This window comes from Aphis gossypii, chromosome 2 (genome assembly GCF_020184175.1).
Source record: "Aphis gossypii isolate Hap1 chromosome 2, ASM2018417v2, whole genome shotgun sequence".
NCBI lineage: Eukaryota > Metazoa > Arthropoda > Insecta > Hemiptera > Aphididae > Aphis > Aphis gossypii.
The window spans coordinates 83,603,138-84,756,570 of record NC_065531.1 but is presented as its reverse complement, the minus strand read 5'-3'; the positions used below and the strand labels follow the sequence as shown (position 1 = coordinate 84,756,570).

The 1,153,433-nt window shown below is 28.4% G+C and overlaps 40 protein-coding genes and 7 long non-coding RNA genes across 78 annotated transcripts; 24 read left to right on the top strand and 23 right to left on the bottom strand.

The window, feature by feature from the left end:
• Positions 1 to 42,173: 42,173 nt before the first annotated feature.
• On the bottom strand, positions 42,174 to 43,641 carry LOC126550333 (uncharacterized). Its single transcript, XR_007604399.1, has 3 exons — positions 43,600 to 43,641; positions 43,308 to 43,517; positions 42,174 to 42,518 (listed from the first exon to the last, which is right to left on the bottom strand). It is a non-coding gene; the product is annotated as an uncharacterized LOC126550333 (long non-coding RNA).
• A 58,533-nt stretch (positions 43,642 to 102,174) lies between these two features.
• LOC114128763 (toll-like receptor 6) lies at positions 102,175 to 119,825 on the top strand. The gene is made up of 2 exons (XM_027993346.2): positions 102,175 to 106,510; positions 118,392 to 119,825. The coding sequence occupies exon 1, from the start codon at positions 102,711 to 102,713 to the stop codon at positions 106,497 to 106,499; it is 3,789 nt and encodes a 1,262-aa protein (XP_027849147.2). The 5' UTR covers positions 102,175 to 102,710; the 3' UTR covers positions 106,500 to 106,510; positions 118,392 to 119,825.
• Positions 119,826 to 155,849: 36,024 nt separating this feature from the next.
• LOC126550101 (uncharacterized) lies at positions 155,850 to 160,434 on the bottom strand. The gene is made up of 4 exons (XR_007604146.1): positions 160,242 to 160,434; positions 159,965 to 160,145; positions 159,152 to 159,369; positions 155,850 to 156,616 (listed from the first exon to the last, which is right to left on the bottom strand). It is a non-coding gene; the product is annotated as an uncharacterized LOC126550101 (long non-coding RNA).
• Positions 160,435 to 206,200: 45,766 nt separating this feature from the next.
• Positions 206,201 to 209,596, bottom strand: LOC126550540 (uncharacterized). Its single transcript, XR_007604654.1, has 3 exons — positions 209,500 to 209,596; positions 209,299 to 209,404; positions 206,201 to 206,291 (listed from the first exon to the last, which is right to left on the bottom strand). It is a non-coding gene; the product is annotated as an uncharacterized LOC126550540 (long non-coding RNA).
• Positions 209,597 to 212,254: 2,658 nt separating this feature from the next.
• Positions 212,255 to 214,643, bottom strand: LOC126550405 (uncharacterized). Its single transcript, XR_007604484.1, has 3 exons — positions 214,524 to 214,643; positions 212,886 to 213,111; positions 212,255 to 212,469 (listed from the first exon to the last, which is right to left on the bottom strand). It is a non-coding gene; the product is annotated as an uncharacterized LOC126550405 (long non-coding RNA).
• Positions 214,644 to 362,520: 147,877 nt separating this feature from the next.
• On the top strand, positions 362,521 to 367,488 carry LOC126550034 (uncharacterized). The gene is made up of 2 exons (XM_050200807.1): positions 362,521 to 362,683; positions 366,013 to 367,488. The coding sequence occupies exons 1-2, from the start codon at positions 362,605 to 362,607 to the stop codon at positions 367,107 to 367,109; spliced, it is 1,176 nt and encodes a 391-aa protein (XP_050056764.1). The 5' UTR covers positions 362,521 to 362,604; the 3' UTR covers positions 367,110 to 367,488.
• Positions 367,489 to 372,818: 5,330 nt separating this feature from the next.
• On the top strand, positions 372,819 to 373,803 carry LOC126549875 (ATP-dependent DNA helicase PIF1-like). The gene has a single exon (XM_050200269.1). The coding sequence runs from the start codon at positions 372,819 to 372,821 to the stop codon at positions 373,764 to 373,766; it is 948 nt and encodes a 315-aa protein (XP_050056226.1). The 3' UTR covers positions 373,767 to 373,803.
• A 13,546-nt stretch (positions 373,804 to 387,349) lies between these two features.
• On the top strand, positions 387,350 to 393,402 carry LOC126550220 (uncharacterized). The gene is made up of 4 exons (XR_007604262.1): positions 387,350 to 387,454; positions 387,523 to 387,702; positions 389,146 to 389,652; positions 393,021 to 393,402. It is a non-coding gene; the product is annotated as an uncharacterized LOC126550220 (long non-coding RNA).
• A 6,167-nt stretch (positions 393,403 to 399,569) lies between these two features.
• Positions 399,570 to 777,994, bottom strand: LOC114126851 (lysine-specific histone demethylase 1A). Of its 2 annotated transcripts, XM_050199765.1 has the most exons (18): positions 777,841 to 777,994; positions 777,442 to 777,689; positions 777,172 to 777,294; positions 776,965 to 777,109; positions 776,564 to 776,697; positions 776,317 to 776,478; positions 776,100 to 776,216; positions 775,848 to 776,039; positions 775,630 to 775,775; positions 775,002 to 775,092; positions 774,800 to 774,931; positions 774,605 to 774,678; positions 773,350 to 773,498; positions 497,784 to 497,819; positions 405,755 to 405,907; positions 402,732 to 403,129; positions 401,090 to 401,276; positions 399,570 to 400,362 (listed from the first exon to the last, which is right to left on the bottom strand). In XM_050199765.1, the coding sequence occupies exons 3-18, from the start codon at positions 777,205 to 777,207 to the stop codon at positions 400,238 to 400,240; spliced, it is 2,277 nt and encodes a 758-aa protein (XP_050055722.1). In that variant the 5' UTR covers positions 777,208 to 777,294; positions 777,442 to 777,689; positions 777,841 to 777,994; the 3' UTR covers positions 399,570 to 400,237. The 2 variants fall into 2 exon arrangements, with proteins under 2 accessions (XP_050055722.1, XP_050055723.1); XM_050199766.1 differs by lacking the exon at positions 497,784 to 497,819 and having other exon boundaries at positions 777,841 to 777,993.
• Positions 553,338 to 558,418, top strand: LOC114126712 (toll-like receptor Tollo). Its single transcript, XM_027990711.2, has one exon. It carries the CDS (start codon positions 553,820 to 553,822, stop codon positions 557,564 to 557,566), a length of 3,747 nt encoding a protein of 1,248 aa, XP_027846512.2. The 5' UTR covers positions 553,338 to 553,819; the 3' UTR covers positions 557,567 to 558,418.
• Positions 625,100 to 699,582, bottom strand: LOC126549697 (uncharacterized). 2 transcript variants are annotated; one of them, XM_050199768.1, is made up of 2 exons: positions 698,684 to 699,582; positions 625,100 to 627,548 (listed from the first exon to the last, which is right to left on the bottom strand). In XM_050199768.1, exons 1-2 carry the CDS (start codon positions 698,692 to 698,694, stop codon positions 625,712 to 625,714), a joined length of 1,848 nt encoding a protein of 615 aa, XP_050055725.1. In that variant the 5' UTR covers positions 698,695 to 699,582; the 3' UTR covers positions 625,100 to 625,711. The 2 variants fall into 2 exon arrangements, with proteins under 2 accessions (XP_050055725.1, XP_050055724.1); XM_050199767.1 differs by lacking the exon at positions 698,684 to 699,582 and adding an exon at positions 633,760 to 634,683.
• A 1,568-nt stretch (positions 777,995 to 779,562) lies between the features above and the next one.
• Positions 779,563 to 780,979, top strand: LOC114126852 (DNA-directed RNA polymerase III subunit RPC7). Its single transcript, XM_050199769.1, has 2 exons — positions 779,563 to 779,637; positions 779,789 to 780,979. The coding sequence occupies exon 2, from the start codon at positions 779,853 to 779,855 to the stop codon at positions 780,621 to 780,623; it is 771 nt and encodes a 256-aa protein (XP_050055726.1). The 5' UTR covers positions 779,563 to 779,637; positions 779,789 to 779,852; the 3' UTR covers positions 780,624 to 780,979.
• Positions 780,980 to 785,469: 4,490 nt separating this feature from the next.
• LOC114126854 (lysM and putative peptidoglycan-binding domain-containing protein 1) lies at positions 785,470 to 789,492 on the top strand. 2 transcript variants are annotated; one of them, XM_027990892.2, is made up of 4 exons: positions 785,470 to 785,710; positions 787,600 to 787,868; positions 787,969 to 788,228; positions 788,791 to 789,492. In XM_027990892.2, the coding sequence occupies exons 2-4, from the start codon at positions 787,710 to 787,712 to the stop codon at positions 788,960 to 788,962; spliced, it is 591 nt and encodes a 196-aa protein (XP_027846693.1). In that variant the 5' UTR covers positions 785,470 to 785,710; positions 787,600 to 787,709; the 3' UTR covers positions 788,963 to 789,492. The 2 variants fall into 2 exon arrangements, with proteins under 2 accessions (XP_027846693.1, XP_027846692.1); XM_027990891.2 differs by lacking the exon at positions 785,470 to 785,710 and adding an exon at positions 787,128 to 787,489.
• Positions 789,493 to 793,278: 3,786 nt separating this feature from the next.
• Positions 793,279 to 798,742, top strand: LOC114126858 (tRNA-specific adenosine deaminase 2). 4 transcript variants are annotated; one of them, XR_003592633.2, is made up of 6 exons: positions 793,279 to 793,574; positions 796,168 to 796,431; positions 796,493 to 796,759; positions 797,761 to 797,913; positions 797,972 to 798,184; positions 798,240 to 798,385. XR_003592633.2 is itself a non-coding variant. In XM_050202112.1 (5 exons), the coding sequence occupies exons 2-5, from the start codon at positions 796,174 to 796,176 to the stop codon at positions 798,080 to 798,082; spliced, it is 789 nt and encodes a 262-aa protein (XP_050058069.1). In that variant the 5' UTR covers positions 794,749 to 795,177; positions 796,168 to 796,173; the 3' UTR covers positions 798,083 to 798,220. The 4 variants fall into 4 exon arrangements, 3 of the variants coding, with proteins under 3 accessions (XP_050058069.1, XP_050058068.1, XP_050058070.1); XM_050202112.1 differs by lacking the exons at positions 793,279 to 793,574; positions 798,240 to 798,385 and adding an exon at positions 794,749 to 795,177 and having other exon boundaries at positions 797,972 to 798,220; XM_050202111.1 differs by lacking the exons at positions 793,279 to 793,574; positions 798,240 to 798,385 and adding an exon at positions 794,750 to 795,173 and having other exon boundaries at positions 797,972 to 798,220.
• Positions 798,564 to 819,441, bottom strand: LOC114126855 (beta-mannosidase). 2 transcript variants are annotated; one of them, XM_027990893.2, is made up of 13 exons: positions 818,528 to 819,441; positions 817,905 to 818,054; positions 805,730 to 805,878; positions 805,440 to 805,645; positions 805,078 to 805,330; positions 803,498 to 803,663; positions 802,051 to 802,247; positions 801,612 to 801,993; positions 801,278 to 801,546; positions 801,057 to 801,204; positions 800,105 to 800,316; positions 799,793 to 800,014; positions 798,564 to 798,914 (listed from the first exon to the last, which is right to left on the bottom strand). In XM_027990893.2, exons 1-13 carry the CDS (start codon positions 818,640 to 818,642, stop codon positions 798,687 to 798,689), a joined length of 2,697 nt encoding a protein of 898 aa, XP_027846694.2. In that variant the 5' UTR covers positions 818,643 to 819,441; the 3' UTR covers positions 798,564 to 798,686. The 2 variants fall into 2 exon arrangements, with proteins under 2 accessions (XP_027846694.2, XP_050058065.1); XM_050202108.1 differs by lacking the exon at positions 818,528 to 819,441 and adding an exon at positions 810,270 to 810,386 and having other exon boundaries at positions 817,905 to 818,040.
• A 29-nt stretch (positions 819,442 to 819,470) lies between these two features.
• LOC114126857 (protein HEXIM1-like) lies at positions 819,471 to 825,335 on the top strand. Of its 2 annotated transcripts, XR_003592632.2 has the most exons (6): positions 819,472 to 820,011; positions 821,121 to 821,545; positions 821,788 to 822,117; positions 823,820 to 823,906; positions 824,398 to 824,474; positions 824,946 to 825,335. XR_003592632.2 is itself a non-coding variant. In XM_027990899.2 (3 exons), the coding sequence occupies exons 1-3, from the start codon at positions 819,760 to 819,762 to the stop codon at positions 822,089 to 822,091; spliced, it is 981 nt and encodes a 326-aa protein (XP_027846700.2). In that variant the 5' UTR covers positions 819,471 to 819,759; the 3' UTR covers positions 822,092 to 822,413. The 2 variants fall into 2 exon arrangements, 1 of the variants encoding a protein (XP_027846700.2); XM_027990899.2 differs by lacking the exons at positions 823,820 to 823,906; positions 824,398 to 824,474; positions 824,946 to 825,335 and having other exon boundaries at positions 819,471 to 820,011; positions 821,788 to 822,413.
• On the bottom strand, positions 822,657 to 830,512 carry LOC114119789 (uncharacterized). Of its 4 annotated transcripts, none has more exons than XM_027981485.2 (9): positions 829,950 to 830,512; positions 829,784 to 829,845; positions 829,620 to 829,705; positions 828,319 to 828,419; positions 827,320 to 827,447; positions 826,368 to 826,483; positions 825,794 to 826,031; positions 825,500 to 825,647; positions 822,657 to 823,157 (listed from the first exon to the last, which is right to left on the bottom strand). In XM_027981485.2, exons 3-9 carry the CDS (start codon positions 829,700 to 829,702, stop codon positions 822,967 to 822,969), a joined length of 1,005 nt encoding a protein of 334 aa, XP_027837286.1. In that variant the 5' UTR covers positions 829,703 to 829,705; positions 829,784 to 829,845; positions 829,950 to 830,512; the 3' UTR covers positions 822,657 to 822,966. The 4 variants fall into 4 exon arrangements, with proteins under 4 accessions (XP_027837286.1, XP_050058067.1, XP_050058066.1 ...); XM_050202110.1 differs by having other exon boundaries at positions 829,784 to 830,180; positions 830,373 to 830,509; XM_050202109.1 differs by having other exon boundaries at positions 829,784 to 830,188; positions 830,373 to 830,392.
• A 1,542-nt stretch (positions 830,513 to 832,054) lies between these two features.
• LOC114119801 (protein SEC13 homolog) lies at positions 832,055 to 833,886 on the bottom strand. Its single transcript, XM_027981501.2, has one exon. The coding sequence runs from the start codon at positions 833,511 to 833,513 to the stop codon at positions 832,584 to 832,586; it is 930 nt and encodes a 309-aa protein (XP_027837302.2). The 5' UTR covers positions 833,514 to 833,886; the 3' UTR covers positions 832,055 to 832,583.
• A 1,432-nt stretch (positions 833,887 to 835,318) lies between these two features.
• On the bottom strand, positions 835,319 to 836,480 carry LOC114119788 (E3 ubiquitin-protein ligase RNF180-like). The gene is made up of 2 exons (XM_027981483.2): positions 836,084 to 836,480; positions 835,319 to 835,662 (listed from the first exon to the last, which is right to left on the bottom strand). Exons 1-2 carry the CDS (start codon positions 836,282 to 836,284, stop codon positions 835,510 to 835,512), a joined length of 354 nt encoding a protein of 117 aa, XP_027837284.1. The 5' UTR covers positions 836,285 to 836,480; the 3' UTR covers positions 835,319 to 835,509.
• Positions 836,481 to 836,693: 213 nt separating this feature from the next.
• Positions 836,694 to 847,099, top strand: LOC114119780 (regulator of G-protein signaling loco). The gene is made up of 13 exons (XM_027981472.2): positions 836,694 to 837,560; positions 838,343 to 838,897; positions 838,956 to 839,399; positions 841,595 to 841,681; positions 842,044 to 842,265; positions 842,357 to 842,518; positions 842,601 to 842,876; positions 844,510 to 844,707; positions 844,773 to 845,003; positions 845,353 to 845,436; positions 845,500 to 845,653; positions 846,432 to 846,523; positions 846,593 to 847,099. The coding sequence occupies exons 1-13, from the start codon at positions 836,991 to 836,993 to the stop codon at positions 846,884 to 846,886; spliced, it is 3,369 nt and encodes a 1,122-aa protein (XP_027837273.2). The 5' UTR covers positions 836,694 to 836,990; the 3' UTR covers positions 846,887 to 847,099.
• LOC114119782 (probable 39S ribosomal protein L45, mitochondrial) lies at positions 847,072 to 848,964 on the bottom strand. Its single transcript, XM_027981477.2, has 7 exons — positions 848,679 to 848,964; positions 848,486 to 848,602; positions 848,070 to 848,282; positions 847,851 to 848,005; positions 847,713 to 847,761; positions 847,502 to 847,651; positions 847,072 to 847,406 (listed from the first exon to the last, which is right to left on the bottom strand). Exons 1-7 carry the CDS (start codon positions 848,718 to 848,720, stop codon positions 847,140 to 847,142), a joined length of 993 nt encoding a protein of 330 aa, XP_027837278.2. The 5' UTR covers positions 848,721 to 848,964; the 3' UTR covers positions 847,072 to 847,139.
• Positions 848,965 to 851,615: 2,651 nt separating this feature from the next.
• LOC114119774 (ring canal kelch homolog) lies at positions 851,616 to 856,341 on the top strand. Of its 2 annotated transcripts, none has more exons than XM_027981464.2 (11): positions 851,616 to 851,738; positions 851,904 to 852,045; positions 852,104 to 852,256; positions 852,340 to 852,568; positions 852,651 to 852,826; positions 852,898 to 852,994; positions 853,114 to 853,270; positions 853,358 to 853,830; positions 853,908 to 854,048; positions 854,113 to 854,368; positions 854,449 to 856,341. In XM_027981464.2, exons 2-11 carry the CDS (start codon positions 852,020 to 852,022, stop codon positions 854,631 to 854,633), a joined length of 1,893 nt encoding a protein of 630 aa, XP_027837265.1. In that variant the 5' UTR covers positions 851,616 to 851,738; positions 851,904 to 852,019; the 3' UTR covers positions 854,634 to 856,341. The 2 variants fall into 2 exon arrangements, with proteins under 2 accessions (XP_027837265.1, XP_027837266.1); XM_027981465.2 differs by lacking the exon at positions 851,616 to 851,738 and having other exon boundaries at positions 851,762 to 852,045; positions 853,358 to 853,470; positions 853,531 to 853,830.
• LOC114119773 (phosphatidylinositol phosphatase PTPRQ) lies at positions 855,954 to 883,599 on the top strand. 2 transcript variants are annotated; one of them, XM_027981463.2, is made up of 20 exons: positions 855,954 to 856,088; positions 859,892 to 860,191; positions 860,810 to 861,085; positions 861,967 to 862,121; positions 862,337 to 862,460; positions 862,925 to 863,206; positions 864,419 to 864,748; positions 865,121 to 865,293; positions 865,874 to 866,012; positions 866,182 to 866,502; positions 867,738 to 867,905; positions 870,151 to 870,256; positions 870,693 to 870,907; positions 870,991 to 871,058; positions 877,448 to 877,582; positions 878,315 to 878,446; positions 879,413 to 879,555; positions 879,683 to 879,821; positions 880,989 to 881,064; positions 883,219 to 883,599. In XM_027981463.2, exons 1-20 carry the CDS (start codon positions 855,980 to 855,982, stop codon positions 883,287 to 883,289), a joined length of 3,462 nt encoding a protein of 1,153 aa, XP_027837264.2. In that variant the 5' UTR covers positions 855,954 to 855,979; the 3' UTR covers positions 883,290 to 883,599. The 2 variants fall into 2 exon arrangements, with proteins under 2 accessions (XP_027837264.2, XP_050057119.1); XM_050201162.1 differs by lacking the exons at positions 879,683 to 879,821; positions 880,989 to 881,064; positions 883,219 to 883,599 and having other exon boundaries at positions 879,402 to 879,528.
• Positions 883,600 to 885,941: 2,342 nt separating this feature from the next.
• LOC114119804 (bestrophin-4) lies at positions 885,942 to 935,335 on the bottom strand. 2 transcript variants are annotated; one of them, XM_027981504.2, is made up of 11 exons: positions 933,996 to 935,335; positions 922,721 to 922,831; positions 922,182 to 922,356; positions 921,317 to 921,446; positions 916,090 to 916,328; positions 909,712 to 909,846; positions 909,467 to 909,574; positions 903,418 to 903,666; positions 896,707 to 897,004; positions 893,340 to 893,506; positions 885,942 to 887,213 (listed from the first exon to the last, which is right to left on the bottom strand). In XM_027981504.2, the coding sequence occupies exons 1-11, from the start codon at positions 934,064 to 934,066 to the stop codon at positions 886,806 to 886,808; spliced, it is 2,091 nt and encodes a 696-aa protein (XP_027837305.1). In that variant the 5' UTR covers positions 934,067 to 935,335; the 3' UTR covers positions 885,942 to 886,805. The 2 variants fall into 2 exon arrangements, with proteins under 2 accessions (XP_027837305.1, XP_027837304.1); XM_027981503.2 differs by lacking the exon at positions 916,090 to 916,328 and adding an exon at positions 918,981 to 919,222 and having other exon boundaries at positions 933,996 to 935,334.
• Positions 935,336 to 935,964: 629 nt separating this feature from the next.
• LOC114119805 (uncharacterized) lies at positions 935,965 to 941,089 on the bottom strand. The gene is made up of 5 exons (XM_050201163.1): positions 940,895 to 941,089; positions 938,986 to 939,911; positions 938,094 to 938,235; positions 936,618 to 936,877; positions 935,965 to 936,539 (listed from the first exon to the last, which is right to left on the bottom strand). Exons 2-5 carry the CDS (start codon positions 939,884 to 939,886, stop codon positions 936,490 to 936,492), a joined length of 1,353 nt encoding a protein of 450 aa, XP_050057120.1. The 5' UTR covers positions 939,887 to 939,911; positions 940,895 to 941,089; the 3' UTR covers positions 935,965 to 936,489.
• Positions 941,090 to 945,058: 3,969 nt separating this feature from the next.
• LOC114119794 (kinesin-like protein KIF20A) lies at positions 945,059 to 953,673 on the top strand. Its single transcript, XM_027981493.2, has 25 exons — positions 945,059 to 945,302; positions 945,901 to 946,130; positions 946,204 to 946,277; positions 946,343 to 946,497; positions 946,564 to 946,760; positions 946,820 to 947,096; positions 948,246 to 948,429; positions 948,501 to 948,629; positions 948,688 to 948,977; positions 949,048 to 949,106; positions 949,168 to 949,277; positions 949,350 to 949,461; positions 949,521 to 949,646; positions 949,706 to 949,768; positions 949,838 to 949,948; positions 951,334 to 951,429; positions 951,666 to 951,827; positions 951,885 to 951,945; positions 952,012 to 952,072; positions 952,140 to 952,257; positions 952,366 to 952,407; positions 952,473 to 952,537; positions 952,864 to 952,886; positions 952,990 to 953,114; positions 953,178 to 953,673. The coding sequence occupies exons 2-25, from the start codon at positions 945,924 to 945,926 to the stop codon at positions 953,250 to 953,252; spliced, it is 2,922 nt and encodes a 973-aa protein (XP_027837294.1). The 5' UTR covers positions 945,059 to 945,302; positions 945,901 to 945,923; the 3' UTR covers positions 953,253 to 953,673.
• Positions 953,674 to 954,013: 340 nt separating this feature from the next.
• LOC114119798 (serine/threonine-protein phosphatase 2A activator-like) lies at positions 954,014 to 956,801 on the bottom strand. 2 transcript variants are annotated; one of them, XM_050198901.1, is made up of 7 exons: positions 956,659 to 956,801; positions 956,219 to 956,446; positions 955,219 to 955,422; positions 954,935 to 955,152; positions 954,742 to 954,866; positions 954,470 to 954,678; positions 954,014 to 954,390 (listed from the first exon to the last, which is right to left on the bottom strand). In XM_050198901.1, the coding sequence occupies exons 2-7, from the start codon at positions 956,330 to 956,332 to the stop codon at positions 954,235 to 954,237; spliced, it is 1,026 nt and encodes a 341-aa protein (XP_050054858.1). In that variant the 5' UTR covers positions 956,333 to 956,446; positions 956,659 to 956,801; the 3' UTR covers positions 954,014 to 954,234. The 2 variants fall into 2 exon arrangements, with proteins under 2 accessions (XP_050054858.1, XP_050054859.1); XM_050198902.1 differs by having other exon boundaries at positions 956,655 to 956,745.
• Positions 956,802 to 959,647: 2,846 nt separating this feature from the next.
• LOC114119793 (kelch domain-containing protein 3) lies at positions 959,648 to 964,872 on the top strand. The gene is made up of 8 exons (XM_027981491.2): positions 959,648 to 960,116; positions 960,204 to 960,589; positions 960,678 to 960,842; positions 963,348 to 963,535; positions 963,620 to 963,833; positions 963,899 to 964,207; positions 964,286 to 964,385; positions 964,504 to 964,872. The coding sequence occupies exons 2-8, from the start codon at positions 960,439 to 960,441 to the stop codon at positions 964,595 to 964,597; spliced, it is 1,221 nt and encodes a 406-aa protein (XP_027837292.1). The 5' UTR covers positions 959,648 to 960,116; positions 960,204 to 960,438; the 3' UTR covers positions 964,598 to 964,872.
• A 536-nt stretch (positions 964,873 to 965,408) lies between these two features.
• On the bottom strand, positions 965,409 to 974,759 carry LOC114119791 (protein croquemort-like). 2 transcript variants are annotated; one of them, XM_050198900.1, is made up of 9 exons: positions 974,618 to 974,759; positions 968,422 to 968,575; positions 968,097 to 968,257; positions 967,817 to 967,958; positions 967,534 to 967,752; positions 967,234 to 967,448; positions 966,709 to 966,985; positions 966,548 to 966,621; positions 965,409 to 966,480 (listed from the first exon to the last, which is right to left on the bottom strand). In XM_050198900.1, exons 2-9 carry the CDS (start codon positions 968,464 to 968,466, stop codon positions 966,249 to 966,251), a joined length of 1,365 nt encoding a protein of 454 aa, XP_050054857.1. In that variant the 5' UTR covers positions 968,467 to 968,575; positions 974,618 to 974,759; the 3' UTR covers positions 965,409 to 966,248. The 2 variants fall into 2 exon arrangements, with proteins under 2 accessions (XP_050054857.1, XP_027837290.2); XM_027981489.2 differs by lacking the exon at positions 974,618 to 974,759 and adding an exon at positions 969,592 to 970,126.
• A 5,363-nt stretch (positions 974,760 to 980,122) lies between these two features.
• Positions 980,123 to 998,036, bottom strand: LOC114119781 (serine/threonine-protein kinase ATR-like). Its single transcript, XM_027981476.2, is given in 38 exon segments — positions 980,123 to 980,463; positions 981,032 to 981,274; positions 981,371 to 981,524; positions 981,601 to 981,715; positions 981,787 to 981,925; positions 982,707 to 982,814; positions 982,897 to 983,020; positions 983,107 to 983,411; positions 983,495 to 983,667; positions 983,735 to 983,940; positions 984,023 to 984,207; positions 984,548 to 984,770; positions 985,528 to 985,806; positions 985,863 to 986,138; positions 986,215 to 986,357; positions 986,797 to 986,913; positions 986,979 to 987,118; positions 987,183 to 987,485; positions 987,584 to 987,744; positions 987,820 to 987,971; positions 988,037 to 988,167; positions 988,438 to 988,564; positions 988,635 to 988,806; positions 988,879 to 989,100; positions 989,166 to 989,413; positions 989,776 to 989,901; positions 989,963 to 990,079; positions 990,143 to 990,545; positions 990,780 to 991,524; positions 991,598 to 991,666; positions 991,669 to 992,045; positions 992,184 to 992,287; positions 994,095 to 994,219; positions 996,278 to 996,485; positions 996,561 to 996,898; positions 996,976 to 997,146; positions 997,495 to 997,731; positions 997,818 to 998,036. Coding segments are annotated over 37 exon segments (7,632 nt in total). The 5' UTR covers positions 997,724 to 997,731; positions 997,818 to 998,036; the 3' UTR covers positions 980,123 to 980,289.
• A 3,960-nt stretch (positions 998,037 to 1,001,996) lies between these two features.
• LOC114119779 (metacaspase-2-like) lies at positions 1,001,997 to 1,018,338 on the bottom strand. The gene is made up of 12 exons (XM_027981471.2): positions 1,018,182 to 1,018,338; positions 1,017,923 to 1,018,080; positions 1,014,392 to 1,014,741; positions 1,013,390 to 1,013,795; positions 1,013,132 to 1,013,327; positions 1,012,223 to 1,012,404; positions 1,010,875 to 1,011,024; positions 1,005,898 to 1,008,429; positions 1,005,071 to 1,005,222; positions 1,004,896 to 1,004,978; positions 1,003,375 to 1,003,538; positions 1,001,997 to 1,002,368 (listed from the first exon to the last, which is right to left on the bottom strand). Exons 3-12 carry the CDS (start codon positions 1,014,472 to 1,014,474, stop codon positions 1,002,282 to 1,002,284), a joined length of 4,035 nt encoding a protein of 1,344 aa, XP_027837272.2. The 5' UTR covers positions 1,014,475 to 1,014,741; positions 1,017,923 to 1,018,080; positions 1,018,182 to 1,018,338; the 3' UTR covers positions 1,001,997 to 1,002,281.
• Positions 1,018,339 to 1,021,327: 2,989 nt separating this feature from the next.
• On the bottom strand, positions 1,021,328 to 1,022,268 carry LOC126549663 (uncharacterized). Its single transcript, XR_007603776.1, has 3 exons — positions 1,021,838 to 1,022,268; positions 1,021,589 to 1,021,661; positions 1,021,328 to 1,021,475 (listed from the first exon to the last, which is right to left on the bottom strand). It is a non-coding gene; the product is annotated as an uncharacterized LOC126549663 (long non-coding RNA).
• A 5,764-nt stretch (positions 1,022,269 to 1,028,032) lies between these two features.
• On the top strand, positions 1,028,033 to 1,033,114 carry LOC114119772 (UBX domain-containing protein 1). Its single transcript, XM_027981460.2, has 7 exons — positions 1,028,033 to 1,028,527; positions 1,028,597 to 1,028,650; positions 1,029,044 to 1,029,166; positions 1,029,799 to 1,030,050; positions 1,030,115 to 1,030,337; positions 1,031,424 to 1,031,604; positions 1,032,899 to 1,033,114. Exons 1-7 carry the CDS (start codon positions 1,028,472 to 1,028,474, stop codon positions 1,032,943 to 1,032,945), a joined length of 936 nt encoding a protein of 311 aa, XP_027837261.1. The 5' UTR covers positions 1,028,033 to 1,028,471; the 3' UTR covers positions 1,032,946 to 1,033,114.
• A 1,335-nt stretch (positions 1,033,115 to 1,034,449) lies between these two features.
• On the bottom strand, positions 1,034,450 to 1,038,635 carry LOC114119771 (exportin-5). Its single transcript, XM_027981459.2, has 2 exons — positions 1,038,326 to 1,038,635; positions 1,034,450 to 1,038,089 (listed from the first exon to the last, which is right to left on the bottom strand). The coding sequence occupies exon 2, from the start codon at positions 1,038,072 to 1,038,074 to the stop codon at positions 1,034,484 to 1,034,486; it is 3,591 nt and encodes a 1,196-aa protein (XP_027837260.2). The 5' UTR covers positions 1,038,075 to 1,038,089; positions 1,038,326 to 1,038,635; the 3' UTR covers positions 1,034,450 to 1,034,483.
• Positions 1,038,636 to 1,041,803: 3,168 nt separating this feature from the next.
• Positions 1,041,804 to 1,046,394, top strand: LOC114119800 (coiled-coil domain-containing protein 85C). Of its 2 annotated transcripts, none has more exons than XM_027981500.2 (8): positions 1,041,804 to 1,042,023; positions 1,042,211 to 1,042,454; positions 1,042,531 to 1,042,672; positions 1,042,736 to 1,042,993; positions 1,043,060 to 1,043,237; positions 1,043,361 to 1,043,524; positions 1,044,190 to 1,044,330; positions 1,044,394 to 1,046,394. In XM_027981500.2, exons 2-8 carry the CDS (start codon positions 1,042,294 to 1,042,296, stop codon positions 1,044,421 to 1,044,423), a joined length of 1,074 nt encoding a protein of 357 aa, XP_027837301.1. In that variant the 5' UTR covers positions 1,041,804 to 1,042,023; positions 1,042,211 to 1,042,293; the 3' UTR covers positions 1,044,424 to 1,046,394. The 2 variants fall into 2 exon arrangements, with proteins under 2 accessions (XP_027837301.1, XP_027837300.1); XM_027981499.2 differs by having other exon boundaries at positions 1,041,806 to 1,042,023; positions 1,043,060 to 1,043,285.
• Positions 1,046,395 to 1,048,261: 1,867 nt separating this feature from the next.
• Positions 1,048,262 to 1,054,684, top strand: LOC114119806 (uncharacterized). Of its 3 annotated transcripts, none has more exons than XM_027981508.2 (10): positions 1,048,262 to 1,048,370; positions 1,048,628 to 1,048,712; positions 1,048,837 to 1,048,919; positions 1,048,986 to 1,049,153; positions 1,050,511 to 1,050,925; positions 1,051,043 to 1,051,302; positions 1,051,463 to 1,051,630; positions 1,052,970 to 1,053,101; positions 1,053,174 to 1,053,558; positions 1,053,618 to 1,054,684. In XM_027981508.2, exons 3-10 carry the CDS (start codon positions 1,048,846 to 1,048,848, stop codon positions 1,053,768 to 1,053,770), a joined length of 1,755 nt encoding a protein of 584 aa, XP_027837309.2. In that variant the 5' UTR covers positions 1,048,262 to 1,048,370; positions 1,048,628 to 1,048,712; positions 1,048,837 to 1,048,845; the 3' UTR covers positions 1,053,771 to 1,054,684. The 3 variants fall into 3 exon arrangements, with proteins under 3 accessions (XP_027837309.2, XP_027837311.2, XP_027837310.2); XM_027981509.2 differs by lacking the exon at positions 1,048,262 to 1,048,370 and adding an exon at positions 1,048,377 to 1,048,528; XM_027981510.2 differs by lacking the exon at positions 1,051,463 to 1,051,630.
• LOC126549625 (uncharacterized) lies at positions 1,050,170 to 1,059,413 on the bottom strand. Its single transcript, XR_007603727.1, has 3 exons — positions 1,059,299 to 1,059,413; positions 1,055,961 to 1,056,330; positions 1,050,170 to 1,050,285 (listed from the first exon to the last, which is right to left on the bottom strand). It is a non-coding gene; the product is annotated as an uncharacterized LOC126549625 (long non-coding RNA).
• A 26-nt stretch (positions 1,059,414 to 1,059,439) lies between these two features.
• Positions 1,059,440 to 1,090,572, top strand: LOC114119807 (polypeptide N-acetylgalactosaminyltransferase 2-like). The gene is made up of 13 exons (XM_050199372.1): positions 1,059,440 to 1,059,755; positions 1,059,833 to 1,059,988; positions 1,083,530 to 1,083,819; positions 1,084,018 to 1,084,116; positions 1,084,212 to 1,084,279; positions 1,084,407 to 1,084,472; positions 1,084,856 to 1,084,977; positions 1,085,077 to 1,085,252; positions 1,086,876 to 1,086,979; positions 1,087,188 to 1,087,407; positions 1,087,488 to 1,087,698; positions 1,087,802 to 1,087,918; positions 1,089,491 to 1,090,572. Exons 2-13 carry the CDS (start codon positions 1,059,881 to 1,059,883, stop codon positions 1,089,653 to 1,089,655), a joined length of 1,746 nt encoding a protein of 581 aa, XP_050055329.1. The 5' UTR covers positions 1,059,440 to 1,059,755; positions 1,059,833 to 1,059,880; the 3' UTR covers positions 1,089,656 to 1,090,572.
• A 3,233-nt stretch (positions 1,090,573 to 1,093,805) lies between these two features.
• LOC114119775 (ATP-binding cassette sub-family C member 10) lies at positions 1,093,806 to 1,103,379 on the top strand. 2 transcript variants are annotated; one of them, XM_027981466.2, is made up of 21 exons: positions 1,093,806 to 1,094,081; positions 1,094,176 to 1,094,809; positions 1,095,121 to 1,095,640; positions 1,095,914 to 1,096,040; positions 1,096,124 to 1,096,217; positions 1,096,280 to 1,096,391; positions 1,096,462 to 1,096,587; positions 1,096,656 to 1,096,804; positions 1,096,872 to 1,096,991; positions 1,097,065 to 1,097,332; positions 1,097,411 to 1,097,504; positions 1,098,259 to 1,098,397; positions 1,099,613 to 1,100,053; positions 1,100,213 to 1,100,279; positions 1,100,495 to 1,100,673; positions 1,100,750 to 1,101,093; positions 1,101,179 to 1,101,348; positions 1,101,542 to 1,101,767; positions 1,101,823 to 1,102,014; positions 1,102,120 to 1,102,500; positions 1,102,586 to 1,103,379. In XM_027981466.2, exons 1-21 carry the CDS (start codon positions 1,094,077 to 1,094,079, stop codon positions 1,102,692 to 1,102,694), a joined length of 4,497 nt encoding a protein of 1,498 aa, XP_027837267.2. In that variant the 5' UTR covers positions 1,093,806 to 1,094,076; the 3' UTR covers positions 1,102,695 to 1,103,379. The 2 variants fall into 2 exon arrangements, with proteins under 2 accessions (XP_027837267.2, XP_050055770.1); XM_050199813.1 differs by lacking the exons at positions 1,093,806 to 1,094,081; positions 1,094,176 to 1,094,809; positions 1,095,121 to 1,095,640 and adding an exon at positions 1,095,670 to 1,095,852.
• Positions 1,103,380 to 1,104,426: 1,047 nt separating this feature from the next.
• Positions 1,104,427 to 1,106,746, top strand: LOC114119795 (probable ATP-dependent RNA helicase DDX43). The gene is made up of 2 exons (XM_027981494.2): positions 1,104,427 to 1,105,529; positions 1,105,598 to 1,106,746. The coding sequence occupies exons 1-2, from the start codon at positions 1,104,666 to 1,104,668 to the stop codon at positions 1,106,588 to 1,106,590; spliced, it is 1,857 nt and encodes a 618-aa protein (XP_027837295.1). The 5' UTR covers positions 1,104,427 to 1,104,665; the 3' UTR covers positions 1,106,591 to 1,106,746.
• A 2,601-nt stretch (positions 1,106,747 to 1,109,347) lies between these two features.
• On the bottom strand, positions 1,109,348 to 1,112,950 carry LOC114119799 (BTB/POZ domain-containing adapter for CUL3-mediated RhoA degradation protein 3-like). 3 transcript variants are annotated; one of them, XM_050201947.1, is made up of 6 exons: positions 1,112,742 to 1,112,950; positions 1,112,001 to 1,112,142; positions 1,111,650 to 1,111,909; positions 1,111,540 to 1,111,592; positions 1,111,283 to 1,111,481; positions 1,109,348 to 1,110,212 (listed from the first exon to the last, which is right to left on the bottom strand). In XM_050201947.1, the coding sequence occupies exons 1-6, from the start codon at positions 1,112,856 to 1,112,858 to the stop codon at positions 1,110,021 to 1,110,023; spliced, it is 963 nt and encodes a 320-aa protein (XP_050057904.1). In that variant the 5' UTR covers positions 1,112,859 to 1,112,950; the 3' UTR covers positions 1,109,348 to 1,110,020. The 3 variants fall into 3 exon arrangements, with proteins under 3 accessions (XP_050057904.1, XP_027837298.1, XP_027837297.1); XM_027981497.2 differs by having other exon boundaries at positions 1,112,001 to 1,112,192; positions 1,112,742 to 1,112,849; XM_027981496.2 differs by lacking the exon at positions 1,112,742 to 1,112,950 and adding an exon at positions 1,112,402 to 1,112,674 and having other exon boundaries at positions 1,112,001 to 1,112,192.
• Positions 1,112,951 to 1,115,948: 2,998 nt separating this feature from the next.
• LOC114119783 (transcription termination factor 2-like) lies at positions 1,115,949 to 1,125,437 on the top strand. Of its 2 annotated transcripts, none has more exons than XM_050201945.1 (17): positions 1,115,949 to 1,116,347; positions 1,116,404 to 1,116,770; positions 1,118,695 to 1,118,857; positions 1,118,924 to 1,119,145; positions 1,119,209 to 1,119,805; positions 1,119,865 to 1,119,997; positions 1,120,096 to 1,120,212; positions 1,120,303 to 1,120,503; positions 1,120,578 to 1,120,703; positions 1,120,767 to 1,120,975; positions 1,121,036 to 1,121,242; positions 1,121,748 to 1,121,953; positions 1,122,017 to 1,122,111; positions 1,122,182 to 1,122,333; positions 1,122,406 to 1,122,567; positions 1,122,699 to 1,122,908; positions 1,124,978 to 1,125,437. In XM_050201945.1, exons 2-17 carry the CDS (start codon positions 1,116,508 to 1,116,510, stop codon positions 1,125,302 to 1,125,304), a joined length of 3,390 nt encoding a protein of 1,129 aa, XP_050057902.1. In that variant the 5' UTR covers positions 1,115,949 to 1,116,347; positions 1,116,404 to 1,116,507; the 3' UTR covers positions 1,125,305 to 1,125,437. The 2 variants fall into 2 exon arrangements, with proteins under 2 accessions (XP_050057902.1, XP_050057901.1); XM_050201944.1 differs by having other exon boundaries at positions 1,119,865 to 1,120,006; positions 1,124,978 to 1,125,436.
• Positions 1,125,438 to 1,125,661: 224 nt separating this feature from the next.
• On the bottom strand, positions 1,125,662 to 1,127,303 carry LOC114119792 (TM2 domain-containing protein 3-like). Of its 2 annotated transcripts, none has more exons than XM_050201950.1 (4): positions 1,126,871 to 1,127,303; positions 1,126,493 to 1,126,607; positions 1,125,961 to 1,126,107; positions 1,125,662 to 1,125,892 (listed from the first exon to the last, which is right to left on the bottom strand). In XM_050201950.1, exons 1-4 carry the CDS (start codon positions 1,126,878 to 1,126,880, stop codon positions 1,125,844 to 1,125,846), a joined length of 321 nt encoding a protein of 106 aa, XP_050057907.1. In that variant the 5' UTR covers positions 1,126,881 to 1,127,303; the 3' UTR covers positions 1,125,662 to 1,125,843. The 2 variants fall into 2 exon arrangements, with proteins under 2 accessions (XP_050057907.1, XP_050057908.1); XM_050201951.1 differs by having other exon boundaries at positions 1,125,662 to 1,125,903; positions 1,126,871 to 1,127,294.
• Positions 1,127,304 to 1,127,920: 617 nt separating this feature from the next.
• On the top strand, positions 1,127,921 to 1,134,154 carry LOC114119785 (ATP-dependent Clp protease proteolytic subunit). 3 transcript variants are annotated; one of them, XM_027981481.2, is made up of 7 exons: positions 1,130,389 to 1,130,495; positions 1,130,669 to 1,130,721; positions 1,130,983 to 1,131,141; positions 1,131,240 to 1,131,331; positions 1,131,408 to 1,131,600; positions 1,132,687 to 1,132,792; positions 1,133,956 to 1,134,154. In XM_027981481.2, the coding sequence occupies exons 2-7, from the start codon at positions 1,130,689 to 1,130,691 to the stop codon at positions 1,134,045 to 1,134,047; spliced, it is 675 nt and encodes a 224-aa protein (XP_027837282.1). In that variant the 5' UTR covers positions 1,130,389 to 1,130,495; positions 1,130,669 to 1,130,688; the 3' UTR covers positions 1,134,048 to 1,134,154. The 3 variants fall into 3 exon arrangements, with proteins under 3 accessions (XP_050057906.1, XP_027837282.1, XP_027837281.1); XM_050201949.1 differs by lacking the exons at positions 1,130,389 to 1,130,495; positions 1,130,669 to 1,130,721 and adding an exon at positions 1,127,921 to 1,127,971; XM_027981480.2 differs by lacking the exon at positions 1,130,389 to 1,130,495 and having other exon boundaries at positions 1,130,502 to 1,130,721.
• Positions 1,134,155 to 1,134,373: 219 nt separating this feature from the next.
• Positions 1,134,374 to 1,141,667, top strand: LOC114119786 (voltage-dependent calcium channel subunit alpha-2/delta-3). 3 transcript variants are annotated; one of them, XM_050201943.1, is made up of 28 exons: positions 1,134,374 to 1,134,723; positions 1,134,803 to 1,134,884; positions 1,134,972 to 1,135,085; positions 1,135,150 to 1,135,441; positions 1,135,496 to 1,135,627; positions 1,135,813 to 1,136,069; positions 1,136,136 to 1,136,255; positions 1,136,453 to 1,136,672; positions 1,136,786 to 1,136,922; positions 1,137,019 to 1,137,159; positions 1,137,457 to 1,137,552; positions 1,137,701 to 1,137,784; positions 1,138,050 to 1,138,124; positions 1,138,199 to 1,138,306; positions 1,138,370 to 1,138,444; positions 1,138,515 to 1,138,665; positions 1,138,745 to 1,138,796; positions 1,138,883 to 1,139,043; positions 1,139,112 to 1,139,153; positions 1,139,225 to 1,139,315; positions 1,139,398 to 1,139,499; positions 1,139,588 to 1,139,700; positions 1,139,773 to 1,139,921; positions 1,139,987 to 1,140,238; positions 1,140,601 to 1,140,700; positions 1,140,765 to 1,140,918; positions 1,141,099 to 1,141,309; positions 1,141,384 to 1,141,529. In XM_050201943.1, exons 1-28 carry the CDS (start codon positions 1,134,620 to 1,134,622, stop codon positions 1,141,390 to 1,141,392), a joined length of 3,624 nt encoding a protein of 1,207 aa, XP_050057900.1. In that variant the 5' UTR covers positions 1,134,374 to 1,134,619; the 3' UTR covers positions 1,141,393 to 1,141,529. The 3 variants fall into 3 exon arrangements, with proteins under 3 accessions (XP_050057900.1, XP_050057899.1, XP_027837283.2); XM_050201942.1 differs by having other exon boundaries at positions 1,134,376 to 1,134,723; positions 1,141,416 to 1,141,667; XM_027981482.2 differs by lacking the exon at positions 1,137,019 to 1,137,159 and having other exon boundaries at positions 1,134,379 to 1,134,723; positions 1,141,416 to 1,141,667.
• LOC114119776 (E3 ubiquitin-protein ligase TRAIP-like) lies at positions 1,141,665 to 1,146,233 on the bottom strand. Of its 3 annotated transcripts, none has more exons than XM_050201946.1 (9): positions 1,146,059 to 1,146,233; positions 1,144,026 to 1,144,149; positions 1,143,500 to 1,143,715; positions 1,143,284 to 1,143,442; positions 1,143,093 to 1,143,203; positions 1,142,884 to 1,143,018; positions 1,142,624 to 1,142,804; positions 1,142,077 to 1,142,193; positions 1,141,665 to 1,141,995 (listed from the first exon to the last, which is right to left on the bottom strand). In XM_050201946.1, exons 1-9 carry the CDS (start codon positions 1,146,231 to 1,146,233, stop codon positions 1,141,705 to 1,141,707), a joined length of 1,509 nt encoding a protein of 502 aa, XP_050057903.1. In that variant the 3' UTR covers positions 1,141,665 to 1,141,704. The 3 variants fall into 3 exon arrangements, with proteins under 3 accessions (XP_050057903.1, XP_027837269.1, XP_027837268.1); XM_027981468.2 differs by lacking the exon at positions 1,146,059 to 1,146,233 and adding an exon at positions 1,145,641 to 1,145,789; XM_027981467.2 differs by lacking the exon at positions 1,146,059 to 1,146,233 and adding an exon at positions 1,145,257 to 1,145,614.
• Positions 1,146,234 to 1,146,323: 90 nt separating this feature from the next.
• Positions 1,146,324 to 1,151,267, top strand: LOC114119777 (polyadenylate-binding protein 2). 2 transcript variants are annotated; one of them, XM_027981470.2, is made up of 7 exons: positions 1,146,324 to 1,146,474; positions 1,147,326 to 1,147,488; positions 1,147,559 to 1,147,691; positions 1,149,863 to 1,149,930; positions 1,150,011 to 1,150,205; positions 1,150,270 to 1,150,421; positions 1,150,492 to 1,151,267. In XM_027981470.2, the coding sequence occupies exons 2-7, from the start codon at positions 1,147,336 to 1,147,338 to the stop codon at positions 1,150,529 to 1,150,531; spliced, it is 741 nt and encodes a 246-aa protein (XP_027837271.1). In that variant the 5' UTR covers positions 1,146,324 to 1,146,474; positions 1,147,326 to 1,147,335; the 3' UTR covers positions 1,150,532 to 1,151,267. The 2 variants fall into 2 exon arrangements, with proteins under 2 accessions (XP_027837271.1, XP_050057905.1); XM_050201948.1 differs by lacking the exon at positions 1,146,324 to 1,146,474 and adding an exon at positions 1,146,624 to 1,146,816.
• The last annotated feature ends 2,166 nt before the right edge of the window (positions 1,151,268 to 1,153,433 follow it).

Here is a 1,153,433-nt window from a genome sequence, read left to right as displayed (position 1 = left end):
TCGTGCACCATGATTTTTATTTTTATTTTCTCATGTAAGCTATACTTGATAATTATGAATCTTTTAATCACTTAATATAATAATTAAGTAATATATTGTACTTATACTTAATGTTTTTTTTTAAATGAAAATTTAGTTACCTTTTTTTTAATAACAAACAGACACCATTTAATTCGAAAATTATGGTTTTGTTATAATTATTTTTAAGTATTAATTTTTATAAAAGTTGAAAATAGAAAAGGTTAAATTGGACGGTAAGGAAAATAAGGATAACTGTATTTTATATTTATCAAAGTGTTAAGTTTTAATAAATAGGCAGAAGAATATATATATAGAGCCATAGCCATAGATAGTGATTTAATTCTTAAATTAAAATGTTGATATCTATTTGTTTAAATATTTTTGTGTTTTAAAAAAAAAATATATGATATGAATCAATTGTGAAAATAAAGTCTTAATGAAAAGACAAAATATTTTTTTTTAAGCGAATCCATAGTTACAGTATATGAACGTTTTGATTATCAAATCATACTTTTTTCATATAAGGTTTTATGAATAATCTATAAGTTAACTTATAGGTAATCTAAAGCTTCTAAATATAATTAAGTTATATCGAAAACATTAATGCTTATAGTCAGTTTACAACTGATCACTACCTATATATACGTTTTTGATGTATTAGTCATTTGATATTGTTAATCAGATTATAGTTTACAACAAATATTGTAAACAATTTATTGTTATTATAATAATGATTCTTTGTTATTATATGTGTTTATAGTTTATTAAAACTAATTCGTTAACCATATTGTATCAGTCAATTATTATAGAATAAAATATGTATATTCAAAATATTAATCTCGTGGCATGAAATCAAAACTTTATTCTATTTTTTACTATACAATTTAAGGATTTAAGTGGTACATGTTACCCCGTCACCACTGATGTTTTTTTCACTAGTCTTGGTGGATCAGATCGTGCAAAACAATGCAGAATACCACTCACCCATGCAGTAACGATGTTTCGAAAGCAAATGTTCACGCACACCGTAACATACAATGCCGGAAAGAGGAAGTTTTATAATTTTCATGTATGACATTTGCCACAGGGGTCAGCCTTTAAGCCGACCCATTACGTATGTTTGACAGCTGTCCGGGGGTGGACCGTATCCACCGAACTGTGACTCTATATAGTACATATTATACACATTTATATACAGTTTTTTTGTACACACATCCCTCACGCCGAAAACCTTTCCGCGGTCGTCGGAATGCGAAAAACAATTTCTATCCGTTGATCCGGGGTTATGTTGCGTGTGTATACTCACGGTAGGATTAACAAAAATTTGATTTCCTCGCATAGTCTACGTTTTCCGCATGACAAATTACGTGTAAGTGTATAATAGAATGTAGAGAATAAAAAAGCATTAGGCTACGGACACGTTCATCTCTGACAACAAAAATCGTGACATTTCAAAAAGATGACTTGACTCAGCTAGTATTTTTAGTGAATGTTTTACAACATCAAAGCAATTAAGTGGCAAATTAATTGATTGTAAGTATGAACCCATTGTAGAATAATAATAATTACGTTTGTACATTTGCGACCTTTCAATACAGGTAAAAGTCATGAATAACAGTTGTAGACTCTATTAATCAAGAAAAGTAGTATAAAAAAAAAAAAAGAAGGGAACTACTATTTCCTATAACATATAACTGTAGATTGTGTTGATCGTAAATTGATATAATTTTATAATCAATAATATGTATAATGTATACGCATATGTATATAACGTATAGATGATGTATATTTTGATATTATTTTACAAGTACAATTATTTCTATTGGTAGAATGAAAACCAAATGTACATGATTTATTATGATTTAAATTTGTTTGTAATGACTATGTTGATATTAAATCGATAAGCTATGGATTTTTCATTACATGTATATGGTTATAAAATAGTAAAATAAAATTATTCTGAGATTATATTTCAATCAGTAAAGGATAAAAATATGAAACCAATTGAATAGGAAAAACGTATAATATTCATAAGTCGAGAATTAGGTACATTAATCCTTTATATGATTTAGTTTATGCTATCTTCATTTACCCAATTTAATCTATTATTTAGATTTTAAGATGAGGAATTATTAAATTTACAAAAACTGATTGAATAGGTATTTCACTGTCTTATTGGAGTCAGGGAATCATTACAATAGCTTAAATTACTGAAATCTTTGATACGGTCCAAGATTGGAGTCGTTTGTTATCTGCAAACATTTCTACCACCGACTGGTATTTATATTTTCTCTTCAACCACCAGTCCGTGGCAACCGATACCGACTCAGTACCCTTCGTGCCTACCTACTATGGAAAGAGGTCACGGAGGAGTCACCACGACATGGTATCCACCGCCGACGCCACACCGCACCGGTTGTTCTAGTCATTCGATTTACCGAATAATATTAATATGGCCGCGTGTGAATTATTATTTGGATATGACCCTCACTTTTCATGCTGTGCTTGAATATAATTAATTTTAATCTTACCTTAATGTATTAGTATTCCCTGCGTACGTCTTAACCGGCAATACAATACGCTTATAACAATTTAGCTGAGAAACTTCATCATTAATTAATTTATCAATCAATATTGTTTCGCCACAACACCCATAACCAAGACCACTGCGCTAAACGACCGTGCCATCTTTGTATCTAGGAACCGAATATTGGCCACCGGTTTACTTTGCTGATAATTTGTATTCCATAAAATCACTGATTTTGCCTTTAAAATAAAACAATGGAAAATGCTATTTGAAAGTAAGATTTATAAAAATAATTTAGCTCACTTAAAAAGTAAATATGTATTTCTTAACTTAATGTATTTGAAAATTAGAGGATAAATAAGTAATATCCACTTAACAATATTTTAAAAATTTAATTGAATATTTTATCATGTTTGTATTGCATATTTTAGTATATTGTTTAACAGTATAAAATATTAAATGAGTATTATAGTATTTTATACTACTCTAGTGATTATCTGCTAAAACTGGAAAAATATTCACACAAAATAATATAATAAATAATACATTACAACTATTTTATCATTAGTTGAAAATAAAATAAATATTTTACAACTTATTATATTTGTATTTTCTATTATATTTATGTTTTTATAAATTTTTTTTTTTACTTATATAGTTGTGTTGTATTGCAGTAACATACTTAACACATTACCATTTGTAATTTTTAAAACTGAATATTTTAGAGTGTGGCAATGTGATAAATTAAGAACTTTTATTCCAATGTACATGTACGTGATCGACTTTATTTTAACTGTAGGTGTATAACACTTCAAATGTAGTATTGTATGCGAAAATTATTTGAGACTAAATTTATTCAAGGCAAAATACTATTGGTGAATACTAATTTGTAACTGAAAAACTCGGTCGTTTCAACTTATGTATAATGAATTAGTATGTAGGTAACTAAATTGTAATAATAATGTTGTGCCAACTTTTGTAAAATAGCTGTAACGATTGTAACTACTTACTACAAATGGAAATAGTGTAAAAACTATTTCGGTTTAGGTATATCACTTCAAAATAATATTAATATAGGATTATAGTTTAAGTGTAATTAATTTTTTTTTTAATAATTCCATTCTAATAATCAATAATATTTGGGGTCTACAACTTTGTCCAGGTTAGGTAGTTAGGTTTTTTTCCTTTTCTTAAATAACCAGCGAATATAAAAATTGGGAACTAGATTTAAAAACTTTTTTTATTATTTGTTTTTATACATTTAATGATCTAGTTAAATTGTTAGTTATTCTACTAAAAAAATATTTATTCTTACCCTTAGATATTATTTTTTATTTCGTACATTTTAGAGTTCAGTTAATAAGTAGAAATAGCCCTTAGCTGACATCTTAACGTTTTCTCATGAACTCTATAATTCAACAAATGAGATGCGATTCGATATACAATTTAACGAGATACCTAATTTTACTAGTCTTTGGGCGAGTCATTCAAATGCATATGTTCTTACATGTGATTTTTTTCTTATTAAGTTGAATCTTAATATAATGCTTTGGCTTTATGAAATTGAACCGAAATACTTACTACAAAATAATAAATAATATAGTATAAGTAGTATAGTTTTTCCCTTTATTATTTTTCATATAATATATGGTTATTAAAGTGTAACACTTTTTTTCTTTAGTTCTTAGTTGTTGAAAGTAAAACATATTAAAAATAAATAAAAAATAATTATGTTGTTTTATTTGAATGTTCTAAATGTTCATATTATAAGTAAAAAATATATAATATTTAGAGATAATGAATAGTATGGTACAGTGGAACTTCGATAAGTCAAAAGCCTTGATAAGGCGACATAAATGCCGTTTCCTTGCAAAAACTTTGATTAGGTAGGTACTCGAAAGAAAAACTATAGATAACTCGGATATATTTTCATGAAAAAAATTTAGATAGATAGGGAAAATTACTTATTGTTAATTTTTACAGTTATTATTTAATTGACTTGTACGTAGAAATAATTTTTGTTAAATTTTTGAGTGTTTATTATCAAAACGTTTTATTTATTTGTATCGTTTTATTGTCATTAAATTTTGGTATCGATATCGATCAACCTAGTGTAAGTTTTGATATATGGATTTTAGTGTAAATATGCCAAGTGTTAATATAAGGAGTGTTGTGATTATAAAAATGCCACGTAATTTAAAACGCTTAATGTAGAAGAAAAACGAATGGTCCTTGAGACAGTGAAAAGTGGAAAAAAGAAGAAAATTGCTGAAGAATTTAGAATACCACTAAGTACACTATTTATCATAATAAAGAATAATAAGGAAATTAATTTGAACTTTAAAACGATTAGAAGAGAAAGAGAGCCTTGCATTTTTAAACGTATAAGAATGTGTAGTTAAGTGGTTTAAGGAATGTATAGATGCCAATGTCAGTATCGAGAGTCCTATATTCTAAAAAAGCAGAACATTTTGCAAAATCATTAAGTCATGAACAATTCATAGCGACGGGTGGCTTGCAAAATTTAAAAAAAACGGCACGATATTGTTTTTAGAAAAATGTGCAGTGAAAGTGCAGCTGTCAGTGATGATGTAAATTATTAATGGAAAATGAATTTAAGTGAGGTACTAGAAGGATTTAAATTGTACGATATAGACAATATAGACGAAACTGCACTTTTATGTAAATGCATGTCGGATAAAACTCTAGCATTAAAAAATGAAAAAAGTAATGGTGGTAAGTATTCCAAAGAAAGACTCATACTATTACTGGCTGTAAATCCGACTTGTATGGATAAACTGAAACCTTAATTAATTGATAAATCGAAAAAACTAAGGTGTTGCGCTGGTGTACAATATTTTTCAGTTTATTACACTGCTAATAAGAAACAAGGGTGACTAGTTTGTGTTGTTAACTAGTTGACTATTTGTGGAATAACTCTTATGAATCTATAGTCAAATAAAAAAACAAAAAAAATATTATTGTGTATAGACAATTATTGTCCATCTTATAATATTACACTAAATTGTCAAGCTGTAAAAGTAAAATTGTTAACACTAAATACAACTTAAAAATCGCAACCTTTGGATCAAGGAATAATAAAAACATTCAAGACGCTTTACAGAAAAAAAAATGTGAGGAAAATAATAAGTGGTATGGATGACAAGAAATCCACTAAAACCGATGTTATTCGAGCTAAAAACTCTTTAAGTCAAATTTTTTTCTTAAAACCTTAATAAATCAAAACCCTCGATAAGTTAAAAAAATTGAATTTCCCTTAAATTTCGAATTATCGAAAACTCACTTATATTTTATTAAAAAATACTGCGAATATTTCACTTAAGTTACTCCTTTTTATATATACATATATAGATTGTGTAGTTAAAATTTATTTATTTAATATACATAATTTATATAACACTAGTAAAGATGTATCTATATTATAAATTATTAAATTACTATAAATAGGTAAATCATTCAAAAAATTTAGTGATTTATTTCATAGCTTTTATAGATGATATTCTACGATAATATATATCTAATTCGTTGCATATATTGTAGAGCTAATGAGAATGAAAAAATATAATGGATAATATTCTAAAATAATAAATACTGATAGAAATTTTTTAAAAGGATTTATGGTCAATATGTTACCAACTAATTTTGACTTAAGTTACCCTTAGTCATTCTTTTGAAAATCCGAAAGCAACCATACAGACTACTTAGGTTATATTTAGCAGTGCATAAGTATAAACAAAAGTAGTAAGATGTAAAGTAGTAGTATATAGGTACACATACTATATTTTATAAAACAAATAATTACATTGAATATTAACTGCATATTTTTATTTTTTATTATTATTTCATAATATTATTTGATTAACAAGATAAATTAAAAATATGTTTCATAATACTTCGCAGAACCCTAAATAAAGTTAATGGTACCCTGGTTGGGAATCTCTAATCTATACTAACCTAGCCAAAATTATACCTTCCTATAGTCACAAAAAATGTATTAGGTACTTTAAAGAAAAATTAATCACTCTTAACTATTCATATACGCTAGAATGTTATAAATAAAATTTGTTTTACTAAAATATTTTTATAATTATTAGTTACTCTATTTATAAAGCCAGTTTAAATATTCTTAATAATTAGAAAGCTAATTTTGAATGGCACTTATTAAGCTGAAATTATAATATTTAGAATTTCCTCTAGACTCAATAATACATAGATTTAAATGATGTTTTTATGTAATCTTAATGAGAAAAACATTTATGTCATTTATTGTTTTTTTATGTGTATACTGTATAGGTACACTGTGTAGATATTAGGTACTGGTAAGTTATCAACATTGCGATGATGTAGTTTATGGTCGAATAGTCCTATAGAAACGAGTTGTCACACTAAAACGACTATTTCACTCTTCTATTATTCCTTTTCCTTTTATATTTTATGATGGCGCACGAAATAGGAAACAAGGAAAGCTTATATGGGTGCTGAGAAAATAAGCATGTCAAAAAAGTGTGGGAACCTTGTTAAATAAAAGACACAGCCCCGAGATACGGTCTGAAATAATGACCAAACTGTTAACATTTTTTTTCACCTTCACCCATACCAGGGTGTGACAAATCTGTGTTTAATATAATACCGATGTTTTTGAATACTTGGACATACTGTCCAGTATACATTATTTACTACAACTAAGTGTTCAGTCAAAAAATTAGAGAGATCATAATGAACCATATCATTGATATTAAAACTAAACTATTTTTTTTGTGAATTGATTATTTTAAACAGTATATAGTATTATAGTGTATACCTAGTGTATCAATTTATTTTCTTTGACTTTTTTCACTATGTGAAATATGCTTTTTTTTAATAATTGAATTTTTATGTTCATTTTTTTTTTTTAAACAATTTTAATGATTTATTTTTTATTTTATACTGAATAAATAGTTTATATCTCCCTAGAGAATATAGAAATAGCTGGTCTAGACATTTTCTTTGAGAAATTGTATTTATATTTAATCGTATATTATTTGATATTCGTTTTAATATTTATAAATATAAATGATTTTTTTTTTTTAAATTTAGATCAATTTAAAATTTATAAAAATTCAATACACTTTTAAGTTTTAACTGTCTCTAGTTGATTTTAGTCGATAAATAATAATAATATTCCATTAAAACTAACCATTTTAATATTTAATTTATTTCTTTAAATTCAAAAACGATAAAAAAAAATATGTAGGCTATTTGTCAAGTTATCTAAGATAAATGATTAGGTAAGATCCTTGTCACTATAGCTGTTTTAATTTATATCAAGCGGACTTCTTTATCTTGACAATTTAATCAGTTTTTCAATTTACTACTATTTACTCAATCCTTAGACAATGAAACCTTTCAAATAATGATAGATTTTAAATTTCAATTATATTAAAAACTGCTATTACTGATTACTGTACAAATTGATTAATACAGGTACTTTCTATTTACTAAATAGTAAAACATTATCTTTAGAAAAATCTTTAGTTTAAAATAATTTTGTAAGTATTTTTAGTTTATCTACTGGAAAATTCGCTTAAGTTTATATTAGACTTTGATACTGTTTAATTGAATTGTTTTTACTTCACTTTGCTAAATAATTTTAATAATCTTTGAAATAAACAAATTTAAATTATACATTATTTTGGTAAATAATTAAAATCCTATATTAATAAGATATTTATATAATATAATAATACATATATTTATTTTTGTTATTAAATAATATAATACATACTTGTAGTGAAGTATTTACTTTGAAAAAAAAAATTAATTTATTATTACCTATTATTTAAATATTAAAGTTGTATATAATCGTATTTTAAATTTTTAACCAATCTTACATAAAAAAATTGATAAAACGAATATCTTTAGAAATCATAAGATTTCTATAGTACATGACAAAAGTACTTTAAATTCTACACAATCATCTTGAATAAGTTCAAGTAAATAATATTACCATTTTTCAAACTAAATAATAAACAATAAATAAACATATATTTTTATAATTTAATACAATAAATATCAATGAATGAAGATATTTATAGCTATAAATTTATGTAAAAAAAAATAAACATTAAATTTATCAAGACGATGAACAATATTATTTTAAAATTTTTTTTAAAACTTTAGCACGTTTTGAAAAAATAGAAGTCTCATGTAAAAGTATAATTTTAATATTAATCTTAATTTTTTCATACTTATGAAATATATTTTTCATGTTAAAATAATGTTAACCATACATAATGCAAATTATTTGAGATGTCAATTAAAGATTCCAAAAAACATAAAATAGGTATACATTTATGTACTTAAAAATAGAGAAATATTATATAATCAAAATTTTAAAATTAAGAAAATTAAGAAAATTAAATTGAATCAAATAAATTACAAATATATTTGTGATTTGAAATAAAATACCAATAAAATTATAAGTTATGTGTAATATATAAATAAAATATATTAAATTTATTTTTAAAGATTATAATTGTGCACCAAATATGGTTAACCTCCTTTTCCAGATATGAATAAAACTAGAAAAAAAAATTATATTACATTTATAATATATAAGTAAATTTTATATTAAACCTATGACAAATAAAATTTGTAGGTATTCAATGGTAATATCTTGTAAATTATTTTTATCTTACTTATTTTAAAATAAATTTATTTAAGTACAATTATTAATTATCAGTACGCAAAATCATTAACATTTCTGTTAATCATATATTTAATTTAATTTTCAATGCATTTATTAAATTATTCATAATATAATTAGAGCTTACTTTATGCATTAAAAAAGTTTTATGAACACTACTTATGTAAATATGTATATAGAATAAACCATAGATATACATTCTAATACTCGTAATATTATATAATTATAAGTATACATTTGATATAGTGTAGTTATAGATTATTGCTTCCTAACTAGTATTATATATTTTTCAGAGTTTACAAAATTTCACATTTTAGAATTGTCATCATTATGTATGAATATGTTTTGATTTAGAAGAAACATACGGTATATTATTTCTTTTTAACGATATTATAATACGCTGTGCTTATGTATAAAACTGACTGTGCATTATTGATAAATACGGATTACAACAGTAAAACTGATACATGTTTTTCATCAACTATGTAATAACATTTATTAAATATAAATTTTATAATCAATGATAAAAAAAAATGTATACTTAATTATTATGGTTTTTGTTATGAATTATAAATTAAAATTAAAATTTTAGTATTAATAATTACAATACCGTTATTACACGTGTTTAGTTAATTGCATTTGTCAGTTATATCTGTTACATTCTATATAGCATATTCACAAAAAAAAAAAAAAATAATAATAATAATAAATAAAAAAAACATTCAACATTATTTATGTGCCAAATACTGGTTAAAATGAGTTATAACTTTAAGTTGTAACTATCGCTAGTTTTATTCGCAGTTATTCGTCACGTTCAGATATTGTATGCATTATTTATTGTAATAGCTTTTGCACAAGATAATGAGATGAGAGTACGGGAGAAAAAATGATAGAGAAATGTTTTAATAATGTACTGAATCTGAAATGGTAAATCATTTTTAGATATCGTACATGCAATATTGTTGAGTGAAACTACTGCGAAATGAGTTTCAAAAAAATGTATTTTTATTTTTATTACATTGGGGTAACGGTGTGTGGGCATAGGCTATATTTTTTTTCTTCCTACTTTTGTATATTATATTTTTTAACTGTCCCGTTTCTCCTACACGGACACACATAAGATATGTAACGACTGAAACGGCAGGAAAATGAAATTTAATGCTTCGTAATACATTAAACGATTACTTTAAGCATATATTATATTAGTTTCTGGTAAAAAAATGAGGAAACTGCTAGTTGTATAGCAATGTGTAAACGTTTTCGTTTATTTTTTGAAAATACATTTTTAGGTCAATGGACTATGAAAAGTTTCATTTCATGTAGCATATGGGATCGGCCGGGAATTGAATATCGTCGATAATATTAATACAATCACAATCACGTAGTTTTGTTGATATTGTAAAATTCTAATTATGTTTAGATAAAATTATAATACTACAAAAACTAAAATGTGTAACGTTTAGATCTAACATTAAAAAAAAAAAAAATAAAAATAATAAAATTGATCGTAGTTATTAAATTTAAAATCCAAAATAATCAAAACCTATAAAAATACGAAATCCCCATTTTAGGCTATTAAACATCTACTATTAAGTATAACTATAACATTAAATAGACGATTAACGTCTATATAAGCCCGTTTTTCAAAACAAACCAGGCTCAGTTATGAATTTGTCATAGAAGAGTCAAAACTCAGTTACCTACTGTCCATCTTTGTTATATTATATTTTTAGTCGTTATTGGTTTGGGAATAATTTACTTATTTACAATATTTATGTGTTATTGTTTTTTTTTTTTGCTTATTATTTTTTATCATAATTTATGGTGTATTCATTTATTTTATTATGTTAATTCTATTTCTTAAATTTGAATAATAATTTTAAAAAAAGAAGCACTTTCCCTTTCTCTCCTCAAAAATAAAAACGAGTATTAATAAATTACATATTTATTGTGAATTAAATAATGATGAATAGATTTAAAAACCCTATTCTACAATATTTTTAATTTTTTATGTTTCATAATTTATTTTAAATCATTTTTAAATTCTTCATATTTTTAACTTATATCAGTTTATATATAAATTAACCAATAGAATAATATTTCTATTAATTATTTATGGTTATATAATTACGAAAAACTTGTATTATTATAATTATTTATTAATTTATTTCGTAGAGTTATTTAGAGATATGTTTAGTGAATATACACTGAAACCATAGAACAATAAAAAAAATATTTTTTTTATTGGCTATAGGAAGTAATTCAATAAAACACTAACAATGCATTATTGTTCATGTTCAATTTCATACATCACTACGCATTGAAATAAGGTAGTAATAAGCGTCCATATAATTTCCCTGACTTAATGCTATTTTTTTTTTAAATAAACATGTACGTTTTCATTAATTGTTAAAATATCTATTAAATTTAAAAAATGCTCTTGTTATGTTTGGAAGAAATACATTTTTACTCACTAACTTAATTTCAGTAAAAGGAATTATTATAATTATTTGGGTAGTATATTCATTTATAAGTGAAAGCTCAAAAAAACAATTATAATATCACGTGTTATTTATATCACCTTTAGCCGTTCAAACTACGGTTGGGTTTAAAAAAAATATTACTCACGTTCAACTGAATTATCATTACCAAAAATTGGCCATATCGCCCATATTACATAAAACCATTGATATTTATTATATACTCAAACTCGAGTGTACCTAACTTAATCGTAATTAAGCTTAACAATTCAAATCAATAAAATTTGATGACTTGCTTTAAAAACTATCACCGATTGGTGACTTGTGTGTCTGATTGAGTTCTGAGGTCGCGTGGGTATATAAATATAAAATAGCTCGTGTAGACTAAATAAACTTCCTGATGACCACTATATACTTGTATGTTACCCATGTAGTTTAGCGATTACGACGAATTACTCGTATTTTTTATATTTTTTTCTATCTTTCCGTACCAACTCTAATTAAATAACATGCAATTAAATTAGACCGATGATTGCTCTTCTGTTCGATCAACGCCCGCATACACACACACGCACAAAATTACATTTAATCTCGCAGTAGGCAATTTCGACTGAGACGGAAACGTCGTGCGTTTCGAACAACCTGGTGGGGTCGAGGGAGTTACTCCCCAGTGTGGTGTATGTTGGCGTTTTTATACTTTACCATTTTGTCTCATAGCCGTGTCGGAGTTTTTATTTCAACACCATAGGTAGTCGTAGTATACGCTATATAGAGTATATAGGTACTGCTAATACAAACACCGCTTCCACTACTACATTCATCGACATCACAACCCCTGCACAATCATACCATAATACGCACTAGACAGTCTCGTGGTTGGTCGTACAACCGCGTATACTGTATAGAAAAAGTTGCTATGTATTCTATATATATATAAAACATTTCCCTTCGGTCCGGTAATTTCGTAATGTTCGCCGGAGTGAAGGCAAAACGGGGTGTGTAGACGAAAAAAGAAAATAAGGGGGAAAAAACGTCCGAGAATGCCCTGGGGGAGGATTTCGCATCCTATGGACGGACCGAAAGTCCAGGGAGCGCGTCGTGTGTGTGACGGAAGACTGAAGGGGTCCTGGGGTAGACGTGCGCTGATTTCTTAAACGGCTATGGGCTGCCGGCGATCCTTCATTTCCTTCCTTATCCTTCTGCCGCACACGATAATCGCACGCTGTCTGCGTTTACCCGCTAGTCGGACCAGAAGGATAGGAACGAATTATTATTATTGTAAAGATCAGGCGAAATTTTTACTACCACAACCGCCACAACAGAATTAATAGTCAGTCAGATGTGTTGTGTTAATTTTATAATGTAATTATTATAATCTGTCACCACGTCGCTGACTCCGGCAATAATTAGTACTTAGTTTATACTACCCAACTATTAAATAGTACATGTTGTAATAATATAACATAATAATATTAAAGTACTTATATAAATTACGTAAACGTAATACGATTATTACTGAACGGTGAACACCATATATGTGATCATTCAGTGCCCGATGATAGTAATAATATAATTATTATCATATTGGAATTCCGTAGGCCGATTACTGATATGCATAAGTATACTACCTAATTCTACTGCACCGATCCGAAGAATTTTACACTGCTAAGCAACCCTCACAAGTAGATTATTGAACAGAAATGATAAATATTTAATACTTAACATCCTTTGTGGTATGTTATGAATTGTATAGGCTTAGTGTATTTAATTTTTATATTTATTTTCAACGAACATTATAGATGATAACATTATAATGTCAATAAAATTTATTAATGATGGCTTAAAAAAAAAAAAAATTATCTAAATTCTTTGAAAAGTAGGTAACCATTGTATCATTGTTTGAAAACTGTTTGTAATTCGTTGATTTATTGATTTTTTTTCATTTGTATTAGCAATTTACTAGCCAGTTATAACTTTAATTGAAAACGGTAGACCCTAAACGGTCTAAATAGATTTGCGAATCGAGGCAAACATCATTTGTCTCACCTTAAACTTTCGTAATGTAATTTGGTCTACATACATTTTTATGTAATACAGGTTTGTACTGCTATGATGTAATATATTTTGTAACATTGAATGTATTTATTTTATTTCTTACTGTATTTATAACTTATATAAGTACGATTAAAAAGAAATAATATTTGAGGATTGAAGCAAAATAATTTAAGATTTTATTGACCGATTTTCCCTGAATCTTTTGGATAATTTTACTCATTTGGATTTATGATTAATTCGAATGTTTTATTGAAATAATAACTAAGATTTTATTTTATTTATATATGTATGGGAAATCTTTTTTAAGTAGTGTGTAATCTAATTGAATAAACAGAGGTGTGCTTTCCATTTCATTCGCATATTATTGTTAACTTTGTTTACTCATCACTTAAGTACTATTCTAGGTTAATAGGTATACAGTGTCAAATAGAAAAAAATTAAACTACTAACTTTTAAAATTCCAATTTTATGACTAGCTATAACTTCTGTGTTACCACTTACCAAAGATATTCATTTATGATTTTTCGATTTACTTAATACGTTTCTGGATAACAATGATAAAAACAATACATACCTATCAATAACTTTTATCTATATACTAAAAATATTAGAAACTTAGAGTTTGTATGTTTGAACGTGCTAATCTCAAAAACTACTAAATCAATTCCAATAAAGTTTATATGATTTTATTTATTTGGAATCTAAGGGTGTTTTCAATTTATTTTTCAACCCTTAAGGTTTGTATTGGGTAACACACTTAAATTTCGTTTTTTCTTATAAACATAAAATATTTTTTCGTTTATATTATATAGGACTTCCATTAGTTTCAAAAATTAAAAGTAAAGAAATAAAAACAAAATAACAAAATTAGTACAGATTAACCGATTCATCATGCGTTGTTATGGAATTTATTTTTAAACAGAATAAAATAATATTTGATTTATTGTTTGTCAATCAAATTTACAATAAAATGAAATAACTTAATGTTTGTAGCTTATAGACTCAACAAATCTCAACCGGCTTTAATGAAAATTATATATTTTATTCTTAGAGATATTAGACAAGTTTAGAGAATAGTTTGAACAACGATCAAAAATATACCAAAATACAAATCTTAGTCGAATTAGTTCAAAAAGCGAGATATGCCGATTACCGATATAGATTTGTTTGTGAACTGAGAAATACTAAAATCGAGATACACCGCCGTATTTTATGTTTGTTCATATTATCCAGACAAAGTTAAAGATATATCACTATTAATATTATTTATAAAAATATATTATATTAAGTGATAGCGGTTAAATAGCCTACAGTATCAAGTTCTTTAAGTTTATCATCTGGTTTAGTTCAAAATTACTTTTCATTATCTATGTGTTCAAGAATAGTTTTTATATTGTTACTTGATATTAAATATTGTTAACTTTTATATTAGACATAATTACATTGGGTAGTGTATTAATTATAAATTAATAACTATTATTAAAAATGGTTTATTCAGTTTTGTTTAATTTTATGGCTATTATTACTTTATTTTGTTAATGAATTTATGTATCAATAAGTTTTAAGTTAATTAATTTTTAGATAAGTTTACTGAGAATAGTGCCTTGAGATATTTACTTCGAAAAACACTTAAAAAATTATAATTTATCTTCGAATAAATTATTTTTATTTGATTGTTTAATAAATGTATTTAGTATAACATATATTATATTATATTTAAGAACTTAAATTATATAATTTAAAAATGAAGTATTTTGGTATTAAACAATTAGGTGTCCGATTTTTTGACCTATGTTAAATAATAAGTTATACAACTTGGATCTTAAGTACTAAAACGCGAGTATCAAATTAATAGTGTGTGGTTTTAAATGGCAGTTAAAAATAGCAATGTAATGGAAATTTAAATGAACTACTCAAAGTAACCTGGAACCTAAATAGAGAGGTATATATATATTCTAAGGTAATAATTTAAGGTGCGGTATACAAACAAGACTTTGTTAAAACACCAAAGGTGTACATTATCAAATGAACACAATAATACCTAGAATTAAAACACATATTATCAAATAATAATAGGTATCCATCAATTATATATCTATTATATCAAACTAGTAAAATTACTTTTATAGTGATTTTTAATATCTCTGGTTTCGAAAATGCTTTACTATAATTTTATGAATTTTATTATTGTAAATAATATTTCAAGAATTCCCTAGTTGTGCTTAAAATATAAATTTGTTTATTTTAATAGCTATTATCATAGAATATAGTTATAAAAATTGTTTCATCTAAGTTAATTGTGTATGTATAACAAGTTTATTGGATGATATATTCTGTCTCATGAAGATTTACTAATTTAAAATGAGAAGGTAATAGAATTTACATTACCTTATTTTAAATAAAGCCTCAAGGGACAGTATGTATTATGCTGCATTATTGAACGAAATGTATAATACACTTTTGTAAACTAAATTGTATTCACTATTAATGTTACGAATTATTACGATAGTATAACATGATATTTCAAACATGTATACTATATACAAAAAGAGGTTGTGACTTTTTATTATTATTGGTATATTAGTATAATATAAGTTAGGTCTAATTGTTATCTAAATCTAGATTATAGATTATAATATATTTTATATACATTATTTGTATACAACTAAAAATAAAAAATAAAAAGTATAGATAGGTATTTACATTTACTTTTATATTTCAAATTAATTAGGTACGGTTGAAAAGACAAAATTGTTGAATTAAATTTGTATGTATGTACTTATATTAGTTTTTATGATTGTGTTTTTTTAATAACGTAGAATAACAATTTTATTATTAAATTTAAATGTTCGAAAACGTATATAAAATAATATTAACGAAAAAACTATACCTACCAAATCAATTATTAATATTCATTTAGATGGAGAAATAAAAATATTTTTTAAATTTTGTTTAATATTTATAATTTATTACTTAAGTAATATTGAACGGAAAAATAAATGAAATGTGTGATAGACATAAACTGATTATCGGGGAATAATTATTTACCTAGGAAATTTTGTCTTTGACAAAAAAAAAAAAAAAAAAAATTAAATTAAATATTCCATATATTATGTAGTTTTCAAAATTATTTCAATATAATAATATATTATGGTTAACTATGTCTTAATGTGTATCATGTTATTTGAGAATTTAATGTAGGTACCTATACAGTATATGCTCAAATCTTAATCTTATTAACTTTTATGTTTTTTTATCCTTATAAGGTATTGAAAGAATAAATAACCGAAAATAGTTATAATTTATAATACGCACCTGTATAGTCGATATCCAATGTCATTAAAAAAATGTTGTAATTAACGTGTGGGAGTAGCCCAAACTAAGTTAAAATCATTGCTAGCTCATATTGGTTAGCAACAAAGCCAACAAAATATTAAATAATAAAATAATGATGATGAGCCTACAGGTATTTATTTTTAATTTCATGCATTAAGGATCAATATTCGTTTAAATAATATTTTGCATTATAGAACAATAATAATAATTTATAACTTTATAAGTAATAGAAAATAGAATGCATTACAGTTTATATTATAATATATATACATGTATATTTTATAGCTAGTATAAAGTACCAAGGTACTAGAAAGTATGTACATTCAATTTGTTTGTAATTTAATTTTTTTTTTTTTAGTTTAATTCATTTTCATTTCCTGCCTGGACTGTTAAAATATACGAATATCGAACAAGAGAAAATGTATTTTTGAGTTGTATATTATAGTATTTAGAGGACGCCGGTTGGTATTGATTTTTTGGTTTGTAATTTTCTGATTATTTTACGCATACAATTAAAGGGAAGTATGGGTATTTTTAGGCTATAATGCATAATGCAATGGTTTATCTAATGTTTCAAACAAAAACATTTAAATTAAAAAAAAAAAAAAAAAAAAATGAGCATTTGAATAAAAAAAAAATGTTATGGCTTGTAACGTTATAAAATGTAAACCGATGAAAAATACATATTTATTTTTCGTTTCTCGAATTAGTTCACTCATAAAAACCACTATGAGTTACACGAATGTATAGTGCTTTTACAATGTTAATTATACACGAAAAAAAAAATAAAAAATAGGATATCACTATCTTTGTAAGTGACAGTTTAGTAGTGTCTGAAAAATAAAAAATCTCATAGATACCTTACAATGTTTCCGTGGGGGAATTGTATTGGGCTAGTTATACCAAAATTACCAGAGAATTTTGAACTCACACTTATAGATGCGGTCGAGTTCATCATTGGTTCCGCCACACGATCATCACAATATCATCGAACTCGTATCGACTTGCATCGAATTATTTATTGGTCATCAAATTATCTACGATGTCCGTCAGATTGGCGGAACAAACGTTCGGCGCCTATATTTATTATGTGCACTACAGCATCATTTTCGCCATCGACACGTTTGTCGGCGTGTGCGGATTTCATCGTCAGACTTTTGCGAATCGACGAGAGACGGAAGCGTTGCTTTTACGTAAACAATGTGGTGCTCATACAACAACAATACAATAGTTGTTATTATATTTTTATTATTACAGATTGCGGTGGTTCCCATCGGGCCTAGTGAAAAATCAAAAAAAAATTACAAAATACACGACGACCGTGATGATTTCCGTCCTGCAGTCGTCCGCTCACCGGTGGTCATTAAACGGCCGTGCGTTAAAAAGGCGTTAAGGAGACCTTGCCGTCCGCCCGCACATCGCCCACCCTCGTACCGCCACTCCGATCGGCTAATTTACGATTACCTGGTTTGGGTGGTATATGGATAATTATACGTTATTACAGGGTAATGATATTTATAGGTACACGGGGGAATACACACGCACGCATACGCGAGAATATTATCCGTAGTAATAATAATAATATAATGTCGGGGATAATATGCAGAAAGTTATTAGTCAAAAAGCCTGTCAAACGAATACGGTGCGCGCGCGTTCCGATCGACCGGCTGTTTTCGGGCCGGGCACATCAAAATCATAATATTATATATAACCCATCAATCTTCGGTCGCCGCAACATCTGCACAGCCGTTCCATTAATTAACATATTATCATAAAATAATATTTTGTGCTCGCGCCCGTCCTACAATATCCTCCGCGTATATGTATATAATATATTATTATATTGTATTTATATATAATATATATTATATAAATCTATACTCTGCAGTGTATTACCAAATCGCTAACGCCAACACCGCCGCCTCCTCCGCTGACTGCACCTATTATACATATATATATATCGTAATGTACGGTGTAAACCGTTTCCCCTTTCAGCCTTTAAACTATTTTTTCTCTCCCGCTACATCGATTTATCCACGTCAAAGGCTTTGGGTGAATTTGTCGAGAACCGCGCACGCCGTTCCGGGCCTACGCGTGACGTGGCCGATTCGTATTTGAACGTATCTCGTGCGACTGCAGCAAACGCGGAGGATCAAGAATCGGTGCTCAATATTATTATGCGTTTGTGGTTATACCAGAGAGTGACGATTGTGAAGAGATTCGTATACGAGTGAATTGTGATATAAGCATTTTTCAAATTATAGTTGATATTGATTCGAATAATACGGATATTTGGTGGATATTTTAAATTACATCTGATTTCTTTAAATACCTTACAGTTATATAGTTTGAGTTTGTAATTCGTATTATACATGGATTTTTGTAAGGTCAGTTTAAGAAACACAAGTGGTCAAATCTCTATAAATATATCTTGAATTATTGTCCTTAAAAATTTGCATTTATCTGATTTAAATATTGTTAACATAACTGCATATTATGTAGCATACGTACTGTTGGGAACTGAATACTTAATTATGAGAAATATTTTTAAACTATTTAATGGCATTAAGTTTATTTATAATAGATACAGCATTTTTACTTTTACTTTTTTAATTTTCATATGACTGACATATTATTATAAATTACTAATTATCCATAATAATATATTCTTATAATATTTTATAAAGTTTTTAATTATTCAACGTTAATGATGTTATAATTGGTAGTACTACTGTAGATGTTTAATGTTGAAAACGATAAAATCTGTTTGAATCTTATAGGTAGGATATTTAACTATGTACCTATAGCAGGCGGAAGGTTAATGGTTATGCTATGTATAATAGGTATGTAATTAGGTACTGTTTATGTTTATGAGTCCAAAACAGAAGGCTAGTTTATAAACCAGCACACACATTAAGATCTTGATAATTAAAGTCGAAAAAAAATAATGTATGTTTAAATTTAGTTAATACGATATTCACCAATCACTAATCAGTAATCAGTATCAAAAATAATAAGAATAACGAAGAAAATTCTCAGACGTCTCAGAAAGCAATGAAACATAGGTAATATTAAAATATCTAAATAGTAAATCACTTCTATTCATATTTTACAGTGAATTGTGTTTATTTTTTTTAAGAAATTTTTATCAATTTAAACCTTAATTTATATTTTTTCGGATAAATTTCTGTAATAGATAAAAATATATGTACATTGTACAAACAAAAAAAATATTAAAACTTTAAATTTGCCTTTATATCACATTTATTTATTATTTTCAACATAGCTTAGACAATGTTAGTTTACTTAGTTTTCCATAAATGTTTACTCATTAAATACTGTGTAAACGAATTTATGATAATATACTAATAGGTTCACACTTGTATTAAACGCTTGTTTAATTCGTTTTTATTTAATTAATAAACGTTTATAATTAATACGTTTAATTGTAAGAATTCGTGTTGAAAACTAAAACTCGAATACATTAAATGTATACCTAATTTGTGTCGGGTATAGATAGATGGGCTATTATGAATGCAATTATTAGAAGGACAATTGTTATTTTAGGACGGATCCGTTAATGCTGATAGTTGATACACGTGGTATTAAATGCAAGCATATTGTCCTAAAATAACAATAATTTAGTCTACCTAATAATTGTATTCATAACTAAAACAGTTTACATTAAGGTTTCGTATTGATACATATAATAATATACAAGATAAACCTTAAAAAACATATTTACTACCAGTGTGCCATATGCACTGTAACTAAATGGTAATTTATTAATGTAAAACAATTTGGAATATATATTAATATTTTATAAATTGATAGATGATTTTTAGAACATAATGCAGATTATAATAATCATGTAACATTTTTAAATTCAAACTTTTAGAGATATATAAATAACATATTTATTATTGAGTGATTAATTACTAAATAATTGAATACCCAAATAATAGTTAAAATATGACATACATTGACGATGGGCAATAGTCCATTTAGGTAGTATTTTAAATTTTAATAATAATAGTTTATTTATATGAACATTATAACAATTATATTTTATTTATTTTGTTATTGCAACAATAAATAAATTATCGCACGGTTATAAGCGAGGTTATTTCAAAAGTAAACGTTGAAAATATGAAATACAATTTAAAGTTCAAACATCATGGACAAGATGTATTAAAAATGTAGAAAATTCTGAACCGAATTTCCAACGGGATGTTATTTTAAAATAAAATCGCGAAATGTGTAGTTTTTCTCCCGAGAAAATGACTCGTTATAAAAATAACATTATATTCAAATAACATCGTATTCATTCGTGTTTTTATTCCCTTCGAGTTTCGTGAATTCGGTACCTCGATGAGCGCAAAAAAACAGATACAAAATAATATACAATCGAACGTCTCTCGTCTAGTAACAACGGTTTGGTATGTTTTGTATACGGCTATATTATACTACATTATTGGCCTTCGGGAAGAGGGTGGATAAAATACAGCATAAATATTTGTATTATTGTGGTCTTGGACAAAAGGAGGAGGAGGATATATAGTTTTCACATAAATAATAAAATGATTATGAACCGAACACCGCCCAGCGGCAGACTACATAATATTATTATTATTAGACGTATATCGGACCGGAACATCTGCCTGTCGCCGTCGACTCTGCCGCCGCCGACCAGAGTGTGAATGTGTATAATGCGCAGGAGGAGCCCGAAGAAAGGATCGTTAAGAAGAAAAAATATTACCTACGCACGACGATACCTAATACGATATTAAATTACGTACACTCATGCACATAATATTATTATTCTTGTCGTATGCGTATATATTACTGCGGGTGTGTTTGTGTGTGCGGGCGCGAGCGACGCCTAATAAAGGGATGTTTTAGCTGTCGATTTTTGCAGCTGGCTACCTAAAATAATTCGTAGGTAACTATAATTTAACTGTACATATATTTAATATTATAGTGATTCGGGAGACATGACAAGGTAATAATATTACTTTAATTTAACCGAGTAAAACGATGGCTGCGTTGCAAGCTCTACGTGCATAGTTTAATATATATATATATTTATATGTAATATGTATATTTGTATTGAATTATTTGTATCTTTAAACTACCTATTTGTTATATAAAAATATAATTTTATAAGAGGAGAAAACAAATGGCATAAGGTTCAAATGATCAGAGAAAACTTCCATTGTCTTACGATGGATTACTCTACACGTCATGTATTATACACGTTTATGCTTAAGTAATTATACAATAAAATTATAATAATATAAGTTACCTACCTACTTAGATATCTAACTTCAAGAATTTTTTTTTTATTTCAACAGCGTTCAAAGTGGATTGAAAATATTTAATATTATTTTATCAATCTTTTTTAATTTTTCGATAACTGTAGTACATGTGATTTGCTTTAATGGCGGTTTATATTATTTAACTTCGGAATTTGACAAGTAACGTAGATTTTTGACACTTGAGATTTCGATGTTGAAGGGTTGTTGGAATTGAATATCAAATTTGACTTTTTTGAAATTTTTTGATTTCTGAAATTTCTAAACTTAAAAAGATCAATCACTAAATTTAATTATATAATACTATTAATACTCTCCCCGGTAGATAATGTAAGTTATTGTTTGATTAAAAAGTGTATTATAGTTTTTACATAAAATATTCAATCAAGTTCATTAAAATTTTGATGATTATGGTTGGAATAATATTTTTTATTACCATAATTTTAAATTTTAGGTATCTCACTGATTATCTTCTAACAAAAGGTTCTTTAATTTCATTAAAACAATTTTTTTTTTTTTTGATAAATGAAAAAAAAACTACCTAGCTTGTTCATAGAAATCAGAATTATATGAAGAGTGATGTAAATATAATAAATCATGGTCGACTGACATCACAGTGCATCATAATCATAATGTAATATAATGCCGAATCTTAACCTAATTTTGATTTTGTTTGGGTGAGTAAAGGTTTTAATCTTCAAAATCGAGTTCCTTAAATTGAACAAAAAAAAAAAATGTCTACGAAAAAATGTCAAGGAGAAACCTTTCTTCATCCCTTATTAGTACACCACTGACTTTATCGTTACTTCTATAATATAATAATATGTTTTGTCGGGAAAAAATTGAGTTTTGAAATCATTGCACGCAAGTGTGTTGCCGCAGTGCGCGATACATTTTTGTTATTAAAATATTCGTTTCGCGTTACGGCCGAAGCGCTTCACGCCTCCGCATAATAATATTATATACTGCAGAGTTCATGGCAGGCCTATTTTCCTGACGTTGTCGCGTACGAATTACACGCAAAACAAGACTGTATATTGTGTAAATTCAATTCGGTTAACCGAAGTATATTATACAGAATCCGTGGCCATCGTCACCAGTAGTTTTCTCTGTATATATTATTCCGGGTGATTATTATAAATTAATTGTTTTGAAAACATTTGACGTTTTCGAATTTATTTTATAAATTTTTAAATAATAGCTACAAAATATATATATTTTTTAAAAAAACACTCTTATCATTTTTTTAAACGATTACATTCGTTTTTAGTATCAGAATATTTTTGGAATAGTTTCCTAAAAAAATAAATATATAAAAATCAAATTTTAAACAAGCAGATAGGTAATTAGTATTAGTATTTGAAACTTAAAATATAAGCGAACGAGTTTATTGTAAGTACCAACATTTTGCGCGGTACACAAAACTGGTACCTACTCCAGTTTTACAAGTTATGCTTTACAATATATGTGTAATTATATACTCACGGTTAAAAATATTTAGATTTTAGAATCATTTTTTCTTCTTCAAAAACGTTGTTTAATAATAGTTCATTATCACGTAAAAAAAACCCCCCAAAAAAATAATAATTAATGTTTTCAAAAACATTAGTAGCAATTTTCGAGGTAACGAATGTCTTAAAAGAATTTCCTATATTGTCATCTACTTCGAACGCCACCTCCTCAATCGCATTTGTCACAATGTACATATAATGTAATATATCATACGCGTACAAGTAAAACGTCGTCAATTGTTTATTCGGAAATCATTATTGTTGTTGTCGTAGAGTGTATTATATTATGTATAATTATAATTCACGGGAAAGTTCTACTGAGTGTTTGCGCTCGTCGTCGACCGGGTACGTTTAATAATATGTTTGTTTTTTTTTCCGAAATCCTTTCCAGGCCCGCTGAAATCCCGATTAACAGTTTTCGGGGGGGGGGGGGGGGTAAGGCGGCGTTGTTATTTGTTTGGAGCAATAATATAATGGCACGCTCGAAAATCAACAATAGTCCGAAAAGTTTTACCACCGCAGCACGTTTTCAGTGTTGCAGTGTGGAAGTACGCGTACACAATAATAATAATAATAATAATGATATAACATTAAGTCGTATGCGGCGAGGAATAAAATCGCGCTGGCGTGTGACAATAAGCTTTTGTCGCGAAAAGGGTTGGAGCGCGTGTTGTCGAGCCCTGATCTCAAAATCGGCTGTATATACACCACCTCCCTCTCAGTACACACAAATGCGTTCGGTTATAAACATATTATTATTATACAGAGTGGTCGAGAGTGTCTCTGACAATCTGTCGGCGCTCGTAAAAACGTACACAATGTGAATCGCATGACGTTATTAATTGTTCGGCCGCGTGCGGTAAATCATTCACCTGCAGCGTCATTTTTTCCATCGTAATTATTATACGATGACCCGACGAGGTATTAACCGATCTGAACATAAAATTTCGTTGTTCGTTCACGACGTAGGTTTAATATGGGCCATCGCGTCGTCTTGTTTCTGTGAAATATTCAATACACGACGGATTTACTCTTAAAGTTAAATTAAACGCACTTTATGTGTACTTGTGAATCAACAATCAATAATTACGTATCGTCACGTCGATTGATGTTGACTATGCTACTCACGCGTAGTTGTCCTTTCGTTTGACGTGTTGTTCGTTTGTGGAAAAAAAAACATACCATAATGTTACCTAATAGTGACTTCGTGAGTGTTTCAAATTACACGCTAAGAGAGTAATAAACGCACTACAAGAGTATATTACACAATATACGTACTTCGATTACGGTATAATCATACCTTTATAATAAGTAAAGGTGTATAATATAAACATTTAACCAAATGGTTATCATCAAATCATTATAAATAATAAAATGATTTATGAAGAAAATTATTGTTGATAAAACGGAATAATAAAGAAAACACTACGGCTTTAAAATACATACGTATAATATTCCAACAGCTATGCAATGTATTTTAACTTTAACGTTAACGTTGTGTCCGATGTTTAGTTATTATGTGATTACAATTTAATCTATTTCTGTAGTATATTTAACTGAATAAATGTATTGTTATTTTTGTATTCAACCGTGTTGTGTTATATTTAGATATTACTAAAACAATAGAGATAACAAATATTTAACAAAACAAAACGAGAATCAATACAATATTATTAATTTATTTGACCCAAACTCTGCTTCTAATATGTATGGAAAATGGATTTTAATTATAAATACATATTTTAATCGATTGATTAACGATTTATTTATTGTAGGATGCAAATGTCTGTTATGTTCTAAAAAAATGCTTTATACCGAGAAACTTGAAATTAATTATACATCAAAACCTTTTTTTTCGTATATATATATATATTCATCTCTCGGATCTAAATTTATGGTCGGACTTGCCATTGTACACATGGCCGAATAGCACCTTTAATTTTGTTTGTATATAATATAATGTGTATACATATAATATATTATATATATATTTTTTTTTTTGCAGGTTTACCAAGGTTTAATGAAGAACCCTTTCATGGATTTTCGCTCGTGCCTTGTTCAAGATTCATCAGGACCGTAGTTATTTTTTTTATCCCCACAATTTGTATTTTATTATCATTTTTTTTTTCATACTATAATGCCCTAGTGGTACTAATTAATCGTTTGATGATGCGTCACAGTGTATTAATGTGATAAATGACCGACCCGTGTTTATTATGTATAAACGACGATATCCATAGTGTACAGCGTAATGGACACTGACAATATTTAGTTAATTTATCGCTCGTGCACAATAATGCTAACATTATATACACGCCACGCGTTAATAAATATATACACACGCGCGTATATATGTATATATATTATGTTTATTATAAAATGTATAGGTATGGGGAAGTGGGGCGAAAATTCACTATTCTGCAGCTTCTGTTGATTAATGTTTATGTGAACGTGATGATGTCAATCCCAGCGAGCGGGACAGCGAAAATTCGCAAAACCACATCGATATTACAAGTCGTGGTGGAAATATTTACTCGAGACACGTACGCGTAAGTCACTTATAAGCGATCATTACGGGGCCAACTGCGTTTACATTCGTTGTACACATAATAGCCAAATTAAATGTATAGATATTCGAAGTAGGTACGCGTAATATCGACAGTCATTCGATAATAGAAGCCGAGTACATTAAGATGATTAATGTTAGACGTGCATAAGTTATTATATATTTTGTTATATACACTGTATATTGTCAAAACAATCCTTACAAGTGAGTACAAAACATGTTGTCATGTGACTCATACATATACTTGTGTTATACGATAATATAACGGCACAGATACATGTACATTATAATAGGTATAGTATTTATACGCATTATTAGTTTTAAAATAAAATACAGATACATTATTGTGTCTTAGAGGATTGATTTTAAATTTGCCTATGTCATCGCACAAAACAGATAAGTCTAACATATGAGCTGTAGCACACAATAAGGTTACCTTTTACATAAAACGTAAAAAAAATTGTATTTACCATTTTAATGACTTAATGATATGTAGTACACTATTATTATAGTTTATAACCGATAAATACTATTTTAAAACTTAGTTGCAATCATCCAAACTTAGTCGAAAAAGTCATATGTTAAGTTTTTTACACTTTAAAATATTATTTTTAAAACTTGGCCAGAAAGGAAAATTCTAGGAACAACTATTAAATCTGGCAGTGTCCACGAAAATGTAATTTACATTTTTTGAAACTCGAGTTATACACATGTTAGTGATGACTTTTTAGTATTTTTTAGTATATTATGCAAAAATGTTTTTAATTTAAACAAATCTTATTTATTTTTTTTTTTTTTAGATAAAAATATTTTATTATTTAAAAACTATAAATGATTTAAAAAAGTGCCAAAATTAATTCTTTTAACAAGAAAAAATTTTAATACTGATTTTGCTAAATAAAATCAATAAAAGCTGTACCAATAGGCAATGAACTACAACCAACCACCAATGTTTATAATTATTGTTAAATATAATATTTTATTATAAATAAAGCTTAATATAATATAATGATAATGACAAATACATTCAATAATACAGATTTTTTGTGTTTTTTGTATTATTAAATTATAAATAATTCCTAACTTATAACACTATTGGTATTTTAAACATAGTATCACTTTGTTTAATTAAAACAAAAATATTTGAGTGTAAAAATAAATTGTAGAGATTGCAAAAAGTTTATATTTACTTAACTCGTTATATTATAAAATAATTTATATTATTATTTTGTGTTGGTACTCTGTACTCATGTATTTGATTAAAGGATATCTCTTTATATAATTGAGATTATTTTACACACTAATATAGCTAATGTAACAAACTTATTCAATGTGGCAGTATGGTTCAGTTGTGTTAGCTTCATTAAGAAATAAATAATAAAATAGATTTTGCATGGAGTTCATCTATAATTTTCGTATTAAGTAAAGTCGTGCTTTGTAAATTTTACATTTTTTTTTGTTGTGTTGTTGTTTCAATCTATTTTTATTTTTTTAAAGTCATTGGTTTGATTAAACATAAAAAAGTTTTATCATTTTAAAATAATGATTTACATTGTAGTAAATATTTTCTATTCGGAATTATAACTTTAAATACATCGGGATTGTGATAACTACCCACAGAGCCATTATATAACGCACATTATTTCAGTTATTTAAAATGTGCAATCCTTAAACTTCATATAAAAATATTTTAACCTTGGATATACAAAAATTATTAATTTATTAACTTTTATTTAATCATAATTTATTTGAATATCATGATGATTGATGATGTTATTGAATATAATATACAAGTAAAATAACAAGTAATCCAATTAAAAAAGAAACTAACTTGGACTGTGATTGAAATAAATTATTGTTATATTACATGTTTGTAATTTTATAATGCCCGTAAAATATTAATTTTATGAACATCCATCGAAACACCCTGTGCTTAATAAAGTGGATAAAATAAATACCTGGTAGATATAAATAATTAATCTTGTTAAGGGAAACAAGAGTTACCCTTAGTTTCAATTAAAAATTAATGGAATTCAGTCTTACATTTCTGCCCTCCGTGATATTTGAAGTGTTTGACTTTCTACGGTAAATTAATGCCGTCTTATTGTGAATATAATATAATACATGTTTTGTCAGTTATAAATATGTTTAAATTGACTGTTTATGATCGTAATTTAAATAATGCTAAGAGAACAGCTGTAAAAGTTGTCACCAATCTATTTGAATTAGTTTAATTCATTTTCTGAATGACGCATAAAGAGGAAAATACAATTAATTTTGATTTATGTCACTTGGCGTTTAATATCACTATAGGATATAAATATGATACACTGTAAAACGCAATTTAGACGATGGAATTTTCACAAAAGTGTACTTATCGATATAGAGTCAAAAATAATTTCACCTACTTTATCTCTAAATGCGTTTAAGCACTATACACATATTCAACAAATTCTCATAAATTCTTTACACTGGTTCTTTCAATATATTATACACTTCTCAGATAACTTGAATGTTGAAAATGAAATATTTTATATCGTGTTAATATCCACATTTTCTACGTTTTTTTTAAAAATTACTTATAGTAAATTCAGCGAAGTATGCGTATATTATAAGGTACATTACAAATATTTATATCACTCGTTTTTTTTTTGTATATTATATTATAATATAGTAAATGGACAAAATGATTATTCTATTTCCAACTAAACAATATTTTAAGATTCACAAGAAATTTAAAAACAATCATTTTTTTTTTTATTAATAAAAACTTGTATATGATCATCAAAAAAATTTTGCTTTTAATATTTAAAACATATTAAAAACCCCTAAAATTCCTTACTTATTATATGGTTCATGTGATAAATGATAATGGTTATTACTATAGATATAATAATTACATCTATTTAATTTCTTTTTTATTTAAAATACTTTTTATATATATGAGTATTATATAAATGTCATACTGTTTATCTTTAAGAAATTTATTTTCTACATTTCATTTTATTTAATGTTTACTTTAAATTGTAAAATAATTGTTTATTTCCTTATAAGTTTGTATTATAAAGTAAAATATAATAATAATTACATATGTGTTTAAAAAAGGCGTTAGGACTCTGGACTTTAGAAAATATGATTACGATAATATATAGAACTACATAAAGTTGGAATTAATGCTAATGTAAATAATACATAGATACGTACTATTACCAAGGAAATTTGCAATGTTAATTTTATTTTGTATGCCAAAGAAATACGATATAAACTTAAATTATATTTCAAAACTAAACAGTTTAACAATTTAATATGTGTGTGATGTGTAGGTATGTAATTTTGAGCTTTCATAAAATATATACTGAAAAACGTGATAGATGAGTGACATAAGTACACAATAGACACGCCCTTTTCACACTGTATTATTATGTTGAAATTTAGAACTGAAAATGAGTAAAAATAGTGGTAGATATGTAGTACAATGAATTTGAAGCACGGAGAAAAAAGAATAATGTTAACATTTATATTATGACTATATTCTATAGGTTATATCTACGTGACAAAGAGCTTGTTAATGTGTTTGAAAATTGAACTGTTCACCTGACATTCTCTGTTAATTACATACTACTGTAGTTGTACTGTCGCAGTCTACATATACCTATATTATTTTATTGGTTAACTAGTGTTACCCAATTAACATATCTTAAATTAAATACCAACCTTTGATCTTTATGTCTTATATTATTGAAATTTATTTAAGCTAAGATTATGAAGAATCTAAACACATAAGTAAATTATTGTTAATAGTATTTACTTTACATTAGAAAATCTATTTTAATTTGATACTTGTAAAGTTTCTATACGATAGATAAATAATATATATTAATGAAATTAATTAATTTATTGATTAATTCAAAACCTAAAAAAATAGATATTTGAGATAGAAATATGTAAATGTATGAGTTTTAAAATGATTTTTTGGAAGAATTTTTTTTATAAAATTGAGTATTATTTTAATGGTATAAGAGTAAAAATATTTAAAAAGAGATTATTTTTCAATTTCCTAAAACTAATTAATAATAAAAGTATTTTAAAGTGACTTAATAAATTTAAATTTAAATCAAAAATTTAATTTTATAGGTCTACAAAATAAAATAAAATACATCATAATAAATGCTAAACTGTATGCAATCTACATATATTTTATTAAAACAAGAACCAAAAGACAAAAAGTTAATAACAGGTAGGAAAATTATTTATTTTATACAACAACATTTTTATTGAAATCGTCTATTATTAAATGTGGGTATTTAAAATGTTGTTAGAATAGTAAAAGCTACTTTTAATTTTTACTTTTTGACTTAATTTTTTTATTAATCTTATAATGTATAAACTTAATAACCTAACTAATGACAAGTTAAATTCCATTAAAATACAACACACAATCATACATAATATGAGTGACGATAACTAATTAGTTTGTTTTTTAAGATTATATTGAATACAGAAATTTTAAATAAAAATAATAAAAACAAATCATTCCTTAGTATAATGATTTAGTAGACATGAACGTGTTAATGATAATATAATAATATAATCTATGGTGTGATTTATTAAAATTAAACTAATAGATACTTGTGTGTTCACAAAGTGTTCGTAATTCAAACAGATCGCCACATTTGAAATCTCACATTCAAATCCAATCGATGCAACTATGAAAGAGCAATGTGTGACTCTTGTGAACGGTAATTTAATTATAGTGTGCTTTGATCTGGTTATCGAACAAACAATAAAATGCGAAAAGGTGTTAGGCAAGTGACTACCTGCCGATAATTTAGATAATAAATAAATAGCCTTTAATCAAAACATTTAAATAAAAATTGTATTCATCTATTGACTATAAAATGAAGTGTATATACTAATTTTATTATTGAATAGTGTTAAAATGTACAATGTACACGTCGTATACAATTCTACATGAATAAGTTGAGAAAAATATACATACTATATTATTATCTAACATTCTGACGTTGTAAGATGAAAATTTTAATCATTTTTGCTTTTATTGATAAAAATCAATACTTACTTTGTTTTGGTTAAATTTTTGGTTAACATTTATCATATATATTTTTAATTCAAATAAGCTAGATACCGTACTTTTATTTATTTTATTAATAATAAAATATTTATTATTAAAATTTCATGCCTTTTAACATTTCATATTATTATTGTTTATTATAATAAAGATAATATTTTATTTGAGTGAAGAAAATTGTAAAAGTAAATTATTGAAAAGCACATTTTCTAAATGGCATACATACAATTTTTTATTTATTTTGTTTATATTCATACATTTATGTAAATTATAAGAATAAATACATTCACTCTAGATCAGTATTCTTCTTGAGTATCTTTTGAAATTTGTATGTTAATATTACCGTTTCTGCCATTAGTATTTGTATTCAATAAAATTTCCTATATAAAAGATGAGATGAAAAATGCATTAAGATTTCTATAATAGATATAATATTACATTCTAATGATTTTAATAATGTTTGTACAAAAAGGCATAATTGCAGATACCTACATTGTGAATTAAATATTGTTTTTCTATTTTTATCTAATCTTTAAATATTCAAATTATAATTTTATTTTTTCCATCAAAATATTAAAATGATATGTTCAATTTGTTTACTTTAAAATATATTTTCTAAAACTATATTATCTGTGTAATAATAATTTAATGAAAATATTGAAAATGTTATATTTATATTCAATACTAGCAATTTCAATTTTTTCAATACGTTTTTTTAAAATAATGAAAAATATTTTCCACCAAACCCACTAAAGCCATTCAAAATTCCATCCAATCAATTAGATAGTTAATGTTATGTATTTATGCATATTTTATTAAAATTCAAGTAAATATTAATTATTTACCATGTGTATTTGAATTATAGCAAATAAATATCGATTTTGTTTTTTCAACAGATACTAATATCATTAAAACTAATAAATACAATTAAATTTTATAAATTTATCTAATAGCTTAAAATTACGTTTTATTATCATCATTAGATAAAATAAATGTTATCAGCAATTAATTAATGTGTTCTCCCAAATAGTTTTGAAAACGTGTAGAAGACGTTAATGATTAATTATTGTTATAACCATTATCCTATGTTATTGTATTTTATTTGTAACATTGTAATTTGTAAGTCATAACTTATAACATTATTATCACATTATTTTTTATATTTTTTGAAATTTCAGGCCATAATAATTTGTTGAATAAATTAACAATAATATAGTTTTCTATGTACACTTCAAAATATATTATATCTTATATTTTTCATTCACATACTATGAAATCATGTAAAGTATATCTAATATGAATTTCTTAGCAAATTCTTTACTATAATATATAATATATATATTTTCCATTGCATAATAAGTATAAAAAATACTGCCATAATAGAAAAACGGACCTTATTTTCCTGGTCAAGTGTACATCCATCAATTGAAATTTTCATTCAAACTCAAGCAATTTACGGTCTTGGTGGACGACAAAAAGATAAAAACATGGGGTGATTTGATAAAAACTCTGTCTGGCAGAAAAGCCACTTAAACCTGTTCAAGAGCTCTTACTGCCAATTCGGTACAGCAGAAGGTAAAAAGTAACTATATAACGAATATAATATTTGTCCATTATTCAATTATGTATGTCACCTTTTATTCAAAAAATATATTTTTACAAGTATTTACATTGACAACTCTTAAATAGTATTATGAAAACTTTATTTAAAATATAAAAAGTACATGTCATAACTTCAGTAAATTTAAAGACTGTTTAATGTATTTTCAACAAACTTGTATATTCAAAGAGTATGATATTTATACATTTTTTTTTTTAACTTAATAATTTACTTATAAAACAAAAAAATCTGAAATAAAATACTACAATAAGAACCATGAGAATATATACGTTAGATTAGATAACTTAACCTATAACTTAGATACACTTGAAAAAAACAGTCATTAAATGACAACTCTTAATAATAATATTTTACTAGGATTGATTACAATTTAATATAATTCAGATTAACGTTGAAAATTATAATTTAAATTAAAATTGTTTTATTTAATTTTGTTTGATAATAAAGCGAGAATACAATTGGTTTTTATATAAACGTGTTTTTAAATAACAATTTATTAATAGATACAAATTTCTATTCTAAACATGTCATATGAATGTTTTATGATTTGATTCAAACGCAAAGATATAAACTATTCATTGCATTTCTATGAATATAGATCGGTAACTGATAAATGTAAAATAAAATAATATAATATGATTTTAAAATATATATTACACCATACAACAGCTATTCAAAAAATGTGAGGAACTTATATAAATATTTTTACTTTTACTTTTATATAATGATTAGTAACCCAAAAAAGAATTTATCTAATATTTTATATCAAAAATAGAAAAATTTAAACAATTTTAATGGTAAAACGTTTTCAATAAAGGAATAATAATTAGGGTTTATAATATTTTCGGTAAAAGATAACATAAAATTTTACTAGAGTAGTTATTACGGTAATATAAGTATTTAGAAAATTAACCCCTTTCCATGTCTCGAATAATCGTGATTTTGAAAAAAAGAAATTAATTTTAAATTTTTTCATATTACAATTTTTACAATTATATGGTTACAATCAATTTCCAATAACCAATATTATAATTTATTATACAAATTTATTATTAAACAATATGTCACTTACAAGTAGTTTTCTATAAAAATTACTATTTTAATTTAAACTAATTATAAGATTCTTTGAAGAATAGTGATTTATTTTAATCATATAATAAATCTTACTTTTAACAACTGCAATGTTTATAGCATAAATATTAAACACGTTTCAGGTATTTATTTAAAATTATTTTTAGTTATTTAAACTTTGAAATTCAAATTATGAGAATTAAATGCATAAAATTTCATTTAATTTTATTAAAGCTAAAAATAACTATGTATTATTTGACAATTAATTAAAAAGGTGTGTTAGAAAAAATAATATTTTTATTTTATATTTATAGAACATTTTAAAATGTTACTCTAAATAGTATATAATATATGAACCAACGTATACAGAAAAAATTGTATTATGGCAAACTATATTGATAAGTTTATATTGATATTAGGTATTACGTTGTCATGAAAGAAAATAGTTATATGTATGACTGAAATTTCACTTTTTATTAAAAATAAATTGAAGAAATACTTTAGAAAATTTTTATTTATAAAAATGATAGGTACTTATCTTGGTGATATGAAAATCTATCTTCATGTATATTAAATGTTATGATTTAATATATTTATAAACGCTGGATCTAGAAATCATTTAAATAAAAATAAAAATATATAATATATGTATTTTGATTAAATGTCATTCAATATTTAGAATCATATTATCTAAATAGTAATAATATTGAGATTAAAAAATATGTATACCTAATACTTTTATATTATATTACATATTATATTCAATCAAAGCAGTGTCATACACTCGGATTTGGTTTAGTTTGAGTGTTCAGACACATGGCGTTTTACATTACATAAAAAAAAAGGAATGTATTTGGTTAAATATATTATAATATGGAGGTAAATATGTCATATTATATATATTTTTTAAATCCCGATTTATTGAAAAATGTTGTGTACACAAATACATCAAGTATAGCTAAAACAAGAAAGCTTGGTGCATGGTTTACATATTTGTGAATTGTGATGCTCTCAACAGCTGATGAAAATTAATTTATTTTAAGGAAACGACTACAGATTTCCAAGAACAGACATATAATAGTATATGATTATAATATACATTCTACATTTAATACACTTAATTATTTTTCATTAAAATATATAGGTATTTGATTTTATAATTTTTTTATATGGACACTAATGAACAGTATATTTATTTTCATTAAATTATTTACTAAACAAAATTATTCAGTCTTATTTTATGAATGTAAATATTATCTATATGCTGGAAAAAATAACCTGTATAATTTTAAAATTTCTAACGAGGCGAAATCCTTTAATTTAAATTTAATATTAATATTCTTTGGAGGTATGTTCTACAATATTTTAATTATTTTATAATTATTGATTTTGCTACGAGGTTTATAATTTGTATGTAAGTTATTGAAAATCCTTCAAATATCTATCAGAGATATACCTACCAGTGCTCTATTAATGCTGTTTTCTATTTTCTATTTATAATATTTCTTATAAAGAAGCTTCAACAACTTGTTACAAGATATTATTTCAAAGACCGTGAACGAGTAAACTTTTTTTAGCTTAGTATTTTATCATACTTGTATAAATAAAATAAATCTTTTTCACTAGAAGTATAATTCAAAATAAAATAGTTTTCTATGTATCAATTTTTTTTGTTTATGATGGAAAAAAATTTAAATCAAAACTAACTGTAGGCCTATGGTAATAGACTTTCATTTGAAAAAAAAAACAGAAAAAAATTGTAGGTATTTCTTCTATTTTTGAACGATAAAATAAAACAACATTTAAAAGTATACGACGAACGTATATTTTTTCAATTTTAAAAATAAAATATGGAATATTTTTTTTATTATTTTTCAGTCTTTTAATGTTTCGTATTATTTACGTTCAATCAGCGCTCATTGCTTCTGCACCGTCTGTCTCGTGTGTATCAAACTGTGAAATGTATCAAACGTTCACTCTTGTAGTCTCGTCCCGTAGTTTAACCAGGGGCGCCCTAACGACCTCTGGGCACACCGGAAAATCCAACGACGGCAGGGTGCAAAGTAAACGAGAGAAAGAGAGAGAGTGCTTTTTTCTATGTACAATTAAAGAACCTTATATACGCGTGGGTATAACACATTTAGAGTCGACTCAACGACATAGTCGTTGAAAGTATAGCGTAAAATAATAATAATAATAACAATAATAAAGCAATGATAAAAAAAAATAGTAATAATAATAATAATAAAAATAACACTTAATAGTTTGTAATAATTAAACAGCGGCTTGACACGACATTTATACACATTGGGAGTGGGGGGATGGCTTTCAAGCACACTAATAGGTTTAAAGTATCTACCTAAAAACCATAGTAGTAGTTATGTATAGTAGTTAGTAAATGTTAACAGCGTACATGCTTTTATAAATAAAAACTAATATCATCGAAAAGAATATATTATAATGTAATAGTATAGGCAGAAAAAGCATGTCAGTGTAATAGTTACTGCAATCGTGGTAGAAGTAGTTGTTTGTCATACGTTTCTCGAAGAGTATGCAACATGGTCTAGGAGAGGTTGAAAAATGGTGAGTGCCATAACACTTATCTAAGAAAACAAACAATGTACCGAAACAAGGCAAAGACAACTAGCGCTGTAAGAAAATAGTGGATTTATATGTTTTGGAAAATATTTAATCGTGAGGTGAGGGACGCATAAAATGTACCCGGCTTTAATCATTGACTTTTTTTTTTTATTTCGAAGTTATCTTCGTTTGTATTTAAAAATAATATACTAATATGTTGAAAACGATTATTGTAATTTGTAATACAATGTTAACAATAGATACAATTGAGAATAGTTCAACTGATGACGTGACAGCTGTATCGGTTTAATTACGTGCAATTTTGCATAATCCATATTGACAAACGTATTGTTTTATAATTATTAAATATAATTCACTTAAAACAGTTGAAAATAATTTATCATCGGACAATGTTTATTTAAAACATGATTGAAAAAAAGTATAAAAAATGTTTTTTTTTTAAATTTCTAATTAGTTGGTCCCTCTTTTATTCTCAGCCATATTGTTGTGGATTCACTTCTGCTCGCTGTAGGAAAGTACTGTTTACTCAGTAATTCATTCTGCAATCTGCAATATAATTTTAAATATAATATATATATGTCAGTTATAGACTCGCTGTAGTATTAATAGCGGTATTAAGTAGTAGTAACACTATAATAAGTGGTAACAGGGATTTCGGCTCGTTGGCTCGTCGGCTCCACCATCGCCGGCGGGCACGTTGGAACGGGGCTGACATTAATATTCATATCGGGTTAATAAACCGGAGAGGAAGTCTCGTGTAAGCACTAAGTCTCGAAATTATTATGAATTATAAACAAACGACTCGACTAATTATGCGTATACTTTGCCCGCAGTTTTAGCGCTCGTTAAGATCGGCCACAGTTAAGCGTTGAATATTTTATGGCCGAAAAGCCACCGTCGCCGCTAAAGTCCTCTCGCAAGAGTATATTTTATGCACCGATGTTAATCGAACAGTTTGTCATTTCGTATATACATACGCGCGCGTAATACATGTACATTATTACATGCACTGCGCAGTGTACTATTATATATTATATACGTATACGGTTCTGTATGTGTGTACGCCGCCAATGCCTCGCGTATTATATAACCCACACACATAATAATAATATATAGCATAGACGTTGTTTAATAAACTGCGTGCCGATAAGAGTTTAAGCCGTATTAATTGTCCAGAGTCGCTTGTTAAACGCACAAGACTTAACCCGCTCTAAACTATATAATAATATTATACGATAGGCATCACCTATCTAATGCAATATGTTCGTGGTACGTGGTATTATTATAACTATTATTATTGCACGAAGAGAGCGGCGGTTATTAACTTAATAGTTAATTTCGAATAGTATATTATAAGAGACACCCCTTTGGATTTTCGTCGTCCAAAATATAGTTCAAACAGAATATATTCTAAGTTCTACGTACGTAAGTGTTGATAATAATAAATTATAATGAATAATTATTGTCAAGATTTCATGATTTTATAACGAATAGGCATAAATATATCGTGCTCTATATTTGTATTCCAGAATATTATCCAACATCCACTGTTTCCGTCGAGATGTGAGATCACGAGAGATAACATGAAAAATACTGCTATAGGTAGTACTAAAAAAAAAAAAAAAATGTCAGTCAGACTCGCGATAAATGTAAATAAATAAAAATTTACCGAAAACAAAAGAATAATGATTTGCGTGTAAATGAATAATCTTTGAGAATGAAAATTGTATTCCCATATTTCCCCTTCAGTATAAACATATTTCGTATCGTCAGACATAATATGACGACCGTTAATGGAAATGGGTTGTTTATTACTATGGTTTTCGTATGCAAATCCTGCACGGCGTACATCATCAACAATTAGGTACAAAAAAAATATGTCTCCTTTACTGTATAGTGTCCTGTGCAATATATACAATCGACAATTTATGTTGAAAGCCCATTGGCGGACAATTTGGGTGATTCAAAGGTGATTCATTATTGGCTGCTCACGCGTGTTTGTCAGCTGATAAAACTATATGTTACACATATAATATATATATATATACACACCGAGAACCACACATAATGGCTAATTGGACGGCCATTATCCCGCGGGGACGACTTGTAAAACGCATATTTTATTAGGGTAATGCACTGATACGATGAAACGCATGTTCCACCTGCGCCGTTCGGCAATATAATGTGGTTATTTATTTATTCTGTGTTCCGTAGAATGCACTTTACAAGTAATTTTACGATTTTAACGTAGCACGTTGTCACTGAAACCCAATAATTTTTTTCGAGGGACGCTAATAACAATAATAAATAAAATATAAAAATAGAATTGTACAAAAACCCATAGTCAACTGTATGAAATGACTTGGATGGCGGCCAGGGTACCTAAATAGTTAATTATATAGTACAATGTATATACCTATTAAATGGAATAATTTAAATGTTTAAAATTTATTTTGACAGTTATGATATTTTATCATTTCGTAATAGCGACGAAACTAACAATAATAAGATAAAATCCGTATGTTAATTATTTTATGACACCTCGTTATAAAAAATGGATTAATATTTCAGAACCAGATTAAATTTGAACTAACGACATATGATACAAGATATTATTGTTTTAATTTTTAACGTTAAAACACAATTTTAGGTACACACAATATGTCCTTAGTTTCTGACGTATATAATTAAGATAGTAATTGTTAAATTATATTTGGGTTGAGTTAGTTAAATTTTTATTTATAACAATCTGTATTTTATGGTATTATCCGAGCGTCATAAAAATATTGTCTAGAAATATTACTTATAAGAGAGTTGAATTTGTATTTTATTACTCGAATATTGAAATTAGGTGTCTTACAATTCTGATATTATAAATTAAACGTGTATAAATAAACTTATTCTTGCATGTGTTTTGTCAATAAAATTTGGCGCCGAAAATCTTCTACCGGACGTACATGTCCTTAAGAATGTTATAACAGTGACATATATACTTCCGTTTATACAGCATTTGCAAGAACAATATTATCATTGACTACAAAATGAGTTTTACATGATTTATGGTTGATATTTTAGTACGTAAATGTAACATTCCGTAACGTCGTAATCGTTTCGAACGAAAAAAAAATACGGAAAATAGAGATTCAAATAAAGATATTGAAAAAAATAAGCAAAACACGTATCATGTCATTCTTCTTTATGTTTATTATGCACTCATTCCAGTACACATTTATATAAAGTACGAATCAAGTACTAATTAAGATAAAATAAAATATTACATTCCACGCGGTAAAGATTAGAGAAGCTTATTAATGGCTTTTTTTTTTTATTAACGTGACATATTATACAGCTATTCTTTAAATTCATTTCCATAGATTAAATCAATAATATTATTATAGTATCTTGTTATTATCATTTATTATGATATAACTAATCAAAAATATTAGCGTACAGTTTTTAACTGTATTTATTTAATAGGGAAAATTCTGGGAATCATAAAACATATGTATATTATGAATATAATTTGAAATTAATGTACTTATCCATGGTTATTTTATTGTACGTTAAATAATGTTGTATAAATTTCTTTCGTAGTAGAGATTATTATTATCCTCTAATTGAAATTTTTTTCTAAGCGCCGTAAAGATATTATCGTTTCTGAATAATTCATTAGTATAATGTATAAAAGACACACATACTGCGTAATAAAAGTTGTATTTATAACCGCACTATAATATTTTACCGCTATAATATTATTTAGGTCATGTGACATTTGTATCAAAATTGCCACATGTACGTTATTTCGTATTTTACTTTGTGTTAAGAACAAATCGAAATCGTTAAAAACTTTGAAACTTCTTAGAACTTATGAGATTTATATCTCACCCAATACATCCTATGGGAAGGTATTTTTTGTCTCTTTATTTCGATCACCGATTCGTATTTATTTAACCGTGATCGTAAGTCTTCTGTCGGATATTCTCGATTTTCGAATTGACTGTTTCCATTTCTATCTCTGAGAATTCTCTTTCAGGTTTGAGGTTTGAAATAATCGAAATTAACAAAAGCCACCATACTATGTTTCCCGGTCTTGGACTAAAACAAATAACAGCGCCAGACTATCTGGTAAACAATCGTTATCTGGCAAACCGGGCATAGCTTGCGGATGATGCCGGCCGGTTAACCACTATACGAGATGTAATAGTAGTTAAGTTTTATTTGCATTCTCAACATAATAATAACATATAAGTAAACATTAGAAAATAAAATTATAATGAATAAAACAGCTTATTATGACTATCATTATAACACTTATAACTAACTTATTATATTTTCATAAAATTTATTATTTTTTATACAATTATTACATGAAAAAAAAAAATATCATTATTCAATCTACCATAGTTAATGTATATAATATTTATTTCAAATAGTCTGCAAATATAAAACTAGACTTTTGGTTTAATTTTAACATTTTCAGATGTAGAAAAGCCAATAGTTAATACTTTCCAATTACAATTTTATATGCTAATACGGTAATACAAACATTTGAGAGATTTCATTAATTTTAGAGTAAAATAATTGATTTAATTCGAATAACTATGTTTTTAGTGTTTTAACAAAAGTTTATGGTGTGCTCAGACTAGTTCTGTATACCATCAGGGTGGCTTGAAATCAACAGAATACAATGAAAAGGGTTCGTTGTTTATTTTATGAATGCTTTCTAGAACGATAAACCCAAGAGAAACTAATTGAACGACTAAACAAACTAAAATCTGCATAGAAAAAATAAACAAAACAGTTCGCGAATAGTGTGTATAGTAAAGAAACAAAACTTCTTAGTTTAAAATAATTGTTATCATATCATAAATCGAGAGTTGAGTAAATTATACTGGTATAATATTCATGAATGTAACAAATAAATATGATAATTAAAATGCCGGTAAATAGAATTTAACATATAGTTTTAAAAACTAAAATATTTGAGCTAAATCAGACCTGATAAAATTATTAGTTAAATGTAAATAATTATTGTAAAATAAATACATTTACGTTCGCTTAATAATATTAATATAATGTATGAAAATAGCTGAATAATATATTAGATTATATTAATATCAATAATATTAAAACCCATTTAATGTTATAAAATTGGCATATCATATGCCTTTTGTTACTACAATAGCAATATTGCTTAGTAAATCATAATTATTATTGAAATGTTGGTATGAATACTTCAAATAAATATTTATTGTACATACACATAATTGTCATTTATTATCAATGTAATGGTACTCGTGCTATTTACACATGTCATCTATTGTAAGGTATTTTTCATTCTACCATTGTGTTTGTATTTAAAATCAGCTAGAAGTAACTCTAAGGAATTACATCGAATCATTCACGATAATAAAACTACGTTATTCGAAACCTCGTGTTATACACGTCATAAAATGTTTTTACTGCACGCCCTTAAACAGACTACTTCTTTTTGAAGTAAACTCTGCAATAAAATGTAGTGACTTTTTGCATCTGTTCCATCCTTCTGTTGCAAGATAACTGTTCTGTCAGTGGTAAAAACTCAAGACTCTGCGTTCAATTTTCCGCCGAAAAATATTCCTACGGGAAAAAAATAGCGAATTCACTACCCTCTTTGTATAGTGGAAAACTGGATAGAAGAGTAAAGGAGATGTCCTGTTTTACGAGTCCTGAGAGACCGATTTCTTGACTTTCCAGTTTTCCAAAAGAAAGGGATTGTGCTCACTCTCCGACCCTCTTACGATTATCAGTAGACTTTTATTACGTACTCGTGTGACGATAGCTTTTAAATATTATTACGTATTGCGCAGTTAACATGATAACGACACACATATATATATAATATATATATATGTGTGTGTGTGTGTATATATTTATAATATCATATTTCAGACATCTAAGCCATTGTGATTTTTATTTACCAGATGGACCAAAAATGTAGTGAAAATATTATTAGTCTAAAAGTTGCTAGTTTAATTCAATGTTTTTTTTATATTTTTTGTATAAACTAAAAATAATAAAAATATATGATAAATGTTATTGTAGTTGAGTTTGTTACAATGGAATATTCGTAAATTTTTTATAAAACGAAATTGTAATTCATTATTTTATACCTAATATTCTAGAAACGATTATAAACAGATTCTATCTACAAAATGAAAAAAAAATAATTAAAAATGTTAATGTAACTCATAGTCAAGTGTTTATTTTAAGTTTTATTTTAGCATATTTTATATTTCATGAACTGAATATACAAAAAACAAACCTAGTTGTTAAATTTTCCATGGTCCCCAAACATTTTAAAAGTTAAAAATATTTATATATATATATATATTGATTAGTTATAACTAGTTTAAATAACAAACTTACTGTTAATAACAGTGATCACCAAAAACATATGATTCAATATTTGTTGGCGTAATAAGAAAAATATATAGATTTTTATTGCTTATGTAAATGGTTGTTCCAAAATCAAATTATTTTCATAATATTTGTGGAGTTACATCTAGTTACAAGTGATGGTTTTGTGTGTTAGATGCAAAATAATATCACTATTCACTTGATTTCCATTTAATGTCACTGTAAGATAAAATCAAATAAACAGAAAATTAATAAGTTGAAAATAATTAACTTGAGTAAACATGGTTCTTTGAATACAGACTGCAGATATGCTATTTTCGTATAATGTACGTTTAAATTACTTTTTGTTCAACTTATTGTTTGTTTTCATGCTATACGCATAGCAACTCCCACAGGAATATAGAGAAGAAGCCATTTTCTTTCGAGATTCATACTAAATTATAATATATAACTTATTTGAAAATAATAGCATGTAATATATACATAATATTGTATAATAACGTGTACTGCAGTAAAAATATTAAACAATTTCCATATTAACATAATATTACGTATATTTAATTATTACCTGTGACCTATATGCTACAAGTGTTACCTATGAGTTGGGAACAATAATGATTCCTAAAAAAATTACGTGATTAATTCACATTAAACCAGGATCAAAGTCTGTCCTTCTATAATAAATTATAATATTACAATGTGCAGTTGTTATAGATTATCCAACCGTTATTTTTTTTTTGTTTTTTTTTTTTTTAGAATATAAAATTACAATGAATTTCATCGACATTTATTTTTAAACTTGTTAAAATTCAAGAACATTATAAAGATACAACGATTAAAAATAATATTCATGATTAAGTAACAATTGTATACTATAACTTTTATATTTTAATTTTATGTAAAACCTAATTTATATTATTAGGTGTACAATATGGTATTTTAATAAACCATACTTTTAAATCGATTTTAATAATAAAATAGAATAAGAATTACGACGTTTTGTAAAATGTATGTGAGTTATATGTTTGTGTATTTTGGGGTGTTGAAGAAGATGTTTGTACTCATAATGTCCAGGATGAAGGCCTTTAAAAGTGGATTTACGTAATTTATTCGCGTAGAAATCGAGCCAGAACAACGTATATGGACTGAAAAAAAAGCGAAACTACAAAATATTTATGTCATTCTTAGTACGTATATCACTTGATAGTCTTTTTGAGATATATTTATATGCGAATACACCGGAAAGATAAGAAGACGAGATGTATATATTTTACCCTTTGCTCTTTTTCTTTGGCAACAACTCGCACAAACGCCTCGTGCGCGGAACGACATCCTTGTATATAGATGGCATTGTTTTATTCTCTTTATCGTTGAAATGTAAGAGTATAAAAATAGTAAACACTGCGGTAATACAGAGCGTAAATTAAAATAAATGATTTATGTGACAATTATATTGTAGGTTATTCAGAGCTATACGATAAGAACACAGAATCGTTTATTACAATACTTTTTTAACTCAACTTTTCGTATAATCGAGTTTTGATTTATCACTGAATGTGATATTTTATTTGGAACAATTGTCGGGCACTTAGTATTAAAATCAATTCCTATAAAAACGTAGTTTCAGTGGGTAACAAAATAATTCTGAAATTTAATTTTTGAACATTTTTTCCATAAATCTTACTATATTGTAAAATATTATTTGTTCTGGTTATTGTATGTAAATGAATTATGTACTATTGTTGTTAAAGGGTCCAGACCGTAAAATCTAAAAAATAAAATAAAATCTACACGGTTATATGATAATCAGCCATTGTCGAAAATAAGTAATATTAAAGTGTAAAACGTTGTTATGTTAGTGAGCAGTGTTTTTCCTATAGGTTAGATTATGTTCAGAACTAGGCTTTAACAGATATTTATAAGTTCTTTCAACAAGTAATAAATCTAAAGCTTTTGGTTTAAAATGTTGAGTTTGTAATAGTAAAAATGTGGCACTACCATATTAATTATATAATTAAACGAATTAAACAACTATATTCATGTACATAAATACATGATAACATATAGAATAAATTAGGATAATATTGTTTTTGTACTTACTGTTATCTACTGTCATCACAGTGGTATATTGTTTTTAACAAATCAAAATATGATAGGTACTTTCCGATCGTTAAAATTTAAATTCACTCAAAATATTCTCATTTATTTAGATTTGTATTGAACACTCGCGACAAAAATTTTGATTATTTCTTACATAACGGAAGTCGTGAAAAAACTGAAATATATATCATAATTCATAAATTACAGGCACATTTTGATTTTTGAACAATATTCAAAGAAATCATAATATTCAACACGTATTGTATTAAAATTGCATATACAAAGCGCCGTCTTATATTTTAACACATTTCATCAGTATAATATTATTTCTGTAATGTCAGTGTTGGGTAAAATCTATGATTTATTTTTGTTAAATTGTTATATAAGCTCATTAACTCATACAAAAAAAATCAAATCTAATTTGTTATTTCACGATTGTATTTTTAATATTTTGTGAAACACGTTAAAAAATGTGATTTACACTTGATCATTCAAATTGTATACTTAAAGATAAAAATATGTATAAAATCTCGTTTCATTTTATTAAACCTCAGAGCTAGTCTGTCTTAATAGTTTAGTGTATTATTTGTTTCATCGAATACATATACCTATATCGAAAATATTGTAATAATGAATATGTCTTAATAGATATTATAGAACTTATAAAGTATATTATTTTATAATTTTCATCTAATCTTACACTTGACCGTGATGTAAATTTCCATGTATAATTATGTAAATAAAAATAAAAAATATGAATATTAATTATACACTTCACAATATTTAGGTAATTTAAATTAAGTTAATAACCCTCAAGACAATTTTGAATTTTAAAAGTTCTTAAATTTATCAAGTTATTTTCACTATCATCAAAACGGTCTATGTTCACTTATTGCCTATACTCTATAATGTAAATATAGATATCAAGAATATTTTCTAATAAGAAAATAGTCTCGGAAAACTGGACAAATAATTATTAATTAATGAACTCTAACTTTTAAAAATTGTGTGATTGATAGAAATTTTAAAATTATCAAATTGGTAATAAATATTGAAGGTCTGACGTAAAAATTGTTGATACATATAATGTTACGTATTATAAAGAAATGCTTATGATAAAATAAAACAAAAATAAAAATTTATATTTGTTATAGTACGGCAAGTACAAACTCTGATTTCAAGTTATTGAAAATTGTATAAGTAATATTTTTATGTGTAATTTGTACATTAGATAAAATTTTATATGTAATAGATACCATTGAACATAAAAAAAACACTAAAAGATGAGTAACAATTTTTTTTAATGATATAATCTTATAGTTATAAATTTATTGGGTTATAAAAACTAACTTTGTGGATATTAAGTCAGAATTCATACATTTTATAAAATATACTGATTTCATTTTATCAGTAAAAGCTTTGCATGATAATAATAATTTATTCATTTGAATACATTAGTGTGTTGAATTATTTTTAGTGATTTAGAAAATACTTTTTTTTTTTTTTTGTTAGATTTAGTTTAGGTAAATCGGTATAACTGCGTTGCAAACAACTTAAAGTAAATTGAGTTTCTTATTATATACTAAACAATTGTAGAGAATGAACGATTTTTTGGAGTTAGATGACTTCCAATATTGTATACAACTATATATATATTGCCCTTCATAGCATAGATAGTAGATACGCTTTGCCTATATTCTATCATCAAAATTAATTCCTTCACTAACACCATTTCAGTTTTGCATATATCGAATTAATTTACATAAGATACCCTTATAAAAACCGCGAGATCGAGACTAGGCCGGAAAAGTCTCACTACCGCCGAAGAAGAATGGAGGAGAACATTAAATTTCATTCCGTTCGGTAATGTCTTCGAAATAGGGTTTGGTAGATGTTGGTAGTAGAGGGTCGTAATTGAACCGCGGTTGGTTATTTCGTACCCCATAAATATTCGCGTTTTATCTAGCACAAGAGCTAAAAAAAAGAGAGAGAGAAAAAAATGGCATTATATTCTTATTTTTTTTTCACAAGAACCGTGCAGATAAATTGTGCAAACGAGAATTTAAATACTGGTATCGGCCACGACGGAGGTATATCCACTTTTAGATCCCATACACATAAAACACTCGTGGAATGCACCAATTCAAACACTTTTGGCGCTTGCAAAAGTTCATAGTAACTGCATATGAAAGATGGTTAAAATCCTTATAGATGAAACTCCTGGGACATAATTATACGAGTAATGTGTCTACCTAGGCAAAGTTTATACGTAAAATAATTGTAATCATCGTGGTGTTTAATCATCATTACGAAAATGTTAATGAAACAAAAATTTGATTTATATACATCTATTTTTTTACAGTGTTTAAGTATTCCGCGTAACATTAACATATTTTTTATGCTATTGTAATAATAAAACTTGGAAAAATATTGAGAAAATCTTAACAAATATCGTTTGTTTATATTCTTTACTTTATAAAATATAAAACATGAACGTAAATATATTATATACGAATGATATAAGCAAGTTAGATACACATAGGTATATGGGACCAATAATTAATGTGGCCGTATTTTCGTAGAAGGGCATGTATTGAAGAGTGCAAAGTTAGGGAGAAGTCTAGGGAATCATCATTTTTTCATCAGGTACTTACTACAACATTTTTATAATTATACGAAATTATATTTACATAGTTTTATATAATTAACTTTATAAATTATTTATTTAACCTTGAACGATTTGATCTTTTTAGTTAAACAGTCATTACTTGATCCTTAAAAATAAACGACGAGCTTGTATAATAAAATCATAAATCATTGATAAAATAAAAATTAATCATATTTTAACACTTCATATTTAAAAATTCATAAATGATAAAACTTTGTTTGGATAAAATTTTAATATAAATATATAATATATTAAATCAAATACGACTTTCAATGTTTGGTCGTAGTTTTAAAAATATCAATGACTAAATCGTAGTTAATATAATAACTCTGTTCTTGTTATATAAACATAGTTAAGCCTGTTAAGTCCTTCCTGACTAGTGGTTTTTCGCAATTTTATATTTAAGATTACACGTTTCAAAAGGTTTCTTTTACAAGAATAATACTTATTACTGATATTGAAACAACAATAATATCCTAATGGCCTAATGTTATTGAGAAATATAAATGGTCAATGGTTAATCAAGACCTGAAAAAACTACATACACATACGAATATACTATATACTATATAATGTATATAGAATGATTTTGAAACTATTGAATATATTATTGTTGAATATTCGTTGTATAATATATAATAATTTATTATTTTATAAATCGATATTTATCATGCATACAAAATATTAATTATTTTAAAGTTCATAGTTACGATATAGCTCAGAAATTAAAATAAAATAAATTACCTATCTTTATTATTACAATTATTTTAAATATACATTTAATATTGTATTAATGGTTACGTAGTAATCTTAGTAGTATTAAAAAAAAAAAGTAATATTTATTGTAAATGTATTGATACAGCTTACTGACTTTGTTAATAAAAACTAAAAAAAAAAAATGATAACAGTTAAATTATTTAAAATTATACGAAAATTGATTAAATAAATATTACATACGGTTTTTTGTTTTATCTTATCGATAAACCGATTTATATTTAATCATAAAAACAAGCTACCTATGTTCCATTGTTTTTAAATAAAACTTATATTATTGAATTTTTATAATATTTATTATTTATAGGTATATTATTAAACAATCTAAAAAAAGTACAATACCTTCTTTTCAAATAGTTGGATAGAAAGTAATATTCAACATCAAAGAATCTCAAATATAGCAACTAGCCGAAGAAACAATCGAAGAACACCATAACTTTAGTTTTATCATCGCCGATGACCCATTCAATATTGCTTTGTATAAAAAAAAAAAAAAGTAATATTTATTGTAAATGTATTGATACAGCTTACTGACTTTGTTAATAAAAACTAAAAAAAAAAAATGATAACAGTTAAATTATTTAAAATTATACGAAAATTGATTAAATAAATATTACATACGGTTTTTTGTTTTATCTTATCGATAAACCGATTTATATTTAATCATAAAAACAAGCTACCTATGTTCCATTGTTTTTAAATAAAACTTATATTATTGAATTTTTATAATATTTATTATTTATAGGTATATTATTAAACAATCTAAAAAAAGTACAATACCTTCTTTTCAAATAGTTGGATAGAAAGTAATATTCAACATCAAAGAATCTCAAATATAGCAACTAGCCGAAGAAACAATCGAAGAACACCATAACTTTAGTTTTATCATCGCCGATGACCCATTCAATATTGCTTTGTATAAAAAAAAAAAAAGTAATATTTATTGTAAATGTATTGATACAGCTTACTGACTTTGTTAATAAAAACTAAAAAAAAAAAATGATAACAGTTAAATTATTTAAAATTATACGAAAATTGATTAAATAAATATTACATACGGTTTTTTGTTTTATCTTATCGATAAACCGATTTATATTTAATCATAAAAACAAGCTACCTATGTTCCATTGTTTTTAAATAAAACTTATATTATTGAATTTTTATAATATTTATTATTTATAGGTATATTATTAAACAATCTAAAAAAAGTACAATACCTTCTTTTCAAATAGTTGGATAGAAAGTAATATTCAACATCAAAGAATCTCAAATATAGCAACTAGCCGAAGAAACAATCGAAGAACACCATAACTTTAGTTTTATCATCGCCGATGACCCATTCAATATTGCTTTGTATAAAAAAAAAAAAAGTAATAATAACGACAGAAGTAAAAAAGGTTTCCCTTCAGTTTTCCTCCAACCATCATAAAGGCAATGTACTATGAACAAATTGAAAATAGTAATCCAAAGTTTTACCATTGTTAAAGTTCATATTTCAGAAGCAAGTTGGCAATATTTTTCTCTGTTAAAACGTGTAACATTCATACTTGTCATTATGATTTTATACAATTATATTATTACCATAATGCTATTATTAATATTATAATACCCTGAATAATCAATTATTGTTATCTCATAACGTTGAGTTGATATTTTTTTAATAATTTAATCATCATTCGTTAGAATAGTTTAACCTAACCTAACCTTGAAAATATTTCTAAAAATTGATTTTTTTTCAATAGGAAAAAAGTTTTTTTAGATTATGCATTATATATTCTTTATTTTGCGTAATAAAATATGATTTATGTGAACAGATTAAGTATCAGAAATAATCAATCAAATTGAGACTTAAAATATAATATGCCTATTTTGTTATCATCGTACTTTAAAATTTTTTGGAATAAGTATTTTGTTAATAATGATGATCAAATTTTTAAATTTTAACTTTTATAAATTTGTCTACTAAGCAATTATATTGTATTATATAGCTATACAATATTATATTATTCATATAATATATATATTATCTGGATGATTAATTATTTAATTTTCTATCAAATGTTATCTAAACTTAAACCATTTTTGATTAAAAACATAAATTATAAGTATTAGGTATACATGTTTCCATAATTTTCTGGTGTTAATTAAAAAATAATAATATAACTATATATAATTATATATTATATGTATAGCGAACAGTTAGCAGATTTTTAAATTCGGTTGTATAGCATATTTTTAACTGTACTATTGATGAATTAAAAATTGTAGTTATGTATTTATTTCAAATGCGTTTTTATATTTATAATATAAAAATAGAATATAATAACATTCAACCTTCACACTCTACGAATTATTAGTGTAATAAATTAACAGTTAAAAAAATAAAAACAAAATCGTTATTTGGCTAAAAAATAAATAATTATGATATCTTTATTGCTTATGTATAATATTTTGTCTAGCACATTAAATAGTATGCATTTCAATTTATGTGTATATTATATATCTGTTTTATTTTATTAACTGAAATTAATATTATTAGTTACATAAATTACTCATATCTAAATAATATATTTGGCACAGTCCAATTTTTTCGATATGAAATGTTTATTGTTATTAACGTAAAATAATATAATTTTATGTAAAAATTTCTTAAATCTATACATCACCAATAATCCAATAGCTGAGACGTGTCACTGACGAAACTTTATTAATGGACATCAAAAATAGATATGATTACTATCGAATCGACTAAAATAAATTGACATTTCTTTCTTTACGTCTCCAATTCACACATTTGTCTTTTTCCTATATCAACATAGTTTGAAAATCAATTGTTTGACCCAAAAAAAAAAAAATGGATAAGATGTGATTGGGACGTCCGAGCGGTTCAGGTGACATGAACTGAGCTCCGGTCAAAAGTCTTTTGCGAAAAGTGGCGGACTATGATGATGAATGACGACAGGTTTGGCTATTCAGCGTCGGTAGACAAAAAATCCATTATACGCGTGACCTTTGTTCGAGGATAATGTTACTACGGAATTATACTTATACTCTATCCCTACTCCTCACGCCGTTAGATACTCGAGAATGGGCTCAGTCAGCGCAAAAGCATCCACGCGAAACCATCACCGTAATGTTTGTGTAACTCTTCGGCGTTCTTCTCCTCGTTTTTCTCACAATTAAGTATATATTATAGCCATATGGATATTCGCAAAAATAAAGAAATTGGGCATATCTGTCAATCAGTTATATTTTGAAACACATATGATTAATACAATATAACGCAATTATTGGGTTGTGGTAGAAATTTTTCAGTCTATTATTATCGCATATTATTTCGATAATATTTACATATTATTATGTCGGTCAAAAAAGTATAATTAGAAATTGACTATTTCAAATACGAGAATTTGTTTCGAAGAAGCATTCAAAACTGTTATGTAATAATAAATATTATGTAAGGAAACCAATATCAAAAGTTTGGTAGTCATTTACTTATAATAGTATTTGATTTGATTTGTTCAACTTTGATTTAGTGCAGTTAATTAAATATTTTTTTAAATTTATTATACATATGAATAAAACGGATAATATGGTCTGTATATTGGAGTTGATATTATTATTTTTTTTTTTTTTTAAACTTTACCTCACAGTTGTCTTAACTATGAAATACGTATACTAATATCGTAATGAAAACCAAATGTTAACTTATTTAATGAATATATTATGCTATTTAGTTCGAAATACCACGGACAATAGTATTAAATAATTTAATGACTACACCGGACAATAAAAGTATACGATAGGACCACTATTCTCGTAGACTAATTCGTCCGGGGACGTTATTTGGTGACCCCTACAATAGGTTATTACCTATTATATTTCGTAGTTTTAATAGTCTTATATTGCGGACCTAACGTGTAATAACGTTTTACGAACGCACAAAAACTGGCAATTTATAAGTACATTAAATTATATATAATACCTAATAACATAATATAAAAAAGAAAATTGTAATTTATATAATATTTTCAGAACGGTATACGGGGAATATCATATTATTATATACCGCCTATAGTTTCAATATAGCACGAACGTGAGTTTATAAACCATACCTATGTAGTTTTTTTGAATTCAGGACTTCGTTGTAAACTAGAAACGTATATTATGCTGCAAATACCTACTCTTGTGCTGTAACTCGGTGGTCGTCTGGTGGGCATCTAAAGGGATAGAAAGAAAGCTATATAAGAGTGCGCACTGCACACACATAATATTATATACTTGTGCTTGTGTGTGTATTTTCTCCCTCTCTGATACGACGCGCCGACCGAACCCGTTACCGTAATGGCCAATGTAAATTCGCTTGCCCAGCGTATTCGTCTGGCTAACAGATGCGCTACGATAAATCTGCATGCATACCGCATGGACACAAAGGACGAGATATAAAAAAAACATTCGAGGTTAAACATGAAGGATATTACGTTTTTGATGACTCGAAAAAAAAATATTTTTTCCTTATACGTCAGATAATCTATATATAGTCAAACACACCATAGCCCCCCTACGAGGGCTGTAGTGTTGTTGTAATTTTTTTTCATTCAATATAATGCGGTTTGTATACCGTTTTATTTCCCGCACACACGCGAAAAAAGAGATGTGTACACTAACGCCACATTGTGTGACATGATGTACGATCGTTTATGAGAATAGACCTTTGATATTAATTTATGGCTATCCAAAAGACCGTAATGTGACAATAATGGGGGCACATTAACCCGTTGCACCGGTTTCTCGCCCTAAAATGTGGTACACTATAATATATTTTTCAATCGGTACTCCCTCAGATAAACCGCCTGAAACATACCAAACTCACACTTAATCAACTATAGATCAGTCACATAACCGTATTTTAAGCGGGCGAAATGGGGTGCGTCGGACACTACCCTTTTTTATTTTTTTTTTTTTTGGCCCATATGCCCGCAGAGTAAAGTAAATAATCCATTAATTAGCTGAAAAGTGACAAGAAGTAAATAAAATTGGGAACGACATAAATACAAATTGTTTATAATATATCATGAAGTACTTTGTGTTAAGAAGGGCTAGTGTAGTTTTTGATATTAAATCATCGTGACGCACAAAGATGACGTAAAAATACTAAATAGATTATATTCTTGGTAAATTAAAATGCAATGAAATTTAATTATTGTAGTATTTGAATGAGTTTAAATAATTTTTAATAACTAAATTATTTTTTAACGAATGAGTTTTTATACAATTTTTTTAATGTTTTTGATTTATCAAAAGAACACTCATCTGAGGTTTACATATATGTATGGGTAAATAAATAATAAATACGAAACAACAATAAAATATACACACAATCATGACGCTAAAGTTAAAGCAATAAAACGTAATTTACTCGGAGTGAAAACAAAAATGTATAATAAAATATTATTGCATCCAGACAAAAAACATTACTCCGGTCTATTAAATATATAAATATCGAAACAGAATCATATAACAAAACATATTATTACAGTGGGTTTGATTTTATATTAAATTTTAATACCCTAAATGCTATCCACCACATGAATCGAAAACTGTCTATTCAATTAAATCCACTAAATATTAAATAAATGTGTCAAAAATATATTAATGATATTTTTGATTAATATCAATGTATATTTATTTTACTCGTGTCACATCATGTTATTCTAACAATAAATTATTATATAAGTTAGTCAAATTTACTTATTAAAATAATATTATATATATTATTATTATACAGTTTATAGTTTGTTAATATTTATATAACAAATAAAAATAATAATAATGTTTTAATTAAGCACATAAGTATTTCAATTCAAGAATAATATCGATTTTTTAATATGAATTTAATTATGTTTATGATAAGAATATGACAACGCACAGTATAAAATTAAAGTATTTTAAAAATAAGTTTAATCCATTGAAATATCATCCACCCATCAAGTATAATATGTGTTATTTCAATAATACATTTTGAACAGTAGGTTTTACGAGAAGGAGTCACTGCTGATATTTCCTCATCATCTGTTTAATCCTCTGTTGTCATTTGCTGTTCATCAATCATCATTGTGATTTTCTCGTTACAATTTTTAAATTGGATGATTCTATTTTATAATATAATCAACCATTAATTAAATACAACATCACATTTAATTTAGATTTTGAGTGGAGCGATAAATGTTGATATTTAATTGAATGAGTGAAAATATTACATTTTCTACATAAGATTGGATATTTTAAGTAATTAATTTTATTATTATATTAATATAAACACTAACAATTTAAATAAGTCAAATACAGACTACAGACTTAATGAAAATTGTAAAACTTATTCAGTTATATTATTTGAAATATTCATTATCTTGGTCATCTTATTTTTATATACAAAAAAAACTGATACGATTATTCCATAGTTTTAATTATAAATTGTGCATTAAGAACTTATTAAATTAAACCCAAACTTGAAAAGGTATTTAAAAAAAAAATGTTGTACACATACATATATTCTTTTGAATTCCAAAGATATCCATTTCTAAATTTAAAATATGATTGATTTTATGTTATAATAATATTAACAAATCAAAATTGTTAATACTTTATGATACATGGTATTATGAACCCAATAATATAATTCTTTGAGGACTATATTATTATAAAATAAGCACTTTATATGGAAATTTATTTATTTATACTACTTTAAATATAAAATAAAAAGTAGAGGAAGATCTTTTAGTATATAAGTATTAACTTTTTATTTTGAAAATATTGTAGTACTCTTATTATTCAACTTGGTATAAACATTTTGAACTAATATATTATTATGATATAACATTTTCAAATATAAAACAATCTTTCCATCATTTTTGATATTTATTTTATAGCTCTTACCAGAACAATTGAGTACTTGAAAATGTCAAGAGGCACACATTTACGCATTTTAGTACTTAAAAACGGGTAGATCGCTGCTGATTCTCGCTGAACGCATTTTTAGGGGTATAATTTGCACATACTACAACTTATGTATATTATATTTAATTTAGAAAATTCCGGAGTATGGGTATGTTTAAGAGGAATATAAATACGTACAATTTAATATTTAAATTTTAAATTTTTAGATTCATATTGAAAATGTATTTTTTTTTGTTAAATTGTGTAACGAAGCTATGTGAAAAAATCACTATACAGAAAAATAATTTAACAGAGTTACCACAACTAAAGTAAAGTGCCTAAGCAATGAAGCTTGATGTCACATATTATGAGCTTGATAAGTCTTATAACTGACACTATAAATTATTTAAAATTACTAAATAGGTTTTTGTTTTATTTAAATAGTTGAAAATATTAATTAAAATACAAAAACAATATGACATTAATTCGACATATTATTATGTTGCAAATATTTATTATTTTGAACTGATATACGTTATTAATTAAACAAATAGATCAATTATCTTATTCATAATACAATTTAAACAAATTGTAATACTCACAGCCACAGCTCGAGTTGTATTTTTGTATTATGCAATATTTATTTTAAAATAGAAATATTTTTCCGAAACAGTCTAACATTTTGTTATTTGTATCATAATTTTGGTAAAATAAAATATTTTAAAACTTTGTCACGAATATTTAAAATTGAATTAGACAAACGGTGTTGATCCTTTGAAAAATCCGACGGAACAAAAACACGTACACATAATACCGTAACAACTAGTGTGCCATCGGTTGTATATATTTATATAATATATCCTTTTATATGTTAAGTAACATCGGGCTTATAAAATAAAATAAAAACTTCCCTATCCCTTTCATAAAACTAAATCAAATTTCATATTACGGATATAACGAATTGTTCATATCCCTACCCCTGTGCTGATGTTCTCGTTTGCTGTAATAATAATAATGCGAACTTTATACGCACGGAATAGCGTTATAATACGAGACTCGTCGAGCTCTCTTTCACTATATATCTGTCTGTTCACTACTTTGTAGGGACCGTACAATTTAATTTAAACTAACAGTTACAAATCGGGCTGAAACAACCCTCCAAAATAACGCAACCCTTGTCTCTGCCGCAGGGAGGGTTTGGGCAGAGTGATATAAAAACGATGGAAAGTAAACGCTTTATTGCGTTTTGCCACTCCCCGACTGCATTTTCTTATTACAGTTCGGTACGATCCCGATGGGAAGTCCGATAGCTTCTTATATATTTTTTTTATTTTTACAATTTTAATGCCGATATATTGCTATTATGATTTATGTTGATCCATATTATTTATTTAAGCTGGATTTATTGATGTCGGAGTTCGTGAAACCCAGTAACTAAACACGATAAACGTGTACACTTTTTCACCAGTCAGTGCAGTACGATAATATTTCAGCAACACGAGTTAATACTTAATACTTAATTGAATTCCCCCAAGTTAAAATATAATCAATAGTATTAGGGGTGAAATAATTAGGATCATAGGGAGAGAGAACCTCATAAAAGTTGTGGTGTACTACCTTCATTTATTTAAATTTTAAAAGTTTGTTAATTGAATGCGAATATGCAGTTCAGAAATTGGACTACTATTAGCAAAATATACATAATTTAACGTCTAACCAAAGAAAAAAAGAATTCTTTATTCAAATACGAGATCAATGGCTAAATAAAGTAATTATAAATCCGTTTTGATCACCAACATAGTTCTTTTTGTAAAGAAGGAAGAAAAATATTGAAAAATCACTAAAATAACGCCTAGTACATATTTAAAGAAATTTTAATCTAAACATATTATTTTAAATGCTTATACAGTTTATTAATTGTTTGTTTTATCTTACAAAAATTTTCTATATTTCATATTATATTGTAATATATTTGACTAATTATCTAAATATTAGGTTTTTGTAAATCTATGGTTTTTTGTTTATATTTATTATTTTAAAAAGTAAGAAAAATTACAATATTGATTATAATTAATAACCGAGATTATGCCTCTTTTTGTATAATTGATAAAGGTAATACAACAATAAAATCTCTGTATGGTTGGTATTTTTAAATTAGCATTCCGGTTTGAACATAATATGTTTTTTAAAACGAGGAGCTTACAAACCACTTTTCGGACCCGAGTTTCTTAACATTGCTATTAATAATAAAAATCTTATAATAATTACAATAGAATCATGACTCGGAAAAATACCTAGGTATCAAAATACTAGCAAATTAAATAATTAATACACTCAAATCCAACGGTTTAGTATTACTTACTATAAATTATATTATACTTCATGATATGATAAAATTAAAAATACTATATGCTTATTGTATGTTTACAACAATAACATTTAAAAAAATAAAATATGAATATTATCAGTTTACATATTTTCAAGTGGTAACACAATTACATTTATTGCAAATATAAGCACAATCATAACCAATATAGTTAATTCCTATAAACATATTTCACTAATCCTATAGGAGATATTAACATGAATCTATTTAATACTACTAACTCAACAACAATGTATTTAGATTTACTAAATTATTTTAACTTCAATCAATATATCAATTGTTTAATATTCGAACCCATATACAACAGTAGTGTCAATCAATATATTCGTCAGAGATAATTATAATTCTTATGTTATTAACGCAGCTTTTATAGACTTTCTAATAATTACTGATCATTATTTATTATTTCTACAGTTAAGTCGTTATATTATGGTTAATCAAAATATCAATATTAATAAGAAACCATATAAATTAAATTAAAAAAAAAAAAAAAAATTAAAAATAACTGGATTACCTAATACTAACACAATTAAACTGACCAAAGAAAAGCTAGTACTAGTTACAAATTGTCTTAAATAATTTAAAATATAATGAGAAAACGAAATATAATAAACAAATTCAATGGATTATATCTGGTATTTTCAGATCAATTAATTTATATTTCATTACACACTCTGAAATTTACTTGTGAATTTTGAATTTTTTTTCCAATTTTTTGTCTGATTATGAAATAGTATATAAAACTCCTATTTTCTATACTCAAGTTATCTAAAACACACACATATTATATATAAACCTTTTTAATATAAATAGTGTCAGATAATTATTTAGAATAGTTTACGACTAACTTGTATATCATTACAAAAAAAAAAAAAAAATCATCATTTTTTTGATGATTTAAAAATATGTGTATTTTATAAAATTTATAACAGTAAATCAAAAGTGTAGTAGATCGAATAATGTTAAGTTTTAAAAATCAATATAATATTATTTTGTGATGACGATAAGCTGTAGGTAGAGAGATACTGAAAACCGAAGAAAACAGTATGCCTTTTTCTTTAATAATATGGGACCATAAGACATAATAATATATAAAACAATGTTTTACACAGGAACCACAATCCCGAATATCAAAGACTTTCATCAGACCTCAAAACTTATAACATTGTCTCTAGTGGGTTACATACCGCATGAAATTAAACTTTAGTAGTGAAAGATCCTTTTTGTATAGTTAATATTATTATACTTGGATCGAAAAAAATGTAATAACTTCCAAATTTGTCTAGGAATTTATTTTATAATACTCATTTATAACTTAATACCATCGAGTAAACTTTATAGTATGTTATCTATATTCAATGCTAATATTATCCATAAAATATTAATATATTGTTTTCTAAATTTAAATTATAATGATATATAATTATATGTATTTAAGCAAATTTCAAATCAGTTGTATACCTAAGAGTTATCAAATTGTATGTACCCAATTGTTTTATTTATTATTTACATTTTGGTAGATTCATATGTAATCAATATATATACATAGTCTATATAAATTTTAAAGTTTAAACCTTAATTAATAAAGTATTTTATGAGAATACTGTAATACGAATGCATATTGATTTAAATGTTAGCCTCTTAAGTATTTTTTTTTTTTAAGTATACATAAGCTAATTCATCTTTATGTTCTTTTCACTATTAATACATAAGCTTATTGTGTATATATTGTACATTTTGTTTATCTCTAATAAAAATTTAAGAAAAATAGCATGTATAAAGCAACAGTTAAAATATTTAAGACATTTTAAGTTCGATTTGAAATATTTTGAATATTATGTTGTGTTTATGAAAACGATTTATTTCATCTATATGCTTTATGTTTTATTTAAAATATGAATTTTAATACTTCATGAAAATAAACAAAGCAAAGCCGGGAGTTTAAATTTTAATCTGAATAATGACCTTTATTGTATATTTTTTCTGTAAATAATGGTATACTCTGATAACTGTATAAGAGTCATTACCTATACAAAAGTTATAACCTTTTTTTTTTTTTTTTATTTAATTTCATTGTGGAAATATTTATGTTGAATGTTGTATTCATTGGAAAACTGGATTAATGTTTTTTGTATCTACCACGATAATTAAATCTGTACTCGTGTTAAAACAATATTATAATAATAGGACTGCAAGTACTTATTAATATAATATTATTGCTATTGGTCTTCAAATGAGCTTAATTAAATAACGATATATTTTTTACCAATTTATTATCATACAATTTTGCATATTTCGTTTCAATAAATTCAATTATAAATGTAATACAAATTATTAAAAGTAACAAAAATTAAATTTCACTTCCGAAAAATCATATCTATTCTTTAATTTGTGTGTTTTAAGAGCAGTGTGTACTCGTGTCCCCTTTTTTTTTGATTTTCAAATAACTAATAAACACATACATTAACCTAATATGTTGGTATAGAAATTTGATGTTGCCGTTTGTATATTTATTGACTTAATTAATTTGACTTTAATTAGATACTATAAATTATGTTTTGCTAGTAGCTGATGGTATACGTATGTGTTTAGTTTGATCATAATATTATGATAATATAATGTAGTTATGTACGATTAACGTAAGATTAAAGTTTTCCAAAATTGACCCGATATTTATTCAAACGAGAATGCATATAGCACGTTTTTAATGTTGGGTACAATTTATCATGATAACATTAATGCACATGGTTAAGCCTCGATCGCATTTGATTTCTATTATAATAATATCGTCATGTGTCATGATCTCGATATTATGCTTAACGGCAGAAATACAATTTGAATATAATTTTGAAAAACAAAACGCAAAAATACAATAAGAAAATAACTGTGACACTCCACGGGGGCATATTATTATCGTCGTCGTTTGTTTACGTTTATATAAAATACGAGCACCATCAATATCTCATCGATAACTGTCGTCTGAATAACACTAAGTATAGCGTTATCTGTTTGTATATGTATTTTTTCATCCACCGTCTGCGTCTAATCCCTTACCAACCGACAAAACATCTCCTCCTCCATCCAACCACACAAAACCTTAATCATCCATACACCTAACACCTTTCCTCGTGTTTCCGCTTCCCGATTTACCTCTTGTACCGAGTGTACACTTATATACACGCGCACACATCACGATACCGTTCGGGTTTTGCGTTTTTATGATGGCAGACGGTATTGTAGATTAGAATTTATGCGGATATAATATTTGCTCAACGGGACCAGACAGGTTTGCCGGAGAATGCGTACGTGACGGTACTCAAAAACGGAGATTTATCGCGCCACCCGACCAGAGCGTAGAGCGGTGTATAGTGTTTTTGGGGCGAGAAAAATGGTATAATGAAAGTTGCACGGAGGGCTCCGGAATTGACTACCCATCACGTTTTCTTTGCAGACCTTTGATTTCCGTGGGACCCAAGCGCAGGTGTCTTGGGGATTCATCGACGTGTTGCCGCCGCCGAGTATGAACGCCGTCGCAGATGGATGGGCATGGCTCAAAAGGCGGCCGTGACACGGAATCGTCGCGTGTTTGCCAATACATCATTTATTATTAACAGTTCATCCGGAACCTTATATAAGCAGAGTGGGAGGTGTGGAAAAATCAGATGAAACAACCGACGAGAAAAACACAGATTTCGACGTCAAATCCCTTATAAATTTGTCTCAGGTGAGATTGTTGATGAACTATAAGCACGACAACATATTGAATGGTATATTATATTCATAATCTACAGCCATTGACCACTGAGTGGTATATTTACGATTTAAATCGAACAATTTTGACGTTACACATAATTTTACCTCATAATGAGTGTTGATGTGGATTTTGAAGAATTATCTTTATGTGTTTTAAAAACGTTTAATAATTCCTATTGTGTAATAGCTCGAATTTAAAGTAATTATAAAATTATTTTGATTTCTATGGAAATTTGTAGTTTGTGTGAACGATTGTAATCTGTAGTTGTATTATATTAATTATTAATACGATAATAATAAATTAATACGATTCGTTTGGTATCGACAATATAAAACTTTCATTACCTTATCATTTATATTTTTAACTATCAGACTTTGATTATTTTAGCATAATAAATATTAAATTGTAACTATTAACACATAATCAAATAATGAAATAATATACACACACATAAATATATGAATATTCATACCTATACTTTTTATTGTTCCAAATTTGAATACAGTCGTCTGTACGTTTCTTTATTTCATTTCCTTATAAATATATTTTAATTTTTTAAAATCAGAAGACTTGAAAAATGGTTGTATAATTGTTGCCCTAAATTATTGTGGGTACTTAATATATTACTTTATAGTTAAAGAAATATAAAAAAGCATGAACTGTTATAACTTTTAATGTATTTAAATAATTATGTGTATAGTATACTACATATAAATGTATCATATCATATCCGTAATTTTGAATTCAGGTAACTTGGATTGGTTTGTTAGATGTATAATTTAATTTAATTTTTGAGATATTACATAATATTACTTTAAACTGAACAATTTTTGTTTCATAGTTTTTCATTTTAAAACTCTTTTTTCTTTGATATAATTTTGTTATTTTTATATATACATATAAAGTAAAATGATAGGTACGCAAGTTACTATCGAGTGGGTACGATATACAAAAGTAGTGAAGAACATTTAATATTCTAAAAAGTGCTTACCAAAAAAAAAAAAAAAAAAAATGAAATAAATAAATAAAACATGCCATAATAAAATCTATAAAGGTACTCTATATTATATGCACAGCTTCATGGCTCCACTCAAAATCTAAAAACGTTTTCTCATATTTTATTAACGATTCGTTGTAAGAATTTAAAATCTGTATTAATTTATATCCAAAGCACACCACAAAAAAAATACATTGAAATAAATAATCCTATAGTCATTAGTTACACCATAGTTTTCTATGATTTTGTACGTACTTTTGCATAACAAAAACATTTAATACAGAAAAGTTATCTAATTACTTTCAAAATGTACAGTTTTCAGCCAATATTATAGTGATATGTTATTCAAGTTTTGACGATCGCTATAAAAGTTACACGAAGAAAATGTGCACAAAGACAATTTCAGCGTATTTGTGTGTATTTAAATGGAAATTCATTCTACTCGTTTCATAATTTTCAAAGGATTACATTTAAAGTTATCAAAACTTCTGGATTACCCTGTTTTAGATAGTTACATTCGATGATATTTACAAATCTCCAACCTTCTTAAAATAATTTCATATAATTCCTTTGCATATTTCTATGAATATATACTATGAAAAGTAATCGAAATTGCTTGTTATTATATATGTATACATTTAATATATGCAAAGAAAAAAGTTCATAAAGATACATATGTAATTTTTCCAACGTTTTAGAATTGGGTTTTATTAAGCAATAATATATACGTATTTTAGTATTTAATTAGTATTAGAATTAAGGGGAAAAAAATAGATCCAATCAATAAAATACATTATATATAGATCTTGAAATATTACGATAAAGTCTTCTTGAAACCATTAATGTCATTATTGTTATTTGTCTATAATTGCATATTAGTCGTAATAATAAGAACTCATAGCTAACAAATTTACCTAAATATTATACATTATATTAGAATGTAAGAGATCCATGTACTCTTCACGAAGAAAGATCAACAAGAGCTGTGCACACCCTTACGCGTTTCCCCTTTGTGATAAATTATTATTAGTGTGTTGATACAGCTGCAGCAGTAATGGTACCATTATTTGTTTTGAGCACGTACTCGACTAGATCAATTATTATTACATTATTATTAATGAAACCACTAGAAAATATGCAGTACACTGAAAGACGAATCCGGACAACGTAAAACACCGGAACGACAATGAACTAGTGGATATTATAAAGAGTCAATGAGAATATAATACCTGGGGTGAAAGATTGAAGAAAGATATGATGGTACTCTGTTTTTCAGTCATTTTTTTTTAACTTAGGAGTACGATTTTTCTCTCAGTTATATCACTGACATATTTTTTATACACTATTGTGTATTTATTCACTTGTCTCGCTTATTTTCTCCCGTAACATAACAAAATGTGTTTAATATAATATTATAATACCGAATTTTGTTTGTGAAAAGTAGAGTTTTTCCATCCCTGCTACTTAATAGTACCAAATATTAAGATTTAAAAAATATATATTTCTTAGTCAAACAGCTAGAGCATAGTACCGATCCTGTCTATCCTTGAGTTGTATGGAAAAACCTTCCTATAGTCCCTATAGGATACTATCATAGTACATAACAGAGCTTAGTGTTATTTTTATCCGGTGTCATATCGCAGTGAATACGTACAAGTCGACTAATATTTTCGACTTGACGACCCCGAACTCAGGTAAAACCATATCGGAATTAGCCAACCGACTAGTGCAGTTTGTAAACTATAGTGGACGTTAGTGGGAGGGAGTAGTATTAGTATAATTTCAAGTTTATTTTACGATTAAATTAATTGTGTTCCATGATGTTAATAATAATTAGTGTACGTATCATACACTCGAACGCCGGTAAAATTAGTCACACACTCCGAGACGTCGTGGTCGTCATCACATCCGCCCTGAGGTGAATGAGGTAAACATCGCCCATTGTTGTAACACGTTGTTAGCTTCGAGACGCTCGTTGTGCACGTCGGAAGTGTTAGAAATTCGAACTGACCGTAACAATATTCAGTCCGGAGATCGGTGAGATGTAGACTTCAAATATCAATAGTGTAGCGCACCTATTATATACGATGCACAATAGGTACGTGATAGTAGTTTACATGTTTTCGTTATGTGCCAACGCACAATGTTACATTATAGTGATTTATGATTGGGATACAACTGCTTGAAATTGGTGATGTAACACAATCAGCAATCGTATCGTATCGATGATGTCTCATCGTTCGGACTATATTAAGAGTAACCACTAGCTTAGTATATTATCTGACCAAAATTTAAGTGCAATAGGTACACTATTTTAATATCGTATAAACAGAAAAAATTAAATCGTGTAATGTGGTTATGGATTATAACATAAAACTATACACATTTGTTATAGTTTTGGACTTATGGTGACCGAACGTTGTCTTTTTCGTAGGACAGTATTCTCTTTTAGTGCATTGTCCTAGTGTAAATAACAGTAGTGTGAAGTACATGAGATTATATTCATTTTTTGAAAATCACTAATACGCTTTAATGATTATTTTATAATTTGGTTATTTATTTATATTTTATGGTTAAAAATAATGTATATTAATACAATATAGTGTTCTGTCACTTTAATATGAACCACAATTAAGTATAATATAATGTTTGTAATGTGTGTATTAATCAAAATATAGATAATTAAGTAATAGCAGCACATTGCTAACATCCATTAATAAATAAATATTATATAGTAGCATGGTTAGTTAAATTAGTTATTAAAGTTTTGCTTCGTTATGTTGGGATAGTTACTATCATATTATTACAGAATATAACAATTCACAAATTAACAATTATTAAACTGGTAATGTAGTTTTAGATTTTTGTACAATGTTTTTAAACTTAACATTTCAGATTGATTTTATATATTATCATTTATCAAGTTAAATAAGTTAGAGACATATTAATATAATATGTTTGTATTAATGTTATATTCATTCAATAATTGTACATAAGAATATTTCTTATGTTCTCAATGTATTAAGTTTCAAAGTATGTTCCTCATAAAGAAACATACCTATTTAATAAGTTCCATATTAATAAAATTATAATTTAATAATAATAAATAATACATTATAATAATTAGTTTTTATAGTTAATAATAGAAATAGAAATAATATAGTAATTAGATAAAAAAAAACAACAATTTATATAGATGGTGATGACCTATGGGCAAAATGGAAAGGGTAGAATAGTATACACATTGGTTAATTATCTCATGAAAAAGTATTTTTTTATGATATAGAGGAGCACAGTTTTAAAACATATTTATTTTTATTTTTAGATTAAACCATATGTATATATTTATATGGATAGTTATATTAGTGTGCGAATAATAACAAAGTAATTTTTAGAGTAAACAGCTGGACTTATTATTATGCAGACTGAAAGAAAATATTATCTTGTACAATAATATATTTTGAATACTATCCGTTTTGATTAATTTCCATCGATGTTATAGAACTATTGTGCGTCAAAAATCTGAACTCAACAGCTGTACATTAGAAAAACATTAATACATTTCTTTAGGAAGCTATGGTAATCTCGGAGTCTTATCGTTCAATTTAACAATACATCATGAAACATTGATCCACCTGTCTCACCATTTTATTATTTCCCTCACTCTATTTTTATTTTTTTATTTTATTATTTAATTTTTTTTTTTTTTTGCTAAGCCATAAATCCTTTTTTAAAACTTTTTTCAACCCGAGATGATTAAAAACAAAATTATTACGCAAGAAAACGTCTGTGAGTGTCTTTTTTATTATTATTATTATTATTATCTCACCTAAATGTCGGGTATGGAAAAAAAAACTTGCGCTACATAAATTATACACACCAGAAGAATATTTTGCACATAATATACTACAGAATTATTATGAAAGTCAAATAAATTCAGTTAAAGGATACATATTCGAAAATATTGTAATTTGTTATAAAATATGATTATATTACTGGCTATCTTGAAATATTTTGAATTTATGTGAGGTTAAGAATACCTACTTACCTTTTAGCATATATTGTTTTCACTTTTTAGTTCACGTAAAGTTTTCATTATAATTTTCAGTGCAAACTATTATCATAGTCGTCATCAATAATGATGATTTACGATTTGGTAATTGAAATATATAAAAAAATAAAAAAAATTGCATGGGATGATTATGAGAATGAACGTTGAACACTCAAAAGTTTTGTTGAACTCACTTAATATTAAATTATTAACATAATTATAAAATATAAATGCATTTCAGCGTTTTTATAAAACAGTGTTCTTAAACTGACATCAGTCACACACTAGCATTTTTAATTCAGTTTATCTAAAATTTTTAAAGTTATAACAATAAGTATATTTTTAAACCAGGTATGGTTGTAGGATTTTTTTTTATTAATGTTTTATTGTTAAAAATTGTATTTTATTCTAATTTTAGTTTTTAAAATTTGAAACAAAAATTGTCCTTTTTAAGTACTTATATAACTATTTAATTTATAATTGATTCATATTGAATTATTATAGATACATTTGGGATATTAAGTTTTGATTGTTACTAAAAAGTTTTCCAGACAAAATCACTCTAAAACAGCGTGAGATAAAGGTTCTTTTGTCAAAACATTGAGTTATAACTTTATAATATAGATCATATTTTCTAGATAAATGTAGAGTAACAATTTGTATTCAATATAACAATACATATAAAATATATATCCAATGTTTGTAAAATTATTTTTCTGAAATAGTTATTATAGTAGTGAAATAATAAAATACAATTAAATTGTAACAAAATCCGCTTATAATTTCCAGTACTCTTAAACTGACTTTTGAGAAACAATTCTCCTGGGACATTTGTCGTACGACCTTCAAACATATACATAGTCCTTCTATGTTTGGTTTACAAAGAATTGTCTGCTACCATATACACACGAAAAATTATGAAAAGTTTCTTTTTCTGTAAAAAGAAAAATACTTTATATAATATATAATAATAAAGCCTTTCGTATTATAGACTACCCGTTTATATTTATAGTAATGCCACGGAATCGTAATAAGAGAATATCAACAAAATTCATCTCGGTTGATCCTAAAAAATAATAATAATAATAATAATAATAATAATAAATAAATAAACGAGACAGGTTGGTTATTACTGTATTTATGTTTTACGAAGCCTTTTCCTTGTATTACATAAATATAGACGATGGCAAGCTCAAGCTTGAAATATGACGTAATTTTAAAAAGCCACCAGTTTCAAATTCTCTGAGGGGTATACGAGATGAGTGTCTTATATTATTACCGCCCAGTAATGTGACACGAGTTGCGTTCGTCCGTCACTGAGCGCTCGGGGGGCTTAAATTTAAATACGATCTATGGAATGGGTCGTCGCTCGATATAGGTAGTCTTTTCAAGACTAAACATATTTTCCTCATTAACTTATACTTGATAAGGTTGGTATTCAGTATCACGTAGAGACATAAACAAACGAGCTATGTAGAATAAAGAACGGGGTGGTTCAAAGAATATATTTCCAAGATTGAGTACAATAATAAAGTTAAAATAGTGCTTATTATATTATTTCCTCGCATCTCATTTGAATGTCCTTTTCTTTCCGCTCGACAAATGGTTCCATTCTATTTCTTAAAATCATTCGGTGCATTACCCCTTATACTCTCGTCATTATTATATAATATAAAAGAACGTACCTATTCTAAACAGATCAAACATAGTTTTGTATTAATTATTTTATTGCAGATTAGATATTTTCTATTTAATTATTTTTATATAATAGTGTGTTGTTATATTTATATTAATTTATAGTTTTTTTATGAGTTAATGAATTTTCTTTAACTCGCCATGATATTTTTTACTATTGTTTATATGTTCACGTTTCCTATATTATTAACAATCTCATTAAAATATTCTGTTATGAGTTATATCGTATAAATATATAAACCTCGCAACAGTATTAATAGGGTATTTGGTTAATAAGAACAAAACTGATCGTGAAGTATCTAGAAGTTTACATAAGTTCGATGAAATAATAAGTATGTATATATTATAATATATACATATATATATAATACATATATATATATAGTGGGTAAGTAAGTAATTATGACTAATTTGTATCGTTTAGAATTTAAATTAAAAAAAATATATATATATTTTATTTTCCGTGAACGAAATAATAATGTCCCACAACCGTCGGTTTGATTATAATAAACGGCCGCGCCGCGGTGGTTGGTGAAGAAAAGTTTTCCAATTCACAAAACCGCCATATTGCCACCACTACCACCAACATCACCACTATACCACCGCTGCACCCCGCACGGATGCCCCGACTTGGTGGGCTAGTCCGCTAACAACTGATGCGTTTTAAGAGTTTTACGAATTCCGGTGGCAGAAGACTTGGGCTTATTGTGTAAGTACGTTCCAACACGTTGCACACAATACGCTTCTGTGTAGAAGTTTGTGCCCATGTACATGAAACCATAGGGTTGTACACATTATTCGCTCGTTCACATAAGCACACGGCTACTGCAGAACATGTCGTCTTATCAATATGATTTTCAGAAAAAATTAACGTGTCAAAAAAGAAAAAATGAGCACTTGTTGTGGACACCATACTCGAAGTGGCTAACTTGACGTGCACCGACGTCAGCCAGGCGAAGAAGCGCGAGTAGATCCGACGGCGACGTTCGGTACTTGTTAATTAAGAAATTTCGAATGGATACGAAAACTGATTTAATTAAATATCCATCCCAGTTGGTCTTGCACAAACCGTGTACCCGTGTATATATATTATATGAGATACTGACACTAATTTTGTATATCTATTACAACATCGTTTCTTTGATAAATCAATTTCGACTTCATCGTTCTTCGTTCTTCGGAGCGTATAATATGCAGTATAAGGATTCAATTTCCCCGTATACGCACGATATCAAAAAATAGAACGTTAAATGTAGTTCTGTGATTGGGTAGAGGAAATTCGTGTATAGTTGCGGTTGTCTAAACTATTTAATTCCTCAAATTCTCCACAATGTAATAGAAAACAATGAGAATACTTAGATATGAATGTTTAGTATTCAACGAAATAATACAGCAGGAGTTCTTAGTACTGTGTAGTTTCAGGATTTGTGATGGGAGAAGTCAATTGCCAGGACCTTAGCAAAATTTCACCGCTCGTCTTTCTAATTTTAAAAGCTGTCAGTCTCATGAGAAAAACTATATTCACGACATGAAACTCTTTTTAAAGAACGTAAAAAAAAAAAAAACGGCTCCATGTACTCTACCTGCCAACATTGCAGATGTGTATACCCTCTATAAAAATAAATCATATAGAAAATCAACAAAAATTAAAATTAAAATTTAGAAATATATTCATTTTCTAATGTTTTGATAAATAGAGATATCTCAAATTTAAATTAAATAATCATTCTACTAAGTTCCTTTATTTTATTTCTATGAAACCTATGCAAAACTCCATTACTATTTAACACGTAAAATGATAAAATGCTGTCCAAATTACTCAACACTGATATCATATTCTCAACAACTCAAAGGAAAATATTTTGCTTTTTAAATGTAGTCTATTAAAGACCTATATAAAAAAAACTTAAACTTAAATCTGCAATAAGATATATTTTAATCTAACGATAGAGGCTATAACCTATGCCATTAAAAACTCTACCTCCAAAAAAAATTTAATTTTACACAATGAAATCTTATTACGTTGTGTTTTGTATTAATTGTACTATTCATTGTCCTGTAATTGTAGACTTTACTAATAGTTATTGAAAAAAAATCGTATATATTTATTTATTCATTTCTTTATTTACAAGCAGGACTATGTCTACAATTCAACAAATATCAATAACAACAATAATAAGTTCAACAAAACGTTTTACATAATCGTAAATATTTAATGTATATTTTTGTCGAAATCATATTGAATCGACCTCATTAGTCGTTAAAATCGTAATGATGAAAATAGTAATTGATTTAAATTTTTGCAACAGGGTAGATTTCTATCTCGTCCCCTTGTCGTATTATAACATATTTCGTCCCTTAAAATTGAACATTATATAGGTATATATATATGCAAAGACCGGTGGCATATAGGGGATGATTTCGAACTCGTGCCTTGAATTACACACGTGAGAGAAACACGTACAGAGACATACTGTACTGTGAGAGAGAAAGAGAAATATATAGAGGGATACACTGACAGAGACATAGACTGCATTTACGCGTATGGTAAACGTTCACATCCGCTTGCGTTTATTATTGATAATGATACGGTGGACGAGGCTTAACGGCAAGTGCTTAACGGACCGTTAAAACCGAAGGTCCGAAAACGGTGAACCGAAACGGCCCGGGTGGAGGCGAAAAGGTTAATGCATGACGTCACGACCTCGTGTGCGGGCTTAAAAGAGCGACGCGATGCCAGGGATGACTGATGTCGATCAGTTCGCGTGTGTGTATTATTCCGGTAAACACACGCGCGTCACGGCAACGAAATAATAATATTAATAACAGTACCTAATAATGTGTCATATCCTATTATTATACAGTAATATGAGCGTAACACAATTGCACTCTTTTTACATAAAAAAAAAAAATCCAACACTATCGCACACAATAAAAATTGTACATTGTCATCGGTTTTGACACAAAATTCTCAATCATCGTATAAAGTCTATAGTGATTTTTTACACTACAATTAATACTCAGTATATTATTTTGAAATAGACGTATAATATTGGAACAGTTTTTAATACCGTTTAGTTGTCGTGGATATTAAATATTATGTATAATTAATAATTTCAATCGTACAACTAAAATGACATATTATTGCTATTAACTACACTATATTATTATGTGATTATCTTAAACTTTAATTATTTTTAGCGATAATATGAAATATTTTTTATGAGCAATCGTGTTGTATTTTGTGGAGTACAAAAAGAAAAAAAATGCGCAATTCTGATGTGTTTTTTTTTTTTAGTAAAAAGGTAAAAAATATGGAATCGTACCGCAATACTACAAAATATATAGATTGCGACGGATGAGATGTCACACTACCTGCACCGTTGTAGATTTATGTTGGTTTTTTTTTCACATCGGTGTCATGGTAATACGTATATTTATAATCATATTATTATAAATTATCGTTATCACAACACCCGCGTTATGCCTACAACCGTATGACACAATATTATTACATTGCAACGCAATGCGATGCCTACAGAATATCCACGATCGTGTGTTATTTCGTTACTTTTGCTCGTTTAGAATAATATGTTACGCGTGACGATCCTATAATATACCTCCGGGACCGGCTGCGAGTAATCGACGTTTTTCGAACAGAGTGGCTCTGTGTGCATGATGATAATAGTGTTCGGAGTATTTGTGTGATATTGTATCGATTAGTATTAGCTAAGAAATGAAAACAATTCTACATCACGGCTCTATTTTTTTATTTTATCCAACTAACAGTAAAACAGCTAAGACAAAAAAAAAACAAACAAACAAAAAATAAAAATAAAAGCTGAGCAGTAGCATTCCGTGATAACGTCATAAACCTAATAGAGAACTACACTACGATGATAGCGCACGCTGGTCGATAATTTATAAGGAATTTATTTTGTCACGAAATGAACGTGATATCGCCGTTACACCGTCTTATGTGGTTGCCAGTAGGTACTTGTAGTTTTTTTTGTTGTTGATTTTTTGCCAATAATATTATGGTAGTTTATACGTTACAACCCGTAATAATATATTATTATTGTGTTTATTACAAGAACTAAAAGTTAGTCAATTAATATAATTTTACTATCATCGAAAAAATATGTACATTAAACACTAATATATCATTACATGCACCAGGCGCTTGTTAAATTATTAAATATTGTACCTCATAATATGCTATTTTGAATTAATATATATTCAGAGCTTAAGAAATTGACCGAGAGACGCTTTTACCCCTTTGCCCAATTATTATAATAACATATCATTTCTATACTACAACAAAAAAAATCCTTTCACATAAATAAATAATAAAAAAAACTTTTGAGTCAAATATTCAGAATTAAAATACTTTGGTTTAAACAAATTACTCGTATTTTTTCTTATATGTCAGTGGCCTAGTTTTTAGCTTATAATTCGTAATATTGTACTTTGTATCTTATGGTAAATATAGGCTAAATCCTAACATATTATCAGCTAATGCATGTCACATGTTTCAGATAAACGAGTACTTTATACCTAATTTTGTCTTTACTATTCTACGATCTTCAATACCTATATTTGTATGATTTATTATTAAAATTATTCAACTAAAAACGATAGTTTTATTTTATATTTACTTATTTAATTTATAATATTTTTTATTTTTTTATTAACAGGTAATAAACTGTAATGTTTATGATGAATCTTTAAATAATTTTTTCTATTTACCACTTCCGATTATAATATTTTTGTCCGTAGTTTTTTTTTTTTTTTATCTCTGTCACTCGATTCATTGATGCGTGTTCGTTTGGGTGTTGGCTTGATGAAAAGTTCATTATCCATTAGTGCTTAATAGGCAGGATTTCAATATACTATTTTTATTTATACGTTCATTGTTCAGAATTATTATGGTATCTGATATAGTCAGATGGTATAATGCAAGGAAACACTCGCGTGAGCGTTATCGACCTATGCACATATACTCATCGCAGTGTGAATCATTTAAATGGTTATCTACGATCGATGATCACGAAGACGAAGATATAAATGTATTTTATTTATACGATGACCACATAGGCCTCGGTCAGAGAAGAACCATGCAGTTTGGATATTATTGTTACAATGTTACCGGCTGTTATTATTACCATTATTATTATTATTCGACAAATATTTCTGCTATATTAGGTGTCTGTCGGCGTGACTCGCGTCCGTCAACATTACAATTACCTCGATTATATTATTATTGTGTTATATTACCGTTGTGACGCGCATATTTTCCGTATTGACACAACAGGCGACTAATTTACACTCTCCAATTTTTGTCAAGTCGAGTTCATGATGACTGCATAACAGTACAATGGGCTTAGAATATTGATGATGAATGCGCGTAGCGTGCGTGTGTGGCGTGTGCAGTATATGTACACAGTCTGGCGTCACATATCGCACGCTGCAAAGGTTTACTAAACGCATTTCTCTCTCTACATATATATGTGTATGTGTGTATGTGTGTGTGTGTGATATTGTTATAATATACGAGGACTATAACGAATGCATTGCTCGCATCCAAAATGCAAATAAACTTCCAGCCGTATTATTTATCGAGTTCAACGTGCCCTAGATCCCATCCGATATTGATTTTAAGACCGTTTTTGACGTCAAACACAACGCGAGTAGGTATGTTATACAATAAACGTGCGAGATAAATTATTCCATTTATTCGCCCCTGCGAAAGAACGATTGAAAATGTCCGTTAATCACAAATACTGCGAAACGTAATATTATTGTTCGCAGTATTATAGGTGATGATTGTTATTAAAATTCTTTATTCCAGACAGTTGGAAAAAATACATTTTGATCTCTTTAGATTTTATGATATTGTGTTTTTCTACAGTTAAATGTATAACCATGCTAATACTAAGCTCTCTAAGTTACATTTCTAACTATTTATGCTTGAAATGTTTTTATTATAGTAAGAAATTATCCTAGCCCATTAGTTCCATTAATTTAAATACAAAAAATTTTACAAATATCAATTATTTGATTTTTTATATAACATTTTATTGAAATAACATAGGTGAATTTACAATTTTTCTCAATTATTTTTCTAAATTCATATAAATTAACTTAGTACTAGACTAATAAAACAATCATTTTTTTAAAAAAAATAAATAATAGTTATATGTATAAATACATTAAGCAAAAGCTTAGATATTTTATTATTAATTTTTTAAAATATTAAATATTAAATGACTACTTATCTATCATATAACTACCAACCCCATATAACATATTATACCGAATGTTATTTTTATATAAAAATTTGAATAGACCAACAATTTATCATATAATGCAAATACTTAATGGAAAAGAGTGAACCTAAAATATAAAAGTTTAAGATAAAATACATATTAATGAATGTGATCAATTTGCGGAATAACAAGAACAGTATGTTATACCATTATTAATTATACGAAAGTCAGGGACGAAAAATGGAAGCAGAAAGAAGTTATAACTAATTTAAATAAAAATGTATCTATATAAATGATATTTACACTATAAAAACCATATATATATAGAAAAATAATGATAATAATTAATAATTAATATAATTTAAAAATATAACTTGTTATTTGTATTCTCATAGTTCACTACTATGATTACTAGAATGTAAGAAATATTTTCATCAGTTTTAAACTTAATACATAGTTATAATATTACGATTATCCTAAAACCACTGAAATGACGTTAAAGGATGACAATTATTCTTTTATATTACAGGTGTTAATTTAACTATTGAAGTTTTTTAATATAGTTCTATTATTGAAATTGTGTAATAATAATAATAAAATAAAATTACATTCTTAAAGTGAATTATAATGATTGATATACTATGATATAAATATATTTATTATATTATTGTAAGTTTCTTAGTATGGATTTTAGTCAAATAATATTTGATAATAATTTAATTGAATAAATGCATAATATTATTATAAGTAGATACTTACTAGTTTTTACGTTACTAATACAATTTTATTTAAGATATTCAATTATTAGTTATTACAGTTTATTTTCCTTTGAAAGACGCTTACGTTTTTTTATCTTCTCATCTAAAATCGTAAATAATTTTGAACATTTTTCTCACAAATACTATGGTATAGAATTAAAATAAAATTCATTTAGTATATTTCTAAAATTTTAAAATTATTTAATTTATGTAAGTACTGAGGACTAATTTTATTATGAATATATTTTTAGGTCTAATTATTGTAGGTAAGATCCCGAGAAATCGAATGTATACAAGAACGTAACGATCCACATTAGTTATATATCCTACCTATCACCTGGTATAAATAAATATATTATACCTTAAAAGTCAGAAATCAAAATAGTTTTGACGCTTTCGATGTAGGGTTCCTTTGAAGATATTGGTGTGTATTCCGTCATATTTATAAGATTTACAATATTCTGTTTCTTTTATTACAATACTTTGGTTTTATTTTTAAAAACAATTTTATAATTAATAGTTATAATAACTATGATAATTATCGAATGGAAAATATCCTGATGATTGATAAACTATTTCATTATTCAAAATACAAAAGTATCTATAAAATCTAAAGTTAAGAATTATTTTAATAAAATTATGGAAAAATATAACTTTGTTTTTAATTTCATACACTCTTATTTTAACTAAATCAGCATGCACATAATTTAAAATACCAACATGTATATATATTTATGATGAAACTTTTAAATTGGTAACAAAAAAAAAAAATTATAATTTAATAAATTCCAAGAATATACAGGAAGAAACTATAACTAAAAATAATAGTTTTATTCTTCTGATTTTTCATTAACATTTTCAATTGAAGTTTTTTTACTATACAAAAATTATTATTACTAATACAATTTTGGAAATATTAAAATTACAACAAATAATAGTAATACTAAATAATTTTATTTATCTTAACTGAAAATACAATAATGTTACAGGAAGAACTTATACAATAAAGTATAACTATGGCCATCGACATTTTTTTTTGATTAAAATAGATTTTATCTAGGTTTACTATTTGGTACATAATTGTTAAAATGTAATTATTGTAATAGGAATAAAATATATATTATATTATGTTTTACCTATGAATGTCTATCTATTTAAAATTATTGAATAACAATTTAATATTATCCATATTTAATTAAAAATTGTCATTAATCATTTTCAAAAGTATGTAAGTAATCTTTAATATTTTAATATAATTTATAATTTTATTCATCTATTTAAAATGAATTTATGCTAAAAGAATAAAATTATAATATTTTTTTTTCCTATAGTTTAATATTCGAAATAAAATGTTATTCATATTTACTCATTATTGGATCATCTTCAAGAGTATAACAGCTTATTTCATATATTTATTTATTTATTTGTAATAATATGTTATTTTATAAACTTATAATTTATAATGAAATATGGATTTTATGAATTGTCCAGTATAAAATGCATTTATTATTTAAACCTATAATATTATTGTATACTAAAATATTTGTGTTTATTCTTGCGATAGCAGCTAGAAGCTAGAACAGCTTATTCGTTTTATTCATTATGGCCAAAAAAATATTTATCGTTGAAATATTTAGTCAACAGACTGCATTGTATGGTCAAATATATTATTGAATAAAGTTCAAGATATGTTTTCATATTAATATATGGTATAATAACACAAAACAAAATGTAATTCAAACAAGTTATTGAATATTTTTTTTACGTAGGTACGGTAACCCAGACTAGCCTACGTATACGTATCACTTATATTAAATTAATAAACGTTTCTCTCTATAGCTTAAAATAATGCCTTGTAACAAAAATTTATTTGAATCCTTGTATTAAATTTTTAAATCATAAGTATGAAGATAAAAAATTGTATACATTTTAATTTAAATACATTTTGTTAAATTTGGAATTTTAAATAATTATAAAAATATACTTTGAACATGTTTGTTCGATATTTTTTTATTGGTATTTGAACTTGTTAGGAATATTGTATCAAGTTATATTGTGTTCAAGAGTGTTTTTAAATTAAAAAAATTATGTAATATAATTCATTAATTGGAAGTAAACTAAACAAAATTAAATGTTGGTATATTATACAAAAGATCTAAAATATTTTGATAATTATTTTATATCTTATAAATACTTGAAATTAAATATTTCTACTTAACCATATGAATTGTATTATTATTGTTTATTAACTGTATCGTATTACATGAAAACAACTAAACTGATTATACTATGAGAGATTATAGTATTTGATTTAAATTATTGAACGATAGGGTATTATAACCTAATGTCGCATGATATTAAATCCAAGTACCTATTCCTCACATTTGAAAATCAAAACTAATGGGATTTCCGAATTTAATTAATTATATTATATAATTATATAGGTTACTATATTCTTTGCGAGACCAACAAACCATAATACCATAGTATATACATTGGTACATTTTAAATTAAAATATTAAAAATGAATATTTAATTATAAATCACATTTCATCAAGTGAAATTATATTCATAGAATAAAATCATTTTTAATTCAACAGTTAGTCATAAAAATAAGTTATTTAAGAGAAACTATTATTTTAATATATTATGATTGTCTAAAAATTTAATTAAATGTGTAGAGTTTTTTTTATAAAATTAATACATGAAATTTATTTTTAAATACATTAATAATAGTTATATACATTTTTTAAATTTTAGTTTACAGTAGGAACCTATAATTAATATTATGTTTGATAGTCCATATTGTACATAGGTATTGATAAGTTATCAGTAAAAAAGTTAGTATAGTAGGTATAGTTCACATAATACGTAAAGAGTTAATACTGGTCTGATGCATTTTGTTGTTTTTTTATATATATACGCTACGGATTGCAGGTGCAGGGTCAAATGGACTAGTTAAAGTGTCGCATACTAAATATCGGCCACAAAAAGGTGATGTGGAGAGAAATAGGTACATATTATATGATTGGAGAGTGGGTGAAAGGAAAGAGAACAGGACATGACTCCGAAATACGCGGACCATTTCCCACTACCAATAGTAATGCGAGGTTAGTATTCTTTTTTTTTTTATCCTATATGCGTATATCTATATATATGTATTAAACTTCTCTTCTTCTCTGAATATCTAAGAGAGCATTATGCCGTTTCAGTTGGCCAATCACGTACCTCGGACAAATGTGATGAAGGGGTTCATTTCTTTACTTTATGCGTGATCTCAACCAAGTGGAAAATGCGTATGAGAAAATCCGAACAAACCAACGGATTCTGTGAGTTAAGAGATGTTACCATTTAAACTGTATTCCTTTTAACTAAAAGATGATAAAGTCAAAACGGTTTAATTATAATAAAAATTAAACAAAAATAATTATTATGAATAGGTTCGTGTTTTATTTTTTTAGTATATACGACGTGGACAACAAATAGAATGCCTATTCGATTCGACGAGTAAAATTGTCTTAAAGTTAAAAAATACTACACAATGCATAGTTGACTCAAACGTATTAATTTATATTTATATTTCAATAATTAATATACACAATATTACACTATATGAACTAAAAATAAAAGTGGTTTTATTATTTCATTTGATATGATTATCTATATTCGATTAAAGTAGAATGCAAATTAATTATTCCAGGTTGCCTAAACAATTACTTATCATTTAATGAATAAATAGTGTGCTATTGACCTCTTAAACATGGTTAAGTGAGCCATAACGATCCATTTAATTTTATTAAATCCTTAGTTTGATAAATTAAAGTCTTAAAATAGTTGATTAACAATAGTAAAGAAAAACTAAAAAAATAATAATAGATTTTTATAGATAATTCTAAATGTAATATAAGTTCTGAGACTGATTCTATAAAATGATAACATATTACAAATTCTTGCCTACGATACTTTTGAATATAAGTTTGTTAAAATATGCATTTTGTTGTCCACATTATGAACAGGTGTTTAGACTGCTATGTGTATACCTATTCATATTTAAAATTTTTTTAATTAAAGCTTATGAAGAACGAAAAAAGAAGTACATATTTTGTTATTTGATATATACCAGTTTATTATTGTAAAATTAAATTCAATGTTTAATATTGCTATTGCCTTGGAGTATACAAAAAAAAAAAAAAAAAAATGAACATCGGACATTTTTATGTACATATATTGAAAACATGAATGATAAATTTGAAGCTAATGAATACAGTTCCTTCAAAATGTAATCCCCAAATATACGAAAAATATTTACAAAACTACCGGGAAATGAACTACTCATAATAAAATTACTAGAAAATATTTTTAGTTCAGAACTAATTTCATATTTATTTGATACTGAGAGAAAGTGACATAACGATTGTTCAATAATACGTATTTGTGTATTAAAAAAGCTTAAAATATGTTCTTTGTAAATTGTATGCAGACTGTCCTTTATAGATTAATAATAATATTTATAATAGAATGAATTTTAAATAAGAAAAAGTATTTAATAAATTTTATTAAATGTAAATATTTTTTGTAAAAAAAGTGAAAATGTTTAAGAAGTTCAATAGATTGAATATAATATTGTGCACATTTTTAAAGTTTTTGTGAATTGAACCAATTAAGTCATTTTACTAATTTTACTAAAAATTACTGACATTTATATTTATCTAATTATAATACGTAGCATAATTTGATATAAACACATGGCGTACTTAAAACTATATCATGTTAATTTTACATGAAAGCTTTTATCGTATATAAATAGAATTGTTTAATATTTTGTTGATTTACCAAATGAAAAAAAAAATCCGAAAACTAATTGAGTAACCTTCATAACACGTTTTATTTATATTAGTATCTATTATTAATACATTTTTATTTTAAAACATTTGTAAATTGTAATTTATGAAGGTTAAGTTTATTTTATTGGTTAGGTAGGTTTATACTAATACTAAGAAATACATTTCCTACACTTGAAATAAGATTTTTGGAAACAAAACACACAATATAAACCTATATTCCACTCTAAATGATGACTTTGGCTGTGGTAGAAAGGTTTAAAACCAAAAATAAAGTTTCCACTTGCCTTTTACCGTTATATTGCCCTATAAATTCTAATTCACATTTAAACGTGCAGGAAAAAGGGCCCAAAGGTTTTTGAATCAGTCCCCTGCAAATAAGTTAATTTAATCTTAGCACGCAGGAACTTCATCCATTCTAATTCCGCCTGTCGACATTTCGACCTTTCGCCAATATCGTCGTTTTCCCAGGGGTATACTACTGGATCCTAATATCTTACAGACATTCAATGTCGTGGTCCCTTCAGTTACGTTACTTTAATGGTTATATATTACGGTAGCATTCTTAGGAGACAGAAATATTAAATACCTATTTTCAATACAATGTTTAAATAAAAAACACTGCTGTCAATCATATGAATGAATTATGTTGCACACATGACTTTGCGCAAAGAGCATCACTAGAAACGTTCCACGTTTAAATAAAAACAGAGAGACATATCTTCTCTATCAGTAATAGCTGTCATGATGATATTCTTTTGGAAAAAAAAAGAAACTAAAATAATAGGTAGGTACGCATTTTTTTTTTTTTTTTAATGTTTGGTAAGAAATTCGTTTATACTGTTTATGTAGTACTAAATATATACTGAAATATAAAATATATATTTCTTATAATTATTGTTTAGAATTGTCTACGTGCTTATATTTTTATTAAGTGTATGCACTATGCAGTTTGATGGTTTTGAGAAATAATTTTTATATCAGAAAATGTACAGTAAATAATAGATTTTTATATAAAATCATAAATTTAGAGATATGTTACAATAATTTATGTGACGAAAAATTCGAAAATTTCGTATATTTAAAAAAAATACATTAAAGTACTTTTTTCACCGAATATATTATAATAGATTATATTTGTTGATTTGAAATATTTCGATAAGTCACACGTGATCCACCATAATAATATATTATTATATTATTATATATATTATTTTTTTACAATTTAATGTTTTATTATATCGTGTCCTTGTTTAATAGTTAAAATTATATTGAATTATATTTGAAAAAGTTCATCGTATGCATTCATGAAATGTAAAATGTCAATAAAATAACATCTTGATTGTAACAGTATTCTAACTTTATTAAAACAAATAATTTTAAATGATTCAATGGATTCATTTAATGTTAGGACTGGCATATATATATATATATTCAGGCTATATCAGTATAGCTGCTGTAAAGTTACGGCACGGGCAATACATTAATTGTTGACGGAAAATTAAATATAAAATTTCCTTTGAAACGGTGTCATTAAAATATATATTTTACACAATGAATAAATACGATTTTAACCTATAATATCTATTAACTCAAGACTCACATCGATAAATGACTACACATCATTATAATATAACAACATAAAAAAAAATTAATATAATCTTTATTTGTATTAACGAAAAATACATTATATACTTCAAGACTCAATCAATTGTAATTCTATTAAAACTAATCAACATTAGTTGATAAAATCTGAAATTAAAACTTAAAAAAAAATAAATAATTAAATTGAAAATCCTTTAGTCAATAGGTATAATAGATTAATAGTTTGTTTATAATAATTTGTCTAACATTGATATAGGCATTATTAATCATTAATATTGTTTTAGTGTACAAAGAATTTTGTTGAATGTAGAATATCGCATTATCTTTTTGTTGATACTATACGTATAATATTATAATAAAATACAGAATGGACATAATATTACTAATTAGTATAATATACTTACATATATTACACTTTATCATATAGGTACACAATAACATGTATAATAATATGATTAACCGTAATAATAAAATGCCTTAAGATATTTTTTGTAATTTTTTTTTTTTACGTGATATTTTAAAAAATAAAATAAATAACAATATTAATATAAATATATTATTAATAATATCTAAACAATGTAATATTTTCGTATGTGTTAGATGTATAATACACACCGAACGGTATGCCACTATATTATCATACGCACAATAGCCGAAGGATTGTCGACAAAAGGAGTGTTGGTTACGCAGTATTTTTTTTTTTTTATTATTATTTAGAACATTTTTTTCCGCTTCTTCCATTCTCTAACCTATTGGTAGGTACATCATACTTGTATTATACATAAATAATATTATTATTTTTCAACCTCAGTGTACCATTCCCGACCGAGTACTTAACTCCGTATATTTCTGGTCTAATTTCATGGTTTCATGCGGACAACGCGCGTGTCACGCCTGCATATTATAACCATGGTAACACATCGTCATATATAAATACGAGACACTAATACTACGAAATAATACCATAACATCGGTATATAACACACCTATACACTATTCCGGTGAAAGCAATTATATTACGATGAACAAGGGTATGAGTGACGGTGGTAATAGAATACGATGTCTACACAGTAGCAGCGAATTATTTGAACCAATAGATTTTCGTTTTATATAATAATATTACACGTGTTCTTCTCTCCCGATGCGGTCTTACAGATCTAACCATTGCGCGCCCATATGAATTCACAAACGCGCTCACAGCCATACGCACAAATACATATAAATCCCCTCTCAGGTCTTTCTTTATTTTATTCCATTTTTTTTTTCATCATTTAATGCGTATACCACCCACCCTCTTAAACATTGATCCTGGGTCCCAAAAGTCTCATGGCACAGATGCCACCTCTATAGGTTTAAAGTCCATGCGTACCCCTCCCCCAAGTATAAGCTCGATATTTCATTATTTGTTTTTTTTTTACCTAAAATTCATATTAATTATGTTAGATTTAAGTAGCATAATAATGCATTAGTTGAAAACAAATAAATCTTTTCACAGTTTTTTATTCTAATTTTTACTCGTTTAACAGCCCTTTTAAAAATACATCGTATTTTACCACCTTAACGTTTATTAGTGTATTACAAAAATAACGATTTAACAACGTATTATTATTTCGTTCACCGTACTATACATGTCGTATTATTATAAAAAGTATTTATAATCATTAACCATATTTCATTAATATAGTATTAAACAAAAAATCATTTTAAGAGTTGTACATTTATTTATTATCATAATTTAAAGATAATTTCAAAAATATATGCATAAATGTGTATTATTGTTTCATACACTGAACAAAGTTTTGATACGCTTATGAACATTGAACATAATATTTTAAAATTTGCTTATTAGATATAAATAAGTTTAATATAACATAATAAAATAATATATTTTTCCAAACCTAACATAATATATGTTTTTTAAATTCGTCTAGAGACTATTATTCAAATTTAATTTTTTTAATATTTTAATATGCTCATTATTTTAGAAACAATACATTTCTTAAATTTAAATTCGAAGGATTTAGAACCAAAAACAGAAGAGTACTTGAACTCTATAAAAATATGCTATCTCATTGGAGATTTTAATTAATTTTTAAGAACCATAACAAAAATGTAAAACCTGGTTCTGTCAGGACTTAAGGTTCTTTTCTTTCTTGATAAATCTTATAATTTTTTTCTTATTTTTTTAGTTCTGTTGCTTCTTGTTACATTTAAAGGTAATCTATTACCTTTTTTTTTTTTTTTAATTTATTCTTAAATGGAAATACTAGATATTTTCAGAATAATTTTGTGAATTATTCAAGAAATATTCAACTGGTATTAAAAAACTAAAATTAAATTTTATGTATTTAAAAACCCGAAGTATAATATTTTGTTTATTTGGGTTAGATACTAAAAAGCTATAAAGCTATGTTTGAAACACAACTAAGAATATTATAATGATATTTAAATACTTATAATTTGGATTTGTTACATTAGATTTACACGAGTTACTTTGAATGCATATTTACTCTAAAAAAATACACATTGCGAATTGAATCTAGTATTCAGCTGCATTTGATTTTCAAAAGTTTACCTATATTAATTCACAGTGAATATTCAAAGTTATGAAATTAAATTCCATCTTATGAGCAATGCTGATAAGTTGGAATATCCTTAGTTGTGTAAATATAGATTATTAATTAGTGCAGAGTTAAACTTTTGTACGAATTTCGATAACTGGTTATTTTGCTAAGCTCTAAGAACACAACAATACAGAGAAACATTTATCTACTGACTGAATATAGTAAGTTATGAAGGATGATGATAATACCAGAATAATATTTTAACATATGTGTTACAATAATGGTATGTGATATTACACAATTACGATGTATATTTATATAAACATATGATTTTATTATTTCCGGTTTGAATTTATCATATTATATTATTATTATAAAATAACGAAGCTTTCCTCATCAATATTACGACATAAATTATGTGAAGAGATAAAACTCTCATGGTGTTAGAAATAAAAAAAATAAATAAATTTTGTGCTATTGCAGTTTTAAAAATTCCTATACTTACTAGTATACTGAACAATAATATTTACCGGGATAAAAAAAAAAAAATGTCGTAGTAGACCGCACATCTCGTCCCTAAGCGACCGTTATCAAATTATCAATGCAAAGTTACTGGACGAATCCAGACAGTATTTATTTATTTATTTACGGGCTGGGAGGCCAATAAAATTCATAAAAAAATATTGTTATATTTTAATATTTTAATTTTAATATACACATACTTCACGTGCTATCCGATGTCCAAACTACAACAACGGTGTTGTTTTTGCACTTGATTAATTCGAGCAACAAAATTATATAGCACGTGATTCCTGTTAGCATGATCACTGAATAATATAATCCAAAATCAAACAATTTTTTTTTTTTTTAGATTAACGGTTATTCTAACTAGCAAATATAAATGACCGACGACGACGCGTATAATACCTACCTACCTATCATTAAGCAGGAACGTACGCTTATTAGAATATGGCACGTGTGTGTCTATCGTATAGATAATGGATATGACGTATATGAAATATGTTTGTATGCTGTATGGACCAATTCAACGAATGTCGATATTTGGCGTTTCTCTGGTATATCTACATATTTTACATAGGTAATATGTATAGTGTATACTGTATACATATTATACATAACATATACACAGAATAGAAAAATAATAATAATTTCCCATATTAATATGATATATATTTATTATGTATATAATTAGTCATTATAAATTAATTATGTAATTAAGTATAATTCGTTCAATATAGTGGGTTGTTTTTTTTTTTAGTTTTAAATGCTCGAAATTCATATTTTTTATTATAACTGTTTAAGTTTTAATGATAAATAAAAAATATTAGGTAGATAGGTACATAATTTCAATCACAAAATACCAAACGATTTTCCAAAATTTGTACCACCAATAAATACCAATGAACCTCAAAACGTGATTATAAACTTATGTGACGTTTATTATAAGATCGTGTTAGAGTTTTGTACTCAATTATTTGATATAGTGATCATTTTTTATTATGTATTATAAATTTATCTAATTTTAATCAAAAACCATAAATGTTTATTGAATTCGAAAGTGAAAAAATATTAAAATGAAAAATGTGTATTTTCTTTATCCCCTCTTATTAGTCTTATTACAAAGGTAAGACTGCCTCACATACTTACTCGAAAAGCCGCCACTTATATGCTCACACAAAATATATATACATATTAATATATTTATGTATATATAATTTATACTTATATGTTTTCCAGTCCTTGTCAGACCAACCGAACATGCGAGGATTACATCCCGTCCAAACTAGATATTATCGGAACGAGAGAACTTCGTGAGCCTATTTATTATTAATAAATATATATATAATTTAAGAACGTTAAAGCTATTCCCTCTTTACTCGCGTAAGACGATTTGTTACGCAATGATGACGTTTAAATACATAAGCTAAAACTGTACGATTGGTATTTTGTACTACGTACAATATAGGTATTAATTATCAAGTATATACTATTATAGGTATTATTACATAAATACATATTAGTAATAATTTATTACATGTACATACACACAGACATCATATACATTATAATCGTAACTATATTATAAGAAATATTTAAATTGATGCAGCACTGCGGGGGTCCGCAGGAAGTAGAACTTCATATTATTACAACATTACCTACATGACTATATTATGTATATAATAGTACGAGATTGACCGTCAGACGTTTGTAGAAGGTAGTTATCTTGACAAAAAAGCGAAAACTGTAAAATAATTACGATTTCAATATCACACGCTTGGGACTATTTATCATTACCTAATAATATTATGTTATTTAACAGCACCCAATCCATAAACATAAATACCTCTCATAGACATACAACAACACTATATTTAATATAATAGTATTCTGAAGTGTCATGCATATACTGTACATTATAATATACCTAAGCGTATCGAATCACCACATCGAAAAGTAATTTAAGTAGTATATCTTCCCACGTATGAAACATATTCTCCGTCTCCGTAACAATAAAGAATGCTATATATAAATATATAGTGTTCTAACAATCACCGATAAAATTATAATAAACAGAAAATTCTGTTCCAGAGGTTTTTGCATTTCTTAGTTTAAGTGTATTTTGATGGTGTAATACGCGTGACTATTATATTTTATAATATTAATGTAGTTCAGTTGAAAATATATATCGTACTAAATATATCTAGTTTTCTCGCTTAAGTTTTAGAACTCTCAAACGATTTTTCAAAAACTTTTCACCCCTTTTTTCGTACGCGTCATGACTAAAATAGAAAACTTCAAACTCTAATCTATAAGTTCAATGTGGAAAGATCTATTTTATGGCGTTCGTACATAAAATTCGTTTTGACATAACGTTGCACAACAACTTTGTTGGTCATTTTTTATAAGTGTTGTAACATGTTTCAATAGAGTTTTATTATTTTTTTTTTTTTTACTTTATGTTAAAACCAAAACAATATTTTCTGATGCGTTTTAGGAAAACTATAAAATATAAAAATTTTAAATTCTGCTAATCTTTATAATATTGTTTGGTTTCTAAGATTTTCATTGTATTATTGATGTCGTAAATTCTTATAGAAGGTGTTTCATGGATTCCAAGTTTTTCAAACTGATATGAGCAAGAACATAAATTGTAATTTTGTTCATAGTTACGATAAATGAATCAAATGAAAATATACGTTCGGAAGGGCTGTCAATTCATCAATTAATTAAAAAATGTATATGTTTTATTGTCTGATCGGCCATATTGGGTCATGATGTAAAAATGTTATAAATCACAATAATAACATATACACTCGATCCGATGAACATGACAAATGTAGCATACTTAATGAATACATATATTATTAAAACGCTTTAGTATTCTTTGTATACATACGCATTGTAATATAGTGGTGGTGGTGGAGTAGGATTTAATAAATCTCGGAGTTTATTGGATGCAAATTCAATGTTTAACATTAAAAAAATTATATATATATATATTATAATAATAATAACAAAAAAAAAACAATAAAGAGTTTATAAAAATGTCATGTGGTCGTAAAACATCGATAAAAATACACATAGTATTATGAGGGGAAGTTGACAAATTAATAGCATGTGTCGACAGTGCAGCCGATAAAATCACTGAAACGAGGCAGTGAAAATCAGATGTTTACACGCTATCAAAATATGGATCTTGGCGTCAAACAATACAAAATTTATAATACAAAACCTAACCTATGAGTTACAATGCAATTATTCATAGTCGGCGCATTTAACTTGCTTGTAAAATCTATTCTCGAGCAGCTTTTAGTTGGGAGATTCAAACACACACACACACACACACACACACACACACACACACACACACACACACATAAACACGTGCAGTATACACCTCTCAGTAACATATATATTTTAAAGCCTAGACAGACGAGTTAACATCAAGAGATTTTGGAAATATGACCAACTGACTAACTGTAGTGTCTTGGGTTTGTTTATATATACTATGCGGTTTTTATCTCCACTGCCAAGGTAATTCAATAAGATATAGTGCACGGAAAAAGCTCCAGTACGATAGCGAGGTACAGCGAATAGTGCGAAATTTCATACGACACAAATTCACAATATTATGGATGTAGTATTATTATAATGCCTAGTGTACTAAAACCAAAACTAAAGCTTAATATTACAAGGTTTAATTTACACACACAACCGAATTTATTTCCCTAAACGAATAATATAACAACGTATGAATAAGTATGTATTTTTGTATGATTATTTTAGTCGTTATCAAAACGATTCGTATTTAACTAATCGTGGTTTTCGAAAGTGATTCTATAATAAAGCGTAATACACTATGCCACGAATATTTATCTATAATTTAAATAATGTTGTGGGAGTATCTTACAGTCTATAAGAGTTCGGTAATTAATTATAACTGGATATTATAATATTATCATAGACAATTTGTAAGCACCTAGCCCTAAAATATAGTTTGTGGAGATGGGGAAGGTTGTATTTTTATCATATAATTTTTTCAAAAAAAAAAAGCAAAACTTTGGGGACTATAACTCTACATTACGGTTAAGTATTAGTTACTTAAATAACAATTATATTATATTCTATAATTTTATTCTTCTTTTATTGTCATAGTATTGATATTTATTATCATCAATACGTATTACCATTATAGACTTGTAAATAAATTCATATTTGTAGCCATTTACTATCGGTTAATTAAACGTTGAAAGCAATACGATACTATAATATGTGGATTCTAACAGTCGTATATCAATAATGTAATTTATAACTGATAAATATACATATATTAAATTTAAGTAATGTATGATAGGTTTTGATCTAAAAAATAACTGTATTGATATACAATATGATTATTATAGAAATCATATATTTTATGTGTTTTTGGGTTTGTCACTTATCAGCAAAGTTAAATGCAGATAAAGAACTTCAATCTTCAATTTAAAGGTTATTGGTTTTTAAAGAAAAATTGAATGTTCCTAGAGGAATTAAAAATTAGAAAATTCTTATCATATATTTTTCAAAATAACCAAGAAATCTAAACAAAAAAGTACAAGAAATGGAAATATTTAGGCTAGGTATATAAATTTTAACAAAATTAATCTTGTATATTTTTGTCCAAGAAAATTTTTTTTTTTGATTAATGTCGATAAAAATACTTGTTCTAAATTAAAAATCTTGAAAATTTGAAGTAGTACAATGTTATTCATGTGTTTTTTTTATAAAAATCTAAAAATATTCGAAAATTGCATACAGTTTTTTTTTAGACATTCTAGACAATCTTATTATTTTATTGTAATTAAAACATTATAATATTATTGTAGGGACCTACAACGTTTTTTCACAATGTACGTTATATTATAATTTTCAATACACAATGTAATTTTTAAATATTTTTATTTAAACTTAATGGTACATAAAGTTTTATTTATATTATTTTACTAAATGTTTATATTTTATTTTAATTTACGGTACGACCGTACTGGAAAAACCCATTTATTAAGAATATAATAATAATATAAAGTTATATATTATGTAATATGTAATAATATAAAATAATGAAATGCTTAAGGAAACAAGGCTCAACTCAAAAGGAAACACTAGATAGTGATTCGGGGCTAATTTTTGCGGAAAGTAGATTATCGTATAGGAAGGATATATTTGCTGAATGATGACGATAGTGAGACTTTCTAAGGAAAAAAGCTGTTGTATTGGTATGTAATTTTGAGGTAGATAGGGTCCATTATTTAAAAATATTTATATAATATATTGTTTTCTTATTTTTTGAATGTAAGTAACACTATTTAAGTAATATAATTTTGAATAAAACTGAATTATTTTTAACTTTGAAATTGTATTAATATTCGTTTTATTTATAAAACAATTTTAATGTTTTTATTTGATTTTTAGGTAGTTAAAAAAATAGTATCATTATTATTTTTATACACTTTCAATCTGTCAAAACGATTTTTCTTCCGTTTATTTTATGACTGCAGTATATTTCTGAGTTCATATCAATATTTTGGGAAGCTTTTTTTTATACATATAAAATGTACGAAAACAATAAAACCAGCGTATAATACCTACTCTGCAGGTATTCAATTATTTAAAGAACAATTTCACGGGTACGCCAGATACTCGCTACGAAGTAATGGTGGAGAATGTGAATAAAGTAACAAAGTTTATGTTCTCAATCGTTGGAATGAGATTTTTAGGGTGAAAAGCCTACGCACACTCGTTGGCCTCGGGGACAGGTGAATTTATTGTTGGGCGGTGACGGCGCGCGGTGGCGATACGAGGAAAATTGCATTAATGGAAAAATGAAACTTTTATAAACATTTAGCTCACGCACGCAGGAGGGAAGATATGTTAGAACGCCGGAAGAAACTCGGGACATACTTCTTACCACTTAATATTCATCAAACCGTATATTATGAGTGTATATACGCGCATAATAATATGTATACTTCCATAGTGTATACGCCTTAACGTTGTGGGGCAATATGCAAAAACATCCAGTAGTTTGACAGAAATAAGGAGGAATAGCAAGAATTATACATACACAACAGAAACATAAATTACAATTGCTGCCAAGAGCGTACCCCTAAAGCGGAAAAAAATTTATATATACTGCCAAAGTCAACTCGTCGGATGTAGCTAAGAGTGTTCCCAGGGGTTGTGGACGGTCGACTGTTTCCGGCCAGTGGCGTGGCAGTAATAAAATCCTTTCTATGATGTTTTTCGCCGTTCTAATAATAATATAGTCACGCCAGAAGACCATGGTGTGGTTTCGTACAAAATGATAAAATATAATATTATACAAAGCGTTTTTGCAATTCCGAACAACTTTTACATTTGAAATTGTGCTTCATACCCTGCAGAAACAATGTCGGAAAATGTCCACTACAAAATATCTGTGAGTTTATAAACAGAGAGAAAAGGTTGGTTTTTTTTTTATTATTTAATTTAATAAAGCAAGTTGAATACTTTTAAATTTGTCAAATTGTAGTAACATTTCTTAATATTATTGTCTGTTTATGATACTTTACCACTGATAAGTTTATAAATAATAATTTTATTGATTTTATGTATACTTGATCTAAAAGCTATTAAACATTTAGACAGTGTTATTGTGAGGTAAAATGCTTTTATTTGTATTTAAATAGACATTAATTAAATATTTATATACATTGATTACCATGAAAAATAAAGTACTTTTGTATTAAAATATATTTTACAAATTAGTTTGGGTTAATAGTTTAAAATTTTCTTTTAATATTTAATGTGATAAATTGTTTGATTAAAATATATATATATTAAAATATTATTTACTTATTAATTGGCTATTATATACATGATGAAATATAACCTATTATAATTTATGGATTAGATTTTTTTTTTAATTCTATAAAATATAACAGGTATTTTGTTCCGTTTAAATTAAATTAATTAAAAAATTACTGTTGCGAACTCAGCGTATTTACATTATAATTTAGCATAATATTTTTATATGCCGTTTTTAAACATATTCCACATAATAGTATACAGAATTGTACATACATTTTTAAAACTATAAGCATTTATAAACATTTAATAAAACATGAACTTGACAACAAAAATGTTCACTCCTTCTAATGTCTCTCTTACACATAATATAAAATTTAACATAGAACAACGACATTTTTTATTGTGACAGTGATATTAAAAAATATGTTTAAATTACATAATTGGATTTATTATAATAAATCACACATATGTGAAATTTATTAAGATTAAAAATAAAAATAAAAACTAAGTACATAATAATTTTCTTTAACGTATAAAAAAGATTTCACTATATATTTTTACCATAAAATCATATTGATTCGTTGATACAAGTTCATAATGTTCATATGCATTAATACGTGCTTAGTTTAAAATAAATTTCAATATTTGTAATTTTGTATAAATATATTTTCTTTTAGATTTTTTGTAGATCTAGAAAAAAATCTGATTTTATAATGATTTACTGATTATTAGCAATTTTATTAATTAGCAGATGTGGTATAATTGTTAAAAAAATTAGGTATAAAAATTTAACAACATTTAAAAAGTGTATTGCTGTAGCTGTACTTATTATAAACAGTTTTGAAAATTGTTATGCATATTGTTTTTATATTCTTAAACATAAACATTTTGGAAATTTTACTGGAGGGAAATAAAAAATTTAGACAAGTTTTACTTAGTGTATAAGTAAATTTTAAAATAAACACGTGTTAAAATTGTCAATATTTTTAAGTATAATTGAAATACAATTAAGAGCTGTTAAGTTCACAGTGAACTCGTCCAGAATAAAATGCTTATAAATTAATATTTTAGTAAATGATAATAATTATTTAGAAGGCTCAATAATATTATGGTACTCGGAGAAAACGTAATTTTAGAATATTTTTAGTGTATTTATATTAATATAATGGAATTTTTGAAAAAATAATTTGATCAATTATTCTTGTTTAATACATCGTATTGGAATTTCAAATATTTAAACTTGAAATTGATACAATTTTAAATAAACAGACTAACTAAATTTTATACATTTTTGACATAATATTTTGACAAATAAAATCAAATTTAATAAAATCCTGTATTTACAGTTTAAAATTTAACTCAATTATTTTCTGTTACCAATCTAATTTTATGTAAATACTATATATTATTATTTTTATAAGTTATATTTTGTAGAAAATTCAATTTATAAAAATTAAATGTCTGAAACTAATAAAAAATTAATTTAAATTAATGAATTATGTCAAAATGTAAAATAAATTAAAACATTGTAGATTTGAACGTATAGATACCAAAAAGACTTTAATCTATTAAGAGATTGTATAAGTATTATATATAAATCATATATAAATATATATTCGTAAAGTTATTCAAAGGCATAAGGATGTGAAAAATTATTAACAAAAGACAGTTTATTTTATCAATACTGTGTATTGACATTCATAATTATTACTTACTAAATGTTATTTAAGCAGTATTCTCAAAATCTTAACTTTAAAATCACTAGTAAATATTTAGGACGTTCAGTGCATTACGTATAATTTTTGCCTGATGCGTGTAAACAAGTGAATAAAAACAAAACAGAGTTTTACACAACGGTTTATTATCTTGGTAATAAAATGTATTTAGTTTTTGAGATTTCAACTAATAGAGCAAATAAATTAAGTAGGAATTACGAATTACATTTTACTTGGTTTTAATTAATGTACTACTAAATTTGAACATTTTAAGCATCTATTAAAGAAATAATTGTATTTTAGAGACAGTTATTTTTCCAGTCATTATTATAATATCATTTTGAACGATTTTAAGAAACTCATCTCTCATTTCGCTAAATTTTTTATTAAAATAATTTAATTAGATGACCACAATAACAATTTATAAAAAACAAATATTAAAATTAAAAAAAGAAGTTTAATGTTTTATAACACGTATCTACGTAAATACCTTTATTAATAGTTAATTATTATCATAGAACAAAATTCTTAAATGTAAAATTAGCCACTTACCAACTAAAATGAATATATTATAATTTAAATAATAAATATTAAACTAAAACATTATGTGTGTGGAAAAAATAAACCATAATATTGTCGGTACTCATAAACGCGATGAAATCAAACATACATCACATCCGTGATATTTTTTAAGAACTTTCGTGCAGTGGTGTTGTCACATTATGCTTAGTGCTTACAAACGAGACATTCTTATATTTCTCGGTGAAATATTTGTGTTTATTTGAATCATATTTTGTTTTACGAAAAAGTCACCCTTAATATTTTTACACTTTGAAATAAAAATTAACGTACCTTGTGATGTCAGAAAAACCACATTTGAAAAGAAAGTAACAGAATAAAAGTTAGAACTTAAATCGTTTGTTCTTAAAAAGTATAAGATTACTTTTCGTGTATATTATACAAAATTATAAGAATTTATATTTTTTTCATATTTTAATAGCTTATACAAGCAAAGCTGGAAAAAATATGGTTTTACAAAAACCGTAAGCACACACAAACACTGTATAAAATCAGATATCATCTATTACCTGCATCGAATTATAGCAACCACATTAAACGTTTAGTAGTAGCAGATTTATGAGAAATGTGAATAGAAAGACGCTATTATTATATTATTATTTATTACACATTGATGAGTGGCTTCTATTTCATAAATATTATACTCTTACATATTAATTATATTATATTATATCATAATAATATGATATCCATTGAGGCGTAAATAATGAGTTTTAATTTTAAAATTATAATTCTTCACTGTGCAATGGCGAGATGTAGCTTAACCTGATTGGGTTGTCTAAGGTTTGAAATAGATATTTATGCGGAACGGCATAGCGTTAAATACCGAAACCGGTACCACGCTATTTATTAGGTTTGTTTCGTTAAAAAAAAAAAAAAATAATAAAAACATAAATTCACTAATAGTGTATACTATACACTGTATAGTTTAGGTACCTAATAGATAAAGTGTAGAGTGTGCTGTTTAAAAACAAAAATTATTGGCGTAGAAAAATTAGCTGATAATTGTTGTTATTATTTGCACGAACAGCTAGCCTTACACCGATAATCCGATTTGACAACCTCTTCTGGTCCTAAGTAAGCATCGGTAAAGTAATACTTTTTAAAATGAACAGTGTGTACACAAAAATTATTTTAAAACGAATAGACCTATTGCGTAAAAACTAAAAAGAAACAAGCGTGTCGTTCACGGTTCACTCATTCGCGGTCCATAGGTACCTCCAGCAATCAGCGTTGCATAGTTTATTGTACCCACCAACTGCTACGTTTGGCAGCGATTTGATAATGATCATAATTCGATATTAAAGGTCAGTACCTAATGTCGATTACTTTCGACTTATACTTACTAATAAATACCTACAATTATTAAAATAAAATATTTGGTTGTTGTTTTATTCTGTAGTAACTGTATAAAGTAATCATTATGCACGCTGATTTTGTTTGCACGTTTATTTATGTATTGTATATTATGTTTGGATATACTACCTAATAATATTTTTGATAATCAAAATACATAAAAAATATATTACATTTAATTTATTTAATTATCGATAGGCAAAAAATATTATATCATTATAAATTATTAATTTAAAAAAATGTTTAAAAATAATTACAGATGGATTTTAAATTTTAGATATTGTTTGTATACTACACTTATCACAGTTCATTAAAATTATCGTATTAAACTTATACGTAAACGTTAAACGTATACGTAGTACACGTACAAAGTTTTACTATACTCAACATATAAGTACATAAATTTAAAATCTAGTATTATAGTGGCCAAACGTGTAACGGTGTGAGATAAAACGCCCATAGCAACACCTGCAGCAATGCTGTTCCTCAAATTATTTGACTATTTTCAAAATTGAAAGAAATTTAAATTTATTTAAAAATTACGATAAACTTGAAATATATAACTTATTAGTTTAAATAAAGTGTATTATTGCTTAATAATAAGTGTATCAGTACACTGACTGTACTTGTATTACAAATATTTATAAAGAGAACGCCACATCCGCATGACGTATTGTCTCCGAACTTACGAACATGTTACATAGTAAATTAATGCTTGTTCAGCAATTCTAATTTTGTATAATAAGGTTAAATATTAGAGTGAATTAACCTATTAACTTTTTATTAAACGTAAGAATATTATTAGTGCTTTATTATATGCTTCTTACGATATTTTAATTTTTAAATGAGTTATGAGAATTTTTATATTGTAATATTGTATACGCTCTAATTTTTAAAACTAACACACCATAAAAAAAATAACGACAACGCATAGACAATATTCATTCTTTTAAGTTTAATAAAAGGTCAATTTTCTCCATTATCAAAGGTCAATAATATTAATAGTAATTATAACCTGGTAAAATGACGTAAAAATGATTAGTGACAATAATAACTATATATATAGTTTTTCCTTGATAAAAAATTCTTGTTCATGCTACTGATTCTTTATATTATAAAAGTAATATAGTTAATTGATATAAATCTTGATTTTACGAATCACTCAATGCATAATCCTGGATTAAGTAAAATTGTCGCGTTTTCTTCCAAGCCATGTGATGTGATTGATGTGAATAATTTTTCATGATATATTTCGTTGCACTATTGCACTACATAATATACGATATAATTGTATCATACAATTATAATAACGTATATTAATATTTTTCGCACACAAACACTAAACAGAGGTGCAAAATCGATTCGATAAAAAATATTCGTGAAGTTGAAGGTGGACAGATGGACATAGAAGAATATTATACAACGATGATGACGAGAGGTTAAACCAGTACTCATTCATCAATTGCACCGATTTTACTAGACTATACTTAAAACATCTTTCGCTCCGGTGGATTAATCACAAACTAAAAAAGTATACATCAAATGCTCCAAAAAAATATTATAACGGACATATTTAATATAATATGTTTAGTTATTTTATTTTAATTAAATACATTAAAAAAAAAAAAAAAATACAAAATATATTTACTTGTAAACTTTTTAAATTGTTATTAACCGTAATCTGTTAAAAGTTATAAATTATAACGTAGATATGCGTTAACGTCAAAGTTTATAGGAAAAACAGTAAAATAACTTGTCGAAAATTACATCTTAATAAGACTCGAATACAATTAAAAACATAGAATAAATTATTGAGAGAAAAAAATGAAAATGATATATATATAAAATAAATATTGTAGTTTATTTATATGTAATAAACCTGCGATTTCTGGCGCAATGGACATACAGCCTTTGCAGGTACTCCAATACTTAAATATCGTCTACTTAATTGATGTATAACCTTTTTGAACCCCATAATTTTTATTCCTTAGTCCTTACTTACGGTTTTTAGCACAATTGACATATGCCCAAACCGACGACTAAGTAAAGAAAATTATTTTAGTTATTCGTTATCAATAGTGTACCAAACATAATCATACAATGGACGTCGATCGTATTAGTTTAGCTTACCACTGTTCTTTCGTATAACAACCAAGGGCTTTTAATTTAATAGTACTTTGCTGTATAATGCACAGATGTACAATGTATTGGAAAAGTTTTTACCAAAACCCAGTTGTGCTAAATCCAGTGAGGTTTTAAACCTGCGCGGTCTAACCACGATAAACATGGCTACGACAACCACTGAACATAATGGACATAATTATCATTTATACAACTTTTACTATTGACTACTATGATGAAACGAGCCTCCCGAAAATTTTATATGAGATCTCGATAATAATCGTTTACTAGACATCTTTAACAAGTGAGTATTATAATATTATCCTGTCTTGTAATAACAAAACAAATCTTAATCACATCTAGCCACATGCACATCGCGTCACCTAAGGGTTATGTACCGGGCAAATCGTCAAGGTAGAATGCACAAAATCACCTTTACTTTTCATAGTTTCTTTGTAGAAATAAACCATTGTAGTTCTGTAATTCATAAATTAATATTTATTGTATTTACATTTTACATAGACTCTAAATAATTAGAATACGGAAAATCACGCACCGTTTTGTATGATGTGATTTATAATTATATACTAAAGCATATAAATATTATGTAATATCATCGAATTATTTTTGCTGACAAGTATTTTTTTGTTTAATGTACCTACCGGCTACCTGTAATATGGAAGTGATGTGTCCGGTGTTCATTGTTAATGCATCACTTGGTTCGCGAACGTCATTGTCGGTATTCTGATCAAAAATAAAGGATGTTTGGGTATGATGTTTGCTAATATGTCCATCACACAGACAGGCAGCCTAAATAACCTACAACACTGCAAAAAATTGATGATTTATCAAAAAATTAATAAAATAAATATTTGCATTTATTAAATTAATGCGTGTACAAGTACCTACAAACTACTACCCGGCTACCAAATCCCCAAAAATATACATGCATATGCTATATATTATAAATATATTAATAATTATTGTAAGCTAATTATAAAATATAAAATATGATTCAGGGCTCATAATGTACAATTAAAAATGTTCAAAATATTATATACGACCAAGCAATAGAATGATACGAATTATTATAATTTATGTACTTACGAATTCTATTATAGGTACCTATAACAGATGATATATCCCATAATATTACTCATATTATTTGATCTAAATTCTAAATGGATTTCTAAAATATATATAAATAAATACGGTACACGGAATATAACATAATTATAATATACTATATTCAAATGGGTGATGAACTGCTAGACCAATAAATACAAAATTACAAAAGATAAATTATTTAATTTTCATACGAATCAGCATTATAGATGACAATAATGGTATCAAGTTTTCATATTTAATATTAAACAATAAATATAAAAATATAAGAGATACCTACATAATAAATGTAAGTATAAAATACAAAGCATGATATCGGCTTAAATTTACAATAGTACGTCAATATTATAGAATATTATAGTAGTAGCGTTTATGTACAATAAATGAATAAAAACATAATAGTATAGAAGAAATTTCACAAATACGCGTAATATGTAAAACATATCTATAAAAGTATATTCAATAATAAATTGTAACAGATTTATAAGACATCCATTATTGTAACGTTAACAAAACATAACAATTTTGTATTTTTCATAAATCTGAATTATATCAATACTCTTCTCTCTCTCTTCTAGAGCTCGAGTGAAATTTTTATTTCCCCGTGGCATCGCACCACAGGGCATATAGTGTCGCCTGCTGTACAAAAACAAGCACAAACAGTTTATATAATAATAATTGTAGCCAGTTAATAGTTAAATTTGTGAGCAGTGTCGTAATATAATTATCACTTTTGGAGATTTTCAACGAACGATTTGCGAGTAAAACAAATTACAGTTTTCGTTATTATCCGCACTATTGTGTAAATATTTTAATCGGGCGTAATGTTATTGTTAACCCGTTTAATGTATTATTAAATTAATATTGTTCATCATAATAAGGGCACATTCGTTCGGTTATAAAATGAAAAAACGTTTAACGAGAGAAAGAATGAATAAAAAAATACACCAAAACCATTTTCGACAATATAGTAGTTAACCTACCCCTCTGTTCGGTGCACTCAACTATATAGGTATGATTATGTAATATACCCCTATTTGCCGAGCCGTGTCGAAAATAATAGTAGTTGGCTTTCGCATTCGATGGCGTCCCGCCAAATTCCAATCGTGTCGGTCGCTGTTGTGTATGGACGTGTACTACTACTACTCCAGTGAGCTCCACCAATATACCAACCACCAATATTATTATAACACAGAGACGATCACTCGCCCGCGGTCGTCGGCTATTATCAAAACTGAAAACCACGATCGTGCTTCTATTATATAATAATAGTCTAACCTACTAGTAAAATATTATTATTATTATTACCTACGCCTTACCGTACACCATTTCTGTAATATTGTAAATTGAAATAATTATTGTAAATCCAGAAAACAGTGTAATATGTTTTAATGTTTCAATTTCCTCGCTTTGATGCGGACACTATCTGAAATGACCTTTATGATACACCACAATAACCATTTTAAATGACGACCATCTGCATATTATCTGTTCGAATATATTTTGTATATTGTAACCTACTACCGTACTGTAAGATTGTAATTTTTATTTAACAGGTAATTGTGATTTATTACTTTTATTATAGTATTTTTAAATATCACAAACATTTTATTATTTTTTTATCGAAGATATCAACAATTAAATATATTATGTTAAATAATTATAAATACTATCAAAATAAATAACTTGAAACCAATAAGATGAAAAATAATCACTCTTCATAAATATATTTAATTAATTAATTATTATTATATAAGAAAAAAAATTATTTTATATACAAATGTCAATTATTTCTCGATATTTTTACTCTTTTAATTAAATGTTTATATACAAATGACCAATGTATTTGAAAGAAAAACATAAAGTCGGCTATAATGGGAAATTATTTTTATTTACATATTATATATTATTTGTTGGAATATTCTTTATAGTTCAATATTTACTCTTTTAATTAAAATAGACCGTCTTGATAAATACAATTTATGGGTTTTAATCGTGACATTTAATTAATATACTCAGAATTCTTTCATGTACTGTTTGTATTTTACTAATATTTAAATGAAATATTATGCTTCAGAAATTGTAATATAATTAAATAACTCCACGAGTTTCCGTAAATGTTTTTTTTCCTTTTTTAATTTTCAAAACAATTTTATATTTAACGATAAAAAGTGATATTGAATTTTTCATTGTAATCTACTTCAATTCGCACAATAATATACCAATACAAGTTTTGTGTATTTATAAATTGTACTTGTAATGTTTTACTGGTACGCAAATCCGTCTGAAATGTGGTTTTAAAAAACATATATATAAATATATACAAATTCTCAGGAGTCAGGATAGTCGGAGACTCGTTGACTACAGCTATGCACAATAACGATATTCACGAGATCCACTTCCACCCTATTTGAGGCGAAACGAACCGCCAATGCCGGAGGGCGACTCTACGCGGTAAAATTTACATTCGTCGAAATCGAATAGTCCTTAATTTTTTTTTGTTTCGTTTTCTTGACAAACAAATATAATAATATTAATATCATTTTGAATTTATTATGGCGCCGATTGGAGTGATGGCGGCCATCATCAAAGGTAAACTCGAAATGATAGAAACGAATAATTTTTACTATAAATAACATTATAACACACTCGGTGGCACGAGTTCTCTCTTACAAACCCATTCTCTCTCTCCCTTATACTTTGGCCGGTACTTACCTATAAACCGTATAATAATATTATAATGTGCACACGGCGACCGCGGTGCGTGCGTTCCACTCGTTTAAGCACGTTACGTATGGCACGACGTAAAATACTGCATTATATGCGCCACGACAATAAAATATGAAGTATTATGACAAACGATAAAACATGCGGCGATCGCTCGCACTGATAAGCACTGGGAGAAATGAAAAAAAAAAAAAAAATTAAAAAACCGGGTATTTGTTCTACGTATTTTGATTTTGTCATATTATTATTATCGAGGGGACTCTCGCGAGTCGCGGCCGTGTGCGTGTCTCGTACACAATAATATTATAGGTACGACGTGTGGTGTGCGTGCGCGTGTGTGTTCATGCAGCTGTTTGTGGGGGGTTGCAAAATGATGACGGTGGCGGTGGCTGCGGCGGCGGTGGCGGCGACAGGACGACGTGGAGGTTGGAAGGACAAAAAAAAACAGTAGAAAAAGGGAAAACGTTTCCTGGTGGTTCGAGTCGACGGTCGCGCCACTGTCGAGCCCGGTCGTCGGTCTCCGCGGGGAATAAAACGGCGTCGTTGGCGCGCGCGCTAGTGTAGTGCGCGCGGGCACCACACCGGCCCGGCGGCAGTCGTAAACGAGCATGTACCGTCCGACACGATCAGTCCGCGTTCGCGCACCGCATCGAACAGTTCGTCGTCGTCGCGCCATGTACACGGCGTTCTCGATACTGCTATCGTCGCAGCAGTCGTCGTCGTCGTCGAAACCGAAATTTAATAATAGCATAAAAAACATTTCCGTCGTCGTATCGCCACTACTCTGACACGAATGTAAAACCGATAACGAAAATTATAATACACCGCTTTTGTCGTGATAGTTTTTTTTTTTCTGCGCGATTTATTTATCAGTACCCTCGCTCTTTGCTGTTAAGTGTTAATTATTATTATTATTTTTTTTTTTTTTAACTATAACCTTCCGTTGTTTTGACATGGTCGCCGGGCCCGTACAGGCCATTTTTTAGCCTATGCTTTCGGTCGACGAGTGACCACCGCTGCCGCGCCGTCGACACCGCGAGTATGTGCGTGTTCTTCGCTATTCTCATAGTCATACCGTTGTGGCACTCGGTGTGCGGACAATACCACCACAGCAACACGTCGTCCGGTCCGCAGTTCAACTATGATGCGCCAGATGACTGCGCGTGGAAGGTTCGGGACGGTCATGGAGACGAGGTGCTGCTGGCGTGCACGCTTCGGACCATCAATAGCGAGATGGACACCACAAATTTCTCGGCTATCCCGTCCGAGCACACCGTCTCGTTGCTCATATCGTGTGACCCCACAGTCACTGCCCTCAGCTCGATGGAGAACCAAAGTTTCGCTCACCTCGTGCGGCTCCGTGAGCTTGAACTGGACGCGTGCAAGCTGGCCCGATGGCCGGCCGCTACGCTCGCGGGTCTTACGGACCTTCGAAATCTGACCATCAGGACGGGCATGTCTGATTGGCCAAACGCCGGTATGACCGTCGAAATAGCTACCGGCAGTTTTGCGCATGCTAGCCGCTTGGAACGGTTGGATCTGAGCACTAACAACATGGCCGCGCTGCCCGAGAACGCGTTCTGTCATCTACCCAACCTGGTACTCCTAAACCTAAGCAGAAACCGCATACAAGACGTCGCTGACTTGGGTTTCGGAGAACGCGCGCCACCACCTCCACCTCAGCCGCTTATCAGCGGCCGTGATGAAATGTACGATGCAAACCCGTACCTGAGGAAAACCGCGTCCAGTCAGTGTTCACTGGACATCCAGTCCGTCGACGTATCGTGGAATCGCATTACTGTAATACCGTCAAATGGTTTCAGCTCATTACGCCGGCTCACTGAGCTACGACTTACTGGTAACGAGATATCGGTAGTCAATGATAGGCCACTTGGTGGGCTTACCGGTCTGGAAATTCTCGACATATCATGCAACAATATCGTCTCGTTGCCTGTTGACATGTTCAAAGACGTAGCCGATAGTATTAAGCAAATTCACCTACAAGATAACTCAATCGGTTCTTTATCTCCAGGTCTATTTGTCAACCTGTATCAGTTGACTTCACTGGATCTATCATCTAATCAGCTCACGAGCACTTGGATAGACGCCAGCACATTTACGGGACTTATTAGACTAGTTGCGTTGAACTTGTCCAATAACAGAATATCCAAACTCGACCCAACGATATTCCACGATCTGTACACGTTACAAATATTAAATTTGGGCGGTAATCTAATCGATTCGATACCAAACGACGCGTTCATACCACTTCGAAACCTCGACACGTTAGTTTTGTCTAACAATAAAATTGTCGATGTCAGTCCATTGGCTCTGAACGGCCTCTACGCTCTAACTTTACTCTCGTTGGATGGCAATAAACTAACAGACGTGCACGAGGACTGTTTTAAAAATTGTACCACACTACGAGAACTAAACCTCAGCGGGAACATTTTAAAGACTATTCCATCGGCTTTGAGAGAAATGAGAATGCTAAAAAATGTAGACCTGGGAGAGAATAAAATCGATTTCATAGACCCGGATTCGTTTTATGGTATGTCAAACTTAAATGGTCTGAGACTGATGGGAAACCGACTACGCAATTTAACATCTAACCTATTTGACAATCTAATTTCACTACAAATATTGAGCGTTGCACACAATCATATTGACTTTGTAGCTCCAGACGCATTCCAAAACATTTCAAACATAGAAGCGATCAGGTTGGACGGCAATCGTCTATCGTCAATAGAACACATAGTTCGCAATGTGTCAAGTCTGAGGTGGCTAAACGTATCTGAAAACGTCCTAAATGATTTCGATTACAGTATGTTACCGGAACGGCTTGAATGGCTGGCCATGCATAAAAACTACTTGACCGAGTTGTCCAACAAAAATGGTGTCACTATAAAAATTCGTCAGCTGGACGTGAGGTACAACTACCTGACGTACATCAGCCCAGCATCAATACCTGACAGTGTAGAGATACTACTAATGAACGACAACCAGATTATGACCGTGGAAACAGGGACGTTCTTAAAAAAGACCAACATCACCCGGGCCGATATGTACGCAAATCAGATTGGCCAGTTGGATATAAACGCACTGCGCCTTGCACCCGTACCTTTGGACAAATCATTACCTGAGTTCTACATAAGTGGCAATCCATTCCAGTGTGATTGTAAAATGGAGTGGCTGCAACGTATCAATTTGTTGTCTGGGCTGCGCCAATATCCGATGGTGATGGATATATCGTCAATTTATTGCAAGCTGCTGTACAATCGGGAGAATAAGTACGTGCCATTGTCTGAAATCAACCAAGCGCAATTTGTGTGCACATATAAGACTCACTGTTTCACCGTGTGTCAGTGCTGTGAGTTTGACGCATGTGACTGCGAGATGACATGCCCAGCAAACTGCACGTGCTATCACGACCAGCCGTGGTCGTCCAATATCGTTGATTGTTACTCATCCAACTACACCCAGCTTCCTGCTAAAATTCCTATGGATGCAACTGAGGTATATCTAGATGGGAATTTATTCACGCACCTATCCAGCCATGCCTTGTTGGGCCGGAAAAATCTACGTATATTGTTCGCCAACAATTCAGGCATTCAGTCAGTACGCAACGACACATTTACGGGGCTTAAGCGGCTGGTCGTATTGCACCTGGAGGACAATAAGATCGAGAGGTTCGACGGATCCGAATTCAACACCGTTGAAAACCTCCGAGAACTGTATCTACAGCACAATGCTATTAGCTACATCAGCAACATGACATTCGAACCGTTAAAAAGTTTGCAAGTACTGAGGCTCGATCACAACAGGCTGTACGACTACGACTCCTGGATATTGTCGACCAATTCACGCCTGAACAAGCTATACCTTTCCAACAACCCATGGTCGTGTGACTGCGAATTTGTGCAGTCATTCCGAAGGTACATCATGCTAACCGGTGACAGGGTTGTGGATTCGTCTGCCGTCACGTGTCATTCTGACGGCAACAGGGATGTAAGTATTCGGGACCAAAATGCCACTGAATGTAGTTCGTTTTTTGGTTCCATCGTAGAAAACCGTATCGTCAGAGACGTGTTACCTACGGTATTAACGGCTGTGTGTATAATTTTAGCTCTGGTGCTAATCTTGTACCTTGTAGTCGTGTACAGAGAAGAGTGTCGCGCTTGGGTGTACTATAAATGCGGATTCAGAATATGTCATAAAACCGTACCATTCGAAGATGACAGGATGTTCGATGCGTACATCACGTACAGCCTGAAAGATGACGGTTTCGTTGCTCAGATGCTAGCTCCCGGGCTAGAACAGGGCAATCCTAGGTACAGGGTAGGCCTACACTATCGGGATTTTAACGTCAGCTCATTTGTCGCCGATACTATCGTGGAAGCTATCGAATCATCAAAAAGAACGATTCTGGTCGTTTCTAAAAATTTTGTGGAATCTGAATGGTGTCGATTTGAGTTCAAATCAGCACTGCATGAGGGTCTTAAGGATAAAAAGGGACGACTCATTGTCGTCGCCCTCGGTGAAATTCAGCCAAAGGACGTTGATCCAGAACTCAGAGTTTACATGAAAAATGCCATCCAAGTGAACTGGGGTGATCGAATGTTCTGGGAAAAATTGAAGTTCGCTATGCCAGACGTCAGCAAGTGCCAAAGTTTAATGTCCCGGTCCAGAAACGGTGTAAATATCTATGCAACGCCATTGAGGACGTCCTACTCATTTGCTAGCCAGCCACCTAGGACTGCTTCAGTACAGTCTAGCAAATATTATTTGTCACCAGCGTATGTGGATTCTTCACAGCATCTTTGGGCGTGATTTTCCAAAAGGTAATATTTCAAAATTATAAATTTTAATTGTTTCGTGTGTTTATATAAATATATGTAATATGTATACACATTACATATATATTTCTATAGTATAAGTAAAAACCATATAAAAAACTGGTTTTACATATTAGTATTTAATAGTAATATGTAATTTATTAGTAATAATTTGCGTTAATCGTATTATGATTCTGATTAGTAGAAATATAACAAAAATATTTCTATGGGTTGTACAGTTGTATGAATTTCTGCGTGTAACTATTATATTTGATATTATATTATATATATATATAATATAATATGATATACAATAATTTGAAAAAAAATTTGTAAAATTATCTAAGACTCAGTATTTTTAACAAACGTACTTGAAAAATTAAAAAACTGAGTGTTCACTCTTTGGTATAGTGTATCTAGTCAAATATATTTTAGAATTGAGTAGGTAATTTTAATAGATTAGTAAATTTAATTCAAATGATAAATTATTACATAAGAATAAGATATAACAATACTCTGAATGAAAACGGTTCTTCAACATATATATTTTTATATTAGTTACACGACTGGTTGAACTAATTTCCATATTTAATATTACTTCATAATATAATATAACTAGTCGTTAATTTGTTATTAAATTCTAATTCAATATCACCATATTGTTAAACGGCGTGAATACGTTAGTTATATAAATAGTTTAATATTAATCTACCTAAATATCTTTAAAATATAACTATGTATAGTAAATTTACAAAATATATAATTTCTAAAAGTATCTAGTACTTATACAAATCAAATAATGATTTTTGTTCTATACAAAAATAAGTATTTATTGCTTATATAATATACAATCACCTTATACCCTTCAACGAAAGTATTCTTTATTCTATGATTTATATGGATTTTTTTTTGTCATCACATTCACTTATTATTATTTTTGTGAATAAATTATATATTAAAACAATATTAGGTTCAAAATAAAATATTATAATCAAATGCAGAACTTAAAATATAATCTACGAGTATATGAAAAAATGATATTTTTGACATTTTGAATATTTATAATAAAAATAAAATATTACGAATTTTGATTCAAAAAACAAAAAATTTCAATTAGCTATAAGTAATTTAAAATTAGTAAATACTTTGAAAATTTCACTGTGCTCAGGAAATAAAAAAATTAAGTAATACTAGAATGTTTCTTTGTATTCAATATTATTTTAATCAAAAAATTAGTTAAATAATCGAAGAAAAATGGTTATTTTACTCGTGAATACCCAATTTCATCTTAATTTAATCCTCAAACCATCTTAAAAAATAATGTGACATTACGATAAATTTTGTTTAATAACTTCAACTATAAAAAACGTATGAAGAACTTTGTTTTAAAATTACAAGGTATTATAAGTAATTATTTTATGAATTTTTCACGTTTTTGACGACATTTATTAACTTCCTACTAATTGATTTACTTTTTTGTTTGATTCCAGTAAGATAAACGTATGATACACTTTAAATTAACATTTAAATTCCCCAGTTGTACAACATTTATAGAAAAAAAATCAAATATGTTGAATTTTCATAAAAATATCGAAAAGACCCAAAATTTTTGGATAATATACCAAATTGTACAACAAAATAAATTTAAATAATTAATGACACTTTTAAGTATTTACGGATATTTGTTTTTATGTTAGAACGAAATACCAAAATCAGTATTGTTAAAAAATAGTTTTACGTATTACTTTTTTTTTTATTTTATTTTTTTCTATGTTCCTCGTTTATTGAGAAATATACTGGGATATTCTTACATTTGACATTTCTTAAATTACCGACACAATAAAAATTATTAGTATTGGTTACTAACAAACACATATAAAAGTGAAGATCGAAACACTTTAAACTATGAAAAATATCTTATATATATTTATATATATAATTTATATATGTATTACATAATATATATACACATTAGAATCTAAAATATGGGATTACCGCCTCAGGAACAATCCCGAGTGGTCATGTTTGGTACCTTGCAGTAATCAAGTTTCGTCAAAACGATTCTAATTAAGTATCTCATGTTCTTCGTTAAAGACGGAGATCTAACGTAAATTATACATCTACAAAAGCTAGTTGACAGAATAGATTATAATTATTACAGGGTATAATAATTTTAATACTATTTGTGCACAAACCCAAAATTGTTTTTCATAATATTATGTTCACTCCTGATTAAACCTCATTTAATTTTTTTTTTTATATAATATATACAAAAGTTATTTTTTAAATGGCATATGAGAAATAATTTAATAATAATATATACAAAAGTACTTCAGGCGTTATGTTTGTATTCATTAAAATAAGTCGGTGTTTTCATTCTGTCACATCAACCACTTGCATGTAAGCATTAGTATGTTAAAATGTAGAGTTCGAAAGAACGAGAGTAAAATATAACTAATTACAGTACACACTTGAATTATGCAAATTTACGTTGTTGATGAATAAAAAAAGAAATATAATAGGTAAACGAATTGACGTTACATTATAGTCATCAATTTCAAGTATAAGTCTATTATTCGATTATGTTAACGTTTAAACAGTTGTAGTAATAATATAGGGTAAAACACATGAGTTGAAATTTATTAAATTAGTGGCTCTGCTGCTTGAAAATGCCTTTATATGAAGATCCTTTTAAAAAAAGTTATAATTTTCGTTAATTTGCATTTACTACTCCAAAAAGACCCTTTGCTATTTGACACCCTCCAGCGAAACGTTTATCTACCTTTGTGAGGAAAAAACCCTTTATATAATTTTTTTTTTCATTAGGTACACTTTGTATATATATACTTTATGTGTGAATAGATGTTAACTTCAACTGTTTGGGCCTCTTGACATCGTCATTTGTTTGCGTTTTTTCTTTAGTCGCCAAAAAGACGTTAAAATGCAATTTTACAATGTTTAAATCGGGTTTCCTGCGGAATAATAATAAAAAAATAATAATAAATACGGACTCTTTTATTATCTATATAGACGTTTACAAAGTATTTTTTAATTTGAAACTTGTAAACCAGTTGTAAAGTTTAATAATAACTATGCATTTAAAATACAAGAATAGCGTCTTGTTCGCCAGAATAACTAGTTTATTTTTCGCCTCGGGAGACCATTTAGAATAAAAAACTGTAAAATACAAAATGCCACAAATCCCATTATTTCTGTTCATTTTTTCTACATCATTAAATTTATAAACTACAATGTCGGTCCCATTTCTTCTTTTGTTTACGAAGATTTCATTAGCTCGTGTTTGAAGCGTGTAAGTCCTTGCAGAATATCATTTTTCGTTTTTTCCCTTTTAAACGGTGTTTATATACACTACTCTCGTTATTGTTATGTGTTTTTTTACCTCCAAAATTAAAATGTACCCTCAGTTTTGGCATCTTTTCGCCCTAATACGTAACATCTGCTCGACGATGCCTCCCATCTGCCTCTCCGTATACTCGTATTCGCCCCACACCAGAATATGTGTGTGTGTGTGTGTGTGTGTGTGTGTGTGTGTGTGTGTGTGTGTTTGCATGTGTATAGAGAAACCCAATCTCGACACCTTAGCCCATTCGATAATTAACCCTCTGCTATAACTGAGCAAAGGGAGACTCGCAGTTGTGCATTACACAAAATAGTTTGAGCAAACTGAACGTTAATTTTGAACATCGAAGCAACTTCACCACTACCTACATTACGGTGTCGACTAACATATTTTATTATAATACTTTTAGTAGGTACCCAATGGAAAATATAAACGTTATTATTATCAAAGATATTGTTCGTTAAAATGTTTGTATTGATTTGCAAAAAATATAGTAGAAATACAAATAATAATTCGTGACCATTTAACAAATCATATTAACCATAGTAATCGAAAATAATACAAACATCGTTATAATAATATTACATGTACCTATTTATTTATATGAATATTCTACGTTTTCATTACATTTAAAATAGCTTATTATTTAATTTTTATTACAAGTTAAAGCTTATTTAATAATCTTATGTAGGTTATATGATTGAACCGTAAAGCTTAAATAAATATATATGCCACATATTTTTAACAAAATTATCATTTAGTTTTTAAATTTTTAATGAAACTTCTTATTACATAATATTAAATAAATATTTTCATTTAATTTATTTAACTCGTAAAAAATATATATTTCAATTAGGTGCGTATCTTACACTTAATAATCATTAATCTGATATTAAATTTTATCTCTTAAATTAAAACAAGTTTTCCCTAAAAATAAATTACCAGTCTACACTATTTGAGTGCTATAACATAATAAAAAACCTCATCTTATTATATGACATATGTAAATATGAATAAAAACATACAATGCAGAGATATAGACGTTAATAAAATACAATTTATTTTAATGAACTTTAATAAAGATATCATAAAATATAGGTCTTGTGTTTAATAAATCAACATTTTAATTAGGTAAATTTCACTCTGAAGGTACCTAGTAAAAAATAATTAATTACATTAAATATATTCTATTTTTTTTTTTTATTCATTTAGCTTGTTTTAAGATTCGAAAATACTTTAACGATAATATTTTTATACGACAAAAATTAACGTAAACTATTGCTGTAGTTGTCTAAACACACACTGATCGATTGTCAGAAACTAGTGTTCAATGGATGAAAACAATTTTTTAAACGGTTGACCAAACTTGTATATTTTATTTTATTACATGCCACTATAAGGGGTATATAAAAGTTGACAAAGTTTAGTTCTTTTATGGAAAAATAAAAAAGTACTGTTCCAACAAGGGACTTAAAATGTAAAAAACGATCGGTATCGATTTAGCGATATATATGTATACACCATCCGGGGACACGTGCGTTCCGTTCACGTATATCGTTCACGTTTGTGAAATCGGCTTAAAGTCCCAATGGACAAGAGCTAGCACAATGCAACTGAATACAATTTCCGTCAATATAAAAGCCGATAAATCCTTAATAGGATTTTAATATGATAATAATAAAAAAAGTATTTACTAAAAAACAGTTTCATCAAATATTTTAATTGTCAATTAAATTGTAAAAGCGAGAAGAATTATTTAGTTCACTACGTAACTTAAAACAATATACAGTTAATATGATTTACAATATTGAAATTAAAAACTATATAATACACTTATTTTTACATTATATAAGTTATAACACTAGTTTCTTATAACCATTTTAAGATATAGCCTTCGTCAGTCACACTTCAGCGATCAAACAGATTTTATTAGCAATACGATGGAGACAAATTCGCGATGGTCTACGAATTCCGTTCGATCATTATTAGATTACGTCGACGTTATCGGTTTTGTCCGATCAGGCATAGATGACGGTCAAAGGACAAAAATACTTTTATTAATATATTTCTGAATGGCTTACGTAATCTTTAACGGACTCGACAGCGCAACGATTCCGTCATCCCACTTAAAAGTTGTTTGCGTGCGAATTTCCGAGACGGCGTAATAGGTTTTTTGATTTTTATTTTATCTTATTTATTTTTTTATTATTATATTTTTTTTTTATCAAAGGGATATTATATATTATATTAAAAAGGCTGAAAAGGGACGTGCCAAGGATACCATCACCACCGATTTTCTCGCCAACAATGGGAATCGCTCGACCCGAATTCGGCTTTTGTACGGTACACCTCGACCGCGCACCGTATTAAATCTACTGGAAACTGGACAAAAAGCGCATTGTTCCGTTAATCTCGCCGGTATTATTACTGTCGTTGATATTATTATTATTATTGGAGTAATATTAGGTACGTGTGTGCGCAGTGCAATTTGATATTGTATATTATTATACATATTATTTAAATTTAATACTTTATACTTACCGCAAGTGGCCGCTTGAACATAATGAAAATCATAATAATAATATCGTACAAAATATAGACTACGAACCATGAAAGAATTTTATTATGCTGATTGTATAACGCACACCTTAGACTAGAACAACGTTATTTTGATATTTATTATTTTATGGCAATAATATTATTATTATAGTGACCGGAGGATAGCAATCAGGTTGGCGCGCGACGACGTATCTGTCTAATATGTATAATAATAATATACATATTTTATGTATTATATATATATACATGTCCACGATGACGAGCGTAGAGAGCGTGGCTCGCGAGATCGTAATCGTGTCGCGGGCGGTGTTTGATCCTTCGGCGCAAAGTACGTACGTTTGGCGTGATATAAAATACGAAAAGAAATGAAACAAAATCCTAAGTATGCTAATCTTCGGCACCGCTCTATTAATACGTACCTATAGAGCTGTATATACCTAAGTGCAATATACAGGATGTCTCAACGCTACGTTTTTACGATGTTATTGTCTATTTTCCTATTCGATTTACGATTTTGCGATTTAACAATTGAAGCCGGTAGACTACAAAATGAAGATAACTCTAAATATAGTATTTCGTTTTTTATTTTAAATTTAAATGAATTTATAAAGACGTTTGTTAACTGTTTTTTTTTTTTTTTAAAAGAACTAAAACTAATTAAATCTATTCGTATAGGTGCTATTGATATTCATATACTATCAGCTCAAGAAACGAATCTCATTTAAATTTTAAGTACGTAGTTATATCTTATTTTTCAATTGAGTGTAAATTTAAATTATTAGAAATTATGTAAACATCAAACTGTGAATAGTGGATTAACCGATCTCAAGTATATATAATAACAAATTCAAATCCGTTTAAAAAGTATTATCGCAATGGTAAATCGATGAGTATGATGATAATAAAAATTGGATATTTTGGCTAAAATAATTGCCCCCTCCCCCACTGATCCTCTCAAGGCAAATACTATCAATTTAATATAACTTAATAACTATAAAATATTAAGAAATTTAAAAATAAAAATAAAGCATTGAATATTAAAATAGATGATAATCATTTTGATAATCGTTTAATATACTTATTCAACGCCTATAGAAACATAATTTACGTATTATTATATTTATATATGTATTTGAAAGTCTGTAGAACTATAGCATTTACAGGACTCAAATACCTATTCATACTTAAGACTTGAAAATTATTTGTTTTAAATTTAAATGTAAATGTGCTTACTAAAACTATATTGCTTAACATATTTTATAATTTACAAAATAAACAGTTTAGTAATAACTTTATTTCTACTTATAAATAGTGTATATATAATACATCGTTGTTATGCATACATGGACGACGTATGTTTTCCTTATATTATGATTTATAAATATGTTTTAATCTTCAAATAGTATTATAAATACGAAATTTATCGTAAATACACCTATCCTATTTTTTTTTCTAATAATATTTTTACGTGTAATTAAAAACAGTAGTAAAAAAATATTTATTCTACATATATATAACATCAAAATTTTAAATTAATTCAATTGAGAGTATATAAGTTAATGTAAAAGTAAATGAGTTACCTAGGTTAAAGTAAAATCGAATTAAAACACCAAACTATTGAAAGTTAAGTCGACAAGTTGAAATTAATTTTAACTTAATAACTCTTCGATGCCCGGCCTTGGCGTCGGCACACTTCAGGTCGAGTCTTCGACGATACCATAGACGTGCAACCGTGCGTATACGAGAGGCAAACACCCTGTATACAATTATTATTATACTTAAATACATAATAATATAATATTATTATTATAATGATGATGACGAGAACATAATATTATACTGCCATTAAAATATTATAGTATCCGAGCTGAGCCAGCGGGCCGCACCTGTCGTTTTCACGGGCGTTTGGCGCGAGCGATGCGCCCGACCGATAAGGACAGTGCGATGAGCGCGCTTGCGCTCCAGTCGCGGACGATGTTATCTCGGGCCCGGTACCGCTGCGCTCGCGAGAACCCGCGGCAGCAACAACCAGGTCAATGTTTATAATATGTTCGAAGACGTGGAGACGACTTGCAGCAGCATAAATAATACACCTAAATGCGTCTTAATAATATATAAATATAATATATTATATGTGTGCAGACGTGCACACATAATAATAATATAAAAATTCCGTGTTCCGGATTAAAATAATAAGATAATATCATAATATATTATTATTATTGTGAGATGGCAGTTCGGTACGGTCGGCGAAAACCTTCGACATCATAATATTATTGTTTTTTATAAATCGCAACGAGAATACCGTATCGAGTTTCGCCGTAGTAGCTGATATTGATATAACCAACGTGTGGCAAATTTCAATGTTATTATTTCGTTTTGTATATATATATATCATAATCTTATCGAAATTCGCCATGAAAGCTCTTACAATTGTATTTCTAAAGTTACGTAATATTTTTTTTTATTCAATTCCAAATCGAATTTTCGGAATACATTTCAAAAATAATAGTTTTATTAAGACGACGCTATTTTTGTATCAGTATTACTCGCATAACATAAGAAATTTAAGTTCAATAAAATCCATTTATGTTTTGTTAGCTTTTTAAAAATTTGAAATACATAATATTTATACCCAGTGTTGATATGTATGAAGGGGTTTAATTCGATTTCGTTTAAGGCTCAACCTCTTACTTCTCTCACAGCAGTCGATATTCTCATTCTACGTTCATAACTACACGGCTGCCTGCTATTATATAATATAATATTATAAGAATACTATTACTGTGTTTTGCTTTTGTGCACAGCTGTCTTAATAATAAAAATAATATTCGTAGTGCGCCACAGTCGCAGTGTGTAGGCGCAGTGATCCGGGTTTTAGGCACAAAAGTTAAACGTGCAAATTAAATATCGGGCGACGCGCCGCGTGTTGTATACTAAACAATACCATTCTTATGCTTTAATGAATTTTGTCCAAGATGGAAAACTTTGGAAAGTAAACGTAAGAAGAAAGCCAGTAAAAATGAACCGATTTATATGATCATGAAAATACTCGACTTTATAAAACCGAACCCTGTAAAAAATTATGATTATCGTTAATTCCGTTGCATAGATGAACTACCAGTATAATAATATTATAATATCATACAAATTGATAAACTCCATCTTAAATAATAGTTTTATTAAATTATAAAATTCACTTTGCGTTGGAATATTTATTTAGATTTTATTTTAATTAAACTATTCTAAACTTTGTAACGCATCACTTTAACTTTTAATTTCTTGCATTAGTTTATTATTGTCCTATGTTTATAAAACCTGCAGATTAATATACAATAAATATCAAATAAAACGTTTTGTGTTAAAATTACCTATAGAAATAATATTGCATTGTTACGTTTGTCATTGTATCGTTTAACAATAATGAATAATATTGCAAAAATGTAATTACAGTAAAATTGAAGTGAAATAATAATCATCTGAATTAATTAAAAGTGTGTATCTGATTTATATGAAAAAAAAAAAATAAAAACATTGCGTTTTACATTTCAAAGTGCCACTAAACATTCAAAAGCTTTTCCACTCATCGTCGACAGTCATTTGTCAACAACCCCGTTTATTTAATATTTTACTAAGTCAGTGATACAACGATTGCACAACATATTTTACGACGAAAACGGAATAACATACAATAAAGAATACTGTACTAAATCGGTTTTGGCAGCGGCAACATGTATACATTTTATTTGGAGAGTGAGCTATCATTTTTTTTCTCACCAACAAGACCTTTTTTAGACTTTCCTAACGCCTACCATACACATAACGGCGTCAATTTCAATAGCTAGTAAATTTATAAAAATGCATGCAAATGTTATTTTACGGTGAGATTATTAAACGCGGAAAAAACGGATGATAAGCGGAAGCACAACTGACCACCCCCTCAAGTGGTGAATTGGGACCGTCGAAAATCGGACGCGCACATTCGACAATATTATTACCTACTACGCTCTCGGTATATAACCGTTTGCATATTATCATTATTATTTATTATACACTATATTATTATAATGTCGTTATCGTTATAATGTACCTTAGTGTTTTGGCCATCGACCCCGTGACTAACTCTCCGTGATAATGCCGCAAATTAATAGGTATATACCGCGCGTTTTGTACAGGTATAACGTAATAATGTTATATACCGCAGATATATGATACCTAAATCGCAGTTATCGCATTCGATCGCCGTGAACTGTTTTATAAATATATATATATATATATATATATTGTAAAATAAAACGTCCGTAAAATATTATTGTATTACGATGTTTAGGTAGGTATATATAAACTTCTGGTCGACCTCACTTTCGACGATTTCCATAATGTTTTTCTCCGGTTCACGTCGTATACTGTTACTATTATACTGTACGCCTATTACTATAATAGTGCTTCGTGTACTCGTGTAACCAGAGCGATCAAATCGACTGATGGACGGGGGCGCGGGATTGATGGCGTATAAAATCCGGGCGAGAGCACACAAATTGAAGTCAAACGCCTAGCCACTCATTATTCTCTTGCTGAATCACCAATACGTATATATATAAATATTAAACGCGCGTGGTACTTGACCCTACGAAAACGAAAAGAAACGAAAAATAAGTAACGACCAATTCGCGAAGGTATCACGAAATACTTTGAGTGTATAATAATTTTATTTGTAATAATATCATTAAATTACGTGGGCGAGTACTATTTCACGGTCCGTAAACGTCAATTATTATTTGATCGGTATCAAAAACACGTCGGACATCCGAATACGGGTCCTACGTGAATGCCGAGAAATATAATATTATTATGAAATAGTTTAACGAATCGTTCTGTTCGGTTCATCGCGACAAGAAAACGTATACGTATACACTCCATTAAGTATATAATGTCGTCTCGCGGGAAGATTCATTAGACGACGAGGGCAATTCCGAAATGAATAATCGCGGGCGTTTGTTCAATTGGTTTCGCCGCCTACCTCGAAAGCTGTTGTAAATCTCGCGTGACAACGATACCACGCGTGTACATATTAACGTGTAACGTCGTACAAATAATAAGTATATATAAGTATACTTAGCGAAATCGTTTAAAAGCAAGTCCGTGTACAACTGCCCGTTGAAACAGTCGAACGTGACTTGCAGGACGCAGACTTAATTATCGCATTATGATATAGTTTAAATCAAAATCATGTATTAATGTATTCAATTTATAACACAAGTATAATAGTACCTATAAGTGAAATTCAAAAAATAAATGACGAGAGATCTTATCACGTTTTTATTTGGCGAGGGGGACTTTTTTTCGCGGACTTATAGTTTTTCTACATGGTATTTAAGTCAAACACAATATTATAAGACATTCAAAAATACTGTACATGCTTAACTCTGTGTATTTCCAGCATCTACAAAAAATTATTTTGCTTTTTTATTCAACCCTTAACAATATACCACTGTAGTGCACATTCAAAAGAACGTAATACATATAGTAATCATTGTTTTGTTTCTGCGTAATAAGTAAACGACAAATGTATATATATTTACGTTTCCTTAAGAAAATCGTACTTTGTACTCGACTCACACCGCGTATGTACACTATTCAATTTTACCCAAAACCAAACGATAATAACGTTTATTTTCCCATTACCATTATAATCGAATTAAACAAATTGAAATAAATTATTGTTCGAAAACTTCATGGTTCATGGCAGTTTGAGATACGATAAAACTATTTGGAGAAAAATATAGCTTTTTGTTGTTTTTTATTTTTATAAGTGGTTTTAATAGCGTTATAATAATATATTGTTAGATACATTATATGTTTACGTATTGACTAATTATTAATGTGCACAATGTACATGCTTAGTATTATAGAGTTTAATTAATTGATACAATGTGCTTGATCGTTATTTTTGTAATTTTGTTTCAGTGTTTATGCAATGTCAATGAAGAGGCCGCTCAAAACCAAAAATTACAAATAAATCTTTTGAACATGATCCTTTTAATATATATATAAAAATTGTATTTTCTACGTTCCCATTATTATATTATATAAAACATTATAACACATTATATTATATTATACCTATACGTCTTTGTATTTCGGTCGATTAACTTATAATAATTATTATTTTTTATGTTTAGAAATATGAATATTTTAATGTTAATTTTAAGTTTTCCCGTTGGATTTCTAGTCAAAATTCTCGCGTACACACATACTATTATAATACTAAATGTCATGTTAGGTACCTTTATTGTATAATATTTTAATCCAGCCATATTATTTTGTTATCATTATTATTATTAGCATGAACCTTATACGGCCGTCATACAAGAAGCCATCTCCACCCAAACGCGTTTATTATTCTCCATACGACTAAAGCCGGTTAACAGCACACCGTATAGGTAGAGGAATTATAATGTATATTGTTGTAAATACGCGAGTGTGCGCGTGTTCGGCTGAGCACTTGACGGAATGTGACTAGGCGGCAGTGTGAGGGAACGATTTTCTTTTGTTTTACTTGAGCTCCGAACAAAACCCTTTCGTCCACTTCCGCATTGGGAATTAAAATGTGAATTCCGCGCGTAGATAATATTCACTCCAATATTTCTATGAAAACGTATACACGTATAATATGGTCTATTCGGAACACCGTTTAGTAGCAGCAAACCGAAACAATAGCGATAATGATAATGATAACGATAATAATAAATAAGTTCATAGATGTGTGCTTCACCACCCACACCAACTACTACGCACACACCTACTGAACTTTAACGTATACTCCAGTGCTTCGTTTCTGTTGTTTTTGTCGTCGACATTTTCCCTCATTCGAATTTCAGTTAGCATACATATTCTAATAACAATAATAATATCTCTCAACAATATTTTAATTAAAAATAACTCGAATTTTTTTCAACACTGTCGTACATTTTATTATTGCAAGATGATAATAATATATTATAATGTTATTACACCTATACTGATTTTATTGTATAATAAGCGCATTGGTTTCCGACTTTCTTTTTTTACTTAACCAGGCGATCTAGTCATGTTAAATACTTCATTTTGTATAAATATATAAAATAAATTATATATTCTCAGCTGTGATAATATATTTAATATAATTTTTAATTTGTATCGATTTTTTTGTGTATATTTTTTTGACCCCAGTGAAATGTATTGTGTATCGTCAAGTTTAATTATAACCAAATACATTTTGTGTTAAGCAAACTTTGACAAATTTTTGTATAGACATTTTTTTTTATTATTATTATTATTATTATTATTAATTTATTTATTACTTTGTATATTTTGTCGTTATTTATCGTACAATATAAAATAAATGTTCATTCAAACGTGTTTTGATTGTAATTTATTACAATAATAGCGTAAACAAAAACAAAAACAAAAACAGCAATAACAACGTAGAATCGGCATTGGCTCATCTATATATTATTGTGTAAGTATAATGCTTTTGGTTCTATTGTTATACACGGAACCCATGCATCGTGCGGCGGTCATCGATAAGATATATTTAAAGATAGTATTTCATATTGAAACACAACTGTTTTAAGACATTTATTTGATTAAACAAATATTTTATACTTAATGTTTATAGTCAATGTCCATTTTCATTACTGAACAAATAGATAGGTACCTAGCGGCTCGTTATTTCAAAACGCACCAGTGTATTATCGTTATATTAATATAATTATTGAAATTTAATCACATTGTTTCTTAGCATTGATTTGCTATCAATAAAATAAAAAAAAATCGTTATAACTATAGGTTAATTATTTTAATTCAAAACATGTTTTATTAGAAAATTATAAAACGTTCCATATTCATTATTTTGAAAAGATTAACGTATACCGTTAAAAAATACCGTTAATTGGAAAAAATGTGAGACGTACTAAAATAGTAAAATATTATATTCAAACTAAATTGTGAGTGCATTTCAATTTGTTAATGAGACCATGGTTCATAGTGTGCAATTAAAAAATAATAGTTTGCCCTCACTTTTTAAAGTTATAAATAATGCACCGATAATTATTGTCATTTATAAGCAAAATACTTGAAACCTAATTATATAACTTTTTCTGACTACAAATAGTTGTATGTAATAATGAAAAAATAAGTAGATAATGGTACCTATGTGTTTTCATGATGAAAGATTAAAAAACCGAGTTCACCTAACGAGAACTAAACTTTACAGATTATGAAGTTGGAAAAATAAGTCTAAAAAAAGTTTAAATAATGCAGGGTGCAAAATTATTTTGAATACAGATAAATAAGGACATTTTGTTGACTTCGCTTTGAATTAGTCGATTAAGCCGACTTGCACAAGAATCGAAACAATTAGAGTGGTTGTGATTTGGCATTTGACTTCTTGCTAATTTCATCAACACGCCAATTTTAACTGATTCAATATTACAATCAGTGTTATAAATTGTAATATTAATATATTATACATAATAATACAAGCGATAAGTTATGGTAAAACAGCAAAAGTCATTAAAAGCTTGGTAATTGTGTATGTTCACTTTTATAATAGATTGTAGTTCAGTTTTACAAGGAGGTTGTTAGGTTATAAATGTTATTTCAGAACTTTTGGCTAATTTTTTATGCACAAAAGAGTGAGATAGGGTATAAAAACCAAGTGTTAGGTTAGATATTAGATGAAACTTATTATATTTTGCCACATTAACAAAAATATCTCATAAAATAAATTATAAGTAGTCTCATTTCAAAAAAAATTTACGAAGTGCTTAGTTAAAATTTTGTTTCGAAATATTCATTGAAGATAACCGATATAGCTGATTTAATCAATTTAGGACCTTTTAAAATGCATGTTCAATCAAATTATTAAAAATACTGGTATTTGAACAGGAACTTTAAAAAATATTATAATTGGAATTCTTTTTCGATTTTCTTAGGATCCTAAACTGGAGACAATACCATTATTGTAGGAAAAGAATTTTTGTATTTTTTGGTATCAATATTATTAAGGTTTTTTTATTTATTTAAATAATAATAATTGGTTCATTGCATTTAATTGCAAATGTATACTCAGGGGACTTATAATTGTTATTTTCCAAACTAAAAAAAAAAAATTATAAAAATTCCCTGGCTACCAAAACCAATTTAAAAATAAAAATATATGAATGTAAAACAATTTTAAATTATATCCCTCGTTTCATTTAGTACCTACCTAATTAGAATCTGAAGATGAGTAAGTTATATTAAATACATAAAATTGTGGTAACTGAAAACTAGTGTCTTATGTTTTATAATATGTTAATATAATGTAATGTTTTATATTGTTTTAGAGTATTTATGGGTGATTATATTGTGATTTTTAGAGATACAAGTGCTGTTCCATAATTATTATACAATTCTTGAGTTATGAATCGCTATAATTATAAATGTTATAATAAAAATTAAAAGTTGACTAACGCACACCATAATATTGCAGCAGATAAACTTTAGAACGTCGATTGTGCTGTCCCTATAAATGGGCTCCGTTTTAATATAAAATTTAATACATATTCGACGTGACGTATTGTTCGTTGACAAAAAATATGCATCGAAAATTACTCACGTACCAGTGAACGAGAGTACTATACGTCATGTTGAACATCTCCGACCGTCAAGTTCAGCACACAACTATTTATAATAAAATGCATATATTTACAAATTATTTAAATATACAGTTAGAAACACCTTAAGAGGACTCTACGTATATGTATTCGATTTACAAACATGCAACATTATAAGACATCACATATTTCGTGTTCATCAGTTTCAATTTTGTGTAATGATAATCTGTAGTTTCAAAGTGAATTGATGTATCATCAAACTTCAAGATAAGAATATTATTTGTATTTTTTAGTTGATTTTTACGATATTTTAATTTTAAAGCAAGTTTTAAATTTTTATATTTTTATATTTTACATATTCATAAATTGCTAGAAAATAAAGTGAAAAACGTTCTTACCTTTAAGTTTGATCGGATCAATTTAACATATATTTTTAAAGGATTCCACTTACTATATTAAATCGGAATACAAATTTGCTATATGTCAAATGTTTATAATATAAAAATAAAACATAAGGATTTTGTTTCCTTTTTAGATTATTATTCCTATTTGAACTAAAAAAAAAAAAAAAAACATAATTAAAAATAAAGATTTATAATGAATTAATAATAATTTATAATAATATCACATAAAGTGCGCACATTTAGAATTTGGTATGGCTATTCCACCATTGAACACCATTGCAATTCTTATATTTTATATGTTATAATATTATCTCTCTTGTGATCGAAACGTTATCAGCTTTTATTAAATGTTATTACATGTTGAAGTCCACATTCTCATATTATCTTTCCTGTGCGGCTGTGCACACAAACTATAGTCGTGACTGCTAGCTGGTATTAAATTATCGTAATCACAACACACTATTGATCGACGCCGCCCTGCGATAGCATGAATTCGAACGCTGATTCTTTTCTTTTTTAGAATTTACTGAAATTTATATAAATAATTAAATTAATAAATTAGTATTACGTTTTATTTTAATTTTAATTTTATAAACTATTAAATAGTATTTATGTGAATTAATAACCGAATTTATTTAAACATACACAATTTACATTCAATAAAAATATAGATATATGTAAATATATTATTCGTCAAAGTATTAAAAAAAAAATCTAAAAATTGTAATTTATGTAAAAATATAGCTAAATATTTCAGTCTACAACGAGAAACCACAGAAATTAAATATGAATAATATTAGAGTAGTTCTTTTAATAGATCGTCTTGTCATTATGCATTATGGTAAGCCACCATCATGTCTTGAATTTTTCAATTTCCTTATGTAACGTATCTTAAGATAAAAGATAATATATTGTGTGAAAATATTTTATAGTATATTATAAGAAATACTTATACATACCCAATCAATTTTTACTATTACAATTATTTTTTTGGAAACTTCAAATAAGTGAATTAGTAACTAGCGAGCAGTTAAAATAGTGAAATATCGTGGAATAAAAATATTTTATTTATCTTACCTTATAGTTTCCCAACACCCTTAGGATTTAATATCACAGGAATATATTTTATTGGTTATGTCGGTTACTTCGTTAAGTTGATATCGTAACATTACGCTACCATAGGTACTTACCATAATTACCACGAAAGCACGTACTAAGTAGAAACTTTAAACTAGTGTTCGCAAAAAATTACAAACGATTAATATAATATATATAATATGTATACCATTTTTTGGTATACTTGTATTATATATTATATAGCCATATAGGTAGATAGGTGTTTTTTCTTCGTTTCTACAAGTAATATTATATTGTTATAATAATGTTAGTTTATGCGTATATTGATAATAATCGTATAACCACCATCAAGTAGAATGTAGATTATCCTTAGACTTGTATAATCGTATACAATGTATACAATTGTATCCTACGATGTACTCTTTTCATATCGCTAGCAATAAATAACGTAGATAATAGAAAAATCCAGTACACCTAGCTGTTTTATTGAATTCAATAATTAGGCGTATTATTGAATAGAGTTTATCTATAAATTCAAAATGTGGAATGGAATTATTCGACTCAAGGATACCATTTATTTTGATCGATTAAAACAAAAAAATATATATATATTGTATTTAATACAACATGAAAAATATAACATTTTGGTAAAACGCAGTTTGTCACCAAATATCTTAAAATATCTGTTTATCAGCTGACCGAACAACAAAATTTACTTATTTTGGGTTCACTCCACTATTATTCTTGTTCTGTTACTAAAATCGTACGATGTACACTACCACCTTCAACTGAGTATGTAAATTAAAATGATCGAAATTTAAAAAAAATGCAGATAGTCTATATTTTATGAAACTTTTTTTATCGTTTCTTCTACTAGACAAAGTGTTTATCGACAAATAGTATAAATATACACCAATGTAAAACCAATAGATTCATAGCTTTTCTCAAAAACTTACAAATATTTACGCCCTATACCCTTGAAAAAGTAACAAAAAGAAAATGTTTATTTACTGCCAGACAAAAAACTATTTTCTGAATAGTCTTTGTAGGTCGATTTCATAAGAATATTTTTATTCCTTAAAAAGGTTCTTCTTGAACATAAAAAAAGCTCTTGATTTATAGTTCAAACAGATAATATATTATATAATATATTTTATTATTATGTGTATATTTATATAATATTATATATGTGCATATTTAAAAAAAAACAAATTAAGCCTTAGATATTTTAAAATAGTTGATATCATTCATCTTCTTGTATCGATTAAATATTATATATATGTATAATAAATTATTCATACGTTGAAACAATTTTTTACTTAATAACTAAAATAAATTCATTGCGAATTATTAAAAAAAAAAAAAAATGTTGTGCTAAAATGCTGAATGATTTACAAACAGACAGAAACAGATCATATAATATTATAATAATAATATAATATATCCAATACGTATTATACCTATTTATAATAAATGTTATTTTTAAATGCAAATAAAATATTTTACGAGGAATTAAGTGTATAGCAGACCATCATAATATTGCAGTATAAAATCATTTTAAAAACTTAAATTATAGGTACACACGAGTATTATTATAAACATAATGGGGATATTTTGCCCATAAAATTATTAGTATATAATATATTTAATTCTGTGTTTATATGTAAACATTCGTTAGAAAAAAAATAATCGATCAATTATTACTATTTACAATATGTGCTACTGTTATAGTTGTATATCTTATAAGAATATATTATTACGAAATATGAGAATAAAAATTAAATTACGATACATATTATACTGAAATATTATAAATTATAATATAATAATGAACTATTTTATAATAGCGGTATTGATGTTTAACGTCCCGACAGATCTACTTACTTAATGTTCACTGTTCAGCATACGACCGACTGAATTATTGCGAACACTGCAGAGCTTATAGAAATATATAAGCAATAAATATATAATAATACAACTTTTGTGCACAAAATGCAGTCAATTTATCTGCACTGTTCTGTAATCATATGTATATATATATATATATATATTATTCCATTTAAGAAAATTACATTTGAGTTTTATAAATGCTATTTATGAAAAGTCAACGGTAATGATCGTTATAATATAACACCACCGGAAACTTAGTAATATCACTAGCTTTTCACTTGGATTTTATTAATTTTCTAACGAATTCCTCCACAACATTCCCCGACTCGTTTTGTGTCCGTGCTTCACCAGTCGGAGAGCGCTTTGACAAGGGCATCGGTCTTTAATTAATCCCAATTAATCCCGTTGTTACGAGGGACATATCGGAGACGTCTCTTGGGCATTTGTCATCAATTCGGAGTTACCAACTGCTTCCCCAGCCACTGAAAAACAATTCAGTATAAAACCAAAACAATATCAGCTCGTCTGGGAAAACGGTAACACAGAAAGTGGTCCATTCGCCGAAGAAAGAATGAAAAGTTTTTCTTCTCTCTTTGTTGACCCTCGTCCTCGGAATAGTTCACATCGAATTCGACGTATTGTTCGGTAAAGTTTTCACCGTTGTGTTTCAGTCCAATTCAATGTACAAGTTTCGCATCCGCGCCAAGTCGACCGAGTAATGTTGTATTAACTTGCACACTGTCCGACCGATAAGATGCTAATTGTAACGGCCAACCCTCAACATCGATCCATGTAGCATCTTTACTCGTCCTGTTTTATTTATTTTGTCAGTTGATGTGTTTTAATACTATTTACATAAATACAAAATTCTATACTGTAATAAATCTAATAAAATTTACGAAATTTCGTTTTTGAATTCATATTGAGTAAAATTTGAAAAATAATTACCAATTAAATACTGATAGTTTTCAATCTTAAGCTGATAAATTAAAAATTGGTTTTTAAAAAAAATGCTAACAATCAAATATGCCTAAATGGAATAATTACATACAGAATATATTTTATAATAGTATGTAATATTACGAATTTAAATTTAACTATACATTACAAATATTAAAAAAAATAATAGTTAATAACTATGAAAAATTAGTTACATTATCTGATTTTAAATACCATAATAAATTATTATAGTATGCTATAGATAATAATTTTATGGATACTACATCTATAAAACCATTTTTATAAATTTTAGTTGATAAATAATTATTAATTGTACTAATTATACTCGTTACTAAATAATCATATTTTATTGTTATAGTTATTGTAGCTAAAATGTGTGTGAGTTGTCATATAGGACAATAATTTAAATATTAATTATAGGATGGTGAACAATTTAAAAATATTTTTTAGTTTTATTTTTAAATTGGAACTTCTATTACATTATTTTCACTAAAATAGGTGATCATTTTGAAACATTTCTTTACTCTTATAATGATTTGTATAAGTGAATATTTGTATAAAATATAGGTAATAGGTACCTTAGATATTATTATTGTTTATATAGTAAAAATATAAATATAAAATAATAAATATTGTGATTAAAATTTCAGTGTTCTAGTAACATAAAGTCATACTTACGTTTTATATTTTTTTTAAATTTCTTTCTGTATACTTAAAAATTATATAATATGGAGTTAAAACTAGTTTTAAGACATTTCTGTTAGTATGATATTAAATAATAATAAACAAGATTCAAAAGAAATTAATTCTGATTTAGTTTCAATTTTTTTTGTGTGTAGGTACCATTATTTAAATTGTATAATATAAAATATAAGGTTGATTTTTGTTTTGTGCTAGTTATATAGTTACCGAAATTTAGAGCACAATAATTGAAAAATTAAAATTAACTTTTACACATAAATTGGAATTGACCTAGTATAATATATAATATGAACTATTATTCAGTCATTTTTTTGTTACATTTTACAAAATTGGTACTTGACATATATTAACATTTGTAATTACGACGAGTGTTGTGCCAACTCAATATTAAAATGGTCCATATTGCAGATATCTTGATTTTTAATTATTCTACCGTAAAAGAACTTAAATGGTCAGTTGTTGTAGTATAAACCTATTAATTCAGTTTTTCGTGGTTATTTATTGACTAGTATAGCGTGAATTAGAGTTGAAACTTTTTATACATTTATAACTAACAGAAGTGAAAAAAAATTATCGCAAACAATTTTACAATGTGAAGAAGTCTTATATTTGTATGCTGGATTTCCTGTAAATTAAAAATAGTAAGAACTAAATGTATGTATGTATAATGTATATATATATATATATACATAGATAGTAAATTGATATATTTTTTCTAATTAAGAAGTTAATACACAGCTGATGTGAATAATACATTTTATATTTATTATTACAGTACTCTACTCAAATTACCTATTTCGTATTTTGATTTGTTTTATGATTCATTAAATACCTTATGTTTTAAGGTTTAATCAACTATATACATGTGACTATAGAAAATAGTAATAGTCTCTAAGTAGAAGGTTGACACATGCATTTTGTGTAACATTATGTTTGCCCATAGAAAAATAATATTTGATTACTGTATTTACACATCGAGAAAATTTTAATAAAAAATACATCACAATTTATTGTTTTTAATTAAAAAATAAAGCTTAACCCTTATTTTAGAATTGTATTTGTTATAAAAAAATCGCATTCATTATATTTAAATAACCATAATAATTCTTCTATTTATGTCTGATAGCTATAAAGATATACAATATTGCATTGTTATACTAAATATTCATTGAACTAAAACTCCCAATAAGATATTTTATTTCAAATGATTAGTATCTTCTAAATAACTCATTGAAAGTCCATACATTTAAATATATAACAATATTAGATCAAAATATATTTTTTAAGATAATATCGAATTTAAAAAAAAATAAAAAGTGATTTTGTCATCAATCACTTAAGGGTCGTTAATATTTTATTAAAGAACTTAATATAAAAATATTATAATCCGTATTGTTTTTCAACACGAAGTGCGAGTTCACGTTGAAAGCGTCGACAGTTTTTTCGATAATTTAACAAACTTTGCGTTTTCTTTATTTTTTATTTTTTCTTAAACTTTATTACAGTAGGTATACATATATATCTTTTTTTTTGAGTCCGCAAAAGATTTGCTGACTATGGCAAAGAACACTCGTATAACCGAATTCCCGTTAAGGACTACAAGCCAAGTGTATTGCCATGTTCAAGACGGAATTCCGTTAAAAAATAATAATAATAATAATATACAAACAAAATCGCAGTCTTCTTACACGCCACATTATCAAAAGACGATGAATTGTGTAGACATCGTCTTGCTCGTATACCTACTAAATTTTTCTCTCGGTTTTTTAACGCCAGTACACACAGTATAATATTATTATTATTATACCAACAGGGTTGCAGACATGTACGCACTCACACACAAACTTACGAAGCAATGGAAATGCATTAGCAGTAAAGGTGTGTCTTAAAAGGTCCCATCAATATTATATTAAAGGTAAAAGCGCCGGTGGTTTTTCGCAACGAGTCGCGAACAAGCTCGTATCGTCGTCGAGGGGCGCTGCTGCAGTTTTTTAGCGTTAATTTTTTTTTCATTCTCCCCTTGCACCGTTCTGTCCGCAAGACCACTATCGTTTTTTCGTTACTACACGGAGTGCATACAACAATGTAAAACATTTATCAAAAACATTATTATTCGAGATGTTCGCGGGCTGCAAGGTGGTTTTCCCGCCGGCCGCTACCACCACCACCACCGCCCTAGCACCAACGCCGCCGCAGTGCCCATCATTCACTCGCGGCTCCGACACGTCTAAGATACGGACGCCGCCACGCCGACGTTGTATTAAAATTATTACTCAAACGAAAAACAAAAACATGATAACAAAAAAAAAAAAAAAACAACAGAATTCGTTATCTCCGCACAAATTGGTACACGGACGGTTATTGAACTTAATTTTTCATACCTCGCTAAAAGCGAAATATTATTTATATATACGCGTGTATGAATATATTATAATATAAGAGTGTATATATAGCGCATAATATTGTATATATTATTACACGTGCAGTAGTGTAGTGTGTAGACGAGGAGTGCGTCTTATATTATATAAGTCTTGTGATAGATGTTCATTTGTACGAGCTACATATACACACAACGCCATAGATACATGATGCTGTATAATATAATAAGTGTGTTACGTTGTGTGTGTATAAGCTTGCTACGAGAACAATAATTCTCGTATATAATGTATACCTTTACACATTGCACATGATATTAATATGTGTACCTTCTATCCGAAATTCCAACAATGACGCTGTTGTTTTTGCTGTTGTTGTCGTTGTCGTTGTTGTCGTAGTTGTAGGAGTTGCTGTTATCGAAATTTGTGCTGCGGGATGTGCTATTAATCGGTATGGATTGAACGGTAGATTTGTTAAAATGTATTATGAATTTAATGCATCTTGTCTATAAATATAATTAATTATACACTGACGATTTTTGATGAATCGTCGAGAATTTTAAGATATTCGATAAACCTTATACTATACGAGCATCCATTATTTGCGCCAAGAAATTTATCTTCAAAATCCGAGAGAAGAGAAGTTCGTCGACATCAATAATGGGTCCCACAATATCGGTTTTATTATACGAAAACAATAAATTGTAGGCATCAACATATTTCAATATTCTAATTAGTTTTAATATAATATTGTGAAGTTTTCAATAATCGTAGTGGCAGTTATCGGGTGACATATTATTATAATATTCTTATACAAGAAGAATAACACGAAACTAAAATGGTGATTTTAAACACTCATACAGTTTAGTGCATGGTGTGTAATCAATATATATCGACGAATTACAGAAAATTGATTTAGTTTTCATAATGATTTCCCCATTTGGTGATTTTCCTGATACATAAAACTTAAATGCATTCAACATAACATTTTATTAATTTTAATTATTTAATTAAATATATTTAAATAAGTATCATTATATATACAAATGTATTTTCGATAAATTTGAAATGCGTAAAATGTATAAAAGGGTTTGATGATTAAATACGTTTTATCCAAGAATATGTCACGCCCATGTGTGAAATTTTCTTTGTCCGAGTAGTAGAAAACATATCGTATTGATTCAATCTAGCAGTTCCAATTTTATGTTATTAGATATAGCATTAGAGAAAATAAAACCAATTACCAAACTTAAAGGTAAGAAACTAAGAACATCTGTGTTCTCTAATTGGTTTCTATCATATATTTATTTCTATGCTTATTTTTATATTTTACAATTTTACATACTTTTATTTAGTTAAAAAATTAAAATAATGTAAGAAATTATCAAGATAGCACGTCCTAATGTTCTTTACTTAAAGTATAATAACTGGCTAATATGTTATAATATGGATGCTAACAACACATAATTTTAGCTTCTGGATGTACATGTTTGTACTCATATAATATGTATGCGTTAGTTAGTCGGAGATAACATAATATGAGGTAGTACAAATATTATAATCCACAACGTTCTAAAATAGCTTTATTTAAAATGTACTTGTATAATAAAAATGATAAATAAATTTAAAATTTATAAAATACCTAATGGATTATTATTTTGTTAAACAATACTTGGTATTATTTTTATATTTACATTAATAAGTTCACTCCTTAAATTTCACCTACTAATAATATTGTAATATTGCTTCTTTAAAGTTCTTAGACTGTATATAAAATAAATCATAAAGATTTAAAGTTTTAGTATATTTTTAGTTTTTTTTCCCTGTATTTTTGTATTTTCAATTTAAGTTTTTTAACGAAACCTAATTCAAAGTTTCAGAACAAGATGCTGGAGCTCAAATAAATAGAATTAAAAAAAAAAAACTGTAAATATAATAATTCAATTTAATGATAAATTTAAGATTATAACTCTAAAAAATTATTAACCATAAATAATTGAAAATTATTACACAAATAGCTCATTATAAAAGTAAACATTTGCATTTTTACCATAAAATAAATAATATATATTTTTTTTTATTATCTTCATTAAAATTTATTTTATATCACAAAAACTACAGTAGCTTTCAGTTTTATTTGTCTAGTTTAGAATTTTAAAGTCATTATATTATAATACCTAATATAGTATACATGAATATCTTCTATAAATTATATTTTATTCGTTCACAATTTTTTAGATTTTATAGTATTATTTATACGACTTAATTAATTTACTTATTTATTGTTTTTCGATAACGAATTGTTTTTTTTTTCGTTTTTGCTTTATTGAATATAAGTTACTTAGTTTAAGAGTTTATGTTAGTTTAATGAACGGTGTGACCAATAGTTATTATATTGTAATAATATTTCACAATAATAATTACGGTGGGAAGGTTATGATAATGTAATAACCACAGATGATTCATGGGGCAGTAAAATGATAGAAAACAGGATAACTATTTATAATAACACGCGAGATAATCATCAGAGGCTTTACGCGCGTTAGGTGTAGATGAAATTAATAAGCAATATCGTTCCCGCGTTGTTTTTAGGTCTTGACACAGAAATTATGATCATTTCTGTGAGTGTTTTTCAAATAAAAAATAATAATACTACCACCCTAATATATGATATTATTATTATGCTGTATAAGTCATTCTAAGTTACAGTTATGTATAGTAAGTATACAGATACAGGTACACGGCTGTTGTCATTTGGACGGATTCGTTAGGTTTTTATTGAAAAATCGCGTTAACCCGAATGATTACGTCAAATTAGTATTTAATTATTACTCTGGAGGCCGGTTGACCGCGGGAAAAACGCGGTATAATAGCGTATAATGTATATATATATATAAATGGGAAATGGTCGGTAAATATGGTAGCGGTTGCAGTGGCATTAGGGAGCCTGGCGATTCATTATTTTCTACTTAAATTCAATTTACCCGGACGACACGTGCAATGCAGTACACAGTAATATAATTATATTATACTTATATAATATAAATATATATATATATATATACATAAATGGTGGCTTACCGAAGTGACTGCATCACCCGTGTACTTATCACTGTAATTCAGTGATCCGTGAGCGTGGTGTATTATATCTACGTTTAATACAAAATAATATCCGAGAATTTGTTCTCTTTTGGTCCTGCTATACACGTCGATCAGCCTCCGGGATACGAACTCTCGCTTTGTCGGCAGGTCGGGCATTTCTCCTGATTATATTCAGCGGTCAACTTCAGCACCACTGTACGGCAGACCAAATATTATTGTTTTGATATCGACATTATTTATTGAACTCGAGTCAATTTAATTGTTTAAGCATAACTTAACTGTAATCAGTGCTGACAAAAACACGAATTGATATTCTGAGTATTATACAAAAGTAAGCACAAAGAATTTATTGGAAATACTTGTGGAAGGAAAAAAAATTGTTCACGTGACCTCTCCAAAGTAGTACATTTGGAATACAGGAAAAACCTTAATGAGTAGGAATTTTTCACAATAATAAATTATTGTACAATTCCAAGATTATGATGTATTTATATATTATAATAATGCCTGATTAATTATATTAAAAAAAAAAATAATGATATAAAAATGCATAATTTAATAGTAAAATGATCTATATACGAGAACGAGATCTAAATTATTCGTACCTAATTTACTATTACAGACATCTTAGTGTGTTTTTTTTTTTTTTGATGGTAGTAAGATTAGTCCCTCCATATTTAAACATACAGAAACAATTAAAAAAAAAAATAGCTTAATAAGTATTTTATTTATGCCTATCAGAATATTAATTATATCCAAATTGTAAAATTTAAATTAATTTTTTTTGGATTTTTTGAGATATATTTTTAAGCTGAGTTTACAGTTTATCTGGAATATCCTTGAATTGTTCAAATTTCGCGAATCATTGATGAGTATTTGAATACTTCTTGAAATATCAACAAAAATTCGCCAACACAGGCTACAGAACTATACAGAGTATGGAATATTACTAGGTACTGTGCTAATGTGATAAGTTTTTGTCTGTGAAAAACAATACAATTATAAAAGTAAACATTTATTGGATCGGAAAAAATAAAATAAATATAAACGGATATCATCAATCTTCAATTAAAATGTGTAGGTAAATTATGAAAATAATCAATATATCATGAAAAACGAATTGATGACATACTCGCCAATCGTTACTCATATAATATAATAATATATTTTTGATAGTTTGACGAAATCGAGTTTGTGTGAAGCACAATATGTATATTATAGTGTCTGTATGAGAATTGAGGAGTACCTAGTTATTAATATTATATTACGAATCGAATTTCCTCAATATATTGAAATAATAACAGAAAAGTTATACAAACTCAATTTATATTATTTTAATAGTTACCTTTATAGTATTATGTTACATTATCAACCACCTTTAATTAATCAGAAAATAGTTCAGGCATAATACGCTCGCTCGCACACACATACATAATACGAGTATATACCTACGATATAATAATTTAATCTCGGGATTTGGTAGCTTCAGAAGCTTCAGTGTCGGAGACTCGGGGTTATATTTAAAGATCGATATTGTCGGCAGATAACGAGCTATAGGCATTTATGTGAACGTTTATATCATTATAATAGAGTACGTCGTCGAAACGGCGTTTTAGCGTACGACTTTTATGGAGTTTTCGCTGGAAATCTGTAATAACAAAATCGTACGTGCCGTATCGTTCGTTTGAAGTGCACGTCGCACGTGTCTCGTTGAAGACGTCCGGGGAATATAATAATATCGTATATAGTAATTAGACCAAAAAACCACACAAAAAAAAAAAAATACTAAAACAATATATGATATGTCTAAATATAATATATTATACGAGGAACTTCTATATTATATATATATATATAAACATACACCCACGACCCACACAGTATTTAATGTATAGCGACACGTGGAAATCGTATAACCCTTTGGCGGTCGGATACCGTGCGGTAGTGTCAAACGTGGAGTATATAATAATAATAATGGTGGTAACAATAATAAAGTTTATTTTAATTATTATACGTTTCTCTTTATAGCCGGCACCGGCTTTTCACTGGAATATAATAATAATAATATGACTGTAATAATTATTACTACGAAGACGAGTCCAGTGCGTACACGCTGCGGTGAGGGCGATTCGGTGCGTTTCGGTGCCAAATCGGATGCGACGGCAACGATCGCGCTCGACGAGGAGGGAGGACGTCCGTCCGGGGAGACGTTCCCAATGGGGCCGAAAGAAAACAACCGGCCGGGTGCCAAGAAAGCCGAAAAATTCGTCTCGAGAGTAAGTGTGTGTGTATTTTTAATGTCGCCATACGATACGAGCGGTACACACACGCCAGTACGAAGGGCGAACGAGTGTAGTGGCGCGGACTTCCGCGCTCGGGATATGACGGCGTTTGGTGCTCGCGGAGGATCGCTGCGAGAGACGGAGACGTAACCAGCCACTGACAAATTATCAACACGTGTTAACGACGCCTATAAATAATACGCAGACCGCGAGTGCGACAAACGAACGTTTTATTTCGACGCGGAGTGAGAGCGTCGTCGGGCGACGTATATTATTGTTGCATCGTGTGACGATACCGCGTTTAAACGGTCGTAAATCGCTATGCCACCCTCATGAGCGGACTTAGACAGACCGACCGTACGGACGCGGAACAACGAGTGGTGCCCATTTTTCAAAAATTTTAACTGGGGCGCCGCGGGAATTTAACTAACATAATAATATTACAGCCCGAGTGGTCCATGCCCGAGTGAAACTGTTTTTGCTGGGTTGTGCCTTAAATCCTTAATATGTTATTGATGCTTTCTACGCGATGTAGAATGAATTTTGAATTAGTGCGCGACAGAGGTGATTTCACCGTGAAATCCATTTGTTTCTTTAGTGCCACGAGAGAGTAGCTCATCGTCGACGTCAAGTACAAGGTTATAATATGCGACGTTTGTCAATGAGTAGTACAACAATAGTGTTTTATAGTCTTATAGGTATCGATTTTCAGTTTAATCGGAGATGACATAATAATAATGTTATTATTATCATAATACGTCCTTCAGTTTAGCCACGTAAAACGTACGTCCTTGGTCTTAATATAGGTTAGGTAACTTATACGTCTTGTTTTAAGAAATTTTAAATAAAACTTTAAAATGTTTTGTGAGTTTTTTTCCTAAGCTGCTGCAGTTATACGAATTATAACTAAACATAAATTTAGATTCTAAAAATCAACATTTATATAATCTGGTATAATTAAGTTCTTTTACACAGAATTATGATAATAATATAATAAGTAGAGTGTGGAGTACGAGTATTATAATATGTATGTAGGTGACACGGAATTTTAATTGGGACTGAGACTTTTTTTTTTGCTTTTCAGTATTTATGAATTCGCTATTTAATACTAGAACCTTGTTATGATTAATAAATGTATTTATTTAGCAGTCCAAGTGGACTTGTAATAATTATTGTTGTGCACATTTATATTATTTTGCTCGCTGTGCGTGCACTGACATTTTCTCTTACTCAGCTTTGATATTATTATAAACTAAAATTTGCTAAAACAGCATAAATATAAAGTACAGTCATAAAATAAATCCAGGGTGGCGGGGTTATGCACTTAAACTTAAAAGTATACAAAAGTGTACTGAAAACATTAAAATAAGCCCCTTAAAATACATAAAATTAAAAAAATATATATACTTTTATAGTAAGTTCATCTATTCTTATAATTTTGTTACAAATAGCTTATTTATGGAAACTTATATTAACCTACCTTACCTAATAAAATTTCGAAGTATAAAACCATACTTTAACTTTGGAAGGTACATAATTTTATTTGTTTCATATTATAATGTTATAGGTACATAAAAAAAAATGTGCCTACATTATCTTTCGGTCGTTATTAAAATTACAAAAGATTTTATTATTTAAGATAAATATATAATATAATAGTAAATATTTCATATAATCCAACCTCAAGTATAAAAATATATTATCGCATTAAAAAAAAATATTATTTTTAATCGATCATAATATTTGTAATAAGGTGCACATTTGAATCTTAAATATGCTGTACTTCGTATATGATTTGGAATATATTTTATGAAAACTGTTTTTATCATTTCATCAGTATATAAGGTACTTCAAAATGAATGACTATGAGACCATCCTACTTCCGGCACGTAAGATGCAAAACTAATCGAAATGGAAAGACCATAAAATACTTTGATGAATCGCGTGTAAAGTTTTGATCGATGTATCTGTGTACATTGTACTTGTGTATTATACATTGTGCACACACATTCACACGTACACAACAGATAAAGAGAAACAACTCTTCATTGTATTCGAGTAAACTCAATTTAACAAGAACGTTGTTAAAATAATTTCATCGCACAATCCATTATGGCGTGATTGGTATTGTATGATAATGTACATCAGGCCGAAGACGTGTTCGGTGTGATAGGTACGTCGTACAAGACTTTTCGGTAGCCGGTAGGTCAGGTTCAGTGACAATACCGACAAACAACAAAATTAAATAAGATGGAATAATAATTTTATCTCTCTTCTGTTTTGTAGCTCGTATTTGACGTCACGAGCTATACGTACCCGACTACACAATAATAATATTATATTGGATACATCGATTCAATTTAAATCTCTAATATTATCTATAGGTATTTGTAGGTAAATGCGCATTGCGCATACTATTGCAGAGTACAAGCTGCAGCAGGAAGTGCTTACACGTTTTCTGTTATTATAATTTATAATATTATTCCAAGTTATTGTGAGCGGGACGCAGAAACGATTTAAATATAAATAACAAACAGTTTATTCATAACATCCAACAAAATGGCGAGTTAAGCACCGGTATAAGGGAAGGTTCTACGGGACTCGGCAAAATTAGCTCATCGCTTTTTCAAAATACGACAAGCTCAACAAATGCGGGTTTCTATAGACACATTTAAACTTAAGCACTGGCATTGTTATTTGTTTTTCTTTAGATACACAGTGCACAGAATCTAATTTCACGCGAAACTTTGTGTGCGTCTAATATGCAGGGTATACCGGCGTGGGTGTGTGTGCGTGCGTGGTTATAATATGTATCATGGTACGAGAGCAAAAATTTATCGCTTTGCAGTCCTAAATTGTTTAGAGTTCCAATAAAAATGTGATAATAATACGTTGTCGAACTATACCTCGTACACCTCAATAGTATACGTGTCGCAATAATGAAATTGTACGAATTTATATATTGTTTGAATAATGAACAAAAGGAAAGTTTCGTCAAGTGAATTGCATAATCCAGTCAAATTATAAGTTTTTATTCAGGAATTCATGATCATATTATTAATAAAGCAGTGGCGCTGGAAGAATGTTGTTATGTGCAGGGTATGTTCAATGAGAAAAGGGGTTCTAAAGGGTAAAGAAGATTACTCTGAAGAAAAATGGCAGCCTGAAACAATGTAAAAGCGCGACGCTTTTTAAAGAAGGGGTCACGTTAATATAATCTATTTTGGCTCCTCCCCACAAAAAAAAAAAAAAGTAAAATAAATGATAGATTTATTAAAATTTTGTCGTCCGTGTGTGTGTGTGGGCAATGAGGGTGAGTTCACCCGTCGTATTTTGGATGTCCGCCGACGATCTGAAAACCGAACCGTCACACGAATAAAATTATACACTCGTCCGCCGTCCGTATAATATACGGGTCATTTTTCGTGGGATTTAATTTTGAAACGGTGGCGGTCCAATTATGCGGTGGCACACTTGCGTCATTATTTATGACAATATGTCGTCCGGATACGCGATCGACATTAATCCGATGACAAATCGTCGTCGACGTCTCTCGGCGGCGGCGGTCGCGTTACGAGCCGCACTATTCGGGGGCCCGCGCGGAAGAGTTGCAGTTCGCCGCAGCGTGTATATAATAATAATATATTATACAGTAACAAAGATTAATGACTGTGTGAACAGTGCGCCGCCACGCGGGTCATTTGTACGGAACGGTTTAACACGGCCGTTTTGTCGTCCGATCGATGAGTTATACGACGACGACAGCAGCGTATATTTTGTTGTTTTTTAACTGTCCAACGATGCACCTACTTTCGCCACCACAGAATGTGTGGTTTACTTGTCGTTGCCGAGTGTAATTGATAGACCTCGAACGGACGATTTTGTCGAAATAAAAACTCACTTCAGCGCCCCGCACCGAATGCAAGTCTTTGCGTTACCTACCCAACCCAGTGGCTATAGTATAATACAGTACCTATCTATGACTGTATCATACATATACTTTTATTTTATGTATTGTAAGAAGGTAGGTACCATAATACTTTTCTTTGTATCATTTTCCTTAATGTTCGGGAAAATTATTGGAAAAAAATAAAATAGGTGCCAATAGTCATGGTAAGACTTTGGCTTGCATTTATTGGAGCACCAACAAATATTATCGGAAAATAAAAATAATAACGACTTATATAGACTTCGAAAACTTTTACCGAATATTCGATGATTTATTGTTGCTTTAAATTTAAAATTACACACCCAGCCGAGTGGGAAGTACATAACTTGTAGTACAACTTATACGTACCTATAGGCGCTATACTAGTACATAGCTGATGTATTTTATAAGAATATGAAATTTTAATGTTCAAAGTTTCACATGTCCAGTTTATCAGAATTCGAGAAAAAATAATGATTTATAATAATTTCTAACATGTTAGGTATTTAAACATTTAAAAAATTGTATTATTATTATTTTTTACTTAAAATAATATAAAATAAATATCATAAATGTTAGTTTTTCAATAGATATTTAAAAAAATACACAGTAATAACATTTCTACACTTAATAATACAGCCGTCTATAATTGGTACGTCCTTTCTAGTAGTCGTGGTATACTGTATCGGGTATATTGTAATCGAATCAACAGCATACCGTGTATCTGTTCAATAATACCGCTATCGTGTATATGTCAATGGCCTGGCTATTTACGCTTTCTTTTTAATATTCTTATTGTGGAAATACTTATCTAATTTTATTAACTGTTATAAACCGTTAATTAAATAAATAAATTAAATAATAATAGTACAATACGCATTGTTTTGTTACAAAATAAGGATATTCCTACACTCTTCGTAACTCTACGATGATGAAAAAAAAAAAAATTAAAACTGTTTGGTTGTAAAATTTGTATTTTACGACCAGTTTTCTTTCAATTCACTCTTAATGATTTATGGATACTTAGTACTGACCCTAGGCTCCATACGTAAATTATACAATCTTATAAAATAAAACTAATGATTGGTACCTATTCATCGCGTGCAATAACTAATACAGTAATATTATACTAAAATAACAACATATTATAGACTAGTTCAGATAAATAATCGAATGATAATATTGTTACATCGGTCATCAAATTAATATCACAGTTAATCACGCAATTATAATAATAATATTTAAAATGTTGTTGTTATTGAAAAATGGTAATTTAATACAGTTATTAATGATGCATGTGAATCGTTACGTTTAGTTACCTACTTAATGTCAAATAAAATAAATGAGTCGAAAAAATTGGAGGAATAAAAATTAAAACAATCAATAACATCGTAGTAATTACAAAACAAAATTTCATTTTATGAAAATAACTTAATATGCATCACCTAATATATTATTAAGAGCCTCAAAATATACATTAAGAACATTATTTATATCCTGAACTAAAAACTGTAAATTGTTTGTAGACCTTTAGAGTTTCGTAGCTTGAAGTTATATTAGACATGGGTGCAAGTAAAATCTGTGGGCAATATAACCATGACTCACAAAGCTTAAAATATATTTTTCTTTAAGTAAATATAATAAATCTAGGTATGAGTCTTTCTTTTATTGACTTTGAATGAATGAAACTTATATACAAATATAGTATGAAAAATATATAAATATGATTTTTTACTTTATAATTGTTTACTCATTTAATTAAAATTGTATAACAAAAAAAAAAAAAATAATAATAATAATAATAATACGTATTATACGTGAGTATTACGATTTGCAAAAGTTATTTTAAAAATGTCACATAAGTCTTCGATCATTATGTCAAAACTCAAAACTTTTGATACAATAAGATCGACTATGTGGTTTCCATACAATGCCATGGATAAAATGATAATATACGTATTCCAAAAGTCTAGGACTTAGAAAATAATAATATTATAAGGATTATAATATTATTATGATATTAAATAATATTATATTAACATATGATAATATAAATAATACAAATAATACAAATTAAGAAAACGTGTTAATTAAATTTTGTATTTTGAAAATTATCTATTACATTAAATTTCATTACATTATACAATGAGGTTACAAAAAAATTAAATTATAATATAAAATCACCTTAAATTATACACACGGTATTTTATTTTATTTTAAATAGCATACTTATTAAAAAGTAATTTAATAAATTGATTTACAATATTAAAAAGAAAAACATTTTTTCTTAAGCCAAAACTTTTAATAGTTTAATAACTTCATGAGTTTTTATTTTTAATTTATACATATTCTACCTATTTATGTTCTTATTTATGTTTTGTATTACATTAAATTACCATGAGGATTTTTATATTATAAAATAAAGGAAATAGGAAATTTATTATCCCAAACCATATTTGAATTAATCAACTAAACTATATTTTATAATAAATAATATCTGATATCAATATTTAGGAAATAGTGAGTTAAAGGTTAATGACTTTTGTTGGTCAAATTGAAACCCCAATAGATTCAAATTGTTTGATATAATACAAAACCATATTTGTAGAGTAAGTGGGTAGATATAATATAGAAACATTAATGTAAAAACAGTTCTAAAGTTGTCAGAATACGTGAAACATAAAAAAAAGTATATATTTAACTTAAGTATAAGGATAATAATTAGTTTCTTTGTTCATTCCAATAAGGACTTAAACAACAATAATGTATAGTTATTAGAAGTATAAATTGATTATTTTTTTTTACGATGTTTATCATGTACCTAACTGTGATTTACTTGATAAAATATACGTTTCATCACAACGCAATAATGAGGTCAACCTTGTACATACAACCGGAATTCAAGCTGATCATGAAGATTAATTATTAAGTTAGTTCAAGTGAGTATTATGTTAAAACTTAGATAAGTTATATATGTTATGGTAATTTTTATATGTGATGGATATTGCTGATATAATCAAAAAAAAAAAAACAACTAACAGAACATATTTTAATAAAATGAATAAATAATAACGCGAGCAAATGTACGAGCACTTGGAAGCAATATTATAAAATATTGTTCAAGATAAGAATAAAATTTACTATTTATAATATATTTCTTACAAACAACTACGACGACAAAAAAACCATTTTTTTTTGTCTGTGACAATAAAACGCAAAATTGTTGTATTATTCGATAAAACATATTTTAAAACAATCTTTAACATTAATTAAACGAATTATTTACTTTTATATCAAGTAAATTATAATGATAAATCATATTGGTAATAATAAAATTGTTATCGACACAAAACATAGAAAATAGGAAAAAAGTATTTAAAATTATATTTTTACATATATAATCTAACCTAACTAGATTCATCGTCAAGTTATCAAAACAATGAAAGACGTGTAATAATATTATTTAAATAATACGTAGTTTGAATGATTTTCAGAAAATGTCCTACAAATAATATTCATAATAATACTCATGCGAAGTCGTCTAACGCAGGCCGGTGTTAAACATTAAGCTACGTTTTGATAAAACCGTATTTTATCAATGTTGCAATGTTAGGTACATTATAATATCGTTTTTTACCGATCGCGTGGTCGTGTTTAAAACGGTCGGTTTCTATTTTTTATTTATTTTGTATCGTTATTATTACTAGTACGTGTACCAATATAGATTTTTTTTTTGTTGCTCTCGGATCTGCGTAATTATCGCGTCGGGACAGCTTCCTGTAATCGTCGAAAAATCACCCCGGGCGTCGGTCGACATTATTATATTATTATTATTATTATTATTATTCGTATTCGTATTCTCACCGAACACCCCCCCCCACCACCCCTGCACATCCTGCGTCTAACACCACACGCAGGCATCGCGACCCACACTCGACCCCATCAGAAAGAGTACGCCAATCGACCCCACCACCGACGACGTTTAAGATATCGGCACTATATGTTATACATTATTATATTCTTTTAAGTCCAGGGGCACCGCGGCAGCGACGCCGGTCGCGAGTTTTCCGCCGCAGACGACTCGCCGACCGTATTATTGGCGGGGACGTCATCATTACGGCGCGCACGTGAACCTTATTATTTATGCTCGACCGTAATACCGAGTGTGTGTGTGTGTATAGTATATATTATACAATAATTGGCGCACGTGACGTATGTATAATAATAATATAGTGTATATAATAATGTTTACGATCGCGTGTTATCCGTATTCGGTCCCTGTGGTCGACGTTTGTGTACGAAAATCGGGTTCCTACCACCTATACAGCCAATAATTTCAGAATCGTAAATTACGTGATTTCCGTTGCAGCGTTGTGGCGGTGTGTGTGTGTGTGTGTATGATATATTAAATCTACAGAATACATAAAGAGAAAAAAAATCCATACGCGGTGCTTCACAGCGTTCGTGTCTTCGTGGTCAACACACTAGTCGCCGACTAAGACTTATCTCGCTATCGCAATTATCTACGAAACCCGTTTACAAACTATTGGTTACTTAAATTTGCATTTTTCACTACTGTCGATAAACGCGAAAAATAATAGTTGTATTGTTGATTTTGAGTAAAAGAGAACCAAAATACAATATTTACAATTATTACTTAAAATAAAATATAATTATACTGCGGAAGTTCTATGATACAGTTAACATTTTTTGAAAATCATATTTCATAAAATCTTTTGACAGAGACGTACACAGTATTATGTACAATTAGTATATATCGTACTTAATATTTTATAAGAATAATACATAATAATATGTAATGGACTGCCGAAAAATTAACGATTTAATTGTTTAGGGTGTTTCTTTTTATTAACTATAATTGTAACTATATTATGATTTATGGCCTCACGGGGAGTGGACAAAGTTATCATTAAAATGATCCGGTAAATCTTAAAAGGTTATCACTGATTATATTAGTCATGATAAAATAACGTGATATGATGTCATGTTTTCCACATTTGAAGCGAATTTACACATAAAATAGCGCCTCTTCTGATTGGTCAGAATGTATAGCTATGATAATATCCGCAAAACGAAATGACGCCTACGTCACGGCTGTGTAAACATGTGCATGTCATTATACCTGTTTAGTTTATAATGGTATTAGATATTATTGACAGTGGATTATTGGTTGATATTAAAATTTTCTTTGGCTTTATGATGACGCAACGACAACATCAATAGCCCTTAAATGATTATAATGTCATCTGTTCATCATAAACCGTTGATTCGAATAATAGACTATTGTCTATTGTAGGCTAAATTTGATTTGCTACAACGATTGATAATAAGTAATAACCAAGCCATAACGAAAAAAGAATTTTATTTGAAATGTAATTACTCCAAAAACAAAATAGGTAGTACTGCTTGTTCAAAACATTTAATACATTTGATCGATGACGTTTTGTAATTTTCAAAGCGGTTAACCGGAAACAGTTGATTAATATCAGAGGTTCAGACATTTAAAAAAAAAAAAATATTCAATTGAACATAAATAATAAATATAAAAGTTCTTGAATTTTGACGCGTCAAAGAGGTAATAAAATATGTATTAATATATTTATATATTTAATATAATGATTAAATAATTTTATTAACCGAAAATAATCGACTAATTTAATTTTGATTGGTTACTATAGTGTGATAATAAATTATTAAAATTGTTTAATAATAGTCTCGAGTTGTGAATTTGAACGTAAGCCAAAAGTCGTCGATAATATTAAGATAAGTATCTAATGGTTTTGGAAATTGTAAAAAACTTAAAAACAGAGACTAAATATAATAACAATTTAATATATTATATTATAATATTGGAACTTATATTTTAAACTGTCGATGGTTGGCATGCAACTCGCAGAATCTGCGAGCCAACGACGTATATTGTTTTTTTGCCCTGATTTGAGGGTGCGTAATAATTCGGTTTACTGGAGGGAAGTTTGAAAACAAAAAAAAATATAAATTATTGTGTCCCGGCTGTGATAATATGTGATGCGCAAAAATCGATATAATATATTATATATATACAGGGTGATTCATTAAGCATGTTAACTCTCGTTTTTCATTCAATAGTGCATTTATTTACTTATTTACTATTTATTTATTTTGTGAAAATGTTCATGTACCTAATTTAAAATGTTAATGAGTAGCTTTTACTTAAACGAATTATTTATTGGATATAATTGTTAGAGTATAAGTTTTTAAAAATGTTAATAAAATTATAAAACACATATATGTAATATTTAATCTATCTAGTATTTATTATACTTAATACATTTTTATAGGTGATAAATGTGTAATAGACTAATATTGATTACTTCATTTTTCAAATCACTATAGCCAAAATATTAACAACCTCATTATCATTAACAAAGTGTCCTTAGTACGTACCTATATCTTAAAAATTAATCTTTTCAATTTTAAATCTGATAAATCAACGTTTTCAGAAAAATTATCCACTAAATAATTCACAGTTGAAAAGTGAAGTTCTCATTTGAAAAACAAAAGTTTGTATCTCCACGGGATACTTCTTTAGCAATACAAACAAATCTCAAGATCTGGTATACTAGATTATTTTAAATTCTAAAAATCAGAATTTGAATAAATTTATAATTAAATGAAAAAAATTGGTGGTGAACATGCTTGATGAATTATGCTGTTTATATATATTTATTTTTTTAATTCAGGTGAATTGTAGTGTGTGTGTGTGTGTGTGTATGTGTGTGAGTACCTATATGCGTGTGCGTTTTTATGTGAATGTGCTTGTACTTGTGTGCGTGTGGCTTCCGGAAAACGATCCGTAATGGATTCCACGGGGAGTCCCATTAATTAAAACGCGTAAATTATGCAAGGCAAGGATCGTCTCCTCACGGGCGCGGCGGTATCCGCAAATTGAATTCTACCCCCAGGAACGTTGTGCACGCACTCCGTATGGGTATGTATATGAGTGTGGGTGTGTGGGCGTGTATGTGTGATAGACCGAGTATACCGCCGAACCGTATTATTGTGTTTAACTTGATCAACGGGCACGGGGGAACACGCGCGGTCGGCGGCTGCTCCGGGGAACCTGAGTAATTTGACAAGTCTATACGACGCCACTGTACAACAATTATTATTTCATTCGCAAAGCATACGGCACATACCGTGTGTTTATCATACACGTACATTGTAGATAAATATTAGGGACGCACGAGCATTTATATAATTGCTTTGCGTAAGTCACCACCGAATGATATTATAGAAACACGGCTGTTACAATCATAATGGAATTATCAGCTGTGTTGCAGGGTCAAACGAGCGCGAGACGACTACTGCGATGGCCGGCCGACGAGTGGGATCATCGTTGAAAGCTGACAGCTCAGCTTAATGAAAATCAGTCAAGTTTATGTTCGATATTATATTATAATATCGTGCATTCAGTTAAATTCAAGAAATTGATGAATTCGATTTCAATTAGTTATCGTCTCGATAGCGCAGTATCAATATATCGAGTTGAATCGAACTTGCAGTTTAGGTACTACTCGTGCGTAAAACTACAGGGACATTTTACTTCAGTGGATACCAAAATAAATGTAACGATTTAAAAAAAAAATAACTTAACTATTTTGGTGAAAATAAAAATATTGTATTATATTTAAATAATTGAAATACCTAATTATGTAAAAAATACTCATGAATTTCGTATTTTTAAGAGATCATCAGTCTGATTTTTGTCAGTCGTAGTTTTTTTCCATTTTTTCGAGCTCTATTCAAAAAAAAAAAAAATACACAATAAACATCTTGGTATCACACAACTGTTTGAAGTTTTTTTACGTAGTCATAAATATACCCACAAAGAAAAAAAAATGATGATAGAAGATTTACCCGGGCGATGACAAATGACGCATTCCGCATCCGTTACACTTGGTCGAAAATTTCAATTACACGATTTTGTTTGTGAATAACACAGTTATCATTAATTATGTAGCGCATGTACAAATTAATTAAGTACATAATATAATATTATGATATGTTTGAGTTCAGTGGAACCCTTTTTTAGTGACTTGACTAAATCAAATTTAATGGGTAGCCCATAAACTAAGCTGCAACGTAAATAAATCCTTCTTCCGACCAACCAACCCCTACACTTCCACGAATATATTAACATTATAGTATTTCTATACATATATATTTGTGGGTATAATGTATAATGTATTCTGCTTAATTTTTGTTTTGTTTTATCGATATTATATAAACGGTTAGACTATTCCTCGGCTTTTGGACCTACCTAGCTATAAGTTAGAATATTATATGTTTGAGTACTTTTGATTAAATATGTACCCACCAAAAAGGTCAACTCGAAAAGTAGGTTCAAATGTGTAGTACGCATATAATGTATATATTAGTAGTATCTGTATAATGTGTAAATATAGAACGTGATGAGACAGTTAATATAATTTAGTCATCTATATGATGTAGATACTCGACAAATAATAATACAATAATTAATATTTCAATGTATAAATAAGTATACATATATGTATAATGTATATACTATGTATAGAATGCTCAGCTTTTGAACCGACGCACCGATATTTCATTGCAGCTTTAGCATTACTTAATTGAGTTTTCGGATCAACAATATATTAATATTTGCTTTTATCGTTTCTCAAATCGTTTGGCATTTATGGAAGTATTCGTCGTATGTATTTCACTCGGTCTTACACATCGTCGTTGCGAAATGAATAGTGTATAAAACGCGTTTGAACCCGCACTTGGATTATATGGTACTGGCCGTGAGGATTCTGACTTCCGCGAAAAATAAAACATACGATGGATTTGCTGGAGATGCAGTTCACGCCTTCTCGACCGTACAAATATCGCAACTTGTTTTGAGTCACGTCAGTATAAGCAAAGCACTCGCGATTCCGGTGGCAGAAAATAAAGAAATATCCGGAAAAATGCTAGGGTGATCGTTACCGCTGGAAGATTGTGTAAAAAAATAACTGGTAGATACATTATATACGTTTGACTTTGTGTTGCGGGGGACGTTCGGCAGGCGTAAACGACACGCGTTTAATGTGGTGCGCTGTATTACGATGGTAGTAAAGACGCAGAGTACATATTATTATTATACTGCTGCAGTGATCTACATTATAACGATGGTGAAAAAACGTCACGTTTCGTACATTATAGTGTGCCTATTGTTCGTCAGTGATTCATCGGCGTGCACCCTCTTCCGGGGTGACTTTGGTTTGGGGAATGGGGGTGCTGAAAAAATTATATTGTCGAAGATTATGGCCGATATCGGAATATTATATTGATTCTCCCCTGGCCAGCTCAACTCTCAGCGGTGAGAGGGATCGAATCTGGCGGCAAATTGACTCTGGCCACACATATTTGAAATTCACCAGTGTAATAGTCTAAATCCAGGGGCTTGCAGGTCGTTTTATTGCTCTAATTTTGACGTGTGCCGGTTCATTTGCGCAAACCGATTGCTATAGTATGGGAAAATCGCCCCCGGCTGATTGGAAATCCAATTTCGAAAACTCCCGAATTAATGTATTATTTTTGTATGTTTTTGTCGACAATATTAAATTAACCAGCATACAAGGGTAATATGAAAAATACGACAGATATCTTTAGTTATGACAAATATTGAATACATTGTAAGTTATCCTCAACACGACAATATAATATTATACTCTGTCTCTGTTTTAGCATTGGAATAATAATAAAAATAATAAAAGAATATATTATTATTTATGTCATTAGTTTTTTTCTACAAATCCCATGTTTCCGGAATACAATGACAAATGAAAGATGTTAATGGATATGAAAACTCCGTTTCGTATTAAACATTGAATACTAAACAAACAGAAATTCTCAACGATTAATTGCATTAAATGTTTCATGATGACTTCCGTTTGAAATATTTTAATAACGAATTGCAGAAAAATATCATATAATATTATTATAGTTATTATTGCCATCTGTCTTTTTGTTAAACAAATTATTTTAGTGATCCTATAATTTTATTGTTATTCCTATTCCAAATCTTTAAGAAGAACGTAAAAATATTTTGGTGAATTGAATAATTATAACCCTAAAACAATAAATATCATGTTATAATAATATAATATTTTGATTAAAGTTGATATTATTTAACATGCTTAGTAAGGTATTAGGTCATGATTTAAATGTCAAAATTAGTACTAGTATTGACCTTAATTATTTAACACTAGGTTTATATTTTCTATTCAATTGTGTTTGAAAAACATTACAACAAACCAATTACAACAATAAAAGAATAATATTACATCAAACCGGTAATGATTATGAATTCAGCCCGTGTGTGTGAATGGGAAAAAAATGATCAAAGAACTTATTTCCGTTCTAGGTTTATAGTAATATATTTATGTATGAAAACTATACGATGCATCAGAATAGCGTTGTAGACTAATAATTCAACATTTTTGGTTCTTCCACTTCCTGTCAACTGCTAAAAAAAAAAGAGTACAGTTGTATGCAATTCCATATGATATGTCAACGTTTTGTTTCAAAATTTCCCAACGTATATAATTTCATATTTTTTATGTTTTATTACTTTTAGAAATAATAAAATATATTAAAAACAATAATTTAAAATTATCTAGCATATCGATATGTTTAATATTTTAGAAGAAGGTGATTTGTAAAATAGTACATACCATTAAAAAAAACACATAGTTTTACAACACAGATAAAAGTCTAAAGCTGCAGTTTATCCATTACATTTACAATATGTTAAATAGTACTCAAATCGTTATGGACATTAGAGTGTGCTTTTGTGGATTTTGAAACCACCATATTAACATGAATAACAGAGTACTAAATAGTTTTAATTAACTTACAGCCGATGGACGTTTTACACCGTTATAAATATTTGTACAGTTATATAGTTAACTGAATAAAATATCCATAATAAGCAGAATTTCAATATTTTTCGTAAAATCAGAGGGAAAACTTAAACTAAGTACTACATTTTTGTTCGAGCTCCCCTCTCAATACCATCGTTACAATAGTAAACTAATATTTAATCAGGACGTCCACGGTAAATATACTACGACAAAATAAACAGTCAACATCGAGGGGGTGTACTCAAAGAGACCGGACTTCCATTAGACAACTCGACACGATTTCACAAGCCTCGTCGAGAAAAATAAGCAGATTTAAAAGTGTAACAGTATATCGTATAATTAAAAAAAAAAATCATTTTATTACTATCATCAATTATAATATAAATAACAAATGTTGATTTGTTTATTTTTATATTACAGCCACTGAGCCGTGGAATATTTCATTTCTATCGCAGTCGGGAATTGACGGTTTTTTAAAAAAACAAAATATTATCATTCATCATAATATTATTATATTTTTATTTTTGTTTTTCAATTTGCAATTAATTTTATAGTATATTCATAACTCATTTAGTTGACAATATGAGCTAGTAAGATTTTGAAATTGAAAATATTTTTTACATTATTTTATCGTAAGTATAATGTTATACGTCAAATTTTATTCAATCCTTGAAATAAATTTTAAAAAATACGAATGGTTAATAATTATACTTTGTGATCACAAAAATAGTTTTTACATAGGTGCATTATTGTTCGCAAAATTTCATTACTGTCATTGTATTATATTTTTCCATGATTTTATAACAATAATCAATAATTAAAATTAAATTCATTTGTCATTTTGGATAAACATTTTAGTTTAACCTATGAGTAGTTTATTTAATGTTTATACATTATTATAGATAGAATAGATAAGAATACAACATGAGCATTTTTTACCACATAGAGAGTAGAACGACGTTTTAGTAACAATTTAAAGTCGTTATCAAATAAATATACTATTATTACTCATTTCTAACATTTCTGTCATATAGTATCAATATTGATATCCTTAAATCCTTTGCACGTTATAATAATAAATTAAAATTTTTTTTTATTAATTAGTTAATCTAATTTTCATTATAACCACATAGAACATTTATATTATTCATTATATTTGAACCTGTTTAAACGATTTTTTTTTATTTTAAAAACAATCATTCCACAGATTTGAGTATATCTATATAAACTAAGCTATTATTATTGCTTTTTTTCTGCATATTTCTATGTACATAATATTTCAATCGAGAGTTTGTGGCAGGATAGAAGAACGCACTACTATAACGGAAACACGGAAAAAGGGTTATACAAGAGTTTTCGGTCTTTCTTGAAACGGTTAAATCATTTCAAATATAATATATATATATGTACATGTTTCACCTAACCCTTAGCAATATTCGTACATTCATCGTATATGATAGAATGGCGGAAGCCGTGGGGTTCCAAAACTGTCAGGGCTAAAAGTGTTTGTGTGTTCAAACGGCTGGAAAACGAGAGCAATATTCCTCTCTCTATTTTTTCCTCTCGCCTCCACCGCGAATTCGCCGTGTAACCATTCCGCTACTATATACCTTGTCACCCATCGATGAAATCATTTTCTGTTTTCCAATAATGTCTCCGGTATTGTCCTAACACGCGTTTTGTAAAAAAATACAAACGTAAAACATTGGAAATGGTGAGCAAAACCTTAACAGACCCTCCCCAAAAAAATAAACAAAAAATCGATCACATCATTCCCACTCCTTTTAGTCTCCAGTTCAATACCGTTCATACTGTATACAAATATAAATAATATGGTCACACACGCCATTAAGAAACTGGATTTTTCAAAATGGCAAAGTATTGAAAAAGTTTCTCTTTTGCAGTTTTGCGAAACAACGATAAAAGTATTAACACCATCTGCACTTTGCCGGATTACTGTTATGCGCTAGAAATCCCCTTTGCTATGGCTTTTTTCGTTCTTTTTATTTTTGACGTATTCACTTCTATGTACTCTGAAAACACATTATCGTCTTACGTTTTCAGCTTCTCAAGCAAATACATATGAGAATAGAAATTTGATTCCACAAACAAGACTACAGACTGCAATACGAAGACGTGATGAAATACCAATACACTCGGATCCGATCCAATTTTCTTGAAGACATTTAGGGTTCATATATGAAACATTTCCTTATATATCAGACAATCCAATGATCCGTTGAAAAACGTCACACTCCTACATCAAACCAAATTTTACACTCTATTGTTTTACACTTCACTCGAACTATAGTTTTCCTATACACAGTATGATTTACCAAGCATATTCACGGTTTATTCCCACTACTTTTTTTTTGAATCAAAAATTTATTTAATTTCTAATTTCAAGAATTCTTATAAGGTTTAGTAAGTGCTTAGATAAAATATTTATATGCATTTTTATATTATTTAGTGAGTATATTCTGTTAATACTAACTTTTTTTCTTTCAAATACGCATAATCACCACCTTTTCTAGTAAAATTTCGACACGAATAGTTTTTTTTGAAATGTTGATGTACCTAAATCAAGATTGAAACAAGTATTTCAATGAGTTTTGAGAAATCTTAAATAATCATCCTTGTAAACGGTTTCATAAAAATATAAAATATATGTAAAACCTGTTTGATCTAATATTTATAATACACAGACATTTTTAAAATTTATAAAATGTTGATAGATAAGTATTGATAACTATACTGTTCGTATTATAATGTAGCTCTATAACTTCTAAACCTATAGTATTATTATTTATATTGCACTAAGTATACAAAGTTAAATATGTAAAAAAAAAATTATCCTTAAAACCATATACATATACTTTCAAAAAAGTTATCTATTTAATAAAATTTAAAAAGAATAATTAGAATTTGAAAAAATAAGTTGTTATCACTACCTGACATTCTTTAATGTATAATGAATCTAAGTAATACATAAACATTTTTTAAAAAATTCCAAAAATCTGAATTTGAATAAATTCATCAGTAAAAAGAAAAATTTGATGAACATGTTTGGTTCTATACATAACATATAATAATTCATGAATAAATAACGAAACATGAATATTATTCGATAGGTACTATGGTACTGCAGGTAGGTATATAATATATATATATATTTATATGTTATTGGATCTGAAAATATAACGCATGTCATAAATGTGTATGACTAGTATTGTTTAAAAATAAATTTATAAAAAGCTTAAACATTATACCGATAACATAATATTCCTATAAAAATGTCACTTTTGGCTTTTTTCGTTATTTTGTTATCAATCTATGAACATGGTTATAAAATATAATATGTGTAAAAATTACTGAACTTGTCTTTTACATAAACAACTGTGAAGAAATGAGATAAAAAAAAAAATGTTATAATTTATTATTTTTAACGAATATTTACTAAAATGTATATATATAAGTTTAACTATTAGATTTGCCTATTTAAAACACAGGTAGGTATTTTATAAAATAATATTTTTACACAAATTTATTCAGTGTTTTATATTATAGGTAGGTAGTTAATATAATATTATTCTATTATTTTTTACCGTATAAAATTATTAGTCTATTTTTTTTACCTCTAACACTGTTGAGTTTAACAAAAAAAAAAAGATCATACATACATTAATGCGCCTCACAAAACACCTGCTTTATACATGTCATCTAACCATAATATTAATTATTCGTAATGATTTATTACACTAAAGTCGCGGTTGACTGACCCAGTACACTCTCATACCCACTATAACGTGTAAATTGCATTTTGTTGTTGTTTTAATCGATTTGTGATTTTTTTTTTCAGCAATGCTAGTTCTGCAGCTGTACTGTTCTTGCGTCTTTGTACTTGATACTATATACTATGTCGATAATATAGGAAATTACTTCGGTAGGTCAACTTCGTAGATGTGAATTCTGTCATGGGAGTACAACAGTCAGATGACTGATCGGCTATTCGGCCCTATAGTCTGGTAAATAAAAGTGTAGGGGAGCGTGATTTAAAGCTCAGTATTTCCACCCTTCCTTACGCACTTGCGACGGATAAGTCACGCTGCCGCACGATGATTGATACGGAACCGTTTTTGGCGAGACAGTTGTTTAATATTTTTTCTTGCTCCCTCGGCAATCTCTTATTTTGATTATCTGATATTTTACTGATCTAAAGCAATAGAGTTATCGAAAATATGATTATATTCATTCGTACAAACGTAGAACCAAGCGAGTGTAAAATTTGCGACTCAGTGAATCTTACAGAGTAACAATTTGTAACACGTGGTCACTAGTATTAATATTATGTGGGAATTATACCACATAACGTATTTCTATATTGGTAATATCGTATGTGAACATGGTAAACATATTACATTAACATTTATGTGAATAAATGCAGATGATTCTATATTTTGACATAAGTTATGCATTTATATGAATACTTTTACTAATTTATGCATTTTTCGTTTATTTTTCTCTCTTTATTTATCCAGAATATGTATACATAGTAACTTTAAGTCACATTTTAATACTTAAATTATAATATAAACTATTATCAATATAATTATATTAATAATAATTTATATTATTATAAGCAATTACTTAACAATCATCTAAAATAAAAACCTACACAATTCTCAAAGTATTGAAAATATATATTTAATATTATCAAAAATAATTTTAAACTAATGTTGGTAATTTTAGCTATTTACTTCTAATGGAAAGTCAAATAATTTTGTACACTCAATAACTAATACTAAATTATATTTGATTATATTTTATTTCGGTATTAATTTGCTTAAAAATTATAAAATATTTTTGAATACATCAAATAAGAAAATTAAGTACAATGAAATTTTATTTTATTATTTTATTGTGTTTATAGCAATATATTAATACACTTTTCAAGTGCATTGAAACAATGACAACAGATAATATTTCTTTTTACAGAAATATCAAACAACCTAGAAAAATCCAAATATGCATAAAAGCTTTTCACATGATAGTTTTATGTTTAGATTTTATACGGTCATAAAATGAAATGTATTATATTAGTTAATAATTTCTACTCTTCATTCTATTAAAAAAAAATCCACATACAATTATAATTTATAACTTACAAGTTATAAGCCATTATGAATATTATATATGTATATATATATAGGTGTATTATATATGTTAAATATGTACATAGTTTAAATGTTCAAATAAAACTTAATTCTATTTTCTTTCACAGTACAAAATTATTTACATAAGTCATGTAGAAATTGATATATAGTTTCTTAATAATAATTGATAATAATTTTAAGGTAATATTAATTTTTAGTAAAAATTATAATTTTCAATCAATTATTTGATTTATTTCATATCAGTTGACTATACATTATATTATATAAAAACTCTAAAGAATGCAACCTATACGTTTGGTAAAAATAATAACTTATATAATAATAACGATTTAATTTTAAGACGTGTACATAATATATATACGTCCTAATATATATATATTCATTTAAAATATCAAATATGAACATTGAACAAAGATAATAAATAATATAATGAATTATGCTTACACTATAAATTTACTTTAAGAGCACATTAATTTTTTTTATGTAGACATTTTAATTGCCATGGACTTTATATTTTAAGGACACTTCCATACACCCTTTCTTAAATTTTAATGATTTCCTTTATTTTTTATTCAAATTATATTTTACACTGAATTTTGTTTCAAAAGTTTTTATATATTGTGTAAATTTAATATTAACGTCTTGTTGTGATTTTTTTTTATTTCCTACATAAAAGATCAATAATTAATATTATTAGATGATCACTTTAGTAATTTTGTTCATTTTTGGAGGCTACCTATCCTATCAATATCAATATAATTGCCTACATATTTACATATTTAGGTATCTAAAGAAAGTAAAAATAATAATAATTATTATTATTCTTATTATTTTACCATAAATAAAATTAATTTAAAAAATACATTTCTGATTTTAAGGTCAGTTAAAATATGTTTGTCCATTATTATAATATAATAATTTTATTGTAAAATTATCCAATCTGTTTGTCTTCTAAAATTTCGTATTTTAATAATACAATACTGAATACACTCATACTAACAATCGAAGTGAATAACGCTGAAGAGAATTTTAGAAGTATACTGGAAAAAGTATAATGTTTTCATAAGAAAATAAAAAGATCCGTTTCAAGAATCGAATATTGCGAGTACGTAGGTACTTGTATTAAATATTTTATCACGATACACTCTTTCGAAAAGCTATGATGAAAAAATAATTCGGTGAAAACGTAGCACAATGCATCTTTTACGTGACGTACGGGTACGTAAAAGGCGAGTTCCTATAGCTATACACGTCTTGAGATCATAATATTATTGCTTTTTTACAATGCAAACGACTAAAATATTTATCCAAAGAGATTTCTTTTATTTCTTCACGGCTCGCGGGCCCGCAAGACCGCAGAACGCGGCACACAAAAATACGTTTACCGTATAGTGGTGTGGCCTCCCCCTCACCCGTCGTATGTGACCGCATCGTCGTATTATGTACGCGATTCTAGACGACCGTGACCACACAGTCGATTGCGCCGAATGACAAAAGTTTCGTTTTATTATTATTATTATCATTATCATCATTGTTGGGCGAGGGGACGCCAAATGTGTAATAACAATGAGTCAATACGGAGAGCTGCGGTACTCTGCGTCGGCTCCGCGGAGGAGGGTCGGTCTCGTCAGGATACCCGCGTCGCGACGTATTTTGTGTTGTCAATATACATCATATGCGTAGTAGAATACAGCCCATGTGTGTATAGTATTCCGTTTTCACCCTGTAGAATAAACAACCCATTCAACGGATTAAATTGTACAGTCATTGTTGTATTTGTTATTTTTATTATTAGTCCTAACGTTCAGATTTTAATTTCACGATTGTCGATTCGAACCGCGTTTTCAAATCATTTCAATAATATACGATCGTAGCCAATCGGTGACATGACGATGTTTGCGTATTTCATTCGGCCCAATACTTATAATGAGTTTTTTTTTTTTAATTTTTTGCGATAGTAGTTTAAAACAAGAGGTATTATAGTTAATTGAAAAAATTTTATTTTTACTTTTGATGAAGTCCAATAAGTCTTAAATGTATTAATCACGCATTCGTTTGAATAAGTCATTTAAAATTATATAATATATATGAAAAAAAACACTAATACTGCTATAAAATATGGTACTGCGCAAGAAGATACTATCTGTCAAAAACAAAATCAATGAAAAGTATAAATTATTTCAAAATAGTATTATACATACATTACATAGATAACCGTATAAAATAGGTACTATAATAATAATAATTGTTTACATTTTAAATAATGCATTGTAAATTTATAACTAATATTATCGATTCTATGACTCATCTATACGTGATTACGTGACAGATATTTTATGTTTTCAAATTTAGTCATCTATACATATTGTAATAGTATAATAAATTGTCACTTCAAAATCGATTTTGTGAAATATTTGAATTTATTTTCAAGCAGAAATAAAAAAGTGATGATAAAATTATAGAGTAATATTTAATATGTATTTTATTTTTGACAAAAGCAGTAATTTTACTATAAAACCAAACTAATCATTATGTGATGTTACATAATTTACTTAATTATTTTACTACCAATAAAATATTTGAAGAAATATGCCATTACGAAACCATATAAAATATTAGAAAAAAATTACGTTCACATGGACACGACTGCGCGACTGTTTCCTTGATTTTATCACTGTTATTGTTTTTTTTTTAAATTATCAAGCCCATAAAATAGATTAGCATTCACGTCTGAATGCACAGGTTTGTTTAATAAGACGAAAATCGAAAAAAAGTCATTATAAAAGCAATATATTATTATTTTGGGAAATCCATAGTTGGATTTCATGAGAGCTAAAATAACGGTTTTCGGGGCAATGGAATTAAATTACATAGTTTTTCACATCGTCGTTTAGTATATGATAAAACAAAATGCAAGAATGTGCTTATAACAGTTTAAACGAGCAACATTATCCATTTATTTTGACCACGAATCGCGATTACACGGACATTGTATAGGACGCGTTTGCCGTTTGCCGACACTTTTACGTGTCAACTACTACATACACGTGCGCACACACACAAGCACATGTGGAAACAGAGAAAATAAAAATGAAAGTACCATGTAATTTTTTAGCCATTCATTTTTCCTTTCACGTATTTCTTGTGGAGGTTCCCCGCTAAGGGCCGTCGCGCGTGGACACACTTCGTCTATATTAATATTCCGTGTAAGCGTTTGCCGATCGCCACTGGCGATAAGTTCGGTATCGCACCTTTCCGCCGTCTCATCCTTATATTTCCTCCCCCTTCCCACCACAATCGGATATTCTACGACCAAATGGTGCGAATATCTTCCTTTCTTTCCCCTCGTCTAGACCACTGCCGAGTGCCGACCAAATACTATAATATATAATAATATATAATATTGTGCGTGAAATATATATATATAAGTATTCACTATATATACAGCAAAAACACATTCCGGGGTATGCTATTTTTTTCTAAGCTAACGACCCGAGAAAATTTTCGCCTTTGCCTGTATATCGAATAATTTATTATTTCATTCCCCTTTGCAGGCGTGAATCGAATGGTCGGTAGTGTGGAGGACCCGTGGCGGAAAATGGTGACTGGAAAGAGGGGAGGTGGTAGGCTAGGTATGATAGTGGGTGCGGCTCTGTAGTTACGGAATTTTCTTGGATAAGAAGTAGTACTGCGTATGTGTGCGTGGGTGTATGTGTGTTTGAGCGGGAGTAAAAGAAGATATGGTTTTTCGGACTGGCGGCTGTCAACGGCAGAATGGTGACGATGACAAATGCATTTCTACCGGGTCGACAGCGGCAACGGTGGAAAGGGTGGCTCTTCTATTTAATAAAATATCAGCGGGTTCCGTGGGTGACTCGCATGTGTGTGCGTGTATACATATTACATACGTATAAAAATATATTATATATATGAGAGTGTGTGTGTGCACGCGCACACTCTTTAGACGATAAGGATCCTATAGTTATGTGTGTGTGTGTGTGTGTTTGTCGTCCGCCAAAAACAGTTAATGGAAATGGTGCGAGCATTATTTTTCTTCGGAGCCGGAACAATACGTCCGCAGATTAAAATCCGAAATGACGTTCGCCGCCGGGAAAACGATCGTATTAAATGGTATTGAATATAATATGAGAAGTATAATATTATACGTCAATGCGTCAGATAACGAGAAAACTGCAAAGTCGTTTGCAAGTTTTCCACAGGACGAGAAATTAAAATCGGTTTTGAGATCATGACGTACATAATATTGCAGTATACTGTTTCGCACCGCATGAAGTCGAGTACCGACGCCAGTGGAGGCTGATGTGGTGGATCCACGCTGTATATTACAATAATGTATACTTATGCAGAGTAATAAAATACGAGTGTTTATGCGCAACGTCGTCCGTTCGTCATGACTTCTGTATTCCGGAATCGTGTTTACGACCCACGCGATAACTTAATAAACTGTTCATAAAACTATAAAAAAAAAAAAAAAAATTAAATAAATAAACGGAATAAGTATGTTATGAATAATAATAATAATAATAAACACATCATATACCAAATCGCGTTTAATGTACTTATTATATACATAAAAAAAAAAAAAAAAACACTAGTTAAAGATATCTTTCTGGCCGTCTTTTTTATTTCTCGAGTATTATGTACCTATAATATTATAATTTATAGTACTCGGACAATAACTTGTTACATAATTAACGAAGACGTTTTATGTAATATAGATAAAGGATAAGTAACATGTAAACGTCCGTACTATACATTATTAATAGCCAATTATAGAAAATCTTGTAAGTACCCATTCGTATTTAAAATTATATTAAGTATTTTTATTGACCAAAATAATTGTTGTATAGTGTTTACTTACAATATTAAATAATAACGTTACAATAAAAATTGTCTTAATTTTTTTTTTCAAATATTAGATTTTTTTCTAAAACTTAATAGTAAAATATTATAATGTTTGATACTATATAATTATATAACTTTTATTGAAAAAAAAAATATATAATACAATCAATGGCATTGGTATGAAAAATATTAAGTTGCTAGTTACTCAACGACTTTCTATGTCGTTTGTTTACTACTGTAAGCTATGTGTGACTCAACAACAGACAAATTTCTGATGGACGTTAATAACGATGGCAACGTATACACATTCAGTATTCAATCGCGTGTTGTATGGCGTTCCACAGTTTTCACTTTTCATATACATTATACTAAGTAGGAACTAACGGCTGCAAAAAATAGACTCATCATTTGAAAGTTTCCGGTATTTACCTATTGTAGAAAATAGTGTAGCCTGAAAGTGCACTCGGCTATCAAAATTGTACCTATTTAATAAATCGTATGAATTGGCAGTAGACTATTATACCATGAGTACTGTATCCATCATTTTGCATTATACAGGTGTCATTTCCGTCATCCCTGGGTCTGCAAAAATATTTTTAAATATATTATTTATCTTATACGCCTTAATTAAACATTTTTAAGTCTTAGGGATATTATATATTTTATTGTTTTATTAAAAATAAGAATGATACAAATATCCAAAGCTTAAGTTGCTAGGCACCTAAATAAATTCAAAGCCCAACCGTTAATGCGTTTCCTTCGTGCCTACAGTATATATATGTAGCAGTGGGTATTAACAAAAACGATCACATTATTCAGTACCTACTTTAGTTTTTAGTAGTCTTTTAATGATTAAAAAGAAAAACGAAAATGATACATAAAAAAAATAAAAATAACCTATAACTTTATAAGTCAAATTTAACATAAATGTTATAAACACCTATTAAATTTAACTATAATGTGGAAGTTAATCACCATTCACTACATTTTTAATGCATCTAAATTATTTTTTATACATTAATGAATAATATTATTTTTTAAAGAAATTTTCTGTAACATCCGTATTCTATGATGTAATTATGTGTATTTTAAAAAATAATTATACCTATTATACAACGTAAAACCACTTATACGTTATAATATACAATGATACATTTATGAAATTATGATAAAATGTAGTACATAAAGTATACGACTCATAACGATAATATTATATGCACAGCGCTTTTGTGAGATATCCTTTCACGTAAACGTTCGTAATACGTCTTCCTTATTCTCGTCATCAGCGGCACGGTCGTTCGGTCGGTAGGCTCTGTATTACTATTATTATTATGGAAGTGAAAATTTAAAATAAATAGCGTCGTAAGCCATTAAGGGGTATCGCTTTGAAGATAAAAGTAATAATAAAAAATTATATACCTTTTTCCAGGAAAAAGTATAAAACTGACGTTAAAAAAAACAACACACAATATTCATCTTAAACGTCTGAACACACAACGTAAACGCAATGGCGTAAAGCCGGCAGCGGATACGTTGTATGTAAAAATACTGCGAAAAACAAAATACAATATCAGTAAGATAAATATATATTATAATATAGGTAACAGTATATATGCGAAGTCCTGGATCTTAGTATAAAATATCAGCGCACAGTACTAAAAAAATATGGTGAATGTAAACCTATAATGTACCTATTAAAGTATCAATTTTTATAAATATTCCAATCATTTTTTTCAGTAAGCTACTTCAAAGACTATTACATGTATAAAAATATATGAATATAACATTAATTGTTTTGACGTTCAGTTTATTTTTAGCTGCTATATTACCATGTAATTCTAAGGATCGACAAAAATTATTATAATAATTACAATTTTAAAAGCTCACAGACTTTTTTGAAGGAAACATTTTTTTTGTGTCATGTATTATTGTACCGTATTATAGTGAGTGGTATATGTGGGAGGTTTTTTATCAAATTAAAACAAACGGAAGGGTTGCAATTCAAAACAATGATTAATCATTATCACCACAATAAAAAAAGTAAAACATTTGCTTATTTTTCATTTTAGTTTTTTTTATAAAATACAACTTTTTAAGTTATAATTAAATATTGTGTAATTAAATATTTATTTCTATAACAAAATCAAATATAAATTATTAAAATATACATACCTAACTTATCGTTTCTAAAAATTGTAAACTAGCCAATGTTTATATTTTCAATAATTAAAGTTAAGTCTACTATAATATAACATAATTATGTTTCTCAATGGCCTGTCACCATTATTCAACATAAAATACATAATATGATAACTGAAAAAATAAATGTTAATTTTCCAAAAGTTCACTCTATATAATAATATTTCTAATAAATGAGTTAAATATTTTATAATAATTTGCATATGATGTAACATGTTATACTTTGAAGTAGAAATAGGAATTAACACAACATAAAGGTGAAAAACTTTTAAGTCCAAAATCCGTAAATTTTTCTACCTACCTCCGTATCTGTATTTTCAATTTAGATTTTCTCATTGTCAAATCGTTTCCTTAGTGATAACTGAATGGATTTACAAGAAACTTCCCAAGTCAAAGAAGATTAGAACATTATTTGAGATACGTATACAATTCAACATTTCGACCCTATATGTATAGATAGGATATATTATATTATATTAATAATCTATTACCAATTAGTACTTAGTCAGCTTTAAGTTGAATATTTTTTTTTAAACAACCACTTATAATTTTGCATTGGATATTCGATGAAATATGATAATAATTCATTTTGAAAGTAATTGTTATATACACTATAATACTAGATGTATTATTATAATATCATGTACAAAAAGCATTAAAAAACTATATTAAAAAAAAAAAACCAAAATAGCTTTTTTTTTACAAAATGTTTGGTCTGGTATTACAAACATAATAATTTAATGTTTTGTGATTGTGATTTCAGTATAATCAGCGATGACTGTACCTATTAGTATATTTATATTATTCGTTTACAAATAAAAATATGTAATCGTGAAAACTATTTAGATAGTGTAACCAAAGGGGTGTTTTCTCCAGGAAATCGTTAAAAGTAATTTTGAATCATTTTAATATATACATATATATATATATATATATATATATATATATATATATATATATTATTGTCTTCAGGAAAAGAAAAAAACACATTATAAGATAATATTAAGCATATCATTTATTTATAAAGTATTTACTTCATTAGAACTCGTATTGGCAGAGTGATTCAATAAACATGCTTACCCATTTTATATTTTAATAATGGAGTTGTTCTAATCTAAATTTTTAACTGTAGAAAGAGAATATATTTTCAGATAAGTTATAGTTTTATAATACCTATGCTATTTAAGTAGTGTCCTGTAATAATACAAACTTGTTTTTTTGAAAATATTGATGTATGTAAGTAGTATTTCAACTTTATAGTTAATAATTAATTCTAAGTATTGAGAATAAAGTAAGGATGATCATATCCTAGGAGAATAGTTAAGTGAAAAAAGTTACAAAAAAAACATTTTTGAACTAATTAATGTCTACTTTTGGGTGAATGACTTTGTATAGTAAAACCAATAGATTATAAATTGAATTAAATACGTTTTATTTAAACCACCAATGGACGAATAAAACGCAGTAATCTGTAAGATTTAGAAATAAAAAATGAAAAAGAATGGATCTCATCTAAGCAAAATTATGGTTTAGTAGAGTTCAACCGAATCGTCTGAAAACGCAAGATGTAATACCGTACGCGATTCGTATTTCACTGAACACAGACGTCGGGAAGTAAAAATAAAAAATTCTACACGTATTTCCGTATCTACTTAACAAACTATTGGTATTTGAGACCATGTACGGATTTTCAACGACTGGTTAACGTGAGGTATGTATAAGGTAAAGTAGTATAATGGGTACACTACGAAAACGAAAATAGATACCTAAATAAAAACAAGTCGATGAAGAAATTACCGAAAATGATATGGGGTCCCGGCGGGATTTCCCGAAGCTTTCTTTAAATGAGTCATCGTTCAAACGGACACTGCGAGCTTAAGCCAATTGCCAAGATTAAATTGCGGCTGTTGGCCCCGTCCATTCTCAACCGGCTCAATAATCTGGGGATTATTCCCTCGTTTATAAATGGTCGTCGTCGTAGTCGTAGTCGTACTCCATCGAGTAATTGAACGTTACACGGCCACCATGATACCCGTCAGGGAAAATTAAAAACGTTTCTATATCTATGTGTGAGTGTATTGACATTGGACTTGGGGGTGGGACGAAAAAAAACACTCAGGCCGTGCAGTTTACCGAGGGAGACGGAATATGCTGCAGCGTCGAAAATGCGCGTTAAATCCTTAGACTCGAGCAGGTATAATAAACGGGATAGGATGATGGTTTTGACGAAATAGTAATATAAGCATCAGCATAATGATGTCAATACTAAGCCACTACAGCACTGACGATAGAATATCAGCTGATATTGTTTAACCAGTTTCCACGATGTTACAAGTCACTATAATTTATTGTAGAATATACTTTTAATTGGATATCGTCGTACATACTATTTTGATAATTTTATATACTGTCTCAAAAACATAACACACGTTACTCTAGTACACGTTGTGATCAACTGTTTTACAGTCGTATACCAATGTAATGTATATTATCATAATATAATATAACATGTCTTACACATGTGATAATTAACGCTATAAAGAGAGAGAAGGAGAAAAAGCACAACCAATCGCAAAGATATAAAATATTTATTTGGTTTGAATGTTGTTATGAATAACAAAGCGACTCTTATGATTTTATGTACTTATGATTTCAGTGAAAAAAAAAAAATTAACTGATAGACTAAAAAATACCTATTATAATTTTCTTGGAAGTTAAATATAAATGGTTATTCGTCAGTATACAATATTATTGGTAGAGAAGTTGTATGTATTATATTTTTGATTAAAATAAGTAAAAAAAAAAAACAATAATATTATGGTACACCGTAAGGGACCTGTAGGTACACTATACAATTTTAAAATACTCTCGAAAGATAGATAGATGAAAAATTGGTTTACGGGTTTTGGAACAGAATATTTAGAATACTGGCAGATTGTTTTATATGAAATGTATATGCGCAGTGTGAGCATTAATGAACGTTAGTACAAGAGAGCTAAAAGCACTTAAAATTTAAAATATTTCAAATGCGTCTCAATATTGTCCCTTAAAACTAATAATTTACTTGTGAAAAATGCGAAAAAGGAGAAAAAATGTTCTACTAGTGGTCTGATTTAAATTTAAAAAAAGATTTTTATTTATTTATCTCTTACAACTAAAATATATGAGAAAAATAATATTTTCATTAAAAAAATAAAATAAAATAATCAAAAAATAATATTTTTACATAATATAAAAAAGAAGCTAATACATTCGTACATAGATTGAAAACAGTAATTATAAGACATCGTGATGTTAATGAAAAAACTTTTCACTAATTGGTCTAATACATTAATGTAATATGATCTTCAAATATCTTTAAAAAATCTATAAACGCATTTTCATTGTTATATAATTTAAACATGCAAATAAATAAGCAGAACTATTTTTGTTAGATGAATAATTATTATTTATTATAAATTATAATTAAATATATATGATATATTTAATTATGGCTAGCATGAGTACCCTATTAGAACTTTATTTTAATTATCTATTTAATTCTATTCAATTCTACATTGTAAAATATTAAATAATAATATAATGTTTTTAAATTAAAAATACTACTATAGTTAAGAAAATATAATATTAAGTACTATAATAAGACTATAAGAGTATTATATATATTATTATACTTGTATTTAGTACACACAGAATGTAGTATGATACAGAAAATGTATAGGTATGACAAAAACCAATTATTCCATTTTAAAATAGAATTTTAGATACTGAATGAAGGCTGGAATATATTGATAAAATTTATTATTATTTTTTTTAATTAATTAATTATAGCCACCATCATATTTTTTTAGCAGACAATATTTTTTTATTATTATATTAAATTATAAATAAATTACAATCAATCGTTTTATTTAGGAGAAGTCAAAATATTTAATTATCGTTGATAAAATGTAAATTTTTCATTGTTTATAGGTATATTTTATTTAATTTTTTCCAATATTAATTAATAACTTTTTTTAGCTGTGATTAAAATTATTTTCACATATTTTGGTTAATATTTATTTGAATATGATGTATCTAATATATTTTAGCATTTTATATATATACTCGTATAGATGATTTTTCATAGCTTCTCATTACTGTAATGATGACGGTACAATCTGAAATTGTAATAATAATTTACATATGTATATTTACGTATGTGCGTGCGTGTGTGTGCGTTGTGTTGAGATAAAATTACACATGGGTACATTAATCTAACAATGATATTATTTACCAGTATGTATCATAATATTATGATTATTATAACGAGCTGTTCTTCAATGGTTTGATCAGATCATTGCAGGATACATGATTATTATGGTCACCTATATAACCCATTAGCAATTTATGAGTTGAAAAATTGATAACGGGTGATATTGTGCAACATTATAATACCAGATACATGATTAATAGTTATCACACAAATGTTTCCCCAATAAATGTTCCTACGCTTCATTTGAACCATAATATCAAGGCCTTAATAAATACACTTATTGTATTGTTACTTCGTTGTCATTCGACATGTTGTTTGTTGACATAAAATATATATATTATTTCTCAATTAGACATAAATTTGCAAGTGTATATATACAATATAGGATGCAAAAGTGTCATTAATTTGGAAGTATTTTAATTACTAAAGTATATTTTACAATATTATATGGAAAAAAACAGAATAAACTCATAAAATTTACATACGGTGAGTACTGAAATTTCGATGTCTTAAATTTACTAAAATTTAAAATAACTTATATATTATAATATCATACTATTCTAAAACCATAGGGAACTTATTAGAAAATTCACCTGGAAGTGGTGCAAAGAATATCAATCCAAGTCGTTATTGAATAAAGTGGGCATAAAACATCCTAGAATCGAAACGACATTCGTAGAAATATTTTACGTGGTTTGGTTTCCAAGGCCCGGCAATCCACTAACAGGCGATTTTGTATAGAATAGAATTAAATGGTGGTAGGATATTATTGCAGGGAATAAAATAAGCCTATATCTGTTTTACAGAAATGTTAACGGAGCGCTAACTATACATTATAAAGACGTTTACTAATTGTTTACCGACTGAACAGCTTACAGCCAAGCTTGTCTTATTACTCAGTTTTACTCAATATTATTGTACTGATACTGCAGCGTATTGTGGTTCATCAAATATACCTGCGGCAGTGTCATTCGCAGAAGACTGTCAACTGCACAAATACTTATGGCACTACTAAGACGATTGTTCAGTCAATAATAATTAATCTCTCGTTCAGATAGAAAAAAAAAAGGTGCATTCGCGTGCTGTATAAATCACTTGTATTCACCACCGTGACTGCGCGAGTGAAAAAATCGAACGCAGCAATTATTAAACACGAACCGTTGTACTTATATTTTTTAAAAGATAAAACAAAACGCGTTATCAGACATTAATTAATAAAGTGTGGCGTACAAAAACTGGAACATTCGGATATTTTTGTCGACTTGTCCGTCGGGGTACCTGCAGCAGTTGACTGACCACTTTCGCCTCGAATATAGGTACTACTCTGCACTGAGTTTCGTACGATTTATATAATTGCAAATATTCTTTAACTTTTAATTATTTTCGTAATCGATTATTTCGATATTGATTTACTACGTAACTGTTCTTTATAATCGTTTAACGTTTTAAAATGAAAAAAAACCGGGATAGTCGCTCAATTTTATAGTAGGTATCAATTAGTGTACCCGTCATTGAGTAGGTCAGGAGACTGCGTAGTTAATGTATTAAATTTAAATTCATTGATAAATTATTGCATTCAAACAATTTTCTTGATTGTTAACGATCTCTTAGTCATCCATATTTCTAAAGGCATTTTATTATATAGGTATAATATAATATTGTGTATTGGTAATTTATTTTTCTATTAATAATATCCTTATATTATCGTAAGTTGAACTAATTTTCGAGATTTGAATATTTATATAGTAATATTATTACAAATTATAATCAATACAGTCAATACAAATAGTGTGGCATAATATAACAGTATGAATATCTAGTTCATCGTGTAAATAGTTTAAAATGAATCTAAATATTATGAACATTTTATTGTGTTGATTAAATAATAATATATATATGTATGTAGTTGTGAAAGTTTCAATTCCTTACCCATAAATAATAATATTTATTTTGATAACAGCAAAATAAACTACAATATTTATTTAATTTGACCTTAATCAAAAAACTAAAAACATGCAATTTCGAATTGAAGTTTTTTGGAGATAAATCATTCACTGCTTAGCTCGGAATCTTAAATTAAAACAAAAATGTAAAATGACTGTATAAGTTATAGTTTTCTACTGTTCATAGTTAATATCATACTTAGGTTTATTGTGATAGTTACATATTGCCATTATTATCTTTGAATTGAATCTCTGAATAAAAAAAGTCATACGCGAAACGTTTGCAACAATAACATATATTCACGTATATAAATTCGAGTAATATGATATATATAGCACTGTATGTATATATTTTATATAAATAGTACCATGTACTTACCATGGTGAATTTATTCTAAAATGAAACTCAATGTAATAATATTATTACGGGGAAACACATACGAAAATAAAATGAAAATAATAATAATAATACACTGTACTAAGAGGGTATTTTCCTTGAGTATTCGTTTAGCCGACGGTGAAGTGGACGCGTGGTGAGAAGGTTCTCGTCGAAAAGTGGAAAGCTCGATCTTTTTTTCTTTTTCCTTTTTTCTTTTGCATCGTTAACCGACCTCTGCGATGGAATCTTTTCAATGCAATATAACAACGCCCAAGGACGTTTTTTCGACGGATATAAAGAAGAACGCGAATCTTCCGCGAGTTTTTTTCTTATTTTATTTTTTATTTTGTTCTTCTTTTGCCAGAGTGAAATAAAATTTAAAAGTAGAAAAGAGCATACTGTTCACAATGAAACAGAACGATTACTCGAGGAATAATTTTTTTGTTATTTTTAAGAAAAATAATATCGATATTTATATATATATATATACTATGCACTATAAGTACGTATATATCACCAGTTCAGTTTATTTCTATTTACGTATTGTTTATATTATTCGCCGATGAATCGTAAATGCCTGACGGCGGTCTTTCATCTATATATATATTAATAAGAGGAGAGAATACACAACAATGCCGTAAAAATAATTGCCGACCTTAAGATATCAATGACGTTACTGCGAATAGTTTTGGGCTCCCATGGGCGGCTGACTTCAAATCGGTATATATTTCAATTGAAAACCAGCAAGACCTGGCATGAAAATACAGCAAAAGCACTCGTAAACGTAAATAACATTTAGTGGTCATTTTGAGTGTCCATCAAGTACATTTGCGCTGAAAATTTTGTTTTTTCTTTCCCTTTTTTATTCCCACGCGGGAAACATGAATTCTTCGCAACCAGACATTTTGGTCTTTTGGTATAGTAGTGTAGTACCTAGGTACATAAAATATAGTATTCAAATACTATTGAAATTTTATTACTATTTGGACGTCGTATCGCAGCAGTAACAATAATTTACCGCACGATTCATTATTATAATTTATAATATTATGTATGCGAATTAGTTTTCAGGACCAATGTCCCACTAGTACACCCAATTACTAAATATTGTGAGAGGCAAACATAATTTTATTATTTTGCAGTAAAGGTTTTTCAATAGCGGCAGTTTAGAAATATATTTTCAATTCTACGTTTTGTATTTTTTATTTTGATTTAAAAAAAAACCGTATGCAAAAATACTAATTTGTCACGAAAATATGCATTTTATATTGTACATTCACACATTCAACGCATACATATATAAGTGCTTAAAGTACTTTTAGTGAATTTTATAAACCATCAATATAATAAATTGTATCTAAATTCTAAATAAATACATATATTGCATTTTTTTTTTTTAAATGTAGTCACTTGTATAATGAAGCAGATTATTAAGGTACTCTTAAATTGTTTTGTGTATAAGTATAAATATATTTTTTGAATAAAAATAAACTTTATAAAATTAAAATTAGAAATTTTTTACATTTCCATTTTATCTACCTATTGTCAAATTATTTTATTGTAATTAGAATTTATTTCCGTGATATAAATATTATTACTATTACGCTGTGGTGAAAAATCGATATTGATGCTGAAATTTGTTGAAAACCATGCATTATAATCGTTAAAAACTAACGAATAAAGCTATGATTTTCAAGCAATATTATTACTATTAATGCAGATTTAAAAGTATGTAGTGCGATACATTGAAAAATTTAAAGTACATAGTTATATATTAAAGGTAAACAAAAAACTTAAAATCAGTTTTAATAACTTTTTACTTTTGATTATTATTAATTAAAGTGATTTTAGATTGATAGTTTTATTTTTAGAACAACATATTTTACTATTATTATAATTTTTAATAAGTAAATCATACAGTTTTTTAATATGTTTAATTTTTCTTAACTAAAATATAATTATTGCATTTTATTAAGTAAAATGTGTCTTTTAAAATAATAATAAATTTTTTTAGTTTGTTTCCAGTTAGCATAAGTATTGCACGCCTTATCGCTCATACTATGATTACAATATCACTTTAAATTATGCAAATAGTCAGTAATCATATTATTACTGAAGTCCTCCGAAAAACGAAATAAATCATCTTCAGTTTTTTCACCAAAATTATAAATAAAAAAAATCTATTTATATACTTTCCCAAATATCATGTTTTTATTCAATTTCTATTTAATTTTAATCGTATAATTTAGTAGGTACCCACAAAAATGTTATACCTATCATATCCGTGCTGTTGAGTCGATTTGGTATTTTAATACTATAAATAAAGAAAACACTAGAAATGTTTTATCTTGTCATGAGATGCAATATATTATTATGTTTCTGTATAATATGCACTTGAAAATGTTATATTCGATGAAAGTTATGATTTTTTTTTCTGGATAAAATTTTAATTTGTGTACCTTTTAGCTAATATTTTCGTACAATTTCATGGTTAAAATCGTTACACTTTAAAAAAACTCTTATTTTCTTTAGTATTTCCGAATTTACTTCCGCTTGACTATTTCCCAAATAAAAAAACGCATAAGTCTTCAGTATCTAAACTTCAATCTAAATACACATCAAATAATGCTTCAAAATCTGGCCAAATTGTGCGTTGTTTAAATATCAAACTGGTAAATAGTAAAATTTTTTATTACAACCTGGCGAGACAAGCTGTGGTGAATGCGTCCTTTAAATATGATATAAGATATGACTCCTCTCCATGTGAAACTTCGTTGTTTCTAGAAAATGATAACGGCTTACAGTGAATAATATAGTTCAGTTGTATTCAAAACTTTCTAGACAAATGGGATTTGTTTTTTTCTCTATATTATAATAACAATGCGCTATACTTAAACTTATCTCGTTAGCTTTTAGTATTTCACCTCTGTTAAAACTCAGATGTTTCAATTCGGCCCAAGCATATAAACGTGTTTGTAAACAAATCAACTTACATATCTTCGTATTATCAAATGGCAATAATTAAATATTTATGAAAAAATATTTTAATCTTTAAATTGGCAAGTACAAGAATAGCCTCAAAAGTATTTTTTTTTTTTTTTAAAAACGATTCTGATCACGGGTATAGACAAAAACAACCACAATTCATCGAACCAAATCTCTTAAGATGTTTTTTAGTCCTTAAATTTCCCTAAAAAAAGATATCTTTATCAAAGCCAAAAAATAAATCATTATCCAATTAGCTTTAATTGTTAAATTGTAATAAAATTGTAATAAATATTATAAATTAAATGTTTTATTTAATGATTTATCATATTCCAAATGTAGTAATGTAGTAGCTTTTTTTTTTGTAGACGATAAAAAATAATGTATATTAAATAAGCAATACAATAATAAAAATAAATAAATAAGTAATAATTAGTGTTAAAAACGTATTACATAAACAGAATGATTAATAATTAATATAAAATAATACTTTGATTTTTTCAAATTAGCACTTAACTATAATGCAAAATTAATATAACCACAATAACATACTCAAATATCAAACTCTAAATTATATATGATATAATTTTATTTTATTTTTATCACCATGATATTAATGGTGCTTGATGTTGCTCAAAAAGAAAAAAACTATCGTGACACATAATTTTAACGCAATTAACTAATGACGTTTTATTTTATTTTATATCACACACACACACACACATATATATATACATACTACAATATTATTATTATATATATTATATAATATTTTAATTCTATTATTAGAATAGTAAATTTATTATTTTAAAAACAAGTTATCTTTAAAACAAACTTACTGGTTTGGGATGTAGTCTTAAATTCATAACTAATACCTCTTGAGACTTAAATCCTCCTAGGTTGGACTATGTCTGATATTGCAGAGTACTGAGAAGTTTTAACCTTTGATAATAGTAGACTTGCAAATAAGCCATAATACAAAATTAAAATATTTAGGGTACACAAAATAAACAAGAGATATTATAAATAATATTTGAATATTTTTATTTTGTACCCTTCCTTTATTCAAAATTTCAAACATAGCTGATTTTAATTATTCAGTTACAACAAAACAATTTAATATCGTAATGAGATAGTAAAATTTAAATATAACATTTTCTCTACAAGAAATAACTACCACAATAATCAGTATGAATTATGTTATTCAAGATATTTTTCATTCAAATAAAAATAATAATTTATTTTTTACTATTTTAATAACTATGTATAATTTTTACATGTAACCTGAGTTAATGTAGGTATAACAAGTTTAATATGAATAGAATAAAGCGATTCAATATTTAATTTCAATGGTTCCTTAAATTATTATTTTCATATTTTGAGTGGTATTATTTTGGGTTTACTATTATATGTATTTTTAATGTTTCATAGGTTTTGTTTGTGTTTATGTCATTACATTTTTAAGCAGTAAAAAACCTTTAATCACTATATTTAAGAGTGATTTATGATCACAAATCTGATCAACTTGGTACTTCAGGGAGTCAAAACTAAAAGCGCCTGATTCTAGGTACTTAGTAAAATAGTCGAAAATTTAAGAAAAAAAAAATGAAAAAACGAGAATATTAACGCAACATGGCAGTTTTCAACAAAGTCGTCTTGTTTTTTTAATAATTTATAAATAACTATAGATACTTAAAATATTTATAATGGCATTTTTTAGGAAATCACATTATTTCCGAAATATTTTAGTTTTTTTTGAGCTATTCATGGATGATTAAAAAATTGTTTAAGATTTAAAAAAAAAAAATTGAAAATTGAATATAAAAGCCTATATCTTATAGAATTTTTATAAAAATTATATAATGACATATTAATTTTAATATAATAAGTAAATTAAAATTAAATTGAATGTTCAAATATAATAATTTTTCTTCTATAAGATATTTTTTGTTATTCATAGTTTAACTACTTACATTAATTTTTAGTGTTAGGTACATCAACATTGGGTATTGACTTATTAGTAAATAATAATTAATAACAAATATTAAATGCATGTTTTTTTGGAAAAACATAGTCAATGTACTATAATACTAATAAAGGTGTACAATATATATTAATAATTAAATATAACTTATCAATAGAAATATTTACTGGTAAAATCTACTCAGAATTGTTTTCAAAAATCTAGCTACTGTAAAGCAGAATGACTATATTTATTTCTCAAATCATCAATATTAAGAAGCAATACATATTCATCAGAGTTAATAAAATTAAACAATATTTAAAAAATGTTTTCTAATACTGTTGTAGTATTAATCCAAGAATGATATGATAAAATTAATAAAATAAATATATTTAAAATTAATTTATTAATTTTTAAAATTAATTAAATAAATTTAATTTATTTTGATAAAAAATTTATCAAATTGCAAGGTTATGTTAAATATTAATTATTATATCGAATTAGTGTTTTGTTTTCTTGATTATTACCGAACCTATTTTATCGAAAATTTGTATTTTGATGAAAACCGATTTAGTCAAACAAAAATTTAAAAGTCTTTACAGAATCATAAGTAAATTAATAATATATATAGTATTATGTCTGTTGATCGCAACAAAAACGAGTTGTTGAATCGATTATTAATTTGGTAGTAATCGATCAACTGGTTGTCCACCTATAATAATTATGCATGGTATTGCTTCAGCGTCAGCGATGCGTAGCCTGGTTACCGGAGACGAGGACTCAGAAGTTTTACAAGCTCAAAGTTTCGAGGATTACAAAATTGTTCCTCTCGTACACACACGTACACATTTATACATATAAATACACACACAAACCCGATAGATTTTTGAAGGATTATCTTCAAATCGATGAACTTATATAGTATACGTAATACATATATATATATAATAATTATGTACATATTATACAGGGTAATTCACTAAACATGTTATTTCCCAATTTTTCTTTTATAATTGATTACTTAAAATTATAATTTTTTAATTTGTTTAAATATCCGTCTTCAACAAAACATTTTCAAATTCTTGAAAATTTTGTGTATCATTTAACTTAAGGAGTGTCTTAAAAAAACTTCTGTTTTTAAAATGAGAATCTTTTTTTTAACTGTTAACTATTTAGTGGATTATTTGTTTAAAAATATTCATGTGTAAATTTTAAAATTTGAACGAGAAGTTATAAAAATATTAATACTAAGAAGAATAGCTCTTACAAAAATAAAAAATAGGCGTATTATTGGATCTAATGTTTATTATTCTTGGACCATTTTTAAAAATGATATAAGCCAATAGATTAATATCAATCACGTTTTCTAATCTCCGTAGCCTACATATACTCTGAATACATAATCGCAGGCCTATTACTATTAACCTTAGTACATAAAGTCAAATAACTCATAAACTACCAAACATCAGAATTTGAATAAAAAGAAAATTGGGGGTGAGCACGCTTGGTGAATCCTCCTTTACTATATATATTATATATATTATATATATATATATGACGGTGGGAGTTGAAGATAGGTACCTACACGATGCTGTGATAAAGGACCAAAAAGCTTTCTAGAATATATGCATAAAATATTTTCACGCCCGCCCGCGTAAGTGTGTAAGTAAGTGTGTGTATATTTTTGGTCATTATTCCACACGTGACGACGACGACGACGATATAATACAGGTATAATTTTCACCACCGACCCCACCGACGAGTATACGCACTATAATATATTATATCGCGAATATACATGTATATTTTATATTACAATATGATATATATATAATATATATATATTGTATGTCTTATATGCATTATGTAGGTATACGCTTTCAACGACGCGGCGAGCCCGACCGCGGCCCCCGGGGTGCATTCATCGGTTTATTTTCATAAAAAAACGTTCTCCGGTCTCTGGTGTTTATTTTTTTCTACGTTTTTATCCGCCATCGTCGAACTCGCGAGTATACTGAGCGCAAAACAAATTACCCCTTTAGGCCCCGCCGCCACTGCGCATACAGCCCGGTATCCTCTTACACAGCCGACTACTATTATAATGTACTCAATTTGACCCGGTATATGTTTACGGGATATCGGTTATATATATACTATACGTATATACATAGCTTTTTATTCAATATTATATAAACGTAGGTATACTATACATATATATATTATATGTTTATATAATATAATACACGTGGCGTAGTCTATATTATATAGGTACTCGCAATATCCGCGTGGTGGCGATAAAAGCAGCGAAAAAATAAACAAAATGCACTAATAACAATAAATAACTTCGGTTTACTCTACGGTCTGATTTCGATGCTGTGTAGCCTACAGTCTCTGTAATATTATCTAGGCATACGTATATTATATAGATTTTTCAATAAAGGTTGGCTCTGGAAAAAAAACTCTCCATTTCCATCGTACGATTTGATGGGTGCCGGTCGAGTTCAAAAATGTCCGACTATAAAGTGTATTCGTCTGGGAAGTCCGAATAATGCAAGTAATATTATATACATATTATACTATTATAACTATGATATTCACCATCAATCGGATCGCGATTGAAGCTCAAACTCGGCCGACGGGATAACGGACAACTAACTGATGAGCAGTGGTCCGTAATAGCATAGAAGATTTTAATTATGCGCTAATTACGATGTTGCATTCGTCGATGTCAGATATTAATATTTTTTTTCCACCAAACATTTGTTTGAACGTGTCATTTCACTGATTCAGACAAATGGATGTACGAAAATAACACCAGAGACATCTTCTTTTTAAGTCCATCTTTCAAAAACGGAAGTTTGGTGACCCTTCTTCAATTGACGTTGCAACTATCTCCCTTCAAGCACTCAAGGTTTTCTGCCGACCAAATGGTATCATTCAGGGTATAATATTAGTGATGGTTTTGATGTGGTAAATCCAGCGTATTGGTGTTATCCCATGACTGCTTTTCTCTTTTACCGTTGCTTTTCCAGACTTGATACATCACTCCTTATGATATGACCTAATGTCCTTAGAATCCTCTGCCAGCTGTCACTTTTATTCCCATATTTAGTACATTGTCCAAAATTGAGGTTTTGGTCCTCTTTGATACTAGAAATATCAAGTTCATAAAATAGAACCTAATATAAATGTATGCATTTTCATTTTCATAAGTTTGATTACAAATCTATAATAGAATATAATATTATTTACTGTATGGTTCGTATAAATAATGTTATATTATAATATTTATTTAAATATCTTAGAAAAATGTAGTAACATATTTTTTTCCAATTTATAAAATAGATGTATCTAAATTTAAATTTCCTTCTAACATCACTTAAATTCGTAGAATAATATTATGTTTTTTTTCGAAAATGAAGTATAGTGGTTTTCAATATTTTGTAATATGAATATAAAAATATTATTTTAGGACTTTAAAACAGCATACTGAAATAGTCTTTAACTTTTGTTACAATATGCTTTTATCGGACATTGTTTTATCTAAAGCTTTGCTATTGTAATAAAAATAACTTTTCTAGATACCTACTACAATAATTGGAACAACCCGAGTTACTTATCAAAACTATTTAACAATAATAATATACGTATATAAATATAGCTAATATACAATTAACATTATGTCACGGTATCAAAAATAAAAAATTTTATAAAATTTTTTATTCAGTGTGTTTATAATAATCATGACTAAAATAAATGAAAATGTGTAAATAAAATTATAACTCATTTATTTTTATTTTTTTATTAATAAAAGCATTACTATAATAATTTATTATGAATGGGTAAGATCTATTCACTATACATTGTTTGTTAAGCATGAGTATCTACCAGAAAAATTTTAATAGTTAACAAAAATACAAATGTATGAATATAAATTGACAAGGAACCATTTATTAATACGTTTTACACAAAAGACATGGAGAAAAAATGAAAAAAAAAATGCTATTTTATTATCTAACATTAAGACTCGTGGAAAATAAGATGCTGAACTATAGTTATTTAGGCAAAATTGAAACATTAGACAATTTGTTTTACCTGATGTTTATTACACTTCTGTGAAATAAATTTGAATTTAATTATTCAGTAAATCATATAAATACATTAAACTATAAATCATACACATACATTGAGAACTATTATTTGAGGAATTAATAATTATTTTACCATACGGCGGACACGAAAATATTATTAATACCGTCATAAAGTAACTTATGATTTACTATTTTTTATATTTTAATCAAAATGAATAATGTTTTGATTTAATTTGTATTGTACTAAGTTAATATTTTGAAAGTTTAATGCACCGTAAATAGAATGAATTTAGTTAAATCATAAAATACGATTAAATTTTATTCTATATTATGTTAAAATATAAACTTGGTTTAATAAATATAATTAAACATGAATCATTATTGAAATTAAATAATTGTATTTAAGTAATTGTACTGAGGTACTTGAAATTTTTGGGTAATACTCCAATAATACTATTTCAAATAAGTTTTAACTATTGAATACACTAAAATTATATAGTATTACATATTGTGCTACAATTACTTATCAGCGTTTTAATATAATTAATTAATGCAGGAATTAGTGGTAATAATAATATATGTATTCAAAATTCATTTTCTTTATTATATACTATAAAATCTAATATTAAATTATTATTAAATTCCAACGGTTTCAAGTGCATTGTATTATTTCTACCAAACATATATATTATATATGTATTTACTTCACACAATGTCGGTATAAGAACAACTTTGTGGCACTCGAATCTGCAAAATGTTGTTTTTGTTTGACACAAGACGATGACCGTTTCTGTAGTGTTTTACACAAATGACCCCGCCAAGATCGGTGTACCGAGTTTAGAAGCCATTCACTGTGATCGTGATTAACGTCGAAAGTTCTCGGTTTCCCAAGTTTCCCGGGACAATGGAACGTGCAATTCCATCAACTTATATACACATAATTTTCCAATGGATTAACGTCGAATCTGATTTCCTCGTTATTATATAATAATATGATTAAACGTTTATTTCTTTTCACCAATCGTGATATCGTATATTATTTTATTATTGTTCATTTTACACTGCATTCGAACAATTTTATTTTTAATGTTTGAAAATTTGAAATTGTTAAATTTTCATTGGAATTATGATTAACTGACTTTTGTTCCATTTTAAACTTAAAACGCAATGTGGTGGTACGTTCCAAGACGAAAGTTAAATAATTAGCCATGACTTAGTGAGTATCGCCATCATAACAGACAAATACTTTAGGTTTACCGTAATTTTAAACATTTCTCAGTCAGTTACAACTATTAATAACAAACGGTCGGTGACTGCTGTAATTACTTTTAATATTTTAGTTGAGACTATAAATAACGAATAATTATTTATTTATGTGATACAATATAACTGTATTTTATCATTTTTATTTTATGTATCATAATTATTATGATACATATGAGTTTCATAAAAATTATATATAATAAAATATCAAATTAAAATTATTGTTTTATGATTATTAGGTTATTCATTATAAAATATACAATAACATTATGTTTAATAAAGAAATATCTTTTAGCATCTCTGATATTTAATTTAAAAAATAAAATAATAAATATAGCAATGGTTAGTTTTTTAATATTTAAATTAAAAATAAATTAAATGCATGTCTGAAATATACAGAAGCTTATTATAGTTGTCACTAGAAATATTATTACGAAAATCTGAATGTTAGAAGAATATAATATTTTTGTACTATTATTATTTGTTTTAAATTTTGATTTTAGATGGCTGTGTATCGAACAAAAAGTAATAAAGTAATAAACCAAAAGCGTTTGTTGGATCGAGTCAACACATTTTGTATGGAAAATGTAAATAATTTTAATATCGATATTTTTATTTGTTATTCTGTGAGTTCATTTAATTTATATCTTAGAAATTTATTCACTTAAAATATTTTTGTACCTCCACAGCAACCATGATGATATATATGTTTTATACTATTTTATGTTCCACATACTAATTGTAATTGGGCTCGCCCGTTAAAATTGATAATAAATAATAAATAATAACATAGTATGCTATATAACATTATGTGTTTGGAGCTTTGAAGTCCACTTTTTTTACAGAAACGAAAACGTATATACTCTTAAAGTACCAATTACAATTTCAGTAATTATTATCAAGTAAAATTTCAGAGAAATTACAGAAATTGCACAGACTAACAATTTGTACTGCACATAAAAATAATTACCATTGACAAAACGCGTAGTCAAACATTTTTTATTTATATACTGAAATTATTTGTCAAGTAATATTTACACACTATATTTGCTTTTATAATTAAAAAAAAAAAAATGCTTATTAAATTTCCTTTGCACCCAACACTGTGACTTTGGTATTGAATGAAAGTGGCCTATATTTATTCATATTCCGACGATAAGTACACAATAACAATATGTTCACACGGTAATTTTTACATATTTCTTCTGCTAATATTCTTAACTATTTGTGCCCAATTATTATTATTATATATTAATATCATTGTTATCAGTGTGATATTTTTATAGTAATACACACACCCAAGACAAATTTCCCACCGGTTATATCATGACGTCGTTATTAATTACTCCCATCGTTCAGTCGCGAATGTGACTCTATGACTCTATACTTATTGTCTCTTCATAACTAATACAATATTTCTTTTCAACTCTCGTATACAGCGTGTCAGCGTAGTGGCCTAAATGGCCAATAAGATAAGCATTTTTAAAAAATTATATTTGTGTACTTAAAATTAGCCTGAATAGGTTAATCTACTAATAATACGACTCAGATATCCGATATTCATTATTTTATCATAATTTTATAATTCCGATTTTAGACAACACTTCCAGCTGAAAGACTGCGTACCGTATACAATATGTGTGTGTCTACAAGTTTCCGATTTCAGACGTTCGATTGTTAATAATACAAAAATAGTATTGCATACTGATAGGTCGAAAGGGTAATCTTATCGTCATTATATTGTCGAATTTCAAGGGCTAAGGTTCTTATATTATATTAATGTCATTTTATTTATTTGTAAATTATGCGTGTTGTTACAATATCGTTTATGTATAGAAACGCAAATACTCAAAATACCATTGATGCCATTTTTAATAGATTTTATGAGTACACATGGACACCTTTAACAACGTCCTATACACACATATTGCACACACTCACACATTTCATCCGCTTAACTCATCAGTGTTTGCCCAGCAATCTCGACTACCAATGCTGATTGAGCTGCATACACCTACCGAATTAAACACATTGTAATTAGTGTAAATAATGTATTTAATTCAGTGTTTACACTTCTACAACACACCGTTCACACACCACATGTGTATTGGTGCCGGTGCGTATTGGTACGCACAAGTGTTTGGCAACCACTGACCAGAGTTGCGATAAGTGTTATTATTTTACACCTCTGACAGTGTATATTAATTTTTACCAAAATTTAATACGATAATAAATAATTGATGATAAATCGTGTTATTTAAATATAGGTTCTAATGCTGATTTCACGAATCATAAAATATTATATTATTGACAAATTGTGTTTTTACATACCATAAAACATAATATTATAATGGTAGAATAAATATAACAACAACAGGTTTAATTGTAATAATAATGCTCTAAATTGTCGTTTCATAAATTGAAAAATTATATTATGCACAATGTCATAAAAATGATTATAATAATCGATTGCTACTCATAATATTAATATAAATAAAGGGAAAGTATAAACCTATTTGAATTAATAGGCGTGTGAAGTTAGCTGAATAAAATGCATATACATTATTTCTACTAAACGTCATTTATTAAATGCAGAATTAGTACTGTTAACATTACTATTTTAAAAATTAGTGATATAAGTAGAAAAAAGTACGATACAAGAGATTTTTATTCAGCTTTGGATGAACGTCATATGCACGTTTCCATCAACACGCCTATGATGATGTATGTAGACGGGGCTAAGGTATGACTCATCTGCAGTTAACGATTAAAAGAATTTGAACAATTTATCAATGAAATTCTCCACAGTCTATAACATAACATAACACATAATTATATCGTGTACCTACAATAATTAATGCGTTTTTTTTTAATTTTAAAACTATTACTAATAATAATAATATAGTAAGGTTTTACGGGGAGTGAACTCTTAACAAAGTCGACGAAATATTTACGTACTTATTTATTTCAGCTTAAGTCGAACAGATTATTACATTAATACATATATAAATATACCCTACTGAAGCACTCGAGAAACGGATGTATTATTATAGTAAGGAATGATTGCGTTTTTGGTACTCTTGAGAGAACACGTGTTATCGTTATGTGCTATGTAGTAATTAAAAATAAAATAATATATATATATATATACATTATACATACAGTATACATGATAAATATCAAAAATCGTTTCAGACCGAAGCCTTAGTTACAGAAAAGGATTGCGTGTCATTGTCGATTTCCGGCAATGTGTGCCGGCGCCGTTTTAGGATTTAAATTAAACGCGCAGCTAAAAGCGTGAAGAAAAAAAAAACATAAGAGTGGAGCGAAAAAAATCGCTTTTCTATACGCAGATGACACTGGCAATACGTTTTGAGTATATATGTACGCCACGTGGTCGGTCCATAACAACTAGGTAGGTATGTACAACTGACAAATATACAAGCAGACGCATTTCTATTTTAGAAACGAAATTAAACACGGCACGATTTCTGTAGTTATAATAATATAGCACCATATATGACATAATATTATTATTAATTGCGGACACATGTTCTCATATGTGTCGGGTACAGTCTGTAGTCATATCATGGGGACGTCGACGGCTGTCAACCTCGAAAGAGTTAAAACGAAAAAATAAAAAATGAAAATCCTCTCTGTCACAAAGCAAAAACTTGAGAATTGAATGGTCAACGTATGGGCTACGCTAGTAACGTATAATTGACCGGTTTCGACTAACAAATTGTTTTCCTAACTGATAGATTTTCATTCGCAATGACTTTATTATAATAATAAGTTGTATCCTGCCTATACATTAAACTCTGCGCCCGCAAATCGAACGACTACAACAACAGCTTTACTCAAAACTTTCTTCGAGTTGTGATAATAGACACTTTCAAACGTTACGAGGTATCGTTTCAGACACGTCGACAGGCAACACATGCAAAGAATGTGTGTCGTTTTTGTTTTGGTATAATAAACAAGATATTCAGTAGGTATTTAATATTTACTGACAAAAATGCATTATTATGATAAAATATTATGTTTACACAGTACAGTTTTCGTTGAAATGCAAATATTTAAATAAAAAAATAAAATGAATTTTTCAAATTCCAAATAATTGGAATAAATGTAGTTTCCTAGAACTAATATATGTATTATAATTAATTATATTTTAATACCATTTCGTATTTTATTTTAAACTTAAATAAAAATAATAATAAATTCATTCATTTTTGGGATTATGTAACAATAATTGTTGACAATCATAATATGGTTTATTATTTTTAAATTTAACAATAACTCTATAAGTACTTATTAACTTTTGTTAAACCATAACTAATTGGTTTGTAACACTGATAGTATCCAATTATTATTTTAATAATATTGGATGTTTGTAATTAATATTTATACTTGACAACATACCTAAATTAGAAATGACACATACATAAATAGCCTGTATCATTACTATTAAAACTTCTGTATATGTAGAGAATAACATAGGGAAATTAAAATTATTAAGGTATGACTGAAATTAGGAAGGTTATTAAACCAATTTTACTCTGTTATAAGTTAATTAAAAGAAAAATTAGTATTGAAAGTAGCCCACTCAATGGAGGTGACCGATAATTTTAATTATAATGCTAATAGGTCTATGCAAAATGTGTCATTTACACACAAATATAAATATTTTAAGTAAGCAAAATTATTAAAAGAAAAAATCACAAATAAATTTGATAAAAAATACTCCACAAGAATTCTATTAAAAATATAGTTATTATATAATTATTAAAAATCCACGTGTAAGTACAACGATATAGGAACATTGTAATATTGTATAAGGTTAGCCGCAATTATAATTCGTTTTTCAATCTATAACAGTATAATCTAGTATATTTTATTATAATATTGTTGTCGCGCCGATGTGATCCTTGGATGAAGAACATTTCAAAATAGGTTCTCTCGGGTTTGTTGAATCGTATAACAATTTATTGGATTTCGAGAAGCTATAGCGTTCAAAAAAATACACAAATGAATTACAAAGATGTTTAGAGTAAACGTCCGTTATTGACCCTAATCGATTCGTATATTTTGCGCGACCATCATCTCACCGCACAGTTTCGATGACCGACTATTTTTTTTTTTTTAGGTGTTAATAATGCGCATATAGTGTACACACTTTATATATGGATATATATATCTCTGTACGTGGTTAAAGGATCATTATAATATATATTTTATAATTTCACTGACCAGCTGTGGTCTGTGCACTTGTACAATTCCGTGTGTGTGTATATATCTACACATATATAAATATGTAATAATACATTATAAACGGACGATGAGTTACACGTACATCGTATTATTATGATATTGTGCATCCTATTAGCATATTAAAATATATAAATATATATTATACGAGATGCTTGTTTTCACCTTGGCCATTATCCCCCTAGTCTTTCACCGCCACCCCATTCCCCACCCCGATCGACGGAGTACCTACACCCGATGTGTACACAATAACGCCCAAGTCCGGGGGGAACAGCGGCTGATCACGTGGGCTCAATTTTCGTATGTTCACGTCCACGGTGTACACATATAATATAATCACACATCATAATATACGATACACCTTTGTAGACGGTATGTACGCACACGGTCGCGTGTATGTGTACGTAAATATACGATAATATTGTAATAATAATATAATCATAATGTGACCACCACGATACAGCCTGCTGCAGCAGCAGCACGCGGTCCGTGTTCACGTATTATCATTATTATATACACACACATGATCGTATGGCATTGTTAGCCTGTACGCTGCGAGTAATTATCTCGGGCCGAGCCTCTCGTTACATTATACATGCCGTCCGACGCAAACCGCAAGACGACTTCTCGAGCTGTACGGGGGTCATACTCCGACTTCGACCGCCGTCCGGACGGAGGCGTTTGTGCGTGTGTGTGTGTGTGTGTGCGAGTGTTTGGAAGTCGTGGCGTGGGGCGGTTTTGGGGGGGGAGGGATAGAAAAACGGTCTTTTTAACCTTGTGGCTAAACGGTTTTTGTCAGGTGTAATTTGTTCGGTGTCCGAGACCCGGGTCCAGACTACCCTATAAATATTCGGCCCCGACTGTGTTGTACACCTATATATATATATATATATATATATTATATTATTATCTCATATTATTATTATTATTATTATAAGTAGTAGAAGTTGTAGTACATGTACGCACGCTAGACGTACTATATATGTATATAATACTGCACAGAGATCCGGAAGTGCATTTAGAATTCGAAAATTTGGGGTTCGGGTGCGTATTAACTCCAAAAACTTCCGTAGTTAATTAGGGTTGACTGCACAAACGATGAAACTCTGGCACATTTTAGCGCACAAACGAAAGTCATGCTGTACACTTTGAATACAAAAGTCTTAGTTGTTGATGGCTGGAAAATGCAATTCTGGTCAACGAGCTATGAGCGTAATGTGTTGGTACTGATAAAATATACTGTTTACTGCTTCATGAAAAATAATAACTATGAAAATCTATATATTATAGTTAACAAACCGATGAAGTGTTCTTTTATTATTCGCTATTTTTTTAACGTAATTTCCAGTATCATATTAATACGTTTTTTCAATGATATGATTTTGAAAAAAAAATAATTGAGTTTTTTTTTTTTGTAGTATAGATGCAATAAACCATCGATAATATTTTGATTTAAGTCAATCAAATAAGTACATTTTTATAATAATGATATAATTATCATCATATGCAGTAAATCTGTAAAATATTTATAAATATATATATATATATTTTTTTAAATTAGGTATTAAATTAATAATATATAATTTATATTTATAAAGTATAATACACACATTTTTAAAAATATTTATGATTTTAATACAATATAATGTCGATTGAATTTCTTGTAACTCGATACGAATTTATAATATTTAATTTACAATGATAAATTAATGATTATAGGTTATCTGAAATTTATAGGATGTAATGATATATAATAATCCACATGGCGGCTCGTTTGATGTGTATAAATCAATAATATTATAATGAATATTCTAATTATAGTTAAATACAGTTAATCAATTATTAAATATTGACTAACGGATTTCAAGAAACATTTAATTGTAGTTTTTAATGTGTGTATATTTTTGAAACGGCCAAAGTATTATATCTTATCATATTCAATTGCCAAGTTTACTTTATTTCTCAGATAAGAATTAAAAGAAAAACCCAAAGTTCAATTTTTTAACACTGTGAATCGCATCGTAATTAATTGTACTTATCATATCATTGTATGCGATCAGCATACACAATTCTTAATCATAGCTCTATATTCGATGAAGTACAATTATAAAATTATATAATATCAGTTCAATACACTAAAGGTCTGGAAGTAAAATCCATTGTAACATTGAAAAATAAATTTAATGTTATTTAGATAGGTACATTTTAAATATTATTTTAGTGGCAACTATTTAGTTGTAGTATGAATATTGAAAAATGTCAGTTACGATTTATTAATGCTATAGGTAAATGCTAAAAAATATATCGATCGATGTCTTTAATTTATTTTGCACTATATGTATATATTTCTTATTTTACATTGTCATAATATCGACCGTCTAGCATGAATTAACACTAATATTATTTATTAAGCTTTAATTTGGTTTTTTTTTTTATAAAATTTAATAAATTCCACAATATTTATAATATAATATATAAATAATAACAACAATATATTATATTATAGTTATTTAATATCCGTTACAGAAATTATAATATTTATTATTATTTAATGTTTTGATGTAATTAATTTTCACAGTTTCAACCCTCTTCTTTATAGCTGACAGATCTCCCCTCTTAAAAGTCTGTTAAACGTTGAATTTCGAAAGGGTAATACCGATTATTTTCTATGTTTTATTATTAATTCAAACTTTTTAGTGAATTTAAATTAAAAACAAATATTAAATGGACACACACTGATACATCTTTAATTTTTAATTACACGTCATAATTTGAGATTTATTTTGAAATTATTGTTTACATTTTATGGAGAGATGACTTAGAAATGTTCAGACATTTTAAATTAAATTCTTGTAACTTTTAGCTAATGAACTATGAAGCTTATTACTTAGTGATACCTAAATATTAATTTATAATACATTTTACGATATAATATAAATTGTAATTACTTATACTATTATTTGGCTATGTTTACTAATTATCCATAGTATTTTATGAATTTTCAATTTTACAGTTAAAACCTTTATATATTATCATACTACAGTTGATATTAAAATGATTTTAATTAATGCAATCAAAATATCAAATATATATTATATTATCATTCTTTGAGAATGGAAAGCATTGTGTAAAATATAAAAAATATAAAATCATTAGGCCCATTGAAACTACGTTGAGCGTCATTAATGTTAAAAGCACAGGTTAAAAAGTCAATTGCTGATTAAATAGTCCATTATGCAATGGACAGAATAATTCTCACAGTATTATATTTAACTACTCGTATTTAATTTCTTCATTTATGTAACACACAATTTGAGTAAGAAATCTAATGCCCAAAAAAATATTAACAAGTAAATAGCCTAATTTTAACATGTTTCCACGTGAATCACTAGAGTTAAATAGGTACGTACTTCAGTGTGAATCTTACGTTATGATATACCTATTGCGTTCACAGATCTTACCATGTAACAGGAAGGAGAACATATTAGTTAAGGAAGAACATTTTACATAAACTAAATAATTAGAAAAAAAACAAGCATCGAAATTAAATTCGTGAAATAGTAATATTGTCGGTTTACCAACGCGCAGATGTAGCAAAGCCCCGGATCATGTTTTAAAAATATATAAATATATAATATAATGCTAGAATGAGAAAAACATCAATTCATCATATAGTATCAACGTACAACGATGGTTTTCTTCTTTTCATAATATATTTTATGTGCTTTTTTTTGTCACGCAGGTGACTCTTACTTTCACGCAAGCAAGAAAAAAACAAAATATGTGATATAAAAGAAACTGATAAAATATTAAAAGAAAAATCACCAGACATTTTCAATAATGATGATGACTTATACAAACCTATACTTTAAAACTTTTTGCACGCACCTCATCCGGTGTATGTGCAGATATACTTTTGATATTTTCCTAACGTCACTTTTCTTTTACCAACACGCAAACATAAATCACCAGATCATTCTTACCCTTATACAATATTATTATTACTATAAGTATCTAATATAAATATATAATTTTATAATTTGTTCACAGCACGTGTTATTTACCATCCGTTACGTTGTCCCCAGACACATTTTCTGTATTATTATAGACAAGGAAAGTTTATAGGAGGACATTGAATGGATTTATAGGAATTTATCCTTTTATAATAATTTTTAAACCCTTATCCACTTTAACCAATTTAAAATTTTCTAAATTTAATATTTTAAAGATAAAATAATATAATATAATTTTGATTTTTTTATGTTGATTATTAAAGTATTATAATAGATTATTGAACTATGATATTTTATACTTGTTATGTGTGTAATTGTTTATTGCGCAATAAGTAATAAGTAGGGTTAGGATGTTTATGATTTTGCATATTTTTTTTAAGTTGTCCAATAGCTTTCATTCTTATACAGAAATGTGTTTCATGATATCTATATTCAAAATATCAAAATTTTATTTTGCATATAATTGCATATTTTACTATTTTTTTAAAAAAGTGCATAATTTGTGTTTTTTTCTGTTTTTAAGCGCATATTTGACGGTTTTCGATGCAAAATGCTGAAAAACACTGTAATTTTATATTTTACTGAATCTTATATAAGTTTGATTATCTGTATTTCATATCTTATCATTTATCACTTATTTATTTATTACTTATTTAGTGCATAAATATCCTAACCCTAGTAATAACATTACATATTACCTATTCCTTTTTTATCCTTTAAGGATAAATTAAGGAGTATGTATATTGATATACATTGGTAGCAAAGTATTGTTATGTAGATTTGTATGTCTACTTTAAATGTAAGGTTTATTTAAAAATATTTATCTCCCAAAAATCCAACTGAATCTCCGCCTACGGGTGAGGCATCTAGTCGTTTTTCGTAAACATATTATACATTTATTACAGCTGACATATAGAAAACCGGGAACATACCACACACCGCCCAGAATGATAATAATAATAATATATTAATGCTGACACTAGTCAAAAGCCGAACTATTTTTTTTTTTTTTGGACGTCCGCAGCCACTCTTACTCTATCATCACAGACCAGGTCCCCTTTCTTACTACCGCCTTCCACTCATCTTCGTACCCTGCAGGCGTACCCTATATACATATACATTATAACATTATTATTATATGTATAAATGCGTCACGAAAAGTCGAGAGGTTTTCGGCATTTCGGCGTCGTCGTCGTCCGGCCCTGGATTGATAAATGATGTTAACAGCAAAGGCGGCGGCTGCAAAAGCCTCGGTCTTTCTTCTGCCCACCGACCATATATCCCTCCCGGCCATCACGTACACCGCATCGGATAACAGACGTTAAAGTTTTGCTCCGATCCGAGACATTAGGACTCCGTCTAGATTAATTTTTTACCGATTTTTTTTTGAAAATACCTAGATACAGCAGTAATTATGTATAGATTAATATTTTTTCACCATGATAATGACAGAAATGTTTTTAACTTTTTTGTTTCAAAACCAAATCATTGTCTACATCGATAAGCTAGTATAATAGTTATACACGGTAAATATTACTATGTAATGTACATTATTTGTACATTAATCAGATTTTCGTGTACCTTTATTTTTCTCCAAAAATCACTTCCTTTGCCAAGTATCAACACACAATAAATCCTATGGATATAACTAAAATATCTTACATAGAATAAAATAGTATTCAATAACAATAAAATAACATACTTGTTTTGATATTAATATATAGTTATATATTTTAGTTATAAGTTGATGTAGAATAGTAGTATACTTATTACAATATAATTTATATTGAGTTGGCCCTTGTTATTTGTTCTTTGTTAATGTTAATTATGTAAAACTATTACTATTAATGAAAATTAAACCTATCCATTAAATCTGAAATTGAAAATTGGAGTTTTAATATAAAATTAAAAAAAATATTTTAATTCATTAGCTAAATAGTAAGGAGAATAGCTACATTTACATTACAATTTCTGATAAACTATCTGATATAACCATCTCACTGCAACTATAGCAATTTGAGTATAATATGTCTATATCATAATAACCGTTATCTAAAAATTTGTGGTGATTCTATTTAAACTTTGTTCTCGTAAATGACGCAAAAAAAAAAAAAAAAAAATGTATTTAAAAACCACCTTCGTCCTCATTAATACCAATACGATTCGTTGATGACATAATGTATATAATATTATGCATAAATAGTTGTACATTAATAATGGAAATATGCATTAATATAATATATATCAAGTATTTGCAGAACATATTTTACTACTGCTTAAAAATCTAAATTGTTTTTTAATTTTTAATTTTCACTCATTTTAAGTACAACTAAATTATTATTTACGATATTTAAGATACATTCAATTAGTATACAGCGTATGACTGACAATTACTCGTGTTGTATGCTGTTCGATGAGTTTTTGTAGTTTTCTGAAAATGTCTGGTATTTTTATTTTTTTGTTTTAATTTGCTATATTGTCTGCATTTAAAATGTACGTGTTTTATTGTGTATCATTATATGCTGGACACAGAGGTGTCCGTGTGTGATTTATGCACTGAAATCCAACTGTACATATTATAACTTTCAAAAAGTTATTTTCTATTCATATTTATTATTTAACGCCATGCATAATAAATATTAGGACATATAAATCGTTAAGCATTACCTATAATTTATAAGTACTTATATTTACTCAACCACGGTAGGTATATAATATTAACATTTTCCTGTATTAGATAGTCGAACCTAATATTTTTTTAATTATTCCCATTAAATTAATTACTTATAAACCACACAAGAAGAGTTATGCGAGTAATACAAAACAGTTAAATATTTATAACTTAATAACAAAGTACATCGTATAAATCTGAACTTATTTAAGTTTAAGAAAAAAAAAATGGCTGTATAAATTTTAATACATATATTTAAATTGAAAATTAAAAGAATTTGCAAAATAATAAAAGCAAATATAAAAAAAAAAACCACACAATAATTTACCATTAAAATAAGTAGACAATATTATTATTTTTGTAATCTACAAGGAAAATGTATTTAAAACAAAATTATTTTGTAGAAATGAATTTGAATATTATAATTTAATATTAATTATATTATATTATAATTATGCCATATATTTTTGAACTAATGTGTTAGTATTATAATATTATTATAAAATAAAGTTCTAACTAAAAATATTTGTGTTTATTTTTAAATAAATAAATTTAAATAATTTAATAATATCATAATACATTTTTATAATATATAAGACTAAAAGTCAAACTATAATGAGTTAAATATATTTTTTTATTTGAAAAATAACCTTATAAAAACACTTATTACTTACAACATGATTGTATTATTACAAAAATAAAAGTGAATAAATTGAGTCTAATTTTAATTAAAACTATAATAGTAAGTACCTAATATTTAAACTACAATATAATATGTATGTACATGAACATAGTAGTAGTATGGTGTACCTACATTAGATGACCGTTATATGTATAGCAGGTCCTTCCATTATGTTTTATTACCGAGTGGTTTATATTATATAACTAAGTAGGTAGTTATGTTTTATCCTTCCGTTTATTATCATAACAATCTACATGTTTTATTATCTATTTATTTTATATATTATATATATTTTAAATTAATAAGCCGTGACCGTATTAAGCCTCATTAATAATGGAAATATTTAAATTAATTATAATAATAGTTTTGTCTATTAGGTATATATTTTAACTTTAAAATATATAATAATGTTGAAAAATAAATGGATATTACCTTGAATAATAAAAAAAAAACTTTCGAGATCCTACCTCTACTTACCGTCGTTGTCAAAAATACAATTTATAAAACAAAATTCGTAAAAGATATAAAATGTATGAGCGTAAAACAAGCACAAAAGCTAACAGAACACCAAGCGCAAGAAGGCTACGAAGCTGCAGTACATCACTTACACCACAATAACTCTGTGTAGGCTTACCAGGAAATAGTAACACAATGAATTATGAACCCATGTAGACGTGACATGGGTAATTTTATGGAAAACGCTTTTCCTAACTCTAAAACAACATAAGCGAACAATGAGAGGGGGGACAAAATTGTTCATAAATCGTCTCCAAAACCGGGTACGGGGTGTGATTATTATTTTTGTATGTAATTTAATATAGGTATTACATTTTTTTATTTTCATCTGAAATCGTTATGTAAAATATTTAACGTCATCGGTGACCACCGCGAATTATAATATCATAAACGATACACCGTAGCTCGTGTACAAACTCTAAACACAATATATTGTAAATATATTGCAAGTAGGTATGTGTAGGCATTTTAAGTTGTGTGAACGCGAATGATTAACCGCGAAAATTGCCTGGTTAGCTTTAGTAGGTACAGTATAATCCACCATTACTGGTAACCGTGGCTTGGACTTTCATCGTTAAATATGGCATTCAAACGAACCCGGAATTCTGGCTTTAAGTACGGTTCTGCATAAAGTCCATTTCACAAACGAATGAACACCGTCCCATGTTATATATACATAATACATAACCGTATGACGTAAGCACGCGCCACGATCGGCTAAACTATTCAGTATGATTTTGTATCCAAATAAAATATTTTAAAGCGTATACTTATTGTTGAATGCTTAAAAAGTTGACATTTCAAATATATTTTTCTAGTAAATAATTAGTATCTACTGGTCTTATAATCGTTAAAATAAGACTCCTACAATATTTTATATTTTAATCATGTATACAAAATGTGAACCCAAAGTCCCAAATATAAAATAAACTCGGTCGTCTAAATGCACAGTGAATAATTATTAAAATATTTTAAATTAAAATAAAAAAATGTATAGATTTAATGTTTGAAAAAATGTCTTGTGATCATTATAAATGACAATTTGTATTTAAAGAAACGTATAACTAATGATTTGATTAATATTATTTTATTTTTAATTATGTATAATATTATATTTATAAATAATTTTGAAATCAATCATTATAGAATTATTCATTCAGTAACTTTACTATTCTAGTGGTAGTAGTAGTAGTACAATATCATTTTATAGATTTTTTTATTATTATTATACATTTTGTTTGAATTTCGAAAGTTTTATTTACATAATCGATATAAACCTGGAAATAAAAAGTCCGAAGAAGATACATTTTGAATCCTGTCAAATCCAATACAGTTTGAGTACTAATCAGTAGGTGTGAATTAAAATAAATTGGTATACATAATTACAAAAAGTAATTAAAAGTTTTCATTAAGCACAAATAATTCTTAGAATTTTGATGAACGGAATTAAATTATTGTTTAAATGTCAACAGGTGTACGCTGTTAACAGATGTTTTATTCTAGGTTTCACTGTTGATATATAATTTAACGCTAAGTTTGAATACAAGTTACCAAAGCAAACTTGTTGCATTACCGAAAATTTCAGCCCCCTTTTTGCCATTTTCTAGTGCCGTGCAATAATATATACTTTAGTCGGTTCTTGAATAAATTATCATCAAAAAGTCAAAGGCGTCGTTAATAAGGTTTTTGCTACAACTGTGAACGTGCTAACTTCCACAGTTGTATCTTTGGTTGGTAGCGCACAAAAAAAATAATAATAATATTATGCTATATGAATATTATGATATATTACATGAGTGTAAATTAGTTTTCATGGGATTAAAATAATGAACAAAAAAAAAATATAAATATTTTCCACGAGTATAATCGTAAAATAAAGGGCAGAGACGAAAATGTTCGTCTCGGATGCAAATATTAACAGGGGTCAAACACTAAACACGCGTATATAACAATATATATTATATTTATATTACTATAAATGGTTTGTTTAACGTAATAAATGATAATAAATGCGTTTTATTTCTTAATGTATTACGTTCCTCCTCATCCGTGGAGTAGACATCCTTGAGAGGAACCCAAGTATACATAAGTGCGAGACTTCGGGTTCGATAACAAAGGCACTGGTGGTGAGAGGGAAACGATACGAAGAGGAAACGAGTGCGCTCTCCTTTTGGCGATTCCTCCTACCCCGCACTAGGGTGGAAAAAAGGGTCATTTGTAGTAATGAACGACACAAAAATATATTATGTAATGCGTGGACGAAGAAAAGAGAAGTTGACGTAATGGGCAATCGGATTTGAAGCCGGCGTCCCTTATTTTATGTCCTTTCTGCCTATCTTTCTCTTTTTATTATGAACATATATAAAGCATTCGCAATCATTTTTATTATCGTCTCTAGTTTACAGCTTTTGAAATCCGGCCAATGTATAAAGAACTATGTTTACATATTATTCTTATAGTGGACCTTTAACTGAACGATATTCGGTAAACTTTATTTGCATTATGTATAGGTATAAGTAATATATTATATATTATTATTACTGTTGTTGTGCTCGGTTTTATTTTTCATTTACTCGGGGATTCGATTACGCGAAACATGAAAAATCCAGGATATCATCAATCGGTTCGTACGATTTACCTAAAATGCTGTTTATAGTCTGTAACCCACTTCAGATCTTTTTATAACACGTAGGCCCTATTTGTTATATATATATATATAATATAAATGTGTGTGTGTGTATTATGTATGCTGTGAACGGAAAAAAAAAGCTTTCATAAAACCAAATCCAATTTTCTTAATTTGACATTAAAGCGTAAAGTGATATACCATTATAAATGATTTTTTTTATTGTTGTCGAGTAAAACATATTTTAACATCATCACATTATAACATAATGTGATGATGTGCATACAAGAATATTTAATAATATTATATTTAGATAACATTTGGCGGTACGGACATGTAAAAAACAATAAGTACATTAAGTAAAATATTGGATCTTCTTAATACAATATTAAGAGTGTATGGAAATGTGTTTAAAAATTAAACTTCACAATTATTAATACCGGATAACCTAGGTACTTAAATATATAATAATTATTGTATTAAAATTCAAACATTTAGGAAATATTACAACATAATTTGTGTGAACATCCTTAATTTTATGATATAAAATTTATTTTATGGTTTAAAATACACTTGGTTATAATAAACTATGTAATTTGTTGATTTATTTTAATTTGGGGGTTTTCTTTAAACTGTGGTTTTATGTGCCAAATATATTTTATTACATAGTTATAACTCGAATGAAGTCATAAAATTGTATTTGATGGTATTTTAGAGTTGGTTTGAGGTCACTTCATGGCGTCAAACTGCAGTTGATTCCATTTACGGTCCAATGTTTCTTTTTTTTATTTTTTAATAAACTCGTTTCATTCATTTAAGACTTATATTTGTGAAACTCGTATTATATATTCCAGGATAACTTTTTTATTCATACAGTTGTTAAAGTAATAAAATATTGTATGTAATATAATTGTTTTTATTTTAAAATTGATTGAATAGAGGAAATAATAATTTAAATTTTTAAATACTTGAAATTAAAATATTTTTATAAACGAGTATATTAGAATAAAAGTTAATTCCCCAAGAAAATCAGACCGGATACAGAACCAAGAATGTGCACTCGTTTCCCTCCACTCACTAAGATATAAATAGTTTATTTTTTGAAGGTTTTGTATTTTTATAGTAGAATTATCTTTGCGGAGTTGTGGGATCTGGAATTTAATATAGCAATTTAAAATAATTATAGGAATATAGAAAAATGAGATAACTCACTCGCACAAATAAAAAAAACGATCTTAAATTCCTAAATATTAACAAATTTTATATCATTAGGATTTGGACTCGGAATTCCTAAATAAATAAATATATTCTTGTGAAGAACAATAATTTCAGACGGTTTAAATCTGCGGTTTTATAAGTACAACTTAAACTTTAAGGTTGACAATAACTATTAATTATCGACTTTAGTCAAAACTCGAATTTTTATTTAAATCACGATGGGAATTATCTATCTAATAATTTATTAAGTAGATAGATATTTTTATTTTAAAATATAAATACATTACAACAATATTATTTAAAAGTTTGAGTTTTATTATTGGAAAATAATTATTAAAACCATAAAATGTACACCTTGTTTGAAATATATTTATTCAATCCTCAGAACTCAGGAAGACATATTTTGTTTAATTGTTTGTGATACTAACTTTTTGATTTTTATCAAAATTATTTTTTTTTTCCAAGAAATAACTTATCTTCGACAACAATGTGGCAAATTATGATACTATTATTAATTATTAATAATATTATAACAATTATTTATTTATTATTACAGTCCCTTATCGTAATTTATTTTTGATGGTAAATGATTAAAAATATTAATTTTATAATTTAATTTTTATAAGTAAATTATACAAGTTTTGTTTTTAATAACTAATACGATTATTATTATCTATTATGGTGTGGTGTACACATTAATTATTGTGTTCATCAAGTAGGTTAGCAAAGTGCCAACATTAATTTAGCCATCAAATTATATTATATTTTTAGAACTGAATTTGTTTTATATTCTAAGTGTTGTTTCACATGAAATCCATAGAGTGTTTTTGTTGTGATATTAATTCTTTTTTATTCGTATATACCTACTATATATATATATTTAGATTTAGGTATAAGTTGTATTAAGTGAATGTGACTAAAGTGACTAACATTTTTATTAAATATTAACTATGCCTATAAATTACTATTATTATTATTTTTAATCTTCAACGATTTTACCATTTATTTTGTTTTAATAAAATTATTTTAATACTTATATTACTACACATATAAGGTATAATATATGATACACATAATTATATGTCTATTATTTCATAAATTATAAATAACTGTATTTGTTTCTTAAAAAATATATAAGTAAATTATTTTTCAATTAATATTTTTTGTGACATTAAAATGTAATATAAGTCATATTCTATATATGAGTAGGATTACCGTATTATATTATATATTATATGGATCATTTAAACGCCTTTATTTCATATTAATTGTTATCTTTAAGAATAAAATATACTGAGCACTCTCTAGCTACAAAGTAAATTAAACACACTCAACCAAATGCATAATAATCTGTGGACTGTGGAGTCTGGCAACAGTTTTGGATACATTTAAACAAAAGTTAATATGAAAGTTTATTGTCATAATAAACATATTATAATATTATAATTAACATATCACAATTATTAACTAAACATAATATTATCAAAAAAATTTCAATAACAAAGTCGGCCAAGGGTTAACTTACCAAGGATTTTTCTAATAATAATAAAAAAAAAAACAATCATCAATGATACATATTACTAAAAATAAACTTATATAAAAAATAATAATCTTATCAAAATAAAACATTTCAGAATTTTATGTTTCTTTAAATGTTTAAAGTGTTTAAACACTATTTATAATATTATGCTGTTCTGAAACTGAGACACTCATTTTTCCTACTCTATGGTATATATTGGTATATAGTATATACATATACCTACCTTTAAAATGACAAATTAAATTAATAATTAATGTTTCAACTTTGATTTGTGATGACAGATAATTGGTACCTTGTTAAACTACCAAAATATAGTACAAAGATTGACAATAATTAACTTGGTTTATTGAAAATAACAAAGTAAACATTGAAAAATCAAATACAAAACATTTGGGACTTTGATTATTATTAGTTGTTGAAATAAAAAAATAAAATCACAGCTATGAATTATACTACATATTAATAAAAAATATTATATTCAAATAGTTTAAATGGAATTATTCAAATATGTATAAAGATGACTGTACAATTTCCATCTAACAGATACTGTAAAAAAAAAAAAAAACATAATATTAATAAAGAAATAATTTACTTTATACTACTCGACAAGATAAAGCACTTATGGATTTAAAGCTACCCGTCTGTGTAATCAATATTTATAGCGATTTTCAACGATGGACACGTTAATCTTTACACATTGTCAATTTATTACCATTTTTTTTTAACAACATATTATTCTTATTGACTATAGTGGGTACGTAATTTTCTTACAGCTTATATATTTTTTTTCTTAAAAAAAAAAAAAAAAAAATGACTTAATATAAATATTATATCATTATATACCTAGTCATTGAAAATATTCATATTAACCACAAAAAAAGAAAGGAAAACAATTTATTTATATGGTTTGTAAATTAAATTATTTTATATGATCTCAAGTATTGATGGTATTGTTTCTAATGTTTCTATATAACAATTTCGTAAGTGGTATGAATGTTGTAAACTGTATCTATACAAAATTATTCTTGATAAAATTATACTAATAATAACAAGGTTTACATATTTTTGCATCTTCCAAACGCAAAGAATCGAGAAAAAGAAGGTAAAAAGTAGGCTTTTTCACGGTACATTACGTTCGATAAAAATGTGTTCACGTTTTATATTATATGCGATGTATGGGTATACAATATATATAATGTTATACAATGTACATCCTTAAGAAACATAATGTGTTCTCGCAGGCATGTACCTCATCGGTTACAGACATCGACGTGTATCTACATATTATAATATAAATAAGTACCTATATATTACTGTTATAATTTATAACTTCTGATATACACGGCCAATGCACAATGTTTGCCTTAACTCGGAAATCGTAAACGGTTAACGCGATGTTATAATATCATAAAATCATAATTTATTCAAACGCCACGGTCGTGTCGAGTAAAACAATAATATTACTCGTCGTCTACGGGACAAGAGATGAACGTATCTGCGGCCCACGTCTGAATAATTAATTGCATATAATATTATTATTGTGTAATATTATATGCGTCAAGTGCGTCATAATCATATTGTGTTGTTGCATCGCAATTTGCAATTAAACGTTTCATTCAAACCCGGACCTTTATATTTGAATGATGAGACATTGCAATACTTAGTAGGACCGTTGGAGTATTGTGCGTAAAATGATGGTTACTAACACGAGTTTTGGGGAATATGAAATCTGAGTGCAGTTAATTGGCGGCTGTGCGCACGTTTCTACCAAAGGTCATGTACATTGTCGTTAAAATGGTTAAGCTCTTTATTATTCAAATGCGTTTATTGGCGTCACCCGCGGATGGTGGTAATGATAATAATGCAATAATAACAATAATAAAAATAATAATAACAATAATAATAATATCGACGATAATGATGACGATAAATACGGAACAACTAATAAGAAAACGGTTGTGTCGGTATTAAAACGTGTTCAAATTCTACCCTCATAAACACTGACTTTATGGGATTCCTGTATAAATTGCACCAACGACGTCATTGGCCCGGAAAGCTATAAATTCCATTTTAATCTGGAGCAAAAAAAAAGAAAAGAAACAGAAGCGGTGAGCGGGTGAACCAAAAGGTGAAAACGAAAATCTTAAGAAAAGAATAAGTGCACGCTATTATTGCTATTATAAAATACAAAATAGAAGCGCCGTTGATGGCTACTAAAGAGTATTATTATAGTTAGTATATTTATTTATTTCCCTGTTGTAAGAAATTCCAAAAAAGGTCCCCATATTTTATGAATCCTAATTGAACAAAGGACAAATGTAAATGTAAATACAAAAAAAAAATGTTTGTGCCATAGTGGATACCCAGTGAAAAATAAAAATATTGTACGTTAAAGAAAAACTTGTCAGCGTTTTAAAATTGTTTTAGCTTTGTGAACGACGATTCTAAAGTTGTCTCGAAAAATAACCTGTTTCAAAAATGTTGTGATTTGATCAACATTTATAATGTATACCTTAACTTGGTAGTTCTCTTGAATATTGTATAATTAAACACGATTTTGAAAAGTGGATATACATTATGCATTTACGTTTAAAGTAAGTTTTGCAACAAATACGATGGCAATTTGCACATAATCAAAATTATAAAATCAAGTTTAACAACGCGAGAGAGTTTGAATGCAATACTAATATAGGTAATATTATTATTTAAAAATGGTTAAATGAAAGTTCTATATTTACGAACTAAACAAAATGTTATACGTATTTATATACTTAATAGTCATATTTTTGACAACTATAATGCATTAGAAATATTTTTCAAATGATTAAATTTCAAAATTATTTAAATATATCGATTAAAATTATATTACATGTTATTTAAAGTATTTTATTTCCAGAAAATAAACATTTTATCGTTTACGTCATTTTTTTATACCTTATGTCTTTCTACGTATAATGTTCAATTATATATGTTTTTTTTTAAATCTGTTGTACCGAAAAAAAAAGTCAAAATAAACAGAGAAAATAATATATTGTATTTTATGTTTGATAAAATTATTCAAATATATACTGCATCTGAAAAAATCGAGTATCAGCTGTTCTGAATATTTAAAAAAAATAAGTTTATTTCCAAGTCTGAGTTATGACAAAGTTTTCTGAAAATAACTAAAAATCGTAAATTGGTTGTAAGTCAATTTTATTTTTTGTCATTGGCATAAGAAGACAAAAAAAGAAACATTCAGTTTCTAAAATAAAACAAAAACAGTTTATAATTTTAAAAAACTTTCATATTATGTTTTTATAAATAATTCATTACCATTTTAAATAGATGAAAAACGAGTATTATCCCGTATAAAGAAAAATATATTTATCATTTGAACGTTTGAATATTGTTTTCCAGTCAAGAGCTGTACATTTTGTAAGCCAAAATCTCTTCGAAATAGTATCGTCTTTTGAAAACATTGAAATGGAAATGGGAAAACCACAACATTATGTTTAACATATATAATCATATACTTACCGTATACACGTAAAGACTGCTGTTTATTTCCACGCATAAAACGTGGTGTCTGTGTTCAATAGCCCGAATATATCCTTTGCGTGTAGAATCCTTTTAGATGATTCTTCATGTTGTCAAGAATTCACAAAAAGTTTACATATTCAAGTTTAATATTTTTTACGGAGAGAAGGACGAAACCGTTTAAAATACAATAGGTACTTAAAAGAAATACACGGGAAAAACTAACGAATGTATACTGGTTACAGTGTTGAGGTAAAATTTACAATATGAACATACATAGGAACGTGAAATAATTATTTATCATAATAATTAGCAACGGTTTAACTTATCGACGATCGTTTAGTTTAAACTCGAAACATAATAATATATTATCCAAAGTGTACAATCCTAAGTTCGAAAATTATTTAATATTAATTAAGATAATGTTTTCGGTTAACGATATGGACGTTATTCGTCATAAAATATGTGTTAACGGCTTAACGCTGCTTTAAGTACGTACTCCGACTGTTTGTTAATCAGTGAATATATACCTAAACATCGATCTCCTGAGACAGGGAATAACGAACCGAGAAATAGACACGGCTCCAGCGTTTGGATAAGGATACCGTCTCGGATATATTTTAATGCGTGAATAATATCGTCCACGATGGATGGGTGATTGTTAGTGGTTGTTATAAGGGGGAGGTGAGTTTTGGGAGGGGTCGTTGACACACTTTTGGGTTAAAATCGATGGTGAATGGTAAACTTTATTATAATAATACATTGTACACAAAAACAAGACGTACATTATTCTATATTTAAACTCCTACTATAGGGACGTGATGTAAAAACCTACGCATAATAATATTTTAACCTCTTCAATTCGGAATTGGACAAAAACTGTATCGGACATTTAATATTGTTTTTGTTTCGTTTTACGCATATCGTTCTCGAAGTCATATCTACCCACGCGTTATGAACCCGATGAATATAGCACACTTAATAAAACATAATATTTGACTTTTGAGTACCTAATACTAATTTTAAATAAGATATAAAAAAGTTTTGAATACTCGGCAAAAGCGTAGGATAGTTAGTTCAAATATAATTTGATTTTTATTTGGATATTAATATGCCATAATATTCAATAATTTAATAACAATGTCAGACAATAACTAAAACTAAATAACCTTTTTTTCATTTTATTTAATCTATTAAAATATGTTTTCATAAAAAAAAAAAAAAAAGTAGTGTACAGATCGGTGAAAAGTAGGAGGAAAAACGTATAAGTTTACAAGTAGTGTAGCTGAACTGACGAGTTTTCTCTATCGATGGACGAAATACAACAGACGATTGCGGTTATAATAAGGATGCCGTGAGCAGGCATGACACAGCTAAACGTATAAAATAATTATTTTAATTACTAACAAACCCATCAGCACGTGTTCCTCTATCAGCGAGAACTCGTCGATCGATTTTCGGTGTGTAGGCCGGCCAAAATGGATCGCGGACGGGTGTATCGTTATGAGCGCACGGTGGCGGACGATCGCGTTAATAATAATAATACGAGTATTATAACACGTCTCACATTTTCAGCGGACAAGACGTAGTCGTCGTCGTTGGAGACTATAGTATTTTATGCCCGCTGGCGTCCAATACCATTATGTATTCTGTACACGGCGTCCTCGTCAATAACTTTTTTTCATACTCATTTTTTTGTTATTGAAATCTCATTTTTAAAATCGTATCTTTATATATAAATGTATATATATATACTTATATTATTATATTTTGGGCACATTAAAGTGTTTTATTTTTATATCGTTCTCGGTGATATTAAAAAAATTCAAGTTTCTTAATATTTATTATTTCATAATAATATTATTATGTTTGGATCTTCTAAAAAAAAAACAAATATAAAATAGAATTATTAATTTTCACATTCAGAGGAAAATATTATGCCGAGTAAATACTAACGAGTAATCGTTACGAATAGAATTCACAATATAAAAATGATCATAATTACTTGTATTTAAGTTAAAAAAAAATGGAAAAATGGAAAAATCAACGACATAGATGATTTGATTTTATCTAAAAGTTAATAATTATTAAATTCTCTTCAATATTATGGAATATTTGAAGAGTTGTGTATTTGTAAGACGGATGATATAAATGCTGGTTGAAATATAAAAAAAAAAATAAAAACATACATAGTTGCAAGACTAACGACGACGGCAAGGGATAAGCCAGGAATAATTTCCTGGGTAATTTCACATCACTATGTGTATAATATTATAAATATACACGGTTATAAAGTATGTTCTTGTACAGGTAACAATCCTATATCCTGGCCAGAATAAGTCGGGGGGAATAATAATATTATCAACAGACAACAATATATTTTATTACTAATAAAAATCTATTAAAATCCATATGTCTTCTGTTACGAATGTTACGATACACTATACGTATTTAATAATAATAATTGGTATACGCAATCGTTCGCCACCGACAGTGTTATTATCTTATCTACGTCTTAATATATTATAATAATTATCATCCTTTATAATATATATGTATACATATTATATTACGAGCAATAACAATTATGTCGTCCGGACGTTGTTTTAATAACCAAAACAATAATAATAAAAATAAATCGCCATTGCCAAGATATACTCCATAGATATATTGTACATAATATATGCATGTAAATATGTAATACTCAAAATATAATGTGATATTATTATTATATATATAGTGTACATGAAAATGTGCTAGCGCGTTTTATGCCCCCGAGCCGTCTTTTCCCACTAACAACCCTGTCAACAGTAATAATAATTATTATTATCGGTCTCGACCGGCCCGACTGGTCGGACGCCGCCAAGGTCGACGCGCGATCGCGATTAATTGTTGACGGGAGCGCGAACGAATCACAACGCGTTATTTTCACCGTCATAATCGCGTTCTACGGTATAAGGAAAAGGATATTACGGCTACATTATATTATACACATCGTAATAATAATAATATGCCAGTAATCGTCTGCGTTGTCATAGTGAAGTCAGTTTAGGCTGATCACACTGTTTAATAATGTTTATATACGACGAAAAGCAATAACGCTGTTGAAACTATGCGAAATCGGTCTGATACGAAACATTTGACTGCCATTTAAAAACGATCGTCCTGTGTACGAGTTATTTTGCAATGATTATAGCGCAGTAAATATAATGTATAAAGTAGCGGCATACAGTTATATCATCACATATTATTATATTGTCTCATAAAAACATTTTTCGTATTAATATTATGCATTTCCTTGAACACTTTTTTGGGTATAGATAATAGGTATAAGACTTCAAAAATATGTTTAAGTATAGTTCTTTCCTATCGATTATACACCATTACACCAACTACCAAGTACTTACGGTATAATATCGGTAGGTACTTGAAAAAAATTGTTTATGCATTGCCGAGCGAATTTTTCTAAACTTTTGGTAAAAACACAGAGAATATTATTTTAATTTTATTTTAGGTTTTGACCGAGTTTCGTTCAGAATCGTTTTTAAAAAGCGCTGATTTATCATCTCGCTTTCGAGTATATAATATTACAGCACAAATTTAACACATTCGCCCTTGCGCTCAGCCTTTCCTATGTCAGCAGTTTTGTCGTTTGTTTAAAACGCGTCTTATGCGCTTATCAGCTTTTTAAGTGCACCGTGTTAGTAGTTGGCCAGTCGTTGTTGTCGGTAACTGGACGCGGTCCGAAGGTTGGTCTCATGTTTATCTACTTTATAATAAACATAATAAATATGTAGTAGATTATTATAGTTGGTTAACACATACACTACCACTAGATCTGGTTGTTGGTACTTTTTTTTTTTATCTCAGATTTAATGAGAACTTTGTTATTTAGTTAAACACTAAATGACCAAGTTCAACAAAAAAAATCAATTTATATACTAGTTGTATACAATTATACTACCAACAGATTATAATACGAACTTGTGGAAACATAGTTTAAGCTGTAGGTATGCATTTAAAAAGATCTAAAATAATTGAGTTTGCACGTATTCAATATTTCATTGAGGAGATTATAATATTACATATTTTTAAAAACAACCATTATTATTGTTACCTGTCAAAATATTCAAGTATCGATTTATTAATGATCGAACATAGAATGCCTCTTCATAACTATTACTATAATTACACATTAGAAAAACATAAATTTATTTTTAAAATTCGTTAAATAGATTGTTTTGTTTAAACTGGAACTTAAAAATTAAAACTTAATTTATGTACCAAGTAAGTACTTTCTAACTATATACAATTTTTTAATTATGTCAACAAATGCAGGTAACCATTTATTTTTCAATCAACATGTAAATTAAATACTCAAATTTAAAATTACATTTAATAGCTCCTTTTAGGACATCAAGAATTCTTTTATAATGTAATACAACGTATAATCTGTATAAAGAAAAAAATAAACTAAAAAATGTTAATGTAACTATACGAATATACGATATTATGTTAGCATAACTAATGTTAACATAATATTAATTTATTAAAATAAATATATCTTTACACGTGTTATTACATACATTTTCTTATTCTATGATCTATGATAATTATACTCATGATAGATAATAAATATAAGACTAATGTATCATTTATTTACTAATCTTTATGTGTAATCTTGTTTCATTATATTACCAAGAGCCTTCAATAATAGTTATGACTTATTAGCTTTATTTTATCATTCGTATAATAATAATGTAATAATAAAGAATTTTATAATAATACGAGTAAATGGTATACTTATACTTTCTATTTTATGTTATGTCCAATTAGAATTTAACATTTTAATTTTTATAAATAATACATATTTTGTGTTTTTATTTAAAACAATGCTCATTTATTAATGGGATGTTTACTAGTATTCATCCAATATCTTAGAATTTTACATTTTTAAAATTGTGTACTCTTTTATAGCAAATTAATGTGAATTATAACATAGATAACATAGGTATTATATTACATTATGGTTCAAACGCATGTCTTAACTTTATTCAATGTATTTATGATGAAAATTAAAACTAAATTTATAGGTACATAATATTATACACACATATTACATTTATATTTATTCTAAAACTAAAATTATAAAAAAGCATCAGTTGAAAAATTTTTTTGTTATACATCATATTATAATTTATGTGTGTGTAAAATTGTAAAAGGACGTATTGAAATAAAAAAATATATTTAAACACAGATTTCATTATTATTTTTGGTTAAAAAAAAAATTAAATAGTTTTAAATTTTGAAAAGGTTTTGGTTTTCATAATTTGTCTTTAATTATTTTCGGTTTGGTTCCAATCATTGATTGAAAAGCTATATTATCGTGTTCATGGCTCTACTGCAACAATGATAACTACAGTATGTGCTTTATGGTTATATAACGCATTATATATAATATAGTACATTAAATTGAAATTATAATAACTGCAGAGTATTTGTATTTGCACTATTATAATCCATATTTAAACAGAATTTATGTACTTTAATGTTCATTGTTCACGTATTTTTATAGTCACAAAAATATAAAATATGAGTAGGTAGAACAAACATAAAATTTTTATTTATAGGTCAGAATATTGGATAAATATATTTTCATATATTTAGGTCATAAGTGATTTTGCTTAAAATAGACAATCGATTATTTATTTTAGTTAATTAGTTTTATATAAAATCAATAAGTTACTGTATCGTTTATATCGTTTAATAATTCATCATTATTACTTTACTATGAATGGTTATCCTTACAGGACAAATTAAACTTAATAATTTAGGTATATTAACTACCTATTTAAAAGTCATATAATAAAATAGTTAGTATAGAATTAATTCTTATTATATAAAATACCTATACAAAATTGTCTTAGTTATTTGTTACACTTTGATGTACCTAATCTCAATACACATTATATTATATTATGCATTTTATTAATTAAAAACTAGTCCTGATAATTTTGTAAAAATATTTAGAATTTAAAGTTTATGAATATACGGATTTGACAAGGATAAAAAGTTTTTTTTTTTAATTTAATGGATAAAAAGTATGTTTTTCTTTCATAGTTCTATATCATACACAGTAGAACTAAAAAACTGCTTCCGTTATGTAGCCTGGAATTCTTAATTAAGGGTATTATTCATCGGAAATCTTTAAAAAAAAATAAAGGGTTGTTTTTTTTAATTAATGCTCCGGCTTCCGTCAAAAAAGAATCTGCGCTAATTATGAAGTAGATCGACTTACAACAAGTGAAGCTCCGAAGAAAAATCTTGTAATAACGAAATTTTGTTCTGTTGTTTCCTATAATGAAATTATAGCAGAGATTGAATTCTATGTAATTAGAAAACTGTCGTATTGTGCTTTGAAGACGAAGACTTTACAAATGGTTTCTTATGTTACTTGGAGAGACCCTATTTGCATAGTGCCTATAGTATTTAGGGAATGTATTGTGACTTGTGAGTGGTATTATTTATAAGATATCTATAAGCAAAATGACGTGAAGTATTCAAACTAATGTAAAATGATTTAATTTAATAATAAAAATATTATTATTATTATATTATAGATGAATAATGAGAAATATAAACATTTGTCATACATCTGTATTCTGTACCCTACAATAGTTGTACGTATTCATAAATAGCTATGTATTTAAATTTTAATGATTTTCCAAGTGTATGACGTATGTCTACTAATTATATTCAGAAAATATAATTTATAAGTATAATAATATATTTCCATTTAAAATTGATTCGATTTGCTTTTTATTATTAGGTCATTATTGCTTATTATTTACGAATCAAGCAACAGTAAAATAAATTGGTAGGAGCGGGAATCACAAAATATGACACTTTTGATAGGTACTGAATAATTGGTCAACAAAGCTTTTATTTTATGAAATAAAACGTTTTTCATTTTATGTTTGTGAAACTATTCAAAGTTTGAATTGTATTATATTATGCTATTTTAATATCAAATTACTATATATATGTATATATATACCTATATACTTATTACTATAGTACAAAACTATAAAAATATTGGATTGCTAATAATTTAACATCACAGCTGTCGAAAGTTTTTAGTTCTGAACTTCTATAGTAATAATTTGGGGTAATAAATACTAGTTATAAATAATTGTAACTAGTGGCGTACAAAAGCATGTGTATAGAGTGTTAATAATTTTATTCTTAGTAATTAGTGTTGAAATAACAACAGAATAGTTTTGGATTTAAAGATATATCCATGTGTAAATAACTTATACCTACGCCCTCAAGGATATTTTAATCTCACTTTCAGTGTGTGTGAGTAGTTGGCATATTATTATGATAGTTTATTATTATTGGATAAAAATAATTATTTTTTCAGTACACAATTTTTATACATAGATTATAGTATATAATATGTAGAGTTCTACAGAGAACTGTAGTAATATTTAAGTTATAAACAATTTAAAGTATTTACATTTAGAACACTAAACGATACAATATGATAAACTAAAAATTAGTATTAGACAATTAAATGATAATAGTATAATAACATATTTTAGATACATTTTAAGTTGATTAAACTTTATGAGGATATAAAAAGAGTCTGAAATGTAATAAGTTATGTGTAAATGCTATACATATTGAATAATAACTGTACCCAATTAAAATGGACAAGCGCATTTTACAATATAATGAATAATAATAATAATCAAATAAATGAAAGTAAAATCAGAAACATATTTAATAGACATACTTTTCATAGTATTGTATATGTATACTATGTTAACAATAATTATCCTAATTCTCATTGAAATAAATCGCAAATGTGTATAATAATAGACGTATCAGTCGTCTAAAGTTACGCTTCGAAATGACGTTATGCTACTATTGTGTTATTATTTAGAGATTCACATGGTTCACAAAACATTAAAGTACTAGAGCCAATGAAAGAGCGAAAAGAGAAAAAGGCTCCAGCATCATATGCCAAGCGTGTGTTTCAGGCACCGGACGTGAATAATGGTGTTGTGAATGTAGAAGAAAAAATGCCCAATGAATGAAAGAGAAAAACAGTATTCAGATGTCAGCATTTGAAACTTGAACAAAAAATTACCAACACTATGATCAAAAAAAAAGTTTTGAAATGATTTCAATTCAAAACTTTGAAAGAATTCTACGAATAGAGTTTATTTTAATGAGTGAACTGGAATTTTGAAAATAACAAAATATTATATTAAGTATATGACTCAACAAATTCGTTATAGAAAATTAACCATTCGATTAAATATTTTCTGTACCCATTAACTGATTATAGAAAGGAAAAAATGTAAATCAATTTTATTGAACATATAAGGGTGACTAACCATTTCTGAAGAGACGTCATATTTGAATTTGGTATAGGCTTTAATCATAATATAGATGCTTGAAAAAGTTGATGAACACTTCCAAGAATGTTCATCTATCTTCCAACTGCAGTAGAAACATATAAATTCATTAGATACATATTTGTAAATTATCTAGTTTTCAGTTAATTAAATGTAAGCTGAGTCTTTCAGTATGCTTACAAGTTATATTAAAATAATTTTCAATTAAAATATCTATGAAGTTTGAATCCATAAGCTATTGTTTAAAAATAATGTTAATCTCAAAATTTCGGTAAAATTAAAATGAAAACAAGAAATGCATTAAGACTTAAAATAACAATTACAAGTTCGTAGGTAGGTAACTGAAAATTATATTTATGTAAGATAGAAGTACTGTTTGTGATAATTAATAAACGTAATTATCATATTATATCAAAGTAAAAAGTATATTAGATTTTTAAACATAATAAAATAATATTGTATGCTATAATAGCATCAGAATTAAAGCCTTTATTTATAAAAGGTTGGAAAAATGGGTATACTGCTCTAGCTATACAGTAGGTGTGGAGTAGGTAAATGTAATGGATGTGTTATATGTGTTAAATTTGAATTCAATCATATATCATTGTATACTAAAAACGTTTTTGAATGGAGACGGTATGTTAGCCAATATCACTAAGTATATTTCACGATGTTATGTTTTTGATATTACTATTAAGGTAATTGATTTTACTATTAGTATAACGGTAGGGTGATTTGATTTTAGCCGAACATATTGCATTTATAATATTGTTAATATTTAATTATTATAATAGTATGTCATAATATTTATACCAATCCATATTATCATAATTGACTTTTGTATCAATATAATTTTATCATAAAACAACGTGAGTAGGTTTGGCCATTGTAAGTAGATTATAGCTTAAAATTAATCAACATATTTTTAAAATTCTGTTGGTTATAGTAAACTCTATAATACACGTGTTATTCGTTTTAGAGTTGTTCGACTAAAAATTAAGAATTATTGTTTTGTCAAAAATTTATTTTCTTGATTAAACTTAAATGTTTGTTAGTATTCCCGATTATTTTGAGAAATACTAGATATATTTAATTAAAAGTATAAGCTATATAGATAACATTTTCTATGAGAACCATCTTCAAGGTTAAAAATTGATGCACTTGTTCACAAAAAACATAAACATCCTTTAAAAAAAAAACAAATAATGTATTATATTCATTGTTCCACTCAAAATGTAAAATATAATCTATTTAATAAATTCATAAATTTCGATGATTGAGAACAAACTAAAAACAATTATAGCATACAAGTCAATATTAATAGATACTTATATTTTAGACTGTAGAATTGTATTTTTAGGCTATAAATATCACATTTCATATTGAATAAAAATTCTGATAACAAATTAATAAGTTAATATTTAACGAATTATGGTATACTATAGTTCCATATTTATCACCGAAAATTTTGGATTGTTAATAGTATTTAGACAAAAGAACAAAATTATTTCGAAATTAAGTAAAAATCGTTTTTGAAAAGTTTTGACAATAATTTTGTCGTTCCAACCAAAATTATAATAATTTGCAATTAAACGAGAACATTAATATGACCGAATCGTTGAGTATTATTCGCTTTCCAAGTGTTCTGGAAATAAATTAGGGAAAACTCCCCGATTCGCGGATAAGTGACTTGGTGTGGAAGAGAGAGGCACAAAGTTTTTCTTGTGAAACTTTTTAATTTGTTTTCGAAGACCGTAGAACGGTGAATTTAAATGGCTTTTACCCCGAATTATATTTAACCAGGATTATGACAGAATAAGAAGGAAGAAAAATTCAAAGAGCACAAACATAGGTTTTTTCCCTCAAAAGGTAATCATTTCCACTCGATAGCTAAAGAACACGGGTGAATGTATTCAATAAAAAGTTTAAATACCTAGTCAAAGTTATTTTTAAGCATCATCAAAAATGTCAACACATTAATTGCTTTATTTAAAAGGTTTTTTTTATATATAGGTACATTGTATTTTGAAATCTATTAATCTATCAGTTTTTTTTTTTTTTTAATCATTATTGTGGTTTTATCGCTTATATAAAATTAAATTTCACATAATATACATAAACCACAAAGTTTTACCCATTTAAAATTATCTCTTTGACAAACTTTATAATAGTATTAACATATAATAGATTTCCGTTGCATAAAACATACGTAAGTAATAAATTATATTAGTTGTATGTGGGTTTTATAATTTAACATAACATACAATCTACACGGTTATCAAGTCAAAATTAATGTTTAATATCCATAATAAAAATAGTGCATTTTTATCGTTAATATCCATAAAAGTGGTATATTATTTATTGTAGTTATAAAGATAATAGTTCAATCCGCAATAAAAATTATTTTAGATCAGTGATCATCAACGACGGTACATCATAAATCATATAATATAATCATAACATTGTACATTATAAACATAACAGAATTATTATCGTAGGAAAGGTAGTTGCTTCATAATACTTGTTTACTGTACAACCAAAATATTAAATTGCTTACTGAAATATCAAATTATATTCTACTAATTAAAGAATTCATATTACGCAAAGAGGATAGTATTACTTATTACAATATATTAACATAACTAGACAATAATGACGGGTTCTTTCGTATTTTACTACTATTATACACTTAATTTAATACATTATACATTTTTAACGGTTAATTGAGTCATATTATTTATTCTGTTAAATAAATGTTAGTAGTTAGTAACATATTTTTTGATAAATATTATAGTTTATCATTTGTTAAATATAAATTATAATTTATATTATAAATACAATACAAACACATATTGAATTAAATATAAATCATTGGTTACAGAAAAAGAACAATATTTTATGTGTTAAATAAACACAAATTCTATCTGAACACAGTTTAATTTTTAATTGTTTAATTTCAATTTTAGAATTTTTTATCCAAGTAGTCGGATGCAAAACCAAAATTGTGTTTATCACTTTAGACTTCTGAGTGGTGTTATGAAGATTTTCTGGGTTGTACGATGTAGGTATACTTATTGACCACCAATACTTTAAAAATCATTATGATTGTCGACTAATACGTTTAAATACTAAATATATTCAACTTTATCCCTGCAATGTCATACAAATAAAAAAATAATTTTATTAAGAACTAAGATTGGATACTAAATTATTTAAGGGTGAAAGTCTAAAAATATATAGTGTAAATATGGCAAAAAAAACAGTAATTAGAAAAAAACATATTATGCTATAAATATGTTATGACCACGATTATGTATTATAACTCTGTTTACCCAAACCGAAGTAATTGCATTTGTAAGCTGAATAATTAAAAAGTTATTTGTAAATTATTATTATATATTTTGATCAATACCTGTTCTTATAAAATCGTGTTATTCCTTTTAACATTATTTTGATTAACAATTTCAATTAATATCATGTAACAATAAAAGCTGTTATCTTTACGATTGATTATTTGCAATGGCATCAATATACCTTCAAAGCAGTTAAATAGATAGTATACATACTTTTATGAACTCATCTTCCGCCATACGCATTGAATCCGATCACCCTAATGCTTCCTCTTGTGTACACATTACGTCTTATTGCAAGGACTATGAATCATGTAGGACAACGTTAAAACATATCCGGCTGAGTCAATTTGATAGCTTTTCGCAAGGCGTAGGGTGGATACTCAGGAAGTCATTTGGATTGAACGCCGCTCACTAGTTTCCTTCAAAATTTGTTTACTCGCTGGAGTAATAATAGTGTGAGTGTAGTGAATCTTTTGCAATCAATAGTTTTAAAAAAAATAAAAGGCATGTAACTTGGATTTGGGTTTAACTATTAAAATATAATTTAACACTCAGAAGAACTATATAGATCCTTTTATTACGTGCATATGCATAAATGATGCATAATATCTAGGTATATAAATGCAAAAAATTCAAAAAAATACCAAAACACTGTGTTGAATCGAATAATCAATGAAGTAAAAAAATGTATACATTTTTATGCTAATAACCCATCTCTAATAGTGAATATAAAATATTATATTTCGAGCTATATAAATATAATTTCTGGTAAATTATAAATTCTTTTATAAATAAATGATAAATGAGGTATTGGCAGAGGATAACTTCTTCTTCAAGACGCTCACGCCTTTACAAAATAATATACCTAATACCTATATAATAGTATTATCATTATTACTTATTGTACGACATAATTAATTGCACAGATTGTTTTTTTTTTAATTTAAATAATAAAAAAAACCATATAGAAATCCAAGATTCTCGGCATTTTCCGTATACAATACATATATTTTTTAATACTTTGAGACTACAATATGTGCGCGTTAGTGGATTCTATGTGAAAAAGTAAGTAAACTGTATTAACTTATGGCTTAAAATAAAATTAGTGAATCTTTGCGGAGTACTCTGTATAGTAATATATGTTTAATGGGAAATTGAATGATAAACATTCACTTTATTTTACATAAACATGCAAATTATTTCATTTGTGACATGTTACTAAACGGTTGCTATAAATTCGGGAAATAATAATAAATTGTGTTTACCGTCAATAACTTGTACAATTTATCAAAAATCGTATTTTTTTTATTTTACACTCTTCCATGACATTAAATATTACGATACATTATTTATATTTTCAAATATATATATATATATATATATTAATTATAGTCCATCGTTTTTATTTAGAAATAATAGATACTATATTTATGAAAATTGTATATAAATATAACAGTTGTAAGTAAAATATAAATTAAAAAAAATAATTACACAGTAAAAGAATAAATGTGTATAAAGGATCAGTGTGTGAAAATAAAATACATGTGTATACAATACAAAGAGTAGCATAATAATAATAATATATGCAATACATGAATTTGGTAATATTGTAAAATAAGGTTAAGCCACGTGTTTCTTTACTATCACAATAAAATATATATAAATTAACAGAGTAACAGGAATTGCGCAATGATGTTAGAATATCTGCCGGTGTATAATAAGAATATAATATGTTATAATTTAAAAGAAAAATTTTCAATATAAGTATTTCTAATGTCAAACCTGACATTTTTATAATAAGCAATTTAGTAACATTTATTTAGAAAATAAAATTGTATGAATAAGACTTACTTGATATAAAATCAATAAAACATTATCATTAGTACAAATATCTAATCAAAAACATATTTTAAAAATAAAAGAAATTCTCTACATGTTTTGATGGCTTATATAACAATATCACTACAGAACCGAAACATTTCAATCAAAAAAATGAATTTGTATAAAATAAATATTGTTATGTTTTTTTTTCTAAATCATTTGGAATACATAAATAAAGCCAATATATTTTTTATATATATTATATAATATTATCTACAAATAATATACCCACTTGAATCATCTCGTCGATTTTTTCCCCGCGGCTGCCTCCCAGTAGGTACTCACGACAGCTTATAAAATACAACACACAGCCGCCACCGATCGATTCTACTACCATGGGTATACCTATGAAAGACATCATCATTCCCAGTCTCAGCAAATCCGGATTATTATAGAAATGTATTATGTTCAGCACCCGGCGGCAGAGCTCTCGTCCGAATAAATAAAACAACAACGTGAATAACAAGTTAATAAAAATTAAAAAGGAAACACACGTGCATTGCCGCGTGGTACCTAAATAACCCTCGGGGAAGACAACTGACATCCCTGGGAGTGAAAAATAATAATAATTGGAATATAAAAAAGAAAAAAAAGGAAAACAACATTATATATTTTTTTTGGTTTTGGTTTATTAGTCGATGTCGTCATCTTCGTCGCCACCATAAATGCTAATAACTATTAAACGTTGTATAGCGTCCTACGTACTTTTAATAGATAATCGATTCCCGAAAAATATTACTATAGCGCTTAAATTATTTAAATAATAATGATTTATGTAGCGATTAGGATAAAAAATAATATCAATAAAACAAAAATAAGCAACATTTTATTTGTATATAAAAACGATATTATACGAGTGTCCGGGTAGAACTTATAAAAGGAAACAACGAACAAGATGGCAATTTAACGAATATAATATGAGGCATAATATATGTGTTACAAAAATATAGTACAATATACTACATGCGAGTTTACTATTTACACACTACAGTATATATATATACGTTATAGTACAATGTTGGCTATTTAAGTTCATATCCGATTTAGTACAATATAGTGTGCATTACAGTAAATACAACAATAAAATATAATACGTAATTTATTCGTGAGCTTTGTTTCGTGAATTACAAAACTCGTGAGGGATGCAATTTTTTTTTGTCCGCTATAAACAATAAAAATAATAATAATAATGATATACATGTTTATTACAGAAATAACAGAAAACTCTAGTGGTAATATTATTTAAGCCGCGTACATATTTTTAGCTGGCCGAATGACGAAATTATTGTTTTAATTGGAGTTTTTCTGTTTTTATCACCTTATAGTTATTATTGGACGATGCACGACCGTGGTATACGCATACAACTATACCTACAATAATAATTGGTGTACACAATTATACGCCTAATATGTTAATATATTATAATATATTATCATTACTATAATAGGCTGTATATAACAAACGTTTAGAGTGGTATTTTTTTCCACCACGAAAATATGTCTACGACACATCAATATAAATAATTGTTATGCCACTCGTGTCCCTTTTGTTTCGCCATCAAAGGACACCCCACTGCGCGCATATCCTACATATATACTTCAGAAGGCATACGATGAACGCGATATATTTTTTATTTTATTTTTTTTTATCGAACTAGTCATTTTTCTGTTATTCCATCGTATTCGCCGCCGCAGCTCTAAACGTAAATTCGTTGCCCGTTTGTTTCGTCCGCATAATATTGTGTTCCCCCGTTTATTATATTATTATATTAAAACACAATAGTAAACCCGAATGTATGTGTACATCAAAAGGGCCGTCTGGCTAATAATATAATATCATTCGTCGGTTGCCGCTCGCACATCACATATTATTATATACCTACACACACGAGACTCGTTGTTGTACACGCAGTGTATTCTATATACATATTGTAAAAATATATATATATTATATATGTATAATGGTATAATGTAATGCGGTGCGGCATCGTCGTCGTCGTTGTCGTCGTCGTCACTCGTCGATCAAGCGAGATCAGCGGGGCAAAACGATGCCGCCTGCAATATATTATAGGGGCGTTTGTCGTGAAAAGGATCTAGAATTTCTGCTTCTCCCTTACGCACACTTTCTCTCTCTCTCTTATACTAGCTCTTATTTTCTCGTATTATCCCTTTATTGTGCATGGGATTTATGTATTCGTAAAAAATCAGCCATGGGTGTGGTATATAAAAAATAAAAGAACTAGAAAAACGGGGCATTCTTGTGACGGATTTAACAAATAATACGAGTAGAGCGAGCGGAGAAAAAAAAACGAATTTTTCAGGATAATCTTAAACCGTAAATAATAATATCGCGTACAACGTTTTAAATAATTGTATTGCACATGCAAGCAGCAGCCATCGTGTACATACGTGCAACGGAGAGTCTTTAAAATTTGGCGCAGACCATAATGTATCGTCGCACCCTCAAAATAATATAATCTCCGAGTCGGGCTATTACGGGTGTTCACATGTGATTTACACAAACGCGAATAAAAGTAAATTTCGGATTAGTCTAATCGATCGGAAAATGGGTATAAATCGCTGTGCCTATTATACCGGGGTACAGAGTCTCATATTAAAAACCTACTAAATAATATTATAATTCATAATAATGTGTTTGGTGCATGAGGCAGGGCATACACTGTATAAATATCGTGTTATAACATATATATAGACACGGATCATACTATAGTATAATAATAGTTTTATAATGTACCTATATAATTATCATAATCTATACGTTACATACCTGTGTAGGTGAAAACGTACATGTTATGTTTTATGTATACTACGAAGATCTGTACACCGTACGGTAGGTATACTGTGAATAATACAATTATTCTAATACCATAGTAGTATTTAATATTTGTCACGTGGTTGAACATATCGCAGCTGCAGTCATAGAACTCGGTAGGTTGAATGAATGAATGAATTGAATCGAAAACACTCGTTAATAATATGAGCCGCGATTGTTATGATGAATAGTCAGCAAAATAAGATACGATTTTCAGAAGGGAGGATCTACAATTTTACCCAAATTAACACGCGAGTCACAGGGGCTTGACCCTGATTACCGTTAAAACTATACCTAATAATTATACATTTAACGATATCAATAATATGGTTTTAATGTTTATTTAATTATGTTGGCAGTAGCATTGATAAGCATTAAGCATACATTATAATAATTATCCATATATTTTAATATCAGGTTTTTAAATATTGTATACACCTATACATCAGAATTCCTTATAAGATTTTCAACGCGGGAATAATGTTTTGATCGCAATAAACGCCAGTAAAATTATACTTTTTTCTCACGATATGATTGTTAGAATTTTTATTTATTATTATACAGTTAAAATTTAATATTTTACAGTATTATCAACAACGATTAGTTATAGAATTATATTTTGATTTGCATCTCCGCTATCAGTAAAAATAATTAATAATAATATAGAAATGGATTTTTCGATTATCAGCAACAAGTAAAATAACGTTTGTTATTCAACTTTAAAAGTAATTTTTCAAACCACAAAACAAAAATGTTTAACCACACTAGCTACAACAGACCTAAAACCGAATGAAATGAGAAATAAATTTGTTTTTACCCAATAAATACATAAATATTTATAATATCTATACGAAATATCGTATGTTACGTAATATCTCGTGCATGAACTTACACATACTATGTATCCCTTTTATAATATTAGTTTTCACGATTAATTTTAAAATTGTTTATCGATATGTAGGTTTTTACTATATCGAATTAACGTTTTGTTTTTTGTTTTACTTATGTACAAACAACGCTTCTTGAAAATATAATAGTTACCTGCACTGTTTTTCTCGTAAAACAGTAATGTATATACCTAATGTCGATATTAAAATGAACATATTTTATTTTTTATTATTATGCGCGTTATCTTATATTGATCAAAAAATATCATAATTTTTTAGAGAAACATGTCCATGCATCTAATCTAACAATAGCGATTTTATTTGATTATTGTTTTTCGTAAAGACATAAACAAAATAAGTTTTTATCCATTGTCGTTTGTTTAATACTTAAACGTTTTCCACTGTATGGAGTTTTGACTACATGCAGAACTGCAGAGTTTATATTTTACAACGTTTCGATAGCGAGTAGCTTGAAGGGTGTATTACAATACGTCGAATGGAATTTAAATAATGGTGGCACTTGTCCTGTTATCTACCATATAGAATCGAATATACGCGAAAAAGTACTTCAATCACAATATCGAAGGGGTGTGGGTGGGATAGCACCATCTATAATAATAATCATAATATCACATTTACGCTATGTAATATGGGTTCTACACAGTAGAGGCACTTTATATATCTTAATATCGGATGGAAAAATAGCTCCAAGATGAAACCCTTGTGTAGCTCGCAACGTTTAGGAAGTAAAAAAAAAAAAAATCACGCGCTTGTATACAGTTTACTAGTGTATACGGGTAAAAAAATAACATACAAAAAATAAACAATAATAATAATGTGGAGAAAAAAAAATTCAGAAAGGAAAAAAAAGATAACAAATAATTTTTATTTTCCACGCATCGTACGTACGCGGAGGAAATGTCGAGTTCCGAGGGCGAATGCAGAAAAGGCAAATCCATAACACTGTATCCTTCTGTCGCGCGCATGTATGTGTACAAAAACAGGAATATAATATAATAATACACACACGCACCCGCTCACACACTTATATACTTGGCTCGGAAAAATAAATATTATAGCTGTACGGTGTGTATAAGGGGCGAAGTTCGAATTTCGGAAAAGTGCTTTTTATGTCAATAAAACGGTGGAGCGCGCGTGATGGTGATGTGTGTAACGTACGAGTCTGTGTACAGGACACACAGGTACTACCCACACACACACATAGTATACGCGGTCTTAGAGATCGAGTGACTATCGACAATGCGATGTGCGCAGGTGTATATACCTTCATCGACACCATGGGCCGGTGACGGGTGTGTGGGTGGGTGGACGGTGCGGGTTATAACGCATGTCGTCGTTTTAAAATCGAACCCGATCATCCGACGACGATAAGGGAAAAGTAATACTCGACGGCGGTAGAAGGACCGATGCGGCGGCGGCGAAATAAATAAATAATAACGCGAACGGTTTTAAATAACATTATGGGGCGGAGAAAAACAAGGGCGAAACAACAACACTTTCGTCCGGTGATACGAAGCGGAAAGAAAACGGTTTATTTTATCGCGTTTTTTCCGATATCCCACGCCGAGCAAAAGCCGAGTTTATATTTTCCGGCCCGCTCTCGCCGGGTGTCGCGTCGCGGTTTTACCCGCCGCCGCGCCCCGACTCCGGGAGGCTCACATTGTGTACAGTAAACTATTATACATGTATTGGCAACGCGCTCTCGCACTTTTGTCGTTCTCTCGAAACACGGCCGTCGTCCGCGAAACATATTTATTTCACTCGGTCGCGTTTTTTACTTCTTCTTTCTCGCAATTCCTCTCTATTCCGCACGAGTGCTGGTTCACTATTTCCCCGTGATCGTGCTCGCGGGCAATACGACGCGTCAATACGACGACGATCGCTGTGATGAAGTTACGTGTAAAATAATCAGTAAAAAAGATGTTTAAATGTGTGCACAGGTGTATGGTAAAAAATATAATTACCTAATAAACGTTGCGGCTAATGTACATGGTCGCTCCGCGGTAAAATATTATTCGACGCTCGATGGCTTATTTAATATTTTAATGTACCGTTTTAGTTATGCTATTAGGTATGTATAGTTAGTATAGAAGATTCCTACTTTTTGTATTATTTATGGTGTATAGTGTTGAAAAGTATGTGATTTAAAAAAAAAAAAAACAAAACAAACAACGCGGGAAGAGGGCAACCAACCCCCCCCCACCTGTAATGACGTTAATTGTGCGTGTAACGACAAACATAGTATACACATTTTCATATCTTGTCACACATTATACGTAAAAATATAATCTAATTCAACAACAGTGGCATACGCATGACATAATATGATAGTATAGCAATTAATATTAATAATGACGACATAACAATTGATAATATTATAATTGATTGTCAACATTTGCAAAATGAACTAGACATTTTCAGTCAACAGGGCACTAGCATTGGATTAACTCTCAATTTAGACATATTGTGTTTAAAATAATTTCTTTCTTCGGCATTGATTTCGTTCACTGCTAGTTGCAAAATAGTTTTAACTCCAGTACATTTTCATAATTATAAATTTCAAAAATTATTATCATATACCACTCATCGTCTATCCTTCTTTTGAACATCGCAGACATAATAGAATTTATATTTAAAATATATTTTTTGAACATTGCATATGTATATTTTTAAACTTATTTGTTTAAAACAGAGATAATATAAAAATTCCTAAAATAATAACTGTTGTATGCTAAACAACTTTTTGGTAAAAACGCATTTCTTTCTTTGTAAGTTCTATCATGTTATACAAAAGTGAAAAAATGCATTATTTACATTTTAATAAATTTATTGACCCAGTGGAGATTAGTTGAAATTCAGAAGTGCAGTTGTAGTATAAAATTCATGTAGGTATTAGTTTATTTTCATTGTATACAAAAATACTAGTAATAATTTTGAAAATTAGAAATTAATTATTATTTGAGCTAAATTTCTATGATTTAGTAATACACATAACAAGCTTAAATTATGCTAAAAATAGAAAATTGTAATAGTTGTTATACATTTTTTAATACTATTTTAGTGGCACTTAATATTAGAAAATATTTTCATTATTTTTGTTCATTTTGAATAGAACCAAAATGGATCAAAGTTTGAACTGTAATGTGTGTATGTGCGATGTACTAACCTGCCAGTTTATAATACATATAACAACGAAAATAAATTCGTTTTTGCGGGTTTTCCCTTACCCCATTTCCAGGTAATTCTGGAGTACCTACTTAATATTTTTTAGTATATTCGTTGTCGGAGACTAGTGTATCCGCCGCATTTCCCGCAAACGGCTCAAACACTGCAGGCCTCTGACCGATTTATATTGGTATAAAATGCAGCCCGAGGTTTGGACGCTTACACAATTGCCGCAGAATAAAAGGGAAAAATATTTTATCGCCATGTTTTTGTGTTCGTATATATTATATTATATATATATATAATATGCACACGAAATCGATCAACCGATACATAAAAACGAACCGAAACGGTATAACACAACAAAATATGATTTAAATCCTATACAATCCTGAAATCATAATGCATTTTTTTTTCAAATCTTAGCATTTGTGCATTGGATTTTGCGCATTTGATGGATGCATATTTTATGTAAGTAAGTACTAACATATTGTACCACATACCGCAAATATTTATTATAATATAACATGTGTAATATTATTTACGTCAGTTCAATAATTTTTGGCCAATAAATTATATATTTCCTTTTACGATATTGTGTTTTCTCGGAACTTTTCGTTTGAATCCATTGTAGATATATGTATTATAAGTAGAAAGTAGGTAGCTACTTAATACTGTACATATACGCATTTCTGATTAATATACACATTTAAATTCCAAATGGAAATGAAAAAAAATCATTGAAGCACACGGGCTTACTCTCGAAACCAACAAATACTTACACGAAAAACCACTGCAATAAATGTTTTTTAAACTGTTATCCGCTACACGTGCTTTCTAATAATTGTTATGTTTTTTTTTATTGTTTTGTTTTTACGCGTATAATTTTATAACGGCGCTTTTGCATTGTTGACCAACTTGCGCTAACACGTAGATATATTGTCTGTTCCGCCGTCCGAGAATTTTTTTCCGTACACGATAATTTTTTAAATAACGAGTCATGTGAATTAACATTGTAGCGACTACTTTTCACACAGTATTACCCGTTTTTGCCACTGCTGCAGTGCACGTTGAATGGGAGTTAACGTCCAACCCAGTAGCCTTAATTACCTCCACAGAGATGTAAATATTAATCGTACACAATATAATATAATATATTATGCTCCTTCAAAGGGCGGATAAATTTGTTCTGTTGTCGTACCTATAGTGTGCTCCAAATAAAAATATTATACATTATTATACACCTTACTCTAATATGTTTATAATAATACGACGGGCGCACTTAGAAATCGCCGGTCAAATATTATTAACGTGGCAGACACTGTGTTCGTGGTTACCGCGCCGTCGTAAATTATTTATTGCGTTGGTTTTGTGCGCTCTGTGCGTTTAATAATAATCATATTGTTTGAAATATTAATTTAGTCACTTGTTAATGCATGTTGCAGTGTATCGCAAATCGCAATACGCCAAGTTCAGTGTAAACATTTTTGCGTGGTACTCAAAAAATGAAACATGTGATATTTAATTTAATTATTGGTTACGATAGTATAATATATTATTATGATTAGGTGTTTAAGGAACACATTAAACAAAAAAAAAAATATATATAATTACTGCTAGTTAAACGACGTCAAAGCTTATTTTTTCGCATATACGATCGTAACGTCATCATAAAACATCTTAACACTATTATAACAGTACAATCTTTCCTCCTACACTTTTACACCGATGATGTATACTATATTGAATAGCGATGATTTGAACAATGCAGATACCTGTTATTCTGCGCGTGGACGATTGTAATAATTTGTGAATCGTAGACGGGCATACTTTAAAGAACTTTTAATCTTCTTGACACCTTTCACATAAGACACAGTCGACAATTATAAACCTCGTATGATAACGTTTAAATCTAATTTAATGTTCCAAAATGAAAATCCACTACCCGAATATTACACACACGCTCGTACACAATAATATGCGATAATTCTTCATGAGGCAGCTGATAATATTATATCATATATCCCCCGCGTAAACGTGCGACGGTCCAAACGTCGAAATGTTTATGTACAATTACGACGATTTAGGTATACCGAAATAATATGAGTTTATATGACAATAATCCGATTTAAGACCTATCCGGTCGGCTCCTGCTGTTTTAGCGCGTATCCGTATTCATAATAATATTATGTATCATAAAGCTGCAGTGTTATTATTGTCTCCATCGCTCCCCGCGATTTAGCTCCGGGTTGATACAAACGGCAGCTCTCTCTCTCTCTCTGTGTCTCTCTTTATATATATATATATATATACACGAAATAATGCAGTATTATGGGCCTTACGTTTGCACCTTTGTGTACGACTGTACGGGCATATAGCCTCTTGAAACGGCTAAAGGTATTTTCGGGCCGTCGCTTTCTAGTGTTTTGACAACGGATGCTCGATAAATAACCTCGGAACGGAGTCGTGGCCGGTCGTTAAATCATCGTCGCGGTAGTCTCCGAGACTCACCGGGTGTCCGGAGGCTATATTAAAGACGTGAACAATATATATGTGTATACGATATATGCATGCTTTTGCCTATATTATGCGCGGCTGCACCGTGTGAGATCTTCACCACCACCGATGACAATGGTAATAATGTACATTATTACTATTATTATTATTATTGTTATTGTAATCGGGGCACAATACTTTTCGGAGTTCTTTTCAGCGAGCTGCAGTTTCTTATGATATTATATATTACGCCATTTTTATTTTTTTTTCTCACCTGGTCACCGATGTTATAATATATTATATGATTATTGTAGTCGCTACTATATACGTTTAAAGACGCGAATTCGAAATAATATAAGAACCGTGGCAAATCATCAAGGTCTCTCTTATTATATTAATAATATAATAATACACGGCGGCGCATATTATTACTATCACAATACGCATCGATACATATTCGTGTGCGTGTGTTTTATATATATATTTTATACGCAGTCGACCCTGCAAACCACGTATACGTATGACTATGACGGTTTAACTGTGGGAAATGCAAACTGCTTTACATATTATACGACTGCGGGATGCCGGACAATCGAACGCATTTGATAATGGCGCACACGTGAGTATCACGTCGTGAATTATTACCACTGCAGCAGTGGTCAAAATATTGAACCGTGTTTTAAACTGACCTTACCCACTTAATATTCACAAGGGTTGTTTTAGAAAATTAAAAATGAATTTGATTATTTTTTGTGAATTTTATCTTTTAAAACCATTTCAAATATTTTCGAAAAAATGCACAAGCGCGTAATATTATTATAACGTTAATAATATATATATATATATATATATATTTATTCTTACTTATAACATTATAAGCTATTATAAATATTTTATGAGATAACTTGACACCTGGGAATAACGATAATTTTAAACAATAAATGTATTCAAATATTTCAAATGTCATTCACAATATTTATTGTGAGTACTGTGGTTATTTTGATAATAATATCATGTTGTCATTTAATAACAGCAACGTCTCTGTTCATTTATTTGTATTGATTCTGTAAATTCCGCTTCAACACTCTTAAAGGCGTTTTGAGATGATCACAAAAGTGAAGAATTTCATTTTATACACAGCGATGTCAAATGTAAGTGATATGTTTAAAACTTTTGTATCCAGGGAAAACAAATTACAATTCAATAAAACTTTTATGTGAAAATTCTTTAGTGGCAGTGGCACATCAAAGCCTTTTCAAAAAATAATAATGTTTGCTTGCATATTTTATGTTTAGTGTCTGGTAAAAAAGAAAATAATACTAAAATGAATTACTGCTCTTCTGTCTTGGCTTATATCTGTTAAATGTCAATGTTTGCTTTTTTATTTAATGGTTTAAAGTGTATAAAATATATAAACTTCAATTCATATTAATTTGAAAGATTGAAACTCGATCATTAGTTTGGTTTTATAATGATTAAAAAAATACTATGATTTTTTTTTCGTTTGTCAATTTATCGTAAACAGAAAGTCCACAACAATGACATATTGTTTACCAATAATAATTCGAGTAAAACAAAAAGGAAAAACGAGTAACGTAATGAGATACTAAACTTACATCATTTAAATGTGTAACACAGTCCTTACAATAAAACAAATATGTTTCATTTTCATATATAAACTAATTAAATATGTTAAATTTAGCATAATCAAAACAGTAGGTATCACACGCTTTGTAGTCAATACTAGCAGAAATGTATAGTATTTTAATAAATAATAACTTTCACGTGAAATTCGTTTGAAATATAAATTATTCAGTTTCATCAAGAATGTATGATATATTAAAGACATTAATTGCATTGTAAACCTATATAGGCACTATTTAGAAGAAAAAACTGAAAAATTAAAATATTTCTAATTAAGTCAATAGTTTATGATTATTATTTTATTCCTTAGATGATTTAAATCAAAAACAATAATTTATTACTATTATATTATAGTAGATATTTAAATATTGTAATTATGATTTTCCATAGGATTCCGTGTACACATTTAAAATCCATTAGCCAATTATTATTCTGATGAGTTGAAACGATATTAATTCATTACTATTATATTTGATATTAATATATAAAGTTATACTTTCAATATTATTTATTTCAACCAAAATTTTATTTTAAAATGCATTATTAAAATCATTGCAATGTGTGTTATAGTATTTGTATGTATGATGATAGTGCAATATATTCGGAGACGCGTTTTGTGTGTCAAATGTAGTACTAATTCTAATTGAATAATACGTACACTTCATTGAATTTTATTGTCCAGTGATTGACTTTGTGACATAATGCACACAACGAAATGCCTCCGGTAGTATAATTGACTAACTTCAATACGTATACGCCTACGTTACGTTTGTCCACAATGAGAATAATAAATAATAATGGTCCCGTATTTTTTTTTATGTATTACTTTCCATTTGTTAAGATGAAAGAGCAAGTTCGTTAATTATTTAACCAATAAATTTACGTTTTACCTTTAAAAAAAATATTCAATGTACAATACAACGGTAGTAGGCTAGCTAATGAACCTAGATCTTAGTTCTATTTAATACATTTGTAATACTTTATTGAATCATTTAATATAATACCACCTATTAGACTATTTAAGTACCTACATAATAATAATATTAAAATTATAATACATTTTCTATTCTGGAAGACTGAAGTGAATGGGACTTTTTATTATAGTAATTTTTAACTAATTTTTATTATACGAGTATAACATTATTATTTAATTATTAAGTGACTCACTGTATATTATTTTATCAATAAATAAAATTTAACATTTATTCGGTTACAGAATAATATAATAATATGTATTATGATTAGAACTTGATACAAGATACTTTTTACATACGATATTTATTTTAAACTACTGTATACTTTTTCTTATTTATACTTAACTTATGTTATACTTAATTTATTTGATCTTGCATCTAGTATATTATCATAAATGATTGTTATTTTTATTTTACCTGTTAAAAAAATTCTCTACAACGAGATATAAAAGTGTGTTCAGAAAAGGTCCGTATAGGTTATTTTTTTATTTTTACCAGGTTTACCGAGTCTATCCAAGTAGACAATTAATATAACGGTAAAGCTATATATATATATAGCTTTTCGAGGACCAAATAAATTAGGTCTATATTAAATTCTATTCTTCTAAACGAAAACTTTCTCGTTTCAACTAGGTAGATAAAATACAAGTGACTGGTTTTTGTACTAATACAAGTGAATAATGAATTTCAGAAAATACCTTGTTTGTACATGTTAAAATACATTCGTATTACGTATATTATACTTTGGTTCCAAGGTTTCTGAAAATGGGAAAATAATGCTCAGAATTGAACTTTTATCGTCAACTTAATCATAATGGAATATTGTATAAATATAAAAAAAAAACATTTATATAATAAATATAAGTATCGCAAGGAAATGTTTTGGGTACTATATAAGTCTGAACGTACTAAGATTTATGAGTGTCATAAATAATATGCATTTTTTAGTTGTCTTGTATACGTTAGTTTGAGATACCCACGTAGTATATATGCAGCGTGCTGATAAGGAGCATATTATTACCATCGAAATAATAATATAAATTGGTTACGATAGGTAAGAGACCGTTTTTCAAGTGATTCAATTTCGGTTCTTCCTGTGGTTAGATGGGGACTGGGTCATCGGATATATTCGGTTATTTTGGAAAGTTGCCCATTGTGTCCTTACCCTCCTCGGCCTAATTTAATTCAAAGGTTAAATGCTGCCAGGAGATATTCACCGTTGGATTTTCAGTAAATATTTATGTATATATATATCATATATTGTATGATTTTATATATATACGTGTATATAAATATATATCTATATATATATATATACTAATGGTTTGGTTTTATATTTTGGTTATGGCAGGTTTATATTATTGCACTTCCCACCTGAATGTTATTGTTCTAAAAGATATAATAGTAAAAATTTATGGTTAGCGAAATAAAGAGTTCTGGCAGTGTCATTTGTAGTAGACTTTTACGTTTTTTTCTTCAACATACTACATGAATCAAGTAAATTTTGTAGTGTCTCTTTCCTTAAAAATAAATGATACAAGATTAATATGAGAATAAATAAATATATTCTTTCTACACTTAAAATTTAAAAAAATTATGCAATATTGTTTAGTATATTTTTAGAAAAACAACAACAAATCATGGTCGATATTGCTATGTCTTAAATTTGAGTTTCTTTTTCATATTCTTAATTTGAGATGAGTAATTAGTTTGTGATTTCATTAGAATAAAGAAACCAGCAAACAAAGAACTTGCAATATTATTTAACAATAAGAAAAGTCTTAATATTTTTAATTGCATCTGAAAAGAATTCAAAAATAATTTGTTAGTGCTTATATTTACCAAAATACCTTTTAGGCAACTGTAGCCAGAAGTGAAATGTTGAAACATAATTTAATAATAACAATATAGTACCTCTTTATAAATGTAATACAAATCATTTCACGGTCATATTTATACTTAAAATAAAATAGCTTTACTACATTAAATATTTGAAGAAAAAAATACTTGTATAAAAATGATATATTTTTTATTATGTTAGGTATAATAAAATTAAATATAAATAACATGCGTAATATATTCAACCAATAACCTGAAGTACCTATATAAACCGTCAAACACGTCTACTCACTAAATTTGAATGTTAATCATTTTCCAATCGAAACATCAGATTTAATAGCCAATAATATTATAAATAACGTTTCTTATTAAAGAAATATTATACAAATATTCGGATACTTCGATAAAAATTAACGATTGTATGAATAAAATGGCTGCTTGAAATTCTGACAAAAACTCAAACACGTTGGACGTCAATGTAGACAAAAATATCACGTTATAAATTTCATTTTTTTGAATATCAGACATATAATAATTTTGCTTTATGAATAAATTGACAGTAATATTTTTTTTTTTTTTTTAGGATAAAAAGAACCGCTTCGCAGAGTTGTCCTACGCACATAGTATGCAAGCGATCCTCATAAGAACTAACGTCGGTATTTCTTTGATAAAAAGTAATACTATATTATTTTTAAGGTAACCCCAACAGTCGTTGAACATTTTTTGGAGAAAACATTATTATGTGTCTGAAATAATTGAAAATTGATGATATTATCATATATTATTATTATATGATAATTCTCATAATTCTTTACCACAGAATTTCTAACAAACACATACCTATATTTTATCGATTCACTCAAATAGAATACGATTGTTGTTGAATCTCAGATATGAAATTATAAATTTATATCGTGGATTGAGAGTTTTTTGTCGTGTTTGAATACATATATTTACATATGATTCAAAGTTCATGCTTTTGACGCGTATAACAATATTGGAATATGTGGTTTGTCACGTATGTTCGTAAAGAAAAGCGTTTTCACAATTAAATATTTGATTTCCAATACTGTTGAACGGGCTAAGGGTTTGCACTCCCATAATTATATTGAGCATACCTAACAATCTACTGGGAATATAATTTTAATATTTATTTCGAGATTCAATTAAGTAATCAAAATAAATTTGATTATTTTTTCATTTATAAAAACATAAACGTTTTTTTACAAGAAATGTTTGGTAAAAGGAAAAAAAATGTTAACACAAATTACTGAAATTGATTCTGGAATATAACACAAATACACTTTTCGGGATTGCGAGACGCTATATTCCAAATCGATAAGACTGTAACATAATATTATGGTGACTCTAACTTAGGTATCAGCTAGAGAAATAAAAAAAAGCTGATTAATTTTATAAAAGTTTTAATTATTAAATAGTTGCTAAACTAAAATTTAGTAAAACTACCATTGAATAATGAAATAAAATATACCATTTTTTTTTTTTTTTTGGTATTATATAATGTGTAAACTATAATTCGTTTTTGCAGGTTTTTAGTAATTCCTATGAATTCCCTCACGCGTTTCCGAAAATTCCAGGGAAAATTCCCAACAAATGATATTCCAGAGATTATCCGTCTCTACGTGGGTTTATTCATTTCAATATTCTATTAAAATAACGTTTCCTAGCGATCCCATAGCACATACTAACAATCGGCGACATACATATTTTAATAATCAAGATTTTTATTCGTTTAACGTGATATTTTAATGTTATATCATTACGAACGGGTTGAGAGGTATAATACTGGTGCAGATAAATATCGCTGTAATATGCAATAAATTGTGTCTATATACCTATATACAGTCATCTCGCACGCGTTAAAAAGGTAGGTGGTAGGTATAGTGTATGTTAAATCGTTTATTTAGGCCATAAACTGTATAATAGTATCATATTATTATAAAACGTTGGCCGGAATCGTCGGAATGGAAAAAAAAAATTAGATGAAAAACACGGTTTTACATCGAATCCATTGTCTTTGGTTATAATATGAATGATATAACAAAACGGTTTATGGTTTTTCGTCCTTCTCGCCACTTGCTTGTCGCCGGCGAGGTTGTTTTTTACCCACAGCAGTCGAACCAATCAGACATCAGCGCGTATGCACTATATATATGTATTATAATATTATTTATATTATTATTGTGTGCGCGTCGACCGCACGAACGTTTGCGGTCGGCTCGTCCCGATACGTGTAAAACGGTTTTTGGGATCGGCCGGTAAGGTTCATTATATACTTGTACGTCGCACAGCACATATATAATATTGTATGTCGTAGTGGTATTATTATGGGTATAATCATCTTTCACCATAAACGTTCAAACTCCGACGGCCCCGGCGTCCGCCTCCGCGCGAATAAGTGTCGGTCCGTAACTCCGACGTACGATATGAAGAATATTATCGTAAGTGTTATAACGTCATGTAAGTACATAGTTTTTTATTGGAGTCGTTAAAAAAATGAAAATTTTCTTCTCGGCTTCGTCATCTGCAGGTTTAGCGGACCAAAGCGGTGCAGCTTGCAGCCCGCCACCGCCGTAGCTCTTCGTGTGTATATCCATATTGTTCCAGCGGACCGTGTCGTCTGTGCTGTGAATGTATATTATTATTATAATATTGTGTATACCATAATAATTCGTTTAATGTATATAATAGTCGACGTTAAATTTCAATATAATATTAAATAATATTATTTTATACGGTTACACAGTTTTGTCTCTCTTTCATTTCGTGCGAAATGAATTAGGTGTTTTTTTCGCGTCGGTAGGGTTTTAATTAAACAAAGTATTATAAAGCGAGAAAACCGCGATAAAACGTAAAAAAAAAAAACATAACAATAAAATATACGAACATCACCCTACGATATTGTCGGATTTGGTCTTATTTTTTCGGGTCTCCACGACGCCGCCGTCGCCTAGCATTTTTAATGAAATACCATTGTTCCTCGGCGGCGTTTGCCGAATAAATTGCTCGCGGACAAGAGCCATATGAAAAACGGTATGCGCAGACGCCACGACGCGCGAGGGCGAAAATAAGAAGGAAAAAAATACGTTGCCGCTTTAACGACCGACGGAAACGGAAAATAATAAAATGGAATTGTATTGTTTTTGGCAGTCGCTGGAATTAAAAAAAAATAAAAGAAGAGGATAATAATAATAAACCTAGTAAAATACTCACCCCTCTTTTACAGCACAATATAATATTATACACTGCTGTCTACAGTGTGTCCGTATCACAATCGTCCGTTCATCGTGTTTTACTTATGTCTCCATTTTAACCCTAAGCTTAGCATAATAGGTATCTAATAATATGTCTTTTCAACACACAGACGTTCAGTCAGTCATGATGTTCATCGTATTAAAAACGAATTAGATTCTCTTCATCGTGCTTTCTCTTATTGTTATCCACGGCTGTAAAAATCATAATATTATACAGTCTATATAGATCACTCATAAAAAACTATAACTAAACAGTTGATGCCTTGGGGGACCCACGGTATAATTGCAGCAAAATACATGGAGCCGTTTTTACTCTACACATTATTTTGGAGATTTTCAATGCGACTCCCTCTCTATTATAGGTAATAATATAATGGACTCACATAAAATGTCTATAATTGATTGTACGCGTCTGATTCGATGGCGTCGCCAAGTCAAATACAAATAAAAATAATAATAAAACAATAATAAACCTAGTGAAGTACGTTTTTTATCGCTCAGTTTTAACTCGATTAAATATTATTATACGTCTTCCGATACTTTTTACGGACTTAATTCCGTTAATAGTTACAAAAAAGTAATAAAAGACACGTGCCTGATCATACACTATTATAATTTATATTAATATATCTATATATCTAATATCTAGATATACGAACGTGGGACGACTACTGTCATTACTGTCATCTACGCTGATGACATCTATCGAACCGTGTTTTTTTTTTTTAATATAATAATATGTTGATATGCGTTTAATTAAGCATATCTTGTTTGAACAATATAATTGTGTTGTTTTTTCTCAAATTAATCAATAAAAGATGAATTAGAAAACTGGATTTATGACTTAGATATAAATTGTATAATATCTTTACTTGTCTATGTCTAATTAAAATAATATAACAAATAAAACCTATCTGTTAATCACGAACTCTATAGACGCGTGGACATTAGACAAAAACCTGCAAATAATCATGATTATATGTTATCCACCAAAAAACATTGCAGAACCAAATATTTTTTAAACCACAAATTAGTTATATTACATTGTAGATACGTGCTGTGTTATACTGAAGGTAATGACGTATAGTTGGTTCATACGATTAAAGTATTTATATATACTACAGAATCGAAGACTTGTAAATTTACTACTAAAATAAACTTACTTTTGTTAGCCGATCAATTTGTTTTTCACCAGAAAAAATGTCATTCAAAGTGTCTTATAATTAAAAATTTAAAAAAAAAAGCATTAATATTTATAATATAACAATAGAATTCAAAACATGATGTTTAAGAAGTGCTATATAAATGTTAATTATTCAATATTTAGATTTTAAGCTACCTTCAAAACGATCATATATTATTACTATATTTTCCGACCTAGTCTATCGATTTTTCCTGATTCTACTACCGAAAATATTATTAGTTAATACATTTAATCGAATTAATCAATTCACAATAAATTTCGCTAATGTTTTGTGGATAAACTACGTATATTTAAATGTATTTGTTATAGAATATCATAAGTAATAGAATACGGAAACAAATACATTATTAAGGCTTCACGAAAGTTTTAATAACAAAAAACATCGGAACAATATATGACTTCTTAGATACTGACGTGTTTAATTTGACTTAACAAACTGCATATAAGTTCTCTGAAAATGGTTATTTTCCGATTTCATGCTTGTGTGTGGCGTTTGGAGGCACCGTAATCTGTCGTTATCTCCTTGGCCAGGCATTATACTGTATCTGATAATCTTGATTTATAAATTGAGCTTAAAATATTTCGCGTCAGTAATACGCGTTTGTATAGTCTATACACGTTTCATAATAATTATAATAATATACGAACGAAACGTTAATATATATATTTAGACGACGTAGTTATGATTCCAACAAAAATTCAAGAGAACGGCATTCTTATATTATGATATAACTATATTCAAATAATGAATATAGAATTTAAACAAATTGTAAATTCTTAACGATGTCATAATTTACGGAATATGCACTACAAATTGAACACAGGCATAGGAGCGTTGGATGTCATTCCGTTTTATCACATCGAAAATTTCAGAATGGCGTTATCGATGATTAGTTACCCGCCTAAATAATATATATTTAAATGCAAATTTCAAAATCTTACCAATCGTAACACTGTTTTACGTTTCGTGCTTTAAATATACACATATTTATTCGAGTTTTGTACAGTGGTCACTCAAGTGACGGATCATCATTTGAAATCGATTTACTGGAACACGTTTCACTGGCGCAAAATGGTCTAAATATTATTATTCTATAGTAGAAAAAAATTATTAAGTTTCACTATTAATGAAATTTTTAACATGATAATACTAATTCTATTAGTATAATATATAATAAAAATTAAACTGCTGTTAACTAATGAGCATAACTTTCTATGATAGCGATATGACCTACGTTTAATTCGCGTCTCTATGTTTACGAGGCGAAGTTTTCTAAAATGTTTTTGTGTAACAGCTTAAACATATTATGATTGAGGTGTGAAATATTTCCACATTAGTTATTTATCCACTCGTGTTTAATGTTATTTAAAGCTTTCGTATTTAACATTTTTTTTTATTTCATCAACATTATTTTTCAGTTAAAAATGTCTAAATTATTATTATTTAAATTGAAATTCCTGGAGATATGTTTGCGGTGAGTGCAACTTTTTTTATCTGTTCAATAAAGTAATGAAACAACTTACTTGAATATTTTATATACTTATTTAACTTTACACTAATATTATTCTATTAATATGTATATTTTCTTTAATAAAACAGCAGTACTTATAATTTATATGAGTCTTTGAATTACTAAAATGTGTACGTTTTAACATGAAATATTTATTTTCTATTAACAATATATTTTATTATACGCACGGATTAAAAGCCAATACATCCTTTTTAACTTTGTTCCGATTTAAAAGATAATAATAATGATAAATTAATATTTATTTAGGTTTAATTAAAAAAAAAAAAAAAAAATATGAAAAAATAAAGAAAACTAAAACTGTATAAAATATATAAGTATTAATCGATTTTACATGTTTTAACAAAATTTTAATTTATGAATATCATTAAACATGTGATCATAGTAATTTATTTTCATATTTAATTTAAAACTTTTTTTTATTATTTTGTGATAAGAAATACTGTTATTTATTATTAAATTATATAAAAAATAATTATGATTTATCAGTGTTCTATGGTCACACTACCAAATTGCATTGCGGTCAGATCTCAAATTGTCGGTTAAAACATTCTCAGCATCGAAAACCGGTTGTACATCCTTTTGAGTGGAACATTGTATTTATATGAGAGCCCCTTTAAATCAATAATGATCGTACGTCATGCATTGTAACGGTTGTGGCACAATCGTTTTTACAATGCATTATCAATCATGTTAAAAATTATCGACGACAACGTCGAGAGAAAAGGTTATAGATACCTAATATTGGGTGAATACAATTTAATAATATGTCTATGGTAATAACACTATTTGAAACTGTGAACCTTATATAATATATATGTATAGGTATATTAATATATAAACATAGTCTAAGTGTATAATATGTATATGTTCACAAACTAAATGTGTCTCCGAACGCAGCACCATGATTTCTATTCTAAATGTATTGTGTACCTACGCTGAATACATTTTGTATAGTACCTGTAATAATACCGATTTAATAATTTAATTTATCAACGAGAAAATTGTTGTGACGATAATAAGTTCACGGTTTTCCAAGGTAGCTACCATAACTATCAGTCATGAAAAAAAGCTAATTAAATTCCTTTGGATATGACGTATGTACTAATATTTATATCATTTAATTACTGTCGGTCACATTTAAAACAATATCAAACATTCAGTTTAGCCATAACGCGATTTTAGCTCACCATCATAGAGTTATGTAGACGACATTTAAAATAGTGCTGTACAAGAAACCTAACCGAGTTTAGCGAAGGATTGAATAAATAATGAATTTCACATCGGTTAATTCTATGGAATTTCAAGACGAGTTTATTCAAGAACCTCTCCTCGACAGTTTTGGTTCATTCAAGTGCGGTAAACCACTCGTCTGTGATAAGGGCTGTATTTTTTCCGAGCTTTTGTCTTCTGTTTCGTCCTGTCTTGTTTAAGAGCTTCTAAAAAAGTGTTCAATATTAATGCGTTCATTGTGTGTGAAAATGTATAAGGCGCGAGTTCTTCTTATTTGACAGATAAATCTTTATCTATATCCACTCTATAAAAACTCAATTTTCTTGTTGTTTTTCTATAGGCTACTTCAATGAATCACTTAATGTGTTCAAAATTTCGAATTTTCTACCGTCCGTGAAACATAATTTAGTGATCACAGTATTACATATTTAAGCCTGACCTAAACCTAATTTTTAAGTGTTCTATTTTTACTTTAAATTGATTCGTTTAACATCATCACGTATTGTTGTAATAAGAGTAATGGAGTAACAGTGTATAAGTAGTGTTAAAAAATAGTTAAAGTTTTGTGCGTGATTGCATAATAATATTCCAATGTATGATAATAATTAATTATATATTTATTTGTTTTTAATAAATGTATCCACAGGAAGTACACAATATTTTGTGTATTGCAATTACTGAATATCTTAATGTAGGTAACACAGTATTTAATAACTACTAATGTGCATTTAAATTAAGTGTACAAATATTCTAAAAATCAAAAAAGGAAAACTAAAAAAGTTAAAGTTTAAAAACAAAACGTATTATTAATTTAGATGATTGAACTAATTTTTAAGGGTAAATCTCACCATTTCCTCAATCATTAATATTCAAAATAATAATATTACAATATACTAGTATTTGTGCCAGTAGATAACGAATACTTATAGCGATTGAAATAAATACTATCAATTGAATAATAATTTATTCACATTAAACATCATTTTAATTAATTTAATATTATTTTAAATTAAATCACATTTCTTTTAGGTATGTAATGAGATAATATATTATTAATTATACAAAATATAACATGTGATTTTTATTCATCAAATTAAAATTAAATATCTTATTAGATAAGATTTTAAAAAAAAAAAAATATATAATATATTATATAGAAATATTTAAGATATTAAAATACGTGCCATTTCCTCGTTTATAAGTACCTATACAGTATACACGCAATTCGATTACTGATCAAATTCAACTGTATTATAATAATATTATGATATTTTAACAATATGTTTTTCATTTAACGGGTTTCAGAGGTATTTTAAATTATTATTATCAAAATGGTCCGACAGAATATTATATTCACATCGTGTTTGTTAACTCGTTAACTGTTAATGATATTTATGTTATGATAATGTACTAGTATAAACAGTAAACACATAATATAAGCCCAGGAAAGTATTTTACATTATATTGTATAAATATATAATGCATAATATGTAATATATTAATAATCAATATATAATTTTTAGAGTAATATGAGTAATATTATAATATTTTTGACTACATTATATTGTGGACTTGTGGTATGGATTAGAAATTGTATTTAAGTACAATATTATTGAATTGTTTGACTATAAAAACTAATAAAGTTATACAATTAAAGATACTACTTACTTTTACTATAATATTATATATGTATAAGTATAATGTACACTGTACTTGGGTCATTCAATAAAGTCGTTCGTAATATCAGTTGTACTTGAACAAATTGCATTGAACCGATTATTCCGTCGATTGGTTTTGACCAAAAATACTGATTATAGGGATGAATGTATACGATCGTTGTATGATATCTGGATTGTGGTCTAAGTAAACATTGTTTCGAGCGTAATGGATTTACGGAAATATTTATTCAGTCAATGTACACCGAGTTCAGAAATAATTATCAAACGGACTTCAAGTACCAATACTACCAAGTACTAAACGTGTATAGGTGTAGTAATTTATTATTATAATAGTGATAATTTTATGAGTTTGTATATTATTTGTTACGTACACTATCATTATAGATATATAGGGGTTTATTCATCGATTCTATCAATATGGCGTTTATTCCATCAGTACAGGTGGTTTACAAATCAGCAACAAATTTAATTTTTATACGATGTGTTAATCTTAGCTTATATCCTTAATTTTGTTAGTGAATTAAAAATAACACTGACATAGTTATTTTACACTAAATATAGGTATATTATCATTCTGTTTATTTTTGATAATATTATATAATCACGTACTTAATAATTCAATAATGTGTGATAACAAAATAACTCGGAAATCGTATTTACTTAAATATAATAATAGGTGATACTATGCGTCTCTATGAATGAAATAAATGAAATATAATGTTTATTGAAAATACTTTCAAATTTATAATTTATTAAGTAAATTCTGTTAAATCATATGAATTTTTCTTTTGAGTTTATTTGTAATAAAAAGGTTAACTTTATAAAATATATAATACAATTATACGTTATATTAACAAAGGTGTGTTTGTTAATTTAAAAATAGTTGATAATACTACAATTTGTAAATTTTTTTGGTAAGTTTTTTCATTCCTTCATACTCTCTTAGTCTTCGTAGTTGGCAACATTTTGTTAAAAAAAATAGTTACTCAATCTCTAGTTAGTTTAATACAAATAAACAGAATCGATAGATTAATTAACTGGTGTCTTTCATGATGTAATCTATGTACCTTTACCTCTAATAAAATAAGGTCCGGTGGAATTGATGAAATCCAATTTATATACATTGACTCAACTAGGTGGGATACTTGAATAAGGGCTAAAACAACCCTAGTTTAATTTTGGTATCCCAAGCTAATTAGTTTCAACACCTTAAAAATCAAGAAAAATATATCTTTTACCATTTATTATTAACATTGTATCGATTTTAATTAAAATATATTACCTTAAGGCTTAAGTACCTCTAAATGCTATATATAAATATAATATAATGTTTTAAAAACACTTAAAAATGCAAACGTTAATGAAAACTAATGTAGAATAAGTATGTGCTATGATTTTATTTTTAAGAATAAATAATTGTATTCTTTTAAAAAAAATAGTTGTTTAAATAATAAAAAACTAAACCTTTTACCTAACATTTTTTATGAGATATTAAACCTTTAAAATTTAATTAAAATATGAAATAAAAAAAAAACATTTTTTGAAGGTATAATGGAAATCTACCTTTTACTCCTCGAATAGATGAATAAATGGTACAAATTAAGTAATAAAATAATTTTGACCTAATTAATACCTATCAATTAATAATTTTAAAAATCTGGTAACAGTTGTAATTGGGTCAAATATTTACTATTAAAAAAAAAAAAAAAACTGTTTTCATAATTTATTTTTAATTGTGTAAGTTAGCATAACGTTTGCTGCACCTCTTACATTGAATCTACAGTTCTATGTAATATAATATTATAATATATTTCAGTGATGTGTTTGAACTGTTGCGATGCTATTTATTAACAGACGTTTCCAAAACTATATCTAAACAATATTTATATTAATGATATACCTACACAAACACGACTTATATTATTGTAACCCAGTATAATTGTATTCTCAATAAAGATACAAAAGTAATACGATTGCTGTTTAATGTTAATACAATATATTATACATATAGGTACAACCCCGCGGGCTTTTATACTATTCTAATATACGTGGAAATATTACATTTGACTTCAACACCTCGACGTTGATACATAATGGGTATACATAACGATATCTATATCGTGTAATGCGCACGCATAATAAATATATAATATAATAACGTCTGATTTTTCTCTATCTATTTCGAAAACGATTCAAACCATTCGAACAACATTTATATGGCTGTATGACAAGCTTATACATAGCATTATTATAAAGGAGGAGTTGATGAATTAATACAAGACGTATTTTAGTAGCCGTATAATATACTACATTATAGCCGTATAATCTCAGGTCATAATACGCGTTTATCGCTTATTGGTGTCGTTAAAATGTTATACTCTCCCGAGAGAACGAGTCCGTCGGATGAAAATAATATTGCGCGTGTCGTGTGTGTGTAAATGCAAATAAATTTTAAAATAAAATAAACCATTGTGGGGGAAAAAAAACGAATTATTATTGATTTTTATTACACGCGTTCGAAAATTAATAACGAAAAGCATAATATTATAATATATATTTTGTGAGATTTGACCGCGGGCGTACGCCTCGTTGTCGTACCTACCTATACAATATTATAATATACCTATGTTATGTTCGACCGTCGAGCCGAATAGTTTGGCTAGGGCGGATTCGATCGGTTTTCATTTTTCGACAGTGTGTATAATAATATTATAGTAGCCGACTCCATTCGTCGTGTGATAATTTGCGTTTTAATTAACAATCGAGGAAGACGCTAATCATCGAGATCCGCGCGCGGTCGGAATATAATACGCCGTTGTTTTTAGTTGTTGTTTTTTCGCAACCACTTACCACATGATTTACGACCGTCGAAAAAAAAATTAAAAATTAAAAATCAACCCGAGTAAACCGGTTTACCGTGGCTGTCGCGCTTGACTGTTCCGGATCCCATTTCGCGCTCGTCCGCATCGACGGCAGTGCCTATATACATAATGCTATGTTTACCTCGCCGTGCACGTGTATGTACACGTCTTGCACATTTTTTGGTATGTAATTTAAAACGGATACCCACACGGATAATTTACCAGTAAACAAGCGCTTAGGACGATGAAAAAAAAAAAAACTGAACATATTTTTTTGACGATATGACGCACGGTGGTCCTGGAATTATTGAGATCGCGAGGTATTATACGGTAAAACACTTATTTTGTCTTAAGAATACAAAAAAGCGGAAAAAAATGCTTTGTTTAAATAGTGCTCAAAATATACTAACTATAAATGTATACTATTTATTATACATTCCATAGTTGCAGCCATCACCGCCATCGGTCCTTAAACGTTTAACGACGAAATTGATAGTTTTTTTTTCGGTTTTCCACACATTCGTTGCATACGCATTATCGTATTATATTAAGTATATTATAGACAGCGTTAATATAATATTAATAGGATTATGTACGCGCCGCGCATAGTGTTTATGTAGATTTATGTAATGAAACGATTATCGGAAGAAAAATAAACGTTTCGTCGACAAACTATTAATAATTACACCTACTGTCTGTCCACCGGCCGTATACTATAAACCCAACCCGACGTATTCGTTTAAAAAAAAATTCAAAAAAAAAAAAACCGGATTGCCACGAAACTTCAACGATCCTAATTGTACGACATTAATAAATGTCCATAGTAATTTACGGTGAAATTATTACATTCTTAAAATGTATAATAATAATAATAATAATAATGTGTAGTCGATAACTATTTGTTTAAAATCATTGATAAAAATATCGCTTCAGGAAAACACTTATACGATAATCCTGTTTGCCTGTTGTCTGAGACACTAGCTCCTTCGATGTAAGTATGTACCTCACGATAATATAAACTATAACCTGAACTATTATTTTATTTATAAATATTATATTAATATACATATTTTAATATTTATTGAAATTATAATAATTTTATTTACCGTTATTAGATATTATATACAAACTGGCGTGTAATTACGAAAATCGTATATGTACGTTTTATATTTTTATATGGTTCAAACGTAGTCCTACACGTCCTATGTAATATACTCGTGTATAATAAATTGTGCTTATACCTACTACATACTCAATATATTAATATTAAAACAAACCCGGACCACTCAATTAGTCATTGGAATATCATGTAACATTAATTTTTAATTTCACGTACCTACCGTGTACATTACTACAATCACGAATCGCGATTATGAACGATTTATGTTATTTTGATATTAAATACTGATTGTTATCATTATTTTTTTTCCAGGTCGTCGAATATGTTGTGATTGACCGCAAGCTGTTCCGAACATAGATCAAAACGTTCTGTTATGGATACAATCAGCTTGTATTTGTATTCTTAAAAGCTAAATATTTAGGTACTAGCGATAAAAATAGTGTAATAACATTGAATTAAACATAATGCATGTTTCAAAGGCTGTAAAAAAAAAAAAATGTAATAGATTAAATTTTATTTTTAAGACGTAAGTGCTAGAATATCATATATAAATAATACCTATAATAATATAAGACTTATTTTATAGATTAATTTAAATTATTACTTTATAATAAACTGTTATTATTAAATAATTATTATAGACTGTTAAATTTTTGAATTCTCCATTTATAGATTTCAATAAGGATTGAAATAATATAAATAATGTTTAATCACAACGCTGTATAAATTTTAATTGAAAAGATCGTTCAGATACATTAATTTCTAATTTCTCCATAATAACACTAATATAATAGATATATCAATTTGACTTGTAAAAAATCATTGGTGCTGTGATATATTGAAAAATTAACTATCTTAAATAAATCATTTCTATTAGTATTAGCTCTATAGTCTATACTTAATCCTAATCTATAGAAATTGAGGGAATCTATTTATGAAATATTTGTTGTTAATTAATCAAATATGTATACAATTTTATATTCACCTATTTTACTTTATTTTATTTTTTTTTTAATTTATTTATTGTGATTTGTCATAGATTTTAAATACTTATTCAGTTAAAATAAATGTAGATAACTAATTACTAACTAAATTGAACTATTTTATTATTATTTTTAGGAGAGAAAGCATATAACTTTAAAAATAAAGTACATTTTTATATATTAACTTAATTTACAAAGTTAAAAAATTGGTTTACTTGCCAGCTTTATGTTTATAATAGTGTAATATACTGCTATATATTTTTTATGAAGATAAATTTAATGTCACATATTCAACTTTATTAAATGTATTAAACAACTTAAGCAACTTAAAACTTTAAATCATTTTTTTTTACTATAAAAATGTGCCTAATGGATTGAAAAAAAAAATTACAATTTTAAAGTGTCATTAAATTGTATATGAAATAGAAAAGATATTTAAAATTCTATTTATTATTTGAAAGAAGATCGAAGAGCACATGAATAAATTAAATAGCTTTTGCCTTTTAGTATATTTTATGAAATTGTTTTAAAATATTAATTGTTTATTTTTATGTACATATATGGCTAAAATAAAACAAAATATAAAACAAAGAATGTTTATAATACTTTAACATTAATCATGTACATTGTATTATGGTAAGTTCAACTGTTTAATAGTTCAGTCTCATATAAAACCATATATATTTATATATATTATATTATAATATAATGTAAACTGGTATTAATAATTCAACAACAATGAATTATTAAACTAATTAATTATTTAAAACTTCTAAAATATTAAAAATAATTATAATTAACATACAAAACTTTTACACTGTGGTTTATGAAATATAGAACATATTATAATTTTAATATATAAATATACATAATACTATATTTTAAATTTATTTGGTACTTTTTATAAACTTGGAGTTCCGGAATTAATTCTAGGTAGGCATCTAACTATACACAATTATACACCGTCCTTCAAAATTCTTTAAATCATATTTGGAAGTAATAATTGTATTATTAAATCATTAATTTTAAATGTTGACTTCTAATCAATGAACGATTGACTTAGTATTATAATACTAATAGTAGTATATATATATATATTTTTTTTTAGTGGGTACGGTAGAATAAAAATGTAATAGAAGTTAGGTTTTCAATTTTTTCAATTGATAATATTCTATTTTAATGATACATTTATATGAATTTATTTGTGTAAATATGTAATTATAAAACTATAAATATAAATTTTAAAACTCAGATTATAATTTTTTTTTTTTACTGATTTATTGTACTAGTCCCATCGTCTTTCAATAATGATTTTTTAAAAAAAAAAAAAAAACTCATTGCTATCTAAACTATATAAATAACAAATTTGCATGTTACAATTTCAGATTCATTTATTTAATTTTCTCATAATACAATTTGTTAACATAAATGTTATTAAAGTAACACACGTAGTAGTAAAAATAGTGAAATCAACTTTACGGGAAATGGAATCGAATATTAGTGTCAGCATTTGTTTTCTCACCGTCTTCAGTATATTCTGTAGCAATGTCCGAGTACCACAACAAGAATATATGATTAATATTTAATGTACACATGGGGAGTGCTTGTTCATCGGCAATTTGACAAAATGGTTCTTATATATTATATATTTATTTATTTATATATATATGTATATACACACGAGATCAATAAAATTCAATTTCGTATTTCACCCGACTTCTGCATCGGTCGTCATTATATATTGGCCATCATCCATTTGTCGTTGATCATGTTTTTATCCCGTTGGAAATATTCGCATTTCCCCTTTAACCCCCGTGCCCGCCGGTAAGGTTGACCCGGGAAAGAGGGGAAAGAGGGAGATGCAGAATATAACGTCTGTCCTCGGTCTACGGATATCCGTTTGTTGCGTTGCTATTTCCATCATTGCTCCGTAGTTTTCGTTGTTTTTTTTTCTTCCTCGTGTGTGTTTTTGGTTTACCCGAAATAAAGGGGAAGTATATTGATCTTTTCACCCTAAGACTTTTAAGTCTTTTCTGTACATTAAAGGCAATGGAAACTCCAAATGTTTAGATCTAATATGAACAACAATATAAAATGGTATAGTTTTTTTTTTTTTTATTTGTTATAAGAAAACAAATATCTACTTCCCTATTATTGTCAAGGAAAAAATTATAACTTAGCCAAAAATTGAAAGACTTATTTTTCTCATCTATTCCACGATATTGCGTAATAGAACAACGACTTGGATTTTTCTTTCAATAACTCTGAATCAGGAATCAACGTACCTGAATTAATTCATTTTTATTTATTTTCAGTTTTTTGTTAGTAATATTATTTTTTAGTTGAATGTATTATTATTATTATTTCAAACTAATATTATCGTTAGTTTTATTTATTTATTTATTTTTTATTTTTGTAAAAATGAAATTTCTAGAAATTATCTTCGTATCCAAAATAGTTTCTTAAATGATTATGTATATAATTGTGGTATATTGAACCAATATTTTGCCTAAGTTAGAAGACCTGCCTGCTATGTTAACCAGTACTTGCTACTTTGTATTTATCACTATACTTAAATGTTCCATAACGGTATACTATAATTATATTGTGGTTATTTAGGAGTCTGGCGATCATTAGTACAGTAATAATATTATATAATCATTATTGATACTTTTACATATTAATAAAACAATAGTAATAATAATATTACTACGAGAAAACGACACTTGAACACTGCCAGTAATAATACAATCGATTGTGCCATATCTATGGCATAATAAACGTCAGTAGTGTGGCAGAATGTCCGGAAAACCGATAACGATATGATAATATAATAGCAATATTAATGCAAGGCCAGAGGTTCTACCGACGTTCGTAAACATAGCACGTTCGAATCACAGCGTCACACGGGTGGAGGTGAAAAGGAGAAGTCGTTCGGCATGGTCGTCGGCAGTTCGAAATACACTAAACCGTATATATATATATATGAGAGTTAGGTTTTATTATATATGTATGTAATGGTATCCGTCTTCAATAATGGCACGGGAACGACGTCATGGATTGTAACGTTTGCTTCTATAATATTTACTATTGTCTGGGATGTGAATATTATATCAGTCGAGGATAATAATATCGAAGATGCACGTGTGACGCTCTGTGTGTTAAGAATCTTCATCAAATTGGTCGGGACTTGGAATAAGGACTATAACGTGCGAGTGTGATACGTATAAAAGTTGGTATTCACGGGCGTAGTATTTGAGTCAAATGTGAAACGATTGTCATTCATAAAATTTTTATTTTGCGTATCCACTAAATTATGTTTCTGGGTTAGGATAAGTTAGAAACCAAACAGTTCTTAAAGCTTTCGGTTTAAATAATTAGTAATGCGTCGCAATATTATGACGTTTATCGTGAATTTTGTGGAAAAAAAACTGCGTTATTAAATTTATACGTTATTATTCCTGTTTGGTAGATGTTTTTTTTTTCGTTCTTTTAATAGCTGTCATTATGTGAAGTCAACTGGAAGCCATTTATTTAAAGACTTTTTTTTAAATTAAATTAAAAAAAAACCAAGCACATAGGTATTTTCTGGTAAGTATTCTCTATAGTAAATGCAATAAATGTATAAACGAGGACTTAAAAAGTTTTGTTCAATATCTCAATTTATTACGTGTTCACTGTGTGTTACATTTTGAGCATGGCGCATAGCTATTTAAAAATATTTCAATCCATTATTAAAATTATTAGTATTATCGTTTAGTTGATAAAATCCTTAAGGTTTATTAATACTAATGAAGGATTATAACATAGTCCGGTAGATAAGATTTGATTTTAAGAACCGGCAGTCATTCTGCGGTATAGTAGGTTAAGAATGTACTTCTACATTGAGGTAGGTCACTTTAATAGATGTAATAAATTATGATATATTGTATATAAAAAACGATTCTAGTCAGAGATGGCAAGTCAATTTTTACTTCTAATTGTATTTTATAATTTATTTATATTAATTTAAAGTAGTTCATTTTTCTTATTAATAATATTGTAGGTTAAACTACTTGATCTCAGAAATATCCCATGTATTTTATTGTACTATATTATTATATCATTTGAATTATAGTTTACAACTTATATTATACTGCGTACCATGAAATGGTATAAAAAGTTTCATAGAATTTAAAGGTTTAAATTAAGTGTAAATATTAAAAAAAAAATAATGTAATATTAAACATGAAATATGCAATTTTTAACTACAAAATAATAAATAAAACCCTTTATTTTTCGTTTAAATTTCCAATTTTCTTAACTTTGAAACATCGAAAAATCCCAATAAATAATATCAAGTCAATGCTTAAATTGTAAATTAAATTGTCAAGAATTTAGTATTATAGCTATTAAAATTACATATCAATTATACATTTCAAACTAATTATAATATAATTTCACAATTTCATGAAAACATGAACTTTAAACGCTTTTAAGAAAATTGTGACTTTATATTTTTGAAATCGTAATTACTCTATAAAAAAAACTTAAATAGTGATTTTTCTGGATCGAAATTAGGTTTTTGGTATAATTTATTGGTATTTAAAAATATGAATTATAGTGGTATTTTAGCATGACAATATTACGGCAAAAATAAACTTAATTTATTTGATTTTTATAGTGTACAAAAAGAAATATAAAATAACTTTATTATTATATCAAAATTCAAACAATAGTTAATTTATGTGTAACAAAAGCGTAATAATGATTTTTAACGTGTAAAAATGTATGTTAATATTAGCAATTAGCATCATTAAGCGTAGCAAAATATTCAGTTCTTTGACAGCAATCAGCGTTTCATTTATCTCCAACAAGTGAAAAAAATATGGCAAATTCAATTGTGCTCGAACAAACTGGTCATTTTGATTTAAAAATATTTCGGAAACGTAATTACTCAATGGGACGAATTTACTATATAATATAGTGTTATTATCTGATGAAATCTTTTTTAAAATTTAATTATGTTATTTACATTTTTTAACAAAGAATAGTTTATTTATTTTGTTTAGTCTGCATTGGTTAAAATAAACGTTGAGAATCTAGAATTTTCGACCTCTCGTAAAAATAAATAACAAAATGATCAAAGGTTCAGAATATAAATAAACTAATAAAAAAAAATTTATAATACATAAGCTGTGGTGATGTGAAATACTTATTTAAAAAAAAAAAAAAATATTATCATAGAATAATAATAATAATAATAATAATCGCATTATATTATCAAAGTTGGTTACTATACAACCATTATAGTATATTAAATATATAATATATATATATATAGGTATATTATATATAAATATATATTTAACCCCTACCTATTTGAATTTAAAAATAACAATTTACTGTGGTTGAAAAATGTTTACCTAGCGGTCAAAAATGTAAAGATTGTATAAGATTTTTTTATATATTATATATTTACATCAAACAATTCAAACAAAAATTGAATTGATTAGGGAGACGGGATAATATGATAAAATGAAAAAAAGTAAATCATTTCTAATAAACCAAGTATTGTATAATTATTTTAAATTTTTGAAAGCAACATGGAAAATGTTACAGAGTATAATTCAGTTGTTTGCTTAGAAATCACTAGAACATTGTTGAGTATAATTAAGATTTACGACCTTATCGTAATTTCATATTTTTGTTCGTCTAAAGCTATTTAAATAATATATTTTATTGATGCTAGAAAATTATTATCGTGAATAGTAAAATCAACAGTATATTTTCTTTGATGATTGATTTAGAATTTTAAATAATATTTGGAGAATTAAAATGTATCCGTTTTATAAAAGATACACCTTATAAGTTATAAATAAATTAAAAATAATTTTAACATCTGTATATTTTAGCAATTCCAATTAAAATAAATTTGCTCTGGTGTTATTATCGATGTTAATATGCTAGCAACCTTATGTAGACCTTAAAATTCGAAAACTTCTTGCACGAGATGCATGATTTTATAATAACACTTATTCTTTCATCACTTTCCCAGAAAATCTAACTCGTCGCCTAAAGCGTAAATACTTTAGACGCCTTTTTAATAGTTTAAAATTATCTTTTCTAAAGAAATAATAAATGCCAAAAGCAAAGCAAAATTAAGTATTTTCTACGAATCCAATTCATTTGAGCATCGACTTATTACGTGTATTATTTTCGTATTCGTATACATGTTGTAATTAATGTGTATAGATTTTATCGATACTATCTTTATTCATAAAATTAAAATAAAATCATATAACATAATATGACACATTTTAAAAAACATTGCTACACATCTATTGAATACAAAGACTATCCTATTATATTAAAATTGTATAATACGTTTTTTTATACATCTTAAATATGTTTGAATATTGTACATTTTATTATACTTATTACGTAATTTGACAGATCTATATTACACAGGTAATTGTTGAAGTAAACTAATATTAATAACTATCCTTAAAAGATTATGCGAACAGTTATTAATTTGATCAATTATTAATAAATTTAAACTGGAGAATAAACATCAGCTGTTTTTTGGATTACAAATATAATAAGTTATATTAATTTATTCCATAGTAATTAATAATAGTAACCAATTTTTGTTCTTCAATTTATGTTAATTAGTATTTTGAATATTTATTTCAATGAAATAAATTTTCATTTCCAAGAAGTTCTATAATTATTATTGATATAGTTATTTCAATTAATACTATTTACTACGAAATATGCATTTAATCGACTACATACCTAACTGTCTAGAGTTCTCTAATATTAACTAGCTATTATGCATACATATGTGTTTTCATAGTCTACACCAATAGCTCATAATAAAATATTAAGTAATATAAATCAAGTGAAAATATAATTTTTTATAATAATTGAACTTGGAAAGATTTAGCACTAGTAAATATATTTATAAATGTAAAGTTAAATAATAGTTTATAATCTTTTCATGTTAGTTTTCCACAGAGACATTATTAACATATTATTAATGTATAACTAATTTATTGAAGTTAACACTTTTGATTTTAACATTCCACAATTTTTATGTCTGACACAATATATGAATATATTAATATACATATAATATGCAGTTAACGACATCGGGCCGTTTATTACATCGCTGATGATTTAAATTTCGACTGTACGCTACAGTGATTATATAATTTGACGATGAAAACTGGGATCGTCGGAATTCGGTGGACAGAAGCAGGTGGATAATAGCCCGTCGTAGAATAACCGTATAGTTAATCAAAACGTTACACTCGAGACGTGTAGGTATATTAAATACGATCATTTATTTTTATTTTCAAGCATCTCTAAAACAGGTCTACGAGGTTTCGTAAGATGATCAAAAAAAAAAAAAAAACACATACAGGGTGATTATTCAAACAGTAAACACTAATTATCTAGTGAAGTATGCGTATATTATATGGTTTTTGGAAATATTTTTTTTTTTTTACATAATTTGATGTTACACTAGGATATTTCGCTTATTTTTTTTTTTTACAACCATAAATTTGTTAGCAAGTTTTGATTTTTTATGTGATATAGGATACATTTTTAATTGCATACTCCTGTGTTTCTATGAAATGCAATGTATAAAAATTGAATATCGAACGAGTGTACTCAAATTAAAAATACGTATATTTAAACTTTAAAGTTTAGACGATAGAGTTGTATGGCCAGAGGTGACCTACCCAATGTTGGTCCACTACTTTCCTAGTCAAAACTTTAAATAATAAATTATAACTTATTAACTATTCGTTTGAAATTTGACTTTTATGTACTGAAATTCTTAGAAAATATTCTGTTTTGAAATACGACGTAAAAAAAAAAAAAATAGTATGCTGTCATTAAAAAAGTTATGAACTCAAAAAAAAAAAAAAAGATAATAAATATAATATCATAAATTTTGTCTCGTGAAAAGTTTAAATTGTTTAAAGAATAATGATGCATTACACCAAAGACGTTATAATGCTTTTCGAGAAAACGAACGTCCGTCTCCAAAAGAATCACCACCCTGTATAATTATGCGCACACTTCGGTATGACGATGATATTATAATATAGTGGAGCGCTGTCTGCCTATAGAATATTAACATATATTGAAACGGCGGGTAATCACACGGTGTCAAACGGAGATCAAAATTTTTCAAAATATGGGACTTGACGCGCGCGTACGACAACCGGTCCACGACGACCGCTGTTGGGTTTCCACATAATATTATTAATATTACAAGGAACGCACGTCGTACGTGATGAGTACGTGCGCTTAGACCGTGCGGGTTAGGACTTAGGATCTCGGCAATTCGACCTGCAATAGACATCGCGCGCATATTATAACATACACAGCACACCCGTTTTCCCCGACCAGACCGGACCCGATGGCCGGTAGCTGTTGCTGTTGTGTGTGCGTTATAATTATAGCTGTACGGTGTACACAACAAACGACGTCCGGTTATGCTCTGGTCACGAGGGCGGCGGCAAGTCTAATTATTATTGCCGGGCAGTACACACACGCGCGCGCATGCGAACGGCGGCGGCCGACAAAACAAATCGTCGACGAGCAGGTAAAATATTATAAAATACGCGTTTTATAATAGTAATAATAATAAATGCGTATACATTAACAATAATTATTTTAATAATATTCAAAGAGGAGACCTGGATTTCGGCGAGCTGCTCAGCTACTTTCGCGAGACAGAACAACGCGTGACGTACTATAAAACTTTTCATCCTCACGGCCTCCCAGACCGTTTTTCGTCCGTGCCGTTTAAATTACGGCTTGTGTTTAGAATATCGTTTTACCGTTTAAAATAATTAGGTGCCAGTGCCGATCGTCGAATTTCTGTTTTTTATTCAACGTTTTTTGTCCTGTTTATGAGTACGTCGTGTGAACTAGTCGAATAGCACGCGGCCGACGAAAGCGCTAATCATACGTCATACGTGTATACTATTTTGTATAATAATATATTCGATCGTCACCATTATAGGCACAATTATTAGGATTAGGTTATCTGTGTGGAAATTTCCCTTATACCCCACTAAAAAGTTTTTGTACGTATTTTCAAGTGACTTTATTGTACATATAATTATATATCGTTTTAATCAATAAATTATTTAAATTTAATTTCAATACGAATTTTCTGTATTTAAATTTATTATAAAATGTTATAGTATTAATAATGTATAACTATATGCCTAAGACCGATAAAAATAATTGGTTGACCATTCGGTTTAATAACGTTTAAATAATAAAATTGTAATTATAAGGTATTATATGGTTTTATTATTGAGCACTTAACATTTACCTCATGTCAATCCAAGTATAAGTGTATATACGTATATTGAAACTTGTGTGTAGGTCGTGAGTGTATACTGTGAAATCTAAGTCAATATTGCGTAGGAAGTAACGTATTCGACAATATTTCCAGTATTTTTTCAATTTATTAATTCGACAATATCTCTTTCGATATTGAGCATATTTAGATTTTAAAAATAGCCTTGTAACATACTGGATTTTAACCATTTGTTAGTTTATTGAAAAAAAAAATTCGTGACAGGCTTTCCAATAAATATTTAATAGAGGGTTAGCTTCTTAAAAATTCACTTAGTTAATGCTATAAATATAATGTACGTCACATTTCGTAAATATGATATAGAGTTTGTGTATGGTATTGATATTATATAAAACAATAAAATTAGTAAAATTACCCATTATAAAAAGATATATTGATCAACTTTAAAAGTATAATGCATTTTAATAAGTTGTTTTCATAATTTTAAACTTAAAATTTTTGTATTTGTGCAATAATTGGTACATTTTTGAAATAAATCGTTAAATACGATGAATTTTTAAAAAAAAAAGGAAGAAAACTGTTTGATTTAAGACATTGTTAGGTATTACATAATATATACTATATCCTATATAACTACTATCGTAAGATATTACGCGTCTTTTGAAGACCGTTTTTGAATTCACGCTCGCATACTATCTACAAGTATTACTTACGCGTCACAACGTTCGTATAATTGCCCTGACCTTAACTTTTACCTCTTGTACCATACTAAATATTATATTCTATGCATGGAGTTTTGATGTGAAGCAGGTACGCCGTTTTTCATCTATTCGTTAACAGTCCATCGATCACAGATGGAATATAAATTATTTTAAGTGTAGCAATAATAGAACATACATCGAATTTACATGTTACTACAGATCCCTACGTTTGAAGCCACTAAATAGTGATTTCTGAATTTATCTTTAGGATTATTTCTAAAATTTGGTATCTGCTACAATAAAATATGATAAATAATTTTTCTTTAAAACTATAATATTGAATTCTTTTGCATTTTCATTATTTCCTATCAAGACCTGTTACAACGTAAAAAATAAAAAAAAATTCCGAAACATAAAATGATATATGTTGTGATATTTGATCAAATCACGTCCCACATAATATATTTATATATATTTATTTTTTTACTTTAAGTTTTAATATATTTTCATTATTATCTTAATTTTTATATTATTGAAATCTACATTGTCAACATTTTATTCTGAGAATGAACAATTTATTTTATACTTTTGTTTTTTTACTAAAATAAACATAATTTCTTTTATTATTTCAATAAGTTTTGATTATAAATAATGCAAATATTATATTTTTATCTCTATAAAAAAAAAAAAAAAAAATGATGACGGTTTTTAGTAAATGGTTATTTTTTTTTAGTTTGAATTGTGTCACTTGTTAAATGTTGAACATGTAATTTCGATTGACTCCTATACCTATTTTTATAAAACTTACTTGGTACGTTGTGCTATTTTCGATTTTTACTGAATTGGTGTACGTGGTGAAAAATAATTAATTAATTTTACGATGAGGTCAGGTCCCACCAAAAAACACAAAAATAGAGCTTTAGTCGAACCCGCATTTTAATTAATTCCCTGCTGTTGTCTGTAGTGTCTGTAGAAAATGTCAGTCTGTACACATGCAGTCATTGAAACAAAACGTGACTTTTAGTTCACTTTCAATAAAAATAAACAGTTAAATTATTGGAATTGAATCTAACTTTAAGTCTTTATAAATACATATTATATAAGTATTAAGTATATTATATATATATATATCAACAAAAAGTAATTATGTGTTGAAATTGTGTTATAATGTTCAAGATAAATAGAAATGTTGTTGATATTTTTAATAAAAAAATATGATATTCTATGATCATATAAAACCCAAACATATATCAGAAGTATACTCAATACTCATGCATATAAAGAGAAGATACAATAGTGGTTGCAAATTACTATTTGTACGTAATACGTATGTATAATAAATAATAATAATCTTTCATATGACTTAAGATAATGGACGATTTAGGTTTAAATTAATATAATGGTTTAGTTATCAAATAGTTTTCTATGAAACAAAGTTGAAACTTTATTTTGTGATGTTCTTATCAGAGTGCAATAAATGTTTGTAAAAATCCTACATCATCATAATAACTTTATAATCGGCAGGAAGATAATCTAAAGAACATTTGAAATAGTTGCGTAGTTATAAAAGTTGGTACCAAAAACTTGTTTCCATTGTCCAAGTTTATTGATTAGCCACCTGTATTATTGTCATGGATTGGTAGAAACCCGATCACTACAACTGAAAAAGTTTTTAAGCTAGTCGGATTTTTCGAAACCCCCAAAAAACTTTGTTCGTGTATAAATGGTTAACCTGAAGATCCAATACGGTGGTGAGGATTAAAGTATTTAGTGGGTATTTTTGTTAGGAATCTTCTTTATAATGGAACAATTGTCTTAATATTATGCACTTTTGGTTATGGTCGTTTTAAAAACTTCTTGTAAAAGTCAATGAAATAGCAAATTTCTTAGTTTTCGGAAAATACAAAATGCAATAAATATAATATATTTAAGCTAAATTTCTTATACTGTTAAAATTATAAAATAACAAAAACTATTAATATAGTTCATATTAAATTTTAGCCTTTTAAAGTTATAACAATTTATTATTATTGATTTAAAACTATCATATAAAGTTATATTATTCACATTTTTATTGTGAATATGCTTATAATTTATACAATATAGGTAACTATATCTTATTTGGTATTTTATTCTATACCAACCATGAATACAAATTAAAACCAATTATATTAATAACTGCAAGTTCAAAATTTAACTTATTGTTGAAGTAAATGTTATAATATCAATGATTATTTTTAATGATTAGATTCAGTATGAATAAACGAATCCTTATAATTTTAATTGCAGTTGAGTTGATAGTAAGTCTTTTGAAGGGAAATTTTTTTTTTTAGCACAAATAATACTTTTATGTTTACTTGAAATATTTGTATTAGATAAATCAAGCATAAAGAAAATATATTATAGGAATCTTTAATGCATACATTGTGTACTTATGTGCGTATTTCTGATAATAGTATTCCTATAACTATTAACTAAATTTATAATTAAACGTTCCTAATAGATCATTAATTATTATCAATATAAAACAATATAATATGGGGAAAATATATAAAACTATATGTTTTACTTAAATATATATATATTAACTAATACAATTTAAAATTAATTAATAAGAAATCATGAAAAAAGTACAGTTTTATTTTTTAATATGACTTAAATATTATATTTATGCTTAAAAAAATTCTTAATTCTAAAATAAAAATAGTTACCTACTATATTAAAATTTAAAAGCATACAATTCGTTGACATTTTGAATTAAATATTATTTTTATTATCACTGTTGTACACATATTATTATGTATTCATTTAAAGATGTTTTCATTCATTAGTTATATCTAGTTAACTAGATATTTTCGATTTATAATGGATATTTAGATATTATATCTATCAATGGTAACTAGGTATTAATTTTATTATAATTATTGTTTTATACTTAATATGATAAGAAATCATTACGATAATAGTGGAGCAATAAAATCAATTATAATCTTTAGTGGTTTACTCAACAGTCTCAACACATTATAAATTACAAAGTTAATATTTTTAATGAGTTTATGTATTAATAAGCTTCAATCACAATTAATATAGTGGGTCAGGATTTAATTATGTGGGTAGGAAGTGAATTTTCCTATGGTTCAATATCACAATCATTTTTCATTTCATATAGTTTATCGTTTTTATACTATAGTAATAATTATTATGAAATAAAAAATTCCCCCGAGGGATCTTAATCCGAACATGTATCTACACAGTGTTTAATAATATATCGTAGGCCGTATCAGAATTTAGTTTTTAAGAGTTAAGACACTGTGGAGAAGTTATTTATTAACCTATTTGAGTTTAACCAATGATAATAAGCTCTTCAGAAAATTTAGATATTAAAAACCAAGTATACAATTAAAGAAATGATAGGATATACTTGATATTTTAAATAATATATCTAACATATAGTATTTATTGTTAATTACAATATTGCAAGAATATTTACTATATAATTATTTTTAAATGTTATTTTATAATAATCAATTAATAACATAAACCAAATATGTAGTAGAATACCAAAAACATGAATAATTTCATTTTAAAATGTGTATTTATTTATTAAAAATATATAGATAATAGCATTTTTTTTGTCTTTAAACATGACACTTCCACGTCAAAGTATATATTTTATTTTAATTATTTAATTATTTTATGTAACTGTTACTGTAACAATAAGCTATATAATAATATTATAGGAACCAATACATTATTTATTATAGTTTTTAACTTAATTTAAGTAGAATTAAAAACAACCACACGATCAAAAAATTTGACAGAAACTATGTTAAAATTGGTTACAACTAATTGCGATTCAAAGAATAATTAGTGTAGAATTTAGATAATAAATGTATAATTATAGTTAATTATGAAAATAATTTATTGACTGTATAGAACGTAAGATTGAGATTAAGGTGAGATTTTAGTTGGCTGACTTGATGACAAAGAAAAATGTATTCGCAATCTGTATTAAAATCTATATACATATTATAAAGTGTAGTTGTTTTTGAAGAGCAGAAAACAGCTGAGAAAAATTTTCAAAAGTAGGTGACAAAAAACTGCTGTTAATAAAAATTGCAAATATTATATTTTAATAAATATTTCAAATATACACGAAACAGAATATATTATAGGAAAAGTTATTAAGTATAAAAATAATATTAGTAAAATCAATACACAATTTTGTGTTATAATTCATATTTAAATATGAATATTTTTAAAACGATTGAAGTAGAATTTGTAGAAATGTACCGTACCTAATTCTGGGTATAACATTGAGCAAATGGAAAAATTTGGATGAGAAAGCTATAAAATATGTTGATGTTAGACGTAAAGTTGAATAAGCCTGCAATGTGCTTGAAAAAATAATTTAAAATAATTTATAGTACCTATAATATGCCTAATAATAATTATATGATTTTTGATTTTAAAATTAATTTAAAGAAAACTTATCTGGAAAATAATCAGTACCTACATATTTAGAATTGATTATAGATAATTGTTTTTTTTTTATTATTATTATTAAGTTTAAGTACATGTAATAAAATAATAAAAATAAACATATATATATATCAGTCATCCGTTATCTCCATAGCTAAATTATTATTGTGTTTGTAATTTATATTAATTTTGGTTAAAGAACTCATTTATCTTCATTTTATTTATTTTTTTTTTTTATAATTAAAATATAGCAACTCATTAATTTCTCTGTTTACCCTTAAGGAACTTTCTCTTTTCAAAGTTAATGGAGTGTCTAAAAAAAGGTTGCACGCCTACATGTTGTACTAGAATATTACAAATGCTGTCGGATGTCTACCTAGTGACTACTCTTTAAGTAAAATATGCGGGAATTTATCTAAATAATATTATTAGTTTAAACATCAACACAATTTCTGTCATCATTACATCTTACATACATTATTTATTAGTTAACACGTCCAATTTATGTATTGTAATTATTATGATTTACGTTTTATAACAATAATTTCCTGAAAATGTTCACAAAGTGTAATTGTTCAGAGTAGTTGAGCTCATAAGTCTTAACTAGGTTCTGAGAAAAATATGATAAAAGTGTTATTTCTCATTTGTTTAAAAAGGAATTGGAAAAAGTTATTATCGCATCATCTTACTTCATAGAAAGAATACCTAATCACGGTTTAGCAAATGAGACACAGAAAAGCCATATTGTTTTTATACTGTACACCATGAAAATGTTTCATTTGAATTAAATGAGAATATCTATTTCTTGAAAACTGCTATATATTAATAAAATATTTATACGTATTGAACAAGAAAAAAAAGGTCGTATGTCGTGGCTGATGTCGAATACGATTAGACGACCGACATAGGTATGGTCGTTTTCTAATATATTATTTATGTAGTCAGAGATGAGAAAATAACACACATGTGACTTGACTGCAGTGCGGTTTCGTATAACTACAACATTAGTGACAGCAAATAGTTTAACATTTTTTAGTGTCATTCAGCAAAAGATGACATTTTGTTTTATTTTGTACGATTGGGATATTTGGCGTGCTTAGTGCCTAACACTAATTTTTGAATTATAATAGTCATACTCAATGCCATTTATAGATAATTATTGTAGTTCTTATTTCGTATTAATAAATTAATATTTGAGTTATAAAAATTGGATATATTATATATTTATAACTATAATAATAAGGTAAAGGTGAAGTTTCTCATCAATCTGAAATCCGTGATCTGACTAGCTGAAACAGAAAATGGGCAGCTTTTTCGCATTCGGTGTTTTCATTAAAATTGCGTCCCTACATCACTCAGCTTGGTCGGGACGTGATTCGAACTACACATATGTATAACACATTTTTACATTTGTAATATTATAATATATCGCCGCCGCCACCGAGCAAGCCCAAATCTGTCCGCAAACATTGGCATTCGCATCGATGACACGACGCGGTGCAGTGAAAAGAAGACAGTGATGTGCAAAAAGGCTAATGGAAAGGAAAACAAAATGAAAGAAAAGAAACATCTCGCTTCGGGGAAAGGAAAGAAAAACACACGTGCCGGCGGCGCGCGGCGACGACCCCGTCAATTTATTCATACGTTTCGGATGCGTGTGCGGTCGTGTTATATTTTTCGGTTTATATATATATACACAATACACACGTACACACTTTTCACATTTTTTTTTTTCCACTTTGGGACTGACGACGGCGTCGGCAGCGTTTTCCACACGCCAATGAAAAAACATACTCTTTACCTGCACGCCGCCGGTTTTACATACATTACATGACGGCGCACACAAGAGCAACAATATTATCATGTACGCGGTCGTCCCGCGAGTAGGACTCGTGTACACTCGCAGTAGCGACCATCGTCAGATTTTCAGATTTTTTTCTTAAGTCATCGCCGTCTGCCTGTTTGTTCATTTTTTTTTTTTTTTTTAATAATTTTTTTTTCCTCATCGACGTGTCCTTTGATAGCCGGCGAAACGTAGACTGCGCGCGAACAGTGTGTGTGCGTGTGGCGTGTTTTGATACTTTGCGTCATCATTTCCTTATAAACCCGTCTCCGCCGTAATCCTTCGACTGACCCGGATTAATCACGCCCGTTAGAGCACACACGCTCACGCATAAATTCTCATAATGCACGCGGTCTTATATATGCATAGTATAATGTAACATCGGTGGATTATTAGCAACACTGTGACATGAATATAATATATATATATTGTTATACGTAGGTATAAATCTTCGGAAAATTTTGTTTATTTAATTGAATCGATGATCGATACAGCGTCAAACCGTATAATACTTATACCTACGTCAAATTTTTTTTTTTTTTTATCAAACAAAAAATACATCAACCATAAAAATCTTTATGTTAAGTTTTTACATTGTTGTAAATAATATAATATGGTTGACTATATATGTATAAAATTAACAATCCTCATTCCTACTAAATGCACATTCATAGTAAAGTTAATTAAATATAAAATACGTAAATCATTCCACAACTATATTATTTCTTCACTTAATGGTATTGTTTTTTTTTTTTTTAGGAAGTTAATAAATTTTCGATGTTTCAATGTCTAGTCTTAATTTTTCCTCTGTGTTTAGTGGAATATTGTATTTTTTAAAGCCGTTGATATATTGATAGTACTCTGTTAGAATACTATGTTTGACTGTATAAATAACTGCCATTTTATGCACTGAGAAGATTCGTATTTGGTTATAAGAAAGACACTTATGAGTTAGCCTTGTATGGCCAATCCGATGAAGGTAAATTAATTTTTGTTCTCTTCCTCTAAGATTCGTATTTTGGATTATGAATTGAGTTTTTAATTTCTTTGAGTTTATTATACTGTTTTAGTCAGAGAGTTAGCAATTTATTTGAGTTGAATTTTAATATTATGTGTTTTAATTCGAAGTATGTTAAGATATCCAGAAGTTGCATATGATTATTCCATACTTGGTTGTACAGTTTCTTTTGCTGCTTTGCAAGCCATTTTGTGACTTTCTATGTTTATGTGGCCCGAATGAACGTGATATTAATTTTTTGTTTACATAAATATATATAAACAATAATTATTATTTTCTATTCAGATTAACAAGTATGCCCAAAGGCTCGGAAAACGTACTTTTTAATCCTATTGCTTTTAGAACGTACGCGTTTACGATCAAAGTGCACATGTATAATTATTGCCGTTGTATATAGTTGTAATTTATTTTCATCATGGTATTATTATACCAGACTGTACGCTAATGATCATACTGCTCTGGACCACATGTACGGTCTAATTATTATCATCAGAGCGTTTAAAATATATACCTATCGACAAGATTGTTTACTAATATCGATTATACGTTACGAGAAGTTTGTGTTTTATAAACATAATTGGGTATCGATACGAAACGAAGCATAACGCATCAAGTTTTAAATTATATTATCTGCAGTGTATTTTAATTGATTCAGATTATTGTTATTATTTTCAAATAAGTACTTGATAGTTTAATTATTAAATGGATCATTTGCAGACAAGGGAAAATAAAATATAACACAATATGATTTATATTTCACGTTTTCCAAGTTTTGAAGGATGATTCAAAGAATATCATATAGCGGAACGATAAATTAGTACAGTAAAGAAAATTAAGCCTAAGACGATACTACAGATAATAGATCGATATTTTCAATAGTTTTTCGAATATTAAAGAAAAACTTTTGAAGTGAGAAGGGCTAAAACTGTCAAAAAAAAAATTGACAGTTGTATAATATTCAATTATTCAATTATTCAACGGTGTTTTTTGCTTTCAAATGTAATATTACAAATTTATAATGATCTAATATAATTTAAACTGCTCGAGAATGTATATCAAATATTCAGTATATATATGCTGTCAAGGACTTATGTAAAAACATTATTTAAAAGTTCTCAAACAATATTTTAAGTTAATATATAGCTTTGTATACAACCAACATTTAGTGATCTTTCGAATAATAGTAAATATGTGTTTTATGATATCAAATTTTAAAGTTAGATTATTATCATAAATATATTACCATAGTTTCGCATATTTTAATATTACTTTTTTATTAAGTAGATGTATTTTTATGTTTCATAATGATTGTTGTTATTTATATATGTTTTATTCATGTGTATATAGATAGTAGATACACAGGCACCTGTTTTATAGTAAAAAATATATTGAATCAAGTAGATACTTTTGGGAGGTCAAAAATGAACATTATCAATAACTTTCAATGTAATCAGAAATAATAAAAACCAAATTAAGAAAAACTATAATATTATATTTACGCGAACCAGTTTTAAATTAAATCAATTTTATATTGGTTTTTGTTCATCAAAAGTAATAAATAACCGTTGAGACTTAAAATGCCAGATTTTGGATAAATTGTTGAAAAATATGTATTTTACAACAAATATTAGGAGTTTCAGAATAGTACCTATAATACACTTTGGGTTCTCTTACTGTTGCTATAAAGTATCTTTTATTGTACGTTTTGTTTATTATTATTCTCTCAAAATAGTTATTACAGAAAATTCTAACTGCAGTAACCAGCTCTTCGTTATCTCAGCTCGCCGGTGATCCATTCTAAACATTTCAATTTATTCAAACAACAGTGAATAGATAAAACTACCTTTCTCGTATTATATTATAATATTGTGAAGTTGTGAGAAGTTAATATAGGACGATGCAAGTGTGTAAAGGTAACAAACAAGGACCTATCTAATCTTTACATTACACTACGGAGTACAGGATGAGTTCTAACATTTCTAATGTAAAAAGTTCACTAAGACTTTCTGAATTATATTTTATAAGACAAGATAAAATTAACTTTAACATCAGAGGCTTTCCTTATATTACAGCAGGTAAAAGACACATTTTTCATCAAAATTTATAATGCGCCAACAATATAGCAGCTTATTTGTAACTTATCATTTTTATGGCCCTCATATAATGTTTTTAAAAAAATATCCTAAATAATTTGATTTAAAAGTTGGAATATTCAAAAAGTTTAAACCTGGCAAGACTATTTTTATCATACACTAATATGTGATTAATGTGAATAAATACATGCATAACTGAATATTAACATATCACGGCCATGAAAAAATTATTTTAATAAGATAACTATAAGTATAACTTTTAATAGAGTCAACTTCTCTTATCTTCTTAACAACATTAAAAGTACGCATTATGTTTCTAACAACATTTTTATTTTAGTTTTATTAAAATGTTCAATATCAATGGAAAATGCATACTTAATACGTAAAATAGTGTTTTGTAGAATAATCTAAAAAAAATAAATATATATATATATATGCATACAGTTGATTATAACTATTATAGTTTGTAACTGAAAATTATAATATCACGTAGGTAATTACATTTTATATCATTCATAATATAGTAAATTCATTGTGATATTTGATTATATAACTAGGTGTGATACAAATATTTAAGTGATTTTATCATACGTGAAACAACCGAACAGTTAAACTTAGGAGATAAGTAGACACTGGATGTGCACGATACACCTTATAAAAAAAAAATACCAGTTGTACTTACTTCATCATTGCTGCCTGTGATAAATCCATTCAAAAACATGTATGGCGAGAAACTAGTTCATCGTCTTCTTCGATAATATGGCTTGAACCGACAATCATGTCTATATTATAATAAACAATTTACGTCATCTGCGTCTTCGATAGTAGATTAGTAGACACTAGTTTTGCCCGAGTGTGTGTACACTGTACGTATAAGACGTATAAGTGCAATTGTCAGTGCGTTTTCGGAAACGAACCTTAAAATCTTCAGACAAGTAATAATATGCATGTATAGCACTATAATATATATATAAACATGTGTGTGTGTGTGTGTGTGTGTGTGTGTGTGTAGCTTTGAACTGAACTGAGAATCATCGTAGGCGCGGCCCCTGTATGGTGGACAAAACAATATATTATTATACAGCTTACTAGATTATACTGTAATCATATTATTCTCGTTAAAGGATTACAAAGAACCTTTGAAGGCTTTGACTGGAATTGATTCGAATATGTACTTCATACTTATACACACGCTTGGTGTTGAAATTTCATTTCTCTCATTTTTTTTTTTTTTTTTTAAATTAGTTGTATACATATATTATATATACAAATAATTGTACTGAGGGTATTTATATATATGTAATAAATATTTAATTTGTTTCTCAACACAAAAATACAATTAAGAATGTATGATATATCTCATTAGTGTTTATGACTTAAAAGTTTAAAGTGGTCCATTTTTATTAATAAGTGCAATTCTGAACAAACTTAATAAAATGTAATCAAACTTAATAATGCTATAAACAAAACTTTACGGTGTATATTTTAATAAAACAACAATATTGATAGAATAAGTTCGATGAAGTCTAATTTCAATAATTATCTTGATTAAAAAGGTTCTACTTATTGTAAATATTGAAAAAAAAAAACAAAAAAAAAAAAGATAAATATAAATTAAGTAAATAAATCAATTAATTTATTTTACAATTAACTTGAGTTTTGAGGAGAATGCAATTGATTTTGTATTTCAATTACATTGATTAATTAAATTACTTATAATTTTCAATGATATTAAGATATTTATAAAATTGTATACACTTTTATTTAAGTGATGTAATGTACTTCAATGAGAAATACAAATATTAACTAATGTTTATTTACGGCCCTAGTACTTTTGATTGAAATAACATAAGTATTAAGTACTTACCCATTACTGAAACTACTCTATTGTTATTTTCCGAACGAAAATTAGCATAAAAGTTCCATGTCAAATAAATGTACAGTATACCGTTAAAAATTCAAATTGAGTAGGTTAATTTCCATAAATGCAATTTATGTATATCCTATTAATTTATTTTTACAAAAAAGAGTTTAGTGAATAATAGCACAAGAAATTAAGATAAAAATAAAAATGTAATAAATGGGATTTTGTAACATTTTTAGAATATGCTAAAATTGTAAAACAAATATCAAAATTAAAACGTATGGACTTTCAAAAACTTGTTTTATTTCAATAAAGATTTTTATTTAGTAATAATTTAAAAAAAAAAAAATCTAAAACACTTAAAAAATATTTTAACTATAATTTAAATTTGTCAATAAATTTCTTATTTCCACTGTTTATTCGAATAATCAAAATTTGATCAACATGTAGATATTTTTTAGTTTGTCAGAAATATAATATAAAACTAACAACTATACACCTAAATAAAAATAGCTTAATATAATATAAAATAGTTAAGTATACTGAATCATATTAATATTATATCATGCAAATCATAAATAATATAACATTCTGATACCTAAAAGACTAATAAAATATTATTTCTCTATTGATAGTAATAGCTAGACAGCTAGGTAGAAAATCATTTAAATAGATAAATTTGTTTCTTAAAAAATTAAATTCAAACGTATAGTGTAGACAATTGTATATGCATTATAATACACGGATCACGTATGTTAGAATCGAATACCTATCTACACATCGTGGTAATAAAATATTTTAAAAGTTGGAAATGTAAGTTTTCAGTTACTTTATAGTTATTTATTTATTTGCAATTAATTAATGTTTTTTTTTTATTATTATTTGCTTCCTTAAAATATTTACAATTAATTTTCTTTATAAATAAAAAAATTGCAGATTAATTATGAATTATATTCAAATGACATACTCATCACTTACTAAGCTGTCCTCATTAAAACACTTTTGCATATTTATCAAACACCAGCATGGGTGGTTTTCTTCGTCACGTCGAATAAATATGTAAATATTAAAAACCGTGAAATATTTTAATTTAACACAAATACTGATAAAAAAATTATAAAACTCATCGTGTTCATATTTCCATTTTAATTTAATGACGTTTTGATGTATTTGGTTATCAAAAATGTTACGATTTATAAAGAAAATAATATATTACAGTGTACGAAAACTATTGATTTTAATGTTTTAACTTTGGAATATAATTTCTCTTAGTGCTGTTTTGATATTTTATAAATGTTATCATTTAAACAAAAATAATTTCTTCAACAATCATAGAATATTGTATGAATCATATCATCATATCTATCCATTCAGTGTTATACATTTTATTATATTAAATAGAGTCCATTAACTGATTACATATATTATTTTTTAATTTATAATATATTTATATATTTTAACATATCCAGAAAGAATTTCAATTTATTATGTAATAACTGTAAAAAATAAAATTTTATAAGTACTGTAATATTATTGAAATGCATACAATTTAAGAAGCAACTTTTAAAACAAAAGTAATTGTATTCAGATATTTCAAGCTAATTATGAAATAATTTTAACAATTTGTTTATTAAGTTTATAGTTGATATTTATAATTACCTTTATTAGTATACATATTATACTGTTCAAAACTAATTTTAAAATTACCCTGCTATCATTAATATCTCCATATACTTATTGTAGATTTAAAGCAATTCTGGTCAAGGCTTCAAAGGTTTTTGTAGTCTAAATGGTAATAGTACTACCACAGTATGATATATTAAACTTTGATGATTATTTATGGTCATTGCATCTGTAAAATATATAACAACTATAATAATATGAATACATTATCAGTGATCATTGTAGTCATATCTCCAAACATAATCGGTACTTATCTCAAATATTTTTTAACTATTTTTTACTAAGTACTTACTTACTTAAAGTAATAAAATCACAAAATAAAATTTAAGAATATTATAATATTATATTTTATAAGTTAAATAATTTGAGTTTACATATTTTAAAAATCATATTTTCCAATTATTAATATATGAAAAATTTGTTTTGTATTTAAATGTATTATAATTTATAAATAAAGACAAGTTTTATTAATACAAATGTAAAGATAATAATTTTATTGTAGGACTCTGGATATAACAATATATCATTGCATCAAGAAAGCAAGTCAAAGTAATTATTATATTATAGTAAGTCTTAATGTCTAGGAAACTGGTCTGGCTTTAATAGCAATCTTGACTGCTACAAACAAATACCCCCAAGGGTTGCGTATGTGTGGAAAGTTTATCAAAACTTTCAGGCGTTCACCCAGTTCTCTACTCATGATTATTATTTATTATGAATGAGATTTTCGTGGAATATGAAATGTGTTGTTATGAATTTACTGATACAACGTGTGTTCATGAAAAACTGCATAAAAAAATGTTGGCCATAAATATGATTGCTGCAACGTGTCAGATTTAAACTTTATTAGACTGTAAATCACGAACGGTTTTGGTTATCGAATATAATATTTTATACGATGATATAATACGCGAAATTATCAATGTTGATACGACGTAGTTGACGATACAGTTGAGAGACTTCACTAATGGCTTAGAGGATATTGTGGTCAGAGAAAGTACCGCAAAGTATGTCAATGTACTAAAGAATTATGACAAAATAATAATAATTGGTTCAATAAGTAAAATCCTCGTTGTTTTTAATAAGAACAAAATTATCAATCAATCACAATTTAGTATTAACCTATACATTAAACTAGACAGCGTTATCAATTTCGAACCGTTTTTATTGGCTAATATTAAATTTAAAAAATATATAAATGTTAATTGTGTTTAGAAGTAGTGAAAAACTAAACAACAGTATAATAAAATTCAGTAAAATAAATGTATACAAATTATGTACTATGTGTTGGGATATGTAAATTGTATAGGTATACAGAAAATTTAATTTATATTTTATAAATACTAAATAGAATATAAAAATATGACGTTTTGTATAATAGGTAGGTATATTATTAGTTATATTATCTTTTCATTTTTAAAATTATTAAATTATTAAGTCAAAGCTTTTGTGGCAACAGCAGTTTGAGTATCGATCTAAGTGAAGAAACGTGAGCATAAAGAGAAAAAAAATATTACAAATTGATAAATTTGATTGAATTAAAAAATACAGAAGACCATTTAACTTGAGACAATTGAAATCATCAACAATATGTGTACCTATTAAATGTCTGAAATTAATTTTAATTATTGTAATATGAACCTAGTAGACCCATAGGATCTTTATATTTTTTTATTTATTATTTCAGTTTCTTTGTTTAGAAAAACAAAATATATTATTTGACTTTTGTGTTATAGATATATATTTATATAAGTATTTGTTTTATAGAAAATATATAAAAATTGGTAGAAAACACCATTTTAACCTTATAAACTCCGTATTTACTACGTTATAATAAAGATTATACAGACGATAATAATATGATACATATTTAATTCGCTTTTTATGTTCTTTTTTTTTTTTACGAGGAAGGAATTATAATGTTAGCGTAAGAATTTCTTATTCAAAATAATATGTCAATTAATTTTAATTTATAGAAAAATAAAATAAATGACTATAGTGAATAAGAAATTAAATTGTAAAAACATATTTGTTTAAATTTGAACATTTTTATTTTTTGATTTATGTGAAATAAATTATAACATATAAGCAGGTGCCTATATTTTTATTACTATACTATAATATGAGTATTTAATACAAGGATTATTTTAAAAGTCAGGAGTCATCTGTAGTCCTCTGTTGTTTATTTTTATAAATTAGTGTTAAGATTGTAAAAACACCAAAATCATCAATACACTGAAGGAATTTTGACATATTTAGTTTACATAATATAATATTAAATAATATCATACATGTGATATAACAATAACACCGTAGGTATTACGTTATTTTCTTGTAAATTTATTTAGCAATCAAGGGTTAATGAAATACTATAATTAAGTATAAATAACTCTACTGTACTAAAAACAGTGAGCTATAACAATATGTGAGTACTTGTCAAACATTTTCTGCATATTTTTCAATGATGCCAAAATATTATTAATTATCAAGTTAAAATTTTAATCAGTTAAAAAATAACATTTTTGAACCTAAGTAACCTCTCAAATTTTATGAAATTTAAAGATATAATTATCATATTACATTTTTATTTTACTATTTAATAGTTTAAGCTCGTAAATATAGTAGAACAGCTACTGTCAATGTCGATAAAACCTTAGACCATTGACGGGTGAATCGACTATGGATTCTATTTTAAATGTTTCATTTCATCTAGTTGTTGAGAACATAATATTTTTTAAATACATCTGACGAATCTTGCGTACTGTTGTACCTTGTACGAGTGGATAAAGTTTTTGGTAAGACAATGTTTCGATGAAAATTCGATAAACAGCGTACAGCAAGCTGGTTATCGCTTTTCGTTCTATTCCATTAGGTTTTCCCATACTCCAGGTTTATAAGGAATGAAAAAAATACCTTGGGTATACAATAAACTCATACGTGTTATGTATTTATATATATATGTAATGTTCACCGAGTTTGGTAGATAACAACGGTTTATTGACGTTTTCTACAAATTTCTCTAGAAGATAAAACATATTGAATGATTTGGTGGAAAAAAAAATATTTTAAAAATTAATTATAAAATATAAGTTTTCAGAAGGTTTATAAAATAATTTTATTTATAAATAATAATATTTAAATATAGATCTATATTCTGAAGTGATAAAAAAATTTAAATTATTTATAAGAAATAATTTAAAAAACAATTTAATTATATTATTATCAATATAAATTGTTTATCTTGTGCATTTATTGTACAAGAAGTAGATATTACGTATTCCTGTATTACTGTATTATTTCTTTATGTTATTATGACATACAAATAAAACCCATGGCTAATATAATAATTTTCGTTTATCTTAAAGTTTTAATCGTTTTTTAAAAAACATGACATGTCGATAGTATTCATTTTTATACTAACTTCAGCTATACTTAATCATATTATTTTATATCAAACTAATGTAACCATGACAGTGATGTAGCTATATTGCCTATTCATAACGCCTCATTTGATTTACAGATGAATATTATTATTTATAAGTAATAATTCCTATTAATTGTAATTTAATGATTATTGGTAATTTATTGTAAAGTAAAAAAATTAAATAAGTTTAAAATTAGACACATACTGGTAAAATAACTAATATCGTAGAACAATAATACACCACTCGCTGTATTCAGTATCACAAGTTAAGTTGTATCTCATAATTCTTGAGAAATAGACTTCTTTAATATAACTCCATATTATATTTTATGATTCAACAATATTAGTGCTGTATCATAAAAGAACTAGTTTATAATAACTATTTATCATGGATTATCTGACATGTATGTTTTTGATAAGCAGGTTTAATATCATTGAGATATATTACATTAATATCGTAATATTGTTAATTATTTTTTATGCAATATTTATGATAACCATTAAATATATTAAGTAATTATTTTTATTTATAGTCATTTTTCTTGGTTTTAATAAATTATTAAAATATATTATAATTTAAAATAAAATATTTGTTTAAAAAATTAAATTGTTTACTACTACATTCTTCTTTATTGCATATTAAATTGTATACTTACTATAAAGTATAAATAGTAACCTTTTTCGAAAATAAAATGTGTGATGTAAATATAATAATACATTTTTTTTAATGTATTATAAAAATAACGTTATGAAAAATAATGTATACACTTACATATATATATATATATTTTTGTGGTTGTTGTTAATACTAGATAAACTAATCAAAACTACTAAACTTTAAAAGATTAATGACTACACATAAATACATTTAGGTTTTTTTTAATACGCTGCTATAGAATGTGCAACTGAAATAGAGGTTATAATCCAAAATAAAAGTTATTTTGTTTAATTTAAACTATTAAAAGTGATATAATACGTATATCTTCATAAATTCAATGGAAATTATATAGGTCAAATAAAATACATACCAAATTTTACTCGATAAATACATATATGAATATAAGCATTGCTTAAACGTTACAAAATATAAAATTTTTATCACGGTATTTTGGTAAAAAAACTATATAAAGTCCATCAATTACAAACTAAAGATATTGGAACTCGAAAATATTGATCACGTGAATGTGTGTCACAATTAGAGTGTAATCATGTCCACATAATGGAACCAATAAAATAACTATTTGAACTTTTTTAATCAGTAAGGCCAGCGGTTTTATCTAACTCTTACAGCACACAATCACTTGTTGTTCATAAGAACAGATGTTTAATTACACAATTTTTTTCATACAACTGTTTTCGATCATTTTAAAATGAAGGCATTTTTTTTTTTTTTTTTTTTTGTTGTTGTAAAACTTATTCAAATCACATAAAATTTCACAGTTTATCTACACAAAACTGAGTATCTAAAAAAAAACAAATAAGTATACCTATAAAATTAGTATTATTCTTATATAAGTAAATCAAACTAATATAATATTTACTATTATGATATTGTATCATACTATTTATATTTATCGAATGTGTAATCATATCAAAAACGATGTACAATACAAGTAGTGCGCTCTAGTATTTTGAGTAGCACGAAAGTAATATGAAGTTATATACGAGTGATATTACGTTATAGTTATATTCTTTTGATAGTATCATCCGTAGAAGGATTTTTATTTAATAGTTAATTATTTATAAGTAAAGTAGACATTTAGAATTAAAACAATTATATTTACACATTTATTAGGTATTTGCATATATTTTTAACACTAATGAACCTATAAAATTCTAAATTCAAATAATATTAATTGTATTCATAATTTTTGTAAAATAAAAAAAAAAAAAATGGCTCATGAATTATATAATAAAGTAGTTATTTGTTTTATTCATGTATTTATCTGGCTTATTAAAAAAAAAAAAGTTTAGTCGCTATGAATATTATAAAATAAACATGTAATCAATATTAAACTGTCTGATAACATTCATTTTTTCCAAGAAAGTATCCATTTAAATTTGTACTTAAATCTATGTAACTTTAAACATGTTTTAGAATTTTTTTCGGAATAATTATAATAATCTGAATATAAATTATTAAATTTAATCATGTTTAGTGCGTTTTATATAATAGACTATAACTCTCACAGCTCGTTGTTTGTTAATCGTATTTATTTTTATTTAGTGGATATTTAATCGCAGTGCATGTTCTAGTGATTAATAAATAAGTTTGAAATCACGTTTACAAAAAGAAACAAATAGTATAATAATAATGTCTGTATAAAAATAATGATATCGGTAAACGGCAATTTGTTTTAATAGATACCCATGTCGCGCGTCGCATGTGGTTTTATCGTACGATTTATCTTACAAATTTGTTCTAATCATATTATTATAAATACAGCGTTCATTATTTATATAAATATCATAAATCTAGTACAATGCCATAAATCGAGCTTAGAACATAATATATATGTAATACCTAAGCTGTATAGAGTATTATATTTGGTGTACTTTATAGTACTGCAGGGACTTGTACATGCAGTAGCGTAGTGCACGTACAAACGTAATATATATACTAATATAGTTAGAAGTAGGTAGGTATTCAGTTTTTTAGGTTGTTTTACGCTTACACATTAAAGTTGGCAATACAAACTTACATAATATGGTTATAACGTATAATTATACACTAAATCAAACTAATACCATTAGGTGTGTTTTTAGATGAAAAGTTGAATAAATCAGGACGTAATTTTGAGAATAGTTATGGTTCAATTTTATTATAAATAAAATAAATACCTCAGATCCTGTTGTCACATTTGGAATACATCTAAACTTATTACTGTTTAGGATTTAAGTTAATTTTTTCAATAATGGATACATTTAATTGCTATATTCATTAAATAAACTTCGTCTCAACGTAAAGAACGCCTACTTTCTTTTATAAATATTTTGTAATTACAGATTATACAAAATATTATATTGAGATATTATGTTCATACAAAGCTTAAGAATACATTTAATGTGTATTATATGAGTACAATATTTTTATTATGAATCCACATAAACTATTATGTATTGTTAAAACAAAAAATAAAACTGTAAGCCTTTGTTTTTAAATTGTACACTTTTGATTCAAATATATTATAGCATTAATTTATTATAATATTTGTTAAACAAATTTGTTAGTTAATGGTATTAAAATGTCAAGTTCATTTAATATTGTATTCTCAGATTCTTACTAACTATCTATGAAGAGATTTAACAGTAGAATGGAAATGATTTCTATAGAATTTTTAATAATTATAAATATATATGTATATTATATTAAACAAAATATTATGGCGATGAATATATAGAGAGACGTGATTAATATTGAACATACAATATTTAATGGGTAAAAACCTTTTATCTCCTTAATTCTTTTTGGGATTCAAACAAAGAATGGTGTGAGCTTAATACATCTTTTATCCTATTAAAGTTTATGCATACAATACATTTTTATTGCAATAACCTAGTAAATCTGTTATTGTTTATAAAACAATGAAGACATAATAAAAATTCAATTTAACAGACACCCACACGCCAAACATATTTTTAAAAGAGTATATTTAAACGTACATATTTCAATATTATTTATAGGTTGATTATGTGCAATTTTAAATTATAATACAGTTCACTAAATATTTTCATAAATATGAGCATATTTTAAATTAGTTAAGAGTTATAATGTGCGTGAAATATTAATTTATCCTTTCAAATAAATGCTGTTAAGCCTTTAAGCACGAATAGTATCACGTATAGTATGGTTAATTCGTTCTGCATTATGAGTAAATTAAAAATTAGTACACGACTCATTTTTGTTTTTTAGTACTTCATAATTTTGTTAAAATTTATAAAATGTATTTACTATAATAGGTAATAACGTATACCAATATACGTTAATTTCATATACAATTTATCGCCAGGAGTAAACAGTGGAAGGGACTAATTTCAAGACGTGTTTAAAGACATCTGATTATTTACAAGTTGTATGACGTACCACGTAAAATACCAGTGAATAGGTAAATAAATTATTTTAGTAATATATTATGATTCATAAGTGGGAAAGGGCCAATATGAGGTGATACGAGAAAGGTGCTCTGTATACATAAAAGTTTATAATTAGGAAACTTTTTTAATACCGTCAGACCATTTTGGAGGGATTTGATGCTTTGAGCATATTGCTAAAATAATAATTATATCCATTAAGTATAAGAAAAGGTAAAAAAAAAAAAAAAAAATAAATGAAAAATAAACTGAAACAAATTTCACCTATTTAAGCAAACTCTTGTCATTAAACTGGAAAATATGGAAAGCAACGTCGTTAAGAATTTATAATAGATGTAGATACATATAAATGCTGTGCATTATAATTTATACGTTTCATAAATCGTTTTTATTGTTTAAAATAATTAACTTTTACATTTTAAAATAAATTAAGTGTAAAATAAGTCCTTAAAAACCATGGATGAATAACATGGTATGTTGTCAACGCAGTCTGCGCAACTGGCCTACCTCATGCTCTCTCGTGTTATCATGTTTATTTTGAGGGTGATTAAAATTATTGGAGATAGACTTCTTACATCATCATTATGGAATAAACCCAAATGTTTTGTTGATTTCGATGATATTAACACAATTCGTATCACCGTAAAAAAATCACAGATTTTTGCAATATACCTTTATGTTATCTAGCCATAATTTATTTATTATCTATTCACATAACATTTTTCATAATATATAAGAAATGCGTAGTATCGGTACCTTTGCACTTATGGAGTATTGAGGACAGTGGTTAGAATATAATTGTTAATATAAATTAAATATTATATGATATTACTTTTTTTTTAAATTTATTATTATTATAACACTGAAATATTCAACAAATGTGGAATATTGGTCACCAAATTTATTTCGCATATTTCAGTGCAGAAAATTATTCTTGGAGTATCAAATAAATAATAATTAATTTGAAAAACAATTTAAAATTAAACTTGTTTATATTTCTAAGAATGTTTTAGCGGCTGTACGCGGATTTCCTTTAGCTACTAGAAGTTATTGAGAATATTATTATACTTAACTTGAAATTGTTTGAGTAATTATTCCACCCAACTATCCAAAAGAGATAGTTACAAATTAATTTGTTGAAAAAAATTGTTTAAAAGTTTTATTTTAATACAGCCTCGTTTAATTCAAAATTTAAACAATATTAAAACTATATGAGTACCTATTTATAATAATCATAATATTATAATAATAGATATAAAAGGTATTTATTTTGAAATTATGAATATTAAATCATTCATTTTTTGGTTAGTATAATTAGTGTTTTAGAAATGAGATGATTCTATAAATTAAAGTTTATAACTGACATGATAAACGAATAACTTAATTATAATGTATTGAATATAATCAACAATTTAAAATACTGTTCAATATTATTATGTTTGTATGTATGTCAATAATAAAAAATAATACATACAAACTTATACCAATAATAATTGAATTTTCTAAACGCATATACATTGTATTTGTCCATAGATATTGTCTTTTCAAAAAGTTATTGGATGGAAATTTATCAATTTAGCTTTTACGATTTTCATATCAAAAACTAAACAGTATTAAAGTTATCAATGCATAACGTTTTGACGTAAACATTTTGAAATTGAAAAATATGAATTGAAATATTTCAAACATAAATATTCCAACATAATTTCTTGAAAATACCAATTCCATTGCACTAAAGATAATATAAACAAGGGAACAAAAAAAAAAACAGAACATTTTCTTGAAAAACATAAGTAGAATTTCATAAACGTAATTTAAAACATTATGTCGATACAATTTTGTATTCCTTAAATAAAATTCATCTTTCTTTAACATACTTTTGGATAAAAAAAAAATATTTGATGTACATTTTTTAAATGTTATTATTATTAAACTTGATCTAAAAAAATAAATACTAATATTTATGTAGGTAGTTAAAAAAATTAAGTTAAGTTATAATTACTATTGTCAACATATTAGCTAGGTGAAATTAATAATCAGACATTTATTAGTATATAAATTGTTAATGTTATTCAACCTCAAGTTAATTGAATAATTTTAAATGTTTAATTATGCAAGTTTGAATAAAATAATGATGTAAACTAATTAATGTTTGAATTATTTTATTTCTTTAAACTTATGTCAAGAAATCATACAATATTACTATCTATATACTTGAACATATTTCCTTAGTGTTTTTTTTTTATAAAATGTATATTAAAAGTTAGATTTTATTTTTAGAGGGTGTTTTTTGTAACTATGATAATTGTTTGTTGTATACTCTTAAACTACTTGTAAAAAAAATTTAAAATAATACTCATCATTGGTGATTTTGTAATTATGGTCTTAGATCAATGCATCTCCTTTTTCTATCACGTCATTTGTTACTTGTAGATTCTTAGAAAACTTTTTCTGCTTTTAAATTACTTTTAGACTTGACAGTTTACCACGACTATTTTCCAGAATTCTCCAACACCAAATTCTATGAAAATTCTCATCTAATTTTTGTTACCTAAATCACGTAGATAGAATTTTTCTATATAATTTTGGTACATTTTTGATCGTAAATTGTGAATTATTGAAGTAACTTTAGTAATCATTTCATAAACTATCTTATATTTTGTTTCTACTGAAATGTTTTGGTAAAATGAACAAAGTGTTCAACTATAACTCATTTGAAAAATGTTAGCCATTTTCCATATTTTCTTTTTAATTTTGCCTTTGAAATAATATGTGAATTTTGAATTATTGAATTTTATTAAGCTCATCAGTTATTGTAAACTATAGTTTGGAGCACATTTCGCTAGAGGTATTGTGGACAATTTTTTTTTTTTTTTTGTATAGACGATGACAATAAAAAAACATGTTTTTTCTTATTTTAGTATTCAGATGGGATTCTCACTGAATACAATTTTCAAACAATAAATTATCTTAAATATAAAACGAACATGACTAGTATTACTCGGAGTCGTTAACATGATTTCCCTGTTGAGTTGCTTATCAAGAAATATAACTGATAATCCCAGTATTTCACTATAATAATTTCTTACGTATTTGATTTGAAGTATTTCTTGCTAATATTAACTGTGTCGTTTCATTTTTTATCTGTAAGCTTGAGAATAATATTCAGGTTGGCCATGAAATACGCTGATTGCAGGTCAATGTTTTACCAACAAAGCTAAAAGAGTGCAAAAGTCTGTTTTTATGGACTTACTGAAGTAGGTGAAAGTATTACTGCTTAAAATTATGCTCCAATAATATTACTTAATCCAAAATAAATATTTATCAAGTTAATAATCCAATAATACACATAACTTATAGTTTTTTTTAATGCTTGAAGGTTTCATGTCTAAACACATGTGATATCAATATTTTAATTTATATTTCATTGTAGATCGCTTAAACAAACAAAAATCAATAACGTTTAATCTTTCAGTTGATAATGATAATTTTTCGTCTAGCAAATCCATAGTTCTGGAGATAATAATAGCTTAAATGTACCTATTATTGATTTCACCAACTGTTTTTGAATTTTTTCTTAATTTTGAAATCATCATTTGATCTATTGTTACTTCGATATCTTCGATATCACTCAAATCATGGTTTTTAAACTTTTATTCATAAAAAGGAGTCATTTTCCTTCTAGTTCCATTATACTGTTTTTAGGTATAAAAAAATGCACTGCGGTGGACTAAAACACCAATTCCCTGGCTCTCGCTGAGCAAGTTAAATCTGTTTCTTCAACGATAGTTTTTTTTTTTTTAAATAATTTGAATCATTTATATTAACGAAATTAACAATTTTTATTGAAATTTATATTCATGTCGAAGGCATAGCTCTGTTTTCTATCTTTGACTTTGAAATGGTTAAGTCATTAGTTGTAGAGCTTTTCAAACATATTATTTATATATAGATTACACTATTATTCCTTTACTCCAAAAAAATATGAATTCTTCAATGAATTTAATGTATGCATTTTTTAACGATTTGTATTTTAATCCAATAAGTAATATGTAAAGAAAAAAATCCAATGATTTACCATTCAACGTTAATTAAATACTAGGTACAGTTGGAATAGGTTTTTCAATTAAATAAATATAAATAAATATAATTTTAGTTCTTATTGAAGAAGTGTATACAACTGTAATTTCATAAATTATTCATCCACATAAAAATAACACACAAACAAATTAGTGCTCAGTAAACTAAAATTGTAATTTTATAATAATATGAACAATGAATATTATATACGCCATTATAATTTGCCGATAAGCAATATATGTAAAAAAAAAAACTTTGCTGAGGATGTACAATGTAATATTTGTTAATTATTTATGGTTATTGACCTAGTACCGTATATAATATAGACTAAAGTGATAATAAACTTAAAGTTGCTAGGGGAGGACTTAAACATATTTTTTTATATAAATATTTATTGATAATGTATTTTTAGACTATAAAAACTACATTGTACAGTAATAGGAAAACATTGATGATGTTGTGTTATTAAGACCACACTATACTGTATACTAAAAAAGTTGCATGGTTATTAAATTTACTTAGTATTGTCATATTTTTTCTTGGTACAACCTTATAATCTGTAGCCAATATTTTAACATTGTACCATAAGAATTATTAAAGGCTTTCTATCTTATTATTCTTCAATACGTCTTTAAAAATTACTAATTGTATTACATGGAATTGATTATTTTCTCAACTTTCATTTGAAAAGTAATTACAGAACACTACCCGCATCTACTTGGTCATTTGAAAGTTAGATAAATTATTATCATAGTTAGTTGTTCGTCTAAAGGGACAAATTGTCTTATTGTTATCGCTGTACAATATATAGTATACACCGTATTTTTTCGATGAGTTTCGATCATGTCGATGTGCAATTAAGCACGCGAATCGCGATTATCGTAATTACTGTCAGACGGATAAAGGCAAACGACATAGTTGTGCTATAACAGAAATGCAATTGTTTTCATATTCAACAGGCTAAAATGTTTGGCATATCGAAAATGTTCACAACTGTAGTCGTTGGAATTTAGCATTAAATTCCAATTTTTTATTGATTTACCTAATCTACTGAAGAAAAATTAATGTATGGGTATGGGGGTTAAATATTATGTTGTCTTGCCAAAAAAAATATTATCGGAAATAACAGTAAAAATCAAAACTATTAATACTACATGATTATATTACAAATATAGTATTGTGTTTTTTAAAAACTTGGAGTAAAATACTATAATAATTGTATTATTATATTTTTACATAAGTAAATTAGTAATTACAAATATGGACTTAAATCGTATTCTCTGTTTATAAAAATATAACAAAAATAATTAAATTATTTTTATTTGTAAAGTTTCAACAAAAATTAAATTTTTAAATCCAACATTAATTTATACATATTATAATATAATATCATTTTATCGTATATTACAGTTTCACAACAAAAGACACTGCAAAGTAATTAAAATATCTTCAAGTTAATGCATATAATATGTAATTTCACAATATTTATGATATAATAATTTAATATCTTACATCTTATGTGTATAAACGTATTCATAAATTAATACTAATGTTACTGTACTACATCCTTAATAAATAGAAAAGTCACTATGAATATAAACTGCCATATACTTATCTATTTTTCTGTAATAGATATACATATCTTAAGTTACTAACCAACAGTATCATATAAAATGCTAACCCATACTATAGTGTAATTACAAACATTAATTTGATAATCTAACATCAATTCCTAGAAATAAATATATTTCAAAACGTAATGATCGTATATTGATAATTATTTATTTAATGATGACTAATGTAAGTATGAAAATTTCTGCTGTATAGTAGGTTTTTAATGATCCACATTATTGAGTAGGTTACAGTTATATTATAGGTGCTTTAAGATATAATTCAATAAAATATTGATTTAAAGAACTAAAATCTAATTTTTATTAGTTAACTTAGCTTAAGTTGATTGGATAAAGCTAGTTTATCTTAGTAAAATCTGAAAACAATTATTTATTTTAAGAATAATATTATTTTGAATAATGATAATAATAATATATAACAATATTAAATATTTGTATTTGCAGGTGCATTTGAAAACAAATGAACCATTCAAAATGTACTCACCTCCTTGAACATAATATATTATTTTATACAAATAATGCATATATTTAAATTTAACATATAATTTAAATATGTAGAATGCTATAGTACTTAACTACTGTTAAGCACTATAAATTTTGCTAGTCGGTCCCCAGACAAATTTCTTGTTACAACTTTCCGTCGGTAGTTTATTAATTAAAAACAGCATTGCTATAGATAAAGGTGATGTTATATTACACACGTTTTACGCGTCTCGTTCTCATTATAAACTTTTCCGAATTATCACCCTGGAGACCGTATGATTTGGGTTTTAATAATATAAGGAAAATAACAAAGTTCTAAAAAAATAAGTTTTGAAAGATTTATAAATTTTACAGTGTTTTTTTTTTTTTTTAAGTCACAAATAACATGAAAAATTTAGTTTAAAAAAAAAGTTATCCGATAGCGTGATGGCTTTTTTCTTTATATTTTTATGTCATTATTATATAAACCACAAAAACAAAAAACATAAATCGTTATTAAAAATGTATTACGTATCATTAAACTATATTACACAGAGGTCTACAATTTTAGATTATATACAAAATCTATATCGTACTATAAATAAAAATACAGTAAAATTAATTTTTCTATTTGTATATAATCGATCAAAGTAATGACAAGTCTGATTATTTATCTGTCACTTTATAACAAAAAATGCTTTAAGTTTTTATCTATAATAGCCTTATTATGGTATGAAGCAATCAATGAATATTTTTTAATGATCTTGATATTTCATGAAAAAATCAACTTAAAATCACTCATTTATTTTCTAAGTTTTACTCCTGTATACCCGTTATGTTACATTGGAAAAGATTATATTAGTATTAATGTCCGTTGGGGCAATAAATCCTCACAAGCCATCATAACTTTAAATGTTTAATTATTGAATACGTCATTCGCTATCTCTAATAAATTTGAACAATAAGTCACATTTTCCCAAACAATACGTTAAACATAGCGATTAGTGTCAGTAACAGACATTATATATTATATTTATTTTTTAAAATATAATAACCTGCAAAATCCATTGTTCATTGGGATTTATATAATTTAATTAAAGTATTTATAATTATGAATTAATAAATCATAGTAAAAAAATATAATTGAGATAAAAAACAATTAAATTAAATTACATATTATAGACTTGTATTGTTTTCACTTTACAATAAGCAAGATAAAAATTGAAATTAAAATTAACTAATTTAAAGTTTAATTTCATTTCAGGATGTTTTGAATGATTTTTGTGCTAGGTTATTTATTGATTTTTTTTTTTTGGAAAAATAAGAAAAAATGTATTTCCAATATGTTAATTGTTAGTTCTCCTGAATCCTAACAACCAAAATCAAAACATAACACTGCATTTTCTAAAAAGATATATATATATAATATATGCTAACTACTTAAAGTTATAGTGCTAATCTTATAAAAAAGAAGCTTATTCTTGATCTAATTTAATAACTGAACAAATTATAGATTCTATTCTTAATTACAGTTTTTACTAAAACTAACAATAACTAAAACAAAAATAAATATTTCAACTATGTGGTAAATTGATTAAATCACCAACTTTTTAAAAGAAAAGAAACTTAACTAATTATCTTTCACATGTATTTATTTTCACTTATTGTATAACTTAAATTATGTATAATTTGTAAACATATTTTTAATTTTAACAAATAAATAAAGAAAGAAAGAAATTAAAAATAACAAAATAATTATATAACTTTGTATATGTATGTACAAACATACATTATATTTTATATAAAATCTTAATTTTGATTTTTAATTGAGTTTATAATTAAAAATATTGATTTCATCTATTGTATTTTTTTCATAATGTTTTTTTTTTTTTTTTTTTTTTTAATGGGAACTAGTACAATACATTGGTAAAAATTTAAATAAAAGAGTAAAAATACATTATAAATACTTGTACCTAATATATATTATATATTATAATTTAATTATGATTTGTATATTGTCAGTGAAATACTAAAAGATTATTTTTTCTTTGACAAGATAATTCAATAAGAAAATGCAATTAAATAATATTAGAAATTATATTACATTATTATTAACTTAATTCATAGCAACAATAATAAGTATAATTTATCTTTTATTAAATTACTATTATATTAATTAATATATTATGTTATAAACAACTAATTACCATACTAAAAATTGAAAATATTTATATCTTATAGTCATTACATGTGTAGAAGATTACGATATTCTTGTGTAATCTAGTAGTTCAATAATAAAAATTAAAGATCAAAATATCAACATAAAATTTGTTATGTACTTTTAATAATTTTTTTTTTTTTATAATATCTATTAAGACAATTTTATTTTGATGAGAATTTCACAATTTTGTTCAAGTACGTATTTATTAAATACTTCATTTTAAAATGTTTAGAGTTGAGTTTCCTTGAAATAAATAAAAACATTATTCTATTTGAGGAAGAACTAGTTAAGTGCCCATACATGTAATATATGCTTCAAACATTTTTAAAGTAGTAACCTGATCATAGTCATTAGAAATTAAGGCTTTGTAACTTAGTATCTACTTCACATTATTATTATTGTTATTGTAAATTTACACTTTTGACATTCTGTTTACTATCGTGAAAGGGGTTTTCTTAAGTATATTGATCGATATATGATCTACAAGATAATCTAACCATGTTTGTATTCATCAATAACTTTTTTTCTAATTGATAAATTATCTAAGAAAACAAATTTATGCAAATATTTTAATACCAAAGTTTTTAATTTCCATTAGTATTCAAATGTCTTAAACGTTTTGAAAATTAAGCAAGCTGCAGTTAGATGAAGTTAGGCGTAAATTGTAATAAGGTGATTCGTAGTAAATAAACAGAAATTTAAATTTAAATTTGAATTTCGTATTCTTATTAATATTTTAGTGTTTAACTATGACTATTACTCTTTGCAAATTTGTATAATTTCTTATCTTACACTTTTAAGATTGTGCCTTGGCGATTAAATTATACACAAGATTATTAACCAATCATGGTCATTCTTATATTTTTTAATAATGTATACGTTTTGAATTAGAATATATTTTATAGAATAAATCAAAGTGAGTCCTCTAAATTTTACTATGAAAATATGTAGTCATAGTCATCTCTATCAATGAAAATCAAATTATAATCTAAACATCATGTTTTTGTTATTAATAAGTATTGAATAAATAATATTATTTTTTTTTATATTTTAGCTTTAAAAAGAAATTGTCTTATATTTATTTGTTTTTTAATAACAAATTATAATTTTCATTTTAATTTTTCAGACTTTCTACATTTAACTATAGTATTTCTGTTAATTATTTTGATATTAAACACAATTTGAAAAAATCATTATTCATAAACATAATTTGTAATTATGAGTAATTAAAAAATATATTCATTACACATTAAATAATAATATAAATAAATGCTAAAAGCTATTTGATATGCAAAATAAATCAAATATAAAATAACATAATTTTATGCATTTATCGAGTTTATATAAAATTTCAGTATGAACATATTATTGAAGGTACAGAAAAAATTTCGATTTATTAAGTAAATTGAACAGAAACTTGCACCATAAAGCCGCGGTTGAACAAAAGCTCTTCATTGTATTCCGGGTCACGCTTTTCAAAAGGCTATCGTCCTCCGTGTTATCTGATAAACCCCCATAAATCCTATTGTTAGCTCCAGACAGCTTTTAAAGTGAGAGACTAAAATAAAATAAAAGAAAACAAAAATCCACATACATTTATGACGTTGAGATGAGGTAGTAGAGGATATAAACCAACCTACACAATGGGATAAATTAGTTTTTAGTAAATACTTACTAATAACCTACTAAAGAAAAGTTATTTTGATTTAATTCACAAAAACTGTTTATACATTTTGGGTATTATATTATACATAATACAAACTATATGATAGGTATATGTTTGTGTTTACTATCAATTAATTATAATGCTATTTAGACAACAAGTATATTGTTTTAATTTTGAAATTAATACTATAGCAAAATTGATTTTATTTTTGTGCATAGTTAATTTCCAGTAACCATAAACCGTTTTTGTTTTGGTGTTGTGTAAACAATAATTTAAAAATAAATGTTTATTTATTTATCAATAATAATACATTTCACCGCATTAATCTTACAAAAGTATATATTATACTACATTTAAATGTTTTTAATTTTAAGTAGTTGTCATTAATATGTTTTACACATTAAATTAAATATATATTTTTTTTAAGAAATAATATTTATTTTTACAAATAAAATTTACTAGTTATCGATTTAAATTTCTAAAAGTATAAGTAACTGATAATCGCACTGTTGTGGATAATATCAGTGTACAGTTAACAGTTTAGATTGTTGTCTTATTCACACGCGATCACATAATAATTTTTTATCTTAATACAACAACAATAAATTTTATATATTATACTCATCAAATTTGAATTATTAATTAAATTTAAGGAGTTTATAAAGATTTTGAGATAGACATTAACGTTAAAGTAACATCTCTGGTTTCACAACTGACACACTATACTGAAATGTGTATGAAGTACATGTCAAATCATATTTTATCATAGCATGAAAAAAAAATCTTGGGGCCCTTCATGTGGCCACACAGTAATACAATTACAGATTGAATGACAATTTCTATAATTAAATATGAGATTTGAAATATAATTGAAACAGAATCTAATGAGTAATGACTACTGTTAAAGTTCTATTTATAATAGTATTACTTATAAATCACTGTTCATTTCAAGACCCACGCTAAATATAAATAAAATATATTGTGTACTTCAACAATATTTATTTGTAATTATCAACGGACATAAGCCTTTAAATAAATTATAAATATACAAAAAAAAAAAAAACAGTTTCAGGAAGAATAATTTATGAAACAATTATTATTTAACTTGTTCAACAGAACTTTCCGGAATAACAATTTCAAATAAATCATGTTGTCTCGTAAATAAATGATAATGATCAAGGGTTAGAAGTATATGAAAGATTTCAATTATTATTAATTTATTTTTCTTCATGTAGAATATTTTGAACAAAATTACTCCAAGATAAGTAGGTGGTACGGATATTTGACTCTTCCCCCAATAAAATATTTCCTGTTCACCGTCACCCGTTTCTACTAGATTAATGTATTTTAACAGGAAACAGAAGTTGATGGAGGCGTGTCCAAATACACTCAGTCATTTAAAGGTATTTCATGGAACACGAACAAAAAATAAGACCGATAACAATTCAAAACAATGAGTGGCGGTAAAATATAATAACACATTAAGGACAACAAAATTTCTCATTTTTAATAACCTGCTCCCAGGTTCGAATATATTAAAATACCATCGAATAATAATAATGCAAATTATTTAGATTCATCAATGTCATAAACATAATCGGTATTAAATCTACATAAATTATGTCTATTGTAATAAGAAATTTACATGAATATAATAGTTGAACTCAAAAAATTATTTTTGCATATTTTGTTCGTGTAAGTGTAAGAAAATGTCAAATTAACTTATAAAAATCAAATACTATAAGAAATATTATTACTATTGATATTAGTTTCTAGATGTTAAAATATATATTATTCAAATGTATGAAATTATGTAAATGAAAAAAAAAATAATAAATAAAAATTAAAGAAATATGCAAAAACAAAATAAAAATGGTTAAATAATAATGCATCAATAAATAATCACATATTTATATATATTTGTATGATATATATATATACACCATTAAACTAATCATAATTAAATATTAAATAAAAATTGTATTGTATTCTTCTTCTTGTATCAAATATTAAATCATTTTTAGTGACAATGCGATACTATAGTTTATTCTAATAACTAAATTAAAAGGTACTCAGCTACAACTGAAATAATGTTAACAAAATGGTAGTCTTCAATAATATCTAATGAATATTATAATTTATTTTTAATTATAAAATAATAAGACCTACCTAAACATTCAAGCAATTTGTATTAATAATTTTTATTCTACTCCAAGATAAAGCAAAAAAAAAAAAAATAAATAAATAAATAATGAAAAGAAAAATATTAATTTATTCATATATTTTCAGTTTCATTTCATTTAAAACAATTTTTATATCGTTTCAGTTGTATTTAATTATGACGAAGACAATGAAGAATATATTATTGTTACCTAATTAAATTATTATTTTTCATTTCAAAGATATAACTTAAAAAGTGCCTATCTATATTATTATTTTATAACGTTTATATATTTTTTCTCAAAAAGCGTAGTGAAAATTCATTTCGATCTAGTTTTACTGAATCGTTAAAATGTAATCAAAATAACACTATACATAAATATAATAATTCTCGAATAATATTATTAAAAAAACAAATTCAGAAAGAAATGAAAACAATTTTGAGATTTGTTATATGATATTTTTATTCTTTATTTGTACTATGTTATAACTATAAGTTAATTTAAAGGCACGATTTTATTATTATTTGTTTTTGAACTTAACCATCAGGTATTGTAGAACGACGTTGGAGCGTTGCGTGGTTCAAAGTAATGAAAATGGAAACATAAGTCGTTTGATTCACAGTACAAAAACGAAAGTACTTAAAGATATTAAAAGACGTATCATTTTCCACACAAATATAATATTGAAAAAATAAATTTGTGTTTGTGTGTGTGTTTATATTATAGAAACAATCACTATAATCAATAAGATTTTCAGTTATAAATATTACGATAGATGGACAAATTAAACGACCTAATATTATATAAAGTTGCCGACACATTTTCATTTGCAAATAATGTGTATTGTTTCTTAATACCTATAAACTATAATAATTGTTCCTATGTATATATTTTTCAACAGAATATTTTTAAAATATTTGATTAATCTAATCGACCCTAGAATTTTTGGTATTCCCAAAGCATTGGGTACTTGTCATTTTGACAAAGGCAAAGGGGATCTAAAAATTAAATAAAAAAAGTCCTTGGTTAAAAGGATACTGACAACAAGTGAAAAAAATGTTGGAAAAAAACAGAACCGATTAAACGTGGAACGGTCGGTGACGCGGTGGTACACAGCGCATATATTATACAGTCTATATCGTTGTGTGAAAATGTCAAATTTAATTAAATTCTTCTAATCGGTAATCGGAGCGGACGGCTGGTAAATTGCCGAGGGCGGCTCCGACGAATCCTCGGCGACGAGAAGTGGGGACAACGTGAAATTAAGAAGTGGAGAAAGGAAAAACAATAATGACAGTGGGCTGAACGACGAAAATGTCATGTCGATTTCCGGTGAATTCGTCTCTCGTCACATTTAATAACGCGTAGCATGTGTCAGTTTGGTCACTGTATTTTATGGCCGCGTTGTACCTCCCCACACTCATTCAATTTAGGTATAATTATTGCGTTCGTATATATAAACGATAAAAAAAGGCGGAGTTTGGCCTCAAGTATAAAGCAAAAAATAAATCCATCGCTGAGTCTTACATTAAATAGATATAGGCATACTATCTATAGTATGTGCCTCGTTGTATTATATCAGCCCGTCGACTTTTCGACGACTTTCGCCATTCTGTAATAATATGAGCTTTGCGTCGCCGAAATCTACTCAAGTAATGATTTGAGTTGTCTTGGAATGCGTTCACTCGACCGGTAGTAATCCGATATCGATATAATGTATTTGTACGAGACGCAAAACCAACGAGCTTTGACTTACTATTTTATAATTCAAAAAAAGAGTTCCTTTCTAAATAAATATATTATATAAGACATATAATATTCTAGCCTAATCGTATAATATATATATATATTAGTATATATAGATACGCGATGCTGTTTGCTGAAATTTGGCAACACGCTATAACACTCAGCGACTTTGATACATTTTATACAGCATGCTCTTTCATTTATTATGCACTCTGAAAGTACTTACGTACATTCTTATATGATGAATTTATAATTATTAACAAAAACATTATACGCGATACGATTTAAATTTGTACAACGTATATACGTAATAAACGTTTCTATGTATAGTGTATCGACTTAATTGAAATAAGTAAATAAGTTTCATTGTTTATATGATAAATTATTAAATATATGTTCATAATATTTATTGGTAGGTGGCTAAAATAAAATGAGAAACGTGAATTGATACTAAATTTTAATTGAACATGATTTGAAAACCATGGAATAATATACTTGATGTTCTGTTTTTATGTGTTGTGATTTAAAAAATTAAATATTTTTATAATAGTTAGTGAAATAACTTTTAATTTAAAAATTCTCAATATGTATGCAAACAATTGTACCGAAAAGTTGTCGTATTCGACTGGGGTAGTTTTTATCATAAACCTAATAACTAATATTCTTATTATCATCTATATTAGAGTGTACGTAAAATTACTTAGATAAAAAAATTACGACCTATTACGAGTGTTATAGTTGTATTTAACATATTAAAGATATGAATATTTAATTAATTTTTTTTGGAAAAAAAAGCTCATGTCGTGGTACAATTAAGAGCAACATTCATGGCGTGAATAACGATAGACGACTGCCGGGAATATTATGGTTTTAAGGTTTCCGTTTTCGTCATAATAATAATATGTGTATATTAATACACTCTGTTTTTCGTCTACGCCAAAGTGTTAAATCCTGCCATCACAAGACGCTAATAATTTAAATCTAATCCGGTTTACGACGTTTTGGCACGCACCCGGTGGATTTATATACATTATATGACTCGTCCTGTGGATGAGCGTCTGAAAGCAAAAAAGGACTCCGTATTACATGAGGGGCGGTCGCGGACGGGTCTAAGAGGGATTAATAACCCAAAAAGTGAAGGCTATGACTGTTTTGCATAGTGCAAGTTTCGAAACAATGGCGTGTACGCGATAGAAGTTTCTGTTATCTGCGTGCTACACAGGGTGTGGCTAAACGACGGATGGCTGATTAATATCTTATTATTAGGTACACTATCTATCTAAACGGAACCCAATTAATTAAACGGTCGCAGTTGACACACCTCAGGGTTTTATAGCCATCACATCTGAGCGGTCAATATTAATCGTGCGCATTAAAATTCTATTGAGTATAGTCTGTGTTCGTACACCATCATCTATCACAAGAGTTACACTAAAATATCTTATTTACGGTGGTTAACGAGAAGCATAACTTTAAAATATGCTTCTAGGCATTATTTCCTTCCAACATACTATTACACAGGACAGTCATATTGTTTGGGATAGTTGTAAGTTTGTAACATCGGAGAAGAATGGATCTTACCCTAGTCACAGTTAGCTGTATTTCTTACGATGTATTCCTTAATTTTCTCAGCAGGAAAAAAAAGTTTCCTTTAATTTAACTCTCTAATAAATAGTATCTAAGTATTAAGTGTTAAAAATAAAGACAATAAAATTATGTAATATAACATTTTTCCCTCATATAAGCATAATTTTAATTTTAAATGTCAAATATTGGGAGTCAATATATTTTCTATTAAATGTATGAATTTATTTTCTAACTAATTATCGACTAATAAGCTGTTTTTCTGTTTTATTATAATGATATGAGAAATTAATATGTATATTATTAGGAAATATTTTGTACAATATAACTTATTCATTTCTCCTTAATAATAATTAATATATTTATATATAATAACCGATTTATAAATTTGTTGTTTAAATAAATGAAAAACCAAAATTAATTTATATTCATCTAAGTATTATATTTGTATAATTTCAAGTTTATTTTTAATATATTTTTATCTAAGCTGTATTTATTGATTTATATATATAGATATAACATTACTTAAGACTTTAAGAGCAGTATAAATAAAAATGCAATAATTCGACTGACAATAATAATTATAGAGGGATCAAATTCCATGGTGAAATTTACCAGATTTGAGGACACGTGCTAAGTTTCAACTTACAAAAGTCAAAAGAATTGGATTTTATTGCATATCGTTAATATGATAAAAAATATTATATATTCTAATCTGAAGACAAAAAACAATATAAGGTTTTGTCTATGCATATGCTTTATTTTATTATTTATTATAATAAATTGTTGAGTAATATTCCAAAACATAATATTGCAGAAATTTTGAATACTTGAAATTTTTTACTTTTGATTCCTAGAGTAGGTACTGATTTAATACATTTTACTATAAAAAAATACTTTTAAATTTGAAGATCGAAGGATTTTTTTACTATAAAAATGTCTTGAGTAAAAAAATTGAATAGAAACGTAGATACATTCATTATTTCTCCACTTAGAAAGTTAGAAACCAGAAACTACAATTCAACTGTAAACATTGTCGAGCTTAAGGATAGAAATGACCTTTAAAATTGTAGTTCAGTTTTTTTTTTTTTTTATACAAGTGTTAATATCAGTGATTAAATTTCTTTGAGAATTTTTCAATATATATAAAAAAAAAAAAACTAAATCATTAATTTGTTATGATCTCTAATTTTATTAGTTATTATGAAATGTATTACAAATAATACTTTTATATTGTATAAGTCTTTACTATTATATTAATACTAATTAGGAATACCAAAATATTTCTAGCTTTTATTGAACACAAATACTATATTACATTGATATACTTAACGATGACAATATTTTTATATTGTGATATTTTATAAGGTTCAATTTTTGTAATAAATTACAATGCATCTATATAGACTATTTCAGTGAGTTTCAAGTGAATAATACACAATGAATAATTTATACACGACAAAACTCATCAACTATTCAAATTCAACGATTTTTCAGTATACAATAGAGAGACATGTTCGTGTCCAGTCGGCCCTAAAGGCGTGTACAGCGTTATAAGATATTCCTTCTTTCTCAATTTTTCAGGCGATGCAGTTAACCCTTAAAAAAAATGTGTGCGTATATAAAGCGAACTCGTGATATTATTATAAAATAGAATAGGCCAAACTTTGTAAATAAAGCATAATATCCTTGGCATTAGGTTTTATCACCAGCGACGTTTAGAGTGTGAAGCTATCACGCTGTACCGTCGTCATCATCGTCGTTGTGATCGTGACTTGAAGTTTTTTTTTTTTTTAGCGTCGGATAAAAACTCGCGTAGTGAATCCCCACCGGGTAGGCTTATACTATATAGCTGAAACATGGGTTAATCCGCACATGTTATTGTTGCTGGCGCGTCACTCGGATAGAGAAAATCGTCCGGTTATGGAAATCTGGCAATGGAGGAGGAGGAGGGAGAGTAATTCGTAGGTGGAAAGCCGTTCAAGCGGGATGAAGGCGGCTTTATGAGTTAAAGAAGGGGGCTTTTAGGAGTAGTGAAGTCGACTTTCAAGGAGAGGTGGACGTGTAGCTATTTCTAAAGGGAGACGCAAAAGTAGCTTTCAAGTGAAAGTTGCTTGACGATGATACATGCGTTGTAGGCGCTCGCTGGTTCATCCATTATGACATCGTACGTTTGTGTTGTGCGTTTTCACGATAAGCACGTTCGCATCGTCGTCATCGCCATCGCAGTCGTCGTAGTCGTATTCTTGGCCGTCACCATCACCGCCACTGCCGCCGTCGTCCGGGATGTAATTTAGGATACACGTGACACGGTCTCTTGATAAGCTCCTATGGACATGCAGGGTTCCGTGGGTTTAAGCTCAGGGTTTTTGCCGCGTGAATGAAAAATGAGATGCAGATAAGATGTCCGACTACCCTGTTTTTACACCATTTTTTTCTTTAAAAACCACGTTATTTATGGCAGAAATTCAAAAAAATAAATAAATATATATACATACATTATATTATACCTACTTATTATAAAACCGCGATCTGTTGTTATGAAAATCGCATAAGCTTCCTTTAATAACGACGAAATCTCGTGATACGGCAACAATATAAATAAATATGTATATACATATAAAGTGTTTTATATAATATCTATGTATATTATATAATATTATGAATGTGTGTTTAATACGTCCATAGACGAGATAAGTATATCGAATTATTCGGGCAACCACGATTTATATTTTACCTAAATGGATACAATTTTTCAACCATTTATACTGATTATAGGATTAAAAAGAAACTATATAGGATATAGATTATAGGTACACGTTTTCGAATTATTAGTATCGACCCGAATGCAGTAGAAACATTTCGTCATGATTTAAACCGTTTCGTATTTTCGCAAACCTTTTTACGACGAAAAACTTTACATTTTTATCAAAATATTTTTTAAACAGTAAAATTAATGCTAGGTATACACATTTTTTTATTTTAATGGTAAAAATAACGTAAATTATTTTTAACGTATAATTTATAAATTAGGTATGATAATAATAGACCTTCGCCAAGGAAAGCACATTATAATAAGATTAAAAATTTATCAAAAATCGTTTCGACCGTAACTTACCATGTAATTTACATCTTTTTAAGAATTGACTACATTTATTTACTTCTTGAATAAATTGTTTGATGTAAAATTGCACAATCCCACACAGGCTAGCGAGAAGTCAAGTAAAATATCCATTTTCACTACACCACGAAGTGTCACTGGCCATTTAATTGATTTAATTTTGTAACTTACTATGACTAACATCTGCATACTTGGTATTTTAATGTTTAAAACAATGGATAAAATAAAAATGTAGTTTTTAACTCATTTTATCCTATAACAAACCACGTTAGTTATTTAATTGTCCAAAAAACTTAATAAAACACAAATAATGCAAAAATAGTAAGACATAGAACAAAGATATAAAATATAATATTCTTTGTAAGTATTAAACTAAAATAATTATTGTTATTTATTAGGGACTTAAATTTTTGTTGATATTAAAGTTCACAAAATGTTTCGCTAAATAAATAGGTAATACGTATCTGCCTAACCTAATGTTTATAAAAAAAAATTAACTAAAAAAAAAGTCTAATAATTATTATTTTAAATTATTTTAAACGTGAGACTAGTAAAGTTATCGTTAATTTGTTCTTTTTTAAACACACACAGTACACACCATTATATTTCCAGACCTTGCAAATACCTATAAAGGTATTATAATACAGAGACGTACTAAGCAAATAATAATTACAAAAGTTAAAACCTCGAAATCCATTACTTTTAAATGTTTTTGTGCAGACTAAGTATAGAATACAATAGAAGGTAGATACGGTGTATTTGTTATACATTTAACAGTTATTTTAATTGTGTAAGAATAAAAATTAATATTTATTGTTGTTTATAGATTTACATTTCATTATTTTAATAATAATTACACACAATAATTACATAACAATATTATACATAACGAAATTATTAGACGATAATATTGTAAAACTGTTTTATTTGAACTAATATTTTTTTATGCTAATATATATATTAAAAAATATAAACTCAATATGTGCTGTCATATTATACTGTAATAAGCCTTTATTGATACATATATAATTATCAGAAAATGATAAACTAAGTCATTGTTTGATATTAGCTTTAAAAGTATGCACTGTTTCATTGTTTTCTCGGATGTAGTTGTTGGTTAACTTTAACATGAATAATTTAAGTTTTGATATGCAATAATATGATACTGTAACGACTTTAAGACGTTTCGTAGCACATGCGAGTACATTTTGTCGACGATAAATAATTAAAATACATAAAACACCTGAACGTATACTAAAGGGAATATTAATGTTACTGGGTCTTACATGCAGAATTCGTTTTTCCGCTAACGGTTTAGTTGTTAGGTTAATTCAGGTAATATATATACAAAAATGATTTGAATAAAATTCATCACACGCACACACTTTATCTTTATATAAATATATATATTTATAAAATTGTATAAACATTTCTTAAAAAAAAATGTCGAGATAGACGACCAATGGTTGCAATGGCAGAATAAGTCTAGAACCAGAATTACATTGTTATGAGTTGTTTGTATTATTCTATGTTCTAAAATTGTTGGAAAATCTACTAATATACTTAACTAAGTATATTTTATTACCACACAAGCAGTTTTGAACTAACTACTAGAATATAATTCGCTGTATACATTTATATTTAATCTTGGAAATATTAAAAATTATTTTTAATAATATAGAATGAATAATATGACATAACTAAATATACAATAACGTATCTTAAACAACTATAAATGTATTATAATTGTAAATTTATTAATATATATATTTTAATATTTTATATAATATATACCATAATATTATACATAAACATTTTATATTTAACTTTATAGTTTATGGTATTGCATTAGTTATTATTTAGGTCTAATTGGAAATCCTATGTATAACTATTAGCTATATTATAATTTTAACTCACACGATAAGAATTAATAGGTACCACTATTAAAATTAAAATACTAAAATTTAAGAAATTATTTAATTATTTTATTAATTTATAATATTTATATGATATTCTTCATAGACTAAAGTTATATAAGATATTTAACGAGTGAACAGTTTAATAATTTCATATACTTGATTCGTATCAGTTAAATAAATCCGATTTTATATTAACACGCCATCTACGTTTATTTTAGAAGAAAGTTTTTCAATCAAAAGATCTTCATGCTGTAGGTAAAAGTTTCATTAAAATCGTTATGAACCACGTTGGCTCTTTACAGCGATTTACCGATAGTAATAATTGTAAAATGTCGTAATAGATTCTTCAAAAATGGTTTAGGTCTCTAAATAATTTAAAAACGACATAATAATAAATCGTTTTACTTTTGAGTTCCTACTCAGTAATTTGTGGTATTATTGTTCCCGATCAAATACTTTCTAGATTATTGATGTGTATTAAATAAACCTAAATTCAATAAATTATAAGAGGATTAAACTATATGAGTTAATTTTTTAAATATATTTCTGTTGAACAGTTACTTAAAAACCTGATAAAATATATATATATTTTCAAAAATATATGGAATTATTGGCTTATATTATAGGCTTATACTGTGATGTATTCATCATATTTTTCATTAATTGAACATAGTTATTAGATCAGTTATATGAACAATAACTTTCAATTATTTATACAAACATAGTATTGTTTCAACAGTTTATAAATTATGTACATATTATGCATTTAGTAAACTTAATTTAAACACTATATTTTTTAAGGTGATTCGATCCGGTTGTATTTTCTGCTAAACTAGACCTATAATTTTTCCAACTGTACTGAATATCCTAATTATCGGAAAAATTTCCAAAAATATATTTGAATTCCTCATGAAGTCTAATTAAAAACGACTTGTTTACTTTTTTTGAAAATTATCATTTAAGTCCTTCAAAATTGTAGTTGCTATACTGTAATAATGACCTGTAGCTCCTACTATTTTGTATTATAATTTGTAATATTACGTATAGTAACGATAATATTATAATAATTTATTCTAAGACTCTTCGTTATAAAATTGCCTAAACAGTACGCCGTTATATAAAAATCATAAGTAGGAAGGTATTATTAATTATTATAAAACAACATGCATGACGTGGCCGCTTTTACTGGCAACAATATGTTTCTATTGTTATAAAGTAGGTTATGATATACCCAATATATTATAGATTTACACTTGATTATGTTTATTAAGTGCTATATTTTTATAAAAATGGTTAAATTAAGTACAAATTATGCAATGCAATACATGAATATTCTATTTAATTATATCTATGTTATTGATATTGTATTTGAATTTTCTACAAAATCTACTTGTAAACTATATCTTTTACTATTCCAATTCTGAAAAAAAGTGATGAATGTATTAAATTTACAATATGTTTTTTTTTCTATGTGTGTATATCATAACTTGTCGAAATAGTGCTTCAATTTAAAACTTCAAAGGTGGTTTCCGATGGCAAAGTGAATAACCTTGGTGCATTATAGAGAAAAAAAGTAAGGAATTTCCAGTAGTTTTTATGAAAATCGAAGAAACTACAAAAAAAATTATGGAAAAATAGACAATTTTACGCAAAACCAGTTTTCAACAAAATTGATTTTTTTATAAAATTGTAAAAGTGAAGCATTGTAAATACTTAACATTTTCACCGAATACTTAAATAAGTGTTATCTATACACAGTTAAATAAATTTTCAAAATATTATGGATATTTTGAACTATTTATAGAAAATTGAAATTTTCGAATTTTTTAAGTATTTTTTAATAAAAATATCAATAAAAAAAAATTGAATGACAAAAAAAAGTTGAAAATTCAATACAAGGTTCCTTCTGAATTTCTTTTAATAAAGTTAAAAAAAATACTTCTTCAAACTGTTTTAACTACAATTATAATTTATTATGACTTATAGAACATTTATAGATTCATATTATTGTAGAGAACTTGTTTTCAATTGTTATCTAAAGCATTATTATACATTACGGAATTCTCCAGCCATCTGCTTTAAAATTTTAAAATTTTTGAAAACATTATTTATTTTTTTTATCTTTCCTCTATAGATGCGTAATTTATTAAATGTGAAAAAATAAAATTACATAATCAAAAATGAAAGAATTTGAATTTTAGGAAATGTAAAATGTACTACTAAACTAATTATTAATTCATTATAAGTTAATGATAACTTACATAATTATTATATGAACACTAAATTGTAATACTTAGTTTTTTCAATTATAACTCAAGAGATAAAATTGTTTTTTTTTTTAATATAATGATGAATAATTTGGCTTCGTTGTATTTATTATTCCGTCCACCAATGTCTATTTTATTTTATTCAGACTTAAATATTCTAAATCACCATGGAGATGTCTTGATCGTATGACTACGTTGACGTGTTATATCAAGTCCGGAGTATATTTTTGAAATACTGATAAGATATTTCCATCGATTTTTTGTCTGACAACGATACAAATTTATATATACAAAATAATCTATGTAATCACCATAAAATGCATTACACTATTAGCAAACACCACGTTTTTTTCTGATTGAAAAATAATTTAATTCAATTCAAAGATTTAAGTTTGATTTAAACTTTTTTTTGTAATCAGACATATCAAAAACGATTGAATATGACAAATTGACAAGTTCTTTAAACTTTTATCAGCTCTACATAGTGTATTACAATATTGATGATGACATCCATGTATGAACTACACGTTAACCATTCTCTGAGAAAATAATAAGGTGATTGTCAAAGTTAATTTAAAACATAATAAATGATCTAACGATCTTCTTAGATTTGTCATATATTTATATGTATGATATAAATGTTTAACATTTTAGCTCAATAAGGCAGTATACTGAGATGCTGAAAGCTCAGATGAGTTTTCACGAAGTCTTATAGTAACGTAGGTAACTAATGAAAAACAATCAATTACTTAGCAAGAATTTTAATATTAAAATAAACGACAAGACATTAAATATAATAAAATAACATTGCTATATTGTATAAGTATAAGTTCGCTGTTTTTATGTATAGAGACACACGGTGTAGTTGTATCGTGCTTATATTATATTTAAATATGCAATTGAATATTTTATTTTCATGTATCACCAGGGAAGTGGAATTACCCGTCCCGTCTAGGATTAAAGTATAACACATTTTTTAAATAATGTTGAAATGGATTCACAACTTATCATCAAGTTTTGAATAAAAACCTGATCGGAAAATACTTTAAAAATAAAAAAAAAAAGTATTGTAATTGAACACATTTGAAAATGTATATACTATTATTGATACTCTACACCCATATGTTATCCGAAAAGCACACTTTAAGAGGAACGAAACGCTCTTAAACGTGTAAAAGCATACCTTTCAAAATTAATTTTATTCATATTACATTACACTTTCAAGTCTTAACGCGTATTGTATTATTATAAATATATGTCGTTTAAGACTCCCGCACGAGTATGTCAATAATATTCTTATATACAACAAACCTCATTGTACCAATATATTTTTCGTCGCGTTATCCTGTGACGTTCTTATTTTTGCGGTCGAAATGAAGAGACGCTCCGAATTCGAATTCGGAGAATTACTACACAACTCGAAAATAAATGAAAATGCGATATCGTGTCCACCGACACGTTTCAACGAAGGCATAAACATATTATATTAAATATAATACAATACGAATACCAGTGTATAATGTATACACAGCCGTGTACTGTATAATTTAATACACACGTGCCGCGTACACCATGATAATAATATAATAATCACATTATATAGTGAACATAGTATTATACACAACATTCAGCCAACGCGAAAAAGTTTACTCGGAACGCGTTCGTTATAATACGTACCTACCCACCTACATATTATTATTACGTTGTATTCGGCCGTTTTCGGCGAGTAGGTATATGTGCGTGCGAGTGTTAATAGTAAGTCGTACTCGAGGGGGTGATGGGGCAAAACTTGTAAAATCTCGTCCGTTGCAGCTAGCTAGCGTATGCCTCTACTACTACCCGTCTACATGCATGCGAGACGAAGACGCCTCCCCGCCGAGGCGGGTTGAGAGCATATTATATTATAATATTATTTCGACGGTTCGAGAGGTTCTCCATTAATACCTATACAGACGGCGGCCAAACTATCTCGTCCCATCTTATTATTATCATTATCATCATTATATTATTATTATTACTATTATTACTGTTATCATTAACGTCGTATGGTGGGGCGGCGGTGCGTGCGCGCGCACAACTCGAGGGATGGTAGAATATTATAATCATAATGTCTACCTGCCGTAAAAAATAATTACGTTTAATAAAACGACCGGGCGTGGCAATTGGAATATAAAACTTTTCGGCTGTATATACTCTAACACCGGTTTCCTGCTGGTTAATGTAAGTGGATTCGCGTGTCTCGAGACATTATTATCATCGTCATAACAAAATGCGAGGCGTGTTACGCAACCTTTTACGACCGTCGGCTATGCGTATGCATTAATATACTATATAATATAATAATGGTAATAATAAATCCGCGAATTTCTGTGTAAAAATTTGTACAATACTGTATTGAGTACGAACACAGACGAACATAACACCAGCTGTCTATGATTTGTATAAATACAATTTAAAAGTTAAATTCAGAATGTTGTGTATTCACGTCCTGTTTTCGAAATCCTGATTTTTTCCATTAATAATAATTATTATATCAAATATTCTATTTGCTCACTATTTTTCTTTGAATTATATTTCAAATAACCCAGATTATAGGTTTTCAAAAATAAAACTGTTCATGTATGTTAAATATTCACAAAATTTCGAATTTCAATATGAATTAACAATCGTATACAGTTTGATTTTTAACTAGATAATTTCCAGTTTTAAGAATAAATTTATTGATAATTATTAACATTTTATTTTTATTATAGATAGCTATACAACTTTTGGAAATATTATGCTTTTAACATTTATCTTGATAATAATACAAATTGAAATAATTTGAAAACATATAAACAATATATTAAGTTTAAAACTAAGTTTAGATGAGTGAAAAATAGAGACAAACACCTGGTGTGTCGCACCCTCACTATATATATAAGTATATATGAGCCGTCGCTCATAAGATTCCTGTAGGGGTAATAATATTTGCATAATCATCGCGACGTTTGGTTAAAACTAAACGCAATGTTTATTATTATTGTACATGTGTAATGTGTATAATATATTATATTATTCGTATACAACTCGATGAAAAAAAAAACACTATGCGATGGTAACACACTACCACTCTGAAGAATAATAATATCGTTATTAATTAATTAATGGTTGTCTACACGAGTAAATATTACTGCTACTACTAATGTATTATTGCATCATACAAACACATAAATCGTTGAATAAAATTTTAGAAAAACGGATTCACTTAGATGTAATTAGTGTTAAGAGTTACAAATTCATCTACCTATAATTTTAAAATATAATGTTTTAGAACGAACATAAGTTAAATAATATGATAAAATATCGTCAACAAAACAGGTATTAAATTAACTATTTTTTTACGAGTTCACATTGCGAAATTTTTTACTGATAAATTAGATTTATTTTCAAAGAACATAACATTATATCATTTGTATCATATATTATTATACATTTATATCTTACACGTTGTAATAGGTACAACATTATTATATAATAAAAATAAATGTCTCATCATTCGAAATATTATTATACTGTAATATGTCGGATTTATGTGCCGCACAGCAATTATTATAATATTTCAGAGAATATTATTTTCCTTCATCCCCCAAATCAGAATTTCAAAATAAATACATATATTTATATATTATGTTAACAATACTCAAATAATTTTTACAGAAATCTAAGATTATTAGTTATTATAGTTATTTTTGAATCAGAATATGCACACAGAGAGTTATATATCACTGTATACATTGTGAATCTGTCGGACAAAATTTTTCTGTAGAGTAAGCTATGTTGGTAATCATTATAGGTATTTTAAAGTGATTAAATTACAGTAAAAATTAATGTGATTTTTTATTATTGATAAAATAATAATGAATTCTCTATCTATGTACATATATTTTATATATTTTTTTCAAGTTTTTTCTCACATACCTACCATGAAATAGTTAGGTAGGTAGGTATAAAAAAAAATATTTTGTTTTATTTTGTTGATATTTATATATTAAACTATTTATTATTTTTTTAATTTAATCAAATATAATATGTGTAAACTACCTATTAACGAGAATAATGTTTGTTGGAAAATAACTTCTACAATTACACATTCCAGTTAAAAAAATAAAATAAATGTATTAACAAAATTAATTATATAAAACTATGTTTTAATAAGTTATAGCTTATATATATATATATATATATATATATATATATATATATACATTGAGAGAGAGAGAGACAGCCAGTTATAAACACAAATAATATAATTATTTGAGGATACTATATGGTAAATTTTATATGCATTTAAATCATTATTAATCGCTGACTTTTGAAATTTATATCACTATTAAACAATGTAGCTAAAAATAATGAAACTGTGTTTTTTCTCTCTTTCTCTCTCATTTTCCTAGTAATAACAAACCTTAATTTGTACGAACGTTGTAATAAAAAAAAAAAAAACGTAATTTATTAAGGACACGAAATCGTTTCTACTGGAATTCATTTTAATCAGCATTTTCCTCCCTTGAAAACAGTATTTCATTTGAACTGTTATTTAATGTAAAAAAAAAAAAAAAAATAAGAAAAAAAACCATCAACAAATAAACCATAATATTGCGTTAATATTAGAAGTTATTGTAACGTCCTTTTTTCGAAATTCCCTTCATCCTTACGTCTGGGACAACTGATTTAAACATTTTATTCGTGGGCAAAACCCAAGGATAATTTAAAGTTTTCCCATCCCTATTCCATAGTAACAGCAGACGCTCAAGGGGTAGTTGAATTAATAAGATTCCGAAAAACTTTTCTCTCGGCAATCGATGTAAAAGTATTTCGGGCGTCTCACGGAAATGGTGGTCGTACCGTTGGCAGTGACAGCGGCGAAGAAAACATTCTTACGCAAATATTTATCCAATGGAAATCCGATAAATATTCAAAATGAATCCTGCAAACTCGCGATAATCAAAACTCGATTAATTTGCAAAAGGAAATCCTCCAAAAATGTTGTCCACATAATATTATGACTTTCTCGTCGATTATGTAGTCAGATTTTTGTTTAATTTAAAACTAAAATAACAGCCTAGGTTCTGAAAAAAGTGATTTGCATTATATACTGATTTGTTTCAATGTCGAGTTTCTAACGTTTCGGTCAATAATAAACCTTGAAATTTAATTCAGTATTTCTGAGTCTTAAGACAGCTTACAAGTTAAAATCATTCTCCGTAGATAGTATATTTTACGATGTCTAATACAATATTATTAGTATAATAATAATGTTAAATACTAAAACGAATATAAATACAATCATAATATATACTTATTTTAAAATAGAAATTGGTATTTTCTAAACGATTTTATTCTGTGATATAAATATTATGGTGTTTCAAATTGGGTATGGTAGTAAAACCATAATTTATTTCACTAGAATTATCAAAAAAGATTTTTTTTAATTTTAACTACTTAGATAAATATTTAATTTATTCATTATAAATAACATCAATCACACAATCAATTTAAAATCTAGATAATATGACATATGCTCATAGCACAATACCCCTTAGGTATAGATTATGCACTTTTTCACATTGTTTATCTTGTAAAAAGTTGTTAATATATTATTGCTTTATCTTCAATTAGAATCTAGAAAATATTCTGCTAATATTTTTCATTATATTTATATTGAGGTATATTAAAATGTATCCTTATTATACTGATAATAGAATAAATCTATCTTATGTACATAATTTATAATATTATTATCTTCAATATGGCTTTTACAATAGTATTCATCTAAGTTTTAGTTATAATTTTAAGTCGTATATAATATTCAATTCAGAGATTCAGAGTATAATTTAATCATATATGTATAATTTATATAATATATATTTACTAAAACAGTTGTTTTAGTATAACTTAAGAACTTTTGACTTTTAAAAATAGTCATACACTCGTGCGAATCTAAATAATTGAATATAACATGATTTTTAAATATTTTTTTGGAATCAGTTTTAAATAATATAATATTGTTTTTTTTTTATGGAATACATAGTTTGTATTTATACAACGAAAAATAAATAAATAACTATCTGCTTTTGTAATAAAATAAAATTATATTCATATTATGTATTAGTTTTGACCAAATCTTTGACAAATGCTTACTTATTTTATATAACACAGCTTTGATGTAATTTTCAATATTGATCAGTTTTAAATTTTATATCGAATTTCAAACAATTAACAAGCTATTTAGTACATAATATATTACCTTTATACACAATATATATTATATTATACCTAATAATACCCTTTTGATGTGTTTATTTTTTTTCTATTATTATGGTAATTATTTACGATGATATTAATATTGAATGCATTAATTTTAGTAATATTCAAAGTTATTTAAAATAATGATAAATTATGAATGTGTAAATAACATACAATTTCTGTAAATGTTTAGCCACTTGTAGAAATGTAAATAAGTAATTTCAAAATTTTAAAAAAAACACAACATAAAATTTAAAAATTATTTTTAACCTTAAATAGATTTAATAATGATTAACCTTGGATATAAATATTTCCACGTTTAGTTTTGTTGGTATCTAATCGTTTAATGTTTAAAACTATTGAAAAACGTAGATTTTATTGTGTTCAACAATTTTTCAGTATACTTACATGTTATAAATTATAATTATTTTATTTTATTTTTCATTTAAGTTTTTTTCTTTTGTTAAGAAAAATGAATAAAAATTTTAATAAATCAATCAAAGTACTTATAATGTTAATAGCAGATAAAATTTACATTTAATTGTTAATTTTTACGACCGAAACACTACATATTGGGATAGTTCTAAAACTCAACTTTGGTATCTATTATTTGTGATTATTCATAGATAGTATAGCGTATAAACATATTTATAAAGATAATAGAAAATACTTCAAAATTATTATGATTTGAATAATATTATATTATATTCAATGTTTTTTTTTTTTTTTTTCAGAATTTTTATGGGTATATGAATAAAATAGATTAAAATGCCAACATTATCCTTAAAAGTAATATTAGATTTAAAAAAAAAAACTTGTTAAGATGTATTTTTTTTCAGTTAGTTACCGTACAAAACTAAAAACATGACAATATGTATTATGGAAATTTGGTTTTAAGTAAAGTAAAAGACACTTTGAAAGTTGTAGGTGTTTTATGTGTAAATAGTTGATGACTTAAAAGTGTAATACTATGACACAAACATATAGAGAGTATTTGAATTATAAATTATTTACTATTCTACAGTAATGTATAAAAGTAGTAAGTTTCAATTTTATTTTTCAACTTAATATTTTACATCACCGCAAATCGTTTGTGAGTTTTTTTACGTTCCTGAGGATGCTCACAAGAACCAGTACACTCAAGTAAATAAATAGTTTTATATTGCATACCATATGTTTAGCGAAATTGAGAAAAGATATTGTTCAGAAAAAGTTATACGTTCACCATAAATGTTCTGCAATTTGTTTGCGGTGGATATGAATACAAACTTGGCGCATTCTATCAAGACTTATATGATATGCACCCGGTACGGACAAACCAATATCGGGTAGGTATTTTCTGAGTCACGATAATCGACTTACACGGTACATCGTTTGCTATAATAATATATTATTGTAGCACGGAAGAACACACTCGCCTTATATAGGTCAATGATTGATGCGATGCGTGAGTAGTTCTATAATAATATAGACTGTATTTTAAAAAAAAATTATCAAGAAAATTGTATGATGAACTAACTCAGCCTACCGATGTATAAAATATTATGTTTGCACAAAATGTAATTGAATGTGATTTTTGCTTCTAAATTTTTAATTTTTAATTACCTTTCCTATTAACTTCAATTGTTTTCATGAGGCATTATATTATAGTTTTAAATTTATTAAAAACACATTTTTACTCTCTTCTTCTTCTAAAGTTTATAACGATCCATTTAGGACCATCGCCACTTTCAAAACACTCTTTCACCCCTGTCTATCTAACGCCATTCACATACGTTGTTTTAGTAAGTGAGTATAGTCCGACGTGAACTTTAATTTTTTTATAATAATGAAACAAAATATAGTCTATACAAATTAGGTTGAAATTTAATATAAAGCATACAATTCTCAAATATATATTACATATTATGTTCATATTGATATGTGTTTAGAATAAATATTATATTTGAAAACCAAAATTGAATTCACTAAAAATAAATTCAAGTTCCCAAATTAATTACTTTTTCTCTAATATGATTTTCTTTTAAATATTAGTTATATTATGGTTAAATATAATTCTAGTGATTTCAAAGGTTACGGATTATGGGTGAATTAAAATTAAACCTTAATAAAAGCGCATTATTTTCTAAGCTTAAGAATAATTATTTTATAACAATATAATAAATATATGTTGTATTTCTTCCTCTCCAAACCACAATTTTGAACAACCATGGACATTCTAAATTATATTAGATTTCTACAAACACTCATTTTATGTAGTTCTTAATAACGGTTTGTAATAATTTTCACACAGTTATTCTTTACAAATGGTGCGTAGTATACGTACCCGTTTGTATCAATGTTTAAAATCACAAAATTTACAAGCACACAACCGCTACAGGTGTAATATTGCTTAATGAAACTAACTTATTTGAATATACATATATTTTTGAGTAATTTTAAAGTAGAATAATTACCAATGCATTTAGTTTCTTTAATGATACATATTATCTTAGATACGTGGTATTTATAATTTATATGAAATTCTTCTTTGCTGCAATTACTCTGTGAAACTCATGCATTTTATAATAATATGTGTGTATAGTGCATTAATGCATAATATATACTAAACTTTATAATGTATAATTTTTCAAGAAGTATGTTTAAATATAATATACCTGTAGAGTGCTGTGGCTTCAGTGTTTTGTGGCTATTTGAAGACTTCAAACAGAGCGTAAAATATAACGAGATTGAAACTCAAGTTTTCATACATTCTGAGAATTTTTTATTTTAATATGTTTCCCTTACTATGCAATCCTAGCTACCACCTAACATGTACAATGTACATGGAAAGATTTTTTTATTTTTAGAAATGTCCTTTTTTATGCATTTTATGTTCAATTTTTGTTGGTAGACCAAATCAGCTATTTATTGGCCACTGAATACAATAATGCTTATATTTTTTCTCTTTTACACAAACACAAAAGCGAATTTTCCATTACGATTAAAACGATTAACTGAATGTTATAACAGTCTGTATTAACTCGTCTATTGTTTGTTTTTCCGATTTTAATACTCAAAACTAATTACGATGTGAGTATGCGAAGCTATAGCGAATGAGCTAATTATAATAGAAACAGTGTACGGAAAGTTTTTCTACCAGTGAGACATTATCAATATTAATGATTAATGAGAATTAGTTTTCAAAATTACTTTTTGACGTCAAATATTATAAAACTTGGAAACGCGTGTGCCGTATACACAAAAACTTGAACTATATTCGAACAATACACTCGAAATTACTATATGGTGGAAAGAAAAAAAAACGTGTTTTTAATGTTCAACGGCGAACGAGCTTTCGGTATATCGCAGTACTATAAAATAAGTTGAAAAATAGTGAACTATTGGAATTGCGTATGAAAGACTTGGCCCGTGACATGAAAAGCAATTATTAATAACGTTTATTTATTTATTTATTTTTTTGTATGTATTTATAATAGTTAAATAAACAGATTAATTTAATGTTTAGCACGTCTTTATTTCTCATGGTTTATATTAAGGTTACACGTGTACTGTATCCTTGGAATAAATTCAGTATTTTACTAAACTCATTAGTTCTTAGATTTCTTAAAAAGTCTAATGGGTCCTATATTTGTATTTCAATCTTCAAAATTAATCCAAAATACTAACTATAATAACATACAAGTGTATATACAATTTAATATGTATACATAATGTATATATGTGTGCATAATATATATAATATTATACATTACTTCTTTTTCATTCACTATTAATAACCAATCCTGCCGACTCAAAGCATAAATTGGAATCCGTTATTGGCTATACCTAACATTACCTTACCTTTAAAATTGTATAAAATTGTTTTTTAAATTTGATGTTAACATTCACAAAGAGATTCTTAACATTTAAATTTAAATAATCAATCGTCACATATGAACTTACGGTATTATGCATTCTAATATTTCAAAACAAATAATTCAATTAATGGCTATTCAACAACAAGAAGTACCACACTGCAATAAACAAAGTTGAAATAATATATTAAGATTTATTAGATATATTATAAAACATAAACTATTCAGAAATGTTGTTGATCTCACAACTATCATTCAAGATTCTAAATCGAAAACAACTACAATAAATTATAGCTTAGATAATAATTTCACTAGAACTACGATATATTTTTAAATCTTTATGAAGAAATAAGAAAAAAACATTTTAAATAACAATGTTTTTCCATACTTGTCATTTTTCTAAGATATATTAAACAACTAATTAATGGACGACTAAAATAGAATAGATTGTAACTTTTTAGTCATCATTGATTAATATTTAGGTAAGTGAATCTACCTAATTAGTTGGGTGTCATTAAACTATAAATTATTTTGCTTTCAATTCAAAATAAATTTATAATATTACGCATAACCTTTTGGCAGTAGGTATCTACTAATAAATTATTTGAACTCTTTTTTTTAATCATACAATTCTATTGAAAAAATGAGCGGGCGCATTAAAAATATAAATCACTCTACTCGGTGCATACATATTATTACTCGTATACTAATACTCGAACAAATTTTATGTTAATAATAATCACAACGAAACTATACGTAGTCTTACGAAATAGTTTGCGCGCAGAGATTATTCCGGAATATCGGGACGTGTTGCGGTTTATGCCCGAGTTATGCATGAAATAATAACGTCAGATCGGAAACCACCGCCAGCAGCACCCTATGTAATACACTGTATATCTCTCCGTCTCACACTCCCTTTCTGTTTTGCTCCTCTCTCATCCGGGAATGACGTACACACACACACACACAGACACAGACACACACACACATGTATATATTTACGTTAAGTCGCGTACGGAGAGGCAGGAAATTACAACCGTACCCGCAAGCCCAGTCCGTCCAGCCGTCCCTCAACCGCCTCCATCCAGGGGATAGCAACTATTCGTCGGTAGAAACAAACGGCATGGGAAATGTGCTGTCGAATTAAGAACGCTAATTTTGAGCGGATATTTAAACGCACATCAAACGGTTGACTTGCGACACGGCATTCCGATTCGCGCGCGCTTCGGTACAAATCTATTGCCGCCGAGCGTCGTCGTTAACAACGTTAAAACGTCACGACTAATTAAAATTGTTTGGTACTCGTCGACGGAATCGTTTTTGAGTTCAAACAGATGGATACGAGACGCGTTGATATATTATTTTCTTTTCAACGGCATGATAAAGCCTTAAACGTGGCGTATAATATATTGCACGCATTCTACGTGTGCGTCGGATGTGTGGGTGTACCGATGTTTAAGACGCTGTTCGTACGTTTTTGATTGTAATAATAAATTATATTGTAAAACAAGAATTCATTTGAAATACTGTAATAATTGACATCGAAGTTGTACAATGACTTGTCGATAATATTTCATCTAATACCAACGTATTCATTGGATGAGTTATAAGAACAAATTACCATACGGTTCAGGATAAGTTGGTCTCTAGAGTACTTGAAAAAAAATCATTTAAAAATTGCTACCTCTGTAATCAAGGCTGAGTGAATAAAGTACTATGACTTAATACTTATACTGATCAAATGACAATAAAAAGGAATATAATATACTAACAAATGGGTTAAATATTTTTCTAACCATAAATAATTGTTAAGTATTTAGAATTTTATTTTATTTTTTAAACAAACCATTATGCGTATGTTAAACTAGTCACTAGTATTATTTAAGTATCTGTATCATTGTATTGAATAGAATAAATTATATAGGTACTATATAGCAGATAGCTTTATAGGTAAAGAAGAACATTTTATTTACTTAACAAATACTATGTAGCATGTATTTATAATGTAAAGTTTATTTTTTACATTTTTTTCTTATTACATAACAGACGATATTATAATATTTTTATTTATACGATCAGCTTATATAAGTTACTTATATTAGGTGTGTAATGTGTATACATTTTTTAGCTATATTACCAAGTATTTTCATACTTTGAAATCGGGTACAACAGATTTGGAATATTGTGTACGATTTGCGCACGGTGTAGAAATAATATCGTTTTACCAAACCAGTCTAACAACTGACTGAAGGCAGACTATAACAACACATTATGTCAAGAATCCGTAGAAACGGGGTTGTGTCTTAAATTAATTAATTATCATAAATTAATAAATTAATAATATATTAAAAAAAAATGAAAACCCAAAAATCACAGTAAACGAAAATCTGGAGTGAAACAATCCATTTTCGTTCCCCACCGCCGTTGGTACTCTGCAGTCGCTATTCAATTTGTGAAATTTTAATTTAATCTCAAACTTCAATTATTGCGCGTACTATTCCCGATGGCATTGTCTTGTGCATACTGTTATATAATAATATTATAATCATCCGGATGCCGACGCTCCATTGCGGGTGCACCATCTGCGGGGGCGACTGACGCGCGCACATAATATTACTTACAGTAAATATAATGCAATATTATATAATCGTCGTCGCCGGGAACGTCGCCCGCACGACCAGTGACCGAGAAAACGGCGGGACAAAGCTATGAAAAATGTAAATTCGCGGTGAATCGCACGATATGCGAGCCGCGTGTTGCACGCAGCCCTCATGGGAAATACACGGCAAAACATCCGCTGCCCGACCCTCCCCCGCGAGCGCCTCCGAAACTTTTGATCTTAATTTCCCCTTTGACGCGCGCACATCGCTCACGGTATAATAATTTACACGCCTGTATATATTACACGGTATCGCCTAAATCCCACGACTTGTCCCGGTCCCCCGTTAACCAGCTATACATAGAGACGTAATTAATATTATGTAGATACGATTTACCGTAAACTCATACGGTGTATTACCTACGACTCAGCGGTATGTGACACTGTATTAATAATATTATGTTTAATTAACAGCGCCGAAACGTACGACGGATAGAAAAAACCCACGTCACACCATCCGGAGCACAGGGCGTGAATCGTTAGTATTCCTTGAAAAACCTAAACCTTATTGTACTTTCTATTATTGTGGCTGTCGAGCTTAAGGAATCGACCTGCAGATACCACGAAAGTATACAGGCTCAGAATGTGAACAACAATACAATATTATTTCGGGCTTGTTAACGTAGAGATCCCTCTGGAACTACAACTGCACTGAACTATTGATCCAAGCTGTGAAAAATTGTTTATTTATCATTATTATTGTTTTTTCTACTTATTTAAATAGCGTGAGTAAACTATGAAAATACAGGTCGATGACGTTGTAAAGTTTCATGATACTAGACTGAAAGACTTAAATATGTTATAACGCCTTTTAGTTATTTTCAACGAAACTTTACACGCGTACTGCATATAAATAATTATATATTGTGTAGAAACGCTTAGTGTTTAACGACCGACTCGCCTTGACGATGACCCTATTTTAATGAATATGCAAAATCTTTCTATTATATTATTATTTTTTCGTCAAACTATGTGTCTATTAATATTTACACATAAAAAACGTTTTCATATAATTCCTAACGAGTTACACACGGGCTTAATATCCCACGCAACCTAAAAGACGTCTTGCACCATGTCCAGAAATCACCATTCTACGATTTTTCCACTCTAACGGTAAGTATTAAAGTTGTTGAGTTAATATTTAACTACAAACAACTGTTGTTAATAATCGTACTCTCTTCTTCACTTGTTTTATTTAATAAGATACCATTTTTTTGTATTCATTTACACATATGTAACGTTAAGACCATAATTTCCATGATTGTATATGATTAATAAAATGAAATTTATCTAATAAGTCTGTTATTAAACTTAAGATATTCTAATTATCTTGACTAGATGTACGACTTAAATGTAGAATTCTGTGTCACATAAGGTTTTACAGTTCATAGAAATTGTTGAATTTATTATAAAAGATTGGGACATCTATGATTTTATCGGTTAAGGTTTAGCTTTTGTTCTTATAAACTCAAAATTTCAGTTTCGATTAATACCGGTTTTACCCTTTTTATTTGACTTTTGGTTTTGATTTTATTTTTATTAATCTTTAAACATTGATTTGTTTAGGTTTATTAAACATAAAATAAGAATGTATTTTTGACACGCTTGGTGGTGACCCATGTTTGAGTTAAATATTATAATACCTACTTTTGAAAATATTAATTTTAACAATATTATTAGCAGTGATAGAGAATATTTTAGTTGACAAAACTACAGTCATTCAAAGTGTATAGTAAAGAGTAAACCATACCTACATTATTTAATATTACCACTGTAACTATTAAATAGGTAAAGATATAACAAATTACCCTGAAAAATAAACAAGTATGGATTGTTATTATTTCCAGAATTAATAATGAAATATTATTGGTATAGACGGAATGTGGATCTGTAATAATCTACATGAGCTATTGTGATTTTCGATTCAACAATAATCGAATTCTCAGATACAAGACTTATTATCAATTACATGGAAATTATAATTTGGAATTTGTTTTATGACGATTCTGTTCTACGCATAATGGTGCCTAATATAATAATATTCTTAGTATTCATAAACAGATCTACGATTTTGTAATTATTTGTTGTTATTAATAATAGCTGACTTATTGCTTAGAATTAGTGATATGTCACAATAGATAAAATAGCTTTGGATAGTAAGAACTGAAAAAATCTCTACATCAATTTTTGGTTTCGGTTACTAAAAAAAATGTATTAAATGGTTTCGGGTCTTTAAATATTCAAAATTGTTAGTCCTTAACCGGTTTCTTTCAATACTGTTTCAGTTTTTGATATAAATAAATACCTACTTTATTATGTATAACCGTAAATAATATGAGATCATGTGTTCATATTTTTTATATTAGAATAATATTGACTAAATTATCACAAGTTAAAGTATTGCAACTTACACGTCTATCAAGTATCAACACATTTTCTATTAATTTCAACTGTAGTGCGATGGGTTATTTTACTTTTTTATGCACATATGTCAAATGTTGAAGTAAAATCAAACTAACATATTCTGATTACACTGAACACTCTTAAAGTTTACATAGCATAACATATGTGATTGAATCAGATATGAAAAAAAAATACAACTATTTATCTAAAATGATAATGTATTTTTGAAAGTTAAAATTTAATTTAGTTAAAATAAACATTCTAATTTTTATTTTTTGAATTTATTGTTATAACTTGAGAATTTAGTTTAGCAGAATATTTTTTAAATTAAAATTTCTCTTGAGTATAAGAAAATAATTACTAATCCGTAAGCAGATAGAAGTCTTACTGTATCTAATTTTAAAACTGTTTCAATGAGAGATATTACTAGTCTTAGTGTCTAATTAAAAAATATGAAAGTAATTATAATTTCACAAGATTATAGAACGAAGGATACTATTAAAACAACGAAAACAAGTAGAGTATTTGTCTAAACATAATATGATAAATGCTTGCAATGTTGGTACCCATGTAAATGATAATTGTCGTCGTTTACTAGTTCACCCATCCTCATGCCGTCGACCCTACAAACGATCAACATTAGCCGAGCGCTTTAAGATAACACATTTTACATCGCTTCAGGTCTAACATGAATGCGCGTTAAATTAAATTAATTTTTAAAGAGAAACTGCAAGAAATTACCAGCTTAACGTTTTACAGCAAACTATTGAACATTTATCGATCTTAAAGAAGAAACCATTACGTTTATGAGTGGATGTACAAATAATAACTATAATAACTATAATAGGTAAAGTTTTAGCTTTAAAATCAAAAACATTTAGCATTATTACACATTTTGCAGTGTTTTCATTAAATACATGATTATTATGATTATTTTTCATGTAAGTATGTAATGTATAAAACAATTATGTAAATTATATAAATATTGAATTCACATGGTTAGATATTAAGTTAGATTCCAATGCATTAACGTACCTATATTGCCTATACATTACGCCGTTGAACACATTCATTTTTAATACTAAGCGATTACTAATAATTATTAGTTGGAAATTCATAATACTTTATTTATCTTGGCACTAAACTGTAGTGTATTATAACTATACATATAAAAGTAATGATAATATATATTGTGTTCTATAGTTGTATAATATTTTTTTAGTATTTTGTTTGGTTCAAAAGTGTACATTTTTAAGTAAAGCAAATATTTCGCATGTTTATGAAAAAAAATAATTCATATACATATACATAGATAATATGATTGAAATAATTTTTAATCTCTAGAGTATTTTTATTGTTCAACTTATATTATGTTGAATTATTTTATAATTCTATTGATAAATCTTAATGTGACATAAATTTAGCATAATATTGTATATTTTGATTCACTTAAAAATTGTTTGAATAATACAAGACATATACAATTAGGTATATTATCTAGGTATAATTAGGTATTGTAACATTTCAAAATGTCAAAAATAAACTAAAAGATATTATAATAATTACTTAAATGTGAATAATGAATATTTTGGGTAATAAAAATATTTTTATACTTTCAATACATATAATATTTTATAAAAAAAAAAATTACATATCGTGATAAACTAATAAATAAAATATTTAAAAGTGTAAATCATCTACTCACCTTAATTTTGATGTGTTCCTATTCTGGTTATAATACTAATGACAATGATTATGAATAATTTTTTATTTTTATTAGCAACTAGTATAATACTATATTATTTCAACGATTAAAAGTATACAGACAAAAAGTTATTCGTTATAAGATCGTAAAAATAATAAATATATATAATAATAATTGTATAATTGATAAAGCCACATTGATATGAACATCAATAACTAATTATTTTAATACTCATTAAAATTAAAAACGCTTTTTTTAATTTTACTAAGAACAATTGCATTCATATATTAATGTGTGATAAACATTCCTATATCAAAACTAGTTATAACAAAATATAAATGTTAACAAAAATTGTAAAACGTTTTAAACTGATAAGATATTTTAAATCAATTTGTGTTTCCAATTCCGTATCGTATATTTAATTTATTTATATAATATGTTTGCGGATTAGACGTTTATATAAATTATAAAAGCTAAGAAAAATGGCGGATCCATGTTTAGATACTTTATCTCACGTGATACTTTTCGTAAAAACTTACGAAAACCACCGTAAGTGGTTCAGAATATTAAACGTACTTTTCTTATATACATTGTAAGTTTGTTGGAAGTTTAACCATCAACTCTCACTCCCGCCACTGCAACTCGTATCAATTTGCATATTAGCACATCGAAAAACTACCCATCGCCCCTACATGTATGCCACCGTGTGTTTCCTTTGACGACAACTTTTATCATCATCGGATGAAAGTTTTCAGCAGTTGCCGCCGGTCGGTAGACTTGATGATAATTCCCATGGACGAAAACCGTAAGTATCGTTATTTATCCAATACCTATTCAGTCGATATGACACTTGCGTACTGTACGCAATGTATATTGATCACATTTTGTAAATTTACAAGTTCAAACATTATATTATATTGATCTATAAGTTGTAAAATTAAAAAAATTAAACATGCAAAACGTATAATATAATACAATATAATATGTGTCCAAGAGAATATATGAATGTATACATTATATACATATATTTGTAAATTAATAAATTCTACATTTAGTATATTAAAACAAATTAAATAATGCAGTAGAGTTCAACAATTTATGAATTTTGTCTTGGTATCTAATTTATTCATTATTTTAACACATAATATTTTTCGAATAAGGATTTTTTTAACTATTAAAATTTTACAGTGTTCTATTTGATACAATTTTTATTAATGAGTTTATGAATTTGATATAAAAATTAAAGTATTATAAAATATGATATGATATACAAAAATTATATTATATAACATTTGAAACTTTATTAACATTCTTAAATGATTATACTTGGTATTTAGTAATTCTTCAATAATAAACAATTTCTAATTATTTTGGTTGGTAAAAAATACACAGAAATATTAAGTAGTTTAATAAAAGTTAAATATATGATTAGGTCCTCCTAAAATTCGAAACTTGATATTTTTTATAGAATCATTTTAGTTTCATCTTTAATAACTTTATTTTAGGAATTGCTTGCATTAAAATAGTTTTTTATCTACTTAACAAGGTAAACACTAGTTGTTTGTACACTTACGTCATAGTTTGTAATACATCATTGAACTTTGTAACTCCTAAATTCGTTTTCCCCACATTACTTTAAGAACTTCTTCTCAAATTGGAAAACACCTACTTTTCATCTAAAACTTATCTCATCAATAATAATAAAGTTATTCGTTATTGAAAATAATGTGCCTTTGATTATTATTAATTTATTTATGCATATAAAATTTCTTTTCATTCTAAATTTTAGTACAAGGTTCTTTATAAGTTTTAAATTTAAAAATAAAAAATTCTACAGAATCTAAATTATTTATTAACATTTTAAGTTAAAATATTACTACGACATTAGATATTCACCGGAAAAATATGAATTTTCTATTTATCATATTTTGTTATAAAAACAACAAAAAAATAAACAAATAACAGTATATATTTAAAAAATGTTCACTAAAGTATATTTATATTATCATTTTCATTATATGATAATATTTTATACATATATATTTTTTTATAAAATATGTCAATACAATTTTTTGCTTGATCAAATTTCTTAAAAGTGTAATACAAGATCCAATATAACTTGTTCTTATATTATATAAAAATATATAAATTATGTAGGTCCAATTTTTTTTTATATCCATTTGAAGTAAGTACTTTGATGCAATTTATTTAAATAGAAAAAACAGAAATTAAAACTATTTTTTTGTTAAAAATTAATGTCAATAAACCAATAATTACCAAATTGTTGTATAGTTAGATATATATTATTATGATTATAGTTTAGGTTAGACTTATTATGTACTACACAGACGACGTGTGGATAGGACCATATATTAACTACCTACTAACTGAATATAAATTTAATTTGTTTTTTATATTATTTTCATGATCATAATAATGAAAATGATAAACATACAAAGCATTAACGTATTTTATCGATCCACAAAATGCTAGTTTTAGTAATTTAGTGTGAAAGACCACTGCAAATCTGCGACAAAATTTCCATAAGCTTTTAACGGAAATTATTTATGGCCGACCATTATTCCACAGGTCCATCTCACATTCCTTGCCTTATGTACGGAACTATAATTCGAGGAACCAACAGGGATAGCTTGCTTCATTACCATGAACATTATCGCTTTACCCTCCAAATATACTAACTTTGAACTGTACCCAAAACTTCTGTCCCTTTAGTAGTATTAATTTCATTCAAAAACTTAAATAAAAAATCAAATTGCCTCGAAAGTCTTCTCTTTTTACGTTTCAGTTTATTCTATTTTTATTTTTTTTAATTTGTGTATTACCCCGGAGTCCTCTTAAATTTAATTAAAGTTCTTTTACGGTTAGACGGTTTTCATGGGTAAGGCAATAAAAGCGAAGTATACACCAGAACCACGAACAGAAGTTCCACAATTCGATTATATAAATTATACTATTGTTGTTTGAAAATAGAGTCCTTGAACGTCTAAGGCATTTAGATCACCAGCCTCGTTACACAAATCACTCAAGCAAATTAATTAAAAGAGAAATCCATTTAATGTTAAGTTAATATTTTATAAGATATATAATCAGGCTAATATTACAAAAGAAGTTATTTGAACTTGAAAATAAATACATTTATTCAATTAATCCAAAACGTTCTCAGAACGACAATATTAAAAAAAGTTTAAACATAATTAAAAATATTATAGCTATTTGTATAACAAGATGCATAATAATAGCACTTTTTTTTTTTATCTATTTTAATAATGTATAGTTTACTAATGATATTGACTTATAGTATACGTTTAAGACTAGAATTATGAATTAATGTTCTGTAGATTGGTATTTGTGTGGCTCTCCAGTTAAGATTAAAAACTGTTATTATTTTTAAATAACAATAAAAAAAAAATCTAACATAATACAGAAATAAAACATAAATTACTTTTATAATTTCCTAGTAACTTAAAAAAAGGATTCATTCACTAAATTATTAAATTTGCAAGAAATATAAAATGATTTGTAAGAACATTTAATGACATATTTTAATACATTTGTACTTGGTATTTCGGACATTTAATAGCTATTGATCTTTTAAATTAAAGGCTTAACAAAAAGTTCAGTATAAGTACACAAAATTAAATTAAAACTTATTTTGAGTTCCTGAAATAAATATTAAACTTTAATTTTGTTTAATTAAATCGTTTTACTATACATAGTTATTAAACATTAATGAACGTATTCATAGGCACATTTTGTCTGTAATCAGTTTAGTTTCTACTAAACAAATTTAATTTGACCTCCGGTTTAATGTAATATTCATGAATACGATTTTAATTACCGCAACATTATTTAATATTAGAGATCAAGATATAATTTTTATTTAAATAAACAAATAATAAATTTTACTATTTAAATTGATTTCGAATATCTACTTTATTATATAATTTTTATTAATAATTTTTAACTTTTAAAAAGCATAATGAGCTAATAAAACAAAAAAAAAACTTCCATTAACTAAATCTAACAAAATTTCTTAATTATATTTGTACGTTATTTTTTTGGACCTAGAATAATTTTATGTCCTAAAAATGCATCACCTAAGAGACACAACAATTATCTAAAAGCCTACATAAATATCATTATGACTATACATAATAATCGTAAAAAGTAAAAACATAAAAAATATTTTTAAAATGTTTTCAATTATTTAAATAAAGTACACGGATAAGAACAATATTATACTAGATTACATTATATAACATATTTTATTTAGAAATTTTTTTATAGTTTTTGTTCGATCTTTTATAGAATAATATACATTACTTAAACTAGAATACATGTGCACATTTAAAAGTGTAATTTTTGGTAAATACAACAAACAAAAAATATATATTTGTAAATTCAATAAAAAAATATATACATGGTGTATACTTATATTTAGATGTGTAATATTTTCTTAAAATGATATAAATGCAATATTTAGTTATATTGAGTGGTTAAAAAATCTGCGATCTAGCAAATAACAGTTGTACATTTACTGTGCACAGTGGTGAGTGCAATATATCATATTATTATCAATGTATCATACCATATTTCTATGCAAATTACGAGTATACACATTTATTGACCAAGATACTATCAAATTATAACAATTATTGTAATTCCTGACATTTCTGACACGCAACCGGGTTAGTATTTTGCAGTCACGCGTAATCAAATATTATAGATATAATTAAATTGGTATCGAATATTTAGTGCATATTCCAGAGATAGTTTGGTTTAGAAATCAAACCCTAAGTTATCATGATGCGTAAAGTGGGTTGATTGCAAGTTTATAACAATATTTATAGATAATATCAGTCAGCACCAAAATAGTTTAAACGTATGTTTTAGTGATTTTGCACTACTACTAAGACGAAGAAAGAAAAAAAAAACAATGTTAACATTTCTTTTGACTTGAGATTCTGCTTCAACAGATTAGACAACAAAATTAACCGGATCTGGTGACTTTCCAGTACGATAGTCACCGGTCGGTAAAAATTCAGGTAAACGCATATGACTTACGTGTCCTTGTATAACAGAATAACGTCTTGGTTTTCTACCGTAGTGGTAAAAAAAAGCCAGGAGAGGAGAAAAAAATGGCACGATAGTGTATTGCAAAGGCTAAAGCGTGCGTTGGTGTGGACATTAAAGTCGATTTGATTTGGCCAGTCAAGGAGATGAAAACTGATCCACCGCGGGCGCCACTGAGCCGCAACCTCATCTCGGTACACGTGGATAGCGCAGCTTATATGTATATATTTTGCAATACTGCGACGGCGAGCCCTACGGGTGGACAAACGGTGAACAGAAGACACATCAAAGAGTTTTTTCCTTTCCTGAAAACGAGACGGACGAAAAGACGGGAAATTGAGATACTGTATATGCGTACAGAAACGGTCGGTTGTCGTTATGGAGAGGGGGAGTGGTTGACAGTGAGGGTATACGGTATGCCCGCTTGCTCTCGCCGTGGTACATCATGCGTTCTAACGTGGTTATGATTTCACGGTTGCCTGGTCACCCGTATGTCAAGTATACGCACGCGCCCACCAGAACTCGTGTGTATGCGTGTGTATGTGTGTGGGTGTGTGGGTTTGCGCGTGTTACACAAAACAGAAACTGCACGAGGGGTGGCTATGTCGGCAGAGGTATATAATATTATCGTGCGTTCGTCGACGACGTCCGGAGCGGCGGTGGTGGAGGTGGTGCAGTAAAAGATCTTCTTCGTCGTAGCAATATGCCAGCATCCCTCATTCTTGGGCAAATCCCCTTCTTCGTCTCACGCGCCCGTTAACTTCGCTCTGAGCCCACCCTACCGGAACACTTTGCTAATATCAACAATTATGGTATCGCGTTGCAGTCGGCTCTCCCCGGTCCGCCGGACAGCTCGCGAAGTGAACACAAAAGTCGTTCGCGGAAAAAAAAATTACACATTTCAACATTACAGCGCGAATATTGATGAAAAACAGAAGATACTCGTAAAGCTGCGGAGCAATGTTCTTGTTACGAGGTTGTCTGCATTTCCGATATCCCAGTCAGATATCTCACTCCACTGAAGGGAACCAATTTAATGGTTTAGCTAGTAGATTCTATTATCTATTAACACGCCCGTCACGTTGCCGGCTAACTGACCGGTTAAAATATTATTATATTATTGTCTTGTGTTTAATCATGCGAGTACGTGGATAGGTCGACTATAATATATCAGTCGTGATAAGAGTAATTGCTGTGAAGCACCGATGCTCCGTTGGCCCCGTTATGGCGTTCTTTATTATTTCAGCGTGCCGTTACTATATCCTTATAATTGGTTTTGGATTTTTACATTCAATAAATCGATGACGATCACGAGAGCTTTCTCGCAATGTCATTCAACAGAGCCATGACCAAAATATTGTCTTTTACTTCCAATGCCGCGTTTTCAATATCAACGATATTAAGATAATCGATTAGCCGTTGTATATGTTTATATGACTAAAATAATGCGTTTAGACTTTAAAAATACAACACACCTAAGATATTACTTATTTACATTAAGTGTAGCAGACATTCGTATTGAAATTAAATTGAAAACAATTTCAAAACATTCCAGTAATGTTATCAATCATGCATCTCTCAACTATCAACTACGGTTGACCGTTCAAAATTATCATATAACTCCAAGGTCTGAATTAATAAAACTTAAATAATGCCAATAATGGAGAAATTAAAATATTCAATAGGAAAAAAATAAGTACATTTCAGATGTTTTAAAATGCATTAAGTCACATAATCAGACTACTCTATATAATTTAAATATATTAAAATAACATGCCTACCTTAGATTGTTTCAAATAAAAAAAATAATAATAAAACAAATATTTTGTCCATTCGATGGTTATCTAAGACGGTCATTACAAAGCCACGTGATCAGATTCTATTGATAATAACATATATTGGATTTAGGGTGAAAATACAGACCAAATAAATGTGAAACACAAAATTCGTCTTTTTCCGTGCGTGGAAAATCGTTTAAATTCAATTGGCCCCTATCCTGCACCCAAAGTGTCACTTTCTGTTCTCATAAAGCGACGAGTGTTCTTGGCAAAGTTCGTTATTCCTGGTGTCGTTAGGCATTTCCGTTTCTTTTTCTCTGGTTTATTACGAAATTCTGTCACGTTGTCGAAAAGAGAAAAACAAAATAACGGTAAATAAATATATATATATATATATATATACGTATAAGCTAACTCCATTCCTTTTTATATGAAAAATAATGTTTTTGTTCATAGAAGGTCATTTTTTTCTACTCTATTTTAAAAATGTATTTCAAAATCGAAATTGTTTCGAAATGTTGTAAGGTATACCTAATATACCATTATACCATTTTACCTTTAGAAAATCAAATTAAAACAAATTAGGTATACTTAAAAATAATTATGCATTTAGTGTAAATGCTCATATTTTTAATTAATATTGTATACCTCTAATAATATAAGCTACATTTAAAATAGCTTGAATTATTCAAATGATGGTAGTAAATAAAACATAACAAAAGTTTTAGTCTCAAACATTAAGTAAAATATTTTGTCTTAATATTAGTTGCTTATAAGTTGCTTATATTCTGTAGTTTTATACTCTCAAATAAATGTAAAATGTATCTATTACACCTGTATAAGCCTGAAAAAATTAAATTAACAATAAAATACACACAAATTGAAGCACAGTTAGATATTAATTTATTATTAATATTAAATAATATTAAAATATTAAGTGATTTCAATTATAAAAAAAAACTATTTAACACGGAACAACACGTTCGAATCGTTTTTACTTATTATAACGATTTTTTTCTTCCTGGCAATGGATTATTCAATCCAAAGCTCGCCTTACAAATACGTAAGTTATGAACCACAGGGGAATTTCAAAAATATTTTCGTTCCTGCGAACGTTTATTATTATGTATTTTTTTTTCATCTTCTTGGTATACATTTATATATTATATACTTACAAATCATCCGACACCTCCCGTCCCATCGACTACCACTGACTCTTGGGAAATAAGTTTCATCGTTGCATACGTTTAATCAAGTTTCCCGTCGAATGGTTTTCATCATTTCCCGGCATGTAAACCTGCCCGCATTAGGACGGTGTTCCCGAAATCACATAATACAACGGTAACACGGAGACGGTACACCGGTCGTGGAGACGAGACGTGATATATGATTAGTATAATATTATTTCGATGCTACCTAACTTAACCTACGTTTGTCGCCGAAGTACCTCGAGTTCAAAACGTATTAAGAACACCACGTAATACGTTTTATCGTCGTTGGCCAAAAGAAATTGTCGGTTGCGACCGCCGAAAAGATTTTCGCGCCTTTTCCCGGTATCAGTTAACGTGAAATACAATATTATTATAGTGTATTGTTATCTACAGTTTCCGGTCGTCGGCTCGACTCTCCTGACGCACGTGAGTTTTATTTTTGAAAAAAAAAAAAATTACAATAATCACCATCGTATTTCCGTCAGTCGTGTCTGTATAATATAATATCGTTATGTACGAGATTATCATTACGTGATTTTGACAAAAGCTTTTTGTAAAAAAATATTTTTTAGAAATATTTACATACAGTTGTGCGATAACACTGAACACACAATTGACTTGCAAGTTAACAGCTACAAAACACTCGTGGGTCGTAGATTTACTTTGTGAGGTTTTAATTTACCGACCTACAATATAAAACTAATCTATATATAGGTATATTTGTTTTTACCAACAAACCGTGACAAAATGGATTTATTCATTAATTTAAATTTACACAGACATTTCTATAATCTCATGATTCACCAATGTAATTATGACAAATGTACGTATTGTTTACGCGAAATTAATTGATTTGCATTGCAACTGTATGTAAATATGTACGGCGTTAGTATTTACAATTTACCGATACATTTTGCATTTTAGAAACCTCATTGTGTCCTTTTAAGAACACCTGCAAGTGTGATTATATTGTGATTATACGTAATTATATTTCATTTTATTCATACTGGTGTGTAAGAGATGGTCAAATATTGATGTACAAACATAAACATAATATATTCTACTTGTCTGCTAGTTTTAGTATACATTTTTTTCATTGTTGTACAAATATACACAGTTGTCACAGTAAATACAATCAATGTATAGTCATAATTAATTACATTGCAGGTACAGTTATAGTTTTAGTATTATTAGAAAAAAATAAAAGGTTTAAAAATAAACATAAATATGATTTGCGTTATTACAGAGTGGTGTGACCACAGTAGGACACGGATAGCAAATTATGTACCTGCACTCTGCAGGCATCATACTTTTTCATAAAAAAAAGAAAGTGTTTACTATTTTCTTAAATGATGTCCATCATGATATTTTTTAGTGACTCTAAATTTGTTCATATCAATCTTGAAGTATGGTTTAGAGAGAAATATGAGGAACGATAATATTCTTAGAAAAACTTTTTTTCAAGTACATTGTAGTAGTTATAGCAACGTTCTAAGTTTTTAACCATATATCCTACAAGTAATCACTTTAATAATTTTACAATTTTTACCGCAAAATGCATTGTTTATGATTATTATATATTTTTTTTTAATAGTTATAATATGTATGTGTAATTGTAAGTATTATTATTATCATATTATAAAAGATTAATAATTAAAACCTAACCTAACAAACGATTTTCAATGTTTTCATAAAATCAATAACTATAATAGTACTGTATTGCATAAAAATAATTTCGTTCGTTAATGTTTTGAAATGCGTAGATATTTTATTGAAATAAACAATACCAACAACGTTTTCAAAAACCAAACCAGAACCTGTAATCAGGGCTTAGCACCCAAATTATTTATTATATAAACGATCATATAGATTTTCAGGTGATTGATTTTTTTAATGGCTTTTAGGGGTGGAACGGATTTCTGTTAATTCAGGTATTGACCTGTTATAATGCTAACTCGCTTGGGAAAAAATAAAAAAATACTTTTGTGATAAAAGTTTGTTAGCTATTGTGATAATATCATAAATAGAAAAAAACAATAGGTACAATGGTACGCATTACCTTAAAATCCAGTACAATTGGTCGCACAACATTACCCTATGCTACTAGAACATAAAATCGTTCGCAAGCGTGCCGGGGAAAACATTTACTTAAAATAACGGCCGTTGGCTGCTATTCGATACGATACAGTTAATTCATGACTACAATACACACACATATAATGTATTGTAGTATTATACTGGCTATATGTGTAAGCACTAATTTATCTCACATAATTACTCGCACACAACGATAACATTTTATATCCTACACATTAATTCCGTTATTCGATTTTACTGTGAAGAAATATATACAGGATAAATCGTATGCATATAAAATATATATACGTTGTATCAGACAAAACAATCCCTTTATCCCGGGTAAAGATAATTATTGAAGACGTTTTGTTTCAAAAAAAAAAAAAAAAACATTATTACAAAGAACATGACGTCTTCTATCGTATACCACGCACGCTCCTTGCGGTTCTATTCTGACATTTATTGGAAACTTTGAGTTCACTTTTGAGATGAACCACATATAAATATACAATTGCCCTTTTAAGCACAACAATAGTTCTAAAAGGTTTTTGAACCTCGCCCTCGGATAACAATTAATTTCTATGTTAAAGAAACCATCTGGCTATAAGTTTTGTTATATGACGTGTGTGTGGTCAAAGGAAACCGTCACAATCTCAATCTATGACATCACGTCGACATTCTTGAGCTCGTCTCGTTTCTCCCTCCACTATGATATATGACTGTACATATTACCACATTACTATCCAAACAATTTAAAACATTTCAGATAGTGTTTTCTAAGGAAAAAAGAGTACAAAAAGTGACGTATAGACAACGATATGTGGTGTGTGGTGTACAATATTAAAAACTACAGTTATTTTAAATCGTCGTGTATTTGTTCACTTAAATTGAATATATAGAGAAATTTGAAATTTCACGACATTTTCATAATTTAATCGATCAGCGCCAACACATTTATATTTTATTTAACAAAATTACTTAATCACATATAAATATTATGTTATATGGATATTTGATAAGCAATAAATCATCAAACAAATGCATTATAAAATATCATCTTATTGTGATCTGATTATTTTTGAAAAAAAAAAAAAAATTACAATAATCACCATCATATTCTCGTCAACCGTGTCAGTAAAATATATCTAATTATGTTAAATGTTATGTTATGGACTCAATATATGTTAATCCATATAATATGTAACAAATTAACAGATTGGACATAGAAGTTGATTCCAATTCTTTGTCGGAACAAATTTGGCCACAGACGGCATCTATCTTTGTGCCGACAAACGTTTAAAGAAAAACAGACTGCCAACTTTTAATCTTCAAACCAGGTATAGCAGAAACTACAGATGCATAGATAATAATTATTATATCAATTAAACGACCGAATTAACTATCAATTCTGGTCATGGATAGATCAACTAAAAAAAAAACCCAACTGATAATAAGAAATTATTTATTTATTTTAATTAATTACAAATCCATGTTTGGAAATACTAGTTATACAACTTAAAAAAGTATAATTACAGGTTTCATGATGTATTTGGCATAGACTAAATTTAATTGTTAAAAACAAAAAATAATATATATTTTTATATATTAAACAAGTAAAAAGAGATTAGCCATAATACATGTCACCTTATTAAAATACTACTGGATGTACGAAGTGTAACAAAAAAATAACAATTGTAATTAACTAACTATTAAATAACCGTTATCTTATCAATTAAACTAATTAAATTTGACTAAATATTATAACATACATACTATACATAATATTATGTAATACTATGTATAAAAATAATATTGATTACAACAAAATGCATTAAAAAATATTAACTATTACATTTTTTAGTTATTTATATTTCACTATATAAATATATACATTTAATTTAAATTAACTAACGATAATAGCTAGTTTTTTTTAAGTGATCCCCGCTGACACATATGCCATTGAAATAAATATATGCGTTATTTTATATTAAATAATATTTAACTTATAAAATAATTGCTAGTTGAATCACAACTTTCTTAATATAATTAATTCCAATCAATATATTAATTATTCTTAAGCAGATTCGATAACGACTATTTTTATTTGTGTTTATAACATACACACAAAATATAGACTTGTTTTTTCCAAATTTACCGATTGATCTAGTAAAGTGATAATAAATCTAAAAACAGATTTTTATTTGTCATTAAGTCTACTTGGCATTGAAAATTCCATATCTCTTATTTTATCAACTTAAATATGAAAAAAAGTTATAATAAAAAAGTTTGTAATAATCATCATATTTCAATTTTTAAAGAAATCATAATCAAAATAAAAATACAAAAAATCTGATATCAATCACACTTAAAGAAAAATTTAAATTTGTTTTTAAATTTGTTATCACTTCATTAGTTTGATCAGTATGTTTGTCAAAAAACACATTTAAATTAGTTTGTGCCGCGTACGTTAGACAAAGACAGAAATAGTCGGTATCGAATCTGCTGGAGGATATAGATTTTAAATATTAATTCATGTATATGTCAATTGTATTGAAGGTATTAAACATATACTCAATTTAAATCTAATTCTCATGAATACCATGGTATATAAATAATATGAAAATACCTGACCCTTAATCGAATTGATTAATTCCCTTTAAAAGGACAATTCATAGACTTAGTCCTTAAATCAGAAGAGGGTTATAGCAAATAATACCTTCACTAAAATATAACTCAATATTAATAATAGTTTAAAATACATAATATATGTTTATTAGTTTAAAAGCAATTTAATCACGTACCGTTAGGTACACATAGCATTTGTTTTTATTTTTATTTAGTGATCTGAAATAGTTATTATTCCACTCAATAAATACATTATGAAAAAATCATTTCTAGAGTAGTGAGTATTATATATGATACTATATTATAAATCATAACGAGATATTTCGATATTAAATCAGTTTACTTACATGTGACATCACTATTTACCTAAGTTACCCTCCGAAAACTAAATAATATACGATGACGTACCGAAATTGCCTACTCAATGCGCCAGCTAACAGGTATAAATTAATGTATAGATAAAAATAAAAATATTATTGTAACTTACTAAAAAGCTTACTTAATAATAATTGTTTACGTAAGCCAAGAGTTTTGCTTTAAATCATAGGTATATATACATAAACGAAATGAATTAATACCTATTTGATTAATAAAAAAGAAAAACGCTTAAACGATATATTTGTGAATTTTTATTTTATCGGACATAAAAACAGTGAAATATTATACATATTTAAATAAACATTACTCTATTTGAATTATAATTATTTTTGTTTAAATATTACCTTTACGTCAAATATATCTAAAAATATATTATACATTATATAATCGATAATCATAATAATAAAATATCTAAAATATAACTTCAAAAGAATTCCTTATAATATGTTTTAAACACATCTTATAATTTAAATTTTTTTCTGGAAATCCGTCTAAAGCTATAACATTTTTCTAGAACTCCAAAGGAATTTAAGGACAAAGTAGTATGGTTCTAGTTCATAGAATTCTTGACTACTACTACTATATACTATTCTAAATCGTATTTGATCTGTCCCGCCTAATATTTATATAGTTTTAAAATTGCAACTTGAATATTATAACCTTAGAGCTGAGTAAAATTCATACTTATTAAACTTAATTATAATAAATCATTTAAAAGTACTAAATTTAACATTCCATTGATTATTATTTAAAATTAAAATATATTATTTAAATATTAAATCCAAATGAAATATTGCGTAAAATCATTTTTCATAAAATTATTAATATGTAATTTGTTTTTATTTGCATATATGTATATATAAAAAAAAATAAAAAAATGAATGCCATAATATTTATTCGGTAATTACCATTTCAACTTATAGCACTACTATTAATTAATGAATTTTAAAAATAAGTATAAGTTTAATTTATTTATTATTAGAAAAATATAGACCATGTGTTATATAAACTTTGATAGTGACATATTATATCATTATAAAAGTAACATACCTAGACAGTAGAAACATTTTTACTATTACATACGTTCAATTTATGTAATTAAAACTAAGTATTTGATAAATAGTTTTTACTACTCACGATGTTTATTTAAAAATATATACTTTTATACCTATTTGCTATAATATCGCGTTTAATTTATCTTTTATACTGTTTTTTCGTTTTTATTTTATATATATATTTAATCTTTAAAATGAACAATAAATAATACATAATTCATTTTGTGTTACGATACCGTCGAAACAATGTCTACAAAGATAAATTACCATTGTTGTTGCATTATTATAACGTACTTCTGAGTATCGAATGATATAAACTGAAATCGATTAGATGTTTACATTTTTCTTAAATTAAAATCGAGATTCTATTGTTTTTACAATAGTTTTCTAAAATAATTAGCATATGCTATCTGAGAAGATTTCCATAAACACTGTGATATTATAGATGTAAACATACTGAATATCTACCTTGTATAGAGAAGCTATAAATTGTATGATAAAATAAATAAAAAATAACACTTACACTTAAATTCTTTTTTTATTTTAACTTGAAAAGATAGCGAAGTAAGAAAAAATAATTAAATCTATTTAGATACAATATATATTTTTAGAATTTTATTTATTTATTTGAATTTGTTGGTTTAATTTTATGTTTTATGTCAAGTGTCTTCTATAATAACACATATTTTATGATTTATTCATAACACTACTAAATGAAATGCATTTTAATTATTAAATACTTTTCTATTTTTAAGTTATAATTATAGCGAAAATATTTTTAATTAATAGTCTACAAGGCAATATTTTCTTATAAGAATATTAAAAATTTTAATTAATATTTATTACACATTTATGTAGATGAGATTTAAATAATAAAATGTTCATTTAAAGTTTTATTATTTAAAAATATTTAATTTTTCTTGTCAGTTTTTGATTTTTACTTTCTTATAAATAGTTATGTTATATTTTAATGACAAAAATTTGTTATTCACACAACTGTTTTTAATGAAAAAAAATTCAAAAAAAAAACTAATTTTTTGATTAATTTATAGCACCTGTTCCAAATTTCATTATACTTCTAAAAGCCTCAACGAATTATTGTTTTGAAAAAAAATATATTTTTAGCTAAGCTAAGTACAGTTGATCTAAAATAAGTTAACTTAAAAACTTACATTATCGTTATTTTTGAATATTAATTAGGTACACTTTAAAACGATTTTAAGAGAAAATTATGAAAAATTGAAAATTTTAATCTTGAATAAGTTACATAAATAAAGTTGATTGTATGTGTAAGTGGCGTGTAGGTAACTGAAAATAATTTTAATTGTAAAACAACACATTTTGTTGTCGTTAATTGTATTGTAATTTTGTATTATTTATTTAATACGTCTATATCTTATTTATCCACTGTCTAAAATTGAATACCAGTAGACTATAAAGAGATGTTTATCGTTAACTTCTAAGAGTGACCATTCATTTCTCTATTTATCCTCTAACGATATTTAAATTTACACAAATGGCTGGTTTCAAACATCGTAGAATTTCTGAGAATTTGAGTGTAGCAAAAGATCATATACTGAAGTATGCTAGTACGAATATAATATGCAACGACAAGTTTCTCTCTAATTTGAGACATTGGAGACATGGGCCTTTGATGTCTTTGAGAAACGATCACAATTATAATGGGTTACGTTAAAACTGTGCCAATTATACAGTTGTCCAAGTCTGCATTTTCATAATATTGTAACGAAGCCAGTGATCTCAAAATACTCTGTTTAACTTGACAATGTGGTATTGTGAGGTTCAATTTGTGTTTAATGTCTTGCAAATTTCAACCCCAATCCATACATAACAAGTTATATCCTAATTTTGTCAATTGTAACTTAGAATTGTAGATCGAATCAATGGGATGGGCTAGAAAGAGTATAAAACGCAACAGTAGTTATTTTTTTCGGGTTCGTTTAAACAGTACATTGTATCTTTCCGCCTAAGATTTTGTTCTTATTAAGTCCATAAAATCGTCCTTTGTAAACAGCTGCATACTATTTCAATTATATTTGTAAAATAGTTTTAAAAAAAAAAAATGTTTCTGAAATATTCTAATATTTTTAGGGAAAGTTATTAGTCTTAATAATGTATTTATCAATTCTATATTCATATGCTTTAGATTAATTTATCAAAATTTGACAATCATGTTATTCTATACAACAGCGTAAAAAAAATACCTTACCGTGCGAAAAAAATATCCAGTTAGTATAAACTAATTAGAAATGTATAATTAATATTAAAATAATTAAGGTTCTAATTGTTGTTTATATTTATCCCTATACACATTTAACATTGTTATTGTAACGTTGAGATTGTTTACTATAATGTTAACTGATTCGGGTGTCATAAACGCGTATAGTTATGGTTTTCATAATTAAATAAATTAGGTGATAGAAATCATTTCTTAAGAGCATTACGATTTAATATAATTTATTATACTATATGAAAATTAAAAATATATAAAACATTGTAATATTATAATTTTAATTTAGCCCAAAAATTAAAGTGACATTACTATAACCCAACAGAAACAAACACGAATAAAGTTTAAAACGAAAATGTAAGTATTTATTAATTATTTCTTATATTTTAATATTCTGCATTAATTATACTATAAAAGAAAAAGAAAATTATAATAGGATGAAGTGATATAAAAGTTAATCATTAATTATAAAATAGAAACATAACGACTGTAGCGTACAACTACTGCAGATTAAAGTGCTTGACAGTCATAAAATATATACCAATATAATATTATGTTTTAAAAATAAAGTATGATCATGTCAAATACAGTATTAGAGTGTCTAACTGTCTGGGTATAAGAATATACGATCATTATAATTGTTTTATTATTTGGTTATGCGGAATTGTGGGCTTAGACTAGCATAAATATTACAATATTATTTTAGTTTCGCGGGATTATGTGCGTGTCCATTCCGGGTGGCACACTGCTGCGCTCGGTGGATTACATATTGCTATGACATCTGCTTATCAGCAGACGGAAGTGAGTTAAAATAACAAACGGAGAAAAAAAAATCGAACAACGACTTTAACCAGTGCACCGTCATCGTCGAATGTGTAATAAAAGTTAAACGTCAGTGGAATACACCACTATCTGGAACGATGATAATTTATACGACGGTCGTAGTAATTCCAGAGTTATTGGATCATGGATGGGGATGGTCGAAGGAGAGATGCAGTGGATATTTCCCCTAGTCAGTCTTCGTCCTACCACCTTCACCGTCTCCTTCACCGCGAGGCGAATTAATATGCTGGATGCGGTCCAAAAGAGCGGCGGCCGACTTCCGAAATCGATAATATTCCCATTAATACAAAACACGCACATTGCACATATATACTCTCATAGATGCACACATATTATATACGTGTGGTGTGTAATATACACACACATACACGTGCTCAAGTACTAACACGACAAGTGATATTCCAAAATTATACTGCGCGAGGTGTTATTTTTATTTTTATTTTATTTTGCCACAATCTCGTGGATATAACTTTTCCTATGTCGTTCAGTGTTAGTCTGTTTGTTCCAAACTCGTAAAAAATATCCAAAAAATCGGATTACAGACCCTTAAATTCGTCTTAAAAGTAAAAGTAAAAAAAAAAACCAAAACCTTCGTCGACGTTATATGGGCGTGGCTTGTAGATTTATAACCGGAGTTATTCGCTATTTCCCGAGAAGTTCGCCAAACCTTTTACGTGTTTCGATTTGTATCTAGATATATCGGAAACCATTACATTTATCAACGGTGAATTTTGGTTTCACTTTGGAATTATATTTTCATTCGTCCATTTTTCGTTGTATCCTCTTCCGTCTGATTTTCCACTCTCAGACATATGAATCAAAAGCCATGTCTGATTTGAATAACAATCGGGGTTCTTACTGACGGAGAGAAATGATGACAATCAATGATAACCAAAATTGGAAAATGAAATGTAATTTGAACGTCGAATACGAATTGATACGTAAGCATATTTTATACGACTACGCGTGTATACACATACATCCATCTAGATATTAAGTATATATATGTACGCATATTGAGAATAGAATCGAATATCTTTGAAAATCAAAACCGTCATTGGTCGTTCGGATAAAGTAAATTTCAGTAAAACAAATAGGTTACAAGAATGAAGAAATAATATGTTCTACGAAGCACAATTGAAAATTTATATCACTTTCAATTCCAGTTTTTCTATTTGTTTTTTTTTTTATTTATTTAATTTGTACTGGCGCCGATGGATCAAAAGCAATCTGTTATCGTTTAAAATGGGTGAGCTACAACGATAAATTACACGAGTATTTTATCAATAAATATAAATGAAAAAACAAGACACATTAATATATTTCAATTTATTTTGCTTCATATTACAAACGTACACCAATATTATAGATTTATAAAAATTCTCAAAAACGTTCATTCAAACACTATACAACCATATTTTATAAGGAATATAAACTACAGAATTATTTAAAAAAAAAAAAAAAATAGGTACATACATTTTTTTTTCAATAAAACGAATGTAATTAAAATAAATTAAGTTTTTTAGTAAAAAGAAAACATATAAATTCGTTATTAAATTATCACACAATCACCATTCCATCACATACGAGAAATGTTTGCCCTTCAACAACATAATACATCATATATTTTAAATTAGTATTTTTTTAATTTATCTGATTAAATAAAATAACAAATATTAATAGCCAGTTGCAAAATATTAACATAAAAATAACAGTATTATTTTTAACGGATTATTTCTATTTTTCTACATATTTTCTCAATTAAAGTTGCGTGAATAATTTTTGTAGCTTGCCTTTACTTGTTTAAAATACTATAAAGTTGTGCAGTATATTTTCCAAAATTAAAAAAAATCTTAAGTAAAAGAAGAAAGTAAATTACATTAAACACCGAATATTTTCTTTTAAACATTTTTAAAACAATAATAATAATTATGAGTAATAAAATATAATTTTGTTTAAACTACTTTATCAATACAATTTATTAGTTGAAAAGTATATACAATAAATAAATGTATTTTTTAATCAAACAACAATTTATTGTCATTAAACAGATTGAACATTGTAGTGAAAATATTTTACTATGCATAAACAAATTTTAAATTTTGAAATTGTAATATTTATAATATTTAAAACATGAGAGATGGCATTTATACTTTTCAAACTACTTTTTTTGTATAATATTTAAAGTAAATTGAGCTATCTGAAATATAAAATTGTATTCACTTATGTTAGGTCAAATACAATATTTTCTGGTAAAGTGTTTTATATAATTGAGTTTTTGTATTTATTTAGACAATACATTTTTTAAGGAAACGATTTATTGAATAATATTATATTTATTTTATACTTTATATTTACTTAACGAATATATTATCTTATTAAACCTAAAATACTATTAAAAACATGATCTTATCTAATGTAAACATACAAAAAATAATTTTGATTATGAGACCTAGTTGTTATTAAAAAATTGAGATGAAAAATGTATTAATCGTTTATTATATTAACTAAAAAAAAGATTGTTTTAAATTTTAATTTGTCTAATACACTTACAATATTATGTTTATATTATTTTAAGTGTTATATTTGGAATTTCAGTGATAAAATTGATAGTTTATTCACTTTGATGAGTATTAATAATAATATTATCATATGTGAATTTATAAATGTATAAATGTTTTACGTATTAACTAAATACCATATTATTATCTCATAAATAAATCTAAAGTAAATATAAATGTTTGATTGCAAAATATGCGTTTGAAGTAAAATAAAGTCAATAAAGATTTTATCAAGAAACCAAAAACTATCCTTTTATTTGATAAAGTTAAAAAATATAACTATCGAACTTCTTTGAGGTTTATTATTTGCTAAGTGTATTTGATTTATAGCAATGTTACAAAAATATGAAGAAATAAATGAAAGATATAGAGCATTAATTTTCGTAATTTAACCGTGTATGTACTGATGCTCATTGATCAATGAAATGCACATAAAAAAATGTATTTATTTGTATATATATATATATATTTCTTTACGCCTCAACAAGCAGTCTTACATTAATAAATATAATTTCCATTATAAAAATTACAGACAATATTTATATGTATATAAGACAAGTATAACAGTGTAAAATTAAGTTAAGGAATAAATTATTTTATACTTAAATATTATTCCGAATAATATTAAAGTTTGACTAAAGTTAGACTTTTAATTCCAACTAAGTTAGGTCACAGACCTATGAATTAATATTAAAAAATTTAAATTAGTATAACTTAAGTAGTGAAGCTTCTTGTGCATAAGATAATTAAAATTGTAGTTAATAGAATACAATTGGAAAAAGAAGAAATCGTTTTATTATGAAGAGTATGAGGTAACCTTAAAATAGAAAACAAAGGTTCTGGGTATCTAGTTTACGATTTTAAAACTTGTAAACGATTGAGATAAACTCGAAAATAATAATACAATGTTGTCTGTTATAAATATATAACTTTAGTCACCAGAAGAGAGAGTATAGCCTACGCCTAAGAATACAAAATCACGAAATATGAGACTAGGAGCCTTATCACAACATAGTATCAAACAATTTAAATATATATTTGTAAAAATAACATCATCTTTCCCATCAAATATATATAATGTAAAAATGACGTTATTAATGATGGTTGGCAAGGTCTATCTCTTGCTGCTAATCGAATTAAATGTGATTTTTATTATAAATAATTGGATCGTTTGAATTATATCGTAGGAACTGTTTGATAAAGTTTAAATAAAAATGTTCTTAATTAATATTATATTTGCTCTAGTAATAATAAATGAAATCAATTACTTGTCTAAAACTTGGTGAGTTCAAAGAATAATAATATTTCCATATAAAAATATAGTATGATAAACGATAAATGATCGTAAAAGCCATGTTTATTCCTTTTTCGTATTACAATATATTTACCTATAATTAAAGTATAAAGAAAAACAAATATAAACAAACTATTTAGCTTTATTTTTAAATCATTTTACTAAATACATCTTTTAAAATCAATATAATATGTATATATAATTATTTATATATATATAAAAAAAACCATGTTCTAATTTAAAGAAGCAATATTTTATATTATTACTGTAGTTTGATTGTGATTACTGATTACAATTATGGTTCTATTTGTATGATAGTTTTTAAAAACTACTTAGCCCTACTTTAACGAAGACTTTGACTTTAACAAATTTAAGGAGGACAAGAAAATTAATTATCGGTTTATATAATATAAAATATGCTCGATTGTTGATAACATAACATATATCATATACAATTTAATACTTTTTACAAATAATGATTTAAATTTACATTTTAGTTTGTTCAATTTATAATATTCATAAATAAATCATATTTTACTAGTTGATATCATATAAGTTATTTCAAAACTAAAGAAAAAAAGTATATTAACTATTGATATTTTTAGATTATTAAAATACTCATATGTATAACTACACTGAGAAAGCATGTATTATATTGGAATCAATGAAATCTAAATAGGCTATTCCATATATTATAATATTAATTATAGTTGATCATTTTTTTTTTTTTTTTTTTTTTTTTTTTTTTTTTTTTTTTTTATAAGGAGAAATTCGGTCAAGCCACATAGTAAATTATGTGTTATTTTTGGTTCAATTTGTATCCACCGATTGTTTATTTAAAACATATTTAAATCGTAAGGTGTTTTAAAAATAAATCTCAAAATATGAAAACTAAAGAATTGATTCAATTTTTTTAATATTACTACAAACTTAAAAATTAAAACTGTGTATGTAGGTCAAAGTTACAAGAATTCTTTTTCAAAATCTATAGTAAGTTATTTAATAATATTGAATAAACATAACATCAAATGGTGGTGTTTGTAAATGTATTATTCTTTTATTATTTTAATTTTTATCAAAGAATATTTTAGTTTCTTGTCAGCAGTTACTGGACATATAACTAACATAACTACCTATCTAGTTATTTATCTTAATTTATATCATATAATTGTATTTTTTGAACAGTAACAAAAGTTAAACAGTCTAAGAGTTTGGTACAATTTTTGAACTTTCTATAAACACAATTAATAGTTAAACAAGTTTTATTTGTGCAATGATTTATCAATGCTTTCAAATGTACCATAATAATATATTTCCTTATGCTGAGTTGAACAAAGCGAGATGAGTGACTAACACCCAGTATCTGAATCTTGTAAAAAAATTTAAGAATTCCTTAATAAATACATTTTTACCATACTTTCTAAAAATTTGAAACTTTTCAAATTGTTTCCGGACAGCAGTGAGTATTCTATCCGTGTTGTTTTGTATTTTTATATTATCTAAGATCAAAAGAATACTATTGTTCATGTTAAAGTTTTGTCATACACAATAAAATATTTTGTTTCAGGCTAATATATTTTCTCTATGAGAAATTAAACTCATTAATTGATGAAACAATAAATTTTTATAAAAATATGTTATTTTATTATAAATGTTTTGTTTATTTATTTTTTTTTTTTTTGAGAAAAGGAAGTCCTTTTAATATTTTATTAGTCACCCCATTTTTTTTTTATTGCAACTTCTCGATAAATTAGTATTCATAAAATTATATTATTTATTAAATAAATATTATCACTTTTATTTCCTATATTTATTTTTAATTTAAATAGAAACTCTGAGACAGCCGTTTAAAAATTGATAAGTAAGAAATAACATTTTTTAACTAAATTAAAAAATAAATTTTAAATGTTATGTTAATCACTCAAGTCGTTTATTGGACTCACTTTGGTAAAACGGTAATAATTTTTATTGTTTTTTAAAACCTGAACGTCATATATTGGAAAACAATTAAACCATAATATTAAAGCGCGTTAGTTTATTCAAAAAAGTCAGATTGTTGTCAAAATGTTTGTCTTTTTATTTAATGAAAACAAAATTTATTTATGTAAAGTCCATTTTTGTTTAATTTGCAATGCTGAAACGTGCTTTTAAAATCTTTTTTGTGGTTTCTTATCGTCCTTAAAAGTGTTTATCAAAATACAAAATAAACATATCACTATAAAAACAATGGCTTCACCAATGTTCCAAGTTTCGAAATTGTCAATTAAAATTAAATTTGAAAACAAAGAACTAATAATTAAATGTTAATAAACATTTTAACAATTATTTAATTAGTATTTTTTATTGAAACAATAAACCATTAATGCAATTAAAAATATTGTGTTATATTATAAAACAAAATTTTTGTTTTATAAAACTCTTTAAATATTTGCCTACCCTAATCCCTTTTGTTTTAAATTGTTGTAATATGTGTACACAGACAATAATAAACAAAATAATATATACATGGATTTGCAATTATTTAATTTTGTGCGTTGTATTTAAATATAAAGTACATGGAAAATAATATGATTTTATAATAGTTATATAACCAGAAAAATAATTATTATTGTTCATTCAACACACAGCTAATATAAGATGAACGTTAACACCAATAAATATGTGGAAGAGGATGACACACGTTTTTACACATTTAATAAAAATGTTATTTGTATTTATTTAAAGATTTTTTAGTTTGAACAATATTGTTTTTTTAATGTCTATATTTATAAAATGAGTATACGACAAAGAAGCGCAAACCTAGTGGCATGAACTTCAAAGACTTTGAAAAAGCAGTTATCAGCAGAAAGTCGTTTGTATACATAGTTTCAACAATCATAAGTTTAATTTAACCTTAAATTTAAATCCACTAATTTAATATTTCTATAATCAATTGTATTATAATTTTTAAACAATTAGAGATTAGATAGATATTTTAATTAAAAATAATTAATGTACAAAACAATTTCCTAAGCTTTAATTTATATGCATATGGTATTTAATATGTTTGTTAATAACAATTATTTTAATTAATGATCATAAAGATACTGATTCTGATCTTTTAACCAAAATTAATACAGCAACGTTTATAATAAATAATTAAAGGAAACAGGACAACTGATGAACTAATATCTAGACTAAATTAATTAGAAAGTATTAAAACTTTGAATCATATAAATAAAACACAAAGTAATACAATTTTAAATAACGACTTATTTATTTTGTATGTCTAAATATATTTTTAAAAACTTTCAAAAGACGCAGAAATGTCTAATTTTTACATTTCAAATCTTGTATCAAATAAAAGATCATTTTAAAAAAACAGTACATACCTAATAATCTAATTAACAATAATATACATAAATATTTCAACAAATTTCAAGGTATTTCAAAAACTGAAGTATAGTTTACCAAAAAATTCAATATACAAAAACTAAATTCTATAATAGCGCATTTATAAATAAAAATAAATGATAAATAGTAAACATTTAGAGTTTCACTTAATTCTACAAAATGAGTGTGTATGCTATGAGTATATCTTATAAAATTTCAAAGGCATGTGCATTTGACAAATTACACTATGAAAATACGTATTTTACGTTCGGTGAGTAATTAGGAGGGATTAATTAGTAACTTTGACGATTACAAAATTGATATCAGAGGCGTTTAATGATAATGACTTATGTTAAACACAAAATCGTTTAGTCAAATAACTTGTGGATTTAATGAGCCATGTATATTTAAACAAAATTTAAATCAATATATAATTAATTTCAAAAAAGTTTTTAATTCAATAAAATTATTCTTTTACTCTAATAACATTTTATAAAATTGTTATAATAAAAAAAATATAATGTTCATATAGATACTTACATTTTAACATTATCATTATACCGATTTAATGAAACAAACTTATAGAAAAGTCTAAAAATTACTGTTCCCCGTTAGTTTAATGGTATTGATTACTGACAGAAAATTCTAGTCATAAACTTGCGAATGTTGTAGAAATAAGATCACAATTTTAGATAATTATTATATTATGATTAAATTAAATTTTATTAATATAGTTATTGCCAGTAGGTTAGGTTAGGTTCAGATCAGATTACAGAAATTGCTATGAAAACCATCTTCTCGATAACACTTAAACACCAGGTGCCCAATCGAAATAATACTGTATTACGTATAAGTATATAAAATTGGATCATATAAGTATTAACAAAAATTGATGTAAAAGGAAAAATAACATAACAGGCGTTAAAATTAAAGCTGTCTACTAGAAAAGTGCATTTAATTGAATAAGAAACAACAGCGACGTAGCGAAACTGAAATACAAAGTATTAAAATACAAAGTATTTTTACAATGCAAAATGTGTCTGGTTTAGACACTATAAATTATAAGAACTAACGTTTCGGAATTTTTTAATTGTTTTAATTTTTTTTATTTGTATCCTTAGAACTAAATGTACTTGGTATTGCTTTCTAAATTTTAACACGATGATTTTGGTGCAATTTTGCACAATAGTAGATGTCATTCGGTGCTATAGACAAATAAAAAAAGATTACTTATAACCATTCATTTTGACATTTCATTATTTGACAGACATCTACAATAATTACTGATTGATATCATCTGATATGGGCACCTGCCTAGACACAGTTACTGAAATGTAAAAACAAAAATCGATATATGACAGCAGCTTGTGAATTATAATATAGGTATCATCCATCAGAGTATGTTGACTGATAGAAGCATTACAAGTAATGAGACAACTGTGGTAGCAACAACTATTGTGTAAGCATATTACTATGTATATGATTTCGAACATTTCATTTTTGGATGAATGCATTTAGTATATTTAACGTTTATTATAAATAACAATTTATTGTATAACCAATCATTATATATCTATATAATATGTATATTATTATCATGTAAATTAATTTTGATAACTATAAATACTCAACACCTCAACATAGAGTAGTTCAACGTCAAACGAAATTCGTTATATTTACTAATAATTATAAGGATTATTTTTATTTATTCTTAGATTTTTTTTGTATATTTTGTAATTTTAAACTGAAATCACTTATTTTTACTATCATTCATGATATTTAAAGTTTATTAATGGTTGAACTTTATTAAAAGTTAAAAAATTAATGAATAATAGCATTTTTAACTGTAATTTAATAAGGATCGCGTGTAATTATTTTAATAAATTGGTAATTTTTGATCTGATTGATATAAATATTAATTTAATTTTAAGCGAGTATTTCATTATGAGGAAGTATGACAACTTTGAAGTACAGATGAGTGGAATAGTAGCACAGTGTATCACGCAAAATGGTTTTCCACTTCTTCAAGAATTTAAACTTTAAATGCTTACAAATAATTTATTCATTAAAAATTCAATAGTTATAAGTAAATTAAAACACTAGAAAAATATTATATTTTTGAATATAAAATAAAAAATTAAAACATTCAAAAAAAAAAAAAAAATTTGGTTTTATATAACTTATAAATTGGATATTCATTTGTTAAGAATTAATTATATCCAACTCATAAAAGATTATATTTTATACTTTGTGGTTAATTTAGAGTGATAATATAACTTAATGATTGTGACAATACTAAAAACAAAATGGAGCACTAGAGGTTTCAAATTATAAATAGTTTGAACAATATTTGGTGATATTATGTTTACACTAGCATGTGACAATAATAATTATCAAATCGCTTCGAGGCTACAACTATACATAATAATATAATCAAATGATGACAGCGTTTTGTATGAGGATTATTGGATTTATTCTACACAAAATATATGCATATGATATGTTTATTATTAGAATATTAATCCTCTCTCTCTATCTAATTTTGTCTGAAAAGTGATAATCAATTCTTCAATAGTCGGAGAAAGATCTAGCACAATGTTAATGGGCCACGCTCTACATAAAATCGATGTAATTTAAATGTTAGTTATAAAACTTAAATAACATTTTTTTAATATGAAGAAATATTTTCTTTAACTTTGGTTAATGGTTTATTAGCCATTAGGTGTTCCTAAATGTATAAACTTAAGGATGTTGGTAAAAATCATTATAGACTTTAAAATAAATTCAAGAAAACATTTATGTACCTAGTAATTTAAAATATAATGAATTTTGAAGTTCTTATTTATTAAGTGTTAGTAGATAAGAAAAAAAAACAATTATACAATAACAAATACAACAACAATTAATACAACTAGCTTAGTATATAACATATACGACGTAGATGAATACTTTTAAGGTGGTTCTTCGGTTTTGTATGCTATAGCTATAGTGGTGTCAATAAATCACTTATACTTTAATTGAATTTGTTTTGTTTTATTAGTCTGGATAGGAAGTAATTAGCATAAACAACAGAATATACATTTTTTTATTAAATCTTAATCATTTCAGTAAAAGCGGATGTAATATAAATATTCGTATAATATATAATAGTACATTGCTTATGCTAATGAAAAAATCAACATTTGCTAATAAATATTCGATTCAATTAAATATAATATTCTGAATCTATTTGTAATTCATGAATATGTGAAGAAAAAGATGATTTAGATCTGAAAGTTTATGAAAACCGAGTGCCTAATTATATTATAGTATTAAAATTTACGAATTTATTAAATTAATATCAACGAATTTTCTATAACTCGTAAAAGTGAATATGTTTAAAATATTTTCTTCCATTTCATAATATTGTATCCTATTCCTATTGATAGTTTGATAAGGTTAATATGTACGAATAAATTAAATTACATCGATTTATTTTATTTTATTTGGAATATATGACGATGTATTCAAATAGTAATAAATTCACAAATAAAACAACTTATTTTTTTCCAGAGTATCTAGTAAATTAAATTACAACCATTTATCGTCGAATTCAATATTTATTAGAACAATATTATCGATGGTCAGGGTAATGACAACTTCATATGAACTTCTACACTTCAATCCAAATAAATATAACAATTTTACACAGACCTTAACAATATATTTTAAACTAATTATGAAATTATTTTAGCTATATGTATATAATAAAAATTAACAACTAATATAACATTTTTATTATTTTCAGTTGCAAAATAAACATTCAATTTGATTAAAGTTTTAAAATTAAATGATAAAAAAAAAATAAATAAATATTCGAGTTTTTTAAAAGCTACCTAAAATGCGAATTTCCTAAAAATACAGCATACTAATCAGTAATCAATATTCAAATACATAAGACAGTTTTAAATTTACAATACAATTAATGCTATTAATTCCTAAAATATATGGCTTAAAATTCAATAATTTGTTAGATCACATTAAAATAATCTTAAAATTCAACAAACAAAAAAATTATTTAAATAAAACTCGTAAATAACAAAATTGAGAAGAAAAAAAGGAAAAAGAATCTTCTTATGGTAAATATAAATAGTAATTTTTCATGTATAATCAGTAATTTAAAATATAGTTTTTGACGACATCGTCAGTAGTGATACCACGTGATCAAAATGGTCTAGAATGAGACTATGGTCTTTATTATTTTCTATTGCGATGATGTCTGCACGGTGATTTTGTATTTTATTGTCTTCAACTAATCAGAAATAGACTTTCTCAAACACATCGAATAATTTTTTTTGGTGAAAAAGATTGGCTATAATATTACGAACATTGTAATGAAATGAATTAAGCAATATCTCCGTTTTTTGACAGATGTCTCGGATCTGCAGAAGAGTTTCTATAATTTTATTCCCACTGAAGATTTGAAATCTGCAGTGGCGGTTAACACTCACATAGTTTGACTTTGTATATAAAAATTAATACTATCAATTCTTTTCCATTTTTAGACACTTTACAATAGCTTTCTTAACAAATGAAAAAATATTCAAATCTATCAAGTAATTATTGTTTCGTAAAACGATTATAGATTGTAAAGTTTTTTTAGTGTGCAATTTGATCACTACTACCTCCGTTAACACAAAATAAAAACAACTATATAGTGTTACATACTATAGTATAATGATTAGGTATATTGAATATTATTTTAAAAGCATACGTAAAATATTTTCTTTCAATATTTTAAATACAGATAACATGAAAAACATTTAAATAATAATTTATTATTGTTTTTTTTTCTTTATTAATTCATCTCACAAAAATAATGTATTTTGTACAAATTAATCAATTACTACAAAGGTTCAGTCTACATAGATAAATTAATAAATTTCCTCAACACATTTTCAAAAATATTCCATTCTAAATAAAATAACAAAAGTTTCCATATTACTAAAAACCCGACGTTTAGAACAATGCTACCATAACTATAAATTTCATATCTTTTAAAGAAATACCATATTTTTAAAACTATTTAAATGGAATGTAATATTATACTATCTTAGAATTAAGTAATAATATTATGTTCAAAATAATATCAAGATTGCGTTATAGTCGTTGAATATATCTTTGAAAAGTTCTGCTCTAAAGTTTGTTGAAATTACTTTGAATTTACAACGATTTCTAGTTGCAATTCATAAAGGCATATAAAGGCCAATATATAAATATTATAGTTTATATGTATATATAGTACCTATTCGTCTCAATGAATACACAAGTAGTAACTATAAACGTCCAAAAATAGCAATAAGTAACATAATTTATTGTACATAAAAAGCGTATTTTTCAAATTAAAATATAATGAAAAGCCGTTATAGCTAACATGTAAAAAAAAGAAATGAAGTAATAAAAAATATATACATATAATTTGTTGGGTACACATCTTGGTTACCTTGGAAATGGTTGTTTTAATAATAAATGTTAGTAAAATTGTAATATATATTCATGTTCTAATAATTAAATTGAAATTATATTAATTGATTGTGTTTATTTAAAATTATTGATAGTTGTCTGTATTTTCACAATGATTAGATGAACTGTTGAGTAAATCGACAAATGACCATTTTGAATATGATAATATAATATTAGGTAAATAGGATATAAACACAATATTGCCTATCCATATAGATTATAGAACATTAAAAAAACGAACACACATCACTCGTAATAATGTATTTTATTTTAGATACCTAATACGTTTTCGAAATAACATTTCTTACTGAACCTTACAAATGCATAATTTATTGTCATTTCCAATATTCTACAGTAAATGGAAAGGGAAATTACACTTTTTCTTTTATCCCATGTATAATATAATATATATATATACCCATTCTGTTATAGACGTTGTAGTATTCAGTCATGGTTTTTTTTTTTTTTTTTTTTTAATACTATTTCGTATAAAAATAAGAGTCAAAAAACTTCGTACTTTTCTTCTTCATACACAATGTATAAATATTTTTTTTTGTATCAAAATAAGTTCAACTACATTATATTATTACTCATTTATTTTCGAATTAGTTTTATTTAATTTAGTCATAGACTTTCTGAATATTTTTAAAACCTTAATATTAATTTATAGGGTTTCACATAATATAAATTATAATATAGCTTATAATAAATAACTATGTGTATATTAAACAAATAATAATTAATATGATCATTATTCATGTTATAATGCATATAATACGACCAACATTTAGTGTTAGTTATGAATTATGTGTTAATGATTTTAACTCTATAACATTGTATACCATGTACTTTCAACAGTATGGTTTGTCATTTAAAAAATATCACAATCACTGTCGTGTGACCTAGCTGAAAATTTAAATATTGAGCTAACTTTTTTTTACTATGTTTTTTGATATTTTTCTTAATAATAATTTTTTACTTAAAGAGTTAAAATACTATTTTGACACATTTTAACTTTAGTACTTACTGAGCTTTGATTTAAGTGATTATATAGCTTAAGTTATTATTTTCATTAACTTATCAACCTTTATGGCTTTTAGGCTATTAATTAATTTAATATACATATTTTATTTAAATTTAAACTAGTATAAAACTAGTTCGTAATCTATTTGTGCACAACTAATCTGAGATTTTTTTTTATTTACAAATAAATGTGTGGTATACAATATTATTTTATTCATAAACATTTTCAAAAAAATAATTCAACACAAAAATACAAGATTTTTATAAAAAAAAAAACAAAAACAAAAACTTGTAAAAATTCAATGATGGTATTAATATAATATAATATAATAAAATCCAAAAGCAATTTAAAAAAAAAAAAAACAAAATAAAAGTTACACGTCACAATTCAAAATCTATAGCATTAGATATTAATAAATAAATAATATATTACATACCTTTTTAAATGCTTTATGTTATAGAACTGATTAAAATAGGCAATTATGGCTCTGTCCAAATATTAATTTAGCCATAGACTCATGATCGATAATTACAACTGTTTGACCAATGGTATTATTAATGTTTCACGATCGGCTTATCTCTCTCCAGAGTCCAATTCACACACTTCATTGATCATAGTTTATATTCGTCCCGATTATGGGGAATTTCGTTCAATCGGGCACTACCACGTTGCTGATATTCGCCTGATCAAACAATAACGTATACAATGGTTAAACTCTAATGGGATGTTGATTGGTATCAACTGTTCACTATTGTGTATCCATATTATACAACATTATCATGATTTTGTTTACCTATAGGTGGAGATTTTCATAAAATTAAAATATTATTAATAATATTATCTTCTATCATTTAAATAAACCAGTTAAAAACCAGTTTAAGTTATGAAACCGCAGAACAATCTGTTGTCAAACCGTCATGGATTCATCAGATGTTTGTAAATCATAATATGTCAATTATTATAATAGAGCTAAAGCACCACATCCGATGATATGATGAATATAACAGCTTTTTCCGAAACTGGTGTTAGATACTATAAAAATTATTAATACACGTTAATCAGATGTGCAATGGTGATTTTTATTATTAATCCTTTAAAAAACTTACACTATAGTTTAATCTAAAAAAATTCTAGAACAATTTAAACATTTAATCTTTTTTTTTTTATTGATATTTTATATTCTAATTTCAAATTTTATAAAGTGATGCATAAGTGGGAATATTTTAACATTTTTCACAGAAAATCGTATTAGGTACAAACATAAGAAACTATTAACAATTTGAATATTGATTGAATACTTACATATTATATGTATTAGATTTTATGAAAAAATTCCTAAAAATGGTAACCACGAGGCTAGCTGTGGTTTATTGGTCAGTTATTTAGAAACAAAATATTTATAAAAATTGAATTAACCAGAATATGTTTAAGATTAAAATATAATGACAAAAATGTTAAGATGAATTATTTTTTATTGAGAAATTTAAGCATTTTAAATGAAAGTTATTTTATCAAATTAAAATGTGTTTAAACTATAAATGCTTAATAATATTTTTATGTACCGTTGTACACTTGTACCAACAATATTAAATTAAAATACCAGTTTTATGAATTTTATTATAGCACGGCGCAGTGTATATGCAATTATAGTACATGATATACTGTACTTACTTTATAAATAAATGTCATTATGCAATATAAGACGTGTTATAACTTATAATAGTATAATACAATTAATACTCATTTACTTTGAAATAAATTACGTCATTTAAATAATACCATTAAAACATTACAATTTTTTAAAGAAATATTCGTTAAGTTGTGGTGCAGTATAGTTATAAATTAGATATGATTACTGGCATTTACGTTGAATATTTACATGTGCGTTATACGCATTAATTAAACCAATTTGTACCTAATACGTAATAAATGTTTACATTTTAAAAATTGCAGTATACATAATAGTGTGCGACAAACAATAATAATTGAAAAAAAAATGATCTAAGTTTTCATAGATAAATATTTAATACATAAGTAAATCAATCACTAAAAAGTAAAAACTGTTCTAATTATACTTTTAATATATATTACAGGTGTATATTAAACTTATTTGAAATATTAAAATATAATTGATAAGCAAAATGAATATTTAATCAGTAATGTACTTTCAAAACAATTATCCAACAATCTAATTATTTCACATACAAATAAAATATATAACAAATAACTGTTGAGTTGTTGGCTAAAAGTCAAAAGTTATTTGTGATGAAATAAAACACAGTAGCTAGGATTAAAATTGATATAAAATATTAAAACTATTAAACAAATTTTATAAATTTTATATATTTATGAAAACATTAAAATAATAAATAAATTACTGGTGTATATAAATATTTAATTAAATACTAAATCCACTACACACTTGTAATTATAACTAAATATTTCTCTTGATATTTTTTTATACCAAGAGAAAGGTATTCAAAAATATATTAATTATTTTAGAAATGGCTGTTATACCACAATTTTAAATACTAAAACTAGTATTTTCAAATTACAAATTGTAGCAGTATAATATACTCTTCATTTGCTGCAAAAAGCATATTAAGCTCGAATTCTCTGGGAACCTTATAAAAGTTTGGTGTCTTTATTTTTGTTGGTTGTAATTTTTGATTTAGAAATATATAAATAATAAAAATATAAAAATACTGAGTATTCAGCATAGTGCACTTGCTCTGCATTGGTGGTACCCACTTCATTTTTATTTATTAACTTACTTTATTTTTTTGTTCATCATTATAAGTCTCATAATATTATAAAAGTCACAGTAGGTACCTAATAATAATGAAAACGACTTTTCAACAGCAGCAGTTTGTAGTGTACGTACATACTGTTTTCTGCCATATTTCACGGTCCAGGTGCAGCGTACCGGCCAACTTTCCCATGTCATAATTTCCTCAGCCATTCATACTGCAGCCGTAATATCCTAAAACGGCTTCTCTCTGTATAATGTCATTAGTTAACAGGGAAAAAAAGTTTTTTTCCTCACGGTCCATGACATATGTATATAAGTGTAAAACGTAATATAAAACCGACAATTTATTTTTTTTTCCACGTTACTGATAAACATTGTATTTGAGTTAAATGTAAATCTTTATATTTAGTTCAAATATAAAATTTCCTACCAAAACAAATAAAAAGTTATTTTAAACGATAATTTTAAAATAAATTGAGATTTTTAATGTATAAATGTACTACTAAAAAAAAAAAAAAGTAATAAAAAAAGAAGAGCTTTTCTATATTATATCTCTGAGTTTATTTACAATACTTTGATGTCGAAGTAAAATTTAGTAAAATTTTTTTTTTCATTTTGATAAATACATATATGATAAGTTTTTATTGGAAATCATCTTTTTATCAACAAATAAAATTGAATATTGAATTTTTTAATAAAATGTATACCATTATTTAATGCACTTTATAGTTTCCCAATATGTGTGAAATAATTAACATTTTATAATAACATTTTTTTTTTTTTTTTTTTAATATTAATATTATTATTTAATCAACAAGTTTTTTTTTTAATCAAAACTTATTTTTTAGTTGTAAATCACCCTACGTACATTTTTATATTAATATAAGTATTTTCTTTACAAATAATCATGTAATATAACAAATTATAGCAAGAACACTGTAAATTTACGTGTGTATAATAATATAATAATAGGTCCGTATAAAATATATAATATATAAAATCTTCATTCTGATGATGGAATAATAGATGACATGATAATAATTTATTATAAAACCACACGAAGTCAAGAACATAAGTTGGTATTTAGATTGAGTTGCAAACCATGTTCTTGTGATGGGAAAATTTGTCACATAATAAAATACATTTATTTTCATAAGCCAAGAAGACAGATTTATTTTGGAATTACGGAATAAAAAAGCATACATTTATATATTTATTTAATATAAAGTGAGAGTCTGTGTTTATGAGTTTGGAGGTTTTAAGTTATGGGCGTCGATTTCTGCGTAAAGCCCCGATGCGTATTTGACATTAAGAAATGGACCTCCCAACAACAAATAGCCCGTCATTGTTTTAAACGTTCCAAAATCCGCTTTTTCATCGTTCTAGATGAAAAGGACCTACTCTTTCATTAACGACGTGCTAAGGCTTAAAAAGCAAATTTTTCAACACACAATACAAACCATCAGCGAAAAACTAAACGAACCGAGCGTGAAAAAAATAACTACTCTGGCTTTTAACTTATATCCTGTTTATACATGTATATATATATATATATATATATATTAAATATTATATAGGTCAAATTGTGAACTATTCTAGCCGAAAACTTCTCATAAGAATATGATCTATTCAATGTCAATCAAACTTGATTTATTATTTGAAAATATCTAGAATGTGTTTATATAAATCTCACTTCTTAATGGTAAATTCAATTTAAAATTACTATAATATTATCGAATTCAAAAATTGTTTTAATTAATTATACATCATTTATATGTAAAAATTGTTCATATAATATAGCTATGTATTCGCTGTATTACTGTACATTGATATTATCATAGAACTTGTGTAAGCTATCAAATAATATGATCACTACAAAATAATTTATTGATTTTAAAACAGAAAGTCATTGAATAATATCAAATAATATGAAAGATAATTATATTATAAATATTTATGACACCTTATTTTATTCATTGTGGGTATCATAAAACACGTATTATGTAATATTACCCTTAACATTAACCTCCTGAAAAATAGGATATAATAAGAGAAGGTTTAATATTTTTGTCGGACAATACATTTTTTTTTTTTTTTTTAATAAAATAGGGAAAAGCAATTTTAATGGTCTTTCAAACTGTCTATGTTGCTTGGTTTTTTTATCTCACTTTTTCAGCTACAGCTCGTGTTTTTGGTTATAATAAAAAAAAATAGGTTGTTCAAACAATCGGTCAAAATGAACAAATCAAAAGACTCAGAATCTATGTGGTGGACATCAATCAAACAGTTTTTTTTCCATCATGGCTCCGGTTCACATATCGGTCGAAAAAACATTAGGGCAAGCCACCCCTTCGACTGTAAAAGGGTAAACAAAAGTGATCCAAATTTAATAGGAGCTGGATGACGAATGACTTACAAATAACTTCACTAATGGTGTTGTAGGTCATCATATTCTAGAAATAAGTTCAATCGACATTTGTCATTTCTAAAATGTTGATTCTATATCCCTTTAGTACAAAAAACTTGTTTATACTTAATACTATTAATTAACTAATAGTTATTATTTAATATAATTGTAACATTCATTAACATCATTAATCAATTAACTCAATAAAGATCATATATTTTACGGACTTTCTCTAGACATTTAGGTCAGGCGAATTTGATACAGAATTAGTTAACACATCAAAATTATGATTAGAAATTTTTAAACTAAAATAAAATTTTTTTTTTTTGTTCATTTTCAAATTTCAGTGATAAATAAACAAATTTAAGATTGTTGATTAATCTAATTTTTCGAAATTGTAACTAACATAATTGTGTTATATATTTTTATGATTAAAATTAAACTAAAATAACATTAATAGTCCATCAAATATTTTAATAGACATTAACTATTCTTCCATTATAATTATTTAAACCAACAATTGTTGAAATTATTTATCGTCCATATGTTTAGTCCTTAATTCAAATTTTATTTATGTTACAAAAATTCTAACAGCAAAAATAAATAAATATTTAGTGTAAAAAGTTTATATTGGATTTGAAATCAGTATAATTGTTGTCAATATGTATGTATATAATTGTATATTTACAGTATAATATGATTTACAAACAATACATAGAAATAAAGGTACGCAAAAGATCATATTATTATGTATGAAAATAAAATATTTTTATAAAATCAAAATAATTATTTATCAGAAATGCAAGTTTTTAACATTTTACAAATAAATGGAATTAAAATCGTATCTTTGTACAATGATACTAAACCCTCCTTCTATTTCCTTGCTACAAAACTCAAATTAAAGTCTGTATAATTTTATTTTGGTATTTAATTTTATTAAAACATACATCGTATTGCTTTAATTTGATTGTCGTCTTAATTGTCAAAAGCAAATTATTTTAATGATTTTTGTAAAAAAAAAACTACAATATTATATTACATTACACACACTTGCAGTAGAATTTCATAATAAGGAATTTCATTGAGTTTTATAATCTAATTTTTGCAGAGTAGATTGAGGTTAAAAAAAAAAAGAAGTGGCTTTGTCGGCTGAAAGGTCATGCCGAAAAGAGTCGTATTACTTTATTAGCATTTCGCTGTTTCTTGCAGGGTTGAAAATTAATGGAATTTTCCTTTTAGGGACTAAAGACAAGAGAATCTATTTGACGCGGCGTCATTGTGCAATGATGATCCAAAGTATCTTCAAAAAAAAAAAGAAAAAGAAAGGTAGCTTCTATATATATATATATATATATATATATATATTTATAAAGGAGACCGAAAACAAGCTACTTTTCTACAGCCACTGATATATTATATGTATTTGTGGGTGTGTGTCTGTATATAAAAACCAATTTGCTAAAAATCCTTGATTTGTCACGATTTTAATGGAATAAAAAAATCCTAAGGTCCGGAAAATATACGCACACAAAACGCAGATAAACAGATGGTATCTGCAGTGGATTGTAAGATGGTTTTAGCTAATGGAACAAGTCAGACCAGACCCAAAAGAAATAGGGTTAATTCAATTGGAGAGAATGCACTGCTTGTATATCTTTATGTCCATATTATATTGTATGTATGTATGTGTAGAATGTATATTTACAATACTATGTTTTCTTAAAATTATACATCAATAAGGAAAATATCCTAGAATTATTATACTAAATGCACGTCAAACATTTTCTTTTAAATGTACTATGATGCTTATGATAATTTATATGGTATATAGTGGTATATAGTGTTTTAAGTTTCTAATAATAATATAAAATATAAATATAATATATTAGTATTTATAGAGTCCATAAATATATAATTGAATTACTAATAATAGTATAAACCGTATGATATACAATTTTTAACACTTTATTTTTACATTAAACAAAAAATGTATTTACATTATTTTTAATACAATAGTCTGCAACGTCTCACTCAGAATGTTCAGTATATTATAATCATATAGAATAAGAATTCATATGGAATTGTTTTGTAAAATTTAGGTTTGAAAACTATTTGTTCACAAAAATATTTTACAGTTGATTTACGTACAATGATATGTGCTAAGGTACTTGGATAACATTTTACTAACTTTAGATTCATACACTGGTAAATTAACCATATGCATACAACTACATTTTTAATGACAAATTATATAACATCAGCCAGGAACTATTCAAAACTTGGACAGACTTCATACCTCGTGGAATACTATACACTTACAGTGTTTTTTGAATTGAAGTTGTACAATATAATCGGTTTATATTGACAGCAAGATTGAATGAGAGCAAATTACAAAAAAAGTGTTTTTCTAACAATGTTATGCGAATATTGCATGTTTATAGAAAAAAATAGTAAAAATAATTTAATTACACAATTATGTAGGCAAAATAGGTGCATGTATATAATTGTTTTGAAATATTCATAATAAGTATGAATATAACTGAAATTTCTACTGTAGGTAAGTACATTTCACTGAAAAGCAAATTATAGAAGTAGCGTAGTTCATTCCGTGTCAACCTAGCCAATGGATGAGTTAAATAATAAACAAATACTACGTATATTTATAAATTATATACTTAACAGATTTTAATAATATCAACTTAAAGGCACATATACTTAATATTAAATAAATAATTAATAACAATTAGTAAAGTACATAAAACTGTTTTTTGTATCACTAACTGAGTACTTAGTTCAATAAATTCCCTTTATTATACAGTAATAATACTATTTAATAATTTGGAGAATGATGTATAGGTTCTAATAAAAAATGTATTTGAAATGCATTCCGTATCGCAATTATAAATAAAAACAAAATAAAAATGAATCAATATAATGACTAATAACCTCGATGCTAATATGTATATCGATAAATAAAATCGATTATAAAGTGTCGTTATATGTAAGTTTAAATATTATAAACCTTTCTAACTTAGGTACATAATTGATACTAATCTTTCCTTAATTCATTTATATCAATTTATAATTGAAATCAACTTTTAATATTATTTAATCATTATTTCAATAATTTCAAAAATTTAGAAATTAACATTATTGACGTTATTTGTCTTAATAGTACGACTCTGAATCCATATTCCAGTTAATATTAGGTTACAGACGTTACAGTTACAGAGAAATAAATCACGAATAATAATACTTATATCTATAGCTAAAAACTATTAATCACTCATACCAAAACTACATACATATTTACTGTAATAATTAATAATGTTATCATATACTATTTAATTAATTTGTTAGTTATACTTTATAATAATAATAATGATAATAAAATAAATTTTTTAATAGAAATAAAGTTTACAACAAATTTATTTAACAGTTTTTTTTTCTGCTTCATCTATCACTAAGGTAAACAGTATGACGATAGGCGAGAGTCAACATAATATTATAATATGAACATTAAACTATAACTTAAATATAACATAAATAATTATATCAGTAAAGTGTAACATCTGAATAAAGAATGTATATAACAATTTTAAAATAATGTTTTAATAATTTAGGTAAGTTAAGGCAAAAAAGATTAATACAAATTTGAATAACACAATTAATACAAATTAAATTCTAATGATGATAACGGTAGGGTAGAAAATGAAAGGAAAGGTAATTATTTTTATTTTATTTTTAATATTTTTATAAGATATTTATTTATTTTTTTTTTATTCATCGTTATTGTTATTTAGTAACCATTTTTTAATCAATAGTTTAAAATAAATGTACACGCTTTTTACAATATTATTTATATATATTGAGAGCATTTCATAAAGTTGTATTCCAATTATTAGATTACTGTTACAGATTTTTGTGGTATTCGTTTTAGGAATTATGAAGCGTTCATATCGAGTATTATAGTTATATTCTATTGGTTGTAATACCTTTTTTCTTGTTATATAATATAATGTTTTTTTATGATATTAAAGTTGTTTAACTGTTGAAATTTACGTATCATTGTACAACTGTATACTTGGAGTTAACCTAGGTTTATTATATATGATTTTTAAAATTGTGTTTTGAACTATTTGAATACTTCTTATTAAGGTTTTAGCTGCTCTATATAGATAAATATATTTTAACAAAGCTGAATAGTGTTAATTCATAGAATTGAAAAAATATGTAAATTGCATTGTAAAACAAATTATATTTATCTAAGAAATATCTGAAAATCAGTTTGGGCCAGTTTTTGTTAGTATTTACTATAAGTTAATATTATGTTACTGAATAATAGATACCTACTGAAAAAAAAAATGCTTATAGTATAGATTGTATGCCAGTGAATTTATGTCGTTGTCATTATTATATTTTATGTTTAATATTGTATGTTATATTACATATTTATGTTAAGCGTACCTAATTACAATCTTTTCTTAAAATTAATGAAAAAAAAAAACTAAAATTGACAAAATTGACTATTAAAATACATACATTATTAAAAATTACAAATACTTATTATTCGATCTGTTTAATTGTTGACATTGGTTAGAATGGATTTTGCAAAAAAAATATATGACATTATTATTACTTTATGATGTTCGTGGAGCAGTGCTGAAGCTCTCAAATGTTATTTAGGTTCGTGTTTATTTGAATCACAACCAATTTGGTTTTGACATAGTCACGTATAAATTGGATGTTGAGACTTGTATAATCATACTCTGTGACATCGAGCAAAAATACAAATCATGGTGTTGATGATACTCAATGCATTTTCTATTTTAATTATTTAAATACAAATTGTATTCAGTATAATCAACATGCCCATCAAAATAATTGTAAATAATAATATAATTATTAAGCTAACTTAAAGGTTTGGTACATAAATGTATATTCAAACAGGTCTATTCATTTATGATTTAGTATGTAAATATGATTCTTAAAAAGACTAAATCCATAATATGATTAAGATTAAAACAACTACATTAATCCAAATAATCAAATTATAAATATCATCATGCGATTTTATGCAATATTAAGATTTGTCTATAATTGATTTATTATCAAACTATTCTAACTATTGAGAAATTAAAAATTCACAAAAATTAACACACTAGAGAACGAATATACATGCAAAATTTCCATATTTTTTAATTTTTTTAATTAATGGTTAAATTGTTTTAAATATTAAAATACTTATGCTAACAAATACTAATTTTTTTTCATTATTGTTATAAGCAGTTTAAGAATAAATTTATAATATAAAATAGATATTTCTATATAAAATATCAAATTAAAATGAATGCTTTAATTTCAAAAATTAAATTACATAAAAAATATGATGTGTAAAATATACATTCATATTTATTTAATATAATAATTCAATGTGTAAATAAAATGTAATACATTTTATTTTTAAATAGTGTTTTGTTATTGCATAAGATTAGATACAAATATAATATTAATAACTATTTTATCTGTATTTTATTTCATCCATTTTTTCAGAATATATTGTTGTGCATATTATTAAAACATCTAATAAAATACAAAGTTATTCATGTTATATATCCAAAATTTTATCAATAAATTATTCTTTATATATAGTTTATACTATATAGATACGTATTAGCATTTATAACAAATTTAAAATCTAGCTAAATTATAAAAATTAAGTAAGCATAAAATAATTTAATAATGAAATATAATATTTATTGAAACAAACAAAACTTTGATAATATACTTGACTGTCCTTTTCTTAAACTACTTTTAAAAATATTTTTAACTCTTAGAAAACTTTGAGTCTAAATATTATTTTTTTGAACTAAAATACAATATTACAATATTAGGTACGGAAAATACAATAATTCTTATTAAAAACAAGATATTATAGTTTTACATATAGAATTTATTATTATAATTTGCTTTGAGTTTTTGGTACATTTTATTTTCAATGCAACGTCTTTTAAATTTCAAAATTTTATTGATCGACTGATTTTTTTTACACCAAGTTTTTAATGTGATCCCCTCATATTGTTCTCGAATAGTTGAAAACAATATTATGATGACATATTATATAAAACTCCCACAAAAGTGGTATTCGAATCTCATTGTCGCTCCGGCTTAGGTCCTATTGTTTTGATGACTTATTTTATTTTTATTATTTTTACGTATTGTCCTACTGCATTAATCTATGAGTAAACACCCTTAATACAATCAATTTCATGGAAATGTTGAGTTTCGAGTTTCCACCAAATACTTGGCTCATAGATTTAAGATCAAATAAATAAACTATAAACGTAAGTCGTTTTCTTTTCATTTCAAACGAAATCTTTGATATAGCACACCTCATTATTTCGTAAAGGGACACAATAGGTAAATGGTTTTCTACGGTTTGAATCGTGAAATTTCGTTAATTAGTGTTTCCTGGATTTTCACTTACAAGAACGGTCACCAGATACCCGTTTATTTTCAAAAGGCTTAGTTAATTGTTTACATCGTCTTTAATACCTAACTAAGTTCCTTAAAGAGCCATTAGTTTTGAAATCTCAACAGTGAAGGATTTTCTTTAAATTGATCTAAGTCTCAAAAGGTCAATTTTAGATGTTTCAATAAGATATAAGACAGTAGATAGACTAAAATAAGCCCATTGTTTATTCTAATGTATTAGTAGGTACTTATATAATCGCATACAATTAGTAAATGTTTAAGTTACTGACCAAGACTCATAAATAATATTTAATTAAAATATTTTGAATAGTGAAATACAATAATAATAATTTATCTACGAAAATAATTATAATTAACAAGATACAAAATATATATATTTACATTTTTTAAATAAAAGTAATACGATTATTTATAAAAAAAAAAAGCACACATACAATAACAATAATACAAAATTCGTATGTAAATATTAAAAAAGAAACAATTAAATGATCGATGGAGGCATGTAACTAATTTTGAAAGTAACGTATGGAGTAAGTTGATCTATATTATTCGATTCATTTACTAAAATCATTAGGATATCCGATGGTGAAATGTCTATAAATAATATCATTGATATTCAATTGAACATATTAATGTCTTTTGAATTGCATGTGCTAATTTATGGAAGTATAAAACAATCTATTATTATTACAATAAAGCAAAAGGTTTCACACAGTGATTCAAAGTTAACCACTTTTAAACTTGTCAAAGTGTCTGTTATTGAGTTGATTCAAACTGTAAAATCGAGATAAATTCCCAACAGCAGCTTAAAATATTTTACATGCCTACTTTTAAACTTGTATCAACCGATTACACATAAACACATAAACGAAGTAATAAAAAAAAATATATTGTTAGATGTAGTCTTCTATAATAGAACACCAAAGTTCACTATTGCTCGTAATGTAGTAAACCCGGTATACAATTAGTTAATAGGTATCACTTTTAATATAATAATGCAGTGTAAGTGTTAAAACCGATATCAAAGGTCGAACAATATAATTATTTTCACTTCAACATTGGATTTTCTTAATATTAGATAAATAGACCAATCGCCCAGATTACTACGAATATATAGGTACCGTGGGTACGTCGTCTTTAGAAGCCTTAAAAATAATAGTAAAGTTCCTAAAAGGTAGTACTATTCCATTTCGTAAGACTATTGCTCGTCATGGAATTTGTCACAGCCAGACAGCTGCGAGTACAAAGTCATTTCCAAATTTTCTAACTATTTTTATAATTTAAAATTACAAGTGTTCTGGTTTTCACCTACCTTTCTTAATAACGCGAAAATCTCACATTGAACAAGTGACGTTGTTCAAATAATTGTTGTGTTAACAGATCGCAAAGTCCTGCAGATCGATCACTATACAGCAACAACACGTTTTGAACAAACATCAAACGATGTAAGATATCGTTTTACGAGTATTTAAATTGAATATTGTTTTATAATTATGTTATAGTAATTGTATAATTAAATTGTATTTTATTTCAAATGGGCTTCAATAGATATTTTTTACACCGACACCAGATAAATATAATATATATCTCTATACCAGGGATGGCCGAATTGCGTCTCGCGTCAAAGACTTTTGTGGTTCGCATCTTATCGTAACATTTTTACAAAAAAACATTTTTTAATATGAATTTATGTATTATATAATAATATGACTTTAAAAAAAAAAATTGTACATAATATTGTAAAAAAAGCATTTAAAGAAAAAAATTAACTAGTTCTAACAGTATAAATTATTTTAATTAATTTTAATTTAATTAATATTAAACATAATTTATTTCCAAAATTATTTTCATTTTTTATTCGTTTGTGGCTTTAAAAAAATCTGATATTTTGTAGCTTAAAAAAAATTCAATACACGTGACATACGTCAAAAATAAGAATGTTTATACATTTGCGTTTTCTAAACAATGGTGAACCATTCTTAGAAATGGCATTAAAGTTGTTTATCTTTATCGAGTATAGGATGTATGCAGTATGTATATGAAAAAAAATGTTTTACCGTGAATGTTATTATGTACTGGAATCATAAGAGTTCAAGCAATTGTTTATCATCATAACAATACTTCAAAATTCAAATGTGTACCATCTATATACTACGAGTAGAATAAAAATGACATGTGACGATTCTCGAGTATTCGTAAATGTAGTTCAACCTAAAAATTGATTAAATTATTACATGTTTCTATGAATGAAAAATAAAACCACTGAGCTGTCTTTAAGGGCATAATATTAATTGTTGTATTTGAACTTTGAAGCATTTATTTATTTATACTATTTTAAATTAATACGAGGTTAGACATCGATTTATGTATATTATATATATATTATATATGTATTTTAAATTAAATATCTATATTATTTTTTACATGTATTCGTGCTGGTGTATACCTAAATATTCATATTTAACATAATTTCGACATAAAAAAATATTATTATATTTTTACTCTTGAATTATTATTAAATTAAAAAGAAAAACACAAGTTTGTATTTTTACAATTTAATGTGTAATATATATTTTTTTAAGTTTTACCTAATTCAAATTATAATTTGTACAGAATAATAATCGCTCAACATGCAAAATACGCATTCATTAAAAAAACTAACAACAAAATTTAAATTTTATTTATTATTAGCATAGCAATTCAACAATATTACAAAAAAATAGTGTTAATCCATATAATTGTATGTTTTTAAAATATTAATATAAATTTAAATTATAGTAAGCAGTAAATTAGTGGTTGAACTAAATACATGACAATTATTTTTAAAAAGTGTTTTGATGTTATTAGTTGTTTTCTGTTCCAATGTTCACATGTTTAGTTCTTGTTAATTAATAATTATATAAGAACATTTCAGAAATTGTCGTTTTGATTTAAAGCTGAATAACACGTTTGACGCCAAATGGATTTCACGCCAAAATGTGTTATCTTGGTGCTTCATATAATTCGTAAAGTAGAAAATGACGGTTTTATGTTAAAAACATTGATTGTAATCTCCGGAGGTTTATATTATAATTAATATTCAACTATATTGAACTGAACATGCAATTTAAAGATAAAAACATTATTTATTATATTTTATGTTGTAGGTAACGATATTTAATATAATTTAATTTAGTTAGTTAGTCTAATTACTATACAATTTATTATTAAATATATGATTTTATATTTTAAATTTAATAGCAAAACATAATTACTTAAATTTAATTTATAAAACTTTATTTCATAATTGTTTGAGTTCTGTAATACCGAATGTCATTAAAGTAATTTATTAATTACACACATAGTTATAGAAAATTTTTATAATGTTATGATACAGTCTCTATTCTTGATTAACTGGTGATTTTGTTTCCTGTTGGAACTGAAAATGGATTATTTAAAAAGATTTTTTTGAAAAACATAAATTAAGACAATTGAGTTCTATACAGAGTGTTCATGTTAAGAGATACAATGCACTGTATAATATAAGGATTATTGTGCATTTATAATAATATGTATAAATATACTAGTTTCTTATCAATAAAAAAAAACTCTAAAAATAGAGGTCATTGTGCAGGTTAGTGGATATACATTATACAATATACATAGAATACATTAACTTTATAAGGTTACTTTCTTTTTTTTTTAATTCATTAAAAAGTAACAAAAATATCTAATAAATATCTATAGCGTATCAATAATTCTAATAAAATATAATTAAAATATGATGGATGTATGATGTACAATGAAAATATTATAAAAAAAACTATTTAGTACAAATAATGAATAATTTACACAATTTCAAAACAAATTTTGAATTTCAATAAAATAAAGAAACGTCAGTATTGAATGACTTATATTTAACATAATAGGTATTATAATCAAACATTTTTATTTAGGATACAAATATTTTTATTCTCAAAAATAACCATTGAATAATTCTATATTTTCAACAAAATTAGTATTTTTGTAAAGATATTAACATGTATATATATGTATATTTTTTTTTGCAGTAATTTTTACTTATGTGCTTTTTGTCATCAAAAAAATTAAAAATGTTGGGAATATTAAAAAAATATATACTGTTTTTAACAATTTAAGTTCATATAAAAATATTTTTTCAAAAACGTTAATAGTTTTTGAAATAACGAATGACTTGCATTAAATTTTTTCAACCGCTACGTATGTTCAATACCTGCCTATTTGCTTAGTATGGAAACTAACCTAACCCATCCAAAAATATATGACAATGGAACGAGATAAAAATCGTTCACATAATAATAAAACTTAATGAATATTTTTATAGTCTCATTTTTTTTCCATATCATAATGGATTTATTGACATCGAAAACAACTTATGATTTCAGATATAATAATACAGACGAATATGAAGGTATTTAACGAAAAACACATAACGACTATTTAATGATACCTACTGTGTGAGTCATAAGTACTGACGACAAGTCAAACATATTAATCTTATAAAAATATAAAATGTTGTTATAATAATTACATTGCGTGTTTCACTTTTTTATATTCTGATAAAGAATTGAAGAATGTATTGGCTTAACGATGATTTTTATCTTTATTACAATATATCCTTTTCTTTAAAACCTTATTTAGACTAGACAATAAAAATGATGATTAAAATTTGTCATGGATTTTGACAATTTTGTTACCTAAATGTAATTGTTTTACGTTTTTCTTTTCTTAGTATTATTTATTTTGGGTGTATTATAAACTGCCGATAGTCACTGAGAAATAGAAGAAAACTTATGAAATGTGATTTAAAGCGACTTCCGGTCAAATCATTTTTTAGTGCAATGATTTATTGAAGCTGTCTAATTGGAATAATATCAAAATCTTATTGATAATTATATCTGATATAATCTTCATTAATAAGACAATTATTTTTTTATTAATTGTCTAAATATTTAAAACTTGATTGTTGTATTAGGTACCTCTTAGTGTTATTTTTTCATAAAAGTTCCAAGAAAAAAGAAATGGCCATTTTAAAATTAATGATATAAGTTGGTCTTAGTTTGATGTAATTCAGAAAATTATTACTCACGATCATTGAATGTTCCTAATATAAAAATATATTTTATGGAGTATAGAATATATTGTCATTTAATAAATATATCCTTAATTTAAGTCATATATTCTATTTTTAATCATATATTTTAGTTATTTAACTACTGTAAAATTTGTAATACATTTTATTATGAGTCACATTATTAATATTTCAATTATTTATATACAAATTAAACATAAATTCAATAACTATTACGGTACGACTTTATAAACATTATTATTAACAGAGTTTCCATTAAATATTGTAGTATTTTTATTTCAGTTTTAATAATATGAAAAATGTACATTCATAAATCTCTCTTTTTTTTTTTTTGTATAGGCTTAAACTTATACCAAATAAAATATCTACTTGAACGTATAATAACCATAACAGCCGTTTAGTTATAAACGATTATTTAAATTATAAGTCTTTAAATTCTCAATGGTTAAGTATATATGGAATAAAATAAAAGATAAGATAGGTAATGAAATAAAAAATATAACATTTTACGGTGCTTGTAGGTAAAATATTAAACAAAAAGTATTAGAACACTTACCGTTAAATTGAGCTATATTTAAATATTATAATAATATAATTTTGTCGAATAAAAGTAAACTGTTATTATTATTTCGTTTCAGTAATTTCTACGAGAATCTCCGTTAAATACGTTTCGAAGTTTGCAGTTCCTTATTCGAGATATATTTAAGCCGCGCGTGAATTTTGTAAATATCCGTTTTCGGCATAAACGTCTTAACGGCGTATCGTTTGCGCGCAGACAATGCGATTTCCACTGTTAAATACGCTCACAGACTACGTAGTACAAATAATAATAAACAATAAAAAAAAAAATAAAAAAATAAGACGCAGAAGAAGAAAAAGAAACGATCGGCATTAAAAATGCAAATAATATCATAATATCATACCCTTAAACACGTGCATAACGGAACAACGAAACTCGTTTAAAATACGTCGCAATATTATAACATACTATACCTACCTATATAATGCCATTTTTCCGCCTCGTGTACGAGTATGTGGCTAATTTAAATGCGTTGTACGAAAATGTGTTCGTCGACCGTACACCGAAAAATGATGATTTCCACGCGGGCATGAGTATTGTAACCGTCGTACAATATCACTGAATTCTCACACGGGTCTGCCATTTATACTTAACCGTTTAAGTATATTATGTTGTACACGATTATTAGCTGACGGACGTTTTGAACGTATTACGAACGGCGATCAGTGTAACGGCGAATACACCTCGTATACCAGTGACGTATTAAGGGAGAAAACTGGGGGGGGGATTTATGCGGAGTTTCGGGAAAATTTAAAAATGTTTTCGCAGTTGCTTAAACTTCTCACGTAAAACGTAAGCATGTAATCGAAATTCGTATAACAGGTTGCCTTAAAACATATTTTTATACCCACGCGCGACATTAGCATAAAAAACTTACGTAGGATCCTAGTTAAGCCTCTCATTTACAACAAATTATCAACTCCACCCTGCCACAACTTCTCTCTTGCAAAATCGAAATCGTGCATGACTACGCCATCGGTTTACCGATATTTATTTTTAATAATAATAATAATAATATCTAGATTCTAGGTATTACATTGGATTCGATAGTAATAATTATTCTGGTATCTCGGTGACTTCGGCGCGGAATGCATTCGGTACGAATCATTATATATAGTTTATTGGATTATTACATTCACCCCCGGCGCCATTACTGTGGAATTTCCTCGGAATTCTGGGTCGGTTCATTATTATTATTATTGATACGGCGGCGTATGGGAGACGATTTCACTACCACCGTTCCGTAACCGCTCCGCCGCACGATACGCCGTCGTGGTACGGTCGCACCGAACACAATATGCGTCTAGACGTCGATGTTCTTATCTAACGGAGGGTAAAAAAATATGTCAGAGACGTAAGAAAGTAAAAAAAAAAAAAATAATAATAATAATAACATTAATAACACACAAAAATGATACGATAGTATTATATTGTAATCGGGTCTCCGAGACGCCATCGCCATTCGGTCCGTCTGCCACTGTCAGTCCGCGCCAAGATAAGAGATAACACAACCCCCACGGTAAACCAAAACCCAGAACGTATTTATAAAAGCCAAACACGTCTGTTCCGCACACCTAGTGACTTTCCGGACATCCACCATGAACCACTATTATTGGGCATCGTCGTTGTTGCTCTTCGCCGTCGTCTTGAACTCGGCCGTCGCGTTCAAGATACCAGGTAAATTTTACATTATTAAATAATAGTTATACCTCATGTTTTATTAATCACCCGTTCGACGCTACCACTGATCGAAATAATGTTTGTGAATAATATTAATACATTAAAATTGTATTTAGCGATAGTGTTTGTCAAGTGATATTAATTAATTATCTGTTATAGTCCAAACTTTAAAACTAATATTAATGAAATTCGTCGAAATAATATTATGACAATGAACTATCAAACGTAACTTTAATGATCTTAACAACTAAGTAAATATAAGATTAATGATTTTAAATTAAATTCAATAGCACTTTAAAACTCCCTTAATATTACTATGTAATAAAAATAAAAAAAATATTGATTTAATTAATTTTTAAATATTATAAAACAATTGATTTACCGAATAATAGATTTATTAGAAATAAGTAATAAAATATCGTTAGCATAGAAGATGATTTTTTAAATGTATAAAACTGTATGTCAATTAATTTAAATCAATACTGATTCGAAATTAAATTTTTGGTGTGCATAAAATAATCACAAGGGAAAAAGTTTTATACAATTTTAATACCAAAATTAATTTTTTTTAATGACAGTTTAATTAACTTTTTAACGACTTGCTTTCGGAAAATTAATTTGTAGTTGCATCACAATAGCTCAAAAAAAAAAAAAAACTTTATACAGAGCTGAGAGGGTTTGAACCTAAATTCCAGTTTGTGTGAAATAATAATTTATTATAATACACCATTCGGGTTTATTCTTTTATAATTTAATCGAGTTTCAATGAAAATAACTGTTGACAAATGTTATTATATTTATAAGTTAACAGAAGCCTTGTGTATTATTAAAGTTCAACTGTGAATACAATTACTTTTTTCTTAAATAATATAGCATAATAAACATCGTTTATTGGAGTATTAAATTGAATAACAAATTATTATATTGTCATATAAAAATTATATATTTCTTCTCTGAAAAAAAAAAAATCTTAAATATTTTATTTAACAGTACATTATGCTAACGCTAATCATCATATTATTATAATATAATATGGTATAGAAAATTCAGAAGAACTTATCAAGCATGCTCATTGCTCATCCAAATTTTACATTTAATAATAAATTAATAAATATTAAAAACAGTATTTTAAGATTTTTGTACTATACAAAATGTATTTTAATAAACTTAGATTTTAATAACGTTTTTTTTTTTATTTTTTTTTTTAAATTAAAATCACCTTTCTTATTAGTTATTTTTTATGTAGGTGCATTTTTAATATTTAAATGTATAAATCTAAATTGTTGCAAGTAGTTTCTATGTTGTTACATTTGAGATACTAATAAAGTAAATGAATTATAATAATAGGTTAATAATATAATATTAAAAATAATAATAATCAAAAAATGTGAATAATAATTAAGGATCTACCTATAAATTTGTTAAGTTTATAAACGTAAATAGAGTTTAGTATTATAAAACGAATAGCTTTCCAACTAAACATTATTTTTTATTATTTATAACCATTGTTAAAGACTATAATAATTAATATTAATATTACATGGCCAAGAAACAACTCATTGGATTTTTTTTAGATACATAAACATTTTTGAATAAATTAATAGCCAAAAAATGTATATTACAAATGTAGGATTTTATAAATCATATTGATAATTTATGGTATACATTTTTTATTATGAAACATTGTAGGTACACGTTATTATTCTTTTTATATGTAATTTTAAATATACTCTATGTATTTAATTAAGTTAAACTTATTTAAATTAAATTATTATATTAGTATTAATATCTAGTCTGTCTAAACAATAATATATATATATATATATATTATACACAATATAAATGAGAAAATGAAGATAATTTTGTATCTTGAAAAATCAAGATTAGAGGTAATAAAGGAAATTTATGTAAGAAAATGTCAAACTGTATCATTTGGACATGTGTTTTGTTACTTAATAATTCAACGTGACGTTATTCTGTTCAGTGAAGTTTGAAATTTAGTAGGTACGCCAAATAAAAAAATATAATTCATCTGGCGGGAGATATTAAAAATACTAGATATAGACAATTTTAAACCGTGAAGATTTTTATCTCTAACAAATATTTTTAGACATTACTTTACCACTTAGTAAAAAACTATTGGTTTCGCAATATTTTTATTAGACCTACAATGACAGTTCTCGATTTCAACAATTCTGCCACTAGATTAATAGGCTGCTGTCAAATTTCTGACTGTTCTTTTTAAACGCAGTTAATGTTATTGACATAATGTCACTCGAAAAATAAACATTGTTTATACATCTATACATACTGCTACCATGTGTATTATGGATCTTTTGTTCGCTAATTATATTTGACTTGCGTATTTCAAATAACGAACAAATGTCGTTTATCTCATATAATTTATTATACTGATATTTCAAATTGTTCTCGTTTTCTATACTCTTCTAATTCGCATTTTAAATGAGGGCTTACACAAGAAATCTGTGGGCTCACAAAAACGAATAATATTTTTTATTCGTATATGTGTACATTTACTACAGAAAATAAAATGATTATTATGATTAATTGTAATTTTAGACCGATGTTTTATAATTGACAAAAAATACTCAAATATTACCGTGTTAAAAATCTGTGTAACTATTTAGCGGATTTTAAGACGGTGTAAATCCACTAGCATTATTTCATTTGTCACGGGCATTAGTCCAATAATAGTAAATAAATAAGCTTAGTATTTTGGGCGACGCGACGCGACTTGACAATGTCAATATACAGTGTTTTTCAATACGTCGTATGCTTAACTCTTGTGCTAGTTAAAAACTATGAATTATCAAAAATTTCGTTTCGCTAGAACAATAAAATTGTTATTTTGTTACACATTGTGAATATGTATTTGTTTGTACCGTTAATAGCGGGTAACGAACTATAAACGATGACGTGAACGTAATGTAGAATTAATTATCAAAAATACAAATACAAACGATGTAATATTAACATCACTTCATACACCAGTATGAGCATAATTTGATATTATTCATATCCAAAGCTAACTTTTTTCGGGTCAAAATTACTCTTCGAGTGTAAAAATCAGATTTAATTGCTTTAAATTTTGCTATATGCACACACACACACACCAAGATTATGTTCACTACATGTATAATTGTTTTAAATTGTTTTAACGCCAACACGATTTTTGTTTTCTCGTTTATTGTTATTATTATATTTCTATTTGCGCTTGAGAATGACGTAACTGTAGATATGTATACTCTTGATACTCATTGGATGTTTTCACGATAAAGTAACCGATTTCCTTTGGACTTTTGCAGGATTATCGTCGGGAGGTAATAGCGGTAGTATCAACAGATCGCCACCACCGCCCGGAAATCGGGCACCAACGGCCAATGCCGGCGGCCACAGAGGACCGGAATCCGAGTATATGGGTCCGGTGTTCATAATCAGAGAGCTGGACAAGGACAAAGGAGAGTACGACGCGTTCGTGACCACCGGCGGCATACAAGAGGTGAGACCGCCGCCAATGAGTGACAGGTCGCTACCACCACAGCAGCAAGGCAAACCGTCCGCCGTCAGGGACGACGAGGACTCAGAGCATTTTGGAGTGTTGGTCACTCCCGAAACGGTCAGGCGACTGGACCGGGACGAAAAGCTAAAGGCGTCGTCCATCAACGTGACCATGTCCGTCCTCCTGTCGGCCGCTTCCTCGCGGATGCCCTGGCTGCTCGTCTTGCACCGCAAACAGTATCCGCACCTGTTCGAGTACCAGCAACAGCAGCCCTCCCAGTCTCACCACCAGTATCAGGCTCAACAGCCACAACATCAGCAACAGCAACACCAGCAGCAGCAACAGCAACAGCAATACCAGCAGCCACCGCAATACCTTCAACCGGCGCAGTCGGAAGCCGTGCAGGCGGACGTCATCCCGGGGCTGCAGCATCCGCAAGTGCCGCAGCGTCGCCGGTACCAGACGGACAGGCAGCGCCGGTCCATGCTGTACGCCGCCGACGACAGCCGAGCGCCGCCGATGCCGTTCGAGCACCAACTGCTGTCCACCATGTGCTATAACTTTGTCCGGGACTACTACTCGTCTGAACAGTCACCTCCGAGACTTCCGATTGCTCTGGCCGACGTGAGCGCCGTGTATGGTGACGACAGACGGCAACCAGAACCGGAACAATACGGCCGGTACCGGCAAGACGTCTATTTGGACGCCGACGCTTACGCTGCTGCAGCCACAGCCACCGGCCCTTCCGGTCGCGTCCAAAAGTCGCAGCCGCCTCCTCCTTCGTCACCAGCTCAACATTCTCCACCTGTGGAGACTGTCGCGACCATTCGACCGGAAGAAGAGCAGCAGCAGCAATCCGACGGCGTGATCGTCGGCATGACGATCCCAAAACGCGTTTCCTAGACTTGAACCGTCGATCGCGATACGGCGGCGCGTCTTTATATTACGATTTTCTGTTTTTCCTCGTCGCCAGTAGTTTAGTTCACAGCGTTTCGGAACTCGCGCCGGTGCGTTTGTCCGGCACCGATCGCTGTGCCCGATCATATTATTATCAGCTGTTATTCGCTTATTTTTTTCTATTTCATTTGTCACGTTACGATCGATAACGTTGATTTGCATGAGATCCTTATTGTCATGTTGTCGTCGAACGTTGTTTTCTACAATTTCCATTACGATATTATATAATAATATAATACAAATTATTATAAGCGCGAATATTTTAATACTATTAATATAACCATATACGCTATAAATAAAACCTTCTTTAATATTATACGCAGAACGATATTGTTTTGAATTATTTACCCTATTCCATTACATAAACTGAAATCGTTTATTGAAGTAAAAAAAAAAAAAAAAATAGTAAAATTATAATTTTTGTGAATATCATTAGTCACTATCAATAATATTTATCTCCGCTATTCAGTTTATTATAATATTATGAAATGTGTAATATTTTAAATGACATAAATGAGACATTCTGAATATATAAATATATAACAATTATTATAAATTTGTTCAAGTACATATTTCAATACAAACCGTACGTCACAGTCTTGGTGGAATTCTAAGCTCAGGCCCATGTCATACAGATATTATATTGTAATAATAAAAAAAAAATATATATATTTCTATAATAATATAGTATAATAATAATATAATATTATTATAATATATTTTATTCTGTTATAAATTAATAATAACGATTAACGTTGCATATACATTATACTTATTGTATTATGCCAATATAACCAATATATTATTATCTTACAGTTATCTTAATATTTTATTCGAATTGAATTATATTATGAGTTTGAATTTTTAGTAGGTATCTAGAACGTTTGGAGAGAGTATATTATTATAAGCATTAAAGTTTTTTTTTATTTATTTTGGTAGTACATAAAAGGAATGATTTGCTGCTCAGTGATAAATCTGGAAAATAATGTCCCATTATTATAATAGATGTTATTTCTTTTACTTGAAATAAAGTATAAAATGTCCATGTTTCTTTATCTTGAATTCTTAGACATATTATAATATTTTATAATTTAAAGTATAAAAATCAAATTTATAAATAATACTTTGAATAATATTGAATTATGTTTTCTAAAAGGTTAATAAAAAGTGTTAATAATCGAGAAGTTCTAAGTTTAGTAGCTCTAAGATATAGTCTTACTGGTATTTAAAATTTAAACATGCAACAAATATGAGTAAAATAAAATTTAATATGAGTAGGTGTACCGTGTATATGTAGTAAAGTAAATCTGTTAGCCAATTTCTTTGTTGGATGAACATTTATTTTAGTTTATATGGACGTATAAATATTCTGCTTTTGAACTATTTCATGATTATTTTCTTAATGTTTTAAATGAAAACTACATATTATATGAAAATAGGTCATTTAAAAATTACGACTGTGACATTAAGTTATGTAATTTTCATAATTACTTAAAACATTGATCGCAAAGTTCAAGACCAGCAGTAAAAGTGTTGTTAAATTATACAAACTAAAACATTTAAACTTAGTTATTACTTCAATAATGTTTCAATAAATATTTTTTCATAGTAATATTCACGTTTTATATTCATCTGAAACGACATATTATTATAATAATTTGTAACTAATAACTCATCGAATTAATTAAATGAAATTTTATAGCCAATACAGCTGGTTTTTATTTTGAGAAATGTCCAATAATACTAATATAGTCTATAAATAGCATATTAAAACTAAAATCATACGATTTTGTCAATATTGTTCTTGGTTATGGCAATTAACTTCTAAAGTGGTTAGCTTTAATTTTTAACTCGATTTAAAATATTTTTATAAAACTAATAGCTCTACTTACCAATAAATTTCTATTGAGTATGGTACTCATACTTATTAAAAAAAAAAAATTATGTATAAACATATTTCTAGGAACAAAAATATATCATTTTTTTTTTTTTTTTTATTGTAAATTTAATTCATCGTAAAATATTGTACAAAAAGTAATAGTTTTGTGATGTTTATTACAACAAAACAACTACACTAATATGGTATGCAGTATATTCGTTTTCATTATCATATCCATTTAATACCTATATCCCGCGGTGCTATGCTGTACCTATAGAGTAATTACTCTATGGTTATATCATACAATATTTTGTAATTAAAAAATTCTCGATAACTAATTATTCAAAATCCTATATAATTTAAAAAAAAACAAAACTAAAAATATTACATACTTGATCGCGTACAATATAATTAGTCTAAATTTAATTATTTTTATATTCCCGGAATATAACACATTTTTTAAACAATGTTTTCAAAAAAAAATCATCATATTTAAAGCATTTTTATATTCAATTAATTAACTAAGATATATATATATATATATTAAAAATAACTGTAAATAAACTTACCATGTAAACTATTCCAATAATTTATCGACATAAATGACGTCAATGTTAAACAATGTATCAAATCAACTGATTGTTCTTATGTCAAGTCAAAAACGTATAATAATCAATTATATACACACATATATATATATATATATATATATATATTACATTATTTACTTGACTATATTCTATAATAAATTTATTACATTAATAACTACTTTCAACACAATAAAATATAATTTTGTAATAAAATAAGAACTGTGTAAGAATTCACTATCATACGGTAAATTATATGGTATTTATATGTCAATTTAAAATAATTGTGTATTAAATATGTAACTATACATAAAATAAAATTAAAAATAATATTTAACAGATATTACTACATAACACACAATATTAAAGAGATACTAAAAAAGAGGAGTGTATTTATGGGGCGAGATGCTTTTCCCCAGGTTTCAATAATTATTTTCTACAATTTTGTATCCAAAATAAATATATTTTTATAAATGAGTGGGTATTTTATATAATATAAAAAAACAAATTATGCTATTATAGTAATAAGTGAAGAAATGTTCATATTTATTTTAAAAATACTATAATAATTAAAGTATATGTTAGCTCAAACCCAATTAATCAATCAACCACATGAGGCTAAAATAAGGATCTTCCAGATGAAAATAATACCTATGACAGCTATAATAATAAGTAAAATAAACACTCTGAGATAAACACTTCTTTATGATATTTTTCAAGTAAAAAGATGATTAAGTCATATCTTAGAAACAGCATGACAATAATATTTCTTATTGAGTTATAATTATAACAATTAATTCATTTTTATTATAAGAAAATATCGCTTATAATAAAACCAAATAGAGATATTGATTAGCCGTATCTCAAAAATAGAAAACTAAGTTTTGCATTCAAGTTTGAAAATCGCAAATATCAATTTCTGTTTATAAATTGTATAATTTTGTTTAATACCACATAATATAGCTTAGTAATATAATATATCAAATTTCATTTTAACAATACATTTTTTCTTCTTGGGTAATATGTTATATACAATTTTGTTAAGGTAACGTTTTTTTGCACTTTCGTTGTTAATTAACTGTAAGAAAGACAATTTGGCTTGCGAAGGTGTGCACTGTAATTCTGGATATATTAATAATATCTACTCTACTCAAATAAAAATTCTAAATGTGCAACTGACTTCGAAAACACAAAAATTAAAATTAAATATATTATTTTATCTTTGATAACGACAACGAGCTATTATAGATATTTATAATCATTTAGTATCACATGTAAGATGAAAAAAATACCATTATGGTGACATAAGACACTAACACCAGGTGAAAAGGAAATAAGTTTATACTATTATAATATACTGTATAGGTATGTAATATATACCTAGTATATCTTATATATAAAAATGAATCGCAAAATTTGGTAAGCGCATAACTCAACAACGCCTGGACCGATTTCGCTCATTCTTTTTTTGTTTGGGTCGTAATTGTCAGGAGAAGGTTCTTACGGACGAAAAATTTGAGAAAGTTATCGGGTTAGAGAAATATGACGAGGTGGTGATGAAATTACAGAGGCGCCATCTATCCAGCAAATAGTCAACTAAATTATTTTTGGTAGTCAATGGCAACCATTTAAATAAAATAAATCATTTATTTAAAATGTTTTTAAAAATGCATGCAAATAGACATACAAACAACGCAAATGTTCGCAAATGTTCGTTGAAGTCCAAGGATGGTTTTTACGGCTAGAAAAATTAGAATTATTGCTGGAAAAACCCTAAAAATAGCCCTTTTCTTTTTAAAATAGCCCTTCCTATAATATTTATAATATAATACTGATCGTATCCATGGCAACCAACAATCGTGTTTTGTGCAGAGTGTTTAGTTAGTTAGTGTTTGTTTAGTTCGTGATTAGTGAAAAAATAATTTATATTTGATATGCCTCCTATAAGACGAAGCAATTTAGGTAGAAGAACCAGAAATGCTACAAACCAAGCTAATTACCGATCTAATTCACAAACGCGTGAAGCGCGAGCAAGTTTGAATCGAGCTGCTTTTAGTTACGATGTGTCAATTGACTACAGTAACTACCAATGTGTTGTTATTGGTTCTATGAACTCGGTTTGCTCACACTGTAAGGCATTAAAATACAAAAACGAAGACCAGTTGTAAAACCAGTTCCAGGATATACAGATGTATATTCCACCGATGCGATTGGCCGGATTTATTCAGTACATCCAAGCAATGATGAATGTTTTTACTTACGACTGCTATTAGTCAATGTACGTGGCCCAACATCATTCCAACAGTTACGAACTGTTGATGGTGAATTGTGTGTATCCTACAGAGAAGCCTGTCAACGTTTGCAATTGCTTGAAAATGACGCTCATTGGGATCAAACTCTCAATGATGCTGTAATATCATCACACGCTCATCAAATACGAACATTGTTTTCTATAATCATATCTACATGCTTCCCATCAAGCCCAATTGATTTGTGGATCAAGTACATAGATTATATGTGTGATGATATTTTGTATCAAATACAGAATAGAATGGGAAATCCAAATATACAAATCAGTGAAGAAATTTACAATGAAGCATTGATTTCAATTGAGGACATGTGCTTGATAATGTCAAACAAACTATTAATTCAATTAGGCCTGACCGCGCCCAATCGTCCAATGCATGACGCTTTTAACCAAGAGTTGCATCGAGAAAGACTGTATGATCTCAACGATTTGAAAGAATTAATTCAAACAAATCTTCCACTGTTAAATGAACAACAGAAGTATGTATTTGAAACTCTTATGAAAGTAACAAATGATGAAACTGGAGGGATTTACTTCTTAGATGCACCTGGTGGTACAGGAAAAACTTTTTTGATTTCATTAATATTAGCAACAATTCGCTCACAAAATAAAATTGCACTTGCACTCGCTTCGTCGGGAATCGCAGCAACTTTGCTTGAAGGTGGTCGAACAGCCCATTCAGCACTAAAATTGCCATTAAATATGCATAGCAATGAAACTCCAACCTGCAACGTTTCGAAGAACTCTGCAATGGCAAAGGTTTTGCAGCAATGTAAATTGATTGTTTGGGATGAATGCACGATGGCACATAAAAATCTTTGGAGGCTTTGGACAGAACCTTAAAAGATCTACGGAGCAATAATAACCGATTTGGTGGTGCAATGATTTTATTAGCAGGAGATTTTCGTCAAACATTGCCGGTGATTCCACGATCAACGCCAGCTTATGAACTCAATGCATGTCTAAAGTCCTCCAGTTTGTGGAAACATGTCAAAGTACTTCATTTAAGCAAGAATATGCGTGTCGAGTTGCAAAATGACCAATCTGGAAACATATTCTCTAAACAACTCATTGACATTGGTAATGGCAAATTTCCTATAGACATGTTGACTGGCTGCATTAACTTTCCTCTAAGTTTTTGTCAGTTAACTCGATCAAAAGATGAACTTATTCAGAAGGTGTTTCCAGATGTTTCTCAAAATTACAGAAACCATGATTGGTTGAGCGAACGAGCTATACTGGCTGCAAAAAACATAGATGTAAATGAATTAAATTTCAAAATTCAAGAACAAATTACAGGCGAATTGATGATATATAAATCAGTTGATTCGGCTACTAATCAAGATGATGTAGTCAACTATCCACCGGAATTTTTAAACTCGCTGGATTTGCCAGGATTGCCACCTCACAATCTTCAATTAAAGGTTGGATCGGTGGTTATAATGTTGCGAAATATCAACCAACCGCGTCTTTGCAACGGTACACGGTTAGCGATAAAAAAATTACTAAACAATGTGATAGAAGCAACTATACTCAAAGGAAAGTATAAAGGAGAAGATGTTCTCATACCGCGCATCCCAATGATTCCGACTGATGTGCCATTTGAGTTTAAACGACTACAGTTTCCAGTGCGTCTTGCTTTTGCTATGACTATAAACAAGTCCCAGGGGCAATCATTAAGTGTTTGTGGTATTAATCTAGAAAACCCATGTTTCTCACATGGTCAATTGTATGTTGCCTGTTCCCGTGTTGGAAAACCATCAGATTTGTTTATCTATGCGCCAGGTAATCAAACAAGAAACATCGTATACCACAAAGTACTACAATGATAATAATAATAATTATGATTCACATGATTAACAATAAAGCGATTACTTACTTTTAAATCATGACAGAACCGTCACCCTGGTGATAGGGCGTTGTGAATAAAAAATAATTAAATAAAACTATAACAGTTAAAACTATAACTACTTACTTTTAAATCATTATATATGTTTTATTTAATTATTTTTTATTCACAACGCCCTATCGCCAGGGTGACGGTTCTGTTCAGGAGAATTTTTTAAAATACGTAGGCACAAAAACTGCCACATTACAAATCTTTCGTCGTGAATTCGACGTAATATTAGCACTATCAATAAGATTAAATTAAAAATTAACACACGGCATACGAAAATGCAAAAAAAGAAAGTAACACACGGGCAACGCCGTGTCGGGTCAGCTATCTTATATATAAAAATGAATCGCAAAATTTGGTAAGCGCATAACTCAACAACGCCTGGACCGATTTCGCTCATTCTTTTTTTGTTTGGGCCGTAATTGCCAGGAGAAGGTTCTTACGGACGAAAAATTTGAGAAAGTTATCGGGTTAGAGAAATATGACGAGGTGGTGATGAAATTACAGAATCGCCATCTATCCAGCAAATAGTCAACTAAATTATTTTTGGTAGTCAATGGCAACCATTTAAATAAAATAAATCATTTATTTAAAATGTTTTTAAAAATGCATGCAAATAGACATACAAACCTAAATCGTTGTCATAGTAAAAAAAGAAATTAAAAATCTTTATACATAAAAATGAAGACAAAAATGTATAAAAATTCATCAATTAAGAACAGCTGAACCGATTTCGCTAATTATTTTTTAGGAGTATTTGTTATTGTCTGGAGAAGGTTTTTACGAAAGAAAATTTTTAAAAAGTCAACCGAATAAGTAGAAAAAGTGCAAAATCTATTCATTGATGTCTGGGATTTGAACTCGATACCATTGTCTTTATTTACTCTATAGTAGACGTAGACATCTAAACATCAGCTCGATGTACAATCAATATAATCTATGGTTTCTATAGTTATTTTAGTTTGGAAATTTGAAATTTGTTGAGTGAATTTTTTTTTAGTTCACAATAATCTATCTATCTTCTATCTTCTATATATATAAAAATAGAGACAAAAATGTATAACATTTCATCAATTGAGAACGGCTGGATAGATTTCGCTCATCTTATTTTGTTTAGGTCGTAAATTCCAGGAGAAGGTTCTTATGTAAGAAAAAGTTAAGAAAATTGCACGGAAAATTAAAAAAAAATACTGATGACTACTATTACTGTTATTATTATTACTATTTTATTTTCGGTAATCATGGTAACAATTTTTTTGTTATTATTATTTATTTTCCCCATTTTTGTAACATTTTTCACTGATGATTCGCTCCTATTGGTCGCAAGAGAAGGTGCTTATGTAGTACAATTTTAGGAAAATCCACCAGAAAACTTCGGAATCGGGATGTAAAAAAACAACAACTGTCACTGCAGTCCAGCAAGAAAATAAACTATATTAAGGTCACTATTGATTATGATTGAATATAATAATTATAGACCTGTTGTTATATTTTGTTAAAACCATAACAACAAAAATAAGAATTAGCAAAATAAGTCAATGTCTACAGTAAATTTAAAATTCACAGCAATAAACTAACATAACAAGTTATACCAAGTTTTATTGTTTTACCAACAGGCAACAATATAAAAATTACGAGATGGCATATTATTGTATTTTACCCACCGTAGTAAAATAAAAAAATGATATAACTTTGAAACTTAAGTGTTAGAAATTATGAGCTTACGTACACATCTCGCGGGGTCCGCAATCCACCGTGTGTGGATTGCCTACATGATAATATACTGCTCGCATAATCATAAGAGAGTCTCACGGCAACGGCAAGCAGAATGACTATAATATTATGACTTGAGTAACTCACTGACTAATAAACGTAGAGCCTGAACAATGATAGATCGATGCTTAAAATTTACACGGTACATTCGTAAAATCGTACCACAAATTTAGTGTGCAATAAGAAAGCATTTTACAAAATTCGCATATTAAAGTGGTGGTTTCACAAGATTTTTGAGAATCAAAACGGTCAATGAAAATATATAAGTTTTGAACAGCGTTAAACCGAATATTAAATAACAAATTAATCAAAATTCGAATCATATTATATAGAATTGTCATTTTTAACGGGCAACGAAGTGCACGGAGCCAGCTAGTTGTATATATATATTGACAGTTATTACTCTCTCGTAGCTATCATCAAAAGTACCTTAACTTATTTTGGAGATATTTTGTTTGGCACTCATACGACGTTTCAAAAATAACATGAGACTTTTCAAATAATGTTTGTTTATAAAAAGCCATTCAATCCAAAATACCATTAATCTTGACGTCTACTCTTGTTGTCGTCCATAAAACATAGATAAAGAAAATGTATAATATTTCCTTATGCACATTTCGTGCGTATTTAATTATACAAATTTAAAAGTTTACTATTAATACTATGCAGAAAAACATTTGTTATAATTTTTATATTATAATTTCGGCTAATTTAAAGATGTTTAAGTGAATAGTCATACCGGTGTCTAATAATGAAAATAATAAAGATTTTATACTTTTATCACAATAATAATTATTCCACTACCAATATTGTGAAGATTTATTAACCCAAAATGGTTTAACAATCATTATAATCCAGTACACCAAATATATCATTTTATTTACAAGGGCATAAAGAATAGTGATCATCATTTACAAAAAAAAAAATAGTTAACTAATATAACTTAAACATTTACAGTAGAAATAACAAAAATATAAAAATTAAGTAACATCGAAAACGAATTCTCCTTCCTGAAATTCTCACAGTCTTATTATTTATCATATTTTATTATTTTGAACAATTTTTCGACCCACACATTTTATTTTCTATTTAACTTTATATTATCCAGCTGTATTTTACTACACATACTATACACACTATCAATCAGCAATGACGCAAATGATAACTATCGAACTAAAATTACGTCCTTTATAAATACATAATATTGTTATTGTCGATTTGAGTTCTAAAAGTTGTTAAGTAAATATTTTTTGTCTATATGAAACTAATATTTATTCAAAAATGATTTTATAATTTGAAATGTAATGAATTAACCATAATTATGTATGATTTCGATTTTAATATTTTTACACGTTTCAAATAATATTTCATATTATGCGTGTATTTTAAATACGCAAACAATTTTCAAAATATACTATCTATAACGTTAGTTTAAACATTTTTATTTACATACATACGTAATAATAATATTAAGTACATGTCTTATGTAAATTGTTTACGTTTAAATTTGTAGGTTATGATAATATGTTGTGTGTTTATAATTATTAATATGATAAGGTATGTTCTTTTAAATACAGAACATTTTAAAATAACATGATGTATGTAATCCAATGATATTTAATCATAATTGGTATGATATTATTCTTATGATCATTAAAATAAAATTAATATTAAACTGATATAGTGCATCAATATTGCATACACAAAACGCCGTGTTACAGATATTTATATTAAGAAAATACGTCATACTAATAATAATATGTATATTATACTATTTATACAATATAATACCTAAACCACTTATAAACACTTTTTACAAAGTATAACCGTAATCATATATGTATACTTTTCAACCTGGTCATCTGATTTTAATTTTAGTTTCTGATCACAGTAGTATTAGTTTTACATTGATGTATGGCGACGAGTGTTGTTTTCATTTTGTATGTAACGTACCAACTTTAGAAGCAATAAAAAGCTTCAATCTTCAACTTTGATAGTGGTATCTGGTAGCATATTAGACCTAGTTAGTATTAGTTTGGGGAAAAAGTCAGAATATTTTTGTAATAAAAAAAACAAAAACATTTGTGGAAAATGGGAATACTAAACCTAAATCAAGTTTTTAATAAAATTGATTTGGAATTTTTACTGTAGTATGAAAATAAAAAAACAATAGTATTTTGAAATTATTTCCAATTATTTAAATTAATATTTTTCAGATTCATAATTATTCTATAAATATTTTGAACCCTTATAAACTATATTATTTGACAAAAGAAAAGTTCGATGTTTTTCTTATTAGGCAAGTACAATAAATTGTTATATCCAAAACAAAGAGATTAAAAAGTAATACAAAGTTCTTCATAAATTGCTTTTGCAGCGCAGTTAAAAATTGTTAAAATCCATAATAGCTGAAATTGTTTTTGATAAGCTTTTAAAGTTTCAATTTTATAATATGGAGTATACTTACATATTATTATAATGACAATTACTCCTCGTAACAATTTTTATATTCAAGATAATTCCTTCAATTTTTCCTCCATCATTTAATATAATACACTCAAATACTTAGTAGGTAAGATATTTTTCAGAAGTTTATTATATTATTATAGCAAAATATCAAAAATTCGTTATTTTTTTCATGACGTTTGACGATTTTAGTTTTTTCACTATGATCCAAAAAATTTTGATTATAGAGATTGGAATTTTTTTTATAGTTTATTTAAACATACGATCGTAGTATTATATTATATGCGTAACAAAATTTTCAAAGATTTTTTACTAGTTCTTAAAGGCCAAAAACAGACAAAAATTATCTTTCACATTCTTAAAATGATTTATCATTGAATTAAAATAAAATATTCTTTATAGTGAATCAAAGAAAAGATACCTAAAACTTACACTCAAAATGATCTATACCTACAAACATTGATTCCAATACTTAATATTTTAGTTCAAATAATAACTAATCATTAAACTAATAATAATGAATATTAAATGGTAAGATATCTATATTCTTTATTGTTACTATTTTATTTAATCCTTTTAAATTGCTTTTAGTCCGATTATACCCGAGATAACTTGAGTGGCCCTCATAGAGTCTTTGATGGCCTGTATGGGCAATTCAACTATTCGTGCAACTGAAAATGAAATAAACTCACTTCACTAGTTACAGCTTTGAACCTACTCGTATAATATAATTGAATTATAATTTATAAGACAAAGAGTAAATTTAATTATACAGTTTACTATAATAAAATTCTAATCAATTATATATTTTAATCGACATCTTATTTTTTTACTTTTTTTTTTAATATATTATAAATAATTAAATAGAAATTAATAATATATTTTTTTTAATTTATATGCTGCACATTTAAACCAGAAACACAGACAGTTTATTAGTGTAATATAACAAGGAATGATTCTCAACAATAAGACTTAACTTGTAAAATTGCTTAATCATAATTTAAAAAAGTAATTTTTTTTTTTATAATTTACCTTTTATTTATTTAATAATAGTTTAGTATAATTACCTTAACAACTACAGCTAGTTCAAAATTAAAAATAATTATATAGGATATATTTTTAACAAAATACTTGGTAATTATTTAAATAAATGTATAAATGCCACAATCACTAGAATATCTAAACCAAGGTGGTAATTAAAAACAATATTAATAAGCTTATTATTTTTAACTTTTTAACTGAGCAAAGTAAGATCTCCATATTAACTTTAGACTTAAGCAGATCAATGTATTGGTTAATAAGTATTACTATACATTAAACCGTAACGTTATTTTAACTAATTAAAATGCATTTTATTGATAAACTTTAATAATTTTAACAAAGGAAGAAATTTTCAAGTACAATGTTTCTTTCTATATATTTTATGTCTAATTATGAATATATTATAATACTCTACTTCACCTTTTACTTGAATATAAATGTTTACATGTTACTTTTCGGTACTTTAATGAAAATAATGCATTAAACTTGACTAATAATAAGTATGGTACTTTTTCGAGAAATAAAAATATATTTTTAATCATCACTTATTAGTATATTTACTAAATAAAAATATTATATATTAATTTAAACTTAAAAAAAAAATCAGTTAACTTTCCCAGACATTTAAAATCTTTCTAATAGTAGGTGTAATATTTAATTATTATTTTCAATATTTTGCAGCATATCTGAATCAATTTGTTCATGTAAATATTAAAAATTTAACATAATTACACTTAAACTTTTGAGATCTGCTCTGAATACATATGTTTACCTCTTAAAATATACCATAATTTCAAAACTGCCTTTATCAGACTAGTGAACTTCTGTATATACGAATTTTTGTGTGATATGTAAATACCATTACGTTATATTCTCCAAAACTTTCTCCATCTTTCACTAAGCCGAAACTCATAAAGTTTTAGAAATTCAAAATATAATTCTACTAGACTTATCGTCGACAATAACTTTTATGGACATAAGTCAATATTACAATATTAAACACTCGTCAGTCAATAGTAAGAAAATTGAATTTAGCACAAAAATATTATAACAATATAAAAGAAGTTTTGGGCGTCTCAAAAATAATAACTTAAAGGTATTTCCATAAATAAGTTAGTATAAAAAGTGTTAACATATACAAATATATGCATATAATATTGTATTGTATACAATTGTTTTGAAATTCTTTTTTATCATTTATGATTTTATTTATTATTTATGAATAATATTATAAAAATTTAACAATCGACATGGTAATAAATAATATTAACCAAACCGTTTGCCCGCAAAATACCATGATTTATGTTTAAATTTATAATACAAATAAATATATTATATAAAAGGTAACGATCTTGCCGAATTTCTATCTGAGATGAATAAATATTTAAATTGAATATATTATTTTATTTCAATAACTGCTATCAAAAACATCTGACTTGATAAATTATTTTAGTATAGTCATATATTTATTCAATTTATATTTAATTATTAAATGATTTTTCAAAAATTCAGCATAATAAAAGAAACGAGAAATCTTCTCTGCTGAATAAAAAATTTCGAGTAGACCTTGTTATTTTGTTGATCAAAAGTAATGATTGTGCTAAATTTAAATTCAAATTCAAATAATAAACCATCGCATACGAAAAACGATTCAGAGTATACCTATAGAATATACCTAAGTATATTTACATGACTATTATTATTTTGTTATGCTATAAGTAATGAGGTTTTAATAAAAACTTTTCGACACATTAAATCAACTTCTCTCACATTATTAAAACTGCAATTATTGAAGACAAAAAAAAATATATTATTTTAAATAGAAAATAAATTAATTTAAAAAATGAAAAAATGAAAGTAGAACCGTAGTTTTATGAGAGTATCCCATTTTAATCACTTAGGTTTACTATCTGATAACAATGGCATAAAAGTAGAAATTAATATTAGACTTAAAAAAGGTAATATAACTTGAGTATACCTTTATGACATAAATACGCCCAGTAATATTTTATGTGTCAGAACATGACCCTTTGGAAAAACGGAAGAAATAAGGTTAGGTATTTTCGAAAGGAAAATTCTAAGAAGGATTTTTGGACCATATAAGGATAGTCAAACTGGTGAATGGAGGAAAAGACATAATCAGGAACTCTAGATTCTTTTTAAACACCCTTATGTTACAAAAAAAAAATACCTTTCAAATGATTAAAATAGGCAGGGAATAACAGGAATCAAAAATAAGTACCGTAATCGAAAATAATAACTCCACACTAAACGACTTCTGAAAAAACCTCTCCTGAGATGGGAACCAAACTATCACCGATGATGTACTCGTTGAAACGATAAAACCTGAAACAGGATGGAGAGAAGTGGACGAATATAGAGGAATATAATAATACATGTTTGATGGGGGCTGGTCTTAAAGGCCGATACCCTAATAAAAGAAAGAAAATAAGCAAAATTGTAGTTTGAATTAATTTTTACTAAAAAAACCACATTAATTATTATACCTAACATGGCAAAAACATGCAATATCTTAAAATTAATTTAAATACATTATTTAAAATGTCATTGGGTTAGTAAATATATATAATTATATATAAGTTTCCAGTCACCACGAACAGTAAATTTGAATAACAACAAAATAACTAAACTCGTTATTTTTCATTTAAAAATCCATTTTCGTTAAAATTTTAATTTAAGATGCAATGCCTACAATCAAAAATTGTGCATACGTAAGCAAATTATTTTAGATTAATTTTTCATAATGGACTTCTTACTAGAACCATTGCATAACATTTCCAAGCCTTTTAACCACAGTAGAAATGGATAATCTTATACATGTTCAATTTAACTCGTAAATATTTGCGAATTTTGTCGAGACTTGAACTTCAACTGTTCATAAGAAATGTTATATGGCTGTTTTGAGTAAGAGATTTCGATGAAGCTAATCAGTATTATTATGCGTCACGTGACCATCGAATACCAAACCCTTTAACAGTAATCCTCGACGATTTAAACTGTAGCACTGTGTGCTATTATTATAGTTTGAATTCGCGATTTCACCGGACACGATGTGATATGATACGGTTTGATATCGATATAGATATCGAAAATACCTATGTGATTAGTATTATTGTTTTACTAATACTTTACATTTATAAGTTGCACTCGCTATAGTATTAAATTATTTCAATGAAACACGTCACGCCAAAACACCTACGTACACACGTCATGACACAGAGTGTCGACCTTTTGGGAGTGATTATTAATTATTCAATTGAAATGGAATTTATTCGTGTCAAAGTTGTCTAATTCAACGTTTAGTGTTTAGTTTGACATTTAGGGAACAGTGTTCAGGTTCGTCGGTTTATTATTTTCATTTTCTAGGCTAAATCTGTTTACACTCTCTTATGCAAGAATGTTAATATGATTGTTATGACAATGAAGATTAATGAAAGTTAACAATAAATTTATTTTAATCAAATTAGCTGCAAGATAATGTATATTGATTAAATTGGACAATTTTATATTACACGATCAATCAATTACTAAAAAGGCAAATAACTTACGATTTATAAAAATAACCTGCTAAAGCTTTAAAATAAATTCCAATAAAATCTTTCAAACATACCCTGTAGTACACAAACTTCGCTGTATTAGTATATTATTACTATATGAACTTCAACAATAAACAAATATGGGAAAATACATATTACATTATGAATAACGAATTTTGAAATTCAACGTCCAAATATGAATTTAACGAGGGAGAGTGAACACAACTGATGCAAATTATTATTACGGACCATAAACCGTCATCGCCTACGACGTATTATAATTTATATTTTATAATACACCGAACTTCCGGTCGTTTAGAAAAGTTTGAAATCCAATAGACATGGCTGCAATAATATTCATCCGTCTAATAATGTCACTGGACGACGAGCGGAGTGATGCATAATAATATAACAATAATTATCCACAGTATTGTGCTAGAGAGACACATAAATGTAAAATAAATACCACCCACAAGACCACGATGAACTTTTTTTATTTATTTATATTGGTATATTTTCTTTATTGTTGATCTTTGGTTTTTGTTGTTGTTATTGTTGTTCGACAGCGGCGTATCGATCAAATGACTTGCACCGTCTGCGCATAATATTATATCTGATATTATGTTTGGCATTTCATGGAATAGCTCTCCCGCTACAGTGTCAGGGGCGCTTTTTAACACAGCACATATATAAACATAATATACATAATATTACATATATATATATATAAATACACGCATTAAACGTATCCGAAGGGGTGAAATATTAATACGCGCTATGTATGTAGAAGCCCCCCCTCTTTTGACATATTTCCAAGCGCACAGTTTTTTACGCGTCTAAACGTTTTATACGGAAGAATGAAATTTTATTATGATTGATGACCGATGAACTGAGATTTTGAGTAAAATCCGTTCGGCGATTCGGACAATATATTGATGACTCGATGAATGTTTAACATTATATACAACGGATGAAATTTCTACACCGTCAACAAAAAAAAAAAAAATCGTTTCACCTACATTTGAGTGAAATAATATGTATATAAATTCATTAACAGCCATTTGATCTACCTATAAACGGAGCTAAGTGACATATGCAAAACACAATGCCTTTAAATGGGTAATTTAATGAAATTATATTATTTTATTTATTTATTAGATTTTGGAAAAAAAAACTATTACGGCTCATCATATTACTACAATATTTTCATAAAATATTAAATTATAAAAGATATTACTTTAATAATTGAAAATGAAAATAAATGTTATCGAAGTACAATATACTCCTAAGTTAAAAGTATTACATTCATGAATATGTTATTGTTATTATACTGTCAAAAATAAAGATAATAATATGAAGATCTCAGACAATATTCAACGATATATTAATTAATATTTATTTTGAAACCATTCAGGAATACATAATCACGTAATAAATTTTATTTTAATTTTCAATTAAAACTTAGCTGTTTGTCAATAACTTCTGACATCATATTATATAAATAAACTTGTTTAATGTTTTTATTATCTTTAAAATGTATCATCCATAACCGTATACGAGTGTAATATAAATTACAAATGTATATACGTATATATAAGTAACGTTTTTGATAGTTTTTAATCATTTGTTTGTAAGAAGATTTATATAACCACGGTATACACAACTGAAATGGAAAACCAAGTTTTATAAATCTCTCTTCCTATTTCCTTCAATTATTTAACTTCACGACGAGTTGTACAATGTTCTTATACTTAAACCAATGTGTACAAATACAAACAATTATATTTCAATTGGACTATAATGATAAAATACGATCTTCGGTAAATCGGTTCTAATCGATCACATAAAATAAATTGTAATTTATATATTTTATTAACATCTGTTGTGTAAAAAGTACTTACACAAATACATATTAAAATTATTAAATTACGCCTTATAGCCAGGTCATCTTAAAAAAAAATAAATAGCCCGCAAATATAAATGTATTGCTAAACGTTAGCAAGATAAATGTACAGTATATATATAGCACGAGACAAAATATCTTTCTCTAATGTAAAACAATGAGAGAATTGCTCCAAATTGTGGTCAAAATAGACTACTCCTTATTGCCAACCAAATACGTACATCTCTAGCTATGTGTATCATGTGTAAGCTATACGTATTTTAACAAAGGAGTTGAGTAAAGAAAGTCTTTATAAAAATTATATTTTGTGGATCAAATATAAAGTAATTTTTTACAATTTAAATAGAGTACCCATATAAAACAAAATTACTTTAGAGTAATCGTAATTTTAAATTAGCAAAAATTACCAAATAAAAGTTGTAACAAAAGATCCTAAAAAAGAAGCTTAAATTTAATAAATTATTATTTTTATTATTATTACGGGTATTAATTATTGTTATACTTTTTTCAAGGCGCATGTCTGTGGGCACGTATCTTGTAATTTGAGAAATTAACACTCTAAGTGTAATAACAATTTTTCAACACTAACACCGTCTACTCTACTCTATACTTTGTATAATAATTATGTTAAAATTCATAATAATTATGAGTTAATATGAAAACGTAAAATAAATTGTTCATTTTAATTATATTTAAAAATAAAGTATAGAACAAAAACAATAAACCATGTTATTTGTTTGTTTATATTTTAAAACAAAGTATTTTAATTTTCGAAAAATATACGTGTATATATTTTTTATATATTATGTATTTGACTAACATTAAGGTATCTATATGATATTTAGTGATTAAAATTCTAGACTGGCTTTTATTTATTTTTGAATTTAATGAACGTTAAATTCGAGAAGATAACTTTATTTGCATATTAATTTGCACTTAACAAATTATACAATTATTTTTAAACTGAAATTTAATAATAATTTATAATGTAATTACATACTTATCTGCATTAAAATGTGCACTATTTGAATAAGAAAATGACTTATCTAAATAATTTTTTAGTTCTCACTACAAGTAAAAAAATTACTAAAATTAAATAAATTCACAATGAACTTCCGAAATAAAATAAAAATAAAATTGTATTTACTGATAAATGTACCTATGTAAATTAATGAAATTGAAACATTTGTTTTTAAATTTACATACTTACGACAATTTATGATGCCATTTATTTACGATTTTGAACGCACTATCATTTAGTTAAAATAATTAGCAAATAAAGCTTGTAAAATAACTAATTGGTTAGCTTATTAATATAAATACTAAATAATAATTAATGTAGTTAATTATTTTCAAAAATATTATGTAACATTATATTTTAACATTGATTAGTACTATATATATAGATTTATATATTATAGTGGTTAGTTTGTGGCTATATTATGTTCTTATTTAAGGCGTTACCAGGTTACCACATACTTCCTGTCGGCTACAGCCTGGTTTACTATAGTAATGATGTATAACATGTAAAAATTATCTATAAAAAAAACTTTAGAAATACAGTATTACAGTTTTAACCTAGATGTTTTGGATAAGAGGTATAGTTTTGAATAATAATTATAAATTAAACGAAAAATCAAACATTGTTTATAAAGCAACTGAACATATTTTCTTGATCTTTTCCATTAAAATAACAATAATATTATTTTTATACACGTATAAGTTATAAAACTATTGCCTTTTAATTTGAAAATTAAAATTAAACAACTTAGTTATAAATGTAATTGTTGCAAGTTAGAATTAATAATTTTAGTTTATAATATGCCCATCATATTATGTCATTCTACTCTCATCAAACTCATAATGACGGAATGTTGCACATACACTAAATTTAGAACAAACTCGAAACTTCCAAAACATCTATCAGCATATCTCGGACATAACATACCCTCACACGCAGCCACCATAGATTTCATAGAACAAACAAACAAACTATAAAAATTTGAATGTATTGGTAACATATTTATCGTTCCTAATAATTGTAAACTAGCAGATATTTATACTTCTCAGTTCTTATTAATTAGAAATAAGCCTACTGTAGAAAATAACATATTTCCCAATGGCTTAAGTAACAGCTGGTATATTTTTAACAAATAAAAAATATAATTTTTACTTAACAATAATGTTTTTAGGTCGTTCTGCTTCAGAAGATTATAATAGGTAAGTCAAAAGTGTAAGGAGAATGCCAAAAAATAGAAAAATAAAGCACTCAAAAACTGTCAATGAAAGTGTCACAAAAGTATTGTGTTAAAGTTTTCAATAAACACATAAGACGTGACCAGGAAGTAAATTGTCCGTGATTTTGACATTTCATACACTATGTCTATAAATGATAATTTAGTTTGTTTAAGTAGTATTATTTTGTTAGTTAATAAATGTCTTAATCCAAATACCAAGTTCAACTGAAAAATAAATTGCCTACAACTTTTTTAATGAGATAAAACATTAACTATTATAATATTTTTATGAAAAAATTTAGATATAGGTATAGTATACCTGGTATACCTACCATAATAAATTCATATATTTATATAATATGATTCCCGATCACTCCTTGAATAATGACAAATTAAATATATTATAGTAAAAAATCGTTATAATATAACTACGTATATACAATAGCGTAATACAGTTACACACTTAAATATTTTAACATATTTATTGTATACTATCATTATATTATATATAAAAAAAAAATGTCTAATTCATATTTTTAACGAATGCACTATATTTTGTACAAAAGGGTTTTCGAATGTCTACATAACGACGCGTTATGCTTTGACAGGATCACTCTACACGTCACGCTGACGACAGGTCATGGTACGTAAATTATTCAAAATTAGTTTGTTATCGAGACCTCTTTGTAATGGATTATGTTTATATCATAGGTATATTGTTCTACGAACCAAAAAATGTTCAGTATACTCCTACTAATCTAATTGATTTTATGAAAGTATAAATAGTAACGTATTAAGATTGTAATGCATATTACATACATAATGATGTACATTCTAAATGGACTTGTTGTTTTTTACACGTGAAAATTGTGATTTCTAGAATAATTTCAGGTAATTTACAATAATAAATTGTTTAATATTGATAGCGATTTAATTTGCTAGTATAATATACATTTATGACATATTTTTAAAAATTTTTTTTGCTTATAACTATGAAAATTGAGTACAGTTACGTATGTACAAAAAATTAAAACTAAAAATACTTAGGTTTCTGCAAAATGATTATCACTTTTTTTTTATATATATATACCATTAATCGTTATATTAAAACCACTAATCTGCTCTATACGGACACTGGATACTGCGTGATTTAATTTTGAACAGTAATATTAATTATCTGTTTTATATTTTATATAATACATAAACTAATATAAACAAGTAATTATACAGAATAAGTCATGTGGTAAAGATCCATTATGAAATAATATTATGATATTCGTCATAATATGTGATTCTCGTATATAAACAATATTTTTTGGTCAAAAAACTAAAATAGAAAAACGTGAAAACGTGTTCTAAACGTACAAAAAAGTAACCAGCGAGGTACCTATCACGATACTAGTTTATCATTTTTCATTGATAACGAGTAAGTTTTTCTCCAGTTATCAGATGGTACTTTTTTTATCTGTTTGTTTGTTTATTAGTTAGGTTTTGCCAAACTGCTATAATACTGCAGTTTACGCATAAATCATACAAGTCATTCTACCGTGATAACAATGCATACAATAGGTTCTATATATTATACTCTCAGTAATTTAATTATTATATACGGGCTGACTACTGGAAACCCATGGACAGGCAAATTGTTATTTAACCCGGTCGTTTTGGAGTTGAGTTCAGATTCAATGGAAATTAACTCCACTGAATTATTTTGTGTGCAGGGTGATAATTATTTTATTTTATCAAAACAATACGTAGATAATTTTTCACGCGTATATTTTCATACGAGTTTAAATAAATAACGATTTTGAATAAATGGGTACATTACAATTGTCGAAATGTTATATAATAATATATGTACCTATTTGTATGGCCTATCATATTTTATAAATTCTATTCAGTCAGAACTTGAGTAGAAAATGAATTCATTCCACGCATGGATAAAAATAAGACATCATAAAAAAAATATTGTAGTACTGAAAATGTAGTTTTAGTATGTAAAAAACCTTTAGGTACAACTGCTAAAAATATTTCTAAAAAACGAAAAAAAAAATTTTTTAATTTTTTTTATTTACTTAGTATTTTATGAAAGTGTATATGAATAATGAATATAGTATAAATCAAATAACGAATCTATATTGACTATGTTTATTTTTTAGATAACATTTTTTCACTTTTTTTCAATTCAGTGTCATGATTTTATACAAATATTTTTTTTTCTAAATTACAAATATTATTATTAACTAAAGGTTGACTGGAATAAGTAATAAACGAAAAAAAATCTTTGTATAATATTGTGACGAAATAATTATTTATTATGTTATAAATTTATAGAAGTGCACGGATGGCTGGATTTTCATCCAAGCATAACGTCAGTCTGAAAATGATTTTATTTTTATTACATTTTTGAAGGGGAGGACACGTGATCAAACAATAAGAGTACTCAAGAAGTAACGCGTATTGTAACTTTGACGATCAGATTTCTATTTTAAAACTTAAGAGAAGTAATTTTATATCTGTGCATTACTGCATTAGGAATAACTGTTGAAAAACATCTAAACTCTAAAATATTTGAAAAAAAAGCAAACAAACGTAAATTTTGTGGAAAAGTCAGTGTAAATCATCGTGTTCAATAATCACTATGTAGTGTTCGATCAATGATTATTTATTCTCAAAACACACCACCAGTACCTGAAGTCTACCAAGAGAAAAAATATGAATCGATCAAAGAGTGAAACAAATTTTTAACAAAAAAACCCATGATAAATATTGATCAGTCATTTATATTTATGCACATTGCACATCTGTGACGACCGACTGTTTCGCCTTTCTACGTACTAGGTTGGTATATACTCAAAACTTATAATCTTTAGTGCTTCAAGGCAGCTTAAAAGAGTTAAGCTAAAGTTTTTGCAAGCTATGAAATTAAAATTTCGCGTACACCATGTGATGTTCCCTAAAATGCTAATATTTTTGACCTTATTTTATTTGACTGAATGTAAGTGGACTACAGATATTATTTATTCCTTGATGGATTGTTGAGTTTTGATTTAACCAATACTTACCTATCCATACACCTTCAATATGTATTAAAATACCTTAGAGTTTTCCTGCTACTCATTTTTATATTCATAATGTCACCACTAGCTATGTGATCAACGAGCCACTAACTTATAAATTTAATGAACTGAAGCAAATATTAATTTACTCATCATCATCAAGACCTTAGTCTATATTTATTAAAAAAATAAAATAAAACAATATGATACACACTATTATAGTAAGACAACACACGAGTGCACGACCAATAAGATACTTGATTTTGCAGATATTTAAATGTTAGCACAAATCGTGCAGAATTCCCAAACACTCACACTAGGATCAGTACTTAATCCGTTTTTAGTCTTTTTAAAAAGCAATAAATTTCAGTATCAGAGATAATGGCACTAGGTTCGAACTCTAGATGCGTAATTTATTCTCAATATCAGCCTCGACTTGATATTATATACGCACATTTATATCTATAAAAAAATAATCATAACGCAAGAGATATCTACTTAATTTTAATGAAAAGGGAGGTATAATAAATCCATTGGAAAGGATGGTGGATAAAAATGTGTAAAAATTTATGAAACTTAATCATGTAAATATTATGGGATATACAGACATATTATATTATAGCATTGTTTTTAAACTTAATAATTGTACATCAAAATATATTTATGGAGAAGTTAGGTTTAAGGAATTCAGTCACAGATTTGAAATTAATTTTATAGCATCTGATAGTAAATATAATAAATTGAGTTTTATAAAGCAATTAATTCATATTGGATTTTCCTATTCTTATCTTATCTACGTTCTTCATTAACAGCTTTAGACGAATATTTTCATATAAATGTAAATCAGTAGTATAGTCAATACCACTGCAGATAGTGATTTACTGTAAACGTTTTACCTTTAAAAATCATAATAAACGTCTATTATATACAATTTTTAAAAAAAAAAAAAAAAATTAATTGAAAACATATTTTTGTAAGCCATTAATTAGAATAAAAATACAATGTTGTACAAAGGTTATATTTTTTACTTATATATAATATATATATATATACGTATATTTATATAAAAAACAATTGAAATACGGAAGTACATTAAAATGGTACTGTATTATATAGTCTAAGAAAGACACTGTAAAACTTTGTGAACACCATGGTTAGTGAACGTTCAATTACTTTTTTAATCAATCATTACTTTCTTTAAATGAAAAAACAAACATTTTTTACTCGTTTAAAACACAAAAAGTTTGGTAAGATAATTCTTGGACAGGGATATAGTGTTTGCGATTAGTACTAATTTACTTAAAAATTACAAGAGTTTAGTAGGTACATAGGCAATCATTACAGAGTAGCACATTCATAAATGACAATAAAAAATTAATATTTCCTGCATCTATACTCCTAATATTGTTAAATTATATCATATTATTTATGTATCGCAATTTAACTCTGCAACGCGTTTATATATAATAATGGTATGTATGAAATATGAATTCACAGCAAACGAACAATATAATATAATATAATACTATTAAAAATCCTTGTTTACTTTTCATTATGCGTACAAACCATTTGAATTGTGTTATTAAAATGCATTAATTTTAATTCGTACGAGTTCAGAGGAAATGTATACTGCTTGTATGTGTACGGTCTTGTCGTAAAATAATATAATATAGCGTGTACACTGCTGCAACACTCCCGGCTAAGAACATAATATACGTATATTTTGGAATATTTACTGCACATACGCATAAAATGTACACAGTACATTTATACACATACACATATGCGCATACAAATATACTTATTATACAGTCATAATAGTATATTATATGTAGGTCGCGGCATCGTGGCTAGGACTTTGTCGTGTTTCCTTCCGCACGCGGTGTCTAGCGTCTGCTCTTGCAGACAGTGTTTTGAGGTCTCCTTAAATTTAAAATATACGTATCGTCTGCTCGAGACTCATGGCAATAATGGTGTTTTCTCGGAACGCCTCTACTGCGAAACCACGTGGGAGTTCTCGTACGTTTATCATGATAACAATATAACCAGTGCGCGATATATGCATTCCGTACCTTTGCAACCCTTTCGAACGTCCGCGTTTCAAATGTTCTACGGTTTTAAGTTAAATACGGTCCAGCAGTACCCGAGCACGCGCTACACGTACGAGAAAAAAGTTCGTAATTCTCAGATGATATCCGAAGACGCTCAAGCCATTTACATTACTGCTTAAGCCTTTTATCGGCAGCGATCATCCAATATTCCAATATATATATATAATATGTATGTACCCTATGTGTGTTACGTGAATACACGACGTGCAAATGGCCAACGGACTACGCGTTATACTGATGCACTCGTTTTCGATGTCGGAAACTACCAAATTTTTTAATAAAACGAAATTGGGACGCAGCAAAGTTGTTATCGTATAGGTGTCCTTTGTGTATTGGTAGTAATGCGTCTGACTATATGAATAAAACAACGCGATCTCACTGATAATGTGACGACAAAAAACTTCAAAACTCTATTAAAAATAACTGCTCTTTATTGTAATACTGTGCAGTGTGCTATAATACGTACAATGTTATATTATTATATTTTTCTCAACGATCCTCAACTCGGCGTGAATTAAAACAAAAACTGTGTGGCGTACGTATTTCTACTGTTAAGATAAAAAACCGTTGGCGAACATATTATTTAAAGCAATAAAAAGTATAGTATAGTACCTAACTAATAAAACTAATAAGTAATATTGTTTAGAGCGACAAAAATAAAATATATATTTTTAAGTATATGGTATTGTTTGATAAGAACGGTACGAATATACAACTAGATTGCTTGTATAGAATTATAAAAATAACCGAGAAAAAGTTGTTTAGTGCAATAACTTATAATACAGTCTATAATTTAGCATAGGTTATAGCATAACAAAATTTTGTATAATATGATACACCTTATAACAATACTAACAAAAAAATAATAAAGATTACAATTACACGGGTAATATTTACTATGTATTATGATAATAAATCTACGAAACGATAAATAATGAAAGAAATGACTATTATATAATATTATTTATCTTAATATTATGTACAAAGTCATTCAAAAATATACAAAAAATAATAATAAAATGAAATAAACATGATTTAGGTTTGTCTAAACAACACAATAAACGTTAAAATTATTCAAAAATTCAAGTTATTTTTAAACACGCAATATGCCAATATATATTGTTTAGTACACTCACCTATTGGCTATTTTATTTAGCGTGTTTATTATGGTACGACGTGTTTACAGTGAATATAAAAAAAATAATCATAAACCGTTATGGTCGCTTTAATATGATATTTATGCCTAGATATCAAATACAAGACTTGAGAAGGGTCAAAGTACATCATATCAGATGAAAATGTCCTGCAACCTACACAAAATAACGACCATTTTACACGGCGTTAATTCGGTGACCCATAAAAGTTCTATTAGTAACAAACGGATTTAAAAAAAGAAAATTTAGATCAGCCGCTGACTTGAAACATAGGTAAGCATGCACAAGAAAATTAATAAGTATATATAAGAGATATCTACGGAGGAGCTTATTATTTACTTTGTAAAATATATGATTAGAAAAAAAATCCTTAACCACACTCGTGTACGTATACACGGTATAGTGGCATAACCACGCTCACGTTATTATAAATTATAATAACTACATCAATGATCGAAAAATGCGTTTATTCGAGTGTTCACGTGGATCGAGTGTAATTGGGAAATAATATATATGAACGAAATGTATATACGTTCTACTTTCGTCGAACTTGCATCAGAAATGTGCTTTATCCATTCGTTCGGATTGACATATAATACATTCGGTACGTACTCGTGTGTTTATATATATATATATATATATATTATATATTATATACAATATACATACAATAAAACAGGTATACAGTACAACGCGTGAACATTGTTTGGCGTGGTCTTTAATCAGCGACTAAAAATGATTTATGATCACGGTAGCACAAAAAAAAGAGAAAGAGAGAGAGAGAAAATGGTGAAAATTATGTATCTCGACAGCGGAATAAAGTTTATATATTATATGTGTGTGCGTATTATTTACCATCGCGAAAATGAAGAAAACCGTTCGACAGGCGACTTTATTAAACGTATGCAACGTACATATTTCCCCAGAGCCAGTCGGCAAACAGGCTTTGAATGATTTGTAAGCCTTGAAAAAAGCCATTTTGATTCGCTATGGATGCATTCGGCAGCAAATCTCTGGGGAGTTTATATTCACTCATACATATTTTACCGCCAAACTTCGGTATGGTCAGGAACAGTTAAGTTTTCTTCTGAATTTTTTTTTTCATCCCCATCCCACTCCTAATAAATATTCTTTTACGGTCGTACCGCGAGAAATTAAAAGTAAGAGAGGTATTGCAGGATTCTGGATCATGCAAAAAAAAAAACGAACGATTAACTTTAATTTGGTTTGTTTTCAAATTTATTTCACCCTTTTTTGTTCAACAACATTTTTCCACAGTGGTTATCAAGTGGTGAAGCAACGGTATTTCTTGGACAAACGGCTTTCTTCTTTTTTTTCTAATTCTTTTTTTTTCTTTAGTAATTTAAAAACAAACATTGTGTGGAATGTTTCAAGTAAAAATGTATACTGTTGCTATACTCTGAAACATCAAATGGTTTTTTTTTTTTTTTTTGTAAAATTTCAAATAGTTTTAGCAAAGTGTAAAGTATTTACATGATAATCAAACATGACATAAGTTTTGTTTTAAATTGTCTATAGTATTTTAGTTTTACAACTTGAAGTTTTTATTTTGTAAGTATTGTAGGTATGAATGAAAAAGTATTACATTTTTCGAAAGAGTAAACTTATAAATCAAAAGTTTATAATGATTTTACCAACAAAAATGATATGAAAAAAATATGGGCAATATTATATAATGTTATAATTACAAGTATAATGTGTAGTATCTCAAATGTTTTATCAAAAAAAGAATTCTATATTTCGTTAATTATAGTATTGGCTATAAAAACAATAACATTCCACCTTAGCATACCTATACACCAAATATCTACGTAAATATAATTATAAACATTTTGCAGAATTATTCAACTGAAATAAATTGATATATTTTAGATTTTAGTGTGGAAAATATTTAGATAATATTATTCATACATTAATAATCATATTAACAAACAGCAAACAGTAAAAAATAATTAAAGTACTCTTCGTTTTACTCTTGTTATTTATTTTTTTTTTTTAGAATGTCTACTTAAATACTGTGCATACATAATATAATATATTATATTGTTTAACTCGCGGTGTTAAAATATTTGCAGAACGAGTTGAATTTATTAATTTAAATAAAAATGCAGAAGAATGTACTATGCACCACATGTGTATTATGGATTATGAAAAGAAACTTATAGAAATCCAAATATGAACATTTATTTATTAAGTTGGATAAATGAAAAAAATAGTTTTAATATAACATTTTTGCGAAGTCGGTATAAAAATAACGCTGAAATAAAGATACAATGAAAGAGAATGAAAGAGTGTGAGAGAGAGAGAGACGAAAAAAAAAATCGAGTTTTTGTGTGAACTGTTTCGTGACAATACAAGCTCTAACAGTTGACGATAAATTTGTAATGCATAAAATACATCGGACGCGTGAGAGAAAATTTAATTTTGTCTCCCAAATCTGAGAAATTAACGATCCGGTTGAAATCGCGTAGCTAGAAAAATATTAAAAACGATTCCGAGAAATCGCGAACTCGACGGATATTCGTATATCGTACGCGTTTGTAACCACATTTTTGTGAACGCGAATGCGTGTGCGTCACGCGGTACCTATTAATCTGAGGACCGAACGGCTGCAGCGGTGCAGGAATATAACTCGACGTGCAGAAATTCGAGTATAATATTATAACTATTATAATATAAAATATATATTTTAACAAATTACGCGTGATTTTCTCTAAGCCACCCCAAACGGACCGAATCGAATTCCGCACTGGTTCTCGTGTACCGGCATGCACCACGCGTGCCCCGTGGTCTATATAAGTGTATAGTACGCATACATTATATTGTGAGATAATCTCGCGAAAGTTCCACGCACCGGAGCACGGCGAACGACGCGATTAGAGACGACGACCGCGACGACGACGGAAATGATGATAAAAAAAAAATGAAAAATAAATACACTTACCTATACAATCGTACCCATATGTATATTATAATATATTATGATAAAAGACCGACAGAAACGGTCGTGTGGGCAAGCGTTTTTTATAATATATATACTATATAGTATTATTGTGCTCGCGGTGTGTGCGTTAAACAAAAAATAATACAAGTAGACTTACATATTATTGCTGCAGTAGTGTGTCGTAGAGTGGAAGTCGTCGCCGTGGTAGTAATAGTATTATAGGAACGATATTATTGTGGTGGAGGTGGTGGGTAGGTACTATAGACCGTATATAGCGATGCTTATGGACATGGAGTCGTGATCGAAACGTCGTCCCGGGGCAACTTGTCATACACTGCACGCGCGCGGGGCAATAAAACCCGACTTGTCGATGGACCGTGCAGATTAGAGGCGCGGGCTGTGTATAGTCGCGGCCGTGCCACTTCACCCCCGCCGACCGTCCGTCGTACAAATGACACTGTATAATATTATATTCCATAGGTATAGGTATTTATCGTCTGGTATACGCGTATAAACGTATTATACCGTATATACCGGAGATTAAGGGTTTTCCAACGATTGGGATAACGACGGAGGGGATGATGGTGAGTGGATGTAGTCGCGGGACCTTGACGCATAGAAATGCATATAATATTACGAGTAGAAAAAAATCGTATTAAGAATATTATATTATTAGATTACTACAAAATATATACGTCGTGTACAATGCTGTGACTTGCGGGTGTATATATCGCGTTTGAGAGAGGGAGATTTTTTTTTTTTTTTTTACACTTACGATCGACTTCAGTATCTACTTTTTTTTTCTGTTAACGTAATTTATTTCGTCCGATCCAATATATTACAACGAGCTCACATGAAACGAATAATAATATAATGTCAGGTTGAGTGATATAAAAAATAATATCAACCATCAATGACATTTTTTTAACGTGTTATTTTGTTATTATTATTATTATTTATTTTTTTTTTGGTCGATAGAGCGAATACCTACGCAAAAGTGTCTCGTGAAACAAGTAAAGGTTACAAAATGGATTTTACATCAACCGAGTAACCAATATTACACAAAACAACCACAATATTTTATTAGGCAAAATTAATAACAATATATGAAAACACTAGATAATTACAATATTACCTATAATAATTGATACTGATATTTTTTATCTATAGTCTAGAAACAATACTATTGCGGGTGGCAATTGTCTGTCGAGGGAGATGACAATGATTTTTATTTTTATTTTTACGACAAAACTTGTTTCACTGGTTAAAATATCACTATATGTATACTCCCATAATATATTATTATAAAGGTAAGGCTTATTATTTTTTATCTCGCGTCAACCTTCATGACTATCAAAGTTCTCGTAACGTGAACGTTTCATTAGCGGCTGGTACCATTGGAGTGGCGGTGTGTTTCCGCCAAACTGGCTTTATATTGTATAATTTATGCTCAAACATAAAATATTATTCGGTATGAATCATTTTAAAACTATCACACTACGTGTTATTATCAATGAACGTGATCATAATCAGATCAGACTTCCGAGGACATACACACACACGCACATACCCATTCCTAACCCAATGTCATGCCATTATGATTTTATTAGAGACGATATTTTGCCATTTCTGATTGTTGAAATTCCACGTAACACAACCATTCACGCTTGCATCAATGCTCTTCGACATTAATTTTATATAAGTATACGTATAATTTTTTTCACTGTTACATTATTTAAATTACCGTACACATTAAAAAAAAATTAGGTTTCATTTTTTAAAAAAAAAATGGTTTTATACACAGATGCCGCTTTTTCAACACTTTGTTTTTACATGTAGCTTACAACATGCAATATACATACATTACAGTCTATACCGACTTATAAACATGAATTGTTTGAAGAATAGCTTGTAATTCTAAAATCTAACCTAGCTAGCATCAATTAATGTAATAAAACGTCTATAATGATCAGAATTCAATATAAAATCTACTGGGACGAATGACCATATGAATAGCAGAGGAAATAGGATTTTTTACACCATAACATCAAAAACAATGAACTCGTTAGATTTTAGCTTCGTAAGTAAATCAACACTTTAAGATAAAAGTCAACCTTAAATTTTTCCCAATAAATAATAATAATAAAAAAAAAGTTGACATGCCTAATACCAAAAAAAATTAATTTCAAATAATATTGTCGACTGGCAAAAACAGTCAGTAGTCTTTTACTTATAACATTAAGTTACTATTAATACTTTATCTAATAAAAAATGTGCTTACTTATTATTTTTAACACTTTTTTTTACAAATTTAGGTTTATACCTGAACAAATGTTAACAAAATAAAAAAAAGAGTAGTTTCGATAAATTTGTATATCTTATACAAAGAACTAACAGTATAATATATAGTTAATAAACAAAAACGCGGAGCTAAAGATACCTTAACAATTTGTTTTACTTTACGTTTTTGAAATTAATTAATTAATTAAACATCCATTTAAATATCTCTGCAGAGTTCAGAATTTATCGAAATTTCTGTTTATATTTTTTTTTCATTCGACTTTAGCATAAAAATACGGTTCTCGCTATTCATAATAAAACTTTTTAACTGAATGTAGAGTAGATAACTAATTACTTTTTCTGTGTTTTTCGTTTAAAAAAAAAAAAAAAAATATGTTTACAATTCCATAATAAGTATAGTTGTTAAAACTTACATTTTATAATTCTGTATGATTTTAATTTGGTCACTCAACTGTTTTTCAATACATTTTCAAAAATAATACATTAAATTATAATATTTTCAATCCCTAAAATAAAAAACAATTAAAAACGTAACATCAAGTTTTAATAACCTGCCTACTCATTAACAAAAATATTATTAATTATTATATTTACACATATTATATTATTATGTTATATTATATGAAAGGAAATCGTGTAAAAATAAATATCATAATACGAGTATTAATAAGTATTTGAGTTTCAATACGTTACTTAAGGGTAGGTACATTACTTGTTAAATAAAACACACATTTTAGACAAATAATTTATTTTATGTTCCTGTGATCTCCTTTGTTTTTTGTATTTATTATTTTTTTACACAAAAAAAACGAGACTAACAACTTCCGAACTGGTGACTGTAGACTGGAATTTTTGATCTCGATTTACTTACTCCAGAGCAAGTTGCAAGCATGTGCTGTAATTTTTTTAATGTATTGTATAATTGATGTAAATGATATTTTATCATAAATGTCATTATATTTTATTAGTGACTAGGTTGCGAAGAAATTGATTAAATTCTAAGTGAGAGGTATTCTAGTTGTTCTTTTTTTTTATTATTATTAGTCTACATCTGGCGCTATCTGTATGTCTGTGAAGTGAAATTTACTGGAATATGTTAAAAATCAATAGGTAGCTCTGTTTGCAGACTGCATAAACTGCACAACTCGTTCAATATAGGTGTATAATATAAGGATAATACGTATGCTTTATTTGTTTAAAAAATTACAAAGAATTGTTTGAAAAAAAATTGACAAAAAGTGTATCGATAAAACTAAGATTTAAATAATAATGCATATCTTATAGTAATACAATTGATGACAATTAATTATATAAAAAAAAATTGTTATAATATTAAACTTATATTTTATACATGGCAAATCTTCAACTAGGTTCCGTCTTAAACACAATATGGCATATATTTAATAACTAAAAGATTTTTTAACAATGATTACACACTTTTAAAAAATAAATATCAAATTCAATTTCTACTTCTAAAAATGATTAGCGCTCTATAAAATTATTAAACATAAAGATTTAAATAAAATGCACATACTATTATATTAATTTAAATGTTAAGAATTACAAAATTAGTCGTTAGAAATATTTAAATATAGTTTTAAGACGTTAGAGTAATAACCTTTCCATGTGTTAGCTTAACTAAATAATTCATTATAAAATATAATTAAAGTGCTAAAATTATTTAAATTGAAAAAAATGGCATAAATTCTTAAAATAAATGAATACAAGTATTGAAATTAAAATAGTTGACATCGATTACTATAGAAAAAAAGTAAAACATAAATTGTTTGTTAATGGAAAAAAAATTAATACGTAAAAAATGGCTCCAAATTGAAATTATTTTGATGTAGGCGCTGCGTATGGACATCCCAAAAACTTGTCACTGATCTTTCCACCCTCACGAAGGCCGCTAAGAAAAGCGCCGTGCACCGTGGCCGGATAATTACGTATAGTATGTTCACCTACATAAACAGACACAAAACATAGTTGACAGGTCATATTTAATAATAATTGAACATGTTCATTTGCATACACCGCCCTTATAAAACGCGTGGGAGATAATAAAGCATTTGAAAAATGTTTGAATGTTGAAAGAGACGGCGTAAATATAAACGTCATTTAGGATTTTTGAACGTTACTATTATACAACACATATAAATATATTATGTACACAATGTGCACCACGGTGATTAGGTATTGAAATTAATTTTACTCAGAAAATATGACTTATTATTCGAAAAAAAGACACCCCGTCATCGCACGCTCTCTTAAGTCCGTCACGGTTGTAAATCAGCTTGACAACTTCTTAAAGGAAGAGTAATCGGTTGACGTGTCAACGGCCGTACAACGCCGACTGGCAGGTGAGTCGGATTTACGGGCTGGCCACGAGACGATATAATAATATTATGTATACGATACGCCGCCGCCTCCGTTTTCAACAGAAGAGAAATTGTGGACCAGACGGTCGAATATTAGTCTATAAACCGTTGTTTGAAACCGGGTTGTTATTTCAAATCTATTTGTTGGTCTAGACGAGATTTTTTTTTTATGTTTTTAAAAAATGAGCTCAGTCCGAGCTCGTGTCATACACTCGTACGCGGGACAAACAACGACGGTTACGATACAATAACGCGCAACACCGTCGTAGCGATGATATTATACCTAATATAGTTTTAGAATATTTCTCACCGGCAAAATAGAGTCGTTCGCTTCCGTCAGTCGGGTTTGAACTAGTATTGGGTTCCGTGCTTCTGGAACACGAAACGGGAGCCGCTAGCAAGTCGTAATCGGAGCCGGAGGCACCTACTGCCACAAACGAATATGATCCGCGTGCCCATGGATCGGCTCTCCAGCGAGAAACGACGGTTTCCTTCGGCTGAAAATAGATTATACGATGACGTTAGAATAATAATTAAAATAAATGTTTGTGTATATAGATAGATACAGTAATGATATATGAATTGAAAGTGAAGTGCATAGAATAAATACTGTACATATGGAGTTGTAAATTATTATTTCATACGTTCGATAAAAAAAAAAAAAAAATACTAAAAACACATGTATGAAAAACACGGATTATAATGATCATTATTTATTAACACGATAAAAAATACAAATTTAATTTAAAATATGAAACAAAATATTTTTTAAATGTTCAATACTGTAATTTTAACATAAATACGAGTTGTCTACCTATGTAATTAATTAAAAACATTCGCCAAGCAAAGGTTTGAAAATTAGAAAAAAATATCAAATGCAAATATAAAATACCTAAACTATTTAAATCATAAAATGCCGTACCTTTTGATTAACTACATGTTTAAAAGATTTTCTTTTACTTTAAAATGCATTATATTATGTTAAGAACCTTGTTTTAAAATATAAAGATTTTATAACAAATTAAGCCCAAAAAAGCCTAACCAAAGAAAACCATTTTAAAAACTACACGAACGAATATCAAGTGCTAATATTAAAAGTGAAAATTCGGTTAAATCAAATAGTTCGACTAATTAGTAATAGTTAAGTTAATTTGTAAGATTTTGATAGAGATCTTATCGAGATAAAAAAAAATATAAATATGTTCAGAGAAGCAATTTTAAAATTTAAACTAAAACATCTTTTTGTAGAGAATGATTTGTTATGAATTTATGACTTTTAATTGTCAAATTTACAATTAACCTAACTATTAGCATTGTTTGCACAACAATTCAGTCAAGAATCAAAATGTTTACCATATTGTAATGACTGCATTATGACAATTTATTGACTTAAATATTTCCGTATTTTCAGTGTTTATAAAATTATTATATTTTATTTATTTTTTGGTTTTCTTAATAATCTTTAAAAGTACTGCGAATTTCGATCCTTTTAAATTACCAAATAAATCCAATTTATTATTAGAATTCACCTTCAAAATTCAATATTGAATCAGTTTTACTGCTCCTAATATTTAAATAAATTATATCAGACACAGACATAACACTTATCATTGTAAAATAAATAGGTACATGATAAATGAGTATATAAGCATTATAAGCTGCTCAATCTAAAATCTAACTATTGATTTAAAAAAAAATAAAAAAACTTCTCCACAGTACAATTAACTCGATTTATTTAATCCTGATTTTATTAATTGAACTATCAGATTAATGGTCGATTAAATGTCACATATAGATGCATAGTATTACTGTAATAATTATCTGCAGAATGTATATGTGTGAATGAGGGGGAGAGGAAGAGACAAATATATTTTAGATTTTTCCTAACTTGATTGGCATACGTATTTTAATGAATTTCATATACATATTTATGTGCCCTTTATCATACTTACATCTGGAACGTTTGCTGTTCCAAATATCCCTCTCAGCACTAACATGCACCGGGAAATAATAACTTCGTCCGATATGTCTTCCATGACACTGGCTGCTTCACCAGCAACCAAAGCCAATAGCACGGGCGCACGGTACAGATTCCAGAACAAAAACATTTCTCCGCGACTAGCCGTAGTACTGCCGATGTGTCCAAACAAGTTACCATTAGGATCCCAGAAAATGCGGTCGAAGCACAGCACCACCTTGTTGAGGTTACCAAAACCCAAACGTTCGATGGCGGCAACTTTCCAGTCGGGCAACGGCGGTGAAAATTGTACAGTGTTCGGAAGTGACTGAGTCTTTTTGTTGGTAGATTGCTTCAATACTCCCAAAGGCAATGTACAGAGTACAACGTCACCTGTGAATAATATTAAACATACAAGAATTCATATTATTATTAATATGCTCTAATACATGTTGCGATTATGTATACTTTAGCAACGGTAAGATTGCATTTTATTAATGGTTCCTTAAACTAAAATAAAACTAAATAAGAACTGTTCTGCAAGAACACCCATTTTTCTAAATAGTATATATATAAACATTAAACACATGTATACTTTTTAGTAATTATGTACTTATTATACTTGTATGGTATGCGTCACATACATATTTAATATTTATTCAACACAAAAATATTAATTATATGGTATACATATACATATAGTGATATGTAAGTTTTAATTTTGTGAAATTGATCGCAAAAACTTTGCTGGAGACGAATATTTCCTACACGAGGAAAGTATGGAATAAATAATTATAATATTTAACAATTGATTAATATTGCTCTTTTGCCTCTTTTCAACATGAAGCATACTCATATAGAAAGGATGAAAAGGGTAAATAAAACATCTAATACGAAATTATCAATACCAAGCATAGCATAAGAATTAGAACCAATACGAACAATCTCAATTTTACCAACTTTCGAAGAAAAACAAAAAACTGTATTGTTACTGGAAGTTTTAAAAGTTTATATTCCACTAAAAAAATATTAACTTAAAAACATGTACTGCATCTTTCTGAAACATTATTTTTACTGAAAATTCACGAGATAGATCTTGATAGTGTAATATTAAATAGTTTCACTTTAAATAGGCCATAATAAAGATAAAGAAAGAAAAACGATGATGGATACCTATCTGAGATAATACCATGATAATAAACGATTTTAAATTTTTAGCTACGCCATAATGACAGTATAACATTGTGTCGTAGTAATGTCGTAACAATAATACTATAATTGTCTTTTGTTTCTCAAGTCATTAAACCATAAATCTATTTTTATTTTATACGTATATAAATTAGTAAAAAAGTATAAAAAGTATGTAAATTTATTGTGATTGGGCATGATGGTTCTAAGGTAACGATAGATAACTATAATAATTAAAATTAAAATTAATAAGACTGATAAAGAGAATATCTAAAATCAAATGTATAAGGTTATAAAAGACACCGGAAAAAAATGTTTAAATTATGTAATCACTTCAACATGTTTAGCTATTTTATCATAGACGTCGACACTGGTAGTACTTAATTATTACTATCAAGCTTTTCAGCGTTTGTAGGAGGTATTATAAATTTATTTCACGCTTTTTACCCATTTAAAATATTTAGTTTTCAATTTTCTTCGACAATTTATAAAACACAGACGTTAATAATACAAGTCATTATATATAAGTTATGCCACTATCTAAGGTACTTTTTTCTAATGTCAATTGATATTGCGTTCAAAACTTCAAATACTTTTATAGACATCTATATAAAACTAGGTTATTGCGAAATAATGGAAGACATAAACACTTTATAAAATCAATACAAAGGCTATAATATAACAATAAGAACCGATCAACTACATTAATGAGTAATTCAACAATATATACAAAAACCGTTCTTTTCAATGTTGTTTTTATATTTTAAACTATTTCGATACAAATTTATTAAATTATCAATTTGGAAAATAAATTATTAATGTATAATTAAAAACAATACATCATAATATAGTTAAATTATTATGCAGTTAAAATGTATAGATAATGAATAAATAACGTATTGAATTTAAACATGGTGTAGGTGAATATGGTAATAACGTATTCAACATTTTTTTTTTTAATATTATCGCAACATTATTTAACAAATAACAACATAATTACTTTAATAATTTAATATAAGTTAAGACAAAAAGAGTATTCGACACTATCGCACTAATAATAATTTGATTGATAAGTTTAATTTTTATATTAAACAAGTCGACTTACACCTCACCGACCCGCACCCTTATAAACCTCACATACACGGAAAGTAGTAGATATAGAATAAAACCAAAGGGCTATATGCCAGGGATGAATAATGAGTATTTAATGTACACAATGTGAATTCGATCGACAAAAAAAAAAACTAATCGGAAATAAAATTAATTTCAAACAATAAAAGGCTAACAAAACGTATTTGACCATGCGGGATAACATCAGACTCGTACTCATGAGGATTGATAATTTGATAGTTTAAATTTTTTCCCCTAGCTCATCCAAAAACAAATCAATACAACATATTGCAGTGAAAATCTGACGTTTTTTTTCTTTTGTAACCCATCCGATTTTAATTTAAAATTCAAATACAAATCGAATAATAATACCGAAACCGAATCCAAATCCAAATATCAATCAACAACCCTATGGCGTTTTTATCGCGTTATATTTATTTGGGATTTGGTTTCATATTACATGTATATTATACAAGGTTGTGGGAAAACCGCAAACGTCAAAAATATATCGAAAGTAAATGGAAAATGTCTGACGATTGGAAAACGATCGTTATTCATGTAAATGTAAAACAATGTTTTTTTTACTCATCATTTGTCGATTTTGTAAACATTTTAATTAAACACTTAGTATTTGAGTATATATTTTTTTAGAGGTTTATAAAATATATTTCAAGTTTTTAATAGAAACTACTGTAACGAGTTAGGAGCCATATTCCTTACCTTTGTATACAACTCCGTTTGTATTTGATCGAGGATTAGAAGTTGAAACTTCCACACCATTTGGGCCATAAGTGATTTGTTTGACAGCAGTACTTAACTTAATGTCCAGACCTTCTGCCAAAGCTACAGGTACACAAGAGTAACCATTTCGCACTGTAAACAGATAAATATTACACATTACATTATTGCTTTATATTATACACTAATAAATATATACCTACATTTATAAATACAAAAATAAAAACAAATATCATAACAATAAAAAGTTAAATTAAATAGTGAGTTCAATGATTAGTTTAAAACTGTTGAAATCAAAAAAAAAGTATACAAAAGCGGTTTTATTATTTATGTTTTCTACATTCAAAATAATCTCAAGGTATAAAAACAGAAAACAATTTTTCTTTTTGAACATATTGAATTACCTTTGGAGAATATTTTTTTATTTCCGTTTCCCTGGGGCTTTTTTATCCTCCTCGAAACATGCAATTGTACCCAATTTGAACAAATAAAATAATAAAACTAGATAGGTCACTAAGGAAATCGAGTTTCGATTTACTTTTGTCGAAGATTTAAATCATAACTTTTTATGTATTGAACTATTGATTAGCATATAAAACCAATATAAAATTGTTTGTTTGTTTCCTGGGGGTAAAAAAATCAAGGAATTCACAACATTCTATATAATATATTTTACACATTTATACTTGATATATTTACATAGATTTGACTCGTAAAGATTTCACGGCAAACTGGACTACATAGCACCAATACAATTTGAATAATATTCAAGGTGAGAAACAGAATTTAAAGTATTTTTGAAATTCTTTGATTTTTCAAAATCTATTCACAGATGTTGATGAAATTATTATAATATGAAACATTATTCATTTTGTAATTTCTCCTCTTGTATAGGGAATTTCCACTAAACAATAAAATGAGAAAATATTACCTTTCTAATGTTTTCAGCAACACAAACCATTGTCAACCATAACACATCATAATATTAGTTTAATGGCATATTAGTAGGTAGTTTTAACTTTATATCCTATAATATAAGTTTACGCAGAGACTGCTTGGAAACACGGAAAGTTAACTTGCTGTTATAGCAAATATACTACAGTAGCGCAGTAGTGTACAAACTACGAAGACAAGGCGCGGATTATCTTACGGGTGTTTAGGGAACTTTGGACTTTTGTTTACGGATCGAGTTAATTAGAACGACTGGTATAATAAGATTTCTGAAAGCATGCTGTTATTACACTTAGTCCCTATCCTCACCAAAGACATAGTAGTTTCATAGAACGAGACAATGAAAGCGAGTGGGGTATCATAATATTGTAATAATAATAATATGTCGTATAATATTAGTCGTAATATCACACCCGAGGCGAGGCGTGAATACTCATAGAGTCTGTTCATTGAAAATTTGCCATTGTAGTCTGTAGGTAGGTAATATACATATAATATTACATCTAAAATTCCCAATACAAAGTTCTAATGGTGGCGTGTGTTACAATTTGAAAAAAATTATAATTCTTATCACGTTTTATCCGCGAAACTAAGAACACCGAGATTACAATATAATATTCTTTATCTAAAATATAAAGGTACGCGCAAGTTATTACATAACATTTGATATTATTAAAGTTTTCGTATTGTATGCAGATAATAGATAAAATATAATTCAACCACAAAGAAAAAAAATTTCTTTCGAGTGTTTCGTTTGTGAATCAAATCCTAGCTATGATGTTTAAACATCAAGACGATATAACTTACTATACTAATTAACTAGATAACAAAGTAGGTTATACCTATCAACATATACATCATGTTAAAATAATAATAATAAATCATCGTTACTGCCAATGATTATTAACTGTGTATTTATAAATTTATCTCAATTTTTTCGTTTAAATAACGTTAGAGTGATTTGTTAAGCAATAACGCATAAAATACAATGTATTTACTCTTGGACATTTAACGACCATTTATTTAATATTCGCTATTGCAGTGCCTTAAATTGAAAGTAATATAATTCATATACATTATACATAATATTGTAGAATTACTTATTGTGGTAAACTTTACATTTCTAATACATTTCTAGTGTGAAGAGCTGCATATTACAGAACTTCATCAGTGATTTTATATTAACAAAATTAATTAATATAATTATTAGTTAGTATATCAAATTTATACAATGTGTAAAATATAGATATATAACTTGGTTAAGTACATTGGGTATAGTAAGCATTATAATATTTGTATAAGATATATTACAATATAAGTGCAGAAAATGGGTTTTTTCAATGAAATAAAAAGAAAAGAGGAAGTAATCACCATTCAAGTACGAATAGAATACGCTTTCCCAACACATACTTTATCAGTAAAAATCCAGTACCCATATGTGACGCATATAATATAAATCTAACAATAAAACATACTATAATGATAATCTGCCCTAAATACTCAAAAGCCCGTCAAAATTTTAAAAATAACCCGTTCTTAATACAACACACACTCAAACAAGAAAACACCACAGAAATTTACACATTTTTAATAATATAAAATTAAGTACAAAATTATAAAACTTTTATAGTATTTTCATTTTCTTTTCTTTTTTTCTTTTTCTATTTACAATATAACTTATAACCTGTAATTAATTTAAAAATAAATAAAGTTAAAAACCTATGTAATTGAAGCCTTAATATATTTTAAAAAAACATACATAGTTATATGAGTACAAGCACGTATTATTATATCAAATGTAGTATTGTATCAGTTGATTTTATTGTTATACTAACTCGATATTTTATTATTTTAATAAAAGCGACGAGTTATATTTGGAAATCCGATAATTAATGTTGTTCAATATTTTATTACATAGAAAAAGAACATAATAATGAAATGTTTTTCATTATTTATTTCAAACGAACATTTGTTATACATGGCCAACTATAGTGATCATTCCGGATTTTCGTTTAAGATAAATGATAATAAATATTACGCGTTGAAAATAAAATATATTATTAGATTTGGAAACAATCTTGGCGATCGTATAAGTTTTATGGCTTGAATACGTATTGTTTTTAGTGTGCGTTTTAAATTATTTCCAAACAAATGGTTTGTGAGCAACAAAATCGTTATAATAACTTTATTTATTGTAATGGTTTGTATTGAAAGTGTTTTGGTATTGACTGTAAAAATGTTACTTTTCGTAGTAATTATAAAAATAGTCTAACATCTGTAGACAATAAAAATATAACTTGATTGTTTAGTAAACGTGCTTAAAATATTTTAAATCATCTTGGATACAAACAAACGTTTGATGATTGTGTTGACTTGTGTATAAAAAAATAACAAAAACAATTAATACACAATTACTGTAATTGATATAGTAGTTGAAGTTGAATTGAACTTAATTTTATGACAATTAATAATAATAAAAAATAATAAATAAATAATAATAAACTCATTGTTGTAAATTTTAATGATACAAAACTCACTCTTTTCAAAAGAAAACTAATTGATAGGCTTAGATTTTTATTTAATCCAAATTAAAATAATCTAATGATAAACAAAAATTCAATATTTGCTGTAGGAAAACCAAATCAATAAAGGGTTGATTAAAAATTTTGAAATCGAATAATTATTTCCTAATAAACGGGAGTTTTTTCATTTTGACGAAGGTACTTCTTACATTGCATAAATAGTAAATAAAATGACTTGGTTTTTTTGTTTTGTACGTAATTTGTATATTTGAAATAAATACAAGTACATACCTAACACATAGTTATAGTGTGTGATGTATTATAACTTATAACCTATTCTTCATATTATATTATCTAACATAAACAATTTTTTATTGATTTTGTTCTGTATCATTAAATATAATATAATACCTATAATAATACTTTATATGCACATATACATATTCTATAAATCAACAATTATGAGGAATAATAAGAATTTTCAGACTTTTTAAATTATATTTTTCTTATCATTAAAGAAAAAAGTGCTTATTATTTTCATTTGAACTTAAATATACCATCGTTTTATTTATTATCGGAACATAATTTAATAGATTTTCAGACAGATGCTATAGTTGTAGAATATTTTCATAAGCTAATTTAAGAATACAAAATATATGTTACATTTTAAAAATTAAAAATATAGGAAATCCCGTAAAAATTACACAACAATAAATTTTAAATTTAACGAAAACAGCAGTTCTTGGCAATACAATTATAATTGTTAGAGGCTGGTATCAATTTTACGTATCAAAAGTTTAATTTTTACTAACTTTTTATAAACTTTCATTTTACACTTTATACATTTAATATGTATCATGTGAAAATTGTGTTACACTTTATCAATATAACCAAACAAAATAATATTTTTATGGTTAATTTTTAATTCTATTTTATGTATAAATTGTATTCGATTTAATAGAGGGATAGACAAAATATATTATTCATATATCACATAAGACTCTTATATCATTGAAACATTTGAAACTGTTTCTAGACGCGCAATAATATATATTTGTTTATGTGGGAAGTGGGGTAATGGTTGTTGTAGGTGCCTATAATATATTATATTACAATATGTATTATGCGAAAAAAACTGCGTAATATAATTTTATAATTTTAACATTAACTTTGTAACGTCAATAGTATACAACCGTAATACAGCTTATTTTCAGTTTAATTTTATTTAGATGACCAGAGACATGCATGTTTAAAATCAATCGCTTACGTAGTTCACATATTTCACTATACGGAAATTGTGATTGTCTCAAATAAATATTTATGGATGATATATCACCTAACCTCATAATTATACTCGTTGACTGCGAGTAGATGATTGTCATGTCAATATGCAATATTATTTATTATACTGTACAAATTCATAACTGTTTCGCTAGTATTCAAGTTAGGTACGCGTATGTTACTTAAAATCTGAAGTTTATTTTATCCTCGAAAAAACACAATTGACCTCGTTTACATAAGTGATTTGTCTTATCAAAAACCAATCGCGCACGCAGCGTGAAGTGAGGTTTTGCAAACGTTCAGTGGTGAATTAGAGAAAAGTGTTTTGGTCCATAAACCATGTGGGTGTGACTATATATACGAGCCAACGATATATCATACAGGATATAATATTATCACGTTGTATATAAACCTACGGTGCTCGAGGTCTAGATGAACATTGTGTCCGGATACCATATTTTTAATATTAAAAAAAAAAAAGGAATACCGCCTAAATTTACACTAATGGGACCGGATTACTACTTAGTCGGTGAACATTAATATGTATATTGTATATACAGTAATATTAAAAAAAATATATATATATCGTTCTAATTTAGATCAGAAACGGATAAAGTCAAACTGTAGGGGGTTCAGTTATAATTGCTCCGATCAACACTACGGCACGGTCAGATACGTATTAAAGTTTTATCAAGATCCGCTGTTGGCCATCTCACCACACCACTCCCCGTCACCTATCCGTTAACGGTCAGCCCGATGCCCACTCTTCCGTTCGCCGAGCGGTCTCACTCATTTCTGACAACTGTCAGAATAATACAACTAATGCACCCATTTACATTATATACACTGCGGAGTCGAATATTGAATAATAATAAAAATCAATAGCTAGCCGTTATTATTGCTGCTGCGGTGACGGACGGTCCGCGATGCGCACGGCGAGACGCGTACGTAAGATAAGTTTATAAGACGTATACCGTGTTTCCGAGATATTATAATGTATACCGCGGTATACGACACGACTACGATTTTATAATAACATTAGTATAAAGTACATAATATAATATGTGGCGGCGCATGTCGAAAGGAACGCACAAGCTTACTCCGTTTTTAATTACGCCGATCAATGATCCGAGTGCGTCTTATTACCGTGTATATTGTTTATAATATTATATTATATGCGCGATGGGATGCAAAACGGTTTTGCAAAACGAATTTCATCTCGATTGTGCGTTCGGGCACAAAAATGTAACAAGATTTTGTACACGAGAAATCATCCATAAAAATGTTACACGTCTGAACGCTAAAATATAAATAAAACATAAAAACGTACGTAAAAGTGTTTACTGCCTACTTGTTTAAATTTTAAAGGCGTTTTCACCATACGATTTGCGTACTGCTCAATAATAATAAAATATATAGTAACAAGTTAAGCGTATATACGACGTCGTATACGCTTATAATATCATTGTCGCGACATACGTCGTTATATTTGAAATACTATTATCTTCCAGATGAACCCTTGTACAGCGCATATTATATTGTTATATTTACGTATTGCGACGGACAAACAACAAATCGATATAACACGCGGAGTTGGACAGCTTCGCCTGCCCTCGCCGACGTAATCGATCGTAAGTGAGCAATGTACGATCCTGTAGGAATTACCGTATAATACACAACGCACAGAATAATAATGTACAGATATTGAGCTCCTAATCCCGTCTGGTCTTGTGTGTCGCCGGGCCACTGAATTGTGTGATTCGTGAGCCGCAGCACCGGCAGTACACGTGCCCCGTCGTAATCAATGCCCATTGACTATAATAATTATTATGTGTACAATAATAATTTATCGTACGGGTATCGCAGGGTATTATAAGGTATTATAATATCATCTTTACACGACAAAACGAAGCTTAATTGTGTTACGGCCTTGTTACGTCAAACCATGGATTCGGATTATTCCAACGAATGGATTCAAACGGGTTCCTATAATATCGTGTCTTTTATTATTCGTCAAATTTCGTTTTTTTTTTTTTTTTTAATCTATAGACATAGGTTTATTTAGAAGAAAATATGTAGTGTTTAATTCCAAAACTCGAAAATATTTGAGTATTTAAATAATGTATAACTAACCCTTTATAAACTATCAAACGTCTTGTTAACATTATAACCCATCCAGCAACTACTGATATTGATCTGTTAATATCCTTAAAATTATTTATAAATTATTGTAATTGTGTATTTACATTTTTATTTACGTTTACAAAATAATGTATGGTTGACATTAGAGCAAACTATAATATTTATGACTATAATAAAAACGTCCATTAGTTAAAACCATCGGTGATAATTATCAGTAACTAACTTTTCAATCGTCTTGATTAAAATAATTAAGTCTGTACATATAATACAGAATGTGTGTCACACGATGCAGACATCGTTTAACTTTCAATGAAAAATCATTGTATTTATAAACAATTTATCGTATGATTGAAGTAATAACGACTAACGAGTAAATAATAAACCAATTATAAGTTATAATGGTTGAAAATATAAGCGGATCCAATTTCTAAAGATTTATAAAAGTGGAGAAATTCAAATGTATTATACAACCATATAATATTATATTAAGCCAATAATGATATGTACTAAACATGATGGTGTCAGAACATTTGAAAGTATACTGGACTTAGCTTATATTTCTAAACACAGAAAAATTAGAATTTCTCATTCAGTGTCCACTTTACGTTTAGTCGGTATAATTATATTTTAATAATAATATATTAAAATAAAACTGAAAATATTTAAAATTATATATTTGTGACTTAAATTTAATATAATTAAATATATAGCAAACATACACAGTTGTAGTATGAACTATAAAACAATATAAATACAATACTATGTGTATTAAAATAAAAAAATGAACACTTATAGTTAGGTATTAATTTGGTGGCATGGTTTTAATTAATTTTAAATAATAAACATACAACACATTTATCGTACTTAACTTGAAAAATAGTTTACTAAAACAACTAAAAAATTACATATATTTATAATAATATATCCGTATTGTGAAGCATAGATTTTCTCAAGCATTTTTTATTCTCTTTATACATGAAAAATTTCATTCAAATGCTGCAAAAAAAAGAGTGCTTATCGTAATTGAAATTATATACATCCACTTTAATTTCTCTAACGTTTGATCATCAGTAAAGAATCGCGTATATTCATGATGCCACGAATGCGCAAGTACTTTTCAAGCAGTTTAAAAACGGTGATTACATACATTATGATATCGAAATGCACATAATATATTATGGTACTTTTGTATTCCTATAAAAGTCATGAAATACTTAACGTCAAAATATAACCGATTATGATTTATTATGAAACTATGGTGAAAATCGAGTGAATCTCAATTAAATTTATTTAAATTTTAGCGAGTGAGCTTGGAACTCTTTAAGTATATAGAGTACAATTATTCGACAGTAGCACAAACGACTATATAGAGACTATGCAGTGGAAAACAGGCATAACACTCAGTGGAGTGCAGGCGGATTAATTAATACAGGAATGTATATACTATATATTTTATATTATTTATAGGCAGGATAACGTCGCGGGATGAACGCAAAGCTCTACAAACGCCGCGCGTGTCTATATCGGTCCCCCTTCGATACATTATATTATGCAGTACGTATATATTATTGTATTACTGTCGCACAATATAACCGACCGGGGACAGGCCCCGGGCCACACAAATCACGGACACTCTACTACCCTTCACGGCGAGCGTTTCCCTCGTCCTGGCATTAGCGTCGTAGTCTCCGTCGAATTCGCCGTCTTCGCCGTTTCCTCCATCGTATCAGTTCGATTATATCCGCGCTTGGCTTTGCCGGACTAGTAATTTTAATTAGGAACGTGACACGACCGTCCGCCATCCATCCGTCCGTCCGTCTCATAATATACACCCACGCCCGACGCCGTATTATTATTATTACTGCTATACGTATTACTATTATATCGTTTATACACATCTATATACATATATATGTCTTTACTAGCGAATTCCAGTGCGGACCCAACGGGGTATTTTGTCATTGCTGCGCGACGACCGCAAGCTCCTCGAACGACGCGAAATGCGATAGGATCGAGTGAGCGGGAGCTCCGCCACGCCGCCGCGGGCTCATTACGCGGCCGACTCGCCAGAGCCCCCAAGCGCGTATAATTAATAGGATTTTCCCTCGGATTTTCCGATCAAATCGTCCCACCAGCCGATATTTAAGTAAAGATTTCCACGACCGAGCTACGTTATAAAATCATCCGCGGCTATTCCGCCTGCCGCTGCACGTGCTGCAGTGCCATTAGACACAATACGTCGCGTTTCCGCCAGGTTAGGATGGATCCGTGGTACTAGATTGTTATGAAACACGCTGTAGTTGTATCTGTTTAAACTCTCGTGGGCTTTCTTTCGTTAAACAAATGAAATTTCAATATTAGCACGTCAAGTGTTTCAAAAACTCTAGACGAGACGCACGGAGGGTAGTATTAGCACCATGCCGTAGCTATATATGTAAAATACGATGAGCTGTGATGTTATAATATATAAACGTATATAGACGAAAATGCAATAATCAATCATATTACTTGTTGGAAAAACTAAATGCACCAATGAAAAAAATTGAATAAAAATACCAAACGTCATTATAGAACTATTAAAAAATATATGAATGCGAATAATAATAAGTGTCTAATAATATTTATAATAATAAAAGTTTAAATACATTTTAAATGGATTTATAGTATATTATATTTTTATTGGAATACTCTGGATAAAATTATTATAAATTTCAAGCTCAAGCGTTTTTCATAATATTTTAATCGATAAATACATATTTATTAATTTATTTACTCGTTTCATTATTTAATTCTAAAACTTTTTTTTTTTTAATACTTTATTTAAATGTCGCGTATTAATTAATGATTATTATTTTATCGAAATAAATAAAAAGATTCAGAGCACTAACTTTAATTTTGTTAAATATAATCCAAATAATTTTAAACTCGAGCAGGTAGCCGAGTAATCCATTAAGAAGAAAAATCTAATATTTACTATAGTTGGTTGATACAAAGAGTTTTATGCCATAGTCCTTTGTATGAAATATTTTTTTATTAGTTTAGACTGCGCAAATGATGAAAAAAAGAAAATAATATTACTCAAAGGACATACTATAATAAATTTGCTGTTTCCTTCAATAAACCTTATTACAGTTTATGTTAGCACCTTTCGTACATTACATTATGCTATTAATTATTAATTTTCTTTATTATTATTAAACATTACAAAATATGAAGGCCGAAGAGAGTAATGATTTTTAAAACAAATTAGAAAATATAAGTTTCAACGTTACAGTTTTTTTTTTTTTTTTAATTATAATTGGTTATGACTTAATAATAATTAATTTTTCATTTATATATTATAAATAAATTGTTAATTTAAATATTTTATTACAATGTGTAATATTATATTACACTAAAAAAAATACAAGGAAATTATAATTAATATATGTATATAGTTCTAAAAAGTGTGTTTATTTAGCTAGATATAATGAGTTAAATATTATACTCGATATGCAGCATAAACTATTTATTTATAAGCATTATACCTACAGTATAATACAATGTTTCGAGACTTGAATACTAAATTGTTATTATTGTTGCGTCAAAACTAAATAATATATTGGTATTTATTTTGAAAAAATGTTAAAATCGTTATTTACATAATATAATGTACGCTCTAATGTCAATGGAACAATTTACGCGAATCGGATTTTCTGTTTGAACATACATTATATTATAATACAGTATAATATACGTGTTCTATATCAAAAATGAGTTGGCACACACGCACAAAGCTATTATAATATTACACGGACGCGGAAGATAGCACACACAAACACTGTTGAGAATGTATTATTATTATTATTATTATTATTATTATTACACCTTTGACAGAGAATTATCATATTGTACCGTTTGGTGGTATTCTTGTCGACCGATAATGGGTTTCTGGATATGGAGACGATAAATCGCCGTGATCCCTACGTAGGACGAAAAACTCCGACCGCGAAACTGTACACTATACATAATAATCCAGTATAATATAGTATACTAATATAATATACCTATAATTTATAATAACATATAGGTACTATAATATATAATAGTGTGGTCGAATTCGACGATAATCTGGTTCTAATAGTAAAATACTACTATATAGATTCCCAGCGATAAAATCGAAATGTTTATGAATAGGTGTATATAACGACGACACGGTACTTTGTATAAATATTATTTTATAGGAGAAAAAAATGGTAACTATTTAAGTATAGGTACCTACACCTAACCTACACATACGCGATTGGAAATCTTATCTCGATCAATACAATACGGACTTGTAGTCATCGTACGTATGTATTAATATGTATATTATAATATAAGTACATTTTTGAATAATTAATCACAATTTTTTTTCACTGCTAATTCACATGAAAATTATTACTACCGCGAATCATAAAAACAGCTGACTGATTCCAGCTATAAAGATTATAAAAAAACCGTTAGCAACAACGATAGTGAACATTTCATTTGTACATATACGTACGTACAAACTTTACAACTTTACTAAGCTCAAATTCAAGAAATGATGACCAGGAGTGTGAACACTGTGAACGCCCCTGACCGTAGGTCACACGTGATAATAATATGGTGATGCTTAAATCAAATTAATTTTCAATTTACTCATTGTTCACCAGTAAACACTATCATATAGTGCTATGATTATTTTAGAATTTCGAGAAAGTAAAAAAGTCGTCTGCCATCAGTATGTATAATATACTCATACATGATGCAGAAGAAGATTCAATGATGGTGAAGATTATATCCAGCTAGTTGATCTGGTGTGTGTCGCCACCGTAGAAGACCCTAAGTAGGAAAAGGGTGAAAAGGATAAGAGCAGAGCAAAAGAAGAAGTAGAAATAAAAAGGAGCAGAAGACCATCACACGTGACGCATCGTGGCTCGCGCACGATGCCACAATAACAGTATGATATTATGTGGTCGCACCGCGTGTGAGAGACAAATGATCGCCGAAAAATAAATAAGGAAAGAGAAAAATACAACCGAACAACGTGCGCTCACACACCACACGACGGACGACGTGGCGTTGTAGGCGTCACCCGAGTAAATGCGTTTCTCTTGTCGCCCGTGCCCCGGGAACTCCCGAATCCACTTAATTATCATACGCCGCCGTCGCCCATAAAACAATCGCCAAAGACGGAGAACAGTAAAGATAAAGAGAGAGAAAAACGTGTTTTCACACACATACGCACACACATACATTAAGACAAATCCAAAGAAATCTATCAAAGCAACACGAACGGTCGGCCGGACGTGTTTTTTTCTCCATTTTTATTTTTCATCCTTTCCGCGAGAAATACTCGCAGCCATACATACGTTGCGCGCACGACATTTCCATTACCTATACGACGACGACACTATAAAACATTTATAATACAATACTACAAAACGGCACCGACGGACGAGATGAGTTTTTTCTCTAGATAAATCGTCGTGTTATTACGACCGGGAATTTATTTGTCGTCTGTACGTCCCTTTATATAGTAATATTATTATTGGCATCGATGAAAAACGAAAATTTCAATTTTAAGACACGCCGGTGCAGACTGCTCGATGTCCTAGGATTTCCAAAAGAGGTCGTCCGATGGTATAGAGCGACAGCAGAGTACAGTCGGCCTTCGACAACACTATACTCGTAATAATATATAATACTATGTTGTCCCGAGCAGCGGCAACCGGGCCAGTAGCCGTAAATCATACGAAACTGCAGTGAATAAAATATTATATTATGCTTACCAACCTATTGCTACCTACGAGGTCTATATAATAAATAACAAGCGTATAGACCAAAACAATCGAGAAAACCTGAATGGAATTAATATTCACGTTTGACTTTCGGAATAGCTTACTTAGCCCCTCATCAGATCGCTTTCGGCCCACGCGTATACCTATGATTTTTTTGAGGGCGGTAAGACACACGTCAGTCTGGACCGATTGTCTGTCATTTTCAAGCACTTTTTAGTATAGCACAAATGCACGGGATTTTAATTTTACAATTTGTATTTTTGTAATAATTAAAATTATAAAAATAGAATCACAAATTAATCAAATTCATTCTATAATAGGTATATGATTGTAATCAGGAATTAGATATCTATAGTGTGTAATTGCCTTGAGCAATCAAATTTTTACATTTATAATTTTTTTGTAATAAATATTAAAATATTGTTGAAAAACTTTTTTTATCTTATTTTTTTGCACTTGCAACGAGTGGAAAACTCCGGTTTTAGAGTGTTATATATCCAGTTAAAATTTTAAAAAATCATCTCAACTTATCTCAGTTGAATATTTTAAAGTAAACATTTTTTAGGTTAGTCGTTAGTATTTAAAATATTCATTAAACAACATTATAATTTATAGCAACAAACGAATGCAAGTCAAAAGTTTTAAATATTATGTACATTGTACATGCATTTATAAAATCATTATCCACATCAAACAAAAAGGCATTATTGACGTAATACTATATTATTATCATTAATTTAACGGTCACACGGAATTGAAATTAAATATAATATTATACGATATGAAACATGAAATATTTACAAAAAAACAAAAAAAAACAAATAGAAAGCAGCGTCACAATTTTTCTTAAATGCCGTTACAAAATATTTGTGTAATATGTGTATGTTTTACACTTATGAGTATGATAAAATCCGAAGCATTGTCTAAAACAATATGTTATGATATTTGTAACGTTATCGTTGTACTTGATATCAATAATTGTAATATGCACTTTATTATTATTATTATAAATAATAATTGTTTGTGAAGTAATGTTTTTCAATTATTACTATAATATTACGTTTATTCAGGCAATTTTCATTTTATTAGGTTTGACGACGACAATTTATTATTAAAACGTAACAATCTTCTGAAAACTCGTTTGATGTCAAACTATAAATTAAAATCTAAACAAATTAAAAAGGAATATAATATATTATTACACATTTTAATAACGCATAAAGACAATAAACATAAACGTGTATAGTTTGTGCGTTGAAAATGATTAACAGATTGTTGATTCGTATAAAACTATTTTTATGTTTGGATACTTTATAGGCGTAGAGACTAAACAGTGTTTGATTTATTACGAAAGAGGCATTCCATGACTGGTGTATTGGTAGTAAACTAACATTTATATAGTTGAAATGTTTCCTAAACCCATACTAAGGCCAAAGGTACCGAGAAAGTAATATTGTAGAATATAATGGCTCTTATTTTTATTATTAAAAAAAAACTAATAAAATTGATGGTTATCAAGCGTTAAAAAAATATAAAGATCAAGATTATTTTTAACGGCAATCAAATTAAAGTTAAACCCCTTAAAGCCAGAAGTTGTAAATAAAAACAAACGGCAACAGCTAAATCGTATTTTATATTATACTATCCGTTTAAGTATTTTTTTTATTAGAATTATTATTTACATATCACACAAAATCCACATTGCAACTTGGCGTAGAAAAAATAATTTCCGTTCGCAAAATAATAAGCACAGTCTAACATTAGTCTATTTTCATTTCTTTATGAGGTACCTATATTTGTTTACGGTCAAACGTGATTTTCGTTTAAACTGACGTTTTTATTTCTTTTTAAGCGAAAAATAATCATTACTTCCCATTTTAAACAAACATATTAATATAATTATACAGGTATGTGGTATGAGTGGTATGTATATTTTAAATAGTTTTTTTTCAATTTAATTTGTCACATAATTCAAGGGTATACACGAAATAAGAATTAACGAATCTATAAGAAGTATTTATCTTTATTATTTCTTTTAATGTGTTTAATTGTACACGTTTTATTTTATTTTTCATTTTAAACGTGTATGCACTATTCAGTGTACAACTAAACACAAAACGCGTTGAATATATTATTATCATTGCGAACAACGTATATTATACAAGTTGTTGCTGTAGAGAGGTTATTTTATTTTCAAGTGTGCAAAATGCACCAACATTTATCACGTAATGAATACATTACAAAAACACATAAATATATAGATCAGACTAAATTAACTGTACTAAATTCACATGGAATGTGTTTTGCTGTCATTTACAACAACGCAGCGGAAATATATTATAAACCTCTCAGTGGATTCACGCACGTTGAGGAAATTTGTTGTATGACACGTTATATACATTGTAGACGGAATAAAATTATCAATTATTATTGTAATATATTATTATATTATTCTCTTGATGTAAAAATAAAACGTTTCATGGTTTTTGTATGATTTTATAGTATATATAAGTGTGTAACGCCGAAATTTCAGTGAATTTGTTTATTTACAAAATATTATTAAATTACGTTGTTTGTATAGATATTTATATATTTTATATATATATATTTATTTATTATTTTGTTAAAAAACAGTAAATTTTTTTTATTATTTTTCTTTCATGTAAGAGATAATTAAAAAATCCCTTCATTACGGCATACGAAAGACATAAAAACATATGCCAGTAGTCTGAAGGCATGCTTAATCGGATTTGAGATCTAAGATTAGGTTAGTTTGACCAAAAAAATCAGTTCTGAGTTCACCCAAAAGAAAATAAGATTTTTTTGTTAAAATTTGACTATTTTTTTGGATATTTTTTTGTTATATATATATATAATATATAAGGAAAATGCAGTTTTGAAAAATTATATTTATGTAATAAATTAATTTAAAAAATAAATATAAACATAAATTAAATTTATTTAATTACTTATGTAATATGAATATAAGCATTTAATTTATATTACAATTGTATAATGTTCGTGGGGAGCTTAGAGCTTTCGACTGCACTATAAAATGTTATGTAAATGGTACATATAAGATAAAAATGAAAATCAACAAATATTTTTATAGCACCATGCTAAATGTTATGTTTTTATTATTATGTTAAAGAGAATTAAATTTCTCTGATGGCTTGGGTTTTTCACAAAAAAAAATCATATTTTCTGGATGCAGTGGGACTGGTAGAAGATAATTAAATTTTCCCCAACTGGAATATAAGTGTAGTTTAAATTGTAGGTACATCGGTACGAGTTGTACACAGTTCATGCACAGTGTGTATAAATCATGTGTACATTGAAAAAACTGTTAGTTTCTCGTTTATCATTGCAAAAACATAAAAAACACTATTCACATATTAAATTCCACGTTAAGATCATCATCAACGGATATATTTGTTTAACACTCGGCATTCGGCGCCCGTATAGCGTGCTGCACATTTGTGTTGATTGCGGACAAAATTACAATATAACTTATACGTTGATTTTACCGCATAGCAAACGCGATATTTATATAATTCCATGTGTGTGTGTTGTATGCATCATACATCGCCGTCGTTTGCGTATGAAGGGAAAATTAATTTAAAAGCGAGTATCTCATTTTTCTCTTGTGATGAAATATATGGCTGTTGTACACGCAGATTAGTATATACGTATATCGCGTGTCACAAGTCGTTTCGCGGCGAGCGGGACCAAAAATAACGCTTTCCTGTCGATTCGTGGGCATGTGTGACTAGGCTATACATTATTACAATATAACGTACACGGCTAATTCGGGCGTCGACCCGCTCTGGTGTGATTTTTCGAACCTGCTTACATTATACAATTACGTATAGGTATTAAACTTATTTATAATAACTCAGGTTTTTTTTTCAAAATTTCGTCAACGATAATAATTTTGTAGTATCGTTTAAATTAGCGGGATGCGTTCAGACCGTCGACAATAAAATCATTGTCATTCATGAGTCGAATAAAATATTGAAAACTAAAAAATACAGCGTAAATATTACATAAAATCTCTGTTTTAAATACAAAAGTCATACGGAAAATTATCTCTGATATTTGAAAAGTTTTGACTTTATCGCGAGTGCACATTGGCTTGCTAAAACGTCAATAATGTACTAATATGGATGTAATATTATACACGTGCTTGACCTCCTTCGGATACGTAGAACACAGGACGAACACAGGACAGTGCAAGGATGACGAACAGTATATATATATATATCATTATTATAATAATTTACTATGTGTACAAAGCATATGGAAGCTAGTAATTAGTCAAATAATACATTCGAGGAAATACGTTGCAATATTGTTATTGTTTAGAGCAGTGTATTGAATATCATATAATAAGCAGAGTGTATCAGAAATTCAAAAATATATGACATATTAAAACGTAACTTCCGTGTTAAGTTATAAAATCATGTATTTATATAGTACATAAAGATAAGACGATTTCAGGCGAACTAATCAACGAGTGGCACATCAAGAGATAATTATTTAACCAAAATAGGTATCCACTGTTATGATTTCCTAAACATTCTTATCACTTAATAATATTTTCCCCTTTTAATAAATAATTTATTCAAATTCTAATTTTTAGAACCATATTTTCACATTTATAAGATTCTTTATACCTGTTAATTGAGAAGTGTTCAGTAACGATATAAATTTCTGATTTTTTTTTATGAGAACCTCAATTTGTTTTATAAACATACAAAGATAACGTACCAATATAACTTGTAATAAATGTATGCTCATTGCCCACCGTTAAGCTAACAACAATTGTACGGTTGTACGTATGTCAAGTAAAAAGTATGTCAATTTTTCTCAGCATCTATAGTCTGAATTAAAAAAATAAAGTTTTAAAGAAAATTAAAAAAATTATGAAAAAAAAGATTTTTGAAAATAAAACTAAAATGCAGTTTTTAAGCGACAAGTACTAACATAAATATATACAAACATCGCGTGTTAATAATAATATATAAGACGTACATAGATCATCTACTTACGTCGAAAACGTGCGGCTGTGTTCTAACATTTACTCGACAGTAAAAACATCATTTAGTTTTAGTAGAATTTCACAACTAAGACGTGCGGAAGTTGGACAAAAACGACAATTAAATAAATTGTATAATATGAATTAATCAAACTTACAGACGTGAACATAAGATAAATAATTTAAATCACAATACCGAGTGTATTTATAAGTTCGAAAGTGGTTTAAGTCACGAGCGTATAATATATTTAAACATTTTTTTTTGCCCGTAATAATATGTTCACTTTTAAGTATAATCATTATTAAATATTATTATATGAGGCATTTTTGTTTACACGAAAGAGTAGGGACGTTACTGTAATTGTTGAAGGGAGCCAGATTTAGCCAGTTTGAAAATAGATCTATTAAAATAAACAAAACAATATTTCTTCAAATAATATAGTTTTTAACAATAAATTATTATATAATGTAGTATAACATACATGTATAAGCAATAAAGTCTGTGACGTTTGTTTGGCTATTCTATTCGTTCGCAAACATGCACTAAATACACTTTACCCAATACCCGAGTTGAACGGTGAATTATTATTTTACAGCTGTACACAGAAAACCGTTTTTAATTAATAAATGTAGTAAAGGGGTGTGTGTCTAATGTATATAAAGCAATACATAATGTATGTACTTATATTGTATAATCTATTATGCGTAACAAAAAAAAAAAAAAAACAAAAAAATGCAAACAAAAAAAAATATGAAATAAATTCTGTTTTAATTAGGTTATAGTTTTTATACACACAATTAATAATAATTAAAATAATTATCAAAAACCTATAAAAAAGAATCATTTGAATAAATATTATTAATTACGATTAGGTATATATTATTATATTTATTTTTATTTTACTTTAGTAAAATGCATTATGAAATTATAAAATATGTCATAATTTTGCTATGCTTTTGGATTTTTAAAGGTTTAAGTGAGATATCAACAATTTATCCATTATTATCAGTGAAAATTTAAAATACATAAATTATATTGGAAAAAATTTTGAGAAGCAAACCAGCTCCTATTTACCCTTTATCTGGTACGCCACACACACACACACACAATATTATAACCTATATTATGACTTAAGTAATTATGTGCTCAAATCTCTCGTCGTATACGATCCGACTTTATTTTACTATTCTACCTACAAGATTTTTTAAAATTACATATTATTATCGTTGTTAGAATGCGCATCAACAATAATCATAATCGTATACACGCGACAGGAGTGCGCGCTCTGATTTCGCGCCGACAAATTGTGAGCAGCCGACTGACATCAAACGCGAGGCGTCGCGTGGGCACGTGCCCAATTATTATTCTAATATTCTATCGTATACAGGTAGATACTCTACATTACTATACAATCATCATTATTGTGAGTGTAAAACGGTATAACCAGACTTGTCCTAAAACAGCTCCTGCTGCAGAGATAACTATATTATAGAATACAATATTGGAGTACGTAAAACGTATACGTCCGATGAATGTTACAATACATATAGTTATCTATGTATGATGTAATTACGTCGAGGTGGTAGTCCGCAGTATCATAACAGTATGTTATATGCTTTCGATGTATAGACTCCGTTATAAAAATGAGTCATACGCATATACAAGGTGTTCCGTTAAAGTGCTGGATATACTCGTTGTTTCAAAAATTTTGATCGTTCTAAGGTCTTAATTTTTTGAATCATATAATATTATATTTGTTATTCAATAGGTATATTTTCTAAACGGAATAATTTTAAGAGCGCTCTGAAAGGTAATGTAAATGTGTGATGTATAGAAACATAATTTAAAATTAACAGTTTATTAGGTTAGGTTAGGTTAGGACGGTTAGGTACGGGATTAGATTTGTGTCAATTTCATTCAATGATGTCACCAAATTATGCGAAAATATTTTTTTCCACAAACATTTTTACTCGTAAATATAATAATTGTAGACACCTTAATGAATCACCTAGTATATTATATTATTATTTTACGAGTGTAATTCAACAAGAAGACTCAACCTTGAGCCACATCATCCACGAATTATAATTAAAACGTTTTAAAACAAACCGTCAAAAAGGGAGAAATATTATACCAAATAATATATATACATACCTAGGTCGAATATTCAAAAAACACAAATCACGCCGTGGGCTATAATTTTTAACTACCTATACAATATTATATTTACGATATTAGTATAATATGTACCTAGACGATTGCTGCTGCTACTGCCGCGCCACCGTGACCATTATCATTCGTCCCACATTAATAAAATAATGCTTCCCTTGTGGAATATTAAAACAGATTGTGCGTATCCCGCCACTGAAGACTCTACCCCCGAGGAAACGAAGCGGCTCAACGCGCCAGTTTGTCAGATCCCCTCCTCCTTCACCTCCGGGGTGAGCGGTGAGTATAATATGTATTTGAAGAATCCCGCTGATACTCCGATCGCATATTAATTATTGTACAATATATTAAATGCGCTCTTTCGAAAAATGTATTTGAGAATAATATAAACATCACCGTTGTATTATTATTATTATTATCACTACTAATATAATTCGTTCCGCGCTAATAATTCGACGGAATTTAATAATAATGTAAAATCAGAATTTCGACTGAAAGTTTAACATATTTTTTCGCATAAGCACAATCAAAATTGTGGAAGTTTATAATTCGCTGTTTTTTGAACATGCGAAAACGTTATGGATAAATACGTTCCGCTCAAATAGTTCGATGGAATTCTAATAGGAAAATATTTTCAAAGAATATTATATTATGGGAATGGACAAGACGTTATAACCCTTTATGGCAAAGGAGAAATAATATTGAATACATCACAGCTCTCTTTTTGATCATTCAGCAGCAACAATATTTTCATCGGTTATGTATTTATAAATTACAGCGGCGCACCAAACGGGGTGGACTCCGTTTCGGAACTCTTCCTCCTCGTCGGAGTATGTCAAATATCAAATTAACCAAACAAAATTAATTGATTTTTTTGAATTTATATTATTTTATAAATACGATAATATTGTATATGAAGTGCGGTTATTTTAATAGCAACGGTTGGTGACTCACTGAGATACTAATTATCGAAGACGCTCGTTATTTATACGTATTTTATCGTCTCCTTCTCGAGTAAGTAAATACATATATGAAAACATAGAATTGTCGCTATACACGTTATAATGTTCATCTAGACACAAATGAATCGTCACAAACAGACTTTCTACACAGCCGGATTAAAATTGAATTGTGGATTTCGAACCCAACTGATAACTGATAAACGGCATACGATTTCGTCTCATTTGAGCCGTTCCACAGAAACACTATTTTCTCTCCATAAATATACTCATATATATAAATGTGTGTGTAGTGTGTGTGGTGTGTGTGTTTGTGTGTGTAGACAATAATGTATAGCTAAGCTCGCCGGACAATATAAATTACAGCCACATAATAATGTATTTACGGCCGGCTTCGTTTTTCGCTCGGCGAATAGACGGACAATGATCGATGTAGAAAACACAACCCATTTCGTCTTAACGATTATACCCAACATATAATGTATAGCGTGTGATTTAATTGGGAAATCGGCGCTCGTATCGGCACCTACCCGTAAATGTAGCGATTACAATAATTATACATTTCAACAATACGATAAATATCATACCAGCTGGTCATTTGTGACGCACATTACGATTAGCTTATGAACCTGCACGATGCGCTAACTAGACATTTTCTATGATTACGATTATGGTGGTTATTTTGTTTACATGAAACAAATAGATAGTTTGATATTTCAATAAATGAATGTGGACCATTTGTTGTTTGATTGATTATTACATCAATCGTTGTCAATGCAGCTATTGTGCACTCGATTTTGACACAACAACACCACATACTACACAGACTATACACTTCATTATCATTCGAGTGAGCACTGGACATGTTGTTCATTTGCCAGAAAACACATCGAAATATTGCGCATAAATCAGGGACCGTCGGAGTAATATATATTTTAACATTGTAACTCGCAATTTATTATACAGCTGGTGGTACACAAATAAATGCTCAAACGGCCGGCCGGTGGCTACGATACGAACAGCCAATAATAATACGAAAATACGAAATAATATTATATTATGTTTACCAATAGTTGACAATTATACAGACACTGTATTTACCTATAAGGCGAATAGCTATAATAACATAACTAAAAAATATTTGATAAATAAAAAACGAAACCTCATAGATCCGCTCAAATTAAAAAAAAAACTATTTCTGATTATGTTTTATTTTTTATATATAGTTTATAACATTATTCGTCGTGACATAAAGATTATTCGAAATACTACATGTCCGTCTTCGACTCTTTGACGGCCGATCGCGATACAACACAAATTAAACGTTTATGAAGACAAACTGGACATATTATCAGCTGTATTCAGTAATAATTAAAGACCCGATGTCTCATTAGCAGTTACGCGTCACACAGATTACGATTAAGAGGTTTGTAAAATTCTAGAATCGTCATATATATGAAATACGTCGAATTGACGTCGATACCGTGGTATCGGCTAATGCCAATAGTCGCAAATACCGTATAAATAAGGTCACTTTTGAAATGATATGCATAGTTAGTATTACGCACGCGAAGAACAATCTTTCAAAAGTCGTTCAACAACGTTTTAGATAGTATCTAATACCTACATATCCACTCAGCAAGACAAAGTGAGTTTCAGTATAACTTTTGGGCTACCCAACTGTAAAGTAAAAAATAAATATCGCACAACTTACCTGTCAGCTACTAGTAAATTTCGTAAAAAAAAAAGTTCGACAATTAAATAAAATCTTCATAAATACATATATTTTTTTTTTTTGGACAAGCAAATTGAAACATAAGTCCTACATTATATATGTACAATTAATAATTATGTAGAAAGATTTTATCACAAAAGTAATACTATTATATTAGAAATAATTATTTTATTTAAATTTAAATCGAAAAGTTATTATTAATTACCTATAAAACTGGAAAGCAACAGAAGAATATAAATTTACAAATATTATAAACATAAAAAATTAATTGTTTTTTTTTTTTACAATACCTATACAATTCCAAATGGAACTCATAAGAACTGAGACTTCTAAATTTCGATTTTGGTTTTTGAAAAAATTAAATAAAAACTCAGGTACATTCAAAATGTTCAAAATATTTCCTTCAGTGATGAAGATATTTTCGGTTCGGTTTCAGACTCCAAGTGTACGAGCTATAATATTTTGTATGTAAATTAAAACGTTTCTTATACGGCACATATATGATATACCTATATGTTCTATATATATATTGTAATATATTTTATAACGTCCCCGATAATATATCGTCAAGAAAATGAATCGACGGCATTCTGGCGCCAGTGCGCGACCCCTTTTCTCTCGTGTGACTGAATTAGCGCGCGCGTTCGTCTATGTATGTACAAAAATATAATAGACCTTCGACTTCCTGTCCGGAAGAAGGTTGGCCGCGGGGGAGACGACTGCATAAATTATAAACATCGACGGCACAGTAATTATTATTATGATCAGCAATAGATTATAACAGACGCGCATTGATAGACCACTCGTCGCGATAATCTCTCTACTGACTCATACCAGTCATACCTATTAATAGGTAAATGCGCACATTAATGTCGTAAACGTTTATGGACTGACATTTAGTATATTATTATCATTATCAATTATCATTATTGTTATTGGATTTTAATAATGCTGCTGCAGTGACACGGACGCATGGGAACAACATTTTATGTTATTATCATGTTATATTATACTCGTACTACTAGTTGTAACCGGACGATGACGCCCAATAATAATTATAATAAAATCGTTACCTACCTAACTGTTTTATATTTAACTCATAGATCATGTTAACGTTGAAAATAAATACCAACTCAGTTATTTTATGTCGTCATCATTTGAAATCTATGTTTTGTGTATTAGTTTGTTACACATTATACATTGTTAATATGTGCCGTTACAAACAATATCATAGTTTGATGTTTCATATTATATCCCATACGTAATACGTATACAATCCCATTAATATATTATTAACAAATAATTACCTAAAAGTAATCAAATACAATTTCATTATTAGATACATAAACGTAATTTAGGAAATTCAATAGTGCTCAAGACTTTAGACATCCGGTCTCCAATCGCATTAGTGATACTATATTGTACACGCGGATAACAAGCTGGTGGTGGGCGAATACACGATGATTTAGTTTTATATATCATTGACCGAAACATCGACAAAGTGAATAACGTGATAATTTTAATCTAAAAAATGTTCACTGTTCTTTCCGATTGCTAGAAATCCAAGAGCACGTCCAAAGGAACATCGCTCAAGAGACGTGGACCGAGACGATTAGGAGGAAACGTACGCGCTAGCTGTACACGTCTGTAGGACTTTTCAATTATAACACCGAGAGAAAATTACAATGATAATAGATTGAATTTTCATATTTAATGCGTAAGTATATTTTTTTATATCATATTATGTTATATACATTAATAATATAACGTTATTATGAGCGCGCGCGGAATAAAGTATAAGCAAATTTATATTTTCCTTGCGTTCTGTTTCAGATGAAAAGTTTCATTAAAATTCTTAGAAAACGTGACTACGTAATACGTATATATACATATGTATTTATATAAATATATTTATTATATTATAATTGTATAAAAGAAAATTATAAATAATTTACAATTAACAAATTTAGGTCAACCGTTTTTTATTTTATTTGCGGGTAATTTTATATTTTAATATTCGTAATTTAATATAGTTACCTACAAGTATATTAATTATATATTAATTGGTAACACGATGATAATCACAATAATAAAATTGAATATTTATAAAAATGTACATTCAAAATGTCTTATTATGCGAAATTCTAGTAATTTAAACGATATTTTATATTTATTTTTACTAGGTAGTTATCAACTTCTATAGTCTTGACTGTTATGATTATTGGAATTTCTAAAAAATAAGTTGCATTTGATATTATATTAAATTAAAATAAAATACGTATAGTGTAGTTTTTATTGTATTGACGTGTGAATTTAAGGTCTTTATATATTTATTAGATATTTTAAGATTATTCTTAAAGATTGTTCTGTTTTAATATTTAATGATACAATTGAATACACAACAATTAATAATTCTTCAATAAATAATGTTGACACAATGACGTCATTATACGTACAGTGTAATAAAAAAAGAGTAAATATGGCATCTTTGAACTAAAAAAAAAAAAATTAATTATAATATGTTACGTTAAAATGTTCTAACAGGTGGATAATAATAATATCTATCATGGTTGTATAAATATAATTATTCTCTTCACCTGACTTAAAAATGTCAGAGAGGTTTAATGTTAACATTTCACCGCATTTCACTATGGACGTCGATAACCAGAAACGTATATCCAAGGCTAAATTTACATATGATTTAAAAACAAAAAAGCCATGTTACAAAATAAAATGGACGATTAAATATGCCTCTTTTTGAACATGATGTATTTTATATTCTTTAGATAGATAAAGACTATAGATAGTAGATAGAGAAGTATCTATAGATGTAATACAAAGCGAGATATATATGAGTACCAGATTACCTATAACACGTATGGTGTATCGTTAAAAAAATTTAGTATTTTTTTTATTTATTAAAAGCTTGGAACCTCTACTTTTACAATCACAAGTTATTTTAATAAGTCGGTTCGGCACAGCGAGTTCCTGTCACGAAACATGATGAATCGATATATTCTATACATCCGTACATCGTGATTTATTGTTCGAAACTATAAAACGTTTCTTGTTTTGTTTTCGAATTTTCGTTGTACATAGATTCGGTGCGTTATTAATAAAAAATACATAAAATAATGATGATAGACGTTTCATACTATTGGGTGACATTTTATTGTTACGAGCTCGTGTATTTTATTATTATATACAAACACGTGTCTTAGTGTCAATACAATTATATTACGACCTAAATCAAACGCGCGATGATTCCAATAAAATGATTGAATAAAGTTATGTCACGACGGATGACGAGTACGTCCTGGGACGAATGGAGCCAGTCCACCATATACTATAATAATATAATAGTCCTTCGGGGGTTAAGGATAATTAATATTTTTTCAGAGAGAGAAGAGTAGGATTTTATTAAACATTATTAAAGATGAAAATAAAATTGTATTTTATTAATAAAATCGTTTAGATGGTATTATGTCGTTCACAAACTTGGCTTGAAGGGCAATCTTCTCCCGGCTCCTATAAATATATACAATATAGGCGCTGTGGCAGCTCTGGACAGTGGCAATCAAGAAGAAGACATCGTGCGTACATCATATTTTACGATCCAACTCGCTGGTGTATAATATTATGATCTTGACGAGAAAAAATCCCCGAAAAACAAACATATGGTATTTATTTATTTTAGATGAACCGCACTCGTTAACGCGTGTGCTTATCAAATAGCACGAGTAGGTAGTTAAAACATAAAACAGCCTATGGATGAAAACGGGGAAATACGATTTTTATTCTTCGAACTAATTTATTTATTATTTTTTTCATATATATATAGATTTTATATAATACTATATATCTATTGCTGCGTAGCTGACTGGATTAACACGACGAAAAACTATATATGGCCCCATCACACTCGTACATTATACTTTAAAGATAAAAACTAGAGCACACTTGTTTTTAGTATTTATTTTTATTTTTAGTTTTTTTTTTTTTTTTATGTATCGTTAAAACTAAAAGCACTTACACAAAGTTCGGTTCGGGCAAAAAAAAATAAATCGCTTCATATTAAACGTTTAATGCTCAAACTGTTACCAATTGAATGCACGTAGTTTATGTAACTTTATAATACGTCATTTATATATAGGTATAATGGTATAAAGTAGCTTAAAAGTAGCCCAAAATCCATTTAATTCGACGTGTATTGCGTGAAACTTTTTTGGCTTGTATACCTACTCGAGTCCAAAAGATAAGGTCTTTATTATTTCATATACTCGCGTAACGCGTAAGACTATTACACACAATAATATATCATAATATTATACTGTTCACGTTCAGCTACTAGTATATTATATTATTAGATATACCTACATATAGTACCTACCTATATATGTATCAACGTTTTTAATCAATATTAACTGTTTTTGAGCAAAGAAAAAATAATTAAAAATTGTGTTGACGTGGGTGAACTAGAAAATTATCCAATCATATATATATACTATATATATATGAATATAAGTGTGTGTAATAAAACCTGCCGGCGCTCCAATTATTCGACGCGCTTTTCAATTCCAAATTTTTTTTTGAAACCAGTTTTTAAGTCATCATTGTCTACTGATTTATGAATAGACGTTTCTTTAAATAAATAACTGTCGATGATGAAGTTTCCTAGCATATTTCTTTTTAACACTCAAATGTTATATAGAAAATATTTTATTCAATCGTATTCAAAAAGTAATCACACTTATAATTAATGTAAAAAGTAATATATATATTTATAAGCTGATAGAAAAATCAATAACATTTAAAATCCTTTAAATACTTTTAATGTTCTCGGTCATAATAATAACTAGCTATAGGATTATTGTAAAGAAAGACCATAGGTACCTCCTTAATACTTTTATAATTAAACGGAGACTTCGTTTCGCGTATACAATTATGAAAGAGCCAAAATACTTAATCGTGTGCAGATCATGACGTTAGACATCGACATAACGAAAATGTAAATATTTATGAAGAATCGACATGTATTACGATATATATTCATAAATTTGAAAAAGATAGACAGAATTAACAATATAATGGTCACGTAACAGTAAATTAGCATATTATTATTTGAAGTCAATTAAAAAAAAAAAAAAAAAAAAGTGGAATTTTGTTAGGAAAAAATGATTAAGTCTTGTTACATTTTTGGTGAACTACAAAATAAATTATATCGTGTACACTGAATTAAAATTCGGTCTATTACATAAATCTTGGAGCAGAATATTATAAAAATGTTTCTGGCCCAAAAGCGCCGACGGAAGTGATTAAAAAACTTCGGATTCCCGTCTATATAGTCGAAGACCGCGCGCGTATATACATATTATATTATTATTATTATTAAATCGTCGAGAATTGGTGCGGTGATTAGTTTTTTTTTTCGCTTTGCGTTGGTAATAATTACTATTTGAACGGCGGCCAGAAAACAGATTCCACTATCTGTAGCACTAGATCTCTTGCGTAACGTCTTCGGACGTTTTAATTACCCGCGCCCTCCTCCTCCACGTTTGCCAGCAATATTTTAGTTCCCTGAGCGAAGTCATCGTAACCCGAGCGATTAACGATCTCATTATGGTCGTCGAAAGCATAATAATATCATATTATTATCATAGCACGTCATTGTTGCCCACGTCCAAAAAAAAAAAAAAAAAAAGGAGTAAGGAAAAATAAAACGTCCATTGTAAATGTGTTTCACGCGCCCATTCGGTCATGTTAAATGATTTGTATTAACACACACGTTGGGCGTAACTACTATATTAATATTATAATATAAGGTAGGTATAAACACGTCCTTTTTATTGTTGTTATTTATTTTTGTAAAATATTGGTTTTGAAACAATTTTCGATTTAAATATTTAAATATTAAGATTAGTATATTATACGAGTATTATACAGTAAAAATTATTTAATCGTTCAAAAACTGTTTAGTTATTCAATTTAAAAGGGTTTTATTATATGAAAGAAAAAAAAATTAAATACTCTTTTCTCGCAGTGCCGTACGTCGTCGTAGAGCATCGGGACTTAATTTTAATCTGGGATTATCTGCGTTTAAACGAATAAAAACGTTTTCCTCTCGAAATTTCAAAGGAAAAACTTTGCCTGCTATTTTTTTTTTTTAAGCTTACAATGCACGTGGTTAAACGATATAAACGAGTTAAACCAAGCGTATAAGAGACGAACGAATTTACTTGTTATAGATGAGAAACAAACATGTACGTTCCAAGAACACGAGTGTGTTGCGAATCCACTATCGTGAACGAATTTCCAACAAACGCTGTGAACATTGTGCATTCTGAGAAGAAACGGGCTTGTTGTAATCGATTGGCGGCAGGCGTATATAAAATAATATTGACATACATAATATTAATATCACCTTATATTATACTATATTATAATATTTTCATAAACGATAATTCGTCTCGACGATACGGCGACGGAAAAACTGCAACGGCCGTAATAATATATTATGCCACTTATACGTATGCAAACGGCGCGGGGTTCGAGGCCAAGGGCGTCTTTCAACGAACGATTATATGTTTGCAAACGACAAAACGCGACTCGATATGCAACAAAAAAACTCATAATGTCTTATGACGTGCAATGACATTATATATATTATTATTTGATTATCACGCCGAGGCCGGATAGCAGGAGAATCGGCCGAAAGCTCGCCAAGGAGAAAATCGTAACCGACAGCCGCGTGTGCACGTCGCGTCCATTGCAGCAGAGTGACGTCGACGCACTAAGATATTGTGCTCAGCTCGGCGGATTCGAACGTGTCTGTGGCGCATGATATTAATGGAAACCGAAAAGGTGAAAAACAAAACGATGACAAAGTCGATAAGCAGATATATCTCATACATAGATATAATATTATAACTGCGTGCAGGAATAACGTCGTGAGCAATGTCGCGAATGCCGCTGCAGTGCTCCGCTAAAACATATCTCGAGAAGACCATATTTTTATTATTACTCGTGTATATTGCTGTAACACACAACGCATTATATTATTATGGCTTCGGTTTTTTTTTATATCGGACTTGCAGTGTATACATACCAATATTATTATTATTATTATTGTTATTATTGCTGTTAAGTCTGAGAGCAGGTGTCGCAGTCTTACCTATACGTCGTCTGAACGTTAAAATAAAAATAATAATATAATTTTTATTATTATCGAGTATAACGCATATACCTAATAATATTATTATGTAGACTATATGTAGAGTGCAGATTATAATATTGACCACGCGATCACGCGATATCGAGACGGCGGAATTCCACGCTGCGAGTCCGATAAATCAACCGACTATATATTGGAAAGTGATTGGTGCGGAGGTACATAATATATATTTACATTTATATATTATCCTACCTCCATAATATGTACAACTCTAAACGCGTTATCCGTTCGCGTGTTAAACGCACATTAGACGTCGGTCGTGGACAAATTTTCGTACTGTCCGATGTACCACAATCGTGTGCGCGCAGTGGACGACGTGTAAATATTATAATATTACGTTAACGAGACCCGGTCGGTCAGATATCGTATCACTGCATAATATATCATTATATTATATTTTATAACAATTATTTTCTTATATGGTGGGTGTATTTCTTTAATTTCATTTTGAAACCGTAAAGGACGGATACACAATAACACTACAAGAGATCTGTTACACAGTCACAGCTTCGGTCACTGCGACACGGTATACATGAACTTAAGCGTCACTCATACTTCACCTACCTCACCTGTATTGTAGCATATGATTCAAAAGGCTTTTGACAAAAGCAAAGAAGAAAATAGTGTGAATTTTAGTAAAATAAACCAGACAAGACCTCTTTAAAGTATTTAAAATATGTCCTTCCATTGAATTCTATTTTTTTTTTTTTTTTTCATGGAACTTATTGAAATTTTCTTCTAGGTTTTTAGAAATGTGCTTACCAACAATAGTTTAGATACAAATGTCAATAATATTAAATTTGTGTAAAAATATCGCGGATTATATTATATACGGTGGAATGATAAATTCGATGTCTAATAAAGAAAATACCGATTTAAACATTGCATAATATACATTATGCATATTATGTTTAGTGTATACAAATAATTTATTTCATTTTTCGTCGATGTCTTTTAGAAATTGAAACAACTTTTTCTAACGGTCGAACGCAATAATTTCACTGGCGATGATATTTCATCGAAACAAAGCATGTTTTAAACACGGGACAAAACGCGAATAGTCTTAACTCTTTCTGGACAGCCAATATTAACAAACAATTGGACAATGCGCCGTTGTGCAGACGGTACTTATATAGAGGATGACCGTCACCCCGATATATACGTAAATAATATTTATATGTATAACGGATATTTTATAGACATTCGGTATGGCTTTGCGGTCGGGACGCCATCGTTGTCCTAATAATATATAAAACATTATTATTAAACATGCACCGCACAAACAACTGTAATAATACTATATTATGTTGCGTTGTGCGACGTCACGCCCGAGTATCGGCGTAAATCCGCGACTTGTGTCCCGCGTCCGTTAACACCATGGAACAATATCATTATTGAACATGTTCGCGTAGGGTCCATCTGATTAATGGACTCGACAAATCAACGCAATACGAGAGTGTGGAGTGGCACTGTACTACTGTGGTAGGCGGTGGAATTGTGTTATACATATAAATATATAATACAAATATGATAATACCATAATGCTTTTTTCGTCGGGACGACTGAAACATTTTTATTGAACGTTTGCTACATTTTCAAAAAAAAAAAAAAAAAACCATGAACGAAGTTCTTTTCGATAGTAATAAATTACAAGATATAATATTATGTATGTGGGTGTAATGATGTATAATATATTAAATAAAAACACAAGGTGATTCATCAAACATGACTATCATTTAAAAATACGCATAATCAAAGAAAGTATTGCTGTAGATTTTAAAACTTCTGTTTTTCAAATAAGAACTCTCCGGTACGCAAAATTAAATAACTCAAAAACTACTTGTTCGAAATTCGATTCTGAAATTTTTACCTCCTCGGGGCTCACAATTTTCTTTATGTGCAGTATAAAAAAACACCAAAAACTATAAAACATGTTCTTCGAGTAATTATATTTGTAAAATTCTAAAAATCAGAATTTGAAAAAATGCATTGTTCAATAAAAAAAAATACGATGCACACGATTACAACCGTAGGTATAGTGAATCACCTAGTATTATTTAAAATATGAATACTATGTTCTATAAATAATGTGCTGATACAGAAAGCGTTTAGTATTTTTTTTTTTTTTTTTGGTTAGAATTGTTTTTAATAGCGTTTAATGACATTATCTAAACGATCGAAAGTTTTCAAAGTTAATTAACTGCTATATTAGACTTCCGCGAGACGTTAAGTAATTACGTAACTATACTCTGCAATATGAAAAGCTACAGAACTTAATTTCTTCCAATAATTATTATTTCGGCGTATTTGAACACTTTACGGTCCTTCGTTTAATTATTATTACCTATTGCACGCACTAAATCTTTAAAACAGATAAATTAAACACTGCAGTAACTAACAATATATTATGTGTTCAAACTAAGATTATTTTAATAGGCTATTCGCTCCGTTAGTAGTTAACAATTAAAACGCGTTTAACGATAATCATTTTTGTAAACATTAAGTTACAATATATTGTAGTCTAAAAGTAGTATTCTATAATAATTATAGCGTGTAAAAGACAAATTAGCTTGGCACTCCTTATAGTTCCCATGGTTAATATCCATATTAACTCGACACAACATGATTAGTTCCGTTTTAACATTTTAAATAACGACTATTTTTTAAGCACTAGTACAAAATATTATAAGTTTGGATCTTCCGCTCTGTCGTCACTAACGTGTAATCCTACGGTCTATTTTCAGTAGACTATCTCTTATGGTTTCATTACAAGTTTCTCAATTAGAACACAACCTCACTCATTGGCCTCATCACTTCACACGTTTATAAATCAAATGTTATAATCTTAATTTGTTTTATGTTTCATTCTCTTCTGCCAATGTGAAGTAAAAATAGTCTACTTGAATCTCGAATGAATATTATTAGATTATAAATTAGAAATTCAATCGATAAGGTATCTACTTGATTTATTTTCTACGGTTGAAAACGAATGTATTTTTTTTATCAAAACACAAATGTTATACCAATGTAAATTCCAATCATTCGAATAATATAATATGAGTATGTACGCCTACTTGTTTATTGTGTAATATGATATTATGTTAAATTATTGTACGCAATTCGAGTCTATCAAAGGATGAAATTATTTTTATTTTTTTAGTTTTATTTATCATACCCGCAGCGCAGCCTCACTTTTAACTGTTATTGGGTTCCTTGTAAAGTCATGTGCCGTTTCCATAAGATATATCGTTATATATAATATAGGGGTGGTTTGAATTCCAAGTATATAACACCCCATGGTGCTCTTCTTTCAAAGCACCTCTGTAACTTAGGAGTATAATAATTCCGGTTCAATCGGTTTTCCATTAAATATCACTGGCAGCGGCTTAATAGCGGAGAGTCAACTAAAAAAAAAACATGGAAATTGAAATTTTGAAAGCTGAATACACACATATTATTGTGCATTTGTGCTATATTATACAATATATTTTTGGGACCAAATATTACAGGAGTAACCAATTTTTTTTTGTCACGATCTGCTAAAAATATACTTCACCTTTGAGAATGAACTTTAATAGACATTTTTTTTATTATTGAATAACTATAATTTATAAGGAGCATACTTGCATAAAGTATATACAAACATACTACAACAAGTATTGTAAACTAATTACTAATTACTAAAAATAATTTAATAATAGATAATAATTGTAACTTTTTGATTAATTTTCGTGTGTGGCCCTAAAAATAAATTCTAACATAATCGATTTTGAAATAGTCCGCGATCAACCGTTTGGCCACCCCTGAAATATTATATTTAGAACGTATATATAACACATAATATAATAATATATCTTTTTACAGTTTACACGCGTAAAGTTACTATGGTCTTTTTTCCCATAACCCTCGTGATGAATTGAATACCTACTTGCTGAATCATGAATCCGAAACCAATCGGTTATAAAAATTATGATTTTCATAACAACACACTAACATATTTTATAAAATATTTACGTGTATTCTATATGTTATTTTTTTTTATTAATTTGTATCTATATCTTTCTTTTCAAAATACGTCAACGAAAAACTTGCATTGTGTTTCAACCATTCGAGACATATAAAAAATTACAATAATAATAATAACGCTACAGAGAGTTTAACGGGCAGGACGGCCATAATATAGATGGTGAAACGGGAAGGCGAAAAAATTCTCAATACATAGTATAATTTACGGTCCAGTGGAAGTTTACGTGCAAGAGACGTTGATTTGACAAAAAAATATAACACATATTCAATGATGAGGGAAAAGTATTATTTCCTCCGTTTTACAACCCGCACAGTTTGTCACTTTGGTACAAATGTCGCTGACCGCTGCTGTGACCACAAACACCAATTATAATTATTATTATTATTATTATTATTATCATTAGTATTTCGGAGTGTTAAAATCGTTGGGCACGACCACAACTGTATGTGCACAGTAATGGTAGTACTAGTAAGTGTGCAATTTGAGGACGATGCACGAGAAAAAAAATCAACATACCACAGCCAGTTCTTCACTAGCGTAGGCAACATAACTGTCATACTAGTATTCACATTGTCGGTTGAACTACGACAAAAAAAAAAAACGATAAAAAAAAATTGAACGCACCTATAATATTATCGTGGTAATTATTATCTTGGAAAAAAAATATGAAGATAATAATTATAATTATTATTTGACAGACACGTTGCAGAGTGTTATTATTATTATTATTTTTTTTTACAAATCTGTTACTCATTCGAATAATAGGAAAAGTGTTTTTGATACATATTTATACATATATACGCTATATATCGGGTACATTTGCTTATCGAGTTGGTAAATCGTCAGTAAACAGGTTTTAAAAATTCTATAGATGGCCCATGGAGTATTAATAAATAGGATATTTATCCCATTGGTTAGTTGCTCCGTATACGGACATTATACCCTAAAAAATATATAACAATAAGTTAAAAATAAGTAGCAAAAAACAGAGAAAACAATTTACTACGATTTATAAATGTAACGAAAATCCTATAGATCAACTCGTGTAGTCGAAACTCGAAATATGTCCATGGCCCATGTATATCATAGAACACACTAAGCTATCGGTTTGTATTTCATAAGATCTTTAAAATTTAAAAATTCGTTGTTTTAGAGTTATAAAGAGTCATTTACATACATACAGACATTTAAAATACTTTAAAATGATTAAAGAATTAAAAGTAACAATAATATAAGTAATTAAGCAAACGGATATATAAGAAAACTTTAAATTAACGATGCTCATAATATAATGCTTAAATATAATGTTTTAGTCTTTCCAAGTATCCAAAAAAATCATTTATCTAATAATAATTGTATAATTACATTCTCAAATGTTTTAAATATTTTCATAGTTGCTAATATTTTGTATTCTCGAATGAAACGTAAAAATAACATGTATTTTTGGGCTTTGATGACTAAACGTTATAAAGTCGTAAATATACAATTAAATCATATACACTCCAGTGCATAGCTTATTGAATTCAAGTGGCCTTGCTGTATGAAGTTAATATTACTGACATTTACAAACTGTTGACATATTAGATATCATTAATAATGTATCGTTGGCACAGATCAACAATAATTGCTGAGCTTTATATGGGTTGAAGATTTTCATCGTACCGATTTACAATACGAAATATATTATGCACCAATAGAAAACATAATAATACACTATTCCTTATTCCGTGTATCATTCAAATTATATTTTAAGGACATCAATTTCGAAAGGTATATTAAGGAATTTTTATAGAAAAATTCTAGTGTGGGAAATAGAGGTAAAATACCGTTGTATACATGACGATAAAAATTTACAATCGTTATACCCGTAAAAAATATATTTCTAACTATTTTACAGACAATTTATAAGGAAAAATGAAATTCCATATATTATTATGATCTACATTTTATACATCATGCATGTTTATAACGTCAAATTACGGTATTTTAGAGTAAAAGAATAATAATAATACAAAAAATACAGCGATAAGCTTTAACAAAATTAAAGCGTTAAATTGAAATCAATGGTTTACGCACGAGCATGTGTATGTGTGAGATGGTCGGTACAAGAATTAAAAAATATTTTGATTGAAAAAATAAAATGTAATATATAATAAAACCCAATGTCATTGGGACAATCCAAGGACGGAGTTTTCGAGCGGAACACGTGGGTTTTTGTTCTGACCGCGTCCTGGAGCCGACGCGTCTATATATTGTTATATAGGTATATATATTACGATGCTGTGCGTATAAAGGAAACATCTGAGTAAAAAGAGCTTTAGTATTTGAGTTTTATTTTTTTTTCATCTTCTTTTTACGAGTTTGGAATGGATGGATTTCAGAGACGTCAGACCAAAGAAACCAATTTGTCTTGTCTCCAAAACAGATCGCAATAAACAAATTCTTTTTGCTGCAGCCACGGCTGGCGGGTCGATGGTGTGCAAAACGCCCGGATTAAATTCCAACTCTTGAGACGAGTGAGATTTAATCGAGTACGGCATTAATGCAATAAATATATATATCGATGTACACGTATATATACATTGTTTTTTGCGTGAAAAATATTGCAAAGCTATAGCCATTCCACCATCGCTGAAGTATAGTACTCTCAACGGAACTCTCGTCGAATCGTAAAAATAATCAATTTACCGTTTGGAAAACGACTATTTACCAAATATTTTACCGTTAAGATATAATAAAATATAATATTTCGATTACGCTCATTTTTTTAAATCTTCAAATTTTTACACATTTATATATATCACGTACCTATACACACAAAGTAAAATATACGTATGATATTATAATATGTTATAAATGTGACACTTTTTTAAAAATTTAATTAACGGGTGAGTTACGTACCGTGTTAAGATAAAAAAAAATAAACATACTGTTGCCGTTAATTTATTATCTAACGTCGTACTCTCACGTATTATTATTCAAATAAATAAAACAAAAAATAATCCGGACAGGATACACTGTGTGGATGTGTGTATATATATATTTACAACAGAGTCCGGGTATATTGATTAGCCCACCTCGGCGCAGGATATAAGCAGTGGTTTAAATAATGATCACCGTGTAATGCATTTCTCTCTAAACGACAATGATCGTGAAACATATAATATTATTAGAGTACCTACAACATCGGGACGGAGATATCGTGTTTGTTGGAATTGAGAAATGACAGTGTACACGCGTTGGCAGTTGTCTTCGCACCGCAAAATTAAACGACACCGTAACAGGAAATTAAAATGTTGATTAATGTTTGTACACATATATTATAAATAAATACGCCGAACACGCCTAAACGACCGACGACATCGTTGCAATGTTGATACTTTTGAAAATGTAAAAACAGTTTGCAATCAATCGCTATTGAAGTATGTCGAATTACTTCAAAAACAGTTAAATGTGAGGATATTATGTTTTATCGTATACCTAATACCTAATACTGATTTAAGACTAGAAATCATACGCTACATTTCTACGTATCATAATATTAAAATATAGTATCAAAATCAAATAGTTTATTAGCATACACATTTTAATATAATATGTATTAAACTGTATATCATTATTATAATATAAACGACGGAAAATAATGTTTATTACTATTGATATTTCTACAAGTATAACATTTCCAAATTGATTAAATTAAAAAAGAAACTTAATACCTATGTAGTATGTATATATTTATGAATATTATTAAGATTATAATATATACTACACAAAAAAATGGTAATAACAAAATACTTTATTCTAGTTCACACAAAATATAATAAATCTTATCAACTAAGTTATCAAGTCAGTAAAATACCTAATTACGAACTTAAAAATTAAATTTTTATACTTGAAATATACCTACCTATGCTGTTTTAATATATACACATAATATAGTAAAACTACAAAATAAATTGAGTTTATTGTGATAAATGCTGATAATAAATTCAAATAACCTACATTTATTATTTGATCTTTTTTAATAATATATCCCCTGTATTTATTCACTATATTTCTTACTAAAAAAACTAATATTATCTAACAATTAAGCTTATTGCTAAATGAATATATTATGTAACATTTAGGTAATCTAAAATAAATTAAATATCTAACAATAAATCAATTTTAAAAAGTAACACATTTATTATCACTGATATCAGTTAGCTACAACTTAGTATATAAATCATCAAAGTTCAAAAAAATTAAATTAAAATAAGTAAACAAAGATGAAAAAAATAATTGTTAATGAAACTGACAAGTAAAATAAAATATGGAGTCTATAGTTGAAGATTTTGACTGAGAAATACGCCTTGGATCTTTAGAACAGACAAAGAATATTATAATAATAGAGATAGGTACTTCACTTCTAAAAATATCGATCACGTTCAAGAGGACCAGTTTGGTTAAGAAAATAAACTGTGAGAGAGTTAAAAAAAACTAATAAACGTTGATAAAAAATTGTGTAGAAATAATTATGCGGACTTAAGTTTTCTGTAATAAATCATTAAACATAGCGGGAAAATAATACAAAACGAATAATGTAACTGGGTGATTATTTTAATAGTTTACTCAAAAATATTAATGTTGTTTAAAACATGTATTTTGCATAATTTGAAATCATTCCAAAACAAGATTATTAAAAAAAAATTATATTTTATTTCTATTAATTGTCATTATTTTTTTTCAATTTTTACTTTTTTTGAACAACAATTATTTTTAATTTCAATTTCCAAAACATTTTTTTTTTTTTTGGAGAATTTTGATACAAGAAAATAAAACAACGAAAGAGCAATCCATTATTCAATTATAAATATTTAAAATTTAGATGAGGTTAATAGTGAACATTCACTGTAAACCAGCATTTCCTGACGTATAATTTATTATGGAGGTTGTACTACCTCACATACTTATCTAAACTTAAGTTTATAAAACTCATTAATTTTTAAATTTGAAATCCAAAATCTAATATGTATATAATATTATACTTATACAATATGCACAATAATTTCTCCTGCTTTAGAATCTAAAATTAAAATTATATTTTGTGCGGACTGTTCAAAAAAGTAAAAATTACTTCAATAAAAATATAGTTTATTTTCATACATGTTATTCTGTAATAATTCCAAATATTGTAAAACAAAGTTTTGTTCATAATGTTGTAAAATATTTACAGTTAAAGTGTTAAAAGAATCATACTGTATAATTTTACATTTACCATTATATTTTATGTTTTTAAAAGTATTAAAAGGAATTTTAATCCTGCAATTTTAACAAAGTAAATCGTTAACATACACAAAGCATCAAGCTCACAATTGTTTAATTTTAAACTCATAAAAGAAGCCTGGCAGATTATTATATAAATACAAATAAAAATGTCATATACAGGCACAGTTTATAAAATTATTAATATTTAAATGTATTCCCATTTACTCGAATAGGAAACAAAATTATTTTGCGTAACACTATTAAGTTGTTACCAATTACTTACCAGATAATACAATATTAATTATTTAATCTTAAATTTAAATATTTTTAACATTAAATATAGTTATAAACATTTATTATAAATTATATTGAAATATAATTTATAAATTTAATTTAATTTTGGTTCAGTACGTATTAATTAACATAATTTAGTTTAACAATCGTTGTTGACGTTATTTTTATAACTCAACACGTGTTTTTATACAAATACATTATACACGCAAATGAATGACTAATTAACAAAAAAAAGCGATTTTTATACTTTAACTGACCAAGATAAAATTTAAAATTAAAACCAAAATATGATATATACTTGATGCTGTAAATGTGTGATACAAAATATATTTTAAAAATTTGTGTAAAAGTTATGGTTTATGAACAACGTGTGGTAGCCAAATTGTAACCAGGAAAGGAAGTAAAACTATTAACGAGTTTTAAACGTAAATTACAGTTAATTAGTAATCACTAATTACTAATAATAATTAGTGCTAAACGTTATTTTACGAACAATTTTCAGATTTTTATACATATGCATTGAGAGGCTTATAAGTTTTAATCAATATATTTTTTTTACATAATTCGATTTGAAATGTATTCGCATTGAATTGAAATCAATCAAATTCAGTTATGTTCATATAAATATAAATATAAATTACATTATATATACATTCTATATTTTTTTTATTCAAGTAACAAACATAGTGTGTAAATTGCTAAACGGTTTTAAAACAACGATTATTATTTTTTTAATTAAGTAATTATAACGTATTTACTACTATAATGCTCATATCTCATTCATTAATAATTATTTAGGGCATTCAAATTGATAGACTGATTCGATAGTCATAACTCATTATACGAAATATTTTTAACTAATTCTTCGAACTTCTGGCTACCTACTGTTAAATTATCTGTTATATAAAATAATAAATTATACTATAATAATAAAATATACATTACAAACGAATATATTATGATATATGTATATATAATTTTAGATTTAATTTTTATTAAAAATATAAATTTAAAATGTCTCAAGTCAGATAAGAAATAATATTTTAGCGAAATTGTTATAACTATAACCATAAATCAAATTTTACATTTTTCTGGCACTTGTGAAAAATTAATAGGTATGTTTTTATAATATTTAATTTTATAGAATTATTTGAAACTAATAAATGGATAAATTAAGTTTATATAAATACAAAATAAAAGTATATACAGAAAATTAAATAAAACATCACGAAATTTAGGTAACGTCTAAAATTATATTACACTTGATTGCATTGACATATTATACAAAAATAATGCAAATCATAATATTTATACGTTAATTCTAATTCATATTTCCAATTAAGAGAAACAATATTCCTATAATCGTGTAATGTGTAGGTGATATACGTAATAATTTGTAATAACTTATTTTAAGTATTAAAATATTAATTTGATAGTATAAAACTGTCAGAGATTTAAATCTTCATTTGTACCTAATATAATGTATACACTACAATAATTATTGAACAAATATGTATATAAAATGTAAAATAAAATTTTAAATTGTATTATTCATAAGGTATATTTAAAGACAAATTATAGAAAGGTAGTTTTCAAAATATGTTTGATGTAAAACATACGTGTAGTCATTTATTCTACTACACGATTACATATTATAAACAATTGGTAATTCTTCTCGGAAAAAATACCGTAATTTCAGTGATATGTCTAAAATTTAAATAATTAAAAATAATACCCTTTAATTAATGAATGTTTCAGAATAAAAGTGCATTGTTTTTTTATAATAGGTACCCTATATTGAAAAATTTTTAACTTATGAGACATATTTATACTAAATTTAATGTACTTCGCAAATCGTAAAATATATAACATAATATATATATAATATATATAATATATATATATTATATTGTACACGTGTCATGTTTTTAACCATTTGATTTCCAACGTAATCGGTGCTATATAGTCATACATTTTGACAGTGACGTTTTAACGGTGTGTTACAATAATTACGTGAAATTACAGTTATTGTTAATTTTTTTTCAATTTTGTTTATTTTTCATGTCCAAAAATTCGTCTTCAGAACGAATTGAACACAACAATAATATCTGACCACCAACAACTGTGACTGACATTGAACGATAAACCGTATATAAAAAAAAAAATAATAATAATAAAAAGTCGTTCTGTCTATAACATCGATTAGTGTACGCCGTTGTAACCCGTGTATATGTTTACAATCGTGAAACATTTGAATAGGAACTTGATTCAAGGAGTCTCTTGAACGATGTTTGCAGTGGTGAGTCGACAACTACTATACTTGACGCGTTGCTGCAATATATTTATACAACATACAATATATGGGTATGTAACTATAAAGTTTTGGAATCCAATAGCGTTGGAGCAGAGAAGAACATCGCGTTGAATTAAACACACACACATAATCGTGCATTCAATAGTATAATATGTTTATATATATATGTATACGCATATGCGTAGATGACGAGGGGCAATAACGATTTGTTTCAAAACGGTTGTATGAGTATAAAACGGAAGTGAAGTATCGGGGATAAAAGTTTGTTTTTGTGCTTCTTTTTTTAAATATTACTTGGAAACGTGGGAGGTATTTAAAGTATTATAAATATATAACACTCGTTCTCGTTTTAGTTTTGTGAAAATTTAATAAATAATAATTTGTAACTATACAAATATAAATAAATTTATCAAAAGTTTAATTAAAATAATTACATTGCTTTTGATGTTCGTGCATAAAACAGTTTGTGCATACAAATTAAAATTAAGTTACACTGTTATAAAATAATTACTATTTATTTAGATGGGTAGTTTTAATTTTTGGCAGAAAGTGTTAAATAATTTTTCACAGGTTATGAAGGACAATGTGTGCGAATAATAATACACATTTTAAAATCACTACATTTAATTTATATTAAACTTAAAATTGTATTGAAAAAAAATGTTATTCACTTGAGATTATGTTCACAAATCTATGGTTCGTATTGTGTAAGTACGAAATGCCTATATATTTTAATATATTAAACCATGATCAGAGTTTATTTAAATTACAATAAATTTTAATGAATTGTTATGGTGTTTAACAAAGATTTGGTATAGACTTTTATCGACGTGATGCAGCGCTTCCAAAAAGCGCGTTTGGTTAAACGACTGTAGCAACACAGAATGATGATTACAATGTACCTACCTACGTTCTACATTTTATTATTATTATGTTAATTGTTGGACATCCAACGACAGTCATAAAAATAATAATATGTACATCATATACTATTTTGGGGCCCGAAACGGGGTTATAATAACGAGCAGTTCTATCTAAGGTATCAATCTCTCGGCACTGGTGCTGCAGTGTTGTCCACCTCTGCGCGAGACGGAATCGAGATTTGAGGTAGGTATTATATTATAGGCATATCACCTAGTGCGCATTCAGGCTTCCCACGGGGTCGCGTCACTTCGGAGTACTATATAATATACTCATAATATATATATATATATATATATAACAAGCATACATCTTATGTATAAGTACAACTGTCAAATAATAACCATACAACCATGTACAAAACCATATATTATATTGGACAACGTGGCTAATGTCTATGACTATACATGAACTGCGGTAGTGCAGCTTTATATTCATTTTTTGAATTTTACCGATCAAATCTTACATACCTACAGCCTAGAAAAGTCTCATGCGTGTTACAAACACGATCATGTATACAGCCTTCAGATAGATAGGGTAAGCGATCGAATGTACAGACTACAGAGCAATAAGATTAATACATAACACTCATGGTTATAAGTTTATAACTCTATAAGACAGATTATATTTGTCGTATGCCATAAAATCGAAAACTTCTGAATCAATTAGAGCGATTTTGTGAATAGCATCTGTGACTGATGCTCGCAAGTATTGATTATGTGGTTTATCGCAATAAATTGATCTATACGAGAAAAATATCGCGATGAAATCGAGTCTTAGAAATTCATTCAAATTGAATTATGTTTTATTGAACGGTACAAAATTCAATAGGTAATCTAATAGAATTTATAAAGGACTTTTTTCATACGTTTATGCTAAAAAAATACTGTGCGGATAGTCGTAATAAATCTAAAATAATAGTAAATAAAAAAATCCAGACTGGAAACCACTAATTGATACGATCACCAAACGAACAGCCATAAAGCGCCAATTCAAGCTCACAAGCTTAAATCAATAATCCTCTCTATGTGTCTCGTATGTTATTTTATTGCAACGAAACCTATAAATGGTTAAACTCGTCACAGACACTATCGTCGCATGTTATAATAGCTGCGGAAACATATATAATGCGATACTGCGAACGATCAAATATAGCTCGACCGCAAATGACTATCGATCTGTACACGTTTTTGTTCATTTTATTCACAGGGCATACGTTTGCGAGTGTCTGCAGATGCATGATACGCAGGTTCCTATACATACAGATAATAATATTCGGTACATCTTCGTGAGCGATTCTGCGCGGTGTTTGTGACGTTGGCGTCAAAGAGCTTGTCCAGTTTCGGCGTGTACACATACGTACATAACATATAGAACGTATATACAGTACAGGTTTTACACAAACATCTTACACACACACACACTTATATTATATACACCTTAACCACGCGATGAACGCGCGAGGGACGACTACTTCTGCTGCAGCAGCAGCATCCGCCGGCGCGAGCATTTGCAAACAATGACTTGTACGACTACAACAGGCGTCTGTCAAATTTATTAGGCGTTTCTGGGACAAAGGACGACGCGAAACGCGGACGAGATGTAAAATAAAAATAAAAAATCCGCACGGACTCATCGCGGGCGGAGGGAATAAGCGGTTTTCCAACCGGTTGTGGAGGGGGGCGACAATCCTAGAGACACGCCGAAATACCAAAGCTGACAAACAGACTAATGGAATATGTATTAGCTGTTCTGGAACAATGGTTCGGGATCGGATAAACAACGGTATCGACGAACGTCTCATGATTTCGCTTTATTGTTGTTGTTTTTTTTTTCACAAGCCAAAATTTTGGATCATTATTGAAGTGAGATTTGGGCAGCGGGTAACCGAATACAAAAAAACCCCACGCAAAGTATCGAAAATTTAAATACAAGAAACAAGGTAACAATTCCGCTACGTCGTAATATGACCTTTGAGACCATTTTTTTCCGCAATATATCCTAACACAATTTATTCTGTAACGTATTTTGAGGTACTTACAACTATATACAACATGTATCATGCACATAATATGTATATTTTGTGTTCATACATTATATACACATGCATACATATGTACCAACTCAATAATATACAATAATATATTATTGAATATTTAAGAGGTGAAACCATTTATATTATATATACGTTTTGAACATCAAACAGCCGAAACAATTGTTTGGAGCAGTACATTTAGGCACTTCGGGACAATAAAATACGAAAATAAGTTATACAGAAATAAAACGAATTGAAATATGTTACTGACAACTTCTTGCTTTTAAACCGGATAAAACGAGTTGAAATAAGTTTTAACAACTTATCCTATATGTGTAATTGAAGCGTATCGAGTATAATAATTGAACAACCCAGAAGTCTAAGAAGTTTTACGGAAAAAGTTTAAAAATCTAATTGTAATTTAAAATAACTTATATAAGAAAACATCTTGGTGTTTCGAGTTTCAATATAAATATTAAATAAGAAAATATGCAGTTACAAACTTATGAGCAAGTTAAAAATTAATTTAATGGCAATCATTTTTGACCACAAAATGTGGGTTTTTGTATATTTTAATTAAAATCTGTAATTATTTCGTAACATAATGTCTTCATTTGTTTAAAAAGTATCCATACTATAGTTACTAGCATTTTTTTTTCGTAAAATCAACGTTTAAAAAATACTATTTTCACTGCATTTATGCGACCAGCGAATATAAATCTACTCACACATTCACAAAAGCGGAATAATAGAAAATAGTTTTGTAAAATAATATTAAATAGAAACTGGTATTACCGCATAAAATCAAAATGTCAAAAAACGTTTGAAACAGTATATTTTATACATTTTTCAGACTGATCGTCTGAAATATTTCAACGAAGCGTTCGTACTGAAAACTATCGCATAGCATAGCAATAAAAAATTGTTGGCACAGTGCATTATTATAATCATACAAGAAGTACCTACCCATATTATAATAATACTTCTTTACAAGCCATCGTACATACGAGTAATAAGATTTCTGTTGCAAACTGACTGCACGTGTGCGACGTTTTACCGGGTATCAAATCGCTGCACACAGCTATGTTAATAATCACCTTCTATATGGTTATATAATATAATTATATGTGTCGTTAACGCGACCTACGCTAAACCCTGCAATACAACTGAAACGCAATTAATTTCGGTATGCGCACGATGAAGACGTACGGTTAAAATGAAATTAAAAATAATAGGTTCACTTTTGGATATTTTTTTGTATGCGTATAGCACCAACTACGTCATCAGTCAATATCTTATTATTATATACGAATAGTAATCATCGGTCCAGGATAATAGGTAAAATAACTCGCAGTTACGTTATGATGCGTTTGATGCGTATATAAAATGCATTTCGGTCGGTAGTTGTATAGATGGAATTTGAGATTTTTAGGATCCGACGTAGTGCGCAAAAAATCCTCGGACATTAGCTACCGAATATAATAATATGGTATAGTAATATGGAATGAGGTTGTCGTGGGATTGTTACCATCTCTGCAGATTGGTATAGCGGTTACACAAAATTCTCGGACAAAACAACGTCATCAATGTCCTATCGGTATAAACCACCAGAAAACTATTTGCCCGCACGTTTCGAAAGTCTTACTAGAGAATTGTTAGACCATTTGTACACATTATAAGACATTATACATATAATAATAAATCAATTTTTTCTTTTCTTATTTGTCTTATATAGACTCGAAAACTACTGAAATATTACTAATACAAGTTTTTATCTGGAGATTCCTTGAAACTCTGAGAGGGTTTGTAACTCCGTTTCTCAACCAATGTAGGTCGCTATACCGTCTATTAATAATATTAAAATCATAACTGCGTATTCGTTCATTTCTACTTGTCATTGGTTCGGTACACGCAAAAAAAAAATTACTTATTACTATTCGCTGCAGGCTGCAGGTGGATTGCTCATCTCATTATTATTTATCATCAGACAACTTCGAGTAATACAACTACGCATAGTAAAACATGAACCAATAAAAATCGATGGACTTATTGCGCCCGTCATGTTTGACAATACTATATACTTAAATTTGCAAGAGTTTTGTATTTAGTTTGTTTCAATTTTATAGATTCTTATCAATAATTTAATGATGATATTAATATCTATATTTTTAGAATATATACATAATATAACATTGATTGACACGCGATATAAAATAAATACGAAAACTTGAAAGTCATCTCGAAACTGATTTCGTTATCGTATATTAATAATTACACGCATAAATTATACTTACAGGTATTTTCACGGTATTTTTATTTTATTTTTTTTTACCGAAAGTTTGGTTAAGGTATCTATTTATGCGCAAACTGTTTTCTACCTCCAGACCGCCGACAACCGTGATGCGTGTGTCGTGTGTGCGCTGCTCCGGTGTAATAATTGCAAGGTGCAGACGACACGTCATGTCCGTAAACCGCTGTCACGTATATGCCGCGGCGTGTGTGTCGGCGACGGCGGACCTTGGAACGTATTATTATTATTATGATAAAGCATTCTATACCGACGGCCATAATGTTGTACGGACTTCCAACTATACATACTACAGCTGTATAAGCGCGTATTATAATAAATAAGTACGCCACTCGTACCCCGAGTCGCCGGCGATTTACGACGGTCGCAGCGTCCGGGCAAACCGCTTTCGATTAAAATATTATAATATTATATCATTATGTATATCGCACACAATGAATATTATAGGTAGTAGCCGGTTGCGGTGTGAAATAAGCGATTACGAGTAAAGAGAGAGAGACGGACACCGAGCAGGACTACGCCCAGCATTGGCGGACACGTGCGCGTTCGTGTCAACGTTGAAATATCATGCTGCAGCGAGGCGGTCGACCGTGTTGTAATAATGGTAATAATATTGTCACCTAGCTTTTCCACCCAAAAACGACGTGTCTCCTCCAATAATACTATTGGTTGCATTTAATATTATAAGTATTTTATTCTTCCGTTCATTAAAAGCATACGAAAAGAAAAACGGCAAACTGTTTGCGGAGTGTACGCACATATACGGTGCGCTTATAATAGGTACATTGTGTTCCGTCAAACCGTAGCACTAGTCGATTCTATGCCGTAAGTGCGTATGTATAACATAATAGTTCATTTATTATGCATAGAATACGCGTACCAAAACTTTGCGCATTGATATCACGTTCAATAATTCATTATTATATACACATATAAGCTCCCACGCGATAGGTATGTCGACGGTTTATTCGCGAGGTCCTCCTCTTGCGTTTGATTACAATTTCTGAATTTCTGAATATTTATAATACAGTATCGCGGGATATAGCAAAATAGGTTTAAACGCAGTACGCACCGAAGTTAAACCGTCTATAGGAAATCTTATAGCTGCACCGAGAACTGTTTTATCCCGTTAGAGCCCGTGGTGAATATACGGCCGGGACGCTTGTAATCCATATGAAACTGAATAAACCGAACCAAAATTAATCAGGCTAAGACCTCATCGGGAAATCTCTCAATGAATTTAATTAAGCACCGCAATTGAAATCAACATCTCAGAGTTCAGACATATTTGTTCTTAAGTGGATTTTTTTATTTTTAATAAGCCCAATATTTTTTTAATTCGATCGCTTTTGTAGTTGTGAAATTAAAGTTGAATGACAGTATATACGATTTCAATCTAGTATAATAACTAGTAATAAAATACGGACATATTTACTTTTACGATCGAAATAAATGTATAATACTATTATGTACATAATTTGTATAAATTAAATTTTAATCGAAGAAAGGACGTATAGATAGACGTACGTTTTACATTCATAAAATATATTTTTTTTTTAAGAGTTAAAATAGTTATGTTAAAAATACCGGTATAATATCCTGAACCGTCAATAAACCTTAAATTCTGGTTCAAAATTACTTCAAATAACGAAACCGAAACCAAAACATTAATTTTTTTATCTTAAATCGAAACCATTATGGTTCTAGTACCTACAGGTATTTTAAATAAATTGGTGTAAAATATTAATGTGTTATAGTTATATTTATTTATATTTTCTGAATCCACCCGATTTACGATTAAACGCGATTGCTCTCGGGCATAAAAATAGAATAGAATATATTATTATTGTATCTGAGCAGTTTAGAAAACTAGGTTTATTCAATTTTAATCGGACATTTCGATTCTGGCGAATTGGGCGGCGTTTCATTGGACCAAAATAATCGTCCGACTGTCAACTGTACGATTTATGATGTACACTGTTTTTCTTTCATCATGTGTCTCTTTTATTTGGAAGCGGCGACAAATATAAAAGAATGGTAAACGAATTTTCGTCTGTCGGCAATACCTCGTTCTGGTGGTGGTCCAATGTACTTAATAGCAACAATAAAGATTCTGATAAGTACATAAAAAATATATACTATTACTTTTTATTTATTTTTAAAACATCTTCACAAACTTAATAGTACCAAACACGTTCACTAGAAATGTTCATGGTTTCAAGTATACATATACTTATAATAGATATTCATATATTAGTATGGTAAATCAAATTTAATGATGTTTTGATTATCTAACGCGTTAATTGCCCGTAAGACCGATAAAATAATTAAAAATTATACAATTATCTACTTTCCCACGGAAATTTGAAGACTCCATAGTATAAGCTTAAATATGGTGCGATTGTAAGTTAATATTATCACGATCTCATCAATATATTTGTATGGTGGGAATTCGTTTGATCCGAAATACTAACAATATGTCGTTGTAATAATGAAAAAAAAAACAACAACGATATTATATAATATAATGTATACTGTTGGATACATCACAAGATAAACAAATTACACACTATTACAAAGTGTCATCAGTGTTAAAATCGCGACGCGTCCTTATAATAGAGCGTACATAGTAGTAGATGATAGTAATGACAACAATGAGTATCGAGTGACGGCGACTTAGGGTCTCTGATACAATATATGTCAATTTATATTTGATCTCGCACAGTGATAGTAGTACGAAAATGACGACGGTGCGCATTGTAGCTGTATTGATTTTGTTTTTGGTTTTATTATTATTATTATTAAAAGAATAACCCGTGTGTAAACATCTGATGAAGCAAAGCGTTACGTAAAATGATACAGTTTAAAATACGACATAATATTAATACAATAACACATAGTTTATGGTTATTACTTATTAGTTACACCATGAATCATAATAATATAATACGATGGTTACATTCAAGAGACGAAGACGACGACATTCAAACTTCAAAGTAGCGTTTTATATTATTATATTATATATATATATATAAAAATAAATTGCATTATGCATAATATAATAACATTATTATTTTATATGACTGTAGTGTTCGAGGAGAGGGGACGAAAAAAAAACATCATAGAGCACGTCAACGACCTTATCTCGAGGCTCGCACACACGCCTGCGCCGCCGCCGCAATATTCCATTAGTATCAATCAGAATAGCGTATATGCAGTACATAAACGTATAGATGTACCTGCTCACTGACCGAGGAAACAATTATTATTATTATTATTATTATTATCGGTTTACCCTTACACACCGGGGTCACAACCCCGAGAAGTAGTCGTCGTCAGTATATAAGGAGAAGTGACGCGCGTGTACATATAATATCATACTATATATTATATTATATGTACCTCATCGTGTACACGACAACGACAGATATCTCTCGCTCACACAATCGAATCGCTCGTCGAATCGCCACTCTCTCGGCGGCGGCGGTTTCGGTATACCTCTATACGCAGTAGAACAATGGAGAACCTATACTCCTCTATACGATATTATAATACGCATCTGTACATAAGAATTATGTATTATAATAACAATAATATATGTATACAGTACACGGATACTCGGGTTGTTAATATAATAATAATATTACGCGAGTGCGACGACTAGCGCACAAATACAATATATAATAATAATATTATAATGTGATATTATTAAGTCCATAACGCTCGTGTAGTACTTACAAACAGTGTTTTTATTTTTTTTTTTTATACACATAAACTCTCATCGCGCGCCGGGCGTCGACCATTAATCAAGTTGGCGTGGCCGATTGATGTGGAGAGAATCGATTTGTTTAATGTCCCGCTGGTTAACTTGTCTATCCGCCGTCGCCGACGATGTGGGCGCACATTTGCACCTCTTCGGTCGGTTGAGAATTATTATTATTATTATTATTATTGTTATTATTATTATTATTATTATATCCAGTCTGTCACGTCCCGTGTAAATGGGTTATTTATCGCTCAAAGTACGGAAAAAAAACCAACTCGATCGGGTTGTTGGTATATTATTATTATTATTATTATTACTGTTGTTGTCGGAGTTGTATTATTATATCGTCTTCGCCAGCCATCGGGCATTCGGGCACGATGTGATATAATTCTTTTTATATTTATACATTTTTTTTTTATTTACATCGGAAAAATTACAAACTACAAGGGGGGTAAGTGCGACGACACTGTATATATACTATTCGACGAGATGCTTATCTGAGACCATATTATATTCTATATATGCATTATGTAGGTATATTGTAGATGTACAATGCATACTTTGTATATCTAGCCGAAAACACAAGGAATAGGTAGGTTATAGATATATCACATACATTATGTACCTATATTAAAACGATTTGTTCACAAATAAAAGATTCTACGGAATGATATCTAGTTTAACATACTTTCTTAATCTGGAATTCTTAACAAAATATGTAATAATTTAAAAATATGATTTAAACATAATTTTATTTTTGAAATAAAATACAAAACATGTAATTGATATTTTGTAGCTTGTGAGTATACCTAATATTATGTATCTTAATTTGAGTGATTCACAAATGTAAATGTATACTTCATAAAATATTATAATATTATAATATGTAATATGAAGAATTGCTGTAACTACAAAAATATCATACTGTTTCTGTATGATTGTATGAAGTTATCAAAATAAATATTATTTAAGTATAGCTTAAAATTATAAAAAAAGCTTATACTTTATACGGGATTAAAAGTAATATATTTTCACTAAATTAAATTTTGATCATTTAAAACATGGATTACAATAGTTTTGAACTTCTTTCAGTATATGGGTTTTAATGTTGTTGCCATTAAGCATCCTTCAGAGCTTTTTTTGAGTCAGCAATAGTAAGAGATAATTGTTAGATAAATTATCCACAAAAGCTATAGTGATTCTGATTTCTATGTTAAATTTACACGGTCAGCAACTTTTATACAATGTATTACATAAATTAAAAATAAACTGAGAAATTCTATACTCGTATGTTAAATTTAAAATCAATAAAAATGGTTAAATTCTTTAACGGAAAACTATATTGAACACTTCAAAAGGGTTTTCTTTATAAGTTTCCAACCAAATCAAAGTAAAAACCACAATACATTCAATATATAAAACTTAATTCTTATATAATATAGGTAGTACTTTTCATTTTGATTAAAATATTTATAGTACAAGTAGACAATTTTTAAAGAAAATGGTTTTAAAATTTTTAACTACTTTGAGGCTGATAATTTGGTAGGCACATAGATAGAAAGTTAATCTTAAAATAAAAAAAAAGTTCTAAATATACACACAAACTATTTACGTAGGTAATTTTTTCATCAAGTATTATTCAATATCTCAAAAAGTATTACAATTTTTAATTTTTTTTTTTTTTACATAATAAGTTGATATACAAATAACTAAATTAAAACAAAATATAAGTGATTTTTGAATATTATATAAAGTTTGTATACAGCTCGTTAATCCTCAAGTGGAAAAATTTAAAAATTTAAAATATAAAATTAAAAATTAACCTACCAAACAGAACATTTTTGTAGGATTGTTATTGTAAATTAATTTTATTATTATTTAAATGTCATGTTTTTTTATTATAAGTATTAAATAATATTTAATCATCGCAGTTAACGAATTTTTCGTGAAAATATTCATTATTAGAAGAATATTTGAATAGTTTTACAACAAAACTAGGGTACTATTATTGTAAGTGAAAGTATTTATAATTAAGATATTCATTTATTTATACTGTTAAATATATTTAAAAATCTAAATGTGGGTAAATGCATAAGCATTATTCGCTAACACAATTAATTATTGTAATACGCAATGTATATAAATATAATTATATACTTATTTATACAAATTTGCATACATAATTGAAAATAAAAATGCAACATTATAAAAACAACTGTATATATTCGCGAGTCGCGGTATCATACCATAGTCAAATCGATATAAGTCGTGCGCGCTTTGGGAAAAATCATCGAACGGAAACCACCACTATCCTGCAGACTTGCCACGTGGAATAATAATAAAAAATGACCAACATAATGCGGTTGACAGTCGCTGAGAGAGCGGGTCGGGAGAAAAATGATTTAAATAGAGATTAATTTAATATTCAATGAGTTTTAACAGTGGCGAATTTAATGCAGTCATAAAGTGTGCGAGTGTAAAGTGTTTTCATTTATACACGTAGTGTATACGATATTATATATTATATACATGCACAACGTGTATAAGCTACACCGCTGACTGAGGAGAAAAAAATGTTAATGAACTGGAAATTATTTTGAAAAAAAGGGTTTCATACAGTTTGTGTATACACACAAAACCATAATATATAATTTACATAAATCGGTGGGGGTAAATACCATAAAGAACTCGCTGGGCCGTTGTTGCTATAAGGGTTTTTATTTATTTTTTTTTTTTTTGGATATACGTTTTTAATATACACCGCGGTGTGCATGGGGCGATATAATATCGGGGCTGTCGTACAGTTCGATAAATTTGTTATTTACAACGGCGATGTGCGTTAGGGACACAAGGTCTATACACACGCTATTTTTTTCGAATTAATTTTTATGTATACATAAATACAAACTACGTATATATTACGTATATTATGTTATATGTAGAAACACAGTGATATGCGCGGAGGAATAAAGAAAGATAAAACACAACGATGGTATAAGACTAAAGAAAACAAGGACATTGATAAATTATCAGGGGGGTTGTAATACATTCGATAGGCATCTACGGGCGACCATGGCATTTTCGGCAGGTGGGGAAGGGGTATAATAAAGTTTTGGATGTCGTATTATTCTTGTACATAGGTAAAATATACGAACGCACATACGTCAGGTAAACGTGCGACCGACGGTTAATTTCCATTTTTATGATAGTTTACAGCTGAAACCATATTATTATTATTATTATACTATATAAGGTATAGCAAGGGTGCCCGTATTTTGATGGTAAAAAACTGAAGTGGAAAAAAATTATTTATATTTTGTTTTCTCCAAAAACACACAAATTTGAAAACGTTTCATAATTATATGTAAATGTTACACCCCAGACGACTTGTACGACAATTGCTTATTTTATAAAATGGACACTAATTATTACAAAATACAACCTTACTGTAAGGATTTTATCGTGAAAACAATTTTTAAAACACACGCAGAGTAAATATATTGGTCCAACTGCAAGGGGAATTGGATACCAATAACGACAATAACACTTACTATAGGTGTAAGAATATGGAAAAGTTCCAGAAATTTGTTTTCAAGACGGATAGATAATACGATTAGAAGCGGTTTTGTTAATATTATACTGTGGCTTTTAAATTGAATAAAGATGATTTTTTTAGATATTTATAAAATATATACTTTCCGAGTAATATATCGGTTGAACGCGTTGAATTATGTTAATATTATTTTTGAAATTTACTTACAAATGACTATACAGCATTCAATAGTAATAATGTAATATTATTATGTCTATTTAAATTTCTCGAAATTACGTTTGTTTTAAATTCAGAATATTTTTACAGTTTTCTTCACGCGACTGGCTGTATAGTTCAGGCTTATTAAAAAAATATTGAAATTAATACGCATATTCAAGAGTTTAATGAACGTAACGAATGTTGATATTCATATATTATGAATATTCCGGAAATGACTATTCTTAAACTGAATATTTTGCACATCATAAACTTATGATTTTATAAATTTTGCATGATCTAATAATATATTTAATCTGATTAATTAATATTATTGTTGATTACATGATATAATTTACGAATTATAAAAGATTAAAACTTAAAAGGACTTCGCACACACGACATTTAAATAAAAAATTACATATTATTATAATTAACAGACTTAAGTTTTTTTTTTTTTTTTTAATTTTAATCTTTACTATAGACTCTATAGATATTATCGTATGGAATAATTTTTTTCCAAAACATAATAAAATAAAATACTGTAATACCGTAGTTCTACTATAATAATTAACTGTTTTTTTGTTATTTTTTTACGGTTGATATGATTCAATTTCTATTAGTATTATCGAATAACTTAACTATAACAACGGTAAAACACACATAACGCTGAATTTTACGTTGTTTAAAAATCTGATTTCTTTATTTATTACAGGATGTACTTAGTCATCCAGTAAAATGAAAATATAATTCACGCACGAAACAGTTTTTACAAAAAATATTGTTATCACGCAGCAGCTAATAATAATAATGACTATAAAACTAATAATCATAACAGGATATCAATTATATTATTTTGAAAACATATTTAAATATATTTTTAAAAATTGCTAAAAAGTCATCTTTTTAGATATTTCTTTGAGGAATTAAATTGGTTTTCACATTCAATTTGAGGCCACTTTTTTAGGATTATTTTTAATAGGTATAAACATAACAATAACTCAAAATGAAACGAAAAAAAACAAAAATGATTATGAACAGTGTTAGTTACAGATATCAAATTTCTGTATACGCTTTAAAAACTTTCAGAACGATAAATTATATAATAATCACTGAGAATGAATTCGAGACAATTGATACCGATCGAATAGCGAGAATAGCGCAATGCACTGCCAAACCTAACCTAATCAAAAACCCTAAAATATGTGCATTATTCGACTATTATTTTTGTGTATAATATATATTTATTACTTGCACATGTATTGCGATCAGCCGACTCGTGGGGATGACGGAGCAAAAAAAGCAAAATATTCTAGTCCGGCAGTCTACGCACGGTCAGGGAAAGTGCACAGCCACCGCCGCCGCCGTGGGGCGACTATCGGTCCTAAATGATAAAGTACCTACAGCTCTTCGAAGCAACAACAGCAGCCGTCGCACGGTCGTCTTCTTATCGTTATTATTTTATTTTTATTCGTTTGCCGGCCGACTACGATGAGATCGTCCTACGGATAATTATCATTATTTCAACCGCACCGTATTCGAAGGAACAAAAGGGTATACTATATTATATACGCGCTATCTCACCACAGAGGAGTATATTATTATTATCGTCATCGGCGCGTATAGACTTATACAATATATTTTGCGGACTAAACAACGTCATGGCTGCCGCCGCAGATGACAGTGCGTATTCGATCTCTATATAAACGATGTAATACGCTCATTATTGTTTTTGTTTTTAATCGACCGCGGCGACCGTACGCCGCTAGTCATTTTTAGGGGTCGATCTCAGTAATGGGGTGCCACAAGCAGACTATAATATTTCTTATAATATATTATATGTAAATTGTAAATACACCCGATCTCAAATTTCTCTGGGCTATCGCTTATATACAGGACGATTAACCAAACATAATATATTCGCCCATAATTTTTACTTCAATAATAATAATAGTTGATTAAAATTATCATTTTTAGTAACTTTTAACTAAACTTTATTTTAAAATGATTGAGATTTGGTTTCAATATTTATAAAAATTATGAGGTGTAGTCGTGAGCCGATACAGACTTCGGATTAACAAATGATAACGCTCTTTATTTTAAGAAACAAATTATATAAGTTAATAGATCAATACTAAAAAAGTGAAAGAGGAGAATGCTTGGCGAATCGCCCTGTATAATATTATACATACTTTGATAAATATCGTATAATAATTTCGTCATCGCATCCCACCATCCCTGCCACCACGCCGCTTCAGTAATGATCAATCGCATCGTACGCCATAGTCGTAAGGACAAGAACAACAGAACAACCAGTATATAGTTATTATATAGTACATTAATGTATATATATAAATACATAAAATAGGAACACTGCGAGGGGGAAGAAAAAAATATAACGTTCGAGAATAGTAGATAATGTCCTACTACTAATGTTTTCATAAACAAAGACAGATCATCCTATGCGCAATACGACGTTAGTATATACGTATAAAAAAAAACATATACAAAAATAAACTACGTCGACAAGTTGTTATACTTAAAATGAAATTTATTTACACTCAACGAGAAAATGACCAAAAATGAAAAAATAACAATTGTTAAACAACCGCGTACAATAAATATACACTATCTGTACACATTATTACGTAAACGTGTATTCTTCTAATCGTCGTCCAATTTGTTAAATTACTATATTATTAGTATTATTATTATTATTCTCAAGAACGAACGCAACGGAAATAATTGGGTTTAACGATTTTTCAATCAACGCGAACCACATCAATAATTTATCGTCGATATATACAATATATACCTAAATACATGTATATATATAACTAATTAATATATGGTTATAATTATTATTCAGTGACTAGACGCAAAAATATCGTTAGTACCTATTAATACAGCTATGATTGATGTATTAGAAACAAGTTTCTATAAGGTGAATGATCCAAGGACCAGTTTTTTCTTCGATTTTTAGTATATAATATTCTGCCAAAAAATACCTACTCTATATTTATTCCCACTGGCATTATAACACTATAGAAGTATAGCAGACTACCGTAAAATAACTAAAGTCTACTATTTAGTAATAACTAAATTGGGTTAAGTTGATTTATAAGGTAGGTATAAACAATATGTGTAAACAATTTTAAAATAATATTACATAAATAAAATATTTAAATTCATATTTTAGATATTTTTAAAAGTATCTATTACAAGATTTTTGGCTACTATAAAAGGCAACAAATGGTAAAACAAAGTACTCTAATACGCATTTAAAATGTCATTAAAGCCGCAGTAATCATCATGATTGCGTTTTTGTTTTTTTCTCCAAATACCTACTTGATAATTTTGTAGGAAGTTAATATATTAATATTTTATTTGCACCATGCAATATGTAATCAAAATAATTAAATGCATTATAATAAATATAGTTATCAATTTGATATGCAGAGCATTTAATCACTGAAAATAATTGTTGGGGGGATGTAATCATTAAATATAATAATAAAGACCCATGGAAAATTTATAAAACCCAATTATTATAAAGTTTTCATTTTCAGCACCAATAAACTTTTAACGCGTACACCAAAGAGTAATGAAGCAAAAAAATCGAGAAAAAAACAAAGTAATCGACTTATAGTGATTTCTTAATTTAAGCTTTAAACTTTGTTTGCATTTTGATCAACTATTCAATACTTTACATCTCCCAGAGATAAAGAAATACGACAATGTATTAAGCTATCAGTAAAATGTTAGAAACAATAATTTTCGAACGTATTGGTGTATAGGTACTATGCTGCTGTAGACAACACACTATACATATAAACTCAAATCAGTTAATATACGCATGCGTTTTTAACAACATACATATTAATTTAAATATATTGTGTTGTATTTGACGCACTCGTTTCTTTTGGAAGATTCAAAATTGTAGAAATAACACGTTTGAAAGGTTTTTATAAAAGCGACAATAGGAAAAGGTAAACGTGGGTCTATGTTCGGAACAATTATGATTAGAATGCACACGTCAAATCGGAGCTATACTATATATATATATATATATACGGTTCACATTATAATATAACATATTGTATTTAGTTTGAGATGACAAAACTCGTTTTACAATAAATAATATTATACGAGCACACAATATTATCATAGGTAGGTACGACGACTACCCGTCAACACCTGTATATGTAGGTACAGTGCAGTCATCAACACGGTTCGAACGACATCTATTGTCGTCGCGGACCGTTTTCTTCACCCTCGACGAGCCGATATCAATCAGGGACTCTAAGTACACACACCTATATTATATTTTAAGGCCCCTCGACCGTAATTTGTTTCGTACGGCGGATAGCGATGTGCGCCAGCTATATACCAAAACGCACGATCGGGGACAGGGGAGGGGAGAAAAAAAATTAAAATATAAATAAATAAAAGGCCGTAGACGTCTTGGTCGCGATTTCTAGGAGACGATAAGGCGCGTGAACACTGCAGCAGCAGCAGCAGCAACGGCGGCAATAATACTGTGCAGCTGCTCGGCATATAATATATAATAACATGGTCGGTCGCGGCATTTCGCCGATCGATATCGTCGTCGTCGGCGCTGCACAATCCATAATAATATAACGCGCGCGTACCTATGTTTGCGTACATGTGCAATGTGCAATACCGGACGGACGAACGGATTTTTTTTTTCTCCGCAGATATACCGCGTACATATAAATACGTTATAATATTATTATTATAATAGCGATACCACCGGTACGGAAATCCGCGAAATTATGGAAAATAATTCAGACTATATCAGGACACACCCCGACGAGCGAGCGCATAGACACACACACGCAAATATATGTATACGACGCATATATGTTGTGTGCATATATATTTATATACATATACGCGTGTACGGTAATATGCGCGCGAGTATAGTGCGCTTATCTGGCCGAAGAAGTCATATTGTCTTTGCCCCGGATGCTTTATTGCCGTCGCACGCACACGACAACACAATAGTCCCGAGGACCCCGGGGACGTGAACTCTCAGCAGGCACGTTTTCGCCGATAAAATACAAAACTAGTCACAACTACGCAAAACATCTAAAACGGGCAGAAAATTATTTATTGACTGGACGTTATTACACGCGTACCTATATTATATACGCACAACACATACCTCATAATGTATATTATATACACATTGCGTTGTAGGATATAATACACATACGATGTATATAATGGATACGACGTGCACACGACCCCGTTGTGTTTACAGAAGAATTGCCGTGAAATTGCACGCGCAATGATGATTCTCTGCAGGCCGAACTCACATATCATATACTTAAATTATTATTATATGCTAGTGTGTGTGTGTGTGAGTTACATATTTCATTGCTTTTGCTTTCTTTCCGGTGTGTTATTACTTATTATATACAGGAGACGACCCTGTAATTTCTCGGGCTTTCGTATTACACCACACGTCCCTCGTTTTTTTTTTTTTTTATTTCGTTATTATATTTGCTCTAAGCCAAGAAGACCACACACGTCCGCGTGACGAATCTCGGATCGCGTTAGCCGATTAATCATCAGCCCCGCGCGCAGAGAGCTCACTCGTCGCTCGGGGTAGAAATAATGATAATGAAAAAGAAAAATCATTATAAATTTGTACGTTTTTAACTTTTGGTCCACCACTGCCGGCGACTACCGTTCGGTATCATACCATAACCGTTTGATTATTATTAATATTGTTATAGACGTATCGAATATTGTTCCTACATAGGTATATACCTGACACACAAGTAGGTAAACATACGAAACGTACCGACCAGAGACCAATATACACGTAAATAATACAACATATTATTGTATTATGTAAATGCGCGACGATACAACGTGGATAAGTGAAATTTAAAAATTCCTTCGAATAACCATCAATTAGCATTTTAAATAACGCGGTCCGAAATGAAGACAGGATCATTTCAAACGTAACGTGACGAGACAAGATATAGGTATACCATAGGTTAGGTATTTGTGTTTACCTATACATATATTATAGGTTTACATTTAACATCAAACATAAACAAACACTATCGAAAATCAATCGGCTCCATACCGGGCGCATATAAAAATAAATAATATATATTATGTGTCAACCTTGCAACTGTACTCGGACGCATACGTTTAGGACGTCTTGATTATAATCTTCAGAAGGGTTGTTTTATGTAAACTCAAAGCATTCGTAGACGGCATATTTTTTTGATCACGTGATGTCATGCCCTATGCCTATATTACTATTAATATATACAATGATAATAGTATGTATGACTTGATGTCTGTACACGCGGTGTACGTGTTCAATGATAAATTAATCACTGACAACTTGTAATTCGAGATCGAATACCAAATATATCTTGCATACCTAACAATAATTATTTTTATTATTTTTTTTTATTTTACACGCGTGTAACTACAACAAATATTGAAGGCATTTAAATTGCGTTGCAACCAATTATTAATAATATTTAATTATAGGGTTAAAATGAGAATTGTGTATTTGAACTACGCTCCATGCGTATAGTGCGTATATATTATAATGGTTGCTTGTCTAGTTCTTAAAATTATATAGTGATGGGGCGGATTGAGCGCCGAAGCATTGATAGTAGTAGCTAGAAATGTCAATAATCGAAAACGAACCGGTACAAAATATATAGGAGGAAACGGTTAGGTCAAACAAATATACCGATAAGATCATAATAAACCGGTCGATTAATAGGTCATTTGTATCTTGTTGGTTGTAATATTTTACTATATGTATATACATTATACATATGCGTCATGTATGAATAAAAAAAATTGCATGATAATTATAATAATAATGATTGTCGTTTCAGTATTACATAAGCGTTACAATTAGAAATTGATTAACAAATAAAATGTTATAGGTTGGGTTTAAAAAAAAATTGAAGCGTATAACAAATGCTGGCCATTTGATAAACGGTTTATTGTCCGTAACCGCGCGAACTACACAATAATAATATTATGACGTGCCTATATACTTGAAGCGCGATAATAATAGTAATAGAAACTTAATAATAATTAATGTATATACGGGCGAATATAAAATATATTTCACAATTTATTACATATACGGCAGACACAATATTATACCTGTATTATATATACCCAGGACAGAAGCGTTCCTAAAGTCGAATATTTTAACACGAAACGAGACGTAATAATAATAGGTACTAACACGTCATGCATTATTATGTTGAGCACGAAATAGCACCGCGGAGTTGGATAAAATGTGTACCTATTATACCTATTTATATGTAGAAGATGGCAGGAAATCGCGCATATTATCTGTGCCGGAGAATAAAACGATATATTGCCATAAACTATGTTATTATAATATATACGTATTCGTGTTTATGATAAATGCCTGCATAGAAACGATACTGTTTCGATGCTTCGTATAATAATATACATACACACGCATATGGTGTAGAATCGGACGGCTGTAGCACGAACTACTTAAATCATTATTTGTTTATTTTGTTTTTGATGTCCAAAAATGTCGGCAATTCGATAACGAGCTTACAACAGATATTTTAACACAGTCCAAGTGTGTCTATACGTTTAAACATTCAAACTAACATTTAAATAAATATACAAAAACAAAAAACTGTATCACAATCATGTTATACAAAATTATCACAGAAAATATTTGTGATGATACATGTATTATAGTAAGAAATGAAAGTATTATTATTGGAAAGGCACGGACTAGAAAGGACCTTTCCGAATGTCCTAAACGTGCTTTGGCTGTTATGATTAAAAAATGATGGAAGGCGTGTAATGAAATATATATTGTAACGTAAAGCGGATAATTTTTTTGGAAAATCGTAATGTATTAAAATTAAAATTAGAAGGAGTATTTTTTGAATAATTTGCACTGATAAGAATAATTGGTCCATGATAAATGATGATGGGTTAAAAAAATATGGAATTTAGGGTAATTTTAAAAATGTAGTGATTTGAAACTATTTTACATTTCTATAAAACCATTTTTAAGGACTAGTATCTTAAATCTTAATATTTTAATAACTAAAAAACTCGAATTTTGAATTGAATACATTAAATTGTTCAAAAAAATTATATGATAAATAATTTACAGCACAATAATGGGGTTTTCGTTTAAAACACCGAAAATTGTATTTTTACAGTGCACCTCACCATCTTTAAATAGTACGAAAAATCTCAAGAAATTGAAAAACTGGTTCCTGCGTGTTTTCCAAAAATAATAATTTGAACAAACATATTATTAAATGAAAAAAAAAATGGGATTTAACTCGCTTGGTGAATAACACAGTAATTTTCAGCACGTCAGACTACAACAATTTAGCAGTATGAAACGTATTCGCGAATAAAACATATCGTGTACATCACATTAATTTATAGTCGGTTCGATAAAATAGTACATTATTGCCTATATAATATTTGTTTGGTTACTGTAATAAAACAGCAGAGCGCGCGCAATAATTATCTACCTTCATTTCCGCCGTGAGTCTACGCAACATAATCTAATCGCATTGCACCTTAACACACAAGAGCGCACGCAAATATATAACGCAATATATTATTATACGCGTCTATTATAGCAAACGCGTGGACCCGACGAAGAAGACGACGACGACGAGTTTTTATTCAAATCGGTCGTTCAATCAAAACCGCCACCGTCGTCGCCGGCCGATTATCTCGGCGCTCCGATCTCTCGCCTGCATCCTATACAGGATATAGGGACATTACTTCACAGACGGATGAGTACAGACGTATAGGTGCATTATGTAATATCGTATAATATGTGCCCACAACACTAATCGTTTTTAATTGGCGATGCGTTTCGTGAGGTTTCTTGCGGCGCGCCGACGACGACTACAGTTATATTATATGTGCGTTTAATGTGTTGCTGCAGGTCCTGCGAATGCCTTATTAACTAATGTATAATATTTATAACATGTACGACGTCGTAAAATAAAGCATACGCGACGGTATAATGGAGAAAAGAAAATATTGTGAAAAATCACGGACAGACATCGTTATATAATACGACGTTCGTTCAATATACCAACGGGGTGATTCATTTGACGCGAAACGTTAATTATTTAACTCTGACCTTTTTGCAAAAATTTTCAAGTCATTACAAAACAAACGTTTTTGGAAAAAAATGATATTTTTATAAAGCTGTAATTTTTGTTTATGTTTTTATTTTTACACTTTGAATGACAAGATACCTACATTTTCAATTTCGCATTCTTAAACAGAATATTATTCGGAATCAAAATTAAATTTTGGACAAGAAGCTTATTCATTATAATTTATAAGTACCTATTTGAAGTTTAGAAGAAGTGAGTAGACCAATATTTTACACTAACCGCTCATTAAAACTTTAAATACTTATAACTTGTAAAATACACTCGTTTAAAATTTGATTTTTATGTACCTTAGGTGATTTTAAGTATATCAAAAGGCTTTGGAATAAGGAATTAAAAATACATGTTGTCATTAAAAAAAAAGTAAAAAAAATAAATAAATAAAACGATACAAAATTGTAAAAAAGGAAAAATGTGTTTTTTAGTAGATTAGAATAATAAAAAAAAACTAAAAAACATATTATTATCAAATACGCAGTTTATAGTTTTTGAAATAATATAAATGTTTACGATTAATTAGATCATCCAGTACATAATCATCATTTTTATATATTGGCTAATTACTCGTAAAATAATATTATGCATACACTCAATCGTATTAAATTATTTATAAATAATAAATCGTTATAAGTAAACGATCGACAGGTGATAATAAAACAGTAATATTGTCGTTTGCCACCGCCAACTATATTATGTATACATTTTAGTGCAATAAACCGCGAAAATAAATTACTGCTGCTGCGGTCGTGGATATTCTGCATAATCGTTATACGTATTTGACCGCCTTCGACGTATGCCGTGCGACCGCCATCTCAGATTTTATTTTAATAGCTATAACGTAATGAAATTTTTAAAGCAATCCAGGCAACATTAACATAGTTTCATACAGTCGTACAAAAAGTCTCACAAATCCGAACGTCTATCTTCATAGATAATAATAATAATAAATAATAATATTATACAATGTTTAAAGGAAAAATGTACTCGGAAAATTAATAATTATATATTATTAAGGTATTGCCAAACACCAAAGGAGTAAATTTTCACAGCCTACAGCGAACTATCCAAAAATAAGTCAGCGACAATTTTAATATTATATTGAATGTTTATACATATTATGTTTTATTTGTAACCGGCCCGAACGGTCAGACGTCACAATCGAGAAAACAATTTAGCTAAAGTCACAGATTTCTATGAAGAACTAGATAGCGAACTCTTGCTTTCAATTGAAGCCAGGTTTTTCGGTTGGCATTATATGGTATTTTATATGGTAAATATTAATTATGTTGTATTGTATTTTATGATGCCTTAACCTGTTGTTTAAAAAAAATTAAGAATATTTTATAGAAATCATTTTTCATTTATTTCTATATTTTACCATTAAAAACGATGTTATTCCAATGCATATTGTATAGGAAATATAATGTTTTGCCAACCAAAAAAATGGCGGAAACTGATACGCGAGCTTCAATGTTAATAATACAAATAATATACGAGTTCCTTATCTAGTTAGTATAGAAGTCTGTGACAAAAGTAAAACCTGACTATATAGCTCCCTCCAAATGTCGACCCTGGTCCGATAAGGTTATACGACGATGTAGCTATGTATAATTAAATCAAAGATACAATCACAATATACATTATACAGTGCACTGCACATATATAAATAAATGATATATTATAGGCTCGTCGGTTGCAGGAGTTACTGCAGAAGGCCGCGGTAAGTCGTTCGAAAATTAATTGTCAGCGTGTTGTTGTTTTTCTTCGACCACTCGTTATTACTCACTAGTTCGACAGAGCCTTTGGTGACAATTTACGACACATTTTATGCTAACAATATGTCGACATCCGCTGCCGCCAACGCTGTTTTATTTTTACATCCGACTGCCTCGTCGTCGGTCGTTGCGACAGTCGCACGCGCGGTCAGTATCAAAACTATCGTCCGGTTTCATAATTTATTTTTCCCTCTGTATCACGCTATGTATTTACTATATTTTATGATTATCATCGCAATTAAAATTACCAACATCGTATTATTATTGTAGTTGGAATCGTTCCCAGTTGTTAACCCCCGCCGCGATGACAGCGGCGGTAAAATTGACAAAATAATTTTCCTGGCTACCTGTCTACCTATAATATTTACTTACACACGCTCACGTGAAAGAAGGTTCTAACAATTACTAGAAATTATGTCCTTTCGTTATTGCTTCTCGGTCTTGTTAATAGTTTCTAAAAAAATAAATAACAGGGACATCACCAGGAACGGAGAAAAATAATACACACAGAACAATAACAACAGAAAATATTTTTTTTTTTTGTTTAAAAAAAGAGAAAAAAGATTTCCTAAGTAAATTATATTAAAAATATAAGTATACGGTATGAAAATATGAATTTTCTCGGAGTTCTCTCTATAAAGTTATAATCAACGCGATGTTCATTTGACCAGTTATTTTATTCGTAAAGTATTATTATTGCATTGATATTTTTTACTAAATTATATGTATATTAGACATTTACAAAAGACGTTTTTTTGGCTGATGATGAGTTCGGATTAAAAAAAATGCATTTATTTTACTATACTGCAGATAATGATAATTATTAAAAGAAAAAATGGACCACTGAAATAATTTTAGTTTAATCAATACTAAATGAAAACAAGTGATCCGTGTTCTCAACGAATCCCTTTTCTGTGAGAGTTGACAGCCTTCTACATTCTGTTTGTGACGGGGTATGAAATGGTCAACACAAATGCACCCCGAAACACAAACACACAGAAAAAATGGTTTTTCGAAGTGGTCGAGGATTTTTAGAAAATATATAATAATAAACTCTTATTTCACAGTCATTTGACCGTATTATTTGGTATGAATAGTATGACCAGAAAGAATTTTACCGACTGACTGATGACGGCCGTATTATATGAAGGTCAAACGGTCATTAAAGGGGTAGGGTTATATAAAATTGTAGTGAGGAAAAAGAATATGTGTTTATACAGGTAGTTTGTTATTCGTTTCTAATTTAAGCATTGAATATTGCAGGTTGATGGTATAATGTATTAAACGATCATACACGTTATATTATGCGTAATTAAGGAACATCATGTTACATTTTGATTTGTAAAATGTCCGAAATTAATATAATATGATTCATTCGAAAAATTACATTCATACTCAGACTTGGAATCGAATACGAATTAAAGTTATATGGAAGTATATAATTATTAAGGACAGAAATATTTTTACAGGTAGTGAAAATGGTACAACAGTGTTGATGTGTTTTTATTCAAAACAGAATCGTGTATAATATATATTTTAGATCGATGATGACTGATAAATTTGAAGAAAAAAAATTATATCTAATGGCCCGTTAGAATGTTCGGAATGATTTAATTGCTCGAACCTATAAAAACGTCATCTTTGCATATGATTTAAACTAAAACCTATAACGGTACTATCATTATACACACTTATAGGAAATATTAATAAGAAGCGATTGGTATTGCGCGTCGTTATGTATTTTTGGGATTTTAAGGTTTTTTCTCACAATTATTAATAACGGTCCCTTCTTCTGGTTTATGTCGATGTATATATCCCCCTGTCTCGGTGAACATATTTTGTTTAAAAATACAAAAAAAAACAGTAATAATAATAAAACAACTACAGTTTACGGTTATTAAAATGTAAGGAAAAATAAATAAATAAAAATGCTACCTTTAACGAGGCACACGCACGACACGAATAGACCTACAGACGTAGGTGTGTTCAGGCGACAGACCTCCCACTTGGCGCCCGGGGCTCTTTACGGAGTTGTTTACGAGTGTATAGAGGCGACACGGACTTCCATATGGGATGTGCTCGGCTACTGTTTGCCCACTTCACGGAATCGGCGGGATCCAATCTAGGTTTTTGGGGCCGACGGGGTATGTAGCATGTGCGTGTGAGAGTGGGGTGGGTAGGTAGGTAAGAGAAGAGATGTTTATCTTGAGAGCGTTTCAGGAATTCACGAAACGTACAGACGACGATGCATCAAGTAGTTTAAGACCTGACGCACAACAATTTATATATATATAAACTAAAATATAATATTATAATGCACTAAGTGTACAAAATCATCCGAAGAGATGAACGACAGTTTTTAAAAATTTCATAACAATATACATATTATACAGTACCTACACACCCGACGAATTCGTTTCAAACACATAATTTAAGTTAGTATAGAGTATAGACATACCTTTGCTGTTATACAAAGTACATATTATACTAACGGCAATAGTTGACACACTGACTGGTTAATTTCAGTGAACCTTATAATTTATATCTTATTATTCAAAACAACTTAAGCGAAACAATACAATGAATGTATTAATAATAGTATAATGTGTATTTTATTATTTTAGGATATTATTCAATACTATATGAAATGATATTAATTCTAAGAAAAAATAATGCAGAACTATAAAAACATAAAATAATAGTTTTTTACATTCTCCACCGCGTATGCGAGTCACATTTCCTATTTTCATAATATCATATTCTCTTATAGTTCACCATTACTTGTTCATTTCTCATGCTTGTACACCTCAGTTCAACTGGCATATAGGTAAGTGGCATACTAAATCATTCGATATGACGTATAACATTATAGCGGTAGCCACGTGGTAGATAGCATATTAAATGACGCAACCTATATTATATTATGTTGAACGTTCAAATGACAAACGAAATTATGTTAATCACATCGGGGGAGATGGACGAGAATAATTTTTATAAGGTAAAACTAATTTTTGATCACAGGCCTCACACAACGCACGATTGTAATTTCAAACGTGATTTTATAATTTAATGTTTCGGATAACGCGAAGAAAAAAATATGTTACATTTTTAATACCTATATTATAGGTACCTACACCAACATGATAATATAACTGATTTGGTTTCGAAATCATCTAACGTAAGTATATTATAACAGAATCTCATACTATACTTAATTATTATTAAGCACTTAACCCGTATACATCTATGTACATGTAAATAAATGTTCCCATCTCAGTTGTATTTATCCCCGGGCCACGCCGGGTAATATAGTTACCTAGTAAATAAGTATTATATAAAAATGAATGAACGTTGTTTGAATTGGGGATAATATTATAGACTTAGAAACTATTAAACCAGTTGAAACCAAATTTAATTTTGCATATCTATATTTCTTGACACTCATGATGTGTTTTTTGCTGTACTCTTTTCAACTCATATATATAGATTACCGTTGTGTAACTGACGAGTGAATTTTGTTTTGGCTCACAAAAATCAAATATTTCTTAAAAACAAATAGTACAGACTATTATATTGGCTATGCATTTCTATTGGATTTATTAAAAAAAATATATACAGATATATACTTAATTAATAATTGTTTGTTAATTAAATGTACAACAAAAGAATCATAAACGCTTGTATATATTTATAAAAAAGAATAGAAATAAGAACGATTAAAAAGAATAGTTTGAACTGTGATCGTAAAAATACGAAAATGCTATATCCATTCTACCACAAGTGATTTATTTGCCTATCTCGATTGAATTAACAAGCTACGTACACCAATTTCTATTAAACAGTTAACTTAGATACACTAAAACCGAAATATAAGCACACTGATGCAACGACGTATTTGATGTTCGTTCAGTTTTTCCTGGGCAAACTCGGACAGTTAACAAAATACAATATAATAATAATAATATGTAAGTAGTCGCATATTTATGTCGTGCGCTGCAAGGTCTGAGTAAATCACTAGTCAGGAAGCCACGTCGATCACCAATTGTACAAGAAGCGAGCAGTATATTATTATTATTATAGAATATACAAATGACGGAGATCAACAATACGTATACACATATTATGCTATATATACACGACAAAGTCATCTGTACGACAATTTTACGACGTCCGTATGGATGATAATAATAATAAATATTGTGCAACAGCAGCAGTCAGCTGTACCTTGACTCAGCGGGATAGGCACCCCCAAGTCGGTGTGTCTCGTCGTCGTCGATAGAAACGGAATAATTCGTTTATTATACAAACTGCAGTATTTTATTATTACACGAGATGGTCGACCTTGAAACAGTCGGGACAGCAGCACCCTTTGACTATATTATTTAACGTGTAAAAGAAAAGGGTTGCGTCGACGTTCCGAGGTCAAAAACCGCGGGTGCACGTTCACGGTCACCACCATTCGCGCCGGCGTCACGGGGTGCATAGTGTATATGCTTGTATATTATATACGATATTATATAGGTATACGATCGGAATATATACGTTGCACATGCCGTCACGCACATACGAAAACAATATATACCTAATAAATATATATATACGGGTGCGTGTGCTTATTGTGAGAAGTATTGTAGGCCTAAACCGTATTATATTTTATGGTGTTATATATATGTACTATTATCTTGGATGGCCAGCGAAACATTACGACGGTTCTTCGGGGTCGTTGACGACGTTAACTATAGTGTCTATATTTATATATTATTATTAAGCTGGAAAAGACGCATACGCTACAGATGTCCACCCGGAATCACTTACATATACACGCGTGTCTACGTAATATACATATTATAGCCGTATGATGGTTGTGTTTCAGTGTTACAGCCGCGCGATCCCGCTGAGAATTTTACGGAACTCAAAGTGTATATTATTGTCGTGTACGGTTCTGTAGCCTGCGGGGGCTCACTGCAGTTTACCCAAAGCACTACCCGGATGATGTAAGGACCGCGATTCTTCGATCCGAAAAACGTCCATTCGTCTGCTATTGTAGGGTCCGCATGCAATTCCCGGCGGTGATCATATTATATACGCGTTCCCGCTCGGAAATGAAGTGGTTTGGCCCGGGTACTGAGTGGTCAGACTTGTAGGAAGAATTTGAATTTGTATTTTAGAGGGTCTTTTACAGCAATCATTTTTAAACAATACTATACATAATCAGCGGGTGGCTTATTTGGTAATCTTTGTTGGACCGATGGGAATCTATTGCCGGTCTTGGAATATAATGATTATTTCATATATTATAATATAATATGTATAAGGATATATTATAATAGATCTTTTTACAGGCATAAGAGCTCCAAAATTTTCTATCCAGTGAACTATAAATAAGGCCTAATTAGAAATAGGTAGGTATAGTTTAAAATTAATTGAACATCGTTTTTCAAATGTGGCGATTCCTTCATTGACTTCAAGTGTAATACGGATATTATATAATATCAAAATAATAATTAAAAGAGCTCACCACTATACAACAGTCGTCCAATTCATCAATCACAAATATAATATTTGTATGTAAATTTACAATATTTATTATATTTATTGCCAATACGGCTTAGTGTGAGTTATTTGGGAGAAATCATTTAAACGATTTTAACATATTATAATATGTATTTTATTACCAATTATTTTGTTTAAAAAACAAATCTGCTTTTTACAGTTTTATAGAGCTGTTCAAAATACATTCTAACTCACATATCATAACTTATAACCAAATCGCGCACAGATTGTCGAGACCCTCGTCAAGGAACCATGAAATTAGATCGTATGACTTGTATACAGTGGTCACAATTATATGATAGGTCAATTAGGTTCTATGGTCTTTATAGTTCATTATAATACATTTATGGGTACTAGGTAGTAATTTTACGTTACCCTAGTATGGTTTTTATTTTCATTTCGTTATTAGTGATGAGGCGGAAACAACAGAACTTCGCCAGTCGTAACAGAGAAAAACCGAGAGCGTTCAAATAATACGAGTGGTTTTATAATACAGGTGCATACCTAATACGATCGGTGGGGCTAGTCACACGTTCGAGGTACAATATTCTGGTAATAGACCTCCCAGACTTGTGGTTAACTAAAGCGACATTTTTAATACCCTCTTTTTATATTGAAAAGTGTGAAGAATTTGAGTATTCACTGAATAATATATGTCTCTACACATTCTAAACAATATAATGTATGTAATATGTATATATATATATATAATACATCATTATTATTATACCTACACCAGTAAACGTGATCATAAATATATAGAAAATATTTGTTCTCCCTATTATGTGATAAAGAATTTGAAGTATGTATATTAATTAGAAATAAAAATCATATTATTTTTTTCAACACCTTACGATCTTGCAGAGTTTAATAAAAAATAAAAATTAATATTTTTCATTTAATAACATTAAAAATTTGTAGAATTTAAATATTTTATACTACACAGTGCCAACAGTTTTCTTTGAATTTTTTTTTTTTATCAACATTAAGAGTTGTTTTTCTAGAAAATATATAAGAATATCATGTTTTATGTAACTATAATAATATTATGTATTATGTTTTAATTATTATTATTATAATTATTATTAAACGATGGTATTTGAAAAAAAATAAACGAGAAAAAATATAGAATTAAACATTCATTCAAAAACATAATTTACTCGAATGAAATTTCTCTGAAGATTATATTTGTTGATAAAGTATAGTTGCGTTAGAAAGTTTATAATATTGTTTTTCTAACATTCTTGTGATAGGTATATTTGCAAGTATTCTCAAGGCGTGGTCATAATAATATGACTCACGGTTAAACTTATCAATATGTTAGTATAATTACGAATAAATCGGTTAAGATAAAAAGAATTAATATAATTACATGACACCGAGTATTTTAAATCGTCCTACGTATTTATGACAGGTGAACGTTGGCATATGAATAGTAAAATTATGATGAGAGTAAACAAACGATGATGATCCACAGCGGGGAGTCGCGTGAATAATTGAATTTGCTTGTTTCAGAAGTTTAAGAATAGCAATGAATTCTATATTCGAGCAAAATCCTATACCTATATGTAGTATATAATTATCTTTTTGCTATATATAATGCACTAAAAATTAATAAAGAGGGGTTAATAGGTGTAAAGAACTTTTTTGAACATTCAGAAATATAAAAATACTTTTTAGTTAATCTATTTGAAATAAACAATATAGAAACTATAATTTTAACTGAACTCTATAAAGATAAGTAGTGGGATTATGGTTATTATTGTTTCTTAAAGTATCCAAGTTAAAAAAACGCGGAAAAGATAGCAAACAATTGAATAATTAAATATTTTTCCATTGATGACAATATAAATACCTACAAATTATATTGGATAGAAAATAGGTTAGACATTACATGTATCTAACTTTTGTCTGGAAATATCCAATTTGTTTCAAACAATATGTGTTGAAAAATCGGATAAAAACATTATTTATATTATTATATAATAATGGATTGTGTTAAGTATATATAATTTTGGATATTTAATCAAATGTATGTACACTATAAACATGCAATCACCTCATAAATTACCAAGTTGACTAACGAGTAGCTGTATATTAAATGTTTGCACTCTGAGTCGTTTTTATAAGGAAATAAGGAATGTCTTATTTTTATAGTTTATCAGAGCTCGTCTCATCGAATCGGTAGCCATGTAAAGTGTTAACGAGGAGAGGATAAAAAGTAATATATATATTATATAATATATATAATATAAAAACCTGATTTCAAACGTTCTCGCAAAACGCTAAGAAGAGAGTAGGTAAACAAAATTACAGTCGTTAAAATATTATATACATACAAATATAAATTTTTTTTTCGTCCCGGGCTTTTATACCATTAATTCACTGCATTTCTCTTGTAGATATAATATTTATTAGTAGCACGGATGGGAAGCCAGCAGCTCAAATCAAGCCCTTTAGTTCATTAAAAATGGCCGGCCTCCGGTAATTTGAACCGTGACCGAGTCACTTTTGTGTCTTTTCCCTGTTTACACTGTATTATAGGAAATTGTTGAGTAGGTTTTTTTTTCTATTTTTTTTCTCTTTATACCTCTTTGCTACATAGTGAAATCGTGAAGACGCCTCTATGATTACCGCGGGTCAACTACCTATTCGAGAGATGAAAAAAATAAAAATAAATACACATAAAACACCACCGAGATTTCTCACGAACGTGCGCCAGTAGCAGTCGCCGCTGAGGCCGACGACCCAAATTTCGTAATGCAGACCCTAATAACAGCGCCGGCAGCACTTTTCGGAAGTTATAAAATATACTTGCAACCGGAAGAATTATATCGCCAGCCCCACACACTCACAAACGGAATCTAAAGGAGAAAACAATATGTATATCATATATATTACCTATGGTTATTAATTTGTTACCAACCGTGTCTACAAATTAGAATACAATACGTAGGCTTTAATAATTATTTCTGTAAATTGCATAATCTTACGCAAGCCACTGTGAACAAGCCGATTAAAATATTTGTTGTCGAACTTCGCTAACACAAACACGTGAGAATATATCGACTGCGATTGTATTATATTACTGGTCTTATATAATTTAAAACAATATACAAAATGTAATAAGTACTACTTAATATATTTGCAATATGAATAGATTATGGATTATATTGTTAGAGAAAAAAATATTCCGTAATTTTTAGCGTTATTTTTTATAAACGATTTAGGCATATTATGTTTTAGAACACGTCTCGAACCATTTAAACAGATTCAAACAGTTAAAATAAGTTTGACCAGAAGTTGAGATAGAACTAACGTGCAGCCAACGTCGATGTCGAATTGTTTAAAGTATAAGACACAAGTTATCAATTTAATTGATTTTTACATAACAACTTCTAGAGCTTTAGATGGAAGTTTTTGGAACACTCGAACAGTTGAAGTGCTGTTTGTCAAATTCAATCCCGCGTGTTCGTCAAATTAGAAGTTTTCGGGCGAAATCATACGCTGCAGCAGTATCTCGTTCTTATTAATACGATGCGTTTCGAGCGTGCTACACTTTGTCTCGCCCCTTGCGATTTATAATTCTGCGAAAGCCGTCTGGATAACGTTTTCATTATATACGTATATTATACAAACGTCTGCATATTATTACGCCTCGTGCAACAAAGACGACGCGGATATCATCAATCGCTGTCCTTGTCTCATCGAACTTAAAAGGCAGAAGAATATTCAATTTTTCTATTATAATTATTATTATTATTCAATTTTCAAAACGTCAACTTTCGTATACTTGTTCGACGTTGAACGAACGTAAACCGCGCGGAAAGCGACGTTGTTTGGATTCAATTAGATCCTTCGAAATGCATCGGACCGACCGTAATGCATGCCGATCTCGCACAAAAGGGCTATCCCGGCATGTGCGCGTGTGTATAATAATATAGTTTCACGCGCTCTTTATACTTTGTGTGTAAAATATGAGCATGTGTGTGTGAACAAGCCCGTGTTTGAATAGGCGAGTGTGTGCGTGCGTGTGTATGAAATTGCTACTCACGTCACATATACCCATCGGATAACTCATATAGTTTTTGCTTTCAATTAAAACAACATTTCTGTGTCGTTTTGGCCTCGACTAAGACTTGTTACTTTTTTCTTTTTTTTGTTTCTTTTCGTTTTCTCATAATTTTATTTTATTTCTTTACACGTATATAACGTTGTATAATGTATATATATATATATATATATTAAATGTGTGCGCGCGCGCGCGCGCGTGTGTGAATAGGCCGGTTTGCGTGTGCAGAATCTTTTGCTCCTCGAGATATCTTCCGTTCCTAATGCAGACTCACACTCCATCCCGTGGCTATCTCCTTCCCATATATTCCACAATGTATCATGCACGTAATAGACTCGACACTAATATTCCAGTCACGTCCCGTTCGAAGATATTTAATAAAGCTCTGGCGCGTTTGAGTGGACTCAAAAATTATATCAGCAAAAATGATAAAATCTTAACCCTAGAGAACTCGGCCCACGCCCTGTTAAAATAAGTGATTGATTTTCTTAGACACCCGTGTCTATAAGAGAATAAATAAAATCACGTTACGTACTCTATACGTAACTTATTATTTTATTTTATTTTTTTTAGATGTACGCATTTTGTTTGTTAAACCTTCAAGTTTCTTAAATTAAAATTTAATATTAAATCGAATTTAAATTTTGAACAGTAAGTATGCAGTTTAAAGGAAAAACAGCTTTAACAATAAAAATATATTTTATGTATTTAAAAACCATTCCCGTTTACTGGTAGTGTTGTAAATAATATTGAAGTACAACAGTACGCTCTATTATTATTTTGCTATATTAAAAACTAATTTCACCGACATTGTATAATGTACATACATAGACTAGTACGTAGTTCAAAATTACCATGTTTTTGAAATATTGAATAATTCATAAGATGCATTTTAAGTAGAACGTGCTGTAATAGTGATTTTTTTATATTAGTTTGATTTTATTTTCCATCGTTAAAAAACATATTAATTTATATGTCATTAACTCATAACAAAAACTATTATCATACTATAAATATCATATGTGTGAATTTAATATTAACAAACTTTAACATATTTCACAGAAAATAGACTAATGACGAATTTATGATCAGCGCATTACAATTGATTTGTTTTTAAATGTCCATACATTTTATGTTTGTATTCGCAAAAATAATCTATCTTTTACAATTTTTTTCCAATAGATGATGTTCACTGATTTTTTTTTTATTATATGTATATCAACACCACACGCACATTAATAATATTATAAAACAATACTCATAGACGTTTATTACAAAAAAAGATTCTATAATATATAATAATAATATATTAAGCATATTTTTTAAAGATACGGTAATGTCTGTACACACAATTGCATTACTATAGTCTGATACTATAATTCAAAGTGGTAAAACATTTGTTTACAATTCCTAACATTCTTATTCCTTTGTCAAGTTTACGACTAAATAAATACAGATGCCACGGGCTCGAAGAATTCAGCATTTTATTATATGTGACTTCATTTCAATTACGAGGTCAGCTAGTTAAGGAATTTGAGTACCTAAAGGTTTTTATTTTATTTTATTTTAAGAACACTTGATCATATATTATTTATAAGTAGGTAACGTTTTTATCCGAGACATTACAAGAAGTCCATTTTAAGGGCTCCTTCGCATACTTTTCTCTCCAGACTAATCAACAAGCTATGGTTCAAAAAAAAAAAAAAAGAATAAAAAAATAAACGTAATTAAGTTGTTTGCAATAGCCAATTACAATTATTTAATAGGAGGGGAAGTTACAGTTTAAAATCAACATTAATATGTTATTATTATTTCACGCCAATTCTACAATGAGCCCACTAAATAGCAATTTGCAATGTATACTAAACATATGCAAAAACACTAAAAGCATTTGAAAAATTTAGTTTTATTTTATCTTTAAAATTAAACATAATTTAAAAACGTTCGTATAAAATAAATACAGACATTTATTTATACATCTGTGTGCTGAATTATAGAGAAACCTAAATCTACTGAAAACAACAATTTATAAATAAAATATAATATTCTAAAAGAATAACAATACATAAATTACATGATTAGAAACTTAGTCAAGAAAATTAAAAGTATATTAAGCATACAGTTTAAGAAAATAGTATAAGATATACCGCATAAGTAAAATGAAGATTGAAGATACATTATAATTTAAAAATCTGATTAAAAATACAATTTTAAATTGTTAAAGTTTTTCAACTACGACCAGTATAATCATATTTTATTCTTAAAACTTAAATTTAATATTCCAATTCTTACAAAGTTTATATTGGATTAAAATTTAAAATTCATTAAATCTAATTTTTATTCAAATGCATGGTTATATAATAATCGTGTAAATAAAATGACTATAATTTTAACTAAAGTATTATGTATACTGTAATATTGTATCCTAAAAAAATTTATTATTATTATTATTACACAAAATACAATCTCATACAGCCTGAAATCACTCGTCTAGATAGAAAAGTACCTATTACTTAAAGTATCGTAATCGATTTTTATTATAAGCCAAATAATTAGTAAAAAAGACAATTTTAAGCTTTTTTTACAAGTTATTTATTTGAATTACAATATAAATTAATGTTAAATGTGAGCTGTAGAAATTTTTCTTCTTTCAATTAAAAAACATTTATCAAAATTATTATTTTTAGCATATTTATAAAAGTTTTAGATTAAAATATTAAAAAACGAAGTTCAATACGTTTTGTAGAATATTTTCCAATATTTTACAGGGTACAATTATTATTTTTCCAGTATTATATATTTAATTTTAATATATAATAATAAATTATAATAGTAAAATATATAAACAAAGGTTAATTAATATCATAATATAAGTTTCTACGTATACATAGGTATATATTATCTATATTATTTATGCAATACTGTTAATATAATATATACTATATATTAAGTATGAATACGTAATATTATTATTACCTACCTAGTTAAATGTTTTCGTTATATATGTATACAAAACCCAACTGTCGATTCTTCGCAATTTTGATAGTATTGCATTTACACATTTCTCCATATAGAGTTGAATTTAACCGTTTTATCGTAAGTAGTGAGAGAGTTGTAACGGATTAATTAAGTGATAATTTCATAAGGAAAGTTATGATAAAGTATATACGATGGTAAAATGTACAGTAGCACTGCAGATTAATCGAATTGTTGCATATGCATTTAAAGAAGAGAAATGTGTACTTTGTATAATATCAGCAATTTCCGCAATACAAAGACGATCTTCGAAAATTATTTAATTTTTTACATTACCATGGACAATTGAATGCAGATTTACAGAGTACTGAATAATTATAGTGCAGACTGCAATAACGGATGTTGTTTATTTTTGTAACGATTCAGTTCTACTTTAAAATAAATTGATATATTAAATTAATACCTATATTTCATTATATTTGGTATTATAAATGCATATAAAGTCGTTTACTAATTAATAAATATAATTTACCAAAAGCACTGAACAACTTTACAAGTATATACCTATGAGGTGATGGCTATAGGATTTCAGAAAATCACAACATCAATATGTAATTATCAATTATCAATATGTAAATATGTATCTCAAACGATAATAAAATTGTATTGAGTGATGAAATGACGAAAAAAACATTTTTTCAACACATTTTTGGTATGAAATTTTTTTATAAAATGTAATTATTAGAATAATATGTGATCCAAGTTAATTAGGAAGTTGGTAACTAGTATATAATATTATAATGCTTAGTAATTATATGCAAATTATATCGTCAAATGAAACGATATTAAATTTTACAAGGTTTATTCAAATGAATATAATATATTTATAATTTAATAAAGCAACATGTGGTTTAATAAAAAACATTTTTATTAGTATTGAGATTAATTTTTATGATACTTAGATCGGTTTTTTAATTTGAACATAAAATCATTTTACGCAACTATAACACAAAAATTTAAATTATCAATTAACTACAGGATCATGTTATTGAATAAGTACTAAAAATATCTTAATATTTTGTATAATAGTATGCCCATTGCTTAAGTATCACTTATAAATATATATATATATATAAAAATATATCGTAAAAATAATGATTTAAAATCTAACCTTGCTTACATATAATATGTAACAATGTAACATAATGAAAATCTCCGTTACCTACTTGTATATCATTTTTGATCTATCTAAACTATCATTAGTTTTTCATATAGAAACAGCTTTTATAGGTATAAGTACATAGGTATATTATATACATATTGTATAATATTGAGGTATTGTACCAATATACGTATAGTATACATTGATTATTGGTTACACAATTTTATAATGTATATATATATATTTTACTATAGTATACAATAATACATTTTAATCAATATGGAATAAACTGTAATATTGGTATACTTATAATGGCCGTATATACACGTTCGAGGTTGTGTCGAGATTTAACTTTTAAATTATATTTTCGTCTAAAATAACGACCATGGTGGCTGCGAACTGGATTTCCAATTATAGAAGTTGATCTGATCCCAAATTTTGCCTTTTTTCAGTTCGCAGGCGCCCGTTAATTAATACGAATTACTCATTTATATTATATTATTTTTATAAACAGATATTATTATAAATGTAGGCAAGTATTATATAGGCTATATGACATATGTATAAAGCGTTAAAATGCATGTACGTATGAGTAAGGTGGTCACGAAGAAAGAAATCATCGCGTTTATATACATTTATATATTATACAGAATAATACAACAAGAATACCTTCCTCTTTATTTCTTTCTACAATAATAAATTTATTCAAATTATAATAATGTAAAATTGGAATTAATAAATTACTTAAAAACAATGCTTTCCAATTCTAGAGATTTTTTGTATTACTTTAGAGTTTAGGTGTGTTCTGTAGTAAGTCTTTCTGTATTTTAAAAGAAAATTTCTCTTTTATTATTCGATAATTTTTTGAAAATATTTATGTACCTTATTTAATTAATTAATTTCATTTTATACTATAGAAGGATTATAGAATAGTCCTTAAAAATGGTTTAACAAAATTATAAAAATAGATAGTACACTGAATATAATCAATATATTTTTTTACACTAGGAAAAATTAAACAAATCATAAATATGTTGATACCCAATCAACATAAGATTACTTAAGCTTTCAGGTCACTATAAAAAAGCGTCGATATCTATATCTCCTAATATTTAAGTATGTATGCCTACTTTAAAACTTCTAAAAACCATATTTTGAACAACGTGTTAATTACATTTGATGAAACATCCTGTACATGTAGGTACGAGCATAGTGCGTCCGAAATTAATTAGTCTCTTTCTCGTTATGTACATATTTCATGAACCAACATGATGGGCAATGTTTCTAATAGGTTAGGGCTACCTATAAGTGACGAGTAGGTAAATGCATAAGTGTAAGTGTATAAAATATATGTACAAGGGATATAATATTATCAATATAATACGCACGTTTATATACATGGATGTATATACTCGTATGTATAATTACCAGGTCCGCGATCAACATCCCCCTGGCTTTCCCCCCCGCGGGCCCTGAAGACACGCCGAAAACAGATTTATTACACGAAACGCGATCGTGTATATAATGTTACGCGGTTACATACATATATCGCAGCCTTATAATTATTATCGTCTTCTTCACTATATTATATACGAATAAACAGTGTAATCTGTTATCATTTCATAACCCTCTATATTTTTTTTACTATATATTTTTAATGTAAATATACACGGGCGGCGGCGGCGGCAGCGTCTGCCCGAGGGAACCGAATTCTCGAGACATTATATTATAAGTATATGCACGCGCTTGTTCACGAGGAGGAAAAATGAAAATATAATATTATTATATATAATATTCATAGATGGCCTAATGACTGTACTACAACGGCACAGCAGCTACTTGCGTGGACGTATAACATATTATATTATACTGTAATACTGTATATATTTATGTTTAATATACTTTTATATATTATTATAATATTCGAAGAAATGTTTGGCTAATGGTAAACGATTCGTTATGTACGTGTACCCCTCGGTAGTCGGTTTCTCAGTAATGTAAATATGACCCTCGGGCGTCCCCAGGGTACGCGTGCGCTTATATTCAATCGACGACGATGATGACGGAAGCTGCAGCACGAGAATATTCCCGCGGGATGACGAGCGGAAAACGCAGACTGCAGGAACCCTCACCGGCTCCGCAGATGATTATGACTATACCAGTGAAATATTATGTTTCCAAAGTAGAAAAAAAACAATTAATGAAACCATAATCGTTTTCGACGGAAACGAACGACCCTTACATACACATTACTGCAGTGTTCATTATATATACATATATAATAGTAAATATTAATAGCGTTGAAATTGAGCGACTACATAAAAAAAAAACAATAATGCTTCTTTAGATGTTGAAAATTAACTATCTGCAGGTTGTCATGAATAATTTTATTAATGTATTTTGCATCTATTCATGATATTATATTTTTAAAAAAGTAAATAAATAAATTCCCATTACATTGATAAAAATATTTACCTTACAAATGTTAAATTATTATTATAACTAAAAAAAATTATAATATGATTGAATTGAAAGAGAAATATAATTTTGTATTTCATGGTCAAGTCTGCAATCTCGTCGTGATATTTTGTTGAGTAAACCATAATTTATTTAATATTAGCTTATTGAGTCAGGCTAACTCATTGAGTCATAACTCATAACCCTACAAAATACCGCTTACAGAAAATAAAATAGTATAATTTTAAACATCTCATTAATGAATTTTACTAATAGTAACCAGCAGTTACACAATTAAAAAAACGTATTTAACAAATAACTTTATTGACTTTTAACATTTAAAGAAGCGTTGAAATCCAGCAAGTCCTACAAAAATTCAATTGCGAAAAGTAGGTATATATAGCACCATAATGTCACTAGCGTTAAAGTCACCGATGACGGCGAGGGGTTTGCGACGTTTGCCTATCTCTGCGACGTCAATACCGACATGCATGTAGGTATAACATTTAGGTATTATACGTAGTCGTATTTTTGTCGTAATAATAATGAGATATGTCGGATTGACTCGAATATTATAATGCAACAGCGGCGTAGTTACGTATATAATATATATACATAAATCACACGAGGACAGTCCTCACGACGATATTGTTATTGTATTATTGTACCCATCGATCACCATTAACGGGCGCGGACAAAAACTGACGTAAATCAGTATCCTAATAAATACGACGACGGCATGTAATAATTTAAAATACATAAAATAACATAAAGACGGGTGTATATAGTACAGTTACCTATACACGTTCAGATTTCGGGTTTTCAGATCAATCGGGAACGCGATACATTCATCGTATACACCCCATCGTCACCTTATACGTTGTGATGTATATATTATTATATGACATAACATATTGTTAATAATATTTATATTACCTATATAGATATACCTACAAATAATATATTTATATATATAGTATAAATACCACCGTGCATAAAAGACTGTACAACGAGTTCCGGAAATCAGTTTGTCGCGGAGTTTGTCGTGTGTAACAATACCTTACAATAATATAATATATATACAATATTATTATGTACTCAGTATATTATATATGATATGTGGGAAACCGTTACCAGCGGCGGCGAAGTTTCGGGGAGGAAGAAAATGTACCTAATGAGGTGTAACAATTACGTACATACGCGTACCCCTCGTCCGGGGCGGCACCCGAATGATTCGTATGCCTACGACCTACCCATATAATTCTATAATTATACATATTTTTATGACGGAATTGGATTTATATTTGTTTTTTTCTCTACTTCACGTTACATTCATGCGGCTTTAGAGCTCAGATATATATGAAAAAAAAACTGTAAATAAAACAAGGAGAAAACCCCCGATTTTAACGAGCGCAGCGCAATGTCCGCGGTCATGTGTGCGAAGTGTAATAACAGTACCTACCTATCTATATAATAATATAATTGTACCCCCACCGAGATAAAGCAAATTACGAATCTTTTTCCACGACGAAAATCGCAGTGTATAAGTCACGAGTTACCGATGTAGAAATATTATATATATAATGTATTATTATAACTATAATTCGTTTTATTACGATTATTATTACGCGACGTCCCGCGGGGGCAACCGTTTAAAAAAAACCTATTTCATCCGATGACGTTGATCACTATTAATTTCTGTATAGTTGTTGCTTTTTTTTCGTTTTTATTCTTTAACAATGCGGTTCGAACGTTTGAGCTTTGAGTACATATACACCACACATCAACGTATAGTACCTCTATATATAATATATATACACGTGTCTTCGGTTGCGGTTTTTTTTTTTTTTTGACGTGGTATTGCATTTGACAGCCTGTAATTTAATCGTCGTTTCACAAGCGCATCGTGTAGCCCCAAGTCATAATCGGTCGGTCCCTAATATTTGTCCGTTGCTGTTAAGAGACCGATTTTAATTTGCTTGTTTTTGAGTTTTTAATAACACTAATAAAACAGAAAAAAGAACAACAACACGTGGGAGTTCGGATTTCATTATTCAATTTTAGTGTATTATATGTGCTATTATACACTATATATATCTACTGATTTAACGTTAGTACCTACACATAATATTATATTATATTGTATATTGATGATGATGACCCCGAAGGTATATCCGCCAGTCCGGGTCTTTATAATGTAGGTACAACGCGTCACAATAAACATTAATTTCGACGACAATTTTATGGAAATCCAAGCGCAGGTTCGACGAAAAGAGCGGTCGGCGTGTGAGTTTTTGACTGTATCTTGTTTGTTGTTGGACACCGGCACGTAATTTTATGTTAGGTAGGTATATGTAATGTTTCTATAAAATCGAATGATTATAGGTAATAATCCAAGACACACGTCATCTACCCGACGATTAAGTCTCCGACATACCATAATAATAGGTACATAATAATATATGTACAAGAAAAGGCTAACTTATGGTGACAATTTTATTATTATCAGTGTTATTACGAAGGTAATTTAGTAAAAAAAAATTTACGTGTGACTCACGAAATAACGTTGCAGTTTTCTTTATGTCTTAAAATGATGCACGTATATAGGACGGTACATATTTTAGAATAGTAATCACTTTTTAGTTATTTCAGCTGAGAATGACGGTCTCAGTAAGCACATAAAAATCGACGACATTATATTATTATTATTTATTATAGTACCTATAACGTTTTATTTTAATGATCGAGAGAAAAAATACAAGATAAATATTTTTAACTTTGCTAAATCGGCTTATTTATTATATGTATAGTAAATCGATAACGGCGAAAAAAAATATAATAATTTAAATTAACTATAATATATCATATAATATACAATATATATATATATATAATAGTAAATTAATTATATTCGACTGATAATAGTTTTAATTAAATATAATACATAATATTTATATTAAAATTTGATATAAGAACAATATTATTTATTCTCTATCATAGTCGTATTTACTATGGATGTACCTAATCGATAGCTGCTTACAGTACATACCGTTCTTTTTTACAATATATATGTACTAATACAACGAATAATAATTATTTTAATAAGATAAAATTAAGTTTAAAAAAAATGAATAGTATGTCATCCATAATTGATCTCATGTGTAAACGACCTCTAATGGGCCAAGGTTAAAATGGTAAAATCTTATACATATATTTACAATTTACCCGCAATCAAAAGTGTCAATCAAAATATATGGTAAAACTCGAAGTGTAAAATAAAATAGGTACCTATTATAGTGAGTACGCGCCCGAATACTCGTATTATTAACCCGTTAAGTGAAATGCGTTAAAAATATTTTTAATTAGTCATCATCGGCAAAAGAAACTTCCTAGTTAATTGAAGACTCTTGTAATGATTCCGGATGTTTTCGTATTACAATATTTTTACTTCTTGTACACACAAAAAAAAAAACTCTCGTTTTCTAAAATTCTAAAAAGTAAGAATACATGACTATAAGAAGACTATTATATTATACCTCGATCGACGTCAACCGAGTGTGTCGTTAAAACAAACAACGTTTCGCAGCGGCAAAACCAGCTCAATTATGCGTGTACATATTATATATTTTATAAACATCCGTATTTTTTAGACTTCTCGTCAAAAAACATAAAAAAAAAAATACGTGATTGTTCTCGTTGTATAAAATAAACGACGAGAAAAAAAACGTCATCTATCCGCCCAAGACGACGACGAGGACGACCGTCACCATATTACACGTACACGTTGTATGGGTTTTAACTCAATCCATGTTTTCGAAGAAGACGCGCGCGCGTATCTTTGGTTAAGTAACTTTTTTTTTTGTTTTTCGTATGCGGCAGTGGAATAATAAAATAATACCTTCCACGCGTTCAACTTTGTATAATATATGGCCACTAGTGTAGGATTATAGGGATGTCTTCTGCCCGAGTTAGTCACATAATTCTTTTTTCTATGCGATCTAAAACGCAGCTGATTATTTCTGCTACTCAACGTTATATTTCAAACATAATAATTATAACACTATAATATTTTATGTTTATTTTTCAATCGAATACTTATCTAATTAATACATTCTTATAAAGCTATATTTTGTTTTCAAAACTAACCGTTTCTCTACCTATAGGTACCTGCTCTCTACGGTCATCGATCATTATAATATTTGTTGTCCATAAAACAATAATTTGTTAGGTCTAATTTGTTTTGCAGGCCTTAGGCACAGCTCCCATATATTATAAGCGGTAACACGGACCTGGAGGTGGTCATTACCATGCACTTGTAGTTTGTACTCATACATTATACACAGCCTGCAACGCTGCAGCATAGATATATCATACTATATGTTATGTTCATTTACACGCACGCTGTATAATATGTAATATAATAACATTAGGTCGGAAGACTTAGCTGCAACTCGGTGCGCGACAGGAATGCACTGAACACTCGCGACGACGTCGTCGCCGTCTTCGGCGACGGCATCGGAATTACAGATTCGATCGGCGAGATCGGAACAATTATTGTGCGTAGAGCATATTATAGTCATGTGATGAAAGAATAGGAAGGGGACAGGGGAAAACCGATCAAATACGATCTGCTGCAGAAACCATATTATTATTATTACTATTGTTACGTGCGTATACATACCTATAGGTAGTGGCGATATGATGGTGGGGTAGAAAAGAAGTCTTCTCTATTCGATTAAAAACAACAAACGGCTGACCGTCGGCGGTGACGTCGGGAAGAATGAAAAATAAATAAAAGAAAAAAGGACACAGAAGTCTGCCGCAGTCCGCCGCCCTCGTTGCGATATAGTAATTGTCACCGGACAAGAAAACCAAGACAGCAACGTGTCGAGAGGGGGGGCAATTCACGATACACTTACGCGTATATGTTACTATTATTATTACTATTATCAACTTGCTGTGCCTGTGTGCGTAATTTACAAGTGATAAAAAGTAACAGATGCGACTCACTTGATGATGGTCGACGACTGCCATCGCGTTATGTCCGAACGGATATTAAACTTGACGGATAAAACACTTGGTGCGTATAACACGACTTAGACGGAGAAAAACATGAACAAATATAAAATGTAGTGTTTATCGGTTTTAGTGCTGCAGTTATCATGGTCGAATTGGCGTCGGCTTAACTCGCTTTGTAAGGTTAGGTTAATTTGACTAAGATGAGCAGTCTATAATATCTATATCGGATTAGATACAGCGCGCATTGAATAGTTTTTACCTTAAAAGAAAGCTAACAATATGAGGACATTGCTTTTTAAATACATAGATTATAGAAGAGTCTCCTTACTGTTTCTAATTTTGATTATTCATTAGATTACATACTAACTACTTATGTTATTTCCTGTAACCGAGAGCTTAAGTACTGCCAATCAAAATATGTATGATTTTCGTCATCCAAAACAAAATTCATGCGTATTAACAAATCTATGGAAATTTAAAAACGAAGCTTTAATCACTCTTCGAGTTTCAAGTAATAAATTAGTAAATTTTGGTGACAATTAGTTCAGTAAAGTAATTTATAAGGCATATCTAAGTACATAATACATCTTTATTTATAAAGACGATAAATATAATTGAGTATTGAACGCACACATAATTTTCTGGCCGGTGAGGTCTGTGCAGCAACATCGCCACGACGATCACGTATTGCCTATTTTATTGAATAGTTTTCGTTTTATAACGGCCTATAGCTGAACGACGTGATACTGTGGTAGTATAACCAAGGTGTTTTGATTTTAGTTGTCTGTTGCACTACTATGTGACGAATAACTTGAGCTTATTTTTTATTTTATATAACAGGTGACGTGTCACTGGCGATTTTTAAGGGGCTTAGTATAGGCAATTTAAAAGAATATTTTAAGAAAGAATTTATAGAATAATAATATATTATTATTATTTAAGCATTTTTATGAAGACCGAGAATCCTATAGACTTAAGCCAATATTGGTACCAAATTTTGTGCACATACTGTTTGGAGACTTGGAGAGTGTTCAAATAGCTTTGTCGTTCAACACCTATAGGTTGCTATAGAGTGACTTCCACATGAATTTCGAACTAATGAACATTTTTTTGTTTAAAAAATACTCATTTTTATCAAAGTATAAGATATTGCCCTTAGATAATTGAGGAAAGTTTAAAGAGTATTTTGAACTACGTTGAAAAATATATCAAATGTCGTATACAATCTACCATAGCCCATTCGGTCCAATTTGTTAATAAAGCAAGATAGGTACACTTATATAGTGTCGTATTTTATATTTGCTCATTTTTTTTCTTGCAGGAGAATTAGGATTATACAATTGGTATACTTTTATAATTTTTAATATTCAAAGCAAAACACTACCAGTGTTAATAATTATTTACGAAAATTAAAATTAAGTATATAGATAATTCGTTAAAACATTCGTATGCTTAGTCCAAAATATAATATCGATTCTAATATAAAAGCTGAACTACTAGCAATAGTATGTATTTAAAAGTATAAGTCACAAAATAAAAATATAAAAATAACTAAAAATTATAAAGTTACCAGTATCATAATATGTCATACACAATGCCTCGTTCTATTCAAAATCTAAAAGATTCAAAGACCTTTTTTTGTATAGGAGTAGTATAGGTTAGGTTAGGTTAGGTATATTATAGGTACCCTACACATTACTACTCCGCAGACGAATATGTTATATTATTACATAATTTGTATATAAAAAAAGATCCATTTTTATTATCACAACAAATTTTGGACCAATACAACAGCCCACTATACAGTACGTATTACTGCAGTCGATAAGTTTCAAAATCTGATGGAATTTACGCAGCCAAATAATATTTTTTGTTGTGTCTATATTATTATATAGTGGCACGCAAAACTATTTTCCAACGCGTCCAATTCGGATGAACATATTATTACTATTATATTGTTTACGCATTCACGCACTCTCAAACATTTCGAAACCTAATTAGCATAAAATATTAAACGTATACAATGAACGTATTACACCGTATCATCGTAATAATATTATAATATCATAGGTGTTATACATGTATAGGTACCTATATACTGAACACGAAAAAAAGGAACGAAGACACCGGTATTTAAAAATACACAATAAATATGCGTACGCGAGTATATAAATATACGGCTTTCTAGTTGGCGCGAGATTGATCTCTGCTGCAGAGACATACTTCATCGTATCATATACCGTGACTATGTATATAAGATGTTATTATTATATGCTAATGTTAGTGTATGTGAAATTGTTTCAGTGGCGAAAACGCGCATCGCGTCGCACGATCATTGTTATTATTATAATTTCGAAGACGATTTGCATAATTAATCGTGGAAAAAAATACGGCCGATCTCATACTTTTTATTATTATATTATGCACGCTATATGTATATAATATGATGCGAGATATGTTATCTCGGCTAATAAATAATATTCAATCACGTAGGTGAGTATAAACAAGTAGGTAGGTATATTAAAATATACACATACAAACGAACACGGATAAGCACAATGGGATTCGAATAGACCTACAAGCGCTATTTAGATACGTGTCAAAAGTTACACGCCTGAATAACTTTTAACACGCTGCAGGAAAACGCATCAATCTACACATCACTATTACAACACACCACTGCACGCACGCATAGACATAACATACAATAATTAACGGAAGACAATAAATTATCGACTCTAAAATTTTCCCGATAACTATAATAATATTGCCTAACCACTGAATAACTTTTTGACCTCATCAAAAATTTAATTTAATTGAGAAACCACGGTACATGTATAATATACCTAAACTTGTAAAACTAAAATTTTGTGAAGTGTTAACTATTAAAATCTATTTTATAGTTATAAAAGTACTACATTGTGATAAAATAATATTTTAAACTGTTATTATATTTTATCCAGTACTTTGACGCTGTTTAATTTAATATGCGTAAAAATAGACACTCTAATATGGTAATAATATAGTAGTGCACTATATATATTGCTCAGCAGTATATTTGGGTTATCGTTTGAAAGCAATATAAACAGTCGACCGACCTAACTATGATGATTTAAATAATTTTTATCGCACGCGTGACGTAAGTCTTCAAAATCAAAACTCGTCGATGATTTTAAGTTATAGAATATTGCTGGCCAGTTGTATGTTATCGATATGTCTTTTAAATTGATTTAAATTTCGAAACCTTCAAGTTGAATTTATCTTTACAAGCATATTATTATAAGACTGATGCATGGTATCTATATGAAAAAAAAACGGGGAAAAAGAAAAAAAGAATAATAAATATTAAACCGATTCGTTGAACCATACTATAATAAAATAATATTAAAAGCACAACAGTTGTCGGTTTGCACAATAATTTGTATAGCAGAGAAAAAAATACTTCGACTTTAAAGGTTTATAATAATATGGTATTTGAGCTGTATAATCGTAACAATAGACTTCGATGTATATTAATATTAATAATATGCGTTGGTATAATATTATTTCAAACGTGTTATTTATTGGTGCGAACGTCTCTCGACGGCTGTTATGGAAAATAATAATAATAATATCGCGGCATGCAAGCACGCGTATAATATGGGTGCGAAATAAACGCGTTGCAGCAGTGTCGACATTGAATCGTCTTCCATTCACAAGGTGACCATCGGTAATATTTCATAAATACGAAATAAAAAAAAATAAAAAACAATCGGGCGGTAGTGGACATTCTTATGGGAAGGTGTACAACAGTGCAGTGCCGTGTCTTGGGGCGGTATTGCTTCCACTATAGTTTTTTCTCAGACCACGCGACACAATAAACACATACACGCGTATAACGCGTATACAAACGCGCGCACACACACAGGTGATGATACATTATTGTACTTTTGTATAATTTCACATCAATCGAAAACAATTTTTTCAATAGTAAAAAAGTTTTGAAGAGATAAATATTAGATTACTAATAGGCTTCGGGAAATAAATACGAGCGAGTGTTCGAATATTATAAAAAAATTATTTTGGCGTATGATATTATGATGTACTTCAATCGTTCCTATATGTTCGCAGGGCACAATAGGTCAGTGTTTATTGAGCGGTTCCGAGAGCGTTAATAAAATATAATATGAAAATAATCAAATAAGGTTTTTATTACTTATGGTGCACATAAAATATTATTGTGCTATTATCTAAGGACGTTAAAGATTGTTGATTTATGTGCATACAGGTATACTTGTATGATATAATTAAATGGTATTAATGACTATTTGAAATTTAAATTCATGGCCAACGATTTGTATTTAAGAAATCAAATGATTTTCTGTATACATTAAAAGCGAGTTTTTTGTACACCTTTATATTACAGTTTAATACATATTATTACGTTATATTATTATAAACACGTACGCACTACTCTCGGGCGTGCGAATAGTAATGATAATAAATTATACGTACATTTTTATTCGAATATCAACTGCTGCAGTTATATTATTATGTACGAGATACAAACACAAGCGAAATGGCACCATTCGGGTTTGGTAAAGTATTTTATTTTTAAACATTCGCATTGTGCGGAAGCGTAGTTAGTACAAAAAAAAGAAGGGGAGAAAATAATAAAACAAATAAAACATTTAAAACAATAAATATCATTAAATCGGATGGGCCGAATACGTTTCCGTGTAATCCACATTGTTATATAGGTATACATGTATACTGTATATACTATATATAATATATATATATATATTATATTGTATACGTTTTGATCCTAGATAGAACAACAGTATACGAATACAAATAAAAAGGGAATATTTTTTTGTTGTTGAATCTGTTGCGTCATAAACAATGAGTGCTTATGTCTTATACAAAAAAAAGGTAATACGCGCGATCTACTCGATACATTATTATTATTCCATAATATAGAATAAAATATGCGTATAAATGCAGAAGCATTACTTACAGATAAACTTTATAAGACATACGGAAAATCTATGTAGACGGCTAAATTGTTTTTTGTTTAAAATATTATTCATTTTAGATATTCTACTTAACAATAAATTGTGTACAACAAGCGATAATATAGATTAAACACGATGTGTATTACAATACGCTTGCTGACCCTGCACAGTGTTTTAAATTTTTCAAAAGATGAATGAAGAATGAAAAGTAATATCTAATTAATAATACTAAGTAATACTAATATAATACTAATAATACTAGGTACATGCAGGGCACACTTACCCGGCCCACTGTACTGGTAGAACATTATGTACGTACCTGAAAGCAAAAAATAAATATAATATTAATATACATAAAAGAAAAATAGAAACAAAAATCGACATAAACATTAACTGTTATCATTAATATAAAATATATTATTATAATATCTGATCCTACGCGACATTTCTAGTGATAACAAATTAAGCAGTGCTGTGGATTTACTCTGGATTTACCTCCTATGTAAACTACACAGTTTTAAAACTCATTCGTTTTGGTGGTTTCAACCAAGTCTAAATTTATATCAATAATAATATAATAAAACTATTTTATTTAACGGGATTCTATACATATTCTTGTGAAACGGATATTTTTTCTTTTAGTGAGTCTCTCTTTAAAATGTATGGTTTTAAAAATTGGCTTTAAAGTGCATGTCTTTGGGTAGGTATAGGATAACTTAAATTTAAATTTCAGAATCACGAGTGCGATACTCTTGGCTATGGCACTTAGTACTTACACACACAGACATTATCTTATTAATATACCTATACAGATGCAATATTATCATGTGATTGACGACCGTAAACAATCGTATGAATACCTATGAATTATTTTTTTTGTGACGTGTCTGTGCGTTACGTGCATATTATTATTATTATACCTAATAATGTAATTAACGTGGACCATTGATACATATATAATATATGTACATATTATATAATACGCGTAATGCGTACATTGCAGAACAGTCAGTAACAGCAAACAAAACACACGAGGAGGAAAACTGGCCGCGGGCCGCCGAGAGTACACCGAAAACAGTCAAATATATACTATTATGGTACACAAAAAGGTGAACACGAAAAAGAAAGAAAAAACAACATAAAACCGCTTTGGCGAGCGCGACGTTCGCATATAATATATTTTAATAATATTATACGCACGCGTCACGTGATTAAATATCGTATTAAACCGCCCGAGTGAATATTCACACCTCGGGCCGCGTAATTCTCGATCGAAAGAATACATATCATGTTATTATAATTCGTTCGGACATCGCGTAATATGCGAAGGACGACTCGCGTGCTGCCGCGGCCGTCTTCGGTCCTCGCGTTAACGATAAGCTCGCGGGTGTTAGGAAAAAAAACCGAACGTGAGATAGAGACAGACGTATAGACGGACGTACCACAGAGACAGAAACACGTGGATATTCAGAGACGGACAGACAGTGGGTGAGAGAGAGAGAGAGAGCAAACGAGAGAATATCAATCGTCTAATGAGGTGACGGCGGCGGCGTATTCGGCGAGAACATAAGGCCCGAGGGGAGCCTCCGTTATAAGAGTCGCCCACGCGGTTCGTGAGTCGGCGGCTCTCGTCCCACACACACGTACACATACGCACACACACAACCACGATATACCTAGGTTGTGATCACACCCGACAACGACCGGTATACTGCACACTCTGAGGCTACCGGTACCATTGTTGTGTGAGTAAGCGGCGGTTACCGCGTGTGGGACTCTATCGGGGTTCAATTAAAATCCGATATACTCATTATCGGCATCACCCGGGCATTATAATATTATATAACGTATTAATAATGCGTGCGCGTGTGTTGATTCGTGCATGTCGTCTGTTGGCGTACATACCGGGCGGTATTATCACCAATTATGCTCACCATTTTTATGTTCTTCAATTAAGCAGAGTTTCGCCCCCTACTTTTTTTTTTGTTTTAACTGTAAATTATTTAGTGGACAACTTTTTTTAAAACATTAACGTACCTACCAAAATCTATCGATATAGTGGTTTTTGAGTCGTTTAACTTCATACGTATTTGCTATGGACAATAGGTTTATTGGATAGTGGGTTTGGAAGTCCATAAATTACTATTTCTAAGCCATTATATAGCTGAAAACTAGCCGTTTGAATTTAAATTAGGTATATCAATATTTTCAAAAAACTATCCATCTTACAATTTACAATAAAAGAGAGGGGTGATAATTTTAAAAACAAGACACTCTCTTTGAGTAATTCAATGAATCGTCTTAAGAATTTGAAAATACGATCTCTAAGTGGGCACATTTAAAAATTTAAATATAAATGTATTATTAAAGGTAACCAGAGAAGGGGTGAGCATGTTTGGCGAATCACCCTAACTGTATATTGTAGTATTACTTATGTATTCATAAATATATATACTTCTATATGTTTATAAATTGCATATTATGGCGCGTATAAGAACGACGAGCGCGATAATTTTCAACCCGAACACCGAATAGAATTTATACAATTAACGTCCATATACGTGGCGGACGATGAGCGGTGACGGTACAGCCCGAGGGCAGACGACTTTGATATGTTTTAGAATATATAAATACTTATACACACAATAAGTTGTAAGCAGTGTCTTTTGTTAATATCTGGTGCATTACAATTATTTACCAGCCCGTCTTTTTTAAATAAACCCGCGCTCGTTTTGCGATCGGAATACGCCAATAATACACTCGCACCGCCGTTAGACGAGACTACAAGAGGGATATAGAATTCGACTACGAGTATATTATAACATACAATATAATATTATTATCATCGTATTCAAATAACGGGTCACAGAGAGTCCAATTATGATTATTATAATTAGCGTAATATGATATAATATATTGTCTGGAAAACGATATGTTCAAGAGAGTGTAATATATGTATTATAATATATTATACATAACTTTAACAGGAGAATCCCAACTGCAATGTACCGGAAAGACGTATGACCAAGACAACCAACAATAGAAATGAGAATATCAAAAAAATGTAACGAAAAGTAATAGTGAACCGTATTGTGAGATCATACAAATATTTTAAATACATAAAATTATATATATATAGTAAAAATCACTTAATGATATTGATTATTGGGTATGGAGAAACCTTACTACTACGTTTTTGGACTATAGGTAACATAGGTATGTAAAACAAACAATTATTGTAATATTAATATATGTTCAACATAAATTGTAATGTAAATTGACAAAAAAAAAAAAAGAAACCTGAATTGGAAGCCACAAATGTTGAAGTTGATTGGACATTTACTATGGCAACCTGAAGGTTTCTTGAAGTTCACGACGGAAAATAAGACTCGCACTCGCACACTGTGTAGTTGATATAGATTACCGGCCGATGTGTTACGAAAAAATAAAATGCTCACCGGAAGCACGATAGCATACGCACTTGTAAAAATCGACGAATTTTACGGAAAATAATGTAATTATGACGGAAGATCCGACGTGTAAAATAATATGCGGCAATCGTGAAAAATGAAATATGAAAATTTGCGTGTTGCAGTGATAATACGAACAACGAAGGCAGTTCACGACGGAGAATATCACGCGCGCACTTACGAAAAACCGGCGAATTCGGAAGACGGAAATGTGGTGACTGCGAATAATATGCAAACTCGCCAAAAAGCAACACAATGATGATTAAATTTTTTTTGGTTTGTTTGTGAACTCGGAAAAGAGCGCGTAAAATAATAATTGTTAATAATGAAAGTTGGCGACGAAAATGATAACGGACTGACCGCGAGACTACAACGGGGCAACACTGTACGCGACGTGTGGGTTTTCCCTTCGTTATCAGAATTTTACGTATTGCGGCAGCACAATATGATTCTCAGAAAGGTATGAATTCGCAATAGATAAATTCAAGTCTAGCTGAAATCCGAGTTGTATGCAACTGAATATTTTTCAAATATTTATTAACTTCATAACCTTTTTACCTTTTTAAGTAGGTACTTACCTATATTTAGTTACGGGCTAAAAAATTAAAAATGTATGAGTTGTTAAAATCAAAAGTTCACACTTTATAGATGGGGTATTGGAATAACATTTAACTAAATTAATAAAAATTAGGATAACACAGAAAATTAGAATTATACACATGACCAAAAAACGTAATGCCCTTGAAATAATGAGTATACATAATAAATACTGTATTTACTATAGAATAATACCGATTATAATATATTATTATATATTTTATAAAAATTCACCGTCTTCGATACTAATGAAACTAGATCAGAAAACGAATTATTCGAACCTATACAAATAGAATTATTATTTTTATAATAGTTTGGAACAATATTATGATACACCCATTCATGGCGTTAGATCAAGAATACAGAAGTTTAGCACTCTTAGAATCCTTGTAATTTGCGTTTTGACGAGCAGTAGCGAAATCCAGTGAGTAATGCACTAAGGCGTATCATAATATAATATCTGAAAAAGGCAGAGCGTTAAAATAAATCTTGTCTTGTATATTGAAATTTAAACTCTAGAAAAAGTGACAACTACATTATATAAGCTTTTTAATTTTATAATTGTACATTGTAAAATCTGTTTAATCTGACAGTAGGACTGTACCATATAATATTGTTCATTCTATTTGCCGTGTCACTATATAGGCACCTACGATAATTTGTCGTTCTCTCGCGTCCGTGATTCCTGCTCCTGCAGTATAACATATAATTATACGATGTAACTACGCTTTCAGAGCGCCATAATCTAATCCGAGATGTAACTGGGTTCTGGGATGGGGGAGGGGACAATTTATATTCAAATCAAACTCAGTGAAAATAAAAAATAATTTCATATCTATATATACCTACGCGCGCTATTGTTGATATGATAATTATACGATTCGGTGAATATTGTGGTAAACGCGCGCGCCGGCTGAGCATATTCACTGCGAACATGATGTGTTCAACAAATGTCTTCCAAACAATAGCTTTTCAATTCAAAAAATTACTTTCCGCGTCAATAAGTTGAAAAAAAATTTCGCATGGAATATAATGTAAGCCACGTTCGGCCGACGTGCCCGTTGTAGACATAATAATAAGGACAGAAAATATAATATGTTTCCATCGGGCAGTTTTAAATTTTAATGCATTTAGAAATCTTAGGTACGTATACAAACGCTGCAGGCGTAGGCACTGTATAGTCAGTTAACAATAATTCGTAAATAGAATGTATGGCTATTAGTTATTACTATATTCACTATTTACGAGTAAAATAAAAAACCACTGAGAAACAATATTTATTATTGTATATAATATTATTATATATATTATTTTACCTAATATACTGCTCCAGTATATACTAAGAAATCAGCTAAAAAGGTACATATTTGGCATATTGTTATTTTCAGTTTAAGATATACATTTCCCATTACCCACATTAAAAACCTATAAAACACTAATTTGATTTGTCTTGAAAAACAATTAGTATTATTATAGAATATTAGAGACCACGGTTATCATTTATAATTCAGTAAAATGAGTCAAACATAATAGGTACTTTAATAAACATAAGTCTGCAGTATATAATACAATGAGAAGAAGAAGAAGTTTTCAGATAAGTTTGTTTTGTTTTCAGTCGTATATTATTAATAATAAATAGGTAGATATCTTACAAAACATAGCTCGGTGTCTACTCGATTCCCCACGATTCTGCGAAATATTTCAATCATACTACACTATTCATTTACTGAAGCATAAAAACTAAGTATAGTGTGCACGATGTTCGTATTGTTGTTATCTACATAGACGCTCGCATTAAATTATGCATTGAATATTTAAAAAAAAAATTTTCGGCGTTGAAGATTGTTTGTTGAATCACGTAGTAGGACGAGAAAAAAAATAAAATGGACACGAAAATATTAAACAGGTAGTCTTTGGCGGAGAATAAACGCGATATAATAATAAAATATGAATTTCGATACGCAAAGTAATATTGCTTTTCATTTATTTATTATTATTATTCTTTTTTTTTTCCCAATATTTCCGAAACGGCATATGTACACACTTATATATATAAAATATAGATTGCTTACGACGACGACCTACCAGCGCGATGGTACATGATACATATAAATATAAAACAAGTATGAGAGCAGCACATATATTATAATACATCATGCTTCCGTGACGCTTATCTGGATAGACCGTAACAAATGGGCACGAGGTCTTGCTTGTATATGTAGCGCAGAGAGTTCCTCGCAATTTCACACCGAATCGTTGACCGTACGGAAAGGCGAAAAAAAATCGTACAAAATAATAATAATTCAATATATCAGCGATAATAAAAAAAAATATTATTATTATTATTATATTATCATATTGCTTGAGCATCGTGTATTTTCGTTATAGTTTTCGTGAGCCTTTCGTATATTGCCGACAACAATGCCGGAGACTAACGTCAGACCTCCTCCACAACCGTATAATTAAACATTACATTAAATTCCTTATTTTTTTCACCCTCGTGCGGGGATGGTTTCGTTTTATTATATTATATTTTTTTTCTTTTTTTGACCTACTATATTATATATATATATATCGTATAATACCATATTATACACATAACCCGAGCTACCACGGCTGTACGTGGATGCACAAAAACGCTCAGCTGCAAGCACGCACAATAACAATACCAGACTGACCTCGGGTGTATTTACAAAAGGGACGACAAAGTGGACAAGGGGGAAAAAATGGAATTCAGTCCCATTCAGGTACACACACATATATATATATATAACATAATTTATATATTATTATATTTGTGTGTATGGTAGAGGGACCGTCGTCGGACGCTCGAAAATGTCACTTCCTACTCGTGATGCAGCACTTATATTATATGTATGTACGTCCATGTGCAGCCCGCTGCTGCCGACTAATAGCATACAACTAGAACAGTTTTTTTTTTTTTAATATATACGTTTATATAGTCCAACACAAATCCGAGTTTTATGTTATACAAACATCCGACGAGGAGTGTACAGTATGCATATTTAATAAAACTATAATAGGGCATTGAAAATATAATTTAAGTGTTGTCGTCGGATACTGCAATCACAAGTTGAAATTCGACGAAAAAAAAAACGCAGCAAATTTATACAAATTAAGCAATTTGAATTCGTAAAGCGACAGGAAATGAGATAATAACATCTCAAATTCCGTTACCAATGAACAAATTTATAAATATTCATGATTACATTAAAATTTTGCAACAATGTTCGAACCAAAATTGTTATTATAAAATGGGCATAATAAAATGAATCGATTTATTTGCATCGAGCTACAAATATATTATTATAGTGAAGTTATTGAATAAAATAAAATTCCATTATATTATAATATATTGTTATAATTTAAATATTGAAATTAACTACAGTATTGGATAATTATCACCTATTAATATTTTTGTATACACCGCAGTCCATTAACATTGGAGTTGAACATATTATTTTCATCGATATTTTTGTTAGCTGCACGAGTTTTACATTTGAAATTGATTTATTTACATCACCACATATTATTATATATAGGTACCGTATATTATACATAAACGCATATGTAAATTTATTCTAATAATATATTATTATTTATTAATAAAATGTACACAAATGATAACTACTATAATATGCAACTGTTTTAAATGATAATTTAAATACAATACGCGCACAATAAGTAGGTATATAATACTGCAGCAGCGTCGATGAAAATCAGAAATTGTTCATTCAAACTGATATTTATACAAAAATATTGACTTTATTTATATGTATATAAGTGTATGTGTATGTATGTGAATATATATAATATGTTTGTGTTTGTGAATTGTGACATTATATAATATCTGTTTAAATAAATATTGATAGAATATTAATCCATAGAATTTAAAAAATACACATATTTATATGCATATACGTATGTGTGTGTGTGTGTGTGTGTACTATATATAGTGGTTTTCTCTGTATTTTACTTTTTATATACATTCTATATCGATTTGCGAACAACATTTTTTTTTGCGCACGCCGCATATAATATATATATATATAAAATACACCCCGACGACCAACGTCAGAGTATATATGTAAATAAATGTAAATTAAAGAACGTTTCATTCGTATAATATAATATAATATAATAAAATACTACAAAAGTTATTATATCGATATCGCCTTGAACCTGATAATTGCATTAGGAGATGCCCACAAGCCGCAGTGGCTTTAAACGTCGGGTGCTATGGGAATTTTGCCAGACCGTTTGTGTCAGTATATTACAATATAATATAGGTATACATCTCGTTTCAGAAACCGACGAGTATAATAAAAAAGAAAAGAAAAAAGTTATATTGTTAACGGCATAAAGTATGTACACGTTTTTGTTATAATATCGTGTTTTCGGTCGTACGTACACGCATTATGATAATATATTGTCCATCGAAACAGACGTTATTCGGAACTTATTTCAAGTATAATGATATTTGCAACACGTCCTGCAGCCGAATAATTAAGACGTTTCGCATACATTTCGACCGCCTCGCCGTACACGATATAATAAAATAATATATAGATAGCGTACCTACGACATCAGTTGTGCCCACGTACCGGTCTCGATGTGTTAAATAAGGCGCAACGCTGCAATATCGCGCAGTATATCTACTGTCTAACTGTTATACATATAAATAAGATGTATTATTATTATTATTTCATTTTTTTATTTTATTTTATTTTATTTTATTTTTTTTTTTTGCTGAAATTTCTCGAAACGCTCTTGTAAATAATAAAACTACAAAAACACCACCGGGCAATATTTGATTACTGTAATTTTGCAGTACATTATTATGTTTGCAATGCGCACAGTCCGAGCGGTGGAAAGATCGCTAAAAAAAAACACAAACATTTACCAACTCCGATCTTTACACAGAAATACAACTCGGAACCGCACTACAATATACGCACGTATATATGTCGGGTCTCTCGGAAACGGGAAAAACGCACGCGGAGCGCACCACCGAAAGCAAATGGTTAATAATAAAAAAAAAAACAGACGTTGCAATGTTTACCGGCGCCGATGAACACGACGGCCCCGAGACTGCTATAAACGCACGCGAGTGTGTGTGTATGTGTGCAAGTACGGAAACGATGCTATGTATACGGAAAGAGTAAAAAACAACAACAAAAAAAAAACCCGGCGAAACGAAATAACCTGGGAGGTCCTAAGTAACTAGAAAACGGCGGAAAAAATGCGGATTCACGAGAGTAAACCACCGTCGCGATGGGTGATTAGCGAAAAATTCGCCTCAAATAATAATTAACGAAGACGTGACGGTTTTTCGGGTCGTTGAGCCTGTGCATGCGGAGATAGATGCAGTCGGGAGGGACTCGCACAGAAACCTGTTTCGGTGCAGATATAGTCGCGCGGGTAGTAAATGGCTTTTTTACTATTTTTATTTTTTTTTATTTTTTTTCTGGAATGGGTCCAACCGCCGCCGCCGCCGCCGCCGCCATCGTCATCGAACAACGACGACTTGACATCGGCGCGCGCGATGCCGGACAGATAAGATATCAATTATTATAATACACTAAACAACACAACACGACATAATGGATGGGTTGCCGGTGATTCAGCAACTGCAACAATCGGTTTATCGATAGATTACTTATATGTATATACTTTTCCACGGAGATGACTTTCACCGCCGAGAAGCTGCACACAATAACGTCGATCGGTCATCGGTCCGCGCTAGTCGTTTGCACTAAGCACATATAATATAATATATATAGTAATAGAATACGCGTATCTACCGACAACAGCCCCGCGGACTGTAAAATAATATAATACACTGGCGACTCTCGAATGCCGAGCTCAGCTGCGTGTAACCATATTAATATGATATTATATATGTCTTATATAATATTATATTGGATGCCCGGTCGCCGGCGAACCGTGAAATCAATGTCCGGCGGACCGGGACCGCGGCCGGCCTTTCGAGAAAAAATGCTTTGGCGCACACGTCCAGCGTAAAAGGCGCTCGATCACAAACGTCAGCCGTATATATAAGTAATATAATATGCTCACTGTGCAACGTAACGACTTTTGGACGTTGTCGGACCAAGAATGCGGGTATAGATAACCTTTCGGAAATATGCGCAAAGGGATCCGGCGAGCGAAATAATACGAACGCCATCGCTTGACGGTATAAATTGAACATAATATATAAATAAATACGAATCGATGAACCGAACGAATATTGTAAGCACGCTGCACGTTTCACGTATGTGGGCGTGATTCTTGCTTAAAAGTTAATGAAAATCAGTAGGATACTATGATAATAATATATATTATTCGTATTAGCGAATTCGAATTTGAATATAATTGAAATATTTTTGATTGGAGCGGTATAGTTGGAAGATAGGTGGAGGGGATGGCGGGGCAAACAATGAGTTGCGCGGAGGAATATTTTAAACATTATATTATTATAATATATCCCTAGCTACGATAATATGCGACTTCTCTTCCCCCAGCCCCGAGCTGCACCACCGGGTAGGATCACGATTTTATTTAAATCTCCCCGTCTGCACTTTGAAATGCGGTGCCGCATAATATTTGCCTGCGAAAATCCATTATCATTATCGCATACGATATTATGTTCCTGTTTGTATAGCAATAATATTAATAATACAACAAACCGGTCGTCGTTGTGGCATAATAATAATATGTAACATAATATAATATGATATAAATACGCTATTTGAAGAGGAAAAACGCAAACGCCCTTTGTGTTATTGCTGTCGACGGGTTTGTAAACGTGATATTTCATAATTTATATGATTGCTACTGTTATTTATATTTCAAAATACAAAATTGTTGTATTGAAATTCGCGTTTTTAATTGATAATAATCAACGATGTTGGGAAATAAACATTTTAGATAGGTACCAAGTATATCACTGTTAGTAGCGTCGAAAACTAGGTTAAATCATTATTGCTTGAAATAATAACAATTAACCTAAAATTAGTAAAACTCAATCCACATTCAAAGCCTACAGTAACTGATCTCGTTCAATGTAATAATGTTCATGGGAACACACCATGACTATAAAGACGTTATTATTAAATTTGAAAAAAAAGCAATTACAGCAAACGACAGAAAAAAAAAACGATCACACACAATGATGGCGAAATTTTGTATTATACAACCTTTGCCATTATGATTATCAAATGTGCAATCCCGCGTACGAATAACACTGCCAAAGTAAGGATTTGTCCTTTTTTTTATTTTTGACATAAAGCGTCAACGGTATAAACAATTTTCAAAAACTTCAATAAGTATGGTTGAATCGCTGTCTGACAGGAACACGGCTCAAAACAGTGTAAAACCCTTTTATTGTGGATAAGTATACATGGAACGACTTTGACGAAAAAAAAACCATTTCATACTCAAACGGTTTGTCTTATTCTTTTTTTTTAATCCACCGACCCAAAGTGTATGAGGGTACTAAAAAACGTACGCTGTGAGATATTCCTTTTCAATTTTTCTCTTTACCTGCAGAAGCATTAATGGACATGACGCGAGTACGTACACATAATACGTAGGTATAATGCACGGCAGCTGATCTCTGTCGCATGTATACGAAAAGGTTTGATAAACACCGAGAGCGCAATGTTTGCCGAATATACACCCGGCGGTGCTCGTCCGTAAAATGGTTCTCGTAATATTATTTATATACATTTTTTTTCTGATAAATGTATGATATTAGTTTAATTTGTTTACTAAATAAACATCCGAACCTTATTCTATACAAAATCGAACTATATTTTTATTATTATTATTATTATCTTTTTTTTTGGCAAACCCTACTTGCGGTACTCTTTAAACTCGAGTGGGGCCTTCTTCAAGTGTATATTTTATATTTTCAATAATGGATAAACATTGACAAACAATCGATCGAAATTCAACCCCCACAACTGTAAAATTTAAAAACACATTTCCATCAAGCAATACATAGAAACACTACACTACTATATAGAGGTACCTACAACAATCCTAAACTCGGGAAAAAAGAGTAGTTTGAAAAATAAACTAAATACAACAGAATATTCAATACTAATATAAGAAATAAGTACCTGCAATTTATAATATACTGTTGGAATTGACATGCCAATAAATTATAATGTATTTTATAATTTCAGTTGAGTTGATAACTCAACCTACTTATTACACGTTAAATATGTCTATCACAAATGTTTATCCACCGAATGTTGCGAGTCGTAACCAACTGTGGTAATTGCAGGTGGGTAATAATGGTTTTATACAACAACGACGAAATTAACCGGATGAACGCATTGTTTCCGGGATTATATCGAGCCAATTTTACTCGTTACACACGACGACATGGGTATACACGTGTATAAACATTAATGACGGCGGCGCGTTGATAACGACAACGGCGACAGCGATGACGACTCAGTGTCTGGCATCCGTTTTTCCCATGGAATTTAACCAAACAGCGAAACAACCCGAGGCCACCAGTAGCGATAATTGACCGGCAATATTAAAATGAATTATTTTTCCGAAATGTAAATGGAACAATGAGCAAGCATAATGGTTCGAATGTGGAGAGAAGAAGAAGAAGAAGAAAAAAAAAAAATATTTTTTGGGCTCTTTATTATACTCATAGCCGGATGAAGAGATGATGGACCCGTTGGTGCAACGGACCAGTGGTCTTTCACAAAGAATACCTCCGGCGCGCCGACGACTGTCTAGAAACAATATCGCGGGAGCCCCTCTGTCAAATCATCGTTCCTCGACGACGAATACACATACACACACACACACACACACACACACACACATATACGTACACGAAGATACATGTAGTGCGAGTGCGCGAGTGAGCGTGCGTCGTGTTGTACAAAGCGTCTCTATAGGAGAAATAGAATACGTACTTGGCATGAGAATATTCCACATGTAAAAATACACTTTACCCGTCGTATATATACATAATATACATATATGCACACACATGGATATGCTTATGGTGTACCCCACCCCTTTGACAATAATTCACGAGGACCCGTGACACAAGAAAAGAAAGTTATTCATCCGATTTTCGTGTTATTATATTATATATTATACGTTTTTTTCTTTTTTTTTTGTTGAACTCCGTGCTCAGCGACATCCACGCAGAACGGAGTTAAACAATGGCATATTCTAATTTTTCACATTAGTCACACCGGCCCACTTAAAAACGGGAAGGTGGCTGAGGGCAGATTATATTCGGCGGTGGTCAAAACGCCGTTCAGATTCAATTCTATAATAGGCGACACGTATTCATCCATTCGGTATACAATGTGACGTGTTACAATACATCGTGTACAGAAAATTAATATTAATAACGAGCAATAAGTAATGACAATAATGACACGACGTTTGACACGGGTGAAGAGAATATACATAGAACGCTGCTATCGATTACACGCGTAAAGACGATTAATATTGTTAACATAATATGTTAAAACGTGGGAGTGCGCGTATTGAGTATAATGACATTTATATCAAATATTCAAATACCGATAATTGTATTAAATTAATTGCCATCAAAATTAAAATAAATGTATACGTTATTTTTATATATCATACAATCGATACGAAAAGGATCAGAGCAAAAGTTCAGTGATGCAATTGTATATAGTATTTAAATGAATTCGAATCGGCGATTTCATTATTTCCAAGTTAAAATAAAAAACCGTTTGGATATTTTAAAATAAACTATTTGACATTTAAACGTCTTATTTGAACATTTAGATAAAATTACATATCATGTATTCATCAACAACAACGACAAAACATGACTGTGCGGTTTTAGACCGTTTAAAAATACTCGGCATTATTATTCATCCCATATAATAGCATGTGCGTTTGTATTTTCCCCTAATATGTGTTTTTCACAAAAATACATCAAAATAATTCTGATTTTGTCTCCGTGTCGTGTTGAGACACGCCTAGAAATATAACAATTTCTCAAACTTTCCCCTCCGAGTGCGGTAAAATAATATACACGCCCCGATGTGATGATTTATCGTATACGATAAATATAAAAAAAAGGCACACAATTTTCTGTTAGTCCCTTTGTAGTCGTTCGTTCGACCTTAGTTCCTCCGACGCGGCATAAACGCAATGTAATTATTGACAAATTCATTCTCGATACAAAATATATACACATATTATACCTCCATGTATACATCAGCTACCTATATAGGTTGTTTTTTTTTTGTGTGATTTCTAAATAAACGAGTCAGCTCCGTCTCGACGAAACGACCAGGTGCAGCTTTGTGTGTGTGAAGGGAAGAAGGCGGCCTGCAGGAGTTTCGGAGCCTTCTGTTAATACGCCTTTTTATCGCAATCGCGGCGTTTATAATATTATATTTACGAGAATAAAGACGTAATGACCGAAATTCGATTGTGACGACGTCTGGACTGGGCGTGAATTGGGCTGACCACGAACCCATACACGCACATTACACGTCAAACGCAGTTGACACGGACGTCGAGAAATACGATCGATTTTATGTCTTGTTATAGTTCCACCACAATATTATAAAGTCTTTGAAAACGCGTCCGGATAACATTTTTGGTACGTGGAAGTAGGTAGGTACCTGCCCGGACTATATACGCGCCAGATGGGATTATTTGTCCTCGGACTATATAGCCGTATAGGTATAACATAAATTATGTATGGCATTGAACGAATAACACAAAAAAAAAAACATAAATGGTACCTAAATAAAATAGGCTTACATTATGTTCCGCGCGGTCCGGATCCACCTACGTCGATTTATCGTGTCTACAACGAATATTTTTCGATATAGGTATGGAAACCGATAAAACTATTATGATTTTTGATTTTTCGCCGTATGGTAATCGAAGCCACGACCACATCACTGTATATATGTAACAAGGAACGTGTATTTTAATGATAATATTTATTTTTTAGTATTGATTAACAACCATATGGAGAACACGAGAGGTTAGAAAAAGGCAGAACTGAATGAAAGAAAAAAAGGGTAAACACAGACCTATAAAAACAACATTAAAAACTAATCAAAAACAATTTATTTTATTATTATAAGGAAACAATAGAACTGATAAAATATAGAACCTATGTTGTAAATCAATATAAACGTTATATTGTAGTACAGGATAAATTAGTTACGAGAGTTAAAAGAATTATTTGTTCATGATTAAATTAGTATCTGTACATTGTAACTATTACTGTATTTTTAATATTATTCGAGCGCTCTGTCTTTTATCCATTATTTTAATGATTTCTTCGATGCACGCGATGTACATTTTAATAATGACTTATAACATAGCCAAGGTTCAATCTATATTTTGTTCAGCTTTTATTTTTAGTAGATCACGGCCCATGGGTATCATAAACATCAATGCTAAAAGAGAAAAAGGAAAAATAATATACAATACTATTATTGCGGCAACCGCCGGCTGCGCGAATCCACCGCTGACAGGGAAAACATGTCTGAACTTACTGATGTGTACATTGTAAAATAATATGTACGCGAGAGCGAAATTTTCGAAACAAAAACCACTCAAATTAGCGTGACTATAATAATATAATATAACATACAGCACAGTGCTGTTGAAAGTATTATTCTTCCTCTGCCCCGCGCTGCAAATTGGTAATACTATTACAGGACCGTTGGTAATAATATTTTGTTATGCGGCGTTTATAATATTATACGATGATGTTTGGGGAACAGCTTCGAACGTTCTCATTTTTAAGAGCGTATCAACAACGGTCGGAATATTACGAGCCATATGCGTATACATCGTGTACCAAATGGCCACCATATACAGCTATTATCCGATAATGGATGATTATGTTAAAGGCCAAAGGGTGTATATTTCTGACGATTACGGGTAGCTTGGTAACGATTGTTATAATATACGACGAACGAAAAAATCTCTATCGTTAAACACGAATAAAATGAACCTATATTATGAAATATAGGTAATTAAAAAATTAATAGTATAATATTATTAATAATATTGATATAATTCGTAGAAACAATGAGACCGATTTATTTTGTGTCAAACGTGATTGAATATAATATAATATATAGTCATCTCGAATAGACAGTCGAGCATAATTATCACGCAAGCTCGTAAAAAATTCTCGAAGCTGGCCGTACGCCAAAGTTCTGGTAAACTTTACATTTTAACTTAACGAGATACTTTATGGCTTTAGATGCTAAGTATACTATGAATCGATTAAAAATAATTTTTAAAACATTAAAAAAAATATATATTATACCTAATCAACCTCAAAATAATTATATGTTTTATTTTTTTAATGGTTCTTTATCGGATTTAGTTCATATTTAGCTTTGATCCATCATTGATTTGATTTTCGAACCAAGTTGTTAGGAATTTGGTTTGGTTCGAAAATGTATGTTATTGGTTCTTTTTCCAACCAAACTAAATATTCTGAGTTAATTTTTGGTTTGATCCAAAACTCCAACAGCTTTTAACATAACTAATTTACACTTTTTTTAACCTAAACGGATAGGACTATGATTGTTCATGAACTCGGTCAGGTAGCCTTGAATATTACTAGACAAATCCAACAATCGCGATTCAGCAGCAAGACTATACGGTTCGAATAATAAATATAATGAACTTTGCATTGCCTCACGACGTATAATAATAATGATAATCTTCAGTGGCGTCGTTCCAGAGTACTTGCCAGACTATATAAACATACACACAATAAAACACATATATTTTTCGCCCGATGGATTGTACTATTTGTATTATACACGAGAGATGAACGAATGAATTAAGTACGATATAATATGCAATAGCTATATAAGCATACTCGCGTTATATATGAATAGGTATGTATTATAATATGAGACGAAAATTGAAATACAAAAATAAAAGTGAAAAAATAGTTTAAACGCCGACTCGATTTAATATTAGCATTCAAACAACAGACAGTGCATAGTAATAATCGTCGGTGATAACAATATTATAGCATATATATATATGGGTAAATAATGTGAACATGTCGTTGATGTCTCCTATATATACCTACACCGCGTCATCCCGCCATCGAATTACACCACTGAATTAGACGACGACGTCTCGGCATGAGATGATTCGGTAGCGACAATGCGCGGCGTGCGAGTAAATATACGCGTATAATATATGTATTATTATATTAAGGTATTTACGAGGGCCGTCCCTGCTTCAGCAGTATAGCGTATATAGGAAAACAAATTAGTCGCTTCGAGTGTTTGTAAAACGCAGCCCATATTATATATAGGTGTATAATATTATTGTATACTCGATAAGTATATATATGTGTGTGTGATGAGATGCGTTGTTATTGTGTGTATGACTATATATATATAACGTACGGAAGAGCGACGGACGGGGGACACGCTGCGTATAACAATATAATATTCTGTTTGAAATGCTCGACAAAAACATCTCGAAGAAAGGACACCCGAGAAACTCGTATACAGTCGGTTCGGGCCTGGCTGGTGGCGAAATGTATCGAATTTTAATCCAGTTATTCCGAGCCCCCGGGATCCCTTAATTTGAACCCGTCGCCACCATCGCCGCCGCCGTCGACGTCGACGATTATTGTGTATACGTATAAAATGTATAACGTACGGAACGCGCGTGTATATACAAATAATACAAAAGAATCGAAACAGCCTAAGGCCGCGATTTTAAAGGGATTACCGCCGGTAGGTTTTTTTTCTCCTCTTTTTCGGGTGTTCATTCAACCGTCAATCACTCGAACGCGGGGAGGAACGGAATATTATTAGCCGGAGAGCACTCGCGCCCGCCACCCCGCACACTTATCTCCACCTTCTACCCCGTGCACCGGGACCAGAAAATGAATGTTTTTCGCATAAAACCACCACCACCACGCGTCGCTCCTCCCCCCCAAAAGGTCCGTGTCGAATTTGTCGCTATCGAAAAATATTACATACGCCACACACGCATATATAGGGATTGAGTATAGGGAGACTGCACATACGCCTATTTAATAAGCCGCACGCATGTCTCATACACGTAAATCGCGCACTCATTTGCCCTCTAATGTCCTCCTTCCCCTCTCGTCATCAGCTGCAGCTGCCCTTCGGCGTCGGGTTCCCCTTTTGCTGCTCGCGTTATTCCGTAATAGTAGTGACAAATCGATTTCCGCGTGATCCCTTTTATTTCAACGGACGCTCTTCGCTGATTATGACAATGACTGGCGCGTGTGCGGTGAGTCTGCACCGAACAGGTCGCACACGCGGGACGGGGAAAACTACGCGACAGAGCCGCCACGTGCGCTTAATACACTTCGCGTCCGCAGCGGACCGAATGCGGAACACGGCCCGGAGGTCTGACTACATAAAATAATAATATTAATAATGCGATCTATAGTGTGATACAATAAGAATTATCCGACTGAAGTTGGGGTTTTTTTTTTTTTTTTAATATCACCTTTAAACGTTTTTGCGCCGCTTTCACATACGGCGTTTTGTTGACGTATATAATCCTTGCACGAGTTATCCATAACGTGCGACATTTGGACGATTTCATGTAAGAGACGAATATGTACGTTTTACGCCACAGGCGGCGGGTTTATACACAATTTATAGTTCCACAGTAGATATACTCGAACATCTGGTTAATTTTAATGTTAAAAAGGCCGGACAGTGGTGAATATCATGCACCAGATACCGAGTCCTATTACGCGGACGACACTACCTCTATGACGTTTACGTTTATGATTTCGAACCAAATATGATAAATGATCAGAGAGCATCCCAGTGGTTAAAATCGGCTTTGCTGTCGTCTCTGCAAAAAGTTTCGACAACTTACTATCCGTATTATAACGCCTTCAGAACAATCGACAGAATTAAAAATTTCTGCTCGTCAAATACCATTTAGACTATAGTTTTCCGATACTTAAAATCATAACACGAAGCCGGTTTTGCTCAAAATCGAAATTTATTATGACTACCGTTTGTAAATCTACCGGAAATAAATAACCCCCGGAGGCTATTGGATGATGATAAAAAATATTATAAAATAACATACGTATAACACTGTCAGGTTAGGTTATAACCATTAACTAGACGGAGATAGCAGAGAACGGCAAGGATTTATAAACAACTTCCACCATGTTAAAGAAAGGGCCGATAAACTGCCAAATAAATAAATTAAATATTAGAAATTATTTTACCTACATACCCACTCATCTACTATGAACATTATTTTATATTACAGTCATTTGGGTTTGATGTGTATAATATATAAAATGTATTAAATGTTATCGAAATTAAAAATATACTTAACACGCGTGTCATAATAAATTACTATAACCGTAGTAATAAATACGAATTTAATTTATTTGTAATTATATTATACAATGCATATTACGTGAAACATGTGTGTTAAGTGCATAATTTACACTTATCATTTTTACATCGAAATCGCATCAAAAAATATTAGCCGTCTTGATAGTTGATAGATACATAAAATACGGTCACAGCAATTATATCGGAAATTCGTGACATTGGAATTTATCTAATGTTTTAACACAAATATATTGTATGGACGCAATTCTACGAAAAACTTCATAGATAATTTATAAATTGAATTGTCAAACAACAGTTTAAAAGTCTAAAAGAAGTTTTAATCAATATACCGTAACCTATCTGTTATTAATAACAAGATTAATTATTTCAAATAATTTGAATAACAATGCATTGTTCAAGGGTTAATACTAATAGATTATCCATGTACGACCTTAAACAGATGGCGCGATCCCTATATCGCATCATCTTCGATTTTTTTCTATGAGTTTACCAACTATATATTTGTTACCTAACCGTGACATATTTGCAAATTAGCAGTAATTGGCTAAAATCTATACACAAGCGCAACGAAAATGCATAATAATACCATCAAATATCAAAAAAATATTATAAAAATAAATAAAAATGTACCAGAACTAAGCTTCTGCAAATGACAGGTTTTCCTTTTTTAAGGACTAGCTAGGTTTAAATTATCGCTTTTCATCTAACGGCCCTCCTACGTATAATAATGTGATATCGTAACGAGAAAAACACATAAGAAAATATATTTACAAAAAATTCAAAGCATTAAATTCCGAAACAATTCAATTTTATTATATTTCTGCTTTATGCACAGACATTTTATGAATCGTATTTAATAGATTATCTCAAGCATTTTTTTCTTTTTTTATTTAAATTTAAATTTCAAATTATTTTTATACTACCAGTAGTAATACATTCCAATACAAAATTATCATAAATGGATTTTTTTATATTAGATATTTCATTTATATTATGCATAAATATTATCATGAATGTATTGTAATCCTATAAATACACCTTTATACATATGTATACAATATGTTTATATGTATATTATAAATAGTGTATATGCAGTTATGTTATAGTATAAATGCGATTATTATTTGTTTAGTATAAAATGAACAATTTTATGTTTTAATTCAAATGATTTCAATTTATTATTTATTGTTTATTATACATTATAAATTTCTATAGAATTTTCATTCATAAAATATTCCATTTTCATAGGAAAAATGTTAAAGAGAATTTTTTTTCCATAGAAACAAAGACATTATTAAATATGTATTTGACCTAACCTTTTAAAGTCTGAGAAAATCCTTTACAGCTTTAAATTGATTGAAAAACTATTCCGTTCGAGGAGGAACTCAAAATAAAATGTCATTGCATATACAATTGAACATAAATTGTTATTTTGTTCCAAGGAAAGTAAGCTTCTTTCTGGCACCGAAATAAAAATAAACACGATTTCGAGTATACAACAACGGTGCACAGTTTCCCACGGAATAAGTTTAATATTTTCATTATTATTATTTTTTTATGTATATATCGGGTATACAAACAACGCGAGCTCGAGCTCGGAGCCTGCTGCAGACACAGCACAGAACATTTCTAATTTGTCGCCGTGTTCGCGTCTGGTGGGCGATTGGAGTGACGGGGAGAGGAGGGGCAACGTTTGTATGATTGTCGACATGTCACCGTTTGCAGTCCATCCATCATCGTCTTCGGGGTGAAATAGGGAAAGAAGAATGTATACAGCGTATTATAGGACAAAAAAAAAATATGATAATAATAATAATAACAAAAAAATATCTCGGATTACGGGTTATTATCGTATATTATTATTATTACTATTACTACATTATTGTGCGGACGACAAAAGTCCGAAACGCACAAACCGTGTCCACCGCATGGAATACTAATAGACCGCCGGAATGACTCGTCGATCGACTGCCCCGTTGCGATTATCATATTATTATTTAGGTATATAACATTATTGTTGTGATGGATCGGTTTGCCGTTTTTTTTTCCGTTTCTTTTCTGCTTTCTCGATAACACCTCCTCAAGTCCAAATACGCATGCATCATCTCTGCGGTCGTCCGTACGTCCGTGTATTCCCCGCGGGGACCGTTCCGACGCGCCTCCGACTCGGACCTCCGCCGCAGACGGACATTCGACGACGATGGCAGGCCGTGGTGGTGGCGAACGAAAAGATTTAGGTCGAACAAACGGCGGGTTTTCAAGACTATGATATATTATATTATGTTATAATAACACACCGTCGAGAATCGCGCTAAACGGATTTGTGTGATGTATACATAATTGAACAGACTTTCGAGAATTTTTCACACGAGATTTGTGCGAACTCATCAATATTGCAGTGCGCTTATTACACGCGTGTGCACACATATAATATCATGGTATCCGACTACAGTATACTGTGTTCGAATACGTGTCATAATATAAAACATCAGCTATGAGCAACAGATCCCCAAAGGTCCCGACGGTTCTTATTTTCGACTCTATTTGAACAACCACGCGTATTCTATATACATATAATTATCTATAATAACATAATAATAATATGTTACGCTGTTTATTTTGGTACTCGTTTTCGTGATATTACAAAGTTTTAAAGTTTTTCGCGTTTAATGTTGGCATGTGTAGGTACATCGTCTCCAGTAGTTGTATAACACACACTGTTGTGCACAAATTTGCACACTACATGGAATACGTTTTATTGTCCAGAATATTTAAAACTGAACCAATCGACGATCACGCGCGATGGGACCACGCAAGTTTTTACAACGCAGACTATATCCTTTGCCAATTTAAACTGTCTATCAGACGACATCACTCCCAGTGGAATGAGAATTTATAATGTGAGAGGACAAAAATACCCATGTGAATTGGAGTTTACAAATGATTTTATAAATTACTACGATGCATTCTTTAAAAGAAACATCAGACCGAATTTCCTCTGTAAGACTAGGATATTTATTTATTCATAGTTATTTGGTTATAATAACACACACTTCCGAGTTGAAAGCCTTGTCGTCAAATGATATATTTTGTTATTCGTTTTAGTAATTTTTTGTTCATCAATCCGTTCCTTAATTTACCAGCGGCTTTTAAATAAAAAATGTACAACGTCGCATAATAATGCATAATCGCACAGCAATTCGTAAATTCGTATATTAACGTGTTGTAACAGTAGAGTAAAAATGTCAGGTTCGTCCGACTAACAGCGTTAGAAGTGATGACGTGGTTATGTTTTGTGAACTGTTCGCACGGACAAATTTCTCAATGAAAAATATTAGGAATTGTTAACGTTTGTATATCATCAATAAAAAATAAATTCGCAACAATACCGCAATGGTTTTACTGAGTAGTGTTACTTATATTTTTTAATTAAAATCCTAGAAAGTGATTCATCATATATATTTCAATTGGTTTCCATTTTATCAAACGTCATGTGTAAAGCATTGTCAATAGAAAACTAAATTGCTTATACTGTACAATTTTTTCTATGTTCGATTCCAACTATATTCATACTGCAAAAATTAAAAACGTAATAAAAAATATATACTTACTGTTTGTATAAAAACCGGAAATATATTATTAAAAAAAATTATTTAAAAAAAGTTATATAATATGCATTAATGCGATGTATTAATTACTGAATTATTCCCAGAAACCAAGTAAATATAATTTCGTAGTGGATTTTTTTTTTAATGCGCATTCTTACATTTTACATTTACAAGCAAAATATGGACCTGGCGTCACGCAATCAAACTAAAATTAAAATTCTAGAGTAAATATTTATATAATATCTATATAACTATATAACTGTAGTTAACGCAAATAAATCAGGTAAATTGCATTAAAATATTCTCCGTGTCTATTAAATTATAATATCCTTTCCGCTTTCACAGTAACGTAAAGCATTTTTTGTTTGAAAAAAAGCATCACCCTGCTGAAAACAACATGTTAAATTTTCACATTTTTTTTTACCCCATTAATTAATAAGGCGATATTATTACGTTTTTACTAATAATTCGTTACACCAATTTTGAAAAACCAATACAAGTAAATTGTGAAAAATCAACGTGTATCCACAGCAATGAGAATACCGGATGCAAGAAAATACGGTGAAAATTCAATATTTTTGTGAAATGATAACGCACCTGTTCGAAAATCACTTATTAAAGTATTATTACTTGTTATAGCCTTATAGGTTCGATTAATATTTGCATAATATTTTCCTATGTACACATATAGATATATTTATGCATACCTATATGGCTGTATGCATTGTAAACATATGTGTGTTGGTATAAGTAGTTTATTGTTACATTTCAGCGGCTTTTCCGCATTACACGTGAGCCGTATAATATTTCGTTCAGCACCACTCAAAAAGGTTTTTCAGGATTTTCAATATGCTTCCACAACACTAGCGGAAATTGCACTGCGTCTATCGTAATAATACACTGTTTCTATACATATTATATTATACATTATATATATATATGTGTGTGTGTATCAAGAACAACACTAGGTACTTTTTATTACTTTCCTAAAATAACATTATGCAAAATACATTTTTACGCGCTAGAGAAAAAAAAACATTCTACACCCCTCTCTCCTTATATAGACTTATTCACACGTCGACGGTTCACAATGAAATTTTACGACCTTGTCCGGTACCCGCATGCAGTACACGAAACGGAAGATTTCGTCTGAGAAATTATTTTATGACTTTTTTAACACTACTGCAGCCGAGATAGTTCAGAACCGTAGCGGATAAAATTGTTACATATATCATTTTAGTGTTTATTATACACGAACCAATGATTTTGTGAAATGATCACCGGTAGACACATTAATTAGTGATTCGCACATCAGATAAACGTTAATCACGATTTATAAATGTACAATATAACAGTGTAATATAGTATATTGATTGTGCGATATCGCGTTTATAGCTTTGCTCGGAGTTTTTCATTAGATTATCGATTTTACATAATATTCACAAGTCATCTACTAGCTAGGTGTCTTGTTTTTATAATATACAGGATGATTTACCGTGTTTTTCGCCGTTCCATCGAGAAAACCAACACAGTCAAACAGAAAATCACTTGACCTCGTCCTGTATATATAATACATATTATTTAAATAGTTACAAAAAACGAAGCATTATCATATGGTTAAAGCATCAAATCGATACAATAACCGAATTTATTGACCATTATTTCTCGTTAAAAAATGAATATACGTATACATAGGATACGACGCGTATATAGTGTAGTAATAATTTGACGTTATTATGGTACGTAACATAAACATGGATCGAAATTTCCCCTCATCGTATATGTACCTACAATCTTGTATTCCATTATATTATATGATCACAAATATAATATAATATTATGTATATATCATACATAAATAATGATAGAAAAGATGTTTCCCATTCGAATTGGAACACTACACAGTATTATAATAATATACATAATATACACATTATGCATGACACAACACACGAATTGAATAATTACATTATTATAAGCTCGTACCTATATGTTGTATCAGTTTAATGATTTTTTTTTTAATACCTATACAATATGTAATTAGACATTTAGATAGTATCTGAGTTGACTGTCGCGTGACATAAGCGGTTATGTTAAAAAAAAAAAAAAAAACTGTTTGACTAAAAAAGGAAGATGAATATAAAATAATTGCTATTTATTCGTAGAATTCTCGGTCGTAGCAAGTTTGATATCGTTTGTAGTCGTTAGAAACGAGGAAATTACTTTGAATACAAAAATATCGTGTAAAAAAGTATATATAAAATTCCTCTAAGTTTTTGCGTTAAACGTCTATCATCGGTTACTGAGAAACGCGATTTGTCGGGTGATAACAATTTGGCCGGCGAAAGAGGAATTCAATTTTAATTTATAACTCATAAACATAATATAACGTTATTATTACAATTTATTTAAATTAATTGATATTCTGTACACCTACGCGAGTCATTTTTAAAACGTTGTTGTTTTTTTTTTTAAAATATTATTACAAAATAATTGACTGAGATAAAAGGTGCTCAAAAATTTAGATCGTACAGACAAGTTATTGCTTCGTCCGTGATTTGATTGTTTTTTTTATTTATTATTAGGTAAAATTAAATAAATAACCAATACGTAATAATATTGTTTTAGATTTCATAAGCGAAAAATGTAGTATCCGTTTCGCTTTTTTTGAAGTCCCAAAATATATATGCTATCCAAATGCCGTAACATATCCAAATCCGGTCTTAAAGCGTATACTACCCCTACTGTTTAATTCTATAATTTGACTAAATGCCAAAGTATAAGTAAGCCTGCACATGACATGTATACATATTATTAATAATACCCAAAGGATGTAGAAACATGAATGGCCAGAACTGATGATGTGGCAAGAACTTTGATTAAGAAAACGTCTCACTCGGAGCAGCTGAAACCATAAACGGCATAAACTATTTAACAGACTCGTGAATATATTATATTATATTACTTACTGTGCGTCAACCAGTCCGGGTCTTGGTAAGATTATTCTCGGAAGTCGAATCGAGCACAAACAGAAGTTCAAACCGAAACGTTTAATGTAAGTACCTACCTAATGCAATTTATATACATATAAATACGGTATGCAAAAAAAAAAATGTCAACAGAGTCTTGCTTGAGTGTGTTTATTTTGTATATTGCTGTGGTACGTTGTAAACCGCAAAAACTAATTTTCACAACTTTTGACTTCTAAAGTGCTGAAATTCGAAATTCAATATCTGAAGGTATTATTTTGACAAGCGTTGATATCACCCCAAAAGTCAGTATGGTAATTTTGACACATTCGGAGTGAATTTACAAGAATATGTCAAACTCTACTTGTACCCTAACATTTAACCGATTCATATAAATACAAAATTAATTAATAATACATTTTTGATCTCTTATTTCAATATTTAAAGTTTATTCCTCTTCCGCAAAATATTATTTAAAAAACATTTCGATAGCATATCTAAATACCTATATAACTGAAAAATAAAACTAAAAATCAAATTTTCTTCACACCTACTCTGGTTATTATAAGATTAAAATAAATCAGCCTGTAGTGTATAAACATAAATTGTATAATCTTAATTAACAAAGGTTGTCTCACAAGAAGCTGTTCTCGGCTTCCTTGAGCTGTTCTCATATATATATTATCTATACTCTATAGTGTAACATATTATAATGCCTATGCCATAGCTCTTAATTTGCGTTGACGGGACAGGCGTGAGTCGGAAATCTAAAAGCATTTGACAGCGATCGCGAACTATACACACGCGTTAATATAATATGATATTAGTATACATTATAATCAAATGTTTTATTATATAATACACACAAATCTATTTAATGAAAAAAAAAACAAATAAATAAAAATATGCGTTTAAATCTAAACTCGGATGTACATTATAATAATATAATAATAAAAACGCAGTACGCCAGTACTATACTTGCATGTACAATATTGATCGTGCAGTAGTAGATACTGATGACGTCTAGGAACATAACATCATATCATAATGCGATTTATGGCATCAACGGGTCCGACAAAATTTTTTATTTCGTCGGCGTGTTAGGAACACAAATATTATATACATATTTTGGGTTCGCGGCGTCTGTCATTACCACGTCATGGCATATCATAATATAATCATATTATCGTAATTATTATATTATTATTTTTTGTGAAATACAATATATTTACGTGCAATTTGCAATATTAAAACACTTGATCCACGTCCCACGGTCTCATTTTAGAATTGAGAAGATACGTTACGGAGCTTTTAAAATATTATGTTTTACAACGAGGGCAGCTTCTAATTTCAAATTCAAAAAGTTGTGAGCCCGTCGTGGGGTTCTTTGTTTCAATGGTTTTTTATTATATTTTTTCCCCATTAGCTTCGCGAATACCCATTTCTGATCTCCTCGAAACAGTATTACTATATTAATACCTGTATGAGTGGTTATGTGGTAAAATTGCTACTGCTTACCGTTAATTATTTTAATTAAGTTTAAAGTTCTACTAACACACAACAGATCCCACTCACTATTATTTATTCAAATTTACATCACCAATTATCTACCAAGTGAATAAATGAGAAGCCTTAATATATTTAATGAAATGTGAAATTTAATTTCGTATTCTTTAAAGTAAAATGTAGTATTTCATATTCTGTATTCTATTATGTTGAAATAATTAATATGTAATAAAAATATAAAAAGGGTTATATACTTATATGCGAAGCGTCAAAATATATAATAACTAATAAGCCAGGGCCAACCATCTACCATCTACCTCTGAGTTTATTAAATTGTATCAATATGAATGAAATTTTTCAATATAATGTATTTCGAATCTCTCTCTATATATAATATATATACCCGTAAAACTTTCTTAAGCTTCTCTATATAAAACTATATGCATTCCGTGAAAAGTAGACTTGTGTATTTATATTACATTCAACGCCCGTGCGTCCAGTGTGTAAGAGAAATAATAATATACCCAACTAATTGCATTATTTCAGGGTTGCAAGAAGGTGCACTAATTACAAGCCCCGCAGATAGTTTCACAGGTTTGGGTTGCCCGTCCCTCTTTATTTATTTATAGTTTTCAAACTCGAAATTAAGTTGAACAAAAGTATAATATAGTTGTTGTTTTCACGATTACAAATAGACAATAGTACCTAAATTTTGTTTTCAAGTTTATAAATAAATATTTATAATAATTATTATTATTGATTGATTTTTTTTTTTATTCGTCTTCATGATATAATAATAATATAAGTGTAAATATATAGTATATTCCCAACGAACAAGATTTTGGTTGTTTTTGATTGAGAATATAGTTATCAATCTTTATGACACGAAAAAATAAAAAGTATATTATTTCGTAAAAAAAAGACCCGTATCACATGATTGCGATTTTTGAATCAACTGATAGGCGATGTAGTACCAGGGTATATAATATATATATATATATATATACATTATATACATTCATTTTTACAAACATTTTTTTTTTTTTTGAAACTCGACATGTCTTCCAATATATCATTATGTGAGCCGTCAGATACGATTAAGAGCAAATTCATAGATAACTTTTCTTTTTTTTTTGTTGAATTAGGTACCCGCTATATACCCATACCGTTTTGTCAAGGAATACAAAAAACAGTCAGTTATTGGTGGAACATAATTTTCTAAGTTTTCGATAGTAAATAGACATATCGTGTTGTCGGTCGGTTTTGCAGTGCTAGCCATCACTAAATAAATTCGATAAAATAGCGGCAATGTATGGCACATACAATAATTACCGTCCGAGAGGATAATCTGCGACCACGGTGATGACGTCTGTGCCGACGATAATGATGTTCGTCGATCAAGTACCACGGATCACGACTATACAGACCCGTCGTGCGATAGGATTGTCGTCAAATACCATGTAATATTTTGTTTTTTACTGCGACGACCCGTGATCATAAACTTCAGTGAGCGTGATGGGAAAATGACTCTAAAATCGCAGTCGTAAACGTCGTTGTGCGCACGTATAATAACACTGACTATAATAAATATATATTGTCACAATATGATATGCGTGTAGCCGACGGTACAGCGGCGGTGCGCGTTGGTTTATCGTGTGCCCAGCTCCGCCTGCAAGTTTCATTCGATGGCAGTGGTAGTTTTTTTTTCCTCTGTATTTAATACACACAATACACCTCTATATATAATAGGTACAGGTCGTTTTTTGTCATCAACTGTTCGGCAGATCTTCACGCTCAGATACGCGGCGGCGTTTAGATCACAATTTTTTTCCACACAGCCCTTGTCACCAACGCGAAAAAAAACCAGCTCTTCCTGCGTGCATTTAATGACCACTTATATATTTACATAAACGGTCAATTTGCGTGGCATAATATTCATCGTACTTTGGTTTTTTTTCACCGTATCAAATAGAAGCAGCAGTATTATATACTATATATTACGTACATAATAATATAATATATTAACGTATATATATATAAAGGTACGCGCGTTGCGTCAGCCGAGACGAAGCGGTGAGCCGACGTATATATATTATTTTATATTAAGAAATGAGAAAGAAAAAACGAGGACATTTATCAGCGGCGTGTTACCGGCGCGGATCCGATAGGTTTTTAATGAAAATTGATGAGTTACTAATTATTAGTTGGGTATAATGTATGTACAGTGGGAAAACTACTAGACGAATTTCCGTTCGCGTTATTTGTTTAGATCGAAATCCTACAGAAAAAAAAAATACACCCGAAAAAACTGGTTTTTTTCTATTTTTTTTTTTTTTTTTTGTATATATTTATTTTGATAAAGTACTTGTCGTTTGTATATTATTATCGTATAAGCAATAAGCACACTATCATTTACGCGCTCGCGCGCGTTTGTGTGCGTGAGTATATCTGTTGTTTTAATCCACATTGACGCCGGATTGGTATGGGCATTATAATATGTACCACTGCAGTACAACAAGCGGTAAACAGCAGGTGAAATCTGGCCACCCGGGCGAGCTCGTTAATATTATGAATAATGGCTATTAAAATGCATTCGGACGAGCGCGTGGTCGCCGTTGCCACTACGCATGTGATACGGTATTTACGTGTGTAACAAATATAGGCAATTATATAATATATATTATAATATTATGTGAAGTAAATTTGTCGCGTCCGCACTAATAACAATATGTCGTTAAATTTGTAACATAATGATATTTTGATTCGTGTGATCGACTCGATGTGCGGCATAAGAATGACGAGCTGTCGGGAATAGGAGACAGTCGACGACGGCGGCCGATTTCGCATCGTCGAAACGTTTGCGTTGTCACTATAATAGGTACTATAATATAACATCTAAAATACAGTTATTATTTACATAATAGCTTTATTTGTCACGCCGATGGTCAGCCAGATAATATGATTAAAATTAATTTCATATCAAACGTATACAATACACGATTGGGCACTGTTGTACAAGTATTGAAACATATCATTGTTTAGCGGAGAAAAAATTTTTATAATAATTGATTTGGCATACCGCGTACAACACTTCATATCTTACGGATAAATATACGTCGCCGCGACGCCTAGTAATATATTATGTACACACGTAGCGCGTTCGATCGTTGTTGTCGAGTCCAAAGTAGCGATTTATTATACGTAAACATATGCGATGGCGTAGTAAGTATTAATACTAATGTTAACAATTATTTATAAAAAATATGATAAGTTATAACCTATAATGTATACGATATAAGTATACATATAAAACGCATTTAGTCATATATACCTATAATACGATATCGTGACATTAGTTTTTTAATTTTTAGTCCATTGGTCACTTGAATAGGCAATAAAACAAAAGTTCTGCACACCGCTGCAGTATGCAGTTTTATTACTACATAATGAGATATGCTATTGGAGAGTGCACATTTTCACGACGCCGGCTGCAGATAGTCCATTAAAAAAATAAATATTAACCACGAGCCGGCCGCACCAAAGGTCAAAGGTGGGTTTTTGCGGTCGAGTTAAAGGATGGGAAAAAAACAAAACCCAGCCACGCCGTCTGCAATGCCACTACTGCCGTATAGTCCGAGTCTAACCTCGGAAAACCTATACAGGTATACACGTTTTTCAGTTATAAAGCACTTGGCGCGAGGTTAATGAGTCTATTTTATCGCGCATTTCTTTCTCCGGGTATGCGGGCAGGACGACCGGGAAAGAAACTCGCCGTGTGCGAAATAATATGCGCGCATAGCAGTTATAGACGGCTATTTTAACTACATAATATGCGCGAATACGTACGTACGTGTATACACGTCGTACACACAGGTATATATAATATATCGGTGCAGGATGTGCGCGCGCAGGAGACCATTGAAAAACGCGTCATTACCAGCTATTACCCGAAGATAAGACCTATTAAAACATATTATGCGTGTGCGTAGTATATAATATATAATATATAGGTAGGTACCCATCTTACAATCTAAACGCGTATATATTATGTATATCACAGTCATGTTCTATCGATTGGACGCTGATTAGCCCGTGCGCACCTATATTATAATAACAGAGCATTGCCCAATATCAATTCGTATTAGTTTCTAATTTGTGTGTGTGTGTGTGTTTGTTTGTTCGTGCGGTAACCCGGCAGTAATTTGAATAATATACGCCGAAAATGGCAAACCCGTCCGACGGGATGTGAATATACTGTGAAAACTTTACACGAAAATCACTAATAACATCAATCGATTACGATATTATTAATTATATCGTATATTTTTAATAAAATATTTAGTTAGTCTTAAACCCGTTTAATCATATCTCGGGTACGAACCGTCGTGCCAACGATACTGCGGGTATTCAATAATTTAATAAGCCATCAATCTTTAAAGCGTATAAATAAATAATATAATAATAATGATTTGATTTTTGATTCAAGCGATTACTGGCAGTTATTATGATGGGTGATGAAGCCTTTTAAATTATTCTGAGCAAAGCTTTCTCTATAGGAATGTATCGGATTTACAACGACACGAGTGTTTCTTTTTTATTTGCGTGCCTTTACTGAAGCTTCGCGGTTTTAATTAAAATTTTTTTCTAATTGAGAATGGCTTCTGGAAAAATCTGGTTAGTAGTACCTTATTTATTCTAAGTGCGAAATATCGTACTTTTTTATGAATGGTAAAAACTATGAAAAAACTGCTTTTATTTTTTATATTAAATATTTAATACTATATATAGTATCAATAGTATAGTAATTTAAAGTTCGAAAAACACGAAAATAATGGATTTTGAAAATATAAGAACTTTATTCGTTTTTTAAAATTAAAAAAGATGCAACAGTCAATGTTCTTCTTTTTACATAAGAGCAATTTGGTTGCTTAATTCGGAATACAGCCATAATGATTTTTACTTTCGTGAAATGGTTTTTTACTATTTTGTACGTTTGTAAGATAGAAACATGTGGGTCAAGCGTACTTTTAAGCAACAGACATTTTTATTGTTTTATATTATTCAGAAAGGAATAATCATAGTATAGAAACTAATATAATTTATGCAATTATTTATACTAGCAAATTTAAGCATAATATACAACATTTTGGGTTTTTTTTTTTTGAGGTATTTTGAGGTATTTATAGTGAAATTTTAAATTGTCGACTTTTTGGAAAAAACTTCATTTAGGTATGATATTTTTTGAATGGTAGTCTAAAAACTTGAACATTAATTAGTACAAAAGTTCTACTTGATTCGTATTGAGCTATAAGTTGTACCTACGGAGTTTAAAATAATATTAATACTAAAAATATAATACAACATAAATAACTTTTAAAAATATATGCTGAACTACAAGTATGCTTTTCTCAAAATCGTATTTTCCTGTATAATGATTTATTGTTAAATTCAAATTTAACAGTTTAACATGTTTTTTTTACTGCAATGACCTACTCGATGATGCGTGAGGTGCACTTGAAAGTTGCACTCCGGTTTTTCCGTTTCTTCGAATTTAAATTAATATTCGATGTATAAATACAATAAAATATATATATAAATAAAAAGGTTTGCAATAAATATTTCAATGGAATTATTGAAGTGAAGCATAACATTAAATGCATATAACGTAAATACAAAACGGCCAAAGTATACGATAGAAATACGAGTGAAAAACAAATATATTTATTAAAAAATATTTTTAAAAAACCGGACAATAATGACTGAAACGAGGATGAAAATCATATTTATATATTTTTTTAACTAATCTTATTTTTAAACCGTCCGTTCACTGTTTTTCGTTTAGTACGATCAATAAAAATATAGAATGCACCGTACAGAACATGACAATACACAATAAATATATTAGCCACTAATACGTGCGTATATGTATATACATGCGTAATTTCCCCTTGTATATTACAATACAGGAGCTATTGTGTCGAACGGAGACGTCAACGTCGCGATAGTGTTACATTAGTTACAACGTCGGTTTTTCTATAGTATAATCCACACAAACAGAGCAGTGCATTTCATCCCGAAATAACGTTATTTTTGGAAACCCGAGGGTTACTCGATTACCGAAAATAATAACGCCCGCCGGCGACTAATTTGCCGATTGCCACTCTTTGGATGACGTCCCTGTAGACGTCGCGCGTAATAATAAGCCTTTTACGCACGCATGACCGCACGCGGACGACCCCCACGCCATTTCGCGCACAAATCTGATTTATCGAGAAAAAAAAGCTAATAATCATAAACATAAATCATTCAGTTCGGTGCATATTGTCGCCCTCCGATAGACATTTATATTATATAGTATAACATTATAACAGTGTTAAACTAAAACAACGACAATATGATACATATTCGTTTGTATAGTATAATAATAATATAAAATTATGCGTGCAAACGATGCCAACGATATTTGAAACGTATATAATGATTATTATTGATATTATTTGACACGCCGTTGCAGCCTTTCAGGTATATTTATGAGTAATAACATAATTAAAGTGACAATTTCGCGAGTCACCAAGTAATATAATAGTGGAGTCATTCGCTGAAGAATCAAAATTCTACTGCGAAAATCAAAATTTTACAATTTATATTGAATACTTGCGTATAGCTGGATTCCTATTTCATATACGATTTCCAATGCCTATTTACAATAATTTAATAATTTTTGATACGAGAAAAAATTATAGCTAGAAACTATAAACGACAATGTATAATGTAAGTATAGCAAGCTTACAGTTTGGCCTTATAGTTTTTTTTTTTTTTTTGAGCGGAGAAACAGACAACTTCCTCGTAGAGAGATTGAAACCTTATATTATCCGCAATTACTTTAAGGCTAAGTTATCATAAAAATATATTTATGAGACTCTGTTAGTGACTATGATAGGCTACGACAGGCGCCCTCTCGGTGATTCCGATATATAATATATTATACCGATAATCCGGTAGCTCAGAATAACTCTTATATACAACCCTCGCTAACGTTATAGTGCTTGAAATCGATTTAAAGTTTTTAGAAATTACCGCATGCCGCACACACGCACACCATTACTTGGCGGCTTGCGGTTAAAACGCAATTCATAAAAACTTTAAATCGCCCTCGAGCACAAAGTTTTGAATTCATTAATATTGTTCAATTACTGAAATTTATTTTAAACAAAAATATTCACTTACGTTTGCATATGAATTTATATGTTCCCATTTGAATTTTTAAAGTCATCCCCCAAACCCTTACTCATCTAAAATAATATAAATAAAATAAAATTTACAAAACACTTACACTTACACGTGTTAACTATACGCTTTTCACAATTTTGAATATTTATATGACAAAATGACTGAGATATAAATGTTGAATCACCCTATATATGTTACATTTGCGGTAGAGAGCACAGACTTGCACGGTTGCCACTGAAATATTATTTCTGCAGTACAACCATCCAGTATACTTTGAGGTTAACAACTGACTATTTATTTGGGTAAGGTCGAAATGCACTTACTTAATCGAATTGCGCTCGGAGCAGAAAAGGGTAGTATGTTCGATTTGTACTCGCTCCAAATCATTACACATTAAAATATATATTTATTGAAAAAAGCCAATCAATATACTATCAGAGGAATGGTTTGTATTTTTAATGTCTAAACTTTAAACTCTAAATTTTAATGTTTTACTTTAATATTCAAAACGACGAGAACAAAAATATTTTATTTAATCTATTAGCTCGATCGTAATTGTTATTCTAAATGCCGTTAGTACATTAATTCAATTTTACTGAGCGTAAATATCTGTAGGTGTTTATATTTTACTCAATACGATAATAATATTTCAGCCACATATTAATTGTGTTATAGTATCACTAAATTAAATTGCACTCATTATATTTACGCTTATTTACCTTCAAAGTGTTCGTGTCAACAAAAATTATAATTCAAAATCGGAAAACGTTAAACCAACCCGAAACATAAACTTAATTTAGAGAATCAATATCAGAATTTATCAGAATCGCCAAACAAGAAAATAAATTTAATATCATACATAAATACAGCCTATAGGTATATGATTAATAAAGAGCTTAACTATTACTCAAGATTATTTTTTTTTTTTGAGTATTTATGTATTGCCTATAAATATAGTTAAAATGGATTCTTTTTTAAAACGGAAGAATTAGAAACTGTATAACTTACTAAAAGACAAACTTTTTGTTTTTTAACTTAAAATTTTAAATCCTTTGTAATTTAATCTCTGCAATAATATATGATACTAAAATAAAAGAAAACGAGTAGATAATTGCCAATGATAGTATGAATAATACAATTCTATGAAATGAGCATATGTAATGATACTATGTCAATAGGTACGCAGAAATTTTACAGAAAACCTCATTGTGTACTTTCAATTACACAAACGTCGTGTGACTAAACTATAATGCACATACTATAAACAGCTTAAAAAAATTAAACCAGCCTGTATAATAACTGGCTAATTGGCGTAATAAGCTGGGGGACATTTGGAAAATGTACTTATACGGGTAAGATAATGAAAAATATCTATACCCATAAAAAAATGTATACCGACCGGGTCTCGATCTCAGCGTGAAAACGCGCGTATATGATTAGGTAGCAGTTGCATAATTTATCTTAATTGGCTGTGATTTACCGATTCGAATGATTCGAATCGATTCAGAAACGAGATAAGATTTTATTAGGCAGTGATGGCGAGAAGAAAAAATAAAATAAAGTAAAAATAAATAAATATCTGTTATTTTTTTTTTTTTTTTTTTTTTTTTAATCCGTCTCGTTTGCAACACCCACGTAGTTCAAGTTCAAGGCTCCCCTCCGCGCTTATATTCCGTACAGTGTGTGCGCGCGCACGTGAGTGTGTGTGTGTGTCAAAGGTTAATTGGAACGCATCCAACGCTCCTCTGCAGCTGTATATGTGGCTGTTTAGCGTCTATTTAAAAAACGGTGGAAAAACTACATATTATTATACACATTTTGTACAGGATCGTATTATATTATTCCGTTTTGTTTCTCATCTCGTTATTATTATTATTATTATTTATTTATTATTTTTTTTTCTGACCGACGCTTAATATATAATCGGATTTCTTAAACCACGTCGTGAACTGCTGAACGACGAGAGCGACGGTGACGAAGAATAATAAGACGATAGTAATAATATTATAATCGCTCTCCGCAAAAAAAAAAAAAAATTACATATCTATGTAATATAGGTATTTTATTATGTATATTATTTGTAAATTGTAGTAATAATAAACGTGCCATCCGCCGGCGCATTTCAACACTTTGGCGCAAATTGACACGCGCGAGGGGGTTACGATCAAACGCACATTTGGAAAACGTAAACTGACAAATAACGAATCGGGAATGCGGTCGTACATAATATAATATTTATAATATATTGTGTTGTTATGTTCTACACTGTGTTATTTTTTAAATGGTTGGATTAAAAAAAAAGAAATACAAAAGTGACGGATTGTAATGAGTTTAAATCGCGGCGTACATGAACGAATGTATGCGCATAATTATAATATTTAATAATATAAAATGTAATACATTTATTACGTGTGCACACGTGACATACGTATGAGTTTCATACGAAAATAATTTATTTAAAAGGATAGCATAATAAGTTATGCAAAACCTACACACATAATATATAATATTATTTACAAGAGTTAATATTTGTTTTTAACGTATAAAACCCATAAATGGTGCTAAATATAAGTATTATAATTTTTTTTTTATTTTCCAACAGCCAATATACATTTTTTATTTCTCAATTTATATAATTTATATGTTCTTATATAGTATGCAGTATCTTTTAGCGACTTTTTCATTAACTGCAGAAACCAAATAATTACCGAGTTTCTATACTTTCTAGCGGAACAGATAATAGTTATATATATTAGGTTAGGTGCAGCCAATCTACACTGCTATTTTAAAAGAGAGTTTAATTCGATTGAAAAATAACTTTTTTTTATCCAATTCAATAGTTAAATTTAAGAAGGTTGAACCCTCATATAATTAAGACTCGAGCACTTAAAACTCCGTTGATAAATAAAATGGATTAACGATGGAATTTTTTCCATCGCACTTCATTATTAGTGTATATACTACCAGATACCTGCATAATAGCCTAAACACAGCAATAATATTTCTCACGGTGCTTATCGAGAAAAGTAAACAATACGGAAACCTTTTGAAATATCTAAATTCCTCGAATTAGTCAACGGCTAAATATTAGTAGTATCAATATTCGCCCGTCTTTAAAAATATTAGTGAGTTGTATATATTACACATGCCATTTTGTATCTTATAAGCTACACTCTACAGGTATGAATGTATATGATTAGTCACAGAATGTGTTCTCACGGCGAATACATAATATAGGGTTGCACGTCTAATCCGATACGTGGTATAATATGAATATAAGGCTCTTTGTAGAGTGAAGGTATATTTTCAAACGTGTAACGGAGACCGGAGTTGATTTCCTTGTTGTTGTATACCAGTAGTAAAATACGAGGAAAATTTTGTATTTATAAGGGAAATGATCCATACATATAATAAAAAAACTTCATTGACAAGTTAAAATTTTTGAAAGCAAAGTGATTAAGTTTTTACCTTCCTCTCAATAGTTCCTTATAGTATGCAAGAAAAAATCAAATTTTGACAAAGACAATTTAACCTACTTTTAAATTAATCACGATGAAATATTATAGTTAATAAACACATAAAATTAAGTAAATTTAATGAAAAAAATTGTTATGGTTGTCAGTCAATTTGCCTATGGTGTCTCTTGAGTTATGATAATGGACTGGAATCAACCTATACATATGTCATTAATTCATTATGTGTGCTGGGAATAAATTCATAAATCCGCCAAGTATAAACTAGGAAATCGACTAATACATTAAGTAAGTCCCGGAAATTAACATACCCACAACACGTGTAATAACAACTGCAGACATCACTCGTGATATTTAGTAAAAAAAAAAAATACATATATATCTAATTGTATTTCCAACTATTTTTTTTTTAAGTCATTTGAATAACCAAAATATTGTTCTTTGTCTAATATTATACACAATATAATAAAACCAGCCTATATACTTCAACAGTGGAATTATTACGCTTTCGACACGTCAATTGAAGACTATTATCGTACATATACGTGTGTTGTCAATGAGAGTACGTTTTATTATCATTATTATTACATTCTATAGACGCTAAACAAATAGAGCACATTATATTTTATTGTATCGAAGTGGACGCGAAAAAAATAAATAAATAAAAAGTAGCCGGCGATTCTAGCCTTGGGATCGTTGTTGTGGGTGCTGCTATATGCCGGGCCGGACCGGATCGAAATGCTCCTCGGACAAAAGGAGTCTAACCCGTTGTCAATTTTCTAAAATCGATTTCCGATTAAACGCTCGTTTGTAACGTTATTATTATTATTGATATTGCCTATTATTATTGGTGTGGTATGTATACCTACGTGTACATTGTTGTGCGCGTTTCGTTATGGAAAGTCGTCTGCTGCAACAGTCTATACGTGCGATAATGTACACAAAGCCGGAGTCGAATCGTTTTCGAAACTGTCGAAAACTTCCGCTGACGGACAAGAAATATTTTAAAAGCGCAAAAGAAACGTGTTTGTGGACGAACGCAAAACGGAAAAGCGGAAAAGCGATGAGCAGATGGAAAAATGACGAGCAGTGTATTTATCACAACTTGGACGAGTTTTTTAAGAAGTGGTGTTTCTAAACGGAACAGTGCCGAATATATTTTTTTTTTTTTTTTGGCGACTATACTCGGCGCTGTAAACGCGTATATTTTAGGATACAAATCTGCAGGGTATCGTTTTTAGCAAAAACCGTCGAGGCGTGTGGCCGGCTGCTGGCACTGCGACCAGCTCGCGAAGATCGTTATAATTTAACTGTATTAATTTTAACACAACATTAGCCATAATTATCACAATACACCATAACGTGCACACTGCACATATTCATATTGTAATATAATTATATCAAATCAAATTATTGTATCTGTGTTTAAATATGATGTTGTATTATTACTTAAATGAAAATTAGTTTAACGTCCACCCAGCTCGGATAATAATACGTATAATTACCTATTCAGAGTATAATTCCTTTTCACAAAAATAGTGCTCCAAAAAATAATCATAAAATCAATCCATTTGGAATTTATACATTGTTTTCTAATACTTAACTTCAGTACCTACACCATAGTATATACTATAAGGTAATGACTTATGACTAAATAAAGTTATAATTACACGATAGCGAGGCGTGTTAAAAATTGTAGAACGAAAAGAAAAACAACAGTAACAAGTTTTGATATCGTTCATAATATATTACAACACATAATATATTTTATACCTAGCTATAAATTACTAAAAAATATAACGGTTGTTTAAAAAAAAAAATATTATGTTATTTGGTAAATCATGTCATTTGGTTATAATTAATGATACTTCTCTTAATATTACAATATATACTATGGAATACGTATTTGTCAACGAATATACGTAATACAATCCTCTCAATACGACTATTATTATCTAATTACTCGGCCTATAATGTACATATTGTATTATTTGTAATCGTATATCACTTTTTCCACGATAATTACTGGTAAATTAATGTGTCCATTGTTACTTATAATTAGTAGTTACTAATGACTTACAAAATAAATTACAAAACAAAAATCCCATAATACTGTAGCCCATTACGAGTACTGTAGTTCCAAATTCCCATCGACGGGTTACAAATTTCCAAATACGAGTAAATATAAAACAAGATAAATAAGGCACAAATAACGTAATACAGGCATTCCTTAGATCGAGCAATTAATAAAGACCATTTGAGTTTCTAAAAAACGTAAAATCACTTACCGATATAATTTATTCAAAAAATATATTTTTTTTAACTTAGGTATTACACCCAAACATTAATTTTTTATTCAATATCTGGTTTTTAATACAAAATATTCGAAGTATAATTTATTTTTGTTAAATCAGATCAGATAAGCCACGGGTTCTAATGTTTACATTTGCTTAGCTTTAATCAGTTCAAAACGTATATCAATATTGTACCTTTTTAGCTCAAAAAACTATAGATACTCAGATATGAAGTCTAATAAAAGTTATAGTTTTGTTCAAATTGAATATACACTTCTTTGTCGATTTGAGGTATTTTTCAAAAAAAGTATTTGAATTACTCGGAAAATCAAAAAAATAACCTTAATGGAATACAATCTTTATTTAAATATTTTAATAACAATAATATAATAAAATGTTTCTATTGCCCTCAGAATTTAAAACTTTATAAAATATAACGACTATGATCCATGAAGCGTATATACATTTTTAATAGCGATTTCCATAAAATATTATGACTATTCATTTGATCACATTATTCTAAAACCTATAAAAATAATAAATGTCTATAATTTGTTATACATCGCGTTTTATTCATTCGATTTCGTTTTATGCCGTTCTCCCATAACTATATAAACACAACAAAACGTATAATCATTTAGGTTCTTAAATTTCTAATTAATTGACGTTACGTTTTAGTGTTTCACCGTCGTAATGAATAACCGTTTTAACTACCTACCCATAGAGTATTTCATATATAAGTTTCATCAATGTTGTCGAAGCGTTCGTATTATTTTGTGTGCTGTGTAATTAAAACTTCATGTAATTGTCGTTCGTGGAGAGAACATTTCAGTTTTGTCGCGTTAGCTATATATTAAGGAGAAAAAAAATCGATAGATTTCATTATATTCTTGTACAGTTATTAAATTTCAACAGAATATAAAAACTGCATTAACGACAACGCGCAGATATAATAACGACCTAAATGAAATCATATTTTAATATACCTGTATATACCTGTATTCAAAAATCGTATAATTGTCATCAATGAACACTCATATAGGAAGTAAAACCATTAGAAAACCATTGTAATGTTATCTGGAGAAAAAACACTTTAATTGCTCTTACGTATATATAACGCGACGAATGATATATGACTCAGGACGACAAATGCACATGTAAATTACAGTATCCCGTGTATATACGTATGCGCTTGTATTTTAATAAACGGCGTATATGTATAGTGTATAGACAGTATAGAACACGTGGTACCGATGCATCGGTGCGATGTTGATACAAGTGTTGCATATGGTGCCGGTTGATCGTGTTGTACTCTCGTATAATTAAATTGTTTTCTCTCTCCTATACCCTCTCTTCGGCAATATTATATACGTATTAGGTATATATTATTATAATACGAACGCTCGAACGCACTAAATAAAATACAGTGAATCTCTCCGGGGCATCGTAAAAAAGAAAAGGCGAACTCTCAAAGCGTTTGCTGATATTTTTGGAACCTTTTTAATAGATTTTCTTTTACGGCCTTAAAGAACGTAAGACATATTCCCCTTAAAGTGTGTACAAGCGGAGATTTCCGCAGAGACCATCGTCACCGTGCGGGACATAAAAATTGGGCATTGGCGTGGAGCACGCGACAGCTGATTTATATAATTCACCATTATATACCTCAACGCTTATGCGTATTTATAAACTATTCAGAATACACACAAATATTTATACAAATACATCTAAAATAATATAATATGTTCCACTTAAATATAATAGTATTATATATACCTACTTTCATTTAAGATTTCATTGAAAACTGTATTTATAGGTTAATCTGTATAGACGTGAAAAACTATAGAAACATTTGTCATGGTGTGATTATTTTCTTAATGGATTTAAGTGGATTTTCCATACAAAGCGTGTAATAACATATTCTTAAGTCGTAATGTTTCAAATAAAATTTCATTTTTGACAAAAATAAATATGTAAATTAAAATAATACTATATTAAATTCAACATATAGAATGTGATTCAGTAGTAATGAAGTATTTAATTTTGTGAGAGCCATACAACTTGGTTTTTTTTTAAAAAAAAATTCTGTCAAATGTTTTACAATGTATACTCTTTATTTTTACTAGATTTTAACTTATAAATACGTAGGGTTTAAATACATCTTTTGATCACACCTTGTGATTTTCATAAGCATGAAAATTTAATTGCTCTATTTAAAATATATATTATGCATTATAATAATATGATAATATTTTATAGTTATTTTTTTTTCGGTTATAAGAAAATATTTTGCGAGTAATATAATTTCTAATTTAATAGAATGATGAATTAATTAACATTACTATGCAAAATATGTGTACATAATTGTATTATTTTTTTTATATATAAAATTATATTCTTCACTATTTCCTCGAATTTAAAAGCGAAGAAAATATTTAAAAAGCATTCTATTCACAAGTATTTTATTCTATACAATACATCTGAAATTTGTAAGCGAAAATTAACTATGATAATTGTATACGTCATAAACTTATGAATGATATAAAAAGTTAAAAAAATGCTTATATTGTACAAAATGTTACGACTTATGATTAAGCTATATTTTCTTTAAAGTACACATATACGTAACATATATTATAAATAGTTTTGTATAATAACCCCACAGAAAAAAAAATACAAACAACTACCTAGTTTTATATTAAACATTTTTTTTTTAAATCAAAGAAAAGTATTAATTTATTTAAGACTACTATCTCTGTGTACGCCTAAATGCATAATACATACCTAGGTAATACATTGTAATAACAAGCATGTACTTAAACGAAAAGATTGTTGAAATACATTATCCTAAATATAGGATCTGATAAGGTGGGTGAACAGATCAGCCATAATAAGCATGTTAATATAATATCGAATGTCAGGTGCTCGGATGAGTAATCGTTAACAATTAAAAGAACGAAAATCTCGAATAAAACAAGTATATAATATTATACTATAAAAAGTAATAGTCTTTAAAAAGAGAATACATCGTACTCGAAAAAACATTAACGTTAATGTGTACCAAAGGGTATACCTGTAAATGGATTCTTTGAATATTTCCCTCATTAGATTGTTCGAGAAATCAAGTTTTAGCGTTCTAATATTTTAAATGGTTTTTTTTTTTATCGTACCTACACGAGACATACCATCACATTTAAGAAAGAAAAAAATATACTACGTCGTTTGTTTGACACGAATAAACAAATATGATACGGTCACGTGCACTGATAATAATTATGTAAAATGTATCTATTGTAAATAACATCGAGACCATATCAAAAGTGTAAACATCAAAATTCGAACATAATATCATCTATACATATTCTATATTATGGTACACGAATCACAACGATGTTCAAACAAACGGTTTTATTAAGTTATATTTTAAATTAATAAACAATCATAATAAACATCTAATTGCACAGTGACAGAATTTCGTCTGAAGGAAACAATTGTAGAAATAATTTAATATAGTATCATTAGGTGAATTGGGGATCGTCATAATATATTATATTATATTCTTCAAAACTAGTTTAGTGTACTCGTTTAATATTTCTAAACGTCAAACATGTTTTAAATATACGTTTATCCAACCTTTCAATCGTATATTGGCTGTCAATAGCTTATTTCGCGTCGTGTCCTATCTCACCAAAATATCCAAATTCCGAATATGAGAAAAAAACGTAGGTATAACAATAAAATAAAATATTAGTGACACATACAATATTGTTATATATTTATATTATTATAATATTATAAAGAGCGTGCTACTTCAGCAGCAGCAGCTGCTGCTGTATGGTGTCTGTATAATTCTTGGTATACCTACCTACCTACTTTAAAACATTAATTTCCCCAAATCGATGGTGATAGTCACCACGTGTCAGCCATACAATGGTAAATGGATTTAATGGCAGTGTATAATAATAATATGATCGGCCGGCTTCGGCAGTGGAAAACGTGATTTTTTCGTATATACCTACATTGTCAACCCGATAAATCGATCGGATTCGTTTGGGACATTAAACACACAGTAGTCTTTGGGGCTTCCGAGAGAGGATAATCATTTCTCTAAACGAATCCGTGGACCGGGTTGAGTTTATTCGGAATGCGCATAACGCACCGTAAACGGTCCGTGACGGTCGGAGGCCACCTACCAACTCGCATAAAGCGAGACACCGTCGCAAGAATACTACTCTTCCTATACATGGACTATTATTATTATTGTTATACATATATAAATTATATAGTGTACACAATCATCGGTGTTGGTTATTGATGATGATGTATAAAAAAAAAATTTTCGGCCGTTCTAGTACGAGCAATTCGGGTCGTACGGGTTGTCAACGCAGGTCGTTAAGACCGTATCCGCGGCTCGTTCACGGTGCAAATCAATTTTTATGGTCAAGCCAAAATACGTCATTTATTCTTGAACAAACAATGCCCCGTCCTTCCGGAAGAATAACGTATAAAGATGGAAAAAAAATGTGTGTGTATAATATATAATACATATATTATTATAAAGCGTATGCTCGAAGAAAAATCACACCACACACAAGTTCTTTTGTGTGTCGCCGAATGTATTTTTCAAGACCGTAATGACCGGGCGACACAAAGGAGGCGGCGGTGGGTCCTGGCCGGCATATATATAGCAGAACGGTTGCAGGCGCAGTGGCGCGTTAATGAACGCAGAAAACACTATTAGATGGATTTTAGGCAAAATCGATCTGTACAACGATAATGGAAGAACCCTACGACGTGAAATTCCATTGACTCGCAGTGTATAGTAGCCCTTTGTCGACCGATGTTCTGGGTTATATGTTTTTTTTGAAAACAACCATTTGTTATATCCACAAAATAAATGATTTATCAAAATTCTACAGAAATGACCTAATACGCGGCTGACCATAGACGATCGTTTGTTAATAGTTACGATTTCCCCATTCAGCACATAAACCACACGGACTTTTGCAAAAAAAAAAAAAATGATTTCCTGTATGACGTCCGTATTGTATTTCCACGAACGAAAAATAATAAAAATATTGGGTTACGACTACCTAAACGGTCACGATGAAAAAATACTTTATAATATATATTTTTTTTCCATCGACGATACAGTATAAATAATAAATATATTATACCCGATATTTTATTAACAGATGATTGAAATGTTTAAGTACGAGATCGATAGACTCAGACGTAAATATCGTAAAATCACGCGAACGGGCGGATATTGAGTGTATATAATGATTTTGTAAGATAATTCAGTAAAATATATATACACACAGCAGCGGCGATATCGGCATAATCTAAAACGACAATTCTCCAATTTACATACACAAATCCTCATAATCGTCCATACAGCCATAGGGGTATAATATATAAAATACGGTTCGATAAAAGTCAGACCATAGCGTGTAATAATTCTACACCATATTTTAAGAATATGTAAATAATACAAAGTCGTATATTCTACGGCCATACGTATACTGTGAATTGTTCAGCCACCTGACGCAAGTAAAAGTTACACAAAAAAGGAATAACCCTGCATTTTTAAAACACTATATATTATGTACGCCTTCCACATAAATGTAAATATTTATCAGACGACTCCTTGGCCGGATAGTGAACGATTTATAATAAAACGCTTGAATATTATTAATACATAAACACCGAATGTCTCATCTTCATATTATATGTAATAACAATATGTATTATATCGTACATAGTTCAGTAATAAGCGTAGTTTATTCTTCTCGGAAAAAACCTACGTCGAACATGTTATTACATCATTCTTAATATTGTTATACCAACAATACGTCCGGTAGCGTACTGCAGTGGCGTGGCATATAATGGAGAAGTCTGAAAGGCGAATGCTTCTGTGATATTAAGGGTTTTCCGGTGAAAAGGCGAGTGGCAAAAAGTGTGAAAGGCAAAACGCTAGTTCCTGAAATTTTATAAGTTCACTACGTCACTGCAGTAAGTATCATAAAGTATATTATTATCTCTGACGAACGTTTTAAGTTCGTCGACGGACTGAAAAGTAATAACTAATAAGCAATAACTAATACTTCTGCATGAAGGGCACGCACTTACCCCTTAATACTGGTAGGACATTTTGAACGTACCTGAAAAAAAAATATATATTATTATATTATATGTATAAAAAAAAAGTAAAAATCGACATCCACCATTACATTTGTATATATATATATATATATATTACACTAGCTGATCCTGAACAGACAATTACCCATGATGGCCAATTAAATATAATATTCGTTTCGTCATAAACTTCGTCAAATGTAAATTCTATAGGTACAGAGATTTTTAACACCGTAATTTTTAGTGTTTCTACCAAAATATATAAATTGCAGGTCTAATATAAAATCTAAACATAATACGAGTAAGTATTTTATTTCTATAGCCAATGACGATGATAATATAATATAAATTTAAAAATATTATTGTTTTTTGTGGGTCAACTATATATATATAACATCCACGTGTTGAAAAATAAATACTATAAGTGCTCGGATATCGGATAATACAAATTTTAAAATCTGAGGTGCGGTGGACTTGTACAGCTGAAGATCGCACGCACAAACATTGCCTTTTATACTATAGATATTATAGATTGATTTATTGACGTGCAGAGTATGCGTAAGTAGATCGCGATTTAAGCGATTATTATATGGCTGTGCGGGGATGTTGACGGGGTTCCGTACCATACACGTGTTTCCTAAGTGTTCTTCTCCATAACATGTACATAATATATAATATTATATACGTTCATCATCTTCTATTCGCTCACTGCTGTTGCGGCGGAAAACACGTTGCATATCGTTAATAGCCTCCCCGCCGCAGCCACGGCCACCGCCCCCGAAAAACCGTGTTAATGGCGCGTCCTGTATAATAATAATATGTATATGTGTAAATACGCATATGGGATATTTTTAAACAACGAAATATTATTCTTCGGCAGACAGCCCAGCGGTGCAGTGTGTATGCGCGTAGTGATTTATGATTTTGGACGGATGTGCTCGCGTGTATAATATACTCTCGAAAAAAAAAGCGTATACCTACCTACCTATATATAATGTCTACGGCGACGATACACATACGCATATTTTGTAAAAACGACGGAAGATGCAAATAAACGGGCGCACACACACACACACAACACGTGTTGTTGGAAGGAGGTGCCTGCTACCGTTGCCCAGTTCGCGAGCTCTACATAGTTCGGCACAGAAAAATGTCATGTGTGCGATCCTTAATAATTATATTATTGCAAAACGCGCTGAAGTTGTGAGATCTCACTGTTATAACGAATAGACAGAGTACGTTATCCGGAACACCTAGCAGATGAATAATACATAATATATATAACCTAGTATCTTGTACAAGCAGCCGGGTCTATTACGATTTCATTATTTATTTGTTCCTATTTTTTGACGGAATCGCACGAGCGGCGAGCCCCATATATTATTGTCACACAAACAATTTGAAAGACCCTGCATTATATAACATAATACACGCGCATAGGATATATAGAGACACTCTCAAACCACAGTTAATCGACTATAATATATACATATATATATATATTTGTTATATGGATGGAAATAAGCATCTGCTATATAGTTTGTACTTGTACGACGAAATCCTAAACAACTTATTCAAACGATAAGTCGTTATATTATCATCGTAGCGCGTTCAACGAGGTAATACGAATATCACAATAATAATATGATGTTTAGTCAGCTGCAATTATAGTCGAGTTAACAACGAACGGTCATAATCAATGACGTTCTATAGCTATATAACATATATATTACATTGTTATAAGCCCGTCAGTTTCGAATTTTCTGAAAAATGAATGATACATCTGTTCACGTACATTGTATTTATAAAATAAAACAGTTCGTTGACTAAAACGTGCAGCAATCAAAATGAAACAAAATCGACGGGAGTCGTAGCTAAGAGACTAGGACTCAGTCAAATATAATTTTATATCATATTATGTCTAAGCAATAAAGTAGACTGTCGATTAACTGCGAAATAGAGTTCATGGTAATTCCTAAGTCGGAAAGCAAAAATTTAACAAAAAAATGTATGTCCAATTACGGATTTCAAAACCACTGGGTTAGGAAAAGGTTTTGAATACGCGAGACATAATACACTGTCATCGGCAATACGCATCTTTCTGGGGTAAGTTTTTTGAGGCTTAACTGTTATAACTGTTACAATATAACTTATATATACTATATAACTGTTATCTAATGATTTTTCATATTAAATACATGTACCTATACATAATTCTAATACATGGTTCCGTGGAAGACTACGGATAACCGATAATTTACTATAATATTCGAGTACAGTATTACTATACATACATGTATGGTAAACACTTTCTAATTTACGGATTTAGGAGCCGGTCGGAATTTTTAGACCAACTATATACTGTATCTACGTTTGAATGATTTATGAACGGGTTAGTAATTGTAATATTATTATGGTCAAGTACGTATATAATATATCTAGTTATATGCAAGTATAACTATATACATTTAAAACTCAGTTAACATCGCGTATAATCTATTCATCGTGTGTGCATATTATTATAATCTATACTAATATACTGCGACTATGTAACAATACTCTATAGCAAGTTGTATTAAACTATATTATTTTTTTTATACATATAATATATATTATAAACCGTGTAAAATAAAAGTTGTGTTAATTAGTAAAGAATAAAAAAAAAGATAAGCAATTTATCATTATTTACCCAGTGGTATTATATGCTGTTAAAACAAAAAAAAGGGTACAAAAATTAAAATTGTTTACTGCAGCTATTAAAATAAGATTACAAAAAATACTGAAATTACATTATACTCGCGTACAAGAGTCCGATTTAAATAATGATAAAAAAACGTACATTGTACCTGCATTAATAGTATATAATATTCAAACAGAATTGGGTTACATCTATAATAGGACGACACGACAGTATAAAGATTTGAATTTAATTACGGTGTACTTACCTAGGTATAACGATACATACATATATATTTGTACATATATAGTATATACACAGTATAATACATGCATATTATTATATTATAATATAATGCATGAAAAATTATTAAAATTGTGCACGGACACATTTGTGAAGTCAAAGCACGCGTCGCAACTAGACCATAAAGTTATAGATTGTGAATTATTAGACCACAAAACGTCAAGAACGCAATGAATAGTCATAATAATTTATAGCGCGCTATGTAATTTTTTTCCTTAAATAAATTACCCAGTCAATGTAATGACATTCCAAAATAACATTTTATTTTTTACAGTGATACGAGACTTAAACTAACAATAATTAACCGCCTACGTGCGCTTTTATTATATACCAATACATTATATACACGTATACTTCAAGTACCTGCGCTAAACCTACTTTTCAATACTTACGCGCACAAACCAATATTTCATCCGATACCGATAGGTACCTACGCGCGTATACGAACAGTGCACAAGATTAATGTATATTATAAAAAAAAAGAAAAAAATCGATTACGCTCGTCCACAACATCCTATACACTACGTTTTGTTAATAAAATAACGTTCCGGTACTTATACAAATTTAATGTACTGTATACACATATAATATTATGGTACGTCGCAGGTACACATTATTATTATAGTTTCAATACTCGTCGCGGTCGTGTCGAACTTTTATACATCAAACACCCGAGTTCAGGGTAATGGACCGGTAGTGTACGAGTGAGATTGAATCGAAATTTCTATAGACATATTTTGAAACTGTTCATTCAGTCTCGATTTTCTATCCGGTTTAAAGTATGAAACTGTAATTTACATTAATCGAACGCTCTCTCGTCCGCACATATTCCTGTACACTGCAGTAATTTACCGAAAATCAAGAAAAATACAACGACATATATATAATGATAGCCACATATACCTCCATGCCAATGTTCCGCAAAACTTGGTATACTTACGATTTAGCTATTAAATATGGTACCTCGTTATAGGTACAATGCGGTGCGCAATGTGGCGGTATAAGTGCTACGGATTAACGTCCGCGTTTCGTTTTACACGTTTCCAAACGATCAGTGACACTAAGCGCGCGTATCATTGTATCAACAGTATTATACAGTTGGTTATATACGACATATAATTACGTACAGTGTGTATTATCATTATTGTTATTATTTTTTTTTTTTTATATCATTATAATCATTATGCTTTAACGCGATTATCCGGGCCGACGACGATCTATCGTTTAAGCTCATTACCGTTTACGGGTCGGCGAAAAGGGTGATGCGACGGGTGCCGTTAAAAATAGACAAACTACGCGCCGTGTTGTTACACATTGTATACATACCTACCATTATTATTGTTATATCTAATTATGTGCATTGCAGCTATTGACAAATGGACGTACGACGTCGCGCGAGGCATCTGATGTATATGTCGGTCGTGACCGCCGTCGCTGAGCGGGGCTTATCTAGGATGTCCTGCAGGAGCCGCGTGCGAGGGTTCGTTAAATAGGAATATTGGATTTTCCGCCTCGAATGCACCGTATGGTCCGTGGCAGACAGGTAATCAATTGAAAACGAACCAAGACACGACTGATAGCAACCCATAGACTAATATTACTCTTATGTAGCGACCAATTCACCTTTTCGATTTTATACACGGGAGAATAAACGAAGGAAATCTACGCTTAATCCACGTGAATCATTTATTGCCACAGCGTTTAATTTTTTCGATAATCCTGTTAAAAACGCTTTGTATCGTTTTCCTCGACAATAATACGAGTTACGAAATACGTATACAACATATAAAAATACACAAAATTAGTCAAATTTACCATTGTCGTGGTGTACCTACCTATACTGCGGTATACGCATAATTATTGTTAAACACATGATGAGTTATTAGACGTGTACGACGGATAAAAAAATAACAAAAATAGAAATACCTAGTTGCAACGATTTTGAAACCAAAATCATAATTGTCAATATTATGTATATCAGTGATTGCGTAAGTAATTAGGGATGAATATTTACTTAGGTCAACTTATATACATGCATACAACGTTAAAATGATAATAAACTTAAGCTTTTAAAGAATTGAATAATATACTATGGTATTACTTAATAAAAATGTTAAAACATTTTAAACATAACATAATATTATCTAATGATATACATTATACACGATGGAGATAATAATGAATCTAAATGTAAAAATGTTAATGCATGTAATAATAAAAAACTACATAAATCTCATATTTTTAAGTTTAACTTGACCTATATGACATATTTAAATGTAATATAAGCGGACAATTATCAAATCTACCAATAAAATAACAAAAAAATAAACGAAATTATCTAAGTAAATTATCCTTTTCCCAACCGTCACACATTACACAGGACACGCCGCCGAGGACGAAACCCCCTTGATGGGTATAATAAGTACAACCTCCATGACGTCTTGAACTGCAGCTATTATATATAGTATGATCGCTATTATCGCGGGCCTATGAAGCAGACGATACTCATCACTGCAGTTAATTACCCTCCTCACCCACCGCGCAATCATCCACACAAGCGGCCGGGAGGAACGTTCAGATCGGTTCGGTTGCTTTTTATTTTTCGTAGTTATATATATATTATTATTATGTGTATTCGACAATGTTTATTTTCTTATATATTTTTTTTTGTTTTTACCTATATAAGGTTGTCGACATCGTTAACTCCTCCCATACGCATTGTAATTACAGGAACCCACGTGTGGGTTTAATGACAACCAAACATTATAATATCGTTATCAGATCGCTGTCGTTCAACGTACCGATGCCTCCGAGGAAGCGAGCCTATGCGAGAATAATATGTATAAATATATAATAACATGTATGTATATTATAATATAATATGATCAAAACGGATCAAATAGGAAAAACGTCTATTTAATTACGACTACACGCTTGTCTCCGGGCCAGAGCCTATTATATTTTTATAAATTATAAATATATAATATGTATGTATTTAATATAGGCACGAAAAGATCGCAGGGTCTTCTTTTACGCATACTTTACGGAATATTATATTATAATAAACACATACGACTAATCTATAGATTAAAAATATTTTTATTAGTCATCTATTTTTTTCTTTTATTTTTTTTTACTGAACCACTTCGTGGCCTATAGTGTTTAATGAGTTTATTTTCGTCTGTTCATATAACACGCACTCACAAAATATGTCAATCGTCACCGAATGCTGTCATTATAGTACTACGCGCTGCAGTCGAACGAACTGTATTTTAGTTTTTTTTTTACCGTCTCGAATTATTTTTTTAACTAATGATAACAGCTGAATTCTATCAACCCCTTGCACGTGCGTGCGCGTGTGTGCTTGCATCTCGGAACGCATAATTTTTGTAGAACCCTAAATAGAAATTCGTTCAGCCTTCCGAGTGTAGTGGCAAAGAAATAATCGAATGAATATAATATTGGCATTTACTTTATTTTTTTACATCCGTCCGAAAAAAAAGTGACTTATGGACCGTAAAAAATACCACACTAATTTCGTATCTAATGATATGAACACTCCAGCGAGGGCACTCACGCAGTCTCTCACGATTAGTTATAAATCAACGAGCGGTTTGGTATTAAAAATGCATTTTTTAACAGTGTATAAATTATATTATGTTCGTCGTCGTCGTCTTCACCTGGTGCATTCAGGTGGTTGGGGTGCGTTTTAGCACGGGTCGAGGAAGAAGAAAAGAACCAGAAAAAAAAACTGGGCCCTATACCTATATTGTAAGCGGCGGCGGGTAGTTAGGAATAATGAATACCGCCTGTCCCATTGTTGCGTGCGCTGCTTATGTATAGCTATAATACAATTATGATTCGTATGCATACGAACCCTCCCGACGACTAAATGCCAAACGAACATTCGATCTACCGGTGGAAACGGGCCGGCTCCTTTTAGAGTTGTGCAGTATGCGCGCTGGCTACATCACAAAAGTAATGATAATATATAGACGTCAAATTAGATAAAAGGACATTGGTCAGGGCTGCGGGGAGGCCACTCGGGACAAGACGGAGAGTAAATATTTTCAAGAAAACTTATCGACAGGTGAAATGGATACACCGTGGGCCGATGTAACTATATACGTCATACCAATACGTATCACGTTCGTAAATATATAAATAGGGAAATATTAATGTACGAGATACGCGAGCACGTCAAACGAAACAAAGTCGGGTTTAGGGGGGACCTATAGCAGAACAAATGTAGCACACGGTGATGCGATTTCCAATATGGTTACACATAAGTACAATGACGGTCCTCGAGGGACCGCGTGTATAATAATATATAATATTACTTGGGGAAATGTTTTAAAATCGCAAGTCACACAATACTATATAAACACCAAGTGCTTCAATAAACATCGTGTACATATATATTGTATATGTACCTGTTTTACCTATGAATAATTATTATACCTTATACAAAAATATTATTTAAAACATAAATAAACGACAAACGATCGGACAACCGCAGTCAACCGTTTGAATTACAAGAACGAAATTAGTTTTTGTACCCTTGTACAATATATTATATACATTATACATACATACACACACTCACACAACTCATTATTCTTATCGTTTTTCCAAACACCATATATTTCTCTGATGAAAATATTCCTTTTTGTTACACACTCGACAAAATAGCATAATAATATTACAATAATGAGATACCGCGAGAATAATATATTTTAAATTTTAATCGATTTTAACACACGCTGAGCGTTATACCAAGCCGTGCCTATAACAATATAATGTAGGTACATTATTTTCGAAGCACAGCTTCGCGTCGCGGTCGTATTATATACACAAAATGAGAGACTCGTAAAAAATAGAAAACCGAAACGGAATTAAAAATCTAAGTCATCCGCCGACATTATTGTAAACATTATGATATGGTGTACTGCGGAAAGAAATAACCGAGTTGTTATACTATTGTAAAGTCGTTTATAATAGTCAGTTCGATAATAATTCAACGTGTGTCTCGTCAATATAACGTGTTCGACTACTCGTCATGTTCATTACGCGCCGCCGTTGACAGTGCAGAAAAAAAGACGGGAAAAAGCGAGAAAAAACTCGGCACTCGAGAGCACAGTATACACACGCACGCACAAGTCGCCAGAAGTCGGTGGTTGTCTCGTCGCGAGATGAACAAAAAAAAAAAAATAATAAATAAATAAAAAAACGCTCTCTCCGCGTAATATGTGGACTACGCCACTACGGTAGTACGGTGAAAGATTTGTCGCACCAACAGTTAAATTATTTCTTCACCCGCCAGCACCTACTACAATATTATATTTAAGCACTTCTTTTTTTCGGTTAGAGTTAATATTTTAAATCGACGTGCACGCTAAGGGGTAATGGTTCTAACGATTGCGGTAAATCACATCATACGAACGCCGAACGTTTAACGAAAATTTCAAAATCGACGACGAATATTTGGATTGCGTGTGCATACTATATTTTTACATATACCTACATTATTATAATATAAAACGTGGACGCAAATGAGATCATTTATGCGTGAGATGATAGTATTATTATAACCGATAATATAGCGATCACGTATATATTATAATAATAACAGCCACCGAATTCACCGGCAGCATCGCCGTGCACGAAACAATATTATCATAATAATATTATAATATAAATATAATTATTGAAACGTAAAACATACGCCGACGAAAAAAATCGTTTTTTCGATATTTATTGAAAAAAAAAAATTTAATATTATAATATTTTATAACAACGCGAGCGGCGGCGGCGGCGGCCGGAACGACGACGGTCCGTGATCCGACCCGTGGCGGGCGGGCGGGAGGGGACGCCCTATGTTAAGTAGGTGTTAAAAGTGTACCGGGTGAATAGACGGACGGACGGACGGACAGACAGACTGCGTGTGTACGCGTAGAAAACGACGCACGTACGCGCGGCGGCGGCAGCGACGGAATGGGAAAAAAAAAAACAAGACGACCCTGGCGGCAGCAGCAGCAGCAACGGCAGCACGGCAAAAGCGAACGGAAAGCGTAATAGTGGAGGGAGGGAGAACGGCGGCTGCGGCGGCGGCGGTGTGCACCAAACGGGCAACCAGTCCTCGTTCCGCCCGCAGCACATTCAGTCTCCGAGTGCCTGCCGACCGTCGTAGTGTGGTGTTTACGCGCGCGCGCGCGTATCTCAGAGTGTGTTCGTGTCGTGTTATTCCGTACGATAATAGTAATAGTAATAATAATAATATAGTATCGTATCACGATAATAATACGTATATAAAAATCGTTTTGTTTACGGCGTGTGTTCCGTGCGCTAATGTCGGGTGTGAGTGCGTGTGTTTTTCGAGTGCGCGCATGACGACCAAGTCGGTGGTGAATTTTCGTAGAAATTTTCTTCCCGCACAAGACATAATATTAAAATATTCTATTTTCAACCGCCTCGCCACCATGCCCGTTCGTTGATGTCTCTCTTCCGCGATCGCACATCGCAAATGGTGTCCGGGCGGTGACGGCGATCGAACGCGTTTTCCTTGCGTTCTCCGACCCCTTAGAGTGCGCGTGTACGACTCCTATCCCGAATAACGCGCTATCATGGCTCTAACGTCCGCCGCGGTACTCGTCAGCTCGGTGCTGCTGGTCATGTCGGCGTCGCTGAGCAAGACGCTCCGGCACAAGCCGCCCAACGAGTGCGAGTGGCTCGCCGTGACCGCGTACGGCGACGAGACGATCGCGTCGCAGACCGTGTCCGACGAACAGGAGGTGGCTCTGCACTGCCGTGTGCGGACCATGAACTCCGAGCTGGAAAAGACCAATTTTAGCATAATACAGCCGCAGTATACGGTCAAGCTGAAAATCGAGTGCAACTCGCAGTTGTACTTGCTCAGCTCGCTGGGCTCGGGCACGTTCCAGACGCTTATCGACCTTAGGGAGTTGACGATCGACTCGTGCAAGCTCAACAGCCTGGGCCGCGAATCGTTTCGCGGGCTCCGGCAGTTGCGCAACCTCACGGTTGTCACGCATAACAACGACTGGACTTCTGTAAACATGGAAGTACAGCCCGATACGTTCCTAGAGGAGCTAAACATGCTCGAGCGGCTCGACTTGAGCCACAATAATATTGCCAAGCTCCCGGAGGGCGTGTTCTGCTCGCTGCAGAATCTCGTCTACTTAAACCTCACGCGGAATCGACTCCGGCATCTCGAGCTTTTTCATTTCGGTTCGTCCGGACAGCACAAGTGCGGCGCCAACCTCCAGGTGCTCGACTTGTCTTACAACAACTTTGATTCGATCAACTCGCAAGTGTTTTCGCACCTGACCAACTTGCAAGACTTGAATTTGCAGGGCAACGTGATATCGGTTATAGGTGACCACGGATTTGACGGCTTGTCCGCTCTGTCCGTGCTGAACATCGCCTCCAACCGGCTGGTCAACCTGGCACCCGAGTTGTTCGCGGACACCCGCGACTTACGCGAGATGTATCTGCAGAACAATACTATCAACGTGCTCGCGCCCGGACTGTTCAACGAGCTATCTCGGCTGTTGGTATTGGACTTGTCCGAAAACCAGCTGACCGAAGAATGGGTGAACGCCGCCACGTTTACCGGTCTCGTGCGCCTCGTATTTTTGAACATGTCCAACAACAACATAACAAAATTGGACGCGATGATATTTCGAGATTTGTATCGGCTTCGCTCGTTACGACTGGATAATAACGGTGTTCAGTACTTGCCGGAGAACGTGTTTTCGTCGCTGATAGAGATGAGAACGTTGGTGCTTTCCAGCAACAAATTGACTAGAATCGATCAGTTCACGTTCGACGGTCTGCCCTCATTAAACCAACTATCACTCGATAACAATCAAATACAGTACATCGATCCGGAGGCGCTAAGGAACTCTACCGATTTGGAATACTTGCACCTCAACGGAAATAAACTGTACGATATACCGGCGGTCCTGAATAACATTCCTAATCTCAAAACATTAGATTTGGGCTACAATCAGATCACCGATATATTTAACACGTCGTTTCCGGCCATGAGTCAGCTGATCGGGTTGAAACTGTTGAAAAATCAAATATCTAACGTCTCAAAGGGCGTTTTCGATAGATTACCAGAACTACATCTAATTAACCTCGCCAATAACAAAATCCAAAAAATAGAGGCCGGTACCTTTGACAATAACACTAGACTGGTAGCGGTTAGGGTGGACGGAAATTATTTACGGGATGTCGGTGGTCTATTTTCCAAACTGTCGAATCTCGTTTGGTTAAACATATCGGAAAACTTCTTAGAATGGTTCGACTACGCTTTAATACCAACGGGTTTACAGTGGTTAGACATACACGGTAATCAAATCACCGAACTTGGAAATCACTACGAATTGGAAACACAACTGACCGGATTCGACGCCAGTAACAATAAATTGACTGAAGTTACTGGTAGTTCAATTCCGGATAAAGTTCAAAATCTTTATCTGTCCAACAATCAAATTTCCAAAATACAATCGTACGCGTTTTTCAAGAAACCGAATCTCACGCAAGTGGATCTGACCGGCAACCGTTTAAAAACGTTGAACCCACAATCGCTAAGGATATCGACGGTCCCGGCGGGTCGAGCTATGCCACAGTTTTTGGTCGGCAACAATCCGTTCGTTTGTGACTGTTCGATGCAATGGCTACAAGCGTATAGTGTCGAACCCGATCGGAATAAACCAAAACTAGTCGACTTGGAAACGGCCACGTGCGAGGTTATATACAACCGGGGCGAGTCCAGGGTACTGCTGAAGGAAGCGTCCGAAGAACAGTTTTTGTGCCAATACGACATGGAGTGCGCGAAACGTAGCACTTGTGATTGTTGCGATTTCGACGCGTGCGATTGCAAAATGATATGTCCGACGAATTGTACGTGTTTCCATAGTGTTAGTTCAACGTCGAACGTGGTTGACTGTTCGAGTGCTGGTTACGTAAACAGGGTGCCGGAAAAAATACCTATGAACACCACGGTCCTATATTTGGACGGCAATACCATCAAGACTTTGAGCACACACACGTTTTTGGGTAGAAAAATCTTAAAAGTTCTCTACTTGAATTCGTCGAACGTGGAGCGCGTACAAAATAGAACATTCCACGGACTAAAGGAACTAGAAGTGCTACACTTGGACGACAACCGTATATCCACGTTGTACGGCGACGAGTTTTACGGGCTGGACAAGCTCAAAGAGCTCTATTTAAACCACAATCGTATAACGTATATAAATAGCACAACATTCCGTTTTCTACAACAGCTGACCATACTTCGGTTGGACCACAATCGGATAGCTCAATTCCCAGTGTGGAGACTGTCGCCGACGCTCACCCATCTGACGCTTGCTGAAAATCAATGGAGTTGCGCGTGCGATTTCGTTCAACAAATGAAAGAGTTCCTACAATACGCGGCCGACGCGGTGGTGGACGCCGAACAAGTCCGTTGCCTCGACCATTCGGGAGGGTACAATATATTCAGCGACAACGGTACGGTTTGCGGGCCTACAACTCCTTCGTCGGTCGAAAAACCGTTGAACACGTCGTCGAACACTATCGAAGGAGCTCTCAACTCCGGTAACCTGACCGTGCCGACCAAGACCATAATCCAAAGGCCGGACATTCAGGATTACATACCGATCTTGATAGTTTCGTTTTCGGCAGTGTTTTTCATAATTGTCGCCGCCATGATGGTGTATGTTTTCCGACACGAAATGAAAGTTTGGTGTCATTCAAGATTTGGCGTTCGAATATTTTGCAAAAGCACCGAGTTCGAAATGGATGAGCGGGATAAGTTATTCGACGCTTTCGTCAGCTACAGTTCCAAAGACGAGGCGTTCGTTATTGAAGAACTGGCGCCGATATTGGAAAACGGTGACCCGTCGTATAAGTTGTGTCTGCACTACAGAGAGTTTCCAGCCGGTGGTTACATATCCGACACAATCGTGCAGGCGGTCGAATCGTCCAAACGCACGATAATGGTGCTATCGGAGAACTTCATCAAGTCGGAGTGGTGCCGATTCGAATTTAAATCAGCACATCATCAAGTTCTCCGAGACAAGAGGAAGAGACTGATCGTTATATTACTTGGAGAGGTGCCCAATAAGGACTTAGATCCGGATATCCGACTCTACCTCAAGACTAATTCATATCTGCAGTGGGGCGACAAACATTTCTGGGAGAAGCTGAAATTCGCCCTTCCGGACGTCCCTAACATCCAGAGGCCGAAAGCAATCAATCACAAACATCACCACCACCATCATCACCATCACAGAGGGGTACACAACAACTACTCAAGACCGCTTGCCATACATATATAGTACACGGTATGAAAATTCAAAACTTATCTTGCCTAATAATTAAATTTGTGATATTAGATAGTGACTATTTTGTAATAAAAATAAAAACAAAAAACAAATATGTATTTGTACAGTGTATATAAGGCTTAAATGCCTACCACTCCTGCATAATTATTAATTATTGTATTTTACGATTAAGTTTAAGATGTTTCTTTTATAACCTTTTTTTAAACTTTTCTTTTTTTTGTAAAATAAAATGTAAAGACCATAAATAAAATGTCCTCCCAGTCATTACTATTAGGTTAAAATTATTATTTCTTAAATTCCAACGTGTTTTAGCCCTTTAATAAATATGTATTAAAATTAATTTAACTCTTTGAACGTAAATCTATGTGTGTTTTTTTAACTACCTATATTAATTTATGTTTTATACAAGTTTATTATTTGAGGTGAAAAAATATGCATAAAAAAATGTACAGATTAAATTTTAAACAAGAGAGTTGCCATGTACCTACACATAAGATATAGTTATTTGCTGACAAAGAGTTAAATTACGATTTTTGAGATATATCGCGGGGTTAGTTACCTAGTCTAAGAAATATCTTGTATGTTTGATAGTATTATATTTATAACTATTAACCCGATTTATTGTAAAATCTACGTTTTGATTGAAAACGTATACTAAAAACAATGCCATTTTTTACTATTGTTTTTTTTATATATTATTATTATTTTTATTTATTTTCTTACAATGAAGACTATAAACTTCTAGGTACTAGAACATTGTTGTGATATATTTTTGTTAATTTAATTGACTGGTACTCAAAAAAATATCGAGAACCCAGCGAATAATAAAAAAAAAACATAATTAAATTCGTCTTTGTTTTTATTTATTTATTTAAAATTACCTATCCATACATAATATAAGACTATATAGTATATAAACCGTACATGTGTGTATGCGTGTGTAATGTTTCAAAAAGGTATGAAAAAAATAAATTGCGAATGCGATTAAAAACTGTTTTTGAATAGATTTACAGCAATATCGTTTAATGGTTTACGTTTTCGAAATCGCCCTTAGGGATCGATATCGGTTACGACAAAAAAGAAAGGTTAAGCTGCCTTTATGTATTGTACATAGGTACAAATGATTACTCGGTACAAATCACTGCCGCGTTAGCGGTCGGATTGTGTTGTACGCGTATATTATAAGCCATTAGGTATAGAAGTGTAATGACATCATGACCGTATTCGTCGATATTAAATTATTGCGTACCTAGCAAGACGAGCGTGTAACGTACAAATACTGTACGATAGGCGGCAATGTCGTTGCACACGGTTTTCCGCCGGGTATATCATCATCGTGGTATTATCATCGTCATCATCATCATCATCATTCATCTCCGAGACGGCCCCGCGGAGTATTTCGTAGCGCACGAACGAGAAACAATAACCGGCCCCGTACGACACATCGTGTACCCGGCTCGAGTTGTGGGTGAAATGGGTGGTGGTGGTGGGAGAAAGGTGTACCTATTATATCTGATCGAGTCGAAATGTCACAGACGACGACCAAGGACCATTGATCACCGATGACGACGACGACGACTATGATGACGATGATGATGACCACGAGGAGGAGATCGGTGAACCGGCCCAGGATGATAATCCTGGCCGGTGTAATTGTTTCGGAGAACGAAAATAAAAACGTAACGTAGGTATAACATTATATTATACATTTTATACTTATAATGTATTCGATAAACGGTAAAAGTCGAAAAAAAAACTAAATTCGCCTACGGCGTCAAACTGGCGAAACGACATTCTTCTCGGATGGTTTAAGGTATATAATACACAGCGGCGGCGACGACGACGACGACGACGACGACGACGATGATGGCTACAGTCGTAAAGCGCAAATTTTGAAACATTTTTTTTTTTCCATAAAACGTTCATTTTACGGACTGCGACAACGACGCACCGCCGCCGGCGCTATCAACTCGTTGTGTTCGACGACCCGATGATAATCCGACCAATAACTCACGGTAAATTGTAATATATTATTTTCTTCTGTGTGCGCGCAAACCGTCATCGTCAACGGCATTTTTTCTTATTTATTTATTTTTTTTTTTTTTGGACCCGTAAAAGGCTATCGTCACGAGACACTTTCTTCACCAGAGGCACAACCGACGAATGACAACACTATACGTGTAATACATTTTATTATATATATATAAACATATTACAGGTACACCTTTGTTGTGAATTGTGATTTATTTCCAATGCGAGAAAACAAAAACGATATACATATTATTAGACGTGTACCGCTGTTGCGCGTGTGTACGAGGAGGTATACGGCATAAACCCGACGTAAGTATATATTTTGTACGCGCGTTATACGTATATAAATCGTATATAATATCGGCTGTAGGTTTTTATACATTTTTTTTTATTTTTTTATGATCCTCCTCGTGTTTTTCCGTCTCGCTCAACACTCTTCTCTCGCTCTAGCTCTTTCTCTCTCTCTCTGCCGTCCAACCGCCCGCCCCGTCGGAGCTGCTCGCGAGTCAGTATTATAACGACGTGGACGGATGATTGTTATGCTTGTATGATCAAACTGATTAGCGGAACAGTAATAACACGTTGGGCAACGATCCCCAGTGCTGTTTAGACCGGGCAATTTATTGCTCCGGAACACGCCGCCGTCCCGAGTATGATTAGTGGTCGGCGGCGCGGGGACTATACATGTATACACCCATAATATTACTATATCTATGAGTCCATTCTCTCTCGCCGACCACTACACACTCTCTCTCTCGCTGATCGTCTCTCTATATGTATAATATAATAATATTCCATCTCTGCCGCGGTAAACGTATATATAGGTACGCGCGAGATGGCCCAGTTCAGCGAGACGTATAGGTATATACGCGTATACATATAATATACAACTGCAACAGTCGTTAACGTCGTCCCGAGAAGGCAGTCCGGAATCACACCTGAAGAATGTGCACGCCGGGGTTCCCAAAAAATGCACAAAATAAAATATATAGGTAAAATATATTATAGTAGGACAACGCCGTATATCTATGATGTGTGCCGTACGATATTATATTGCGCTGTGTCGGCCGGGTTTAGGTTGATTTATTAAACTTTTTATTTTGCCACCCGTTAATGACAACGTTTTCTTCGATGCGCGTTAAAATCGCAGCGCGGTACAATAATAATAATACATAAAGTGATGATGGCTGCCCCGAGAAAATATATGCCCCACAGAGTTGGGTTAATGATCGTCGTCGCCGTCGCCGGACACATATGGTGCGTTTCATCTATCATGTCGAACCCGGCGCACTACCCGAACCGCTGAGTGGTTTTGTATATACGTACTTGTTATTATCATTATTGTTGTTGTCTCCTCCTTTCATTATTTTTAGTGTCACGGCAAAAACCCGTCGTCTGCAGGAAACAAGTCGCGCCCATATAAGTCCGACCGAAACATAATGAACGAAATGCGAGTAGGTACAACAAAATATTACGGAAAAGCTGCTTCGTCCTTATACCGTTTGTGATGATAATAACGATAATATTTTTACGCTTGAAAATCTCGGTCATGTGTTGGCAATATATGATGTATATTGTATCGCGTTTTGATTACAGTCGGACTTGTAAATTCGTTAAGAATTTTGAAATCCTTCCGTACGTGTACAACGTGAAAAACGGTTCTATAGACGAAACCGAAACGATAATCGCTTTCGATTAATTTTACGACGTTCGAATGCCGATATAATAAACTATAACATTTGTAATTCATTTATTTTTAATTTAGTGGCCGCGCCGTAATAATATTTTATTATTATTGTTTGAGCACCATCATTGTAGGAGAATCCATCAACGCCCGGCCAGAACAATTGAAACCTCATAACAATCGACCGAGGCTCATCCGAACGCCTTTATTATATAATAATATCGTACAATATATTATATTGGAAACTGTATAATAGTTTTCATTATTTTTATCTACACTTCTCACGTTCATGTAAACGGTAACGCTTTCGGTGTCTATTATGACGACAATACTATAATTATTATATAAATATACGCGTCGGGAGGTATAAGAATGTGGGTAGGAAAGGATTCGGGTCAGGCTGCAGCAATTTAATAATAATATTTCATTAGTGAGAGACAACGTCTGAGAAATCGGGTTAAACGGACCACGTGGGTTAATTGTAAAAAATATAAAAAAAAGGGGCACACGCGCGATATTACACACAGACTTGTTTTTAAAAACGAATTACCGGCGAACAAAAAGCCATTTAATACCACCCCGCACCGGTGTGCGTGTATGTGGAAATTCGTGTCCGCCATTTCCGACAAGGGCCCCCGGCGAACGGCGACCGCTTTAAGGGGTTGCACCCCTTTTTTTGATTCGCCATTTCTTCCCCTCGGGCTCGTAATGTCTTCAATTAGTTTTATTATATACGCCACGCCGCCCGCGTATATGTACATAAATCAGAGTTTTTTTTTTTCTATTCCGCTTTTCAATAATCCACCGAGGCTTTTATATATTATCATCGTTATTTATTTTTTTCCACAAAAGGGGAGCGCGGCGATCGAGGGCTTAAGGAGAATTCCTGTACACCGTATGATCGCGCTATAAACGATGACGCGGCTTCAACACGGGTACATACTACACTGCAACAGTCGGATCTGCATTCTGCAGGTCGAGAGACGAAAACGGATGATTCACGTACCTATACATATATATATATACAGATATTATTATATATAGGTACCTGCGTCGATCAAACCGGTCCTGCCGGTGTTCGGTTATCGTGCCTACCCGGCGGATTCCCAGTGGGTCCCAAAAAAAAAAAAAAAACTATAATACATACACATTTTATACACATCAAAGTACGTACCTTACTTACACACTTTTATTATATACATATTTATAAATATATTATACGTGCAAGTGCACATAAATCGCACGAGTCCGGCGGATAGCGCACATGCGCGCATCACACGCGCCCAGAGAAAATAACCATTGTTCGACCGCGGCGCTGCAGAATTATTACAATATTGTGTATCGTCGTATCGACGGGGAAAAAGCGAACCCGGCGAGATCAATTAAAAATAAGAGTGCAACGCACGTTTTATTACGCCGGTCCGGTCTAATTATACACGCCGAGGCCCGACGAATACAATGGAAATGCGCGTGTAAGTACTGTTGTTTTAATAAATATAGTATATATAGTTGTGTGCGTTCCGTGTCTGTATATATATATATATTATACGTGCAAGTGCACATAAATCGCACGAGTCCGGCGGATAGCACATGCGCGCATCACACGCGCCCAGAGAAAATAACCATTGTTCGACCGCGGCGCTGCAGAATATTATTACAATATTGTGTATCGTCGTATCGACGGGGAAAAAGCGAACCCGGCGAGATCAATTAAAAATAAGAGTGCAACGCACGTTTTATTACGCCGGTCCGGTCTAATTATACACGCCGAGGCCCGACGAATACAATGGAAATGCGCGTGTAAGTACTGTTGTTTTAATAAATATAGTATATATAGTTGTGTGCGTTCCGTGTCTGTATATATATATATATGTATTATTTTACATTATAATAATAATAATATACTGTGATGGTGCGCACGCCGTTCGTTTGCCGACCGCTGCAGATTCGTGGGTCCCCCGGTCGCGATTTACACGTCGTCGCCCCGTCCTTCAGCCGGTTCGTTCGGATAATAATATCACACCTTACCGGTATGGTACGAGTATTATTATAATAGGTTTGATACACGGCCGACGACTGATCGATGTATCGTGTTCGTCGACGAGAGAGCGAAAACGGCGAGGCTGCCACGTCGTTTTCGCGTTTCGCAAACATCACACGCCGCATATATTATTATAACAGGTATCACAACTATCCTCGTTTACGGAAAAAAAAAATGTCCGGAATACCCGCAGTGCGTTACAGATTTTTCCTATTTTATAGACCCGCGAGAAGTCTCAACGATTTCAATAATAATATTATTCGTGTGTGCGACTATGATGAATACTAATGGAATTTCCGAATTTACTACTACTACTATTATTATTATGCACGTCGTCCGTGTATTTTATGCAGGTAAAAGGTCCCCTACTATATTATGGTAAAACGATATGCTTGACGTGTAATCTATATGTCCCGCTGCGATCATCTTCTAAATCCTCCAAATGTAATGCGCGTATATCAAAATATTTAGCGGTATAATATATTATTTTTCAAAAAAAATCTAACAATCGAGAGTTATTAATCAATTCCCAAAAAAAACTTGTACGGTTGTAATACGGTTGGTTTTGTTATTATTTTAGTTCTCCTTTGGCGAAATATAATATAAATAGCTATATTATACGCTATATACGCATAGTCGTTGTTCAATATTATAATATAGTCCCGGACGGGCGTGCACGATCACGGCAGGAAATAAATCCTCGAGACGTTATTTTATAAGGAGAATCGCAAACCACTTTTCGGAACCGAGTTTTATTACACACACGTGATGTATAAATAATTTAGGACTGAGAACTTAACGTTATTTATATTAATATTTTCACGTTTCTCTTAAGAATTTACAAGGTGTATTTTTACGACATTTCCCGAGCAGACCGTTAACATGGGTAATTGCACTGAATATAACCGCCGTTTTTAATAGTTACACTTGCTTTCGAATAATTCAATATAAATAGGTTATAATATGTGTCTATATTTACATTTTACGTTCGGGATGTTTTACAAAGAGCTATTTAATTCCTATTCCGAGGTCGGAAAAATATAAGGAGAGTAATAATAATAATAAAAAGAACAGTCAAAACAGTGTATGTGAAATGGTTGCCCAAGGCGGCGGCCGCGGCGGCGGCGACGACTCGCGAGTTCCGCCGTTTAAAGCATGAGCAAATAAATCATCGTTAATTATACGGAATGAGTCGTCGTATATGTACGCGTACCTACGGTATATTTTATGCATTCATATTTATATTTATTATATGGTGTGTAAACTGTATATATATATTTAAAAGTAAATAATATGCCGAGCGCAATTTATACACGGCGGATATACTAATACGGTACACGTACCATGATTTGTACTAGAACTTTTCAGATTTATCGCCTAAGCTCGACGCGTAAATAAACATTATATGGAAAAAACGACGATGGCAACCGAAAACGGTGCGAGTGGTGTTATCAGAGAGACTTAAACGCACGCGGCGCACGTCGAACCGCGCGAGAATATTCACGGCAACGACTCCTAATTACAACCTGCTGGCGTTGGCAGAAATACTGTACACATACACACACACACACACACACACGCTCGCGCATCTGGCTGTTTTTTCTCTTCAAGAGTACCGTTTTATTTGACGCGAGTTTACACGGAATAAAAAATATACATGAAATAAAATAAAAAAAACTGTACATAATATTTTTATAAACTATTGTAGGCGTACGTATTGGTATATACCCAAAACCGCATTTACGCAACGCGGTGTTAATATAATAATGAATACATTGTATTCACTGCGTATTCATATATGTATAAATAGGTACCTATTTAGGAACGCGTTTTCATCCCTGTCTTATTATTCGAAACCGTTTTTTTCTCCCTTTCAAGATACGTCTGTTCGCCGCGTGGGTACTATATAGATATAGTGTATTATAAATACTGTAGATTCCTACATATACACATACAATATATTATATTATATCGTTTGTGGCGTCATGTGTTCCGTCAATTTACACGGACAAAACGTTTTTTTAAATTTTTTTTTCGACTTGTGGTCACCAAACATATTATTGTCGTTCTTCACGCGATACAGTAGTCCCGCCGCGTATATGTATAGTCGTATAGATGCTTTACAGTATAGTGTTGCAGCGCAACTCGACGATGGCGAAGTAGGTACATTCTAAGGACGATGACGAGCTCAACACATACCACACGGCGTTCCAACGATGACGACGAATATCAAGTGAAATTGTTCATTCCTTAGAACATAATAATATTAGCTACGACTATAATAATATTATATTCATATAATACTCAACACACAAAACATTTTACACACACACACACGCGACGAGTACACGCAACTAAATAACTTTACTGCGAACGCTGTTGAAAATATCAAAAAAAAAAAAAAAAGGCTGAACTTATGTTACTATAATAGCTACAGTCGTCGAGACTATAACGATAATTACTTGGAAATCATTAACACAAATCATTTTAATATTTCAATAAATATATAAATATAGGTACTCTCGCATGACCGCGAGACGCAGTAATTAAAACCATTATTATTGAGCGCAGGTCAGCCGCACGATATCTATATTTAATACGAAACCCATTATTAAACATCTGCTCGAATGTCCAGAGATAAAATAAAACCAATGAGCCGTACGAAACACACGGTCCGATGTAGAATATTATTATATATAATTATAATATAATGCGATTCCTCGTGAAATATAACTTGAAGTATATATTGATCAAGCGGAACGTAACAAAATATTGCATTTACTGCAGGTACAATACACGGATATATAATATAATAAATGCGGAAAAAAAATCAAAAATGAAATATTTTTGGTTTTTAATTCCCCCCCCCACCCCATTACAAAATGTCGCTGCTCATACAGCACAATAAACAACAATGTGGGGTGCGAATACCGCGAAAATGTATATAATATAAATAACGAACTGCACATCATATTCCGCGCGTGTAAACAGAAATACACCTCTGCTGCAGCATTATTATACATTGAACTATATTTACCTACCCTTCAAGACCCATCACCGTCTAGTTTTGGCAACCACTTCAACCGTGACTGCACCGAGTGTCCTACAATATTTTATTATACCGATCGAGGCGTTATCACGGTCGCCTGCACAGCAAAAGAAGCGGTGATGTAGTGTATTCCGAGTGCTGATCGCGTGATATAGATCCGTATCGGTAAAGAGACCGAAAACACCTAAATAAAGACATATCGACTAAAGAAAAAGATAGGTACACATATTGTTATGTATATACATCAATACATGGTATATGCATCAAATAAGTATGGGTACGGCCGGTACTTCGCAGGATGTTTACAAACGGCAAAGTGCAATTCGGAGAACTGTCGGTGCGTTAAACTGGAAGAATGAATATTAAAAGGAATACGAAAAAAACCTATAAAACATATATGATTTGCGATCCGATATGTACGTTTACATAACATATAAGTAGGTATGCACGTCCTGAAGTGTTTTCTTTTTTCTTTTTATCGATCGACGAGGTCGAGTTTTACGCAAATGAATATTATATTCTGTTATTTTCTCCTGTTTATAAGTAGACAATGGTGGTGGTTTTTCTTTCTCTCGGTAAATGTTTTTCCAAATATTAATACACAACTATCCAATATAATATTGTGTATCTATAACCATACCCTAAAAAGGGTTGGTTCGGACAATGCGTCAAAGTGGCAACGGCGACGACGGCGGTAGGTCTGGCGGTGACCTTTATCGTATAGTATAGTTTATAATATTTACTATATATCCATATCGGAAGCGGCAGACGAGACACGTGGACACAATAATGATACAAATGCACACACACACACTCGCGTATAAGCACCACACATCTGCTACGAAATAGCAGAGGGCTCACAAAACGTTTCCGCATCCGCATGTTGCGTGACTATTAACGACGAGCCGGCAAATACCTCCGCCAGGAGTATATTATAATATGTAGTAATAGTGTATAGTATAAGGACTAAGGAGGTAACTACATAAGTGTCCTAATACAATATAAAGCAATAAGAAAAAAATAAATATAAATAAAACGGTTATTTTTCGCTCTCTAAGACAATTCTTCTTCTTCTTCAAAAAAAAAACAATATAGGTATAATTTTTTTATATTTATAATGGCATTGTGTAAACAAGATTGTCTTCACGATCTTCACACGCGTTTTAAAAGAAAAAGAAACTCCGTAAAAATGTACACACACACACGCTCACTCGCGCGCGCGCCCGCTCGCCAGAGTATAATATAGGTATATAAAATTCACATGTTTATAATACAAGTTTGTGTTTGTATGTGTGTGTGTGTTGTGTACACGGGTTATTATTTCTCCAACCCCAATAATTACAGGCGTATCACGACCGCGCGGCGGCGGCGCGTTAACGAGATTGCCTTCTTCGTGCGCCTCGCATATACACGCGCTATGGCCATAGTTGCTTACTATATGTATATAAATTTGTGTACTAGTGTGTGTATTGTTTATGTCGTAGTAGTCGTCGTCGTCGTCGTCGTCGTAGTCGTCTCGAATTTATTAGTTTCGTATTTATTTCGTTCGCCTATTAATTAAACGACGCTATGTATGGCCGCGGTAGAGGGAGAGACCGCTGCATTAGCCTGCAGGAGACTGCAGCACTGCCGGAGAGATGTTATTATATTATACGAAGCCAGCCGGACTGGTCGTCGGCGGTATGAATAGACGGTCTGGAAAAATAATAATAAAACCGAACGGGAGAGTATAATATTATATATATATCTTATTAATACTATAAAACGTGTGTATATGCGTGCGTGTGCTGATTATTATTACTATTGTGCCGCGGCGACGGGGGAAGGGCGAACGACCAAAACCGCATAATATAATAATATATATATATATATGCACATCCACATACGGTACTTTGGCGGTGTTTTATTAATCAACGCCGCGGACGACTATCTCCCCCGAGCGACGACGACTGCAACGATACGCGCGTTTATGTATAAATGGTGTGTGTAAACGATACTGCGGTAATATGTATATGCAGTTTATACGACTATTATACGAAAAGACGCGGTTCCTAAAGGGATTTTGGGGTATTAAGCTTGCAGTCGCCGCAGTTATCGATCCGGCAAATTGGTTTTATTTCATTTAATCCCGAATTTTCCTAATTTATGGACGGACACGATACTGCCAGCCGTCACGGCGGCGCAACATTTGTCGCAGCTATGTAATACACACGTTGTACGTATGTGCATAGCTTATACGTCGTGAAAAATGTGCATCTGTTTTTCGCGTTTTTACTATATGTCCTCTGCAGAAATCGATCGTTTTTTTCTTCCTCAAACACCCCTCAACCAATCGCACTGCTTAATCGTTTCAACTAAACGAGGAAACGTTAAAGACATGAAACCGAATGAGAGAACTGATGAAGAAGTTCGACTTGCGTCGTCCAAATGAGCTTTAAGTTTAAAACTATTTGTTTAGGCTGTCGCAGGAACGAATTAGTTGACTTCTTTGAAGAGTATATATGGAATAAACTTTATCGTTTTATATTAATTTTACCGTAATATTTGTTATTAGTTTTATACAGACTTAAAAAAAAATGGTTTTAATACTGTATAATCATTGATATTATCTTCTACATTCGACTATCAGAAAAATATAAGATGTGTACCCATCGACAGACACTCCGTGGTTTATTAGAATGTCTTCAAATGTATTGTATGGGAACATCACTGTAGACTATAATTTAGTGACCACATAAAACTTAAAACTATATATTATGAAATCATATAATGCACCTATACGAAACACGTTTGTCCGATCCGTAGAGTATAGGTACTTACACTGCAGTAAACTTACTCTGCGGCGATTGTAAGGCGTGATCACCGCGAGATAAAATAAACACGTGACACTGTTATGGCTTCGCAGGGGATGAAAACAATAAAACAATAAGTATGCAAGAAATAGAAGTTTTTAATAATAACGCAGTACTGTAAGTACATACAAATAGGTATACAGGAAGTGTGCATACAATGTACGAACGCACATCTCAAATTCCGTCTGAACCTGCACCCGCGGCGACGATATATTATTACTATACTGTAATACACATGTGTATATAAATATATTTACCTTTGGATGGTAAAAAGTCGGCCGACAAACCAACTTTTTCTCTTTTAGTCGACCTATTATAATACATTTTTTTTTATCGCACGCGAAGACGACGTCCACTATACATACATGCATACATGCATATGCCTATACATACATATACATATATAATGTATAATATCCTTTTTTTTTTAAGTCCAACTACAATTGTTTACATGCTTTTAATTTCTAATTTATTCACGAACAGTACAGTATATAAATATGTAAAACAACGGTATAAGTGCACTTTAAATGTATAATTTTAGAAAGCTTTTTTTTCATTTTATTCATCGAGTAACAATAATCGATGTTCTCCCGACTTAAATTGTTACGCTTGAGAATCGTCGGATTATTCATAATCGATTCTAAAATGTCTTTATTACGGACCGAGTTAAGCTATTATAATGTATTCACATAATAAAAAAGACAGTTATACGCCAATGAAATAGAAAATATATATGTATAATTTACATTTTCGTTTTGTTTTATTTATACAATTTCGTTTATTTATATATATATAGACGAGTTAACGTGAATAATACAATCTCTATACGACAAGTCGAAAGTATAAAATAATACGATAAAAATGAGAATACGTTTATTAAGATAAACACTATTAAAATATATATATTTAAATAAACACTGGTCATAAAACGGTACGGTCACGTTATAATGGGTCACTCTCGATACGAATACATCGCATGTCGAACGGACGTCATAATAAAACACACATCCGACATGGACTTTATAGTGTTAGACAAACGCGTCTTGTCGACTATAAACGAACGTATGGAGACTTCGTCCCCAGATTTTACATATGCGTTTGACGAGCAGTCGAAGAAGAAAAAAAATCGGTACGATCGTAAAAATATAATACGAAACGCTCGTGCAATATAAAGAGAAGTTTAGCATTATCATAGATACATAATATATAATATATATATATATTATATATATATACATAAACGCATTTAAAATATATATTGTAAATGTATTAAATAGGTAATGTAAATGTCTCTTATTCAGTAATTTTCGAATTTCGAGGCCATATAAAAAATTTACAGAAAAGTCGTTATCAGCATTAAGTGTTATCCACGATTGACGACATTACTGCGTTCAAATATATCAGTATGGCATTTTAACAAAAACGCAATAAAAACAAATCACTATTAATTATTCATTAGTCATTGTGTGACCTAGAAATTAATGGTAAAAAAAAAGGAAACGAAATGCGACAAAACGTCTGTTGGAACAGTATGAGGCCACGATTATAATATTATATATACATACCATTATTTTGTTATTATTTCAGTGTCGTCATTTGGAGGGGGGTGAGATGGGCATTTGTCCATGTCTGATTTAAAAAGCAGCCCGATGGACCGATGCCGAGTTGTTACCGTTCAGACAGCATACTATTTTTATTATATTTTCAGAAAATATTATAATGTGTACTAGAAATTATTATCACAATGATACATTTTTGATTAATAATTGATAGTTGGAATATATTTATACTGAGACACATGCAGGGACGTACATGTACCTATGTATGTTTGTATGTTTGTGTGTGTGTGTGTATGTGTTTGTGAAGGAAAAGAAACATAATATTGTTGCATATTATGTTGTACGCACAACAATAATAATTATCATCATAATCCTGTAGGCCAGTGTCACACTTGCGGATATTCATGCTACAGTCATGTAAATTGGTAAAGTAAGGTAAACTCGTAGACTATTCTGTATTTTGTTAATTTAGTTGAGGGCCTATATTAAAATTTAATTTTTTTTGTGACGTGTATTTACACTAATATTTTTATATGGACTAAATGTATTTTAATAAAAAAGAAATAAGTGGTGCGGCTAAAAACTGACATGGTAAAAAAATAAAATTACTGCAAAATGCTCAAGAATCGAAAACAATTTATCAAATACATCGTATACCTATGTATTTACTATTTAGATTGATGTACAACCATCTATTTAAAATATTAATTATATACATAATAATAATAATGATTATAAATTTATAAATATGTTTATATCGTCACATTGGTTGTAGCCTGTAGGTATACCTACGATTTTTGTATAGCAAAATTATATACCCAGCAGTTTGTGTACCCATGGTCGGTTTGTGGAAGTGGAAGCTCAAGGGGAGCCATTTCGCCCCTTTTTTTCGGTTCACATATTTCATCCCCCTACACGTTTCTCATTAAAAATAACCCACCCTAAGTAAGAGACTCTGATTTCATGTACTCGAAATAAAAATCTTTTATTCCATTTCATTCGGTTTTCTTCATACAACACAAAGTGCTATAAATATAATATATGCTTTGAATATATTATGTACCCAAATAGGTATATCGAAAATCGATACTCCAAGTGAAATTGCCTATACAGAACGTTACATACGATACGCCTAAAATTGTGCATTCATCCCCTCCACCTGCACATGTACTCAACATGTGCGACACATAATCTGTGATGGTGATGCACCGAACGATGCTGAACGTCGTACATATTATATGCGATATATTTATATAAACCATGTCGATCGATGGCCACAACACGCGTAGGAAATTTACTATATTATGTATTATTAACGAGCTAAATGTATACTAAGGACTTGTAATAATATAATATTTTATATTATTATACACTTTTTAAAACACAGGCTCTCCAGCCAAAAAACCCGTTCCCCGGGGCTTCCGAACCCTCGTGGCGTTTCGAATGTAACATGATTTCTCGGCTCACCGTGAGTAATGAGACGTGAACGGATATATATTATTATTATTATTAATATTTTTTTTTTTAATAGAAAAAAATGGATACAAGCAAAGAAGAGATTGAGGCAGGAGGGGGATTCTACGAAACACAACATACCGTCAATGACAATAACACACTGTCTATATATACAATATTATAATATGTACATTTTACAACCTGTGTTCGGTATGTCTATGTAATATTACGTTAACAAACGAAAAGCATGGTAAAAATTAAGCAAATAATGAAATAAATATATATTTGTGTATATACAAGCGTGTTTGCTCATCGATAATATAGTTGTACCTGTGTACTATTTCTCAGTGATACGTTTGAACTGGGCGTGACAAAAGATAAACATTTATTATTTTGCGTAAGAAGGTTATTATACAACCACAAAAACATTTATTGTTTTTCCAATAATTTTCAAACTCGAAATGTAAATCCCATGTACCTATACTCGTTTAACAACGATTTTTGGTAGTGTGTCGAAGTGTTTCGAGGTAGATCGTGCGGAGGAGCTGCTTATCTACTATAAAATAAAATAAAAAGTAGTCGATATCCGACCCAACTACAATTGCTCCGATGTCCGTTTAGGAATTATGCGCGAGGAGTGTAAATAATAAAGGGTTGTGGAATGCGCGTTCAATTACATATATATATTTACAAATATATTGAATACCTAATAATAATTAACAATGAATAATGTCTGGCATTTCAAAGTGGGAATGCTATTCGTCGTAAGCACTCTGCAATCGGTTTTAATCATTATTTTATGCGTTTTTTTTTACACCCAAAGTTATATGCTCAATACGCCGGAATTCAATTATTTTTTGTCTGAATTTAAAACGTCAATAAATTTTCGTCAAATAGAACGACGACTACATTCAAATCAGTATAATATAAACAGCGAATGTCAGATGAGTGTAATATAGGTAGGTACTAGGTATACTGTAGATATAGGTTTTACGCGCGATAAAAATAAAAAATTAATATTAAACGCGATAATAATAATACAAAACCTGTATGCCGACGCCGTAGCCATCAAGACCGTTCTGTTTTGAGAAAAACCGATTACATTTAGCGAATTCGGCGCGAAGTTATTTTGTCTCTAGGGCAGTAATATATCAGAACGCATTATCACCAACACAACGACGTCCAGCCGTAACGGGTCCATTACAAACAGACAGTCGAACGGATTGTTCTAGCGAGCATAGTTATATATTATATATACACAATGTGTGTGTATGTCTGTGTAATTATATGTATGTATATAATACATCGTAGGTAAATATAACACAAATATACATATAACAATATGCACGTTGAAACGCACAATATCTGTGTATGAATATCATTTATAAACAGGACGTGTCATCGCGTAGCGTACTATATTATAATACCGAGCGATTCAAAATTTATGTTACGGCCAGTTTATCAAATAAAATCATATTATATAATGTTTTTAATCCATTTTGAAAACGGTTTTTTGTTTTAAATAATTCATTAAAATGAATGACAAAAATATCTTCATATTAGATATTATGCAAAAAAAGTACGATTTCCCATTATATTTTCAAAACTTGACCCCCCAATCATATCCCGGAAATTGTACATAAGAACTAAGAAGTATAAAATGTACAATTCATTTTAGATTTTTCTGAATAATAAAAAAAAAAACATTTCTATACTTTCAATACGTTTTCTCTATTTTGAATATTTATATAATTAAATACATTCATTTTGAATCATCCGGTATATTATTTTATTATTTTTCACTCCCTATAGCGATACATTATATAAATATACCTTACACTTCTTGTTTGTGGGAAAAACGAAATTGATGTTAGGCTATAAAAGATTTCAACTCTTCCGGTAACATCAATGATACATTATTATACTTGCCGAATAAGATAATAGTGACTTAAAAAACAATAAATATTACGTACATCGAGCTGGTCGTGTATAGGTCAACTGTTTAATCTGATGTATTCTAAAACAACGAGCTGTCGTTTCGCGCGAGTTCCGTTGTTTCTTTCCTTCTCGTGTATTTTTTCGAATCTATACACACATATATATATCGGTATATACGCCGCTAATAATACTTAGAAAGTTCAATCATCACGAAATCCGTTTTTCTTATAATAATATATACGCAACATAGGTACCTACCTATATACAACACGGACATAATATATACAATCACATAATAAATCGTTCAATAACATCATATTATTATTATCATTGTACAGGTGTCAGGTATACACAAGCCCGGTGTGACTTTTCAATTAAAAATAAACATAATTTAACACTTCCATATTTCATGACGATGAATTATTATTGTTTTACACACAATGTGTGTTGTTTTTTTTTTTTTAAATTTTAATACAATTATTCGAGATCACGAGATTAATGCGGTCGATGGTATATTATACGCACGCCGCGCGTTGGCCAGTTGTTATAATCCGACGATGATTATTATTATTATTATTATTATTATTATAATTATTATTACTATTCCTTACAACTACGAACGAGATCTTCGATTTAAAAACGGCTCGGGCCCGAAACGCAGCACGAGTATAAATAAATTAAACAACGTTCGATATACGAGATCAAGATTAATAACACGTAATAAGGGTTTCAAAGGATACGGTTTCCGACTGGTTCACGACACGATCGAGAGACAACACAATAATATAATAACATTTCGACGCCGACGTTACGAAGGTTGAGTGGGCGTGCTATTTTCGACTTTTTATAAACTATAATATATACTAGTTGGTATAGAGCATTGGTGGAGGGGGGCGTTTTCGTGTATCAAACGGAAATATTACTTTTCACAGCGACGAAGTGTAGTTGTACGTCGTGAATTTCCGTTACTGAGAGGTTTTGTAGACTAATGGTGATTGGGATTCGGCGATAGGGTGTGCTAAAGCTCGAGCACAGAAATGACGGCACGTACAGTGATCCATACCGAAATGAAAAAAAAAAAAATATAAAAAAAAACACCATTGATAAATGAAGGCTTATTAGCAAAGCATAAAAAAATAAAGCTATAAATACAATATTATATTAACAGCTGACGGAATGCCACCGTCAACTCAAAATAAATAGATCGAAAAAAAATTACCTAATACAACAAATATAAAATTTGAATTATTTAAATATAAATTAACACGTAATTATAAATTAGACGTCTAACGTCTAACGACTAAATAAAATAATAATTAAAAACGAATATAACTGATAAAATCTGGTATCCAATTATCTTCAAGGTGCATTTCCATGAGAAAATAAATATTATAATAAACATCCATTGCCCGTGGCGGTTTATCAAATAATTATTAATATCAATCAACATCGATCGAAATATTTCTTATTCGCATTTACATTAAATGTTAGAACTTTTATTTAAAACAGTTTTTTTTTCTAACATACAAAATAATATGTTTGACGGTTTACATCAAATTCACACTATTACTTACACATATATATTATATTATACATCTATATTTTGCAAAACATTTTAATTATTTTATTTTAGGAAAACGGTAGGTAGGTAATTTTTAATTTTATGTTTTTCGACACACGTCTAGCACATATAACGGAAATAGATCGTAAAAACATAAATTAAAAATGTGTTATGTTACCTAACTATATAACACGCATCGTTATATGGTTATGCGAAGTGCTCGAAAGCCGCGACCGTCATCGTTATAGCTACATTTAACAAGTCGGGAAAATCGTGTAACTCTGCGGCACACCAGTTATTATTATATTATATAAAGCGGTGTTTCGTGGAGATTTTGAGAACTGCGACCGCGATTCGCGAGACCCAAAAATATTATTACACGTTTCACCGGCCATTAAATTTTTTAGCGGTTTTTTTATTTTACAAGTCTACAATACCACAATACGACCATTTCGTCCGCGGCGACCGTGCGCTTTTCGAACCGCGGTATAATATACATAATATAGGTAGAAACGGTACGCGCTTTTGTGCGGACTCTCCGTCGTCGGTGGATATAATGAGTCGGGTTGTGGGCAGCAATGACTTCGGTACAAAATATATATAAGTACACACACAAGCACCCACGGTAGGTATAACGAATACATGTATATAGGTATTATCGAACGAGGTAAATACGCATATACATAATAATAATATAGGTATATAATGTATACCCGGGCTCGCGCTAGTATACTGCAGCGGGCAGCGTGTCATCACACCGGCGGACACTATCATTAGAACATCACTCGACGCGTTATTACCGGGTCACGTTTATCCCGTCCGCGCATTATACATGTTATTATATTATATACATATACGTGTACACAAAATATCGTTCATGTGTGTGATGTGTATGTATTTTATACAGACCAATGTGTTGTGTGTATATTTTTTTTTTCTAAAAAAAAATTTTCGACCTATCTTTCTTCACCAAAATAATAAATAATGATAATAATAATAAGAGAAAAAAAACATCTCACATGTACTACAACTATACCATTTGCCACCGCCTCCTCCACCTCCACCTGAAATATTCCCAACAACCGTCTTCGCCCTCTAAATACACACACTCACACACACAAGACGAATGTCAGGATGAATAATCAATAGTAATTACGGTGGGTGTAAAATACCAGTATAAAGATGCTCCGGGGGCCTATACCTCTGAATGTATATAGGTACGACGATGGCGACGACGATGACTACGACGACGAAGAAGACGATAGGTACGAATTAACGACCTCCGAAAAAAAAGAAACAACACTCCGCTCTCGTGAAAACTGTTGCTCGTTATAAGTGATTTTTTTTCGTTTCGATTTTTTATTCTTCCCATTTTTTGTTGCCTTATAATATTCGGGGCACCGGGGTCACAATAATTGCTAGACCAACGTATACGGAAATTCGTAGAAGTGTGTATAAGATATTATAATATATGGTGTCGAGAAAATAAAAAATCACCAAAACATCTCGGACGATTATCGACGGGCACATATAATAATAATAATATAATTGTATTACACACCGCCTTATGTATAGTCGTGTAGCTGTGTAAAATGGACCATTTATAAATTGTAATAAGCTATTTGATGTATTTAACACGCCAGAAGGTGTTGTCGTCGATAAAATATGTTAAGAGTCGACAGACGGAGTAATCCATTTAACGTACAACACTCATTATTACAAAAAACATTAGAGTTTTTGACAGACAAGCGTATAGTTAATCAGTGTTTAATCAACATTTTAAAGGAGTACCTCTGTATACCATTTAATTTCGCGTATTTATACTTTTAATACTTATATAAATCATAGCAGAGCAATCACTCGTCTAATATTCGATTTTTTTACTTATCGAAGTACTCCAATAACAGGTACGTGAAGTTAGCACTACAAAGTACTAAAAACTCATCGAAAACATACCAACAAATTCTACTCGGACTTGTTGGACGTTGTTGGACACTTGTTGGAATTTGTTGGAAACTATTTTAAAAGTTATTCAATCTCAAAGTTTGTAGTGCCAAGTACATGTCCAACACTACACAGTACCAAAAACTTATCGATCACATACCAACAACTTCTACTCGGACTTGTTGGACGTTGTTGGACACTTGTTGGAATTTGTTGGAAACTATTTTAAAAGTTATTCAATTTCAAAGTTTGTAGTGCCAAGTATACGACCAACACTACAAGTAATAAAAACCCATCAAAAACATACCAACAAATTCTACTCGGACTTGTTGGACGTTGTTGGACACTTGTTGGAATTTGTTGGAAACTATTTTAAAAGTTATTCAATCTCAAAGTTTGTTATGCCAAGTACATGCCCAACACTACATATTCGAAAAATAACTATTAAAATTTTCTAACAATATTCAAACGACATAGTTGAAGATTGTTGGATATTTGTTGTAATTTATTGGAACCTATATAAAACGTTTTTTCAACTACAAAATAAAAATTTTTATTTTCGTAATATTGAGTTTTAGCGTCCAACAACTTTTAAAACTGGTCCAACAAGCTTCAGACAAGCTTATAGAAACACCATAGATAAAGAAAATTGAGGCTAAGAATTTTTCCCGATTTTTAAATCTTGATTTTCCGCTAGCACTACATTTCTCATTTTACACATTATACACCTATTAAAAATTTTCATTTTAATAATATTCAGTTTTACCGTCCAAAAACTTTTAAAACTGGTCCAACAAGCTTATAGAAACATCATAGATGAAGAAAATTGAGGCTAAGAATTTTTTCCGATTCTACTCGGACTTGTTGGACATTTTTTGGAAAAGTTTAGAGAAGCTATAAGACTTAGAATTTTATAGTGCAAAGTACATGACCAACACTATAAAGTGCTAAAGACGTATTGAAAACATATATAACAACTTCTGTTGGAATTTGTTTTTTTGGGAACAACGTCTAATAATATGAAGGCTGTGTCGTTAAATTTTGTTGGATGCATGTTGTGAAAAATGAAATGTAGTGTTGGATCTTAGTACCATATACCAAATAGGACAAATTACTTATGCAGCTCTTTCCGATGTCTTTTGGAAGCCTATATCAGGCTACTGAAAAAAAACTTGTCCAACAACCTTGAACCACTTTTTGACAACCTCTTAACTATATCACAATAATCCCTATTAATGTAAAAAAATATAAAATAAATCAGTTTTGTGTTTGAAGCTCTCTTTATTGACAATAAATTGTAGACTTTTACAATTTGGCATTGGTTTATTTTTTTTATTCATGTTTTGTTAACAGTAATGCATGGGGTTTTACTTTCGTAGATTCTTTGACTCTTTTTATTTTGGATTGGAGGTCGTCGTGGCTTTCCCAAAACCCATAAACCCTCCTGCAGTATCCGACGTAGTGTGCCAAACTTCCCTCTACGCCTGAAATGAACGCTATGACTGCTACAATTCTGTATCTGAATAAAGATTTAATTAAAAGTAATATTAATATATATATTTTTCATTGTATATTGTTTAGTACAAATAGTTAAAACTTACGTAAATGTATTTAATTCAATGTTCAGCGGAATATCCTCCAACTTGCACTCTATAGCATTTTCGTCTTGATGTATTATTGTGTCTATCCAAATTTGACTGTTGATGGTTTTTGTTACTGATATTGTTCCACTACATCCACTATGGTAACATTTTCTCATATACGTTTCGAGAGGTTGGGGAGTCAAACTTGTTACAGCATCTTGTAAATTTTTTAATCCTCCTTTCATCCATAAAAATATTTAAAAAATAATTAAATATCATTTAAATATCTCCATACTTTATAATTGTTTTAGTTATTATTTTACAAAACTTTAAATTTTATTTATGTATCAAATCTTTAAACGGATGATTCATAAAAGTAAAATAACTATATTAAATTAAGTATTATTAAAATAAATTTAATCCATATTTTCTATACCTACCTTTTAATAACTCAGTCAGATTTATTGGGAAAAATATTTTCGGAACAATGGATTGTGTAGCTTCAATGTTACATGTATGGTACTCCCAAATACTTGGAGAGTCTTTCATCAGAATTTCTATCAAATTTGTTACGTTGTACTGGCAATCTAATTCCATAAGACCACATATTAATTGTCTCTTACGTCCCGTGTTTTCTAATATTGTAGCTCTTTTCTGATATAATTCTGAATTTGCACCATTGTTTACTAAATGTTTAGCAAGTTCCAGCATTGGACATTTTGTATTATCAACGTAATTTGCATAAATTGTAGAATCTATATAGCCAGTAGCAATTGATTGAAGTACAGCATCAAATGGGCAAGTATTGATAACTTTGTAATTGATGGTTTTTTTTCCTATTTTGATTGGTGTGGGGTTTAAAAAATTACCATTCTGTACATTATCAAGTGTAATGCACAACTTTGAAGATCTTTTAGCTTTTATTTCTGGATGACTGGTTAAGTACAACGATTTTCTTTTCTTTGTATCTTTTGCTTTGTTCTTCCAATTTTCTTTCTGTGCCAACTCAATTATTTCACTATTACTAGTTACTGATATATCTTCTTCAGATGCATCAGTATCGTAAATATTTTCCATCCAATTATGTTCATCTACATCAGTGTTCATTTTTTCATTATCAGATATTTCTCCTTTTTCATTTGGTTCATCATATTGATAATTTTCTTCGTTTTTATTGAAGTTCGTTGGTTCTATAAATTCACAACTTTCATTTATTAAACCGTCAGTGATATTTTTATCAAATTCATTATTTTCATCAGTCATACCACCTTCATCTTCAGTCAAATCATCTTCATCTTCACTATCTTCAGTGTTACTAATTACAATTCTGTTTTTTTTATTTATGTCCACTTTAGTATTTATTTCATAATTATTGTGTTTTATAAAACTTCCTGTTAATTTCATTGACCCTCGTATAGCTCTTAAATGAGTTACGATAAATTTATCCACTCTCATTCTAGGTTTTCTTTTATCGATGATTGTTGATTTTAATTCAGCAAAATAACCTTCAATTCTTGCTGAAGATCCGACTATGTTGGGGCTTTTGAATATTTTTACCATTACTGCAGACCATAATGGGAATTCTTTGCATATACTAATTAAAGGCTTAACTAAATCTTTACAATAATAAGGGTTTAATCTATTGCCTTCAACTTCTGCTTCGAGAATGACATCGTCATTAATATTATTTATCCATTTTTTTAGCTCTGAATTATGTGTATTATCTTGTGGTTCTTTTTCTGGATCACAATGGAAATCAGTTAATATTTGTATTTCTTTAGAATCATCTACATGAATTTTAATGTTATCAATACCTGAAATCAAATCTTCTAAAAATATTTTTGCCCTTTCAGCCGGAGTTTCATTTTCAAATGTATCTGTCCCATACGATTCGGCTGTTGCTAAAATTAATATGTTCCTTAATATACAATCGAAGTATTCAAGGCTTTCTGACTTAATCAATAATCCAATTGAACGGACGTAAAAATCTTTAATTTGTTTCCTTCCTTGCAAGCACTTCCACCTACAGATCATATGTATCATATGTGCAACATCAATGCGAATGAAGCAAGGAGGAACGTTTGATTCTTTATTTATTAAACATAAAAAACACGATTCTGAAAATTCTTCCAATGTCATTCTATTCGAAAATGCTCGAGTTGTAGCTCCTAAAAGTGCTTTTGAATAGTCTAGTACACATTCGTCAGGTGGCTTCATTCCCGATGTTATCCAATTTGCTATCCAGTAGTAAATACTTAATGTATCATGCTTTTCAGACAATTGTTGCGCTATTGGTACAGAGTGGCCCAAATTATTAACAACTAATTGGTATAAAAAAATATGGCCCGAAGATATTTTGTTTGACGTTCTTTGAAGTGGTGCTATCAGTGATCCAGTTGCATCAACAGTCATAGTTACCCAATTTTCCTTACGAATTGTCTTATACACATGACATTGTAGTGGTGACCAATAATGCACAAAAAATTTATCAACACAAATCGTATGGATACTTCCACTATGTTCAACACTATGTTTAAGTTCTATTAATGATGTAATAGGGTCCGGTCCAGAAGTTCCTAGATTAAAATCTACAGAATCTTGTTTAGCCTTTCTTAGTATTTCTGAATTATATAAAATCGGACTTTCATCATCGCCGTATTCCATATTTGCATCTGCAAATTGTCTTCTCCACTGAAGTGCGCCTACTCGTAGTACCTCATCGCCTATTTCTTTGCGTTTTGGGTTTCGGAGATAACGTTTTTTCACATCATGATGTTGTATCTTCGTTGTTTCAGGTGAATAAAAATTAATTTGTACATCTTCATTAGGCTTTGGTTCATCTTCGATATCAGCAAAAAATACACTATTGCAAGAAGAATCTGTACACTTCCCACTGAATGTAATAAAATGTCCCCTTCCTGAATGTGAAACATGATGTTTTAAAATTGAATACGTGCACGGTAGTTTGTGTTGCTCCCAAAATTTATCTAAAAATAAATCAGTCCATCCTAATTGTAGTCTCCAATATTCTCGATTTCCTTGGCGAGTTTGATACACTTTTTTGATTGGTTGAATTTTTTTATAGGATTTAAAGTCTACTAAAACCTTGTACAGTTTTGTTGATGGCCGATCACATAACTGTTTAGTTTTTTTTTTCCCTGAAAGTGAAAATAAGAACTAAGGTTGGTTTTACATATTGATTTCATAATAATTTATTTATACATATTATATCCTATTTATTATTTTTTATAAAACAAAATGTTCGAAGTAAAACTTCAATAATGTTTTTGACTTTGAATCAAACAGAACTTATTACAATAGTACAAAAAAATAAAAAGTGCCTGAATTCCATACCTGTTTACATTATAGGTTAAATTGTATTTATGTGATGTGTGTTTTCGATAACAAAGGAAACAAAGGAAGCTATTTGTCCTGTTAAATATTTAGTATATATATATATATTTTTTTTTTGATGTAATATTTGACAACTTACAATATACATATATACAACTTTTACGAACTTACCGTCGGTGATTATTGCCTATCTTATACTTAAAAAATATGAGCTGACCGGGCCCGTTACGAAAAATCATTATTTTTATTTTAGCGATAATGAACCGTACTGAGTACTATCTTTATCCAAACCATTGAGATGTTCATGTTAATGTCCATAATTTTATTGAGCTTAACACAAATGTGTATCAATACAGTTGCAAGTAGCAAAAAAAAAGTTGCAAATTCAAAATATAATTATTTTTACCAATTTTCAAAAATTTGATTGTGCAGATTGAAAAAAATGTATGATTATAACTAGGTAATACAATTATTATTATAATAATTAATTTTCATATTCGTGGATATTGTTTCTGAAAAAGATAAATAATAGGGTCTGTCTGAAAGACCATAATAGATAATAGACTCCGCAGCTAGCAGTTTGTGCATACCCGACTGCTGTCTGTACTCTGTAGACTATTAGACTGTCAGCGTTTGAGCCGTTATTAAATATAGTTTTATACTTTTATGAACATTTTCAACGTCATTGACGTAATGACGTGTATACGCATCAATGGACTTCATTCCAAGTTTCCAACGGTCCTGCGACGCGTTAAGAAACGCGCGTTGAAACGTAAGGAAAAAGCCCCCTACAACTTACAAGTATTTCATTGGGAAAAATTATGAAAAATGATAAAAGGGCCAACAATTATTGGCCCCTCCTAGTAGAAATATTCTGGCTACGTGACTGAAGGAGTACTAAATGTGTATAATTAATGTGTGTATGTGTGAATATAAAAATTCCTGTTTTCCGTCACTTTTTTTTTGTTTTTCCCGATTTTGATCTTTATAATGCACCAAGAATATTTACTTTGCTATCGGAAACCCCCATAAAGTTTTAAAAATTATAATTGAAATTACTTCAAAAAGTAATGGTGTACCGATAAAAAAAATGTATTGTAAAATCAATACATTCTTCACTTTGTTCAGAATCTAATAGTAATAACAATAATATATAAAATAAGGAAAACCACTACATAACAAAATGTTTTTATTTTCTTTCTTTCTATTATATTCTTCAATTTTTATCATTGAGACCCCCATTATAGGTTGGGGCCGTGGGCCCGTGTATTTAAACACCTAGTTATTGCTGCACTGCACACAAAACACAATGACAGTAAATTATTATTATTATGTTTCGATGGTGACGACGTGATGTCGCAATGATCAGTATTTATTACTTATCTAAGATATAAATAAAACACGTTACAAAAATGTGTATATATATATATATAGATTCCCACATATTAGGTATCATACAAATTTTCCGAAACAAATAAACAATATTTTATCCTTTATAAGTTTAAAACATTTTATGACTAAAAATCAAAACACTTCTACATCACATATTTTATTATACATCATATCATTATATAGGTAACAATTAATAATTTGTTTTTATAAACCATAATATTATTCTTGATTTTTAGTTAAACTTAATTTTTTAGTCACAACTTGAAAACATATTTATGTTATACTATGTACAGAAACCTGAATAGAATTATATAAAAACCATATAATAGGTATTTTATATATTATGATTCAAAAATGGTATAATAATATTATAAATACCTACATGTTTTTAGAAGCTTATGCTCTAAGCTATTTCTAGTGGTAAAATGGATTGTAGTTATTATTGTAGACAAAATTGTTGCATATGTTCATACAAATATTTAAATATTTAAAAAATATAAAACAAACATTTTGAGAAATTGTTAATCCAAATACCAAACATATTAGTACAATAGTACATATATTACTAGTTGATGCACGAAAAAGGATTTTATTTGTATAGAGAATATAAGCATAAATATGAACAATTAATATTAAATAAATAGACAGGAAGAGTAGTACTTACTTGGTAATTGAGGAACCAATGTGAACATATCAACATCGGCTTTATACACTTTCGGTATAGCTGTTTCCAATTCAAATAATTCATCTTTACCCAAAACGTTTTCTTTCAAATATTGAAATATATTATATCTATTATTTTTTATAATAGTATATAAATAATCGGGACTGATTGGATTGAAATTTGTATTTCTAGAAATTCATTTTAGGTACTTGTAATACTTTTATATAATTTAAAACTAAACAATAATCAACTAGGTAGACATTATAACTTAATATTCAATTAAATTGTTCTTTATTATTACTATATTACTTACTTATTCAGTTCATCAGATGCTAATTTATAAAGATTCGATGACCATGCCGGAATTGAACCATTTTGATCCAAAAAATTAACTTTTAATAATACTTCAACAATTTCATTAACACGCTGCTTAACAGACATGTTTACTCAAAGGAAGAAATAATTAAAATGAAATAATTTAATAACACAAGTACGCAACATGAAACTATAAACATCCACAGTTAAAATCCATATTTATACTAAATTTAGAATACGTAAATACGAGAATAATGGTTTTTAATATTATTTATTATTATACATTATGTTTTGGTTTATTCTTTTAGAAAAGAATATACTGCTAAAACGAAATAAAGGACATTATTATTATAATCATAAAGATATTTATAACTTTAATACGACGATAAGACTATATATTATTAAATGCGATATATATACTATTATACTATATTATATAAAATCGATAAAATCATATAAAACTAAAAATAAACTCATTGCAGTACTTCTATGATTTATGAAAGTCAGTGGTACTCTTAATATTTGATAAGTTCATTTGAAAAAATGAGATAATTAGCAGTTATTTTACGTTAAACCAAAAATGGATAAATATTGCCAACGGATGTTGTGGCGGATTTATGCATAGACAACCTAGGCACGTGCCTAGGGCGCAACATCTTTCGAGGGCGCAGAACATTTTTCAGTATATTGCTACTTTTATTTATATAATAAAATATATATAAATAAAACTAAAATAAACAATATTGAACAAATTGTATGTGTTTATAGAGTACTTGCATTATAAATTATAATAACTAATATTAATATAAGTTATTGGAATAATAATATTGCGAATATAAAATATAAAAATAACATTCTAGAAATCAAATGTTTGGATAAAAGAAATTAATAAGATTAATAATAGTAAAAATCAAGATGCAAAATAACTTAATTGTATAATGTGGTACCCTTATGTCGTATACGCCACGCAAAGGCTTGGCGTATATAACAGATATGTTTCGGTTTCCGATTCTCTAACCGTCAAACGAGTAAATTATCGACACCTGCTGTATGAGTTTAATTTAAGTTCTCCTTTTGGTGACCACGGTAACGAGTGCTGCGCAATAGGATAATTAAATAAAAGTCCAACAGGATTTACACTATACAACTCTAAGGTTATTTTACTCCCGAACAACTGACCACGATAACGAGTACTGGATGTTCGAGGGTGAGTTATCTTTTACCTAGACAAGGTCTTACTCTTTCTCGACTGACCACGATAACGAGTGCTGGCCGAAAAAACAAGTACCACAATGTCTTACTACCTGTTTTTTAAAAGTGTTATTCACCACAACGTCTCTGTACCCACTCGTAAGAAAAAATATTTTTCTCCTTTGAAAAAAGGAGTAAAGAAAAACAGTGACGCTTTTTTTAAAAAAAAGAAATCAAATATAATAAAATATGTAAAAATAAAATAATATAAAGAAACGTAAAAGTACTGCAGCTCGTTGGCTACCACAATAAGCGAAACAAACAAAACAGCCCCCATCCCGTCGCAGAAGTCGCCTTAAGTAGTCGTGGCAATTTTGCTGACTTGGTTTGATTGACTTTCTGCTTCGTATGTTATTTTAATATTTTGTAATTTCATTATATATACAACACTTAGATCATATACAATTTATTTATTGTATATGATCTAAGGTGGTACCTATACCTATTAACTTATCAGTCATCATACTACCTATTATTTATTGATTTATTATTATATATCTATTCATTTGGTATGTGTACTTATATACAACATTAAATATTTTTAAGTTGTATTTTCATTTGATTCTGTATTAAAATTATAAAAAAAAGGTTGAATTTTTTGAATATGGATATGTTAATGTGTATTTTATTTTGTCAATTACTGTGCCGCCAGTGTTTTAATGCCCTGGGGGCGGAAAAACAGTAAGTCCGTCCATGATTGCAGTGTATAAAGCGGCAAACGAATCTGTGACGTGGAGCACAATATAAAAAATCACCGTAACTAGTGAACGGATTGTCACAAGCGAATTTTAGTGATATCGTTTTTTTCTTCATAGTATGTACTATAATTTAAGATAAAAAAAATTTGATGGAGTAAATGGTCCTAGATTAACTCATGACATAGGCATGCGTAGGCATGAATATAAAATAATGTATTTTCAAAATGTTCGAAACAAGAACCATAATTGAGAAAAAATCTTAGACTCGATTTTCTTTATCTATAAAGTTTGTATAAGCTTGTCTGAAGCTTGTTGGACCAGTTTTAAAAGTTTTTGGACGGTAAAACTGAATATTATTAAAATGAAAATTTTTAATAGGTGTATAATGTGTAAAATGAGAAATGTAGTGCTAGCGGAAAATCAAGATTTAAAAATCGGGAAAAATTCTTAGCCTCAATTTTCTTTATCTATGGTGTTTCTATAAGCTTGTCTGAAGCTTGTTGGACCAGTTTTAAAAGTTGTTGGACGCTAAAACTCAATATTACGAAAATAAAAATTTTTATTTTGTAGTTGAAAAACGTTTTATATAGGTTCCAATAAATTACAACAAATATCCAACAATCTTCAACTATGTCGTTTGAATATTGTTAGAAAATTTTAATAGTTATTTTTCGAATATGTAGTGTTGGGCATGTACTTGGCATAACAAACTTTGAGATTGAATAACTTTTAAAATAGTTTCCAACAAATTCCAACAAGTGTCCAACAACGTCCAACAAGTCCGAGTAGAATTTGTTGGTATGTTTTTGATGGGTTTTTATTACTTGTAGTGTTGGTCGTATACTTGGCACTACAAACTTTGAAATTGAATAACTTTTAAAATAGTTTCCAACAAATTCCAACAAGTGTCCAACAACGTCCAACAAGTCCGAGTAGAAGTTGTTGGTATGTGATCGATAAGTTTTTGGTACTGTGTAGTGTTGGACATGTACTTGGCACTACAAACTTTGAGATTGAATAACTTTTAAAATAGTTTCCAACAAATTCCAACAAGTGTCCAACAACGTCCAACAAGTCCGAGTAGAATTTGTTGGTATGTTTTCGATGAGTTTTTAGTACTTTGTAGTGCTAACTTCACGTACCTTCCAATAACTCATATTCTAATTGGAAAAGGAACAGAAATGCATATTGTCATTTAAAAAAAAAAATAGTAAGTATATAAGTAATTATCATTATTACGATGGATTCGTTTATTTATCCAATGAAATATATCGGAAAGCACCTACGTCGGACCGCGGAGACTTCAATATTAGCAATACGGCGGCCATTATAATAATATATAACACGGACACGATAAATCATTGCGTTTTAATTATTTAAATACGTTTAGCGAGTCTTTGGCGGGCCAATGGTTAATTTTTAATTTATTTCATGATTTATTGAAACACATGAACGTGCAGGCGCACAACTCGCTTCAGTTATAAGAGGAGAAAAAAATTATGTATATTATACACGTTATTATCTCCGCGAGATGTTTACAAAATAACCGAAATATATAAATAAGACTCAACGTAAGAACAGTAGGAAGAATGCTGCGGGTATATACCGGCTTGTACGTATACGCATAGTGCATAACGCATATATCACTTTAACTCATTTAAAATCAATTAGACAATTGTAACAGAGTACAAAAACACGTTTGTACTTTATTAAACCGTATTTTATCGTCCCCATCGTGTAAAATATGCAATACCGGTTAACTTTTAATTTCATGCCCCAGTGTACATAATATAATATAATAGCACGCGATTCGGCTGGACTTAATCGTTTTTTCATGTCGTCCACGGTGTAGGACAGTTTCAGTTCACCGCTCGGAAGGCAAAATGTCAAACAAACAAAACATAATCGTATAATATCGTACGTGTATAATGTATATATGTAATGCAGGTATATATATATATAACGAAATACGAACACACTTTTTTAGTGTTCTAACTGGTTTTTGTTTAATTGTGACGTTAAAAAAAGAAAAAAAGGCTTAATTGTTTTCTGCGACGTGTGCTCGTTTATTTTCGTCTTGGAAATTTTAATATGTTCATTAACGATAGAAATACGACAATCGAAATATTCAGATGTATACCTATGACCATTTTCGAATCAAACGGAAAATAAAAACGAATACTATTATATTATTATTATTATTATAATATGCATTTTTTAAGCATTACACAATATATGTTATATACGTATGCATATTATACGCGTCATTATTTTTAATTCCTTTGGAATCATTTTATCCGTTTAATATGATCCGTTTGACATATTATATAATACGAACGTACATCATTAAAACACGATACCCACAACACCCGTATATAATTAATACTTAATATACGTCATATTTAATTTATACAAAAACGATAGTGAGTATATGTTACGCGCCGGCAAAGTAGGATGTTGGGTTCTGTGTTCCTACAGTGAATACCAGTGTTCGATTTTCGGTGTAAAAGTTGGAATAAGTTTACTTTGTTCGGGCATTGTATACAGTGCCAAATAAAATTATGTGTTATAAGTTAAGTGTTGAAAAAACAAAAATTAAATAAAACATCTCACTGGATAACATAAAAAAAATACTTGAAAAAGACGTTACAAATATTAGTGAATTATTAATATTTTATTCCAATTTATTATTTAATGAATCATTTTTTATTATTTATTTCACTATCAAAAGGAGGTTTGCTAAATTATTTAGTACTATTAAATTATAGATATACTAATTGATTATTAATAAAATGTAATGTTAGGTACATATTATAATATAATTTTATATTTTTTATTTATTATAAATTATAAATTATTATTATGATACTTTGAGTTAAAAGTCGACCAGGTTTTTTTGCATTTACAATTTACATCATTTGGTTTCCCATAATGTTTTGCAAGTACGACTATCCGGACTATCTTACTTCTACTACCACCTAAAGTATAAGACTTTTTTGACACTTCTCTTAGAGAAATTTGAGCTGGTCCAATACACGTCGTTCTTAAATTAGATAGGTTTCTCGTGAGTCATAGTATTGAACGAATAAAATTTGATGGTATGGCCGTATGGGTAATTATTGTTAAGTATAAATTCCATTTAATATTGTAAATGGTCACAGTACGTTGTATTAAATTCACTTTGACCACTAAGCCTGGGCAGTGTACACTTTGCCCGAGCATTATCGATTATCGTACAGTCAATATAAAAAAAATTGGATTATAAATAAAATCATTCTTACACTGCCCAAAATGTTTGAACATTTTATCATAAATTTTCTACTTTGACCGCAACATAATACTTATATAGGTACCTACTATTATGATAAAAAAATATATATAGTTAGACGTTTTTATAAATGGTTTTTAAATCATTTGATCATTACGCATTAATTACGTATGTTAGATAAAAAGATTAAAAAAAAATAGTAATAATAATATTAGTTTTATCATAAAATTAAAACAGTATGATATTTTTTCTTTGAACCTTACCGCTGAGTTACAATTATTTATAGATACGAACTAGTTGATTAATTCTGTAAATACAGTATACAATCATTATTGAATATTGATAATACATTAATATTAATAAAAAAGCATACATATAATAACCTATACATTTATATATTACGAGATAAATTCAATGGAGTTGTTAATTATAATTATACAGAAATCAATAATAATGATCGGTTTAGGTGCAAAATATTTTTTATTTAAACGTTATCATTTCATTAAGCAATTTTTTTTCATCTGTTTAAACATCAAGTTAAATAATTCCATGAACTTGTTATAGACTATATAATAACTACTCTGTTTGTAATATATTAACGTAGTTTTTCGCAGCACTTTTCGATAATGTTTAGCAAAATAAACTTGTTTTCACAGAGTTTATAACGATCGTAAACACACATTATAAAAATGTTTTAAAACAATATAATATAATATCTGGTTTTTAACAAATTCTGTCAGGTAAAATTTATTGCGCAGCCGATTACGATAATATAATATAATAAACATGCTATTTTTTTAAAAAATTCAAATTCGGCTAAAACTTAACCGTATGATGTATAAAATATGTTTTTCAGAGAGCTAATGTGCGAAATCACTAAATTATTGTAACAGTATTATGTGTCGTCTTGAAACCATAAAGAACGAGAAAAAACACACATGTATAGATTGTAAAATAAAATAAAAAAACATTTTCTTATATGGTTATGTTGGTAACGGTAAATAATATTATTATGTTAATTGTTCCACTCAAAATAATAATTAAAGAACAAAATATATAATATTATTTTATTACATATTTATATGTATTTATATAACTTAGTTACCTTGAAGAATTGCTAAAAAGCTCAAGCATTTAATACAATATACGTTATTATTGAATAGTAAACAAATAACTTTTTGGGAACATTAATCATTTTAATATAAAATTTTATGTAGCTAAATAGTTCTACGCAAATTGCATGTGAAATTATTAAACAAAATAGTCTTTGGATATTATAAGACAGCTGGTTAACATTTAAACATTCTTAAATCAACTGCACTACGATTTTTCCTACAAATTTATATGGGTAAAAAATCAGACGACGTAAACTGTTAGGTGTGTGCGATGAGACGAAAATTTCAAATCGAAAATACGTACTAAAAAAGTCGCCACTTTTTAAATAATTAGTGTTAGCTGTTATCTAAATTTAATAAATATAGATCAAAAGAGCTTGGCGTTGTACGCGTCATAAAGCGGCCTCGAGTTAAACTCTTGCACAATGCACGCGTCGTTAACGACGTATGGGCTGGAAGCGATAATCTGCTGTTTCTGTCTTACACATAGGCGTGCGTGACATATGGAAATTTAATCGTATTCTGACATCAACGCGTAGAAACTATAATATTATGGAAAAATACAAAATATGGCTATTAAAATACTGCAGCGGATTCAATTTGATTTCACCCCGAAGTGATTCATATTTTGATAATTAATGAATCGTTAAGCTATTATCGGTGGTTTAGAGAATAAAAAATAAAAATAAATAGGGGGAAAGTCGATCTCCCGCGGGTCAACGTCACGAGAAATATTTCGATCTGTTTTTAACTCCAGCGCCGTCGTCGCCTCACCAAAATTGATCGGAAACGGAAATGCGACTGTCGACCAAGTCTCTACGTCACATTAGTCGTGTTACGCGCGCACAATATCGTATTATTTATCACACGCATATGATATTATAATGAAAATTAAGTGTATACGTCAACGTGGCTGAATTGAATATAATGTACCAAAATAAATGACGAGCTGCCGCGATGTATATGTATAGCGAACAGACGCGGTCGAGTGACTTTGCGACGGCGGTGGACGACCTGCTGCTGACGAACGATATCGTAATGCATAACGATTTTCCTACGTACACGCTCGCGGACGTATATACATAAATAGCCATATATTCAAATGGCTTTTTATGATTATTATATTATTGAATTTTTTTGTCTCCTTATACCGTACGCGCGGTGTAGGGGCAGTGAACGAATGATGTAAAGAGATTTTCTCGTGTGCTCGGAGCAAAGACGCGTCGCCGTACACCGGACGATACTACAATGAAACACGTTTACGAAATTTTTCACGCTGTCCAGAGTAATAATAATAATAATAAAAATAATAATAATATATATGCACGCAGTATACATGTGTACTAGTATGTAACAACGAGAGCGTGCTTTTCTATTATGCATAATCAATCTGGTAGGTTTTTTGATTGGGAAAAAAAAAGTCGATAATATTCTCTATTCTCATGGTCACGTATATAACGTGTGAGCGAGCGGCGTGCGCGGTGAGAGAGATGGCGGTGGCAATAGGTATACTTATGTATAGCTATATAGTATTATGATATAGGTATATAATATAAATAGATATATACACACGAGTGTATCGCGGAAGAAAAGAATGGGAAAAAAAATGTCGGCCATACGTGAAATATATAATATACAACAATATAGAATAACAATATTTATACATAATATTATTATTATTATAATAATATGTATATATCATAGTACATTATGTGTGTGAGCAGACGAATGCCGCCGCGAGACATTTAAATTTCGGGCTATTTGAAATGAATATTTATGCGTCCGAGACCCTGTTGCCCGGATCGCGAGACGGTCTGCTGCAGCTACTGTTTTTAAACGGCGGAAGTGATGTGTTCCGACCGGGGCGCGGTGCGCGCTCTTAATGGCGGTTTTTCTGAGGGGTGACTCGCGCCACCGCCACCGCACCTCCAAACACATGAAGACAAACATATGTGTGTGCGTGTGTGTGTCTTGAGTATACGAGACGACGAATCTATATAGTATGTAGAGACTAATTAAATCGCGAGCATTCATGTCGGTACTCTGTATAAACATAATATAATGTATAATATAAGCGTCACGCAATATTATGTATAATAATGAGAACAATTCATTTGGACGAATAACCTATTATTTATTTATTTTTGTTGACAAAATTTCAAGTATTTCGTTCGGGGGAGTTAAAATTACCGGAAGATAATATCAGACAATATTATAGCACAAATACAATTATATGTGTTTCATATTATTAAAATTGATTTTTTTATTTTCTAAACGGATAACTCATAATTTCACTGACAACAAAAAGTGTCGCATATTTCACGCGAGTATTCAACTCTGCAGCAACTATTAATCAAACCTTAAGTTATAATAATTGCAAAAAACCCTAGAATCCTAGTCTCTATAAAATCGTCGAGTTTTGTATGATGATATTTATCATGTTAAAATACTCGTTTACAAGGATAAAGTAGATCATATGTGCGTAAGTGAAACTTTTCTATTCGCCCGAATGAAACGCCCCCGAAATAATAAAAATTATTTATTTTATAGGATAGTACAAATTCTTGTGTAATACACACCAAGGGAAATTGCAAAATACGTTATTAAGATCCTATGCGATCCCTGCAGTGCTGATTGCGTTTAAGTCGTTTAACCGATTTTTTTTTTTTTTTTAGATACGATTGGTTTTAAATGATATTCTTTTTAACAATCTGGGATAGAGACGACGGGAAATAAAAATAATATGTTAAAATATCTCATCTTAGCTAATTCTGCAACGCGTCAAGTGTTGGTAGGACGTCTATTATATTATATTGTACTCGTATGTGTTTTTTTTCAATATACATAACATCAATATCAATCATTATCCGTGGGTACTATATATAATTTGATATTATTAAATATTAATACGCTATATACAACACAATTATTGAAATTATTATTCCACAACAATATAAAATATGTAAAACGACACAAAGTGTTCCATCACGTCTTTCCGCTCCAATAACTATTCATTTTTTTTATTTTTTTATGTTCGACTGGTATAATAATAGATTATGAATAGACTACATTCTTCTAAATATTATAAACTCAAGTGTATTGAATATACATGGACCATCCATAAATGTATGAGTCATAAAAATAACTATATATAGTTTAGTGACTTTATTTTTGGTTAGTTTAAAGTGTTTAAACAGTTTGCATTCACATCAAACAAATATTTATAGTGATAAAATTAATTTTGTGATAGTGAATGTTTGAGCATGAATTTATTGTACGAACGAGGTTAATGGTTATCGATAACACGGAAATATGATGTGATTATGAAAAAAAAAATCGAGAATATTTTTTTTTTTGACTCGATAAAATGTTTATTTTCTCGATATTGAAAAACTTTTACAATATGGTTTTGGTCTCGTACGGAATTGCCATGTGTTTTCCACTATCATACATCATCAATAGCACAAATAAATAGTCACTTTTATGAGGCTGACTATATCAACATATTAAGCGATATGAAACACAAAAAACAATATAACGTAGCAATCAGATGCGGTAGGTTAGGGTATATAATATGGTTACGAAAAATTCAAACAGGAAAAAAGTTATGAGGAGAGGACAAGAACCGTGATACATGACGTGTATATTATAGTTCCACGCCCTCGCGCTGGCAATAGTGAAAATTAAATAACATATTATATACTCAATGATAATATTATACAACCCTATACTCTCGTTGACCGTGATCTATTATATTCATTAGCCGTAAAAATAATTATAATGATATAAAAACCGAGGAACGATGAATGATGAGACCGAAACGATGTGTACCTATACAAAAACAAAATAATACGTAGGTACCTATATGTACATAATATACTTATAGGTCCCGTGATTCTCTACAGGATATCAACCTTAGAATTAGAAGATCACTATAAGAATTAATTTAAGTATCCCGTGCATGATATATAATGACACGTTATTATGGAAAATATGTTTGTTGGTGAGTCAAGTACGTACATTTTTCAATTTATTTTTTTTGACCGTTTTCAAGTCTGCGTCAACCGCGAACAATAGAACGACTGAAATATAAACACTAAAAAACGGGTTTCCTTATAAGCATCCATAATAATAATAATAATATAGCAATAAACACATGAATATTTTTCAATCACTATCGATAAGAAAAAGGTCATTAATTATATTACATTTAACCCTACATTTTTAATGACGTTTAACACCAAAATGTCATTAAATCATTGTATACACACAACACCAAACGCATGGCATAATCGATATGAAAAAAAAAACTTAGATTGTATTGAGGATAAAAACCGTTCTATTAAACACTGTCTTATAGTTCAGAAAAATACGGAATACGCATGTATAGGTATACTTATTATTAATATTAGCTCTATACATGGACGAGAGGATCATGCATATATAATATATGGATAATGTATATCATATTATATATGTGATTAAAAATCAATAGATTTTTCCATTAAATAATCAATCCGATTCGTGTTATATTTACATAAATTAATATTACTTTTAGGTCTAGGTTCGTATACATGCTATACATGCTAAGTGATTAGATATAATTACTCTCGTGATGTACATATTACATACGTATTATATTATTATTTACGTACATGATTTGTATGATTAGGTAACAGATCCATGCAATTATACCGAAGAATGTTCGTAAAATTACCAAAAATAATTTTCAATAAAGGCGCATACGATCTATATAATGATATACATATATTGTAATATATTATAATAACTACGAGAAAAGTAAATTGCTCTGGTGGCCCGTGTGTTATTCCAGTCACGCCACATTTATGACTATACAATAACGCAACTATATAATATACGCACATCACACATTCGTATATTATTACATATGAATGTATGTATAGTGAGTTTTTCAATTTCGACCATTATAGCATTTAAACGTAATAACCGATTTTCCATTATTTCCAGTGAAATAAACACATGTTGGCCGCCATGCTAGTATTGAACGCGGCGTAAGTAAGAATAAATAAACTGGTTTATAATTTTTGTCTCCTTTTCTTAAAAGCTGCTTACGAGTTATAAGCAATATCAACATTGAACGCGTTTAAATTCCGCCAGACAAGGGCAGGATAGAGGAATACATGTCGATCGCAGGTTGTACATATATTATGCTATCAGACTAAACCCTTCGGTCTCCGTTCATATTATATACGTCATATTATCTTAAAATGCTTAGAGAGTTGATTAAAACAAGTAAACCGAACGTAATCTGTCTCACCGACACACGCACACATAATATATAGTAAGATGGACGATTATAATATTATTATGTACATTAAGCGAGAGACGATTGCGTTTTCCGTTCTAAGTTCACTACTTATTAAACATTATAGTGCACCGTAGCAGTCATCGTAGATATTATTATTAACATTAGATATTTTAATGATATATTACATTTTAGAGTTTGACGGTGAGCCCTATCGTTCACGAGACATGAATAATATTTTCATTAATTCGGGAGTTCATATTAAAATATTATATTTTACTAGTTTACTAAAACTGTAACTATATGTGTAATACGTACGCACTAAATATATATGTTCACTAATCGAAGTAAGTGTATTTTGTCCACTAATCTTTTAATACCCACATTTTCGAATCCGATATATTCCATTAAATTAAATTAAAAATACTTGCCCTTAAACAGTGCAGCGTGCGTACATTAATCTACCCTTATACGCGCTTAATGCGTCGCGACACCCGATAATACTATGACGAGTAATAATTTAAATAATCAATATCCGTACACGTATAATCACGTTGTAAGACACGACTATAAACGTACAAACTCCTATTTCGGGGGCACAAAAACATGTTATAATATTTATACGAACGATTCCGAATTCTCGGAACGATTTTATAGGAATAGAAAAAAAAACGTAGTTTGAACTCACAACGCATACACGTTTCGTTTTAAATATCGTATTATATTATTTATTACATGTTATTATGCGACCGAAAAATGTGTTTCACTCCACCCGCCCGTTTCTGCTGCCGATATACAACCTAAGGTCATAAGGAAAGAATCTATACATAATAATATTACGTGTTTTTCACCAAAAATATCCTTTTCCCTAAACACGCTGTGAAACGACGATAAATAACGCGGTCGAAACTGTTACGGTGGCACTTAAAGACCCTACATAATAGTTTAGTACACGATATGTACGCGCGTCAATACTTTTGCATTTTGCCGCCGCCGTCGCCAGCCAGCCACCCCGGTGCAGTGTATGGTAGTCGCCTCGGTGCAACAATGCACAGAGACTAGGCAGGACGACCAAGACCAATCTCCCGTCGACCGTCAACCCGCCCACATCTTTGATATTATTATTGTTATTATATTATTATTATTATTTTTATTTCTTATTCGGTCCTTCCGCGTAAAACACACAGGTCCGTTCGCATTGTCCGTCGGTCGCCACCGCCGCCACCGAAGACGATCTTCGTGAGATTAGGTAGTGAGAAAAGGCAGCAAAAGGGCTACCGCAGTTGCCACTTATTTATCGTATGACATGTATACAGTGTATAATACGTATATATACAACGATAAATAATCGAAAAACGTGTCGAACTGCAACACAGAAGGTATATATTACTATATATATGTGATAATGCGCAGCGGCCGACGTCGTATGAAAAACTCATTGTCGTGCCGATTAATAATAATGTGTACACGTATATAAGTAGTGTATATCAGTGCAGTTATACAATATGTACAGTTATTTTCGGACCTTTCGACGGTCCTATTTTACGCGCGCACAGCGGTGTACGCGAAACCCCGCAAATAGATCATATGGTGTCGGACACCGTTATAGAGGGTTTTTACACGGGAAACACCCTTTTTTTGCGAGCACATAATAGCGACCATCCCCGGACGACAATATATATACATACGCATACAAATGCACATAATAATCGGCTTTAGAGACCTCTCGCCACACAAGTCGAAGCGGATTAAAAGTGTGTCTGTGTGTACACGACGGATTTAAGTTCGAACGTACATATAACGTTTAGCTATATCGTGTTTTAACGTGTACTGTGTGTGTTTTTATTTTTCAAAAAAAATTTATCTTGTCCGTGTCACGCGGTTATATACATTTAAATACTTGCGCTCTAAATAATATACATTCAGTGTGTGTGTGTGTGTGTGTGTATGTGAGATAGAACTGAAATCCGATTTCGAGTCTCTGCGACGTGTGCGCTCGTCACTGTACGAAAGACTTCAAGCGGATTTTTATAACACGCGCAGACACCGTTCAGTGCACACGTATACCTATATAGGAACATAATGGAAAGTAAATCCGTGTTAATAAAAACGAAAAAGGGTTGTTTAAGTACATATATATATATGTGTGTGTGTACCTATATATACCTATCCCCCGCTGCATTGTCGTCCGCAGAGCACTGTATATTCGTATAATACTTATATGTACATTTACTTACAGGTATGTCGTCAATGCAAACATTCCATAAAACGTGACCTACAGCAGGTGTGGATTTTTACACACCACGAGCGACGAATACAGAGCTGTTTGCAAATTTACAGACTATATAATTATTAATGCGGACAGACTTGGAAATTATTATAAAAATGTTCACATTAATCACATTATTACAAAAATGTATAATTGCCTATAAAAAAGAATATTTTAAAAACGTATAGTTTACCGTAAGAAGTATATATACATAATATGCGCCATTTAACGATAGAATGTCAACAACTAATCAAGAGCATTTATTTTTAATTAAAACTTGAAATTTTACTCGATTGATATTTACAAGAATAAATAATATAATATGCTAAATTATAAATGATTAAAATATATATAAGTTTAATTTCGTGTGAAAATGTTATAACACGTAATTTTCATTAAACATTATAAGTTTTAATTATATTCAGTAATATATTTTTCCCCGGTACAGATATATAAATGTTCATAGTTTGATACTTAACTTTATAAACGATGTAAACATATTCGCCTGGCATTAATCCAACGTCAATTCATTATATTTAATGAAATGTCACTTTGTTTATCTGATTAAACTATAATCATTGAAATAATTCATAAGAGCTGTATATGTATCTACATAGTATAATATAATATATATATTATATTATAACACATTATTTAGCAGCACACGTGCTCACATACAACTAGGTATGGGATACCTACCCATATAAATTTAAAAAAAAAATAATTTTACAAATTTTTTTAAAATTTAACTTGATTTATTAAAAACAAAACGGACAAATTAAATCGTGTTGTAAAATGTGTATTTTAACGTACTATCATAAAAATAACCGATTTACTCGGAACGTCAAAGGTAAGTATTATATATTGCAATATTGTGAATACCTATACATTATTATATTAATATTATTATAATCATATATGTGCGTACAGGCAGTACACTATAATGTGCCTATACTATACTACGACTATTAAAATAATACGATATTTATTACGCACCATAACGGTAATTTAAACGCGCGTATACTTGGTGCCCGAGCAGTAAAAAAACTCGTACACATTTATACAGGTACGAGCACGCGGGCCAAGGCTCGTCATGTTATTTTCGAACGATCCAAATAAATTACATAATATTATCAAACACACGATATTATATACATATACACAAACCAAACACGATAACGTCGAGGGGCGCGGCGCCTCCTCCTTTTTATACGTTATAATATTTACTCGCGACCGCGAGAGCTTATCTCGTGTTTACACGGAAACGTTTTCAGGCGACGACTACGTGACGCGTGACGTGTCTGCATAAGAATATTATAGTGTGTGCGTTTGCGGTGGGGAATTTTTTTTTCGAAATTTCCGACGAGGTGAAAAGAGTACACAAACGATGCACTTGCGTGTATATCGTATAGTACTTAACAGTAAACAGGTATTGCAGCGACGCCTACACTAAACACATTAAATATAATTAGGTATCATGAGTTTGGAAAAAATATTAAAAAAAAACCGTCGTTCCTACAGCTATAAAAAATACATCCCTGGAAAGGGAGGGTAGTCTGCTATCATGTTAATAATTTTTTAGGGATAACTTTGTAATTGGTAAGTTTCCTGTTTTATAGTAGTCCTGATGTAAGGAAATCCTGTCATATAGCAATCCTGCTACTTAGTAATCCTGTTATATAGTAATCAATAGCAAGTCCGAGTAACTGGCATCATGCGGCAACCGTGTGATATAAGTACAACTGGGCAAGAGACTTGCGACATAATTTGCTTATTTTTATTTTTTTTTTGGTCGGCATAAAATCTATGTATAGTATCGTAGAACTAACAGCAGTATTTTGGTGCTCTTTTAAGTTTTTTTTTTCCTGATGATTTTAGTCGGAAAGTTTCACCCCTTTAGTATAACTATATAACCTCTATCGACTACTGAATTACAATTCTGTACAGTTACGGTAAACAACAGTTGTTAATAGAAAATTTAAAAAACGTTTGTATAGGTTTAATTTAAAAGGGCCTTGATGGGTCACGAAACATTTGAGATATGTATTTTCCGTTGGTCAGTCGGTTACAAGAAAAATGGCGTCCGTCGACCTTATTCTTTCCACCCAGCACAGCGTCCCATTCTCAACAGTTCCTTTAATTAAAATTGACCAATCGAATAAATGCATTAAAAGTACATACGATGATGGTAACTATCGCGATTACATCCGTCGTCGGTCAGTCATACTGAAAAAACGCGATCGTCGCAGGTATTTTTTTCTGTGTCCATCGTGCCGTTCAATTATTATATATCTATCAAATCATTTTCGCGTCACCATACAAGAGTGGGTAGACAGTGTGCTGTACGAGTTGTGCGACAAATCTCGTAGAAACGAGTCATGTACATGTGCAGCGAATACTATTTATTGCGAACCTCGTGTCCTCATCACTTCCGGTCCGACTGAACACGTCAACTGTTTCCCAGTGATTGGCCGAGTGCGGTGCGTCAACGTGAGAAGTCACCGCAGGTTGCTCGTGGCTCGTATTAAAGCTACGACGGTATATCTTATTTATAAAGATACGTTGCTCGTAAAATACAAATTAAATTATTTTTTTAAAAAAAATCGCGTACCAAGTTTGTATATAACTAGGTACTAAAATTCCCGAAATCTGTATTGATGATAATAAATATGAGTCGTGAGTAAAAATCATTCCGTGTATGAACGTATAATATTATACACGTGAAGTATAACTGATGAAATTCACATACTCAAGGTATGCACATCTATTCTGTGCTTACTTATAACACGATAAACAGTTGCAGCTAAATGATCAGCAAAAAACTGCTAATAAGATATTATAACGCGCCAGTACCATTGCGCTGGCACACGATGCTGTCGGTAACGTTGTTTTTATCGAGGTATACCACGCGCAAAAGTATATTATGTATCTCATATTCTCATAATTCTCGTGGTTGTTAGTGAATACGTTATTATTATTATTATTATATCATGCGGTATACGTGTCCGTAGTTTATAAATAATAATATCGAATGACTTTATCCCCGAGCAGGTTGACGCGGGTACACCTTTTTATTTCTCTCATTTTCTCACTTTTTTTTTTTTTTTTATCTGAAGTCAAACACACCGAACAAACCGAACACTCCTAGCTGCTCGTATACACTTATTATATTGTTCTTATAATATTATAATATGTGTTACATGTACGATACATACTACTACCACGCATATATTATAATATAAATATGGTGTAATCGAATATACTTTTAAGACAATATAATTGCTGTAAGATAACATAATAAATATAATACGTTTGACTGATAACGTTACATTTTACTGCATAACGAGTATATAAGACGTATAGTGTATACATAGGTCCCCCCACGGTTTATCGCATTTCAGTTTAATTTTCCACCACTGCATTTCGAAACAGTTTTTAATACAGTAGGTATACGTCGTATGCTGTATACATTCAAACTGTGTCATCAATAAAATCGTAAAACAGGGCATATAAATATTATGGTTCGTGTTTGTCTTAAGCTAAAAAAAATTACGCGAGACGGTAGTAAAAACACAAGATCGACCAACATATTATGTAGGTATACCTATATAAAACATTATGATGCGGTATAATATAATATATCTAATGATACGTTGTTTTGATTTAATGGAAATGAAAAATAATAAGAACACCACAGTTAAAGTATCCGACAAGGAAATTTGAGGACCTCCTGTGCGTTATTATAGCTCCCGTTTTTTTTTTGTACGAGTAATAATACAATATATAAAAATAGGAAAAACAGTATAAAAATAATAAGGCCAACATTTAACAGCACAACATAATACAAACGACGGGAGAAAATATATTATATTGACAAGAAACGTCGTAAACTATGACGTACCTATATGATATGATATATTATGTAGAAGTTGTAAAATCCTCAGAGAATCAATTGCGCGTCGGACATCGTAGTAGGTAGGTAGGTATATAACGAATCGTTAACTCACGTGAGATTTTACGCATTTTATACCTATGCATGTACATTGGCCATACGAAAAGATTTAGTACTAAAGATATATATTAATAATATTTATCAACGGCGGAGGTTGTGTGGGTACCACCATTTTTTTTTTATCTGCTTATCTTGCTATTATGCTAATTGTATGTACATAACAATATTATATATGCGTATTATACTAGGACATTATATTAGTTTAAATATTAGAATAATGTCTTAAATTCATGAAAACTAAAAACTGAAAAGTAATAGCTAATATTGTTGCATACGGTACACTTACCCGAAAACATTGATAGAATATTATGAACGTACCTGAAAGCAAAAAAAAAAACAATTAATTTACAAAAAATAAAAATATTCAAATTCATCATTGTACATATGTTATATATTATATTAAATAATAGCTGATCCTACACTGAGTTTTCTCAAGTAAATAACGCTCATTGATGTGCGCCATCTTAAACTCCACGCGTTAAATGCTTAAAGTCTTAACTTTGTATAACTTTATGAGAGCTCTCTTAAAAGTGCAAATTAAAAAAAAATCTTTTCTAAGTGCACTCCTATAACGTATTGTGTACGGTACAAATTAAAGGAGTGTCATTAAAAATGTCAAGTCTTTAACTATCAAAGTTTTGGCTGTACGTTGATTATTAAGTTATGACTCTTTCTTTTTTTATAAAAAATATATACACAATCATTGATGAATATCACCCACAAAACTGCTGCATGCGTGCTGCAGGTACCTCCTATATAGTATATTACCTAACCTAACCTACATAAATTTTGCTGTAAAGAGTTCAAAGTAGATTAACTTTTACTTCTAAGTTCTTATGATAACCATAAGATGTCTTCCTCACAACCACGGTAGGCTACTGATCGTAAAATAGCTGTCGAAACTTCTGTATGGTGCGATTAAACTCAGTACTTTATGCTGTTGGTTCAAATCGTTTTCCAATACAAATCCCGTTCAGATCTTCAGATCTTATCCGTTAATTCATCAGTTAACTTTTTCAACCATACTTATACCTTACTGTGTGCATATAATAAATATCCTATATAGCTAGCCGTTTTATATACGTGAACCAGAAATCTAACTTTGTCATCTAATTCTCTACTTCCTATCGAGTTATAATTTTACTTATCGAAAATCTTTTTAAGTTCATTTCTTATAGGATGATTGCATTTTGAGTTTATTATTAATTTCATACTGGACCTATATTTTTAAATTAAATAAATATTTATTGCAAACCAAAATTATTGTAAACCGGCCCTAGATACTATAATACCTCTATTTTATGTAACGTTGTATATATAACTGGAATGACCCATGACGTCCGGTCCTCTGAGTGAGTGCGCCTTTAGTATAGTGTAAAATTATTATTAAAGGGCTTTCATGGGTCGAAAGGTCACGGCGCACACACATATATATATATATATATCACCATTATATAAATAATGCAGTTCGTACATATACATAAAGGCACAAAGTCACGGGTCAAAGGAAGTGCAATTTTGCCTCAAACTTAAAAGTGTCAACGGGCGGTAGTGAAGTTTATAAGGCGGTGTCGACGGGTAAGAATCGCATCGTTATTAAGTGGTAAGCAATCTACATAATGTCATATTATAAGGACCTAGAAGCTTGCTACTGTAGCACCAAATATCGTGATGTGAAACATAAACGATATATGACGGTTCCTTTTCCGCCATAGAATCACGTTGCGGTATATACATAATAACTGTGTATAACTTGGTATATAATAACTTATATAAACTATTATAACGTTATGTATTTGTATACATTAGGATTTACGTATATATACTGTATTAATATAATTATATTTAGATTAATTAATTGATATAGTCAGGGAAGTGGAATTAAAACTACCTATTTAAAATAATATTAGACGTTACAATAATAATTATTTATGAATAATTTATTTTATTTTTTCTTGTTTAACTGATTAATTACTATGACACTTTTAAAAATAATTTAAAAACGGAAATCATGTCATAAAATTATTTTCATCATAACTTTTTATATCTTAAATAAATTACATTACTATATTTCTTTGTTCTGACGAGGAGTGAAAAACAATTTTTTTTTTGTTCCATAGTGGCATAATTGGCACATAAACCGGCTCTGAATATAGTTATCAACTATAAACTATAGGTACTGTAACATTTGTGATACCACATATATGTAAATACATGTTTAATATATAGATATATGTTAATAGGCATGACCGTATGGTTATGACATATTATCATTGTGTGGATAGATCGTAATGTATAATAAAATATAAATTTAAAGATTATCTGCTAAGTAATAATGAGTTAGGGTAGTATGAGAGTAATGCTATGGTATCGGTGGTTATATTATGTTTTAAGTAGGTATAAACGGTATAATATACACTATACAGCTTAATTCGAAAAACTTTTAAGATTTTTAATTTTTGGTGTACAGAAACACGATAATAATATCTCCTCTTATTATTGGCTTTCATCCTCCACCTACCCCCCTCCCCCCAAATTTTTCCCTTTTTCTAATATATTTACCAAAACGTACCTATAATAAACAAATATGACCGTAATGACACGGCGACCTGCCCAACTATACAATAATAATATATGCACATAAAACGATAGGCGTCAAGTCCTGTCGCTTGCAATCGCCGCCGACGACGACCGGAACCTTTATTATGTACGCGGCAATATTTACTCGGGATAAACGTTACATGTACACATACACACATACTTTGCTGCATATATTATAATATTCTGTCGTCGTCGTCTACACAGGTACGGCCAGTCTAGCGCGGCCGACGTTCGGCGATAAAGAAACCCGAACGTGTGGGTAAACCATTAAAATATTAAATAATATATATTATATGGATATAGGTGTAAATGTTAATAGTCTCGACTTATATTGTATATCTGCAGTTGTACATAATATAATAATATACATATACGTGATATTTTGTCACGTCGCTCCGCCTCGCCCGCACGCATATAAGCGAGTCGCGTTGGGTTTTAAACGCCCGCGACGGCCAACAAACGCGTTCGGTTTTATACACTTACGTGCGAACAACAATGTAATAAATTACTAGGGCAGAGAACTAAATAATATTCCTTATAACGATCGACTAAATAATTTATTACGTTTGCTGAAATGCATGAAAAAATTCACGAAACAAAAATATTTACAAAATGTGGTAAAAAAAAAAAAAAAAACTGATGAGTTCTAGATACACTATAAATATATGTATTCATAGTTTATGTATACAATATCCACTAAAAGTGACCTTTAAAAACAGATAAAACGTTAAAATAAAATATTTCCTCGGATTAAAAAAAATGGACAAAATTCTAAGAAAATGCATAATACCTATTTTATGTATTATTTTTTCTTTTGATTATATAATATTGTATATTATATTGTGATACAACAAAAAATGTGACAATAAGTACTTTGACGTGAATTTTATTTCTAAATTTGAATAATTAAACTTCTAAATGTAATTTAGTATTTTACATACAGTGTCGTTAGGTCAAAACGAAATCATGTCGGTATAAACCAGCTATTTTATCGACCAACAAATAAAAAGATGCAAAGGCGCATATCTGCTTTATGTATAATTTACATTATATACGTTGTAATTTATAACACTAAATATACGTTTGGCGTGAATATTCGTATCGCGTACATCGCCATTTTCAGTCGCGAAAGACGGACCATGTAATAAAGAATATTTTTTATACATATCACCGAACCACACGTATAATTTTCGCGCTGGGCGTATAAAGGATATAATAATAATAATAATAAGTAATAACTAATATAAGTAATAATATAACGATTCTCGCCCGTAGACCCGAACTAGTTGCGGTGTTCAATCTGGTCGACGACAATCACCCGGCGGATTGTTGTTTAACGTTATATTATAAAGATTCGAATTATGATTCGAACGCGCGCGTGGTCGATTAGTTTCGCGGCGATGGACGGGGACAGGGGAGGTGGGGGGGCCGTGGGCGAGCGAATTACAATAACGATAATATTAATTTTTTCGTACTCGATCTGAACGCGGCAAAAACGTGAACGTGTTAACGTATCAAATTACCGACGTCAAAAGTTTAACGGGACAACACGTCTTGAAACGTTTTCACAGGACGACCGCCGATGTCAGGGCGCTATAGACCTTAGTCCGCACGTACGTAGCTAATATAATATAGATAATATAATAATGCATACAATACGCCATACGTTAAACTTGTGTAAGTACGCTGCGGATATTACATATTATATATATTATATTAAGCCGCTACGGGTACGAGGACGACAAATAAAAAAAAAAAACGCTTTTAAAAAAAAAAGAAAAGAATAGTAAGAATAAATATAACCACAAACGCGCGTCACGGTGATAATTATTGTCCAAAGAGAAAACAAAATGTAAATGCGGACCGGATGGCACATTATTATTACGTTATACGTATATAGCGGAGCGCAATAAATACGTGTGCGTGTATGAACATCGCGATGGCAATAAAAGGTCTTGTAAGTATATTATAAAAAAATAAATATATATAATATACGAGTAATATTATTTACGGTGTGGTAAAACATTTGCGAACGGTCGTCGTTACAATAATCGTCGTCGTCGAACCGTCATCGCGGATCGAATGCCCAGGAATTTCTGTAATAATCACGGATAAATAATGATCTTCCGACTCGACGTGCATCTCTTCGTACATAATGAAAACATTATGTCTTGTTATTGCACAAGTTGTTTTTATTTATTTTATTATTAATAATATTATTATTTTTTCTGTGCATAATACGATTCGTTAAAGAAACGTAAATAATTTATGCGACGCTTTTAAGGTAAGCGTCCGGGCGGTCTCTTAAAATCAATTAAGATAGGAAAATGCAGACACATGGGCCATAAACTAATACGACTTAATTCAACCACAAAAATGCATATTTTTTTACGTCTTTAAGGTAAATGCGATTTTGAAATGTTCAACAAAAACAGAAATTAGTGTTAAAACAAACTTAAAGATTTCGAAGAACACGTATTATAGATATATAAAGCACAGCTCTCTGTTTTTTTTCTTTCAAAAATTATATGTGATATGGTATAATATTTTTTTTAATTGTAGGTGTACAGTTTAAATAATGAATTACACTAAAGATGAAGAAATTTCAAGACTATAAATTTTGATTTAACACTAACCATTAAACTCTAACGTAGTTATCTAATCTTTAATTCAGAGACAAAGAGAATAGGTTTTCAATGATTTGTCAAGTCGTTGATGTATTACAACCAGTTTGATTATATTTAACTTATTTTTTTATTCAATTTTTCAATAACCAATAAAATATGTACTCTATTGTATTGTATATCATGGCGATCAATAAATATATATTGAAAAAAATTATAGAATTGAAATGTGTTTGACAGTCTCCGTGTAAATTTGACATGAAATGTATGTATTGGATATTCTTCTTGGATCATATGTTATATAATGCTATTTTATACATAATACCATATTACTGGTATATTTGTCATACAAGGTCAAGGGAGTAAGTATAATATACATAGATACCATATACAACTATAAACTTGCCGTCAGTATATAATTAAAAATAATGAAATAATGTGTTGAATTCAGTACAATGATATAATGTGTTGTGGCAAGGCCGTAACTCCGGAGGGGTTTTAAGCTAAAAAATTTAAAAATTGTGTTCTAATTTTAATATAATACTGTATAGAAAATTTAGTATAGCATACTTAACCACATAATAAAACACAAACCCCCCTCCTCTAGATATGGCCTTGTATTGAGATACTTCTTAACAACTGATTCTAGAACTAACAAAGTGGTAAATTCATACAAAAATGAATTTATCGATAGCTTTTTTTCAGTGAGTTTATTGTGAAAGATTTACGCATAAAATTTTTAATTTTTGATTTTAACGAATAAAACATTACTACTGCGTGAGTCGTCGACCTTATCCGTACATGATAATTGATAGGTATATACACACAGCACACGCACCTCATACACGCATGTACGTATCAATTATAAGCCGCTCAACAAGCGGGTCTCTATAGCGGAGGACGTACCGAAGAACTATAACAATATACATAATGCGATCGTTGTCAATTTAGCGTCACCCAACCGCACATATTATGTCTATATAATTGTATATTTTTATTATTATCGTCATTATTATTACATGCTTCATAATATATAATTTAATATTCCACAATCGACATACTTATAATATACAGGGTGATTCACCTAGGACACTCAGGCCCGTTATATATTTAACTATGCATTCTGGTTACTGGGATTTTTAAATATAAATTTATTAAACTTAATCAAAAAGTATATTTTATTATCATTGAAATGTATAGCGTTATACTTAGAATATTCAGTGGAAATGCAAAACTCTGGTTTTTTTTTAAACGAGAATTCGCATTTTTTATTGTAAATATTATTACTAATAAAATATTAATTTTATTGGATCTGTATAATTTTTTATATTTTGACTATTTTTTATAAATTATAAAACCCATTTTATCATTAGGTAACCTAATATTCTATTATCTTTAGTACAGAAATTTAAATAAATCAAAAAATTCTCGTTTAAATTTTGATATTTTGATACATCGAAATGTTCAGAAAAATTATCCACTTAATAATTTATAGTAGAAAAGATGAGCTAGAGAGCATTTAAGCGTAGCATAGAAAAATTTCCAGAATTTGAAAATATAGCCTTTAAGAATATTTAAAAATTTTAAAAATCAGATTTCAAATTACTAAATTATTGAATAAGAAAAACGGGGTGAGTCTGTTCGATGACGCACCCTATATGTATAATAACTCTATAATGTATATCGTATATGTTTATGATGTATATATAACAATACGTAGGTAAATACGCTACGACAACAATAATTACACCGCGACATGACTTTATTTTCTGAATAAAACGAGTGTGTGCCTACTGTACGTGCGTATAATATATCGTACACTGCAGTGTTCCGGTCCGGCGTTTCGCCGACCGTCTTGACGCGTTGCGTGCGCCGAGGAGTCCTCCGGCAGAAAGACTTCATTACATACGATATTTTGTCCCACGTCAGACCGGGCACTGCTATCCATTTATTAATATTATTATACGGACTCCAGAACGAGTCAGAATTACGAGTAGGGGAGGGAGGGAGGGTCAAGAAAAACGACAAAATGTATATTATTTTATATAATATTACGCGAGTGCGAGACGCGTCGGGGGACCGCATGCTGTCCCGAACATAAATAACACCTATAATATAAAAAAAAAATATTAAATACACGCAGTATATGCACACACACACACACACACATCTATAAATATATATGAATATGTGTGATATAGGTACGGCGGCGGCATTACGACGACGACACGCGGAAGACTCGCGTTTAGCCGCACATATAATACACGCATGTGAGGCATATAGGTAGGTCTCGACGTGTGCGTGTGCGTACGAGTTTCTTTTTTGTCGTCTCTCGTTATTATTATTATTATATTTTTTTTTCCATGTAAATATTATCATATAATAATAATATTCAATGATGCGATCGTTACCGCGTTATTTATACCCGTTGTTTTAAATCTGGTCCCGGCGCAGCAGCAGCAGCAGCAGCAGCGGTAGCGTAATTTATACCGTCGACCGGACAATGGCAGGAGGTGGACTTTGGGGGCAGTGGCGGGAAAAGGTGGGTGAGGGGATCTTTCAAGAGAGTCGTCGCCGGACTCGCGACACGAAATTTCCGACTACCCCCGCTGAGCCGAATAATCTGCCCGTGTATACATAATAATAATAATAATATGCAACATATACGGGACGACTGTCACCCGTCGTTTTTCCGCCTAGCGTTTCGTACACACGTAATATTATATGTTATCCGCATACTATCGTTATCACGAAGTAGGCATAACGTATTATGTTATGTACACCCGTGCACACTATCGCGAGGCGAATATTATACATGACTTCGTGGGCGGCACGCGGTGTAGAAGTCGTCCTTAAATCCGCCACTCCCGCACCGACCGCGCGTATGGCACCGTCCGAAAAATCAAGTGTACGGTCTTTAGTGCGGCGTTTAAGTAAACTGTTTATTTTTTTTTAGATTTTTAGCGATAACGGAGATCTGTGACACATGAATATGATATATGTGTTGTGAATATTTGATTTTTTTTTTTCAAAACGACTGTAACTAGGAGTATTTTTTCAAACGCATTTAAGCCGCAGGACTTATCACACGCAACTATTTTACAGAGTTTTATTTTAATTCTATACATTTCCTAAACGGTCGTAGATCGCATAAGGTCATAGTATATCAGTACGAGAAACCTATGAACAACGCACTTAACTACTGATATCGTGTATTTGTCACCATGTATGACACATCGCATTCGACAAATCCTCGGTAAACAGGTGACTATATGTGATATTGACCGCACTATAAATTTGGTGACTGGCCGTCCACAGTTTATATGGATAACCACAATATTCTTTGTCACTGCACAGCCACTCGGAGAAAATATTATTACTTAATCGGTGAAATATTATGCTGTATAAAATTGCAAAACGTCATATGCAGAGCTAGTACGCGTGATTCGGTGTGTATACATCGATTGTAAAAATATTATGTACTATCGCTTGCAATATAGCAGCAGGACCACGAACGACAATGTAAATAGTTTCTTCACACCTATTATCGTATTTTCACACCACTTATTATATTTACATCGATTTTGTGAGGATTGAAAGTCTTAAGCATCGACGCATTGTTTGAAATAGATAACACTGTATCAAGAACCCACGAGTCACATATAGTGACTTGAAATGTAACTCTAAAGGTCAAACGATAACAAAATTCACTGTCAACTATTTATATGATAATTTTCAGCCATTCGATAATACGATATGATAATGTAAATTATGAACATTTTAAATTTAGTATGCCCATGCGAATGTTAATACGTAAAATGTTGATTACATATTGAATTTTCGTTAAATTTCAAAATTGTAGTTCAAACAATTATGAATTAATCATTTTAATTCCGAAAATATTTTGATGATTCGCGGGCATAATTATATACTCGCTGTGTAAATAAACTATGATTAAATAATATTTTATAGAAACGTTAGGAAGTAGTTGTAATTTGTCACCGGGGTCAATATTATGCATGACGCATACGTGCAAAAATACAGGGAAATTTAAATTAATCGATAACTCATATTTTCAAATTCTATACTATGTTATTATTTTATTAAATTTAAAATGTACGTTAACGTTGACCTATGACGGTGAATAGAATATACACTATATATACGCAGTTGCATTTATTAACTATTGAGTTTCGAACGCATCGAAGTGTAACTTTCCGCTTCGGAAATGGCCAACAACGGGAGGCGGGTCTAGGATTGGATACCAGTGTGGTAATTTTCAACCGTTAGTTTATTTTTTTTTACATGTTTAACTTCATTGCAAACATATATATTCTGAGGGATACGCTAAAACAATAAAGACGATCTTTATTTCGTAGTTATACACGATGGTAAATCCGGTAAGGTAATCACGCAATGACCTGGAAACGACACGAGCAGAATAATAATATTTGCTGTTTTTATATCGGTGTAAAAAAGAAACTCGACTTCGATAAATTTTGAAGATTTTTTACAACAATGCAAACACCTTTACTAGTGAACAGTAATGAATTAGTGAATAGTATAAAGTGGCAAAGGCTATTTTCAGAGATCTATTTCTCGATCAAAATTAGTTGATCGATTGGAGGAGTTCAGATGCGTAAGACTGCAGATCGGTGAGTTTGAGATAATAAACTAATAATTAAAAAAAATGTATTACATTATTACATTAATAGCATCTATGAGAGAATTCATAAAAGCGTAAGTTTAATGTATAGGTACGTCTAACAGTTCTAACTAACAGTGAGTTATATTATGCTTCTAAGTTCTATACCATATTGTATAAGTAACTACCTGTATTTAATATCTCACTGCTATTACGTATAATATACTAGGCACATTCTATAGCTCAACATTAAAATGTCTATATTTTTAATAAAAACGAATATTTGGATTTTTGAAATTTCTAAAGTCTGAATGAGAACGATTGAGCAAATGTGAAATGGAATAACGAATAACAATAAAAGTAACAATTTAAATTTAAACTAAAATTGAATAATACAAAATGTAATTAACAACAACTGCAAGTAAGGAAAATTTATTTATTTTATTATTGCTCTACAAGCTACAATGGAATGGGCCTATTTCAATTAATTAAAGATATTCAATTACTTGTATATTTTATTGAACGATAATTTTATTTGGAATATTAGAAAAAAAAATAAATAAGTATTGATTTATACATTTTATACTGATTCATAAGAAGGCGGGGGTGGAAGATATAAAAAATTTCTAGTTCTCACCCAAAAATAACGTTTTACACGCCACTTATGTATATATAATATAATATATTATAATTTATACTCGAGTATATATTTATCACAGTACACATTATACAGTTTTATCGGTTTTCATCGCAAGATTGACGTTTAAAGCGTTTACAATGACAAAACAAATTCAAACCGAAGTACGAATTCGGAATCTTTGATCTCAATACATAGAAGCAGACAGCCACTTGTTCTTATAAAACCAGACGGATGTTTTTTTTTTCATTAAGAACAAAAAGGCGAAAAGAATCTCGCGAATTCTGCCGTGTCGTCGTCGGCAAGTGAATATTACGCGTACGCCGTACATGTCAAACAAGAGACAATCGCCAGTGTCCATACATACATACATACATACACGTTGTATATTGTAAATTATACTGCTCTGTACACCATTGAACCGTCCTTAACACATGTTCGCCGCTGTAATTCCGCATCTAAGCGAACGGTCGAAAAAAAAAAAGCAAATAATAATAATAATAAAAAGTCGTTCGTGGTTTCAGGGCACAGCCGGAGCGCGCGCATCACACCACACAAGATAGGCGAACCGAACCACGTCCCGTGACATTACTACATTGAATGTAAATTTGCACGTAATATAGGTATATAAGTGCGACGACGGAGGCGCTCTGAAAATACCGGCACAATCGAAAACGTTATCGCGGTCGCTGCCATTATACGAAAGTCTATACGTACCTACCTATAATAATATATAATATACGGTCAAAACTGTAGTTACGCGGAGGTGAAAATGAAATTTTCTTTTAAAGACAACACACATCGCCAGCAAGCTCGGTCGTGTGACCATATAAAATAATAACATATTATACAGAACGCTTCACCGTCCGTTGCAGTTGTGGCTGCTTACCAACCGAGTTGTTCCGAAATGTTTCCAGCAATTTATTAATTGAGTCCGTGTTGTAAACTAACTGAACCACGTCAAACTTTCAAAAAAAACCTTTCTTTCCGTTATTTACACAAAAAAAAAAATTGAATAGGTAAGTTATACGGTTAAAAATGTTTGACATTTAGAGTGAAAAGCCATAAATCTACAGTTAAAGACGCTCACGCATTTCAATAGGATAATAATATGAACTTTATGCTATGTGATTTTCTAAAACATGACGAGTAAGATATTTTATTCCAATTCAACGATCTCCGGAACTAATTTTTCATATTTTACTTTTCTCTATAACGCAGATTGCAGACTCAATTAGTATCTTTTCTCCGTTCATGTGTGGGGCTCGAATATATAAGTTGCATATTATATAATAACTACACGGGTACTTGATGATGATGAAAAACGTTTGTTTCAAAGGAAAAATATTCATAAAGACGACCGTACCACTCACAATAATATGAGTACACATTATAGTACATAGTAGTTGTAGGCGGGGTGCTTTTTAAACGAATGTCGCGACCGGCCGGCGATAGACATCGTGAAGCCGCGCATTTTTCGATATACGGTGGGGAAAATACGCGCGTTACGTGTGGATTATAATTACGCCGGGAGGAGAAAAAAATAATACAACTACATTTTTCGAATTCTAAAAGATTAACGGCGACAGTGAAACGTGTATATATACGTACGGCCGCGCGCTGATAACGAGATAAAAACGTACGACGGCTGCGGCGGACATAATATAATATATAATATAAATGCAGCTGAAGCCGACGCTGCCACTGCACACATGGTATACGTAGGTGACACTGGACGTCATGTAATTTTATTCACAAGCGCGTATATATGTATAATTTTATAATAATATATTATGCGAGAAGCCGCTTGATGTGTATTTATAATATCTTTATCCCGCGACGTTCTTGTCTTAGAATGCGGACGACGAATAGGAACGAAAAGAATATTATTATAATATGATCAAAACGAACGTGTAATAATAGTAATTTGTGCAGCACCCAGCTTTGCACCCGCAGCAGCAGTGGTGATTATAATATAGTAAACGAAGCGAATTAATTCTGATGCCGAGTGTCCTCCCACGTATATAGTTAGATGCGTATGAGATGTCGCAGAGTTCATTTTATATTATGTTACACGCCACGAAATATATTATACAACGATATATATGCACACTATATGAGGGAATTAATTAGTCGATTCGAAGACGATTTAAGGCCGTATTTTTTTTTTGTAGGTGTGTGTTGAGGGGGGGGGCTAACCATGAGATTTTGGAAAACGACCACTTCTTAACAGAATGAAAAAATGCATAGTACTGTTGTAAGAATAATATTAATTATTTTTCTGATGTGAATTCGTAGTTAAGCGTACGTTACACACTTATATGATCTGCAATATTCGAAATCCTGGCAATCCATCAAAGGCCCAAATAACACATTGGGTTAGGTCGGTTGATATTATAATACTGAGTTAGGTTATGTAGTAAACCTTATTAAAGCGTGTTCGAAACACACGGTCTCGAGGTCTCCGATGAGATCGATTCGATGCACCGCGTATAAAGTCACACGAGAATAAAAAAAACAAACAAACCGATTTTTAAACAGGGTGGTCCACGGCGATTTACTGCCATCTCGTACAAGTCAAATGAAAAAACTAGAAAACACGTGGGCACTCCTGTATATGGGTCAAAATAAGAAATAATATTGTCTGAGTCCTTATATGTATATATATATACACACAGACACTTGAAATAGTACGTTTTTAATCGGTTCGCCGAGATTATAACGCATTATATGTTTCATCGCCCGTAACCATAAAAATAAAACATTGTAAAAAACCGTATACACTATACACGGTTTAAATATATATATATTAAATAAATCTGTGTGTGTGAATAAACGGCGGTACGTCTCGAGAGGATTTATGGTAAAGAGACGTGTTCAAACAATATTACAGTGTCAATCACAACGTGACTAATTGTTTTCAGGCCGTCGGAGAACAATAATTATTATTGTTCGACCCGTCCAGAGATTCTCAAGACTAAATCGACGGTCAAGCGTCCTCCTATCACAGGCCCGAGCGCAATAATATTACATATAATTACATAAATAATATTATATGTTATGCTGCACACGCGACTCCTTTGCGTGACACCACGCCCACTCGATAACTGCGTTTATAATAATATATTTTCTCTTTATACCAACGACGGAATTGAATTTTTGATTTCTCTTCAATCAGAAATAAAAAAGGTACGTCTGAGAAAACACGGAATCCGCGTCGCAGCTAGTACAAGAACTGGGTCATTATATGTTTTTGGTGCGGATCTGAGGGCTAAGCTCCTGGAATAACAAGACTAAATACACTCCCGGTATTATCTGTAGTATAAGGTCAATGAGAGGAAATAATCACATTCACTATAATCCTAAATGACTATAATATACATGCTAAGCATGTTTATACCCATCTTTTCATTTATTTAGTTTTATACTATCTAAGAAATGTTTTGGGGTGATACAAACTTAACAAAAACCTATCTCTTTCGCTGTAAATAATCTGTTAAACTAATGAATTTTTTTAAATGTTTATCAGTAAAATATGGTGTTTCTCATTAGTAAAAAATAAATCAAAATCCACTCCTTAATTTGAATAAAAAATCTATTTTAATTATTTTAAAATACAGTCTGATGGGTATAGTTAAAATTTCTCAAAAATTAAAATTAAATAAACTATTAAAATAAAAATTGGGGTGAGTACGCTTATCGTGGCAAATGAATACCCCGTTCAGGCAACAAGCCTATATATTTGTAGGGGTAGACTTAATGTCATAATTCTCTGCAACGGCGTCAAGCATTTTAATTAAAATAATTATATATAGAAAAAAAAACAGATTAATACTTTAAAGTGGTAGAGAAGGGAAAACAGCGGAGCACTCGTACACGTCTACAACAGCGCCCTTGCTATAATATTATATTAAAATATTGTGCAATATCCGAGAATCCGAAAAAGGGGGAAATTCGCACAATGATTTGTGTATACACGACATCTGCAGCGCGACTAAAGATTACGGGACAGTGGCTGCGCATATAACTATATAAGACGCAAGTATCTAATTAGATGTACCTACACTCGTATATACATTATACGAATCACGGTCGTCCCGCATACTGGAAACACAGTAAATAAATAATTAAACGACGGAGGCGAGCGCGTTGTATAAATCACCCGCGAATCGAGATCCACAGCCTTTGAAGCATGTGCGGTTTCCAACAGACTTAACAGTCCCCCCCCAAGTACGGGTGTTTCTACCGATATATTATATCATTTTTATGTGCTCACCGTCGACGACTCGTGCTACTGTGTACAAGGCGTATAATATTTTCAAGTATAAAGTGTACATATTGGTGTATATACGTACACGTATGTTCAGGGCAAACCTGAAGATGTACTTATACATAATATATTATATTATAATGATATACTGCGGCAGCGTGTTAAAAGTATATAATATAATATTATCCGTTTACGCGTGTTAGTGTTTTGAGCAGCAGCAGAGCAGAGAAACGACGAGAGAGGCGGGAGAGACGACGCTATTTTATAATATTATATATAATAATATATTATATTATATTCACTGACGGTGCGGAGGGAGGGAAAACCGATGCAAATCTCCGCAACAAATTTCCCGGCCGTTTTGTGTACATTATATACAATAATATGTATACATACGATATATACGCGTACAATATATAATGGACAATCTGGCGACATAAATAACGCCAACAGCGGCGGCAGCACGAGCAGGAGCAATCTCGCCGAAGATGTCGTAAAGGTTTACATTGTGCTGCGCGGTACACATACACATTTCCCTCCCGGTTAACCTATCCCGTAAGTCCGTAATACCTGCAGACATCACTTGCACGGGCGCGCGTGCAGACGTCGTCGTATTAATTGCGTAACGTAGGTATAGGTCGGGTAGGTACGCGTTTATGTATAATATATATACACTCATCGAAGCTGCATCTACGTACCGTATTATAATAAAATACGCACTGACTATACACTACTATTTTAGTATACATTATATAAAAGGTATAATATAATAAAATATAGCTGGTACCGTCGTTGGCTTTAGAACGAAATGAGATTATACGCCTGTAAAATCATTAGTAATACTTAAACATTATCATATGATTATTGTAACGTCGGATTTTATAATGAGGATTGCTTCTGATTTATAAGACTTAATAAGAAAAATCATTGAAAACACTCTACTGCGCGTGCGTTGGTCCGATTCTCGAGTACGGCTTTGTTGTTTGGAATCCGCATACTATATATACTTACGACTCTTACTCCAACAGAAAGAGTCCGAATAAGATTTTTGCGATTTGCCGGTTTTTTTATAGAATGTTCCACATGTACCTCACGACTGTGCACCATTTCCAAATCTCTTTAACCTCAACTCGCTATATAGCTTAACGCAGAGAATGTTGAAACTTACATTCTTTTATGGCTTATTAAATAGTAATTCTCCTTACTTCTTATCTCTATTGAACTTTAAAGTTCCAACATGACAAACCAGGTCTGACATTCCTTTTTTAATTCCTACTGTATACTGTATTTTCAACGAACCAATAAAATGTATTAAGTTAAATGCAAATGTGAACTTTTGTATGTCCTTAAATTATTTTATATAGTAAATATTGTATTATTTTTAAACTAAAACGTAAAAAATGTATTGGGAAATCTGAAGAAATCCAAATAATTCGTAGATTTCAAAATATTATTTGTCAGTGGCTGATACTAAAACATATAATACAATACGTATAGAACGTATAAACACGAAAATTATAATTATATTTTCTCAAAATATACAAAGTGTCCATATCCATAATGGGTTTACGGTTGTACGAGTACAATCATCATCATTTGTTGCAACGACATTCGTTAAACCAAATAATCCGTCAAAATCTTGATTTAATATTCAAAGTTCAATTGTTCAGATTTCATTACCATTATTCCTACAAGCTGAATGGATGGGCGCTGCTGCAGGTGCGTAGGAATTATACCAACGTATAAGGAGTTATCAAAACTCTACCCATTTAAACGGACTGAATACACTATAAATCATAATTATTGTCGTTCGGTATAATTAAACGTCCCTATATTATATGCTATATATACATAGATACGACATTAATATATTTAATGCATGTACAAACCTCCGTAATCGGTAATGATATAAAATATTTATACATCGGAATGTATATAACAAGTCGGGCCGACTTAAGTAAGCCGGTCAAGATGGGGGAGGGGGTGTTATTACGGAATTCGGGTCTAGCGAATATACAATATGTACTGCAGAGTGTATTTGTGAACAATTTATATTTCCTAGATATTATACATAATATAGAAAGACGAACGGGGCCGAACGATATTAGTGTATGTGTATAGTTATATTGAACGCGTCGGGTTGTGTATATATATACGATGATAATATATGCATAATATAATACGTCTTGCCGCCGGGTCGAGAGCAATATGAGTGTCGGGTTAACACACTCCACGTTTTATTTTTTTAATTTTATAACGATTTATATATCGAGAGGTGGCGGTGGTGTACAAATATTATGAAAAAGAGAGACACAGAGAGACGGATGGACGTATTTAGAATCGCGGCGGCTTGATCACACTACATACATATATATTATATATAAAGATTCCGCCGTGTCTCGCATAAACGCGAGTCTTATCCGTCTTCCGATTTGTATAATAACATTGAGCACACAATAGAAACCCGACAACAGGTCGCACGTTCGCGAAACGGCGCGGAAAATATAAACGTTTTTTTTTTCGCGTTTATTTTTCTCGTTACCGAATTAAAAACGGCGATAAATCATCACATTAAATAATATAAATTATATTATATTATAGTCCCGCGCCGCCAAACTAGTCCCGATATTCCGTGGGTGGGGAGTGTGTATACACGCGCGGATTGTTGTCTGCGGGAGAGTATACGAGGTCGGTGGGCAGAGGTAATCGGATTAACGTTATTATAATAATATTTGATCGTACACTACATTATCATCACAGATTTTAATTACGAATATCACGGTATATACGCGTTAAACATTATTGTAATGACTCCGTTCTTAATTAAGTGTGTCTTTCTCGTGTTAACTCACGATATTCTCGGGCTTCAAATTATGTATTTACAATATACACGCATACGTGTACAGTCACAAAAATACCGACGACCGGGTATATACCACAGGTGGTATTTCGATATTTTCACGTATACATGTAATATATAAAATAACGGTAAACGTCCGACCAATCGGTTACGTCGAATATAATATGCACTACCGGCCGGGTATGGACATTTTCGTGCTGCAACTAAACAAAAGACAATCGCAACAATATGGACAATGTCCTTCTGCAGGGTCTAATTCAAAAGTCCCGTTCGTTTTACATTATCAAAGGGATACCTCGTCCTCCCATTGACAATGTTTAAACCGAGGTCGACCGTTACTGTCCGCTATTGGAATTTGTATTATTGTTATTTTTATTTTAATGTACACGTTTTGACGTTTTCGAACAGAACTACGCGATAAATATAGGTACTTTTGTGATCCAATACCCTTCTTATTATTGCGTTATTTTCCCTTTTGACCATTACTCTTATTTGGATACGTCTTGATCACACGAATTGCAAATATTATATTGATTCCATACATAGTCTTATATAGACACGTGTAATATCTGTCGGTGTTTATTGCATTTTTCGTTTTTCAATCCGAGAAAAAAGTCCGTCACGAATGAAATATCAAATAACAATTGCGATTAATATATAACTGTTTAACGAAATAATATATACCTAGTATAACTTATCTGAGACGGCACACAACGTATATTAATTTCAAATAAATAATATAACCATATTGTATATATATATACTATATATTTTGCAGTTAAAATTTAATTTGAATAAAATAAACGATGTTATTACAGTTCCTTTACAAGAAAAACAAAATTAAAATGGAGAACAATATATAAATAAACACAATTCATTATTCTGCGAGTACAACACTAAAATTAATTTAATACGAATAATATAAAAATTGAGTTTGAAGTTCTTTATTAAGTATATATTATTATATCGCATATTAATAACAAAGTTATGAACTATCGCAGCAAACAATATTATATAAACCATTGTACTTTCGCTATTGTTAACTCGATTGCGAAAAAGGTCGTTTTTTTTTTTTTTATTAATAATAGTCATAATGACACCATTACTCGGAATACAATGTAAAATATTATTTTATGTGTTTTTGTTTATTCACATACGCGTTTAGAATAAAATATGCATAATCAGATCACCGGACGCGTTGTGTATAAATTGTGCAGTGAGTATCGTATTCGTAATAATGTATACGTTAAAATATATTAAACGATGGTCCGAAAACAAGAGGCAACGAGATATTATATAATAATATACCTATGCAAATCAATCCAGAACGTTTACAAAATCAAATTAATTTTTTCCTTAAACGTTGCAGTGTTGTAGGCACCTATACACGGCCGTCTCAAAGATACCGCTGAGATTAGAGTTATTTGTTGGTCGTTTTTTTTTTTTTTCATTCTTTTTCTGAAACATATTTACTTTGACCGGATCGCGGTCGTCGTCGCAGCTGCAGTCGCCGTGACGTCCGATCGACTGTGATAACAGCGGCGGCCCGTCGTCAGAACTCGGAAGACCTAACCCGTGAATGCGAACCAGTTTGCCGGCGGACCCTACGGTCATCTGTGTATTATGTTTTATCATTACGTGCCCCAAAGAAGTCATGAGTCATCGCCGCGCGCGCACGCACACAGTACACACACACCAATAGCTCTGCAGTGTTGTCCCACGGTCCGCGAGCCGAGGTATATATATATATTATTGTATATTATGCGTGTAATACGTTCGTGTGTGACAGGTCTAATCCGTTACACACGGGTGGACGAAGATGGCGAGAAGGACACCGTGTACACAGAAGAGAAAAAATGTTTAAAAAAAAAAATGCGTCAACAACAAAAACAAAAACGAAACCGAGAAGTGGAATACTGGTGACTAAAAAAATTTACAACTCTGTAGCCAGAGAAAACGACGACGTAGAATACGTACGTGTGTGTGTGTCATATAATATGCGATATTATAGGGAGCATTGTTATTCTAGTCGTTTACACTAGAAAACGATTTATTGTGACCGTCGTCGCATCTTTTCGCAGCATCTTCACCCTGTACATATATATATGATATACATAATATAGAGAGTCTGCGCTGCACACTTTGCCCGAACACCGCACACATTCATCCGGTACGTCGTGAACGATATCTATAAATATTTGTGAAGGCGAAACAACACGCTCGTACCTACACGGTATACATACGGCCTCCCATTGCACCATAAGAAAAATATATATTTATTATATTATATATACGTTTTTTAAATGTTAATCAGTTCATACCGAGTGCCACCCGCCACCGTTTCCTCTCGTACCTACACACACACACATATAATATAATATAATATATGTATTATATTATTATACTCGCAGTCGCTTTTGTGCACGCACGTCGTATGGGCTGAAGAAGAAGAGTGTGTTTGTATTCAAATGTTCCGGCCGAGTATTTTTTTCCTTCTGTCCTCCGCACTCCTACCTCCGCGTTCACTCTTATTATTATTTATAATTCTTTATTACGTTCTGCGATGACGGAGTTTTTCGACTATAATATAAAACGAAAGCGTCTTTGTAATACGCGTACCACAACACAGCGGCGAGCGGACTGCGGAACAACGAATCGCGCGCGCTTAGTCCCGAGGATTGTACGTAGGCAAATATCGTGTACACAACGTCGCAATTCGCGTTTGGATCCACAAAACGATCCTAATTTTAATTGCAAATGTACATTTAAATCGTTTAACGTCTACACGTGTACTATTATAATATTCTATGATAGCCGAAGACGTACGCCTGAGATTTAAATTAAAAATTGATTTAATAGTTGTTATTTTTGTTGTAAGTCGTGTCAGGTCGCTTATTGTGTATTTTAAACACAAATAAACGGATAAATAATTTTTAATTTTATGATTTAGTTGACATGGATATTATATTATATTATATTGACGATAAAAACGACCTATACCAATAGCATACATTTTTAACAAAATTATTAGTTATTATTGAAAACGATAATTAAAAGATTCACAATCACTGCTACCACTTATGTGGTAATTCAAATAATAGAATTAGTTAATTCTTATAGCTGAGTTAAGTTAAGATTTTTCTACATATTAATTTTAAACTTTTAAAGTTCAATAAATTGACTACACACACTAACGTTTAACTAATTAAATTATCGACGATTTAACTAAATTAAATCGAGTTGATTCTTGTCATTATAACTTATCCACCTTAGTTAATAGTTTAATACCTGCATGGTGAGACTGGAAAAAAAATATTCGATTCCACGTGTCATATAATAATAATGTCGTTATATTATTCATCAATCACACAGTGTTTAGATTAAGTATAGTTAGATCTGATTCGGGCAATCCGATAAAAAGAAACAAACAAATTAATGCCATTTACCAGACCTTGATTGAAGTGAAATATCAATCATATAATATTATATGTCTATTTATTATAATACATGAGATACTCCAGCTAGGACACTCTAAGACGAAATAGGTAGGTATTTACTTTTTTAGAAAAAGCTGGAAATTACTTGTGGACTTGTGCCAACCGACTGTTATCTTGAGGTTTATCTTTTTACCGTTATCACTGGTAAGCATGTTTTTTTGAACATTATCGAACAGTAAGTTGTGTTTAATATGCGTACCAATGTAAAAAATAATATTCAACAAATACACAGTAAAACGATTAATAATACGGGTCGAGTCATTATAATTTTAACTACCTATAAGTTTGTAGACGCCAGACGGATTTGAAATTCAAATATTATATGATCTGTAGATCGCATTCCTGAATATTTTGGTACAATATCTATATCTAAATTGATAATATACTATATACACAAGATGATTCACCTCCTTTAATTTTCCTTTCATTAAAATTCTCACTTGAGCATCCTTAGCGACCATATTGACATTTATTTAAATTGTTTATACAATATAGTAGTGAAGTAAGTAGTTATACAAACTTTTGTTAAATGAAAACCAACTTTATTTAATGTAAAAGTATTGTCAAGCAGATGATTTGTCGAAAATAATAATGAATCTAAATAAAACCTCAAACGAATAGTTTTTAAGTTATTCAAACATACAAATATAATATTAAGGATATTAGTCCTTAAAGACAGATTTATAAAATTATAAAATAGATTCGATATTGAATTGAATATTTTTTATATTCAGACGATTTGTATGAATTAAAAATATTTTTAAAAATGCATGGCTCTCATATCTCCACAATTATGGACCTATCCTAAGCTAAGTACACTAAGGTAAAATTGTTAAATGACTCGAAAACCTACTCGTTCGAAATTTCAATTCAATTCAAATGGGTATAATATGTAGTACATAGCCTATAGACATTTTCGAAAAATGTATTTATTTAACAACTTACGGGAAAAAAGTTTGATCCCGGTGTAGTGATCTCTCACTATCGTTTATAAATGAGTGCTTGACATCTGCAGTTGGATCAAGTTGTTGGGAAAAGATTACGGTTTTTAAAAGTGAGACAAAGACACAATGTTAATACAAGAGTTTATTAAAATTAAAGTTATAATTTGTTACAATAAAAACAAGTGTATAAGAATTTGAGGACAGCACGTTAAGTAGCTGCCCGAGAAAAAGTTAATCTTAGCAATTCGGACATAGACTAGCTCTATGCGAATGTGAAACTAATTCTAAATTTTAAGACGGACAGAGACCTGTATTTATATGGTTCTCTGTACCCCCTGGTTGTACATGATAGAGACTAGGAAATGGACAAAAAGGTGTGTTATAGAATGTTGTCATCGTAGCTGCAAAAGTGGTTTTGCGCCCAAGACACTTGACACTGGATTGGACTTGTTGTTGTGCTATTAAATCAAGGCGTGCGCATCTATGAATTATGTGCATGGCTTGATTGTCAAAAAGTGTTAAATAAAAGTCGTTTGTGACTGTGTTTTCCCATACGCTTTGATTCTTGGAAATTGCCATCAGAATTAATTGCGTATCGCTACGAGTATGCTAATAAAATATTTAAAAGCGAAGGACATTGTAGTACATGTAGATAAGTTAAAATAGAAAAGAAAAATAGTGAGACGACTCCGGCGGCTTACTACATTCCTCCCCTCGAAGCTGGAAGTCCCCGACTTTCTTACTTAAAACCGTAAGGTTGTAAATTTGCATAGTGGGGCTCCGGGCTATTTCTTGCTGTAAGTGGAAATTCAATTATGTCTTCGTTTTGATTTCTTGTTACTGGTGGATTAAGCTCTTGGCTTTCTTCTTGAGTATGTTCTGAAAATTGGGTTTTGCATTTTTCCGTTAATTTCGTCTTTATGCTGTGTATTATCATCAGTGTCATAATTATAGCGACAAAACTTATGGTTATATATAATGCATAGTTAAACATTTGTTGTATGTCTTGAATTTCCTTGATTTCTATGTTGATTTTGCTTTGACTGTCCAATTGATTTTTTGAGTTAGACACTAAGTGTAAGTCGTCCATGTTATTTGTTTTTACATGATAGTCTTTCATTAAACCGTTAGTCTCTGTTCGTGGTGAATATTGGTTACGATCTATTATTGATTTTGGATTAAAATCTGCGTATTCAGATCTGTAATCAATTTTTCCTGGTAATAATATGTCTCTTGTGGCGAAACCTTTGCAAGTTTCGTTTAAGTGTATTACTCCTACTCCTTCGATTGTATGGCTTGTTGATTCTTTGTCTTCATCACAGGTAACGAATAACACGTCATAGTTGGTTACGTATATCCATTCATTTTTGAATCTTTTTTTATGAAAGATAGTTGTACCGATTTGAACATGCATTACTTCACAATTGGTTGGAACTTTTGGTGGATCCTGTAATAGTAATACTTCGCATGTGGGTCTAATGTTACGAGGATGTAAAGGATTAATTTCAGGACATAATAGGAAGTCTCTAGCGTGTTTACAATGAGTATAGTAAAATTCATCATAGGTTGCATAATGTTCTTTAGACTTACTTATAGCTAGATACTTATTAATAGGTTTTATATAAACGCAATCGTTGCCAGTACATACTGGTACAGGTATTAAATTATATAAAATAAAATCATTTTGATAAATTAAAGGTAAAGAAATTATAAAAACTAGGTTGTCGTTAGCATAATAAATAGCAATATCTGAGAGTTTCACCAGTTCATAAATGTTAGTTATGATTAAGTCAGTGGGTAAATCAGTTCCCCCTGGTAATGATACTTTAATATCTTTAACGTGTTCTAATAACTCCTGTGGAGTTATTAAACTTGGGTGAATAACTCCTATCTTTGCTTGATGTATTATTTCTAGTAACGTATTTGTTTCCAATATATGTTTTGTAATTAATAGATTAACTTGTATAAAATGTTTTGTTAAGTAGTTTTTAACCTGTTGTTCATCTGTAATATTTGTTAATTCGTTTATTTCTAATGACATATTAACATATTTGTTTGTTCCTATATCATGGTTTAGTTGAACCACTTTAATTTGTTCTTTAATCAATTTAGATTGTGAGGTATTTTGTGCTACTCCTATGTTAAAGTTAAACTTTTTTATGCATTCTAAGTTACATATTCCATAAATTAACCTAGCTGCTTTTGCTGCGAATTTAAGAAGAGCATTACGTTTACTAATTACGTGTCCTATAGAATCTAAAACTTGTGTCTTTTGATGTTGTAAATTGTTAATTATGTCATCGGTTACAGTAAGTAGACCGTTACAGTTAAAGTTATCTGTTACTGGGTTATGCATATGTGTAACACATAATACTTTTGTTTTTTCAATCATAGTATTTATGTAGTCAAATTGTTCGTTATATTTAGTGAGACTAATATATGCAGTAAGGTCCCATTGAGAGGTTATAAGTTTCAACGGTCCGCGATTTTCGTAGTAGATACCGGAATGTTGAGTTAAATGTTCGTCTGTGAATCTTAATGTTCCCGACGTGAACGGTATCATTAACATTATTAGTCTGAAAGTTGTTTATGAAATTAATAAAACTGATTATTCATTTACTATATTGTTAAAGTAAATTGTTATGAACTACCTAATATCAGTTATTACTAAAAGAAAGTTGTATTTATATATAATATATATATTCCAAAAAGTAAAAATATTAAATAAAATTGTATTTAAGTAAAATAAAACCCAAAAATAATAAAAAAATATATAAAAAAAATATATACCCATTTCCATAAAAATAAATGCCAATATAAGCTGAGTTGGCTTAATAAAATAATGAATACGTATATTATATAAAGGAAATTTAACCACTGATGGCGTCATCTATCTGGACACTATATCTAAGTCGTAGATATCTAAACAGGCATCCAGACCAAATTACATCGGTTACGGGGTTATGTGCTTCTATGCACCCATGATCCCCTCCACAAGTTAGACCGTGTGCTTCTGTTAGACACAGCGCACGACCGTTTTTTGTTATATCTCCGATATAATGGGAAACTATAATTGTTTTTCCGTACAGTAGTTGTAAGTAAAATTTTCCGTTGGAGTCAACGTCCCATCCCCTCATTGAAAGAGCGATGTGCGGTGCCCCTAAAGCGTCAAGTATTTTGATGTCTGTACTACCCTCCCATAGTACGATCACATCGTAATTTTTTATTAAGTTAAGTATTTGTTTTTTGGTTAAGTTAGTTTCAGTTGAGTGGTCCGAGTCATATATCTGGGCAAGTACTGGGTACAATGTTTTGGGTTTGTCTTTGAAAATTCTTACTAAATGGTGAACCATGTCTTTCCATTCTTTTGGCGTAACCGCTCTATTTTCTTTTAGTAGCAACGCGCGCCCTTCCAGTTTCGTTACTAGACCTGGCGAGTGTCGACCCATTAATGCTCCTGATATAAGAATTAAGTTGTCGCGCCCTAGATTCGTAAACTCGAAATCCATGACTGCGTATTGAATACTATAATTCATTATCCACACAAAAAAAAAAATACTTATGTCAAAAAAAAAAAACAAAACACACAAAAAAAAAATAATAATAAAAATAAAATGAAGTAGAAATAGAAAATTAAATGAAAATAATAGACAGAAGGAAACAGATTGAGAGGTTTAGAACAAGACTAGATTACAGAAACGTAAGTCTAACATAGTCAAATATGTCTGTTGCGTCTTCGGCATTGTCTATATAAGTTTTCAAGTAATGACAAAAAGGTTTTGTAAGTGGACGTTGGCTTTTTGTCATGTCGTGTGTAAAATGGTTTAGTGTTCTAGTTATGTTTAAAATTTCTTCAGCTGAAAAAGTTTGAAGTAAATTTTTGTTCGCTAGATCGATATGTTTTAATAAACAATTTGGTATTTCGTCGTGAACTAAAACATCAGCGTTGTGCTGTTCGCGTCCTATTACGGCGCTAAGTTCCTTTAGGAAAATATGTTGTTTAATTCTAAAACAGAAAAATAAAAGAAAAAAAATTGTAGCGGATAGAAAAGTAGAAAAAAAAAACTGAAAACTAAATGATTGTTAATATAGATTAGACTTATTGACTTGAACTTTGTTCATCGTCGTAATACCGTTTAACATTATTTTTATGAATACGATACTCGCGTCTACCTTTTTGTATTGTTATGTTTTCGTTGTCATGTACTAGTAACACTTCGTATGGCCCTTGCCAATTAAAGCTTAGTACGTTTTTCTTATTATGTTCTCTAATAAGTACTTTGTCACCTACGTGAAGTTCAATTTCGTTTAGAGATTTGTCATAGTAAGTTTTGTTTGTTCTTTTTTCTTAATTAAATTGTCCCTAGCTATTTTATGAGCTTCCTGCATCATACGTTTAAGATCGAATACATAGTTATCGTAATTGTATTGTGGTTCTGGGTCTTTATTAAGGCTGATGGAATATTTGGTTTAGTACCGAACACAAGTTCGTAAGGCGTAAAATTAGTTGAAGTGTGAACAGTTGTATTATAGCAAAAAGTTGCGTAACATAACAATTTATCCCAGTTGCTATCTTTATCGACAAAACTTCGTAGATACGTTTTTAACGTTTTATGACTACGTTCGAGAAAACCGTTTGTTTGTGGATGCCAAGCAGTTGTCTGTACCTTTTTAATGTCTAGTAGTTTACACATGCCCTTAAAAACATCGGATAGAAAGTTGGTTCCACAATCGGTTAGAATCGACTTTGGAATACCATATGTGCATACGTAACATTCGACAAATGCTTGTGCTACAGTAGGTGCGTCCGTAGACGATAATGCTATGGCTAACGCGTAACGAGATAACTCATCTTGTAGTGTTAGTATATACATATTTCCTAATAAAGTTTTTGGTAATGGTCCTACTATATCTAGGCAAATGCGTTCGAACGGTTTTACTACTGTGCTGGTAATTAACATCGGTTGTTTTGTTTTATTATGGGATTTATTTTTCTGACAAAGCTCACAATTTTTAATATATCGTTTTACGTCTTTTTTAATATTACGCCAGTTATGGTTTATTTGGAGTCGCTTTACGGTACGCGATACTCCTGCGTGACCCCCTAGCGGCGAATCATGATGCTCGTAAATTATTTGTTGTTTTTCTTCTTCTGTATACTGTCTACCACTATATATTTTAACTACGATGTTTGTACCTTTAAAGATATATCTGAACATCGTTCTGATTCGTGCATAATTTGTTAAAGAGGACTGACCGTCTAATTTAATGGTTGAAAAGGCGGTTATGTCGTTGTTAATACAATACGTTTTAATGTCTACTATTGCTTGGTACACGCCCTCTGGTTCAAGAGGCGTGTTATGTGTTTTTAGCATATTATAGAAAATCATCAGAGGCAACGTATCGGAAATTACACAAAACCGGTTTTCGTCCGAAAATTGTATTTTATTAGAATTGACATTCTCTACGATACCTCTTACCTCGGAATGGGTTATTTTTTTGTCCCCCGGTATCGGTATAATTGTGGTTTCACTTTCAATGGCCTTGCTAATGCTGTCGTTAACCTCTACAATTTTCGAATTAAAAATCGGTTTGTCTTCCGCGGTTCGAAATTCTCCGAATGTTTTATTATCTACTGTTTGATCGGTTTGTATTACTCGGATACGCGATAAACAGTCCGCGTTTGAATGTTCCGGTCCTGCCCTGTATTTTATAGTATAGTCGTAATCAGCCAACTGTAATCGCCAGCGCATTAATTGAGACGATGCGTCTTTAATACCAAACAGGTATGTTAAAGGTCGATGGTCGGTGATTATGGTAAAGTGTCGGCCATAGAGATATGGTCTAAAATATTTCACGGCCCATACGATGGCTAACAATTCTTTTTGAATAACGCTATAGTTATTTTCGGCTTTGTTTAGTGTTCTACTCGCGTAAGCTATAGGTTGGTCATTAGGTACGTCCCCTTGAGAAAGTACGGCTCCTATGGCATATTGTGAAGCGTCAGTACACAAGTTAAATTTCCCTGCTTCCCAGTCTGGATAGACTAGCAATGGCGGGTTCATTAAAGCCTTTTTAAGTTCTTGGAAACTATGTTCGCAATTGTCAGTCCATGTAAATGGTACGTCTTTTTTAAGTAAGTAAGTTAGTGGTTTTGCTATTTTCGCAAAATTGTCGACGAAACGTCTATAGTAATTTAGTAGTCCTAGAAAAGATTTTATATCTTTCGCGTTTTTAAGCTTGGGATAATCTTTAATGCATTTTAATTTGTTAGGATCTGGTGACACCCCGTTTTCGTTAATTACATGTCCCAAATAGATAACTTCTTTCCGTAAGAAAGAACACTTTTGAGGTTGTAATTTTAATCTATGCACGCGCAGTCGATTGAAAACCTGTTCGAGTTTTTTGGTGGTCGTTTAGACTGGACCCATGTACGACGATATCGTCAAGATACGCTGTACACATTTCCTCTAGACCCATAAGAACGGATTTCATCGCGCGAGTAAAAGTAGCGGGTGCTGAACTTAGTCCAAATGGCATACGTAAATATTCGTAGTGACCCGATTTAGTGGAAAAAGCAGTTTTATGCACATCAGATGGTTCAATATTAATTTGGTGATATCCGGAAGCTAAATCTAGAGTACTAAAATATTTAGACGACCCCAGAGATTCGAGAATTTCGAGCAAGTTCGGCAATCCGTATGCTTCGTTCTCGGTGACTTCGTTAAGTTTTCGGAAATCTACACAAATTCGTAACTTGGGTTTCCCTGCCGAATCTAAATTCTTTTTCTTTACTACTACTAATGGAAAGTTAAATGGTGATTTAGAATCGCGTATTATATTACTATTTTTCATTTCCGTAACTTGTTTTTCGATTTCTTCTTGGTACGCCCAAGGTAAACGATACGGACGTATGTTAATAGGTTTTGTGCATCGCGGCGTGTTTATTGTATGTGTCACTACCTCTGTGGCACTTAAATAATCGCCGGGCAAGTAAAACAGGTCCGCGTAATTACAACAGAGTTCTAAAATATTATCGCGCTCCTCTTTGTTTAAATCGTTCGTGTTAAGTTCGTTTTTTAATTTCGTTATGCGATCCGTTTGGTCGTTATCTGCAAAGGATGCTTTAAGTACGGTTTCATAATACGGTTCCCATTCAATATGTCGTGTGGTTAGCTCGTCGATAATAAAAGGTTCCTCCGAAATATTTATTATATTGCTTATTATTGTATTAGTGCTAACCGGACTGATGCTATTTGCTATAATAACGTTTTCGTTGACGTCTTGTTTTTTTATAGTTATCGCGTCATGTTTAATATTTTCGTCGTTTTTAATTAGAAGTACACAGTTACTTCGCGGTGGTAATATAATATCTTTTAAACCGTTTGTTCGGGTATGGTTAACGTATTTTTATTATAGTCCATAATGACTTTGTTTTGTTTTAAGAAATTTCGCCCGATTATACCTGATTCGTTTATTGGAAAATCGTCGAACACGACGTCGAATTTTACAAGGACGCCTACTTCGCTAATTTGCATAGTCGTCACTATAGTCCCGATCGTAAAAATAGGTGTTTCATTGATACCTTTGATAGTTCGTTTTTCGTATTCATTGATAACTACCTGTCCGTTTAATGCGGAGAGTTTAATGAGATTCATTTCTGCACCTGAATCGATTAATAATTTAATATACTGTGGATCGAAATTATGTGAACTACAGATTATGTGTTCCTCCTCGAAATTAGTAACTACTCTTACGTGATTTCGTTTTATTTCACTGACGGTTCGATTCAATTGACTAGTAGTGGAATTTTCGTTTTCATTCTCGTTGCTACTAGTGCTATTATTTTTTTCTTCGTTATACCTACGTTTTCTACAATCCTTAACAGTGTGGTTATTTTTTTTACAGTATGTGCAGAACCTAACCTGTCCTTGATATTCTTTTTTTACTACAACGGGTTTTTCGTCGCGATTACTTATGGGATTTCTAAAACCTGTGCTGCCCGATGTGCTCGCGTTACTACGACACTCGTTTGCATAGTGCCCCATTTTATTACATTTATTACATTTAATATTTTTTTTTTCGCGTTATTTTTCCCGTTATTTTTATTCGTGTTAAAGCGTCTATTTAAATTTCTTATGTCCTCCTCTTCTTCGACAGCAAGCGTAATAGCTTCTTCGAGAGTAAGAACGTTTCGCGCTCGTAACAGACTTCGAATTGCGGGTTGTGCCCCGTTAATAAATGCATTGCGCGCTCCCGATTTATGCGTGTTCGCGACTGCGGCGGCGTCATTTTTATTTAGCCCTACCGTTAGTGCGCTTACCAAATCGTGGTAACATTTTTCGGTGCGTGCGGCGAAGCTTTTAATATCTTCGTCGTATTTTTGTTTAATATTGTATAGATTTGTTTGTAAAAAACCGATTGAGTGCGTTGCCCCGAATACTTTCCGAAGGTGGGCTTCGAGTGCGGGCCAATCCGGAATACTGCGATAGCGTACTGCTTGAAAAGCTTCCCCCTTTAAACTTGTTAACATTCGTTTGAAAATCATAGGTTTAAGAGTTTCGTGGACGTTTTCCATTATATAATTACATTCAAGTATATATGACGCTAAATCTGTCTCAGATCCCCCCGTAAAGGTCGGAATCATGCGTATTGCAGATTCAATTCCTAAAGTTACACTCATGATGGTTGTTCGTAAAGTTTGTGGGTTGTATTTAATTATTTCCCAACACCGATTAGGACTCTCAGACATATACTAAAGAATTTATTTGCTTAACGGCAACTTACAAAGTGTTCATTGTTTGTCTGGCCCTGTGGTTGTCCTGCTTTGAAAACTGCGCTGCGGCTCGCTTCGCTGCTAGGCTCGATTTGTTGACTTGTCGCAACTTATCCGTGATCTCCTTCCGTTGATCCTGATGTTGACACACTCGAGGTCCGCTGATGTACTTGATTTTGGGTTGGATACCAAAATTCTTCTTTCAGGTGACCCCACACCTGACACCAAAAACGTGTAGTGATCTCTCACTATCGTTTATAAATGAGTGCTTGACATCTGCAGTTGGATCAAGTTGTTGGGAAAAGATTACGGTTTTTAAAAGTGAGACAAAGACACAATGTTAATACAAGAGTTTATTAAAATTAAAGTTATAATTTGTTACAATAAAAACAAGTGTATAAGAATTTGAGGACAGCACGTTAAGTAGCTGCCCGAGAAAAAGTTAATCTTAGCAATTCGGACATAGACTAGCTCTATGCGAATGTGAAACTAATTCTAAATTTTAAGACGGACAGAGACCTGTATTTATATGGTTCTCTGTACCCCCTGGTTGTACATGATAGAGACTAGGAAATGGACAAAAAGGTGTGTTATAGAATGTTGTCATCGTAGCTGCAAAAGTGGTTTTGCGCCCAAGACACTTGACACTGGATTGGACTTGTTGTTGTGCTATTAAATCAAGGCGTGCGCATCTATGAATTATGTGCATGGCTTGATTGTCAAAAAGTGTTAAATAAAAGTCGTTTGTGACTGTGTTTTCCCATACGCTTTGATTCTTGGAAATTGCCATCAGAATTAATTGCGTATCGCTACGAGTATGCTAATAAAATATTTAAAAGCGAAGGACATTGTAGTACATGTAGATAAGTTAAAATAGAAAAGAAAAATAGTGAGACGACTCCGGCGGCTTACTACACCGGTTTGAAACAAATAGAATATATGATATAGGTAGTCCGCGGTATCGTCGCAGGACGCGCGCCACTCAAGCAGATGGCCCATTAATACCGGTAGATAACACACGTCATGAGTATTACGTCCATTAAAAAATAGTCCTATAAAAAGTACCAATAGATATATTATTTAAAAATTTCACATTTTCACGTTGTGGGCATATTATAACCGCGGTGTATCTTTATACCCACGCACACGGCCGTCGTCGTCGCGGCAGCCCTAGACCCGCGTTACCTATATATTATCGTGTGCTTTAAGACGATATCGTCGACTATATGATATACGTCGTCGCCGCCGTTCATACCTTTCCGTCAACTCGAACGGGTACGCGCGCATAACAAACCGTGACGTCGCGACAGCCGCGCCGAAGGCCTCCCGAAGACGATTATCGTTTATATAACACCGCGTCGTAATATATGACCATATAATGCGCGCGGAGAGCGTCGGTTACGCGGCGTCAGCGTCCGACCAGCCACCGTTAACGCGACGCCCGGGCCCGCGGAGATGACGAATCTCGCTGGAAAATTATTACCCGGCGGACCCGCGGGCCCGGCTACTCGCGCACACGCTTATTATAATAATATTTATTTTTTCGTCGCGTTCAAGGTCGCGTCCGTGTACGATAAACCGTATACGCTGCAGCGACAACGTATGCGTAAGGACGGCGCAGTTATGCGTTTGATGGGCATAATGTAGGCATACGGACGATTAATAATAATAATATAATATACTATATATATACCTACGCATGCATCACGGTATACGGTCGTCGTACGTGAACTCGGGTTAGGTATATACCGAGAAATTTACCGTTTAACATCGGCCCGTCCGGCCGAACATTATTATGTTATAAATTATATTAATGCGTAGGTACGATAATATACTAGCTGTATATACCTGCGGGGCGCGTTTCCGGATTTCCCGAGTACAAACCGTCTGAACGATCGCGTGCGTGGAAACCTTACGCCTAACGCGAGATTCTTCGAGGTATCTACGGTAGCTCGTCAGTTAAGACTATTGACGAAGTCTTAGAGACCGTTATGGACGTAACTGGTAAACGAAAAACGCTCGTGTCCCTCGGTTCTCGACGATTTTCCGGTGTTAAAAATCTCGCGAATACGCACGATATAGGTTTTCGATTTCGACACGAGTCCATTTCGATAACTGCAGCTGTTTAAAACGCGAGTAAATTAGTCGGTTTTTTTTCTGGAAGGATGACGTTTTCGAGAAAACCGAGCGATCGAAACGGTTCGGGGTGCGTTTACGCGATTTAATACGCGTTATATACGTAACACGGGCGCGTACAGTAGTAGTGTTGTACACGTGCAGTGTATAATATTATAGCGGTCGGGTACGAGTGCGATGTTGATGATGATGATGATGAAAATAATGTGCGTACACGTCTTGTGGCGAGGGCATCGTCGTTCACCTACGACTGTGTATATATACCTATACGAAATTATGTACGCTCGTCACGGGCCCGCGTAGAAATAATGTCCTCGGCCGACCGTCGGTATATTACTACTACACGGTATACGGTATATATGATGTCCGCTACCAATTAACGGTCATTATAAAACGGTCCCTTCGGTCGAGACGCGCATATATATACGTATATATATAGTCATTCTCGTTAACGGTCAACCGTGTGTTCTAGTCGAAACAAATCGTCCACCCAAAACATTAAGGTCTCGGGTAAATTATATTATACATAATATTATACGATATATTATTATAATGATATAATGACCGAGCGCGCCATTACATTCCGCGGGGACATATATAATTATTTTTTTTCTCTCGTTTTCGTTACTTTCCACATTACGATCGGGTACCGATTTTCTCATTAAAAGGCCGCTCGTAAAATAACAACAATGACAATATTATTTTTAAGCGTTTTTCGTCTCATATAACGAGTATGAGATTGTACACGCATGTATGTATACATGTATAGGTGCTTACTTTGAATCCAAATGTAGGTTAGCCGGCGGACTAACGTTACAATAATCATTATCGTTTGTACCGATCGATTACTTTTAATGAGTAATTATATAGTTTACGGCAAAGCATTCCGCTTTACTCGATAACAACAAATCGAGTTGTAGTCGATTAGGACCTATGTAAAAATCGAGGACGAAAATATTACAGATTTACTGAAAACGTTTTCACGTCAACTGTACCAATGTTAACTACGTGAATAAAATTGAATATTTATTTACCATGTTATGTAAATAAAATTTGGTTTTGTAGATACACACATATTATACATTTATGTGTCTATGTAAATTATTTCATAGGATCTTATGTATGTATATATGTAATGTAACATATCTTATGTATGCGATAATAAAAAATTTGAATCGATCGATTTTAAAATATAATAAGCACCTAACATTTGAAAAATGATTAAAATAATTATAAATATTGTTTTGGACTTCATCTGAATAGAAATTTATTTTTATTGCCACTATATTTTATTGTTTATTTTTTAATAGGTACATCATTTAAAACGGAACTCCCGTCTGTGGGTATTTAAGATAACATGTTATAATCGGTTTAGGTTTAGGTTAATGTATTTGATTATTTTTTTATTGGAATAATATCGTAAAACACGCCCGCGAATAATATAAACAAATAAAACCTATCGCCAAGAAACCGTCACTATACACACACATTAATTCAAAGATATTACAATATTTCAAACAATGCTCGTCGATGTTGAACACAAATTAATAACCAATATAAATCATTGAAACAGAAAAATGTTCCTAGCTTCGTACTAAACTCTTCATCGGCGTCGACAAAACCTCATAAAAATTCTTTATCGACCTTCAAAAGTCACTGCAGCCTGCAATCTCCGCAACGACTCATCTCGTCGTATCATAATAATCATTATTTCTCTCGTTGGAAAAACTTTCTTCAATAAAACATAATACACTCGCTTAACACATTGTAAATAATTAGTTATATCCTCGCTGTTAAGTGCACTGTGGTCGTCACTAATAACCATTAAACAATATGCAAATATCAAATAAATAATAAATCTTATTATTTCATTATTTCCGTATACCACTCAGGCTTAATTATGAGGTATTTAAATGTTATTGTTGGGCTGAAATAATATAATGTGTCTGCAGTGGTAGAAGATCATAAAATATAAAACCAATATATATATACACTATACAGATACAATTTATAACGCACGGTGTTAATAATGCGTTAAGTTAAAATGCACGACAATGGTTTTAATGTAAAATAGCAAATTTATATACTGTTATTATAACAAATGCTACAACAAGATTAATTTTCACCCTAGACAAAATGGAAATTTAGAGGCCATCCACTAATATTAATCTTGTTTTGTAAAATTTCCACAGATTAATAATAATGACAATAATTACACAATTTTCTTAACTATTAAAATAAAAATATTTTTTTTTCAATAAAACTTATAATAATAATGAAGCTAATAAAATAAGTAAAAACAAATATTATGAAAATAAAAAATATATACAGCAACAATTTGTAAGAACGTATTTATAATATAGTTAGAACTTATACTACAAAATATACATATTTTAATATTTTATGTCTACCTAAGTTTTTAATCGATTCGGTGGACTGATATTACCACCAACGTAGAGTGTATTATACCTCGACAATAGTTTTTACTTTTATTGAAATTGCAATCCGTACCTATTTTATATGCTAAAAATAACTATATAACATGTATTTAAAATTATAATATACTCATTAACTGTAAAATAAATTCTTACATTAATCGTTAACAAATTTTTTATGAGCCTACTATATGTAAATACTATATTATTATCGAACATGAATCTAGAAAACCTACTGATATAGTTATTATTATATATTATTATTTATTTGTTGTTCGATCGGGAAAAATAGGTCGTAACAAGTAATAATATTCTAAAATGTATTGACTAAAAATAATTACGTCCATGAAAATAATCTGATGCTATTTACCCAATAAATTGTGTTACACAGTAATTACATTTTATGACTCATTTCGGCTCAAAGTTATAAAGTACTATAAACGTTAAATGACCTAACAAAACCCCGACGTTAATAAATAATTTCAATACAATTTTTGGTAATTACGCATTATTGACCAAACTTGAATAACTTTTAGTTGCTTACACGATTTGTTTAAACATCACCCAGCTAATTTAAATAATGCTATATACAATATACATACAACATTTAATAATACTGTTAACGGTGAACTGATTTTAAGTAATCATCAAATTTTTGTCGAAAATCGATGTGTGCGGTTGCGGAAATGATTAACATATAGCGTTTTATTTTTCGTGGTAAATTATGTATGCATGGGAAAATAACGCGTAATCGGCTAGTTATTCAAAACAAATTAAACACAAAGATGCAATAACAATTAATTTTACGGACACATAAGAATTTAAAGTATTAATTACAAAAGTCAGCAGAGTTTCCTGTTCAACAAAAAAAAACTCAGCAAACTACTTTAGCGACTGCCATGGCGCTTATACATGGCGAGACTATTGCATGCTCACCCTCATTTTTACATCGATTGTGCATTTATTCAAATTCATATTTTTATTTTTTTAAGTTTATATTAACGTATTTTTTTTTAATAGTTTGTGAATATATAATTTGAATGAGTGAATTCTGTGTCATTTGAGTAATTAATATAATGTATATATATATAGTTGTTAAATCATCTTGCATATATTTATACATGTATCAAATCTAAGAAAAAAAGATAGAACATTTTGTGTCATTGAAATAAATAGTTCTGAACGAATGAAACTCTTGGAACTTTCGTCTTTCAATCTGTCCGATAAAGTGTTAACAAAAAAAAAAAAGGGTTGAAAATTGTAATCAAAATAAAGCACAGACAATCTGAAAAGTTCAAAAAAATAAATCGAACAATAGGGATGACATATACAGATTCTACAGATGAGCGAGGGCGTAAGGATTGTACGCTATACTAGAAGTTTAGTTTATATACATATATATTCCGGTTAGTCCGTTTCCGATCCGATAAGACGCGTGTATACACGCCATACGGTATATCCACTCGGAGGGGGGCGATTGAAAAGAGTTTCGTCTTAATTCTTTTCGATCGTGGCGGGACGTCATCTCGGAACACGGTCTGTGCCTATGCTTCAGTTTTGGCAAAGTCCCGATCGCTGTCCGCGTCCGTCATCATCATAGTCGCCGACATGACGTCCGCATGGGCGGCGGGATCAAGTCGTCCGCTCAGCTCAACATAATATATCGATTCGAGCCGAAAGATTTTATATTAAAATATAATAATATCATTATATTCTCGTTGGCGTCTTGTATATAATATACATATAATAATATACATATATATGCACGTAGAATGCTGGCTGGCAACCGGACTGATTGATGATTGGCGCCCGTGACTCGACGACGACCGCGATCGGTACATAATAAATTTTTGAGGTACTGCATCATGCGCTCGCAACAAAGTCGACCGGGGCGAAAATGAAACCGCGAGGATATGATATCGTTGTTATAATGTTATAATGTTATTATTATTATGTTATGAATAGGCGACGAGAGACAAAAAATAAAAAATAAAATAAAACCGGCACGACGGTACTTTACATGGATATAAATCACACACACACGCGCGCTCGCGCGGGGTATACCGTTCGTTCACACCGGGCGGAAGACCGTACACGCAAAGAAGGCGAGGCGGGCGGAGACGGACGGACGGGCGATGATCGATGGGCTTCCCAGGCGGTTACGGGGAACGTGAAAAATTCGTGGTCGACCGCGACTGTTGAGGTGGCGTTGACAAATATTTTCGTAGCCCGTCCATTGTAACATCGACGTGGCATTTGAATACGAATAGCCACACACACATATAATGTGTATTTATATACATAATACAAGTGTGTGTGTGTGTGTGTGGTGTGTGTGTGTGTGAACTGTTAAGACACGCGCGCTGAGACACAATATCAGAGGGAAAGAAAATATATAAACAACACACACACACAGCGAGCCTGAGCTGTGTCGTGCAGCTTTCGGGAGTTATAGATTAGACGTGAGGTGATACAAGGTCTTTTTTTGTGTATAGGTATTTTAATCGCGATGCATATTACACAATTTTTATCAGTCACTTTTTAATTAAATTTTTTTATTCTCGGCGAGAAGATAACATAATATAACAACGTGTATTCGATTCGTATTATAAAACACGAAAACCATTCGACGACTAGTTGGGTAGTTCAACCCGAAACGACGACGCTTATATACGTAGCGGGTCGTGTCTCTTTGGAAATAAAAACAAAAAACTAGCTCTGCGTACATTATACGTGCGTATTATATACGGTAGGCGGATCACGCGAGCACGCGAGGCGATAAAGATTCAGACGCGTTATAATATAATTATCATTATTGATATCGTTATATTATTATTATATTCATATCACACCCCCTCCCCCCCGAACAACTCGGGTCCTGAGTAAATATATATATAGGTACCTGACTGTGAGCAGTGTATCGCAGAGCAGCGTGCGGATTTTTAATTGACTCGGCGTTATCGATCCATCTCGCATTCCCGCCGGGCTCGAGGGGTGCGCGAATCGTATTGATTTTCGCGTACATGTGCGAAGTGCCACAATAATTATAAAATGATATATTAACTATACATACGATAAATTATGTTATTCCTTATACGATTTTTCAGTTGCTAACGCGTTACCGGAGCTGCGGTTGTGTATGGGACCGCGAAAATGATGCTATTTTATAATATATGGTATAGGCTAACGCTGCGGGCCACGTGTTTGGCAATCGCGGCCGTCGCAGTAAATCAAAAATCGCGACCCGAAGACTGTTTTGCTTATTTATTTGTACGATGCTAATGGACTTAGCGCCCCGGCTCTACTACCTGTTCTCCGGGGCGACGACAATAATTATTATATTATTGTATCGTTGTCGAGTTACACGATCACCTGCACACAATAATATAATAACATAATAAATAATATACACCATGTCCATCGTGCGGCGATATAGGGCCGCCTATCTCGGGTCTATCTATAACACGAAGAGTGCGAATTGCTCACTCCGATTGGCACTGCACACTTTTATAAAGACTTCAGGAGCCGCGAAAACTGGTCGGTCTATTTTAAACGTTTCAAAATGTCCTACAGGTTTTGGTCTGATTCTTATAGAGCCGTAACACTATATTATAGGTGCTTAGCATTTCCTGATTTGAAAAGTAAAATTTTCATTTTGAAAAATGATATGGAATTTTTGATGAATCTATTGTATTTCTACCGAAAGATTTTTTTAAATGTTAAAAAAATAAATGAATTGAATATAATTATATATAACTCTTAAGCAATCGCGTCGCATATATATATATATATTTATCATAACTGCAAGTTTCTGTTCACATTTTAAACCTTATACGTAGTAGTATTTCGCGATTTTTTCAAGTACTAGGAAAATGAAAAATTTAATTTGAATGCGACTTTGTTAATTAGATTATACGATTATTATTACAGCGGTCGCGTGGGATGAAACGTGTATGACGCTTATGTACATAAAATAAATTTTAATATCTTTATTGCTATGACCACAGTAGGTACATTTGATGTAATATGCAAATTTGCAATACATTGTATAGTAAAGACGTCAAATCAATGTTTATAAGCACAATTATTAGCGATTTACGTGCGCTTATACGTTTATCGTTTTAATATTATTATAATAATAACATCTGCATTTTGAGATTTTATAGTAAATATATATATTTGTATCGGTTTTTCATGTTTTAGTAACGTAAAAGTTATGTAGGTTTATGCCAGTTCAATTATAATAATGTTCGTAAAATTTTAAACGACTAATAAAGGTTTTACAAAATGATATATATTATAAGTCTTAAGACATTTTAATTTCCAACCGAACGTTATGTTAAAATTATAGTTGTTGTTTCTAATAAAACAAGTTTATATCCATAAATATATTATTTAAAAGTACATTGCACATACCAACAAGGTATATAATAATATTATATTATACCTACTATGCTTGTGCAGTTGTGCGTTGTAAAACTAATTAAATACGCGTTGAGAAGTATAAAAAAATATATATTATATCAAATAATCAAATCAATTAAAATAATTATTTTAAGTGTAAAACTTATTAAATGTATGATACTAATCATAATTTATTTGAAATAATATTATGTATAGGTATATAGGTACTTATACAAACGCATATTATTACTATACATATTATATAATTATTATAGCACTCGTTTTTCATGAAAAACTGTCGGACGTATAAATAATACAGCCAATTAACATATAAAATATACATATGATATTTCATCTCGAATTTAAAAAAAAATTAGTGTCAGTTCAATTCGCGTTCGATCGTAAATATCTTCAAATAATAATGATATTCTACGGTGTGCAGTGCATTAACCCACGTGTTTTCCAATAGGCACACGGACACGAAGGTTCGTGATGCGAAACCGCTCGATCGACAGATAGTCGCGGCAATTGAACCGACGGGGCGAAATTATTATTTATATTGTGCGGAGGAGGAGGAGCTGGAAGCCGGAGTCGGTCGGATCAGACAACGGCGGACAAAAAAAAAAAAAAAAAACACAGACGCCGGCAAAAGGGACGCCACATATTATATTAGTTATTTGTTCAAATTATACACGAGGGCGATTTCGCCGAGACATCCGAGACGAGAGCGCAAACCCATCGCGTCGAAACAACAACGATATGACCGTATAATTATATCGTTGTGCCACCGCGACTAACCTACAATTTGATATGTTCTCAGTGTGTGTATATATATATATGTGTGCGCGTTTTTTATTATACCCTTGCACCGACCACCGCGACGTATATAATAATGCACTTTAATTTTATATACGACGATCTACAAATATATACACACGTCATATCATACAACGGGAAATGGCGAATGCGCATGTATATAAAATATTGAATTCGAAATTGCAGTGTCAACATTATGCAACCGGCTGTCGTCGTGCTGCAGATGAAAATAATAATAACAATCTTTATAGGTATAATACATAGGTATATACTCTCATTTATACATACGACCGTACAACGGTTTTTGTTCACATATATATATTTATACACAGCGAGTCCCACCGTATTGAACACGTCATAATACTCGTCGTCGGTTTCGAGTACCTACCTATATACATAATGTACATGACATTATGTATACGTGTGGCCACCTCAAGTGTGTATCTTCGGAAAACAAAACAAAAAATAAATAAATAAAAAAAAAATACCACAAAACGGAAATGCATTTTACGTTATCACCGCGGTATGTGGTCGACCGATTGTTTTTTATACTCTTCAGTTTTTTGTCATCGCCATTGTTAAACCGAATATAACTACTGCAGGCGTGGATTTGGTGCTATTGCAGAGCCTTTTGCGGTAGATTATCGCCGGTTCAATAAACAAATATTTATGTAATTATTTTCTGTTTTGTTTAGTTATTTATTTTTTTTTTATTCATATAATTTCAATTCTGTTTCAAATATACACAGACCCTGCAACGTGCCCAATACAAATAATAATAAGGAGAAAGAAACGTGTGTACGTAATAAGTATAAGTTATCATTAACATGAGGCGTGGGAAGAAGAACAATAAGTGACAAGAGCAATATGTGGGTCCTCGCCGTATCTGTGTTTAGTATATAATAAGTGTTGCGTATGGAAACTGAGGATATTAATGGAACGGAAAGGGGAAGGAGATCTAATGTATGACGAGGAGAAACTCTGAAATAAAATAGTTCAATGATGAGCGGCAATCAAGTAAGCAGCCAAACAGGGTTAGTTTTTACATGTGAGGCATTATACGCCGAAGTTCCATATTGAACAGTGGTGAACTTCAGTTAACAAGACCCATTTGTAATTTCGTATACGCAGTTGTACTACAAGGACCTGGATAAACAAACCAAGATTAAATCTCCTCAGGATCTTTATTTACTAAGAATATTACATGGTTTGGTACGATATTCACGGTAACATTTTTATTTATGGTTACTGAGATTTTCAAAAATGAACACATAAATGTGGCTTATCGGACGTTATTTCTCGCATTACGTATACCAGAACGGCCGAGTTACCCGCAAGCAATTATTTATGTAACTGCTTATCATTTCAAGAACAAAGTGCACATTAAAGAAAATCTAATGGGCCTATTATAGAATATATATGTATTATGTATATTGTATAGTCATAGGAAATTGAGCATGTCATTCTCGTCCATAGGGGAAAATGAAATCATCACGTTTTACCAAATATGAAGTATAATTACTCGGTCACTATCATTTCGTAAGCATTTACACAGATATAAAATAGTATGAATAGCTAACCCCGAATCTTGACCGATAACAATAAACAAAAATAGCTGTAAAACTAATGAACAATTAAAAAACTATACTTATTGAGTTTTAAAATGTTTAGAATAAGTCATGTCTAGTATTATATTGCTTTGTTATTATACTAATGTAATTTATATAGTTTTATGTCAAAATATTTGACATGTTTTTAGGTAATAAAGATTGCTCTGATTTGTATAATATTAAAATTTTCATCATTCTCAAAACTTGTCTTATAGATTTCAATCAAAATATATTTAATTTCATTGTTTTATGGAATATATTATCCTCTATTACGTCCGACGTATACATATTATATAAAGTCTAAGACCTATCTGGTTATTTGATGTTCCTTATAGAAAATTCACAGATTTTGAATAATTTGTACCAAGTGTTGCGCACATAATCTTTGGAACCTCTGCAGGATCGTTTTAGACTACTTTTTATCTCCAATTTAACACATAAATGATGACTCATATACGATTTTTTATTTTTGAGCTAACAAAAATCTTTTATTTTTTTGAGTATATAAAAAAATATATCATTGGTTACAAAAAATATAATAGTTTCTATGATTGATATAATTTTCTGTGTACAATACTTATAGAAACTGTCTAATGACAAAGTTAACATACGATCGACTTCAAAAGACTTCAATTTCAGTGCGATAATCATTCACGATGACGATTAATAAATTCCAATGACATTATTTTCACAATTATCTAAAAGTAGCAGGGATTATTTATTCGGAAAAATTTTGTTTTTCTCAGAGACAATTGCATCATGCAGCTTGTTCTAGGTACGCATAAAAATTTGTATGTATCTGCGTTCTGCTAATAACATGACAAATAGCGTGGTTCATTACACAGCTTTGGAAAATTGACCGTTTTGCAATTCTTGTTATTATTATTTTTTTCAAAGTTATCTTGCGTATCACAAATTCAAAAAAATTCAAAATATATGCACAACGATTTTCAAACGTACGCGATTAAACGTAATATTTCATATAAAACACGCACGAATACATTTACAGATAGTCTGTTTGTCCGGGAAAAGCTTCATAAAAACGGATGGACCGATTTTGACGAGGTTTTCACAGAAATCGTATTATTTATATTTCAACTGAAAGTCTGAAACAAAATGGAAAACGATAGATGTATAGACAGATTTATTTAAATCGCGCTGACTCAGATGTAATACGCGACTAGCTATACACTGCAGTTATTGAAATACCAAACGCTAAACAGAATCATTTTTTTTTTCAAACACATCTAAAACGACTCCGAACAAATGCCTGATGTGTATACACCGACAAGACGGTATTATATAATATAATAATGTAGGATAATGCGTGACCGAGAAACCCATAGATCAACCCGAATCGGCGAAACGGTTTTTTGGCGTTTCGGTGCCGTTCGAGACGACATAAACGTGTGTATAGGTGTACACGCGCATATGTGCAGCGCGGCTCACAGCTGCGATCAAACAACGAAATATCCTCTCCGGTCCAGGTGCAGCTGCACAACGCGCAAAGATAAAGTTCCGCGGCCGTTGATACAATAATATCATAACGACCGTGGAAACGACATTGTAACGCATTTGTAGAAGTATGCGGCGCATTAAACGCGGGCGTTTCTGTTTTTTTTTTCATCTGAAAATATTATATATTTTAATATTAATGCATTTTTAACGAGAAATCCGTCGACGGGTTCGAGCACCGCGGTCCACCACCTATACGCACACGCGAGTGTGTGCGTGCGTGCGTATTCGGCAGAGGTATTTAGCGATATTTTATCCAAACAAAAAATAAAATATGTCGTCGTCGACGTTTTGCCGACGATTAGTCATGACGTGTTTTGTATATATGGATTTCTGTGTGGGGTCTCTCCTCGACGACGACACGTAAAAATACGAACGTACGTGTGAACGCGAACACCCGGTAGTCCATGTCTAATCAACGTGGACGTTTATAGTAATATGCTGCAGATAATATAATATGTATGAATGAGCGCTGAGGTCAGACGCGTACTATTATGTACGTTATATGGTCTTGCAGCGGGGGAGAATTTATTTTTTATTTTTCGAAAACGCGTCTAATTACTAGAATAGGCTTAGGTATATTACTAGTTATTATTATTATTACCATAGCCGCACGTCACAACCCGTCATGCGCACCTGCCATAATAATAAGAATGTAGTGATATTCAAACACCTCTGCAGCGGACTCGCTTTGTTTTCACCGGAGTTCCTAACACCACCGTAACCGCCATTGTTTTCGTTTATTTTACATGCATATTTTTTTCTTTATTTTTACCTCGTTATTACCATTGTCCGGAGAGCACATCGCGGCCGTGGCGGGGCTACTGTATTACAATACACACACACGCGCACAAATATACATATAGGTATTAGGAATATTATAATATATGCCCGATGGGAAATTGGCCGACTAATTTTTTCTCGCATTGAAAATAAAACACATTGCGCATAATATATTATACGTTTAACATTATTACTGTGTAAATACGCGTATAGGTACCTCTCTCTACATGTATATAAATGTTAAGTGTATATCCAATTGGAAACGTCGAGGGTTAATATTGATTGCGGCACGTTTCGTAAATCACCTCGAACTTGGTTATTGGTTTTTTTCCTGTATAGCCGTCGCCGGATGCCAGTACAAATTACTCTGGTCACGCCTATTATCGACTGCAAATTGATTTTGTCGCACGGTGTATATATAATATATTATTATAACAATAAAAAGAAATACATCAGCATGTTTGCTTATTACATATATTTTTTTTCGTCTTAAACTATATACCTATGTATGTAAACCAATTGTTTTTTTAACGTAGACACGACTACAGCTCGCCGCCGCAGTGACGTCATTGACGTTCGGTTATCGCATCAAAACGTTGTTTCTAACCAAAAATTATTGGGTTAGATAAAAATCTAATTTAGAATATTAATTTTGAATCCAATTGAGTGGGAGTTCCAAAATTCGAAATCCAAAAGACCTTGAGATTGATTTAAATATTTGTTTTTGATTTTCAAATCCGTATAGTATAGGTATATACATAATTTTGATGGATAATAAAATAAAATCTTTGGAAAATCGTCGAACCGAAACCTTATACCGGAACCGTTACATTTCGATAACGTTTTGAAGTAAACAGATTATTGGTTCTCATACAAACTTTTTGGTTTTAACAAATCCTGTTTGAAAAAAAAAAATAATAATAATAAAAAATATTTTCACTGCGAGAACACGTTTTTCGTTATGAATTTTTTTTTCAAATGACAATTTGCGAAAGTGAACCATGCATTTTTTATTTTTGCGAACAGACACCGATTATATACTCAACCATTAATATTCCAGTTCATGCTGTAGTATAATAGTGTACTACATTAAAATAGTTTGCAATTTGCGTCGTGGGTAATCCGTATTATGTATGCGCATAATACGCATATTATGTAGGTATACGTCTGATGCCTATTTAAAGGTGTTAAGAGCAATTTTTTTTTTTTTTGGAACGCATATAATAATATTATATTATATATTGTTGTCGCGTTTGGCGCGTAGGCGTTCAACGAAACCGGAGCTGCCGGCTAACCGGGCCGTTGACGCTGCCGCAACGAGTGTGTGTTTGACGGACGTTCCCATTATTGTTGTGGTGAGGGGCGTCCCGCACCCTTTAGGGGGGGTCGTCTAAACTGGTTCTTAGGATTGCGAGCGCGCACATATTATTATAATATTACACTAGAGTACTAGACGACGACATGGAAAAAAAACTGCTCGCCACCATTCCGGAGACGCGATTATATTATACTCTGCAGAGTTCGGATATATGTGTCGCGCGATCAAAGCCCCATCGCCAGGATCAGACGAACAAGAATGTAATATATATAACTATGGAAATTTGCAATGTGTTTATCAATGAACCGTGTACTGCAGTGTTAACCACTATAGAGTATACAGTATCATTGGCAAGCTCAACACTGCGGTAAATTGGAAACGTTGATATAATTTAATAGAAGCGCTAGAACTTATCAACAGAAACCTTATTCATCTGGCTGGTTACAGGTTTCAATCAGCAGAATACATAGAGAGTCAGTATAGGCACTAATACTAAAATCTAATAATGTTTATCTATGCATTGATTTAGGTATATAACGATAGTCAATATTACATACTCACCAATACATGCACAAGTAGCAGTTTATAGCTTTTAAGGAGTACCGTTGACATTTTATACTTCACTCAATCATTCCTAGAGACTTTAAGTATTAATGAAAATAAAAAAATATAACACACGGTAACATTTTCAGTAAATTATTTTGTTTCTAAGTAGATATATTAAATCATAAAAAATATAGATTCTGATCCAACTTTAAATACTCTACACACTTTTCAAAAACATAATATTCGATACGGCGACCGTTATTACTGCAGTCGATGATAGGGCGAAATTATAATCTTCGGTGTAAACCTCACCGAATACACAATATTATTACGATGTCATCGCCGCTAAACCTCAGCACTGCTGCATCAGGCCCACACGATACGATGATGATATAATACACGAAATGCGTGAAGTTATCTGACCGTTCGGTCGTCGGCTGCAATATAATATATGTGGAACATATCTGGCTACATAATATAACGCAGTGTACGCGGGGTAGTTCCGAATTGTGTAGCAAATTCCAACCGCACACGTCCGGTGTCGGGACGATAATATTTGGATCCGGATATCCGCGACGACTCGAGTCTTGGCACATGTCGTATAGTAGGACACTGATAAACGAATACTCGGGTACTTATATATATAGATTATTATGTACGCACAGAAACTCACACATACACATCGCGACCCATAAAGTCTATATATATATTATATATAAGTGGTGTACAGAGCGTCGCGACTGATCCATTGTTCCACAATTCCACATGCCGGTCATTAAGTGAACGATACTTAACGAGGAGTCAACCGAGCCGTAACAATAACGAGCCCCCGTCCGTTTCACCTGCGACATACGCGGGGATTGACAAATGTCGGTCGCAAAACGCGGTACAGAGTCGTAGTTATGTGTGTGTGTGTGTATGTGTGTACATTGTGGGTTGAAGGATACGAAATATTATATGTGTGCACGTTACGTATGATTGTCGGAGATGAAGGGGGACGAGGGAATCTGCTGAAACTGAATAAAACTATAGAAGAGAGGAAAAAAAACCACTACGGAATCGAATCTCACGTTGTCAGCCACCGTGGAACACGATCCACATTGGCGATCGCACGCATACGTACACACACACACAAACTCGTACGGTCGTCGATGTACTCTCAACAAATAATGCACAATGCGATATTAAAATGTATGAATATAATATTATGTGTATCGATAGACGCGCATGCAAACGACCGTGTGTATATCTTACGCGTGTGTGTGTGTGTATATACATACATACGTATATGGGTATACCGCAATGGTGTACAAAGGACGGACCGGAGCAAAACGTTTTTGTACCTAAATAGATGAACCGGTTCCCGATGGCCGATAGTGCGTATATTATAATAATAACGTAATATTATTGTAATAATATGTAGACGAGATGGACGAGATTCGACGACAAAATGCGCGCAGGCCGGGTGTGTGCGAGAGAACGAGAAATCGCATAAGCCTATTATGTGCGTGTAAACTGCTGCAGTAATTAGCATTCAGAATTGGCGTAAAAACTTCGACCCCGGTTATGTTATTATTTTAACAGTCGGTTTCGATGTCTGTTACGATGCACTAACTAACGAGTACGACTCGTGTAATATTATTATTACACCTGAAAAGTCGTTGCCGAATCTGCTGTAGTAAAAAATTAATATATACCTAGTAAAAAATCGACGATACCGCCCGACGAGTACTGATAACAAGTGTCCGGACGCGGATAGATAATACTCACTATATATATATTCGATGCGGTTGTGCACCAGCGGAGATACGATCGAATACCGAGTACAGACACATCCGACGTCTCTGATTGATGATATGACCCACATAGACGCAATTGTGAAGCTACAAGTGGCCGTTATAATATACGGCGGCGACGACGTGCGGGTTTACACACGCTGCAGTTAAGAATAATATACGTACAATATAATATATGCTAATATAATATACATTATTGTGCCTATATGCCATATGCGTAATGCGTATAGGGACGGTGGTGAATCTGCAGCGGCATTGTTTTCCACCTCTACGCCGAAATGTTCACGTGGACTTCTTAGACAGCGAGCGAGACGGAATGATACGGTGCGAGAGCGAGAGGGTAATTCGGCGGGGACGGGGATATACGATATACCTATTATCCGCACGCAAATCCGTGACATTCTACATTATTATTCATATTATTATATAAGATGTACACACACAACACACATTACACGTGTTGGTCTATATATATCGCACGTCATATCGTAGGTAGGTACATATGCTATTTACTGTAAACGTTCAAAAGCGACTATCTAAACTATATAATTTTATACTCTGAAAAAATGTTCAATTATTGTGTATATACTCGTAGTTCGATTTAAAAAAAAAAAACCTATAACATTTTACCTACTCGTGCTGCATATAACGATTATTGCAACACTAAAAAAGTAAAAAAAATGAAAAATAGTTTTACACTGCAGCTCGAATCCAAATCCAGTACATTTACAGTTCGTTGAAATTCCAATCGTATTTGTACTCACTCAAGTAAATACCCACAGACTTCAAAGTATTTTATAATATTACATTACAAATACACTTTTTTATTATTACTCGCCTCGGCGATACTTCATAAACGAACATAAATCAAATTCTGACACGAATAATTACGTTCGGGTACTGTAACCACCATTCAAAAGTCAGAAACTCGCGATTTTAATTATAATTAAAGTTCTAACTGGATATTTTACATCAAAAACAATGCACGATAACGAAAAATCCATCTATATATAAGTAGTCGAAGTGGAAAAACGTTTTTTTTTTTTTTTTTTAATCATCTCATATATTACAGTACAATATATGAACTAACAAATTACAAATATATCAACGTCGATCAGCTTTATATGTATATAACCATGTATTTAATATATATATATACAATGTATTGAATTAAAACATTACATTATTGCCATGGACATTTATTATATATTATACACTTACAAATTATGTTTGTGGGAGCGCAGACGGTATTAAAAAAAAAATAACTCTTATAATTCGGTATGCTAGAGGTAATAATACGTTCTTTATGTAACGTATACATAAATAAGTATACCTATTCTTTACATATACATATTGTAATATCTGACGCGTTCATGATTTGCAATACGGATTAGCCTATTGGAAATATTTTTTTCCGGGGTTATGAATTCAATAAAGGCTGCAATAATAACAATAATATTTTAATAGGTATAAGTCACCTGGATTTTGTACAATACAAACGAGTATAAAACTCGGAATTTCGTCGATAAATCGAAAGGATCGGTTAATATATTGATCTATAATCGGGCGCACGCGTAATCGAAAATATTATAAAAATCGTATAGTTTGTATGAGTGCCGTCGACGTTTTCGATAGAAACGATTTTTTTACACCCGAAATCCCATGCGCAATCGTGTCAGCCGCGGCTTCAGAAGCCGTTTGCATTGTGCAGGACTTTTGGAACGGTCGACCGCATATCGTTACCGACTTAAGGGTCGCGCCGCGTAATCCTCCGCGCCGGCGTTCAATCACGGACCATTAATCCAAAACACCTAAGAATACATACATTATTATATGCGATGATTAATGCATATTCGTACTTATCGATATTTACGGTCGGGGCACCGGTGCAAATCGATTAAATATTATATATTTTTATACTTTATAAATACGACGAGTGGCACGCGAGTACACACCATCTACCGCTCCCCTCACTGCCCACACCACGTACTATATATAAATATACGATATATATATGTACATCTAAATCTCTCGTCCATTTCACACGGACGACATCGCATAACTATAAAATACAACACCTTACCCACACGCTTATATAATAAATAATATATGTATATATAAAAATAGGATAATCGAAATGAATGGGCTCGCGCGTCGAGTCACGGATGATTCGTCGTCATCGTCGTGGAGACGTCTGTGCTGCACGCCAGTAATAACGTCACGTACGCAAACCGACGATTTTCACTCGTGTGTATGACGGTGGCGTTTCTCGGCCGTTTGTGATTACGACGAGAGATTATTTTCGGGACTCGGTGAGACGGACGCTGCAGCGTAAAACCGCAAGAAGGAAATAGAGCGGTGTTATTATATGATACATATATAATGTGCCTATATATATAAATATATTATATCCGGTACAGGTATCGTGTATACGAGAATGATCGATGGGAATAAATCGCTCGTTATATACCGACAACTGAACTACAATACTGTAATATTTACCTATGATACGAGTCTATTACTTGTTATCCACGAGTGTATAGTAGCAACAATTGGTAGCGGAGAATAACTATTTTGGATTAATACCCTATTATTTAAGTCAAAGAATTTTTCAGTAGAACATTAAAATATCGTTATACACATTACACAGTGCTAGCGAGAAAAAAGTAATATATGCATGCGACCACACAGGCTACAACAAAAACGGATGGAAACTTACTAAATTCGAACGTAAGAAGAATACTATTATTGGACCGAAAAGAAACATACAGCAAGGATAGAATGCAGTATAAGGACAACCCGAGAAATATAAGAACCAAAACTCTTTAACTTTACGGAAAAACAAATATAACCGAATTCCTCAAAAGTAGTAGGAAACTATAGCGAATAAGAAGAAGAGATGAAAGAAATCGATATAATTGTAACAATATGGACCTAAATAATGTAATTTAAATAGACATGTTGGTAATATAATTAACACAAACTAATACCAATGAATGTATGTTTATGTATTAAACCGATAAATATCACAATAATTATTTTTCCACGTTAAAGTAGCATCTGAATATTTTATTTTTGTACATAATCATGTACCTATCTTGTTTGTCACGATTCTCCGAATTAAATATCACAATAACTAATAATATTTTAATGCGTATTATAAATGAGCTCACCCCAGCTGTTCTGGACAGTAATCTATTGAATAAACCCTTTTGACAAGACGACCAACTTGCAGCTAGGCATCGTATGTATAAAAACGTCATATTTGTATTAAATTTATAGAGCTGATAAAGCATCGTAATCAAGTCGATTAAATAATTTAATGATTTTAAATTTTGTTTTAAAAATTAATCTTTATCTCAAACTCAACATTAAAAAAAAAAAATACACATAATATTAATGCTAGGGTAATAAAACTCACATATTAATAATACATTTTTTTCCAAACTCAAAACTTAATCAATATACTATTATTTATTATATAGAACGTAAATAAATAAGTATAATTACGTTGGACGTTAAAGTAAGAGAAAATATAGGCAAGTCGTCTGTACTTGAATATCCATAATTTTTTTAGATTAAAATGCATCACGGGTTTACTTAACTAATTCCGTTAGTATACCTACATATAAACTACTATATTGTTGATAAAACATAAATTTTAATTACAGTTTTAATTTCATTGATGCAATTATTTTAGTTTCTTGGCTAGTATATATATTGTGCTTTGGGCCGTTTTATTAAAGTCCGGCAACACCAATTTACCGAGATGTCGTCCTAACGACACAAGATGTGCGTAATAAAAACTTACAACTCCACTGTATACATATACTGAAGCACATAGGTGTACACGTATACACAATAAAATAACAAAATAAACGGTGCCGGTAACATTATATATCCCATTTAAATTACTCGCGGGACAAGGTCCGAGGACGGTCCATTCGGCGGGTTGTTTTGACTCCGAACAGCCGTAACGACGTCGTAACGAATGACATTATTACGAAAAGGACATTTGCAAATGTGAACTAAACCTTTATGCGAAACGACCGTTTTTGTACTTTCTTTATATATATATATGTGTGTGTGTATTGTGTTATATATTATAATGAACGCAACTATATTCTTCGGCGAATCATTTTCCAGTCGATAACTCGTCGGAAGCACCATTAAAAAAAAAAAAAAAAAAATGAATAATAAAATAGCACAGCGTGAGTTATTAAGAAAAATAATGACCGTTAAAACTTATATTTAAGATCCAATATAACCATAAAGTAAAGTATTTAACAGCCATTTTAATGCATTTAAAAACAACTAGGCATATCATGAAGGTACATAAAAATATATTAAAAATAGTCTGTACCGGTGATAGATCTTGTATAATGGCATACAAAACTAATAAATTAATCGCATTTAGTAGTATAATGAATACAAGTTTCAAATACATAATTAAATCAAAATTCTTTAGTTTATAATATTCGCGCACGTATTTCGTATACTAAATAAATATAGGTACACATTATACAAATTCTTATTGGGTCAATGAGTTGTTCTTGTATAGCTTGACTCGGGGACTAAAATTAAACCGAAATATTTAAAAATATTATAAAACTTAAATTTCAGTTGAATTTTGCATATTTTATTACTTAAATAATCAAAACCGAAATCGGAAATGATATTTTTTATCTGGCAACTATATATAAGTATTAAGTATACAGGTAGAAATGGTAGAATAGATTGGTATATAAATTAATCACTATAACTTAGAAAAAGAAATATTATAATACAAATACATTATTCAAAATATTATGTACTTAGTTATTCATTGCTTAAAATTACATTTTATTTAAAAATAATTAAAAAGTTTAAAACAGTTTTATTCGGGATGTAAATTTATAGAAAAATTCATTCTTTTTAAATTACTTAAATATCTATCATTTCTTACAGAGTTCGAATTAGGTACTGATGAATTTAATTTTGAAATTTATATATTTATATACTTAGTATTTTTTACACTTTTTATACATAATATATATAGGTCATTTATTCTTTTTTTATTACTTTTAACAATTTCATTTAATTAAAACTTTTTACGCATCACATTTTATAAATTATTTTTTAATTTATGTCTTATAATTTCGTACATGTTCGGATGTTCTTTCGCACTAAATTAATAATATCTTTGATTTAAAATATTTTGTATTTTTTTAATTATTATTATTTAGTATACTTGTAATTTAATTTAATTTATTGTTTTTTTTTTTTTTTTTTGAAATTAAATAAAATTGTAAGACTTGTAGTGTAATTTTGTTTTTAGTTATAACGTATATTGAATGCAAGTGGCTCCAGAATGACACTAACCCTCAATTCAGCAATGCAAATTATACTGCACTATACCGATGACGTGCAGCGTGATCGACTCATCACCATCGCGACACCACGTGCTGTGGAGTTTAGCCGATCATTCTACTCTGACACGGTCCATCGGTCAATCTTCGATCGTCTCGTTACAGCTATTTTCGCTCTTCTTTTCTCGGAGTGTATATATATATAATATAGTACCTAAGACACGCGCGCGTGTTTAAAGATTCGTTCGACTATAACCCCTTTTGGGTGCATTATGCGGCGCGAATAAGCTATAAGTCGTGTGCTAGGCTGCATGGTCAAGGCCGCCGACCGATACTCCCATGGCGATCGCGTGTCCGTTAGCAATAACTATATAGAACCGGCGGTGACCACAGTGTCCGCTCGCGCGCGAGCTGCACTAGCGATTTGTCGGCAAAAATGTTTATAGCCGCCGCCGGAGAGCAATATCGATCGAATGGATTGCCAATGCGATTTATTTTTCATTCTTCTTTATTCCGACGTATATAATAATATAATACATCTACACGCGTACATTATAAAGCATCGGTGTATTTATTTATTTTATTATTATTATTATTATTTCCCGGTGCTCCGGAACGCGGTTTTATAGATTTATTTTTTTTTCACGATAAATATCGGAGAGTCGTGACACCGATAAATTCGTAGAGTTCGCGCGCGCGCGAGCGCCCGTTCCGTCGAACGAACTCAAACAACAGCGCCGGCCAAAAGTCAATATTTATCTCGCTCTCTCGTGTGTGTGCGTACATGCGTATATATATATATTATACTCAGATATGATGTTTTGGTGTTCTACGCGTACCTACCTAAATATAAGTATATATATTCCACTTGTAAACCATTTCACTCGGGACCGTTCGTGATGAAGAACACTCGAAACCTCAGGTTACGAAACAGTTTCGAGTACACGAAATGTGTATATATGTAGTACTACACTATAAATACAAAACAGGCCAGGTCATCCAACGGAGAAATACCGAGAAATGTGCCTGAAAAAACACAGGTGAGGACGAGTGCAGACAACGCGTGTATATGACTAACGCCGCATATGTAGACGGTAAAGAACGAAATTGGTCTATAAACAAAGTTCTATCCTTTGTAATCAAAATTCGAAAAACCGAATTAAACGGCAGTAATATAATATCAACAAACTCAATTTAAAACTGCCATAGAAATTGTTTTAGGTACTATTTTCATTTTTTGAGTAAACATAACCCGATAACAACATATATGATTTGTATGTAAAACAAAATAGCTCTGAAACCAAACAAATATTTTATTATTCCTGAGGAGAAAAGAATTTAAATTTAAAAAAAAAAACCTAGATACTATTTGATTCATTGGACAGCTATAAAAATATTAAAGAAATAATGGCTGTACGACTTAGTTTTTAAAATATATTTAGTCATGAGTATAACATTGTTTTATTCTACTAACCCTTTGAAATAATTTTCTAACCCAACATGTTAAACAAATATTAGAAACAAATAATTATATGATTAAAAAATATTTTACTAATTTTATTAGTTACATAGTTTTATAATTAATAACAATTTAAGTAAATAGTAATATGTTTAATACAAATTGTTGTAAATAGTATTTAAACTATACATAGATCAATTTCAAATATTTAGTTATAAGTTGTAAGCCAATTATATTAATTTTTATAAATCAATTTAAATATTTATAACTATTTAAGTTTTGTTTTATTACAATTCTTATATCACTAATAAAGATCGAAAATTGAGTCCTGTGATTTTTAGGAAAGCCAATTTTATGTGTTTAGAATGTTTAGATTAATAGTTAGAGGAAAATTACCTAGTATTAAATTTAAAAGTAAGAAATCATTTATAGTCGATCGTTGATGTTTTCAGTATTTTCATTTTAAAGTGAGTTATGTATGTAAAATATTAACATTTAAAAATACTCATGATTCACTTAAAAATCAATGTATCGTAAAACATCAAAGAGAGAACGCAGATAATTAAGTTTTTACCTTTAAGTTTAATTATAAGTCACTTCAATCAAATATCTAAGCTAAACATACAAAATTAGTTCTACTGAACGGAAAATTTGCCATGTTGTGCGTTTGTAAAAGGAGACAACACATGCGGTTTTAGCAACCTTTTAATAGTTTCACTTAAGTAAATAATTATATAACATGGATAAACATCAAACAGTTATAAGGAAATTTCAGGAACCCTCTTGTAACCTTACAAATCAAATTTACAATTAAAATCACAACACTTGTTTCTCGAGGCTCACATATCCTTCCTGATCACAGGAGCAAAAATGAGCGACTATCATCCGATATGTATATACTGTCTATATAGTGACTACCTTTCGTTTATTTCGAACGCGAAAAATAAATATATTAAGAAACGTTAAATATGAATAAATTGTATCCAAAAAGGTAATAATAGATATTAGATATGATTAAAAACTGGTTGTATTGAAAAAGTGAGTAGGTAACATGAATTCTAAATAAAATATTTGTATTTATAAACAATATTGAAATTTACATATAAATAAATGTGCATTTGCTAGGAAAATTTAAAATTTATTTCGGATTGATGTAAATTAAACGAAATTAAGATGAATAGAATGATAGTATTTAAAATATTGATCAGATTGTTTAGTAATTACTTTCAAAAACAGTAATATTGTAAAAGGCACTATAATATTTATTCGATTTGTTATCCTTAAATATTATTAAATATTCTCAGAGCTGAATCTAACTCATCTTGATCTTAGTATAACTTACAGTACGTATATCAGCAACTTATATTTTCAAATCATTAAAAGTTATGCTTAATTTATTTGCATACATTTTTTTAAAATTTTGATATCGCTAGCGTAGGACGTATGTACACATATTATCATAATATTAATATGAATACCAAATAACAAAAACATCGCTGTAACGGAGTCTTATCGCAATAGCGTTTTTGACGATTTTTGATTTAATTTTTCAGTTGTAAAAAACAGATTGAAATAACTCAACATGCATACAATAATTTTTTTAATATTTAGATACGAGTTACATTTCGAATTATATTCATTTCGAAGATATATTGCACCAGTCCGACAAAACTGTAACTAAAATAAATAATAATAAAAAAAAAAAACCAGATAAATAAAAGTTAGAATTATGGAAATCAACAAGATTTTTGGACCAGTGTTCTCCAACGAAGCAGGCACGTATACAGAAGTCTTGTAAACCGGCGAAACCGGGGTTTATGAACGACGACGACGACACACAACAGCCGACTATTACCACTGTGTTGTTTATTTAAGAATTTTTTTTCTCCTTAAATACACATAGAATATTATGTATATATATATATATATATATACGGTTCTTTTAATCGGGTCGCCGCATCATCCGATCCAGTGACATTGATTGTATACGAAACGTCGGAGGGAATGAAAAAAAAAAAACACCAATGACTAACCGACCGTGAGCAAAACGCCACCTCGTATTATTTATGTGATGCGTTTAAAAAACGATAACCGATCGTCCCGTGAAATAACTGGAAAACACAACAAAAGTGGGATTGAATGTTTCGAAAAACGCGAGAGGATAGCAAACGAAAACAAATACTACCTAGGTATATGTTATTATTGTGTCATCCGATAAGAGTGGCGCAGACGTCGGGTCGTTTCTTCGGCTGTACAGAATATTAAATGCATCCCGAAAACACCTTTTACCACTCGGACGTCACAATCCTTTTAGCCGTCAACGAGCAGCCGTCCGCTGACAGCCCTGCAGGCGAGGAGGTCACGAACGCAATTATGATACATTAAATAGTGTGGCGAGCAATCGCATTTTTTATCACTGTCGATTTATAACGCGTTACCGATCGTCGATTATTCATAATAATCCACCGTCCGTTTGAAAACGAGCCAAATCAGTCGTCAATTTATGCGTTTATTCGATAGGTGCGCTCGTATATAATATATAATGAATATCTAAAATGACTTTCGAGTGTTGTATGGGCATCCCTACCCATACCATTAAAATGTAAGTACACGGACATAAATCACGAATCAACTTTGGCGCGCATATTAGCGAAAATTATACATATACCTACCTCCTATCATTGTATATAATTTGTAAATGCGTTGTTTAGGTATAATATATTATTATGTACGACTGTTACGGAGCGCTTTAAATATTAACTAGACAATGACGATTTCCGTTTCGTGGAAAATAATGTGTTCGCGTATTTATATCTTTTATAATCAATTGATCTAATTGACACAAACACATCGTCAACCCTGTACGCCAAACCGGAAGGGGCGTGGCCGCTTGTTGTTCACCTGTTCCCGTCATCACGACGGGCCCTGCAGCGGGAAATTCGACAGACGGCCATTAATTATATCGGTAACATCAGAAAAAAAACCGTCGTGCTAAAAAGAAGGGACAAAAATGAAGCCGAAACCGTATATTTTTCGTATAGGTATATAATATATATTATTATATGTATTTAATATGCTAGCACGGTTTTTTTCGCTGTTGTGTTGTTTCAATACTCCTTTTTCAGCTCAAGATTTACGTTCTGCGTATGCCAACGACACGTAGAAACTGGTTTTCTCGTGTGTACAGTCCGGAATGATAAATAATTTATTATGGATATTTCTAATCGACCGAATGAATTATCCAAACGGGGTTAAAAAAAAAAAAAAACATCGGATAATGTAAAATTCTTCTTTTTTTTCATTCTTCCGTAATGATAGCATGCATCTAAATCCGAGGTATAAATTAAAGAGCTATTAATTCGAAAACAGATTACAAGACCCAGATATATTAATATATATATGTATAATACCTACGTAATATACGCAGCAACAGGCGGCCACTGCTGAAGCCGGTATATATCTATAACGCCTGATCGGTTAACCGACGCGTTTCTATTTAATCATATTCTCGTCGCGTTATCATCACCGTTTTCGTATATAATATGTGTGTGTGTGTGTGTGTGTATAGACGTGATGCAGATATTATTATATTATTATTATTATATAGGTATGCTGTTATGTTCGATCGTTTACTGTCTGCAGCCGCTCTGTTCGTCATTGCCATCTGATCGTATTATATGTAATAATAATAATAATAATAATAATAATAATTTATAATGATAAAAAAAACATATTATAATCAGCAGCACGCGTCCCAGTCTCATTAAATGCACACAGAAGGCGAGCATATTTACGGACAGACAGTACAGTACCCATCCATAAAGTCTGTACTGCACAATTGTGTTATAACTGAGATCGGTTCATTATGATCGGTGTTCGTTTATAAAATATTGTTTTAATGTTACGTAAAATCGTATAACAATCGTAGCAGCGGCCGGTATACCATGAAAAAATTCGGCCCAGCAAATTATTGGACCAGCTATGAAATTTGTTTCTTCCTTGTAGTTATTTAGTGAGTTTTTTATGGAAACGTGCTTATTTTGAAGTGTTATTGATCGTGTTGCCTTAAAATAAGTAGGTAGTTAATTGTCATTAACGAAATTTAAGATACCGCGTATAGATACCCATCGTTGTATTCTTGTATCCCTACACAGCAGCAGGATGGTGAAAAAATAGCTGCTGCGAACCACGTCCGAAAAATGTGCTGACGATTTTCTTTTCTTTTATCACCGTCACATGTCGTTCGTCGAAACGATTTCATCGATTTGATCACGATACGGATGATCGAAAACTGCAGTGATGACGTGTTCTCCACATGGCGCGGCATTTCTTCGCGATACTTTAATGACGACTATCACGTGCACCGCATCACGGATCGACTAGACACATATACTCTTCGAGAGAACGACGACGACATCGGCGTTCTTTAAATAATAATAATATATCGACTTGTAGTTTCGGGTTTTTTTTTTTTTTTTGAAAAAGGTGAGACGATTTATTTACTACTATATTTTTCGTTTTTGTTTTTTCTTACTGTAGGTATATTATATTTACACACACACACACACACGACCCAGTACCCACACAATAAAACAGGTTGTGCCGTCGGTCACCGATGCCTCGGAACGGAGAGGTCGATAACGACGGAAGATAGGACCATATAATATTATATATTATGGTTGTGTATATCGGTCGGCTGGCCGCCTGCACTCTCACTGCACCAGGGTATGTGCCTCTACGTGTATTATTATCGGATACAGAGGTTCGTGCTACACCGTATCCAGTCCGTACAAGACCAGTGATTACAATATTATCTCTGAGTTCGTGTCACCGCGTATTAAGAAAGAAAAAGAAATCAAAATCTTTATGACGTATCAATTGAATTCTTTAGGGGGTATTTTGTTGTTCAAAAATCACATTCGTCTACAGCTATACCGTATTATAGTATTACCGTACAGCTGAATAATTGAACGATTTTCAAGGATTTGACCTGTCAATGACGCTATAACTATAAATACTTATACACAACGAAGAAACTAAAGACATCGGAAGAATGATGGAAAAAAAAAACTTTAAATATTTAAATTAAAATAAATTATTTTTATCGGCGTGTTACAGCTCTCCTCAGCAACATATGTATACAACTGTATAATATAATCATAAACAAAGCACTAAACAGTCGTTCATAAGTATTACACATAATATCTTTGAATATCTCTTGAAGAATTAATAATACATTATATACATGTTTTGTTTAATAATATTAATAATAAATAAACAAAATATATCTACACCATTTTACAAAACGGTTATAATTTATTTCTAAATTAAAGATCAAATGATCACTTATGGATACCGTAGAGAGTATAGGTACCTACCGATGTATTAGCACGTATAAGTAGTCGATCTTCATAAACATTAATAGCTACAAGATTCTCTATGTCGTAAAATATAAAACTTTAATTAACAACAACATTAAGGTGTACCTACTCTGAGAATATAACTTCAAGGCTACGCTTGAACAGTGCATTTTCTTTGCCATGTTTCAGAACGCTATTATAGTATATAGGTATCTGGTATACGTTAGCCGATAAGTACGCAGAGCATTGTAAAAGTATTGCAACTGATTTTTATCTGCGTCTTCGGTTTAAAATAAATTCATATTAGTCTCTGGTTTATGTTCCATAATTATCGGCTTTGCGCATAAAAAAGAGAAACATTAATATCACCAGTACGCAGTGTATTGAAATAATTTCAGTACACTATAATACACCGTTTCCCCGCAAAGTGTGGAAATAACTTTCAGATCATTGCACAGAGAAAAAGACCATTCGCGAGTTTTACGACACAGTCGATACAATTGAATAAGAAGACAACGAGAATTGAGTTTGACGGGCGTAAACAGGAATTTAATCGCAAATTGAAATTATGGTTGAATAATCACTTTTTTTTATTTGATATTTCTATATAAGTATAGTACTGTTAAATATTTAACAATGTACAAACGATAATCATTTCAAACACCTAGTTATCCACTATTACTTTATTGCACGTGAAACCGCAAAAAAGTATTCAACTGAGTAAAATTTGAAATACCCACCCATAAAACGATCGTGCGAACCTTACTCTTATTACGAAACAGTATATATTATAATATAATTAGGGTCCGGATTTTAATGCGAAGTACATTATTTTTTTTATTGTTCTAGGAAAAATGTTAATGTAGTTAAGATTAACTTATTAACTTAACAGCAATAAATGTCATCAATTATAAACATCATTTTATTAACTTTTGTGTATAGTATAGTTCGCCTATAGGTATGAGAATGTCTGTAAAGAACATTATTGCGTTGAAATGGCATATTTGGTTATTTTTTAGAGCATTTATTGATAATTTTTGAAAATTTAAAGCTGAGCGCCAATAATATAATATAGAAACGATAGGTATGTGGGTACATATTTTGTAAAATTAATTTCAAATCGTGTAAGCCAAAAGCCACGTATACCGACATTTCTGGATAAATTTGTTTGACGGTTGTTGTCGCAGAATAGTTTTTCCCCGTACTCAGAACGTAATTATGACGGGATTTAGTAGTCACACCCTCCCCATTACCTCTATTTTTTTTTTTAAAAAGACTCGTTAACTACATTTATTTAAAAAAAAAACGACAAAATTAAACCACTGAACTCCCAACTTCCACTGCCTGTACAATCGTAATTTTCAAATTTTAAAGGTGTTTCGAACACAAAATAAAAAAAACATTACTGCCTCCATTCTAGCTCTGCTCCGCGTCCGCTGTAGAACTAATCCTTTCATAGCAGATATATATACTCGTGATATTAAGCTGCACTAACGGAGTACGGGAAAACAAGCGAAACGCGACGAAAAGTAGTTACGTCACCATCTCATTTTGAGCGGAAAACGTGTGTGTATATATCTATACGCGCGATAGGTACATAATAATAATATATACTACGCCATCACTATATTATCATCTGCAGTATGAAACGTCACGAAGCAACAGGCAATTAATTAAAAACTCGTTTACCGAATTACATGGCTGCAGCAGGACCAAAATTATGTTTTAATTCCAGCGGAATAATATTATATTATTATAACAACAATATAATAATAATGATAATAATGGCTTCCCGTCTCCGTCGTAGTTGAGCGGTAGTCAAATCGTTGTATCACGGTCGGGTTAGATATATTTTACACGCTAGTGTAGCGTGTGTGTGCCGCCGCGGTCGTCTATGGAAATTAGTGCCATAAATACGAGCAAGTGTACGCGCGAGTGCTCGCACGTCAGTGTGTTTGTGTGCGCAAAGACTTGCGATAATAAGTACAATATATATATGTGTATGTGAGTGTGAGTGTGTACCTATATAATATTATAATATAAAATATATATATTTATATATGGACACGAGGGGGGACCGGTTGTCGGCGGCCATGTTGCCGGATCTGGTTGGTTGCCGGCGACCGATCGAAAGCAGGAAGCAGCTGGCGCGGAGTCTCCGCCGAAGAAATAGTTCTCTTCTGGATCCCCCCGCCGTCGCCGCTGACGACGAGGACCCGAGCCCCCGGGTCCCGGCGCTGCTGCTGCAGCAGATACCTATGTGTAAAACGCGTAAACGGTGCAGCAATAATTTTTTGTGCACCGGTGGTGGGGAAAATTACCGCGGCTGGAAACAATGGGCCGGTGGTGCAGTGTGTGTATAATGTGTATTAACATTATTAGTAGGCGCGACAGACGAAACTGCAGCTGCAGGTGTGATAACGGGACCCGTATATAACGAGGGATCCCGCCACACCTCGCTCCACCCCAAGGCCACAACCGAAACCAGTAGCACGAACGCGATCGCCAGTGTGATGGTGGTCGTGCAGACCGCTGTGCTATGCGGGTCATAAGTCGAAACCTAAGTGGGGACTTCATAATATGTTGTACATACATGCAGGATACATAATATTATATAATATAATATGTATACTTTTGTATTTATTCATACAAGCTGCACCTTTAACAGAAAAGGCCATTAGTTACATTTTGTTGTTTTACATTTCATTGATATGTATTTTTTTTACATTATACATTTTCTTTGTGATTAAGTCCAAATTTGGAGTCAAGATTATGGGATAGGTCATTTATATCACGTTTTAATCCGATTTTGAACGTTTTGTTTGGTTAAGTACAGACTGGAATTATGTGTTTAACAGAGAGATGAGTTCCACGGGATTGGTATATATGGTAGGGATTCCTTGCTAGCCATCAGGAATCTCCTAGTGATTCTGGTGTATCCTTTATAGGTAACTCGCTTAGTACAGTTTCTTTCATTTGAGAATAGGGTTATGCTATCTATATGTTTAATTTTTCTTTAGTCACCAGTTTGCCATACAACATTTATTTAAGTCATAACTCATTACCAATGAAATTCAAGCATTAAAACAATCACTCAAAAGTTCAATTTGTAATATAAAACGAAAGGATTGCGTGGCATGAGTATCGTCCCGCCGTCTGTACATGCGTTGTGTGGCTACTAGGTATAAGAAAGATAAAGCCGAAAAGACGATTGGATAGACGTAAATTGTTAGCGTATTGTTATTTTTCTTAATGTATATAAAAGTTTTTATTATAACAAATTGATAATCGGCAACCTGTATATGCATTTATAATTTTTCTACCACCTGCAGCAACAGTTATCGTCGATATTTTATTGCTTCAAAACTCCACCGTGGCGAACTCTCTGTGTGGTTCTGTCGACGTATTACATTTATACGCAATCACATTATAAGCGACTACGATATATTATACTAGATAGGTATATAACTAGATTTTGTTTTGCGATTTCGATACGCGTTTTACCACACGTCGTCATAAACGATACGATTAGAGCCATTAAATATAATATAATTTATGTTATAAAACATTATAGTACCTTGTTGTACGCATTAACGTGTTTTATTTGTCCAGAGGAAACATCATGCATTTAGACGATTTTATACAACGTTGATAGTACTAAGTACTCACGCAGTTACTCTCTCCATCACTCCGTCTCGGTCTCTCCAACCATAGTGGTAATGGCGCTGCGATGCAGAGTATTGCGCACAAGTCGAATGAGAAAAATAGGGACGACAATTATTACTTATTAGTTGTATTATATATATATACGATTGTTCTCAAACGTACAATAAACGGTCGACAATAGCGAACACATTGTTATTTACTTATTATTTTAAATGAGACATAGTAAAAACACTATTTTTTAACTATTTATAATATATTAATGCATTGTAAATCAAGTTGTTATACCGACAATAATTGTCGTACAGAATAGAGCATAATCTACTGCGTGCTTCCAGATTTTAAGTCACTGCAGTATATTAAACGCATGCGTTAATAGTTTTCGTCTATTGATGTTTCGTCGTCATAAAATGTTTTTATCGGCTTCAATCTAGAGCAGTAAAGTATCATATATATTTTTTTTTTGTTTAATGACAAATTTAACCCTAGTTATTAACCTCTAGAGACTGCGATTCCATTCCCGCCTTTTTGTAGTAAATAAAATGCGTATCTCCCTTTTTTTGTGATCATTATTATTACAAGAGCAATACTGGCATTTATAAAACGACTATTACACAACGTACACGCCATAACTTTTTATGAGAACTTTTCAAATGACCGGAGAGTAATGGTTTTGTCGAAAATGTAAATTTACATTAATTTTTGACACACCCGTTTTCATTATACGTATTGTTTTAACGGTATTTTTTTTGTACCAACACTGATTTGGACAAAAAATTTTCGAGGGATAGTTTAACCCAGAATAACGGACTCAAATACATGCCGAAAAACCGTTTTAGGGAAGGTCACGGTACCCGGCGTCAGATTTGTTTGAACATCGACGAGTAAGATGCGCTTACGCTTAGTTCCGTCTCAACGGACATTTTTAGCAAACCAATGGTCTCAATCGAAAATTGAAACATTTAAGAGTTCATAACTGTATAGTATTTCGTTTAAAAATCTACAAAAAGGGGTAAATACAGACGGCGCGATACGTTTGATTCGAGTTTTATAGTTGACAGTAGTGTACAAAAACGGACGCGTTTGGATTCGTATATAAATCGGACACAAAAGATTTCTCGCAAGGAAGTTTCGATAATAATAATAATCCACCGTTGTGTATGAGCCGCGAAGGCCGGTGGACCGGCGACCCGTTTGTCGTTGGAGTCTCGGTTTTCCGGACCTACGCTACGTCGCGTCGCGGTCATTTCCTCAACCGACCGACATTCCACCGGACCCGACCCGTTTCTGTATATGTTGCATACACACACGAGTGAGTTATTTTTCACTCGTTTTTTATTTATCTATTTTTTTTTCTGTTTTAGCACACACAATGCGCAATAAAAACCGAGTGCAAACGGCTAAACCACATACGAGGGAAAAAACACACACACACAGCGAAACGGCCGCACGGAGAGGAGAAAATGAATAAAAGCTTGCCGACGGTTTTTGATTACTTTTCCAAAAGCATATACCTCTACTGATGAGGTGTCCGAACGGTTCCCGGCTGATTTACTGCTCTAGACCGTTGTTAATAATAAATTTTATCGTTCGTTTGGCGCTGCAACACACATATTATATACTGGTTTACGCTCAGCTCTTTATTCTCTCGTCCTCTCGTGTATCATCTTGTTCGCTGTGCCACCGCCGCCGATGACCTATTATAATAATATACGCGATCACCCTGTTCGTTTTATGACTGCAGTTCTTCTGTCTGTTATAGTCTGCATATCGTTAAAAAAAGAAAATCCCAGAAGACTATATACTTATTATGTACATACGTCTTACCCAACAGTAAACGATATCCAACCGACAACAAAATAATGATGTGTATGCGATTTGTTAGCCGACACCGCACGCATACAAGTCTAAACGATTTCTGTTGGTTTTGTCTGCGTGCATCGAAAATGAAAATAATATTTCTTCATAATTTTATATACATATATATATAGGTATATGTATATATGAATATTATATACATATAGTGTGAGTATGTGTGTGTGTGTGTGTGTGTGTTAGGTCGTATTATACAGAAGATATCACGAACATATATAATGTGTATAATATTCTTAACGGTTTTGACTTTTCAGATATATTTAGAAATTAGAAGACACCTACTCTACGAATTTAATTTATAAATACAGACATTTATTGTTTCTGACCATCGGGGGGTATTTGGGAAGCGTCGCTATGCAAATGAGATAGGACCGACCATGTTTATCGTAATGATGTAGCACACTGCTTTTACATTATATGTGTTGGGCGAGTGTCATATTTTTTCTCATCTCGGGTATTGGATTTTTTCATTTCAAAATTCCATGTGAACTCATGTGGGGTTATAACAGAAGAAAAAAAGACAAAGCAATCTCGTGCCGCCGTCGACCTTCACGTGAACGCAGTATACCGAGGTATATATAATGTTAGGCTAAATATCATAATAGTTGTATGCATATAATAAGGAGACACGTATCGATGAAAAATTGTTTTTTTTAATAGACACGCGACTATTTCTCGACACAAAATAATATGCAAAATATAAATCACACATCAGCTGAAATATCGAAAACTGTTGTCGTTTCTAAAGTGAAACGTTGTCACTATATACGCACACTGAAAATGAGGGGGGAACATTCACATATTCACTATACATATACGAATACATCAAGTCACGCGTGTGTCGTTATGGTTTTAGCTGTCCTAACTCGTGTTTTTTTTAATTCTCATTGATTACTTCCAGTCGAGAGACAAAACCAAAGTCTTAAACCGTACATGAACTATATGCATGCTGATCGGGTTTCACTGGTACAGTATCAGCGCACATATTGCAACTCTCGTTAACCGCCGTTCGAGATTTTTCATACAGCGGAAGACGGTGCGGTTATATGATTGTCGATGATATTATACGTTTATTTTTAAATCCCTCTAGTTACACACACACACAAACTCTGGCTTACAGCCAGATCTGGTACAGCACAAGACAATATAGAACATATTATTCATTCGGTGTTCATATTTGAAGTGATACGATTTCAATATTTCACCGTTATATCGGCGTACTATTGAAACTCGTGTAAACACCAAACATTACTCCGTATGTGCTCGAACCGATACACACAACTATAGTGCATGCGCGCGTTCTTCTGGATCACGAAAACGTGCAAAGATGATTACGAAAATGAAAATATAAACCGTATCCTAGTTAAGCATGAAAAGAATGACGGACAAACAAAAACCCGAGTGGACCTGCGATGTTATATGTTATATTGACGTTACCATATTTATCAATTACACACACACACACACACACACACACACACACACACACACACACACACACACACACACACACACACACACACACACACACACACACACACATACGTACACCTATATTTAAGTAGTATTAGGTACCTATACACGTATATAATAAACCGTGCGTATGTGTATAGGAAACTCACGCTCAATCGATGATTTTATGTTATCAGTTGAGGTTTAATAGTGATTCGCGTCTGAAATCGGCACTATAGAAAGCAAAGCCAAAACTAAACGGTAAAAAAAAAAGTTGAAATCGGCCCAGAGTCATATCCGAGACTCCAAAACAAATAACACATAAGAACAGCGCTAAGGCGCATTATAAGACGATAACTGTGCAGATGTGTGTCGGCTGCCCGCAGTGTAAAATGCGTACGACTGTTTGAGACAAAAAATATATTATTTATGCTCATTATGTTATACACAGTGGGTCGTAGCGAGATGTACACATGAGACAGTCCTCGGGACTTATGGCTTTCACCCGAACATTTATGTATTTTAGTGTTTTTCCGACTCCTCCGCCGCCCCCGTATGCACACAGCGTACGTCGTCCATGTTGTATACTAAACTATACCGATACCAGTTGTATAAGACTGCACGGCGAGACCATTTTTAGCGAATTATCATCACAGTATTATTATTTCATAACAAAGTGGCGGCTATCTTGCATGCGGTCAATGCGTGTTATGACGTGTACTTCGTGATGTACGCCTTCGATTTGCACAAAGGTTACGAACAGTTACGGTGAACTGCTTTCATTAATTCATACTTGAAAAGTAAATTATTCAAAGTGTTGTGAACATAATAATGCAAATATTTCAAAACAAATGTTATGACTTGTATACATTATACTCAGCAGATGACGGCGATGGCTGCTGTAGCTATTACAATCATACAACGTTTATTTACTATACAGTAACAGTTTAAGAACATGGTGTATGTATGATATTGATAATTTTTTATCTTTTTTCGATACAAATGTTTGACATAACTTCCAAAGGCGCCAAGACCGGGACTGGAGTTGTTTAAACAGCGCATCGCACTCATTGAAATTATATAGACATTTCCTTTATCAACAGTCGAAATAAATATATTGTAAATTGTATAGGTACTTGTGAAACGTAGAAAAATAGTTGTCAATAACTATACAAATATACTCGTAGTCGTATATTATTGACATTTTCGAAAAATAGGCAGAAAACACAGTCACTGTCAATGATGGAAGCACTAACGTAAGTGAAAATAAGTGAAAATATCAGTGACGCTTAAAGAAGAGTTAAAATTATTAAACAACGTGCGATCTTTATGTTTATTGTATAAAACGATTAAATCATTAATATGAAAAACATGGATATGTTCACTGCCACGCGCTGCATCTAACGTGAGATTCTGCATCATTGATGAGCATAAATAATTATAATTAATAACGAATTAATTTTTGTTATTTTAAACCGAGTGAATTCAAAACTTGTTTTCATCTCAACTTTTGTTGTTTAACTTATACCGTATTAAATGTATAACACTAATGGACCGTGAACACTCCATGGTGGTATTTATTTATTAGTTAAGCTCGAAGTAATACCGTGTTTAACATTTCCATTAACTATTTTCAGTTATTCGCTTTTCATAACCTTTGCCTTTGCAGTTGATGCAGTCATGCGTATCAATCTATATAATATTGTTATTATCTGTTGTATGACGACACGTACGCGGTTCTGCTCATGATGCGAAGTCACGGCCTGTGTTCTGAGTGACAGTGACTTTCGGCGCGTTCTAATAATGAACGTTGTTTGCTGTGTCTTGACGCACAAAAGCTGATCAACGGGTGTCAAAAGGCGAAAATGTATATATTATCAAGACTTAATGCACATCCAACGCCTGTGTTATAATACAAGTTGACGCAACCGGAACTGGTGGCGCTATCTACCCAGAAAAGTATTTCCGAATGAAATTTATCCATATTATTATAACAGCACCTCGCTTCTTGCTCATGACGTCTCATCCGGAAATAAGTTCGTCAACACCGATCGCGTTAATATCATAATCGTATTTTCGAGCTACGCGTTTTCCCGTCAAACGTATAAAAATCTCGAAACTAAATACGCGTTACGTAATCATCAAAGTTTTATACCTATAAAAAAATTAGTAATGCAGATCACAGCTATACAGAGGACACATAATTATTAACTACGTATTTTTTAAACGTTTCAAATGATTAACAAACCTTCTCTCTCACTGCAGCCTCGCCGCCGCACTCGACCACAACTCAACTCTGACGCGTCGATAATAAAATATAAATAATATTTGTTTAAGAATTTACGTAAAACGTTAAGATTTATTTATTCAATCGGAGCACTGATACAATAAATCTTGTGGATTTTTTTTCGTTTCGTTTCGTCTAGTTTTTTTTTTTATTAAATTTATCATTATTTCTATTAACATAAATCAAAATTAATAATAACCGAGAGAACGAGCAATATCATCGTATCACTTTCTGAAGTATACAGCCCTGACGCCATAACGAGTCGTCGTATGTATGTAATTTTTGGCAAACTAGTATTACGATAATAACAATAATAATAAACACCCGACAAGGTGCCGGTTCATCTCTATATAATACACGGCTGGTTATATACGCATTATGTTCAACGCGATAAACTCGTATGGTTTAATCATCCGATCTCTCGTGTTCAGATTATAGTTGTTGACGAATTGATGAACTAAACATGAAAACGAGTATACAGCTGTAAACGCGTACACAAGGGTAAACGGTAGGACTCACTAAAAACGTCTCTAGTACGACGCACATCACGTTATTAATGTATAATATCAGATATCTGCGCTGCAGCACCGTTAACCGATTACCGAATTTCTGTACAGTCATAAATCGTAATAAAAATATTATATTATGGCAATCGTTTATATACACGTGATACGTACCTACTACACTCGGATGATAGTATCTTTTAGCGAAATTTTCGATTTAACATTCGTAAATCGTTGTCGCGGTGCTTAAAATACGTAAGCGATAAAAACGAATCTCGAAAACGCCAGCGTGAATCAAGTATACAGCTCCGTTTCAGACACTAACGTATATATAGAGGTGCGCACTCGAATGTGCACGAGCACAATATCATGTACAATGGTATGCGAAGTGTACCTACGATATTATTTATCGTACGCGAGTACAAAATATATATTATAGTAGCAGTCCTCTTTTGAATTGACGACGACGGGGAAACCTCTCTGTATCAGCAGTACTGCTGCAGTCTCGAAATTTTAAGTACCTTTATCACCGAAGACGACAACAACACTAACTGCTCCACGTCTCATTTAACTTCCTAATAGTCGAGTACTCGGCGACAACGCGATCCGCGCACATAACCGCACTCCACGGGTTCATAATATTATGCGCACTAGCGATTTATCTCGCATTGTAAATCTCGGAATTGTCAAGGGTGTTTAGCGCCTTGAACTAAGAGTTAGCAGCACTACACCCACGATGTTCACTTGAATCCGTATTTTAATGCGTTTTCAAATCGTACAACGCCCGCGCGTTTGAAATTGATATCCTAATATACAGAATAATTCTTCTAAAAATGTTCGATAAATTCGAAAACGTTTTTTTTTGTAAATACTGCTACTATATATTACACACGATCCAAAACAGAGAATACTGTATTATTTTTTCACTGTTATTGATTTATTCAAACATCAATCTTTTTAATCCTTTTTTTGTAAGATATATTTGATCTAATACATATAATATAGTTTTAGTTATTATGTGCATTTAAAACTTGAAAGATCCTGTCCCCCGAAAATGTGTCTCGGTTACATAATTCTATACGAACAATCCGAATAGACGACGATCTGCTCTTGTCATATATTATGTGAAAGTGTTATTTCGTAAGTAAGTATATACTACACGCGTCTTCGCCGATTTTCTTTCGGACGAGAACTCCAAACGCCGCCCGGCCGGAGATCTGATATTTTGTTAACGCGCCGTCACGCTGCATAGAAACTCGACGCCATACATATTATAAACTGCCGGAGACGCTAAAATAGTTGTGCGGTAGGTGTATTTAAGTCTATGTACGTACACGTCGCGTTCAGTTCGGGATAATTGAAGGGTTCGCACATAATAAGATAGTGTTAATTTTGAAACGGTATGTTTACCGGAGAAGGCGGAACATGTCACTAGGTGAAAATTGCACACACCGGCCCGGCAGACGGTGGCAATTAATGTGGTGTATATATATAAATTATAATCATAATCTACGGTACCAATGTGTCCCCTCCCTCACACTCGTTCACTATAGCACCTTAACTCCAACAACGACGCGACGGTTACGGCTGGCGTTATAGTCGTCAATTATTGTATTTTGATATCTTGAATCCGTTTTTTTTTTTTAAAACATCACGAAGTATACGACTTAGATATACCAGCTACGTTAATACGCATTATATAATCTCTTTGTCCGTAATAGATACATCTCTCTCTCGAGCTACTAATCTGTACAGTAATTTCTAGCAACTCAATTCATACGAGCTTAAGGTATAATGACAAAAATTATTTCGATAATAATATAATACGTCCCAGAGAGTGATTTACCTCAAAAGTAAAAACTGGTTTATTATAATATCGTGGTGTACAATAGCCTACAGAGTTATTATAACGCATTCGTTTAATGACAGGAATAATATGTAAGTATACGTTTTTTCAAGTCACTCAGCAGTATAGTAGGTCTCAAGTGTATAATAAATATGTTAAATCGTAATTAAATAAATAAAAATCATTACATACGAAAAACGATTTTGAGAAAAGAAATAAGTCTGTCGACCACTATTTTCTAAAACTATTTCATAATTTATTTTAATACTATTATTTTTGTATAAACAATACGGTATAGGTTTAACTAATATTTTCTAAAAATAACGCATATAATATTTTTAACTAACTATTGTTAGAGAATAAATCGATGTAGCGTTTCTTTAAGAAGTATAACACATTTTGCTTCTTTTTTTAATGCAGAAACTAAAAACTTTTTTAAATTTTCTAAAATAATAATAATCCAATTATATATTATACGAAAATATAATTAAATATTTAGGATCAAAAAAAAGAAAAAATATACAATACAATACAATAATATAATAAATCTTTCAATTATTCACTGCACAAAATATCCAATTATGTTTATTAAACAAGTTTGACAGTTTAAGACTATTTATAATCAACAATCCTTTTTATTCCAGTTCAATAATTTGTCATTAAAGTCTTTAATACCACGGATGAATTCAATACAATAAAAGATTGCCAATAAACAAACGAAGCGACTCATTTAAAATATTCACAATTTAAAAAATGTCAAGCCTACGAGTGTGTGTATAATTTACTATTCAATACCATATTCGTATTTGTCATACATATTTGTTTACACTAAAGCTTACGGATCATAAATAAAATAGGAACAAATGTATAATTTTGTATTTTATTACTAAACATATCAAAACAAATATTTTAAACGTTTAAAAATTATTTATATTTATTTGAAACGTTTGATAAATTAATTTAAATAACCTACCTAATTTATAAATAATATTATGTATGACGCACCTTTAAAACTTTAGAAACTTTACACAATTTGTTTCCAACATCGAGTTTTGTTTATAACTATTAGGCACAGTGTATTTATTATTTATTTAAAAAAAACTTAGTAATATAATATAAATACATTATTATAATTACATATGAATATAATGTTGTCTTTATAAATGTGAGAATATTTCACACAAAAATATATCACAAACGGGTAGGTACCTAATACAATTATATTGGTAATGTATAATTGCCACATGCAGTGATATTTGATAGGTACATATAATATTTGAAATAGCCAATATATCAATTCAACATATTCAAATATACAAAACACTTTAAAGTAAATAAAAAAAAATGTCTAGTTTACTGAAAAACGACAAAAAATCAATATCACCACTGCAAGTTTTAGTGACAATTGACAACCACTATCTGCACACAAGAAAGGATCTCATACTTTTATAAACGAGGAAAATGTTGAATAATACGTAATTGTCAAGGACGAAATGAGTAGGAATAAACAAATGATAAACAAACGTTAACGGTTCACTGAAGGCGGACAAATCATTTTTGTAACATTATATATTGTAATATAACATGCATTCGTCTCCGTTCAAACGTCGATTCTATAAAGGAATTCCTCGAGGAATCGTTCATCTGTGCTCTTGTGTCACATGTGTCAGTCATTTTAGTCCCTTCATGTTATACGTGAACAAACATAACTTTTTATCGTTGTTGCAATTGTAATAATAATATATTTTTATCTATTTTCCACCCGAGTAAATAACACATGCAAAATGTAGACTTTGTTATCGCCGGTTTACAGGTGATGTTAAATTAATATAATATAAATAAATATAATAATATGAATCCATTATGGTACCTTCAACGTACAAAATATATTCTTAGGACAGAATTTCAAAATTGAATAGTATTATTATACTATAGGTATAATGAACTCACATTTCTACTTCAGTAATAATAATTGTTGTGGTGTGCTCAATAATTACTATTGTCGACGGTTTTTGATTACTTTTCCAAAAGCATATACCTCTACTGATGAGGTGTCTGAACTACGGATATATACATATGAATATATGATGATCGACGAAATATTTGTTTATTAAAGATTATTCGTTTTAAATTCCACCAGACAGCTCTACAATTAAAAAATGATTACAAAGTTAAAAATAAAGATTTTTTTCTTAAAAAGTAATGATAATGTTTCAACCTATAATGCTACCGTCTATGTTGGATAGAATGTTGTATAATATATTGGAGCATTCTGTAATTATATGTTTATAACTGTGCACTGGGGGGTTCCTTTTTGGACATTTGGAACTGTGTGTTATGTTTGACCAGTTGGACCTATCCGAGGACGGTATTAGTCTTTTCTATTTATACTCTATTTAGACCGGTCGCAAAACACACAGATTTTTATAAAGAACTAGATAGCGAACTCTTGCTTTCAATTGAAGCCAGGTTTTTCGGTTGGCATTATATGGTGTTTTATATGGTAAATATTAATTATGTTGTATTGTATTTTATGATGCCTAAACCTGTTGTTTAAAAAAAATTAAGAATATTTTATAGAAATCATTTTTCATTTATTTCTATATTTTACCATTAAAAACGATGTTATTCCAATGCATATTGTATAGGAAATGTAATGTTTTGCCAATCGAAAAAATGGCGGAAAATGATACGCGAGCTTCAATGTTAATAATACAAATAATATACAAGTTCCTTATCTAGTTAGTATATAAGTCTGTGGCAAAACATTGTACTTGTGATTTCTTTGTGGTTTTATCAGCTGTCTCAACTTGCAGTATGTTCGACGTTTTATCTGTACGGGTTTTTTAATTAGTGTTTGATAACAACGTGCGATGTTTAGAACCTGTAAGTCGTTTGGGTACCAAAATTACGGTGATTTTTTGACACCACTGGATTTCTATTTGATTGTTTTTTTTCCAATGTGTAATGCAACGATGTCTCGTACAAAATTACAGATAAATAAACGATATTATTACGGTAACACGCGTTAAGCGCATTACGCTGTTGTTTTCCACCACGCACTTAACCGGCGCAGCCGCGTCCAACGAATTCTTCCGGTACAAACTCGGCCGAGCCCGAGAGATATCATTGTTTTCGTACAGAGAAATTCGTGATATAATTACCCGGTACGGATCGTGTCGAAGCGCCTCTCGGCGCGCAAACATATATTATACATTATACAATACATGTACCTTGGTATACGTGGTTTGTTCGACCGTTTTTATTTTTTTTTTCCTTATCTGATCCAAGTGCTGGGGCCTAGCGCGCGGTTAATTAATGTCGGGACGCTGATGCAGCTGTATCGCTTGGAACGCGCGCGCCGCCGTTTCGCTAACCACCGTTCTATCACCACACGGATTAATAATAACGAATTGCCAGCACAAAAAAGTGTTTCGATTTACCGTATCGTAAACGTATACACACATTGTACAGGGTGATTCATTATTCACCGACCAAGGCTCGTCTCATTCCATCCTACGATTATAATATTGTATCGTGGCCCGAATTTATATACAAAAGATACTGTTGAATATGCATATATTTAATAAATATTATTTATGGATATGGACATTAAAAAATATGCAAAATAAAAATGTTTAATTGTTTGCTAAAAAATAAAAATAAAACAAACGTTTCAAAATATAAATAATGTAAAAAGAAAATACAATTAAAATATCAGTATATTTCCACTCACGATTACGGAATAAGTATAAACTTTTATCAAACTATTACCCTTAAATATTTAAATACGAAATTAACAACAGAAGACGTAATGTTAACTTTGGTACGAGTACTAACACGAAGTTATATAATGTGATTATTTTAGATTTTCGAATTGGAAACTCCTGCGATTGTCACGTAGCGTAGATTTATACTTAGGAAACTTTTTTCTTCGTCGCAAGACACTATATATAGGCAAATATTTAAAACAAGAAATTCTTTCGTTGTCGTTGGTTAATTTTCCGCTTAAAATTCTACACGTTTATTTTTTTAATTAGAATACTCGGGATTTTTCGACAATACGGGCGATAGTTCATGATAAGCTAATTCTATATATATTTCTTCTTTAATTGACATAATCTAATATTTTGACATTTTTAAGCAAGTTTATTTTTTAAGATACCTTAGTTTTAGTTCTAGATACATTGAGGTGACTTAAACTCAGAAACTACTTGTTCTATAATTTCGACTGAATATTGGAATAGGTTATTAACTTTTTCACAAAAACCCCAACCAAAATGGGCAGTTATAATTTAAAAGTACCACACAATACTTCAAGAATTGCAATAAACTTCTTAAGCAATACAGAAAATCTCAAGAATATGAAAATAGGTTTTTATAATTGAATATACAATATACCTAAATAATTTAATAGTTCAGACTATACATAATAATATTTTAAGGTTTAGTAGACAAATAATAGTTAATAATAATAATAAACTATTAAAAAATAATCGACAGTCTGTCAGTAATTATTCAACGTTATGATAAAATTTATAGAACGTTAAAATTTAATCAAACGATTAAATAAATATTATATTAATCTGAATATTAATGCACACAAGTTCAATTTTATTTATGTACACGACGATTTGAACGCGACTATTTATATATTTTACAAATGAATTTAAAAATATGTAATTCCAATCGAAATTTTAAATCAAATAATATGATTGCGAACATTAAAATATCTAATCAAAATAAATCATAAATACAAAACTCAGTCTTGGACTTCAAATCAAATGAAAACTAAAGCGTTTCGATATAATTTCGATGCATTTACATTGTGCGTGCATTTAAAATATTTCAATATGCGAAACCGCAAAAATCGATTTTGAATTGACTTAAAGTCAACTAGATATAGATGTATATGTAACCGTTCTACATTGATATATTCAATCTAGGTCAATGAAGAAACCTTCCTACGCAGTACCTATAAAATATTCTATCAGATGTAAAATTAATGAAAGCAAACTATTGAAAAGATAAAGATTATACTTGATAAACAAAAAAGTGAACAATATTCGAATTGGCATCAAATAAATATGTTACTAAGTAATAACACGACCTTGTCAAAATAAGTCGTAAAAGTTTGATTTTTTTTTTTTTTTATTAAATTAAATTAGTCTATATAAAGTTAATTGGTATAATTAATTTGTAGAATTAGTTTTTATATAAAGTGTTTCAAGAAATTATGAAATAAACTTTGTACAACACTTTAAATTTTTTTCGTGTAGTTATGCCAGTTGAATTGCGATTATAAATTTAAGCGTTTTCCAAATGTTTCGTTTGGCATAACTCGTTTCAATTTCAAATTTTGCTCGGACATTAAGACCACGAGGTACCGATCATCGTGAAAAAACTAAAAAAGTGTATAAAACATTTGAACTTTGCGCGTGGTTAGCATTCGATATGTGAGCGCGTCGTGAAGACTGCATCAGTATGTAAAACCAATTAGCTATAAATTACGCCGGTCAGCGAGCATAATAATATTATATAGGTACCTAATAATATAATCTTTCTTTCTTCTCTTAGGACGAATCCGGCTAAAATCTGGGTAACGGTCCGAGAATGGGAGGAGGAAATCGAAAAACAAAAAATACGTTACGAAGTTCATTAGGGTTAACAGAGCAAAACGTTTTTATGCATTATGAGTCGATTGTCATGATTAGGAGTATCGATCACGACAACACGTTTTTGTATAGATGTATTTTTTCTGTTTTTTTTTTTTTTTTTTGTTTTGAACATGTACGGTGGGAGGATCCACTGACCGTTGCAAGGAACCAGCTCTTCACGCTGGAATTCAATCGATAATTACTGTACATTAATTTTTTTTCCGGCCAAAAGCCAATAATGACCTCGCATTATTGTGCCAAATGGTTTTTTTGACATAATTTCTATCAGAAAAACAAAGCGTGTACTTTCATTCGATTCCATTTCCTCGAAAATTTAATTAAAACACATATTTTCATAGATTTTTATCAAATGAATCGGCGTTTTATAAATAAATACCTATCATTATTATTTTATAATATAGGTAATAGAATAAAAACAAGTAAACAACTCATTGAACACAACATCAAACATATATTTATCTACTAGACCAATAAAATGAGCATAGATTTCTCAATAGGTATTATTCTTTTTACATAGTTTTAAAAAGTATACTACAATTAATTTGGTTTTAAATTAATTAATTTGAAGTGTATATAAATGTATAAATTAGAATATAGGTTTGTCATGCATTACTTCGTTAGTATTGACATTCTTCCAGTTCATGGGGCGTTTATAAATGTCTCAAAAGATTATACATATAACATAAAAGTATATGAAACATAATATTGATTAATGGAAATTCGAATAATATGGAAAAAACATTATTTTTTAAGTTAAGAACTTCTGAGATTATTGATAATGATTTTTGAAATAGTCGTGTATACTGATTCTTGGAAAAACGTTTATTTTAATACCCAGTAATGAATAATAAAGTAAATGGAAATTAAAAATTGTTTTTACTTATTGTGCTCGAGTAATTGAATGTTTAATAATTGAATGTTTGGATTTGTATAACCCATTATATTATATTTTAAATAAAAATGAATGTAAAATAGTCATAACTAAATAATATAATAAATATAATAATTATTTCACTATTAATAGTTTATTGTGATAATAATTGCGCACAATTCTAGCTATCGTGTGCTACACTTGAGGTGACTAAGAGAACTTAACGGTTATTAGGTTTTGAGCGTTGCAAACTGGTCGTAAAATGTGACTATATGCAATTCGAAACAATTGTTTTATACACACATAATACAGACTTTATGGGTAGAATTTTGTATAATGTTTAAATTTTACTAATAAAAACAAACAAAAGGCTATTCAAAAGTATAATAGTACGCGCTATATTATGTTGCTTTAAACTGCACAACAAAAGGTCTAGACGGTCCGCACGAACATAGTAAGTACTTCAACAAGATATAAAGACTGTATAAATGCACATGATAGTTTATGTACCGTGTGTGATTCCTACTAAATCGATTTTTTTTTTATAAAAGTACCTAATTAAATACTTTTAATGGGAAATAAAATCTGCGAGAGGATTTAGAAACATATACATTATAAAAATAATAAAATAAATTATGTCAGTGCGTTCGCATATCAGGCTTTTACTAACAACTGTTCTCGTATTATAATATAATAGGAAACAAATAAGGGGCATGTTAAATTAAACGATGAATAGTTTCTGCGTAACTATATATACATTTATTACTACATAATATTATAATTTTACCGATCTATTTTTTTCTAGAGGTGCCTCCTATACATTATTACTACACTCGTGTCTTTATGCACACTGGTTGGGCATTATATTTATTATATTTATTAGTATACGTAGATACTTGTTGAACACCCATCAAAATATCGTTCCGACCTCTTGGCAATAATGTAGACACAGCCGTTTCTAGTGATGACCGTCAGTGATAACGCCATAGCTGAAGTCATGACCCGGTTAAGACAAAGATAGAGAAGCCCGGGGGACTTAAATAAATGTAAAATGTGAGAGCGAGTGTGTGTGTGTGATATGTGTGTATATGTGTGTACGCGTGTGGCGAACGATGACGAGAGGCACCAAAAGTTTCAGCAAATAATTCCACAGAACAATACGGAGATTTCGTCATCACGAGCATAAGACGGACAGAAACTAAAACCAGATAGAGAGAGAGACAGAGACAGAGCCAAAACGATGACGAGAATGGAGAAAAGGAGAACTGCCGACGACATAACAATATTATGTATATCGGCCTTGTTAATCAAACAGTGTCAGTCGATTATGGTTTTCGTGCAAATCAATTTACACGGTCTTGTCATTGAACTGGCATTGGTTATACCCATGTACAATAATATAATGACTCGAAAGACCGTCTTTCCTCTGCACCAACACACCCATATACGGGGTGATTCATCTAACGTAAGACACTCATTATTGCAGAAAATCTACCGTTTTTTTTTTTTAAAATATTTCTTTTACATAATTTTAAGTTGTTACAAAACGACATAATATTTGGAAAAAATATATTTTTACTATTTTTTTAAAAGTTTTAAAAAAGTTTACTGTTTTGAATGACAAAATTAATTTTAATTACATATATTCCGAAACAGAATATTACAAGGCATATATTAATCTATAAAAATCGAATTTCGAATAAATAAAGTTTATTAGTGTTGTAAATTATAAATTTAAAGTTTAGGTGAACAGAGCAGTTAACCAACATTTTACGAAATTCCTCTTTCAATTTTCACCTATTCAAATTTTATATACTTAAGTATACTTCACAAACTACTCGTCTAAAATTAAAATTGTATGTATTGAAGTACTCCAAAAATTTTATATTTAAGAATATTTACAATAAGGAAAAAAATTCATATTGTACATAAAATTGATAACAATACAACATAATAAAAAAAAAAAAATTATGTTATTTTAACAATTTAAAATTCTGTAAAAAAAATTAAGCGCCTAACGTTAACTGGACCACCCGGTATACATATTATATATTTAATAGCCTCGTCACCGGTCGGATTCGTTAAAAACGCTGAGACGTTTTTTAGTTGGATACGGTGCTATTAGAATACGACAAATTACCTACTCATCACATTTTTGGTTACCAATTGCATCGATTCTAACTTACCGTTTCAATTTTTTTTTTATAAACGCCAGTTAAAAAAACTGTTTTTCTTAAAAAAAAAAAAAAAATAGATAAATAATTATAACGCCTTCGTGTAACACGCGTACACAGATACTTCCCATCTCGAAATTCCAAAGTATAAACATCATGTACCACCTTGTACACGCGCGGCGTATACTGCAGAAAAATGCATAATAATTATTACTAGCCCGACAATAATACTAGCGTTTTATTATTATTTTTTTCCTTCGACGTCCCGTTAATTTGCGAACCCGAAGAATTCGAACGTCGTGTTATCGATTTATATAATTAAAACGGAACGAACGCTGTGGGAACTGCGAACGAAACACGATTTCGTCGACGCGTCGTCGTAGTATTATATTATACACCGACAGGCCTGCACCGGCACACGGTGTTATTACCGATAACCCATACCGATCGGCCGGGCTTATACACTGCATGTGTATAAAATAAAAATAGAAAAGAAAAAAAAATAATATAAAAATTACGAAAAGGAACCGTCGAACGTTTACAATACATACGAACAACGCGCGTCGGGGCGCGCGCGAGTCGTGACGCGTGGCACAGAAGTCGCCGCACACGCCGCCGCCGCCGCCAAGTCCTCCTCGCGCTATTACCGGGTCTTTGTTTTTTTTTCTTCTTTTTCCCATTATTATTATTATTATTCCAAAGCCGTTTATACACACACACACACACATTTTGTGTGCCAGTGTGAGTGCGTGTGTGAAGTGTGTATTTGTCTGTCGTATAGTTGTCGAACACGGACGGACGGGATGACGGACGAGAAGTGTGTGTGTGTGTGAGAGAGAGTGAGACGGTGAGAGGACGGACGTACGCGGTCGACGAGAGGCCCAGAGAGAAAGAATTATTAGAAATAAACGGAGAGAGAGAGAGAGATTTAAAAAATATATTATATGGAAATATACAGAGAACTACGATGCGAGAGTGGTGTACCTGTACATGCGAAGAGAAATACCGGTCATCTCGTTAGCCCCACCGCTGTCGTTACCACCACCACGGTCCACACGAATTCCGGACACAAGTTCACCACCAACACCGCCGCCGACGACGACGGCTGCAGCGAGACGAGAGTCCGGCGACGACCACGACAACAACAATCCCGTACAAACGAGATACAATCGACGGGCCCCGCCGCCGTCTCGCTGCTCGGTTGTCCGCGAGATAATTACCTATCCGTACTTAAGCCTCCTCGTCCGCCTCTCCACCCCGTCGTCCATCAACATATTCGCCGCCGCTTTGCTTACCGGCCAAAACCATTTTTCTGTGTACCGCGAACACGATAATTATAATACATATATATTAATAAGCGTGGTCCATCGAGTGTGGCGATATGAAGCAATTTTTTTCAGCTGCCACATGTGTTGCTAATTCAAAATTCTATAAATATTTCACTGTATATTATATGTTTATTGTTCGTAAGTCGCCAGCTTTAGTATATATATATGACACCAAAGTTCCAATTTGTTTTGCGTTTCGGTTTAAAGGCGAAACACTTTGCCACCGCAAAACAATATCAAATCGAAATAGTAACTGGCGGTCTATCGGTGGTGTTCAACATCTTTTTAATTAAATTTGTTGATAGATATGTTGTGGACAGTGTGTTCATAAACATTGCGGTTTGTTTCGAGGTAACAAAAACCACCGGCAATACCTGTCAAAATTGGGTAACTACTTGTTACCTAGGTATATGGACCAGGCTATTAATACGTATTATATTATTATAATTTATAACCACTTTCTATAATACATATAAGACACAGCACATATCAGACGTACGGTTTGTATTCTACACATTATTATATTATTACAAACGTATACAAATGATTAAATATGAAAATTCACGATAAATTTACGACAAATCTCATTACCGTCTAAACCTCCGCACGCCGCACACACGTCATCTTGACCAAGCCATTTGACCTACGGCGAAAACAGCACTCGTTTTCTGGATCATATTATATTATTATCATCTTTTCTCGTTGCGAATATCGCCCCGAGTACACGAAAGAACGAAAACCGTTTTGAAAAAACAGACGACATTTCACCGACAACGGTTACATATTTTAATATTATATATTACGCTCACCGTAACTATAATAATATAATTTGTACGTATTTATATATTATAGTATGCCCGACGGTCTGCATATCATCCGTCCGGCAACAAATCCAACATAGTTAATCATTTATCAATTTACTTTATTCTCTAATGCTCGGCAAAGAATTATATTATTCACAAACAATATACACTGTACAGTGTACACAGTGTACACAATATGCACTTGTCTCATTGTATAGAAAAATATATACATATATATATATATATATTAATATATTATTCTAAGCGCAAGTATACTGTTAGTATTATGAAACTTATAGTAACTACGAGTATAATAAGGTTTATATCCGATTAAGTCCTAAATGAAATGAAAATAATTTTACGTGAATTACTGAGGAGCCAATTTCCGCCTTCCTTCGTCATTCTTCCTTAACTAATTATTAGTTATTATATTCCAATAGCCTTTAATTTATTTTTTTTTTTTTTTGGAAAAATTAAAATGTATATATTGAAATAATTAACTGTAAATCAAAAAATTTTACTAATTAGTGTATTTATTGTTGAAGAATAAAAATTTACACCGTGACTATTGATCGGCGAATTCGTTAATTACATCGTCATGGTTAACGTTAATTGCCATCATTTCTAATTCTTATGTTCACGATGGCTTGAATTCAAACATTCTACCTCGCTAGAAGTACTCACTGAGATTTTATTCTTTTCGAAGATAGTTGAACAATTGGTAATATTTGAACACAAAAGCATTCTAAAAACTATTATATTAGTGAAAGGATTATATCCTAAAAAAAGAATCGTTTTTCCATAAAAAAACACACATTTATTTCTTGTATTGTTTCTTATATGAATATATCTTATAATCTAATACATCTATATATTCTTTTATATCTTATATTATATTTCTTGTATTGTTTTCTGTACCTAAATTTAACGTTTTTAAATTATTTTTGAATTGAACGATTATGAGATCTGAAAACTCTTGTTGAAGTATCTACCGGCAGTTCCAAAATAGTTGTTTCGGGCGAGTGTTCATTTCGGATCACCCTAAACGTGGCGCTGAAGAAAAGATATTCACGGTGAAATGAAATCCATCGATGGAATTTTTAAACTACACTATTGCTTGATGTATATATTTAAATGTAAACAAAAGTAATAAAATAATTATATTATATTATTTAATTTGTTGTATTAAATACATCAACATATAGCCCTCTAATATAATATTTATCATGATAGGTAGTCATTAAATACTCTTTATATTATACATGTATAAAATAATATTACCGCCGTATTGTTCTACTCACACACAAATACCTATACTAAAAACGAGTTTATACAACCAAAATTAAACGCAACAAGAGCATTATATCTGATACGTTGTATAATTTATTGTTTAAATATAAAATTAAAAATGTTACCCGAGACGAGAATGGAAAAAAACATCATTACGTATAATTGGACGATGGACCATAAACTCTTATGTAGCGACCCAAACAGATTATGTTGATAACAAAATATCATGTCTACTTACGATACCTATTTATTTATCATTTTTGAATTTAGATACACGATTTTTATCGAGCATTGAAATGCATCATTCTTTCATACAGTTTATAATTTTTATAATAATAATAAGCGACTATAAACACGGTCGGTTACACGTATATTAAAAAATAAATAACACGACTCGATTAAAATAGTATATTTTATTATTTTCATTACATAAACTAAAATCTAAACTTGTTAGAAATGTCCAATAACTAATTGATCAATAAATAAATGAATGAAAACAAGCGACATTCGGTTGGGTTTTTATTTTTGATAGGAAACGATCATTAACTTTTAACACGAATAATATCGAGTGGGTTGGTATTTCTGAGAAACACTGTCAATGTTTATATTTTTACCAGCAGTTTAACTTATCGTCAAGTGTATAAAATGTTATATTTGATCAACAATTGAATGGAATGTATAAAAACTATTTTTTTATTTTTTTACTACAGCAGTATGGCGTGGAGTTAGGTTTAAAAAAAGAAATCTTAAAGACGTTTGGAGTAGGTTTAAGCGGTCAATTTCAAAAGCATTTTAGTGTCTTGCTAGTAATACCGGTCGTTAAAGGAGATTTTAAATCGATTGTTTATCTGATTTGAGCACTGCATGCGTGTTTTTTTCGTCACTCCATCTTGCCAAAATATTTGGTATGACGGCTACAACGTTATGTTGGAATTTGTCACCCAAACGCCAATAAATAATCATAATAATAAAAAAAATTATTAACAGTATACCATGTGTGTCTGTTGTGACATAAAAAAAACACATTCACAACTAGCCACCTTAATTATTTTAAAACGATTTTACCAAGTAATTTAAGACGATATTGTGTTCAGAAAGCATGCTGGGCTGTGTACAAGTTCGTTTTATGATCGCTATATACGGTAATATAATATTTTTTCGCTTGTATCGCCACTCATTTTTAGGTTTACATAGTATTTTAAACATAATTTACGTTTTATAGCCTATTTAATAATCATGCGGATTCCTACTGTTCAGGTGGTAAGGAAAAAAATCCATCTAACAACAAAATCACTTAAATTATAACATGATTCAGATTTGATTTCTCACTATAGAGGTACTACAACAGCGTAAAGTTTTATGATTTTATTTAACATTATAAAATATAATAAAAATAAAATAAATTTTATAAAAGTTTAATGCAGTCCATGCATTAATAATTGTCTATGTTTATTGTATTTCATATATAATTTAAAGAACTACAGTCTAAAGCAATCTAAACATAAATTTAAAATGTTATAAGTCTGATAAATAAATAAAATAAAATATGTATTTTTTATTTTTTAATAATACAGGTATTTCAAATCATTAATTTATACGAATTTATTGATTATTATTATTATTATTATTATTATTTTATTTTTTATAGGAAAAATTAATTTATATATATATATATTATTTTTTTTGAATGTTCGATAAATCCTATTTTATTTGAAATAAAAATAAAAATATTAATATTTTATTACTAAGAATTTTTCTATCAATAAACCGATGAATGTTCATTAAACACATTTTTAAAAAATTAAAAAAAGTATATAACACATGACTATTCAGTAACAATAAATTCAATAAAAAATATATTCAATGAATTATTTTGATATGAAGTAACTTCAATCGTTAGTGTAATATATGACACAAAAGGATCAATTAATGAGAGAATGGTAAATTGATGAAATCAATTGAGGTACACATAAAAAAGGTGTCAAGGATCTCGAAGAGCGTACGACATGATTTGAAAGATACTGCATGATAAAGGAATGAGGAGGTAATAAATTTGAATCGCCGATTAAGAATGGATAAAACGAGAACAAATATAGGAACAAAATGTCTACTTCAAGGTTTCAATATAATGTTTACCAATAGGCAATAACTATATACCTATTTAAATTATAATACTGCAATATTGCGGCTGCTGTAGGCATTGTAAAATACGAAAATTTATTTTATCGGTTAATGCGATATGAAATGTTTATACTTTAAAAATTAATAAGCGAGTTTAAAATATCGTGTAGATAAACGCGCACTCTTGTACTTAATTTTATTTGCTACACGTCGGCGTACATATATATGTACATTATATGAATACTACGTGTACTCGTATTATTCAAAAGAAAAACAGGCATCCGGTATATGTCCTCGTGCGTATTACGACGAAAAAAGAAAAAGTTTCCATGATATGATGATTTTTTATTTCCAATCAAAGATCTACTGGTATGATCTTTTGATATTTATGTACTGACATCGAATACAACTACGGTGTAAATGCTGCTGAGGTTGAATTACGATTGGTCGATTAAATTATTTTCTGTAATCCTATCCACACGGGGGTAATACGATCAGCTGTTTCCACGCATAATTTCCTGTTGTCAGTCCTATACTAGACTTTGGCAAACACTTGAGCTATTGTTATGTCGAACGTGGGTGCCTAATATAATATAATAGGTACGTATACATAGCGACGCGACGTCTCAAAGGTCGAATCGTAAAAACTAAAAAATGCATTTCGTAAATCACAATCGGAACGCTTCTTTCTTGTACAATTCGACGGCGTTGCACCAAAAACCACGAAACCTAAGTACAGTCTCGATCGATCGTATACCTCCTGTAGTGATCTCTCACTATCGTTTATAAATGAGTGCTTGACATCTGCAGTTGGATCAAGTTGTTGGGAAAAGATTACGGTTTTTAAAAGTGAGACAAAGACACAATGTTAATACAAGAGTTTATTAAAATTAAAGTTATAATTTGTTACAATAAAAACAAGTGTATAAGAATTTGAGGACAGCACGTTAAGTAGCTGCCCGAGAAAAAGTTAATCTTAGCAATTCGGACATAGACTAGCTCTATGCGAATGTGAAACTAATTCTAAATTTTAAGACGGACAGAGACCTGTATTTATATGGTTCTCTGTACCCCCTGGTTGTACATGATAGAGACTAGGAAATGGACAAAAAGGTGTGTTATAGAATGTTGTCATCGTAGCTGCAAAAGTGGTTTTGCGCCCAAGACACTTGACACTGGATTGGACTTGTTGTTGTGCTATTAAATCAAGGCGTGCGCATCTATGAATTATGTGCATGGCTTGATTGTCAAAAAGTGTTAAATAAAAGTCGTTTGTGACTGTGTTTTCCCATACGCTTTGATTCTTGGAAATTGCCATCAGAATTAATTGCGTATCGCTACGAGTATGCTAATAAAATATTTAAAAGCGAAGGACATTGTAGTACATGTAGATAAGTTAAAATAGAAAAGAAAAATAGTGAGACGACTCCGGCGGCTTACTACATTCCTCCCCTCGAAGCTGGAAGTCCCCGACTTTCTTACTTAAAACCGTAAGGTTGTAAATTTGCATAGTGGGGCTCCGGGCTATTTCTTGCTGTAAGTGGAAATTCAATTATGTCTTCGTTTTGATTTCTTGTTACTGGTGGATTAAGCTCTTGGCTTTCTTCTTGAGTATGTTCTGAAAATTGGGTTTTGCATTTTTCCGTTAATTTCGTCTTTATGCTGTGTATTATCATCAGTGTCATAATTATAGCGACAAAACTTATGGTTATATATAATGCATAGTTAAACATTTGTTGTATGTCTTGAATTTCCTTGATTTCTATGTTGATTTTGTTTTGACTGTCCAATTGATTTTTTGAGTTAGACACTAAGTGTAAGTCGTCCATGTTATTTGTTTTTACATGATAGTCTTTCATTAACCGTTAGTCTCTGTTCGTGGTGAATATTGGTTACGATCTATTATTGATTTTGGATTAAAATCTGCGTATTCAGATCTGTAATCAATTTTTCCTGGTAATAATATGTCTCTTGTGGCGAAACCTTTGCAAGTTTCGTTTAAGTGTATTACTCCTACTCCTTCGATTGTATGGCTTGTTGATTCTTTGTCTTCATCACAGGTAACGAATAACACGTCATAGTTGGTTACGTATATCCATTCATTTTTGAATCTTTTTTTATGAAAGATAGTTGTACCGATTTGAACATGCATTACTTCACAATTGGTTGGAACTTTTGGTGGATCCTGTAATAGTAATACTTCGCATGTGGGTCTAATGTTACGAGGATGTAAAGGATTAATTTCAGGACATAATAGGAAGTCTCTAGCGTGTTTACAATGAGTATAGTAAAATTCATCATAGGTTGCATAATGTTCTTTAGACTTACTTATAGCTAGATACTTATTAATAGGTTTTTATAAACGCAATCGTTGCCAGTACATACTGGTACAGGTATTAAATTATATAAAATAAAATCATTTTGATAAATTAAAGGTAAAGAAATTATAAAAACTAGGTTGTCGTTAGCATAATAAATAGCAATATCTGAGAGTTTCACCAGTTCATAAATGTTAGTTATGATTAAGTCAGTGGGTAAATCAGTTCCCCCTGGTAATGATACTTTAATATCTTTAACGTGTTCTAATAACTCCTGTGGAGTTATTAAACTTGGGTGAATAACTCCTATCTTTGCTTGATGTATTATTTCTAGTAACGTATTTGTTTCCAATATATGTTTTGTAATTAATAGATTAACTTGTATAAAATGTTTTGTTAAGTAGTTTTTAACCTGTTGTTCATCTGTAATATTTGTTAATTCGTTTATTTCTAATGACATATTAACATATTTGTTGTTCCTATATCATGGTTTAGTTGAACCACTTTAATTTGTTCTTTAATCAATTTAGATTGTGAGGTATTTTGTGCTACTCCTATGTTAAAGTTAAACTTTTTTATGCATTCTAAGTTACATATTCCATAAATTAACCTAGCTGCTTTTGCTGCGAATTTAAGAAGAGCATTACGTTTACTAATTACGTGTCCTATGGAATCTAAAACTTGTGTCTTTTGATGTTGTAAATTGTTAATTATGTCGTCGGCTACAGTAAGTAGACCGTTACAGTTAAAGTTATTTGTTACTGGGTTATGCATATGTGTAACACATAATACTTTTGTTTTTTCAATCATAATATATATGTAGTCAATTGTTCGTTATATTTAGTAACTAATATATACGCAGTAAGGTCCCATTGAGAAGTTATAAGTTTCAACGGTCCGCGATTTTCGTAGTAGATACCGGAATGTTGAGTTAAATGTTCGTCTGTGAATCTTAATGTTCCCGACGTGAACGGTATCATTAAAATTATTAGTCTGAAAGTTTTTTTGAAATTAATAAAACTGATTATTCATTTACTATATCGTTAAAGTAAATTGTTATGAACTAATTAATATCAGTTATTACTAAAAGAAAGTTGTATTTATATATAATATATATATTCCAAAAAGTAAAAATATTAAATAAAATTGTATTTAAGTAAAATAAAACCCAAAAATAATAAAAAATAATATACCCATTTCCATAAAAATAAATGCCAATATAAGCTGAGTTGGCTTAATAAAATAATGAATACGTATATTATATAAAGGAAATTTAACCACTGATGGCGTCATCTATCTGGACACTATATCTAAGTCGTAGATATCTAAACAGGCATCCAGACCAAATTACATCGGTTACGGGGTTATGTGCTTCTATGCACCCATGATCCCCTCCACAAGTTAGACCGTGTGCTTCTGTTAGACACAGCGCACGACCGTTTTTTGTTATATCTCCGATATAATGGGAAACTATAATTGTTTTTCCGTACAGTAGTTGTAAGTAAAATTTTCCGTTGGAGTCAACGTCCCATCCCCTCATTGAAAGAGCGATGTGCGGTACCCCTAAAGCGTCAAGTATTTTGATGTCTGTACTACCCTCCCATAGTACGATCACATCGTAATTTTTTATTAAGTTAAGTATTTGTTTTTTGGTTAAGTTAGTTTCAGTTGAGTGGTCCGAGTCATATATCTGGGCAAGTACTGGGTACAATGTTTTGGGTTTGTCTTTGAAAATTCTTACTAAATGGTGAACCATGTCTTTCCATTCTTTTGGCGTAACCGCTCTATTTTCTTTTAGTAGCAACGCGCGCCCTTCCAGTTTCGTTACTAGACCTGGCGAGTGTCGACCCATTAATGCTCCTGATATAAGAATTAAGTTGTCGCGCCCTAGATTCGTAAACTCGAAATCCATGACTGCGTATTGAATACTATAATTCATTATCCACACAAAAGAAAAAAATACTTATGTCAAAAAAAAAACAAAACACACAAAAAAAAAATAATAATAAAAATAAAATGAAGTAGAAATAGAAAATTAAATGAAAATAATAGACAGAAGGAAACAGATTGAGAGGTTTAGAACAAGACTAGATTACAGAAACGTAAGTCTAACATAGTCAAATATGTCTGTTGTGTCTTCGGCATTGTCTATATAAGTTTTCAAGTAATGACAAAAAGGTTTTGTAAGTGGACGTTGGCTTTTTGTCATGTCGTGTGTAAAATGGTTTAGTGTTCTAGTTATGTTTAAAATTTCTTCAGCTGAAAAAGTTTGAAGTAAATTTTTGTTCGCTAGATCGATATGTTTTAATAAACAATTTGGTATTTCGTCGTGAACTAAAACATCAGCGTTGTGCTGTTCGCGTCCTATTACGGCGCTAAGTTCCTTTAGGAAAATATGTTGTTTAATTCTAAAACAGAAAAATAAAAGAAAAAAAAATTGTAGCGGATAGAAAAGTAGAGAAAAAAAAAAAAACTGAAAACTAAATGATTGTTAATATAGATTAGACTTATTGACTTGAACTTTGTTCATCGTCGTAATACCGTTTAACATTATTTTTATGAATACGATACTCGCGTCTACCTTTTTGTATTGTTATGTTTTCGTTGTCATGTACTAGTAACACTTCGTATGGCCCTTGCCAATTAAAGCTTAGCACGTTTTTCTTATTATGTTCTCTAATAAGTACTTTGTCACCTACGTGAAGTTCAATTTCGTTTAGAGATTTGTCATAGTAAGTTTTGTTTGTTTCTTTTTTCTTAATTAAATTGTCCCTAGCTATTTTATGAGCTTCCTGCATCATACGTTTAAGATCGAATACATAGTTATCGTAATTGTATTGTGGTTCTGGGTCTTTATTAAAGGCTGATGGAATATTTGGTTTAGTACCGAACACAAGTTCGTAAGGCGTAAAATTAGTTGAAGTGTGAACAGTTGTATTATAGCAAAAAGTTGCGTAACATAACAATTTATCCCAGTTGCTATCTTTATCGACAAAACTTCGTAGATACGTTTTTAACGTTTTATGACTACGTTCGAGAAAACCGTTTGTTTGTGGATGCCAAGCAGTTGTCTGTACCTTTTTAATGTCTAGTAGTTTACACATGCCCTTAAAAACATCGGATAGAAAGTTGGTTCCACAATCGGTTAGAATCGACTTTGGAATACCATATGTGCATACGTAACATTCGACAAATGCTTGTGCTACAGTAGGTGCGTCCGTAGACGATAATGCTATGGCTAACGCGTAACGAGATAACTCATCTTGTAGTGTTAGTATATACATATTTCCTAATAAAGTTTTTGGTAATGGTCCTACTATATCTAGGCAAATGCGTTCGAACGGTTTTACTACTGTGCTGGTAATTAACATCGGTTGTTTTGTTTTATTATGGGATTTATTTTTCTGACAAAGCTCACAATTTTTAATATATCGTTTTACGTCTTTTTTAATATTACGCCAGTTATGGTTTATTTGGAGTCGCTTTACGGTACGCGATACTCCTGCGTGACCCCCTAGCGGCGAATCATGATGCTCGTAAATTATTTGTTGTTTTTCTTCTTCTGTATACTGTCTACCACTATATATTTTAACTACGATGTTTGTACCTTTAAAGATATATCTGAACATCGTTCTGATTCGTGCATAATTTGTTAAAGAGGACTGACCGTCTAATTTAATGGTTGAAAAGGCGGTTATGTCGTTGTTAATACAATACGTTTTAATGTCTACTATTGCTTGGTACACGCCCTCTGGTTCAAGAGGCGTGTTATGTGTTTTTAGCATATTATAGAAAATCATCAGAGGCAACGTATCGGAAATTACACAAAACCGGTTTTCGTCCGAAAATTGTATTTTATTAGAATTGACATTCTCTACGATACCTCTTACCTCGGAATGGGTTATTTTTTTGTCCCCCGGTATCGGTATAATTGTGGTTTCACTTTCAATGGCCTTGCTAATGCTGTCGTTAACCTCTACAATTTTCGAATTAAAAATCGGTTTGTCTTCCGCGGTTCGAAATTCTCCGAATGTTTTATTATCTACTGTTTGATCGGTTTGTATTACTCGGATACGCGATAAACAGTCCGCGTTTGAATGTTCCGGTCCTGCCCTGTATTTTATAGTATAGTCGTAATCAGCCAACTGTAATCGCCAGCGCATTAATTGAGACGATGCGTCTTTAATACCAAACAGGTATGTTAAAGGTCGATGGTCGGTGATTATGGTAAAGTGTCGGCCATAGAGATATGGTCTAAAATATTTCACGGCCCATACGATGGCTAACAATTCTTTTTGAATAACGCTATAGTTATTTTCGGCTTTGTTTAGTGTTCTACTCGCGTAAGCTATAGGTTGGTCATTAGGTACGTCCCCTTGAGAAAGTACGGCTCCTATGGCATATTGTGAAGCGTCAGTACACAAGTTAAATTTCCCTGCTTCCCAGTCTGGATAGACTAGCAATGGCGGGTTCATTAAAGCCTTTTTAAGTTCTTGGAAACTATGTTCGCAATTGTCAGTCCATGTAAATGGTACGTCTTTTTTAAGTAAGTAAGTTAGTGGTTTTGCTATTTTCGCAAAATTGTCGACGAAACGTCTATAGTAATTTAGTAGTCCTAGAAAAGATTTTATATCTTTCGCGTTTTTAAGCTTGGGATAATCTTTAATGCATTTTAATTTGTTAGGATCTGGTGACACCCCGTTTTCGTTAATTACATGTCCCAAATAGATAACTTCTTTCCGTAAGAAAGAACACTTTTGAGGTTGTAATTTTAATCTATGCACGCGCAGTCGATTGAAAACCTGTTCGAGTTTGTTTTGGTGGTCGTTTAGACTGGACCCATGTACGACGATATCGTCAAGATACGCTGTACACATTTCCTCTAGACCCATAAGAACGGATTTCATCGCGCGAGTAAAAGTAGCGGGTGCTGAACTTAGTCCAAATGGCATACGTAAATATTCGTAGTGACCCGATTTAGTGGAAAAAGCAGTTTTATGCACATCAGATGGTTCAATATTAATTTGGTGATATCCGGAAGCTAAATCTAGAGTACTAAAATATTTAGACGACCCCAGAGATTCGAGAATTTCGAGCAAGTTCGGCAATCCGTATGCTTCGTTCTCGGTGACTTCGTTAAGTTTTCGGAAATCTACACAAATTCGTAACTTGGGTTTCCCTGCCGAATCTAAATTCTTTTTCTTTACTACTACTAATGGAAAGTTAAATGGTGATTTAGAATCGCGTATTATATTACTATTTTTCATTTCCGTAACTTGTTTTTCGATTTCTTCTTGGTACGCCCAAGGTAAACGATACGGACGTATGTTAATAGGTTTTGTGCATCGCGGCGTGTTTATTGTATGTGTCACTACCTCTGTGGCACTTAAATAATCGCCGGGCAAGTAAAACAGGTCCGCGTAATTACAACAGAGTTCTAAAATATTATCGCGCTCCTCTTTGTTTAAATCGTCGTGTTAAGTTCGTTTTTTAATTTCGTTATGCGATCCGTTTGGTCGTTATCTGCAAAGGATGCTTTAAGTACGGTTTCATAATACGGTTCCCATTCAATATGTCGTGTGGTTAGCTCGTCGATAATAAAAGGTTCCTCCGAAATATTTATTATATTGCTTATTATTGTATTAGTGCTAACCGGACTGATGCTATTTGCTATAATAACGTTTTCGTTGACGTCTTGTTTTTTTATAGTTATCGCGTCATGTTTAATATTTTCGTCGTTTTTAATTAGAAGTACACAGTTACTTCGCGGTGGTAATATAATATCTTTTAAACCGGTTTGTTCGGGTATGGTTAACGTATTTTTATTATAGTCCATAATGACTTTGTTTTGTTTTAAGAAATTTCGCCCGATTATACCTGATTCGTTTATTGGAAAATCGTCGAACACGACGTCGAATTTTACAAGGACGCCTACTTCGCTAATTTGCATAGTCGTCACTATAGTCCCGATCGTAAAAATAGGTGTTTCATTGATACCTTTGATAGTTCGTTTTTCGTATTCATTGATAACTACCTGTCCGTTTAATGCGGAGAGTTTAATGAGATTCATTTCTGCACCTGAATCGATTAATAATTTAATATACTGTGGATCGAAATTATGTGAACTACAGATTATGTGTTCCTCCTCGAAATTAGTAACTACTCTTACGTGATTTCGTTTTATTTCACTGACGGTTCGATTCAATTGACTAGTAGTGGAATTTTCGTTTTCATTCTCGTTGCTACTAGTGCTATTATTTTTTTCTTCGTTATACCTACGTTTTCTACAATCCTTAACAGTGTGGTTATTTTTTTTACAGTATGTGCAGAACCTAACCTGTCCTTGATATTCTTTTTTTACTACAACGGGTTTTTCGTCGCGATTACTTATGGGATTTCTAAAACCTGTGCTGCCCGATGTGCTCGCGTTACTACGACACTCGTTTGCATAGTGCCCCATTTTATTACATTTATTACATTTAATATTTTTTTTATTCGCGTTATTTTTCCCGTTATTTTTATTCGTGTTAAAGCGTCTATTTAAATTTCTTATGTCCTCCTCTTCTTCGACAGCAAGCGTAATAGCTTCTTCGAGAGTAAGAACGTTTCGCGCTCGTAACAGACTTCGAATTGCGGGTTGTGCCCCGTTAATAAATGCATTGCGCGCTCCCGATTTATGCGTGTTCGCGACTGCGGCGGCGTCATTTTTATTTAGCCCTACCGTTAGTGCGCTTACCAAATCGTGGTAACATTTTTCGGTGCGTGCGGCGAAGCTTTTAATATCTTCGTCGTATTTTTGTTTAATATTGTATAGATTTGTTTGTAAAAAACCGATTGAGTGCGTTGCCCCGAATACTTTCCGAAGGTGGGCTTCGAGTGCGGGCCAATCCGGAATACTGCGATAGCGTACTGCTTGAAAAGCTTCCCCCTTTAAACTTGTTAACATTCGTTTGAAAATCATAGGTTTAAGAGTTTCGTGGACGTTTTCCATTATATAATTACATTCAAGTATATATGACGCTAAATCTGTCTCAGATCCCCCCGTAAAGGTCGGAATCATGCGTATTGCAGATTCAATTCCTAAAGTTACACTCATGATGGTTGTTCGTAAAGTTTGTGGGTTGTATTTAATTATTTCCCAACACCGATTAGGACTCTCAGACATATACTAAAGAATTTATTTGCTTAACGGCAACTTACAAAGTGTTCATTGTTTGTCTGGCCCTGTGGTTGTCCTGCTTTGAAAACTGCGCTGCGGCTCGCTTCGCTGCTAGGCTCGATTTGTTGACTTGTCGCAACTTATCCGTGATCTCCTTCCGTTGATCCTGATGTTGACACACTCGAGGTCCGCTGATGTACTTGATTTTGGGTTGGATACCAAAATTCTTCTTTCAGGTGACCCCACACCTGACACCAAAAACGTGTAGTGATCTCTCACTATCGTTTATAAATGAGTGCTTGACATCTGCAGTTGGATCAAGTTGTTGGGAAAAGATTACGGTTTTTAAAAGTGAGACAAAGACACAATGTTAATACAAGAGTTTATTAAAATTAAAGTTATAATTTGTTACAATAAAAACAAGTGTATAAGAATTTGAGGACAGCACGTTAAGTAGCTGCCCGAGAAAAAGTTAATCTTAGCAATTCGGACATAGACTAGCTCTATGCGAATGTGAAACTAATTCTAAATTTTAAGACGGACAGAGACCTGTATTTATATGGTTCTCTGTACCCCCTGGTTGTACATGATAGAGACTAGGAAATGGACAAAAAGGTGTGTTATAGAATGTTGTCATCGTAGCTGCAAAAGTGGTTTTGCGCCCAAGACACTTGACACTGGATTGGACTTGTTGTTGTGCTATTAAATCAAGGCGTGCGCATCTATGAATTATGTGCATGGCTTGATTGTCAAAAAGTGTTAAATAAAAGTCGTTTGTGACTGTGTTTTCCCATACGCTTTGATTCTTGGAAATTGCCATCAGAATTAATTGCGTATCGCTACGAGTATGCTAATAAAATATTTAAAAGCGAAGGACATTGTAGTACATGTAGATAAGTTAAAATAGAAAAGAAAAATAGTGAGACGACTCCGGCGGCTTACTACACTCCTATCCACCTGTAAACAAAATATATACGTAGATAGAAATTATTTACAAACCATGATTTAATCATTTGAAGCTTGTAATTATTAGCACTATCATGATTGTCGAAAATTGTGTTTGTAATTTACATCAAAATGGGGACGTATCTATGTATTCAATCACTTCGTCGGTGTTGACATCGATTTTCGACACACAATAATAGTAACATATTATACCATAGAGTATAATCCATGCATAATCCACAAATCCACGATAATAAGCTTATAATATAATATAATATAGAACTGTATAATAAATTGTATACATAAAACGTATAATAGTATGTGTACCTAATGTTTAGTCCGGTATATAAAGGTGCTTATTATTTTAGGGCAATCCTCGTGTACAAATTATAAAACGCTAATTGATTATAATATAAACATTGATTATGAGAATCACTATAATTTTCAAATTACATTAATGTTCTCGTTTGAAATTGTGGTTTTAAAGTGTACAAACAAAATGAAAAATGTAAGTGAGCGCACATGCTTGGCGATTCGTCCCGTTTATAAAATAATGTGCGTACAGCCAGTACCAATATATATTATTATAATTATATATATATATGTATATATATAGGTACCTACCTGTGTATTCACGCGCCATACATTCTTCGCTAATGGAAAACAAAGTGTTTGCGATTACGGTTTATGTATTGAATCTCGCCCGCGTTTCGCGGCAAACATTGTAAATCATGTTCTGCGGCGATCGCGGGTGACCGCCCGACCGTGACCATTGCAAAAGACGAGCGGTGCATAGTAATGCAGCGCGTCTTCCTATACAGACCAGCACGACGACTTCGGACTCGGGTCGAGATAATATTGAACGAACACGATAAAACATTGATAGAGAAACGAGTCGAAAACTTTTCTCCGTTATTATAACTTGCAATATATTATACCGAGGCGGGCGACTGTTACTCTACTTCCCCGTCATCGTAGGTTTTAGAATAATTATAAAATATGATAAATTGTTTCGAATTCTGTTTTTATAAGTATATAATATAATGTACAGTATAATTCACCAAGCATACTCGCATTCTTTTTTCTTCAATTACACAAAATCGGATTTTTGTAAGAATTTTCAGTTTTTATACTTAAAAACCATATTTTCAAATTTTAGAGACTGTAGGACTATCTAAGAAATATCTTATGGAGATACAAACTTCGTTTATAAAATATTACGTTATTTTTTAAATAAAAATCTTGCTCTTTCCTTTAAATTATTTAGAGAATAATTTTTAGAAATAGTATAACAAATACACATTTTAAATAGATACATTAACATTTAAAAAAATTATTATTATAAGTTGTCATTTGAAAAGATGGAGTTTTTATTTGTATCACCCCAGGACACTGTATAAGTGTAGTACAAAAATGTCAAGTATTATAAAATATGATATTTATAAATATATTTAAAAATTCCAAAAATTAAATTTGGAATTAATTCATTATTAAAAAAAGAAATGGGGTGAGTATCCTTGGTAGATCTGAGATTGCACGAAACGTTTTCAAATGATATCTGGTTATTTAATGCAATGTTTAATTTTCATTTGTCTTGTCGAGCATATTAAATAATTGATTATTTTTGGGGTAACTGTGATATCTGCTTAGTGTCATTTTTCAATTTTATTATTGCTTTAAAAATTAAAAACACCCATACATTTTTCTCGACTTATCAATAAAATTGTTTGTAATACACGTCAGCAACATCATAACCTTTTTAGTATAAAAGTCAGCGGAAATTAATAATCACATATCTATAACGCAGAATCTTAATGTATTCAATTAAATTTTGTTTTTATATTATCACTACTATTTTCATGTATACGTTTATATATTATATATATATAGGTACGCCTACCATATATATTTTAATATTAATTAGCATAGGTATCTATATAATGTAAACTCATTTACTATATCTGTAGGTCATTAAAACGCCTTTTAACTAACAATTATAACTGTAATAATATTGCATAAGAATGTTGTGTAACTAAACATAATGTACGACGATTATTGTACCCATATGTTGTAGCAATTTGTTTCAATACTTGACTTATGATATTTTGTCATTGCTTCATGAAAATAAATGGTTAATGATACTGTATAGAAATATATCAGGTCACATTCATTCTAATTCGTTTTATCCGACGCTTGACAATTTAGGCTTGGCGATCGATGATAACGCGTGTGTTATAATGCATAATGGACGAAAAATGTAAATCGAGTTTCAAAACAAACATCATGTACATACGAATCATTCGCTTGTAATCCTCTTAATCAAACCAACAGGGGGAAAAAAACCGTTGAAATTCGATACGTATATGGATACCTACTCGCTGCCCACATCGAAACCTATACATCTCGATTCTTAATAACACTAAATTATCCCAATAAGAATCGAATTAAACAACGCTGCACAAAACGACAAAACACTATCGGGTGATAAAGTGTGGCGAGTACACATTTAATAACCAACCGAATGAGACGGTATTATGCCTATTTTGACGGCGGTACCTATACGCATATATAATCGGGATCGCAGTTACATCACCAGACAGATTGTTTTCTCTTGACCGAAACCGTGCCGTCGTAGGACCACTGACCAGATACCGTTTTGTACGTTTACGAGGTATTATACATCTAATCGTTTCGAATTATTAACGTCGGACTTTAACACGGCCACAACATTCAAACTTATATCCCGAAAATTACACACACACAGACAACAGAGTCGCGGGTTAGGAATGAGTATACAGTATATAGTTCGACTTCTCCTTCCAGAGTTGCCCTTTTTGTTTATTTCACACGCGGAAAAAAAACAATTATTGTGTGTACAAAAACGATATCCCACACGTTATTAAAACTCGTAAGTCTCTGTTGTGCGCCAAAACGGGTTTAACCCGGAGGGCCGACCCGCGATGTGTATAGCGGTCTGCTGAAGTCGGCGTATAATATATTATATCGCCACCGGAGGAGACCCAATTCGCTCCCATTGCGGTCGAATTCGGACGAAACGTCCAAGAATGCACACCAACACACGAGCACACGCAACTCGGTAGCCCCCAAAACATTATAACATTACACGTTCTTGATCCAGTTGTAGCAGCCCAGCAGCCGCGGTCGGTTAGCTCTGCAGTATTTACATTGTCCACCTCCGGCGCAATTATGCAAGAGAACACTGGTAATCTGATTGGACACGTGCCCGCTGGCAAGCGGTTTATTGGTTTCGACTTATATTTTGTATTTATTTTTTTTTATAATATTTGTACCGTACACACTTAACTTATCGACTCCTTAACCGTGGTCTCGAATTTCTCTAAAGAATTTACCGTGGACAACGAACAGCTATTGGGGCGAGGCCTGTTTTGTTCGCGCGTTTTAAATGGGTATATAAACATAGGTACATATTATAAGTATACATGATTACTTTCGCAACGCTGTACGTAAATTATTTAAAACTATACCAAATCTGTCGTGAAATAATATATCGAAACAGAAAGGTTAAACAAAAAGTGTTGTTTAAAAACTTTACAAGTTTGAGAATAACATTTTTTAAATAAATCGATACTTCTCAACTTTTTCTTTTTATCTATTAAAACTTGCAATTTTAAACTGCAAACATGGCTCTAGAGTTTCTCGACAACAAATTATTTAATACTTTTATAATACAAACTTGAAAAACAAAAACGTCCTCATTAGTCTAAACTTAAATATTATACATGCCCACTGGTTTCCGAAATGTCTTATTCCTTCTAATTTAAGAAATCTACTTCTTTATCTAACATTTAAAAACTGTAGGATTAAAAACAGTTTAATTAAAATCTTAAATCAATAAAAAAAATCCCAGTGGTGTAAACGACTTCCTCAATTTTTAATAAGCTACTTTCAAATATTGTATAGGTATTTTATATTTCGCTTAACATATTAATTTAAATATTATACAGAATTTAAAAATGTTCGTAGGTAGATAATTATTGCGCGAGGTAAAGTTAAATACGATAGACCAACTACTATACTGAAGAAGAGAGATATCTATAATGTTTATCAGATAATAATATAATACCTTACAATGTTTGGTTTAGTAAAAATTATAAAATATGCTACAACAACAAGAATATATTATTATACAGGCTATAATACTTATATTAGAATCAATAGAGACAGTGTTATAATCTAATTAACAAATTCAATATTATTACTTAAGAAATACAGATAAAAATATACAAATGTATACTCATTGCGTATTTAAATTATACAAGTACCTATTACATAAACAATTGAAAAACTTATATTCCTAGCTCACATAAAGAAAATATTATTTTTGCATCTTATTTTTTCTAATAATAAGTATAGTATGTAACTGATAAAATACAAAGAAGTACTGCGATAGTAAATATAGAAAATATTGAATATAAAAACTAAAAAATACTCGACTACATTTTTCATACAATGCATATTATTTAATATGAAAATGCTTTTAGCGTAAATTGCCATAAAATAAATTTTGAAAAAAAACATATAAAACTATAACGCAGAAAATAAAATTGTTATCCCAAATAATATGGCATCGTATTATTATATAATATATCAATCATTAAAGTACCTACGTCAAAATTAAATTAAATATGAATGATTGTATACACACAACAACTCGTACCTGTATCATTATAGTACACCTATCCCATAATAATATTAAAATAATCATTTTTAAAGTATTATTATGTCGTAAACGATTTAACTTTTAACGATAGATACAAATTACAATAATTGTATAATATACGACTCGGTGTAATTTTTAAACAAGTAAATGAAAATACTAAATAATAGCAGGCAAGTACACAACCAATAGAGATATTCTAAGAAAAGTACACTGGTAAATTTAAAATTTGAAATATTATGCCGACGCCTGTTATATGCCGGAACAACTGCAGTATCATATTTTAAGTGTGTGTATCGAATACACCGAAAAGTGTTGGTTAGAAAACCGAACAAATCGGTACAGTGATATAAATTACTTTTTATCAGACCGCACTTCATAACACGCGGTCGTAACACTGTTGACCTACTATATACCTATAATATAATAATATGATCTCTCCGATATTATTGCAGTAGTCTTAGCGGTGTAATAAAAAACGGTAAAGGCGAGCTGGTAATTGCGGCCATCGGAAATGTTATCCCGCGCAATCGAGTAGCATTAGTCTATACGATCGTGTGTGTTGCGATCGTTAAGATAATAATTAAACAATTATTATAGATAAGACGTATATAATTAGACATAAAATATAATATGACATCGTGCGACGTCCGAGTTTCTCCCAGCCAAGAGTCTGGTTACCGTCGAGTACCGCCGCGAATCATTACTCACAGACCACCGAGCGCGGACTGCACACGCGCATATCGCGATTAATTATTTTTCATATTCGGATCGGATGTCCGTACAGAAGTAGGTATTATTACGTATAATTTGACGGTTAGAGCTCATCATCATCAAACCTATAACCAGCAACTACAACGCGTTGGCTTGGACCACGGGTGTTGGTGACCTATCGCAATAATATAATATTATACAACGATTTGCTCAGAAGACATTGCTCTCATAACATATCGGTGTATTGTATGCAAGCGGTCAATAATAATATATTTAATGCGCAGTGCACCTATAATACATATAATATGATAATAAACGTATACGAATTACGCACACTCCGCACAATAATGCTAATGTCACGGCGGCGCCCCCAGACATATATATCGTACGCGTTTTGAGTTATATAGTCTCCGCGCGAAAATTAGTGTAACGGCAATAAAATAAAAAGTAAAAACCACACACTCGAACCGTCATAATCGCGATGTCTAATGTGTGCTAGTGTGTACGATTGCGAAACTAGAGCAGATATTGATTCTTTGCCAGGCGTATTGCCAAACAGTCGTCCGGCAATGCTGCTGCACCGGCAGGACCCTGAGGCCACAATATAATACACAAACACACACACATGTAATACCGGTCGCCGCCGAAGTCGCCACTGGTCCTCGAGCTACACATTATGCGAACACCGCAGTCTTACGGACCATTATAGGAGAGCCGGTTATTATTATCATTATTATTATTATTATCATTTTTTACTGTACGTATACCTACACGCGCGTACGGCACACTCGGACAAATTGATTGTTATCGGTTCTCTATATCATAACAACACTGCAGTATATATGTATAATAGTACTCTCATTTGTTCGCAGCTCGTTGTACTGCGCCGGGACACTTTCGCCGTCGGTCGCGCGCGTACGGTGGTTGCGTAAGTCGGGCGCATAAATCAACAACGAGTTGTTTTATACAATTTTTTCTTTCCTTCTATACATAATATAATATTATATTTTGCTCGTTATTATAATATATTATTATGGTATTTATGTAGTTCCTCGCGCACAAGTGACATTTGTGGAACGTAACCCAGTAGTTATGATGGTAGCGGCGGCGGGTGGTACGGTGGCACGGCGCACACAACACACCGCTGCAGCAGGTGTACGATACGCTTAAATGTATATATTTTTATTTATATACCTATAATACCAATTGGTACGTAATATATAGGTACAATGTTATACGTTAACACAACACTATCGCCGAGTCACAACAAATCATCTAAGGTTTGACAAGAGACCGCCGCAATAATGTTTGCTGGGTCAGCGGTACCCATACGGCCGTGGTACAGAATTAATTTCAGAACTCTGTAAAACCGGGTGAAATCCTTGCGTAAAACAAACCAACTGCCAAGTAGGTATTAAGCCCCATTATTATATTCGTGTATACGTTATGAATTATACGATTAAACCGACCCGGTTGCGACAGAACTGCGGCGAATAAATACGCGTTTTAAATAGTGTTGGTAGAAAACCACAGTTCGTGATTTCGAGACCGAGAGATGATCGAGTCTGCACTAAATATTATATTTCAAAACAGGACTGCAAATCGGGTGAATCGAACAAATAACGCAGTCACTCTCGTATTGAATTTTAAAAGAAAAAAATTACTTTACGAATAATTCAACGCACATTCGTGGCACAGGCGTACATTAATAATGATAAGAATTTTAATTTGTAAAATTTAAATCGATAATCGTAAACAAAATTTACAAAAGACAACCAGACACTATATATATAATATACCTCCTACCATTCACGATAATAGTCTAATGTTGTAATAATAATAGACGAGCGGTGCCTGAGAACATAGGACGCCGAAGCCAATTAAAACTGCGTTTCATTATGAACGTTAAAACAATATATTATTTTACAACGCAAGTACAACAACGACGGTGACAATAAAGTAACCCGCGGTGGTGATTATCAACCGATACACAATAGGATCGCATCGGCTAGTGAACTTGGGTCACACTAATGGTTAGGAGGATTCTATTTTCTTTCAATTTTTTTTTTTTTTTTTAACATAATGCATTTGTAGTCGACCCAATTTTCGACCTACGCGACACAAACGTGTTCATGCAAAATTCTTTTTGTGTGCAAGACTGCAAGATACAATTTATATTATTACATAAACGCTATATGAAAGTCTCCACGTTTAGGCGTGAGAAACAAATAAAAACGAAAACGTGAACGGCATTCAGCTAAACAAACGTTTACATTTTAAGATCAAAATATTACATTATTATTATTATTTTTATCATTATGTAAGAAATTTAAATTTTACAAGTATAAAAATATAAAATATCTTTTTTTTTCGTATAATATTTACATTAAACGATTAAATGACGAGGAACATAATATCTAAACCCGCACGGCGATTACCCAAGACGTTACAGTATGTTTATATTCAAATCAATATACCTATATACACTCGACGGTATTCGTGTATAAAACGGTAGTTTTGTTTATAAGTTTTTAAATACCTATTCAAACAGAAAATTATTACCCGTCCCGTGAGTGTCAAACACACGCCTACGATCACAACGAGGCGTTATTATAAACGATGCGTTCGACGAATAGAACATAATATTGTGTATTTGAAAAAAAAAACCCGAAAACAAATATTTGTATTTCACGCAAACATCGAAACACTGTAACGCGTTCTTATAATTTAAATTCGGAACCTAAGTCGGTTGGGGGGCCCGCGATGTGGACCATTATAATACGAGTATATATATATAAACACGGCCAACAGCTGTCATCCTACATGGATTACACCTCGCGCGCGATTGCGCCACCACGGCGACTAGTCCGACTGGTATGTATCGTTTGAAATTCGATTACTCCGGATAATTTAATCCAATAAAATACAATTAATGTCAGACTCGAATGTGACGTTACACGGACGGAATATTTAGGAAGTGCGACCCGGGATGATAATGATACGTCCGTAATAACTTATATGGTAATTCGTCCTTATTTACATACAACGAATATAATAATATCCTGCCGCAATATTTATATACGTAAACAGGCAGTGTGTATAAGACCACGGCGACCATACTCCTCTATACCGACCCGCCGCCCGATTACTGCGCGTCTATTTTATCGATACGTTACATATATATATTATATTATACTACAACACATTACGGTCGCGTTAAAGTAGGCCATATATGTAATAAAGTACCATTGAAACGCTGCACCGTCGTCGAACACGGGCCTGGTGATAATGATGTATATCGGTAACGGTTAAAATATCGTCAGAGATCGAAAGACGCGAGCGACTTAATGCGTCGCAGACTATATAATAGGTACGCGACGGGTATACGGCAGCTAGTACGGAGGACGATCCTCGGCGGTTGACTTGAAGCGGACTTTTAAAGCGTTCGTAATGATGTAATTGAGGTAATACGTATAATAATAGACGACATGCTCATAATATTGTGTTGGGATGAATTCGACATTTCTATTTTAATTTAAGCCACGTAGATATTAAATTCGATTTGACATTGTGCTTAACAGAAAAACTGTATTGTACGCTATTGCGCGAGTACCAAACATAGCAAACGTAAACGTTAAAATATAGGTAATACGTCATATTATCGTGTTTATCAAGACATATATATGTGTCGGGCAAATATTATGAGTGTTTTAAAAAATATTATGCATGTCCGTTACGTAGAAAATCAGACTATTTTTTTAACTAACGGTTTATATTTTACAAACGTTAATGCTTTTAAACGCGGACTCTAAACCATACGTTTAATATCCCGCTGCGTGTGTTGTGACCATTTTTTTTTTTTGTGATTCACAAAGTGTAAACCTAATGTAATTTAAGCGTATATATAATCAAAGCGCTTGTTTGTTTTAAATATTTCATTATGTTCGCTGTTGTGAAACTTAATTTCCTTAAACGTAATATTACGAACACTCGTATAAGTTACCTTTGCACGATACAGTTATTCTATGCATATTATAAAGGCGTCCTCGGCCTCCACGATGAGTGATTAAAACAATATTGCACAACGTGTTGTACGAACAAAATAAAAAGGATGTCACGTATACGTAAGCACGTTTTTACGATTCTGTAAGATCTTTTGAATATATTTTTGTACATACCTGCAAAACAAAACAAACAAAAAATTATATATAAAAAAAATGAATATAAATTTCAGTGACATTGTCGGTCTATATTGTAGAACAAGCATTAAAGTGTCATCGGCTCGTCCCTGAACGAAAGGGTAAAACCGCTGACCTATTATACTAATATTACATATGTAATGCGTATATATACCTAAACGTGAGTGCGCTCAGTTACGTGAGCACACACAGTATTATAAAATCGGCGGCGGAACAACATGAAAAGGCGGTGGAAATGCGGTTAGGTACAAACGATCAAAAGACCTCCCAAATGAGAGCATTATACGTGCGTTATTGTGCTAAAAAAAACCTTGGTACACATATTGTCCCTAATTTGAATCACCCCAATAAAATGTTTATGATCGGCCACGTCGGCATGGGTTAGGATACCGCTGCAGCGGATAAAGAGTATACCGCCGACGTTCGCAGGTATACAATATACATACATATATATCTGTGTACTTCTTATTATATTATAACATATAACATACAGTCCCGTCATATATTATTATATAGGTACCTAGTTGTTTGTGAGTACGAAGAGTTCGTGACCCAAAACATTTTACTATTATTCTGGACGACGGATACAATATATTTTATTGGTTTATGGTGCGTATAAATAATTCAACTCGAAAACGTAGCTGGGGTAGGTATACGAGTATATAATATTATTTACTCAAACAACGAGCTTGATTAAACACCGCAATATTATAATAGCCGACTGAGGATATGTCATAACTTTATTGTATTGCATATTATCATCGTGTACCTTTTGATTGGTTATGACGTCTCGTCGTGATAATAATAAAAAAAAAATTGATTTATTTTCATTAACCCGCAGTTACATGTACCTATATACATATATAACATTTCATTAATTAGGCGTATAAAATAAAAAAATATGGAAATCATATTTTATATGTTTATGTGTCGGCTAGATTAGCTATGAAACAGTTGAATATTCGCGTCCAATTATACATTGAAACACCATTTTTATCGCGTGTTTTTATCATCAAATTATAGTCTATAATATAAATATATTTATTAAATTAAATCAAAGTAAGATGAACACGTAATTATTATATTATACACACAAACGCCGCCAAAAAAAAATAAGCAGTATGTTATTATTTTATCCATACTTCCTTTATAATAATATTATATAGTAATACGAAATGTAGCTTTAATAATTGTTGCATCAAACATGATAAAATAATAATACACAAGCGTGAATTGAATTGTATTCGCGGTGTTGCATTCTGATTCTCAAGAGAAACAATACAAAAACACAAAAACCTCGGCTGCTTATGAAATACAAAAATAATAATAAAATATAACAAACACAGTTTGAAGCCGGATATCTATATCATATGTTAATAGGCATTAGACATGTTGATTTGATACGAAGGCAGCTCTCGACCATTTGTCTAACCCACCGAATATATTAATTAAGGAACATAAATTGTTTGAAAGATTATTATATTTTATACCACGCCAGCCATTTTACACGACGCTTACTGGTTATAATATTATAACACCGAAATCCCTCCTAAAATATTCAAACAAGCTATTTAACATGTAAATCAATACGTATGATACGTGTAGATACCTCGCTCAAGACATCACATACAATTATAAAATTCATCATCATATAATACTACGCAATTATTTACGCTGCGTGTATACTTATCAGTAATAAGTTTAATAAAACTAAATACTAATTTAAAAATATGATGTGTGAAATATGCACTTAAAATGTGAACATAATAATTTTATACACACTAACGCATGAAAGAAGTTAAATATGCAAGATATCAAAAAAAAAATCAAAATTAAAATATTATACTTGAACTCCTGTAATTATATGAAGCAAATTTTCAAATCATTCAACTATGTTTTTAATGAATATTAAATAATATGCAAACTTCTAAGTCCTTACAGTGAGTACCTACTTATACACTATAGCTATATATATATAAATAGTATATACATACTCGTATGTTATACTTAATGCATAAAATTTCTTATTGCCGTTATTATTTTTATTATTATAAAATAGTAATTGTATTTAAAATTCGATCAAATAAATCGGATTCCAATTTATTTTCATTTCTAATTTTAATTACAACACATATGGACCCAGAGGCGAAACAGACATGAGGCCGAACGACGACGGGACCGGAATGCGATACGAGGGCATAAATTGTTTTCCGATCGGAAGCACCGCACACTATTAAACATTAAGCGGCGTGATGGTGGAAGTTAAAATTTTGGGACTGGAGTGAGACGAGACACATAAAATCAAGTAATTCGGATACGAAGTCACGGACGTAATCGGCAAGAGAGACGAGAGTCCCGCGGGACGGTATGTAGGTACGACGCACGATTTTACGGGATTTGATCGAAAAAGAAAACGTACAAATCCAATTGGCCATTACGCTACACTATATAATAATATATAGAGAGAAATACCAAACCAAATGCCTCGTTCGGTAGCAGTAGCTGCAGCAGCGATCAGATAATTACTGGATCCTAGCTGTTCCAAAAACGTTTCAAGTTTTACCTTTTTCGTTGACACCCCGCAACGAAATTCTCGAAAATCAGATTCTTTGAGGGAATAAATAGTTTATATCGATTAATTTATTTACACGAGTGCACTCGACAACTTAACATGTACCTACGTTGTACACATTATTGTGTATACCTACTGTGATAGATATATAACATATTATATCGAATGAAACAAAATTAAGAATTTCGTAAATATTTCCGAATAAATTAGCAAACGAATCAAAAACATTTCATAAAGACGATTTGACTGATTTGATTAGTAATGACTGTAATGTACCTACCTATACATTTATTTTTGCATATTACAATATCTTGTTTCCTTTCTTTTAGTTTCTGAGCTGAGCAATGAATGAATAATGGTTTTACCACGATGTGTTACTTTTTTTTTATCTGAAGATAATATATTTTATTGTAGAAAAATATTTAAATCTTCAAATTTGAGAGAGGTTTCTGGTTGTAATTTGGGTTTAGTTGATACTTAAGATAAAAGTAAAAATTCCCAATTCTTTTCAAAATAATCGGAAAAACGACTTTTTTAACAAAATTCATTTAATTGTTTTGTTATAATTCAAAAATGAATAACTATAGGGACTAGATTGCTTATCAAATATTTATATAAGAACTTTCTTAACTTGGAATATACATTTTAAAATATTTTGACTTTTTACGCTATTTATAGAAATTCAAAGATTTTTTACATTAGTTTTTTTACTCATACCTATGATTCAATTTTTAATTTGAAATAAAATAGGTTAAACGTTTAATTTTAAACAAGGTTTCTCATGTTGCAATAATTTTTCAATAGTACATAGCTTAGCGTTTAAAGTTGGTCTAAATCTTGTCAATATCACGAAAATATGAGAATTATTTTATAATTAAAAGAAAGTTATTTTAATATTCAATATTTAACTATTTAATAAAATATTCCTCGTAATTTTTTTTTTTTTTTTAGGAAATTAAAAAAAAACTTCTGAAGGTACATACTTTTTTTTATAAGTGATTAAAATAAAAATGTTGACGACATTGAATATTCATAAGTAAAATACATAATTATAATGAGCATATAGCTTTCTTTCGTTATTTGGTACCAATATAATATAACTATATCATATATTAATAGTATGCATTCTATATACTACAATATACATAATTAAAAACTACTTGGATCATTAAAAATATGATGGCGTATAAATGATACTTATCATTTATAAATCATTTTTATATCATACCTAAGGAGGTTATTAGTTTCTCCTTGATACAGTTAGTAATTTGTACGAATGTAAGATCTGGACATTATTATTATTATTATTATTATTATTATTATTAATGTTTACATTCAATCTGGTCACGATTTTGTTACAATGTCAAATTATATAAACAACGTGGTATTTATTTGATTCACCTCCAATAGCGAGCTTACAAACTTGTACATATAGATATGATGATGACTACGAAAATTAATTATGTTCAAATACAAGAACACAACATATATGTGAATATTGACATGAATTAACATTTCGCTGGCTATTTGCACAAACAAAACCAACAAAATATAGACGATGACATTGAGTTTTTTAGATAATGATATTATGATAATGAATATTTATTTCGTTCAATCAGATAATTTTAAAGGTAAAAGTAAAGAAAGCCAATCACAGTTTTAGACCTTTCCCCTAAAAATATTTTAATTATATATATTGCTAAAAATATAGCACAGAAAATATATAACCATCCATAAAATAAGATATAAATTTAAATCTCATTACACTTTAGAAATATTTAATATATTTAGTCATACAATAAATAGATTATTGGTACATAATGTATCTACTTTGTTTAATTTTACTTGTTGTTTTTATACGATATTATTTTAACAATTTTAATATGTGTAATGTTAATAAAAAAGAAAAATAGTCTCAAAACCTATATATTATAATACTTTACTTAGGTACATATTGTTTTTAATAATTACAATTATGAACAATACAAGAAATTATGTAATTTGAGAACAATCTGCTGTTCAGAGCGTTAGGTCCTATAGAACCTTAATGATCCTCAATAAGTTCCTGACTTAACATTATTGTTGCGAATTAAATTATAGTCACCTGCAAGTATAACGGTTCTTGAAACAAATACCAGTAGTTAGACACCAAGAGTCACTCGAAGTGACACTGAACGCATGTTATTCGTAATAATTGTTATCACATAAAGTATGTTATGTATATAATACATACGTAGGTAAATGTTATATAATAACATAATATATAAATACGTCCATTCTGTTATCTCAATTGGACGCTGCACAGCAGATGGATCATGATTCATGAAGCCTAACACAATGTAATACGTACTGGCTGTGGGATAAAGAACCATTGGCCATTGCCCATTACCATACACAAAGTAATATAATAGTATGCAAACGCACAATCGATTACCCATTAAACGTCGCAAGTGAGTAATAAATAAACACCACCGGGAATGTCCGACTAGATATTGGCGCGAAAACTGTGCTCGTTTATATTATGCTATTCTGTTGACAGTAAATTATTATTGATGCACTCCGAAGGATCTATAAGTACTGAAGGTACACGGACATAATACATAATGTCTATACGACCAACAATATTCATATTTAACACGTTATATTGGCACACGTGTGGGATGTGGGTGTGTGTGTAAAATAATAATACTATAAAGAAGAAAAATAGTAAGGAACACTATATAAAATTGGTGTTATTGAGTACTTAATAACAAAATAAAGTTATATCAAAAAATATAAAAGCTATAGATTTAAATTTAAATCTGCATACATCATAGGTTTAAAAGAAAAATTGTACAACGCAAATCAGTTTTATCTGTAATGTTTATCTACGATGAAAATAAAAAAAAACAATTACAACATATTAATACAGAAACATACTATTTTAACTTAAAAAAATACAAAAGTGAAAACATCAAACGTGAAAGTAGAACAAAATAATTAATAATGCCGAGTCTCATTAGCGTATAATATTTTAATTAATAACGAGAAAAAAAATTCTTCTGAAATGCAACTTATTTATTTTAAAAATCTTAACGGACCACAGTCGGGCAACATTTATTTTTCCCACAATATGTACCTATGGTATATTACATAGATTTTGGAATAGTTTGGAAACAGCATCGTTACTTTTTTCATGATTTGTCTCAATTCTCAATACATATAATAATATAATAATTTATTTATAACTAATGAATGTCTGGACGATTTATAAAAGTAAAAAAAAAATAATAAAAATTTATAACACATTTTTTATAAAATAATGACCATTGGTGAACTAGTTAGTAAATTGCCCATTAAACCTAAGGACAAACCTAACCCGACTAGTAGGTATATATAGTAATTGGACAACTAGGTATAGATATATATTAAAGGTAAGTCGATATTATCGGACAAATAAACTTTCAAATCATATATTTATTAGATATTGCCAATTTATGGGTTTTTTTTTACGAATGGAAATAAATTTAGACATAATATCACCTAACATTTTTATAGATAAATAACGTTATAATAAATAATAATATAAATCAAAACAAATATAATTTTACGACTTGACCAAGTTGTGCTTGATAAAATTGGTAAATAACATCATTTATGATATCTTATACGTCTTTATAATATATACGCGTGAGTTGTCTCATCCAATGACGGTCGCGGCGTTATTTTTTGATGAAGTCAATAGAATATGAGATACATAAACTTCTGGTGAAGCGTATTGGCGCAGAGACGTATATAAGATTTATGGTGTTTCTCGTCAATAAAGATTTACCGACGTTTCGTTGAACCCAATTATCTTTGCACGGACTACCGCGCGATCGGTTTTGCTTTATCGCGATCTAAACGCCTTTTGTCCGCCGGGAATAATGATATGAAATGTAAACTAAAAAGGTTGCAATGATACAAATGAACAGGGTATACCAACACACACAGTCGTGGGGTTTGCTGCAGGTCGCTATCGCGAAAACAACACAACCAGCCTCGATGTCCAAAGACCAGTGTAGGAATCCAGGTGGAGTCGGGAGCAGGAGAAAAAAATAACGAGCCGGGTGTAAAAAACTACGGGGGTCAACACCGAAAAGACAAATGGGTCCACGCGATAGGAGAAAAAAACGCGTTTAGATTTATGATTTAAGACCGTTAATGACATTTTGCTAGTTCTGGGTATTTTCCCCCCTCCCCGCCCGCCAGCTCGACGATAATATATAAAAACAACGTGCGTTATTTGACCGTCCGACAAAATTAATGAAAATATGGACACCGCGCTTGGAGATTATAAATGGCAGATAAACACGTGTCCTCGAAATAAGACTAATATGAAACTCCAAATAAAATATATAATATATTATTAAATTTATTGTGTGTATAATAATAATAACAACAGTATTAGCATTAGGCGAACGTGGCAAAAATACAAAAATGATCAGCGCTTTGAACGCATTCATAGTTGGAGTGTGCGAACTGGCATGCCTATCCTACCGATATTGTTATTGGAATATAACACGGAAAAGAATTGCAATCGGATGCCCCCGGAGTGTCGGTTTAATTTACGCGTACTGCTCAATTCGTTCATAAATAACCCGACATCCGATGACGTCTCGAGCAGGAATTCTCGCAGTTTATTATTTTTATTTCTTTTTCTCGATCTTTTGTTTCTCGGTATTATAGATCTCTCCCCCCGCCGCCATCTCACTCGCTCTAACTCTTTCTCTACGAGTGTGTGTGTGTGCAAAGAAGGAGTACAACAACTAACAAGAGGAAAAACAAAGTAGAAATACTTCGAGTAACCCGATAACTGGCCGACTACAATACAGTTGTAAATCTCTGTATGATAGATATATACTCCTCCTCGCCGGCCTATAATAATAACACATGACCTCACTCGAAGGTGCTTATATACATTTTTTTCAATATAATACTTGGACTCGGTGATATATCCATTTTTGATCGGGTATATTATATAATATTGACCAATGAAACGCAGCAGCGTTACATTGTACGGACAGACTTTTACAACGGGCAAATAAAATATATACCAATATCGTTTTGAAATAAAACAAACGTTTCGCGGCGCACTGTGCCGTAATGTATTATGCGTGCAAAAATAAACGAGTTTTGAATATTTCAGCGAAAAATATGCTCCGAACTGTATTTAACAACGCGCGCGTAGTAGATGTGCACGTTAAATCGCAATAAATATATTGTATAAAGTATAAAATTACTTAATTCGTTTAAAAGTTATACGATTAACGTAGGCGTAGTAGGCAACACGGGTTCGAGAAACTTATTATTACGTTGGAGCGAAATAAAGTTTTCGTCATTCAATAACTACCTATTAAAATTGCAAGTAAACAATTAGTAAATCGTACATATATATTATATATGTAAGTGCATTACGGCTTTCTATACTCGTAAGATATAAAAATAGACCGAGACGACCGAGCTGTAATACACGACGGGTGAAATTACGCATCGACAGTCAAATGTTTAATTTATCGGCGGCTTTCGTAATGATTTGGCTTTCCCTTGTACTTTTCATAAGCGGACATTTAACGAGAACAACGTATTTTAATGAGACGCCGTACGCCACAGCGCGTTTATAATATATGTCTAATGAACTAAAATATTCGCATCATCATTCACCGGCATAGTCATTTAAGTCATATGCCTATACATATATACAAACGCTGCAGGTATAATAATGTACCCACTGCACCTATAATATACCTATCTATTATTCAGCATTTTACAGCACATCTATAAAATCCATTAAAATAAACGGGTATAACAATATGACTATAGCCTAATAACAACGAGAAGCCACCAGAGCTGCTGCAACGGAGAATTTTTCCGTTTGCATTTCAAAGATAAAAAATACACACACACACAAACACTCACACTTGCATACACATAATAACATGACTACCTATAAACGATCGACCTAAACTACATATATTTCAATAATATATATATATATATGGTGTTTATGAATGAGAGTAATATAATATTTCGTTACCGGTGTACGGCCGCCGACTTATCCAGAGTTATTTTCATCGGTATACCGTAAAACGGACTGTGCATGCCGTCTAATTGGCCGGTTTTTATGGCGTTTTCATTATGGCTGCTGACACTTTGCTTGTTCATTAGCAATAAAGCTCTACGGCAAATATATTTTCCGCAGAATAGGAGGAGGAGGAGAGGGGAAAATCACGAAACCCATAACTGATAATCACGTACACACGAAAAGCCCCGAACGCGTATATATATATTACGAGTATAAATACCTCATCATATACTTGGGTGGGAGTCGTAAACTTAAGAATTTCAATTGGTAAACCCCCTCCCCACATCTGTGTGTTGGCGATGTAGAGTATAATCTGCATACACGATAAAAGACCTCCCGCCGACACGTGAGCCCAACACAAATATACACGAAAATCGGTTTCTTGTGCTAATACTTGGTAAACATCGAGTTTCGTATTAAAATTCGTAAATCTGTGAAGAAATATTACAAGTATTCATGGACATTTGTACTAAGTCTATATTATATACAATATGTATACATGCATCACATATTATATACACATATAAGAATATATTATATAGGACACGAATAAATCAAAAATATGTATAGCAAAAAAAACATATTTTCATAACTTATTTTATTATTAATAAAAATATAAATTTTATGACATAAACTTAATTAGCAATAAGCAATTGATTTTAATGTTTGTTAAGATAAAGAAATACAACATGAAATTCTTGTAATGTTTCACTGATAATTTATCTATCATCAAAATGATCCATTTTAAACACCTATAAGCCTATATTGTTATGATAATTTTTAGTTATAAAAATTTCAGATAAATCATTAAATATTATCACTATAATAATGAAGTATGGATATTATACTCAAGAAGAAAATTGAAGTGATTAATAACTATCACATATATTATTTAAACCTATAAATGCACGTAATATAATCCAGTATATTATTAAATGCGTGTTTAAACGATAAACCGTTTTTTATTTTCTCATTTGCCAAGTATCATACAGCTAGGGCACTACGAGTTTCAGTTATTTAAAGTATCCAAATAAAAAGTTAATTTATATTTAAAAATGTGAGATTTAATTTTTGATTGTAAAAACTAAAATTAAAAACGTCGTGATATATCACACAGTTTATAATACTTACACTACAAATTATTTAAATATGTGTTGAAACTTGAAGCACATATTAACAACATTGAATATCATTAATATATTAATACGTGCCAATAACAAGTATATTAACTACACAGTTAATTTGTTTGGTTAATAAGTTGTTGAGTTGTTTTCTGTCTAGACAAAATTTTAGCATATAATATAAACACTATCTTTCTGTTAGACTGCACAAAATGCGCACAATAATATGTATAGAATTTGACACGATATTTAAGATACTAAACGAATGATGACAAACAGACATTTTTACCTGCAATGTATGAATAACGTGTGAAAAACCACTACCTACTGGTTTTTTTTTTTTAATCTTTGGAAAACACATATTTTGTTCATGATGCCATACCATATCATAGTCCTGTATAAAGGTTTTTTTTGTACATATAAATAGCCTCGCACGACACCGATGATGATTTGTCGAGGGGGGGCTGCTCAATAAAACCCGCAGACGGCTCAATCGTACTTAGTGATTATACGTCAAAACGGATCCGATTTCTCAGCAGGACACCCGCAAGTCGGGATTTAAGACTATTAGACACATGAATTAATGATGGTTTGTTGTTGACGGTTTTTTTTTTTTATTATTACTATTATTCTACATTATTTAAATAATATTAATATTTGTCGGTTGCCGTTTGTAAAGTATTAGGTTACCGTCGCCATGATTCCGGTTTCTTATACGAAGTTATAGATGTCGCAAACGATCCTAGACAAACTTTCGGCAAGATATTCGGACAAGGTGCACTGCACAAATAGTGTCTACTAAGAACAAACCATTTACAAACTTGATTACGGACTGGTGGTGTAGCTCCACGCTAATTATCGAGATCATCAGGCATATTATATTACATCGTATAACTCAAAAACTAGTTAGTCTTTTAAACTATACATTATTTTTATGTTTCCTGTGCTGGTACATATCGATGTAGATTACAATGGAGTATACAAATACGTATACGATATAAATATATAATCACCTTTGTAATAATAATTATTATTATTATGTGAATCTCATTTTAATAATAACTAAGTAATAAATCAACTTAAACAATAACTATTTTAACTAATTTTTAAAGACCGTACAAATAAAACTGTATGTAGTTTATTGCAGTCATATAGGTACTCATATCCATACTCTATAACATCAAAAAAAGAGTGCATAATACTGAGACTCGTATTACACTTCTTTTCACATATAACTGATTTAAGACTGGGAAAAAATTTGAAAATAGTGATGATTTATTGAATTCAAAAAACAATTTTGAACAGAACACAAAAAAATCTACGTTCGCAGTTCATCTTGAACAAATTCAAGACTGTTCGATAGCCGTCAGTTTAAAGTAGTTTACATGAAAGAACAAATTGGTATATCGAAAAAGTAAACGATTCTTTCACAAATTATTTATAAAACTTTTTTTCTACCTCAGTCAGTAAACTATAAGTTAGTAAGATAAATAAATAATAATAAATTATTAACCATAAGATAAAAATTAATTAACGCATTGTAATAACAGTATTATAAATTATACTTTTTATGACGTATATAACTTCCCTTCTCAAAAAAAAAAAAAAAAAACATTCACACCACTCTCCTTTAATACTGAATTTATACAAATTTTAATTATTGGAATTTTAAAATATATCTGCCATATTTTTCAAATTACCGATATTTTTTATTCCATTAAAGGAGTGTTCTGTAATGATACACAATTCCGTTTTAAAATTAGAACCTCCCTTTTTACTATTAATTCTTTAATAGATAATTTTTTTTTTAATTATGATATACCTATCTAATTCAAAATTCAAGCAAGTAATTTATCAAATATTAAAATATAGGAAATGACTAATGAGGATAATAACAATAATAATAAAAATAATTTTACAATAATACTATAAAGTAGACGTAATATTAAACCCAATATTTATTTTATCATACATGAACCATTTTTTTAAAATGTATAAACTATAAATGTCAATTGATTACTATTATTACTAAAACCTTCAATTCACCATGCTTAACTCTATATCATATTTATAACTCATCACCACGAACTATTTATCCTTGTATTTAGTATGGAAAATTAATTACTCGAAGATTAGAAGTTCGAATTTTGATTTTGATAGATCAATATTTTTAGAAAAATTATCCACTGAACAATAATTTATATTAGAAAAGACGGATTTTCATTAAAAAAAAACAAGAATTTGTGTCTCTACAAGACTATATTAAGTATAGTGCAAACAATTTTTTATAATTTAAAAAAAATATAATCTTTATAAGTACAAATTTAAAAATTCCAAAAATATCAGATTTTGAATAACTGAATTATTGACGAAGAAAAAAATGGGGTGAAACATGTTTTAGTGAATCATCCTGTAGAACCCCTTCGACCATATTTGAACACGCGTACACAAAAATTTACGACAAATCGAGCGCATACATTATATACATTATACACGAAACAGCATTTTATCATAATGTATTCCTTCATCCGGGGTCCATCTCCAACAGTCTACTGCAATATATACATATAATATGACGGTATAGTAGTACTTTGGCGTTATTGCGTACTGTATGCATTATGCATTAGACTGCAATGCAACGATGACCGGAAGTAAAGTGATTTCGCGTGAAATTGAAGAGGTGGTGTGATATATTATAAGGCCGGACGCCGCCGGTTGATTAAATCATTGTCTACGACTATACTGTATGTGAGGGCAAGACACGGTGCTGCAAATAGAACGCTGACACTACCAGATTTGCACGGCCTTTGTAATCCGAGCCACTTCTAATGAAAAACCCACCCTTTGTGCGGACCTTTGCGGGTCGTTAGGTGCTGTGTGTTGGCGGACGCCGTACTTGTCGTGTCCGGCTTGCCGGCATAATACCTTATAGCGCTATTTCCGTAAATAATTTTCCGGACGCGTATATATTATAATTAATAAATACACGATGGCGCAGCTCTGTTTTAGTAGGTGGTATACGTCATATTTTACAAATGTAGCTGTTTGAAATTTTCGAGAAAAAACGTTGACACGTCTTGCAGCCTAATAAATAATTGTACGACCGCAGGATATACAATAATATAATTTATTGTATTATTATTATTATCATCATACAGAAATAAGCCGAACTCCACAGGCATCCGATATAAAAACAATATAATAAATACGGAATGGCATTATGGCGGTCAAACAATATTTATTGAGGAAAAGGCGATGAAGCAATCAAATTGTCCGATCTGACAGAACTAATTAAGGATACGTATCGATGAATATGGGCGCAGGTAACAAATTCTTGGTAAAATCGATTAAAACAGAAGCTGTTCAAACTAATGTAATAAATAATAATAAATTACCAGGTGTACGAAATTAAAATGAACTCTCAGTTATTATATCATATCATTCTATTGAAATACTATTGAGTTAAGTATATTATATAAATATTTTTAAGTTTAATACGTAAGTATATTAACCTTTAAGGGAATGCGTAAAAACCGACTGTTAAAAAACATAGATCACACGATATTTTCAAAAAATAGTAATTTAAATTTTATTTCAATAATAATACTAATTATTGTATTACTCAAATTTTATTGAATGAATCACTCACAGAGCAAATTCGACCAATGTCTTTTGAAATAATTAATCGATAGCTACGTGTAATATGATTTACGTACGATAGAATTCTAACTCATCAAATGGGTAAGAAATTAAATGTAGTAAATAAACTTAGGGAAACATAAAACTTTTTCTTCAAATAAATTATTCAAACCATTACGAGCACTTGATATTAATAAATAATATATAAAAAAACAATCTATATGCTATATCTTTAAAATAAAAATCAATCCTACAAAACTAGGAAAAAATTTATCGACGTACCATGAATTAATAATTTAAAAAACTTCAAATATACCGTATTTGAAATACATACATTCAAATTATTGGTAAAAAGTTTAAAGACTTTAGACTTGATTCTTAATAATATTATATAAATTATTATAAAAAAATGTATATTACATAATATTATGTTATTTTTAAGTTATTCGTAAAATTGTTTTCTTTTTACATTCTCGTATATTTCTATTTCTAATTTTCTGTTATGATCGCATACATTTTAGATAAGTACTCTTTCTTTCTAATAAGATATTTCATCTAAGCGTAGAGAGCAATGCTAAATTTTCCTTTAATATTAATAGATATATTTTATCTGAAAAATATATAACAATGGACCCAAGCAATAAATAACTATACTCTTACCTATTATTATTATTATTATTACTATTACGATCAGGCATTAATGTATTATATTGCGCTAAATTATAAGTCTTAGATCGTACACGCCACAAAAGCAGTAATTTTTGTTTCCATAAAAACCTATAAAGGCATACGTATAGATCACCGGAAAACCGGATGCATACGTCCATATAGTTGACTATAATAATAATTTTATAACCCGAAATGAATCACGGTTTGCCGAGTTTATAACCAAATAAAACACGCGGCACGTGAACGAAAAATTATTATTTCTTCTAATACTTTCACGCGGAGAACTGCAGACTCGCGCGTTAGGCACACGCCACGTCGCCATACGACACGACGCTTTGCCCGCAGACACTTAACAAGCACACGTGTTGCTGGTTATGCCTACAGATCACGCCCGGTCAACACTGATCGTTTTCCCGGTGCAAACGTACGCTTTAGTCGTGGTCGTAGTAACTGTTTCGGTTATGAGGTTAACCAGGTTAGTTACCTATACATATATACAATACACGCCACCTTCGCGTATTGTTTTTATCGTTATTTTTTTGTTATATTCTATTTATGAGATCTGACGACGAACAAAACGCGCGTTGACAGCCCATCGCGTCGCCGGCGACGCATAATAATAAAATAAAAATAACAACAACAATAATAATCATAATAATATTTCCTTTGAGTCGTCGTTTCCAAATCGTGTTCATGACCGTGTACACCACCGAACACTGCTCGGCGCAACGACACACAATAATATCATATCATACTGTGTTAGACGCTTATACAGTTTCCTGCTCTTGTCGAGGGCCCGTCGTTACGGATATCCAAATTAAAAAATATAAAGCGAGAAATATGTATAATGCATATATATGTATCACAATAAAATACGACGCCAACACGTTTCCTACCCCACTTCCACCGGCGCGCCCTGTTACGGTAATTTTGGACGTACCTACGGTTAATAAACGGAACGAACCGGTGACTATATTATGTGCACCAGGGGAGGAGTTTGCCTGACGGCCCGTTATGGTCACTTCCTGCTGTCGGTGACGGACCCGATCGGATACGAGAATATACGTATTACACACCCTGCCCACCCTTTTGAACACCCCCGAAAAAACTCATTTCCAAAGCTAAAGACAACAATTTATTCACCACCCGTTCGCGTGTACCAAAATGTATATTATGTATATAATATGAACCCTATGTGTATAGCGGTACTCGAATATGCAAATATATGGGTGAACGAATGAATAAGGGTTGCACTGCACCGCCGTTGCAGTGTCGCTTTGTGCGGATATTATTAGCCAGTTCCATGCTCTCGCTTGTATCCCCCTTTTATCCGGTCCGATTATTATTTAATTAGACGGCACATATTAGTATTATCATTATTATTAGCATCAGCACACGCCGCGGGCGCACTCTAAAGCCCACAATCGTTGAGTTCTGCGTAAAAACAATTTATAATATCATTTTTGAGCACCGTCAAAAATATTACTTATAAATGCCCACCACTCCACTCTTCGCCGCGTAGTCGGACATCGAAGGGTCGTTATCCGACTCTTTGCTAAAAATATATGCAAGTATGTATGTAAATATCTAACCGTACGAGGGAAACATCAATTTATTGACAGAAGAGTAAGCATTGGCCACGAGTAAATCGAAAAGTTTCAGAGCGTAAACTACATCATTTTATCCAATAATTTATAAAATAAAATAATAATTGTTTCTTTTAGTACACGTACATTATACATTTATTCTCGACGATACATATATACCTCCCTTACATATACGTTAGTTTAAAAACAATAAGATTTAATACGTTATTATAAAATGTTGACGCCCATCAAACGATATATAGTTTAATACTTGTATTGAGATCATAAACTACATACATTTTTTAAATTTTAGTATTAAACCAAATTCTTTGTTGATATATATCAACAAATCTAATTGAAACAAAAAATAACAGTATTTAGAATTAATATTGAGTGTATTATTATTATTATTATTTTTAGTGTATTTTTAAGTTTTTGTTATAATTTATTACAACCTATAAACCATACCGCTAACCGTTAACATAAAAATTATGCTCTAATAAAATCATGACAAATTTACAGTTAAATTAAATTATATTTTATCATAATTTACAAAAAATATTTATCGAAATGCTTGATTTTAGATTAAAATCTAGCTCGATAAATATTCTTAAAATATTCATTAAAAAATAAAATAATATAACCATAAAATCAAAAAAAAACATCTAAATAATATGCAAAAATATCCAATCAAAATGTTGAGTATTTCATTACAAACGTTATAAATTATATTTTTTACTAAGTTACGATAAAATTAACTAGAAAAAATATGAAAATATATAAAAATCCTTGCTCAATAGTAATAACATGATCATCTATTTAAGTGTATAATTATTCATAATTGTTAATAAATAATAAATTACAAACAAGTTTTTAAGATTTTTAATTTTAAATAATCCATGTGATAAATATAAGGTAATTGCTATTAAGAAATATTGTACACGAAATCAATTCCAATACTATGTATTATAATATACTAACATTATAAGATAAATGTGTATTATGCGTAAAATAAACAAAACTGTTATTCATAATTGTCACACGTGTAGTAATAGTGTTACGACGGCAAAACAGTTTGTTTTTAAAAACCAAATTCACACGGTCAAACGCGCGTAATTAATAGGTTTTATAGAGAAGACCGTTTGAGTACACAGTGGAATAATAAAAAATAAAATGAAAACTCGTTGGACACTCGCGGGCGGTCTTTGGTGCCTATATATTTTTTTTGATAATGTTTATGTACACATTTACTTTTTTATTTTTTTTTATTTTAGATTAAAATTTTAAGAAGTTATACATCAGAGGTGAACGCGACTCTCGTCTCTGCGGGGGGCACCGAAGGCGCCCCGTGACAAATGGCGACACACGATCACTTCATTGGACGATCTATTTATTAAAAATATATATACAACAATTTCATGAATAAAATATATTGTAAGAGAGTGAAGAAATAAAAAAAATATACATACATACATTATACCAGAGAACCATTATTAATAATTTTTTCAATTAACATTGCTTCACGCATACGTTTTAAATGATGACTGGTATTTTTTGGACAACGCTGTGTTTAGTGTTTACTTGACCAATTATAAGTGCAAATGAAAATCGTATAAATCATAAGCGACAACTATAGCAACGATGCACTTTTACCGTGACCTTTTATTATGCGGTAACGATTCCTTAGTATATATTATATTATTTAGGACATAGGTATACATAATCATTTATTACATATTTGAATATAATAAAATATAAACTGATTTAAAAATTAAAATTTTGAATCAAAAAGATTACACGACCATAAGTAATTTAAAACAGATATTTTAACAATGTTAAGGGAAATATTTTATATAGAAGTACCCACATATTTAAAAATTCGATGTGTACATGAGATAACAAGTATAAATTGTATGAATCGTACAAACAAAACGTAATATAAAGGCATAAATAACAAATAATTTATGTTTTACCTCATGGTGATAATGTCACAGTTTTACGGGTTTATGATAAACTTTATCTATCTTATTTTAATTTTGATCTGCGTCAATGCAAATGCATTTATATTAAACACACAAATTACAGCCTTATGTTAGAATTAAAAATAAACGAGTTTATCTCCTTTAAAACATACAAGGTATATTTTTTATATTTATTCGATTAATTTCACCATCAATCTAACTATAACTGAATTGTAACAGACCAAAAATCATCGCTTAATTTATTTGAACGCTTAGTAGGTATTAGAAAAACTTGTTCCAAACATCGTGCTTTTTAGTTACTTCATATTTAACATTTAAAATATATTCAAAACCAATTTAAACTCGTTGATAGATTTCCAAATGTTATTGATTGAGATGAATATGTTACCTATTTTATTTTTCTCTAAAACACACATTCACGCTGGTTCATGATATATGTATATGTATAATATATACTATATAATATGTATATAGTAACGTCAGATTATTTTTTTTTCACATTGCTAAAATGTTGTTTTAAATAAAAAATCATTTACACATTCATCAAAATCTGTTAATATTGTTTAATTAAACATTTGAGTAGTGTATTTGCGTTCAAATTCACTTCGATAGATGATCCTGAATGTTGTTCAACATGTATACCCTGCTCTCGTTGAAATTAATATATATATATATATGTACAACCAAATATCGTTTGAAAAATATACACACCTATATGCAATGTATGCATATAGGTATTCACCCCGGATAAACGACTGGTTTTTTGTTGACGTTCAACATAGTTAATAAAAAAAATAAATATAATATATACATATCATACATATTAATAAATAGCTTTCCAGATCATAATGATTACGATATTGTCGTATAAATACGTACATATTATAATTAATCGTATGTTTTTCAGCAGCTTTTTTTTCATTCTGCTGGTTGACAAATAACACTGCTGGCCAGTAAAAAACGGACATTACTCTAAAAGCATTCATAGGAAATTAATTTATACTTCATATCAAATAAACGAACAAGACGTATGTATGTGTGTGCGTGTGTGTGTTTCCAATTGACTGTGAAGTGGATTAATAACCGACCAGTTATCTACGATCTGTTGTAGGCTATAATATAAGCGTGAGCTCGCGTATTGTGGCCGGTGATTTTTATATACACCGCGCACATGTTGGCGTCCAACGAATAACTGAAAAAAAAATTAAAGTATCGGGTTTCGGATGTCTGTGGTGCGGTGTGCCCGCGACCCGCGAATGAAGATTTCCCTAGTTTCACGTCAGATTCCGAGGTCCGATTGTCAAAATGATTAAGTACATATGGGCGACCTTAACTGCAGTCTGCGGTTGTTTTCATACGTACATGGTAAATACATATAATATACGTACACACATACGTACGACCGACAATACTGCAATAGACGAATAGTATTGTGGTGGCGATGACGGTGGTGCAGTGTTCCGTCGATTGAAAGCAACGCACGCGAATCGCCTCGAAACGTGACTGAAATGCGATTTCCACCGTGTGTCGCCGCCGGATTACAAGAACACCAACGAACATTATATTATAGAAGTATTATTTACATCGAGCACGGTAGCGTTAAGGGTTATTAATCGAGACTGGTTTCTTACGCGAACACTATAATATTATTGCTGATGTGTACAACCGTCAACGGGACATTTTGTCGCGCGATCGGATCCAAAGGGTTAAAGTTTATCGTACGAGATATCAAAGTACTTATCCCAAAACGTCCTTGAACTATAGACAAACGAGTGAAAAGTGTTACAGAACGTAATATGCGATATAAGGACATCATGTAGTTACAAGCGTATATATTTATAAGTATATACACAATTATCATTTATTTATGTATTGTATATTCGCCGTATCACTTATGTGGTAATATAAGGGAAAACTGATCAACGATTGCAGTTATTAGATGAACCATTAAATGCATCACTCAGCGATTGGGTTGTTCCAATAGTTCAATTCACGTTACAAATTCCGTAGGTACATGAGATGTACTCGAATACGTATACGTCACCAACCTACTGAAATTATAATATAAATAGGTACAATGAATTTGTTTATTCCAGTAGTGCAGTGAGTAGTAACTAAAGATATAAGAACTACCGGTGTATTATAAACATTAAACGTACATAAACCTGCGTCAATAATTATGGTTATTTTATGAGACAGTTTTAATACATTTTCAGACGATACGCATACGAGGTGAAATGAAAATAAAAAATAAATAAATGATTAAATCCAATTTTAGAAAACAGAATTTTCTAAATGGCAGGATTCCCGTCGTAAAATTCAACGTCAATAAAATTTAACCGATAAAAGACACGACTACCGTACTAGACTTGTAGTATTAAATCGAATATATATACCTATTAAATTTCTTGACCATTCTCAATCCATGATTTGTGGTTTATGGTTTGTGTGTATAACTTTTGACATTCGTCTTCTTCGGCGGATATAATAGTATTGCATTTAAAACGATTTTGTGGACACACGATCACACAGATAAATATATTTTATAGCCAGCGTATCTTTCTTATGGTTAACAAAAGCTACAGAAGCCGATGATAACTACAACACTTCAAAGAGTTATTGAACAGCCATCATACAAAATCAACGCCTATTTAACATACCTAGAGCTGTTTTATATATTTTATTCATTACATCGATGTAACTATAGTACTGTATACGTTTAAGAGTTTTACAGACAATTGAGTAAGATATCTTTTATAAACAGTATAATCATATATAAATAGCATACTTGACACATAACATTATATATCGCTGAACTTTTTTCAAAATTTAAATACTGTCTCCGTGCATCACATAAGAATATTATTAAAATTACAACATCGATCGATTCTAATGATTATAACCATTATTATTATATGAGCTAGTACAAATAAATTGTATTGCATTATTGTGGTACTACAATGAAATGTGCTATACATTACTGAACAACTTTATGTACAAAATATATGATACAATATTTACTTTTAAGGGGCATTAAATAGGCAATTTTAAAGAACGTATAACAATAATTGCTTTATTACGAGTAGTCTTCGTTCTCGTTACACGCTATATTTACGCTCATACATAGGACATCCTCTTAATATAATAAAGTATAGTTATTATATAGATGATACAACACAGTGCACATCCATGGCAAACGTAATCCTCCTAACGATCGTATTATATATGTTATTAGGATTATTTTTTCGTTGCAGAATAATATTAATTTACGTGACTTATTTTCATCTTGTATAGCGAATTAATCAATCCGATGATCACCGATTATTATATATCGGGCGAATAATCGTGTACGAACGAACGACGGTCAAATAAATAAGCGATTGATTATAGGGAGAGAGTTAGAGTAAGACAGACAGAAACAGACACGCGAAAGAATGAGAGAGGGGAGTTTGACGGTGAGCCTCCCCCGCAACGGCGACCGACCCATAAGGTTAGCGGTTGATATTAACCGTTACTTGCAGAAGTACTGAACGTAGAAATGTTATTACTGATCATATTATATTATTATTATTATGGTGCGCGCACGCCAATAAATCAGCGGTCCGATGACAGATCAATTAAACAGAAGTAACTAATTGTAATTTAGATCCGCCGCCGACCTGTCTGTCGCGAGGGAAAACGGACATGTGATAAAATGAAAAAATCAAAATGGAAAAAATAACATACGCCTTCGCAAAACGAGTTTCATACCTTCAAACGGTGCTGCACACAGTACTACAGTGGTGGATATAATATAGCAAAAAGCAATATCCGAACTGATAAATTACACGGTATAATATGAATAGCACAATTTGGCAGTACACATCGTATTCATAAATCAGAAACACTATGTACTCAAATACAACACATGATCAATTTTTTTATTTTTTTTTTAACATCGACCGACTGATATTCTTTTATAGTTTTCGTACAAACCATATTACTTATCACAACTGTATAGAGTATTCATTGACGATTAATTATATCAAATTGTGTTTAATATATAATTTTAAACACAGACTACGTAGTGAGTCCGTTATCAAAAGATATAAACATGAATAACTATAATAAATCATAACTAAATGATTTTAAATACAATATATTTTTATAATTAATATTGAGTTAAAAAATAAAAAATTAAATAATTGTAATTGTATAGTTAATTTTCAATATATATATATGCAGTTTTTAAAACAAAAATAACGGTACGGATATATTTTTAAAATTATTTTTGGTTGGTATTTTCTTCAAAATTATATTATATACTAGGTACCTAGTAATAGTATTGCTATTTTGGTAATTTCTAAAATAGCGCAACAGCCCATTTTCGAGAATGCTCAAATTGCAGTATAATGTTTTTATGCCTTAAGTATAGGGTTAAAAATGATCGAATAATTTGTTTTTAGGGGTACCCTTGTTATAACGCGATTAATATCCCAAACTGAGGCTAATTACAGGTTTGGGTGCATCATAATAAGAGAAAGATGTGGATTTTTTGAGCCGCGGGCCTGGTAAGAATAAAAAGAGGCGCCTGACACATGTTGTTCACTGGGTGGTGGAAAAGGTGGTTTATGTTTTTATGACCTACGCCGCTATAATATTATGATGGATGAAATTAAAGTGTTATATATGTACGTTTTCAAAAAAAAAAAAAAAAATGTAACAGTGTAATAAAATGTAATAAAACCTAAACGAAATTATGTTTTGTGGTAGGCAGCTGTCGCGAGTCACTTTTATTTGAAGACATTAGAAATCTATATAAGCCCAATAACACCAGACGAGAAATGCAATATAACTAAGTGTTTACTTTTTATCCTCAGTGAATAGGAAAAACGCAACGAGTCGGCAAGTCAATCCCTTTTAATCAGATAAACGATGCAGTTGGAATTTTAGTTTGTTTTTTTTTATATTATACATACATGAATGATACATAAGATAAATTATTATTTTTTTATCATCGCCTCTGGAACATACAAAATATTATGTTTAAAAATAAATTCCATTGAAAAAGGAAATAAACTGCTTTTTGAACCTAACGTATCTACTGATATTGTTTCACCTTTTGTTGTTCATATTAAAATATTATAAGCGAATTCAAAGTACATATAAGGTAAAGACGACAATCGATTATACATACATATACCTATTGCCTATATTGCATTGGTATTTGTATACATATTTTATATAGTATTCTTCATTATCATTATTAATTCACACAATTATTTTATTTTATTTTTGGACCATTTAAAATAAACACGTACATTTTATTAACTAAAAAAAATTGTTAAAAATATAAACATAGGTATACCTGCTTGGGCACCTAGACTGCATATATAATTGTAAGTTATTATTATTATTTTTTTATTTTAATATATAATCAGGCTTGACCTAGTATTCAAATGAAGTTATTTCCAAAATAATGTAATCAAAACATTTTGTAAATACCCAATTATATTTTATTATACAGTGTATATTTTATAGAAATATAACAATAAAATAATTGTTTTAAAATTAATTATCTTATTTGTAAAATTATATTTTAATTTCCTTTATATATAATTAGGTATACTTGAGTCAAATTAAGATTTTCTAATATAAATGTAAGGAAATAAACATAATATACATAAAAAATAAAATGCATTAATTCGTAAAGAAACAATAACCATGCATTAACTGCCAAAATAAATAATTTATATTCAAATAGCATTCTATTTAATTATTACAGTTATAATAAACTCCTTAAAAAACACGTGAATTCGTTCGTGTGAATAAATAAAAACAACAAACAAATCAAAATGCAACTAAAAAAATACATATAGGTACCTGCACAAAAATGTATATAATAGAAGTTTATCGTGGATTAAAAGTTTTTATCGGGCACTGTCATCGGTATTTTATAGTTTGGTTAGCGAAATTTATGGACTGCTATACGAGACGTAAAGGGCAAAAAACCAACGGGAAGAATTTGAGAGGTCCCGCCTCACTATATATTTATTAAAATGGCAAGCATTTATTTTATAAGCATTGAGAATGATAAAAAAAAAAATAACAAAGAAAGTTACGTCACCTATAAAAGTAAAAAGAACCAAACTAAAACAATAATAATATAGGTGCCTACATCGTACAAAAAAAAACTTAAAATTAAAATAATATAAAATTTAACATAATATAATGAAATTTACAAAATATTTATGAATTATTATAATAATATTGGAATGTGCCATGTAATATACTTATGAAATAATAAATATATTTAATTTGAAAATCATCCAACTTTATAACCAGTTTTGAAAACGCAATTCAATTTAATTCGTATGTATAATGCAATAATTATAATGAGCATTACATAATAAATTATATTTAAGAAACAGTAGCTCGAAAAAATGGAATACTAACACATTAAAAAATTTTGGATTTTTTCTTCATTTAAAAATTAAAAACTGCAAACGTGGACAGATGAATACCACAAAAATATAAATGAAAAAATAATTAATTTTACGTTTAAAAATTATTTATTATTTAGAATAAAATATCAAAATTATGTTTCCGTTCATATTAACAATTTTGAACACACGTGTAACATATAAAACAATCCTAATGTATAATATATTCTCAGAAATTATTCCTCTTAAAAACTGTATACGGTATACCTACTCTAAAATAACTTAAACTTTACAATCGGTTTATAAATTCTGTTTTTCTCTCGGCGATAATCTTATGAAAAATGACAAAATCATAAATAGATAACAACGATTATTGTTTAATGCAAGTAGAATACATATATACAAAAATATATTTTACGAATGCTTTAATAATATAGTATTGATATATTATTATTATGCGATAACTTATTATTATCTTAACATAACATTATTATTTCCTACGTGTTTTATCGTTTCAGGAAAAAATTAATGCATAATAATTGGAAGGGCAATACAACAGCAATTGCAGAACAACCACGAAGGAACGTCAAAATCTTTTTTTTCAATAATAGGAGCGAACTTGTAGCTGTATACAAGAGATCGAGAATAATTTTTCACCTATACGCAACATCAGCCGAAGTCTCCAAAACAACGTTCTCACATCGAAATCACATATGATCTCATTACATATATACGGTTGAATTATTGCAAACTACAATTGGCATCGAAAGACCGGCAGCAGCAGAGACTTCAATACACATACCTATATGGACTCACGTACTCGCGTATATTATAATATGAGTAGGTACGCGCAGAATTTGAATGGAAGTAGTTAACATTAACTTCTCGTTACATACACGCACGCATAATAATATAATATATTATTATGTAGTGATGCGCGAGAACTCGAGTTTTCGTTCGCCGGCCAACTATTGTTCGCGTGTAGTATTATACCTATACAGGTATATACCTCCTGCAGTACGCGCGCGCGGACACGATAATAATAATATGATAATACGAAAAGACAATGCGAAAAACTCGCGGCGGTAGGAAGCCCGCCCGGGCCGGCGCGTTTGTCGTCGTCGTCGTCGATCGACTACGACGATCGTCCTCTATACATATTATAATATACACATTACACACGAGCGTAATATATACATAACATGCGTACGATACGCCTATATGTGTGTGCAGGTACACGGACGCCGGGCGATCCGCATCATGTCTCGACGACGGGCTTCGGATACCATTTGAATATAATATAATATATGTTGGCTGTACGACGGGTCCTCGTTATTATTATTATTCGTATAATACACGTATTGGTACACGCGCGTGGAATTCAACGACGGACGTGCAGCGGCGGTCGCGTACGGCCGACTGATTGCCGCTGCAGCAGCGCGTGTGACGCCGGCCGATTTGCACACAATATATATTACGCGCGGAACATTGTAGGTATAGGTGCCCACAATACCTGGACAGATAATACTGCCTACCTGTACTACGCACCGCCACCGCGGCGGACACGTGCCCGCGCCTCGGATCGACGATATTTGACAACGCGTTTTTGACGCATATCCGACTCCCGCGCGACGTCGTGTGCATTCTATATATTATTATGCCAATTCGAGAACCGGACAACCAACAACAGCACGCCATGTATATAATATGATCTGTGTCACTCCGTCAATAGCAAATCGCAAGAATGCAGTGGCACGGCGACAACTCTGACTTTTGAGGCGTGCGCCTCGACCAAAATCGGTCGGTGGGTTCGCGGTGTTGTCGGCTGCGTAAGACAGTAGATCACTATGAGTTTCAAGAAATAAACTAATGACTATAGTAAAAATGGGTTACGTTTAATTCGTCTACCGCTCGATCAACAAAAAGTGTGAATCATAGTGTATTTGCAATTTCTATGATGTCTGAATGCGAGGGATTGAGTGTACTTAACAAAGTCTCATAACAAGCTACGAAAAAAACAACTATTGTAATATTATTCAACTAGATACCAGTTTAATTTAAACGGTTCGAAGATATTCGATTACTTGTACATACATAAATGATAATTTCATTTTAAATTAGTCAAAACCAAAATAAATTAAAATAAGTTTACCGATTCAATCATAATAGGATAAATATATAGAAAATTGCTGGGCCATGTTCAATACACCACCGTTTGTGTGTTAATAAGGCTAAACATTATTTTGTTGCAGTTTTGAAGTGATTATTCACATTGTATACGCCAACGCCAGTATGCGGGATTAATCGATAACATAATATTTTTAATCAAAAAATAAAAATACTGAACATAACTTACAATAATAATAAAAAACATTAAACTTTGCAAATAGAAAAATCGAGTGTTTACTGTCACAATAACAATCTTTTATTACGTTATAGGTGAACACCTACCAAGTAGGTTTTGTGATGTTAGACTTCTAATTCTAGAATCTAGGGTGCTATAATAAGCATCTTTAGCACCTCTGCAATTTACGCCTATATGATGATATCGCCCCCTAGATTTTTCGCTCATCAGCAATTAAATTACAAGAATCTACAGTGGTAGTGAGTAAATTAGATTGAATTTTATACCCTATAACAACGCTTCTGCTATATTATTATTATTATATTACGCTACACAATCTTTCTGCCATTTCTGATTAAAAACCGTTTTCAAAAATACCGTCATAAAAATAAAAAAATCGTCGTTCCGAAGTATGTACCACCCGAGGCAATATTTCGATTTCACCCCATCTGTCCATAATCAGTGTCCGTACACGAAACACGTCAACGTCGGGCTCATTCATAGGCGGAGCTATAAAATATGCAGCTGCACATCCTAACTATCGCCAAAGGGACCGCTTTAAATTAGGTATTAAGGGTCACTGAGATTTTGAATTCTTGGGCGGTGTGTATTTTTTGGTAATTAGTTGATAGTAAATTATATAATAATATGACGGTTTGAAATTCATAAAACAAAAAATCACTATCAATAACTGGTTTAATGTACCTAATCAAGGTGTATAGATACACCATGAATTATAAATCTGTGATTTATGGTAATATTATCAATGAAATTAATACCAAAACAATAAATTATTAAAAAATGAAAAATAACCGTGGCGGTTAGCAAACACTACTCGGTGATTTATGTATAAATAATGTTATTGAACATAACGCTATGATATTGAGTCTTGACAAATAAGATAATGATTAGTTAAGGCGATAATACAAATTAAAATTAAGGTTAAAATATAAAAAAAAAATTATATTATTCCTACTTTGAAAATTGAGGTCAAAGTATAACTTAAATATTTTAAATTTTTAGAGTTTTTTCAAACAAATAATTGTGAAAGTTATTTATTTGTAATAATATATTAAACGCAATTATTTTAATGGATACATATAGTATGCAATCAGTTTTAAAACGTAAGTTAGAGTATTCTATTTGAACAAATTAAGTGCATTTAACAATTTCAATAGACAGTAAATCTTTCAATCGATTGTATTAATAAAGTATTAGTAGGTATATCGTTGGTTTTATAATAATGGTACGCTTAAATTCGATTTGAAACAAACCCAGTCGAATAATAACTACATACGTATTATAATATGTATTATAGTGAAAATCGTATTGAATTGTTAATTTGTATTTTTCTTTGACCAGCTACATACTTATCGCATGGACAACGCAATAATTCAAGAATTACACACCAATACCAATTTTCAAGTTCGAAATTACACGTGCATATTGATTAGACTGTACACATGTATTTTATATTTATCTTTGCGACGTATTATAATATACGCTGTCGAGTAATTTTTTTCTCTTATCTCGATTTAATTTTAAGCCGCCAAAGTTTGGAAATTTATTTGCCTCGTACTGCATTTTTCCCCCCGCAGAAGATTTATCTGCTTGCAAAGAGAAACTCCGCCTTCCACACGTAGACCGGAATGTGTTGTCGTCTTTTCAAATTACATGATTTATACGTTATGTAATCTAAACACACGTTTAAAGACGATATAACATATATTTATATTTATTTTTAATTTTTTTTTTTTTTTGTTGATATTTATTCCTCACCTCCTTCCACTCTATAAACATTGGCGTAATTTTTGTGGATAGATTAAAAAAAAAATTAAAAGTCGTGTGTATATTACATAGGCGGCTCGGCAGGATATTTTAATGACTATAAACTAAACGCCGGGTTTGTATTATTATATACCTACCTATAGGTTGTCGGGACTTGTTTGTGGAAGGTGCTTGGCCCGGCTAATAAATACCATGCTAACGAGACCTGACCAGTGCCGGTTCACCTGGCACCTTGTTATTTACTGTATACTTTTTTGTTTAACAAGGCATGTTTCAGACTATAATTAAGTTTATTTAGAATGACGACGACGTTGCCACGACTACCTTTAAGGGATGTCCGAAACGGGAAAGGAAAAAAAACAACCGAAATCGTTTATGAAAATTAGATCGGTCGTACAACGATATCGTGCCTATTATTATGACCGTTGGACACCTTTAGGAAGATACTTAAACGACGGACAATAAAAAGAACGAAATAATGTAGAACAGACACGTGTTTAATCGCAGTGTAATTTAAAACGAATTTCGAAGTTTATAAAGGTGTGTATAAATATTTTATAGGCGCCAACGAATCTCATTTGTTTTCCGAACCACTGAATAGCGAGTTATTGAATAAGTGGCTGATATCACAACCCTTTTCCCCTCTTCAACGTTATCGCTACATCTTCATTGGGAAATAACATTTACACCATCAATAAAAATAGTTGAACTGAGGGTTAAAATATCCATCCTTACTTCTTTGGCCACCCCGCAGTGTTTGAAATGCGTTAATCATCAACCGTACCTATGTGTCCAAATACTATTACAGGTATGCTGTAAAAAAATATACACATATACTGAATACTCACTAAAAAACACACACGCATAAGAAAAAATAACGGACGGAATACAGAGTGGGTGTGAACACTGAACACTCGTCTCGCTAGTCACTACTCTCGCCTCAGTGCAAGTCAGCGTTGTATACTTAATTATTTATATTAGACATTTAGAAGTAATAATAAATCGTTTCATATACAAACGATTTTGATAGAAACTCAGTTAATTATTAATAATTTTAATATATTTAATTTTTTTTTTATTTAAATATATTATTTTATTTAATATATTATTCATAAGAAATATTTACGTAATCCAAGATATTTGAGATTATTTGTGTAAATAAAATAAATATAATATTATCATCATTGCAATATTCTCAAAAAAATTCTTTAAAAATTGTATATCTAAAATAGTACACTAATTTTCTACAAAAACTTGCAGTAACTTTTTCTCTCATTAATAAAGTCAGGTATTTCCATGAGTCTTATAAAAGTTAATTATAAAATAAAACAACTTAACATTATTTTTTGATGTAATATTTATAAAAGAAAAACAATCATTACGAGAATTCAACATAATATTATGTACCCAAGTTTTAAATTAAATAGTAATAATTTACAAATGTACCTTCAACAATTCTAACTTAACAATAATTTTAATTCATAAGAAATTTAATGAAAAACTTTTATGTATTAACGTTTAAAAACAAACAAATACATTTTAATTTTATATAATATTAAGGTATGTATTGTTTTTTCAAGTTATATTAATTCTTACATTTTTTATACTAATAAAATATATATAAATGTATAAACATTAAATAAAATGCTCAAATCTAAATCTTCGTCAGTGTTTTCAATTTTAAAGTTGTTATAGAATCTACCTATACAAATTTTTATCAAAGAAGAACCATCGAAAATAATGTTATAACACAATAACTTGTAAAACAAATATTATTATACACGAGTAGTTATGTTAGAAACATAGTAAAATTATAATTATGTAACTCTGGTAAGTCTTAAAACGAGATGAAAAATCATGTGAATACGATTCCGGGAGGTTATTTAATCTTTAAAAGAGCGAAAATTATATGGAACATTGACTAATTATGATCTAGCATACTAGCCTATCATTAGAATCGGTTATTATTTATTAATATACACAAAGTATACCTTTCGTATTGTTTCTACATCTCTCTCAAGGAACAAAATATAGGTATATACGACTTGCGTAAGAAGCCTAATAAATTTCGTTCTCTTCACGTATACTCTCTATATGCCTACTACTTCTCATTCAACATACTGATAATAATTACTCCAACAAAAGTTCCCGGAACCTAATCATAAACAATTGTACTCCTCTGTTATTACACATGTAACATGGTTTTTATGGTTGTGTGTTAAAAAATAAAAACAATACGCATTATTCTTTATTTGATACGAGTAAATTAGTTATATATACTTTAAAAATACTTATACAGGTGTGCTACTTTAAGTGTTGCTAACAGGTGAAAGATACGATTAACGTTCATACAAAAGATGTACTTAATTTGATAAAAAAAAAAAAACATAAGCATGTTCGGAATGTTTATACATTCAAGTTCTGCGGCGATTAAACATAGGAGAAGCCTATTGTAATTTTATTAAAATACCACATCCGGCTTTTTAAACACTTGTCGAAACCATAAATCCTATACAAAAAGTACAGCTGTTGAATAGTATATTTCATTCGAAACATATAAATCGTATTTGTTCTCAGAAGTAAACAAATTAAACAAATTTATACATAATATATTCACTACATACATTATATATAGGTATATATATGTAGTAACTACCTACTACTATATATTATATGGACACATAATATGCATATTATACACATAATGGAAATTTAAAAGCTTAGACTGCATTTGCGCTTTTAATCGTAAATAATATACAGTTAGCACTGCGATCTAAAACAAGAAAAATTCAACTGAGCAAAGAAACTAAAAAGTACAAATTAAATTCTATAGAAATACACTTAGTACGTTGATATTTTCAGTTTTGAAACAGCATTGTGTTTTATAAAAAAAAAAATAGATATGTGTTTATAACTTTAAGATAAGTACACCAAATTTATAAATGTGCTATATAGTGACGATGAAAGTAAACAAAATATATTTTATCCGATAAATCTGGATGGTATACAGTATATATTATTAAATACTTTACACATACTACTTAACTATTATGATAGTTATTTGCATAATATAATATACACTCAGAAAACCGTGTAATGACGTTTAAATATCAATAAAAAATTTGCCAACATCGTCGTTAATCATATTTTAAGGGTATTTTGTACCTACTTAATATTTACAGCCCTGAATGTAAATAACAAAAAGTCAAAGTTGTTTGTCTAATAAAACGTGTTTAAAACGAGATAAGCAACACAAACAATATTTTAACGGAATGTATAATGTGTAAAGGTATTTATAAAACATTTTCTAGTTACAAACACATAAGTAAATAAAAATACAACTGTCAATCGGCATTATACTAAATCTTTCTGAATTAATATGCAAATTCAACTATTGGAATGTATTTTAATGGAAATTTCTAAATGAATTTTGAAATATAAATGAATAATACTCTGTGTATTGGTAGCATCATGTTATATACACAGATACATCATGATTCATGATTGTATCATTGTTTAAAAATGAAATAATCATTGGCGTACAAAATACTTTCTTATAAATAAGATTTCGTAAAAAATATCGAAGAGTGGCTGGGAACATACACAATAGGGTTACACGAAGAGAAAATAAACAGCGTGCAGTAAAGGCTCATAGGTATGTATTAGGCACAACGTGATGTAATTGTTTTCGGTATAATATATGACATGAGCGCATAGATTTCGTATGACCCGCAACCGATACATATATTATAATGTACACCTACATATTTTAGTATATTATCATAACGCCATCGGACTCTGAACTCCGATGACGCAAAAGTTCGACATAATAGACATTATTGAAATAATAGGTAATTCAGTAGGTAAAACAGTTTTATGTAATATAAGGACGTACCTATTATTATATGAGTCGATTAAAGTTTAATTGTTTTAATAAGGCGAGATTTCGTAAAATAATGAGAAAAGTGAATCATCGAAAGATGAGTCCTCGTTTCAAACAGTTATTTTTCTTATCTGCTATAAACACCAAGTTGACATAACTTAACCAACATAACAGCGGACTACAAGGTGATTCACCTAGCATACTCGACCCTTTTTACTTATTCAATAATATGGTTATTCAAAATCTGGTTATAAAGTTTTAAATATACTTAAAGACCATATTTTCAAATTATTTAGATTTTTTTGTATTGATTAAAAAGTTTCTAGTGGAAGAACAAACTTCTGTTTTTCAAATGAAAGAGGATTTTATAAAAAGGCTCCCCTTTCTAATAAAAATTATGTTAATCAAATAAGTTTTTTGAAAATATTAAAATACGTATCAAAACCAAAATTCAATCTAATATTTTTTCAGTATACTTAGGCGTGGTCGTAGTCGTGTTTAGTGTCGTCGATAGATACAATCAACTGTAATATGATAATCGATCTGCGACAGTTTTAGACTCGTAGAAGTGTATAACTCCTATGTATAATATGTTCTAATAGTAAAAGAAGAAGTCCGGGGGCTGCTAACATTGGTAAAATATAATAGTAGGTATACAAATATTAGTTCATCTGTGCTTAAAAAAGCGACAGAGAAAAATACGTTTAAAAACAGAGATAACAAAAATTTTAGAAGCAGATATCACATTATTATCACTTTAAGTTCCATAAGTAAGAATACATTATATTATTCTCTTTCTAACAATATTGGTACTTCACAATCTATTAAAATATCAGGGTATAGAAGACGTGTAACAGTCGCTGCAGTAGTTGATATATGATGTGTAACTATGATGAAGACAAGATTTAATAAAATCAGATAAAGAAATACATAATAATAGCTTTGAAGAATGAAACATATGTCATAACTATAAGGTAAATTGAACCGAAATATTAAGCATATAGCTAGGCCATGTTAGTCTAACGTAATCGTAAAACATGTCCTGAATTCAAAACCACGACCAAAAAGAGGTAGACATAATCAACGATGGTCTAATACAGTCTCGACGGATCTAACAATACTAGAAGTGAAAATCTGTAAGAAGATACTATTAGATAGAGACTAGATACTTATACATTTAAGAAAGTGTGTGGTGTAGTAAAGGAAACTTAAATAATATAACATAATAGTATGTGACGGCGAAAAATGTCCGAACCCGAATTGATTCTCAACTGTTTTCGCATTTTGTTTGGACCTGTTCAAAAAGCAGTATATTCCGATGATTTGGGCGTATTGTACATATACAGTCTAATATGCCTTATACACGCGCATTATACTAAACACATGTCACGGGGCCACCTGCGCGCCACACGTATCCAAATGAAGAAGACGACGAGGTACGTTGTTTGTTAACGCGTGTAAATCCCGTGTTCGTTGATTATCAGATCGGGAAACCGGATAAATTATTTATGTTCGGTTTTTCATCAGTGAGTGGATACTGAAGCAAGAAACGGCATACTTTACTACAGTAACTTATATATAGTTATTGAAAAAAGTATCCCGAAAAAAACCGATTTTATTAAACGCAGACAAACCGATGAGTGCGTAGTGTTATCTCCGTCGGTAATCTAGACATAGGCAGAGGAGGAGAAAAAACACAACGCGCACAAGTAGTTCTGGACAATGGATCTAAAAAAAAATTAAACCTATATAGGCAATTAAATTTTACGACGAAAGTGGTGTGTCCGATTTTTTTCAGCGGTTCCTTATCGCCTCACGGAATCGGTACAACCGGCGTGTATTTAATAATATAAAGAACGGAGATTTGAATCGGTGGACTATCATTTTTTCTCTCTTGTTTTTCGTTTACAAAATTCTCTAATGGAAAACTGCACGATTGTGTCGTTACAGCGTATATAAGTAATTTAGGAACCAAACCGATCGACTTGAACGCGCGGAGATCCTCGCTATGGCGATCTCGGGAAACCCTACCTAACATGACCTAACTTTGGTTTGCATCGACGCTAATATACTGCTCCCTGCAATCACTTGCAAACGACATACATGTTACAGAAATACATAATATTAAATTTATTATTATTGCATCATACCTATAACATGCAAATTCGAATAGTTCGAGTGTTTAAACTGTTGAAACGTATATAAGATTATATATATAGAACGAAAATGTTTTCCTAAAATCCTAGAAAAATGCATACAAGATACGGGTTTTTATATACACAGTGATTTAAGATAAATATCATTATCAAATAATAAATATTGTAGACAAGGATATTGCGTATGATATATATTATACCTAGAGGCCGAGAACATAACGTTTTTACTGTTTAAACCAATCAAAAACCAATAAAATTTAGTACTAAATAGTAAAATAAACCCGAATTTACATTTATGTGACCAGTAGATTGAACATATAATATCACATAATTACACTTAAATAAAACTTTAACTAAATCTAAAACTATCTAAAATAAACGTTAATTTCTAGCCACAGGAAGTCAAAATAATTGCATGAGTTTAGACCATTATTCATTCAACTTATGGTTAGATATTATAATATAGTATACATAATATAATTATATTTAACCTTTCGACTTCTAAAATATAAGATCCCCACTGAGCCATGCGTTGTATAAACGAAATCGTTCAATTCATAAATTGTATTTTATAATCGTCTAAAAACGTCACGTTAACAACAGATATTATACAAAAATTCCATAAAATCTTCAACATCCGCACATAAAAATTATTTGATATTTTTTACCATAACATTTTTTTTATTTATTTATAAGAAACGTTTTCATTCTACATCATCATCATCGTTGATTAATATAATGGGACATAAAAATCAAAAAAAAAATCAAGAAGGAGTATTGCAACCACCTAGTGACCACCGTTGATGAAGCTGTTTAATAAACTTTACAGAAAACAAGCCATAACAACATCATCATCGCAGAATATAATATAATATTATACATTTTTAACATAACTGTATTATACGTTTATAAGGAGCTTTCTAATTAATATATCAGAAAAAATTATCAGATAATCCTACAAACATTAATTAGCACATTAGAATCTTTAGATATTCTTATACGATGATTGCATTTAATAAAATAATATACGAAAGAAAGGAGCTATTTCTTATGCAGTATACTAACGGACAACAGACAACATTCAAATTCTCTAGAAATAAATAATATATTTGTTATACGATAATACTATGCATGCATTTCAACATGTGATGACTGAATCCTAATTACTGCGTATATTCCCATCTCGAGTTATAATAAGTTTAAAGTAATTACATACTAAATTAATTAAATCGTGTAATGTATATTCTATACCATAATAATAATAATAATAAATAATATACATTTAACTATTCGTCTTCTCATAGCTAAATATTGCATCTTTGATATTATAATTTTACTTATATTTCAGAGTTACCAGTGTACTTCATGTCAGAGTTATCAGACGAATCAGAATTTACATTTTTAATTATTTAACGTTAGGTACTATAAAAACAACTTTATTTTTGATTTTATAATTGTAAACCAAAACATATTAAGTGAAATTGGCAACGCAATTCAAACGGCGAGCAATACGTATCCGCATACGGATATTATTATAATAACGTAAAGTCAACACAAGCATACCCGAAAATACCTGTTGGAGATATTTTCAAAAAATAATAATAATAATGAACGACAACAACACGTTTACACCTACACATCACACGATGCAAATAAAAAAAAAAAAAAAACGACGAAGTATAAAAAAACACGAAAAAATAATAGAAAATCTAGAAACCTCGAAATAGTATAATAAAATGTAAATCGAAATTCCGTTGTAGGCATAATAAATACATGGGTGATTTAAACAGAAAAAAAACGGAAAAACGGGGAAATTGCCTACACGATAACAGTGTTGTCGTGAACGGCCTGCAACACGTTATAATATTATATTTATAGGTACACGGCAGCGGTGGCGGCTGTTGAAAAGCAGTTCACCAATATGTTTAATATAATATTATAGTAATAATATTACTATTATTATTGTATTATAATATATTCTGGTATAATCGGACCTATTGGACCGGGTCGTTAAGAGTGTTAATGGATTGTCGTGTGCGGTGGTTGTCGATGTGGCGGCTCCCGAGGCCGAATCGTTTAATCATTCGTATGATATACGGGGAGAATAATAAAATGTACGGAGCGCACTAACCGTTCGTATATAATATTGGAACTAACAAATAACTATTATTACTATTATCATTATTATAATTATTATATTACTACGATCGTTTACGCGCCGAGATAATAATAATATTACTACTATATATATTATGTGTCTATGTCGGTTGGCCGCGATTGTGTCGCAGCGGCGGGTGATCGATGACTAGTCAATAAACTTCTGTTAATAGGATATTTCGGGCACTGGTCCAGGTGATTTTGCTCTTAATTGCCCTCCGGTAGAAGGTACACGGGTACGTCAAGTATGTACGAGCGCACAAGTAATATAAAGTGATGTTTGACGGTGTGAAACGTCGAGAAAAAATAAGTCGTAATATAATATACATGTACGATGATGTCCGTGATGGAAATGATGAATTTCGTGTCCGCCGCCGCATGCCATAACGATATTAATACTGTATTGTAATACGGTCGGCAAACTCGGCGGGTTCGTGGTTTGCCGAAATGCAACCTAATGCATAATGTACGTAGTGCGCGGTCTTGTTTCGAAACGCAATTCGAATCTCGACGAATTGGACTCGGCAAATTCGTGAAGTACTTATACGACAACTCACTATGACTTGAAAGGCCTCAGACAAACTCTACCAAGTCTCTCCAAATAAAGTTATCGTCAAGTGAGATATAAATTATTAAAATGAAATATAAAAAAGTAGAATTAAGAAAAATAATTATATATATTTAAAAATGTGTTTTTGTAACTCTGCACTTCTGATAGGTGATTTAAATACGAGCGATAAGAACTGTTGTTTTATCTGTCAAGAAAATAATGATATGATGTACAGACCGTGTAAATGATGTAAATAATAATTTTTACCTATACCTATACCTATTACCTATACTATTTTTCAATTTAATTATAAGAAACTACTTCATTTCCCCCTCCCAAAAAAAGTTGAGCTTTAATTTGTGAATATATGTGCATAATATAATTTCACGAAATAACGTTTCTTTTTGCACACTAACCGTACATCATTTCCTAACATTAATCTTCAGTACTAGATCAGAAACGTTAAGTTGTCCTAACAAATCTGTGTACTGCACTACTACACAGCATAAGCAATTATAGTATTCACTTTGAGTATTGACTAACCGTTTTAATTACTATTTTAATGTCTTAATCACCATAACTACAATGACAGATTTTTACAGAAAATATGTAAAACTTGTATGTCCTTTAAAATATATTATGGAGATAACAATACAATAGTAATATTAACAATAGTCGTTGTAATAGTAATAGTTGGTTAATAAACAAAATGTTAAGCTTTTGAAACCGTCTATAAAAGCGACTTTTTCCCATAAAATGTTGGCGGCTTGCCTTAACCATTAAAATTTTATTTAAACTGTTTTGGTAACAATAAAGTGAAATATTTATAATTATTTCTTTATTATAATAATATAACGTCCTGAAACCCACATGGAAAAAAATAATAAACAAACAAATGTGTGCATACCGCAAAACGTGTTTATATTATATATGCGTTGTATATATAAATTTGAAAAATATCTCTCTATCCATCTAAAACGATTACTAGGATGCGATTTATTTTTCAACCAAAAAAATTGTATACATTATGATATACCGGTAACTGTACATTATGACGACGCAACGCGGGGGACGACTATATATTATGTTTATGTATATACTATATAATACATATTATGAATAAAACACTCGTTAACACAAATACAATTGTCCCCGAGGGCTGGCCACGAGTGGGAGGTGCAAGTAGCTGCTATAATGTTAAGTTTTTTTTTTTTTTTTAATCGTTTTACGCGAAAACACTGGGGTAAAACAGAACGTAGGTATACTAATACAAAAAACCGGTCGGTGTAACGAAAATAATAAAAATATATTTTTCTCACAAAAACGACTACAACGACATAGTCTCGTCCGAGCGAATTTTCAAGTTCACTCGCGATGTACAGGCAATAAATTATAATTTATAAATTATATCCCTACCCCCTTCCCCCCCCCACACACACACACACAAGGGTTGCACTATAATACTGACTATACTGTACAGGATGGTTCATCAGTATAGACAATAAATATTCACCTCAGTGTTTCTTAGTTCTTAAGTGTTTTAAATGAGAATCATTTTTTTATATTGAGCAAAATTATAGTTTGCGAATTATTTTTCTAAAAATTTAAACATATTTGGACCAGGAGTTTCTCGGTTATATAAAATATATACTGAGAATAATAATCCTTAAAAATGGTTTTGCAAAAATATAAAATAAGTTTTATATTGGATTTAGTATTTTACTGGTACGGTTACTTGGAACATTTTTACAAATAATAGATTATAATATTAATCACCAAAAATTTTTAATCACTTTCAATTCCCATATTTATCTTACAAGACCATTATCGTAAGATTATTATTATTAACACACAAGACAAAAAAATAATACGAAAACTAAATAGGTACTCATTCGAATTTTGATTTTGATATGTCAACAACTTTAAAAAAATCGTCCACTAAACAATTTACAGCATAGAAAAATAAGGTTCTGATTTGAAAAACAGAAGTTTGTATCGCTGTATAGGATGCAATTAAATACTACCTATGTACAAAAAAATCTCAAGAATTTGAAAATATAGTCTATGTATGCAAAAAAAAAAAAATTATTCCAATAATCAGATTTTGTAAAACCACGGCATTATTGAAGACGGAAAATGGTGTGAGCATATGCTTGGTGGATCACCCTATACATAGTTTATTGTCGGAAAATGCACACGCACACATAATAAGACGACAAGTATACTTATGATGGTACCTATAAAATACAACTATTGCCGTTCGGATCACGACCGCCGAGCGCGCACACACACACGCGGGGCGGGCCTACATCTCAATTATTGTAATGCTACCATATATATGCATAATATTACAATGTACAACGAAATGCATGCACACAGCGGCGGCGGGAAAAGACGTCTGCGCACGATCCTTTAGGCCCGGCGCCGTTTTGCATATTTATTAGTGAAATAATCAGCCCCGCACGCCCACCCAAACGGCTGCGGCAGTCGCGATGACATTCCCGACGCACGGACGAAGGGAGTGAGGGAAGAGAGTTCCGGGCTGCCCGGTCACGGTATTTTAATAAATTGTATATATTATTATTATAAAACCGCGTGATGGACGATGTTCCGAGGAGAGACATCACGATGACACACCGACGGTATAGTAATCGAGGGATAAAGAGTTGTGGGGGTTTAGGGGACTTTGCCCTTCCTCCCAAAATAAAAAAAATACAAAGAGAGATTTTAACAGCACCCTTAAATATCTGATGACTATCTATCATTCTATACTATATACATAATATAATATGTTAAGTTTCAAAAGTAATATATACACGACAAACTACCTACTGTTAAATATTAATAAGAGAGTATTTTCTAAAAAATCGTTTAAATATTATAAAATAAAAACGCTTGAAATTTATGAATTTGAATTATCTACAGTACTTAGGATATAGACTACAACTATATTACTCGTAAGTTTTACTACAAACAGTTATATGGACATTATGCGATATCGCAATAAGCCCCGAACGACTCGAACACTATTTACATTATAGTATACGCGTAAAATGTGTACCGTCTACGTGTAATCTACGTAATATATTAATATTTCTAATATTATATAGATATATTAAACTGTATAATATATTATGTCAGTAGTCAACAATAAAGAAATTCATTAGCGAACGTATAGAGAAATGCAAAAGTAATAAAACGATTAAAAGTCAGTCCCCAAATTTCTGACAACAGTCAGAATCAGTACTGCATATTATTTGATGACACATATAAACCTGCAGATATCGTATATAATTTTGACATTTCGAATTTCGAGTAAAACTAAACAAAATTAATTCTATTTGAGAGTTTATTACGTATTTATACAATTTTACGTGTATCTACGGTCAAACATAAGAATATCTATTTCTCCTCTTTATTTTATTTTTTTAATTTAAACATATTTTGAATATTATAATTCATAAATATACATAATGCTACATAGGCGTTTAAATAAGTTTAAGACTTTTTTCCTATTCGCTCTTTTTTTTCATTGCGGTTCTTAAATAATTCTCATAGACGCCTATAGACACGTTTAATTAAATCGCTCACCCGGAATATACTGTACACAACAAGACAACTGTACCGTGGAAATTGTTCGGAAAACCATAAGACAAAATTGTAATTAAAGCACGTAGAGCGACCGCAATTAGTGAGAATCCCCTCCGTGGCTTTTCGTACGTAGAGTAATGGTGGTAATTTCTGAAGTTAACAAGCCATGGAATTTGAATTACCATAAATATCAAAAACATACGTCATATTATAATTAATTAAATACTACAGACAATGTTGTTAAAAACATAAATTTACTAAATACAATTTATGAAATTCTCATTATTGTTACATTATATAGTACGTAAAACACTCCATAATGTGTATATAAATCTTGTACATAAATACATTTATTTGCTAAACTGGAAAAATGATTGCACATAATATTATGAATGGTATTCGACACAATTCGCATGACATTAAATCGGATTCACGAACAATTAATCTACGCCAAAAATAACTAACAATTCATATTTTAACTCAAACTCCGTTGCAGATATCTCAAAACAGAACAGCGTGAAATACAGACTCCTATCATTTATCCGAGGTGTAGGCGGCGACAATTCAACAAGACAAAATTATTGTTTGAACAATTTATTAACAACGGTTAAATTACACCAAAGGGGTATTATATTTATGCAGACCTATACAAAATACGCGTGTATCTCACACGCTATACATAATATTATTTATAAGGAGTCGTCGAAAACCGAAAAAAAAATGGTAGGTACTACCTATGTAATATAAATAAATATATACATATATGTAGATACCTTTTGGCTGAGCGGACACTGGCGCTGGGTACCTATATGTACCTCTAAGTATACCTCGACCTAATCATTGTGCTCGGGAAAGAACGAGTTGTTTTCTTGTTAGCCGCGGTCGGAAAACATTGATCTTCCTGACAGGGTGTCAAACGCCCACGCCACTATATTATAATAGTGATACGGTGGTGTATGTGTATGTGTGTGTGTTTGTGTACGTTATTACGTTATATACATTTCGTGACGTCGGTCGCCTCTGCGTAAATGGAACGAAGACGTATTATAATAGAGGGTTATAAGTACGGGGTCACGTTCTTATAAACATTGGGACATGCCAAATGAATATGAGGAAGAAAGTGGAGGCCATTTAACATCAATCCTCTGCTGTACCTATATTTATACATACAGAATATATTGTACGCGCAGCATACTTGTTGTCTACAGACGCATGTGTGTACGCGTATAACACGGTTGAAAACAACACGACCGAGTGCGTTGAAAACCGCGTACCTAGTTCATACCTCTGCAGCTGTAGCTGGTCTTACGATATACAAACATATCGGCTAGGCGCAGGAGTGTCCGCCAAAGTTAACGCACTCAATCAAAATCAAATGTTGTCGCTTGTCGTGCATTTTTAGAGCCATAAAGTATATTAAATTTATTAGATGAGATAAACATTTAAATTTTAAACTATATATATCATACATATTTATAGGTACCTATAAATATATAGTTTTCTCACGTCTTATTTTGAATAAAATGAATCGTCCTATCAATGATTTAAAATCCTAGTTAAATGCGATTTAGAAACCTAATGTATTGTGCACTCGTTTTACACAAACACAAGATAGAGATGTTTTCTAATAATGAATTTTCACATTTTTAATGCCACGTAATCAACAAAACTTGGTTAAACTATGCTAAAATATTGTTTCATATTACTAAATACTAAGATGTCTTTAAACTCATTCGATGGTTGTAGTTGTTTTTTTTAAATAATTAAGAATACAAATAAAATAATTATATTATTAATAATACCTAATCAATTCATATTAACGAATAACGATATAGGTTTGAGAAACAATATTTAATAATATCATGCAATACCTATGTATGCGTAATTTTACGAAATGCTTCGCGAACTTTTTATGCAATTTAAAATATATAATATATATATTATTACACTGTTCAAAATATAAGAATATAATAAGTACGATAATGTACTCATACTGTATTATCGTGATAATACACCAGTCGATATTTTCAATTATATATTTCACATGGATTATTATAATGTGTGTAATGCGTATGTAATTTAAAATTACGTCAACAACGTATAGATACATGTTTTTTATTTGCTAGTAGATATAGGAAAAAAGCACGCATCGCAACAATAATATATATAAGTAAAAAATATATATTGTACACGGTATATATACCTATTATACTCATCAGTATATATGTTTTTCGTTCTATTGGAACCTGTAATTTTACCGTGATTAACCCTTTAATCTATTCCTCCTACTCTGAATGTCGTCATCTGAGGGCCCCCTACCACCAATCTCATTAAATCGTGATCGTATAATAGTCTTCACGGCGCCGTCAAAAAACATAAAATTGTCTTTCCACACTATCCCTCCTTCGCACGTAGTGGGAATCTAACCTAACCTCTAACAGAGTGCCGGAAAATCGTCTTAATTTTAATATGTTTTATACATAAACAATATAAGCATATATATATAATAAAGTGCGTTTTAGATTTCTAGACAAAAAAATTGCAAACTTATATTTAAATTGTGTATAGAATTATAATGAATATTTTATTGAAATATGTTTAGGAACCGGTAAATTTAACAAGCTCACAAGAATGAGCTTTTCTAACTTGTTTAATTTCTAGTCAGTAACTATTTAACTATAGGTAGGTAGGTGTAATATTCGGATTAACTGCCTATATATGGAAATATGAACACTAATATTTCCATCTTCACCTCGAGAAGTCTTCTTATTGTCATAATGATAATATATCAATTTTTATTATATTATAGCCGTGCAGGTAGGTAGGTACGTTATTATGTAATTATTTTTATTTTTTGTAGGTATTCATAAAAATAATGTGTAGGTTTTACATAATACATACAAGTTAACGTGTTACAATCGAAATAGTCTTATTAATTGATTTGTGTAGAAGGACCGCCGAAACTAAAAACATGCATACTAAGAACGAGTAAACGAGTACGTAGCAAATCGAATAATACGACGCCGTTTTAATATATCGAGTAATATATTTATACATCAATAACTAATTCCAAATGGTTAATGGTTGTATATTATTATGTTTTGTTTTTTAAAGCGGTTACTCACAGCAGCGTGTTATATAGGTAGGGATTTCAGTGGCACCAGTCTACATATTATTATTATTATTGGCTTCTAGTATTGAATAACGAACCTCGGCTATATTATACATATATATATGTATAGAAGAACCGAGAGAAGTCCGACAGGCAATCACGGTCGTTAATTTCAGTTATCAGTCAGTTATCATTAGGTTCAACATGTTTCCATTTTAATATTATACATTTTCTTTTATCGTATTAATGATTTAATTTCAGCGATAAAGACACGGCATAAAATAGCGGACATTCATTTCGACCAGTCCATCTTGCCTAAGGACAACACACAAATCCAACGCTAGGTGTGTGTATGTGTGTGTGTTTACAGTGCTGGCGGTTAATTTATTAAAGAAACAACATTTACATAGAAATGCGAGATAGAAACTACGTAGATAACGTCGCAACCAACTAATACTTAATAAATAATAATATAATATTTTAAATCACCTCTACTTATACTTTATAGTCAGTCAACGTATGAATTATTTATTAAAATTTGCACGGTGCGTAATAATCGCCATAAAAGGTAATATTATAAAAAATACTATACAAACAAAAAAAATTTAATAATATAAAATATTATATATGTATAGTGAAACGTACATTAAATAAAAATTTACAAGCAACCACAAAGTTATTAGGGTGTTTCTTTTACATAACCATTGTCAAAGTCGTTCAGAAATGTGTAATTTTTTTTTATCTATAAATTGCGGACAAAACAAAAATAAACCTAAGCAAAAAAATACAATTTTTACAAAAGATATTAACAAACCGTTTAAAAATCGTGATAATACAACTGATGTAACAAAGCAAAAAAATATTACGAATCTGTACGCATAGGGTAACACATATATGTAACACGAGCATTTCTTCGTAAGCACCTACCTATAACAAATTATATAAGTTTATCCATTGCATTTTTTGTTAAAAACCGTCCGCAAATTTTAAAACAGGTTAAATATAATGTAAAAATGTATCAGACAACCGGTTTTCAAGTGTTAGAGGAAATATTAAAAACCTTGGATAAATGATGTAATTAATCTGAATTTGAAAAAAAATATAAGATACAGCGGGTAAATATTTTTCATTAAATTATTAATAAAATTATACGAGAAATAATTTATTCAAAAATTAATTTATTTTTATTTTTCCATTTTTATTCGTTTTAATAATCTGTATGTCTACATTATGTGGTCCAACAATATTTGACATTTACAAAATAAGTATATCACAATGGTAATCACAGTGTACTTTATTTTTATTGTAAGTTGAATTTTATTACATTCATGGTTGCACCTACACTAAACCTAAATACGTCTTTTATGATTGACGTTGAAATTCGATTAACTCCACGAGCCAAAATGGTTTCAGGCGAATCACGCCTCCCGCTTACTCTTTTACTCAAACATCGATCTAATTTACATACGTGTCAATTAGCAAAATGAAATAAAGTAGTTTTAAATAAGTAATAACACATATTACAAACTTGCAGGTACCAACACCACGCGTCGGAACTTCGACTTAATGACAATATTAATAAAGTTTCTATAGTAAAATCAACGTTATTTTATTTTCCGATTATTTAAGTACACCACAAATTCGAATGATCAATAAACAAACTCATAAATTAACATTAATAATACTAGTTATATTCTAAAATAAATAATTTTTCGTATGTTCCGATCAAACGCGCAAATATATTTATAACGTTTATAACATAAAAATGTACATTTTTCTTAGCTCCGCGTTGTAGCACACGTAATACATTATTATCATCATAATTTGTAATTTAACGATTATTCTGTAACATAAACAAGTCAGGTACGATATACTAGATATATGTGGTTCGACGGACTCAGCTAACGACCGACAATATAATATTATGAATGTTCAAAACCCATATGTCAATAATGGTTTATTTTTTTAACACAACATAACAATAACATTATAATAGGTTTTTGGTTTATATAAATGCGAAACTAAATATTACCTAAGACTTATTGCGTTTGAATTTTTCCCCAGGACGATGGCTCCTTTGTCTTAGAATAATAATAATAATAATAATGGTAATGGTATAATAATAAACACCGCAATAATATATATGCAAAACGATTTTCGTTATACCCGGTGAACATGAAAGAATGTTTCTAGAGCTCCAGAGAGTAGGGAAATAGGCGTGGTTAATAACCACCAGGCAATTAACATTACATGCATAGGTGTCACTCGTAATTCTTCTAGTTAACTGTATGTAGATTCTCCATTTGCATGCTTTAAGAGCCCCCGCAGCTGCTGCCAGCTTCTATATGCTATTACAATGATGATAATAAATGTATTTTTTTTTATTTATTTTTTTTATATATACTCTTTTTATTTCATTCGTCTTCAACCCAAACTTTTCTACGATTTATTTTCAATTAAATATTCAAAACAAATTTTTAAAAAAGTTAATAATTTTATTAAAACTCCGTTAAATTATAATTTATTTTTTACAGCAATCGCTATACAATAATCGTAAATTATAATGCCATCCAAAATTATGATGTGATAAGAAAGTTTATTTAATTCAATCCTAGACTTAAAAAATTGTGGATGCGTATTTTTCCAGTGTCAACCTTATATAATAATGTAAATTTATTCATAATTTTCATTACACGTCTGTATTATAAATTAGTATATGGTGATATTATAAGCCACTAGACAATTATATAATTTAAAGTTACTTACAATTAATTATTTTTTTAATAGCAAAATTTTCATTAACACTTAAATACAAGAGAAAATAAAAGTTTTTATACAATCTATTTAAACTTTAAAGATAACTTGTCCTAATTTATCGTTTTTCTTTTTAAAGAAAATAATTATTTAATTTGTAATCTAAAAAAATAATTACATCCCAATGGCTAATTTTTCCGAGTTTTACTGAAAAAATCTCATTAATTTAAATCATTTAAATAGGTAGGTAGTAGTATTTAATATGAAAAATATTTACATGACTGTAATACGATGATACGGCTTAGTATAGTTAGAGGAATTGTATGATTTTAAAAACAATTTTATGTAAGAAATTTATAATCAATATTCATTATTCAATCCCCATTTGGCCGATAAAACTATGGTAAAAAATAAGATTATCAAAAATTAAAATCTATATTATAACAGAAAAACAGGATACAACTAATACGAGTAGATTATTAAATATACTATTCAATATGATAACACATATATAATAAAAACTATACTTTTTTAATGCTGATAGTTATTAGGTACGACAAGCATTCTATTCCGCGGTAATTGTATTACAAAAAATAGAAATTAAAAATAAGATACGTCATTACTCATTACCCTATACAAACATGAAGATAATACTTTTCCAGTATATGACTATAAAGTGCGCTTTATTTCACTGATAGCACATTAAACAAGCATGATATGTTTTTTCTCATTTACTGTATCATGATAAAAATAAATTATTATATTTTAATTTCTGATAACAATAGTTCTGTTGAATCATTATTAGGTATGCCGTAGGCCTAAAAGTACACTATAACTTCAATACAATATAACTGAATATGTATATCTAATTATTGAATGTACCACATTTTAGTGACCTAACCTTGCAGCCACTCAATTATAGGCCAATAAGAAAATCGTCATAATAAACTTCACCACCTTAAAGGCACTTATCAAAGTACTGCAGGTTTCGGAAGTTATCTATACGTCAAGGAAAATGTAGCCAACAATGGACGTTAAATATAATATTATTTACGTGTTCATCAGAGTAACAAATAATATCACAATAGAAAGTTAAGATAAATGTAAAGAAAAAAGCATCATAAGAATTCCAGAAAGTCTTCAGATCAACAAAAAACATATTCATGCGTCAAAAAGAATGAAGTCTGGAAAATTTAAAAAATAAACTGGAGATACCTAACTACTAAATATATTTTATCTTCATATAAAGGAATATTAATTTGTAATTACGAACTCACTAACACCATAATAAAATTAACATTTCTTATATCAATTTGAAATATGTATTGTAAAAATAATATTTTTTTAAATATTTTACTAATCAATTTCAATTTTAAATGTGACATAATATCTTTATGAAATAAAGTTTTTCCTTAACTCAATCGTGTACTCGTAGGAGTAACAAAACCCATTTATCATAATATCCTAAAGTTATACAGATCGTCCGTCGGTTGGGTTATGTAGGTGATTTTTATGTTTTTATATTTTTTAAATTTAGTTTCTCAACAAGATTTACAAGGCCCGTGGATAAGACAAGATGGAAAATAACACATATAATCGTAAAGCCAGTCGTAAATTAAAAAAAAATGAATAACATTGGCGGTCCTATGAATATTTTCTCACTCGCCCATGTGTTAGCCCATCGGGTATAAATTAGTATCGACAAATAAAATAGAGTTATTTATGTCCTATGATAATCCATTATAAATCGGTGTACTGTAGATTATTTCAAAACAGCCGACGGACTTTGACGATTACCAGCTACACGGTAGAAATTTAAAAATATTAACACTCAACATTTGTGTAAGCTTTAGTACCTAATCAAAATAAGTAATCGTTTTTAATAAACGATAAGTACAATAAATTGAAACTATAGTATTCTCTCCTTACATTATAATTATATTATCTACAATCTATTTACATCTTACGTACACATATTACACTGTTATATATTTAATAAATTAATATTTTTAACAGTATAAAGTATGTTATTGATAATATAAACGTTGCAAACATATAATATAAAACAGTATTAAAATTAGACATTAGTAATAGTATACTATTCAATATTCATTATCAATTCGCAACACACGTTACGTATGCCATTGTTTTAGATAAGTCATAAGAGTAAGTTATGTTATCAATTTTTACTTAAAAGTTACTATTATAATCAGATTTTTAAATGTGATTCTGATAGAGATGTTTCGCAGTTTCAAATTTACAAAATCTAAGGACAAAAACTTCAATATTAACTTTTACTTTCTTAATTAAAAAAAAATATATTTAATGATCTATTTAAAATTGATTTTAGTTGGACAAATTTGGTGAAAATAAAATAAAATTATAATTCTCAGTAATGATGAGCATTGTTAAATAATCAATTAAGGCTATATGCAATTTATAATTATTTTTATTAACTCAAAATTTTTTTTTCTTAAACATACACGTTTTAATTCTATTAACTACTACACTACTACACAACTAATAATTATTTATATTCTCTTTTTCATATCTATATTGGTAAATGGTAATAGTCATTTAATACAAAAGCCTTGTAAAAATTGTATACATATATTATATAAGAAATGTTTATTTAATTCTATCTTCAATATCAAACATGAAATTGCACTCATTAAGAAAACTTTAAGTATAGTTAATTTATTATTATGTGACTAATGTGTGTGCCAATAAACATAATTATTCATTGATGTCAAGATTTTATCAATAAAATAGATATATTATTTTTAAAATAAATATAATACTTAGGAAAATAGGGCTTTGATTAAAATAATATATGAATATTTGATTGTATTTTTTGGTTTAACAAATTTTGCTTATAATATTATTTTATATTTTAGTAAAACATAATACTATAATAAATGTTTAACTATTTTTAAGTTAAACTTAATTTTATCATATTGAATTTGACTTAATATAATGCATTAAGTATAAGTGTGTATGACCACAAATGCATTTTTTTAAGTGTATGAAGATAAATCGTTAATCTGAGGAGGTCTAAAAAAATAAATCTTTCTCATTCACAGAAGCATCCAATTCGGGTGATGAAGACAAACCGTTTACAATCATTCTTTTCCATTTTTCACTGGACGTTTATAATAATAATAATACATTTATGTAATATTCGAAAACAGAAAATATAAATAGTTTTATATATATGTGTATGTGTGTAAGAGAATGCCGGCCTCGTTCTACGATGTCTTTGTTTCATACGTCACCGACACATTGACCCGGAACGGAAATATGTAAATATATTTTACATTATTATATTATATTATATTCAAAACGTCATTATTGCCACGGTTCGCTCGAGAAACTCTCCTGAATTTAAGGTTCATTGGAATGTGTCCGTATTAATGTGCGATTTATCATACATATATACCTACGGAGAAAAGATATCTCTCTTAGTCTGTGACTCCCGGAGTCCAGTGATGGATAGATGAGTGAAGTAATAATAAATATGAGACACGCGGAATGGATTGCTACAATAATATTACAGTCAGACAGCGGTATACAATAAATGGACTTAAGTAAAAATATCGTTGTAAATACTTCAAATAAAAATTACAAAACAAATTATAAATGACTAAAGCACACCTCATCGGTCAGTTCTTTGGGAAAAATATTATTTGAATGTCTCAATAAAAAATAGTTAATATAATATATTCGTCAAACCTATTATTATATACAATACTGAATTGTAAAACGGTATAGTACTCTTTTCTATAATAGGTGTGCAGTGTATCTTTTGATAAATGATATAGCCAGTGGGCTAATAAATTGTTTAAATAAATCGAAAAACAATAATAATTATTGGTGACGTATGAAAGTCGTTTCAAAGTAGTATAGTAATTAAATAGCTAAATTACATTATGACCCGCCGTGCATAAAAATATTTTTAAAAAAATAATAACTGTAAACGTTGGTATATGTGTGGAACTATAAGAACGGTTTGAGAATTTGTAAATATTAAATTTTTGTATTGAACAATATAAAATACTCAAAATAATAATTATTGTCTCAGAAACCCCACTTTTTCATGATATATTTTTACACTGGTCCTTATAGGATAATAAATAAACAAGATGATATATCTAACATTTAAAAATTAAAAATTGTATGTGTTAATGTGTTATAATATATGTGTATACACTTTTGGCCCGCTAAGAGATGATGATATTTTTTGTGACCCTTGAATAAAAAAGCTTGGAGACTCCTGCACTATACAGTCAAATTTTGGATCTGAGCGGAGCGATAAGTGTTAATTTTACAACGATGTGTGTTTTATTGGGTCAGGAGACACTTTTTATAGCAGAAAAAAATTTCCAATTTTCAACTTCAATATAATTTCTAGTAGAAAAGTGAAAACTTGCTGGAATTTTGACGAAGAGTGATCAAAAGCAAAAAAATTAATAATTGGAAAAACAAGAATTTTTATGCAAAATACACTTTTGCCTGTCATATGATCAGTTTCTAACTTATCTTTTGGTTTCTTCATACTAATTTGATACAAAATTATCACTACCTATTTAAATAAGAATAAAACAAAAACTGGTTTAAATAAAATAAATAAATAAATAATACTGGTTGTCAAAAAATTCAATTTTCCGTACACAAAACTGCAAATACATTATCTTATACTTTATAGCATTAACGTTATATTGTATGAGTTGATATACTCGTATATACCTATAGTTATAAATTGCTATAAGTTCAGATGATTAAAACTAAATACGAAATAGTTATATTGAAAAGGTAAAATTGACTTCATTTCAACTTTTTAAGAGTAACTCGTTTATACCCGACATTAATAAATGTTATTTTTAGACAATAAAAACGGTACGCTTATAACATAAAAATGAGCTATAAATTATAAGAAATATGTAACTCATACGTTCCTGTGACTAATAATTCTGTTTAATAATCTCGATTTTTGTACTTATTGTATTTTCCACAGTCTGTATATAGTATAGCAAACTGTATATATTATATAGACTGTACGATGAATATTCTACCAATAAATAGAAGTTTTGCGGTAGAATATAGGTACCAATTATCACTATTTAATAATATTAAAAAACTTATTAGAATAATAGTAAAATTAAATCATAACATACTACGTATCAGTATTTGTTTTGTGAACATTAAACGAAGAAAAAAATGCCAATAGTTCATGAAAGGATTTAAAATAGGAAAACTGATTTTCACATAAAATATTTTTGATATGTATTTTATACGTAAATCTTCTTTTAAATATTGCACTCTACATATTTTAAAAATACTCTACAAAGATTATTTGCATATCTTACGTATAAGTTTCGGAAAGTTAATACAATGATCTTTAACTTAAAACCAACTTTTTTTTTAAAAATGTTGGTCACGAAACCATATTATTTATTTATATTTATAATACATAAATTAAATATTGTACTTCCATCGTGTTAAGTATTCGGCGCTACCCCCCTAGGTTTCTTCCGAGTTCCGGTATAGATTTACGATTGTTTACAATATTTATAAAATGTATAATGCATGTAATACACACAAAGGACATAACGAATGCTGCAGAGGGAACGGTCGAGCCAAAGAGATCGCGTATCGACTGTACACTGCAAAAAGTATCTGACCGCGTTTGTCCTCGCACATATCCGACAGGGTATATTATATAAGCACGTTCCATTTCCGACCAAGGTAGGGACCTAGAAACTCACCCAAATACTTGCAGAATATGCTTAATAAAAAAAAAAAAACATAAAGTTCCCATGAATTAGCCCACTCAAATGTATGTGCAAAGCGTAAACAAATATTTTAATATTTTCATTTAACTACACTACAATAATGATTTATGAAACCAAATTATTTCAAAAATGTATGATTGTAAAAAACAAATCGACTTTTAGCGGCTGTAATAAAAACGGCAATAGTGCGAGACACCCTGTGTATAGCAAAGAAAACCAACGGACCGGGAGAAAATCTAATAATAATAATTATTATTATTATTATCATCGTTTGGGGATGCGTCTGCGGTTTTTAGAATGATGTAGAGAATAAAATTAACCACACGCGAGTATGAATTGCACAACATTCAACAGGACCTATCTACCTCATACCTGCAGTATAATATACTGTATCCGCCGATTCGGCGCGCGCGACCGGCCACAACATGTGCGTTGCGTGCCGTATACAATGCGACGACGGACCGTGACGAACGGTGATCGCGAAAGCCAAAGGGACCGCCACCGCCGGCAAAAATCGTCGAGAAAATTAGTAACGGCATCGTATCGGCGAAAACATCTGTAAACCGTATACGAATTTCGGCATTTACGATTTATTTTATTTTTTTCAAAAGCGCTATAATAATATAATTTTATTATGTATGAGGATGTATTGTATACGTTCTGTCGTATATTATTATGGAATACGGTCTAGCACTCTGGCCTAAAAAAAAATTTAATACATAACTCATATAGCTGCTATTGCTATTGCATATAAATATTATTATTACAAGGTATTACAATATTTATATTAATAATTATTTATTTTAAAACAAAACTACTGTATAATATATGTTAAATTAATTAAATCCAATCATACATAGTTTACTGTGCGAGTCATTTTTACAAAAATTTTAAGAATAAAATATAAAATACATTCATCACTCCGTTCAGAATCTAAAAAATTAATGATATTTTTATTTTAAACTACACATTCATCCAAATACATTTTTAAGTAAAGTACGTATTGTACTGTGACTTTTAAGACCCCAAAATACAGAAGTACCATAGTATTGATCAAAACTATTGACATTTATCAAATATTAAACAAGGGTTAGCATGAGTGTGAATACACTGTAGTACTGTACGACGTGTCTACGAATTTAATAACTATTAAATGTGGACGGACTTTTAAATAAAAATATTTTATCATTTTTGACGGAAATCGCCAACAACTTTATAATCTCAGAAAGCATTTTAAAACTACGCTGAAAATATCATCTCCGACAGAGTTCTTATCGTCATTGGCGCCAGTCGAAGAAACTTTTTTTCAGAAAAACGAATACACGCCAGTCTCCTCATATAGCAGATAGGCGATGGCGGGACAATATCATTGGAAAAGTTTCAACATCAAAAACTATCTGTATTGAAGACTCTTCAATGTCTTTACAGTGTCAGATTTTCCACCATAGTAAAGAAATACAAAATACTGACGATAACTGGACAGCTAAAACAAATGTATTGATTATACTTGGTTAGCTATACTTGCTACTGTCTAATTTAAAAATAAATAACAATCTTTACTGATCATTTCAGGCGATTATCGTATCAGATAACCATGTTATTCAAAACGATATGTTTTTTTTTTGAAAACGAAACAAATTTTTGTCTCCTATAATGACCCACCGTCTATACGCACGTTCAATCGTTTATATACCAATACATAAAATTAGAAACTGGTTTTAAAATGTCTCAAATTAACTTTAATGTGAAGTAGTGAATAATTAAATATATAAATAAAAACCGATATTATCTAACTAATTTTTAATATTTAAAATTAAAAGAGACATTCCTTGGCAACAATAGCTTTGCTCCGTTTTAAACTGTGCTATAAAAATTCAATATAGGGACAGTAATCGTTTATTATGTTCATATACTGAAGTATTTCAAAGTACAATATTGTAAAATAAACAAGCTATGTTTTACATAATTAAAAGTTTATTAGTAATATACCCTAAAGTTTTCAATAATAAAATTTAAATATTGTAAATAAAAGTTATACAGAATTACAAAAATAGATATCCGCAATATCAATATACTATATAAAGTTCAATATATCATATCAAATCACACAACATCACTACAGATAGAAAATTTTAAAATGTATTTATTCCTATAGGAAATTATAATCCAGATTTTTGAGGTACATTATTAACAATCAAGTTATTAAAATATTTCATTTAAAAAAAAAAACCGGTCCACGACAAAAAAAACAGTAGTTTTAATATTTGAAACAATAATTTAAATAATTAAACATATAGATACATACTTATTCCAAAAACGTACAAATAATTAAAATGATAGTAATTCGAAGTTGCAATTATATAAAAATCCAATTAATTCAAAACAAAATATTAATAATTATAGCACTATCTATCTATCTATTCAGTCTACTAATTAAAATTGTAAATAGTTTGTATTATATTCAATATTAATTTTAAATTATATTTTTATGAAAAAATATAATCAACAGTTTAGATTATTATATATAGTAGTAACACACATTATATCATTATATTTTATTATCTTAATATTAATAATGTTTTTCATAATTGATCTATAAGAAATAAATGACTATTTTTTAATAAAACTTAATGGAAGTAAAATTTAAATATAAAAAGTATTGTGGTATTATATAAAATATACATGAATTTAAAAAATAAATCTAATTTAAAATGTAAATAATACAACTATGAACTATTCATATAAATACTAAACATTAATATTATATTCATACAAAATTCAATTATTTAAAACTCCCATCCATATAAATAAAGTATAAACTATAAACTATGTATATTTATTTCATTCGGGCAATGGGAGGGATTGAACTGTAACGAGCTTGATTATCCTAGTCATTTTTCATAAATATCTGCTTAAAAAACGTTCCCTACGTTTATGTGGTTACGCCTAGTCACGAAGACTGTTGTGGTTAAGACAATACAGATGATAAATAAATATGCTTTAAGCCCTTTTTAAGAACACCGCACAAGATTGATTCATCGAGGGACTAATTCACTAATTCCTTTATTGTTAGATAGTATATTTTTTTATATACCTACAATTTTTTAGGTAGATAGATACAATTAAAACTTTAAAAATATAGGCACTCATAATAGTGTAAACAATAGATATAATGAATAAAAATAAAAAAATTGTCGACAAATAAATATCGTAAATTTTTTTAAAACACTATCTCAAAACTAGTAAATAAACTATCACAAACATAAAGGTTAGGATAATAAAATATAAATACATAAATATTAAATATATTTAGAAAAGTTTAAATTAATATTTAACGTCATTTATTTACAACACAGTACATTTATTTGTATTTTTTGTAATTACTTATTTATTGAAAAATTATTAACTACTTCTGATAAAATTCAATTCGTTTTGAACATTTTGTATCGATACTATTCAGACTCTAAATATTTAAATTTAAAGGATAATTTAACTAACTACATTAGAAATTTTAATGATATTTTAAACATGCTATACTCAATATATTTTCGTTCAATCAATATATGAATAACAAAGCAATTACTTTCCTAGTCGTAAAAAAAATATATTTATCGATTATTGCTGAGAACGTTCAAGTTTTATCGTTTTTTCAATATCTATAAGTGTAAAATAATTTTAACTATCAAAAAAATAACATAAATTATAATAAACACAAATGATTAAACAATTTACAACAAAATTAAATTTGTTTTATAATATACCTATGATTTTCATTACAGATCATAAAAAATATTTAAAATTGAATTTAAATGGTATATATTATAATCTATTATGCCTTAAGTATTGTATAGATGGTATACTACGAAGTCAGTAAGATGTATACTTGATATTGTTTTAGTAGTCACTAGTCTGAATCAACATTAATAACAAACGTCAAGATTGGGAGATATTAAAAAAGATTCCATGGAAATAGAGGCAACATGAGTCGACAAAAAAATCAAGACACCGATCGACACGACGATTTAATTAAAGACAATTTTAATTAAACATCGTTTATCAGGCACAACGGATCATATTGATATCCTTTATGTTTTACGCTAATTCATGTTACTTTTAACAGCTGGACATCGAGCGAATATTGTTTCACCTCAGGGAGGATTCTTTTGTTTGCTTTTTTCCGGCTCGACTTAATTAGACCTCCTGACCCGATTTCAATTCAATGAAAGTAAAACAATATAATATATAAGCCCATTACACTTATTTACATTAACATTATATTACATACTATCATAATACTATAGTCTATAATACACAATAACTTTCATTCACAGAGTGTTCTATAAAATGTCAGTATCTACTTTATTAGTTTATTTGCTCTAACTCTTTTTTTTCCTTTTCCCGTTGCCAATTTATTACGAAAACGTGCCCGAATTCTTATTTACAGTAGAAGTACACAGAACATTAAAAAAGCCGCCCACGACTTCCATTAACGTCACATCGTTTGTCACAAATTTAGTACACATCGTCCTGAAAACCCGGAACTCTATTAAATACGTATTTTGGTTTCGGCAAACCCTATCTAAAAGTATATACCTGCGCCAGCATACAAATAGCCAATTTAAACATTTTTTTTCTGGAAGTCTTATACCTATCCTTTTTTTGTTTTTACTACTTTCTTTTTTTCTTTTTCAGCAATAGTTGTACGTTCGTGCCTAAAATAAAAAAACTTAACTGCGTTTATATTTATTTTTTACTACCACCATTGCATAAAAAAACATAATCCAAAGTATTTGCGCTTTAAAATTTAAAAACTGTTAAAGGTACAATTTTTAGAGTACTCAATGTACTATATTATTACTAATGGTATTCGTCAAAGGGGTACCATTATTACAATCCTCTAATAAAATTACAACAACTAAGTACCTATGTAAAAATTATGTATTTTAAAATCTGTCGGTTCTGGTGTTCTTATATAAAGAGAATTGTTTGCATACAATAGATAGAAAAGATTCAACGATCTTTTTATTTATTGAAAGACATTTTTCCGGTGTAAGGTGACAGACGTAGGTTAGGTTGAGCGGTCTTTTGAGATGTTTAAATCGAAACCTGCACCTTTTATAATTATAGTTAAACACGTTCATCTTTCACGCATAACCATACATTGTCGGTGTCCCTTTATGAAAACCGCGACCCTTTTGAAACCCGAGATGCCGAAAAGTATAAACGCCGCCAGAGTCTGCAAAATCAAGGTGTACGCAAAAGAAATGTCAACATGTCTAATCCAACCGCCCCTATTCATCAGCTATACCGGCGGCGGTGATACCACACACGTCATATTATATAAAACACTTTACATGGTAATTCCACTAAGACATTTGATAAATTAGGAAGCTGTTTGGAGGCAATTAGTCACATTTTGCGTTTTCTGACAACGAAAATAAATTTTAAAATAAGCCAACACAACACGGTGTAAATTATACCTAATTATTTTTATTTATAATTCTATTTTTAAGAACTACTCGATGAAAATTAATAATACACAAACATTTTACTTCATAGTTAATCTATCTTACTAAGTATAATAACTGTACATGTCTTTGAGCAAATTTTGTATGATATTTTCCAATTTTCGAAACTACAAAATGCAACAGCCAGATGCAAAAAAAATATATTGAATATATATAATCGTACATTTTAAATTTTAATTAATTCAACTAACTTTTTTGATGATTTACTCGTATATAATTTATAATAAATAATATATAATATACAAAGATAAAATTTTTATACTCATCTATTTTTATATTTTCATTACAAAAAACCCGAAAAAAATGGGCCGTGGCGGTCGGATAACTGATAAATATACTTTATACTTTTGTAATTTTATTTTAGCTTTAAGAAACTATTGTATTCAACATATAGGCAAATATACCAACAATTCAGTAAAGTAATGATAAAAAAACGTAAATGTAGGTACACTTTTTCACATATTATGTAAGTCATAGTTGACAATAATAAAAACTAAAAACCTTGTCATATAAATATAATATAACCAAAGAAAAGAAAATTGAACACAATTAGAATTATTTGATGCTAAAAATGTACTTTGAAATTTGAATTAGAAATATATATTATTATGGTTAAATTACATTGTTTGATACATTTATCTCACAAATAACTTGAAATACTTATATGATATACATATAGGGTACCGATACTATACTTTATTATGGAAAAAAGCATTTATTCAATTTTAATTAGTAATACATCAAATATCAATAAGCTGTACATCAGTATGCGGTTGTTTTAATTAGGATATATGTACAATATGTAAATTGTACTTAATTCTTACTAATTTTAAATTTTTTCTATTTGTTCAAAATAAAATACAGTGTCAAAATATCAAATTATATACTATACATAATATAATACTACGCCATCTCATGAATATAATCATGAGTTCTTAATCCAAAAGTAGTTTTAGACACATAATTATTGTAGTAAATTATTTTTAATTTTTGTATCCTATTATTTCTTTTCTAATTAAAAGCATTTTAGCCGATGATAGTATAGTGTTATTTCGACACAGGATAATAGATCAAAAACATATTAAGCCAGTAAAACAGGTGGGCGTGATCCACTCATACGGTCATCCGACATAAATTAATTTATAGCATAAAAAAATGTTAATTATGATAATTATCACTTAGAAAACTCCTTGTTATAATACATAACGTAATAGAGGTTAAAATTATCTAAGCACACTGAGTACCTGGTGATATCAGTTTTAGACATGACTAAAATATTTATAAAAGAAATAACATCAGAATACTTGATAAATGATAGACCGTTAATCTTTACTCAGCTTTAACCATGATTCACTAGTGTCTACTATCTAGACAATATACAGACAATCAACTAACTTGACCACTTTGTAAATTATGCATTATTATAAAACTGAATGTATTATATAAAACAGTGACGCCTATTTTACAATTGCTAGAAAAGTCAATGGACTTAGTGCATCATTTTTAACTATACAATAAAATACAAAGTGTTTAGTGATTATTACTAGTTGCCAGTAGTTGACGTTCGTAAATGTTTGTTGAATTAAATGAATTATCATTTTCATTTTACATCTTATCCGGCTGATGATGTGAAACTATGTATTTCAATTTTTAAATGACTTAATAAACTGTCGAATAAAATAAATATATATAAATTCATAATAAATCTATAGTCTCAAAGTTAAAGTAATCTCAAATAATTTATAGAAGAAAAACTAGATCATTTGTCATGAAAACACCTTTGAGATGTACAATACAAAATATGAAACACCGTTTTTAAAATAACGCATGTAGAGACAACGTTAAACAATTAGTCAATGTTAAGCTCTTTATTACGTTTCATTAAACAAAAACTTTCTCTGTGCGGACCCCCGCTAAGACTGATATGTATATTTACAGTACCTTTTTACAATATATGGTATTTATTATTCAAATACGAAAAACACCTAACAAGATGAAATACATCAAAATAACACAAGTTTAAAAATCCAGACAATTCTTTACCATGAAATATATTCATACGTGATTAATAATTTTCATTAAAATACATTTTAATTAAAAACAAATTACGATAACTATACAAATTTGAAATTATTAAGTAGGCGATAACCGAATTATGCTCATATATAATAAACAGAAAAAAATCAAAAATATTTCAATTTTAGACTTACCTAGTATGTTGTATTAAAATAAATTAAAATAATATTATGTAACTACGACACTACGTACATTGTACAATAATAAATAATAATTAATTAATAGAATAAAATACACAAATCTACCTCAATTTTACTAAATATAAACAAAATAATATTCTCAGGGTGACATTTATATGAAACTATTTTTCCTTAAATAAATCATGTACAGAAAAGATATTTTAGGATATTTACATAGTTCAAAAATGTTGATAATAAATACGATTTATTTTAAATAACATTAAATTTTTATTTTAGATTACTTATTAAATATAACTGATGATTATACTATTTTATTTTATTAATTTATTGGTAAATATTTAATATTTATTCTGAAATGCAAACCACATCAGGTAAAAACAATTTAAAATTCTTTGAAAAGGTTTTCTTGTGATTAGAAGAAATTATTATTATTATTCAGTCAGTTCAAACTAGTTAAAAAAAACTGCTATTCAATGTGGACAGATGTAATTTTAAGTACCCAAAGGCGGTTTCTTTTATCTCTTTGTCAACACTGGAAACTGTACACCCAGTTTTTTTTAATTTTTTGCTCGAGGCAAAAACGTCATAATCCTTTTGTAAATGCTCAAATCTAAAAAGGAATAGAACAGCATATGCAATATTCTTTATAACCGACCCCTTTAAAAATTAAACTTCAATTGAAGGGTAATTTAAAAATCCTAATAGTTTTTAAATTAAATAATACTAAATAAGAAAAGTACCTATATCATTGTTTCTAAATGAAAAAAATTATTTTGATAGATACTTTAATCTTAATAGTATTACTAATACTTATTAACAATAAATAATAATTTGTTATGTTTATAAATTAATCAGATGTATTTAATTAATATAAAGGAACTGAATAAGTTTAAATGTTGGAACATAATAGGCGTAACTGGTGTAAGTTTAACTTAATATATTATATTCTTTAAAATAAGCATAACACATATGATGTAAAAATATACTATTAGTACCTATATTACATATATTGCAGGCTTAAATCTTAAAATAATTTTTATTTTCATTTCTGTATATTTTAATAACATGTATTTTACATGGATCAATCAACTTATCAAAATATTGTGATAATTCAAATTTAAATTTATTAAAAACATATTTAAAGTTTACTATACATTTATAATAATAAATTGATCAATCCTATTAATATTTTATACTCATTTGATTTTCGAATAAAAATATAAATATATATTTAGACCAAATATAAAAGGAAACATCATCAAATTATTGTACAGTGTGATTATTTCAATAGTGAACATTAATTTTTATGGAAAATAATGTAAATCGATTGAATTGATTTACTTTATTGGACATTCTTTCTTCTGAATAGAAAATTTAAAATAAACGCAAATTTAACATTGTAATTATTGTGTTCAATCTTTTATTTTTTGGTAAATTATTAAATTTTAATACTTTAATGATATACTTTATTTTTAATTTCATAATCTAAAGAAGAAAACTTTTCAAGTAGTGTTTATCAATAAATACCAAATAACAAATACTAAACTAATATTTATTAATTATTTATAACCATGAATTTAAAATTCAAATTAATAGTGTAATAGACCATGAATATTAACAGTGTACCCTTTATATGTTCAATATGTATAATTTAGAATAAAAGTTTAACAATAAAAAGCGGGTAAAGTGGGTAACGCTCTGTTGTACATTTGATGCCGTGTGGTCGTGTGGATTACTATTATATATATAGGAGAGTTAAACTTGAATCCAATGATAGGTATCATTGTGTACGAAAAACGATTTTGAACAAAGATGATTTGTCAGCCTAGGATATAATTTCATATAATTTCCAGTGTTTGGTGAAAAAGGTGGTTTATGTTTTAATGGCCTGAATACACCAAAATTTAAGTTTTTTTATAATTATTATAAGCTAAACTTATGAAAAATCTTGTATTAAATTTTCAACTCTTAACTACGTAAGCAAAATTTTTTATGAATTATACCTACAAAATAATTCGCAGATAATCATGATTCTGACGAATTTTTGTCAATATTTGAACTTCAAATGCTAATAAAAAAAAATTGTGCCTATGTACTTATATTCTTATAAATTTTTAATCACTATAAGAATAACTTATGAGAAACTTTGTATTAAATTTTTATATTAAAGTATTTTGACTCGGCCAAAAAAATTGTCAGAAAAATTTTAAATTTCAGTTGTCTATTAAGAGGACGCTACACACATAAATATTGAGACCAAAGTCGAGGTTCGAGCGAACACGTTTTATGAGAGCTATAATCACTCTAGAGATTCAAAATTTTTACACAATATAGAAGGTAATTTTTTCTGTGATGTAGTGTTTTTATTTTTTTATTAATATAATAAATTAGGAAAAGAGTTATAAAGCTTAAAAAAATGTATGCTATTATATGTTTTTAAAAAGCTCAAAAAAAGTCAAAATATTTTGAAAATTAAATCATGTAAAAAAAATGCCAATCTAAATAACTGGTACAATTTTCAAGTATCTATACGACTTATACTTTTTGAATAACAAATATTTAAAATCGTATGAAGATAAATCGTTATCGTTACGCTATTTCGTAAAAATTTAAAATTCAAACGCACTTAAAATTTTTCCTATAATGATGCTTCGAAATTTCTCTATAACTACTTGAAAGAAAACTTATGGAAAACTTAGTGTTGTATTTTTAATTTTTAGTTATAAACACAAACATTTTTAAGATTTTTCAACTTCAAAATTACTTGCAAATTTTCGCTATTTCGAAAGATTTCGTAAAAATTTGAACTATAAACGCTTATATAAAAAAAAATTATGACTAAAATTTTTTAATTTTTTTTAGCTACAATAAGAAAAACTTATAAGAAACCTTGTATTAAATTTTCAAATTTTTTTGGTCATCTAAAATTTTTTTATCAAAACTTCAAAAAATATTTCTCATAAAAATCGAAAATTTCAGTGGTCTATAAATAACTTTAAAAAAGTCAAAACATTTTGAAAATTTAACTGTACATTAACATAAACATTTTGTGAAAATTTTAAGTGTTTATTACAGTCTTTACAGTGATTAGTTTTTAAATTACAACCATATAAAAAAATCGAATTGGTCGAAAACTGGTTTTGCGTAAAACTTGCGTAAAACACGGTTTTTCCGTCATTTTTTTTTTGTATTTCTCGATTTTTTTAAAAACTGTTGGAAAATGTTTACTTTTTACCTCTATAATACACCAAGGATATTCATTTTTCCATCGGAAACCACCCTCAAAGTTTAAATTAAAGCGTTATTTCAACTAGTTATGCTGTACAGTGTACACAGACACAAAAAAAAACACACATCATTGTAAAATCAATACATTCATCACTCCGTTCAGAATCTAATACACCATATTACACAGTACCATTATATAAGTACTGTTCAGTGTTCACACATGATAGTAAAATTAAACAACAATACTTAATATCCTATAACGAACCTAACCGTTCAAGGAGAAATAACAAAAATATTTACAAAAATTCCATCTATACTATGATTATTTCTCAAGTTACTTTTCTTCTAGTCATCAATCAATACTTTCTTTCGATACTTTCTTTGCAGTTTGCACATAACAAAAAAACACAACCATCAGGTGTTATTAATTAATTTTTCACACATTGTAAGAAATATTGACGCCTATAGATGTAATTTTAACCAACAATTAAGTAGGTTGTAAATTCTAGATATTGTTTAACGGTTTTTTTATTGATTTATTTTGATAAATTTTTGTCTCATATTATAAGAAAATAATGTTAAGAATTTTATTTACGTCATTCTATCCAATAAGACGTATTTTTATTTTAATAACTTTAGTTGACACATTTTATTTTCAATACTAATTATAAAAACGGATCATGATACAAAAAGTTTAAAGAGCAAAGAACAAGATAATGTGCGACCATTAACAAGTTTATAAATAAAATAAACCATTATCTTTATATTAATTAAAATATATAAGTAATGTTTGTATAAGAATAAACATACAAATCATAAACTGTGTATACTACTTTTCTACTAAACTATTCTAACCTTAAATTTGACACATTTGTGAGGAGTTTCAAAAATATACACATACTTTAAAACTGTGTATAGATTAACTAAAATATTAAATGAAAATTAAATATCACTGACCTGTTAGATGATTTCCAGTAAATTCAAAGTCGTCGTCTTGATCCCAATGTTTTAATGATAGATTATTAAGTGGAGTAGCATTGGCAAACTCTAAATTTGCAAAATGCCAGTCCAAAATTTGACGATCTTTAGTTGATAGATATACATCACTAAAAATAAAACATGTCTTATATTATTTTATATGAAAATAATAAAGCAAAATATAAACTAATTAAATAAATTTAAAAAAATACTAATTTAAATATGAAAAAAGGATGTTTGACACTTTATCGAAATAATAATGAATATAACTATAGCTTTGTGATGAAACAATAACAAAAAGATACATTTTTTTGTTCAAGACTGTTGTTAAACTTTTAGTGTTGATTGATGAAACACCTGACATTAAATAGTAATGAGACAAATGTAGTGATCGACACATAAATAAAGAAACAGGTAAACTAGTTCATCAATTTTTATCCAAAATACTCTAATAAGCTAATTTTATGAAAACATTTAAACTATTTTACAATTTAGTAATATTTAATTTTAAAATATATTCAATGAAATTCTAATTTTGAATGCAATTATGAAGTTTTTAGGTGCAATCAGCAGAGCTATAAAAAGCCAAAACATAAATTTGTCTACTCCCTCCCAAAAAGAAGAGTTAAGTACTCAGAATTTCTAAAATATTTTACAAGATATTTTGGTGTAACTATTTTCCATGATGTAGTGTTATTAGTGTTGAGATATGACTGGAATAGTAGGAGAATAGTTATTTAATCTACAATGTTCTAAAGATTCGGGTGGTCTGTGTAATATGTAATAATTACTATCTGTCGAGTTATAAACAATTATATTTATAACACTTGTTAATAACAATTCATATTTTATTCATATTCATATTTACTACTCAGTAGTGACTACCCCAGTTTGCCCAGTTTATGTTTTTGAAAATGTTATAATTTTATTTTAATAATTATTATAGAACTTAAGAAAAATATAGCCAAGGAATTCAACCCTTTAAATAAGTTTATTAAGCTCTACATATAATCTTAATCAATTTTCAAAGCATCAAAGTTCAAGCACGTAAGTAATTGAGCTATTATACCTAGTTGTAACTTAAAACTTATAATTTATAAATTATATAAATTACACTATAATATGTATTAAAATAAATATTTAATACAATATTTTAAAGTAAACAAAACAAATTATACAAAATAAATTATAAAAAACAAATGTGAGCATTTATGAAAATTGAATATAAAAATACCTTGGTGGAGATGCTTCCATTTCCTTTAGTTTTTCTTCGATTTCCTTCTTTTCCTCTATTAATACATCCCATTGCTACAAAAATATATTATACATAAATGTAAATGTAACCACAAGAATGTCCATTATCTTACTTTATAGCAAATTATTTAATAATTTGGATTCTATCTTTTACCATAAAATGATTTAAACTTACTTTAACATTAAGAGCTATTTCTCTTGTAGCAGCAAGGTATGCAAAATGGGCAGTAGCATCAGAAGATTTTTCTTCGGCACTCTCTTTTTTTTGTGCAGATAAATCTTTTAAAGTTTCTTCCACTTGAAGTAACTAAATAAAATGATCCCAATTTTAGAGTATAAGTAAAAAAACATAACAATTATGTTATTATAAAATATACCTTATTATAATTGATTTTCAGTCGTTCTTGTAAAGCTACAACATTTTTCATATATTGAATCAACTTTTCTTTAACATGTTTCTCTTGTAATCTATCACATACGAAATGTAGAAAATTAATTTCAAACCATAATATTTCAATAAACATTTTAAATTTTAATTATAAAGGATTTCTCAAATAAAAATTATAGCAAAAGGTTTAAAAAATAAAATTACAAACTTAATTTTTAAACATAGTTAGGATTTAAAACATGTGTAATGACTAATGGTACATTATACTAAAAATAAACTATATATTATAATACCTATTATTAAATAGTATATTTTATAAAGATTAATATTTGTAGTTTCTGTACTTAAATAATACAATTTTTTTTTTTACTCTTTTTGTAGACTTAAAATTTTTAAGTTTTAACAATATAAAAGTAAAAATTTGTAAGAAAACTAATATTGACCAAATCAACAACGAAAAATATTTATTTATAATATATCTTACAATATATGAGAAATTTGTAAAAGAACATAATTTTTTCTAGAGTTGAAATAGGTACAATTAATATTATAGTTCATCTTTACTTTTAACAATAATGGAAAAAAATTCTTATGAAATAAAAAGAATACAAACTTACTTTATAACCCATTCTAGAGCATGACCTAATGAAACAGGTTTTCCATCACAGTAATTGAAATCCAATTGATGAGATAAATAACTAGTAGCTTCCAAAAGACGATTAAATTCTTTCTCAACCATTTCATCTTTTTCTTTAGGAACTTGCTATAAAAAACAAAAAGTATTGCATTAAAATGTGATTTATTTAATAATTAAATTGATGAACTTTTTACTTACAGTAGATACCAATGCATTTAGTTTTCCAGGTTCGTATAGTGGACATTTTTGACGTATACGATGAAGTTCCATGTTTATTTGTTTAGACAGCACTGTTACTGGATTTCCCCCAAGACCAGTAACTACCATTGCACCCAAATCAGCAACATAACTATTTTTACGAAAAGTAGCTATGCGTCCACCAACTCGATCCTAAATTAAGTTATCATTTAAACGAAAAATTAAAATTAAATGTATGTGTTATTATAGTACCCTTGCTTCTAACACTACAACTTCCATTCCAAATTGTTGCATTTGTTGAGCAGCAGCTAGTCCAGCAATACCAGCACCAATAACAATAGCTTTACCCACTTTTTTTACAGGTAGAGGCTATAAACATAAGTAATTTATTAAAATTTTTTTTTTTTATTAAATACTTTTTTAATATGCCATAACATCAAACCAATGTCATATTTTATCATATTCTTACTTTTAATCTCTTGAATACTCCAAAGTTTATGAATCCATGACGTTCCAAATATGCATAAATCCGTTGGATAAGAACTTTATCAGTATTAAAAGGTGGTTCAATTAATGGCAGTGCAGATTCAAGAAGTAATTGTTGTTTTGGATTATCTAACCATTGTTGTAACTAATAATAAAACAAAATAGTAAGTAAATTGTATTTGAATTCTTCTAGAATTAATAAAAATGTTTAAATAATAATAAGTATTTACCAATCGATTGCGAATATGTAAAAAAACTTTCTGAGTTTGTGTTGGACCATGAGCCACATCCGAAAAACAGTAAGCTTCATTTGAAGTCATTTTATCAAAAGGTAGACGACTGTGAAATGCTGCTCCTTCCAAACCTAATAAAATATAATATTTATTTTATATATAATATAATAAATTGTGTCTTAAATTTAAATTTCTTAATAATATATATTATGAAATATAAAACTTCAATCAATTTTTGCATTGGGACCGAATTTTAAAGTTATACCATTTTCAAGTTGGATAATAAATAAATATCATCTGAAGATAAAAATTTTGAATTCAAAATTCAAATATTTTAAAATTTATCATAAATCATTAAATAATATAACATTGTTTGATGATTAACAAATTGATTTTACCTGTTGGATCATCTTGTTCAGAGTCCAATTCAAAATCATTCTCCTCTTTCATTGGTGTAGTATTATCCTCAGATACATTATTGTCTGGAGCACTATCAGTCACATTGGGAGAGGCATCATCTTCATTAGGTACACCTGAATTCAACTAATAAACAAAGCTCAAGGTAATTAACAATGCTCTTAACAAAACCAAATATTTTAACTTACTCGAATTCGCTTACGACGATTAATCAATGCACTCATAATTATTACTTTAGAAATATATCTACTGAGTTCACTATTATATAATAATATGACTGAAGTGATTGAAGGTACAGTATATTATAAATTCTAGGCAAAAAAAGGAAAATAAAATAATTAGGTTGGTGTAAGTTTTAAAATAGTTACTAATTAAAATTACAGACATTATTTGTCAGTACTTTTTAATAAGTTTTTTGAGAAAAAAGTATACTTAAATATATACGAAAAAACACTCACCGAGAAGTATTTGATAAATTATCAACTTAAAGAACAATTTCCTTGAAGAATCTTTTAATAGAAATACAGTAAAACGATGAGTAAATTCAAATTTCAAATTCAATTGAAATGAAACAAAACGTTCAAAACATCTGCCGCAGATAATCAAAACCACAGCTGCAGAGATTGAGTTTGGCGCTCATTGTGATAATGATAACAAAATACCGGGAATTTTCAGAAGATCGAAATCCGTCTTGGTAACTTGATTTCTAAAATAATTAAAATAATTTTATAATAATCAAAAAAACTTCAAAAATTATTACTCGTGCTATTAATATTTCTAATAATTATTTCCCACAATATTACATTTCTTTTCCATAAACTCATTTAATCAATAAATAATTTTTCGTAATCTCAAACCTTTTGGCGGGTAACTTAAAAATGTTTACTTTTCATCAATTTTTTTGTTAGATCCGTCCATATAATTAAAATTATTAGAGATAATTCTCTAAGAATTTACACCAGATTTACACAAATTTACTTTTTATATAATTCAAACAAATTTAGAAATTATACTTTATAGTATCACAAAATTACATTAATACATCACGATATACATAGGTGATAAGTTTGATTATGTGATATCAGTCTTTAAAATTTTAATGATAACGCCTTGATAAATGTTAGGTTATTTTGTATATAACTATCAAAAACGTGTTTGAATGTCAATTTACAAGAAACTTCAAGCTGATAGTACACACTACGATTTTAACGTTATGCTGAATATGCCGTTATGGTAAGAAAGTATTTTATTAATTATTTTTCAATAACATTATTTTCTTAACATCGCAAGATTTAAATATCATTCAATAAATATCTATAAGCAGTAAGTAAATTAAAAATTATTTTTATTATTATTGATATTGTCTGATTGTGAAACTAGGTATATTATAAATTATTATAGTAATAATACTTAATAAGTATCTGGTATCTAATTTATTCTAATTAAATTTATAACTGTATTAATTGAAAATCATATTTACAGATAATCTTTTCAAATGTCCATTTATCACGACGAAGTTGAAATAGAAGATTTTGAATATGATGAAGACGATGAAATGTATTATTATCCATGTCCATGTGGAGATCGTTTTCAAATAACAAAAGTAAAAAAAAATTTTATAAATATTGCATATATATTTATATATTATTGAGTATTTTATATACAATATATAAGCTATACTAATAAGTCAATTCAATATTTTCCTTATTTTGTTATGCTTATTTGATCAAAATTTATAATATTAATTATTAACTACCATGTTGTTGGTTTGACTTATACATTGTTATTTTTCTATGATTTATAGAAAAGTTGTAAGAGTTTTACACCAATATGATTTCAGCACATTCTCTCACCATTTTATTTGATATTATTAGGGCAATAGAGCTGATCTGAACATATTAAGAACAGCCTTTAATGTACAATGTTGTCAAACTCTAAATAAACTACTTTACACAATTGATATTTTTAACCGGAAAAAAAAGTAAACTTAAAATTTGTTCATTCCTATAAATGTTTATAAACTATTTTTTTCTATTTTGAATCAACTATAGATTTATTAATATTTTTATATAATTAGGTATACAATAAATCATACTCTATTCAAATTAATAAAAGTAGTTGATTGACAACTTGTATGTAGGGATTACAACCAAATAGGCATATCCCATATACATAGTAACTCGGTTGGGATGATAAAGAGTTGTTTCCTGACTTAAAGTTCTTTTCATATTCTTGTAGGTGCTTCAACTATTTAATTTTTATTAATTAAATTATTGAAAATATTATTGATCCATCTAAAATTATTATTATTTATCTTTTTGTGTTAATATGTACAGTCGTTGCCAGATAAATTGAGGCAGCGGCAGCAGCGCTCTTCAGTAGGTGTATCTCAAACTAGTCGAGATGTGTAAAATCTATGTATAAATATATATATATAATACACAGTAGCATTGAAATACGGAGAACCCAAGCTGCCGCTATCTCAATTTATCTGGCAATGACTGTAATAATATATTTATATACATTTCTCAATGTCATTTTATATATTTTAAATTACTTAAAATTATTACTTTTTTTAGGAAGAATTGGAGTCTGGAGAAACTGATGCTACTTGCCCCAGTTGTTCTTTAGTTGTAAAAGTTATTTATGACCCTGTAAGTATATGTTTATGTTTTATAGAAGTTATCAAAACAATGTTAATCAATATTTCTTAGTTGTCTTAGTCGTATCATTTTCTAGCTATTGAAATCAAAGTTGAACTTAATTTCTACAACCTAATTTATTTATTGCTATTTTTTTTTTCAGGAAACTTTACCGCATAAACAAATTATATCAACTACAAATAAAAGCTTAGAAAAGTGTTAATTTAATGGCTGGTGCATCAAGGGGAAAGAGAGGAGGACGTGGAGGTGGTAATAATGTTGGTCGTCCCCATATATCCATTGGTCCTGACAAATTAGAAGTAGACGACCCACTTGATTTTAAAGCCCCAGAACTCTTTCCGCCTTTGAGAGCAACAGTTACTGAAATTGAAGAAGACAGTGAAGATGATGACCTGATATCTTTTGAAAAGAAGTTAGCCAAGCATTTTAATAATGCTGCATCATTTATTTCTAAAGAAGAGTTTACAACTCCTTGGTCTTACCTTAAATCTATAGAAAATCATAACTACTTTCCACCATCTTTGTTACCGAAAAAAAAAAAAAGTTCACAGGATGAAAAACCATTAACTGATAAACAATGGATGGAAAATTTAAAATCTGAGATTACTAATCATGATTATTTGTCTTTGCAAGAAATTGTTTCTGCTAAAAAAAATAAAATTGATGATTTCCTTTGTCCTGCTAACAAAAAGAAAGCAAAAACTGAAAATCCTACAACATCACTGTTAATTAATGAAAGTCTTGTCAAAGAACTTGATGAAGAAGATGATATTGATGTTGAAGACAATGAAGAGCCAAAAAAGAAAGAAGACGAAGATAAAGATGAGCAGCCTAAAGACATTGAGGAAGAATTTGAAAGTGATGTAGATGATGAATTAGATGATGGTACAGATTACAATAAAAATTATTTTGATAATGGCGAAGGATATCTAGATGATGATGATGATGGTCTGGACGATAATGATGCAATTTATTAATTATATTGTAAATAATATTTTCAATACAAGTTAATGCTTGAGTTATCTTTTTATTATAGTATTTAGTTACCGAATATAAAAACTATTTTTCTATTATATATTTGGTTGGCTATATTTTTCATCAAATCAGGCTGTGGATTAAATTGCTTATGTAATTTATCCAAAACTTAATTATGCTATAATAATTTTAATTTTTTTTTTCTTTAAATAACTCCATAGCCAATACTGATTTATATTTAAATTGATTTGATTTTAACAATAACATTGAAAAATCAGATCAACTATATGTTAATTATTTGATTGTATTAATAATTTTTATATTAATATTTTGTATGAATAAAAATCTTTAAATGATATTTCTCAAGTAATTTTTATTTATATTTTTTTCTACAGTTTGTGCTATCAACAAACATATTTATATATACGTTTTAGTTTTTACATTATCATTCCAGTCTGTGATTGATTTTAATATTATAATACTTTTTACAAAGCTATGTTATGGGGGGAGGCAAAGGGGCATTTGCCCCTGGGTGCCGTAGTTAAGTAAAAGTAAGGGAAGCCTTTATCTACTCTTAAAATGCTACCTGTGGTCCTGAAAACCAAATATGTCATAATTCTCTAAATAATATAACATGGACAGTGGACACCATGGTCATTGATTAAATATTTAATCAATGCCGTGATGAACAATTACAATTAAATCTATTATTTAACTTTTCTCATCAAAAATCCTTACAAAATTCAATACAATTGTATTGACTGTAGTCTGTACTGACCATAAAGTAATATTATGTGTCAATCTAACGGTTAGATTCTAATCATTATTGACTTGACTGACGACTATACCAGGCGCGAATCCAAGAGACCATGCCCCCCCCCCCCGTAGACTGGTGATTAGAAAAAAATTTCTATTTTCGTCAGCTGATGAAATGCATTGCTTTGCAGATAGCATTTTAACGAAATTTTTTCAAGATGTACCCTCCCCCCGTAAATATGTTCTGGATAGGTAAAGGAAGTTTTTTTGTTTTTGTTGAGAGCTACTTTAACAACTTTTTTTCTTATTGATATAAGTTTTGTTTTGTATAATATGTCGTTGTGTAAAAACGTTATCTTTACCAATAATTGTGTGATATTTTTTTTTCCTTTGCTTTATATTCGTAGGTATATAAAAATAATTATTATTCTTGAACTCGAGGTCACTTGCAAGACGTTTCCGATCGTAGCTACTCGCACGTGGACTTATTTTCCGCATTTGATAAAACATTTGTATATCTAACTAATAAATTACCACATAATATAAACTTTAAATATAAATTATTATGTATTTTTTGATATAAGCAATACAAAATGTATTTTATCGTCAGTCTTTCATAAATTAAAAAATTAAATTATAAATAAAAACCAAATTAATATAAATAGATATAATATTATGTTGTTTCAATATTCTGAAGCATTGCATTATCTTTTGAAACATCATCCTCAGACCTCAGTGCATGAATACATGATTGGTAGTATCTAATAGAATGTTGACCACAGATAAAAATGTTACATGAGTTGGTAATAACCCTAAGTAAGTTAAATTACCTATCTTAAGATTCATCAAATCTCGTTTGTAAAAGTCGAAACTACAAAAATCATTCAGGGTTTGACCCAAGGTCGTAGTACTGGGTGGAGGGTACCCTACCCCTCCCCCAAAATTATAATATTGTATTGTTATATTATTATAATTTTATTGCATAACATAACATATTTATACTCAACCTCCCTCCCACCAAATTATTTTTCAGGCTCCTGCCATGGTTTAAACAAACAGTTTTGTATATCTTAAACGTTTTACCGAAATTAATCGGTAAATATCCGAAGTTCTTACATTTACCGACTGCGGTCGATAAAACCTAGTATTTTCGAACTTTTACCGTAACATAAACACAAAAAAAAAAATCATCAATATAAAAACAATATATTCATCGCTCTGTTCTAAATTTAAAAGGTTGCCAGGCTATTAATTATTAAACATTGTTGTTATTTGTCATTTATCGAAAAAATATCACATGAGGATTTATATTTTTCTATATTTTAAAAACACCTATTCATTTTATATGAATAAATATTCTACTGAAATATAAAACAAATATTTTTTTTATAAAAGGTCAAGAGTAGGAATAGTGGGATCCATTTTCCATGAATTTGAATTTGGCCGCAACTCACCAACACCGGGTACCACGGTACTACCTACCCATAAAGTTAAGGGTGATTTTTATGTATCAAATACCAATATTAACATAATTAAACTAAGGCTAATTCCTAAAGGTTATTCAAAATATAACATTTATGAAGATGAATCATGTTTAATTAGTAGGTACCTATTATAAATGTATCTTGTTTATCACAAACTTCAACTTTTCGGAATAGAGTTACCTATTCTATAATTATATTTATGTTTTCTTTAGTAAATAATATATTTTGAACTGATTTTAAATAACAATTAACTGTAAAGATTTATTATTATTATTATCATAGGTAAATATAATTAATAAAGAATATACATGGGAACTATGATAGTAACCTATCATAATGTATGATAAATTTAAATTGTATCAATATGACAACATATTATGCAAAATGCAAATTAAAGATATAATGTAATAATGTATAAATATACCTATAATCAGTATAGCTATAGCATTAAGCTTACGTAATACTGTAATAGATTAAATTCATATTAGTTTAGTATGGTTACTATACTGAGTGCAATCAACTTTAACTTGTTTTAGTTTGTAGGTAGGTACATTATAGGTATAGGATCCTTATAATTTGGAATTTCGCTCTTCGCTGGCACTCTGAGGAGATCCATAATTTATTAAGCTTCTGTTTGAAAATATTATTTATTATTCTATTTTTTGATGGAATAAAATAATATTAATTATTATCATTATTATTATTAAAAAATGTGTATAAGAAATTAGTAAGTATAAATACTAAATAGGTAGGTAATATAAATATGACAAATATCCAAAAATGATTGGAATACCATCCAAGATTTTATTTTATATTATTAGGGTATAATATAATATATATTATTTATTCTATTATACACTATAAATTGACATAGGTATCTATTCTACAGGTTTGGTTTCAAAAGAAGATTTCCAAAACGAGTTTCTACGTTTGTTATTATATAATTATTCAACAAGTTCGATGCAAAAAAAAACATCATTGTCAACCGGTACCTTAGCTATATAGGTATACGTTTAGATACAAGCTATAACGTAGACTCCTCTTCCATAATTTAAACCGTTCAAAAAATTATTTTTATAAACATTATATAAGCAAAAGTAACTAAATTCACTGGATTTTTCAATAAGTTCTATACCATAAAAATACATAAGTAAACAAATTTAATTGGGCAACATATTAGGTATAGCACGAGGCGCCTATTATACCTATATAATATTAAAATACATTGAATATAGAGATATAAAGATAGATATTTTATAAGTCATTATAATATAATTAAGTATGATTAAATATATTATGATTAATTGATTAATATACATATCGCATAGGTACCTACGCTATATACAGAGTGATACTTGTAACTTTGAACGTTATTGAACACTAACTCAATACCATTTGAGTAGATACTTCTTATTGTCTCTAAACAGTTTATAATTTATTATATCTATTTCACATCTAAATTAAAAATGCTTGTAAATATTAATTCATTCAATATTTAGATATTATAATATAAATTATAAACAGGTGTTGAAATTTGAAATCTTTAGTATACTATAAGCAATACAAAAATTAATTTTATTTAAACCTCAGTTTAAAATCAAATAATAAATGTACCTATACATATAAGTAATATATTAAGTACTTATATAATATCAGACGCGGATCCAAGGGGCCATGGCCCCCCTCCCCGTAGACTGGTGAATTGAAAAAATGTCTATTTCCGTCAGCTGATAAAATGCATTATTGTTTTGTCGATAGCGTTTTTTGTGAAATTTTATTCAAAATGCCCCCTAACCCCCGGTAAATATGTTCTGAATCCACGCCTGTATAATATAGTTAAATATTATACTGTAGGTATGTTGTAATTTGAAAACCAAAAGTTAATTGTGATTTTCCAATTACAAACATTAGAGTGAAAAGAAGAGTTCAGTCAGTGCAGAGTAAGTAATAAATATTGTATAATACCTATTTAACATTTACACATAATACTATTTAACAGTAGTACTGACAGTACTGGGTGTACTCGTATTGTGTTTGTATATATACTACATAACATATTATATTATTATAATTTATAACATTAAAATTATAAGTAATAGAGGTAGTAGAACAGTAGGTATATCTACTACTATTAATATATCCTATGGATTATGGATATCAACGCTGCAGCCTGCAATATCTATTTCTAGAGAGCCTGTCAACCTATTTCTTTTCGGATTGTTTAAAACAAAAAAATTACAAATATTACAATAATATTACGCTTTTTATGTAATTCATTATGACTTTTTTATGAGTATGTTAAAAATACTACGAGTAACGACTATGGAAAAGCATATTATTTTTTGTAAATAAAAGATAAGTCAAACCTAAACGATGGATTTTCTATCAAGAAACCAACAAAAAAAAAAACCACGTAAATAAATATTTTATTACACATTTTATGAGATCTAATCCAATTGAAGCAGAACATAAGTATTATACATATTCGATAAGATATAAATGACAAATTCAAACTTTCTATACTTATATACGACACTACGAGTAATGGGTATATAATTTTAATCATTATGGTTTTCTTTACGTACGCAATCATATTACACAATTTATATAACAAGTATTTTAAAACTATGGTATAACTATGATAAAGTACCTACATCATTTTTTTTATCTTAAAAGAGTGGTATTAGTGATCTCTGATCACCAAATTACAACTATTTAGCAACAAATTAAAAATGCACAAATGGACACCTGATGAAATTAGTAAAGGACCAATCAACAAACGATAACTTCAAAGTTCAAATGGATTTGCCAAGAAAAAGTTAGCAGAAAAAAAAAACATGCAACTATAGGTAAATAGAAAAATATTATTATTATTATTATTATTATATTAATATTATAAGTCTATAAAATATAAATACATTGAAATTTTAAATCACGTGTATAATATTTTTGTAACTATCACAATAATTATTAATCTATCTTGTTTAATAATATATGTGGATCTATGTGAAATTGTGAAAATAGACAACAAGTTATTATTTACAAAAACAATTCCCAAACGCGCACATTAGGTCGTTGCATTTACGAATGTCGAATGATATATAAGCACTAAGCAAGGTACACGTACATTATCTAGGTACTATCTATTTTCTGTAGGTACCTAAGGAAGGGGGGTTGCATATCATTTTATTTTTATTTCGTAATAACATTATCAAATACAAAATGCATAAATAAAAATTATGGTATTTTTACTTCGATTTTTATATTAAAGTATTTTTTTTTTATTTATGTAACTAAATTATCAGATTACATAATTCTTAATTGTATGTGTTAAACAGTTAAGAATGACTGGATTTAGTTTGGAGGGGAGGGGTCGGGATATCTCTGTCACTTAAATCCTGGATTTGTTCATGTGATGTATATAGTTCATTACCCCAATAGATAGATAAGTCAGAAGTGGTTTTACTGAGCTGAGGGAAACCTGATGAATTGGTCATCTCCCTTGACATGTAAATGTCTAAAACTATACTTTGAAAAAAATACCCTATTACTGTTGCCTATTTTCTTATAGGTACCTATTACCGAATTGTAACTATCATCACGACATAATACATATTTATATTATAAAATAAATAAAAACAATTTTATAATTTTATATATTATTGAATATTAAGTACATACAATTACTTCTCATGTCCTGCCTGTAAAATAAAAATAAATAATGATAATATATTGTGTAACATCATATATTATGCAAAGTATTTTCGCCTTTATTCTCAAGACGGTACTTAGGAAACCAAAAAATCTATTTTATACAATGTTTTAAATATTGGAACCCAACACTGAATTATCAGCTATCATGAATCAACATTCCACATTTTCCACTGGTATGCTACGCGATAGTACCTATATAATAACTTAAATGCACCTATCTAATAATGTACTATAAGCAATTAAGTGTTAAGACCCTGTAAGTAGAATGTTTTATTCGTTTCTCAGTATTATTGCAATTACGTGCAAGTTAGTATTTTGTATTTACCATGGTCCATGTTTGACCGACGTCCAAGTGGTCCAACCGTAAGTTTATTACAATAAATTAATAACTAAGTACCTACAATTTGTACAATTTGTTTTATAGTTGAAGATGACACTGTGGCAGTAGTAGGGAGTGCACATTGCACTTTCTTTATTCTGATTGGATGAGATCGTAAGACTAAAGCGATTAAAATTTTATACCATTTAAATATTTAATCTATTCTGATTTATTATTTCTGTGATGTTACTTCAGAACTCTGTTGCATTGTGTCACATGTACCAGATTTTATTGAATATATAATATTGATAAGAACTTGTAATATTATGATAAGATAAAATACATTTTATAATTTTTGTTAATTTTTTCGTTCGTACTGACTGCCGAGACTGTCCAGTGTGTCGGGCCTTCGTTCAATAGTCATCTCGGAGCACAAAAATAAAAATCTTACGAATAGCAAAAATATTTTAGGTATTTGATGAGAGAAATTCTCATTAAAAAGTGAAGGCGTTTCGTTGACGCTGGCAACGAAACGTAACGAAACTTACGAAACCGCGCTGTGTGAAATTATTTAAATCGTGCTCACACTTTTCGAGTAATAATATTAATAATAATAATAATAATGATAATAATTTGTTTAACTTATAGATAATCCATACTCGACTCGACGTACAAAAGCATTATAACTGTTATGTTTGTTTATAGGAGCTGTGTACTTTGTACATTCATTATACGTGTGTACGTGAAAAACGATTTTGTCTTTTGAAATTTCATTATGCAACAGCAATCTTTTCGATGGGCATAACCAAATACCAATGGACGAAAGGGTAAGCATACGCGATAATACTAAGCCTCTGAGGAAATATGGTAGCATAAGTAACAATACCAACTTCATCCGAAACGAGCACTACATCAAACATGTCGTCACAGAGACAGATACATTGCAAGGGCTTGCTCTTAAATACAGCGTGACGGTATATATAATTATTATTTAGTATTTTTAATATTTTAATAAATCACCTTTAAAAGATACCTGCGTCTTTAATCGCTTAGTTTATAATAATATCCTTTTAGACCGAGCAAATACGAAATGCCAACCGACTCTTCACGAATGACAGTTTGTTCTTAAGGGAACATCTAAACATACCTACTTGCGATGGCAATGCGATTGGAACAAACAACTACCAAAATGACAAAGGGTCTTTGTCAAAACCATCTAACATATCACCGATTGAAGAGCACAACATTGATGACTGTAATAATTTTTTAAATAAAATAGATCACAAAATTGCCAGTGCAAGAGCTCAAGTTATAGATAGTCAAGACAGAAGTGTGTAAGTTATTTCTTAAAATGATCTAAATTTCTTTACAGATAATTAGAATTTGACCTACAGTTGTTAACAATTGCACACTCAACTTTATATATTTTATATAAAAAATAATTTGTGATAAAAAATATTTAAATTAATGGGATACATAGATGTACCTTAAGTAAATCTTTCACCTCAAATCTATTGCAAGTTTAACTGTGAAGTCACTTTTGTATTTTATTAGCCATTAAAGCTACCATTATTAAGATGAACTATCATATTTCTTTATCTAATTTTGTTTTATAAATTATATAAATTACTTGGGTACTTAATAATTTAATTACCAGAGAATAAAAATGAAACATAAAATAGTGCCATTTTTACAATAATTCTATTTTTTGATTTTAATTACTAGTAAATAATTCAGAATTAACAAATCATTTAATTATTTATGTTTAATATTTTAAGTTGTTAGTTCACTTGTCCATTCAACTACCATTACAATATACTCTCAAATTATGTAATTTATATTGATTTTGATATTATTGATAGAAATTAATAATATTATTATCCGTTGGTTATAAAGGTACTGTCCAGAAGAACAAGTGCTGTTTACACGTCAACGACTAACAAGTCGTAGAATACAGGGTCCTTCACTGAGTACAGATGAAATACCAATAATTGTGACCCAGAATAAAAAGTTAATGAATTCACGACAACGGCTTGAACAAGAGGAAGAAGAAATGTTTACACTGTGATAAATAGTAATATAATTTACCTAGCAAATATTATGTTTAACTATAATTATTTCATAGTAATTACCTTAAAATAAATTTGATTGAGATGTTGACTTATTAATATAATCTAACTGAACTGTAACTTGTTTTTATAAAACTATTGTAATTAACTTTCAATCTAAGTAAGGTTGTGGTTATGTTATTTTTTATGTTTAAAAGTACATTTATTTTTTGTCTTTATATGTCATGTAACCAATGCTGTGTTGTTTGGTTCCGTTTTAATGTTGTAATTAAAAATAATATTTGTGATCAATAAATTATGTTCTTTGTTAATTGTTGATATTTTATACTTATTTGTTTTGTTTTTTATTATTATTATTATTATTATATTAAATATTTTTAAAAATAATTAATTGTAGTTTTACAAGACACCAGATGTCGCAACTGTAATTTTCCTATTATAAATGTTCAGCATCATATTTCTCTCTAATATTTGTACAATGTATACTACATTTATCATATAATATAAATAAATTATTTATTTTATTTCATCCTATTAGTTTTTCAAATTAAACATTTACTTAACATTTATAACAATACAATTATTATATTTATATTGAACAAAACTATTTTATGCTTTTTTTATAATAAAAAGCAAATAATAATTATTTCCAAAAAATAAATATTGCTATGAGGTAATACATTAATTCACTAAAATAGCAATGTTATAAATATATAGTGTTTTTAAAGCATAAAGTATTGTTCTTAGAAAGTTATTTATTTTATTTCCAGCAAATAAGAATTTAATATTTAGTTTTATATTTTAGAAATAAATATTTATAAATTATTTATTATAGTTGTGAAATTTTAATTTCCGCTCATTTTATACTAATGGAATACTACTAACAATCACAACCACATAGTAGTCATTTGTTCAAGGCTAGGTATAGTCATAGATGTTCGAGTTGTTTTTATGTAGTATGTACTAATGTACTAACTACTGATACATACATGTAAACCTATTATGTTAAATTTAATAAATCCTTGCACTTAATGTACACAGTTTATCATTATTATTATTTTTTTTTTAATGAAATTGTCTTAAACTGTTACAATTAACATTAAGAAAGAGGTAGTTTTTTAAAAAACAGAAGTTAAATTTTTATTTATTGATTTGTTATTGACATATTGCAGTATTGTTTTTTTTTTTTAAGAATTATGTATATTATTAAAAGGATAAAAATATATTAATAGGATTAAGATAAAATACAGTATAGTTTAAACTATTCTGTGATAAAACTCTTGAGATATCACTATATTATTGTATTGTGTAATGTGTTAACTATACTGTCTATAGTCTATACGACTATACCTATTACCTACTGTATCAGCAGGCCCCACTACGCGACTTGTGGGCCGCATGCAGCCCTTTAACAGATTTAGTGCGGCCCGCACTATTAACAACACTACAATACCCTTTCCTAACTATAAATATAATATATATAATTTTTATATTTTTAATTACTATCCTTAATAATGTATGTGGCCCGCAAATAATTTTCAAAAATTACATTTGGTTCTTTCTTAAATTCTAGTGAACACCGCTGTATTATATATGATCATTGACCACTAATATTTTTAAAACATATAATTTCTATTTTTTAATGCCTATTATAAGTTATAGTAATATCGATTCTATGTAATACAAATTGCAAATGTATTCCTGTTGATTTTATTTTTATCCACTCTTTCAATTATAAAAATATGAGCTACCTACCTATTATCTTTTGTTATAATTCTTTTTTTTTGATAGAACGATTTCATTTTAGCCATTGTGGCAATGTAATTAATTATTATGTTAGCAATTAGTTATTTGGTTTTATGTGAGGATACCAGAAAACAACTGAATATGTCAATGTCAATACTACAAATTATGTAATAATAAATTCATATGTACTTAATTATAAAACGAACCATTATACACTACAGTCAACAAGTGTCGAGCATGAAGCAGACAAATATTTTGTTTTGAGATACAATTTAAGCCTTAGGTTTTTTTTTATCTTTTATTTGAACTAGAATAAAATAATTGTTATAGAATTATAATTATTTTTATAGTAAATATAAACAATAGGAATGTATAGACCAAGGGTGGCCAAACTTTTTTTAGTCACGATCTACTAAAAATATACTTTACCTTTGAAGATCGACTTCCATAAAAAATGTTTTTTATTATTGAATATAACCATAATTATAAGAAACATAATATAGGGCGCGTGGCCCTAAACATAAATTCTAACATGATCGACTTTGAAATTGTTCGCGATCGACTATTTGGCCGCCCCTGGTACTCTAGAAGTCTAGAATATAAATAGTGCACATTTTCGTTATGCTAACTGCTAAGTAGGTACATAAAAAAAATTTTAATTATCCATTACTCAATGCTTAAAAATCATTAGTCACATAAATCATAATACATAATATATACAGCTGAAATGTTTGCCATGTTTGGTACATTTACCTATACGAGTAATCGAGTAGATAGGTACCTAAAATAATACATGCCACATAAAAACGAATACAAATCTGAAATCAAAATTTGAAAGAATTATATTATTACTGTTGGAATTATATATAGTAAACATCTATAAATTATAATCAATATATTTTATAATTTTTAAATACCTACCAACATAAAACATTGTGACTACAATGTTTGAAAGTATAATATTTTATAATATTTATTTCAAAAATACAAGTGTAAAGTGTTATTTGTATCACTTTCGAATGTCTTATACTATCATAATTCATAACTATCCCATAGAATCTAAGTTTTTAACTGATATTATAATTAAACATTAGTACTAATAAAATAGTAAGATACTAATTACTAAGTATCTATCGATTTCCAAAATAAGTTACTACCAAATCAACTGGTACACTATAGTATAGTTACTATAGTTACCCATGTAAATATTGAAGAGCAGCGTTTTCCAAACTTTTTCTCTGTCAGATCCGGGGATCATAGTTTGGGAAACGCTGCTGTAGAGGAATAGGTAAATTAGGCAAAAGTATGACTGTATGAGTATATACTATATAGATCTATGGATGGTAGGAAAAAATTAATTCATAAGTCATAACATATACAAAGTGATTATAGATATATGTTTTATTTCAAATATTTCAAACTTTTTTCGGGACTCTTTTTTTGTTCCCCAGGTCAGTGGTTCCTGATTGAAGGGGAATTTAGAGCAGTCTCGGGGGGAATATGTATAGTTATGATGGAATTACGAAAATAATTATGTTATTTTGCAATGTTTAAAATTATAAAATTGAAATCACTATTAGTTTTCAGATTATCGCCCATCAATAACAATTATAATTATTATATTATAAGTTATAACGATTAGGTCGTTGGACCTTTTCGCAATCTTATATTAATAGATAAAAAGTTTGATTTGCACGACTCACGGCTATCTGTTAATACAGATGAGGCTATAGCTATAGCTATAGCTATAGCCATTAATACTATCTGGCTATCTCACGGCTGACTGTTTGCCTCCGATAAAGGATAGTAGAATACAGATATATCCATTATCCATGCGTTGAAAATGTTGAAATGTTATTTCTAGACGTGACTTTACGTTTACGGATTACATGTCATTCGAATCGCACTTTCAATATCATCGTTATGACGTTATCGTTATGTATAATATTATTTAATATTTAATACTAATATATTTTTGTTTATATATACAATAATTTTTTCTTATTCTTAATATTGTTACTTCGTAAGTTGATTTATACTATATTTTTAAAATTATGAAAATAATAATAATAAATAGTTGTATATTGTATATTTATATAATATATAATTATTTTGTATGATTGTAAGCATCACAAAAAAATAAAAATTTGCCTTACCTAACTCTAATTTAAGGAGAGGAATGAAATTTTTAGTAAATTTACAAGGGGGCGTAGAATGAAAAAGGTTGGGACTTGGGAACCACTGATATAGATAATAGTGTACTACCACGTTACGTATATAATATAAACTAATTTTAATAATTTAATCCGTGTATTAACTATTAACAATACACACAACTTTTGAACTATTATTAAAATTTATAATAAACTATAATATATATTGTACGTGTAATTATAATGTTAATAATTTTTTCTTAAGAATCGATTTTCAATACTAAATTACTACAATTGTGAATTTACCAACTTATACCTTTTTAATTTAAGCCGAGTATAAACTTAATAGTTATATAATATAATTGTAGGTATAAAATAATATTTGGCGGCCGGGAGGAAGTAATGCGAAAGCGGTTCCCTCCCGGTCGTCAGTTCAAACAGGAAAAAAAAAAGGTATAAAATAATATAGTCATAAGATAATTTCTACGACTGAAATAGTTCACTTTTGGAATTCCCGCCCTTGTCATTCAATAAATTAATAATATATTTTCATGTTGGTTTAATTTCGGTGGAATTTTTCATTGTACCTACTACCTAACCAGTAACTAATTATTTCATTTCAATCTCTTTTATATTTTAAACATTTAGTATTTAGTAGATGGGTAAGGAGTAAGGACTGAGGACTGAGGAGTGACGTTCTGGTCGTACTGCCGTAAGTATAAACTTGTTATGTTAATTAATGTCTAATGTTAATACCTACTTAATTAATATTATAATAATACTGTTTATTTTATTTATACCCAGTGACTTGTCTCTCTAGTCTAGGCAATGGTATCAAAGTATAATAATTGTGAACTGATCTATTATATAATCTTGACACAAAGACACCTATAACTATTCTTAGGGTCTCTACAAGAGGGAGTGGGCTGAATCTGATATACAGGAGCTCGTTGTAACTAATATGACGTTTTGCCAAATAATATTTTATTATACAAATATATTGTAATATTAATATTTAAATCTGAGAGTTGACCATTGATTATCGAGGATTTATCGTTTATGGGACATCCGTATCGCTTGAAATATGGTGTAACTAATTTCGATTGGAATAATAGATTTATCATTAATTTAGCCTCTAGACTAAACATACTATATTTTTTTATAGAATCGATCAGTATTTAGTACTTACCAATATACCTACCGAATCAAGAATCAAATCATTTGAATAATATTGTGTTAAAATAGATATTTTTATTCTTAAAATATTCTTATTATTCATAACGTTTATTAATTTATGGCAAATTTTAATGTTGAAAGTTTAGTGTAGGGTGTGCAGAAATATTTAGTATAGCTATAATACGGGGATTAAGATCCATACCGATTAACATACTTCCACAATACATGGATAATTAAAACTAACTAAAATACATATAGTTATGGATGGCGTTACCTATTTTATAAAATTAGTAATTACCATCTACCTACGACATTAATAATTAATCAACATAATGATTTAAGAGTGTTGATTTCCGTAACATATAATAAAATATTGAAAAACAATAAAATTTCAGTAATTTCACTAAATTCTATAAATTATTTTGTTTAAAGCAGCGGTTCCTAATCTTTTTAGTTGTGCGGACTATCAATATTGTAAAAAAATCTTAAGGCCCACTATAATAATAGTCATCTATATTCATATAATCATATGCATATAATATATTATATTTATATACAATATTTAATAATATATTGTTCACGGCCGATGGATTGGGAACCGCTGGTATAGACTAGAGAGGTTCAGTCGTTTAGTGGTCAATTATTATAATGATACCTAACACATAAATTAACTTATTCCGTAATATTATTTATTACTTATTATTTTAATAATATTTATTGATTATTATTTATTTATTATCACATCCGTGATAACTGATAAGAAAAAGGAATATGAAATTTTAGTATAACCACGGAAATTACTGAAATTATTTAGTGCTGCTCCAAAATTTAAATGTCTGACTGTGAAAAACTAAAAAAGTAATAAATTAGTAAAGAAATCAAGAACGTTTTCTTATAAAGTATCGTGATCATTTCAGAAATATATATTTATAATGTTTTTTTAATCAATTAAAGTTTAAAATTATCAATGAGATTTATACTAGAAATAGATGGGTAATTAGTTTCTATTAATTTTTTCATAATTAATTTTCAATTGAATTTGTACAAAATACGACCTGAGACGTTTTATGACAATGATTGCTATTCATTGTATCATCACAACATTTAATAATGACTATTGTCATTAGTAGTGTAGGTATGTAAGTATTCTTATTATTCAAATATAAATATTTATGTGTATATTACCTACCTGGAACAGTAAAACTTAAAACCTGGATATAAAATCAAAATATTTTATAAGTATAATGTCTTACCTACTAATAAAAATATATTAATAGGTATGTAGTTACTAGTTGGTAAATTATTTATTGTTAAATTTAATACTAGGAATAAATATTTTACAATTCTAAAGTGTTATACAACTAAACTCATAGTTTTGATTTGATAATATTTTCGAAATTATTAAATTATCACTTAATGTTTAATAATAATATATTAGCATGCGTAGAAATTAATGGATTTATCGAATAATTTTCATTGAATACTATTACGTGTAGACAATAGTAGTATTATAATTTACAGAAACAATTTTATATTATGTTAATACTAATATATATTTTTATTAAAATAATTAATTACAAATTAAATTGAAAAAATGTATAAAAAATTATTACTTATACTTCTATAGTTATGTGCAATGCACTTATATAAAATGTTTTTGAATTTAAATTACATTTATAGCGGTTTTCTAATTGTAAGCTATGACTATGTTAAAACTAATAACTTATAATAGATGTATAATTAAATGTTTTATATTATTCTTAGAAGACAATAGTAAGCAAACGGTTTTATCATTGTTTTAGTTCAGTAGATAGGTACATATTAGGATGTTGTAAGTTTCTTTTATAATTTATTTCAGTTGTTTTTAACTATAATTCTCTCAAATTTTGAATTTCTGTCTTTATTCATATTGCTACCTTTCTCTTTCTTTGTTCTACCTTGTCTCTTAATACAATTATATTGGTTTGCAGTCTAATATATAATTAAATATATCTAATGAGGTATCAATATACTACAAACCTATATTTTTTTACTAGAATACTAATAAAAATCTACAATATTTTGAATTTTCTATTATTATTTAAAACAAATTATACAAAGTAATGTAACATTATATAACTATATTTCAGGTATAAATGTCTGTATCAAAATACTTTGCTCAACAAAATGAACCTGAAACTGATGATTTAGTTGATAGTTTTATAAACTTAGAAAATGATCTTGTATCTCAGTTAAATAATTTGAATTATGGTCCAAATGTTGAATATATTTATAGCCCATTGGATTATGCTTCCAATTTACATAAAGCATTTTTAACAAAGTTTTTACTTACAAAGAAAAAAGTATTATTCTTAGGCATTAATCCAGGACCTTGGGGAATGTGTCAAACTGGTGTAAGAATTAAGTTTTTAATTTTTAAAATAATGAGTAAGATTATAATTTTTTAATTTTTAGATACCATTTGGTGAAGTTAATATTGTCAGAGATTATTTAAAAGTAGATGGAGAAGTAAAAACGCCTACAAATTATCATCCTCAAAGACCAGTTAATGGTCTTAATTGCCATCGAAGTGAAGTGAGTGGTAAAAGATTATGGGATCTTTTTATTGAACTCAGTAAAGGCGATCCATATAAGTTTTTCAAAGATTGTTTTATTTATAACTACTTCCCTTTAGCATTAATGAATAAAAATGCTAAAAATATCACTCCAGGCGATTTAAAGGTAATATTTAAAAATTCATCTTTTATTTATCTTATTCTTTATAGGTACTTGTGTGTTATGAACCCCTATACAATTTTATAAATTACCAGTAGTTAAGATTGTATGATTTTAAACTTTTTTGCTTAACATTTTGAGTTTTTATTAAATTATGCAGAAATATTTTTTTTATGACTTCAAATAATTATTTTATAAAATATAGTTATTGTGTTTATTATATATAATAAGTAAATTTTTTTACAATGAAAGTATGAGTTCATTTAAGACTTGAGTATTTATTATTTACTTCAATTTTATTCTATTTTCAAGTGTTTTAAACTATAATTCCTAACACTAATAGTCTAAATTTAAGGTAGTACCATATTACTATAATATAATGATATTATGATCTATATTAAAATTTTAAATTTATAAAAAAAATAAAAATTTACCAATCTATCTATTGAAGACAAATATTAGATTCTAATCAGTACAATAAATTTATTAGCATTAAAATCAAGTTTATCTGTATTTATCAATATGTTTTGTAAAATTATTTGATATTCAACTGCGAGAATAAACCTTGATAGAAAATTAGAACTAGTTACTTAAATTAAAGTACTTTTCAAAATAATTTAAAACTTATTTTTAAAAAAAAAAAATTATTATTTTATGTTGTTAAAATGTTTATTTCTAACCCAAAAAGCTCAAAAGTTATACAAAGTTCCTCATGAGTTGTTAAAAAAAATTAAAACAAAATTTGTTTAAGTAATAAACATTAGAAAATTATTTTGTTAAAAATGTGCAACATTTTAAGTTTTATTAACTAAAACTTGAAATATTATTAGTATTATTTATTCAGTGTTAAAAACATTTTTTTATAAATTTTAAATAACATTAAATTATATTTTAAAAATAAGTAAATAATATTACACATTACATTATATAGCTGACAATTTACTATGAATTCAGCAATTTGATATATTATAGTAGATTGTAGAATCTAATTAAAATTTATATTTTAGAGTGAATTCCAAAAAAAATTACAAGAAATCTGTGACAAATCATTAAGTGATATAGTTACTTTACTTCAAACTGATACCATTGTTGCTATTGGAAAATATGCTGAAAAAAGGTCTATTGAAGTAGTTAAGAAGTTTAAATTAAATAATATTAAGGTAAAAATAGAAAATTTAAACTTATTCAGAAATTAACTATAAAATTATTAAAATTTAGATTATACAAATTCCTCATCCCAGTCCACGCAGTGTTGGCACAGCAGAAAACTGGAAAAAAGAAACATTAAATCAACTCAAATCATACCATATTCTCCAGTTGTTCAAATAAAAATGGATTGGAGTGCTCATATGAATAAATCATTATGTTTAGCTAAAGAAGCATTAGAAGTTGGGGAAGTTCCTGTTGGCTGTATTTTTGTTGATGATGATGGTAATATTTTAGCTTCTGGTCGTAACACAGTAAATGAAACAAAAAATGCAACTAGGCATGCTGAATTGAATTGTGTCGATACAATTGTTAAGGCTGGCCTAGTAGAAAAATTATCAAACATAACTGTCGTTGTTACTGTGGAACCTTGCATAATGTGTGCTTCAGTATTGGCAAATATTGGTTTTTGTACTAACATTATTTATGGTTGTGCTAATGACCGTTTTGGTGGCTGTGGTACTGTACTTGCTGTTCCTGGATTAAAAAATTGTAAAGTCAAAGGTGGATTGTTCGGAGACCAAGCAATGGATTTACTCAAACAATTTTACAAAGGCCAAAATCCAAATGCTCCAGAGAATAAAGTTAAAAAAAAACCTGTAAATCTATGAAAGAAAATTTTATTTTGTATTTATGTATAATATGTAAATAGTTTAACTTAAGGTAAGTGATTTACAAATAATGTAAATGTTAATTTTTTTTTTTTTTGAGATGTAACATTTTAAAACTATATAAATTTTGTTCTAAGGTATTCAATTTCTAAATTAAATTGTTTTAGCGAGATATCTTTGTTTGACATATATTTTACAGTTTTTGTTTTGTTCAACATAACAAATCCATTTTCATTAAAATTTCCATCGGTTTGAGTTACATTTAACCAAACAAACAAGCCTATTCCTGTTGATTCCAATTTAACATTTATTTGGTTTTTCTTTTCTTGCCAAATTCTGGACACCTGTGAAGAAGAATCAATAAATGCTAATTTTAATTATTTGTAGATAAACAATTATGGATTTATAATATTTCAAATTTTTTATATAGATTGTAGATATTACACTGAAAATGGTTATTTTTTTTGTTTTTAATATGTGGTTATCTTATTTTTAGTGTAATGAAGACATCATTATTCTGAATTAACTAATAATGAAGTGTAATATCTTGTTTTTGCACACTTCTGTAAAATAGTATGATATGTACCTATCATATATGTAGAGTATTCACTTATTTAGTCCCAAGTTTAAATGCATGTCTAAGAAGTGATTAGATTATTAATTTATATTAAATTTTGTATGACCATTTAGAGTTAATTATTTAATATTTGCAAAACTCTAAAAAAAAATATTGATGTCTTTTCAAAAGCAGGTACCTAGTAATAATTTTAAATTAAGTCAAGGTATGGCTCTAATATGAGTTGTGGAGATATTTATGAAATTAATCAAATTATCTTTCTATGATTACATATATATTATAATTGATACTCAAAATTCAGCATTAGCATTTTAGTTTATTAACAATCATTTGAAACAATTATAAAATTGATAATTTAATTATTGTGACAAGATATTTGTAAATTTGTTTTGTATTAATTCTAGTAAAATTACTTTAATGGAGGTTTTCTTCTCTAATTTATTTTGTAACACTGATTACTTCTTTTGGAGTACCTACACATTTTTATATTTATTTTTTTTCATAATATCTTATAATGATAATTATTTAGTAAACACAAACATTTAATGTATTTAACTATTGATACCAAAAAATAACCATATTATATTGACTATTATTAAGTTAAATTGAATTTAATAAACATTTTATCAAATAGAAAAAACTAACCAATATATTAGGTGTCTCATAGCCAATAATTTTGTTGAATGTGCTTGGGAACATGTAATTAGATGGAGATGCCTCTGTCATATTTATATTATTATAATATAACTTAGTGTGCAAAAAACAAGATCGAATTTGTTGGTCTTTGCTTTGACCACATTTCTCTGTTATTGCATTTAACCAATTAAAATAGTTTTCATTTAAAATTAACTGGGCACTATTATTTTTCTGAAACAATTAAAGAAATATTTGATTAAAAATTAACTTTACAAGTATTGAAATGTAATAGATAACACTAATAATTAAAGCACTACTAACCAATAATATAGTATCTGATATGTATGTAGTGAGTGGAATATCGCTTTTCCAGCTATATATCTCTACATTAAAAATTACTTCCAAATCAACTAGACTATCAGAAACAATATAAATTGTTAAATTATTTGAAATTTCTAATTCTGGAACTATGATAATTGGGGAGAAAAAATCTGATGCACTATAGTGTAACATTTTCCATCGTTGATCATAATCTGGAAATTAAAATTACATATCATATAAAAAATATGATTAATATAATATAATAGTACATATTTGTTAAAACTAATAAATTTTGATAAATAATTTGATTATTTTTAGGTTAATATATCCATTTATAATAAATAATATTATTGAGTTATTAAGGAAAAACAACTTGACTCATATATAATAACTAAAACTTGATAATGCAAAGTACATTATTTTTTAGGTATTCTATAGTGATAGTCTATTCAGAATAAGAAATAACAATCGGCAGCCGACTACTGCGCATTGGCATGGTCACTATATACGGTCAGCTTATAGATTATTGTCTTTGATAGGGATAGACAAATGGGTGTTGTCTGACCACTGTTGACGAAAACTAGTCTCCGCCGACTGTGTTTCTTATTCTGAATAGAATAGACTATAGGATAATGCATTCCAAGTACATGATTTATCTCATATACCTAGCAGATACTTCATTAGTAAAACTTTTATTACTCAATTTTGTTTATTAATGGAGCATTTTTAGTTAATTTTAATTTTTAGTATATAATATATTATATTAATATATTGTCAATTATTTTATTATTTATTAATTTTAATTTTTAAATAGTATTTAAAAGACATTATTGATTATTTTTAAAGTATTCCTGAAATAATCTAGACATGTAATAACATAGTATATAATATAGTTATTAATATGTATGCAAATCCATTTTTGTTGAAACAATCTTAAAACTAGTTTTATTACCTATTGATGACCAAGTTGGTGCTTGCCATACATCATTTAACTGCCAATATAATGCACCCATGGTTAAACCTCTACCATCTTTTAATAATGTATTTCTATGTTTTCTATACCATTCTGTTTGTATTCTCATAGCTCTAGCTTGAACAATCTAACACAATATTAATAACAATAATAAGTGATGACTGATAAATATCAAGTGAGCTTTATTTAAAAATACTTACTTGACTCAAATGAACATAATCACTTACAGTAGGCTTTGGTGGTACAGGTAAATTGATTTCTATTTGATACAACATAAACCCGTATCCTAAAGGTTGATGTTGTCTATGAATTAGTGCTGGTGAGGGAAATGTAATTAAATCATTTATATCAAAAGCTTTTTGCAATGTCTGGTATGCAGGAAGAGACTGTAATCCATATTCTGATGCAAATCTAGTCCACGGGAAGAAAATTGAACTCCAACTATTAACTTCATAGTTATAGTAATGTACTAAAAAATTTTAATTTAAAAAAATGTATATCTTAAATAATTAATTTAAAGTTCATATAATTTACCATCTCCGTATAAAGCACTATATGGATTTTCTGCTATATAATTTTCTTCTTCAGATTTTAAACCATTAGTAGGACTTGATACCAGAAAATGTCTTGTTTTATCTTCCTCTATTACTATTTTTTTTATTGTGTTGACATATAGTGCAATATAGTCAGAAGCAAACATAGAATAATTGTTCCTTGTTCCATACCAATTGCCTCTTAATGCAGCTTCGTTTTCATTATTACCTGCCCACAATATTATGCTTGGATGATATTGTAGTCTTCTAATTTGTTGTTTTATTTCTATCTCTACTGTTTCTAAAAACTGTTGATTTGCTGGATACATATTACAAGCGAACATCATATCTTGCCATACCATTATACCTAACTTGTCACATATCTATGCAAATAATTTGAATTTAGTATAAAGTTATTTTATTTTTAATGGCTTAATTACTTTGTAAAATATATCACTCTCGTACACTCCACCACCCCATACACGAATAGTATTCATATGAACTTGTTTTGCTGCAGTTAACAAATTATTTATAACATTTTCATCATTCATATTCTCTGGAAATATATTGGCCGGAATGTAATTAGTGCCTTTAGCAAATATTGGCACACCATTTATTTTAAAATAAAAAGATAATCCTAAAAAATATATAAATATAAAAAATGTGTATTCAATTTTGTTATAGCTAGTTATTACTTATTAGTAAGACTTAGAAATTGATGTTTTTTTTATATTATTTAGGAGCTTAGCTCCTTATTTCCTAGCTTAAAATGTGTTCAAATATTTATGAATTGATGTAGGTAAATTTAATTTTATATTTTTGACATTATTTTGTAATTCCGGCTATGGTTCAAACTTTTTTTTACCAGCTTTCTTTGCAATGATATCTGCTGTATAATGTTTTCTATATTTTTATTTTTAGTTTAAATGTCCAATTTGTAATCTACTTACGAAATAATCATAATTTAATTGATTTGTAGGCTTAATACAATTTAATTTTACTCGTACAGTTAAAATAAATAATTCATGTTGAAAAAAAGTGATGTATGGTGCATGAGTCTTGTCCAGATGAAATACCTACAAATAATTCCTTCAACAGTTCTGAAAATAATCATGATTATGGAAATTATGTACGAAGGCCCTGGGTTTCTGGCACGTGCTGTAAAAAGGTCGTATTTTAGAATACGATATAACTGCAATAAGCAATAATACTATTTACCTATTAAAATAGCTTAATACCTAACTTTTTTTTTAATATTTCGGTATGGGCTTTAAAATGATTATGATTTTTTTATTGAATTGTTTAATACGTTTCTGTACTAAATCAGACTAAGAAAAAATTGTGGTAAACATAAACGTCACAGTAAATAACAAACGGAACCAAAAAGTGGCGTTAGATAACATTGAACCACAGCTATAATTTTTAGTTTTACACAACTTTCATTAACAGAAAGAAAAATTATGATTTTTCTACGTTTAGGATTTATTTCAAATTTTACAATCAAGATTATTTTTTAATAAAACTATTCAACAAAATATTTATACTAATATTAATGAAATTTTTCACGGAAATATCAAATAGTATAGATTTTATTGATTTTGTTTTATTTTAAATATTACATTTTATTTATTTATTATTGAATGTTAATATTTGATTCGTGAAATGCAATGCAATTGTCAATTAATATTAAGATTACCTTGATATTTTATGGTTTTTAATTTTTTTAAAGTACTTATTTAACATTTTTAGTTTTGTGAAAGACCTAAACAAAACCTAAAGTTTAGGTCATCATTGAATTTTTTATATACTTAATCAACTTCCGAGAAATACGACTATATAATATATATACTTAGATATACTTATTACACTTAATACTTATACGTGTACCCAATTTTGGATCATTTTTATCAATTTGTTCCTGGATAAGTTCCGCTGTTCTGAATCCTATAGAAATTGTTTTTGATTGAATATCATTTTTAGTTTCTAATTCTATGCTTAAATTATACAGTGGCTGTTCACCATATCCATTAGGCCACCAAGTGTTTATATCAGTCTGAAATAAAAATTAAATTTGCAGTGTAATTATGTAACCGTATAGGTAATAGGTATACTATATTATCATAAATTTGTATATGATGATGATATCTATAAACAGTTAGATATATATATTGTAAATAGGATACCATCAAACTACAGTATAGGTACCTACTGCAGTAGAGTTAAGGAAACTTCCAATAACGAATTTTAATTTTAGTGCATAATTATACGAATTGTTAGTTTTTAGTTTATTACACTATTAAACTCAAATATTTTCAAAAAAAATTAAAATAGTTTTGAGATGCTTCCATTTTTATTTGTAAATATAGATATAGAACTTGCAAATTAAATTAATTTTAAAATTTAAAATTTTTTTTCCCCGATAACCCCCCTCGTATTTCTTTTGATAAAATATAATTAATTTTTTTATAAGAATTAATTTATATTTGAGACACACCAGATAGTCACAAGTATAAAAAGTAAAAAATATTACGACTAACGAAATTTTATATTTATTTATTTTGATTTATTATTTATACATTTTCTTTTTGTTTTTCTTTTCTGTAAAGAAAAATTTTAAAACTACCTATAAATGAGTATATTATTAGATGTATCTTATTATTTACTCATCGTTTCGCTTCACTTTGCATTACATTAATTAGATACACCTTTAGGTACCTAGTTTATTAGGTACTTCTTACTAATATATGAAAGAATAATCTACCGTAGTCTACAAAGCCGGAGTTAGGGTTCAAACACCCTCCCACCCCGAAATTTTATTATTATATTATTATAATTTCATATTTTATTATATTTAACAAATTAAGAAAACATATTTATTCTACACCCTCCCTCCAAATATTTTGCTGGCTCTAGCCTTGGTAGTCTGATAAATTAATTCATTTTAAAAATGGTTTAACTGGGAATAGAGCTTGTCTGCTCTAAACTATTCTAGATTTATACCCATGTATTTATGAAATAATAGTTAGTTAAATATTTTCAAAGTATATCATGTAAGGGACAACTGGATAAGAGTTGAGGTGACGGTATAACTTGTAACTATAAGAATATAATTCTTTGGTGTTTAGAGACAAGAATACAAGATAGTTACCTATGTCCAATAGACTAAAATTTTAAATAATTTTTTACAATTAATACTCTATATATATATTAACTATAATACTATATTATATTCAACCCAAAATTTTAAACTTTAAATCATAGATAAATAGGAACCTATAAATTGGTATCTTCTTTATTATTATCGTATTAAATTTTATTTAGTCAAATATTATAACATTTAACAGATATAAATTCAAAGATAAGTAACACAATTACTTAATTTCGGTAAGAATTTAAAAACCATAATAAGCCATTTACTAAATCAATTAATAAATAATTTTTAAGTTTTTTATTATAGTTTTTATTACCTTCGGCACATATAATTCAACTCCAGTGTGCATTTCGTTTTTAACACATATATCGTTACAACAATTCTGTTCTATACTTATAATACTTTTTTCAGTATTCAAAGCTAACTTAAATTTAGCATTAGAAATACTTTCAAAACATTGAATGTATATATCAGTTTTTAATAACCAATGTGATGTGTTCGCCGCAATCGTTTCAGTTTTAATATCTTCTAATAAATTATCTTGAAACATTACTATTCTTACGCTTTTCCTAAAACATGAACATAAAAAAATACATTGTACTGTTTTATTAATTCTTACTATTCACATAGATGAGTATCGTCTATGTACACAACTGCTATCAATTACAATATACTTACCATACTCCAACTGATGGGAATGCAGGACCCCAATCCCATCCAAATGAACTTTGCATTTTTCTTAAGTAGTTTACATGGCATTCTCCATTGTATTCTTTAGGGACACAAAATGGTGGGATTTTATTAGAATAATCATTAAAAAAATAATTTGCCATGCGTATGGGTGACTTAATGATAACTTCTAAAACATTTTCTTGTTCCTGGTACTATGTCACGTTACAATTATTAATGTTATTAGGTACAAGATTTTAAGATAAAATATATAATATATGTATAACATTCATACATACTTTAAGAAATTCTTCAACGGAAAAAGTGTACCTCACAAACATATTATTCGTTGAACCAATAAGTTTTTTATTCAAATAAATATCACTAAAAGTATCTATTCCGTCGAAAATAATATACTTTTTATTGAAAGATTCTAAACTCGAGTTCACTAAAAAAAAAAAAAAAATTAAACAAAATTTTGATATTAAAATACCTGTACATGTTTATATTTTAGATTCTATAAGCGGAGCGATGTACCCACAGTTTTAGAATTATAGGTATATTTTTTGTGTGCCTTACGTCACCTTACGGAACAGTAAAAAACTTATCTTATATCTTAATTTATTTTATAGGTACTTATGGGTGACAGAAGCAAAAATTTCCCAGTACTTTACAAAATATACCTACAAGGAAAAACAATTAAGAAAAAAAAGGAAATATTTATATTAAAACACTTTTTAACAAAATCTTATTTCATTATTTCATTGAAATTCTTATATTTTCATACTGATAAGTTAGATTAGGTTATAGATACTTCAATTTTATTTATTTATTTTATTGCTGCAGTAAAAGTGTAATACTATATCAAACATAAGTTATCATTCTTACAGATACCTAAAAATATAAAAAATAATAATTTTAGTAATTTTCTTGTACAACGTGTATTATTTTTTATTAGACATTTTGAAAATTTCTGATTATTTAAATTGATTTTAAAGCTTTAGGCTATTTAATTTATAAACTTATATTAGTTACATTATAATTTATGATTTGTTATTGTCAAAAATTAGATTTAACGTAATTGGAGTAATAGACAAATTTAAATGTTGTTTTATTTTGACTAAAAATAACAAATAAAAAATATTAATGTTTTGAAATAATGATTGCTGTTTGATAAAATAATCACCCTGTATCAATATGCTATAAAATATCCTTATAGAAGAATAACCTAATTGGCTACGTTTAAATTATTTTTCATATTTCGTGTAGTGCAATGATTATTTATTGAATTCAAATTTGATACATCTGTCTAATCTATATTATATAGTAATACGATGACTTGCTAATCAATGACAAAGTTCATTTGACCTATTAGTTTTTTGATTGAAAAATACGAGTAGGTATACATTCTTTTAATATTTTATTTTGTCATGAAAATATCCATTACACACACATTCATAATACACGTGTGGTAGTCTATAAATATTTTATATACAGTAAGATATTTTTGTAAATCTTCAACTCTATGGTCCAGCCAGTGACACTTGTAAATTGTGGTTATATATATATATTATGTTATTATATTAATATATTATACAAATTATCAAAACATAAAAATTAAACCACACTTCTAATTTTATTTAAAATGGAATGAGAAATAATTCTAGAATCTAGATAGTTGTACTTTTAGACTGTATATCCAACCAGTATAATATTAGTTGTATTTGTATTTATGTTTAATTGTTTGTTATGTATAGCATTCTACCATTCAACTAAAATACGCATTATTTTTTTTTTCATCAATATTTTATAATTCAATCACATTATAAGCTGTTTGATTTATCCTGTGCTTGAACGACACTCTATATTAAAGTATTTTGCATATTTTTTAATTTGTTTCTTGACGATAAATTATTATTTTCTGATAGTAAACACAATATAAAAATAATTATATTTATTGTATGACCTTATTTTCGAGAAAAGTAATTTAATTCTTAATTTTTCTGTGACATCGAAATACTGTCAATTTATTTTTTTGTTATAATTATTATTTTTGAGAGAAGGAACTATCTTAAACCAGTATTATGGTTAGTTTTAATATTGTGCAGTATAATATAATAAATAATAATATGTATATTAGTCAAGATATATTAAAAAAAATTTAATGTAGGTACCAGTGCACAATAAAACACAGTCATGTATAAACGCGTAGGTATGATGTATAATAATTAATAGGTAACTAAATAATAGCTCACTAGCGCTACATTCACTATACATAGTGCACTAAATAAATATGGAAGAGTCGTCCACTCGTATTTATTAATAAAAATGCATGTAAATTAAACAAGAATGGCCATCATTAACGATGTTTTATAAATGTAAATACTAAATAGTAAGTATAGTATACAATGCTAAAGAACAATTAAACATATAATATATTGTATTGTTGAAAAAGTAGAAACGTATTACTTCGTACATGGTATATTTACCATTTTATGAAATTTATTAGTAGATACCTAGTACCTACTCATCATTAAAAAAGTTAATATCATAAATCATAATCATTTAATATTATATAATAAATAAAAAAAAATGAATTAATAAAACTAATTTGTTTTAATTCGATTTATCCGAGCAATGAATTAAATGATGTTACGAATTACGAGTGCTTTTAATTGTAGAAAAAATAGTTAAATTTTCAACTTCAACAGTATAAAAATACTAAATACATCATAAAACATTTTTATAATAATATAGGTTGACAAACCATCTTTCCACAGAATCGTTTTTTGTATTCAATTATTTAACAATGAATTCAAATTTAACTCTCACATTACATGACTTACTCAATGATGAACAATCATGAACCAACACCTTCTATACAACGAGTGGTTACCTACTTTCCCCCTTTTTCAAAATGATTAGCTGCATAATTGTTCTGATACTTTGACACAAATTTTGTGAAGTTGCGGTTCGGTGATTATAGGATTGAGTGGTTTGCTATATAGTTACAATGATGGGCTAATTAAATAACAGATTTTACATGGTTTTAAAATTTAAATAGGATGAAAATTTTTACGATTGTCATGGCATTGGATTTTTTAAATTGCTTATCAATAATAATTTAAACTTTATAAGGTCCCATTGTATTATATCAAACATTTTATCATAGTATGGTACAAAAAAAAATTATTAAGATTAATGAATAATAATTATATTTTATTTTGATTGAATATAAAAATGTATTCCTATAGTAATTTTATTACATACCTATCGATTATCAATATTAATAACTATGTCTACAATTTACGAATATACTTAGGTTTAGACTCTAGGTTTTACTGTTTTTAGCAAATACTATAGTTTTATAATAAAATTCAAATTCATTTATAAAATCAATAAAGAAAACAAAAACGATAAGGTTAAGTATAAATAATTATACACAATAAACTATAGCCATTGATTAAAAAATATATATATATAGGTATGTATACTGTATAGGTATGTCGTATTATAAATTATAATATCTATGCAAAATATATATTTATCAGTGATAGGTATAAGGTATACCGTATAACCATTTCACTGGTCTAATAAACTATTATCTACACTTGTTATTCTATTATTTACAACACGAAAGGTCATTGTATTGTGGTCCTTTAATTTAGTTTATTATAATATACAACAAAATAATAACATAACTTTATAAATATGTAAATACATTTATAATCATGTACTTTAAAAAACAAATAAATACTTAGAATTACATGGTTTATTTATTTATCTATATATTATAAGTGCATATACATTTATTAAATAAATTATAGACCAATCACTATAATGTACTAAACGGATAATTATTCAACTTAACATAAACTTAATGTAAATTTCTCATCAATTGACAATAATTATCATTTATCATGATGGCCAATGTATAATTATTAATTATATAATATATTTTATTTAAAACTATGAGTCGTAAATAAATATTTTAAAAAGTCGTATAGTTAAATAGGTTTTGGCATGCATATAAGCATTAAAACAAAAAACAATATTCTTTTAATCGTATTGCATGTAAAAAGTATATTACAAAATTTGTTAAACCGAAAACACACTTAATACCTATACTACTATTTTGATTGTTTCGTTCGATTTAAATTAAGTGGGTTTTACACATGTTTATGCGAACAAACCAAAAAGAAAATGCATGTTTAATCATTGCTGAAAGCTGAGTCAATAAATTCGTAGTTAAACCTTAGTAAATAATAAGTATATTAACTATTTTAATAAATGCGAAAAAGCTACGAGAAAAAAAATAATAAGGTTATTAACCTTATCTTAAAATATTTATTTATTGTATAATATTTTTTTAGATATATATTTGACATTATTTTGTAATATTATGAATAATATAATTACATTACCTCGCTAATATTAAAACTTAAAACTATAGATAAATAAATCCGGATTAATAAAATGTTTCGTTTATTTAGACACGTAATTAAAAAAAAAAAAATAGCCATAATAATATAAACTTATGGTTTCTATTAAAAAAATGATAGGGAACTTGTACAATGTTGCCTAATTTATTCAACAATTTATTATTAGATACTTTGCATTAGGCACACGCATAATCGAGCCATTGTATATTTATACAATGCACATTTCTGATTCGAATATTAATATGAACATACATACGATTTAATATATTATACAAATTAAATTTAAATTTAATAAAATATTTTTCATGCTCATTTGTATGATACATTCGAGGATACATCTCATACAATACGACTTTTCAATTCACATTTTACATAAACTAGGTATCTACATACTCACACTGTTTCTATAGTCTGTACGCTTAAAGAATTAAGCTACCTCGCTTTGACTCTTCCAATCATATTTAAAATGAGGCTGATGTCTTCATAATTGTAGATCAAATTATACTACTCATACCTAGGTAACAACAGTTGTTAATTTTTTGTACTATAATATATTAAATATCAACCATGGGCGCCCATTGAGGGACAAGATAGGGCACTTGCCCCCTCCTGATAAAAAATATTATACATATACTTGTAGTTCAATGTATATGACATATTTATATTTATTTGTGAAAATAACATTAAATCTGTGCTGTTGGTATCAAGTGTATGGATCATTGACTCCTATAGTTGAAAAATTTTCCCCTGTCGAATAGTATAATTTTTAGTTTAATTTGAATGATGCCACTGTACACTGTAAATTATCAATTTTATTCATTAACTCTATACATCAAATTTTAATGAACAGTTTTAGCACATTTACATTTATTGGGCATGTGAACACTTGACATAATTGTGCGCTGCCGGTGAGATTATGTTACCGAAATTTATAAAATCGATTTCTGACGATACAAACAGACGAATTCGAGATACGTACGCAAAGGCTGGCCGAAATGACGTACTAAAAATCAAACAGCTACGACACCATAAATTCGAACTCTCATTTGTACGAATTTATACCACCACAACACCTACGAGCTACGAGTACAAATGCAAGTTGAATGAGTATTACTTTATTAGGTGTATTATCTTTCAAACTACTCCACATTTTTTCCATAAATTGCACTTAATTCATATTAGGTATATAGGTACGTATATGAAAGCAATTTTACTTCCAAAAAAATGCAAATGTGTGAATCTGCATTGAGTGTACGAAGTGCACATAAAAAAAAATATTTCGTGGCCTGTTGTAGTAATAGCAGTGCTCGATTTAATAAAACGTAGATACCTCAATTCGTTTTCAGAAATGTTATGGCGTTGGTACCTCTACTTTTTTTTAAGCGGGACGCACTGGACCGGGGATGGTATATCTTTTGTTTGAGTTACCAGGTATCATGATTAATAATAATAATCTTTGAGAGATTTATGATTTAAAATGAAAATAGGTATCATGTATGTATAAATATTGATAGACAGCTTAACAGTTACCTGTTTTATAAACGTTAATCATAACTTCGGTTCTGTTAATCATATAATTATAATATATACAGATTATAAGTTGGGTAATTAATAAGTGATAACTTTCATTTATTAATAATATCTATTATTACAGTTCGGATTTTGAATTTTATTTTATAAGCTATAAATATGAGCATTAAAAAACCTATAATAAGCTATAATAATAATAATAATCTATTGACTATTAATTTATATTATTGCATATTATATATTTTTTAACACCGCCAACATTTTAAAATTAATTGTTTATTTTTTGTGTTTTAAATTGATTATTTAAGAATGATTTTTTTTACTTATAGGAGGTTAGTCCTACTTAATAAAATTAGGTCAGGAGTAAAAAAAAGGGGATTCAAAAACGTATAAAAAGTGATAAAGACCCTCTTTTTAAAAAGTAAACAGTCTTCATGTAGGTACATTTATTTGGTCAATAATTCTAACACTGTAGAGTATTATGCGAATGCCGTAATAAGCGTTTCGTGGTTTAACGTGCACAAAACATTTCTGACGTCTGCAGCATTTTAAGAAACCGATATAATTCGGCACCGAGATTTCATGTACGTAATATCGTAGTGAAGTAGGTAAGAACATAAAATATTCATGTATGATATATAATATAATAATAGTAATAATAATAATATATTATATGATATAGAAATGTATATTTTACGCGTATCGACGATAGAGCCGAGTTAGGTTTTGTTAACCTTTAACCCAATCGAGAAAATAAACTAACGATACTTTTAGTTAACTCGTCTGAAATTATATCTAATATAAATACATTTATATATTAATATAATATTATATACTTATATTTTTTTTTTGTGATGATTCGCAGCTGGTTGAAAAAGAAACAATATTTTAATGATACGTTACTTCGAAAATCGCAATTTATTAATATTATAAATAGATATTAAAAGTTTGGTCGCGCATCACACTCAAATTTATCGTTTATTAATTTATTTCATTGCACTATGATGATAAAACTACAGACTATCTCACTATCTACAGTGAGGTGTAGTATGTAGTAAAATAATCTCGAATTTAATCTTACGAACGATAAAACTGGAATCTATAAATAAATTTTAACAAAAATTTCGTAGTGCGAATAACTGACAGGTCGTATAATATAGTAATTGACGTGCAGATAATTGACGCTCTGCTGACCGCTATATATAGGTACAATATAGACAAGCCTCATCACTTCCGGTCTGACGATTTGTGTCAACCGTTTCCCGACGATTTATCGTCAAGGTGAGAAGTACATCAATCACTTATGTATATTAATATATTATTCACAAATTCCTCTTACTAAACCTAATCGTTATTTATAATTTATTATAGCTGCACGTTGTATTTACGAAACAACACATTATAATATTATATTTATATGAAACAATATAATGAATAGTTAAATAATTATGTTATTATATAATGTACATTTTATAACGTTGGTGGGTAAATATGCATGCTCTCCCTTCTATAATACTTTATATTGAATGTATTAAAATGCTGAATTTTAAAATTGATGTATGATGTATCTATAAGTAAACTTAACGACCGTCCGTAGTTTTAAGTATGTACTTAGGATTTTTAAACCATTTTAAGAGTGGTATATGTATACAAACTTTTTTTTTCAAATGATAATCAATCGCACTTACATGTATTTACTGTCAATAATTGTTTAACAAATTACATTTTTGAAAACGTAACTAAATCGAATTTTGAACTAGTAATTTCTGAATTATAAAAAGTATATTGACATAATAATTCTTAATAATGGTTGCATTCAAAAATTAACTGCATTCTATAATATTTATAGTAATTAGTCTAGTACTTTTTATTATATTATACTCAACAATGAACAATTTTAAAAATTATGAAATGTTAATGATGGCGTATTCAACCATTTCCTATTATTATGTTATTTCTATATTGACGTATAGTTTATTTTTCTTGTTACAATAAATATTATTATTATTAAATTAATTTTCAAATCATCGTAGCCTTTCAAACCCCATATTTCTAGTATACCTATCGGCTATTGTGGTCCGTTGAAATAATCTTTAGAAAATCAAAGTATCTACTCGACTACACAAATCTTAATAATTCAAAATCTGCTCGTTCGAATTTCGATTTGGATACGTCTATAATCTATATTAAAAAAAAGACGTCTGTTTAACAATTTACAGAAAAAAAAAGGGTGGACGGTATCTACTGAAACACACTATTTTGTTTATCACTCTACAGGACACTCCACGAATGACACAAAAACTCTTAACTCTCGGGAAATTTAAAAACATGCAGATATATTGAAAAATTCCAAAAATCAGAGTATGAATATTAGAGTACGCCATTAAAGTAAATGTAAAACACGGCTGAATAGGTTTCTCCGTAGGGGTTTGTATGAAATCCAAGTTAAAGTTGACTGTGCGTGGCCGTATAAAACGTAAATAAATATTGTTCTTTGTTCGTAGCTAGCGCCCTGCACTACAGCGACGTATATTATTATACGAACAGTATACGACTAAATAGTACGGTCTGTTGGCCGCTTGTTTGGATACAGCGCTGCAGCATCGTTTGGATGTATGAAATCGACATTCGGAGTTTCAAAATTCAGACACGTTCTGTAGTCAGTAGGTACTGATCAGCGTACTGTCTCTTGTGTTGTGTCAGTATTTTCGTTGTAAATAATAACACACTGACGGCCTAATACACTACGAGATAAAAGGACGGTATACGTCATTTTGAAATGTTTGCTTTTTATGTTGAAACTCCCACATCATAAAATAACTAAAACACACTGTAAAGTGTATAGTGACATACTGCAGTCCTAATAGTATACAATATTAATATTATTACACATTTTGTGCGAACACTTATTTTTATTTGTCTCGAACACGGTGGTAATCCTATCCTTGGTACCCGAGGTATCATGGTTTGGAAGAGTGGTGGGTCTTCTGTTCGCCGGTATAAATGTATATGGAAATAGAACGAATTAGATGTCTATCGAACCAATGTGTATTATATACATTAATAGGTCGTATGTAATACGAAGATACTATATCATGAATCTAGATCTATAATCAGAACTTTAATATGATTTTTATGACGTTATCACAGAAACAGTTAAAAAAATGTATGATCATTAAAAATAATTTAAAATGTATAAAATTTAATTACAAATTTAAAAATAACCTTTTTGAAAATAATTTTGGTAATTTTTTTTTTACGTTATACACTTATGGGCTATGACATAATATTTTATCATAATTCTAATTTAAATTTTATTAATTTTTTTAACGTCACAGATATGATTAATTAAAAGTTTGCCAACTTCTGTTAGAAATAGCCAATATTTTCCGAAATATTTTTTTTAGTTTATTTTTTTACTTAAATTAATTCTAATGTTTATGTTCAATTATTTAATTGGTGTTTTAAATGTTGTTTTTATATTTTTAACGTTTAACTTGAAATGAAAAATTAAAATAACGTTTGAAAGTACAATAACGTTAAACATATAATTGACATTGTATAATAATAATAATAATGTCTTTATTTTTTACATCAAAATATAATAACAAATAAACAAAAAAATGTAAAGTTTGTGTACCTACGGCTGGGCTTAATTTTAGTATCCGAACATATAATAACCAATATTTGCCATAATAATTATAATTTTATATCGTTTTATTATATATTATTATATTATATTCGAAAACGTAAAAATTATAATAAATACACAACAGTCGTTACATCAGAAACCAGCTGGTAGATCGCACGCTACACTAGCACCCGATGTCTCGATATTATATACAATATACATTATACATATTATGTATTTAGGCTTTAGTCCTAATAAGCAAAGTAGTAATAATAATAATTTTACACTGGTAAGAGTGATAATACAGGAATATTGTTGTGTATTTATTTATTTTTAAAATTTTTGATGTTTCTAAAAGTCATTATCTGTATGTTTTATAATATTATATTTTGTTAAAAGTACGTATTGTGTATGCCGTATGCGATAACGATATAAAACCAGTGGACAGGACTTGTATAAATAATCGTATATATAATATTATAAAATGTCGTGTCCATTAGACGGTAGGATGGAAAGATAAAGAAGCATGTACAACTACAGCGACTACGGACGGTATGGACCTGTACTCTGTAGTACGCTACAGTATTGTGACACGGGTTGCCGGCGGGGATATTATGAGAGTTGTATGATAACCCCTACCATTTTCATACTACGAATTTCTGATCACTCCGTGTTTACTATAAAAACATGAGAGGTATAACTATAATGGGTTATAGTGGGTATTTTTTTTCTTCGTAGACGAACTTTAATTGACACGATAAATCAAGGCAATTAACTAATGTATTGAAAAATATCACATTTTAATTTTTTTTATTACGAAGTTGATCTGCATAATATTGTGTATTAATGAGTATCGAGTTTTTTTTAAATAATTTAAACTTAATTTTAAAAGTTAAGGCATTTATTTTAGTATACCTAGCTGGTTATTAAAATAGGTACCTGTTCAATTACTTCAATTTAAAGATTTTAGTCATTTAGCTTTTAAGTCTACAGTAAATACTATGTATGAAATACCGTACAAGTCATTCTGCAATTATTGTAATTAACTATAATATAATAATAAATAATAATGATACAAAATCATCAATGCACGGCAAGCGTCGTATCGTTTAGTCGTACTAAGTAAATACCTAATATAATTAGGTGCATTATACATAATACAATAATACATATTAGGAACATGCATTTAAATAAGTAAAAATCCTTGTATACAATTATATAATAAAACAAGTAAAAAAATTAGTTTACTTAATAACGAGTATTAGTAGTTTTACATATTTTTTTTACGGTACATCATTGTAATTTAAACTGCCATATAATATTATTTAAAACACACTTCTATTTTCTATATATTCCTCAAAATGTACAATCAAACTTAAAAGATGGGTTATCAATGTTTTATAATTCAGTATTTAATATTTATTATGTACAAAATAAAACAATAAAATGTGGATATTGAAACCACTAAAAAGTCTAAAACATCCTTTTGGCGAAACTAGGAGGGTTGGATCAAGCTTTTTGAATAAGCCAACTCATTCCCAAAACTCATATTATATGTACAATGTACTTATTATAAATATGGGGACTTATAATGTATTTATATTTTTATATAAAATATATAAATCAATAATCAAACGTTAGAACCTGTATAAATGCGAATTAAGGAAATATAATATTTATCATTTTAAACTAGTTAATTACACATATTTTAATTGGTACATAAGTTATAACTATTTTATTCATGTAGATAACAAGGCTTAAAATACAGAAAAATAACTTTAAAATACAGATCCAGGCGCATCAGCTACTCCAAAGAATTTTATCCGGTTCTAGTTATGCAGTAACAAAGCATTTTAAATTGATTAAAATCTGTTTTTATCATACAATTTATTTAGTTTTATGAGGCGCTATACCTTTAGCTATTTAATTAATAATTATCTATATTTTTGTTATATGAAATCAATTTAAATTTCGAATAATCGGATTCTGGTTAATTAGTTAAATCTAATTATATAATAATATTGATATAAATTATACGAGATTTCAGTTACATTGGACGGGGAAGGGAGTTAAAGGCCTGCATTTAAATTGACTACAAAAGTTTCAAGGATTTTTCACGGTTCGGAGTTGAACTGTGTAGGTATATGCGCTCTTATTCTCCCTGGCTCCTTTATTAATGTGACTGCATGTATAAATATAATAGTTTAATTGTAATACCTAAACTATTACATAATTAAAGTTTTTAACAAAATTCTTAAAATGCATTATACAATAGTTTACAATTATTCAGTATATTGTTATACGTATATATAATTATATTATATACCTGACCAAACGCGGTCGATTGCAATGACGTCAAAGTCGATTACCTTTTGTTTGAATATATTGTTGTACATTTAGTAACCCCTTTTCTAGCATATAATAAATCTCAGTGATTGCTGTACGTATTTTTTTTGGTTCCTTTAAATATATTTTCTCGGTAGATATTTATTGAAAAATAATTTAGCTACTGCCGCTATGTCATTTTTAAAATGAACTATAGGTAATGAATAACATAACACTACATATACAATATAGAAATACTTGAACGATGACTAAACCTAATTACCAGATTAATATAATTCCTGCAGAACATACGGGGGTGGCAAACAGTAGCATACCACGACGTCTCAAGTATCGCACCCGTGACGTGTGCCTCTCATATTATAAATCGTTCCACTATAGGTACCCAGCTATCATGTGCGCCGTAACCCAAAGGACAAAGCGTATGAGTATTTAACAAACTATACTATTATAGTATTATCGTATATGTGTACAATGACATGTAATCAAACGAAATTATTCGTTATCGGATCCTCCATCCTCCCTCACCTTTGAAAGTCGCGACGTAAGTCCAATCGTCTTCTGACACCCATCGGTACTTCAAGTCGTTGTATCGGCGGAAAGGGTCTTCGTCCAGTACGCCGTTGGACCGCAAGTCGGTGTACACGCCGCCGGGTACTCGGCCCATCCCGGAGATACCTGAAAACATGGCGGCGTTACGTAATGTGTACAACAATATTATACCTAAATAACACATATTATAATATATATTTTATTATTCACTGCAGTCGTTCAGATCGGTCGCTCGCACGCGTAGGTATTATATAGCGCGTATGCAGAGGGTGCGGTACATGCAGACGGGTTCTATTATATCGGTCCCCCGGACGGAACCGAGAAAAATGTGTTATTTTCCAAATCGGACGTTTTCGGATATGATATGTTTTAACAAATAATCGTAGATCTGAATAATACATACGTCGTCGTATCGGTACAAAAAGATCGATCGACGTGGTTGTGACTCTTGGGAACTGTTGTTCAGATTTGAAACAAAAAAGCGACAAAAATCTCGAGTAGTATAAAAACGTCACTCGATCGTCGACGAAATATTTGGGGGGGAGGGTAAGGGGCTACGAAAAACGTGGTTTTAAAGTCCCGTCGATCGTTTCACTCACTGGAGTTTCTGTTGGTGAACCGCCAGCGGGACGAGTCCAACGGCAACTCGAACACCGCCGACACGGCCGACAGGCACAGGAGGAACAGCACCGGCGCTACGACGTCGAGCCGCATGATTCTCGCGCGTATCCGGTTCGCCAGCAAAAGTCGTACTGACTGTAATACTGACCATACCGAGTGAGACCATTGCTGCTGCTGATACGGTGTCCCGAGCGTCGCGGGTCTGATCGCACCCGTCAGCAAGTCAGTGCCGTCTCCCCGTGATAATTATACGACACGAGCGTGTATAATCGTACGATATTAGTGATAATAATATCAATAACTCGGCGTATGTACAGCGCAGCGAGCATAACGCGATCGTACGATTATATATAGTGTACCTATATAGCGAACACTACGTATTACGTCGTTTGTTATTATTCACGCGTCGTACCGCAGCAGCTGATGGGCCCGTACAATATTGTATTAGATCGTACGAAAACGAACGCAGATCTACGTCCGCCCAATATTATACTCTTGTGTAATATACCACACGCGAGTCTTAGAACACTGAAATATAAGACGGCCACGGCGTGGTCGCCGTACGATTTAAAATAAATATTTATTATTAAATTATCTATTTCGACGGTCCGTGCTAATAATAAATCGTATCGTTTTTTTTTTTTTTTTTTTATATATTAATCTCATTATTAAAAAAATAATTATATAGGTACAATTAATATAATATCGTTGTTGGTTATTTGTTATTATTATTATTATTATTATTATATTATTATGAACGTAGCGATGTTGTTATTGTATACTATATAGTATTATTATTATTATACGGTATACAATATACATGACTATACAGCGTTTGCGTACGTGCCGTGGTACCACGCATGCTCCTCGGTCGGAACGCGAGACCCCTCCACCCTCCCCGCGAAACGAAGCCGCCGCCGCCGCCGCCGACGACCGAACGCGAGCCGTCCAGCGCCACCGACTCGACTCGCGCTGGCAGTCGAAGTTTGACTGCTTTGGCTTGCGGACGTGCGTTGACCGTACCCACACGGCTCCTCCTCCCGATCGATAGCCCACACATCGTATTCGCACCGATTCGAACGTAAACCGTTCGCGCTACGGACGTAAATCCGTTTCCAGCCGATTCCCACGATCCACCGGCCGACCCGAGAGACCGGGAAGACCCTCGACCAGCACTACGGAACGACCATCACAACAACAACAAATAACCATGGAAGACGACCAAAATGGCGTCGTCGTCGGGCGGCCGCCGAACAGCGATACCTGCGGAATGATCGTCAACCACGGTGGCGGGGACGACCGGCCGACGACGGCGGCGGCTGCGGCTGCGGCACCGCCTACACCAGCGCTCCCGGCGGCGGCGGCCACGGCTTTCGGAGCTCCTGCGCGCCCAGCGCCGCGGTACGGCGCCCATTACAACTGCAACAATAACAATTCGGTCATCAAAGGGCAGCAGTTAAAGGTATATTACACGACTTAATTATCACGACTGACATTTTCCCGCGCTTTATCCCACACTAGGTTTCCCGGTTTTCGTAACCCGTCCCCGCGATAAGTGTCGCAGACGACGGAAAGTAAAAGTTTTTTTTTTTTTTGGGAATTATCCGTGGACTCGTACGTCCTACGATTTTTACGTTTTAAAACGGTATGGTTTATACGGCGTATGTAATGTGTTTGTACCCGATTGTTTTTCACGAGTACGAATCGTCGACTATCCGACCGTTGTTTTACGAACACACGGTGTTGACTTGCATCCGTCGCAAAATCTATCTACGCCGTTTAATGCGACTGCTGGAATAATAGTACATGATACAGTGTGCCAAGGACGACTACAATACCAATTAGAGAACGTGTTTTTCACTTCAATTATTGCTGTTGTTGGTTTATGATTCCTTATGGCTTAATAATATTGCGTTGCGCGTCTATGGGCTGCACTTATAGATAACTCGTTCTTTAACCGTATGCGCCCGATGGAAATTTCGAGAATTGTTTCATTTAAAAAACGAATTGTCCATTTTATTGATATTACCTAGCCGCGGTTTGAGATAATCGTGTGTTGGTCTATACGATTTATTTGGAGGGGACGACGAGTGTTATAAATACCGTCCGAGATTTCATAATGTTCATCATATTATTAGATATAAAATAAGTTTAAAAAATACTCGTTCATTTACTATCGTTTTTATATAGTATTTGGCACCCATCAAATATCGCTTACCAAAACATAAGATTCTCGTGGTTCTGTTGTATTGTTGTTTAAATTTAAATTGCCTTAAAAGTACAATACAGAAACCGTATGCTTGTATGACTATTAAAAAAAAAAAGGAAGAATTATAACTATTATTTAACCTCGTGTTTAACTTACTACCCTGAAAATTAGAAAATATTCCCTCTGAAATTTATTTTTCTGTAGTGTGTGTTTTATATTATTTAATTATATTTACCTACCTTGAATATCCAAATTGAAAGTTCAACTAGAATTCTTTTTCAATCAATAGGTAGTTAGTTCTTTTTCTTTTTTAAACTGGGATTTTTTTTCCATCATAATCAAATCAATAAAATATTTTATAGGGTCCTGGTAATCTAGATCACAGAAATAGACGTACGCGTCGTGGTAAACGTAAAAGCAGAAAACAAACACCATACATGAAGGATGGGATGTTGTTTCGAGACAAAGCTGTGGCTCCAAATAACACTAATCAGTTTTTAATGGACGATCATAATGATGGACCAGACATGGATAAAAGATTATTTGCACGATACAATAACGAAAATGGCCGTACAAGAAATTCAAGTCATACTAGTCTCGAGTCTGAGGCGGAACAGATGTATTCTTCATCAGACGATGATGGAACTTCAATACAAAAGGAATTTATTGAATCGTATAGACTTGTTCAAGAAGAAGAATTGGCGGGGTTGACTCAAAACGAACTTGTTCAACGAGTGATTGAGCTTGAAGAAAAAGTACAAATGCTTGAGTCTAATAATAATAAAAGGTATATATAAAAAAAAGAAACAAATTGCATGCGATAATTAAAATATTTCATTTAATATAGTCTATTGCTTTACTATAACAGTATCGTAGTTTTTATAATGTTTGAATTTTCTTATATGTACAACATTTAAATAAGCGTTTTGTACTTAATTGTAATAAAAAATTTATTAATTACCAATATATTAAGTAGGAAAATATAAAAACATAAATAAATAATTAAGTTATTATTTTTATTTCATTAAGGTATAAAAAAAACACAGATACATGTTCAAATGGTACACCCAATGAAGATGGAGAAGAAAACCCCTCTATTGATGCAGAAGAATTTAAACTATTGCAAATAAAGTATAGAGAATTGACAACACAAAACCAAGTGCTGCTAGCTGAAGTTGAAAATCTTAAACAAAAACAAACCCAGATGAATAATAAGTCAGATGGCTCTGATGATAGTGGAAGTTCGTCAGACTCCAGTAGCTCTTCTAGTTCATCTGATGGACAAGAAATAGAAATGAAGTTCTTATTACGGAGTAGTGGAAGAGATGAATAGATGATTGATCAGTCAAGTACCAAAATGTAAATGCTTTTTCCTTGTAAATATTTAAGTATAAATATATATATATATATTTATTTTTTTTTTAAGAACAGCTTCTAATAACTGATACTTTTTATGTTAATAATATTAAGTTTTACCCATTCTCCATCAAATGACCATTTGGTTATTTTTTGAAACTCATTGTATTTTAATTTACCGGTATGTTACATGACATATATTTTTTTATTTTGTGTAATTCCGGTAATGATCTCGAGTATTATGAATAATTTATGCTGAATGCTTTGGTTTTACCATTATAAATCATCAAAATCGTAAACTCCTTTGAATTTATTATGTATGTATAATTTTTTTTTTTTTTTAATATATAATTCCAAAATAATCCTTCAATAATAAATAAAATTTTACCTATTTAAAACTTAATGAAATATTGTATTCCAAAACATTCAATGTTTTGTACAGGTATGACAATGTTGCGGTATAAGTTGTACTTTTATTTAATTTATTTATTTTTAATGTAAGATTAAAATAAAAAAATTTTAGAACTGTTAAACACAAGTAGTTAAAATTTCACTGGGTTTTATTTTATTTATAAATTTACAGATTTGTATTAAAACTATAGTATAATACCAACTCAGTTTTGGATACTACTTGTAACCAAATATTATTTTGGTTTTATTAAATATAATATACTATTTGTAAATTAAAAAAATTCATAAATATATACTTAAAACATCACTTTAAATAAAACAAATAAAAATCATTAAATTGGTACAGAAAAAAAAAAGTAACTGTTAAGACTTAAAATTAGGAGTTGCAATTTTAACAATCACTTATAAAATTGTCAAACAGTTTTAAAATACTTAAATAACTTATAACTTATGTTCTGGAGTGTCGACCATTAAATACCAATATTTGCATAACATATCATCTTTGACCCGCTGTTCTTTAATGGTATCTTCTTTATTAACCATTAAAACAAAACAAGCTTCTAAATAATGCCTTGTTTTGAAATAGCTTCTAGTTAGTAGTTCTAACAATTCTGCCATCTCTGAAGAAGTATCTATAAACAAATAAATAATACATTTATATTAATGTAGTTCATTAATGCTAATGTTTCATACATTCTACAAAGCATTTTTAAGTAAACATATCCTATACATATTTTTAAAAGAAATTTAAAAAAACTACTTTTACAAAATTTAGTCATGTAATCGAATACCTTATTTCGTCTGTAAATCTTATGAAGTAAGTAAAAAAAATCTTAATAATAATAATAAAAAAAAAAAAACCATTTGAAATCTGTGAATAATCAGAATTCAAATAATGGATGTTAAACTATGTGATATAGATTAAATTGTATTATAAGGATGTACATAATATAAAACATACACGAAAGGGTATTATGCCTATAAAAATTTCCGTGATAAACTAGTTTTAATACATTAATCTACAGGATTTTCATATTGGCTTATAAATTATATTATTCTTAATATAATTAAACTAAACACTAATTAAAAATTCATCAGTCCTGAGTAAAAAAAAAAATTAATCTATGGATGAGATTCATTTGAACATATTAAATTTTAATAAAAATAAATTACATAGTACTATAAAATATACATATTTAAACATTTCTAAATATAAATATGTATTATTAATATATTATATATTACTAACAAAAATGTACATACAATTTGTGTCATCTGTTATATTATGTTTCAGAATGTTTATTGTAAACTGTGAAGTTTGGCAGTGATCACTTTTAACATGGAATATAGTGATAACTTATGCCTAACAAATAACCACCAGGTAATTCATTTATGAAGTACCTAAGTATTACTGTAGTAATATTATGTTATAAATATATAGCACTACATTATATACTATAATATCTAAATTAACAGGTTATTATATTTGTATTGAAATAAAACTCATTCGATCATAAAAGGTAGGAAATATTAATTTTTCATATATACCTAAAACTTGGTCAAAACATTAGACTGTTACATTTATTTTTTTACAAATATTTTTGTTTTGAAATTATTAAATATTAGTGTTTAAAAGATATTTTGAAAGAATATTTGGTTGTATAAAAATAAATATGGTTTTAATAGTTGTTCCACTAAATAATAATAATAAAATTGTATTTTGTTATTTAGTGGATATTAATTAATAACTAATGAATTTACTAAAGGTGCAGTTAATTTTTATTAGTAAATGGTAATATTTCAATACTTTATTTTGAAACCGTAATATATTGAACATAACCAAGTCAATAAAAAAAAATATATTTTTTTTAGATTAAACATCTGCCGAAAAATGACAGCAACTGGTGTAGTATTGACGTCAGAAACAAAATGTTTGCAAAATAAACATGGTAGGTAAAGAAATAAATTGTTCTATTAATAGTGGATAGAAAATTATTCTACTAAAATAAAATTTAAAAACAATAGTAATTTTGATTTTAATAATTTTAAAATAATATGAGAATGCTGAGAATGTGATGAATTTATTGAAATAATTTAGCATAATATATTTATTACAATAAAATAATTAATATACATATTTATGCAAGTAATCAAATATAAATTGTAAATTTGATTTTTTATTTCAGTTTAAACGTTCTTAAACAAAAATATATGCTCATTAAAATTAATAGTAATTAATATAAAAAAAAACCAACAAGAATAAACTGATTCATCTACCCATACAATATTCATTATTGATCAACTCAATTTTTAAACTTTTATGATAAACTCTTATCCTATATTCAAAAATAAAATTTTAGGTTTGTAATATTATGTAACCTATTATTATTTAACTGATCAGATTATATAATTTATCGCAGGTCAATGGTGGTCAGCTAATATGTCATAGAGCAAAAAAGTGAATTGCAGATTCTGCACTTTTTCTAAAGATCAGATTGTGGTGTCAATATCTCCAGGAATTTACTATTATCTACAGATAAACACATTTTATTTGTGAATGATGATAAAAAATTCAAAACCATACTCCTGGATATAAGATACAATATGAAGTTTCAAATTCTAACAGCTAGTATTATCAAAGAAAAAGGGTTAATAGGAGTAATAAAATCTAAATTAAAACAGAAGAAAATTGTTAAGAATTTATATTTATTATTTAGTAATATTATTTATTATCTTATATTAATAATTGATTTTATAATATCTCATAGTATTAAGTTAACCAAATATACTTATTTATTATAAAATACAAATTCATTTTTTTAATATATATATTATATATACTAGAAACCCTCTTTATTGGCATTTTAAAAATATGTGATCCACAAAGTTTTGTTTTAATATTAAATACAATATATTTAATTCATCCAATATACCTTTATTACTTATAAATAGAATATAACATATATGTACTTACTATATGATGACAATTCATACATCTTTGGATTAGTACTCATCTTCTGTAATAGTATTTTCCATAATTCTAGTGTTTCCATAATTTCTTTAAAAACAGATAAATGTTGATTGGATAGTGTGCATTTTAATAAAACCAATATTTGCATTGCCTAAAAAAATAAATATTAACTAATTGTTAGTAATTCTTTACTTATTTAGTGTTTATAAATTAGATTAAAAATTATGAGGAAAACATAAATTGTGTGATTGATTATATTTATTTTTTTACTTGAAATATGAATTTATAATATATTACCATTAAATAATCATCCCGAATTGTAAGATAAATACGTTCAGTTTCTGTCACAGATTGTCCAAATCCCATTATTCGATTACAAGTATCTAACACGCCTAAATCAACTTTTTCCATATAATGTTTGTAATATGACCACATATGTAAGTAAATTTGTTGTATTTCAGATCGTAACTCAGTCGAATGTTCAGTAATTAAACATAATTTCCATTTTGTATCTTTTGTAGGTACTTTCATTATCCTAAAATAATAAAATATATTTTTTAATAGATTTATAAATAAACAGGATCAATAAAATATTATTCAGACACCTTATTTTGAACCATTGCGCACGTACCGTTTCAGCATGACTCATTGAGACAATAAAATATTTTAATAACCAAAACACATACTTCAATAGTGAGTCTTATCATGGTTATATAAACAAAATAAATCAAAAAAATTTACAGCACCTCATTGCAAAGAGTTAACTGAAGATAATTTCAAACAATTTACCAGACAATTTAAATCCAATATTTTAAATGAAACACTGTATATACATATGTATGTATATAATTAATAAAAATAATATACTTACTCAAAACATATTTTGTAAAATGGTAAAATTTCTGATGAACATTTGTTTAGTGTTGATTTCTTAAGTGAAAGTTCTTGAACTGAATCGGGTTTCTTGGGAATAACTTTTGGATAGACCTTTAAAATAACAGATTTTTTATTCATTTATTAATTTTTATTTATAAAAATATGCAATTAGTTATCAAAAATGTCATACAAATTACAGTTAGGTAACATAAAAGAACTGTTTAAAGATTACTCATGATTTTATTTGTTATCGTTTTATTCATAAAACTTGAAATTATGGAATATATCTATTCAACTATAGGGATAAGATGTAATATGAATGAATGAATTCTTACAAAATGTAGTATTTTTATACTCTAAATCATTTAATTATTATTTTTATTTAGTAATATTTATACATTTATTAGGTTTCAACTACTAATTATTATTATACTACTTTATATAGTATCATTTGGGCAATCTATTTCGACATTAAAAAATAATGCTGTCTTCAATTAAATGTTTAAGTATAGCAGAGGTTCCCAACCTTTTTAGACTCATAGCAACCTTAGTTATTTTCTTTTAAAGTCCGGAGGCACCCTATTGACTATTACGGTTTTATTTAGCAGTCCATATTATGAATAAAAAAAAGTTGTAAGATGTAAGTATATAGTATATAAACATATTATATTTTATAAAACAAATGTTTACATTGAAAATTAACTATATATTTTTATTTTTTATTATTATTGCATAAATAATACAATAAAAAAATATAATTCAAATAATTTCACGGTGCCCCAGTTGGGAATCTCTAAAGTATAATATTGAAATGCCCTACTCGCTGAAAATATTCAATATATTAAAATAAAAAAGATAGTTATAATCTATGTTTAAAATGAATAATGTTTTTAATAGATAGTTAAACATATAACCTGACATAAAATAAATTAATCAAATTGTTTTACCAGAGTTCCTTTTTCATCTAAGAAATTATTTAACACAATAGTTTCATTGCTCATCATCATTAATTGTTCATAGTAAGATATTTGCTCTTCATTTGGTAGCTCAAATTCAGGAACTAGAAAACAATCATCTATTAATAATTAATTTTAATTCATAAATAAATATTATCTCGATATAAGTTTATAAATATGAACTTTTTAAAATTAAATTAAGTAAATATTGTTTTTAAACATAAATTATTTTTACATACATTTAGAATAATTTTTAATTAAAAACTTAATTGAGAAGTAAATTATAAATGTTGAAGAAAAAAATATCATTGATGAATAATTACTATAAAAAACAAAAAATAAATGTTACTCTAAAGGGATACAATATTGATCATTTCTATCTTTGCTTAATACACGCAGAACATAGATGCACAACAACTTTAAATGTTTTCTTTGCCAAATGTTTCAATTTATTTAGTGAAGCAATAAGACCTTTTGAAAACAGATATAAATTTTGGTAAATCTACAGGAGATCGATTTTTTGACATTTTTTATTTAATCACTTTAAATCTAAAAATAATTAAAATCAAAAACTCAAATGTAACCAATCTGATGTAGACTTTAAATAAAAATTCAAATTCATTTTCACATTTATCATTGCTTCACTAAATCAATTGATACATTTGACAAAGATAGAAATGGTTGGTATCAAATCTCTCCCTTGATATGATCCTAAGTATTCATACAGTATTTGCAATAAAAATACTTTTTCAATGTATTCAATTATTTATAAATAATAAAAAAGAATTTGTATTATTAAGATAGATTAAATTAGCAGCTTTATTGTTTTTTTTTTTCTTAATAAGTATTAATAATGAATAGTTATAATAATAATGAATTTGTAAATCGTGTATTCTTAATGTTATTATGTAAATTTTTGAAAAATATATAAATAATACACATTTTTGGTTCATAACTTAATAGATATAAATAATAATTTTAGTAACTTACCATTTATAGGATAGCTAATATTAAGAACATTTCTTCTAGGATCATACACTTCTGACTGCATGTATAAGTAAGGATTTTTATCACTACGCAATTCAACTCCCCTAGATATTAAATACATAAAATAATTGAATTAAAAATAAAATATTAGATTAAAGGCAATACAAAACAATTTACACTAGATTTTATCTATAAATATCTAACAAAATATACATTTTAAAAGTAAATGAAACTTTTATTACTGTATATTATACATCAGTGGTTTATAATCTGTGCGTCACAGCTTCCAGGGGCGTCGTTGGTTATTAACAACGGAGCCACATTCACAGTAGAAACTAACAATAAAATTGTAATAGGTATCACATAGTAATTATATTATAGTATATCATATGGGAGCTGTATAATTTATTTAAAAATCAAAAGGGTGCTGTGGGCCCAAAAACCTCTGCTATATATACTACTTTTAGTTTTTAAAACATTGTGTATATACTTGTTAACTCGTTACTCTAAGACTTAAACCTTCATCAATACCAGTGGTCCTCACTAAGATTTTAGAAAGGATCAAATGTAATTTTTGAAAATTATTTGCAGGCCGCATACATTATAAGGATAGTAATTAAAAATATAAAAATTATATATATCATATATATTTTTAGGAAAGGGTATTGTAGTGTTGTTAATAGTGAGGGCCACATTAAATCTGTTAAAGGGCTGCATGCAGGCTGCATAGTGGGGACCGCTGATCTATACAATAATTTGGATAGAAACAAGTTTTCTAATTCAACATTTTTTTTTTCATTTACGTATGTACTATAATGTTATATTATTTTGTAAATATATTAATGAATTTATAAATAATAAACATAGTATGAGTTGAACTATTATAACTTTTTATTGTCTTACCATTTATATGTATACATTTTTATCATATAAGTGACAATTATTTTTGTTATTGTAAGAAACTAGAAATAACTTATAGGTAGTGACTGTTTTAAATTTCAATGATTTGTTACAAAGCAAAAGATAATACCTACTTGAAAATGTCCAATATTATTATTCAGAAAAGCACAAAACAATGAAATATTTACTAATAGTAATAAATAAATTTATTTAGGTACTCAATATTAAACAGTTATTTTATAAATAAGATGAGAATATAAATCTGAAAATTATACCTAAGTATCTAAAACATACCCAACAGTTTTCAGTGGTTTTTAACACATTTTTCAATAATTAGGTAAGCACTTAAGAGGTAGATAAGGTAAGTTACAACTACATAAATGAATAAATAATATGATTAATACCGTGAATAAGCATAGGCTGGTAGTCCTTCTCTTAAATTTTTCTTCCGTCCATCCCTGTCGAATGGTTTGTAATTGGCATTCATTTTCTATAATTCGGTAAATACAAAATGGCTATTAATGTTAATTAACACGAAAAACAAATATTATGCTAACGATTCACTTACAAAAATAAAATCGGTATATCGTTATTGGCGTACAGATATGTACCAACAGGGTTTAATGTAAACTATAACATAAACGCGATATTTACACACAAACTAACAGATTATTGTAAACGTACAACGTAGTGACGTCATAATAATAATAATATAATATTATATTGAATAATACTGTAGTCGAAGACCGAAGAACAGAAAGACGTGACTGATGTTTGTCAATATCTCGATAACTTCATGGTAGTTATTCTTGAACGCAGAACGACATCAACGGTTTACGGACCGAGCCACCGAACTGACGGTAAGCCTTTGACATCTGCTGGACTTTGACACTGATTACTCGGTATTTAGTGCTCGAAAGTCATCGGAGAACTGTATACAGCGGACATTGGAGGCAATCTGAGAACTGATCAACTGTGGATAATGGTTACTGTATAATATGTATTGATGGATGTAGCTTTGAAGGTATTAGTCATTAGTGTTAAACTGTTATGTAGTGTTATCGAGTTGGAATCCGCGTTTAACGCTTACGACAAAAATAGCTACACACGATGACTAATGTGCCTAGTATCTACTATTATCTTGATTTGAGAATTACCTAGTACAGTAGTACCTAGTAAAGTAGAATAGAATCTACCGATTGGCGATCACCAAAACGTATTAACAGCAGCAACTGCTATAATAAAACGTAAAATTATATTTATATATCGAAATTTAGCCGTTTCTCATATTAAGTCATAACGATCAGTTTTACCAATTGAATTCGAAGATACACGAAATTCCTAAAATTTAATTTAGTTTGAGATTTGGACGATAATTAATATCATATTAGTTCTATTGTTATTTGTCCACGAACGGCTCTCACGCTTTCTACCGACTACCAACTGTTTAAAATTTAGAAATATTTTTTTATGGATCAAAATAAATTATGTCTACAAAATACCAAATAGTAACTAGGCGATAGTGATAGTGGCATATTGTTTATTAATTATTAATTACTACGTTTCATATTTAATAACTCTTATGCGTTTTGTATACTATACAAGTTGCGTATTTTTTTGGTCTTTTACATTGTTCCAAGATCTATAGATTAGGTATTAATTTAAAAACTACTACAAATTGTAAAATCTACTTTATTTTGTCAATATTTATGAATTATCGATGATTCATAAAATAAATCATTGTAGGTACCTACATGACAAATTGACAAACAATATTACATAATAATATTTGTCATGGCCCATGGGTACCTATATACTATATATACCTTCCACCAACACCTCTCTGTGGACACTGGATAAAAATTTAAAATACAGAAGACTTGTTACAATATATTGGAAAATGCGCGTGTTATATTTCTTCAGAATGGGTGAAATAAATTAATTCATTTCGTCGGATCTTGGGGTCATCTTACTCCTCGAAACAGTTCATAACATGTTTTCTGTTTAGCGTGTCTATACATTTTTATTTTTTGTCTTAAAGTGGAACACTTATCGGTAGGGTGGTAAATTATAATGTATATATACCTATTAATTATCAAATAAGATTTTTACCACAAGTCCTCTGTCCACAACTAAACTAAATAAATTTTACTTTTCTATAATATTAGTACATATAGTAAAACAAAATTTAAAATGTAATGGAAATAAAACACTTATTCTTGTAAAATGTTAAAAATACAACATTTTAACTTTTAAAAGGTTATTAGAATAAATAAATAATAACATTGCTCACAAAAGAATTTTCGTGAAAGTGGGACAAAAATGGGACACAGGCCTAAATCTCGAGACAATCCTCATTCCTCGCTGATGTGGGACGTCTCACTTCTGACTAGTCAAGATCAAGAAGCGTATTTGATACCAACCTAACACAAGTTTATTATTTTACCGATATCTCATTCTGTCATACATGATTCTTGCACGTTTAACGCGCATTGACTAGAGTTCATTTAATTTTTTGAAAAATTTGTATCAAACAGATTAAATTTAAAACTAGATTAATTATTTATAAATATGTACAATTTATTAAACTGTATTATTTCCAAAATCTCAACCGCACCATTTGACTAAGAATTAATATAATTTACTTAAAGTAGGGTAAAATATCTTTAGCATACTATTAAAGAAAATAAGACACACGTTGCTTGATACACTTATGGCGGATTGTATTTTGCTCAGCAATAAGCTGTTTCATTTAAATCATTAAATGTATATAGTGATTTTTCAGGCCACTCAGTATTAGAATTTAAAATACTGTTTTAATAAAAACTTTCTTAATACATTTCGTTACATTATTAATTTATTATAAATAATTATTTTCATTTTTACATAAAATCATGGGAATATACATATAATTACTTTAATTTTATATGTTGTACTTTTAAGAGATATATTTCAATATTTATTAGATAGATTGATGTGGTTAGGTGCATCTTCTTTGTAGAAGATTATATAAAATAAAGTATCTTTTTTGAAAAATATAATATCATTGTAGTGATTTCATATTACTACCACAACAACAACCAGTCATTTTTATCCAAAATTCACTTTGTCAAAATGGTACATTATTATTTATTTTTAATATGATAAATAATAGTATAACTTCTATTAAAAATAAAATAAATTCAATTTTTTAAAATAAAACATTTTAATTTAATTAATAAACTTATAAAATACTTATATACATTTTGTTTAAAATTATTTTCTTACTCAATACAAAATTTTAATTAAATAATAATAGCAGTCAATTCGTCTAAGATGTATGTTGAAATTTAATATATTTTTAAAAAACTAATATATTTAAATCACATCTAAGCAATAGCAGCAAATATATCTTGATTAACACTTTTGTCTTGACAATCTAATGTTTTTCTGTTTGTAATATTTCTCTCCATACACATCCAAGTTTGTTTATCAATCTGTTTCCAAAGTTTCACAGCATAACTATTCATTGTAACAGACAATACTGTTCCAAAACGAGAAAAACTAACTTTTTGTTTTTGTTTGTTTTCAGGGTCAATCTCTATTTGTACCCAATCACAACAATCGTCACTTCCCCATACAAAAACTCGACCATTTGAGGCACAGCTAGCAAATATATGTTTGTACAGACCAGGAGTTGGATTCCAACTTATGTCTTTGATAGTAGCTAATTGATTGTCTGATTCATACATAGCGTTCCACATACCTAATTGACCTTCCCATATTTTGATCTTATTATCATTTCCTCCACTAACTAATAGCAAATGATTATTTAGTAATTGATTTGACCAACTGATGCAGTTAACACCATTTAAATGAGCATTTGGGATCTTTGACACAGACCATTCATTATTGTTTAGTGTATGAATTGAAATAGTACCATCAGCACTAGAACAAGCTATGATTGCTCCAGATTTATATGGTGCCCAATCAATAGAAGTTGTTGATGATTTGTGTCCATCATATTGATATACAATCTTCCACTCACCATCATCATTAGTTTTACGTACAATTAATTTACAATCTGATCCACATGATGCTAAAAATCCAAATTTTGGATGTGAAAACATTACTTGCCATACAGGTCCAACATGTTCTTGTAATTGAATCGCTGAATACATATCTGGTTTGTCACTTTCGAAAATGTGAATAACACCATCAGCAGAACTAGTACATACATATTTATTATAATAATCAATATCTGATGAAAGAATTTGTCTCTTGTTACGGGTTTCGAATGAACTGATTGTTGACAGCATGTTTCTGATGAAGTAGCAATTAACACGTCCGACGTAAATTCAGGAACTACACTCAACAAACCAGAAAATTAAAGAGCAAAACAAAAGCAAGGCTAAGAGAGTGGTCACACGGACGTAGATGGAAACTAAAAACTAGAAAGATAGAAACACAGGAGTACAGATAAAATTTAGTTGCAACGGCTACTCGAACTTCGAAGTCGAAACAGAAATAACAGATTCGCTGTTATCGGTTGTTATCAAAATTGGGAATTGTGTACCCGTCCCCGCCACGATTTTATCTATTAATCTTGGTCCCCGTCGGGCACCCGGATAAATATTAGGTAAACGTAAAACGAATACCCAGACTGCGGTCACACTGTAGAGTCAGGCTCCGGGCGCCTAATTTAAATTTAGTACATTTATTAAGACAACTTATACTATGAAAGAAAAAAGTGTAATCATTTAAGATAATATTATAATCGATGGAGGATTTTTTATATTTTAAATATAACTTAAAAAATGAAAATTATTAAACTTTACATCTAAGACTTTTTCTTATGTATTGAGCACAATGCACAAATGTTCTGCTAAAACAGACTTTTGATGGTTTTAACTTTGTTAGTCTTTAAAAAAAACTAGGTATATTTTGTTATACAATTTTATTAAGCTAACTTTCGAATAGTTAATTTTTCTATTATAGAACCACAAATCAAATATACATATTTCATTGAATTCATTTTCATAAGTATTAATTGTTTCATCATGATGTGTTTACCTTTATTTTATTGCTATAGTTATTTTATCTATATAATGTTAAAATTATAATCAGAACCACGATTTAAGATAGAATGGAGATTTATAACATATTTTATCAATGTTTCATTCATATTAATTATATACTGTTTAATGCACGTATCAAAAATTAAAATATGTATATTATATTTTAATTCATGGTACATATTATGTCATATATCAATATTAACTGATTGCAGATACTTCATACTTACTAACCAGCAATTACATGGAATCGCTAAGTAAATTATCCTAAAATAGCGACATAAAGGTAACTTTAAAATGGTTAATTAATCCAGCTAAATCAAGAGTCTTAAGTTTTTCATTTATATTATCTGATATGACACACAGACTTTGTTTAGCACTATTAAAACTGGGACAATAACCTATATTAATTAGGCAAGTATTTAAGAATTTCCTTATGCACTTTCGACTTATTTGTTCTATACATTACAAACTTGTAATTAGGAAATTTCAAGCAAAAAATGAAGTAGGTACTACATCTAATCAAAGTGATGGTATAAGACAAATATTTCAAGACCTAATAATCCTAACATACTGCGAGTTTAATAAATCTTAATTTGTTTTAATATAATTTAAAATAATACTATTTAATTAAGTATACAATTTTTTATTTTCATTGTATATTAAAATTGAAACAGTTTTAATCCTATTATATTTAAAAATTCAAAATTAGTTTTGATATTTGTTAATAACATAAATTTAAACGAGGATGAGCATAATATATTGTTGTATTGGGAAGTTCCTAGACAAATTAAAGGGTTTAGGCAAAAATTAAAAGTATAAACTCAGTCTTTGTAATTTTGTACATTATAGTTTTAATTGTCTGATTATACAATAAACATTTTTTTTTTTTATAAATATATTTTAAGAGGATGTTATACTCGCTGTCTACAACATTTTTGTAAATATGATTAATATTTTATACCACTTAACATGAATATTATATAATTATGATTATTTATGATGTAGTAATACTTTAATATTAACCTAAAATAAACAAAACTAAAATATTCTTTTAACTCAACTCAAATTTATTTAGAATAGAAATCTGATTTTACATAAAGTAAGTACAAACTTTAATTTCTAAACAATAAAATATTTTAATTATTGTTGTAGTAAATTGGAATATGACCAAATTTTTTTATGTATTAACAAAAATCATTTATCATACAATAGAAAATATTAAAAGAGTACATAATTTTTATCGAAAGTAAATATCAACTTTACTTTTAACTAAATGGATTTGAGGTAATACATATTTTTTACATGGGCATTTCATTCCACCAACAAAGTCGAAAGAACCAACTCTTAAATTGCAATTAGGACAACTTAGTTTCCCCTTTTGCCAATCTTCCTGAAATAGAAAATACATAATTTAGTAAAAATTTATTTTGATAAGTAGTATGACCATCCAAATATAATTATAATAAATAATTTAAATTAAAGAAAGGATTTTTAGAAGTAGGTACTTAATAGGTATTGCATTAAGAAATTAAAATTAGAAATGAAGGCATAGGTAATACCTTCTGAAGCCATATTTTTTTATAATTTCATTGAATCAAATAGCAGGATAAATAATAATATGGAGAAGAGTCCCATAAATTATCTATGAAACTGAGTAAAAATCGTAACAATAAGTCAATAACTAACATTAATTAATTGACATATCAGTAGGTACAAATGTCTAATCTCTATAACAAAAAGCCATATATATATACAATGAATAGTCATTTTAATAATTTATTTGTAAAACTAATTTATTATGATGTACTTACTTCTTCAACTGATGAATTTATCCATTCGGGTAAATTAGTAGATGATAAGTACCAATTATTTTCCATTACATTGTCATTACAACTGTATGTTACTCTAGCTGTATTTTGAATTTGCTTTTCATGACAATCAAGTATAGATGAACTCTCACTTGATGCTAATTCAAATCGACATTTTTGACATTTAATACTTATACTAGTCATTTTAACTCAAATATAATAAATAAATTAAGATAAAAATATAAAATATTATTCAACTACAAAACAAATAATTGCACTTAATGTTTATTGATGTATTGATATTTAAATTGAATAAACATTTTGTGTTTTAGAAAATTTTAAATTTGAAAAATCAAAAATGTGACAATTTTATAATATGAAATAACAATTAACAAGTAACAAGTAAGAACGAAAGTTTTGAAGCTTGATAACAGTATCATAAATTTGATAAAGTGATTAGACGTTTGAATATCAGACTATTGCTATCGATATCTTATTGTTACCACAGTGGTAACTATAACGGTTTTGTTATTAACCTTGGTTTATTTTGTCAAAAGTTCATGGTTGGCATAATAAGTATAATGGCTATCATTAAAATATTATACTTCTATCAAATATTATACATTCCATTCTACTAAATAGTAAATAGTAAATTCTAGTGCAAATTAGTGTTTAATGTTTATACTGCAATTTTATGGTTCTCATGTTTTATCTTTAGAAAATTGGAAATAGTTCAATCTCGATTTATTTTACCACTTTAGTATTAGTATAAGTTTTTAGTTACAGAATAAAAGTTTATTGGAAAGTGTTCTGTTTTGTTCGTGACGTGACAGTTTTAATAAATATTAAACCGAGTTCAGTTACAAATCAGGCCATTAAAATCTTCGAGGATGTAAGTTAATTGTTTGCAATGCATCCTGTACGAAGACGTAAGAAACGACCCAACTATGGTGTACGTATGGTTGAAGTGAAAAGAGGCAAAAATGGATTTGGATTTACTATTTCTGGCCAGCAACCATGCATTCTTAGTTGCATTGTTCCCGGTAGTCCTGCCGACCAGGCTGGTCTTAGAGCAGGCGATTATTTGGTAGCTGTAAGCAACCATAATGTCAGTAAACTATTACATGATGATGTAGTACAATTAATTGGTGGATGTCAATCTGCTCTGCGATTACAAATAGCGGAGAATTATTATTCTGATAGCTCTGATGAAGAATTTAAAAATGAATTAGGAAGACAACGACCAAAATATCCACACAAATCTAGGCCAGCCTTAACTCCTATCAATGTAAATAAAATGAGAAATGATGATCCTAATTATGGAATTGAGTTTGCTCATGTATCAAAACCTTGCAATCGTAATAATAATAACTGTTCAATATATGATAAAGAAGCAGTATCCATTTATAATTTTCAAATTGTTGTGAGATATTTAGGTTCAATTGAAATGCCATGTATACCTGCTGGGTCCCGGCTACAAGTTAGTAAATTTAAATCTACAAATTAATTATTTTTAAGCTTAGGTATTAACATGTATCAATTATAATTCATAATTAATATGACGATAATATTTTCTTATTTCTTTTCTAAAATTAAACTGAGCTAAAAAAAGTACCTATAGGTAGTTAAATAAATAATAATCCAAGGTAATTTATACTTTTATTCATGGCAGGATAGGCCATTTTTGGCTTACCGGGAAATTTTAAAAAGGAACTCCTACATGATAAAAAAAATATCTATAACAACATATTTGTGAGTTGTTACTCACCTTACCAGTCATAACCGTGAATTTCATTTGTACAAAAAAAATATATAAATTTACATAAAACTCGTTTTAGCGTTGTAAAATCTTAAAATAAAATTTCAAGTTTGAAATGGTTCTTATATTATATATTTCAAATCTCTACTGTAGTTGCATAATGTTTAAGAGCCCCATTGCCAAAATACAAAAGGGGGCCCACCGTGAAATGCCCAGTTTTCCGGTAGGCCTATCCGCCCATGCTTTTAATTGTTTATTCTACCTATTCCTTATATATTTTTGCTTAACATTTGTCTAATAATTTTTATGATTTTTGTATGTGTGTTTTGTGTTGGTTCTCTGAATAGTTTTAGTCATCTCTATTTTAAACTACATTTAAGGACATAGGTACTCATGTAACTTACAGATAACATAGATATCTATTACTCATATTATTTTAATTGATAACATTTGTATTGATAAAGTTTTAAGTAGTAAAATTATTTTAATTTGTTTTGAATTAGGTTGTAAAAAGCTGTATTAAACGTTTAAAAGCTGAAAAACGTTCTCATGCTGCTGTACTCATGACAGGATATGGATCCAGTCTTTGTTTACAAAATAATGCTGGAGTAACTTTAGCTGTTTATCCAGGTAGTCGTGTCATGTTTTGTGCTGCCAGTTCTGATGAAAATAGCAAATACTTTGGTGTTGTTACTATATCATCTATAGATGATGAGCCATCAAACTCGTGTCATGTGTTTGCTGTAGACCCAGTATCACATGAAGACCATTGTGCACAAGCTAATAGTTTTAAAATCACCTGTGTCAGAGATTCAAATGGTGTGTGTACTCAATTCCCTCCAAACTGTGATCAAGTTGTAGTTGCTATTGAAAAGTATTATAAAAATGATGCTAATCGTATTTCGGTTGTTGGCAATTCCCCACATCCAAGTCATGATAGCACAACAACAACAACCAGCAACAGTGATTCAGGTATTGGATACAAGGATTACTGTGGTATGCAGACAGATAGAATATTAATGGTTGATGTACAGAATCAGTGTTTACACATACAACAAGTAGTTATAATTTATTTGTATAGCTAAATAAATTGTAATCATAATATTTTTTTATAAGGTTGGTGAAATGGCTACACATTGTGTTGATTGTTCAGATTCAATTACTCCTAAGGATACTGCAGTTGAACGTGGACCTAGGAGTCGTTCACCATTAAGTACTAGTTCAGTTGATCTGGTTTTCAGTCAATTAGGACCTGATTATACAATCTTAAGTAGATCGCCTGGGCCCCGTAGATCAAAAAGCGAGAGTAGTGTACAACATGAAAATAATTCATGTGAAGGAATGAGTTTAGGAAGCAGTTATCGAAGTCAAGAAATATTATTATCAGATGTCAAAACAAAATCAAATACAGAATTTGACTGTTTAAGATATCCTCTTGTTACTCAAAGTTTAGAAGACTTTAAAACTAATGATGAAGATTGTATTGTTAACATATGGGGAAGTTTACAAAATATTAAAGAAGGAACTGAAGATTTTATCCCAGAAACTGATGGATTATATGTAAGTTATTAATCTTTTATTTATTTAGTAAATAAATCAACAGTTTTACTTCTTCTTTTTACCTTCTAAGCGGCATGCTATTTTTGGTGACTGACCCCATTGTACATGTCAAGGTGTTGAAGATGGTTCTTGGTTAACTAGACAAGTCTAGTTACCCAAGCGGTGGGGAGGGGGGTCGCTAAATACTGGCAGGCTTGCTCTACAGTTCTGACGGTACCACGTGTAAAAATGCCTTGTGGTTACCCCTCAGAATAGAACCCAGGACTACGCTTATCAGAACATAAGTTTAGACCCACTCGCCTATAGGTGACCCACTTTTTATTTAATTAGTAAAAAATATAATTTATTATACTTAGTAGCCATAGAAATAGAAATATAATTTTAAATTTGAGGAGAATAATATTTCGATATGCTGTGTTAATCAATATTTTGTTTAAGTTTACAGTAATATATTTTATTTTAAAACTAATGACCTTATCAATTGAAGTATAACTTATGATTAAAAAGAATATATTTTTACTGAGGGTCTATACAATTTTAGTGTATTGAGATTAATATTGAGTTAACTATGGAATAATTTATGTAAAATATGTTCATAAATGTAATCACCATTATTATTATAACTTGTAAATGTTATTATAACAATAATGTTTAATTAATTTTTGTAACAAAAAAAAATAAAAAAAATTATAATTGTATACATAATTAAAGTATCAATATATTCATTTACTATAATAATAAAAAATAATTTACTTAAAGCATATTAATTTCATATGGAAAATTCATTAATCAAGTTTATGTAACAATTAAAGGTATGAAATATAAATAAATGTGTGCTACACTTATTACTTGTTTTAATTTATAATACATTTGTATTTTATCAATATAAAATTTAATATCAAAAAGTTTTTAATAAGAGTTTCCCATAACATATTATATGTTTTTGAGTTGAGTTCATTAGTATTCATTATGTGTAATTCTAATTAAAATTTTAAATGTGGTGATAGGTAGGTTACTGTATGCAATGACGTCAATATCTGTGACATGTGTCTGTCATACATAATTGAAAATCAAAATAATATTTGAGTGTATGACTGTGAAAATGTCAAGCTTAATGTAGTATTAAAGTATTATATTCTTAGAAGATGTACTTTATTAAATATTTTTAATACATTTTTTTTATCTACAATGGACATGCTTCCTTTTCGTAAAATAAGTTGTATTACATTCTCTAATAGTTCTTTTGTGCGTGTTCTTAGGCGAACAAATTCTTTTGAAAACAAAACCACGGTATATATTACAAAATTTGTATCATATTTTAACTCTAAATATTATATTTTTACTGATTGATTGTTATATTTTAATTGTGGTAATTTATACTTTAATAGCACAACAATTAAATTCTATCAGTTTGTAAGGATTTTTACTAGAACTTTATCAATTCATAATGAGTCATTATATTATAAATTATTAGTAATACTTGTGTCGTTTTAAGTAATTTAAAGTTATCTAAATATTATATATATAATTAAAAAATATTGATAAAGTTTAAATGGTTATTCATTATAAATTTACTCTAAAATATTATTAGATTTATTTATCTCAACCATTTCTCAATATTTTATTATTTAACATGCCATTTTATATTTTCACTGAAGAAAATTTTTTTTTCCCATATTAGAAATATATCTAATATGGTGTAAAATTTAAATAGTTCTATTGATATAGACCATACTTCAGTTTACTGTTTAGTAATTACATGTTTGTATACTTATACTATTTAATGTGAATGCTTAATAAAAATTATAATTATTTCATATTAATAAATAATATATACTAAATATGGTATTTTAAAATTAGATTAAATTAAATTATTAATAGTTAATTTATTATATATATTTATGTAACATTACTGTATAAGCTATAAACATAATAAGTGATAAAGAATTTCCCTACAGAAATAAAAATGCTCTAAGACATGAGAACATATTATAAATTTGGATTACTAATCTAAACTTATATTATACAAAATTGTTAATTATAGGCTTACTTGACATTGGTATACATGTTGTATTATTTTTTATGCCTGCTACTTAAATACATAAACTGAAATTTATTACTGTATTTCATATAATAATTCTAATTTTATTTTGTAAGTTATATTCATTTTTCATGTTTTTTTTTTTATATTTTAGAATAATTCAAAAACCAGCCAAGCTCAAGATTGGACTTTATCGTTTGAGAGAGTTTTACAAGATCCTATAACTTCACAAAATTTTGCAGTAAGTTCCATTATTTGTATATTTATTATTACTAGTGATTTTCTTTGAATGCTTAATTCAGTTTTAGTTGTTTGGATCAAAACAAACTTACTTAATCTTAATGAATTGACATATATGTAAAAATTGAGATTTTATAAGAGGAATACAATTTTTGTTTTTATTTTTCCCTATCATTTTAATAATATGGTATTAGGTATTTAAATTTACAATTTATAGATACCATACATTATAAAGATTTTATAGCATAATGTGATAACCCAATTAAACTTGTTCAGTAAAGCACATTATCTTCTTGAAATACATATAAATAATTTTTTTTAAATATTAAAAAAATATATATTTGTTTGTTTATTTAAAAAAAGGAGTTTCTAAAAAAAGAATTTAGTGCAGAAAATTTGTACTTTTGGACTGCGTGTGAACGATATCACTCCACTATAGACCAAGAGTTGCGATGTGCAATTGCTCGAGATATATATGCTAAACATTTAGCATGTGATGCTGTTGAACCAGTAAATGTTGACTCAAAAGCTTCAAATCTTACAATCGAACAAATTGAAGAAGCTGATCCTAATCTCTTTTTACAGGCACGTCAGCTCTTATTTTCAATTTTTATTACCTAAAACAGTAGTAAAATACTATTATTATAAATCATAACATTAAATTTATTTATTTTAGGCACAAAAACAAGTGTTTAATTTAATGAAGTTTGATAGTTATCCCCGTTTTGTAAAGTCTGATCTTTATAAAATGTGTTTAGTAGAACAGATAGCTGACCATTTACCATTTAGTGAACAAGATACTACTACTTTTAAATCTGCAGAATGCTCTAGCAAAAAGGTATGTTCAATTTTGTGTTAATTAATATAATTATTGCAATTTAATATTCAAATGTTAATTTTTTTTTATTTTGATTTATTAGATAAATGATATTGAAGAAACAACTAATACAAGTACTATTGACTACCATGTTAATACCGGTAGTCGTCGAAAATCATTATTATCATGGAGACGTCAATCTACAGTCCAGCCTCCATTAACATCTGGTTTGTGTCGAGTGACACTTCCAGACCAATCATCAACAGTTTTGCACGTAACTCCAGATATTACTGTCCAAGTGCTTATTCAGAGATTATTTGATAAACGTGGTTATCCTTATAAACACTTCAAAGTCAAAATTCAATCCAACAATGAACAGGTATGTTACAGTTAAAATAACTTCTGAATTTGCTTAATTCACCCACATAATAATTATTTCTTCCCTAACAATTTTTTTTTTTTTATTATTCAAATTTCAAATACATATTTGAAATTTTCACAAAATGTTTTTACTGTCATTTTATATAATTTATGTAATTAAGAATTTATAAATTTTTTTCTATGTAAATCTATTTAAAAATTTTAATACAAGATTATTCATAAGCTATTAGTAACATAAGTTCATACTGAAACCATACAATTTAAAAAGTAACAGGTTATTATACTATTATTTTGTACACCATATTTTAAGCTATAATTTGGACAAAATTATATAAATGATAAATAATGATATTCATTATTTTGTTGTAATTTAAAAGCAATCATAGGATCTTAAAACATGTATGTATATTTAATATACTATACATTATATTAAATTATTATAAATTTTACTATATGCAATAAATTTTTTATCCTATGAACATATTTCTGCTGTTTTGTAGTATTTACAGAAACACATTATTACATTTTGAGTTATACAAGTTGATATAATATGGTATAAATATATATTATTATTAAATATTAATAATATAATAAATATAATTTATTTGTTAAATATTATACCAACCTATTATAATACTAAATGTAAAAAAATAATTTTAATATTCAGTGAGTTCCTCTTAATGTGATCACTGGTTATAGAATCAACCATTTATTGGAATCAGAAATGAAAATCCCTTTCTAAATCTTATGCTACTAATGTTTAATTAACCTTTTATTAGTATCACTAAGTACTGGATAATTGAATCATTTTTATAAACATTCTTATCGTTTTTATGGTATCTAAAATTGATTAAAGTTGTTATATTAATAGTATTATGACTATTATGTATTTAATTTTAAATAATTAAAATTATATTATGGATATTGATTGAATATAGATTTTAGGTAAAGGCTAATATGAAAATGAAATTAGTAGATTCTCAAGTACAATCGAAAATAGATAGTTTCTTTAATTTATTTTAAATGCATATTTTAAGCATAAGTATAAATTTAGAATCATTAATAATAAAAAAAAAAAGTTATGGAATCAACCAGTTAAAAGAATGAAAATAGCCTAAACCAATATGATCACATTAAGCGGAACTCATTGTATTTTAAAATATATTTAGTGATAAAGCTAACACCCTAACAAACCTTCGCTCAGAATCATTTTTTATACATTATAATATCATTGAATTCAAATTTAATACACCCATAACAGTGACCTACTCACATCTAATGCACAGTAGAGCTTTAAACCCAACCAATCTGCTTACTTTTTTTTTCTTTTGTTTCTGGTTTAAAAATATTTTTATCAGTAATAGACCGATACTATATAATTGAAATAATATAAAAATGATTTTTGAACCGAAATAGAAAAAAACTAAATCCACTAGTATTATTTTACAAAATACATATTACATATGTTATTACTATTTTTAAGTATTAAGAATATAATAATTATTAGAATCTATGACAAGTTATGTATGGTTTACAACACTAAATTGACTTTTTTTTTGAAATATTAGTTATAAATAAAGTATATTGTAAAAGAGTATCTTTGAATATAATATAATATAATTATGTTATAGATAATTGATTTAAATGGCAGTTCGTGTGTTCTGGATGGTTTAGATGTTAAAGTTGAACCTAGAATATGGTTTAGATTAGATCTTCCTGACAGAAAAACTATAAATGTTGATTGTAAAATAGATTCAACAGTTGGACAAGAGATAGGTCCCATATTATCCTCATATGGTTATAAAACTGAATTAGTTACTCTGTGTTCTGTGAGTATTGATAGAATTTTTAAATTTATTCAAAATGTTTAACTCATAATAAATCACTATTTCAGATAAGTGAAAATGAAGTTATTGATCCAGATATGGATGTTTCACTAGTAGAAAGTCGTCGAATACAAGTTTTGACTCGCAGTAGTATGACATCATTTGCTCAAAATATGACACTAAGAAATGGACAAGATTCAGATAACTTGGATGATTTAACTAATCAAGTATTTGAAGACCTTTTGCAAAACAAAAATCCAGAATTGAATAAACTTCCATCAGATCAAGGGTCTATAAAAGTTAGTAAATATGAGTTATTATATTAATATGGAATTATCAATTATTTTAATCCAGAAAAATAAACATTAACCTAACCTATTATAAACATCTATATTTTTACATTGGCTGTTTTTATGATATTTAAATGTTTATCCAAATTATGAGATAGTAAAATATATTATAATTTAACAATTTTATCCATAATCTAAAATATTAATATCTACCTGTTCTTTTATAAAATTACATAAAAAATCAATGTAATGTTAATAGACAAAATTGAGTAAAAAAATTTCAATGTTTTTGTATGTTAAAGTTAGCTAAATAAATTAAACAAATTAACTCACAACTGTATACTTTTATTTATTTTAGTCTGAAGAATGGGGATCAGAACAATCTTCTAGTTTGATTAGTAGATTTTTAAGAAGAGATTCAATATTTCACGAGAAACAAAGAGTAAGAATATTATAAATATAATTTATTATAATAAATTATATAATTATTTTTTTTTTTTTTTAGAAAATAAAGAAGACTTGTAAATCACAATTTGCAATACATGATCAACAAATAAATAGTACTGAAAAAAAACAAACGCTGAGTAAACTTCCACCACTAATTGCTAAATTAAAACCAATTACAAAAATACAAAATGATAAACAATCAGAAAGTGATGGTAATTATTTTATTTTAATTATTAATAGTTAAATAGTTATTATAATATGTTGTTGAGTAAGAGAAATTTTTACTTTACAATTGATTAAATTTTGTTCATTTTTTCTAAAACATTTTGAGTGTTGTACTGTTGTGTGTGATAAATTAAGAAAAATGTTTTTTTTTTTCGTATTCTACAAATTATTTTTAATATTCTATAACCAAAATAATTATTGTAATTATATACTGCAAACTTAAAAATAGTATTTAGTAATAATATTTTATGTTACTTAGAAATTAATTTAACATTGACCATGAATGAGTAAAGATCTCCATTTAATTGGCATACCAATTTTTTGTGAACTATTAATAATAATACCATACATTTCTAGAATATATATATTATATTAGTTCCAATATCTGAACTAATATAATGTTAAGATTCAGCATTAATTATGGTATTGTAAATATATTGATTTTGTCACATTTGATAGTCAATAGTATTGTAATTTTCTTCTTTGTGTAGTTTTTATTGTTGTGTATTCTTTTTGGCATTAACCTCATCAAAAATGATAAATGAAATGATTACTTGTTCATTTCATGATAAATAAGTCAACAATTTCAATATTGAAATTCTAAAACTACAAATTGCATTAATGGGTTTTTAAGGCCAATAATAAAATAGTTAAAATGTTAATTTAGTTATAAAACAAATCCATAATAAAACAAAGTTGATAATCTAAGATGTATTTTTACAATTTATTTTGAATAAAATGTACTATTAAATTTTCGATTTTTAGCTTTATATGAAGGCTTAAAGCGAGCTCAAAGAAGTAGATTAGAAGATCAACGAGGTACAGAGATCAACTTTGAAATGCCAGATTTTTTAAAGGTATTTACATTTTGATTAAATATTGTTTTTTTAAACATGAATAATAATTATTTTTTCTTTGATGTTTAGAATAAAGAAAATAATACTATAGATACTAACAAAAAACATCGTAAATCAATCAGATTGACAGAACGTAATGGTGAAAACAGGGATTCAGCCCGCTTTTATAAATCTCTGGATGATGGGGAGTTTAAAAGGCCAAATCCAATTGCTGATGATCGTTCCAAATTTATAAGACATCTCCCTCCTCCTTTACCACCTAAACCTAAAAACCTAACTAATGATCTTCAAATCAAAAAAAAAGTTGACACCAAAACTAAAAAACCTGTGTACGTAGATCAACCAACAAGTAGTTTTGTTTAAATGTATTGAAGAAGTTACATATCAAGTTTGCTAATATTAATGTTAAGAAAATGTATTTTACATACATATTAAGAGTATTATTAAATGTATTTTTTTTTATGTTCAGTATTATTGTGGAGTGGGTATTTATATTATGTATATTAAATATTTTTATATTTTTACTAAATGGTTATGTATAAACACAATTTTAAATAATAAGTATCTATATTTTTATTTATGATTTATTATTACATTAATTGATGATTATCAGTTATTATGCATCCGGAAGTACAATTTTAGATTTTGATTCATCTGGCTGAGCTTCTACGGCAGTTATTGTTTCTGCTTCAACATTTAATAGATGTGTTATTGGAGCTGGTTCTTTGGGGGGCATCCAATCGGGGATTATTTTTCCATGAATCCGCCACATTCCATATTGATTTACAATATGCTTTTCAAATACTACATATTCTAAGACATCTTTGGCAATCACATCACTTCCAAAAATTAAGCGTCCAAAACGGTCAAAAACTGATAATGTCTATAAATAAAAAAAAAAAAACAAGTACTTTAAGTTTATTGGATAGTAAGTAATAAATTTAAATAATTACATTTTTAAATATATTAAGTATATACCTGTTTAGTGTGAAAGCGTACAGTTATTTGTGCAAATAAATTGTCTTGGGTTATGACATCCGTTACTCTTGCATGAACTACACGAGGTGGTTCAATTGATTTTATGAATGACCAACGTAACGTCTTACCGTCTATATTGTGCATCATTTCCTAAAGTACAAACAATATGTTTTAAGTTTGAAAACTACAATTCTTTTGTTTTTTTACTTACCACATAAGCTTTTTCTGTAACATATTGAAGAAGATTTTTTTTGTCTTTACTAAAAAATATTAAAAACATTCAAAATTGAATAGGTGTATCAACCACAGAAATTATATAAAAATCATTGATAAAATAGTTGATACACACTTGACCATAGTTGTGTGGGCTTTAAGATAAATATCTTGTGCTTTTGTTATAAATTCAGGATATAATTCAAATTCTTCCTCATTCTGTCTTATTTTACGAATGGCTTGCCAAGTATCTTTTTTTTTTTTTAATAATTCGATTTTTTGTTTGGCTCCCTGTACAAGTAAAAAATATATTACTAAAATGTGATAACTGTGATGAAAACAATAGTGACTTAACAGCTGTACTAATTGGTGAAATTTTTCCATCTCCTTCTGGTGGAACATACGGTTCAATGAGTGAACCTGTATTGTTAATAAATGTGCTACGCTCAACCCAAGGTCTTGTGGGCTGAATACCTTTTTCTTTGTATCTGGTACGTAACTTTTCAGGGCTGTAATCTTCGGAATCCACTTTATCTTTTTCAAAATCAGGTAAATCTATTTTTAAAACCTATAAAACACAATATTTTATAAGTTAATACGCTATTTATGTAGTTACATAGAACATGTACAATTTTCTGATGAAATAATATAAATCATAACAGAAAATAGTTATTACTATTTATTTGATATAAATTAGTTTGATACTTACTAGTATGATATTAGATAAGTCTTAAATCTAAAATGTTATTTATATACATAATGAGTAGTTACTTTTTGGCTTCTCAATTTTTTGAACTCTGGTTTGTAATGTTTGTTACTTCTACATCGTGTTTGACCCACACAACCAATAGTTAATACATTTTGTACATTACAGTTCAAATGCTGGAGCTAGAGATTTTTATAAATCAAATTTTAATAAATTTAATAACAGCAATAATAGAACATTAAATAAAATAATTTTAACCTTGTTGAGTCCAGTATAAACTGTATGAACGCTCCTAAACATTGTACTTATTTTTGTAGCAATAGACAATATGTATTGATTTATAATTAAAAAAAAAAAAAAAAGTTATTATTTTAATAATATAACACGTATGAGTGCATAGTATTATAACATAATAGAAATTATAAATGTTTTTAAATAACTTTACTATTGACGATCACTGGTATAAAATATGTATTAGTATTTAGTATATCTCTAGTCACTACCATACATTTAAATTTTGCTTTCACGATCACGATTCTAATAAAGTTAGTAATGTATATTAAATTCATTATCACTTTTGTGGTTATCAGCTTATCACACCACTATGGTTGTAGATAGATAGATTCATCTATTACCGTGGTTATAACATGAATTAAAACATTAAACCGCGTTTAACTGCGTGAAAATTTTTAAATATTTTTACTTATTAAGGAACACGGATAATAGGAAGTATGGACAAGTTTAGTTTAATAACCACTTGCCAGTTGCCACTAGCCAGTACGAATTACGGTATATCTTAATCCATGCTAGCCAGTAAGAAGTAGGAATCAATTAATTTTGTACTCTATACGATTTAATTCGTGAAAGGTTTTTTTATATTTTCTCTAAAAACCCTTTTTCTGGTAGTTCAAAAAATTTATTCATACCGACTTTTCAACTCAAAATGGTAGGTACCTACATCATATTATATTATAATATAGTCAAACAAATTGATAATATAATACAATACAGAATATTCTATATCATATTTACAATATATATTGTATAAGTCACATCCATTTCGCGTTTTGTGAAATGGATAAAAATTTCATCCAGTTCCCGAAACGGAACTTATTTTTTTACACATCGTGTTATTAAACAATGTGGATAACTTTTCACGAAACGGGCACGGATTTTTAGAAGTACGGAATTTGTTCCGTAATCTATACATACACTATACACATGACGATTGACGAATCATATAATACGGATATATATATTTTTTTTTATAGAAATAACTTGTCGTAATAACCTATGATAATAATTAATAACTATGCATTCTATAGGAAACTTGATAAATTTATATTATAAATTTTTTATTGTAATTTAATTTAAAAGCATGCAATGCTTTAAATTATGACCGTTGCCATAATAGTATTTTTGTTTGAACATGGGGTAGTATTATGGCAACGGCTATTGTCTATTACATTTTACTATTTTAGATTTGATTTAAAACAGCCACTTATTTTTGTTTTACATTTGCCCCTACAATTACAATTATGAAAACCTTGCCCTCCTGTTGTTAAAGTCACTATTTCCGTTAGACTTAACTTTTGATTTATTGACCTCTGTTGTGTTAGATATAACTGGTTGAAGAGTTGAAGAATTCAATCATTTCTTAATTTTGCAAAAAATATGAACTGAAGAGGATTTACTGATGTAGCCGTCGTAGGTAAGTATCTATAGCAAAGACTCAGACATTAATTTTTTTTTTATTATTATTGATAATTTACAATTTGAATTTATCCAAAAGTTTATTATAGTTCAGGTTATAATTATTATTAATTTCATTTTTTTACGATAATTTGGTACGGTTAGGGATGCACCGAGAAAATTCCGATTTCCCGATAGACATATTCTAACAAGTCGTAATCCAGAACATAATTTTTATACATTATACATTTACACTTGATTTTAATAAAACTTTTAATAATTTCATATTTTATACCAAAAACTAATTTGATTTAACTTAAATGCACCCGCTTACTTTAGCAATCACCCATTTCGTTAAGTTCTAGTCACGGCACTGGATATTTACTGTTATTATATTAACTACATAATAAGTAAAAGTTATTTTTATTAAAAATGTATATTATACTTGCCAGGTGCGGATCCTAGGAGGGGGGGCAAGGGGCCATGCCCCTTGTAGACTCTGGTATACACTGTATGTATATTTACATTGTTTTGTCGATAGCGTTTTGAGCGAAATTTCATTCAAGATGCCTCCCCCCTTTCCGAAAATATGTTCTAGATCTGCGCCTGATTCGTGCTATTATATTTACTGGAATTCATTGCTCTGCTCAGAATCTAAAATCTAAATCAATTGTTTATAAACTATTAGTATAAAACTCTCATACAAAAATTAAAAGGTAGTAAAAAAAACTAAACGCTATAAAATAATTTGGTTTTGTTCAATAACTTCAATATTACTATAGTAGGTACTCTACTAGTAAGACAACTATACATTCAATGTCATAATATAATACATTCATTTTTATAAAATCTTTTATTTTTTTAGGGAGACGCAATAAGATTGGCTAATTCCAAATATGCCGATGATTGATCTAGTATTCTTGGAGAACACTAAGATTAGTGTTTAAAAATTAAATTCAAATTTAGTATCTCAAGCTCCAAAGATCAACGATATTAATGAAACCGTTACAAAAAGCTTAAAAATAATTTTTTTGTATTTTATCTATCAAAGTAGGTATTCAAGTATATTATAAACTATACTAGTTACTGCCTACCAAGTTATAAAAAAATAACTTATTGAAAAAGTAAGTATACATTTTTCTAAGCATCTTAAACAATGAACATAATGAAATAATGTGCACTGTGTATGTATGGTAGACGGTAGTCCAATTATCCAAACGATACATTATAATATAATTTATAATAACAGTTATTAACTAACCAACACCTACACCAATCGCCGATAGGTCGCGGAAATGCAACTACATAGGGTAGATAGGTTATATTATGTTTACACTTTTATTCAAAAATGCTAAACTGAATACTAATTTTACTACCGTTAGTTTTGCGTGTTTTATTAAATTTATTATTAATTAATATTGTATTAAAATATTTAAAAAAATATTATATTATCTTAATTATTATTAATTAGTCAGTAGTCAATCTATCAATACTTTGATTTTGACTCGATAGAAAGTATTTATAGTTTTATTATCTACCATGATCGATCAATATTTTTTTTACATTCTTATCAGTAAATGTTGATAACATAAATTCGAATAAGTAATAACTACTGTCTACTGGCAAGTATGTTAATTTATAATTATTATTTATTTAATAAATATTTGTTTAATGTTTATTGTTAATTCTTATTTAATTTATTTTATTTTACATAGTTGTTACATTAATAAGAATTTAATTCATAAATTATTTATTGATAAATTTAGTATAGATACCATTTCTCTATAATAGGTAATACATTTTTGAGCTCACAATGATGATATGACCTTTAGTACTTTAGCTCATTGCAGTCATGTATTATTGAGCAAAGTATTTTTTAGATTTGAAATCTCATTGTATTTTATAATATGGAAGGTGATAGTGTTTCAACTGGGTAAGTTTTTATGATCGATGTTACTTATTCTTCTTTATTTATGTTATATTATTTTCAGAGGAACTGGTTTATTATTACGATATGCCAGTCAAAATTCATTAGACGAGAGTTCTCAAAAACAAGTACCAAGGTCAGGGAGACGTGAACGAACTCCATATAGAAATAGTTCTCATACAGTTCGTGCATTTGAAGTTTTACAATCTTTACGCAGGTTTGTTGCATTATTGTGAGAGATTTCAACTTTTAGTCTAAATAAATATTAGGTACTAGTAAATTAACACACTTTTATTTTAGAGATGAGATTTTTTGTGATATTAAATTAGAAACAGATGATAGTACAATAGTATTTGGACACAAAGTGGTTTTAGCATCTGCTAGTCCTTATTTCCATGCTATGTTCACAAGTTTTGAAGAGAGTAATAAGGATCATGTAATTATAAGAGAATTGGATTCTACTGCATTAAAACTTCTAGTAGATTTTATTTATACTGCCCAAATAATGGTCAGTGAAGAAAATGTACAGGTAAAAATCATTTTTAATTTTGTATGAATAATCTGAAAGTAATTTAAATGCGCAATTTTTAACTTGTAATTTTTTTTTTAAGGTTTTGTTACCAGCTGCAAATCTCTTGCAATTGCATGATGTACAAGATGCATGTTGTGATTTCTTACAATCACAACTGCACCCTACAAATTGTCTTGGTATCAAGGCGTTTGCTGATTTACATGGCTGTATGGAACTATTGTCAAGTTCTGAATCATATATTCAACAACACTTTTCGTATGAAATATTATTTATTTTTATGATTTTATATGGATGTTATATTTTTATTGTTATATTTTGTTTCTTAGAGAAGTGGTTGAAGGTGACGAGTTCCTATCCTTATCATCCGAACAAGTAGTTAAGTTGATCTCTAGTGATGAACTTACTGTTCCATCTGAAGAAAAAGTAGGTTACTACTTACTAGAAAATTGTTATATTTAAATATTATAATGTATCAGATGAAAAATTAGTAGTTTATTCTATTTAAAATAATTGTTATTATTTAGCTCTTAATATTGTTTTAGGTATTTGAATGTGTTATTTGTTGGGTAAATTATGAATCAAATTGTAGAAAAGATATTTTGCCTAAATTAATGGAACATGTTCGTTTGCCATTAGCATCAAAAGAATATTTACTTAAGAGAGTAGAAGAGGAACCTCTTCTTAAAAATAGCCTTGAATGTATGTTTATTACTTGATTTTTCAATAAAAAAAAAGGCTTTTACCTTTAATTTAAATTATTGCTTAATATTCTTCTATTATTTTTAGGTAAAGACTATATAATTGAAGCGTTAAATTTTCATTTACTTAAGTCTGAACAACCTGGTACTATTCCAAAAACTATTCGTACCAAACCTAGACAACCTGTTGGTTTACCTAAAGTAACTTTTTCTAGTGATTTATTTAGTTTTACAATTAGTATATCAATTTATACTTTACAGGTAATACTAGTGGTTGGCGGACAAGCACCTAAAGCGATTCGTAGTGTAGAATGGTATGACCCAGGAACTAATCGATGGCAGTCTGGACCAGAAATGAGTACACGCCGTTGTAGAGCTGGCCTGGCTGTATTAAAAGATCGCCGTGTATTTGCTGTGGGTGGTTTTAATGGCTCATTAAGAGTTCGTACAGTTGATATGCTTGATTTGTCATCACCATCACCTTGTTGGGTACCAACAGTTGCCATGTTGGCTAGACGAGGAACTTTAGGAGTTGCTGTATTAGATAATTGCATTTATGCCGTAATATATATATAAATATTTGATATTTCTTATTTTATGTTATATTCATGAATTATAAACCATATAATAAATTCTAGGTTGGCGGTTTTGATGGTACTAGTGGTTTAAATAGTGCAGAAGTTTTTGATTGCAGTACTCAAGAATGGCGAATGGTATCTAATATGTCTACTAGGAGAAGTAGTGTTGGTGTTGGAGTACTCAATAATCTTTTATATGCGGTAAACTAATATTTTATTTATTATTTATAAATATGTAATATATTTGTTTTAATTAACTGTGTAGGTAGGAGGTTATGATGGATTATCAAGGCAGTGTTTAAAATCTGTTGAATGTTATCATCCTAGTACTGATACGTGGACACCAGTTGCAGAAATGTCTGTACGTCGCAGTGGTGCTGGTGTAGGAGTTTTAGACGGTGTAATGTATGCTGTTGGTGGTCATGATGGACCTGAAGTTCGTAATAGTGTTGAGGCTTATAGACCGAGTACTGGAGTTTGGACTTCTATTGCTGATATGCATATGTGTCGAAGAAATGCTGGTAAGAATCATAATTCTTCATTATTTTACTAAACATTTTTTTTGGGAAACAAATTGAGTTAATACTATGTTCTAATATAGGAGTAATTGCATTAGACGGGTTATTGTATGTTGTGGGTGGTGATGATGGAGCTTCCAATTTGGCTTCTATAGAAATTTACAATCCTAACACCAATACATGGTCCATGTTAACAGCCTCAATGAATATTGGCCGAAGTTATGCTGGAGTGGTGGTTATTGATAAACCTCCACACTTTAATAATTGAATGGTATACAGGTGTATTGTTAAAATATCTAGTTTAGGTAATGTGAATATTCTATTATAATATTTATATATAATTTAAGTTAATTAAAATAGAATCAAATTAGTAAGCCATATAATTAATTAAATTATAAATATTTATGTGTAAAGGTTTATTAGTATTTTAAAATAAAATTTGATAAAAGATAATTGAAAATGTTTTTACTCAAATCGTTTTTAATAAATATATTTTAATCCTAAAGGTAATGCAAGACTTACGCATAATAATTAAGGGTGTGATTTACATTTCCTTCCTCCTAATCTGATTTGGTATTAGGCTAATTGTTGAAAGCTTGTCTATGACAATTATTTTTCTTATGGTAATGAATTTAAATACAATAATTAATACAATTTTAAGCTGTTCAGTTATTTTTATTTTTTTTAATTAAATACTTAATCATTCTTTTATTTTTCTAAATAATTAGGAATGTGTGAAGTCAGTAAATAAACTTATATTTTTGCAGAAGTAAGTATCCATTGTACTATATTTAGTCCCTAACGATAATAAAAAAATCTTTTGTTGTTGGGAAACCCCTTCCTAAATGGCTAATTGTTTCTGTTTTATAAATAAAATATTTACTACTTACATACCTACATGTTTGGTTAAAAAGTTAAATTTGGTTAGAATAGAATATCCAACTTACTTCATGATGAATAAATAAATTAAGATGTTGACTTACATGAGCATTCATTAATATCCATGAATAGTATGTATATGATTTTTTATAGAATGTAATTTGTTAAATTTATAGTATAGATTGGGATAGAATTGGAGTTAACAATTTCCTGAGTACTGGATCAACATGTCTAAATGTAATAATTTTTGTTTAAGTTTTTGAACTTGGCAGCAGTTTAGCAGATTTCCTGAACGGTTATATGGTGGTGATATAAAATTTTTGTTATGTGAATAGTTAACCATATTATAAAAAACTTTGGATATCGAAAGAAAAAAAATCTCGTCTGAACATGCATATAGCTTATAAGATATTATACGAGTTTTTCAAACTAATTATGAATTGTGTAATATTCGACCTTTTATCTAATACTTTTTTTTTTATCACGTTTGCATATACAATAGGTACATCGAACATTTGTCACCAGCACTCGCCGCGCTAGTCACGGTTGATTTACTTTCGAAGACAAATAATTATTATTTCGTTCATAAAATATTTAATAACAATAAATTACAGTTAGTAATAATTAGTTTATTATATGGTAAATATTATTACATTATTGTGTATCACATTAGTGGTATTTTTATAGTTACACGAGACGACGAATCGTAAACAACTAATAGCCATTGTTTTCGTAATGACAACAACTTTAACCATGAACATAAACTTATTTAACAATTTTTTTATAACATCGTTAACGCTGTTAACAGTTTACGTGACTGTAATTTCTACACTGCGTCAACCAGGTATAATATTAATATATAACGACATACTTAATAATATTTGGTACATTTATACATTTTATTGCAAATTGTCTGTCGCTTTGTTCGAGTGACAATAATGAAACATGTCGGCAGACTATTCTATAAGTTATAGTTATCAATAACTTTATTGTAATAAACTTAATAAATAGTTGTTTGTAAATGTTAGTTTAGTACATTTTGCTGTATCGGAATAAATGTAATTCCAATAAACAAAATAGATATTCAAAATTTCAAAGTACGAATAATAAAATGTTATGTAAATATTCTGAAATCAAGAAATAACAAATTTATTTTATCCCAAAATATTCAATTGAAAATATTTTAAATCTAAAGTAAAAAAATATTATGATGACTACAGTGGAAGTGCTTAGACTCAGATACCAAATAACAGACTCCGAAAGCTCCGCAATGGATTTACAGGTATATGATATAAGGTTCACAAATGGTCGAGTACGCTTTCCCGTTCTTGTTGCTAGTTAGTAGTTACACATTTCATTGTATGTTTAGTTTTTCTAGTTTTTCTAACGTTCTTTGATTATTTAAAAACGTAGCAAGGGTGGTTAAATATGAAAATATTGCATACGTTATTGTTAACCTCTTATGGAAGCTAACTTATTCAAGTTATTTTTTATTTTAATTTTATAATTGTATAATAAACTAAGGTGTATACAATGATTTTTGTAAGTATTCATTTACAAAACTGAATTTAAATTATAATTATTTAAAATAATTTTCTCATAATTATACAATTTGAGTTATATTTAGCTTATGTAGGTGATTCATAAAAATTATATCAACAATACAATTTGTAGAAAAAAAGGAGAAGTACAAATCCTTTTGCTATACGCCTATACAGTAGGTGTTAAGTAGGTATATATCTCATCATTGATATAGGTTATTGTACTTAATGGTCAATGGATATGTTAAATATGGACTAAAAAAAAAAAAAAATCGAAAATTTCATTTTTCTAAAACTAATTCAAAGAGAGTAAAATTATTTTGAAAAATATATTTTATGAAAAGAAAATGATAGTATGAAAATTTGGTAAAAAATTAGTAAGTATATAATTTATGAGCAACATCAAAAAAACAATATCGATTTCTTCAAATATTATTTTTTAAAATATAGGTAATTTTCTATTTTGTCTTCTCAAAAGTACTAAACAAGCTGACTAAATATTCCAACAAAAATTACTATCAAAAGTTTTTTCAGAGAAATTAATAAAAAATGTAAGCATATAATTGTAAAATCAATATATTCTTCTCTTTGCTCAGAATATAATGAGAACATTGAGAACATTTGTTAAAATTTACTATTTTAAAAATAATTGTTTGATAACTATAGTTAATCTACCAAATAGTTAGAATTCACTTAGTATTCACTGAGAATTGTTTTTCATCGTAAGAATGATTAATCATTGAATTCGAAATTACTACATTTATTTAAGATACATATACTATCAATGACCAGATACATCGTACACCACCTACAGTTCCTACAGTAAAGTGGTTATCCACTTGACGGATTTGTATAAATAATTATAATAATTTTAGGTAATATTGATAAACAATTAAATTTTTTAGTAAATTTAGATCTATTATATAAAATATTTTAATATTTTTTTTAAAGGAAATATTACGTTTTATTTGTATTATTTAATTTATAATAATTATGTTTAACTAGGTATCTACGAAAGCCTCATAATTTATAAAAATGTTAATGTATATGTTTTACATTTTTGAAATACGTATTATAGGTAGGTACTAGTCTAGTTATTGATATTTATAAAGGTAGATTGTGTTAAAGAAATCTATATGTATATTTTCTTTAATATGCAACTGATTATCACGTAAGGTAACAGACACTATAACGGATCCAAGGGTGGCTTTAGTTCCTTGCTTGGGGGGGGACGCAATATTTTTTTAGTATATATTTATTTAAACTATAATAAAATTAGTCAGTAAGTGTTTGTATAATATAGCAAAAATTAAGGTATGAATTTATTATTTATAGTAAAAATTAACAGTGTATTTATATAATATAATATCAATTAAATAAAAAATATATATAAAACCTTGATCATTGACCAAACATTTTTGGAATAATAATATACAAATTATACATTTATACATGATTAAATTAATGTAATTATTTGAAAAAAATTAAAAGTAAGATGTCTCGTCTTGGGGGGCCATAAAAGCTATCCTTGAAATTATTTATAGCTTAAATATATTATATCAGTAATAATATCAATGATTTAGTTTCATTGACCTAACTAACCGAGTTATTTAAGATTGTTAGTAGGTATAAATCAGGGGTCTTCAAACTACTGCCGCCCTCGAACAAATTTTAACCAGTCCACGGCCCCCATAGGACAGTAAATATACTAGATCACTAGGAGATATCTAACATTTAAACATTAAAAATTGTATGTGTAAACTTTTGGTTCGTTAAGAGCAATGCTATTTTTTGTAGCCCTTGAATAAAAATATTTGGAGAGTGAAGACCCTCCCCCCTTATGCTGGTGTAAATGATAATATTAATATTGTGAATTTTTGCAGTAAGTTTTAATGTTTTATGAACTAATAAATGTTAAACATACATATTTTAAGTTTTTATTAGGTAATAAATCAATAACAAATGCAAGATCGATGTAGGATTTTATTTTTTAAATCTATATGAAGATTAAGATTTCCCTGCACTCTGTTTAGTGTTTATAATATTATGTATTAATTTTTATGTCTTTTAAGATATTTAGATAGGTACTCTATGTATTGTATTGGCTTCTTCTGGCTTAAGTTTTTTATCGTGTTTCTAATGTATAATTTTATATTTTTATATACATTTAATACCCTCCCTATTTATGATTTGGAATTTTGTAAGCAGACCGTATCGATATGATAACATATACATTTTATACTTTACCTGCTTATTTTTGTCATTATATATAGAAAATCTTGATAATTTTATGGAACGCCAGTTAGGTTAACCTTTATAGGACCTAACCTTACCTTATTCAACACTTTGCCTGTAACATACATGGGGTGATTTAACGTAAGACACTCATTATTTCAGAAAACACTAGAGTTTTTAAATATATATTTTTACATATTTTTAAGTCATAATAAAATATAATTTCTGAAAAAGCTACATTTTTACCATTTTTTTTATCGTTACAGTTTTTTAATATTTTATTCTTTCAATGATAGCATATATTTTTAATTTGTTTATTCCGGAGTAGAATATTAATCCGAGTATTTCTAATTATTAAAATTTTTATCAAATTTTGGACAAGTAGTTTTTATTTTGTTATAACTTCATAAGTAGGTACCTATTTTAAGTTTTGATGAGTAGATTAGGTAGTAGATCATTATTTTGTAGAGTACTCCTGTATTACTCCACTCTGCACACCTACACTAGACAGTTTATTTAACAACCTTAATAATATTACTTTCATGAATTATTACTCATCCGAGTTTCGATTTTTATATATCGAAGCAGCTCTTCAAAAAATATTCTTATTTTGAGTATAAAACTAAACAAGCATGTTGTAATTCAAAATCGTAAAAAAATTAAAAAATGATAGGGATACAATAATAATTTATTCTTCCAAAAATGCTGTTTTGTAATAAATTAAAATTATTTAAAATATATATTTTCAAAATCCTTAATAGTTTTTGACGGTTAGGTTTAACGTAGGTAGTAAGTGTCTGCGTTACACAGATCTGTCTGATATAAAGTGAATACCGAATAGTGATATAATGAATTCATTGTTTTATTTTAGAATTTGAAGATTTTCAAAGACGTATCATTAAATTGACTCTAGAGCCTATTAGTCCAACTGCGTTTTATGTCGAATGGAGACTATTGCCAGACATAGATGGCAGTGTAAATTATTCTCTGACGTATTCCACTCAACTGAATAATGAAATTAAGTTAACTAGTAGCAATAATTGTACACTGACCGGGTTGATAGAATGTGCAGCCTATACAATCACGGTGAGGTGTTTATATTATGGAGCTGGTGGAAATGTGTTTGGTGGTCCCTTTACTTCTACAGTTGCGTTGACTTCACATATTTCTCGTAAGTAAAAAAAAAATTAAATCAGCGTACTTACTACTTACGTCTGTAGTTTTAAGGTTTAGCAGCTTATAAGGTACATCATGTAACTAAATATTTTATTAAAAAAGTTACTTATAAGATTCAAAATTTGTTCAAAAACCCTTATTATAATTTTGTGAAAAAATCGATAGAAAATTTAGACATTTTTTGTAAAAATTTGAAATAAATTAGTACATAAAAAGTTATTTGACATTAATTTTAATATGCAATAAACTACAGTCTACAAGTAAGATTAGTATAATTGATGAAGTGGTCGAAAGTAATAAAAAATAAAAGAAAATACCTAGTGTGTAAGCGAGTACAGTATTAAAATAAAGTTAACATGTATTATACATTTATACCTATGAAATAAATATGAAAAATTAAAATTAAAATTAATTTTATAATACATTTGTTTTTTTCCCATTTTACTTACAATTATTATGTTCAATCTATTATAGGTGAGATTTAATTTGTACTGGTCAAAAGTTGAATTTTTTATAAGCAATATCCATTGTATTTATAATTTTTTTTTATTTTGTTATACAATGTGGATTCAAATAATGGAAAACTACCTATTGTAAATGTTTTATATTTTAGAACTTAAAGTGGTGAGGAACTTAACTGTAGTAACATCGAGTCATTTGATTTTGATTTCGTGGGAAAACCCGATGGAACAGAAATTGTGTACGGCAAATTTTCACATTTCGTTGACTTCAATGCGGGGTACCGGACAAGAAATACAAACAGAATTTGACTATCATATGATAACAGCGTTAGAACCATGCGCTACATATTTCGGTTACGTTTCTGCAGTTGATTTCTCTGGTGTTAAAGGAAATCCTGCAGCGTTCAATGTAACTACGGATCCTGGAAGTATGTATAAATCCTTATCTACCCGAGAATACTTTATCTGGTTTTCGAACAATTTCTGATCACTTGACTAATTGTGTACGAGATAATAAGCCAAAAGTATTCAATGTTATATAATAATGGTAGTTTTAGGATTATGAAATGAGGGTTGAAGATATAACTAAGCTAATATTATGCCTAGAATATACAAATTATATAAATATAAATTAAATACTCCTATATTGTGTGCAATGTGCATAGCTCTAGGCATAGTTTTTTCCTGCCATTGAAAAATATTTTACTGTATAAAACATATATTACAAAGCTTATATACATACCCATAAGTATAGTTACGACCGTATCGTGTAATCTGGTAAGAAGTTTTCTCTAAGAGTGAAATAATAAATCCATTCATTATTTTTATGTAAAAGCTAGTACATTAACAATTATGGTTTAAACCTGAAGCATTTTCTTAATAGTATTACCCATTTATTATCTAAACTAGGTACCTATATTATTATCACTGATGACTTAATCTATTTTTCTTTTTTATTAACCTTTTCATAAATCAATGTGGCCTGATTTACCACCGACTTACACTCACGCATTCAATTATAAAAATTATTCGAATTTCATAAGAGGATATATTCTTTATTTCTAGTTATTATAGTTAATTATGTTCAGTTTATTATATGTTTTTATTTTTAGCGTTTAATATGTATTTCAAAAAATATAATTCTTATAATTAAGTATTTGTGTATTATACAACTGTACTATAGAAATAAAATAAAAATGTAGGTTATTGTTTTTACAAGTAACAAACAGCATATAGGTTTAGGATTTTTAGAAACAAACTTGATTTTCAATTCGTGATTTGTAAGGGTTTAAACATTTTTTTATTTCAGTACCTGGGCCTGTAGTAAAATTAACGGCTTCATCAAATGGCTCAAGAACTATATTCGTTAGATGGGATAAACCGATTAATTCGTCTTTCTGTATTCGTCAATACGAAGTCATTTATTGTTACGATATATTTGTTTGCTCAACTATTTTAACTGAAGTACGTATCATTGATTGTAATTAATAAATTTAAAAACAATTATTATACAAATATAAAATATATTGAGAAGTTTCATTTTTTGTTGTGTCAAATGTTGACTAAGACAATTAATGTAGGCCACTGGCCAGTTTAAAATTAAAATAATAATATTGTTAATATTTAACTGACATTTATTACACATTTTTATTTTATACGCGGCTCTAAATTATCTACAGAACAATTCTTTGACTATTTCACATCTAATGCCTTGTGTAACGTATCAAATAATGGTCACGCCGAAAATGTCGAACATTGAAAATGGTTTGTCAGCCAAAACCGAAGCCACTGTAATCGCTGAAGGTAATATCATTTAAGTATAAATATAAAATATAGCGTAGTGTATATTCACTGATATTCTTCATCCATGGTGCATTGCAGTGGACATGTAAACATGTTCAGTTATTGCCACTCTCCCCAAAATATCTTTTTTTATACCAATTCTCCTCAAACTACCTAGAGCAAAATGTACCAGTTGCCTTCGCGTGTTAAAATATATACGATTACAATATATAACCCGTAAAATAGGGGAGGTAAATATAAAAATAATAAATAAAATATAAAATTATTTATAAAAAGTAGAAAACAATTCATATGCTTCTAATTATATATACCTAATATTGTATTTTGTAATGATAACTATACTAACAAAATAATATAATAATTATTATAGGTGTTATGGGTGTAGTGATAGTGTGACAGGGGGAACTTGCTTGTAAATAACTATAGGTACCTAAAATAAAAACATAAGAATGTGATTTTTTCAGTTTTAGAAAAGCCAATGAATGGACGAATACTGTTTTTATCTAGTTATAACGTCACTCTGCAATGGGATCATCATATCGAATCCGATTGCACTTTAATACATCAAATCGTAAATTGTACGAGTTTAAATTTTTCATTCGAGGTGCCGACTAATACATCTGCTCAAGCAATTACCATAGATAACTTGAAACCTTTCACGAAATACATTTGTTATTCAGCATTTTATAATAAGCAAGGTTATTCAGAAAAAAGTGATGAAATCATATTTTGGACAAAATTACAGGGTAATGTATTATTATTATTATATCGACAATATTATAGAATGGTTTAAAGATTATGATTAAATATACATATATTGTTATCATTGAATAAGAATATAAGATAAGATATAATAAATAATGTAAGTGTAATATTATTGTTGTTAAAATAATATGCTTACAAAATATTTTTACTGTAAAAAGTTATGTTATATTTTAATTTTAAAATGACAAGGTTTTATGAAATTTAATAAATATGCTTAATTAAAAAAAATATTGACAACTTTTTACAAATAATATTTTGTATTTATAATTTACTAATCAATTAATTGCTAATACAATCTATTTTACATTCTTCTTCTTTTTCTTAGGGTTTATTGGCCATTAAAACAATTCCGTTACACATCCAATCTTTCACATTCCTCTATCAGCTGCTTGTTTTTTTCAGTTTAATCCTTCATTCAGTTATTACTTATTATGTGTTTTTGTTTACTTATATCATCGTATCTAAAACGGGGTATCCCAATTAATTATTTTTCTATAATCGCATGCATTAAAGTTGGTCCTGGGATTCTCTACGTGTTTCTAGCCCACTGTTATCTTTGGCTGATCATGTATTTGTGTTCTACACTTTTTGTTTTTTGAATATAGCAGGGATGGGCGGATGGCCACCACCTTTTAATTTTGGAAGCCGCAGATTTATAAAGTTAATTTGAGGTGAGCCACATTGTAAAGCAATGTTTATAAAATGAAGAAACATTTTTCATTTTCAATCAAATGAAGGGATATTTATTTATATTTAATTTTAGTCTAAGTTTGGTTCAAGAGCCGCATGTGGCTCGCGAGTCTCATTATGGCCACTCCTGGAATATAGTCTCTTCAACTTGTTATTTTTTGTTGTTTTCCACTCTTCGTTCTTGACTAATCCAATTTTTGTTTTAAAACCACCAACTTTCTCTTCTGTCCTCTTTAGGGTTTCACATTATTATACATTTAAATACTTTAATAACTTTTGAAATAATGTATAAAACAACGTACGTACCTACATTTATACCTATTATAACAATAATATTATCACTGAGTATGTATTGGATATATGAAACGATATCCGTTTGAAGTATATTCATCGATTGTGATGCGATGACGTACAGTTGCGGTGAAATAATATTATAGCATAGTGTATACTGTAATAATATAGTATTAACAATAATATTGTTGTCTATAACATTATGTTGACAGTGCCAGATCCACCAATGAATTTATCAATCACTAAGTTGTCCGCCAACAGCGTGGTTCTTGCATGGGCATCGCCTACTACGATATCTCCCGCTGCGATAGACAATTACCGTTGGACAGTTACGTTCAAAAATTTTCTATACGAACTACCAAAACATTGTCCACCCAGAACCTTGGAACCTGTGGTTACATATTTCGTTAAAAATGATCAGACATATCAGAACCAAATTGGAAATTTAACGCCCGCTAGCTGCTATTTCATAGAATTGAGTGCTGCATCAGAGTCTGGTTTTGGAAACTCAACAAATATTACGATATACACGTTATCTTCGAGTAATATACAAACTATAATAATATTAAATTTATTCTCATTAAATAATTAATTAATTGCACGTTATTATGGTATTTATTTTACAAATGAATAATGATAAATACCTAGTAAATGTAAAGTTAGCTGGTGTGTAGATTATTACTAAATATGTTACGCTATTATAATATAATATTATAATCATAGATTGCATAATAGGTACCTTTAAAATGTAAAACTTATAAGTACATTTAAGTTTTTTTTATATATTTATAATATTTCGATTTTCTATCCTAAATTAAAATTATGCATAAATGTATTAGTAGATATTATAGTTTAATACTTTAAAATAATTCCATAGAAATCATTATTTAACCATGTTCGATATGTTTTTGTAGCTAGTTCACCGGTCAAAAACTTACAAGTCGAATCGATAGAATCCAATTTGGTCGTACTGAGTTGGAAGTATCCGTGCATACCAAACGGAAAAATTGCATTTTTTCACAGTACGTTGGTAGGAGAAAGACTTGGATTTCACAATCACATTTTCAGTATTAAATGTGACATTTCAGTAAGAATGATTATTTTTAATTGCCAATTGGTTTATTTTTTATTTATATATATATTGATTGTATCACAATCAAAGATTATAATATTACATTCATCTTAATTTAGAGGTTTGTTCCCCCAGCACTACTAAGTATGAAATTGAATTAAAAAATTATTTAATATTAGGTACTTTATTTTGTACATATTATAGTACATTTGCATAATCCATGTTGAGGTTACTGCAGCACCGATATGAAAAAATTGTGTTTTCATGTAAACATAAGGGTGTAAAAATTGTGTATAATACTTAATAATTTTAAAATTCGAATTCATAGTTGGCAGTTCTAAGGTAACGGATCTCTTGTATAGAGATATGAATGCATGCTTTTGTTTGTTACTTATTAATAGTGAAAATTAAGAAATAAGTTTGATCAAAATGTATATAAAGTTAATAGTTATTAAATTTAGTACCTAGTAATTATCATTGTATACCTAAACTATAGAAGTCTATTATGCATGTTATAAGTCAATAGGCCATAATATTTTCTTTGAATAAAAACTACGTGTTAACATGTTTTTGAGTATAAAATATATTTTACTAGGACAACGAAACGGAATTTGAATATAGTTTAACCCAATTATTGCCTGATTATACATACGTATGTACGGTGGCAGCAATAACTTATACTGTAGAGAATCCGGGTCAAGACAAACGCATTAGATTTATCACACCATCGACAAGTATATATCACATATAGTATATTTTATAATATATTAAAATAATAAATTTTTGTCAGAATTTTTATTAGTTTATTGTTTTTAAATGAATATGTATTGTACTATTGTCGTCCTTTTATAAATAATACAGTGAAAAGCGATTTTTTACATAATTTTATTATTATGTTTATAGGCCCGGAATTACCTAGCAAATATGATACATATCGTCATTTACGAGTGACTGTGTCCGATAGCCATCTCACGCAGGTCCGTTTGTCCATACCCAGCGACTTGTTCTCGAGCGCCTCCGGAAACATCCAATACTATTCGATAATTGTTTACCAGGACGGCGGGTTTCCGGATAAGCCAGAACACGGCATTAGAACGAATAATCCTCGGCAGCAGATGGATGATGATGTTTGGCCGCCTCCTATGCGAACATGGGCTGAAGCTGCACCGTACCCTTTCATACTGGCGTACCAGACGACACCTGATCGGTGGATGCCTTTCAAAGGTCGTGTATTCGAACTTACATTATTTTATGTAAAATATGTTTCAAGTGCCGAATCGTAACCGGAAATCGTACATTGCGGTGTACAATAAGATATACAGTGGATTCCGCTTAATGTGGGCATATTGGGACCAGTCCTAGTGCCCATAAAAATCGAAATTAGTTCAAAAATACAGCAATTTATAATATCAAAAAAAGTTGTAATTTTGCACATGTGAATCATACAATTGAAAAAAATATTTGATTACTACATAAATAAAACTATATAAAATTACTATTTTGAGGTGAAAGGAGTATAAAACATTAAGGTTTAAATGGTTATGCTTTTTATTAATTTCGATAAACACTATCTCATAGATCCGACAAAACCCGGTTATATTATAGTCGTTTTTAAATACATATTATACATAATTAATATAATATGCACTGTACATTCTAACGCTACGATAAAATAAAAATTTCCCTCATAAAGTGAATAGAATTTCCATATTATACGGTTTTTTTAACATTAGTTAAATACATTTGTATTGGGACCAGATCATTTTGCCCATATTACGCTGATGTCCATATTAACCGGTGCCCACATTTGGCGGAATCCACTGTTATTGTAAACGTATATAATACGATTTCAACATAATTTATTAATATTATTAATATATGTCTTATTATGAAATAATACATATGAAATAATTATATATTAAAACGGTTATTTATTTGTAAATGGTAATTACAAAAGTTATAGCGATGTTTAGTTTCTAAAAACTATAAACTGTAATGAATTTAAAACAATTTTTATTTAAACAATTTCGATATTATTTCAAATCCACAATAATAATAACTGATAGATAACATTATTATAATATTAATTTTGATACTATAATTATCATTTTCTTCAAGGTTTTGTGCAAAGTATATACTTTGAACGTTGAACCTACGCCCTCAGAACTGAGTGTTTTGAGGAATTGAGTATTCATATTCTATCCTAATCCTAAACTCTAAAGTATCATTATTATCCATGCAAGTGTCGTCTATGGTATTAAATTGTAGATATATTTTCAAACTATTAATATTTGATAATAACTTTAATGAATTTAACTAGAGAGCCTTGATATCGAGGGTTTCTAGATTTAACAAATAAAAGACAAGTTAAAAATGAAAAAAATCAGTTGTTTTCAAGTTTCACATTTGATATTATATTATTACAATATTGTAATTTTGTCGTTTAATTCAATGTTTAGATCAAAACGATGGGGTTTTTGACATTGGCGCGGACGACACATGTTCCATAAACGACAAGAAAAGTTATTGCAATGGACCGCTAAGACCAGTTACTAACTACAGATTGAAACTCAGAGCTTTTACAGCGAATGGGTTTCAAGATTCTTGGACAGTACCGTTTACTACACGTAAGTGCTGCAGGAATTATTTAAAATGTATCGTTTAAAACGTAAACCAATAAATATATAATTTAGAATATATAATAAATATAATTTAGTAATATTATAAAATAAATAATAATTATATACTCGTATGTTACACATAAAATAAATTGTAACAAAGTGAAAAGTCAGTAAGTCTTGAGGAAAATTCAGTTGAAAACTCAATATTTCATGTTGTTTTATCGTAATATTTCAACATCAAATTATTATTATTATTATTATATATTGTTCAATTTTTTCTCAAGTCTTAATAATTTCTGTAGATAACTATTTACGAAAAGCGAATGTATTGTAAATTAAAATTTTTATTAAAAATGAAAACGTTAAAAAAATTACTTCTCTAAATTAAATCTACATCTTGTAATTTTACTGATAATATGATGTACACAATCTTTAGGTGTGATCGAATTCATACTATACATACTTTATAAATCCTTTATATGTATGAAAGAATAGGCCTTTTTTATTGTTCCAATTTTGTGAAGACCCTATTCAACTTTTTTCATGTTTATATCAAATTTTCCTACGAGCTAGTGGTCTTTTATTTTAGGCAATGTCAGACTTTAATTTATTGTGGTGTCGATTAGGAAAATGGGTTTCTCACATGGACAATAAATTATAAGTAGCATTTTCTAGAGTTGGAAGACCTGACCGTTAGGTACCACTAACTAAAACTCAGAAAGTGTTATACCAAGAGGTTTTGACTTTAGTAATTTTAAATATTCATAAATGATGTCAGTGGAGTGCGCAGGGGGGTATTTCCCCTATGGGCTTTTTTTTTAACTTTCAAAATGACTGGATTCTGGATCTCTAGTTCATCAAAATATTGTAAAGTATACATTTTTATTTATGACATCCCCCCCCCCATACCAAATTCCTACACACGCCACTGAATAAAATAAAATTATACAAATTATAATTATAATTATAGACTCATTAGAATCATTTGTAAATAATATTATTTTTTATTTGTAATTGAGGTGATACTACTATTTATCACTTGATTAATTATAAATATTGATTATAATTTTTTTCTTTTTTAAAACACAACTATGTGTATCGGATTAAAGAATTTCATTTAGAGAAAGTAAATGATCATGTAGTATGCATCATATTAAGTAAAGTAAAAACTGCACACGAGCGAAGTCGGTAATTCAGCTAGTAGGAATATAAATAAAACAACAATAAACTTAAGTCTTAAGATATCATAAAATTCACCTATAACAACTTAAAAATCGTGCTGTTTAAAAGTAGGTATAATAAGAACTAAAAATCTTAAATAAAGGCGAAAAAAAAGTCCATATTGAGGCATTTGTTGCAAAGCGATAATGGTCTTGGTAAGGGTTAGTTGGTGAAAAAATCGTGCTGTAAGACGGAATATAGAAAAGTGGAAAAGAACAGTTTGGTACTATAAGAAGAAGCATTAAAGAGGATACAATTTAGAAGATAAAGAGAATAAAATATATAGCCGTTAATTATTATAATATATTTATTTATAAAAGTTTTACTTAATAATTAATGACGTAATAATAAGGTTTGCCTGTTTAGTTTTAATTTATTTGTATTAAAATTGTGGGTTATAATAGATATTTTATTATTTTAGGTTTAAATGATTTACATTTCAAAAAGTGATTTTAGACATGCTCAATGCTATGAATATCTGATTTAGTGCGTGAATTCCAAATAATTGAACTACATTCCAAAATTGATCTTACTAATGCATTGTAAAGTAATAGGAATATCAATTGTTAAAATCAAAGAAATGCCGTTTTACAAAACCCCAATATTTTTAGAGCTAATAAACAAATTTTATAGGATGTTTAACATAAAACTAATATATTAAACCTACTAATTTTACTCGGCATCTAAAACGACAAAACCTAATATGTATTATAAAAATGTTGATATTCTAAATAATAATAATAATAATAATAATAATTTTTATTATTTAATTTTAATTTTATGGCATAGAATGACTGCTTGTATAGTAAATATCGGACAAGGTTTTAAGTATATTCATCACATTTCCAGGCTTGCGGTATGTATAGGTAATATATATTGTATATTTTACCATGTCAGTTCGTATGGTTACTAGGGCGATAAAACCACCACAATAAGAATACAAATAAAAACTACAATAATTAACCCGAATCTTTTTTAAACCTACTTATTGTGTACTTGTATGTTTTACAATACCTGTATTGCGTTTTAGGCGGCAAACCCACAGCAGTCTACTACTTGGTGTTGTACAGTGTACTGTTCGCGGTGCTCATCACTGCGACTGGAATGTATTGTATACTTAATGAAAAAGTTCCGTGGTACGTAAAACAATCATATGGTAATATACTTAACCGTGTTAGTCAGTGGCGTATTTAAAATTTAACATCTATAGAGTCATAGGAGTTTGAAAAAGATTAACTTCACAGGTATACAATGTTCCCTTTTCATTCTTCTCACAAGATAATTAAATACAACATTGCAACTGTTCAAAAAAATCTAAAATTTCTGTAGTTACTTTAATATCATGTACGTAATAGATTGTATGTTGATGACTAGTTAACGAAAACTAAAAAATATTATCGTATAATACTATTATATTCACGACATTTTTACCATTTTAACCAACTGAAAATAGTTTTAAAAAAATAATTAAACAAAATGCTTCCCACCGGATTTCGAAACTGTTGACGTTACAGGATATAGCCCCCTCCCTAAATAAGCCACTACATACAGGTTTTTAATCGAATGAAACAGGGCCGTACAGTATAGAGTAATACAAACGACTGCAACACTTCAAGAGTCTGGTGTGCCAAATGATATGAATTTCAAACATTTATCAGCCAAAACTCCCCAAGAAATCGAAGCCGAGTACGACCTATTGAACATGTACTCGAAATCAAACTTCACAACGGATGTGGCTATGATGCCTCAGAACAAGTTCAAAAATCGTTATATCAACACGTTACCATGTAAGACTAGATAACTGAACGATTTAATTATTTTATGTTTACTCACCTAACGAGTTGGTCTTTTTACATAATATATTATTCAGATGACTATAACCGAGTAATTATAAGGTCTGGCGACATCGATGACTATATTAATGCATCTTTTATCGAAGTGAGTAATAATTTATAAAAATCATTGCTTGAATGTGAATATTCTAAGAATAGACGTTTTATAGGCACAAAAAACTGTAGTAGCGATGGTATACTGTATATTATATTTTCCAGTACTCGAATTGAGGAGATTAGAGCTCTACTATTTAATTTTGAGTTAGGTTATTTAATAGTTTAAAAGGAATCTGTTGTATTTCAAGTCTAATTCTTCATTCTTTTATTTTTTGATTCGAATACAGCATTTTTAGATTTTGAATGAAGTGATGAATGTATTGATTTTACAATGATGTGTTGTTTTGTGTCTGTGTACAGCATAACTTGTCAAAATAATGCTTCTATTTTAAACTTCAGGGTTGGTTGGTCAGAGTTCAAAAATAAGAATTTTCCAACAGTTTTCAAAAAAATTGAGAAAAAAACAAAAAAGAGTGACGGAAAAATGGGAATTTTTACGAAAAACTAGTTTTCAAAAAAATCAATTTTGTGTGTATAGTTGTAACTCAAAAACGATTCACTGAAATACTTGAAATTTTCACCAAATGTTTATATTAGTGTTATCTATATATACAGTTAAATTTTCAAAATATTTTGGCTTTTTTGAGTTATTTATAGACAACTGAAATATTTGATTTTTTTTTTAAGTTTGTATTTTAGATTCTGAACGAAGTGATGAATGTATTGATTTTACAATGATGTGTGTTTTTTTTTTTTTTTTTTTTTTTTTTTTTTTTTTGTGTCTGTCACCACGTTTTGGAGCAGTAAAAGTGCTCCGATTTTAAAAAGTGGACCCTGTTTCGGATAGGAAAGTGAATGTAGTTTGTACTTTGGGGGGTCAAAAGTAAAAAATTTCCAATAGTTTTCAAAAGCGCCAGGAAAAACCAAAAAAAAATGACGGAAAAACGGCAATTTTTACGCAAAACCAGTTTTCGACCAAATCGATTTTTTTTATGGTTGTAATTCAAAAACTAATCACTGAAAATACTTGAAATTTTCACCAAATGTTAATGTCAGTGGTATCCGTATATAGTTAAATTTTCAAAAAATTTTGACTTTTTTTGAGTTATTTATAGACCACTGAAATTTTCGATTTTTTTGAGAAATTTTTTTTAAAGTGTCGATAAAAAATTTTTGGATGACCAAAAAGTTTTGAAAATTTAATACAAGGTTCCTTATGAGTTGTTTTTAATGTAGTTAAAAAAAATTAAAAATCGTTAGTCACAATTTTTTTTTATAAGCGTTTATAGTTCAAATTTTTACGAAATCTGTCGAAAACGCGAAAATTTGCAAGTAATTTTGAAGTTGAAAAATCATAAAATTTTTTTCTTTTATAACTAAGTTTTGAAAATCTGGTACAAGGTTCTCCATAAATTTTTCTACAAATATCTGTAAAAAAAACTCTACCGGATTCAGACAAAAAGTTTTTATGAGTGTTTGAAATTTAAATTTTTACAAAACCGCGTTAAATAACGGTTTAGCCTCAAACGATTTTTGATATTTGTTATAATTCAAAAAGTATAAGTCGTAGATACTTGAAAATTTTACCAGTTATTTAGATTGGCATTTTATTTACTTGATTTAATTTTCAAAATATTTTGAGTTTTTTTGAGCTATTTATAGACAACTGAAATTTTCAATTTTTCTGAAAAATTTTTTTTGAAGGGTCGATAAAATTTTTTTGGCCCTATCAAAATACTTGAAAATTTTATACAAAGTTCCTCATATATGATTCTTATAGTGATTAAAAAATTATAAGAATACATAGGCACAATTTTTTTTTATTAGCATTTGAAGTTCAAATTTTGACGAAAATTTGTCAAAATTATGAATATTTGCAAATTATTTGAAGTTGAAAAATCATAAAATTTTTTGTGTTTATAACTAAGGATTAAAAATACAACACTAAGTTTTCCATAAGTTTACCTTCAAGTATCTATAGAGAAAACTCGAAGCATCATTATAGGAAAAATTTTAAGTGCGTTTGAATTTTAAATTTTAACGAAATAGCGTAACGATAACGATTTATCCTCAAACGATTTTAAATATTTGTTATTTTTCGAAAAAAAGTATAAGTCGTAGATACTTGAAAATTTTACCAGTTATTAAGATTGGCATTTCCTTTACGTGATTTAATTTTCAAAATATTTTGACTTTTTTTGAGCTATTTATAGACAACTGAAATTTTCAATTTTTCTGAAAATTGTTTTTTTATGTGTCGATAAAATCTTTTTGGCCCTATCAAAATACTTGAAAATTTAATGCAAAGTTCCTCATAAGTTATTATTATAGTGATTAAAAAATTATAAGAATACATAGGCACAATTTTTTTTTATTAGCATTTGAAGTTCAAATATTGACAAAAATTCGTCAAAACTATGAATACTTGCAAATTATTTTGTAGGTATACTTCATAAAAATGTTTGTATAAGTAGCTAAGAGTTGAAAATTTAATACAAGGTTTTTCATAAGTTTAGCTTACAATTATTATAAAAGAACTTAAATTTTGTTGTATTCGGGCCATTAAAACATAAACCACTTTTTCACCAACCACTAGAAATTATATCCTAGGCTGACAAATCTTCGTTCAGAATCGTTTTTCGTATACAATGATAACTATCATTGGATTCAAATTTAACACTCCTATAATATATAATAATGATCCATACGGCACCTAATGTACAGCAGAGCGGTACTCACTTGCCCGCTTTTTTTTTTTGAAACGTCAATTAAGTGTTGATAAAAAAATTTTGAGTGACCAAAAAAACTTTATTAATACAAGTAATTTAATACAAGGTTTCTTATAAGTCGTTCTTATTGTAGTTAAAAAAAAAAACAAAAATCGTCAGACATAATTTTTTTATAAGCGTTTTAAGTTCAAATTTTTACGAAATATGTTAAAATCATTAAAATCTACAAGTAATTTTGAAGTTGGAAATTCATTAAAGTTTTTGAATTTCAATCTTAGGTTAAAAAATTCAACACTAAGTTTTCCATAAGTTTTTCTTCAAAGAACTATAGAGAAAACTCTTAGAGTTTATATAAGAAAAAGTGTCTGAATTTTAACGATTGATCCTCAAACAATTTTCAATATTTATTATTATTCAAAAAGTATCAAAAAGTATAATAAGTCGTAGATACCTGAACATTCTAAAATATTTCGCTTATTTTTAAGGCTATTAATATAGACATTTGAATTATTCATTTTTGTTTAGTTTTAGATTCTGAACGGAGTGAAGAATGTATTGATTTTACAATGATGTATGTTTTTTTTTTTTTTTTTGTTTTTTTTTTTTTTGTGTCTGTGTACAGCATAACTAGTCGAAATAATGCTCCAATTTCAAACAATGGGGGTGGTTTCCGATGTAAAAGTGAATATCCTTGGTGCATTATAGAGGTAAAAAGTTAACATTTTCCAACAGTTTTCAAAAAAATCGAGAAAAACAAAAAAAAAATGACGGAAAAACGGCAATTTTTACGCAAAACCAGTTTTCGACCAAATCGATTTTTTTTATGGTTGTAATTCAAAAACTAATCACTGAAAATACTTGAAATTTTCACCAAATGTTAATGTCAGTGGTATCCGTATATAGTTAAATTTTCAAAAAATTTTGACTTTTTTTGAGTTATTTATAGACTACTGAAATTTTCGATTTTTTTGAAAATTTTTTTTTAAAGTGTCGATAAAAAATTTTTGGATGACCAAAAAGTTTTGAAAATTTAATACAAGGTTCCTTATGAGTTGTTTTTAATGTAGTTAAAAAAAATTAAAAATCGTTAGTCACAATTTTTTTTTATAAGCGTTTTTAGTTCAAATTTTTACGAAATCTGTCGAAAACGCGAAAATTTGCAAGAAATTTTGAAGTTGAAAAATCATAAAATTTTTTTCTTTTATAACTAAGTTTTGAAAATTTGGTACAAGGTTCTCCATACATTTTTCTTCAAATATCTGTAAAAAAAACTCTACCGGATTCAGGCAAAAAATTTTTATGAGTGTTTGAAATTTAAATTTTTACAAAAACCGCGTTAAATAACAGTTTAGCCTCAAACGATTTTTGATATTTGTTATTATTCAAAAAGTATAAGTCGTAGATACTTGAAAATTTTACCAGTTATTAAGATTCGCGTTTTCTTTACGTGATTTAAATTTCAAAATATTTTGACTTTTTTTGAGCTATTTATAGACAACTGAAATTTTCAATTTTTCTGAAAAAATATTTTTGAAGTGTCGATAAAATTTTTTTGGCCCTATCAAAATACTTGAAAATTTAATACAAAGTTCCTCATATGTTATTCTTATAGTGATTAAAAAATTATAAGAATACATAGGCACAATTTTTTTTTATTAGCATTTGAAGTTCTAATTTTGACGAAAATTCGTCAAAATTATGAATATTTGCGAAATATTTGAAGTTGAAAAATCATAAAATTTTTTGTGTTTATAACTAAGGATTAAAAATACAACACTAAGTTTTCCATAAGTTTACCTTCAAGTATCTATAGAGAAAACTCGAAGCATCATTATAGGAAAAATTTTAAGTGCGTTTGAATTTTAAATTTTAACGAAATAGCGTAATGATAACGATTTATCCTCAAACGATTTTAAATATTTGTTATTATTCAAAAAGTATAAGTCGTAGATACTTGAAAATTTTACCAGTTATTAAGATTCGCGTTTTCTTTACGTGATTTAATTTTCAAAATATTTTTTAATATAAGCTGGTTTTTTTAAACCACCTTTTTCACCAACCACTAGAAATTATATCCTAGGCTGACAAATCATCTTCGTTCAGAATCGTTTTTCGTATACAATGATAACTATCATTGGATTCAAATTTAACACTCCTATAATATATAATAATGATCCATACAGCACCTAATGTACAGCAGAGCGGTACTCACTTGCCGACTTTTTTTTTTTTATAAATATCGATAAAAATTGTTTAGCTAAGTCAAAATACTTGAAAACTCAATACAAAGTTCCTCATAAGTTATTCTTGTATTGATTCAAAAATCATAAAAATATATAGATTAGATTAGGTTAGGTTTGATTATATTTTCAAATTATTTTTTAGTTAAAAGTTTGTGTAAATAGCTTAAAATAGTTGAAAATTTAATTCAAGATTTTCCATAAGTTTGGCTTACAATTTTTATAAAAGAATTTGAACGTTGGCTAATTAAAAAAAAATTATTCTTAATTTAAATTTTTACAAAATCCGAATATCACTCGTAAAATAACGATTTACTATCAAATAATTTTAGATTTTTCTTATAGTTAAAATTTACTATTCGCAGAAACTTGAAACCTGTACCAGTTGTTTAAGTTGGCATTTTCTGTACACGATTTAATTTTGGTGTATTCAGGTCATTAAAACATAAATTAACTTTTTCACCACCTACTGGAAAATATATCCTAGGCTGATAAATCATCTCAGTTGGTTTCAAATGACCTACTGTAGAGCAGAGCTTTACTCGCTTGACTACGCTTTTTTATAGTTGAACTACACTATGAACCACAAATATTTTTATGAAAATAATTTTTAAAATTAATTATTATTATTTTATTTTATTTTTATTAAATATACAACATAAATCCTTTTGAACATTATATGTACATTCAATTTTACATTATACAAATATATACATACATCAATTACATAACCAATGACAAAAATGTCTTAATATCTAAAAGGTTAGGTTTATTATTATTATTAACTTATCATCCAAAAGATTCAAAATAAATGGAGGATCTACATTGACATTGATCATCATACGCCTAATAGATTCATTTTTAAGAAAGTTAGTTTAAAAAAAAAGGAATATAAAAAAAGCTACAGATCAGGAGGAGCGTTGAGGTATTCTAAATGAAATTAAAAACTATAATTCAGTAGAGTCAATATTATCTTGTAACAAACCATCGAAAAACTTATTCCCCGAAATACGTCTACGCTCAGCCAAAGAAACAAAATCAAGTTGCGACGCAACTGGGTCATAATTTAGGGCTCACCATGTTATTTAATTTAAAGCTAAGCAACATGTTGTTGTCAAAACAACATATTTTATATTGAAAAATAATTAGATGTTTACTATACTTGAATAAACATATAAACGTATAATTTAAATGCATTTAATGTTTAAAGAGATTTTTATTTTTTTAAACTATGAATTTTATGTACTTAAACTGCATTTTATACTACATTTTTTAAGATTCTAAGTTTTTTTTAAAGGTTTTTTTAATGCTTAAATTCACAGTCTTACGTATTAAGTTGTGAATATTATTAACTCTCAAGTTATATATGTACGACTATGTCGTAATTAATCTTGTATCTTGCTTATACTTATGATTATAGGAGATAAAAATTATAAATGGTATTATATAAATTAATTGCATATTTTCAGGATTCAAATGGTATTCGACAATATATAGCTTGCCAAGGTCCATTGAAAAATACTTGCATTGATATGTGGCAAATGGTCTTAGACCAAGACGTAGCTTCAATTGTTATGTTATGTCAGATTAGTGAAAAAGATAAGGTGGAGTACAATTGTATTCTAAGATATATTATTTGTATACGTATTTCAATCCTAAATCTTTTAAGTAGTTGAGTCTATCGTGTATACTCAGTATAGTATCATTCAGTGGCGTAGACAAGATTAATCATTGGAGTTAGACTTTAGAGTATACCGATATACATTGTACAATGTAAATATAAAAAAAATTAATGGTATTGAACTGTTATTATAACGAGACTACCTATATATAATAAAATAAAGTCATGATTGAAGGGAGAGAGGGGGTTTAAATCCATTAAGGCTCCTGGTTACAACACTACCATCCATAGTTTTATACCATTTCTTTCATACAATTTTGTGTTATTTACTTTTTTTAATATTTTATCTTAAAAATTATAAATTCTGATATCTGTCCATTGGACTAAAATAATATATATCTTTTAGATTTTATTCTCTTTGAGAACTAAATTTTTTTATGAAAATTTAAGTATCAAGTTAACAATTTTTTGAATTATTAGGATACTATTGAAGTTATTAATATTATATAATTGATGAATCTCAAAAATATTTTCCACAACTTAAGTATTATATTGATAACTTTTGAATAATTTATCATTTTTTTGATTGCTGTTATAAATAATGCATAGCCACACAGGTATTGTATTTATTTTATATTGTTAATTTAAATGTAATATACACTAATTAGAGTAATGTGTTAAGGACGATTTATAATTTATTAATACAATTATTTAGATAAAATGCAACAAATATTTTCCAAACAATAATGAAAAATTAGTCTTTGGAGATATTCAAGTGAAAAATGACATTATGATTGTCGACAAAGAACGTTATTTGTTCACGATCAGAATATTGACGGTTTTAAAAGTAAGTACATAATATCACTTGTAATAAAGTATAAGTAGTTAGAGACGAACCCAATATTTTCAAAAGACTTGAAAGGATATAGTTAGGTATTTTGAACTCATATCTTAAAATTCACATAGAGTTATCTAGTTCTAGGGTTATTGGTACCTACTTGTGAGATAGTTCGTCTAATTTTGTTTTTAAGTTACTATTAAAAATTGTGACTTATTATTAGTGCATTCTAAAAATAATTCCTTGTCTATTCGGTATAATATTTATAGTATATATAATAATGGTTTTAGTCTTTTAGATCTATTATTTTTGGTGAGAAAGTTGCAAATCATTTATATCGATATGTCGAAAGTACGAAAGTATTAGACTATAGTTGAACTTAGTTTGACTTAAGGTATTGCCTGTCAATAGAAATGTATTAAGATTTTTATTGCTTAGCGATTATGAATTATTTGTTTAAACTAAAAGTCATAATACGTTGCTTTTACGGTATTTGTAAATAAATTTATACCTATGTGCTATGTATAGTAATGAATAATTATTAATTAATAACAAGCTTTTAAAGAAATTAAAGAGCAGGCCACAGCTGCCCTTTATTTTTATTATTGTAAAGTAGGTACCTACTTTTATTATACAAGTAATCTAATCTGATTTTCAAAAACAATATTTTAATATCCATCATATTTTCAAACGTTTATAGCCCAATATATTTGTTTACTCCAGTATTTGTGGGAACCGTTTTAAATAGAAACTTATAATCAATTTATGGTTATGATTTAAAATCGTCAAATTAATCTAACCTAATATTTGACATTTAACTTATTATATTTTACTGATTTATAATAAATTATCCTCAGACTTAGAAGATATAATTTAGATGTGATGTATAGTACATTAGTATTTCAACATAAGATACAAAATAATGAATTAAAATTGAAATGACTGATAAATAATAATCAATAAGTTGTGTTTTAGGGACATTTAAAAAAGACGATAAGACATTTTCAATTTCACGATTGGCCAGATTTTGGAACACCGAAAGATCCATCGAAATTATTGCAGTTTTGGCGTGTAGTACAAGCGAAATCCCCAAAGGGTCTAGTTGTTGTGCATTGTAGGTGAGTATAATTTATAATAATAATATTATTTTTAAATTGATTTGTAGTTTTGATTATTAAAATTCGAGAAAAACTCTCCAATCTAAATAATGAATATTATAAAAACCTATTATTATTTGTTTAAAAGTGCTGGAGTCGGCAGGACAGGAACTTACATAGCATGTGACATGCTATTGCGTCTAATCCACCAGGATAGAACAAAATTAAATGTTTTTAAAACAGTTTTAAGATTGCGTGAACAACGGACTAATATGGTACAAACACAGGTAAAATATTTGTTTCATATACCTAGTTAAAAATGTATAACATGCTTCAACGTATAATATGTTGAGTGTTTAATGATATTATTAGGTATTTTACATTTTTACTCGAAAACACAATAATAATTATTTGAAGTACTTACCAAGTTTTACCTATATAAAATACAATATTATTAATATTCAAGTATTAGTTTATAATATTTTTTAATTTTTACCTTATAAACCTATATATTACACTACTTTGGGTTTTAAACATATTTATTTTATAATAGTAATAAATATTGGGTTTTTTAAATAATTATATGAAATCTAAAAAATTATTAATTGTGAATTGTTTTTTTTTTTAAGGATTATTATAACATAATATTCTTTATTAATTAGATATTTTTTAAAATTAAAGGAAATTAAGGAATACTGAATAAATACATGTTTCTGCGTTTGAATACAATAATAATAATAATAATAATGTATACATATACATTATAAATTATTATTGTAGGTATCAATTAGTTAGTACTTAATATCCTCCTTCTTTTTCTTTTCACCATTAATTTTCTCTATCTTGTTAAATGCTTTACTAATTTTCTACTGCAAAACATTCCACGTAGTATTTTTCTTATTACGCCTTCACAGTTATATTTTATTACTGTTCGTATAGATGCTGATATATCTATATATATATATATTTTTTTCAACTCGAAGGTATTGGTTTACAACTATAATTCTCCATTCTAACCGATTACTCGTCTTTTCTTTAAGTTCTTTAAAGGTTTTGACTTTTGCACCGCATTTAATGTATCCTATATAATAGTTCCGAGAACGTGATGCAGTTTTTTTCCTTCTATCATACCTTCTAATATTATATTATGTAATTCTTCTGGGTGTCTCAGGGCATGTCTAACCATTTTCCAGAGTCTTCCTCTTATAGAATCTATGAGTGTACGTTTTTTTTCCCACTGTTCTAAGTACTTCTTCATTCGTTTCCCGCTCTATCCAGCTTATCCTTAAATTTAAAATTTATTTATATATATTATAAATAGTATAAAATAAATATTTTTTCTTATAAAAATTATTATAAATTGAAAATTATAAGTTTTATGACAATATGTGAAATAATAAAAATATAGTAATGATATCAAATGCAAAATATTAATCAATGGTATAATTTTTTAGGCTCAATATGAATTCATATACGATTTTTTAGCGTATTGTTTAAATCTACAGACGAATTCGTTGAATACAACAACAGGTCAGTGATAATATTGTTATAATTATTATTTTTGTTATACTCATATATAAGAAAATTCAAATACTTTTAGCGATAATACAGAAAAGTCTCAACTAAAAGAGTGTTGAACAAATTACTATATTATAATATTTTTATCAATATATATTGATATCCTAGTATTATAATAGTATTATAGTGCATAGTAAATATTATATACTCATTGTATGTTTTAGAATCATATTTTAGATTTTAACTAACTTGTAAGTTATGAAACAATGCTTACCTAATAGATTGTTAATATGTGAATCCCATCTTAAATTAGTATCAAAAATTACACCCAAGTATCAAATTGTTTCAAATTAATTTTACATGTAATATAAAAAATTATAATTTTATTATATACTCGTACTTAAAAGTTAAAATCTTCACAACAATATTCTTCTAAGTATAATGATTAATTAATATGAATGATAATAATTATTAAATGATTGTCAATCAAATTCTAAGGTGTTTATTTTGAAAAATTTAAAAGGATGACTTCAATTTTGTGACACAGGTTATTTACTTCTATTTTTATCAAATTGTTTAAAATGTCATTGATATAATTGGTACTTGAACCGATTTAAGGGGCATAATAAAAGCAATTCTAGATTTAAATTTTAAAAGTAAATACCTACCAGAATATCAAAAAGTAAAAATATACTCTCAAGCTTGGTCTTCGACAATTTGTTATATTAGCATTCAGTATTTCCGTTCAATTAGAAACTAATAGTTTTAAAGTAGTTATGGACATTGGACACATATAGATACAGCGGTACACAAATATTATAAATGATATTAAAAGACGAACAGTTATTATAATAAACAGCCACATTTAGAAAATTTTGAAATACAGCCCATTGATAAGTATAAATTGTGAATAAAATAAATATAATAATGATGATAATATTTTATCATATCGGTAAAATAACAGCGGTTCAATAAATATTAATCTATAATCAACGATAAATAGGTATTTTTTTCATCAGTAGATTTCAATAACGTCGTCTTATGTATTATAATACATTTTACATTTTAATAATAATTATTATTATATATTATAAGAGAGTAAATGATAAGTAATCGATTTCTAAATTGAATTTTATAGTTTAGGTATAAATAGGTATATAATATTATATATGTTTTAAGTAGGTATAGAGAGAGTTACGTTATGTTACCTACTTGCTTCATGCTTGTATACTAAATTTACGTCTTATAAACGAGATATTATAATTGCTGCGTTTTGTTAAACGGTAAGTAATTCCAAATTGGTTCCCGGAATAGTGTTTCGTAAGACACATAATACGTATGTATTACGCATGATTATCTGAATTAGTTTCCATCGTTTCCGGTACCTATTAAAATTATGACATAAATATTATAGGTAGGTATAGCTTTTAAAGAAATGATTTATTATAATTTAAAAAATCTAACCTATCACAAATATTATTCTTTGGTGTTAATTAATTAATTAATTAATTAGGTTAATGCCAAGTGGCAGTATTTTTTATATACAGTCATTTTAATACATATACGAATAAAAGAAAGATAATGGAATGAGGAATTTACATCTAATCAAATTAATGTTTAAAAAAAATGTATAATATATAGGTTTTGTCAAAACTTATATAATACTTGTCTACTAATATCAGCATTTTTTTTTATTTATTATTATTATTATTCATTTTAATCTGATTGTGTTTAACTTTAAAATTTATTCTAGTCTTATTGTGAAATTTGTAAGCATAAAACCATAAAGTACATGAAACAAGATTTAGATTCCATATACGCAACACGCGAATAAAATAAATTGTATATTTATTATGTAATAAACTTAAATATAAAAAATATAAAGTATAAACTAAATATATATTGATAATATAATATCTAATATCTATCGCGTTCTTGCGTGGTTCCTAATATTTATGAAAGAATATGTTTATCACCACACAAAATCATAATGGACATAATAAATCGACTTGATTTCGATGAACATGCACACAATATCTTATAGAAATTAAAATAGATGAATTAATAAACCTTTCAAAATTTACAGTATGCTAAGGCTAACTAACACTATATATTGTCCCAAAAACGGTGATTTTTAATTTAAGTAAAACTTATATTTTGTTTCAGAAGAAAAAAAGAAACACGTCTCTCCTACGAACAGTATGGACGAGTGTGGTACAAGATTTATACAATCATGAAAAGATATAGTATTCAATATTGTAATAGGTACTATTCTAAAACGCGTGCTCGCAATAATACTTGATCGAGTTGATTGGTTATGTTTATCTGCAATGGAGTAAAAATGTAAAATGTGCGTTATACGCGCAGTTACTTATATCGCCTATATATTATTATGATATATGTATTAAGAAAAATATCACGTCCTCGATAAAATACAATATTATCACGTTGGACTCGTTGTTTAACTATATACATTCACTGTAATTTTTTTCCAATAATATTTGACGGCGTTGTTTGACAATAAATGCGAATAAATAATCTATGAAACCCTAGAGTATATACAATAGTATAGTATAGGTATTTGAGTTATACAATTATATAAAAATAGTAAAAACCATCAAAAAAAAAAAAAAAAAAGCAATAGGTACCCATAAAAAATTAAGCAAATAATTTAACACTGCAGTATAAAACGAATGATGACGACATAAAACATACTAAAATAAAAAGCAAAGCACTTTGTATTAATAGTATTTAGTTTTTACTATTTATATTTATTTTAATTTTACATAAAAAAAGTCATTAATCATGTAAAATCACTGTATACACTGTATAGGTACACTCAAGTAATATTAATACATTTTAGAAAAAATTATACACATAAAACCGATTTTATATTTTACTCAAACTGTGTATTAAAATATTTACTTTAAACTATATATATTTTTAATATTAGATGTTTAATTAATATGAGTGTGTACAATTTTTTTTATAGTTTTTACGTTTATATAAATACATAAATAGATATTTAAATATTATTTTACCTAAACATTTATTGCAGCATTACTTATGTTATTGTTTTCGGTGTTTATATTTTTTGGTCCAAGTCCACGGGAGTAGTTTGATAGTACGTGCGTAATCATATCTACTAAAATACTTATTGCAGCCTGCAGCATAAAGTTATAAGTTATTATACCACTGAAAACACATAGATACTCATCAGCATTAGCATAATATCAATAAATAGCTCTTATTACCCTTTCATTTTCTTAGGTTTTCATAACAATACCTAAATAATGCTAAATAATTTAAAAAATTCCTCGAGAAGCTTGTAATTGAACGGGTTTTATTGTTTGTAAAACTGCACATTAACCTTGAAAAAATGTACGTACTGTTCATTAAAAAGTGAAATGAGTTATTTTAAAATTTTAATAATATGCCACACACATACAGTAATAATATATAATTATATGTAATTATTTTTCGTTTAAAAAGTTGCAGAGTATAAAAATATAGTGGAAAAAGATAAGCGCAATATATATGTACGTAAACATTGTATTATATTTAAATTTTAAATACAACAAAAAAGTGTGCAAAAAAAAAAAAAAATTAAAAATCGATTTAAACTATCCACAGGTCTACGTTATAATATTATAATTTATATACCATAGAACTATTAAAATTATGCTTCGAGATAAAATTCATCCAATATTTTAGGTAAATATTTCAAGGTCGATCACTAATAATTTTACGTAATACATTTTATTATACTGCTTAAGTTTCCTGCAATCGTTTAATAAACGACCAGAACAATAATGTAGATACTTACTAAGTTCTAACAACATACATTTTGTTTTTACCCGTTTGAGGTTTTGAAATATTATTTTGTCTTTACACTATCGCTGTAAATTTCATAAGGAACGTAATTAAAAAATTGTTTCATATCACATAATATGTTAGAGTAAAAAACATACTCAACTCAACTAGGTTACACAATATTGTATATTATATTACACAGAGATAATATTATAATGATTGACATATTGGACGGCATATTTGGTGTTTTGATTAGGTATCACATTTTGTTCATATATATATTATAATATACATATTACATAGGTATATTGTAAAAATCTAATAATTTTAACGTCTAACTAATACTATTTATTATTAAGATTATGTTTCTAAAACAATGGTAAATATATAATAATAATAATAACATAATATACGCTTATAATAATAATAATATTTACAAATATTTATGTATAGTATTGTATACTATACATACATAGTACGATAAAGAAATATGTTATTTTAATAATAATGATAATAATATGTGAGTTGGGTTAGTTATTAGAATGTGTATACATACATTATTGGTTTATATACCTCATTTTATATATATTATATACAGTGGCGATTTATAATATTATATATAAGTACAACATAAAAATAATTATATGCCTCTATAAATTATAATGTAATAATTGTTCAAATTGAGCAAAATTCATAATAATTTGACTCTTATAGGCATTAGGTATATATTAAAGTATATAATTTTTTTCTTATTAAAAATATATACAATATCGCGTCATTTCGCTTGGCCATTCGCTACTTACAATATAATATTATGTGTACATAATACACTTATATTGTTCATTATTTAATTATAGTCAAATTACTACACACGTAAGTGTACAACGCCTTCACTGGAGCTTATAAAATATGATGATATTATACATAAATACACTATACCACATTATATAATAAAATACGAGTTCCGGTATGTACGTGGCATGATATTCATATTGTTTCATATTATTATTATAATATATAAATATATAGGAAAATACTGCAGCAGTTTGGGGTTGACGGTAAGTAGTATGTATACCTACCACGCGATGTACACTTATTGTCAACAGTCTTTTCATTTGGAATGGTACACACCGAAAATTATGTTTAGTACATGGTAAATTGTCGAATGCGTGATAAAAAAAATGTAATATCGGAAGAGATATTATGCATGACGTATACCGCGGGTAACAAAGATTTTTTGAAAAAAATGTTATCGCTATGACACGCTGCACATTATTCGTTTATAAATATTAAATTAATCGGTCAGGATTCAAAACAATATCGAAAACCTAACCGATAGATAGTATGATGAGGGTACTTAACAGACTATACAAGTACGGTTGTCGTCGTATCCATAAAAAACACACACAAACTGATTTATCGAAAAACAGAGTCAATTTAAGTATTTACACGGTAATATTGTACTCTATATGTTATTTTTCGAATTTGTTCTCGACGTACAGGGAAATGGCTAGGAATCGAAGATTTTTTTTTCCATAAAGCTCAATTTTATTTCGCTTTGCTTATTTCAGAAGTGAAAGTTTGGCGCCACCCTTTTGGAAAAACCCTGTCGATGTGTGTGTTTTTACTATAAAATATAATCTGCAGGGGATCGTAGGAAAATTTAAGACAAGCGACGGGTATTAGGTATACGTCCCTTCTAATCATTAAAGTAAACTATTTTGTTAAATTATTACATTTCTTAATACACGTCCATCCTCCATCCACAACCCATCAGCAGTCTTTACGTGCGCGCAGTCGTCGCGGTTTCGGAAACAACAACAACAACAAAACACCGTCAACCCCACGCACGTATAACAAAAATAAAATCTATAATTGTGTATTATAATAATTTATAATATTATGAATTATATAATTATAATTAAAACGGAACGGCAGGTCTACACGTACACCTCGCCCCTCTTGCGCCTGTTGGCCGCTGGCGTCTTCCGGTCGTCCGTGCTAGACACGCTGCCGCTGGAACTTCCGCCGCACGCGCTGTCGTCCTTGTCCGAGTGGTGCGCAGAGGCCACCGTGGACGCGGTGACGTCGGTGATGAGCAACGGCTGCGCGGTTGGCGTGGTCGCCGCCGACGTCGCGGTGATGCCCAACGACGACAGCAGCGGCTGGCTCATGGATACCGTGGACATGGCGATCGGGCTGACCGACATGGTGGTGTACACGGCGGTGCCGGTGAACGCTGGATTCAGCACGCCCTGACAGACGCCCACGCCGCCGGCGATTCGGCGCTGGTTGTGCAGCGTGCCCGACAGGTTGGGGTCCATTTCTTGGATTGGCGACAACACCACCTGCGACACGGCAGTAATTATTACAATATTCCATATATTGTTTTTATGCAACATTATACGTATCACAAATAATACGCGTATTATTATTATTTATTTTGTAAAATGTAAATATTAACAACATTCGCTATTATTTCTTGATTTTTTTTTCGAGTTCATGAAAATTCAAGTTCTGCCATTAATACTTTTATTATTCATAATAGTTACATGCAGTGTGAGTACTGCGAGTTAGTCACGTCGTTAACCGAGTAGCATTTGGGAAATTGTTTTATTTTTTATTTATGATGTTATACGTAGTTCAGTACGTTACTGTGATCAGTGCGATCCATATAATAATGTTATCCGGTGGGATACTTATAATCGAAAATAAATATTAAAATAATGTAATTTGGTACTGAAATGAAAATTTAAAAATGGTCAATGATGTCTTTGTATGAAATATATATATATATATAAAGTAATAAAATGTGTTTTTAGAAAAAACGAAAAGACACATTATTTATCTGGTTTGAGCGAAAACGAAATCAGTTTTATGTGATTCAGACGAAAGCGCGTGTTGGGCGAAACCGGACCCGACCACACTATAGTATATATGAATTCGTGTTTCTATTATCAAACAAACCGTGATTAATTTACGATCATCTTGAATAATAACTTTAAAAATAACAAATTAGTTCCGTGACAAACGCGGGGTAAGAGAAATAAAAGAAAAAATTACACACAAACGACCCGATTAAAGCGTTTACATAATTTAATATACAGAAAAAATAAAAATAAACGTGTTGATATGAAAAAAAAATCAAAGCGAACGTGTTCTTTTTTGGCATTGAACGTGAACGTGAACATACGCGGATATGATAACTGCAGGTATGGTAGCGATCTCCTGTATCGATCATGTAGGTTTTCTATAAACTGCTAATTTACACATATTAACCTAACCTATCATGATTTATTACGATTTATTTTAGATGACAGTTTATACAGGGTGTTCCATACGTTGGTTTCCTCCTCGATAATATTTTTTCTATTATTTGTTATAGGTATCTATTTTTGAAACCAATGTAATGAATAATGATATTAGAAAACTATAACTGTAATATGTTTTTTAGTGTATCTGTTTTTTGCTAAAAATTTTATTTACAATCTATATACAATCAGATGCATTAAAAGTAATAAGTAAAAAAGGTAACATGATTTTGACGACTTAAACGAAGCAGGGAGTATCCTGCAGTGATCTTAACTTGAATGGTTTTTTTATTAGTGTATTTCATTATTTTTATTGTTTAGTTATTTATTAAGGAGATCGTGTGGCCAATTACGCTTTAAGCAACGTGGAAGATTTTTGGGTAAAATAAATAATAATAAAATAGTGATTTAATAATATTATTAAAAAATTTAGTTTAAGTACCTGTACTCGAAATACTATGGAACTAACATTTTTATTTTCGATTTTCTTAATAGATATTATAAAGATAAGTACCATGGGTATAGTTACTATAGTTAGTATGTAATATAAATTAAAGTAGGTATATGTAATTATTTTATGAGTCGTTTTTTTATAATTTCTATTAAATATTTTTATTTTTAAAAATAACCCACATTTCTGTTTATTTTTTTAAAAATGTTATACCTACATAAACCGTTCCGATATTACGATTACGACAACCAACATCTAGTTGCCGCAAAGTGCTTACAAAATTTTAAAGATATCGTATTTGCTCGATATAATATGTCTGCAGATAACCTGAAATACAACTCCTGAATAAACCAAAATTTTAGACTATAAAATTATTATATACTGTATGAAAACGACGGCGGGTAATTAAAAAAACGAACGAATCACGCAAAAATTTACTGATTGAAATCGGTGGAGTATAGTAACTATAAAATGATAATGTGTGTTTAATAAATTCGTTTTAAATGTAATATTTTGACAGTAACACACTCGTCCGGTGACTACTGACTACTGCATGCAAATTACTGCAATATAGGTCTCTGAATCTAAGGTTACAGACAATATTACTAGGTTTAAATATTTTCAATGAGTATCGTATTTTATTTATTTTTCATATTATGGTGTAGGTCCTTAGAAATTGTAGAAAATTCTATGTTAACCTACATAATATACTAATATTACTACAAACTATTTAACTTGCTGTAATTGAACCCGAATTTGCTTCTCTAAAGCACCGGTTCTCAACCTTTTTATATTTGCGTACCACCTACACAGTTTGAACATTTTTACCATTTGACCATTTTCTTGCTTTTTTTTTATTTTGGTTATTAATAATGTATACGTTTATGTTTTTTTATAAAAGGAGATTTTCTCGCGTACCACAGATTGAGAACCGCTGTTCTAAAGAATCAGAAACAATCTACCCAAACCTGTATATGAAAATAAAAAAATCTATAAAATAATCATAATCAGGTTTAGACAGATTTAGGAAGTTTAAAATAATTAGTGCAAAAATCATAATAATAATATTATTATAAAAGTTATTATTATATTTGTTGTGCTATATAACATGAATGAAAGATCACGTCCGTTCCGTTTGATATAGTTTTAAAGTTTAAATGAGCGAAGTAATGGATCAATATTTCGTGGAATATTTCTGAATTAATCTATTTCACTTTATCTAAACTTTAAATACATATAACTCATATTAAACAACTATAGTTAAAAAAAAATGTAGATATTTCACTATGGATTATGAAATGTAAAACATATATTTTTATTAAAAAGAGTAAAAAAAAAGGTAAGAATTTAACTAAAAATAGTTAACATAAATTGTTTTCCAAAAATGTTGTTTTTAAAGACACAAATTTACGCAAAGAAAAATATGATAATTTAATGAGTACCTAGAATAAAAAGAGACCTAACTTAACCTATCTTGGGTTAAATAGACACCAGGTATAGTATTTTTTGATTGTATCTATACTTTGTATTTATTATATTATATTTTTACTATACTTAAAAATCTGCAATTGGAAATTTATAGGTATAAATATTTTAGAACTTAAATGTATCAAATTATATCCATTTTAACTTAGTATTAAAGTATTTAATTGTGTAGTTATATACGTTTTAAAGTGTTTACTGCATAGGTAGGAAATGAGTATAGATGGAGAAACGTAATAGTCAGTAGACTCACCCCAAGTTGTTTATAGGGTCATTATGTATTATATACAAATAATGAAGTATATGTCGAGAGTAAAAAGAGAGAGGTACATATTATGTTATTATAGAGAGAAAAAAAATATAGGTAGTGTATGAGAAAGAGGGTGGGGGGGGGCTATTAAACATTTTTGAAATATTTTAAATTCTTAACGAAGCGAAGAATGTGTATAACACCTGGTCACGAAGATGTAATTTTTATTCTTTTATTATTATATTTTTATCGAAACGAAAAAAACTAAAAATATTCTGTCTAACACTTTCGTATATGAATTAGACATTGAATTTAAATAGTAGGACATTATTGGATTAGGTCATTTTTAAGTTTCTCAATACAGTTTCTTTAAATTTTTAGTAAACATGTCCACTCGACACTATATAATATTTTTTTAAATAAGTATTGAAACCAAGGTTTTAAGTGTAAACAAATATTCGATAAATATTTTAAAAAATTAACTATAACGTTTAAATAGTATTTATCACCTATTATAAGATAATAATGCTTTATATAGGTACTATAATACTACAATGGTATTAAATAAAAATTATGTGAACTTGGATAATGTATTTACAAATATTGAAATTTCATAAGTATTCTAAATCCAGTTACATAATTCAAATTAAATCTGAAATATCTCCATGACATTTTGTTTTTAAACCATAACAGCTTATAAATAATAAGAATCTACCATGAAATACTCGTATTAAGTGTTTGAATATGTTTAGTTATTATTTCATTGAATTTTATTGTTAGTTCATTATTAAATTTAATAATTTTCAGAGTCATTTAAAAAACCTTCGATATTCTACTTAAACAGGTCATTTAAATCAAGTTACATAAAACTAGTGGGTAGTAGACATAAACAAAATAATGTTTAAAAAAATGAATACAAATTATTAGCAAACAATTACTAAAATATATGACTTATTTTATCGTAATATTCACGTAACTGTATAATTCGTTTAACAGATTCTCAGAATAAACAAAATAAAAATATGTAAATGTACAGATTTTTTAGAAAAATTATCAGCTAAATAATTTACAATAGAAAAGGGGTTATTATCATTTTAAAATATGATAAATAATAATCTCACACATAAATAATTGTTCAATTAAAAACAAAAAATTCACAATATTTCATTATAAGAAAATACCTAACCACTGTATCCTTTACGCTCGATCGTTCTTCGTAATATTATGATGAATTATATATTATTACTGTATAGTAAAACAAAATTAGGATTACATAATTTAGTTACTTATAGTTTTTTTAAGCGTATCACTATAACAGATAAATACTGACCATTTTTATATAAACGTAACACCGATTAGAATAAGCTATTTGCCTATTTACTTATTTGCTGTTTTGCAATTAATTATATGCTAATGTGCGATGATTCATTATATCACTTAGAATTTTAAAACACCCGCCCCAATGGTCCAACAGAATCAATGCATTTATTATGTCGTAAAAATTATTCAAATATTATTCAATTATTCTTAGAATAATTTAATTGTTAACATGAATACACGATTATAATATTCTAATTTTGACATAAATGCAATACTTGAGAAACATCATACAATAAACATGCCGATTGCCAAGTCTTGCATTAAAATATGATATTGTGTTCGTTAATTATAAATTCCAAAATTATAATAAACTAGTAATAATAAATATTGTATTATCAATTACTTTTACTAATTAAATAAAATGAAATGCAATGTATTCGAGTTATCTAAATCGAAAAACGCATCTAATACTTCTTATGAATATTATTATATAAAATACGTACAAAAAAAAAGTAGATGCAAGAAATAACCTTAAGTAATAGATTTAATTTTTCAGAAGCCGATTAAACAATGTTAATACCGAACAAATTACACGATCTCAACTCTTGAGAGAATGCTAGGTACCTCATAGGCTAAAACAATTTAGAAAAATAATAGTTCTATTGCATTGGAAATAAAATATAGGTGTACTTATATCATATTTGTCTAGGTAACCTTCAACACTAAATGGATATTTAATTTTTAATTCAACAATTTGCAAAATTTTTTATTGCTCAGATTTTTTAATAATTAGGTATTGAATGATTGATCAAAATTTTAGTATTATATATACTTAATTATACCATAAATATAATTACCTATAGTTATATTATGCTGTTGCTTGTTAGTATGATTACCTAGTTATTTTCTACGATTATAGCATCCTATTAATAAATTATGTTTCTCTTAAATGCTTAAATATTTTGAAAACAATTTTAAATATTATAAAAACTTGACGTGATCAAACAATTTGATTTTCAAGGTCTAGCGATTCAACCTGATGTCGATCATTTTAATACAAGGTATTCTAATGGCATAATAAATCAGAAAATTTTTAGCTGCTATAAGAACTAGAAAACCAAAAAATAAAAAAACACATTTTCTACACAATAAAATGGTTTTAATCTGAGATTTAATTATATGAATTTGCGAAAAATGTTGATGATTTATAAATAGTCTTGACGCACGGTGAAGCAAAGCTATTTTAAAATATTGTTTAAAGAATATATACCAAAGAATAAAAAAAATGTCAATAACACGGAACGAGATTAATGTAATATTTATTATTAAGTATTATGGTATACTATTAATTGTGTGCAGAGCGAATTTAATAATATATAATGACCATGGCGGGTATTTAGTAAAATATATTTATTACTATTTGGTTAAATTATTATTTTATCATTTAAATAAGTAATTTTGTTCAAATTTAATCTTAAAATATCTATAAAAAATATTTGTTTTTATATATTCTTTTAAAATTTATGGTTTTAATATGAACTGTTTATGAAGAATTTTGTATTCAATTTTCAAAACTTAAATATAAAACAAAAAAGGTTTTATAAATATCTAACTAAAAAAAAAAAAAACTATATTTATTGAGACTTATTGTGTTTTATACCTGTACAACTGCGGGCAAATCTGACGGATATGTTCCTGGCTGAGTAGAACCGTTGACGGACATATTCTGTTTGTTGTCCTTATCGATGGTACCGTCCTTTTGCACATCTGGTGTCGGAATTCTAGGCCTTCCTCTAGCATTTATTTGCCCATTAATCTTGTTCGAACCTAAAAGTAAAACGTACGATATTTATTGTCCTTAAGATTACGCGTATACTGTGTAGTGTATAGGTACCTACTTATATTATGTATACACGACTAACTGATTTAAAATGTGGAACGGCAGACACATAACGGGAATGACAGCGGTGTTATAACCACTGCAATTCCCAAGAGTCCTTCGCGCATAGCTAGTAATCAAAATACCCTTATTGTATTCTATTTTTTTTTATATAGATTACAACATATAAGTTTAAGTGTTAAAAATGTATATTTTTAAGTGCTTCGTGAAAAACTTTTATATACACACACACATAATTACAAAATAGGTAATACGAAATACCTAGTCGTACATAATATAGTTTTAGAAGATATAACATGAAATTGAATGTATATCAAAAAGGATAAATGGTGTATTTAAGTTTAAATTAATAGGTGTACGATAATTATTATGCTAAATATTAATAGATAAATAGATGCTCAAAAACTGTAAGTGTTAACAGAACGTTAATCTATGTGTGAATACTAACTATTAATATAAAAAAAAATAATGTTAATTTTTATAATTGAATGTTCTACAAAAGGTCGATTTCTATGAGAAAAGTATTATAAAAAATACTAGGTACTACTTTATTAAAAAAAAAAAATGTAAAATTTGAAATAGACATTATTCGATACAACCAATCAAATAGTTATAACCGTGATAGACTTGTCATAAATGAGTTTTAAGTACGAACTTGACTATCATAATATTATATAATCGGAAGTTGGATAACAATGTTGCATTGTTGCAGGGATATGTTGGCTATGCAAATATGGAGTAATACTAACGATAATAGTTGATAATCATATAATTTATCTAAAAGAGAATTAGAATTTATTATAACATATTTTGTATTTAATATAATTGTTCTTATTTATATATGTATACCTAGGTATACATCGACTTCAAAAGTATGACTATAATATTATAATGTAGGTACTGAATATAGTGAATTAAATTTAACCTGATTCGAATTAATCATTTCATCAATTTTAATCAAATATTTTGTTTTATATCTACAATAATAACAATACACACAATTGTTATGTGTAAAAATAATAAACATTTCATTTTTTTTCTAGAACTCGATTTGCTGTATTTTACATAATACCTAATAATTAAAAACGTGCGTACCTATTTGTTATTATAAATGTATACAAGATTCGATATTTTAGAAGTCGACCTATAGATGTTCTACACGTGACGTTTGAATACCTACTTGTAACTTGTAAGTTCACGGTTTATGTTATAATAGCGCATATTATACCTACCTACTTTAAAACGTGCAGTACTATTAAAATATGTTAGAAATATGACAGCTCCACTTTTCGTAACATTAACTACTAAATTGAATTTGTTTAGTTTCTACAGTATTTACTCAAGTATTTGCGTGTCCGAGTTGACGTACGTATTAAAACGTACGAAATAATTGCTGTTTCGATTATATTATTGTAAATTTGATTTTGTACGAAATTAAATCGGGAATTAGTATAATTATTACACATCACGCGAAACGCTTATGAGCGAATACAAGTAACGTTACTCCGTATAATCTACACAAAGCCCAATAAGGCGGACAAATTGTTAATAATATTCATGTTCGAATAAAGAAAAACATTTGTACTTTGCCGTTAAACCATTATAGAACGAACCAAATACGTTAGCTCCACAAGACTTTCAGATATTCTATAATTTCCTTTTTGTAAAATAAATAATATTTAAGAAACACTGAGATGTATCTGACTTGAAATTTGTAACACAATGTCACCAATTATTAATTAATATTCGAAAAAAGAAACTATTCAAATCACAGATTAGATATTCCTTTTATATATTTTTACAATGTAGGTACACAATATGTCGGTCACCAGTTTATACCTACACAAAATGGATATTCGTATTTCGTAAAATCCCATTATTTTGTTGAGCAAAAACAAAAACCATTCATTTAATATTATCACCGAAATGTCTGTAGAAAACAAATTTTGTTTTTTATAATATAAGTAAATAACACATGAATTATATGAGTAAAGTATATATTTTATTATTCTCTATATAATATTAAATTAATGGTCAGTTTAATGCGTTGAAAAAAATGTTTTTAAATGTAAATTTTTATTAAATTTTAATAAATCACTTCGAATAAATATTTATACGGGTATAGTCCATATTATGGATGAGTGGGTCGCATATAAAAACCAAATTAAACGTATAGGTTATATAGTGAAATTATACAGATCGCGGTTTTGGGTTTGTATTTAAATTTTGAAAAATTCCTGTTCTGCAATTTACGTGCCCAATATATAATATATTATTATACGCCTATACATTATGTACCTATCTAATATATAATAATGACTGACACAATATTATTATATTCGTGTGTAGTGCAAAAAAAAAGTGAAAACCTGTAGTTCTGCAGATTTATACTGATTACGACAATGATTCCGCGTAATTTTTGTTCCGAAACTCGTAACATAAGATTTTGCGATTGGTATACACGACAAGAAAGTTTTTATACCTAGCTAATATCTCTATGAGCACGTTGATATGGTTTTCTTGACTAATGAGATACGATGATGACGCACTCGAGTAATAACTATTTAAACTGTAAAAACCGTAAGCGCGTTTTGTCGATTTCTGCTCAATAAAAACAAATATAAGAAAACAAGTTATTAACATGACGACCTTCAGAGCGATTCATTATTCATAGATGACGTTTAAAAACACGTGAAATATCAAACACCTAATCATTGTTTTTCCGATTTTTTTACGTAAACGTATATCACACATAATATAATAATTAATGAAATGGCCAATGGGTACCTAAATAATATCAAATGATTCGTACAATCAACGTGTAGTTATATAAAAACCACATCTGTCAGTAGGGTAATAAAAAACAACTGTATTTTGTGTTAATTTTACTACTGATTATACTGATTTCACGAACTAATAAACATAACTGTTGTTCTTAAACCTTGTATCAGTTTATAATATTCTGCCATCAAAATATAATTTGTGTGTATGTAATAAAATACCAAATTTAATGTTTTTGAGCTATACCTATTATGATGTATTTTTAATAATTAAAAATAAATCGCGTTCAGGGGGGTTCACTTGTTAAAAAGAAATATGTTTTTAAAGTTAAAGGAACCATAAATACCTTGGGTACTACCTCGTCGACTTTTCATAGATTTCCTACCCCACAATCGGTCGTACAGTGTTATCTTTTGTAAATGTGGTGTACTCCCGTTAATGCTGTTGATGTGACTGTGACCATTTATGCCTGCTGATACGGGTAAGCCGTTTTCCGGGCTCGAGTACACCGAATTATGCCTGGTTCGATTGAATAGACCACCAGATGAATAAGTTGTCGACGATGATCTAATCGATCCTACCCGATGTATTTGCCTCTGGAACCAATTTTTTCGACGTTCGGCCATTGGCGTGTCAACGCTCTCCTAAAAAAAAAAAATCACACAAATGAATAGTTATAATAAATAAATTAGTATTCAAAGTATATAATTAATAGTTTATTATAAATTTAGTAAAATAAAAAAATCATATTTCTATGAATAAAAATATTATTTATTAGTTTTTTTGATATTAATAATGATGGACCGTATAAGTAGACATATTGTTGTTTTATAACTATATGTATAAATAGTCTAGTATAATATATGATTTTAAACTAGAAAGAAAAATCGTTTACGTTTATTATACCTAATTGACTAAATTAAACGATTCATAATTTTTATAATATTATCATGGTTGATATAAAATTGTATAGGTAGGTATTTTATATGAACCATATCTGTTATTAATAATGAATCCTATTTACCAAAGTTTCCAAAGATATAATTTAGTTGCATTCTATACATAATATAGCTACACTCCCCTTAATGATATTTACAGCAAAATCTACTTAAAAAATAACTCAACAATAAAAAAGGGTTAGGTCAATTTATTTATCGAAGAACACACGCCTTCCTTGTACCTTAATTCTAATCTAATACCAATCAACCTATAGCAGTAAAGAGTTAAAAATCTTGACAAGTGATTTAGATTAGGGTAAGGAATATAGAGAATTCTGTAATAAAATAATCATCCTATATGTAGAATTGTAGCGTACATGTGTAATAATGTGCTTGTAGCTTCTAGGACATGGCGATCCCTCAATATGTGGATCGATAAATATTTTATAGTATAATTAATACATTTATTTCAAATAAATAATAACCAACTAAATACTACGACTATTGAGCTATTATAAGTAAAACTTATTAAGTATACATAATATGATAAGTTCGTGATCGAACCACACAACTTGTAATATGTATATAGGTAGTAGGTACTTATGTATTTTAATTATAAATTAATCCAGTGGCGTATTTAGAATTTATTTAAGGGGGGGGGGGAGATATGACAAAATAGTTTTTTCCCTTCTACTCGAAATACATAAAGATACTATTAATTTATTATAACTTCATACCTATTATATATTATATAAAGGGCTCAGATTTTAAACCATAATAAGCAACAAAAAACGCACACGATTGTTTTAAAAATGAACAAAGAAACATATTTATTTTTTAAAAAAGCATGACCGAAAATTAATATAAACTAGTTATTAAAATGAATAAAAATTTTGAAATATTAATTTAAATTAAAAAAAGAATTATTTACCATGTATTTCCCTAGATTTTCAGTAGTGAAACTGACTCTATTGTCCGACAGAATATTTTTATATGTGGAAAACGAACTCTCTACATCCACTGAAGTGATCGGTACATACTTCATACCAGAGGTTTCAAATTACAACACTAAATCTTAAATTTTGAAACGATCGATACCGATGTTACAGGTATACTGGCCGTATAGGTAATGCAGGCTATATGTAAATCGATAATCTAAACGAATAAAACATTTAATAAACAACCCGATAACGAAAACAATAATACTCTAAAATAAACATTTAGTCCGATATCTGCAGGGTTTTTACGTATCTTATTAATTTAATTTTTTATTATTACTATAGTAGCATAATAAACATATTAAAATCGCTAGTTAGAATAATTTCTAAAAAAAAAATTGGTTTATTTGAAACCAAAATGACGTGAACCAGTAGCGGACACAGGGCGGAAATTTGATAAAAAAAAGCATACCTAGATTATGCTTATTTTTAACAGGTACGGTCGCTACGGATAAGTAATTATCCATTCAATATAAGAAAATATATATAAATAATAATAATATATATAGCCATATAGATGGGCATTTTAGATAAAATAAATATATACGAAAACGAAAAATTTTACAGAAAGGTAATTATCAAATTATTCAATATGAATTTATAATAACAAATTATATTTTTGAGATTAGTCAAAACTCCATAACAATTTTCGGGGCACTGCAACAAATTTAATAAAACAGGACGCCTGGAAACTTTAATATAACTAACCTAACCCATATTGTTATAGCCACTCCTAAAATATACTTGAGATAAATTTTACGTAGGTAACTTCATATCGATAGATAAATAGGGAGCTAGTATACTGTATAGGTTAGGTTAGGGTGTATACTGTATAGTAGAGGTTAGGGTCGTCAACTCATCATACGTCTGGGACTGTGCTATTTTGAAAATAGCGTCCTTGTGCTCAATTAAGTGTTTACTGTGTTTAGGGAAGATTAATTGTTTCAAAATCAAACTTCAATTATATAAGTTAAAATATAGTATGTTACAAAAAAATTATAGTTGAAATACAATATTGTTTTGTTAAATGGTACAAAATTAATCAAGATTATACTCCATTGAATGACGAACTCTATTTTAAAATTATTTTTCTGCGACTTAGTAAAGACTATTGACAAATACGTTCATTGTTTTTGCGTTCTCTCACGAAATTTTTGTTATTACCAATCGCTAATTGATTATTTTGTCTGTTACTCATTCCTATTTGTATCACTAAATAAGTTTTTTCATTATGTATATTGTATATACATATTTTGTTTCCGTAAAGGTGTTAACCATTACGCATTCCAGTAACGAAAAAATAAATTGTTAAGACTGGTAGTTTATCGTGAATAAATAGGTATGATTTTCCATGATAAGTAATTATACAAAAATGTTTATCTCAGTTTAAGTAAAATAAAATGTATTTCTATGTCATATGAATAATGAATGTTTTGTTGTGGTTTCAGGAGTTACTAACAGTAACAATGAATGATCATTCAAACTTTTTTTAAATTTTAATTCGATTTTTTTTTTAGTTTCCTCACTTTTCTCAGAATCTAAAAATTATTAAAGAAGGTTTCCTCAGTAGTTGAATAATACAAATATATACAGGTATCTTTTTTTTTTGTTATAAATAGAAACTGTACTTTGTACTGATCAATATCTATGCTTAGTGTAATATTTTAAAATATGTTTTGAAATTATTTTAACATATAAAATAAGTAAATAAAGATATGTTAACTATTTACAATATCAAAAAAAAATTCTCATTTATCGCAGTTTTTGGAAGTTTTAGGAAGTCACGGAAGTGCCTCTAACTAAATTTATATACTCAAAGATATTGGTATTTATTATTTACTATTGCACTTATTAACTATTTAATATTATTATAAATTCATTATAAAAAAAGTTTATTGTTAATGTAAGTTATATTTTGTTTGCAAATCATGTAGGTATTACTATTTTTCCACCGGCTGAAATCAAAAACTAAAATATTGTGCGTATGATTTGATCACTGCTATAATGACAATAAGGGTTTTGGTAATATGGTTAAATACACTGGTATGTTCTCTACCTCACTACTTGGTTTTGCGCATGTGTGCAATGTCCCACTGTCTGCTCGCTGCTGGCTGCTGTTAGTATTGTCTGCCGAAGAACGCAGACAGGTTTACGTTATAATTAAACATATAGTAATAATAAAAACATTCCTTCGCCGACTACAATATTTTTAGCAAGTTGAGATCATACCAGTGTACCCATATTTTAAATATGACTAAATAGGCTATTTAGTCATGTTTTGTATATTTCAGAGGTCCAATTATAAGACTTTCGCATACGAGTATACTAGAATACTAGATACTATACTACCCAAACTGTAGGTATATTCAAAGAACAAAAATTTCTGTCAATAGACAATTAATTATTTAAAATGTTGGAATAAATGGGTTTGGGCAGTTGATTATTATAAAATCGGAATTTCATAATATTAGTTTAATATATATATATAACAAAATACATAGTTGATTTAGCGTATTCTTAAATTGTAATGGTTTTGTAAATGTTTAAAACCTTATAATATACAACCTATAACATAGTACAATGAATGATGATAAAAATATTTTTTATTGTATGGTATTTAAATGAATTGTTTTCCATTAGAAATTAATCGCGTAGATATAATATATGAGATAAGCGTCTCAAACTATTGCAACGTTATAATATGTCATACATTTGATTACATTCATAAACATTTTAAAAACATAAAGGAAAGTATCCATTCCATACATTAACATACGAGTATATGTTCTGCTTTCTCAAAAGCCACCCATGTATTTTATCTGGGTACATGTTACATCTACATTGTACGACTGTACGTATATTATTATTTATTATAATTATAATAATTGGTTAATATATTATTTCATTAGAGGAGTAGAGGATTTTACTACGATTTTACTACGATTACGCACGCGCATTAAGCGCAATCATAATTAGAAAACGAGTCGATTTGTGAATTCAACTCGCATCGACATAAAAATAATAATAATAATAATAAATAAAAATAAAAACTAAAAAAGTCTCTTGTTCCTTACTATAATGTATAGTGTTAATAATTTAACAAAATACAATCGAATGAAAACTAACTCGTAACTACAACATTAAATTTTGAAGAAATAAATGATAGCACAAAGAATAAATATTTAGATTTTAGACAGATATAAGATTTTTTTAAATTGTAAATGTGGTCGACGAGATCGTTAGACGGTACTATAATGAAGGGTACCTGTATAGTATACACATAGCAAACACAAATAATAGTAATCGGACCGACCTAGTCGAGTGCAGTGCAGCAATAATACATATTATTATTATTATAACTACTACTTATTGCATATATGTATGAACTACTATTATACTGCCGCCACCTGTGAACTGTAGTGGGCCTGGAACTCCGCGATATGCATTCCTACACGACTGCTTGACCTTCGATCGAATATATAGGTACGCGCACATATTATACCAACATGTGTGTACAGAAAAAAAAATATCAAAACCAAAATATAAACACGGTGGACACAATAAATTATAATTTATAATTTAGTATATTATACTTATACCCGTCCGGGTTCATTAATCTCAACACGACGAGCAGTAGATTCATCCCAACGGGAGTGTTGGATGTAAGTAGGTACACAATTATATTACTTTTACACGCACAGGGATTGTTATTTGAAATACACGAAGGTTTGAAAATATATTTAAGTTTGTCAAACAGGTATAGTAATAGGTAATAGTGGCTATCTCTCACAAAGAAAATAGAGTACACGATATGATTGGTCGAAAAGCCGACTTAATCGTATATTTATGATTCGGCACTATTGTAGCAGTAACAATATTGTAATTTAGTACTGTAAAGAATACTTTGAACATAAATTTATAATATTATTCAGAAAAAAATGTTTTGAAGTATTTTAAATATTACACAGATATATATTTTTAAAAGTATTTAAAACACTTATCGAATTTCACGTGTTTGTTTCCTGATTGCGGAACCTATTATACATCATTAACCGATGCAAGAGGATGTATGGATCAACGCAGAAATTTATTAAAGCCTATGTTTCATCATTATAACTCAGCGGTTCTCAACCTTTTTTCATTCACGTACTCCTAGACCTCTCTCACCACTATATCAAATATACCCCAAATATCAATTTAGAATATAAATAAACAAAAAATAATTTTTTTCGCGTACCCCTCGAGATCATGTCAAGTACCCCAGGTTGGAAACCGCTGTTATAATAGATCACATCAGTCGATTTAAAATACCTTTATTCTCAATTAATTAGATTTTAATGAAATGGCACCCAAAAATAAACTATTTTTAATTATGCTTTAATTTTATTTAACGAATTCCTCTAAAATACGATTTTTTATTTTTGTTCCTTGTGAGATTTTATTAAATAGAAGTTTTAACGTATAGTTGTACACTTATTAGTTCTATAAGTCTTAAAAGTTGGTTATAAATGATCGACTTATGAGATAAAGTCAATTAGGTATACAGTGTATTTCTGGTATGTTTTTAATAATCGTATATATGTGTACGAATAGGAAGTTTTACTGTTACGTTGAAAATATAAAATTAATCTGTTGTAAAGGAATGAGGAAGCGACGTTAAGCATCTATTCGAATATTTTTGCGAAATAATAATGACAATACTAACACGCGACGACTCGGTGTGGCACGTGATTCGCATGTAGGTACAATTTATTATCACGATCGGACAGGACATCAGCCTAGTAATTTGTAACTATAAAACCGATTTCTAGCTATAATGCAGCTGTAGCTGCTGAAAACTTAAAAAGAAACATTGGTTTATCAATGGTTTATCATGGTTAACATTGGTCGTCGAATAAGAGGGTATATCAGGATATCAATTAAGGATAAAGGTGATTGATTGGCGTGTGGATGATGGCGAGTTAGGGGGTTAACCCAAACGATGATCACGCCTGTCCAATGTTTATATATAAACAATAATAATAACAAAAATGATGAATTACGAATTACAAAATATAAACAATAATATTTTAATATATCGATTATTATATTGTTATTATTTATATATTATATTGTACTCACGTAGTCTGCGTACACGTCCTCGGGCACCGCTGTCTTCCTGTGCATGTGATGCATCGGTGCCATATTCGCATACAACGAATCCGATTCCTTGACCTTATAGCAATCAGCTGACCCCTTGGGCTCCTCGCGCCTATAGTGTTCCGATGCCACCGTGTACGGCAGGTCTTTGGGCACTACCTCGTCCCAGTACTGGTCTTTTAGTAGTTCCGGGTGTTCTTCGTGCATTTCGTCTACGATCATGTATGCCGCCTGTACACGAAAAAATAATAATAAATACCTAATATAATATATTGTTATTATGATGTGTATGCGTATAGGTATGCTATCCAACCTCCGAGTCATTTTCTATAGTCATATTATATTTGGCACCCTGCTTAGTCGGACCGTTGAGAATAGTCCTCATATTTTTGTGCCTTGACCGAAAATATACATATCCTATTGTGTAACTATAGGACAAAACCTATTCCAGAATTACAGCAAATAAAAGACACAAAATAAAAGAATTACCGAAAATTGCACGTTAACCAGAGTACTCTCTTATGATTGTATATACATAAAAACCTAACCTAACATAAGTATTTTCCAGACATGTGATGAATAAAAATTTACTTTCTTATGTTATTATTTATGAGGTATACTACTTAGTAAGTATATTACGATATTATGTTCAATATTTACTTTTGATCGATTTATATTCATATTTGTAACCCCCCCACCCTGAACACCGGCTATTCATCTTGGACTCAATAATCTACAAGATTGCAAGATGAGTGGTCGCTTAATTTGTTTATCTGACTTTTATTTTTCAACCTCACTTCTAAACCAGCACATGCCTTACGGAAACACCTAATAGCACTCATTCGTAAACTGATTTTCTGTGTTGCTATTTTTGAGCTATATACAAGGTATTGTAATCGCCCGTAATCATGTTCTTAAAGAAAGTCGTCTCAATAAGAATCGTTCGCAATCAAGTCTGTTTAGTGCAGAACGAAAGGGATGGAAAAAGTTCACATGGTTTTTAACATTGCTAAATTTTGTTTGTCGTCTTCTACGGTCTCCATAAATATTATTATAATTGTTAATTGTTATCATTGTTATCATATTAGGTATAACTTATGTAAAATCATCTTTAAATTATAATCAAAACCATTAATGCGTTACCTCCATCAACTATACTTGTTTATTATGAATACCTACTTTAAAAATGTACTATAATAGTATTATGTCGAAAATTGTCTACTTGGACGTAAATAAATTAACAACAATCATCATAGTTTATTGGTCATTGAAGTATTGCCATTAATCATTATTATAGTTATTCTATTGCAATACTACAGTATAATATGCTATATCGCCTGTATCTAAGTAGTTCCGACTAAAACCTACGAACACGTCTTATTCTTATCTCTTGGACCAAAAGAAGTTTCGATAATGCACGATATTGTATACGTCACATTACTCGCGTATATACGGCTTACATATACACCTACCACGTACCTATATAATAAATAATACACGTCTGTGGTTAATTTGTACGTGCGATAACTACGCATTATTAGTCATGTTGTACTATTGTTAAGCAGATACTGCGCTGTATTATAATTATAATAATGTATTATTATGTTTATCGTGTCGATAAAGTATACTATTGCAGATATATACAGGGTGATACATGGTTTGACGCGTACTGAACTCATTTTCACTGTGGATCATTGATATGATAGAAAATAAAATTAAAAAGTAATTTCATATATTGATGGTAAATGGTAATAGATGTTGTATTGTTTTTCTACATTTTTTCTGTTTCCATTAAATTTTTTTTAGGTTCTGAGCTGAGTAAGTTATGTATATTGGTATTAAAATGAAAAGTTCTAATTTTAGAAAATTAAGCTACACCATTTTTTAACGAAATTGATTTTATTGTCTATTGTAATTCAGAAAGGGATATTATTATTGAGACAAGAAATTGTTCGACAAATATTGATTATAGGTACTTATTATTTATGTAGTAAAACTTTCATACTATGAAGTTTCAACGGGCAATAAAAGAAATATATTTTGAATAAAATCATTTTGGTTCTAATTTGATTATTGTTCACAAAAATATTTCATTTAATAAAAAGTTTCGTTTTATATAGAATTTTAGAAATATTTTTACTATTTTTACACTATGAACCTATTCATATTATTCTTCAGTAAGTTGCAATAAACTTAACAATGTTTTTGACAACAATTACGTAGTATCTGAAACTGCCGAGTTAAGAAAATAAAAATATAATAGGATATAATACATAGAATATGACTAAATTTAGAAATATAATAATGACCCAGTCGTCTAGTTAACTTAGAATTATTTTGTAATATACAATTATTTTATACATCCATTACAGTAATTTACCTAATGAAAATTTACTTGAACTTCTCGAACTCGGAAATGGAACCTAATATACACTCATTCACTCAAGGCCATATTTGCACTTTTTACACCCTGCAGGGTTGACCACATTTGTACAATACTTAAGTTCTTATTTTCTTGTGATGTTTAATATATATAATATTATTAAGTTTAGATTTGTAATAATCGGAGCGTTTTAGAAGAGGTGTTATTATGCGAAATGAATATATTACTTCGAAAACTTGTTGAAACAAGTTGTTAAACTTTAAGCGTTCATAAAATATAATAAGCATATTTTATGCATCAAATCCTAAAATATCACTACGACAAAAATAAAAAATACTTATAAAATTGCTTACTATCTGTACTGAGGACCACTGTTGTACCTACTTTCAATATATATAATATATATTATAGGTATACGTTAAACTGGATCAATGAATTTTCTTTAAAAATCACAGATGAACGTGTAGTACATTGACTGAAGCACACTGTAGTCTGTACAATGAAACAACAAAACTATGTATCCGCACATAAATACCTAATATTATATTAAATTCATGACTGATAATAATGTATATATATATTTTTTAATTATCAGCTCTCGTCGTGCTTTCTGTTAGTAGTACTTGAGATTTTTTTGAAAAAAAAACATTATAGTTAGATCACTTATTGACCTGTTGTTTTTTGAAATTTTACATACTTTACGTATTCAAATATTGTTAATAATAATATTGGTAACTGTCTTAAGTGTTGACAATTAACATACTGTTATTTCACCAATGTTATTGTTGCAAATTTAAAACTTAGCTGAAAATTTTACATTGTAACTTTAGTATTAGAAATAATTGTTAACAATTGTGATATTATGTCAATATAATATAACGTTATAACAATGGTGACTATGTTTTCAAATAGTTTTACATAAATAACGATAATGAGGAAGTTTCGTTGATAAAATATTAATTTCCAAAAACAAGCCTAAAATATAAACTGGTAAATTTGCTTTCCAGTATGTTAGATTTTAAGTACTTGGTCTTATTAAGTAGGTTACTGTAATGAATGTGTTAAATTTAATTCAATAATAGATCATTGTATATCAAAAACTATTCTGAACGACGAAAACGGATGGGTCGTCATTTATATCTGAAGTTGGCTTTTTTATGTAATATTATTTTATCGATTCGGTAAGTTAAATTAAAGTTTTTTAACATCATTACATGTAATTAATTTATTAGTCAATATCAACCATGTCTTATCCTAATAGAATAGTGTAAAATGAAGTATCTATGAAGTAAAACGCTTGTTAGTTGTTATTAGTATTATAAATATTTTTAAAAATGTCATTCTATATAGAAAATATTAAAACCTCGTCACATTAGGTAACGTGATCAAAATTGACTTTGTAGCTCAATTACGATTATTATCATTTTTAGACGATGTTTTTGTTTTTGTTTTTTTTTTTTTTTAATTGTTAAGAAAAGTAGTAACATTTTTGATTAAACCAATTTAACCATTTCTTACAAAAATAAGAGATTTTTTTGATATGTAATCTATAAATATAATAATAAATGTATCATTATAGCACATACAGCACTCAAAAACTTTAATGTTTAAATTATTCTTTAAGATGTCAGAAAAGTATAGAAAGTAGAAACTATTAGTTTAAACTACGTTCGAAAATATATCAAGTGCTATATTCAATTCACTTTAAGTGGATTAAGTCGCATTGATTCACAGAGCGAAGACGCGAGGTATACCGACACTGATTTACCAGAGGAACTAAGGTACACTAAAACTAATATAGGTACACTGATAAAAGTAGTGCTGTATTTTATATTTGTTAATTTTTTCCTGAGCGAAATCAGTTTATGCGAACTTAAAATAAAATGTATTATTAAATAATGCTATAGACTATACTATAATGGTAATTGGTAACTTTAAAATCAACTTGAACTACAATTTATTTAATATAAACGTATTATCTGTTGTTTGTATACGCGGTTTAGAAATTATAATGAAAATATTACCTATAAGTAGTATTGGAATTTGTAACAATTATTTTTAATTAAATTTAATGTGTTTACTATATAATGCGAGCACTAACCACTTTTACAACTTTCGATTATTCAAAGTACATTTCTAAAGCAGTCGAAGGTATATTATGTAAAACAGTGATTTATAAATAGCGTCAATAATTTATAAGTTATTTTAGATTCTGAGTCATTCGAAGAATGTGTTATTATAATGATCTTTTAAAGATAAAAAAATATATTGGTACCTATGTATTAATAATTTTATACCTATCAGCGACTCAATTAATGTAGTCAATTTATGTACTTCCGCTTATTTTTAAAACAAATAAAAAATTTATAGGTACATCGATACATGCATTTTATTTAAATTAACTAGGTAATCGAAACAATATTAGGATTTAATAAAATTTAACTTAGAAAAAACAAAACAAATTACGCAATAACATTACATTTTGTGACTATTTACTTGGCCAATGATCATGCGTCTCGATATTATGGATTACATAAAGTCAATACCATATTTAGGAACACGAAGCATTTTGAAACATCTTTAAATTGTATGACTGAAGTATCAAAGGGTTATAATTGTAAATAAAATATTAATGTCCTTGACCCTAATTAAAACTTTATTAAGTTTGACATTACAACAATACCGGTCGAACGATTAAAACGAAAAAAAACATTATAATATTATTATAGTGCGGCCTCTTGTTCTGTCACGCTTATGTGCTTACCTCAAAAAAGAAACGAAAACCGCGGATATTGTATATTGTACAACCAGCGAATCGCGATGTCTTGTAATTAATGTTTTAAATTATTTACAAACGAGAATAAAAAAAAACAAATAACATTTCATTCGTCAGTTTAAGAAAACATTTGTTGTTATAACTGTTAGTGTAAGAGTATCTTATTCATTTAAGTACCCAATACCTATGCCTGGTCTCAATGGACGGTAAAGTCTAAATGTGAAAGTCGTCCAACTATTGTAGTACTTTAAAATGATATTTAAAATAAATGTATAATATAAAAAATTTGCATTTGTAGGTACGCGTACTTTGTTAACGATAACTGGAATAACTCGTTTGATTTAAAAAAATGTACATTTATACATATGTTTGACATTGTAAGACGATAGTATTCAATTGTTTTTGCTGCCATTGTCGAAATTTTTGTTGGCTACGTGTATACTAATATTAGTTATTGTTTCTACAAATAAAATATGCTTAGTGATGGTAGACACCGAGCGTAAACGTTTTAATATTTTATATATATGCATTTTTATAATTATATGAAGTTAGTGTTATCGAACCGATTTATGTTGAACCTATAAATAAGTATAAGTTATTTTGGTAAAAAACTGTTACGTAATTTTTGAAAATATTAATCGTCTGTCAAATAAATCCGATTTATAGAATTTTTAAACATAATTAATAATTATATGAAATATTGTTAGGTATATCAAAAATAGTATAAATGATAGAATTAAATCAGGTACCAACATGATAATATGTTATGAATGAATTAATGTTGAGCTTATTCATTTCCGGTTTACTACTACAGTTTGTACAGTTTTGGTTTTGCAAATGATAATATTTTGACGATGATGATTAATATTTACCTTTATGTGACGGTCGATTAACCAGTTGAGCTCGATGTCGTCGTCGTCTTCACCGAAAGGTCCTATGAGAACTTCCGCCACTTTCAGCCATCCAACGAAGAAACAAAACTAAAATAATAATAATAAATTAAATATAAGTATACTGCAATGTTCAAAAATTATTAAATATAATATGATATACAAATTCTGCGAAGATTCTAAGAATTAATAATAATTAACTAATATTATGACCAAAGACTGCAAACCTCGATAATCGTCAGGATCGGAACGTATAGATCGAACTCTTTAAAATCTTTGAAACCCCAATCTGGTGGAGGTTCTACCATTTGAGCTCCAATAAGCTGAGCGCCAAAATAAGCGTACAATGACAATGTTACCACCTGTCGCACAAAATTGATAATTTACAAAACTTTAAAACCATATTAGGTACGTATACGCTAAATTCGTATATAGTATTATAATTAATTCGTATATTGTTGATGACGAACTACAAAATAAATACTATACACGAGCGTACCACGAGTAAATATGGGTACAAATACCTATAATAAAATATAAGAAGCTCGTATTATAATATAAAACAGTAAAACAAGAATAAGTTAATTATGCATATTATCATGATCGATGAAGGGGTTAGTATGTTTGGCGCTTTAACCGTATACTCGTTTAATCTGACATTTTCTATTAAAACGTGTATACTATAAATTACAATATAAAAAAGTATTAAATATATTAAATAATTAATACACTGCCGGATAGTCCGGATATATTTCTTCGCGATTGTTTCTATTGATAAATAATAATGCATTTTAACGGTAAATTCCTAGTTTTTCGTTGCAAAAAATAATGATAAATTTAAATTCAACCGATTATTACGACTGTACAAAACACGTGCGAAATATCATATTGGAAAAAATTACATTACGCGATACGGTCTGTTGAAACATGAATGCATATTGATGATGCAAGTAGTTGTGGTTTACAAAAACTTATTTCAATATCAATCGTCAAGCCATCAAGGCCGTTTCCACTTTTTGTATTTTGTATTTTCAATAATTTCACACGTTAGTCATGCATAATATAATATAAATAGGTAGACGCTGTAAAACAAATCACTATTTTAATTCCAACATTTTATCAAATAGATTAATAATTAAGCTCGAATGAATTGTGTATTCTTTAAAGTAATAATTATAACTATAGCAAATTGTGTGTTAGCTATTGTCTAGAGAAACTTGTAATTGCTCACCAGTCACCCCAGAATACCCCTTATTAAAATAATACCACGCTATATGAAAATATCACTTTAATAACTAATAAGTTATTAATAATAACATATAATTTATATGAGTCCCTACAAGGTCAGTTATTACAAATGATCACTATAGATGATGGAAAATTTATGCAAAGAAAATATTATTAAAAGAAATTATAATTTTACAAACCAATCTATAATTATTTGGTTTTTAATTAATTTAATAAAACTGTTGTACATTTTTATTTAATGAATGATATCCATATTTTTTTATCTTTTCATGTGAATAATTTATGAATATATTTTTTAAATAGGTACAATGTACATCAATTCAGTATCTATTTTAAACTATTATTTGAATACGTAAAAAATTAAAACTATACGTATGACATTATGAATTTTATAATAAAATGTATAATATTTATCATAATGAATGACTATTATAATCATACTAAATTATATTTCTGTCTTATTTTATTATTATTATTACTGCTCTTATAGTTATTATTACTCGAAGAAATAAACAATGCAATTACCACTAATATTTATAACCTATGAGTGAAACAAGAAAATTATTCGTTAAAAAAAAAAATATTTAATTTTTCCTTTAGATTATATTTTTCATTCGGTAAAATTGTTCAATATTTCTATGTTAATTTATGTTTTATATTAAGCGCTGTATAATAAAACAAAATATTATTAATAAAAATCGATGTAAATATTAGAGATTTAAATATGATAGTGTAGAATGTGGATAGTATTTCCCATATGTCTTCGCAGAATCGCACATTTCGAAAACAATTATTGTTAAAATTTATAAGTATAATCTTGATGTGATATCAAAAATAAAATAGGTTCAATAAAACTACATATAATAATATAATAATAAAAATAATAATGTAACGTTGTCTTATGTGTACCTATATGATTATAATAAATATCGGCTGTCAAATATAAATCTAATATTACTTTCTGATTTTGACTTAATATTTCTTCAAACACGTATTCCATTTGTCTAAAATGTGAACATAATAATATATTAATAGATATATAACTCAAGGCGTTTAAATTACATAGGCGCGTATCTCAATCGGGTTTAAAATGACGATGAGTTGTGCGTCCGTTAGAAATATATCATTATACCTATGTGACGTGATTATTTCGCTCACATTTTGTAAAATTTAATCCGATTTTCGGCTCCGCGTATAATAGCTAGAGTTCATTGGACGAGACAATACGTACGTATGCTGCCGTCTTATCCGCCGACAGCCGAACGCATTTAATATACGAATGGTAGCGACTCTTAGAAACTAGTTGCCTCGGGGTTCGCGGCAACCAGTAACCACGCTCGAAATCGTTCGTCGCGGGTAATCACGATCCGCGAGACACGTAAAAACCACTTCGTAAATGTAGTATTATAGATACGCCTAAGTATTGTGGCTAATGTCTAGACAATTTAATAAACAATTTTTTGTGGATCATCGATTAAAAAAATCGAAGATTTTGTCATTTTAAACGTCTGATGTAGGTATTGGTCGTAGGTAACTAGGTATACTAAATGGTTATAATACATACTATAAAGATACGTATATTATTAGATCTGAGATATTGATGCATTTGCTTTGAATTTTCCTGGTATACTAAAATGTTGTTGGGTAACTAAAAATTATGTCTTAGGTAGGTGATGGTGTAAATTTGTAATAATACTTATTTAAATAAACATTTTATATTTTGGATTCTTAGTGAACTTTTCGATTATTATAGAACATTTCTACAAACTTTTTGATTGATTTTTCCTAATATATTAAAATATGCTCCTCTAATATTCTATAAATGTTCATTATTCTTTATTATTATATATATATACAAATAAAATATTTGATAAAGAAAAAAGGAAAAAATTATTATTGTTACTATTTTGTAAGATAAATTGTAGTTACTTATTTATGATTATTTTTTCTCGAATATATTATGCTTGAATTTAGTTCACAACCGTTTACTAAGTGTTCAGTTTTTTATCTACAAAAAAAAAAAAAATAGAAACAAGTGGGTATAATTAATATATGACATTTGTCAACAGCTGTAGTTAACTAAAATTATAATAACTAAAAATTTATGTCTAAGTATATGTGAAAACAATCTCAAACATAGAATACTGTATTTTGAATCACAATACCTACGTCATAAATACGTGGTCGCTCTAATGCAGTGATTCCTAACGTGGTCGCTAACGCCCTCTTGTGGGCATTTTTTATTTTAAAGGGGGAGTTTTTCTGAGGCGGCGCTAAGGGGGGTGCTCATTTATCATTTATGTTTTTATTATTCATATTGTTAGTAAGTATTTAAATATAAAATTAACTAAATTGTGGCATTAAAATGTTAAATTATATTTTTTCTTTAATTAAATAACTTATTAAAAAATAAAATGTTAATCTTTTGAAAAAATTGATTGGGGGGGGAGTATGAGATTTTTATAATCTAAAAGGGGCATTGAGTAAAAAAAAGGTTGGAAAACACTGCTCTAATGTGTATCAACATCAAAAAATAATATGCAAATGCATACAAATCTGGGTACTATATAATTATCATCATCTACCCATCTACCTATTGTATCGCGGCCAACGAGATTGATTTGATCAGTTCCAGTCAATCCCATGCACACTATAGGTACATACTACGTAAGTACCTACGACTGAATAATAATAAATCTCGTACCGAAGTCAGGATATAAAATGTATATAAACTATAATGCACCAGATCCGATTCTAATTCAACTATATACCAATACAAATAAAGTACCTAGTATCTTGTTACCTGTATGCATATATTATATACTTAGTATTATATACATAATGTGTGAATGGTTTCATAGAAAAATTATACCGTCAAGGTGATTTTTACACCAGTGATACCGATATAATATAATCACTCGACCGAATACCTGTATTATGCACATTATTGTTATATTTTGTTGTAGAGTATATATCTGCAAAATGTACGTGTATACTTTTTTTTGCAATTTTTCCCTCGAAAACATCGCAGCATTGTTTCCGTAAACGATATTCAACGGCTCGAATTAATATACACCTAACTAAATATAGCTAGGTAACATTTGTTGTATTTTTTTTCCATACAGTGAATTCGGGCATCAAGCTGCAGCCTTGCATGGTCCGATGCTTTTAAATCGGCGAGACCGAAGATAATCGTAAACAACAATTAGAATAATAATAAAAATATATATATGTAATATGTATTATATATACATTATAATATAATATATAAAACAGGAACTTTACGGATGTAATTTACGATTACAACAACCCTTATTCAATCAAAACGTGTCGTGTACTCTTATGGATTATATTTATAGCAAATCTTTAAAAATCATATTATCCATAAGATTATATTCAATTCGATTATTTAAATATTTGGAACAACTATTAGGTACAAACACCAACTAACAAGGTATTATAATCTTAGCTTCTATAAACTTATATTTCACTTGTATTTTATATAGTTGATTATATAAGACAACACGTATTTTATTATAATACTACGTATATTGTACATTATTGGTCGTTGGAAAAACTCATACTAAAATTATTATACAATTACGTAAAAAATATAATAAATTAAATATTGTTATTTTATTAAACTTTAACATCAATGTCTACATATTTAGAATAGCTTGATTTGTTTCGATTATCATATATTATTATATTACTATTATAACGTATACTATATAGTCATGATCAGAATACATTGTTGATCAAAATCGAATAGTGTCGTAAATTGAGTACGTTATTGATTCTTTAATCAATAAGTTACTGTATATTATTTAATCATAACATTGGGTATTCTAGAAACACCTACACAAAATATAATCTTTATTAGTATTATTATAAGTTTAAATATATGTGTCAATGACAATATAATAAAATACAAATGTTGAGGTCGACAAATGACGAAAATGTATAATAAGTACCATTAAGCGCAGGACTTTTTGACTATATGTTATTATAATGAAATTTGAAACACTTTTATATTAACCTAAAAAAATATTTTAAATTATAATTTATAATTTTATAATATTAAAATTTTTGTTTATTTATTAGCTACATTTCAATAAATAAAAATGTAAAACCAATAAACTGGATCTAAGCTTTTATAATATATATAAATCGTAAACTTTATTATATACATTATTATTAAACCAATCAAAAATTAAGAAACAGTAAGTATAAGAGAATAACGTATTACAAAAAAATTTAACAAACAGGTTTATGAAAATTCATAAAATTTTATTTCAATAAAAATATGCACAATCTGCAGGAGCTTTAATCATTAATATATTATATCAGTATATCACTCTACTATAATTGGAAATTCTACTTCCTTATTTTATATTACTTATGCAATTTTTTTTTTTTTTTAAGTATTATTAGTTCATTAAAATGTTCATACAATTTTGTGAAATTAAATATTAAAAGATAGTAAGAATAACATGACATTGTACAAAATTATATAAAACACCTAGGCGTCTATATTTTTTATGATGGTTAACATGGCATTAATTAATAAAATCTGTACTAAATATAATGACGTAATATCGTATGATTAGCGAAGTGATAATTATGAGTTACTGGGAACGCAAAAAATGTACAATGTTGGTTTGCCAAGGTATTAGGAACTTAAAAATTAGCACAAGCCGAAGGCAGAATCGACAATAACTGTAGAACGGCCAAGGTTACTACGATCGTCTCTGGTCGGTATATAATAATTACAATATAATATCATATCTTACATGAAATGACTTTGATTGGAAGTATCCATACCTGTACCTATAGGTGGTATAATATGTACCTATCTACATAGGTTTTAACTTCTTTTTTGGTAAATCGTGACCCAGCAGTAATATATGTGCATAAATACATAAAATGGTTTCTCAAAGAATATACGATATAAATACATAATCGACGTTCATGCGAGAGAGTACCTACGCGCATGGCCAAACGACCAATAAATATAGATAAATACTAAAACATTTGAAAAAAATGTTTAAGACATTTTTTGGCGCGCGACGATGAAGAGTAGGCAGCTAGCCAGTATTATACGAGTATACGTTTACGGTGTTAATACACATTATATTATGATATAAATGTGCTCAGACTATAATATTAATAATGTAAAATATAGATACTTAAATCATATGTTAACTCTATACACTAGATAATAGTTGCAGTACAGAAGAAATGCATGCAAAAACACCTGCACCCGGGTACAATGTACAACCTATCGTTGTGATAACACGTATATAATAATTTGTATAATTGTGCACATTGCTTTGTATGTAGTATAATATACCGACCTGTGAATAGAGAATGGGAATGTTGACATTATCGTAACCAATCAGCGATCCCAGCCTGTACCTCATGTCGGACATCTCCAACAGTATTGTCTGTACCATGTGATCGTTGGATATCAGTTTCTCTCTTCTGGCCCGATTTATGATGTTGGTGGCCCAAGTCAACGGGATCCAATAATTGGTCATCGCAGTTTTCGCTTCCACAGCTTCCAATATCTCCTTCTCGCTATCCATCATCAAACCTACGCCCGGCATCATGTTTCAACAAAAAAATGCGTTTCGTCGTGGATAACGTTTTTTTTTTATTATTATTAGGTATATAACATTAACCGTTATTATAAGTTCGAATACGTATAGTTTATAATTTATTGTTTTCCGAACAGTGATATGTTTACAATCGATTAAATTTAGAGGAGGAAAGCTAAAAGACAATTTTAGCTTAAGACAGTCGTTGAAAATTATTTGGGTAAAATGATTTAACAAAGATTTGGTCAGAATTTCCTAAAACTAATCACGTCGTTATATTTTATAAGTTATAGATACTTTATATCTTACATAACAAACGTTTTACGAAAGTCGAATTTATGAAACAGAAAGATCCGAAAAGAATAATAATTTACTGCAATTACAAAATGCAAAATGCACTGCACGCCCACAGATATACGCGCTGTAGACATACCTACATGTACATAATATTTTATAGGGGTATTGCACATAAATTTGAATAGAATCTACTGCTCTTGCACCAACTGTACAACAGATTATATTATATTTAAAATCGTGTAGTACGTAAGGTTATTTAAAGAGAATATGTTTATATAATACATTAATACTATAATATTATAGTATTGTATAGGTATCGGTAAAAGTGCAAGATAACAAACATGATGATTACGATTTTAATATTAATGTATTTATAACAATAATTCGAAATCAGTAGCAATAGTTATTAATGGAATGAAATTTACACTGCACTGGTATGCAATAATAAAATAATTAATAATTTCGCTCGGAGAAACTATATATTAAGTAGAATAAAAAAATAAAAAAATTATGAAGTATAAAAATAGCAACAGTTAAATATTTCTACGTTAAAACAACGTTCCTCTCTCTATCACTGTCTCTCTCTTTCTCTCTCTTCCAATAGTCATGGCAGGTACTACACTTTCTCCCGGCAATTAGATTACGTATGCAGTGTGCACTTATAATAACTAACTAATATAGGTACATAAAATGTGTGCCTATATAATATTGTATACAAGTACTCGTACACATCACAACGTAATCGGGTAATTCGGGATAATTAACTATTTGTATATTGTAAGGAACAATTGATAAACACCACGCGCCAATTATATTATATAGTGATAAATCATAATAGGTAATATTATAATGACGAATATCATTGATCTTCTGCTGCTGCTGTCGCTGCTGCTGTTGCTGCTGCAGACGAACAGTGAGACGCGAGACGTGAGTTTAACGAACACGTCACGCATAAGTTTATGACTGCTGTAGCTGCACACTCTGACAATACCCAAATCCGACTCGGATGCGACCGGTGTGATTTTTTGGCGTTATTATTAATTATTCTCGAAGAAATATAAAATAATAATATATTATATTATATTACTGTCGTTGTTGTAGTATTTCGCGTTTGCATGCCTGACACATCTTGTGACAGGTGAAATTTATCTGCCATGCAAAACGTTCACCTTTCTGATGTTACACGCGGGGTTATCCTTATATTGTAATATTGTAATATATATATATATGTACACCGCCATATATCTGAGTGTACTACGGTGTACATAATATATATATAATTCTTTAATACGTATTATATACAGTGGTATTTGTATTGTTTTAAATCATTATGTATAAGTACATAATTAAGGCGATAACACATATAGGTACTATTATGTGCATATAATAATATACACACACATAATATTATAAATATATAAGTATCAATACTAAAGCTAAAGCTTATTATGTGTAACACTGATTCAAATTCAAACGTTAAATCTCGGTTGAGATAGCTGGTGTATAATATATATTTTTATTGTATGTATTCCATAAAGCCAAACCAACTATAATTTGGTAGGTAATAAGTGATGGAATATAATAATATAAAATTATTCTGATTGAAGAACGTAATATATATGCCATAATTTCGCTATTCGAGTTTGACAAAACTTCGATTATATTTTAGATCCTTAGATGTACATTTTTGTATGTAGTTGACGAGTCTAGAGGATCATCGGTATTCTTTTGAATATAATACGACGTAGGTAAACAGTAAATAATAAATAATAATATATAATATATTATAATATATCATGCACTTAATATTTAAGATTCTGATTTCCAAAAGATTGTGTACGTGCGTTTTTTTTTTTGTTAGTGTTTACATGCACATGCAAAGCTTAAGCAACATTAATAACAAATAAATTACAAAAAGAATATAAATAATGTCACACCAAGAAATCAACACTTTTACTATTACGATTAAACAAATGAAATAACTACAGTTATTAATAAGTTAAATTATTAATGAATATCATGACAAGTTTTCCCGAGAGATCTGCTGAATTTATTAATATTACAATTTTTTTATTATATATTATAGATATTTTATAATAAACTCACGAAGAAGTTAGCAACAAATGTTCAACAAAAAAATTATATCAAACGAGTACCTGTATGCTTTTTAAACAGTCGCAATTTATTATTCGTGAGAAATGAGAACATAAAATCAGCAGGTGACCAGGGAAGAACAAGATGTATGTTTTATAATGAAATGAAAACACAAATGAAACAAGAACGATAAAATGCTAAACAGAATAGATTTATATAAATAGGTATAGTCGGTAGGGTATTGGCAAAATGCTGACCTGTGTGTAGACGAGCGGCACGCAAACGGTGTCATAGCTGATCAGAGAACCCAGTCGGCGCCTGATGTCCGACAGCTCAACGAGAAGCGTCTGAACCACCTGGTCGCTGGATATGAGCGACTCCTTGCGAGCCCGGTTTATGATGTTGGTGGCCCACACCAATGGCATCCAATACTTGGACATTCCAGGGCTTCTCTCGTCCATCATTTCCACGATTTTTTTTTCGCTCTCCAACATGATTCCTGTGTCATGTCCAAGTTCGTTACACGTTCAACAACATAGACCCACCTCCCAACTCCAACCCTAACCACAACCCCACACTCGCACGGTCATTTATCAAACGGTCGATTGGTGGAGGTTATATATTATATTATATTTTCATTACCAAAAAATATTTAAACCATATAACCCTCGAATATTTTTGATTGTTAATTGTACATAAATAAGATACAACAAAGTGTACGAACAATCAAATACCTACTAGTATAGAGTACACAACAATAAACTGCAAGTTTCGAAGAAGAATAAACAGTTGATTCAAAATTATATAGATAGGTATCTAGACAAAAAATAAACGGATAGAGTACAATATTTAGGTAGTTGTAAAACAATAACATTGGCACAAATTCAAAATTCGCATTCATTAAGAGATAACTAATTCGGAAGTGAAAATCCTTGAAACTTTGTTTCTATTAACATCATATAATATTATGATATCTATTATAATTCACCATGTATTAGAAACGATTCTGTACACAACAATAATATTATTATATGCACATTGCACACACGTCACACCCCGATTCAAAGGTCACGAAAATGAAACAAAGAACTCGTGTATACTGATTATACTTGTTGTATTTCAGGCAGCATTGGGTTGGTATTATGAGTACTTTTGTAGGCTCAACTGCTCAAGACCAATTTGATTAGAAATTAATAAATTATCAAACGAAAGCTTTGCTTCATATTTGGACGTAGTCTTTTATTGATGACTGCAGTAAAGAAATGAGTGACACATATAAGTACCTTTGCGGAGAGAAACTAAGATGTATTATAATAACGAACGGCGACCAATTGATGAAGTTATATGACCATATCGTAACAATAATTGAATAAACATTGTATTATTTTCTGTGTGTTTTATATTTGTAATATACGAGTATGCAATACAATATATTTGCTGTGCGACGATGACGTGTGATCGAATTAAAAATGACAAGATAAATTTATGTCAGTTGACCATTGTTATTGTCAAAACTAATCCAATCGTAACGATCCCATCCCAGTAGTGTATATCTATATAGAGTGTATCTAACATATTATATACTATTGTTTGTAGCCTTGCAAGCACAAACACTACCTACCTACCACCATTGAGCATTGTTAAAATATTATCCTGTACGCATTCTACAGGGTTATCCATATTAACCAACTGCAAAAATTATTTTCCGTAAATTTTTGTATTTTTGAAGAAAAAAAATATATGTACGTAATAACATATTATTATAGGATGTATGTTATTAAATATAAAATTAAATAGTCTATAAATGATCATAGAAACATTTATATTTTCTAATACATCGAGTTGTAATATAATATAAATTATAAACTATTAGTTTTCTTCAAATACACAAAAATCGACTTTATAATAATCATAGTTGCTACCAAGTTCGTTAGCTGAACAAATCACGTATAACCTATCCATATATTTATTTATAATATTATTTCCATTTTAACGCGGTGGATTTAAGCTCTGGCTTCGAAATCAGCTTCAGGCATCGAATGTGCAAAAGGCGCAAAACTGTTTTTGTGGTCAGATACTTGAATTATGCTAATACACTCGTAATGTATGGCTAAAAATTGCTCTAGTAGTTATTAAGAAAATTAGTAATGATGAATGACGTACAGTATACAATATGTCTCTCACGCAGGTTTTATAATATAGATATGCCTACATCGAGAAAATAAAAGGCTATTCGAACAATCTAATCAATGTAAATCTACGGAATGATCCAATTCTTAAACCTAAACCGCTTCGAGACCCGTAACAGTCAAACATTCTTTGAATAAATTGATATTCAACAGGTTCTGGGTTAGTCTTATGTGCGAAAATAAAACCGGTTAAGGCTCTGGCACCACGTGTGCGAAGAGATAATTATTAATCGAGTCGATAATAAACAATGTTTCAGTCATTTAAAATATTTGATAACATAGTCATAATATATTTTATTATAATGTAGGTTATCGCTGGCTGTTTATGTACCTACTTAGGTTTAATTACATATTCAGACGGCACGTCTTGCAGTTTTATATACACATCAAAATTAAGTACTCACCGGCATCGACGATGTGTTGTAATGTGGGAAATCGTTTTTTCACCCTTATGCTCACTTGCTTCAAAGTGATAACATATGCCAGTACCGCATACCTTACTATGTTCCTCCTCATTAACCGCCCTCTCTCATCCTGAAATAAACAATATCGATATGAGTTAATGCTTTATGGATTAGATACCCTACATATAAAATAAAACCTTAAAATATGCATAAAACCAAATAATCAAATGCGCTTTAAAAATATAGGAAATTTCATGTACAAACTTACGGTATTTTATAAACTACTTAAAGTTGAAATAATATTATATCAAAAGCAATACGAGATAATATACATAACATATTATTGCGAAGACGATCGTTCCAGAAGTTAACGATTTTCATTGTAAACAAAAATATTAACAGTTGATAGAAATCTATAGGTATAATTAGGTTAGATTATGTTTATATAGGTATCTACCTACTATCAGTGGTACCAGAAATTATAATAAATAAAATCGTACACAGTTTTAGGATTTTTGTTGTTATAGACATTTTTAGGAAAATAAAAATTTTTAAAAAATAACATTAGGTATTTCATATCAATTAATTAAAAACTTAACCGAAACTACTTTCAAGTATTAATAATAATTTAACTATATTATACTAGTTGTAAAATAACTATCATTAGTAGCTACATAAGCTATGATGAGTGAATATATTTAACAATTCGTAAATTCTGTAAGTATAAGTACCGTATTCCCATTGATCCAAAAATACTAAGTTTATCTTATAGACTATTGTGGTGTAAGATACATGGTTCATTGATATATAATTTGTGTTTTCATATATTATATTTGATTAGTGATTACATTAAATAGGTACTTACTGTCGTCCCCGGTATCGCCGCACTTGCAAAAAGAGCTAACGTGTCGGGCCAAGGTAATAACCTATACTGTTCCCACCATCGTTTTACCACCAAACCGACATAGAAGCTCATAGCAAATGTTAACGGGACACTCGCAGAATGACCAGCTAAGTAACACCGGATTTTTATAAATAATCTGAAAAACAATACAAATTCATCAGTTTAAAATTTCTATCGCCTTATAGTGGATTCTAAATACAATAATTGATTCGTAGAATAGTTCCAACGGTTTGGAATGTTGGTGATTATAAACTTATTAGATTAATAATATACTAGTACAAAGAATTCTTTGTATAATCATACATTTATTTAGGTATTAAGTAGCATATCATCAATATCTTATATAAGTATCTATTTAAGCACTTTATTTTCTAATTGCTTATAAATATCCGTCTTATATAAAATTGTAAGTACGTGTATCAAACAGAAATCACCAACAATCCAAATGCTTGCCTTAAAATACCGTTTAATATACTGTTTATTTTAATGTTGTAACATACTTTTGCTGGGCTTCGGTGAATGCAAACCTGTATGCTAAATTTAAAGCAAAATAAACCATTAAATAGGCTGCTAATTCCCTCCATACAAGCTTGTAGACACTTCCTCGCCATCTAGAAACATTTTAATAATTATTTATCATCAATTATAAAAATAAAAATGAACTATTAAATATGTTTAGAAATTATTAATATTTATAAATTGCACATATATAATATGTATATGCATATATGTATGAGTATGATTAAAAAAATAATCAATTATCATTATAGGTAAATAATTTAAAATATATGCTTCAACAAATAATTTAAATTGTTGATTATTTTGTAAATAGAAATTGGAACTTTTCTACTAGATACATAAACGCTTATCAGATCTGACCGTGGAGTTCAGTGATAATATTTTTATTCATAAATATAATAATATGATATATTTTTATTGTATTTATTTCAATCTTTATACTAATTATTATGGTTACTATAATTAATATTTCTTTAGTCAAAGTCATAATATATTTTTATAAATAATCAAACACTTGAATTACCGTAAAATATGTTTAATTCTTTTTTTTTTTTTTGGATTTTCAATTGCTAACACTAGAACCTCACTAGCACTGTAGCATCCAATTACCATATTATATGTTCTGTATTTCTATTTTTAATAATTTAAATACATTTGTTAACTTTTGAAATTTTGACATTTTATATTTTGTTGCACTACTTGTACTCAATATTGTAAATGGTGTATACTATTATATAATATATACAATATATAAATAGTTATATCTTATATATAAAAATATTGAAGTAACCAAATAATTATAGGTATTAAAGTACTTAAAAATTATATAGGTATTCAATTAAATAATATATATTTTAATACCTAACGAGGTGTATTGAAATTAAAATATAATAGTTAATGATTGTACTTAATAGTATTCACATCAATTGTGGTCAGATTATTTTTATAAATAGTACTTCAATAAAAAAAAAGTAAGGAAGTGGCTACCTTTCTAGTACCTACTCTACTAAACATTGGGTGTCTAAGAGAATACTGTTATGAATGTGTTAAATTTGAATTCAATGATATATAATTGTATACGAAAAATGATTCTAAGCGTAGACGGTCTACGCCTATATCACTATAATTAAAGCATATTTCATGATAATATTATGTTTTTTTGATATACTTTTTCCAAAAATATTTATTTTATTATATTATTAGTATTTAATTATTATAATAATATATTAATGTATATATTATACCATATCGTATTTACTTTTATAATTCCACAGCAAAAATAAATTAGGTTAAGCCATAATATAAATAGTAAAGTAATATACTAATATCTTAAAACAAATCAAAATATCGTTGTGTATAATATAATTTATATAAAAGGTTTAAGTCTCCATAAAATATGTTTTTGATTTATAGAAAAATAAATAACACCGTCATTCATTGTTTAAAATACATAATATTGTTCAAAATATAAAAAGAAACTTGTGTTCAATTTTCAAATCTTTAGTATCCATAAAACAATTTTTATTAATTTCCAACCATAAAATAATGTAAACATTTTTGAAATTTTGACTTTAAACGTTTATAAAAATATATCACAACTATTAATTGTCAATATTTTTTAATTGGGATATAAACAACTTTTTAGGAACCTTGTATTAAACTTTCAACATTATTACCCGCTCATCAATTTTTTGTCGTTATTTATGAAAAAAAATTAAGAAAATAGAAAATTTTATTTGTCTATAAATAACTCAAAAGAGTTAAATTAATTTAAAAATGTTATCACATTTAACTCGTAGTATAATATTTAATATTATATCAAAATATTATATAAATATGTTAATACCTAGTAACGATTTCAAGTCTCTGCGGTTATTATTTTTTGAATATAAAAAAATCATTTTTGTCAAAACCAAGTCTAACCTAGAAATTATAATGTTAACTTAATTTTTTTTCGAGATTTAAAAAAAATACAAGAAATTTACTCTTGAAATTTTTAACCCCCGAAGTACCAACTATATCTGCAAATTTCTACCAGAAACCAATCTTTTAAAGTTCAAAATCAAAGCATTTTTACAGTCCTACAATGTAATGACAGACAGAAAAAACCCACACATCCTTGTAAAGTTAATACATTCATTGCTCCGTACAAAATCTAAAAATTCAACAAGTGAGTTCATTAAACGAAGAATACTAATATAATTTATAATACTTTATTTTTGCATCCAAATTTTAATTTTTTTACTGTTTTACTGACTTTTACAATATAATACAAATTATTATGACACAGCAGTAAATAGAACTATAGAAATCTGTATATAATTATACATTTTAAACAAAATAATGTAGAAAACAATAATTTCACTTACATAGTTACTCGAATTTTAGCATGGTTTCTATAATCATATAAATATATTATATATAGTTGCATAAATATATTACACCGAATCCTAAAACCAATATTATTAAAAAATACACCCATGCGATTATTTTGAAACGGTATTTGTATTTGTTGATATATTTTTTATTTTAAGAAATACCTCGATAGAAGTGGAATTTTGGAATAATTAAATATAATGAGTATAGTGTTTATTAATAAACAGTTCTAATTGTTTAAAAGCTATATACCTACAGTATGAAATTATATTATTATAATATATAAATAATTAAAATTGTAAAATTGGCTAATAACCACACAGCTGAAGTTTTAAAATAATAATAAGTTACATGTTATTATGTAACTTCAAGTTAACTAGGTATATCGATTGTTATCATAATGTCTCTTACAAAAGTGTATGTAATGTTATAGGTACGCAATAATGTTATATGGCCTTTTTTATCCAGCGTACTTTTTTTTTATTTTTACTTTCTTCGGGTCTACGCACTGTAACTAAATAAATACAATATTTATAAGCAAGGTTAACCAGTTTAGATGATTTACGGTATCGTAAAATCATTTTAGCGAATCTAAAACATTGACTATATTGTGTGTTACACCTACTTAATTACTGACGAAATCTTCAGTAGCACTAAATATAACTTGACTATGTAAATTAAATTGACTGTAATCTATATAATTATCTGTAAATATCACTGTAATACTAAAACATATTAGGTGATTAGGTGTACAAGGCATTGAGGTCGATTATACGAATTAGGTTAATACATTTTCTGTGTATTATGACTCACGTATTTTATAAATTTACGAATTTTTTTTTTAATAATAAATGTTTTTAGTTATAGAATATCTAGTTAGAATCTGTTTTGTAGAAATAATAAAATAATATAAAATAATACACTTATACACATATACCTATCTAAATAACTACCCTACTTATAATCTATAGCCGGTGATGTTTTTGTTTTTGAATTTTATTCAATATTATAAATTCATACTATAACTAGTGTCTATAAGTATCTAATATTAAATATTTACTAGCTAGTAGCTACTATCGGTTGTCATGATCCTTCATAACTAATATCAATAATATTATATCCTCAATCTCACCATATTATTCCCCCGAAAAACTCGAAAATATTCACCATAATATTATTTTTATTATGTTTTGTATAGGTGTGATCCATATGAAAACTTGAATTTCAAATTTAATATAATATATGTTAATGTGGTACCTCGTTTCGAGTTCCGCGTTTTACGGGAATAACGATTTGCATAAATACTATTATTGTCATATCATAACGAAGAAATACATTATGCGATAACTTAAATAATAATATTATTATCACACAAATATTATATACACAATGATTTTACGGTGTATCGGCCTCGGAACGGGCGTGCATGGTCAACAAAGTGCATTCTACAAAGGATAACCGCATTTTATAGATACGATTTAATACTGGAAATAGAACCGGTCATAATATCCTATACCAATACAATATATAATAAATAATAATACAATATAACCGGTCTATCGGACACCGCCCTCTGCAGTCAAGCACTACGGTACGTTCAGACGTGAACTAGGCTATTTATCTCACCTGGTCGCGAGTCTTCCAGCTGTGGATTCAGATTTCCTGGTCTGCAGTGTAAAGTTTTGATTACACTCCGTTCAATTTACACACCGATCGAGACGATTTCGATAAAAAAAACCGAATCAATAAGATGAAACCAAGTCGAAACGACTTACGTATAACGGGATGTATACAATAACTACTTATGAATTATAAGTTATAATAATAAACATATAATATGATGAGAAATAAAAACCTACATCTTTTGGAATCACTCGACACTCCGACAACATTATTGCACCGGTTGAATTCAAATATTTATTAAAATTGTTAATAATTTAATATACTCGTATATTATGTTATAATATGTCGTATTTCATAATATTTATTTATATTGGACTTTTCTGCGTTATAATATTTTTACGTGACGCTTAACCACTTCGTTGCGGTAAATTATATCACAAAAATGTATACCTACACGTATGCTGCTAGAAGATGCAGATTACCTGGATTTCTTTATAATTCGTGTTATCCTTTTACTTCCTCCAAGACAGTATATGTCTGCCTTCTATAAGCGTGTAGATTAGCAAACTAGATAGTTAATAATTATTAAGTGATAATCATTATAACAGCCTTTATGTCTAACGGAGATTTTAAGTCATACAAATTCTAGTTACTAGTGGCATTAAAGTAACGATAAATAATGCATTAATTATAAAAAGATTTACACAATTGCCTAACTATATATAGCTGGGAGACACGAGAATAAAATATCCTAGAAGCAAAAGAATATAAAACTAAATATATACGAAAGAGATAATTAATGATTATATCATAACATTATATACTGTATTATGTACAGTTAAATCATGTGAGTACGTCTCTTTTTACTCCAGTAAAGCAATTACATTTCAAATCTTAATTTTAATAATTTCGTATATACTTAAAGGCCGTATTTTCAAATGTCTGAGGTATTTTATACCAATAGATACTATAATTTTCTGTGGTGATATAAACTTCTATTTTTCAAAAGAGAACAGATTAAATAGGTAAGTAGGTAGGTAATCATTAAATAAAATTATCCACTAAACAACTTATAATAAAAAAAGAGTACTCATTTGGAAAAAGAAGTTCGAATTGCTACAGAACTTATAAGTATTAAGTAGCCTTAGTAGAAATAAATCATCTCAAGAAATTGAAAATTTGGTCTTTAAATGTCTTTAAAAAATCTGAATTTGATTTAATTCACTATTAAATGAAAACATTGGGAAGGGGGTGAGTATATATGATAAATCACCCTGGATAGTATATTATACTACATATTACACTATGTTGTGTACAGAGTTTGGTAAAAAAATAAATTTTTTTTTTTTAAAAAAAATAAAAAGAAAATTTGATGTAAAAAAATAATAATAACGTACCTATAACGTTGTCTAAAAAAATAATATGACTATGAAATTAATTGTATTAAAATTGTAAAATTATATTTTATTCCTACCTTGTCTGGAATAGTATATTTTTACGGTGTGCTACAGTGATTTTTTAACACATCGTTGAGTGTATAATACTGTAGTATAAAGCATACGCAGTTATACAATATAATTAATAATTATATTATACAAATTTTATTTTAAGCACATTTTAATGTTCATATAGTTACATATATATATAAAACCAGTGACGTATTTTATGAGAAGGAGTCATCTATGTCTGGACACCCCGCCTTAAAAAAATAGCCTAATATATTAGTATTTTTCTAATAACTATCAAAATATGTATATCTAAACTGCAAAAATAAAATAAATTAGATCGGACGATATGTTTTGGCCCGAAATTTCACCAAAAATATGTCACCATATAAAACAAGTAATACCTAAAATAAAATTACCTGGATACATTTTTATAAGTATATTATAAAACTACATAATTTATTGATTTGTTAAATATTTTTTTCTTAAACAAAATATAAATGTTCACATTTTTTTTTGTTAGTAAAGTGTGTTTTACATTATAGTTTATACTTTAACTAGCTTTACTTGGTATATGCATGCAAATATCAAGATAAACATGATATGGGATGTTATCGATTTTTTTATACTAATATGTCAGAATATCAGCAATATAATTATTGTATATAGTTTCGATCATTTTTCTTCTCAATATTTCCTTAATATATTGTGTTATACTATAATATAATACATAATGCATTGGTTTTTAACTTATCGTGAAACTTAGCTTTCTCTACAGAAATTTTTTATGTAATAGATAATAAATTCAATTTTGATTTATTTTGCATTTTTTCATTTTTATACATATCTCATTTTTAGATGAATTTTATTTTTTCTTCGCATTTACTGATTTTTAAAAATTTTAAAAATAAATTTTAAATTTAATCACACCTCTATTCAATAATACCACTATCGATATTTTTAACTATTTTAATAGGTACAATACGTAGATAGATACATTCCTAACCTAACGCCTTGGTCGCTCAGATAGTCAGTTTGATAAACATCGTGCAAATAAACAGGTTAGGTTATCGTAGATGTAATCGAATCAATTGATTATCGATCGTTAGATTCGAATTTAAAATAAAAAAACAAATAAATACCTACAGCCTAGTAGTATTTACAAGATTTGTTTACAATACAACATCTATTATAGGACCATAGGAGTACATGTAGATGGTACTTATCCGAATATATATAGGTGCATTACACGCGCACATATACTTTATATATGTACATATAATATACATATAATATACATTCCATTGGCTGTAGGTTCGTGATGGAGTACAGAAACATGTATAATAAACTTATAGACACCTACCTGGTATGGTGGTATATTATAACAACGGTGTTATCAAGATAATCGTAAAATAATATTATGAGAATATACATATATTTTGCGAACAGCTCTGATTACATACAGTTGGCACACGCGGACAAATTAATTTACCTATTTTGTAATCCATAAAGAAACTTGAAACGACGAACCCTGCAATCTGCATGTTGCTATGTTAGGAACTTAGATAGCTGGTACTAATAAATAATAGCTGCTTGTATACCTAAATGTTTGCGATTAAAGTTAAAATTTTTGAAACAATTTTTATGCAAAAAAATATATTTTGTGAGAAATAATTTAAAACAGATTTCAACATTGCTTGTTATTAAATTATTTTTGGAAATACCGACGATTTCTCAAAATTGAAACCTTCTGTAGGCTATAAAATGCTGCAGTACTATAATTGTACAATTCCACTATTTTCTCTATTTTCTCGCGTGTTCAAAGAATTTTAGAAACCTATAATACCTGCAAAGAATTTTGTTAATTAATAATTTGCTTATCTTTATTTCATCGTGATTTTTTTTAATTTTTTCAAAATCATATCATGTCAAAAAATATATCATTATAATATATAATATAGTTATATTTTGTCGATGGTAAAATATAGTATTTAAATTTACAAAATATAAATAATTTATAGGACAATATGACATATATTACTTACGACTCAAATATTTCTAAAACGCACAGGTAATAGTAGAAGGCTTTATTTTTTTTAATTACACACTTTGTTTGTCTATTTATCTAATAACACTTCAGTAGGTCATAAGACACAAACTCACGTGTTTCGTCGAGTAAAGAGGAAAAAAAATCAACAGTAAATCACGTTCAACAATAACAGCATTGTGTTTTCAAACAGAACGTACAAAAGCTTCGAAAAGGGCGTAGTTCATACATATTTGGGCGCACGTGTCTAGAAATTTAACTCCAAGTCGATTTCCGATCGCAATAATGCGTATCAAATATCTGTACGTACCTATATGGTATATATGTATAGATCGGTATGCGTTTACATTAATCAGTAGTTAAAAAAATGACAAAGTTATAATTATTATTAAAATGATAAAATTTTATAATAATAGTGATATAGGTATAAAAATGTATACGCGTTTTAGATAGGTATTCGATTTAAATAACAATGAGATATAAACTACTACCGCTGTAGTCGCTACATGTAAGAACTAAACCTTTTTCCTAATTTGACCTTGATGTATTTAATACTGATAATAATAATAATTATTACAATTAAGAATTACTTTGTGCGAAAAGTCGCTATAATTCAAACATTTCGATAAAATATCGTCGCGAAATAATGTATATTACAATGGCACTATGGCAGAGTATATACGAGGACAAGCTTGCATCTAACATATTATACATTAGATATACAAATAATACATCTCAACAAAACTCAACTAAAATGTGCTGTAATAACGATAAGGATCTATCGTTAGATCATTAACGGAGATATATTATATTATATATTTGTTACACTTGAATAATACAACGATTCTTTGTAATGAAAACAATATATAATTATATGCATTAAAAAGTCACTGAAGAATATATTTTTTTTTTGTTTTGTTCGAAGATGGTAAAAAACCGAGTGACCAAGAATAAAAATGCCCCTTCGTCTTCCATGACCTTTTATTATAATAAAAATATAAAAAGTTATTGGAGGTAGAACCTTGGAAGTAATTACCATGCCGTGGTATAATTAAAAAGTAATGATAATTATACTGTTCAAAATATTTATTGTCAATGTATTACTTAATTTTATAATGAACATTTTAAAAATGTATCATAATATTATGGTTCATCAAAACGGAGTGATTTTTTTAAGACATATGGGTATGTATAGTACTACCATTTATTGTTGCGCTATTATATAATTTATTAAAAAATTTAACACTGAAGTATCGGAAATAAAAAAAATTATGTCTAGTATCTATTTAAAAACTTACATCTTTACAATTCAAATACGTTGAATTTTTATAGAATTATTTATACATATATACATAGATAAGTATTTACTATAGATTAATATAGATATTATAGTTTATATATTACGTTACCATGGTTTATGGTCTATGATAGGTAACATATAAGTATATATTTTATATCCATACTGCAGTTTCTTAATAATATAATATAACAAACAATCAATTATTTAGCAAGATAATAAAATCGTAAAAATGTTTTTTTAATACTTATAATGGATATAATATATGTAACTTTAAATTTAAGAACCATCTAATATTCTGATAAATATTTTTAGAATATAACACATCGATAATTGTATATCAAAAAAAAAAACGGTATTTTCAGCACATCATATTTCATTACTCGAGTAAAATTTATAGGTACAATTTTCAATCCTAATTAGTAATTACTAATTAAGCATTAGTAAATAATTTTAAAATTTAAAAATTAAAACATGACCTCAAAATTTAACTAGAATTAATGAAGTTTTTTTAACTTATTTAGTCATTTAATATCACCGAAGTTCACGTAACCTATATAAATTTTGATCGATCCGCAAAATTATCGCCGAAGGGCTAGGCTAACAAACCAGTTTCATTATGGATACCTACTCCACGAATACTTTATTAATTATATGGTATATTGTATAATAGTGTTTATAAAATCACGAATTCCGATTATTATGATTGATTATTGATTATTATAAACTTCAAAATATTTAAAGCAAATTAATTGTATTATTAGTATTTTCCATCGACAACATATTAAACACGAAGATGTAATAAGTAATTACTGAATATTATAATATGTACCTATTTTACCTATTAATTACTTTTAAATTATCCAAAACGAAATAATACTGCTATACTAGAAGTAAATAATATCGTTATTTCACAATAATATATTTTATAGGTACATATTAACCTATATGGTAGTTATAATGGATATTTTATTAAAAATAATGAAAAATAATTCTTACTACCTAGCACTGCTAAGTAGTCAATAAATTTATTTTAGACATCAACAACAAATTAAGTGTGCCTAACTATAACTTTTATATATTTTAATATTTAGTATTTTCAAAAAATAATTCAGTAATTATAGATCCTCCCCCAGGAGCGGATCTAGAAATCACAAATGAGGGATTACGTATTGTAATTTACAAACAACCATAATATTTTTATAGTAATTTTATTTTATATAACTTAAAATATGGCCGAAGGGGTAGGCTGCCCCTTAGTCCCCCCTTCAGATTCTCGCCTGACGCCCCCCCCCCCCACAGGTTAGGTTAGGCAAACCAAGATTATTGATTTGAATTTTAAAATATTAAATAAAACGATTAAGTATCTAACTATAAATTTACAAACAAATAAGTTCTCACTACTCGTATGTTTAAAAAGAAAATTAATGTCTTAAAAATATTGTTTAACATAGCTCGTTTGAAGATTAGATAGGTACACCTTACACCTAATTAAAAGCACAATCGTATACAGTGTATTCACTAATTTAGGGAAAACTGAATTTTTCGGCCGGATTATATTGAAATAAATCGACTTTTTACAAACCGGTGGTATATAAATACACATTTATAGATACATTTCAAAAAAATTTTCATTTCAGTCTACGCATGCGCAGTAAAAATGTTTTTTTTAATTGCATCACTTTTATTTTAGGTCTATTTTTTTTTTTTAAAGCAATTTTGATGAATCAAATATGGTTCTAAATTCAAATTTGACTGAGTAAAAACCATTTCAATCTTAATAAATAATACATTTTTTTACTATTCTTAAAAATGCATAAAACCATTTATAATTATTTATTATTGGTTACTTTTTGAATATTTTTATGTATTTTATATATATATATATATAAGTGTTACAAACAAGACTAACATAATATGGGTATAAAATTATTTATTAAACAAAAATACCTACGTAAAAATATTCAAAAAGGTTCTTAAGTATTCAGTCAATTTTGAATTTAGAACCTTAGGTGATTCATAAAAATTACTTTAAAAAAATAGGCCACCCGAATACAAAATTTCAATATAACTCAAAGTAAGTGTTGCTGTATATAAAAAAAAAATGTATCTATAAATGAGTATTTATATACCGACAGTTGTAAAATAATCGATTTATTTCAATATAATCCGGCCGAGAAATTCAGTATTCCTTAAATTGGTAAACACACTGTACCTACATTAATCATAAAATAATTATTGTTTGTTGATACTATATAATTAAAAGTTGCATAGAAGTTATATAGATTGATCTACATACATGAGAAATATCCCATTTTCGGGGATAAATAAATTATATTACTCATACAACTTCTATGAAACTATAATAGAGTATAATAATATTATCAAAATACGTCCCAAGTGTTGATGTATTTCATAGGTAAAAAAATGGGTTTGATATACCACAAGACTTTCTAGTTTCTACTCACTTGCAAAGTATACTGCCAAAACATCCAAAACTACTTCCGTTAGCTACGAGACGCGAGTACGAAACGGTCATAATTTTAAATAGCGTAAATCCTCACGTAGATCGCGTATCCGTCAAACACCACGGACACTCATCGTCACATATTATTACAATTATTATTATTAATATTATAATCACATATCATTTAATTATTGTGTAACCAAGTTATGCAGTTCTGTGACAACCAATAATGTGTGAATAGATTACCAGAGAAATATCACTAAAACGAGAAGATCGATAAACGGATTTTTTTCAGTAAAAAATATATATTATTATTATTATTAAATAACACTTAAACACGTATCCATGCAATAAACGACAAACACAAAAGAGATAAAATTAATATAATATAATATAATATAAATGTGTTAATATTTTATTAATATTATTATTAATTCTATTACACACACACGCGAGCGCGATTGAACTCGTCAATCTGTCGTTCGACTTTCCGTCCGTACGGTTCTGCCACTTCTGTCGGTATCGTTCTGCGACCGCCAGACCGTCATCGGACTACGTATTCGTTATTTTCACTGCTCTCCCACCATCACTCCGATCGTTTTATGTATCGAAAACCTGCATGGTGTACCGCCGTAGTAATTGTATATTATGAGTACAGGTAGTATAGGTAAGGCAAACGCTACCATTATTATTATTAACATCATCATCACTATGCAGTTTAAGTAGATATCTATATAAATATGTGTTTATGGCTGACATACAACTTTATAGTATAATATATTAAGATATAATAATACGCGAATTTAAGTTTAATTTGTAATAACAGGCATGCATAAGTACATAGAAATATAATTTGAGTGTCTCCGCGATGGTGCTTGCTTATTAATGTTGATCAGCGGGCGTAGTACTTATGGTCGCTTGTATAAGCGTCTTATTACATTTTTTTTCTATTATACTTTGCCTTATGTGTTTCCTGGGACGATTAAACAAATATTACTATAATATTTGGTATATTCATAGGGCCAATAACAACATAAAACAATATTTAACAATGTTATAAAATAACCCGAACAGTCGTTCAATATTATAATAATATTAAATTCACTATGACGTTTTTCATTTTCTTTTTCCTCCGTAAAACAGGCTCTATACCTAGCTTTTATACATGAATATTGTTATTATATTTTTATTATAATAGTTTAATTAAGCCTATACAACGACGACGTAAATCGGTGTATCAAAGCTAATAATATTATATAATATATGTATAGGAACTTCGTTGTTGGCGATGATTGCAATGGCATTTAACGATATCAATATAATATTAAATAAGTAGGTACTAGATAGGTGATACGTAAAATGTATGCATATTGTATATCTCTATCCAAATAACAGGAGTTCGTTTTTTCTCAGTCTATATTCAGTCGGTGTTAACATTCCTCTGAAACACACACCGATAACAAAGTTCATTAAACACAATCACAGAGATTCTATGATATAAATGTAGGTATATGAGTAAAATAAGCAAGCCTATTGGCACTCCTTCCTATAATCTATTATATGACTTGCGGCTATGTGCACATTAAAAAATTGTAAATTAAACATGGTCATTACTCATTATATATTATAGGTAACATCATAATATTAATTCTGCTATATATTGTACTCGTAAATGATTATTTTCCAACAAACGAAAATTTAATGAAGCCATAAATAATATTTCAATGACTAACGAGAAAATCAATTTAATCTTGTTTATTATTAATAAATATCTTAAAATAATAAATACATTAATTTTTTAAAAAAATTATTATAAAATTGTTAAGTTTTCGTTAAAATTGTATAGGGTTTAAGTGACCTTGTTAATTTATAATTCAATTTCAATATGTGCATTGTGCACCCTATGGTACAGGGTGCCTGGCACAACTAAAGAACGTCTTAGGATAATTTATTGGGTGTAATACGAAAAATATTTCCCTCCCCAAAAAACAACTAACTTATAAGATACCTAAATCAAATTAATAATAAAATATAATCAAAGATATTACTCATACTCATATTTATTAAAAAATGTTAACATACATTAATTTTTCTATTGTTTTAATCAAACGTGCTAAGAATGCTTTGATCATAAATGTATTGTATTGGCAAGGTGTCTTTTTATGCATAAAAAAAATATTATAGACTTGAAAACCAATTTTGTTACATGCTATTGTTAGAATCCCCTATTTTACTCTTTACATGGTCAAAAAGAATTGTTCACACGTAGCAGATGGATGCTACAGGCATAATTTATATGGAAACTGCTTGAATCAATTTTTATAAATCGAAATTAACATTATCATTAAGTAATTGTGTTTCTAATAACTCAAAGTTATGACGTGTGAGTTAAACAATTTTTTTCTAGCTCAATATTAAAATTTCTGCTATGTTTTTTATGGATTGATTAAAAATATGATACCGAAAGTTTGAAAGTGCTAAATATTGAACACTCCCTATTTCCGTTCCTCATATATAGTTGCGCCAATGCTGAATGTACTTATAGCTGCAAAGTATATATATTGTATAAAACAGCACAGCAACGAGTGATATACTATATTATACTATGTGTATTATAATATACTTTCGAATAATATTCGGCACAAACCGAACCTCAATACGGTATCAAAAGTGACGGACACTCCTTTAGCCGTCATTTTCTTGAAAAGAGCCCAACATTCTTTCTCTTTGTCGGATTTGAGCATCGGTTGGCCATCGAGTACATCATAGCGAACGTCGATCTGTGCGATTTCTTTGTTCTGCAGCGTTTCATTGCCGTCATCATCGTCGCCGAGTTTGGTGATTACGACTTCATTTACAACCGGCCCATCATCTTCATCATCCCTAAAATTAAACGATAACCTCGTGTTTTAATATTATAATCCTTCAAATAAATACAAACGAGACGTACACGATATTATCGATTTTCATCTTCGTCTGACAATTTGGTTTATGTAGAGGGATATAATAGCTATTTAATAATGATATACCTTAGCCTAGTACAACCGAAACACTAGCAACATTTCGATAGGGTAATTTTGACAAGGTAAAATATTCGCGTGATGAACATTATACATATAATATACCTAGTTGAGTATAATTTTGCTATCACATTCAGGCATTTTTTTCATTTATATGTTATTGGTACATCAATAGTACCTAAATATATATTTTATTGTTTGTCGTGTTTACATGCAGTAAAATTATTGCAGAAACTTGGATAATTTTCAATAAATTGAAATGATGGATACATAGCATGCCGACCATACAATATGTAAGGTTTCATAATGTAGGTCATGTCGTTAAATAAATGTATATGATTTTAACTATTATAAAATAAAGATATCTTCATAGTCCATGTGTTACACTTGATATAATAGCTGCGTATCATCTATCAAATTCAAAAACGTGTAGTATAATATTAAAAGTTAAACATGCACGTGATGACATTAAGCACACATACTATATCTCTTATGATTTATGTACATATATCATGAAAAAATATTTTCTGCAAATACAATTGGCGTTATTACATTATATAGTATTATACAATTAATTTTATATCCTCAGACTCAACATAATATACATAAGACATAACGGCTATGAACAAAAAAATAAAAAAATATATTCATATACTTAGATATATAATATTACATTAAATGCAATATTGAATATAATACAATCTATTGTTAAATATTTAAGTAGGTAGTTTAATGCCTTGTAAAATAAAACCTGTAATTCTTTATTGTATATTGAGTTATCTACTAATCAGGCGAAACGTTTTTTTTTAGAAAAAATCTCGATTATTAGATTAAAATCAATAAAATAAAATATTGCAATATCAGTTAGATTATTTCAAACATTTTTAAATTATCTTATGATTACTTGTTTTATTTTTAAAGAAATCAGTAAAATGTATCCCCAAATAAATAATAATAACAATATTTTTACAATTATTAAACTGTCATTTTAAGCACCTATCGATATTATATTTTATAGGATAAAAATTATAACTTACAATAAGTTAAACATATATTGATAGAAATATTTTTTATTATACCTTGATATCTCTATTGTTCTTGATTTAATCAATGATTTTCCAACACGATTGTTCAGAAGTTTTGGTTTTCCAATCGATGTCATTGCGCTATCAAATGATTTTTGATGATAACGCATACTGCTATTAAACTGAGGAAATGTAACTATAAAATAATAAATTATCATAATTATAAATCAAAAAATTATTGTTTCCTACTTACAAATTTCAATTGAATTAATTATTGTTTACAATTTAGTTTATTAGTAGCTTAGTTTTGACTAATTTCATTAAAGACATTTAAAAATAATTCTTTTAAAACTATTAAGTACCTTAAAAGTTTTAGCATAACGTGTAAGAATGAGCACAAAAACTTTACTTTTATTTTTCAGTTGATAATGTCATTACAACAAGTAGATTCTAAGTTCAATAAATTATACTTAAATACAAATCCATTCGAACTCGTATAAATAATCATATGCTTTTATATTAGTATAATACGAACCAGCTAGCAACACTTGATTGTCTAAACAAATGTTCCTAATATAATTGTATGATATTATATTTATTATCAAAAAGCGTATATCAAAGAAATATATATGTATTTTTATTATATTATCATTTGTCATGTAATAGGTACTAAATATCACTAATTGAAGATGAATTAACTTTATTTAAGTTTATTTTTATTTATAATCTTTTTTTATTTTTTGCTATAATTATTTGTATATCTTTTTTTTTTAGTTTATGTAAAAGTATAAATTTTGGTATGCATAATACTATTCGCTTGTGAACCAAATCATATGTTATTTTTAAATGTCTACTAATTTAAATTAACTTGATTATAACGAAATGATACTTTTATTAGTTATTAATATTATAGGTATCAATTAAGTAATTAAAATAATTAATTTACCGGTTTTTGTCGATACGTCATCGGGTGTTAGCGATTCCTCTACATCGCTTCCAACTGGGCTTAAAAGTGACATCATCGTTACTACTTCAACATTTTGATTCTTTTTACCAAACTTTTGACCATTTGACAGACGGCTATCTACATCAATGCTTTTATGGAAAGCTTTACTCCTACAAGATTTCAATTTCCTGGTCGGGAATTTATGAACATCTTGTGATTTTCTTCGTGAACTTGTCGAATAAAGATCTTGAGTAGAATTATTTACGATTTGTTGTCTCGACGAAGGCGCTGACATTGCTCTGGTCAACGTTTGTCTTTCGTTCTGTTGCTGTTTCGCAGTCTTGTAAAACCTAACTCTTCTTGCGGCAGCTGAAAGAGGTTTTTCCTCCTCGCTAGAGTCTTCTGGTGAATTTTCACCTTCTCCCGCATGATTCTGGAGTTGCACCTCCAATGCGGTTCTACAAGAGTCTCTTTCCTCTACTTGTATTGATGATTCCTGTGCATGCTCTATAGATTCCATCAAAGGGTCTTCGATAACATTTCTAGCCAAATAAATATTAATACACGATTTCGACTGTTCTCGATCGATCCATGCCTGTTTTATTCTTTGCGCAAACTGTTCTTTAGATTCATGTAAGACTTCTGGTTTTAAACATACTTTAGTCGGGTTCGCTGTGGGTCTAGATTTTTTTTCATTTTTTAAAAGCTTATTAATAGAACGAGAAATCACTTCTGTACTGCAATTATTATCTGTTTCAGTTTTATTGAAATTAGAATCTTTTTGTAACCATCCTTTTTTTGACAATAATTTTTTATCATCCTGACTGTGTATGCGGTTATTTGACAAAGTTTTGGACTTTTGATCATCTGTGCCGCATTTATTTAGTACGTCTTTAGACATGCCAAATAATTTTAAATGTTTCTACCTAAAATTTGTAATATACATTTTATTGCCTATAATATATATTATTCAATATTCATACAAAAGTTTTATATGAATAATAAAACCCTTGACTCTTCCTAACTAAAGAAGCTTGAGAACACCATGCGAATGTGAAACATTAATTCACATGTTATTGTTACAAACTTATCATACAATTTTATCGAAGAACACATTAATAAAATAAATAAATTAAGAGATTAATTGAAAAATTCTATTCTTAAAGAGGAATCGTTTACAATTTCTAGAATTTTTGGTCAAACAATCAGTGATTGTCAATCACCATTATGGTACTAAAATTATGTTGGTAAGTATATAAATCTAATTAATACATTATAATATTAAGCCAAACTTAGTGGTACCTAATACACAATTTTATTTTTATATAAAATGTGTTCGATTTTACAAAATCTTCAAAATTTCAAATAAAAAAATACAATATCTATTATATTTGAGGCCTCTGGTCTACTTATACGAATAGAGTAGGATCATAATATTTTCATTCTATATAATAATTAATAAAATTATTTTATTATTTTATATTTTTACTTAAAATTTTATTTAACTTGTACATTGCAATATTATTAAAAGCAAATATGACCTACCTAAAATAAAAAAATTGTATAAATAAAAAATATATATATTTATCATGAAAAAATTATAAAATCTCTATTGTTTTATACGTATTATATTCGTGTATACGCATATTGTATTTATTTAAAAAATATATTACTTAATATAAATATAATTTTTAAAACCATTAACAAGTTAATAGTCCTAGTAACTAAAGCTTACTACAATAAACAATACATGTTTAAATAATTTTTATCATAAATAAATTTAATATATGTATATATTTTTATATGACGAAAAATTATATTAAATTAAATTATAATTATTTTTAGTAGATATACATGACTTAATTTAAATTATTTTATTGATTTAATATTTATTTATTTTAGTACTTACATATTATTATAATGATGCTTTGAACGCGTACATTCGACTCCGTCAGTGACACAGACACTTCTAAGCGTATTTGATTTGTCTTTTACATGAACTTCTCATAATTTATTGATCTTGAGAAAATATTGTTTTCACCGTATTTTCATGCGTTTTTGCCGGTATAATGACTTTGTTTATAATACATCACCAAGACGACAAACCATCGACCAACTATATTTAGTCGCTTAAATGTTTATGCATACTTTTCTACTCTTCTTAACACATTTGAAGTGTCATTATAATTAATTGTTTTTAAAATATAAATTTAATACGTAATGTTGACGTTTGTCTAAAGTTAATTAACTTTCAACACTTTATAGTAAATAATTTATTTTAAGCTCTAAAGTTTTATTTTAATCGTTTGGTGGACGTACTTTTACTTCAATCATTGATTATAATGTATTAATAAAGTAATTGCTTTTGTGCTGACTTGGTTGCACTATACACCTATAACAATTATTAATTAAATTAGTGATTTTGATTTTAAATGGTTCTATGTTAATTATATATTATACAACAAACTTTATAAATATATATATATATATATATATACAGTATGTATATGCAGTATATTAATATTGTAATTTATAACAAGAGTGCGTTAAATATAAATTCACAGATATAGATATTTAAAAGTATTTTAAGGGAAGTTCCTTGTATGATAATAGTTCCCTTATTACTATATGTTCGTAAATAGGAGTGTTCATGAGAGTTTAAGCATTCTTTAAGCCTTCTCTGAGATACATTACTTTATTTTAATACATGAGAAATTTTTATTATAATCAGTATTTGTAATATTTATAACTAATGATAATAGCTATAAATATTATATAATAGTAATAACATTTAAGTATAGACTTTTATTAGATTTTAGTTTCAACATTCCATAAGTTGTCTTTCCATTCACTGCATTTGGACGAAATGCATCGACATCCAAATAGCTACATCACACGTACGAGCAGTGAACTTGCCCGTGTAGATTACAAGTTACGTTACGTGGTCCAAACATATAAATACCTATAAGCTATCACTGATAATTAAAATATGTAATAGATAAAATTGTGTGTATAATATAGTGAAAGACAAATCTACCACTCTGTTCTTGAAACAGTTGAAACCTCTTAAGATCAAGTCTTATGTATTTCAAGGGTGTTCATAATTTCCGCCTAATCTATATTTCTACCTTATTATTGAAATGGAGTTTGAGAACCTCTTTTCATAAAAAATAACTTTTACGAACCTCGTTTTTTTTTCATTGAAGAATAAAAACTCTGAAAATTATGCACAAGTATTAAATGTATTCAAAATAAATGTTACGAAAAAATGTTGTTTAGTCAAAATTAACAGTCGATTTTGAAATTTATATTCATAATGCTATAATATAATCTATTTGACCTTTAACTTATCTTATTAGCTGCCATTTCCATTTACCTCAGGCTTGGTACCTATCATAAAATTCAAGAGTTAGAACTTAGTATAGAATATATAAAGAAATTAGAAAATGGCTACTACAGGGCCTACATATTTTGAATTAACAATAAGTTTTCAAAAGCTTCGGGAAAACCACAAAAAAGTGACGATTTTTCAAAGTATCTTCTTTTGAAATGTCGATAAATAATTTTTGACTTTTTTTTAACTACAATAATAACAACTCATAAGGAACCCTTGTATTAAAGTTTCAAACTTTTTTGGACACCCAAATTTTTTTTTAATCGAAACTTCAAAAAAAAAAATTCTCAAAAAAGTCGTAAATGTCAGTTGTCTATAAATAGCTCAAAAATTTTTTACTGTGTATAGATAACGCTAATATAAACATGTGGTGATAATTTTAAGTATTAACAGTGATTAATTTTTGAGTTAAAATCATATAAAAAAATCGATTTGGTTGAAAACTGGTTTTATTGATAACTTTTGGAAAATGTTTACTTTTGACCTCTAGGTACAGCGTGATTCTTTTATTCAACAATACTCATTATTTCAAAAAGTCGATAAATACTTTTTTCAAAATTTATGATCAATACTATTCTAGAATTATTGTAGAACTATATTTTCGCTCTATTATATTTATTAGGTAAACCACTATTAACTTTTGATTTTCAAATGACAACCTATACTTAAAATTTCATAAATTAATAAGGCTATTTTTTTTATGAATTATCACATTCAAGATTTCAAATTTTAAAACATAATAAACAACAAAAAAAGCACAAGATTATTTTAAAAATTCAAAAAAGAAACATATTTATTTTTTAAATATATTAATATTAATTAAAATTAAAAAAATAATTATTTACCATGTATTTCTCTACTCTCTTCATAATATGCAGTAGTGAAACTGACTATTGTCCGACAACTTCTACAGAATATTTTTATTCATGTACATAGAAAACGAACTCTCTACATCCACTTAAGTGATCGATACACACTTCATACCAGAGGTTTCAAATTACAATACTAAATCTTAAATTTTGAAACGATCGATATCGATATTATAAACATACTGACCGTATACGTACTGCAGGCTATAATATTATGTAGGTAAAACGATTTCGATAATCTATACGTTTAATACATTTAATAAACAAGCCGATAACGAAAACAACAATAATCCAATATAACCATTTAGTCCGCATTCTGAGTTTTACATTTCTTATTTATCCATTTGTTTTTTTATTATAGCATAATTAACATTTAAAAAAATCCACAGCTGGAATAATTTTAAAAAAGTAATAATAAAGCAAAAAAAGCATTTACATAAAAAAAAAGATCGGTTTATTTGGAAACAGAATGACGTGAAACGATTTTATGTATAAAAATTAAATCTCTATCTCCTATACAAAAAAAGGAACATATTATTATTAATGTTCATAATAGGTACATTAACCTTATAATTTATTATAACACATAACATACCTAATAATTTATTTATCTATCATTTACAAAATAAACTGTAGTCTTCTAGGTTTTTTAGCTATTTCGTCAATAATGTTTTCAACATCAAATCGTATGTTATTATGAATGTAAAGCTTTATGTAAGCCCATTTAATCTAGACTAAAATTTAAACAATTAATAAATACAACAAATTTAATATTTCACTAGTGAATAAGGAATATTTACCTCCTTCATAGAATTTCTTAAACATGTTTTTAATCTTTTCATACCAGCTAATGTAGTGATATAAGCTCAAAAATAAGGTCAAGGAGCCGGGAGATATATTTCCCTCATTTCCTCCCGTAAGGCGTAAATACGACACTGTATAATAGTGATCCACATAGCACCTAATGTATATAGCAGAGTGTTACCCACTACCCACTTGACAACGCTTTTTTAATTTCAATTTACCTAATTTTTGTATTTATTATTTATATTAGATCAGTTAAGAATAGAAATATGTAATATTAACTTACTCGGGTATGATGAACATGCAAATACATTTTCTAAAAATATAATTACATTTTATTTACAATCTAGAATGTATTTACTAGGTATTTTGTAAGTGATGCAAAGAACGCCGCTCGAGAGAAAATTAAAAAAAAAAACAAAAATTTAGCTAAGAAATCTAAATTGATATAGGTAACCACTAACCATATATAGTATAATATAGGTAGGTAGTTGTTAAAATATAGTATAATAAAACTTCCTCGAATAAAATTATTTTAAATTGTGCCTAATTGAATTATATAATTAGGTACTTAAAAATAATTCTTACTTGACGACTATTTTTAATTTTTAAGTAATATCATTAGAACAATAAAAATGGGTAGACATTATATTTAAAACAATGTAGGTATTCTGGTATTCACAATTTAATAACCGGCGGGCATCGTACAGTTCGGCCCCGAGATAACAGGCAGAATTATTATCATGGAATTATCATGGAGTAAACGCATAAGTCGGGGCCCAATTCAAATGCAATTGTATCAACATTGAAATAACTGATCTTGGTTCTGTAGAAACGGTAGCACTGGTAGTACGGTTGCTACAATTGACTATTTTGAATAGGTATTATGTTAATCCGTTCTATTTACTATCGTTGGTTTTGTATTACCGTTAATTTGGCAACACTTGATCGTTTTGGAAAACCTCATTGGCTATCTGCTGACTATTATGACATCCCAATCCCAAATAACCGTTTTCTGCAATCTGAAATCTGAATTCTGAAAGTTGGGCTAATGGCTATTCGAAATTCCGATTTCGTGTATTCAGTATAATTGTAACTTCTATACCTTTTGCTCTTTGAATTACCGTTAAATTGTTGATACCAAAATCTGCGATTAACTAATTATCTAATATCTAATGTGTCTTAAACTATTAAACTGTTTGATGTTTATTGTTTGATCATAGTGTGTTCACTAAAGAAATCGTTTTTCTGTAAGTATTTGATAAATTGTAAATAGTAATGATATGCCTACCTATTGTAATATGTATCAATTTTAAGTTGATACATAAGATTATTGAAACAATTATATTTTGTAGAGAAATCTGTCTTTGAACGAATACTTATAATGTAACTGTTTGTTTATTTTAACAAATCTACCAATCAATAAAATTATATATATCATATTGGATACACTATCTTCTAGTGTATTTATAATGGAACATGATTAACTTAATTTGTATAGCAATTATTTTAAGTTTTTACTGTAACTCTGACTATGCATCTCGAATTAATTTTTATATTTTGTTAGTATCGGTGTTATATTATATTTATTTTCTATTAATGAGAGGAAATACCATTGCCTGATATGAATTACTAATAGTATACCTAAATCAATATTGTTATTGCAACTAGTTAATAAAATAAAGACTGTATTATTATTAAATTGTATTTATTTTTGTTAGGTGTATATTAGAACAAAATTAATACTATATGTGTTATAATGTACATATATTATATATAATTTGCCCTACTTGATTATATTTTGATAGATCATTATTTATAAAAATAATTTTATTATCATGTTGCTAGGTTTTAGTATTTAGAGAAAAATAATGAATGATTCAAAAGATCATCATTCCACTGGTTCTTATGTTGAACCAAGAGTTCCGAGTATAACTGGTTTTGGACAAAGAAAAATTAATGGAAAACCTAAGAAAGTATTAGATTATTCTTTGGAGAAATGTAATGATCATTCTGGAATTCCAAAAATTGATGTTTGCTTACGCTTAAAACCACGAATAAATAGTGTTCCTACTGGAGTAAGTCAATAAAAATATTGATAATTTATAAATACTAATGGATTTCATGATAAACCAAATTATTTTATTATAGCTTGATACATTAACAATATTGAGTGATAATATTGTTGCTTGCAACAATGGAAATGCAAGAGACGATGTTACAGAGTAAGATATTTATTTTGTTTAATATTAAATTGTTTTCTAATAGATATTTTCTTTTGTTTCCATAGGTATACATTTTCTAGTGTATTTGGTCCAAATGTTGATCAAAAGAAATTTTTTGATACTTGGGTGTATGATAAAGTATTAAGATTTTTAAATGGAAACAATGAATTATTATTTGCATATGGAACAACAAATGCAGGAAAAACATATACAATTCATGGTAATTAAATAACTCAAATTGATATCTTATTATTTTTAGAATAATATGTAATTATAATATTCTTAGGAAATATAAATGATCCTGGTATGATACCTAGAACTCTACTACTTGTCTTCAATTCATTAAATAAAAAGTTAATGTCACAATGCAAGTACAAACCTGATAAAGTTATTGCAGCTCATATCTTGGATGAAAAGTTAATTGAATATGAAGAGGATATTAGAAATAATATTTTAAACAATTGGTGTAATGAAAAAACACAAGTAAATATAAAACTAATTAATTTATTATTTTAATGTTTTCTAATTTCTTATTATTTAAGGATGATTTGAAGTCTTGTATGTCTCATATGGATGAAGGCCAAACCATACATAGCATTGATCAGCTTACTAATCAAAGCATTATAAAAATGTTTGATTATTTGAAAAATGATGGAATAGCATCTTTGGATCATGGCAATGTTTCCTATACAGTTTGGGTTTCGTATTCTGAAATTTATAATGAGTCTATCTATGATCTGTTGATAACTTATTCAGCTAACCAAAAACGAGCACCTCTCAAGTTATCACTTGATCAAAATAAGAATGTATATGTGAAAAGTAAGATAGTTTTTTAATACATTTACTTAGAAACATATAATATATATTTAGTATAGTTGAACTACAATAAATTAGAGTTTAGGGGAAATTATTATTATTAATTATAAAGTATAATGTATAAAAGCTATACATTTTAATATTTAAAGTTATATATTTAGTAATATTTGTGGCTATTAATAAAATGAATTGTTCCGTGTTTCCCACCATTATATTTTTCATTTTTCATAGTTTTATCTGGTACATTTTTTTATAACGATTGTTTTAATTGCATCGATTACATTGCAGAGTTCCTATTTTTCCAGTAACAGTCAAATACGTTTACCATTAATTATGAGTACTATTAGTTATTCTTATTACTTATTACATACTGCTGTGTTTTCACCAGACACTTTTTTCTAAAACAAGTATTTTATCGTTTTCTTAAATTTTTAAGCCACCTAACCTATTACAATCATTGAAATGTTCATGTCTTAATGATTTGGCAAAGTGTTCTACTGTTCTGCTTTTGTTTTCAGAATTAAATCTTTAATACTGATATAAGGTTTTCTATACCTATTAATTTCTATACTATTCTTTATTATGTCTTAATGTACTTGTTAATATTCTAAATTCTTCAATCACATCCATTTTATTTCCTGGTTACTGTTTTCCTAACATTCAGGCACTCTTTAAATTTCACTATGAGTTATTTTTGAATTTATAATAGAGGTGTTACATAACCAATTAATCACCGCTGAAAGTACCTAACCAAATAGTTTGAAAAGCACAATAAAAAAAAAAAAAAACTATTAAAGTAATTACTAATTAGCAATAACGTACAAACATTAGTGCAGATCAGCCTTTATGTGTTTCATTAGGCAGTTTATTGTAAAATTATCAATAAATATTTGATACACATAATTTTTCGTTTATTGTAGTTTATAGAAGAGATATATTCTGATTGATGTATTTTCTTTTTATTCAATTTCAAAATGCTAAAAATATTTTAATAATTTTAAATTTCAATTTATGACAAATATTAAAGTTTTAATTTTAAAATCTAAATGTGTACATACCGATTGACTGACAATTTAAAAATATTTGAAATAAAATGTTCTCGAATTCATAATTATTTTAAAATTATACCTGTTCATTTATACATTGTTTTAGATCTTACTCATGTATTTGTTCAGTCTGCTGAAGAAGCATATAAAGTAATGTCTTTTGGACGAAACAATTTAAGAATTGCAAGCAACAACTTAAACAAATCTTCCAGCCGTTCACATTGCATTTTCACATTAAAACTAATGAGAGTGGAAAACATTGAAAATCCTAAAACAGCCGTTATAAGCAGGTTTAATTCTTTTATGAATATTAAAATTTATAATATGCTATATTAATTCTTATATTTTTTTTTATTTTCAGCATTTCATTTTGTGATTTAGCAGGATCTGAACGCCTTAAAAAAACTATGAATATTGGTGATCGCCTTACAGAATCTAAAAATATTAATACTTCACTTTTAGTTTTAAATAAATGCTTCTCTGTATTACGGTAAATAAATATCAAATTGAGACAAAACATTTTATTTACTTAGTATGTTATATTTCAGTGAAAATCAAAAACGAGGAGAAAATCATTTAGTCCCTTATAGAGAATCAAAATTAACCCAAATGTTTCAAACCGCTTTAACTGGAAACAATAGAACTGGTATATCAATGGCAGTTAATGTGGATATGTCTCCAAGTCTATTAGAAGAAACCAAACAAGTATTATTCATGTCTGCTATTGTGCGTGCCATTACTAAGACAAAATCGAAACCCGTTTCAAAGCCAAGACCCAGTTTTGCTATATGGGCTGCAAATAACCGTAAAAGTATAAAACTGGCAACCTCCAAACAAAGTATTTATATATTTTCATTATATATATTTTTTTTTATCAAATATCAATACTGATGTTTATCAATCTAAAGGTCCAATAGTTGAAGATGAGAACAGTTTAAATGAATCAAAATGTGAACATAAATCAGTGGTATATACAATTATTGATACATTTTATCATAACTTTTAATAAATATGAAATTTTTTTCTAGATTTCTAATGAAGATTTTGAAGCAAGATTCAAAGAAAAAGAAGCAATACTTCGAAAAGAATTACTTCAACAATTTCATACAATTTTAAACAACAATAATGCATTCCATAAGTATAACATTATTAATTTTGAAATAACCTAAATCAATAAAACAATTCTTATTAAATATTTGTTTGTTTTTAGTAAACAAAAAGAAACTATGATAAAAAATAAAACAGAAATGTATGAAAACAAGATAAAACGGTTAAAGGCATATTATAGTGAAGAAATTAAAGAGAGGGATGAGAAATTAGCAGTAAGTTATTTTGGTTCTTATTTAATTCATCCATGTAACAAATATGTTATTAATTTCAGCTTCAATCAAATCCCAATCTTACAAATAATTATGAAAACAATAAAAATAAAAGCGAAATGGAAAATTATGAATTTAGAATTGGAGAACTTGAAATTCAAAAAGAAGAATTACTTGCGGAAATTAATGTAAAACTTACATACATAAGGTGTAATCATTTTTTTAATCTGTGTCATAACTTTTATAGGAATTGAAAAATGTTCACGATTTGAAGAAAGAAGATATTGATCTTAAGAATCGTGAAATTGAAGTAATAGTTTTGTAAAAATGTAATTAATATATTTTTTAGCTATTTCAATGTTTTTTATATTTAATTTAGAACTATAAAGCTATGTTAGAAGAGGCAAATACTGAATATGAACAAATGGAAAATGTTATTAATGATATGAATAACAAATTTGATGTGCTGTATCAAGAACTTGAAGATAAGGTAAGATAATAATATATTTATTATATTTTGTTATAAATAAACTTTTTAAAAGTTGTTTTTAGACAAAATGTTTAAAAAGTTTTAAAGTTAATTTGTTCAATAGCTGATATATATTAATTAAAAAACTTGTTTTTATATAAGTACTGGTGTTTAGTACAAATTTTAGGAAGGTACAAACAAACTTTTTTTAAATGGTTAAAGTCTTAAATATCAATTACATATGACATAATATGTAGCTTATTGCATCAGGAAAATACTTTTAAAATTGTTATTGTATGCATAATGACCCAAGTTAATTTCTTAAGATGATGATTTATTTAATTTATTCAATCCTAGAATTTGAATTTACATTTATGTATATTTATGTTTTAATATTTAAATTCTAGTATTATTTAACTTAAATAAACTATTTGAAAACCAATTTTAGCTTACACACATTGTACTATATTGATTAATAATTGCATATTTGATAATTTGGGTTTAGAATTTAATACACACAAATGTCTTTCTACAGATATCATCATCTTACTAGATTTAATTACTTTTTAAAAGGCATGTTTTTTGATATATAATACACTAAATGATCTTAATATCACAAAATTTGATTCAGAATTTGACTTCCATGACTATATTGAAAAACCTTGCTATAAGACTCTTTTTTACTCTTACTAAAGAATACTTAGTTTTATAAAGAAAGTTGGTGCTGAATTTAACTTGTTAGCTCTATTAAAAGTTTTACATTTTGGTGTATAGTGTGATTATATTGGATCTTCATACTGTAATTTCTAGGAGCCAGATTGAATGAGTTTAATGGAAATTTTTAAGTTTTGTTAACAGAGTATTTCATATTCACAGATCATAATATATGATTATGAACCGGAAAAAATTAAATTTAGGTTATCTTCACTAGCTGATAGGTGTATTTATGCTAGTCAAAATTGTCTGAAAGAGATTAATGAAACTCCATATTTTCATTCTATTCAATTATTCATATAATAAACAAATATTTAAGAAAATGCTGATAGCCAAAGAGAATCCCTCTATTTCTGTCCATTTTTTTTCTTTTAGCTATATATGTTATGTTAAATTGTTATACGTTATTACAAATAATTACATCTGTAAGTCAATGTGTATACTAAATGTTTTGCTCTGGACCTTGGCCTATTTTGTTAAATAAAATAGCCATGAAAACCACATTTTCTAATAATAAAGATTTTAAAAATTAATTCAATAAATAAGTCCATCAAAATATGAATCTAATTTAGAGCTATTTTGAATAAATTATAATAAAAAATAAAAAGACAATATTAAACTGTGTTTGTGTTCACTCTCCATGTTATATTTATATGATAAAAATAATAGTTTTACAAATGATTGTTTTTTAGAATTTAGAAATCGAACGACTTACTGGTTCATTAGAAGCAAAAGACAATTATATTACAGAAATGGAACTCCTTCAAGAAGAACGTATAACTGAAGTGGTAAGATATATATTTTTGTTTATATAATTGCCTAAATACTGAACATTTTAATATACAAAATATTTATATTATAATCATAATATTTTAATGTTATAAATGTTTACTAGATAGTGTTATTAAATAATTTTTCTAAGATTTTTTATTAGATCAGTACCTATTGGTTGCATACCTTCAACAACATCAAATTAATTATTTATGCTATCATATAAGAAATTTAACCTTTTAAATATTTTTAGGCAGAACAAAAAATTTTAAAATACATGGATGAGAAAATGGAGACAATCGTTGGCTTGGAAAATACCATAATGAAATTGAAAACAAAGAATAAAAAATATAATGAAGAAAAATCTAATATGGCAAAGCAATATCAAGCATTGAAACAACAATATTTACAAATGGTAATTTAGACCTCAATGTACTTGTATAAGTGATTGATCTATAACTTTTAATTTTAGTCAAAAGCCACAGAAGAATCTAGCAATACAAATGAGTCTCTACTGCTTTCAAAGTTAACAGGTTAATATAATACATTATTTATGTACAATTTTTTAATTTTATTTAAGTTATTACTTTTTTGTTCAGATAAAGATTCAAAGATTGCAAAACTTCAAGAACATGTACAAAAATTAGAATATGAACTCAAGTAATAAAAAAGTTCACCCAGGAAATACTGATTTTTTTTGTTCTAATAACATTTATTTTAATTCTAGGGATAATGAAAATAAAGTTAATGAATTACAAACCACAATTGATAATTTAAAAACTGCAAGTGTAAGACCATCAACTAAAAGTATAGGTGTTGTAACAACTTTAAGCAACATCCAATTAGTAAGTCAATATTGTAAACTAATATTGCCTTGTATTAATTAAATATATATATATATATATATATAATTTTATTTATTTTTATTTTTTTTTTTTTTGTTTATTTAATAGCCTTTAAAAACCATCGATGTATTAGAAGATAAAGAAAATATGGTAAGAAAATTAATAGTCATATTAGTCTTTAAAGTTAAGTTATGAATTAAATTTTTTTTGTCTAGCTTGAAAAATCAGATCATAGACCTCAGAGAAGATGTAAAAACAAGACACCAATGTCAACTATCAAGTAAACTATAATAATAATAATTAATTACATGTTTTGAAAGTATTTATGTTATGAGGACAACACTAATTACATATTTCTCTATTCAAAATGTATAAGGGTGTTATTAAAAAGAAAAATTGTTAAGAAATCAAATTTTTAAATAAGCCAATTCAAAATAAAAATTTTAACAATAAATTTTATGTTATATAATAGTCTTGAAAATTTTAATAGTTTTCCTTTCTTAAATAAGTTATAAATATAATTAATATCTGATAAATTTTATTTTTTAATTTTAAAAAACAATTTATAAAAATAAAATAAAATAATTATTGGTTTGTTTGTTTCAGGAAATCGAAAAAACTGAAGATAGGTAAATATTAATAATAAAGGATAATCTATATAATAGTCTAGCATACTATCTATTTTTTATTTTATTTTAACAATAATAGTTCCTAATAACTTTTTAATTATAGAAGGAACTCCTGATAGTTGTGACAAAAAGTTGGATGAAGCTATAGCTAATATTCCAATTAGTACACGCAAACGCAAATTGTTTGACAATAAACCTCCATTAATTGACAGTAGTAATATACCTTCTGTAAGATTAAGATATTTTATATGATATTATGAATGTTTGTACATTTTTTTTTTTTTTTAACAGGATAGTTCCATGAATTCAGTAATTTCTCCTGCTCGGGCATTATTTCAAGTCACAAAATTGCGCAGTAAACAATAATATTTTTGTCCTCAATTTATAAACGTGTGTATGTATATATAATTTCAACTAATTTCGTAATTATTTTTAATTGTACAATAAGAGATCTTTTTTTTGTTAATTTTTTTTTTTTTTTTAAATTATTTAAATCATAACTAAGCAAATAATATAAATGTTTTTTTGTTTTTTGACATTTTGGCATTTAACATTTTTAATAAAACAACATATTAATTTTAACTAATTTATGTTCTATATAATATCTATATGTTACTAGTATTATTGATTATAATTACGATGGTAATACTATAGTAGTATTTATAATCAATAAATAGTATGCAAATGTTTGTTACTTGCATATCAATATGAATGTATTTAATTTATCCTTTTTTTTATTCATTGTAGTCTAAAATATTGGTTTGAATATAATTAATTTTATTTAATACATTGTACTTATTATTTTTATACTATTTTATTAGAAGTTAAAAAATTAAAAAAATCATACTCTGATGATGTATCAATTATAATATTTGTAATTATTTTACCATTTAGGGCTTAAATCAATATATTAATTTTATTTTTAGTTAATAACTTCTTACATCATTTTAAGTATAAAATAAATCAGTATTGATGCACAATTGGGGATTGTATGTGAAATTTTAGAAAAAGATTTTGACAAAGGTAATTATTGATACAAATTAAACTTATTTTGACAACCTAAGGTCAAACATAAATTTAATCAACTTATAAATTATTTAAAATTCATAATCAATATTAATTGATAATAAATGTTCAATTATCTGTTTATTATTCATCATCATAAATATTCATTAGTAACCACCAATTACAGTTAAATATTGTTTTCATATAGCGTTGGTGATTTTATAGAACTATTAGCAATGACAAATTAAAATGTAGGCAATTTTAATACATACGAGTAGATGATAAATAATTCATATTAAATAAAAATACATTTATACAAATTTGACAATAATTTACTTATCAACTATGATTGGTTGGTTTTCTTTAGTTTTTCCAATAATGACTGTGCAGGAGTTTTCATTACCGATGGTGTAGCAAAGGGTTTTTTGTTTATACATGGTTTAAATTTAAACAAATTTCCAAAAGGTACATGTTGAATGATAGGGAATTTTCCAAGCACCTGAAACGAAATGTAATAAATGATTAATGAACACTTAAATAAAAAAATTAAATAATAAAAATATGTATTGTTAAATTACCTCTTTCTTATACATTTTAATTAGACCTTCATTGATCTTATTCCAACTTTGAACCCCGCTTATATTCCAAAGTTGGTTAGAATGTTCATGAAACAAACCTTTTTTTACTTGCATTATGAAATCAATACACCCAAGGAACATATACTTTGATTTGAACTGTTGTACACATTTTTCGTCAACGAACAAATTTGGATTAAGATCTGGGTTTTCTAAAAATGATAATCATTTCAGTTTTCAAAATCTTAAGTAGTATTAAAGTGATATAGTATTACCGATTAGTTGTGCGCTACCCCAAATAAAAGGTACAAACTGGTAGTCATCTAAACTCCAAGCACCGTGGCTTCCAGCTGGTTCCATTTGATACCTCAGTTGACATCTACGAACTATTTCTAAGTATCTAAATACAGTATAAACAAATTTACAATTATTTAACTCTATTAACATACATAAATATAAATAATTAACCTTGAAAATAATACATTGACTGTAGCTTTACTGTCACTTTGTTTCAATACGTCTACTTTGTATAAACCACACAAGAACATACAAAATGACATTTCGTGTCCAGTGCCATAATCAATACGAGTTGGATTACCAAAGCTGTCGACAATATAAGCGGTAAGTTCAATAATGTTTTGTTGATCGACTGATGACAATTCTTTACACAATACTTCAGGCAATCTCTAAAGACATAATTTAAAATAAATCTTTGATATTAAATACAATTTACAAATCAAATATTATCTAACCGTTTTTAACAAATTGTAAAATGTAGAAAAAGCTTTATTTCCAAACCTACAGCTCTCTTTCAATGGTTCCACTTCTGTAATCCAATCATCAATTGTGTTTAATATATTTAATAACTGAGAAATCACATTAGACTGTGTCAAAGTCTTGTTTAATGGTATGGCATACACAGATCTGTTCATAGCTGCTATAAATCCAATATAATCCTAGAAACGGCAATTTATATGTTGTTATTATAATTATATATCTCTGGTTAAAATAAATTAATGAATAACTTATAAGTAAATAATAAACATTATCCTCAGCTTAAAAAAACTGAACTGCATACCTAATATAATACCAATATGTTCATTGAGAATATACATAGTAGAAACTAAAACCAAATATAGGTATAAACCTATATAATATGTATATAGTTTAATTATTATAATCCCGAGCGTACATAGAACGAGATTATATAAGATATAATAGAATCTATTTAAACATGCAATAATAATTATTTATCATATAATAATTGTAAACCACCATACAAAATACATATTTTTCTGTAATTTTTCCAATGGGTTTTTCATTTTGGAAAATATAATTTATTACCTACTTACTGAAAACTTCACTAAAATTTCATAAACACTGTTAGGGTCGTAGTTACAATGTCCGGTTAAGTGTTGGTTAAGACTAACCAGTAGAATTCTATCGGTTAACAATTTCTCTTCCGGTTAGCGTTATCAGATACTTAACAAACATCGTAAGAACGACCTTTAAAGGATATAACATAATATAATTTATATATTATTTCATTTTGAGAACTTAGGACATATAAACATGACACTCTCAATAAGAGAAGATGAGTCGATCATCGTTAACACAACAAATGCTACAAATTATTATAGAAAAATAGTGTCATGCAATACATGCTATATGCAAATGAATACTCAAAATTCTTTAAGATTTGCGTTTAATTTAATCTCTGTAAGTAAACTTGTTATATGGCTTTAAACTTACGTCATACGCTTCAGACGATTCCCATGCATCCATATCGCTTTCGGTTTTCACTCTTGTCTTGAACTCCATATTGTCGCCTTTAAATTTGAGAATTTTTGTAGTGGCGTCAGTCATGTAATTAAGTTAAACTAGCGTAGGTATATAATTTTTGTTAAAACACTTGTCGAAAAACAATCGTGTATGTCCGCAATGCTAGCAAGCGATTTTTGAATATTATCTAACTGTCCACTGTAAAATGTATAAATTCAAGTATCTAAGAACGAAATCAACGCATAGGTACTTATCGTAAAACACTCATAACTCGTAAATACAAGCTATTAAATAATATGATTAAGAACTACAATAGAATATTAGTAATTAGTATAACAAAAAAAAACTGTTTTTACAACTCATATAAATACATATTTATTATTTAGAATATACTTTAGATAGGTACCTACATGTATTATGTAGCCATGTAGTATTAGAATTAGACGCTTTTTTGTAGTTTTATTATTAGGTAGGTACCACGAAATAAAATCTCAATTCAAAATATTATTGTTTCTTTACTGATAAGAAATAAGTGCGTGCTACAGACTTGATAGTTGATAGTGCTGTAGCAATAAATTACATACTGGAAAATAACTTATGGGCAGAGCCTGATTTACCAAATACCTACATGGCTCAGGACAAAATAAAAAATAAATTTTTATTTCAACAAAATAATAATATATTACATAGTTAGTGTCGTTAGTGATAGCCACCGGTGGGCCCAGGACAAAATGACAAATATCTATTTTGCCCGTGCATAAATATGGGCATATGGCTATGCTTATGGGCCATGACAAATGTTTTATGTTAGTGTTATAGACAATAGACATACATAAAAAAATACTAATTCTTAGAATGTTATAGACAGTGGCGTATTACGGGGGTAATCCAGGGGTACTGGACCCCCCCCCCAGAGAAAAAAAACTTATTCATATCCCTGCAGTATAGTAAAGTAATAAGTATAGCAAATGATGGTATTCTATGTATTCTGACGACAGTTTCCAAGTTACGGCTAAATATAATGTGTGATAAAGGCAATAGGTATATACTACATAGTTCTCATAGTTTATATAAATTATTTAATTATGTACAAACTGTGGACCTCCCAGAAAAATGTTGAAAATACGCCACTTGTTATAGACATACCTAAGTTAAATTTATACAAGACAAGGGCATCCTTTTTCTATGCATTGGATCGTATACTCAACAATAATTATAGAAAAACGCGAATACCTGAAAAAATATTTATTTTATAAATTATTGGTAAATAATAGGTAGGTATACAATAAATTTTGATTGGTGGGCTATATATGTATAAAATAATTAATATTTTACTTTATTTATTCTGATCAGTGATCACAGACTGTGATTACTGTGATTACTCAAGGGTGTTCCCATAGGGTATAATACATAATACATAATATTATTAGGTATAAGCCATATTATACTCTCAAGATTTTTTTTCAATATTATGGGTATACTGTGCATAATATGCTTCAAGTCTCAATCGATTTGTGGTTTTAACTCTTAAGATATTTTTACAAAATGTATTTATTTATTTTTATTTATTCATCAAGAAGATAATAAGCTCCACTGAACATGTTCAGTAAAAAAATTATAAGTGTACTGCACATGCCATATACTTACTCAAATCAAATCATAGGTATACAAAAGGATCAACAAAATTAATTAAAATAAGTAAGTAATTTTCTCATATTTACATCAATTATTTATGATTGAAAGAATCATACTCTTTACTATTTATTATTTGTAAAGATTGACGAGGTATAATCAGTGAATTCAGTGACGTATTTAGGGGGGCAGCATTTGTATAGGGATGGCATCAGATTTTTACACAACCCATTTTCTGTTAATGAAAATGAAAAATAACGTATATTTTTAATATTTTTTTTTTTACTTTTGTTCCAAAAGGATAACGGATAACGAGTAGTGGCTGAAAAGTAAGCTCCGACGTATTCGTTATGTGGAAAAAGTCAAATAAGTTTTTTTTTTATGTGGGAGGGAGGTAAAAAAAATAGTTCCCGAGTGCCAAATTTCTGAATACGTCTCTGGCCCTCTGGGTATAATATAAAGAGGATATATAAAGTATAGGTACGATTTAAAATTTTTTCCTTATTATTAACACGCTCTTTTCTGGCTTTACTCCTATAGTCCAATAAACCATAAGAAAAATATTTTTATTGTATTAAATGTTTATATTTTGGTATTTGATGATTTAGTATACTCTAAAAAAAAAATAATGGGTACAACTCTGAAAATACTAAACTAAGTTCTAGAGAAATATAATACAACTTTTTAGAATATCGTTACAATCGTACAACAGTTAACACTCCTAACACTTAAATAATATAAATGATTCAATTTTAGTAATTTTAGTAGTAGAAACCAAATTAAACTTAATGAAAGCAGTTATTTATTAAATTATTATTAATCATTATTTTATCAAAGAACCTATGCACTTCGCCATTCAACCGTAGATAATATGTAAATTACTTACTACTTAGGTAATTTCCAAAATAATTAATTAAGAGGATGTCAGCGGCCAGCGCACTATTTATTTTCTCTCTCTGGCCCATACGCAACATAGACAAAACATATTTACGTAAAATCTTTTTTCTACGTTTTTAAGTAATCTTGAGTAAAAACACCCATTACAAAAAAGGTAGAGAATAATATTTTTGAGGGAATAACATATCGATTTGTCAAAATGTGGCTTCAAAAGAATTTAAACATCGTTTAAATTTACAACATTATTTTGTTTTAATAGAGATATCATTGTGTATAAAGCTGTTTCACATTTTGGAGCAGTAAGTTCTTCAATTTTCAACTTAATGGGAGTTTTTTGATTGAAAATTGAGTTTAGATTCTAGTTGGTACTTTTGGGGGTCAAAAGTAAATACATACAAGTATTTGTATTTATGCAATTATTACCATTGATTATACATAATATAATAATCAATGGTATTACTCTGCCATGATTCACTCGACACCTACTATACAGCAATAGCAGTGATCTCTGGGTTCTTTTAATAAAAATTGTTCAAGGTTTATTTTTACCGTGGTTATTTTTTCGAGATTATTTATTAAGGGAATCATTCATATTACCTATGCACTTTGTAAAGAATAGGTATATGTTTATAGATTGTATATAATATGAAATATGAATAATAAAAAATAAAACATGTTTATGTACGTACAAATGTAGATAATAAATAATAGTCTAATAACTATTATTATTTATAGGTCTACTGGTCTAGACTCTGTTGTTAATAATTCTTTCACAGTCAACAGTAGTTATTGAATTATTCGATATTCCCCACCCTTTGAAAATAATATTATTATAATTTACTCATACTGTTTGTTTACACGTCGACGTCATCACTTATCGGGAATATCAATTTCATTTTTTTCATTACTGATTTTAGATAATTGAGATTAATTATTACTATTTCGAGTTTCGACTACTTTCCCATTCGCCGCTCACTGAGACAGTGAGACTGTTTCCTGTGGTGCCTGACCCGTTGGGCTCGGGCGCCTACGGTACTTGGTGCACCAGTGCGGTCTAAACTCTAGTTGTCGACAAATATTGTGATACAGTCATACAGACCACAGACATTATCGAGAAAAGGACTGCGACAGACCGCAGGAACGGCACATTTGTAGTTCACTCTTTACTATTGTTGTTGTTTTGTTTATTATTATCATCATCATCTTTTATTACCGTTTTTATCATTGGCCGTTGTTGATTATTTATTTCATAGCTTATCGTACATCGCGTATTTACATCTCGTTGACGGCAAGTACCTACCTAAATCAACTGTAGTTGTACTACTTGTACACTTGTATAGTAAGTTGTACCCTGAAAAGACTGTAATATTGTAATTGTCATTGAAATTTTTAATCAATGCTTTGTACCTATTTTCACTCGTTGTAGGTAAAAAGTCTAGTTTCATTTTGTACTGAGCGATTTATTGTAGCAAACCGTTCTCAAAATCGTCAGTCGCGATTAAATTTCCAAACACTCATTTCGTATTAACAGGGTGTAAGGAAAAGAATAAAGGTACGAAGCGATTGTTGTTCGAAGTCGGTATATGTGTATTGCATTTATTTGTCTCCTTGAACAAAACCAGTAGTGTGTCGACGGAATCCATTGGCTCACTGATAGCACTATGTACTGGACCGTTCACATGTATGGTGGCCCTCGACGGGTCAACCACGCTGCTGTTGCAATTGGCACAAGCATTTTCACTTTTGGCGGTTACTGCAGTGGTGTAGACTATAAAAGCTTTAAACCAATTGACATACACGTACTAGACACTGGTAAAATATTTTAAATATCTAGTCTTGTGCTCTTGGAACTTAGATTATACCAAATGTATTTAATGTTTTGCTGGTTTTATGATTCCAGAGAAATTGAAATGGTGGAAACTGGAGCTAAGTGATGATCAAGACTACACATGTGTTCCATTTCAAAGATATGGCCACACAGCCGTTGCCCTTGAATCTAATATTTACCTGTGGGGTGGACGTAATGACAATGAAGTTTGCAACACTCTGTACTGTTTCAACACAAGTAATTGATTGTTTTAAATATTTTTAAAAGGAAAACAAATATTGGGTGATCAAATATTATAATTACATAGATAGGTACCTAACTGAAATTATGTTTATATTTTTCTTAATTACTAAAAAAATTTTAAGAAGATGTCATACTCGCATGTGTTGTTTCCCCATTTTATCAACATACAACATATATCGACATACCAAAATGTATATTTAGCTGTTCCAATTTAATGTTATTAACTTAAATATTAAAATAAATTGATCTATTATTAAACATAATAATAAGATAAATAACCGAGTCTCTTAAAATCTCATTGATTTTTGACAGTGTTTTAATTTTTAATCATGCCTGTTAAATACTAATATTTAAAAATCTTCATAATATAAATTTGACGTGTTGTCCATTTAAAAGACAAATAATATATGCAGCATTGAGGCGTGATAATGTAATATCCTCTTCAAGACCTACGATTTTATGTACCTATCAAATAAATAATAGTTTCTATCACTTTTTATAAGCGGTATATATATTTTGAATTAAATTAGGAAGGTTAATTTTAAGGTGTTATGTTAATTAAAAATGTCATACCTATTTTACAATGCATTCATCTTAAAATCATAATTTTTGCATTTAGCTTACATAGGTATTGTTATTGAAATTATTTATTCACTACTGAAAACATTAAATAAATATGCATAGATTAATAAATTGTTAAAATGATGTACAAGACTTGATAAATAGATGACCATAGTTCAATATTAATTAAATACAATTTAAATCTCCATACTATTACCTAATAATTGTTTCTACAGACAAACTGGTTTAAATCTTAAAAGTAAAAAATTTACATTATTTTATTTTTGAGCAGAATTGTAATGACTTTAATGAGTTTAATGTTAACATTTATGTTTAATTAATACCAGGTAGGTTTAAATCTGTTAAAATAATATTTGGTCAGCTATGAAGCTTTATTCTAAAGAATGAATTGTCCAATGTCATCATCGATAATAACCAATAAAGTATCAACTATTTTAAAATCAAAACATGCATGTTTTTTTTCGCATATTTGTATACTTAATTGGATTTACAGTAGAATCCTTCTCGTCTTCGGCTAATCCACCACTCCGGTTAATCCGACCCTAGTATTATCAATATGAATACTTTAAAAATATGTGCATTTGAATTAAACATTTATGTATATATTATATATAATATTCTCATTAAAATTTTTTGTGTTACACATATTATTATATAGTAAATAATTATATATGTGTATGCAATTAAAAATAATTTAATAATTAAATTTAATACAATTTTTTCTTAAAATGTTTTTGTGTATTCTGATAATCTGATCTTTTTTGCGTTCCGACCACACCCCCAGTTCCGAAGGTGATAGATTAGAGGAGTTCTACTGTATATAAAAATATGCCTATAAATGAGTGATTCTCAATTAGTCAAGTGTGCAGTGAGAAATGTTATTTAATATTGAAAACAGTGTTTTCGGCAAAGTTTTTGTGGTTGTCAGTGTGTGTGCCGTGAAAATTTATGATGTATAATAGTGTGCGGTGAATCACATAAGGTTGAGAACCACTGCTATAAATATTAATTAAAATTCTAAATTAGCAAAATAGTACTAGAAACTGTAAATATGCATGCAAAATAAATTTTTTTATACATCAAAAAAGTGTACAACTATAAAATATTATTTTGATTCATGCAAAAATTGTGAGTATAAATTAAAAATTTATAAAGTTTATTTACAACTTAAAGTAAAGTTTCCAGTATTTATTTTAAAATTAACTTGCAATCAAAATCATACCAGAAACCAGACACGAATACAGGGAGGATTTGGGGTTCAAACCCCCTTGAAATAATTTCTTTAAAAATTAAGTCAAATTATACACTTATTATTACAAACATTTTTTTAATTTGTATTGCTATATTTTGTTAACTCTACCCCCCCCCTGCCTGAAATTTTATTTTGTGTATGTGCCTGCCAGAAACATGTCATTTTTTTGTATAATAACTTCTGTAATTTTTAATGCTATTAAAATAAAATTTTATGTACTAATAAATTAAAATGTAAATAATACTGTACTTATCTAAAATTTTAGGAATTTAAGAATATTAATAGCATATTTTAGTATAATTATTAAGAATATTATTTAGATTACAGTTTTTGAGATTTTTAAAGTATTTAAAGTATTTTATATATCATAGTGCATTGAATTCACAGCCCTAATTTTAAGTACAACTAAGATTTTAATTTAAAAATTATCAATAATTATTATTGAAGATAAAATGTTTTTGGAGTTTAAATTATCTACTAATATTTAAATTGTATTATTTATATTCTCTTCTGGTTATTTATTTATTTTTTTGGAATAATGGTATCAAAAATCAACTCAGAACTATGCAAGTAATTAATGTTAGATCGGGTTCTTAATTTTCAATTACTTTATCTCCTCTAAACTTGTTTGAAATAATTCTTATACAATGTATTTTCAAATTTAGACACTTTAAAATGGACAAAACCAACTGTATATGGAAGTATACCAGTGCCGAGAGATGGCCATTCCGCTTGTATCATTCAAAACTGCATGTATATATTTGGTGGATTTCAAGAACACCCAAGTCTATTTGCTTCAGATTTATATATGTTGAACTTTAATTCCATGGTATGGAGTATAGTCAAAACAAAGGTATTATTTGATAATTTTTATTACAAAATTGTATCTTATTCTTAATTTATTCAATAACAATTTTTGTGTGTTTATTTTACCTAGGGACATCCTCCGTCATATAGAGATTTTCATACTGCAACCGCTATTGATAATAAAATGTATATATTTGGTGGCCGTGGTGATTGGCATGCACCAAGACAAACTGAAAAAGATAAATATTGTTCCAATATTTATTATTTAGATACTTCTACAAGAAAGTGGATACGTCCTAAAATTCATGGCACTAAACCTATAGCACGGCGCAGCCATTCTGCATGTATGTCAAAACAATTTATCAAAATTACGATAATGTTACTTAAGTATGTATTGGATTGGTTACAGTTGTGTATAATGGCTGTTTATACATCTTTGGTGGCTTTAACAAAAACAAGGACTTACATTTTCATGACATAAATCGATATGATCCAGTTAGTTCTACTTGGATGAAAATATTACCAAAGGGCACACCTCCATGCGCTAGAAGAAGACAGATTTGTCAAGTAGTCAATGACAGGGTATTTATATCTGGTGGTACTAGTCCGCTTTTTCCCAGACCAGCAATACCTGCAAGACTACGGGAATACGATCTGGGTGATATAATGTATAATGTGGATCTCAAGGATCATGATGACCTTCATGTTTTAGATCTGAGTAAAATATTAAATTTTTTTTTTAATTACATATTTGACCTTCAAAGACAATATAATGTATTTCTTTATTCTTTCATAGAGCCTAGTCTAAAAAATATATGTATGGTGAATGTGTGGGAGAATATGGAAGAAATGAAAATTGATAATATAGATGATTTAAGCATTCCGTCATCATTAAAGTAAATAAATTTATTAAAATTTGGTTGCTATTAATTGTTAAATATTAATTTTTAATTTGATTATTGAGGTTGAGAAATGTCCATGTTTAATTTTATTTAAGACCTGAAAATTTTTCAGACGTGATCTGGCTGTCTATGATCCTTTTGAAATAATGGATACAGAGAGCAACATGATGCAGTCATATGAAGAAAATTTTCCCATTCTTTCATAGTAACTATTCAATAAACAACCAAAATAGACCAAAAATGCACTACACACAGTATTTTTTAAATATAAAAACCAACCTTTAATAATATTAAATTATTGTTAAAATAAGAAACAAAGTGCTTAGTTTTTCATTTAACGAAATACGTATTTCTTAGACCATGTCATGTTTCAATTTATATAAAATAATATTTTGTATTGTTATTTGTTATAGATAATATGTTATTTAAGATTTAGATACTATTATACTAATATAATATAATTATTTATTACATTGTTTAATTTTTGATTTAAATCAATAAATTAAGCAATTATTATAAATTATTACAAACATTAACCCTTTGATGAGAACTTTCTTTTTTCAAATGGTAAGTCCAGAGTGAATTATTTTTGATAAAATAATCAACATTTTATTCAAAGTATTTGCAGAAATATTTGTCCTAATTTTATCTTTTTTTTTTTTTTTAAATAGACAACAGACAAAAGCTCTTATTTGGTTATAGTTTTTAACTTAAGTATTTATAAAAAGCTTATAAATAGTATACAACACTGTCTTAAACAATCTAAGACCATAGTATACATTAAAATTCAATAAAATCAACAAATATAAATAAATATGGAGTTTTTGAAGTTATTGTTCTACAAAGGACACTTATTTGTGGACAGATATATCCATCACTATTCATCAAAGGGTTATCATATTTTAATAGTAATAGATAATATTAGAGCTTTGTAAATATTCAATGTTTTGTTTTTGAATACTAATTATTTTATAAGGGTACTTTTAGAGCCGTGCTGTGGGGGGCCTAGGGGGCCTAGCCCTGGGCACATGGTTTAAACTGTTTAAAGGGAGGCCAAACAATTATTTTTAGAACATTAAGGAGCGAATATTTTTAATTTTGCCCTGGGTGCTAAATCTTAACGGTAAAGCTCTGGGTACTTTATTCATTATTATTTACCATTTACAACATAGAATATTTATTTTATTTGGTTTACCTATGACAAAAACCAAAATCAAAACAAATAACACATTTAATCAAAAATAAATTTAATATTGCATAACAAATAATAATTGTACATTAATTCTAAGAATTGGCAGAAATTTTACATATAAAATTTAAAAATGTGACTTTAATATACACATTGTTAAAACTAAAAATATTTATTTTTTTATACTTACCATTTAATGGCTTAAAGTTAAATTTTTCTGCCATGACCTTATTTGTATAGATTGGCTATTTTATTTATTGTAATTATTAATTTTCAGTCTGATATAGTATTTGCATATTTTACATATTGTAATATGCAAAACAGTTCTCATTAAACAGAAATTTTAAAGAATGTTTACAATAGTTAAGTAATAAAAAATAATATTATAATATAAAGAAAAAGTACACGCTATTCTTAAGAATAATGTAAAATATAATAGGCAATTTATGTAATTTAAAAATGTGATTAAGTTAAGCGTAAAAAACAATGTAGTCATTTAGATTATGTCATATTATTAATTTATCAATAATTAAGGATATAATAAAATTTAAAATTATTTAATATGGCCATGCTAAAAATGGTAATATCTCTGCAAAGTGATGTTTCCATTTTAATATATTTCTTTTAGGAATTTGAGATCATCACAAAACAAAATGTTTATGTTCTTATTACAAAGGATCCAAGATGGTAAATGATTCATTTTTTCTGCTTACCCACAGGTAAGTGCTAAAGATTAGCATCACACATCCAGCTAATGCCAATATAAGCCAGACATAAGGAATAAAAATTGGTAATACGTTTGTAACTATCAACAATTGGTCTGACATGTTTTGTGGAATTTTAAAACTTTCAGAAAACCAAAACACAGGTAAATAGATTTCTGGCATATTTTTCAAAATTCTAAACAATTTAAATTATAATTAATATAATATAGTCTATTATAGATTAAAAAAGAAAATGTAATTACTTTAAGTCCTTAATTGGTTTCACTTTGACATTAAATTGAAGTCTAGCATCTACTTTAAGAGGTATTGAATAATCCTAAAACAAATATAAGTTTGTTTTTAAATGTGTACAGTATACTTAGTAGTAACACTTAATTAATGTGAAAATAAATTGTTTACTTACGTTCTCCAAAATCATTTTGAATTCGTGCAAAGTGCGATTGGGATTCATACCAACTACTGATTGTCTGTATGATTTATCAGCTAAATAAAAATGTGGAAATGATATAAATATAGGAAGTGAGTTGTCTCCACATAAACTTAACGGCCGTACACCAGGTAACGGGCATCCAGATGATGGACAATAACAAGTATTGTTAAAAACATCAGATCCCGCAACAAATTCGACTCCTTTCAAACCATTAATAAATGTATAGTTGTTGTTTTGCATAGTAATTGCACTAGAAATTAATAATATAATCTAGTAAATAATTTAAATAAATAAATATTTTAAAATTACATAAATTTTATATTAACAATTTAATTTTTATTTGTGCATAAATAATAAATTTTGGTTAACATAGTAATTTGTTCAAATTTAAATGTATGAAAGATAAGATTTTTTAATATACTTACTGATTGTAATATTTTAAATTTTAAATTTGAATTAATAATTGGTTTGGAAATTTTAGTTTAGACATTAATTTACCTGCAAATACCAGGTATATAAATTGACATGTTAGATTGCATAGCGGTGTGTTCTGGCCATAGATCGCCCGCAGAAGCATTTGAATAACTACAGTCTTTCTTGAACACATTCAACTTTGTGTTATAATTGACCGAATGCACTAGTCCAACATTTTCAATATTATTTTTTCCAGTAAACATATTGATTAAGCCATCTGAAGAAGTAGACATATTCATCTGTAAAATTGTTTAGTTATTAATTAAAAAATACATTCAGTTAATTGATAATATATATTTTATAAAGAGATATATATTATATTACACCATACAGCCATCCCACTTTTTTGAATGGCAAATCAATGGGAAAAAAAGATTTCAGTTTGATTACAACGTCCAAAAGAGCATCGTCGTAACCATCAAATATTAATTCACCAGCTGTCCTTGTTACATATGGCTTGTTGATGTTAGATAGTTTCAAATAGTAGTTTGTAAGAACGAATATCCAGTGTTTATTAATGGCTTGTAATTTTTCACCCAAAATCTACAAAGATTTGAATCAATATTATTAAAATTAAAATATTCAACATTTTTTCCACAAGACTTACATTAATCACAATATTAATTGTGGTAACATTATCGGACAATGAACCATTTGAAAGAGATTGTTCAAACTCCCAACTTTTCAACTGCATGTATGTTATTGTTTCATTATTGTTGAATGTAATATTGACTTTAGTACGATTTTCTCTGAAATTGCACATATTTTATTTGCATTGTGTTTATAAATATAGTATTGAATAATTTTAAATATATTTTATCAATTAATTTTTATATATTATTCAAAGTTAACACATTTAAATGTAATAAAATATTTATAGTTCATACTTGAAAACATATGGTCCTAACTGTTGCAATATTGGTAAGTCTCCTGTCTGTAGCGTAGCTTCTGGATTTGTCCAGTTGAACAAATATACACTCATGTGCAATGGTACTGGAATTTGTTTCCAATACTGATAAGTTTGAGTATTGTTTTCTAATTCGAGTTTCTGATTAACAAAATATTAGTCAACAATTATTGTATAATATCATGCATTTTTACTTTTTAGTACTGTTTGTTATAAAATATTTTTATAAAAAAAGTGAAATTTAAATTAACTAAATACAAGTAATAAATACTTCACAATATGTATTAATTATAATTAAGCATTACATTTATCATTATGTTGTTAAATATCTGTGGCCACAAATCGGCCATGATAATTCCTGTGAATAGAAACAGAATGCCAAACAATGATAGTAAAAGTTGACACCAGAAACCACGGCATTTTGAATCATTGTGCTCATCTTTAGCTGTAATCAACCGTCTGAAAAAAAAATGCAAATATTTAAATAATAATATTAAAATGTAGAAAAGTAGATATTCAAGAATTGATGAAAACAATTAAAATATATTATTAAAATGAATATCGCAATTAATTATAATACTATGTATTTACTTAATTTGTATTAACTGTAAACAATATTCACAGAAAACTCAATAATCAGTTATAATTCAGATTATTTATTATACATTTTTGTGACTTAAAAAAATAAGATTTCATAATATGACTCATATATTCATAGGCTAAAGATTACTTTAAATAAGTAAATTAAATTTTTATGACTAAATCCTATATAATATGTAATAGTCTTTAATATCTTGAAATTAATGTGCCACCAATGTATAAGTTATATTTTAATAATACTTAACTTATTTTGTTCAATTTTAGATACAACTTGACAGTTTTGTATTTAAAATTGAATAAAATTAGTAAACAAAGAAACAAAAATTAATGATACATAATATAAATAAAACATTAATACATCTGTTTCTATTTCAATATGTAGATTACTTAAAATTAATATTCATGTTTTTTCTAATTTAAATATTTGTTATTTCTGAGGGAGCAAGACTTTTCAGACAATCAATTATTATATATTTTAATAATATAATTTATTCTTGAGGAATTCCTTTTTTTTTGTTATATTTTTTTTTATTGTGTACTTATTTTTAAAGTTAAAGTAGATAGGTACATATATTTTAATTGTAATTAACTCAAACTTTTTATCCCCACTACAAGCATCAACATAGAGTTTGTATCTATGCATCTATTTATTTTAATTAATAATAAGTTCCATGTGTATATTGTATTTTTTTTTTTTTTGCATGAAACATATATTATTATTAATATCATTAACATTCTTGTGTTGCAATATTGCTCAATCGTAGACTTCTAAACGGGTGCTGTTAAATAGAATTAGATAGATGTTTAAAATGTTTACAATAAGCTCGGAATTAACACCAACAATTTATTGTTATGGTGTGATATTATTTACTTACTCCGTTTCTTCTATGTCATGACTCATTGTTAGATGGTAGAGTTTCACCATTAAATGACGAACGGTAATTGGTAATTGCAATTTATGATTTATATTTATGTATTTTCACTTAATCACATCGTAAACAGTATAAATTGTACAAAACTCAAACAACCATCTTATAAGAATTAGAGAATAAGAACGACGACAAAGACGAACTCGTATTACAACACTGGCGACTATAATTGCGCTTTCGGTTTAAAGTCTAATCATACTTAATAACAGTGAAAAACGTAATGTTAAAATGTTATCGTCTCACATGGTCAATATTGATGGTACAATCGGTGTTTTTAAGTATTGATATTATTATTTATAAGTAGGTATATATTAAAAATCTATCCAAGTCTTAACGAAAAACGAAGAATGACTGCATAAAAATGTATTCCCATCGAACTCTGTCGTAATAAATGGTCAGAAATCAGAATAATATAATTCGTTTATTATTTTTGTGTAATAAAAAATTGCATAATGGCATTATGTATCATAACGCTGTTATCTACATTCAATGGAATGATACATGTTTTTTATACATGTTATTATTTACACATTTTTTAATTCAAGGTTAATAGCTTGGACTAAGATAATATTAACATAGAATTTTGTGATATTAATATCTACAAGCCTTGATAATAATATTATCACTATCAAAATATATAGATAATTAACGGAATCATTGGAAATATCAGATGGTATTTACAGGAAGTTAATATTTCCTATAATAAAATAAATTACCGTCCTGTCGCCGTGTACCATATTGAGTATTGACATAATATAAAGGAATGATTGGGTTTGTGGGGCACGCAGTCCGTATATTATGCCTATGGTGATTTTAAGTACTAAAACTTTTTATAGTGACCCAATAATAGACCACTTTATGGACCCTATGGTGATAACTATCAAGTCATTAACGACCACCATCATAAAGAATTTATATAATTTTTTATTATTTGTATTAATTTATAACTTATTTCTTCTTTATAATAGTGATAACGATTAGGTTATATCTAATTAGTTAATTTGTGGCAGTAACGAACAATGTAATAATTTTAAATGTGTCATACAATAATAACTGGTGTATCTAACATTTTTAATAATTTAATATGGTACATAATGAATATTTTATTATTATATAACATTAACAATTAATAATTACGTCACACACTTATGTGCTGCTATAATACCTTGATTATTTATTATGAAGTGATTTGTTTTTACTTTTAAGAAGTGGTCGATCAAAAGAGCCTTTTTTCTAAGGTCCTATTACTGTTATCTAAATGATGGTACCACGAAAAGTAAACTCGGAAACTTATACCACGACAAAAAAATATAACCCTTAAATAAATATTCCCATGTAAAATGTTGCATATTATTTTTAATATCAAAAAAAAAAAAAAAACAATGCAAGTTATCATTGTATATATTTATGAAAAACGATTCCGAACGGAGGTGATTTGTCAGCCAGCAGCCTAGGATATAATTTCCAGTGGTTGATGAATAGGGTGATTTATGTTTTAATGGCCTGAATACATCAAAATGTAAGTTCTTTTATAATTATTATTAGCTAAACTTATGGAAAACCTTATACTAAATTTTCAAATCTTAGCTACTTATACGAAATTTTTTATTAATTTATCTACCAAATAAAACACATTATTTCGTTTTTAATCTAATATATAATATATTTATATACACACTGTATACTACCATTGATTATTGATTATAAAATAGGTTAGTATACAGCCACACAACAGAACATAATCAAATCTTAAATGTATATAATATTATGTACAGATGAGTACAGACGTACGGTATGCTGTACATTTTAATGTACTTGATTAACTTAATGTTCAATTTTTAAATTTTTCAATAATTATTGTTATTTTATAATGATTAAAATTAATACGAATTAAATTGAACAATAATAATTTTTAATTTTATGGACAAATACAACGGTGTATACAACAAATAAAATAGTTATTTAAAATTAAACGCATTTAAAAAAAAACATTATTAATAAACGTTTTTTTTTTTCATTAGGTATTAATAACTTTAATTCATGCAAGTTGTAGTTTACCTACTATAACTATCGAATACCAGCTATTAACTTAATATAATAAGTACCTATAATCTATATACGGCTATACCTATGACATATTATTATATTAACATAATGAATTATTATGATGCCTCAATAGGCTCAATAGATATTTGATCGCTGAATAGTAGTTTGATAAAGACGAGTAACAGTGGCGTAGTTATGATTTTGTTCTGGGGGGGGATATACAATTTATTGGTTAAACATAAAGTGGAGGGGCTCAATAAGTCAATGATTTAAACATTAAAAAAAAAGGCTCTGGGGGGGGGATCTATCCCCATATCCCCCCCATAACTACGCCACTGACGAGTAATTATTAAAAATAGATAAAAATACGATAATTTTAAACATTGTATTACGCTGGGCAGTAAGTATAGTAAATAGTTAAAAAGTTATAACTAGAGAACGGATTTGAACGCTCTAAAAAACAAAAAAATTGAATTTAAAAATACGAAGTGATCGGTAAAAACATATAATACATATTTATTTATTCTTACAGAATGAATGTTAACTAAATTTTTATCGAATTTTATTCATTCCTTTATAAAAATGACTTAACAACATAAAAATGCACTAAAAATATCAAAAAAAGTCTTAAAATGCAAACTAAAAGTTACATTTTTCAATTCCTTGATGTATGAAATAAACTTCGTGCTTGGAAAGCAATGTTTTTAGAAAAAAATGCAATTTGCATTGAAATCCGTTCCATAGTTAAGTTGTAGATACCTGTTATAAGTTACTTTTGTTGAAAACTTTTATATAAACTAAATAAAAAAAAAAAATGTGTATGTCAGAGTTTGTATCTGACGCTCAATATTGATTCGTTAACATCTAATATAGGCTCGCCGTTTTTTGCCGCTGTGTAGCACTCTCTAGAGAGATAAATGTATAATATAATAATTAAATATAATATTGTAATAAAAAGATGTTACATTGTAATAAATTATTGGTGGACAACAGGACAACCATGGCAACCATTAAACTTCCGTTACAATTTTTCGTGACATCGAATTAATACCAATTCACTCTATACCCATTATTTTACACACTCTTTTTTTTTGGGGGGGGGGGGGGTGGCTGGCGCGTAAAGATGTTAACACATCAAAAATTGAATGTTAGAAAATAATTTAGTTATTTCTTTTTATAAACAATTTAAGCTTAACTTGATTATTTATAAAAATTAAAGTTATTTACAAGTTTTTCAAATAATGAACTGAGTAGGTACCTATATTTTTCGCATTTAGTTTTCCACAAGATTATTATATTAATATAGGTACCTACGTATTTTTATATGAATAATATATCGTTACCACATAACAATGTTATACACAGTCTATATATTATGTAACACCCACGTGGGTTTCATATGGTCTACAGTCCATAAATATTAGATACCACTATCAATACTAGTATTTATTTACTAATATTATTGTATATAACTATACCAATCTTAAACACGTCTCTGCAGTCTGCAGTGCCACGCATTTGTTGATTAGTTTTTGAGTGTTACATTTTGTATATAACAAGGACAGAGATTCATAACCTAACTGTTAACTATTATACGTACAGAAACGTTATGGAGTGTATGCGTATCTTAAAATATAATATAAATATGTATATGAAAAATACAAAACAACACGTTTCCATAAACTTCCTGAAATGCATTTGTTCTCTAGTTGGTTTTTTACGATATTTTAATTTTTAAGTAAATTATGGCCATTTTCAGTTTTTTGAGTTATTTAATATTTTCATACTCATAACTCAATTTAAAATTAAAATATCATAAAAAACCAACGATGAGAGAATACAGATAATGTTCATACCTAAAAGGTGAATAATACATTAATCTACTCTAATAGGTACCTATTAAAACTGAAAGCACACTATCGAAAGTGGTGAACGAAAATTTACTATGTGGTATGTCGGTATGTGTATAAGACGGTGGCAATAAATGTGGGTGCGATATCCCCGTTCGGCCCGTACCCTTAACCTTAAGACATTTCACATTGAAGTATGCGACGAAAATTGCGATCGGCCGTAGGCTAAAAGACAGTAAAAACTACTGCTTAAAACACATTTTATTTTAAAATTCAAGGACTCGGATCAAAACGTTATCATCAACGTTATTATATTTTGAATAACAAACCCTCGTAAAAAAAGTATATAGTTTTAAGCTAAAGAAAAAAATTTATTGGAGAATTCATTTTGTTAAGCTTTTAACTTTTAGAGAAAAAAATTAAAAAATTAAGGAATTTGAAAGTACAAAAACTGTATACATTTTTATGATGGTTTATGACGGTTTTATTGATAATTTTAATTTTAAACGGTCATAAAATAATTATATTTTTTTTGATATTTTACTATTTCTTCAAAAAAAAAAATCTATTACATACTATAATATAGCTTTTTTAAGCTTTTTTTAATCACAATAAAAAATTTGTCATACATAAATAAAAATGAGTAAAAAAAGAGAAAAAATAATTTATAAAATATCTTGAAAATCTAATATGAATATTAGGTAACATCTTCAATATTATTTATGACTACTTATACATATTTTATTCCAGTGGAGTATTTAGGATTTATTAAATTTGAGAGGGAAGATAATATATGACTAAAATAGTTTTTCTCCCTCCACTCGAAATACATGAAGAATGAAGATACTATCAATTTATTATAATTTCATACCTAATATATATTATATATATATATAATAGGGCTCGGATTTTAGAGCATAATAGGCAACAATAAAATTACACGATTGTTTTAAAAATGCAAAAAAGAAGCATATTTATTTTTAAAAAAGCATGACCAAAAATTAACAAGAACTAGTTATAAAAATTAATAAAAAAATTTGAAAAATTAATTTAAATTAAAAAAAAGAATTATTTACCATGTATTTCCCTAGATTTGCAGAAATGAAACTAAGACTATTGTCCGACAGGATATTTTTATACATATAGAAAACGAGCTAACGATCTACATCCACCAGAGGTTTCAAATTACAACACTAAATCTTAAATTTTGAAACGTTCGATATCGATGTTACAAGTATACTGAACGACAACCGTAAGGTATTGCAGGGCGCAGGCTGTACGTAAATCGATAATCTATACGTTTAATATACATTTAATTAACAAGCCGATAACGAAAACAATAAAAATCCAATACAACCATTTAGTTCGCATTCTGGGTTTTTATATTTCTTATTTATCCATTTGTTTTTATTACAATAGCATAATTAACCTTTACAAATCTACAGCTGAAATGATTAAAAAAAAAAGTAACAAGAGAATCTACATCACATCGGTACATGTATATTATATAGCAATCGGTTGCTATAACAACCGGTTACTATAAACAATCACTAGCTGTTTTAACTGATAACATTCTCGATATCGCACAAATTAACAGAATAACCCTCAGCCATAAAATATATACATGTCAAAAAAAAAAAAAAAAAAAGTCGGCAAGTGAGTACCGCTCTGCTGTACATTAGGTGCTGTATGGATCATTATTATATATTATAGGAGTGTTAAATTTGAATCCAATGATAGTTATCATTGTATACGAAAAACGATTCTGAACGAAGATGATTTGTCAGCCTAGGATATAATTTCTAGTGGTTGGTGAAAAAGGTGGTTTAAAAAAACCAGCTTATATTAAAAAATATTTTGAAAATTAAATCACGTAAAGAAAACGCGAATCTTAATAACTGGTAAAATTTTCAAGTATCTACGACTTATACTTTTTGAATAATAACAAATATTTAAAATCGTTTGAGGATAAATCGTTATCATTACGCTATTTCGTTAAAATTTAAAATTCAAACGCACTTAAAATTTTTCCTATAATGATGCTTCGAGTTTTCTCTATAGATACTTGAAGGTAAACTTATGGAAAACTTAGTGTTGTATTTTTAATCCTTAGTTATAAACACAAAAAATTTTATGATTTTTCAACTTCAAATATTTCGCAAATATTCATAATTTTGACGAATTTTCGTCAAAATTAGAACTTCAAATGCTAATAAAAAAAAATTGTGCCTATGTATTCTTATAATTTTTTAATCACTATAAGAATAACATATGAGGAACTTTGTATTAAATTTTCAAGTATTTTGATAGGGCCAAAAAAATTTTATCGACACTTCAAAAATATTTTTTCAGAAAAATTGAAAATTTCAGTTGTCTATAAATAGCTCAAAAAAAGTCAAAATATTTTGAAATTTAAATCACGTAAAGAAAACGCGAATCTTAATAACTGGTAAAATTTTCAAGTATCTACGACTTATACTTTTTGAATAATAACAAATATCAAAAATCGTTTGAGGCTAAACTGTTATTTAACGCGGTTTTTGTAAAAATTTAAATTTCAAACACTCATAAAAATTTTTTGCCTGAATCCGGTAGAGTTTTTTTTACAGATATTTGAAGAAAAATGTATGGAGAACCTTGTACCAAATTTTCAAAACTTAGTTATAAAAGAAAAAAATTTTATGATTTTTCAACTTCAAAATTTCTTGCAAATTTTCGCGTTTTCGACAGATTTCGTAAAAATTTGAACTAAAAACGCTTATAAAAAAAAATTGTGACTAACGATTTTTAATTTTTTTAGCTACATTAAAAACAACTCATAAGGAACCTTGTATTAAATTTTCAAAACTTTTTGGTCATCCAAAAATTTTTTATCGACACTTTAAAAAAAATTTTCAAAAAAATCGAAAATTTCAGTAGTCTATAAATAACTCAAAAAAAGTCAAAATTTTTTGAAAATTTAACTATATACGGATACCACTGACATTAACATTTGGTGAAAATTTCAAGTATTTTCAGTGATTAGTTTTTGAATTACAACCATAAAAAAAAATCGATTTGGTCGAAAACTGGTTTTGCGTAAAAATTGCCGTTTTTCCGTCATTTTTTTTTTGTTTTTCTCGATTTTTTTGAAAACTGTTGGAAAATGTTAACTTTTTACCTCTATAATGCACCAAGGATATTCACTTTTACATCGGAAACCACCCCCATTGTTTGAAATTGGAGCATTATTTCGACTAGTTATGCTGTACACAGACACAAAAAAAAAAAACAAAACAAAAAAAAAAAAAACATACATCATTGTAAAATCAATACATTCTTCACTCCGTTCAGAATCTAAAACAATAAAAAATCAAAAAAAGGATTTACATAAAAAAATTGGTTTATTTGGAATCAGAATGACGTAAAATGATTTTCTGTATAAAAACTAAATCTTTATCTCATGTATAAAATAGAAGCTAATGCTTTAAAATCTGAGCCCTAATTATATATATTCATGGTAGGTGCATAAATTTTATAATTATAATATACATCATAATAAATAATATGAATTAAATAATGAATAATTTATTTATTTATCATTTACAAAATGGACTGTAGTCTACTAGGTTTTTTTTATCTATTTCTTCAAAATCCAATCTTATGTTGTTATGAATGTAAAGCTTTAAGAGCCCATTCAATCTAGACTATAATTAAAATAATATTCAAAATTTAAACAATTAATTAATACAACAAATATTTCATAAGTGAATAGAGAATATTTACCTCCTTCGTAAAATTTCTTAAATATGTTTTTAATCTTTTCATACAAGCTATTAGCTAATGCATAAAAATATGCTAAAAAAAGATCAAGGGGGAGATATATCTTCCTCATCTCACCCTCGTAAATACGCCACTGCTTTAGATTTATTCGTTTTGAGTTAAGAGTTAAGATGTATAAATTAGGAATAATTTTTGGAAGTACTGAGAACTTTTCTCTTTATAATTTCTTCCAGAAACTATCCTAAAAGTTGAAGATGAAAGCATGTTTACTGTTGTTAAAGTGATGCCATACAAAAACAAAAAAAAAAAAACGGATAATTGTAAATCCAATATATGTTCACTCTCATCTCATAATCTAAATCACATTGTAAAATCTATATTTAATCAAATTTGTGTAAACAAATAATGAAATAATGGAATAAATCTTGTTCGTTTTTTTAAATTATGTGAACACAGAACAGCCAACGACGAACAAAGCATCGTTAATATTTTTAGCCATTATTTTGAATCTACTTATAAAAAAGAAAATATTCCCTTTATTTCAAATAATTATCGAATAACCGAATTACCAGACTCTATTAACAGTTGTGAAATTAAACTCATGGATGTTTTTAATGAATTAGAAAGCTTAAAAATTTAAACGGGTATTGGCCTTGATGGACTCTCTCCTATATTTCTGCAGATAATAATACTTGTAAACAAAGCCAAGGGTAAAATATGTATAAGTTTGTTATAATTTGTCAGCTATAAGCAATTTGTTGACCGTAAAGATTTGATCTAAATTATCTAGTATAATGATAATTTACTGGATACTATCACCGACTAGATCACTAAAAAAATAAGTCTAACAGAATATCGTTAAATGAGTACTGTTTATTCAAGTTGCTTTGCATCCATACGGCATTAACGAATATAGTTCGCTATCATTTTTCAACGTCTATGATAATATGAGAATATGGTTATAAATTAAAATATTGTAATTTCACCATCAGAATCCATTTTACTTACTGTTAACACGGAGTGGTGAATAGGCAATATAAGCGCATTCTTGTGTACAAGTAATGATGGTGTATTTCGTATTAGCGATATCCATGATGCAATTAGGAAACCGGGGACTGGGGTAAGTACGATGTTTGAACGTCTCACTACACCCACTAGTTGTCATAAATGACGCGGAACTATCCAATATCAAAATGTTAAGCTAATAATACCCAAACATGTTTCTTCAGTGGGTCACATTGAAAAAATATTGCCTTTTAAATTGGGTGGTGAAAATGGTGGTTTATGATTTAATGACCTGAATATCCGAAAATTAAATCATGTACAGAAAATTTCAATTTAAATAACTAATTTTATACGTGAATATTTGTATTCGTAACATTTTATCTTTAGATAAAATTTTTAAAATTGGCCAACGCTCAACTTCATTTATAATTATTGTAAGCTAAACTTATGGAAAGTCTTGTATTACATTTTTAACTCTTAGTTATATGAAATTTTTAACTACAAAGTTATTTGCAAATATTCATGATTTTGTCAATAGTTGAACTTCAAAAGCTAATAAATAAAATTGTGCATAATATGTATTCTTATAATTTTTGAATCGTTAAAAGATAAACTCATGAGGAACTTTGTATTAAAGTTTTAAGTACTTTGACATTGTCAAAAAAATTTATCGACATTTATAAACAAAAAACGAATATTTCAAATGCCTTAAAATAGGCGAACTATTTTTAAAAATTAAATTATGTAAAGAAAATCCCAATCTAAAAAATTCGTGAAATTTTTCTAGTATCAATGAAATACTTTTTGAATTGTAACAAATATAATATATATAAAATCGTTTGAGGATAAATCATCGTTATCGTTTCGTGATTTCGAAAAAATGTAAAATTTAGACGTTTATAACATTTTTTTCTTTAATGACACTTCGAGTTTTCTGTTAAGGTATTTCAAAGAAAACTTATGAAAAAGTTAGTGTTTAATTTTTTAACCTTAAATATAAATAGATAATATTTTATAAATTTTCAACTACAAAATGATATGCAAATTTTCAAGATTTTTTTACTACAATAAGAACGACTTATAAGAAATCTTGTATTAAATTTTCAAGTATTTTTGGTCACCTAATTTTTTTATCGACACTTCAAAAAAGAAAAATATATTAAAAAAAAAAATTCAATTGTCTATAAATAGCTCAAAAAAAGCTAGAACATTTTGAAAATATAACCGAGTATAGATAATACTAATATAAACATTTGGTGAAAACATCAAGTATTTACAGTGATTAGTTTTTGACTATTTGAGTTACAACTATCTAAAAAAATTGATTATGTCGAAAACTGGTGTTGCGTAAAAATTCCTGTTTTTCCTTCACCATTTTTAGGTTTTTCCCAATTTTTTTGAAAACTGCTTTAAACTTTTTTCTTTTAACCTCTATAATGCACTAATGATATTCAATTTGCTATTGGAAACCACCTCTGAAGTTTTAAATTGAAGCATTATTTTGACAAGTAATGATACACACATATAAAAAACACAATTGTTTAGATCTCTTCATTCAGAATCTTAAATCTAACCAAAGTTTAATAGCGGCTTAAGGTGAAAAAATGTTTTAAACATTAAATTATTGAAATAAAGTAGCGTTCTAATTATTAAGCAGTAATAACTTATAGTTTGAAGCTAAATAAAAATTATAAAAAGCCAAAAAAAAAACTATAGGGGTTCTGCAATAAAAGTGGACATAAAAAAGGATTACACAAATAAAAAGTATAAGAAACGCTGTTATAGACACTTTGAATTTTAAAATACAAACAAAAAACATTTAAAATTTGTTTATTAAAAATAAAATAGTATCAAAAATTCTTATATAATATGCTTATGCAATCATATTAAACACTTACTTAATAAATATCAAAAAGTACAATAGATAATGTGTGAATTTAATTTTAAATAACTTAAAATTGAATTAATCTTACTACTAATATCACAGAAATGCACTCCAACCTATATACATTTGACATAAATTATCAACAGAAATGGCTTCTTCAATAAGTTTACGCGTTTGTCCTGCAACTGATAGTGGCATGGAAGAATTTTTTAAATTAGCTCTTACATACCCCTGGAGACGCATTTCAATATTATTCAAATGTTCTTTAGCCTAAAAAATTATACATTAAATTTATTGAGTACTATTAAATAATATTTATTAAAATATTAAGTGTATACATAAAAATAGGATCTAGATTTTTAGGTTAAAATATGATTCTTATAATCTATAATAAAACATACAAATAATTTTCTTTAAATTCTCTTAAAAAATATAAAAATATATAAAAATAATCATAAACATCAAAACATATAAACATGTAATTGTAAGGGTAAGTCTCAAAATTAAAATTATAGTAATAATTGAAAATTAAAAAATATAAATATTTTTTTCCACATAGATTATAAAATATTCCAAGTTATGTAGAGAGAAGAAACTTAATATCCCATATTCCCATAATGTCTAAAGGCCTAAAATATTTTAAAAAAAAAACATTGTATTAAACAAATCTTTTACATTTTTTACTCTTATATAATTACTTATATGTTTACTATTAAATAATAATATATAAAAACCTAAAAATCCACACCACTTCAGTTATAGCATTAATTTTATAATATGTAAAATTATAAAAATTATAAGATTAATGATATGTAATTGTAATAGTAAGTATATTTACTTGATCATTTGCCATTTCAGAATTTTCATCAGCTATAGTGTCACGACCAGTCCACATGACTAAAGGGTCATATAAAAATGGTTTAAGAACACTAACTAATTGTTCTGTATGAGATCGCATGACACGATTAGTTATTTCACAAGCACTTGAAAGCATTCCTTCAAGTCCTCCAGTTCCCATAGCATCTACCATATTATGAGTCATACGAAATGGTACTCGTTCTGGCCATTCAAACTTTTCACCCTATGATAATTAAAATTAAATTATAAAATATAAAAATTAATAAAATATTGTACAAGTGTTCTGGTTAGTAAAAAAAAATATATATTTGATATGTACTCGATTGAATAGGCAATTGAAATCAACATGAACCACACCACCATTAGTTGAATCTAATAAAATATTTTCACCGTGACGATCACCAAGTCCTAGTATATAACCAACTATAGATATGACTGCTGTTGTTCTAGTAAACTCGCTTCTAGCTATATACCTAAAAAAAAAAAAAAATTAATTAATTAATAATAAATTTACAACAATTAGAATGAAATTTTAATAAAATTGCTAACCACTCTCCTGGGCTAGGAAATTCTTTAAGATACCAATTTCTAAAAACAGGTGGATGATTTGGTATTGCCTTATTTATAAAAACTGATCTTTTTTTTTCCAAAGAATCTTTTATATCTAAAGTAATAGTTATAAAATTATTCATGATACATTTTTCTAAAATTAAATGAGGTTAAAAATATACTTACTGCAGACCAGTCCTTGTAAAGTACTTTTTGATACTTTAATCCCTATTGCTTCGTAGCAGTTTAAAATTACACTTCGCAAAGTAACTACGTTTTGAACTAATTCAATTAGACCACAGTCAAGTATCATAGGTACCACACTCTACAAAAACAATTAGATATTTTTAAAAACAGGTAAATAGTTAATTTAAGATAAAATGTGTTATCTATCCATAGAAATTAATGAAGACATTTATGGTTAAAAAGAGGTATGACAGTTTTTCAGTTAGTATGTTCAACAAATAAATGATTTTTTTAGTTAATATTTAACCATCATTTATATAAAATGTATCTAAATATCTGGTTAAGACTTGATACAGAACATGGTTTGTTTCCATAAATATGTTTTTAAAATGTATTGTTTGAGTGCATTTAAAATATGTAATATATCTAAGCATATTAATTATAGATTCTTATATAGTATTAACTCAATAGACAATAATCTATCTATATATATATATAAGTACCATTCACTCACTGATCACTGTTCTCAAAAACTACAAAACATACATACTTAAAAATGTAGAACAGTAGTTTATCAAATACTTTAACCGAGCAATAAGAAAGGACTTTAAAAAATGTTGTGCTTAAGTGTATTAATTAATAATAATTTTTCATCACCAATACATATTGTGCAGCAAGACAGCCAGCTGGTATCCAGCTATCTTCAACCTATTATTTTTGTAGATGAAAATTTTTCTGAGAAGTTTATCGATCAAAATAATCTCACGAATCGCACATACATTAATATTCTTGTTATACAATAATAATAAAAAAAAAATACACACGGGTGTAACTGGGCAATTTAGCTAGTATATACTATTCTTAACCATAATAAATTCAGACTTGACTTTCTGAGAATAAGAAAACAAATTAATACTTACATATGTTTTTATAAAAAGATTTCGATCTCTTGCTTCTGGATCTCTTTTTAAATACATATTGACAATATTATTAAACTCCATTAATCTTGAATCAATTCTTATGTCATCCTATCAATATAACAATTAAAATAAAGTATTAAAAAATAATATTAAGTCTTAATTAATTAAATGCTTTTATAGAATAATTTACTTTAGGTTTACACATCATTGGATATTCATTACCATCAGAACCCAAAATAATAATGCGTTTTGGTTTTTGAAGTGAACTATAAATATAAACCTCATCTTTGATTCCATGAATATATACAAGATCACTAAACATATCAAAAATATTAAATAAACATAATAAGTACTAAAACTGATGTATTAAAATGTGAAATATTAGTCATTAAGATCTTACTCAGGAAATGGGTTATGTTTAGTATTACGGTTAGAATTAATGCGTGGTAATACCAAAGTGCGGAACTTTTGAGCAGGCACCATAATATTGCTAAAATAACCATTTGTTAACAAACGTGGTAGATTTTTCGCAATTTTTTGCAGAGGAAATTTAACACCAACTGGAGCATTTTGAGGACTTGTATTACACAATTCTGATAAATTTTCAAATAGTTCCATAAATTGGAACAACAAAGTTTTAACTTTAACCAATTTTGAATGTTTGAGAATGGAATTGAATCTACTCACTCTTACAGTAAATGGTGACTAAAACACAGTTTAAAAATACATGAATAAATATTTTACAAAATAAGAAATATGAATTCTAATAAAATATCAATAATTAATACTTTATGTAGAGTCATCAGCATCCATAAAGAATGATTAGGATAGTCAAGTATGCATTTAACTATGATATCAGTCAAAGTTTTAAAACATTCTTCTAATGGATGACATATTCTAGATGTAATTTGAGAAAAAGCAGTGAGGAACATAAATGTCGGTAATCTTAACATAAATCCTTCTAAAATTGTTATTTTAATTTAACATAAATTAATAAAATGAAAATGTTTTAATTAGTGTTAACTTACCTATGAGTTTGGTCATCTTTATAAATGTTTTTTTTCGTTCTACCAAATACAGTGACGTTTTATTATTTTTTTTTTTTAAATCTCGATTAAAATCACTTCCAAAATCCAACCAAACACTCAACATTTTGGGCATTGACTGATATATATATTCACAACCATATTGTAATGATAACCCATAACAATGAATTATATTGTTTATTAAGTTCCTTAAACAATTTTAATTAATTTATAATAAGTTTTTAAGTTAATTATTGTTAAAAAAAAAGTATAGGAAAATTAAATACTTACAATCCTTTTGTATAATAGACTGCAGGAGTCATAGTGTTGAGAATACGATCTTGATAATGTGCAAATCTCACAAGACTTTTTTCCCACATTCCAAACATTTCATATGCATTTTCAATATTAGATAAATTAGACTCCAAATCTATGTTTACAGTTTTGTCATTATACTTAGATAACAATAATAAAGCCTGGAATTGAAATTCATACGTTTGATAAATATTAGTGATTATTATCAAAGGGCAAAAATTAGTTACAAGTGTAGTTCTTTCATTATACATATTCCCGTCCAAATATAATTTGTTTGTTTCCAAAAATAATACTTCCATAGTAAATAAATTTAATGCAAAGGAAGATTAAAACATTTGAATTTACAATTGAATGTTAGTAACATACATTTTAATACTCTAAAGTTTTGATAATAGTGAGACATTTCAGAGATAAATATTTAGAAATTAAATACCCAAACCTTGAATTAATTAAGTGTAGATGATAAAATTATATGATAAATTAATAAAATATTGTACATACAGAGGCACCTGTTTTTCGTTCTTCTATTTGTTCATCACATGGTAAAGTTTTAATTATGTCCATATTTGGGAAAAGCATATTAATCCCTTTTTTTAAAGTTGCAATTGCTTGTCCTTGATCAGATTTTTTCCATAACAACTTAGCTTTTTCAATAAAAAGTTCTGTAGGTTTATATTTTTCAGCAGCTAATATATTTGAATATGCTTGTTGAAAATTTAGAGATCTAAAAGTAATTATTTAATATTTTTCTAATAACTAAATCTCATTGTTGTTTGATTTTAGTACAAAACTAATCTTGTAATAGTTTTAATAAAATTTAATTCTACAAAACAAAAAAGCCGTTTTATAAAAAAATAAATAATCATAATCGTAATTGGCCTAGGTAATCCATCTAAATGCCTGAGAATGAATTGGTGTAGGGACTTACATTCTTCTTGACTTATTTTATGAGCCTTGTCTAAAAAGTTTTAATAAAAACTCAAATGTGACCTTAAAATAATTGACATGAGAAGGCTTATAAAATAAGTCAAGAAGCAAGTAAGTTCCTGATTCCTGCACTAATTCATTTTCAGGCATTTAAGTGGATTGCTTGGGATTTAATTAGTGAAGATTCTGGTTATTGAATTTTACATGAACACCTTTGAACATTGTTTTTTGTAGAATTTAATTATATTAATGATTGAATGAAAAATTCTAAGTTTAATAATAACATGACATAATGGGGACTTTGTTTATAATGAAAAGTTAAAAAGTTAAAACAGATACCTTAGTAAGTAAAGTTACAAGCTAAAAGTTTAAGATTTAAATAGGAACCTAGGACTTGTATGAAGTATTTATGTAAGTATAAATCAAAGTAATTGGTTTGTATGAAACGTTTGTGACTTAGACTGATTTTAAATTTTAAAATATTTATTACTAGTACAAGGTTATATTAAGTTAATTTTTGTTATTATTACTTATCAAATCTTAATTATACATACTTTCTAGCGACTTTAATACTTTTCAACCAGCTTATACCAATTTGATGGTTGATAATAGGCTTTAATTCGTCTGTAACTAAATGTTGAGCAGCAGTCAAAACAACTCTACGCATACATAAAACTTGTTGTAAAACATATGCTTGAGGTTGTAGACACTGTAATCGTTCATCCATTTCATTAGTAATCAATTCTTTTAATTTAGTCTTTGTGGAAGTATCACCATCCATTATTTTGAATATAGTATCAAATATCTGTTCCATCTCATTTAAAATGTGCAATCTAAGACCAATAAAAAAATGAAACATAATAATAAAATATATTCAATAAAAACATACTTAACAATAAATGGATACGCCTCTTTGTATCCGGCAGATCCAACCATTGACATATATAGAGATTCTGTGACCAGATTTGTTATGGAAGAAATTTCTTTGCGTACGCTGTTCTTATCTTTATGTAAAAAATATACTAAGGCTTGACCAATACAAACACCCCAACTTTCACTGGCATTTAATGGTTTTTCAGTCAATAGTTCTTTTAATTTATCAAACATCATAAGACTCCACGTTGCTTCAGTCTTCTCACCAAATAATGTGTTTTGACAATCTGATCTTAAATTTGAGATTTTAACAGTTTTAAAAGCATGAAAAATTAAACATTAAAAATATTCAAAAATTAATGTATTACTTGATGTTTGTTAAGCCTTCAGCTATTTTTAATGCGGTAAATGGCTGATCAATGCCTAGATAACATTTAACCATACCCTTATGAAACTCTAAACTAGGATCTGAATACATTTGTGCTAATTTTTCATAACAAGCAGCAGCATCCTAAAACAAGTTAAGTTATTTGTAAAATAATATAAATATATATATAGTAACCAGAGTACAAGACTTTTTAGAACCACAATTTAATACGGCACTAAAACATATAGGCTGCAATGTTTATATGCATGACTGAAATTGGGTTAATTAAAATTACAGTATTAACACAGTAACTGCAATATGACAGCTGGCGATCATACAATAGGTTTTTATTATCCACAATCACAAATATATAATTTTAGGATTACAAATGACTGCTGATGATCATATAAAGGTTAATGTGTTAAAAAAATTATTAAAACTATGGATTTGTAATAAAAAAATGTTACTATTATAAATTATAAGCTATAAACTGCTATAATTATAATAAATAGTAATATGAAGATTGATATATTTTGATTGATAAATTATGTTTAATATTATTTATTTAAAATGTAGCATTTACTTGTAATTGTCCATTAACTTCATGTAAAAGTATCATTTCTTGAGGAGATGGGTCGTTATTATGAACAGCAATAATACCTTTAAGACTATCAGCATCATTTAGTTTAGAATAAATTTGCTAAATAAAATATAAAATAAAAGTAATGAAGAGTAATTAAATATTATTATCAAATTGAATCATACAGAAAGAGTTGGTAGATGATCTTGAAGTTTGTCTTTATTGTCATGAATGTAATCTTCAAGATACAAAAGTGCTCTAGCATATTCATCATACTCCAGTGATTTTTCAGCCAATTTTAATTTACAAAATCTTGTTAAAAATTCTAAAAAAGGTTAAAAAATATTTTAAAAATAGGTACCTAACTAAAATGTTGAAAATAATATTACTCAGAACTGGTTCATAGATGTTATTCTTTGATGCTTTTTGTTCTCGAGTCCATTTAAACAAAAAATCAAATAATGTGAATGCTGTTTTAACATACATTACACGAGTAGTGGTTTCATTTTGTTGTTCAGAAGAATTGGTCATTTCATATTCCATGGCAATTTGTCTACCAGCAATAATGTCATTAATAGTTTCTGGGATATTTGCGTTATTAGTTGTATCATCTACATCACTACTAATAACAGCTAGAAGTTCTTCGTATATTAAATTGCCATCTACAGCATTTGTACTTAAAATTGTATACACTAATTTTTTTTTTTTTTTTAAACATGAATAAATAAAGTTATTACTAATTAAATAATTATAATATTAATAATATCAAAAAAATTATAATATTACTTACGTAAAACATACGGTAAAAATAAAAGCATTGCTTCATTATCTGATCGTATGCTTGATTTACAATAGACAAAAATACGTTTAGCATATTCATCATTAATTAAAGGAACTAGGCGATTGACCCAATTAAAAGCCCACATGTTTAATGTACCACTTTTTCCAGATCTAATAAATAAATTTGAATATATTTATAAATTAATAGATTTATAAAAAAAAAAAAAATGTATAATAATTTAATACCCAAATATTGGATGTGGCATTCCTGTTTGGTATTGTTCTGTTTCTAGAGTGTAGCGAGATGAAGAAAGTGGATCAATAATCTCATGCAATGTGCTTGGGATAGATGACCAGATTTCTGAATCTTTCTTTACATTATAAACTTGTAAAATTTTCTAATAATTAATAATAAATAATTAGTTATGCTTTTATTTATATGAATATAAATATAAAGTAATACTTGTATTGCAACTGCAAAAGAATCCATGTATCGAGAATTTCTAGCAGACTGTAAACCTTGTCCTAATATGGTTATTGCACGTATGGCAAAGTCATTGCTTTTTATATCTAGTGGAAATTCTTTGTTTCGTCCTAAAAACATTTGAATAGTAATAGTTGATTTTTAAAATAAAAAATTTATATATTAATAAATAAATATCAAATTTTTTCATTTACATTTTCATTTTTATTTAAACACATATAATTTTAAGTTAAATAATTAAAAAAACATGCATTATATAAAAAACAACTATTTTTATGAATTAATTTTAAACAATAATTTTAACGTAAATTTATAAGAGATATAAATTATTAGTAATAGATATTTTCTAAAATTATTTACTAATTAAGGACTACAAGTACCTTCTTTAATGATATTGTTTGGTAAATAACTGGGATCTAATGCTCCAATTTTTCCTAAACATTCACTGCTGGCAAGTCTCACTCTTTTATCATGATGTCGTAAATTTTCAGTTAAAACCTCCAATAACTAATTAAACCAAATATATGTTAAATACATTTAAATGTTTATTATGTAATGTACTATATGATTTTTTTACCTCAATAATTACAGAATTAACATTGTCACTGGACAGTATCAGTTTAGTTACTTCAGACTGCTGAATTGAAAGTTCTGAATGTAATCGTTTTAAACCATGAAGTTTAACTTCCAATGTTGTATGAGCCACAATGTCCAATAACCATATTAATAACTTATTCAGTGGTTGTTTGCTAAAAATATTTAATTCAACAAAATCAATTTAAGTTAAGGAATAACATTAACGGTAAAAAAAATCAACATACAATACATTTTTTGAGTATTTTTGAACTATGTTGAAGACTATAGGATTGGCTGGGTGTGGATCTAAGAAATATAACTCAGCTATATGATTTTCTAGATATTTTTCGTTCTTTTTAACCATAAAATAAAACATATTGGCAACTTTGTTGGGATAAACATCTAATAGTGGCACAAGAGATACAAATATGGAGCTTAACATAGGTCCCAATGCTTCCATATTAACACTAAAAACAATAAAACAATTTAAAATTCAATTGCGTATATAGTTATTATGTGGTTAACAACATACCAATGAATAAATGAATCCCAGGCTTTTAACCCTAGATATATGAAAGCCCTATTTTTTAAGGATATAGCTGTACGTAACATGGCCAATATTTTAAACCTTGCTGGTGTCACAAAATTACTACCCATTAGTTTGAAAATATCTCCTAATGATAATAAAATGTTTTCCTTAATAGAATCTGATGAGTTTTTTACTAATCTTGATTCTAAAATCATCAGAAGGCCCAAAAATCTCGGAGATAAAAAATCAGCCTGGAAATATAAATTTAAGTTACAATTTTTACTAAAATATTATGACAGTGTGCAAAGCTCACCATCAGTTAGAAACTATAGTAAGACCATACATATTAAATGTGATTATCAGAAATATTATAGATGTTAAGAAAATATTCTAAATTAAGCTATTATTTTATAAATTAACTTTTATATAATAATATAACATAAATTCATCAACCCAATGAGTTATGAAATTTAACAAAATGAAACATTTATATATATTAGCCACTTTAGCTTATATTCTCTTCTATTTTTATAAATAATAATTTAGAACAATATTTTGGTTTGAAAATATTTAAATTTAATTAAACAACATTTTGAATCAAAACCATACTTACAAAGTTAACAATTGAAGTATCATTTCTTACATTAAATAGAACATCATATGTTTGAATTATTTTAATAGCTTCAGTAGCTTTATCATGTTTTGAGTGGAAATGTGTAAGTATCTCAGCTATAATTGGCTTTAAAAATAAAATAATTTTAATATAATTAAATATTACCTATAAAAATAGTTTTCCTTACAGTAAATGAAAGTCTGACCAAATGCACTAAGGGAGTACTTGTTATTTCTTCTAAAAGTAAACAGCCTTGTTTACAAATGTCTGTATCTTCAAAAAGCAATAGATGAGAAAAACAGTACTAGTAATGAAAAAAATATTATTTTAACAGAAAAGTATAAAATTGTACAAATGTAATACTTACTTTAAATGATTCTTTAACCAAGGTACTTTCAGTTTTTTGTGATAATGAAGCAATTTCACTTAATATTTTCCTTGTTCCTGGCTTTTTAATACACCAAGGAAATATATATTTGATAATTTGTTTTATTGCGTACATATCTTTATGCGTGAAACCTAATTTGTTATAAGTCTTTTTTACATCAATGTTGGGATGGTAAGCATGAAAACATGCAACTAAATTATTAGCAATATATTGCATTAATTCAGTTTCATATCTATCAAATATTACTAAAAATTTTGTTTTATGAGCTGCAGCAATTTCAGTCATATAAAATTTTGCAACACTTGCATAAGAAGAATTTGGATGAATTAAAAATAGAAACATAAATTCCATTGATGGAAGTATAGTAGAATCAATTGGCACACTGAAAATTAAAATATATAAAATTGTTGTACATAGTGTTAATTTGAAAATATAATTGTTATTAGTAAAATGGTTTTGTGTTTATAATTCCCACATAGTGAGTAACAGATCAATGATCAAATTAAATTACACTTATTATTATACCAGATGTAGTGAAATGAACCAAATCTAGCTTCTTGTTACAAGAATTAAAGTATTGTTTTAATATTATAATGTCTTTTCATAAAAAACTTACCATCCAATATTGAAAATAGTTTCTAAGCAAGTATATTGTAGCTCATTATTTCCAACTTTCAGGCTACTATTTACAGTTGAACAAAGAATATTTAATGTTTGATAAAAAACTGATTCAATTATTTCAATATTTCCTGATGAATCTTTTTCAAAAATGATAGAATTTAAAATTTTTGAACTCTGAATGCGCACTTCTTCGTCTTTGTCATTTATCAACATTAACATATGTTTTCTAAAAGAATTATCTGGATAAAAATGATTCATGATCATCGGTATGTTCTTAATGACTTCACATCTGATGTCTGTATTCAAATTGTTTACAAATGATAAAAGTAATATTTTCCAATATTCATTTAATATTTTTTCACAAGTATTGTCTATTGAACATATTTGCAAATTTGGCTGTATTTTTTTACAATCACAATCTATACATAATAATTCTTCTTGGCAAGAAGTTTCATTATATCGAATAATGGTCTTACCATACATAGCGCATATGAGAATTCTTAGATTTTTAACAAACACAATATTTGTGGACTCATCAAAATCTTTAATTATTTCAAATAAAATAGAAATATCTTGATTTTTTTTCTTATGAAATAAAAATGGTAAATTTAGAATTGATATTTCACATATATTTTTATCTCTAAGTGATGTTATAACAATATTTTGTCTCCAATCATACAACACATTAATTTGCAAACGACTAATAAAAGTAAGACACTTTTTAATTATTCGTTTATTATCTGAAAATAAATATTAAATTACACAACTTCATTTTTAAAACAATATAAATTTTTAATATGTTAAATTACTTACTAAGTATAACAGAATATTTGCTTACAATAGCACTTAAATGTTTGAATAAGGGCAAATTTCTAAATATGTGTTAGAAATACTCATCCATGGTAAAGAAAGAATAGCAATAACTGTTTTAGCATCATTAGTTGAAAAGGAAGAAAACTCTTTAATACTAACTAGACTACCACTAGTAGATACCAGCGTTTCTATAGTAAAAAGATCATTATGATTTAAAACGTGGTCCATCATTTTATTTAATAATTTATTAGCATTAATATTTTGCAAAAATTGATAGTTTTCATCTTTAAAAATCATGTCTAAATGAAGAGCAAGACATATAGCAGTATTTATGATTTGAAACTCTTTTGCAGTAAGAATTTCTGTAGAAGATTGTATAGTTTGATTTAGGTACTTCCAAAATTGAAACCAAATTGAACTTGGTATTGACATATTGATAGAATTATTTCTAAAATTATATTTTATATAAAAATGAATTAAAACAAACACTTAAGTTGAACAAAAAATAAAAAAGGATAATAAGTACATCATTGGTTACAAATTAATATTTATAGTCAATGATATTATATATAAGAATTCAACTAACTTTTCATCAGCAAAAAAGTTTACATTATCTTTTTCATTCTCAATCATTTCTTTATTGTTTTTTAATTCTTGTAAAATAAAAAATTCAAACAACACATTCATTCCCTGAAAAATAAAAATAAATATTAAAGCTTTATTTTTTTTTATTAGGTAGTGAATAACTAATTTTTGTTTGAAACAAAATATTTATAAAATATATTTAAATTTCTCTTTTTTATACTAAATTAAAAATATTATTACATTTTTAATCATGTTTCAAAAAAAATGATTATCGTTATACATTATTTATTTTTGAAAACATAAAATAAATAATAATATAAACAATTAAATTTTAAAAGTGAAATTTGTGGTTAAATTTTAGAAGTCAATGATATATAACAAATCCAAATAGTATGGTAGGTACCAATTCTTAAAGTTAAGTAAAATATATTATTATTTTTTAACCTCAATCTATTATTTGATTCTGTTAGCTTCATACCAAAAAAATATCTGTTTTAAGTTACTCGTAAACAATAAATATAAGGTGAGAACTCAGGACTTGTTTATGGAGCTTACAAAGTTTCCTATTTCTCCTTACACATTATATTAATAATTATATTTTTACACAATTATTAATTAATTCGACTTTCATACGGTCAACAATAACTATTATTATTTGAAGTGAAAACTTCTTTAGGCGTGTTTAGCACTTTTTGTGAGTACTGAATTGAACTAAGCCGTCACGCTAATAATGTAACGCTCAATCGGGTGAAGTCGGCTCGAGTCGACTAATAGCAATAATTGTCACTATAGCAACAACACGTATCAGCAGCATTTAATATAGATATTTTTTTAAGTATTTCGGTTTAATTTTCTGTTGTACTCAGAAGTGTTTCAACAAATTACTGCCCCCCTCTATGTTATAGAAGATGGATGAAGAAAATCAAAATTTAATGATCTATACCGAAGCCAGATCTGCTCTTCTCCATGAAAACTTTCATAGATTGCCAATGATTTTGAGTGGAAATTTCAATGTTGATTTTTCAAAAGACACATCCAAGCCTCTAGTGGATTTTTTGATATCAACATTTAATTTGAATATGTCGAATGATCCGAATGAAAGTATGACGAAATATGGAACAACAATTGATGGAGTTTTTTTTTAGGTACCTATTTAGAAAATACATTCCATTCAAAAATATTTATTTCATATTTCAGTTACCATAAACCTATAGTTTCATTTTTAGAGTATGATGATGCATATGAAGGCCATTTAGAGTAAAATTTACTGGAGTAATTTATACACAATTATAATTAAGTGCATTGTAAAAGTTATTAATTTATCAATAGAGAACGCAAAAAAAATTGTATTTCGTATTAATAATTTTGCCTTGTTGAAGTTTTCACTTCTGTCGTGTGGTCTTAAGCACACAATTTTTTTTTATTATTTTTATCGATCAATACTATGACTGTTTAGCCACAAATATTAAAACCTAAAAATAATTTTCAATGAAATATAGTGAAACCTGTCTTAATATATAAGTACATATTACCTTACCATACTTATTACATACATATACATACATTGTTATCAATTAATGATTGCTACAAACTTTATTTTGTACAACTATTAAACTATATTTTTCATAACAATCAAATTTTAAAATAAAAAACATTATCATTGTAGTATATTTGTGATTAAATAATACCTTAATAATGTATAATTTAATATAAAAGTAGTTTGTTTTTATTGGGGTGGGGAGGATAAAAAGACTTCAACCTCAAAACAATCCCACGGGTGTGTATCGTTTTCATGATACTTATTACTTAGATTAATTAAATAAAAATTTAAGTTAACTATTAATATAATTTTACTAAACATAAAATAAAAATATTTTAATTTAAATAAATATGAAATCTAATTAATACTTACTGGTGAAGATACATTTATCAGTTGATACATAGGTAACTTTTCAAGTATTATATTAGGATTAACAATTCCATCATCAAGTAATCCTTTAATAACTTTACACATTGCCTCAGACAGTTTTTTTGTCACTAAAAATAAAATAAATTATGATGTTATTTATTGTATATTTATACAAAAAATATAATTGCAATAAAGCAAATACAACATTTTGTAAAATGCTTTTCTTATAAATAATATTATTTCATTTAATCAGGCACAGATCTGAGAGGGGGGCTAAGGGGCTTTAGCACCCACCCCTTTCGGCCGTATTTTAAGTTATATAAAATGAAATTACTTTAAAAAATATTAATAAAAAATTCTTTATTCATCATTTTTAATAATAAGACCCCCCTATTTGTGATTTCTAGATCTACGACTGGATGATTTATGTATATAATATAACACATAAAATTAAAAAAATGCATACCTCTCAAAAAACATTGAATTTAACAGAAAGTTGTTAAAATATGGAAATGATTAGTTTTGCTAGTTAGATATTATAGTACCTTTTAGATTCTGATAGAAGTAAGGAGTATATTGATTTTACTATGATATATTTTTTTTTTATTTTGTCTGTATACACCATAACTTGTCTAAATAATGATTAAATTTAACACTTCAGGGGTGGTTTCCAATGGAGAATTTATATCTTTGATATGTTATGAAGTCAAAAATAAGAAGTTTCCAAAAAAAAATCAGGAAAAAACTGGAATTGCATAATCTATACTTGGTTAAATTTTCAAAATTTTCTAGCTTTTTTTTGAAGTATTAATAGACAATTGAAATTTTTTTAAATGTATTTTTCTTTTTTGAAGTGTCAATAAAAAAATTTGGATGACCAAAAATACTTAAAAATTTAATATTAAGTTCCTCAATAGTTAATCTTTTAAACATTCAAAAATTATAAGAATACATATGCAAATTTTTTTTATTAGCTTTTGATTTCAAATATTCATAAAATTCGTCAAAATCATGAATATTTGCAAATTACTTTGTAGTTAAAAATGTCATATAACTAAGAGTTATAAATTTTAAATAAGACTTTTCATAAGTTTAGCTTACAATAATTATAAAAAAATTTGAGCGTTACTTAGATTCAAATATTCACGTATAAAATAAAGATTATTTACAATCAAATAATTTTAGATTTAAAATTGAAGTTTTTTGTTAATGATTTAAGTTATGAGATAGTTTGGGGTATTCAGGTCATTAAAACATAAACCATATTTTCACCACTCAGTGGAAAATATACATATAAACCTAGGCTGACAAATCATCTGCGTTCAGAATCGTTTATTGTATACAATGATAAGTACCTATCATTGCATTCCAATTTAACACACCCATTACAGTAACCTGCATGCTGCTCTATGCCCGAGGTTCACTGTATACCTACTGTACAACATAGCAATACCCACTTGACCCCCCCTTTTTTTTATTTAAAAATGTTGGTATTATATTAGGTATACTAAAGACTGTAATAGGCCTTTGGACCTAATATAGTGATAGATTCTCTAAAATAATTGTTTTACAACAGAACGTTACCACTTGACCACCTTTAATTTTTTTTTAATTATACTTAATATTTTAAAATAAAATACATTTTTATATTAATTGAAATTATTAAAACACTTATTAAATATTTTTAATATTATTTATTGACAATATACATTTTAAATTCCTTATTCTGATTTCTAAGTAAAATATTTTTTTAAATACTATAATTAGTATGGTATTGAATAATTCACAATTTTTCTCAAGATTTGAAAATGTATTAAAAAACATAAAATAAAATGTTAAAACACAAAGTTTTCAGAAAAACTAACACTAAAAAATCTTAAAAATTTTTGAAAACAATTAAATACTTAGTCTTTGTTCCAGTGGATCTCATAAAAAAAAAAGAAAAAACAGAATTATAATATCAAAAACTTTAAATAGTTATATTTCATTACGCATCCAAAATTCAATTTTATACATCAAAGTACTTCAAAAAATATTATTTTGGAAAAAAGGAATCTAAAATGTATGAGACAATTCAAAAGATAAAAAAATTTAAGAAAAGTAACAACAATTTTTTTAAAAAATTATAAATAATGAGTGTTTTATGTTAAATTTATTACCCCATATTTATAATAAATTATAAATACCTTTAATTTTATCAGAAAGTAGTAATTTTGATACTAAGTCTATTATTGCCATATTTATAACTACAACATGAATTGATCCTGCTTTACATATAATATTAAAGATGTTACTTAAAATTTTTTGAATCTCATAAGATTGTTCTGTAGAATTATATTTCAAACAAACTTTTTCAATAGTATCAAACAGCATTTTATAAATAGTTTCTAGTATCTAAAAGAATATAATAAGTAAACAATTAATAAATTATAAATATAATAGTTTATCAAAAATAATATTGTTTCTTACTTCAAAATATTTTTTATATGATATTGATGCTAGCATGTGCAAAATTAATTGAAGTCCGGCTTGTGTGACTTCTATTGAATGTGAATTGTGTATAGCTATTGTGACAGATTGCCAAAATTTTATAGTCGTATTTTTTTTTATATAATTTATAGAAAATACACTACTAGAAAATAATTGAAATAATTTTGATAGCAAATAAACATAACTGTCGCGGTCATTAATAGAAATATGAATAGAAGTGAAATCAATTACAGACAATTGAGTTCGAAAATTCTTTTCAGGATTACACCATGTAATGACAATTGGCCATGAATCTTTAACAACATTCTCTGCCATATCTTAATTAAAAAACACAGGAATTAAATATTTTTAAAGAAATAATACTATTGTATAATAGTATAATTGTTTAATTTACTTGTTATAAATTTAGAATAATCATTAATAGCACAATCATAAATATACGTATTTTGGCAAGAAAGTACTTCCAATAAACATGTTTGGCTATGAGTAGAGTTACTATGTAATGGGGAGAATCCTTTTTGACTGAGAATTTTTACTAGTTGACCAATGATCCAGATGGTAAATTCTGAAAAAAAAATTAATTAAATAAAATTAAAACTAACTTATAGGTAGGGACATTCTAATATTAAATTGACTTCTTTTAATGTATATTGATTGATAAAGTAATTTAGGTAATAGAAAATTGTATGTTATTGGGTATGTCCTTCAATAATTTAAATTGACTAAGAAAAATATCAATTTTTATATTTTATTAGTTATAAACATTGTAAAGATCTTAAAAGAAAATCTAAAAAAATATTTCCAGATTATAAATCAAATTCCTGGTAGGTATTAGTGGTATTAGAAACATATAAAGTTAGAATTCTTAAATATATCTATAAATTAATAATAAAATATTTTAAAGTTTATATACCTTTATAGTAATCAACACTGAATGCATTGCTTTTGTTGCTAACAAATGGACTAAAAACTCCTTCTTGTTCTCCCATTTTACTCAGAACTTCACGCATAATTTTAGCATGCTCTTCCAATGATTCAGCTTCTTCATCCATTATAAATGTAAACATACTTTTAAATTTTCTCCACAAATCAAATGGGAACTTTTGTTCGGCTACTGCAGCGTCCACTTCCATTTTTTCCATTATTGTTTCTAAAAATACTAATAAAATTATCAATTGAATCATATAAGAAAATATTATTTATGTGTTTGAATAAAATTGATTTATACAAGCATACTTGATGTTTTAATACTATAGAAAACAAAAACTATCAATTACAAAATTATCCCATTGAGTGTATAGTATGAAAATATTAAGAAGTAATGGGTACCCATTATGCTAAGTACAGTTTAAGATTAAAACGTTATTTCGTAAATTGTTGTTAATTTTTAAAAATTAAACTAAATGTACCTAATTACAATAGTAAGTACCTATTATGATTTTGATGAACTATGAAGTAGAAGTATACATAATTTATCATAAAATGATAAGCTTTCAACCAAAAACAAGACGCATGAAATCAAATCCCGCCAAAAAATGTTGTTATCTATATCTTTGCTCCTACAAGATGATAACATAATATCACAAAATATTATTCTGTTCTCTTGAAAATCTCGCGGTAATTCGAATAAAAACCATTCATTTATAAGTACACTCGATTATTTGAAATTACATTTTGGTAAAACTGGCCACTAACACGTGACATTTCGAAGTTTCATCCGTTCATTGCTCGGTAATTCGTAGTTTATTTACCAAATATATTTCTTATAATCTTTTTGTTAATTGGTAATTTACTATAAAATTATGTAGACATTTAATTTACTATTTTCGATAACTAGGTATAGAATTATTATCGTTATTTCTTAATCGTCTCTTATCGTATTTTAACTCTTCGATAGTTGAATGTAGGCTTGATAATCAAGTACAGACATTCTTGTGACGAGAGCGTCTAACTTAAAAAAAAGTTAGCCTGACGATTTCGGAAAAAAATCAGAATCTTTTAAGTACATTATCTACGATTTTTAAGGGGAAAAATACAATCATGCTATGTCATCAAGCGGTGGTAGAAAACGCAATAGTAAAGTTGAGCATCCAAGACTAGAAGAGAGTCTAGTACAATGGGTTGGCCCGCGCAATGTAGAGGGGAAAATGTGCCAGTAAGCGGCCTCTATTACTAAAAGAAAAAGCAAAATCATTCGTCTAAGAGTTGGTTTTTCTCAGCTAGTGATGGATCGTTAACTAATTTCAAAAAAAGAAAAACGGTATTGTTTTCAAAAAAATGTGTGGTGAAAGTTCTAGTGTTAGCGATAACTACGTGTGTTCAGAGTGACACCATACACTTTTAACTTTGTTGAAAAATTACGAGCCACAAAATGTGTTGAACACAGACGAAACCGCTTTATTTTTTAAATGTTTACCAGATAAAACATTTACTTTTAAACTTTTAAAGATGAAAAATTCCACGGCGAAAAACATAGTAAATACAGGTTAACGATTTTACTAGCAGTAAACATGGACGGCTCCAAAAAGTTAACTCCACTTCTCATAGGAAAAGCTGACAAAACTAGATGTTTTAAGAGCATACGTTCATTTCCTATAACTTATCATCCAAACCAAAGGGCATGGATGACGACACAGTTATTTAATGAATGGTTGGTTAATTGGTTTCACTCAATAAAGATATGAAAAAACAGGAACGCAAAATTCTTCTGTTCTTAAACAACTGTACAGTTCACAATAACCCTCCACCCTTAACTAATATAGAACTTCAAGGTATAATTAAAAATTTTAAGTTAATCATTAGAAAAATTACGTAACTTTTTGCTTTAGTAGGAAGTCAATGTCGAAGTTTTTGAAGCTTTATTCACTCTAGAAAATACTATTGAAAAAATTAAACCAAGTTCAATGAAACAGAAACCAATTACAGATTTCTTCAAAAAATAATCATCTTTCATAATAGGTAATAATTTCATTTTCATAGTAATAATTTAATTTTTATAGTATAATAAATTATATAGTTTAGTAATTTAGTTTAGTAGTTTAGTTAAAAACAATAAATACGTATTTGTAATACCACTTAATTTGTTGAAATATTTAATAATTATATGTACATTGTACGTACAATAATAAAAAAATAATTTTTTTTTTGCTTTCAATATTTCGAACTCTAGGTAATTCGAAATTTTTCAAAAGTCCTGCTAACTTCGAATTATCGAGAGTCGTCGACTTTCTTATGTATTTTTATACATCAGTGACTATAGAAATAGCATTAGCAAATGCATATTACGTAATGCATATTTAGTATAATAATAATTGAATTATTTGAATTAGTACTTAGAATTAAACACGCGCATGTATCAATATTGTATACTCTAAGTGCCGTATTTAATTTGAATGCAATTTTGTTTTTCATTTATATAATATTTACCTACTTAGTATGTTAATAAGAGATTACATTTTTATTTTAATGTCAATAAACTTGCTAAGTTAAATAAAAGTGCAATAGCATGTACATGGTTTTTCATAAGTTTTGTTCAAGCTATTTAAAAGTATCGCTAATATATATATAAAACAAAGTTATTTAAAAATATTGTAAGTGGGTAAAAAAGTTCATCAAAAGTGGATATTTAAACGAACAATAATTTATTGTTGCTGTTTGAAAAATATATATAAGCATCGTATAGGTTTAAAATTGTTTATCTTTAAGTATGTTATTAATTATTATTATACGAGTAGGTACGTATAGATACAATTAAATTTTAAAACCTGGGAAGTTCCTCTCCTATGTTAGGTATCTATAGACTATAGTAGGTTTCATGTGTACTAATATCTCGTCATCGAGTATTTCACTTATGTACATTTCAATGTACCTATAAGAAATAGATTTTGAGCGAATTGATGAGTATGCCTATTGGATTTACAATGATATTGATATTTGTATATATTTTTCGTCTTTCTGTCCTTTCAAATTTTAGAGAAGTAAAAATGCTTCAATTTTCAGGTATCTATAGTTTCTTAGAAAAGATTTGAAATAGTCTCCTAGTATTTATTTTATTAGTGGTTACTATGTATGATATAATTTTCAAAATAATTTGGCTTTACATGAACTATTTCAACTACTTACAGACGTTTGAAATCTTTGACTATTCCTAGATTTTTTTTTACATACGATAATTTTTATTAGAAAATAAAACACTTTGACAATTAATTACAAAAATATTTTACGTGAAATATGTTTCTTACAGAAAATAAAAATATCGAAAATACAGTGGACATATTTTCCTGCAGTCTTTTCTAAAAATTAAAAAAAAAAGTCAACGAGTGGGTACCGCTCTGCTGTACATTAGGGGGTAGAGTGGACCTCGGACTAGGGTAGGTTAAATTTGAATGCAATGAATAATGATAGGTATAATTGTATACGAAAAACGATTCTGAACGGAGATAATTTGTCAGTCTAGAATATTTAACGTTAGATATAAATATAAACAATTTTATGAATTTTGAACTACAAAATAATTTGCAAATATTCATGGTTTTGACGAGTTTTTGTCAAAATTTGAACTTCAAATGCTAATAAAAAAAAATTGTGCCTATGTATTCTTATAATTTTTTTATCGCTATAAGAATAACTTATGAGGAACTTTGTATAAAATATTCAAGTATTTTGATTGGGCCAAAAAATTTTATCGACACTTCAAAAAAAAATTTTCAGAAAAATTGAAAATTTCAGTTGTCTATAAATAACTCAAAAAAAGTCAACAATTTTTGAAAATTTAACTGTATATAGATAATACTAACATAAACATTTGGTGAAAATTTCAAGTATTTGCAGTGATTAATTTTTGAATTACAACAATATAAAAAAATCGATTCGGTCGAAAACTGGTTTTGCGTAAAAATTCCCATTTTTCCGTCATTTTTTTTTGTTTTTCTCGATTTTTTTGAAAACTGTTGGAAAATGTTTACTTTTTACCTCTAATGCACCAAGGTTATTCACTTTTCCATCGGAAACCACCCCCGAAGTTTGAAATTGAAGCATTATTTCGACTAGTTATGCTGTACACAGACACAAAAAAAAAACAACATACATCATTGTAAAATCAATACATTCATCACTCCGTTCAGAATCTAAAACACACATCATTGTAAAATCAATACATTTATCACTTCGATCAGAATCTAAAATACTATTTGAATACTGCAATAACCGGTATTTTATTTCAGATCATTTCAGTGTTTATTATAGATAATATTATCTCATCAAGCTGAAAAACATGGGTTCTGAAAGTAAATTTAAGATTAGATTTTACCATTTAAAATTAATTCATCAAAATATATTTTTTTAATAACTTTACCATATAATTGTATACTAAACATATTATTTTATTAGAGATGTCAATCAAATATAAACAATAAATAGATATGTATTTATGTATTTTAACCAACAACTTTTCACAATACCTACCTAAGTTATTGATAAAAAAAAAAAAAAAAAAAATACAGTAAATTAAATTTTTTTCATAACTTCCAAAAAATGAATGACAACTTAGCTTGCACAGAAATAAAAATAATTTTTAATGAATAGGTATATTTTGTTTATATTATATTTATTATAACTAATAAATATAAAATATCAATTATTTTTTCACACAAATATTATACAAATAAGAAATATCTAAAAACATAGTCATCATTCAATAAATTAAAATAATTTCTTTCGTTTAGTATGTTTTTTTGTTACTGATTTTTTTCTCTGATCATTTAATAACTTTGAACGAAATGACACACACTGAAAAAATAAAACAAAAATAATATTAAAATCATTCAATACTAATATTTTAAGAGGTCGAGGATGCCACACTCACGTGTGTTGTTTCTGTCTTACATACATACAATATAAAACATTTTTGTTCAATGGAATCAAAATTATATTGTTAGCTTTAATATAAGAATCAATTTATCTATTATCAAACTTAATGATAAAAATATTATCTAGGGTATTTTATACACTTTTATTGATATTTTAATTTTTAAGTGAAATACAAACACTTTAAAGTTTTAATATTTTACATAACTATAACTTACTTAAAAATTAATAAATCAATAAATTTCAATGAGATGTCCTAGAAAATATTACTACTTTTAGTTTAATAAAAAATCAAAGAGTATCTACACTATATGCAGATACATCAGTACATGTATTCACTGTCTCAACTAGTAAAATTCTCTGTGTTTCACAAATTAACAGAATGACCCCAGCCATAAGACATATTATAAATGTCAATAAGTAAATTGACTCTAATATTAAAAGTAACAGCATAAATTTGATTCTGTTGAACAAAAATTTGCTATGTAGTATGTAAGATGGACAAATGACAAAAACAACACATGTGAGCAGTGGCACAACTAGTGAGGGGTAAGGGTTTATAACTCTCCCCCAGCCAAATTTTTATTCTAGTTGCGCCACTGCACGTGAGTGACGTTTTTTTAAAAATCCAAAACAAATTTACAATATTAAATAATGTATTATATACAATGACACTGAAATGAATCACCTAATATATGCATATAATCTAATACATGCTAATATATACATCCATGAGTAAATTAATGAAATTAAAATAGTTATAGAAAAAGGTATAAGCAATAATTAGTATTAGTATTAATTATCAAAAGGAAGTTAAATTTGTTTATATTTTATTAGAATTATAATAATTTTGACACATGAAATCAGTATATATAAACTTATAATTAATAAAAATTACTAAAATTCTAAATTTTAATAAATATTTTACTTTATCATCCAAAAATGTCATGAGTTTTTGCATACTAATGTTTACATTGCACTGCTTTAAATCTTCTTTCAGCTCTTCAATCCAAATAGGTTCATAACACAAAATTTTTTTATGAAGTTCTTCATTAACTTTAAGTAAATCTTTAAAACCCATATCTACTGAAGCTGAAATAACAAGATTTATTATGATTCAAAATTGTATAAAAAGAATGTATGTTTTTTCTTTGTATATAATCCTAAGGACCATAGCCCGATTAAGCAATTAAGTGGAGGGGCTAAGAGGGCTATAGTTCAGGCCCGTATGAAAAAAAATATTACGGGTTTGCAGCTTTTCTATAATTATTATTAGATATACAATTAAAAAAAAAAAAAACGATTTTAATAATATTTATTTAAAGATATGTTCATATTAATCATTTGAAATAATTTTCTAAGTTAACTCTAAGTAAAATTTAAATAAGATCTATACAGATGAACTGATTGAAGATAGGTTGAACACATTAATATTTATGTCAATTGAAAATGACATATGTAAAAAAAACCCTAATTTGTTGACATTTTAAATACTTTTGTATCTAGAAAAAATATTTTATATTTTAACATTTAATTTAATTGTATTTTTAATAAATCAATTATGAGATATAAAGTTACTCTCTGAGAAAAAATATTTTTCTTATTTCGTTAATAAATATCAATTGATATATTATTGTAAAAATACTTTTTTTGTAAAATTAGAGCCTCCAAAAATAAATTAGCCCAGGGCCACTAATTTCATTAATCCAGGGCTCTGCTAACTACATACTTTAAACCAGTATTTTGAAACAAATCACATTTGCTATGCTTAAGTAATAGTTTTCTAAAGACATAGTTATTACGACTATTTATATTAACTACTATTGTGAAAAAATGTTGCTTATGTTAAAATAAACTCTAGTTTAAATACATATATTATACTGTAATAGTAAAAAAAAATTATTTTTATTTTATAAATGAACAATGAGTGTTCTATCTATCAATGGATGGTCTCCTTCCTGATACCGTTTATGTTAATTCTATGTATTCTATCATCATATTTCCTTATTATGCTATACAAGTATAATTTGTTAATAAAAAAAAAAATTTTAAAAATTGTAAATGTTATTGTATTTGAACATAAGACATTTCTACATTGAACTAGTTGTCTTTTACTTCACAGACCATAGCAATGATAATTCATTGCAATTAAAAAAAAAAAAAAAACTTTAATATTATAGTAGTATACTATCAGTTGAAATATTATTTGCTGGAATTTCTTGTTTTATTTCTATATGTAACTGATAGCATTAAGGCAACCTTTAATATAAATATATAAACAAAAATGTTTGCGAGTGAGCCATCCTATATAAACCTATATGTGTTAAAAAAAAAGAAAAGAACATTTCTTAAGTATCGAGGAATGTATATGTAAAGTTTGGTACCAATTAAGTACAATTTTATAAGCTACATATTTTAATACATGGGTATGGATCTTTTTAAAACTTACTTTTATTTGATAAATTTGTTTGACTAAAAGTTTCCAATTCGTGATAAGCTCCAGCTTCATAGTAAGAAATTTCAAGTTCTGAACTATAATATATATATATATATATATAAGCATACAACAACATATTATGTTTATATCCAATACTAATAAATGATAAATGTTTAAATATTCTTACTTGTTTGAAGAATCAGAATACTGTCCTGACTCTTCAATACATTTTACTTCTTCAGTATCATTCATAGGATGAGTTATATTATAAATATGCCTTAATATAAGTTTTCCTTTTCGCCTTCCAAGATCTTTGAGGCCATAACGATCAAATTCTTTCTAAAATGAAAATTTTAAATTAAAAATAAATAAAAATTTGAGAGTAAAAAACTGAGAATTAACATTGATCACAGATTATTTATTGTATTTAAATATGTAACTAAAACCATTTAATCACAAATCAAGATTAATAAGATTAATTAATATAAATTTATAGTAATTTTATTTTAATTTTTTGAGATAAATTGTAAAGAAAAAATTTAATTATTAGAAATTTAAAATATTTATAGCTTTTTTTAATTAACTATTAATTATGTCTATTATTTCTTTAATAAAAATACACCATTTAAAGTTATTATTAAGTTTTATTTTTATTAATTTTAAGTGTTACTAGCCTATCATGATATAAGAAAAGAAAACACTAAAAGCGATTCTGTATACTATGAATGATAGTAATGAACACATATAATACAAAGAAAAATTTAATAAGATGGTAAATATAGAATTCACATAGAAAATTTTATTATTTTGGAATAAGTCAAGTACACACCGACTTCTAAATAAAATTGATAGAATAACATTTTTTGGCCATTTAATTGCCTTTGAAAAACTTCTATAAATAGATGAAAATCTATTGAGTGTAGAGAATTATGACTAAACTGATAATTGGGGTATCTACGATCAATTATTAGATTTAAAACAGTTTCTTAACAGCATTTATAGTAAAATACTTACTCTTAAATCTGGTGTTTTCATCGTACTATAATTTGGAAGAGGCGTTATTTGTTCATTAGTTCTAATTACAGATTCTGATTGAACTCTACGTAAACTTTTTGGGGTACTAATTCTACTACCATATTTATTTGGTGTTACTGCATTCTTCATTTGATGATTTACAATATCAATATTATTTGAAATAGTTGGTGGAGAAGTTTGTAAATCCATATTAATCATCTTGTTGGGCGGTGTTAATACTTTAGAGTCATTTACCACAATCATAGAATTTTTCTCTGATAAAACTGGAGAAATATTTTGTGGACTAATATTGACCGGTAGCCAATCATTATAGTCCATCCATGGATCGTTAATTATTTGTTCAAAGGATGATTCATTATTCTCATCATCTTTTTCATTTGACGTAATTTTTTCAGATGTAATTGGTAGTTGAGCAGTTTCAATTTGAGAACTATAAGACTTAAATGAAGTATGTGGGTATTCGTTTGATGGACAAATCGTTGATAAATCAACAAAGTCCTTATTAGAAGGTAACATTACATTTTTCTTTGATATAATATTTTCCAACGATTCAAAATCTGAATTAGGCTTTTCTAACACGTTTTTCTCATTAAAATATATTAAACTTTTAACAGTATTATCATTGTTCTCTATATTATTGATTTCTGTACAGCTTGTAGTGTTTAAAAATTTTGATGACGTATCATTATATTTAAATAATTTTTCATTAGATAATAATTTTGAATTACTGCATTCAGGTAAAGTTACATTGTTTGAAAAATTTGTTGAACACAATTCTTTATTTATTTTTGGATTATCCATATCTTCATCACTGGCTGGAAATAAAAAACTTGAATATGTTTCACCTTTATTTAATGGTGATGAATTTGATACACAATTATTGGTTTCAAATCGAGTAGTTAAACTGTTGTCAATTGCAACATTTATCTTTCTCGGTACATTTGAAAAGGAAGTTGAAGAATTTTTAAAATTTTGTTGAGTATTATTCAATAGCAATGATGTTATTGAACTATTTTTAATCTTATCAATGGTAACAATGGAATCTGAACTACTATCATTTATTAAGTCTATAAAATTATTGTTACTTAAAGATGGCATTTGAGTATTAGAACTTTTTGTGAATCTTATTACAGCAGGAACTATGGTCTCTTCATTATCAATATTTATTAATGTCTTAGTTCTTGGTGTTGAAATAGCAGACTTGTTCAAATTAAAATTGCAATTTTGTTGATGTAATTTATTTGTACTAACAGAATGAATTGAATCTAAACTACTATCATTTAAATCAATAACACTTATATCATTATTTTTATTAACTGAGTTAATTGAAATATAATTTTTATTTTTATTAATACTTGCTAAAAAAGGTGTACAGTTGTTTTCATTCAATAGATTAATGTTTCTATCACGCAATGGACTATTATAACGAGATAATACCATATCTATTGATTCATTGTCACTATCACTGGCGATTGTAATTAATTCCGGTTCTTTACGTGGATTTGTAGGTGTTGAAATTTTATTTGAAGGATTTTTCAAATTATTAGGGACATTTTTGATGTTATTCAACATTAATATAGCTTTAACGCTTGATTCGTCAGTTGATACTGATTTGGGAGATGCACTTTTAATATCTAATGATGGGCTAATGTATTGGTCATTATTTTCAAAATCCATAATATAATCAATTTTATTAGATGTAGGTGTTAATGGAATACATACAGTTGATGTACTATGAAAAGAATGAACTGGACTGTTTAATGGTGAATTAATTTGTGGTAGAACATTAATATCTGAATTTTCTGTGAATGATGAATTGTTATGTTGACTTAGGTTACAATTTTTTAACCACTGCTTTGTCTTAAGCACACTCAAGGATTTTTCATCATTCACAGTTGTTCCTAAAAAATTAAAATTCTTATTACTCATTTCTTCACTTTTATCATCCATCATAAACATATCTGGACTAAGAGCTTTAAATTTTTTACTATCATTCGAGTGTGATTCTGAGCTTTTACGTTTTAATACTTTCTTGTGCTCTCCAGAAAACCATCCATGTTTTCCATCATCATCATTTATAATTATTTGAACATTATACCTTGTTACTAATTGTAAATAATCATCTCTGTATTCAGGACTAATAAATTGTTCATGACCAGAGTAAATTAGTTCTAAGAATGCCATGCATGCTTCATAAGTATATTCAGACCACATTAACATTTTTTTTGATTTACGTGTATTTGATTCTTCTGTAATTATATCATTCAAAATATCAGGGCACTGTACATGAAGTACTAAAATATGAGCAGGAATTTCATGTTCATCTTTGGAAAATATAGTTATGTCACTCATAAACTGACTGCCCAACATTGATTTCCACTTAGATGAATATTCTGGTATAGTTTTATTTCCAACAATGTCATGATGTATAAAATGTTTATTATGAACTTTTGAATCATCTAAAACTACAAGTGATGTATTGCTGAATTTCTGATTAGTAATATTTGATTCCTAAATAAAATATTAATCAATTGTTAATATAATAGTATAACATATAATATATTAATGTACAAGAATATAACTTATTATTTGATTATTAAATAGCATTATTTAACAAAAAATATTCATATTAAGCTTTTATATAAGCTGATAAAATTAAACAATAATCCATTATACTTAGATTTTAGTTACAATATGATAGGTGCAACTACAACGATACTTTTGGAGATGCACTATAAGTTTTAAATAGCTCATAGACAACACTACTAACTCACATTAGTCTTCACATAAGGCTTTAACTGCTAATGTGAATACAATATACATACTTTGTTTTAATGCAATTTATATATATTTTTTAAATTATATATAACAATTTGTTATATCTCTCTCAATATTTAATATTAATAAATTGGCAAATCTGTGTTGTAGTATACTTATTTGTAGCCAATTTTCAATTTAGCATATATTAGAAAAAATGTGCTCACAAGTAGCAGAACTTATTGGGTATCATGATAACTACCTAAATTAATTTGTACAAATTGGGTATATTACTTTTTATAAGTTTTTTTAATATTATAAAAACTGAAATTTTTAGGTAAACAATTTTTAAAGACAGACATTTCAGCTATTACTGCTTTGAGCATATCTGTGGGAACATTTACAACATCCTAAAAATAATTGTTCAATAAAGAGAGTCATTTTAATATTTAAATATTAATTTCAAATTGTATTAGTTCTTGGTAAAAATTAATTTTCAAAATTGAGAATAAAAATATAATAGTATTGAACACTAGATAAATTACAAATATGTGTGAATAGAATAAAAATAATTTTGTATAAAACACAAGAAAAATATAAAAAAAAAATAATAATAACAATTACAATAAACATAATCAAAAATATAGAAAAAAATTGGTAGCATAAGATTAAATCAAATCACAAATTTGTTTAATATCATTAACATTAAATAAATTTATATTGGCAGAATTACCTAATGACATTAGTTTATTTTCTGGTTAATTAGTTGAACAATTTGAATTTATACTTATTATTTCTGTTGTTTTTGGGTTGGTTTTGAAATTAATTTTCTCTAATAATGGGCTACAATTTATTTTATAATTAATAATTTGAATAAAAAGTTTAAACTTACAAATTTTCTACAGTTTTTTTGATGAAAACATATTAAAAAATCCTAAAACTCCATCATAACCAGTATGAGGTTGGCTTTGTATATTACATTTGAAAGAAAGAAATCTTAAGATAAAATTTTGTATAGATGCCAGGAGTTGAGTAAGAGTTATGGAATTAGAGTGACAGTAGCATATTCTAATTGGGATCGAGCTAAAGAGACATAAATTTTTTTAATGCAATCCGGTTATTAAAATCTGAGCAACAGCGTTTAAGAATACCAAGTTTTGAAGATGCTTTTTTTTTAATTTCATTAATGTGGTCATTGAATTATGTAACCTGATATAAGTTATAACTTATAAGATATAATATATTATATTTGTATATTATGCAATCATTAGATATTATACAATATGTCTATATAGTATATATTATTACATGTATAACTCGAAATATAATAATTACCTATTTTTCTCAATATGCATTAAAGTACAAATTATTTTGGAAAAGACTTATTTTACATATTATTATAACAACGGAATTTAAGTAATTATTTTATTTTTTCAACATTTCATCATTAAAATAAAATCAAATTTAAGGTTGTGTATTTATTATTACATAAATAGAAGAATATATTTCATAAAAGTTACTATGATTATTATGTTTTTAAAAGTTACAAGTAACAATATTAACTCAACACAACTCTCAATGTTTCAAGGATAGAGTTACTTATACGTTTGCACAGGGTAAAACCAGGTTATTCTATTCTTGGTAAAACTTTAAATAACATTTATTTATTATTATTTTATAACTTATCTATAATTATTAAATCTAAATTATTGAGTTTATTAATTGTTTAACAAATGTATCTTTTATATAATCTCTGAAAATTTTTTTATATATAAATTACTATAAAGTCTTTTGTTATATTAAAACTTATTTGTTTATATTATGACAACCAAGTATAAATAAAAATTTTCTGAACACTAAACAACTATGTCTAAGTCCTAGGGCATAGATAATATTATTATTTAGGATGTGAAATAATTATTTATTTTATGCGAGTAATCACAGATAATTTAAAATTTCAAAACAAATATAATATAAATTAGCCATAACTTATATTCCACTAATTTGTTGTATGTGAAAAAATGATATGGATGAACATAAAATATTTAATAATATTGATAGAAAAATATAAATCTAATCTAATTAACATTGTGATTAGAAGAAAAATAAAACAGTGTATATATAGTGCAATAAAGCAAAAGCCAATAGAAATAATAAGAATTATATGAAAATGAAATATAATATAATATTTACAATTACCTGTTTTATAGTATTTTGATGTGTAGAAACTATAATATTATTTTGTAAAACATTGCTTTCAATAGGGCTTATAAACTTTGATACATTTTTCACATAAAATTCAAATACATTATCTTCGTCAAGTAATGTTTTTTTCCAAAGTTTACTATCCTATAAAAATTAAAAATACATATAATTTATTTTTTCACATTCAAAATGTTTAGTTTGAAGATTGTTAAACTAAATCTAACTGGGAAGAATTTAAGAAATTATAATTTTTTTTTCACCACTCATCACTTTTGGAGGAAAAAAATTGCTTTTGTTTTCAACATTGAAGATAGTTCTGACAGAAAATTTAATTAGGTTGGTATGTTAGGAAGTTCAAAAAGGAAATTCTATAATTTTCTTTATTGAGAAAAACTTGATGAGAATTTACTAGTTTTTAACAAAATCAATTTATTTTAAGTATTTCAATAAACTATAATAATAAAATTTTTATTTCTTGGTCAAATAATAAGCAAATGTAATGATCAGTTATTATTATACCTGTTAAAAAAATTGAAGTTACAATTTTATTTTGTATTGGCACGTGAAATCAACTTTTGGAAAAATATAATATTGAATCATAATGATTTTAGTTATTATATTGTACCTAATAATTTAAAAAATATTTCTCATAATCTTAAAAATTTTTCATAATATTTATAAATATTTAGGGTTAGATTTTTCTAAGAATTTAAGTGATTGACGATAACCTTTTCTTTATTTATTTGTGCCATTTTATAATATATTTGAATTGAATTAATTTTTAATGAAAGTTTTTAAAAACAATAGATCAACCAATCAAATAAAGGAAACACTACAATAAATATAATATGAGATAAACTATACATGCTGATTTACCTATTTGATGGCAGTCATTTACAAATTGATTCTTCATCAAATTTAAATTTATCACTTCCAATACAATAGTCTACTATAGTTACATAATTGCTCAATGTAAACTTAAAACCTAAAATATAGTAGACAGAGTTCCCCATTTTTTTTTTTTTTTAATATTAATAATTCATACTAAATATATTACACTATTGAAGATACAAGAAATTTAAAAACTAAAGATAAAAAGAATAATAAGGATAATTATAAATGTAGAATAGTATGTAGAACCGTTAATGATTTATTCAGTTGAAATCTTAATTATTGTACCATACTTGTATACAATTGTTATTGTTTGTAATTATGAAGTTTTAAATGTTCACACGTTTTAAGTAATTAATCTTTAATATCAACTTTAAACTTATTAATTATTATTTGCATTAGTATTAATAAAAGGTATTATTTAATATTAATCTTAATAATAATAACTTACAACATTTCTTATTTTATTTAAATATTTGGATCTTAATTTTATATTGGGGCAATCATTTAAAGATGTCTTTGATGATAATGTGTCAGTATCACAGTCTATAAGAATCATCGCTACTTTTTCAGTTATTCTTTTCTGACGATCTTCTTGAGTTTGTTTGAATAACAAAGAATTGGTTTTATAAACTGTAAAAACATAATTAAAAGTAAATATTTTAAAATATAAAACATACAAATTAGTGCTGAACTGATAACAGTTTTTTTTCCAATATCTCGAACCAATACACAATTTAAGTAATACGATTTATTATTTTAAAATTAAAAATATTAACATAATAAAAGGAAAACTTTTGATTAACATCAGAAAATATTAAGCCATATTAAATAATGTTATTATAGCTTATTATGATCTAGAATTTATTATAAAATTAATATTTTTCTAACATCATTAATGATAAACTACAACTTATGTATCTTTTTTTTTTTTTTTTTTTTTAATACACCCGCGGCAACTTAGGCCATTGGGGATGGATTAGGTTTTTAATCGGTTATTACTGTAAGGTTGGGAACGGTAGGGAGAAACACGTGTGTGTGTTGTGGCAGAATTTCTAATGGGGCACCCGTAGGTTTCTGCCATGCCCCGGGGTGGGGGATGGCGGCACTTATTCTCCGGACACCGTGACTTGCCCGAAGAAAAATGCCACCCGGTGACCGCGGATCGAACCAGCGACCGGCTGCGCCGCAACCGACGCCTTAGACCACACGGCCACCTCGTCCCCCTTAAAACTTATGTATCTATTATAAAATAGAAAGGTTAAATCAATAATATTTATAAAAAAAACTGTTAACTTATCAAATTAAATTAAATAAGCATTAATATTATATAAGCTAATGTTAATTTATAAATACAAACAATTTTTAGATTTAGATTTAATTGGTTGATTTGAAACAAAACCAAAGCTTTCCAGTGTTTTCCTTTTTTCTATAGCCTCAGTTTCTAATCCCGCTTCTAAAAGATTTTCAGATTCTTTAATAATTTCTGCTTCTTTTGACTCTTGTAAAGACACAGACATAGCGACAGCCAAATCAAAATTAGAATCACTCCCAATCTAAAATATAATAAAAGTAATTTACTATTATATTTAATAAATCAAAAATACAAATATTATACCTTTAACTTTGTTTGTTTATTATACTTTTTTTTTTTTACATCTCTATTTTTTGATAATTTAGGTAGTCCTAGTGCTTCTCTTTCAGCTGCTAGACGCTCTTGAAGATCCACAGCTTTCATAAGTACTTCAGATGATAAATTATGTGATGTGTAACAAGATTTAACATGGTTAATAAAATGTTTGCTATCAATCATTTGTAAACAAACTGGACATTGTTTACTTTCAGTGACATCAGATATATTTTGAACTGAAGATGTCTTAAAAACATTTTGTGACAAAGTTAGTTTTTCATCCTGAGGACGAACGGTATGCAATATTTCTACAAAACTATCATTTTCTGATAATATACTATTATTTAGTTTTTCTGATTTTACAGCATTACTTAGTGTTAAATCTTGGGATTTACTGAAAAAAAAAATTAAATAATTTAAATTTATTTTTATGCATTATTTTTATTTTGGTTATTTTCCCATCACACATTGGTATCAATATTTTTGGACTAATTGTGTTAACTAATAAACTATCTAATAAGTTCAATATAAAATATGTATAACACCTAATAAATGTGAACGTAATTTATGATTAAAAAAAAAGTATATAATAATAAAGCAAATAAATAAATAACTAAAATTGTATTTTGTTTATTTAGGTCTCACATTATTTATTCTTCAAAACTCAGAAAATTAATTTTAAGTCTACTATAAAACATTGATGCTCTGATATGGTTGCAGTTATGTACAACTTCATAATCTCAATTTTAGTCTCGTTGTTTATAGGTGTTCAATTTTGCACTCTTGACATTCAGATATGCAGATATTCAGGAACCAAATTTTATATTTTATAATTGAGTTCAGACATTCATCCTAAATTTGTTATCTAATCACTAATAATAGATGAATAGGTTATTAAGATCAATCCAAAAATGCTGATACCTCAAATAGAAGGAATATAACTAAGAAAGGCTTTATTTTTAACAAATAATAATAAATTATTTTATTTACTTTGCAGGATCAGTAGATAATGTATTGTCATTATTTTGCTTTTTTAATTTTAATGTTAATTTCGATTGAGAAAATAAATTCATTTTAAAATTATTATAATATTTATACTTTTAAAAAGACTATGATTAATTACAAATAAACAAATAAACTAAAAGAAAATACAAAATTATATCTTTATTGGTACAAAATCTTCATTTTTCGACAAAATTTCTTCTTTTCTTTCCTTCAAATTTTTTGTATCAGGATTGAAATTATTTTTGATCATTTCTAATCTATAATTTTCCTCTGGTGTACGATCCCAATAACCATTTTTGATTTTTTCATTTAGTTTTTTTGTAGTTGGTAATTGTCTATAAAAGAAAATAATGGTCACATGTATAGTTCTATAATGCAAATTCAATATACTATAGCTACAATTATTAGGTTAATTATATTATATTAACTTTTAAGTTAACAACAATATTTTATTGTTTACAAAGACACAGCTAGAGGGAGGGTTCACAGGCCCAAAACCCATCCACCATCCTAAAAAATGTCATCGATGACAAAAATATTGTTTTTTGTATAAATACATTATACATATTATAATTTTTTTAACATATTCAAAATGTCATTACAAATTTGACTTTTGCTTAAATAATAAGTACCTAGAGTTAAATTACTTATTATTATTATTATTATTTTATTTAAACCCCGAGATCCTGGCTATGTCCCTGATTATATGATTAAGTAAATTAAGTATTGTTTTGTTCTTTTGGTTCTCAGATTAATATACAACATAAATAAATCTTATTAATATGAAGTTTTTTTTTATAATATTTGATTAATCTTCAAAGTATACTTACCAAAATGTTATCTATTACAAAAATTATAATGAATAAGATTTTAGAGGGCTTGATATATTGGTCATAATTTTTTTATTATCCAACTTAATAATCAATTTCAAAACTAAAAGATACGTTTAGTAAATTTAAAAAGGATATTAAATTTTTTAAATAATATTTAAATAAATTAATATCATACATTTAAAAATATTATTGTTTAGGTAAATAACTTTTTATCTTAAATTTTTGTAATGACAGATTTTATAATTTTACATTTTATTCCAAAGAATATAAAATTTTGGAAAATTAAAGTAGGTAACTAGAACATGGCTGAGCATATTTGCACACATAATAATAGGTATATTCTTTAAATTTACAACTCATTTGTGCAGAAAATTGAAAACCAACTTGAGGGTACAATTTTGGATGTGAGGGTGTCTGTATACTAGTAAAGTATAATTTTTAATTGTGGTTTCCTATCAGTAATGTAATAACCGCAATAACCATGCTCGCCCAAGAGCCGTGTGGGAGTATGCGACAAGTTTTAATCTTTATTGCTATATTTTTTACACTATTTTTATTAAATGTTTCAAGCAATAATTGATTAACCATAAGAGTTATAACAAATATCTTATACAGTTTAGTTAAGTTTCTGATTGTGACATATTAACAATGGTCTCTATTTGTTTAACATGAAGAGAAAACCATATTAAATATTAATTATATAATTACAAATTTTGAGAATATAGGCAATTAAAAAATAGATATTTTAATTTTCGATGTACTTACTAATAAATTTTGTAATTCTAGTGTTATTGATAGTAATAATAGTGAATAAAAGGTTAAGTTATGATTAGACAGAAAGTCTTGAGCCTTATATGGGGTAAAAGAAAATATTGTTGAAGTATCTATAATGTTTCACCATCAGTAATGACCAATTCGAAAATTTGGAGAGGTATACAGATTATGTACACCCTACAGTGATTAAGTTTCTCCGAAAAAAGCTTTCTATTGTTTGAAAATTGTGTGCAATGAGTTGTTAATAAGTTAAATGTGCACAAATGAGTTTTAAGTAGTTTTAACCCTAAAACTCATATGCTATTGTAATATTTTTTGTTTATCATTAATTATTCCCTTCTGTGTTTTTTGAACACCCACAATTTACTTATTATATTTAAATGTTTTAATTTTATAGTTTGTAGTAGAAAATTTTATGTATGATTTATGAAAAATCAAAGAGTAATTTTGTTTTTTGTTTAATTATGTTTAAATTTTAAATTAGTATAGTAATTGACAAAACATCTAATGCAATGCAAACTCTCAAATTCAAAAATAATCAAATATTATGTAAATATATAAAAACTCACTCAAACAGGAACCAAGAAAGTCCACTGACAGCAAATACACCAAACACATACAAATTTCGATATTTGTAGGCAGTAGTACCCCTCACTTGTCTTGGCTTACCAGAATTTTTAATTTCAAAGGCCATTTAAGAAAGTGATTTAGTTGTAAATCTTTAAATAATAATAACAAAATAATATAAGTTTTAGAAGTAATTGTGTGTTATCGCGACTACCGAGGGCCACATATGCGTTATCGCGATTACCACATATTTCGGATTATAACGAAGTCATGTCCCACTTTAATCTTGCATTTTGCAAGTAAATTCTATTTCTAATTCTATTAGGAAAAATTAAGGGCCAGCGTTGCCACTCGCTCGCTGTGCTTGCTTGGACATTCAAAACGAAAATATCCCTCGATTCGCTATGCAACACCACCTAAGGTAATTCACAGGGTTAAAAAACAATACCCATAGCCTATAATTTTTCCAATAACATTATCAATAAATACATTGACATTAGCTTTGGATAGTTTTGTATTATTATAAACGTATTAAAAAGACATCAAACATAACGCCATGCTTCGATATCAAGGTAATTGCGTTCAACATTGAGATAATTACGACGAGGCAATGGTAGTCGCGATTACACACAAGTACCAAATTTAGATGATTAATAAATAATCTTTTAAAAAAATTTAAATTTTTTAATAACTTCAATAAAATTGTTAACATCACTTTTATATTATTTGATATGCAGTTAAGTATATATATATATATAATATATACATACATATATTATACATATTAGATTTGTATTATAATTAAAAATGATAATAATATATTTCTTAAGGTAACTAACTTTATCTATTATTTTACTATTTAAGTAGTTATAATATTGTATTACTAATACTACTGAAGTAAGCATTAATTATACAGATATATTTATTACAATAATATAAATATAAATAAGATTTTATAAAATTTAATAATAAATTCTTATTGCTTAAACTTTAAATCCGATCAAAAAGAGCGTTTAACATTTAGTCATCTTTTGAAATATCTATTGAAAATATTAATTAATCTTAAATTTTCATATTTAAAATGTTATCTAAAATTAAAATTTTGAACAAGAAAATTGTATGATGTTTAACAAGAAATCACATAAGAAGTAATTTTACCCTTTTACGTATTTACATTATTAGAACCCATTATTGAAACAGTTCAAAAAATTATAAAATGTTATTTAAGGTTATGCGAAGTATTATTTTATATTACATATTATAATAAATATATACAGATGTTTTTACTATGTGTAAACCTACAATATTTCAAATTTTCAAAGAACGGATTTGTTTTACTTACTAATGCCAAGGAATGAATTGTGTTTTAGGTTTTTTAAAATTGATTGAATTTTGATTCTTGAAAGAACGAACTTAAATCGTACTAGTAGCTACAACTTAGCTTGAACTGAAATTTTTCTAATTGTGAATCGAGTATTTGAGTCATAGAAATAAATTTTTCTAAAATAAATAATGATTTGATATTATTGTTAGTTAGTACAATAGAAATATTTCAAATTAAGAATTAAGATACAGAAAATTAAAATTCAATAATAACTTACAATATTGAAGTTTTATTAAACAGTTTTACTGGTATTGTACATTGTAGACTGTAGTTTGTAAAATATGTTAGATAATAAATTCAGTGGAGATTCTATACCATTGATAAAGAATCATATTATACCATGGTTTAAACCTGATACGTATATGATCCAAGGTTCATACCAATACAGAACAATACCACAGACTATATGAAAACAGATAGCTCACTCGGGATGTAAACAAAAACTATGAATATTATCTCCGCGACGAAATCAGTGTGACCACAGTGCAGGTATGAAATTTCGTTTGGAAAATAACAAAAAAATTGTCCCGATTTCTACCTGGCGCCAACATTGAAATTCATACTATTCATACTAACTACCCGGTCTCGCCTTACGACGTGGGGGTTGCATTGTTTAGATTTTGACCTTTCACATCCCTTAAGAATTAGGTTATCTTGGCCTCTAGTTGCTGTTTTTGTGATTTCCATGTGACTTATGTCTTATTAGTTGACCATTGAACAAGTGTGTGAGTTTCAAAGTATTTTTTTTTTTGTATAAAATTTGGTGTTGTGCTCTTGTGTTACAAAATTTAAAAATGGAGAGTAAAAAAACAGGAATGCGTTGCTCTGTACAATTTTGCAAAAATAAAGCAAGTACTAGGAATAAAAGTTTTTTCCAATATCCAAAAGACGATCGTCTATCAACATGGATGAAAAATTGTTGTACAGAAAATCTGGCTGAAGAACTAAAAACAAAAAATAGTTACAAAGTATGTAGCGATCACTTTGTAGACTCAATGTTTTTAAACCCCACAACAAAAAACAGACTAGTTTTTAATGCTATTCCATCATTATTTAATGGTAAGTAAATAACATAATTATTAAAACATATTTAAAAATAATTTAAATAATTTCAAAAACTAATTTTGATATTAAAAAACTAATTCTTTGTTAAATAATTCATTTTTAATTATTTTTTTAGATGAAATAATTTTTGAAAGATCAAAATTGGCTAAATTACAGTCGAAAACCCATGAAGATCCACAGGATTTTGATGGATGTCAGAGTAGCTGTAGTACTTCAATTCCAGGTACTGAAGAATTAAGAAGTCATGTAAGTGGATATATGAATACTTCTGATGTTTCAAATGAATCTTGTAGCTCATCAGTAATAACTTCTGACTCTTCAAACCAAACTCCTGGATATTTATCAGCAAATACACCAAGGAAACAAAAATTGGCTATGGAGATTAAATCTGGAAAACAAGAAATAAAAAATTTAAAGAAGACTATAGTAAGTTTAAGTCAACAATTAACTAATTATGATACAGTTGAACATTTTTTAAGATTAAGTGAAAAATATTTATCACCTGGATTATTTACTATTGTCAAGTCCCAAATTAATTTAAAAGAAAAACAAAAAGAAGGTTATAGATATAATAATGAAATCAAACAATTAGCATTAACAATTTATTTTTTAGGACCTAGAGTCTATAAACTTTTATTAAATATTCTTTCACTACCATCAATTTCAACCTTAAAACGGCTAACTCATAAATTTGAAATGATACCAGGTTTGAATGATATTCTTTTTAATATTATCAAGTATAAAATTAAATATTTTACTGACGAAGCAAAAGAATGTGTTCTCTGTGCAGATGAAATGTCCTTAAAATCAAATCTTTATTATATGCTGAACAAAGATGAAATTATAGGATTTCATCAAACAAATAAGACAAAGACTTATAATCCTGCCAAGTATGCATTTGTTCTAATGGTTAGAGGAATAAATGTCAACTGGAAACAACCAATTGCATACTTTTTAGTATCAAGTAGCTGTACCGGATATGACTTGCAAGATATTATTTTTGAAACTATACGCAAACTTTTTGATATAGGATTAAATATAAAAACATTTATTACTGATATGGGTTCTAACTTTGTTAGTTTCAGTAAAAGTGTTAATGTTACACCAGCCCGACCTTATTTTAAAGTTTGTGAAAATAAAATAATATATATGTTTGACCCTCCCCATTTATTAAAGTCAACAAGAAATATGTTTTTTCAACACAATTTCAAATTCAAAAATGACTTAATTGAAAAACAACACTTAGTATCATTTTTTGAACAAGACAGCAAATGTAATTTAAGATCAGCCCCAAAATTAACACATTCTCATATTTTTCCTGGACCATTTGAGAAAATGAAAGTTTTTTTGGCAGCTCAAGTATTTAGCCAAAGTGTAGCAGCTGGCATGGAAACTTACCTTGTTAATAACAAGTTGGAATCTTCTTCAAAAGAAACAATAGATTTTATTGAAAATATGGACAAGCTATTTGATATCTTCAATTCTTCAAGAAGGCCAACTTTAAAAAATTTCAATAGACCCTTTAAACAAACAAAACAACAAGAGGATCATTTAAAATATATGCATAATTTTTTTACAAATTTAACCGTTATTAGCAAAAAAGAACAAACTGATGTTACTAACCGGATGAAATTTATTAATGGTTGGTTGGTCTCCATAACTGGCTTGCTGTTACTTTGGAAAGATTTAAAATCAACAAGATCATTAAACCAACAAGAAAATTATGTTTTATACACAGGAAGATTAAATCAAGATTGTCTTGAAAATCTTTTTTGTACACTTAGACAACAAAATGGCAATAACACTAATCCAACTCCTTACCAATTTTTGTTCGCATTTAAAAAAATTTTTTTACTTAATTATTTTCAACACTCAGAAAACGCAAATTGCATAAATGATTTGGATGCCATTTTAACTCAAATGCCCACTGATTCAGACATAGATATTAGCACCCTATATGCTGATAAAACACCTTTTCAATTTAAAAAAACTTGTCCACTTTCTATAGGGCAAGTTGATTATAGACATTTAGAAATTCCTGATCAAAATGCATTCATTTATGTTTGTGGATATATTATGAGTAAATGTCTAACCAAACATACATGTGAAATATGTTTAGAGTATGCAAAAACACAAAAAAATTTAGATCCTTCATTTTTGCTATGTTTTTTTAAAGCGTATGAAAATGCTGAAAAATCAACGTTTGGGAATTTAAATATGCCTCATGAAAATTTTTACAATTATCTTTATAATTTAGAATCCAAATTTATTAATATATTTCCTACTGTGGCTGTTGAAGTAGGAATAGGCGACAAACTTAAAATGAGAATGCTCAATATTGATTATGAACATCCATGTCCCAACTTTGACAAAAATTATCTACTCAATTTTTTTTTGCGTTTTAGAATTTATGCTTCAATTAAATTTTTAAACAGACATTTAGTATCTGAAAAAAAAATTAAAAATAGAAAATTAGAAATTTTACAGCATTTGTAAAACAAATTTTTGTAACTCCACTAATATTATAATTATTCTGATATATTATAGTTTAATAAATACCTTTTTTTTTAATATGAGCTAATTACTAATTGAATTGTACAATACTACATTTGTTCCATTTATGTTTAAATATCTGTAAATAAATTATACATTAATTATGTATTTTATGACTTGTATAATAATATTATGTGTCTCAAATCTCAATGTTGTAAATAAAACATAGTTAAGTTTTAAAGAAAATAATGTTCTTTGTAATAATTTAGAATTCTTACCTACCTATTATCAACTATTATTTTAATATGTACTTACCAATGTCCAAATATTAAAATAAATATTTTTATTATGTGAAGTATAATTTCATCATCATCATTGTGAAAAGCTTGTGTTAACTAATAAAATAATAAACAATAATAATTATTGCCCTTAACAGATTCATGTCATTACGCATTAACTTGCTGATCAAGATCAATTAATCATTTATCATAATGAAATAGATGGATCTTGTCATTAATCATTAATTTAAATTAATTAATTAATTAATTACCTAATCAATTACGATTTACGATCTTTATTAAATGGAAATAGATTTTAAAATGGTAAATATTAAATGGTATTAAATGGTACATACAAATATACAATAATATTGTATAACATCTGAACAATAGTTTAATTTAATGCATGCTGCTACACTGATTTGGTCGCACCCAATCAGAGAATCTTATTTTTTTTTCCCATTGTTTTCGGCCACAGATATAGATAATAAACTAGATTGCTAGGTTCCCTATACTAACCATATAAACGTTTGAAGCCACAAATCCGCCATTATTAGTAGGTCATTTGTATCTTATCATGTTATAATTTTGATAACACAATACACAATCATTTCTCACTATAATAAATATATTATATTGATCATGATTCATGTTTAAAAAATTTTAAATTTGTAAACGTCTTTTTCGTGAAGGCGTGAAGCTAAAAAGTTCATTTTATTATTTGACGTTAGTTAAATATTTTATAATTTAATGTCGTCTATTATTTGAAATGTTGATCATGGTCAATTGAATAATTTCATACCTATTATGTTTATAATTTATATATAAACTTATAAATTAGGTAAATGTATTACAATACTATTTTATTTCCAATTATATTATTATTTGTTAATAATACTTAGGTAGGTATGTATGTATATTTAATTGAGCAATTTCTTAACTAGTTAGAGTAGGTAGTAGGTGTATTTTGACAAATAAAAACAATGTTATATTATATAAAAAAATAAATACTTTTACATGTTATAAAATAAAATAGTTTTATGAAGTTTTTGCTTCTTATTATCCATTTTCATTATTGAAGATGTTAATATTTTACTATAAGAATGTAATCGTATGTTCAAATATGCATGCGAAATTAGGTTTATTAATTTTATGTGGTCTTGCATGTATGTCCGTCAACACAATACGTCATAGGCATTTTTAACAAAATTTTATAATTTATACTCTATAAATGTTAAATATGATATTAAATGTGATTAAATAAATTACACTTAAAACTTGCATGTGTAGTAAGCAAATATTTTTTGCGCTTAGTACAACATTTACAAGTTTACACAGGTTTGTACAGGAGTTAGCATATTATGTACAGTGATTTAACTCCACAACTATTTTCTATGAAAAAAGTATAAATAAATAACGAGTACTGAGAATAATAGGTTTATTGTATAAATAATATAATATATAGGTAATAAATAATAATATATTATATAATGTGTTAAACAACAACAGACTGGTTTTAACAAATAATTCTTTAATTGTTTAAAATTTTAAATCATACATTTAAAGAATTAAATACTACATAAAAAATATACAATCATAATTTATTGTGACAAAATAAAAAATAACATTTCAAATACTTTAAACTTAAATTCAAAATTTGGCGGGTTTTCAGCATGCATTTGACCTACTCAAAATGGCGGATAATAACTTCACATCATATCACTAGTTAGCAATCTAGTTTATTATCTATATCTGTGTTTTCGGCCGAGTGAGCTATCTGTTTTCATATAGTCTGTGACAATACCAAGGATAATATACTGAGTGCGGCGTTATGATTGTGCGGGGATGGCTTCTTCTTTTTTGCGTGTCAGCGTTGCCAATGGTACGGTATTTGTCGGAGGATTAAGGTAATTTGATACTCCGTACGGTCGGAGTACGGACAACTAATAATAGGTCAAATATTACAGTAAATTCAAAAAAAATAAAATTTTATCGTTTTACGTTAACTTTTCGTCATATTCGTTTTATTTATTTTGTATAATGTCATTTGAGTTTTATTATTATTATGTTATTTAATTATTTTCTAATATTTTACTTAGAACCGGACCCTTACTAGTTACTTTTAATCATGATCATGATGTGACGTGAACTGGACTAAAATGGTTTTCTCTAGTTAAGTACCATAGAATCTCCGCTTGGGAAAACACAGTTTATCTGATACATTTTAAATTTAGCTTTACATAATATTATACAAGTACATCTTAACAAAAGGATGCAAAGATCATAGATATGATAGTAAGATAAGATCAGAGAAGTAGAATGTTATAAATAATACCTTATAGATATAGATATAAAATGTAGCAATTGTCCAAAAACTGGTATTTTACAATATCCTAATTTATTATAAAGTGACATTAATACAATAAACCACGGAATATAATTATATATAAGTTGATATTTTATTAGTTACAGTATTCTATGCTTAAAGTAATTTTTAAAATTTAACAAAACAGTGCTGTTATTATTTTTAATTATTATGAGTGACAATGAGTCAAGTGATTGTGATTAGTGTACTGTACGATGTTTTTCTAGTCAAGGGACAAAAAGATTGTGTTATAAAAATCAAAAATTCCGTTAAGATTGTATGAGAATGGAATGTTTTAAAAAATAGCTAAACCCTGTGAATAATGATGTTATGTAAAGTTCATATGATTTCAGAACTTTCAACAATTAAGAAACATGAAAATACATCCAAACACTAGGGTAACTTTATATCTATGACAGGTTCGAAATCAATTTTTTGTTTTTCTACATTCCCAAGAATTGACGAAACAGCTATCAGAAAAAATAATGCAGTGAAAGTGGCTGAAATAAAATTATATGGTTTTTTATCAGAACATAAAATATCATTTTTAACTTAAGCCCCAAATCTCCCCCTTGGGTGTGCAACTGAGTGACTGTCATTCCAGATTAAATTGATGGAGAATTAGATATTTGTTTCCATGGGCGTCCCCAGACATTTTGCTAGAAGGGGCAAACATTTTTTTTATCTGAATACATATAGGTAGACTTATTTTTAAAAGTTTATTTCTCTTTATAGTTCAAATTTTTAAGAAATATGTCAAAATCGCGAAAATTTGCAAGTAATTTTGAAGTTGAAAAATCATAAAATTGTTTGTGTTTATATCTAAGAATAAAAAATTCAACACTAAATTTTTCATAAGTTTTCTTTCAAGTAGCTATAGAGAAAACTCGAAGCATCATTATAACAAAAATTTTAAGTGCATTTGAATTTAAAATTTTTACGAAATAGCGTAACGATAACGATTTATCCTCAAACGATTTTAAATATTTGTTATTATTCAAAAAGTATAAGTTGTAGATACTTGAAAATTTCACCAATTTTTAGATTGGCATTTTCTTTACATGATTAAATTTTCAAAATATTTTGACTTTTTTTGAGCTATTTATAGACAACTGAAATTTTCAATTTTTCTGAAAATTTTTTTTTGAAGTGTCGAAATTTTTTTGGCCTAGTCAAAATACTTAAAAATTTAGTACAAAGTTTCTCATAAAATATTCTTATAGTGATTAAAAAATTATAAGAATACATAGGCACAATTTTTTTTATTAGCATTTGAAGTTCAAGTATTGACAAAAATTAGTCAAAATCATGAATATTTGCAAATTGTTTTGTAGGTATAATTCATAACAATTTTTGCATAAGTAGCTAAGAGTTGAAAATTTAATACAAGATTTTTCATAAGTTTAGCTTACAATAATTACAAAAGAACTTAAATTTTGGTGTATTCAGGGCTCAGGCTATTAAAACATGAACCCCCTTTTTCACCAACCACTGGAAATTATGTCCTAGGCTGACAAATCATCTTCGTTCAGAATCGTTTTTCATATATAATGATGCCTATCATTGGATTCAAATTTAATACTCCTATAATATATAATAGTGATCCACAGGGCACCTAATGTACAGGGGAACGGTACCCACTTACCCGCTTTTTTACCCTTGAATTTATGTTCATAAGCAATTGCCTTTTCGTTATACTCTTTTACTTCTTGTCTTTTTTGATCTGTCATCTAAATTTTAAAAATAAATTACTTAACAAATATCTGCTGGTTATTTTATAAATACCCTGTCAAGCAAAAAAGCACACAATGATAAAGATTGATTTTTATGAGCACATTATCACACATTATCATGCCATAGTGAAATCTATTTCAATAGTAGGATGTTAAATGGGATCCTCATCATCTCTTGCCAGACAGTATATATACGAAATCAAAATTGTTATAAGATAAATAATAAAATAAATTTGTAATAAATAATTCTAAAATAGTGTAGATAATAAGATATAAATATAGATTCCCCTACTCAAATACATTATATACTTTTTGTAATTTTTTAGTACAATTTATATTTAAATGAGTTAAAAACCTTTAGGCTTTAACAATATTTATCTACCTAAAACAAGAACTTTAAGCAATAGGTACCAGATACTGGATGAACTTCATATGCCAAATAAATTCAATAAGTACTATGATTACTGTAAATTGTATATGAATGGCGGAAAATTCCCCCCCCCCCCGACTGTTTTTGGCGTAGTAGGACATTAATTTCCCTCCAATATATTTTTAATGCGGACATTTCCCCTCCATTTTTTTTAAGTTGACTATTTAATAAGAAATTTTTTTTTTTCATAATTATAATCAATTATACTATAATAACCTATTATAGTAGATGTATATTATTGATAAATTCTTTGATCATTTATATTTAAAATACTTGAAACAATAAAATAATAGTAATTTAAAAAATTTTCTAAATAAAAAATAATAGTACTAGTATACTGTATTATTACTTATTAGCTAGTAACATAGAAATCTAAAATTGTATCTAAAACCCAATCAATTGCTGGCTTCAAGTGGCTTGTCAAAAACTATTTTAATTATTTGATTTAGACTATCAAGATAAAATTCTTCTATAATCTTATATCATTATCGTCATGAGCGATGTTTTTTACGAAATATATCAGTTTTATATCGACATTTTTAGATTATATTTTATAAATATTTTTTAACCAATTATAGTTATATAATTTTTTACGTTTTATTATATTTATGAAAAAAATAATTTTTAAAAAATGAGGAGAAAATGTCCTACAACGTCAAAAAGTAAAAACAGTGAGCAAAATGTCCGGGGGAAAACTGTCCGGTTACCATTGAATACACGTTAAATACCTAAATACCGGCGGCATCAACGCCGCGATTAATAATTTCAATTTTTGCATTTTTTTTTTTACTTTTTTAATATTTTGAATTGTAAAATAGGACCCTAAAATGTATTTTAACCCAATGCCCAATTGAAGGGGCGTTGGATAGCAAGTCGAGGGATATTTTCGATTTTCGGAACGAAGCGACGGCGGCGCCGAGGAGCATAGCGAAGAGTTCCGAATGTTCGGATACATGCGCAAAATAATTATTTCCACCAATTCAATTTAGCACCACCATTCTTAACTCGTTAAATACCTCTTTTCAAAAAAAAATTTGAAAAATAAGGTCATCCGGTAAAGTAGTCTCGTTCCAAAACATATGTAATAGGTAATGTATTTATGTACCCATAAAAAATATATGATATGTATGTAATAATTATACTTTATTACCAAAGTCAAATTTATTGGCCCATAGATGTGAAAATATTAAATAATCCCTATATACACTATCTCGGGAGAAATTAAAATATTGAGGTTATAAAACTAAATATTTAAATTAAGTGATTAACATACATGAAAATATTAATTATTTTAACGAAAATGAACTCTGTACAAAGATATAAAATGTACTTATAAGTGGCATAACAATTGGAAGGCCAAATATTTTAATACCGGACACGTACATATCCGTTCTTAACACCATAATGAATAAATAATTTAATTTGTACAAAATAAATAAATAAATTAATATTTGTGTTCTTTAGCTTACTAAGTTTGAATTTTTTTTTAAAATTTTTGAGATCAATGTTCAGTACAATTTTTGTCCATAAAAAACTCCGGCCACCGAGAGAACGCTACTCTTTCGCTACAACTTACTGCTACAGCCTACAACCAGTACAACAGTACAAGCATTAGTATACTTTACAAGTATTCTTTTAACTATAAGTATAAGCGGTCGTTGAGCGAACCGTAGACATCGATAACCGAAGAATAATTTTTATGATTATTTTTTTGATTGCTGGCATTGCCAGTAAGTTGTTCCCACCGTCGTGATTTACGTTATCTATGGTGACAATATCAATTTATTTATTTTTTTGCCCCCGTGTCTACAAGTATGAAGCTACTGTCGGAAAATAAACGAATACAAATTTATATTTTCCTGATTCCGGCTTTATCTGTACGCACAATACGAATTACCGAAACTATATTATATCAAACTTCACCGAATCCAGAACACCGATCCCGATGAAATTTATTGATATCGGTTTATCTGTTTCAATTAAATAATTTTGTGTTGAACTATTGAAGACTGAAGTAAAAAAATAAAAGCTATATTACATATCAGTCACCACTTTCCAGTCTAATAATATAAAATTTAAATAATAACTAGTCGTATTGTTATTTTTTCTATTTCATTATTGCCCTGTCGTTAATAATTGAATCATGTCTCAGGAAACCGTTCAAATCCTCATCGACATGGGTTTCCAGAAAGAAAAAGCGTATGTTTATACATAAATTATACTTCATATATTAAAATTATTCAATTTTTTTAATATGTTTTGTTTCAGCGAAAAGAGTGTTTTAATGACAGGAAATAAAGGTGTTGAACCTGCAATGGAATGGTAAGAGTCATTAATTTGTGTAGGCTGTATCAGCAATATAGTGAAATATTAAACAATTGCATTTCTGATGTATTACTATTTGAAAGAACTTTTATTTTAATTAATTACAAATTCAGATAAACAATATATTCTAATCTATGGAACTTTTTATTTTTACTTTACATGCTTTGGGGTCGTTTCGCAGCTTCTACTAAGTTTTTCCAATGATTTCTATCTTCTGAATCCTCTACTTTTGCTGATTTATCAAACCTTATGTCCTTATTATATCATTCATCTCACTGTCCAACCATTCATGTCTCAGTCATGTTTTTTCTATTATATTAAAATTGTGTCTGATGCTATTGAACGACTTCTTTCATGTGTAACAGTAACATATAAATTATTTGTCATAAGGTTATTGGCACACAATGATGATGAATTGGGACCATCAACTTCTCAAGAAGGTTCTGCTCCAAACATTAAGTCAGAATCAAATACCTCATCTTCAACAGTAGCTAAATCATATAAATGCGAAGAGTAAGATAATTAATTAAAATTACGTTTATTATCATAATTTTAGTAGACATAAATTAAAATACATCTTAGTTTATGATTTAAAAATTAATGTATATTATCAAATTACTTGCTGCATTTTAATTATTATTATTACTAGCTGTTTGTTATTAGTTATTACTTGTTATAAATTTAAAATTTCTCGATCCACTCATTGGTTGTACATAAATGTTCTTAATGTTCTTAATTTATTTTCACTTAATGGCAGACGCTCATTTCTGCTTTCAAGGTTTCAAGGTTGCTAAAAAAATTTAATATTAGATGTTTGAAATCTTCTCTCTTATTCGCTTTAAAATAAATGCTTTTTACCAAACAACCAAAACCTTTTTTTTAATATTATTCTCTGATAAAAATGTTATTTGTAACTCTCCAATCAATCTTTTAATGATTACGATTACGATTGATGAAATTGTTTTTGGTTTAACTTAGCAGCCATTATATCTATTTTTATATTTCATGTTTCTATTATACGTATTATGTTTACTGTTATAAAATTAAAGTTTGCAACATATTAGCACTAAAATTGAACTAACTGCTTGTATGAAATTGAATATATAAATAACCAATATTGTAAATTATGTTTCTACTGTTTCTAGCTGTAACAAATTATTTACTGATACTACTGCATTAGAATACCATGCTATGAAATCAGGTCATAGCAACTTTGCAGAATCGACAGAAGAAAAGAAACCATTAACTGAAGAAGAAAAAAAAGAACAAATGAAAAAGTTGGAAGAACGTCTAAAGGAGAAGCGTAAGGAACGCGAGGCTAGAGAAAAAGAAGAAGAATTAGAAAGGGAAAAAATTCGAATTCGCTCTGGCAAAGAGATGGCTGCTGCTAAAAAAAAGTAAAATTATTTTGTTATAATAATTTCTTGTTCTATCAATAACAAATTATTTTATTTTATTTAGACTTGAAGATGAAAACATAAAAAAAATTATGGATGAAAGAAAACGTGAAAAACAAGAAGAAAAAATTGCTCGTGATCGAGTAAAAGCTCAAATAGAAGCAGACAAATTAGCTAGAAAAAAATTATATGGTCAAGTTTCAGCTGAAGAACAACCAAAACAAGTTTTACCAGTAGCTGTAAGTCCTCAAAAACAAACAAAAGATTACACCGAAACAAAATTACAGGTTAATATACTTAATACACATAATGAATTTTAATTATTGGTTATTATTATAGATCAGAATTATATACAGTAAAAATGTGGCAAATAAGCCAAAAAAAGTGGAAAAGGGTCAAAATATGCGTTAATTTACACAAATAATTAAAAAATATACTCAAATATGCAGCATAAATCTATACTACTTTAAACAACTATTAACATTAGAACAAATAAATAATAACAAAATTAGGAGTGTTGGACCTTACAACATCTAAGCCAACAAAAATTTTAAATTTAAAAAAATTTCATTTTTTAAAATGCTGTATCATATTGACTGTAATTTTTTTCACCAGTATGACAGTATTTAAAAAATCTAATTTTCAAAATAAAAACATGTAATAATATGATTATTTACTAAGTTTGTAAAAAATATGCCATTATATGCAAAATTAAATTTGGTTTATGGAAACAGTTGTTTCTTAATCGCCCACATTTCAAACCCTTGTAGAAGTGCATACACTCAGTATACCAGAAATTCTCAACCAGTGTGCCATGAACTTTATTTTAGGTTCTGCAAAATTATTTGAAATATATTTTTTATTATATCATTTATGAAATAATAATTAAAAGTAAAAATATATGGTTAATGTTCAATGTAATTGTTTTATAAAATATAATATGTGTATATACAAATATACTTAAGTCTTATTATACTTATGCACTACTATATAAAACCAAAGTAATCTATAGAGTGTCTCTGGATTTTTAGAAAATGGCTAAAGATGCCATGAGTCAAAAAAAGTGTGAGGACCTCTGCATTATACCCAAGTAAACGTATAATTCTGGTCTCTAGTCATTGTATACAATTTATAATCCATTAGTATTAAGTAATATAACATTTTTTCAAATATTTAAAGTATTAAGGTTTTGGGATTCTTGCTAGGTTAGGTTAGGTAGAGATATTTTTTCAAATTTTAATTAAATTTATTTAATTTCTATTAAACTTTATTATTATTAATAATATTAATAAGTCTCTTAACATTGACCAGAGACCAAAAACAGATTTATTTATTACCATGTTTTAATTGGATTTTTATTTTTTTGTATTTAGATTCGTCTTACAAATGGTCAAACAATTGTCCAAACATTCAATGTTAAAGAAATGATGGCTGCTGTAAGAGTTTATATTGAACTAAATCGTTCTGATGGTGATGCTCCTTTCTGTCTCATGACTAGCTTTCCAAGAAAAGTATTTACTAGTGATGACTATGAAAAACCACTTGATGAATTAGGTAATATCATCATAAAATTGTTTTTTATTAGTCTAAGCATTGATTTTATAATAGATCTAGACCTAATAGTCTATTATAAAATCAATGGTCTAAGACTTAAAAGTTATTATATAACAATTTTAAATTAAATTATTCTTTTAATAAAATTATAAATAAAGATGTTCTTATTCAGTGAACGCCGTTTATAAGACTCATTTTGTGTTGGTCCCAAAGTGAGTCTTGTAACTGAATAATTAATCTTATAGTTTGTTTTATTGTAAGGTTCTTTGTCTCGAAAAAAACTTAAAAATTATGATAACTTAGGTAGTCAGAAGTGTATATATCTCACACAGTAACACTGCAATAACAATAATTGCGATAAATGTAAAATGAGCTAAAATATATTGTATATACACACATTATAAAACATGAATCGAAACCAGTAAAAACCACCAAAAATTCGTAATTGTTCCAAACCAATTTATTTCAAAATTGTAACCAAAAATATTAATTTTCTATCATTTTTTACGAAATTTACAAATCTTTTAACCTAATTTTTATAATATGTTTCAATACATACGAATCGTTCCATATGATTTTAAGTGTAATAAGTGATTGAACCTTATATCCGTGAGTCTTCTAAACGGTATCCTCTGTATCATGATTAACTTAGTTGTATTATAATATTAATTTTTATACTTTCTGTTTAGTGTTGACTATTTTTTGTTTGGTAGAAATATTATGACATTTTAATTTTTATTAATTACCTTTTTTAATATATAATTTAATTTACTTTTATATATAATTGAAATATGCAGATAAATATATTTTTTGTCACGCCTGCACCGAAAGTTTGGTTTTCGACCACGGTTGAAATATTGGTGGAAAGTGACCTTTTTCCACCCAGCAGGCGGAAAAGTGGAAATCACCAATATTGACAGGCAGAAAGTAAAAAACTCTGATAGTGCCGGGCAGAAAGGTGGAAATCCCCACAAGTGCTGGTCGGGTATCCCTGCATTACCTTTTCTATGCACGTAGGGGTGTGACAAAAAATAGTATGTGTGACTCGCATGGGAAAACAATTTCAGTCTTGGGTGAATATGGCCCTCGCCTGTGGCTTGTGCCGCATACATCGTCTGCGACTAAAATAGCTCACTTCCTGGCTTTGCCACACAATATACTATTTATTTAGTTAATATCTATTTTATCCAAAAACTTATTCATTTTGAAATTGTTATATATTATATTTATATAATACTAAAAAAATTATGTTTACATATTTTTTAAATAAATTTTCATTGTTTATCTTTTCTAGGTTTGGTACCAAGTGCTGTTTTAATCTTAACCAAGCCACAACAATAAAATTAATAATTATTATTTTGTAATATCTATCTTTTGAAATTTTTATGATAAATCAATTTTTTTTTTGTAAACACAAATGAAACTGGCTGGTTGATTGTTTACTGTAATGTACAATATGAATTTAAGTGTATTACCATAAAGTTGAATAAAGATTTTCATTTTTAAATTATGTTATGTGATTGTTTTTTATTTTTGTTTATATATTATTTGTACATTTATCAACTGATTCTTCTTATGCTCGAGTAAAGTATGATGTACAATTAAGTGAGTTTTAAGCATAAATATTTCAATTCAAATAATTATAATTAAAGTCTATTGAACAATAAATAGTTTGATAATAAACCTTTGCTCACTGTGGTGTTTTTTACAAAATAATCACTAAAAGTAAATTGTATGTTGGTATGACTAAGGAAGACTAGTCGCCTGGTCTTATACATTATTGTTACGCAAACCATTGTTACATTATTTATGCCTTAAGCCTTAAGGCGATAAATAAAATCCCTAATTCATGACATTAATCTATCTAAATAATCTGAAACATTTTAAGGGTAAAATATTTATGATATTTTAATGAACGATAGTTATATGTTTATACTTTATATATTATATTAGTATATTACTCGTATTTTGTTAAATTGTATGAATTTGTATACATCAATATTATATGTTATTCAATTTGTATTGCTATAAATCAATATGTATTGGTTACCATCGTCCATTGATCACTCATAATTTTCACATTAATGAAGTATACTAGAATTCTATTAGTGATCAGAATTACCTCGAAAAAAAGCTTTTGGTTATATGTTAATATTATATTTACACTTAACCTATCTAAAATTACGTAATGCTCAAGCTAGAAAATATATTTAACAAACAATATTCAATGATTTTTTTTTTAAAAAAAAATAGTATTTTAGTATACACACCACAATAATTTTAATAATATTAGAGTGAATCTTAAAAAGTTTTAAATATTTAATCATTATTGGACTGTATCATAGTACAAAATATTAATTCTAGATTAATTTATTTGAAGACTGTACATTATAGGTATGGTTAATAGATTCTTCACTATTAAAAACTAAAAAAAAAAATTTTTTTTTCAAAATTGTAATTTATTATATTTATAAAATTGATATCAACAATCATTTAGGTAGACGTAAAAGAAGTATAATTAATCTATAAAAGTACTATTAATTTTTTTCTTACAGAATTTTTTCAATTTGTTATGAATAGGGCAAGAATTAAATTCAATATGCACATATTATATAGATACATAAAAAAAAAATAATACAAAACATTATATTTTTCACAATTAAAAATCCAATTATCAGTTACATACACATACATTTTATACTAGGCTTTAAATTTTAAACTATTGCATAATACTATAATCACACATAATATAGTTTAAAATGTATAGACATAACCTCATGGTAGGTATTTCATTAGTTAATGAAAAAAAAAAAAAAAAGAATAAATAAAACAATAACAACAAAAATGAAGAAAAAAAAATGACGTATATTAAATAAAATCTACAACTTATATTCTTGTAAATTATTTATATTCAAGTCATCACCATTTTCTAATAAATCTGTTGTACAAATCTTTGGAACATTAACTTTGGGCAAGTCTCTGAGCTCCGCTTTGCATTTATGAGTTTGGCTCACGTCTTTTCCAATACAGCCAGCCAATATCTTTTTTAACATTTCTCGTTTACCTTTATTTACCTTGTTGTTTAATGATTCCTCGCTCATAACCCATTTATCAAAACGTTCCAAAGTTTCCAAATTGATCTCAGGTAATTTTCTTAAGACACCTAATAATTGATCATTTTTACTACGATAAGTTTCATATATGTGAAGGCATGTAGCTAAAAGAGGACCCATATTAGAATCATGATGACCAAACCAGTGAAGACTTTCTAAAACTGCTATCAGTAAGTCAGGTGCAATTGTCATAGCAGTTCTTTCATCCTCAATAGCTAAATGTCTTACAACAATTTGAGCTAAAGACGTTGCTTTATAACTAGACTGACTATCACACCAGGGATGAAAGACTGGTCGATTATCCCATTGAAATATTTGACATGTCTTCCAAAATTGACTTATAGAAGTATTCCACGACAAACCATTTAAAATACTTCCAACAATTAGGTGCCTTGATTGTTCATTTCGAAGTAATTTTATACCTAACTCAGATAAATCACTATTAGGAATTTCTTCCACACTTCCATGAGGACTTGTTTTTGATTCATTAGAACTAGTTAAACTTGATCTTATTAAATCTAGATATTCTCTAGTTAACAGCCGAATCATCATATCTTCCAATAGTTCTTCAGAATCTCCATCTTTATTATCATATTCTTCACGTTCTGGTATATTCTTCCAAGTAACACTAAGGCGGATTAACATATGAGCTAAAAAGGAATTTAGAATAGGAATCAAAACAGTATCATAGTATTTACTTGAACAATTGATTAGAAAAGGTTTAATAAAACTCTTCATAATAATTCTGATGCGTACATGTGGTAAAGAATCAGCATCACTCATTATAGTTGCTTCAAAACTTGGAGCAAAATTTTGTAGAGCATAAAATTGGTCTCCAAGTAATAAACAAGATTTTCCCAAGACACTTAAACACCCTTCGTAAGCATTTAAAATTGCTAGTTTAACTTTGTACACTGGATCAGATTTTGGTTTTGGTCTAAACATCTGAAATGGGTCATTTTTCTCGGACACAATGTTCTTTCCAAGTAAGGCTTCCCGTTCTTGAGGAAATATCTGTAAGACTGAAGTATAACTAGGATGCATCATTTTCTTTACATTATCTGAACATAAAGAGTTTAAATTTTTTATTATTAAAAATACATTTGGAAGAAGTAATAAGACATGTTCAGTAACTGGTGAAACATTTGGGATTTTTGATGAGTTTGAATTTGTATTGCTTCTAGTCATAACACATGCTAATACATTAATACAATGAGATAGATGATTTCGATTTTCTAAACATGGGTCAGATTCAAAATCAACTGGTGGCCTATCTAGACCTAAATATGCTATTAATCCTTCAGGTCGTCCAGATACAATACTTTGTACTTTTTGCCACATTAATTGACAAGGTTCTAAAATGTGTTTAATTAGTTGAGCTTGTTTATCAAAATCTGGCACATGATTATTTAGCACTAGAAGCGACTCTTGCAAACGTAAACATACTGCAAGATTATCACCAGTTTTACTGGTCTTTAATAGAAGTTGATCACTTAATGAACACAACTTATCAAAAACCGGTAGTAAAAGATTTGGAAATTTGATACTTAGTTTTATAAACAAAGAAGCAGAGTGAAATTTTAAATCTTTGATCGGAACATATAATTGATCATCCGGATGACACTCAAGTATAAGATACTCACACATTTTATTAAGTGTAACATGAAGATATTCTGAAGGCCAGGCTGTTGAGGTTAGAAACACAAACAATGCAGACACAGATGAAAGAAGGAATGATAAAATTAATGGATCTCTTGTATCAAATTTTAAACACAATTCAATTAGTTCCAAACCTCTTCTAACAATTTCAGAATCCATAGTTAAAGATAATTTACTAATGACACCATCTAGTATTAACACCATTACTTCCCATTCGAGAAACTCAGCCGAATCTTGTTCGCAAATAGGAATTACTTTCATCCTTTGTGATGTTTTTTCCATACATGATTTAAGTAAATTTTCAGTAACTGAAAACATAATAGTATTTTCAATAGCAGAAGCACATCTAATTGTTTCAACAATTTCTGATCGGGTATGATAAAAAACAGTATTATAGCTTTCTTCATCTGTAAAATCAAGTAAGGTAAACGAGTCTAAGTTTTTGTAATCTACCTTAATTAATTTTTTTGACACTAACAAAAACCATTTTGGAATGTAGTTTTGTTTTAATAAAATATTTTTACTGATTTCAGGATGTTTAAATAACATACACCAGGCTTGATTAATATTTGTAATGACATTCAATGAATTATGAACCAAGCAGCCTTGTAATAAATCAACATAACAAAAAAGTATTTTTTCAGATTTTTCAACGTTAAAATTATGCAATTTATTATCTTTCCAGAAAGCACATAACACAGAACTCAACATCGACACAACTTTGGATAGTGTTTTTAAAAATATATTATTTACTTCATTTGCTTCTTGATTGATTGCCTTGTGTACTACCATATAAATCTGTTGTAAAGGTTGATCAAGCAATTGTACAACACATTCTCTTTCTTCGTTTTTACATTTTCTTGAAAGTAATATGGATAAACAATCAACAGCAGGTTGTCTAAAATTAAAATCGTCTAATAAAGAGCACAATACGGTGATTATATAACAATCTTTAAAATTCACATGCGAGAGTTGAATAAACTCAAATAATTCTCCAATATTAGCCAATGCAAGCTGTATTACTCGGATAAGTGCAGTTGCTGCATTTTGTTCATTTCTATTTAAGAAATCTACATATTGTCCACAGTAATTATCAATTACATTTATAAAGAATGGGAAAATTTTATGCATACTCTGTTGAAGTTCTTTACTAATATCACGTCGCCTTGCCGCATTGTCAATAGTTTGCAATAAGATAACATCTTCAATTAACCTCAAAAATATTAGCATTACAGTTTCTGTTTGACAACAGCCCAATATTGTAGCATTTTCTAATTCATTTAACATTCCAGGCCAATGTTGAGGCCATTCTCTTTTGATCATTTCTACAACAACTCTAGCAAGAGCATCTTTCAAATAGTTGATTTGTAGTGCAGGTGAAGCAGAATTGACCAGGCTCATGATAGTATTAAAAATGAGCAATTTGTCTTCCTGTACCATTTGATACCAACGAAATTTAATGCAATGCTCCATTAGTTGAAGGCCAAAATGTCGAACAATATCGGTGTATTGTGCACTGTCACTAGTAAAATATAAAGCACACTGACATTGAACACACAATGGAAATTCATTTTTAAAACTATCACATAGACGGTAGGCTTCGTGACGCTTTTCTTGTGACATAGATGGGTCCATGGTCAGATCTACAGCATTAGCAAGCTGCTGAACCACGGTTTCTATAGGTGTATCAACATTCATGATGACGTATGAATTCTGAAATTAAACAAGAAAAATACAGTTTTGTTAGAATAGACAAAAATAAAGAAAATCATATTCATCTAGAAGTATCAATACTTAATGGTTAACTGACATCCAACAAAAATACAACAAAATTAAACAAGATATTGTAATGCACTACTATTATAAATAGTAAAAACTAATATTAATTGTTGTATTGATACTTGGATAGCATTATATATAAACAGTAGATATATGTAAATTAAACTCACATAACGTTTTAAACTTAATTAGCAACGATCATTCAAAATTCGCCCATAGTTTTCCTGAGGCGAGCGGACGTGGCCACACAATAAATGAGCAATTAACAAGCGACTTCAATTTGATCACTTGTAATAATAAAATAAAGCTGACCATAAAATGTAAGTACACAATGTGTATAAAATTGCTAGTAAATCCTTAATGAAATGTCATTATAAACATGGTTCACAAAAAATATGTCGAGAAAACAAGAATAATATGAGCATCCGCAATCCGCATGTTCAAGCTCAACCAACAGACGTGTTATCAGCGGATAAATGTGGGTACAGTTCAGTTGTAAAGTGTAAACAGTAAAATAATTGCTATCGGTTATCGTCTACACCGTCAAAGAGAATAAATAATTGCAGGAATGAACAGCACACAAAATATGAAATATTGAAGATTTACAGAATCACATCACTATAGAGTAGTAGAGCAATTAATATAATAATTATCCGTATAATAATGACATAATAATTTATATACCTAATACTCTAATTATTATTTTACGTACTTTAATAGGTACTTATATTACCATTTACTAGAGAGCCTATACAATAAATATAGTTAAATAGTTTTTATAGTTAATATAATTATTATACTATAGGCTCTCTACCATTTACCAGTAATACCACAAGATAAATTAAATTAAATTTATTCTGTGCTGACTGTGCTTATACCATATCCTTAGCCATGGCTTATACTGAGTCTTGACTATAGATAATTATCTATAGCCGTTTACTGAGTATAATACGTCTTATCGGTCTAATGTCTATATTGTCTATGCAAGAGAGCCTATTTATAGGCTCTCTAGTCTATGCTATTATTAAATAATATATAATAATATGTAATGCATACATAGACCTGTATATAATATTAGATAATATTTACAAGTCTATGATATAATATTACAGTTATTTTTTTTTTCTTAGTTGGCATTCTTAAATTTCTATGTAAATATAGATATGTTGTAGGCATATAGTTAAATCAGGCTTTTACTAAATGCCTAGGCAAATACTAAGTCTAAAAATTTAATTTTTATGCAATTTTACTATCCGCCTAGATATTTAGTTAAATGTCTTCTTCGAGGCAGGCAAATAATAAAAATGAAATATTTTGTATTGTTTTAAAAAATGAACTATACATATCTTGAATCTTCTAAAAGTAAATTATTTATTGCTATTTTATGTATAAAATAAAAGAGCAGTTAAGTGAGTAACGCTCTACTGTAAGTAGATCACTATAATAGATGTATTGAATTTGAATTCAATTTTAGGTATCATTGTATACAAAAAACGATTCTGAACGGTGATGATTTGTCAGCCTATAGAATATATTATTTTCCAGTAGATGATGAAAAAGGTGGATTATGTTTTAATGACCTGAATACCCCAAAGCTTAAGTTTTTTTATAATTATTGTAAGCAATGTAAGCCAAACTTATGGAAAATCTTGTACTATATTTTCAACTTTTAGATACTTTTACTAAATATTTTAGAAATTTTAACTACAAAATAATTTGCAGATATTCATGATTTTGACGAATTTTTGTCAATATTTGAACTTCAAATGTTAAAAAAAAAAAATGTGCATTTGTATTTTTATAATTTTTGAATCACTATAAGAATAACTTAAAAAAAACTTAGTATTAAATTTTCAAGTATTTTGACTCAGCCAAAAAAATGTTATCGATATTTATAAAAAAAAAATCATAAAAAGAAAATGCCTATCTAAATAACTGGTGAAATTTTCAAGTATCTATAACTTATACTGTTTGAATTATAACAAATATTTAATTTCGTTTGAAGATAAATCGTTATCATTAGATATGCGATTTTGTTAGCATTTAAAATTCAAACGCACATAACATTTTTCCTATATTATATGAATATGAAAGAGTAAAAAAAGCCAAATTTTTGTCCATACGTAAAGATGTGGCAAACTAATTGTAAAAATTAAACAATTAAGGCAAGGTTGTAACTGGAAATTAATTTCAGGAGGGATTTTACGCTAAAAATCTGTGTTATAATTTTATTATACCTGATATTGTATAGATAATTTAATATAGCATATCTAACCACATATTATAACACGAAAACATTTCGGGGGGGGGGAGGGGTTGAACCGGTAGTTCCTCTTCAAATTATGGTAATAGAACCCTTTTTTGTCATTTTACGAAAATAAATGATATCTTGATGAGAGAATAATTTAACAAATAAGTAGGTACACGTGGATGCACAATGCAGGTATATTTTTTAAATTAAAATTTGTCAAAAATTATTTAAGAAATATCATAAGTCAAGATAGATATACATCAGAATTAGACTGTTGTTAATGAATGTCAAGAAAGATATTTTAAACAAAAACGGTTCTCAAGAAATAAGAAATATATTAGGAACATACTCATGGGAACATAAGAACTAAAAGTTCGTACAGTTCGTTGTTGGATAAATGTTATAAAATTTAAAAATAATTTAATTATTTTGTAAAATTTGTTATGTACCTAAGGAATTCTTTAGTATTTATACATCTTATTGATCTTGTCGTTGTACACATATTTCACATTTATAGTCAACATTTTTTTTTATATAACGTTTAAGGGCTTGAACTTGACCAATTGTTAGTACGTCCGCGAGATACACATAAAAGTGGGTCATATGCTGCAACTTGATTTCCGAGCATATTAACAGAATAACAGATATTTGTTCTGCATATTTTTAATATGTGGTTAAAATATAATATCACAGAATAAATTTTATTTATTTATTCTATAGAAATTGTACGTTCGTACGTTCAATTCGGGTGTCATTCTGGCATACAACAGTATCTATACCAATTGACGAATTACGATTGTCACCTACGTCTCATAACTCATAAGTAATTGGTATAGATAGATTAGAATTAGGAAAACATAAGCACGTTGATTTTCACTTCTCAATTATCACTCATCGTCTGGAGGTAGTTTTAAATTTTATTTACATTCTAATATTTTGCACTAAAACTTTCAAATTGATTGACAACCGACTTATCTTATACATCATACCAAAAGACTACCTACTTAATGGAAAATTAAAAGTAGGTAATATTACATTTTTAATAAATAATAAATTAATAAATATTTATAGAGGCAAATAATCAATAGAATGAACTATAATTATTAAATTATATAGGGAGAATTGCATAAAGAACAGCCTATAAATTCGTTAAAGGCTCTGTAAGGTTTTAATGATTGTGAATACATAGCTATATAAAATTTACTATTCAGTGATGTCCTGGCGTCCTGATCTTGATTGTCTTATCCAATCCCATACTTAGTAGCGCTTTATCTGCAGCGGTGGCAAATTGTGTACTAAAAAAAAAACCAAAGAAGGGGAACCTATTCGATACCGCCTACCAAACAACAGGTTGTCCCAAGAATTTTTAGTAAACACGAAACAGGTTGCTACCTGCTATCACTTTTTAGTCTTTTCCTTATATTAATAATAATATCGACTATTATCGAGTTTATTACCTACTTATTTTCCATTGTTAAGTGTCGTGTTGGTGTTTTTCTTTTAAATGATAAACTTTCCCTCTTTGCTTATTGGACATTAAACATAATAATATTATACTTCAATTTAAATTTAACAATAAATTATTATTTATGAACGATTGAAACTATTTTACGTAGTGTATGTATCTCATGCTAATATACTATATAGTATATATATTGTATCCAACTATTCACAATACAAAACAAATATGTATACATACCACTTTCTAATGGTTTCTCTTTTCAACTTTAATTAATAACTAAAATATGTAAATTATTTTAAGATCATTGATTATAATTGTTTTTTATTTATTTCTGTGTTTTAGACTTAACTAATGTGGATTGTTTCACATGATCATATTATTATTTATGTAGTCTAATATGTTCATTCGTACATAGATGTTTTATAATGTCTTGTGTTAGTGGACTACCAAAAAATTACAATGGCCAAAACACTGCAATCAGCCAGAAACAAAATGTGGTAATACCACCTAAGTATCAACCACCTCCAAGTCCTAATCGTCAATATAATGTACAACTAAGCAATTATCCGCAAACTAATATTGACAGGTAAATATAAATAGTTAAATTTAAAATTTTATTTATTGTAATAGTTTAAGTTTTAAAATGGATGTTAATATTGCAGGAGGCAACAAGGTGAAAAGTCATATGTTAATACTGCCGAAAATCATAGATATAGAACTTTGCCAGGAGAGCAACCATCGGATATGCTGAAGTTTGTACGAAAAATAGATTCGGACAATTCAAACAAAATATCTCCAGATCAGGTTAGTTTCTACTTTATTTTCAACAAAGTAGATTTTTTTAATTTGTTGACTAAATTGTTTAAGGTGGGACAGTTGATGTCAGAAATCAATAGCTTAAAGGAAGTAAATCAAAGACTGAATGATGAAAATCAAGAATTACGAGATTTATGTTGTTTTTTGGATGATGATAGACAAAAAGGACGAAAACTAGCTAGAGAATGGCAGAGATTTGGAAGATACACGGCTTCTGTTATGAGACAAGAAGTAGCCGCATATCAAGTGAAATTAAGACATCTAGAAGCTAAACAACAGCATCTCATTGAAGACAACATTGAACTTAAGGTTTTTTTTACTGCAAAATCCCTATTTGCTATGTATCATTAATTTATTTAAAATTTTATATATTAGGAATTATGTTTATACTTGGATGAAGAAAGAAGTGGTCCAAACAGGTTGAGGGATAACTCTGTATGTAGAGTTTGTGGAAATTCTACAGGTTCTGGAAATATACCTGAAGAATTACATAGAAGAGATGAAGGTGATGGAAGTAGTTCTTCAACAAATGCTGATGAAAATATGATAAATGGTAATCAGAGTCAAGTTTCATATCCTAGACAGTTACATCAGTCAAATGGTTGGCAGTATAAAAATTATTATATTATAGGTTTATTTATTTAATATAATATTAAATACATATTTATTTTTATAGATCAAAATTTACCACCAGATCAGAGATCATTGAATTATATCAGACAACTTGAAGCCAAAGTTAAAGAATTAGAAGAAGAAAAAACTAAACTATCCAAAAAAATGATCCAAGAAGAAAAAATTGATCAAAAAATTAATAACTGGAATACTGATGGTTCTTTTCCTGTAAGTTATTTTAGGTTTTAAGTGAAGCAAAGAATTTATTATTTTTATAGGATATATGTGTAACATGTGTGTGTTTGTCTATTATAATATTTTGAGCAAATAATTTTCTTTAATCATTAACATTTATTAGAGTTTCTAGTTAAAAAAATTGATTTATATATGATTTAATATTTAAGAAATACTAACAATAGTGAAAAAATGAAAATATTTATATCAGGGTTGTGTTTTATAAGTAAAAATGATTTTCAAAATATTTCGAAACTTATAAATAATAAAATGTTGGATAAATAATAAACACATAGAAATTATATCAATTAAGAAGTTATAAACATTATTAAAAAGAATCTATTTTTAAATTTACGAAAAAAGATTTTCTTAAAATAGATTAATATTTAAGTAACATATATTTATCTAAACATAAATTGATTAATTTATCAGGTCAATATACAATTTTTTTCTTTATAATGAATTTGTTTTTTATAATTTGCTGTTTTGATGTTGCTCCAAATAAAAAAATTCCTACTTATAAAATCTCATGGTCATTTTAATAAATCTAGTAAAATATTACTAAATTTGTTGGACTATTAAAGATATTTTTAGTTTAATTATTTGTTTTTGTGTGCATTTCATAACATGTATGTTGATATTATTTTATTTTACCATAGAAAATGACACATCCTGAATCAGTATTGACTGCACTTCAAGTATTGGAGTTACGCGAACAATTAGAAGGCAAAGGGGATGACAATTGTAGTGGTGTAGACATGGAAGATGAGGAAAAAGCATTACTTAGAGAAATGTGCAATGTAATAAGTGAACTTTATTAATAAATATAATTATCTATCAAAATTTATTTGAAATCTTTATAGGTGGTATGGCGAAAATTGGAAGATGCTTAATAATATGCAAGACATTATGACAGTGGATTAATATTTTGGATTCATAATAAGTTATAACTATGATCAAAAATCATTTAATTGTGATCATGCTTTTATATTTTTTAAAAATGTTTTATATTTAATACATGTACTGTCGAGAATTTAAAAATAGTATTTTGAAAGAAAAAACTTAAATATCAATGCTATCTTATATTTAAATCTTAAAAAAGTAGCTTTTATTATAGAATTTATAACTTATAGTACTTTAATCCACACATTTCACATTATGTACATATTTTAAAGTTAAAACTTAAAATTCATTCTAAATCAAGTGTAAATTAGTGAAATTTAAACTAATATTATTATAATTTTTTTTTTTTTTTAACCAAGCAAAAATGATTTATAATAATAAATTATAAGTAACCATTTAATTTTCTTAAAAAACAAAAAAATCAAATTTAAAAGATAATTTTACAATATCTACTCTTATAATTAATTTTATCATATTTAAAAGCTGAATGGTTGATTGCTAATTGTGATATACACATTCCTTTATTCAAATTACTGACTAATACTTTACAACACTACCAATAATCAGTCATTTTAAAAAAAAGTCTTTAACAAATTATATTGTATTTAGAATAATTAGTTTTTATATAACAGTTTTAATAATTCATCAGTTATTAAATCTAATAAAATGTTGATAAAATTACTTATTTATCGGAGACATTATAAATCTGGTAATTTAAAGTAAATATGACGTATACATTATAAGCAGATAAAAATATATTATAGTATAAGAAAAAAATATATATTATATTCAATTTTGAAAGGTAATATTAATTTATTTTATGTAATTTCAAGCATAGTATCAATTAAATATTTGCAATAATAATAGAACACAATCAACACAATATTAATAGTCCACATTTCATGTTAATCGAATATTTTAAATAAAATTTCAAAAAGTGATTCTTTTTTTGTATTTTCAAAGTAATATTTAAAATATTAAAAATAATCAAAATAATAAGTTAAATTTTAAAAGTACAAATATTAAGTATAAGTTTATATTATATCTACATCTATTGCCATTATTGGATTGAGAAAATAATAGAAAAGATTTTTAACTTTTTAATTGAAAAAATTTATACTTAATTATACATTTTAGCTAAATTTTAAAAATGATTTATGATCCTATTAATTTTACTTGTTTAAATACAATAACTATAAATCTTTTATTTTCAGTTTTTATTATTTTAATTTTTAATACTAGTTAAGATGCTTTGTAAATGTATTGTATTTAAGTTTTTTATTTTTAAATTTCATGTTGTTTATTTTTTAATTTATTTTATATATTTATTATAATTTAATATTTATTAACAAAATATTTTACTATTATGTTGTTTCTTGCCATTTACAGTATTTAAAACGTATATACCTACATAATTTGTTATGATTAATACAAAATATTTAATTTTATGTCAACTAAATTTTAAAAATACACTATGAAAACATATAACCTATAATATTATATGATTTATTTGATAAAATTACATTTGTATTTATAACTATTTTTTAATTTCAGTTTTCTTTTTACCTTTATCATAGGATTGTGTAAGGTGTTTAAGATGCAATTTCCCATTATGAAGTTCCCTTAAGATGATGTGGTCTCTTCAACAAGTCACCCATCATATCCCCCAGTGAATTTTATTTACAATTAAAATAATTGTATTTTAATAATTTGTGGGAAAGTATTATTTTTATGCATTCTAATTCTACTTTAAAAATATTGGTATGTATTTTCTGTTAGTGTCTAAAGAATTTAATTACTAATACAAAATAATATATTCTTGATTAAATTGTACTTGCTAATTTTATTTTATTTTTTTTTTAATGCAATGGTGTTTTAAATTCTTAACATTTGGTTTATATATTTTACAAGTTGAAGAATTGATAATACTTTTTAAATATAAAAATTATTTTTTGGTTGTACACATTAATATTATAATTCATGTAGACCAACGGTCAATAACTGGTTGACTATGATCCAATCCGAACTGTAGAAGGCAGAAAACTGGACTATCAAAATATGTAAAGTAGATTTTATGAAAACCATAGTGCATTACTATTTGTAGTAGATGGACTATCATGAACATTTAGAATCTTAAAGATAGTGCAATGCATTTTTTTAAAACACTAAAATATAAATTAGAATAATAAGTACCCTTTTTAAATTATGTAAGTTTGTAATCAACGTCTTAAAAACAAACTTCTACCCTTAAGTGCCTCCAATGGGCAGCTTCTTATCTCTTGTCCCTCAAACCACGAATCTCCATCACATACGCTTATTGTAAAATAATAATTACAGATTGTGTATAATATAATAAATGTAAAACAAAAAAAAAGTTTATAATTTCAGTTATTACTTGTTTATATTGATATATTATATACATACAATTATAGTGTGTATAATATTGAGATATTTAAATGATTTGTAAAATAAAATATAATTAGTGTGAATATTTTTCAATTTTGATTATTGAAATAGTAAATTAATTAAAATTATATGTTAATAATCAGAAAGGTTAAATTTAATATTAATTATATATTGATATCAATATTGGTGAAATAGGTCAGAAGATTTAATATTTTTAATCACTGTCTTTTAAGTGTCCTTGATGCTTCATAGTTAATAAATTAAAGTATTAATTATTATGTGTGGTTGTTGTACCTATACCTAAATATAGTTATGGAAAAAAGAGCTCAATATCATAGGATATGATATGGAAATTGGAATATAATTGAATGTGTAGAACACTATATTATTGTACTTTATACATAGATGACGTCTACATACCTAGTACCTACCATAATAAAAATATTAATAATAACTAATAAGTACCTATATATCTTCTCATTAATATTATTGTATATAATGGGAAAAGAAAAATATTTAAATATTTAAATTGGATTTTATAATCAAGTACTTAATCAATTATGGTAATAGTTTGTAGTGTTTTTTTTTTTTTTTTTTAGTTATAATATAAGTATAAATTGTAATATATCTCAAGTGACAAGTAGTGTCACTAGGCACCCCCTTTTGGCCCTTCATACATGATTGGACAGTATGTCATCATGACTTATAAATCTCATCAAAATTGTTTTTTGTAAAAAAAATCAATTGGAGATTGCATATTTTATCTATTCTAGTAAATAAAAATTAATCAACAATTATTTGAAGAAAAAATGACAAAAACAGAAGAAAAAAAATTATGTTCAATGCTCAATACCATTTCATTGATATTAATAAGTAACTATTTTACCATGGACTTATAACATTCATAATGTATCATGTGTTTAAAATAATGCATATATTTTCCAAAAAAACGAAAAAAACATGAATATTGAATAATCTACTACGTGTGTTAAAGTCTAAAGAAGTAACCTTTGCGACCGGCGACCGCAGTGCAGCTTGTGCGTCAAATCGTTAAAAATAGTAGAAATAGTTTAATTGAACGACTCATTTCGGGAAATTTTTAGAAGTGGAGTTTAGTTCCGGTATTTGGTCTTCTTATTTCAGTCGGGTGCACATAGATATATATAATGAATAATGATCCAGAAACAAATAATCGACAGAATGTAAGTTGACAGGGTAGTACCTAGTAAGTAGAAAACTCAAATAGTGACTAAGACAAGTGACAACTGACAAATATCAAATACTCTCAAGTCTCAACTCTCTAGTAGTCAATTAGACATTAGTAATATTCTAATATAACATAATTTTCACGGGTAGAGAGCGCAAAGGTAGATTTTGGTAATTGAACGTACGTTCTATTTAATTGTGGTTCTAATGGTTCTATACTTCTATCTTCCATAGTATATTAGTATGGTGTTAAGCTGCAGCCACCAGCTGTTCAGTGTTCCTGATATTGCTACGCGCGTGTCGGCCGTCAGCAGCTGGAGTCAGTGTAAGTATTTAATCGTAATGGTGGATGATACTGTTCTACCAGTTTAGTAATTTACCATTGATTATATTATAACTACTGGTTTGTCACGCAATTTTGCAATTCGCGGTTTTGCATCGAATTGTAATAAATGATAATTTAATATTGATATCAAGCGAGCTGTAAGTTTTGCCAATTAGTATTTTAATTACATTTTTTTTTTTGCAATTTAATAATTATTATTTAAATATTTCGACTCTAAATTATTTCAATTATTCTAGGTTCAGTACTTTCATTTAATTGTTTTGCTCTATCGGTACATTGTTGTTACTATGAATCCATCTGTTTGAAGGACAGTAATTAAATGTAAGTGTAATATTATTATGTATTTCATAATAAATATTCATGATAAACGAAAAATTTTACTAAAAATATGTTGAAAATTTAAATTGTACGCATGTTTTTAAAATATTTATTTTTTTTATTTTAGTTTCTCAAAATGGGAATGAGTAAGAGGACAGCACTGCTTTCAGCAGTCATAGTGACATTTGGTCTTGGTACAATGTATTTGGGGTAAATAAACATAAAATTAATTATAAATATTGTATAGGTATTTGAATTATCTTGTTTATTTTATAGATTAAATATGAAAACTCCACGCCCTTCAAAAGATCCTCATAGTTGGGACATTCTTATATTCACACAAACATGGCCAAACACATTATGTTATTCATGGAAAAGTCAAAATCCTGCACACACATGTAACTTACCATCTGACAAGAGTATTTGGACAGTTCATGGCATTTGGTTTGTGTAGTTTCTATTTTTTATTTCTAGTATTTGAGGAATATATTACTGTTAGGCTGGGAACACATGGGCGTTATTTTACCGCGTGGTAAAGTCATGATGCACACGACTGTTTTTGAAATATCGCGTGATATTTTATGGCACAACACTCATGTGTTGTGCACTTGTGCTCTACTCATTTTAATGTATTTTAACGAAACTCGCCGTAAAATAACAGTACGGTGTAAATGTCACGCGTTAAAATAATGCCCGTGTGTTCCTAACCTTATACTTTTATGATACTAGACAAATAGTTAAGTGGATGGTATAAGTCTACACATAATTTCATTTAAACTTCATAAATAAAATAAATTTATTTAAACAATTTAAACAATTACATTAAATGTAAATCAGATCCAAAAAACCTGTCAGCGACATACATAGAAAAAATGTTGGTTTTGGTAAATCAGTTATTGAAAAGTAGAACTTTTTTTTCAAATTCTTTTGTACCCATCACGTTAATATACATACACTAGATATAATTTTATTTTATTTATAAATCTTGTTTAATTATTTTTATTCAAATTATATTAATTATTTTAATTACATTTTTATTACAAGAACCAAATATTTCAGGGGTGTTTGAACACTCAAAACACCCCCCCCCTCCTTGTATATGTCCCAGCTATTAGTTAATTTCCAAAGAGCAAAATACGTCAAATTTACTTATATTCATAAAAAATTAGTATTTAGATAGAAGTATAATTTGGTCTAATCAAAGACCAAAGATAAAGATAAAACAAATAAGTGTATAATAAGAAGTTTCTTATTTCAAAATTGGCAAGTTATTACGACTAACCATACAATTAATTACTTTCTTGTTTATAGACAATATAAAAAATATTCAGAACAAAACTTAATATTCACCTTGAAGCACGAAACATCAGTAAATACATCTTAAATCAATAAAAATTTGAACAGATTTTCTTTCTTTTCTGTTTTATTAAAACACATTTGGAAAAAAATATATTGAACAAATTTAAAATTTAAATTAAATTACAGTTGGACTTCATTAGACTTACAATTTCAACTATTTGGACCTTGTCTGCATCATTCTTCTTGGCTCAAGAGAATTATTATGTTATGAAAATGACTGAAAGCAATCACAATAATTTAATGTTACATTTAAAAAATATTATCAACAAAGCTTGTATTTTAGTTAGCTGCACATTTCCCTACAGTTATTAGTAGTTTTTCCTAGTATTAAAAATTACACAAAAAAAAAAAAATCTCTTAAAATCAATAAGTGTTGCGCTATAATAAATGTTTAAAATTTGATTATTAAATTATTTTAAAAATGTTCATATTTTTTATTTAGGCCTACAAAATATGGTACAGAAGGTCCGCAATTTTGTAACAAATCTTTGGTGTTTAATCCTGCTGCTATTTATGGTATAAAGGATAAATTAAATCAATATTGGCCTGATATAGAAATTCCACCTAGTAATGCTACGGAAGGAAATTCTTCAAGCATAATGACATCGCATAAAAAACAAAGTATTTGGTTTCATGAATGGGAAAAACATGGTACATGTGCTGTAGTACTGCCAGCCTTGGATTCAGAATTTAAATACTTCTTTCAAGGCATTGAATGGTCTGAAAAGTACAATATGAAGGATGTTTTAGACAAAAGTAATATAAAAATAAATAGTACATTAAATGTAGCTGATTATTGGAAAGCTGTGAAGTCGGTTTTGAAAACAAATGCATGGGTTGAGTGTGTTACTAAACATGTAAGTTTATAGTTAAAATGTATAAAAATAATATTCATAGTAATTTACTAATTTATAATCATCACAAATAATTTTAATAGCAAATTAAAATAATATGAGAATGATTATTTTTTAAAGGATACAAAAGAACAAATGTTGGCTGAAATAAGGATATGTTTTGATAAAAGTTTAAATCAAATTGATTGTGATGGCATTATGAAACCTCGGCGGGGGTCAATAAAGAAGCCTCATATATTAACCAATTGTGATACGAAAAAACCTATATTGTATTTGGACTATGTTCCAGAACAGAATATTTCTACTAATGCTAATACTACAGATTCCAATTCTACTTCTACAGACATTAATCTTACAAACTTAAATTCTACTACTGATGAGTAAATTACAGTTCTATTTATTCACTAATAATTTGCTTATTTTTATTCCATATTTTCTGATTTAGTTAAAATTAACACCATCTTAATATAATATAATGCTACTAATCGCATGGTGATAAAAAATAAAAATAGACAACTTTCCAAAATACTATGTTTTCAGGCATTCAAAGCTGTTGTACAGGTTAAAACGAAAAGTATTTGATCACTCAAATGAGTGGATAACTAAAAGGCCTCGTCACTTTGACAGATCAAAATCACATCAGTCTCGCACAAATACTTCATATAATCATAATCTAAATCGATCAAATTCGTTCCCTTATATACAACGGTACATCATTTTTATTTCTTATTAATTAACAATTAACTCACTAAAAATCACTAACAGTTTTTGAAAACTTGACGTTGTAATCAATATTAAAATTATTTTAGTATTTTCTAATTAGAATATGTGTACTGCGAGAACAATAATAAAGGTAATAATTAAATAAATATTATAAAAACTCAGCTACATTATTAAAAATCAGATATAAATAGTATTTATTTCCAAATTCCAAAAAAGGCCAAATTATTTTCAATAATAAATAAAAAGTTAGGCAGGGTACATAGAGACCACCTGGTGTTGGGCATGCACTATCTTATTATATTTTTAATTAAAATCTTTTTAGAAATTACTATTCTTGCTTTACTTGTTTTGGTATAAGATAGAGTAGTAATATTAATTTGAAAGCAATTATCATTGCTTATATATAATTTTATTAATAGATTTTGAGCTCTAAATTTAAATAAGTCTTCAATATATTTCAATGCCTATCTTTCCTTGTATTTAAGTATACATTATATTATTATAATTTTTATGATTTTTTTTTTTAACGAAATAAAAGATTCTAGTTTAATTTGTCAATTTATCTATCAATTGTATAATACTATTCAACCATGAAAATATAAATATGTATGTTAACTTTAATCCATGACTGATTATTATTAAAATGTAATATATGATTGTAATGTTGTTTATCTATTAATGCAAATGCTCTCAAGGGCTAAAGCACAGAACATAATAATTATTATAATATATAACATAAACACTACATGACAGTAATTAACAATGCATAATTTACAATATTGCATTGAACATTATTCATGAGTTAAGATGAATACTCAGAGACATATATAGGAATTTTGCACCCCAGGTTATCTGAGTGCCATAACTTTTTTTTATCACCCAAATTACCTAGGTACCATATTATATCAAAATACTCTTCAAAATTGACCGCCCCAAAAAATTTATATCTCGGGGCCCAAGCTAGGTTAAGGGAATAGTATCAAAAATGTGAGAAAGTCGATCTAAAGTAGACTTGACGACAAATTCGACAAATTGCTTAAAGTTATAATATTTAAGTTTCAAATGTATTGCGTATTTGTTGAGAAAATCTTATATACTATTATATGAAATAGATCTAAACAAATTTTTCTGTTATTAAATGAATCGCTACAGTTTTAATTTCATTTTTTTTTGTTTTTTTAATGAATGGAATGGTTGGTTTTTTTCTCTTTAATATTCTTACATATTATATTATAATCACGAAGACTAGTCTATTAAAAAAAAAAAAAATTTCATTTATTATAATAATAAATATTTTTATATTATTTTTGTTATGTGAATTTAGCAAAGAATGGGATATATTGGTATTTTCTCAAACATGGCCGTATACTTTTTGTCATACCTGGACTGTTAATTCAGAGACTCATGTATGCAACTTACCAGCCAATCGCAATCAGTGGACAATACATGGAATTTGGTATTTATATGATATACCTGTTTAATTGAAAATACAAGAGGTTTTGTAAACTTTTCTCTTGTTTAATTTTAGGCCATCAAAGATTGGTAGCATTGGTCCAGCTTTTTGTAACAATCAAACAGCGTTTAGTTTAAATTCTTTAGATCCCATTATTCCAGAATTACATAATCGTTGGACAGAAATAAAAGGGTCTAAGACATGGTCAAAGAAACGAGAAGGCGATCTGTGGAAACATGAATGGATAAAACATGGAACTTGTGCTAAATCACTGTCAGCTTTAGATTCAGAATATAAATATTTTAAACAAGGGTTAGATTGGTCCAAGCAATATGTACTAAGCGATATATTGGAACAAGGAGGCATTAAGCCTAATGGCAGTTATCCAGTTAATCAAATTTGGCATACCTTAAGAACTGGATTGGGTAAAAACCCACGTATCGATTGTTTTTATGAAAAAGTATGTTTGATATTTAAAACTTATAGTGAAAAATAATAATTTTAATAATATTTTTTTAGGGTACCAGCACACCTTATATTGATGAAGTGCGTATATGTTTTGACAAAACATTGTCATTGGTTGATTGTGATCCTTTTAGAAGAAACAGCAATAAACCATCTACAAATTGCCCTTATGATAAAAATATACAATACTTAGGAGCTGTATTTTAATCTTTAAATTATCCTATAGTTATATTGTAAAATTATTATTGAGTGTGTGGTATGCTAAGATCAGTAAGATCTAAATAGAAAATATGAATATAGTCTTATCATGTCACTTTTAATTATAATGTTTCAATTAAAATTTCAATTACATTTTTAAATACATACAAAATATTATCAAATAATATATTCTTGAGTAGTTTAAAATTTAAGTAATTAATCATTTAGTAATAGGCAAATTTTAAATCTTTAAAGCATTTGATGAAGTGTTTTATACATTTTAACCTTTAAATTTGTAATTTCTATATATTTGTATATTTTGTATTTTATTTACAACGCTATTTCATATTATTAAAATCTGTATCATTTATACTCTTATTTTTAAATGGTTAAATTGATTTAGTAGGTTTCTTTTTAACTTATAGTCATATATATATATATATACTACTTATTAATGATTATAACAATTAAGTACATATTGTTAAAAAGACATTAAACTAAATAATTTAGTTTTGAAAACAAATACTAAAAAAACATTATGATTTAGATTTATTATAATATGTATATTAGTTAGATTATATATTTTTTTAATCCAATACATTTATTATTATTAAAACATTAGGTTATTATATATTTAATATAATTGTTTTGTTTTTTTTATGATAAAAGAAAGACTTCAACAACTAGATCATTAGCCAACAATAACTTTTATATTAGTATGGTAATACTACTAAATACTAACAAAATTATATTAAAATCATTGATGTTAATTATCTATCATTAAATATTTATATAATCTCAACATTTTATGTACTTATATATTTTTCTACCTGTTGAAGTTTTGTTAAAACAAATTTAGTGTTCCCTAGCTTAGTTAGTTCTGATATAGAAAAAAACTCAAAATAAATGTGTTAGTTTTTCAATATTTTTTAAATTTCTAATATCTATTCTTCATTATATGTATGATCTAAATATTATAAGTATCATTCTAATATCACTGAATGTCTACTAGGTACTACACTAGCAAAAGCATAATATTAAAATAAAATATAATCTAATGATGCTAAAATATAAATAAATGTTAAAGTCATTTGTAATTTTCATCATTCTTGCATAAGGACTCATTAGTTAGCTTGTATGTTTATTACTGGAAGAAACTGGAGAAACTTTGGAATTTATGTTGCCCAAGGGATCTAGAGTGTTTAATTTACTTAAGAGTAATTTACTAAGAAAACCTTATGTTTAGAATTTTGAACTCTTTTATTAATTAACGAGGATAAATGCAAAGAAATATGAGCTGAAGAATAATCATGTGGCTGAAGACCTATTTTTAATAGGTACATAACTACATAAACTATTCAATAAAAAGTAAAATTGTAGGTACCTACTTGTCTTATACTGCAATGTATACGTTCTATGATGTAGTTATGACTAATTTAGAATAGGTACGGATCCCACAATACAAGTCCAACGTAGGTCGTCAGTTACATGTTTTTTTTTTTGGGGGGGGGGGAGATCTCTATGTCTGGACTCTGGATCCTTCGACTTACAGAAATTAGCCTAATATATTAGTATATTTTACTTATGTTTCTAAAAATATTTTTATCTTAACTGAGAAAGTGAAATTAATTTTATTAGATATAATACTTAATGCGTTTCGAGATATATTTTTAATCTAAGTTTACATAGTTTATCTAAAATACCCAAGAATTATTCGAATTTTACCAGGCCATTAAAAAATATTTTGGACACACTTCAAAAAATCACCTAAAATACGCCAAACACGAAGTGAATAAAGCAAAGACGCAGAGTAGGTATAGAGACTTCATTCTTATTAATATTGGTGCAAGTGCGCAACTAATTTATACTGAACACAGTTATATTATGTATTATAGGAGGTGCCTATATACACATGCATCTCATATATTGTAGAGTTGCTCAGTTAAGTTTTAGGTATATTAATGGTAGATACCTATATTAATAATAATAAGATTCAGAAGTTATAGAAAATTTAAAATATTAAGCAAAATATGCATTAGAAAATGTTACCTATACATGCAAAATAACTATTAAAAATGTCGAAAAAAATTATTTAATGTTAATAATATGCAAAAAAAAAACAAATGTAATAATATGGTAAAATATATTTTTTAAATTGTTAAATTTGGTAGAAAACTGGTTGGCATTTTGATTTCTTACCTATTGAAATGAAAGAAATTCTGTTTAATTTATTCTGTAGCCCGTAGCCCGTAAATATAACAATTTGGCGACGAATAAATAATAAACATTAAATAGGTTTACGGTTTACGATAACTTACTTATTGGTTTTAAATAAGAGACAGTATTTTATTTTATAAGCGCGGTGTAGGTAGTCTATCCAGCGAGAGAATACGCCGATTCTACGCATCCTCCTGCACCTTCGTCCTTCCTGCTATCGAAACCAGTTTCCCTATGGCAGCTTGACGTTTGGGGATGCACAGAAAAATCGATTTTGGTCAGTCTGCGGCGCGTTCTCTCGGTGGAGCGAGTATAGATTAAATACACATCGCGTCGCTGTCGACGCAGCGACCTGAAAATTTTCGACGATGACATTAAATACTTGCGTAAAGGTAAAATAACATCAAATTTTATATTCAATATAATTTAAAATACAAAGGTTAAAAAAAAAGAATTTGTTTTTTTAAAAATATTTAACATGCTTATGGTTTAATATGCGTACAATAATCAATAAAATATACCTCTTTTTTCTAAAATTTACGTAATATGCAACAATTACATTTAAAATTTTCTTTTTTTAAGTCACCAACCACCATTATATAGATTCCTATAAATAGCTAGGATTTCTAACTTGATAAGGTTTGTTATAAATCGAGAGCATATAAAACAATACGTAACTCCTTCAACTCTCGAGCCCTATTAATAAAATAATTTAAACAATAGGTAATATATTATTATATATATTCAATATTGTAGCCTGTAGGTACCTATATTGGAATATGAATGCTCAATGCATATATATATATATATAGGTACAGTAAATTACATACTATATACGTACTAATTAGTAATTATTAATAATAAGTTATATGTAAATATGTTGTGTACCTAATGTTATATTTTGTTGTCTATCTAATTTGATTAGAATTGCACTCAATTGCCTGTCCATAACATACGTAGGTATACAGCATAGTTTATTCTGAACATAAAATTTACAATGATATAAATTATAGTGTATTAGTAAGACAGAGACAACACATGAAAGCTACTGCGCAATACATCTTAAATTCTCTTAAAAATTAAAATTATAAAAATAAATATACATTTTAAAATAGCTTCCTACACGCAATTTAATACTATAGTAAGCAAAGATGAATTAAACCTTAAGTGTTCACTCCTGCCCTATACTAATGTCAATTCCAAATAGTTCTGCTTATTTATAAATTAAATCTAAGATATCTATTTTTTTACCTATTCTTTTCCCCCGAATTGACCTCACATCCATATTATTACGAAAAGTGACAATAATATTTAATTACAATCATCAAGTGTGTATTTTAAAATACGAACAAATTGATAATAGTATTATAGGTACCTAATAACTAATAAATAATATTTGATTACCTACTTAAATAATAGGTAACATTCTACAAATGTTCCTGGAAAGTTTGAACAATAATTTATTATTGAATATACTATCTTGACATTTTTTGACATAAGTACATATCGCCATAAGAACAAAAAAAATCAATCAAATTTTAGTAATAGCTGAAATTTTTAAACAGCGAATTTGTCTCACTAAAATACAGAATAAATTTCAAGTAATTATGTCTTATATACAAATAGCTTGATTTCACATCCTAAGGCCTACGGGCTAAGTACAGTTGTCCACCAGTCCACTACGTCAAAACCCACCTAAATTAGGTAAGTACTTATTAGCGTATTGCATTCGCAAAACCTACTTAAACATAATAAAGCGATAGACATTATTGAAGGACTCGCCTGCAGGGTACCTATAAGAACATATCGAACGCCTTATTCTTATTTTAATTTATACTATAATATTATACATATTTAGTGTCCTCTATACATTTTATTACATTTAATAATTTGTCCTTAAGTTTAAAACGTTATTATATTTTAAGTATTCATTAGTTATTTACAATATACCAGTAATCAGTTTAATGTAGGTAGCTGATGCCATTGAATATTGATTATCGACAGTTGTATTATACGTTCTACCGAAAACCGCCTAGTGAGCAATCTATATTATATAGGTATAATAATTAATGCTAATACTGTATAGTAATACCTATTCTCAAATATCGCTTAAGCGTAGTGTGTAGGTAATAATAATTATTAAATTAACAGTTGTTTCACCAATGGCCACTCGTATATACCTAGGTATCGGAATATATTTCACGGTCCAAATATTAATAACAATAATTAATGTAGATATAGTAGTATGAGTTACCTATATCTACAATTTATACCAACCGTTCTATTAAACATGTTGTTGTATACCTTTTAATAATGAAAGAAGTAGTTTAAGTTCCAGGTACTGAAAAATCCTTATAATTTTGAATACTTAGTCAGTAACTACCTAAATATAGATAAATACCGATTTCGGTAACAACTATTTCTAAGCTTGCCTTTCACTGAAATAAAACAAACTTCTATAAACTATTTATTTGCGGACACGATCGTGATGGTTTTAAATATGGTTGAGAGAATTACATTCGATAGTACATTTATAAGGTATAACGTAAATTTAGGAAAAAATGACAGAATGTATTTTAACTTTAATTTTTTAAAGTAAATTAAAATGAATAAAAATTACATACCTAAGACCTACCTACCTATACCTTTTTAAGTTGATTACAGTTTTGAAAAATCACAAATATAATACAAACCACAAACTAATAGATTTTGAGAAAATGTTTGTAATTTTTAAATATTTTAATTGATTTAATAAGATTTGTCATATTTGTTTATAGGTATTAGGTACATTTTAATTGATTTAAAAATGATCTGTGGTTTAAAAAAATAATACGAGTAAAAACATATTTTTTTTTTACTGTAGTTACCGAGCTGTATAGGAATCGCATTACGAACGGCTAACAGAGATATTAACATCTAAAAAAAAAAAAATAGTAAATCTTAGGAAAATGACGCACTATGTGTTTTTTCAATATTTATTAACTAATAACCGTCTTTAACAGATAAACACGTTAACTATTTTAAGTACCTAATTTAGATAGTCTCCCCTAAGTGTACTTAGTACAAAAAATGACGGATTATAAGCATTGGATATTTCTTCTTCGTGGCAGTATCTAAATAATTTTCGTTGTGGTTCGATGGCTTTCAGTCGAATAGTCGAATACCTAATACCTATACACACAATACACACACACTCACACACACACACACACACACACACACACATTATATCGTTAAAATGGCGCGCGACCACAGCGATGGAGAATTATTTATCGCGGTATAGCTGGTACATAGTGTACAATATATGTATAAATGTATACCTATGTTTACGCACGTATCCTGCTCGACTTCACCGCGCGATCAGCTGCTGCTTAGACGACCGGTGCGCGGTGGCGAGGCCCTCGGTATGTAGATATTGCAATAGTACTATAGCAGTCAGTCGGCATTCGATCACGGTCGGTTATCGTCGTTAGCGACGTTTTCGTCGTCGTCGTCGTCGTCGTCGTCTTCTCCGTCAGTCCGTCCGGTACTCCGGCCCGGTTCTACGCGTATTTTTATTACCGCTCTCGTTGTTTAGTAGGTACGATACTATTACAATCGTCTCTCGGGTGAAGGTATAAATTCAAAAAGTTTTCACCACGCTGCAGATATCGCGTTACAGTTACATTATTGCAGATATTTTAATTATATTTTTAATACTCTGATTGTGTGTGCCTCGAGGAGATAATATACATAAACACATAAATGTTATACAAAGTTTGAAAATAATAATAGCAGGTATACGATTTGGTGATTTGTTGACCCGCGTGTTAGAAGCTATACTTACGAAATAATATTGTTTGATGGTGTGCTAGACGCGCTCGACTACGCGTTCCATACCGGTAAAAGGCCGCCCTCGCGCGATGGGGGCCGGAAAAATGCGTAGGAAAGTCAAGCTGCTATTGATTTTCTTGGCGTCGTGGATGTTTGTGGTCGTGTACTTGATACAGTCCGGTTCAAGGGACACAAAGGTATGTCAAACATTCGTTATATTTATAATCAACAATCAATTTATAACTATTTTATTGAAATTAAGACGGTATAATATATTATTAAAATTATTGTTTATAATTGTAACGATGAATAAAGGACATTATGTACAATATTAAGTCTTAGAGAGATACCTACCTCGATAGTCGACGTAATATCTATCAGATAATTTTAAAGTGGGCTTGTGTTTATCATGTTTTTATGTATCATAAAAGTTAAGAAAAACTTTAATTTTTGTGTAAATAATTTATAAAAATTTCGAACTATAAACAACATTTGATCAAAATTATACTTGCACAATTACCCTTAAGTTATAAAAATTACGCACAGCATTACATATATTACATAAGCAATATAATAAGCCATGTTAAAAAAAAAAAAAAATTAATACTTAACTATTTTATAACATTTAATTGTTTTTTAAATGTCCTTCTATTTTATATTATTTTGTATGAGAAATTTTTTGTAATATGCAATTCTTACCAATCTGCAGTTTGTAATATTTAAGAAAGTCCATCTTTTGGTATCTACAATTCCTTAAAGCACGTTTGCATGAAATGCATATGCAAATGAAATGAAATTGTTCAAAGTATGTATAATTGCATTTGTTTAAAATGATTTTTTTTTTATGTTTTGACGGTATCGTCAGATATTTTGGTACTACAGTTTACAGTCTTAGGCTTCAGAACCAGCAACCTCAAATGACAGTATGGGTAACCATATTAATTTTAACGTGAATGATATATGTGTAATGTATATACATAATATTGATCAATATTCGATACTAACTATGGGGTTATTGGGGCCAATATAAGTTATACTTATATAGTTATATTAGTCATGACTAGTTATTGCACAGGGATTTTATTTTTAAAGCAATTGGTGTATTTATGTTCCGAGTTCCATATAATATACTTTATATACATGTATACTATATAGATTAAAAAATATAGATGCGCATGCGTGATATTTATATTAGGTATATAATACATACCATGAAAATTTGGTATGGTGCCAAAAGTTCGTTTTCTACGAGTTACAACTTACAATGGTCAAACAAATAAGATATACTTATTACTTATTATTTATTAGTTTAAATTCCATAATTAACCATTATTAATTTCGTTGTCATAACATTCATTCATAACTTCCAAAAATACGTGGATACACCTTTGAATTTTAACTGAATATAGTAATTAAGTAGTGTATGATTATATACCTATGGATATAATTGTAATGCATTTTTGTATCTAAGATATTAATGTCTGTACAATATTTTTCCATCAATATTGCTATAGCCTATAATCGTTTGACGTTTCTTCATGAAAACTGATTTGTTATTAATTTTATCATTGCAAATAGAGAAAGTTATATTTATTAAAATATATCTAGATTATACAAGATATACCTGCAATTAAGTTATACGAGTACGCCGGAATAATAGTTAATTCATAAAAGTTGATATAAACTGTAGAATAAATTTTGAGATTAATATTTTTTTAAATATCTTGATTACATAGGTTAATTTCCATAAATAATCTCTGATATGAATTATGGATAATTTATTATATTTTATGTCAAATATAATTTGTTCCAAAAAGCAATTATAATTTTATATGTTACCTAGCTTACATTACGATTTCGTATCTATAGTAAACTTAAACAAATTTAGTGCAAATTAATTGATAGTACATGGTGCCTGGTTGCGGAAAAACTTCCTATAATAGGGTGGTACATAATATTATGTATATCTACGTAATACGTATACAATGGGTTTAATTTATATATAGGTAGCTACTAAATACACCTATATTATATAATTGCATATAGCTTTATAAAAATATTTTTTTTGATTTCTAAATGTTTTTTTTTTAAATATTAAAAATTTTATTATGATAAAAAATGTGATAAACAGGTATAGTTAAATTTTAAAATAAAATCAGAAACATAAATACCTAAGTATTTAAATCTTATTTTAAATTTTATAAAATTAGAGTAATATATAATTATAGGTATGTTATAATTTATATTACCTAAATTGCAATATCATAATTCATATTACATATTATAAATGTTAGGTAAATAATTATAGTAATATTCTGTATAATAATACTATGTAGTATGCATACTTGGTTACTTAAACTTATTCTTAAACAAAAAATCCCCAAGTTCATTACTTCTTATAAAAAGCTCATACATAACAATAATTTTTATCTTTGATTTTATTAGTTATGTTGTATATGAAAAATTCACATTTATAGTTTAGATCATATACATATAAAATAATTTCATGACAAATTAGAATATTACATATTTTATATATTAAATAAATATATGATTTTTTTTTTGATTTTTTAATCTTTCTAATCATGCAAATGATAGATAATGATATATTCATGAATTTATGAACAACCAACCTCATGAAGATAACATTTGACATTTTTTCAATTTTAATGTGTATACAATGACATATTTAAAAATGTAAATTTTAGCTTTTGTAAATAAATATTAGCGAAAATTGTAACGATTTAAATAAATATTGAAAATACATTAATGTTGAGGAAATATTTGGCATATTAAGAAATACAAATTATTGTGATCTAGAAAGTAAAACGCATTATCGTTAAAGTAATTGTTAAATTTCTTTGTATTACTAAGAGTAATGACACAATCAATAGAATTAATTTCTGGAGGTCAAATCTGTACGTCACCCACCTCTGTTTCAAAATCGTAATTCGTAAGCTCTGTTTGTTTGTTTTTTTTTCTAGTCTGTTTGTTCTTATATTTATATAGTTTGTATATTGAATACAATATAATATGTCTATAATATATATTATGTATAAAATATAATCTTATAGTTCTGATATATTTGATTTGACAATCAATATTATCTGATGGAGGTATTTCATCATGAAATGTTCTTAAATATTAACAGGAAACAGTAGATAACAAAATATGTTATCTATACCCACACAATTAAGGATATTTATTAAAATAATAGTGTTTGTATAGTTGTATGGTATATCTAGATGCGTATAACTAAATAACTAGGTAATACATAATGTCAAAGTATAAACTTAACTCAGTGATAATTGTATAGGCGTCGAAAATTAAATCAATTATTTTGACTGATATTATAATTCAGAAAAAGTATAATTCTTGATAATATTCGTAATTTTTAAAATTTGTTTAGATATAATTTTTCTAAACATGATATTAATATAAGTTTTTCTTATTAGCAACTAAAAATTTCATTATTTGGATACCATATAGTCTTATTTATTTTTATAATCCTTAAAAGTTCATTAATCATTTGTCGAGAAAATGTAAGATATTAACTACGTTATAGTAATATCACTATAAATTATATTGTCTATCTAACCATGTTAATTGATACAGTTGAAATAAACTTTTATTATTATTATTTATTATTAAATGATATACTCGTACATTTTTGGGATTCATATTTATTTATCCTAATGCTTTATTAGACAAAACGTTGTATATAATTTGTTTCTTTAAAATTGAGTATCTGATTTGAACACCTGTGATATTATATTTTTAGGTTCTTTGGCGTGGTTATGATTTTTGGATTATATAGAGGTATAGAGAGAACAATGAATTTATAGAAAAATTAGTATTTAATTCTTTTTTTAATTTAAAAATATAAAATTCTAAAAGTGAATAGAACAGTCTGTGTATTAATATGTATATAATATGTATAGTACTTTTTGAAAATAGCTCTCCAAAAATCGAATATAGTTGGAAAAGTTGTCTTATAATTATGAACTAAGTCATAATTCACAACGTATTATAATATAATATTATAAGATGATTTCTTGGACCATGAAATCATTGTTTTCAATCTTCTTCAGGCGTTTATTATTATATTGAATTACCTGTATATAAAATAACAGCATACATTAGAGTTACTATAGGTGTAATCAGAGCGTATCCTCACTACTGAATGTTGTAATAATATTGTTGGCCAGAAATTAGACGTTTAAATAAAAGAAAAATTAATTTTGTCCACTATAATATAGTAACAAAATTTTATGATTTATATATATATTATTGTTGGTGTGTAGTGGATGTTTGACGAACTGAATATGTGCGTTTAGAAAAAATAATCTATTATATTTTTTTAAATCGTAAAGACGAAATGGAGAAATTGTTGGTTGCATACTATTTATTATTACTATTATTATTCATTATTTTTTCAACGGAAATTCAATGTAACGTAACACTACGTAAAGTAGTAGGTATGTGCGAAAGGGTGAAAGTGAATTGGACGTTAACTCGTTTTTGTGTAGAAAAAATAGTTAAAAATATAACCCGTCTACCTTGTGCCCCCGCCTACAATAATTTCTCACGCAAACCATTACCATATCCGATTAGACTCACGACAACCAGCTGCAGCAGATTAAATGTCGTAGGAGTGAAATTTGATTGAACTATAAAGCAATCACTGTATTGATAGATGATTTTTAATTAATTTCCTACCAAATATTTTTTTTATTTACAAAGTTTCATTATTATGGTATTGAATGGTTTTAATAAGTTATTTTGAAAAATAATATTAAACAGTAATTGTGCGTCAACATTGTTTATATACATTTTAGAATCATAAGGTAAATTTCAAAAGTTTTGTACAAAAAAAAAATTAAATAAATAATATGAAGATTATGATTTTTGAGCTGAGAAGCGTGTATAAGTTAGGTATTATTGACTAGTTATAGTTTGATACAAAAATCATTACACTCAAAATAATTATTATATTAATATGTAATTATGTATAGTTGTTTCTGTTTTATTTATTGTACCTAAATAAACAGTTTTATCAATTTATTATTTATAATTATTTGGGTTATTTACTTTATAATTTATTATAGTATACTATATACCATTTTTAGCGTATGGTTAATATTAGCGACTCCAAATTGGAGAATTTATATTGTTTTTCTATTAGTCTAAAATACTCTTAGACAAAGTTGGATATTCATTAAATATAATGAGTTAAAAATGAAATTTAATTTTTAGATTCTGAGCAGAGCGATGAATGTATTGATTTTACAGTGTGTTTTTAATTAACTAATTAATTTATTTATTTTTGATTCTGCCATAACATTTGGTAAAAATGCTTCAATTATCAACTTCAATATCTTTTTTGTTTAGAAAGTGAATCGAATTAGTGCTTCTACTATTTCACTGTTTCTCTTTTTAATTGAAAAAAATAGAGATAACGGGCACTTACCTATACTCAAAATCAGTTTTAAAACAATTTTTTATTTTGTTGTGATTCAAAAACAAATAATCGCAGAAAATCACAATTTTTGTTATTTGTTTATATAACTGGTATAGTTAACAAAATATTTGATTTGTATGAGCTATTTATAGACTTTAACAATTTACAATTTTTCTCCTGTAAATTTCGGTCAAAAGTTTGAAAGTTTAATTTAAGGTACCTTATACTGAAATTAAAAACAATTAACTATAAATCTAAAAATATATTTTATGCGCTCTCAAAGTTCAAATGTTGAAAAACTTTGATATTTATTTGGAAAACATGATTTATCAACAATAATGGTTTAAGTTTTTTCAGTGAATTCAAAAAATATTAATCGTGAAGTAACTATTGAATGAAAAGATTACATTGTTCATTAAATTCCAATTTTTCTTACTTAATAATATTAAAAATAAAATTTATAATTTATAATTTAATTTTACTAAACATATTGATTATTGACATTTATAAAATTCATAAATTTATTTTAAACAATTGCATAAAATAAATGTTTATTATATAGATAGCATTAATACCTATCAATGTAAATATATAATACAATTAACTCAGTAAATAGTAATATAGAGCAGAACGGCAGAAAGTCTCCGCTCAGTATTATTTTTCCTATGCAATGATTTATCATTGAATTCAAATTTACCACATTCATTAACTGTAGCAACCTAACATGAGGAAGTACAGTCAACTCTTATTGTGCAGAATAGTGGGTATCTATATTTGTCTGCTTTTTTAATTTAAAACTTTTAAAAAAATAGTTAAACTTAAATTTTTTTTAACTAAGTATAAAATAAAAAATACTTTCAGTTAAAAACTTAGTTATTATTTTTGATCTGAAAATTTAATATGATACAGATTTGGCTTTAATAAATGTATATAATTATAGTATTATTGCGTAAGTCAGAAGGTACACTCTTATGAGTATGGTAATTGAACATCCATCATTAAAAATGATTAATAATAATACATGTTTATTATAAATTAATCACACGTAAAAAATCGCATATAGCCATATTATAACATATAATTATAAATAGGTGGTATGTATAACCCTACATTATATTGTAACAACGAGAAAACAGTTATGTTGACGCAAAATTAATTTTGAACAAAATTGATTTTGTGTTTTGTTGTGATTAAAAAAAAAAAAAAATAGTAATTGCAGGTTGCGAAATTTATAATATTTATCAAGTATTTAAATTAGAATTTTCTTTGTATTATATGTATATTTTTAGATATTTTAGTATTTTAAAATTTATTTGTAGACATTTAAAATGTTATGTATTTTTAAAAATATTTTTCAATTTATGTTGAAACTTTTATTCCTACGTTTTCATATACATTTGGAATTAAAATTCATAAAAAATTGTACATACAAACAAATGTCACGATTTTAATTATTACGTTGTAATTCAAAATATAACTGTAGAAACTTGAATCAACAATAATATTTTCAAAATATTTAGATTTTTTTTAAGCTATTTAAACATTTTAAGCCATAAATCTTTTTACACCTTTAATATAGTAAATTAGTAAAACAGTATTGTCTTATAAGTTATATTTAAAGTTTTTCAAAAATAAGTTCAATTTATAAAATAAAATAAAATATAATTTATTTGGAGTTCTGTCAATAAATGGTCATCTTCACACATAATCGAAGCATTGAAATATATATGTATAAAAAAAATTTCTTTCATTGCGTATATACTTATTGTTTGTAATTTTTGTAGATTCGTATATTTGATTTTTTCTAAATAATAAAGAAATTCAAATTCAACACATTGATTACATTAAACTACTCAATAACGAGTTACACATTTAGGTACATTCAAAACATATATTAAAGACAAGTTCTCCAATTTTTTTTTTTATGATTGATTTATGGATAAGCTTTGCTTTAAAATTTTTAATCAAACACCACTACCCGCTATAGTTGATCAAGCGAGACGATAATAATAAGTTCCAATAATGACCATCACTTATTCAGTCATATTCTGATAATTATTATTTTTTTAATTTAGCTTATTTATTATCATAATTATTGTATGTTGATGCAAAATTATTCACTTAATAGACATAATTTACATATTATATAAAAAATATATAAAAATACATGCGTATATATACTCATCATAAATTCTTGGTAGGCTCCTGCAGTAGTGCAGTACACGGTGGATATTTAGCACGCATTTGAGCATGGAAGTATCGTATTTTTCTTAATTACCTACTAATAATTTAAACTATTGTTAACGGTCTACTTATTGCGTTAAATTGCCTACGTGTTCATTGTTTATATATATATATATATTAGAGACTGTGACGATGCGAGTTTGAATCATGTAACAGCGATGTAGCTAGGTGTAAAATGTATATAATATCAGATTATATACCTATATATACCTGCAGATGAAATTGTTTGAAATATAAATGACTTATAACAATGAAATAAAATGAAACTACTTTTATTGCAAGGAAATAGTCATCGGTCCTGCCCCGTTATTCTATTCAATTATAATAATATTCATTAACACGTTAAAACTTGTACACGCTCGGGCAATCAAATTGTAATAATCCTTGTGTTCGTGTGCTCTTGCTCCATTGTACATAATAACTATACGAATAAATCGATGGGTGTCACTGGAACCTCAAATAACCAAACGGTTCATTTTGATTTGGTTTTACAGGATATTTTTTTTTTTTACTCATTCCCGGCACGCATACAGGAACTGCGTTCATTACAACAACAGCTATTTTGTCTGACAGTTTTTTGTTTTTTGGAACGAATCCATATCGCCACCGGTTGTACGGTAAAAAAAAGTTGTCCGTATCCCAACTTTGTTTGCGTTCCCATTACATATTGTCACGTAGGTACTTTTATTCTGCATACAAAATTTATTTTACACTTTATAAAAAACCACGTACTATAACGCAAAAAAAGTGCGTCTAGATCGTTTTACTTTACTATTATATTATTATATTTTAAAATATCTACTAATACATATTTATTAATTTTGAAGCCTATTTATATTTATGAGTGTAGACTGTAGAGTTATGAGTTTATGACTCTTGTGTTTATATGTTATGATTATATTGCCACGGCCCACGGTTGGATAGGTTTTAATACATAATATTATCTAATAAGTATACAAACCACGAGGTTAATACAATACTAAAATGGTACTTATAAAATATACTTATATATATGTATATTGTTTTAAATAAGACATTATCATTACTTCGATAAATGTTTGGGTTTCAAAAAAATAAAGAATTGTATGCTTAAATTAGTAAATTACTTGCTTCAATAAATAATATTGGTGACATTGAACCTTTGAAATGTTGAACCTATAGTTTTTTTTAAACATTTAATGATTAAATATGAAAAGCTGAATGTATCAGGATACCGCATGTACCTATAATGTAAATTGTATAAATATATACATATATATGCGATACTCCGTTAAATATACTTTTTATACATATGAAATTACAAATAGGTATGGAGAAAAACCTGAACAGTTTATATAATTAAAAAAAAAAAATGGTACCTTAAATATTTTTAATATTACTTAGTTCATTTCGGCGTTGGGAATGATGGTGTAATTTTTATCACATTTAAAAAATAAATAAATAATAGCATAGCGGAGCTTATCTTACTATTAGACATTACAATTGTCCATTATACCCAAATAGTATTATTTATTATTTAAAAATTTTCAATTAACATAAAAAAAATAATGATTCAAGATTTATAAAATGTATTGTATAAATACAAAGTTATAAGTAGTATAATATTCTATATTATAGGTTAATGATATTATGTTTATATATGTTACCGGAAAAGATGATTATTCAGGAACTGTCGTGATATTCTAGTTATTGTTGACAATGACTGGAAAGGATAGGCAATGTTGGATGTTTCGTAGTTTTATCAACATTTCTGTATTATATTAGGAAATGTTATAAATCCGTATCATAATAAATGTTACCGTTTTATCGGTGATCGATCTGATTATGAAACATAGGTAGGTATATAATAAATATGGCAAATCCGGTTATATGTTATCGTTTTTATTGCTTGTAATTTATAATACAATTGACAAATTAAAAAAGTGACTGCACAGTACTGTTTGTACATTGAAATAGTGAATTGTGTTAAATAATTTGTATTCTGTTTAAAAATGGATTTAAATGAAATAAGCATAAAATTTGTACAACGCAATTTTATATTAATTGAAAATAAACGAAACGATGATTTTTTTATATAAAGATTATGATTTATAGATAATATAATAGTATTACCTATACTATTAGGTTTTTTTTTTTTATTGGCATCAATTCTTTAATAAATCAGACATTATCGTTATCGACTGGTCATTATCAACATTAACTAAATATTAACATTTCCAGTAACACTCACATGACACATTTATAATATATATAATAAAATATCAATATCTAAGTAACATCGGTATATAATTATATTATATAAGTAATTTAAAACTTAAATTTCATCAAACAGTTATGATGACATACGAAATTTAAAAATATTTATGCAAATAGTATAGTACCTACCTATAGGCTATAACATATTACTATAGAGATTTTAGTTTTCTTTTATTACAAAGGATAGAGTTAATAGAGATATATCCAATAAAAACCAAATACCTGTATTTAGATGTATAATTTAGAAATTAATTAGTAAATTTGAATACTTAAATTTATTAATAAAATTTGAAGTTAGGTATTTAGAATTTATTAGCTAATCTGAATAGGTGTTTATAATTTATGTATATTATAATATTGTATACCATAAGTTAAATAATTAGCTGGTCATTTTAAGGAGCTTGTCGTCCTTAACAGTTTAATTATTTGAAAATACTTACCTATATAAAGTATATGTATATTCATTATGTATTTTTATTTATGCTTATTTATTTATGAAAATATATGAAAAACTTAATTTTTTGTTGTTTTAAAAGAAAAAGTTTCATGTTAAATGCAACCAATTATAGACATTTATCACTAAACCATGGTTTTAGATAATCATTTTAAATTTCTCACTATTAATATTACAAATTCTAATCTTCCATTATCAATTTATTTTAAATTTGACTCAAAATTATAAGATTAATGATTGTGTTCGTTTTACGTTTAACGTATTCAATGTACATATATTATGTGTATAAAATATTGATCGTTATTATATGTGTTTATACATTCTCATCACTCTCATCGTATTTAAATGTGTTATCTGAATTAATACGATACTCAAGTTAAAAGCACCTACTAATAATAAATCTACTATAACTATAGTTGCTTAGGTTTGTATACTTTGTATTAATTAAAATCTGAAAATACAACCTAATAAAGTGTTTTGCATCATATTCTATTTTTTACGGTATTATTTAGTTTGAAGTTTATATGGTTAATATATTATATAAAAGTAGTGTATGAGTATGGCTCTGTAAGTATTCTATGTAATTTTAGTACCTTCAAAATTTGAGATCTATGTGTTCTAGCTGTGTCTATGTTTGGAGTCAAATAATTTTGTAATCTTCATTTTCTCAAAACGTATTTGACTACCTGTAGAATATAGTAATAATTAATAGCTTAATAATTATATAAAAGTATTAAATTAGATGTTGTTTATGAGTTATGACAATTGAACGCTTTTTGGACGGTTATGACGCATTTGGACAAAACAAATTAATAGACATTTAATTATACTAGTTTAGTTAACAATTAGTTAAGAAAGACATCCTGGTGGGAAGTTTTATAATTTATATTTCTCTCCTATTGTAAGAGATATTCATATAATATAGCATTATGATACATAATATACTCAATATCCAGAATTTAAAATTTTTCATTTTATGAATATGAAATTCTAGTATACTTTATACTTGATACTTACTGTATACACGTAGGTATAAATGACATTTATGAATTTTTCTTTTTATTCATTATAGTATTTATTGAAGGGGAGGTTAGACAGGGTCATGGGGAAAATTAAAAAGGTATATCACATCCCTATAACCTTTTTTTTCCAGTATGTATAACAATGTTATATTGTTATATACTACTGATATTTTTAGAAATGAAGCAATGTGAAAAAAAATAATCTGATAAAATAATATTTATTCAAAATGTTTGATTACAACATTTTTATACTAATTTTATAAACAATAAACATGAAAAAAACATTTGGTCCAGAGGGATATGTTTAATAGTACCTAAAGAAAGATTAACCTAACCTAAGGGTTAAGTATGTAGGTATCTACTGTTTAATTATTTAATTAATAAAAAATTTATAATTGTTTTATATTAACTCGTAGTATTTATTATACACGCTCAAAACCTTGTCATGGTTAAAATATCGCTCAATACATTATAATAATTTTAATCATTATACTACCTATATTATCATATGTTTTTTTATTTTAACATGATGTATATTTAATAAAAATACTGTCCCATACAGTCTCGTTTCCCAATTTATCATATTATGTAGTAGATGGTTATCTAATAAATATTCATCTTACAAACTCGATACGTAACTAACCCGTTTACTTTATTACGTGATCAAAATGTGCAGACAGCAATATTCTGACCTGGGGGTCGTGCACGCGTAGAGGATAGCTGTAATTTCTAAGTCAAAATCCGCGTTGAACGTACTCTGCTAGATTGACCTCAAACCTTTCTTATTCTAGTTAAGTATACCATAATTCAACTACTCACGCTAATGTCAATATTATTCTCTGTCCCTAGGACATTTGATGAAGTTTGAGTACGATTGTGTATATAATGTACTATGTAGTTTTTATATATTATCTTTTATTTATTATAATATCTTTGAAAAAATGCACACACAGGGTAATTTAGAAAGTCGAGTCAATATTAATGATACGGTCTGCATGCGCTCTTGATGTACGTGTGTAGAAATCACACATTCATTTTTATATTGGCGCCAACGACGTAACATCGTAACATATAAAATTCATTTGTTTCGATACAAAACGGTCTTGCCTACTTTTTTAACGTACTCGCTAACCATACGTTTTATTATAATATATTTATATACTAGTTGATTAAAACGACATCCTACACAAGCATAAAAATTGACTTTAGGTAATACTTAAAATGTTGATTTTAAGGGTATTTTCGTTGTTAGTGAATTATATATGTTATAGATACTTAAATTAGGTAGGTATAGTATTTAATTATTTATAAAGCAGAAAAAAAGTCTTGAATCGCCACTTTCAATGGAATATTATAATTTTGATTTGAATATTGGATTTATTTTTTATAGTTATGGGTTACTCTTGACTCCCGATGAGTGATAATACTTATATACATTTATTTAAAGTTATAGAAGTATAATTATTTTGTTTTAGCTTAATTATCTTAAATAAATAGTACAGCATTTTACTTATATCATATTAAACATCATGTCAATAATTATTGTTATTAAGAGTATGTTATTTTATCTAATAGGTATAGTAATATATTATAGTATATTATAAATAACAAAAAAAATCGTGGTAATTTATTGCTGGACGTTCTTAAAAAATAATGAAGCTAATAGGAATACAATGATAATTTTGTATTTCTTTGTTTTTAGTTTTTTACAGATAAGTTAGATTATTAATTCAATACAATTACATACGCGAAAAAATACGAGAATAAATGCCTTCCCCTCTATAATAATAACCGGATTCAGGCGCGTAAACATAGATGATAGATATTAATACATTATACATATTATATACATTATATTATAATATATATATTATCTACTGTGTAGATTGGTAGTAAATATATTACAGGTGAAAACGTTATAATTATATCGATGTTAAGAACTGTAACAAATCGCTACTTTTATAATGTTATAACTTATAATATAGATTATAATTTATAGATGATAAATTTTAAAGTATTCATATTTAAAATTGAAAGTAGTACAAAAATCTATACTCTATCGATATACCTTAATCATAATAATAATATAGTTCTACACTTCTACAAAATTACGTGTTATAACCAGTATTGGTTGGTTCCTAGTCTTCCTACTTAGTGCTTGGTACCAATTAATAATAATTAATTTGTAAATTTTGTCGTTGTTGAAAATTGATAATGTATAAACTATAAAATCCTAAGTATTCAATTGCAATTTTTCATCAGTTTTTTTAATATATATTAATTATCATATTATATTTTATTTTTGTTTGATTTAAATTATTTTAAAATATAATTTATTTATGTATTATTCATTTTTTTTTTTAACATGTTGATTATAGAGGTTGATATAGTATTTTAAAAGATTTAATGAGATGAACAACACCAGTTGGTTTAAATCAATTAAATCTTAATTCCTTACAATAATATTGATTAATAATTTGGGTCATTTCAATAAGAAAAATGTGTATACTGTACAGTGTACAGTTTATCGGTGCAGCCAGTGCAGATGTCGTGGTGATTGATGAACGACAAATAATAATTGAAAGAAAATATACAACAATAAAATATGTAGGTTGGAAGGTATTGGTGCGTAATATTTCAATAAAGTCGATAAAGTTTCATTTCTTTAACCTGTAATAGTTATTACAATAAAATTATATCATAATTTTTTGTTCTCATATTCAAAAACAATAATGTACAATCAATTTAAAATTTAAAATTTAAAATACAAAATAGTAATACTGTATTTAACTGTTTAACATTAATTATAATATAGATACTTGATGTTTTATTAATTATACTATGTGCCTACAATATTGTGGATACTATTAAGTACTTATTTAATTAATGATGGTTTTTATATATAAAAAAAAGAGGAAGAAATATTCTACAGTTTTTAATACCAAAAAATAAAATAATATAGGTAACATATTAGTTGTCTGAATGAGGTGTTTAACAAGAGTATTCATCATATTTTCCACTGTACTTGGGATTTAAATTGATATTCAATAATTTGTCTGTAAACATACTGAGGCAAAAGAATTTCAACTATGAAATAAATAGGTACGTTGGTGTCTTTATCTTCCAACGCAATATTATTTAAGTGTTTCAGTTTGAATAGTGATTTATAACAGTTTATATTTTATTACAGGTGTGCATGTATTATGTTATTATTTATTAGGTAGGCACTTAAGGTTAAGGTTGTGTTAATGTATCTATAATAATAATAAATTGAATTCATAAAAAAATATATCATTTATTTATAAGATGATTATAATAAAACATTGTTTTTTCCTTATGCTAGTGCATACATTATTATTAATTAATAATTTGATGTATTTAATAAGTAATTTAATTATTATATATTCTGACGTACAAATATATGAGTATTTATATACAGGTCCTTATTTACTACGTATAATACAGGCCTCAAATGTTAAAGATTTTGTTGAGACACTAGTGAGAGATGTTTGAATGTAACTTTTTTACTTTATTAAAAATATGATCAATATTATTATTATATTTAATATAATAATTGGTATAAATATAAAAATGTACTATCATACTATCATAGATACTAGGTATAAAGTATATTTAAAATCTATAAGCGTTTTGGGATACTTAAAAACAATTCAATTTTTGTCATCAAACTTTCGAAGTCATAGTTTAACCTTAATTCTTTTAAATAAATAATGATTTAAAATTAATTTAAAAACAATAATAACTATTCAATATGGTTTAGGTATATTATTTGGATCATAGGAAGGAGTGCGCAGACTTTGACCGCAGGGGGCTCCCTTAAAAAGATCCGAACTAAAGATTGTTGTGTAATGATAACTTACTGATTAATTAATAACTTGATCACATTTATATAATATTTATACTAATAGATTAAAACTGGTTTCACTTTTTTATGTAAAATGTAAAAATGTTCGCTATCTAGTATAATATACATATCCATGCATCTATTAAAGAAAAAGCCAAAGGCCGCAGGGAAGAGCGGACCACCCTCCCCCCCGTGCGCACGCCTATGATTTGGATAAAATTAAGTAAGAATAAAAATATTTTATAAATTGTAGTTCATTTGAAAAGGCTAAGTGAAAGTGTAGCAAACTCGTGTAGTAACACGGTTCGAATGTATTTGAATTTTTTAGCGGTAATCGACTTGTATGAATGGAAATTAACGTTGTTATTTATGTGACAATATTCATGTATTTTAAACAAAGAGTTTCACTTTGGAATAATCTTGAAAAGATAATACACAAACACATTTTTTTCTGAAATCTGTTTTCTGTGTTGTTGTATATTGTAGGTACTATTGTTACTTGTTAGAAATAAACGATGTATTAGGACATTAGGTCATCTAGTTGTAGTCTTATAGATGTGACTATGTGAAAATGTGTTATCGATCTTATCATATTAATTTGTAGAATTTTCATACAACAATTATGCAAGTAATTTCTTCTTGCTATTATTTTCGGAGAATAATTTTTATACATTTAACTTTTTTTTATGTTTAATTGGTGTCGTCTAAAAACTATCTATCTATATTAGATTAATTTATAAAAATACAATATTATATTCAATGGTGATTTCTGGTGGTAATAACTAAAAACAAATTATGGAATGGATAACAAAAATACTTAAGTATTACACAGACATAAAAATATTAAAGTTCTTTTCAAACTATTGAAAGAAATTTAAATGTTTTTTTATTTATTTTTTCACTCAAAAAAAAAAACAAATGGAAATGTAATAAATAGATCTTTATACATTTTTACAGCACTAAAAATGTTAAAAAAAACGCAACATTTTTTTTTAGACATTTGAATTTAAATGTTGATAACAATTTTGTTTGACCGTGGAAAAATAACAAATTTTAAGTGATTTTTATTTTTATTTTTTAATTAAAAACATGTTGTACCTAATTCCTAAAACATTTTAAAATTTTGTATTTTATTATAAATTACGCATACCTACTTAATACAATTTTTAAAATATTTATTTAACTAATATTAAGTTATTTATTCCATGAAGTATTTTTATAATTAATTATGAAATATCCTTAGATGTGGTGACTGAACTGTGTTTTCGCTCAGAATAATTTTCATAAGCATTAATTTATTACCAATTGAATTATTATTACTATTTATTATTTATTATAGTGACCAACTCAATGATGAGGTACTTACACCCAAATTTAATATTTATTATTAGAGCAACTTTCCTATTTTTATTTTCATTTGATATAAATGTTTATATCTGTAGTTCACTGTGTTTCTGACTTTACAGATTACTCTGATTAATTCAAATCATATCTTAGAACTTTTCACATTTCACTCGTAATTGTTAATTACTATAATATATATTATATCTACTTAATTTTGGATAACATTTAGAGAGCCGTGTGAATTATTCTTGAAAGCGAAAACAATGTAATGGGTTTTTGAACAAATTACATTTCTCTTATACAAAAATAATTAAATTAATTAAAAATAATTAAGTTTTTTTTAAATAATTTCTACATCGTATACAAAAACTAACCAATTAACTTATTTAAATGTTTATGTTTTAATATTCTATATTTATATAACATTTGTATATTATTAAGCTTTTTTATTTTGTATACTAACTATGAGATATAAATTCAATAAGTACCTTTAATTAAAATAATAATACAATTATAGTTGAATTATCTATAATACGATTAATGAATATAAAAAATAATTATTGGACAATAAATATTTAAACTAATATTACTTATTATATACTATATAAGAATAAAATCTAAAATCATCTTTACCTTATACGCCGTTTTCTATTAATTTTGGTAATTAACTATTAGTTAGAGATTAGATAAAAGTGTTCTTTATGAGTATTTTCAGTTGATTCTGTTACGAAAATAATGAAACGAAATAATAACTTTATTTATTATTTATACTTCTAACTGTATTCATTGATATTTGATCTAGATGTCTGACGTCTATATAGTTAAATATTCATTTTAATTTAATTTGTATTATCACGATTAATTAACTTTAATTCTTACAAAACAGGTTTGTTTGGAGGTACTAGTATTACAATTGTGTTCGTTTTCTGTTATCCTTGGATACTGTGTGGTTAACATTTAACACGTTATTGTAATATACAAAATAACTGAAAATATTTGACTTCTTCAACGTGTATTTTGTCATCAGGTGGTTATTAAATGTGGACTGTGGTTTTTAATAACTACTTAGTGAAATCGTTTTACCTTAACAACATTATTTTATTTGGTAAATAAAATGAAAACTCTAAACTCGGAACCACATGCGAGATCTATAGAATACAATGATGGTGGAATAGTAGATAACTTTTCAAATCTTCCAAAAATCGTAAAAAGTAGTTACCAATCTATAATTTATTTATTTTTTATAATTGTTTAGTATTTTTAAAGTTTATTTAATTTTATATTTACCAATAAAATGTATATGTACTCGTATACTAGAAATTAGCAAAAGTAGTATATTACGAAAAACTGACTAAAAAAGATGTTTGTCTGTTTATATTTTTTATAATCATTTAACATTTATAAATTTTAATAAACGAATATATTACATTTATGGTATTTATCAAAATTAAAATATTAAGTCGTTATTTTAATATATTAATAATAAAAGGCAATTGAATAATAATTTTTATAGATTGTAATATTCTTACCTATAATACTTAATAGTATATAAATTTATACTTAAACAGTTATACATGGATCTAATAATTATTTATTAATATAACAGTTAACTAATAGGTCATTCGTTATTCATTAATTATATTCAGTATTTTTCAATTTATTTGTAGGTAAAGTTTAAACATGTATTATATAATATACCTATAACTACCTACATAATTGAATGTTAATGTTTTATTTTGGTTTAACATTTATTTAAAGCCTATAGTTATTGTAAACAATTTGAATTTATAAATATTCATAATAATCAAAAAAAATTAATTAAACACATACCATTTTCAAATGTCATGTCATTGTATGCGTCATTTCTTGAAATAAAAATTAGTGCAGTGGTTCCTAAGGTATACGTCACAGTGCTCTGAGGAGCCATGGTCCATGGTGTATTTATAGTTTATACGGTGTCGTCGTGGAATACTATCTGGTCTAGCAAATAAACTAAAAAGTGAAAACCATATAGAGTATAGACATCAGTGACTTCCTTCATGCTTTGACCTAATGATGGGAGGAACTAGAAAATATTAGATAAAAAAGGATACTGCAAGTAAAAAACAAATTTTGGGAGCCACTGAATTATCATATTTAAATAATGTTTATAAATATTTATATATATTATATAATATATATAATAGATTCCTCTATAATGCAATAAAAGTAATATATATACATTATACAATATACATATATTAAATTCAAAGATTGTTAAGGTGACTTTAAAGACATCAACTACATATTACTAAACAGTGTAGTTCACACAACTTATTAGTACCTAAATATATTGTTAACAACTGAAATTTTTAAAATATGTCCATGTAATGATTATTTATATAACTAGAAAAATAAAAAAATGTACAAGTCATCTCCTTCTAGTTTTTGTGTTATACATATTTATTTCTTCATATTTGATATAAACAACTATACACAATAATACACCAGTATACATATAACAGTATTTGTCAGTTACTATGTTCTCTTCTTGCATATTTCTTTCACGCAGACATGGTTTGATTTAGACTATACCAGATACCTACTATATTTTTACCGTCTTTGTAGGGGGGAGTGGAGTCACGCGTATTGAGCGAAAGAAAGTCTGTTTACAGTTTATCTTCAGATATTCTCTATAAACGTTAGCTTTGGATCACGATATACGGCCTTGTTACAAATAATAAATATTATGAAATGGCAATGATTAACGATAAATAATATTGTTATTTTTTAATTCACAAAGAGCTATTAGCGAATTAGTATGAATGTAGCTATACAGGCCTACAGCATAATAACTGACTGTGTCTTCGGTTAGGTTACTTTACCTTTAAAATCTCAAGTCAAAAATTAGAAATTAGAAAATTTTAGAATTTAAATTAGCGAGAGTAACCGATTTTGATTTTCGTTTGAAAAAGTTATTTTATTAGGTTGAGCCGAATTGATTCCCGTTTTTTTTTCAGGTTAGGAGTGACAATTTTAATTTTATTTTTTCATGATTGGTACAAAATATAAATTAGATAGTATAAACTAATAAAATATAAATGTACCTATACTATAGTCTATAGTAGCAATAGATATGTTGGAGGTTTAGCAAATATCGCTAATCAATTAAGTCAACGATTGAGATATACGTATTTATTATTTATATTGCTATATGTTGGGTATATTGTGTAATATATTATGACAATAATGTTAGTGAGCACTGTACAGTCTCGAATAACACATCGTCATTTATACTCGTGGGTATAATATAAATTTGTTTTCGCTTATACATCGATCGTATTTTAATTTTAATTGTTTGTTATTATGGAGTTTATGTTTAGAGAAAATGAAACTAAGTTGTTGATTATTATTTTTAAGCAAGTCTACTTTAAGGTTGATAGTCCTAAATCTATACTTTTTCAAACGGAAACCAATTTGGCATGTGGAGTTGGAGCTCGGGAACTAATTCAGTACCAGCCAAATTAGCAGAGTAATAAATAAATGCAACGAGTTTTTTTTTATATTACCGATACTTATTGATTATAGTAGCGAATTAAGTCTTTTTTATACTTTTAAAGGTCAACATTATATTTATCGATAGTTACCATATTTTTAACATTTTTATCAAATATGTATGGTATAATTTTAAAATAATTTCAACTTTTTTTAGCTATATATGTTCATTATTTTTTTTTCTTTGGCAAAAAGATTAATTTTGCTATAAACTATAGTAGTTTTTACAAAAATTGAGTATATAATACAGGTACTTAAAATATTATTAGTAATACATGGATAATACTTAATAATACATTGTTTTTATATATTTTGCACGTTTTATGATTTCATATGTAAAAGTTCATATCATATTGAAAACGTGTTTAAAAAATGAATACCCCTGCCGGTTTATTTCAAAAAACTGTTGGTGTAATATATTAAACTATTTATTTATTGTTAAATATTTTCTTATTATGGTTATAAAATGTCCTTTATGTGGAATATTATAAAAAATTAATGTTACAGAAAGGAGAAAGTAGGTTGTACGAGAATTAGAGTTATGATTAATTAATGATTAAGTACCCTTTGTTTTAAAGTGTATGGAAAAAATTGACATAATCAGAAAAATAAATTAACAATAATTGTTGTTATTAAATTAAATATTATATAAAACATGGTTATTCATGATGACTAATCTATCGTAATTCGTGGTCTGTGATAAAGTAATACATAATAAAAGTATTATTATTATAGTTTTATATATAGCCATAATACATATTATAAATATTTTATTAAACACATATTAATATTTTTTACTATGCATTTTTTATAAATCAATAAACCTAACTTAATAATATAATTTATTTAATTATTTATAAATAGAAATCTGTAAGTTGTGAGTAAATGAAAAATATATATTAAGTTTGTAACTCTTATACATTGCAATTCAGATGAAAACAATTGTTATCTTAGTACTTAATAAGAGGAAGTAAGCGTGAAATCTGTTATTTTTATCAAAAACATAATATAAATCATAACAAAAAAACGCTTTTCATTCTTTATTTTATAGCTAAGCTATTTAAATTAGGTAAACAATAAACATAATTTATTCAAAAATTAACTAAACGGTTATCCGGTATAAATGTATAATCTACATAATTTTAAATGTATAAATATAAATTGTATAGGTCCTGCTCACTCCTGCTTCCATATTACTATAAACTTTTTTTAATCCATATTATACAATATATAATTTTTCATATAAAATGATTTAATCAGCGTATAAATTATTTTAATGTTTTGAAAAATTATAAATAAATAGACAATAAAATATTTACTTAAAATTTAAAATTTAAAATTATTATTGAAATAAGATTACCTTAGGACTCAGAGGTTTCCAACCTTTTTTGACTCGCGGCACCCTTAGTCATTTTCCAAAAATCCGGAAGCACCCCAAAAAAATATAGACTACTTTGGTTTTATTTAATAGTAGGTATATAAGTAGATAGGCGATAGCAAATAGCTGAAATAGCAATCAAACCCGTCTGAACATTAAAATATAGATTGAACATCGCAATATTTCTACAAATTTTACAAACATAATAGGTTTTAATGGTTTTTTATTATTATAGTCTGTTTTATTATTCATAGTGCTACATTTTTCATGAAATCGGTTTTTCTTAAAAATATAATTCAAATAATTCCGCGGGACCCTAAAAAAAGTTCGCGGCATCATGGTTAGGAATCTCTGCTTTAGTTAATGTTTATTTAATTAGAATAATTTAGTTATTGGAATTATAAGTTAAATTATAAGTGCGGTTTTGTTATAAATTATAATTAATAATAGGTATAAAAATAGGTTTGTTATGAATACAGTACCTATAGACGGCTAGACATACATTATTTATGCATTTATTTATGGCATCCATAAAAAAAGTTAATGATGAAACCACTTAAACACTATATTATGTTCTATATATTATAGTTTAATTTAAAATGCGTCCTAATTCAACCTGCCTTTCTATTTTTAATTATTTTAATTTAAGTAATTTAATTTATCTACTTGATCACTGACATGAACTTTGTCATACAATTATACAATACTTCTGAGTCCTTTAGTAATATTTCGTTTTTATTTTAATATCCATCACGTGTTCATGTACGTTTCTTATTATTTTGAATTGAATTATTTCTCATAACATGCAATCTACTGTAATGTGTAATAATGTAATACTGTATATTGTATAATATGTAATACAAGATATAAATAGTAATCAGTAATAAGTAACCAGAATTTCATCAAAAATATGTATAACTATACGTGCTTTATAGTTTATAGTATATATATTATATATATACCAATGCATTTCAATAATTAGTAAAAAAAATGCCTCTTCGTGGTTGTTCTCACTAGTCTACTGTAATTTTTAATCTAAACAAAAACAAACCAGAATATTTTTGCATAACTGTATAGTATTTACAATGTATAAAAAATGTGTATCTATGAAATCGAACTCAGGAGCTAATCCAAGTTCTCGAATTTTAATATCATTCTAACCTTTCAGTTAACATTTCTCAGCAGTCAGCGCGATATCTACAAAGCCTTATTTTATGCATTCAACATGAAAATAATACGAAGTATAAATATTCAAAATAAAGAACATCATTTTCTTTTTTTGTATACCTTATAAATCTAAAGATTAAAAATTTACCTAGAACCACTTTGCAGCTATTTGGTACATATATACACTAATATAATTAATAAAGGTTTTAATAGTGTTATTAAATCATATATTATGTATATCAAAATAATAATCTTGGAATATAAAAGATTTATAGAAAAGTATGTTAATAATAAAATAATAATTAATGACAATATGCTTTCGTGAATTACGTAATTTTAAACACTATTAGAAGACGAGTAGAAATATAATTGGTTCGTCCTCATTTTGGTATTATAACACATAATATTCATCATAAGGAATTTATTAGTCGTTTGTTTAATATTTCTATATGAGTCTGCTTTGAAACTTTTTTTATCGGGTTTTATAAAATATTGATTCACTAAAATTTAATTAACGAATCATTGACCACTAAATTCTGTTTAAAGACCATCAGGTCTATTCATTCATTAAATGATTAGTGGTTTTTTGTGTAATTTAGATAAGTTAGAACTAGTATCATAATATAATCCATGAGCTTTATTTAATCTAAAAGTGTTAAAAAAGAACTTCTTTGTATAAGCTCCACTCGAAAGGTATTAGGTCTAAATATTTAAATTCATATATAGTTTGCAAGCTGAATAATAATAATAATAGTTAAAAAAAATAAAAAACACTTCAGTTTTTATATGTACCTATTATTAATTGCGTTTTGAATTTATGGTATTTCAATAATAATATTAAATATATATAATTAAAACATGTTTTGCGCATACGAGCTAGTAGTTACTGTGATATTGTTTATAGGTATAGTATAATATGTATACCTAATATGTTTATAATGTTTATTGATAATTTGTATTTTTCTTTTTAACATAGAAGTTTCTTTAATTGTTTTGTTCTCGGTTACAAGCAGCCAGAAGAGAATAGAGCGTTACGGCTGAAAAGCGACCGATACGCTTTAACGTCTGTCGACGATCCATCGATCAACAGGCACGTAGATAGCTCGCCAAGTTCTCTGACCGATGGTCAGGCAGAACTCTTTACGCCTTTTTCAACATTAAGCAGTTACCTGGACGAGGTTGCGTACGTGGCCGCCGGTGGTCTCAGGAACGGCGACGATGCGTATTCGCGTAACAAATTCAATCAACTGGCGAGTGATAGTCTGCGTAGCAATCGGCCAGTACCCGACACAAGAAACTCTAAGTGAGATTGCTTGTTGTTTTTTTGTTATGTTATATACCTAAGACCTATACCTTTAATATTGCTATTTACAATGTAAAGGTTTATGTAAATTGAGTTGAATAAATTTCCCAGAATATAATAATTCCCTGTTTATGTTAAATTCAAGCTTACATTACATTCACTCATTCACTATTATTAATTGATTTTTTCCCCATCAAGATGTTTAGCTAAGAAATATCGCACTGATTTACCTCAGACAAGTGTCATCATCACGTTTCATAACGAAGCAAGGTCTACTCTCTTGAGAACAGTTGTCAGGTATTATTTTACGTGTTTTTTTCAAACCACGAGTTGTACACTTCAGTTCATTATAATATACTGAACAATTATTTTCTTATTGTTTTAAATTTTAGTGTTTTAAATAGAAGTCCGGAACATTTAATTAAGGAAATAATTCTTGTGGACGATTTCAGCGACGACAGTAAATATTTTATGATAAACATTAAATTTAATCTCTTTTTATATTATAAAATAGTTATAATTGTAGCCAAAATCGGTTTCATATTAATTAGTTGTTTATACTAATATATTTTTATTTTTACTTAAAGGTACTGATGGACAAGAACTATCAAAAATACAAAAAGTGAAACTCATTAGAAATGAACAAAGAGAAGGTATAAATAAAACATAGTTTGAATTATAATAATTGAGTTTAATTCATTAATCAAAATTAAAATGTATACCTAAAGTATGTTCTTATTCTCTGATAATTCAATTAATAAGTTTCAAAGTTCTTAAAACCTAAATGTTTAATATTTTCTAACCTAACTGTTTCATTTATAAATTAAGCTAATAAATACTCTATTCAAGTGTTGTAGATACTAAGATACTAGACGTGGTAATTGTAAATTGTTGATGAAATTTTCTATAAAGCATGACTTATATTTCTATGAAGTTTATATTTACTTACAGAACTGTATTGAAATAATAAAAGAATTCTTATTATTTTGTATTAATATATTTTAAAACAAAACAATGTTTACTGTGTTTACTACAGGGTTAATGAGATCTAGAGTTCGTGGTTCAGAAATTGCCACCGCACCCGTGCTTACATTTTTGGACAGTCATGTAGAATGTAACGTGAATTGGCTAGAACCACTTTTAGATCGTGTAGCGGAAGTATATAATTTTATTGTTATTATTATCTAAAGCGTGTTTTACCAAAATATGATATTATGCAATGTCAGGAATAAGACTTAAATTATTATATTTTCATAGGACCCGACTAGGGTGGTATGCCCAATAATCGATGTTATTAATATGGATAACTTCCAATACATAGGAGCTTCATCAGAACTTAGAGGTGGATTTGATTGGAATTTAGTGTTTAAATGGGAGTATTTATCAAAAGAAGTCAGAGCACAACGACAAAAAGATCCAACTTTACCAATCAGGTACCTAAATAACTTATATAATAATAATAATGGTCCTATAAAACACTTTACAACGAAAAAAAATTATTCCTTTACTATTTACCATTTATACTGATTCAGGTATTAAAATAATAGTGCAGTGGCGTAGCCAGGGGGTTTTGAGGGTTCAAACCCCCTCCCCCTTGGCCTTAAAAAAATTGTTATTATAATGTATAATATAAATTTATAGTTTTGTTAATAATTGTTATACCTACTTATGTATAAAATGTATTATTCAATTAGCGTACAACACTCGGTACATTTTAGCGCATTTACAACTGGAATAGTCGAATTGCACTTATTACCTAAAAGGAAATGGTCCAATTGCACTTGAGTTGAAAAATGGTAATATGGTCGAACTGCACTCGGGTAAAAAGACAGGCAATGGTCGAACTGCACTTGGGCTCAAAAAAAGTATTTTCACAAAATTATCATGCATTGAAGGGGTTAAACGTTTAGAAAACACTCATTTCCTTTCCCGCTTACTGCAAGCTTAGAAGTTGGGACTATAACAAAGATTTTAATCATTGGCGTGGTTAGAACGCAATCTATGATATGTTTCCTTTATGTAGAATAATAAGATGTAGAATGTAGATTCCATTAATCGAAATTGTGGTATTGTAAAATGCAAAATTTGCAACTGATTACAAATATCTAAAAATAAACTGTAAAATGATGTTTTAACATAATTAAAAATAGATACTTATATTTTTATGCAGAATACTGATACAAGATCTTCAACTACACGGTACCAGAAAAAATAAACGATATTGAAAAATATATTAACTTTTATGCTCAAAGCGAATTACTAAACTAAAATTTTTAATTGATGTTTGTTATTAGTTTATAACTACAAAAAAATGATCGAAATGAAAAAAAATGTAAAAATGACAATAATTATATTTGATGATTTAAAAAAAAAATTTAAAAATTTAAAAAATATTTTTATAATATTATATTGCAACATGATGTATGTATAAAACTATCATTTTTAACAACGCCAATGATTAAAATCATTGTCAGTTTTAAGCCTGTAATTTTGAAAGGAAATTAGTGTTTTCTAAATAACATTCAACCCCATCAAATGCATGATATTATTGTCGATATACTTTTTAGAGCTCAAGTGCAATTCGACTAAAATAAATACAATTCGACCATAATATATATATTCCTGGACAATATATTTTAGAGGTGATCAAAAAAAAAGGTCATTAACCCCCCCCCCTCCCCCTTGGGTAATTCCAGGCTACGCCACTACAATAGTGTAACTATTAACTATTAACTATTATTATGGTTGTAAATATGACACACATTCGACATCCTTTAACTTAAGTCATATTCGTGAATCCGACAATAATGTACACATTATAGTTGTATATTTCGTACATATTTAATTTACACCTAATCAAAAATAATACAAATGAAAAGTTTAAATATTTTATAAATAATAATTGGTGTTTGTGCACATGGAATATTTAACACTGATTTAATTTAATTTAATATAAAAATTTAAAATAAATATTTAATATATTAACAAAGAGTCATATGTATATTGTATATATTAGGTACATAGTACAATTATTAATGTTCTATTTAATTTCACAGAACTCCAATGATCGCCGGTGGATTATTTGTGATGAACAAAGATTATTTCGTAAAACTTGGAACATATGACAAGGAAATGAACATTTGGGGTGGTGAAAATTTAGGTAAAAAGTGACATTATTTTACTACTGATACTAAGTAGGTATATTTATAATATATATGTATTAAAACCCGAATAATAAACTACAGCTCTAAGCCTCTAAATAAAATAAAATATAACACAAATAATAATGAAAACAAATTTTGATAGTTTTCATTGCACGTTTTGTTGATATTGAAATATTTATTACAATTTTTTTTATTCATTTATAGAAATATCGTTTAGGGTGTGGCAATGTGGTGGTAGTTTAGAAATCATCCCTTGTTCGCGAGTGGGACATGTGTTTCGAAAGAGACATCCTTATTCATTTCCGGGCGGTAGTGGCAATGTTTTCGCCCACAACACTCGTCGAGCAGCTGAAGTATGGATGGATCGGTATAAAAGATACTACTACAATGCCGTACCATTATCTAGAACGGTCCCATTTGGAAAGTATGCTATTTGCTATTATGTGTTCTAGAAAGAAGAAAAGATGATGACAATTTTAATGCATATTGTTGTTGTTATTGCAGCATAGCAGATCGATTGGCGTTGAAAAAAAAACTAGGATGTAAACCGTTTAAATGGTATTTAGATAACGTTTATCCGGAACTTAAATTGCCAGCGAACGTAGACGTATTCGTGGGCAGCATTAGACAGGGCTATATGTGCTTAGATACATTAGAAAATCAAATAGGAAAAACTGCAGGTATCTTTCCATGTCACGATTACGGTGGCAATCAGGTATGTAATTACAATTTAAAAAATTACTTTTGTAAATAACTATGTTATTATAATATAAGTATATAATAAATCAAATAATAATAACAATTATAAATTTTTACAGGAATGGACATTTACAATTGGTGGATCGATTAAGCATGACACTATGTGTTTATCTCCGACAGATTATTCAGCTATGAGTTTATTAGTTATGAAACCCTGTGACTCTTCGACCGATGAAGTTAGTATTCAAATTATTAATTTTCACTTTCAGTGGAACTCATGTCGTGGGTTATTGGGTTCTGCAGAAGGGTTAATTTATATTGGAATTCATTTAATTATTACCAAATTAAATATTCTAAGATGAAAATATAATCTGAGATGCGCGGTGTCGAGTTGTATTTCGCGGTAGTGTAAAATATATTGTACTTACTAAGTTCCAATTTATTTATTTAAAATAGGTATTGCTTATTTTAAAATATGTACACAAAATTAAAATATAGAAAAAATTGTTATTAAACACGTCTACGTCATAGAAAATAATCCTATAATAGATAATTAACAGATTATATTAATATATTATTATAATCCGTTATTTAAAATAGGAATCTATTTTAACCTTTTTTTTTTTAATTACTAGAAAAACGTAGTAAGTACTTGGTTATTAATTATTATACAAAGTACAAAGTATATATACTAGGGTGTGCACCCGCATTAACCCGATATCCGATACCATTTAAGTAGTATATCCAAAAAAATGACTATGTCCGATTTTCTATAGGTAATAATACTAGAAATCAAAATATTTTTAAAAACCGTTATTTTTAGAAACCCGAAATTAAAAAATGAAGATAAAAATACTAATTAAGGTTATTAAATAATATAACTTTTTTTAAATTAATTACCTATGTATTAATATTTAGTGCAATATTTAAAACCGAAATCAGATAGAAAAAATGCATAATTAATACATTTTATTTTTTAAATTACATTAAAACAGTTAAACTATTAAATTACTGGAGCAATATTTTACATAATTTAAAATAATACTCCACGTACTTACAAAGGGCGTCGCCCGAATGCGTCCGGTTATCTAAATCATACATATCTTTTTAATAGCCCAAGTGCGTCCGTAATATAATCGCTGATAATACGAAATAAATAATATTATACAGTTGAACTTCTCTATTCACATTTGGGTAGAATTGTAGAAATGAGCAGTAGTAGTGATCAACAAATGCCAAATACTTTGTTAGTTTCCATTCAAAACTGATTTAGTGTTTTCATACATCTCATTTGGACATGCGAGTATATCCTTTCTTAAAAATATTAAAAACTATTTAAATAAAGACAACATTTTTAATTAAAACTTCTAATCATGTATCTAAAAAGTAAGATTGATTAACGAAAAAAAATTATATTCATTAAATATAGCAAAAAAAATTAAAAAATACCAAAGTGAACAAATATCTAGATTCAATTTTTTCAAGATCGTGGTATTGAAAAATTAATCAATAATATAAAAAAATATAAATATAAAAGTATAAAAATAAAAATAATATTAAAATAATAAACTAAACTTAAAGAAAAACGATTTTTCGGGTGTATTCAATCATTTCAATCGCCTCCTTGTATTACACTCTAAAAATTCTAAATTATTTGAGACACACTGCGCCCTATCAAACAACCAATACCCAAATTTAACTATTTTGGGATTTATGTTGAATCAAGTATTCATGTTACTTTACATAACATTTAACTCCTATAATACCTACATCACATACTAACACAATTTTGTACATCATTGTTTTAGTGGAAATACGACGAAAACACTAAACAATTAAGACTTAAAGTTGTCAACCTGTGTTTGGACACTCTTGGAATACATGAAATGATAAGTATTAATGTTTGTGATAGTCTTAATTCAAATCAGAAATGGGAATACTTGGTTGCAGCAGGAATCGAGAACAGCGTTTGAATTCTACAATATGGTAATCAATAACAGAATTATGATGTATTAGTAATTATTTACTGATTTCCATAATATAAAATAAAAACTACTTAAATGAAAATCCCAAGATCAACCTTTTATACATTACACAGGGAAGGCATCAAAAAAATACCTTATATAATGATTTTAAAATTATTATATTATAAGTTGTACAATTAAATTATTACTAATATTGTACTGTGATAAATGTTAAAACAAACAGCAATGGCTCAAACTCTTTGAGCTATCTTATTACCTAAGTAGGTTTACCTATAAGATTATATACATATATCCATATAGATATAATTAGCATACATTTACAATATTTTTAGTTCAAAAGTCATTTTAAATTTATCGAAAACCTATAAGTATTAATAATTTTATATTAAAATAAAGCTTTAATAAGTAGGTGTACACTTATGTCTTACAATCCTATGTATGAAAATATGATATAATGTATAATTACCTACTTTAAATTTTAAATTAGTAAACGTCTAAGGTAAAAATAGTTTTATTTTAAAATGTAAATATAGTATTGTTAATTTTTTTTTTTTACATTTTTATACAATTTTTTGTTTTTGTGTTATTCTGTTTTTAAGTTAATCATGATTTTTTTTTTTATTGGTTTATAATGTATCCTTGTAAAATATTTTTTAATTGATAAGGCTGTGATTTAAATCTTACCATGATTATTAAATGATATGTACTTATTGACTATTGTAAATACATAATTTTATTTTTACATTAAATATCCTATTTTGAGTGATCAAGTGTATACAGTGGTAGATTTACGACGAAGGGGTCCAGTAGGTCTTCTGATGGGGCCCTTAGAAGCTGATATATATATACATATACATCTTGTATTGTATACTTGTTTTTATAAAAATAAAAATAATACATTTGAATACATATCATTTTTTAGAATCCCTTCCTCCCCTTAGAAAAATTTGAAAATTCGCTACTGAGTTTTATATATTACTGTACAATTAGCCAATTATATAGGTATCTATAATCCTATAATCAAAGACTGCGATTAATTTAGACATACATATAATTTGACATGGCGATTATTTTAATTTTTTGTTAGATAAAATGTTTTAATTTTATAATATTACTAACTGACCCCGTGCACTTCGTTGCCCGTTAAAAATTCCAATTCTATAATATGATTCACTAAGACATTTTCATCGACCATTTTGATTCTCAAAAAACTTGTTCAAGCACTACTTTAAAATGCGAATTTCGTAAAATATTTTCTTATTGCAACACTAAACCTATGATACCATTTTACGAATGTACCGTGTAAATTTCAAGCATCGATCTATCATTGTTCAGACTCTATGTTTATCAGTCAGTGAATTAATCAAGTAATAATATTATAGTCATTCTGCTGGCGTTGCCCATGAGACTCTTATGATTATGCGAGCAGTATATTATCATGTAGGCAATTCACCCCCAATTTTTGACGCAGACAGCAAGAATAAGATCACAATCTAAAAGCATACATCTAACACCTTATAATTAATTATAGTACAGAGATTATATAAATATTTTACTAATTTTTGTGATTTGATAAATGATGTTAAAATTTAATTTAAACGCTTATGAAAAAAAATTGTTCCAATGTATTTTTAAATTTCTAAAAGGACAATATAATATAATGTTTAATATTGGTAACTATTATAGGCATAACTCTAAAATGTTTTCTAGGAGATAGTAAAAATCAAGTTAGTTTTTTAAAGGGACGAGATCAACAATTTGACTTCTGTTGATAAAAAAAAAAAAAATGTTAAGTCACTATAATGGATGTATTAAATTTGAATTCAATGGTAGGTATCATATTGCTAACGAAAGACGATTCTGAAGGGAGATGATTTTACAAATTATATCAGCCTAGGTCTTAGGATATATATTAACCACTTGGTGGTGAAAAAGGTGGTTTATGTTTTTAATGGCCCGAATACACCAAAATGTAAGTTCTTTTATAATTATTGTACCTACGCCAAACTTATGGAAAATCTTGTAATACATTTTCAACTCTTAACTACATATCTATACAAACATTTTTATGAATTATAACTACAAAATAATTTGCAATTATTCATAATTTTAACGAATTTTTGTTAATATTTGAACTTCAAACGCTAATAAAAAAAATTGTGTCTATATTCTCATAATTTATGAATCACTAGAATAGATTAACTTATGAGGAACTTTGTATCAAATTTTTAAGTATACTCTGGTTCACGAGAGATCAGTACCGTCGTGTGCATGCAGAAGACGGCGAGGGGCACTATTTTCCCCACTATGTGCTGCTATTGATAAGCGGATGAATAGGAGAAATCGGACGAGTTTTGGTCGAATAGCGGTCCTGATCTCTCGTGCATGGGCCGGAGTATAGGTATTTATCGATATTTATAGAAAAAAACTAAACAAAAACGAATATTTCAAATGCCTATAAGTAGACTTAAAATAAGCGATATATTATGAAAATTAAACTATGTTACAAAAATTGCCAATCTAAATAACTGGTGAAATTGTCAAGTATCTACGACTTATACTTTTTGAATAATAATAACAAATATTTAAAATCGTTTAAGGATAAATTGTTATCGTTACGCATTTACGTAAAAATTAAAAATTCAAACGCACTTAAAATTTTTCCTATAATAATGCTTAGAGTTTTCTCTATAGCTACTTGGAGGAAAACTTATGAAACACTTAGTGTTGAATTTTATAACCTTAGATATAAACACAGATATAAATTTCAAGTATTTACATTGATTCGTTTTTGAGTTACAACCATGTAAAAAAATCGATTTTTTTTTTAAGACTGTTGGAAAATTTTACTTTTGACTTCTATAATGCACCAAGGATATTCACTTTGCCATCGGAAACCACCCCCGAACTTTGAAATTGAAGCATTATTTCAACGAAGTTATGCTGTATACAAACACAAAAATAAACAAAACGTCCCCTACATCACATTAATAATTAATCAGTAGATAATACATATAATGTATTTATTATTTCTATAATATTTTTATGCAGTATAAATATGCAAGCTATAGGACCTTATGTCTTTAATATGCAGTATAACCATGGTTATAAATTATATGTGGGCATGTAGCTCTCGACCTCTCATCAGTCGTCATAGTCAGATGTGGCTCGCGTCTTATTTATAAAATCTAAATTTACTTACTACTTACTATTGAGTATTGTCATAATTTTTTTTGGTAAATAAGCATTTATTAAATTTATCAAATTATGTAAAATGTATTTATAAACATTTTGGCTTTTGGCATAATTGTATTTGTCCATGTGGCTCGCGAACACGTTCATGTTGGCCACCTCTGTAATAATATAATTATAATCATAGTCTATAGACCTTATACTCAATAAATTATGATTAAAACGACCAAAAAAAGTAAATTCATTTTGTCATGGCAACGACCAAATATAAATACAATAAAAAGCACATGGCTGACTTGAAAGTTGTAAACATTAAGTCGTTATAATTATAGTAACTATCATTGGCGTAAAGAGGGAGTTCAAGTAGTTCAACCACCCCTGAAAATAATTTCTATATACATTTATTATTTATTTATACATTCTATTACCATTTACGACACTGGTAACTATAATTTGTACTAGTTCGTGGTATGAGCCATAGCCTGAGATTAGTATAAAGTCTATGGCCATAGCCCATAAGCGGATAAGGTTGTAAACTATATAGTCATTACGATTACACACCACTTACCTGTCTTAAATAATAAAATACATATTTACTATTTAGGTCTATAAAATATGAGTGTTGGTGTTGGACTTACGGTTACCTGATCACGGTTTAGAATGTACCTGATCGTTATGAATTTAGGATATTTCATAATAGCCACAATAAACCCATACAGACCTTCATAAAATTATAACTAATATAAAATTAAATTAAAATAAATATAAAATTAATATAAGGTCCATAACCACGGTTATAGATAATCACTGAGATAGATAAGATATATCTTATCTATCTCAGTGCCTAAACAACTATATAGTACAAGGTCTATGGTTTTTCGAAAATCTAATCCTTATCATTATTTTTGATAGTGTACCAGGTAAATGTTAATGTTGCGGATTTTAATTTATAATTTTCAATCAATTTATATTTAAAACTGTTGCATCTTGCGTCTATTATGGTTTCGTGTTTCTACTTCGACTTTCGCAGTTTGCATTGTTCTCAATGCTGTGTAAATAGTTAATAGTGAATAATTATTTTGAGTTACATGAAGTTTGCTCTCTAAAAAAAGAATGAACGTATATAGTATTGTACGTAAAAGGTTGCCTGTTAATATGTTAACTATTAAACAAGTATTATACGATTGATGTCTGAATAATATTGGCTGTATTAAATTATGGAGTATGTTTTAAGTTTTGATTAAATAATTCATCTATAATATCTACTATGTGTGTATCAAGTATAAGAAATTAAAACATTTTTAATTTTTTTTTAGTTTAAGTATGAAAGTTACTTGGAACTGGACCGAACTCTGTGGTCCCAATGATTTTGTTCCATTATTTCGCTCAGGGTATGTGTTGAGTATTTGCGCAGAAATGGCAGTAATTCGCCTGCCTATTCTGTTAATATTTATGTTGACATCAACATATTACTGTTGTCATCTATCTGATTGGATAATACGCACCAGACGTGAAACTAATGTTCTTCGTTGCCGTATTATTATTGCTAGTATGCTGTCAATCTTACCAGCATTTCAACTAATTTGGGAAGTATACGAATTCACTGAAAGCCAACTTTATCCAATCGAAAGTTTAGTCCTTGTAATCCAATGTTTTACATGGTTGATACATACATTATACATTGTATGTATCCGTCATCATTTAGGAACGAGTTTAAGAGGTTCAAAAGTTGTAATACTCGCTTGGATTTTATGTTTTTTATCGTCAATAATATCCTTACGCAGCACTTTCATAGTATTTATTGAAAGCACTTATGTAACTATTTTACAAGTTAGATTATGGTTCACATTATTTAATTGGATGCTTCAGGCATTTTATTTAATTACCATGTTTTTCAAGGAAGACGTTGTAAGAATCAGACATGTAGACCGACTTCGTTTTCTTGCCCAGGTAAATCCTTTGTGATCACTTTAATTTTATTAATATATCACTATATTATATGCTTATATTTTAATAATTCCTGATGAATATTTAAATATATTAAAACAAATAAAAATAATATATTGATGGATCTTATTTTTTAAATTTAATTATTTAAAAAATTCAAAGAATAATATTAATTTTTAACTTACAGTTTGGTAATCTAAATTATATACTGATAATCTATTTTTATGAAAATATCTAGTTATATGTATAAAAGTAAACAATTTCATTTGAAAAAAAATTATATATGTATATATTATTAATGTTTATACTTATAGCAATCACTTGAGAGACGTTCTTTAATGACATCATCATATAGTCGTTTTAATGATGAATTCGATCCATATTATTTGGGCATGGCATGTGATAATGAACATTATGGTTTTATGTCTTGGCTCACATTTGGTTGGGTTGGCAGTTTAATAACCAAAGGAGACAAAAAAAGGTTACATCATACAAATGATTTGTTTGATTTACCTGAATGGCTGACCCCAGTATATGTATCAGCTAAAATGGAAGAAGTATTTAGACATCAGCCTTCTGTGACAGCTGCATCACCTATTCATTTGCCTGCTGATCATCAATCTAGAGTACCGAAAATATCATTGTTGCAAGCTCTACACAAATGTTATGGAAAACAATTTTATGGGATTGGATTACTTAAATTATTTGCAGACATTTTTGGATTTGCAGCTCCTATTTTTTTAAGCAAACTGATTACATTTGTATCACATCATGAAGAGCCAATAAGTCATGGATATTTATACATGACAGGGCTTGTTTTAATGTCACTTTTAAGTAAGAACAAACATTAGATTATTTAATTTATATCTGAATCCAATTTTCAATAATTTTTATAGTAAAAAATGTGTTATTCATTTTGAAAAGTGTTTGATAACTGTAATACTAAGCCTCCTTAAACAAGTGCCGTGCAACATACTATGTATTTATAAAAACTTAATATATTTCTTTTAACTTTCTCCTACAAGCTGATATTTACTAATAAAAATGTTAGTGAACTGAATCTCTCTCTAGGATTTTATCTATTATTTCTTATTTTTTATGTTTTAGGTACATTATTTAGTGCACATTTTGAATATCAAATACACATGATAGGAATAAAAATCAGAGGCGCCTTAGTGACAATGATTTATAAAAAGACATTGGAATTAAATACTGTAATGCTAAATAACTTTAGGTAATTGAAATTATGTCAACTTTTTATTATTATTTATTTAATGTATGTATAAATATTACCTACTTTTATTTTTGGTTTTTTAGTATTGGAGAAATAGTTAATTTTATAAGTACTGATACTCATAATTTAGTTAATGCTTGCAATAGTTTCCATTCAATGTGGAGTGTACCTTTTCAAGTAAAATTATGAAATATTAATAAACTTAAACTTGACTTGCTTATTTTATTTTCATGTTTTAGTTGGTTATTGTTTTATATTTACTTTATCAACAATTGGGAATAGCTTTCTTGTCAGGAGTATTTGTGTCCATTCTACTGATTCCTGTAAACAAGGTTATTACTTCAAATATAGGTATGTGTATTTAAGTATAATGCATATTATTATAAACAAAAGCTGATGGTTATTTAATTATTTATTATAGGTAAATTAACTGAAAAATTGATGAAAGAAAAAGATAAACGTGTTAAATTAATGTCTGAAATTATAAAAGGTATTCGAGTAATTAAATTTCATGTTTGGGAACAATATTTTATTGATAAAGTTAGCGGTATGTCATGCTGTATTTTATTATCTTATTATGACATTATGTTGTAGTAAAAAAATTATTATTTTTAGATTACCGAAAACTTGAAGTCATGAACTTGAAAAAAAGGAAATATTTGGACGCTTTATGTGTGTATTTTTGGGCTACAACCCCAGTAACAATATCAATGTTGACTTTTTCAACTTATATATATCTAGGAGGTCAATTAACAGCGTCAAAAGTAAGTATTTATTTTTATACATTCAAGATTATTGTATATCAAAAATGCTATTTTAAAATGTCTTAAGGTATTTACCAGTATGGCTCTACTTCATATGTTAATAACACCATTAAATGCTTTTCCTTGGATATTGAATGGTGTCACTGAAGCTTGGGTGTCTGTTAAAAGAATTCAACGTTTAATTGAAGTAATTAATTAACAATATTTTTACATTTAACATTATTAATTGTATTAATACTTTTTATATATATATTTTTCAGGTAGATGATTTACAATCACAGTCTTATTATAGTTTAATGCCAGTCCAGTATGGAAAAACATTTGATAATGCTGTGTCATTGACAAAGTGTTCATTTAATTGGGGTCTTAGATCATTCCAACTTAAAAACATAAATTTTTCTGTTGCCAAAGGATCTTTTGTTGGTATTGTTGGACCAGTAGGTAGTGGAAAATCTACTCTGTTAGCTGGCATTTTAGCTGAAATTAACAAAGAAGAAGGAATGATTGCATCTTCAAATATGAGAGATGGTAAAGACAAAAGGTTATATTGTATTATGTTTTTGATTTCTTTTATATACTGGAATATATGTTTATACTTTGTTTTAGGATTTGCATTTGTTGCACAGTCACCATGGATTCAAAAAGGAACAATAAAAGATAATATATTATTTGGTCAGAATTTCAGTTTAGAAAAATACAAGTAACTTAACTTTTTATAAGAAGAACCTTGACTGATTTAATATTTTTGCGAATTGTTCTTTAAAATTAGTTAAATTAATAAAAAAACAAAACAAATTGGTTACTGATAGTATGTGGTACACAATTTCAAGTTTAATTTTATTTACACGGATTAAAAGAACCCTATAGCTATATGTGATGATGTGATGTTTATATTTTACACACACATAACACAGTTATAATATTGGAAACAATTTATACATTATTGAATTTATATTTTTAGATTTATAATTTATACAATTAGAAAATAAATTGTACCCAAGCAATTTATTTATTTATTTGAGAATTTAAAACGATGAAAAAAAAACTCGCATTTCTTATCTATTAACTTTATATTATGCAAGTTGACTGTAATATTAACTATAAATAAGTAAAAATCTGTTATTTAATTTTGCTATGGTATACATGTTTAAGACAGAAATGATTATTTGTTTCTTTTTCTGAAGATTAGTTGTGATCTAAAACTTCAGAAAATACTAGCTAAGGGATTGTTAGAATAATAGTGAAACTCTTGAGTTTATTATAAGGAGTGAGTGTTAGTCTGTTATTAGTCTTATATTAGATAAAGAATCGATTTAAAATGAATTAATCTACTGATACTTCATTTTCTATCACAGATAATGAATAAAGCAATATTAATTTCATAACATAAATTCTAATATTATTTTACTGTTTGTGTATTATTCAATAATAAAAATATTTTATTTTATTTTTAGAACAGTTATCAAAAGTTGTGGCTTAGTTAAGGATTTACAAGAATTTCCTAGAGGAGATTTAACTCTTATTGGTGAAGCTGGAGTAACTCTGAGTGGTGGTCAAAAAGCTCGTTTAGCTCTTGCTCGTGCTGTGTATCAGGTAATTTTAATACTTATTATTAGTATACACTATAAATTAAAATAAGCTTTTAATAATCTTTAAAGGTTGTCCTTATAAATTAATTAAATGCATTATTATTGTTAGGAAACCATAAAATGAAAAGTGATGAATGCTGTTCAATTAAATATTTTTATTTTTACCTAGTTTTTAGTCTGCCCCATTTTAAAATATGTATCAGTTATTTTGGACCCTCAATTGTGTATAGATGTTTTAATAATAGAAAGGGTTCAACAAAAATTTTTATCATTTGCTGCTTTTAAACTTAAAATACCCTGTCCTCCATATGATTACGAGGCTGTCCGTAATGCTTTAAATTTGTCTAATGTTACTGATTGTAGATGTAACACATAGAAAATATTTTAGGAAAAGCCTAGGTTAAGGCGAAAAATTGCTTTAAGAAAAATATTAAAAAGAAATAACTAATATTTTTTGATACCGAGGAGGGCAATTTTAATATATTTTGGCCTAGCTTTATACAGTGGTTCCCAACGTTTTTGGTACTACAGACCACTTCTATTTCATACCTTATTTTTTTTTTAAATAAAAATCAATTTTTTTTAGAATTTAGATTATGAATAAATGGAAAACAATGAAATTCTATATAACAGGCTTAAATAATGTTTATAATTAATTTATTTTTTTAAGTAAAATAATTAACAACTTAACGCAAATTACTATTAAAAAAAAAAATGGAAATCTGCTGATATAATCGAATCATAAAGTATAAACAAGATTAGATTTTCGGTTTAAATAATAATATAAATTTCACTGTATAATATAAATTTATAAATAAACTATGTATAATACACGATTGTCAGTGTTTGTGTTATGCTTCAAAGAAAAATGAAATATTTAAAATATTTTTAAATTTTGTAAGTATGGCTTGTGAAACATAGGTTAGGAACCTGTGCTTATACAAATGTTTAGTTTCGTTTATAATAATTGATGAATTTGTTAGTTATTCATTTAATTTCAATATATTATACTTTGAAGTGTATTTTTATAATATAATAATATTTGAGTATACCAATTCTTATAGTTCTTTATTTTTGTAAATATTGTTAAAGATAGATTTTTTCATTTGAATGAATTTCCTCCTTACACTAACAGTTTTAAATATATTTTAAATCATTTTTTAAATTAATTATTACTTCTAAAGTTATTATAATATATTGTACAAATTTTTTTTTTCAGAATAAATTTATGTATTTAATGGATGACATTTTTGCTTCAGTAGATATTAATGTGGCTCAACATCTATATACACATTGTATTAATGGCTTACTTAAAGATAAAACACGTATTATTTGTACCCATAATAGTCAATTTTTACTCTCAGCTGATTGGGTATTAATAATGAATAACGGTACAATTGTAAATCAAGGTCGGCCTTTTGAAGTACTAAATGATTATGATGTGAAAGCTATGGATGTCAAGTTTGATGAAGCAAATAGTAACTCTTACTTAACTATGGATGATTGGACACCAGTTAAAGAATCAGATGTTATAAATGATTTGAATGACAGAGAAGACCAAGAAGAAGGAGTGATTAATTTGTCTATTTATAAACAATATTGGAAATCAGTTGGAAATTTAATTGTATATTTGTTATTTGTTGCTATAGTTATTATGCAGGTACGTACAAATTGTATGCATGTCATAATTTGAATTATACAATACCTATTACATTTTTATTTTACTTTAAATATACTTTATTCAACAGAGTTATTGCATAATAGGTGTTACATCTTATAATTTATATTATCTCTAAATCCTTTATTTTATATTTTCTAGGGTACACGGAATATATCAGATTTATGGTTATCTCATTGGGTAAATGAAATCAAAAATAAACATGATGGTCAGTAAAAATGTACAATTTAATGTTTAAAATTATTTTCTTAATTTTTGATTGTTTATAAAGAGCTTATATTTTAACATAAAAATTATTATATAAGAAATTTAATTCTTTATTTATTAAGTAATTTTTTAGAAATTCCATGATAACATATTTCAGTGAGCGTCTTAATGATTGAATCAAACAAATGAAAATTTTTTTCTTTTACTTTGTTTCAGATAATGATATTGAAGATTTTAATGATTTAAAAGATGAAAACAATAAATATTTATATACTTATACATTAATTGGTATGATAAACTCTGTCGCTACATTTTTTAGAGCCTTTATATTTGCGTATGGTGGAATTAAAGCTTGTAAAAAAATTCACGACTGTTTATTAACATCTATTATGAGCGTGTGTATTTTTACTATTGAATCTATATATTTTTATTTTATATATATTAATAATACATTTTTTTATTTTTATTTAGGTAAAAGCTACGTTTTTTGATATAAATCCTCTTGGCAGAATATTAAATAGATTTTCATCAGATACAAATACTATTGATGATTCATTACCATTTATTTTAAATATTTTTCTAGCCCAATTTTTTCACGTAATTGGTACTCTATGTTCCATTATATATGGTATACCTTGGGCTTTAATTATTGCTGTGATACTAACTCCTGTATATTATAAATTGCAAATACGATACAGAAATTCATCTCGTGAACTCAGACGTATATCAGCTGTAGCACTATCACCGCTTTATAACCATGTACATGAATCATTACAGGGGTTATCAACAATACGCGCTTTTAGAGCTGTATCCAGGTTAATATTGATCATAATAAAATAGTCTACTACTGTAAAATTTAAATCACTTGCTTAATTTTTATTTGATAATTTAAATGTTTAGATTTGAACGTGAAAACGAAGACAGACTTGAAAACCATCTTAAAGCGGAATTCTCTTCACAATTAGCATCTTTATGGTTTAATTTCAGATTAAAAATCATTGGACTAACTATGTTATTTTTTATTAGTTTCATTTCCGTATTTATTCACCAATGGAATCTCACCAATGCAGGTTTGTACTCATAACATATATATTTTATGGCTTGTTTAAATGGGACTATTTATCTAAATCAACAATATAACAATTAAATAATATGTTAAAAAATAAAATAAAATTTTAAGTACTAATAATTATAGCTTATGCAAAATTATTATTCGTTTGATATTATTATTATCATATTATAACTTGAAATTTATATTAATAGGATATCTTGGTTTGTCATTGACCTATGCATTAACATTGACAAATATGCTTGGAGGATTAGTGAATGCCATTGCAGAAACAGAATGTGATATGATTAGTTTAGAACGTGTTCTAGGTTATGTTGAGAATATAGAGAACGAGACTGATGTTGAAGACTCTGTTTCGCCTCCATTTGCATGGCCAACAAATGGAATTATACAATTTTCTAATGTTTTTCTAAAATATAGGTAAACTATTAAAATTTAAAATACCATAAAATATTATATATATTTTAATTTTTAGACATGATGGTCCTATGTCTTTAAATGGAGTTTCGTTTGAAACTACTTCTTCGGAAAAAATTGGTGTAATTGGTCGAACAGGAGCTGGAAAAAGTTCATTATTAGCAGCTTTGTATAAAATGTGTGATATCAGCAGTGGTGCTATTTTTATAGATGCCGTAAATCTTTCTAAAATTTCTTCACGGCAAATAAGGTATACCTACTTAAATATTTAATACTAATATTTAGATTAATTTAAACTTAATATTATAATATCTTAAAATATGAAGTAATACAATGCGCTCTGCTTATTTTTTAGAAATCGTTTATGTATAATACCTCAAGATCCGTTTTTGTTTGATGGTACTATACGTGAAAACATTGATCCATTTAAAGAGTATATGGATTCAAATATATGGTCTGCATTGCAACGCTGTCATTTAGCAGCAACTGTTAAACGTATAGGTGGTTTAGGATGTTATATAGGAGAAAATACCAGCTTATCTGTTGGTGAAAAACAATTGTTGTGCTTAGTCAGAGCAATACTTAAGAATTCCAAAGTAGTATGTGTAGATGAAGCTACTGCAAATGTAGATGAAATGACTGATCGCAAAATACAAGAGACAATAAGAACTGCATTCAAGCACAGTACTGTTATTACTATTGCTCATAGAATTCGAACTGTGATGGATAGTGATCGGTATGTCTATTATTTATAAAATTAAATTTTAATTAATTAATTAAAAACTATTCTATAATTTTTACTTATTATATTTTTTTTGTAGAATATTAGTGATGGACAATGGGAAAGTAGTAGAATTTGAGTCTCCAAATGTTTTATTAGAAAATAAAAATTCTTATTTTTATAATTTGGTCCAACAAGAGTTCAAATAAAAACTTGTGATCTCAGTTTCACAATTTCAATGGTGCAAGTTGAAATAAATTTAAGTTTTTTTATTATATTCTTGACTATATTTTATAAAATTAATTATTTACTCTGTATATTTGTTATGATTTATATTATATAACATATTACTATTCATTTAATAAGAATAATTAGATACTAAGACAACAATATTAGTGAACTTTTGAATGTATTTAATATTTTTATTCTGGGCACGCTGTATTAATATATTAAAAATGATATCATTATGATTATATTATATTTATTATATTTGTTTATTGACTAATCAACTATTATTTGACAAAATTAAATGTATCAAATTGTTATTGTAGATAAATGTTATATGTTACCTATAGGTTTAAAAATTATTATTGTTACAAAAATACATCAATTTTTAAATAATATGAATATTATTTTATTTTTTTTAAATTTTTATCTTAACTAAATGTCCAAATTGTATACCAAAAAATAATGAATAAATTGTAAAACTATTAATATATTTTATTTTTTTATTTTTTTTTATTTTTTTTAGACTTAAACAACACTGGTTTTTAGCCTAAATGTAGGTTTTTATAGTTTTATATATTATATAATATTATTAGTAATAAGTTTATACAGAGGTTCCCATACTATGGATCGTGTTATATTTTTATGTAATAGATTTTTTTAGATGAAGTTTTTTATAATTCCGTTTCATTGATATTATTGTGGGTTGAAAATGTTTCCAAAATGAGTCATAGGAGTTTAGAACCTATGAGTCAATAAATTAACCAATCAACAGTTTAATAACTATAAACCTATTATCATGGATGTATTATTCTTAGTATATAGTTAAATAATTTAAAAACTACTCAAAATTTAACTAGAGTTCATCAAAATTATCATAAAAATTATCTGCTCAATAATTTACTGTTTAAAAGAGGTGTGGTTATCATTTGAATTAGAAAGTTTATATGTACAAGATAATCCTTAAGTAATACATCTTATGAATTTGAAAATATAGTCTAAATATTCTTAAAAATTCCATGAATCAGATTTTGAATAATCACATTATTGAAGAAGAAAAAGAAAATAAGCATCGATACATAACTGTGAATATTAATTATTATTGCTACTAATGTATAATTTTTTTTTAAGGAAAAATTTAAAATGTATTATTTGTAAAAATGCGAGGCAAAATATTTCCATGACTGTAAGAAAGCGTTTAAATTTATACACTTGTTCAATGATATCTAATAACATAATATATATAATATACATTAACTTATTCGATATCTAAATATCTTGCACACAAAATTCAAAATCAAGCTACATGATGATGAAAAGTATATGAATAATTTATGAAAAGTGTGATTGCGAACGAATTAAGAATTTTTTTTTTTTAAGTTTATAGACTAATAAGTAATAGTATTTTATGTGATTTGTAATAAATAAATATATTAAATAGCCGAGTAAGTAAAATTTTGTATTAACCAGCACGGTTTACTCTAAAGAATCCAATGAGTATCAGTAACTGACGATACGTCAATACTAAACTTGAACTCTATAGTGGTTTTTACTGTTTTCAGAAATTTGAAATTGAATAACTTGAATTGCGCCATAATCAAAGGTTCCTGATATTCACAAATGGGTTGTTAGCACTGTCCACGACACATGTGCACCCAAACTGCAATCACCATGCCGGCTCGCCGGTATTTCTATCTCTATTCTCTATACAATAAATGCGTTATAAAATATAAAAGCAACGCATTACGCAGCCGCCAACGCTATCATGCTCGAAGTATCAAGTGAATTAAATAGTCGTTCCTTTTGTTAATTGTTTTATTTTTATATTTTATCGTACATTTCATAACCGTTGTTAGTCTGTTGATTATTGATTGCATTCGTTACGTTTAAGTTTATGTTTATAGTTGAACTAAATATATTTCACCACGTGCTTTTTCCTGTAAATCTTTTTCAAAATGGATCAAGAGGAAAACTGGGATTCACCTTCTGATACACTATATCAACCCCAACAACAATACAGGAAACCGTTAACCGCTAATCCAAACGATTTGCTTATGGATATAGATTCCAAGTTTGCTGGCAAGATTATCGGCAAAGGTGGCGTTGTAATTAAAGGCTTGAAGAAGGAAAGTGGAGCGTTTATCACGGTCTTGGACAGCGATACCTACGGGTTGAAAGTTGTGAAGATTTCTGGAAATCAAAATGCCAAAGAACATGCTCAAAGGCTTATCAACGATATTATCGACGCGAACGACCCTGAAAAAATAGTACTAAAGTTGAAAGAAGAATCGGACATGAAACTGAGTGAACCAGTTCAATCTACTTTTAATTGGGATGAGTTGATGAAAGAAGAAGCAGAAAACCTTAAAAAAAGATTAGCAGCTTTGCCACCAATTATTAAGGATTTCTACAAAGAACATCCTGAAGTGACGATGATGACTGATCAAGAAGTTGAAGATTTCAGATTGACTAAAAACAACATAATGATAAAATATATTGATGAAAATAATTTAAAGCCAATTCCTAAACCAGTATTGAAATTTTCACACGCATTTGCTGATTATCCAGAAATAATGAATGAAATACAAAAACAAAACTTTGAAATCCCGTCCCCTGTGCAGTGTCAGGCATGGCCTGTCATCATGAGCGGTCACGATTTGATAGCTATTGCACAAACTGGGACAGGTAAGACGTTGGCTTTTTTGCTTCCTGCTTTTATTCATATCGATTTTCAACCAACTCCTCGTAGTGAACGAAAAGGACCATCTATACTAGTTTTGGCTCCAACTAGGGAATTAGTGTTACAAATTGAAAGCGAAGTATGTATAAATTTTATATGTCTGTGTAAGTTTGATTTTAAAATTTATTATTGTCTTGTCTTATTTAGGTTAAAAAGTATAGTTACAAAGGCATTAAAGCTATGAGTATTTATGGGGGAGCAAGTTCTGGAAAGCAAAAAGAATGTCTACGAAATGGAGTGGAAATTGTCATAGCTACTCCTGGTCGACTTAATGATTTTGTTGGTAGTGGTGCTATTGACTTATCAGATGTGACCTTTTTGATACTTGATGAAGCTGATCGAATGTTGGATTTGGGTTTTGAACCTCAAATACGTGTTTCATTATTAAGGGTAAGACCAGATAGACAAACCGTAATGACAAGTGCAACCTGGCCACCCGGAGTTAAACGTCTTGCTAAAAGCTATACAACCAACCCTATTCAAGTCATGGTTGGATCATTAGACTTGACAACAGTAAATACTGTAAAACAAGATATTCTTATAATGGAAGAAGAAGAAAAAGAAACTTGGTTAGACGATTTTCTGAGAAAATGTAGCAAAGACGATAAGATAATAATATTTGTTAATCGAAAAGTAACTGTGGATCAGCTTTCATCAGATTTGTGTATGAAAGGATTCATAGTTGAATCTATTCATGGTGGTCGTGAACAAAGTGATCGTGAAATGGCTTTGGATTGCTTACGGAATGGTGAAGTTAATATTTTAATAGCTACAGATGTAGCTTCTCGTGGTATTGATATTAATGATATTACAGTGGTAATAAATTATGATTTTACCAAGGATATTGAAGAGTATGTGCATAGAGTAGGGCGAACAGGACGAGCTGGCAAAACTGGTTTGGCTATTACCTTAATGACTAGAAGAGACTGGAGCAAAGCTAAAGAGTTGGTCGAAGTTATGGAAAAATCTGGACAAGATGTACCTCAAGAGTTACAAGATATGGCAACAAGGTTTGAAGCCAAAAAAGATCGGGAGAGAGCAGAAGGAGGTGACAGGCCATTTAGAGGTGGCAGAGGAGGCGGAAGAGGATATTCAAGAGGAGATGGAGGATTTTCAGGAAGTAGAAGAAATAATTACTAAGTTTTTCAATATTCCTTATTTTTATTATTAAAATGTTTAATTGTTTAAGTTCTATTTATATATTATTTATATTTAATATTTAGAATTACCAACATTATTTATATTATATCTTATGATTCTTTAAAAAGTGATTAAACAAGCTTGTTTAATAATTTATATCTGATTAGAATTATTAATGTACTGTGTTATAGTCTTAAAAAAGAAAGCCAAGTAGAAAAATATTTTCAACATCTTGGTTTTAGTATCTTGGAGTTAAAAACATTAACAATTTATCCAAATAGGAAAGAAAAAAAGATATTTTATCTTGTCATTTCAATGCAATTCCTAAAATAAATCATGAGGCATTTTATGTAAACTTTAAATTAGAAACAATAAAAAGGTAAAAATATTGAAAATAGTTTTTAGCGACAAATTCATATAAAATAATTTGATAATATATATTTTATTTTTTTCCAATAAGAGCATATAGAACAATAAAACTTATTGTCATTACTTTAATTATTATTTGTCTTAATTGACTTCATTTTAATACTAAAAAAAATTGTGATATATTTTACTAAAAGTGAGTAATATAATATAATAAACTTAAATGAATAATGTTTAAATATGTGATAACAATATTTTAAAATGTGAAATTTATATACTTTCATATTTATTTTTTGATATATTGTGATACATTTTATCAGATTGATAATTTATAAGTTTATGTGATCTAATATGACATTGTGTGATAATTATATTTTAATATATAAAATTACTTCATTATAATGCTATTACAATATTGCTATTCTTAATTTCTTATTATCTTTATTTGAAGATATTCAAAAATTGTTATAAATTTGTTATTTATCGAGTTTTATTTCATGCATTAATTTATGTTTTAATGTTTTAAAAATGTACTGTTATTATTTTTTAAATATGTAACAATTTTGCAATATATGTTATGTATCATATTTATTGTAAAGTTACAGTTCAATAATACAATGTGTCTATTTGTTTAAAATATTGTGTAGTTTAGATTCAATACTGAATTATATGTATTCCTTGTAAATTAATTAAACCTAAAAATTAAGGTATGGTTAAATTTTGACTTTCCAGTATGATCATTATTTCTGGTAAAATTAAAATATTTCGGCCGGATGAAATTGTATTGAAATGATTTTATTGGGAAACATAGGACGAGGTACTGAAACACATATTTTAATTGAAAAATCTAATTTATGACACTTATAGTATGCATGTGCAATATATATTTCTAGTATTAGATTTGAATTTATTGAATTTTTTAATACAATCCATATAGGCGCCACCCAAATATCAAATTTAAATATTTTTCAATCATTCTAATCTATAAAGTCTAATAATAAAAGCTCCATGGTATGTTAGCAACCATACCTTACACAACGGTTAACAACTTTTAACATAAACATTCTATTAACTCTTGCCTGTATCTTCTAGAAAACTTCCACGTACACATATCACCTGAACTCATTAATTTCCAATTTGTATTCTATCACTATTCTTGACAATTTAATTTTTTCATTTATTGAGAAATTTTTTTATTATTATTATTATTATATTTGAATGCAAAACCCTTTAATTCCTATAGAACAACTATGATTTGATTTTTATAATTAATTTTTGGGCATCAAATTGTAAATAGAAATAATAAAAATAATAATGCTAAATATGCATACCATACTTGCATATTCACTATCCACTTCCTCTTGGCGCTCAGAAACTTAAAAAAAATAGGCTAAAAGTTATATTATAAAATAACATAGTTTTGAACTACTGTTCTTTTTAAATTATTATGGTTGTTAGTTACTAAATGGGTTTTACTTATGTTACTATTAGTTATCACGCAAATATTGTTTCAACTCAACTCAAAACTAATATTTTCTAATCATATGTAAGTATAAATAGGTATTTAAATGTAATACTCATGAACAATCAAACTTAATAATTCATTTATGTAATCAACTTGTAAAACTTGAATAAGTCATTTAATGTATTTTCATTAAAAAAAGTATATATTTTAAAATCTAAAACAAAGTTAAAATAAAAATTATTTTTCTATTGATTTATACTATTGTTAAATATAATTTTTTTCTTACAAATTTGTATGATTACTCATGAGTTCATAAAGACAGATTAAATCATAAAAAAAATTGAGCCTTGGGTACTATTGACTTGATCTTACTAGTTACCAGATACAGCCGGAATGATGATTATTAAAATTTGATAGTTTCCCCTAGCTAATCGAAACCTAAATTATTAAAGTTGTTTTTCCCTATATCGGCTATACAGTGGCGTATTTACAGGGGGGGTCCAGGGATACTGGACCCCCTCACACAGAAAAAAAACAGATTCATATTCCTGCAGTACAATTAAGTAATACTTATAGAAATTAGTATTCTGTGTATTCGGACGATGGTTTCCAAATTACGGCTAAATATAATGAATGATAAAGGTAATAGGTGTATAGTTTACAGTACATAGTTTATATAAATTATTTAATGATGAATAAGCTGTGGACCCTTCAAAATTTTTTTGAAAATATGCCACTGCAGTTATATCTATTAGTATTTATATATTGCACAAATGTATAGAATGTAAATAGAAAGTTTATTGCTGCTAATCAAAGAACTTACTTTATTTACAAAGTTACTTTGCTTACTAATATGTTACTAACATATTTTTTTTTATAAATATAATTAGTATTATCCTATAAATGTATATTATTATGTATTCATATTATACACATTTTACAACAAACATTATTTATTTATTTATTTAATTTTAACATATACAATTATTTATAAAACAAAAACAATATAATTATTTTAATAACTCAAAATAAACTAATCTTATGAAACTGTATTATGATATATTACAATATTCAAATTTGTAAAATTACATTGATAAAAAATATTAATATACAAATATATAAATTAGCTAGTCAGTAGAGTACTTAATATTATAGAAGACAAAAATATTTCAGTTAAAATTTTGTAGTAATTTAATACTAAAAATTAATTTTTCTTTTTTGGTGGGTGAGGAGGGATTATGGCCTCAACTACTGCAAGAGAAGAACTGTTTGAACACGTTGGTGTATGAGTGGAAAAAATAAATTAATAAAATAGATAACTAAGATCTATGAATATAAAATACAATATAAACATTTGTCGAGAATAAATTATTAAAATTGTTAATCCCATGTTAATCCTCTCAATTATTCAAATGAATATAACCATTTGATCCAGTAGTCCTTTTGGATCTAACTTCCATAGTAGTAATAACAAATAGAATTTCAAAAGAAGCAAAGTTTAAGGGTAAGAAAATATAACGAAAGTATATTAATTAGTAATTACTAATTAAAATTAACTGTTACTCAAAACTTTTTTTTCAAAAAACTAATTATGGAATACTAAACCAATCTTTTTCTAAGCACTATACGAGTTCGTTCATCTTCATCATCACTTCCATAAGCTGATGACACACCTGATACAGCACCACGCCAAGAAGTAGCTTGCATAAGTTCTTGGTCTGGTTCAGTGCGATTCTCATAAAGCATTAGATTAAGGCATTCTTCATAGATTCTTGCTTCTGGAAAATCAACCTAAATAAAATAATTTAACTTAAGATTATTATTGTTTTATCTTCACAGTTTTCCTTATCAGGTAATAAATAATATTTAGGCTAGTTTACCTAGTATAATACAATAAGTTCCACTTAATATGATCATTGCTTTATAGAATCAACTGTTAGTTGGAATCAAAAATTAAAATCCCAAACCAAATCTTATGTTACTAATGTTAATTAACCTTTTATTAGAATCACCAAGTACTGGATAATTGAATGACTTTTATGGACATTCTTATTGTTTTTATAATATTTCAAACTGATTGATTTATAAAATTAATTTTGATTAAAAAAACAAAAACAATATTATTTAAAAAAAAAACATATGGAGAAAAAATAATATACAGATTATCAAGATGCGAAAGATACTTAAAAGAGTTTTGTCTAATTATGCATCTAATGATGTATAAAATGTAAACAAAACTGGTCTGTATCATTGAGCTCTACTAGATTTTACTTTTGATTTTAAAGGGAGCATGGTCAATGGATAAAAACAAATAAACAAATGCAGACTTACAATTCTATTGGCTTGCAACATAAAAGGGTACAGATAAAAAAAACATCTTTTAATTATAGGTAAAATTAAAAATCCACTAATTCAAATCCTTGGATGACTAATTTTTATCAATTTTTGCAAAAATAGGATAGAGAAATAATAAAACCAAAACGTTTATATCTACTTCTTGATAACTGTATGGCACATCTAAAATTAATTTTACAAAACATTGATTAGACATGTTTACTGCTTAATACTAGGTCACTTGTATAGCACTATAGCTTGATCATAAAATCATAAAAACAATGAAAACTTATAATCAAAAAGTAATGCAAAATTGTATTATTTAATTATTTTTAAGCATATGTATTAATATAGAATTATATAAAAAAAAAAATGTTTTATGGAATTAAACCACTTTATAAAATCAAAATAACCTAAACCAGTTTAATCACCAATCACTAATCGCATTAAGCGGAACTTACTATATTATTAAATAAAAACAAATATATTTCAATATCAAGTATAACATTTAAAATAAACCTTAATACCTTTGTATGTTTTTTATCTGTAGCATACACAATAGATGTGCAACAAACTTCAGCGACTTTGGTTGCCAATCCAAAATAACTCCAACAACATATTTCACTTGAACCAGTAACATCTTTAATAAATAAAAATCTTGAACCAAAACGCAATGAAAGTTTATCAAACAATTCAACATTTTTTAATAAATTATCATCAGAAGCACTGAAAATAAAAGTTAATTGAAAAATGTATCACACAGAAAATTTTTATATTTTATTACCTTGTATATGAATACTTGTTGTTGTGTCTATTTATTAGAAGTTTAACAGTCGGCTAAAATAAAAGACAAATAAATTTTAAAATATAATTTCAAAGGAGATATTTATTTACCTTTGTACTCATTGTAATGAGTTGACATAAGTCTGCATTAGAAGATGTAAGAGGTATACGACATTGAGGTTCAATTTTACATTGTCTAGACCGTAAAGCTTGTTGACAAGATTCAACAAGCGGTGATATTAAATAGAATTTGGCTTCAGCTAATAACTCAGCAATTTCATGTGTCTTATCTGGAAGAGCTACATGTTCATCACGTAAAAAGTTCAACACAGAATTAAAGTGCTTTCCACAACGATCAATTAGGACCCAACCTGAACATTTTTATAATACAAGAAAATATTATTAATACATGATTTATTAAATATTCTAGGTACCTATATAATACTACCTTATGAGGCATACCTTCAGTATCAGTAAGTACTTTCATCCGTCCACTAAACATAGCTTTAAGCATTGTATCATGCTTGGTCAATGTGCCTATTGTTGTGTAAAATAATGAACCACCTATATTTAATTTTGCATACTTTGGTTGACTTTCTTGAGACTGCATTTTTATTAAAATGGTAAGATTCAGAAGAATCTAAATAGTTTTTTCTATGAACAGTGTTAAGTATTAAACTATTAAATAATATACTATATACCCATAATATGTAATTGTTTTTTTATATAAATTAATTGGATATTTAAGAAATGTTATTAAAATTAATATTTTGTTATAGAAACAAAATTATGTACCCCTTCTTTTTAGTATAAATTTAAAAAAATGGATGTACTTTATAAATAATAATGCAATGAATACTTACATCAGGATGGGTTCAAATACACAATCTTACGATTAAACTGTAATAATTTATATTTAATATATTCTAAAACGATGTAGTAAAGTAGTATAAATAATAAGTTTTAAAGAAAAATAATTCATGAATTTAGAAAAAATAAACTAGGTATATAAAACGTTAGAAAGATTAGAAAAAATTTTAAAAAACTTTATTTTTGAGTTTAGTTAACCTTTTATTAAATTATTAATATTAATATTTTATTAATTTATTAATTTTTGTTAATATTTTATATTATTATTGTTTATCTTTTATATCTATCTTAAGAACCTTAAATCTATTCTGTATTTACTATCAAGATTATTACTTGTCTTGAATTTAGCTGCCAGTAATTTATTGGATGGTTGGAGGTTGCTTGGTTGTGCGCATTGTTATCAACAATATTGTTATCACTTAAAAAAAATTCTGCTTTTTTATTTACCATATAAATAAATAATATACTATAGTATTAATATATGAACCATTTTTTCAAGAATGTTAATAATGTAGATTAATAATTTGCTTCAGCAATGTCTAATAAGTATGGTCCGGATTTATATGCACAAAAAATCCTTAAAATATGCTTCTAAAAATTCTGTAATATGCTTCAAAATAAATGCATTTATTATGAAATATTCACTGAAAAGCGAATCAAATATATTTTATTTAAAATTATAAATAAGCACTAATAAACATTATTATGTGTCTGGATTTTTTATTTTACAAATTAGAAATTGTTAAGTTTAAACTAAGTTAAGTAACTTTTTTCAAATTTAACGTTTAACTTAAATATTTAAGCCATGGCCCATGGGTCTGGAACAGGAACCTTTGGCAACCTTTTTTGACGGAAGAGCCAAAAGTTATAATTTACAAAATTTTTCAGATTTTAAAGAACAACTAAAAATGTTCGTAATTTTTAGATTCTGAGCGCCGAGCGGAACGAGGAATGTATCGGTTTTACAATGATGTTGATTTCTTTTTTATTCTGTAAACACTTTTTCTCCTCCTAAATTTGCTTAAAAGTACAAGTGTAGCATATTTTCTGAAAGGTAATGTTCTTGAGCTGGTACTTTAAAGAAGTCATTTTTCGATTTTCGAAATGATACTCGAAATAAAAGCGATTAAAGTTGAAAAAATGTACATCTACACGATTATGTGGTGTAAAATAATTACGGCTTTGTTTATCACCATAGAAACGAATAAAATTAAATAAAAAAGATCCCCCTCGTTCGCTCAGAATCGTTTTTTATCGAATGCAATCATATTCCAATAAAATTACACTATCCTGTCCGAGGCACAGAATAGATGAAATTTCATCTATTCTGTGTCCGAGGACCGATGGACAAACATCCACCACCGAAATTCGCTGACCTACTTTTTTTAATATAATTTTGTTTTTAAATTTTAATAGACATAATAATAATAAAATTAATTTATTACAATATAATAATATTATAATAATTTTTGTGTGTGTAGCTGGAGAGCCGCAACTTTACACCGAAAGAGCCACATGTGGCTCGGGAGCCGCATATTGCCGACCCCTGGTCTAGTATATATTCAGATTGTACAATATATTGAAGAAATTCAAACTGGGTTGGAAATTTATTGATACAATTTTATTGACTCAATATTATTGATCGTGTGCTTAATACCTATACATACATAGTCTATTTTCGTTTGCATTCTTGTTATCTCTCTCTCATTACATAATGACGTAATTCTTATTTTGTTTATAGTTTGTACACCGTCCTCTCTCCGCCAAGTCGTTTGACTCTGGATTATACGGCGGAGAGTGTAATAATTTTATATCATTATAACAATAATATAACTACAGTATGACTTAATTCTTTTGAACCGAACGTCGGTCCGTTATCGCACACATTTCAGGCCATCCAAAGATACAAAAACAACGTCTCAAAACTCCGATTATTTTTGCTGCTGGTGTATTATTTAAAGCCCAACATTCTATCTCTATCCATTTACTTCCACCATCTACTAAAATTAAAATATATTTGAAATTACTACTCTATAGTAGTATAGTCTATTTCCTATAAACATTCCTTTTCAACCGATAACTCAAACCTCCTATGAAAATATTGTTCTAACTCATTTTAATAATTTTTATAGTCAATCCAATCAGACCTAACTTGCTCATAAACTAATTTTAAAACAACGTCTTCACTTATTTCCTATGCTATTTCGTGAAACGTTAATGATAACTGTTCAACTAACATTAATGAACCTAAATCTTCATTAAGATTTCCCCCTATAGATAATCTAGATAGTTTATCAACATTACTTATATTTGACTCCTTTCAATATTGAAATTCATAATCATAACCGGATAATATAGCCCATCTCTGTAGTCTTGACGAAGCATGTACTGGAATATTTTTGTTTTGATAAAATAATGTCTTTAACGACAAATATTTTTTTATTCTAAAAATAATGGTTAATGATTCCCGATCGATTTGCGAATAACTTTTTTTAGCTGCTGTTTAATGTACTTGAAGAAAATATGATAGGTTTTTCTTTCTTATCTGTTGTATTTTATTTATCGCATTTCAAAACATGTCGCGATTATTCCGCAAACGTGACACCGGCCTAATGGCAAGAAGTCTGGTACTTGCGACCTGGGAAGTGACTAATAACTGGCTCTTTTTTGACACTGATTTTGCTTTTTTAAAATGCCAACTCGCACTCTTGACCTAAGTCCAAAACCACAAGACATTTTTTTATTATTAAATTATATAGTGACCCTAAAATAGTTGACGACATTGGAATATAAGATTGATAATAATTAATTAGACTTGAGAATGATTTTAATTGGCTTATACCAAATACTATAAATAATCATTTATAGTATTTGCTTATACCTAGTACCTACAAGTTGATATCAGTAAATTAATTGAATTTCGAATTCATTATAGTACAATAGTCTATAATACACGTTAAATGCCCGACTAAAAATAGAATTGTTTCCATAATAAACTATTATATAAGTCACAGTTTATACAAATACATTTAATGACATTTTAGAACAGATTAACCGAAAAAATGTAAATATTAAAAAATAAAGCATTTATACAAAAATCCGAATCCGAACATACAATGTAGCGAAAAAAAAAACGCAAATGCATTAAATTCACAGCCTTGTCATATAAATATAGATGGGGTTAAAATAAGTTGATTTATGTAATTCCCTGCACTTCTCCGTCGCGTAACATTTTCGGCTGACGGCACGATTAAAGATTTAAAAATATATCATATTATCTTTATTCTTTAATCGTGGCTGACAGCTACAAGGTAGGTAACGGTAGTGGTTTTTGATCATAGACATATTAATATGTCTATGTTTTTGATTTATTACGAAAAATAAGACGTAAGGCGCCACTAAGGCCAGCGAAACTGCGAAACTGCGAAAGTGAGCCATGACAATCAGTTGTGGAAACCCTGATGAAATTCGGCCACCCGGAGCATTGGTATCGCGGCTCACTTTTTGCTGGTCGTACAATCACAGAAATTATTTGTTCGTTGATTGGTCAAATTTGAAATCAAACGACAACGGTTAATCTTTATTCTATCATGTTAACAATCAACCAGGAACCAGTCTACTCTGTGCAGAAACAACGAAAATTGATAAATCTTACATCTTTATACAATACTCATCAGTCATCACTCATCAGTAATAGTCACTACTTTACTAGCCAGTAGCCAGTGTATCGACAACCGGTTAGGTTCAGTACCATCGTGAAAGTACCGCGTGAGTTCAGTTTTCAAAGTTGTGTTTACTGTTTATGTTCCTACTTGGCTACTGCCTACTTCGTATGACGTTAATGTCTATACATTCTACACACTTCACAGATCACAGTAGTACACTAGTATAGTTCAGTCAGCAATAGGATTTGACAAAAAACTCAAAACAAATATTTATGTAATATGATTTTGTGTGTTTTGTCTTCAGTGTTATAATTTTCTTTTTTTGTCTAGACGATTGTTTTTCCTTTTATGGTGGATTATTCTAAATCTAATCTAAAACCCTTATAATACCGCAATAAAATTAACGCACCACTTTTTATATTGATATCTGAAATATGAAATCTTCACGGTCCACATCTTCCAAACTCCCCAGTAGATTTGCGAGAAGATTAATGTCCGAGTCATCGGACGATAGCGATGATGGAGCTTCTTCAAATTCTCATATGGACAGTGCTCGAGCGGAAAAAGCCTTTTCTCGCCGCAAGCGACAAACACCCACTCTAGATGAACCAAATGTTAAAAATGATTCTACACATATTCAATCTGATAGAACATTATTCAGATTGTCTGATACGTCTGATTCAGAAGAGTCGGACAGGTAAGTTTTTTTCAGTAACTAATTTAACTTAAAATGTTAGGTATATGTAATATTAATAAATAGGTATTATTTATTAACTATTAATGTTCGTAAAATTAATGTAGGTACCTACTGTTAATTATGCTAAGTTAGGAATCTGCTACTTACCAATGAATTAACATTTGATTTTTCTGTAAAATTTTTACATTTTATTTTGTGAATGATGTAATAAATAATTAACCATTACTTTTTAAAGTTTAGAATGCATTTTTTGTGGTTGACCCTGCTTTATTGTCCGACATCTTGTTTAATTATTCCTTTCTAAATACAACTAAATTAAATTTAAAACAAAAATTTTGTTTAATTTAAATTTGTATTTAAAATAGTTGAGATGGGTGCTTGTACTAATTTAAAGTAAATATAATAAGAACTGGTTCTTTTTAGACCAAAAGCTACAAGTTAAATCTTAAATATCCAAATTAAGTAATTTCAAGACCAATGTGTGACCAATTAAGGATTAATATAAATTAACTATTCTATAGTGAGTATAGTAAAAATTATGGAAATCATATGAGTTTTTACACAATTCATGCTATTTTTGTCATTGAAATTTGAAGACACTTCATATAAATACCTATGCTAAATATATATTTTTATGAAAATAATTTTTGGAAATTAAAAATTAAAATATTGATATGAAATTATCTTGTGTCAATATCATAAGCTTAATACTAAAACAAAAAAAGTTCCTACTAAAAAAAAATATTAACATGGTTTTCTAATTTTTACATCTAGAATCTTAGCTAATTGCTACTATTCTAGTTTAAAATAATAAATCCAACTAATGATATTAATTTATAATCATTTGTATTTTACGATAGATAAAAATATTTTTTTTTAAATATAAATGTTATCGTACTTAAAAATTACAATTCAAGACTGGCTTATTTATTTACCATCAATTATGGTTTTTTTCGTATGTCGCTATGTCCGGGAGTAGACACTAAGGTCGAGTTTGGACGCCTATTAGCCATTTGGCAGAATTTCTAGTGGGCACCTGTAGGTTTGTTCAATGGGAGATGGCGTCCTCTCTCTCCAGACACTGACTGCCCTAAGAGAGGTACTGTCCGTGACCGGGGGTTTGAACCGGCGATGGTTCACATTGCAACCAACGCCTTAGAACGCTTGGTCACTCTGTCCCAAACTATGGTTTGTTAGTAACTTAAAATTCTTACTAAATATTTCTTTAATTTTTGTTCCATAAAAATGTATTATTGACAATTTCTTGTTAAATTTATGTTCTAAGATATTTACTAGTTTTGTACAAAATTAAAAAAGCTTTACCTATTTAAAATATTACTCATTAATTTTACTATTCTTTTAAGTTCTCTGTTCATTAGCTTTAATTCAAAGGTTACCATAAAGACTATTATGACTTAAATTATTATAAGGTTAGTTACTTGTTACCAATTACATTAATTTTGATAAGTTATATGAACAATACATAGTTTAGGCTGGTGTCACACTTGCTGAATATCCACGGTGGACGTTTCGGGATGGAATTTTTGCAACATCCAAATTCATACATTTAAATACTACTGGACACATTACTGCGGAATTTCCATACAGAAAATATAAAATCGCTACATGTCATGATTATTCCGCAAGTGTGATAGTGGCCTTATAAAATATTGTGTACCTTTATGCAAAAATATGTTTAAATAACCAATATTTTTTGAACATTTATTTTTATATATTCAATATGTGGTGAATGGATGAATGTGGTAGCTTTATTAAAATATTGTTGAATTTTGTTATTGATATTTTAGTTTAGATTTTCTTATTATTTACAGTATATGATATAAATACCTATGTGCAATTTAATAATTGTATACAATTTTTAAATTTTATTGTAATGTAATTTAATTTTTAATTTTTGTTTTAGAAATAGTAAAATAGATAAAAAACAATCATATCACGATAAAACAACTTCTTCAGATGGCTCAATAAATGAGTCTATTTTTAAACCTTCAAAAAGAGATATGGCTAAGTATAGAAATATATTACATTCAAGTGATGATGAAAAATCAAAAAATAGTAACTTGGATGTAAATTTTTATTTCAATTTAATTATACTCAAATTTTAATATTCAGATATTATACTTCTTATTTAGGAATCAAGTGACGATTCTTCATCTAAAAAAAGTCTATCTTTAATAGAATCTGATGAAAGTGGTGAAGAATGTTTACTTGAAGAATATATGGATAAGCCTATTGATACAACAAATATTATAGCTAATGAATCTTTTAAACCTCTTAGAAAGTTTAAAACCAATCAAGCTATAATCTTAGATTCTAGTGAAGAAAGTCAAACTATGACAAAGAATATCTGTAATGTAAGATATTTATTGGCTTAAACATTTTTATATAAGTTTATTATTATTCAAAATATTTTTTAGGAAACCAATTTAATTTTAGAATCAGATTCTGAAGACAATATTATAAGTTCACCACATAAAACATTTCAAATACCTAAGAATGTTAATCGTGAAGAATCTCATATTGAAGCAAAATTAAATGATTTATCTTTAATTGAACCTAGTGATTCTGATGATGAACTGTCTGCACATCAAAAATCAACTGTTACATCTTCTAAACAAAACCGACCATTTATCGATGATTTGAAATTTTCAAATACTATTTATTCTTTACATGATCCAATATCTCAGAGTAGTATTTTAGAATATCCAAACTCTGATAATGTAAACATTGAACAATCGTCAAATATAAAAAAAAATGAGAAAATTATTGAAACAATTGATTTAATTGGTGATAGCCCAAAAACGTCTAAATTATGTTTACCACCAAAACATCATGATTTAACAATTGATTTAACTGATGAAAAGGTTGATGGAAAATCTTCTGTATTGTCAAAAGATATTTTAATCAATGATTCAAAAAAACCAATGAGTGAGGATTTTCAGTCCCTGAAAATGGAAAAAATAAGATTAGAAGAACTTTTGAGACGATTTACAAAAAATATTGCCAACATGAAAGTCAGTAGATGAAATATATGTTTTTATCTTTAATTAAATTGATTTAATTTTAATTTTAGAACACTATGAAAATTACAAATTTAAATTTATTACCCGATGGAGGTTATAAATTAAAAAGAGCTATAATAAAAGAAGAAAGTGCACTTAGAGATACTACAACACAATTCAATAATGTTCTCAAAAAATTGGAAGGTTACCCAGGTTTAACAATGTCTATTCTATACATTTTAGTCAACTAAATATAATTAATTATTAATGCTTAATTTATGTTTCTGATTGATTCTATACAGATGAACCAAAAGTACTTCAAAAACCTCATTCAAATTATTTGCAAACATTAGATATTAATAATGCATTGACAAAAAAGGCTGCTGGTAATATCGACATAAAAGCTATGGGTGACAAAGGTATTTTTAAATATAATATATTACTTATTGTACCAATAACTATTTTTTAATTATAAATTAAACCTTAAACCATTTTACTGTTTCCCATAGCTTTGAATACTTATCGTACACAGCAAACTATGACTTTGGATGTCCTTAATAGTTTACATAAGTCATTAGGAACGTGTCCATCTTCTAATATTTTAGCTGATGACCCACAAACACTTAAAGTAGAGCTTATGCCCCATCAAAAGCATGCTATCGCTTGGTTAATGTGGAGAGAGATCCAAAAACCTCATGGAGGTGTTTTAGGTATATTAATAACATTTATTATGTTCATATAACAATTTTTAAATATTAAAATAAATTTTTGTTTAATGTTTTAGCTGATGATATGGGTTTAGGAAAAACCTTAACAATGATTTCTCTAATTCTTAAAGCATATGAAACTAAGAAGGACCAAAGTGAAGACTCTGATACAGATGATTCTTTTGAAGACTCAAATCATAATTGTATAAATTTATTATTTACTTTACACTAAGTATTAAATTATTTTATAACGCTTGGTTTTTTAGCTTTTAAAGGAGGAACCCTTATAGTATGTCCATCATCGTTAATTGGCCAATGGGAAAACGAACTAAAATCTAAAGTAAAACCAAGAGTTTTAGATTCTATTAAATATTATGGCGCAAGTAGAGAGCCTTCTGCGAGAAAGTTGGCAAAAAAACATATAGTTATAACTACTTATAATACAGTCATGTGGGACCAAAAAAATAATAAAAGAGTTCGTGTCTATTGTATCAAAAATTTCAATAGTATTGTGTTAACTAGTTCATATTTTTAGAGTCCACTATATCAAATAAAATGGTGCCGAATCATTCTTGATGAAGCCCATACAATTCGAAACCCTAAAAGTCAAACTTCTGTAGCGGTGTGTTCACTTTCTGGTATAAATCGATGGGCATTGACTGGAACACCAATTCATAATAAAGAAGCAGACTTTTATGCATTATTAAAATTTATTAAGTGCCGGCCTTTTGATGAATGGGCAGTAAGTATAAGTTTTTAATTATAGATTTTAACAAAAAATGATAAATCTTTATAATATAATATTCACATAAATAATTTAAGTACAAAAGTATTATTAATTTATTTATGTTATAGCAACAATTTAAACTTTATATATTTTGTTTAATTAAGATATTTTTATTTGATTTCTATAGATTTTCTTCTTTATTTCTTAATCATATGATTTATAAATATTTAACTACCTACTTGTACTTGTAACAATATTAACTTATAGTTATAATTTGTCAGTTATATTGTATTATTTAACACATTTTTAAAATTATTATTTATTGTTATTGTTATTATATATTAATAATGGTCCTGTATCTATTTTTCTATTTTATTCATTAAATATATATATGGTTCTAATTTTATTAGCCTCTAGATTTTTTGGAAGTAATATTGAAACAATTTTTCTCTAATAATTTAATGTTTTTATAAAAATGAATGTTAGTAAAATAAGCTATTATAAACAATTTTGCTTACAGGTTTGGAAACGATGGGTAGGAAATAATGATGATGCTGGTAAAAACAGACTTTCCTTGTTAATAAAGGCATTAATGTTACGACGTACAAAGGATCAATTAAAAGAAACAACATCATTTGATTTACCACCAAAAACATTTCATACTATAAAAGTTGATTTGTTTAAGGAAGAAAAAGAAGCTTATGAAAAAGTTTTACAGTTCTCAAGGTTTGTATATGTCTTTCCGGAAAATTTCCTTAAACTTATTTAAAAAAAAAATGTTTATAATAGTACGCTTTTTGCCAAATATCTATATGAAAAAGCTGAAAAAGAAAATGCTGTTGAACGTGGTTTTCCAGTGATAAACAAAGCTAAATATTTGAGTCGTAAGCAATACTGAAAAGAAGTATATTGTTTAATAATAATTAATTGAAATAATTTTTTTATTTTTTATAGAAAATAGTGACAATAATATTTTTAAAGATCATCCTGAATTGGATAAATTATTCAAACAGCTATTGAATAACAAAAACATTCAAGCACATCATATCTTAGTATTAATTTTGCGACTAAGGCAGTTATGTTGTCATCCATGTTTATTAAAAAATGTGTGTGTCTTATTTATTTCCTGATAGATAATTTAATAGTTAAACATAAATATAATGATGTTATTGTTATAGATGTTGGAAGATGAAAGTCTTAAGGTTGATGGCATACAAGATATTGGTGATGTAGATATAGTAGATCATTTGAGTCGAATGTCTATAGGTGTTCCAAGTGTTGAAAAAGATACTGTTAAAAATAGTAACGTAATTTTTAAAGAAACATGGATTAGTTCGAAGGTATGAAAATAATTAATTTAGCTTTAAAGTATTTTTATGATTCCATATCATTTTTTTTTTTTATATATTTTATTGTACACATTTTTTATTAACTTGTATATTATACTTACACAATGATTTATTCCTTTTAGATAAAAGCTGTTTGTGACATGGTTAAGGAAAAAGTATTGTGTACAGAAGATAAAGCAGTAATTGTTTCCCAATGGCCAAGTGTGTTAAATCTTGTAAATAAACAATTATCTCAGTATAATGTTAAAACTGAGATATTTAGTGGAGTTGTTCCTGTTCTGCTTAGAAATAAAATGATTAGTGAATTTAACAAAGTCAACAGTGGACCAAAGGTATATAAAAATATAATTTTATATCAAGTGTTATACTTTCTATAAATTATATATAGTATATACATTATTTTAATATAAAATCAGCAATTATTTTTTTTTTAATTCTACCCTTTAATAAATTATAAATTATTAGTTTTTTTTAGCTTTATATATTTTTTCTGGTTTAGTGAGCTTACACTAATTGAAATGGTATTTAAATAATAATATTATAAAGTATTTCTGATGCAATAGATTAGTGTTTCTTAAAGTGTGGGTCGTCAGTCAATTTTTGGTGGGTCGCGAACATTTTTTTGATTAATATAGATTCCAAGAAATTTATGTTAAATTAATATCAAATATATTATTATATTATTATAACAATAAAGTACCAAAAATTACATAGGTAACAAATAATAATTCGTACTAAATACCTAATAAAAATGTACACATTATATAATACAAATTTTTGTTTTTACTACATTTTGAAAAGTGAAACAAAGTTGGTTGCAAAAGATTTTTAAGGGGAAATTTGAGTCGTGTACTAAAAAGATTGAGAACCACTGCAATAGATAGAATTGCTATTAATTTATTAATATTAGTATAGTCATATTAATTTCAAGTTAATATTAATTATCAGACAATATTATTTCTAACTGTTTAAACAGTTTAAAAAAAAATTTTGGATGCTAAAAGAAAAACTTGAAGATTTAATACAAGGTTTCTTAGTTTTTCTTGTTGTAGTTGAAAACAATCAAAATTGTTGGTTACAATTTTTTTACAAGCGTTTATAGTTGAAAATTCATAAAAAAATTTATTTATATATCTAAAGTTAAAAAATTTAACACAAAGTTTTTCATTAATTTTCTTTCTAATAACTAAAGAAAACTTGAGCATCACTATAGAAAAATGTTATGAGGATCTAAATTTTAAATTTTTACAAAATTGTGTGACGATAATAATTTATTCTCAAACAATTTTAAATATTTGTTATTAATATTATTATTAAAAGAAGTCGTAGATATTTGAAAATTTCACCAGTTATTTAGATTGGTATTTTCTTTTCATAATTTAATTTTCAAACTATTTTACTAATTTTAAGGCTATTTATTATAGGTATTTGAATTATTAGTTTTTTTTTTTTTTTATTAATTCCAATAAAATTGTTTTAGCAATGTCAAAATACTTGGAAATTTAATACAAAGTTTCTCTTGAGTTAGTCTTATTGTGGTTCAAAAATTATATGAATACATAGGCATAATTTTTTTTTATTGGCGTTTAAAGTTCAAATATTGACAAAAATTTGTCCAAATCATAAATATTTGCAAGTTATTTTATAATTAAAAAATTGTGAAAAATGTTGTATAAGTAGCCTAAAATTGAAAATTTAATTCAAGGTTTACTATAAGTTTGGCTAACAATAATTTTAAAAGAAGTTGAGCGTTGATCAATTAAAAAAAAATTTAAATGTAAAATAACGATTTATTATAAAATAATTTTAGATTTTTGTTATAGTTAAAAATTACTAGTCGTAGAAACTAGGAAACATAACATCAGTTGTTTTAATCAACATAATTCTGTACATGATTTAATTTTATTAAACTATATCTCCGCCCAGAATTGTGTTTTATATACAATGATACCAATCATTGGATTCAAATTTAACATGCCCATTATAGTGACCTACTTTTTGTCTGAGGTCCACTCAATATCTACTGTACAGAAGAGCGTACCCACTTGACCAGGCTTTTTTTATGTTTAATTTCTTTTATGTAATGTTACTATTTTAATTCTTAACAATTTAAATGATCATTAATTATAAATAACAAAATTAGTAGTAGAATTGAAACTTAATTTAAAATATTATGATAGTCACAATAAGCCAGATGTGATACTAAATATTAAAGAAGTTTCGACATCTTAAAGTATCTTAAAATATAAAGAATTGTAAAGTCACTACAACCTGAAAGTTTCCTAACAATCTGAACATTGTTGGGTGTTTTTGTTAGTCTTACCTTTTATGCAATGTTTATATGAATGGACACTCATTTTAATATTATATTATATTTATTTTGTAATTAATCTTCCTACAGATATTATTACTGTCACTAACTGCTGGTGGTGTTGGTCTCAATTTGGTAGTGGCCAACCATTTGTTTTTGGTGGATATTCATTGGAATCCACAACTTGAAGCTCAAGCATGTGATCGCATTTATAGAGTAGGACAACAAAAACCAGTCAATGTGTACAAGTTTGTTTGTAATGACACCATTGAAACATCAATCCAAACAATTCAAACTAAAAAAATTGAGATTGCTAATAATGTTTTTGGTGGTTATAGTAATGTAGAAGGTAATAAGATTACTTTAGATGACCTCAAAGTAATATTTAATATAAACCCTAATAAAGTTAAAACTTAGTTAAATTTATTTATACTTATATATCTTATAATTAAGATTGTATCATACTTATTTGATTTATACTACTTTACGACTTCATTCATTGTTTATGATTTGGATTTTATACTGGAAACAAATTTTTTAAATTATTTCCAATTTGCATTTATTATAAGTTATTTTATTTAATTAAAATGTTTTTAAATAAAAAAGATATATTTTAGAAAATGTGTTATTTAATTATTATAGCGGAATTACTATTAAATAACTATATGGAATTTAAACTGGATATTATTAGTATAAAAAATTGTCTATTTTTTTTATTTCTTCAGTAAGTTACAAATAAATAATTTAAGTACATAAAATCAACAATTAGCTGCATATTGACAAAATAGAATATTTTAGTGATTTTAAATTGTATACTATAATAGTATAATGCATATTTAAAACAACCAGAATTTAATAAATCCAATTTCTTAACATTTTCTTACAAGTATAGAGAACCATCTGCTGGACCAAGGTATCTAATAGATATTAATAATACATTGATTAGTGTCCGAACACTAAGACCTCTTAAAATGAATAGTTTGTCTATGCCTTCTTGTCAATATCCTAAATAAAATCTAATAAAAATTGAAATAACATTTCAGTTTTAATCACTAACTAATATGTATATTTACCTATCTATACCAAATCCTCCAAATGCAATGCTTAACATTAAAACAGTAGACCACTGATGACCGCCTGTCCAATTGCGGCGCAATCTTTTTAAAAATGTTCTTCCCATACTCAAGACATTCTGTAATCTGTTAACTGTACAATTAGCCCTATAATAAACATTTCTTATTTAAATAAATAGGATTTAAGAATGTTAATAAATTTTTTTTTATAATTTTATTAAATATCTTTAAATTAGTTTAATAACCTATTACTTAATGATGAATAGTTGGATTAATTTAAATACAAAATATATTTATTATTTTATAGCTAAAACCAAATAATATTGATCATATAAGTATTTTTTTTTAATTATAACCTGTAATAAGCCGGCAGAGAGGCAGCAGAATTACAGACTTTTCACACATTCATATTCCTAAATTCAGTTTGATAACAAAACCGTTAAGTCAAGTTTTCAACAAATGTATTTTCGACGTAAAAAAAATTAACATCTAACTATAATAAATATACATAAATCCAAAACATACTATTTACCAGACAATCCACATTGGTTTTACATATAGCTTTTGTTTTATTTCCATACACACGTCATGTCGTATTCGGTAATCGGCCACAAAGTCCTTATTGAAAAAAAAAATGAACAAAAAGTCTGGATTCGTTTTTTTATTGTCAGACAAAAAGTTCGAGAATATAATTAGAATATTTTATTAAATTTTCATCTATAATTATATTATATTATACATAGGTGTTCATATTTCATACTACACAAAACAAATAATTCAATTACAAACATCGATGCCTACAATAATAATAATTTTAAATAATACAAATATCGACCATTATTACAGTAATATTAATAATTTAAATTACTTAAGTCAATTAAAACATGTTTTAAAAAATTGTCAATATTACCTAGGTACATTTAATATAAATTACGTTTTCTTTAACAGTGGCCAATACGATTTAAGAACTCTTCTACTGTCAACTCATTATTACTAATTTTTACACATAAATATTGTAATTTTATACTTTTTTCTGATTGGTGTTTTTTTCTTAAGGGTCCCATGTTATGTAAATATGTAATGCTATTTTTGCTTTATATACCCCCACTTCCTCTCGAAATTTAATAATCAGCTTCTAAATTGTTGGATGACTACATAGGCGCAAATAGGGTGTAGCTTGGGAGGGGCTAAACCCCCCAATACTTACTTTTATGTTAAAATTGAATGTACCTATTAATAATCAAATGTTGTTTTCGACTGCTGCTCCCTTTGACTGTAAAAATTTTTTTTTCACATTTTAATTACAATAGAGTAAATTGATTTATGAAATATTGGGAACATAAATATCGTGCGATATTTCGAAAACAGTGCATCATGACTACCGCACGGTAAAAATATTGCGCGTTAAAATAACCCCCGTGTGTTAGGAGATTAAAAACATGGATGAGATCAACAATGCTCCAAGAAAGATTCAGGAGTTGAGGGTTAATTAATATTGTTAAGGTATCAGTATAAATCATAATAATTGATAAATAATAAAATAATATCAGTATTAAATGACTTTGTCAAATTCAACAGGAGAATAAATTTAATACTGTAGGTACCTATTATCTAGTTAATAATAAATATAATATGTGCATTGAGTAATAATTTTTTACTAGAAGCTAATAAATAAAAAAAAATATTTTTATTTTATGTGGAGGGGATGTGGAGAATTGTTGTTGAATATATTATGTAATTATATGCCAATGTAACTACTAACTCCCTATTTAGTATTTGCGCCTATGGATGGCTATATGTCTATATCCGATTAAATGCGCAAACCTATTGTTCCAACTTTCACAAATATTATTTGTACGGTGTCTAGAGTGTAATGTAGCCTCATGTACGTTCCATGTTTCAGGTGGATAAAATGGCTTATTTTGTCTGAATTTTGTAACCTCGACTTTTCTGTATGTTCCAATAACATTTACGTATGTCGCATCTATGTCTTCAATCACTTTATGTACCGGTAAATAAGCTAAGCCATGATAATGATTAAGTCGTTATCATTATTATATTTATTTTTTAATCGGTAATCCTAACTCTAGTAGTTTCCTATGTGAGCTTTGGCACAAATGATAAAAACAACCTTGTATTATTAAATGGTCACCAATGAAGGTTTTTGCTGCTTGGATTACAGCTTGTTCGAAATCATTATTTTCTGCATGCTATCATCTACCATCACTGTTCCCTTGTATTTTTGATGAAAATTTAATAAAATATTTTAATTATATTTTCGAACTTTTTGTCGGACAATAAAAAAATGAATCCGGACTTTTTTTTCAACATTTTTTTTTTAAATGGACTTTTCGTCCGGGATTTGTCGTATTCATATGAAAATTAATTGATATTGGGATATGGTATACTATGTTACATACCTTGTGTTCAGAAACTAACGTTCCAAATTATTTCCAAATTTCCAAATTAAAGAGTGATAAATTAACATGGTCATCATCTGAGAAAAATATTTTTTATCTATTATCAATGATCGAACACTACTTTGAGTTTCTTTTAAAAAAAAAAGGTTTAAAATTAAATACACAAACTAGGTAGTAGATTTATAATTTACCGTTTTGAGATGCTATGCTGTTAAGCATGAGTAAATAAAAACATAATTGCTCGGTGATAGTATTGTAACTTCATAAGGAATCATTTCAATAGGTACTTCATAACAGTTATGAGTTATGACAAACAAGCAACTGTAGGTTAAATTTTTAAATCTACTGATATTTCTAGTCAAACTTCGATGTTTAATTTTAACTTTTTTTTATATTACCTTATTTTTCAATCACTTATAATATTTATGAATACATATTGTGAACAAAGGATTTTAAAGTTTTACTTACTAAACAAGCCTTCACTGCTCATTGATCTCACTTAGTACCTACTGAGAAATAACAAACATCTGAAGCATTTAATGTTCATATTTTTATTTTTTACTAAAACTAGTGATTACGGATTATGGAGATAGTAAAGTAAGTGTCATAAACATTAAATGCCTAAATAGCAACAAAAAAGAATAATAAAATAACTACAGGAGTGCGTTCAAAAACTCAACTATAGTTAACTCGAGTAATCCAACGTCGTTCGGCGTAAAAAAGTTAACTCCGTGCTACCATTAGGTAACACATAGTTACTGCACTACACGGTCTACACGTTTATGTCTAAATATCATTAAGTACAATCAGTACAGAAAGTCATAAACTCATAACCACAAACCAAAATATTTTTATTTTAATTCGCGCTCATAACAAATTAACAAATAACAGTAAACAAAACAATATCTGACACGAATTAAGATAGTAGGTATTTTCTTAATTTGTGATATCTTCTTCTTTTCCTTCGCCTTCTCTCCTAACTGATATATATCAGGTATTCAGATCTATGCTCCTAACTATTTGGGGTCGGCCACTCTGATCCTCAATTTCCACTTACTATGATCCTTAGCATCCTCCTTAGTCCTCACTAACACCAGTTATTCTCATATCGCACTCTATAACTTCAAACCATCTCTTTTTCGGTCTTCCTCTTTTTCCATACACACTCATGTTCTTTATCACTGAAACTGCCTCAGTGTTTTCTCTTTTTAAAACATATCCTAGCCATCTCAACCTATTCTCACGCATTTTGCCAACTATTAGAGCCATTTCTATACTAGGCACCTCTAAATAATACTTATTTCTTATTCTGTCCTTTTTCGTCACTCCACTCATCTACCTTAACATTCTCATCTCCACAACTCTCATTTTCCTCTCCATTGTTAATTGTTTTATAACCCAACATTTCGATTTACCTATACATCATCGCCGGCCTTACTACTGTTTCATAAAATTTACCTTTTAACCTGATTGGGATTTTTCTATGACATAAACACTTGATGCTTCTCTCCGCTTCATCCATCCATACTTAATTCTATGCATAATATCTAACCGTTCAAGATGAAGCAAAACTTTACTATAAGCGTTTCCACAGTAAATTACCCAATCATCCTAACCCACTTACAAAAAACCTAGCAGTTCCTACGATACCCGGTAATCCTGTTAGACGTCTTAAGCGTAACTGGGGTCGTGATTTGTTAGATATATGAATCCTAGCTTATAATTTCGCATAACTATATATTCAAAATTGGTAGTGCCATCATTGGGTGGCTTCTTCCGTCATAATACTCATATATATTTTCTTTTATCAAATTTGCTTATTGTTCTTTCGAACAGATTGTAAATATCTTGTAAAAATAAAAAAAAAAATAAAATATTTATATAATAATTATTAATTAATGAATTTTTAAATTTTTTCCCCCAACTTGTGATATCTGCCAACAGATAATACCAATAGGTAGTTGATAAAAAACACGAAAACTATTCTGCCTGTTATCTCGGGGCCGAACTGTACTAACCCCAAATTATAATCTAAGGGTTATTTTAAAGGGTAAAATTTTGTTAACCACTGAATTTTCTTATCAAATATTGCTTGATAACGTAATAATTAATACCGTAAGTAATTACTACCGCAAAATAAATTTATTTTCATTTATTCTGTGCTAATTAAGTTTAAGTATTCACTATTAACTGTTTTTTCAAATTTATAGTTCTTAACTACTAGTTACTTTCTTAGTTCGTGGTCCATAGATAAAATTTAATATTAATTTATAATTTATAATTTTCAGTTATTTAAGTGAAATTTAAAATGAGTTTATCTCACACTCGCAATATAATACAGGTAAATTTTTATAGAACATAATTTGTTCATTTGAAAATTCTATAGGTATACTCAAAAATTATTTTGTTGAAAATACAATATTTTATTTCAGATAAATAAGTTGTTCACTTTTGGACAAAACATATCGAATTTAAATATATATAGGTACCTACTACTATAAGAGTTTTTTCAAAAATTAACTTAAACTAAATTTTATGTTTTAAATTAATTACTCAAGAAAGATACAGAATATTGTTATAATTTTAAATTGATTTATTTTAGCACTCAAGCAAATTATTACAACTCAGTAATGGCTCAATTTCTAATAGTATTCGTGGATTGACTATACCAATTGTAGTAGAACAAACTGGTCGTGGTGAACGTTCTTATGATATATTCTCTAGACTTCTTAAAGAACGTATAGTTTGTGTTATGGGAGAGGTAAGAATATTTAAGTTATAATTAATCTCTCATAATTTGTTATTTTTATTTATCTATTATGTTTATTTTTATATGAATATATATTTTACATTGTTTAGATCAATGACCATGTGGCTTCATTGGTAATAGCTCAATTATTGTTTTTACAATTTGAAAATCAAAAAGCCACAATCAATATGTATATTAATAGGTAAAATATTTTTATTTAATATATGATAAGTGTTAATGTATACAATATGAACTATAAATTTATAATTCTTGTTTAGCCCTGGTGGTAGTGTTACAGCTGGTCTAGGAATTTATGATACTATGATGTACATTAAGCCAGATGTATCAACTTGGTGCATAGGACAAGCTTGTAGTATGGGAAGTATTTTGTTAGCTGCCGGAGCAAAGGGTAAAAGGCATGCGTTGCCTCATTCAAGGATCATGATTCATCAGCCATCTGGTGGAATGCAGGTATTTTTTATTAAAATGTATATAAATATAAATAATTATGTATGTGCGAGTGTGATGTATTAACTAAATATTTAAGTATATATTTTGTATGTATTTTTTATTACTGAAATATGTGTGTACCATTAAATTAAATTAATTTAAAAATATTAATACAAGACAATAATACATAAGTTTCATGCGTTTGTCGATAATATATTAAGTTATGTTTGGTTTGAGTGTTTATTTCTAACTTTTAATATACTAATTTGTATGTAAGTAGTGTAGAATTAGTATTAAACTGAATAAGAAGGATAATTAAATTCAATAGTTATAAGTTAGCCATCCAGTTTTAATTTATTTATATTTGATATAATGTTAATAATAATGTTTGTGTATTCCATGTAAACTTAATACCTATTAAACATTTTTTTTATTATCTGTGATACACCAACAAATTATGTAAACATACTTAAATAACCTGATTAGATTGAACCTTTTGTCTGGTGATAGTCAATTATTATAGTTTATTCAAGACTAATTGGTTTTTTTTTTTTTTAATAAATATTTCATTAAATCACTTAATGAAATTTTATACATTAAATATTTTAGTTAATTTCTTTAAATTTTACTCATCAATTCAAATATTCCATTAATAGTCAAAATTATGAAATATTATATTTTAATAACATATAATATAATGTTTAATCTAAAATTAAAATATATATAAATTTTACTTTAATATATTATGTACATAAAATTATTTTAAACATATATATCATACTATAAATACAATTTTTTTTTTTTTTGTTACAAAGCGTAATTAAAATCTATACATGTTTGTACAATAAGTAATTAGTAAAACAATTTTAAATAACTGAAAATTACAGAATGGGATGGTATTCAGTAGTACCACTCAACATAAATATAACTAAACTGAAAACTGAAAACTGAAAACTTATAGGTAATACATTGTAATATTTTGAAATTTAGTGACCATAACCCTAAATTATATGGATCTATGTATTTAATTATATTTGTTTATTTTAAATTATTTTGATGAGTGTAGAATTAAGAATCAATTTAATCAGTTTATTAAAACTATTGCAGGGAAAAGCATCAGATATGAAAATTGTTACTGATGAAATACTAAGGCTTAAATCTTCGTTAATTGACATTTATGTTAAACACACAGGAATGCCAGCAGATAAAATTGGTAAGATTATTTAATTATTCCAAAAATATTTTAAATAGTCTAGTATTATTAATCAATTTTTATATATATATATATATAATCCTCTATTAATTTTTAATTTTACTATTCTATACATTTTGTTTAATCAATTTATTTTTAGTGTTTTATATAAATGTTAGTAATAAAAATTAAAACTGAAAATATTATAAGTAATTCTTATTTAAACCTTAAATATTAAAAAAATATATTAAGTATAATTCTTGTTTTATAGACATTTAAAGTTAAAATTTAAATAAAACAATATATTCAATTGAAAATAAATGTGTAGTATTTATAGAAACTTGAGATACTTATGAATAGTATTATGTAATGTGAATTTCAAAATATTCGGATTAATTTAAAGTTATTTCCTATTTATATCATCACTAATCTATTTATACCGTTATAGTTGGTATTGACCAAATATTTAATAATAAAGTGACTGTATTACTTTTGGCCAAAATGAATTCATCGGGCATACGTAAACTACGTTAACATTTTAACTATGTTAAAAATGTGTAATGTAAAATGCGCCCAAATTAATAATTCATTAACTTTTAGAGTTATTAAAGTCTCTATGATTGAAATTCAAATAGAAACATTTATCAAGCTAAATAATATAAATGAACCCTTTAAGTACCAAAATTCTATTACACACAAAAAAAAAAAAAAAACCGTGTAGTTACAAAATTTAGTTAATAAATATAATAGTAGTCAAACTTCAATTGATGAATATGTATCAACATTATGTTATTATTTGTAATATTTGTAATTGTCTTACATTTTAAAATTATATATAGCTGTAACAAATTAAATGTACATTAAAGATAATTTTGCAAAAATATAGTTGTTGGTTTTTAAAATTTTATCTGGCAAAGTTTACATGTCACCTTTTATATAATAAGTAGGGCGCAGTTTACAATCGCCAAACATCTTTTTTTTGTTAAGTAGGGTTTTTATTTACCTTTTTTTTTTAATTTAATAGTTAGTCCCTGTAGTTATTTATAAATTTATAATACAGTGTATTTTGCATAAAAATGAGTAAAAGAAGATAAAATAAGAAACAAGCTTAAAATGTACAATTTAAATATTGAATATTTGTTTATAATAATTAATTACACAAATAAAATTTATTTATTTTTCAGATGCTAGTATGGAATCAGATCATTTTATGAGTGCAGATGAAGCTGTTGCTTTTGGATTGATTGACAAAGTTGAACAACCATCAATAAATTGATTTAATGTACTAGTGTATTTTCCTGTATATTCTATCTTTGTTAATGTTGTATATCAATTTATTTTATTTAAATTTCAATATTAAATTATTGTCATTGTCCTTTTAAATTTGTTTGATTTGTTCATTAGAAAAAAAAATGTAGTTTATCATGGAATACTATTAAATATTGAATGTAATTTTACAAAAAGCTATGTCTGTATTATATATTTATATATTATGTAATGTTAGAAATTATTAAGTAACAAAAAAAAAAAAAAAAATTTAATTAATCATTATACGTTTAATAATTTTTTTTTTTAAAGGTGCTTTCTCTTTACTTAAGGGAACTGTATTATTATTATACTATATAATGAACGTTTCTAGATGTCTAATTTTGTCTATATTTCTAAATTAATAAAAATGGAGTTTATTCTGAAGTTAATTGGCTAACATCCAAGAGTGGGAATATATGTGTCTATATTTAGATTACAGATATGCTAGAGTATATCCCTAAAGGTTATACAATTTGCTGAAACCAAAACTGTTTATATGTGTAGTTGTATTGATTTCTAAAGAAAGTAAATATTCTAAGTATGAATATTTATATAAATATATGTACATTTCTTGTTGCAGTTTTATTTGTTATATACGCTATAGATGTTCAGGATGAAAAAAAAAATAGTTTGGAGGAACTTTTGTAAGTGATACTTACAGTTATTTTATTTTCTGCTTTATGAAAGCATTTAATGTTTTTTACGTTTTAAAATTTAATTTAGGGTGGACAATTGGGCTGAGACATTTGGCAAAGAATTATGGTATCTGGGACAAAATATAACTAAATCTGATGAGATTCGATTGGTATATACTATACTAGATGATAGTATTAATTGTGTTTTTTATTACATGCATATAACATTTATAAATTATAGTTTAAATTGTGTTTAGCGTTACAAAAAATTGAATGAAACACATGTGTTTAGAACAAATGCCAGTCAACTTTTACAAAACATATCAACAGCAATGAATCGTATGATAAGATTGAAAATGACAGCTGTATCTGTAAATCTAATATAATGTTTTAATTGAATTATTTTGCTATATTTAATTATAAAATAATTTTTAGTGTCTTATGGATGCAGCAGAACGTTTATCTGAAGAATTTGAATTTAAATTCCATGGAGAAAATGGAATTTCAAATTATACTTATTTTAATGCTAAGTATTCACCAGTTGAAGGTATTGATGATTCTGATGATCCAGACCGAACTACCCCAAATATATCTTTGGATCTAGGAAAAACTATTATTCAATTAGAATTCAAAACAATGAATCTGACAAAAAATGATCATTTTTATGGATTATCTGTTAATACTGATTACAGCGCAGTTTATTTACCTACAATATTATATGAAAAACGTATGTATACTTTTAGTTATTTTTATATTCCTCTATTTAAATTAATATTTTCAGTTGAACATGTCCAAATACCTTTACAATGGTCTGAAAAATTAGATGAAGTATTTTTACAAAATTATCGCAGTGACCCATCTCTTTCTTGGCAATATTTTGGAAGTACAGCTGGATTTATGCGTCATTATCCTGGTAAAATTATATTAAAGCTTTAAATGTTATATATCAATAAACCATATTGATATATCAGTATGTATAAGCTATTTTATAGTATTATAAAATAGATGAAATGAGAAATGAGTGTATCTTTCCCGCATGATCAATACATTATAAATCCAGAAATGATACATTGATGTTTAATATTATTATATTTTTAGCTATAAGATGGTCAGCTAAACCTAGTGTATTTGACACCCGTTTGCGACCATGGTACATTCAAGCTGCAACTTGTTCAAAGGATGTAGTAATTTTATTAGATATTTCTGGTTCCATGAATGGCATGCATCAATCAATCTCTCAGCTTGTAATTAAATCCCTACTGAAAACATTCAACAATGATGATTCGATTAATATTATTTTTTTTAATACTGGTTTTACTTACTTAGTAACTTGCTTTAAAGAAATGTTAGTTCAGGTAATAATAATCCAAATTATTATTTGTTCAAGTTGATAAGTATAATTAATAATTTTTATATGATAGGCTACTCCTGAAAATCTTTACACATTTCATAAAGCTATAATTGAAGATCCAAGATTATCACCATCTTCTACAGCAAACTACAGCAAGGCATTTATTGAAGCCTTTCAACTTTTATCTAATGTAGGTAGCATATGAACTACAGTAATAACCTATAAAACCTATTAAATACTTAAATGGCAATGCAAGACACACTGAATTTTTTTTTACACAATCATAAGATGATATTGTTTTTTAAAAAAAGTGTCTTAGGGTTTTACTGTATGGTATGTTCTTTTACTCAGTATGTACAATTTTAAATTAATATTCTTTTATTTTAGAATAGAAAGAACAAGAGATGTTCTGAGGAAACATGTAATCAAATGATTATGTTGATTACGGATGATGATCCTAATGAAGAACTTTTTGATGTTGTACAAGAGCACAATCGCATTGATAATAATAAATTTACAAATATACCAGTCCGCATATTCACCTATATGATGGGTCGTGATATAACTACAACACCTGAACTTGAGCGACTTGCGTGTGAAAATAGAGGTTTGTGTAAATGCTATACCTAACTCAACTTAATTATTACACTTATTAAAAAAACAGTGTTTATACATAATTAATGTAATGTTTGAACAGTATTTATTATTTTATGTTTGTAGGTAGTTTTGCACACGTACATTCAAAAGATGAAGTACTTGAAAGTGTTTTGAAATACATTGCTGTTTTGGCAAGACCTCTAGTTTTACAAGCTGAAAAACATCCTGTTACATGGTCACATACGTTTATGGACATTTCTGTAAGTGAAAACTTTTGATTTTGTAGAATAAGTTATTAGCTGTATTTTTAAAGTTCTAGTTCATAGCCATAATTAATGTTAAGAGCATTTTGTTAGGATCCATATGTAACAAGTGCATTAAAAAATTCAATGGATTTTGATAAGCAGATGAGTGATCTCGCTGCTAATTTGAATGAACAAAAACAATTCCCTAACCAACATAAAATGGATTCTAAATATTTGATATTGAGTTCTGAGGTAATTCTTGTTTATCAGTATGTATCCAAACCAAAATCCTAAATATTAAACACAGTAGTTCCAATCCTTTGAAATAAACAAAAAAATTAATAGTGAATTTATACTATAACCATTAATGTTGGTATTTAATAGTTCTAATGTATATAATTATATAAATACACCTCTAGAAATGTTACCAATACACCTTTAAAAATGTTACCTAGCGTGAAATCCAATGTTGTTACCACTTTATTGTAGTATTGGCTTTAAAATTTTATTTTATTAAATACCTTTTTATATTCTAACGATGTTGCTTAGAGTTTAGATGAGGATGGAAATTATCAAGAATATAGGCCAATGACTGCAATTTCCATACCAATATTTAATAAAAAAAGAGGAAAAACTAATAATGAGGTTAGTTTATTTAATTTATTTGTTTTTAGTTTTAAGCTGTAGTATAGTAATAATTAATTTTTAATTCTCAATAGTTATGCTACTTACTTAGTAAGTATTTATGATAAATTTGTTATATTAAAAAAAAAATGTATTTATTTTATTTTAGAGTAAAGTTCAAGGAGATTTGCTCGGTGTTGCTGGAACTGATGTACCAATTGCTGAATTTGAAAAACTAACACTTCCTTATAAAGTATTCATAATTTTAGTACATATTATACTTATAAAAATGATTAATAGAACAATGTTTTATTTTTTTATTTCTTATTCAAGTTAACTTTTAAATGGGTTCTCATAGGTACTATTGTTATTATTTAATAGTTATTGGTACCAATTATTAAATTATATAGAACAATTATATTATAAATTAATACAAAATGTTCATAATAAAAATAGAAACATTAACTGTGTGGTGTCATTTTAATTAATTAGTACTTAATTTGTTTTTGAAATTTTAGATTGGTGTAAATGGCTATGCATTCGTTGTTACAAATAATGGATATGTGCTTTTTCATCCAAAATTAAGACCTGTTGTAAGTAAAGAATATTCTATATAAATATTTTTTTTAAGCTCAAATTTAATTTTTTAATAAATTATACTTTAAAGGAAGATGGTATTCTTAAAGATAATCACAATAGTATTGATCTAACCGAACTGGAAATGTTGGATGATAATGACGAAGATCCAAGACAGCCACATCAACATATAGTTCAAGTATGAAATAACACTATTAATTATTTGAATACATGTAATAGTTTTATATTGTTATTTAAGTAGTTAAGGGAAGCAATAGTAAATCACAAGCGTGGATCCATGGAAAATTTAAGCATTAAGTTTCACTATGACAATATGGTATAGTAATAATAAGAAATTAAGAAATAAGATTTTAAATATTAATAATAAAAAGGATTTATTTATTTAGAGACGAGTTGGGTCTGAAGTTCGTAATTATCATTATACTGCATTAGATCCAAAAATAGAAGGTCCGTTTACACTTGGTTTAGTATTACCTGCGTCTTATGGCAACAATTGGATTAAAGCTGGTGATGAAATTAATAAATCAATAGAAAAAGGTAAATATTATATTTTAAGAATGTTTGAAAAATATATTTATAGTTAAAAAGTAATTATTGATAAAAATATATGTTTTAGATGAACAATTTGATAAATATTTTCAAGATAAATGGAAAATTCATCCAAACTGGTAACATAATTTTGATATAAGATATTATACATTCTTTTTAGCTTAGATAAATATAATTTATACATTTTTACTGTATAAAAATTCAGGGTGTATTGTGATTATTTTCATTCATCAGAGAGAAGATTTGAAAATCCTGAAGATAAATTGCTTCATTTTATGGAAAAAATATTTTCTCCAGATTGGGAATGGAAAGAGCAATATCCAGCTTCAAATTTTGAAAACATTTCAATGGATGATTTTGATAGACGTAAGGGCAACTTTTTTTAAAAAATTATAATACCTCTTGTTAATTTAATTTTATTCTATGGTAAATAGGAGAATGTGATAGAAAACCAATAGACATTGATGACTTTTACTGTAAGTTAATATAAAATTATCTCAAAAATTATCTATTTTTTGCTAATTTTGTTCAAATTTTACTATTTCAGGTGATAAAGAATTGATGCAATTATTATTTTTTGATGCAAAAATAACGCATGCATTATATAATTCAACTTGGAATCCTACTTCAGAATTTGAGTGAGTTATTATAATAAGACGTATTGATTTTTATTCTAAATTATCAATTTAATACTCTTAAATTAACTATTTTTATCCTTAGGAAACGCTATGTTAACCAATATAATGTTAGTGTAAGATTTTTGGCTACCCAAGGAGGGTTAAGTAGATGGCAACATATACTTGATCTGGCTGAAGGTGAATTGTATGTATAACATACAGAATAATCATTATTATTATTTTTCTAATATTAGCTAAAAAAAAAATTTATAATTGTATGTATTTAATTTTAGACAGTTTGGAGATGTTCATAATCGTTCGGTTGAAGAAGTTTGGTATAAACGTCCAGTATTATATCGAAATCTTAACCCACAAGCGTTTGTTTTTTCAGTGCCTTTTAATTCTGGTTATTAATTTTGTATGAATATTTTAATAAAATTATCATTCAAACTAATGCATTTTTTTTTTTTATGAATAGGAGACAATGATAAACTAAAAATCACTGCCAGTCATGCAATATTTGTTGAAGACGAAAATAATGAAGCACCGGGATCAGTAGTTGGATATGAAATGTTACACAAGAAATTTTATGACCGCTTTATGGAAATCACGCAAACTAATGAAAATGTTAACAATTCATTTTTATTCATCTTAGTATTGATTAATTTTTATTAACTTTTAGTTATTTTTAGTGTACAAGTTGTTTACCATGCACATCTGATCATCTTGATTGTTATATAATTGATGAAAATGGATATGTTGTACTATCAGAAATATCAGCAGATACTGGCAGATTTTTTGCACAAACAGAATTAAAGAGTACTGGAGTTATTATGGAAACGATGATATCAAAAAAAATATTTAGGCGTATACCTATGTTTGATTACCAAGCTTTGTGCAAAGAGAGAATACCAGCTTCAAGTGCATCGTCCTACTTATTAACAGTAATTTAAATTCAATTTCATATACTAGTTAAAATCAAGTTTAGTGTATAATATAACCATTGTGTAAAAAGAAGCCGAATTAATTAATTAATTTAAAAATAAACTGAGTTATAATATTAAAAATATATAGATTTACTAAATTGCTAATAGAAATTATGTTCAAAATGTAAATAATTTAAATTTTAAGACTTCCATCAAAATATTTAGTGAGTATAGTTCAAAAGCTAGAGGAGAATACAATATCTTTCATAGCCCTTGCCTAATATTAAATTAAATTGTATACTTATAATTTATTAATATTATTAAGATTTAAGAATAGACTGGTCTTTTAATAATATGAATGTTTAATATTATTTTTATAGCCATTTTATTTAGTGTTTGCGAGTCTAAAAATGTTCTTGATGAACTTACTTTGGTTATTGATCGAAGGCAACTTTATTCATGTATGGCCAATTGATGAAGGTAATCATTAAACATGCAGGTAATATAGAACATCTTAACTCATCGTATTTTAATTGCCCATTAGGTTATGTAGATGACACAATGCTCAATAAAAATCCAGAAAAATATAAAATTATCAATAAACCTTGCGATAAGAAAGCTGACTTGTTTATGTTGGAACATGAACACCTTACTTCTGAAGGATTTGATGCTCCACCACCAGCTGGATCAACTATAAGGTTAGGATCGTAACAATAATGTGATGGTATGAATGTAATACATTAGAATTAAATTTACAACCATAAACTGTGACCATTTGAGTTAACTAAAATTATATTTTAAACATAGAAGCTAATAATGGGAGAGGGGCTAATAATCATAATACTTAGTACTTTAATATATATGTGAATGTTTTTTAGGCCATTTTTTGTAAAACGTATAGCCCATTCAAACTTACTTCTCGTTGTTGTAAAAAATGCAGAGAGCAGTCAAAGTCATTTGAGTGTTAACCCAGTTAAAGTAGAATATAAAAACACATCAGGTATAATCACTGATCATAGTTGCAACAAACTGAATCTCAACTCTTTTTATAGACGGAAACTAGGAGGATGTTATAATAGTCATCCAGAGGTAATATATTTTTGTTACTAATTAAATATAAATATATTGTTTAATTATTAATTCATATTACAAATATTTTTCAGTTCTTTTAATATACTTGATATTGTTTTTATAGGAGCCAAACACCAAAGTGTGTTCAAAATGTAATATTATTAAATCAACAATAATGTTTGTAATGATAATGAGCAATTTATGTTTACATATTTAAATTGAATTATACTTTAATAAGAAACTGCAATTCATTCATTAAAAAAAAAAAAATTGATAAATCATTAAAAAAGAAAATTAATGTACTTACAAGAATTCTAATATTGTTATTTGAACATAATTTAATATTGTCAAATAAATACTATAAACATTACAATTATATGTTTTTTTTTTTTTTGTAGTAAAGAGATACATTATTAAAGTATTTCGGCAGATAAAAAACTATCCAAAGTTGTATTACCATTTGATGGAGGTGGTTTTTTTTTAAAATTAGAAACTAATTTTCGTTTTTTTATTACTGGTTTCTGTCGACTAGGGTATACATCTGGTTTTGAGCGACCACCAAGACCATCATACATTTCTTCATCTGAACTACTTGAAAAAGCCATAGATTTTGATACATAATTCGCACTTACTGATTTAGTAGTTAAAGGTGGCCTCATAAATCCAATAGGTCGCCGAGGACTTTTAGGCATAAATGTGTTGACCTTAACAAAAATATATTGCAAAAAATATAATAGAAAATGTCTATAGTATTATTACTTATTTAATGATTAGTTTATATTTACACATTGTGATGATGACTGCTCAGTTTTATTATTTAAACTATGTGGCTTTAATTGTCCTTTACATTGTACTGGAGAGGAAACTGAATTTCCTGGAGAGTATATATTTGATTTTGTACCCTAAAAAACATTATAAATTAATACATTTTAAGGATTTTTTTATTTAATTATCTTCTAAGGTTCTTTAAAAACAGCAATAAAACAGAAATGACATACGATGCCATTTTTTTATTTTACATATACAATGATGTGTCATTTCTAGCGCTAGTGAGTGCTGAATGTGTCATTAGATAATATTAAGTTATATCTTTCAAGAGTTTGAAACTTAGAATACCTAGCTATGAAAATATTATTTTAACTATATTGCTAGTAAATAGGTAATTTGTAATTTGTAATTATGGTTATTTGATATTTAATCAATATATCAATGTTAATAACTTAACAAAAACTACAAATTTTCTTATTAAAAAAAAAATGTTATAATACAATTTTAAATTATTATACTTAAGAATTGTTTGGTTAAATAAATAATAGATTTAACTTTATGTACTTTATCTAAATTTGGAGTAACAGTCAACTCTGGAGCTGGGCTTTCATGTATTATTCTTTTACATAATTCGGTTCTTCTTGGAGTATTATCTTTTGCTTGCACCAGAGATTCTAAATTTTCACATTTTTTTTGTAGTCTTACAATTTCTGCTTCAAGGTCAGTAATTTCTGATTTTAATTTTCTAACAAACAAATTAAAATACACTGTTAGAAATATATTTAAATGCATTAAAGATTTAAATTATTAAATAAATTACATACTCCATAACACGGGTATTCATGGATTCTTTTGCATTTACATTACACAAATGTCTTTTGAGTTCCATATATTTGGTGACACGTTGTGAAAATTTAGTTTCCAAATCTTTATTACTATCTTTTAAAGTTTGAATTTCTCTATGAAACAATTGTTGATTTATAAAATAAATAATATAAATGATAATACACAAATTAAAAATAAAATATCATACCTTTTAAAAGAAGTTATGAGTAAACACAGAGTTTGAATATCAGTCTTTTTTTTTAACAAACATACAGCTTCTTGAGAATCTGCAGGTGTTCCATATAATATACTGTTTATTCTACAATTTAATATGAATATTACATGAACTAATTTTTGATTGCTAGTAAAACATTAATGATTAAAGCAAAGGTGTCTTACGATTGATATTTTTCCAAATCTTTTTTTAATTCTTCAGCTTCAAGTTTGTAGGAAGTAGATTTTTTGCATTCAGATTTAAGAAAACGGATATTCTCTTGTAAACTGGACACAAATGTTTGATGACCTCGTATTTTATCTTCCACATCTTTAACATGTTTCCTGTAAATATAATGAATATATTATTTAGAAAAAATATAAATTAAATATTTTCCTTACTTCAATGAAATTAGTTGTTCTTTTTCTTTTTTGGTTTGAATTATCAAATTTTTTATTTCTTCATTCTTCAGAGTATTTTCATATGTAAGTGATTGTACTTGGTGTGTCAATGACGATATATCTTCTTTAATACTTAAATTTGAATTGTTGTGAAAATATAGTTTAATAATTTGCTTTTCAGTAACTTTTGACCGACAATGTGGACATGTTTGCGATCTTAAAATGATAGAAGAAAAGCAACAGTTAAATAAATGAATAATTATATGTAGATACAATTTTAGGTAAAAATATTATACAGAAAACTGGGAATCATTATTTTATAGGTATTACTATTATATACTTATAATAGTAAATACTGATAGTTATTAGTTATAATATGATATTATTATGTAATATTATATGGTAACTAAAGCAGACAAATAAATACCTAGCAAAAATAGTAGGTAGGTAATTATTTGTTATACTCTTAAAAAAACAATTAAAATACATATAGTACAGAATTATAAAATTTAAATTTTAACATTACCTATTAATCCATTGCATGAGACATTCATAATGAAAAACATGACCACAAGGTGTTGAATGAACTGATTCAGGATGAATTCCAGTGAAGCAATCGCCACATATTGAACAAGATGCTAACATTTTTGCTTAAAAAAGGAAAATAAATTGTTAAAATATGTTTAATATACATGAAATATTTAAGTAACAAATAATCAAGTATTCACAGTTAAACATTTGGCATTTAAGTTTTATGAATCATGCCTAAGAAATAAATTTCAAATGAAAATTATTAGTCCTTGAATCTATGAATAATATAATTGAAATCTATATTATATAAACTAAATTTTATTGAATTATTTAGTTATTACTTATTAATAGTAATCAATTAGATAAATTTATCAATAATGTGTTGTGTTATATGAATAATTTTTAAAATCTGATGATGCGGTAACTGGTCTCAAAAGTAATAAATTTCTATTCAAGCAAATTAAACTTGTGCATTAAGATATATTTTACACTTACAAGGTACTAGTGTAGTATAAACTAGATGAGTAGTTATGGTAGTTGTTAATTATTGCACTGGGGTTGGCCCACCTTACATAATTTTGCAGCTTGCAAAATTTATCACACTTCTAAAAAACTTTTATTTTTTTGAAATGAATCCAAATCTAATTTGAGGATTTATGATTTTGTGTATAGGTACAAGATCATTTGGATTAGCTATCACGGTATTTTACAATAAAAAACACTTCCAATTAAAATGATACTTGCCATGTATAATATAAATTAATTAGGAAATAAAATGGAAACCTTATTATTGACCTATCATTTTATTTTTAAGTAACAACCTGGTTGGTATTCATAGGCGAAACTAGACAATTTTATTAGGATAGACTAAGTATGTTTTTAATTTTAATTTTAAATTACTTAGTCAGTATGATACTATGATATCCAGCCAGCATTAGGTCAGGCCATGGCCTTACCCATAGTTTTGCCTATGCTGGCATTATAAGATTAACATTATTTTTTACAGGATTATTTAGAAAATTTGTAGGTACCTATAAGCCAAATAATATTATTTGAGCCCAAGTTATATTCAGATATAGATAACAAATCACAAAATAAGTAATGCACACAAATCTAAATTTATGTAGTACGTTGTAACTTTAAGAACACTTTAGTGTAAATCTATAGAATTAGTGAATTAATTTGTTTTGGTTAATTCGGGGCAGAACAGTTTTGACGATGCATACCTTTATAGATTTATTGGGTCAAGTCTACAATCAAGACTTAATCCGAGTCATCACAATGGGTAGTGAGTAGATGTCGCATTCTACGATCACGTTTTAGATGAATAAAAACACTAGAATTTACTTAATAATAATTTTATTGAAAGAGATTAACATTATTTGGTGATATATGTTTGGTGGAATAAAAAAATATTAGACAAGGGTACGAGACGTGACATTTAGAAAACATATAACGACTATCGAGGTACTTAGACTGTGATTTAGACACCAAATGAGTATTGAGTAATAACCAAAATAATAATATTAAAAAAACTTGCTATTAATAATATAATATGGATTTTAGATTGCGCTTCCGAAGGAACATGATAACCCAGGTTGATAACTCACACAAACACAGTGTGTCTTAAACGAAAGCGAACGATTTTACGATTCGTTGGTTGAACATTTTGTCCGTCTCATAACTCATTTCTGTCGTATGCGCGTGGTTTGAACTTTCAACTTGAGAAGTAATAAATTCGACGGTAATTCATTAACCATAATAATCGTATTATGTAAACTTATAGTAACTCTATCGTTGTGATATAAGTTGAGATATACGCCGTTTGTACTATGTAGTTTTATATCGTCAGAAGGAAAATCAGTTTTATTTCATCTCCTAATACAATAATCCAACTGGAAATCTAGTAAATGTTGGTTGTACTGGATTTTGGAATTACAATATTATTTTACAACTGATACAGTACGGTATTGTTGTAGTTATCGTTTGTTATGGAAATAACAAAAAAAAAAAAAAAAACTACGAAACTGTGATAAATGCTCGCGTAAACGTGCGCGCGCTCCATGTGTTTGCGTGCGTGCGCGTGTGTAACTTCTGTAACGACTGTTGTAAGCGTCTGTAGCACAATATTTCGATTTTTGGTGTTCGGTGTACACAACTGTTTTTTACGCCCGGTCTCGCGGTTGATACTTGATAGTGTCATAGCTGTTATTTAACTCGTAGTCACTAGTCACTAGTTAGTCGTTACGTTTTCTTAGTTTTCGTGTTTGTTTTTTGTGGTAATTTTTTTTTTTTTGTGCTTTTTTTTTTCTCCCGTTTTGTTTGCCGGCAGACTGCAGAGTGGCAGACGTTCGCCGCGTCCCGTAACGACCAGTGTTTCGCCCGTGGTAGACCGCGCCGCCTAATCGAATTTTTCATCCGTTTCCATCCGGACCGGACGCCGCGTAAGTACCTGACCGACACTTTTATTACCGGGCACTCCACCAGTCCTCCTTCCGTCCCCCCGGCCGCCGCCGGTACGGTGGCCGATTCGACTCGGTTCTCGCGGGAACTCGCCGCGGGAGACCGGGGACGGCAGCCATTTGCAGCTTTTGAACGCCAATCTGAATGGTGGGGGTAGTGGACGCCGTAGTACGGGTCCACCGGCCTTTTTCGGGACTTTCCCGGGTTCCTCGTAGCGACTACGGTTAAACGTTTTCTAGTAGCGTCCCACATTTTTCGTTCTGATCCGCGGACTGTACGCGATTTCGGCACGTCTTGCTGCCTTTACCCCGTCACGCCCCTGGGTAAGTGGTGGGTTTTGGGTACCTACGCGTTCCCGCTAAGCTTCTTTTCTGAAAAATCCACGATCGAAATCTGTTGGCAATTTTCCCGTCGTCCAATGTCGTTTTACTACACATTTCTAACGGTTGTTTCGTCTGGTTAAACAGTTTTTATTTCAAAATTTATGGTTGGGATTGTTGAGCGGTTTGAGTTAGTGTTACGTTATTAATTCATTTCCAATGTGCATCAAAACCGTTACATTTGCATAATCAATATCATTAATATGATATCTGATCATAATTGATGTGTTCACCTCTGTACAGTTTAAGGAAGAATTCATATAGATAGTTACGTTTTAAACAGTAAAATAATTCTGTCTGCTAGGGGCCATGTCTTGCCAATTTGTTATTTTTAGGTTATTTATTTTTTTGCAATAATATTTTATCAACAAATTAAAAGTACTTGATATAATAATAAACCTTCTATACTAATAGGCCTATTCTCATCAATGTTTCTTTTAAAATTTTTTTAGTTCATCAACCATGGCAGACTTAGATGACCAATTATTAGAAGGTGGTATTGATTTATCATCTGAAGAACATAACACACAAATTAGTATAGAAAATAGCATGTCTTTTGATTTGATTGAAAATGGTCAATCGAATAATGTCGACTCTCAAGCATCAGCAGATTCTGTAAGTTTAATTTGTTTTTAGTGTGTGTCACATGCATTTCAACTGCATTCTAACATAACTGTATATTTAGGACTTGGAAGTAATCAGAGCTCGTGTACGCGAAATGGAAGAAGAAGCTGAAAAGTTAAAAAAATTGCAATCACAAGTAGATCAAGAAATGTCAAACACACCAGTACTGTCTTCTCCAAATTGCTCGAAAACAAGTACGTTGAACTTATATTTTTTTTTTCTTTGTATAGATAATGTTGGTAATTTAATATTTTCTTAAGAGCTATAGGTAGTTGTTTCCACGGTTATTGTATTACAACAAACAATTTATCTATAATTTATATATTGATCTACAAATCAATAACTTTGGGTATTTAAACTTATATTAAATGTTAAATCTGACTGGTTGATTAAATGTTTAAAACAATTCTATGATATTAATATTAAAATTAATGTTAACATTTATTTATTTTATAAAAATGTTATCCTCAAAAAGCTCTGCACTATTGCTTTATAGTTGTTGTGCTTTTTAATTTTGAGGTACAGAACTGAGCAGATCTCCACATGTGTTTAAAAATAATTCATTTTATTAACACTTACTAAATCTGCACAACAACTTATAATTATTAATGTACAGGTATATTTATTTCATGATTATGATTTTTAATGCTACTTATTACAATTTTAAAGTGTAGTATTAGTTTATTGTAACTAATTCAGACCCTTCGAAGTGATACATGTGATATATTTTTATGTTCTGTAGAATAAAAATTTAGTAGATGTCTACCTACATGTGTTTGAGAGTAAACACTTACTAATTTTTCTTAACAATGTTCTTAATCTGTGTAATTACCTCAAAAGCTCTTTAAAATAGTTTATTAGCTATTTTATTCAAATTATTTGAGGAATAATAACGTAGTAGATCTCCACATGTGTTTATAATTAAACCTTTTATTAAACACTTACTAAATCTACTTAACAAGAAACAATATCTTAATCAGCGTTTTAGATTATTGACCACGTATAGACTGACTATTGGTCCATCTAATTATTGTATAAATAGTTAATTTATATAATAAAATTACCTCAGAAGCTCTTTAAAATAGTTTATTAGCTATTTTATTCAAATTATTTGAGGAAGAATAATGTAGTAGATCTCCACATGTGTTTATAATTTAATTAAACCTTTTATTAAACACTTACTAAATCTACTTAACAAAAAAAAGCAAATTATATTATATATGACCAAGACTTAAATAAATAACACAATTTATTTAATAACAGTAGCTTATAGTTGTATAAAAAATACAGGTTATACAATTTAATTTAATTACATTAATTATTTATGATCAATTAATGATGAATTCTAGTCTCGTTCGTATGATAATTTACTTATGATTACTACAAATAATCTGAACTTGATCTTTTTATTTATTCAATATTATTATTCATATAACCTTTGGATATTCATTAATTTTCTTTAATGCCAACATGATGATTAAACGGTCTTGTTCCTATGATGTAATATGAATCAATGTACACTTTCTGATTTTGGCCATGTGAAATTAATAAAAAGTTTTATAAAATGGTATTATATGTTGTTAAACGCTAAAATGATGAATAAATGGTCTTGTTCCTATGAAATAATATGAATCAATGTACACTTTCTGATTTTGGTTGTATCTTTATTCTAAATTTGCTCCTGAATAGAGTTATTTTTAGTATCTACAATTACAAATGATATAAATAATATTATGTTATTGTGAAAAACAATTACTATACTAATAATTAACCTCAAAAGCTCTTTAAAATAGTTAAAATAACTATTTTATTATAACTATTTTGAGAAAAATAAATTAAAGTAGATCTCCACATGTGTTGCAAGTTATAATTTCTAAGCAATCACTTACTAAATCTACCCTACATGCCTAATATTTTTAGTTTATTGTTTTATGTGTTTATAAAACACCAAATGATTTAGAAATTGCGTTAATTAACACTAAATATCTTGTATCTATATCTCTAAATAGAACTCTTGAAACAATTAAAGTTATAACAATGTCTTAGGTAAAAATATTTTTAGTAACACAAAATGTATTTATGATAATAATTAACTTCATGAGCTCTATACAATAGTTTTTTTTTTTAATATAGTAGATCTCCACATGTGATACTAATAATAATGTTAAAATTATCACTTACTAATTCTACAAGACATAATTTAAAGATATTTAATATTTATTATTTTGCATAAAGAAGTTAAAATAACTTAATACAATTCAAAAAATTCAATGATAAAATGATAATTAATACATTTTAATATTAGTTATTTTTTATTATTTTTATTATTAATTTTGTATATTTAAGGATTAATATTGTCTTTTAGGTGCAACATATAATTTGTCAGAGCAGGAAAAAGCTGAAGCTGATGCTAGATCTGTTTATGTTGGTAATGTAAGTATATGCTTGATTATTTAGCTAATAAATTTTTTATATCATAACTAATTCATGAGATATTTGTTTTAAAATTGTAGGTAGACTATGCAGCAACAGCAGAAGAATTGGAAACTCATTTTCATGGGTGTGGTTCAATAAATCGGGTAACCATATTGTGTAATAAATTTGATGGTCATCCAAAAGGGTTTGCATATATTGAATTTGCTGACATGGATTCAGTTAATACAGCCATGGCTATGGATGATTCTTTATTCAGGGGCCGTCAAATTAAAGTAAGATATACATAATTAAATTTCATGAGATGCATTATTTTTAAATGTTTGTGCTTTTTTATAGGTCAATCCTAAAAGAACGAATAAACCTGGGATAAGCACTACAAATCGTCCAGTAGCATCTAGGGGTAGAGCTATGTTCCGAGGTCGTCCAATGTCTCGTGGTGGTGCACAATCATCATTTTATGGTGGTTACAGACCATCTCGTAGACCAAGGTATTAATTTTAAATATTAACATTCTAAAACATTTTAATATTATGTTTAATTTTTTTAATTTGTTTACAGAGGTGGTTATTCCAGAAGAGCAATGTATTATCCTTACTGACGTTCACAATAAATCCATCGCTACAGTTATCGGTGGGAACTATCAATATTTTACAATTAAGAAATTCTAACAAATAAAGGCTTTTTAGAATAAAAATAATTCTTTTGTACATACATTCAAATATTAATTTAATAGCCTTAATGAGCTATTGGGAATGTATTAACTTGAGTTTTTATTTTTGATTGAAAATTGGATTTTATATTAATAATTATAGCCTGTAATAATTAATTGGAAATAAAAAAAAATATTGTGTACTCATATGACTGTGCAATGAATTATCAAATTATTCTATCTAGTTACATTGTCTGTTTCAAATTAATATTTAATGTACTATTTTAGAATAATATATCTATTATGTTAGATCTTAAGGTTTGAAAATTTCGTATGTGCCTAGCTATAAGTTTTATTATACCTAGATATTTTTAAATTATTTTAACTCACTATTTTTCTAAATTTGAAACAAGTTGTGTTTTTTATGTAAATATTGTACTACATATTTTTATGTAGGTTTATTTTAACTTAAAAATGTCAAATATGTATAAAAGATTGTGTGAATCTGATAAATACAATGTTTTTTAAAAAATAAGAAATAATAACCAAAGAAAATATTCGTGCAATAAAAATGAAAATATACTCAAAAAAAGTTGAACGATAAAAATATGACAACAAAGACAATTAAAACGCAAAAAAAAGACAAAAGATTCAAAATAAATAAAACACATAACCAAATTTAAAACTGTGTTTTTATTACCTACCTTCCTTTACATAGATAAGTAAAGTTTAGTATATTCCATGTTATTAATATCTGTGCAAAGAACAATAATATTGTATTAAAAATTGAAGTAAAAGGTGACTTGAAACAAAATATTTATTTATTACAAACAAAAAAAAAGATTTTGCAAAACGAATTTATGAACATTTTAAATTAATGCTTATGAAAACAAGTTTAGGGTTATCCTTACATAGTGTTCGAAAAATAAATTTGATTTCGTGAGAAGTGTCAAAAAAATAAAGATATTTAAATTTAATCTCTTATTACAGTATGTCACAAATGCTGATTATTGACAACAACTTTTATTTGCCACGTGGGTGATAATATGAACTTGAAGTTATGTAGAAAAGCTATGTGACCACACATAATATGGAACTACACATAGTAATTAATATAACCTCAGCTTTTACATTCAGCTTTTTCCGTTATATAGGCAATGTATGATGTATCATGTAAATATTATCGTCATCTGAATGCCTGGCACTTGGCAGTTAATAGGCGGTGGTTGTGATAAAACATCTTGTACATATATTCATGTACATGATATATGCCACGGTAAAAGTACGAATACCGGCAAAACGGTTTTAAGATTTTATTAAAATCTAGGATAGGTAAGTAGGTACACAAAATTATTAGTTAGGTCAAATCCCGAATGATTTTTTGATACGGACTTTAACAAACGAGGTTTGGTAAATCTTAGGATAAAAAAAACCAGCGTTGGTTAAAGTTCGAAATGTTTTACTAATTATGTAATATTTTTTCCCTTGCTTTATATTCGTACTTATATATAAAATAATAATTATTATTACCTAGGTATTTAAATATTTTAAATACCTTTATTATAGGCACTACCTAGTACCTACCTATATGTTAGCTATTGCTATTACCTACCTAGGTACTAGTAATTAGTATGATAAATATACACACATCATGTTTTTATTAATTATTATGTATTGTGACAACAAATGTATGTATATCATTATTAAATATTACTGCAAAAATATTTATTATAATTATTTGACTGCTGTGGCGTTTCAAGTTTCACAACACGTTTTTGAATCGGTTTAAACAGTTGCATGATCTTATCAAGTCTTGTCCGTCAATCAAATATAGTTGCGATACTGTTTGGTGAATACTAATTTTATTCTTTGCGAAAAGTGAACTGATTCCGAGTGAAAAGTTGAGTATAAGTATCTACAACGACTACAAGTTACGACTGTGGCGGTATGAGTACTAACCACAAAACGTGCAAAATGTATTATTATGGCTATAATATTAACTTAAGAACTTTTAAAAGTTGACGCGGTTACTCGAGTGATCTGGTAAAGGTAACTGCGATATTTCGTTGGCGGATTGATCATTCGTGGTAAAACCGTTACTGCCAGTATAAGTTGTTATTTCCTCGTCTGATTGTTGATCACCATTTATAACTTGTGATTATTAGGCCCATAATGTACATTTTTCCGTCCTGTAACATTTTGATAAAAATAAATAATATAGTGTCAGTAAATGAGTAAATATGAGGATATGTCAGTGCACTATTTGTTTTCTCTCCTTGGCCTACTCGCAACACAGACAAAACGCATTTACGCAGAATCATTTTTTCTATGATTTTAAGTAATTTTAGAGTAAAAAGATCCATTACAAAAAAGATAGAGAATAATATTTTTGAGGGAATGACATATCGATTTGTCAAAATATGGTTTCAAAACAATTTAAACATCGTTTAAATTTACAACATTATTTTGTTTATTTGAAAGTCAAATAACAATAAAATATAAAATCGATATGTCATTCCCTTAAAAATATTATTATTTATCTTTTTTGTAATGGGTGATTTTACTTTAAGATAACTTAAAACATAGAAAAAATGATTCTGTGTAAATTCGTTTTGTCTATGTTGCGCGTGGACCAGAGAGAGAAAACAAATAGTGCGCTGACATCCTCTTAACGATAAATTTCGTTAGAAAACAAATTATGAACGATTTTACGTGAGACAATCTTACACGAATCAATGTTGACTACTTATTGAATTCTTATCTTTAAATTTTCAAATAACGTTATAGGTATGCGTTATTATACACACTTAAAAGTTAGATAGGTATAGTTAATACTGGAAATTATCCATAC

Coding starts and splice junctions, on each gene's coding strand:
- LOC114128763 (XM_027993346.2), top strand. CDS start 102,711: ATGTGCGTGTTCTTCGCTATTCTCATAGTCATACCGTTGTGGCACTCG.
- LOC126550034 (XM_050200807.1), top strand. CDS start 362,605: ATGAACCACTATTATTGGGCATCGTCGTTGTTGCTCTTCGCCGTCGTC. Junction 362,684..366,012: donor CGTCGCGTTCAAGATACCAG/GTAAATTTTACA, acceptor GGACTTTTGCAG/GATTATCGTCGGGAGGTAAT.
- LOC126549875 (XM_050200269.1), top strand. CDS start 372,819: ATGATTTTATTAGCAGGAGATTTTCGTCAAACATTGCCGGTGATTCCA.
- LOC114126712 (XM_027990711.2), top strand. CDS start 553,820: ATGGCTCTAACGTCCGCCGCGGTACTCGTCAGCTCGGTGCTGCTGGTC.
- LOC114126851 (XM_050199765.1), bottom strand. CDS start 777,207: ATGAGTGCATTGATTAATCGTCGTAAGCGAATTCGA. Junction 773,499..774,604: donor ATGGAAGCATCTCCACCAAG/GTATTTTTATAT, acceptor TTTTATTTTTAG/TGATGTATATCTATCAACTA. Junction 403,130..405,754: donor AAACGGAGTTGTATACAAAG/GTAAGGAATATG, acceptor TATTATTCACAG/GTGACGTTGTACTCTGTACA.
- LOC114126852 (XM_050199769.1), top strand. CDS start 779,853: ATGGCTGGTGCATCAAGGGGAAAGAGAGGAGGACGTGGAGGTGGTAAT.
- LOC114126854 (XM_027990892.2), top strand. CDS start 787,710: ATGGACGAAAGGGTAAGCATACGCGATAATACTAAGCCTCTGAGGAAA. Junction 787,869..787,968: donor CTCTTAAATACAGCGTGACG/GTATATATAATT, acceptor ATATCCTTTTAG/ACCGAGCAAATACGAAATGC. Junction 788,229..788,790: donor GATAGTCAAGACAGAAGTGT/GTAAGTTATTTC, acceptor TTGGTTATAAAG/GTACTGTCCAGAAGAACAAG.
- LOC114126858 (XM_050202112.1), top strand. CDS start 796,174: ATGTCTGTATCAAAATACTTTGCTCAACAAAATGAACCTGAAACTGAT. Junction 796,760..797,760: donor TCACTCCAGGCGATTTAAAG/GTAATATTTAAA, acceptor TTTATATTTTAG/AGTGAATTCCAAAAAAAATT. Junction 797,914..797,971: donor TTAAATTAAATAATATTAAG/GTAAAAATAGAA, acceptor ATTAAAATTTAG/ATTATACAAATTCCTCATCC.
- LOC114126855 (XM_027990893.2), bottom strand. CDS start 818,642: ATGCGGCTCGACGTCGTAGCGCCGGTGCTGTTCCTCCTGTGCCTGTCG. Junction 802,248..803,497: donor TAAAAATGATCCAAAATTGG/GTACACGTATAA, acceptor TATATTTTTTAG/GATTATCTTTTTATTTTAAA. Junction 800,015..800,104: donor TATCAGATACTATATTATTG/GTTAGTAGTGCT, acceptor TAATTGTTTCAG/AAAAATAATAGTGCCCAGTT.
- LOC114126857 (XM_027990899.2), top strand. CDS start 819,760: ATGGAAGACGACCAAAATGGCGTCGTCGTCGGGCGGCCGCCGAACAGC. Junction 820,012..821,120: donor TCAAAGGGCAGCAGTTAAAG/GTATATTACACG, acceptor AATATTTTATAG/GGTCCTGGTAATCTAGATCA. Junction 821,546..821,787: donor GAGTCTAATAATAATAAAAG/GTATATATAAAA, acceptor TATTTCATTAAG/GTATAAAAAAAACACAGATA.
- LOC114119789 (XM_027981485.2), bottom strand. CDS start 829,702: ATGAATGCCAATTACAAACCATTCGACAGGGATGGACGGAAGAAAAAT. Junction 828,420..829,619: donor CCAGCCTATGCTTATTCACG/GTATTAATCATA, acceptor TTTAATATCTAG/GGGAGTTGAATTGCGTAGTG. Junction 823,158..825,499: donor GTATGAATTGTCATCATATA/GTAAGTACATAT, acceptor ATTTGTTTATAG/ATACTTCTTCAGAGATGGCA.
- LOC114119801 (XM_027981501.2), bottom strand. CDS start 833,513: ATGCTGTCAACAATCAGTTCATTCGAAACCCGTAACAAGAGACAAATT.
- LOC114119788 (XM_027981483.2), bottom strand. CDS start 836,284: ATGACTAGTATAAGTATTAAATGTCAAAAATGTCGATTTGAATTAGCA. Junction 835,663..836,083: donor TAAATTCATCAGTTGAAGAA/GTAAGTACATCA, acceptor TTTCTATTTCAG/GAAGATTGGCAAAAGGGGAA.
- LOC114119780 (XM_027981472.2), top strand. CDS start 836,991: ATGCATCCTGTACGAAGACGTAAGAAACGACCCAACTATGGTGTACGT. Junction 844,708..844,772: donor AATTAGTTACTCTGTGTTCT/GTGAGTATTGAT, acceptor TCACTATTTCAG/ATAAGTGAAAATGAAGTTAT. Junction 845,004..845,352: donor CAGATCAAGGGTCTATAAAA/GTTAGTAAATAT, acceptor TATTTATTTTAG/TCTGAAGAATGGGGATCAGA.
- LOC114119782 (XM_027981477.2), bottom strand. CDS start 848,720: ATGTTTAGGAGCGTTCATACAGTTTATACTGGACTCAACAAG. Junction 848,603..848,678: donor TTTATACTGGACTCAACAAG/GTTAAAATTATT, acceptor AAAAATCTCTAG/CTCCAGCATTTGAACTGTAA. Junction 847,407..847,501: donor TACGCTTTCACACTAAACAG/GTATATACTTAA, acceptor TTTTATTTATAG/ACATTATCAGTTTTTGACCG.
- LOC114119774 (XM_027981464.2), top strand. CDS start 852,020: ATGGAAGGTGATAGTGTTTCAACTGG. Junction 852,569..852,650: donor TCAGTGAAGAAAATGTACAG/GTAAAAATCATT, acceptor TTTTTTTTTAAG/GTTTTGTTACCAGCTGCAAA. Junction 852,827..852,897: donor TATATTCAACAACACTTTTC/GTATGAAATATT, acceptor TTTGTTTCTTAG/AGAAGTGGTTGAAGGTGACG.
- LOC114119773 (XM_027981463.2), top strand. CDS start 855,980: ATGACAACAACTTTAACCATGAACATAAACTTATTTAACAATTTTTTT. Junction 861,086..861,966: donor TGTAACTACGGATCCTGGAA/GTATGTATAAAT, acceptor TTTTTATTTCAG/TACCTGGGCCTGTAGTAAAA. Junction 878,447..879,412: donor GAATATTGACGGTTTTAAAA/GTAAGTACATAA, acceptor GTTGTGTTTTAG/GGACATTTAAAAAAGACGAT.
- LOC114119804 (XM_027981503.2), bottom strand. CDS start 934,066: ATGACCGTTTCGTACTCGCGTCTCGTAGCTAACGGAAGTAGTTTTGGA. Junction 922,357..922,720: donor TTCACCGAAGCCCAGCAAAA/GTATGTTACAAC, acceptor ATTGTTTTTCAG/ATTATTTATAAAAATCCGGT. Junction 919,223..921,316: donor ACAACACATCGTCGATGCCG/GTGAGTACTTAA, acceptor GACATGACACAG/GAATCATGTTGGAGAGCGAA.
- LOC114119805 (XM_050201163.1), bottom strand. CDS start 939,886: ATGTCTAAAGACGTACTAAATAAATGCGGCACAGATGATCAAAAGTCC. Junction 938,236..938,985: donor TGACGTATCGACAAAAACCG/GTAAATTAATTA, acceptor ATTATTTTATAG/TTACATTTCCTCAGTTTAAT. Junction 936,878..938,093: donor AGAACAATAGAGATATCAAG/GTATAATAAAAA, acceptor GTTTAATTTTAG/GGATGATGAAGATGATGGGC.
- LOC114119794 (XM_027981493.2), top strand. CDS start 945,924: ATGAATGATTCAAAAGATCATCATTCCACTGGTTCTTATGTTGAACCA. Junction 949,107..949,167: donor AATGTGAACATAAATCAGTG/GTATATACAATT, acceptor ATTTTTTTCTAG/ATTTCTAATGAAGATTTTGA. Junction 951,430..951,665: donor AAGAACGTATAACTGAAGTG/GTAAGATATATA, acceptor AAATATTTTTAG/GCAGAACAAAAAATTTTAAA.
- LOC114119798 (XM_050198901.1), bottom strand. CDS start 956,332: ATGACTGACGCCACTACAAAAATTCTCAAATTTAAAGGCGACAATATG. Junction 955,423..956,218: donor AATCGTCTGAAGCGTATGAC/GTAAGTTTAAAG, acceptor TGCCGTTTCTAG/GATTATATTGGATTTATAGC. Junction 955,153..955,218: donor TTTACAATTTGTTAAAAACG/GTTAGATAATAT, acceptor TTATGTCTTTAG/AGATTGCCTGAAGTATTGTG.
- LOC114119793 (XM_027981491.2), top strand. CDS start 960,439: ATGTACTGGACCGTTCACATGTATGGTGGCCCTCGACGGGTCAACCAC. Junction 960,590..960,677: donor CATACACGTACTAGACACTG/GTAAAATATTTT, acceptor TTATGATTCCAG/AGAAATTGAAATGGTGGAAA. Junction 960,843..963,347: donor TCTGTACTGTTTCAACACAA/GTAATTGATTGT, acceptor TTTCAAATTTAG/ACACTTTAAAATGGACAAAA.
- LOC114119791 (XM_027981489.2), bottom strand. CDS start 969,641: ATGGTGAAACTCTACCATCTAACAATGAGTCATGACATAGAAGAAACG. Junction 968,576..969,591: donor CATGACATAGAAGAAACGGA/GTAAGTAAATAA, acceptor TTTTTTTTTCAG/ACGGTTGATTACAGCTAAAG. Junction 967,449..967,533: donor AAGTGGGATGGCTGTATGGT/GTAATATAATAT, acceptor ACAATTTTACAG/ATGAATATGTCTACTTCTTC.
- LOC114119779 (XM_027981471.2), bottom strand. CDS start 1,014,474: ATGAATTTATTTTCTCAATCGAAATTAACATTAAAATTAAAAAAGCAA. Junction 1,012,405..1,013,131: donor TAAATCTAAATCTAAAAATT/GTTTGTATTTAT, acceptor ATGTTTTTACAG/TTTATAAAACCAATTCTTTG. Junction 1,008,430..1,010,874: donor ATCAAAATACTATAAAACAG/GTAATTGTAAAT, acceptor TATTTTATTTAG/GAATCAAATATTACTAATCA.
- LOC114119772 (XM_027981460.2), top strand. CDS start 1,028,472: ATGTCTCAGGAAACCGTTCAAATCCTCATCGACATGGGTTTCCAGAAA. Junction 1,029,167..1,029,798: donor AAATCATATAAATGCGAAGA/GTAAGATAATTA, acceptor TACTGTTTCTAG/CTGTAACAAATTATTTACTG. Junction 1,030,338..1,031,423: donor ACACCGAAACAAAATTACAG/GTTAATATACTT, acceptor TTTTGTATTTAG/ATTCGTCTTACAAATGGTCA.
- LOC114119771 (XM_027981459.2), bottom strand. CDS start 1,038,074: ATGAATGTTGATACACCTATAGAAACCGTGGTTCAGCAGCTTGCTAAT.
- LOC114119800 (XM_027981499.2), top strand. CDS start 1,042,294: ATGTCTTGTGTTAGTGGACTACCAAAAAATTACAATGGCCAAAACACT. Junction 1,042,673..1,042,735: donor ACAAAATATCTCCAGATCAG/GTTAGTTTCTAC, acceptor AAATTGTTTAAG/GTGGGACAGTTGATGTCAGA. Junction 1,043,286..1,043,360: donor ACAGTTACATCAGTCAAATG/GTTGGCAGTATA, acceptor TTATTTTTATAG/ATCAAAATTTACCACCAGAT.
- LOC114119806 (XM_027981508.2), top strand. CDS start 1,048,846: ATGGGAATGAGTAAGAGGACAGCACTGCTTTCAGCAGTCATAGTGACA. Junction 1,049,154..1,050,510: donor TGGACAGTTCATGGCATTTG/GTTTGTGTAGTT, acceptor TTTTTTATTTAG/GCCTACAAAATATGGTACAG. Junction 1,050,926..1,051,042: donor TTGAGTGTGTTACTAAACAT/GTAAGTTTATAG, acceptor TATTTTTTAAAG/GATACAAAAGAACAAATGTT.
- LOC114119807 (XM_050199372.1), top strand. CDS start 1,059,881: ATGGGGGCCGGAAAAATGCGTAGGAAAGTCAAGCTGCTATTGATTTTC. Junction 1,084,117..1,084,211: donor CTCTTGAGAACAGTTGTCAG/GTATTATTTTAC, acceptor TTTAAATTTTAG/TGTTTTAAATAGAAGTCCGG. Junction 1,084,978..1,085,076: donor TTTTAGATCGTGTAGCGGAA/GTATATAATTTT, acceptor ATATTTTCATAG/GACCCGACTAGGGTGGTATG.
- LOC114119775 (XM_027981466.2), top strand. Junction 1,096,041..1,096,123: donor GTAATGCTAAATAACTTTAG/GTAATTGAAATT, acceptor TTGGTTTTTTAG/TATTGGAGAAATAGTTAATT. Junction 1,101,094..1,101,178: donor GCTTTTAGAGCTGTATCCAG/GTTAATATTGAT, acceptor TTAAATGTTTAG/ATTTGAACGTGAAAACGAAG.
- LOC114119795 (XM_027981494.2), top strand. CDS start 1,104,666: ATGGATCAAGAGGAAAACTGGGATTCACCTTCTGATACACTATATCAA. Junction 1,105,530..1,105,597: donor TGTTACAAATTGAAAGCGAA/GTATGTATAAAT, acceptor TGTCTTATTTAG/GTTAAAAAGTATAGTTACAA.
- LOC114119799 (XM_050201947.1), bottom strand. CDS start 1,112,858: ATGGTAAATAAAAAAGCAGAATTTTTTTTAAGTGATAACAATATTGTT. Junction 1,112,143..1,112,741: donor GGCAGCTAAATTCAAGACAA/GTAATAATCTTG, acceptor ATAAAAATGCAG/TCTCAAGAAAGTCAACCAAA. Junction 1,111,910..1,112,000: donor AGTACTTACTGATACTGAAG/GTATGCCTCATA, acceptor AAAAATGTTCAG/GTTGGGTCCTAATTGATCGT.
- LOC114119783 (XM_050201944.1), top strand. CDS start 1,116,508: ATGAAATCTTCACGGTCCACATCTTCCAAACTCCCCAGTAGATTTGCG. Junction 1,121,954..1,122,016: donor AAAGTTTTACAGTTCTCAAG/GTTTGTATATGT, acceptor TGTTTATAATAG/TACGCTTTTTGCCAAATATC. Junction 1,122,334..1,122,405: donor ATCCATGTTTATTAAAAAAT/GTGTGTGTCTTA, acceptor TTATTGTTATAG/ATGTTGGAAGATGAAAGTCT.
- LOC114119792 (XM_050201950.1), bottom strand. Junction 1,126,108..1,126,492: donor AAACCAATGTGGATTGTCTG/GTAAATAGTATG, acceptor TGTTTATTATAG/GGCTAATTGTACAGTTAACA. Junction 1,125,893..1,125,960: donor GGAGGATTTGGTATAGATAG/GTAAATATACAT, acceptor GATTTTATTTAG/GATATTGACAAGAAGGCATA.
- LOC114119785 (XM_050201949.1), top strand. CDS start 1,127,936: ATGTCGCATCTATGTCTTCAATCACTTTATGTACCG. Junction 1,131,332..1,131,407: donor ATCAATATGTATATTAATAG/GTAAAATATTTT, acceptor ATTCTTGTTTAG/CCCTGGTGGTAGTGTTACAG. Junction 1,131,601..1,132,686: donor AGCCATCTGGTGGAATGCAG/GTATTTTTTATT, acceptor AAACTATTGCAG/GGAAAAGCATCAGATATGAA.
- LOC114119786 (XM_050201942.1), top strand. CDS start 1,134,620: ATGAATATTTATATAAATATATGTACATTTCTTGTTGCAGTTTTATTT. Junction 1,135,086..1,135,149: donor TGAAAATGACAGCTGTATCT/GTAAATCTAATA, acceptor AATAATTTTTAG/TGTCTTATGGATGCAGCAGA. Junction 1,136,673..1,136,785: donor ACTTGCGTGTGAAAATAGAG/GTTTGTGTAAAT, acceptor TTATGTTTGTAG/GTAGTTTTGCACACGTACAT.
- LOC114119776 (XM_050201946.1), bottom strand. CDS start 1,146,233: ATGACACTATCAAGTATCAACCGCGAGACCGGGCGTAAAAAACAGTTG. Junction 1,143,716..1,144,025: donor CTCATGCAATGGATTAATAG/GTAATGTTAAAA, acceptor TATCATTTTAAG/ATCGCAAACATGTCCACATT. Junction 1,143,443..1,143,499: donor GAACAACTAATTTCATTGAA/GTAAGGAAAATA, acceptor TTATATTTACAG/GAAACATGTTAAAGATGTGG.
- LOC114119777 (XM_027981470.2), top strand. CDS start 1,147,336: ATGGCAGACTTAGATGACCAATTATTAGAAGGTGGTATTGATTTATCA. Junction 1,150,206..1,150,269: donor TCAGGGGCCGTCAAATTAAA/GTAAGATATACA, acceptor GCTTTTTTATAG/GTCAATCCTAAAAGAACGAA. Junction 1,150,422..1,150,491: donor AGACCATCTCGTAGACCAAG/GTATTAATTTTA, acceptor ATTTGTTTACAG/AGGTGGTTATTCCAGAAGAG.